Source organism: Castor canadensis, chromosome 1 (assembly GCF_047511655.1).
Source record: "Castor canadensis chromosome 1, mCasCan1.hap1v2, whole genome shotgun sequence".
NCBI lineage: Eukaryota > Metazoa > Chordata > Mammalia > Rodentia > Castoridae > Castor > Castor canadensis.
Window position 1 is genome coordinate 139,427,856 of NC_133386.1, and position 1,153,433 is coordinate 140,581,288.

Genomic DNA, 1,153,433 nt, shown 5'->3' on the forward strand with positions numbered 1-1,153,433 from the left:
AGGACAGGAAGGTAAAACAGGTCCTGTTTGGGAGTGGGTATCAGTAGAAGAGGGGAGAATATAAGGAAAGGGCGAATGAGGGTGAATATTGTGAATGTATTTTGAATTTATATATGAAAATAGAACAATGAAACCCTTGAAATTGTTCTAAGGGGGGGGAAGAGGGATGACGAGTAATGATGGAGGAGGTAGGTAAATCTAATTAAGATACATCATAAGCATATATGTAAGTCATAAAGTATCCCCCCATACAACTATTATATACTTAAAAAAAAAGGCGCTTGTCCAGCTTCGCAAATGCAGTGACTGTGACTCAAATTACCCTAACCTATTTCATTTTGTAAAGACTCCATCTTGTTTGGCAGCAAGGCCGTTTTACTTTGTCTTGCAGAAACTTTTTCTGAACTCAGGTGGAACCCTAATTGCATCTTGATAACATATTCCCACAATGTGATGTCACAAAAAGGATTAAACAAGCGAACATTCTGGCAAAATATTGAGAAAATGACCACTCCAGCTGCTTCCTGGAACAGCTTTCTGAACCAAAATACAAAACGTCAGCAGTATGATCCTACATCTTAAGTGCTTATAAACCCAGCCCTAACCTTACTCTGCCTGGGCCTTAGTATCAGACTCTTCCTCCCTTGGCAAGTGAATAAAACTTTGCTTCTGCTTCAATTCTTCTTTTTCTATAAAATCTTTCACACCCCACCTACCGGCCTCGTGGACTGACACCCAACATTTCTGATGTGATAGCCTAGTCAACGCCTTTTGAAAATGACACAAATGGGAGAGCAAGCCCAAGAGTCAACCCTTCAACCCTATCTTAAGCACACCTGTTTAGACATCTTTTTCAAAAGTCATCTTAGGCTGAAATGAGAAATGGGCTGATATGTTTCATAGTAGGCATCTGCTGAATATCCAGTTTAACTTGCGCTGGTCAGAAATTACATCATGGGAGTCAAATCTTTCATCGCCTCGCCTCATTCCAGCATTTTCCTTCTTGCCACGTTCCTCCATCCGAACTCCATTTCCCAACATGCCCCGAACTCCCGTAAGCCGCAGGTCATTGTGACGCAATCACGATGCCTTCTGGGAACTGTAGTTTCCTCGTTCTACTGCGGAACGAGTTAGGACTGTGGACTACCACTCCCGTGAGGTAGTGTGCGGTCCCACCCTGTTCGCTGCGTCTTCGAACGCGCCGCGGCAGCCATGTTAGTCGTGGCCAGCACCGGGGCCGGCACGGGGGGGTTAACGAAGCAGCTGTCACGATGCTGGGCTCCCTGGTGTTGAGGAGAACGGCGCTGGCGCCGCGGCTCCTCCTCCGGCTGCTTAGTTCCCCATCGCTCCAGGACCATGGAGGTGCCTCCAGTCGGAGTGTAACCACTGGGGACTATGGGGAGCCGCAGTGGCGGAGCGTGGCCGCCGGGGAGCGCCCTCGAACACCGTCGGCCTTGCTCCCCGGAGTAGGGGCAGCCACCGGGCGGCACCAGGGAGGACGCACGGAGACCCAGTGCCTGACTGCCGCCACGTGGGGACGCCTTCCTAGCCCCGAAGAAACACCCACGGGACAGGACAGCTGGAACGAGGTCCCCAGCAGAGCCGGACTGGGCATATGGGCCCTGGCCACGGCGCTGGTGGTTCATTGCTACAGCAAGAGTTCATCCAACAAGGGTGATTATGGGCCATTCTGAGTTCCAAGAAGGAAGAAGTGGGAGGAGTGTCTCGACCCCGCATCTTAAGGAGGATGGGAGGAGCTTATAAGTTTAGTCTCGCATAACTTCAGCCTTGGAGGACCCAGATGTCATCTGGTTCCAGGGGCTGGAATTGTATAGTCTCCCATCATAGGTCAATCTCCCTTCCTTGGGCATCACTTTGTCCATCTGTACAATGGGGACATTGGACTGAACATCCAATGACAGTCTGGTCCTTTATGCCTGGTCCAGTAGTCTTTCAAGAGGTCTCCATGACACTACTGGTGGTTTTAAGGACAACCACTAGATAGTGTAGAGAAGTTTCCTGCTTATAATGTCCTGAGAAAGAAAGAGACTTGGTTTCACTGTCAACTTGACCTCTTGCTCCTTTCTAGCCTCAGTTTCCCCACTTACATAGATAGTGAAGGATGATTTCTCAGTACTCTTACAAGACTATTATTTTGATCCCTGTGTCTCTTAGGGTTTTATTGTGCGTGGTCTCAGGATTACTGTGGTCTTGCCTTGTGGAGCAGTTGGCAGAAGTGAATTGGATCCCTGGAGACTCAGAGTAACAGGATGGGAGGTGGAGGTAGCATTTCAGCTGGGTGCGTGGCACTGAGCAGCAACTGGGAGAGTGGGCAGCCAGCCAGACCTGTGGCCCGCAGGAACCCAGGCATTCAGGCGTTAGTTGTCTTTCAGGAACGTGCTGAGGCATGGTGTCTGTGGTTTCAAACTCTGAGACTTGAACAAGATTGGGGACGGCCTTGACTTTCAGTTGTTTATTCAGCAGGATGTGACCTGCTGTAAAGGAAGGGCTCTGGTGGGTAGTGAGGACAGAGGGGAGTCTCGTTTTCTCATTGTGAATGCAGGTTCTTGTTCCTTCTCATTGGTTCTCATTGTCCTTTCTACAAAATGAGTGCATTGAAGTAGAATCTAAGGGCTCTTCTAGCTTAGTTATGCCTTCATTTATAATTTTCAACATTTTTTGGGTGCCCTTGGTGTACTTAGTTTGTGGCTAGGTATGGGGGAAGTCCTAACTTGACACAGTCAGTCAAGGGGCCAGTGCAGGCAGTTAGGTGTGCAGGGGTAGTGAGCAGTGCTGAGTGTGGTGTTGGAAGGTTAGAGGGCCAGCAGGGTCAGGAAAGCCTGGAGGATTGGAGGATGGGGAATTCGAACTTGAGTTCGACATTGAGAGCCCTGTGAGAACAGGCATGCATCTTACCTTCTTTTGCAGGGGATAAGCAGAAAGTTTCCCTAATAGGTACATATCATTTGTTCGCCAGTGTCTGGAACTCAGTAGGTATTTGACATGTGCCCTGGGTTGGATTGCATTCCATACAAGGGCTTTGGCCAGGCTGGGTGGAAGATGAGGTCTTTGGAAAGAAGTGGGAGCACTGAAGTGGGGCCTGCACGCCAGGCAGGATGGCTTGGAGCTTCTTTTGCATGCAGTGGAGAACCATGGAAGGTTCTTGGGCAGGGAATGATGGCCAGAGACCAGTGTGTTTGGATGAACTGGAGAAAGGTGTCCAAAACTTGCCTAAGAGGTTCCTATAGGCTCCAGGCTGGATTCTGTGGTCTGTGAATTTCAGCAAGGAATCCAGGGTCTGTTTTCCAAAATAGGCAACACCCAAAACCATGACCAGTTCAGATTCCCCTGACCTAGGGTTTTGAACCAAATCTGTCAGTGCAATGCAGTAGAAACCGGCCCCTTCAGGAGCCAGGAAGAGCTGGTTTTAAAGTCAGCTCTTTCCTCACTCACTGTGTGACCTTTCAGAAGCCAGCTTTTTCTGCTGAGTGCAGGCAGAATGGATAGAGCCATTTCTGAGGAAGGTTGTTCCCTGCCATCTGGAGGCTGTGTCCATGTGTGCTGAGAGAATAATTGGGTCAGGTGAGCAAGAAAGACATGGCTGGAGGCACCAGTGTCTGAAAAGAACTGGCTCATTTGTATAAGAGGGGTCTGCAGGTAAGGAACAAGGGCTCTGGAGCTTAGGTGAGTTGGCTAGGCAGTAAGGACTAGAGTTCGGGTTGGAGCCAGGATCCATCTGCCTCTGGCTGCATTGCTTTCTCCCTAGTTTCCCTGGGTGAGCCTTATAACTGAACTTAGAGTTACTGGGGCAGGACCAGGTAGGAGTCATTCCAGTGCCCAAAAATGTAGCTCAGAACCAGGCTGGGCACAGAGGGTGCCATGGCCATTGGTATTGGTCTGGCAGTTTTCCTCATGGCCACAAGGTGGCGCCAATAACCAGGCCAGGTTTAGCGTTGCTTTTCTGCTGGGCCTGGTGATTCCTAAGGGATCTGACCCCTGAGCTTTGGGTCTCTCTGTTGGCTTGGCATTGGGGAATTTGCAGACTTTTCAACCATCATTTCATCTCCTCGGCATCCTTGTGAGGCCGGCAGGGCAAGGGTTATTGTCTGATTTACGGTGTAGGGATCAGCCATGGTTGAGAGAGAAGGGCTGCCACAGCTGCCTGGCGAGTAGATTGGACCAGGTCTCCATGACTGAGGCTCTCCCCATTTTTAGAGAGGCCCACACGTCTACTGGCCCCTCCCCATCTCTTTGGTTTGTGACCTGTAACATCACGATTCAGCACTGGGCTAAAGAACTAGAGTTGAGGGAGAAAGTAGACAGTGTTGGGGAATGATTAATAACACCGATCGTGATATAAACTAGGCAGAGCTTTAGAGCTTATGGGGGGGGGAGCTTTATTGCTGAGTGTTTACCACAGGTGTGATGTGGTGCGTGCATGATTGCAACCCTTGTCGTGAGAGCAGTGGAGAGTTTGGACTGATTAGAGGAAGGGGTGGATGTGGATACCACACAGGAAAGGAATGGTTAGCCTTCTCATGGTGTTGGCTCACTTGTTAAAGCCTGTGTTTCTGAAATGCTTCCACTTCCATTGTCTTGCTGGGCCTTTCAAGCAGCCTTGAGTGGTTCTGGCCAGGGGTCTGACCAGTGCCCCATCTCTCTTCAGATGCAGCCCTGATGGAAGCTGCCCGTGCCAACAATGCGCAAGAAGTCAGCAGGTGAGTACCAACCCCAGGCCTTGCTCCCTCCCATTTAGGGGCTGAACAGGGTGAGCTCCTTCCTGTGGGGTGACTGTTCTTGGAGGAAATCCTCACCCTATTGTGGAACTATTCTCCGTGCTTTCCTGCTTTCCCTGTAGTCAGAATCACCGGGTCCCCTTGACCCAGGTCAGTCTTGACATAGTGTAGGTAGGGAGGCAGCCCCCAGGCATCCCTGAATCATCAGCTGGAATGGTTTGGAGTCCCCTCCACATCCTGTGGATTCTCCTGATCTTCCAGTTCATTCTTGTTTTCCATGGGAGAGGCCTTGCGTTATGCATGCTACCTCGATGGGGTACAGGTAGGCACCCCTGGAGATGCTTGGGAATTTAGGAGGGAGCTAGAAGAGACTTTTGTGCCAGAAGGTCTTCTGGAGCTGGAAAGTCCTGCCTGCAGGGCTGGGGCACCCATGCTGGGCCTTGGCAGGGGTGGACTGCAGTTTTCCAGCCTCACTGGCTCAGCCTAGTGCCAGGGACAGGGCAGAGGTTGTCCAGGATGGATGCTGAGACAGGCCAGCACAGCGCATCAGTTAGGGACTGTTGGTTAGAGGAAACTACTGACTCCCTCTGGTCCTCACTTTGTTCTCTTTGGGCCCTTCAAATAGATCTGTGTGGCCATAAAACAGCCCTCCCCTGTCCTCACAGCACTCATGTCCACCTTTTTTTTTTTTGAGTTCTAAGGATCGAGCCCAGTGCCTTGCATGTTATGCAAATGCTCTACCACTGATCTACATTTCAGCCTTGATTTTTTTGAGGTGGGGTTTAACTAGGTAGCCCAGATTGGCCTCAGACTCACCATCTTCCAGCCTCTTGAGTGCACCACCGTGCCTGGCATCATTCCACATTTTAGACAGGAAGTCAGATGTTTGGAGTGGCTTTCCCTGCCCTGTGCCACAGACCCTTGGTGCCCTTCCCACTCTAACTCCCTGTACATACAAAAAGTGTTGAAAGGCAGCCACAGCTCCACCAAGACTTACTGCTTTGATTCCCTTTCATTTTATCTGCAGCATTATTGATTCTCAAGGGTGCTTTTGAGTATTAATGTTTGAGGCTTAGTTTTTAATAAACCACTTTTGGAAGTATGGGCTGGGAGTTGTTTTGTAGCCAAATAAATATGATGGAGCAATACTTTAATAAACATGTGATGATGCATCTTAAAAACCAAGCACGGATGTCATCTTGTTGTTATAAGAGCCATTCATAACTGTGGGCTGTGTGTGGCATCTTCATCTCCCAGAAACAGATGAGCCTCGCTTTGCTCTCCTGCATCACAGGGGAGTGAGGGTGGAAGGTGGTCTTTGCTGATCCCAGAATCACCTGTCTGTAGGGCAGCATGCTTGCAGAGAGCAGCACTGTGAATTGCCTTGCCATCTTCTGGGGAGGTTGATGTCACCCTATTCCACTGAGCCTGTTCAGGTGCTGTTTATTTTAGCTTTTCCATATACATAGGGACTTTTGGTTTTTTGATACAGTCTTTCCCTGTGTTTGGCTTCAAACTTGCAATTTAGCACAGGCTGGCCTTGAATTCAAGATCCTCCTGTCTCAGCCTCTCAGGTGCTGGAATTACAGGAATATATCACCATGCCCAGCAAATATGTTTTTCTAATGGCAGTTAAACACCTACACACCAGAATACAGAAAATGATTGAACTTATGGTGTATGTGTGATTCAGAATTATTCTGACCATTTCCCTTTTGCTGGTGTAGATAATGTCTATGGGAACTTTTCATGCATCCCCAGATTCTAACCTGCTTTTCTCCTGCCTCCTCTTGTCCCCATTCCCTTGGTCAGGATGATTCCTTCAGAGTGGCCCTCCATGCCATGTAAGGAAAGTCAGAGTGGAGCGAGGCATAGACCCTGCCCTCAGCCCCACAGAATCACAGAGCAGGGGACAAGCTGAGCAAAGGCAGGAGGCAATGATGCAGGCTGGCTGCTGGGCCTGGGGAATTTGTCAGTGCTGCCCCCACATGCCAGGTGTGGGGAAAAAGGGAAGGTAACTTGAGAAAGACTGGAATGTGCCAGGCCTCCTCTGCCCAGGGAGAGAGGAGTTTTGGATCCTTCTGTAAGCAGTGCAGAGACATGGGAGGTTTTGAAGCAGAAGAGTGACTCTGTTAGGTCTTTGTTTCAGAGGAGTGAAGGATGGATTGAATGGGGAAATGCCGAAGGTAGACCTGCTGAGAGTAAGACTGATTGACGGTAAGGAAGGCCTGAGTCAGGACATCCTTCCCTTCTCAGCCAAAGCAGTTCTTGCTTATGAAATGAGTGGGACTGCAGATGGTGTGTGTATGTGTACTGGGCTCTGGTCTCAAAGAAACAGACATATGGCCCAGCAGTCACAGTTCTTCCTGCTCACAGAGCCAGGCCCGGGGAAGGGCAGAGGGCCTGGCTTCCCCACTAGAAGGAAGTGCTCTTGAACTTCATTTAGCGGTTTTATGCCGTGGCTCTGCACAGGTTCTTCATGCTGCTCTTGATTTCTTCCTCTGCATGTCCTGGCCCTTACCCCTGCCCAGAGCAGCTGCCGGTACAATCCCATTCTCAATGTTTGCAGTTTTCACACGGTTGGTTTGCCATGTATATCGTCAGTATGGTCAGTCATAAAGTATTTGGACAAGTCACACCCATCCTTGTCTTCTTGGGGCTCTGTGCTGGTTGTGTCTCTGCCTTGACCTTCTGCAACTCCTGTCCCCAGCCCAGAACCTTGGGAGGGGTCAGGACAGGGAAGGGCAAGTGCCTGGGGCTCTTCTACTTGGGGCAAGGTGCTCCATCCTCCTCTTTGAGGACACCTTGGAGTTTGCAGTCCCTAGGCCCTGGCTGGAGACATATCCTCCTCCCACTCTGTACTCTGTGCTCAGCACCTTTTGCTTAAGTCCTGATAGCCTTCAAAGCTCAGCCAAAGTGCTGTCTCCCTGTAAAGCCTCCCTGGATTCCTCCCAGGTGGGCATGATCTCTTCCTTTGCTCCTCCTACTCCATTCCCCACTTCTGGTGTGGGAAGGTGTGAGGGTGGCCTAGGAAGGGCCATGTCAGTCTGTAGCAGGAGTGGAACCTTCCAGAAGAGAAGTTGGAGGTCAGGTTGGTGAAGCAAGGCTGAATGTCAGGACTAAGGTGTCCTGGTCCTTCCACGCAGGAATGCCAATGAGGTTGACATGCCAACCCAGTCAGGGACAAATGGTGAATCCACACAGTATGAGAGCATCAAGCCAGCAGCTCTGGATAGTGGCCTGATGGTGGACACTGCTTACTTGCTTTATGTATATCTGGCTAATAGTGTGTGGGGTGAGCTGCCTGGCCTTCTGCAAGGGCAGCATCCCTGGAAGACTGGCCCTTGGCTCCCCTTGTGGCATATAGCTGTGTGGTCATTGTCCTTCCGTAGAACAAAGATTGCTGAGGCCTGCCTAGCAATAATGCATTATTGTTTAATATTAACTTCACCTTGATTCACTGGATTGTGTGCCTCCCTGAAGGCAGGGATGAGGCCTGGTGCCCACTCTCTTTTTATTCCCCTGCACATGGAACTCCTTTGCATCACTGACTTCGGTGTTCCAGAGCCTTGTTTCTCAGCTCGCTCCACCTGGCTGCACAGAGGCAAACTGGGGCTGTGTTTCTCCTCCCTCTCCTTGTGTGGCAATCATTTCCTCCCTCCTCCCTGAGGCACTTAAACCTTGGAACTTATCCAGTCCTGGCTCTTCAGAAGTGGGAGGCCCACCCCTATCCTACCTGTTAGCGGCATGAGCAGGTGGCCCTGTCTCTGAACTCAGCCCAAACTTGAGCCTGGCCTCTGGGCTTGAGCCACTCACCCAAAACGAAGGGCAGGGTGCAGACTGAAGCACATCTGTCTAGGCTCAGGCAAAGCCATGCAAGGACCATCAGGTGGGAAAATGAGGCCTCCTGTTCGCCAGTGGCAATCACATTCCCTTTAGCAAATCGCTGAAAGGGAACACCCTGCCCGTTCCACTTCTCCCGCCAGGGAGCTGGGCTCTGCTAAGTGCCCACCTAGTTGTTCATCAGCCCAAACTGGCTCTAATGAAGGAAGGCTGGGGCTATCAGTCTTGAAACTTTACTGACTGCTCTTTCTCTCCACAGTTCATTTATTCATTTGACAAACATTTACTGAGTACCTGCCATATGCTGGGTCCTGTGCTGTGCACAGGGGACACCTGAACAGGCATGATTCCTGCCTTTGGTGACAGAGTCTCGGCAGCCTGTGGCAACAGTGTGATCTGTGCTAAAGACAGGAGAGTCCAGGAGCTTCAGGAGCCAAGGATATGCCCCTGACCAGCCTAGGAGATCAGGAAAAGCCTCCTAAGGAAAATGGCACCTGGTTAGCCTTAAAACATCAGTAGGGCCCAGCAGATAGAGAGGGAGGGTTACAGGCAGAGAGGACAGCATGAGTGGTAGCAGCAGGGCAAGGAAGAGCCCGAGGGCTGTGGAGGGAAAATTATATGTGTTTGATGTCTCTGGATCATGGTCTGAGGCACGTAGGTACCTGGTCATGGAGAGCATTACCTGTCTCTCAGTTGCCCATCTGTCCAACTGTTCTCTGTGCCTAGCCCTGAGGTGAATTTGGAGGAAGAAGTGTAATAACACAGTGAGGAAAGAGAACCAGTTACTGCCATGAAGGGGCTCCTGTCTCCCTTGATGAGCAAAGAGGACTTGAGTCAAAAGTTGAGAACCAGCAAAACAAGGCACAAATTGCTTCACTTGTGTGATATTACCTATAACCCATGAATTGTGTATGAGTGCTCTTTCAGGAGCATGGCACTGGCTGAACATTGAAGAGACAGTCCCTGCCCTCTTGGTACTTACAGTCTAAAGTTAAGTTAGAGCCAGATGACTAGTTATGGAATAGTTAAAGGCTATAATTATATACTTCAGAAGTAAAGAGTCAGGCATGGTAGTATGAGCCTGTAATCCCAGCAGTTGGGTGGTAAAGGGGAGGATTGCAAGGCCAGCCTGGGCTACATAGCATTAGCATGATCCTGTCTCAAAATACCAAAAAAAGAAGTACAGCTTGTCTTTTCAACAAATGGTCTGGGACAGCTGGATAGCAACGTACAAAAAATTGCACTTGGATCCTTGTTTAACACCGTACTTAAAAACTAATTGAGAATGGTTCATGGACCTAAATGTAAGAGCTAAAATTATGAAACTTAGAAGAAAATACAGGGTAAGTCTGTCACTTTGGGATAGGCAAAGCTTTCTTAGATATGGCACTGAATGCATGAGCCTCCAAAGTTAGAGAGACAGGTTGGATTTTATCAAAATAAGCTTCATCACCATGAAGAAGGTGAAAAGACTCACACAGTGGGAAATACTTTGTAAATCATATATCTGTGAAGGAACTTAGGTCCAAGATATATAAACAACTCTTACAGTGCAGAAGTAAATAAGATAACCTAATTGAAAAATGGATAGGTCTGTAGGTGTGGCTTAAGTGGTAGAGTGCCTGCCTCACAAGCACAAAGCTCCTAGTTCAAATCCCAGTACTGCAAAAAAAAAAAAAGACAAAGGACTAACTAGGTGTTTTTCCAGAGACGTACAAATGACCAATAAGCCCATGAAAAGATGCATCATTAGTCAAGAAAATGCGAGTCAAAACCACAGTAACACACTCATTAAGATGGTTTAATAAAAAAAAAAAAACCCTGATAAGAGAAAATGTTGGTGAGGATGTAGAGAAACTGGGACCCTCAAAATTGCTGGAGGAAAGGTCAAATGGGATAGCCATTTTGGAAAGCAGCTTTGCAGTTCCTCAAAATGTTAAACATAAAGTTACCTATGACCCAGCAAGTCAAGAGCAGACAAGTGGAAACAGTGATATAGTCCATTAGTTGGTGAATGGATAAATAAAAATATGATGAAACCATTGAAATGCCATTTTTTGGTTTTGAGGGAATACTGACATGCTATAACATGGATAAACTTTGAGAGAAGTCACTCACCAAAATCTACTGCGTTAGTCTGTCCAGACTGCAGTCACAGAATGCCTTAGCTTGAGTGGCTTATAAACAGAAGGTATTTCTTGCAGTTCTGGAGGCTGGAAGGTTATAAATCAAAACTCTGGTAAATGTATTACCTAGTGAGGTTGAGGGCCTACTTCCTGGAGGGGCCATCTTGCTGTGTCTTTACATGGCAGAAGGTGTGAAGGAGCTCTCTGAGGTTGCTAGTCCCATTGATGAGGGTACCACCTTCATGACCTAATAACCCCTCAGAGGCCCCACCTCCAAATACCATGTTGGACATTAGGATTCAGCATGAATTTGGGGAGGCACATACATTCTGGCTATTGTAGCCATACATTATATGATTCCATTTATGGGAAATGTCCAGAGTAGACAAATCATGGAAAGGATAGGAATGCTAAGGGGGATAGCAGAGTAGAAAAGGGGATCAAGAGTGATTGCTAATGGTGTGATGAAATTTTTTATTGGTGTTATGAAAATGTTCTGGAGTTAGATTTTGTGGTTAAACAACAGGTAGGTGGAGTTTATGGTATGTAAATTAAATCTCAAAACTTTTTCTGGTTTTATTTATTTATTTAGGCAGGGTCTCTCTATGAACCCTACTCTGGCCTTAGCCTCTCGAGTGCTGGGATTACAGGCATGTACCAGCACTCCCAGCTTCTTTTTTTTTTGTCTTAACACATTTTTTTAAAAAGTGAATTGTGAGACACTGGGGAATATAACCTTGAATATGGGAGGATTGGAGACTGAGGTGTGTGTTGGTAAGGGAAAACCTCTGAGTAAATGAGACTGAAGTACACACTGAAAGGTGAAAAGGAAGAAAAATGGAAGAAAGTTCAGTTAGAAGGAACAGCAGGTGGGAAGCCCTGAGTCAGGAAAAGAGGTGGAACCAGTCAAAGTAGTACACTACTGTAGCCTGGTACTCTGGAGGCTGAGTGAGGCAGAAGATCGTGAGTTTGAGGCCAGCCTGGGCTGTATAGTGTGACCTTGTCAGAGAGAAAGAGAAGGGGATGGGGAGGAGAGAAGAGGCAGAAACAGATACATATGGTGTAGATGGTGTAATTTTAAGAGATCATTCTGTTATGTGGTGGTTTGAAGTGTTGCGTGCCGGTGTCGAGGGTCCTTGCCTTCACAGACCAGAGAACTGGCTCGTGAGGCAGCTGAATGATGAACCAAAGCTGGTGTATAACGTAGGATTTATTAGAGAGAAAGGAAAGGCTACAGCTAGAGCAGTGCAGCAGAGCCTGGAAACCAGTAACTCGCTGCTCAGGTGAAGGCTGGGGTTTTTATGGACGTTCTAACTCTGGGTTAGGTGGGTTTTTCTCATTGGCTGTGGATTGGATTCATGGGCTTTTTCAGGTGAACTGGTTTGGTTTGCACCTTTATTGGAGGAGGGGAAACCGTCTTGAGAGCATTTTGCTCATCAGCCCTGTGGCAGATCTATCAGACCCTGTATCTCCTCTTTGGGGTGCAGGAATGCAGGTTTACAACCCTTTCTCAGGATGCAGGAATGATATTGCTGAGGGTGGGGGGATGGACATGGGATACTAATCTGCCTTAGATCTCCAGACCCAACAATTCTGTTTATTTTATGGACACCAGACTGGTAGAGAGCCATGGATGCTGGAGGACTGCTTGAAAGGCAACTAGAAAAGTCCAAACAGACGATGTGATTGGGACTAAGCTGTTAGTAGCAGAGTAGCTGGACAGGAGTTGGTAATGCCTGGTACAGTGCCTGATGCACAGAAAATACTCAGTAAGTGAATGAATACTGGATGAGTGGATAGTTTTGGATGTGTTTGGTTAGAGAGGAGACAGTATTAATGAATTTCACTGAAATGATGGGTTGGGGAGAAAGTTGAGGTCAGGTATGGGTTGGTTGGTTTGTCTTGCAGTGCTGGGAACGAACCCAGGGCCTTGTGCATACTGCCCTACCACTAATCTGCATCTACAGCCCATGGGTTTTTGAGTCAGTGTTTCTCCATGTAGCTCAGGCTGGCCTTGAACTCATGATCTTCCTGCCTCAGCGTCCCAAGTACTAGTATTACAGCTGTGTACCACCATGCCCAGCTTGTGAAGTCAGTCTTAAATGTGCTTAATTTAACATGCTGGTGAGATATTCAAGTGGTGTTATCAACTAAACAGTTAAACGTATGGGTCTTCTTGACTCTTCCCACCACATGTACCATGCTGCCTCTCAAAGAACAATCTCAATTATCACATTCTTCTGATGTCCTATTTTGGTTTCTCATTTGATTTATTTAGAAAATAAAGGACTTCATACCAGCCTAAACTGGTTATTAGATGGCATTGGAAAAAATCTGATTTGGTTCACAGTTCAGGAAAGAAGAATAGATTGGTCTTTGTTGAGGGGTAAACACATTTATTCTAGTTTTGCGTTGATGGCTTGGTTTGGTTCTTGTCCCTGGATGCCCCAGCTTGAGGCACTTGCTGTCCATGTGCCAGGATTAAGGTGTCCAGAATGTGTTTAGCTCCAGCATAGGTAAATGTTCTACACATTGATCCAGGGATTTTATCTAATTAACAAAAGCCCTGCCTGGTAAATACATTTGGCTGTCTCCAGGCCTCAGAGAGGCTGTCTGTTTATCGATTGCTGCATCATTTTGGCTGGATGGGAAGATATTAATGATGGCATCAGAGCAACCAAAACATTCAGCTCTCTTAATCAGTACATATGTAAATGTCCTTGTGGCTTGCAGTAGATTGAAACAAAACCTTTATCCTAGACCAGAGGTCAAGGCCTGAAGGACATCACTTCCTGTAATTTGATGCTTACAGTTTGTGCGTCCTAAGATTACAGGTTTTTTTGGTTTTTTTTTTTAATGCTGGGGTGTAACCATGCAGGTTTCTTGGATGCTAGGATGTGGGCAGGCAGCATAACATTACAAGAGTTCTGGATTTGAAAGATCTAGGTTCTGCTTTTGTCCTAGTTAACTGACTGGCTATGGGACCATATTAATATGTCACAATCCTATAAATAACATAGCCTACTTCACAGATGGTGATATAAATTCAAATTGCTTAAGTAATCCTCCCAAAGCTGCCCACTACTTCATCTTCCAGGTGAGGGGGCCTTGAGGCCTGAAGCCGAAGAAAGGTTTTCCTTTCTGTCTCTGTTTCCTCAGAAACTGGCCTAAGGGAGAACCATTTCTGCCTGGTTTATTGGGAATCCACAGGGTTCCTAAAGAAAAACTCAAGTCCAGACCCCTTATCTATCCATCTCAACTCTCTGCTTCTCACCCACTTTCCCCAACTCCCACCAGCCAAGCCTGGCCTTTCCCTCCCAGAACCACATTCTGGTTAGTCTTGTCTTCTCACTGTCCCAGTAGTGTACCTTACTGGTTCCTACCTGTGAGCCTTTGTAGAGCTCTCAACTCACATCCATCCAGGTCCTGGTTGGGCTTCATTGCCCGCCTCAAGCCCTTCTTTGTCTGGAAAGTGCACACTGACTAATTAATGATAATAGCAGTTTACCACTGTCCAGACCCTGGAGACAGACTGCTAGATGCTGTATGTGTGTGATCTTTATTCCTTGCCACAGTGGTGTTATGTCTGTTCTCCAGATGAGAAAACTTAAATGGTCAGGCAAATTTTGTTCCCACCTGTGGCCTCACAGCTTGACAGTAGTAGAGCTGTGATTTGAACCAAGACCCACTTGTGGCCACAATATGTGCTTTTCTCACTGCGGTTCACTGTGTGTTGCTCTTTCTTACCAGAATTCCCATGGATCTCACAGGCTGACCATATGGTATGTTTAGTGATTCACCTGGTCTTTTTCTCCAGTTGCTTCCTATATATTTCTCCTCACCCAGGGTTCTGAGCCCTGTCACAGCAAGGTGGATGTCACAGCTCCTTCTCCTGCCTCCACTGTAGCTAGTCAGATGTGGCTAACTGGGCACTCAGAAGGCACTCTATACAGATAGTCTGGCCCGATGATTGATTGGTTGATTAAAACCCTGTTTATTCTCCAAAAACTGCCCAGCAGGAGAGCACAGCCTTGGGCTGCAGCTGGGCAGGTCCACTGGTCTCCAGGAGTCTCCCATTCATGTGGATGGGAGGTCCAGGGAGGCTGCATAAGAATCCTCTCTGATGTTGGGCCAGGCTTCCATCTCAATGCCCTTTTGTTTAGGGGATAGCACCCAGGCCTCCTGGGAAGTCTGTGTTTGGCCAGCCTTTACAGATGGTCTGTGAGAGGGACAGGATGTAAAGCATAAACAATTGGGGGAGGCCCCTGGAATTCCACGGGTGGGGCAGGATCCTTCTCAGGGCAAATTGGGGCACAGTCACAGCCCCTACCTGAGTCAGACAGGATCCCAGGCACTTTGTCTCCAGCATTACTTCTTGTCCAGGTTCATGTCCCCTCTTTAACTTCTCTGATGGTCAGCATCCTCTTTGGTACCTGAAAGTATGAGCTGCTCTCTCCCTCTGAAGGATAAGTAGATTTTGATTAAACAAGCCTTTTACTTACTCATTTATAATAGAACTACATACCAGGAAATTCACCCTTTTAAAACATACAATTCTAATACATTTATAAGGTTGTGCAACAACTACCATGGTCCATTTCCAACTTCAGAATATTTTATCACCCCTAAAAAAAAAAAAAAAAAAAAAAAAAAAAAACCTGTTCCATTAGGAGTCATTTCCTATTCTTCTCTCCCCCAGCCTCTGGCAATCATGAATCTACTTTATATCTCTATGGATTTGCCTATTCTGGACATTTTCACATGAATGGAATCATACAGTCTGTGGGTTTTGTGTCTGACTTCTTTCACTTAGCGTAACATTTTCAAGATTCATCCATATAGCATGTTGTCAGTCCTTCATGCCTTTTTATAGCTGAATAATATTCCATATATGGCAGTAATTCATTTTTGATGGACATTTGGTGTTTTCACTTTTTAACTATTTTGAATTACACTGCAGTTGTGCATAGGTGTTTATGTGAATATATATTTTCCTGTTCTTGTGTGGAATTGCTGGATCATATAGTATACTCTGTTTAACATTTTGAGGAAATGCCAAATTTTTCCAAAGCTACTACAGTATTTTATATTCTCAAGAGCAGTGTGTGAGGGTTCCAGTTTCTTCACATCCTCTCCAACGCTTGTTCCCATCTGTGTTTTTATTGTAGTCGTCCTAATTCGAGTGAAGTCGCATCTCACTGTGGTTTTGACTTGCATTTCCCTGATGGCTAATGGTGTGGACATCTATTTACTTACTTTCTGCCCATTTGTATATCTATTTGGTGTTTGTTCATTTCCTTGACTTCCTGTGAGCAATATGCCTTACTAGGCATTAGGGAGAAGAAGAAGAGAGAAGTATGATGATGATCTCTGCCTTTCAAGAAACTTGTGGTCTGGGAAGAGAATTGTATTTAGTCATATAAAAGTTAGGGCTCCATTGACCAGATGGCATTTAGCCTGAACACAGGAGCTGTGTAGAAAGATTTTCTGGGCAGTGGGAGCAGTGTAAGCAAAGGAACATTGTAATGATCAGCTCTTTTATATAGTGATGAATTCTGAAGTAATGTGTGAAAGCATCTGGCCAAGCACTTGACACCTGGTGAGCTGTCATTACATGTTGGCTTCCTCTGAACTCTCCCCACTGGTCCCAGCTCTGTCCTCTAGGCTACTCACTGCTTTCTCCTGTACAAGAGCTTTAATATTAGGAGATAGTGCTCCCTAAACTTGGTTTCAAGTCTCCTTATTCTAGTCATTTTCTAATAAAAGGACCTCAGAGTGGCCCTTCCAGTGTGGCATACCATTGTTGTGAGGGGTAGGGCAGTCCTCCCTTGTTAGAGAGTCTGTGCTTCTGTTAATATGGCCTGAGCTTGCATTCACTTGCTTGGTAGCTGCATGACGTTCCTAGAGTCTCTGAAGCTGGTCAGGCTGGCCTACTAAGGGCCAGGGCTGCTTGTATTCTGGGAACTTTGGATTGGCTTCGTTTGCCAAGTTTGTTTTAAGCTAAAGGCAAGGCCCCTTGAAGGCATTGTATTGCTATGTGCACATGAGCATGTGGGGGTAGTGTGGAGGCTGCCCTGGAGAAGGGTCGGGCTGGGCATTTCTCATTCTGAGACTAGGAGACTCTCTCCCAGGAATAATGTTGTAGGATGCAGAACTAACCAGAAAGTATCGCCATCCTGCAGATAACCTTCTTCCCACTCTGGCTTTTCTTTTGTCATGTTGTATCACCTGTAGTCACATTGGACAATCCTGTCTGTTCTATGCTAACTGCTGGGAAGAAGGGAAGACATGGGCTTTGTGCCTTGGGAGGCAGTATGGTCCCAAGCTGCCACTTTCTAGCCATGAAATCCAGTCACTCTCTGTAATATGTGGGCTTCTTGTCTAAATCTCAGGCTCAAATAGATCTCAAGTGACAAGTGCCTGAGGCACAGCAGGCAACTCAGGAAGTGTGAGCCCCTTGAACGCCATCATTCGAAGGTTTTTCCAGACATGCAGTGCCAAGCATCCTGCTGTTTCCACTGGTCCTGTTCAAATGTCTCAGGGCACCCGTGATACTCATTATTGGGTACTTCCTTGTCTCATTTACCTTCCCCTATCTCAGACTGAGCTCTCCATGCAGACAAGGTCTATATCTGGTTCATCATGGTGCCACAGCACCCATTACAGAGAACAGCATGGAGAAGCTGTTACTTGAATTTTGTTGAATGAATGAAGGCCAACCTCTTCTGTCCCCTAGGGAGTAGCAGCAGCCTGTGACAGACCAGGCTACTGAGGGGCTAGGTTTTTCAGTCGGTTTTTTAATAAGGCTGTTCCTTACTGAAAGTCTTGTGGGCTTCTGGAGGTTGACAATGGTGGTTCAAGTGCTGGACCAATTTGAGAAATTTGAGCTACTATGTCTTGCTACTATAATGGAACAAACTTCCTGGCAACTAGCCAGCTACCCAGCTGTCCTCTGCGTAGCCCAGAGTCCTAATGGGTCCAGTAGGTGGCGCACATGGCCCTTTCCCACTCCTTGACTATTTGGATCTGTCCTTTTCACCAAGTCAGCAAGGCAGCTGCTGACTCTCTAGGACATGCATGTAGCCATAGGCAGAGGTACCCAGTGAAGGTGCCCTGGACTACCCCTCCCCAGTATGCCTTTGAATCATCAGTTTCGAGTTTTATTCAGTCCCAGCCAAGGTACATCTCTCTGGGGTAAGCAGAGATGTTTGCTCTAGAGCATTCCCAGGAGATCATTAGAGGCATCCATGCTTCTGCCCATTCTTTCTGCACAGCTCTGACTCCAAGAAGTCATCCCTATGGCTCTGTTGCCTACATTTACATGGCACTGCCCCTAAACTCCCAGGATCCTTACTTGTATTTTAGCTGTTTGCCAAGTATATAACCACTCAGTGAATGCCTTCAAGGAAGGGATACTGCAGAATCCATCAAAGTACCCCCAGAGCCCTGCCCAGAATCCTATAATGACAGTCCTTAAGAAGAGTTTGTGTAATGAATAGATGAATGATAGGAAAGAGGTACCTCAAAAAGTTGTTACCCAAGTTGAAAGGGATTACAAACTAGCTTTACTATGGAAAAAAAAAAAATCAGTATCATGAAAATCAGAAAAGCTGAGAACTGTTGTAGATGAAACTGAAGACACAGGCAGTGTTTGACCCTGATATTGATCCTGGCTTACATCTGGGTTGGGGAGTGGGGATTGCTATAAAGGATATCAGAATAATTGGAGACATTTGAAAATAGGTAGTATATTAGATAAAATAGTCCCTTGGTATCCATAAAGGGTCAGTTCCAGGATCCTCCATGGATATCCAAATCCACAGATGCTCATGTCTCTTATATAAAATAGGTATTTGCATAAAACTTACATATTACTTTTAAAATTACTTTAAAATCCCATTACTTCAAAATCATCTCTAGGGCTGGTAGAATGGCTCAAGGGGTTGAGCACCAGCCTAGCAAGTGTGAGGCCCTGAGTTCAAACCTCAGTAATGCCAAAAAAGAGTCATCTCCAAATTACTTATAAAATAATGCAGTGTAAATAGTTGTCATACTGTATTGTTTAGGGAATAATGACAAGTAAAAAGTCTGTATATGTTCAGTATATATGCAAAAATTTTTCCCAAGTATTTTCATTCTGCTGTTGGTTGAATCCATAGATGTGAGGATACAGATGGCCAGCTGCCTTCAGTGTTAAACATTCTGAATCTGATCATCATTGGTTGATGGTTCTGTAAGACTATGTCCTTGTACTGGGAAACACATGCTAATGCATTTGGGGGTAAAGGGCCATAATATCTGAAATTAATTCTCACATGGGCCAGGAAAAAATGTGATAGAGAAAGGAGTTAGTTGGAAAGCAAATGAAGCAAAATATAAAGAGGATATGAGTGAAGGATATATGAAGGGGTATTGTGATATTTGAGTAACCACTCTGTAAGTTACAAATTATTTCAAAATAAAATTGAATAGTAATCTATGCACTTCAGCCTGTAAAGAGAGAGATGGGAAAAAAGCATTCACCCAGTATGGGCCTTTATTTAGTTATTCCTGCAAGTGTTTAGGGAGGTTATGATTCAGTTCTCCACTGTGTACCTTTGAACAAGTAAATGATTAAATAATATAATTATATATTTGGTCATCTTAGCATCCTTGTTAGGGGGTCAACTGGCCAATAAGGTAAGACGAATGAGATTCAGAGAGATTAACTCAGCCTCCCACAGCACATACCCTAGTAGAGACAGAGGCATACTCCTACTTGGGTCAGTCTTTTCCAAGGGGGAGGCTTTCTGAGCCTACACTTCTATATGTACAAAGGAAGGATTGGACTGATTGATTCTGCAGGTCATTCTTTAAGTTCAGAAACTTTAAGACTTTCTGTGACAACAGAAATAATCACTTGTGAAGAATGCGGACACATTGCATCTACATCTCTTATGGGTGCTCTGTTCATAGCAGAATGCAGGGCAGCCATCTCACTGCAGTGACAGCATATGGAGAGCTTCCTAGAAGATGGTTCCTGAGCTGGACCTCTAAGGAGAAAGTTCAGTTCAAGTAGCCAATGCCAAAGAGGCCAGAAGCCTGGTATCTGTGCAATCTGAGTACAGACCTGAAGTCTGCTAGCCTACGCTGGGGTCCCAGAGCAGCCTTTGCTGTCCTCCCTGCATGTTACCCCAAGCTGGCTAGGAGATAAGGCACAGATGGAGGCTGCCTGGGGATTCTAGCCCCAGGCGCCTCGTTTCTGCTCAGACAGCGGGCCTGGTGCTGTTATTACTGTAAACAGGGCCTTCTGGGCGGCTCCAGCCAGGATCCTGTTGCTTCGATAGTGATCATGATTGGGTCTGCATGGCTCAGTGCTTCCAGGCCTCTCTGATGCAGGTGGGACTGGGCTCCCTACGCTTCGACCCCTCCCCAGCTGCAGCTGAGGGCCTGTGAAGGATCCGGATATCAGTTGGAACAATGCATGATTGAAGTTCACTGGCTGCTTTGTATTGATTGGTCATAAAGAAAAAGAAAGAAAAGTCAAGTGGTACCTCTTGCCCTGAGTAGAAGAGCTGGTGAGCCAGAATAGCTTAAAACTTCCTCTGTCTCCCTGCCTAGGACTCTTTTCCCTCATTCCTGCAAACAGCAAACCTAGACATTGTGTTTTCTTTGGAAGGCTTGCTGAGTGCCATGTCTGCAAAGGATTTCACTTCTCACTTTTCATTTGGATGCTACACATATTTACAATTAGAAATTTTAGAACTGTTAAGAACTTCAGAGATAATTTCATTCAATTCCCTTTTTTATTCAGAGAAAAATAAGGCCCAGAGAGACAGACTTATCTTGGGCCACACAACTAATACCAGATAGATTCCTTGACTGGACTCCATGACCTCCAACCCTCAGGCCTGTGTCCATAAATGTCTCCAACCCTGAGACTGAGAAGTCTCTCAATATAAACACAAGGAGCCTAAGTTCTTTGAAAAAGATAGGTAGACCATGATGATACAGGTAACTTCTAACACTAGCGACTGGTATTGGCAAGTGCAGTAGACATTCATTCGTTTAGACCCTAAGACCTCCATGTGCCAGCCACCATGGCAGGCGGGGGCAGAGATGACAACGTCCTCTATTCTAGAGGGACATGCTGACAACTGGGGGAGTTAGACGAGAACCACATGACGACTATATTGATACTGGTTAGCACAGGGGATCCTGGTGGCAACAGCCCATCTTTGGAAAACTCATAGAAAGTATAGGATCTTTTTTCCCCCTAAAATGTTTAAGAAAAAAAGGGTAATAGTATGATTATAATAGTTATAAAAACAAAACAATTTCAAGCAATAAAGAAGCAGTCAAAGCAGAAAGTGAAAATTGTACTGCCTTTGGCTCCCCTTTCCTGATCAGAGGTGATATTTTACCTGGTCTTTGGCCTACTGGGCTCTCCTGGATCTCTTGTGTCTGGGAGGAGGCTTTGTTTTTTCCTTTGGTTTGTTCCTCTCCTTTGTGTTCTTCAGCTCCTGGGCTAGAGGACCCTCCCTTATTCTACCATTGACTTTACTTAGGGATTTTAGACAGTTCATTTCTCTATCCACAAATAATCTCAAGCACTTGCTATATTCCAGTTTCTTTTTTTTTTCCTCCTTTTATTTTATCATTTTTACATTTACAATGTTCCAGTTTCTATGTAGACCTTTTATACATTATTGTGTTTACTCTGTTACTTTTTTAATATGGGACAAATGCTAATGAAAACTGATTATGACAGTACAGGCTCTTCTATTTTCACTGTGCTTATTGCATACTAGATATTTTTACATATTTTATCCCATTGTCTCTTCATGGCACCCCAGTGTGACATATGTAGTAAGGCTGGTGGGATCCTCTCCTTTTTTTTTTTTTAACAGATGTGGAAATGGGCTCAAAGAGCAGGAGCTACCAGGTGAGAGGAGAAATGTGGTTCAGAGAGGCCAAGTTACTAATTTATCCACCAGTCCTCACCCAGTAAGTGACAGAGCCTGTATTTGAACTGAATTTTTTCCTGCCCCATTCTACTGCCTGGGAGTTGTGGAAAAGCTGGGGTTCAACCTTGGATTTCTGCTGTGGTCTCCTGCCTACTACCCTGAGCTATCCTCAGTATCACCCACCACACTTTGCCAAGTGGGAGAACTAGCTCATTAGGGAAGGGCCTGCCACAAGTCTACAGCGAGCCTAGAAAGGCCTGCCAAACCCCACCTCCCTCCCCCACCTAGCCCCACAGGCTGCTCTGTGCCTGTGGGCTCTGCCCTGAGTGGCAGCCTGCATTACGCATTGTACTCATCATCTCAGGGATGATGGAATCCTAACCTTTTCGGAGACACAGTGCTCTGTCACAAGCATTGCTCTTTTTAAAAGAGATTAATTCATTGGTGAAATCACAGGGGAGAGCAAGGGTGGCTTTCTCAAGCTTCAGAAGCCCTTTCAGCCACTTTCAGCAGGCAGCCACCCCCCAGCTGGCCCAGAACTTTGAAATGACTGCCTGCTGGGCATTCACTTGCAAAGCAACAAAATGAAATGGGTAGAACTGGTTTGTGAAATTCTAACTTTGGGGGCTGCTCTGCTCAAGGGGAAGCAGGGAAAGGGTCCGCCCACCCAGCTGTACAAGAGGAAAAGTTGTTGAGTTTGCCTTGGTGCTGGTAAACTTAGTTTCAGTCCTTCCTTTCCAAGTGCACCACTCCTTATGGAGTTCTACTGTGTGTTCTCAATCCTGATAATCACCTTGCACAAGAGGTGTTGCCATCCTCCCTCCCCCTTTACAGCGAGGGAGTGATAGCCAGTATCTGGACACCATCCCTTGGACTCCAGGGTTGTTGTTTTTCTTCCATTACACCTCAGCTCCATGAGGCTACAAACAATGATGCCTGCATCTGGAGTCTCACTGAAGGACACCAAAGTTTGTCTGTTGTGACCTGACTCTGCAGATTTACAGAACCCTTTCCTGCACTTTTCAGTGCTGCTTTCTAAAACTGGAGCTGGGGGGGAAAGGAGGAGCACCTCAGGGGACCTGTAAAAAGACCGAAGTTTAGCGAGATGGTACACTTTCTTAAGGGGTTAGAACAGGAGGTGGCAGAGGTATAACTAGAACCCATGGTCCCTGACTGCCCTGGATTCTTTCATTGAATCATAGCAAGTTAAGAGGAGTACCTCTGCCACCATGTCCTAAAAGAAAACCCTGTAAGGTACCCAAAAGACAACGCCAAATGCAAACATACATACAAGTAGCTCAAAATTGATGATCATCACAAATTAAAATAATAATAAGTATAACTCTTATACCCCCTTCAGACTGGCATTGATTAAGAAGCTGGCTACTAAGCCAGCACATCTATAACCCCAGCTCTCAGGAGGTTGAGGAGAAAAGGCTTTTGAGTTCAAGACCAACCTGGGCTACATAGTGAGACCCTGTCTCAAAAAATCAAAAAGAAAAAAGAAGTTTGCTACTCCAAATGTTGGCAAGGAGAAAAGTACACAAGAATACCCCTGTTCTGCTGGTGGTAAGATTGATGGAACAGCTATCCTAGAATGTACTGTACCGTTTAATCACATCAAGTACATGCATCTGTGACCCAAGGAGCCCACTCCCAGGATGTGCCCTAGGGAAATGCTCACATAAGTCTAAAAGGGAACATGTGACAGGATGTCCTTTGACTGGGAGATGTTTTCGGTGACTGGGAGATGGTGGCTACCTAGGTGGGTAGCTCTTGGAGAATAGCAAGGAAAAATGGGGTGAATTATACCGGTTCCCCCCCCCCCCCAGTTTTTCTGCTTACCCCCTTTTAAATTCAGCCTGTTTAAGCAATTAGCTTAATTTTATAATTTCTTTTGCCCCAAAACCTTGAATGACAGCTTGACTGTTTATGATAAAAGGGTAGGGAATAGTTAGGCTTCCTTTCTATTGTCAACTTCATTCCAGTGACTGACTGGACTGTGTTGAGGATTCCGAGGCTCTTTCACTGGGAGAAATTCATCATCCCTATGTTAGATGTGGGAGTGCAGGACAGTGCCATGCTCGCCAGGCATCAGTCAATGCTTTAGGACTGAGTTTTTATTCTAGGGCCTATTATGGACTTCATGAGGGCTGTGAACTCCTGGACATGATATGTAAAATAATAATAATAATAATATTTTGAGTGTGTGTGTGTGTGTGTGTGTGCGCTCCTATGTACTTTTCTTTGGTGGGACTGGGGTTTGAAGTCAGATGTGGCTGTACTGCCTAAGCCATACACCTACAGTCCCCTATGTACTTTTCAATAGAGAAATTTGCTCATATTTCCAAAAACAGTTTATGTTCACTGCCCTCCAAGTCTTGTACACACAGCTGGCTCTGTGTACCTCAGCAGCTGTCTGCTTCTCTGCTGTGAACTGTCACCCAGATGGATCTGCCTGGTGATCACTGGATGTTCCTTCCTTGCCTTGCTATCACATCCTGTTCCTTTTGCCTTGGCTGCCATGCCCTTTCTCTTACTTTCTGTTTTGCTAGACAAGTTCAAGTCTTTCCTCTCAGAAACCTCTGATTTTCTTCAGCCTATAGCTGATTTTCTAGCCTTACTGGACCAAGCACCAGAGATTTGAGGCCTCCCTTCAAGGTCTGTCAGGATCAGAACCCCATCAGTACTCTTATTTCAGAGCCATGTGCTTTCACGTGAGCACATGGTTTGTGCAAAAGGAGATCTTTGTCACACAGAAAGTTTAGCCCCAGGATTCTTAGCCTCTTTAACATTCTAAGCCATAGAAAAATGTTTCCTCATAAAAAAGATTTTACAGTGTATGTGATAGGAGGCTCTGGGAATTCACCAGAAGATATCCTCCAAACTGGAGGTGAGAGATGAGGATTTCTGACCTCCCTTCTCAATACTCTCCTCTGACTATTGGGGCCCTAGTTGCATCACACCTCTTGCATGGTCTCATATATCCCAGGCTTTTCCTCTGGATGAAGAGACTTTACCTCTGGAATACTCCTTCCCCTCCCTCACCCTCCTTTGTAGGGCTAACTCCCCTTGATCATACCAGGAAGGCCTGGTCACCAAGACTGGAGTGACGTCCTTTGTTGTGCACCTGCAACCTGTAGTCTCCATTCACAGCACTCATGAAATGTGTAGTTCTGTGTTTGGTGGTCTGTCTCCCACTCAAGCTGTCACAGTGTCTGTCTCAGCCACTGCATCAGCAAAGTAAAAGGCACTTAGCCCTCAGGTCTGAATGTGTGGACCAGTACCTGGTGTTTCTCTTCCTCTTCCCAAGCCTTGGTTACCTGCTGACCTCAGCAGCACAGATTTTATTTGACTTGGTCTAGAGGAGCATTTACTACAGATCATGGCACAGAAATGGTGCTAGCACTCAAATCCAAGCTTTTGGGCCTGTCCAGTGCCCATTTGGCCAGAACCCAATGTAAAGTAGACAGCCTCCAGGTCCTCTAAACTTCCCCTGTTCTTTCCTCATGAGGACATCTGCCTAGTGGGTGAGTCACACTGTCAACTTTTAGTCTTCCCATTGCTGGCACTATAGGCTTTGACTTCCTGCTATCCCAAGTCCTCCCTCCTCTAAATTATATGTGTCCCTAGAGTGAATCCCATGTCTTCTCAGCCTGCATGTAGAATCCAGCACAGGACCAAGTAGCTCTCATTGTTTTGCTGAAATCAATTTAGTCTTTGCCTTTCATATTACATGGAACTGGTGAGGTGAGAGGAGTCCAGTGTAGAATCATTACCAACATGCTGTCCTTAAGCAAGTCATTTCCCCTCACTGAGCCTGCTCCCTCATCCATGAAAAGAGGCAATTACTATCTACTTCTTAAGCTGGTGTGAAGACTAAACAAACTCATGAATGTTTGAGGATAGACCCTGCTTCTACAGAGTGCTCAGTAAAAGTTAGTTCTATTTATTCCCTTCTCATTGTAGACCCTCTTGTCCCAGAATTCAGACAAATAATGGTATGCTTTAGAGCTTAAGTGTTTAATTCACTTGACAGTCATTGAGCTCCTACTATGTGCTAAGCAGTGGCATATAGATTCCAATAAGGTCCATGTGGGCGCTTCTAGGACCCTAATCTAGTATTTCTTAACATTCTTTCCATCTTTCCTTGGGTTGAAGGATTTACATTTTGTAAACATGTATGGTCCAGATAAACTTGAGGAATGTGATCCATTTGTAAACTGGGAACTACCTAAATGAAATAGATTAGTAGGTATTCTGTGTTAATAAGCATTGGGAAATTAAGAGGGGAAGAGCTGCAGATTGGGTGAGTCAAGGAAGGATTCTCAGAGCACAGTGCTTGGTACAGGATTGCAGAGCATGATGTAAGAGCAGGATTTGGTTGAACAGGCAAAGAGGAAGGGAGAGAACATTCTGGACCAGGGGAGTAGGAATGTCAGAGTATTAGGGTAGAGAAGGCACATTCTTTTTTCAGAAAGCTGGAAAGATGACAACTTGGGCAGACTCCTTGAGTGTGGGGAGAATGATCAGAGTCACTGGGATTGGGGATTTATTTCTGAAAGGCCTCTATTTCCTGAGTCAGTCAGCCTCCATGTTTGTTGACTGTCATTTCTTCTGTGGTTATTTCTACTCATGTCCATAATATGCCATATACTGAGAATATTCCTCTTACCTTTTTTTAGATTGTTGTCGGAAGGTGCAGATGTCAATGCAAGGCACAAGCTTGGCTGGACAGCATTGATGGTGGCAGCCATCAGCCGAAATGACAGGTGAGAACCTCTTTCCACCCAGGGCCTCTTTAGCAAGGTCTTTGCTGGCTGTGTTCTTGACTGCTGTTCACCCTTACCTAAGCCCTGCTATCTTCTCTAGAGCAGGGAGATGGATTCAGGTAAGGTACCCACTACACTAGTGCATTTGCCTGTTCAGTAGATGTGGAGAGAACAGGTGTGACCTTGGATCCCAGCTCCATTATTCATTGGCTTTGGGACCCTAGGGAAGTCATTTGCACTATCAAGGCAACCACATGTTTGAAAGCTTATTGTAAATGGTTCAGTGAACGTCTTGTTGCCCATTGTCTGTCCATGTTGAGAAGTCTGTCTGTCACTGTCCCTAGCGAGGACTCCCCTAAGGGCTTTTTCTGGAGATTGTGATGAAACCTAGGAAAGGTGGGAGCCTTCCTTCCCTCCCATTGGAAGCTATACTATTTTCCTACCCATTTCTCCATTCCATCAGGCTCATAGCTATTCTGTAAAGATCAAAAATAGTGCCTCTTATGTTGGGAGGTTATCTCTAATTTTCACAGCCACCCCACAAAATACACATTGCCATGCTTGTTTCGTAGCTGAGAAAACCAAAGAAAGAAAGTGATTTTTCTAAAGTTACACAGATAGGTCTTAAAACCTGGCCTGGCTGCCTGCAAATTCAGTGTTGTATTCTGAATCTCAGTGCTCCCTCCTGATGCCACATCCCAGGCTAGTGCTGGACACTCCCTTTCCATCTTAGTCCATTCTGATTTCTGCCCCAAAGTCTGTGTAATTCTGGTGAGATGAAGTGTACATTCACTTTAGCTATGACTGTTCAAAAGAATTGATTAAATGCAAATAGGGTACTTTCAAAGAAAGGCTGGACACTATAGTAGCAGCCACTGAAATTTATAGTTGGGGATTCCAGTTTTAATTCTACCTTCAGAGGGTCCCTTAAAAGGCTTTTATCTGCCAGTCCTGGCCACTTTGGAAGGTCCTAATTGTGGAAGAAAGCCACAAAACAGGATTTTAACATATAGGGTGGCCTGCCTCAGATTGGCTGGGAGACTTCACTGTCCTTGAGGTTGGTTTCTCTCTCTGTTCCTTTATCGTGAACTTGTTCTCAGTCACTCAGTTTCTCTTGTTTGCCGTCTTTAGTTCCAAGCACATTATTCGTTAAGAGATAATTGATAGGTGTTGGGGAGTATAGCTCAGTGGTAGTGTACTTACCTGGCATGCTCTAGGCCCTGGTTTCTATCCCCAGCTCCGCAAAAAAAAAAAGGAAAAGAAAAAAAAAGATAATTGATAGAAATAGGCTTTGTGATTCTGAGACCTAGTATCCAGTCTTAGTTATGACCCTTAAATGAATTTCAGATATCCTTGGCACATGGTTCTTCATGAGAAATTGGTTATTTCTACAGACATTTAATAAATACCTTGTGCTAGTCTTTGGAGAATCAGAAACCTTGGGGAGCTTGCAGTCTAAACTTGAAGTCTAAGACTTCAAGTCTTGAGGAGCTTGAAAAGAAATACAAGGAAGAAGGAGACAAAGTGTATTGTAAATAGCGATGTCAGTGCAGAGTGTACAGGATGTTATTGACACAGAGGGGCTAAGGAGATTCCCATATGGCAGCAGAATAAATTCTTGCTGTGTTTTTTTAGAGATCAAGTAAGATAATGTATATGCTACAGGTTATAAGGGATCAGTTGTTATTCCCTGATGTCCACATTAGACCTCTTTATACACAAACACACACATTTGCTCTCTACCACTGATACTCTGCCCTACCCACCATTCTTCTTCCCTGCCTTGCAGGTATTTCCATCTGTCAGTGTGAGGAAGGAAAAGATGTGTTCCCTTCTGTATGCAGTGTTTTCAGAGTTGAGACTAAATAGGAAATAGCACTATTCTTAAGAATACTGTCAATTAGTGATCAGCTACCTAGTAGATGTGCTTTTGGGGACACTTCTATCTGAATCTAATGAGTTGCTGGTGTAAGTGATTGTTCTGTCTTTATCCTGAGCAATCAGTAATGCTTGTTGAGCAAAATGAGTGTCGGCTCCTATTTACCTGCTGGTTCCTACGACTAATTACTCATTTGTTTGTTTTTTTTGGTTTGGTTTGGTTTTGGTTTTGTGCTATTGGGGTTTGAACTCAGAGCTTCCTAGGCAGATGCCACTTAAGCCACTCCTCTAGCCCTTTTTCTCTGGTTATTTCAGAGATGGGATCTCACTTTTTGCCCAGGCCGATCTGGACTGCGAGTCTATTTTATACTTCCTGCTGTTGGCTGGAATGCAGACGAGTGCCACCACCTCCAGTTATGGTTGAAATGGGATCTCATGAACTTTTTGTCCAAGCTGGCCTTGAATTGTGATTCATCTTATCTTAGCCTCCCAAGTAGCTAGGATTATAAGCATGAGCCTAGTGCCTGGCCTAATTACTTGTTTTTTAAGCATCCATTTTATATCCTCCTTTTCTTTCCAGTATCCAAGGAAGACAAATTTTTATTGAAAATAGCATACTCAGCAGGACGTGTAGCTCAGGCCTATAGTCCTAACACTCAGAAGGCAAAGGCAGGAAGATTGCAAGTTTGAGGCCTGCCTGGATTACATAGTGAGTTTGAGGCTAACCAAAAGTTCATAATGAGACCATCTCAAAAAAAAAAAAAAAAAAAAGGTATGTTGAAGGGGGTGCTGGGTGTGGTGGCTCTCGCCTGTAATCTCAACTTCTAAGGATGTGGAGATGGGGAGGATCACTGTTCAAGGTCAGCCCAAGCAAGAAGTTAACAACTCCACCTCAACCAAAAAGCTGGACCATGGTGCTATATGGCAAGCATAGGTAGGTAGATCACAGCCTGAGGCCAGCCCTGGACAAAACCAAGAGACCCTGTCCAAAAAATAACTAAAACAAAGAAGGGCAGGGGGCATAACTCAAGTGGTAAAGTACCTGCCCTGAGTTTAAACCCCAGTACCCCACACACACACACACACACACACACACACACACACAAAGTAAACAACAACAGCAAAAAAACCAGTCTGAGGTTGGATTTAATTATTCATAACATAAAACTTTTTGGACTCTTACTGTTTGCCAGGGTCTTAAAATACCATCAGTGATAAACAGAAAGCTTATTTTTATATTAGTGGTGGTCCCTGGGCAGAGAGAAGTATGGGCACACAATAAATAATAAGTATAAGCTATATAGTCTATGACAAGGCAAAAAAAATGCCATGGGAAAAAAGGAAAGTAGACTTTTAAGGGGAGTACCAGGAGTACATCGGCCAGGGTGAGGAGGCCTCACTGGAAAAGGTGCTTTGTGATCAGTTGAAGAATTATCCTATCCATACCAACACAGTCTATCAGTAAGTGTCTCCTTATTAGAAATGTGCTGATTCTAATAAAATCAGTCACCATATCCTAGAATCATATTGACCAGGCCTGGATTTAGATGAAGAGAAGGTAGTACCCCTTGAATCAAGACTGAAAACAGAGAATCTTCAGCTCCCTTTAGAATGTTGGCAACCATATATTAAAAAGACTGAAAGATCTCAAATCAATGACCTAATGATACATCTCAAGCTCCTAGAAAAAGAACAAGCAAATCCCCAAACAAATAGAAGGAGAGAAATAATAAAAATAAGAGCTGAAATCAATGAAATAGAAACCAAAAAAACCATACAAAGAATTAATGAAACAAAAACTTGGTTCTTTGAAAAAATAAACAAGATTGACAGACCCCTGGCAAACCTGACTAAAATGAGGAGAGAAAAAACCCAAATTAGTAGAATCAGGAATGCAAAAGGGGAGATGACAACAAACATCATGGAAATCCAGGAAATCATCAGAGACTACTTCGAGAACCTATATTCAAATAAATTTGAAAATCTTAAAGAAATGGGCAGATTTCTAGATACATATGATCATCCAAAACTGAACCAAGAGGATATTAATCACCTGAATAGATCTTTAACACAAAATGAAATTGAAGCAGCAATCAAGAGTCTCCCCAAAAAGAAAAGTCCAGGACCTGATGGATTCTCTGCTGAATTCTATCAGACCTTTAAAGAAGAACTGATACCAACCCTCCTTAAACTGTTCCACAAAATAGAAAGGGAAGGAAAACTGCCAAACACATTTTATGAAGCCAGTATTACACTTATCCCAAAGCCAGGCAAAGACACCTCCAAAAAGGAGAACTATAGGCCAATCTCCTTAATGAACATTGATGCAAAAATCCTCAACAAAATAATGGCAAACTGAATTTAACAACACATCAAAAAGATTATTCACCACGACCAGGTAGCATTCATCCCAGGGATGCCCATTATCTCCACTCCTATTCAACATAATACTGGAATTCTTAGCCAGAGCAATTAGGCAAGAAGAAGGAATAAAAGGAATACAAATAGGTAAAGAAACTGTCAAAATATCCCTATTTGCAGATGACATGATCCTATACCTTAAAGACCAAAAAACTACTCAAAAGCTCCTAGACACCATCAATAGCTATAGCAAGGTAGCAGGATATAAAATCAACATAGAAAAATCATTAGCATTTCTATACACTAACAATGAGCAAACTGAAAATATATGAAGACAATTCCATTTACAATAGCCTCAAAAAAAATCAAATACCTAGGTGTAAAACTAACAAAAGATGTGAATGACCTCTACAAGGAAGACTATAAACTTCTGAAGAAAGAGATTTAGGAAGACTATAGAAAGTGGAGAGATCTCCCATGCTCATGGATTGGTAGAATCAACATAGTAAAAATGTCGATACTCCCCAAAGTAATCTACATGTTTAATGCAATTCCCATCAAAATTCCAATGACATTCAATAAAGAGATCGAAAAATCTACCGTTAAATTTATCTGGAAACACAAGAGGCCACGAATAGCCAAGGCAATACTCAGTCAAAAGAACAATGCTGGAGGTATCACGATACCTGACTTCAAACTATATTACAAAGCAATAACAATAAAAACAGCATGGTACTGGCACAAAAACAGACATGAAGACCAGTGGAACAGAATAGAGGACCCAGATATGAAGCCACACAACTATAACCAACTTGTCTTTGACAAAGGTGCTAGAAATATACAATGGAGAAAAGACAGCCTCTTCAACAAAAACTGCTGGGAAAACTGGTTAGCAGACTGCAAAAACTTACACAGCCATGAAGAAGAACGAAATGTTATCATTCACTGGTAAATGGATGGAATTGGAAAACATCATTCTGAGTAAGGTAAGCCTGGCCCAAAAGACCAAAAATCGTATGTTCTCCCTCATATGTGGACATTAGATCAAGGGCAAGCACAACAAGGGGATTGAACTTTGATCACAAGATAAAAGCGAGAGCACACAAGAGAGATATGAGGATGAGTAATACACCAAAAAATTAGCTAGCATTTGTTGCCCTCAACGCAGAGAAACTAAAGCAGATACTTTAAAGCAACTGAGGCCAATAGGAAAAGGGGACCAGGAACTAGAGAAAAGGTTAGATCAAAAAGAATTAACCTAGAAGGTAACACCCACGCACAGGAAATCAATGTGAGTCAATGCCCTGTATAGCTATCCTTATCTCAACCAGCAAAAACCCTTGTCCTTACTATTATTGCTTATACTCTCTCTTCAACAAAATTAGAGATAAGGGCAGAATAGTTTCTGCTTGGTAGCAAGGGGGTCGGTTGGGGGGAGAGGGAGGGGGCGGGGCGGGGGTGTGGGGAGACAGGACCCAAACAATGTATGCACATATGAATAAAATAAAAATTAAAAAAAAAAAAAAAGAATGCTGGCAGCCCAGGAGCCCAGAGACAGATTTGGAGAATAGCCCAGTCCTTTTGCCCTCAGGTGGCTGTTTAATGTGTTAAGCCCCTAGAGATGTAGAATAAAATGGTCTCAGTCTTCCAAGAGCTTAACCTCTTTGCAGTTTTTTTTTTTTATTTCCATACTTATTATTTTATTTAACTTTGAATAGGAAATACAATGCCATAGTAGTAAATTTTTAAAATATGCATGTAAACTTAACTTACAATTTACTTTCTTAGTTTTAGAGAGGGTTAGAAGTAACTTAAACTGAGTACAAATAAAAATATACAGAGGAGAGTTAAAACTGGATCAAAATCAGAAATCATAGGGATAAAAGGAAAGATAATTATGTCAGGATTGAATCAGAAGTATTCTTTTCCAAAAATAGGTTGTTTTTGTAAGAATAATGTCAAGAAGAAAGTGGTAGTCTCCTGAATTCTGTATAGATATTCATCATTGTATGTAATCAGTGTTATATGTGTTACAATTTTACATAAATGTAAATACAAATTTACATAAATTTTACATAAATGCCATACTCATTGTAAGTTAAATAATTAGTGAAGTGTTAATTTAGACTGACACGTTCTGATAAACAAGGCAAAAAGAATATACAGAATTTTGGTTCTTCAAGAGAAAAACTTTGTTCTGACAGCCTTTTTATTACCATTTTATGCATCCAGCAAAGTTTTACCAACCATCCTGTGTCAGATGTAGATTTGCTGGGCCACGGGGGGATTCAGAGAATAAGTAGTTACAGCCTTTGCCTTAAGAAGCTTACTTCCACTGTTGACATCAAGGACTTACGTAATGTGATGGCCATTGTCCTCAGTAGCTGTTGTGCCAAAGACTTACCAATATCCTTCTAGGGCAGTCTTTTTGCCAGCCCTGGTAACAGCTTGGGTGTAGTATTGACTCAAGCAGCAGTCATTGGGGTCTAGCTTCTCTGCAGTGAGCCTTCCATAAGCCTCACACCACAAGGTACTCGTTTAGCCTGAGTTGGGTGCCTCATTCTGTATTGCACTCTGACCCAGCCTAGCTTAAGGCTAAACCACAGGGTCCCAGGATGATCACTGTGATTTAGCATAGCCTTCGTTGGCCAGTGCAAATATACCGAGCATTCAGCTAAATTCAATTAGTCTTTCTTTACGAAGGGAGAGAAATCCAATTTTACCAAACATGGACAGACGGTGGAAAGCACTTTGATGTTACAACCTCTCAGTGATGCTTTACTTAGTCACAAGTTCATAAGCAAGAAGGCTTAATTACTTGGGAAAACACGGGATTAAAGCCAGACACAATGACTGAGTATCCGCTCTCGGGCAGCTTGACTCGAACCCAAGCACCCAGTTCGTGTGTGGTGCAAACTTTGATGTGTGCCATGACAAGCTGAAAGTCCTGACCCCCTTCGGGAAGCTCCTTCAGATGGCATTTGCAGGATGTGTAGGCGGAGAAGCAGAGTCTGCCAGGCCTGTTTGCTCAACTTTGATGTCCAAGCAGTCACAGGCCCCACTGTTTGCTCTTTTACTGAAGGATGGATTGGGAGCCTCCTACCTTTCCCTGTGGACAATAGCCAGCAATGGAGTGTGACGACTATTGACCATTCCAGGAGCCTGGCAGACCAGAACAGGCTTTTGGGAGGTGCAGAGCCTGGGGGACCAATGCTGTTTATAGGACAGTCATTTCTCCAGATGTAGCTTTCCTTAAAGCCCTGGTAATGGCTGGGTGCATGCATGCAGTGGGGATAAAAATAGTCTTATGAGCAGATTCCAAGTACTACTTGACACTCCGTCCAGTAGCCCCAAGGTATTTGTCAATTGAAAGTTTTACGTTTTTCTTATTCCCTTCATCAGAGTATATGAGCAGGGAATAGTGGTGTAGAAAAGTGGTATGATTTAGATCCTTATAATTTCTAATTCCTCAAAAAGAAACTGTCAGAATAAATGTTTGGTAAAGGAATAGTATCTGGAATATATAAAGAACTCTTACAAATCAATAAAAAGACATTCCAACTTTTTTTTAAATGGACAAAAGATTTGAGCAGATGTATCAACATAAAAGAGGTGGGCATAATGATGCCCACCAAACACTGTTTGAAAGAGGGGGAAGAGGGAAAAAAAGGAGGATGGGAATATATGGAAGGGGGTGAAGTTTTTCGAGGTACACTGTGTGGATGTATGGAATTATAACAGTGAAATCCTCTTGTGTTATTAATGTATGAGAAGTCAAAAATAAATAAAATGAAAAAGATGAAAAATATGCATGTGAGAAGACACACAGCATTATTAGTCAAATGTAAATTAAAATTATAATGAGCTACTCCCCCATATTTACTACAATAGCTAAAATTTAGAAAAACTGACGATACAAGTCCTGGCAAAGACTTCAGCACTCATCGTACCCTGCTGAGAGAAATGATAGTGGTACAGCCAATTTGAAAATGTTTTGGCAGTTTCTTATAAAGGTAAAGCATACATTTACCATGTAGCCTAGCAGTATAAACTTCTAGGTATTTGCCCAAGAGAAAAAAATATGTATGTAGATATTTATATTTATAAATTTATATTTATAGTACAACTGTATTTATAGTTGTACCCATCAACTGGCAACTGGACAAATCATGGTATATCCATACAACAGAATAATACTCAGTTGTGAAAAAAACCTACCCATACATGCAGCAGCATGGATGAAATCTCACAAGACTTATGCTATGACATTCTGGAAAAGGCAGTAGTCTTGGGACAGAAATCAGATTAGTGGTTGGGTTTGGGAGTGGAAAGGAGGCATAAAGGAACTTTTGGGTTGATGAACCACTCTGTATGTGGTTGGCTGCATGACTGTGTAATTATCAAAACTCATGACATTATACATCTTAAATTTTACTGTGTATGAATGATACTTCAGTAAACTGACTTTTACAAAAACTGTATCAAAAAAAAGGTTTCCTTCTCTAATTTTCGTTATTGTGACCAATGTCATACTGAGAATTGTTTGTAATGACAAAGTTTTTTTTTAATTAATAGTATGTTTTAAATTCTTTATTGTTGGTGGTCTCTCACATTAAAAGTATATGTGTTTTGATTGTTAATAGAAAATGAAGATTTGTGAATTCACATTATCGGTAATGTCATAAAGTAACTTACTGATGAATGGAATACTGAGATTCTATTTTATCAGTGTAGAATACTGATAAATTCACCTCAAGAATAGCATACAGTGGGCTTATATGAATTTACAAAGTGTATGACTCTTCATTCCAGCAAAGAGAAGGTCCGGAGTGGTGGACGGGGAGTTTGTCTCCCCCATACCATTCTTGGATTCCTTACCCCTAAATGGCTAAGCAGGGAGAGCCCTATAAAATGAGGCTGTAGAACTTCAGGAACCAAGGTCCTGAAAGAGGACTGTGTGGGGACATTCAGGTTGGAATCTCCTTGGGCTTGCTAGTTGCTTTTGCAAGCTCTTGCCTCAGAGAAGGTGGGACGTGCAGGCCGAGCCCAAAGCACCAGCAGAACTGTTTGAAATTCCCCACGAGAGTCTGCCTCCCTCCTCCTGTCTTTGCTCCCGGAGAGCATTTCATCAGCATCGGAAGGACTGGTTCCCGGCACTGCCTTCCCTGCTTGGCCAGGGTCCCTGAGGAACTCAGCTAATGAGTAGATAACACGCATTTGCCAAGGCCTTCCTGGATGTGGTACCTGGGCTTTGTTAATTTTAAAATGCTGCCATCTTTGGCTGAAGACCATTTAATTCTCTCTCGCAGCAGTCATTTATTTTTAGCATTTGCTTATTTTCCTTCCGCTTTACCAACGGGAGAAGAGCATTAAGCCCTGTCGTTAAGAAACCAGTAACCTCAGCCAGTTTGCTGTTCTACAGGATGGGTCCTGTGAGCCTTTGTGGGCCCTGGCACAGGTGGTGTTGGCACAAGAAGCCAGGCTGCCCTTGCAGCTAGACCTCTGGCAGCCTCCTTAGAGGCTCTCCTTTACTGCTGTCTGACCAGAAGCAGAGGTGGCAGGCACTCCTGCATTCGTGCTTCTTTGTAGGTCCTTGGGGAACCTGCCCACATGGAGGTCCTGCCCAGGGTCACCAGCCCATTCTTGGCCTGGCTTCTTGCTGCCTGAGGAGGCAGGACTTTGTGCTGTCTGACCAGTGATGTTGTTGATTAGATGCCTTTTCCAGGCCCATGTCACACTCCTTCCATGGTTACTCTAATCCTGAGATTAGGGCATTAATCTGATCTTATAGATAGGGAAGATGAAGCTCAGAGATGGCCAGAATTGTCCAGTAGTGAAAAAAGAAGCCAGGGTTTGAAACTGGAGTTCTCTGAACCCTAAGCCCATGTTCTCTCTTTGTGGACTTGACTTCCTGTCAAGGGAAGAAGCAGGGAGCAAGGTCATGGATGGACCAAGTGATGCTGGAACCAAAAGTCATGTCAGTTCTTTTTCTTTCATTGTTCCTTCCTTCCTTCCTTCCATTCAGGGTTTCTTGATGACTCAGTATATGCCTGATGATTTTGAGAAGTCTAAAAACAGACAAAACACTTTCATCCTCGAAAAACTGGTAGTCAGGATAAAACATATTCAGAATGTAGTTGTGGAGTGCTCCTTGAAAGTTGGCAGGATTTGATTGGTAAAGGTAGAGAGTAGAAGGATATTTCTGGAAGGAGTCATCATAAGCATTGGCTCATAAAGGTAGGAGAGCTAGTAGGACAAGCTGGCAGGGTCTGGGGACCACAGAATGCAAAGAGAAGACCTTAACTAGCATTGGCCACAATCCTGTCTGGCTGTGATAGTCTAACGAGTGGAATGAACAGTCATGGGCTCTAGAGTCAGATTGTATGGTTCAAATCCATGCTCTCCCTTTTACCAGTTAGGCACTCTGGCAGGTTTTTTCACGTTTCTGTGATTGTTTCCTCAGCCATAAAGTGATAAAGTGGGGATAATAAGGGATTGCCTCAAAAGGCTGTTTGGAGGTTTAAATGTGTAAATATATGTAGTGTTTAGAACAGTACTCAGAATAGTAAGCACTTCAGTGCCTTAATTGTGATAATTACTGGTATTTTGGGGGATGGTAAGTCACCCCGGTAGGTTGGGGAATGGCCCATAGGAAAGCACTATCTTTAAGGCAGCAGTGTTGCTGCCAATTCATCAGCAACACCTAGGTGGCTCAGAAGCAGTAGAGCTTTGGGATTCTTTTTTCACTCTGTTTCTCCTAAGCAGCTGGGTTAGAATATGGGTCCACTAAGTAGGGTGCCTTGATGTATATGGCTGGCTTTTGTCCAGGTGGCCATCTGCCTGATGCGGGACAGTGCCCAGTACTTCCCAGCAAGAAAGAGTGGGTGAGGATACTACTGGCCATGTGCCCAGAATGCCAACACCATGCCCCCTGAAAAGTGTGCTGGGCTTGGTGTTTCTCCCACCGCCCTGCTGTGGCCGATTATCTCTGAGTAACAAAGAATCATTTCTAATCCCATTTAGAATCGTTGCTCATGATAATCCTGTTTCGTAGTAATGATATTCCATTCCAACATGCACTCCTTTCTAGTTTGGCAGATGCACGCCTCGACCTCAGGCAACCCAAGACACTGCTCCCTGCAAAGCAGTGCCAGCTCATTTGCCTAACATGACTGTCTAGGGGTACTCCACCCCCACTCCAGTGCTATGTACACTCTTGGGGTTCTGTGTTCAGCATTGTCTTCATGGAGAGTGTTGATTGGGGTAAGAGAGCATCCAGTGCCCATCTGGTTCAGCTGCTGGGGCACAATCGTTCATTTTTAGGGACTGTGATACTGGTCCACACCTGTACCTCTTCTCCCTCCCTCCCACCCCCTGGGCCTTGCACTTGCTAGATAGGAGCTCTAGCACTTGAGCTATACCCCTAGCCCTTTTTCCTTTAGTTTATTTTCAGATAGGGTCTCCCACTTTTGCATTGGGCCGGTCTCAGCCCGCAATCCTCTCATCTCCACCTCTCAAATAGCTGGGATTACAGGCATGAACCACAGGCCCAGCCCTAAACGTCTTCTTTACAAAAGACATCTTCCAAAGCAGCTTTACCATGAGCTGCTTATTTCAATAAGGCTGACATGCTGGTGGGGCAGGGATCTTCAGTAGATATGGTGGATGTTCCTGAGTTTCAGCAAGGTATTTGACTGTCACTTGTGATACCTACATGATTAAAACATGATCTGGGAAACAATATAGTTAGACTAATAAATGGTAGGTGACCTGGTTTGTTGTTTATATGTGAATGGACATCAGACTGGAAGCAGACTCAAGTGATGAGCTAAGGGGCTTTACTCTATTCAGTAATTATATCACTGACTTCATTGAAGTCATTGATAAATGCCAACAAAATTGGCAGATCAAATGGTGCTTCAGGATGTAATAATATGTTAGTTGAAAGAATTGGGGACTAAAAAATTACCAAAATGGAGTATAGCAGTGGTTAAATCTGTGCTATGCCCTGCTTTCCCTTAACTGCCATTTGAAAATGTCAGTGTCCCTGGTATCTTGTAGGGGCTCAGTAACTATGGGATATGACACTGAGTTATCCCCTGCCCCCATTCATTTTTATCAACACAGGTTTAACTACTGCTATAATCCATTAACATAATTTTTTAGTCCCCAGTTCTCTCACCTAACATGTCAGTATGTCTTCAAGCACCATTTGATCTGCCAATTTTGTTGGCTTTTTTCAATGACCTCTATGAAGTCAATGATATAATTACTGAATAGAACAGAGCTCTTATACCAGGTGGGTGAGAACCAGCGTGGCTTAGGGGAACGTGCACCAGCTTTGGAACCAAACTGCTTTGGAATCAAAATTTGGATTTGAATCTTGTGCTTTTTTAATGTGTATGGTTGGGTAACTCCAGTTATCTTGCTGGGTCTCTCTTCACTCATTTACAAAATAGGACTGTACCTCATTGCAAGTTGTTAGAAAGATCATAAATAGTGAATGTAAAGTGTCTAACACACCAGCTATTTTATTATGATTATGAATGATTACTGATTTTGAGGTAAGTAAAGGATTATTATCATTTGAGGAAATTAGAGCACATTTTCTGCAGTTACCTAACTTTGCTACCTTATCTTTAATTCATTTCCTAAGGAAGCCGGCTTTAAAAAGAAAACTGCTCTCCCTGCCCTTCCCTCCCCAGATCCTGACCCATGCCACAGGGCCTCTAGAGTTAACACGTGCCAATGCCTTTGTTCAGGCCACCCGGCTTTCCTGACCAGCCAGTAGACAAAGTTATTGAATGAGCCCCAGCTCATTTGACTTTGCAGGAAAGCTCCTGAACTGTGACCTGTTGGCTTCCCCTCATTGAGGTGTGCACTGGGTTGGGAATAGGTCACTCTTTGTCTTCTCCAGCCCATGACACTCATCACAGTGACCCTATGCTTTAGATGTGGGGGTAGGGTGGAAGAGTTGGGGGAACGGTCGGAAGCCCAACATTGTGTGGGGACGACCTGGAGCTGGGATCACTGCCTTCTTTGCTTCACCAACCCCAGCTGCTTGCCAGCCGTCTTTGACATGCATCTGACCCAGCACTGGCTTCAGTTTACTCCGCAGGCTTCCTCACTCTTCCCTAAACAATGTGAGGACCCCAAGCCCCTGAGGCCACCAAGAGCAGAAAGCCTTAACATAGGTCAATGTAACTGCCCTCCCATGCATTGGGACCTGAAAGCAAGAGCTCATTGAGGTTAGTGCAAGCCAGCCTTCCGACATGTGCTCCCACTTCTGATCTAATTACAGCCTGATCAGCAAATTAATTGGCTGTGGCTCCAAATGGAATTCCCCAAATCCCAAGAGCTGGGACCTCAGTTTTGTCTGGGAACCGCCTGTAACCCAGGAAGGGCCTGGTGCTCAGGAGACGAAAATGGGGGTTTCTACAGCAAATCACCTGTGGCCTAATTTGAACCTTCAGGTGGGAGAAGACTTCTATCTTTCTTTCCCCCACTTCCCATCAAATGAAATAATCTTCTTCATCTTTCATTTACATATTCACGCACTCATTCAGAAAACATCTGTTGACTGTTCATTGTGATCCATGCACTAGGGAAGATGCTGAGAAACAAGGTTGAGACCCTGTGGTCCTTGTCCATACTGTAGTAGAAAAGCAAATAAAAGTAAACAGGCAGTCATGATACCATATGATGAGGGTCATCTCCCTTGGGGGTAAGTACTGGGTGCTGTGCAGAGAGAGAAAGGGTAAGACCCATTCTGGGAGTCAGAGGGCTCATGATGTTAGTGAGGAGGCCCCAAAGTGAAAGAGCACTAGCCAGTTGAAGCAGAGGAGAGCAGCAGTGATATCTTTGGCCTTTGATGTGCTTCAGGGAGTTCACTCTTTTCACTAGGTTTTTAACTCTCAGCCCCCAAGATCAGCCAGGACTTAGAAGGTTTGTAATTGAGGACACACTCTGAAAAGAATAATCTTTTTGATTAAGGAAGGGGTTAGGGAATCAGACCCTGCCCCTCCTTTTTTTTTCTTTTTTTTTTTTTGTGGTAGTGGAGTGTTAAACTCGGGCCTCACGCTTGCACTTAAGCCCACCTCCCAGCCCTTTTTCTTTAGTTATTTTTTAGATAGGGTCTCGCTAACTTTTTGCTTGGGCTAGCCTCAAACCATAATCCTTTTGCTACCTCTTAAGTAACTGAGATTTCAGGCATAAGCCACTATCCCTAGTGAGTTAGCCTTTTTAAAAAACTTATGTATCCATGTTGCTGCATGTATATCCATTGATGCTCTGGCTGCTGTATCATGTTTCATAGTGTGTTGCTACCACACTTTAACTTACCCATTCCCCAGTGATAGACACTTGATTCCCTGCACTTCCCAACTGCTGCAAAGTACTGTGATGAAGTCTCATGTGCTGCCCTTTATGGACCCGTGTAAGAATTTCCCTGGGAAATACATACTCAGAAGCAGAAGTGCTAGGTCTCAGGGTAAGGTGCTTTAGTTTGATGAAATGCTGTAAGACCAGAATGACCACACCAGTCTATATCCTATATCCTATATCTTATATCCTGACAGTGCGCCAACAGTTACAGATCCCCATACTCCCCACTGACACTTGGAATGCTTCAGCAGTCTAACTTTTGTCAGTATGTTGAATTTACAGTGACATTTCATTATTGTTTTAGTTTACATTTCTCTAATAACAAATGAGCTTGAGGATCTCTCTCTCTCTCTCTCTCTCTCTCTCTCTCTCTCTCTCTCTCTCTCTCTCTCTCTCTTTCTCTTTTATAGTACTGGGTTTGAACTCAGGGCCTCATGCTTACTAGGTAGGTGCTCTGCCACTTGAGCCACTCCGCCAGCCTGAGATTTTCTTCATATGTTTAATAATCCGTTTTTTGGTGTCCTTCTCTGGGAATTAACTCTTCATATCCTTGCCTCATTTTTCTGTTGCGCTTCCTAATGCTAGCATTTCTGTTAAAACCTGAGTTGAGGCAAAATGCTCCTATGGACTGTTACCTAAGAGTCACCATAAGGAAGTAAGGGACAATCTAGCACACCTGGCATGCTATAGACATTCTTTGCTTTCCTAAATTAACAAGGGAGATTGGAGATTATGTCTAGCTTTAAAGTTAGCAGGCATATCTTTCCACAGACCACCATAGGCCAGATTCTGAGTTGGCTGAGAGAAATGCTGATATCCTGCAACCTTTGTCCAGTGAGGACCTGTGGAGTAGTTCCTTTAAGTGGAGATGTTTCCTGTTACAGAAAACATAGTTGAGCTGGGTTTGGTGACACACACCTGTGATCCCAGCACTAGGAAAGTTAAAGCAGAAGGATCACTAGTTTGAAGCCAGCCTGGGCTACATAGCAAGTTTGAGTCTAGCCGGGACTACATAGTGAGACCTGTCTCAAATTATATAAATTTAAAAGCTACATTCTCATGTAGTTTGATCTGGTCTGGGGTTCTGGAAGAAGGCCCTGACTGCTTTGGTACTCTGGTTAGATGTTTTATAAGTATCTGATGGCTGTTAGAGAAAAAGCCTACTAGTCATCCAGCAAGCTATATGGTGTGCTGTTGTTGGCCATAAAGCAGCCATGTTTACCTTAGTCCTATATAGCCCATAGTGGGACCGCTGCCTTTTGAGTTTTATTAAAAATGAAGGGAATCATCTCTGTGGTTACAGGTTGAGTCACTATCTTGGATTGCTTACCCTCTCCAAGGGAAGGCTATTGCCCTTCCAATTGCCCATTTCCTTTGATTGGGTTAGCAACCCCAGGGCCAATCCTAGTCCTCTCCTCTCCCCATCCTGCCAGACCACTGTCTGCGCTCCAGGCTAAGGGCAGTGTGCATGGTTGCCTGGACACGTCTTGCAGCCTGCAAATTGGACGGATGGAATCAATACTCATGAACCTAGAAAGGCCCAGGTAGCACAGTTAGTGACACTAGCTGCCTAGAGGGACAGCCTGCCATGGGAGGGGGTGTGATTGAATGTTGATTGGACACAGCAGCTGAGGATTAACCAAATTATGTCCCTTTGAGTTTAGATAGACAAACCCTTCTCATCTGGACTTGAAAACATGCTGACTTGTGCAGAGTGTAGAAGAGCTGCCTTCTTAGTACAGGGCCATGTCAGCATGTGGCTTGGGAGTGGTCAGGTATAGAACTGGAGCCCACAGTGGTCCAGATCCATGTGATTATTGTTATGATTATGTAGGCAAAGGGAAGAGAGCCTCTTATATGTGGAGCATTTGTTTTTTTATGTACCAGGCACTGGAGATTGCCTCATAACCTGCTAGGGAAGCCTCATGATTTATTCTGGCTGGAAATGGAAGCTCCACCATCTAGTAACTTGTCCATGATCATATAACAGTGAATGATGACTTTGATTTGACTTGAGCTCTCTGTGCTTGTTATAAAATGCCATGCTGTGTTCAACATTTTAGTGCCTTAGTTCATACTTTCCTGCAGCCCAACCATAGGTCAAGTACATGATGACAATAACTAAGTTTGTTGAGTGGCTATTACATTGTTCTAAATACTTTACATGCATTTAACACAGCCATATGAGCTAGATACTCATTTCTGGTAATTACCGTGAGCTTGCAAGATGGTGATTTTCTGATTTCAACATTCCTTCTACAGTTATTAGTTGTCATTTTGTGGTAAAGAAGAGCTTTCCCTTCTCCCCCATTAACTTAATAATTTATTTTCAATGTAGGCTCATGGAATCATATTTTGTTTTGTTTCTAACAAAGCCAGTTTTTTATTTCTAAAGCTCTGCCATTAATTTCTAGTGGTTTGGAATCATATTTTATTTGGTGAGTTATAATTATAATTATATAAATACAATTATGGTTACAATTCACCCAGAGAACACTCACACCCACTCAAGTGTGCACTTTCACATTATAATAAAAAACTCTCTCCCAATTCCTAACTGTTCCTCATCTGAAATCTTTTCCTCGAAAAAAAATATGTTTATAATGATAGTGGGTCATTATTCATTTTAATGCTTAGATCATCCCAGATTTTACCACCGGTGTTCTTAACCCCTGAGCTGTACCACCTTTCTCTCAGATATCATTTTGCACTCTCTTCAGTCAGTTTGCCTATCTCTCTCAGCCCTATGTTGTGCACTCATGGCCTTTAGCCTTCTGGGAAACAGGCAGACTAATGTCAGTAGTCCAACTTCTGTGTTTCTCCAGACTCTAATAATGAAAGACTCTAATAAATTAAATACTAGTTTTAGACATGGATTTTAGCTGCTTAGAAATCTTTCTCATTTCTCATTGAAATCTTAATCCATATGCTGGATAAATTACCTATGAATGGTAATTTTTTTCCTTTTTTTGACACTGGGGTTCAAACTCAGGGCCTCATACTTGCTAGGCAGGTGCTCTAGTGTTTGAGTCATACCTCCAGCCTTTTGTGTTCTTGTTACATTTGAGATAAGATCTCGCTTCTTACTCAGGCTGGCCTGGATCCCCACTATGCTCCCCATCATAACTGGGATGTACAGGTGTATATCACCACGCCCAGTTTTTTCGTTGAGATGGGGTTCTACAAACTTTTTTTTGCCCCAGTGTCAAAGGGGCAATTCCTTATATCCTCCCCTACTCCCACTAATACCAATCCCCAGACAGGACGTGTTTTACCTTCCTGTTTTATGTTTTTGAAAAAAAGACTTTTTTTTTTTGTTTAAGATATCTTTACAGAGTTTCATGTATATATGTATTGTATCCCAGAATGTTTTATCTCCTCCGTTTTTCTCCTTTCTACCTTAGACCTTTTCTTATGGTGATTTCAACAGGTTAAAAAATTCTATATTCATTCTCATAAAGAAAGTATGTCAACCATGTTCACCTTCTTTACTTCCTTCTTTTACCTTCCCCCTCCCCTTAGGGTGAACTGTTCTTCATTCTTGTCCTTCATTGTTTAGGTGTCTTTTCATTGTTCAGTGATAATTTGCCTTGGTTTTATACCTATACATGCACTGGGCTTCAGCCAGTGTAGACCCCTACCACTGCACTTCCTCACCCTTTTTCCCCTATTCTATGTTAATAGTTTTCAGATTATAGAACAATCTTAAGGTGGAGTACTTTGTAGCCATTAAAAACAATGTTGACATATAATACATGGGAGGGGGTGTTTAGAGTTTATATGATCCCATTATTGTAAATTATATGTATATACGAATATATGTGTGTGTGTATATATATTCATTGAAAAAACTGTGTGGACAAGAAAAAGTATTGGAGAGGGCAAATTTGATTAAAGTAAATTATACCTATGTATGAAAATGTCACAATGAAACCCCCTTGTACAATTAATAATATACACTAATAAAAACTACAATACCATGAAAAGTAAAGAAATAAAACCATATTACCTAGAAACAAAAGAGAAAAGTGGAAGGATGTTACATATTCTGAGACACTGTCTTTTTGGTTATTGATAGTTTCTGATTTTTTATAGTGAACATGAGCCCCTTTTTTATTGGAAGGGAAAAAGAAGCATTAGCAGGAATGTTATGTAATTGAAGAAGAAAGAAGGGAAGCTAACATACATGGTCACTTCTAGACCAAGCACTGTGACCTTGTAGAGTTCCTGCCTCTGGGTGCACTCCTTCCAGTCCATTCTCACAGAGCCACTGGAGTAATTTTTCTAATTGCAAAGGTTTGGAAGGAAATATGCCAAGGTGTTAATAGCAGTTACTCTTGGAGCTCAGATTAAAGAGATGAGTATGAGGGGAGACTTTCATTTCTTAATTTAATATTTCAATATGGTCTGAATTTGTAAGTATGTATTTGTGTGTATGCCTTTTACGGTGGAGGAGAAAGCATATGTGATCATGTCACTTCTACTTCAAACCTTCAGTGGCTCGCCCGCCTTCCCACTCTTCTTTCCCTTACCTCCCAACTCCAGCTCCCAGCTCTGGCCACTTGACTTTCAAGCCTTAAATGCCACTTCCTCTAGAAGGCTTTTCTTTTACTCTTTCTTTCTTTCTTCTTTCACCCTTCCCTCCTTCCTTTCTTCTTTGTGAAATATTGTACCCTTTGACTAAAAATTGCTCCAGCCCCCCTTCAGCTTCCAGTAGCCATCATTCAGCTCTGCTTCTATGAGTTTAATTTTTTTAGAGACCACATATAAGTGAGGTTATTTATTTTTCCTGTGCTTGACTTATTTCACTTAGCATAAAGTCCTCCAGTTTCATCCATGTTATTGCAAATGATAGAGTTTCCTTCTTTTTTTTAAGGCCAAATGGCATTATGAGTGTTTGTGTGTATGTGTGTGTGTGTGTGTGTGTGTGTGTGTGTGTGTGTGTGTGTATGTGAGTGTGTGTGTGTGTGTGTATGTGTGTGTGTTTATCCACTCATCTATTGATGGAGGCTTAAGTTGATTCCATATCTTACTTATTGTGAATGATGCTGTGTTGAACATAAGAATACAAGTATGTCTTCCATATCTTCATTTCAATATATACCTAGTACTGAGATTGCTGGCTCAAATTAATTTTTTGAGGAACTTCCATACTGCTTTCCATAATGACTACTAGTCTGCATTCCCACCAACAGTGTGCAAGGTTACCTTAGCTCCACATCCTCGTCAACAGTTGTCTTTTATCTTTTGACAATGACCTTTCTAGCAGGCGTGAGGCAGTATCTCCTTGTGGTTTTAATTTTCATTTCCTTAGTAATTGGTAATGTTGAACACTTTTTCATATACCTGTTAGCTTCTTTTATGTCTTCTTTTGAGAAATATCTATTCAGGTCTTTTTTCAGATCTTGTTCATTTTCTAATTAGGCTATATCTTTTCTTGCTATTGAAGTCCATATGTATTTTGGATATTAACCTCATATCAGATGTGCAGTTTGCACATATTCAAAATACATATAGAACTCAACAGCAAGGAAAGATATAGCCCAATTTTTAGAGCTAGGATCTCCTAGGGTAGCCCAGGCTGAACTAGAACTCACTATGTAGCCTAGGCTGGCTTCAAACTTGTAATCCTCTTGTTTCAGCTTCCCAAGTGCTGCAATTACAGGAGTGTGCCACAATTGTATAGTTTCAAAAGCCTAGCTTCAGGTTCACGGATTCTTTCTCATGTGCGATTAATTCTGCTAGTGCAGAATTCATTTCATTCATTATATTTTTCAGCTCCAGAATTTGACATTTTAAAAAATAATTTCAGTCTCAGTTAAATTTCTTGCTTTTGTAATTATTGTTTCATCAAATAGTTTTGCTGAACAAAAAATAAAATAAGAGCTAGAGGCATGGTTCAAGTACTAGGGTGCTTGCCTAGCAAGCTGAAGCCCTGAGTTCAAACTCCATTATTGCCAAAATAAAAGACTTCTCTTTGCTTCCTTGAATTTTCACTGTGCTTTGTCAAAACAATTATTTCAAATTCTTTGTCAGGTAGATCATGAATCTCCACTTTTTTAGGGTTGGTTACTGGTTATTCATTTTGTTCCTTTGGAGAGGGTCACATTTCCCTGTTTGCTTTTGATCCTTGTCAGCATGCACTGATGGCTGTGTACTTGAAGATGTTAGGACTTATTCCAGTCTTCATAGACTGACTTTGTCTGAGAAAGCCCTTCACCAGTCAGCTCTTTAGAGATTCTGGGCAAGCCATCTTGTGTGGTCCATGCGTGGGCATGCTTCTAGAGTCCTCAGGCAGATGGGCCTGGTGCCAGTAGGTAAGCAGGCCTGCCACCTGAGTCTGTAGGTTGGGACTGGAACCTGTATCTGGAGGGACTGGCCAGAAAACCTGGATCCAAAAAGACCAACCTTGTATTGGGGTAGGACTGAAGTCTGAACTTGCAAGGGTTGGTCAAGCACTGGGATGGGCCTGGCCACTGGGTCTATAGGGGCTGGCCTGGAGTGGACTACAGGGGTGGTGGTAAAAGATCCTAGGTCCCTATGGACTTTCCTTCCTTCACATGGAAGATACCTCTTCAGTGCTGTACTGCTTGGATTGGGGGAGGGTGACACAGGTAATGTAATGTCCTTCCTACCCCTCTTCAATACATCTTTTCTTTATTTCTGTGCTGTGCCCATGTGCTGTGATCTCTTACCTGGTTTCCTCATCCCTTGTGAATATATTTTCACAGGTGGATAATTGTTCACATTGATATTGCTATGGCAAGGAAAGAAACTGGAAATTGATGTTTGCCATCTTGCTGGGAGGCCTTTCTTGATCCACTCCCTTGTTCTGCTGCACATGAATTTTTTTTTTTGTTTTTTTTGCAGTACTGGGTCTTGAACTCAGGGCCTTCACCATGAGCCACTCCACCAGCCCTTTTTTGTGATGGGTATTTTTGAGATAGGGTCTTGCGAGCTATTTGCCTGGGCTGGCTTCGAGCCACGATCCTCCTGATCTCTGCCTCCTGAATAGCTAGGATTACCGGCATGAGCCACCAGCGCTGGGCTTTCCCATCATAACCTTTATGACATTTTGCTATAATTGTGTATTTGTTTCCTTCTCAAGCAGACTGTCAGTTCTCTATGTAAGCATGGTCCCTGGTGCCTAAACAGTGACTAGAACATAGTAGGCATTTGGTAAAGTAGTTGCTGAATGAATAGTTTTTTTATAGTCATGGAAACCAGTCCTTATGACACTTCTGTCTCTGATTGCTTCCAGTGTGGTGCAGATCCTGCTTGCTGCTGGGGCTGACCCAAACCTTGGGGATGATTTCAGCAGTGTCTACAAGACTGCCAAGGAGCAGGGAATCCATTCTTTGGAAGGTAAGCCTGGGCTAGCTACCCCGGTGCTCTGGGAACTCTTCTGTGGCTTTCATCAGCCTTGTTCAGTGCCAGTGCTTCTAGCACCTCTGCAAGTTTCTTATATTCAGGAACTCATGGATAACCCTAAAGGCTTGGACCAAATGTCCTTCAAAGTCCCTCTGGCTATATAATTGTATCACTTAAAAAGTGTTGTAGAAAGACATCAAAGCCTGAGATGATAACTGATTGTGGTGAGACATATTTCTACTGGTGTTCTCCTCAGAGTACCTAAGCCTGGCAAACCTCCTAAGAGTGGGCAGTAGAATGGGCTTCAAAGAAACAATTAGGTAACTGCTCCTTGTTCAATTTCTGGAGACTTACCCTGCCCAGAATTAGGAAACACCTCACTAGTTTCCTCAGCCCTGGATGTCCCTAAAAGCTACTCTAAATATTGCTTTTTCCTTTTCTTTTTCTTTTTGGCTTGAACTCAGGGCCTCATGCTTGTTGGCATGTTCTCTACCACTTGAGCTATGCCTCCAGCCCTGACTTTTCAGTATTAATCTTGTCCCTGGGACTGGCCACTCATCTTACTGTGTGTGTAATCCAGGACAAATAGTGAACCTTTTCTATGCCATCAAGTACTGTAAAATAGGGTTGGCATTGGTGCCTCCTGGGATGTCATGTGGGTGATTGCTGGGACTTCAGAAGAGGCTGTGTACGAGGGCCAGGCCCCCTGTCTGGAAAAGGGACCTGAGAAGTCAGTCTGTATGACCTCTGGTCTGTAGTTCTTCTGAAGTGGAATTGGGAAGAAGGCAGGTTACTCTGGCTGCTGACAGAAATGAGCATTTTATATTTGACCTTTTGCTTGTCCTCCTTCCTGCCCATTGTTCTGGATCACTCAGACAAACTGAGACTCCCAGCAACAGGGCAGCTGGGCAATGACTGCTTAGGGTTAGCAGTGATGACAGGACAGACAACCTGGCTGACTGTCTGAGGGTCAGAACATGGACCCTGGGGGAGATTAAGCTGAGGGGAGCAATGCACTCAGCTCTCAGAGCTGCCGTCACTGAAGCCAGACTGATATGGATGTGTGGTGGCCCAGAGGGGATGTGTCATTGGTGCCCAGGGAGAAACTGGTATGAGGGGAGTGTCCAAGCGCATCAGGGCACTGCAGCCCAGGTAAAGCGTGCAGTTGCCATCCCCTGCCTCTCCATCTGTAAACATGATTCTTTTGTTGAGGCTGCATTCCAGAGGCTGGATCCTCCACAGGGTTTCCTGTCCTAGGCAATAATTGCAGCCTGCTCTTCTGAATGTTCCCTAACTCTTGACTGGCTGTTTGATCTCGCGCCTGCCCATGTGTTTTCTCATTCCTCCCCAGCTGACAGTTCCACATGCAGGCCATGATCTTTGCTTCTTGAAAAACAGAAGTAAAGTTCACGAGTACCAAACTTGCCCTGTATTTGCCACCTAATCCATGAAGACTCAGCTCGTGGTTGTCCTCTCCTCGCTCAAACAAGCATTCTCCCTCAGGTCTGTCTTCTCTTCAGGAGCTCTCACCAGAAAGCAAGGAAGCACATTTGTGAGAAGGCAGAGCCAGGGAGGAGGAAGGGGATTCTTGAGTTCCTTCTCATCTGCTCTCAGGAGCCTGGGAGAGGGGGGGATCAGGAAATATTTTTTATTTTACAGAATGTCAGAGCTATAAAGCCATGTAGTTCAACTACTGTCACACTGGCCTCCATGGCCTGTGTTCAAGTTTTGTAGCTTTATTTTCTAATGCTTCTCTCTGGGTTGATGCTGATATCCAACATTCTAGGTTAGAACTCAGCAAACATTTTCTGGCAAGAGCCAGATGCTAACATTTTAAGCTTTGTGGGTCAGTTGGTCTCTGTTGTGACTAGTCAACTTGGTCACTTAAGGCAGAAGCAACTATACAAATAGACACACACAAACAAATGTTCATGGATGTGTTTCAATAAAAACTTTTACTTACAGAAATAGGCAGCAAGCTGGATTTGGCCCATCATCTATAGTTTACCCACCCTATTCCAAATAATTTCTTTTCTGTTTATTTATTTACTTATTTATTATCCCTTTCTGCAATCTCCTGAATTCTTTTTAACTCCTATGGCAACAAGCCTACATTCTCAGTAGATAGGTAGGTAGACAGACAGGAAAAAATGTTGGAAAAGACTTTCATGACTCATGAAATAATAAAGATAATCCTAGCTATTTAGGAGGTCGAGATCAGAATGATCAAGGTTCGAAGCCAGCCTAGGCAAATAGTTCGCAAGACCCCATCTTGAAAATACCCAACATAAGAGCTGGCAGAGTGACTCAAGCAGTAGAATGCCTGCCTAGCAAAGCGTGAGACCCTGAGTTCAAACTCCAGTACCACCAAAAAACAAAACACTTTATTTCTATGTGTACTAGGCACTGTTCTAGACACTGATTAGTTAGATAGACAAGGTCCCTGCTGTCATGTACTTTTTTGGATTAAAATAAGTATTTGGACTCTATTAAGTACAGAGACCTAGAGCACATGATCAGGATAGTTTTGATGCATTTTTAACATTCACAGCTATAATCCACTAAACTTCCTTTTTTTCATCCTCTGATTCTCTGTTTTGTCTACAAAATTGTAAGAGATCTTCACAGTTTTCTTGCTAAAATAAAAATGTATCTAGCATTTGTCTTATTTCTTGCCCCAATAATCTTTTCTAAAAAGAAATTTATTCTGGCATGTTGTTCTAAGGATGTTGTTCTAAGGAACCCATCACTTAAGTGTTTAAGAATCCCCAGCAACCCCCAAAAAAAAAAATCCAGAATTTTGGTAGGAATCATTAATAAACTCACTATCTATAGTTTGCAAGATCTACCCCTCTCTCCTATCTTTTTTCATTCCAGACTACCTTTGTCTGCCATAGTTTTTTCTGCCAGCTCATCTTACTGCTATGTTTTCCAACTAAACTTCATGTGCTCTGCTTTCTGACTCTGGGACCTGGATGGTAACAGTCTTTAAGAATCATCTTGGATTTTGTGTGGTGGTGCACACCTGTAATCCCAACTATTCAGGGAATGGAGTTCATGGGAGGATGAACTCCATCAACTGTCTACCATATTGATGTGGTGAAGATCAAGAGATAAAATATGTGATCTGTGAATTGTAAAGTGCTCTACAGTTGTAATTGCTTATTAGTTATATTCATTTATAGCTCAGCATACTTTTCCTGGGTGTCAGGCACTCTGCCAAGTAGTGAGAATGTATACATGAGTGTTCATGGTCACCCTTCAGCAGCACTCACAGTCAAGTAAGAAGAACCTATAAGCAAGGAATCACAGCACAGTGTGATGAGCACAAAGGTAACTGTACAAAAGATGTAGGCAGTACTGACAGACGTGATGAGTTCTACCTTACAGCAGGCTGCTGTCTGGAATGTGTCACAGGGTAAGTGACTTTGAATTGGGTCTTACATTGGAATCAGAGGTTGCCAGGGTGGATAAGAAGGACCTTCCAGGCAAAGGGAATAACACATGCTGGGACATTGGGCAGAGGGTGGATGACATAAGATACCGAGGGTATCTGCCATGGTTTTGAGGAGAATAACAAGAAATAAGTCAAGGAGGGAAGGTGACACATGGGAAGGACCTTGTAAGGCAGCTGTAGGGAGCTCATGCTGTATTCTGAAGGACCTTAAAAGATTTTAAGCAAGGGAAATGAATTCACATTTGGTCCATTTTGACAGGTAGAGTAGGACTTGAAGAGGAGAGATTAGCATTGGTTCTTGACTTTTTGAGGATGATGAACTCCTTTGAGAATCTGATGAGAAACTGTGATCCTCTCCCCCAAAATACACTTAAAATTTCTGGTGGTTTGTGTTAGTTAATCTTCATCATCAACTTGACTGTATTGAGAGATGTCAAGGGCATTAGTAAAGCACACTCTGGGCGTGTCTAATGGCATTTCCAGAGATGATGAGATCATGAGGGCTTTGACCTAATGAATGGGTTAATCCCTTGATGGATTCAGAATGTGACATTATAGGGAGGTGGCGAAAGCTAGGCAATGGGGCCTAATTAGAGGAAGTAAGTCACTGGAGGTGTGTCCTTGGGGACTATATCTTGTCTTGGACTCTTCTATATCCCTTTCTATGCTTTCTGGACATCATGGTGTGGTTTGCTCTGATCCGATTCACCATATCCACTCTACCATTATGGACTGACACTTCTGAAACTGTGAGCCAAAATAAATCTCTCTTCCTTTAAGTTGCCAGGTATTTTGGTCATAGCTACACAAAAGTAACTAACACATAATTCTTATATGTGATCTTTGGGAATGGAGAAAATAGATGTTAGGAAGGTATTAGGAGGAAGTTGAATACTAAGTAGATTGTGAGAATTGGTGCAAAAGGAAGCACCCGTGGTGACACTTCAATTTCTTATGTGAGTTTACAGTTGGATTTCTAGAGCTCCAAGGAGTTGTCTAGCAGGAGAGGGATTTAGGAGTCACCCATTTGGTTGGGAGTTAAAATAGTGGATGTATCTGAAATTGCCCCTGGAAGGATTTAAAGTGAGGAGAACAGGTCCCTCCTTCTGAGATAATAGCACCTAGAGTGTAAGGAGGAAAGAGGACCCACTCCAAGAAACTAAAAGGTATTGGAGATGGTTTGTATCTGTTCTACTTGCTCAGAACAGACCCAGCCTGAGGAGGAAAGAAAGGTCTTTGCCTTCCTCATTGAGCCTCCATTATGGGATGATCATGCTAAGGAAACCCTTCTGCCTTTCATATGAGCACTGCTCCTTAGCGGAAAGCCTGCTCAGCTGACATTGCAGATTCGTCCCTCTTGTCAAAGTTGATGTTTCTGGGTAGAAGGCTGTCTTACTGGTACAAGTGACCCAGGAGTTCTTGGTATGGACATCTCCCTGGCCTGACTATTCTTTCCATTGCCTTCAGACCTCAGAGTGATGCTTTCAGAGGCACAATGGTGTCCTGGAGAAGGGTAGGACTTCACTGCAAAGCAGCTATGGTTCTAAACCCTGCCATTGACTGGCTGTGAGATCTTGAGCGAGTGACTTAAAGTCCTTGCCTTTCAGTATTCTTGTCTGTAACATAGGGATAATAATATCCCTCTTCGGGATTGTTAGAATGTTTAAAGAGAGCCATATGTATTTAAGGCATAGTGACACTTAATGTAATTTTCTCTATGGAAGCAGGTTTTGGTTCAGTATAACACAGGAAGCCGTCTTACGAGGTAGTAAGCATCTCACTACCCAAGGGGTACTAGCAGACTGGATGTCTGCCCATCAGGGATTTTGTAAAGGAGATTCCTTCCCTGGGTCACTGGATTATATGGCTTCTAAGGTTCCTGCCAGTCATGTGATTTCTAAGGCTCTGAAAGCTTGCAGCTCCACATTGGAGAGAAAATAATATACTTAAAGTAAGTGGCTTTAGGATTGAAGAGGAAGAGAAAAAAGCAGAGGACAAGATTGAGCTGAGGGAACACAGACGGGACATACACAAGGGAAGGGTGGGGATCATAGCTGTTTCTCTGCCAGCTCATTCCCTGATGTTGATCATATTCCCTCAGTGCCTTCAGCCCACCAGTGCCCACTTCAGGAGAGTTCCACTTGTGGCTGGCTGATGGGTGGTGGGCCCCAATCCTCAGGTGCAGGAGGCAATAAATTAGTGGTAACAGTAAACAAGTTGCCCAGCCGGGGATGCCGCCGGCTGCTTATAAGTAACTGTTATAAACATCGAGTGTCTGGGGCTGTCAGAAATGCAAGCGAGCACTCTGAGTACCTCTCATATGTACAATTAAAACAATAAAACACGGCAGAAACGTGGCCAGAACAGGCTATAAATCAGCTTCCCTTCTTAGTTATAAATGGCAGCTGAATAAAAATAAGTCCTACAGAAGCTGGGCTGGCATGGCATCCTTCTGAGGAAGAGGGCCTGACGTGCCAGGCTGGACCTGCCAAGGCCAAGCCTACCTACCTGAGTTTTCCCTTCCCACAGCTCCGGAGGCTGCAGTCTTGGCCTGCTTCAGCTGACCTCCCCATCTCTTGTCTTCAGATGGGCGACAGGACTTTGCAAGCTGGCACATCACAAACCAGTGGACAAGTGCCCTGGAGTTCAGGAGGTGGCTAGGAATCCCTGCTGGCAGTAATGGAACTGCTCTCTATATTATAATAGTTCTCCCTGTTCCCAAGACATGCTAAGGAGTGGTTTCATCTGAATGATTAGCTCATCCACTCAACATAAGTTAACTATCCAGGGCATAAGTTAACCACTTTGGGCCCAGGCATACCCAGGCATGGCAGAAAGAGTGTCTACCCCAGGAGGGCACAGATGCATATACTGAGGCTCCCAAGGAAATAGGAATCTCCTAGGGAGCTTGTTAAATAAAACACAGCTCCTGGGCCCTAGCCTAAGAAATTCTGATTCCATACGTTTGGGGTGGATCTGAGGTGTTTGCATCTCTACCAGGCTTCCACTCTTTGAGTAGTACAATCCAGACTGCAGGTGTTAGTTCTAGTCTTGTGCTTGAACTACTTAAAAAACTCATCTGGACCTTTACTTCCCTGGAAAAGAGACATTATTTTGCCACTTTAAACTTCACTGTTATACTGTGTGCTTAGGCCATGGTTGAAGAATGTTTATTAGCTGTGACACCTGGTGCAGTTTTATGTACTTCTCAGAGTCTCTGTCTTCTAATTTGTAAAATAAAGGTTATTGGGAAAGTTAAAAGTGGTATATTTATTCCTAACCTAAACCACAGAACATAGAAAGAATTCCATTAATGTAAACCTGCTTTTGCATCATCATTATCCTCATGATATTCACAGGGAACTTCATTGAGAGATCTTGACACAGTCTTCCAAGTGCTTTTCCATGGCAACAAGTGATTATCCTCCAACAGCCCACTATTAATTAGAGCCTAAGGAATGGTTTGGCCATTACCTAACTGTGACCTTGGGCAGTTCATTCTGTCTCTGTAAGCTGGCTTTCTTATCTGTAGAGAATATTTCCTATGCCATGGGCTTGTTAAAAGAATCTATTGAATCCCAGGTTGTTAGTGCACACCTGTAATCCCAGTATTCAGGAGGCTAAGGCAGGAGTTTGAGGCCTCAAGTTTGAGGCCAGTCTGGGCTAAATAGCAAAACTGTCTCAAAAAATATCAGACAAGTCAATTGAAGTAAATATAAACGCATTTGAGAAAATACAAGCCATCATGCAAATGTAAGATGCTAACAAAAATAGCAATTAATAAAGATTAGAGATACAACCAGGACAATATTTGACAAGGGTCCAGTCAGAGAAACAGATGACAAGGACCAACAGCTCAGAGAAAAGAGATTCTGCCTGAATTAATCAAGGAAATAAAATAGTACTCAAGTCTCAAAGTCTAGGAAGGGGCTAGAGGCATAGCTCAAGCAGTAGAGCACCTGCCAAGCAAGCACAGAGTCCTAAGTTCAAACCCCAGTACTTCAAAAAAAAGTCTAGGAAAGTTTAAGGCAGCTTCATGGGGGGCTTGTACTTGGGTATGAATGGCTGAAAGTAGTAAAGGGGTTAGTGCCAGAACCTCAGAGGTGGAACCAGAAAAGTTGTTTCGGGCTGAGAGGTGGGCGTGTTAAGTGCAGCATCCACATGGCAGAAGGTTCCTTTAGAAAGTGATGTGCCATAAAGATGCAGCACTAGTAGGCTGGAACCAAATCAAGATGTTTGGACTTTGTCCTTTAGACAGAAAGGAGCCTCAAAACTCCTAGAGGAGAGAGCACTGCAGGAACTGAATCATTACAGGGTGGAGAAGAGGGGGAGGTGATGATGATAGTTACAGCAACAGCAGGTAACGTTCATTGATACTGTGTTCACGGCAGCCCTGTGATGTAGGCACTAAAAGAAACTGAGCAGTGATGTCAAATGCTAGCAAAACCATCTCCTAGCAACCCTATCAGCCTGCATGTGCTCCTCAGAATCTGCTGAGAACCTCTGGTTTGTCCAAAGACTTGGAAATCTGCCATGCCAAAAGTTCTTTAGGCAAGTTATTTTTAATAATGTCCCTACCTCTTCCTCATCCTTGTCTAGGCCTACTCAGAGTCTCATTGCACCTCCAGGCCAGGGCACCATGCCATTTCTCAGCACTCCCAGCCGCTGTAGAGTCACCAGGATGGACAACACACTATCACTCCATCAGGCATTTTGGCCAACTTCAGGATGAAATGTATCAGCCAGTTGGGTTAATTGTTTCCATCTTTTTAGCCCTCCAAGCCTACCTAGATATATATGTCTTTCTCTCCTAGGAGAGGGAGATAGACTAGTTGACATGTTTTATTAAAAAGAATAAATTTGATGCATTTATAAAAATAAGAAAAAATGTGATGGGGTGGCAAAGAACTAGTCTTGTGATTTTTAACTGATTTACATATTTTGTGTATAAATATTTTTTCATCAAAAGTTCCAAATCAGGGATGGGTCCCACACACCACACAAAATATATTAGAGACATTTATATGGATAGCAGGAAGGGAGACAGAGGGCTGAAATTTTCCAGGCACCCAGTGATTGATGGGGGCTGAGGCTCCCCCTGACGCTTTATTGAGTTTCCGATGATTATCTCTCGCCGAGACATTTTTTACAGATGACGGTCGAGCTGTCACAATGGACCATGGGGGAAAAAAAACCAACAATAATAACACTTTAATCTTTTTACTGCACTGCTCCCTAGTATCTCAGATTCATCTTCCCTGACGCACGCAGTTCATTATTCTGCCCCTCCCTGGATGGGAAATAAAGGAAAATAAATATATATGTAGACACACTTACCCACATACATACACACACGGAGTATATAAAAGAGACCACCTCAGAACCAGAGAGGGGCAGAATTTATTGTTCTTTTTGCAAGTGTTGAGGTTTATTAGTAGAGATGCTTGGTTGGCTTGGAATTGGCTATTAATTACAGCATTTTGTATTTGTTTTTTATTGCGAGTTTTTAACATCTTGAAGAAAAGGCAGAGGAGAGGCAAGCAGGTGCAGAGATGGGGAGCACTGAGGGACCAAGTTGGACCAGCCAGGTAGCTTAGCTGCTAAGAAACAGAGATGGCTGGCTCCTTCCTCTTGCTGCCAGCCTGTCCCAGAGGACACAAGGAGCTGAAAGAATACTGCTTTGGTTAGGATGGGGGCAGGTTGAGCACAAGGTTATTATAGGACAAATCAAAGGGGATCAGATATGGATGAGCATGTTGCTACTCTGACAGAAGAGGCGGGAACTCAAAGTAGTTCAAGCAGAGATTGGATGGTTCTATAGATGATAGAGTAACAGAGTTTGCCATACCTTTTAATTTTGATAAAGGTGTTACATGAGCTTTGAAAAGCCCTGCCTGGATCTATACTCAAAGGAGGCATCCTGGGCCAGAGAGGATGCCACATTTACTGTCTGGGACTATACGCAAGGTCAACAACCTATCTTCAAGATCCTTGCCAACCTTCCTGGTCTCCCTTTCCTTTTCATGGGGGTGACAGAAGAGGGGTTTGGGTCCCCCCGGGAAGGCTGCCTTCTTGTGTCTCCAGTACAATAAGTGCTGACTCAGTCTTTAATTCATCAAACCTTTTCCGAGCTCCTACCAAGTACCAGCTCCCATACTACAGTATGGTGAGGTGATGAGGGGTAAGCAGGACCCTGTTCTTAAGGAGAAAGCTTCTAGCCTGTGAGCAGAAAGCAAGGTACTGGTGAGAACCATTTCAAGTGGGAGCTGGTCCTCCAGCCATAGGCCAGCCCTAGGTGATCCTGAGTGCCTTCACTGTGTGAAGATAAGGAGATCTAGAAGATAGAGTGTCTGTCCTTCAAGAATCTATTTTCTGCTTGAAGAGACAAGCTTGACACATTCACTAAAGTATTTATTGAGCACTTGTCATGTTCAAGAGAATGCACGTGAAACAATCTGAGAGTATATAAGGTCTCCTAATTTGATGTAAACTAGACATTTCTAGAGTGTAAAAAAGAAAAAAGAGATCATGAAATCAGGCTAAAGTTTCATGACTTCTCTAAGTCTCCATTTCTTCATTTATTAAATAGGCATAATGATAAAGCACCCTGGTATGGTTCTTTTGAGGAAAATAGTTGTACAGTGCCTGGTACAGTGCCTGGCATGTGTAAGTGTTCAATTAATGGAGCCATTGCTTTCCCACTGCTCTTGGGAGTTATATATTTAGTTATCTGCTTATTAGAGATAATGTAGGGTTTTAGTCTTTAGAACTCATCTGTGACCCCACTGAGTTGGAAATGGGCCCTTGCCATTCTACCGTGTTGGTATTAGAGTCAGGTTCTAGCCTGACTTAGGATGGCATCAGGAAGAAAGGGCACAATATAAATTTCTTACCATTCATTGAGTTCTTATTGCATACCAGGCAGTATGCTCAGCTCCTTACATACGTTTTTAAATATAACAGCTTTATTAAGATTTAATTCACACATTATACAATTTGCCATGTGAAGTACATACTTTACTGGTTTATAGTGTACTTGCAAGAGTTGTACAACAATCACCGCAATCAATTTTAGAACATTTTTATCACTTCATAAAGAAACCACATATCCATTATCAGTCATTCTCCATTTTCCCTCAACTACCTCCAGCCCCTGGCAATCAGTAATATACTTTCTGTCTCTATAGATTGCCTAAACTGGATACTTCATATCAGAGGGATTGTATATCATGTGATCATTTGTGATTGACTTCTTTCACTTAGCATAATCAGTTGTTGTAGTATGTGTCATTACTTCATTCCTTTTTATGACTGAATAATATTCTGTCATGTGGATATGCCATATTTTATTTATCAGATGGACTTCAAATTGGTTCTGCTTTTGGCTATTATGAATAATGCTGCTATAAGTATTTCTGTACAAGTTTTTATGTGACTTTTTTTTTCATGTTTTTGAGTATAATGTATCTAGGAGTAGAATTTCTAGGTCATGTAGTAACTATGTTTTCTAACCTCCTAAGGAAGTGTGAGACCATTTTCCAAAGCAGCTATACCATTAAACATGCCCACCCAGCCATGTGTGAGGGTTCCAAAGTCTCTCATCCTCACCAACACCTGTAACACCTGTTCTTACCTTTTTTATCATAGCCATCCTAGTGGGTGTGAAGGAGCATCTCATTGCGGCCAGTAATGTTGAACGTCTTTTCATGTGTTTCTTGGCCATCAGTATATTTTATTTGGAGAAATGTCTATTCAGATCCTTTGTTCATTATTTCGTTGGGTTTGCTATTGGAATCTTAAAAGGTAGGTGATATTTTCTCACTTTTGCAGATGAAGAAACTGAATTTCAGATATGTTCAATATTCTTACCAGGGACGGGGGACGGGGAGAGAAATGTCCCAGCAATGTATATCCATATGAATAAATGAATAACCAATAAAAAAAAATTCTGACCAAAATCACATGATGACTTTTGTTTCCCAGTCTGACTAACTCAAGCCCCCATGTCCTTTCTAATACAGGATGCTACCCACTGAGGATTCATGGTAGGATAAGCAGTGTCTTATGGGGGCCTTGACCATCAAGAAGGAACAGAGAAGGGAGAAGTAGTAGAAAATCTGTTTTGAGAAATTTACTGAGGCCAGGTGCATCTTCTGAAAGTTACTAGAGGAATGTGGATATAACTTGGGTTCCAGGACAAGGGACAACACGGTAATTCTAAAATGGACATTTCCTAGATACCGTTTTTTTCTTGTGCCCCTTACTATGTGGTGTTAACTCAAATTTTCCCAGCAACCTTATCAGTGGGCATTTATGTCCCATTTTACCAATGAGAAATTTGATGCCCAAGGAGATTAATTTTCTAGAGATCCAGAGACACTAGGATTAAGATCCAGGTCTCTTAGGCTTACAATGATGAATTCTTCCCTTTCAGAGATACTATGTAAAAGATTGTTTTGATATTTTTTGTACCATTTGTAAGTTCTTCAGTGTAGGCCTGTTCTTTACCCCCATGGCCCAGCCTATGGGAATTACTTAATGTGGTGAGTGACTAGACAGATGAGAGTATGTGATATAGAGAGACCTAATTACACCTGGGCTTTTGGGAGAAGTACTAAGAGTGGGGTATTAAGTCCAGGTTTGATCTCAAGATGTGATGACCTGGGGACTATGCCTTAACTTTGTAAACACGGGGTTTGGGGAGAATATCCTGGAGCTCAGGCATCCCTAGCCTCTCTAGAACAGGCTCCTGCAGGGTGGATTTAACTGGCCTTGTGCTTTTCTGTTCCTCACGAGGGCATCAGGATGAAAAGGGCCTTCTAGGCCACCAAGGCTAGTGTTTCTCAGAGTGTACCGAGGAGCTCCACAGAAGCCATTTCAAATGTACAAAAATGTATATTCCAGGGCCTGCCTATTAACTCTGAGTGGCTGGAGTGGGGGTCCTGGAATCCATGATTTTTTTGACCAGTTAACCATGTGCTAAAGCTTGGGAGCCACTGATGTAGAAAAACTGTTCTACATTAAAAAGGTGGACCTTGGGGCACAGAGGAATTGAAGCACATATCAAGTTAGTGAAAGGGCCAGTCTGGAGCTCAGTTCTCTTTATCTCCTGGCCTGTGGTTCTTGCTGAGTCCATGCTCCTTAGTTCAGTAACAAAAACTATTATGTGTTCATAACTTCTATTATCCTAAGTCCAAACCCCCATCAGGATCAGGCTGACACCTGCCTGGACAGCCTCATCTCTGCCCACTATTCCACCTCCCTTAACTTGGCATTCCAAGCTCACTGAAGGACCTCCAGTTTCTGGAATGAACAGGTAATGCATTTTTTTCCCTCTCCACCTGGCAAGCTCCCCCCACCCTCAAGATGGTTCTTCTGAGAGATTTCTCCATCCCACATGACATGTGCCCATCTTTGCTCCCATCAGATACGGGATCCATTTCCTAACACAAGCTGCACCATAGGAGCTCTGTAATGGTGTGTGCATCGGTAGGTGTCTGGATGGAGGCTCATGTGAGCTCATCACTGAAGCTGCATGAAATACTGATGTGCTGCTGTGTGGAGTACAGAAATGTTATGAACTAGTTACTGTCATCCATGAAGAGCGCAGAGTCTAATTAGGGAGTCAGAACAGAAGGGAAATACTGAAGACAAGAAAGTATTGCAAGCCGAATTGTGAGACAGTAAATAATTAACTGCTAAATGGTGACATGCAATCAACAGTACAGGCATTCAGGGCAAATTCAGGGAGCATAGGGACTTCCCTGGAGAGGAGGAATTGAATTGAATTGGGTTTTAAAGAAAAGACAGGATTTGGAAAGGGAAGAAGGCCTTCCAGACTGCAAAAGACAGTGAAAGACTTGCCCTCTCCAGATCTCCTGTTGATCCAGGGGACCCCCACCCCCACCCCCACCTGCCCTGCCCCATCTCCTGCTGACCAGTTAGAGAGGCAGAACTGACAGCACTCACTGAGACGTAGCCTCTCTCAGGTTATAATGGAGACTCAGTAAGTCGATAGCTAGAACACACTTGCCATAAAAAGGCCTTGTTTCTCTCTAGTAGTATGAATTCCACAAAGAAAGTTAATTGGAGTACACTCCATGTTGAAGCTTTCCACACTTTTTCTGGTTTAAATGGTGTTAGGAAGCATGAAAATGATAAAATGGACTCATTCATCTAAGTTGGTGAATCTGAGGCCTCTCTGGTGGTTCCACCCCCCCAACCCACACACACACATGCACACACGCACATTGTAGATGGACTGCTGAGGAGTGGCAAGACAGGCCAAGAGCTCTGAATGTAACTGTACTGATGATGATGTATCAGCATCCTGTGCCTAAGAGTATAAGAGCCTTGGGTAGGAGGAGGCTAAGATCCCAGAGGCTTTTTTCTAGAGACTTTTTTTTTTTTTTTTATTCTTGAGATAAGATCTTGCTATGTAGCCCTGGCTGGCCTCAAGCTCACTACCCTCTTGCCTCAGCTTCCCAAGTGCTGGAATTACAGGTGTGTGTTACCACATCTAGTTTCCTAGAGACCCTTGATTAGAATTTAGCTTAGTCTGAGAACTTCAGGTCAGATCAGCTGGCTCTGAGTTGTGAGGCTTGAACCTGTGGACATTGGCAGAAGCTGTGCAGTATGGAAGGCAGACAGAGGAACGGATAGGCTTGGGATCTAGTCTTAGTCCACCACTGAGCAGCATTGTGAGTTACAAGGCCACCTAGCCTCTTTAAAGCCTCTGTTTCCTCATCTGTTCAATAGATTTGATTTTTTATTTATTTATTTATTTTTGGTGGTGGTACTGCTGGGGTTTGAACTCAGGGCCTCATGCTTGTTATGCAGGCACTCTACCACTTGAGCCATTCTACCAGCCCCCTCATCTGCTCAATAGAGAGAGTAGTACTGGACTTGTCTGTCCTATGTGGATTGTCATGAGGGTGAGGGATTGATACCACCTTCAAGTGTTGTCTAAGCTGTAAAATGCTGCCCAAATGCTAAAGGTTTTTTGGTTTTGTTTTTGTTTTTTTGTGGTGGCCCTGGAGTTTGAACTCAGGGCCTCATACTTGTTAGGCAGACATTCTACCACTTGAGCCACTCCACCAGCCCTTTTCTGTGATGGGTTTTTTGAAGAAAGGGTCTCACAAACTATTTGTCCGGGCTGGCTTAGAACCATGATCCTCCTGATCTCTGCCTTCTGAGCAGCTAGGATTATAGGCGTGAGGCACCAGTGCCCAGCTTAAAGGTCATTCTTATGTTTGTCTTACTAGCCCTAAGGTTCCTGCTTATGGAGACATGCTCATATCTTTGAAAGCAAGGGCACTACTAGACACTGCAGCATATTGGTTGGCAACTGGGAGAGTCCAGTAGAGGCTGAGCCTGGGGGAAAGGACTCATTGCTCTCCTGGCCTTTCACCTGCACAGAAAGCAGTAAATAAAGCTCTTATTCTCTGGAGGCCACTTACCTTGTCTCTTACACCTTTCTTCAGAATCTCCTACAGTAGACTTAGCATAGGAGTACAGGAGCCACAGCTGGTTCCTATCTGTGTCCCTAGTGCCTTACCCAAGGGTAGAGCAGCATGACTACTGCTCATAATATTGTTTTCACTTTTTTTTTGTTCTTCTTTTATAGTAATATTCTTAAAAGCCTTTTATCAGATTTTATTCTTATAATATTTAAATATTCAGTGTTCCTTAAATTATTGCTCATCATACTTCGATTACAGGTAGAACTTAGTAAATGCCAGAGCTAAGATTCAGACCATGTGCCATCTTCACCTTAAATAACTCTCATCATGGGAGGCAGTGGGTTTTGTGGTTTGAATGGTAAGTGGTCAGAGCCACGTGAAAGACATCAGGGTCCCCTCTCCCCCTCCACTGAGTTCTTGGCCCTGGTGAGTCCACAGAGGCTTCAGGGTATACATAAGGGCACAGACCTGCAACAAGCTCCCAGACTGACCCTGGCCATGGCACCTCGGCATAGGCTTTGCAACATCAGAGGCAGAGGTGGGAGTAGAAGGTGTAGAGTGGTGCCTGTCACTCCTCCTGTGGCGGGGAGCCAGAACTCCTGCAGAGACCACGAATGGCTGGCTGGGAAGGGAGGCAGGTGCCTGAACCAGTCTTCCCCTCTGCTGGAGACAGGCTGGGAGATGTCTTTGTTGGGAAGGGTACGGTTCATTGGCTAAGGACCAGCTGTAAACATGGGGCCTCAGAAGACCACCTTGGTGGCCAGCTGGTAAGACAGGCTTGGATGAATCCTTCTGGCTTCCATGGGTTTGCTTACTCTTCCTCAGTGACAACGGGGTGAGTGTGTACATTTGATGGGGCACCATTCCTCTCCCCTACCTCCTTTCCTCCTTTATCCACTTTTTTGTGGCTTGCAAAGAATATGAAATCTAATGAACAGGAGCTTCAGCGGTTTAGGCATTAGAACCAGAGCACCTAACACTGGGTGATGTGAGGAAAGAGCTTAATGCTAAGAGCACAAAATGGGCTCTTCTAACTGAGTGGGTCCCAGCTCTACCACTGAGAGAGTGTCATCCTTCTGAACTTCAGTGGGAGTATAAACTTACACCTCACAAATTATTATGAAATAAAAAAAGGAAATGAAAATGCTTTACAGATTTCAGTGTACTACTCATTTCCAAAGAGTGTTCTGTAAAACCTCAGTATTGCAGGATTTTAGCAAGGGTTTGGTGAAACAAGGCTATCAAACAAGAAACTGCTGAGTGATGCCAAACGAAACCAGTGACCTCAAACCTACATTTTTATGCTTCCTGTGCCTCTCTGGGAGGAAAAGTGTATGCAGTACCTCTAAATGAATCACTTTTCACAGAGCAGATATGCTTGGGAAGCCCAAGACTAGGCAAAAAGGATAATAGCCAACATTAATTGAGAAGTACTGTATGCCAGACACTATACCAAAACCTTTTACTCGTAGTATCTTTTAATCCTTACAACATGATGTTGTTATTATCTCTGTTTATAGATAAAAGAGTTTGTTGCAGAAAGGTTAGGTAAAATGTGCAAGATTATAGTCAGTACATTCAGAACTGGGATCCTAACACAAGTAGGGTGACTGCCAAACTCAGTTATTTAACAGCCACATTCTACTGCTCCCTCTTGATACTTGTTGGCTATTGTTATTATTCTAAAAGTAATAATAAGACTAAGACCTTGTTTATGTATGTTACGCAGATTGAATATCCCTTATCTGAAATGTTTGGAACCAGATGAGTTTCAGATTTTGGAGGAGTGTTTTTGGTTTTCTTGTTTGTTTTTGATTTTGGATTCTTTGCATGGATTTTACTGTTGAGCATCCTTAATCCAAAAACCTGAAATTCAAATGCAGAATCCAAAAGCAGAATCTTTTTGAGTGTCATGTTGGCACTCAGAAAGTTCTGGATTTCAGTGTTTTGTTGGATTAGATCACTCAGTCTGTATGTATTTGTCATTCACAAGTATATGTCAAAGACAAATTTAAGGCCAGGCGCTGTGCTGCTCTCTGGGGTTACTAGTGTGAAGAGTCTTCTCTGGGCTTTTGATGTAGTGGGAAAGCGGAGTCACATAAGCAGGTGGCTGCAAAAGAATGTAATACATACATCCTGTAATTGGGAGAGGCCAAAGTGCTGGAGGAGCTCTTGGGAACAGAATCTACCTCAAACCCAGTGGAGGAGTAGCTTCTAATTAAAGGCCTCAAAATGAGTTAGAGTTAGCCAACTGAAGGCATGGAGGTCTGGAAGATGCCCTAGGTAGTGGCCTAGTATTTCCAAAAGCTCAGAGGCAAGAGAGGAAGCATTAGAAAGGGGATGGTGAGAGTGGAGAGCTTGAGGGTGAGCAGGAGACCTTTTCATGGACATTCTTTATTAGCTGGGCTATGACACTAGTACTCTGTTGACATTTGTGTTCCTTGAGGTCTGCTTTTATGGTAAGCACCCTGTAAATAGCTGTACCATTGCACTTGTGAAAATGTATTATAATGAGTCTGCTCAGTGGTGTGGTTCTTGTATTAGGTAGTTAATATCTTAAAGTCAGGATCTGTGTCTTACTCATTATTATATCTCCAGAAGCTAACAGCATGCATTGGTACTCATTAAACATTGTTTGTTGAATGAATGATGGGTTTTCTTGGTGAAATAGATTACACCTTTCTTGCTTTCTTGAGCCAACTATCACTTTTCTTCAGGTTCATCATTATATCCAGCAGTTAATGTCGTATGTGACAGTTCAGTGATGCCCTGAGGGCCTTTTGAGGTGCTGTGCTCTGAATTCCTTTTTCAGCTTTTCATTGTCCTGTTCTTTTTCCTCCCTGCCTGGCCAGTGCCTGATTGTAATCAATCTACTGGATTCTAAAATATCCTCCCCAGCCTTCTTACTTCCTTCTAATCTGCAGCGGGCTAGGAACAGGATCCCCTAAGCATGGTTTGCTAAGACTATTGGTGACTAAGGGTTCATAACCTCTGATTGATGTCCTACAGTAGGGCTCTTACGGGAAAAGTATAACATAGGACTTATATGTTAGCTGCTCAGAGGCTTTCTTACTTTCTGTCCTTCCTGCCACAGAAAAGGTCAGGGGTTGGGGTAAGGGGTCAACAGTCTGAGAGCCCCTGCCTGGAGTAGAATAGCTGGCTGACTATTCACTCTACAGACCACAAAGAGTGCTGGTCTCCAGCTACAGACTCCACCAGCTTCATTCTGGTCAAACATTTGACCCAAGCTAATTTATCCAAGCTGACTACAGACCTCAGGCAGTCTTCTGGTAAGGGCAAATTCTGACCTTCACCTGAGCAAGAAAAGAAGAAGGAGTGGGAGCTAAGGCTGGAATGACTACTTTTTTGTTGTTGTTTTTTTAAATACAGGGTCTTACTTTGTTTTCCAGTCTGGGCTCAAGTGATCCTCCCACCTCAACCTCCCAAGTAGCTGGGACTAAGAACGCATCACCATGCCCAGCTTCTCATTCAACCACTTATTAGCTGTGTGAACTCTGAGCTTCAGTTTCCCCATTTACAGTAATAATACCTACTGTGCTGGAGAGCTGTGAGAATTCATAAGACTAGTTGCATGACATAACCATTCCTGGCTTTTGGAACTTTAGATAGGAGGATTGAAGGAGGAGGAAATGATTGGGACTTCATTCTGAGAGCACTTAGAAAGAATGGCTTTAGGAATTGCCTGGTGCTTTTGACAACTTAAGCCTCTTGCCTGTACACACCCTGAGAGGAGCCTGCCTTTGCAGGCCTGTGCCATGGGCTAGAGGAAAAGGGGTATGGGGTAGGCAGGACACAGATTCCACCCCCAACAAACTCAGCTCAGGAAAGAGCATAGGACAGTTACCCAGATAATTTCCACATGAGGCAGAAAGAACCCCATCACCTGAGCAGGATAGAAGCTGCTCTGTGGGGCCATGTCTCCTAAGGGAAGGTTCTGGAGGTAAGATAACCTTCTGATCTATTACCTAGTCCAGGACAAGTACCAGTACTGTCCGAGCAACTAGGGATGTGTGTGGTCACCCAACCCAGAGTGTCCTATAAAAGTGATGAGCTAGTTTTAGGCTATTTTAGGTCGCATCTTCACCTTCTTTCTTCACCTGGATAGCTGCTCCTCATCCTTTCAGACACCCATCTTCTGGGATCCTGTCTTCATGCCCAACTGAGTTCAGCTTTCCTCTGGCTTTTTATACCACCTCTTTGAACCTCTAACATACTATTTATCTCAAACAGTACTCCAACCATCTGCTTATTGTCTGCCTCCCTCGTCAGATTAGGTCAGGGACTATAGCTGGTTTATTTCATGTCCCCAAGATGAATCCTAACACATATTAGATGTCAGTAAACATTTCTGAAACTAACCTGCCTCTGTTTTACCTCCTCTTGCCCAGCACAGATGGGCAGACACATAATATAGGTGCTACTTAATGTTTAGTAAGTAGGTGAATGAATTAAATGTTAAGAGAGCATTATGGGTGCATCCCCATAATCTCGTACTCTAGAGGCTGAGGCAGGAGAATCAAGAGTTCGAGTCCAGCCTGTGCTACATAACGAGACCCTGCCTCATAAAAAACAAAGTCAAGAGAAAGCAGTTGAGATCTGTGGCTCATGAATTTTTTTTACCCCCCGGAGAGGGGTGCACCATTCCTGGAGGTACTGCAATACCAGGTAGATGCGTGGAGTGGACAGAGCAATCTCCTATTCCATCTCCCTGTCCCCAAAATGCATTTAATATATTGTCCTCGGATAGAGGACATATCAGATATTAAACTGAAAGAACAGATACTACAACTGATCTTAGCCAAAAGGCCGAGAAGCAATGGCTCATGAATTTTCTAATAATGGAAGGGTTTATTTTGCTGTCCCCACAGTCCTGGTTACCCGGGAGGATGACTTCAACAATCGGCTGAACAACCGTGCCAGCTTCAAGGGTTGCACAGCCTTGCACTACGCTGTCCTGGCTGATGACTACCGCACCGTCAAGGAGCTGCTTGATGGAGGTGAGAGCTGGGTAGAGGAAGGGCGAGCTAGGATTGGCAGAGGAGGGAGTGCCTAGGAGGCTCTGCACTTTGGAAATGCCATGCTTCCTCAGCACCTGTTACTCTTCTTGAGCTAGAAATACCTCAGGAGTGGCTGCACTTCCTATGAGTGACAATGTGCATATGTGATTTGTCCTCCTGTGACTGCTGTATGGTCTTTGCCCACTTGTGTGTAATACTGCATGCCATCCTGCCTGTCTACACAAGGTTTGAGAATTATCTTGATTATTACCTTCCCCAAAAGTGTTCTCCCTTCCCCCTGTCACCTCCAGAGCAGGGCCAGTGGAACAAGGGAGAGCCTTGTCCAATCCCTGACAACCCAAAACACAAAGTTGTCCCCATCATTGCATTTGTCACAAGCTGAGATTGTTTTTGTTTGCTCAGTGGCCTTCTCTCTAACTTGACTGAGAGTTCATTGAAGGCAAGACCCATGTCTGACTTGTTTCAAGTGTCCCCAGGAGCTAGCATAGTACTTGGCAATAGTAAGTACTGCATAAATTCTTGCTGAATGATGGATACCCTTCATATTCAGAAGCATCAGTTTCATTGGAGGGACAATATGTATCTTCCCCAGACTTGGGCTAGGCTGATTCTCTCCAAGTCTGGTACAGAGTTACCTGCCAGACACCTTCTAAGCAACCACTTCCCCTCCTATTTCCCCCATCCAAGTCCAGCCTCTGGGAGAGGGAGGCAAGCATCTCGCTAGCATGTGTGGGTCCAGGCAGGCCCCTGACTGAGTACATGGCACAGGACATCTGTCCATGCCCTCTGGCTTCTTCTTGAGGGCTATGGACCCATTCTTGAGGTTAGACCTCGGGGTCCTCCTTGTCAGGTACCATTCTCCATGGAACCCGAGAGCTGGAAGTTTCCTCCAAGGTCCTCTGGACCACTCTGATGATTGCCCTCCCAGCAAAAACTCTCCAATAGCCAGCTGGCATTCTACTGGGTTCCATTAGAGACCAGAGGACCCTGCTTCTTCCCCATATAGTCCATTCCATTTTACTTCAGCTCTGGCTGGTAGAAACATCTTTTTAATAAGCTGTGATCTTCTCTGTAACTTCTGCCAACTGTTATCTGCTACCCAATCACTTTCAAAAACCAGCCTTCACAGAAAGTTCTTTCCATCCCAGAACCCTTGCCTGCCAGAGTATCCCTAGATCCTCAGGCTGGAGGGACTTCCCTCCAGCCCCAAATCCTGCCACCTCTTGTCAGCCACAGCCACACTGGCTACAAACCCAGGACTGGCCCACAGGCCAGCCTCCAAAAGACCTGCCCCAAAATGTTGGTTTGGGCACATAACTGTAAAAGCAGGGCTACTCCCTGGATATGGTGACTGATACTTGCAGAGTGAACACTCACTGCTCTCAGAGGCGGAGATTTAGAAAATGTCCCCAAGCAGGATACTTCTTACTTTGTCCTTTGGAAAGCTCTCTGACGAAACATTTGTGGCTAAGAATTGGAACATGCACCATGGGGTTTCTCTGTGCTTTGCTTTAAAATCAATACTCCCAGTCATTGTCTCATGGTTTATATCCCCACTCCTCTCAGCCCCCAAATGGATAGTGTTCACTCTATAAGGAGCCCCTCACACTCGCCTTCCAGATCGAACACCTTTGAAATAAAGAAGCAAGGACCTTTTATGAAGCCCCCTCCACCCCCACCCCCACCCCCAGGCCAAGGCTGGCCCTTTGAGCCATTCCAGGGGCATGGTTCCTGCCTGGTGACTTGGAACGAATGCCCTGAGCCCCCACCTTTGCATTTCTCCCACCTGCCTTTTTAGCCAGCATCCATTTATACCCCCTGCCCTAGCCTCCCAGCCTCAAGGGCCAAAACCATCAGCCCACTTGTTTCTCCCACCCAGACTTGAACAAGTTGCCATCACTCAGAGCCTGCAGGCCTGCCCACTTCCGACCTTCCTCCCCTCTTTGACCTCCCTTGGTTTGCCTGTGTGTGTGACCAGCCATCCGAGAGGCAGGATCCTGCTTTCCTATCCTAGGGGCTGTTGCCTGTAACATTTCTAAAATCGTCGACCTCAGCTGACTATCTCCAAAGAGTCTATCTTCCTACCTATCAACTTTTTTAGCCTGCACTACTCTGGCCACCAGCAATTTGGAGGGAGGGTCTCTCTGTAAGATCCAAGGCAGGCCTAGGCACAGAGGCCAGCCTGTATTCACAAGGTCCACACGGAACCCTTCTTAAAATTGTTTATCAGGAAGGGTATTGGGAGTTTTTCTGGACAGACTCCTCTAGAATGGTTTCTTTTTTATTTTGTTATTGTAAAAGGGACCTGCATTATGCATATTTCATAGATGCATATAGTATGTATGTCTGTGTGTGTGTGTATGTGTGTGTGTGTCTGTGTCTGTGTGTGTGTGTTTTTGGTGGTATTCAGGCCTTGTGCTTGTTAGGCAGGCATTGTACCCCTTGAGCTATTCCACCAGTCCTTTTTGCATTGGGTAATTTCAAGATAGGGTCTCAGGAACTATTTGCCCAGACTGGCTTCAAACTGTAGTTGTCCTGATCTCTGCTTCCCAAGTAGCTAGGATGACAGATCTGAGCCACCAGCACCCGGCTATATACAATATGCTTTGAACAAGTTCTTGAAAGGGCTTTTGAATTAACTAGTGTTGATCTTCTGCCACCACCCTCTGGAAAAGTAAGTATATAGGCCTCTGTGCTTTTCCCCCATGAAGATTCTGCTCTGCCCTGTTGATTACTTAGGAGCAGGAAGGCTCTGCTTCAACACTTGACTTCAAGTACAAGAAAATGTAGAGGGAAGAGAGAGGAGACAGGATGACCGGAAAGAGGAGTAGTTGGGGAAGGTGGTCAGAGTCCTGGGAGCTGACTCATCCTAGTATTTCCAGGGTTGTCGAGGTGTATCAGCAACCGTTTCCTTACAGGGATGTGCTCTCACTGGCAGATCTGTCTTTATCATGTCGGCCTTTCTTGACCTAGGGGCCTTCAGAGAATTGATCCCTAATGCTCTAAGACATCCATTGTACACAAGGACTTAATTTCTCTCCCAGACATCTAAAATGATACTAGGTATATACCACTCTTGGGAGAATTGAGAAAATCATTATTTATAATTTTTTATTGAGACACCAGGTTCACTGTGGCCCAGCCCAACCTTGAGCTCTTGATCTTCCTGCCTTAGCCTCCCAAATGCACCACCACATCTGGCTCATAATTTTCTAAATGTAGGTCGAAGTAGAAACCCCAGTTGACAAAGCCTACAAGGAGCGAGCATAAGCTTTGGCATCAGCTGAGTACCACCTCTGCCACTTAACAGCTGCTTGACCCCAAGCAAGGGACTGCCCACTTGAGGTTCTTTTTCTTCATCTGGAAATGGGGGTGATGCCACCTACTTTCTCCAATTTTGTAAGTATTGGGGCATGTGTAGGTTCTCCAGAGTTGGCACTTCATATGTAGTATCTGTTACTAACTTCAGAACACTCAGTGCTTATTTGTTTAAAAAAGAATCCAGACCCTCCTAACATTGACTGACTTTAACAGTTGCTCTAGTCTGACCCTCTCCTAATCCTCCTGCCCATCTGTAGTGTCTATCTAGCCCTTGGTACTTCAGCTGTTGCAGTTCTTTCTGCTGCTCATGTCCCTTTAAGACTTTGTTTCTTAGGCTGGTGGAATTTTTCGATTTTTGGCAGCACTGGGATTTGAACTCAGGGCCTCAGAGCTTGCTAGGCAGGCACTCTACCACTTAAGCCACACTACCAGTCCTTAGTGGAATTCTTTCTACCTTCCACTCCCCAGCTTTCAGGCCGTCTTCCTTCTGCCACCTTCCTTGTCCTCTGGGACTTGGGACAATCCCATTCTTCTAGACTGAGGTAGGTTGAAGGTCAAGATTGTGTCCTTTTTTTGTCCTGATCCTTTACTCCACACCCTGTGCATTACTTACTACGCTTTTGTATGTACTAATAAATCACCAAAGCCACTGTAGGTTTTTTCTTGGGAGATGTGGTATCTTTGCTCCCTGGCCCTCCCACTCCTAATGTCCTAATGCAGCTGGCCTGAGCAGCCTCCCACATGAGCCACTTCTTTCTAGCTGTCTCTGTTTCCCTTAGCCCCAGTGCCACTTTCTTCCCAGCCACCAGTGCTTCTCACCTCAGAACCACTTGGGCTTCCTGAAACCCAACACCACCTTCCCCAGGGCTTCCCTCAGCCTCTTTCCTACCTTCTTTCATGGCTCTTCTTTCACCCCCGACTAAGTGCACTGCTCAGTTGTCACTCAGTTGTCAGAGTTAACCAGCCAGCATCAACCAAGTCCTTAAATTCCCCACCAGTTTGCCTGAGGCAAAGCGCCTTTCCACTGCTGACATCCTCCCTTTAGCAGCCTGTTAGCTTGTCATCAGTACCTAAGACTTAGAGTTCCGTTTCTTGTTCCACTTCACTGTCTGTCCATCTGTCTATACTGCCAGATGTTAAGCAGTCGGCTTTCTTTGCCTCAAGCTGTCTGCTCTGTTGAAACTTCTTACACTGATTCTTGCCAGCAATGCAGAGAAAGCAAATGAGCACGCAGCCAAGGATCAGAAGTTCTGGCTCTGCCATCAACAAATCCTTCTACTTTAGGTAAATCCTTTTTCCACCTCTATAAGATAGTGAAGTTAGGGTAGCTGATCTTACAGTGTCTTCCAGCATCCAGTGTTCCTTGTAACCCCTGGGCAAGTCTTTTCCTTCATTTATCAAACACTTGCTGTATTGGTCAGACTTTTTGTCACTGTCACAAAATACTTGAAATAAACAGTTTGAAAGGAAGAAGGATTTATTTTACTCATATTTCAGAGGTTTTAGTCTGTCGTGGCCGGGAGTGAATGGCAGAGCAGAGTAGTTCACATCATGGTTGCCAGGAAGCAGAGAGAATGCTTGCAGTAGCTGCCTTTCTTCTTCCTCGGCTTTTAGTCTATCTGGGCATCCAGCTTATTGGGTGGTGCTGCCCACATTCAGGGCAGGTCTTCCTCCCTTAGGTAATCCTCTCTGGAAACGCCCACACAGACACACCTGGAGGTATGCTTTACCAATCTCCTAGTGTTTCTCAACCCAATCAAGTTGATAATCAAAATCAACCATCATACTTGTTGAGCATCTCTCCAGTCACAGGCCCCATCCTAGGCACCAGGGAAGTAAACATGATCCAGACATGGTCTTTACCCTTAAGGAACTCATACTTGGGTGAGAAAAATTAGATATTTTGGCAAGGAATTGCTGTCTGGTGTGGTAATGGAGATCTATAGAAGGTACTGTGGGATCACAAAGAAAGGACCTTTTAAATTTCTAGAGAGGACAAGAAAGCCTGGTGTCGGAGATGGTATTCATGCTGAATCTTTTAAAGGATAATTGCAAGTTTCCCAGGTGAATGAAGGAGAAAGGCAGAAGGGAGAGCATGTTCAGAGACATGGAATACGCAGTACAGTGCAGGTAGTTCAAAAGAGTTGGGTTTCCAGGGTATGGATGAAAGGGTTAGGAGGCAAGAATAGAGAACAAAGAGCTGGCAAGGAAGTTCTGTTATACAAACTGTGCTGAGAAAATTAGACTTTATCCTCCAATGGGAAACCATTACTATTTAGAGGAGGAACAGAACAGGCTTCACAATTCATGTGAAAGTTTCTAAAATGTTTGTCAGTAGCTGAATTGGATAAATTACGGAATTTTCACAAATGGAATAATACACAGTGATAGGAATGAATGGACCTTTTTTTTTTTTTTTTGGTGGTACTGGGGTTGGAACTCAGGGCTTCATGCTTGCTAGGCAGGTGCTCAGGTGCTCTACCATTTGAGCCACTCCAGCAGCCCTTTTTTTTTGTTGGGTATTTTTTGAGATAGGGTCTCTCAGACTATTTGCCTGGACTGGCTTCCAGCCATAATCCTCCTGATCTCTGCCTCCTGAGTATCTAGGATTGCAGGCGTGAGCCACCAGCATCCAGTGAATTATGGACTTTTGCAATATACAACAACATAGGTGCATCTCACAAGCCAGTTATCACAAGCATGTTTAACTGTATGTCTACATTTTTTTGAGTGTTTGGTTCTGCGGTTTGAACTCAGTGCCTCACACTTACTAGGCAGGCACTCTACCACTTGAGCCATTCTACCAGCCAAATGCCTTCATTTAAAGTTCAAAATAGACACAACTAGTTAGTGGTGTAATAAGTCAGAAAAGCGGTAGACCTCAAGAGCGGATGGGTAGTAACTGGGAGAGGGTAGAGGTGGCCTCTGGAGTACTGTATTATCTAGTTATGTGGTATACCCTCCTTGTAAAAATTCATTGAGCTGTACCCTTACGAACTTTTCTACATATGTCATGCTTCTTACTTCTTGCCATCCCCTCCCTCTTCTTCCGTCCCTCTCGCCTTACTTAAAAGTCCATGGTACAGGGTTATAAGTCCTCTCCCTTTTTGCTTTCTCCCTTTATACTCACCTGACTCATGCTAACACTTAAATCCACCTTTCTCTTTAATTCATGTCTCTATCTGAAGACCTGAACATTGCTGAAGGAGAACCACACAGCCATGCTAAACAGACTCACTTTATATTTGTGACCACAAATCTCAAACCCTCAACACTGAACCACCCCACTATACTTCATGAGCAAAATAAATTTCTATTCTGGACCATGATGACTTTTTGTACCTTCTTCTCTGTCCTCAAATCCCCCAGCCCCCAAGCTAATGTTCTCATCTCATATTTCATAAGGAAAATAGATCATGATCAGAAGGGAACTGCCTCATTTTCCTACCATCACTTCCTCCAGCCTACCTGCATCTGTGCCCTCTATGCCGCCTTTCTCCCTCTCATGGTAGAGTACTGGACTCTGGCTCATCTTTCCTCTCACTTTCTCAGGGCCTTTGCTCTTCCTGGTAAGTCTGCTTCTCCTCCTGCAGCATTTCTTTCTTTCCTCGCTATGAGCTTGTTCCCATTAGTATAAAACTATGCCTTCATCTCATCATCATGAAACAAAGCCAACCCAAAATTTCCCATGGCCCCATATGTGCCTCCAGCTCTCACCTCATTCCTTAATGGCTAAAATCTCTCACTGCAATTCCCAGCTCTTGTTCTTCCCTAAATCTCAGTGTTAACATGGACTAAATGGTGCCATCATCCACCTAGTTTATCAGACCCAAAATCTAAGAGTCATCTTTGAGTTCTCTTTTTCTCCTTGTACTCTGTATTAAGTTCTTCTGCAAGTCCTGTCATTTGTACCTTTAAAGTACATCTTTACCCTGGTTTTACAAATTCCATTGCTCTAACTGCTATTCAGGCCACCATCATCTCTCCTCGACTATCACAGCTCCCTAGTTGTTCTCAGTTTCCACTCTGGTCCCTCTCAATCCATCCTCCAAATAATAGCCACAGTGATCTTTCTAACCCATAAATCACATCATTTTCCTACCTAAGACCTTCCTTTGACCTTCCTTTGAAACCACAATGAAATCCAAACTCCTTACTAGAGCCTAGAAGGCCGTGCATCATCAGACCTCTGCAAGCTCATCTCCATCCACTGTTCCCCCTCGTCACTCCTCTTCAGTAACACTGGCCCTCCACTGCCCATCAGACACATTGAGCTCCTCCTCTCCCATCTCTAGGTTTTTTGCACCCACCTCTCCCAGGGATTTGGAACTCTCTCTCTTTTGGGATAGACAGCCCATTATTCAGGCCTCAAGTATCTCTTCCTCAGAGAGACTGCCCTGACCCCTCTAGTAAAAGTAGCTCCCCTGCTACTTTCTGCCATATTACCCTATTTTAACTTCTTCATGGTACTTGCCATCTGTAAAATGATGTTTGTTTATATCTTTGTCATCTAATTCTAGCAAGGTCTTGTGGGCATAGACCTGTCTTATCTCTGTCTTACTGCTGTATTCCCATCTCCTAGAAAAACAATTTCCAGCCAGCATATGGTAGGTGATTAATAAATATCTGTTGCCTAGCTCGTTGGGAGGCAGGATCCGGAGGATTCAAGATCAGTCCAGGCAAAAAATTAACAAGACCCCATCTCCACTAATAAGCAGAGCGTGGTGGGTCACATCTGTAATTCCAGCTACATAGGAGGCATAGGAAGAAGGATTGAGGTCTGAGGCTGGCAAGAACAAAAACACAATACTCCATCCAAAAAATAACTAAAGCAAAAACAAAAGGGCTGAGGGTGTGGTTTATGTGGTAGAGTTCATGCCTAGTAAGCACAAGATTCTGAGTTCAAACCCCAGTACCACCATGAATAAATAAATAAATAAATCCATTGACCAATCAAGGAACCTTGGTATACTTCTGTCGAGATGGGTAGCAGGCAGTTGGACAAATAGATCTAAGGTTCAGGAGGGAAAATACTCTGAAGTTGAACATGAAGGTTTGAGGTGTCAGTCTCTTGGGACAGTTGAGTCTGACTGAGTCTGTGCTTTGTCCATGGAAAGTTGTGCAGCTAAGGGCACCACTGATGTGAGTATAAGCAGAGGAACGATGCATGGGATTCCAGAAAACAGAAGAGAAGCAGAAGGGAGTGGGAGATGAGTTGCTTTAAAGTGTGCTTCTCACACTGTCTGTGAAAGACTTGTCTCTTTTTGCTGGTGGTGGTGGTAGTAGGTTTTTTATTTGTTTGTTTATGGGTTTTTTGAGGGGTGGGACTAGGTTTTTTTGCTTGTTTCTTGGTGGTGGTACTAGGGTTGGAACTTGGGGCTTTGGGCTTGCCAATCAGGCACTCTTACCACTTGACCTGTACCTCCAGTCCACTTTGTTCTAATTATTTTGGAGATGGGGATCTCATGAACTACTTGTCCATATTGACTTCAAACTTTGATCCTCCTGATCTCAGCCTTCCAAGTAACTAAGATTATAGATGTGAGCCACCAGTGCCTGGCTGGTAGTGTTTGAATTTACAGTGTGCCATGGACCAATACTTTTTAAAAATACAATAAAAATAAATTATTAGAAAAGTATAATTTTCAAAAGGCATGCAAAATACATGTCCAAATTTGTCATTGGGTTCCACAGACATAAAATTACTCCGGCAAGTAAAGTTACAAAAGTGTGCAGACACTCTCAGTTTCTGTATTTATCTCATCAAGGACAGGTAGCAGAGTTCACAAACCCCACGTTAAGCATCACTGCTCTGCTGGTTCTTCAGACAGAAAGTGAGACAAATGAGCAGAACATAGTCTCTGCCCTCGAGCAGCTGAACATGCAATGGAGTCGATAGCCCAGGACACCTGTGGTCACACTGCATGGCCAAGAGGTCAGAGGCTGTAGGCATCAGGGACTGTGATGTGCCCCAGCTGTGCCACCATCTCACCCCTGTAGATCACAGGCCCTCTCTGGCATCACTTTCTCATCTGTAAAATGAAGAGATCATGTCAATGATTGAATGCTAAAGGTTTCTTCTTATTGCTTGGACCCAGATGCTAAAAACTCTCCAAGCTAGCAGTATAGTTGTATGGGGGAGGTCTGAAGTGGGGTTGCTAATAGGCATAAGGTTTCTTTTGGAACAAAAGTAGATTATTGATGGTTGCACGGTTTTGTATGTATACTAAAATAAATAAATAAAGCATTAAGTTGTGCACTTTAAGTAGATGAACTTAATGGTAGGTAACTTGTATCTCAGTAAAGCTGTTGAAGAAGAAGAAAATTCTCCATGCCACCCAAACCAGGAAAACAATGGCTTAGAAGAGTCACTGGTTTTGTGAGAGCAGGCCAGAAAGCCAGGGGGACCTGATCAGCCCCACAGCTAGTGTGGTGTTTAAGATGACCCCCTTTGTTGCATATGTGTCTATTTAAAGGATGCCATTAAAAACTTACGTATAAATTCCGTTTTGCCCTTACTGATCTTGTAACTGATTTCCTGTTATTATTTTAACACCTGCATTCCCCATCCTTACAAAGCTTGGCAGAATAAAAATGTTGGGCAAGTAATGACTAAATTGTTCACTAATGATACAAGTACTGTTAAGGAAGAGCAAGGGTACTGCAAGAGGATGGCAGGGACCTAATCTTGTCTAAAGTCGTCTCTGAGCACATGGCACTTATGTTGAGATCTGAAGCATAGATGTCAGCCTGTCATTTAGTTTGAGACAGTCCTCTAGAGGGATATTCAAAGGGTTCCAGGGAGTATTTCGGGGAATTGAGTTGTTCTGGGTATTGTAATTGGAGTCCATGTGGTAGATCAGGCCTAAGGTGGGCCCTCAGTGGTTCTGAGTCCTGCCCTCAACCCCAGGGAAAGTTACTTCTTTATCCCATTCCTGTGGGCGGAGGAGTCACTGCATGGTTGACCTAGAGATGAGAGCCTGGTCACCAGGTCCCATGCTCTCCAGAGCCACCTGCCATCCAGGCACACACATTTCATCAAGGCTTTAATCGGCTCCAAACAGTCTTTAGATGAGCCTGGCTGGCATCCGGCATGAGCTCATCACCGCCAACAGCAGCAGCTGGAAGCCAAGGCTCCCCTGGGTGAGTGAGAGGTCAGCCTCAGCTGGGCCAAGTCTGCTCTGTGTCCTACATCCTCCTCCACCTGCTGTGCTCCTGGAAGCATTCTGAGTAGGACTTACATCTCCCAAGGAAGGGTCAACTGCCCCTTGCCAGCCTACTGGTACCCCTCCAAGACATGTGCTTTTGGGCAGAATGGACAGGAAAAGGGTAATGTGCTTGGAGAAAGGAGAATAGCACATTGAAGATTAGTGCCAGCAAAAGGGCCCATCTCAGCCTCAGACTGAGAGGTGGGCAAGACCCAAGCTTCCCTTCCCAAAAGGAGTTTGCTTCTAGCATTCATGTGCTCACTTCCTTTATACAGAAGCCTAAAGGTGTCCTGGAAAGGACCCAGCAGGGATGTTCTGTGTGTTAGAACCACAGACCCTCCTAAATGGCCTGTTGGAAACAAAACCTTTTAAATTTAGCACAAGCATGGAACTTGCCTCTTAAGAAACCCTTCAGAAACCCCTTTGAAATAATGAAACCCTGTGTGGTAAGTGGTGCTAATTGGGCATTCGGGAACCTGGCACATCATTCTGGCACTAACCCTAGCTTACAATACAAACCCTTTCCTCTCGCTGAGCCTCAGTTTCCCAATCTATAAAATGAGGTAGTTAGCCTGTGACCTCAAAATTCCCTTCCATTTTAATGTTTTGTGATTCTGAATGAATAGTTGCCCTCTGATTTACCTAACTGCAAATCTAAATACTCACCTTTCTTTTAGCAACTTTTAATTGTTTTTCTGCCACCAACTACCATCTTCCCTACTCTTAAAGCATCCTGTATAATTTCTTTATCATCCTTAGCACAAGCACAATTCTATATGTATTTGATTGATGTTTTTTCTCTCCTTCACTCTGCAGTGATTTCTCAGAAGGTAGAGTTTGGATCTGTAATGCTTATGTTCCCAGCACCTCCCATTGTCCTTAGTACATGATCTGTGCTCAGTAACTATTTGTTGAGTAAGTTAATTATAAATGGACATTAAGCCTTGTAGGGAACATGAGAAAAAGATACAACACCCTTCCTTTAGACTGTATCCTACTGAGTGATAGTGTGGTGAAAACACATAAACAAAGCGTACTGAGAACAGCATAGGACAGTAGTAGATGATAGCACTCTAAATTAAACATAACAGCCAGAATGAGCAAGTATAATGGGTAACCAGGAGGGGAAAAGACCAGAGTTGGCCTGTGGAAGGCTTTGTGGAATAGGTGGGCATGGTAAGGGCCCGGACAGACAGAATACAAGCAGGCAGAGGAAGAGAGCAAAGGTTTTCAGTGAGGCAGCAACAGAAGGAGACTTGAACTTGTATATTCTTTAGAGATTTAAGGAGACTGGTCACCTCCTGGATTATGGGTAAAGAGGCTTAGGTGTGGAAGTGATGAGGCAGAGGACATAATTTTATAGTCAAAATCATTTTGAAGTGATTGTCTGTTGTTTGTATGTTCGGTGACCATTGTGATTTTTGCTTTAAAAACGCACAAGATAAAAATTTCAAGCAGTAAAACACTACCAACAACAGGTGTTGGCAAGGATGTGGGGAAAAAGGAACCCTTGTACACTGCTGATGGGAGTGCAAGCTGATGCAACCACTCGGCAAAACAATATGGAAGCTTCTTAAAAATCTAAACATAGATCTGCCATATGATCCAGCAATCCCACTCCTGGGGATATACCCAAAGGAATGTGACACAGGTTACTCCAAAGGCACCTGCACACCCTGTTTATTGCAGCACTGTTCACAATAGCCAAATTATGGAAACAACCAAGATGCCCCACTTCTGACGAATGGATCAAGAAAATCTGGTATTCATTCTTGGGGATATACCCAAAAGACTGTGACACAGGTTACTCCAGAGGCACCTGCACACCCATGTTTATTGCAACACTATTCACAATAGCCAAGTTATGGAAACAGCCAAGATGCCCCACAACTGACGAATGGATTAAGAAAATGTGGTATCTATACACAATGGAATTTTATGCAGCCATGAAGAAGAACGAAATGTTATCATTCGCTGGTAAATGGATGGAATTGGAGAACATCATTCTGAGTGAGGTTAGCCTGGCCCAAAAGACCAAAAATCGTATGTTCTCCCTCATATGCGGATATTAGCTCAAGGGCAAACACAACAAGGGGATTGGACTTTGAGCACATGATAAAAGCAAGAGCACACAAGGGAGGGGTGAGGATAGGTAAGACACCTAAAAAATTAGCTAGCATTTGTTGCTCTTAACGCAGAGAAACTAAAGCAGATACCTTAAAAGCAACTGAGGCCAATAGGAAAAGGGGGGGACCAGGAACTATAGAAAAAGGTTAGATCAAAAAGAAGTAACCTAGAAGGTAACACACACGCACAGGAAATTAATGTGAGTCAACTCCCTGTTTGGCTATCCTTATCTCAACCAGCAAAAACACTTGTTCCTTCCTATTATTGCTTATATTCTGTCTTCAACAAAATTAGATATAAGGGCAAAATAGTTTCTGCTGGGTATTGAGGGGGTTGGGGGGAGAGGGAGGGAGTGGAGTGGGTGGTAAGGGAGAGGGTGGGGGCAGGGGGGAGAAATGACCCAAGCCTTGTATGCACATATGAATAATAAAACAATTAAATAAATAAGTAAATAAATAAAAGAAAATCTGGTATTTATACACAATGGAATTCTACTCAGCCATGAAGAAGAATGAAATCTTATCATTTGCAAGTAAATGGATAGAACTGGAGAACAGTCCTGAGCGAGGTTGGCCAGGCTCAGAAGACCGAAAATCATATGTTCTCCCTCATATGCGGACTTCAGATCTAGGGCAAATACAGCAATTGTTGGACTTGGATCACTTGACAAGGGGAGAGCACATACAGGAGGTATGGGGATAGATAGGAAACCCAAAACATGAAAGCATTTGATGTCCCCTCTGCAGAGGAACTAATATAGAAACCTTAAAGCGACAGAGGTCAACACGAGAAGGGAATCAGGAACCAGTGTAAAGATCAGTTAGAGATGAATCAACCTGGGTTGTAACACATTTGTACATGGACGCAATGGTAGGAATCTCTCTGTATAGCTACCCTTAACCCAACTAGCAAAAACGCTTTGTCTTTCTTACTATGCTTATGTCTTCTTGTCAACATAGTTAGAGATAAGGGCAGAACAGGTTCTGCCTGGAAATGAGGGGGGTTGGGGGGATGGGAGGGCAGGGGTTGGGGGGGGGGGGGGCGGGTGTAGAAATGACCCTGAATACTTAAAAAATTTTTTCAAGCAGTGCCAAAGAATATAGTTAGAAAGGAAGTTTCCCTTCCACATCTCTGGTCCTCCTCCTCAGAGGCAACCACAGTAACTTTTCTTGTGTGACAACACAAATTTATTGTCATGCAGGTCTAAAGTGGGTCTCACTGGAGTAAAGTCGGAGTTTCTTCAGAACTGCCTTCATTTTTGGAGACTCTAGGAGAGATCTGTTCCCTTACCTTGTTCAGCTTCTACAAGTTGCTCATAGTCCATGTCTTATAGCCAGCAATAGCCAGGCAAGCCTTTCTTACATCTCACACTTGGACACTGACTCTTTGGCCTTCCTTTGTCCTTCACAAGGATGCTTGTGGTTATATTGAAGCAACCTGGATAACCCAAGATACTCTTCCCATCTCAGAGTCAGCTAATCAGCAACCTAAATTCTATCTGCAGCCTGATTCCCCCTCATCTCCTCCCAGCATAACATATTCACAGCTTCCCACGATTAGCGTGGGAACACTGTCAGTGGGTCATATTCTGCCTCCTGCATTCTCAGAGATACAGTGTGTATATATATATATATATATACATACATACATATATATACTTTTTTTTTACCTCCTATTTCTGGATAGTTAATACTTGCACATAGCACAAGATTCAAGAGTTTTCATTGAAGTTTTATTCCCACCCCTGTTCTAACCAAAGTATTATCCACTTTTTTTGTTGTTGCAGTTTTTTTCCTTTATAATTAATAAGCAGTCTGTTGGAGAGATACTTTTAATATCATGCAAATATCCTAATCATCAAAATTTCCCCCCTTGAGGTTTTTTCCTAAACCAGTCTTCCTATGATGGGTGCAGAATGTTTTCCATATTTTCTAACTCCAGCACTCACTCCACATTGACCAGTCAACACTTAGCATTCTGTGGTAAGCAAGAACTCCTTCTCCCCAATATATCTATCTCTCTTGTCAGAATGTGTTCTGTAATTCATTACTGTCTTTAATTATGTCAGTGCTAAAACTGTCTTAGATTTGACCAGCATGACATATCTTTCTTTTGTTTGTTTTTCTTTCTTCTGTCTTTCCCTTCCTTCTTTCCTTCCTTCCTTCATTCATTCCTTCCCTTAGCATTTTCTTATTTTCCAGAATAATATGATAATTCAAACTCATCTTGTATCCACCATGTTTCTGCCCTGAACTCCTAGGAGCCCTAGGATGTTATTAGTTTGCAGTTGTATTAGAGATTGAAATCTAGTCCAAAGTGTGCTTATTGCACCTGTTGACAGAGCCAAGAAATATTTACAGGTGTATACATGTATGAACAGTCTGCACACATATACATATATACACATACATAAATAGATATGCACATACATGTTTTAGAAATTCTGAGAATACCAGTAGCTCCCATTCTAGTCTGTCCCTAAAGGATTCTTTCTTTTCTTCACACATTTCATATGTGTGTGTCCCTTTTTCAACTTTGAGAATGAGGGCTATAAATAGTATTGATAGATTTACTTATTTGCTCAATCTTGTAATGCATCTAAAAAAGCTTCAGGCTGTTTCACCCACACTGCCATAGAAACAAAAGTACTAAAAAGAGCTCAGGTCAGGGTTTGTTTACAGCTTTCAGCCCTACTCCATCTGAGGCTGAGGGTATATACTTAAGTACTAGATTCATATGTTATTTGGGTTCATTTACCCCCTTTCAGTGTGTTTTATTTTTTTCATTTGAAATACTGCTTGGTTAACATTTTCAAGTTATACTGAAAATGAAAATGCCATCTATCTTTATTGATGTAATTTGTTGTTTGAATATATAGAATATTAACTTGTTTCTAAAAGTCAAAACTATACCAAAAGCTATCCTCGAAGAAGTGAAACTCCCTCCTTGCATCCCTTTCTACCTTTTTCTATCCCCTTCGTGAGCTGGACCATTTGTTAATCTTCTGTTTAATAAACCAGTTGTTTTCTTGTTTATCCTTCTGTGTTTCTTCATATAATATTTGTATATTTTCTTATTTTGCCTTTCTTCCTATATATAAGGTACCATATTCTATATGCTCTTTTGCAGTTTGCTTTTCTTACTTAGTGTTTCCTGGAAATAATTTCATATCTGTTCACAAAGATCTGCCTTCTCCATTCCTGGCCTATGCTTGGACATTGAGATTTTCAAAATTCTGCAATTATAAATTGTCCTGCCAAGCATAACCTCCTTGCATGTATATTTTAGTATAATTTGAGGTGTGCCTATAATGAAGTCCAAGAAGTGACATTGCTGGTAAGAGGGTAAATGCATATGTCCTTTGGTCAGATATTGCAAGTTTCTCCATAGAAAATGTATCATTTTACATTCCCATAGCACTGTATGAGAGTGCCTGTTTCCTTACAGCCTGTCAGAGTATACTGTCAAAATTTTGGATTTTTACCAATTCGATAGATGAGAAATAGTATCTCATTTGTAGTTTTAGTCCGGTTCTCTCATTATGAGTGAATTTGAACATCATTCAGATGGTTTTTTGTTTTGTTTTGTTTTGTTTTTAATTTTTATTTTTTTTATTATTCAGATGTGCATACAATGCTTGGGTCATTTCTCCCTCCTGCCCCCACCCCCTCCCTTACCACCCACTCCGCCCCCTCCCTTCATTCAGATGTTTAAAGGCCACTTGATACCTCCTTTTGTGAATCATCTGTTCATGTCTTGCCCATTGCTCTATCCAGCCATTGGTCCTTGTTTTTCTCTTGATTTTTAAGTGTTCTTTGTATGTTCAGGGTATTGGCTCTTTACCTGTAATATGCATTGCAAATATTTTCTCCTACTTTGAGCCAATTTTTTTCTTTTTGGTGGCACTGTGCTTTGAACTCAGGGCCTCACACTTGCGAGGAAGGCACTCTAACAATTTGAGCCACTCCACCAGCCCTTTTTTGTGTTGGATATTTTCAAGGTAGAGTCTCATGAACTATTTACCCTGGCTAGCTTCAAACCTCGATCCTCCTGATCTCTGCCTCTTGAGTAGTCAGAATTATAGGCATAAGCCACTGACATGTGGCTTTTCTCCTACTTTAAATTGCTGTGATTTTACTACTTCTCATGCAATCCAGGATTGAGAACTGCTGTGATCATTTAACTGTGAATATTGAAACTTTTATTATTATTATTATTATTATTATTATTCCATTTTATTCATAAAAATTTAGTTTGAATGGTCAAAGCACAAGATGTCATGAAAAAAATTGTGATACCACTTCCCACCTTAACAGTACTCTTTAGTACATCCAGTCTGTACAAGTTGACCTCTTATCTCAAAATGTTTTTTAGTGTTTGCATGGGAAGTTTTGTTGCTGCTGCTGCTGTTTAACATTTTTGATAGCATATAATAGTTGAAACAGGGTTTCATTGTGACATTTTCATGCATGCTTGCAACATAACTTGGTTAGGTTCATCCCCACCATCATTCTTCCTTGTCCCCCTCCCCCTTACTTAAAATGATATCAACAGGTTTCAGTGTTCTGTCTTCATACACATGTATGAAGTACTGAAGACAGAACATTGAAAGTATTTTTTTGTTGTTTTGTTTTGTTTTGTTTTGTTTTAAGGAGACTGTGTAAAGAGACATAAAGAGGTCTTGGCCTTGGGTAGTACCTGTAACAGGGACAGGGACAGAAGAATGAACAGGAAATGCAAAGGAGACAAAGTTGTGGAAATCAAGGTAGAAAAGAATCAAAGGAGGTGGGCTTGTCATTGGTATTGATTATTGCATCTTGCTGGCTGTGGTAATGAGGTTCTTAGCTCTGCCTGCCACCACAACTTTACCCACACCTCTGCTAGCTACGAGAAGACTCTCATCTCTGCAGGGACTACAGGACCTCATAACTAGGGCACAATTATTCAGTCAGCAAATATTTGTCCAGCCCCTACTGAGTGCCAGGCACTGTTCTAGGCACTGTTCAAGCGTAACAAAGACCTCATTTTTAATTTGTGCTTCTCTTGTACCACTTTCTAAAAAGTTGGAGGTTTCCTTTACTTGAGACCATCCGTCTATCCGTCTTATAGCCTCAGCTTTGGCACAGACTTGGTAAAGTCATTAGAATTCATTAGGGTAAAGCACTCTTAAGAGAAATATGGAATCACCAGCACCAGCAAGGAACTCTGGGTCAAAACAGTGTTTGTGTTTTCTTTGCGTCCATGATCTATTCCCCAACTTTGCCTCGCTCTTCAACTCCCTCCATTTTTATTTTTGGTGATGGTTTCAAGGTGACTGGGCAGAAAGGAAGGAGCATAAATAAACTGCAAGAGTACTCATTGGCAGCAGCTTCTGTTTTTTTTTTTTTTAAAGGCAACAGTTTTATGGGGGAGATGAATAATTCCTTCAGCCTTGATGGGAAACTAAAAGTAGTTATCATCAGATAAATGGTTCCTAAGCCCAGAACCACAGGCTGTAACATTCAATATCATGGTAAAGATACCTTCTCCATACTTCTGATTGTCTTCATATTGGGAAGTGCAATTAATAAAAATATTCCACTGGGTTCTGTTTCTGCATGTGTTCTCAAAGGCAACTGTAAACAAGGCCTCTATATGTGTGTATATCCCTCGTTCTAGTGCACCTGGCTTATCCACTGCTTTGATTGCTGATGCTCCTTCAAGCTGAAGTCTAGTCTTAGCTTTGGGAATACATATGTCAGAGGAGGCATAAGCCATCTCTTAATAAACCCCTCTTCCCTCATATGGACTTTAGGCTGGGATTGGTCAGCAGACGCTTAAACATCTGGTCAGCTCAGTCCTTTGGGGTGGTTGGTGTTTTATAGACAACCCATCAAGATTGATTGGCCCCCTAAGTGAATTAGCCAGATGTGTGGGCATTGTGTGCCCTTTCCTCCACCTCCCTTCAGTGTTGTTAGATGGAAGCAGACATGTGATTAGCATGTTTGAAGATGATGTGTTTTTAGCTCATGAACAAAAGCTACCGTCTTCTGCAGAGACTGTGGCTCTGCCCCAGACGTCAGCAGTGTAATTACTACTGCTAAATTCAGCCCAGACCCCAGGCCTTGGTCTCAGCTGTCATTTGCAGGAGGGGGAAGGGAGGTGGCAGAAGCCTAGGGAGCAGGGCTCTTGTAGTCTACTTTGAACTCTTTGCTTTATCCAGGTCTTCCCCCTCCACTGGCAATTACTCCCAGCTGCTTTCCAGTCACAGAGCCCACTGCCACTTTTGAGGGTAGTTTGTACTGGATCATGAGGAAAAGAGGAATGGAGATGGTCTCCTGAAAGCCCACAACTCCCAGGAACTTGCCAAAAATAAAAATGAGCTGAGGATCCTCACTCTTGATGCTATGTCACATGCTATTCAAATCATTATCTGCTCATGGAAACCCCTACCTTAGGTTTGCACTGATCTCAAATTCTTGGCAACTTGTCTTGCCCAACTCTGTAAGTGAAATATATTTGAGCACTCCTTCCCATGGCTTACATACCACCTCTTTTCTAACCACACTGGCCTTCATTATTTTCCTTAGAACAAACCAGGCATTTTCATGTCTCCAGTAGTTCTGTTAATGCTTAATATTCTGTAAGCATCTCATACCCAGTGTCCAAACCCAACTGTCCTCACACTGTCTTCCACATTCTCCATTTGGTGAATGGTGTCGTCATCTACCAGTCTTAACAAGAAAGTATTATTTATAAGTCTAACATCTTCTCACTTTCCACCAAGTACCATCTGTCTTGAGAATTTCTTCTCAAGTCGTTCCTCTTCTCTGTCTCCACATACCCTAGCTCAGGCTTCATCGTTCTCCTGGACTACTATAACAGCCTTCTTGTTGGTCTCCCTACCCTCCAGATCTCCTTCAAACCAATTTCTATCCCATGAAACTCTGTTGTTCCCCTAGTTTAAAATCTTCAGCAACTCCCAGTGTCTACAAGGTAAGCTCAGATGTCTAACTTAGCATGGAGTCACTCTGCAGTCTACCATGAGTCCTCTGCCATCCTCTCTCTGAGAGAGGATAGGGGATGATGGTTTGCTTGAAGATGGAGACCAGAGCCTGTTGGGCCCACAGGAGGATGCCTGCAGCCAAAGGGCCTGAAAAACAGAAACTGTCTGCCATAGGCCCACTGAACTGGACTCCCAAGCAGAAAGTCTTTCCTGCCTCCACACCTGTCCTCACTCACTTTTCTAGATGGAAATGTCCTTTCCCTCCTTCTCCACCTGTCAATTCTCCACCTTCAAGATTCAGCTCCTTTGTACGTCTTCTTGTAACTTTCCCCGGTTTGCCCACATGAGGGGAATCACTTCTCACTCTCTTCCCCTACAGCAGTTTTAGTAGGCTAAAGACGTATGGCCTTTAAAGCTTTCCAAGATTACAGTTGAAGCTTCTAGAAACAGAGCCCCACATGTTTCTCCTCCTCACACACCCTCTTCCCCACTGCTTCCATTAATTCTGCTGCCAATGACTCTGGCTAGGTTTCTGACCTAGAAGACTACCCAGTCTCCTTCTTGTCTGTTATTATCTCCATTTTCCATATGCACAAGCAAGGACCCAAGGCTACTGAGTAACTTACACAAGGTCCACCCCTAGTAAGTGGCAGAACCATTGCATTATATCTGTGATTATGATCTCATGAGCAGAATTCCAGTATATGTCCTCAGAGCCTATAAAGGGTCTGGCATAAAGTAGATGCTCTGGCATGTTGGTTGGTTGAATGAGTAAATGAATGAATGAGTCAGTGTTCTTCCCATTGAACTTGCCTTCGGGCTTAAGAAGGCACTGTCTGAGCATCTGTAGCTTATGCCAAGAAGTATGGATTTTGTCTCATCTCCTAATGCCCAGCTGTACACAGACATACTCCCTCCCACTCAGTAACAAACTGCCTGGAACTCTTTCCTGGCTCATATTTACAAGAGAATGTGATAAATTCCGTATTGATCCCTCCTGTTCCACTGTAAATTTTGCAAAAGATGATTGAATAGAGCAATAGAGTCTGCAGGCATTGTGGCTCAATATGTTGTGGGCTGGTGTATCGACCTCCTCTATCCAAAGGCAGAGAGCGCCTATCCCTGCTGCCCCAGACCAGTAATTAAAACCCAATCATATCCCTGAATCAAGCCTTCTAGCCTCCCCATGTGATGAGTGCAATAAGGTAACGGCAGGAGCATGTTTATGTCTGTGCTGAAGCAGTCCCCATAGGGTGGGTAAGAAATGGAGAGTTGGGTAGCCCTGCTGGCTAAATCACTTCACCCTGACATCACAGCCACTTGTAAGACAATCTGTAGGTACATAAACAAGTCCAGCCAAAGACCAAAACTCAGGTTATAAAAGCAAAATTTTATGTACAAAAATCCTCAGATTCTGTCTCATTGTGCACCTTTGTTCCCAGAGCCAATATAGCAGGTTTAAGTAAATGATTTGGTCTTGATTAAGCTATTTTGGGCCTATAGCAATAAAATATATGTGTGAATTTCCACAAGAACTCTTTGACTTAATATAAATTAAAGCCAGCCTTAGAAGACTCTCAGAAGTATCTTTGAATGAATGAGTGAATAAATAAAAATGAACAATTACTCTTGAAAAGGTGTCTGTAAACAATGAGCCCATAGTAAACCTACCAAGTAGCCATCCATTTGGTGCTTGAACACTTCAGGGCTGGGGAATTCAGCTGTTCCAAGACTTCCTATGTTCTACTTTCAGATGTTCTGATGCTTAGAAAGTCAGCCACAATGTGCTTCCAGAAGTCTTCTTATTAATCTTGGGGTTCATGTAGAATGAACTGAATCCCAGTGCTACATGATGGTTCTTCAAAACTGAAAATGACAGGCATGTTCTCCTGAGCTATTTTCTTTTCCAACCTAAACCACCAGCTTCTTAATCCACTTTTCTCACGTAACTTCTGAACTCTTTTCTATCCCACTTACATTTCCCAGAACAGTTTCCACTTTGTCTTCTAAAACCTATGCCTTCCCATTTATCTCCATTAATTTTCATCTCATTTGTTTTAGCTTTTTGTGTCAGTCTTCCATCAAGTGTATTTGGTGTCCTTACCAGCCTTATAATATCCATGTGAGAAATAAACGTACTGAACATGACCAAGCCTTTTTACTGTCACCAGAAACTTGCAGGCCACCACTGATCCATCAGTGGCCTCACCCTCCTTGGGTCTGGTTAGTCCATCAGTCACTGACATTCCATATGCTACTGGCAGCCAGCCCACATTTCCTCATCGTGACAGGTTGTCCTGAGACATCCCATGAAATGTCTACTGAAGTCCACCTTTGCCTCAACTGCACCTGATTGAGCAAACAGGTAATCCTGATAAAGAAAGGAAAGAATATGGCATGATATCTTGAGACCCATCCTGATGTCTAACAGTCATTGTCAATTCCCTTTCAAGGCATTCACAAATCATCCTTTAGTAATGCGTCTGATTCTGGAGATGAGGCAATCTGAAAAGTTCATGATCACATGAGTAGCTCAATAGAGGAAGTAACCTGTAAGCTAGAGGAGTCTGGAAAAGCTTCAAGGCAGAGAAAGTAGGGCTAGCTTCACAAAATGTAGGGTCTGAGTGGTGGACAGAGAGGGGTTTGGCACTGCTGAATAGGACAGTGGTGACCCAGTATAGCCCAGGCCTTCCAGTCATTGCTGAGGAAGTTAAAGCCAGATGTGAGGGGACACTCACTGTGGGCAGTGGACAGAGCTCTGACTAGAAGGCCTGGGTCCCAGCCCCCTCTTTCCCACTCCTGGTCTGTGCCCTTGACTCCAGCTTTCCCTTCCACAGGATTCTCCACTTCTCTGTTTTTGTTTTTGTTTTTTTAATGGCACTGTACCACTAAGCCACATCCCCAGCCTGGTCTTGTTTTTTAAAGCATAGTGTACATCTTCTGCTCTTCTCAGCTAGTGCTGTGGTTTCCCATCTCACCAGCTGTACTGCTGAGGAGATAGGTCATCATGCCCATCTTCTTGCCCCTAAACACTTATCACATGATATTGTCATCATTTCTATCCTGTCTTGTCTCCTGTCAGTCTGGGTTCTGCCAAAGGGCAAGTCCAGTTGCTTCTACTGTGTACCTGGTCCCTGGCCCACAGTCAGTGTGCTGTAGGTTTTTATGGAAGGCTGAAAGTAGCCATGAGGCGGTAGCTCTCTGTTCTCTGAGCTTTAGACATCTGCCCCCTAAAGGCAAGAGAGTCCATCTGACTTGGCCATCTGGGGTTAGGACTTCTGGATGACCTTCTGAGAGATCTGTTAAGGTGACTCATCATTTACCTGGTCCGCAGCCAGGGAGACTTGAGTGGGAGGAAAAGGAGCCCCATTTTGTACCCTTTCTACAAAGTTATCTGTCCCCAGCCTAACTTGAAAAATTCTTCTGTCTTGGCCTTGAAGCATCTGAGCACACTGGAAGCAAGGAAGAATGATGATTTTTCCCTGTTTTTGAGTCATCCGGCCTTTGGTAGCACTTTGTAGTAGAAAAGAGGCCTGGCTTCTTTAAAAAAGAAATTAAAAAAAACTTTTATTATGTAAAAAGAAAGTAGAATAATAAATCCTTGCTTTAAATCCCAGCTTTACTGTTTATCAGCTGTATGACCATGGGCAAATTACTTCAGCTCTCTGAGCCTCTGTTTTCTTTTTTGTTTGATGAATAATTCAGACGCTCTATAAAGACCTCATAGCCAACAAATGTTAGTCTGTCTCCTTTTTCTTACCCTCCTTCCAGACTCAGGTCATCTGTAAAATAGAAAAAATAATGCCTCTCTAGTTTTCTTCATCAAATTGTTAAGAATTAAACCCATGAGTATAATCAGCAGAAGATATAGCATGTAGTAAGTACCTAGTAAATATTCTTGGCTACAGGGTGGGCATATCTGCAAGCGCACATGTCTGCATGTGTACGTGTCGAGCAGTGGTCAGCAGTGTAGTTTATAGAAAAAACTCAGGATAAGATATCAGAAGACCTGAGCTCTTGTTCCCACTTCTGCTGTGCTTCCCATGACACTCTGAACAAGCCTGTGCTCTGGCTTTCAGCTTCTGGGAATGCAGAGGAGAGTCAGTTTGTCTCTGATTTCTAGAGCTATGTAGACTAGCTATGAAGGCTAAGCTAAGACTTGATGGGCCAGAACCTGAGCCCAAGGGCCAGAAAAGAGTGTGTGTAGGACAACAGGAACCCAGAAGGGAGAGCACTGGTCACTGGGTCTTGAATGGGTAGGGTTTAGGTTATCAGGGAGACAAGGCCCAGAGGGTCCAGGCATAAGGATCAGCCCACATAACATCATGGGGATGAGTGTGAAGATGGAAGATACACAGCTTCTATGATGTGGCCATCATCTCTCTGAATGCTTCCTTGATGTCAAAAAGAATACATCAGTTCACGCTGATATCTCTGATAGTGGGAAAGATTTCTCCAACATTCAACAAAAACTTCTAATAAGAGATAGTAAACAAACTGCGAAAATCAGGGTGAAGGTGATAGAGAAGCTAGCAGTAATGGTAGAAAGGAGGAATGAATCTAAAAACTCTTACAGGGATCATTATACACCTGTACAATCTTTTTTTCAATCACTTTCAAACTTTTTATCTTACCCAGTCCTCACAAAATCCATAAAGGTAGGCAAGACAGCAATCATTACCATCAGAAAGTAAAGCAAGTGCACAGCCAGCAGTGCTCACCCCAACCAGCGTGCCAGTCCAGTGATTTTTCAGGGGAAAGAGGTGAGTCATGGAGAATGCAGGGGTACAGAATGGATCACTAGAAGGGCAGTACAGTCACCAGAGTTGTGGGAGTGATGTGGGAGAACATGTCAGTATTATCATAACTATGGACTAACACATTTATATAGCACGTTTACTGGTTTTTTCTTGGTTGTGGGTTGTTTTTGTTTTGATTTGGTTTTGGTGGTACTGTGTTTGAACTCAGGGCTTCATGCTTGCTAAGCAGGCTCTTTACCACTGGAGCCATGCCCCAGCCCCCTTTACTGTTGTATTTGAAGACTTTTGTACACATTTTCCTTCTTGACACTCACAGAGGTAGGCAAAGGCTAGGACAGAGTATTGTCAAGGAAAGACGGAGTGACAAGCCTCCTCCTACCTCCTCCAGCTTGTTAGCTTTTCCCACCATCACAGGGAAGATATAAATTCCTCCCACCCCCACCCTAATTTCAGTGCCCTCCCAGGAAGAGCAAGTGGACCTTTCTCTCCAACTCTTTCTTCCCCACGTCCCCCCTACAGTGCATAAAGCATGTTAGATTTGACCTTTCCTTTTCTCTGCCTAGTCATCTGGACCAGCAGAGAGGCTTTGGCCTACTTGCTATCAATAAGGCTCTTCTGGGGCAGAAAGAACATCCGTGTTCTGTGTGGTCTCGGAAAGGAACACGGTTCATTGATCCAGTAAACCTTATTGAGCATCTCTGCATTGGACACAGTCCCCAACTTTGAAGGGTACTTAGTCTTGGATAGGACAGCCTTTAATGCAGAGGGATAGGGCAGAAGGCCTAGAATAGAGCACAAAGGATGGTGCTTGTCCCAGGCAGCAGTGGGGTAGCAACAAGGAAGGCTTCAGAGAGGAGAAGCCAAAATAAGTCTTAAAAGATGAACTATGTTTGCCAGAAGACCAAGACAGGAGTGGGGTTAGTGAGAGATGTTGGGGCTCCAATAAAAAAATCTGCATACATTAAATCAAGAAACGCTTAGGCAGGTCATGAGCTTGTGGGTGGATACTGGGGACATTCCAGGTACCCAGGGTGACTACCTGTTCAGATGCAGTAGAGGAGAGTGTCTTCTTATGGAACTGGAAGAACTGACCATTAAGGTCCTTTCACTTGGAGCATCTGTAATTGTGTCAACTCAAAGGCAGGCACTGTGCCAGAGAAGAGCAGTGGGCTCTTTAGGCAACATTGGACCAGGCCTCTCCCACCGAAACCTTTTCCACTTCCTATCCTGGGTGAAGAAACCTCAGTCAGCCACAATGGCACCAACCAGCACCAGCCCCATGACCACCTACCCCCTGCCCTACTTTCCTGCCGATCCCTATTGACAGAGCCCCCAGAATCTGAAGGAATTCAAGACAAATGGTTAAGAGGATGGAGTTAATAAAATTTGAAAAATTGAGGCCTGTCACTCCACTAAACTTTTTTCAATACCACTGACAGAAACATATTTCCCCAATGAGTGACCTTCCACAGCTGTAGCGGGCAGACACAGCCGCAGCAGTGCTGCCAGGAAGCCAGGCTGCTATTTATCAAATATTATAAGCTGGAACAACTAATCTGGAGCAGGAGAGGAGGGAAGGGTCCTGCAGTGTACTGCCTGGGGTGCTCCAGGTGTTTGCCCCAGCCCAGACAGCCAGTGGGAGGTGACGGATGGCCTGCGATTAGCACTCCCTACCCCTGTCCAGTCCTCTCACTCGTCCCAGAGGCCTGGTGCTCTAGGCCAGCTGCTTGGCCTGGAGGGGCCCTGAGTGGGAGGCAAGGGGAGGTCAGGCCGGGGCATGGGCCATCCTGATGCCCCCGGAGAGGGCAGCTGGGTGAGGCCCAACGTGGTTATTTATTGGAGTGTAATGGTTTGTGGCCATTGGTCGTGGAGGTGAAATCGATCAGTGGTAGAAGTCAGGTTCTATCAATTATTACAGCAATTAGTCAAGTCAGAGCAAGGGTGTGGGACTCAGAGTAATATTGGATGGACATATTATCCATGGTGCCCCCACCTCAGCCTTCCTAAAGGAGGGGTGGGCTGCTGCCCTGAGGCTGCAGAACCTTGGGGAGCCTGGCTGGCTTCCCCTGGCAAGTGACCTGACCTGAGAGCCTCCTGGGCTGGAGCCAGACCCAGCACTGCTGTAAAAGGAAGCCCCTATGCTGGCTGGCCCAGGTGCAGAGATGTCCTACCTGTCCCCATCCCATCCTTTATGAGAAGTGACACAACTCCTGCTAGAAATTACTCAGTGGCCAATGTTTATGGCACACATTTTTCATTCTGTAAGCAAATATAGATCACTGACAGCACTTGTTTGAAGCAGCTAATCTCACTCTCTGTTCTTCCTGTCTTGCTCGCTCACGTTCTCTTCTCCCCTCCTCCATTTATTTCTCTCCTCCTGCACATTTCTCCTCTCTTCTCTCTGCTGTTTTTTTTTTTTTTTACCTTCCAAAGGTCTCTACCTAATCTCCCACATAGCACATTATCTAGTAGTGGAGCTCCCCTGGAGGCTGCCAGAAAAAGGAGAGGCCTTTCCACCACTTAGTTGTGGCTCACTCTGCCCCAGCTTGCTGCAAGAACTTTTTGGGAAAGGAAGATGCTGCCTGGCACTGGCCCTTCCACCCTTGCAGAGCCCCCTCAGTGCCCAGCTCTGAGAGCATGGCTGGACTAGGAAAATGTCTCCAGGTGAACAAGCCCCTGAGCACTCTCTTCCTTCCTGAGCCCCCACAGTGCTGGCTGTCTCTCCCTCCTTCAGCACACTGTCACCCTTAGCCTGTATCATTGTTGTGTTCTTATTTTTTGTCCCCATTATCTCCTAGAGAGCTGGAGTTGTGGTAGGCTCAAGCTCAAGGAAACCTAATCCTAAAGACAGAAAGAGGAGCCTGCAAAAGAGATGGGAGGACTAGTCACAGGAGGTGGAAAAGAAAAGTGGTTTTATACTGAAAGAAAGAATGAGGCCCCAACTGAGCCTCATAATTCTTAAAAAGACCCTGTAAACTTGTCATTGATGGTAAACATTTATTAAGCATTTACACATGGCTGTCTGTCTGGGATGCAGAGGAAGAGGCTAACCTCTCGGAGTAAGTGCTTAGTAAATACCTCCTTAGTAAGTAGGCTGCACTTTGTCCTGAAGGCAGTGAAAGACTGCTGAAGGATTTTTCAGCAGCGATGTCATGGCTATCCTAATGAAAGTATAGAGTTAGGAAATCTGGGATTATGTTGGACTCCTGCTTCGAACTGATAAAGTTAGTTTTATAGCCTTGAGCTAGTCATTTCACTTCTCTGAGCCCAGTTTTCATGTCTATAGCTTTGGGGTTTTAATTCCTATCCCTCAGGGTTGTGAGGATTAAATGATGAAATGGATATTAAGTGCAGAGCACACTGCTTGACACATGGTAAGTGCTTAGTAAGTACCGGTGCTATTGTTATCATCATTCCTAGGTATCTACTCAATAGATATGAAAACATACATCCAGAGATGGGCATGGTGACATGAGCCTGTAGTTCAACCCAGTACTTGGGCAGCTGAGGATCACTTCAGCCAGAAGTTCAAGGCCAACCTGGGCAACAGAGGGAGACCTCATCTCAGATGACATAATATTATTCTTCCTTATGTCTGAATAGTACTCCATTATGTATTACCATATTTTCTTTATTCATTCATCAGTTGTTGGCCACCTAGGCTGATTTCATAGCTTGACTAGTGCTGTGATAAACGGTATCTCTCTTGTATGATGACTTACACTCCTTTAGATATATGCCCAAGAGTGGTATAGCAGGATCATAACATAAGTCTGTTTCTATTTTTAGTCTTTTAATGGGCCTCCATACTGATTTCCATAGTGGGTGTACTAACTTATATAAGGGTGTGTGTTCCCCACCCCCATCCTTGCCAGCTTTTGTTATTGTTTGTTTTTTTTGACAGTAGCCATTCTGACTGAGATGAGATAGAGTCTTGTTATAGTTTTGATTTGCATTTCCTTTATGACTAAGGATGTTGAACGTTTCTTCATGTGTGTACTGGCCACTTGTGCTTCTGAGAACTGCCTGTTCAATTCATTTTGCCCATTTATTAGATTGTTCATTCTTTTGGTGTTCAATTTTTTTGAACTCTTTGTATATTTGGGATATTAATCCTTTATCTGATGAATAGCTCTCAGAGATTGTCTTCCATTCTGTGGGTTGTCTTCATTCTGATAATTGTTTCCTTTGATGTGTGGAAGGTTTTTAACTTGATGCAGTCCCATTTGTCAATTCTGCTTCTTTCCTGGGCAATGGAAGTCCCATTCAGAAAATAGTTGCCCATGCCTATATCCTCTAGTATTCACCTTTTTCCTGTAGTGTTTAAAAGTTTCAGGTCTAACATTAAGATCTTTGAACATTTTGAATTTATTTTTGTACAGGGTAAAAGACAGAAGTCTAGTTTCAGTCTGCTACATGTGGATATCCAGTTTTCCTAACACTATTTGTTGAAGAAACTGTCCTTTCTCCAATGTATGTTTTTGGCTCCTTTGTCAAAAATCAGATGGCTGTAGCTGTTTGGGTTTATTTCTAGGTCTTCTATTCCATTGGTCTACATGTCTCTTTTGGTGCCAGTACCACGCTGTTTTTATTACTATGTCTCTATAGTATAATTTGAAGTAAGGTATTGTGATACCTCCAGCATTGCTGTTTTTGTTCAGGAGTACTGTTGCTATTCAGAGTCTTTTATGTGTCCATATGCATTTTAGTGTTGATTTTTGTGAAAAATTATTTGAAATTTTGATGTGGATTGCATTGAATTTGTAGATTGGCTTTGGTAATGTAGCCATTTTCACAATATGAATTCTGCCAATCCATGAACGAGGGAGGTCTTTCCATCTTCTGGTGACTTCTTCTGTTTCTTTCTTCAATAGTTTATAGTTTTCATTGTAGAGATCTTTCACATCTTTTGTTAAGTTTATTCCTAGGTTCCTTTTTTTTTTTTTTTTTTTTGAGGCCATTGTAAATGGGATTGTCTTCCTAATTCCGTTCTCATCCTGCTCGTTGTTGGTATATAGAAAAGCTACTGATTTCTGTATGTTGATTCTGTATCCTGCTACTTTGCTAAAAGTGTTTATCAGATCTAGGAGTTTTTTTAACCTCTTCTTTTCCTCATATTCAAAGTTCTTTGTCCTCCAATCATAGGAACTAATGGATGGAGAATGTGCCTGGTCACATATACATACTCACCAATAGCTAGGCAAAACCAGGTCATTGTGATGCCCACCTCCTTCTAGACAACTCAGTCAATACTAACTGGCAGGAAATTCCCAGAGGTAGGAGAACATGAAAGGAGAGAGAGAAACAGAGGGCAGAAAGGAAGAGACTTTGTCATTTGAGGTATTCTCTGCTTTTTTTTTTCATCATATTATTGTACAAGGAGTACATTGTGACATTTACAAAAGTTCTTACAATATATCATAGTTGAATTCACCCCCTCCATCATTCTCCTTTGTCCCCCATTCTCCCATTCCTGGAATAGTTTCAACAGGTCTTATTTTTCCATTATCATACATGAATACATAATATTTCTACCACATTCACCCTCCTACAACCTTTCTTATTCTCTGCTTTAGAAAGGCTCTTTATATCACTTTGTGAATGAATGTGCATCTGTATGCAGATGTGTTGGAAGATGTAGACATTTTAGTAAATGTATATATGAATTTGTGTGTTTAACACATTATTTGTTTGGCATGCTTTGTTGGCATGTCCAGTTGTGTGTATTTGTGTATGTACAACGTATCTGCAAGTGTGTAGCACCCCTGTACGTGGGGAGTGTTACTGCACATGTGTGCATGCAATGCAATATCCTCACCTTGTCAGAGAGGACTAAGAGTCCATCTCCCAGAGTAGCTTGACATGTTTTTCCTGCCATTCTGCCATCTTGTATGTTTCCATGGATGCTTCTTACACTGAAATCAGGACCCCATCCACCTGTAAGCAAAGGTTGAGGTCCCACTAATCACTCATGGGGCATTTATTCTTTTCCTTCTGCCAGGAGCCAACCCCCTGCAGAGGAATGAAATGGGACACACACCCTTGGATTATGCCCGAGAAGGGGAGGTGATGAAGCTTCTGAGGACTTCTGAGTCCAAGGTAAGTCTCAGGGAGAGGAGGAATCTGTGCCCACTCCATGGATCATTTAATCTTTTTCTCTTTAAGTTAGGTCTGGCTCTACACGAAAGGCTATTTCTCCTTAGGTGATTTTTTTTTTGGCTGTACTGGGGTTTGGACTGAGGGCCTCACACTAGCTAACCATATATTCTCCCACTTGAGCCACGCTTCAAGCCCTTTTTGCTTTTTTTAGGTTACTTTTCAGATAGGGTCTTGTTTTTTGCCTGGGGCCAGTCTCAGATCACAGGCACACACCACCATGCCTAACAAAATATTTACATTCTAACTTGATTGATTAAGGGTCTCACTGTGTAGCCCAAGCTGGCCTCAAAATTGAAATCATCCTGCCTCCACTTCCCTGATGCTGGGATTATAGGTATCACCACCATGCTGGGCTCCTTAGGTAATTATTGTCTATTTAAATACACATCCAGCCCCCAGTCTCATCAGGAAGAGGGAGTTGCCCCTGTCCTGATTAGGGAGAGGGAGACCCAGGCCGCTTGTGGCTTCTGAGAATTAACCTTCAAATTCAGTTGTGAGGTGATGGCCTCCTGTCTTCTTTTCAGAGGAGAGGACTAACCCAGAAGAAATCTTAAGCTCAAGTATTCCCCAGGCCTCATGTACCCTGCAACTTCATTACGCATCCTTTCAGAACTGATCCTTCACCCCCCCCTCTGCACAATACATGCCTGGTACGGAATCTGAGCCAAAAATATCTCCATCTTAATTTGATCTTCTTCTCAACTAAACTTTTGAACTCCCTGAAAATAAGACTTAAGTCTCCTGCTTCTCCCAGGCACAATGCTATAACTCAGTAACAACTGGGCAGAATCAAGATCTAGAATCACAAAATTTAGTCCTGTCAAAGACCTGAGAAGTTATTAGGTCCATTGATGGGAAATCTTACAAAAAGCATAAACGTATAAATCAGAGAGAAATCGAGCTATCCTGATTGAAGGAAAGATGGCCCAGAGTGCTGCCCACATGTTGCTTCCTTCCCTCCTGGGGCAGTCCCTGTGGAGGCCTGCAGTGGGCAAGAATTTTAAATCTCTGAAACCCAAATCAGCTGGCTTGTTTTACTCCTGGGGAGACTGGAGCCAGGCATGTGGTGTGGCTTGCCTTTGATCCCAGAGTGAGATAGCATCAAAAAAAAAAAAAATTTAGTGGACTTGACCACAAGATCATGTAGTAGGTACAATGGCAAGACTGAGCTTGGAAGACCTGGCTTCTGACCCTCAGGTCTCATGTTCTTTCCAGTATCATAGAGTTTCTTGTCCACAAATTGGCTGAAATGCCTTGAGATGATTCATTGTGGCAGGTCCCACCTAGTGGCAAATATTCTCTCTGTCCGAAGTCAAAACACAGCTCACTGGACTGAGACAGAAAAGACTGGGTTCTGATCCCAGCTTCACCACTCACTGCATGTATGATTTTGGGCTAACACTATCCTCATCAAAGCTCAGTTTTCCTCTGTGAAATAAGAACATTGAACTAAATGGTTGCTAAGGTTAAGTTCAATGTCTGATTGTGTACTGTCAAGGTAAGATAGATTATGCTGCTGTAACAACCCAAAATTTCAGTGATTTGCAACAGCAAATTTTTTTTTTTTGCCTGGTGCTGCATGTCCATTGTTGTCAGGGTCAGAGGGCCAGTTCTGCTTATTATAGGCACTCAGGAATCCCAAGTAGCAGAGCAGCCACCCCTATAATGTTTCTGGTTGCTTGCCAATAGGAAAAGGGGAACAGGTACTAGAGAAAAGGTTAGATCAAAAAGAATTAACCTAGAAGGTAACACCCACGCACAGGAAATCAATGCGAGTCAATGCCCTGTATAGCTATGCTTATCTCAACCAGCAAAAACCCATGTTCCTTCCTATTATTGCTTATACTCTCTCTACAACAAAATTAGAAATAAGGGCAAAATAGTTTCTGCTGGGTATTGGGGGGGAGGGGGAGGGGGCGGAGTGGGTGGTAAGGGAGGGGGTGGGGGCAGGGGGGAGAAATGAACCAAGCCTTGTATGCACATATGAATAATAAAAGAAAAATGAAAAAAAAAGAAAAGAAAAAAAGTATCTGCTTTAGTTTCTTTCAAGGCAGACTTTTTTATTTGTTCTTGTTATTTTGGTGGTACTGGGGTTTGAACTCAGGGCCTTGCACTTGCACTCCACCACTTGAGCCACACCCCAAGCCTAAGACCTGGGTTCTGTCTCCCTCTGCCACTTAGTAAGAAACAGCTGCTCCTCTAAGAGTTCAAGCTGTGCATTTTCAGCAGTGACTCAAGGTTGGAGGGCACAGAGTCTCCAGTGACTCAGGGTTGGAGGGCACAGAGTCTCCAGCCTGAGGCCTCTTCCAGCTGTATCTAGACATGGGTTACTGCCACTCTGATCTTATCTGGCTCCACTTATGGCCCTCCAGCACCCCCATATGCCCAACTTAGCCTCCTCCACTTGGACCTGCCATTCTCTTAGTCAAATTATGCTCCTTGAGTATTAACGTCATATGTCCCATTATAGAAGATTTGGAAGTAGAGAAAAGTAAGATGAAGAGAATTAAATAATACAGTAAGTATTTGTGAATGACATCTATATGCCAGGCTCTGGGCTAGATGGGAGGAGAACAAAAGAGTAAAATACTCCAGGAACTCACAGCCTGATGGGGAGACAGACAAGTGAATCAGGACATCACAGTGGTCACTGATAAAGGAAGGCTTCCTGGAAGAGATGTCAACTGAGCCCACTCTCAAGTAAAAGCATTCTAGCCTCAGTACATAGACATAACCACTATTAATATTTTTATTTATAATAATAGTAACTGCCACTTATTGAGTGCATCTAGGCACTGTACCTGGTGCTCTAATACATACTTAATCCTATAACAAATCCATAAAGTAGCTCTTACTACCCCTTGCTCACAGATAGGAAAACTGAAGTGACAAGAAAGCAAGCAGGTGAGTCACAGAACAAGTTATTATATGAATACCTATTAGAATTTTTAAGCAGAGATGTCCTCTCATGGACATCTCTTTCTGGACCATCTCCTCCTATCTTTGTATCTTTTTGTTTAAACCTACTGATAGCCTGCTGTACATACCAGAGGACTCAAATGGGCAGCTAGGTCTTATTTTGCCAACCTAGAGTTTTCTACAAATGTGAATCAGAAGCCCTGGGACTTTAAGTATTAAACTCTCTATCTGTTGGAATCAGTTGAAGTGAGACCCAGGCAACCTCCTCCACAAAGCTTGCCCCACTCATTCTGCCAGAGCCTCGCCACCTCTATGTGAGCCCCCCTAAGGCACCAGTCTGCCCCAGCAGATGGCAAGCTCGGGACAGTGACAGGAGTTTGGAGATGTAGACTCTCCAGCCACATTCCCTACTGTGTTATGTCCTTACTTGCCAGGTATTTATGTTTCCTACTTGGTCCTAAGGTGTTCAAGTTGTGATCCTGTTCTGTATTTGGATCTGCTTTTTTTTTTACTTAATATTATTGATGATTTTCCCACTTTAAAATTATCTATAAGCCTAATTTTTATTTCATTCTGCCTCTTTTTGTTTGTTCATTTTTGGTTTGGGTTTAGGTTTGGGTTTTGGGGCAGCACTATGGTTTGAACTCAGGGCCTCAGGCAACCACTGTACTGCTTGAGCCACTCCATCAGCCCTATTTTGGGTTGGGTATTTTTGAGATAGGGTCTTGAGAACTATTTTCTGGAGGGGCCAGCTTCAAACCGTGATTCTCCTAATCTCTGCCCCCAAGTAGTTAGGATTGCAGGCATGAGCCACCAGCGCCCAGCTCATTCTACCTCTTAAAATATATCACTTACCCTAAGAATCTCAATCACCTAAAGTAGCCTGAACAATTTTGCCCTCACTGGGTTTCCTGGTTCTCTTAGCATTCCCTGAACCTAAGCCTGCTTCTCCCCCGTACCCTCCCCTCTTCAGAAAATCCACACATTGGGAAAAGCCCAGCCACTGTCCTGAGCTTGCCATGGACTAGAGGAGTTCTGATACCTGCAGATTGGTTGGTGCTTTAGGATGACTCCACACACATTTGGGATGGAGGGGGGTGCTACAGAAAAACATGGCTTACCCATTATCTAAAAGACCGGCAGGACAGACTTTGTAGAAGACAGAGCCTGGGTCTTACTTTGAACGATTTCAGTTCAATACATGGAGAGTTTAATACTTAACGCCTAGACCATTTTTGTGTCCTAACTAAGAGATGAAAGAGAAGTAGAAATATATCTCTGTGTACATGAAAGCAGATAAAACAAAAATATGGGGAGCTATCCCATGATGAATATTCAGCTGAGGGGGACGCTCATGTACCAGCCCACATCTCCTCTCCACTGAGACTCACGAGGAATTTATTGCTCATTTTAATCACACCCAGAGAATGAATTGGCAGGAATATTAGGCAGATAGGCCTATCCTATATATTTTATTTGCATATCCCAGTGACAGCATCACAAGCACATTTCCTGTGTCTATATTTTTTCATTTGCTTCAGGGTAGCTGGGGATGGGGTGTTCCCCTGGGCTCACATTCCAGGCTGAGCGCCTGGGTGCTCCCAACAGAGCTGAGCAAAGATTGCAGTAAAGGAAGGGTGGGGTACTCCAGAGGGTAGGAGGATCACATTCTTCTCCCCACCTTCCTCTCCCTGTGTTCCCTGCTGCTCATCTCCGTTAGGTGCCAGCTTGCCTGGCCCTCTTGCTGCCTGGCCCTGTAGCTTTACTGTATGTGTAGACACCAGGCTAAATGCTTTATGGGGACACACTTTCATTTTAGCTCTTTTTTTTTATTTTTTTACTTTTGAAAGTTGAAATATACTTGTATAAAATACACATATCAGAAATGTACATCTTACTGTGTTTTAACAAACCAGGCACTCCTGATCAAGAAGCAGACTACTAGAAGCTTCTGAGTGCCTCTCATCTCTTCCAGTTGCCATCCGTCCTCCAGAGGGAAGCATCCTCCTGATTTTTAATTTCATTTTTACAGAATTTTAGAAATCATACAATGAGTTCCTCGAAACTCTTTACCCAGATCCCCAAATGTTAACACTTTCTCACACTATACTATTTAAATGTACGTAAATAAAATAAAGATATATATGACTTTTTTCTGAATCATTTGAGAGTAAATACACACCTACACATTTCCTAAAAAACAAGGACTTTTTTTGGTGGTGTGAGGGATTGAACCCAGAGCCTCCTTCGTGCTAAGCATGTGCTGTACCACTGAGCTACACCACCAGACTACATTTTGTTTCATAACCTCAGTACAGTCATCAAAATCAGGGCAGTAATAACGATAGTAAGTAAATAATCAACAGTGTTACTCTGATTTACCAACTGTCTCAATAATTCTCCTTACAAGAGAAGATCTCAGTTTCCAAGTTGCATTCAGTTGTCATATCTCTTTACTCTGCTTTATCTGGAAGCGTTCTTCAGTCTTTCTTTGTCTTTCAAACCTTTGACATTTTAACAAGAACAGGCAGGTTGTTTTGTTGAATGTTCTCTATTTGGGCTTATCTGTTTCCGTATGATTTAACTCAGATTATGCATTTCTGGCAAGAACACCCTCTGCTGTTTATTTTCAATAAATTCATTAGGTACCCCTGTACTAGAAACAGTGATAGGAATTTTGCGTTTTAAAACTCCTCTCTCTAAATAGATCCTGAACTCAGTGAAGGTGGGAATAGGCCTTCTCTCATCCCTAGGAGAAAAATGCAGGCTCCAGAGGCAACTGTAGAAGCTGGTGTTCTCTCTTACTTGTTGGCCATAGACCCTATGAATTTACAGTGGGGATGGTGACGCTAACATTCATAGGGTGGTGAGGATCAAAACACTAATCAGGCAAGACCCATCAGTGAAAGCTTGAGAAGTAACAGGATATTTACATAGTGTCAAAGTCTCTCACTACAAAGTACTAATTGCAAAGGAAAAATGATAGTGGAGAAACCTGGCTGACACTATCTCAGCCGAGAACTTTCCATCTAAATTAACATCAGCATTTATGGGTAAATCAGCATCACATGCCTGGTATGACGCACTGAGAAGAGCATAAACTCATTTCCTCACTGTAGCCACTTCTTGCCCCTCTTAACCTTTTCTCGCCAGTCTTGTCTTTGGATCAACCTGACTATTTGTAGAAGTGGGAGGACTGACAGAGTGCCTCAAGTGGTAGAGCACCTGTCTAGCAAACGTGAGGCCCTGAGTTCAAATCCCAGTACCAACAAAAATAAAATAAAACTGAGCAGCGGGATATGGTACTACTTACATGTTAAAAACATGGCTCCAATATGGCTGATGGGCTTCATACACGTAAATGAAATAGAATGATGAAACCTTTTGCAGTTGCTTTAAGTGGGGTGGGGAGAGGGTGGCAAGGATGAGATGATAGGGGTGATATAACCAATGTACAATGTAAGGCTATTCAGAATTGGTATAATGAATCCCCCCCCCACAATGAATATATGTTAATAAAAATGAAAAACTAAATAAAAAGTGAGAACCAGACTAAAGATCAGCAGATGTGAGTCAATAAATAAATAAATAAGGCTCTAAGTCCAGTAGAGTGGCTCACATCTAGCTACTTGGGAGATAGGAAGACTTCAGTTTAAGGCCAGCCCTGGGAGTGCTGGGGCCTTAGCTCAAGGGGTAGTGCATGAGCCTAGCAAGCATGAGTCCCTGAGTTCAAAATCCCAGTACTGCAACAAACAAACAAACAAACAAAAAATGACAATAAATGAAGGGGGACTGGAAAAGGGGAGAATGCACTCCAGAGGCTGACCACAAAGGGATGTGTACTTTAGGGGCTAGTTCAAGAGCCTTGAGTCCTTTGGGCACCTTTCTCATCCCCTAGTCTCACGGTTCCATCTGCTCTGTAGCTCTGCATCCCCCAGACTTCTTTGTTGGACCCCCTGGGCTTTTCATTTATCATCCTCCCCCAGTCCAGTCTCATCTGTTACTCCCTGGTCCCCTTTGTTGACCTCTGTACCCAGTCCTCTCTAACATCCTGCTTCAGAGCCTGGTAAAAGCCCTGACTGTAACATGAGTTGAAGACTGCCTCAAGGGAGTCAGGAGTACAGGGTCTATCTGAGTGCCTTGAGCAGCAGCAGCATGTGTAGTCCTAACCTCCCCATGAGAAGCAAACTGCACCTTGGCCTCTCTTCTCTTCCCTCCTTCACATCTGCCTGTCCCATTCTTGTCCAGGGTCTTATTCTACCTACCCACCAGTGCCACCACCACCCTCAATGCCCTCTTAACTGCCAGCTTCACTTTCAAACCTGTCCCCTGAAGGATGCCAAACAGTTAGAATGCCTGCCATGCCTCTTCTCTTCATCCCCCCTCCACACACACACACACACACATATACAGCCACTCAGCCCGGCCACCCACCTCTGAGTGGAGTGAGTCTAGCTAGGCTTCACCTCAGCCTTCCAGCCCTTTCCTGTAAATGCACTCACCGCCAGGAGGGGTGCCATATTAAATCAAGACTGATGGAAACCAGTGACTGTGATTATCCAGCCAAGATGCAGCGCGGGAAGCTGGTTGCTGCCAGCTCCAGGTGAGAGCTTCTAAAGTTAATTGTACATGACTTTTATTAAGAGGATGATGGCTCCCCACTCCTTGCTCTTCTGGCCATCTCCTGGCTCTTCTGGTTACCTGCTCTGTCTTCTCCTCCAGATAGTAGAACCCCACTAAAGCAGAACTTTGAACTCAATCTTATAGTCTTCCTCCCCATCTCAAAGAGCCAAGGACAACAGTAGCTTACATTTATAGAGCCCTTACCAAGCTTGTCCTATCTTTTCTCCTCTCCCCCAAATAGAACATACACAAACCAACAATTTCCCTTTTGTAGTTTCTTCTACTGGCTAGCTTTTTACAAGGCAGGGCTCAGTGATTCATACATGCATGCTTAGCATGCACAAGGCCCTGAGTTTCATTTATTCCATAAACTTTTTAGTACAAACTCTGGGGAAAGAACACGAAGCAGTAACCTTTGGCCTAGTTTAATCTCAATGTCCTGTACATTTTTATCAAAGAAAAAGTCTGACGTGCTTTTAGATTTAGACATTTTTCTGAATAGGCGTAGGTATACAGGACTCCAGACTTGAGAGAATCAGGATGTGCTCAGAGGTTTAGCTCATAGGTTGAACCTTTCCCAGGACCATCTAGAAAACTCTTGAGGAAACAGCAAATTCATGGTATAAGTTTACCACCGTGCTCACCTCCATAGTAATAGGACTGTTTCACCTTGCCAAAGAAATTCCCAGGATTACTAAGTCAACCTAAAATCATGACACTGGAGGAGAGTGATAGGAAGAAGAAATGTTTCCTGGAGAAGAGTTGGATTGGGCAGGAGGGTCATTCCTCAATCAACAAAGTGGAAAGAAAAATCATGTTAGGCTTTGCCTGGCATAAAAGAAAAAGGTGTGTTCTAGTGAGGCCCCACAGACCAGATGATGCAAAGTATCTAGAAGCAGAATTCTCTACCATGTAAGGAAAACTATGGGCCAGAGAGAGATAAGCTGCCTGAGGCAATAGTGGTGTCTCTAGAAGCCAGTCAGGTGCAGCCTGCACCTGTAGAACTGGGTTCCTAGAAGAAGAAGCCTCAAGAGCCACTTCCAGGACAGCAGAGCACCCAAGTAGACTTGGCTCCTGGCTTCTACTTAAGTCAGAGCAACTCTTCTTTTTATCCATAGACCTCCACGTGGTTAGATTAATTAAAAGGAATCCAGCACTGAAAAAAAAGACACTTAGATAATGTTATCAAAATGCAGTGAAAGAAAGACAAGTATCAAAAAGCCTCCTAAAGGCCAGATACTATGCCAGTCACCTGAGTCACTTGGACAACCACTACACGCCTTTGCTATATTCCAGAGTCTGCCATGTGTTTTACATACATTGACTCATTCACTCCTCACCAGCATCCCCCAAGGCTCCTGCATGGTAGGTAAAGTACGAGTCTGTGCCACAGTAAGGAAACTAAGATTCAGGGAGGTGAATTAACTTCCCCAAATCAATTAGCTAATAAACTGATAAGGTGAAGTTTGAGCTCATGCCTGTCTAGAGAGAAACTTGTTTTTTCTGTCATGTAACTTGTCTCACTATCAGCTGAAGAGGAGTCAAACTTTAGGTTGGGGATGACTGTAAGAAATAAATGAGATACTGTGTATAAAGTGCTGTGCACAGTACCTGGCACATGGTAGTCTCTCACAGTAGTGAGCAAATGACCCCAGTAAATCCTGACCAACCAGCTTTGCCTTCAGGGCCTGTCCAACTGCAAGCGAGCATTGCCCCAGCCAGTGTGTGCACATCTCTTCATCAGAGTCTTCCAGCCCAGTGGACCCAAGTGCTGAGCAGGCTGCTGGGCAGGGAGAAGGAAGAGGCAGATATATGGCTGGAGTCAGCAGAGCCAGGTGATATATGTGGCGCCTGAGGGAACTGCACAGTGACACTCTGGATTCCGCCGGCAAGCGTCGTTCCACTGGGATCGGTGCCGAATTATTGCTCCATATGAAACCCAGGACTGATGGGAGCTTTCAGTTACAGACTGATAGCAACAGCCAAAATTGGATTGTTTGCTATTTATTTTTTTTAACTTCTGTCAAGGTCACTACCATAACAGGAAAACACTGCCCAAGCAGCAGGTATTTTTCATCCACTCTGCCCACAAGAGCAATCTGCAACCACAACTTTTGTGACAGAGCCTTACCTTGACAGCTCTCTTTCTAAAAAGATGTTAGTGTCACAGCAATCCTGGGAAAGAGTTCTCCTGAACACCTAGCTTTCCTTTCCAGTCCAAGACCCACCTCCTTTCCCCTTGGCCTCTGACATCTATAAATGTTTCACCATAGGGCCCACACCCTCAGCCCTCTCTACCTAACCAGCAGACAGTCCTCCAACTTCTTCAAGCCTCTTGTTCCCCAAAAGCCACCCTCTGAAATGTTCCACATTCATGTTTCTTCCCTTCTCTCTAGTTCTGAAGCTGTTGAATCTCTCTTCTTTGTATCTGTCATCAAATTTAGTCTTATAAACACCAGATGCCACCACTGTGCCAGGATCCATACTGGTGTCTGTTCTCAGGGAGGACATAAGTCAAAGGACAGATTCACAAACATTCAGCAAGCTATTTTCAAGTAGTGTTTTTAGTGAAAGGTGCAGTCCTATAGGTTTGCATTTATGCTGAGAAGCCACAAGGAGATTGTTGGTCCTACCTGAGAAGCATCTGTGGGACCCAGTCCAGGTGAGGGCTCTGTGCTCATGCACCAGAGCTGTGCCACACAGAATGAAACTAGGGTCAAGCACCCCTGAGCCGTTTGTCCTCTCTCCCCACAGTACCAGGAGAAGCAACGTAAGCGGGAGGCTGAGGAGCGGCGCCGCTTCCCCCTGGAGCAGCGGCTAAAGGAACACATCATTGGCCAGGAGAGTGCCATCGCCACTGTGGGTGCTGGTGAGTACACGGGCACTAGCCAGGCTGGGAAGGGCAAGGTAGCTTGTGGTGTGCTTCTTTGGTTTACACGTTCTGCTGCCCCAAACTGGAGAGATGCAGTTAATATTAAAAGTTAACATTTATTGAGTACTATCTGTATGGCAGGCATTGTTAGAAGCTCTTTGCCCATCTCGTGTTCATATGGTCCTTATAGCAATACCATGAAGTTGGTACCATTAAATCCCTATTTTGCAGATGAGGAAGTGAAGACACAGTACTTCAATAATTTGTTCAAGGCTGCTTAGAGTTGAACTCTCACTTTAATCTGGTCCACTATCCTCATGCCTCACTTTTAAGGTGGGACACCTGAGACCCAGAGAGGGGTGGGAGCCTGTCCATCACTAGTAATGTGGCAGCTGAGCTAGGATACAACTTCCATTTTTGTATGCCAGTCCATCCCAGGCCTTCAGAATAGCTTATGGGCAGCTGGCTCAACCATGGAGAAAACATTTCAAACAGCCGTGGAGTGCCTTCTTCCCACTGGTGACATTTATTCTCATTCTTTGGCCTCTAGGAGCCAAAGCCTACTGGACAGATATGTACAACTAGGTTCTATTGAAGAACCTAGGCGAGTGGCCTCACCTTTGTTCTCCAGTTCTGGTGTGTGCATCTCTAAGAGTGGTTTCAGAAGGATGAGGCAGGGGAAGAGGAACCCTGTGCCAGGCTGAGCAATGGGCCTTCCATCCTAAGGCAGTGGTTCTCAAAGCATGGCCAGCAGTTTTGGCCTCCTCTGAGACTTGAGAAATCTGATCTCCGACATCACCCCACTCTGTGAAATCAGGGTCTGTGTTTAATTGGCCCTTTGAGCAATCCGATACTCTGCTGGAATTTAAAACCCACTTCTCTGAGATGTCTTTACCAGTCCCACTGGCATGTTGTTCATTCTTCTCTCCAAACATCTAGTCCCATTAGATGCAGCCTAGTGACTGCTAAGGGATTCATCAGCTTCTGCTCATGTAGAAATGTGCCACCAGGCTGACACATTGGGCCCAGACTGATCTCAATCATCTTCACACACCAGTGGGGCTCATAACCCCCATGGAGCCCCTTACCACTGGTCTGACTCTGTCAACAGAATAAAGGAGCCCATAGATGAGAGCTGCCTTCCCCTCTAGAGATCAGAAGGCAGCCTGCAGGCACACACAGGAACTGGGAGAGCTTTTGTGAATACATGGGGCCCTACTAGTCAGGCCAACACACACCCAGGATGCTTCTTGGGTCTAGATACAGACATCCATCCTTAATTGCTACCGAAGAGGTGGCCACCTTAACTAGAGGACTGACAGAGTGCCTCTTACTGGAGTCATTCATCCACTTGGATCAAGACTGCATCTTCCATAGTCTTCTCCTAGCTTCTTACAACACCCTTCCCAACTCCTCCCCAACAGGCTACCTGCTGTTCTCTGGCCTCTGCTTCTCACCAGACCTTTAAGCTCAGAAGGTGTAAAGCTCCCAGAAGTAGGATTTATTGGGGTTACTAAGTTAGAAAGAATTAGACTAGCCTGGGTCTTCCACTTTCTGCTGTGTACCAGCACCCTCTCAGCTTCTTTGGGCATTAGTTTCCTCCCCTGCATAGTAGGGCACCAAGTCCAAGACCCTGCAACTCTAAAACATGTAGTCATGCTGACTTTGCTTCACACCATGACTACAACCTAGTCCCTGTCTTCAAGATACTCATTTTCTTGGTTTGGGTCAGGCCCACAGCTATATTCTTCCACCTGGTACTGAATCCCAACCCCAGTTTGCCTCTTCTCTGGCCTTATGCTGACCTCTAAAGTGTCACCTCATCTTGTCTCTCCTTGCTGTTGGCCCAGAGCAAGAGTAGATTATTCATTTCCCACCCCCAAGGGCTGTCAGTGTGTACCCTGAGTGCCTCCTTCCACCCAAAGTTCCCTTCTATCACTTGAACTCTGCCTCATGTTGGTGATGAAAATGGCTGCCCCAGAAAGCCCTGCTCTTTGTCCTATGGTATGTAGATTGACCCTGCTATGGCTCTAGTGACCCTAGAAAAGACAGGGTGGCCCTTGAGACCCAGGTTATGCAGGGTTGATGCTTTTTTGCCTCCATTTGCAAGGCGGTTACTGCACCTGCCTTGTTGAGAAGCCCTGCAGCTGGGATCACAATGATAATATCCCAAACAATGTTCATCTCCTGTGACCAGTTCCAAAGGCTTCTGGACCCCAGGCAGCTTCAAGCCCAAACAAAGCTTCGGGTACTTACTAGGTCAGAACTTACAATAGGCAAGTGGCACCCAAGACCTCAGCACCTCAAGACCAAAGCAGGTACAGGAGAATGAGGTGCATCTAGAGAATAGGCCAGGCCTGCCTGGGTCCTCTGGGCTAGTGTCACATGTAAGCTAGGGATTGGCTGGGCAGGAATGGAGCCTGGCACCCCATGGGTACCATGAGGATGGGCAGCCAGCAAAGTGCTGCAGAATGAATTGATTTGATAAATGGCCATTTATTACCCTCACGAATTGGCTGAAACCAATTTCGGTCACATCAACCCCTGGTAAGTGCTGGGATATTGATTTGTGCAAAGTAATACAGTGAATTTATCAGTGTGATCCCCAGCTGCAGGGCCTCTAGCAAGGCTGGCGCACAGTTACTGCCTTACAAATGGAGGAGATAAAGTACCAGCCTCACAACCCAGGCCCCCATGGCCTCTCTGGTCTTCTAGGGTCACAGGAGTCATAGCAGGGCCAGCCTGCATACCACAAACCAAAGTCTGAGCATTGGGAAGTGAAGTTACCCCTTCCAGAATCCAGTGCTGACCATGGGATGGGAGAATGCCCAACCTGTCAGGCAGACATCCCTGCAGCTCAGCACCTCTAAGCCCCCACAGAAAGGCAACTAGCTGTGCATTCAGCACATTCAGAACTAGGCCACTATTCTCCCATCTCCTGAGTAGAAACTAAAACACTTCCTTGGCCCCTCCCCCCTTACAGCCTAAGTGTCAAGTTCTGTCATTGTCCCTCGTATCTGAACCATATAGTCTTCTGCCTCCTTTCTTTCCACTAGAATCAGCCCCCCTCACTAATGGAGTGATCTTTAGAAAACAAATCTAACCATGCCACTCCCTGTTGAAAACATTTGAGTGACCTTTGCTGTCTTAATGTGGCATATGGGGCACCTGCTACCACTGCCACCCCAGCTTTGCACTGTGTACTTGCTAGCCATTGCAGCTTGCCTCTGCCTCTCAGCCTGCACTTCCTTCTTTCTGGCCCTCCACCACATACCCCAGCCCATCTTCCACACACTGACTGGTTTCTCCTTGGGTTAACAATTGAACAGCAGTGGACTTCAGGCTCCTTGATGGTGGATACCGTGACTTAATTGTGTTTTCCCAAATCCTGCCACTGCACCCTGCCCAAAGTGGATGAATGCAGTTTGTGAAATTTATTTACATGATGTGGCCCCTTGTCATTCTCTGTGATGTGCTCTGAGGAAAGAGAAGCTGCGTGCCTGCCTTGTAATAGCTCACAAGCGTATTGGAAAGGGGCTCCAGCAAGATTGTTAATTACAACATACTGCTTGACCTTTGATTCCCTGGGTATACCTGCTGTATAAAGCCTCCCCTGGGCAGCAGGTCAACCTGCATATACCTGGCATATACCTTGGAGCTGTTACTGATCAGGGATGTGTGCTTGACAGCCATTCAACCCAGTCCCAGTTGATCCTCTAAAGCCCCTGCACCCCCTCAGGCAACTCTATCCCTTACCTGCCCTTCTGCCACATTGCCTGCCTACAAACAGAGTTTCAGCATCAGTCATGTGGAACACCAGGGCGTAACGCCTTACCACTGCTTCACTTCCCTGGTTGACCACAAAAGTGTGATCTTTCCAAGCCCCTGTCTTTGTCCTCCCTTTGAGTCCCAGTGTCTGACATGAGCACTGAGCACTATATCCCAATCACCCCGGAGTTACAGAACTTCTTACAGCTCCATGGCCACACCATTTCACTTCAGGGTCTTGCCTGTGCTCTGCTGTTCTTATGGCCTGGGCTGCCCTACCTTTCTACTTTGTCTCCACCTTGCCAAGACCTAGGCCTTCTTCAGGAACACACACACACACACACACACACACACACACACACTAGGCCTTCTTCAGGAACACACACACACACACACACACTAGGCCTTCAGGAACACACACACACACACACACACACAAGGCCTTCAGGAACACACACACACACACATACACACACACACACACCTGGATTCAGGGAAAAGGTCCAGGGACTTCTAGTGAACACCTTGACACTGCACTTATCGCATGGTATTTGCTGCATCGTTCTTCCTCAGAGGTCAGGAATTACCTCCAATCAGCTGTTTCCCAGAGTTGGGCACACTTGTATAAAGGTTGTACTCAAGTGAATGTAGTCTGAGCCTATTTTGACACTGAACCATGAGTCCCTCTTAAGAGCTAGTTCCCATGGGAGATGCCACAGCGTGGCGCAACCATGTTTGTACATTAGGTTAAATAATTTCCTATACTAGATCAGTAGAACCCTCAGAACATGGGCTGGATGCAGGCAAAGGTCTGGGGTGGAAAGTGCCTGCTCTTTTCTCCCTTTGCTTTTCACACACTGGAGCCTTCCTAGAATGTCCTATCCTACCTCCACCTGCCTGGTAGTCTCCCCCTCGTACTTGGGCATAAATGGCTCTCCCATATTCCCAGTGTGCCCATCCCACTTGAAGCCCATGGTTTTCATGGCAGCACTTACTCACAGGTACAAGCCTTGTTTAGGATCTGTGATGGTGTGGGCACACCTGGCAGGAGCTTGTTTGCTGAAAAAATGCACAAGTCTCCCTGGAGAGGGTGCAGGAGAGTAGAAGCCTTCTTCACCCCAGGGTATTAAGAACCAGCTGGAATATGAAGAGACTCTTCAGTCCAGGCTATACTCTCCTCTGTAAAATGGGAGTTGAAGAATCTGTTCTTTCCCCTTGCCATTCCAGAAAGATCAAGAACTAATTCATTTAGTCAGGGTCCCTCAGGAATTGGGATGCCCAGCACTGGTTCCCCTGGAACACAAAGATTGACATTAATTGGGCGTACTTCTCCTGAATATGAGGACACAAGCAGAAGAAACCCTTACATTGCCCTCTCTGAGCCATAGTTTTCCTCCTGTGTAAAACAGATACAATGCCTACTTCTTAGGATTATTACAAGGATGAAAGAGCTATCTTTAAAATGCCATAGCTAAGCCAGGTATGATGGTGCATGCCTATAATAGCATTTGGGAGGCTGAAACAGGAGGATAAAGAGTATAATAAATGAGGCAGGCACTAGCCTGAGAAGCCAGGATTACAGGTTTGAGCCAGTAATCCTAACTACTCAGGAGGCAGAGATCAGGAAGATCACAGTTCAAAGCCAACTCCAGGTAATAGTTCATGAGACCCTATCTCAAAAATACCCAAGACAAAAAAAAAAAAAAAAAAAGACTGGTGGAGTGGCTCAAGTGGTAGATTGCCCACTTGAGTTCAAATCCCGGTACCAAAAAGAGAGAAAAGGTGCAAGAACTGAGCTACATAGCAAGACCCTATCTTTTTGGTTTGTTTGTTTGCTTATTTGTTAAAAAAAAAAAAAAAAAGACTGTAGCCTGTAATCCCAGCTACCCAGGAGAATGAGATCAGAGGAAAACAGTTTGAGGCCAGCCCATTCCAAGAGTTAATGAGAGAGACCTCATCTCAATCAATAAGCCAAGCATGGTGAGATACACCTGTGACCTAGCTATGCCAGAGCCTAAGATTGGAGGATTGTGGTCCAAGGCCAGCCCTGGACCAAATAAGCCCAAAATCCTACTAGAAAAATAACTAAAGGATAAAAGGCTCAAGTGGTAGTGCACCTGCCTAATAAACATAAGGCCCTGAGTTCAAACACCAATACTGCCAAAAAGAAAAGAAAAAGCTAGTGACTGCTGCCATTGCTTCCACTTGACTTCCATTACTTTTACTGTCATGCCAGTCTTTGCAGCTTACAAAATGCTTTCATAACAATTAACTCATTTCTTATTCATGTAGGGCTGACACAGCATATGTTCCTATTTCCATGTTATAGATGAAGAGGCTGTAAAGGAATAGGTGTTTTACTCAGTCAACTAGTGACAGAGTTAGGACAGAGGTTAGCCCCTGTAACTTCTAATCTCTCCCCAATACCACTTTGGAAATGAACATGTACCGAAGAATACAGACCTTGAATTAATGGGTAGATGTGCTGGGGTGGTATTAATCACAAACAGTTGTTGCAGGTGAGACAGGACACAGCAAGGTGAGCAGTAGCACAGCATATGGCAGGCAGAGGAGCCTGCAGAGCAGGGACCAGGCAGGGAAGGGTGTGCTGAGTTGCCCATAAGAGGACCCTTACACCGTCTGGAGCACAAGATCAGTAGTGGGGTCAGACTCCTGAGGCCATGTGTTGAATGGCTGAGTGTGCCAGATTGAAAGACTACAGAGGGAAGGTTTTCCAAGTGAGGCAAGGATATGAGGAGATGCTGTGCAGTAGAGAGCCAGAAAGACAGACCTGTCTCCTCTCCCTATGCTCCTGAGCACCAGGGTAAGCCCACAAGTCAGCCAGCGTAGGGGTAAAGCCCAGGTCTTCATTTATTTTCCTGTGAAACCTTGAGCAGATTTCCTAACTTCTTTGTACTACCTTCTCATCTATAAACTAGGAATCAAGTTTCCTTCCCTACTTGCCTCTTCTGTTCATAATGAGGCTGATTGAAATTAAGTCTACAGAGTCTTTATAGAGTGTAAAGTGCTGGCAGAGTAAGTTGCATATTTGCTAACCCACAGTGAGATCATCAGCACTTATAGCCACATGCACGTGGGCTTATTGAGGTCTCCATCCATCCCAGCCTCTACCCTAACTTGACAGGACCCTCTAGGCTCCCCAGTTTTGGTCCTCATCCACCCTGCCAGCCACACACCCCGCAGCTCGCCTTCCCCAGTCCTTCCTAGCTACTTCCATTTTTCATTCTGTCGGACTCCATCTGGTGGGCCGTTTTTCTCTTCAGATATTATTAGAAATATCCAGAGTTGTAATTGTTTAATGGTTGGCATTTCGCCTGTTTCATGAGGGGCCAAGATTAAACCCACCACAGACTCATGCCCTCGGTCTGGAAGAATTGACCAGGGACAGCTGTGCAGTGGAGTCTGCCTGGCATTATAAAGAGCTCTCTCCCAGGTGCATCATTAGAAAAGAAGGGGGAAAAGATGGCCCCAGGCATAATTCAATTCCACATTCTCCATTGCTCAGCACAGCAATGTGCAGCTCTCAAAGGGTCAGGATACTACCCTGAAAGAAAAGCCAAGATCAGAACCTCATGTATGTTCTGGGCCACCTGTCTAAGTGATGCTAGGTACTTATGTCTCACAAGGTGTCCCATGAAGCCGGAACCCGGTTCTTGCTCAGCCTCTTCCCAACCTAGATTCCTAATTTAGCCAACTTTTGGAATAATGTGTCTTTCTTCAGGTGTCCTCTCAGCCTCACTCCAACACACACACACGTTACCACACAGTATCCTAAAAACCTAGTACTTCTGCTTTCCCTAAATATGATCATCCTCAGCTCCCTGTTTCTATCAAGAAACCCCTTCAGCCAGGCTTGGACTTTTTTTTACTTCATCCCAGTGGTCAGGCACCTGTGAAGTCAGTAAGTTCCTTTCATAGCCACACCTTCCAGAGAAGCTCTGGATCCTAGCCCAGAGGAGGGGTTGGACTGAATGTTTTCCCAGGCACCCTTGGGAATTCTCAGAGAGCATCTTCTGGACAGACAGAAGTGTCTGTGATGTCCTTGAGATTGCACAGTTTCCATCTGTTTCTACAGAGGTAGAGAGGTGGCAACATTAAAGTGAAAAAGATAGAAAGCCTGAGGCCAAACTAAGACAGGTGGTCCAGAATCTCTTAACGTGATCCCACCCACCACTTCTCCTGTTCATTCCTGTCTTCCACTTCTGTCATGCTTGTAAATTGTGTCCAGCTGCCATGTTCATCATCAGTCCCATCTCTTCTACACTGCCTTCCCTGGACTCTGCAGCTGCTTCTTTGAAGTGCAGCCCCACAGTAAAGCGTTTAAGAGCTTGACTCCTCAGGACTGGCAGACACATCTCTGAGACTGTCATCTCTTTCTCCATTGACTAAGCCTCCAGACCTTGTCCTCTGACATATGTCCCTTTGCTAATTTCCTCCTAACACTCAGGGGACTGGACCAGACATGCAGTTCCATCTGCAGACAGACCTTGATGTTGCACAGTGCTCCGTCCTCTTCCTGCTCCTGACTGCCACGTTTCCATTAATGCAACCCAAATTGATGCTCACTTTCTAAAGCAGTCATATGTGATTTTTAAAAAGAAGGCAGGTTTAGAGAAAGAAGTAACTCTACCATCTGGTAGTTTTGTGACTTGCGCATGTCTGTTTATCTCTTGCCTCAGTTTCCTGTTCAGCATAACACCTTCCCATCAGGTGTTTGTGTGGATCTTGACTAAATACATTTGTTGGTGAATTTGCCAGCTACAATCTCACTCTACTCCTTGCTCTTACACTTGAGCAAAGCTTCTGAGCTTGATTCTCCTATTCCTTAGTTGAGCACTTAGTTTCCTTGTCTTGAATGCATGGCCCTTGATCATATATTCTTCTTTCTTTTTTTTTTTTTTTCTTTATTTCTCATATATTCTTCTACACAAGAGCAGTCAGGGCTTACTTCAGCAAAGTTGAGCCCCAAGGGAACTTAGTACAGATCTGTTTCACTCCCCACACCCCACCCACACTGAGGCCATGTTTAAGCAGAGATGCTAACCAAGTGACTTACCCCTTCTGTGCCCAAAGCACACTATACTTGATTGGCTTCCAGAAAATGAATGTCGCTGTTTCCACTTCCTAATCCACAAAGCAGACCAGACTTGAATTTTCCCAAATGAGAAAGCGTCCAGAGCTCGCACCCCAGAACCCCAAGACCTGCCATGGACTTCTCCTTCTCACATTTGCATAGTGAGTAGAGGGATAACCAGTGAGAGCTAAAGTTCCTCTTGGATTCTTCTTCACCAATCTCCCACCCCCTTCACCTCCATTCACCATCCACCCGCCTTTCGGTTTCCCTGGCAACGCTGAGTGCTCATCCTGGAAAACTTTATCCGAAATCTGCTCTGGGCAGCTTTCCAAATCCATGCTAACCTGATTAGGTGTCTCTAGGGGCCTTGCCAGCTAATCAGATTAGGCAGCCCTAATGGTAGTGAGGACTTTGAGTGGGCGCAGAGCAGTAAAACATATTGTATACTTAGTGATAATTATCCTGCCTTTTGTGTCATTGATTTATCTGCCTCCCTCCCTGTCCCCCTGTGTTGTGTTTGGCCATAGCGATCCGGAGGAAGGAGAATGGCTGGTATGATGAAGAACACCCTCTGGTCTTCCTCTTCCTGGGATCATCAGGAATAGGTAAATGGGAACAGATCAGCCAGTAGGGAAGGAAAGCTGGGGGAGTGCCTGGCCCAAGCAGGACAGCCCCATCTCCAAAGGTCAGGGGTCACCTCCCACCTTTACTTCAGCTCTCATGTCCAGAAGCAACTGTCTCCAAGTTACAGAGCCACCAAGAAAGAGGACTCTGGATTTTTAAATCATCTGCTGTGTTATAGACAGCTGGAGTCATGCCCTCTCTCCAGAAGCTATGGTGTAAGGGCTAATTTACCTCAGGACCTGTTAGCCCTGGTCCAGGGGCTCTGAATCCTCAAGCGCCCCATCCCCAGGGCTCCCCTCTGAAGACAATTAAACATACCCACTTCCCAGCCCACCAGCCACATTCAAGACAGCCTAGCTTTGGGAAGCTAAATAAAGCCCCAGTGACAAGCACTGTGCCAGGTGCACAGCAGAACACGTTGCAGTAAAATGGGTTGGTTATTTTTCTAGTCAGTTGGATTGCATTCTCTGAAGTATTCTTGCCTCTTCCTTTCCACCCTCACAGACCCCCTCTCCTCCACCCTCACCTCCCACCATTGTCTTGATGGGTATTTGGTGGTTTAGTTGCCTTCTCTTCCCCTCCCAACACCTTCATGTACCTACTCACCCTCAGATGTCAGGTCCCAGTAGGGTACCAGCCCTTGACCATGATACTATATGTACCACACAGTGACTTCCAGTGGCCTTACCATCATTCCAAATGGCCCTTCAGAACTACCACTTCAGTATTGTCATTCTTTTTATCACAGAGAATGACTGTGAAGCCAGTAGAAATTACTCTTCATTTAATTTTTGATGTAGGGTCTCACTACATAGACTAGGCTGTCCCAAACTCTTTGTAGCCCAGGCTGATCTAAAACTCATGATCCTCCTGCCTCTGCCTCCCAAGTGCTGGGATTACAGGTGTTCACTACCCTGCTGGAAGGTACTCTTCACCCCCTCCCAGCCCCTACTTGACATGTTGTTCCAGGACCTGGATTAATGGCAGGACCATGGTGGGTAAGATGTGAGGCAGTGAGCCAGGAAGTCAGAGCATTCCTAGAAGAAGGGAGGTTTGTGCTTAAAAGTATGATTTGAGTCAAGTCAGCCTCACCCTTAGCATGCTGCTACAGAGACAAGGCCTCAGTCCCATCACAGAAAAATGAAGATGTAGTGTCTACTTTGATTCTGGCCCCACCCTTTTCACCCTAGGTGACTCTGGGGGAGTTTCGGAGTTTGGCATTTCCATCCATAAAACACATGCTTTCTAGTGTCCCTGCATTTGTTCTTTCACTCCAGCAAACAACCATCTGGTCCTAACCCAATTGCTCTCCCTTCTTTCTTACCAGGAAAAACAGAGCTGGCAAAGCAGACAGCCAAGTACATGCACAAAGATGCCAAAAAGGTAAGAACTAGGATTGACACCTGTTTTCCAACCATGAAGGGAGCCTTGCTTCTCGTGCTGGCCCCAGAATCTCAGGCTCTCTGAATCTAGCAGTAGCCAATCAAAAGGATGGGCCCTAACCTAGAAAGCAGGCCTCAGCTCTTGCCAGTAGTTGCTCCAGGAATTTGGTAAGTTATCCAACCTTTTTGGGCCTCAGTTCCTTCCTCTGTGTGAAGTAGGAATAATCATCCTTGGCCTGCCTGACTCTTGGAGCTCTTGGGAGAGCCTAGTGAAATTCATCCACACAACAATGTGGAAGACCCATCCAAGGCCAGGCATCATGATGGACGCACTAACTGCTAACGCAGCATTTACTGAGGCTTTCCTTCCCAGGGGCTCAGGCTATGTAGGTTTCCAGGGTAGGCAGGGCTGTGGTACAGGGAGCCTTGGGGGCTGTCAGAGAAAACAAATAGAAATGGGCTATTGCCTGTTGCTGCTCTGCATCCTGCATGAGCTTTTAAACCTGGTTTCTTGTGCCTTCAGCTTGGGCTGCTTATGTGCTCCTTCAGATGGCTAAGAGCCCTAGATTCTCCCAGGAAAGGGCCACCCCATCCCCAGTTTGAGCTTTTCAAGGCCCTCTCAATTTGACTCACTAGGCTGGCAGGAAATGCTTTAGAGAGAGCAATCCTTGGAGAGAACATGAAACATTTCATCCAAAGCTAGATACCCTCCTACCAGTCTTCCCACCATTAAGCTGAAGTCCCTACTGCTGGATGTTGTCTGAGACCCTCAGTGTGCTTGCCTAGTTTCTGTGGAAAGCCTCCCTCACTGAGGCAATGCGGAGTTGCTTAGGCCTGTGCCTGCCAAGTGGCCCAGAATGCTGGCCTCCTCTTCACTTGTGGCCTCCCTGTTTCCTTGCCACCTAGTAGAAAGCCTGGCAGCCACAGGAACATGAAAGCTCAGGCTTTGTCTCCTGACCCTCTTCTGCTTAAGAACCTGCAAGAAACCTCTCTAGCCTCCTGGGCTCTGCCAGTAGCATTGTGCTCTGCCTCAGCCAAACCCAGAACCGACCCACTAGACAAGCAGGCAGGCAGGAGACAGCACATGGCTTGCAAATGTGCTGCAACTGAAATAGCGTTGTAAGACAATTCATCAGGTTGGCAGCGATTGAAACAATTAGCACTCTGGAAAGGGCCATAAACTAACGAGACTATTAGGGAAGATGCAGTTACAGGCAGGAACCACCTGATTAGGGATGAAGAATTTGGAGTGGTTTAATTTTAATACTGTCAGAAAGGTTAATATTTAATTACAAATTATAACCTCCTTATCCAAGCTGTCTTAATATGTCTTCATCCACAGTGGAAGTTGAAGGAAAGTATCTGCTGACTTGCTGGTGTGGAAAGAAAAAGGGGCTTATTAAAAGACTGACGATGCAAGTAATTTTTAGTTGGTACATCTAAGTGGGAGATAGACTTTCCCCAATACAGGGTGTTCCACAGGCAGAATGATGGCATCCTTCAGTACATGCCTTGCCCAGGAAGAAGTAGCACCAGCACCCCCCACGCCCACTGTTGGAGGCAGTGGACTGTGATGGACAAAGTTCTGAGGCCAGCCATTTCTTGCCTTAAGCTCCTGTTCTGCTTTCTCCTGGCCCTAGGCAGTCACCTTCCCCTGAAATGTCAGCTCTCTTGCCTCAGGGTAAAGTTGCTATCCTGTGTCTGCGGTTGTGGTGAGCATCAGGAGATAATGTGAGTCACAGCTCACTCAGGCACTAGCATACAGTGAATGCCACCTCCCTTGACTTGTGGCATATTCATCACTTCACACTCTCCACAACAGTGCCCACCTACTACTATTATTTGATCCTATGAGGAACATAGCACAGATGCTAACTTAGACCCACTTTTCAGATGAGGAAATTGAGGTCTACAGCATCAAGAGGCTTGTCCAAGATCACTTGTTAGGAGAGGAAGTAAAACTAGAATTCAGTTCTCAATTTCTTTCTCAGTACCATTTTGTTCTCAGATGCTTTAGGAGACTAGGTTGTAAACTTGTCAGTTTGTCCCTGTTTGACATAGGGAGATGAAAGGCATGACAAGCCTCAAAAAATTCTGTTTTATTTTTAAATTATGGGTGATTCTTCTATAAAGTTTCTACCAGTATAAGCCCTCTGGGCCAGCTCACTGCAGGATATGGTTAACAGACCATTTTCTCACATTGTCTCACAGTGTGAGAGTATTCTGGACTGAAAGCTGTCTGACCAGTGTACCTAATACTTCCAGGACCCAAGCAGGGGTGTGCAGAAAGTGTCAGGTTCACAGTCCTCCCTTTCCTTTGCCTCCCTAGTGCTCATGAAATGAAAGAAGCACTGGCCTGTGAGTTCAGTGACTTGAATTCTAGTTCTGGCTCTGATCCTTAGTTTCCTCATCTATAAAAAGGCACTAAGACCTGTGGACCTTGCTACCTCACAAGGCATTCTTTTCACATTTATACAATTTTTTTTATCAGACCTTCTTACATTTTTTTCCTCTTATATTTTTTTTCCTTCTTATATTTTTTTTCCTCTTAGTCTCTGTACTGTTTCTGCCAAATTAAGCAGCTTCGTTAACTTTCGTAACTAGAGTTAATAGTCCTTTAAAAACAGAACCTTAATGTTATTTTGTGTTGTCATCATGAGGTAAGGTGGTTGAGCCCAAAAGACTTGCAGTTACAGAGGGAGTTTGATGTCAGGTTAAGACAACTGGGTTCAACTCCCAACTCTCTCCTACTATGTGGAATTGGCCAGAACCTCTGTTTATATCTGTTTTCTCATTTGTAAAATAGGTTCAGTAATGTTGCCTGTCGATACATTGGGTTGTTGTGAAGGTTAAATGAGATAAAGATATAAAATGTTAAGCACAATTCTTGGCACATAATAAGCATTCGATACATGTTAGAAGTCATTATAATGCTGCCTAACTTTATAGATAAGCCCAAGCTGAGATCATTGAAACTGAAATGATTCCAGCCAAGAAAACTAAGCCTAAAAGACTTCCAAAGTTACATAGCAAATCATTAGAAGAAATAGGGTGAGAAGCCAGGTCACTTGGCATAAGCAAGCACTAGAGTGTATGCTTTCAATATCATGACCTCAGAATCTTCCAGTGAAGACCTCCAGGAACCCAACTGGTTGGCAGAGGGGAAAATAGGAGACAGTAGAGCATATGGCTAAGAGCACAGACATGGAGCCAGACAGCCAAGCCTGCATGACTTTGAGCAAGTTACTTTAATCTGTGACTTGATTTCCTCATCCGTAATGGGGATGATAACAGTACTTACTTCACAGACTTGTACATGTGCTAGACCCTTGATAGCTTGCTTAGAAAATGGCCAGCCACATAGTAAGCACCAGTGAATGTCATCTATTATCTGTCAGAGATGTGCCTCTGACTTCAAGCCCATTGCTCCTCTGGACAGCTCTCCGAGCTTTCGTTTGACCATCCTCACTCTTCTGGAGGTCTGGGTGTCCCATTGCTGAGCTGTGGGAGAGACCCACTGGAAATGCTGGCTCATACCCTCTGTTCTGAGAGCCGTGCCTACCCCCACGTAGCCTTAAAAGTCTCTCAAGACTTTTCCCACCCCTTGGGTAAGTCTCTCTCAGGCCCCTAGTAAGCCAGGGAGTGCAGCCAAGAGCCTTGTGTTGCACAGGAAGAAATCATGGCTCAAAAGGAGTAGGCAGCATGGGCAAAACTGCAGTGGCAGAATTGCCAGCCCAGGCTCTTCCTACCTGGCTGAACCTCAGGATAAGAGTGAAGGGACAAAGAATTGAAAGTACATCACTGAGTGCCTTTCTTGAGCACTGACCGAGGTAGAATACAGCCCTGGGTTTAGACATTGGTGCCTCCCTCTGAGGGTCTTGGTGACATGTCACCCAGAGCTCTCAGGATTCACTGAGGTCTGTCTCTTGGATGGAAGCACATACCAGTAGGAGGGGAACCCAGCCATGGTACCTGTGAATGCCCTCCTAGTGCCCCAAATCGGGTTAGCTCTCCATGACTAGGAAGAGGCACCCTCCCTGTGTAAACTCTTCAACATGCTACAAGGTCCTCTCTTCTTCTGGGGCTAACTATGTCCCACTCCCCAAAGAGCCACTTCCTTGGGGACCATCTCAAAGCCCAGAGATAGAGAGATATTAATTAAATATTAAGTGAAATGAAGAAACTATTTTTTTTTAAAGTAAACCAAAACCAAACCCCACACAGGCTTGCAAAGTTGAGAGGCACCGTGGAGCCCATCACAACCATCCATACTAGTGGTGCTGACTTTGTCCATGCCTGTCTGTCCCGTGAGGTAGGATGCTCAATGACAGGGACTAAGATTTGTTCACTGTTATAACTCATCCAGCACACACAGTTTGTCCTCCAAAAATGTGGAATGACAGACAGTGTGGTAATCAGACCAGTAAAAGCCTGCGTAAAGGAAAGGACATCTTGAATCTGAATTAGAAAGGTAGGGACATGAGTGGCCTTATAAGGTGGAGAATGAGGGAACTGAGTAGGGATGAGTGTGCAGAAAAGGAGGCAAGGACCAGAAAAATCATATCATGAGGATATGACATGTGTCTTGGACTGGTGTGGACTGAGGACCCAGGGGTAGTTGAGGCGCCCTTTCCTGTGCCTTTTCCCTATCTTCCCCCCTCCTCACAGACTTGCCATCTGCTTGTTTGCACACAGGGCTTCATCCGGTTGGACATGTCTGAGTTCCAAGAGCGACATGAGGTAAGAGAGTCCTCAGGGAAGTGCACTTTGGAAAGCCTGTCAACATACCTGCTTTGGTATTCTGTATGGACTTGTCACTTGGGGCTTTGGGCTTCCAATAATTTCATTAGACCTGGGATTTGCCCTTGGAGGTACATGTGAGTAACATGGTCACTGGTGTGTTTTGCATAGGATTTGCTCTGAAGGAGCCCTCCCATGAAGAAATGGCAAAATTCTTACCACTCCAGGGGAGTGGTAAACTGTCCTGTTGAGACAGGCAGTCTTAATAGTGTATAAAGCTGTCTTCCCATACTGGGCCCATACTGCAGATTGAAGCATAGAAAGACCTTAGCATATTTCCTTCTTTCTACCAGGTGGCCAAGTTTATTGGGTCCCCACCAGGCTACATTGGTCACGAGGAGGGTGGCCAGCTGACCAAGAAGTTGAAGCAGTGCCCCAATGCTGTGGTGCTCTTTGATGAGGTGGACAAGGCCCATCCAGATGTGCTCACCATCATGCTGCAGCTGTTTGATGAGGTAAAAGCCAGACTGGGCCAGGATGGAGTGGAGGACACCTGGCATTATCAGGGGCTCTGAACAGCAAGGACCCAGGGCCCAGAGGCTGTCTGATCATTCCCCTGTTTGCTGCTCCCCCATGCATATGCTGAGTTACTTGAAGATGGCAGAGGTGGCATGGCCTCCTGTCTGGGCAGGGCCCTATTAGGGGACTCGGGAAGACAAGCATCACCCAAGAGCCAACATTTCATGGCTGCCCAAGCTTCCTTCTAGAGAGATGGAGGAGCAAATATGCCATGGCAAGGGCGGAGGCTTAGAGGGCTGAACTTTTTGCTCCAGCTCTGTTCCTGACTGACTCTCTGGCCTTGGTAAGTCACTGCCCATCTCTAGGCATTAGGGACCTCGCGTCAAGCAAGGAAGCCAGGTCATATAAGCTCCAAGAAACATTGTGGCTTCAGCAGCCCTTGTTTCTCTCTGTATAGCAGACTATGTCTCTACTGGTTCTTTAAAACGTTAACAGTCTTACTGCTGATAAGATATGTTATGGTGGCTCATGGTGGCGCTTCTTCACTGAGAAGCGCCAGGTTTCTTACAGACTGGACAGTTAGTTCCTCCCTTTATTGAGGAGAGTTCTAAATAGAAAAACTAACTTTTATGCAGTACATTCTACATGCTAGACCTCTGCTAAAGACTTAACAGGTGGGCTGGTGGTGGCTCAAGCAGTAAAGCACCTGCCTAGCAAGTCTGAGGCCCTGAGTTCAAACCCCAGTACCGCCAAAGAAAGAAAGAAAAGACGTAAGGCATTATCTCTAACCTTCACAATAACCAAGCAAGGTAGAGATTATCTCATTTTTTATAGAGGAAGAAAAAGGTTCACAGAGGTTATAAATGACATATCCCAGGCTGCAAAGCTACTGTATAAAAAACCAAGATTGGACTGAAGATATGTCTGACCCCAGAGCCCCAGTCTGCCCCTCTGTACCTCCTTACCTTGAGCCAGGGTTGCGGTTGTTCATGGTCATGTGAAAGGATGACTTCTGCCTTCCAGGAGCCCTGCCCTGCTAGGAGAACATAAGGAGCAGTGACTGAACCAGGGATGAGGCCTTGTCCTCCCCAACAGGGGCCACACTAGTCTGCACCAGGCACTAGGAAAATGGGAAGGTGTTTTACTTCACATATCACATTAAGCTCAGAGAGGGACTCCTCAGACCAAGCTAGAAAGATCCAGACCACCCCACTAGCTGGGGCAACCTTGCCCCTGCCCCAGGTGTGTTGCCATCCTCCCAGCTGGGGTTTGCTGGCAAGTCCTTCAGAGCTCACACATTCAGTTATACACATACTCCAAGCCTCCCACTCTGTTCTGGCCTGTTGGTGGGATTCAGGTACACAGTTGTGGAACACACCCAACCTTGCCCTCTGAGCTTCTGCTTAGGAGGCAGATAAAAAGGAGGTATGGTAGTAGCTTGTGTTTTTGTACTTTATATGCCCACAAGTTCTATGAAATGTATGTGTCAACTCATCCAGTCCTCCCAACAACCCTCTGAATGAAGGTCCACCTAACAGATGTGGACACTAAAGTTAAGCAAGAGTGAGTAATTGGTCTGAGGCCACACAGCTGGGAAGGGATAATTAAGGATTTAAACCAGGGTTCCACTCCAGAGCCTGCAGCTTAAATGACTGCCATTCAGCTAGGACCAAAAGAGAGAGGCCAGAGACTGCAAGGACACACAGAATGCACCCAGCTCAGGGAGGTCGGTCTGACAGACTGTTTGGCCTCTGGCCCCCCTGAGTGGTTACTTCTTTTTTTTCTTTTTTTGAGTGGGTACTTCTGATGGCATCTTTGGTCCCGAGAGAGGGAAAGCAGTTGCTGACACCCTTCCCGTCTAGAAGCCCCTGTGTAACTCAGTCCACCTGCATTCCACTGACAACCTTTTAGGGAGCTGATAACTCCTTCCAGCAGCACCCCACCTAGCCTACTAGCTTTCATTGATCAAAGCTGCCATCTGTATTTACTTAGCCAGATTTATGTGTACATGCTCCTTAAAAACAGGGCCTTGAGCTGGGCACCAGCGGCTCACAGCTGTAATCTTAGCTACTTCGGAGACCGAGACCAGGAGGATCACAGTTTGAGGCCAGCCTAGGCAAATAGTTTGTGAGACCCCCATCTCCAAAAGAACCAGCACAAAATGGACTGGAGGTATGGCTCAAGCAGTAGACCACCTGCTTTGCAAGTGTAAAGCCCTGAGTCGAAACCCCAGTTCTACCAAAAAAAAAAGAGAACAGACCCTTGGCTGGTACATTCCAGCCATTCCCAGACCCAAAAAGTCAGGCAGAATGCTCTGTTAACTTAGCCCAGTAGTACTGCAGCAGACCTTCAGAGGATGAATGTTCATCACCAGGTGAACCAGTGGAGAAGGACCCGCAATAGAAACCTGACAAGCCAAAGCCGAGGGGCACTGCAGCTGCTCAGTGCGGCTCAGCTCCAGGAGGAATATGGGAGCAGAGTGGGGGAGCAAGGTGGCTCAGCAGGAGAGCGCTAGCTTAGCATGCTCTGGTTCCTGGGCTGCACCTCCAGTGCCACACCAAAAAGAAAGAAAGAAAAATGGGCAAAGGAGTGCAAATTTATCCAGCTCATAGTGAGGAGCATTTGAAAGACCAAGCAAGGAAGAAAGGGACAGTTTTCACTTTACAGAGATCCTGTAAGCAGCTATATAGAGAAGGGTCTAGAAGGGAAAAGAGTCCAGTGAGATGACTGAAAAATCTCCAGCTGGAGAGGCCTCATGTAAAGCAGGGTCTGTGCACTGTAGAGAACTCTTAGAAGGTTGCTGGTGAGAGAGAGGAGCCAGACATGACAAGTGGCCCAGTTTCTGGCCTGAGTGACCAGCTGGCTGCTGTGGCCATCATCTGAGGCAGGGAGCATGGGAGCTGAGCAGCAGACAACCCATTGGCGAGGAAAGTGAGGAGGCACTGAAGTTTGAGATTGCTGAAAGTCCCCAGTGGAGATGTCCAAAAGACCTGTCATCAATTTCTTGGGTCTGCTGCTTAGAAAATATCTGACTGAAAGTAACAGTTCAGGACTCCTGAAGCACAGAGATGCTGACAGAAGCCACAGTAATGGATATGATCTCTTGCCTAGGGAGAGTTCAGTGTGCAAAGAAGTAGTGAAGGCTAAACACAGAGCCTTGGCACCGACTAGGGCAGGTTCAAAGAGGGATTTACTACAGAGGCAGAAGGCAAACCCAGAGAACTCAGCTTATTTGCTTATTCATGAGGCACTGTGCAGGGTAGAGGGGACACAGACAAAACCAGTTCCTGCCTGGGTTTTATCATGAGTAGGACAGACAGGCAGCTAAAACACAGTTCAGTCTGCTGAGGTGGGTGCTACAAGTGCAGCAGTTGTAAGGGCACTTAATCCAGCCTGGAGGTATAAGGGAAGTCCCAGAGCCCACCCAACCCAGTTCTCCCAAGTATGGACCCAGAAAAGCAAGAACCCTGTTGCTCTCATCAAAACCCCATGCAGGACTTGTACTGGGTCACTTCCAAGTGACTCCAGAGTCTACAGCCCAGGGCAGAGGTCCCAGGAAGATACTGACTCGCAGGGAGCCCACTCTCTCCTCTTGCCTTCAAGAATTCATACAGGAAACAGTGGGAAAGCAGCCTGTAACCCTGTGGTGAGCATTCGAGCCCCACCCAGGATGTGTACTCTCAGGTTGCTTGCTGGTAAGTGACAGGGGACACCTCCCACTTTGGGACACATCTTAATTGCCAAGGAAACTGAGGAGAAAGAGGCATGATCACTGGAAGTCACCCTGTGGGTCAGTCACACCCTGCACCTGCTCCCCTCACCCACCTGGGACCCATCCTCAGGCCCAGTTATAAGCAGAGCTTTGATCTCTTGGAATGAAATTGCTGCTGGGTTATTGCTGTGGCCAGGACGGCAGCATGTGAACTCAGTCCTTGGGGATGAGCTCTGTGAGGCCAGTATGGAGCAGACACCGTGCCATGTCCTTGTGCTTGGGCATGTCACACAGGCACCCAGACCTGACCCCAAGCTCCACCTGCCCTCAGTGGGTTCTGATGTGTGTTAGTACCCTAAGTGGTGAGATTGAAGAGCTGGGGGCAAAAGCTCAAGGACATCCACTTGCACCCCTGCCTCCCTCTTCCCACCCCAAAGCAGGAACAGCAGAGTGACCAGCTCCAGGACCTGGTGCACTACACCCTTTAGAATAGATCCCTTTTGGAACTAAAACGTTCTCAGAGGCCTGGGCTGAGTGAGGGCTCCAGTAAGGCAGGGCTGCAAAGCACGCCCAGCACTCACAGGTGCTTAGCCGCTCTCCCTCCTTCCCCCTTTGTCTCTCCGGGCAGAACTGGGCCTGCTGGTGCATGGACTGTAGACACAAGGACTGACTCTAAGTCAATCCCACACCTGCAGGGAAGGGGCAAGTTTGAACAGGCTGTGGCTGAGGCTAGGGCAGGGCCCAGCACTGCTGGCTCAGGCAGGAACCAACGGTCTCTCAGTGATCTATTCCCTGAGCACTGTTCTTCAGCTTTGTCCACATCCCAGGAAACCCCAGACAAATCTCACATCCATCCCAGTTGCTTCAGTGAGGAACAAAGGTGGTCAGACGGTTTGAGTCTCTGCTGTCCTGTATTCTAGCTATGAGACTTGTTAACTTCTCCAGCCTCAGTTTCTTTGTAAGGTTATAACTGCCCCTACCTCTGAGAGAGTTTGTGAGGATTCACAACCTTGCATTCAGCAAGCTGGTGTTGAACACTTCTTCTGTGCCCAATCCTGTCCTGACAAGCACTGAGGTTTGAACTCAGGACCTTTCACTTATTGGGCAGGCACTGTACCATCTGAATCACGCCTTCAACCCTCCTTTTCTCTTTCCTTGGTGCACCTGTCTCCAGTACAGATGTCTTCTATGTTATATCTCGAAAGAGGTAAGCATTCCAAGGCAACTTCCCAAGGCGGTTAAAGAAAGAACCTGATTTTCCATCCCTCTCTGTCAGGATGGAAGATGGTTCCCTAGGGATTACATGTTTCAACTTATGTATCATCTCCCACAGTGATAACAGCTCTGACCATTTATTTGTACAGCATGCTTCCTGAAGCTCTTTCACTGATATGACCACACCAACAGTCCTCACAGTCACCCTCTAAGATACCTTCCCCTGAACTCCTACAGCAACCCAGGTTCCCTTCATCATCGTCAGCATTGCTTTTTTCTTGGGTCTCACTGCCCCTCTAGACTAGGACTGTGATGAAGGCTCAGTGAGTCCCCAGTGCCCCAACCCAGAGTGGATTTCCAAGACAGTGTGTTGGGTGAGGAATCAGACTGACCACAGGACACCAGGGATAGTTGGGTGCCCTGAGGTACCAAAACAGGTGCCTTCTCACCCAGAGGCCTCAGTCAGTGGAGCTGTTACAGCCAGGGTATGACTCCTACACCCAGAGAGCCCAGCGGGGGCAGGAGCACAGAATAAGGGTTCTGGGGAGGCTTCCTGGAAGAGGTGCATATTGAGATTGCTGAAGCCTATCCAAGTCACAGCTCTCTTACCGCACCATCCCGATCCATGCCAGGGCCGGCTGACAGACGGGAAGGGGAAGACCATCAACTGCAAGGATGCTATCTTCATCATGACCTCCAATGTGGCCAGCGAGGAGATCGCACAGCATGCACTACAGCTGAGGCAGGAAGCTTTGGAGATGAGCCGTAACCGTATTGCTGAAAACCTTGGTATGGTGTGTGGCCTGAGCTGTGTGGGCAAATTGTCTGTTTACCAGGGAGGCCGGGATTCGATTGGGGTCCTGGACTCAGGTGAAGTCCTAGAGCAAACACCAGGCACCATACCAGAGAGTGGAGGGGACAGAGCCATCCAGGTCTCAGGGGACTAGACAGATGCACGGTCAACAGATAGAGACTGTGAGAGAACAGCAAGTCAGAGACTAGACAGAAATGGACACAGCCTTTTTTTTTCCCCCTGAGATAGGGTCTTGTGAACTATTTGCTCAGTCTGGTTTTGAACTGCAATCCTCCTGATCTCTGTCTCCTGAATAGCTACAATTACAGGCATGAGCCATCAGCGTCTGGCTAGACACAGCCGTTTTGAGCCAGGGCTGGGTTCTGGAGAACGTATCAGGTGGGAGGCTGTGTCTGCCACCTTTCTTCTCAGGATAAACCCAGCAGCCTTTTTGCTACTAGTCAGAGTTCAGGTCCTAATCCTGACTCTTATCCCTATTACCCGCAACTCCTGCCTGAGGTACCCCAGGCTTGTGGCACAGGAGAGCTGGAAGGGTCTCAGAAAGTACCTGGTTAAATGAAGATCACACCAACAGGACCAGATCTCTTTCCATGGGCAAGGTCAAGGAGCAGGCACAGCCCAGAGCGCTCTACATGTGAGAAATAAGCAGTTTATGATTCTGTTTCCACAGGGGACGTCCAGATTAGTGACAAGATCACCATCTCGAAGAACTTTAAGGAGAATGTGATCCGCCCCATCCTGAAAGTAAGTCTTTCTTGGCAGGACTTTTGCCCCTGTCTTCCCCACTGGGGCCCAGAAGTTTCCTTGCTCCCTTACCCCAGTCATTGAGCTCACCCCACCCATAATCTGGCCTGCAGGCTCACTTTCGGAGGGATGAGTTTCTGGGGCGGATCAATGAGATCGTCTACTTCCTCCCCTTCTGCCACTCGGAGCTCATCCAGCTAGTCAACAAGGAACTGAACTTCTGGGCCAAGAGGGTAAGAGGGGACTGCCTGTGGATGTGGACAGGAAAGCTGGAACTCTGGATTGCAAACAACCTCTCCCCCTAAAGGTGGACCACTGTTGTGTGGGGTGGGGCCAGTGCCCCCAGGGGCACAGTCTCTTACAGGCCTCAGGCCATTGTGAGGGGCTAGGAAGCACCCATGCTGACAGGCTTCTCTCTGACCCTTATCAGGCCAAGCAGAGGCACAACATCACATTGCTGTGGGACCGCGAGGTGGCAGATGTGTTGGTTGATGGCTACAATGTGCACTATGGTGCCCGCTCCATCAAGCATGAGGTGAGCACAGGAGCCTGAGAGAAGTGAGGTACCTCCACACCTCCCTCCCTGGTGCCCCCCAGACCCAATTCCTGGGTTCGCAGCCTGTCTCCCTATAATTTGGTTGCTGGAATTGTCCACAGAGCAGAGGCCCCTTCAGAACCTAAACTCACTGTCTGGAGGGTAACCAAATATGAATGGAGAACTAGGTTGGAAGTTTCAGAAACTGATATTATGGAGCCTTTAGCACAATCCTGCAAGCTAGGTGCCATTAACCCCACTTTGCAGATCAGAAAACTAAGCTCAGAAAAGGTCTCTGATTTGCCCAAGTAGTAAGTGACAAAGGCTGACTCCAGACTCAGGCCACAGGCTGGGTGCAGGCCAACCCAGTGCTGACCATATCTCCTTCCACCACCTACAGGTAGAGCGCCGTGTGGTAAACCAGCTGGCAGCAGCCTATGAGCAGGACCTGCTGCCGGGGGGCTGTACCCTGCGTATCACTGTGGAGGACTCAGACAAGCAGCTGCTCAAGAGCCCTGAACTGCCCTCACCCCAGGCTGAGAAGCGTCTACCCACACTGCGGCTGGAGATCATTGATAAGGACAGCAAGACCCACAAGCTGGACATCCAGGCACCACTCCACCCCGAGAAGGTGTGCTACACCATCTAGCATCCACCTGCCTGTATGTGCCCTGAACATCCAATAAAGGCCCCTCGCTATAGCATGGCAACTGACCTCCCTTTGCCTTGTGCCTCTCCCTAAGGCCTGCTGCCCTCCTCACAGCCCCTGGAAGACCCTCCACAGCCCAGGCCTGAAGTGGGAATCCTGCTCTGCCCTGCCCTCTTGGTTGTGGGCCCACAGTCTGTTAGACAGTCTCCAGGAGAGGAGCTGCCTCTCTACCCTTCCAAGACGAACAGAGAGGTCCCTGATCTCTATCCTTCAGCATGTTCCCCATTCCCTATAGCCACTGGAACTTTATTGTGTTCCCAGAAGTTCAGAAGTATGGCAGCTACAAATATCTAGCTGAAAGAAGTCAGATCAGGCCATGATGCTCCATCCTCTGCTGGTACTCATGCACCTTAGTCTCCAAGATGTCTCCATGGGAGTAGAGAAAGAGTGTAGAATGGCAGAAATGATGGTTCTGCTATTTAGTTTATAGCTACCTCTCCCATCCCCTAAAATGCTAAGGCAAAGACCCCATAGAACTGTCCCTTTCTACTGCCATATCATGCACTGCTCTTCCCCACCATGAGGTCAAGCCAGACTGTGTTTCTCTGGCCCTGAGACTAGGCCAGCATAGGATACCTAGGGACCTCACTGGTTCATTAACCTACTCTGCTCAGGACTGGACAGCAATCCCAGATAACCAAGCAAGCTCTGTCAGCTCTGAGAGGCTCCTTCAGGAGACATAGCATGTTGGGAAGCTGTAAGCATAGATGTCAACGGGTCAGGCTCAATGCAGGTGGCCACGAAGCCTGCCTCAGCCCTGTCTGTAACTGCTGTGCCAGCTAAGTGACCCTGGAATAAACAAGCAGTTTACCCAACCTGCATATTAGCCACTAAGCAGCAGGTTTGTCATCATGTCCTATGTGGCGGGTATGCCACAGACCAACTGTGGTTCAGCCCCAGCTGAGGAACACACCGTAAGACCCAGTGCATCCTTGGGCACTGGTAACCACTCCATCCACCGCCCCCTGCAGGGCCTCAGTGGAACCTTCCTGTGATGTGAGCTAATCTTTCAGGAAGCAGAGAATGGGCAGGAATCAGTGCCTTGGGCAATGGAAGAATGTCATAACAGCATGGTATGAGGCAGCCAGAAGGCAGGGCACTGACTCCAGTACATGCTCCAGCAATCGCCACCTAGCCCCTCAGAGCCAGGGTGCTGCTCCTACCTCAGGGAGTGCTATTCTGTTGTTGCTACTTGATTTTTGTGTTGGAATAATTTTAGACATAAAAAATTGTCCTAATATACCTTTCATCTTCTCCTAATGTTAACATTGCATAAAATCATATTGTAATTATCAAAACCAGGAAATTAACATTGCTACAGTGCTACTGATAGGCAGATATTTGAATTTTGCCAGTTTTCCCTTTATGTCAATTTTCTGGTCCAGGATTTGAACCAGGACTTCACACACTGCTTTGTGTTGTCATGTTTCTTGTCTGTCAGCCTGAGACAATTCCTCTATCCTCCTTTGTCTTTCATAACCTTGATATTTCTAAAGAGTCCAAGCCAGTTTTGTAGTGGCCCTCATTCAGGGTTTATATGTTTCCACTGATCACGTGGAAGACCTGCATTCTTGGTTAGATGATCACAGAAGCAATGACATGCCCTTTACACCGCCCACTGCGGGTCTGTTAACTGTGACTATGCTAGGTCTCTCCACTGTAAAATTGTGAATTTTCAGGCTAGGGGCGAAACTCAGTGGTAGAATGCTTGCCTAGCATGTGTGAGGGCCTGGGTTTGATCCCCAGCTCTAACAACAACAAGAAAACTACATATTTTTCTCTTGAAATTAATAAAAATCCAGGGAGATACTGTTTGTTTTTGTTTTGTTTTTGCTCCTTTGCTTGTGGGGGTACCATTTGAGCCATGCCCCCCATCTTAAAGCTATTTAAGTGTCTTGTTTATCCTTAGAATTGTACCTACAGAGTTTGTATTTATCTTAGTTCTTGTTTGCAAGTATTAACATTGAGTTTACCTGATGATGGCTTTTTTGTTCCTTATTCATCTGTATTTATTAATTAGTATTCTATACAGAAGAACCTTTTTCCCTCATTTATTTACTCAGTAATTTATATCAGTGTGAACAAGCATACTGATTTTATTCTGTAGGATGTAATCTAATACTGAGTTTATTTCATTGCTCAAATTTGCCCACATTGGTTACTGGGAAGTCTCTCAAGTTGTTTCAGTGTTGTTTTAACATTGCTTCCATTGTTTTTTGAGCATGTCCTTACTTTCTGGCACCATAAGATGTTGTTCCATACTCACTAATGGATGGGTGCTAGGGCTTCAGAAAAGGAAGAAAAAAAAATGTGAAATAAAGACTAGGAAAGCACTGCTCATTGACCTGGGAATGCAATAAAGTCACCATCACTGAGTCTGTAAGTGGCTAAGAAAAAACTCCTACTTACACCCAAGTGCCACTGGGACATCAAGATGAAAAACTAACAGAGCAGGGCCTGGACCACCGAAACCCACAAGGTCCCATAGAAGTAAACACAAAAACGTTCTGTAAGATTATGCCTATAATTCAATTTCACAAAGAAACCTGTGGGTAGAACAAGACCTACTAGAAATGAGTTTACCCCAAAAAAGTAGGGAGACCGATCATGAAGGAAAGTTGGCAGATATGACAAATGGGAGAATGTATACTCCAAGAATTGTAGATAATACAAGAATAAATCTGAATTTAAAATAAGTTATGTTTAAAGCTAGGTGTGGGAGTACACAGCTAAAATCCGTGCATTTGAGAGACTGAGGCAGGAGGATCACCAGTTTGAAACCAGTCTAGGCTACATAGCAAGACCATGTCTCAAAAAAATAAAAGCGTATTTTAAAATGTTCAAAGAAATAAAGACTCGAATCCACAGTCAAGAAAGGATATTGTGAAAAAAATAGGTGGAATTGGAGAAGAGCTGCATTGTAGGTGTTTCCTAAGATTTCTGTAGGTTTTGTTTTCTGTTTGTTTTTGTGGTACTGAGGTTTGAACTCAGTTCTTGCTAGGCAGGCACTTAAGCCACACCCCCAGCCCTTCCATGTTTTTTTAATATTTTAACAATTTTCTCTAGTTATGTCCTAAATTATTTAGGTATTGGATACCAGAACTGATACAGACTCATGACCTTAACAAATGAAGACTTAGGTCCCCTGCTATCCAAAGAACATAAGATCTAATGCTTACATTAAAACACAAAGATCTTAAATCAGTAACCCTAACTTGCAACTTAAGAAACTAGAAAAAGAAAATGAAAGTAAACCAGAGCTCACAGATAGAAATAATAAAGATTATAATAGAAACAAATGATATAAAAAGAGAAAAAAGAAAAATTGAAACAAAAAGCTGGTTCCTGGAAAAGATCAAAATTGACAAACCTTTAGCTAAATGAACTAATAAAAGAAGAGAAAAGACACAAAATCAAAATGGAAGTGGGGAATTACTACTGATTCTGCAGGGAAGAAAAAGATAATAAAAGAATGCCAACAAATGAGATAGCTTATATGAAATGGATAAATTCCTACAAATATAAAAGTTACCAAGACTAAATAATGAGAAATAGAAACTGTGAACATACCTCTAACTAGCGTATTAACTTCACATTACAAAACACCTGAGGCAGCTAACTTACAGAGAAAAAGTTGCCAGGCATGCTTGTAATCCCTAGCACTTGGAAAGGTAAGGCAGGAGGATCTTGAGTTTGAGGCCAACTGGACTACATAACAAACCCTGTCTCAAAAGAAAAAAAAATTAAAAAATTTATTTAGCTCACAGTTTGGGAGGTTCAAAGGCATGGCACCTGCATCATAGGGTGGCAGATGGTGGCCCATTCTGGAGGAAGCACATCTTGAGCCAAGAAAGAGAGGAGAAGAAAAAATACAAGATCCCACAATCCCCTTTGAGGGCATGCCCCCAGAGACCTAAGAAAGTTCTGGTAGCCCCAGAACTAATTAAGCTGCACAGCACCTCCAGTGTCACCATCCTGGAGAGCAAGTCTTTCCATATACAGATCTTTGGGGGATGCTACCCATACTTAAACTATAACAACTAGAAAGGAGTTGGAATCAGTAGTCAAAAATCTGAAAGCGGGTCATGGCCGGGCACCAGGGGCTCATGCCTGTAATCCTAGCTACTCAGGAGGCAGAAATCAGGAGGACTGCAATTCAAAGACAGCCCAGACAAATAGTTCATGGCACTGTATCTCAAAAAAAAAGCCCTTCACAAAAAAGGACTGGTGGAGTGGCTCAAGATGTAGGCCCTGAGTTCAAGCCCCAGTACTGAAAAAAAAAAAAAAACTGGAGCCTGATGGGTCACTCCTATAATCCTAGCTACTTGGGAGAATGAGGTTGAAAGAATCACAGTTCAAGGCCAGCCTGAGCAAACAAAGTTCATGAGACCCCCATCAAAATCAATAGCTGGGTGCAGTGGTGTGCACCTGTCATCTAGCTACAGGGGGGAGTATAAAATAGGAGGGCTGAGATCCAGGACAACCTGAGGAAAAAGTAAGACCCTCTCTCAAAAGTAACCAGACCAAAACAGGGCTGGAGGCATGGCTCAAGCAGTAAAGTGTCTGCCTAGTAAGCACAAAGCCCTAAGTTCAAACCCCAATACCACAAAAAAGAAATGTGAAAAAGTAAAAGTCCTGGACCTGATGGCTTCAGTGGTTAATTCTACTAACCTTTTTTTTTTTTTTTTTTTTTTTTTTGCAGTACCAGGGCTTGAATTCAGGGCCTCCACCTTGAGCCACTCCACCAACAATTTTTGTGTTAGATATTTTCCAGATAGGGTCTTGTGAACTTAATTTGTCCAGTCTGGCTTCAAACTGCAATCCTCCTGATCTCTGCCTCCTCAGTAGATAGGATTACAGACGTGAGCCACTGGCATCTGGCTTCTTTTAAACTCTTAAAGAAGAAATAACACCAATCCTTCTCAAGTTTTCCAAAAAAACTTAAAAAGCGAAGAACCACCTCTACAAGGAAAACTATAAACTTCTGAAGAAAGAGATTGATGAAGACTATAGAAAGTGGAGAAATCTCCCATGCTCATGGATTGGTAGAATCAACATAGTAAAAATGTCAAGACTCCCAAAAGTAATCTACATGTTTAATGCAATTCCCATCAAAATTCCAATGACATTCATTAAAGAGATTGAAAAATCTACCGTTAAATTTATATGGAAACACAAGAGTCCATGAATAGCCAAGGCAATACTCAGGCAAAAGAACAATGCTGGGGGTATCACGATACCTGACTTCAAACTATATTACAAAGCAATAACGATAAAAACAGCATGGTACTGGCACAAAAACAGACATGAAGACCAGTGGAACAGAATAGAGGACCCAGATAGGAAGCCACACAACTATAACCAACTTGTCTTTGACAAAGGCGCTAAAAATATACGATGGAGAAATAGCAGCCTCTTCAACAAAAACTGCTGGGAAAACTGGTTAGCAGTCTGCAAAAAACTGAAACTAGATCCATGTATATCACCCTATACCAATATTAACTCAAAATGGATCAAGGATCTTAATATCAGACCACAAACTCTAAAGTTGATACAGGAAAGAGTAGGAAATACTCTGGAATTAGTAGGTATAGGTAAGAACTTTCTCAACGAAACCCCAGCAGCACAGCAACTAAGAGATAGCATAGATAAATGGGACCGCATAAAACTAAAAATCTTCAGTTCATCAAAAGAAATGGTCTCTAAACTGAAGAGAACACCCACAGAGTGGGAGAAAATATTTGCCAACTATACACCAGACAAAGGACTGATAACCAGAATATATAGGGAACTTAAAAAACTAAATTCTCCCAAAACTGATGAACCAATAAAGAAATGGGCATGTGAACTAAACAGAACTTTCTCAAAAGAAGAAATTCAAATGGCCAAAAAACACATGAAAAAATGCTCACCATCTCTAGCAATAAAGGAAATGCAAATTAAAACCACACTAAGATTCTACCTCACCCCTGTTAGAATAGCCATCATTAGCAACACCACCAACAACAGGTGTTGGCGAGGATGTGGGGAAAAAGGAACCCTCTTACACTGTTGGTGGGAATGTAAACTAGTACAACCACTCTGGAAAAAAATTTGGAGGCTACTTAAAAAGCTAAACATTGATCTACCATTTGATCCAGCAATACCACTCTTGGGGATATACCCAAAAGACTGTGACACAGGTTACTACAGAGGCACCTGCACACTCATGTTTATTGCAACACTATTCACAATAGCCAAGGTATGGAGACATCCAAGATGCCCCACTAATGACAAATGGATCAAGAAAATGTGGTATCTATACACAATGGAATTTTATGCAGCCATGAAGAACGAAATGTTATCATTCGCTGGTAAATGGATGGAATTGGAGAACATCATTCTGAGTGAGGTTAGCCTGTCCCAAAAGACCAAAAATCCTATGTTCTCCCTCATATGTGGACATTAGATCAAGGGCAAACACAACAAGGGGATTGGACTTTGAGCACATGATAAAAGTGAGAGCACACAAGGGAGGGGTGAGGATAGGTAAGACACCTAAAAAACTAGCTAGCATTTGTTGCCCTCAATGCAGAGAAACTAAAGCAGATAACTTAAAAGCAACTGAGGTCAATAGGAGAAGGGGACCAGGAACTAGAGAAAAGGTTAGATCAAAAAGAATTAACCTAGAAGGTAACACACACGCACAGGAAATGAATGTGAGTCAACTCCCTGTATAGCTACCCTTATCTCAACTAGCAAAAACCCTTGTTCCTTCCTATTATTGCTTATACTCTCTCTTCAACAAAATTAGAGACAAGGGCAAAATAGTTTCTACCGGGTATCAGGGTGGGGGGGAGAGGAAGGGGGCGGAGTGGGTGGTAAGGGAGGTGGTGGGGGCAGGGGGGAGAAATGACCCAAGCCTTGTATGCACATATGAATAATAAAACAATAAAAATTAAAAAATAAATAAACATGGCATATCTTCCCAACTATTAAAATATTCTTTAATAAAGTTTTATAATTTTTCCAAAAAAAATTTTTTAAATTAAAAGCAGCAAACACTTATGCATTGATTCAGAAATCTTCAACAAAATGCTAGCAAACCATGTTAAAGAATTACACACTGTAACCAAGTGGGATTTATTCCTGGAATGCAAGGATGGTTCAATATACGAAAATCTATTAAGATAAAATACTACAGCAATAGAATGAAAGAAAACCCACACAATCATCTCAAATTGTGCAGAAAAAGCACTGATAAAATTTAATGCATTTCCTGATGAAAACACTCAAGAGATTAGAAATAGAAGGAAAATCTCTGCACATAGTAAAATCCTTATTGAAAAAAAAAATCTATAGTAAGCATTATACTAGAGGGTGAAAGACTGAAAGATTTTCCTCTAAGATCAGAAACTTGCTAAAAAGCCTGCTTTCACCACTTCTATTCAATATAGTACTGAAAGTTCTAGCCAGAACAATTAGGTAAGAAAAAGAAAACTCATCCAAATCATACAAGTAAAATATTTGTTTACAGATTATATGATCTTACATTCAGAAAACCCTAGACTCACATAAACACACCTGGTAGAGAGCTGTAGCCTCAGCTACTCAGAGCAGAGATCAAGCAGATCATGGTTTGAGGCCAGCTCAGGCAAAAAGTTCATGAGACCATATCTCAATCATTAAGCTGAGCACAGTGGTGTATAACTATCATCTCAGCTATGCAGAAGGTATATTTAGGAGGATGGCAGTCTAGGCAAAAATATGAGACCCTTTTCAAAAAATAAAGCAAAAGGGACTGGAGGAGTGACTCAAGTGGTAAAGCACCTGCCTAGGAAGCATGGAGCCCTGAGTTCAAACCCCAGGATCACAAGGAAACAGAGAGAGACCTGTTAGAACTAATCAAAAAAAAATTAGCAAAGTACCAAGATACAAAGTCAGCACACAAAACTGAGTTTTTCACTCCTATATACTAACAATGAACAAACTGAAAAGAAAATTATAAGTGTTTACATTTACAACAGTATTCATTTATAATAACATCAGAAAAAATAAAATTCTTAGTCATTAACTTAACCAAGAGGATTAAAGACTTACACAATGACCACAAAGCATTGCTGGAAGAAGTTAAAACATAAATGAATAGAAACACATCCAGTATTCTTGGATTGAAAGACTTAATATTGTTGAACTACTAACAAGACCACCCAAAGCAATCTACGGGTTCAATACAATCCCTACCAAAATCGCAATGATACTGTTTGCCTCATTCTTTTTTTTTTTTTTTTTTTTTTGGTGTTGGTGGTGCTGGGGATTGGACCCAGGGCCTTTGCTTACTAGGCAAATGCTTAACCACTGAGCTATACCTCCAGATTCCAAAGATGTTTTTGCATAAATTTTAAAAAAACCTTTCTAAATTTCGTAGGAAACCTCAGAGCTTACTACAATCTGTAACAGAGTGGAACTGCATTAAAAGGTAGACATGTTGAGCAGTGAAATAGAATAAATTGCCCAGACATGAACCATTCACGTATGGTGAAATAATTTTTGACTAGAGTGTCAGGATCATTCAATGGAGAAAGAACTATCTTTTCAGCAAGTGGTGCTACAATACCTGGATGTCCACATGCAAAAGAATGAAGTTAGACCATTACCTAATATGCAAAAGAATGAAGTTAAACCATTACCTAACACTGTAGACAAAAATTAACTCTGAGGACTAGGGGTGTGGCAAATCAACTAGATTCCTATGACATAATTTCATGATTTGGGATTTTTTTCCTTGTTTTTCTTTTGCATATATCTGCATGGGTCTTGCTGTGTAGCCCAGGGTGGTCTCAAACTCACAATCCTCCTGTCTCAGCCTCCAGGGTGCTGGGATTCTGTTCCCAGCACCACAAGGAAAAAGAAAAAGATAAAAACTATATCATTCCACTCATATGAGGTACTTAGAATAGTTAAGATCAGAGAAATAGAAAGTAGAATAGTGGTCGCAGGGGCTGAGGAAGAAGAAGAGGGAGCTATTGTTTAATGGGGATAGAATTTCAGTTTTACAAGATGAATTACAGACTAGATGTGCAAACCTTTCCTTCATGGGCTAGGAAAAGGAAGGATGGGAAGTTACTACTTAGTGGGGTTTTCTTTTGGGTGATGAAGATGTCCTGGAATGAGGCGGTGATGGCTGTAGAACCTTACAGGTGTATTTAATATCACTGAACTATATATTTAAGATGTTAAGATGACCATGCATGGGGGTGATGCCCATAGTCATAAGCTCTCAGGAGGCTAAGCCAGGAAGATCATGAGTTCAAGACCAGCCTGTGCTATATAATGAAACACTTCCTCGGGGGGGGGAAAAAAAGGTTAAGATGACAAGTTTGCTGTGCATATTTTTCCACAAAAAAATGGGTAAAAAAAAAAAAAGCAAATACCTACAAGGATAAAAAGAACAGGAAGAGTCAAGAATAGGTTAAAAAAAAAGTCAACAAATTTTGAAAGACAAAAAAATAAGATAATATTACAGCATCCCAGCCCCTAACCATGAGGTAAGGCAAGAGACATCAGAAGCTAATGGTGTCCTGAGCTAACTGTGATGGTTAATGTTGGTTGTCACCCTGACTGGATTAAGAGATTCCTAGAAAATTGGTAAGGCACACTTCCGGGTGTGTCTGTAAGGTAATTTCCAGAGGCAGTTGGCATGTCGCTTAGCAAACTGAGAGGGAAAGACCTTCCCTGAATGTGGGAGGCACCTTCCCTTAGGCAGGGGCCCAGGTGGTACACAAAGGGGAAGGGGAGACTTGCCCACCTTTGCAAGCTCAATTCTTCTTGAGCAAGCAGATTTTTGGCTACTACTGTTGCCCACAGACATCAGATTCCAGCTTCTCCAGCCTTTCATGGTGAACTCACATCAAACCTTTCCAGGGAGCTTCCCAGCCTTTTCAGCCTGAGACTGGGACTGCGTCCTCATTCTGTTTCCAGCTTCTTAGACTGAGCAGCTACTGGTTTTCCTGACTCTCAAGTTTGTTGAGGGTCATTATGGGACTATCCAGCTTCTGATTGTATAAGCCAATGTAATAAATCCCCTTTTTATAATTATATATACATTACATTGTTTCCATTAGGACACTAATTCAGTAACCCTAGCAATAATAAGACATGAATCCTGATCAACTCTTCACTAAATTACCTCAATTGCCCACAAACAGTGGGCAATCTAGCAGAAGAGATGCTTCTTTCTAGGCATAAATACTATTGCAATGCCTACTATTCTATACATGATGTCCAGCATTCAATAAAAAATTACAAAACACAGCTGGGCACCCATGACTCAACGCCTGTAATCCTAGCTACTTGGGAGTCTGTGATCAGGAAAATTGAAATTCAAGGCCAGTCCAGGCAAATGGTTCACAAGACCCTGTCTCCAAAATAACCAGAGCAAAATGGACTGGAGGTGTGGCTCAAACTTTGCCACCCGAATTCCTGCTTTGCAAGCCTGAAGCCCTGAATTGAAACCACTAGTCCCGCCAACAAAAAATTATGAAACATAATAAAGAATAAAAAATAGTGTTGGGATACCCATATGCAAAGAAATAAATTTGGCCCTCCAAGAAAATTAACTCACAATGGATTAAAGACCTAAATATAAGGTTAAAACTATAAAACTTGGGCTGGCAGAGTGGCTCAAGCAATAAGAGTGCCTGCCTAGCAAGCGTGAGGCCCTGAGTTCAAACCCCAGTGCTGCCAAAAACAAAAAATATAAAACTCTTAGAAAAAACAGTTGTAATCTCAAAAAAAAAAAAAAAGCCAGCAAGTACATGAAAAGATGTTCTACATCATTAGGCATCAATTAGATGCATTAGAAATCAATTTGATTTGCATTAGAAATGCAAATCAAAACACAATGAGATTCTACTCATACCCACTTGGATAACTATAATTACAAAAAATCCACCAAACTGTGTTGACAAGAGTATGGAGAAATTTGAACCCTCTGTATTGCTGGTGGGAGTGTAAAACAGTGCAGGTATTCAAACAAAAACTACTATGTGGTCCAATGCAGCAGTATTCACAATAGCCAAAAGATGAAAATGACCCAAATGCCCATCAATTGATAAATGAATAAACAAAATGTTCCATATCTATATCATGAATGTTATTCAGCCATAAAAAGTTAAAATACTGATACATGCTACAACATGGATGAACTAGAAGGTAGTTACAAAAGACCACATAGCATATGATTCTGTTTATATGAAAATACTCAGATAGGCAAATAGGTAGAGACAAAAAGTAGGTTAGTGGTGGCAGGTGCTGAGGAAAAAGAATCGGAATGGCTGCTGAGCACTAGTGGCTCACACCTGCTATCCCAAGTACACAAGAAGCTGAAATTCGGAGGATTGTGATTCCATGCCAATCCATTTAATCAACAGATTAAACGATGGGCAAAAGATCTGAAGGGACACTTCACCAGAGAAGATATAAAAATGGCAAATTGTGTAAGAAAAGATATCCCATCTCATTTACCATTAGGGAATTGCAAATTAAAACAGACACCACTCTATCCCTTTTAGAATGGCTAAAATCCCAACACTAACAATCCCTGAAAAACTAAAAAGGATGTGGAGCAACGGGAACTCTCACTTGTTGCCAGTAGGAATGAATGGTCTAGCCACTTTGAAAGACAGTTGGCAGTTGTTTACAGAACTAAAGGCTCTTTTATCGTGCAATTCAAATGTGTTGAAAACTTATGTCCATACAAAAACCTGAAGATGGCTGTTTATAGCAGTTTTGTTCACAATTACCAAAACTTGGAAGAAACCAAATGTCTTTCAATAGGTAAGTGGATGAATGAACTGTGGTACATTAAAACATGGAATGTTGTTCACTACTCAAAAGAATGATCTGTTAAGCCCTAAGTGTTTTGACAACACCGCCTACATTTTCCACTGTTGCTCAGAAGGACCGCCCATCTATGGAGTCACAGAAGGGGCTGTTCTTGGGGGTTCCAAACTGGTGAAGGCATGTTTGTGCAGGGTCTCCTCTCTGTGACACAAGGAACTCAGCATAGTCACTATAAACCTACACCATGGGCTTGGATTTCCTTCAAATGATGGTACCTGAAATCGTGTCTCTTTCAGGAAGCTTCCACCAAAGGAACATGCGTCTGTGATGGCAGACTCTAGGTGACTGTCATGGCTCTCCTCTGATAACATCACTGCCCCGTTGCAGGAGGGCTCAGACAACAAACAGAGGGCACCAAAGGCTTTCGGGAAGCAAGTTTATTAAGCAGGCTGGCAGCAACTCAGCGGACTCATGTCCAAAGGCTGAGCACCGAGAACAAAGGGGACTTTCCTTATATGCCATTTAGAGCAGGTTACAGGAATGGGGGTGGGGAGTACAGCTTGTCCATACATAGCCACATGCTGTTTCACTGGCCACTTTAACTTCTGAGGTGAGGTGATCCTTCTCTGGTCTCGCCCCAGGTAACATTCCCCAACTCTGGTTTTCCTTTGTTTTACTGTAGCACTCATTAATCTCTGTTCCCCCTCCCTGCCTTCCTGCCACATTCCCCGCTTTGATGCTGGACCCACTTTTGGGTCAAAGAGCATCATCCTGATCTAAGGGTTTAATATTTCCATAGCGTCATTACGTGAGCAGCTGTCTTTCTTTCTATAGTGGCTTCCATAACAGTCCTGAAAGACTGCAGTACCACGGGATTAGGCAGGGTAATATCAGGCTTGCTCCTAAAACAATGTTGTCCCTATTAAGTTCTTGAACCCACCTAGGGTTGAGAACTAGCCCCCAAATAGGGTGTTGGGACTCCATCCCTTCCAGGTCTGCACAGGGACATGGGCGAGCTTTTTCATCTTGTCGGTAATCTCTTCAATTACCTTCCCCTCATTATTAATCTGTAAGCAACAGTTACTCAGATTGAACTTTCCACATACTCCAGGCTAGCAAATAGTCCAAAGCCAATAGGTTTTGGTAGATGGCGTTGTGTATTTTAGTTGTTTGGCTAATGTGTTGAGGGCTTTAGCTGTTTCATTAGTTACAAATTCAGCCACTGCCTGAAGCTGGATGATGCGGTTGAGCGTACAGATTGGGGTGTGATAGCCCCAGGAGCCGTCTTCTGCCCATGTAGCGGGATCATAATATTGAATAATCCACTCTGGAGACCATTCATTGTCCTTCCAGTCCATTTGTAGGGCATCTCACTTTTTCCTGTTTACCCTTTCTTCATATATGGAGACTCCTAATTTTTTGCCTTGTCTGAGAAGGGAGCAAGAAGAAAGAAGGCTGGATGGTGCCAAGCACATAGGAGCTGAACCAGTCCTTGGGAAGGACTTTGTCAGCTTGTTCCCCACAGATCTAATATAGCCCCTCAGGCACCCGCCACTCTGTGCCTATGGATAGATTATTCCAGGCTATTGTATGCTTGGGGAAGTTAGCCAGCAGGTGAGGTTGGGGCTCCATGTGATTGGGAGCCCTCCACCACCGAGTCTCCTGAGTAGCATTATAAAACTTTTGTCCCAAGCAGATCAAGTCCCCCATCAGGGTGGAGAATTGGCCTTTTGGATGGGAGATATAGTAATTCCCAATAATAGAGATTTTAAGAAGCGAAACGCTCTCCCCGAGGCTAGGGAGAGTGGTTTTATTAAAGAGCTCTTGTGGGTTTAGCTCTTTTGCCTCCCATGGCCAGTGGTCTCCCATATTTGTTCCTCCACAAACATAACACAAATTACAGTCAGAGTTTGTGCTATGGATTCGGCTAGTGAGAGGAACAAGTTTTTGGTTTTAATTGAGATGGGAAACTCACTTTGTGTCTCCTTGTAAAAAGAGTGAAAGACCTGGTATGAGGCGCTCTCATGATCATGATGAATTGAAAATATAGCCAAGTACCAGGGTCTATTTCCTTTCCATAGATTAACATGCCAAACTTTTTCCCAACTTTCCAACCTGTTTCATTGAGGTTGAAAATAGTGAAATTTACAGGGTCACAGGCACTAAGAGTGCACTCAGAGGGTGCTTCTCCTTTTTTGTAAAAGAGCGGCAATTCCATGTGAGATATGGACCTCCCCTTTTAGCCAAGTTGCCCACCTTTCACAACTCCAATACAGGCAGTAGTGTTGTTCATAGTACACACGACCAGATGTCCCACTGTCATATATATACTTGTCATGTATATACTATGTCCCACTGGGCATATATACTTGTCATCTAACCTATAGGTCCTTTCCCAGGCTAGCCCCCAACAGTTGCCCCAAGGCCGAGTGTTTTCAGCTATTGCGGCACACACATCAAAGCATATGGACACAGGTTTGTTGGGGTCATTAACCCGGGTGCAGTTAACACGCTTCCCAGTGCTGGTGAAGCTTCAGACCTCTAGCCATTGCTCCTGAGGGCGATAGATGGGGTTAAAACAGATATACTGATCATCATGAAGACACACTGAGTAGGTGGTATGGCTGTGGGTGCATGACCTAACAATGGTGCCTGCACAGGAATAATAAGTATGGAAACCCAAAGTTTTGGTAACTGCACTTCCCACTCAAGTAGTGCATATATATGAGTCACAGTCCACAGCCTGGGGGTCCCCAGGTAGAGAGCTGACCAAGACTAGCAAGAATACATGGAACGGACTCATCCTTAAAGGTGAGATGGGCAACTCTTCAAGCTTCTGCCGTATGTACACTAGTCAGCTTCCACAGTGACTAGGCAGGGCTGCCTGTTGTCCCCTGGGAAGCTGGGTCCTGTTGGGGAAGGGCACAGGTGTTCCAAAGGGTGATCTTGCATGGTGAGGTTGGGTCAGGGATGCATTCCCATTCGAGGGAAGCAGGCTTCACTTGGCTGTGATGGATCCAGGGAACAATCTCTGGACAAAACAACAACAAACGAGCCCCTCAGGTGGGGCTTTAGCGGTTGAATATTCCATTCCTTTACCCAAACATCATCCCCTGGTTTATAAGGGTGCATAGGAGTTGTCAGGCTAATGGAAGTCTCTCTCTTACCCAGTCATTGATTTTTGAGAGCATCAACCCAAGGGCCTGTATCTGCTGTCTCAGGGTGAGATCACCTATTTCCTTAAGGTCCCCTTGCAGGCCGTTGACTAAAGGTGGTGGACACCCAAGAAAGAATTTAAAAGAGAAGAAACCTGTCCATTAAATGGGGCTTGACCTAATCCTGAACAAGTCTATGGGCAGTAATTGATCCTATTGTAGGTGGGTTTCCTGGCATGGTTTTCCCAATTGCAATTTTAGAGTCTTGTTCATCCATTCTACTTTCCCTGAACTCTGGGGGGCAGTAGGCCATGTATAGCTTCCAAGTTATTCCTAATCCCTTAGCCATCAACTGTACCACCTCAGCCACAAGGCCAGCCCATTGTCTGACCCAATAGACACAAGTATTGTGAATCAAGGGATGATTTCCTTTAACAGGAACCTGGCCACTTCTTGGGCTTTCTCAGTCCCACCCATCCTGAGAAGGTGCAGACAAACACCAGTAAATATTTACATCCTGTGGCCCATGGCAGCTCAGTAAATTCCACAATCAGGTTTTCAAAAGGAGTTCCTCCAACACTTTGTACCTGGGATGGCACTCTTGGCCCTTGTTGGGGATTGTTTCTGGCACACAAACTGGACCTCTCATATTCTGTCTTACTTATGCTGGAGAGCTTGGGACATAAAAATGCTGGGCCAAGTGATCTCAAGAGCTGTCCACCCTGAGTGAATACTTTCGTGGAACTGCTTAACAAATGTGGGAGCCAGTGAGTCAGGTATGGCAATGCCACCATCAGTAAACTTCCACCATCTGTCCAGTAGAAATTTTCCTCCTTCAGTCTCAAACCAATCCTATCCTTGTGAAGTGTACCATGGGTCCCATTCAGATAAGTCACATGGGAACAAGGCAGCTGTCAGTGAAGCCAAGGTTTTTCCTCCCATGAGGGCTGCTCACTTGGCTTCCCTATCAGTCTTTCAGTTTCCCGGAACAGCTGTCATCTCCCCCTTCTGGTGCCCTTGGCAGTGCATGACCACTACTCGCTTGGGGGCCTATATAGCTTCTAGTAATTCCAGAATTTCTTGTCCATATTTAACACTTTTTTCTCCCAAGTTAATGAGGCCCCTTTCTTTATATAGGGCTCCATGGACATGAACGGTAGTGAAGGCATATTTAGAGTCTGTATAGATATTTACTCTCACTCCTGCAGTGAGTTGGAGTGCCTGCATGAGAGCAATAAGCTCAGCCTTTTGTGCAAAGGTCCCGACAGGCAGTGGTCATGCCTCAATAACAGCGTCCAGAGTCACTACTGCATATTGGCAAAATGTGTGCTGTCCCAGACAAAGCTGTTGCCATCTGTGAAATACTCAATGTCCGGATGACTAATAGGCTGGTCAGTCATGTCTGGCCATCTGGAGAACATCTCATCCATAACCTCTCAACAGTCATGCTCCAGGGGGTCTGAATCAACCAGTAATAGAGTGGCTGAGTTAGAGTCTTAACAACCTCTAGCCAGATACGCAGGTTTTCACATAATATGCTTTTATATTTGGCCATTCAGGAGTTTGTTAACCAATAATTTCCTTTATATTCCATGAGAGTTAAAACAGAGTGGGGAATTCAGACTGTGAGTTCTTGTCCCAAAGTAAGTTTGTCTGCTTCAGCCACCAAGACGGCAGTAGCCGCCAGGGCACACAGGCAGGGCAGCCAGCCTCAGGAAACTGCATCAAGTTGCTTTGGTAAAAGCCACCAGGCAATGCCAAGATCCTAGCAGCTGGGTCAAGACTCCTACAGCTGTCCCCAGTCTCTCATGAACATATGGGAAGAAGGGCTTCATCAATCTGGCAAGCCCAGAGCAGGGGCATTTGTGAGTGCCCTCTTAATTTCTTTAAAGGCCTTTTCTTGCTTCTCTTCCCATATCATGAGTTCCCATTCTCCACCACCAACCCCCTTTCATAAAGGGGTTTTGCCAAAAGAGAGTAATTGGGGATCTAGATCCAGCAGAAACCTGCAGCCCCTAGAAATTCTCTAGTCTGTCAACAGGTCTTGGGAGTTGAATGGTACAGACAGCCCATTTCCTCTCAGGGCCCAGTCTTTGTTGTTCTTGTGACAGGTGAAACCCAAGGTATTTGACAGTATTCTGGCAAATCTGAGCTTTCTTTGGGGAACCTTATATCCTGCCTTCCACAAAAAGGAGAGAAGGAGGTGAGTTCCTTCCATACAATCCTCCTGAGTTGGTCCAGACAACAGAAGGTCTGTTGAGTACTGGAGAGTGTGCAGCCATGCTGGTTGGCCGAGAAAGCCTTTAGGTCAGATGCCAGGGTATTCCCAAAGATAGGCGTATTTGCTGCTGGGGCTTCCCCATTGGATGCTGCTTCCCTTTCCAAGAGTGGTAGCAAAGAGGTGGGTGGTGGTGGCAAAGGTGGGTACAAGGGCACAAAGGGGGCAGAGTCCCCTCAGGGTCCCCCACTAACCCAAGGTATTTGACAGTATTCTGGCAAATCTGAGCTTTCTTTGGGGAACCTTATATCCTGCCTTCCACAAAAAGGAGAGAAGGAGGTGAGTTCCTTCCATACAATCCTCCTGAGTTGGTCCAGACAACAGAAGGTCTGTTGAGTACTGGAGAGTGTGCAGCCATGCTGGTTGGCCGAGAAAGCCTTTAGGTCAGATGCCAGGGTATTCCCAAAGATAGGCGTATTTGCTGCTGGGGCTTCCCCATTGGATGCTGCTTCCCTTTCCAAGAGTGGTAGCAAAGAGGTGGGTGGTGGTGGCAAAGGTGGGTACAAGGGCACAAAGGGGGCAGAGTCCCCTCAGGGTCCCCCACTATTATGGGTTTCTCTTGCTTTCTACATTTTTCCCTGTACTTGGAAGCTGCTGCCACCCTGGCTACCATGACCCTCTAGGTGGAGCTTTAGCCACATGGGCCGACTAAGGACTGCATCCTGCCAGCAAGCAAGATAAGGAAATTGATCTGGGTGTCCGGATTCCCCTACAACTACTTCAAAAACTCTACTATGACCTTATCTAATGAGCCCTCTGAGGGCCATCCTACACCAAAAGCAGGCCAGTCTATTTCACAGAAGGTCCTAAGCTTGCCAGGAGTCAGTTTGACCCCGTAATCTCCATTAAATCCCCTTTTAAAGTCCTTAAGCATGTGCTCTAGTGGGGTGTTCTTACTCTGACCTCCTCCCATTCCTCCCATTTGCTAGACATCAAGACAGAAGCAAAGATGGAAGGGATGAGGGCTGTGGAGAGGAGGTAAGAGCTCCTCCTCTCCAGCCCACAGGGGGAAACAAATAACATCACTTGTTTCATCCATCTCCAGCCACTCCCCTCATGGGGATTTAGGTGTCTCTTGGCCATAGTGAGTATGTATAAGCCCCAGACTGGAGGTCTTGTTAGGGCTCACCCTAGACAATATGAGTTTGCCATGGACACATGGATCAGGACTCTCTGCACTTGCTTCATAACCAGGCTGCATCTCAGGCTCACACTTTCACACACTCTCACATAGCACTGTACTTCCACCCCACTCCCTGAACCTGAAAAACACTTTCACCCCAAAAGGGGGCTACTTGGGTGTCTTTGGGAGTCAATCAGACTCCCCTTCTGCCTCCTGAGGCAAGTCTGAATTCGAACCTGGGTTCTTACCAGTCTGATGAGCAGGGCTCCCAAGTTGGTTCCCAAGTCTTTCCAGGTTCCTTTGTGCAACCAGAACTCAGGTCACCAGGAGAGGGGCTCCCCTCTCTCAAGTCAACAGGCAGTGGTGCCTGGCAGAGGCAGCCCTTCCAGCAGGCCAGGGACACTGAACCAGCAACAAGGAGGTGAAAACACTACCCTTAGAATCCCAGATGAGTGCCCCAGAAATGTTTCAGGAGGGCTCAGACAGAGACTGAGAGGGCACCAAAGTTTTCAGGAAGCAAGTTTATTAACCAAGCCATAGTGACTCAGCAGACTTGAGTCCAAAAGCTGAGCTCTGAGAACAAAGGGGGCTTTCCTTATATACTATTTAGAGCAAGTTACAGAAATGAGGATGGTGGGTACAGCTTGTCCCATACATAGTCACATGCTATTTCATTGGCTGCTTTAACCTCTGGGGCCAGGAGACCCTTCTCTGGTCTCACCCCAGGTAACATTCTTCAACTCTAGTTTTTCTTTGTTTTACTGTAGAACTCATTATCTCCCTTCCCCCTCTGTGCCTTCCAGCCAGACCTCAGCCACTCCCACCTTCCAAATGGTCACCCAAGTGGCCACCATGTTAGTATGCAATGACATTGTTCCCCAGACATATCTGGGGACATTTCATTGGCCTTGATATGACAACTTGACCCAGACCGGGCCACTCAGATTTCACTCTCCCCCAGAGATTTAAAAACTAGAACTGAGAAAGTTTCTCTTTAAAGTGCCTAATTCAACTAGGATTGAATTCAAACTCTAGTACCACCAAAAAAAAAAAAAAAAAAAAACCTAACAATCCAACTAATAAATGGGCAAATTAATTGAACAGACACATCTCAAAAGAAGGAGTACAAATAGCTATTTACATGAAGAAATGTTTAACATTGTCAGCCATAAAGGAAATGAAAATCAAAATACCATTGTAATTCTATCTCAGCCCAATCAGAATGGCTATAATCAAGAAAACAACCTACAGGTGTGATGGTTCATGCCTGTAATCCTAGCTACTTGGAAGGCGGAGATTAGGAAGCTCAAGGTTCAAGACCAGCCCAAGCAAAAAGTTCGTAAGACCCCCAACTCAACTAATAAAAAACTCTCATCCCAGCTATGCTGCAAGTGTGACTAGGAGTATCACAGTCCAGACCATCCTGGGTATAAATGTGACAGCCTATCTCAAAAACAGCCAAAGTAAAAAGGGCTGGGGGCATGGCTCAAGTAGTAGAGTGACTGCCTAGCAAGCACAAGGCCCTGAGTTCAAACTGCCAAAAAAAAAAAGAATCAAACACTGGTGAGGATTTGGGGAAAAGGAACCTTTATACATTGTTGGTGGGAATGTAAATTCATGTCACTGTGGAAATCAGTATGGAGGTGCCTCAAAAAACTAAAACTAGAACTATACCATTTAATCCTGCTATACCACTCATGGCTTGTATCTGAAGGAATGTAAGTCTTATACAGTTGAGACACCTGCACACCAGGTTTATAGCAATGCTATTCACAATAGCCAAATTATGGAATCAGCCCAGATGCCCATCAATGGATGAACAGATAAAGAAAATACAGCATACATACACCATATGTATGTATGAGTCATGAAAGAGAATGAAATTTATGTTGTTTGTAAGAGAATGGATGGAACTGAAAATCATCCTGTTAAGCAAAATAAGTCAGTCTGAGAAAGACAAACATCACAAATTCTTTCATATGCAGAATCTAGACCTTTAAAAAGGTGTGGTGGGGACACTGGCAGGATAGGCAAGTGTAGCCATCTTTGTACTGCCAGAAGGTCCATAGTCACTGATGGGACCAAAAGTAGCATGGTAAGCAATACAAGAAAGCCCATTTGGGAACAGTCCTGAAGGCCAGACATTTTGGAGGTGCCTCCCGTGCAAAGAAAATTATGCTGGAAAAAGTAGGGATTGAAGCCAAATGGCCAAATTCTGCTATCAGAAAGTGCGTCAGGGAGTTTTTGTACCCAATAATGATTGCTTCAACTTTGCGGAGGAAAATGATGAAGTTCTGGTTGCTGGATTTTGTCAAAAAGGTCAAGCTGTCAGTGACAATCCTAGAGTTCGCTTTAAGGTTGTTAAAATAGCCAGTGTGTCTCTTTTGGCGAGTTACAAAAGCAAGAAGGAAAGCTCAAGATCACAAATTGTGATGATGAAAACGCAGTAATAAATTTTCATATTCAAAAAAAAAAAAGAATGGCAGGAGTGAAAATGGGCGTGTGGGGGGATACTTGGGAGTTGGAACCAGCAGGAGACGGAATGGGAGGGCAAAGGGGAAGGAGGGAAGTACGAATGATCAAAGTGCTTCATATGCTTGCATGCAAATAGAGTAATGAAACCCATTAAAAATTTTAAAGTGGGGAAGGGGAGATGAGAGAGTAGTGGAGTGAATTTGATCAAAGTATATTATATGCATGTGTGAAAATATCACAATGAAACCCCTTTGTGTAATTAATATGCATTAATTTTTTAAGTGATTAACCTGAACAGGTCTGGAGGCGTCCACCCAGGTTATCGATTCCAGAAGCCAGAAGAGTAAAGGGAAGTGCTCTGCTCAGAGGGACAGGGAGAGGGAGAGGAGCAGCACCCAATGTTGAACAGAGGATCTGGTCTCTGGGTCCCCTGAAGCCCACCAGCTGTTAGGTCACACAAGATGAGCCAGTGTCCCTAAAGTGAACCTTCCTTGCTCTTCCAGCTGGAGTGTCCCTTCAGGTGTCCTCTCTGTTTCTTATAATCAAACAATCCCCAATCATTTTGCTCAGCTCCCTGAGTATTTCACAAGAAACCCTGTAACTATTATATAGCCATCTGTCACTTCTAGGCGGGAGCTTTGAGAAAGCTTAATATACTAAAGTATAAGTGTTCACACCTGACAGTGGATAAACATTCATTACCTGACATCATTGTTCTACAAAAAAAATTTGCTAGAAAGTATCTTTTACAATTTTCCTAGTGCTGTGGAAATACTGTTTCAAAACCAAGATGTCCATTGCTGCAAATTCTGACACATACATATGATGGAATACAAAAAACAAAAAAACAAAAGAACAAGGACTGGGGGAGTGGCTCAAGTGGCAGAGCGCCTGCCTAGCAAGCGTGAAGCCCTAAGTTCAAGCTCCAGTACCATACAAAAAAAGAAAGAAAGAGAAAAGGATGTCGCTCAGTGGTTAGCGATGGAGCACTTGCCTAGCATTCTTGAGGCCCTGGGTTTGATCCCTGGTACCAAAAAAGAAAAGACAAAAAAAAGAAAAAAAAGACGAATCTACATGTGCCCATTGTGAAATCCCATATCTCCAGGACATTGTGAAAAATGCTGTCTATATAGTTGCATTATTCTGTCCCCTGTGTATACCTGTACCTGCAAATCCATCTATTCCTATAGATAAGGATCTTTTTAATTTCTAGAAAAAAATCAAGGAAATTGAGGAAGAAGTAGTTTACATTAGAGGTCACTGTTGTGGATTCTATAGGTTACTTTTTTAAATCATCTGGCCCAGTATTTGTATTTTTACTTGGGATTATCTAGTCAGGGAGATGATAAACTGCTTTGTCAGCCTGGCACTGGTGGCTCACGCCTGTAATCCTAGCTACTTTGGAGGCAGAGATCAGGAGGATCCCAGTTTGAAGCCAGTCCAGGCAAATAGTTCACAAGACCCTATCTCAAAAACACTCAACACCAAAAAGGGCTGGTGGAGTAGCTCAAGTTGTAGAGTGCCAGTCTAGCAAGGGTGAGGCCCTGAGTTCAAACCCCAGTACCACAAAAAATAAACGGCTTTCTTTTTCTCTAGTACATGACTATTAAAAGTGGAAAGTATATGAAAAAATGAATAGAGAACTTGACAGAATGAGAAATCTGAACCCACAATAGTCACGGAGGGGGTGTCAGAAGGAAGGCTCAAGAGTGTGAAGCTCCAAGTGTCACCAGGGGTAAAGTGAAAAATGTGACTCAGGGCCACCGAGCAGAAGGCGCGCAATGAGGGTGGCACCAACAACAGAGAAAGTGCAAAGCTGGGAATGAGCCAATCTACCCGAGAATGGTCCAGAGGAGCTGTCTTCCAGAAACAAAAACGGACAAGACCTACTATGTGCGACTGCGGGACGAGCACTCTAGGGGTTCACAGCCCTATGGGAGAACAATAATGATGGAGACTTGGGAAACTGAGCCAATGTTTAAAAAGGCAATTATTAATTCTAGGAAAAGCAAAAAATAGTATAGGAAGTTACTTTAATCATAGTACACACCGAATATGATACATCCATGACTCAGACAGACAGTCCACCTAACTGGTGATACAACTCAGCTACTGTTCTTTCATGGATTCAGGTGCACATGTTAATCATCACTGAAATCTGGAAACATAAAACTGAGCCTCGGCAGAAACCCGTCAACCAGGCAATGGGCATGATGCAACATAGTTGTCATACCAGTGGCGTGACTGGGCCGCTGCCACTCCTGGGCGTTCTAGTCCAGAAACTTCTTAAGAGCCATCTGAGGAAGGAACAGAAGTCCTGGCGAATATCTCTAGTGGCTGCTGCCTGTAATCTCAGCTATGTGGGAGGCACAGGTAGGAGGAGCAAAGTTCCAGGCCAACCCCAGGCAACAGTGTGAAACTCTATGAGGCATAAACAAAAAGGGCTTCAGGAATTGCATGGCTCGAGTGGTAGAGAGCTTGCCCCGAGTTCAAATCCAGTACCATCAAAATATAAATTAATAAATTCTAAAAGACCTTTTATTCATTGAACACTTTAAACTTTTAAATGATTATAAAGCATTGGAGATTTTTGATAATTTTCATCCTTCTTAGTGATATATAAAGGTGTGGTCTTACAATCAGTGATATCTTAGATTCTGTGAAATGTGACATATCAGGATACTAGAAGAGAAAAAACTGAGGGGTTGAGTGGTGCTGAGTGGTAAGTATTCACACTAGGAAATCTATAAATAGCCTAAAAGTCATGTCTAGAACTGTCAAGTAAACATAGTGTAGGGAAAGAAATCCCAGCTCCACTGACTGCTAGCCACGTGACCTTATGTAAATTACCTGGCCCCTCTGTCCACTTCATTTCTTTCTCTGAAATGTACCTCCAGGGCTGGGGAGTGGCTCAAGTGGTAAAGCACTTGCCTAGGTAATGTAAGGCCCCAAGTTCAAACTCCAGTAATGCCAAAAAAAGTTAGAACTAGTACCTCATAAGATTATGAATATTAATGTATGCAAAGCGTGAGTTTGACATGCTATACACAGTAAATGTCAGCTACAACTTTTACTTGCTCATTTAAATACATGGAGATCAATAGAAAAATAAACAGCTAAAATAGTTGGGAGGGTGGGATAAGAGGATGAAAAGGGGTAGAGAAGAGGACTGATGTTTTTCATTATGAGTCTTGGTTTTTGCAATCATGCAGGTTAATCTGGTATAATAATTGCTAAGGATATATGTGTGTAAATGTACCATAGACCTTACTATAAAATGCAAAAGTATAAAACTCCTAAAAGATACTGTAAGAGAAAATCTTTTTAACATTGGGCTTATGATGACTTTTTTGGATATAACACCAAAAGCACAATCCATGGAAGAAAAAAACCTGTGACTCAGTGGTATAGCACTTGCCTAGCATGCACAAGGCCCTGGGTTCACTCCCCACACCACACATGCACGCACACACACACACACACACACACACACACACAAACATATAAGTTAGACTTCGTTAAAAGAAATTTCTCAGCCAGGTGTCAGTGGCTTATGCCCATAATCGTAGCTACTCAGGAGGCAGAGATCAAGAGGACTGTAGTTTGAAACCAGCCCAGGCAAATAGCTTGTGAGACATCACAAAACAGTGGAGTGGCTCAAGTAGTGGAGTGCCTGCCTAGCTAGTGTGAGGCCCTGAGTTCAAACCCCAGCACCACAAAAAAAAAGAAAGAAATTTCTCTTGTGCAAAAGATACATAGAAGAATAAAAAGACAAGCCACAGACTGGGAGAAAATTGTTGCCAAAGACATACCTGATAAAGGACTGGTCTCCAAATATACAAAGAACTTTTAAAATTCAATAGTAAGAAAACAACCACCCTCATTTAAAAATTGCTAAAAGATCTAAACAAATCCTCAACAAAGAAAATGGAATCAGTAGCAAATGAGTACGAGAAAAAACACTCCAAAGATGCTTGTCATCTGTCATCAGGGAATTCAAATTGAAACGACAGTAAGGCAGCACTGGCACCTACTAGAATGATCGAAACCTAAAGCAGTGACACCACCAACACACTAAGGCATCCGGTGTCTGTCTCTTTACCTTTTGTTGCCTTAACAAAACCCCTGAGGTGGGTGAGTTCTAAATAAAAGAGGTTTATTTTGCCTCGCGGTTCTAGAGGTCCAAGAGCCAGCGGCATCTGCTTCGGCTTCTTGTAAAGGCCTTGTGGCAGAAGGCAGAGGGGAAGCAGGCTCTGCTAGAAAGCAAGAAGTGCCAGGCTTACTTTCTTGCAGCCTGCGTGGGAACTGAGCCAGCGCCCCAGACCTCACCCCAGGAGAAAAGCAGTAATCCTAAATGAAAGCCTAATCTCTTATGGTCCCCCTTTCTGATACTACTTCATTGGCAACCAAATTTCAACATGAGTTTTATTGGAGACAAACCACATCAAAACCAGCAAGACCCAGTAGTTTCTGCTTTGAGGTTTTATCGGCATTTTACCAGAATCATATTGGACAGTGGGAGGTCGTAGGTGATGCTAAGATGATGAAAGCCCAGTAGACTAAATTGTAACACCATGGCAGACAGTCTACACAGCCCTGCAGCAAAAGAGTAAAGGTGTCTACTGCCCCTCCCAGAGCAAATAAGCTACCTTTGGTCTTCTTTGCTTGTTGAAATAGAGAAGAAAGCCAAGTGTAGTGGTGTATGCCTATAATCCAAGCTACTCCAGAGGTGGAGGCATGAGGACCATGAGTTCCAGGACAGACCTGGTTGAAAAGATAGCTAGACCCTGTCTCAAAAGCAAAATAAAAAACAAAAAGGCTGGAGGCAGCTTTTGCCTAGGATGCATGGGCCTTGGGTTCAATCCCAAGTATCGTGAAAGGAAAGGGAAGGGGAGGGAAAGGAGGAAAGAAAGAGAGAGAGAGAGAGAGAGAGAGAGAGAGAGAGAGAGAGAGAGAGAGAGGAGGAAAGGGAAGGGGGAGGAGAGGGGAGGGGAAGGCAGGGAAACAGAATAAACACCTGCAAGTTAATGTCCTCAGTACAGGTGGTGGAGGCTCTGCCGATTTGCTCTGGTAAAGAACCCACATCTGGAAGTACAGTACAACCGGATCACCAACTGTCAACTTTTCAACAGTCCACCGTCCATCTCCAAGGCCCTTCGACTGCTGCATGAGCCAGACAGGTGAGGTGAGTGGGCTCACGGGAGTGTGCACCTGCCATCGACTGTCGCACTAGCTCTTCCTTCCCCCAGCAGTTCACTGTTGCCCTGCGTTTCTAATCTTGAGGGGGAAGAAAGCTTGTGCCCTCACTTGGCCCTTCCAACTACGTAGCCATATTCCATGGCTCAGAGGGACATATGGGGACTGCCATTTGCTGAATATAGCTAACCTATACACGTGGGAGCTACAGAAATTGTGGAGAAACGGGATCAAGGACTGGAATGATAGTGAAGGAGACTGGAATAAAAATCGGTTTGCCACTTTCTCCAAAGAGCCACCATTCCGAGTGGCAGATGTGGTACTAACAACCCCAAAGACTGGCATTAGGGCCAACGTCCCATAATCTCCAAGGCCACATGGTGTAAGCTTCATAGGGCCACATAACAAAGTGCCACGAACGAGGTATCTCAAACAGAAATTCCTCCTCTGCCTCACACAGTGCTCTCTCCGTGTGTCTCTGTGTCAAGATTTCCTTCTTTTGATAAATTAGTGGATCAGGGATCATGTTAATCCAAAGTGATCTCAACTTGCTTGCCTCTGCAAGGAACCTACTTCCAAACAATGTCATCTATTTCACAGGTACCAGGAGCAAGGATTTTGACATATCTTTTTTTTTTTGGCGGGGGGGACACCATTCAAGCCACAACCGTAAAATGACTGCAGGTCCCACTGGAGAAGCCTACAGGAGCAGACAGGTGTTTATGAAGCTCACTGAAGTGGACCCAGCCTCACTTCACTCCAAGGGCTCTACTGGAAATCGGGCGAGACCACAGCACCATTTCCTTGTGCTGAGTCAGCCCCTCTTTCTCGAGTTCCAGGAGTTTTGGTTTTACGGATCAGTTAGGATCTTGGTGAATGGCCCATATTTTTTAGTCCTAGGGACTCAGGTGATCAACTATCAAAGGTCCCTGCAGACGAAGCCACCAAAACAGAAGCCAAATCACAGAACCACGCCCAATGTGGCCAGGCAGCTCAGTGCTACTGCCCCCTTACAACCTGGGGCTCCCCATCTCCTGGCAATCAGGAACCCCACTGTTGCTGGCCAGCAGAAACCAGGCACTACAGCACCTCCAAACTCGTCCCTGCCACCTCACAGGGAGTTCGCAGAGCCTTGGGGAAGAGCCGGTCATCTGGGGCCCCTGGGGGACGGCACTGAGTTGGATGAGCCACACTTCTGAGCCCACACCCACCTTCCCTCTCCCTGGCTCTGTGGATTCTTTCTTCTACATTACGCCAAAGGATCCTCTACATTTCGATCTCATTTAACTTCCTGCCTTCCATCAACCAACTGAGAAACAAGAGTGTATGAAATTAAAAAGACTGAGACTGTTTGATGTTGAATAGCACGTGGAACAACCAGAATTCACCTTTGTTATTGGTAGGGGTAGAAAATGGTACAGGGCTTTAGATAGCTTGCTTACAAAACTAAGCAGAGGCTTGCTGTATGACCCAACAACTCCATTTCAAGAAAAATGAAAGCTACAGAGGACTTTCACACGAATGTGAAGAGCAACATTTTCGTAAGAATCCCAAACTAATAAACAACTCACTAGTGGTCCATCAAGGGAGAATGGCTAAACAAACCAAAGCATTTATTCATTTTCTATTGCTGTGTAACAAAGAATCCCAAATTTGGCTGGGTGCTGGTGGTTCACGCCTGTAATCCTAACTACACAGGAGGCAGAGATCAGGAGGCTCAAGGTTCAAAGCCAGCCCAGGTAAATTATTTGCAAGACCCTATCTCAAAAAAACCCAACACAAAAAAAGGGTGAGAGTGTTTCAAGTGGTAGAGCGCCTGCCAAGCAAGTGTGAGGCCTTGAGTTCAAACCCTAGACCCACAAAAAAAATCCATTTCTTAGATTACATTTCTATAAATCCAAAGCCAAGCATGGCTGGGTTTTCTCCCGCTCAGAATCTCAGCGTCAGCTGAGCTGTGTTCCTTTCTGGAGAATCTATGGAAGAACCACCCCAACTTTATTGGGGTCCCTTGCTGAATTCAGCTCCTTGGGGCTGCAGGACTGAGGTGCTGTTTTCTTAGCTGCTGTCAGCTTGAGGTCACGCTCAGCAACTAGAGGTCAACCATGTTCTTTACCTCATATCTCCCCCATCCAGCATGAAAATATTCCTCGTGCCAAATCATCTTCATGCTTCCGGTCTCTACGGTCACCGTTTGTGACATCTAGAGGCTCATGGAACCTGCTTTCATAGGAAAAAAAGTTGACTCATTTTTTTGAAAAAAGTAGTTTGGCTGGGCATGGTGGCTCACACTGTAATCCCAGTTACTCAGAAATCAGAAATCAGAAGAATTGCAGTTTGAGGCCAGCCAGGAGGAAAATTAGTGAGACCCCCATCTCAACAAAATAGCACGGTGGTGCTCACCTGTCATCCCAGTGGGAGGTGTAAGTAGGAGAGTCACAGTCCAGGCTAGCTAGGGAAAAAATGCAAGACCCTACCTGAAAAACAACAAAAGCAAAAAGGGACAAAGTTGTGGCTCAAGTGATAGAGTGCTTGCCTACCAAGTGTGAGGCCCTGAGTTCAAACCCCGTTACCACAGGAAAAAAAAAATAGTTAAACTGACTCAGGGAATCCAGACTCTGGTTAGTACACCTACATCGCTAAATTCAGCCCAACTTTGTGTTCTTCCTCCCCGGTCCACACCCATTCCCACGGGTACTTGATTGCTATAACTTTGAAAAGTCCTTTGTTCCTTTTAGTGGGAAGGTTTTCCATAAATTGGACCTCCTGTTTGTCTGGCACGGACCGAGGCATATTGGGCTACGATTCCAGTTTGGGAGGTGAACACAGTGACACCAAGGGCTGGGACATGAGGTGACTTGGCTCCTCCTTGTCACCTGACCCCCATGGGGAAGTCCTGCTGCTCTTCAAACAAGAGAAACCTCTGACAGGGAGAGAGCCGGATTTTCAGGGGGAGGTTGAGACTGAGACCGAGATGGCTGGCCACCCGCTGTGGAGATGACTCCCGCTGACACTGCCTCCTGGTGCTTTTGTGTGGCCCCTCTCCTTGAGTGTGGCAGGACCAAGAAGCTTACTTTGAAGGAACAGAACATAGAAACAATGATGGAATGTCACCTGAGTCTGATCAGAAGACACTGACTTCCGTCTGTGCAAGGAACTGAAGTGGCCCTGGCTGGTGTCCAGTAGAGAGCAGAGGCTTCCAGTCCGGCAGCTCTCCAGCTCCAAGTCCCAGTGATGGCATGTGAGTAAATTTGGGAGCAGATATGTGATTGCAACCTTGAGAGAGACCCTGAAAGAGAGGACTCAGGAAAACTATGTCAGATTCTTCACCCACAGAAAGTGACATAGTAAACATGCATAGTCTGCCAGGCACCGGTGGCTCACACCTGTAATCCTAGCTACTCCGGAGGCAGAGATCAGGAGGATCACAGTTCAAGTCAGGGCAAATAGTTTGCGAGACCCTATCTCAAAAAATACCCAACACAAAAAGGGCTGGTGGAGTGGCTCAAGTGGTAGAGTGCCTCCTGCCTTGCAAGTGAGAAGCCCTGAGTTCAAAGCCCAGTACCAAAAGATAAACAAATAAATAAATATGGGTTGTTTAAAGATAGTAAGTTGTAAGGTAGTTTGTATAACAGCAATGGGTAATACATACACCTGCCTGATAGCCATTCTCTCCTTATTCCTCAGCAGCAAAGACCCTATTGGGGGAGGAAAAGGATACGAATGTGCCGGGTTAAAATCCTACCTTTTTCTAGCCTCCCTTTCACTTTCAGTTTGATGTAACTAATGACTAAATTCAGGTAAATGAAAAGTAAACATTAGTTTTGCATGGAATTTCTAGGAAGTTTCCTTACAGGAAGATGTCTCGCTGAGAAATGTACTTTTTCTTTTCTTTTTTCTTCATTCTTGCTGCTCAGAATATGGATGGGATGGTTGGAATCCCAGCAGTCATCTTAGAACACTAAGTAACCATGAAGATACAAATCAGCCTCTGAGAGTAAAGCAGGAAGTGTACTGATGCCCATGGAGCAACCACACCAATACGAGATTATCTACCTCCACACTTGTTTTCATTTCTTTGATTGTTCTTATTGTGGTTTGGTTAATTTTTTTTTGAAACAATGTCTTGCTGTGTAGCCTGGCTGGCCTTGAATATCCTGTCTTCCTACCTCAGCCTCCTGAGTGCTGGGATCATAGATGTACACCACACACCTGGCTCCAGACTTGTTTCAAAGTGAAAAAGAAGGGCTAAGCACAGTGACTCACAACTGTAATCCCAGCTACTCAGGAGGCATAGACAGAAGGATCATGATCCAAGGCCAGCTCTGGACAAAAACATGAGACCCTACTGGAAAAATAACTAAAGAGATAAAGGGTCGGTGTGGTTCAAGTGGTAAAGCACTTGTCTAGTGAGTGGAGGCCCAGAGTTCAAACCCCAGTACCACCAAATCAATAAATCAATCAATCAATAATAAAGAAAGTGAAGAAGAAATAATGTTCACTGTTGGTGTTTGGGGTTTTTCCTTATGGGCCTCTAACTAACCCTCACTCACACAGCGCTTAGAATTCTCAGCCATCCACCTCCTCTCATCTGGACCATCCAAACGACACTCCAAACTCTCAAACAGGAGCAAACTTTGAGTCTGGTTTCTCCCCCTCTTCTACTCTCTCCCCAAGCTGTGCACACCACCGCACAATCTAGTCATTCCTCATTCCCTTCACACCGATCCCTGACAGGCCCCCAAGTCTATGCTCCCAGTGGAGCCTTCACTCCAGGTGATCTCTGGTAACAGATTGAAGTGCTTTGCCAGAACCGCTGCGCCTCTGGATTTTCACTTCCCCTAGTCCTAACCAGCCCATGGACGGACCGTCCCCAGACTCCAGCCATTTCTCTCAGTCGCCTTCAGCCAACCTGGTATCCATTTCTATATTAGTCACAGTCATTAATTACCAGCAACAGAAGCACAGTCTATCTTATTTAAGCAAAAACAATCATTTTATTAAATTATAAAAGACATGAGATAGCTCAGAGACTTACTGGAAGGCCTGGAGAACCAAATGCAGAGAGGCACACTTGAAACGGGAACAGTGTCCACATGAAGCTGCAGTGTCGCCTCCATGAGGATAGCCCTGCCACCACCGCCCCTCACCAGTTGACGTGACCACCGCTGAACTCTCTGCTGCCAGGACCATGCTCAGTGTGGCCCCTGCCCCAGCAACCCCCTCTCCCCGTCCCTGATACCTCATTTCCTTGGCTGTGGCTGGCTCATGTACACAAAGTCAAACATCTGCCTCCTGGTTGGGAAGGAAATTCAGAAAACAAGCATCTGGCTTCTATTAGGTGAGGAATTTCCCCTAACTTAGAAGGGGTTTCAGATGGAAAACAAACCAAAAAAACTATCAACTCTTTTTCTTTCTTTTTTTTTTTTTTTGGTGACACTGGATTTTGAACTCAGGGCATCATGCTTGCTAAGCAGGTGCTCCTACAATTTGAGCCACTCTGCCAACCCTTTTAGTAATGGATTTTTTTCGAGATAGGGTCTATCTCGAACTATTTGCCCAAGTTGGCCTCAAACACAATCCTCCTGATCTTTGCCTCCCAAGTAGGTAAAATTATAGGCGCTAACCACCAGCGCCCAGCAACTATCAACTGTTACAGTAAAACCAAGGTACCAGGGGAAACCAAGAGAGTCACATGAACCCAATTCCTCTAGGTCTTCCCAGACATCCCCACCTCACCATCAGCGGCCAATTCCTAACCTGTGAGTGGTCTGCAAAGCACCTGGTTATCCCCCTGCCACAACCTGAGATTGCCATCCCAGCAGAAGCTTCAAGGGTCACACATTGTCCCTAAGCTCCTCTCTGCTTGGCCTTCTCTTGAAGTATCTTCCTGAGGTCTCCAGACATGGACACTGCACTACAATATTTAACCACTTTCCACCTTAATTCTCTGAAGCTGCCATCACAGGGTAGGAGGGGATTGGAAAGGTTGAGGCCAAGTTCAAAAAGACAACAGGCAGTAGTTTTCCTCTTGGTTTCATTACCACCTGACAAAGATGTCTTATTTCCTGGCTCCCATGGAGGGATTCTCCAGCAGCCCATCCTCGACATCAGCACAGTCAGTTCCAGATTTTCCGTTCTGCCATTTGCATCTTTACACACTTGTACCAACTTTTTATTTAGATTCTTTTGTTTAGAAGTGACAGAAATCCAACTTGAACTAGATTAGACATAAAGGAGAATGTGTTGGGTAATAAACTTCAATAAAGGGCTGAACAACTAATTTGAAGAGAGACTAAAGATGTCTCAGGAATAACTTCTAACGTGGTTCTCTTCATCTTCTGCCTCAACTTCCTGTTTCTTCTTCCTTCACGCAGGTACCTTCCTTCTCTTCATGTTGGGGATCATTGTTGCAAACAGCTCCTGAGCTTCCATCATGCAAAACAAAAAAGATTTGTCTCTAAATCAAAATAACACCAGACATCAGTGGCTCACACCTGTAATCCTAGATACTCAGGAGGCAGAGATCAGGAGGATCATGGTTCAAAGCCAACCTGGGCAAACTGTTCACGAGACCCTATCTTGAAAAAAAAAAAACCATCACAAAATAAGGCTGGTGGAGTGGCTGAAATGCCTGCCTGCCTAGCAAGAGTGATGTCCTGAGTTCAAACCTCAGTACTGCCAACAAAAGAGTCAACAAGCCTTCCAGGGCATTCTCTAGCACAAACAACTGAAGCAGTCTAAGGAGAAATTCTGTCCCCCACTCCCTTATAGATAAGCACCCATGTGCCCACCAGACTGGGCAGTCCTTAATTAAGGAAAAGCATCTAAGATTAATTAATTCCTATGTGTTTAGTGTCCCGTGAAAGTTTCTCCTGGATCAAACACTCAAACCCCAGTACATCCAGAAAAAAAAGTTTGTAGAACTGGATTAAGACTTTTTTCTCATTTTTCAGGGACCCCTGAGGGCTGCACATTCTGGGACCTGAAAACCCTAATGCTAGAAATTCAAAGCAAAACTAGAAAGTAGTAGACATGGACTGGAGGTGTGGGTCAAGTGGTAGAACATCTGACTAGCAAGTGTGAAGTCCTGAGTTCAAACCCCAGTACCACCAAAAAAAAAGAGGAAAGAAAGGAGGGAGGAAGGAAGGAAGGAAGGAATTGGTGGACAGTTGGGTGGCCTTATTTTCTGGTTAGAAGAAGAGAATGGTTGATAAGGGTTATTCCTATGACAGAGGAACAAACAAGAGACCGAGGTCTGTGTTTGCCTCCAGCCCTTCTTGGCCCAGGCAGTCCTGGCAGAAGAGAACAGGAATCTGGAAGAAGGCTGCGTGTGGAGTTGGTAGGTAAGTGAAAGGAGTTCTAGTCCCCAACAAGACCAATGTGTTGACTTTCACTCAGATAAGTTCCATAACTCTTACAGTCTAGCTTGGGATGTCTGATCAAGCATGGCTTCTAGTTATATTTCTAAGTGACCACACTGAGATTACTTCAGAGGACAGAAGACACATTTTGATGGCAGGGAGGAGCCAGCATGGGGCCACATTCTGGACCCAGCAGATCTCTGCTCTGCATGCTGGGATGAGGTGAAGGTCAGGGTTGCTCACAGAAGTGGTGGTACCCAGGAATTCCCAGGCTGCCACTCTCCAAATGACCACTGGCAGAAAGAGTCCTCTAGGGCGTGAGGGACCTCATCCATTCTCAGGTGCTTCTGCTGCCCAGCCACAAGGAGTAGGTCAGCTCAGAGCAGAGAACACAGGGCGGTCCCCACAGCACACACCCCTGGGCTGCTTTCCAGGGGGAGGTCTCCCCACCCCGTGCACCCCCACTGTTCTCCCTCGTACTCATCCTACAGGACCCTGTCCTGGGCCCCAGTCTCTTCACCTGCAAAAATAAAGGGGTCAGGCTGGGTGGTTCCGCAAGGCTCTGATAGCTTGCGAAATCTTTGCTGTGGTGCAAAGACGGGTCATATCTACAGTATATAGCCAAGTTTCACATGTTCATTGTGTGGTCTGGGTCTGTCAGTAATATGGTACTCAGTTATGTGGAAACAGGAAGAAGGAGTAGATAGAGGAGGTTGTATAGAAGCTAATTTACTTAATGTTTGCACTATTCCAGCTCTTTACATATTACAATTCATCTAATCACTAAAATAAACCAGCTTACAGATGAGAAGACTGAGGCACAGAGAGGCTGAGTAACTCACTCTAAGTCATCCAGCTCATCAGTGATAGTGCAGAGCTGGGCTCAGCAATCAGGCTCTAGAATTCATCATCACTCATGGAAGTGAAGACATCGTACCTAGCAAGGAGGCGCAGGGTCTCAGTCACGTGAGCTCCCCACATCAGACTCAGCCACCAGCCTCTCTGGTGTGGTGTGTGGGTCCTTACAGGGGCCTCCTCACTCTGCCCATTCACTTCGTTCATGGTAAATTCTCAGGACTCTCTCTCTCTCTCTCTCTCTCTCTCTCTCTCTCTCTCTCTCTGTCTCTCTCTTTCTCACACACACACACACACACACACACAGTTTGGCTTTTAAAGTGCTTCCATCTCCACCATCTAAAAAACCTGGCTAAATAGGTTCCAATAGTGCACTATGTTTGAAACCATTTCCTCAGATGCTTCCCAGCTCCTGTGCCAACCAGCAGAAGTCAATGGCTGCCTACAGAGAAAAGTCCCCAAGACCACCATCCTGAGGCACAAAAAGGCCAGCTCCTGCCCAGTGAACTCTGTAACACGCTTTTTACAATGGCACTTCTAATCACCACTTTTTGCTTAGTTACATATAAAGGTGTCAAGCCTTTAGAGATTATATTGCTCAAAATTCTTGGCTGCAAATGTTAGAAGCCTAACTCACAGTAGTCTAGACATTGCTGGCAGAATGGCTCAAGTGGTACAGTACCTGTAAAACAAGCACGAGGTGAGGCAAGCACAAGGCCCTAAGTTCGACCCCCCAGTACCAACAAAAAGAAAAGACAAAAAGTTTTAAAAAGCCAGGCACAATGGCTCAAGGCTGTAATCCTAGCTCCTCTGGAAGCAGAGAGATCCAAGATCAGGAAGATTGAAGTTTGAGGCCAGCTCAAACAAAAAATCAAGAGACCCCCATCTTAACCATGGGTGGGCACAGTAGCACACACCTGTTATCTTAATTACGCCAGGAAGCACAGATAGGAAGACTGCAGTCCAGGCTGACGGAGGAATTAAGTGAGACCCTATCTCAAAAATAACCAATGCACCTTTTAGCAGCCCTGTGCCACTTCACCTTTGCTTGTCCCTGCACCAGCCACTCCTGCTGGTCAGCATCATCACTGGGGAGAGGATATGGCCACTTACAAATTCCTCACTGAGGGAGGACTTGCTTCCAGGCAGAGGGTGACCCAGAGGGGAAGTTTCCTGTCCCTGAGGAGTGGAGGAATGAAGAGGGGAGGATGGTACCCCTCAGAGAGTGGAGTAGGAGTCAGATGTGAGGACTCCCTCCCTGAAAGCAAGGGCAGAGCCAGTCCCAGGTGGCTCAGGCCTGTAATCCTAGCTACTCAGGAGGCAGAGATCAGGAGGATCATGGTTTGAAGCCAGCCCAGGGAAATAGTTTGTGAGACCCTATCTTGAAAATACCCAATACAAAAAAGGGCTGGTAGAGTGGCTCAAGGTGTAGGCCCCTGAGTTCAAGCACCAGTATGGAAAAAATAAAAAAGCAAGAGCAGGACTCTTCTGCATGAAGATCTCAGGCTAGTCTAGTTCATTCATTCCTCAAACAGAAACGGGAGACCTTGATGGGCTAGGCACCATGGTAGAGCTGGTGAGAAACAAAGGACACAATTCTGCCCTAAGACTTTGCACTCTACTGCAAACTCTTCAACCCAAAGAGAGGGCTGTCCACAGCACCTAGCCTAGCTTGTGAATATCAGGGAAGGCTTCCAAAAGGCAGTAAGGTCCGAGTTGAGACAATAGATAAATAATACCAGGTTTGGTATTTTTGTGGGGGATGGGGCAGTTCAGAGTGCACTTTCTAATCAGAGAACAATCTCTGAACAAAAAGATCAGTGAGTGTATGAAGACAGCAAAGAAAGCCAAGATGCTGGGTGCCAGAGGCTCGCACCTGTAATCCTAGCTACTCAGGAGGATCAAAGTTTGAAGCTGGGCCCAGGAAAATAGTTCAAGAGACCCTATCTTGAAAATACCCAACACAAAACAGGGCTGGCAGAGTGGCTCAAGTCGTAGAGGACCTGCCTAGCAAGCATGAGGCCCTGAGTTCAAACCCCAGCACTGTCAAAAAAAAAAAAAAAGTCAAGATGAAGGAGAGGCAGGCTGGAGCATTGGTACAAGAATATTGAGGGCCAGCATGAGAGCATGGATTTGATCACCTGGGCGATGGAGAGCTATTCTCCCTGGAAAGTGGTGGCCTTTCCAATTTCCCAATTCTGGGATCCCTTGGGCTCCCTGCAGATGTGTGCATGGGGAGAGGCGCACCTCTCACCCCAGTGGGGAGAGCTTGTTGAAGCAGCTGAACCCCCTATAAGTTTAGACCTAAAAAGTAATTTGAGAAACACAGAAAGTCACAAGTGTTGGCAAGGATGTGATTAAACTGGAGCCCCTGTGCACTATGGGTGAGGATGTAAAATGACATAACATTATAAACAGCATAGCAGTTCCTCAAAAAAGAAAAATACTAGCCAGGCACTGGTGGCTCACCCCTGTAATCCTAGCTACTCAGGCTCAAGGCTAGCTACTCAGGAGGCAGAGATCAGGAGGACTGTGGTTCAAAGCCAGCCTGAGCAAATAGTTCTTAAGACCCTATCTCAAAAAAGGGCTGGTGGAGTGGTTCAAGGTGTAAGCCCTGAGTTCAAACCCTAATACCACAGAAAAAAAAATTTAAATACTGCAGAATTACCATATGATTCAGCAAGTCTACTTCTGGGTATATACCAAAAAGAATAGAAAGGAGAGTCCCCAAAAAGTATTTGTGCAACCACGTTCATAGCAACTTTATTCACAATAGCTAAAAGATGGAGAACCTTAAGTTTTAATCAATGAAATGAATAAGGGAAAAGAGTGTACTGGCTATACATACAAAAAATATATTAAGCTCTGTGAACTAGGCCAGTCACAGGCTGGGCATGGTGATGCATGCCTGTAATCCCAGATACTCAGGAGGTGGTAGTAGGAGGATCATAGCATGAGACTAGCTGCAGGCAAAAGCAAGAGACCCAACTTGAAAAATAAAGTAAAAAAGGGCTGGAGGTGAGGCTAATGTGGTAGAGTGCTTGCCTAGCAAGCACAAGGCCCTGAGTTCAAACCCTAGTAATACAAAAAAAAAAAAAAAGGAAAAGAAATAATCTAGTTACAAAAAGACAAATATTGTACAATTCCACTTATTTGAGACACTTAGATAGTCAAAATAGAAAGTAGAATAGAATGGATAGTTCAGATGTTCAAAATGAAGAGTTATGGAGATAAATGGTGGTAATGACTGTACAACATGATAAATGCATTTAACAACACTGAAACATACAATTAAAATGGTTAAGATGGCAAAATTTATGGTTAGGTATATTTTATTACAGCAAAAAAAAATAATAATTGAAAAATGAAAGAATTTGAGAAAACACCTGTAAACAATCCCCTGACATGGAGTACTTACAGAAATTGAGGACAGGCGGTCCTTGTGTCAAGCAAAGAATGAGTGGCCAAGGTAGGAGATGACCTGAGGAGGCTGTGCTCCCCACCATGCTGGCAAACCTGGGGGAGAGGAGCTCCAGGATTGCACAGCCCAATCCCTGAGGGCCTGGGCTGGTAAAAGGACATGCCTTCTCCTGGTTTTTTCTGGGATCTCAGACTCCCCATCTGCAGGACCTGCCAAGGTTCTGGCGTAGAAGGCTGGGGCATGGAGAGTGGCTCAGTTCATCCCTCGGGAGAGCCAGGAGAGCCAGCAGAGCCGCAGAGGCAGAAGGGGTTTCTATTCATTTCCTGGTTCTGAGTGTCCGGTTATCCCACCGCCCGAGGGAAGCCGTTGGCAGGCGGCCGGCTGAGACTACCTGGTTTTCCTGAAGAAGAAAAGGGCCTCCGGAGGAGACCGGTGACTTCCAGAACCTGACATCCATCACACACACACACACACACACACACACACACACACACACACACACGCACACACACACACACCCCAACTGTGCCCAGAGGTCACACCCTGCTGGAGGAGGACCGAGTTGCTGAAGAGAGGCTGGGCCTTGGAGGTGCAGGCTCCTGTGGCCTTCGAGACAAGTCAGCGTAGAGGCCTGGTGACCTCTCCTCTCAGCCCGGTGAGGGGACGCCCCGCCGCGCCTCCAGAAGGCCTGGGCCCGCTGTGCTCCAGCTCTCCCGAGGCTCTCTCCGCCCTTAGCCTCTGATCTTCCGCTCGTCTGTCCCTGGCCTTGTCGCTCTGTGAATGTCCCTCTGAATATGTCTGTCTCACTATGCCTGTCCCTGTTTTGTCTCAGCCCTCTCCCGCGCTCATCACAACCCTTAATGCCGTCCATGTCTCCATCTGCATGCCTGCCTTTCTCTATCTCCCTCATATCCTTGTCTCCTTCTCTGTGTCTACCTTGCCCCCATCTCCACCCCCGCCTTTCTCTTGTACACGTTTCGTCCTTGTCTGCATCTGTATACCTGTATCCCTCTTGTCCCCCATCTCCATCACGGTTTCTATCCCTTTCTCTCCTTGTTTGCGCCGCTGACTCCTCTCTGTACCCACGCCCCCTCCCCGTCCCAGTCCCAGGCTCCGTCCTTGTCCTCATCCCCCCTCCAGGGCAGCCTCTGCTGTCCCCGCCGGGATGGGACCTCACTGGGGGCGGGGCTGAGGGGCCGGATCGGAATAACTCGGTTATCAAGACAAATTGAATTAACTTCTTCACACCAGCGCCGCGGGGCCTGCCTCCCCTCGTTTCCGCAGGGCCGCAGGTGGGGAGGCCCGGGAAAGAGGTCGGGACCCTCCGGCTTGGCACGATGTGTAGGGACTGAAGGTCTGGGCCAATTGGGACAGGATGGGAACTCGGGATGGGGTCCCGCGCAGCCCCGCCCTGTACCTCGGAAGCCCTAAGAGGGCGGCAGGGACTCTTTGGGTTGGGGGTCCGGGGTGTCTGGGGGCGGGGTCTAGGCCGTCCAGGCCCCGCCCCCTGAAGCTCGCCCCGCCCCGCCCCCTCCGCGGGGTCCTGCGCGTTAAAAGGCGCGCGGGCTGGCGGGGCTGCACTTGCGTTACACCCGGGCAGAGTGCGGCCGCGACGGGGCGGGCGGACTGTCAGGCGCTCAGAGCCGGTCTCGGGTACTCCGCGCCTGGCGCTCGAACCTCCATCCCGACCTCCGTCCGGCCCGGGACCCCGACCCCAACCCGGCCCAGCCCGGCCCCCGCCCCCGCCCCCCGGGCCGATGGACTACTCCTACCTCAATTCGTACGACTCGTGCGTGGCGGCCATGGAAGCGTCCGCCTACGGCGACTTCGGCGCCTGCAGCCAGCCTGGCGGCTTCCAATACAGCCCCTTGCGGCCTGCCTTCCCCGCAGCGGGGCCGCCTTGCCCCGCGCTCGGCTCCTCCAACTGCGCGCTTGGCGCCCTACGCGACCACCAGCCCGCGCCCTACTCGGCAGGTGAGCGCAGTCCCGACCCAACCCTCCCTCCAAATCCTGCGGGACCCCAGTGCCTTGCCCTACTCTGCAAATGAATGCGATTACCTTATGACCGTCCCCATCCCTGCCCTGGCCAGACCCTCTAACGCCCTGTGAGACCCTCCAGTATACGAGGTTTCTAGACAGGAATGAGCCGCACCCTCATGCCCCTCCCGTTCCTCTTTCTCGCTGCCAAATCTATATCCTGGGCTCTTTGGGTCAAGGAAACAGACACGGGTTCAGACCTGGGCCCCTAAGGCCTTTGCCTCCCCACCTGCAGACTAACCACCAAACCTCTCCATCACCTGTATCTTTGGACCAGGCTCCCAGCTCAGTCCAAGCAGACCCCCTTTTCTTATCACCCCCTTTCCCACATGATGCACGACCCCCTAAGCAAGGATCTTTGCTGCAGCCGAGCTGGTCAGATGGGAACCTTCCTAGAGCCCCAGGCCCCTCCCCTGCCCTGTCGTGGGCCCAAATCTTTCTGCACCGCCAAAACCAGTTACCATAGCCACAGAAATGGGGCCTGGGTCACTAAGTCACTTTAATTTTCGCCCCCAGACTCTCCCAGCTAGAGCCCTGCAGAACCCAGAAGCAGCTCCTGCACCCCCAAGCGCTTTGATCCAAGTCCCTGTCAGAATCCTCAACCTCACTGAGCCTCTCAGACATCCTCATCCCTTCAGTTACCCTGCCCCACCCCATCTCCTTCCCCAATAGAAGACTGGGACTGGTCGGGAGCTAAGTACCTGAATTTGGGTAAATGAGAACCCGGGAGATGTGGCCAGAGACTAGAACAAGGATGGGGAGATTGACTGCCCTGGATGAGAATGGGGACTGGGGAGATGGGAACAGGAAACAGGAAGATAGGCTCCCAAGAAATGAGACTCTGAGACTGTGGGGATAGGGATACAGTACAGTGAGATGGGAACACAAATGGGAAAGTTGGGGACCCCAAGATAAATGGGAACACGGGACTGAAAGATGGAGATAAGAACCAGGTGATGGGGACAGGAATTATAGGAGGCAGGGACCCAAAGAGATTGGAAACAGCAATGAGGGAGACAGAGATAGGAATGCGGTATTTGGAGAAATGAATTAGGGGAGATGGGAACCTGGAAAGATGATGGGACGAAGATGGAGATTAGGGATCCCCAAGAAAACATGGAATCCTAAACCAGGGTGAGACAGGAATGCAGAGACAGTGTCTGTCTATAGGGCAGTGAAGTTTAGGATGGAGTATAGGAGGAGAGTGAGAGGGAGAGGTGGGATGAGATTTAGGGGAGAAGGGACACAGAGAAGGTGTCTGGGGGAGGGGAAGAGAAGAAAGACAAAAAAGAGGAACTTGAGTAGGAAGAATTAGGAAGAATTAAGAACCTTTCTCAATGGGCACAAAGAAAAGAGTGGCCCACACGGGGAAAGTTAAAGAGAGATTGACATGGAAGAAGATGAGGAAGAGGGGAGGGGGACACCTGGAGGAGAATGGGGACTAGGGATATGAGGCAAAGCTGAGAAAATGAGGCCCCCAGAGGAGAGAGATGGGTTGTAGGGCACAGAGGGGACCAAAGCTGTGTACAGACACAACTGAGAAGTGGTGGCAGGGCTGAAGTAGATTCCTTGTACTGATGACACCTGGCAGACATCCAGGGCTAGTGTGGACAGTGAAGGACCTGAAGTCAGGCAGGCGGATGGAGAGACCCTTGTGTGGACACACTGATAACCCCAAGGGAAGGGAGGTAGTGGAACGGCAGGGATGAAGAGAGGAGGAGGGAACAGGGCGCCGGACCAGGGACAAGTCGAGGGACTTGGCTGGAGGATCGGATTCTGGTTTCCTGGTTTCAGGCCCCTGTGGAACCCCAAGTCTTCCTGATCCCAGTCAGCCTTTTACCCTTGCAGTTTCCATCGTCCTGTAGGGACGGACGCTTGGCGGGAGGCCATGAGGAACAAACCTAGGGGAGGAGGGAACCCAATTCCCTCAGCAGTCTGAGCTCGGCTTCTCACGTGCCCCCACCTTCATTGCCCTTGCCCCCCACCCCGGCACACGCCCACAGTGCCCTACAAGTTCTTCCCAGAGCCGTCTGGTCTGCACGAGAAGCGCAAGCAGCGGCGCATCCGCACCACGTTCACGAGCGCACAGCTCAAGGAACTGGAGCGCGTCTTCGCGGAGACCCACTACCCGGACATTTACACGCGGGAGGAACTGGCGCTCAAGATTGACCTCACTGAGGCTCGCGTGCAGGTGCGTATGTGCTTGTGTGTGTATGTGCTTGTGTGTGTGCGCACCCGCGTGGAGAGGGTACGGGAAGTTAGACATCAGGGGCCCAGGGACAGACAGCTGCAGCCTGGAAACAAGGATCTAGGGCCAGTGACCACGGCACAGTCCCGGTGCGGTTGGGCAGTCAGTAAGGCAGCAGGGTCAGGACTTGGAGGCTCTTGGGAGACACAGGCTGCTTAGTTCCCAGTTGTCTCTCCCTTCGATTTCCCCCGTCTCCCTCCTAGAGCCGGAGATTCAGAATTTTACTTGAGAAGCCGGAGGTGAGCCAGTGGGTAGAGGGGGAGCCCGCGGAGGAGTGGGGTCGGGCCAGTCAGCACTTCCAGGTACCAAGCGCTCCAGCTGTGACACCCCCTAGCCCGAGAAGCCTTAAGCTTGGGGGCGGTGCCCAGCCAGAGAGCCGGCCCATCTCGGGTAGTTGTTTAACTGGCCGGTTTTGACCGGAGGCCTGGAAAAAAAGGTTTCCCTAACGTCCCCCAGTCCGCTCTTCACGGCCCTGGGACGCTCCAGGATCAATGCCCCAGCTTCCCAAAAAAGAAATTGAGGAGCAGAGCAGAGGGTGAGGAGCGCTCTCAGAAGACTGGGAGGCAGCGGGCGGGGTCCATGGATGAGCAGATCCTAAGGTCAAAACCCTAAGGACCTACCTGGAGGAAAGGGTGAGTGGGGACAAGAGATCGGAGGCGGAACCCGCCGAGTGGTGGAGGACCGAGGGGCCAACACTCCGAATGCGGTGGACCTCTAGGACTGTTAATGATCCAGGCCGATGCTTTCCGAATCGAGGTTTCACCCCAGGGGCTGCGACCCGGGGCTGACCTTGTTCGTTCTCCGACCTTTGTCCGAGCTGACTGGCCCCTGTGCCCACAGGTCTGGTTCCAGAACCGCCGGGCCAAGTTCCGCAAACAAGAGCGCGCGGCCAGCGCCAAGGGTGCGGCGGGTGCTACAGGCGCCAAAAAGGGCGAGGCGCGCTGCTCGTCCGAGGACGACGACTCCAAGGAGTCCACGTGCAGCCCCACACCCGACAGCACCGCATCGCTGCCGCCGCCGCCCGCGCCCAGCCTGGCCAGCCCGCGCCTGAGTCCCAGCCCGCTGCCCGCCGCGCTGGGCTCCGGGCCTGGGCCCGGGCCGGGGCCACAGCCGCTCAAAGGGGCATTGTGGGCCGGTGTGGCGGGCGGTGGGGGCGGCGGGCCGGGTGCAGGCGCGGCGGAGCTACTTAAGGCCTGGCAGCCGGCAGAGCCTGGGCCCGGGCCTTTCTCGGGAGTTCTGTCCTCCTTTCACAGGAAGCCCGGCCCCGCCCTGAAGACCAATCTCTTCTAGCCGCCGGCCTCCGGAGGCTCCGAGCCTGCCCCCAGAGACACCCGTGCCCCTGCAGGACCTGACAGCCCCCCCCATCCCGGCCGTCTGCCTGGAAACCCCCCACCTGTCCCCCTCCCCACGGTGTCTGATCCCTAGGTGTGCCATCCCCGGTGTTGGAAACCAAGTCACAGCCAGTCGTCCTCATCCACCCGCACCCAGAAGAGAACAGCACTTTTCACCAGGAACCCCTCCAGGAGAGCTGAGAGCCCCTTAGAGGTTGGCTTTCTTTGGAGCCAGGATCAAATAATGTCTTTAACACAGTGCTCAAACCTGAGGGTCCAAAAGGAGAAGCACCACTGCAGCTAGCTGGGTCACTCACTCCTAACCTCAATGACCATGAGTGCCCACGTCCCCACACCTATATCCCACCCTCATTGACCCCCACACCATGCAAAGGCTGGCATAATCAGCGGCCTGAAGGGCCCACCACTCATTACTAAGAGTTCCCCCCATCCCTAGACCAGAGGGTGAACTTGTTAGAGGGGGAGGCACTGCCCTGGGAAGGGGATAGAGAGGTTTTTCCTTTTCCTTGTTTTGTTTTCTTTGAAAAACTTGTAATTTATTAAGGTGATTTTGCTCTATCCAAATAAAACTTAATTTATTGAAGACATCGAACCCTTCTGAGTGTCCAGGATGGGAATAGACTGCTTGCAAGAATCCTGTCCCCGGCTGTGGTTGCGACCAACGAGGAAATGTCCCCCTCTACGGTTGCCGCACATCCCCAGCACAGGGCGGCATGGACCAGGAGACAGAACTGAGCAAACTGGCACCTCATTGTCCGAAGTCCTGTCCCTCACTGACCCCAATAATATTAAGGTGCCCTCCCTTCCCAAACCCACACACACACACAAAAAAACTTAAATTAACCCCAGCCCAATCCTGGGGCTCTTCCTTCATTTCCGGTCAGATGCCGCTCCCTCCTCCCACATAGCAGTTGGGAAGGAGTCCTAGAGGACCTCTTCTTCCATGGTTTAGGCCTGAGGGAGGGCAGCAGAAACAGCGGAGCTGGTGGCCCAGATTGTACCCCGAGTGGAGAGGTTCGCACCAGGCTACTGAACAGCCCCAGGCCTAAAAAGTGGGGAGGCAGGATGTACTGATTAGGGCATTCCAAATAATTGGGCAGTAGGGAACGAAGATCCCCAATAAATAGGCAGAGATGGACTGCCCCTCGCCCCTCCTAACTTTTCAACCGGGACTCCGCTGGACCTTCACAGAGGGGAGGAAGCACTGAATTTGCAGCTTCGTGGAGCCTCTGCGATCACTTGCTGAGCTGCAGGGTGTCCAGAAGGAGGCGCTTGTGAGCCGGGTCCTGCACCCCCGCCTCCTCCAGGTCCTCCTCGGTGATATCACTGTGGGAGCGAGAGGCTTGGAGATGAACTAGAAGGTCTAGAAGGTCCAGAAAAGCCCATAGCCCCGTCCTGAGGCCAGATACCCACCCTATCCACCTCCGGCCCCGCCCCCACCTGAGAAACTCCAGGTCGTCCCAGCCATTGTGCACCAGGCCCTCCTCATAGCGCTCCAAGCCGATGGCCCGCAGCCAGGCACCCATGCCCGCCTCGCCCAGCCCGCTGGCCCGCCCGCCCTGCGGGCACGGAGCCTGAAGGGAATAGGGGATGTTAGCGGAGCACTGAGCACAAAAACACCAACAAACCGTCACATTCTACCCTTGCTCTGGGGGGATAGGTGGCAAGGAAGGAAGAGTAGGACTGATTCATGTGTCCTCTAAGCCACCAGTGTGCAGCTCAGGGCAGAGGGAACACCACTGGATGAAGTGGGCAATTGCCCCCACCCCAGTACACACAGTCAGCTAGCCCTGGTCCACATACCTCCTCTGCCAGGTCTTCCTGGATGCTTTCTCTGATCCGGGGTGGAGGGAAGCTGAGGGGCCGGCCATAGTCAGAGGGCAGTCCTCGGGGTGGCTGCAGCTCCAGGGGGCTTGGAAGTAGTGCTGAGCGTCCAGGCCCAGCAGAAGCATAATCCACCTCACTGAGTGTTTTCGCCATCTGTAGTACTGAGCAAGACCGGTCATCCCCACTTGCTACCTCCCCAAGGAAAGTGCCGGCAGGTGAAGAGCCTGGGGGTAACGGAGGCCGTGGATGGACCTTGGGAGGCGGTGGGCCACGTGTCTCAACTCCACTACGGCCCCGGACCACTGGCACTGACAAAGGATCCAGGCTGGGGGGCAGGCAAATAGCAGAGTCTGGCAGTGGTGGGGGTGGGAAATCTGGAGGGGGCAGTGTGCCCCCAGAGTCCTCATCTGATGAGCTCCCCTCTCCCACACGAGGGGGCCGCTGGCGTCCAAGCTGTGGAGCAGGCACTGTGATGGCCACTTTGTTCTTGGTGGCAGGTGGGACAGGGGCCCTGGCAGGCGAGGGTGGCTCCAGGGGGAGCAGCTGGTGTGGGACTCCTTCAAGGACATAGTAGGCAGGGTTATTGAAGCTGTTCTTGGGTGGAGGAGATGCCACCCCTTCCGGCTCAGGAGCCCCCTCTGGCTTCAACCTGGTTTGGGAACAGAATAATTAAGTCAAGATTCAGAAACTGAAGGTGAAGGTAACAGATGCAGGGGAGAGAACCGAGTGAGGTAAGGCAGACTTGCACGTGACCGTGAGTACATCGCTTGTCCTTCTCACCCTCTCTAAAGTTGAGGCATCGATGCTGAAGGCATAATCCTAGACTCCCTGGCCTCACTTGCTCAGATTCTCAAATTTTCACGACTTTGTAACTGTGAGTCCTGAGCTCAAATGGATGAAAGCAGAGGCACCAAAAGGCAGGAAGATAAAGGCCACTGATGAGAGACAGCAGAGCTTTGGAAAGCCTCCCAAAGCATCTGAGGTCTAGCTGCTGCAGAATCTTACTCAAGGTTTGGCTTTTTACTCAAGCTTGAGGACAGAACCAAGATAAATGAGAACAGAGGAAGCTGAGTGAAAAAGCATCACTACCTAGGAGTTTTTATTTAAGTTCAAGAGACAACTGGAAAGCATTACAAAGCAAGCCTGGCTTTTCCAGAGTTTGAATCACAGAACACTAGTTCTACAGGACATAATAGTTATTATGTGGGAAAGAAGTTTCCTGGTCCATTAAGTTTGAGAAACTATATTTACTGGCATTGAAAAGAAATTTCCTCTCTGTTCACATACTTGGAGCTTGTACACTGGAAAGATTTAAGAAAGAACCTAGCAAGAAGCAAGTCCCAAACTCTTTTGACCACAAACCCATGGAGCCTTTTATATAGCAGAGCCCCACAGCATGTATCCCGGGAAATCCTGTGCTGAGCCTGCACCTTCTACAAACAGAGGGTTCAAACAGGGTCTGCTTACCTACAGGCAGCTGTTCTAGAACCAATTTTGTTTGAGACAGAGTCTTGCTATGTAGTCCAGGCTAGCCTCAAACTTGTGATCCTTCTGGCTCTGCCTCCCAGTGCTGGAATCACAGGCATGCACCACATGCCCAGCTCTAGAATCAACTTCTACATCCACTTTTTAAGACAGAATTGGGAGGAAAGGCTGAGTGTGCTCACTGACTCAAGAGTCGCACCTAAGGGAGTCCTGGCTGGCCAGTTGCCACAGGGTGGCAAAGTACTTAAATAGCAAACAATCGAGCGGAGTGGGTGGTAACGGAGGGGGTGGGGGTGGGGGGGGAAATGACCCAAGTATTGTATGCACATATGAATAATAAAAATTAAAAAAAAATAGCAAACAATCCCTAGACTGGCCCTGAGAGCCAAACACAGTGATGGACAGAGTGGGGGGAAGGGATGACAGGTTGCTCCTCTCACCTGGGATTCAAGGGCTCCTCCCGGAGAGCTGCTCGGGGTGGAGCTGGAGGCCTCCCAGTTGGTGGTGGTTTCTCTGGCTCTTCAAACAACTTGGACAGTGGACAAGAGGCCTCTGTAGAGGCTGGTTTGCGGTTCCCTGATCTGCCATGGTGCACAGGAGAGGGGAAATGAAGTAGGGATGACCAGGAGCCCCCAGGCACCCCTTCGTGTGACTTCCAACACAGCAGTAGCTCACCTGCCCTCATGGCTGCCTCGGGACACAGAGGGGGCTTTGCCCTTTGCTCCCTCATCCTTATCAATGCTGATCCACTCTGGGGAGCAGAGAGAAGGGAGACTCAAGAGACAACCTGAGGTCCTGGATCCCAGAGATATCCACTGAGCCTGCCAGCCCCTTCCCAACTATTCCTCAGGGCATGTCCACTCCCAGCTACCCTTGTTGAACCTCCCAGTATCCTGGGATCCAACATGCTGTCCACCCTTGGTCTTTCCCCTCCTCCACCTATCCACACCACCCTATCCCATGCCCATACCCTCCCAATGGAGCCCCCACCATAGAGCCGCTCACGGGTGCCCAGACGCTCGGTGGGCACCCGCACCTTCATGGAACCACGGATGTTGCCAGTCTCCTCCCCACGATGCGACAGGAAGGTCAGGAACTGCTGGGCTGTGCTGCCAATCATGGATTTGAGCGCAACCACGCACTCCCCTAAGGGGCAGATGCAACACACCAGCAAATTGCCAAACTATTTTAGGTCTTTGCCTAGTTTCTTGTACCCTTAGGCACCTCTTGCTCCTCACCATAGGATTCATAGCCGTCCATAGACTTGACTGTGAGCAGGAGGTGTTGGTCCTGCAGGTATTCGATATCAGCCAGAATTGGCTTGAGCTTGGGAACGAGAGAGGTCCAGTGAGGAATGAAGTCCCAACCACACCTTGTGCCCCTCTCACATGCCGTCCCTGCCACCTCTCATCCCGCCTCAGGTTGGCCACATTCATTCACTTTAAGGCAAAGTTCCCAAACCCTTAATGTGTAAGACACAGCTTTGCATGGGCCTGCACAGCACTTAATAGCTCTATAATTAATTTTTTTGTGTTCTCAATACAGGACTTGATATTTGGCAATGGCTCAATCAGCATTTATTATTATTATTATTTTGTTGCTACTGGGGTTTGAAGAAGGCGGGGCTTCGCCCTTGCTAGGCAGGTTCTCTACCACTTGAGCCATGTCCCCAGTCCTTTTTGCTTTGGTTATTTTTGAAATAGGGGCTTACATTTATGCTGGGGCCATCTGAACTCCAATCCTATTTCCCATGGAGCTAGAATGACAGGTACATGCCACCACACCCAGCTTTTATTAGTTGAGATGGGGGTCTCAAGAACTTTTTGCCCAGGCTGACCTCAAATTGCAATTCTCCCGATCTCTACCTCCTGAGTGCCTATGATTTCAGGTTTGAGCCACTGTACCTAACTAAGAAATATTTATTGAACAAATGAACAAATTGCAATTTGATTCCATACTTCCTAAATATTCTTATCTTGTTGGTTCATATGTATGAGCACTGCACACACACACACCCTGCCAGGCCCAATTTTCCTCCAGGTAGGCCCCCCAGTGTTCCCTGCCTCGCCATTCTCTGTGTCCCCTCACCCTCCAGCCTGGGCCCTGCCTACAGCCTCACCGTGGGCAGCTGGCGGGAGGACCACTGCACTTTGAGGAAGTTGATGTTGTCACTGCTCTGGGCATCATTCTCAAAGCTCTTCTTATATTCTGGGATGAGGGTGAGGGACATCCAATTGAGAACACCTCCCAACTTCCCTTTTCCCCAGATTGAGGGCTGACTATTCCGGGAGCCTCTAGCCTCCCACCCTCCCTTGACCCACAACCAACCCTGGGCCCCCTCTGACCCTCCAAACAGGTAGAATAGAATTCAATGAAGAACTTGGTGCGGCTGGCTGTCTTCACAATGGCCTCAATGCTCTCAAACTCAATGTAGGCCTGGTCTGAAGTCTTTGAGAGCCCTGAGGAGCAAGGAAAGAATTGCAAGCAGAAGGTTTGAGAGGGCCTAAAAGGATCCCAGAGGAATGGGACAGAAAGACTGAGCCTGGAACAGGAAATCAGTAGCCCTGGCAGGACAGAAGACAAGGCTAAGAGGGGCCTCCCAATCCTAAACCACTAATAGGGAGACCCCCCCAAAGCCCAGGTCCTAGATCAGGACAGAAAGACAACCCAAGGATGAAAGATCCAGTCAGGGGAGGCTGGGGATGAGAATGCCTGTAGGCTTGCCTGCCAACAATATGCTACACCTCCAGACACACATGTAGCCCCAGGCAGGTATGTTACACTCAAACATATGCACAGCCACTTGTGGGCTCACACCTCTCACAATGACCTAGGTGCACAGATACCCTCACATACCACATATTCCAAAATACTTCTGCACTCAGATCACACAGACCTATGTACATCCCTTCCACCCTGTGCCCACCCAAATGTATGCCATATCTACAACCACATCCAGAATAGTCACCTTTCTTGGAGATGAACTGAGAAGTAACTCCAACCTCAAATGTCCCAAATACAGGGGAATGGTCACTAGTAACGATGTCATCAGTGCAACCTGGGCAGAGGGGTCAGGGATAAGACTCAGGGGAAATATCCCTACTCTCTGTTCCCCTTCCCAAAGGAAGAAAGAGGAAGGACAGTGACCACCCAGCATCTTCCCCCCACCCTGCTGGGGAGGCTCTGACCATAGGAATTGCAGATGATGTGGGTCTCTGGGTAGGATTTCCATAGAATTCGGTCACACCATGAGGGCACATTGGTCCGGACCTGGGGCAGGAGGGAGCAGAGGCCAGAGCTGACAGCTGGGAATTTCTCAGCATGGACCCAGCACTGACAAGGTCCCATACTTCTGTTAACACCAGGTCCCAGCAACCACTTACCCCCTTGGAGCCCCACAACACCCAGGGGCATCCAGAAGGCCTCAGGGAGACCACATAAGCTGGAGTTATAACTGCAGAGGCCCAAAGCTGTGACATCCCCACAAAACACACGCACGTCCTAGATTCACTGCAGGCCTGGGCTTCCCTCAAAGCCCACTCCATTTTTTCCACTCACCCCAGTTGGCTTCTGTTTATGCCAAGCATACGTATCCCGGGAGCCCCGCTCATAGCGGTAAGTGGGTGGGAAGGAGATCTCCTCCTCACCTAAGGAGAGCAGGGGATACGTGTGGGACTCAAGGCCACAAAGACCCAGGAACACCAGGGTCCTCAGAGACCACCTTCCAGCCCCACTCACTGAATCGAAGGAAGACCTTATGCTTTTCCCGCTCCAGGTTGAGCTGATCCACCCTGAGCAGAGGCTCAAACTCCTTCCTGCTGATGTAGTTCAGGATCTCCTGCAGTGCAGGATGCAGAGGCTGGAGGGGTACCTCTAGAGCAGACCCAGGGTGACAGCCCTTCTGGCCTCCACCCTCCCTACAGGCAACCACAGGGCCCTGCTTGCACCTGGATATCCATGTCCAAGCGGTAGTTGAGGTCTCCAAACCAGAAGAGGTGAGTGAAACGCAGAGAGATGTCAAAGGCACTGAGTTGCCGATCACCCAATGAGAGCAGACGCAGGATGTCCAGGTAGTTCTGGTTCCGCCTACAATGGGGAGTTGGCAGCAGGTCCCCAAGTCAGGAGAGAGGATGATCATAAAGGTAAAAAAAAAAATCTCTGGAGTCAGGGATGGGGCAGAGATCAGGGTTCAGAGACAGGGAGGAGCTGAGGACAAGGTTCCCCAGCTCAGGAGGAACAAAATCAGGAGTAGAGAAGAGAGGTGTTGAATTGGGAAAGGTAGCAGAAGAGTCTCTAGGTTCAGGGATGTTTAGGGTCAAAGACTGGGCCATGGGAGAGGGAGCCCATCCCAAGTGAAAGCTGCTCCTCACCGGGCAGTCTTCTCATTTCCCGAGGTAAGATGGCAATTCACAAAGCCAAAAGAGGTGCCATTGAACATGAAGGAGACACCCACAGCTCCCTTGTTCCCTGTCAGGTCAAGAGAAAGAGGAAGGCCTGGGTCACCCACAAAGGGCCCTAACTCTTCCTTCTGTCCCCTCAAAGCAGTAAGAAGAGGACCCAGATATCATGAGGCAGACAGGCCCCTGAAGACCCATCCACACCTTTCCTGGGGTTCCTCCTAGGGCACACAAGGTCTATCTGGATAGCCTGCATCTGTCTGTCTGTGAGCAGAGCCCCTGACAATCACAGGGACTCTCAAGGATACAGCTGAAAGGCTCTGTAGATTCTGAAGAGGAGCCCTGGACTGCAAATCAGGAGACTTAGGCACTATGCCTGGCTCTTATTTGCTGTGTAAGTTGAATGACTTGCTTTGACAAGTCACTCAACGACTCTGGTTTGAGTTTTATCATCTGTGAAATGGAGATAACTATCCTAGCCTTGCCTTCCTGATAGGGCTGGAAGAGATTTTTTTTCTTTTATTCTGGCTAGAAGAGATTTAAAATGAGAATACATTGTACAAAGTTCAAAATACCCTCTGTATGGGCCACCAAAAAATGGGGCGACCTTGGGCTGGAAAGGAGGCAGGAGGCATGGACAAAGGGAGCCCGCCATGCTCAGAAACCTGCTTCCCCTGCTCACCTAAGGTGTTGGCAATGCCAGTCTTCACACTGGACGTACTGACATGGCTGATTCGGTTCTCATGCTCTGGCTTGACCAGCACAGCCACCTTGATGTTCCACAGCGACTGCATGGCAATCTGTGTAGAGGGTCTGAGGTTACACTTGCCTTGGGCTGGGGCCCCTGTCCACATTCTCCCTGCCCTGTCATCTAGAGTGTTTTGTTAGTCACAGGATGGAAGGCCTGCTGCTCCTTCTTCTGAGGAACCAGAGAGGAACAGGTCCACCAGAGGCATGAAGCACTCAGGTTAGAGCCCTCAAAGGAAATGCCAGGAAACAGAGGGAAAGTCAGCCTGGCAGCGTTCCCCAGGGTCAGCCAGAAAGTCAAGCAGGAAAGTCTGCTCTGTGAGAACAGGCACTAGGTAGTTACTCCCCCCCTCACCGGGCGGTAATCCAGATCTGTAAGCTCCTTGAGGCCCCCACGAAGCAGGTCCAGCCACTCTCGGTCACCCACTGAGTTCTCCTGGGTCCCAAAGACATAGATGTCATGGGGTATGGTCACTGTGACCTCATCCAGGGCCTTCCCCAGACCCTTTGATGTGAACCAAGATGTCACGTTTTTTGGAGGCGGCACACTTCCTGGAGGTGGAGGGGATGAGGCAGGGGTAAGGGGGTTAGGCCCCTGCCCTGGGACCAGCCCCCTGACCCAACCCAGACCCAGCCTAGGCCTGACCCATGTTCCAGGTGCCTATGAAGACAGAGATCATGTCGGGCTCGTCCTGCTTGGAGTGTTTGTTCTTCATAAGCTGCAGCAGTTGGCAGAAGGCCTCCCGTTTCTGGGGGGACAGCAGCAAGTGAGGGACAAGGAAGCAACCAGAGGCCCCCCTCCACAGGAACACCCTGCTAGATGAGAGGGTCATGCCTGAGGTTCCCCACTATACACCCACTACTGAGACATATTACAGGTACTCAGTGAATCTACTCTCAGGCCATTCTCTCCTGATGCCCTCTACTCTGCCCTCTCAAGCCTATCCCTGCCAGGAAGGATGACAGACCCACACCACATGCTCCCTCTCTTCCTCATCCGGGGATCCCAGCAGCCCCCAGCACCCTGGTCCAGCCTGCCGCTCACCCTGGCACTGACAAAGATGAAGTCCTTGCGCTGGGTCCGGTCCTTCTCCTTTTCAAACACAACACCCAGCTTATTCTGGACACGCTGGGACTTAATGAGCTGGCGGACTAGGGGATGGAGGACATGTCACATGAGCCTGTGCCCCCAGGCTGAAGTTTACCCTCCCCACCTCTCCCAGGTCTGGCCCTGTCTCACTGCGGTCATGCGTGAAGGTTGTCCAGTCCTCCTGGGAGTCCCGTTGTCTCCGCAGCAGAACCAGCCTCCCACCCTCTACATCCACGCTCAGCGTGAACTTCTGTGACTTTCCAATCTTAGTCAGGTCACCCAGTGTCACATCAAGCTTCACCTGCAGGTCAGAGAGGGGAGGACTGTTGGCAAAACCTGGGGGCAGCAGCACCCCCTTCACCTCCAGCTGTCCTTTGATGCATGAGGCCCCACCTGCCATGTACCTCAAAGGCTTGCACGGGGATAGTCTTGGCCTTGCGTGTAGAAGGCTGCAGAGGGGCTGGGGGTGCTGTAGAGCTCATGTCCTGCAGAGCCTTTAGGGCCTGCAGGTGGTAAGGGCAGGGTGAGGTGAGGGGACATGCTGAGGGCTGGGGTGGGGAGGGGCACAGCTGATGTCAGGGTCAACGCTAAATTGTGGCTTCAGGTTGAGATCAGGTCAATGATTGCAGGGGGTGGGGTGGAGGAGAGTCAGTCCACCTTCTTTTGGATTCCTGATAGGAAGTCCTTTAGCACTGACAGCTTTAGCACCAGGCTCTCCAGTTCCTGCTCCCCAGTCTGTGGTGGGCTCTGTGGTGAGGAAGAATAAGGCTGACACATGTGGCCCCCCACAAGCAGAAGCCCACACCCTGCTCCCGACTGTTCCCCACCTCCCACACTACAATCTCACCTGCTGTTGCAAAAGACGGGTCACCATGGGCGAGCTCTGCTGGTCAAACACCTTGGACAGGATCTCCAGGCCTGACAGGACCTTGTCCACCTCGCTAGGGGAGACACCAGGTCAGACTCCCACCCTGACCTAAGTCCAAGGAATGGGGTGCAAGGTGTGGCACTTCCACCTTGAGCATGAGGCACCAGGGCTCAGGGAAAGAAGCGAGGAGGCAGTGGCTGGCTCATTACTCAGGATTGGAGGCCAGAGAGTGGTATGTGGGGTCGGCTGTCATCAGTACCTGTGCAGCCTCCGGCATGAGGTGGCGAGGGTACGGGTGAGGTGGGGCAGGTTGCTGGCTCCACTCCGCACAGCCTCCAGGTCCAGTCCATAGCTGCCCTTCAGATACTCGTGTGAGACGGTGCTCAGCCCATTAGGAGTGCTTCATAGAGAGGTTAAGAATCAGTGGAAATCCCACCAACCCTGTCCCAGCACCCCTACATGTCCCTATAGGACACAGTATGGGTAGCAATCAGAGTTGTGATGGGGCAGGACATCTGAAGTAGAGGATATTCCAGAGGGGTGGAGTGGGGCTCAGAAGTTGCCTCCACCTCTTTTGGGGAAACAGTTCACAAAGGAGAAAGGGACTTCCTGCTCAGTAAGGGTTCTTGGCAGGGGGAGTCTTACCTCTCAGCAGCTGGAGTTGTAGGAGTCTCAGGGCATGGCAGGGGGCTACTAGGACCAATGGGGGCAGAAATGCTGGTGGATCCAGAGCGCGGGGGCAACGGGGGCTTCTCGTCCTCCACATCTGTGGACGGGGGTTAACAGGGCACATACTCAGTGGTATGTGGCAGGGACTGTCAAGGACTTTCATGGAAAAGGGGGATAAAGAGAGGGGGTAATATGGTTGGGGAAAAGGGGGGCTTCAGGGGAAGTGGGGATGAGAAGAGGGGATGGGAAGAAGCAGGCAGAGTCAGGAGACAGGGCAGGGAGGGCACACCAGGCAGTACCTGAGGCATCACGGTCATCAGGTGGGTCAGACTCTCTCTCCCCCTCTACGGGCAGCAGTAGGGCACACACTAGGCCCTGGTTGGGTTGGGCATACAGGCCAATGAGCTCACCCAGCGTCTGGAAGCGGCGCACAGGCACGCCCTGTGAGGTCTGTGAGCCAGCAAGGACAGGAGAAGTGTCAGCCCATAGGTCCCTAGGCTTGAGACTGGATCAAGGTCATGGGTCAGGGGTCTAAGCTCCTACCTGCACAGCCAGGAAGTCTTCTCCATCAGGCAGAATGCGGTATGTATGCACATGTTTTTGATACCTGATGGCAAAGCAGGGGTCAGAACCTGTCACCCCACGCTGGGGTCTAAGTGCCAAAGCAGCCCCTACTCCTGCTACCAGGCCCAGTTCCCCAGATCCCTCAGCTTGGTTGCCCTAAAACCATTTATTTGCCCAGGCTACACAGGGTTAATGATGCAGCCAGTCAACTTCCACCTCCCTAGTGTTGCCAAATAGCAGGAATGACCAGAACTATTCCCCATGCCTAGACGTACATAGACTCCACTAGGGCCAGGGAAGCAACAGGCAGCTCTTTTGTGGCTTCCACAGCTGTCTAAACAGCCCCTCTGGGCTATGGTACCAGTCTGGCCCCTCTGACAGAGTAAGACTCCTCAGAGCCTGGTTAGCCTGTTTGCATGCACGAGCAATGTGCTAGCACACGTGTAAGCCTCTGTCTGTGTTTATGTTGGTGTCTAGCTCTATTGGACCTGGGTGTGTCTGGGCAGTTTGGCCATCAACCTAGGACTTTACCCTCTTCCCCAGACACTAGGAAACTGGAATGACCCAAGAGGGCCCCCTATGGGAGACCCAGACTCTAGGAACCCCAAGCCAAGGAGCGGCAAAAAAGGGGGCTAACAGATGGCAGTGGCAGCTGAGCAGGTGACAGCTGAGCCAGGCACATACTTTGTGGGGAATGGAAGGCTCACTCTGCCTCCACACCTCAGAGAGGCCCCCAGGCCTGTGTGTGCTGGGCAGAGGGAGTGCTGGCCCCAGAGAAGACCAATCACCACTGGGTCATCCCTTCTGAAGTTCCCCTCCATCAGAGGCTCCCTGGCTGCTTGTGCTAGGTGTGGACTGTGGGCCTGTGTTTATAACAATAACAGCATCCCATTAACTGAATCCTGGCTCTGTGTCACGTCAGGTACTCAGCATCCTACATATTTAATTCTTTTGTTTGTTTGTTTGCGTACCAGGATTTTGAACTCAGGGCTTCATGCTCCCGAGTTAAGTGCTACACCCCCAAGCCTTTTAGGCTTTATTTTTGGGATAGGGTGTCACATTTTTGCCTTGGATCTGAATCCTCCTACCTATGGCCTCTCACGTAACTGAAACCACAGGCACATGCTTCCATGCCTGGCTTGTTGGTTAAAACAGGGTCTCACTAACATTTTGCCCAGGCTGACCTTGAGTCTGGCTCAATCCTCCTGATCTCCACCTTCCAAGTAACTGGGATTACAGGCATGAGCCACCACGTGGAGTCCCTAACTCTCACATTTTGAAGCAGATATTATCTCTATTCTCCAGATGAGGAAACTGAGGCCCCCCAATAGAAAAAGCGACTTTCCCAAGGTCACAGAGCAAATAAAAGGGAGAGAACTGGGACTTAAAAGCAGGGCAGAAGTCTGTCAGGGCAGGGGTGTGCCCTGAATGTTATTCCAGTCCATGCAGTGTGTATATAGGTAAACAAGTGTGTATTTGTTTGTGAAGCCTAAGAAATCCCCCACTTCTGTTCCCTACCCTCAGGCTTCTGAGATGAAGGGAAGTCACACTCAACTGGCAAAGCTGAATTCCCAAAACAATAGGCAAACCCCTTACCCCACCCCTGCCTCCCCCAAGCAGTAGAGCCAGGATTCTCTCCCTACTGGGACAATAATGTTCCTCACTGAGATAAGGGGCCCAGCTGTCCCCCTCCCACTCAACAGCTGACCCAGCACCTGCCTCCTTCCTCTCCCTAGATAGGGGGTACACTTCAGAGGGGGCGGGGAGGTGTAACTCCTAGGATATTCATGGCCCTAGGCTATTCTACTTTGTTCTCCTGGTACTGAGCCTTTGACTTGAGGCAAAAGCTGAGAGTGACAAGACTGCTCCCTGACTCAGCAGGTCAACTGCCTAGACCAGAGTTCTCAACTGCTGCAGAACTAACATGACTAACATGACTAACACTTGCACAGAAGAATCTTTAGTGGTTGGGGCCTGCCTTAGGCACTGTCAGTGTTCAGCAGCATCTCTGGCTTCTACCCACTAGATGCTGAAAGCTCCATCCCAGTTGTGACAACCAAAGATGTTTCTGTAGTCTAGTCCAATGCACCCCCAAACATGTCAGGAGAGCAGAGGAGGAAAGAAGGGACAAAGAGACAGGGGCTTGGGAGGGTGTTTCACAGTGTTAAGGAAGAAAGCAGATCTAAACAGATCAGCCCCCACAGCTTCCCATTCCAAAGACGCACAGAGGCCCACTCAGTGTCAGACTGTGGCATACAGGCCAGGGAGAACACTGCAAAACTGAAAGTACAAATTCACTCCACATCACTGCCATGCACAGCTGACAGGGCCAGCCACACTGAGGGCTCAGGGCTCCAGCCAGAGCCAGGGTACACTCATTCACTGGTTCATGAGTGAGTTCATAAGTCCCATACAGCCTTACCCTGCTGTCTCCCCAAGCCTTCCTCTCAACGCCAACCCCCCACCACAGCCCCAGCCATACACAGCCAGCCAGACCCCTAAGGAAGCTGCTGGGCATCCTCACACACCTTGTCAGTTCTTCTTGCCCCCCCTCACATGCTCAGCCTACACACAGGGTGGAACATGCATTCTCACTCTATGCCTCTTCTACCTGGGGATCCTAGACGGATCTGCAACACTGCCGGCATTTTTGCCCATCACCTGGACCCCAGAACTCCGCACCAAGACCCCCAGAATGTGCCTCCAGACACACAGCAGTAAGTGCTGCTCCCCCCTCCTTCTTCAGTCTCAGGTTAAAGTCAAGGCCCCCACTCTGTGGGTGGGACTGGCGTCCTACGGCCCCAGTCACCTGCCCCGCCCCCACACCTGGAACACACCGGGCCGCCCCTCCTCCCCCCCCAGTTCCCACCCTGCTCCACTCACAGGACGCAGAGTGCGAAGGCCCCCGCCACGCTCTCACTGTCTCGGACCAGGAAGCTACCATCGCGGCCGGCCCGGGCCAGCAGCTCCTCCGCGGCAGCACGGCTCAGGTCTCGGTGGTACCAGGTGGGGGCCGGGCTGCCCAGAGCGCCCCCGGGCCCAGCGGCCCCCGGCGCCCCGCACGCCGAGGCCATGGCCCGTGCAGGACTCAGCTCAGCCGGTACCTGCCGTCCCCCGCCATCCACCCCGGGAAGCTCCGGGCCGAGACTGGGGCCGTGCCCGGGTCCCGGGCCTGAGGATCCGCAGATCAGACGGAGCCGGGGATCGGGACTCCTCGCTCCGCCGCGCAGGCCGCCTGGTTCGCCGCGCAGCCGCCGCCGCCAGCAGCGCCGGCCTCAACTTGAAGAGAAAGAAAAGTTTGTTCAGAGGCGGCGGGGGAGGGGCGGGAGCGCAGCGCCGAGCCGGACGGCCGCCCCCTCCCCCTCCAGTCGGCCCACGGCCCGGGCCGCCCCTGCCCCCACCTCTCCTCCCAGGGACCATGCCCCCACAGTCCCGCAGGACCCGGGCCTCCCAAATCCCACGGTGATCCTGCCCCCCACCCCGAAGAGATCCAGTCTCCAAGTCCCGACTTAAGTCAAGACCCCATCCTGCGTCCCGACACTTCAGAATCCCGGCACCCCTAGAACATTCGCGCTGAGATGACCCTTAGTCCCCATATAAGTCTGAATCCACCCCAAAGCTTTTCCATTCGGCGTCCTTACAGCCTTGCAGGATCGGGGATCTTAAAAAGGAAAGATCCAGGATGAGTTCTCCCCCATCACCTCCCCCGTGATGTAAGCGAGAAAGACCCTCAACTCTCCTGAAACCCAATCCCCCTAAGGTCTGATTTCACCCGGTCCGTCCCCCGACAAATCTCGCGGGGATCTCCTTCATAGGGATCCGACGCCCACACACCCGCAGACGAGGTCCAGTGTCCTCGAGCTTCACGCACTGTCCCCTGCAGGCCCCCACCCCCCGCCCCGGCCAAGTTCCCTGGCACCACTCCCCACAACCGCAGGCCGGGGCCTTGAGGGGACCCGCAGTCGGAGACGAGAGGACCCCCTTGGCCATGTAGGAGAAAGTTCCTTCAACCTCCCGGCTCCCGGGCCCTCTGCAGAGCCACGGCCGCAGCGTGCAGTCCCCACCTCCGGGGCCGCTCCGGTGCCTCCTTGCTAGGAGAAGCGGCTCTGGACTCCCGGCGGCCACTTAAGATGGCCATCCGCCGCCGCCGCCGCCACCGCCACCGCCGCCGCGCACCCCCTGCGCCTTCCGCCCCGCCCGCCGTCCCGCCCCGCCTCCGCGGCTCTCCCGGGAGCGGGGGGCAGCACCGCGCCCAGCCTCACCCGGTCCGGGTCCGGGTCCCGAGCTGTTCACCCGCCCAGTGACCTCGGGCAAGTCCCTGCACCTCCCAGAGCCTCGGCTTCCCGCTCTGTACAATGGGGAGAATGTTAGGAGGGCGCACTCTATGGGACTCTGCTTGTAAAGCGCTCGGCACAGGGTCTGGCACCCGGCGGGCGCGCCCGTACGGCGGCTATTTTTATTATTAATTAAGGAGTAACGAGGGTGACAGCTGTGTAAACTGTAAAGCGCGACTGCGGAACGAACGGGTATTATTAGCACCGCCCCCGCCCCAGCTACTCCCTCCAAGTCAACAAACTTGCGCCTCGGCGGGCCAGACGCAGCTCCGGGAGCTCCCCACACCGGGGACGCACGGACCTCCCACCCACCTCCCGAGCGGAAGGGGGACGCTGCCACCAGAAAGGGGGCGGCACCCTTACCCGGGTCTGGCCCGCCCCTTCCCAAAAAAAGACCTAGCCGGTGGCTGCGTCTCTCGGGAGTTCTCTTCCTGCCCCGCCCCTCCGCCCCCTAGCTCCTTAAAGGCGCAGGCCTCCAAGCTGGGGGGCCCCCCCCCACTGTTGCCTACTCCTGGGCGGCTGGGAGAGCATCCCTTTAACCTAGCAAAGAACTTTCACTTTGCTAAATTGAACCTGTTGACAGAGCCCGGATCAGTCCTGAGAAGTTTCCTGTATTTCAAACTTGCATTGGGTTAACCCAGCTGGAACAAAGCCGGGAACGTGGAGGGGAGCCCTCTGGGGCCTCCTAGACTAGATAAATTCAATAACAAATATCCGCTACCTACCAATCCGTGTCTCCAGATTCTGCCAGGAACCCAATCTGTGCCCAACTTCCCCCATCAGACACCTTTTGGTATGAAGGAGGTGTCGGGGGTGGGGGTGGGGGTGGGGGGCGGGGGCACGCTGGTGTGAGGGAGAGAGACTTGGACTAGGAGTTGGCGCACCTGGGCCCAGTCCCAGCTGGGCCGCCCACTCCGGACTGTTATCATACAGGTACTTGTGTGCCCCTGAGGAGGATTGTAGAGACAAAGACTTCCCCAGGGGGAAAGGAGAGGAGGGAGACCCAGAAATCAAGTTAGGCCCAGCTCCTAAGGGCTGTGCAAAGATAGAGCAACCTTCTAAAATCGGCATATCTACTAATCCTGGGAGGGGACAAAAGTGCCAGACAAAGAGGCCCTGCCCCCTGCCTCTGAGAAGCCCCTAAGGGTTTCTAACCCTCTTCCAGCAGAGCCTCCAGAGCACAGAACTGGACCAGTTCACAGATCTTGAGTATTTCCTCTGCAGGAATCCCCGGGACTGCTTTCCCAATTGGCTCTCTTCCTCCTCTGAGGGTCCCACGGCCCAACTCTGCCCCTTCAATCCACATCATATCAAGTAGTGTGAATTTTTTCCCCTCCCACTGGGAGTTTTTTTCCCCCTCCCACCGGGAGTACAAAGCCTTCCCTGGACTCTCATTTCCAGCTTTCCCATTGCAGAGCTGAGCATGGAGCCAGGCAGACAAGGACTGGGGGAGGGGAGATGTTTGAGAACCAATGTGAATCAGAAGTCTGAGACTTGGGTCTCATTTAGGGCACCACAGGAGCAGCGGGATCTCTGAGGAGCATGAACGTTCAAGCACTCAGCTCACATGCTGTCTAGACAAAAGCTCCTTTCCTTTTCACAAGCCCAAGGCAAAGATTATTATCCCCATTTTATTGAGGAGGAAACTAAGGTTACACAGTTTCACTTTCACCAGGAAGTGAGAGTCAGGATTCAAACACAGGTCTAGTTGCTCTAATCTAGAAGGAATCCATAAACTAGAGGATTTGTCCTACCCCCAACACACACAAATCATAAGCAAAATAATCACACATGAATATGTCATAGATTTATTACAATTGACTGTTGGAGGAACCCCAACCTCCTCCCCACCATGGAGTAGGAGCTGGGTGGCACAGGGCTGTGTAGTAGATGAAGGTAAATTTAGGGGTCCCTCAGCTGAAGTCAGCCTGGTCACTCAAGCTTGAGGCAGACAGAAGGGAGATCTAGGGAGGATGGGACTCAGACAAAGAGCCAGAGTGGCATCACCAGGACCAGGCTGGGCAGGAAAAGCCCCATCCCATGGGACATAGCCCCAGCAGTCATGACCTTAGCATAGAACCTCGCCACCTCCTCATTGGGGTTGCCCTGGGCTGGGTCAAACCACATCTGGATGCAGCGGCCGCTCCCTCGGCTATAGTTGCTGACCTTGTAGGAGTGACTCCAGAGACCCTCACAAAGGGCAGTGGGCGTGGGGAAGTAGAACTCGAATGTGCGGCAGACAGCCTTGGCTGGGCACTTATTAACTCCTGCAGATAGAGACATGCAGCCCTGAACCCACCCCAAAAATCCTCACCCAACCCTGAATCCTCAACCTCCCCTTTTCCAAACTCTACATCCAGCTCTCCACCCTCCAGGCCCTCACCTGAGGTCCAGTCCCAGCCCTTGTGCCAATCACTCTTGCAGGTGGAGGAGGTGCGGCAGGCTTCCCACCAGGCCTGACAATCCTCTTTGCATAAGGGCACGTCCAGGAAACGCTCTTTGCGCCAGCTCTGGTCCACCTGGGTGGAGTGGGGATATTAGCAACCACAGTCAGGAAGGGCCTGAACCAGAGGGCAGCCTACTGGGGTGGGCAGACAATTGTACCTGCTGGATCCAGGGCCCAAGGTTGGGCGAGCACTCATACAGACAGGTGTCTTGGATGAAGTGACGCTTACATTCAGGCTCCATCTTGCCACAGTGATCCCAGTTGAAGTTGTACAGGCGGGAGGTATCTTTGTGCAGTTCTTGGCTGGTGTAGACTGAGCAGCAGGCATTCCTCCTCCAGGGACTGCACTGGGTGGGAAAAACACAGGACTAACTCCCTCCAGCCCCACTCCCCACCTCCAGCCACACCCCATTTGGTTCTCACTCCTCTGCCCCAGGCAGGCTATTCTGAGAACTATCATTGCAAGGGCACCTCTGTCCTTGACCTACAGGATCTCCCGGCTTTAGGGGGACATAACTGCCTCTGTGTCAGAGCCAGGGGGAGCCCTGTCTTGCGGATAACAGTTACCATTTATGCAGCTCTTCACACTTTATAAACTCTCTTCAGCCAAGTGTGGTGGAATGCCTGTAATCCCAGCACTCCAGAAGCTGAAGCAGTAGGATCTTGAGTTTGAGGCCAATTTGGGCCATATAGCCAGACTCTGTCTCAAATCACCAACCAAAAAAACAAAAAACTTTTCATTTATTCATTAAAAAAATATTAAGCAGGGTGTGATGGCTCACACTTGTAATCCTAGCTACTCAGGAGGCAGAGATTGGGGTGATCTCAGTTTGAGGCCAGCCTGGGCAAAAAGTTAGGGGGATTCCCTCCCCCATGGCAATAAACAAGCCAGGCATGGTGTTGCATACTGTACACCCAGATGCTTGGAAGCATAGGTAGGAAGATCGTGGTCCAAGGCCCACAGGATCAAAAAAGCGGGAAAAATAAATAAAACAAAAAGGACTGGGGGGCATAGCAAGTGGGAGGCCCTGAGTTCAAATCCCAATACTGCCAAAAAATGAAGTATTGAGCACCTGCTATATATCAGTCCCTATTTAGATGCTGGGAATCTAGAAGAAACAAAACAGACAGAAATAGGTATTCATGGACCTTATACTGTAGTCAGGGGAGACAGACAGTAAGACACTGAAAGAAAAGCCACAGTATGTCAGGATATGATAAATGATACGGAGAAAATTCGAGCACTTAATGTGAATGGGGAGCATGGGGAGATTGTTGGGATTTAAATATCCTGAGAGGGGAAGGCCTCATTGGAAAGTGACATGTTGAGCAAAGGAGGAGAGGGAACCAGCCACAAGGTAATGAGGCTCGAATAAATTCATTCTTCTTGGTAAGTATTCAGATCTGCACTCCCAGTGGCGAGGCCAGGGTCAGACACCTGGTAAGCTCACAAACACACTTGCTAAAAAGGCCAATGAAAAACAGGGCTGGCAGAATGGCTTAAGTGGTAGGGCACCTGCCCAAGCAAGTGTGAGGCCCTGAATTCAAACATGATACCACAAAAAAAAAAAAAAGACCTTTTATGATCTCCTATATCTAAACTGAACTCTGTCTTACAAACAGACTCATCGTATTTTCACAAGCTGCTAACATAAACAGGGTTTTCCAGAACTGAAAAATTTCATGAAATGGAAGGGGGTTCTGTGTGTTCTGTTCTAATAGTGTATTCACTATTTAGAAAATTATGCCATCCATAGCCATCTGCTTAGTTAGCAACGTAAATGCCAATAGAACTCACCTGCATTAGTCTTGGTTCGTGCTGCCCAAATGAAGTCGTACCAGAGAAATTACTTAGTGTATTATTTTACTAGCAATTACAGATGGTCCCCAACATATGATGGTTTGACTTAGGATTTTTTTTAACTTTAAAAGTGGTAGTGCAAAAGTGATATGCTTTCAGTAGAAACTAGTTTGAACTTTGATTCGTTCATGTGTAACATACAATACAATATGCTCTTGCAAAAAATGGAAGCAAGCCACATCTGCCCAGGAGTTTCGACACCAGACTGGGTAACATAGTAGCAAGACCAGTGGCAAGGAAGGAAGAAAAAGGAAGAAGGGAGGAAGGAAAAAAGGGAGGAGGGAAAAGGGAAGGAAGGGAGGGAGGAAGGAAGGAAGGACAGAAAGACATAAGGAAGGAAAAGAAGGAAAGAAAGATGGAAGGAAGGGAAAGAAAGAATAAGGAGGAAGGGGGAGGGGAGGGAAGAAAAGAAAGAGGCAACAACCCATGTTCTAGAGTATACTGGGTGGCTCACATGTACTAAGTGCATTGTCACCCTACAATAAGTTTAGCAGGACACAATCCCAAATTAAGTGGAGAAGCACCTAGAGTTTTTTTGTTTGCTTCTCCTTTGTGTTACAGATAGAACATTATATTGACATTTTTAAGTTTTTGTATACAAGTAGGTTCTAATAACCTTGAATTTCATTCCACAATGGAAAAGAGGGTCTAAACATATTTGTTATAAAAAGACACATTTGTTATAAAAAGACATAGGGTTGCAATCCACTATTAGAAGTGTTTATAGACTATGAGAATGTACACTCCCCCTCGCCCCTTGTACCCTGTGTCACTGGGTACAAGAGGAGGGCCTTCCCCTTTTCTACCTTTGGCACTCCATGGAATGGCATGACATGAGGGTAGTGTCATGTCTCCCATGGTCTCTCACACTCCAAATCCCTGAAGGAAGTGGGCACAAGTGACTCACCCTTATAATCCTAGCTACTTGAGAGGCTGAGATCAGGAAGATTGTGACTCAAGGTCAGCACCTGCTTTGCAAGTGCAAAGACCTGAGTTCAACTCCAGTCCCACAAAAAAAAAAATGCTGGGTGCCAGTGACTCATGCCTATAATCCTACTCAGCTACTCAGGAAGCAAAGATCTGGAGGATCTAGTTCAAAGCCAGCCCAGGCAAATAGTTCTCAAGCCCCTAGCTTGAAAAAAAAACCTTCACAAAAGGGATGGTGGAGTGGCTCAAAGTATAGGTCCTCAGTTCAAACCCCAGTACTACACACATACTCACACACAAAATTAACTAAAATTCCTGGATTAGCTCACCCCAGTCCTAGCCCCACCCCCTCAAAAGTGTGCTGTGCAGGTCCACGTGCTTCCATGGGCTTTGTTTCCCTTATTTGTGCACTGTGAAGAACATCATCTATCTACACCAAATCATGTACAGAGAGCACATGCCACCTGACAGGAGCCCAGTGAATGAGTCCTTTATGTCATTGCCAACATGGTATCTTCTTCCAGGGAGGACACCGGGAAATCACCTCCACCACTCTCCCTACTCCACCTTCATCTTCTCCCACAACAATAACTCAGGGTGGGGGTGTCTTGCCTCTCAACCCCTCCCCCACCACTCTGACTTCCTCTCCTTGTAGCATCAGCCTGCTCCCCAAAACTCCCCTGCAGACCTGGTCATGCAGCTTGTCCTCAGGGCCTGGCTTAGTCTTGTGGTGCTTGGCGTCCATACAGACATTGAGCAGGTCAGTCCTGTCCCGAGCACTGCATCTGGTGGCTATCCAGGCCAGAAGCAGAAATGGTGCCAATTTCCAGGCCATGCCTTTCTGTCCCTGCAGAGGGAGCTATGGTTAGGGAGACCAAGCAGGAAAGAGGTCCAACCAGGGTGTTCCCTTCACCCTCTGCCTCAGTCTCCCCATCCCTACAATGAAAGATGAGATCAGACCCTGTTCCTTCACTGCTGGGGTCCTGAGGCTCCCTGAGGCTTGGAATAGAGAAGGTTGACAAGGAGGACTTCCTCACCCCCAGGCTTGGAAGAATCAGAAGAGAGCCTGGGGCTAGCAGGTGGGTACTGGGGAGTCTTCCCAAGTTCAAGGAAATGTCTGTGCCTTTACCTTCTCTCTGGACTTTATCTATGACAAGTGAGTAAATAATTCAGGCCAATGCCTTGCTCCCCTGCAAAGGACCAGGGACACACAGTGCCCTCATCCTGTATCAGCAAGTGCTCTTCAGCCAGCCTAGAAACCCCATTAGCCTGGGGAGACAGTGGCCCAGCCAGATTAGCAAGGGGATCAAGTGACACAACCTACAGGCTGTCATTTAAAGGATTCAGAAATGGAAAGAGTGGAGATTTTTAAACAGCCTTGCTTCCTCAGTCTCTTTCCTTCCCTATTTTCTGAAAGCTATGTCTCCCTTCCACTCCATCCTGAGTCTGGCCTCCTCAGCTTCTCTGGGTAAACGGACAGACCCCACCTTACCTCTCCAAAACCAAATGCAAAGACCCTGAAGGGCAACATAAAAGTCCCCCTTTGGCCAAGTGCTCACGCCTGTAATCCCAGCTACTCAGGAGAGGTGGAGATCAGGAGGATCATCATTGGAGGCCAGCAAAAAGTTAGTGAGAACTCTTCTCAACAAGCAAGCAGGGCATGGTGACATGTACCTGCTATCCCAGAGATGCAGGAGGCTATAGGTAAGAAGATTGAGGTCGTAGACCCTATCTGAAAAATAACTAAAGCATAAAATGGCTTTGGGCAAGTGGCAGACACAAGTGGCAGAGCGCCTGTGTAGCAAGCATGAAGCCCTGAGTTCAACCTCCAGTACTGAAAAATAAATTAAACAAACAAACAAGTTCCCCCTTTATTGGAGCAACCAGCCTGACAAACCCATGGAATATGAGAAATGCCTGACAAAAGTGAAACTCCCTTTCTCTGTTCATCTTGCCCTATCTTCACCCTACCCACATAGATATGTTCCTTTGGACTCTATCACTGAAGCACCCAAAAGTCAAAAATGGAGACCTCTTTCTCTCTCTCACTATGTCCACATGCAATTGATCACTGAGCCCTGGCAAGGGTCCCTCCAAAATCCTTTCTGGAACTCACTACCCATGGCTCTGGGGTCAGATCTTCCCTCCAATTTCTTCCCTCTTGAGTTGCCTTCCCACAGGAGGCAGAGTGGCCTCCCTCACCATTTCCCTCTCCATCTCCCTCTTCCTCTTTCTTTCTTTTTTATTTTTTGTGGAACCAGGGATGGAACCCAGAGACCCAGAGCCTCTTGCATCCTAGGTAAGCACTCTGCCACTGAGCTACATCTCCAGCCCCAGAGTGATTTATCGTAGAAGAAACATGTCCCTCCCCCTTTGTACAACTCTGCCAAGTTGCCCTTGCTACCCTTCTCTCATCAGGCATCTTACCTGAACCTCCTTAACTGCTGGGAGCATAGACAGGTGGGTCGGAGTTGGCTTCTCCCTAGGATGGCAACAGATTCAGGCCCTAGGCTGTCCTCAGTGTTCTCTGCCCACAGCGCAAGGCAGAAGAGAACGCTTTGGTAAGCACAGATGAAATGTCCCACTCAGCTCTTCTGCTCTTCCTTCTATCCAGACCACACCCTCTTCAAGGCTCCACGAGTTTGTCTATTTATTTGTTCCTGTTTCCATTAATCTCTTCACTCATTCCAGGATCCACACACACAACATCCATCAATATCTGGAAAAATGCTCATCTGCAAGGGGGAGCTGAAGATTTTGGGGACCCCTAAATAGTGGTTAGTTTTGTGGAGATAAGGACCAGTGGAGAATCCAGGCTGTGGAGTCATGCCAAGGGGATGCAGTGAGAGATCCATTCCCTGCACTGGGAAAAGTCATGGAAGTCACTAGACCTTGGCTGCCCAGACTTCTTTTTTCTTTTGCGGTACTGGGAATTGAACCCTGGGCCTCGCACTTGCAAGCACTCTACCACTTGAGCTATACACCCAGCCCAGCATTTTGGAGAATTATCTACGGAAAGACCTGCCATGTACTGTGTAGGCTTAAATGATAGATATCAGGCTAATTGGTGAGCAGCCTGGTAGACACAGGAGGAATTCAAGGGAGTTCCTTAGGGACACAGAAAACAAAATTGTCTCAATCCAATAAATTTCAATATCTCACCATCTATCACTTCTGAAAACACAGCTAAGCAATTTTTTAGGGGGGGTGGTATTAGGCTTTGAACTTAGGACTTTGAACTTGCTAGACAGGTGTTCTACAACTTGAAACACATCTTTGACCTTTAGCTCTGGTTATTTTGAAGATAGGGTCTCACTTTTTGTCCACACCAGCCTGTACTGCAATCCTCCTATTTTAGGCTTCCCTCTTATTTTAGGCTGGAATGACAGGCACACACCATCACACCCAGCTTTTTTTCTGTTAAGGTGGGGTCTTGCAAACTTTTTTGCCTGGGCTGACCTAAAACCACAATCCTCCCCATCTTGGTCTCCTGAGTAACTTGGGATGACAGATGTGTGCCATTATGCCCAGATATTGGTTAGGATGGGGTCCCACTAATTTTTTGCTCCAACTGGCCTCAAACTGTGACCCTCCCAATTTCAGCCTCCCAAGTAGCTATGATTATAAGTGTGAGCCACCAGCGACTGCCTACAGCTAAGCAAATGTTGATAGCCTTTTAAAAAATGTAAAAATACACATTACAAAAAAATTGACTCTTAGGCAGATACATTTATAACCCTAGGACTGGGAAGGCTTAGGTAAGAGGATTTCAAGTTTGAAGTCAGCCTTGCCTACATAAGGAGAACTTGTCTCAAAAAGATTTTTTTTTTTAACTATCTTAACCACTTTTTTTGTTTGTTTGTTTGTTTGAACTCAGGGCCTGTTCACTTGTTAAACAGGCACTGAACCACTTGAACCACACCACCTGCCTTTTTGGTTTGTTTGGTTGTTTGGAGGCACTGGGGTTTGAACTCAAGGCCTCACACTTGCTAACCAGGCACTCTCCCACATGAGCCCCTTGCCAGCCTTTTGTTTTAGTTGTTTTTCACAGTGTCTTGCTTTTATGCCCAGGCAGGCCTAGAACTATGATCTTCCTATTTATCTTTCCTGTGTGGCAGGAATGACAGGCCTACACCACTACACCCAGTCATTGTTTGAGGTGGGGCCTTGAAACACAGTCCTTCCAATTCTGCCTCCTGAGTAGCTAGGATTACAGATGTGAGCCACTGAGCCCAGCCCACCCTAATCATTTCTAACTGTTCAGTTCAATAGTGTTAAATAGGTTCACACTGCTTCACAACCAATCTCCAGAACTTTTTCATCCTACACTCTGTTTCCATTAAACAGCTACCTTTTCTCCTTCCCCCCACCTCTGCCAATCACCAATTATTTATTTTCTATAAATTTGACTACTCTAGGTACCTGACATACGTGGAATCATATAGTATTTGTCTTTTTGTGACTGGCTTATTTCATGAGGCAGGAGTCCTCAAGACTCATCCATGTATAGAATGTGTTATCTGGAAGCCTGAGATTTTTTTGGTCCCCTATTTCCCTTCCCCTCACAGTCACAAAGTCTCTGAGCTCTAAGGACACTATTCACTAAGTATAGTCATGCATTGCTTAATAACGAGGTTACATTCTGAGAAATGCGTCATTAGGAGATTCTGTCATTGGGCAAACATGAGGGTGCATTTCCACAAACCTAGACAGTCTAAGTCAACCCCTCAGTGTGGGCTCTGGATGCCACCAAGAGACTTGGTAAATTCCAGACACATGGAGGCACTGCGGGCGTGGCTCAGCTCTGCAACACAGTAAACTCCTTTTTATTATAAGTAGAAGGAGTTCAAAAGATCAAAAGTATGATATAGTACATATAAACTAGCAAACATTGTCATTTGTTGTCATTCATTATCAAGGATTAACTACTGTGGTTATATACACATATATGTAGTTTATATATATCATATAACTTACCATTTTAGCCATCTTCTGTGGCATTAATACAATCACAGTGATGTGTAACCATCATCACCATCCAGCTCTACGACCTTATCATGGTCCCAAACTAAGACTCTGTATCTACATTTATATAATATATATAATACTGTATATATAAAACATTGTGGTAACTCTACAGCCATCAAACACTATTCTCCCCCTCCCGCAGCCCCCAACAACCACCATTGTTTTTCTCACTATGAATTTTGACTACATATGAAAATGTATTCTTACAGTATTTTTCTTTTTCTGATTAGCTCATTTCACTTGGCACAGTGTTCTCAAACTTCATCCATGTTGTAACATGTGCTGGGAATTTCCTTCCTGTTTTTTTTCTTCAGATTCAAGGTCCTTCTGCCTTAGCCTCCTTCCTGAGTGCTGTGATTATGGGTGTGAGCCACAAAGCCCTGCTCCTTCCTTTGTACAGATGGATGATGTTAGGTTATCTTGTATGTACAGACCACATTTTGTTTCTTACATTCCTCTGTATGGCAACACTGCATGTTCCCATCAGCTGTGTAAGAGGGTGCCGATTTCTCTACATCCTCACCACCACTTATTTTCTGGTTTTGTTTTTTTTGTTTTTTGTAGTAGCTATCATAAGTATGAAGGGGCATCTTTTTGGGGAGGGTACTGGGAATTAAACCCAGGGCCTCAAGCTTGCCTAACAAGCTCTGAATCCCCAGACCTAAGGTAACATCGTGTTGTGGTCTTGATTTGCATCTCCCTAATAACTACTAGTGTTAGGCATCTTTTCCTAGCTTGTGAGCCTTTTGTAGATCTTCTCTGGGCAAATGTCTGTTCAAGTCCTTTGCCCATTTTTAAATTGGTTATTTGGTTTTTTTGTTGCTGAATTTTAATTCTTTTATATATTCTCATTTAATCCTTGTCTGATATGTGATTTGTACATATTTTCTCCCATCTGTGGGTTGCCATTATACTCTGTTGATTGTCCTTTGATACACAGTATTCACGTAGTCCAATTATCTATCTTTACTTTTGCCAATACCTCACTGTATTAATTTTTTTTGAGACAAGGTCTTGCTATGTAGCCAAGGCAGGCCTCAAACTCATGATCCTCCTGCCTCAGCCTCCTGTGGACTGGGATTATAGGCATGTACCACCACACTCAGCATCACACTGTACTGATTATTGTAGCTTTGTAGCAAATTTGAAATCAAAAGTGTGAGTTCTCCAATTTTTTTTCTTTTTCAAGATTATTTTGCAATTCTGGGTCTCTTTCATGTCCACATTTATTCTAGAGTCAGGTTGTCAATTTCTGCAAAAGCCAGCTGGGATTTTTACAGGTTGAATATGTAAATCAATTTGGGGAGTGTTACCATCTTAATATTATTAAGTCTTTTGATTGATAAACATGGAATTTCTTCCTAAGTATCTAGGTTTTTAATTTCTTTCAATAATGTTTTGTAATTTTCAGTGTATAAGTGTTTTACTTCTTTTGTTAAATTTATTCCTGGGCTGGTGGGTGGCTCAGGTGGTAGAATGCCTGGCTATCAAGCATAAGACCCTAAATTCAAACCCCAGTACCACCAAAAAAGAAAAAAATTCCTGTATTTTATTCTTTTTGATGCTATCATGAATGGAATTTTATTCCTTTTTGTGTGTGGGGGGGGGGTGGGGAACCGGAGTTTGAAATCAGGGCTTTGTGCTTGCAAAGCAGTATACTTGCAAAGCAGGTATTCTACCACTTGAGCTCCATCTCCAGTTCATTTCACTCTGGTTATTTTGAAGAAGGGGGTCTCTCGAAATATTTGCCTAGGCTGGCATAGAATTTCGATACTCCTGATCTCAGCCTCCCAAAGTAGCTAGGATTGTAGGTATGAGACATGGGCATCCAGTAGAATTTTATTCTTGAATTTATTTTCATATCTGTCCATTACTAGTATACATAAATACAGTTGATCTGGGTATTGTGGTACACATCTATAATCCCAGCACTCAGAAGGCTGAGGCAAGAAGATCATGAGTTCTAGCCCAGCTTGGACTACGTAGCAAGACTTTTGTCTTTTTTTTTTTTGATACTGGGGCTTGAATTCAGGGCCTTGACCTTGAGCCACTCCGCCCTATTTTTGTGAAGGGTTTTTTGAGATAGGGTCTCAAGGAGCTATTTTCCGGGCTGGATTTGAACTGTGATCCTCCTGATCTCTGCCTCCTGAGTAGCTGGGATTACAGGCATGAGCCACCAGTGCCCGACAAGACTGTGTCTTAAAGGAGAGGAAGAAAGAAAGAAATGGAATTGATTTTTGTATTGATCTGTATATTGCTGAGCTCATTATTAGCAATTATAATGTTTATTTTAGACTCCTTAAAATTTTCTATGTACAATATCATAGCATCTGTGAATAGTAATAGTTTTACTTCTTGCTTTCCAATGTGGTTGTCTTTACTTCTCCTTCTTGACCAGTAGCCCTAGCTACAACCAGCAGTACAATGTTGAGTAGATGTGGTGACAGTAGACATCCTGTCTTACGCCTGATCTTCATGTGAAGCCTTTCACTACTGGAGATGATGTTATGTGGGCTTCTCATAGATGCTGGCATCAAGTCTTAGGTTGAAAACGTTCTCTTTTAGTCTTTTTGTTTGATGTTCTGTTTGTTGTTGGTTTAATTGTGAAAGGTTGTTAAAATTTGTCAAAGGATTTTTCTGCACCAATCAAGAAGATTGTGTGAAGTTTCCCTTTATTCTAGCAATATGGTGTACATCAAATGATTTGGGCATGTTAAATCAACTTTCATTCCTGGGATAAATCCCACTTGGCAATGGTTTATAATTCTTTTGACATGTTGCTGGATTCAGTTTGCTAGTATTTTGTTGAGGAGATTAACATCTTTGTTCATAAGGGATATTGGTCTGTGGTTTTCTTGTGGTGTCCTTGTCTGATTTTGTTTCAGGGTAATCATAGAATGAGGAGCAAAATGTTCTCTGCTTTTTTGGAAGAGTTTGTGAAGCGTTGGAGAGTTTTTGTTGTTGTTTTTGTTCTGGGGATCTAACCTAGGGCCTCATGCATGTTAGGCACTGAAGTGTTGATTTCAATTATTCTTCAAACATCTGGTAGCAGTCACCACTTACTCCACCTGGGCCTGAGCTTTTCTTTGTGGGACGTTTTAAGATTACTAACACATCTCTTTACCTGCTTTAGGTCCATTAAGATTTTTCGTTTCTTTTGTTATCCTGTAGTAGCTTGTATCTTCATAGGAACTTGTCTATTTTTCTGTTACCTAGTTTGTTAATATATAATTTTTTTATATTTCCTTATAATGCTTTTTATTTCCCTTAGGTTAATAGTGCTGTTTCTTTTTTCATTCCTGATTTTAATAATTGATTCTTCTCTTTTTTTTCCCCTTGGTATATCTTGGGTTTGTTGATATTTTCATTTAATTTAATTTTTTTTTCAGTGCTGAGAATTGAACTCAGGACTTCCAGAATACTAGGCACATTCTAGCATTCTAGTCAATTTTAAATAATTGACTTTTGATTCCAAAATTGACTTTAAAGAACTGATTTTTTATTTTCACTGATGGTTTTTCTTGCTCTAATCTTTATTATTTCCTTCTTTCTGCTAGCTTTAGGTTTATTTTCCTCTTCTTATGGTTTTTAAGATGGCAGGTCAGATTATTAATTTAAGAGAGTACTTCTTTTTTAACGTAGGCATTTCTCTGGATACATTGCTTTAGTTGCATCATATAAGCTTGGGTATTTTGTGTTTTAATTTCATTTTTTTTTTCTTTTTTCTGAGATAGGGTCTCGCTTTATGCCTCAGCTGGCCTGCACCGACTCCTATCTGTGCTTTCCCAGTAGCTGGGATGACAGGTGCGCCACCGTGCCCAGCCACAGTTTTGATAGGGTCTCACAAACTTTTTGTCTGGGCTGGCCTCAAACCACTCTCCTCCCAATCTCTGCCTAGCGAGTTTCTAGGATTAGAGGCTTCAGCCACCATGCCCGGCTCATTCCTCTTAAAGTATTTTTTTAACTTACCTTGTGATTTATTCTGTGAATCATTGGCTATTTTAAAATTTATTTACTTTCCACATATTTGTGAATTTCCTAAATTTCCTCCTTTTACCAATTTCTAATTTTATTTCATTGACTTCAAAGAACATACTCTGTATTGCTTCAATCATTACAAATATTTTGGTTCCAGGCTTGTGGAATAGCTCAAGTGGTAGAGCGCCTGCCTAGCAAGCACAAGGCTCAGAGTTCAAACCCCAGTACAACCAAAACAAAAAAACAAGCTAACAAACAAATTTACGTGCCTTTTTAATGGTCTAACATATGGTGGTCCGTATGCACTTGAGAAGGTAGATTCTGCAGTTGTTCACTGAGGTACCTGCGAGCTCTATTTGGTAGACAGGGTTGTCCACGTCCTCGAGTTCCCTGCTGACCTGTCTAGCTATCTTATAGACTACTGTAGTGGTCTGTGAAATCTCCATTTGTTATTGTTGACTTCTATTATCTTTTACTTTGTGTATTTGGAGACTATATATATATATATATATATATATGTATATATATATATATATATATATATAATAATATAGACTATATATATATAATATAGACTATATATATATATATACTACTCTATATATTATACAAAGTATATACATATGTAAAATTGTTATGTCTTTGTGATGGATTGACTTATCATTATAAAATGTCTATCGTTGGAGGAGGGGGGCAGGGAGGAGAAATGACCCAATGTATGCACATGTGAATAAATGAACAAAAAAATTAAAAAAAAAAGCTTCCTTCCCTAAACAAAAAATAATAAAATTAAAAAATAAAATAAAATGTCTATCTTAATAATTTTTGTCTTCAATTCCACTAGTTCAACATCATAGCCACTCTGTATCTCATTTGGTTACTATTTATATGAAATCTCTTTTTCCATCCTTTTAGTTTTAACTTTTGTATGTCTATGAATGTAAAGTGTGGCTCATGTAGACAGCACACAGTTGTTGATTTGGTGTTTTTTTTTTTCTGAGGTACTGAGGTTTGAACTCAGAGCCTTATGCTTGCTAGGCAAGTGCTCTACCGCTTTAGCCATTCTGCCAGCAGATACTTGTTTTTTAATCTGTCAATCCCTGCAGAAATGAAAGTATATTAGACAGAAACTTAAATTCAGTAGACGTTATTAGAGTGTTAGCTCCAACTACATTCAATGTAATTTGTGATGATACAGGAATTACACCTGAAATTTCACTTGTTTTATATAAACCTTTAATTTTTGTTGCTCTTTTTCTCCATTACATCCTTCTTTTGTGTTTAAAAGATATTTTCTTGTGTACCATTTTAATTCTCTGGTTTCTTTTTTCATATTAAATTTTTTTCTTAGTTTTGTCCCAGGGAATATGAATAACATCTTAATTTATAATGATGGAGTTCAAGGTAATATCAATTAAGTTTCAGTAGTGATCAAAATTTTTCTCCTGTATAGCTGCATTTCCTCTCCTACTCTTTTGTGCTATTATTGTATAAATTACATCAACTTTATAAGCCCATTAACACAATTTATCCTTATTACTTATGCAGTTTCTTTTTCAATTCAACAAAGAAAAGTATAACAATGTATAGATAGTATAGTATATATTTTATATTATATACAGTATTTTATATTTATTATACCATACAAAGTATTTTATATTTATTTATGTAATAACTTCTACTGAATTTAAGTTTCTGTCTAATGTACTTTCATTTCTGTAGGGCAGGTAACAAATTCACTCAGCTTTTGTTTACTTAGGAAGGAATGCCTTAATTTCACCTTCATTTTTGAAGAATAGTTTTTCTAGTTATAGTATTCCTGATTGGAGTGGGTGCCAGTGGCTCACTCCTGTAATCCTAGTTACACAGGAGGCAGAGATCAGGAGGCTCACAGTTCAAGGCCAGCCTGGGCAAATAGTTTGTGAGACTCTACCTCGAAAAAAACCCTTCACAAAAAAGGGCTGGTGGAGTGGCTCAAGGTGTAAATGCTGAGTTCAAACCCCAGTACCACAAAAGAAAAGAAAAGAAAAAAAATTGCAATATTCCTGCCTCATTCTCCCAAGTGTTGGGATTACATGTATGCACCACCTCACCTGGTGACAATCTTGTTTTAGCATTTTTAGTATGCTGTCCCACTGCCTTCTGGCCTGCATAATTTCTGATGAGACATTAGCTGTTGATCTTATTGAGACTCTCTTATCAATAATGAATTATTTTTCTTTTTGTTATTTGTTTGTTTATCTATACTGAGTTTGAACTCAGGACCTCATTCTTGCTAGGTAGATACTCTGCTTACCACTTGAGCCACTCCACTAGCCCAGGAATCATTTTTCTATCAGTGCTTTTCAAGATTCTCTCTTTGTCTTCCAAATGTGCATGTATGTGTATGTTCATTCAGTTAATCTTACTTGGAACTCATTGAGCTTGTTGAATATGGAGTTTATTTTGTTGTTGTTGTTTTGCTGGTACTGGATGGAGTCAAACTCAGGGCTTCACATTTGTTAGGCAGGCACTCTACATTTGAGCCATAGTTCCAGCCTTTTGGCTCAGGTTATTTTACAGATAGGATCTTGCTTTTTGCCCAAACCAGCCTAGATCATAATCTTCCTCTTTTAAACTTCTCACTGTCATTGGGATGACAGGCATATGCACTATGTTCAACATTTTTTTGTTGAGATGGGGTCTTGCAGACTTTTTTGTCCTCCTGATCTCTGCCTCCTGAGGTAGCTAGGATTGCAGGCATGAGCCACTGGCACCCAGCAGAAGATTAATACTTTTTGTGAAATGTGTGCAGCTTTAGTCATTACAACTTATGCCCCTTATTCTCTCTCTCTGCTCCTGGCACTCCCATTATGTGTATTTTGGTATACTTGATTGTATTCCCTTAGACCTCTGAGGTACTCTTCATGTTTATTTACTCTTTATATCCTTCTTTCTTCTTCTTTTTTTTAATTTAAAGAAAAATTTATTGCATATCTGAAAAACAATTCCTAAAAGATAGACTTTTTCAGAAAACTGTAGCTACATATCTATCATGTTAAAACATGCATTAGGCTCAAATACAAAACCATGAAACAAGCCACCATGCTTCGACAATTTTTTCTTTTTTCTGTTTTTGGTGGTACTGGAGTCTGAACTCTGGGCCTCATGCTTGCTAGGCAGGCATTCTACCACTTGAGACTCTGCCAGTCCTTTTTTTGTGTTCAATATTTTCTTGATAGGATCTTGAGAACTATTTGCCCAGCTGGGTTTGAACCACAATTCTCCTGATCTCTACCTCTTGAGTAGCTAGGATTACAGGCGTGAGCCACCAACACCTGGCTTCCTTCCTTCCTTCCTTCCTTCCTTCCTTCCTTCCTTCCTTCCTCCCTTCCTCCCTCCCTCCTTCCCTTCCTCCCTCCCTCCCTCCTTCTCTTCCTCCCTCCCTTCCTCCCTCCCTTCCTTCCTTCCATCTTTCTTGTGTGATTGTGGTTTGAACTCAGGGCTTCATGCTTGCAAAGCAAGCACTCTGTCACTTGAGCCGCACCTCCAATCCACATAGTTTGTGTTTTCTATCTTCAAGTTTGTAGATTTGTAGGTTCTTCACATCTGCTGCTGAGCAGTTAATTTCTTTCTTTCCTTTTTTGGTGCTAGTAATCATACCCAGGGCCTCCTGCAAGCTAGGCAAGTGCTCTACCACTGAGCTACATTTCCAGTCTCCCTCCTAGTTAATTTTAATTTTAGTTGTGTTATTTTGCTCCAGAATTTAGATTTGGTGTTTTTAAAGATAATTTGTTTCTCTTTATTGATCTTCTATTTGATGAGACATTATTTGCATATTTTTCTTTACTCCTTTAAATATGATTTTCTCTAGTTCTTATTATAATAGCTGACTTAAAGACTTTTCTAATAGTTAGGTATAGTGGTGCAAGCCTATAGCTCCACCACTTAGGAGGCTGAGATAGAGGTATTATGAGTTCAAGTCCAGCCTGGACCTCATAGTAAGTGCTGGGCCAGCCTGAGCTGGCTGGTAAGACTCTGTCTCAAATAAAAATTTTTTTGTATTAAGTGTAATAGCTAGGCTTTCTCAGAGATAGTTTCTCTGAACTACTTTTCTTTCTGTTTCTCTGAATGTGTTACATTTTTCTGTTGAAAACTGGATATTTAAAATAATATGTGGTTAATTGGACTTGTATCTTTATTGGTCATTCAAATAGGGCAAAAGAAATATCCTTTTAAAACTCAGGCAAACTGAGTGTTCTGTAACCTGTCAGAGGAAACAAATAAAAATAAAAATAAAATAAAATAAAACGTGGTTGCTGGGCATGGAGGCACTTGAGAGACAGAGGTAGGAGGTGAGTTTGGAGCCAGCCCGGGCTACATAGTGAGTTCCAGGCTAGTCTGGGCTATATAGAGAGACCCTGTCTCAATAAAAAAGATAGATATAGATAGATAGATAGATAGATAGATAGATAGATAGATAGATAATTGATAGATAGATAGATGATAGATAGGTAGATAGATAAACTAATATGTGACAACTTGGTAAATCAGACCCCGCCCCCCAGTTAGGGTTTGTTGCTGTTGTGGATGTTTGCTTAGTGATTTTCATGAGTGATTCTGTAACATCTGTTTTATTTGTCACGTGTGGTCACTGCAGTTTCTGCTTAGTTAGCTTAGTGGCCATCTAATGATTAGACTGACGTTTCCCCACAGGCCTTGAACCAATGAGTCTCTCACTCCTCACCATGGGGCTCTGTGTGTTAGTTGGCAGCTCACTACCTTCACATTCACTTCCTAAACTTCACAGGGCCCCGAGGGTCCCCCCAATTGAGAGATCAGGGCTTTCTTGCATCTTTCAGAGAATGTGTGTGGACTTGTAAGAACCTTAGGCATGTGTCAGAGCTTTTCAGAGGTCCCTGTAGACAACCTTTCCCTGATACTCCTTTAAAGTGTTTAGGCCAGTATCTTGTTTATTTCAACTGGAATTCCTACCCCTGGCAGCTGGAATGTCAAACAATTTGCTGTTGATGATTTAAACAAACACAATAGAGTTTTTCACTGATGGAGCTCTGAGTCAAGTCAAATAAAGACTAGCCCAAGCCAGGAACTGGTGGCTCACACCTGTAATCCTAGCTACTCATGAAACAGAGATCAGGAGGATTGAGATTTGAGACCAGACTAGGCAAAGAGTTTGCAAGACCCTATCTTGAAAATATTCCACACATGTTGAAACTATTCCAGGAATGGGGGGAGGGGGATAAAGGAGAATAATAGAGTGGGTGAATTCAACTATGATATATTGTAAGAACTTTTGTAAATGGCACAATGTACCCCTAGTACAAAAAAATACAACCCTAACCTTGAAGGTGGGCGTGGTCTCTCTCTCCTCTCCCTGTCCCTCTCTCTTTGGACAGGGTCTCACTGTATGGCCCATGCTGGCCTGGATCTCCTGAGCTCAAACAATCCTCTCTCCTTAGCCTCTGGAGTAGATGGGACTACACGCATATGCATAGCACCCAGAGTGAGGCTCCTGAAAGGGGCTGCCAGATAGTGACAGTTCTCTAGGGATGGGCTTTTGGGGACACTCCAAATCTGTTCTGCCCCCTCTAGTGGCTGCTAAGATGCTGATTTCATAGCTACTCTAGTTGTGAGACTTTTATTTTGGAGTTGGGAAGAGTTGGATTTGAGAAAAATGCCACAAAGCTCACTGTTCCACTGAAATTCAGCCATTTTCGAATAAATGTTTCTTAGGTTTTTGAAAGCTTTGGTTAATTTCAAGAGTTCTGGAAAAACTGATTTGACAGTGTTCGCCAGTGTTCTTGCTGCTTTTCTGGAGGGATGGATTTTTGCCCTTGAAGAAGTGCTGCTTCAGATCACTTCTATTTTAAGAAGCATAAAGCTTTAGTGATACTGGTCACTCGTTCTTAACATGAGGAAACAAAAGTTATTTTTTATTTCCTGTGTGTTTTCCCCTGACAACAAAGTTTAGGTCTTTACCCAACCTGCAACTGAACTTTCACTTCTCAAAAAGCATGTAATTTCTTACTCCCCCCACACCCCCCACTTTGACTTTTGTGCTTACTCATCAAACTCTTGGGTCATGACTTACCATAAAACAATGCCAGGGGTGTAGCTCTGTGGTAGAGTGTGTACCTACCATGCATAAAGCCCTGGGTTTTATCCCCAGCACCACACACACACACACACAAAGAATAATACCACTGGAGTGTAGCTCAGTGTTATGCCCTCTGAGGTGCTGGGTTTGATCCCCTAACAACACAAAAACAAACAAACAAAACAACCCCGAACAAATAGTAGGATTCATCACTTCTAGAGATGCTACAATTTTAATGATAAGGTTGTTGTAAAACATAATATTCTTATTAATAACACAGCCAAGACTAAGGCATGTCCTGAGAAAACTTTTTTCTGCTGTCCTCCAAGGTCAAGCCCCAATTAAGAAATAATATCATCAAGGCATCTTTAATACCAAAACCTTCCCAGACACTCGTTAGACTGCAAAGATTTGCTCCCATGCCACATGACACTTGTAAGTAAAGAAGGATGGGAGCTGGCAGAGTGGCTCAAGTGGTAGAGTGTCTGCCTAGCAAGCATGAGGCCTTGAGTTCAAACCCCAGTGCTGCTAAAAACAAAACAAAAGGTAGAATGCTAAAAATAGTTAGGGACAGTTTACACGCTCTATGTTTTTTTTAAATTAGTTGGCCCACATTATAAGAACTGTCCTGTCCATTGTGTCCACAATGTAGAGGAAGATATCAAAGCAAAAAGATGGACTCATCCCCTTCAGATGATTTTTTATGCAAGGTAAAAGGTTGTGACTGAGACTGTGAGTTACAAATAGATAAAAGCACACTGTGTTCACATGCTTGTGTGATGACTGACAATTTTATTTCTAAGATATTTTTATTCCTCTTATTATTGGCAGCAATTGAGGTGCACATCTTACAAAATAGATGAGGCTCTCAAGATTTGTAAGTATATCTGCCATCTATCTATATGGCTCATGTAGCACAGACAAATACAGGGGACCAATGGAATTATCAAAAATAAATTGGATCCTGGCATAATGGTTCACATCTGTAATCCTAGCCACTCAGGAGGAAGAGATTGTGAGGATTTTTGTCTGAGGTCGGCCCTGGGCAAAAATGGGAGCTTCTACTTGAGAAATAACTAAAACAAAAAAGGCAGGGGGTGTGGCTCAAGTGGTAAAGCACCTACCTAACAAGCACAAGGACCTGAGTTCAAATTCCAGTACCATTAAAAAATAATAACAATAAGCTTGTCAAATTGGTTAAGAAGCCTAACTCTCCTGTCTCATTCTCCTTCAGATTCTAATATCTTCTCCTTAAAGTAGCCATCCACTGACACCTTATGAAATATAGCAGTTACCAGTAGGTTTGTACATCCCAATGAAAAGTCTTCTCTCTTTCACTCTGATACTGGAAGTTAATAGATTGACCAGAAGATTTGATACTGTCCACAGGTGGTTCCTATTCTTCCCTCCTGTTTCCCTAAAGATCCCTTCCATAATTTACTCTCAGAAAATAAACTCAGATATCTGACATCACCACCATAATCTAACCTTTGGATGAGTCAGCCTATGAGAACCCTGAGATTTGGTTTTCCAGAGTAATTCCAACCCCCAGCCAAAAGAATTCTGTGGAGGGAGATGCTCATCCAAGAAGATGTAACAAGAAATACTTTTAAAGGAGCGAATCAAGTTAATGAAGGAGATATGGTTGTGGTTTTTGTCTTGGTATTTTAGGTAATGTACTTCGTGTTCTTTTTTTAGTCATTTGATACAGCCTTTTTTCCCCCTGGCTCTGGTCTCTAACCCTCAATTTAGCAGATCACACACTTGTGCCAAATGGAATAAACATTCTCTCTTTTAAAAATCCTTGGTTATGGGCTAGGGGCATGGTTCAAGTGGCAGAGTGCTGGCCTAGCAAGCAGGAGGCCCTGAGTTCAACCCCCCAGTACTGAAAAAAAAGAAAGGGAAAAAATCCTTGGTCAGTGGGCTACTCCCCTACATGTCTCTCTAGGCATTTTCTGCATCTAAACCAAGAACAGATTTCCTCCTTTTTAAAGAAATTTTTGATGGTACTGGAGTTTGAACTCAAGGCCTCACACTTGCTAGGCAGGTGCTCTACCACTTGAGCCACTCTACCAGTCCAGATTGCCTCCTTGATTGCCCCCTTATTCCAACCAGTCTCTTAAAGTTTCTTGTAGAATAGGTTTTGTCTCAGATGATAGATTTTTATGAAGCCAGACGGTAAACTTCTTAGAGTACTTTCCTTCATGGGCACACATCACAGAAGTCAGAATCATATAAAATTCTCTACATTCTATAGGAGAGTATCCAATAGCCAATCACATGGCAGTACTGGAGTTTGAACTCAGGCTCTCACACTTGCTAGGCAGGTGCTCTACCACTTGAGCCACTCCGCCAGCCATTTTTTATGATGGATTTTTTCAAGATAGGGTCTCTCGAACTATTTGCGGGGGATGGTTTCAAACCATGATCCTCCTGATCTCAGCCTCCCTAGTAGCTAGAACTATGGGCATGAGCCACCAGCACCCATCTTGAAATTTTATATTTATAAATAAATAATGAAATACGATTGCCTATAGGATACTCCCTTATATTTACAATGAAATAGCAACCTTGAAATGGTTTTGCTGAGTGGTGCAACCTCACTATATATGAGTTTTAGAACATTTTTATTCCTTTGATAATTTAATTCCCCCTTATGTCCATTTACAATTAATCTCTACTCCCTTCTCCAGTCCCAGGCAACCACTAATTTTCTTTCTGTCTCTAGAAATTTGCCTTTCCTGGACATTTCATGTAAGCAGAATCATACACTTACTTGTCTCTGGTTTCTTTCAATTAGCATAATATGTGTATGTATGTATGTGTGTATGTATGTGTGGTACTGTATTTGAACTCAGGAATTCACACTTGCCCGGCAGGCACTCTATCACCTGACCCACTCTATGAGCCCAAATTTTAGAGTTCAACTTCTTTTTATTGGTGGGGGCAGGAGGGGAGTACTGGGGTTTAAACTCAGGCTTCATGTGCTCTACCACTTGAGCCACACCTCTGGCCCTCTTTTAATTTTCTTAATGTTGTCTGTCAAGGTGGAAGAGTTTTGAATTTTGATAATGTCTAATTTACATTTTTTTCACTTTTATGGAGCAACTTTTTGCTCCATAAAAGAAATAAATGATGAAGCCAGGCATGGTAGTACATGTCTCTAATCCCAGCTACTCAGAAGATGGAGGTAGGAGAATCAGAGATTTGAGGCCAGCCTCGACTACATAGGAAGATCTTATCTCAAAAAAACAAAATAAGCCAGTGCCAGGTGGCTACACCTGTAATCCTAACTACTCAGGAGGCAGAGAGCAGGTGGATCACAGTTGAAAGCCAGCCCTTCAGTTAGGAAGACTAATCTGCAAACAACCTATTACAAAAATGGGCTGGTGCAATGGCTCAAGTGTGTTACCATCCATGAGGCCCTGGGTTCAATCCCCAGTACTGAAAAAAAGGGGAGAGAAACTGAGAGAGAAAAAGAAATGATGAATGAAAGCTTTCTGTATTCTAAGAAATCTTTGCCTAACACAGGGTCTGAAAGATGTTGTTTTCTTCTAAAAATGTTAGTTTCATTTATTACATTTAAGTCTACAGGCCATTACATTTAAGTGTATATTTAAGACCATTTTAGTTAATTTTTGTGTATGGCCGAAGTGAAGGTCTAAGGTCACCTATTTGCATCTCTGTGAACTTCTGCATGTGGATAACCAGTTGTTCCACTGCCAGTCGTTGAGCAGTGCATTACCCAAAAGCAGTCCTTTTCCCAATACATTACCTTGGCACCTTTGTCAAAAACCGACTAACTCTCTGGGATGCAGCTCAGGGCTAGAGCACTAGAGCACTCTTGCCTAGCATGCACGAGGACTGGGTTCCTTCCTTGGCACCATGAAAAAATCAATTAAGTATAAAAACAAGAATTTATTCCTGAACCCTCAGTTCTGTTCCATTGATCTGCTTAGCTTTATGTCATTAATACCACTCTAGGTTCTCTTGACATGGAAAATTATTTATTAATACATTCTGCAAGCCATTGACTCTTTAGAACCTGAGGAGGCAAATACAGTAAGTAGGACCCAGACAAGAATTGTTACTTTTAAAAATGATCCAGAACAGCATAACAGGATTTTTATGAGGTATGTTGGATTGAGATAGCCTTAATCCTAAATTTCTCGAGTGCTAATAGAAAAATCATATTTGCAAACGGTGTCACAAGTTCTGCAGAGAGTATGATACATCCATTGCACCTTGTCATAAGACTGGGGTGGTGGCCAGTGGATTGCTCCATTTTGGGGTTGATACACTCATTTGCATAGGTTCGAAGGTCTGGTCCTCCTTATTGGGACCTCATGGAAAAATGACATTTGAAACTCTGTGTTATAGTGTTATAGTTTGGATATGGGTTGATCCCCCAACAGGCTCATGTGTTGAAGGCTTGGTCCCCAGTTGGGTGGCCTCTTGAGAGGTGATTAGACCATGAAAACTCTGACCCAGTCAACAGATTGATCCATTGATGGAGTCACAGTGTAATGGCATTATTGGGAGGGAGTGGAAACAAGGAGGTGGGCCTCAGTTACAGGAAGTAGGCCACTGGGGGCGTGCCTTGGAGGGGACACATCTTGCCCCAGGTTCCTACCCTTTGTCTGCACCCTCCTCTGCCACATGCTCCTGCTACCATAATGTTCTCAACATAGGCCCAGAAACAATGGAGCCAGTCAACCATAAACCAAAACCTGTGAGAGCACAAGCCATAACAAATCCTTTCTCTCTTAAGTTGTTTTCTCAGGTGTTTGTCACAGTGTCGATGAGGCTGACTAACACAGCATGCCAGAAATAGAATCTGGCCATAAGATAAGAAGGCCTTTGTAGTAGCTATAGGTTGTTTGCTTAACCTTGTGATTCTCCGCTCCTTCCAGACACATGACAGGATTGTGTTTTCCTGGCTTCTCTGAATTTAGGCATGGTCATGACTTGATTTGACCAACAAGAGTTCATCAAGTTCTCTTTTCCTGTCTCATAGAAGGACGTGATAAGATGGAGCCTCCATCAACCCCGGTCCCCGGCTACAAAGTAGAATTCCCCTGACAACTCACATCCAACATTGTATCTTGGGCAAGAAATAAATGTTAGTTGTTTTAAGCTACTGGGGTGTTAGAAATGTCACTATAAGCACACCTGGCTTATTAGAGCTGCTACCCACCATACTTAACATGGGAAAACTGCCTCAAACCTTTTCAAATGATTGGTTTGGGACCTGCTTGAGGAATCTAAGTTTGAATTCCAGTCCTTGCTCTGCCAGACCAGTTCAGACCCAGCTCCTCTGGACAGGCATAGACCCATTATTCACTCCAACTGGGGAAAGAGCTTGCTGCCAAGAGATGAGGGCTGGGACATGGCCCAAGTGGTAGGGCGCCTACCTTGAAAGCTTGAGGTCCTGAATTCAAATCCCAGTACACACACACACACACACACACACACACACACACACAAGAGTAAAATGAGCCAGGCACAGGTGGCTCACGCCTGTAATCCCTCAAGCCTACCTCTCCATTTGAGAGCTGAGCACAGCCTAGTTGTCAGCCCTGGAAGACTGGCGTCCAATTTAAATGGTAAACTGGGCATGGTTGTAAGTTAAAACAATGGTTAAAAAAAAAATGAAATTGAGAGCTAGGAATGTGTCCTAGGCTAGAAGAATCGTTAAGTATCTGACTAGTTCATACTGAGTGTCAGAGCTGGGAACTTAACCAAGCACAACTGGCTTCAATCGATGGGAGCCGGGAAGCAAAACAATAACATTCCAATTCACACCCAAATAACTCCCAAGACCAATGTGGAGTGTTTGGTTTATTTAAGCTGATGGCCAGAGGCCCCACCACGGAGCAGGAACTGAATAGCTGGGAGGTGTGAGGCACAGCAGGACAGGGATGTGCAGATACCAGAGGCAAAGGCACTCAGGTGAGCAGCCAGAGCAGCATTAGGGACAGGCTGGGTGGCAGAAACCAGGCACCATGGAGCCGAGCTCCACTCATGGCCTCAGCATAGAACCTCGCCACCTCCTCGTTGGGGTTGCCCTGGGCTGGGTCAAACCACATCTGGATGCAGCGGCCGCTCCCTCGGCTGTAGTTGCTGACCTTGTAGGAGTGACTCCAGATTTCCTCACATAGAGCAGCAGGCGTAGGGAAGTAGAAGTCAAAGGGATGGCAAGCAGCTCCCACAGGGCACTGGTTATACCCTGTAGGAAGGATGGGCCACCTTTAGCTCCTGTGCCAAAAGCTATCTCTGATTATGCCATCTCTGCAACCCCAAACCTTCACAGAGCAGCTCCACATCCCCTATCTCCAACTCCCTCCTCACCACGGCCCTCAGCCCTCACCTGAGGTCCAGTTCCAGCCCTTATGCCAGTTGCTCTTGCAGGTGGAGGAGGTGCGGCAATCCTCCCACCAGCGTTGACAGTCCTCTTTGCACAGGGGCACGTCGAGGATCCGTTCTTTGCGCCAGTTCTGGTTCACCTGAGAGATTTTGGTCAATAAGAGGTCAGGTTCAAGAACCTCAGTAACCCAGCCCTGGACAGAACCAGAGCTGGAGGCACAGCCTATACAGATGTCTGGAGAGCTCAACTCCTTGACTAGTTCAGGAGTGCCAGGAGGACATAGGTACCTGCTGAATCCAGGGTCCCAAGTTGGGGGAGCACTCATAGAGGCAAGTGTCCTGGATGAAGTGCCGTTTGCAGGCAGGCTCCATCTTTCCACAGTGGTCCCAGTTGAAACTGTATAAGTAGGAGATATCCTTATGGGCTTCCTGGCTGGTGTTGGTAGAGCAGCAGGAGTTCTTCTTCCAGGGGCTGCACTGGATGGGAGAAAGTTAAGGGATGGGGTCCATGGCCAGCACAGCCAGAATATTCCCCCTCTCCTCTCCCGCCCCTGTAGTCCTTGATTCCCCATTTTAGTCAACTTCATCCAGGGAAACACTTGCTGTAGGGACCCTTGTTGGGGGAGGGGCTCTCAGAGGCTACGGAAGTCCTGGAGGTATAGGCCTTACAAAATTTACTACTTCACATCTTTTTTTTCCCTGGCAGTACTGGGGTTTGAACTCAGGGCCTCATGCTTGCTAGGCAGGAGCTCTATCACTTGAGCCACTCGACCAGCATTTTTTCCTTTATTTTTCATATAGGGTCTTGTGTTTTTGCCTAGACTGGCTTCAGACTGCAATCCTCCTACCTATGGCCTCTGATGTGGCTAGAAGGGCAGATGCATGCCACCATGTCCAGCTTACTGATTGAGATGAAATCTTGCTAACTTTTTTTCCCATCCCCCCATCCTCATCTCTGCCTCCTGATTAGCTGGAAGTAAGGTGTGAGCCACTATGCCCGGCATTAATTCACATCTTTACCAAGCTCCTATTAACTCTAACCCAGGCTCTTTTCTAGCAACTGTGAGATAATACGATAAACACTTATCACATGATAAGTGCATTGGAAAAAAACAAAGCAGGGAAGAGGGAGACTTGCAGTGTCACAGGGTGGCCAGATTAAGTCTCATTGAGGTGACAAAGACAAAGGAAGAAAGTTAAATTTCAACTCTAGAATAGTCAGAATTACATAAATATTCAATACACACTTATTGAATAAATGCAGTTTAAAAAAAATAGGAGCTCAAGGTGTAGTTCAAGCATTACAGAACCTGCTTAGAAAATGCAAGACCCTAAATTCAAAACCCAGTATTGTCAAAAATGAAATAAAAATAAAGGCTGAATAAGTTCAAGTCAAGGTCACTTGAGGTAACCAGGTTTTACCAACACTTGTCAGTCTGTACCTGGAAGCCACAAGTCCTGTGATTCAAAACAAAAGCAAACTGCTAGGCACTGCTGGCTCAATCCTAGCTGACATTGGGAGGATTGTGGTTCAAGGCCAGCCTGGGCAAATAGTTTGTGAAACCTCATCATCAAAACAACCATAGCAAAATGGACTAGAGGTATGGCTCAAGCAGTAGAGCATCTGCTTTACAAGCATGAAGTTCAAAAGTTCAAACCTCAGTTCCAGCAAAAAAAAAAGAGCAAAGGGATTGTGGTCATTACCTGCTAATGGAATCAAAGTGAGTGCTTACATATTGAAATGCACATTACAAATTACTTTACTTTTCACTTTTTATTTATTAAAATTATTTGGTGAGGCTTGGGTTTGAACTCAGGGCCTCTTACCTGCTAAGCTGGCCTTCTTACCACGTGAGCCACTTGTGAAGCCTTTTTTTGTAGTGCATTTTTTTGAGGTAGGGTTTCACAAACTATTTGCCCCAGGCTAGCCTCAAACCTTGATTTTCCCAGTCTCAGCCTCCCAAGTAGCTAGGATTACAAGTCACTGACACCTGACTTTTTTATTTTTTTTGTGACAGAGTCTACTATGTTACCCACTCTGGCCTCAAACTCCTCAGTTTAAGCAATTCTCCTGCCTCAGCCTCCCAAGTAGCTGGCCTCTTGCTTTTTTCTTTATAGTTATCACATCACATTGACTTTATTAAATGTTTAACTAGACTCAGGATATTAAGGGCTTGTGACCTTTTATTTTTAATTGTTACAGGATGGAGCTCTCTGGCCCAATGGGGTTGGTAAGTATAACCCAAATGTTTGCCAGAATGCTTGAATCCAAATGCTTGGTGGCCAGCCTCATGGTTGTGAGAGGGCCACCTTTCCCAAGCTGTGTAGGGCCAGCAGAAAGGACCCCTGGAGGAGCCCTTCCCAATCTACACCCCAAAATCCAAACTACCCCAGAATGGGTCTCTTCAACTCTATTCCCCACACTCCTTTCTGCGCCAGCTTCCTTATTTGTGCAATGCGGAAACCAGCAACCAAGGTGAGCCGTTGGCATTCCAGGGACAGCATGTGCAAAACAGTCACCCATGTTAGTGTAAAATGAAGGTTTTCTCAGGCAGGTCTGTCCACCTGCACCACAGAGCACAGGTTGACACTTCCATCTCCTGACCTCCCTTTCCTAAATCAGCCCCATGCATGTCACCCCAGGTCACCTCTCAACCTACCTGTTCATGCAACTTGTCCTCCGGGCCTGGCTTTTCCTTGTGGTGCTTGGCATCCATGCAGACATTAAGAAGTTCAGTCCTGGCCGGAGTAGTCTTGGACTGGGCACCCCATACAGCCACCCACAGCAGGAGCACCAGCTGTGTTGTCATCAACTTGACCATGTCCATACCTGAAGGAAGAGTTATGATCACTGGCACCAAGGAATCTGGAGGTGGAGCCTCAAGATGGGCTCAACTCCAGTAGGTGGAGCCTCCAATGCTGGATCTCATGCTACCTCCTCCCCCTGTCTTCTCAGACCCAGTGAGGGATAGATCAGACACCATCCAGTAGGGACAGTCTCTTCAGCCTCTCTGACTTCTCCAGGTGTTTGTAAGGATCAGTGATGCAACCAGAAGTCAAGGGTTGCTGGGTGTGGTGACACACACTTAATCCTAGCACTCAGGAGTCCGAGAGGATCGGAGAGTTCAAGGCCAGCCTGAGTTACACAAGGAGACCCTGTCTCAAAAAAACAATAATAATAATAATAATAATAAAAGATAGGGTTTGGGCAATGCACAGAAATAGCTAGAAGTTTGCCATATGCCCACAATCCTGTATCCAAAATCCTTGGTAGCAAATGTTTCAGAGTTTAAAAAGTGTTAAGATTTAGCTAGTGCCTGTGGCTATAATCCTAGCTACTCAGGAGGCAGAGATTATGGTTCAAAGACAGCCCTGGGAAAACAGATTGGGAGAGGCTGTCTTGAAAAAACCATCACATAAAACGGCTAGGAGTGGCTCAAGGTGTAGGCCGAGATCCAACCCCAGTTCCACAAAAAAAAAAAAAAAAAAAAAAAACGATTTTATGTAAGTTAATACATGAACTATGATTTACATGTACCCAACAATCAAGCATATATTCTGTGGTGCAATACTGGAGGAATAAATAAAAACTAAACATAGTCTCTCATTAATTTTCAGGTCAGATTTTGGCACCAAACGTCTTGTGTAAGTTTATGAAAATACTCTAGTTTTAGAGCTACGGGGCTTTATTTGTTTGTTTGTTGTTTGGAGACTGAGTCTCTCTAGGTTGCCTTGGACTTCTGGGCTCAAGTGATCTTCCTGCCTCAGCCTCCCCTGTAGCTGGGACTACAGACACCAGTCCAGGTTTTTTGTTTTTTTAAAGCCCTGTTTCCAGAATTTTTGACTGTACTATGTAAGCTGATCCAGTAGGTTCCTCCTAGAGATCCTGTTACCTGGGGGATGTCACAGCCAGCTGAGCAGTCATGGGACCTTGAGACCCCATCCCCTACCACAGGGCTAGCTTCCCCTCAACCATCATAGCAATCCTTCAACTTCAGACACTGAATTTTGAGGTCTCCCGGGACTTCCTAAAGTGCTCCAAATTCTTTTTCCATAAGTCTTCTCCATCTCTCAATCTCAAGCCCATCTTCCACACATGGGGCAGTAAAGTGAATTTGTCTACCCTGATTACAAGGTGTCTTGCTTCCACATTGCTCCCCTCTCCCTAAGAACTCCAGTGCCCTGTCAAGGCCTGAGCTGGGGGTGGGGGTGGCATCCAGGCTGACTCTGCCTAGCAGCTCTGAGTAAGCTTAGAATTAAATTCCCACCCAGCTTTCTTCTCCACAATGCATTATTCTATTTATTAATGTTCTATTTATTGCAGTGTTCAACCATTCATCCACTCACTTGCTCATTCACTCCAGAACCCAATCCCACCTCGATTGACAGGTTCACTATCTCCAGGGCTGGGCCAGGGAAACATGCACTGTGGGAGCAGCAGTGGTTTCTTCAGACCCGGCTCCTGGAGGGAAACAAAGCTTGACTGCTTAGAGCACAGGTTAGATCCTGTTCAGCCTGGCCCAGCCCTGCCCTCACTCCATCCTCTGCTTGACCATGGGGGCAGTACACACAAACTGTCTTCAGGCTGTTCATTTGAGGACTGAGTACTCAGTCTGTACTTTCTAGTCTCACCTTAAGATCTTGGTTCAGCTGCAACACCCCTCACCAACCATCACCCCCACCACCACGTAGGGACCTGAGAGAGTAGGAGAGCTGAGAACTCAGTGCTGGGCTGAAGGTGAGAGCCTTGGCTTGGACACTGCCTTGAAACTTAACCTTGGGCAGGCCGTTGTCTGATCTGAACCTCACTCTCCACCTCTGGATTCTCTGGGCTTTTGGCACACAGAGGGCTCTCCTAGTTCAGCAAATACTTTAACACATGCTGGGAGTACCATAGGGTGTGTGGCCTCTGATGGGATGGGGGGGAGGGCGGGGGGAGTAAGTGGCATACCTGGGAGAGAAAGCTGCTCTCAGACTGGCTCAGGCTTCTGCTGTGTTCTACACTCCCCTTGCTTTATTTCAGGGGACAGCAAGGTTTAGTGGCCTAGGAGACCAGGCCAGGAGTGGCCAGGAGGGCAGTGGGGCAGGCAGTGGGAATGGAGCCCAGGAGTGGAGCCTGAGAGCGACCGAAGGCCATTCAGCTGTTAATTATTGCACGGAGTACTAGCACGAGCCTCTGTGGAGATGAGGGGGTGGATTAATAGTGCAGGCTTGGGCTGGGGTGAAGCTCAGTGACAGAGTGCTTGTCTAGCATGTATGAGATTCTGGATTCAATCCCCAACCCTGAGATTAAAAAAAAAAAAGGAAGAAGAAGAAAGAAAGGCCAAGCCAGTCCCCAAGCTCCACCCACCCCCTTTCCTCTCAGAAGCTCAGGTCTGATAAAAATCTTGCAGCCTGAGCTGCCAAGATCCTTTGGGGTAATTTCATCAATTTCCACCATTCCCTGTTGTGTTTGCTATACAGAGGAGAATGAGACCCAGAGAACCAATGGCCAATGTCAGGGTCAGCACTAAAACATAGGCTTCCAATAGCTGTAGAGAACAAGAAACTCCCAAGACTGCAACTTGCAGGGTCACCAGCTCCTCCAACCTCTCCAGCCCAGGTGTCACTCACTTCCAGACAAAATAACTGACTTTTCCCCCTTCCCTGTTATTGGAGTTTAAACCCAGCACCTTGCCCTTGCCAGGCAGACACTCTACCACTTGAGCTATACCCTCAGCCCAGCTTGAATCTTTTGACTAGAACCTCAGTTGTTCGAAGGGACCAAGCCTCCCTTTCCCTCCCCACTTACCTGCCACTTAGGGATCCTTTCCACAGCTTCTTAGAGTCTGGGCTGGGCTGGTGAAGTGGCTCAAGCAGTAAGAGCACCTACCTAGCAAGCATAAAGACTTGAGTTCAAACCCAGTGCTGCCAAAAAACAGTCTGGACTAATTTAGACTCCTCCCATAATCCCACCCCAGCCAAGGATAGAAGCTTTCCTTTTTGGCCCTCTGAGCACATGGTGATACCACTAGTGAGAGAAAGGAGTGAGGTGACTTGGACAGGATGAAATGCAGAGCTGTTTTGCCAGCTGTCTGTGTGTCCTGGAGGAAGGGTCCAGGTTGCACACAGATGTGGGAGCCACCAACCTATGCACCTCTGTAGAAGTTTAGGAAAAAAGCCCTGGTGAATGCCACAGGTCTGGACCTGGGAGAAAGAGGCAGGGAGCCAAAGGAGGCAGTTGGATGTGGAGGAAAGTCAGCCAAAGAGGAAGGCCCTGCAGGGCCTGACTCCAGGAGATCCCTGGTTCTGTCTTGCTGCCCTGATCATGGGCTCAGTAGTGAACTGTACCTGAATCCTGTGACAGCCTGGGAGGGTTACATTCTCGGAAGACCTCAGCAGACAGAAGGCCTCATGAGCCCTCAGACCTCCCTCCTAGTTTTTAAGTCCAAATCGGTCAGCTGATTGAATTAGGGTGGGTCAGGTATCATATCTAGCAATGCCTGAAGATGGGGCCCCTTAGATGGGACCTGCCCTGTCTTCTTCTTCCCCACCCTGGGGGCTGATCATTAACTGGGCTTTATGGCTCCTCCACTGCAGGAATGAGGTTTGTCCCCTGGGCTAACCTCCTGAGCCGAGTGCTTCAGAATAAGTAGCCTGAGTTGTGAGTGTGGACTTCAGTTCCTGGGGACTGAACTCCTCATTGAGTTTCTCTGAATACGGGGCTGGGGGTGGGGGTAGGGGTGGGTGGGAGGGTGTCTAACTCTGGAGCCTGGGTTCTAGGACCATTTGGCCAGCATGAAAGGATGAAGTCTAGAGAGTATCTACCTGGGCTGGATGCTTTCTATTAGCAAGGCTGACTCAGCATCCCTTCAGCCCAGCTTGAAGCTGCCCTGTGACCAGGCAGCGATAACAGGAAAGTGTTTGACCCCCAGGGGTGGGACTCAGCTGCAGGGAATAGAAGGGAGCCTCAGAGTCAGGAGAGGAGGAGAGACCCCTGAGCTTTTCCTGAGTGTCGCCAAGTGCGTGCCATTCTTGTCACCATGGTCACAGCAGTGGAAACCACACATGGGAGGCTGACTCCAAGCCTCACTTCCTTCAGCTGCAGGGAAGAACTCAGTCAGGCGTCTCCAGGAGCCCTAAGGATCACAGATCTGTGCTGCTTCTTCAGCCTCATCCCCCGCCTGCATTCCTTATAACTTCTATTGGATCCATCTAGGAATTCTGCTGGCATTTCTTTTATATACAAACCTCACCTCGTTGTTCTAAGAGCTGTTGGTTCTGGGTCTATCTGCCTCCACCAGACCTTGCAAGGGACTCCAGTCTTCCTGCTAGCTGACCTGAGTTCAGCATCTGTGCTCAGAAAGTATTTGTTGATTGACAGGATAACAGCCTGGACTCCTAAATTTCCTGAGAGCCTCCTCTGAGCTGACCCCAACCCAGGCCCCAGGCACAAAATGACATCAACTGGGGCCTTGCTTTTAGGTGTGCATGTTTTGGGAAAACAGACCGTAAATACTCTAGACAGATGTCTGTGTGAGGGGACTGGGAAAATGTGATGAGAAAACAGCTACATGCTTTTTAGACCAGGTGGTCAGAAGTCATTTTAGCAGGAAACTATAGGTTGAGATCTAAGTAGCCACAAGGGATCAGCCCGCATAGAATGAATGATGACCATTCTAGGCACTAGGTAAGGGAATTGCTGGAGGGAATTCCCAGCAAGGTATGTGTGAATGGAGCTTATTTATGGGGGTAGAAAGGGAGAATGATTTGATATGTGCTCTAAGAGGAGGGTGGGTCTTCCATGTCTCTGAAGAAATATTGTGTTTAAAAAAAAAAGAAGATTGTGCTTTTACTACAGATACCATGGGAACACATTAAAAGTCAATATGGGTCCTGTTGAGTTTTGCTGACTTAAAAATTTTTTAAAAGGGGAGAGAGGTGCTGGCAGAGTGGTTCAAGTGGTAGAGCACCTACCTAGAAAGTGTGAGGCCCTGAGTTCAAACTCCATTACCACCAAAAAACAACAACAACAAAAAGTCAATAATGGTGCTATCATATAATAAAACATCTCTAACTTATTATTATTATTATTTGGTGGCAATACAAGGTTTGAACTCAGAGTTTCACATTTGCTAGGCAGGTGCTCTTACCTCTTGAGCCACTCTACCAGTCCCTTTTTGTGATAGGTTTTGTCAAGACAGGGTCTTTTTGCCAGTTCTCTTTGCCTGGGACTGGCTTTGAATAGTGATCCTCCTGATCTCTGCCTCCTGAGTAGCTAGGATTATATCATGAGCCACTGGCACCCAGCACATTTTTAGTTTTATTTCTGTTTGTTTGCACTGCTGCTAGGACCCATAAGTCCCTTTTTTAAATAGCAAGTAATACTGTAATGAACAATCTTTTTTTTTTTCCTTGCAGCACTGGGGTTTGAACTCAGGGCCTTATGTTGCTAGGTAGGTGCTCTACCACTTGAGCAATGCCCTCGTCCTTTTTCAAATAGGGTCTTGCATTTTTGCCCTGGCCAACCTGCACTACAATCCTATTTACACCTCCCTCACAGCTGGGCCCACAGGTCCATGCCTGGCTTATTTGCTGAGATGGGATCTCGCTAACTTTTTTTGCAGGGGCTGGCCTTGAACCCAATCTTCTTGATCTTCACTTCCCAAATAGCTAAGATTACAGATGTGAGCCACCATGCGCAGAGGTGATGGACATTTTTTTAAAAAAGGAAAACAAAGCCTAGCTCTGGGGGTGTAGGTCACTGGTTAAGAACTTGCCTAGCATGTACAGGTCTCTTCGTTTGATACTCCTACTCACCAGTGAATTTCAGGCTAGGTCCAGCCCCATCTGGGGCCTCTCCATAGAAATGATGAAGTAATGTATCTCCCCAAGTCACTCACTCATCCCCAAATTACTTCTAGGACTTAAGACATTTGTGGATCTGTTAATTAGAATGCACCGTCAAGGGAACCCCAGCAGACCCTTCTTGGATCGGAGCACTGCGAGGCCCTTCATCTAAAAGAGCTGAGTTGGGCTAAACTGAAGTCAATCCAGGATGAAATCTGGCCTCTGCTGTCCAAATGCCCTGGTGTCACTGTGCTGGCAGTGGAAATTAAGGGGCTGGTCTGGTTCTCCCAGTGTCTGGAGCTCCAGGCTAGGGAACCCCAGGTAAATCTGGGAATTAGTGGAGGAACCAAGGCACTATAACCCACACATAGGCCTGAAGTTAGAACTGTGGAAATGGGGAGGAGGAATCCTAGGAAGCTAAATCCAAGGAGAGGCAAGACAAGTGGAAATAGTGGAGATTTCTTTGTAAATATTGCTCTAGGCTAGGTCTCAGAAGAGCTGAGTGATCATGAGCTAATTGCTTGTAATCTCTGAGATGAGCTCTCTATATGGAGGGTCGAGTGAGACAGGTGATGTGACTGGTCTGGGCACTCAGGGAAAACTGTAAGACAATTCACCCCTCTCCAGAAAACATGGCCCATGCCCAGTACTGCCTGATACAGGATGTTTCCAGGCCTCCCCAACTCCGTGCATGTTCTTCCTTGGATTCCCCAAATCTTGATCCCCTTGCAACCACGCACATCATGTTTGACCTGCCAGCAAGGGTCAGTGGTGTCTGACTCTGAGTTACCTAATCTAATGAAAAGCACTCCCTGGTCTACAGGAGGGACTTGACTAAAATGGCTTCTCTTACATAATCCATGTCACTCAGAGTTACAATCATCTGTCTCTCTCAAAGTTCTGTGTCTGTGCCACTTCTTGGCAAAGAGGAGGGGTTTCAGAGGCTCTTAAACGCAAACAAGAGAACTGGCGGCATGGCTCAAGTGGTAGAATACCAGCCTCAAAAGTAAGAAGCCCTGGTTCAAACCCCAGTACTGCCAAAACAAACAAACAAACAAACAAGCAAATGAGGGACTGAGTGGCTGTGGCTAACAACTGTAATCCTAGCTATTCAAGATACAAGAGACAGGAGGATCAAGGTCCGAGACCAGCCTGAACAAAAAGTGAGAACCTATCTCGAAAATACCCAACACACACACACACACACACACACACACACACACACACACACACACACAAACAAAGAGCTGGTGGAGTGGCTCAAGTGGTAGAGCACCTGCCTAGCAAGTATGAGGCCCTGAGTTCAAACCCCAGTACCACAAAAAAAAAAAGCAAATGAAGCCACGCCTGTAATCCTAGCTACTCAGGAGGCAGAGATCAGGAGGATTGAGGCTTAAGCCAGTCCAAGGAAACAGTTCATGAGACCCTATCTCAAAAATATCTAGATCACCGGTTTCCGGGTCCCCCTGCATTCTCCAATATGCAGTCTTTCTCTTCTCTTTTCTCCAACTAAATTCTCTATAAATAAAATCTTTCCGACCTCTGCAAAAAAAAAATATATATATATCTAACACAAGGAAAAGGGCTGATGGAATGGCTCAAGGTATAGGGCCTGAGTTCAAGCCCCAGTACCACAAAACATAAAAAAGCAAATGAGGGGTGATTAGAGGGTTTCGGTTTTATTTTTGGAGGTAGAAAGAGTTCTGGAGGTGGATGGTGGTTATGGTTGAACAATAGTGTAAACATATTTAATGCTATTGAACTAATTGTACAGTTAAAGATGGATAAAGTGGTAAATTTTATGTTATGTATACTTTACCACAATAAAAATGAAATGTGGAAATGACTCAGACATCATGGGGTTTCTGGGCTTCCCTCTTTTCTGTTCAAGGCCCTGGTAGCTGTCCACATCACAATCTCCCCCACCACAGGCCTTCTAGCAATGTGAAACCTTGTGGGGAGCAGAAGATGAGACCAAAAGGAATGACAGACTAGTATCTCTTCTGAGCTGGAGTTCAAACCCAAGCTCAGATCCCCTGAGCTGCTTCCATAGTCTTACCTATGACATGGGGCCCTTGCTTTACCTCCCCTTCTTCATGGGCAGCAGCATCCTTGGCTCTGGCCACACTAGGCTTGCCCCTGCTCATGCTGTCATCCCCTGACCTGTGTACATGCTGTTGTACATGTTGCCAGGTTGCCCTTTGCTGCTTTGTCTTCTTGGAAAACTTTACTAATCCTCCAAGGTCAAGGTCAATTACCCCTTTACTGGGAAGTCTTCCCAGTATATCTGATGTGTCACTACCAGTTCAGTGTCTAGTAAGGGTGACCCAGGAGGACCTCCAAAATCACCTCCCACAGCCCTGACCCCCCCACAACTGACCTTTCCATCTGCCTAACTTCAGGATCAGATCCCTCCTCTTCCCAGGCCCCACTCCACCCTCACCTAGTTGTGTAACTTACTTTGTCTTATACTTGCTGTTTATCCTGGCCCATATAACCCTTGGCTAAGCACCCCATGTGGCAGTCATCAAAGCCAGGAACAGCAACTGTGTCATCTGCCAGGCCATGTTCTTTTCCTGCCAGGGAGCCTAAAGTTGAAGTGGACAAGTCCTAAGGTAGATGTGGCAGCCATAGGATTCCCACCCAGATTTCTTGTCCTCTCAAGCCCAGATCTTCTGATGTTCTGCCCTCCCCACTCTAAATACCACACACTCTGCATACTTGAGCCAAGGGATAAGGGGCACACAGAGATGAGAGGGAGCCCTTCCCCAGGTCTAGAGGCAGCAACACTCCACCTAAGTCTAGGCTCTGACACTAGCTTCCTCTGTAATCTTGGAAAGAACGCTCACCCCGTCTTCCCTTCTGGATTTTGCCATGCAAACATTATGTTTTGAAATAATTTAGACTTATAAAAATTCTATAACAGCAATAGAGTTCTCAGATGCTTTTCATTCAGCTTCACTGAATGTTGGCATCTTACACAACCGAAGTCTAATTATTTAAAAAAATCAGGAAATTAACACTGATGCAAAACTACATAACGTATAAAGTTTATTTCATTTTCACCAGATTTCCCACCAATGTCCTTTCCTGGTCTAGTATCCAATCCATGATTTCTATTTGCATTTTGTCACTGTCTCCTTAGTCTCCTCCAATCAGTGATGGTTCCTCAAGCTGTCTTTGTCTTGTACGACCTCTACACTTTGGAAGAATTTCTGATCAGTTACTTTGCAGAGTGCCCCGCAATTGGGATTTGTCTGACAAATTGCATTTTCAGCAAGCAATATATCATTCTCAATGCACCACACTGGGAATATATGATGTGGCTTTGTCTTATTGCTGGTGATGATTGGTGAAGGTAGTTTCTTTGTTATATAATTATTCATTTTCCTTTGTGAGTCACCAGTATCTTGTGGAGAAAGACTCTGAGACTATGCAACTATCCTCATCATATTTTCATCCACTTATGTTAAACCCATTCTTGCCTGCAGCAATAAATTGCAAAGTTATAGGATGCTTCCTTAAGCAACAATAGATAACTAATAACACTGGATTGCCTTTTGTAGATTCTGAGCAAAAATTTGGCTTATAACTTTAATATAGCCACAGGGCAGTTATTCTTACTAAAACAAGATTCAAGTCAAAACATAGTACTTGAGCTGGTGCAGTGGCTTAAGTGGGAGAGCACCTGGCATGAGGCCTTGAGTTCAAATCCCAGTGCCGGAAAAAAAAAATAGTACTCATGACATTAGCCTTTAAATACAACCAGTTTGCTGGGTGTTGGTGGCTCATGCCTGTATTTCTATCTACTCAAGAGGCACAGATCAGGAGGATCACAGTTCAAAGCCAGCCCGGTTAAATAGTTCTCAAGACCCTATCTTGAAAAACCCTTCACAGAAAAAGGGCTGGTAGAGTGGCTCAAGGTGTAGGTCCTGAGTTCAAGTCCCAGTACTGAAAAAAAAATCTAACCAGTTACAAAACTTTGTATTTATAATATTCACATCTACTTTAACCTCTTTGAACATTCTGCACAGTAGTCTTAAGATAGTGGACTGGCCCAGGGCTGGTGGCTCAGGCCTGTAATCCTAGCCACTCAGGAGGCAGATGTCAGGAGGATCACAGTTAGAAGTCAGCCTGGGCAAATAGTTCACAAGACCCTATCTCGAAAATACCCATCACAAAAAAGGCTGGAGTGGCTCAAGCGGTAAAAGCACCTGCCTAGCAACTGTGAGGCCCTGAGTTCAAATCCCAGTGCAGCAAAAGAAAAAGATAGTGAACTAAATAATTGCTCAGGAAGTCAGTGAGGCCTCAATTCCTTTTTTTTTTTTCTGGGTTTTTTTTTTTTTTTTTTTTTTGAGACCATAAGGTCTCGCCTCAAACTCACAATCCTTCTGCTTCAGTCTCCCCCACCCACTCCCCCCGAGTGCTGGGATTACTGGCATGTGCCACCACCCCTGGCGGTCTCAATAACTTTCTAATTCATCTTTGTGAGATAGTAAACAGGAGATTTCATGGCCAAAAATGCTGGCTCCTCAAGGCTCCTTCAACGTGCAAGTGTCTGAGCAGCTTCCAAGCAAATGCTTTTATGGAAGCTGATGGAAAATCTGGGGCCTTCACTACCCATTACTGCTGCATTAGCCGTAGTCACATTAATCCCACCTCTGCACATGTGCCGATAGTTTTGACCTTCCCCACCATGCCCACAGAATCCAAAGAAAAGGACAATAAGCTTCTGACATCGTATCTTCCACAAAATCCATGACTTTCAAACCTAGGTTCCACTGTCATGACCAAGGCCGTGTCTGGCTGACTTGCCAATGATGTTAATATTCTACTATAATTCCTGGTGAATGTCACAACCAACCTTCATCCAATAATACACAGGAATATCTTTAATCAGTGTCTGGTTCCCAGTAGCCTCTAGATGAAAGACACATTGGCTTGCTACACCTATAATCACAGCCATTGGGTTTTTGCCTGTTTTTTTGACCTGGAACCTATAATGTGCATGGTTGGTCTTGAACACTTTCTAGTAGGTTACCAAAGATAACAACAGGAACAAAATATCCATTACCTCTCAGGATAGTCGGTTATCCTTGAGTTTAGCATCTAGGTGCCCTCAGCCCCCAAGGAGGGATACCAGGTTACTGTTGAGGATGGATGGACCAATCTTGCAGCCAAATACCATGGTGCCAGTCCCTAGGGGTAAGGTTACCCACCCCCAACTCCCTTGCACTTTACTTTCTTCACTTAACCATACTATAGATGGTTCCTTATTTGTGCTCATAGATCTGTGTGGTTATACCTAATTAAAAAACTTATTGATTTTAACTGGCTTCTTGTATTCTGCTATTACAGTCAAGGTAACAGTGAATGCCCTTGTACATCTGTCCATCTCTGTACATAAGAACTGTACATAAGACCCTGTCTCAAAAAAAAAATCACAAAAAAGGGCTGGTAGAGTGGCTCAAACGGTAAGAGAGCCTGCCTAGCAAGTGTGAGTACCTTAGTTCAAACCCCAGTGCTGACAATAAATAAATAAATAAATAAAAGAACTGATCTAGTGGAACTGGCAGAGTAGCTCAAGTGGTAGAGTGCTTGCCTATCAAATGGGAGGCCCTGAGTTCAATCCCCAGTGCTATCAAAAAAGAAAAATAAAGATCAGTAGAAGAAGGATGAAAAATGGTACAGCCGCTGTGTGAAAAAAAGATTCATCAAACAATTAAATATAGAACATATGATCCATTCTACTTTTGGGTGTATACCCCAAAAAATTGAAAGCAGAGATTCAAATATATATTTGTACACCTGTATTTATAGCGTCATTATTCACAATAGCGAAAAGTAGAAGCAACTTAAATGTTGATGGATGGATAAATGGACACATAAAATGTGTTATAAACATGTAGTGAATTTAAAAACTGGAATTTATCCTTATATATGAAGGAAATTTGGGTCTGGTACAGTGGCTCCAGCCTGTAATCCCAGCTACTCAAGAAGCAGAGATCAGAAGCATGAGGTCCTGAGTTCAATCCCCAGTGCTGCCAAAATAAATAAATAAAATAAAAAGAAGCAGAGATCAGGAGGACTGCTGTTGGAGACCAGCCTGGGCAAAAAATTAGCAAGACTCCATCTCAGTCAATAAACTAGGAATGGTGGTGCTTGTCAGCCACCCCTGCTTCTCAGGAGGCTCTGCAGTCCAGGCCAGACTTGGACAAAAATGCAAAACTCTATTCAAATAATAACTACAGCAAAAAGGCTAGAGACTTGGCTCAAGCAATAGAGAACTTGCCTAGCAAGCACCAGGCCCTGAGTTCAAAACCCCAGTCCCCAGTACTATCAAAAAAAAAAAAAGAAGGAAATTGTGACACAAGCTACAACATGGATGAACCATGAAAACAATACACTAAGTGAAATAAGACAGACACAAAAGGACAAATATTGTTTCTTTCCCCCTTGTGAAGTACTCATAGTAGTTAAATTTGCAGCCCCTTAAGGAAATCACACCTCATTTTATAATTCAGGTGAGGCTCAAGCCTGTGATCCTAGTTACTCAGGAAGCAGAAGACTGTGATTTGAAGCCAGCCTGGGCAAATAGTTTGTGAGATTCTATCTTGAAAAAATCCAACATGAAAAAGGACTGGTAGCTCAAAAAGAGTCCCTGCCTAGCAAGTGTGAGGCCCTAAATTCAACACCAGGGATCTGATAGTCTACTGGATTGGGGGATAATTCTCTGTAGGAAAAGCAGAGTAAGGTGACAGAATGATAGAGACACAGCGTTTGTCTAGCTTATGCAAGACCCTGGGTTCGATCCCCAGCACTGCAAAAAAAGGAGAATGACAGAGAAGCCTCTGTTTTCCCTCTATACAAAGGCTAAGGCAATGGACCTTTATCACATGTATTGTTTCATTTGACTCTGATGACCCTACGGGGGCAGACAATTGTCTCTACTTTGTGGGTGGAGAAACTGAGGTTTGGAGGTAAAATGTCTTGGCCAAGCTTACAGAATCAATGAGCTGGGCCCAGACCCGAGGCTTCTGCCCTTCCCTGCATACTATAGACACTTTACTAGTCTGGGTATTTTGGTGTTTCATTCATTCATTCATCCAATATTTACTGAACTTCTACTAATGCCTAAGTACTGTGCTCAGGGCTGAGACTACACTGATGCACAGTCATGACTCCCAGAGACTTGTGAGAAGGGGATTTAAAAGTGGACACACAACTAAATATATAATTGAAATAAGGTGATGCTTATACAACTACATTGATAGCAGTACTAGTCACAATAGCCAAAAAGTGGAACCAACTTAAGTGTTCATGAACAGAGAAGTGGATAGATAAAATGTAGTGTACACATACATGCAACATTATTCAGACTTAAAAAGGGAATTATTTTCAGCAAAAATTAATTATACAAAGGGATTTGTGATATTGCCATAAATGTGTACAATGTACTAGAATTAAATTCACACTCTCTATTATACGCTCATAATTTTGTCATACAGTTTTTAGTGGGTTTCATGTTATCTTCATATATAATATACTTCAATCATTTTTACGCTCACAGTTCCCTTTCCTTTTCCCTCTTCTCCCCTCACTGGTTCCTTCTGCCAGAGAGTCTCCCCTTTACATTCATGTCCCATTCTTCTCTTCTTCTCTTGGCTTATCTCACTCAAACTGATGCTCTCCAGTTCCATCCATTTTCCTGCGAACAGCATAATTTCATTCTTCTTTATGACTAAATAAAACCCCATTGTGTACAGATACTATATTTTCTTTCTTTCTTTTCTTTTTTTTTTTTTTTTTGCAGCACTGGGGTTTGAACTCAGAGTCTACAACTTAAGCCACTCCACCAGCCCTTTTTTTCATGAAAAAGTTTTTTTTGATACAGGGTCTCGAGAACTATTTACCCTGGCTGGCTTCAAACCATGATCTCTGCCTCTTGATTACAGAATTACAGGTGTGAGCCAATGGTACCACATTTTCTTTATTCACTCATTGATTTTTGGGCACCTAAGCTGATTCCATAGCTTGGATGTGCAGATATCTCAATTACATTCCTTTGGATGTACCCAAGAATTGTACAGTAGGGTCATTAGGTAGTTTTGTTTTTAGGCTTTTGTTTTGTTTTTGTCATATTGGGTTTGAACTCTGGGCCTTGTGCTCACTAGGCAGGTACTCTACCACTTGAGCCATGCCTGGAGCCCTTTTTACAGCAGTCATTTTTCAAATAGGGTCTCTTGTTTTTGCCCGGGCTGTCCTGGACTGCAATACTCATGCCTATCCTTCTCGAGCAGCCGTGATGACAGGCATGTGCCACCCCACCCAGTTTATTGGTTGATATGTGATCTTGCTAACTTTTTGTCTGGCTGGCCTCAAAATGTAATCCTTCTGATTTCTACCTCCTGAGTAGCTGGAATGACAAGCATGAGCAACCACTCTCAGATATAGTTTTAGCTTTCTGAGGAACCTCCATACTGATTCCCATAGTGGTTGTACTAATTTACATTCCCAACAATGATGTATAAGGGTTCTAAACGGAAGGAAATTCTGACACATGCTACAACATGAACAAAACTTGAAGTCATTATTGCTAAATAAAACAAGCCAGTAGAAAAAAGAAGAATCTACTTTTTCTTTTTTTGTGTGTGTTCTTTTTTGCTTGTTTTTTTAAGAATCCACTTTTATAAGGAATGTAGTCAACATTCATAGAGACAAAAAGGAAAATGGTGGGGGAGGGGAGAATAGAGATAGTGTTTAATAGCCGTAGAGTTACTACAAATTTTTTTTTTTTTTTTGGTGGTACTAGGGTTTAAACTCAGGGCTCTGTGCTTGCAAAGCAGAGACTCTGTTGCTTAAGCCACACCGCCAGTCTATTTTGCTCTAGTTATTATTACTATTTTTTTTTGGTGGCACGGGAGTTTGAACCCAGGGCCTCACTCTCTCTACAAAGACACAGCTTGAGCCACTCTGCTAACCTTTTCTTGGTGATAGGTTTTTTTTTCGAGATAGGGTCTCAGGAACTATTTGCCTGGGGCTGGCTTTGAACTGCAACCCTCCTGATCTCTGCCTCATCAGTAGCTAGGATTACAGGTGTGATTTTGGAGATGAAGCCCCTAAGAACTGTTTTCCCAGACTGGCCTGGAACCAAAATCCTCCCACTCTTAGTCTTCCAAATAGCTAAGATTTACAGGCATGAACCACTATACTTTAATTTTTTGGTAGTACTGGGATTTGAACTCAGAGCCTTGAGCTTGCTAGGCAAGTCCTTTACCACTTGAGCCACACCTCTAGCCCTGGTTATTTTTGAAGATGGAGTCTCACAAACTATTTGCCTGGGCTGACCTTGAACTGTGACCCTGCTAATCTCAGTCTCTCAAGTAGCTAGGATTATAGCTGTGAGCTACTGGTGCTTGGCTCACAATTTTTAAGTATATAATGCATCATATATATTTATATAATATATACCTATACACAGAGAAAGTTGTAAGATGGACAGTGGTGATAGATATAAAACACTGTGATTGGATGGGGAGATTAACTAATGTGCAATATAAGCCTAATCAGCACTGTCACTATGAATCCCCTGTATAACGAGTATATCCTAATAAAAAATTTTTATAATAAACACTGTGATTATATTTAATGACACTCAACTGTACACTTGAAATAGCAAAAATAAGTACAGGAGGCATGGCCCAAGCACAGGAAGCGTGCCCTTCCTAACAAGGGCGAAACTGAGTTCAAACCTCAGTACCAGCAAAAAAATGGCTAAAGTGGTAAATTGTGTGTTTTATGTATATATATATACACACACACATATATATTATACATATGTGTACATGTATGAACACATATGTATTTTTACCACAATACATAATACTTAATGATAATAAGCAACTATGTTACTGGTTTATATACTTTACTTTTATATATACTTTAAATACATATACATGTATACTTTATATATATGCTATACTATGCTTTTTTTTTAAAATAGGATCTTGTTATGTAGTCCAGGCTGTCCTCAAACTCAGGACCCTCCTGTTTCCCTTTCCGAAATTCTGGGATTATAAGTGTGTGCTAGTTTATACTAGCTGTACTATACTTTTTAATCGTTATTTTAGAGTATACTCCTCTACTTACATATATACAAAGAGACCGATACTGTAAACAATAATGCCAAGAAGCCTCATGTGTCTCATGTTTACCGTGTCTCTTGGTGGCATCCAGAATCCAAGGTAAGCGGTTGACTAGACCATCTGGGTTTAGGGAAGTGCCCTCTACGATGTTTGCACAATGACAGAATATCCTAATGACGCATTTCTCAAAATGTGCCTTCCTTATTAAGCACCACATGACTGTACTTAATGAGTAAAATCCCTAGGGCTTGGAGACTTTTTGAATGTGGTGGGAGAGAGAAAGATAGGGGATAAAAATAACTCAGGCTTCTGGTTTGTGACCTAGGAAGTGTTGGGGCAGTTTTCTGAGGAGGTATTGACTGCTGCTGCTGCAGAGTAGGAACATGGGACATCTGGGAGTCAGCTGGAGGTCATGCTGACTCCAGCCCTGAATCTTCTTTCCCCACTTCTACAGGGCTCTTGCCCTCACTTCTTTAGGAAGTTGTTTAAGTCTCATGTCATTACTGAGGCGTTTTCTGACCATGGTCTCCCCAATAATGTATCCATCCTTACCCTTGCACCTTCCCTCCCTCCCCGGCTTTTTTTCTCAGCACATTTAGTGACACCCACTATTACTGTGTTTATGTGACTGTCATCCTCTCGCCCTCCACCGCCACATTGCAAATGTCACGAGAGCAGGGATTTGTATGCATTTTGTTTGCAGCTTTGTGCCGAATGCTTAGAACAGTGCCTGGTACATAGAGAGTGCTCTGTAAATATGGTCTGAATGTGTGCAGTGACTGCCATCACAGGCTTGGACTCTTGCAGTAGCCTTCTCACTCATCTGCCTTACTCAGTTTCTTCTGCTCACACCAACCAGGATGGTTGTTATGATTGCCTCTTGAGGACTGGTAGAGTGCCTGCCCAGCAAGCATGAGGCCTGAGTTCAAAAGCCAGTGCCACAGAAAAAAAAGAAAAAAGAATTGGAATTGTCATTTAAATTGTGTCACTTCCTGCTTATAATTCTTCAATGATCAAAAATTTTGATAATCCCTTACACTGATGGGATTCTGCAGCAATAGTCACTGTCATTGGTGTGAGTGCACTAGAGAGTAGTTTGATGAGATTTCTCAGTCAATTCCACATCTAAGAAGTTATCTTCCTACATAGGTTATTTTCCTCTAATATTGTTTTCTGGGTGTGGTGGCTCATGTCTATAATCCCAGCTACTCAGGAGGCAAGGATCAAGGGGATCATGGTTTAAGGCCAGCCTGGGCCAAAAGTTAGCAAGAATCCCCCAGCCACATCTCAACCAACAAGTTAACAGTAGTGGTATACACCTGTCATCCCAGCTACAGAGATCAAAGGTAGGAGTATCATGTAGTCAGAGTCTGGCCCCTGGGCAAAAAGCCAGATCCTATCTGAAAAATAACCTTAAGCAAAAAAGGGAGGGAGGGGGTGGCTCCAGCAGTAAAGCACTTGGCTACAAGCACAAGGCCCTGAGTTCCAACCCCTGTGAGAGCAGGGGAGATAAAATACATATAACTGTAAAGCCAAGAATATACCTCTGTAATCCCTGCTACTCGGGAAGGGAGGTGGGAGGACTGAGTTCTAGGCCCTCCCTGCCAAAAGGTAGCAAAACACTATCTCAGAAACAAAATACAGAAAAAAAAAAAAAAGCAAAACAAAACAAAAAAACCACAAAAGGACTGAGGCATGAATCAAGTGAGGCCTTGAGTTCAATCCCCAGTAGCACAAAAAAAGAAAAAGAAAGAGAAAAAAAAACAGGGGAGGAGGGATAAAAGAGAATGGTAGAGGGGGTGAATGGTACATTGTAAGAACCTGTATAAATGCCACAAGGTACCCCTACCCAGCACAACAATTAAAAAAAAAACCATAATTGTGAGTGATGGATTAGGTGGACTAGGTGTGGGGGGGTGGGAGGAAAAGAAATCAAGGCTCCTGGAGAACAGGGTGGGGGTGGTGCTGGAGGGCTATGGAGAACAGTGAATGTTTGCCGTTTGGTAATAAATGGTGGATTTTATGGAGGGCTAGTTCTCAGGGTAGGAAATGTTGAAGCAGGCCTGCCTGGAAGCACCCAGGAAATGGAAGGGCAGGGCCCTGGAACTTTGGTTGGTGGACAGCCAGGCCTTGAGGCTGTAACTATATGTGACAAGATTGCTAGGCTCTTTGAGCCTGTGGTCAGGCAGGCAGGAACTAACCCTCCCACTGCCACCTGACATTCCTGCCTCTGGGCGAGCTCCATGACCTTGGGGTGCTAGGGGACAAGGGCAGGATGGGCACTATTATTTTCTTGAAGTGCAGCCTGAGGCCAGGTGTACAGGGACAGTAGTTGTGTACAGAACCTAATTTTCATAACCTGTGCATGTACTGTATATGGCAAAAGGGACTTTGCAGATGCAATGAATATAAGGATCTTGAGATAGAGAGATCCACTTGGATTATGGTTTTTTGTTTTGGTTTGGTTTTTGGTGATACTGGGGTTTGAACTTAGGGTCTCACGCTTGCTAGACCAGTGCTCTACCACTAGAGCCACTCTAATAGCCCTGGATTATGGGTTTTTTTTTCAGTACTGGGGCTTGATCTCAGGGCCTTCACCTTGAGCCACTCCATCGGCCCTTTTTTTGTGAAGGGTTTTTTTCAAGATAGGGTCTCTCGAACTATTTGCCCAGGCTAGCTTTGAACAGTGATCCTTCTGATCTCTGCCTCCTGAGTAGCTAGGATTACAGGCATGAGACGGGGGGGGGGGGGGGGGGGGGGGGGGGCTGTTGGGAGTGAGGGGCCTGGATTATTCTAACACTTAAAAAGAGGAGGCAGGAGATCAGAGAAAGTAGTTAGAGGCACAAGGGAGGAAACAAGAGGCAGGAGTGATGCAGGAAGGGGGCCTCTCTAAGGCCTAAGAGAAGGGAAGGAACTGGCCTGGCAAAGAAGGTGCACAGGATTCCAGGCAAATGAGGCTGCAAGTGTTGTAGTGATCTGAAGAACTGCAAGACTGTTGGGGTGTGGCTAGGGTGCAGAAAGCAAGGGGGAAGTTGGCTCCACGTGAGGGTGGGCAGAAGCTAGGGCCAGATCTTTCCTGGTGAGGAGTTGCACTCACAGGCTCCAGCAGTGGGAAGCAGGGAGTTAGAGGGAGGCCTGAATGACCCAGAGCCTCTGAGTTTCCAGCAGCCCTATAGCACAGGAAGGTTGACTTCTCTAAGCCTGTTCTCCAAGATGGTACCTACTCCGCAGGTGGCTTGGGGGTTTTATTGTGGCAAAATATGAGTTTATAATTTTGCCATTTATTGATTTATTTGAGATGAGGTCTCACTATGTAGCTCAGTCTGTCCTCAAACCATTTTTGTCAGTACTGGGGATTGAACTTAGGGTGGGTATGCACTCTACCACATGAGCCATCCCCCCAGCCTTTGTCCTTTTTAAGTGACAGTTCAGGGGATTAAGCACATTCACAGTGTTGTGTAACCATCAGCAGGACTTTTTCATCATAAACTCTCTATCCATTAAACACAAACTCCCATTTCCTCCCCGCCCCCCCAACCTCCAGCTTCCGACATTCTACTTTCTGTCTCTAAGTCTGATGACTCTAGGAACGTTTTACAAGTGGAATCAGCTATCAAAGAACAGTACTGTCCTTTTAGGACTTGCTTATTTCATTTAGCACGATATCTTCAAGGTCTCTTTTGTTGCATGTGCATAGTGTTTAAGGTAAAATGTTACTGTAAAGGTTGCTACAAAGTATGGAGCAGAGACTGAGAGGGAGCAGAGTGAAGGGAAGTCAGGTCATGATCCCAGGTAAGGCCTTGGCTCTATAGTTTCTTCCCAATGACCAAGGAGCATTGCTGCGTCCTGCCCCCAGCACATACCTGAAATCTCCTTAGAGCCTGCCAATGTCTGAGTATCCCTGCCTGTGTCCATCTGAGTGTATGCAACAGTGTGATTCAGAGCCTGTCTGGGAGTGAGGGTATACTACGAGCTGTATGTGCATTCATTTTCTGTTGGTGCCATAATAAATCCCACAAACTTAGTGGTTAAAAACAACACAAATGTATCCTACAATTCTGTAGGTTACAAGTACAAGGGTCTCAATAGTCTAAAATCAATGTATGGACAGATCTCTGCTCCTTTCTAGAGGCTCTGTTTCCATGCCTTTTCCACCTTCCACAGGACACCTGCATTCTTTCACTCATTGCCCCTTCCTCCATCTTCAGAGCCAGCAATGGGGCATCTCCCTGGCTCTTTCTCCTTTGTCACATCTTGGGAAAGGTTCTCTGATTTTAAGGACTCCCCTCCTGGATAATCCAGAATAATCTTCCCATCTGGAGATCCTTCAATGATGTCTACAAAGTCCCTTTTGTCATGTAAGATAGCACACTCACAGGGCCCAGCATTAGGACATGGACATCTTTGGAAGGCCTTTATTCTGCCTACCCCTCCTATGTGCTCGTGAGGGTGCATGCTTGTCTGTGTAGATTTGTGTCTCATCAGTCTTTGCCTTCAACACAGAGGGCCTCTCTTCCCACTTACTGTGTCTATTTTTATTTTGGTCAGAGGAAACTTTAGCTGTGTTAAGCCAATATATGCAAATCCTCCGTGCAAATAGGGGCGTGGTTAGAGCACCCCTCCTGGAGCTGGCATTCTAGGGAACTGGAAGAGATTTCATACAGCTCTTCTCTAACACATCTATCCATCTTTGTGTGTATGTATGTGTGTGTGGTCTTGGGATTTGAACTCAGGGCCTCATGCTTGCTAGGCAGGCACTCTACCACTTGAGCCCCTCCACCAGCCCTTGTTTGGGGTCAGGTAATTTTCCAGATAGGGTCTGGCCAAATTATTTCCCTAGGCTGGCTTCGAACCCCGATCCTCCTGAGTAGCTAGGATGACAGGCATGAGCTACTGGCACCCAGCTCATCTATCCATCTTAAACTCAAGTCACAACCAGGCCTGGAAGTGTGGCTCAAGCTGTAGAGTACCTGTCTAGCAAGCATGAAGCCATGAGTTCAAATTCCAGTACTGTTGGGAAAAAAAAAAAAGAAGAAAGGAAGGAAGGGAGGGGGAGGGATTGAGGGAGGGAAGAAGGAAGAAAATTCAAGTCAGGTCCAGAGAGCCCTCAACGACAGAAAACAAATGAAGTATCCAGTGACCCTGAGACAGAAAGAAACTTATTCCAGGCTAAGATGCATTCCTGAGCCAGACTTCCAGTGGAGCTCTCCAGCTCCCTACAGCATCTCTCCTCCCACAAGCTCTCCTGCCTGGGCGTTCTCATTCCCCCACACCCGTGCCTGCCCCGGGTGTCTCTTCCCACCTGGAAGACACAGATCATAGGAGGGTTAGAGGGAGGATAAGAGGAGACTATGACATGAAAGCTCTTTGGAGACCAAACATGCCTCTGTATATGAAAGATAGTGACCACTGACCCTCTCCTCTGTTCCCTACCGGGCCCAACCATGCTCCTCCAGGCTAATGCGACTAATGAGTGAGCACAGCTTTCACTAGCACTGAGTTCATACCACTCAGCACAGGCGTTTCTGGACCCTGAAAAATTCCCTGCAGAGAGTCACGGGTTTCCTTCTCCAGCCTGTGAGTCCTGGATTTATTTCTGTTTGGAAATCCCCATCCTGCTCCTGTCTCTAGTTTTCCAGGGCCTGTATCACAAAGAGGGGGCAGGCAAAAATCTCAGGACAGAAAGGGCAAAGCCAGGGGAATCTTTTCCAGGGACTCAATCAGAAGGAGGGACATGGTTAGAATATTATATTAGAGCAAATGGAAGCTTGGGGATAGGAAGGCATCTACCTGGGGTCCTCAGCAAGTCAGCAATAGAGCTAAGGCAAGACCCAGGGACTGGAAGTGTGTTCAAGTGGCAGAATGCAAGGCCCTGAGTTCAATCCCCAATACTGGAGGGGAAAACAGGAGGGGAAAAAAAAAAAAAAAAGGTAATACCCAGGATGCCTACCTCCTATTCTATCCATTTCATGTCAGTACCACCAGATCCTTCCCCTTCTGGGTCCCTAACCTTATTTCTCCAGCCCCACACATTTTTCTTCTGTCCAAATGGATTCCCACTGTTCTCCCAACATATAATTAATTGGCTTTCAACTCCTTGCCTTGGAATGTAGCATACTTCTTTGTGAACTCCCTCCTCCTACTTGTTTTCTACTGGGCTTAACTCCTACACATCCCTCAAGGCCCACTCAAATGTTTCCTTCTCTGCAACAAAAGTATAAATTTAGTTTGTCCAGAACCCATTCATCTCTCCCCGCTCTGTGCTCTTATAACATTCTCTACATATATTGATTTTAACATTTAGCACCCTTTTCTATAATTGTTTTAGTCCTCACTAGTCCATATTTTTTTCTAGGACAGGAATTAACTTCTGTTTCATCTATTCACAGAGCTTAAAAAGGTATCTCGCATTTAGTTGACTGTCACCATGAGTTGCTGAACCTGGTTGAGGACCTTGGAAACTCTAGGTTACTGGGAAATTTCAAGAAGGGCAGAGCTGTCAAGAAGGGTGTGAGGCAAAGGGTGCCTGAGGTAGGGATCCTAGAAGAAAAAGAAGCAGAGGAAAGACTGCTGGAGACACAGACCATGGGAAGAGCAAAAGAGGTATCCAAGAGAAGGGGAGGCTGGACCCTGGGGACATAAAAACTATCCAGTGTCTTTCCTCAATGAGTGTATGGTCTGTGGGGGGAATAAATAGAAATACAATTTTGTACAGAACTGGCCCATAGAGATCACCGACTCTTTCTTGATACCTTTTCTTTACTTGGCTTCCAGAATATCACCCAACTTGCTTGGTTTCCTACTTATGTTTTTGGCCTTCTTACTGTATCTGTTTTGCTGATTTTCCCAGTTTCCTCAAGTTCTTGGTTTTGGAGGAAACTATTTTCCATCTACACTCACTCCCTTGGTGATCTCATCCAGTCTCATGGCTTTACATACCATCACTCCAAAAGCTATATACCCAGCCCAGATTTCTTTCCTCACCTGCAAATCTGTTGGTCTTTATACCCCGACAACATCTCTACTGTAACGGGCAGGTATCTCAAACTCAACACACCCACACACATACACACTGGACCTTCCCAGTCTTTCCCATCTCAAAAACAAATTACACACACACACACACACACACACACACACACACACAGCAACACCAATCTTCCAGTCCTTCAGAAAAAAAATCTTTGGTTCTTTTCTTCCTCTTGATACTCTACATCCAATCTTTTAGCAAGCCTGTCTCTACTGTCTAAATATATTCAAAATTCAACCATTTCTCACCCACTACTTTTGGATCATTTATAACAACCCTTAGCTGGTTCCCCAAAGTCCTTATTATGATCTACAAAGTTGAGCCTATTGCTGGTGGCTCACACCTGTAATCCTAACTACTCAGGAGGCAGAGATCAGGAGGATCAAGGTTTGAAGCCAGCCCTGGGCAAATACTTTGAGACACTATCTCGAAAAAAATCTTTCACAAAAAAGGACTGGTGAAGTGGCTCTGAGGCAGGCTAGGTTTAGGGATAGTTGGGACTGCAACCCCTCTTGGCTCAATGGCTCCTCCCCCTAGCCCATAGGTGAGAGGAGCCAGGCGGTCTCCCTACCTCCAAGTTCAAGGTGGTATAAAAACGACATACCAAGAGACCCCAACCCTTCTTCTTCCCTTTCCTCACCTGGCAGAACGGATGACTCCCTTCCCTTAATAAAGCTATTCTACCTCACCCCATCCACATGCTCTGCTTGGATTCTTCCATTTGGAACACAAAAACCAAGATCTTCTGAGAATGATTGCCGATAACAGCTAAAGGTATAGACCCTGAGTTCAAGCCCCAGTGCTGTAAAATAATAACAATAATAATAATAATAATAATAAGCTATTCTACACCCTTTGCACTTGTTCTCGCTCTCTGAAATATTCTTCCCAAGTAGCAGAAGGCTCTCTCTTTTCCTTTAGACCTTTATTCAAAAGTTATCTTCTCAGTGATTTCCTTGCTCCCCCATCTAATTTTTTTTTTTTTTTTGCAGTACTGGGGTTTGAACTCAGGGCCCCGCACTTGCTAGGCAGGTGCTCTACTACTTGAGCCACTCTGCTAGCCCCCGTCCCCCCACTCCCATCTAAACCACTTTCCTTGCCAATATTTTATTGCCACTTCGGTTTATTTTTATTCCTCAGTACTTTACTGCAATCCTAAAACTATTTATGCATCTTCTTTATTGTTTATAGCTCTCATTATAGTGGAAGCTGAATAATGAGAATAACTTTTTGGTCTGCTTTGTTCACTGTTGTATATACACTACTTAGAATAGTGACAGATAGACATATTTAACACTCAGTAGGTATTTGTTAAATGAATGAATGAAAAGGGTAGACATTTCCAAGAGGTAAATATTATTCTTTAATGAAAAACTTTTTTTTTTAGTGGGATGGGCTTATGAACTCAGGGTTTTGCACTTGCAAAGCAGGTGCTTTACTGATTGAGTCACACCTCCAGTCCATTTTGCTCTGGTTATTTTGGAGCTGGGGGGGGGAGTCCCACAAACTATTTGCTCCAGCTGGCCTTGGGTTGTGATCCTCATGATCTCAGTCTCCCAAACAGCTAGGATTAGAGATGTGAGCCACCAGTGCCTGGCTATGAAAAACTATTTTTTATTTTTATTCTATGAAAAACTTTTTGACAAGCAGAGCTGCTTGACAACATAATCAATAGCCAATAGGCACAGTACACTACCTCTTGAATAGTTGTTTTCTCATTCAATCCTCGAATTAGCCTTAAAATAGGAGGAAGGCTAGGCAGATTATGATGCCAGTTAAAGAAGAAACAGGGCTGGGTGCCAGTGGTTCATGCCTGTAATCCTAGCTGTTTGGGAGGCTGAGATGGGGAGGGCAGAGGTTCAAGGAAAACCTGGGGAGATAGTTCATGAGACCACCCATCTCCAAACTAACCAGAAAAAATGTACTGGAGGTTTGGCTCAAGCAGCAGAGTACCTGCTTTGCAAGCAAGGCCCTGAGTTCAAACCCCAGTGCCACCACACACACACACACACACACACAGAATCAGTACATTCAGAGGACTTACACATTTAAGTGGAACTGTGGATGATCGCTGGCCATGAGTCTGCTAAATGATCGAGCTTAATAGAAGTTGGGATGGAAGGACCTCTGTTACCAGAAGGCATGAGGATCTCTGAAGGTTAGGACGAGTCAAGAACAGAGCCAAGAACACAGACATCAATAAAGGAGTGGAAGAGGTGACCCAGGCTAAGCCATAAGATTTGATCCAGCATCAGAATGCTATGTCTGAGGCTGACTAGTACCTCAAGCCTCCAATGTCAGAACGAGACAGGTAACGTTAATAGACCAGAGAGTCCAGTCGGGGTCTGCAGGGTCTTGCTTATTCCCAGCTTCCAGCAGAGTCTATCATATACTAGAGACTCAACTACTTTTGTTTAAGGCATACATAGAAGAATGAGTATGGGCTAGGGAGGGTGCTCGGTTGTAGAGCACTTGTTTAGTAGGCTTATAGTCCTAGGTTGGTAACCTAACACCAAACACACAAAAAAAGAATGAACACGTTGAAACGGGAAACTGAATCTGAGAGGGGATAGACAGGAGAGGCGTAAAATCACCCAGAGATTCTGGGGTAAAGGCAGATTTTCCCGGGACGAAGGGATGACGAAGACCTCAGGGCACCGCAGGTTGCTGAGAACCATTTTAAAAACGGAATTACATAATTGTCTGGTGATAGAAAGGCGGGATTAAATGGGCGGTTATGGAGGGGCGAGGCTGGAGAGGTCCATTGGCTGAGGTTCATAGCGGGACCAATAGGTAGGAGCGACAAATTTCCTTCCCCTAGTAGTACGTGCGAAGGTGTGTTAACGCCACTTCCGGTCCCGTGGGCGGGAGCGGGAAACAAAAGGAAACGAAGGACGCATGCGTTTGGTGGGTCCCGGATTCTGGTGGGTCCTTCCGCTTAGGCCAGGTGAAGCGCTTCCGGGTCGCCACCGGCTGCCGCCTCCCGGCGCGGTAAGTACAGAAGAAGGATTGCGGCCGTCTCCTTGCTACTTCTTTCCTCCTTTCCTCAAAGAAACCCAATCACTTTGACTCGTCTCTTCAGGACCTTCATATTCAGACTCCTTTCCTCTTAAACAGCTCCTGCTTATTGGCCGCTTCCTCGAAACTAAGCCCCACCCCATCACACAAGACCCGTCATTCATTGGTGTCACTTCCTGTCACCTAACATTTCTTTCAGTTAATTGGCTCTACCCAGGCCCCGCTCATTTCTAGATTAGCAACTGTATAAGGACAAACTGCTGTCCGAGTCCCGCCCATGTCTTCTTCTCGTTGGTCAAGCCTGCAGTTATTATCATAATGAGCAAGGGATGGGCGGTAGCTTTGCGATGGGTTGGGTTTTAGGATGCAGCTTCTCTGGCCTGTCAGTACTTCTGGGATGTGAGGGTGGGCGCTGTTGTGCCTGATACACAGCGTGGGAAGCTTTGGCCCAGAGAATGGCAGCAGTGTTTCTGGGTCGCTCAAATAAATTAGGGCAAAAGGTGGAGAAGATGTAGATCCTTTTCTTCTGTTCTCTACTTCCAGTGCCGTGCCTAGATCTCTTCCCTGCGCGAGTTCTAAGCCTAGCCCCCGACACACCTCTCTGTCTGTCGCTGGGTCTCAAGTTTTCACGTCTATGATCTGGAGGGTTTTTTTGTTTTTTTTTTTCCGGAACTGAGATTTGAACTCAGGGCCTATACTTTGAGCCACTCTACCAGCTCTTTTTGTGATGGGTGTTTTCGAGATAGGGTCTTGGGAATTATTTGTTGGGGCTGGCTTTGAATCGCAATCCTCCTGATTTCTGCCTCCTGAGTAGCTAGGATTACAGGGTGAGCCACCCGCCGGCCGAAGGTTTTTTTTTTTTTTTTTTTTTGGCGGTACTCAGGTTTAAACTCAGGTCTTCATGTTTATTAGGCAGGCGCTCTACCATTTGAGCTACTCCACTAGTTCATTTTATGTGTGTGTTGGGTGTTTTCGAGATAGTCTCTTGAACTATTTGCTTGGGCTGGCTTCGAATGTCAATCCTCCTGATCTCTGCCTCCTGAGTAGCTAAGATTGCAGGTGTGAGCCACTGGCGCCCGGCAGAGCTGAAGGGTTTTAATTCAGATTCTCTGGGACCTTCCTGGTTAGCAACTTCAACCCACACACATGATTTTATTTGTTCTTCTACATCTAGTTCATCAACTCAATTTTCCATCTATTTATTCATTTATTTATGATTTCTAGAATGTCTTACTGAACACTTGCATGTGATGTAAACACTTCCCCTGTCACCCCATTTACTGTGAGTTCATGAGAAAGGTGGTTGGTGTCCCAAACTTTTGTACTGGATGGGTGTGGTAAGAAGTAAAAAGTAAGTTTTAGGATTTGGAGGAGGTAAAGATAATTTCAGTAGAGCTCTGCTACTTTTCATTTTGTATAATTTCATAATGTCAGCCTATATTCTGTTTATTTTATTTACTTTTTTTGGAGGCACTGGGGTTTGAATTCAGGACCTCACGCTTGCTAGGCAGGTGCTCTTACCACTTGAGCCACTCTGTCAGCCCCAGACCTTTATTTTTTTACAGTACTCAGTTTAAACTCAGGGCCTCTCACTTGGTAGGCAGGTGCTCTACTACTTGAGCCATTCTGTCAGCCCCTGTATCCTAGATTCTATCTCTATACTTGGCTTCCAGTCTCTTCCCTCCTTGACAGCCTACAGCTTTATTTATCCATTATTTTACCTAATTATCAGAATAACTTTGAGGATGGTATAATTGTTATTATCCCCATTTTACAGATGAGGAAACTGAGGCCCAGAGAGGTTAAGTGACTTGGCCAAAGTGAAACATCTAGTAAGTGGTGGAGCCAGGACTCAAACCCAGGTCTGTCAGATCCCTAGAGTAATGCTTCTCTGCTACCTCCACTCCACCCCACCCCTAAATCAAATTACAGCGAAATAAAAAACTCCCCAAAGATAATCATCTGACACTTTCCCTCACTCTAGGAGCCATGTCCACCTTGTTCCCTTCACTCTTCCCCCGTGTGACTGAGACACTTTGGTTTAATCTGGACCGACCTTGTGTGGAGGAGACAGAGCTGCAGCAGCAAGAACAGCAGCATCAAGCCTGGGTGAGTGAGTACCTAGCACAGAGGGCCCCTCTTCTGTTCTGTGGGCCACGAGCCACCTGAACTTTGGAGATGTGCTCTGAAAAGGATTTTGATTTGAGCTTGGAATAGGCTGGGAGGCCAGGGGACCAAGGTTCTCATCTTTGCAGTGCCCTAATTTGCTGGGGGACCATGGGACTTCTGGGTCAGATTAGAGCACTGACTCCTGAGACTCAGCCCAAGCTCTTTTTCCTAAAGCATGGGTATTAATAGTGTAATACTTAGAGAGGACCTAGAAGATGCTATCTTCCAGCCAAGCTTGTCACTTCACTCTCACCATAACTATATGAACAAACCAAGGCCCAGAGAGTTTAGGTAGTTGGATCAATTGTATAAGTAGCAGATGACAGGACAGAAAGGAATTGAATCTTCCTGAGAACTGGGAGGAGCTTCTCTCTAACACTAGGAAGTTTTCTTGGGGGTAGAGTGGGCCAGTCCCATGACCCTGACCTGTTCTGCTTGGGCCCTGGCCCTGGTTCCCCCCTCCACCCTTCACAGCTCCAAAGCATCGCAGAGAAAGACAACAACCTGGTACCTATTGGCAAGCCAGCCTCAGAGGTGAGTGGCTTCAGCAGATGGAGCCTGTGCAAGGTCCAGACTGGATCAAAGCAGAGCCTTGATATAGAGCAATTGTGGTTCTCAATCTGGGTAGAGACTAAAAAGCAGAGCTCAAGGGGGTGGGCATTGGGCCTAATTATAAGGTCCTGCAGATCACCCACCAGCCTGCCAGACTCGAGGAGGGTAAAGTTGGGAGAGGGAGGCTCCAAGTGGGCCAGATTTTGAACTGGTCCAGGTAGCCCTGAAGGGCCTACAGGCTCTCCCCTACCCCATCAGCACTATGATGATGAGGAAGAGGAAGATGATGAAGATGATGAAGACAGTGAAGAGGATTCAGAGGATGATGAGGACATGCAGGACATGGATGAGATGAATGACTATAATGAGTCACCTGATGATGGAGAGGTCAATGAGGTAGGTAGGGAAATAGGGGCGGGCCTTTGTTCCTGGGCACCTGTCCCTGACACGATTAATGGTCAAAGGGTACAGAAGCCCTGGATCCACCCAGGGGCAGAATCAGGGGCTGAAGCTGGCTGAGGCTCCTTCCCACCCACACCCAGCCTCCTCTCCAGGTGGACATGGAAGGCAACGAACAGGATCAGGACCAGTGGATGATCTAGGTAGACAAGGCAAGGTGGCCTCAGGGAGATTCCAGGCCAGCCTAACCTACCCTGCACCCTAACCCCAACTCCTTAGCCCACAGAACCAGCTGATGGACCTACTGCCTAAAAGCTCATTCCCGGGCACTTCCTCAGCTGCTGCCAGAACCTGGTTTCCCTGGCCCCTCCCAAGTCATCATTCTGCTCTTGAATCCCCAGAGCTTGAGTCTACCCCACCTTCCTGGCTGGTACCTCACCCTTTGGTTGCCAGGTTGGATCCCTTTCTAACCCTGTTTTAATAAAGATACAGGACTGATTTTATTTTCCCCATGTCTATTCCCTATTTGTTGGTGGGGCCCAGAGGAATCCAGCATCTTTTCTTGGGCTTTGGGGAGGGGACATTCAAGGGATATGTAGTGAACTTAATGGACCAGGGTTGGGGAACGTGGGTCCAAGCTCCTGTACCATTTTCTCTGCCCAGCTTGCAATTATTCTTGCAGGGCCTGTCATTGCCTGCTATTTCCTTTGATCCTGCCCAGAGTGGCATAGGCTGGGGAAGGAAGACTTTCTCAGACCCAAAGCCAGAAACCCTGTGGGCTCTTTCAGTCAACTGCCTTAGTATTAAGAGAGTAGATTAAATCTCAGAACAGGGCCGGACTATTGTAGTCACCCAGAAAATCAGTAACAGAGCCCAGGCCTCTTGCTGTTAGTCTGTGGCTCTCTCTAGAAGGAGGAGGACCAGTGGGACCAACCAATCTGATAAAATTTGACGCTTTAGGTCAGTGTGGAGGTTTGAGGGGAACAAAGTTGGGAAGATAGTCTTTCTAGCCCTGAGTCCAGCTTATGTTGGGCCCCAAAGAGGAAGGGAAGGGGATGTTCTGAGGTCCTTGTTTGGGTGGGGTAAGGGGGCATCAGTAAATACCCCTGGTTTTGGATCTCAGCTAGGTCCAGTATAGGTAAGCTGGGCTATGCCATCCTTGATGGCAGGGAAGTCTGGGAGGCCAGTGTGGTAGAGGCGGCAGCGGTAGCGGCCACAGCTCTTGGCATACTGTAGGAAGCGGGGTGCACCAGGGAAGAGCACATGGTCAGCTAAAACAGTGGCACCAGCAGGCAGCAGAGCATGGGCCTCCAGCAGCTGCAGGTCCCGCAAGTAATATCTGGGCCGATGTGCCAGGAGCACGAGGTCTGCCCGGTTCAGCTGATGTTGGGCTTGTAGGTGCGGGATCACTTCCTCTGAGCTGCCCACAATGAGCTCCACCTGTGGGGATGGGTAGATGGAAGTGAGAGTGGGAAGGACTGCTTTCCCATTCTAGACCCCACCTGGATCTGGCTTACTTCACACCAGGCACTGGCCTCGGTCTTCAAGAGTGTCTTACATTTCTTCTAGCCTCAGAAGTCAGGAGTATTGTGATTTCCCTTCTACCCAAGCAAAAGCTTTGCCCAAGGTCATACAGCTAACAAGAGGCAGACTAAGATTTGGACTCAGATTTTCTGGGCTCTTGAAACCTTCCTCATAACTGCTGCTTTCGTCATTCAGCAGAAAATAAATGCAAATGACTTTGGACAGGAGGGCAGGAGCTTACGTCATCCAGGATCACAGCTGTCTAAGTGGAACTGCTTCTTTTTCCTTAAATAGGAGTCCCTCACAAGGGAGGCTTGGCTAGGACAAGGACTGAGGTGGCGGAGAAGAAATCAGTGTTGGTTGTGGGGATGGGGATGCTGACCGTGCGCTCATCGAAGCCAGCCAGGCGGATAAGTTTCTCAGCCACTGCTGCTGTGCGTGGGTCACGCTCCACAGTGAGAAGGCGCCCCCCTGGGGGCAGGGCCCCGGCAATAAGCAGTGTGGAGTATCCACAGTAGGTGCCCAACTCTAGCACATAAGCAGGGGCCTTCTCTTCCATCAGCCGCATCAGGATCTGTCCTATGGGGCGAGATGATTTTTGTAGAAGACATGGGATATTGATGTAAGGTCCCTGATGAAAAGAGATACCCACCTGCTTTACTGCAACCTCCAACTAGCTGGGGTCTCATGGATTCTCATGGACCATAGCCCTGGCTGCTCCATTGCTCCCTCTGCCTTGTCCAGTCTAGTCTTCACACCAGCCACTAAAAATGTGTCTCACAGATCTGACCCATCAATCTCTGGCTCCTATGATTCTAAAGGCCTATAACTTTGAACTTGGGATCCTCAGCCTGGCATTCAGCACCTTCTTAGACCAGGTCCTATCCTGCCTTACCAACTACAGATCGCAACTTTTCCCACCTGTGTCCAGTATCACAGCTATCCTAAAGAACTATGCCCAGAATCAACCATGCTTTGCTGCTATTCCTTCATGCCACATTTGTGTATGTGACTGGCTTTGCCCTTCCCACACCCCATCTACCTGCCCAACTTGAAACCAGTCCTTCCAGGTTCAGTGCAAATATTCTTTCCTCCAGGAGAGCCCAGGCAGAAACAACCACCCTATCTTCTGGGCTCCCGAGAGGCTTCCAATTTCATCCCCCCTTTTATTGTTCATGGAATATCTGACTGATCTTGGAACCGGTTAAATTTTTTTTCTTTTTTTGTTATGGTTAAATTTTTAAAATAAGATTAAAAGCATTTGTGCTGGGAGCTAGGACTGAGATAAATCCAAGCAGACAGCTATCCTGAATCAGATGTGGAAGCCTCCATGGTAGAGAAGAAAAACTTAGCCACAGATAATTACAAAGCTGTGAGTCACTGTATTTCCCTGTATACTGTTCTCCCTTTGAGGCCAGCATTTGTGGCTGGTTCATCTTTGTGACCTTCCCCAGCACCTAGCACATGCCTGGTACAAAGCGGGTGAAAATAAATGTTTGCTGGATAAATAAATGTCTTAGTCCAGGGCCTTCATTTCCAGATGTGAAAAAAGAGACCCAAAGATGATCACAAACCTGTCCAATTTACCCAGTAAGGCATGGCCCAGATCTTTCTCTACCATCTGGAGGGTTACTTCCTAGAACAGAAAACTAGGGAAAGGATCACTGACCTTTGACAGGGCCCATGTGGCTCAGGTACTCGCAGTGGCTACTCCAGTGGTCCAGAGTGGTAAGGATGTGCCCAGGGTCCCCAGGGAGGGCGTGGGTGAGCACATAGCTGAAAGCTCGCTCCTCAATCCTCAGTCCTGATAAGCAGTCTCGGAGGCTCCTCAGCAAGACTGTGCGCACCAGCAGTCGGAAGTAGTGCCGATATCGTACCAACAATGTCACCACCAGTGGCAGAAATGCTAGTGCAATGGCAGGAGACATGGTCCCTGCCTGGGTCCCAGGGTGGAACGAGGTTAGGAAGAAAATCCATGCCCACAATTTGCCTGTCATTTGTGCAGCCTTTACCAGTAGCAGTCACTGCTCTTATTTTACAAACCATGGCTGAGAAAAGCTGTCTTTTGCTCGGAGTCACACACAACTGGGACTTGGATCCAGGTTAGTATGATTCCAGGCCTATATATTTTTCTAGGACTCCATACTGTCCATGTTTAGCACCCCGAGCTGCCGCCTTTTTCAGTCTCAATGTATGGTTCTATCTCCACATTACTCCCCCTACTCATTCCCTTCATCCCTCCTCCATCATACTGCCGGTCTGCCTATTCTCTGACCCATTATGGTGTAACAGACAAACATTGCAGTCAGAAGCTCCTTAACTGTCATAGGCTCTGCCTCAGTAAAGGGCAATCAGAACACTCTATAGGCCTGATGGGATTATAGACACATCTGTAATCACAGCACTGGGAGGCTGAGGCAGGAGGATCTTGAGTTTGAGACCAACCTGGACTACATAGTGAGACCCTGACTCAAAATAACAAAACACCATAGGGTGGTTGGGTGAGATATCATTTTCCCAACTCAGGACTCTCTTTTTGTTTGCTCTTCCTGGGGGATGAGAGGACTCCTCAATTCTATATTTGTTCTCCAATCCTATCTCCCCTGTGCTCAGAAATTCCTTTACAAGTGCATACATAAACACCACACACTTTCCCCCACTCAGCATTTTCCAAGGTCACCTATGGGGAATGGTTGTTTTCTATGTCCTGGACCATGCTCCCTCTCCACATCTGGCCTTACAAGGCTGCTGTTGTGGGGAGGAACTAAAACTGAGAGAAATGGATGCTAATCAATGAGTAATGGTGGGCATGAACTGATGTGCTTGGGAACCCACAAGACCCTGCTTACCTGGGCTGGAGGCTCCTGCTTAGGGAAGATTGGAGTACAGGACACGGAACAGAAGTCTTTGTAGGTAATAACCCTGAGGCAGGAAGCTAGACCTACTTTGAATTATTGATGTTGAGGCTGCTGTTGTTACCTGAGTCCTGAAGTTCAAGTTACCAGACCAAGAGACAAACTTTAGAGGCCACCTATCCTTCAGGACTCCTCAAAAAACTTAACAGAACTCCAGGGTCTTGATTTGAGGAGTAGTAAATGCTTCTAGGTCTGGTGGCTTCTCCAATCCCTTGCATTAGGACATGGTATGAACCAAAGTGATGGAGAGATTGTATACTCAATTAAAAATTCACATTTTCTCTAAGGAAGTATTAGGGCTTGGGTCACAGAGAAGAGTCAGAATCTTTCCCTGTCCACCAGGAACTCCTGGTAATGAGAATAGAATATGCTGGGGTCACTAGATCATATGCTTCACAGGTACAGGATTTGTTTTCTGAGAGGCAGCCTATCCAGATAGAACAGTGGGTAGCACATAGTAGACAGCAGATATTTGCTGATTTAATAAGTGAATGACAATGGATAAGAATTAAGCATGGGTAGAAAAAAGAAAAACAGAAAAAAAAAAAAGAAGAATTAAGCATGGGAAGCTGGAGATGCTTAAGAGAATGGGATCAGAGAAGGCAATCAGGAGAATTTTGTGTTGAACCTTGAACATAGCAGGCAGACCTGTTGTGCCAGGCTGCACAAGTAAAGTTCAGGAGGGCAATCAAGAAACTGCCAAGTGACTAGCAGAGTGGCTCAAATGGTAGAATGCCTGCCAACCAAGCATGAGGTTCTGAATTCAAACCCCAGTACCACTAAAACAAAACAAAACAAAAACCTGCCAAGTATTTCCCTATGGCTACTGAAGCACATCGCCCATGCCTCACTCCGTGCCATGGAGTGGGAAGCAGATGTCAGGCAATGCACTATTGAGAATGAAGACATAGGAGAGTTTTTTTTTTGTTTTTTTTTTTTTTTAGAGAAACACAATCTTTATTAGTATTTACACTCATCACAGAATAGGTTGCTTAGGACTGAAAAATTGAATATAGTGGTACATGCCTGTAATCTCAGCAGGCAGGGAGCACGAGGCAGGAAAGTTAAGAGGCCAGGATGGAGACTGTCTTAAAAAAATTAAAGCAGGCATTAACATTTAGGTTCAAGTGGCAAATTTGTGAAAAGTGAATTAAGCATTACCATGTGTGCAAAACAAGGGCAAGGGCTGGTGGAATGGCCCAAGAGGCACACATCTGCCCAGAAAATAGAAAGGCAGAGTAAGAAAGTAATTGAGATAATTTGATCAAAGAACTTTATATGCATGTATAGAAATCACAGTGAAACCCCTTTTGTACAATGTAGGCTAAAGGAAAAAAAAAGTTAGACATAGCACTAAGCAGCTAGTGGGAGGCCATCATTACTAGTGAACAGAGATGTCAGATATGTATGGAGGTGATGAAGCCAGGGGCCATATAATAAATCCTATAATCTCAGCTTTTAAGAAGGCTGAACCTGCCTAGGCAATTTGGTGAGACAGGACTGGGGATATAGCTCAGTGTTGGAGCATCTGCCTTATGCAGAAAGTCCTGGGTTCCATCTCTAGTATAAGAAAAAAAAATCAGTTTCCAAAAAAATCAGGACTAGGAAGTCTCCTGCACTTTTTGGTGGGACTGGGGTTTGAACTCTGGACTCTATCTACCCCTTGAGCCATACGTAGTCTTGTCTGGTTATTCTGGAGATGGAGATCCTCCTGATCTCAGCCTCCCAAGTGGCTAGGATTACAGTCATGACCCAATGACTGAGGAAGAAGTACAGCACTATGAGTGAAGCCATGGATGTCAGGGATATTCACCTTGGTGCTGGCTGGAGAATGAAGACAGGAGAGTTTTAAGAAGAGGTGAAGGTCAGCTTTGTGTATTATATTTTGATGGCTACTGTAAAAAAGCAGCTTGACGAGAAAAGCCTGAGGACAAGGTCAGCACGCGGTGCCTAGCTCTTCTACCAGGTTTGACCATTACTTCACTTAAGGTTGTGAAAGAGGAAGCCCTACCAGCTTCCCCCATCAGACACTGAGCATCCAGGGCTACTGCACACCAACTGTGTGCTCTAGAAGCGTTGGGCCTGGATGCCACTCGCCTCTTGAAGGGCATTTGGAAGAGTATATGATGGCAGCTCTTGGGATGACTTTGCTCACTGGCACAGAAAGGTGGCCTTGGAGCCAGAGCACAACAGTCCAGGGTGGACAAGATTCGAGTTTAGAAACTGATAATCAGGTGACACGCCCCTCCCTTTCCTCGCATCACGTGTCTAGTGCTTGTCACTCAGGGTGTGCCTTCTCCATTGCTTGGAGGTGGTCATGTGGTTAGGGGAGGGGCCGGAAGATGGGGTTTTGGCAGCGGCGCCCTAGCGGCTCGTGGCCTGGGTAGGCAGGGGGAGGGGAACGGGTGGTTGCTCGCCACCGGCAGCCGCGGGTCATGTGACCGGAAGGGCTCCTGACGGACGCCGTCCCTCCTCGGCGCGGCCTGAGCGCCCGGCCCGACCCCGGCCATGGGGTGCTGCTACAGCAGCGAAAATGAGGACTCGGACCAGGTGCGACGCGGCAGACAGGGCTCGGGAGTGAGGGCTATGACCCTGGGGCTTGGGGCTCAGAAAAAAGCCTGCAGAGTTGGGGAGCCGGACTGCAGGGCTCACCGAGTACGGAGGCCTGGAGGGGACAGATTACAGGGGGGACGCCGAGCCGGGCTCCTATCCTGTTAAAGCCCCAGTTCTCAACACTCCTCGCCTGGGGTTATGCGGGTTGCCGTCCTTGTGAGTCGTTCTCTCTCCGTCCATCGCCCCTATCTTCAAACCTTTAATGCTGCAAGGATCCTCAGCCTAGCTCCCTGGGAAGCATTCCCTTCCCCACTTACAGTGCCCTCTGCTTGTTTTATTAGCTGACTTAGCGAATCCATTGTAGAGGTGGGTACGGTGAGGCTCTGAGTCAGTTTCTCGAGATGAATCAGGAATTTGTGTAGCCACTCTGTGCCTGGAGTTGGAGAAGTAAAGTCACTGCTGGTTTGATGTCAGAGAAGGCCTCTGGGAAGTTGGTCGCCTTTGAATTGGCCAATGAAGGATTCACTGTGTGGACATTGTAGCGTGTGGGAAGTTGGAAAGCAGTAAATCGAGTTTTGCTTTGGCTAATTTGGAGAGATGGAGAACTCATTAGTTCTCAGTTGAGCTTGCCTCGGTGTAGCTAGCTCCTGCCTGATGCCTCTAGCTAAAGGGTGCCTGTTTTGAGAATATGTCTATAGATCTGGTCCCTTTGGAGAAAAGATTAGGTTGGGGAGACCTGTACAGTTTTAAAATTCTTCCTCTTCCCCTTGGTGCATTTTCTTCTCCAAATTTCAATACCAGCCCTGCCTGGCCAGATCACCTTTGAGGAGGAAATCTTTCCAAGAATGAAGCCACTCACCTTTTTTGATTACCTCTAAGCCGGGATTCTGTCTTTCAACACATAGCAGGCACAGGGACAAGTACAATGGTTTCATCCAGTAGCTTGCAGTTTAATAGGGGAGATGGCCACAAAAGTAGATTATATCACTGGTACTTGGGAAGTAATTTTTCCCCCAATGAAGATATTTTGGGTTAAGGACTAAGCTCAGGAAAATTTATTTGCATGGAAGGTGTGAGTGGCTCCTGATCCTCTGTTCTCCAAACACCTAATGAACACATACTCATTTCCTTGCCTGCTAAGCATGCTTCTTGGACAGTACCCCTCATTTCACCTTAGCCTGTTAGAGGAGGAGATGGCAATGTTCTTGTCTGATGGGAGAGCTGTGGCAGAATGGAAAATTGTCCCTTTCAAGGAATAAGAATTCATGCCTTATGGAAAAGAATACCAGCTTCTAGCTGGAAGGAAGATCTGGGCTTGCTGCTCTCCTGAATTTCCACCTTCCCATTGATGGGGCTCTTATTTCTAACACCCAGAGGAGGCACTTGATCAATATGAGTGATTTGAGGTCTTGTGTGGCAAAGGCCATAAGCCATTCACTATCCAAAGGCCCTCTTCTGTTCTTCAGCAAGTCCCCATCCCACTCTTATTGCTGTCCTTTTATTATAATAAAAAGAAATGTACAACACATTATCATTTTCAAAGGGCTTTTACAGTTGTCTCATTTGACTCATGCAATCATATGGGCTAAATGATTTACCTAACCTGAGAAATGCTCTGATGCCATGTCATCATGTGCTTCCTTTTGGGCCAAGATGTCTCTTCCAGCCATGTCCATAGAATGGGTGGTCAGTGTGGGCAGGCTACATATGGGTCTGTGCTGAGGTAGACAGTGAAACCTTGTACATTGACTCAGGAACAACCTTGGTGTGACGAACCTATTCCATGCTCCACTCATTCTTTGGGTGTGTGGTGACATTATTTGTGCACTTTCAAGGGAGTGGAATGGCCTCTCCTGGGAGTCAAAAAATAACCTTGTTCTTGAACTCAAGAAGAGAGAAGCTATGTTAGAAGTGGTGTTGGGGGAAGGACGGACATAGGAAGCAAACTTGGGCCTCACTATGAGCCAGCTTTCCTTAGAGATAGTTTCATCTTTGGCAAATATTTTGTCTTTCTATCTCTTTAACACGGAGGAGAAAGATAGGCAAAGGTATCTGGGAGTTTAGAGGTGATGATGCAGAAGCTTATAGCTTCTTTCAGGGTATTGGATCAAATGGCCGGGGCCATTTAGGCAACCTAGGCTTGAGAAGAAAGAGCAAGGTGGAAAGGCTGGGCCTGCCTGGGGCAGGGCAGGCAAGGCAGGAGGAAGTGGCTTTCAGGAGTTGTGGGTAGGGGCGCTGGCTCCAGCAGCAGGGAAGTCTGGTAGGAACTAAGGCCTGGAGGGGAGCATTGAGGCTGTTGGTCTGGCACTTAAGGTTGGTGAGTCAGCATTAGCCAGGATTCCCCTCCACCCCATCCTTGGCTTTGTCCTGAGCTCTTCATGACTTGGACAGACCCCATCGGGTCTATTTATCCAATTTGCAGCTAACAAAGCCAGCAGGGATTTGCAGCTGATGGGTTCAAGGAAGAGTTGAGTTCAGTAAAGGCAGTAGATTAGAACAAGTGCCTGAAACAGGACAAGGAGAAATACAATTATACAGGATTAGGGAGACGTGGTTTGGTCCTAGATCAGCTCTGGGGGTTGCGCTTTTTTGCTCAGGCTAGTAGTAACAGGGTTGTTAAAAATGAAGTTCAATCAGGCTACACTGAAGTATGGTGGTTTGGCAAAGGAGGGAACAGCTCCCCTGGTTCATCTCAAGTCAGTATATACCAAGTACACTCTATTTGGGTTTGGGAGTCACATACAGAAGAGCATCAGAGGACTAGAGGGTGAACACCTGAGAGGTTTTGTGCCTATTTTGTGCCTCTGCATCTTTTCAGGACCCCTAGGACTGTTTGGTTCTACTGTAGTTCATCCCAGGCCACCAACTCTTCTGAGCCCCCAAGGGCAAGTCCAGGGACTCAGTGTTACCTGACATTCCATAAAGTTGGGCACTTTAGATATTCCTTATAAAAGTATCTGAAGGGAGAACTCTAGGAAAGGAAGGTTGGGCTAAGGGTCTTGGGATTGACTTCTCCTTTCCTAATGATCTCTCAGGACCGAGAAGAGCGAAAGCTGTTGCTGGACCCTGGTAGTCCCCCAACCAAAGCCCTCAATGGAGCTGAGCCCAACTACCATAGCCTGCCTTCCACTCGCACAGATGAGCAGGCCCTGCTCTCCTCCATCCTTGCCAAAACAGCCAGGTGAGTGTTTACAGGACCAGGCCTGGGATAGAGCTCTGCTGTCCATATCCAAGGCTGGAATAGAGGCAGTTAAGCCCCAGAATATGGGAACAGGACACAGTCGCTGGTAAAAGGTGTCTGGGCCCTGCCCTACTTCAGTGGAAAGGTGGGGACATTGGTGTCAGATTGCTCTGGCATTGGCACTTGGCATTGAGTTCTGATGTGCCTCTCTGAAGCACCTGTCATGTTCTCTCTCTCCTCTCCCCAAAGCAACATCATTGATGTGTCTGCTGCTGACTCCCAGGGCATGGAGCAGCATGAGTACATGGACCGGGCAAGGCAGTATAGGTAAGCAAAGAACTAACTACAGCCCATCCCTCCCCTCTATGCCTTTCCAGTTTTAGAGCCTGGGCTGCAGTTCAGATTCTTCATTTGGGTGCATCCCAGGAGACTGACTACAAATCATTTGGGTGCCTCAGTAGGAGTTCAAGTCAGCCCTGTTTGCCCTATGTGCTTGTGTGTGGCCAGGCCAAGGGAGGTGCACCTAGAGTGAGTTTGTGATGAGCCAAGACTCCATGTCACCTTGTTCCTCTGGCCTGAGGGAGTGAGGCTAGGCTGGGCTGGACTGTGGTCTAACTGCTCTTTCCCATTCCCTCCCTCTTGGCCAGCACCCGCTTGGCTGTTTTAAGTAGCAGCCTGACCCATTGGAAGAAGCTGCCACCGCTGCCATCTCTTACCAGCCAGCCCCACCAAGTGCTGGCCAGTGAACCCATCCCCTTCTCTGACTTGCAGCAGGTGAGCTAACCCTGTCCTGACCCCTACACCCGTCCTACCCTATCCTGCCTCAGAGGAAGTGAAGAGTTTGTAGCCTATGGACCCAGCTCATTCCTGCCTTGTGTTTTTTTATATCCTACCTGGTTCCTTCCTACAACCTTTATTCTTTTTTTTCTGGCTTGGACCTTGCACATGCTAGGCAAGCACTCTACCAATGAACTGTATCTTCAACCCTTGGTTTTTTAAGATAGGGTCTCACTATGTAGCCCAGACTGACTTCAAACTCTATGATCCTCCTGCCTCAGCTTCTTGAGTGATAGGATTACAGGTGTGCACCACCACACCCAGCTCTTTTTGGCTTTCTGTCCTCTGCCATTCCCTCCTTTTTCCTTCATTGCCATCCCACCCACCCCATCCCCACCTTTCTTATCCCCTCTCTCATGTGTCTTTCTGTTCCTCTTCTCCCTGGCCCCTTTGCCTCAGGTCTCCAGGATAGCTGCTTATGCCTACAGTGCACTTTCTCAGATCCGCGTGGATGCAAAAGAGGAGCTGGTTGTACAGTTTGGGATCCCGTGAAGAGAGGGGTCCTTGGACAGCTCTTCTGTCTTTACCCCTGTCTCCACCCCACCTCTCCTGGCTCCCAGCCTCACTGCGGCTTATACAGTACCCTAACCTACTACTAATCACGGAGAAGATGTGGAGAAGAGCGAAGCTAGAAGCCTAGCAAGTGAGGATGGAGCAAGGGAGGGTAGAACCATTTGGGATTGGCCTTCAAAGCCCTAGCCAGGGTTGGATGGGGGCCAAGAAGACAGGGCCTGGTAGGTCTTCACAGTCGTTGGGAAGGTGGAGATACCACATGGGGGTGAACTCCAGAGGACCTAGGGGGATCCCCCCTTTCACCCTTTCTCTTGGCCTCAGATTCACTCCTGTCCCCCTCTCCCTGATTTGGTGCTCATAGGCACCTCACTAGGGTTTGTGACCAGGGTCTAGATGAGTTTGAATTAACTGAGTTGAGTTTGCATTTCTAGCACCCTGGGTTTTTACATGTTTGGTCTTTGTTTCTGTTTGTCACCCTCGATAAAGAAAATATATTCATTTGTGTGCTGGTTCAGCCCCTCTGTCCTGCCCACTACCCTCCTATTTACTCCTGGCTACTCGAGTCTATGAGTAATGAAATGTGGGAAGGAGGCATCTTCTGGGGGCATTAAAGAGGAATCCAGGAGATAAAGGGTCAGGGTTTCCAGATCTTACCTGAGACTGGGCCTGGGCTAACCTCAGATTAGATAACATTGTTCTTGTCCCTTCTAATAACGGGAACACTATCAAAGCTGAACAGATTTGAATCTGAGGCAACTGTTGGGGACTCTGCCTCAGACTCACTGGAATTACCAAGAGCCATGGGGGGGTGAAGGGAAACCACCCATGTTTTGCTGGGGACACTTGATACGGAGTCAGCAAGCAAACGTTTTTAAGAAGAATGAAATCTTAAGTAGAATCCCAACATACAAAACATGAGAGTGGAGTTACTCTGATGTGACTGAAGTCAATTGAATGGGCCCATCTTCTGGGTGCCTCTAGGCAGCTCCACAGACCCTGGCAATCTCCGAAGAATTTAGAAATTTCTGACCTCTAATCCCATGAATCTAAGATGAAGAGTACAAAGGGGTCCAGAGAGGCTAGATAAGTTTCCCAAGGCAATGTGGTAAATCCAGAGCTCCTGAGTCCTAGGCCAGCAAGCAAATGGAGGACATCTCAATAAGGTACAAGCGACTTCCAATCTGCTGAACAGCTCAAATCGTTTATTGTCATATCAAGCTGACTATCCTCAGGCTATAAGGACTGCTAAGGTCCTGGGAATCTCAGAGTATCCTGCTTGAACTGAGGCTTCTTGGGCTTGATGTTCATGCGTTTCCAGACTTCAGCTGTGGTACGGTCTGCTTTGGTGATCCCACTGAAGTCGAATGTGGTGATACGGGGCAGGGTGCACAGCACATATTGCCTGTAGGGAAGACTCGGGCTGGGGGCCAGCCCCCACCCACCAGAATCCCAACCCCCCCCTTCCATCAGTTGCTTCTATCTCCCCTGATTATGAATGGAGGGACATGAGTATGGCTTAGGGGAGACTTGGTTCATCCTGACTGCTAGAAAGGGAAATGCTAAAAGGACCCCTTCTCAGAATTTCTTGTCTCTCCTCCCCTTGTCCCTTAGGGGAGCCCAGGTGGACTCCAGCTATAGGGACAGGATACTTACCTATACCCCTTCTCTTCCTCTATTGGGTTCCCATGGAGTGTCAAGCTCCGGAGCCGAGGGAGGACAGCTAGCTTATTCACCTCCCCAAGGCGCTGAATGCTGTTACCATGAAGATAGAGGACACTCAGATTGAAGAATGTTGTTAGGACCTGTTGGGGGAGGGAGCCAAAAACCAGGCTGGATAGGACCCTAGATCTCTGCTCAGGACTGACCTGCTGGCAGAGAAGGAAGCGTTTGGGGAACTCGCCCTCTTCTCCAGCCCTCACAGCCATACTCTAACCTGCTTTCATTTATCTTTTAAGGGATACAGGAGCATCACACTGAATTAGAGCTGTGATCCAAGGGGAAGGAGATGCGGGCCCCAGGTCACAACATTGCCATTGACTGGTCAGGTGACACCTCTCCGTGAGCCGCACTTGTTTCCCCTTACTGAGGTGAAGACCATCCTAACTTTGGTGACCCAAGATTCTATCAGCAGGAGAAGGGAATACATACTATCATGCTAAAGCACATAAGAGAAGGGGAAGCCTTTTTTTTGGTACTAGGATTTGAACTCAGGGCCTACACCTTGAGCCACTCCACCAGCCCTTTTTTGTGATGGGTTTTTCTGAGCTAGGGTCTTGTGAACTATTAGCCTGGGCTGGCTTTGAACCTCGATCCTCCTGGTCTCTGCCTCCCAAGTAGGATTATAGGCATGAGTCACTAGTGCCAGCTAAGAGAAGCTTTTAAGATATTAAATTGACTGGGCTGGCAGAGTAGCTCAAGCAATAAGAGCATCTGCCCATCAAGCATGAGGCTCTGAGTTCAAAACCCAGTACCGCAAAAAAAAAAAAAAAAAGATACCAAATTGAGGGCTGGTGAAGTGGCTCAAGTGGTAGGGTGCCTCCCTAGCAAGCATGAGGCCCTGAGTTCAAACTCCAGTGTTGCCAAAAAAAAAAAAATCACTATACTAGAACAGACAACAGTAGTCCTCAAGTCATGCTGCAGCCCCTTCCCCTCTAACGGGGATCCTAGACAAGAAGGGGCCACATTATAGTTCTTAAGGTTTGAGCTGGAGTTTGAAGTTAGTAAGTGCTATGTTTTTCTACCTACCTTTTCCTCCTCAGAACTCAGCACAAGACCCAGTAGGTGCCCAGTAACGATAGCTACAATTTTGCTTAGCCACTGATAATGCTGGTTGGTGCTCATATGTATTCATACAATCCTTAGACAACTTTTATGATGCTGGCATATCCCCATTTTTCAGACAGAAGGCTGAGGTTTGAGATTATGTGGCTTTCCTAAAGTCACACAGTTAAGTTACCCAGGATTTAAACTTACATCTGTGTGATCCTATAGCTATGTGCTTTGAACTATTCCATGCAGCATCTCTGCTTCTTGCTGGACAAAATGGATTCAGCACCCTCCTCGCCACCCCCCCGCCCCCCACACCCCCCCCAACACACACTTGAGTGAACTTATAGGGCTAGGAACTCACAGGGTCAATAGAAGTCAGGTCATTGAAGGATAGGTCAATCCAGGCCAGGTTCTGAGGGTGCTCCAGCAGCTGTGAAACCACCTGGTTGAAGTCTTTGAGGTCACTGAGGACATTGTTGTTCAGCCACAGGGACTGGGTCAGTGACTTTCCTGACTTTGCATGCTTCACTGGTCGTAACCCTGTCCTTGGTTCCTCACTTACCAGATCTGTGAGACAAAGTGAGGCTTAGGTATATTGACTGCTTTTCCGACTTTGTAATAGAGTAGGAAAGAACAGAGCTGGGAGGATGCCGACTGCAGGAGCCATAGCATTGTGCTTGAGTCTAGTGCCACCTTGTCCCAGAGGCTTCAGCATTCAGAGTAAGTTTGGACTAAGGGCCAAAAACTTAACATTGCAAACTCTTGGCTTTCAAGTTCAGGTTGTCTTTCCGTGTGTATTGTATCATGGGTGCTAGGGGTGGGACAAACCCACTCCCATTTTAAAGATGAGGAAAATAAGAACCAGAGTTATTGGGCTTGAATCAAAATAACAGCATGAAATCTAGAATTATACACTCTACAGGTGTATAGAATTCATTTCAGTGGAACACACCTTGAAGTGCAAATACCTCCAGACGAAGGTGACCAGATGCATTATTCACCAGTGGTGAATAAAAGAAGAGTCTGCGTCAGGCTCCAAAATCTCAATAGGGTCTTGGAGAAGCTCATGTGGACAAGATGGAAACAAACTGGCAATATAGTGTGATAACTACTATGTGATAGTTGGTAGTCATGACAGCAGGGAAGAGGGCCTCCTCCTAGCCCAGTCACAGAACTCAGGTTATTTCTCAGGGGAGTTGAAGCCTGAGTTGGATTTCAGTGGATTAGGAAGTGTTAAGCAGGCAAGGATAGGAAGGATGGGGACAGCATGAGCAAAGGCATAGAGGCACAGAACAGCATGGAGTATGTGTGCATGTGTCCACTGCACAAGGTAGGCAAGGAGGGAAAAGGAGATAAGAGCCAGTTATAAGACTTAAAAGCCAGGATAGCATCTTGAGTTGTCTTGTGGATCATGGGAAACCACTGGAGTGTTCAAAGTAGATGAATAAAAATTTTCACCTGAAGCATCACTTTGAAGCTTCTGTGTGAAATACAGATTTTATGGGATGGGTGGGACCAAAAGATCAGTTTGGTCATTTCAGCGTCCAAGCAAGAGATGAAAGGGACAATCATTAAGACTTGGTTGACTAGATGTAAAGGTAGAAGAATATTCAAACTGGATGTTGCCCAGTTTTCTGTTTGGGTGACTGACTGGATGCCAGTTCTGTCAGCTAATCAAGAATTACATCCAGGTGCTGGTGGCTCATGCCTATAATCCTAGTTACTCAGAAGGCAGAGATCAGGAGGATTGCGGTTCAAAGCCTGGGCAAACAGTTCGTGGGACCCTATCTTGAAAAAACCCTGCACATAAAAAGGCTGGTGGAGTGGTTTAAGGTGTAGGCCCTGAGTTCAAACCCCACTACAGAAAAAAAAAATTACAAAGGGAGGCCAGGTGCCACAGCTCATGCCTGTAATCCTAGCTACTCAGGAGGCAGACATCAGGAAGAGCTCGGTTTGAGGCCAATCAGGGCAAATAGGAGAAATCCTACCTTGAAAATACTCAACACAGAAAAGGGTTGGTGAAGTGGCTTAAGGGGTAGAAGCACCTGCTTATTTTGAGGCCCTGAGTTCAAACCCCTGTATTTGGGAGAAAAAAAAAAAAGATGAAAGAGACTGGTTGGGTTGGAGAGGTGATGAGTTCAGGCTTGGCTTTGGTGTGTTTGAGGTTACTGTAGAACAAAGCAGTATAGAAGCTCAGGAGACAGACGAGAATTATTAGTATAGGGTATACAAACTAGGGAGAGGGAGAATAGAGAGGAAAGGGAGTTAAAATTTATTTTTGGTGGGCATGGAGTTTAACTTGGCTTCACACTTGCAAAGCAGACACTACCGTTAGAAATATTTTGTTCTGGTTATTTTGGAGATGGGGTCTTGCGAGCTATTTGCTGGGCTGGTCTGAAACTGTGATTCTGCAGATCTCAGCCTTCCAAGTAGCTAGGATTATAGGATTACAGGCCCAGCTAGGGGAGTCCTTTTTTTGGGAGGGGGCAGTACTGGGGTTTGAATGCACTTGAGCCACTCATCAGCCCCCTTTTTTATATTAGGTTATTTATTTATTTATTTATTTATGGCGGCACTGGGGTTTGATCTTGGCTTTCTTGCTTGCTAGACAGGTGCTTTTACCCCTTGAGCCACTCTGCTAGCCCTGTTGGGTATTTTTTGAGATCAGGTCTTGAGAACTATTTGCCCAGGGCTAGCTTCAAACTGCAATCTTCCTGATCTCTGCCTCCCAAGTAGCTAGGTTTACAGGTATGAGCCACGTGTTCCCTGCTTAGGGGAGTACATTTTAAAAGTTAATTAGGGAAGGACAGGGAAAACCAGGAGAAGACACCTTAAAAGATGTTCAGGGGGTTGACAGGAAGAGTAAATTCCAGCGAAAGGGGTGGCAGAAGATCATGCCTCCCTCCCCATACCTCTTGAAGCCCTCATATGAAATTATTAGAGGAATAAAAATTAGGGTCTAGAGCTCACTCCTGTAATCCTAGCTATACTCAGGAGGCAGAGATCAGGGGGGTTGCAGTTCAAAGCCAGCCCAGGCAAATAGTTTCAGAGACCCTATCTCAAAAATACCTAACACAAAAAGGGCTGGTAGAGTGGCTCAAAGTGTAGGCCCTGAGTTCAAGCCCAGGTACCGTTAAAAAAAAAAAAATTAGGGTCTAATTTTGACAACTCAGAAGAACCTGGGGGCTGGTGGCATGGCTCAAGTGGTAGAGCATCAGTTTAGCAAGCGCAAGGCCCTGAGTTCAAACCTCAGGACTTCTAAAAATAAAGGTCTCTAGTAACCTTGGCAAGGGCCTGGGGGGTAGAAATGAGACTGGAGTGAGTTCTAGAGTGAATAGAAGGTAAAGAAATACAAACAGGTAGCTTAAACACCCACCTCAGAAAGTTTGGCTAAGGAGATGTGTAATCCCAGCATCATTACTACTTTTTAATTTTTTATTTATTTTTGGTGGCACTGTGGTTTCAACTCAGGGTTTCACACTTGCTAGGCAGGCACCCTTACTACTTGAACCACTCCACCAGCCCTTTTTTGTGAAGGGCTTTTTCGAGATAGGGTCTCAGGAACTATTTGCCTGGGCTGGCTTCAATCCCCAATCCTCCTGATCTCTGTCTCCTGAACAGTAGGATTACGGACATGAGCCACTGGGACCAGCCTTACCTCTAACCTGTACTCACAAACGTAGTGCTAAGGGAATTTGTTCCTGTACACATTACCATCCCCTTCTATTACGGGGTTGATAGATGACACAAGAAGTTCTTCCTATCAAACTGACTCCTGCCTTCTGGCTACACGTGGAAAAAGTTGCATACAGCCCTTGAGAGAGAGGAAGACAGGATCACAGCATTCCTAGGAATGCCTGGAATTAATACCTTCCAGTTCTGTAAATGTTGATACTTGTGGTCCAGTTTCCAGACCTGCCTTGGCTTACTTTTAACAAGAAAGCTTTACTAGATCCTCAAGTAACATGGTGCCTTGGTGAAATCTGAGGAGACCAGGAACCTGTAGCAGTCTGGATACTTCACTCCACCTTTGGTAACAGCAGCTACGGGCAGCCTCGAATTTCAGGCATCTCCATCCAGTGGCATCCTCAGTGTTTGGGAGGCATTCCCTGGGCTTCTGCTTTATCAGACTGGGTGCTGGTTCATGTAGAGTTATTTTGTTTCTTTTTGTTTTGTGTATATATATATATATATGTATATATATATATATATATATATTTTTTTTTTTTTTTTTGGTGGTAGTGGGGATTGAATTTAGAGGCTCTTGCTAGAAAGATACTCTATCACTTAAGCCATGCCTCCATTCCTTTTTTGATTAATTTTTCAGGTAGGGTCTCAAGTTTTTGCTCAAGCCTGGCCTCAAACCTCAATCTTCCTCTTATTGAGATGTGGTCTCACTTTCTGCCCAGGCTGTCCTCAAACTGCAATCCTCCCAATTTCCACCACCCTAGAAGCTGCAATTACAGGTGTGAGCCACTAACTACACCAACCTTCACCCTAATTTTTATTCATCTTAAATTATTTCACTTGAGGTCTTCAGGAGTTGGAAGGAGGGAAGCAGGATTAGGAGTCTATTCCTGAGCAGCAGTACCCTGCTCCAGTAACCTTCTGCCACCAAAAGCCCCAACTGTGGGTGCTGCTAATTCCAGGACTAAGGCGGAGAGCCATCTGGTGGATGCTGCCTGACCTGCACTGGAGAGGAGAGGAAGTAAAGGTTGGGCAGGATGGAAGCCTATGCTTGATGGCATTCCAAGCTTCTGCAATATCAAAAAGTCACTGCCATTTCAGATTCTATAATCTATTTTTACTAATTCAGCAAATAGTGTCCCAAGTACCCCCAACTCTAGCCTGTCCTTTACCCCTACTTAAAATGTTTCTGAAGCTCTGGGGAACCTCAAGGGACTCTGGCCTTTGGGGGCTTTGATATGCTTCTTCCTCACCACCCTTTAACACACAGCAAGGAGCACAATGCCAGGCATATATGTATACAGACATATACAGACACACACACACATATGCACATATGAATTGCTTAATAAATAGTAGATGCTCAGTAAATTTTGAATTATTGAATGAAGTATGTGAGCTATTGAATGAGTGCATCTGTGTGGATTGTTTGTGCTGATACCCATGGTAGTGGTAGCTTGTGTCTCCCCTCATTCAGAAGACTCCACAGAGGACAGAACTGTGTTCCCTTCTCCAGAGTTGGGAATTCCCATGATAAGAGCCATATCCCCCTCCATACAGCTATCTTGCACAAGCTATTACTGTAACTAAAATCCTGTGAAACATGGATTGTATCAATCAGAAGTGATGCAGAGCACAATAAAGCTCACAGGTGGAGAGGAAACAGACAGGCAGTAGCATCGGCTGATGCTAATTCAAGTAATGCCATAAATCCAAGTCAAGACTAGTACTATTCCTAAGCTTACAAGTGGCTACTAGCTGCCTGGCAGAGATGGTGGGTGTGAACATGTGTTTCATAAGGACAGTAACCAAAGGCAGGGAAAGCAGAACCTAGAAAAAACCCAACTCCTTGAGAATATGATACTCTCAGAGATACCCTACATCTCTTCCTGAAGGGTGCTAGCTGCCTACTTACAAAGACATTGAATGGTAAAATGGGAATGAGTTGGGCAGTGCTAGAACCTGAAGCAAGTGTGGGTGATGATGGAAGTAAATGTGGATATGGCTGGAATGAATGTAAGAAATTGGTCAATAATATTTAAACTGGAACACTGTAGTTAGTTGATAATAAGACCCCTCATGTTTCTTGTTTTCATTTTGGTGGTACTAGGGTTTGAACTTAGGGTTTTGAGTTTGCCTGGAAGGTGCTCTACTGCTTAACTCAAGCCCCTAGCACTTTTTGTTCTGGTTAATTTTTATTACTATTATTATTTGTTGTTGGAACTGGGGTTTGAACTCAGGGCTTCGTGTTTGCAACACAGGCACTTTACTGCTTGAGCCACCCCTCCAGCTTATTTTTCTATGGTTATTTTGGAGACGGGGTCTCTTAAACTATTTGCCTAGCCTGTCCTCAAACTATGATCCCCCCGGTCTCAGCTTCCCAAGTAGCTAGGCTTATGGGTGCCTATAATCCTCTGGTGCCCACCTGCTCTGGTTATCTTTGAGATGGAGTTTTGCTTTTTGCCCGTGCTGGCCTGCACCATGATCCTCCTATTTATGTCTACCACAGTAGCTGGGACGACAGCATGCCCAGATTTTTCTGTTGAGATGGGGGGTCTAGTGAACTTTTTGCCCAGGCTGGCCTCCAACTGTAATCCTCCTGATATTTACCTCCAGAATAGCTAGGATTACAGATGTGAATCATCAGCACCCAGCTAAAGGCCCCTAATGTTTCACCAGTGATCAGAATATTGTGTTCCCAGATAGAGATAGGTTTCTGCCTACTTGCTGGAACTCTGCAGTAGCCTGTGTTTTCTTCTCACTAGTTTCTTCCTCTTTTCAGGTAAAAATAGGAAAATAAAACTATTGGCTGAAAGTTTCCCTGTTTGGGTTTTTTTTTTGGCAGTACTGGGGTTTGAACTCAGGGCCTACATCCTGAATCACTCCACCAGCCCTTTTTTGTGATGGATTTTTTTTGATATAGGGTCCTGCCAACTATTTGCCTGGGCTAGTGTCCAACTGCAGTCTTCTGGATCTCTGCCTCCTGAGTAGCTATGATTACAGGAGTGATCCACTGGTGCCTGGCAGTTTCCTTGTTTTCTGCTACCTGATTTTCCTGTAGTAGCCTGACTTCATTTGAAGACGGTCAGTTACCCTGAAAGGCCCCTGGTTTCCTTCAGATGTACCACTTTAAAAAAAAAAAAAAAAAAAAAGTCTTCCAGCTGGGGCTATAGCTCAATGGTAGAGCAGTTGCTCAGCATTCACAAGGGCTTGGGTTCACTAGTCAGCACTGCAAAAACAAAACCAACTCACACTCCCCACTCCTCCCCCAAAGACAACAAATGTATGGGAAGAATCTCTTCAGGCTTTTAAGTAGAAGACTGCTTTCTCCCTAGGAACCACACTGGGCCTGCTGCCATGGTGAGTGGAGTGGTATGCTCTGTGGGCTGACCTTGGATGACATGGATGCTTCTGAAGGAGTAGTCAAGAGGGGGCTCCTGCACTGAAGTGTTCATATAGTCCAGTTTGCTCATAGTTCAGGCCATCATCAGGTGCAAGCATGGGCCCTAGGAGTCCGTGTTCAGCCTGGGAGACAGAGAAGCATGGGTGTTTTACAAGGGGTATCCACCCTCAGATTTCCCCATAGCCCTCCACCCCTGCTTTCTACCCTCTACAACTCTAGGTTTGCATAGCTGCCATTTCCATTTAACGATATTGATCACTAGTCTGCATTTTTGGGGTACTTCCTACTTCTCAGAGCACCTTCACAACCCATAGAACTTATTTCATAGTTAAGGCACCCATTTCTTGTTTTTCTGTTGTTTTGTTTTGGGTCTTGCTATGTAGCATAGGCTGGCCTCAAACTCTTAATCCTCCTGACTCAGCCTCTCATGTGCCAGGATTACAGGTGTGCACCATCATGCCCAGTTACAGCATCCATTCCTATTTCCCAGATGAAGAAACTGACACCCAAGGGTAAAGGACTTGCCCAGTGTTAAGCCGAGTCAGTTGTGGACTGCAATCATAGTCTCCTGAATCCTACTGTAAAGAGCCTTTCTACTACTCATAGTAGTTACCATGGAGACTGTCTTGATGCCTACCCTCTGGTTACATCAGCTGGCTATTCTGTTGCTTAACAAACCCTTGGGTCTGCACTGAATCTGGTTGATGTTTGAGAGCCCTTTGTAGTCTGACCCAACTGGGGATTTGATACCATCTCTGTTCATCTTGTCCATCAGCCCCACTACCTCTCTACCTAAAAACCCTACTTCCAGTCACAGGTTAATGTAGACAAATATATAAATACAGAAAGCCAAAGTCTACCTCTCACTCACCTGTCACTGATGCCTGAAACTCCACCATTAGGGATTCATTCCTTTGGGTTCAGGGATTGTTCCCTGTTAAAATGGAAATACCCCTTACGAGGGGTGAACATAAAGTTGTTATCAGTCATTTGTAATGTGTTGTGAATTGTCATTCCATCAGATCCTTTCAATATGTTAGTGACAGTAAAGTAAAGCAAGAACAGGTTTTTTCCTGGAGTCTGCAGACGGTCATGGAACACTACTCACCTGGGATGAAGGGAACTGAAAACACATTTCACCCCTTGTGAATCATAGAAACAGACACAGAGAAGGACATGTTCTAGTCAAACTTCTTCTCTCACTCTGTCTACTGCTGTCACCTCTTCTGCATTATTACTTTACCTGCTTTCCAAAAGGAGGTTTACTATGACAACACCCATTAAAGCAGGATGACTTTGTAGAACAATGTGTCCAATGGAGATATAATGCAAGTCACAAATGCAAGCCTCATTTGTAATTTTTTGACATATGTAATAAAAAATTGCTAGGAGCCATAATAAGTAAATGGTGAAGTTAATATTTAATCCAATATATGTAAAATATTCAACCTGAAATCAATATTATAAATTACTGAGATATTTTACACTTACAGCCCATCCGGTATTGGACTAGCTACCTGTAAAGTGCTTAGCTGTCACACGTGACTAATGGCTACCCTACTGGACAGTGCAGGTACAGAAAATTAAAAGTGGAAGAGAAAAATCAGAAACTAGATTAAAGGAAGAGATGTATCAGGGTCTTCAGGAATCTATGCCTACATTTAGCTCTGACATTCCTGCCAGCTTAAGCAAAAAAGGGCAACCCTGGGATATGTAATTCTCATCACTGAGTTAAAAGAAGAAATTAGTCTGTATGTAGAGACAGTGCAATTGACAAATAGTCTCTTGAGGGGAGTGTCTCACTATGTAGCTCAGGCAGGCCTTGAACTCATGATCCTCCTGCCTCAGCCTCCTAAGTGCTGGAATTACAGCTATGTACCACCATGCCCAGCAAACACTCTTAAAATTTCTGTTAAAAGCCTAGGATCAGCCAAGCAGGTGACTCTCATGTGAAATTCTACCTACTTGGGAGGCTGAGATCAAGAGAATTGCAGTTTGAGGCCAGCCTGGGCAAATAATTTGCAAGATGTCATTTCCAAAATAACCAGAGAAAAATGGATTGAAGGTGTGACATAAACAGTAGAGTGCCTGCTTTGCAAGTGCAAAGCCCTGAATACAAACTTCAGTCCCATTAAAAAAGAAAACAAGGACCAGATGGGCGTGTTGGCGCACACTTGTAATTCTACCACTTGGGAGGCTAAAGCAGGAAATCATGAGTTTAAGGCCTGCATGGGCTACGTAGCAAGTCCCTGCCTCAAAACAAACATAACCAAGGACTTGATTTCAGTTCAATTTAGGCTTTAGGTTTTATCAATACAGTTCATGTAAATTCCTTTACTAGTGATTCATCATATGAAAGAATAGAGTTTAGAGAGTTAGAAAGGGAATGACTTGTTCTCAAAAGTAACAGTCTTGGGCTGGAGGTGTGGCTATAGTGGTAGAGTGCCTTCTTTCCGAGTGTGAAGCCCTAAACCCCAGTCCCACTTTTTCAAAAAAAGCCAGGTTGGCTGGGGATCTAGCTCAGTGGTAGAGCACTTGCCTTGCATGTGCAAGACAAGGGTTCAATCCCCAGCACTGCCAGGGGAAAAAGAGAGGGACCTGGTGCAGGGTGTGGTAGTGCACACCTGTAATTCCAGCACCTGGGAGGCCTAGGCAGGAGGATTGTAAGTACTGGGCCAGCCTGGGCTATGTAGCAAGAGTCTGTTTCAAAAACAAAAACAAAAAAAGAAAGATCTGAAGCTGACAATGACAGAATGAAGATCCTTTGAGCAGCAGAAGAATGCAGCTTGCATGGACAACATGGTAGAAGCTCTTATTGTCCTAACCAACTGACGTGCTTTCTCAGATGTGCTAGATTAACTTACTAAAATAATTTGGTTTAACAAAACCTACAAGCAGTCAACAAAGAACATTTTTTTTTTCCTTTCTTTTGTGGTGCTGGGGATCAAACCCATGGATTTGCACATGCTAGGCAAGTGCTCTACTACTGAGCTAAAACCCCAACCCTCACATTATTCTTCCATAGAATTAGAGGAACCTAGCTCAGACAGAAGCTTGTCCCACTTCAGTACCTACAACAGGTTTGATGACTGTGAGTAGGACTGAATACACTCCTCAAAGTAAATCCTAGAGTTGGGCATGGCGATGCACTCCTGTAATCTTGGTGCCTAGGAGGCAGAAGCAGGAGGATCACAAGTTTGAGGCCAGCCTGGGCTACATAGCAAAACCCTCTTTCCAAAAAGAAATGAAAAGAAAGGGATAGGGAAGGGAGAGAGAAAGGAAAGAAAAAGTAAGTCATTGGCTAGAACACCAGATTCTTGCACCATTTAAACATAGATTTTAGCTTAAAATGAAGGGCAAGCAGGGCACTGGTGGCTCACACCTGCAATCCTAGCTACTCAGGAGGCAGAGATCAGGAGGATTGAGGTTCAATGCCAACCCTAGGCAAATAGTTCACCAGACCCTACCTCAAAGAAAACCTTCACAAAAAAGGGCTGGTGGAGTGGCTCAGGGTGTAGGTTCTGAGACTTGAGTTCAAACGCCCGTACCGCAAAAAAAAAAAAAAAGGGCAGATTTTTACTTTTAATCAAATTGTGCAATTCCTAAGAACTGATTTTGTGTTGCACGGTGTCCTGATGCCTTCTTCTGAACCAGTTAGCACTAGAAATGGAGCCCCAAGTTGGATAAATTTGCTTGTTGGAAAGGGTTATTAGCCGTCTCCATTTAAACAGTAGCCTGTGGTAAAGTGACTGCCTAGCAAGTGTGAGGCCCTGGGTTCAAACACTAGTACTTCCAAAAAAAAAAAAAATTTTTTTTTTTTAAAGTAGTAGCCTAGTTGTGAGCTAGTAGCATTTCTTTTCAGTACTGGGGATCGAATCCAGGGTCTCATGCTTACTAAGTGTTCTACCACTTGAGCTATGCCACCAGGCCATAGTATCATCTTATTTCTACAAAGAACTTGGTTTATAGCAGGCACTCAGGAAATGTTTGTGGGATAAATGAATGAGAAACTGCTCAATACAAGGATTTCGGTTTTGGAAGAGTTGACAGCTAAACTGTTCTTTGGACCAATTAGCTCCAGGTTCAGCTGTTTCATTCCACATCTCATTCACAGTAAGATATCAATTTAATTCTGCAAACATGTGTTGAGTGCCTGCTGGCCTATGCCTGACCAAAAGGAATGAGGCCAAGATACAAATAATAGAATCCTGTTATGAGCACAGAAAGACCTGCTGGGTTTCTATTGATTGTGGCAAACTGGCCTGTGTGCAGTTCCAAGTAACAGCTGCCTACTTACTGTACACTCTCATGTTTCAGCACTCAGCTCTAGCATACCTTCTTCTATAAAGCCTTTCTTTTCCAGATAAAACTGACCAGTGTGTCCTGTGTTAGATTTATTGCTTTGGTGATCCCTAATCACGGTCTCCCCTGTATCCATTCTTTTTGCCCTATAACTTTGTAGTTCCACCCCAATGTGATGCTGTGATCAGCATTATAACTTGTTCAGGCTAAATAGAAAGCAAACAGAAGCTTTCTTTTTCTTTGGCAGTACTGGGGTTTGAACTCGGGTTCAGGCTTGCTGGCAGGCACTCTTGAGCTTGAGCCACTCTGTCAGCCTTTTTTTTTTATGGGTTTTTTGATAGGGTCTGGAGAAGCAGTTGCCTGAGGCTGTCTTCAAACCACAGTCCTCCAGATTTCTGTCTCCTGTATGGCTAGGGTTTCAGGCTTGAGCCACCGTGTCTGGCTGCTCTTACCCTTTTTGATAGCTGCAGAGTGTCCCATGGTATTAATCATACTTTATTTACTTAAATTTATTTAACCAATCAAGTTGACAGAAATTTGTTTCATTTGGGGATGTTACTAACAATTGGAATTTGATTTGCTGTTAGCCTGTCTCTGCCCTCTGTCAAGCAGGTAGCAACAAGACTGCTGGCATTGGAGCCTTTGAGCAATAATCAGGTGGGAAGATCTGGTAGAACAACAGTTTAATTTAAAGAGGGTTTTTGCTTATGGGATACGGGGGTAGGGGTGTGTGGAAGAAAAATCAAACAACACCATCAAAAATCGGCTACATAATCTAGTATATTTTGAGAGATTATATTCCCAGGTGCCAAAGGGAAGCCCAAGATTCAACCTGGATACTGCCTACCTCTCTACTCCCATTGTTTATCCTCACCTCCAGTGCAGCTCAGCTAAATCCAACAACTCACACTAGTTCCCTGCACTTGTCTCTGGGCCTCTGCTCGGAATATAGTTTTTCCTCCTTGCCTTGCTTGTTCTTACTTCAAGACTCAGCTCAGTGGTTCAGTGCATGTGCAGCATGTACCATGTCCTGGGCTCCATCCCTAGCACCCAAAATAAAATGAACAAAGAAAGAAAGAAAGAAAGGTGAGCATTTCAGGCAGAAGGTCATATAACTGAAGAGGACAAGAGGGTATGTGTGGCCGAGCGCCAGTGGGTCATACTTGTAATCCTAGCTACTCAGGAGGTAGAGATCAGGGGGATCATGGTTCAAAGCCAGCCCAGGCAAATAGTTTGCCAGACCCTATCTCGAAAACACCCTTCACAAAAAAGGGCTGATGGAATGGCTCATGGTGTAGGTCGAGTTCAAACCCCAGCGCTGAAAAAAAAAAAAGAGGGTATGTATGGTTAGAGTGGAGGCTAGAGAGGTGGCAGGAGCCATCCTGAGATGTTGCTTTATTCTAAAAGCAATAGGAAGCCACAAAGTATACATTAAATGGCAGTTGGGAGAGTGTACAATATCAGGTTTGCATTTTGAAGGAGTATTTTAGCTTTAGCATGCAAAATGACTGCAGGGATGGCAGGAAGGATGTGATGGTAGCTAGGAGCGGACATTAGGAAGTAAAGCTGGCAGAACTTTTTTTTTTTTGGTGGGACTTGGTTTGAACTCAGAGCTTCACACTTGCAAAGCAGTCACTCTACCACTTGAGCCACACCTTCAGCTTTCATTATTTTGGAGATGGAGTCTCAAAACTATTTGCTCAGGCTGGCCTCCAACTGTGATCCTCACAATCTCAGCCTCCCAAGTAGCTAATCTGAGCTACTGGCACCTGACTGACAGGACTTTTTTTTTTTTTGCAATGCTGGGGTTTGAACCCAGGGTCTACACTCCACCAGCCCTCTGTGAAGTCCTTTTTTTTTTTTTTTTTTTTTGTGATACTTGGGCTTGAACTCAGGCCCTTCACTTTGAGCCACTCTGCCAGCCCTTTTTGAGATAGGGTCTTGGGAACTATTTGCCGGGGTTGGCTTCATACCATGATACTCGTGATCTCTGCCTCCTTTGTAGCTAAGATTACAGGCATGAGCTACCAGCACTTGGCTTGAATAAGGTTCTATTTACTTATTTTTTTAGGTGGTATGGGGTTTGAACTCAGGGCCTCATGCTTGCTAGGCAGCGGGCAGAACTTCTTGACAGATGAGAAATGGAAATGATATTAAGGATAACTTGACTTTTTGGCTTGTGTACATTATGGGAATGTTGGAAGAGATCCAGTCTTGGAGGAGAGGGTTGGGATGCACAGAGAAATGTTGAATTTGGGTTGCCTTTGAGATATCCTGAAGGAAATGTCAAAGAGGCAATTGGCTACACAGATCTGGAGTAGAGAGATAAGGGCTGTGCCACCTGGAGAGATCCAGATACAATTGTGGGGTGTGGATGAGTACCCAAGAACAATATAAAGTTAGGTGGGAAGCCTAGAAGAACTTTAAGATAGTAAATTGACCAATCAGGACCAGCAAATCATCGCAGCATCAGAACTCAGGTGCTATACTAGTTAGACTGTTTCCTGTTTAGGTTAAGTATGTTTGATTTCCATTGTCTTCAGTCTCTGTAGTTCCCTTTCTCCATTAAAACTTGGAAGGATTTGAAACTCATTCAGGTTGAAGTGTAAATAACCCAAAGTAGGTCATACAGGCTCCTTTTCCCTGGGACAGTTTAACCTATCCTTTGGAACAATTCTTTAAGATACTGAGGCAGTGGGTTGAAGCTAGAGAATTGGCTGGAACTTGGAGAACTGTAATCTACTTCTAGCTATGCCACAGATTTGGTGTGTGGTCTTGGGCAAGTCACTTCTCCTCTCTGGGTTTCAGTTTTCCAATCTGTGAAATGGAGATACGTCTCCTTGACTCCTAAGAGCCATCATGAGTGTAAAAAGAGAGACTGCAAAAGAGGGGTAAATTACTAATGCACTAGACCTGTCATGAGGACTGTAAAAGTAAAGCTCTAAAGTTTCAAGAAGCAAACCATGGAGGAGGTGTAGGGAGAAGAGGTTAATTTGGAGACAAAAACCTTAGTTAAGTGTGTGGTGACTCTGAAAAAGGGTCTTTCTGCTTGGAAGAGGAAGGGTGCCTTTCAAGACCTCTTACCTATCCAGAATTGGGTGTGATAACTTTATCTAATTATAATTACTTTGAAGAGGGTTTTGGTTCCTCAGAGGAAAACCATTCCCGTATCTCAAGGCGTTTCGGATCTCCCAGGGTGTCTGGGACTTGAAGCATTCGTATTTGGGAGGTTTGTAAGCACCCCCAAAATCCTCTCTCCACCCAGTCTTATCCCATATGGGTATTGGGTCTCGTTCACTGTGAGAGGGTAAAGGCTGAGGTCTCGAGTCCCGGATTAGGGAAGGTCTTGGTATTTCTGTGGGACCGCTCCCCTCCTCTCTTCGAAGAGCTCTCGCGCCCTAGAGCGCGTTTCCTGTTTTCTAGTCCAACTCACCCGCTGTCGCTTCCCCTCCAACCTTGGCGTCGAAGTACTTCAGAGTTACTCAGCGCAACTCCATGGCAACCACCCCCGTCACCACGTCTCAGCCATCGCGATGCCTACAGGGACCTGTAGTCCGTCGGGGTGGGGCTCCGAGGCCGCGGGCGGTGCTGGGATTTGTAGTTTCTTTACCCTCAAATTCAGGCTGGGGTCCGGAAGTAGTAATACCCCCTTCTCCCTTCCCAGTGGCCCTTGCACTTCCTTTTCCCGGGTCCTCAAGTGTGCCCTGCGAACAAGAGCAGACAGAGCCCAATCAGAGGGAGATGCGAGGGGGCGGGGCCATAGTTTAAACTAATTGTGTACTCATTGCTGGCGCGAGCCCGCGGCGAGGTGCGGTCCGGGGGAGCGCGTGGCGGAGCGGGAACGCGCGGCCAGGTAACCGGCGCGGGCCCGCAGCTGGCGTGCGGCCTGGGTGCCGGCAGGGATGTCCGGGCCCGGAGGGGTTGCTGGAGAGGCCGGGGCGAGCGGAAATCCTCCTTCGTAATCGAGTCTGAAAGGGGACAATCTATTGGGGGTAAGGTTTATGGGGAGACTGAATGGCCGAGAGGGAGGGTCTGTTTGGGGGCGTGTCCGTGGGATTACATCTGAGGGCAGGGGGTGGGGTGGGGGAATCCTTTCAGGATTGCAATCGAGGGGTCCTGTAAGGGAAAGTCCTCGCCTGTTATTGTTAACAATAGTAGTAAGTTTCAGTCATTGTGTTGCACGCTTTATAAGGATCTGTTGTTTTTTTTTTTGGGGGGGGCGGTACTTTGGTTTGAACTCAGGGCCTCACTCTTGCCAGTCAGGCGCTCTACCACTTGAGCCACTCCAGTTTCGAGATAGGGTCTCTCAAACTATTTGCCTGGGGCTGGTTTGGAACCTCCTTTCTCCTGATCGCTGCCTCCTGAGTAGCTAGGAGTACAGGCGTGAGCCACCGTCGCCCTGCAAGGATCTTCTTAAATTAATTTTGCTGACCATCTTGTTATTCTTTATTACTTCCTAGGATTGCATGAGTAGTGCGAGGTTGGCTATCCTTAGTGATTTTGAGAGTGGGGCATAAATGACGACTGGGGAAAGTTCTGTGTGGGGGTGCTCTTTGTTTTGGACTAATTTATTTTGAGCCTCACTTTTCATATATAGGTAAGCAATGATCTCACCTACTTTACCTACTTTCTGGGTTGTTGTGAGTGTAAGCACCTTGAAGAGTACAAATTTAAGACTAAGTGATATGACTGAAGACTGTGGGTAGAGGGGGGAGTCCATCTGAATTGATGCCTCTTTGGCTCACCTCTGAGGTAGCACTTGCCCACCGGTATTATTAGAGTTTCTTCCAGTGTTCCTGTGTCTTTCTAGATAATGAGACTGTTTTTTTTTATTGTGCCCTGATGGTTACACAAGATTTAAGCATGTCATGGCCATTAATCTATGCTTTGGAATGATGTATTTTCTTGGGCTGAAATGCGATAGGAGCCTCACTTTTCCCATCTTCATTTAGTGACTTTTGAACCTCAGCATTAAGCTGTCCTCTTTGTTGGAATGGCACTGCCTCCTGAAAATGTGATCTTTATTTGTTTTAATCCACACTTTCCTCCGTCTGGTGTCTCTTGCCTGCTTCTTTGTTCCCAGAGTTCTGAGTTGTCATTCATGTTACTCTCCATGGGCAGGAAGCTTTGGTGGTCAGGGAGTTTGGGAGCTGTCTACTGGTAGACTTCTGCTGTGAACATGTTGGAAATGGGTGAGAGTGTTAGATCAGTCACACAGTTCCTGTGTGCTATTTTCTTCTGGAGAGGAAGAAGCATAAAGTACTCTTGGCCCAAGTTCAAGTAAATGATGACTAATTGTATTGCCTGAATCTTAGTCCAAACCCAAAATTATACTCCCCCTAAAGCTTGAAGATCTTACCTAAAAGCTCACTAAGAATCATTTCTGTTTAGAATGTTCTTTTTTACTTATGGAATGTGGAAGTGGGAAGAATGCCTTAAGACTTGAGTTTTAGAAGGATGGGGGCAAAGCCCTGCCTCAGATGGCTAAACGGAGATGATCAGGGGCTGTGTTTGACAGCTGTGCGTAATTGATAAAATCAGACAGTCAGAAGGAATTGGGATCCTCTACTTCAGCCTCTTAACCAGTGGCATACAGAACACATAAAAAAAAATGTTTTTCAGACTCAAAATGAGCACTTTCAAGAATGAGCCCATTTCCAAAGACAGTCTATCTCAATGTTCAACTTTTTCATTTAGATGCTGGGAATCAAACCCAGGGCCTGTGAATGCTAGGCATCACTCTAGCACAGAGCTATATTCTCAGCCTGAACAATTCTAATTAGTAATAATTGTTTTGTGCTGTTATGATTTGATTTTACTCTATAGTTACTGCTGTTTTGTTTTTTTTCCACCATTTTTTATTGTGTTTTGTTCTCTCCTTTTTTGTTGAATTGATGTATACAGCCTTTAGATATTTCCTTCAGTGGGAGGTCTGTTGGTGGTTCAATGCAGTATCTTCATTGAAAAATGTCTTTATTTCTGCTGGGCACCTGTGGCTCAGGCCTGTAATCCTACCTACGCAGGAGGCAGAGATCAGGAGGATCGTGGTTAGTTTAAAGCTAGCCAAGGCAAAATAGTTCATGGGACCCTATCTTGAAAAAACCCAACTTGAGACAGGATTGGTGAAGTGGCTTAAGTGGTAGAGGGCCTGCCTAGCAAGTGTGAGGCCCTGAGTACCTCAATACAACCACCAAAAAAAGTCTTTATTTCATCTTCTGTTTTGACTGATAGTTTAGCTGGGTGCTAAACTTTCAATTATTTTTCCTTAGCTTTTTGAAAATGTAATTTCATTGAATATCTAACTTTTCTGTTGTTACTCTTGAGAATTGTACTCATAATTTAAGTACTATTTCATCACAGGTAATCTTTCTTTCTGTTTTTTTCTATGATCCTCTTTGTTGTCATTTGTGTTCTGCGTTCCATAACATGGTGTGAATTTAATTTTATTTATTTTACTGGGTGAGATTTTTATATCATTCATTTTCAATTTTATAAAAATTTCCAGTTGTTACCTTTTTGGTTTTTTTTTGGGGTGGGACTGGGGTTTGAATCTGGGCTTCATGCTTGCAAAGCAGGCACTCAGTCGCATGAGCCGCTCTGCCAAACCTTGTTTTGTGATGGGTTTTTTCGTGATAGTGCCTTGCAGACTATTTGCCTGGTCCAAGCTTGGAACCATGACCCTCCTGATCTTGGCCTACTGAGTAGCTAGGATTATATGTGTAAGCCATCAGTGCTTGGCCCGTTTCCTTAATTTCTAATTTTGTATTGTGAGCTCATATTCAGAGAAGCATCTACAGCATTTTTGTTTGCTTGTTTGCAACAGAATCTCAGTATGTAGCCTAGGCTGTCCTCCAACTTGAGATCCTCCTGCCTCAGCCTTCTGAGTGCTGGGATTATAGATGTGTACTCCCTTGCTTGTTTTACGGCAATTTTACATGGCCTGATTTGAGGTCAGTTTTCTCAGCAACTTATTTGGCTGTCTGTCTGGATATCTATCTGTCATCTATCATCTGTCTGTCTATTTATTGCTAGGAATCAGACCTAGGACCTTGGGCATGCTATGCAAGCACTTTACCACTGAGCTCCTTAACTCTCATGAAGGTTTTTAAATCTGTTTTATTTAATTACACTTTATGTGCCATAAATTTTATTTAAATAAAAGAGAGTGTTGGCAGATGTACACGTCTGTAAAAAGCTGCCACAATAAGGATACATTTCTTTCACTGGCAAAGTTTCTTTGTGCTTGTTCATAGATCTTCCCTTTCACACTGGTCTGGGGAACCACTGGTCTGCTTTTTGTGCTTAATTTGTGTTTATAAAATTGCACGTAAATGAAATCATAAAGCATATACTCGTGTCTGGGTTGTCTGCTGTAGCATAATATATTTGAGATTTATCCTTTTAGTTGCATGTATCAGTAATTTGTTATTTTCTGTTGTGTTTAATCATAGCTATATTACATTTTGTGTATCATTTGCTGTGACAGACATTTGGATTGTTTCCAGGTTTGGGGCTATTATGAATAGCATTTCTGTGAGCACAATGTACAAATATTTGAGTAGATATCTGTTTCTTTTTGTAAGGGAGTGGCTGGATTATATGGCAGGTGCAGGTTTAACTTTTCAAGAAATTGGCATTTTTCCAAAGTAGTAGTGCCATTTTGTGTTACCAGTACAGTGTAGGAGAGCTCCAGTTGCTTCATATTCTAACCAACACTTGGTATTACCAATCTTTTCTCATTGTGGGTTTTTTTTTTTTTTTTTTTTTGGTGGGACTGCAGCTTGAACTCAGGGCTTTGCACTTGCAAAACAGGTGCTCTACTGCTTGAGTCACACCTCTAGTCCATTTTGCTCTGGTTATTTTGGAGATGGGGCCTTGCACACGATTTCTCCGGGTTGGCCTTGAATTATGGTCTATCTCACAAGCATGAGCCACCTGCACTCAGCTCATTGTGGTTTCAGTTCATGTTTTGCAGATAATTGCTGATGCTGAATATCTTTTCATGTGTTTATTGGCTAGAATCTCCTAGAGGCGCTGTGTTTTTTTCTGTTGGGCACTCAATGCTACTCTCCCTACCCCCGAGCCAAAAGTGTTTATAATTTTGTTTTACTTATAGATTTCCAAGCCATAAATGTGTAAATTTGAACTTCACATGCACTGTTGTACATGTACACACTGTGGTTTTAAATTCCTAAAATTTTTTTTCTTCATTAGATGAGCAAGGCAAGCTTCCTTATTTCCCTGTGGATAGATGTTTTTCCCCCTTAGTCTTTTTTTTTTTTTTGAGGGGGGTAGTACTGAAGTTTGATTGAGCTCAGGGCCTCACACTTGTTAGGCCGGCACACTACCCCTTGAGCCACTCTGCCAGTCCTTTTATGTGTTAGGTGTTTTTGAGATAAGGTCTCTTGAGCTATTTGCCTGGGCTGGCTTTGAACCCTAATCCTCCTGATCTCTGCCTCCTGAGTAGCTAGGACTACAGGCTTGAGCCACCAGCTTCCAGCTTCTTCTTCTTTTTTTTTTTTTTTTTTGGCAGCACTGGGCCTCAAGGATGCCAGGCAAGCACCTAGTGTTTTGTTTTTATAAGGAGTGACCTTTGGGTCTCATTCTCTGCATAGGGATCCAAGGTCTTTTGTGGGCTGTAGATATTCGACCTTACCTATGAAGGTGTCATACATTTTTTTACACTACTAGGCAGTTATACCACCAGTTTACTGTTCCAACTTTCACCTTCTTTGTTTCTGATTCCTGGGATATCTCTTACTTTCTTGTGAGCTCAGTTTATCATGTGTCAGTTTGGATTCAATCACCAAAACAGAAACTACACACTATTTTAGCCTTTTTTTTTTTTTTTTTTTTGTGGGACTGGGGTTTGAACTCAGGTTGCAAAGCAGGGGACTCTACTGCCTGAGCCATACCTCCAGTCCATTTTGTTCTGGTTATTTTGAAGATGGGTTTTCAAGAACTGTTTGCCCTGGCTGGCCTCAAACTGTGGTCCTCCTGATCTCAGCCTCCCAAGTAGCTGGGATTACAGGTGTGAGCCACCAGTGGCCGGCTTTTATTTTTCTTTTTGATTCAGGGTCTTGCTATATAGTGCATGCTGGCCTTGAACTTGCTCTGTAGCTCAGGTTGGTCTTGAAACCACAATCCTGCCTCAGCCTCTTAAGTACTGGGATTGCAGTTATGTATCACCATACCCAGCTCACACATTACTTACTTGTTTATTTTTTTTTTTTTTGGTGGTGCTGGGGTTTGAATTCAGGGCCCCACGCTTGCTAGGTAGGCGCTCTACCACTTGAACCATTCCACCAACTCTAGTTATTTTATTTTAATTAACTAATTTTTTATGATTCTGTGGTACTGGTGGTGGCAGTACACTATCACTTGAGCCACACCCCAACCCTTTTTGCTTGTTATTTTTCAAACAGCATCTTATGTTTTTGCCTGGGACCTGCCTCTAATTTCAATCCTCCCACCTAGGCCTCCCTCCCTTGTAGCTAGGGTCAGAGGCACGAACCACCCTGGTGGAGATGGGAGGATCGGGCTGGCCTCCATCCTCGATCCTTTTGCCTATCCGTTCAAGTAGCTGGGATTACAGTTGTGAGCCACTGCACCTGGCCTAGTTATCTTAATAGAGTGAACTCAATAAAGGAAATCATTCTGTGTTCGTGTTGGAGGGCTGAAAAAGCAAAAAGGGAATATTAAAGTAACTTGGATATAATAACTGCATTAAGTAGCTTCCTCATCCAGGACTGAAAAACAAAGGGAAAATGGTTGAGGTTATCAGAACCAAAAGGGATGTTCAGGAGCTACATGCAGATTCTCTGAGGAGAGACTGTTGCCTGGTGCCTCTGGTTTCTTGGGAGCTCTCAGGAGTGCCCTGGAGGAGCGAGGCTCAGTGGAGCCCTACCCAGCTGATGCAGGTGCCTCTGACTGAGGTGCACAATTAGGCTACTTCTGGGAGCTTAGAAAGTGGGCAGAGGAAGGAGGAAACCCCGCATAACCTCTTGCCTTCCATTTTCCCTTTAGCACCCCCTGTTGACAGAAGTGGTAGGCCAAGCCTAACAGGGTTGGTGTGGTGCTGGGACACAGTAATTTAATAACCGGTACAGTGTAAAAGATGTTTATTGCATTTTTCTAAGCATTTCCATGTATGTTTTAGTAGGAAGGTTTTCAGGTTATATCAACGCTTAGTAATAGCAAGAACTAACTTTTTTTTTCAGCATGTCCTATGAACCAGATGCCCTGTACACGAACTACTCCCCAGAGCTGTATGAGGTAATTCTGTTATTACTACCATTCCCTTTTACAAGGAAGGAAACTGGGCACAGATGGATTAGGTAATCCACCCCAACCCACACTATTTGTAAATGATAGAATCGGTGTCCTAATCCAACTATTGTGAATTCTGCATCCCATGTTCTTTTTGGAGACAGGATCTTCCTGTACAGCATAAGCTGGCCTCAGACTTGAGATCCCTCTGCCTCAGCTTCCCCAGTGCTAAGAATATAGGTTTGCACCCTTATCTCTACAGCCTTTGTGTCCCACATTCTTTTTTTTTCTTTTTTAATGGTAGTGGGGTTTGAACTTAGGACCCTGCTCCACAGATGCTCTACTCTTGAGCCTGTCTACCAACCCTTTTTGCTTTAGTTATTTTTCAAATAGGATCTCTCATTTATCCACAACATTTATAATCCTATTTATACTTCCTGTTGTAGCTGGGATGACTGGACTATACCCAGCTTTTTATTGGTTCACTTGGGGGTCCCGTGAACTTTTTGCTTGGGCTGGCCTCAAATCGAAATCCTCCCAAGTAGCTGGGATTACAGGTGTAAGCCACCATGTCCAGTCTCGTATTTCACATTGTTACACAATGTGCTAAAAGCTCTTTCCTATGTCAAGCCACTTCAGTTTGCCTAGAACTTTTACGCATTAGCTCTGGTTTTATTTTCTTGGGGCGGGGGGTGGGTTACACACATAAGTCTTTCTCCTCATTTGCATGACAGGCATGCATATATTTGAAAAAAATTTGCCATATTCTATTGGTAGTTCTTCCCCTCATGTTTGACATGACATACTTCCAGACTGGTCAGCACTGTCATTGGCATTCTTTTTCTGATGGTAGTCTCCAAAGGTTGGGCACTGAGTTGTGTTCTAATCATCTTGAGACTGCATTGATATACAGGATAGCTCTGTTTGCCCAATTCAGAGTTCATTGAGAACATACCTAGCGGCTGCCTCTCCTCTACTGTAGATAGCTTTTTTTTTTTTAAAACCCATTTCCAGGCAGCCTTTTAAAATATGAACAGCTGTACTGGGTCTCTACCATTCTGCATTTGTTTGATTGGTTCTTTTATTCTATTTTTAAATTTATTTTTAATTTTTATTATTTTTATTATTTTTTAATTTATTTTTTATTATTTTTAAATTTATTTTTATAATTATAATTATTTTTAAATTTATTTTTAATTTATTTTTATTTTTAATTTATTTTTATTATTATTGTACTGGATGTACATCAATGTCATTTACAAAAGTAAAAGTAAATATCATAGTGGTTCTTTTATTCTGAATGCAGGATTTACATTTAATTTTATTTATCTGTCTATCTGTTTATTTATTTTGGTGGTACTGGGTTTGAACTCAGGGCCTCACGCTTGCTAGACAGGTGCTCTACCACCCCGAAGTCCTTTTTAGTGTTTTTGAGATAGAGTCTCTCAAACTGTTAGCTTGGGCTGGCCTTGAACTGCAACCTTCCTGATCTCTGTCTCCTGAGTAGCTAGGATTATAGGCATGAGATACCTGTGTCCAGCTACACTTAATTTTATTCAAGTGAGTTTTAAAGTGTTTTGTTTTTGTGCTGGGGATTTAATCCAGGGTCTCCAACCAACCTGCTAGAGTAGTGCTCTTCCACTGAGCTATATTCTTAGCGTGTTTCTTATTATTTTTAGTAACATCAGAGGTAGTAAGTTTTTGTTTTGTGCATTATTTTGTTTTGAGACAGGGTCTTGCTTTGTAGCCCAGGCTGGTCTGGAACTCATGATCCTTCTGCCACTACCTCCCAAGTGCTGAGATTACGATTGTGCTCCACCCCTGGCTTGTTAAGATTTTTTGCCAGGTCAATTCCAAAAGCATGGTATTTTCTGTCCTTTACAGTTTAATTGTATAGTTTGGCAAGGAGGCCTTATATGTCTTCACCCTAAGTCTTTGGTAAAATGTTTAGCATGCTAAGTTTGAGAAGCAAGTGCCACATCAGAGTACTGTAGATCTTACTCCAGTTAATGGAGATTTGGGGGGAATATTTTGACTCTTCCTTCTGGTAAATTAGGGGGAGCTATGAGGAAAGAGCAGTGTCATCGAGAGAACCAAGGTTAAGGGTTGGCCGTTTGGTAGTTACCCTAGTAAGGGGTACTTGGCAATAGAGTGATCTGGTGGCTGTAGAAGGGAGAGGGCACACTACTGCAACAGGATGCTCCTGGGTTGAGGCCCCTGTTGGCAGCTGTGTGGTATTATCTGTCAACTCTCTTCTCTCCCCTCCCTTCCCTTCCTTTCTCTCTCTTTCTGCTTTTTTTTTTTTTTGTTTGCCTGCTCTTTCTGTCCTATTTAAGGGCCAGTTTCTTTGAAGCCAGTGCAGGAAATGCCAGTGATTCAGCCTTGCAGATTTTTTCTGTCTTATTGCAGCTAAGGACTGGTTTATCTGGTAAGGAATGAAGACTGTATATTTCAGGCATATTTATCTGACCACTTGAATGCCTTCCTGTGATTTACCAGAGACACTTGTTTTGCAGGCTGTCAAGTTTTTGGTGCCCTGAGGCAAGGTGGATGCAATGTGACCTCAACATTTGGTTCCGTGTGGGCAGCAGCTGCACTGTGCCTTATTGAGTGGGCATTTGTCGAGTTTGTATTTCTCTGATGGCCTTGGTGAGGAGTGAAGGAATAGTAGCTTTGCTCTCCTGCTTTTCTAGATTTCCTGTAGTGTGACAATGTGAGTTTTAGAGAGCCCTCTTTTTCCCTAAGAGTTCACACTGTACCCCCATTAAACCATAGCAAAGTGGACTCTGGAGGTTGCTAACCTCCAGAGCTTAGTTTCACACCTGAGTTTATAATGCAGGATTTCCTGCTTCACCAATTTTTATTTTGAAAAATTTAAACCTGTAGATACCTTAAAAGAATAAAATAAGAAATACTTGTAGTGGGACAGTGGTTTAGAACTGTAATCCCAGCTACCGGGGGTGGAGGTAGGTAGATTGCAGTTAGAGGCCAGCTCTGGCAGAATGTCAGTGAGACCCTGTCTCAGAGAAGCCAGGCATGATGTAACATGTCTATAATCCCAGCTATGTGAGAAGTGGTCTGAGGCTGGCCCAAGGGAAAAACTTGTGACTCTAACTGTAAAATAAAATTTAAAAAAGGGCTGGGGGTGAGGATCAAGAGGTAGAGCCCTTGCCTTGATAGTATATGGCTGTGAGTTCAAACACCGTACTACCAAAAGAAAAAGAAATACTTGTATACTTTTCACCTAGATTTATCTGTTAACATTTTGCCACATTTGTTCTCCATCCTTTGTTTTCTGAACCTTTTGACTGTTGAAGGTGAATGTGTATATCATATTACTTCATCCCTAAATATTTTAGCAAGGATTTTCTAAAATCAAGGGTATCCATACCTATATAACCACACTCTTTTTTTTGCGGTACAGGGGCTTAAACTCAGGGCTGACACCTTGAGCCACTCTGCCAGCCCTTTTTTGTGAAGGTTTTTTCAAGATAGGGTCTCATGGTCTGGCTTCGAACCGTGATCCTCCTGATCTCTGCCTCCTGAGTAGCTAGGATTACAGGCATGAGCCAGTGGCGCCTGGCAAGCCACACTATTGTTACTTTTTGGCAGTGCTGGGGTTTGAACTACCACTTGAGCTATGCCCCCAGCCCTTTGGCTTTAGTTATTTTTCAGATAGAGTCTTGCATTTTTGCCCAGGCTGGGCTCATACTATAATCTTCCTATCTCCTCCTCCCTAGTAGCTGGGATCACAGGCATGAGCCATTACACACCCAGCCTGCTGCACTACTTATTAACACTCAGAAAAAATTTACCACTGATTCTATACATCTAATACACAGATGATTCAGATGATTCAGATTTCTCAAATGTTCCCAGTGGTGTCTTCTATAATACCTTTTTTTTTTCTATTCAGGATCGATTGAAGAAGCATGCATTCATTTAATTGTCATGATTTTGCCAAGTCTATCCTGCTTTAACTCATTTTTTTTTTTTTTTTTTGATGGTACTGGGGTTTGAACTCAGGGCTTTGTGCTTGATAGCAGGTGCTCTACTGCTTGAGCCATGCCTCCAGGCCTGTGAACATTTCTTAAATCTCTCTTAATCTTTAATGCCTTTTCATCTTTCATACCACTATATTTTAGAGTTCAAGTTAGTTGTGCAGAATGTCTCTTAATTTGGATTTGTCTGATTGTTTCCTCTTGATAAGATTCATGTGGTAGCCTAGGCCTGTAATCCCAGTGCTCTGGAGGCTGAGGCAGGAGGATTACAAGTTTGTGGAAGGCCTGGACTACGTAGTGGGATCCTGTTTCAAAATAAAATGGTCGAGTATTCCTAACTTACTCAGGAAGTGGAGGTTGGAGGATTGTGCTTTAAGGCCAGCTTGGGCAAAAAGTTAGCAAGACCCTATCTCAAAAAATAAGCCAGGCTGGGCGTCAGTTGGCTCACACCTGTGATGCTAGCTACTCTGGAGGCAGAGATCAGGAGGACTGTGGTTTGAAGCCAGCCTCAGGCAAATAGTTCTCAGGCCCTGTCTCAAAAAAACTCATCACAAAAAAGGGCTGACAGAGTAGCTCAGTTGGTAAGGGCACCTACCTAGCAAGCATGAGGCCTTGAGTTCACATCTCAGTGCCACAAAAACAAACAAACAAAAAAATCAAGCCAGGTGTGGTGGTAGACACCTGTAATCTCAGCTACTTGATGAGCAGAGGTTAGAGGGATCATGGTCCTAGGCCAGCCTGGGAAAACGCACAAGACTAAGAAATAAAACACTAAAACTAAAAAGGGCTGGGGACATGGTGAAAGTGGTAGAGCACTTGCTAGAGGCCCCCAAGTTTAAACCTTATTATAGCCGGAAAGAAAAAAAGATTCAAGTTAAACATTTTAGGTAGAAAAAACATTTTAGGTGGGAAAACTAAGTTAATTCTGTATTTGATTAATGAAACTAACGTATTTTACTTTCTTGAGGTTCTGAGATTTGAACTCAGAGCTTATACCTTGAGCCACTCCATCAGCTCTATTTTTGTGATGGGTCTTTTCAAGATAGGGCCTTTCAAACAACTATTTGCCTGGTGCTGGCTTGGAACCAGGATCCTCCTGAGTAGCTAGGATTATAGGCGTGAGCCACCAGCGCCTGGCTTTTTTACTTTTTGAAGCTAACTCTTAAATACATAGAAGCAGAGCCAATTTTACAAAACAGTATAATTTAGCACTCAGTTGTTGTGTAAACTGTCTAGGAACTGAGAGAAGAAAGATTTCAGTAGACATGGAATAACTAGGAAAAACTTTGACAGGAAGATGGGATTTGAGGGATTTAGTGCAGCTTGTTAGGTAAGATTGGATTTGAGTTTCCCATCTCACTGTTTAGGTTTTGCAACATGAACAGTGAGTTTGAGGGTTTGTATCTTCTATGGTGCTTGTATTCCTGAGGAGCTTGTGCTGATTTGGCTTCAGACAAGTCCACACACTGTGCCTTGCATCTTGCCAGCTGCCTAACCTTGGAGAAGTTTCCTCACTTGCAAGACAGACTAGTAGTAGCTATTTAAAAGGTTATTGTGATGCACACAGTGAAACAGTGCATAAATATTTCAGTTAAAATATTTGAATGCCTTTAGGAAGAGGCAGTACCCCCTCATTCTGCCACATGCCCCCACTGAAGCATTCATTTCTGTGACCCGCCTGACCTCTGAAGGTGTTTGAGTATGTCACTCTGGGTCAGCTGAAGACATGGGAGTGAGCCAGGGAGAAGTGGGAAGACTGGCTTGTTAGTTCCCAGTCTACTCTGTGGACTAGTGGGAAGTAAGGGTGAATAAACGACTTTAGGTCACACAGTGAACTGGGAAAGCAAGCCCAAGAATTTAGAGCTGATGCTTTAGGGAGAAGAAAACTTGTATAAGGCTTTAGACCAGGAGAGAGACATTTAAAAATGAGAGTGGTATGGAGCCTCCTGAGGGAGGTGTCTTTCCTGGTTTAGGGACTGGAATCCTGGTAGGGCAGGGCCTCTTCAGTGCTGCCCCAGAATGGGTGTGGTTTGGCATTCTTGTCACAGGAGGCCAGAATTTCTGCCCCAGTGACTCTTCCTGCTCTGCTACTGACTCACCCCATTGACCTGGTCCGGCATGGCTTCCCTTCTGGTTGCCGTCTGATCCACAGAGTGCTGGGGAGCCCCAGGATGCTGTGAGACTGAGCTGAGCAACAGTGTGCAGGGCAGGGGAATGAACAAGTGTTCATGTCTTTCTGCCCCTTCCCTGGGTAGAGACTCATTCAAGTCCAGACTGCTGGGGATCCCCATGTCCTAGCCTTCAGAGGTAAGTCAAGATGGTTCCTGTCCTTTCTTTATTTTATCATTGGTCAGCTGTTTCCTGAGCTGAATCTTTGCTACTTTCTTTTTTCTCTGATCCAGGTTCTTCCAAGTAGCCTTTCTTTAGTCACTTGACGCAAACAGGCTACTTTAAGAGATGGCCCGAGTGGCTTTGTACATGTATTTTTCCAATTCTGGGGGAGTGTCTAGAAGTTTTCACTGACCCCTGTTCTGAGTAGACTGGTCAGAAACCTTGTGAGTTAGACACTAAACATAGGCTCATACCTGTTGGGGGTCACTGTAGAGAGGTCCTGGTCTTAAGTACTGGGTTTCAGAGCCATTCATGATGTGCCTACATGTTCCAAGTTATCTGTCTCCCCTTTGACCAGGAATGAAAGACAGAAGTGAGGAGCTGGAAAGGGAAAACTGTGTGGCTAAGTATGCATTTGTGTTTTATGCAGGGAATCAGGTTATCTGGCTTTCTAGATTCTTGGTAACCAGTAGTGTGACCAGGGATAAATTGTCTAACCTTGATGGGTTAGAGTTTTCTTTTTTCCTTTTTTTTTTTTTTTTTTCATCTTTTTAAAAAGTGTTTTTATGATTGTTGTACTGGGTGGTACATTGTTGGAGTTTTCTCATATGTAAAAATGCACATGTTGATTTGTATAAGCTTGGAGATTTTTTCTAGGGCAAAAATTTATGATTATGAAGTAGTAGTTTATTTTTAACATATGTGACAGATAGCATACATATCTTGTCCCTTCTATTACACAGTCACAATGCTTGTAAGCTTGTGTCCCTCAACATTACTGTGTTCTTAGCCTTTACACTGGTATGCTCCTGGTGCTCAGGAAATGTTAACTTCTAAGTCCATTTTTTTTTTTTTTTTCCTTACAGTGCTGGGGATTGAACTGAGGGCCTTGTGGCAAGTGCTGTACCACTGAGCTATACCTCCAGCTGCTGAGCCAGTCTTTATCTTTAGAGGTAGCAGTCTTCACCTTTGCTTAGTGGGTTCAATTTTTGGAAACAGCCAAAAGATACAGTAAGCCAAAGAATCAAGCAAGGCAATACCTTTTTGGTGAAGAATGAGGTGTGACTATAAAATGGTTAGACTTAATTTTTCTGTGTCTCTCATATTGTAGTACTTAAAGGCAGTTCCCAAAGAAGTGTTTTTGTAATTTTTTTCTTTTTGTGTGTGTGTGTTTTTGTAAATATTTTGAGCAGTGGTAAAATAGTTGAAGTAAATAGCTTCCTAAGGAGACTATTTTGATTACAGTTTTCACCTGGTTTAATAAGAGGGGAATTGTTTGCTAAGGAAAAAAGTCACTTTTCTTTATATTCACTGTACACAAGCATACCTATAGATTAAGGTGACTAGAAGTGGAGAAAATTAGCCTTTCTCCTGGTAGTCCTTCCAAATCACAAATGTGTTGAGGGGCAAAAGGGGTTGAAACACATTGTCGTGGAAAGAGCCTCTAAGGAGCCATTGCAGCTGCAGCTCTTAAGGACTGGCAGAGACTTTCTGGCTGACAGCTGATGATCACCAGCAGGCGCAAGTCAAGTCAGGATGGGCCCCAGGTGGTGTGGCTGAAGCAGATGGTTTGGTTTCTCCAGTCTTTTGTAGGAGAAATGATGAATTAAAATCATTACATTGATTTTTTTTTTTTTTTGTCAGCAAGTGTAAGTTGAGGGGGAGAGGGGGACTGGCTGGAGGACTTTAGGGTTGGGGGGGGCAAGACAGAGAGCTATTATCATGAATGCATTCCAGTTAGATTGTAGTATCTGGGAATCTGTTCCTGGCAATAGTTAGTAAATTAGTAAAATAGAACTGGTTAAGAGTGTCTGTCACTAAGTCTTTGCAGTTCTTCTTAATACAGGTGTTGTTTTCTTCATTTTTATGTTAAAACTTGCAAGATGCTGAGTTCTAAGTTTGACAAACAGGCCTAAGGAGGTTTGAGGTGGGGAAGCATATATTTTGTGTGAAGCTGTTTGACTGCTGGGGGTCGCAGTGGAATTTCCTTTTTATCCCCTAAATTATTGTGACTACTTTCTGCTTGCAGCCGCAGCTGGGTGGCCAAACATGAAGTAGTTGTTTAATGAGAAGCAGGCACTGAGAGTCTCTCTTAGAGAACAATCGGAGGACATGCTGATGTTGAGAGAAGTTATTCCTTAGGAGGACCTGTTGTTTAAAGGAGGAGGGGATGAAAGTGTGGATATTGTGATTTCCAGGATTGAGAGACTCTTCCCTGCTGTTGTTAATTTCAAGCCTTTTTTTTTTTTTTTTTTTTAAAGGCATTCCCTCAATAATTGGTCCAGCAGGGTTCCTTTAGAGAAAAAGCCCCATGTAACCACAGTTAGAAGTTAAATACCCAGGAGCAGGGCCAATTGCTGGAGAGACAAAGGCCTAATCAGTTACTTTTCAATACTTAGGTCCTGTAAACCCCCAAGAGGGAATAGGTTGCTTGTGAGTTTACTAGGCTGGAAGATTCCAGCTCCAAACTGAGGTGGAGGTGATTTGTAGAATCCACACCTCTTAATCTCCCTATTTCTTCTCTTTCCCTCAGTACCCTTTAGTTTTAATTAGGATTGTGTAAACAGTTTGCCAGTCCCCTTAAAGTGGCAGGTCCATGATATTTTCGTTGCAACTCATGCTAGATGTATGACTTGAAATTAGAGAAACTAACACTGTGTGCCAGTGTTGTAGAGAGTGAAACTAAGTATGTGAGATGGTTTTTGCCCTCTAAGAGCTTACTCAGGTGAGACATGATACAGCTAGCATCCACTCAAGGAGGAATGAAATAAAGTGTGATGAACAAGCAAGGTGAGAGCACAGAGGAAAGAACAGCTGTGGGAGGGACCCACTCTCCTCCAGACACGCTATTTTAGCTGGATTATAAAGGATGCATAAGAGTAAAACAGGTTTAGAAGTCAAGGCATTTCTAGGAGTTCACACTATGGGTAAAATCACAGAGCCTAGAAAAAGCCTGACGTGCTTGGGGAAAATGTGCCTTATAGTATGTTAGGAGAATGAGCTGGAGTTGAGGCTGGAAAAAATTTGGAAGACTGGACTTTGGAGAACCTTAAGCATCATGCTAAGGGGTTTGGGTTTCATTCTGTATGGAGTGTTGACTGTTTTTGAGGTTTAGAATAGCATGACCCAATCCATATTACTTAGTTCTTGGTCTTTTTTTTTACAGTACAAGGGTTTGAACTCAGGGCCTCATGCTTGCTAGGCAGGTACTGTACCGCTTCAGCCACTCTGCCAGCTGTTTTTGTGCTGGGTATTTTTCAAGATAGGGTCTCAAGAACTATTTGCCTGGGCTGGCTTCACACTGTGATCCTTCTGATCTCTTCCTCCTGAGTCACTAGGATTATAGGCGTGAGCCACCAGTGCCCGGCTTGGTTTATTTTTAAGGTCTTAGGCTTTAGGGTTGAGAAGTTATGCTCCTGGTTCTTACAATATAAATAAAGTTTGCCAGGCAGCTCTCTCTCTCTCTCTCTCTCTCTCTCTCTCTCTCTCTCTCTCTCTCTCTCTCTGTCTCATCCTCCCTCCCTCCCTCCCTCCCTCCCTCCCTCCCTCCCTTCCTTCCTCCCTTCCTCCCTCCCTCCCTCCCTCCCTCCCTCCCTTCCTCCCTTCCTCCCTTCCTCCCTTCCTCCCTTCCTTCCTTCCTTCCTTCCTTCCTTCCTTCCTTCCTTCCAAGTAGGAGCTCTACTGCCTGAGTCACACCTTTAGTCCATTTTGCTCTGGTTATTTTGGAGATGGAGATCTCATGAACTCTTTGCCCATGCTGGTCTCAAATTGCAATCCTCCCAGTCTCACCCTCCAAAGTATGGGATATGTATATTCACTGTTGGAAATATGAAAAGCAGAAAGAATGAAAAAGAAAACTGAAGTAACTCTTAATCTCATCAAGTCAGTAAGTCCCCTGCATTTCCCTCTTCACCCTCATTCTGCTTTGCAAAAGTAGCCATTACTTACCAATAGCTTCTGATGGATGTTTGCAGGAATGTGTAAGTTTTTGTCTACATTTTTTGTTTTGTCTCATGATATTTCTGGAAGTAGATTATTATATTAAACAATATGAAATTACCAGTTTTCCCCAGTTGTATATCATGGTTCAGTTTTGGGTTTTGGTTTTTTTTTTTTTTTGATGGTACTGGAATTTGAACTCAGGGCCTTGCACTTCCCAGGTAGGTGCTCTACCACTTGAGTCACAACCCAGCCTTTTGCTTTTGTTGTTTTTCTTATGTTTATGCCTGGGCTGGTGATCCTCTGAAGTGTAGCTGGGATGACAGGCATGTACTCCCAAACCCAGCTTTTTATTGGGTGAGATGGGGTCTTGCAGGCTTTTCCACTTCCTGAGTAGCTAGGATTACATGCATGAGCCAATGCACCTGGCCATAGTACTCTTTTTTTTTTTGGTGGTACTGGAGTTTGAATTCAGAACTTCACCCTTGCAAAGCAGGTGCTCTACTGCTTGAGCTATACCTCCAGTCCATTTTGCTCTGGTTATCTTGAAGATGGGCTCTCATGAACTATTTGCTTGGGCTGGCCTTGAATTGTGATCCTTCCGATCTCAGACTTTCAAGGAGCTAGGAATATAGGTGTGAGCCACTGGTGGCAGGCTTATTTAATGTTTTTATTGACAAGTTCTTGTTATGTAGCCCAGCTAGACTTGAGCTTGCAGTCCTCCTGCCTCAGCCTCCTGAATGCTGAAATTACAGGTATGAACCACTATACCCAACTGTTTATATATGTAATTTAAAAAATAAACTGGGAAACCAAGCATGCTCAGCTACTTGGGAGGCTGAAATAAGAACATTACCTGAGCTGAGTTTAAAGCCAGCCTGGGCAATATAGCAAGATCCCTGTCTCATTAAAAAAATAAATTGGGCTCATACCATTATAGTTTTATATCCTGCTTTTAAAATTTAACAGTAAAAGAGGTTAAGAGAAAAAATCAATACACTGGGGTATAGCTTAGTGCTAGAGCGCTTGCCTAGCAAGTTCAAGGCCGTGGTTTAATTCCTAGCACTACCCAAAGAAAAGGTGAGCAAATTCAACATTTCTTGAGTATTTCCCATTTAAAACATTTTTTTAAAATTCATATTTGCATACAATGTTTGGGTCATTTTTCCCCCCCGCCCCTACCCCCTCCCCTCCCTCTCCCCTCCACCCCCTTGCTACCCTGCAGAAACTATTTTGCCCTTATCTCTAATTTTGTTGAAGAGAGAGTATAAGCAATAATAAGAAGGAATAAGGGTTTTTGCTAGTTGAGATAAGGATAGCTATACAGGGAGTTGACTCACATTAATTTCCTGTGCATGTGTGTTACCTTCTAGGTTAATTCTTCTTGATCTAACCTTTTCTCTAGTTCCTGGTCCCCTTCTATTGGCCTCAGTTGCTTTTAAGGTATCTGCTTTAGTTTCTCTGCATTGAGGGCAACAAATGCTAGCTAATTTTTTTAGGTGTCTTACCTATCCTCACCCCTCCCTTGTGTGCTCTCACTTTTATCATGTGCTCAAAGTCCAATCCCCTTGTTGTGTTTGCCCTTGATCTAATGTCCACATATGAGGGAGAACATAGGATTTTTGGTTTTTTGGGCCAGGCTAACCTCACTCAGAATGATGTTCTCCAATTCCATCCATTTACCAGCGAATGATAACATTTCGTTCTTCTTCATGGCTGCATAAAATTCCATTGTGTATAGATACCACATTTTCTTGATCCGTTCGTCAGTAGTGGGGCATCTTGGCTATTTCCATAACTTGGCTATTGTGAATAGTGCCGCAATAAACATGGGTGTGCAGGTGCCTCTGGAGTAACCTGTGTCACAGTCTTTTGGGTGTATCCCCAAGAGTGGTGTTGCTGGATCAAATGGTAGATCAATGTTTAGTTTTTTTAAGTAGCCTCCAAATTTTTTTCCAGAGTGGTTGTACTAGTTTACATTCCCACCAGCAGTGTAAGAGGGTTCCTTCCCCCGCCCCCCCACATCCTCGCCAACACCTGTTGTTGGTGGTGTTGCTAATGATGGCTATTCTAACAGGGGTGAGGTGGAATCTTAGTGTGGTTTTAATTTGCATTTCCTTCATTGCTAGGGATGGTGAGCATTTTTTATGTGTTTTTGGCCATGTGAATTTCTTCTTTTGAGAAAGTTCTGTTTAGTTCACGTGCCCGTTTTTTTATTGATTCATTAGTTTTGGGAGAATTTATTTTTTTAAGTTCCCTATATATTCTGGTTATCAGTCCTTTGTCTGATGTGTAGCTGGCAAATATTTTCTCCCACTCTGTGGGTGTTCTCTTCAGTTTAGAGACCATTTCTTTTGTTGAGCAGAAGCATTTTAGTTTTTGAAGTCCCATTTATCTATGCTATCTCTTAGTTGCTGTGTTGCTGGGGTTTCATTGAGAAAGTTCTTACCTATACCTACTAACTCCAGAGTATTTCCTACTCTTTCCTGTACCAACTTTAGAGTTTGGGGTCTGATATTAAGATTCTTGATCCATTTTGAGTTAATATTGGTATAGGGTGATATACATGGATCTAGTTTCAGTTTTTTGCAGACTGCTAACCAGTTTTCCCAGCAGTTTTTGTTGAAGAGGCTGCTATTTCTCCATCGTATATTTTTAGCTCCTTTGTCAAAGACAAGTTGGTTATAGTTGTGTGGCTTCATATCTGGGTCCTCTATTCTGTTCCACTGGTCTTCATGTCTGTTTTTGTGCCAGTACCATGCTGTTTTTATTGTTATTGCTTTGTAATATAGTTTGAAGTCGGGTATCGTAAAACATTTTAAACAATAGCATAAGATTTCATCATATGGATGCATAATAATTCGAGTTCTTATGTTTTTAAGTACTTAGTTTTTGTCTAGCTTTTCATGATAAATAGTTCTGCTGCTAGTTACTTATTGCTTTGTTTGTATTTCAAATTATTTCCTAAACTATTGCTGTGTGAATTATTTGGTCAAAGAACATGAACTCTTTTTCTTTCTTTCTTTACTTTTTATTTATTTAATTTATTTATTTTTGTGGTACTGGGGCTTGAACTAAGGCAGGACTTACACCTTGAGCCATTCCACCAGCCCTTTTTTTGTGATGAGTTTTTTTGAGATAGGGTCTCTCAAACTATTTGCCCAGGCAGCCTTCAAACCATGATCCTCCTGATCTCTGCTTCCTGAGTAGCTAGGATTATAGGCTTGAGCCACCTGCACTGGGCAAATATGAACATTTTTAAGGTTCTTGATATATATTGCCAAATGTCCAGAGAACCAGTAATGTTGCTTACTTGCATGAGAAAATGCACTGTTCTTGCTTTGATCACTAGTTTCTCATTCAAAATGTTATATTCAATTAAATTCCCTGGAGGGTAAGATGGCGTCTTCGTCATTATTGCATAAATTCAAAATTTGGAGAGGAAGAAAGGAACAATTACAGGGGTCTCTGGAATGATTCCCTGTTAGCTAAAGTGATCTTTGGAAATAAAAGGGAAAGAAGACAAGATACCTTCACTTTCCCTGTTTCTAAGCTGGAGGTGATGGCACTTCCCTGTCTCACTATAGGAGCTGAATGGGCTAAAACCCCAGGAGAAATAACTTCTTATTTTTAATGGCAGGATTTTCAGAAGTGGAGTGTTTAGAGGAGAGAATCAGTCTGCCTTTCCCACAAGGGTCAGATCCCCAGCTCTTAGCAGTTGGCTGGACATGCTGGCAATATTTAGGTGCTTCCTAGCGAATCTTCTTTCTGCCAGGGCAATGGAAGGAGAAACTTGTGTTGTGTTGGGCTGTTTAGCAGCAGACCAGTGGGGCTTGCCTGGGTTTCATGTTACCATTGTGGTGAGTAGGTGGGAACTAGATCTGTTTGTTTCCCACTAGTTGAAATTAAAGGAAGATAAAGTGTAAGCTCATAGGAGTAGTGAATGATGTTGCAACCCTGTAGTAGAGGGATGTCTTTGACTTCATTTTCTTATCTTAGTTTTTTCCTTCAATATTGTTTTCTTTTTCCTTCACTATTATATTCCAGACCTGTGTTGTACATAAATTCATTTGAAAATGAGCCATGCTCTGTAACATAGCCACGCTGTAGTCAGTTGGGCCACAAATAATCTCCACTGAGAAGCTTTCCTTTAGAAGTTCAGTGTGGGACCATGTTATTTAGACACAGGAAGTAAATATTTTAGGCTTTGCAAGCCATATGGAGCTCAACTAACCTCTGCCATTGGAGGACAAATGTAGCCATAGGACAGTACATAAATGAGTGGGTGTGACTGTGTCTTAGTAAAACTTGATTTCTAAAGTACGAACTGATGGCCTGCAGGCTATAACTTGCTACTGTGTGTGTGTGTTTTTAATATTTTTATTTATTTTTTTATTTTTGTGCTGGGTGGGGGTACATTGTATAGCTTGCTACTGGTGGGTAGTGGGACACACACTTGACAGTCACAGGCCTAGCTTTGATGGGAAGTCATTTGACTTCTTACTAGCTATGTCACCTTGGCCTCTCTGAACCCTCCTGTTTAAAATCAAAATGGTAATGCCTTCATAAGAAGTAAGAATGATCAGTTGCACATGTGAGTAGATTTTTGAAATATTTTCCAAAAAATCAGAATAATATAAATTAAAACAATATATTGTTTCTTTTACATTGGTAAAATTAAAAAAATCTGTTTATAGATATTGGAACAGGAATTTTTATGCTCTGTTGGTGGAACTGTGAACTGGTATACCTTTTTCAGTGGTACTTTGGGAGTACTTAGCAACATTTACAATGTTTGAACTTTGATCCATCAACTCCAATTATTGGCCTGTATCCTAGAGAAATACTAGCTTGTGTATAAAAAGAGGTGTATACCAGTATCAATGCAGCATGCTTTGAACTGTGAAAAACCTAAATGTCAAGACAGCAAAATGGGGAAATAAAAGTTGTGGAATTTTTCTCACGGCTTTAAGAATGTAAGGAGTCCATTATATGTTAATATGGAAACATGTCAAGGAAAATTTTATTTTTATTTATTTATTTTTGCAGTACTCGGGTTAAACTCAGGACCTCATTCTTGCTAGGCAGGTGCTCTACCACTTGAGCCATGCCTTTAGCCCGCAAAGAATTTTTTTTTCTTGTCTTTTTTTGCAGTGTGGGGGATTGAGCCCAGGGCCTCATGCATACTAGGCAAGAGTTCTACCACTGAGCTAAGTCCCTAGCCCAGCCCTCAAAGAACTTTTTTAAGTGAAAAGGGCAACTTGCAAAATACATGTTTGTGTCTGTTGGGGGAGGAGAGATGGGTGTGCTTAAGAAAAGTTGGAAAGGTTTACAAGAATCTTTCAGTGGTGGTTGTCTCTAGGAGAGGAGTGTTGCTGCTGAATGTGGGTTGAGGCTTGGTGAACGGGGTGGGGGTGGGGGGCTGCATGTTAATCTAGACACTCTTGTATCAGATCATTTCACTGCATTAATGTATTCTTTCTCCTTCCCAAGTGTCAGGTAGCTAAGCTGGTGGGCCTGTTTGTACTTGCCAGGGTCAGGAGTATGACAGTGTAGGATTAATTCCTCAAGCCAGCTCTGCCCACATCAGTTGAGTTGGAAGCAGCTGCTGAGACCAGAAGAGGGAGCACATATGAGGGGGAGGGAGTGGCATGTGCAGGTGGCTGGGAGAGGCAGCCAACATGGGCTAGTTACAATGTCTTGACATCCTTCAAATTACTTTGCCCTCTGTTAATCACACTGGACCCTGAGAATAATTCTGAGCAAGGGGAAAGGGATGATGATAGGAAAGGGAACAATCAAAACACAGGACAAGCTGGATATGGTGTTGCTTGCTTATAATCCCAGCACTCAGGAAGCTGAGCAGGAGGATCAGTCTGGACTACATAGTGAAACCATGTCTCAAAACACCAAACAAAACAGAAAAAAACAGTAACATGGGACAAGAAGGAAAGCATTTATGTAGGAATAGTTTTTTTCTTTTATTTAAAAAGAAATGTATACATGGTATTCATTACAGCATTGTTAGAAATGGTAACAGATTGAAGGCAGCCATGAGACCAGGTACAGTGGTGCCTGAGTAGTCCCAGCTACTTCAAGGCTTAGGCAGCCTGGATAACAGATGGAGATCCAGCTCAAAAAGTAAAGAAAATAGCCATCAGTAAGAAAATACATGAACTTACTATGGTATATCCTTTATCTGCAGCTTTTTAAAAATATGAGTTAGGATTTATTTATTGGTACTTGGGGGGGATGTTGATAAATTATCACTATTGTTTTGTGGTACTGGGGATTGAAACCAGAACCTTGTTCCTGCTGGACAAGTACTGTATCACTGAGCTATATCCCCAGCCCTTGATAAATTACGACATGAAATAAATAAGTTGTAAAGTGTGAACCTAGTATTCTAAAGACAGAAAAGAACAAAATCCCTCTGTAACATATTTATATTTGTGTTTTTGTGGCACATAGGAAAATATATTATTTCTCATGTTGTGTAGGGGCTTGGAGAGGAACAGAAAGGAGCTGGGAGGTTAATCTTTTTTTTTTTTAAATTTAAAATTTTATTTTCTATCCCCTGCCACCCCCTGTGTCACTTGGTTTTGAACTCAGAGCCTCATGCTTGCTAGGCAGGTGCTCTTACCACTTAAGCCACTCAGCCAGTTCTTTTTCGTGATGGGTGTTTTAGAGATAGGGTCTCTCGAACTATTTGCCTGGGGCTGCCTTGGAACCCAGATCCTCCTGATCTCTGCGTCCTGAGGAGCTAGGATCATAGGCGTGAGCCACCAGCACCTGGCTATGTGCTTTTGTTTTTTTATTTTTTTATTTTTTTGCGGTACAGGGGGCTTGAACTTAGGGTCTCCACCTTGAGCCACTCCACCAGCCCTTTTTTGTGATGGATTTTTTGAGATAGGGTCTCTTGAACTATTTTCCCAGGCTGGCTTCCAACCATGATCCTCCTAATCTCTTCCTCCTGTGTAGCTAGGATTACAGGCGTGAGCCACTGGCATCTGACTCTATTTTTATCTTTTTGAGACAGGTTCTTGCTATGTAGCTAAGGTTGGTCTTGAATTTGATAGTCTCATGCCTCCACCTCCAAAGTATAGGGATTACCAGTGTGCACCACCGTGCCCAACTTTATCTAACTTTGTATTGCTTCATTGATTTTGGAGAACAAGGAAAACAAACTTTTATAAGCAAGAAATGAAGTTTCCTAAACATCTTTTCATCTTAATTGACTTTTAATAGGCAGCCTTTATTCTTTATTTATTCTTTAGTGAGTTAACGAAGCAGAGTTACAAAAGTAAAAATAGAATTAATATGCAGAACTTCTCTTGGACTTACGGGAGGCATCTTGGTGGTAGACAGAATCAGTAGTCAAGGAACCAACTTTGTAGTTCTCAGCTTTCTGATATGTCAGCTTTAATTTAATAAGGTCACATAACAACTGTTAAACATGGGCCTCTGTCTCCTCATCTCTAAAACAAAGTCAGTTTAGGAGATGCACCCCATGAGTCTGTTAGTCCACAATGGAAATACTTATTCATAGGAGAATATTGTTTCATTTATATTAAGCTATTACTATTTTTTTTACATCTTAACACTGAAATTGGGATTCATTTTATAATTGGTAAGTCAATTGTCATTCCATTTTTTTAATATGTTTATTGTCTTAGAAATTGAGATAGTTCAGCATTAATGGTGTAATTAGTTCTACTTTTCAATGCCATTTTTTTCCCCTACTAGCTAAAAGATTGGCCTTTGTCTTGGCTTTGCTTGCTTCCAGTCCCATCGGATTCACTCACATTATCAAGACTTTTTTGGATGTGGAGAAATGGGTAGATATATTGAGTGTGCCAGGGTTGTGTGCACCATCATTTAACTGGGTATGCCCCATTTGTCTTCATTTTGAGAAATCAGGCAAATATGTGTGGAGCCCTGAGACAGGCAACTTAGTCTGAGATTTGACTACTCTAACTGAATTTTGGCTGAAATAAAACTCTTCTGAATTTCTTCCTCGTTGGTAAAGTGAAAATAATAACGCCCCTCACAAAGCTGTTGTAGGAGACACTCTCAGTGGTACAGAGTCATGCTCAAGTGCTGGGTGTTTGTTTTGGTGAGGGCGGAATAATCCCAAGCAGAGGGTGAGGTAGACTTGAAGTAAGGAAGGAGAATTAAAAATGACCCCCAAATCCATTCTTTTCATCACCTGTACTGTCTTATTTTTATTGTTGACATTGCTGTGGTCACTGGATTTCTGGTAAGTTCTCCTGAAGTGGAAATAATGTAAAGAAGCTAAAAGAAATTTCTAGAGATTTAGATTTTCTCCCAGTCTCCCACTTCTACTCTTAATTCTGGTGCCCACTGGAGCTATGCAAGGCAGAGGCCTTGGTAGAAAATTAGTAAATTTTAATTGCAAATGAATACATCAGCCCTTATAGGTCAGATAAGCAAGCATGAGTCTGCTGTACACCCTTTTTTAAAAATTATATTCACATTACTTCAAAGTGGACTCAAACCTGTAACTCTAGCCCCGAAGCATTTTTTTCATTAGCTACTGATTATTTCCTTGCATTTTCTCTTTTTTTTTGGTGGTACTGGAGTTTGAACTCAGGGCCTCACACTTGTGAGGTAAGTGCTCTGCCATGCTCTTTTCTTGGTTTTTGGTATACATGTTCATCTACCCATCACTTAAGCTAGGAAATTTAGTGGTATCTCTGGAATGTTCCTTTTCTCATTATGAGGGCCTCATAAATAATTCTCAAAGCTTTCACTTCTTTTTTATTGTCATTGTCTTATATCAGACATACATCACTTCTGGCTTGGAACAGTGATTTTATTTTACATCCATCCTTCTTGGGTCAGTTCTAGAACTGACCAGCTGAGGGGACAGGGCTCCAAATACCCTTTACTTCAAAACCACCTACTTTTTTTTTTTTGGTGGTACTGGGGTTTGAACTTGGGGCCTTTCAGTTGCCAGGCATGCGCTCTACCACTTGCATATGTTCAAGTGCTTAAACTGTTTTATCTATCTATATTCTAGGGTTCTATGTAAAGATTTTATTTAAAGAGGATTCATTTTTGAAATATAGTGTGAAACCTTCCATTCATTTAAGAATTTTTTCTTTTCTTTTTTTTTTTTTTGGCTTTTTGAGACAGTCTCTCGTACGTAGCCTAGTCTGACCTTGAACTCTTGATCCTCCTGCTTCAGCTTCTCCAGTGCTGGGATTACAGACATTTGCCACCCCACCCTGCCCAGCTATATTTAAGAAATTCTTTTTTGTTTCTTTTTTGTGTTTTGAGACAGTTCTCACTTTGTAGCTTAGGTTGGCCTTGAATTCATGATCCTCCTGCCTCTGCTGTGCTGAGGTTATAGGTATGCAGTACCACACTCAGCCCTAATAAATTCTTACTAAGTACTTACACTGTGCCAGGCATTGTGCTGAGTTCCAGAGTTCTGTGGTAAGCACAGTCTGCGATGTGTAGTGGGAGAAAGAGAATTCGTCAGACGCACAGAAGTGTGATTTGAAACTGATTGCTATGGAGGGAAGGAGTATATGGTGCCATGAGAACGCATAGCAGGAACTTGACCTAATCTGGGGGTTAAGGAGGGCTAAGATGAAGAAGTAACATTGGAGCTGATGAGATACAAAAGACAAGTTGGAGTTAACTAGGTCAAGAGATAGGAAAGAAAGATTGAGGGGTCTTCAGGAGCATGGTCTGCACTAGCTCATATGCGGATGTGTCTTATGCTCCTGAATTTCAGCCTCTAATATAGACAGCACTTACCTGAACCAAGCACTATGTTAAACGATCTGCACATATTATCCTGTTAATTCCTTTTAACAACCATCTGCGAAAGTACTACTTTATTCTCATTTTACAGATGGGGAAACTGAGGGCATAGAGAGGTTAAATAACTTGCCCACACTTGCATAGCTAGTAAGCTACAAAGCCACACTTTGAACTAGGCAGCTGTAACTTCAGACCTCATGCTCTTAGCTATTATGCTGTATTACCATCCTCTGTTTTGTTTTTTTCTCATTCCAGTCTACATTTCGTACAGTTACTATCCTGAAGCATAGCTCTGATCTTGTGCTCCTTTCTGGCCTTTAAAAGCTTCAGTGTGGGGCTGAGGTTGTGGCTGAAGTGGTAGAGAGCCACTTGCAAGGGCAAGGCCCCAAGTTCAAATTCCAGTATCGCAATAAACAAACAAACATGAAAACCAAAAATAACCGCAAACCTTTGCTGTCTCCTATCACCTACAGGATAAAATCTGAATTCCTTCACATGATGTAAGTGCCTCACAGTTTGGTACTACTTATCCTAAAACTGCATGCCCCTGCAAAATGTAATATGCTCTGTCTGCTCAGCTGTTTTCTCGGCCTGGAATGCTTTTTTAAAAAAACTTTTCCCTGCTCATCCTGGGTAAACTTTCCCCATCCTAAATTATTCAGTCCTTCACAGCTCCTCTAAACAAGTTCCTTCTCCTGTTTTCCCTTTCTGAGGTGTTTTCACCAAAGCAAGATTCTCAGAGGTCTTTTCAGCTCCCCACCTTTCCATATGCCTGTTTGCTAAGGGCATTGAAGAAATAGCCCTTTCTCAGCCAGGTGTGGTGTTGCAGTCTGTAACCTTGAAGGGCAAGTATTTTCTTACTGAGTTTTAGGTTTCTACTCTATAAAATTGGAGTAGATGTGTCTGCCCTTTAGGATTCTTTAGTGGGGGGAATTATCTGAAATATGACACATAGCCTTCCTTAAATTTTTGAAGTCTGTTCAAATCTGAAGGTTTTGTTTTATCATGCCCATGTTAGATGCCGTTTGTGAAAGCTACCTTACCAAGCCTCGCGTGTAGCTCCAATGACCTGTCCTTATGTGCCAGGCTAAGTTGGTACTACCACTTTCCAGCGATTGCCTCCTGTTATCAGAGTATTAATGACACTCCCACTGTGCCTTGCTTCTGGGATGGGAACCAATAGGATGACAAAGTGCCTCTTTCTAGGAGATTTGCCATTTATTTGGAAAGGAAACCCTAACTAGTGATCTAACCCTAACTACTCAGATTCTCAGTAGACTAGTTCTGTTGCAAGATTTGTTGTGGTTGCTGCTGCTGTTATGGAAACTTGCAGAAAGATTCATGGGAATTTTTGGAGGTAGAAAGGTACTTTAGATAGGATCTAACCCAATCCCCTTCTTTACTGAGACCTAAGCTAGGGCAAGTGACTTGCCCTGAGCCACATACGTAAGTAAGTGACCTGTCCAGAATTTATCTCCAGGGGCTTTCAACATCCAAGGAGCAGTGTGTTTTCTGCCACTGTGAATGCTGTCTCCACAAACTTTCCCCCTATTTTGGTTTCTTCTGCCTTTTTCATCATCATTTTTGTGTTTATGAACAAACATTGTACCAAATATGTTGCCTGCAGGGCCCCAGAGTCATTTTGCTCCTATGACAATGAAACAGGGTTGAACAGGTTCTTAGGTGTTTTGTAGAAAGGTCTTCTTGAGGGAGAACTGAGTGGAGCCTCTTGGAGACTCATGAATCCTCTCTGGGTTTTGATTTGCCCTCTGCTTTTCTCCTCAGGAAGCTTCAGCTTACCTACACTGACTCATTAACCAGCCACTGCCCTCTGGAGAGGGAGAATGAGGCAGCTGTAAATAAGTCAGAGGTCAGGCTTCGAAACAGTCCTCCTCTCCAGTTCTTTCCAGGCTCTACTTCTCTCCCTTGAGAGTGGAAGTCTTTTATTTGGTGCTTGCTGCTTCAGAGGAGTTTGTCCTTTAATACTTGTAAAACTCTTGCATCCTCAAAAAAGAAATCTTGAGTGATTACTTTTGAAATCATAAATTATTTTGCTGTTTTGATTAAAAAGATTATTTATGAGGACATAAAGTATGAGATTTCTTGCTGGGCATGGTGATTCATACCATAATCCCAGCTACTTAGGAGGAAGAGATAGGAGGATCATAGTTTGAGGCCAGTGGCAGGGGAAAAACAGTGAGACCCTATCTAAAAGAATAAGCTGGGCATGTTGGTTCACATTATAATCCCAGCTACATGGAAGGGATGGGTAAAAGGATTACAGTCTCAGGCCAGCCCCAAGCAAAATTACATGAAACCTCATCGGAAAAATAACGAAAACAAAAAAGGCTGGGGTTGTAGATCAAATGGTAGAGCCTTTCCCTAGCAAGCCTGAGGCCCTGAGTTCAGACACCAGTAAAATAGTATAAGGTTTCTTTGAGCTCCTGTAAGTGTGCTAGCTTTTATCCATTCATTCAATTGTTGTCTACTTAAGAGCAGTAGAGAATACTGTAGGGACATGGTAGACAGCTTACTACTTAAATGACTAACTCATGTAAATAAGTCACTTAATTCCTGAACCTCAGATTTCCTCATCTTTAAAAAAACATTATGCAATGCCTTCTAGTCTTTTCTCTGCCACTTGATGTCCTGGCATAATAAATACCTTCAGACTATCATTATTGTTGTTGCTGTTACTTTTGTAATTAATAGCTAACATTTAATGAACACTTACTGTGCACCAGGCACTATGCTAAATACTTCCCATTTATTTTTTAATCTTCACAATAACCCAATGAAGTAAATACTCTATGATTATCCCTATTTTACAGAAAAGGACACTGAGAATTAGAAAGATTAACTAACTTGCCTAAGGTCACATAGCTAGGAAGTGTTAGAGCCCACTTGGGTTGCTCCCCAGAGCCAGTCCTCAGGACAGTCTATAACCTACAGACCTGCCTGGCAGGGTGGAGGGTTTGGATAAGGACATAAGTGACTCTAGATGGTAAGACTGGAGCCAGGTCATGAGGGCCTTCAATGCTAAGCTTGTTATTTTTATTAGAGTCAGCACAGTTCGGGGCAGTCTGAGAATTGCTCTCTTCCTGTCTTATATTTAAACTGTAAAAAATGGTAATATATATTAAAACCTGTCACATTGACATTTTAAACAAGCATAATGAATGCCCACATACCTACCATGCAGCTCAGGAGATGAGCTATTTGTTAGGTCCTTTGGGACATCCTTTATGCTCCTAACTGAACACCACCTCCAACTTCCAGCTGAACTCTCTTCAATTTTCTCCGTGTCCTCCCCCCTTTGCCTTAAATGGTTTTGCCACTCCTATCCCAACTTCCAGGGAAAATGTGTGGTTTGCAGAATCAGGCAGGAGCCATGTGGCCTTCCTGCTGTCTGTCCAGGCTGAGAGGGGCTGGGGGAATTGTGTCTGGCACAGGAGGAGAGGAAGAGAGCGCACTGGAGAAACTGGCAGGCTCTCTGGCTGGCCCAGAAGCTTGGCCACTGGGCAGAGAGGTTTCAGTGGGGAGTTCAGCCTCTCTGCCTTGAGTTTTGCATGGGGTGGGCGGGAGTGGGGAGACCTTTTTGAGAAAAGCTGCAGTATCATTTCTGTCATGGCTAGGAAGCTTCAGGGCTAACACAATGCCAAATGTCTCTGGGTGGTTTTAGCAGTCCTGCCTCTTATTTTCACCCCATTTGTTTTCTGGAGGATTGATTACGTGCCAGTCTTTGCCACTTTGCTTTCCTGTAAATTTTTCTTGACTTTGCTTTGTGGTGCTCTTTTGAATAAGAACTTTCTACAAATAGCCCTTGCGAAGGACAGAGTACAGATGATACTGTGAGAACAGTCTACAGGGCGTGAAAGAAGGGGGTGATGGGAAGTCTCTGCAGCTATGGCTTTGATCTGACCCCCACCTCATCCCCACCACTCACCAAAGATATTGTCTGGTGGCCAGAGGGTTGGATTTTGAAACCTGGCATCCAGATGTAGTTCAGTGGAACAGATTTAAGGAGCCCTAGTGTGCTAGGTACTGTAGTGGACCATAGATAGAGAAGGAACTGGGGTATGCCCCTAGGGAATGTACAGGCTAGATGTGAAGATAAGACTTTTCCTGCAAATACATAAGGCAGTACAAGTGCCAAACACAGAATGTAGGTCATTTTTCTGATCACCAGAGTAGTATGTGGTTATTAAAAATACATTCAAACATAAAAGAAACATACAGAATAGAAAGTCCTGGAATGAAAATGCCCTGCAAGCTAACTTCTCTTCTTAGTTGACAGTGATTTATTGTTCAGTACTGGAGGAGCAGGGATTTGAGCCGACCTCTAAAGTAAAATCCTGGAGGCAAACTGAGAGGAAGAAGGCAGGCATCTTGAGGATCTTGGTTTCCTGCCCCAGGAGGAGCACCCTCTCCAGGTTCTCCAACAAATGGGGAGCCAAACTCTGCTGGGACACCTTGGTGACAGGGACCAATACCAATAGGAAGAAATCTTTGTGAAGTACCCACCATGTTTTTATGTGCTATTCAGTCTGTGGGGTACTTTGTAGATGTTACTGAATTAATCCTCATCACTTTGTAGCAGAGGTGTCTCCTTAATTTACAAATTGGGATACTAAGGCCCAGAGGTTTCTTACCATGGTTTCTTACATAGCAGCAAGTAGTATTCAGTTTTGTCATTTACTAGCTGTGTGATCTTGGGCAAATTTTTTTAGGGGCTTAGTTTCCCCATCTCTAAAGTTGGGTAGTAAGGTGTCTGCCTCATTAGGTGGGTGTTTTTAAGCTTAATGAGTTAGCATACATTAGGTCAGCAGAATGGCCTGGGGTACATAGTAGGCACTCAGTAGCATTGGCTTCTATCTGTTATGTTCTGATTTCTTTCTTGTTCTGACACTCAGCGTCTCCTCAGTTCAATTATTTTTTGTGGTACTGAGGTTTGAACCTAGGGCCTTGACCTTGCTAGAGGCAGGCAATTTACTATTTGATCCACACCACCAGCCCCTCAGTTTGATTCTTAATGCCTTTCCACCCTCTTACCTTATCCTGTGCCCTCATTACAGGTCTCCCACCTATTGGGGCACCCTACTGACTCACCTTGCTGCTAGTCATTAGTCATTTATATACTAGAATAAACCTGGTGTACAGTTCTCATACCACAACTATGTTTTAAAAACAGCCAAATAAACTTTAAACCTTTCTTTGATTCTTTGATTTGAAGTTTAGGATTTTCCATCTCTGACCCCAACTCGCCCTTGTGGGAGCCTGTTCTCTGCTTCCACCCTCCTACCTGCTTTCTGCTCCTCCCCACTTTTGCCCCTTTCCATCTGCGGAAATTCTTTTGTTTATTTTTTTTTTGGCAGTACTGGGGTTTGAACTCAGGGCCTACATGCTTATTAGGCAGGCACTCTTAGCGCTTGAGCCGCCTCACTCCACTAGTCTCATCTGAGCTGCAAGTTCCAGGTTAAAATATCACTCATTTTTTAATCTTTCCCTGCTCTCAACATTTTCGTTTTCTTTGCATCGTTGGTAGGAGTTAGCACATGCTGTCTTGAAATGTAATATTTGTGACCATTTTTGATCTGTGGAATTATAACCTACCTCATTGCAGATGCTGGGTTTAATTTATTTTGGGGTACTTCCTGCAATGTCCTATAACAGTGCTTTGCACGTAGTAGGTGCTGGATAAATGCGGTTTCTTTGAACTAGCTGGTGGGCTTCTGTAGCCTTGTGAAGGTGGCTACCCAGTGGGTGGAAACGCTGGGGTTTTGTGTTGTAAGAGTCAGACATCTTTTCTTTCAGCCTTGGAGAGGCCGAGCCTTAGGCTCTGCCGATGGGTCTCAGCGCCGCTTTCTGTTAAGGTTCCAGCCAGTGCCTGCCCGAACTCAGTCCCGTGCCTTGGCCCCTCCGCCCCTCCCCACAAATGCTCAGCGGAACAGGGGATTAGGTTCTGGCAGCACAGCTGGGATTTTGGCGGCCATTCCACAGTCGACAATAGCGCAGCCACCCGGACAGGACAGCGCAGGCCTGCACTCCAGGGCCAAAATCTGCCCGGGCCTCTTGTTTGGGTGACCGAGGGGGAGGAGCAGGCACAGAGCAGCATCCTGGCCTTGCCACGCAGAAGGTACGGCTGGAGAGGTTCCCGCGGGAATGGGGAATGGGCTGGGGCGGCGTGTGCCTCGGCCGGCGCTTTGTGTGCAGCAGAGCGGGCAGGCGGGCAGCATGCGTGCGCTCCCCGACTGCAGGAAGAAGGCCTGTGTGTGCGCTCCTGGAGTGGCTGTTCCGCCCAGCTTGGCCTGCCCTGCGTGGCCGGCCAGGGCGCTGGCCAGGCGGGCTCTGCTGCCCCGAGCCCCAGGAGGGCGGGCGGAAAAGGCGGAGGGGGAGTGTCCGGCCCCCGCTCAGGTTTGTCTGGCAGGGCAGGCTGGGTATGCTTTTGTGTGTTGCTACCCGGGCTGGCCGCCTTGCCGCCCCACCCCCTTGCGTCCTGCTCTCGTTTGGGGACCGCCAGCTCCTGCTCCCCTCCCCCTGCTCCTACCCCCAGCGGTCTCTGCGGGGCTGTCCTCCAGACCGCGGAGGAAGCTCGCTGCGCCTTTAAAGAAAGCAGACTCCTGGCTGTGACGCACTTCTGGCTGTCAGCCAGGAAGATCGCTCCAGCCAGGCCGACTGAGAAGAAAACCAACAACTTTTCTTTTGTGTGTGGGGTTACTTTTCACTGCCCCCCTCCTCCTGTCCTTTCAAGATTTAAATGCTAATGGCGGATTAAAACCTGTAGATACGGTTGGCTTTAGGAATCTGGTAAGGCCCCCCCCTGCACCGAGACTTTTCCTCCTCACTCTTTCTCTGGGTTTTTGTTCAAACATGGATGAGGGTGGGGTGGATTCTCCCCCTCACTCCCTTTGCTGCGCCATCCTAAATGGGAGGGAGGGGAGAAGGAGCGCAAGTAAACAGAGGGAAGGCAGGCGCCGAGCCTCTCGCCAACATCCGGGAGTTGGCGCCTTTCGCCCAGGGCCGCTCGCTGTCCTCCTGCGCTGCGTGTCACTGTTTTTGTTCCGAGGGAAGCGCGTGCGCCGCCGCGCTGGAGCCGTACGGACAGTCGGCGGCCTTCCCTCTTCCCCGGCGTCCCTGCTTGTGCGCGGTGGTGGACAGTGAAACAGGTTCACTTTGCCAGTGGCAGGGTCCTACCTGGGTGTGTGGATGCCGTGGTGGGGCGGGTGCTGCTGAACTGCTGGAGCGCTGGCCTTGTGTGCGCTCAAGCGTACAGTATCTGGCCGCAGGCCGCAGGTCCACTTCATGCTTGCAACCTTTCTGTTCACATCTTTCAAATCTGGACCCCACGGAGTATGGGGAAAAGGGGCGGATATCAATAAGCTACTTGTGAAGAAACCAAGGAATATGGGCTTCCCCTCGGAGTGTCCCTTATTCCTTTCCAGGGCCTCAGAATTCTCGGCCAAACTCTAGATGACAAGACAGTCTCAAACAAAAAAACCTAAGAGTAGATATCTTGCTGGTGCGTCCCCTGCCGTGGAGAGTGTAAAAAGGCCAAAAGGACCAGCAGGTCCATGAGAGGCCATGGCCTCTTAGGTTTTTTTGTTTGAGACTGTCTTGCCTTATCCAGGCCACTTTTGGGCTCCTGGACTCAAGCGATCTTCCTGCCTCAGCCTCCTCCTGTACTTGGTACTACAGGCACATATCAGGCCATCCTATCCGTTTTGGTTATTATAGTGAATTATCCTGTAATAAGGTAGCTTGGCCTTTGCTGGGCCTCTCTAGGGTACTCCTCCAGATGAGGTCTGGGTGGTTGCTTTCCTGTCTCCTGATCTATCCCTCCCAGAACCGGGGGAGGAGGAGTCCCAAGATCATGGTGTTTACCCTTTGGAGGCAGGTGTTGCTCAGATAGGAGGAGTATCTCTTTTAGAAAGGGGCAGAACATGGAATTTTAATGGCTGTTGGCGGGCAGACTCCCACGGTCAGAGGTGCTAACTTTTGCCATTGAGGTTGAGCACATAGATAGAGCAGCCATTTTCTTAGCTGGGAGTCGGTAAAGCTTTGGAAGCATAGAGCAGAGAGGTAGTTGGGGCCTGGAGAAAAGCTCCTTAGGGTGGGAGCATGAGTGACCCTGAAATTTTGGGAGTGGGAGCTAGCACTAAAAGAATGAGGTTCACTTGACACAGGGGCGCCAGAGCTGAGAGATCAGGACAGTTTAGCAGCTCTCCAGAGCAAAGGTCATTTTGGTGTTATCTTGAGGTAAGATGGTGTTCAGGCAGGCAATAAGTGGCTGAGAGGCACTCTCAAGGGAACTGGCACCCATGCTGGGGGCGGGGCATGGAGAGCAGTGCTGCTCCCACTCAGACTGGCCTATCACTTGAGATCTCTTAAAACTGCTGCTCTTTCAGAACAGAGATCCCTGAGCTCAGCAACCTGACCCTCTGGTCCTGGTCCTTGCATCTGGGCAGGTGGTTTGCATTAGCTTCAGTCCTGGTAGGAAACCATGGCTAGGCTTTAACTCTTTAAGGTCCAGAACTCTTTAAGGTTCAGGCTATATGTTTCTTGAGTATCACTTTCCTTGTCCTGACATCGTTTGTGGAAACATAAAGGGCTTCCTGTAAACGTGGGAATTGGTCCTGATGGGGAGCTGCATTAGTCCCTTTGGGAAGTGTAACAAAGATGTAAGTTTACAAGGCCTCTGTTGCTGTGTCCCAGGCCTTTGTGGACCAGGGAGAAGGTAAGGGAGCGTTTCCAGCTCTAGGAAGCCTCAGTTTTAGATTCTGGGGGCTTCCCCCCCCCCCCCCCCGCCAAGGAACCAGGTAGGTAGGAACTCTGAAGCTGTCCTCTGGGCCTGGCCTGCATTCTGGGAATTTTGGTTTTCTGTTTGTGGATTTGGGGTGATGGTGGTGCCTGATCTGATCAAATTGGGGTGTATCTCAGCAGATCCTTCTGTGAAATGCTTCCAGGCTGCAATGGCAGGCATCTGGTTTTCCATCACCATCACCCAGCCTTCTGGGTGGGGCCTGCCTCAGATTTCAGGGGGAGGGTGAGGAGGATGGTGCTCTGGCTGAGAGCCCTTGGGTTCCAAGCCAAGGCTACTTAAAGCTGTAGTTGCAGTGCTGAGCACTAGCAGGGACACTGGCTTCAATCATTCATTACCCTAAGAAGCTGTCAGTACCAGTGAGCAGCTGAGCTGTGCTAAAGCCACTCTCTCTGGTATCCTGAGGAAGTAAGTGTTTCTTTGCCTTTCATGACAAGGTCCTTCAGGAGTTCTTACCATTAAGTATTGGATTCCTCCTATTCTGTGTCGCATTCAGCCTTGACACCAGTTTTCTTGAGTCTGTCTAGAGACAGGCTCTGTTGGGAGGACCTAAGGGTTTTATGTTTTGCCTCTGAGATGAAGAAAAGAGGTTGGTTAAGCCTCAAGTCATTTTTGGCAGCACAGTTGTGGAATATTTCAGGGAGCAAGGTCTACCTCCTTTTGCAAATAAGATTTCTGACTGAAGTGTTGGGCCTCCTTGAAGGTCTGCAAGGCAGTGGTGGGGATGGGGGAAGGTGATCTGGACCACAATTCCCTTGTTATTGAATAGCACAGAGATGTTTTTTAAAAAGAAATGACAGGCATGGTATGGTTCATGTCTGTAATCCCGGCTGCTCCGGAGTTGGCGTTCAGGAGGATCCAGGCTTTAGGGCCCTGAAAAAAAAAAAAAGACAAGAAACCCTATTTGAAAAAAATAAAGCTGAGTTAAAACCTCAGTACTACCAAACAAACAAACAAAAAGCCACAGTTGAGGAGTTGTCTGTTGCTACCTTTACCCTACGGGCTGAGCATATAGCCTGTAGCTGTAGGCTGGCCAGACACCAGAAAAGCCTTATTTCATTGCATTAGTTGAGGTCATCTGGGCCTGGATCCAAGGACGAGGTAGTCAGTGCCCACAGATAGGCCATTCTTGGAGGAAATCATCCAAGACTGAGGAACTTGTGGGCCCCTTACCTTTTCTATCCTGAGAGCTCCCTTCACCATTTCCCTTGCCGCTACCAAAGCCCAGGTGAATTGGCTCCTTTCCAAGACTGCTGATGTTATGACAGGTGGAGTCATGTTGGGTTTTGCAGGGTTAGGAAGTACTTTATTATAATTAGCACCTAGTTATACTTAGCATTTAATTATTTTCTTCTGCTGGTAATTCATGTCTATTTAGTTTTACTCCTCACTCTGCTATATAAACCCCCCAAAGGCAAGGGCAATGCCATTGTCTCTATTTTTCATGTAGCTTCTAGGACAGAAAGAACATATATAAGACTAAAAATATACCTTTTGGTTGGCTGATAAGCAGAGTGCACTTGAATAGGAAGTACCAAGAGATGAGGGGGAGCGAATTATCAGATTTATATATCTCTTTCTCCTTACCTGACAGTCAGCACCTTTTGGGCAAGAGTGGTGTCTTTATCTCCACACCTTGCATACAGAAAGTGCTTAGCAAATGTTGGTTCCATAGAACCTGCACCTTAGAGATGCTATTATATGGGGAGATTTATAGATGAAGTGACTCTTATCACTATCATTTCTCTTTCTAAAATAGTGCTAGAAGGTGGCTGATTGTGCCCACAGAAATTTGTAGGAACCGTAGGGGCTGTTAGGAGGTATTGAGGAATATTTACTCATCGTCTGTGGTCCCACGGGTAGGTTGGCAGGCAGATGGCTGATTCCCCATGGCAAAGGAAATTGGGGGTAAAAATACCAGAACAAGTGCCTAACCTTTCATTAAATGTCCCCTAGGAGCTCCTCCATAATGAGGCTTAGCTTTGTCTGGAAACCTTGGTTTGGATCTGTCCAGTCCCTTATTTCAACCATGTCTGTTTTTAATATTACAAGTCGTAAAAAATCCAGAAATTGATTTCTCCAAGGACTTGGTTATTGTTAGGTAGAATTTGGATGCCTGCAGAAAGGAGCAAGAAACCAACTTCTCTGTTTAAGAACAGTGATCCTTTATTGAATTCTTACCTTGCACCAGACAGTGCACTATTTGCATTATCTTTAAACATCATAGTAAGCTAGAGAGGTATTTGTGGATCTGTTTTGCAGATGAAGATAGTGAGGCCAAATGAGGCTGTGTTAACTGTGCAAAGTCACATGAGCATGGTCTCAGGAAATCAGTGTCCAGACCTAGATCTGTCTGAAAAACCAGTTTTTCCGTGTTTAAAGGCTCCATGCCCCAAAGACCAGGGTTAACATTCAAGTTTGAATGTTGCGTTTTGTGAAACAAAGATCGCGTGGGAAGTTTGTGAACGTTGAACTGAGTGTTGGTCTTCACATGATGAGCTTTATAGTAATTTTCACGTGCTCTGAGCTCTGTCAAATTCCCATGGTGCCTCAGAGGCACGAGTGCTGATTGGAGAGGGAGCTGTTTAAGCATTCAGAGCCGATAAATGGAACCATTTCTCCTTGACTCCTTGATCATGGATCTTGATACAACTAACTGCTCTTCCTCTCTTAGGTTCCAGGTACATTGGTGTGACAGTCTGGGATCACCAAGATGACACTGCACACCACACGGGCGACTGCACTCCTCTCTTGGGTGAGTAGTTGTGCTTTCTTTTGTTTGTTGTGCTCTTTCAGGAAGCTGCAGAGGAGTTTTCTAGGCAACAGGGTTATGCAAAGTCTTCCCACTTCCAGACCAAGTATGGTTTTCGATTGCCTTTCCCCTTTGACTTTAATAACTTGCCTCATTTCCAAAGACATTGCTGCTGGCAGTGGTCTGTGCTCTCCACTTTCATAGCTCAGCAGGGGGTCCTCTGAGGTGCACATTGCCTTTGGTTGAGAGAAGGGTGCTCACAGGACATCATGGAGATCCGTCTTCATTTACTCTGACTAAAGGTTGACTATGAACTTTCATAACCAACTTTGCAGGGACTTTGGTCTTCAAAGGCTTTTATTCTTAGTCAAGATTCTCCTCACCTTTATTCTGTTTCTCTCTGCTCACATTGTCCTTATGGTATTTTTTTTGGTGATACTGGGGTTTGAACTCGGGGCCTTCACCTTGAGCCACTCCACCAGCCCCATTGGTTTTGTGTGTGTGTGTGTGTGTGTGTGTGTGTGTGTGTATGTGGAGGGTTTTTCCAGATAGAGTCTAACAAACTATTTGCCTAGGCTGGCTTCAAACTTCGATCCTCCTTATCTCTGCCTCCTGAGTAGCTAGGATTACAGGTGTAAGCCACTGGCGCCCAGCTTCTGGTACCTTGTTGATTATTTCACCTAAATTCTTCTGTTAGGTATCTCATGTATTTTCCTCCTGAGACAGTGGCAAATAAGAAAATAATACTGAGCATTGGACATTTTAAAGTTACAGAGGAGGCCATGTAGCCCGGTGCCGGTGGCTGATGCCTGTAATCTTAGCTTCTTAGGAAGCAGAGATCAAGAGGATCATGGTTTGAAGCCAGCCAGGGCAAATAGTTTTCGAGACCCAATCTCAAAAAAAAAAAAACCCGTCACAGAAAAGGGCTGGTGGAGTGACTCAAGGTGTAGGCCCTGAGTTTAAACCCTAGTACTGCCCCCCGCCAAAAAAAAAAAAAGAGGCCATGTGATGATGAGATGAGTATTGGCCTTGGAATCAGACAGCCCAGCTTAGAATCAAAACCCCGGCTCCTGTGCAACCCAGGGCAAGTTAGCCTCTTAGCATCTCATTTGGAAAATAAGGATAGTAATGCCACATGGGGTAATTATGAGGATAATGAGATGTTTAGTATACACACACACACACACACACACACACACAACCACTTTGTCACTTTTCAGACAGGGTCTTGCCATGAGGCCCAGACTGGCCTCCAACTTGAGATCTTCTTGGGAATGCAGTTTTTAGTTGTCCACTTTAAATTGAGTGTTTTATTTTTTTATTTTTACATTTATATTGCATTTTAAGTTTTTATTTTTCGTGGTATTGGGGATTGAATTCAGGGCTTGCTAGGCAGGTCTACCACTTCAGCCATGCCACCAGCCCTTTTTGCATTGTTTATTTTTGAGATAGGGTCTTGCTTTATGCTAGGACCTCCTATTTGTATGCTGGAATGACAGGCACCTGCCACCACATCCAGCTTTTCGCATTGAGATGGGGGTCTCTGGAAGTTTTTGCCTAGGCTGGCCTCGCATCAAAATCCTCCCAACCCTGTCCCTCCCAAGCAGTTAGAATTACAGGCTTGAACCACTGCTCCTGGCCACATTTCAGTGTTTTAGATCTGTATTAGAAACACTGTCAATTCTTCCTCCTCCTTTCTTCAACCTGCAGGTGGGGTGGGGTGTGTGTGGGGAGGAAGCCTGACTGGATTATAATAGGGAGCCATGAGCTATGTCTATAGTTCAGTAGATCCAACTATGGATACTGGGGGCTCCTCTAGGCACATTGCTTTGTTGATTGTCTTATATATTTATTTATGTTCTAGGCTTATCTTTACAGTGACTACTATCATCAGAAAGAATAGATATGATTTAGTTGTTTGGTTTTTTTTTTTTTGCGGTACTGAGGCTTGAACTCAGGGCCTTCACCTTGAGTCACTCTACCAGCCCAATTTTTGGGTTTTTTCAAGATAGGGTCCCACAAACTCTTTGCCCAGGCTGGCTTCGAACCATGATCCTCCTGATCTCTGCCTCTTGAGTAGCTAGGATTTATAGGCGGGAGCCACCAGCACCTGGCTCACTGTTCTGTTTAATAGCAAATACTTGTATGCTTTTTCAAGCCATAGTGAACATGCATTAAAATATTAAAGTATAGTTATGTGGAATTTTTTCAGTTTAATCAAAAGTTATGCAGCTAAAATGAATTTTATGAAACTAGCAGCATGAAATACAACTTCTGTTATGTATATATTACATACATAGGATAATTACAACTGTGGTTGTAAAACAAATACATAGGGAAAAAATTCTAGAAAAAATTAAGAGCTGGAGGTATAGCTCAATGGTAGAGCACTTGCTTAGCATGCACAAGGTCCTGGGTTCATTCCCCACACCATAAAAAAGAAAAATCAAAATGCGAAATACATGTATGAAAAATGCTGTCGTGAGTGGGAAGGTGTTTTTGTTCAAGTTTTCGGTAACTTTTATTTTGTTTTACTTAAAGTGTAGTTTGAAATTATTCTGTAACAGCCTGTGGTAATGACTAAACAGCTGCAGGGAATTTTAAGACTCAGCAACTTTGATCAGCCTGGAGCAACTTGAAGACCTTGCAGGCAGCTCTTGTCCTCACACCGCACTCATGATGAGAGACAGCAGTCGCTCCACTTCTTTACCTTGACATGATTGATTACTCCGCTGAGGGTAAAGTAATTCACAGAAGGAAAAAGTATTGTTGGATCATTACTTAATTGGGATAAGCTATGCATCAGATTGCTTAGGTGACTTTAAGCCAGGTAACTGGTGGGATTTTTCAGTCTTGTGAAGGAGAATTAGTTGTACCCTTTGAATGTTCTACCTAGATAGCAGTTATTAAAAGGAGGTGGCTTGAGATGCCTTTTTTTGTGTGTGTGGTACCGGGACTTGAACTCGGGGCTTATACCTTGAGCCATTCACCAGCCCTTTTTGTGCTAGATATTTTCGAGATAGGGTCTTGTGAACTATTTGCCCAGGCTGGCTTTCGAACCATGATTGTCCTGAGCTCTGCCTCCTGAGTAGCTAGGTTTACAGGTGTGGGCCACTGGCACCCTGCTGAGATGCTTACATCTGGGCAGCTTCTGTATTTTCAAAAGGGATCTTGGTTGAAGTTTTCAGAATCTTTGAAGAAAACATAGACTGACTTAGCCCCCCCAATTACACTGAGATTTTTTTCAAAAGATAGTATAAATATATAAATATATTGTCTTAAGACTTCAATGTACGACCAATGAGAGGTCGTACTTTATATTCCACACATTAGCAATACTGGGGTTTGAACACAGGGCCTCTAACACTTGAGCTATGCCCCCTTTACTTATTTTTCAGCTACAGTCTCACACTTTTTGCTCCAGTGGGCCTTGGTCTTCGATACTCCTACCTAGGCTTCCGATGTAGCTGGGATTACAGACATGTAGTGCACTACCTTGTCTGACTTGTTTGTTGAGATGGCATCTTGCTAACTTTTTGCCTGGGTTTGGCCTTGAACCACAGTCCTCCTATTTCTGCCTCCCAAGTAGCTGGGATTACAGGTGTGAACTATCTTGCCCAGCCCCAGACTGGCCTCTTACCTCCTGGGCTCAAGCAATTCTCCCACCTTAGCCTCTCTAGTAATTGGGACTGTAGGTTTACCCAGCTGAAATTATTATTCAAAAGCCTTTCCTTCCTCTGGTAATAACAGGTAAACCTGAGTCCAGGTTTCTCCTGAACCTGAGTGCCTGTGGAATTCAACCACAGGTTTTCCTGTAGAGGTTATTTAACATCCCTGTTGAAGAACCTGTGCCTGAGTTGCTTGCATGTGACCCCTGGTTTATTTTCAGGTTTTAAAGACTGATTCAGATGGATGGTTTTCTGAAGCCAAGTAAAAGGAACGGACAGCTGAATCAGAATTGAAAGTTTTTGTCTGTGGGGTTCCCAACTCGTCTTTACCTTCTCTTTTTTTTTCTTTCCTCTTTTGGCGATACTAGGGTTTGAACTCAGGGCCCCTCACTTGCAAAGCAGGTGCTCTACCACTTGAGCCACTTTTCTGTGTTGGGTATTTTTGAGATAGGGTGTTGCTTTTATTGTCTGGACTGACCTCGAACTATAGTCTTCCTGATCTCTGCCTCCCAAGTAGTGAGGATTACAGGCATGAGCCACCAGCACCATGTCTTTTTTATTTTTTCTTTTTATAATTGTCTTATTGTCATTGTTTATCCTTCCTTGAAAAGTTTTCTCTCTAGAAATAATTTTTACTTATTCATTTATTTTGAATAATGGGGTTTTAACTCAGGGACTTCCTCTTTTTAAGCAGATACTGTACTCCTTGAGCCACACCCAACAGCCCTGGAGAGAATTCTTTTTAAACATTTTTATTAGCATATATTAGTTGTACAGGGGGTTTCATTGTGACATTTCCATATATGTTTACAGTGTACCTTGGTTTGGAAAGAATTTTTTAAATATATTAATGACAAGATTTTATACCTATTGGGGAGTGTACAACATGTAATATTCAAGTGTCAGATAAAATTCAGGAGCTACAAAGGGCTGCAATATAAAAATTCAAGAGATAAAAGGGGTTCCAATGTAAACATTCCAGAGATACAAAGGATGGTAATGTAAAAAAGCCTTTCTTTTTCCTACCTCAGGCTGTCTGCCATCCAGTGTCTTTCTCTCGAGGGAAGACGTGCTAGTAAGAAATTACAGAGGGTTGAGAACTTATTGTACCTCTTTGTATTTAAGTGTGCCCTGGTACCAGCCTGTACTGGAATAGAGTAAGCTTGTTAAAGCTGCCATATCCTACAACTGTGGGCACCCTGTGAGAAGAGAGGCGCCAGCGTCTGGGGAAAGGAGCTAACCACACCCTGTGGCATTTCTAACAGTCTCACCAGGCTCTTCCCTTTGGCTTGCAGGTAAACAGTCTTCGTGTGGCTGACCCTGTGGAGGCCTTGCAGCAGCTCCAGGACTGCACTGTCTTTATCAGGATCATTAATAGCATGTGAGTATGCAGTCCCACCTCCCAGGAGCTGATTGCTAGGGTGGGACTGGACTGCATTTCCTTGCTTGGTGGGTTGTGACCTAAAAGCAGGGGTGAGACTGGGACGTCAAATGCCTGGGTGGGTCCAAAGGCCAGCACTTTGACCTCACCCTAAAGCCACTGGGCCTCTCTGGGAGAGGTTTCAGGTTTGCCCCCTCTGAAAGCTTCCTCAGTCTTACATAAAAGGGCCTCCAAGGCCTCCCCATTGTCTTCCCCACCCTCTCGTATAAACTCTCTGTTAGCAACCTCAGGGACCAGGAATAAGAAAGAGGAAGACGCTCTTACATTTCAGAGAGTTAGCACAGTGTAACCATTATAACATTCCTAATCCGTTATAGCATTTCCAATATTTTTTTTGTTGTTGGTACTAGGATTTGAACTCAGGGCCTATACCTTGAGCCATTCCACCAGCCCTTTTTTTGTGATGGTTTTTTTCGAGATAGGGTCTCATGAACTGTTTGCCTGGGCTGGCTTCGAACTGCAATACTCCTGATTGTCTCTGTCTCCTGAGTAGCTAGGATTATAGGTGTGAGCCACTAATGCTCAGTCTTTTTTTTTTGAGATAGGCTTTCACTGTGTAGCTTAGGCTGGACTCAAAACTTGTTATACAGCCCAAGGCTGGCCTTGAACTTGTGATCCTCTTGTTTCTACTTCCCAATTATAATGTATACTTCCATGCCTGGTTGAATTGATTGGGTTTCAATCAATGTTAAGTGACCAGATGAATGAGTGAAAGTATAGTGGGGTTCTCTGTCACCAAAGTCTAGTAGCCAAGGACAGGTGAGTCCACTAGAGTGGATTTTATATTATTTTTTAAATGTATGATGGTAGTGGGGTCCCTTACAAGATTTTAAAACCTGCTTTAGTGTCTCTGAAAGCTCTCGTTGGTTCAGATATGCCATTTTTTCTCCCAGTTACCCAGGCAAGGCTTTCAGCAGCATCCTGCTCTCCTCAGCACTAATTTCTAATAGGTCACCGTCCTTTCCCTTTGTCCATTAGAAGACTTATCACTTCCCTTTCTCTGCCTCATTCTGGATATCAGGACCTCCTGGCCTTGTTCTTCTCTGGTTCCTCCTTGCAGTCCATTCCTATACCGATGGTCTCCAGAATCTTCCTCAAATCCTGCTTTCATTGTGACACTTAAGCAACTTGTCATTGCTAGTAAATTGAAATCGACAACCATTAGCCTAAGGACTGGGGTTGTAGCTCAGTTCTTGCTCAGCATGTACAAGGTTCTGGGTTGCATCCTTAGCCCCAAAAACAAAAATTTGTAGTCTGTTGGTCAAGATCTTTTATCAAGCTGAGCATGAGTGGTGCATACCTATGGTTCCAGCTGCTCCAGAGGCTAAGATGGGAAGTTGCTTGAGTCCAGGAGTTAGAGACCAGCCTGGGCAACATTTGAAACCATATCTCAAAAACCCCAAAACAAAACAACAATAAAAATACCTTTCATTAGAGACTCATTTCTTACCAATTTTGTTTCCTGCTTGCTTTTCTCACCCTACTTCATCCCATTGTTTTGGTGCTGTGGAACTTCCTGAATCCTGGCTTTAAGTAATTGTATCCTTGTGGTGCTGCTTCTTTGTTGCTGTGTTCTCCTTGTTGATATTTAGGTTAAGGTTCTTTTTACAAGAATTTATAGGTAGGGTTGTAAACCACCTATAGCCAGCAATTTATTAATACTAACAAAAACCATTATTTTGCAGACCCAGTGAAGTGATAGTCTAGATACCTAGCAGCGATGGCTGGTAAATCCACTAGGCTGCCAATATTTAGCCCACTGTTTAATTTTACCACCACTAAAAAGAGAGAACCAGGTATAACGTATCTTTTGGGTAATATATAATCAAGAACAGTTTTCTTTTTTCACTTCAAAGTAAGTCAAGGAGCTTTTGCTTTTGAAAAGATAAATTTCCTTGGCCTGATGACGAGAACAATAGATGTATCTAAGAGTAAAGATGTATGTTTGTCCTTGGTTTATAACCTGGGAAAAAACTTTCATAGGAAATTCAAGATGCCTGTTTTCCAAATTGTTTCTAGGGAAGGCAGGAGGGAGAGAATGAGAGTCAGAAAAATTAATAGATACGGAGGTAGTGGCGATTAAAATCCCAGGTTGCCCTAACCTCCAGGCAATACAGAGTAGCTGTCTTTGGAAAGACAGATTTTTTTTTTTTTCTTTTTTTTGTGGTACTGAGGTTTGAACTCAAGACTTCATGCTTGCTAGGCAGGCACTCTGCCACTTGAGCCACTTTGCCAACCCTTTTTTGTGTTGGGTATTTTTGAGATATGGTCTCATAATCTATTTGACCAGGCTGGTTTCAAACCATGGACTTCCTGATCTGTCTCTTGAGTAACTAGGAATACAGGTGTGAACCACCAGCACCTGGCAAGACAGACATTCTTGGTTAAAGTGTTTGGCTATGCATCTCTGATACTGCTACTGATGCTGACCTAAATCAGAAATGTCATTCCAAAAGGATGGTAGTAGAGGTTGGCAGGATTGGGGAGCAGAGAGAAGCTGTGGGAATTGGGCAGGGCTGGGCATGTGGCCTTCTTTGTGGGACGATGCATTGGCATCAGCTTATGACACTTTTCCTTGTTCTTTTGTGAATGAACACCTAAAGCAAAAAGGCTGTCCTATCTCTTTGATGGCTGTGATGCTTGAATAGGAAAGGAGACTGGAGGCATTTTGCCAACAAAACTAAAGCCCTGACATTCATCTTTCTGATGTTGACCTCTGCTCGTTCCAGTAAAAAGCATCTCTCAGCTGTCAGTCATATGAATGCACCGAGCACCTGTTAGATGCCTTGTGTTCAGCCAATACAGTTAGCAAGTGAGCAGTTGTAAGTAGTGCAGTTGTATTCCCAAGTGCTGTAGGACTACTTGGGAAGGTGATGGAGGCATGACCAGCTGTAGTTCAGGATGGTTCCCTGTTAGAGCTGACACTTGAACTCATTGTAAAAGTCTAGGCAGGATTTCTCTAGGAGTAGCATTTTCCAAAGCATATTCCATGCAGCTTTACTTATACCAGGAGCTTAGGGAGGAAAAAGGTTTATAATCAAACAGGGTTAGGAAGTAATATATCCTCTTCTGTAGAAAACTGTCCATGCTGAATGATGGGCCATGTCCATAGTCCCAGTTACTTGGGAGGTTGAGGGAGGAGGATAACATAAGCACACAAGTTTAAGATCAAACTGGACATCATAGTAAGACACTTACCCGCAACTCCCTACCTGCATCTCAAAAACAGAAAACTAGGGCTGGGGGTGTAGCTCAGTAGTAGAGTGCTTGCCTGGCATGCACAAGGCCCTGAGTTCAATCCCCAGCACTGCAAAAAAACCCAAAAAACAACCAACCAAAAACAAATAAACTCCCAGAAAACCAAAAAAGAAAATTATCAGTTTAGTTTAACCTAGAATTTTTTCAAACATTGAACTGGAAAGTCTTTATTTGTATTTTGTATATACTACTCTACACTTAAGATACTCCCATCTGTGGGTGGATAGGGAAGACGGCTCATTTCAAAGTCAGGCCAGGCACTGGTAATCCTAGCTACTCAAAGAAGGCAGAGATCAGGAGATCTGTGGTTTAAAGCCAACGTCCGGCAAATAGTTTGCAAGGCCCTATCTTGAAAAGATCCATCACAAAAAAGGTCTGGTGGAGTGGCTCAAGAGGTAGAGCATCTGCCTAGCAAGTGTGAGGCCCTGAATTCAAATGCCAGTACAGCCAAAAAAAAAAAAAAAGTCAGTGAGATTAGCACCTCCTCAAGAGTTTGTAGGACTCCTTAATCTCAGGCCAGCTACCCAGAATGCCTCTTGCAAGCTTCCTTAGGAAGAAGCCTTTGAAATCATGTGGAAGATGGGGGCGAGGGGGAGGATACTCATGGTCTTGGGTTGGATGCTCCTTGTGCCTTACAGACTATCTGGCACTGGAGTTCTGCCCTCCTTTCCACAAGGTTGGCTGAGACCTGAGGATTAGTCTCTCTAAGTGTTGTCTAGATAGAGTTCAGCTTTGTAACCTGATGTGTACTTTCACCCGTTTCAAGAGGTAAAGAGATAGTTATCTGAAAAATGAAGCTGCAGTTAGAGTGAACGCTCACTGGCCACAGACCGGCTATGTGAGAGCGCCCCCTGCTGCCTCGCTCCCTCACTGCTCTCTTTGTGCTTTGCTTTTGCTGTTAAACATGTGAGGGTCAGGGAGCAAGGACAGCTCAAGAGTGATTTAGCTGTATGGTTCCAGACCAGCCCCGGCTACAAAGTAAGACTCTGTCTCAGAAGACTCTAGCTGTCTTTCCCAGGCTTCCTGACCTTTTACAGTTGAGTCATTCCAAACTGTCTACCCTAGCTTCCCATTCATCTGTGCTGTCTCCATTTCTTCATTACATGTTGCAAATGCAATGACAGTGTGTCCTCTTTTCTAGAAAGACTCCATGCTTCAAGTCCCCACTTCTCACTTACCACACAGTTCTATCTGAATAAATGGTGTTCTGCCATCTTCTTACTGCCTCTAGGATCTAGTCTGGTTCTCTCCCAAATCCAGCATAAAACAAACTTAAAGGTGGGGAAGTAGAATATAAGCAAATAGGGCCAGAGATTGTTAAGTACTATAGTCTTAACACTTGGTCTTTTTCTAGCCATGGCACTGAAGAAGGGCAGCAAATCCTGCAGCAGCCGGTGCCTGAGAGACTGGACTTTGTGTGCAGTTTTCTGCAGAGTAAGCACCTTTCTTATCTAGCTGGGCAGCTCTGGCTTCTGGGGTTTGGGAGAACAGAGGTGCCAGTCAAAGGTGTCTGGAGGAGAAAGGATGCAGAGTCCCTAGTCTAGCACAGGATGAATACAGCTGGATCAGCCTCCCTGAGTATTGTGATGCCTCCCCTGGTCAGTATCCCAGAGCTCATCTCAGGTCCAGGTAGAGCAAAGGGTCACTTTTTGGCACTCATCACCTTGGTCTTTTGTTCCCTCTGCCCCCCTTTGAAGAGACAGGAGAAAGGAGAGGATCCCTGTTACCTTCTTTCCTTCGAAAGAAAACAGTTTTCTCTAGATAACTTTCCCTTGGTACCCTAGATAATTGCTTAGGCAATGGGTATAGGGACGGAGGCTGATTTAGGCTGACTTATCGACTCTGCCTTGTACCATTCTGAACATAGATTCCCTGTCTGTAGTATAGAAATGTTGACAATTGCTCTTCAGATAGATGGGAGGATTAAGTAAGAACACGTGACATTTCTAGCACAGTGCTTGTCAGCTCCTCTTCCCTGGTTCAGCCTTAGACTACACACTTGTTGCCTTTGACATGGGAACCTCCCTCAAGAGAATAATAGAGAAGGTGAGAATTTATCTAGATAAAGCAAGGAGTTAATAGCTGATCCTGGGCCCTGGCAGCATAGGGGTCAGGTGTTCTCAGTTGCTCTACTGTGACTCAGCTGCAGGATTCTGTATGCTTTAATTGGAATAGGACTTTAGAGTAACCTGGGATCTCTGGGCTTCCTCTGTGGTGCTAAGAGGGAGCTGGAGAGTGGGCAGGTTAAATGCAGTATCCTGATGCAGAGTTGCTGTGAGTCCCCAGCCTACTTTTTTTCTTGCACTATCCCTGCAGTTCTTGGACTGACCCAGGATAGAATAGGCTTCAGATGAAAGTCTAAGGCAGGTGAGAGAGGGTTTAGGAATAAGAAGCCCTGCATCTCGTAATCCCTCCAGAGGCTACATTTCTACTTCTCACACTTGGGTGTTCTGAGGGCCTCAGGTATGGTTCCCAGGGAGTTCACTGTTTTCTACATTGTTGTCCTTACAGAAAATCAAAAACATTCCTCTTCTCCAGAATGCTTGGTATCTATGCAGAAAGTGATGGAGGGGTCAGAGCTGGAACTGGCCAAGGTACTTGGAGGATTCCAGATTTGGGGGAGGGGGAGAGAGGCTGAGGGACCTGCAGGCCTTCTCTCAACCCAAAGTGGGGGTGGTGGGTGCTTTGTTTTTAGGGCCCTTGGAAGCTGGAGGTAGTACCAGACAGCCACCTGTGTCTGAGCCAGAGGCCAATTCTGTCCAAGGATCCTAGAAGTCTGTGATCTTCTGACAGAGAGGTTTACTAGACCAACACTGAGGGCCACGATGGAGACCTGGCAGGAATCAGGTCTCACCCAGTGATCATATTTTTCTTTTTAGTTCAGTTGACTTCATTCTCTCTGTTGTTTCCCGGCGCTGGCCTGAAGAAGGGGCCTTAAGATTTAAGCCTGGGAACTTAGCTGTACAGGAATCCTGACACCTGGCTTTTTGCACAGTGTGCATGGAGTCCTTGGTGAAAAACAATGAAGTATCTTCTGGGGTTGTTAAGGATGGTAGCCTGGAACTGCTGATTAAAGGAATTTTGGAAGACAGTAGCTCAACGTCCCCAAAACAGTGGGAGTACTGGGAAGAGAGACAGCCCCACTCAGTGGCTGCCTCCTGTTTGGCTTCTAGATGACAATGCTGCTCTTATACCATGCTACCATGAGCTCCAGAAGCCCCCGGGACTGGGAGCAGTTTGAATATAGGATTCAGGTATGCTCTTGCATCTCTACCCCACTTGTCTGCCAGCCTGGACTTCCCTCACCCTGTGTTCTTACCTTTGAACAGTGCATCTTGTTCTCTGAAAAACCATGACTGTAGTAATAGCAGCCATTTATTGTAGAAAATCTGGAAAATACTGAGAGGCACAAAAAAGAAAATAATACTTGCCAGTAATCTCGTTCTCATACATGACTGCTAACTTTTTAAAGGACAGACTTCAGAGTCTTTTTTTTTTTAACTGTTCTGTGTATTTGGATAATACATAGAAATTATTCTCCTTTCATAAATGTGCCCCTGCATAATGCATTCCACATACCTCATTCTTTCCTCCAGTAGGGTTTTCTGAAAGAGGGCAGCATAGTTAGGACTAAAAGCTTTCTCCCTGTGCCGCCTTCTTTGAAGTCAGTTAAGAAGTGAAGTCTGTTAGAAACTTGGATTCTGGATCTGTAGGGAAGGCTGCAGGGGTGGAGCAAGTGGGGTGAGTGTATCTCTAGTCCACTGTGGTAGAGTGGGCACTGGGGCTTTGGCTCTGAAAGAAACAGTCCGATACAACAGGTTCTAGGACACAGGAGAACCTGGGATAGGCACTGCTGGGATGGAGTCCTGAGCCCACCCAGAAGCTTCTCTGACACCACAGTGACCCTCCTTTTCTCTTTCCGTGGCTCAGGCTGAGTTAGCTGTCATCCTGAAGTTTATGCTAGACCATGAGGATGGACTAAACCTTACTGAGGACCTACAGAACTTCTTGGAGAAAGGTGAGTAGGTCACTCCTGAGGATCCCCTCATCTCTGAGCAAAGGACTGCTGGGATCCTGGTTTTGATGAACTGGGGAAGGGTTTTAACTGTCCCAACCACAAAGCACAGAGTTGGCACTTAGAAATGGTGTGTGTGTGTTGGAGGAATGATTTCTGGGCTATGTTGCTAGTACCTCAGTTCCTGTGGTCCACCTCCCTGCTGCCTGGCAGTAGGTCAGCAGGGCGTTTATGAGTCATCTCTTCTGCTGTTAGGGTGTCCATGATCACCACCCCTATCTTTTTTTTTTTTTTTTTTTTTTAAACATCACTACTCTAAGCTTAGAAGCTGGGGGATACATAGTCTCTTTTTAAGTAGGTTTTCCCATCATGAAGCTTACGTTCTAGGTGGAGGCAGATACATAAAAACCAGTAAGCATGATAAGGGAGCAAAGTACAGAATATGCCAGATGTCCTATTGGCCATATAATAGAAAGAGTGAGAGTTCTGCCAGTCTTCTGATAAAGAGTTCAGCTGATGATGATAGGAATAAGATGTAGGTCTGGGCAAGTTCTTTTCTGGCTGTTGAATTTGGTGTTCCTCTTGTTCTTCCATGGAAGCTGTAGGCACTGTAGGCAAAACAAAGAGGCCCGTCAGACGTCTAGTAGGAGGGGTTGAAGGATGGGGGAAGGAGAGGTGTGATGAGGTGGAGTCCTGCAAATGTGCTCATGGGAACCAAGGGAAGAGAAGGTTTGGAGAAAGAGTGTGGTATAAGAGCTCAAAATGGGTACGTTCTGGAAGGTCAGAGGCTCCAACATGAGAGCTGTTGGGGGTGGGGGGAACCCTGTACAAGACTTCCAAGCTGCCTCTGAGTGGTGGCACGAGGGACTCTCTCATGCCACTGTGCTTTTCTGAGCACTGATGCTCTGACAGATGGAAGCCTTGCACTTGATTTTGGTTAGAGACCCTGACCTCTGGGGTCAGGTGATGGAAGTCTTTCCTCCCTCACCCCCGCCCCTAACCTTTCTTGGTTTGTTTCTCTGCTTCTTACCCCTAGTTCCTGTCTCTTCCACCTGTTCCAGCACATTGTCTGAAGAGCTCTCCCCACCCAGTCACCATGCCAAGAGGGAGGTTCGCTTCCTAGAGCTACAGAGGGTTGCCTCCTCTTCTAGTGGGAACAAGTATGTCCTGGGCTTCTCTTCTTGGGAGGGGGCTGCCACACCCATCCTGTCCTCATTCCTTGTCTTCTGGAGACTAAGCGGTTGATCAGGTTCTTTTGTCTTCAGGGAGGGTTGGAGGATGCTGTGGGCCTTAGATTTCCTCATGTGAACCCTGAGGGAATCTGGGGCATTGGGAACTGTTTGGAATCTGTTATGGGTAGGCCTCCCTCAAAGGCTGTTTTTTGTGTGTGTGTGTGTGTGTGTGTGTGTGTGTGTGTGTCTGGGATTTGAACTTAGGTCTTCATACTTGTGAACAGGCACTCTACTACTACTACTACTTGAGCCATATTTCTAGTTTGTTTTGCTCTGGTTATTTTGGAGATGGAGTCTCGGAACTATTTGCCTGGGCTGACCTTGCACCATGATTCTCCCATTCTCAGCCTTCTAAGTAGCCAGGATTGCACGTGTGAGCCTTTGGCATCTGGTGTCAAAGGCAGTTCTTATTTAGGAGTTCCCTTCTTTCCTGGGGAATACATTCCCAGACTCTCCAACAAAGAACTTAAGGCACAGAGAAGTCAGAAGAAAAGTGTGTCTTGGTCATTTCATGAGACATGAGATAGCACTGCACGTGGAACCCAGGTGCATGGGCATCCCAACCTGTGCTCCCAGCTCCTACTCCACCCTTGCTCCACTTCCCTGTCTGCTAATGGTTATTTCAGATCTTAGGTTCTTACCTTGGATCTGTGCCATCTCCTTAGCTTCCTCTCAGGTTCTCCAGCCTCCCCTATGGGTGACATCCTGCAAACCCCACAGTTCCAGATGAGACGACTGAAGAAACAGCTGGCAGATGAAAGAAACAATAGGGATGAGCTGGAGCTGGAGCTGGCGGAGAGCCGCAAGCTCCTCACTGAGAAAGGTGGGTGCTTGGTACCCTATGGATGTGAGTGAACAGGCGGCATTTGGGGTTTTTATCCAGGGAAGCTCTGGGGACAGGTTAGCCTCCCATGTTGTTCCTGGAGCTTAGAGCACAGACCTGGGACAAAGGTCAGGCTGACTTTCCTGGAAGCTGGGTTTTGTTCTTGCCTCAGTGCCCCCTTTCCTGTAGATTGTACACTGTGTGTCTCCTCCTCCCTCTTTCTGCTCCCGTGGTTCTTTGCTGAGTCTTTTCTCCTCCCCATGCTGTGGGGCAGACGCACAGATGGCCATGATGCAGCAGCGCATTGACCGCCTGGCTCTGCTGAGTGAGAAGCAAGTGGCCAACTTGCCAGAGCCCAGAGAGCTTGAGGAGCTACATGGCAAGAATGAGAGGTAACAGCTCTTCCTGTCCCTCCCAGTTCCCAGCCCCTGCCTGCTCCCATGCAAGAGCCATACTCCTCACTGCTCCCCTCCCTGGCAGCCTCACTATGCGGCTGCATGAGACTCTGAAACAGTGCCAGGACCTGAAGACAGAGAAGAATCAGATGGATCGCAAGATTAACCAGCTTTCTGAGGAGAATGGGGAGCTCTCCTTTAAGGTGAGGGATCAAAAACTCACCTATAAAGGTCTCTCAGGCTAAGGTTGTCTAGAAGGCTCCCAGCTCAGGCTTTGGTCTGACTCAGGACCTGTATACTTTGCCCATTTCCCTTTCCTGTAACTGGCTGCTGCTAAGGTACAGGGTGCAGCCCTAAATGTTGATGTGTAGCCCTGAATTAGAGGTGCGTTTAGATGTGATTGGATCAGAGAGAGGGAGGAATGATTGAAGGCAGTAGACCTCGCTTCAGGGAGCCTGCAGTGGTGGTGCCACCTTTGACCCTGGATGATGGGTTTCCCTCTCATGTCTCAGCTACGGGAGTTTGCCAGTCATCTGCAGCAACTCCAGGGTGCCCTCAATGAGCTGACGGAGGAGCACAGCAAGGCCACTCAGGAGTGGACAGAGAAGCAGACCCGGCTAGAGAAGGAGCTCAGCACAGCCCTGCAGGACAAGGTAATCTGCTGGGGAGTCAGCCACAATTTGGATCTGTGTGCAGAGTAAGCTCAGTTTACCACTCAGTTGTGCAGCGCCCTTGGGAGATGAGCTGCCTTCTCAGGGTTTAGTGGCATGTTGTCATGGCACGGTGTGGGCTTAAGTCCATGACACCTTTGAGCCCTGTCTGCTACATACATTGGATTGGATCTTGGACAAGGTAATCTCTAAAAAGATAACATGAAAACCTTTTCAGCTATTGTGGGATTGTGTATGTGAAACACTCACGTGAAGCTCTCTAGTGAATTAGTCATTTCAGCTTGCTTATCCCTCACCCTGAATGTTTGAGATCACAAGCATGTTAGCTTGAAGGTTTTCTGATTTTGGAATATTTGGAATATCTGCATAGTCTTTATGGGTTGAGCATCTCTAATCCAAAATGTAAAGTGTTCCTTCATGCAAAACTTGTTTTTGAGACCGAGTTGAGCTACATAGCTACATAGGCTGGTCTTGAACTATTTTCCTGCTTCTGCCTTCTGAGTGTTGGGATTGTAAGTATGTGCTGCCCTGCCTGGCTCAAAATTCAAAATGTTTTCAGTATCACATTGGAGCTCAGGAAGTTTTGGATTTCTAGTTAGGGATGCTCAACCTGTATTATTAATTGCTATTAATGAGAATTGAACTCTACCACACATTAAAACCATGCAGCTGTGGGCAAGGCACTTAGCATCTAACTGTCGGGCTCTGCTTTGTAAGAGAGAGCAGACTTGTATGTGGGTTGTGTGTGGGTTAGGAGTTCAGAGATGTAGTCAGCAGTGTCTGGCATATAACCAACAAAGTGGCATGGGCCTGGAGCTGCTGGGGCTCTGCTGGTGCCCAGGTGCTGTTTTTAAGCTGGTGGTGATTTGGATAATTGGGGAGTTGAGGCTTGTCTGAGGAAGAATATACGGTAAGAAAATTGGAAGTAAGCTCTGTAGCTTATGTTGTAACTTTAACTCAGCCCCTAGAACTTGGGACTAGCAGAGTCCCTCATTAGTCCAGGTCCATGGTTTCTGAGTTTTTTTTTTCCTAGGCTAGGGCAAAGGGAGATCTTGGTAACAAGATGGTAGGGTCTCATGTTTTGCCTGGGCTCATGAGGACCCGAGTGGTAATCTGGTACCTGTTCCACCTCTCTCTTCACTTGGGTCTCATTTACTCCTAGAAATGCCTTGAAGAAAAAAATGAAATCCTTCAGGGAAAACTTTCACAGCTGGAAGAGCGTTTGGCTCAGCTGCCAGAGAATCCATCTCAGGAGAAGGGTGAAGTGCTGGGTGATGTCTTGCAGGTAGGAGTACATAGGAGCAGCCAGTAAGGCTTGCATGCTGGGGTTGTTTCCTGCACCCCTCAGTTCCTACAGGGGGTGTGGTGATTGAGGAATCATGCTGTCCCACTGATCTCTTTATTGCACCAGCTGGAAACCCTGAAGCAAGAGGCAGCCACTCTTACTGCAAACAACACCCAGCTCCAAGCCAGAGTGGAGACCCTGGAGAGCGAGCAGGGCCAGCAGAAAGCCCAGCTGCTCGCTGAGCGGGACCGCTTTGAAGACGAAAAGCAGCAGCTGGCCAGCCTCATTGCAGACCTGCAGAGCTCCATCTCCAACCTTGGCCAGGCCAAGGAGGAGCTGGAGCAGGCCTCCCAGGCACAGGGGGCCCGGTTGACTGCCCAGGTGGCCTCTCTGACCACAGAGATCACCACGCTCAATGCCACCCTCCAACAGCAGAATCAAGAACTGATCAGTGTGAAGCAGCAGGCCAAAAAGGAGCAAGCCCAGCTCGCACAGACCCTCCAACAGCAAGAACAGGCCTCCCAGGGCCTCCGTCACCAGGTGGAGCAGCTGAGCAGCAGTCTGAAACAGAAGGAGCAGCAGTGGGAAGAGGCAGTGAAGGAGCAGGAGGCAGCCAAGCGGGACCATGCACAGCAACTGGCCACTGCTTCCGAGGCACGAGAGTCCTCTATAAAGGAGCGGGATACTGCTCGCCAGCAGCTGGAGGCATTGGAAAAGGAGAAGGCTGCAAAGCTAGAGATTCTGCAGCAGCAACTCCAGGCTGCTAATGAAGCCTGGGACAGTGCCCAGACATCAGTGACAAAGGTCCAGCAGGAGAAGGCAGAGTTGAGCCAAAAGGTGGAGGAACTCCGTGCCCATGTTGAAGCAGCCCACCAGGAGCAGTGTCAGGCCCAGGCCCAGGTGACACAGCTTGAGGCCCAGCTGAAGGCTGAGCAGCAAAAAGCAACTGAGAGAGAAAAGGTAGCCCAGGAGAAGGGAGAGCTCCAGGAGCAGCTCCAGGTTCTCACAGAGTCCTTGAAGACTGCCAAGGGCAACTTGGAAGAGGAGAAGCGCAGAGCCGCAGATGCCCTGGAGGAGCAGCAGCGTTGTGTTTCAGAGCTGAAGGCAGAGTCTCGGAGCCTGGTGGAGCAGCGTAAGCAGGAACAGAAGGAGCTAGAAGAAGAGAAGGCTGGGCGCAAGGCGCTTGAGGCCCGATTACAGCAGCTTGTGGCAGCCAGTCAGGCTGAGACTAAAGCCCTGCAGCAGGAGCTGGCAGAGGCCACGGCCTCCCAGCACAGGGCTGAGAGTGAGTGTGAGCAGCTTGCCAAGGAAGTCGCCACTTGGCGGGGGCGGTATGAGGACAGCCAACAAGAAGGGGCACAACATGGCGCCATGTTGCAGGAACAGCTGGTGACCTTGAAGGAGGAGTATGAGAGGTCCTGCCAGGAGCTGCAGGAGGCAAAAGAGAAGGTGGCAGGGATAGAGGCCCACAGAGAGCTCCAGATAAGCCGGCAGCAGAGTGAGCTAGCCCAGCTCCATGCCAGCCTGGCCAGAGCCTTGCAGCAGGTCAAGGAGAAGGAGATTAGAGCCCAGAAACTGGCAGATGATCTCTCTTCTCTGCAGGAGAAGATGGCTGCCACCAGCAAGGAGGTGGCTCGCCTGGAGGCCTTGGTGCGCAAGGCAGGTGAGCAGCAGGAAACAGTCCCCCGTGAGCTGCTCAAGGAGCCCCCGAGGGCTGGCGACAGAGATTCCGAGTGGCTGGAAGAGCCTCAGGACCGGCCATTGTGCAGCACTCAGGCAGCACTGCAGGCCATGGAGCGTGAGGCCGAGCAAATGGGCAGTGAGCTGGAGAGGCTGCGAGCAGCACTGATGGAGAGCCAGGGGCAGCAGCAGGAGGAGCGTGGGCAACAAGAGAGGGAGGTGGCAAGGCTGACCCAGGAGCGCAGCCGGGCCCAAGCTGACCTTGCCCTGGAGAAGGCAGCCAAGGCAGAGCTTGAGATGCGGCTGCAGAATGCCCTCAATGAACAGCGTGTGGAATTTGCTACCCTGCAAGAGGCACTGGCCAATGCCCTGACGGAAAAAGAGGGCAAAGACCAGGAGCTGGCCAAACTTCGAGGGCAAGAGGCATCTCTGAGAACAGAGCTGAGGGAGCTTCAACAGATCATGGAGCAGCTGCAGGCACGCCTGGCTAAGAAAGAAAAGGAACACCGGCAGCCTGCAGGGGTAGCCAGTGGAGAAGATGCTTCCGGACCAGCAGTCCGGTTGGAGGCAGCTGGAAAGATGGAGGTGCCAGGCCCTGAGCTGGAGGGTCTGCGGGCACAAGTGAGCAAGCTGGAGCAGCAGTGCCACCAGCAGCAGGAACAGGCTGATGGCCTGGCACAAAGCCTTGAGTCTGAGCGTGCCTCTCGGGCTGAGCAGGAAAAGGCCCTAGAGACTCTGCAGAGCCAGTTAGAAGAGAAGGTGCAGGAGCTGGGGCAGAGTCAAGCTGCCTCGGCCTCAGCCCAAAAGGAGTTGACCACTCTCCGCGCCAAGGTCCAAGACCACAGCAAGACTGAGGAGGAGTGGAAGGCCCAGGTGGCCCGGGGCCAGCAGGAAGCTGAAAGAAAAAGCAGCCTTATTAGCAGTTTGGAGGAGGAGGTGTCCATCTTGAACCGCCAGGTCCTGGAGAAGGAGGGGGAGAGCAAGGAGTTGAAGCGGCTGGTTGTGGCTGAGTCAGAGAAGAGCCAGAAACTAGAGGAGAGGTTGCGCCTGCTCCAGGCAGAGACGGTCAGCAACAGTGCCAGAGCCGCAGAACGCAGCTCAGCTCTGCGAGAAGAAGTGCAGAGCCTCCGGGAGGAGGTGGAGAAACAGCGCGTGGTTTCAGAGAACCTGCGGCAGGAGCTGGCCTCTCAGGCAGAGCGAGCTGAGGAGCTGGGCCAAGAATTGAAGGCGTGGCAGGAGAAGTTCTTCCAGAAGGAGCAGGCCCTCTCTGCCCTGCAGCTGGAGCACACCAGCACACAGGCCCTAGTAAGCGAGCTCCTACCAGCCAAGCACCTCTGCCAGCAGCTGCAGGCCGAGCAGGCAGCTGCCGAGAAACGCCACCGGGAAGAGCTGGAGCAGAGTAAGCAGGCAGCTGGTGGGCTGCGGGCAGAGCTGATGCGGGCCCAGCGGGAGCTCGGAGAGCTGGGGCCCCTGCGGCAGAAGGTGGCGGAGCAGGAGCGAGCAGCCCAGCAGCTGCGGGCAGAGAAGGCCAGCTATGCAGAGCAACTGAGCATGCTAAAGAAGGCACATGGCCTGCTGGCAGAGGAGAACCGAGGGCTGGGTGAGCGGGCCAACCTTGGCCGGCAGTTTCTGGAAGTGGAGCTGGACCAGGCCCGGGAGAAGTATGTCCAAGAGCTGGCAGCTGTGCGTGCTGACGCTGAGACCCGTCTGGCTGAGATGCAGCAGGAAACACAGAGCACTACCCAAGAGCTGGAGGTGATGACTGCCAAGTATGAGAGTGCCAAGGTGAAGGTCCTAGAGGAGAGGCAGCGGTTCCAGGAGGAGAGGCAGAAACTCACTACACAGGTAAGAAGCCCAGCTCAACCACACCCCCAAAGATCCAGACCCAAAGAGAGCTGGGACATTGTTCCTCTGCACTCCACAGCTTCCCTCACTGTCACACTGTCCCTCAGAAAAGGACAGCAGAAAGAGAGAGGTGGCTAGCAGACTTCAAGTCCATTGTTCTTCTTGTTTTAAAGAAAATGTCAGTGGCCTTCTCTGAAAGCTCTGTCCCTGTCCCTGGAAAGTCAAGTCATGACAACCACCAACCCATTTAGAGGTACATCTGTCCCTAAAGGCTCCATGGACCACAGGGGACTAGAAGCAGCTAAACTATCTTTTTTTTTTTTTTTGGAGTGTGTGTGTGTACGTGTGTGTGTGCTGCGGAGGATGGAGCCCAGAGCCTTCTGCATGTGAGGCAAGCACTCTGTCACTGAGCTACATTCTAAGCCTCAAACTGATGTTTTTAAAATAACTGCACATAGTCCCTGGGGGAAAGTATCAAAGCCCAGGTAAGATCAGCCTGACAGTAGGCTGGTACCCCTTGGCCTCTCACTGTCTGCATTGCTCCTCCCCCACGCACAGGTGGAACAACTAGAGGTATTTCAGAGAGAGCAGACTAAGCAGGTAATGCCTGGGGTTCTTGATAAACGCTGGCTGCTTAAGCGGTGACCAGTCTCAGTGCATGACCCCGGCTGCAGCTTGCCTCCACCAGCTCCTGTTGTGAACTGTTTGTGAAGGGGGCAGGTACAAGCCATGGACTCCAGGCCCAGGCTGCCCAGGAGTGTGGTGTGTTGGGCCCTTCTTGGGCCTCATCCCACCCATCCCAGGTCGGCCTCTTCATCTTTCTGCACTTTCTCTCTCCTGCCTGTCAGGGACAAAGGGCAGCATAGGGTTCATCTTTCTCAGACCTGCACCAGTGACCAACTCAATCTTTGTGATTCCAAAACCTCTGGAATCCTATTTCTAGTTAGGGCCATCAAACTAAGAGGAAAAGCAGTTACCTGTGGGCCTTGTTTAGCATAGCACCCATCTTTCCCAGAGTATGGATTTTTTAAGGCAGCTCTCGCAGCATAGGAAGGGTAGTAGGCTCAGGACGCTTGCAAAATAGCCTTGGGGCCTTATACCTGAGCACAGCATAGAGCTATCTGGATAATGAAGGCCAAGGTTGAGAGGAGCAGAAGGGCTTTGCATCAGGCCCTATTACATTTGGCTGCCTCCCTCCATTTCACAAGGATCCCTCTGTGCTCTTGAGACACCATGGCTACATAGCTGGTATTTGGTGAGAGTACCTTTTTCATCCTTCTTTCTAGTCATCACAGACCTGAAGAATTGGGCCTTCCAGAGTCTGAGATGATTGGGGACAATCATACTGAAAAGCAAACAGTTAGCAATGGAGCCCTTGCCTCTTCCTCTGCCGCCTGGTTGTGTCTGAACTCCATAGAGGAGCTGGGATGATTGTGGCTGTTAAGATCCCTTTCACTACCTTCCTCCCTTTGATCTTCCTCTTTGTGGGAATTGGGGGGACTTGGCTATGTGGGCTTTCCCTGCTCTTGTCTAATAGCCATCTGTCCCCCCAGTGCTAACCACAGCGGCTGCACTGCGTTTCCATGGGCCCAGCCCTAATGGTCCATGGAAATGGGGAAGAGATCTGAGCATCTGAGGGCTTTGCTTTGGCATTTTCTGAGGGGAGGGAGGATGCCCTTGAAAACGTCTGCTAAAGCACTACACTAGGTTCCCTGTTCTTGCCCTGACAAGCAGCCCATGCAGCAGGTATTCCCTAACTAGAGGCCAGGGTTTCCTCTAGGAGAACTGGATAGGGGTCTGGGGAAACCCTCTGGTTTATCTGGACATCAAGAAAAAGTTTCCTGAGACATCTCATCTGCTCTTCCCTCCCCAGGTGGAGGAACTGAATAAGAAGCTGGCTGAGTGTGACCAAGCGAGCAAGGTGCAGCAGCAGAAGCTGAAGGTGGGACAGGCCTGGCTTCTGGCTGCCTCAGCGTGAGACGGGGGAGGGACGGGCTCTCTAAGCCCTCAGCCTTTGGTGGGTGTTGGGTCAGAGGAGGGGCACCCTGGGGACTGGTGGCCCAAGAGAGATTTGAGGCTCAGGAGCCCCTGCATGTGCCTTCTGGCAAGACGAGAGGTTCCCATCTCTCTAGACCTCCACTTTCCACTTTCACCTTTGATTCCTTTTTTGAGGCAAGGTCTCCTTCAAACTGGTCTCAAACTCATGATCTTCGTGCCTCAGCCTTCTGAGTGCTAGGATTGATAGTCATGCACCACCACGCCCAGCACAGTATTTTTAATGCTGTCAGCTGTGTTACCTTTTCTGCTGTAATGGTGGCTTTTTGTAGCATTAGGCTTCACAGCCTTGAGTCAGGGCAAAGGACTTGGACACCAGTGCCACTGGGACTTGCTAAAGCCCTGGTGGGCCCCAAGTGTTGGTGGAAGCTCCAAGCTTCATTTCTCCTGCTCCCCTTTCGTATGCCTCACATCATGTCACAATTACGTGATAAATATGTGTATTACGCTTCTTTGGGGTCCTGGCTCTGAACAGGGAGATGTAGGAGAGGCAAGGGTGGGAAGCGCCTATGCACCATCTGTAGCAGACCAGTTGCTGGTATTGCAGGTGACAAACTTGCTCTTGTGCTCTAGGTAGGAGGCAATGCTGCCATCATAAATAAAGCCCCCATGGGCTTTGGAGTCAGGTGGGCCAAGTTCCTACCTTACTCCACCCTAGTCACTGTCACCCTGGTTACTTTGCTTAAATCTCTGAACCCAGTCTCCTTGTCTCTGAAATGAGGACAAAGTGGTTTGGAGAAGTGAGTTCCCTGTCAGAGAGAGCTCATGTGCCCAGTGCCTAACACTGTGCCCAGCATTCTAAGGGCCACTTTCTCTTCCTCTGTGGGAAGACTGCATATGTAAAGACACTTTGTGCCTGGTTTCAAAGACAGCAAAGACCAGGCTGTTGGAACTGTCAGAGCCAGCAGATGGCATTAGTGGGTCAAAAGAGCATCCATGTGGACTTGGAGGCTGTGAGGAGTTAGGAGGATGTAGTTGCGGGGGTATTTGGGGGGTGGTGTACATTAGGGTAGGAGGTCCTGAGAACCGTGCAAGAGAATTTAGGGTCTGATACACCTGTGGGACTGAGAAGCTAGGGCTGGTCAGTGGATTGGGATGAGCAGTCAGACCGGCTTTTCTGACTGACCTGTTATTTTTAGGCCTTCCAAGCCCAGGGAGGTGAGAGCCAGCAGGAGGCCCAACGGCTTCAGGCCCAGCTGAATGAGCTGCAGGCCCAATTGAGCCAGAAGGAGCAGGCTGCTGAACACTACAAGCTGCAGGTGAGGCGCCCGGCTGGCCCATTGTGCCCTTCCACCTACCCTCTAGGCTATGCCATGCCCACCCACCCTATCTGCTCATACAGATGGAGAAAGCCAAGACCCATTATGATGCCAAGAAGCAGCAGAACCAAGAGCTGCAAGAGCAGCTGCGGGACCTGGAGCAGTTGCAGAAGGAGAATAAGGAGCTGCGGGTTGAAGCTGACCGTCTAGGCCGCGAGCTGCAGCAGGCTGGGCTGAAGACGAAGGAGGCTGAACAGACCTGCCACCATCTTACTGCCCAGGTGCGCAGCTTGGAGGCACAGGTAAGCATCTGCCTAAACAGACTCACCTCGCCCCTGTCGTATTGTACTCCTGTGCCTTCCTTTCTGAGGCCACCCCTTCCCCTAGGTTTCCTTTTTTTAAATTTTTATTTGATTGTTTTTACATTTTCTCACATGTGTATACATTGTTTGGGCCACCTCCCCCCTAGGCTTCCTTTCATTCTCCTTCCCAGGTTGCTCATGCAGACCAGCAACTGCGAGACCTGGGTAAATTCCAGGTGGCAACTGATGCCTTAAAGAGCCGTGAGCCCCAGGCGAAATCCCAGCTGGACCTGAGTATTGACAGTCTGGATCTGAGCTTTGAGGAGGGGACCCCATGCAGTATCACCAGGTCAGAAGGCACACCTCCACACTTCTGAGCGCCTGCTGTTCAGCAGGCTGTGGTTCTAGGCACTGGGCTAGGAAGATAAATAAGATGTGTGGAAGCTTATTCTTAGAGAAGAATAAAGTATTACAGGTGGGTTGGTATGCTTAGGGCACACAAAAGTAAAAAGAAGTGAGGTCAGCAAAGGCTCCATAGCTGTTGCTACACAGGTTTGTGCACCAGCTGGACAGAGGAACATAGTGTGAGCACAGGCAGAGGAGGAGCCTGGCTGGGTGGGCCCCGAAGCCCAGAGGCTGGCTGGACTCTTGCTTGGAGGCTGGCATTTAGACTTGATCCCAAAGGCACTGAGGAACCTCAGAAGGGCTGAAATTGAGGAGTATGTGGTTGGATTTGCATCTTGGAAAGCTTATTCTGACTGGAGGTGTGGCTTAAGCAGCAGAGTGCTTGCCTAGCAAGCCTGAAGCCCTGAGTTCAAATCCCAGTAGCAGTGGTGGAGGGGGAATATTATTATTCTGATAACCAGTGTAGAAGTTAATGCTGGAAACACAATGATTGTTTTTATTAAAGAAATACTTTCATTGCACTTACTGTGTGTCACTGTTCTAAGCACTTAAAAATTTTAACTACTTATTTGTCCCCCAGCAATCTCTGAGGTAGGTTCTAATTTATTATATCTCCTTAAATATATGAAACTGGAGCATAGAGTGGCAGTCACTGGCCCAAGGTCCCAGTGGTGGAGTGGTGGGGTTTGAACTTGGGCAGCCTGGCTTTAACTATTCAGCTGCCTCTCTGAGATGCCATTCTAAGTCGAGGGGAGAGGAGCCAAAGTTGATTAAGAAGGATGTGTACACCAAGAGGGGTGTGGTTAGGAGAGCATCTTAAGTGGCTAGGGGTGACTGGGCTTCAGCAGGAGAGGTCAGATCGCACCTGTGTGTTGTGGTGTTGTGGTTTGTGAGGAGGATCCACTTAGTAAGGTAGGAGATGCAGGAGAAAGAACAGACAGAGGGCTTAGTTTGGCATCTATTCATTGTGAACTAGCTGTGGCATTTGGGTAATGTCTGTACTGTTGGATATCTGGGCCTGAGAGCAGGGTCTGGACTAAAGCAGATTATCTGGGAGTTGCTGATATGGAGGTAGGGAGAAGCCATGAGAGTGTCCTGAAAGAAGGGCCCACGTCAAGGGCTCTTCTTGGTACCTCTGACAAATCAGAACAAGGGGGTGCTTAACTATACATGCCTGTAATAAGTAGGAAATGGTCACTTTGGAGCAAAGGGATAGACAAAGTGCTTTCTAGCCCCAAGAACTGCACCTCAGCTGATTTCTTTTCTATATAGTAAGCTGCCTCGTACCCAGCCAGATGGTACCAGCGTCCCTGGAGAGCCAGCTTCACCCATCTCTCAGCGCCTGCCCCCCAAGGTAGAATCCCTGGAGAGTCTCTACTTCACCCCCATCCCTGCTCGGGGTCAGGCTCCCCTGGAGAGCAGCCTAGACTCCCTGGGGGACGTCTTTCCGGACTCAGGCCGTAAGACCCGCTCCGCCCGCAGGCGCACCACGCAAATCATCAACATCACCATGACCAAGGTCAGGCTGGGGTGTGGGACTCATGGACTGTAATGCCCACTTCTCAAAAGTGTCTTTCCATTGTGTCCTTAGTCGGGAAGAGGCAGGGATGACCAAGCAGTCTATATGGTACAGATGGGAAAGCTGAGATCTTGTGACAGTGACTTGCTTTAGGGCCTCTTCTGTGGAATAGGGCAGGGCTGGAATTAGACCTACCCTTTCCATGTGTAGCCCTGAATTCTATGCAGGCTGATGGCAGAGAATAGGGGACATTGCATTCTGGGCCTGAGGCACCCTATGCAGCCAAGATGCATTGTGGCCCTCAGCAGACTGCTGCTGCTGGGTTCTGGATTCTTGCCCTTGCTTATGTCTCTAGGAGGAGGCTGGGGAGAAGTGCCTTTGGTATAGGAGGGAAGACCTCTGTGCAGGGTGCCCTCTGCTACCAAGAAGCTAGAGAAGTTACAGAAGATGATTGGACTCCAGCTACCTTGATGGAGGGACAGCAGAGGCAATGGGCTGACCCTGACTGTATAGCTCAGGACACAGGTTCTAGCTTCTGCCCAGCCACATCCTTGCTGTGCAGTCTGGGGCTACTCACATCATTTTTTTGCACCTCACCTTCAAAATGGGCTGATAACCTATCTTTCCTCACCCAAGTGCTGCTAACAGACTTTAAAAAATGGATAGAGAAATCAACAACCTTAGCACCTTGTGAGGGCTTTTACAACAAAGGCCCATTTGCAGACATGCAAACTGAGGACCCTTTGCAAAGCAGTGTGCTGCAGCTCTGGGGGCTAGAGGAGAGGGGGACGAAAGGGAGCTTTGCAGTGTCAGGCTTCCCTGCCCTCTGCAATCATTCTCTCTTCCAGAAGGTAGATGTGGAGGAGCCAGACAGTGCCAACTCATCCTTCTATAGCACACAGTCTGCCCCTGCTTCCCAGGCCAGCCTGCGAGCCACCTCTTCTACCCAGTCTCTAGCCCGCCTGGGCTCTCCTGATGATGGTAACTCAGCTCTGCTCAGCCTGCCTGGCTACCGACCCACCACTCGAAGTTCTGCTCGCCGCTCCCAGGCTGGGGTGTCCAGTGGAGCACCACCAGGTGAGGGAACTGTGGAGACTTACCACATCCCAAAACTAGACTGGAAGTGGATCTTGGCACAGAGATCCTGGCAAGCTTTTACAAACCCAAGACTGGCCTCCTGGCTACCTTCCTGCAACAGCACCACTCACGTCTCCTGTCTGTAGTCTCTGGCCTTGCCTGTCTATGTAGACTGGGGCAATCAGAACCAGGAATGCTCACCAAAAGACCTAATTCCCAGTGTTAAGTGACACCTGTTGGGACTCCCCCATCCCCCTTCCTGGGAAGTGGTGGGCTGTTGGGAGGGCCAGGCTGGCCAGCCATTTCTTTGCCCTTGGGGTTCCAGGGACTCTCCTGAGTATCAGTTCCTGGCCCTCAGTCTCTTGGTATGGGGTAACAAGCGTTCGCAGGTGAATGAGATGTTGGCACAGTCTTTGCTTATGACCTCTTCTGGCCTCCCCAGGGAGACAGCAGTCAGCATGCCCCATGAGAGAACACTCTGTGTGCCCACCCACACCCCCAGCAGTGAAGCAGAGCAGGACTGCTGTGCCAGGCTCAAAGTCCCCAGGGGAGGTGGGAATGTGCTGGCAGCAAAATCTGGTGAGACAACAGGGCCCATGGACCACGTGCTGACCCTAGCCCCATTTGTTCCCACTTTTGTCCTCTGTAGGAAGGAACAGCTTCTACATGGGCACTTGCCAGGATGAGCCTGAGCAGCTGGGCGACTGGAACCGCATCGCAGAATTGCAGCAGCGCAACCGAGTGTGTCCCCCACACTTGAAGACCTGCTATCCCCTGGAGTCCAGGGTGAGCCCTGGGGTCACTGTATAAGATCTCTCATGAGGGCCCTCCCTTGGCTTCTCACCTAAAGGCCACCTGCTGGTCTAACTGGTGCCCCGGGTCTCTGGCCTGCTGAGGAGAGTGAGCTCATGCTTCCAGATGGAATGGCCAGAAGGCATAGCTCCGAGGTGAAGTCACTGAGAGGCAGGAGCACAGAGGCGTCTACTCAGGACTTCTGGCCATTCATCCTAGGTGTAGGTAGAGAACAGGAAGGGAGGCCTTTTAAAGTAGGAAGGATCCAGCTGCTCCAAGTGTCAGGTATATGAGCAGTCCAGACTCAGCCCCAGTTCTGGCTCCAAACAGCTGGGGCCTGCTGACTGCTGCTTCCACTCTCTGCAGCCTTCCCTAAGCCTGGCCACCATCACTGATGAGGAAATGAAAACTGGAGACCCCCAGGAGACCCTGCGCCGAGCCAGCATGCAGCCAACCCAGATTGCTGAGGGCACAGGCATCACCACCCGACAGCGCAAACGAGTCTCCTCAGAGACCCACCATGGCCCCGGCACCCCCGAGGTAGACAGGACTGGCTTCTGTGTTTTGTTCTATTATCTGTACTGTGCCCAGATCAGACTCGGCTCCTTTCAGAAGTGGATTAGAGCCTTTTCTCCATGAGTTAGTTGGGGAGGGGATCATATTGACTGCAAATCTACTCTAATTCAGAGGCTGAGATACCTTGTCTTACCTTGGGATGTGGTGTCCTCCTGCCACTGCCTGCCTAATTGTCCTTTCCCCCATAGTCTAAGAAGGCCACCAGCTGTTTCCCACGCCCCATGACTCCCCGGGACCGACATGAAGGGCGCAGGCAGAGCGCTACTGAGGCCCAGAAGAAAGCAGCCCCAGCTGTTCTTAAACAGGTCACCCTGGGGTTAAAGAGGGTGAGGGGAGACAAGCAGAGCCTTGCTGCAGAGGCTGGAGCAGCATGCTGCATGGGAAGGATCTCCCAGTTTGACAGATGCTCCCCCACAGGCTGACAGGCGCCAGTCGATGGCCTTCAGCATCCTCAACACACCCAAGAAGCTGGGGAGCAGTCTTCTGCGGCGAGGAGCCTCAAAGAAGGTTCCATCCAAGACCTCCCCCAACACCCGGAGTGGAACCCGACGCTCTCCACGCATTGCCACCACCACAGCCAACACCGCCACTGCTTCTGCCATTGCTGCCACCACTGCCACCCCTCGGGCCAAGGGCAAGGTTGAGGCACTGGCAGGGAGGGGGGAAGGAAAATGCGATGAAAGCTTGAGCATTCCCAGACTGCCCCACAGTGCAGCATCCAAGGCAAGGCCAAGCTAGGCTGCTGGAGGGTGGAGATTAAGAGGAGGTGTTTCCTGTTCTGAGGAACAGTTCATTATTGAGCACACAGGGCTTCTTAAATATGGCTAGCACTGGTAACCTGAAGCCAGGTATATTAGGGGTTCATGAAGGAGGGGTCCAGTTGGGTGTGAAAGGGCCAGGGAACAGGAAGGTCCACGATGGATCTGGCCACATGACTGTTTCTCTTTCTTTCAGGCAAAGCACTAAAGAGCCAGTACCAGTGAATGGCCCTACCTGTGTCCCCAGTGCTGACCTCACCTGGTCCTCTTTTCCTTCTACTGTCCCTCTCAGTGCCTTCTCTCAGCTCATAGGCCACTGGTGGCCAAACCCCAGAGACAGTGATGCCTGCCAGTGCCGTGGCATGGTATCTGGACCTTTACTGGTGCCTTCTCTAGGCACCTTCTCAGAGCTGGTCTGGGAGGCTTGGAGCTTGGACAGTGTGGGGCCTTCTCCCTATCCTGCCTCCTGATTTTTCTTGGAGCAAAGTCACTTCTCCATCATAACCAGATTTAAGGCTAGCTTTGAGTGGCTGAATCCTTGAACTCAGCCAGTCTTCCTCAGCCTCTGAATCTAGAAGGGACCAGTGGAGAAGCAGGCTCTGGTTCCTGCTTCAGAGAAGCAGCTCCTCATGGCTGGGCCTACAGGGGCCCTTGCTCTTGAAGCCCAAGACTGGGCATGACCTGGTGGGAGCCCCCTGCTCCCATCTACCCAAGGGCCCAGATACCCAGAGGATGCTCTTTTCTGGGACAGGCTGGGTCCTGGGTCTCAGGGGTGGGGTAGAGGGCAGCCTTTGATGGTAGCTCATACCCCACCTTCCCCAGACTTGCACTGGGGTGGGATTTGGAAAGATGGGAAGGTTTTTAAGGGTTGGGGATGGATCTTTTCTAAATGTTATTACTTGTAAATAAAGTCTATTTTTCTCCCTTGAGTACTGAGCTTCCTTGGTTAGTATGGGAAAACCTAAGCTCTTTGAGCTGCCTTTTATCCCTTGTGGAGTCTTCAAACCACCTCCCTTCTCTTATCTTTTGTTCTTGTGGTCTTGGGACATTTTTCCCTAGGGCCTTCCCATACCCCATTTCTGGCCTGTGTTCCTGAGGAGCACTATGGGATATCCTCTTTCCTTTTTCAAGTTCTCTTGTTCCCCTGAATCTGATTTTATATTTGGCTTCTGTGAGGCAGCCCCGTTTTCCAGCTCTCTCCTAGGACATGCAAAGTTCCTGTGAGTGGAACGGGGGGCCTAAATGATTGAACAGCAATCAGGATGTCTTCATTGGGTAATCCTTTATGAGAACTCATTGTGGGCTGTGCTGGGACTGACAAGAATACAGTTGTGGATCAGAACTAGCCAGTGCTTCTTCCATCCCTTTCCTGGGACAGTACATTAGGTTAAGAGGGAGGGAAGAAAGAAAATATACACAACATGAAGTCAGTGCAGAATGTGGCCAGAGAGTAGATGTCACTAAAATGGTGGCATTTCTACTGGGCTTCAGGGTTCACATGCTGGGATAATGAGGAAGAGGGGAGCAAGTGAGCAGAGGTGCAAGAGTGGGAACAAGGATATGGGATGGCTTCTGGAAAGTCATGTTGGGAATGCAGGCAGGGCCTTTGAGTGCTAGACTAAGTTACCACCAGGTCTTGGAGGTTCCTGAAAAGGACAGCAATATGGCTGGTGAGTAGGGCACTAGAAAATTTAATGGGTAAGAAGAGAAAGGCATGAGGAAGAAGCATTAGGGAAGACAGTTAGGATTTTCTAGGTGAATTTGGTGACAGGCAGGAGGAAGGCAGGGGTGGCTTAGGGAAGCAGTCTGCACAGCCTGCCTGCGTCAGGGGAGACTTCTTCACCCTGCAGGTGATCAGGCTGATCAAGGGTGTGCTGTCGCTGGCCTCCTGCTGGAGTGGGCAGCTGTGGTCCTGGGCTGTGGTTGGAGGGCAGGGCTTCTTGCGAGGCGGGAGGCACCGTCCTTAGCCCAGCCTAGGGAGGTGAAGGTGGACAAAGAATACAGCTAAGGCAACAGAAGGACACCTGCCCACTTTCAGGCCTGCACTTCCCTGCTGGGGTCCTCAGTGCCTTTTTGTTTCCACCTTAGGCTGACCTTGGGGGTAAAGGTGGGCATTATCTTGGAGGCTGCTCTGGCAAAGCCCACTGCTTCCTCCCCACATCCCCTGGGATGCTATCCCTCGGACTCCTCACCCAACGCTGGGCCAGGATGATGTGACGCTGGGCAACTTGTCCAGGGTCCACGAACACACAGGAGAAGTTGGTGCTTCGCAGGGTGGGGCTCAACTCCTCCAGCACCAAGGCCCTCCACAGCTGGATGCCTGTGCTCCCACGCTTTCGGCTTGAGCAGAAGAGGAAGTCATGAGGGGCCCCAGGAGGGAATCTCCCTCCCACTGGCCTCCCTGCTGCAACCCTCACCTGGTGCTGTTCTCCCTCAGACGGCCTGAAAGGTGCTCAATGAAAGAACCATTGCCCAGCCAGTAGAGGATGCTGAAGGGAAAGCGGCTGCAGGCAGTACAGGACAAGGTCAGCGTTCCATCTAGGAGCACATGTGGCTGTTAGCCCTTCTATTGAGCAGACAGATCCTGCAAACTTCCCATGGTCGCACAAATAAGGAACCTGGAATATTGCTATGTACCCCGCCAATTTGGGAAACTTGTCAAAGGCGAGGTGCAGTCATCTACACAAGAAAAGCCCTAGGCCTGCACATGGGAAATTTGGGGCTCAACTCCAGCCTGGGGAGGGTCCCTGGTTCAAAGATGAACCCACTTCTGAGCTTTTTCCTAAGGATGGCCTTTTCTAATGCCTAGCCTCTGATTCTGTAAGTCCAGGCTAAGGGGACACTAACAGGCTGATGATCCTCTGAGATGGCCAGAAGTCAAGCAGGCTCTTTGGGTAGAGGGTTGTGCCTCGGAGCACATTGCAACCAAGTCCTTAAGAGGTCCTATGGCCATCATGCCTGCATGTGGTCTTTGATAAGGACCATTTTGGGATCTGAGCTATGGGTAGAATGATGAGCAATCAGCCAAGCTGGCCTGGCTAGTGATGCATGGTAGGTAGCGGGTATCCTTAGGAGTCAATCTAACCCCTGAACTCTGTGCCCACAGCCTGCACCTGACCACTCTGTACTTGTGGACTCCCCCTCATAATTGCTCCTTACTCAGTGGCACTTCCATCTCTGGCCAGATCACCTCCAATGCAGGGCACCGCTTAGTTGCTGGGGACACTGAGGACCAGGAGGGGCAGGGTTCTTTTGAGATCCCAGCTGACGCTGTGGCAACTGTGATGGTCTGAGGTGTACGTGTGGCTCTACCCTGGAGAATGATGATGTGGGCACACAGAAGCAGGACCCACAACAAACTGGGGTCTAAGGAAAGAACAGTCAGAGGTCAGCAGCTGACTGAGCTGCCTGGTAATGCTCAGCTCCCTAGCTCCTATCTGGAGCTATTCTAGCTCCAGAGATGGAGCTGCTTGCTGTCTGATTGAGGATATAACCCCAGACCAGAGATTTCTGGGTTCTGGCTAGGGTATCAGAGGGAGCAGAGACCCTTCAGCTCCCACTCTTTGGTTCTTTTGAATTGAGCAGAGACGCCTAGGAATAGAGCCTGAGCCACACTGTCTACACAGATATTAAAGCAATAGCACACTGTTGAGTCAGTGGAATTACCCTGGGAATGAAGATGTTCCATTCTGTTCAGGACCAATACCATCCCCCATCCCAAGCACAGCCCACATCCCACCTGGTTTCCGGTTCTGCCTCATGGTCATGATTCATGTGTCAGGAGCTGGGGAAAAGGTGAGGAAAGGTCAACTACCCCCACCTTTGTGACGCGCTCTCCCTGTAAACACCACATCTGCTCCGAAGGTCTGAACTTACAGTGGGCTGCTAGGCATTGCTACTCACTCTGTCCTGTCCATCTGTGCCACTGGTAACTCTCAGAGGACAGGCCTCTAGCACAGGCTGGAGCTGTCAGTGCTTAGACTCAAGCTGGATTATTACCTAGTGACAATTTCCCCCACCCCAGATCTTACTAACACTAAGTGGTGGTTGATCAGTCCAATACTACCCCTTCAAAAAGGATGGGGAAACAGGCCCAAAGAGGCCAGGTACTTACCTAGTCGCATAAGGAGGTGATGCTGTCTCTACTGTCAGAACTAGTTCTGGGAAGGGCAGGATGCAGTGAACTCCTTCTGGGAAAGCAAGCCCACTCTCCAGTTCACTTTCACTTTTATTCTGAGCATGGGGAATTCAGGGAAGGGACTTTGGAACTTGGAGGCTGCTCTGGCACAGCCCCCCCCACCCCACCCCGACTTCCTCCCCACACAGAAGCAGAGCTCCTCCTGTCCCTGGATGCCTTCCCTCAGGTTCCACACTCAGAGCCAGGCCAGGATGCTGTGAACCTAGGCAACTTGTCCAGAGTCCACGAACACAGAGAAGTTGGTGCTTTGCAGGGTGGGGCTCAGCTCCTCAATCGCCAAGGCCCTCCATGGCCTGGTACTTGTGCTCACGCTAAGCAGTTGCTCAGGCAGCACGGCACTCTCTTGAAGTAATGCTTAAAGTGGCCAGAAATTGTCTCATTAACTCCCAGGCCCCTACTCTCCAAACACCAAGATGGCATCTTTTATCTCCCCTCAACACCCACACATGCTCTGGGCCACCTAAAGTGAACCAGATGAGTCTCTCACAGATCAGTTCTGTTCTGCCAAGGGTCAGGACTTTTGTGTCCTTTCTGTTCTTCAGAGGCAGGCCCTTCCTTGTTTCCATAGGAGTGGGGCTTTGCTTCACATTCATACCAATATTCAAAAGGACAATATTCCTAGGCAATGTGACTATTTTAGGCTCAATGCCACACTGGCCCACTGACATCCTGGCCTTTCTAGGCTCTCCACTCCCTGCCAGCCCCTGCCCCGGCAGCCCCAAGGTCAGCTACATCATCCAAAACCCACCCATCACACCCACAAACTTATCTCTCTGCATACCCCTTTAGCTAGAGCCATAGGCCTAAGGTTATAGTCTAGATTTCCCCTACCTGACTTCCAAGACGTCCTGAAGAGCTCCCTTTTTAGAAGCTCCCAGTCCAGTGCAGCTGCTTAGGCCCACATGCCACGCCACAGGAAACACACTGACAGCACTTCCCTGCCTACAGGAACTCAGCCAAGCCCAGAAGTTGACGCAACCTGACAGCTAAAAGGAGGGGAAGGTGCTTCCCCAGCATTGGCTCCAGCGGCTTTGGGGCTACATAAATACATGAATTTGGTCATTGATGGAGCAAAAGGCACTGGGGCTATGATAGGGCCAGAACTAAAATTACACAAAAGTCTAAGGCTGCACTATCTCATGAAAGTGCAAGTGTCTGCGGAGGCAGAAAGAATAGCTCTGGTGGGACCCAATTGCTGCATTTGAGGTTTGTGATTTCTGTAATCATGAGAGGAGAGTTAAAAATTAGAAATAAGGGCAAAATAGTTTCTGCTGGGTATTGAGGGGGGGAGAGGGAGGGGGTGGAATGGGTGGTAAGGGAGGGGTTGGGGGCAGGGGGGGAGAAATGAACCAAGCCTTGTATGCACATATGAATAATAAAAGAAAAATGAAAAAAAAATGAGAGGAGAGTTAGTGATAAGAAACAGGGACTCTGGGAGATGGATTAGGTTTGGAGGATGCATCAGGAACATAAACAGATTCATATTTTTGATTCAGACACAGGAGACTAAGAGTTAGGTCCTCTTCTCTGAATGCCTAGCTCACATTTCTGCTTCTCTCAGGAACTCCACCTACCTCCTGCCAGAGGATACTAGGCTGCAGGGTTAACTTCTCCCTAGGAACACCAGATCTCCAGGATTTAGGGCAGAGGTAAAGCCACCTGAGGGATTCTAAGATACAGTCCATTGGGGGATGACTAGAGGTGGCAGGGAGAGGAGCTAGGACTCTACCTGAGAGTAACCAAGGGCAGCCACTGGAAGGTTATGGGACAAAAGTGACTATTTGTCCCATTCCCCTGAGGATTGGCCCACAAGTGGTATGGGCAGTGGGGTACCATGGAAAGCCACAGCCAGGTTAAAAGAAGCTGAGGTTGAGAGTAGACCTGAGAAAGGTAGGTAGTGGCAGGGTGTTGATCTCAACTGATTTTAGTTTTGGCAGCACTGGGGTTTGAATTCAGGACCTCACGCCAGCCAGACAGGCGCTCTTTCTGCTTGAGCCACTCCACCAGCCCATGTTGCTGATCTCAGGTGGTGAGGCTGGAGAGCCACCTCAGTTTGAAATGGGGCCCAGTGATGCCCCAGGACTCCTAATGCCACAGGCAGGAACCCAGCATTTCGGGATGGGAGTAGGGGAGAGGCAACACCAACCACCTCAAAGACCCAGCTCTCAGCTAGGGGCAGTAGAGGCAAGACAACCCTGAAGACCCCAAGGAAAGGTGGCAAGAAAAGCAAATAATGTTCAGCTTTCCAACCTAGCTCATGGAGCTTTATTCAGATGGGAGAGACAAGATCTTGCTTGATTTTTGCAGCCCTTAAAGGGGCAGGCCCTGCTGGGCTACATTCCCTTGAAACACTGTGGTAATGAACACTGGCTGCCCTCCCACTTTCTTCAAAACTCATAGGAAGCCCCTTTTCAGAAACTGCACTCACCAAGGCCATACCCTTCTACCCACCCACCCATCCACCGAATGGCAAAGCTCACACAGGGATGTGCCCTGGCTTAGGAATCCCCTGCTAACTTCAAGAGCACATTGCCTGATGACTGTTGACATCTGTTGTAATTCTTCGGCTCCACGCACGCTAACACACACACTCTCACTCAGGCTTTCAGGAAAGAAGTGATGTGCAGAGTAGCTTTTGGCACGTCACCATTTCCAGGCTGATGGATCAACTTGTACAAGAAGCCCTCAATCAATACTATAAACATTTGCCCCCAGAACCCAACTAGATGGTGTCTATTCCTGGCTGATGACAGCCCTGCTCAGGGGCAGATTATCTACACTGCTGATTCTTCTAGTTGTTCCAAAACATATCACCAATGAATTCTGATGCCCCATGGCTTCCCTTGGAAAAGTCATGGTGAAGTTCCACTTGACCAACCCAGTCTTTAGCTTCTAGACAACACCCATCTTATGTTCCAGAGAGGGCAGGAGAGAAGACACTTCACCCCTTGTTGCTCCTCTGTGGCACCAGTCTGAGCTCTTCAACTTTTCCACACTGAGTGTACCAGGCTTGAGCCACGCAGAGGGGAAGAGAGGGGAGGGGAGAAGAGGGGAAGAAAGAGAAAGGAAGTAGGTAGGCTGAAGCTCTCAGTCAGAGGTGAGAAGATTCCTTTTAAACAAAAACATCATGGCTCTGCCCCCACCCTGCTCAAGCAGGGTGAGGCCTGGAGGAGGCAACTCCTATGCTCCACAATAAAAAAGGTTTTTAAATATATTCATCAAAATAGTTTTCTTTTAAAAAGCCCCCCACTGTTGACAGCCCCACTGGCTGATTCTCCATCATATCTCTCCCCAGCCCAGACATAGCCAGAGAGGTCCTGAGTGGTCCAAGCACCCCTTTGAGTCTTTCCCACCCAGGAGATCTTCAAGGGCAGTGAGGAGAGTGCCCTGAGTTCCATGGCAGGTGGGGTGGGTTCTCTACTGACGCTATTCTAGACCCAGGACGTAGTTGATGCCTTGCACCAGGCCAATGATGACAGGCTGCCAGGCTACCAAGTATCGAAGCCAGTCCAACAGTTGTCCATACATGACATGAGGCCTCTCCCAGCTGTCAGTATGTTAAGGATTAGAGGGCTTCAAACTTCATCTAGCATAGTGGGGAGGGGTTCCCAGGCCTTCTCTGTACCTGGCCACACTTTTCACACAGCCTAGAGGAAAGAAAGCACTCCATGGTGGAATGAAGAGCTGAGCAGAGAATGGGGAAAGGAGAGCAGAGAGGACTGGAGAGAGGCATGAAATGGAGGTGAAATAGCTCTTCATGACCAACACCCAGGAAGGGCCTCCATTCAGGGAGATGAGCCTGCTAGTGTGAGAAAACCACTGGAGATTTACAGATACCCTGTAAATGTATCTGTGACAAAGGCTGCAAGGAGGCTGGAAGTGGGATAAAGTAACCCAGAAGTTCTAATATACAAAATTGAAGGTTTTTTCTATCAAGGAATGGGTTGAGTCAAGGGCCAGAGCCAGAGGGAACAGGGATCAAGAGGCTAGTCACAAGATCACCCCTGGCAGAGACCCTAAGGAGACCCTACTGAGGCCAAGTAGCCCTGGAGATGGGGGTCCCTTCCTTTTACTTTATATCTAAATGCTGGGCAAGGGATCTGGGGAGAGGTCTGGGAAGCCCAGATCTGAGGAAAGCACAGGGAGAAGCTCATAAACTGTAGGAGATCCCTACAAAGGCATCAGAAATACCACCTTGGACCAGCTCTCTAAGAGTTAAGGGAAGCCCAAAGCCTCAGCTTGACCATGAAATTATAGTTATTCCAGAACTGAGTCCTAGAAAAATGAAACAGGAAACCTGCAAGGGGAAGAACCAGAGTCTCCTGTTTGGGGACTGTGAAAGTATGATAGGAACATAATGTCCCCTGAATAACCCAGCTAAATCATAGGGAGTAGAAGACAGAAAACACAGAGCACAGAAAAAGGGCAGCTGAGGGAGGAGAAAGCTGGGTCCCTGGATCCCAGGGGAAGTGAAGATGGGGCCAAGAGAAATGGCCAGGTACTTTCTAAGAGGCAGGCTGTGAGAAGAAAGAGGAGGGTGAGGGCAAAGTGGGGAGGGACGGCTGGGTAGGAAGGGGTAGCTCAGAGGAGCACAGGTCCTGCACTGACAGTGGATGGGGAAAGGAAGTCCCATCAGCCGTCTCTCTACCTTGTAGGCCCTGCATAGGCACAGAGCTGATCTCTAATGCATGACATAGGTAAGGCATCACTCACTAGTTAAGTAACCTTAAACAAAAGTATTCATCCACTTATATAAGCAGTTTCACTTGCAAATTGAGGATGATATTATCCAGATCATAAAGCTGCCAGGGAATCAAATGAGTTAAATACAAGCGAGGTAGAAAGAGAACGGTAAATGTGAGCAGCTATTACTGTCAATTTACAATGGGAAGCTGAGCTAGTGGTCCTGCCCCATGTCCCACCCCCACCTTCGCCAGGACAGAAACCAAACTGAACAGCAAACGTGTTGCAGGCTGGGGCAGAGGAAGGGCCAGAAGGTCCGGATACTTAGTCACGCTAGGCACTACTTTCTTCTCATTGCCTACCCCCAGGAGGACCCAAACAAAGGATACGGATTGCTGAACATCCTCTTCAGGTCTACCTTCTCTTTGCAGTAGGGACAAGTCTGCTTCTTTCCCACGATGCACCAGCCACGGATACAGAACTCATGAAATCTGAACAACATCAGTCAAGGGAAGTAGTGGGAAGCCACGATGGCACTTCCGCCCTGGGGATCGCAAGATGCTTGTGTCCCAGCCCTGGAGAAAGGTTCAAACTCTGGCTTCACTTCTTTCTTTCTTTTTTTTTTTTTTGGTTTGTTTCCTGGTGGGACTGGGGTTTGAACTCAGCTTTGCACTTCCAAAGCAAGCTCTCTACTGCTTGAGCAACACCTCCAGTCAATCTTGCTCTGGTTATTTTGGAGATAGAGTCTTGCAAACTATTTACCAGGATCAGTCTTGAACAATAATTCTCCTGAACTCAACCTCCCAAGTAGCTAGGATTATAGGTGTGAGCTACTGGTGCCCAGCTCTGACTTCACTTCTTCTTCTTTTCTTTTTTTGCAGAACTGGGGTTTGAACTCAGGACCTACACCTTGAGCCACTCCGCCAGCCCTTTTTTGTGTTAGGCATTTTTTCCAGATAGGGTCTCCTGGACTATTTGCCTAGGGCTGGCTTCAAACTGCGATCCTCTTCATCTCTGCTTCCTGAGTAGCTAGGATTACAGGCATGAGCCACCAGTGCCCAGCTTCGCTTCTTATCAGCTATGTAATTTGTAGGAATTCCCTTCTCTTTGAACCTGTTTCCTCACATGTGGTATAAGGTTAATGATCCCTATCTTACAGGATTGTTAGGGGGAAAAATGGAAATTATACATGGATCTTTCAACATAGGCACAAAAATGGGAGCTTAGTAAACATATGATAAATATGAGAAGTATTATCCAGAAGAGGGGATTTGACTCTAAACTGAGGGATACTACTAGAGGGTTCTTTTCCCTTATGACATCCAAAGTTGGGCTACCTACCAGAGCCTTTTTAGCTACAGCCTCAGCTTCTCTTTGACCAAAGCAGTCAATAACCAGTGTTACATAGGGGAAAGAGTGAGAAAGGATGCAGTTTCTCTTGTGGCTATCCTACATCCAAACTCTGGGTGGCATGCCCTGTTACAAACCCACTGCCTCCCTAACTAGAGTGCTCTTCAGGAGAAATTGTAGCCCAGGAACACCAGGCAGGATACACGTGATTGCAGGACAGCCTATATGTGTTCTCGATGATGCCCTCTTCACTGACGTCCACAAAGATCTGCTGCCCACACACAGCACACACGCTGTCCGAAAGATGCTTAGTAGGCATGCCTGACTCACTGTAGAACTGGAGGAAAAAGAGCAGGAGAGGACAGGAAAAGGTGTGAGAATCTGCTGAAGTGGGAAGGCAACACCAAGGCCTTGAGTCTTCTGGAGAGGAGGTAAAATGGAGGGGTAGCTAACTGAAATTTTTTTTTTTTGGCTATACTGGAGTTTGAACTCAGGGTCTCACACCTTACTAGGCAGGCACTGTACCACTTAAGCCATGCCTCCAGCCCTTTTTGCTCTCATTATTTTGGAGATAGGATCTTACTCTTTGATCAGGCCAGCCTGAACTGTCATCCTCCAATTTATACTTCCCACAGTAGCTGGGATGACAGGTGTTTAACACTGCACTCAGCTATTGGTTGAGATGGGGTCACATAAACATTTGCCTAGGCTGGCCTTGAACCATGATCCTTCCAATCTTTTCCTTCTGTGTAGTTAGGATTATTTGCATGAGGCACCAGCACCTGCTAGATACTTACTCCTTCCTTCCTCCTTCCTGCTTCCTCCTTCCTTCCTTCCTTCCTTCCTCCCTCCCTCCCTCCCTCCCTTTCTTCTCTCTCTCTCTCTCTCTGTACTGGGGTTTGAACTCAGGGACTATGCCTTGAGCCACTCCATCAGGCTTTTTTGTGCCTTTTTTTCAAGATAAGGTCTCACAAACTATTTGTCCAGGATGGTTTCAAACCGCGATCCTCCTGATTTCTGCCTCCTGAGTTGCTGGGATTACAGGCCTGAGCCATCAGCACCCAGCTAGATGTCTCTTTCAAAAGCCAAAGGAAACTCATCTTTGCTGGGCAGATGGGGAAAAAGGGACAGACCAGAGAAGGATTGGGAAGTCAGATGTAACAGGATCCAAATCTGAACGGAGTCAGCATTAGGAATGAGGGGAGAAGGAGTGAAGCCTCAGAGCTGATGATCAGGAGCTGTCAGGAAGCCCTTCTGTGGCTACACTGTGGTTCCATCAGAGAGAGACAACATCACTCTTCAACATTTAAAAGTAAAATATTGGGTATCATGTTGGTTTGGTGACAATGACATTCTCAGACATTTGTGACAGCAGAAAAGGAGGTTCAATCCTTTTGGATAACATTTGGCAGGATGTCTAAAACTGAACCTTTAACCCCCTAATTTTACTTCAAGGAATTTAAAGAAATGAATAGAAATGTCAAAAAAAGTTCATGCAAGGGTTGGTGGAGTGGCTCAAGTGATAGAGTATTTGCCTAGTAAGCATGAGGCCCTGAGTTCAAACCCCAGTATTACTGCCAAAAAAAAAAAAAAAAAAAAAAAAAGCTACATGCACACAGATATTCAATTAAGGATTATAATTAAAGAAGCAAAGAGTTTCACATTGTCTCAAAAAGTTAAACAATTATTATATGAGCTTACAATTCCATTTCTAGGTATATACCCAAGAGAAGTGAAAACAAGAACTAAACAAATACTTATGAGCCAATGCTCATCGCAGCAATGCTCATAATGGCCTAAACATACCAAGTGTTCAACAGATTAATGAATATATAAAATGTGGTATATACATACAATGGAATATTATTCAGTCATAAAAATTAATGAAATTATAATACATGGTACATATTGGTAAGCCTTGAAAACACTGTATACTAAGTGAAAGAAGCCAGATACCAAGACAAATATTAGGGATGGAGGTGTGGCTCAAATGGTAGAGCGCCAGCCTAGCAAGCATGAAGCCCTGAATTCAAACCCCATTACCATCAAAACAAAGAGCATTAAAGACAAATACTACTTAAATGAAATCTCTATAACAGGTAAAGTCATGGAGACATAAGCAGACAACAGGTAACCAGGGACTGGGTGGGGGGAAGCAGTGGGGAGTTACTGCTTAGTGAGCATAGTTTTTGTTTGAGATGATTAAAAACAATGTGAGTAAAATTAATATACTGAACTGTGCACTTAAAAATGGCTAAAACAGCACCAGGCATGTTGGCACACACCTGTAATCATAGTATTCAGGTGACTAAGGCAGTCTCCTATGAGTTCTAGGACAGCCTAGACAACATAGCAAGGGAAAATGGTGAATTTTATGGCTAATATATATACTTTATATACTTACATAAATATATATAAATAATATCACAATATCTATCCACAATTTTTTCCTGAGACAGGGTCTCACTATGTACCCCAGACTGGCTTCAAACCCATGGTCCTCCTGCCTCACCCTCCTGAATGATGAAATTATTACAGGTGTATGCTACCACACCTGGCTTTATGTCCACAATTTAAAAAATCGTTTAAAAGTGAGGTGCCGGTGGCTCACACATATAATCCTAGCTACTTGGGAGGCGGAAGTCAGGAGGATTGTGGTTCGAGGCCAGTCCAGGCAAGCAGTTTGCAAGACCCCATCTCCAAAATAACCAGAGTAAAATGGACGGGAGGCATGGTTCAAGTGGTAGAGGAGCACCTCCTTTGCAATCATGAGGCCCTCAGTTCAAATCCCAGTCCCACCAAAAAAAAAATTGTTTAAAAACAAGAACAAGCAAAGAACTGGAAATGACCACAAACGACTAATAGAAAAATGTCTAAATAAATTATAAAACATGAAGTATAAATAGTCAATTGCTGCTCAAGATAAAATATTAAGTGCACCCCTCCAAAGCTTGAAAGGCTTAGAACTCTGTTTAGGGTCTTCTAGGCACTCAGTTACAGAGCTGATTTTTCTCCTCAGGAAAGACTATACTAACATCGACAAGAATGGAAAATGGGAATCTCCCAGGAAGAGCTTGGCCTGGCCTGCTCAGCAAATGTCTGCAAGCATATGTGCTTGCTTGCTATTGAGTGAAAAAATGACCATGACATGGAATCAGAAGAATGTTAAAGCGTTTTCTGGAATGTGTCCTGGCTTAGAATTCTAGGCACATCAACCAAACAAAGGAGTGATCAAAGCAGCTGAGTCCAGCTCTGGCAGTGAGTCCCTATACAATAACGTAGCTCAGGAACACAACCACTTATACTGGCACATGGCACTAGCAATAACAGAATTAGGACCACCCAAACTCAGGAGGTAGGTTGGAGCTCAATTCATGCCAGAGTTCTGCCCCCAGGACACTGGGACAAAGGATGCAAGATCAAAGAAGACTTAGAGGCAAGACAATGGTTGGGAAGTCCAGGGAAATATCTGCTAGGACCCTGGTTTCTAAAGCGCTCCCCTCCCTCCCTGCCCCTAAGAGGCCAATGTGGTAACAGGCAGACAGGATTAAATCCCATAAACTGTTTCAACACAGCACACAGCAGCTAAGTCTGCCAAGTCAGGATGTCCCAGCAATGTCAGGGCCACAAAAAACCAATAGGAGGCTTGATCAAGAGACAAGGAGGTTGAGGAGCACCTTCTCTTGGGATGTCCCTCCTCCCTCAACTCTGGGGGCTCTACTCTCCCACTTTACACTTTTCTATCTCAATCTCCTGCTTTACACATAAAAAAAGAGAGAGAAAGACAAGGAGGTCAAGCTGGGCAAAGTATAGGGAAGTAGAGCTCAGTTCAATTCAAGAGCTTGATCCTTCAATGGAAAAGGCTCAAAGGTGCATTAAGATTACACAGACTGAATTCCAAACATTTGTCACTATCTTGGTGGCAGAACAAGCCACCCAACTGTTCCTTCTCCATCAAAATATATTGGGCACCTACCAAGTACCAGCCATGGACTGGGTTTGGGGATATAATACTGGAAAAACATAAATCTGAACACTGTCCTCATAGAACCTACAGTTAAGGGAGACCGAAAATCTGTATCTGTATGTGTATGTGTATAACATAAGAATTAATTATAAACACCAAAAAGGTATATGATTAGACTCAAAATTTTAAAACATTAATCTGTCTTTGGTGTGAACACTGGGTTGAAGATGACGTCAACATGGATTCACAGAGATCAGCTGAATTTAGACTACTAAATTCTTGTGCAATGGATGGAGATTGGTGCCAAAGTGATGGTTCTAGCTAATTTGGTGGCAGTAAAAACTGAGAAGAGTGGACACACTGGTCATGAAAAATAGACAGCTGAATAGCAAAGATCTGGAGCTCTGAAGAGTTTGAGATTAAAGATCTAAGAGCCATGGAAAAAGAAAAGAGAAATACCAGTGGGGCATGATGGCCACACCTGCAATCCCAGCACTCAGGAGGCTGGGTCAGGAGGATTAAGAGTTTGAGGCCAGAGGGCTGGAGGTGTGGCTCAAGCAATAGAGTATCTGCCTAGCAATCTCATGGCCCTGAGTTCAAACCCCAGTACTGACAAAAAAAAAGGTCTGAGCAACATGGTAAGACCCTATATCAAAATAAAAAGTGAATTAGAATCTGAAACTATATCTCTCTTACTCCAAACCCCTAGTCATTTCTACTATTTCAAGTAGTAAAGATGAGTGGGCAACCAATCTTGTCCTGGTTTTATCTGGGGCTTCTAAGGATTCAGGAGGCAAACCTGTGGCACAGGGACTTTCTCAGAAGACCCAAAATGTGAAGTAGGACATACAGCCCAATGTAGCACATAGATGTATTAATATCCTGCCTTCCCAATAACTGTGTCAGTGAAAAAAGCCCCAGAAAATAGACTTATTTCACAATCTTCTACCCTTGCCACAGCGTGACTTTTGGTATGAATGGAAATATATAGTGACTGGCTGTCACAAGCTTATGACCTCACAGTGACCAGCTGGAAAAAAAGAGTCCATCCCATGGTCCCCAGACTTGATTTCAGAAGAATTACTTTAGTACAGATTACAGACGTCTCCACGAGAGGCAAGACAAAGAAGTATTCTACGCTATAGAGAGTAATGCAGAACCATAAAAAAGGAATTGAGAATGCTTCTTAATACAATGATAAGACTTCACAGTTTCATTTCTTTATTTGGTACTGGGGATTGAATCCAGGGCCTTGTGCATGCTAGGCAATTATTTTTAACGATTCCCAGCATAGTTAATCACTCCCTCTTCTGTTTTACCTTTTCATTTGGAACCATACCTCCAGCCATAATTGCTTTATTTTCTATCTTTTTTTTTTTTAATTTTCTTTCTTTTATTTATTTTCCTGAAATGCTATTAAAATCAAACCTCAGCATTTCATAGCCAGAGTGGATTTTTTTTTAAGTTTATTTTATTTTGTGGTACTGGGATTTGAACTCAAGGCCTCCTGCTTGCTAGTCAGGAACCCTACCACTTGAGCCACTCCACTAGCCTGCTTTAACTTATTTTCTGAACAGGGTCTCTTTTTTTTTCTTTTTTTGCAGTACTAGGGTTTGAACTCAAGCCTCAAGTTCGCTAAATAGGCGTTCTAACCACTTGAACCACATCTCTTGTATTTAACCTGGCTAGCCTGCACCAAGATCCTCCTACATGCCTCCTAAGTAGCTGGGATTACAGATACACACCACCATGCCAAGCTTATTTGTTGAGATGGGCCTTGTTAACTTTTTGATGGTCTTTTGGTTTTTTTTGCAGTACTGGAAGTTGAACTCAGAGCCTCATATTTGCTAGGCAGGTGCTGTTCTAACACTTGAGCCACTCTGCCAGCACTTTTTGCATTGGTTATTTTTGAGATAGGTTCTTGCTTCATATGTAGGCTGACTTGACCACAATACTCCTATTTGTGCTTCTCTGTGTAGCTGGGGATGACAGGCATGCACCACCACAATCCAGTCACTGGTTGAAATGGGGTCTCAGGAACTTTTTTACCCAGGATGGCCCCAAACTGCAATCCTCCCAATCTCTGCCCACTGAGTTGCTAGCATTACAGGTGTGAGACACCGCACCTGGCCAAAGGATCTCACTAACTTTTTGTTCAGGCTGGTCTCAAACCACAATCCTTCCAGTCTCTGCCTCCCAAACAGCTTCATGGTTTCACTTCTAAGAACCCTTAAATAAATTAATCACAAGGATCTCTTCAGGCCAAACCATTCTCAGAGAAAGGTGTGCTGCAAGAGATGAATTAGATCTACTTCTTGACCTTGAGGTCTGATTGGGGAAACCAACCATGACTCTCTGGAATAAAAGCTGTGATCTCAGAATGTACAAAAGACTATGAAAACCCAGATACTTGTGGCTCACACCTGTAATCCTAGCTACTCAGTAGGCAGAGATCAAGAGGACTGTGATTTGAGAATAGCTTAGGCAAAAAAGCAAGACCCCTAGCTTAAAAATACCCAACACAAAGAAGGGCTGGCAGAGTGGCTCAAGTGGTAGAACACCTACCTAGCAAGTGGGAAGCCCTAAGTTCAAGCCCCAGTACCACAAAAAAAAAAGACTATGAAAGTATTTGGATATGGCACTATCACAATGAAACCTCCTTGTACTATTAATGTATGCTAACAAAAAAAAAAGTAAAAAATACTGAAAGATGACTATGACTAAAAATGTGATATGTACCTACAATGGGATATTATCCAGCCTTTAAAACGCAGGAAATTCTGATGCATACAATATGGGTGAACCCTGAGGATATTATGCTAATTGAAATAAGCTAATCACAAAAAGCAAAATGTGATGATTCCTCTCATGAGGTGACTGGAGAGGTCAAATTCCTACATATAGAGTAGTATGGTGATTGCTGGTGAGACAGTAGGGAAAAATGGGGATTTTGTGTTTGATGGATACAGAGTTTCAGTTTTGCAAGACTGAAGTAGATGGTAGTGATGGTTGCAGACATGGTAAATGTACTTACTGTCTCTGGACTGCATACTTAACAGTTAAACCAGGCACTGTGGCTTATGCCTATAATCCCAGTTTTTGGGAGGTGGACACCAGAGATTGGGAGGACCACAGTTTGAGGTCAACCTGGGCAAAAAGTTGAGACCCCACCTCAACTAATAAAAAGCTGGGTGTGGTAGTGCACACCTGTCATCTCAGTTATGTGGGAGACAGAAATAGGAGGACTGAAGCCCAGGCTGACCTGGGCAAAAGCACAAGACCCTAAGTCCAAAACTAAGAAAAGCATGGGCTGGGGACATAGCTCAAGTGCTAGAGCATCTGCCTAGCACCCTGATGCCCTGAGTTCAAAACCCCAGCACCATTAATTAAAAAAAAAAAAATTAAGATGGTGAGCAGGGGTATACCTCAGTGGTAGAGTACCTGTTCAGCATGTGTGAAGCCCTGGGTTCAATTCCCAGCACACAGGCAAAAAAGGTTATGATGGTAAATTTAATGTTATGTGTATTTTACCACAATTAAGAAAAAAAACAATGACCAGGACTACTACTGGTAGCAGGCAATAGTGCTAGTAAAGGCTACACCGGATCATACTGTGCACAGCATGAGAAACCATCACTGCTTAAATAAATAATAAACAAACTGGCCACTGAACACAGGAAAGCCTGGAGTTTCCTAGCTTCCTTAAAGCATTCATCAGATTCTGGCCTCAAGGATAGCAATACTTCTGGGGCCTGGTGTTCTAGGGTAGAGCAAGCCCACTTGAACAAATACACTGGCATAAATAAGAGAGAACTGGAATTCTCAGGACTGGAAAGGCAGCACAAGCTGTCTCTCTACCCCATGCTGGAGGCTCCTCTCTCACACTCCTGCTGTTAGGCCTGTTAACATCAAAGTTCTAGCAGAAGGCCTGATACTTTGAAAGTCTCAGCAGTATTTGCTGTGGTCAACAACGAACAAGCAAACTCCTGGTGATTCACAGTACTATCACAAGCCATCCGACTCTTACTAGGACAACCCCCACTCACCACATAGGGGCCTGGGAAACAGTACACTGCCTTTCTAGAGTTAAGGTCAGAAAGGTCACATCCCTTTGAATAAACAAGTGGGTCCTCTAAATGAGACAGCCATCTTCTATCCTCATATAGGACACCAGGATTCAGAGGGCTGAATTGAGGTAAGAGGAAGAGGGTATGTTTTGTCAGGAACACAGGCTCTGGTCTAGCTATTAGAAGACAGTGATTGTTTAGATATCAATTCTAAGGTAGTGGGTGCTAGGAAGGAGGTTGAAAGGCAGAATGAAGTAGGGTGTGAAAACACTGGAAAGCAGGAATCTGGTAAGTCATAGTAACCTCATTTATGTACTCTGTTTATTTTCCTGCTATCATCCTTAGTCTTTCAAAAAAGATGGAAGTGATGCATCCTTTTTTTTTTTTGCAGTTCTGGGGCTTGAGCTCAGGGCCTAGCAAGCACTTGCCAGGCAGGCGCTCTTACCACTTGAGCCACTCCACCAACCTGATGTGATGAATCCTTATGGTCCTGTGTTAAAAGGTAGAGGGAAGGACCAGGGTTTGTCCTTAGACGAGGCTGTTAATGAATTAGCATGGTCAGCATGGAGTGGGGTGGGGAGACTAGTAAGATCCCATAAAGGGAAAGATAACAGCAGACCAAGAGCTTGAATTTGAGGTACTTTCCACCCCAACAAGAAATTCTCCCACCACGTCTTTTGATGAAGCTGGAATTTATCATTTTTAGGGAAACTGTCACATCACTATTAGGGATTATTACTTTTAATCATTGAAGCCCCTAACTCCTAAGAGCAAGAAAACAGGCCTCAGTCCCCCATTTGGGGAGTCCAATGTAATGATTCTACTTCCTGGGGGAGAAGCTAACTTGTTGATCAACTCAGCTCAGTTCTGTTTAAAAAAGGAGGGATTCTGGAGATGGTTATTATGAATGAATCTTAGGGAATTAAGGATATGCTTAAATTGGCAGCTGATAAGCTTCAGATAAAGTTGGCAAAAACCTAAGATAATCAGAGAATCAGTCCTACAAAAACAAAATGAGAAGAAAATGAAATCACTAGAGGATTAAGAACAGAATACTAGCAAAAGTTGCTCTGAAATGCTGGCTGTGCTATAGAAGCAATTTTAGTGAATGGCTGGTGCCAAGTATGAAGTTAATAATTAGATACTCCAGGGTCTGGAAATCTTTTCTGGGGGAGTGAATTGGTTAAAGGAAGATCTGAAATCTACACAGATAGAAAGGAAATGGTGAAATGAAGTTAAAATACAAAAAAATTATTCAAAAAAAGAATGTGATAGGCTGTTTTACAGTATGTTTTCCATTACTTATAACAAAATGTCTGAGGCTAAGTATTTACAAAGAAAACACATCTAGTTCACAGTGTCAGAGGCTGAAAGTCCAAACAGTACCACTGCATGAGCTCTGGCAAGGGCCCTCGCACTACATCACCTCATGGTGGATGGCAACACAATAGTGGGAGCACAAGCAGGTATAGAAGAGATTACATCCAGACAGGAAGTCAGAGAGCAATTCAGATATGCAGCTCACTGCTATAACAACTCAATCTCACAGGAACTAATTCAAGGTTCCATGAGAACTATCTTAATCCTTCCCAAAGGTATACCCTCAATGACCTCCCACCAGGTCCCACTACCTCAACACCTCCATACTGAGGATTAAACCTCCAATACATAGTTCTTAGGGGATACATTCAAACCATATCCAAACCATGCCTATAAAGTGATCCAATACACTTTGTTTCCAATTTGTTCCAGTATAGGAAAAATAAAATTAGTCTTATGATACTGAGGAGGTCTTGACCTAAAAGTGTACTTGATTAAAATTACCCAGGGTGATGGAAATATTCCTTCTTGGGGTGGAGACATCTGGGCGGGTTCTGAGGGAATGATACTGAGATGAGGAGTATGTATACGTTATTTAAGTAACTTATAAAACAAATAACAAAAATACATTTCCATTTAGGAAAATATTCGGGGTACTTTCTTCGGTCTCTCAAATTAGTTGTTACCATATGCATATGTTAAGCTCTAAGTTTCTCTTCATGGTCTGCAACTAGTCCTCTTGCACTATTTCCTAATAGTAGTGAAAGGCACTACCATTTGAATATTTCAGAGTCAGAACCATCAAATTTAACACCTACATATCCTTCATATTTTCTCCCTTGGTCTCAGGAACCAGACTATATTCACGAACTGTGAAACGCACCTCCAAAATACTTTTCAAATAGTCTACTTCTTCCCCTTTCTACCATCTCTGTCCTAATCTAAGATTCCTTTATCTTACCCAGATGACCACAATTGTTCAAGAAGTCCACAATTGTGGACCCTCTCCAATCTGGTTTTGTACCTCCAGCCAGAATGAGCTTTGTTTATTGCAAATCTGATAAAGTCATTCTCTATCTTAGCCTCTCAGTGATTTTAATGTAAAAATTTAAATTTGGCTTATAAGGCTTTTCTCCTGTCTAGCCACTATTTCTCTAGACATTTCCATCACATTCATAACCACACTCTTAATTCCCCAAAAATGCTCACCCTTGGCCCTGTGACAGGACTCTTATACATGTCGTTCTCTCTAAACAATATACACTTCATCTACTTAATTCCTATTCATTGTTCAAGTTAGCTCAATAGTTACTTCTTTGGGGAAGCCATCACTGACCCCTGAGACTAAGTCAACTGTGTCACTACTATATTTGTTCATAACATCATGAATCATTCCTTTACAATATTTATTAAACATATACTTTTATGTCTAATTGTATGTGTATTACTTTAATAGCCACCTTTCCCACTACAGAGTAAAGTTCATTTGGTCAAGAGCCATCTTGATTTTTGTATACCTTTTTAATTCCAATATATATCACAGTGCCCAGCCACATAAGAGGCATTCATTTTTTGAATGAATGTAAATTTCCTGTAGGGTAAAGTGGTTTTCTCCTATGATGGCCCTAAAGTTAAAAACTCCAGGGTACATCTGAGATCTGGCTTTCCAAATTTTAAGGAAGGAATCTCCATGCATATCTCCACCCACATCCTGAAGAATTTTATGGTTTTTTTCATCCCTTAGTGTCTTTCTCTCTTATCAAGAAGTAATGCTAGCCTGAACAATTTAGAGGTGACAGGAAGCAGTATTAAGAGCACAGATGAACTCACCCCTATGGTAGACGCCATATAGTCTGCACACATTTCTGCAAAGTCCCGTTCAAGAACTCCATAGTAGAGGCCATAGAAAAGAAGAGAAATGCCAAAGTCCATGGCATCTTCTGGTTTAATCCTGTAAGGGAAACACCATGGCCAGTAAGGCCTGCCCTGAAACACATCTGCTTTGGATTACTACTTTGGGACACTCAAGGCAGGGCTTAAAGCTGGTTGGCTCAAAGGCCAGAGCAAGTATTGGAAAATTATGACCAAATTGCATCTAGTATCTTATTTTTATACAGCCCACAGATAACTCTTGAGGAAGCTAGCACTGTGAACTGCAAAGACCATGCTCCTACTCCCAACTCTGCTCAAAGTTCCTATCTCCCATGACTAATGGCCATGCCTTATAACTGCCTAGGGCCTGCACTGGTTGGGACCTACATGTTGGGGACTCCACTGTTAGCAATCACTGTACACCAGGTGGTGAAAACTCAGTCTAGAAATTGGCAATTCACTAAGTTACCTCACTGAGCCAAACACTCAAGGTGAAATAGTTAAGTCCCCTGAAAGGAGAGAAAAGCATGCCAGGATGTGGGTGTCACTGAAGCAGAGACTGAAAATGACCCCAGTGGACACATATGTCCTGCCAGGCCTCTCTTTTGAGAATGTCTCCATTGACAGTAATTGGGTACAAAGTATATCCCACTCTTGAGATGTGCACTTGGACCCCTGGTAAACAGAGTGGAACAGAATGTCTTCTCTCTTTGTATGTATGTACCTACATACACACACACACAAAAAAAAAAAAAACCTAGATTTTTGCCTACTGTCCCACAGAATGTAAAATATTTACTATTTGGTCCTTTATAGAAAAAGTTTGCCAAACATAGGCTTAGAAAAAAGATTAATTAGTAAATATTTAATACTAGTTACCATAATCCCCACTTCCTCTCCCCGCCTGCAATACTGTGCTTTGAACACACCTCTAGCCCTTTTTGCTTTAGGTATTGTTCAAAGAGTTTCACATTTATGCTTGGGCTGTCCTGGACTGTGAACCTCTTATGTATACTTCCTGCACAGCTGGGATGACAGGCATGTGCCACTGTGCCCAGCTTTTGTTTTTTTTGGTAGAACTAAAGTTTGAACTCAGGCCTTCACACTTGCAAAGGAGGCGCTCTACCACTTGAGCCACACTTCCAGTTCATTTTGTTCTGGTTATTTTGGAGATGAAGGTCTCATGAACTATTTTGCCTCGACTGACCTTGAACCATGACCCTCCCAGTTTCAGCCTCTCAATTAGCTAGGATTACAAGCACCTGGCATGGTTACCATAAAATTTTAAGTTGCATCTATATATATTCTGCCTAGTGTTTTCAAAGTTAATTTTTTATTCAAGTGTATGTACTAAGAAGGATAAAGATCTTTTCTGAAACATCAGGAAGTTTATTTTAATAATTCTAAGGATCAATAATTTACAACCTTAAGAAAACTACCTTTGTTAAAATATTTGTATAAAGAGGTGTTACGTGTTCACTTAAAGTTGTAAATATTGTTTTTAATTGTTTTGGCAATACTGGGGTTTCAATTCAGACCTTGCACATGATAGGTAGGTTCTCTGCCACTTTAGCCACGCCCCCAGCCCTCTTTTGCTTTAAATTATTTTTTGAATAGGGTGTCACTTTTTATTTTGCCTGGGGCTGGCCTTGGACCAAGATCCTCCTACCTACAATCTCCCTCATAGCTATATTACAGATATGCACCACTACACCTGGCTCTTCCTCCTCCTTCTCCTGATTATTATTAGTGTTATTACTACTATTTTTTTTTTGGTGGGACTGGGGTTTGAACTCAGGGTTTGATGCTTGCAAAGCAGGTGCTCTACTGCTTGAGCCACACATCTAGTCCATTTTTCTCTGGTTATTTTGGAGATATGGTCTCATGAACTATTTGTCCTGGCTGGCCTTGAACTAAGTAACTAGGATTACAGCAGTGAGCCACTAGCACCAGGATGGATAGCTTATTGATTGAGATGGAGTCTCCGCTAACTTTTTGCCCAGGATGGCCTCCCAATCTCTACATCTGGAATAGTTAGGACTACAGATGTGAGCCCTGTGCCTGGCCCTTAAGGCTGTAAATTGTATTTACCATAGTAAGTTGAGTTTTCTCATTAACCTTGTAATATTTAAGCCACTGACTAGATATCACTGATCTTATACCAATTAACCTGCTCTGTAACATAAAAATGGTTAAGATCCTCAATTCAGTTTTTCTCTTGCATAATTTGGAAAGTGAAAAGAAACTAATTATAGAAGAAACCTCTTTAAAATATAATATAGAATCTTGATTCTTATTTTATTTTTAACCACACTGGTTAGAGAGGAACCGGAAACATCCTGCTTTCTTTTGATGAGATGTCCTGCATTCTGTAGTGATGAATTCCTCTAAATCTTTCTGGAATCTGTTTATTCCTTTGGTCTCATTTACCCTTGGAAGAAAGAATTCTATGAGTATCCCTTCACTATATAAAGTAGTACTTAGATTTATTGTCCTAAAATAAACTCCTTTTAGATTCAAACTTACTCTCACCTACAATATTCTGGGTTTAGGGAAGAGGTCAGTGGCCTTTATATCTGTGAACTTAAAATTGAATCCTAAACCTCTTTAACTTCAGTGCACTGTCCCAGGCTTAGGACTCCTTCTGATCCATAGCCAACGGTCACCATTACCTCATTCGGGTAACTACATTTCCACCCTCTTCTGCCCTACTGACTCACTGTACCCTTGTCTCCAAACTCAGAACTTCTTTGCTCCTGCCTCAACGGGGGAAAGGGGGGGGTCAAAGGACTTAGAAACTAGTATAGATCTTTCTGAAGGCCCATGACAATTTGAAGCAATAACCAGAATCCCATTCCGAAGGATGTAACCTTAGGAAGCAACACAGCCATGTTATCTACAACATTAGTTCATTGAAAATAACCTAAGTGCCCCAAAACAGAGCAGGATTAAATTTCTACAAGTTAAATTCCTAGAACTATTTCCCTAGATGTTTGACAAAGGTGGAATGTCAGCTATGTTATAGGCAACACTGTTTATATAGTAAATGTGTAGACTGGGACATTTTCAAAGTGGACATGTTCCTGGGGAATTTTGGGGCTTCCAGATCAGGATGGCTCCCACATCCATCAGTGTGGACTCATTCCCTCACACCTTCACTCTAGGACTACTGTGAAGATTCCTGCAGATATTCCCCTTCTGTGTTTCCTTTTAAATTGGCCTTTTTCCAAGTATGGCCAACTAAGGTCACAGGAGTTTGTCTAGACCAAGGATTGGCAACTATTTTGTAAAGGGCTAGAGAGTAAATATTTTAGGTTTTATGCCCCATATGGTTTCTGCTGCAACTATTCAACTCTGTTGTTTCAATGCAAAACCAGCCATAGACAGTAAGTAAATGAATGTGCACGATTATGTTAAAATCAGTAGAATCTGAGTTTAGGGGCTGGGACATGGCTCAAGTGGTAGAGTACTTGCCTAGCAAGCACAAAGCCTCGGGTTCAAACTCTCTGAGAGAGGATTTTGAGTTCCAGGCCTAAAACAAACAAAAAAATCCTTGTTTTGAAAGAAGAAAAAAAAAATCATACCCTTTATTTTTATAAAAACAAGTGATGGGCTGATTTGGCCCAAAGGGTGTAGTTTGCCAATTCCTGATCTAGTTAGAATACAAAGTCTCTCAGGCAGACTAGTATACACAGATGAGAAAAAAACTGCTGTTAGGGTGTTAGAATTATATGTAATTGGTTATAATCATTATTGTGCTTTACTTTTCTTATACTTTTCCACTGAAATGCAAACTTTTGGAAAATAAAGCAATGATCTGGACTGTGGCTCTTTTAGATATCCAGACATTCTTTGCTTTCTGCCAGCACAAAGTACAGAAGGCTTACCATCTTTCATCCTGCTGAAGCCTCCTACCCTGCTATCCAGGGTTAATATCCAGGGCTTGGGACAAGAAGAAAGGTACATATCACCAGCATTCCTCCCCAAACACCAGAAAAAAGAAAGCAAAGGGTACTCACTTGAATAATAAGTTAAGACCAAAGAGGGTAAACATGACAGCCATGTAGCCAACAATGCCAGTGGCATAGCTGATTTTATAGATCAGCAGGAACCATTTATAAACCAACCTGGAGAAAGGAAATAAAAAGTTAGTATAGCCGACACAGAGATGCAGCCTCAGGGGTCAATGACCCACCAGAATTCCTTATTCTCACATCCATGGGAACATCAGACTCAATGCTCAGTTCTGGACAGGCACTGTCCAAAGCTGTTCACTTCCTCAATTTTAGAAACACTTCCCTAACACCTCCAAGAAACTAATGCTTTATATTTCCCTAGTACTGGACCAAGAAAAGATCCCTAAAAACAAGTTTCAAATGAATAAAAGGGCACAGCTGACTGAGACAGCTAAGTCTTCCTAAATTCAGGTTAGTTCAGAAGAAGGGTAGTTGTTCTTATCAGGAAACAGAATTTAAGGGAAGATGAATCAGAGGTAGAATTAACTACAGGTTTTTGTACCTAAGCCTGGGTAGTCTGAGTATAGCTTTGCTCCTATCCACAGGTCAATAATAAAAGGACTATCTCATAAATTTGTTTCTGAAATGACTTTTTTCTCTGGAAAAGAAATAAGGAGGGAGGAACTCAGAAAGAAACCTCTGAATTAGATATATGTGTATTGTGCGGTTGAGGGGTGGAGTGAGGTTGTTCATGCCTCTGAGGTGTAAGCAGTGTGCCTCAGAACCCAGAGAAGAGCAGTGTGGAATCTGGGTGGCTGTCTCTAGGTAGAATCAGGGAGGAAAGATGGTTCCCTGGATGAACCAGAGCCTTTTAAATGCTTCAGGGGCAGGTCTTTGGTAATAGAAACCACTATTCTCTCTGGTGATGACAGCTAATGAGCAATTCAGCAATTTGTTTGAATAACCAGCACAAGCTGACTTGGGTCACTGCCAACCTGCAGGGCCCTGGGAGGAAGTTCAAGGTCCCACCCTGCCTGTGACTCCCTGCTGTGGCTAAGCCAGCAGTAATGGCATCTCAGGCTAGGCAGAGGCCTCAACCATCTTTTAGGTTGTGCTCAAAGACCACACATAGCTATTTTATCCAGAGGAATATATCCAGGGGAAGAGAAAGACACAGTAGAAAGGACATGAAATTTTAGGTTCCTCAGTCCTTAATTTGTAGTTAACTTGGAGTAAGTGAGGCTTTATTTGCTAAGTAACCTCAGGTAATCACATCACAGGACGAGTTTACTTTTTTGTAAAATGGGAAAACTACCCTATCTTTCTCACTGCCTTGTAACTAACTAGTATATGCTCATTAAATGCTGAATGAATAAATGAGGACACTTATGAAAGTGCTTTGAAACTGTAACGTATTTCAAATGTTACTATAATTTTTAAAAACTTACATTATTGACACTTTTTTTTTATCATTTTATCTAGAAGTTGTTATTGTTTGTCATTCAACAACTTTTTTTTAAGCTAGAGTCTATGTAGCCCAGGCTGGTCTTGAACTCACTATATAGCCCAATTGTCCTGCCTCTGCCTCCTGAGTGCTGGAATTACAGGCATGAACCACTACACTTAGCACTTGGTAACTCTTACATGTTTTATTGTACTTTTTTCTTTTTGGTGGCGGTATTGGAATTTGAATTCAGGGCCACACACTTGCTAAGCACCGCTTAAGCCACTCAGCAAGCCCTTTCTTGTGTTAGGTATTTTCAGCATAGGATCTTACTATTTGCCTCGGGCTGGTTTCAAACCACAGTTCTGATGTCTGCCTCCTGCATAGCTAGGATTACAGGAGTAAGCTACCAGCACCTGGTTGCACTTTTTTCTTTATATCACTCCATGTGAGGTAGCATTATCCCATTTTCAGGGATAAAAAATTCAAGGCTCAGAAAGCTGAGATCATAGTGCTAACAATAACAGGGCTGGTCATTCCAATCCATTCCAATCCACATCCAATTGGTTCCAGAGCCTGTATCCTCTATAATGTCTCCAGAGAGGCACTTCTGAATCACCAACTTCACTTTGTACAATGAAACACAGAAGGACAGAGAAAGACTTGCAGTAAAGGGGAACATAGGAAGCATGAGAAGAGAGGAATCTATAACTTGGAAGACTTTGGATCAGTGGTCCCAACTCTGAAGCTAGCCAGTTCCCCTGCTTGGCTCTCCTGGACCTGTGCACACCTCTCCTGGGACTTACCAACTGCACTGCAACAGGTGCTTTCTTGTCCATCTCCTCCATTAAACCGAACACTCCTTGAGGACAGGGACCATGTCTTATCCAGTCTGTATCCCAGCGCTCAGCACAGGGCCTGGCACATAGCAGGTGCTTGTTGAATGAATGAATGAGAAAAATCTCTTCTTCTGTTAAGTACAGATATTAAATGACCTCACAAGCTGGTTGGGAGGATTAAGTGAGAAATGCATTTGGATAAAATACAAAGAATTTTAAAGGTGGCAGCTCTTTTGTCGTCTAACAAGTACTATTTATAGGAAAATTGCAAATTTGCTGAGATTCATTCATTCAACAAAAATTCAGAGTAGGTTACTATGTGCCAGACCCTGTGGCAGGGCCTGGATATACAGTGACCAGCAAAATGGATGTGGTTCCTGATCTCATAGTTATAGTTTAGTGGGGGAGACAGATATTTAAAATAATATTTTTGTTATAAATTGTGGTAAGTTGTATGATGGAAAACTACAGGGTCTTGTGAGAGAATATAATGGAAAAATCTTATTTAGAGATCAGAGAAGTGTTCACAGAAGAAAATAACATTAAAAATGAGACTACAATGATCACCAGGATTTGCTTATTTATTTTGTTTGTTTTTAATATAAATACTTTGATATAAACAATAAAGTGAGCTTTGGGAAAACATCTGGGAGTTTTAAATCTGTGAATAGGGGAGTGGGTCTCCCAATCAGCTTGTTTTAGAGAGGCCCCACGCCAAATAATCTTGGCAGATGAAAATTGCAATTCTCTCAGTCTAACTAAACCCACTGTCCTCCCATGCATTCTATCACACTAGCTTCAAGAAACGCAGACTCTTTAAACCACTACCTAAACTCTCACCTTGGGGTTGTCTGTACTAGAGGTTTTCGTGTGGCTCGGAAGGTGACAAAGGCTGTGACAACAGAGAAGAAGATCCAGATCACCAGGAACCTCCACCAGTGTAGCTTCACTGTGAAATAGAGGGGAACAACCCACATCTGAAAGAGGGTTACCATCTGAAAGAGAAACACAAGCACTTCAGCTCTAGCCAGCAATCTCTGCAGCTCTACCCACAATTCTACAATGCTTCTTGTTTCTTTAGTCTGATTCTCTCCTACATTTCCAATTTTGAATAAAGGTAACTCCATTAGTGATCAAAGTTAGAAACCTGAAACCAGGCCTGACTCCTCCCTTTGATCCCTCATTCATCTGTCTCTTGGCTATCTTTCCTTTCCATGTGATCTCTAGTAAGGCTTATCTGGCTGGCTGCAACAAGTTCTTTGTTAGTTTCCCTGCATCCAAGGACAGACTGGAAGGAGAACATCTGTGGTAGGGCCCTCCTCCTCTTATTCCCTAATGTCTTCAAGTTAAGTTGTCCCTCTTGAGCTAAAATATGCTTCCTGCCTCTATTTCTGCATGGTAACATTACATCCAAGACACATTGAAGCCTACAGTGTCCTTTTTAGTCAGAATTAGTCATGACTTCCTATGCCCCCAAAGCATTTTTTCTACCATCATTTTTGTGCTTATCTAGAATATGAGGCCGACTTTAAGTTCATTCACAGGTGGTGACTAGGCTACATTTTCCTTTGTGAAAAAGAACAGGAATTCCTGGTCTCCTTAAAGTTTTTAAAAAACTGGGCTGTTGCATAAAAACAACCAGCCTACTCCATAGCCTTTCCTACTCCCCATTAATCATCCATAGCATATTTTGAAAGGGATCTGTAGTCAAGATTTTTTTTCTTTTTGCATTACTGGAATTTGAACTCAAGGCCTTGTGCTTGCTAGGCAGGTGCTCTACCACTTAAGCCATACTCCCAAGCCCAAGATAGTTTTTTCTACATGAGGTGCAGCTTTGTACAATTTGGGTGAGTTAAGAGAGGCAAAAAACCTGGATTCTATTCTGACTTAGACAAAGATATAATAAGGGGTAAGCCTGGGTATCAGTGTAAAAGGATGAAAAATCTTGCCTTGTTTTATAACTTTCAGGCTTGAAACTTTAGGGTGAAAAAGCTATTCAAACAAGAAAGAGGGAGAGTAGAACAGAGGGACAAAAAGGGAGAAAAGAAAAGAAGACTTTTGAGACAGGACTAGGCTCTTTGAAACCACATAGCTCAGTGGAAATTCAGCAGACCTGGGTTCTGGGTTCTACTTCTAGTTTACCTCCAACTCACTGAGTCAAGATCCTTCCCCCTTGAAGAAGAGTTTGGCTTGATTTCTGAAACCCCTCTTCTAACAAGCTAAGCAATTCTCAGGCTTTCTGGGAGAGTAGAGGCATATTTAGTGGCATTTTGCTTAGTAAGTAAGTTTAAAATTCATTAAGGAAGGCATTTTTAATGACCAGTTTGGCAATGGCAGGAACTCTGGTGCCATCTGGTGACGATGTTGTGTAGAAAAACTTGATTCAACTTCTGCCAGATGTTGTGGAAGCACAAAATAAGGAAAAGCCCTGGCCTTACCATCGCTTCCAGAACTTAAATGATGAAACATAAACACATGAGTTACACAGCTATGCAAAGAATCAAGTACTGACCCAGGAGTTCAGAGGAAACATGTGGCAGTGTGAACAAGAGCTATTTAGGAAGATTTTCTGCCAGAGGTAGAGCTCTGGATGGTTCTGAAGGAGACTTGGGATTTGGCCAAGGTAGAGAGGACACATAAAAACCATTCCCGCCTTATTTCCTGAAGATGTTTCCAAGATAGTTGCTGAAACAATGAATAGCTACCTTTTTGGTGACATTCTTGGTGTGTCATTTTATGCCACTAGAAAAAGTGCACGAAGAACTTTTTTAGATAGCAGCATTTTTTGTCTCGTGTAACCCCTCATATCCAGCAGTGAAACGCTATAATCAGAATTGGGATTTTGTACAAAAGTTATGGATGGAAGTGCGATTTAAATGTAAGGAAAAGTTGCTAAGGAAGAGGATAGTTGCAAGAGGAATTGATTATAGTTTTCTTTTGCTGGTTTTATGTAATAAAAGAAATGCATACATTTTCACCAATAATGTTAAATTAGTTGTTGGTAGACTAGCATGGATTTGATCACTACCATTTTGAGTCATTATCATTAATATGGAATTGTAATAAACTTTTTCTATAATTTGTATACAAGTAGGATGTAAGAGCTTTGAGGAAAAATAACAAATTTCTTCCTTCTCACCACCTGTTTAAGCTTCTGGTGTCCTTGAAGTGTGCTTTTGTATTAAAGTAACCCACACTCATTAAATATACCCATTGCTATCATTAAAAAAAAGAACTAAAGTCTACTGAGGAGAAACAAACAATTGACTAAAATTGAGCATAAGTTCTATAACGGACTGAGCACTGGAGGCCTAGAAAGTACAGAGGAGAGGCACTTTACTCAAAGTGGAGGAACAAAGAAAAGCTTCATGAAAGAGGCATCCCCTCCTCTCTGTCTTGATGGCCTTGTAGGTCCAGGTGCATAAAAGATCATGATGAATATTCTAGGATGAGGGCGCATGGCATGCTGGAGGAAGTACAACCAGTCTTTGAAAGAGAGAGAGATGAGAAATGAGCCTAAAGAGGTAGACGAGGCTAAAAGGAGGCTCTTATGTATAGCACAGCTAGCAGTTTTTACTGTATTCTCAGGACAAAGGCTTTGCTTTTCTCATAGAAAGTATATTGAAGACCTCTACCATTTAGTCAGCATTCTCTAGCCACATCCTAGTAACCTTCTTAATGTCTTGGTCTGAGGAGAAATTTGTAGTACTTAAAAAATTTCAGGGTTGCTGGTGGAGCGGCCCAGATGGTAACACGCCTGCCTAGCAAGCGTGAGGCCCTGAGTTCAAGCCCCAGTACCGCAAAAAAAAAAAAAAAAAGAAAGAAAAAAAAATTTCAGGGTAAGAGGTTTTGTTGCTCATCCATTTTAGGAAGGAAAAGCAGTCCAGGGGGGTGGGGCTTTGAAAGAAACTATATCTGGCAGCAGACAGGGATGATGAAAAGCTTCTCTTTGGAGACCTTTAAAAATAGAACAGATACTTTTCCAGGCATAAACTTATTCCTTCCCCTAACATCCCTGAGGGAACTAGGGAGTAAGTAATAGTAGACTCTGCCTAGATGATAAAAACTCTTTTGTCTCCCTAGCTGCCTCCCTGTAATCATTCTCTGAGTTTATAAAGGAACTCTGGAAAGGCTAGTAAGGTCAGACAATGAAAATAAAGCAGGATTATGAAAGTACTTGAGATCCAAGGACACTTAGAGAAAAGTCATTAAGGAAGGAAACTCAGGATAGCTAAAAACATAAATGACAGGGGCAAAAACAGTTTCCTAAAACTTTTGAGAGAAACCTATGGAAAAACACTTAACCAAGAATGAGATTTGGGTTTGGGGTCCAGATCTCCAATTTAATGATCATGTGCTCCTAGAAAATCACATCAGATTCTGCTCTGTGGTTTACTAATCTGAAAAATGGAGATAAATTATACTTTACAGAGCTTTTCTTATAAAGAAAAGTTTTTCGTGGTTCCCGTCCCCTGCCCTCGTGGACCCACGGCCTTGTGCATGCTAGGTAAGCACAATACCACTGATCTATATCTTCAGTTGGGAAAAGTATTTTTTTAAATTAACATATTTAAACTATAAGCAACTTAAGGTAATATTATTACTGTTGCTGGAACTGAAAAGAACAGTATTGAAATTTAGATATAGAAAACAGTAGGATCTCTTGCTCCAGTGAACATTTTAGACTTAACTTTCTCTTCTTCTAATGAAAGATTAGACTTGAATTCCTAAGTTACAGAATTCAGTAGGCAGGTACCTCTGTTCATAATCAGTCTCAAAACTGACACCATCCACATTACTCTAGGTTCTAGATCCTAGAACAGGGCTTCTCATCAGGGATAGTTTTGTTCCCCAGGAGTAATATGGCAATATCTGGAGATACAGTTGGTCACAACTAGGAGAAAAGCGCTACTAGTATCTAGGAGGTAGAGGCCAGGGATGCAGTTAAACATTCTATGATATACAAAACAACCTTACCCCCTCTCTTCCCTAAAATGCCAACGTCTCCCTTTTAAGAAACCCTGGTATAGGAGAACAGAACCAGTGTTTTTCCACAAGGTGGTCACGTGTACCCACTGACAGCTTGGGCCGCCAACCTGCATTTTATACAGTATGAGAGCAATACTGGTCTTATGAATTAATCCCATCATGTCTTGGAATGGCTAACCTCAAACAGTCATGTTTCTGCTACTCAACAACAATCTCGGTGCCTTGCCATTACACAGCATTCTCTGGGGAGTTGTTTTGATTCTTTTATTCTCTTTCTTCATCCTAAGGACATTACAATGTGCTTAATATGTGAACTTTTGCTTGTACCTGTTCATACAAAATGTTTCTATGAATGTATTTTTAATGTCCTTTTTGTTGCTGTTGTTGTTGTTGGTTGTGGTGGTGGTGGGACTGAGGTTTGAACTCAGGGTTTCACACTGCAAAGCACATGCTGTACCACCTGAACCAAAACTTCCAGTCCATTTTGTTCTGGTTATCTTGGAGACAGGGGTCTCATGAACTATTTGCCCAGGCTGGCCTCAAACTGTGGTCCTCCTGATCCCAGCCTTCCAGGTAGCTAGGATTGCAGGTGCAAGCAACTGATGCCAGACTTATTTTTAATTTCTTAATTAGCACTGTGCTATGTGTCTTTCTGCTTCTTACTTTTTCTACTCAGTATTATGGTTTTAGGGTCCGCCCAAGTTGCTAGAGGTACATCTAATGTGTTGCTTTTAACTGCAACAGTTTCAAAACATACATCTACCACATTTTACCTATTTATTCTCAGAGATAGGTATCCAGAATGCCTCCAACTCCTCATTTGAGTTACTGCCAAAGTAATACTTAAATGAACATCCTCATATGTCCCTTTGTATCACAGTGCTGTGCTGCTATCCGCAATGCCTGCACCAGTTTTCATACCCACAGAAGAGTATACCTCTGATCCCTGCTAACACATGGCATTATTCAGGTTTTGTATTATTTTTTACAGTCTAGTAGATGTAAAGAGATATCTTACTGTTTTAATGTTTAATTTCTCTACTAATGACTCTGAGCATCTCTTCTTATGTTCAAAGGCCTTTTTGGTCTCTTTGCCTGCGAACTGTTTATATGCTTTGTCCATTTTCCTATGTCTGTTCATTTCTAAAAGTTCCCTTGTTTTTACTTTGTGATTGATGTTTTGTGGTGCTGGGATCAAGCTCAGGGTCTCATGCACAGCAAACACTCTACCACTGAGCAACATCTCCAGCCTGGAGGTGGGATTTTTTTTTGTTGTTTTTGTGGCACTGGGGTTTGAATTCAGCCTCACACTTGCAAGCTCTCTTAATGCTTAAAGCACTCCATCAGTCTTGTGTGTGTGTGTGTGTGTGTGTGTGTGTGTGTGTGAAAGAGAGAGAGAGAGAGAGAGAAAGTGATAGGTTTTTTCAAATAGGGTCTCAAGAACTATTTGCATGAGACTGGCTTTGAACCACCATCCTCCTGATCTCTGGCCTGAGTAGCTAGGGTTACAGGCATAAGCCACTGGCACGCAGTACTATGGAGTTCTTTAATATAGTCCAAATATTAATTTATTGTTAGGTTAAATCATTACTAATCTCTTCTCCATTACTAATCTCTTCTCCAGTTGGTTTTCAGTTAACTTTGCCTACCATATCCTTCTAGAACAAAAGTCTTCTTTTTTTTTTTTTTTTTGGTGATGCTGGAATTTGAACTCAGGGCTCCATCCACTTGAACCATGTCCTAGACCAAAACCCTTAATTTGAACATAATCAAATTTACCAAGTCTTTCTTACCTGTATGGGTTTTTTTTATTAACTTCATAACCTGTTCTTTCATAATTAGGTCTACTAGTATGGGCGGTACTGGGATTTAAATTCAGGGCTTTGCCCATGCAAGGCAGGCAGGTATTCTACCACTTGAACCATACCACTCCCCAACCCCTGCAATTAAGTTCTCAAATCTATTTTGTTTTTTTTTGAAGGGAGGAGTGTTCAGAATCAAACCCAGGGCCTTGAGTAAGCTACACAAGTGCTTAAGCACTGAGGTACACACTTAGCCCTAATGTATATTACCTCTTCTTTGTATTCTTTTGTAATAATCTAGTTTTAGTTTTTTTCCACATGGTAAGCAGGTTCTCTCAACATAATCTACTTAATAAAGAAAACCTTCTTCATTGGTGGGTGGTTATACCTTTCTTGTATGTTAAGTTCACAGGACACATAGATCTGTCTCTGAGAGTCTCATTCTATCCCATTCACCTATTTGTCTACATGTATGGTATGTCTCAATATCTGGTAAGGTAAGTCCTTGTCTTAGCATTTGCTTTTTTTCTTGCTGTATTTTTGAACTTCAGGTAGAGGAAATTTTAAATAAATTATTTAGAATCTTTGGTTAATGAACCTGCTCATCATTAGTTCAAGTACAGACCATTTTATTTGCATTTTTAAACATTATTTTTAATTATGGCAATAAGGCAACATAAAATTTACCACTTAAACCATTTTCAGGTGTATACTTCAGTACTGTTAAAAACATCTGCATTGCTGTGGAACAGATTTCCAGAACCCTTTTTTTTTGCAACACTAAAACTTTATACCCATGAAACAAGCTCCCTCTCTTTCCTCTTCCTAGCCCCTGGTAATCATTCTACTTTGTCTTTATAAGTTTGACTACCTTAGCTACTTAAGATAAGTGGACCTCAAATAGTCTCTTTATGACTGGCTTATTTCACTTAGCATAATGTCTTTAAGTTCATCAATGCCATAGCCTATAACAGGATTTCTTTACTTAGTTTTCTGTTTTTGCAGTGCTGGGGCAGTAACCCAAGGCCTCACTCATAGAAAGCAAGCACTCTACCACTGAGCTATACCCTTAGATCAGCCTCTTTACTTTTTTTTTTTTTTTGGTAGGACTAGGGTTTGAACTCAGGGCTTCATGCCTGCAAAGCAGGTACTCTAGCACTTGAGCCACACCTCCAGTTCATTTTTCTCTGGTTATTTTGGAGTGGAGTCTCTTGAACTATTTGCCTGGACTGGCCTCGAAACTCGATCTTCCTGATCTGAGCCTCCGAAGTAGCTAGGATTAGAGGTGTGAGCCACCAGTGTCCAGCTTAAGAGTCCATTTCTTGATCCACACGATGGCAACAATAACACTATCTACCTCATAACAAAACACCTGGCAGATTATAAAGCACCTAATAAATGGTAGTAGGTGTTATTAGTCCCCAAAAGCTATAAAGTTGGTGGCTATGGCTATTACCTAAAGTCTACCAAGAGAAAAACTTTAAATGAACTGATGGAAAATCAAGAATAGCAAGATGAGTCATCCACCCAAAAAACTCTACTCAGAAGCTTCTAGACATCATCAATAGCTATAGCAAGGTAGCAGGATATAAAATCAACATAGAAAAATCATTAGCATTTCTATACACTAACAATGAGCAAACTGAAAAAGAATGTATGAAAACAATTCCATTTACAATAGCCTCAAAAAAAATCAAATACCTAGGTGTAAACCTAACAAAAGATGTGAAAGACCTCTACAAGGAAAACTATACACTTCTGAAGAAAGAGATTGAGGAAGACTATAGAAAGTGGAGAGATCTCCCATGCTCACGGATTGGTAGAATCAACATAGTAAAAATGTCGATACTCCCAAAAGTAATCTACATGTTTAATGCAATTCCCATCAAAATTCCAATGACATTCATTAAAGAGATTGAAAAATCTACCATTAAATTTATATGGAAACACAAGAGGCCATGAATAGCCAAGGCAATACTCAGTCAAAAGAACAATGCAGGAGGTATCACAATACCTGACTTCAAACTATATTACAAAGCAATAACAATAAAAACAGCATGGTACTGGCACAAAAACAGACATGAAGACCAGTGGAACAGAATAGAGGATCCAGATATGAAGCCACACAACTATAACCAACTTGTCTTTGACAAAGGAGCTAAAAATATACGATGGAGAAATAGCAGCCTCTTCAACAAAAACTGCTGGGAAACTGGTTAGCAGTCTGCAAAAAACTGAAACTAGATCCATGTATATCACCCTATACCAATATTAACTCAAAATGGATCAAGGATCTTAATATCAGACCCCAAACTCTTAAGTTGATACAGGAAAGAGTAGGAAATACTCTGGAGTTAGTAGGTATAGGTAAGAACTTTCTCAATGAAACCCCAGCAGCACAGCAACTAACAGATAGCATAGATAAATGGGACCTCATAAAGCTAAAAAGCTTCTGTTCATCAAAAGAAATAGTCTCTAAACTGACCACCCATAGAGCGGGAGAAAATATTTGCCAACTATACATCAGACAAAGGACTGATAACCAGAATATACAGGGAACTTAAAAAAATAAATTCTCCCAAAACTAATGAACCAATAAAGAAATGGGCAAGTGAACTAAACAGAACTTTCTCAAAAGAAGAAATTCAAATGGCCAGAAAACACATGAAAAAATGCTCACCATCTCTAGCAATGAAGGAAATGCAAATTAAAACCACACTAAGATTCCACCTCACCCCTGTTAGAATAGCCATCATTAGCAACACCACCAACAACAGGTGTTGGCAAGGAGTGGGGAAAAAGGAACCCTCTTACACTGTTGGTGGGAATGTAGACTAGTACAACCACTCTGGAAAAAAATTTGGAGGCTACTTAAAAAGCTAGACATTGATCTACCATTTGATCCACCATTTGATCCAGCAATACCATTCTTGGGGATATACCCAAAAGACTGTGACACAGGTTACTCCAGAGGCACCTGCACACCCATGTTTATTGCAGCACTATTCACAATAGCCAAGTTATGGAAACAGCCAAGATGCCCCACTACTGACGAATGGATTATGAAAATGTGGTATCTATACACAATGGAATTTTATGCAGCCATGAAGAAGAACGAAATGTTATCATTCGCTGGTAAATGGATGGAATTGAAGAACATCATTCTGAGTGAGGTTAGCCTGGCCCAAAAGACCAAAAATCGTTATGTTCTCCCTCATATGTGGACATTAGATCAAGGGCAAACACAACAATGGGACTGGACTTTGAACACATGATAAAATCGAGAGCACACAAGTAAGGGGTGAAGATAGGTAAGACACCTAAAAAATTAGCTAGCAGTTGCAAAAAATTAGTACAGGAACCAGAGGGGAATGAAGAGAACAGAAACTCAGAGCCAGACTCCAACAAAATGAAGATAAACTATGCCAAAGGACCCAATGAAGCCTACAAGAATAATTTAAAAGAAGACATACTACAAGTACTCAATGAGAATTTTATAGAGATGATACTAGATAGGGTCAACCAAAATGTACAGGAGACACTCAAGAAATTCCAAGACAATAAAAATAGAGAATTTGAAAAAGCAAAAGAAGAAATAAAGGAAACCATAGAAGCACTGTATAAACACCAAAGTGAAAGAGAGAACACAATGAATAAATGGATAAATGAACTCAGGACAAAAATAGACAACAATAAAGAAGAAAACAGCCAGGATATGGAAAACCTCAGAAAAAAGAACGAAACAGAACTGCAAAACAAAACGGAAGGCCAATCCAGCAGAATAGAACAAACAGAAGACAGAATCTCAGAACTTGAAGATGAAATGGCAATTAAAGGAAAAACTGAAGAACTATTAATTAAACAACTCAAGACCTGTGAAAAGAAAATGCAAGAACTCACTGACTCCATCAAAAGACCAAACTTGAGAATCATGGGCATCGAAGAAGGAGAAGAGGTGCAAGCGAAGGGAATGCGTAATATATTCAACAAAATAATAACGGAAAATTTCCCAAATCTAGAGAAAGATATTCCCATACAGATGCAAGAGGCCTCCAGGACACCAAACAGACCAGATCAAAATAGAACTACTCCACGACATATCATCATTAAAACAACAAGTTCAGAAACTAAGGAAAGAATATTGAAGGCTGCAAGAGAGAAAAAACAAGTAACATACAAAGGTAAACCCATCAAAATCACAGCAGACTTCTCAACAGAAACATTAAAAGCAAGAAGAGCGTGGGGTGAGATCTTCCGGGCACTGAATGAAAATAACTTCAACCCCAGGATACTCTACCCAGCAAAGCTATCATTCAAAATAGATGGAGCAATAAAAGTCTTCCATGATAAGCAGAAACTAAAACAATATGTGACCACAAAGCCACCATTACAAAAGATTCTGCAAGGGATCCTGCACACAGAAAGTGACACCCAACTTAACCATGAAAAGGCAGGCAGCACCAAACCACAGGATAAGAAAAAGCAAGACAGTAGAGAGTAACATCAAGTTAGGTACACACAATCAAACCTTCAAACAACTAAGATAACTAAATGGCAGGAATCACCACATACCTATCAGTACTAACACTTAATGTTAATGGACTTAATTCACCCATCAAAAGACACCGTTTGACAAAATGGATTAAAAAAGAAGATCCAACAATTTGTTGCTTACAGGAGACTCATCTCACCGACAGAAATAAGCATATGCTTAGGATGAAAGGCTGGAAGAAGATTTACCAAGCCAATGGCCCCCGAAAACAAGCAGGAGTAGCAATACTTATCTCTGACAAAGTAGACTTCAAACCTACATTGATCAAACGAGATAAAGAAGGACATTCCATACTAATAAAAGGGGAAATAGACCAAAAGGAAATAATAATCATCAATCTGTACGCACCCAATGTCAACGCACCCAATTTCATCAAACATACCCTGAAAGACCTAAAAGCATATATAAACGCCAACACAGTGGTTGTGGGAGACTTTAACACTCCATTATCATCAATAGATAGGTCATCCAAACAAAAACTCAATAAAGAAATCCAAGATCTAAAATATGCAATAGATCAAGTGGACCTAGTAGATGTCTACAGAACATTTCATCCAACCTCTACACAATATACATTCTTCTCAGCAGCCCATGGAACCTTCTCCAAAATAGATCATATCCTAGGGCACAAAGCAAGTCCCAGCAAATATAAGAAAATAGAAATAATACCGTGCATACTATCTGACCACAATGCAGTAAAAGTAGAACTCAACAACAAAAGTAAAGACAAAAAACATGCAAACAGCTGGAAACTAAATAACTCATTACTTAATGAAGAATGGATCATCGATGCAATAAAAGAGGAAATTAAAATGTTCCTGGAAGTCAATGAAAATGAAAACACAACCTACCGGAACCTATGGGACACAGCTAAGGCAGTCTTGAGAGGAAAGTTTATAGCCATGAGTGCATATATTAAAAAGATTGAAAGATCCCAAATCAATGACCTAATGATACATCTCAAACTCCTAGAAAAACAAGAACAAGCAAATCCCAAAACAAATAGAAGGAGAGAAATAACAAAAATAAGAGCTGAAATCAACGAAATAGAAACCAAAAAAACCATACAAAGAATTAATGAAACAAAAAGTTGGTTCTTTGAAAAAATAAACAAGATCGATAGACCCCTGGCAAACCTGACTAAAATGAGGAGAGAAAAAACCCAAATTAGTAGAATCAGGAATGCAAAAGGGGAGATAACAACAAACACCATGGAAGTCCAGGAAATCATCAGAGACTACTTTGAGAACCTATATTCAAATAAATTTGAAAATCTAAAAGAAATGGACAGATTTCTAGATACATATGATCATCCAAAACTGAACCAAGAGGAAATTAATCACCTGAATAGACCTATAACACAAAATGAAATTGAAGCAGCAATCAAGAGTCTCCCCAAAAAGAAAAGTCCAGGACCTGATGGATTCTCTGCTGAATTCTATCAGACCTTTAAAGAAGAACTGATACCAACCCTCCTTAAACTGTTCCATGAAATAGAAAGGGAAGGAAAACTGCCAAACACAAATAGGTAAAGAAACTGTCAAAATATCCCTATTTGCAGATGACATGATCCTATACCTTAAAGACCCAAAAAACTCTACTCAGAAGCTTCTAGACATCATCAATAGCTATAGCAAGGTAGCAGGATATAAAATCAACATAGAAAAATCATTAGCATTTCTATACACTAACAATGAGCAAACGGAAAAAGAATGTATGAAAACAATTCCATTTACAATAGCCTCAAAAAAAATCAAATACCTAGGTGTAAACCTAACAAAAGATGTGAAAGACCTCTACAAGGAAAACTATACACTTCTGAAGAAAGAGATTGAGGAAGACTATAGAAAGTGGAGAGATCTCCCATGCTCATGGATTGGTAGAATCAACATAGTAAAAATGTCGATACTCCCCAAAGTAATCTACATGTTTAATGCAATTCCCATCAAAATTCCAATGACATTCATCAAAGAGATTGAAAAATCTACTGTTAAATTTATATGGAAACACAAGAGGCCACGAATAGCCAAGGCAATACTCAGTCAAAAGAACAATGCAGGAGGTATTACAATACCTGACTTCAAACTATATTACAAAGCAATAACAATAAAAACAGCATGGTACTGGCACAAAAACAGACATGAAGACCAGTGGAACAGAATAGAGGATCCAGATATGAAGCCACACAACTATGAGCAACTTATCTTTGACAAAGGAGCTAAAAATATACGATGGAGAAATAGCAGCCTCTTCAACAAAAACTGCTGGGAAAACTGGTTAGCAGCCTGCAAAAAACTGAAACTAGATCCATGTATATCACCCTATACCAAGATTAACTCAAAATGGATCAAGGATCTTAATATCAGACCCCAAACTCTTAACTTGACACAAGAAAGAGTAGGAAATACTCTGGAGTTAGTAGGTATAGGTAAGAACTTTCTCAATGAAACCCCAGCAGCACAGCAACTAAGAGATAGCATAGATAAATGGGACCTCATAAAACTAAAAAGCTTCTGTTCATCAAAAGAAATGGTCTCTAAACTGGAGAACACCCACAGAGTGGGAGAAAATATTTGCCAATTATACATCAGACAAAGGACTGATAACCAGAATATACAGGGAACTTAAAAAACTAAATTCTCCCAAAACTAATGAACCAATAAAGAAATGGGCATGTGAACTAAACAGAACTTTCTCAAAAGAAGAAATTCAAATGGCCAGAAAACACATGAAAAAATGCTCACCATCTCTAGCAATAAAGGAAATGCAAATTAAAACCACACTAAGATTCCACCTCACCCCTGTTAGAATAGCCATCATCAGCAACACCACCAACAACAGGTGTTGGCGAGGATGCGGGGAAAAAGGAACCCTCTTACACTGTTGGTGGGAATGTAGACTAGTACAACCACTCTGGAAAAAAATTTGGAGGCTACTTAAAAAGCTGGACATCGATCTACCATTTGATCCAGCAATACCACTCTTGGGGATATACCCAAAAGACTGTTACTCCAGAGGCACCTGCACACCCATGTTTATTGCGGCACTATTCACAATAGCCAAGTCATGGAAACAGCCAAGATGCCCCACCACTGACGAATGGATTAAGAAAATGTGGTATCTATACACAATGGAATTTTATGCAGCCATGAAGAAGAACGAAATGTTATCATTCGCTGGTAAATGGATGGAATTGGAGAACATCATTCTGAGTGAGGTTAGCCTGGCTCAAAAAACCAAAAATCGTATGTTCTCCCTCATATGTGGACATTAGATCAAGGGCAAACACAACAAGGGGATTGGACTATGAGCACATGATAAAAGCGAGAGCACACAAGGGAGGGGTGAGGATAGGTAAGACACCTAAAAAACTAGCTAGCATTTGTTGCCCTTAATGCAGAGAAACTAAAGCAGATACCTTAAAGCAACTGAGGCCAATAGGAAAAGGGGACCAGGTACTAGAGAAAAGGTTAGACCAAAAAGAATTAACCTAGAAGGTAACACCCACGCACAGGAAATCAATGTGAGTCAATGCCCTGTATAGCTATCTTTATCTCAACCAGCAAAACCCCTTGTTCCCTCCTATTATTGCTTATACTCTCTCTACAACAAAATTAGAGATAAGGGCAAAATAGTTTCTGCTGGGTATTGAGGGGGGGAGCAGGAGGGGGTGGAGTGGGTGGTAAGGGAGGGGGTGGGGGCAGGGGGGAGAAATAAACCAAGCCTTGTATGCACATATGAATAATAAAAGAAAAAAAAAAATTAGCTAGCAGTTGTTGCCCTTAACGCAGAGAAACTAAAGCAGATACCTTAAAAGCAACTGAGGCCAATAGGAGAAGGGGAACAGGAACTAGAGAAAAGGTGAGATCAAAAAGAATTAACCTAGAAAGTAACACACATGCACAGGAAATTAATGTGAGTGAACTCCCTGTACAGCTATCCTTATCTCAACCAGCAAAACCCTTGTTCCTTCCTATTATTGCTTATACTCTCTCTACAACAAAATTAGAAATAAGGGCAAAATAGTTTCTGCTGGGTATTGAGGGGGTGGTGGGGAGGGGAAGGGGGCACAGTGGGTGGTAAGGGAGGGGGTGAGGGCAGAAGGGAGAAATGACCCAAGCCTTGTATGCACATATGAATAATAAAAGAAAAAAAAAAAGATGAGTCATCCAAACAGAATAAGAAATAATAGAGTTCTCAGCTCACAAGACAGTTCATAAATCTATTCTATAAAAATTTCAGTACTACATGGGCATGGTGGCACAAGTAATCTCAGCACTCAGGAGGCTAAAGCAGGAGGATCAAGAATTAGAGACCACCCTAGGCTATAAAAGTGAGATGTTGTCTCAAAATAAAACAAAAGCCAGGTGCCCTAGTTAGTGAAATTGGGAGTATCACAGTTTCAGACCAGCCTGCACATAAGTTTTTGAGACTTCATCTCAACAGAAAAAAGCTGGGGGTGGTAGCATGCATCTGTCAACTCAGTGATGGCAGAAGTTTAAAATAGGAGGATGGCAGCCTAGGTCAGCCTGAGAAAAAAGTGAGATCCAACCTAAGCAAAAAGGCATGGAGGCATAGCTCAAAGGGTAGAGCTCCTGATCTGAAAATGCAAAGGTCCCCCTCCCCTGAAAAATTATAAGTATTACTTCAGTAAAAAGGCTGGGGCAAGGGGACAGTGAATTTGAACCAGCCTGGGCTACACAGTGAGATGTTCCCTCAAAAAAGAAAAAAAAAATTAAAATATCAAACATAAAAACTAGCCAATATGAACAAATAATTAAAAGAAACAAAATGCCCAATAAGCATGAAAACATGCTCAACTTCATTTATAATTAAGGAAATACTTTAAAAAATCAGACATTTTACTTTACTTGGTTGACAAAGATTACAGAGAGTGATGAAAACCAGTGTGGTGGTACATGCCTATGATCCCAGCACTCAGGAGAGGTAGACAGGAGGATCCTGAGTTCAAGGTCAGACTAAGCTACATCGAATTCCAGGCTATATTGTGAGACCCTGTCCTAAAAAAAAGAAAGAAAAGGAAAAAACTGTATGTATGTTGAGCAGGCAATTACATTTTGAGGAACTCATTCTACAGAAATACTTGCACAGATATGCGAATTATATATGTATGAGAAGCTTGCTGAATTGTTGTAAATGTTATAAACCATTAACATATTTATTAATAGAAGATAATTTTTCAAAAAAATATATTTAAGAGATACTACACAATTTTTAGTTTAAGAGGATAATATACATATTAATATGGACAGATTTGAGAGATAAAATAGATGGAAAATGTTGCAGAACTTAATGCATGTCATAAACATGCATTTAAGAATGCATTATGAAACATTCATTATAAAAGTTTATAAATACATACATAGAAAAATATCCAAATGTACCAAGTTGGTAACAGTAACCCTCTGGGCATTTTTTGAGGGGGTTAAAATTGGGTCTGTCCATGTAGCCCAGGCCGACTTAGAACTCACAATCCTTCTGAGTGCTGGGATTACAGTTGTGTACCACCATGCCCAACTCACATTGGCCCTAATACTTTTTTTTTTTTTTTTTTTGGTGGAAAGTGGCACTAGAGCTTGAACTCAAGACCAATGCTTACTAGACAGTTGCTCTACTACTTGAGCCATGCCCCCAGCAATATTTTTTATTTCTTCTACACACTCTTTTTTTTTTTTTAATTTTTTGAGACAGGGTCTTCCTATGTAGCCCAGACTTGCCTTAAACTCATGATCCTCCTGCTTCAGCCTCCCAAGTATTGAGATTATAGGCATAAGCCACCATTCCTGGCTTGTTTGAATTTAAAAAAAAATAACATAATTTCTGTAATCAGAACATAAGTGTCATCCATGGTCTCTATACATGTCTGTTTCATCTTCTAAGAACAAAACAAGCCTTTACCTCACATGGTAATTCAACCAGATACAGATTTTAGAGCTGAAGGAGAAGACTTCAAGGAAATGCAATCATCAACCATATAAAATCACAAAATCCTTGACAACAGGTTACTTATTTCTGCTAAAACATAGCTCCTTTCTGTATGAGACTACATCCCACTGTGGAACAGTTTCCAGTGTTAAATTTTTTTAAAACAATATTTAGCTGAAATTTGCATTCTTATAAAAACTAATTTCTTTTTTGTAATTTCAGCCTCTGGAATTATAATAATTAAAAATATTTGAAGCAAGGGACTACTACTCACAAGGCAGAGATCAGAAGGATCACAGTTTGAAGCCAGTCCAGGCAAATAGTTTGCGAGATCCTATCTTGAAAAACAGGACTGGCAGAGTGGCTCAAGTGGGTAGAACATTTGCCCAGCAAGCATAAAGTCCTGAGTTGAAACCCTAGTATGGCCAAAATACATATTTGAAAGCTTGAAGAGACTTTTGTCTAGTGATAAACCGTCACATGAAAGATCAAACATAAGGATGAGGAAAAAAAAGAGACCAAGAAGGAATAATTTGTACAAGGTTCACTATCTGACAGCAGTCACAGAACTATATCATAGATTACCTGACTCCCATACCAAGGCCTTTTATACTATATCAAAATTCCAGTCCTCAAAAAACAGAAAAAGGGGAATACTTCCTCTAAGTAAGTCTATGAGGCTAGTTAACATTTATTTTCCTGATACCAAAATAAGATAACACGTTATGCAAAAAAGAAAACTATAAGCCAATATCCTTTATAAATGCACAAATCATTGAGTAAATACTAGCAAATCAGTTCAGTAGTAAAGCATCTGCTTGGCATGTGTGAGGTCTTGGGGTTCAATACCTAGCACCAAAAAATAAAAAAAAAAAAGAGATTACACACTATGACTTATCCCAAGAATAAAATGGTGACTCAACATATAAAAATTAACCAAAGTAATACATCACATTAATAGGACAAAGGATTATCTCAACTGATGTAAAAAACAGTGTTGAAAAATCCAATACCCACCCATGATAAACACTCTAAAAACTAGAAATAGAAGCAAACTTTTCCTTGACATGACAAAGAGCATTTATAAAATATGCAGTTAACATTATACTTAATGTGAAAGCTTTCCTCCTAGATCAGTAAAAAGACAAGGATGCTTGCTGATCACTTTTAATTCAAAATTGTACTGGAAGCTCTAGCCAGAACAATTATTCAAAAAAAAGAAATAAAAAGTATCCACTGGAAAGGAAGAAGTAAAACAATCTTTTTTCTCAAATGACAAGATCTTATATATAGAAAATACTAAAGAAGCTGGGCATGGTAGCTCATACCTACAATAGTAGCTACTAGGGAAACAAGAGATTGGGAGGGTCTAGGTTCAAGGTCAGCCTGGGCAAAAGATTAGTGAGACTCACATCTCAACAAACAATGGTGGGGTGGAATGTGCCTGTCATCCCAGTATTGTGGGAAGCATAATAGGAGGATCAGGGTAATGGTCAGCTCAGGCAAAAACAAAGAGACCATATCAGAAAATCACCAAAGCAAAAGGGTTGCAGGTATAGCTCAAGTGGTAGAGTGCCTGCCTAGCAAGTGTGGTGCCCTAAGTTGAGAGAGAGGGAGAGAGACAGAGGGGGAGAGAGAGAGAGAGAGAGAGAGAGAATCTACAAAAAAAAAAATTGAGTTAATTAACAAATTAGGCTAATAAAACTGGGTGTGGTGGCACACAGGAGGTATAAAGAGGAGGATCTGTGGCCCAGGCTGGCCCAAGACAAAACACAAGCTCCTATTCCGAAAACAACTAACACAAAAAAGTGTAGTGCACATGCAAAGCAAGTGGAAGACCCTGAGTTCAAACCCCCATACCACCAAAAAAAAAAAAAAAATGAAATAAAGTGGAAAGTGGGGTTAGAGGAGTAGCTCAATGGTAGAGCGTTTACCTAGCATGCACAAGGTTGGGCTTAATTCCCAGAACCACCAGAAAAATAAGAAAAGAAAGTAAAAAGACAATCCACAAAATAGTACAAGACATTTGCAAATCATATATGATAATGGGCGAGGTATTCAGATTATTATAAAGAAGTCTCACAACTCAATAAAGATGACCAAAAAATGGGTGAAGATCTTAAGTAGACATTTCTTCAAAGAAGATAAACAACCAATAAGCATGTGAAAGGATGCTCCGTACCATTAGACTCATCTCATTAGGGAAACGTAAATCCAGACCACCTCAAAACATCACTTCCTACTGAAAAGAGAGACATATTGGTGAGAATGTTAAGAGAAACTGGAAGTCAATCCATTATGTGTTAGAATGTAAAATGGTGCAACTACTGTGGAAAACAATTTGGCAGTTCCTCAAAAAGGTAAACTAAAACCAGGCATGGTGGTGCCTGTAATCCCAGTCACTCTAGAGCCAGAGGCAGGGGACTCAAGGGTTCAAAGCCAGCAGAGGCAGTGAGTGAATGAGACCTTATCTCAAAAACAAAAACCCACTTTTTTTTCCCTTGTGGTATTGGTTATTAAACCCAAACTGGCGCATGCTACATAAGCACTCTACCACTAAGTTATATGCCAGCCTCTCTTTTCACTTTCTTGGAAGTATTCTTTGATGCATACACATTTTTAATTTGATGAAATCCAACAAAAAAAAAAACCCAAAAGGGCAGGGGGGCATAGCTCAAGTGGCCTAGTATGAGGTTCTGGGTTTAATTCTAAGTACTGCAAAAAAAGAAAAAAAAAGTTAGCTGGGCACCAGTGGCTCACGCCTATAATCCTAGCTACTGAAGAGGCAGAGATCAGGAGTAGGATCACAGTTCAAAGCCAGACTGGGCAAATAGTTTGTGAGACCCTATTTCAAAAAACACACACAAAAAAAAAAATCACAAAAAAGGACCAGTGGAGTGGCTTAAGGTGTAGGCCAAGTTCAAACCCGGGTACTGCAAAAAAAAAAAAAGTTAAACTGAGAGTTACCCTATGTTACAGCAATTCTACTCCTAGGTACATTCCAAAGAATTGAAAATAGTGTTCAAGTAATAATTTATACATTATAAATTATAAACTTATAGTACCACTATCCACAACAGCCAAGAGATGGAAACAATTTAATCTGAATACATAAATCATATGCAGTATAGCCACACAAAGGAATATTATCTAGCTAAGAAAAGGAACATAGTACTAACAGACACGTGGATGAAGTTTGAAAACATTATGCTGTGTGAAAGAAGCCAAGAACAAAAAGCCAAACAGGAATAATTCGATTAATATGATGATTCAGAATAGGCAAATACATAAAGAGCAGTAGCTGCAGAGTCTGATGGAAGTAGGAAAGAAAGGGATTACTTATGGTTATAAAGGTTTCCTTTTGAGGTAATGAAAATGTTCTGGAAGTAAACAGTGACAATGGTTTCACAACATAGTAATGTACTAAAAGTCACTGAATTTAAAATGGCAGATTGCGGGTTTAAGGCTAGTCTGCACTACACAGAGAGTACCAGGCCAGACTAGACTATGTAAGTAAGACTCTGAATCAAAAAACAAACAATAATGAGTAAAAAAAAAAAAAACAAAAAAACAAAACCAAGTTCGTTGTAATACAGTAAAAGTTTTATCAAAATCAATATAGGTCATTATAATAAGAACAGCAGTATAAAAGACATTATAGGTTTCCTTTACTCATCATCTAAACATATGGTTTTAAGTCTCTCAGTGTAAGATATTCTATAGTGTTAGCATATCCTCTCACTAATGAAGCTCAGTGAGTTTACAGGGTGTGGCAGTAAAGAAATGAGATGACTGTGCATGTTCCTTACTCAACTGGCCTTACTAAGTTGCAGTTACATTTCCTATTAAGGATTAACTAGTGAGTAACACATTAGTGTTTTTCTAACAGTGCTCTGATGAATCCTATAGAGATTTGAAAGGAGGAAAAACAGAGGCTAGGGCTACCCAAGTCTGGTAACAAATAGAGCAGCCTCTTAACTGTTTTCCACATTGGGTCTTTCATCAAAATATTATTTAAAGAAAGCATTCCAGAGATTACAAAATAAGTATTTAATGAAAACCACTGCTGTGTGAATATGCATTCTCACTTTTTTAGGTTTGAAAGAAATCTTTGCTGACGTTAAATAATTAAGAATACTTCTAAATACAAGTACAGAAATGCCAAGGGACTGTCACTCTGCACTTGGGTTTATGAGTTTTATTTTCCCAGATTCAATTAAACCGTCTCAGTAATCCACTTTTGTAGAGTAGGCACAATAGCCACATACTGAGTAACAATGTCTCATCTCAAATGACAGGATGAAGCATGAGTAGGGTCCAGACAGGAAGCCCAACCCCAGATAGCTTAGTCCATGGGATGTTGCCTAATTATTAAATCTATCTATCTATCTATATGTATATATAAAATTATTGTACTGGGGATACATCGTGACATTGAATAGTGCCTAATTCTAAAAGCCTTGGTATCTTGTAACATTTCATACACTGTGACCTGAAGGAAAGATGTCCCTACTTGTAGCATGTGTTAACACCTGAGCTAACTCTAGGCCAATGTTGTTTGGAACTTGTGCCAGCTCAAGGGCAAAAATTACCTCTCTTCCTCTTGTGCTCCAGGTTACCCTTAGCTCCCTTGATGGAAAACCATACCCAGAAGCAACATACAGCACAGTTGAAAATATGAATATAAAACAGAACACCTTCTAATCCTTGCTCTACATATTTGTATTCCTTTCATGCCTCAACTCTTTGGGCCTCAGAATAATTTAACGTCTTACTTATTCCATGAGCTGTAAGATGGATTAAATGAGATAGGACAGCAGTTTGTATTCTATGGGCTACAGACCCACAGTTAAAAAGCATACTCTAGAGAAAAAGAATCATTTAGGAATTAAGACAAAGCTTTAGAGTAAAAGCATCTGGGTTCAAATAATTGTTTTACCACTTGATCATCCCAATAGATGCAGAAAAAGCCTTTGATAAGATCCAACATCATTTCATGATAAAAGCTCTAAGAAAATTAGGAATAGAAGGAAAGTTCCTCAACATTATAAAAGCTATATATGACAAACCTACAGCCAGCATTATACTTAATGGAGAAAAACTGAAACCATTCTCTCTAAAATCAGGAACCAGACAAGGATGCCCACTATCTCCACTCCTATTCAACAAAGTACTGGAATTCCTAGCCAGAGCAATTAGGCAAGAAGAAGGAATAAAAGGAATACAAATAGGTAAAGAAACTGTCAAAATATCCCTATTTGCAGATGACATGATCCTATACCTTAAAGACCCAAAAAACTCTACTCAGAAGCTTCTAGACATCATCAATAGCTATAGCAAGGTAGCAGGATATAAAATCAACATAGAAAAATTATTAGCATTTCTATACACTAACAATGAGCAAACGGAAAAAGAATGTATGAAAACAATTCCATTTACAATAGCCTCAAAAAAAATCAAATACCTAGGTGTAAACCTAACAAAAGATGTGAAAGACCTCTACAAGGAAAACTATACACTTCTGAAGAAAGAGATTGAGGAAGACTATAGAAAGTGGAGAGATCTCCCATGCTCATGGATTGGTAGAATCAACATAGTAAAAATGTCGATACTCCCAAAAGTAATCTACATGTTTAATGCAATTCCCATCAAAATTCCAATGACATTCATTAAAGAGATTGAAAAATCTACCGTTAAATTTATATGGAAACACAAGAGGCCATGAATAGCCAAGGCAATACTCAGTCAAAAGAACAATGCAGGAGGTATCACAATACCTGACTTCAAACTATATTACAAAGTATAACAATAAAAACAGCATGGTACTGGCACAAAAACAGACATGAAGACCAGTGGAACAGAATAGAGGACCCAGATATGAAGCCACACAACTATAACCAACTTGTCTTTGACAAAGGAGCTAAAAATATACGATGGAGAAATAGCAGCCTCTTCAACAAAAACTGCTGGGAAACTGGTTAGCAGTCTGCAAAAAACTGAAACTAGATCCATGTATATCACCCTATACCAATATTAACTCAAAATGGATCAAGGATCTTAATATCAGACCCCAAACTCTTAAGTTGATACAGGAAAGAGTAGGAAATACTCTGGAGTTAGTAGGTATAGGTAAGAACTTTCTCAATGAAACCCCAGCAGCACAGCAACTAAGAGATAGCATAGATAAATGGGACCTCATAAAACTAAAAAGCTTCTGTTCATCAAAAGAAATGGTCTCTAAACTGAAGAGAACACCCACAGAGTGGTAGAAAATATTTGCCAACTATACATCAGACAAAGGACTGATAACCAGAATATATAGGGAACTTAAAAAACTAAATTCTCCCCAAACTAATGAACCAATAAAGAAATGGGCAAGTGAACTAAACAGAACTTTCTCAAAAGAAGAAATTCAAATGGCCAGAAAACACATGAAAAAATGCTCACCATCTCTAGCAATGAAGGAAATGCAAATTAAAACCACGCTAAGATTCCACCTCACCCCTGTTAGAATAGCCATCATCAGCAACACCACCAACAACAGGTGTTGGCGAGGATGCGTGGAAAAAGGAACCCTCTTACACTGTTGGTGGGAATGTAGACTAGTACAACCACTCTGGAAAAAAATTTGGAGGCTACTTAAAAAGCTAGACATGGATCTACCATTTGATCCAGTAATACCATTCTTGGGGATATACCCAAAAGACTGTGACACAGGTTACTCCAGAGGCACCTGCACACCCATGTTTATTGCGGCACTATTCACAATAGCCAAGTTATGGAAACAGCCAAGATGCCCCACTACTGACGAATGGATTAAGAAAATGTGTATCTATACACAATGGAATTCTATGCAGCCGTGAAGAAGAACGAAATGTTATCATTCGCTGGTAAATGGATGGAATTGAAGAACATCATTCTGAGTGAGGTTAGCCTGGCCCAAAAGACCAAAAATCCTATGTTCTCCCTCATATGTGGACATTAGATCAAGGGCAAACACAACAAGGGGATTGGACTATGAGCACATGATAAAAGCGAGAGCACACAAGGAAGGGGTGAGGATAGGTAAGACACCTAAAAAACTAGCTAGCATTTGTTGCCCTTAACACAGAGAAACTAAAGCAGATACCTTAAAGCAACTGAGGAAAAGGGGAACAGGTACTACAGAAAAGGTTAGATCAAAAAGAATTAACCTAGAAGGTAACACCCATGCACAGGAAATCAATGTGAGTCAATGCCCTGTATAGCTATCCTTATCTCAACCAGCAAAAACCCTTGTTCCTTCCTATTATTGCTTATACTCTCTCTACAACAAAATTAGAAATAAGGGCAAAATAGTTTCTGCTGGGTATTGGGGGGGGAGAGGGAGGGGGCGGAGTGGGTGGTAAGGGAGGGGGTGGGGGCAGGGGGGAGAAATGAACCAAGCCTTGTATGCACATATGAATAATAAAAGAAAAATGAAAAAAAATAAATAAATAAAAATAAAAAATAAAATAAATAAATAAATAAAATAATTGTTTTATCACTTGAGCAAATTACTTAGTGTTTGTATGTCTCAGTTCATCTGTAATTGAAAATGGTACTTATCTTATTGGGTTATACTGAGATTTAACTGAATCTATACAGGTGAAGCGCTTAAAACATTAAGAACTCAATACCCGTAGTCAGGTGTGATGGTGCACTCCTGTAACCCCAGCACTCAAAAGGCAGAGGTAGGAGGATCATGAGTCCCCATATCACAAAAAAGTGTTATATTTGAAATACTTGAAAAGGTTAAGAATGTCTAAGATGATAGTTGTAAAAGAATCCAATACACCATCTACCATGTCATAAAGCAGAGTAGTTGAGTCTATGATTTCAATCTTTTAAAATTTAATAAGGTTTGAATTGTGGCCTAACATACAGTCTATCCTTGCAAATGCCCCATGTGTACTTGGGAAGAATAAACATTATGCTGGTATTGGGTGGAGTGTTATTTGTATGTCTGTTGAACCTCATTGTTGTATAATGTTGCTCAAATTCTCTAGTACCTTAATGAGCTGTCTGGCTGTCCTATCCAGTATTAAACATGGAGTATTGAAGTCTCCAACTATTATTGTAGAAATGCCTATTTCTCCCTTCAGTTCTGTCAATTTTTGCTTGACATTCTTTATTTTTTTTTATTGGCGGTACTGGGGTTTCAGCTCAGGGCCTGATTATTTGCTAGGCATGACCTCTACCACTTGAGCCACTCCGCCAGACCTGTTTTGTGTTGGGTTTTTTCAAGTTAGGGTCTCAAAAACTATTTTGCCACGGCTGGCCACGAACGGTGATCCTCCTGATTTCAGTCTCCCAAGTAGCTAGGATTACAGGCATGAGCTACCAGTGCCTGGCTTGCTTGATGTATTTTGTCAGGTGCACATATGTTTATAATTGTAACATCTTTTCGCTGTACTGAACTTTTATTTTTCTGGTGGTACTGGGACTCAAACTGAGACCTCACGTTTGCTAAGGCAGGTGCTGCACCACTTGACCCATACCCTTAGCCATATAAGTATATGTTTGGTTTGCATTCTGGGATTTGAACTCAGGGTCTCACACATGCTAGGCCAGCACTGTATCATTTGAGTCATGCTCCAGCCCAATTGTTATATCTTCTTACTGCACTGAACTTTTACCAGTACATATAGTTCTTTGTTTCTTGTAGCCTTTTTTGTAGCACTGGGGTTTGAACTCTGGGCCTTACACATGCTAGACAGGCACTCTTCCACTTGAGCCATTCCACCAGCCCTCTTATAACCTTTTTTGATTTAAGCCTATTTTGTCTGATATATCAGTATTGCCACCCACCTTACTTTTGGTTATCATTTGTATGGAATATCTTTTTCTATTTTTCTATCCTTTACTTGGTACTATCTAAGGTGAGACTCCTATACCTAGCACATTGAAAAATGATGAGTTTTTAAAATCCAATCTGCCAAATTCTGCCTTTTAATAGGAGAATATAACCTATTTATATTTAATTACTGATAAGGAAGAATTTACTTGTAGTACTTAGTTGTTTCCTATGTGTCTTATATTTTTTCTTCATTTCTTCCATTGCTACTTTTCTTTCATTCCTTTTTTTTTTTTTTTTTGGTATATAAATTAGAGGAATCTATATCCTACTTGTAAGATTTGTTAGAGACCTGATTTTCCCAGCCAAGTGACCTTCTCCTTCCAAATGAAGTTTCTGATGAATATCTCCTTTGTGAATCTTTCCAAAATGTTTAAAAGGGAGCACTTATCTTTTATGGCCACAAAAGTAGTCTCACATTCTATGCCTGTTTTTATCCACTGAATTACTTGTCCTTTAGAGACACACACAGGTATGTACCTCATAAACTACTGACCATTGTATATGTAACGTTCACTGTTACTGTTTTTCTCTGCCTACATATGGCCTGTGTTAGGCTGTGCCCTGGGATACTTAGGTAGGGTCTCTTGATGACTGACAAGTAAGACACAAAGTAGCTTACATTGTAAGAGCGTGGATGCCTCTGCTTCCACTGCACCAGGAGCAGCTGGGCCACCACCAAAGTAGCGATGAGGATGAGGACCATTTCAGCATGCATGGCTTCATGACCACGATGCTTGGCATGCATGCGTGCATGTTCAACCCTGAAAGACAAACAGATGGGGTGAGCAAAGTCAGGGATGGCAAAGTGGCAAAGAGACAGTGTTTCCTAGGGTATCCTACCAATCCATAGCTCAGAACACTGACCTGGGCTTTGCAAATGAAGTGCACCATGCATATTATGGACTAAAAGGACACATGCCCCAGATGAAGGGCATTTTGAGATAAAACATAGGGTATATGGGTCCCAGCAACAAAGCTCAGCTACTGGAATTAGAGGTTAGGGATCTGCTATCTGCCTCTCATGGCAGAAACATCTGACATCTTTCTTATAGCAGGGAAGAGATCTCAGAAGAAGCCTGTGGTGCTGCCCATTCACTCCTATTCCAGTGTGTTACTGGAAGAAAATAGTCCAGAGAGGTTATAATCATAAAACCTAGATTCTTAGTCAATGATATTTATTGTACCAGTATAGGGGTAATACTGCAAATATGTCCTAAGATAAAGTCACCCTATTCATCCTACTCTCTTTGTCAGGGCCAGAGATTGTAAGACTAGTCAAAAGCTGAAAAATCTGTACTGCTTCAACTTTGTACTAACCAAACAATGATTTCATCATCAGCGTTCACAAGTAAACAGTCTCCTCAAAGGTTCAAGGAAGTTCAGTAATTAGATAGTGTAGATGGAAACATTTTATTAACCTAATGCATTCTCTGGTCTTGAGGACTAGTAGCTAATGATTCCCTTGACCAATACTGGCAAAAACTTCCCCTAAGAATAGTCATTCCCACAGTTCTGGGTCAGAGAGAGGAATGAGAAAGGAGTTAGAAAGAAAATCAAATACAAATGTAGCTTTCAGGGGTAGTGGAGTGGCTCAAGCTATATGAGTGCTGGCCAAGCAAACACAAGGCCATGAGTTCAAGCCCCAGTGCCGCCAAAAAAAAATCACAACAAATGTAGCTTGCAGTCAGGAGCTTTTACACAAATTCTCCATACACCAGGATATTAGGCAGGGAGGGAAAGGACAATGTAAATTATGTCTTCATGGAATTCCTAAGAGCAAGGAAAGAGTAAAAAGAACTCAGTGGGATGAACTGTGGACAGATAAATGATAAAGCAAGTATAACAAGAAATTATAGAATCTAGGTAGTGGTATAAAGGTGTCCAAGACACAATTCTTTCAAATTTTTATGTGCTTAAAAACTTTCTTAATAAAATGTTAGGGGGAAACTTTTGGTGGAATGAGTAACAAAATACAAGTCAGTCAGCCTCAGCACCTAAAGGTTCCTTGTACATAAAACTACCCTGAGTAGAAGAATCTAACAGAAAGAAAATATTATTAGGAGTCAGGAACTTAGGTTCAGACTCACCTATGTGTCCTTGGCCAAGAAATCTTACATTTCTCATCACAATTTCTTTATCTGTCAAAAGCAGTCCATATCTTTTCGGCCTGTCTCACAAGTCTGCTATGAGGCTAGGCTAAGTTCAGAGTATAAAGAATACTTAAAACTCTTAAGAACTGCCTGGCACTGGTGGCTCTTGCTTATAATCCCAGCTACATGGGAGGCTAAAATTGGGAGGATCACGGCTCAAGGCCAGTCTAGGCAAATAATTCATGAGACATCCCCCCATCTCTAAAACAACCATAGCAAAATGGACTGGAGGATAGCTCAAGTGGTGAGTGTCTGCTTTGCAAAACACAAAGCCCTGAGTTCAAACCTCAGTCCCACCAAAAAGTAAAATAAAAAATAAAATAAAAATCCTAAATCCTGTGGGAAGGTTGTTTGTTTGTGTCTGTAACATTTGGGGTTAAACCCAGGCCTTGCACATGCTAAGCAAGCACTCTAACACTTGAGCCACATCCCCAGCCCTTTTTGTTTCTGTATTTTGTTTCTGTAACAGTGTCTTGCTTAGGCTGGTGATATGACTCAAGCGTTAAACACCTACCTAGCAAGCTTGAAGCCTGAGAGTTCAACCCCAGTACCACCAAAGGGGAAAAAAATACTGAAACAGGGACTTACTGAACTTTGCCCAAGCTGACCTCCAACTCATGATCCTCTTGCCTCACAAGTAGCTGGGATTACAGACCTTCACCACAATGCCCGGCTTGTGGTGAGTTATAAAGGTAGCAAGAGATAAATTTCTTGTTCTCAAAAAATACATAACTGAATGCATGTACATAACATGAAAACAAGAAAATATTAGATTAAGTTCTTGCCCAATATAAAAATTACTTGCTTGAATACTTCCATTGGCTGAGAAGATATGCCTTTTCAGATAACCTATTCTAGAACTAGCAGTATCTTGCAAATTGTAGGCAAAAATATTTGCATATGACTGAATGAAGCTGCAATGCTTTAAGAACAGAAAGCTTACTACTTGTCAATATACCTTAATTATTCTGTCTCACTGATTTCTGATAGACGAAAATCTACTGACTTACAGCTTTAACCCACTGGACCTAATCCATACTCTGGGAAAACAAAGGACACATACACTCCACTTTCCCAATGCCAGCCCTTCAAAGATGCATAAAGATCTTTCTAAAACAACAACAAATCTCTTCTGTTCCTATTTCCATTTTCCTGTGCTCTTTTAGACTAATAGCTATAATCTTACAATCACCATTCATGTGCAATGATATGAAGACTATTTAATCCTGATTGCCTTTTTCTAGACATGATCCAATTAAAGATCTTCTTAATAAGCAGTATCTGTGTCCTCAGCAAAGCAGAGGATAGTGGCATTGTCTCCTTCCTTAAGGGAGATAGCATATTTCTATGAAAATCTTCTAAATTATTCAGAATATTTTGGTAGCTAAGGGACAGACTGGTACATATTGAGTTGTCACCTAAAATCAAGCTAGGTTTATTTATTTATTTAGGTGGCATTGGGGTTTGAACTCAGGGCTTCACGCTTTCTGGGCAGGTACTCTATTGCTTAAGCCACTCTGCCAGCCCATGCTAGGTTTATCATATGATTTGGTATCTTTGACAGCTTATATTTTTGTAATCAATAATTTTAATCTAAATTAAGGGGGTTTTCTCACTATTAAATTAAATTTCACTTGGTTGATTTCACTATTAAATTTCACTTGGTTGATTTCAGCTACTGGTCAGCCACCTTGTGAAGTCTGTGGGGCAAGCTCTTTGATGGAAAAATCATGAAAATATGGTATTTGTTAACTCCTTCTAGTTATAAAGCAAGCAACTAGCAGAGGTGAAATCAGAAGACACATCTACCATTTTCTTAACCAGAGTTCTCTACCCTCTATCATGGACAATGATGATGATAATGAGATAATCATCTTCAAAGCAAGTAACACTGGAAGCTCACCACATGCCAGGCACTGTTCCAAGAATTTCACATACATTAATCCTCATAACTATATAAGGTATAGGTACTGTTATGATCCTCATTTTACAAACTGTACAAACTTAGGCAGTGAGAAGTTAAGTAACTTGCCCAAGATCACATAGCTAGTAAATGACAGACCTGGTATTCAAACCACAATGGATGGCTTGGTATGATAACCTACTTACTCCCAAGGACTGAAGGAGCTACCCAGGGTAACTCAGATTCTTGGAATGAACCCAAAAGACCTGTCCTGCTAGTCATAAGCCACTGCTTCCCACAGACAGAGAAGAAAAAGGATAGTTATATAACTCTATTAGCTGGGTTAAGCTGTGGTTCCCAGTCTATAGGGCCCATACTGCCACACTTACCTCCATTGCTCCTCTGGGGAAAGGTCTGACATATCGACCTGTAAAAAGACATCACCAGAAAAAAAAAATCCATTACTAACTTAGAACTGTCCCTGCCCAATATAAGGTACCCACACATTCATCAATATCTTCAAAGAATTAAGGGAAGCTCCACATCTTACAATCTCTAAGAAGTCTTTTCCAACACTACTTCACACTGATTTCTCCCTTTTCTAGCCAGATAGTATGGCTCATGCTTATGACTGACTGAGAATGTGCTGCACATCTGTGCTAGGTAATGAGAACAAAGAGTAAAAAAGTCCTAACTCCCAAGATGCTGACAGCTTTATAAGGAAGACACACATAAACAGAAATTTTACTGTATGGTAAAGACTAGCTATGGAAGAATAAACAAGTGGCTTTTAACCCAAATTGGGGTTAAAAGATTAGGGAAGGCTTCTTGGAAGAGATGTGAAATATTACCCTGATAAAGAAATGAGAGGACCGGGCACCAGTGGCTCACACCTACAATCCTAGCAACTCAAGAGGCAGAGATCAGAAGGATCGTAGTTCAAAGCCAACCCGGGTAAAATAGTCTGCAAGACCCTATCTCGAAAACACCCACCCCTAAAAAAGGGGTGATGGAGTGGCTCAAGGTATAGGCCCTGACTTCAAGCCCTGGTACTGCAAAAAAAAAAAGAAAGAAAAGAAATGAGAGGAGTATGTTCTATGCAACGGGAATAACATGGACATCAAAGAATAAAGTTGCAAAGTATACAAACAATTGAATGACTAGGGCAAAAAGTCTGAGTCAGGACAAATGGGAAGTGAAGTCAGGTAAAATATTCTGTCATATAATGCCATATGACTCTAAACAACCCATGGTAGCAGGCAGAACATTAAACCAGGGCAAGTGAACCTTAGCCCTACTCTTTTATTGCCTTCCAAACTCAAAGTTCTGGCTCTATCTGGGGTCTTGTCTTTTTAAAGTAAGGTTTCTCAAATTTGGCACTACTCATATTTGGAGGTGATTATTCTGTGTTGGGGAAGGGAGGACATCCTGTACATTGTAAGTAGCATCTTCCCAGTTACAACAACCAAAATGTTTACAGACATTGTCAAATTCCCCTGGGAGGACAAAAATTTCCCCTCTCAAAAAAACATGGCTTGGCTGGGCACAATGGCTCACACCTGTAATCCTAGCTGCTCAGTAGGCAGAGATGAGAAGATCCTGGTTTGAGCTGGGCAAAAAGTTTGTGAGATCGCATCTGAACCAATATCAGCTGGGCATGCTGGCACACACCAGTCACTCTAGCTATGCAGGAATAGGAGGATCTCAGTCTAGACATAAACGTGAGAATCTATTTGAAAAAAAACCTAAAGCAAGAAAGGGCTTTTGCTGGGGCTCAAGTGGTAGAGTGCCAGCCTAGCAAGTGCAAAGCCCTGAGTTTAAATCCTAGTACCAAAAATAATCAAAAAAATTTTAAAAACCTAATCAACCAACCAACCCATAGCTCTAGAACACAACTAAATTCTTTGAGTTCAGGGCTCAGATCTTCTATTTCTTTATACCCATACAGAAGCATACCCAAGTTTCAGTACATACATGACTCAATACATTCTTATACTGAATTGAGCTGAAAATGTTCCTTGATGTAGAGAAGAAAAGGCCTTAGAAACAAATTCATCAACAAGTATTCCTTTAGTACTTAAGATATTCAAGGGTGAATTTCCCATTGTTTCAATAACTTCAGAAAAGTACCTTAAATAGAGCATTTGTGATAAAACAGGCACAATATTCCATCCCACTACTAAAGTCAGTACATAATTCACCAGGCATCGTTTATGTGTGTATACTGGGAATTCCCATCACTATTTAAGGAGTTTTCTGGCTTCTACATGTCCCAGCTAAATTAAACTAATCTGGGTAATGAAATCAATCACCCTCCTTCATTTTCCTACTCCACACATCATCGCACAGAATTTACTCAGGTGCCCTTATTGGGCCTTCATCTCCCCAGGAAAAAAGAGGTCAGATACAACAAGAGGGAACAAGTGGATGCAAAAGCTGGGAAGGTTCAGGAGGTACCACAGCAGACAATTAAGGGTCGTGTTTCTAAAAGAACAATCAAGGCCCAAGTTTTGTGCTACTTATTGAAACTCTTTTCTTCATTTCCAACTTGGACCTTCATCTTGCCAAACCAGTCTATTCATTGTCCCAAAACACATGGGACTTGTAGTGTCTCTGGGCTTTGCATATTCTTCCTTCTGCTTGCAATGCCCTTTCCCTTCTTTTTTTCCCCATCCAAATCCAAGTTACCCTTTGAGAACCCAGCTCCAATTGCACCTTTCCTAGAGAAGCTTTCCCTAACCCCTGAGCCTAGTGAATTCAGCACTTCACTTTTCTGCAGCGTGTATTTTTCTCCTTTTTACTCAAAGTGTGGCCAAAGGGCTAATAATATTAGTATCATCTGGTGCTTCTTAGAAATGCATAACCTTAGGTGCCACTCCAGATCTACTAAATTGAACCTGCCTTTTAATAAGACCTCTAGGTGACTGCCATAAACCTCAAATTTAAGAAACAGTGTTCAGGACTGGTGGAGTGGCTCAAGCAGTACAGCACTTGCCTAGCAAGTATGAGACCCTGAGTTCAAACCCCAGTACCACAAAAAAAAAAAAAAAGAAGCACTGTTATCTAACACTCATTCATAGTCATATGTCATCTTTGACATGCTTTCAGGTTATCTAACTGCTTCATAAGTCCAGGTCCAGGACCAGTGCAGGGATAGCAAGGGACCTAGAGCTTATAATTTAAGGAGGTGGTCACTTTCAGGTATAAACCCTGAACTTGCATGACTTTAAGAGTGAGTGCCTCCTTAAAGTTTGTGCCCTAGCACTTTGAATGCCTCACCTGCTTATATGTACTTTGCTCCTATCCCATAAACCTGGGTGTTGCCTCAGAGTCAAGAAACACTGAACACTCCTTTTGTGTCTTCCAAGGAAAATAACACAGAGCTGAGCATATACTAAGTATTCAATGAATACTTATGAAATTGAACAGAATTCTCTCCAATAACATAAGCAAGTATGCTAACAAACCAGAACTAGTACATCACTTAGAGATGCTTAAATTGGAGTAAACAAATACTAGAAAAATCATGTTTAAAAATTACATGACAAAACAAGGCAAATACATATTCAAAGAAGCAAATCTGTTGAAAGGAAAACTAAGGCAATGCAGAGAACTGGGCCAGGCATGGAGATGCCTCTCCGTGAGAGAGTGATCAAAGCATATTGATGTTTATGCACTATTTTCTCTATCTAGTTAACAGAGTAAGACTTCTGACTTCATTATAGGACAGGGAGGAAAAGACATTCGAGGTGGGCAAGTGATTTCACTGCCATCTAGGAGAGTGTTCATCTCATATAAAGTTACTGGGAGAGTCTGGGGACCTGAATGCCAGTGAAATATAGGACAGCAATACTTGCTGAGACTCAGAGAAAGCAGCTCAGAGGGGTAAGCAGTAAGGAGGAGACTAGACTTGAGGATTGAAAGATCATTAGCACTTCTCAAAGTAATATAAGTGTTTAGAGTAACATACGACCTGGCTTTAATGTTTGCCTCCAGATCCAAAAGGTTAAATTAACACCCAAACCAGCCTTCTGGCTCAAGTGGAGGGGGGAAAAAAAAAAAAGGAAAGCTGTACACTATAGCTTTAATTAATCTGTACCATCTGGAAAGGCATCTTATTTGCTTCCCCATTAAGGAGTTTATTCATTTGGGGCCAAGCACTAACCCAATCTGAAGGCACCTTCTCTAAAGCTTAGGTAGCAAATTAGGTAGGCTCTCAAGGCAAGGGTACTGATTGATGGGCCCATAAGTAACTCTTAAGACCTATACATAGAACACTTTTTTTTGAGGTACTGGGGCTTGACTTCAGGGCCTACACCTTGAGCCACTCCACCAGCACTTTTTTTAATGAAGGGTTTTTTTCGAGATAGGGTCTCTCAGAACTATTTGCCCTGGCTGGCTTTGAACTGCAATCCTCCTAATCTCTGCCTCCTGAATAGCTAGGATTACAGGCATGAGCCATGAGCGCCCAGCTATGTAGACCATTTTATTGCTAGCCAATCATTCCTTTCGTAGGGTCTCACAAGACCCCTAGTCACACCAATCTATATAAGCCTAGATTTGAAAGAAGTTAAACCCAAAAATGCTAGGCAAAGGGCAAGAGAAAATATCACAAAAATAAAAAATGATCAAAGTTAGGCGCTATATTTTCTCAGGTGCAAGATTCAGGAAACCACCATCTACCCAACACCAGACCTCCTATCACCACAAATATCATACAATCTGTGATCTGTGTCTTTACACAGGCTGGTTACTCTGTCTCTTAAGCCTCTCTATCCCATCAAACCACATTCTGCCTTCCTGCAAAATTCTGGCCAAATTCTCCTGGCTTCTGGAAGGCTCTTTAGACTGATCCCATTCTTGAAGATACAAACATTCGCACTTTCTTGTTATGTGTGGTCCACAGCCCAAGAGCAACAGCATGCTAAAAGCTTATTATGAAATAGAAAATCTCAGACTCCATCCAAGAACTCCTAAATCAGAATATGCATTTTAATATGACACTGAAATAATTCATAAGTACATTAAGTTTGAGAAGCTTTACTATATATCCCAGTATTCTTGTTCACAAATTGCAACTACAGCCATATGCATCTCGACACCTGATTTTTTTAATAACTTCACATACCATAAAATTTACATATTCAAAGTGTATTTATGGACCAAGTGTGGTTGTGCACACCTGTAATCATACCTACTCAGTTCTAGAGGGAGAAATCATGAAGAGCTCAATTCAAGGCCAGGACAGGTAAAAAGTTAGCAAGACTCCCCATCTCAACAAACAAGCCAATCGTGGTGGTATCACACTTGCAATCCCAGCTACATGGGAGGCATAGGTAGGAGGATTGCAGTCCAAGTCCAGCCCCAGACCAAAAAAAAAAAGAGTCCTGGGAGTGTGGCTCAAGTGATAATGTACCTATTTAGCAAGCACAATGTCAATGTCCTGAGTTCAAACCCCAATACCACCCCCAAAAAAAAAAAAAATCTTTTGAGAACTGCTAGTTTCCATAGCAACTGTACCATTTTACAGTCTCACCAGCAGTGGTGAGAAGCTCTCAGTTTCTCCACATCCTTCCCAACATTTTTTGTCTTTTTTTTTTTCCCAGTACTACTCAGGACCTACACCGAGCTACTCTGCCAGCCCTGTTTTGTATTGGATTTTTTCAAGATAGGGTCTTGAAAACTATTTGCCCAAGTTGGCCTCAAACCATGATCCTCCTGATCTCTGCCTCCTGAGTAGCTTAGATTACAGGTTTGAGGCACCAGTGCTCAGCTCTTTTTGTCTTTTTGATTAAAGCATCCTAGTGAATATGAAATAGTATCTCAATGTACTTGCTTGTTTGTTCACTGTTGTTTGTGAGACAGTCTTGCTAAGTAGTCCAGGCTGGCCTCAAATTCTTCAATCCTCTTGCCTCAGCCTCCCAGGGCTGAGATTACAGATGTATATACCACCACTCTTGGCCTTCATTGTGGTTTTGATTTTTCTGATGGCTAATGATGTTGAACATCTTTTCATATGCTCACTGGTCATTTGTATAATTTCACTGAAGAAAAATCTATCCAGATCCCATGTCCACTTTTTATCTTTTTATTGTTTAATTATAAAATTCTTGTTGGGGGTTTTGGGGGTGGGGGAGAGGTTGAAACAGCGTCTCACTATGTAGATCAGCTGACTTCAAACTCATGATCCTCTTCCCTCCTCCTTCCAGTGCTGGAATTATAGATGTGCACCACCATACCTGGCTGTAAAATTTTTTTTAATATATTTTGTACATAAAATTTCTTACCTGATATGATAGGATATGAAATATTTCCTCCCATTATGTATGTTGTCTTTTCACTTTTTGAATGGTGTCTTTTATAGTACAAAAGCTTTTAATTTTGGTGAAGTTAAACACCCCCTACCCCCCAAAAAAATCTATTTTAAAATCAGGAATTTACTCAACTCAAGAAATGCAATTGTTTCCATGAGAAATGACTCATGGAAGATTGTGGTGATTGAATGCTGAAGGAGAAATAATTAGGAAAGGGCCACAGACCTTAAGAGACAAACCAGTGTCAGTGTTTAGGGCCTAAAACAGCCAAGCCTTTTGCCTTTTGGACTCTTTGCTCCATTTAAAAAAAAAATGTACACACACATATATATTTTTTTAAGTATGTTTCACTACTACATTGGAATAATCCAAGTCACTTTATACCCACCATTTCCTTCTAATTTTGAAATTAGAACATTTTTTTTGTGATCTCCTAGGCACTGTGCCCTCTGTAACTAATGAATAATTTATCCCTGAGTCCTGCTACAACCCTCTCCTGCCCCTCCTCCACCCCCACCTATGGATAAAGTATTCATTCCTCAGCTACCAAGTTACATTGCTCTGCTACTTCTGAAATTCTCTTCTCTACTGAGCCTATCTGATCATGCAGAATGAGTCTTGGCTGTACACTAAATATCACATTGCCTAAATCAACCAAAAATATTTAGAAATTACATCCACGAATAATACAGTCATTTGACAATAGTGTGTATTCTGTGTTCAAGAGGCTCAAGAAAGGACCAGAAGCATGGCTCAAGTGGTAGAGCACCTACTTTGCAAGCACAAAGCCCTGAGTTCAAACCTCAGACCCATCAAAAAAAGAAGGTTCATGAAGGATTAAACCCAAATAAAAAAACCAGACATGTATGGCTAGGCATGGTAGTACATGCCAAAAGGTTAATACAGGAGGATCTCAAGTTTGAGGCCAGCCTGGGCTACTTAGTGAGATCCTGTGTCAAACAAACAAACAACAACAAAAAAGTCTGACATGTCATTGACCTACAAATGTCAAATGTTCATTCATTCACTAAAAGACAAGCATAAAGTTTCTTTTCTTATAAATCTTACCTTCTAATGGAGAAGACAGATAAAAAACATGTTAATATATATATGAAACAATTTTCTTGTAGCAGTGTTAAGAACAAAAACAAAGCAAGCTAAGAGAAGAAAGAGCAAAGGAGATTATTTGGTTGCTACATATAGACATACTGCTTTTTCTAAAAGCTTGCTAGCACAGAACAGGATAGGTGAGATGAACAATGACACTTAGTTCACATAGATGTCTTATTTGCTCAGGTTTTATCTTATTCTCATTTTCACTCCAAGAAGAGGCCCCAGGGTAACAACTACCTTTCTCAGTGAAAAGAAAAACAATTTTAGGTTCTAATCTGACATATCTCTTTATTTGCTATAAGCAAACACCAAGCATTTCACCCTATGCCTCAGTTTCCCATCTAAAAATGAGAGGATTAGCACAGATGGCTTTCAGGTTCCCTTAAGCTAAAATACAATATTTCACACCAAATTTATCAAACTCCAAATTTTTGGAATCAACAATACTTTGGTCACCAAAACTGCCAGTTTCCTTAGTTAACACAGAAGAGCAAAACACCTTTAGTGTGATGTAATATGATATAACTAGAAGCTACCAAATTAAATCAGTAAAAATGTACCAAGTGATATGTATGGATCAGGAATATACATCATTCCTGACATAGGATGGCCTCCTATTACGATTTCAAGGGCCCACTAACTGCAAATGGTCCTAAGCTCTGGAATTCTATGCCCCACTTCTTAGGCTGGGGAACCTGGTATTTCAGACATATCAGCTGATTCTTTCTCATTAGAGAATGATCAGCTAGTAACTTCATCCTTTCACAACATTAGAGATGACCAAGTCCAACCTTTGTCCTTGACGTATTCATAGTCCTGGGAATTGGAGGAGACAAACAATTAAACATACTGTAAGGATAACCACTGGCATATAAACAAAATGCTGTGTAAGCCCAGAGACAGGGGAGATTAGCTAGGCCCAAACCTGATAGGAATATAGCACAATAATCAGGCCAACTGCCTCTGTCTGGTAAGAGTACAGATACTGTGCTCAGCTGGGTAATTAGGATAATGAGTAAAATCCAAAGGTTCACATTTGTAGCTCCCCATTCTCCTCTAATTCACATTCTTCCCTAATTCCTTAGCTATGCCAACAATTCAAGGCTAAAAAAATCAAAATAGAACTACCTTATCTTTCAAGCCTCCAAAAATTATAAGGCCTGATGTGGACAATACACTTTGAGCAATAAAGTGAAAGTAGATGCTACCTACCTTCACTCCACCCCTCCTGAACATCTGGACTGTTTGTGCTGATCATATCAACCCACCTATGAAATCACCCTTAAATTTCTCATTGCCACATAGCCTTAGTTAAGACTTTATCCCTTGCTTTCTCTTCAACTATTACAGTGGCCTCCAAAGTGATCTTTGTGATGGTAAACTTGCCAGAACAGATTCATAAAATAGGAGCAGCAATAGTGGTCTTTATCAAACATAAATGTGACTGCATCATTCTCTTACTATGACAAACTTTCATGACTTTCTATTGCCTGCAAGTTAAAGTCTAAACTCATTAGTATGACATACAAGGTACTTCATACTCTAGTCCAACTAGCTACCTTATCTCAATTCTCTCTGCCAAACAGCTTCTACTCCAGCCACACTGAACGACCTACCATTCTAACATGTCCTTCTCTTTCATGCCTCAGGGCTTTGACTTCTGTTGTCTTCTCTTCCTAGAATTCTCTCCTCACTTTCACTGTCTAGCTCATTCATATTCACTTTTAAAGATGCAGGTCAAATATAACTCCTTTGTGAGACATTCTCCAATTTCATTCATCCATGTATCTTCTCAACAAATGTTAAATATTCTTATATTAAACTCTAGACTGGGAATACAATAATAAATAATTAACAACTCTCCCCCTCAAAGAGCCTAAAGTCTATTAAGGCAGGATAATGAAACCAAGATTTTTTTTTCTTTTGAGACAGGGTCTTGCTATGTAGGCCAGGGTGGTCTTGAACTCCCAGTCTTCCTGCCTCAGTCTCCCAAGTGCTGGGATTACAGACATGTACCACAACTCCCAGCTTATTTTATCAAGGATTTTTTTTAAAGTTTTGTTGAGATTTATTATCTTTTTTTTTTTTTTTTTTAGTGATACTAGAGTTTGAACTCAGGACTTTGTGCTTGCTAGGCAACTGTTCTATCACCTTGAGCTACATCTGCAGCCCACATCATCCATTTTAAGTAGGAAATTTAATGACTGTGAATATATTTACAGAGTTGTGCAACCATCTTTTTTTCCCCCAGCTTGCATTACCTGTGATAAAGACCACAAGTATGCAAAAAGACCATTCAAGAGAACCTTTATCAGGGCCAAATGTTGCAACACTAGAGGTGGGGGGTGTGTGTGAATGGAGAGCACCTCCTAAATAAACCCCTTGTGCAACCATCTTATTTTAAATCATTTCTATCACTCTAAAAAGAAATCTCTTTCCAGGCACCAGTGGCTCACGCCTGTAATCCTAACAACTCATGATGCAGAGATCAGGAGGATCGCGATTTGAAGCCAGCCCAGGGAAATAGTTCCTGAGACCTTATCTCGAAAATACCCATCACAAAAAAAGGACTGGTGAAGTGGCTCAAGGTATAGGCCCTGAGTTCAAGGCCTAGAATTGCAAAATAAATAAATAGATAGATAGATAGATAAATATCTCACACTCATGTGTTGACTCCTCATTCCTACCCCCAAACTATAGCAACTACTAATCTATAGATCCATATAGATTTGCCTCTTCTGGACCTTTGATATACATGAATTTATATAATATGTGGTCTTGTCTAACTATTTTCTTTCACTTACCATAATGTTTTCAAGAATTACAGCATGTACCAGTAGCTTACTCCTTTTGTAAGTAAATAATACTCTATCATAGAGCTAGATCACATTTTATTTATCTATTCATCAGTTGATAGATATTGAAGCTCTTTTTTTTTTGACTATTATAAATAATGTTGCTATGAGTACGTGTCAATAAATTTGTGTGATCATTTTTTTATATCTCAAATATGTACCCAGGTGTGATACTGCTGTGTCATGTAACTCTAAGCTACATGTACTAAGGAACCACCAAAATGTTTTCCACAACAGCTACATCATTTTACAGTCCCACCAGAAATCTATGAGGGGTCCCCTTTCTCCATATACTTGCCAACATGGTATTACCTTTTGGATTATAACTTCCTAGTCAATGTGATGTGATTATTGCATAATGTTGTTTTGCTTTGTGTGTTTTCTTTCTTTTTTTTGGCAGTGCTGGGTATGGCAGTGCTAAGCAAACCTCTACCACTGAGCTACATCCCAGCCCATTACTATGATTTTGATTTGCATTTATTTCTCTAATAACTAATGATGTTGAATATCTTTTCATGTGTTTTGTCTATTTCTATATTTCCTTTGGAGAGAAAACCTATTCAGATGTTTTGTTTTTGCCCAGGGCTGATCCTGGACCACAACCTTCCTACTTATGCCTCCTGCTATAACTGGGATCACAGATCATACTACCATGCTCGGCTTATTCATTGTTGAGATAGTCTTAAAAACTTTTTGCCCAGGCGGGCCTCTGACCACAAACCTCGTATCTCCACTTCCCCAAACATCTGGGATTTCATGTACCACCATGCCTGCCTCTTGGTTTTTAAATAATTTTAACTGCTTTGATGACAAGAATAATGGTTTACTTGTTCAGCAGCCCCTTCACACCTCAGACCTAGTACTATACACAAAGCAAATGCTTAGGAAATACTCAGAGGTTCTCTTAATTCTCTCTTGAACAATCAAAGGAGATGATGCTGCAGAAGAGTACAGAAGAACTTGGAAAGCCATGTGAAACCAGTTCAACTTGTCTGTACACTGTTCCTACCATTACTCCTGAAAGCAGCTGTTCTCTAAAGAGACAACATCTCTATAAATCATTCCTACAGTGACCTCTACATACAAATAACAACCAAACTGCCCCATCAGTTAGAAAACCAGCCCCTCCCTCCATTCCCTTTACAAGTGGGAGATAACAGGGAAATAAGCATGGGACAAAATCATAAGCTATGGTCATCCATAGCAGTGAATGATACTTTAGTTCTGTTGGAAGAGCCCTTTCTTCTCCTTAAGGAATTCAGAACTTGACCCAGAAAAGATAGGCTGGCATTTGAATTACATCAGAGATGTGGAACTAACAAAGATGCTTCATCCTTGTGGCTGCTCAGTTAAAAACTGACTCTTCCATGTAGAGAAATACTAACATGAAACCTTGATCACTAATACTCAACAGCAAACATTTTCCAGACTTAACATAGCACACAGCCAGAACTGAAGGAAGGTTTGGGAAAAAGGAAAATCTGAAGTTCATGGTTGGTAGTCCCAGAGGGCCTGGGTCAGTGAGGCAGGAAATATCTCTACCACTACTCTTCCTATTATTCAAGCTACAAACTTACTCCAGACCTCTCAACCTCATGCCTTTCTCACTAATCACTGTGCCACCCAAGTTCAAAATCATGTGGTATCCCAATGCTGCCTAGAAGAAAAAGTAAGAACTCAACAAGCTACACAGTACCCTCCATGAAAGCATTGAGAGTAAGTTTTTGTGACCACAAAAGGGCATGAACTGAACCTAGACTGCCTCTCCAGTTTTACCTTCCTCTGCTTTGAAAATAGTGAATCCATATTACAGTATACACTAGCAACAGAAATCACAGAATCACACTGTCAGGTTCAAATCCCAGCTCTACTTTACAAGCTGTGCAACCCTGAGTAAATTACTTACTGCTCTGTGCCTCAGTTTTTCCCATCTGGAAAATGAAGATAATAATTCATTAAAATAGAATTAAAAGAGCTAATGCATGTAAAATGCTTAGCACCTTGCCTGTTACATTGTGCACTGAAAAGTTAGCGATTATTGCTATCATTAGAAGAAAAGACTTTTTGCAGGGCACTAAATAATGTTCTCAAAGAGGTTAGACTCAATCCTAAAAGCACTGAGGAGTAAAATGCCATAAAAGGCTTCTAAGTAACAAAATATATTCAGGTGGTGACAACACCAAAAAGGAAGGGGAAAAGAGGACAGAATAATAATCTTGGCAGGATTTATGCTCTCTCCTTCTCCCATAGTTTCTCCTTAGCTGCTCAGGGCCAAAAGCCCCATGGCTATGACCCAGCATCCTCTAGGGAAGCTGCACTTTAGAGGGAACTAATGAGTTTATGTTTACCTACAGATTTTCCTCTGTGGAGCAAAGAGATAACAAATGACTTCAAGAAGGGAAAACACAAAGAAATAAAAAAGGAGGTGAGAAATGACACTAGATGGATTATCTTTGGTTGGTTTCCCTGGAATAAGTTTTTAAGTCAAGTGGTCTCAGGTGTGCTGAGCCTACAGTCTCCAGGACATTCTATGGCAGTGCTTATGTCTCCAAAAGTCAGAGATTCAAAGAGCAGAATCTGGGAGAAGGTAAGATGGGGCCTAAAGAGTTAAAGCTATACAGAATTAAGAATTCTAGCCAAAACCAGGCCTGGTGGCACATACCTATAATCCCAGCTATTTAGGATGCCTAGATAGGAGGACTATCATCTAAGGCCAGCCGAGGCAAAAGCAGGAGACCCTACCTGAAAAACAAAAGCAAAAGGACTTGGTGGGGGTAGGGTGGGAGGGTGGTAGAGAAGCATAAGGCCCTAACTTTAATCCCCAATAATATCAAAAAAAAAACCAGAATTCAAATCAATATAAAGAACACTGTGACAGAGGTATTCAAAGAGGGAACAGGCTGACCATGGAATGATAAGCTCCTTATCAGTATAGAGGTTTAAACACAGACTGAGTGACCACTTCCTAGGAATTTCAACATGGGTGTTTGGATATTCAAATTCAATAAACATTTGAATACCTACTTTAGGCTAGCCACTATGTAAGATGAGATGCTGGAAACATAAGATATAAGAAATGATATAGTTTTATCCCCTCAAAGAGTTCACTGCCTAATGCAAGAGTGAAACAATGCAACATATTAAGTGCTGAAAGAAATCCATACAAGCTGCAGGGGAGCAGAAAGTCCTCAGATTCTGTACCTATATATAATTCACTGTTAAGGAGCAATAAGACACTAATTTAAAATGAAAATGCTTCAGAAGCAGTTTATAAGAAATACTGATAGAGGATACTGCATTATTTCCAGAACAGATAGTGTGTCAATTAACCTTTGCAATACAGTCAACTCTTCCTTAATCCTGCATAGAATCTATACAAGTATTTTTATTCATTCAATGAATATATTGATAACCACTAAGGTGCTAAGTACCAGGCAAGGTACTGAGGAAGGTATAAAGATGGGAAAGATAGTTCCTCTTCATCTTTCCTTCCCCTCTCTCCTGCCCTCCTTTACTGACCAGATGACACCTTAAATTCCTTCTAGAAACAGATGAGAGTCATTAAGTCATAAGATTAATAAAAAAGTGATTTGTAAAAACCAAGATTGAGTTAATGGGAGGGGGGAGTTGTTATTGTAAACCAAATAGGAATCTGCCAGAAAATGAGACTCTGAAAGTTAAAGAATTGGAAATTGTAAGCCTGTTTGTCTACTCCTTTCCCATCACCATTTTTCTTTCTTTCATCCCAGTATTAGCACAGATTATTAAGATTAAAAATATCTTAACTCATTCAGATATTCACTAGCATTTACTGAATACCTGATAGAAGTTGTAGGAAACATAAAGCAAAACACTGGGATCCAGAAATTTCAAAACTGCAAGAGACCAGCAAGGTCATTGAGTCCAAATCTTTATCATTTCACAGATGAAGACTGAGGTACAGAAAATTGAAAACTAAGTTCATTTATACATTTATTTATTGGGTTCTACTCTATGCCAGGCACTAGGGTTAAAAGAATGAACAGGGCTTTCAAAGAGAACAAGTCTGGTGGGAGACAAAAAGCATGCCTTCAGTCAAATTACCTGTGAAAATAAAGTTCCACACTTACACACAGTGGGAATGTCTAGTGTAGGACAGGAGGGAAGTAGATAGTACTCATACTGCCCAGAGTGGTAAAGAGCACAGATGCTGGACTGGTCTTGAATTTGAACACCAATTCTGTCACTTACCTGTGTGTATGATGTTAGGCAAGTCATTTAAATTCTCTATGCCTCAGTTTCCACATCTGTAGAATGAGGTAATAATAATACTTATCTTATAAGGTTGAGGTATTAAGTTAGGTAATATATATAAAACATTTGGCTTAGGACTTGGCACAGAGTGAGTACTCTGAATTATTTTGCCTTCAGCATTCTCCTTCAGTACTCTTTTCTGCTGTGCCGTGGCCTCAGAACCCTTCTTAATACAGCCTTCTAAATATCTATTATCAATTGGCTATCTTTAAGACAAAACATACTCTAGAATCTGGGTCTACTGTTTATTACTTTAGTGGGTCCCCCCTTACCACCACTATACTATGTTACTACTCATTTTACATGCATAAAAACATTTCAAAGATTAACTTTCCCAAAGATTAAACTTTAATCACACATGCTTCAATCTCTCCTTAAGATCATGGCTTGGACCAAAAATCTTGGAAGAAAATCTGTGGGAATAAGGAACACTTAACAAATGGTTATAGGGAAAAACCCACAAGAGGAAAAATTAAATAAATAAATAAAAATAAAACAAAACAAAACAGTGATTAATGCTTTGAAGAAGCAAAGTATGGAACCCACCACAAGCCTGCCTTTGGTAAACTGGGGATTTACCAAAGTAGCTGGGAAGAGGTGATGTGACACTGATTGCCATTTTTTTTTTCCTTATAGGTGTACCCACTACACCTGTCCCACAATCACAGCTCCTGTGACACAGAATTTGCACTTACTTGTCAGTCTTTCTCTACCTATACTATCTACAAACTCCTTGAGAGCAATTATCACACTTTATCCATCTTGGTATTATCAGGCATATCGCACAGAAGGTGCTTTGGAAGTTTGGTGAATATACTGATAAACGAAAAGACAAATCTTCACAGACAAAACCATAAAAGATGGAGGGAAAAACTAAAGGTATAGATCAAGAGTCCTAGAAGCCAAATGAGACTCTGACAGAACCCTAAGGACAGATAAGATTTGAAAAGGAAAGGCATCCTACACAGACAGAACAGCACCACCAAAGAACTGGCAGTAGTCAGAAACAGTACACAGTACTGAGCCAGAAAGAGCTTGAGACATGATTTAGTACAATAATTCAATTATCTGAAGGATGTTGTAAATATTCAATAAAAAAGTCTATCTAAGCTGAGTACAGTGGTCCACATCTGTAATCCTAGCTACTTCAGAGGCAGAGATTGGGAGGATCATGGTTTGAACTGGGCAAAAAGTTTGTGAGACTCCAACTCAGCCAATTAAAAAGCTGGGCATGATGATTCCCACCAATCATGCCAGCTAAGGAAGTATAAACAGGAGGTTTGAGTTCCAGGTTGACCAGGGCATACACATGAGATCCTATCTCAAAAATAACCAAAGTAAAAAGGGCTGGAGGCATAAGTCAAGTGGTAGAGCACTGGCCTACCAACCACAAGGCCCTGAGTACAAAATGCCAATAAATAAATAAATAAATAGTGTATCTAAACAAATGAGTTGGCATAACATAGTCATGAAATTGTAGCCACAGTCAAAAATGATAATTATAGGGGCAGCGGGGAGGTAGCACAAACAATGTATACCCATGTAAGTAAATGTAAAAATAACAAAAAAAAAATTTTTTTAAATGGTAATTATCATTTGTTGGGTTATCTACTCCATGCCCAGAACCATGCTGAATGAAGAGAATGAACAAAACACACTTAGACTCTGGTCTCTCATTAAGTTTACAGTATAGTGGGGAAGACAGACAATTAAAATAACCATTAGGGCTGAAGAAGTACAGAGGGAACTAAAAGAACATAAAATAGGTCACTAAATCAGTGGGTCAAAAGAGATAGTTCATTGGTTTTCTAATTGTGACTTCAAACACCAAAAGGCTTGAGTTAGACTAAGAATAAAGGGATTCATGACAAAACAAAGGTTTAAAGACCACCAAGCTAGTCCAATTTCCTCTTTCACTAAGAGTAAAATAAGGCCCAGAAGAGGTAAATTACTCATTTAGGCAATAATACCTCAAGTTGGTTGAAGGCTGGGATACCTGCTTTGAACTATGTCTTCAGCTGGAAACTACGCACTGATCTGCGTGATATCACATCATTTTGACGGATGAGTAGGCACTGAGAGTGAACACATCCAGAATTCACAGCCACTAGCCAGGAAAGCTGGCTGCTCTAATGGGTTCTAATGTTTTCTACCTCAAGTCCTAAACTAGCTCTCTGAGCCAAGAAGTTGGCTCTTCTCAGAGATGACCAGCCATACCTTTAGAAGAAAATCACTGGCAGTCCCCTACTTCTCAATCACTAGAGACTACAGGTGTTTGGATACCTGTTGGTTGGTGACGTAGGGTGGTTGTGGAAATGACTTCAAACAGCCCTTCTTACTTTAAGTTTCTGTGATTACAGTTGGTTGCTGTGGTAATAAGTGAGATAATGTAGGTAAAGAGCTTTAAATAGTAGTTTACAGTTAAGGTGGTAACTCTAAGGCCTCTTTTCTATTCATCTTTCCAAAGCAGAAGTCATTAGCAAAGCCTAATCACCTCTCAACTTTAAGAGAAAGTAATAATGGAACCAGACAAAAAAAGAGGAAAGCAGTATGAATAACATGCTATTATAGACCATGTATTATGTCAATGAATCTGAGTTGGGGAAACAGGGAATCCTGAAGAAAAAAAAAAAAAACAGCATATGCATATTTTTCCAAAGCAAAGAACACCAACCCCATCTTAGCCAGGCTACCCAATACTTTTTTATAATCTGGGCTCCACAATAGGGACTATTAAGCAAACAGAAAGTGCAACAGGGAAGCGACTCTGATGCTACATACAAATTACAGCTTTTTTTTTTTTTTGTAAACTCAACCTTAATTTTTCAGCTCATTTCCATCTCTATCATAAAGACTAAACTGACTTCCCCTAGCAGACTCTAGTGCTTGTCTCTTGTGCCTCACTGAACTTGCTACACACTTTCATTGTAGCAGTTATCTAGTAGTACTGTAATGGGCTATTTGTATTCTCCTCATTGGATTATAAATTGGTAAAGCTCCTGTCTTACTCATCTTTGAATTTCCAATGCATGACACACAGTAGATCCCCATAATTGCATATTAAATGATGGACTGCACCTTATCTTCAACTAGTTAAGACTGAGCAGAAACAGTGGGGGGGAAGCATTAATAGAAATGCACACAAAGTAAGGTCTGCCAGACTAGACCTTTGTTCTTTCTGCAGCTTGAAGGGAATGAGTATTCCTGCTTCTCAGAGTTTCTTTCTTAAAACACACAAGAATAGAACCAGTTCACACAGAATTTCCAGGCAATAGATTATATTCTTTCTCAGAGAAAAAAACAAGTGACAAGATTTCTAAAATGAATACTAGTGGTGTCATGTGGAGTTGATTGTAAACCTAACACTCTGGAAAATGTATTATATTAACAGTAGCTTTTAAGTCCTTAAAACAATAAAGAAAAACTGAGAAGCAAAAATCAAAAGTATCCTACATGAAATCTTTAAATTCTTTTCTCTCCCAAAACTTTTGCTCTTTATCTTTATGAACCCTGACACAACACTAAATCTGTATTTGAAACTATGTAACCATCTCAAAGAAAGCCCAAGACTAACAAATCATAAGTAATAAACTTCAATATAGTATCTACTTTGTTTCAAGGTGCTTTCAAATATATCTCATTGAATGGCAGCCAACTGTAATCACAGAAACTTAAAAGTTAGAAGGGATGTTGGAGGTCAATTCCACAACTACCCTACCTCACCAACCAACAGGTATCCAAACACCTCTAGTCTCTAATGATTGAGAGGTAGGGGACTATAATGCTTAAATTCTCCCCTACTCTGACCAACTGTCAGTTTCTCAGTCTCATCCCCCCACTATAATAATCCCAATGTGATAAATCAACGAAGTTAACACACCACCTTTGCTTGCTAAATCCACTTCCTTTCTCAGCCTCACAATCAATCCTCCACACTCTCCCCCTAACAAATGCACAGTCAGAGGCCTCTAAGATATTGACCCCTCAGAAATCCCACTGATTCCATCTCTGACAATCAATTCTCTCCCTCATATTCCTCTCTGCTATCTATTTGATGTCATATGCAAGACCACAAGCACCTCTAGCTAACACTGTCCCTTTAGCCTCAGATTTTCCCTTTTCCTTTCTCACCTTCTCTGCTTCTCAGCCCTGTCCTTTCATTTCTTTTATGCTCAGTGTCTCCTTTCTCCTAGAAATTACTTCAAGGACCCCTGGTAATTCACAACATCAGACTTTAAATTCCTATTAGATAGGTAAAGGGGATATACACTCTCAAGTTCACCTTCAAGGAAGTCAAGAGAGAGACAGACAGAAATTTATCATTCAGCCTTTAAGATTCAACAACTCAGCTGGGAGTCAAGTGGCTCACGCCTGTGATTCTAGCTACTTGGGAGGCTCAGATCAGGAGGATATTGGTTCAAGGTCAGCCCGAGCAAACAGTTCGAGACCCAGCTACAAAATAACCAGAGCAAAATAGACTGGAGGTGTGGCTCAAGCAGTAAAGCACCTGCTTTTCAAGTGGGAAGCCCTCAGTTCAAACCCCAGTCCCATTAAAAAAAAAATTCAACAATTCTAGGTAGCTTTCCTTAGCCCAAACTGAATTGGTACCCTCTTCTCACAGTCACCATTATATCTTTGATGCAATGACTAGTCTTCTTGTCTGTGCCCACCACCCACTACGCTGTAGGCTGTATAAGGGGAGGCCCCTTGTATCTCTAGCACCTAGCCCAGGCCCCGACACAAAAGTGATAATGTTTGTTTGGCTAGTGAATAGGCAAATTTAGGTATACAATTATTCATTCATCCACTTGTTCTTTCATTGGTTGACCAAAACTTTACTGGGCAGGCATAATGTACGAAGTCCTAGAATGTAGGAATAAATAATAAGATAGTTCCTACCTAAAAAATAATTCAAAGCTATAACACTCGTAGGTGAACACTCTTTCGGGTCTGAGTCCCCACCCCCCACGCCAAGCTTAGGCGGTGTGCTCCCACAGTGAAACCCGGCCCTCCTTGCAGAAGTCCACGCCCCTCCAACTCAAGCTCCCACTCAGCCTTTTAGTCCTAACCCTAGGACCCCCAGCTAATGAGCTCCAAATCTTAGTAGCCCTGCCCCTCCGGCCTCTCTCCCTGTTCTCCGTCTCCACCCTTAAGACTACGGCAAGTCTTTTACCCCTTAACCGCCTCAGGGTCCTCGAGTCAGGAGTACCTAGGATTTACCCCACTGAGCGCCCGTCTCCCAGTCAGCTTCTTCCAGCTCAGAATTCATCTCTTCTCTACTAGGAGCCCCCTCCTCCAATACCTCATTTCCCCTTCCTTTACTTTCAAGCTGAGTATCTCCATTCTCCATTCAAACTGAGTCTCTCAACTCCTCTTACCTCATCTAGCTCCCGTTCCGCAGCAGCACCTCCTCCAACCTCCACCTCCACCACTGCCGCCATCTTCGCCGCTCCTCCCCCCAACTCTGCCCCCACGCAAGCCAGCTGCTTCCGCCGCTCAAGTGCTCCTAGCCAATCGTCGGCGCGGATTCCAGCAGAGGGGGCGGAGCATCAAGACAGGCGGAGACCTGTCAGGGACCTAGAGACCATGTACTTGCTACACGCTCCATGATTAAAGAAGGACGATTCCCGTGCGTTTCCAAGCTTCGGCGGGGAAGGGTCCTTGGAAAATGAGAAATGGGGCTTTTATTATTTTAGTGTAAATATTTCACCAATTCTCTCCTTTAGAAAGCCGAAAGGAAGAGTCCCTAAACGAGCAACTTTCGCGACGCTCCCTCACTTGAACTCCAAGAAGTGAAGCTTGTGAATTTAGAACAACATTTCCCATGCTGCATTGAATATGACCCGGAAGTTTAAATTGCGCTCTCGCCGGGAGAATTAAAGTGAGTGAAAATATTCATAAAAACACACGCACGTGATTCTTCTACGTGTAGTACCTGCTGTCTTGTCTCTATGGGAGTTATTTGTCAGAAGCGGATTATTTAGGCTCCGGAGACTCTGGTGCTTGGGGTCAGAAGGCGGAGGTCATAGGGCCGAATTGGCGGGAGAATGAGTTTGTGGTCTGAGAGCCTAGGAGGCGGTGACTCCTTGAAGTTCATGGTCACGGGTGAGGGGCGTTGAGGTTTGTTGATGGAGAGGAGAGTAGCTGAAAGGGAAGAAGGGTGCCACCAAAAAAGTGGACAGAGCAGTCCGTTACAGGATCTTCACCTTCAGAACAGCTGAGAGCTAAAGAGCCTCGCGGGACCTCCACGGCCACCAGCCTCTGCTTTTTACATAGGCTGTCATGCCACTTCACACATCTCGGTACTCTTTCCTACCCCAGACCTCCGCCTGTAGCTCCTACCTTTACCGCCCTTTTATGCACCTATTCACTGTGCTCCAGCTCCACTAATCCCTTCTTCTTCTTTTTTTTTTTTAAATTGACAGTCTTCATTTTATTAAAAACGATCCATTTATTGGTTCCATGGATTCATGAATATTGCTTTGTCTGGACCACTAATCCCTTCTTAACTGATTTTAAACACCCTGTTCTTTGTACAGCCGAATTTGATACTTTGCAAACTGTGTAGCCCAAACTCAAGTAGCACTACGGCTGGATCTCTCAGGGGAACAGGACTAGAATGACTTGTGGGCCCAAAGAATGTTCTCACCCTCCCCAGTGGCTAAGATTACAGGCAACCGCCACTGTACCTGGCTCATATGAACTTTTTAAAGATTAAATAAATTAGCAAAGCAATGATAGTCATGTAAAACACATTCTCTAATGAGAGGAATAGTAGCAGATGCAGCAAGAAATGTAGAAATTTACATTGTAGATGTTTTGAGGGGCCAAATTCAATTGATATTTAAGTACCTACTATATAGCAAGGGATTCAAATACATCTGCAAGTTGTTGAATATTTATAGTATAGAAGTAACTTAATGAAAAGCTAATTTAAGATTCATTAAACAAAAGATCATGTCATGTATTTAGCTGCATTTATCTACCTTACTGTGTTTCATATGTGTGTGTGTAATGTCATATATATGACATGCTCTTGGGAGCTCACCTACATTTAAGTCCACATTAGCATATTAATAAATTATTTTGTACTTGTTCTTCAAGGGTAACGTGAGGATTATTGGTCTGCTGGAAGCTGATGAGAACAAAACTCAAGCCATGCCAAAGTGGTAATAGAAGAAATCTTGGGAAGAAACATTTTGCCTTGTACTTGAGATAACTAGTAGGCCTGTCATGGCTCCTGTGAAGATCAGCCACGTGGTATCATTTTCCTCTCAGGTATATTAATCAATAGGCCTGATTTTTTTTTTCTCCATGACCAAAAGGAGTGAATAAATGTACACTTGTCCATAGTTTAAGGGGAGTTAGTAAGGCCTCAGGCCCAGAATCTACACCAGAATCCTTAGAAGGGCAGTTTAGTAATGGTAACTGTCACTGGAGCAAGCCAGGACCTTGAAAGCCTTTGACCTATGAGGATATCATGACCACCATCAAGTATGATCTAAGCCTCCTCCCTAAAAGTTCTGTAATTCCCATGTAGAGCTAGATCTCGGGCCCTGGCCTAGAACTGATCCAATATGGAGAATGTTAGGCATTTCCCACTGTTTCCTCTGTTGTAATTGTTCTATCTATTTACTCCTTCTCTCTCCTTTCTGTTACCCTATTATTTCTCAAGGAGTGCCATGGACATTCTGGGGGATAAGTTTGTGCTTTCTAGCAATATCTTTTGTGTGGTAGAATATTTAGCATCCCTGAACCCCAGATCCTAATGACAATATTGCTTCCTAGTCATTATGGCAGTCAAAAAACATCCCCTCACTTTTCAGAAAGACATCCTTAGACCCTTAGATTATCTTTGGGAACTACTATATTAGCCCTTATTCTCAGTGGAAGAAAATAAAAATTACACTTACCCTCCTTACTTGCATGGTCAGCCTGACAGCTTTTTTTCATAGCCTTGCAAAAGACTAGGGAACATTAACTATCTTCTACCATTGCGGGTGTTCTTTTTTTTCCTTTTTATTACCCTCGTTGTGAGTTTTCGTTTAATTATTATTTTTTGGTGGTACTAGGGTTTGAATTCAGGGCCTTGAGCTTGCTAGGCAGGCGCTCTACCACTTGAGCCACTTCCCATTGTAGTTTTTAAACTGTGTTCTATGGGAATCCACTCCTAGAAGTTGAACGGAGGGGGCAGGACTTGGTGTTACACACCTAAAATCCCAGTACTCAAAAGGCAGGAGAATTACGAGTTCAAGACTAACCTAGGCCATGTAATGAGACCCTGTCTCCAATAACTAATAATAATAATAAAGACAGGAAGGAGAGGAGACAAATATGTCTCTAGCACCCTCCCCAACCTGTGCTTTAACCAGAGGTCTGGTTTTATTTGATGAAAAAATACACACACGCTTCAGTGTAAGATTTCAGGTAAAAGGAAAGATTTCATTGCTGAAACAAACAAAAAAAAATGCTTAAAATTCATGAGTCTAGTGTTCTCCTTTACTTATAAAGAAAGTTTTATCCAGAGAGAGGGAAGAGTTTGCTCAAGGACCCCCATCAAAAAGTACTCTCTTTGGAGTAGAATGTGTTAGAATTTAGAATTTCTCTCTCTTAATATTTTTTGGTGGTACTGGGATTTGAATGCAAGGCCTCACAGTTGCTAGACAGGTGCTCTGCCACTTGAGTCACTCCACCAGCCCCTAGAATTTCTATCTCAATATTTTTTTTGTTTTGTTTTTCAGTAGGACAGGGCTTTGAACTCAGGGCTGCAAAGCAGGCCCTTGATGGCTTAAGCCACATCTACAGTCCATTTTGTTGTGATTATTTTAGAGATGTGGTTTTGTGAACTGTTTGCCTGGGCTGTCCTCGAACCACGATCTGCCCAATCTCAGCCTCCTAAATAGCTAGGATTACAGGCACGACCTACCTCACCTGGCTTAATATTGCTATTATTGACTTTTGTTTCGTTTTGATTTTTTGGTTTATTTATTTATTTATAAGTGCATACATTGTTTGGGCCTTCTCTCCCCCTATTATTGACTTTGAATAATCATTTTATTTCTAAGCATCAGTTGCCTTTCTTCATGGTGGGACATGCCTGTAATCCCAGGTTCAGGATCTAAGGCAGGAGAATTATGAGTTCAAGGCCAACTGAGGGTACACAGTAAAATACTACCTCAAAAAAAATCTTTCCCTTCTTGTTCATGAGATTATTATGAAGACAAATAAATGTCTGTAAAAACATCTTATAAATAAAAAGCTATTAGTATTGTATGGTGGTGAAAGGCTCTGTTTTAGGGCCAGGAGTAGTGGTGTATACCTGTAATCCCATCTACTCAAGGAGCAGAGATCAGGAGGATTATGGTTTTAAACCAGCCCAGCAAAACAGTTAGCAAGACTCCCATGTCAACCAATAAATTGGGAGCGGTGGTGAGCATGTGTAATCACAGCTACACTGGAGACACAGGTAGAAAAATCGCATTACAAGGCCAGTGAGACTTTATCTGAAAGATAACTAAAGCAAAAAGGGCTGGGGCATGACTCAAGTGGGAGAGCACCTGCCTAGCAAGCACAGGGCCCTAAGTTCAAACACCACTACTGCCTAAATAAATAAATAAATATTAATGCTCTGGTTTCAGAAACCTGGAATTCTCCTTTGATTGGTTATTTAGCCTGAGACTTTGGATAAGTTTCTGAGCTTCTCTAAGCTTCAGTTTATTTATCTATTAACTAAGAAGTAATGATAACCTCCTCAAAGTCATCATGAGGATTAAATGAGGTAGTCTGGTAAGTGAGGTGGAGGTGAGTGGTAACTATAATCACTTGACACACAGTATCTGTTTTCCCATGTGTTCCCATCTGGCGCCTTTATATCACGTTAGGATGCCTCGAAGTGTTTGGGACTGTAGGAGTCCCGTATTCATGGGCATCCTTTTTTCCCTTGGGCTCAGTCAGTTCCTGATTTTCTCCATTGCTGTCGCTTTAGGATCCCAAGTATCCTGTGGAGAACCTGCTGAACCCAGACAGTCAGAGGGGACCTTGGCTGAGCTGCCCTCAGGACAAGAGTGGGCAACTGAAAGTAGAACTACAGCTGGAGAGGACAGTGCCCATTAGCTATATCGATGTTGGTGAGTGGCCTCTCCAGGACTAGGAACTGCTGAGGGAAAACAGGAGTGACAGTCCCCTTGACCCACTCGACTCAGATGTCTCAGTTCATTGTAGCGGAGCCGCTTTCTAAAATAAGCCCTGTGTAGGTGTGAAGGAGAAATGTGACCTTTGCCCTCAGGCAGGTTTGATGATAGGAAGCTCCAACGTGTCTGTTCATGTAGAACAGAATGTGAATGACACTCCTTGAATTATGCAATGGACGTGCCTTGCTTTGATCCATGGTCTGGGTAAATCCTTAGGACATTGTCATAATTACAAATGCCAACAAATAGATTGGTATACACCTGTAAATATTAGTATCAAGAGGATGCTGGAATAATAAAGTGTACATAGGAGTTAACCTTAGAATTCTCTGGAATAAAGAACTGTGAAAGACCACAGGTCTCAGCTTTCCCAGCACAGAAAGATGTTGAGCTCCCCAGCACTGCCTTCAGGACAGGGAAGCAGCAAGTCTTCAATCTTGAGAAGTTTTCAGGTTGGAAGGACCTTAATGAACCTTGGCATTGTTGTCATTTAGTGGATTGGGGTCTCATCTCATTTCGGTTACTGGCTCCTTATGTTTCTCCACATGTTGCTGGACCTTCCTAGCTTCTAGCTAGCCTTAAAGTAGAAGAGTGTCATCTTCCCACCCAATCCCACAGTCATTCCATCGCCCTCATCTTCTGTCAACCTTTTCTTCCCAGGTAACTGTGGCTGTGCTTTCCTGCAAATTGATGTGGGCCGTTCTTCCTGGTCCCTGGACAGACCTTTTGTTACCCTGCTCCCTGCAACCATGCTTATGTCCCCTACTGATTCAAAACAGGGAAAGAACCGCTCAGGGGTCCGAATGTTTAAAGATGGTAAAGAGGTCAAAGCAGAAGGGGGGATGTTCCTGGGAAAAAGAGATGTAGTTTCTATAGGGAGCCATAGATCTGTTGGGGGAATAAGGTAGTTAGTAGGTGGTATGCCTGGGTGTGAGTTCTGTGTGATATTTATGAACTAAGACTTCACGTTAACTTATACCTGTGATTTGGTGGAGCCTGGTACAGAGCACGTACTTGTTGGTTTCTATATGGGGGGAGGGTTTGTTTTTGTTTTTCAAGACAGGGTTTCTATATGCTGCCCAGGCTGGCCTTGAACTGGCTATATAGCCTCAAATTTATGATCCTCCTTCCTTAGCCTTGCAAGTGGTAGACTTACAGGCATGTGCCACCACACTCAGCAATTGCTATGTTTTTGTTTGTATTAATGTGTATAAGTGTAAGTAGGAAAAATGTTTATTTAAGTAGGGCTGGAGGAGTGGCTCAAGTGGTAGAGTACTTGCCTAACAAAAGTGAGGCCCTGAATTCAAACCTCAGTACCACCAAAAAAATGTTTATATGAATGATAGACGGCTGTATGATGGTTATATTTGTGTAGTGTATTGTGTTTCCTGAATCCTGTTTATGCAAATCTCTATGTTCACTGGGCACTGAAAGAAAAACAGGTAAGATCTGATTTCAGGTCTTTGGGTATTTATAGTCTGGTAAGAATTTGTTTACATTGGTGCTTATAAAAGAAGAGTGATATTTAGAGGTACATACAAGTTAGAGGGCTTAAGGTATTGACTAGGTAGTGTTAGGAACAACCTCATCACCACCACCAAAGTAGAAACCAACATGTGTTCGTGTCAGGCTCCACCAAATCACAGGTATAGGTAAATAGAAATCATAGTGTTAGGAACCCTATCTAGTGTGAAAAGTTTGTGATATTGGTGTTTGTGTGGTTTGGTTTTGTTTGTTTAAGGCAGGATCTCACTATGCAGACCTGTAACTCACTATGTAACCCAGGCTGACCTGTAACTCACTATGTAACCCAGGCTTCCTCAGCCTCCCAACTGCTAGAACTACAGGCATAGGCCATCATGCCTGGCTGTGATACTGGTGTTTCACACTGAGAGTGAATGTGTAGAGCATATAGTAGTGTGAGACAGGTTGAGATCTCATGGTCTGGAAAGGGTTCATATCTCAGCTAACCCACTGGGCAAGTAATCTCCCTAGGCCCCAACACTTCAGATATTTGCTGTTAAAATGAAATATTGATAAGGTACTTGGGGAAAATGGAATGTACTCAAGCTGGGAACAGCGTGGAACCATGACAGAAGACTGATGGTCAGAAGACAAAAGGCTGGGCCCAAGAGGACCCCCACTAGTCTGTTTGGCATTACCATTCCTGAGCACCAAAGCTCAAGGGGGAAATTTACTGATGTTCTCTATTCTCCCTTCTATTGGCATTGATTCTCCAAAAGCCTCTGCCTTGCCTTTTCTTTCCTTTCTTCAGTATTGGCCTTTCTCCCTTCTTCCTTCCAATTAATGCATTTCCTTTTCCCCTCAAATCCCCCCACCACCTCGCTTTGTTTTTGGTGTGTGTGTTTGTGTGTGTGGTTTTTTTGGGCAATACTGGGGTTTGAACTCAGGGCCTTGTGCTTTCCAGGCAGGTGCTTTACTACCTGAGCCCCTCACCCAGGATTTTTGGGTTTTTTGAGGCAATGTCTCCTTATGTACCCTAGGCTGGCCTTGAACTTGCAGCTCTTCCACCTCAACCTCCTAAGTGCTGAGATTACAGGCATGTGCCACCATACCCAGATTTTTCTCTTTTTACCCTGAGGTGATTTCCTGGCTCCAGCTTCAGAAGAATCATGGGATCGACTTCGCCTGACTTGCTCCCAACCCTTCACACGTCATCAGTCCTTTGGCCTGGCCTTTCTGCGTGTGCGTTCCTCTCTGGACACCCTAGCTGATCCTGTGATGGGTCCCTCAGCCCCTGGAAGCTCTGGGCTGAGCCAGGTATGTCAATGGGGAGCAAGGATTTAATATTTTCCCTCCCTTTCCTCCCTTTTCAAGTTTCTGGTTAGGAAGCTGGTGCTTGAATGAGGGATACACACACACACACATACATACACACAAATACATGCATCAGTGGCCTTGCTACTCTTTCTTATAGGTAGGAATAAATTCCTCTCTTCCCTCTTTCACACAGAAAAATGCAAGTAAGTGAGCCTTGAATATTATGTATAGAAAGCTGTTGGACCATTTGTTCTTTAACCATAATGACATTCTTTTTGGATTCCAGTTTCATGCTCATATATTATTTCTGGCTTCTTGGGAGCTGTCACTTTCCTTGACCTTCCCTCTGAGCACCTGAAAGCCCCAAGGCTCCCTTCAAGTCCCTCTGTTGTTTTTGTTTCCTGTCCCAAAGCCAATTACATCTTTAGGTACGTTCTGGGCTATCTCATTTTGTCCCACTGTGCGATGCACATGTACACCTCAGAGTAGATATATAAGTTCCTGGCCTTGAGTTTATGTTGATTTGCTTCTCCTTTTCTCAGCCAGTTTTCTGCTTACATTTGCATCTTAAGCCTATTCTGTTTCCTCCTTCTTTCTTGTCACCAGTATCTCCATTTCTCTTTCCAAGTTAATACCCTCCCCCACAATTCACAAATAAATGAATTGTAATCGATTATACAAAGATAAGAGTCATAGAATTTTAAAGATGAAAAAATACTAGAGATCATCTATCCCCAGCCACTTCATTTCACATCCAAGACGCAGAAATTTTTATATATTCCAAGTCATACAGTGAGTCAGAGCAGAGTGGGGACTAGAAATGAGGTCTCCTGTCATCACCCTAAAGTGCTTTCTGTGCACACAATCCATGTCTTGGAAGCTTCAAACATTTGGCAACCCAAAGAATTTCAGTTCACAGGAGTAAGTCTCACAAGTGTCACTCTTGTTGAGGTTACTGAGGAAAAGAAGAGACAACATCGGGAGAGAAAATGGAATTAAAGCAGACAGAGTAAGGATAGGTGCTTTTGTTATATAGCCTTAGGAGAGACCCAGAGTACTGAGACAAAGTAAAGCTTTGGTCAAGATTTGCTCTTCCACTGGGGAAAAGACTAAGACTATAAAAAGACTGGTGGAGACAGCTGAGTGTGCTCTACCAGCCTTTGACATTACAGTAAATGAAGCTAGATCTCTGTGATCCTGGACTTTGAATAAAATGGAAGCTTCATGAAATTAGGAATCTGTCTTGTTCCATAATGCATTCTTGGCACTTAGAACAGTACCTGGAACAAAGCAGGATTTTAGTGTATACCACCCACTGTTCAGAAGAGAGTTGTAGATAGAGTCATATACTTTCATCATCCAAACCAACACTTTGAGAATGCTACTAACATTTAATATTTAATATTAAAATTTACACTGAGACAATAGCCAAAAAAATCATAACTGTCTCAGGCAAGCCAGGACATATGGCCATCTTAGTTTTAGGATAAATAAGGGCTTCCCAGAATCTTTTCCATTTTGGCCATATTAACTATTCTGCACCTCTAGCACCATGACAGGATTGAGGAGGAAGGGAATTAGCAACTTCGGAGCCTGATGTAATATCAGCAAGGCATTGACCACCACCAGCAGAGTAAAATATGCATTCAGGTACCTCATGAAACCATAGAGAAGGGAGGTCCAGAAATGTTTCTATAAAACACAGATGATACACCATTGATGACACTCAATTTTCTAATTTAAGGTATCTGAAATTTCATAGGTTTTTTTTTCTTTAATGTGTCATTCTAATTGGTCTACAGTAAAAACTAAGGGATTTTTAACGTTGTGAATAGAGTTATTATGATCACCAATTTTCTAGGAAGGAAACAAGCACAGAGAAATTTAGTGGGGTGTCCCAGGTCATACTGCTAAGTAAGTCTTGAGGTGAATTTGAACCCAGGACACTTGACTCCACCTAGCTTATGTTCAGAAGCTCAGTTTCTAAATCTCATTTAGAGTTAAGGGTAAATAACTGTCTCTACACACCCATCGAGTCACCCTTTCTAGTAGTATTCACTCTGCAATTTGCATGGCAGGGCTGGAGAGGTAGCTCAGTGGTAGACTACTGGCCTAGCATGCATGAGGCCTTGGGTTCAATCCCCAGCACCAGAAATTAATTAAAATATTTCAAAATTAATGCTAGGTCCAATAAAAGAATTGTAATAACAATTAGAAAATATTAAACAGCAAGTGAGAATGAAAATACCACTTTTCAAGCTTTCAGAATGAGGCTGAAATCATGCTTTATAAGATATTTTACCTTTTTTTTTTTTTCTGGCAGTATTGGGGTTGAAATTCAGGGCCCTATGCTTAATAAGCAGGCACTCTATCACATGAGCCACTCCACTAGCCCTTTTTGTGTTGGATTTTTTCAAGATAGGGTCTTGTGAACTGTTTGCCTGGGCTGCCTCAAATCATGATCCTTCTGATCTCTGCCTCCTGAGTAGCTAGGATTACTGGCACCCAGCAAGATATCTACCTTTAAAAGAATCTGTAATAGAAGAGATCAGAGCTAAAAATTCAATTAAACATTTTATTTTTTTAATTTAAGGGGAAAAAAGGAAATTTTTTTTAAAAAGGAAATAGTAACAGATAAATTGAATTTTGACAAAGAATAAGAAAGTATAAGCCAAATGTGGTGGTGCACATATATAATCGGAGCATTCAGGAGATGTGACAGGAGGATCTAGAGTTTGAGGCCAGCGGCAAACACAATGGGACTGTGTCTTTAAAAAAAGAAGAAGAAGTAGAAGCTGTAGCATGCTACATGGGTAAAATTTCTATGTAGAAATGATCATATTGCCGGGCGCCAGTGGCTCATGCCTGTAATCCTAGCTACTCAGAAGGCAGAGATCAGGAGGATCACAGTTCAAAGCCAGCCCAGGCAAATAGTTCACAAGACCCTATCTCGAAAACCCATCTCAAAAAATTGGGCTGATGGAATGACTCAAGGTGAAGGCCCTGAGTTCAAGCCCCAGTACGCAAAAAAAAAAAGAAAAGAAAAAGAAATGATCCTATTAGCCAGTGGCTTATGCCTGTAATCCTAGCTACTCAGGAGGCAGAGATCAGGAAGATCTTGGTTTGAAGACAGCCCTGGGCAAATAAATCATGAGACCCTATCTCAAGAAAAAACCATCACGAAAAAGGGCTGGTGGAATGGCTAAAGGTGGAGCCCCTGAGTACAAACTCCAGTACCAAAAAAAAGAAAAGATCATATTACATCTATATATATATACAATATACATGCATACATACATACATACATACACACACACATCCTTATACATGCTAGAAATGATGGCTAAAATTGGTAGGATTTTAGTTTTACATAAACAAAATTGTTCACAAAATAAATTCTACTGGAAATTAAATAATTTTCAGAAGGAATAATGATTTTATAAAGTCCCAAAATGGTTTAAAGTAAAACTGTTTACATATATAAAAAGATACAGAGCTGGGATATAGCTTAGTAATAAAACATTTGTTTACCATTGTAAGACCCTGGATTTGATCCCTAACAGTAGGGGGGAAAAATTGCTAATTCTTTGGGCTGGGAGTTAGAGCTCTTCCTAGCACATGTAAGGCCATGGGTTCAATCCCCAGCATCACCAAAAAATATATACATAGTATTTGTTTCTCATAAGGCATATAAAGAGAGATGGGTAATTTGAGTTTTGTACCTACACAAATCAATTTTATATGTATACAGACAAATAAATATATATATTATATATATATAGAGAGAGAGAGAGAGAGAGAGAGACAGGTATTTCAAAAGTTTGCGTGTAACAAACTCAGAAGTTTGCACATGACATCTGTCACCATAGCCCTGTTTTACCAATGACATGGATTGTTTTTTTTTATCCTTGGGGCCTTTCAGGATCATGGCAAAACCCGTAGCATTTGAGACCTAAATATACAAAATCACAGAACCTCAGATCTTAGAGCTAGAGAGAACCGAAGAGTCTGCACACACCAGCAATATGTCATGTACAAGTTCCAACAGATTCACGAGTTAACTAAGTTCCTAGATGGCAGTGTCCCCTGTGGTGAACCTTGATATTCCATATTTCTCCATTTTCTTTTCCACAGTGCTCTTCAGATCCTCAGAAATCAGGCCCTACTCCCTGGCTAGCTAATCCTTCTATCCGGAGGACATTCTTCCCAGATCTCCAGCCGTAAGTAGCCCCTGCATAGAGATCTACCAGCCCCTACTCAGATCTTTGTCCTGGAAGAGAAAAGCTACCACATCACTCACGTCACTCACAAGCACATGGGGCCAGCCTGGGTTCCCCAATCAATCACATACTCTCAGCCTAACCCTATCTGTGTATCAAACTGACTTTCTTGGTTAGATGCCATTGACTTGGTTGAGCAGAATGGGTTTTGCGTTCCAAGTGAAACCAAATATTCTCTGTTTTTCTGCAGGAGCACCAAGGAAGTTTCAGAGCTCAAAGATATCCTAAAGCAGCTGCAACCAGGAGCTCTGGGACGTTCGGCCCGCATGGTGCTTTCTGCTGTGCACAGGGCCCCTCCAGTCAGTGTGGGAAGCCCGAAGAATAACCACACAGAACCAGGTCCCAGTCATACAGAGAGTACAGGTGAGGCCCCAAGAGCTGCTCCTTATTGTGCCTAGCAACGTCCTTCCTCCCTGAATTCACTACCACTGTCCAGGGTGGATTACAAAGATTCACGTGGAAGAAAAGACAGTTGTTATTGAAGAGGAGAGATCAAATAGTATAAGTAACTGAAAGAGCACTGGCCTAGGAATCAGAAATCCTTACTCTTTGGACCTTAGTTCCCTCGTCTTTATAGTGAAGGGATTAAACCCAAGGCCTCTTATAGTATTCATGTTCTTTGATCATCTCAGAAAGACTGTAAAGTCAGAGTGATAGATACAAAGTTTACTGGAAAAATAAGGGAGGAGAGTAGTATGGTTTTAATCAAAAAAAAAGTACTAAAAGTCATTTTGGGAGCCAGACATAATGGTAGATGCCTATAATCCCAGAACTCCAGAGGATGAGTTCAAGACCAGCCTGGGCTACCTAGCAAGACCCTGTCTCAAAAAAAGAAAAAGAAAAGGAAAAGAGAAAGAAGGAAGGAGGGAGGGAGGAGGTTCTATTTTTCATCAGCTGTTGCTAGGCACTTTTACCAACTTTACCTGTTTAGTGTTCAGAACAAATTTATAAAATAGATATTGTTGTCCTCATTTTACAGTAGCGTCTGAGGTTCAGAGGGCTGGGGTTGCAGCTCAGTTGGTAAAGCACCTGTCTAACAAGCGTGAGGCCTTGAGTTCAAACCCCAGTACAACAAAAAAAAAATATGAGGTTAGATTTTCTAAGTCACACAGTTAATAAGTGGCAGAGCCAGGATTCAAACCCCAGATAGCAAGGGAAAAAAAAAAAATAAGGTTATTATTGAAAAGTTAAGAAAGCAAATGGTTCATTGTTCATTGGGAGAAATTTTAGGGCAGAAAGGTCTGTCTGTCATTTCAAAGGACTAAACCAATTAGTGAAATGCTGAGTATATCATTTAATTGTAAAAACAGAATATTGATTCTTTATGTTTGTGTAACAAATTACTTCAAAACTTCATGGCTTAAGGCAGTGTTTATTATCTCTCGGTGTATGGTGATTGGGAATCCATGCACAACTTATCTGGGTTCCCTGTCTCTGGCTCTGTCTCAGGCTGCAGTCATCTCAAGACACATCTGGAAAGGGTATGCTTCCAGCTCACTCACATGGCTGTTGGTGAAATTCAGTTCTGTTAGGCTGAGGCTTCCTTTAGTGCCTTTGCCATCATGGCCTCTCCACAGAGCATCTCATGGTATGGCAGCTTCTTTCATCAATGAGCAGACAAAAACAAGAGGGGAAGGAAAGAACGAGACAGAGAGACAGCAAGATAGAAGTCAAAGCCTTTTTTTTTTTTTTTTTTTTTCAGTTCCTGGGTTTGAACTCAGGACCTATACCTTGAGCCACTCCACAAGCCCTTTTTTGTGATGGGTATTTTCGAGATAGGGTCTCGTGAACTATTTGCTCAGGTTGGCTTTGAACTCTGATCCTCCTGATCTGTGCCTCCTGAATAGCTAGGATTACAGGCGTGAGCCACCGGTGCAGGGCTAAGTCAGTAGAGCCTTTTATAACTCACTCACAGACTTGCTATCTCATCACTGCCTTGTACCCTTCATTAGAAGCAAGTTACTGGGTCTAGTCTACCCTAAGAAAGCCTGAATACCAGGAGACATCAGTCAACAGGAGTCATTTCTGAAGGTGTCTAACCCATAATGAAAGATATTTATTATGTTAAGAGAGGGAGGGAAGGGTACGAACCATTTTGGGGCATCTACTATAGGCTGGGTACTGGAGCTGTGAAAGCACTTCAAAATACATTAAATGCTATACAAAGTGTTTTGTAAATTCTGAATAACTAGACAAATGGTAGCTGTTGGTTTTTTTGTTATCACTCATTTGACAGATATTTATTAAACATCTCATATGTGCCAGGCATATTACAATAATAGCCATGCTCCTGCAATGAAGAGACACATTCCCATAGAGAAATCTAAAACTAAAACTGTGATAAGTACTTTGAAGGGAAGCATAATAGGATGACAAAATTCAGATTAGAGAATCCAGGGAAAGGGCCTCCTAGGAATTAGCAGGTCATCAAAGACTTGAGTGAGAAAGAATCGCCCAAGCAGAGAGGTTAGAAAGAGTATTCTTAAAAGAAGGAGCAGAATATGTAAAGGCTTTTGTTAATGTGGTAGATTTAATGAGTATTTCTAATGCAGAGCCCAGAGCAGAGGTTCAAAACTCAGAGAATGATGTGGGCCGGGTGAAGAAACAGAAAGTGCAGGACCGAAGGTAAGTAGGTCAGCGGGAAAGACTCAGATCACCTCCCCGAACCTGACTATCCTCCTGCAGCTGTCCTTCTTCCTTACTCTAGTTAGATCAAAGAGTACCCTTGTGTCTGGGTCTTAGTCTCATAGTCCAGAACTAAAGATAGTGGAGAAACATGTCCTTGTTGACAGGTCATCAGGCTTGGAGATAGGCAAGGAGGCAACCCAGTGGTGAGCCAGAATCTGAAGATAAATACACTGTGTCTCATCAAAACTTAAATCTTGGGCTGGAGGAGTGACTCAAATGGTAGAGAGTGCCTGCCTAGCAAGCATGAGGCTCTGAGTTCAAACCCCAGTACTGCCAAGAAAAAAAAATCCTTAAATCTTGTGGCACATGCCTGTAATCCCAACACTCAGGAGGCTGAGGCAGGAGGATCATGAGTTCAAGACTAGCCTATGCTACATAGCAAGAACCTGTCTCAAAAATATTTTTTTTAATCTTTTCTGCTTCAACAAACACGGTCAAGAAAGTAAAAATACAACTTACAGACTATGGGGGAAAATATTTGCATGTCATGTATTTGATAAAGTACTTGTATCTAGAATACACGAGGGATTGCTTCTTAATACATAAGGAGCCCTGTCAAGTCAACAATTAAAAAAAATAAATCTGAATAGTCTTTTCTCCAAAGAAGATATGCATATAATCATACAAAAAGGTGTCCAACATCATAAGCACCAGAGAGATGTGCATCCAAACCATAGTGACCACTTCATACCCACTAGTTACTGTCATTAAAAAGATAAACAATAATGAGTGTTGTTGAAGATACAGCGAAATTGGAACTCAGATTCATTGCCAGTGGGAATGTAAAGTAGTGCAGCTGCTTTGGAAAAAAGTTTTGCAATTCTTCAAAAACCTGGAGTTACCATATAACCCAGTAATTTTATGCTTAGTATATACTGTAAGTGTTCACAGAAAAACTTTTAGACAGTGTTCCTAATAGCAATATTCATAATAACCAAAACGTGGAAAGAACCCAAATGTCTATCAACTTATGAATGAATAAACAAAATATGGTGTTTCTACATGGTAGAATATTGTTTAGCCATAAAAAAGAAATGTAGTACTGATCCCCCCTATAATAGATGAACTTTGAAAGCATGCTGAGTGAAAGAAGTCAATTACAAAAGCCCACAGTTTATAGGATTCCACTTATATGGAATGTCCAGGATAGACAAATCCATAGAGACAGAAAGTAGATTAGTGGCTGGGCATGGTGGCACATGTCTATAATCCTAGCACTCAGGAGGCATAAGCAGCAGGATCACAAGTTCAAGGCCAGCCTAGTCTACATAGCCTCAAAAAAAAAAATTAAGTGGGGATAGAGGAATGAGATTTATTTTGGGGATATTCTGGAGGGCTGGAGGCATGGCTCAAGTGATAGAATGCCTGCCTAGCAAGCGCAAGGCCCTGAGTTCAAACCCAAGAACTGCCACAAAGAAAACATTCTAGAATTAGATAGTTGTGGTTACTTAACCCATGAATATACCTAATTCATATTTGGAAAGATATATGCAGAATATCTCAAAAGAAGAGTGATTAAAACTCTGAAAACAATGATAGAAGCTCTGTTCTCAGATGTTCAAGAGTCAATGACTTCCTTCAAGTCTGGCATGTCAAATAGGAAAACAGGACTGCAACCCAAGGTTACTATTTCCACATCAACTATTCTACATTTTTTTTGGGGAGAGGTTTTTTTTTTTTTTTTGTCTTTTCTTTTTTGGTGCTGGGATCGAACCCAGGGCCTCACGCATGCTAGGCAAGCGCTGTACCACCGAGCTACATCCCAGCCCTATTCTACATTTTTTTTGTCCTGATTCTATGCTCCCTCAGCCCTGTGATCACTCACAGATAGCTGGCCTTTAACTGCTCTTTCTCACAGGCCTCTGTCCAACACCAACTCTCAGCGAAACAGGAGAGGGGCAGCAGGTTCGAGGCAAAGGGAACGCCGACCCCCGGCCCAAAACAATGAAATCCAGGAACATGGGCAGTGCCCCATTTGTGCAGGTAGGCTACTTCAGCCTGGAGTGGGGGTGGGCTGATTACTAGGCATTCCTCCAGTGAGAAATAGCATTTGTGGGGATGCTGGCAAGAAAGATTTGGCTTGAACTCCTACCTCCCACCCCGTCATCTCTGCGCCTCCAACATGTGCAATTGCACTTTTACTCAAATATAACTCATGACAAATCTACATTCAGTACCTGCTCACATGGTGTCAGTTAAGCTGGGGAAGGGACCCAGGCCCTGCCCTCAGGAAACCCAACAATAAAAAAATCACTGTTGGAGAGGTCCTAGAATCTCCCTCAGAACATTTTCCTCCATGTCCAAATTCTGCTTCTCCTTTAAGTCTCGGTTCAAATGATTTTTTTTTGCCAAGCCTTCTCTGATCTTCCCAGGTATTGTCTCCCAAAATAGCTCCTGCAGCATCTTCAGATTCCCTTGGACCAAGCACTTCTCACCTTGTGCTTTGTCAGGATCCTTATGCTCGTGGCTGACCATGACCAACAGGCTCTACATTCCGCAGAGCACTCCATAGCCCTCAGCTCCCAGCATCCTGCCAGGCATGTAATAAATACTCAGAATGTTTGACAGACACGCGACAGTGTCTCAAGTACAAAATATTTAGCATGGTAAATCTCCTACGAGAGCAGCTGCATTTTAGTAGCAGATACGCCTTTCAGACTTGTTGGGCTGGCATCCCGCCAGAGGACAGGCCCAATTCTGTTTACCTTCTTCTCTCCCTCCTTAGGCTCCTTCAGCGCTGAGATTCTTCCCCTGCACGCTGCCACTTGTGGAGACCCCTCCCCGCCTCACCCAGCTTCCCACTCCTCCTCAGCATCTTCATCCCCATCTGTTCTGTGGGTGTCCTCCCCAGAGAGTTCGCCACCCATTTCCTGGGTCCAGTGCCCTATCTGCCAGTTGCAATTCTCAGCAAGAGAAGTAGAAGAACATGCCAGCATGTGTGGGGAGGTTTTCCAGTTGTGAGCCATGACGTCCTATGACGTCGGCCCCACCCTCTATGACAAAGACTGAGGAGCAGGTCTCTTCGTGACTGAGAAGGGCTAATGATGCCAACACTCCTTCCTCCCTCATTCCCCCAGGACTATTCCTGCCTGAGGGCACCTGAGGGCACTGCTTGCTCCCCAGTCCCAGTTGCCAAGGCTCTGTCACCATGGAACCCAGTTCTCCTAAGGAAAGCTCTATCCTTTTCCCCCGAGAACTTCTAGGGTAGAAATGATGATCTCTCTAGGGCCTTGGGACACTATCCAGAGCACCTTTCCCTTGGTGAATGGTGCTCATTCTCGTGCCCACTTTCCTAAAAGGAAAACTAAGGCCCTGGCACAAAAACAAACAAACAAAACCCTATTGCCTAACAGATATGATCCTACAATGTTCTTGGAAGAGTGAGTTTTGAGCATTAGACTGACACCTAGCATCCCATGAACTTAACTTTCAGTATCCCTTGTGGGTTGCAGTCCTAGGTATAATCAGGTAATAGTGCTGTCATGTGACTTCATCAAGTTAGATATATCAGGCCCAGAATTAATGTTCTGTGATTGAGATAAAAATCCCTTATCCTCCTGTACACGCAGATGTTATAGGACCATACAGGTTAATGACTAAGAAATGGTTCTAGGCTTGGCTGTGGGACCTTGAGTATATTCCACTCCCCATCTGAGTGAGGTGGTTGGACCAGAGTCTCTAAAGTCCCCTGGAGCTATGATATTCCAAATCCTGTTCCCACCTTCTATAAGCAGCTATATACTTTCCCCCTTTCCCAGAAGATTTCATTGTGTGGCACTAATGCCAGCTCCCCTGCTCCCCCAGGTATAGGGCAGGTGGGAGCAGCTGGTCCTGACAAAGGGAGGGCCCAGGGCGGGGTTCTGAGTGGGTAGGATAAAGGATTCTGGGTACAGTCAGGCAGCAGACATAGCAGGAGTTTAAGCCTTTGGTCCCTGCCTGTAGAGGTGGCTGCAGCCATGGACCCTCTCACGGTAAGAAGCTCTCTGCTCCCTTCCCCTGTCCTTATCCTATTTCTAGCTGTGAACAAAACAATAGATTGGCCGAAGGGAGTGGCAGGGACACCCTAGCTGCCTAGCAAGTGGTGGACACCACTGTGTGGATGGAAGAGCCCTGGAGTGCTGGGTCTGGCAGAAGAGAAGGACAAAGCAATGCCAAGGGGGAGACATGCCTTCTAAGCGGTAGAGAGCAAAGCTGGGGGCGGGGGGGGGTTGGTAGAGGAGGAGCATGTTGAACTGTCCAAAGCTGGGGGGCTGGGAAAAGACTACTTCAAAGACCTGGACATGCCTATACATGTCTGGACCTGCCCTGCAGAGAATCTGGGATCTTCAGAGGGATGTGCAGCTGGAAGATGAAGTCAACAAGATGGGAGCCAGATCCTATGTGCCTGCATGTGGTGTTGGGCTCCAAGTACAGCCCTGCCCCCCTGTTTTAAACCCCTCTTTCTCAGGGTACCCACATTTGTCTCCACTGTGGAGGGGTTCCTATGACAGTGGAAGTTGAGCTGAGGAAGGGATCTCCTCAGACCCAGTTGGGCACCTTCCTAATGAGAATTTGTACAATAAAATGATGAACAAGATAATTTTTGCCAGTATGTGTTTGGAACAAGGAAGAGTAGAGTGGTGGCTGGGCATAGAGGGTTCAGGGCTAGAAGGTGGAAAGGTGAAGGAGGCCCCAAAACAAAGCAGGTTGTAAACTTGGGGTCCTGCCCGCTCCCCTTCATCCAGCCACAGCCCAACTGGACAGAGATTGTGAACAAAAAGCTCAAGTTCCCTCCTCAACTCCTGGGAGCCATCCAGGAGGGGCGGCTGGGTCTTGTGCAGCAGCTACTGGAGTCAGGGGTCGAGGCCACAGGCGGTGGACCAGGTGGACCCCTGCGGAATGTGGAAGAGGCTGAGGACCGCTCCTGGAGGGAAGCTCTCAACCTTGCCATCCGCCTGGGCCACGAGGCTATCACTGATGTGCTGCTGGCCAATATCAAGTTTGACTTCCGGCAGATCCATGAAGCTCTGCTAGTGGCAGTGGACACAAACCAGCCAGCAGTGGTGCGGCGCCTGCTGGCCCGACTGGAACGGGAGAAGGGTCGTAAGGTAGACACTAGGTCTTTCTCACTAGCTTTCTTTGACTCATCAATCGATGGCTCTCGCTTTGCCCCTGGTGTCACTCCACTCACCTTGGCCTGCCAGAAGGACCTGTATGAGATCGCACAGCTGCTCATGGACCAGGGCCACACGATTGCCCGGCCTCACCCAGTCTCCTGTGCCTGTCTGGAATGCAGCAATGCCCGCCGCTATGACCTGCTCAAGTTCTCCCTGTCACGCATCAACACGTACCGTGGCATTGCCAGCAGGGCCCACCTCTCACTGGCCAGTGAGGATGCTATGCTGGCTGCCTTCCGGCTCAGCCGTGAGCTCAGGCGACTGGCGCGCAAGGAGCCTGAGTTTAAGGTCGGTTTCTCCCACTTCTGCCTTCGGGGCCTTGTGTCTGTTCTTCTGCTGAAGGGATTTCAGTCTAATGGCAGGAGAGTTAGTCACTCTAGGGGCACCTTGTCTTATGCAGGAGGCATAGCCCCTACCCTGGGGGTGCCCTGGGTCTATCTGGGGGAGGAGAGAGAGCATAAATAGAAGAACAGCTGGACAGACTTAGATCTGACATTCAGCAGAATGTGTCTCTTTGAAGTACCGACTGTGTGTTCCTGCATGAAGCATTGTGTGTTGGAACCCTCAACCTTGTGACAAAGGGCAAGGAGCAAGGGACAAGTCACTCCCAGGACTTCATTTACTACTTCTGTGCATGGTGTTCACAAGCCTCCAAAGTCCAAAAAGCAAAGTCAAGTTCCCACAACTCTTGTGTTTAGGGAAGACTCCTTGGAAGAGGCAGCATTAAGCATAGCTGCAGAAGTGAGTAGTTTAATAGAAGTGAAGAGCAGGGAGGGCATTTGAAGAAGGACTGTAATCCCAATAAAGGCCGTCAGTTATCAAGAGGCTATGTGGGGATAAGTGCAGGGGAATCCCAGTGCAGAACTAGAATGCAGGAGCCTGAAGGCAGGACCTGGACAGGAGCCTTGAATTGCACAATCCAGTTCATCCATCACTTAGACATTGGCTTCCCCTGTGTGCCAAGCCAGGCTTGGTCCTCATCCACAATATTGTCATTAGGCAGGAAAACTTACAAGGATAATAGAAGGAAGGCCAAAGGCAAAATGCAAGCCAGGGAAGGAACAGGCTGCTGCCTCTCCCCCTACCCTCCTCCCTCCATCCCAGAGTTGTAGAAGGACAGGAGGATGAAAAGTTTCCCTGCACAGCAGAGGAAAGGGCAATCCTTCCCAAAAAGCTTTCCCTGCATTCTTGTGCCAGCACACAAAGAAAGAGAAGGAGGCAGGGCAGGAATTCTCATTCCCACTTACAGACAGGGAGACTGAGGCCTAGAAAGGGGAAGCACTGCCAAGCATGGTGGTTTATACCTATAATCCCAGAACTCTGGGGGAGGCTGAGGCAGAAGGATTTAGAGTTCGAGGCCAGTCTGGACTACAAAGTAAGACCCTGGGAAGGGAGGAAGGGAAAAATGGAGAGAAAGAAGGAAGGGAGGGAGGAAGGAAGGACCCCAAGTAAAACAGAGGATAAGATGGGTGGGGTATAACCAAGAACTGCCTTACTCTCTGCATCTCCTAAAACTGCCAACAGAGGTTCATATAAGGCAGATGCTTAAAAAAAAAAAAAAAGAGAGAATGAAATGAGCACATGAAAGGTATAGGAGTAGGAGCTGTAGTGGGACAGGAAACAGGAATTAGAAAACCGAAATTCAAGAACAGGCAAAGGTGACAGAGAGTTTGAGTTGAAGCGATGTGGTAGATATGGCACAGATAAGCAAAAGTGACACAGAAGGTACCTTATTGTAGCAAGAAAGATTGATGAGGTAGCAGAGAAAAAAGAAATCCATGATACCAGGTACAGAAAGTAATGGCTTGAGGGCAATACAGAGATGGCCCAAGGGAAGAGGGTGGGGAGCGAGAGGTTTCTTTAACCAGCTGAGTCCACTGGGTGACTGGCACACCCTCCTCCTTTCCTATACAGCCTGAGTATATTGCCCTGGAGTCCTTGAGCCAGGACTACGGCTTTGAGCTGCTGGGCATGTGCCGGAACCAGAGTGAGGTCACTGCAGTGCTCAATGACCTGGAAGAGGACAGTGAAACAGAGCCTGAGGCTGAGGGCCTGGCCCAGGCCTTTGAGGAGGGCATCCCCAACCTGGCGAGGCTGCGGCTTGCAGTCAACTACAACCAGAAGCGGGTCAGCTGGGCCCTCCCTGCCTCCCCATCTCTGCCCTGATCCCTTGCCCTGGCATCTCTAAGTAACTCCTTTCCTGCCCTCAGGACTCTGAGACTTTTCTTCTGAAGACTCTTCTTTCTAGGCCCATGAGTACAAGAAGGAACCCCACCCCAAGTTATTACCTTCAATCTCAGCCCCTAATTCCTCTTTAGCTCTTAGAAGACTCATTACTCACCAGGATCCCACTTTCAGACGAGGATGTGTAGATCTCACACAGACTCAGTTTTGCCTCTGGCCTGCTGAGTAGCTTGGGCCCAAGTGTTCTGTTATTAGACTTCAGTTTCTCACTCTGTACAGCAAGATTAGACTAGATCTCTCAGGAATTAAGTATCAAGTGATTACTTTTTTCTCTGTCTCATTAGATACCCTCCCCTCAAGCTAAAGACTTGCTCCCTTTCCAAACTCACCCAACCCCTCACTCTCAACTCTCATTTATCCTCGGATATCCTGACCCACCAGAAGCTTAACCCAAACTTTTCTGTGTAGTGGCTCCCTTTGTCCTCCCCCTCAGGACAGCACCAACTTTACCTGCTTCTTCCCTTCTTGAGAACATTCAGACTGTTTTTGCCCCACATCCCTAAGAAGGCAGGAAACCCTGGGGGTTCTGGGACTTGTACACCAATTCTACCTGCCACTGCCTGACTTAGATTCAAGAATGTAGGATCCGGAGAGTCCAGCAAAACCTTCAAATTCAGCTACCTCCTTCACAGGCAAGGCCTACAGAGAGCTAGGGCTGCCCATGGTCATATGGCAAGTAAGTCTCCTCTTCTGGGCTGGTGGGGGGAGAAAACAAAGATGGCACTAAGCATGATGGTACATGCCTATAATCCCATCATTCGGGAGGCTGAGGCAGGAGGATCATGAGTTTGAGGCCAGCCTGGGCTATATGGTGAGACACTATAAAGGATGGCTCAATCTCTGAGGCAGCAAGTCAGGGCTCGGTACCCAACTAGCTCCTTCCTCCTCCCTGTCTGGTGGCCACCCCACTTCATACCTCATCTCTGCTTAGTTTGTAGCACACCCCATCTGCCAACAAGTCCTTTCCTCCATCTGGTGTGGGAACCTGGCTGGCTGGCGTGGAAGCACCATCATCTGGAAGCTTTTTGTTGCCTTCCTCATCTTCCTCACCATGCCCCTCCTCTGTATTGGCTACTGGCTGGCACCCAAGTCCCAGGTACTAGAAATAAGATTAATGACAACTCATTTGTAGAGTACTTGGTTCATGCCAGGCCCTGGGCTGCATGCTCTGTCAACGCTCCCATTCAGTAGCTTGAGGTAACTTGGGAAAGTTGGCATTACACTTATGGAGGAAGAACCTCAGTCCCAGGCAATGCAAGTCTCTTCCCACCCCTTTTTTTTTTTTCCTGGTGGTCCTGGGGTTTGAACTCAGGACCTCATGTTTGTTAGATAGGCACTCTACCACTTGAGTCATACCTCTAACCTGAAGTCTATTTTAGTCCAGACTACCCATCAAATAGCAGTCAGGATTTAAACTGAGGACTTTCTCCCTCCAAAGATTGAAGCCCTTATGCAGCCCTACATTCTCCTAAGGCAGTCCCATCCCAACCGAATATTTTCTTGAGACCCTGCTCCAAGCAAAGCATTATGCCTGGGATACAATGAAGTGCAAGACCTGTACTGTTAGCCAGGTGAAGAACAGAGAGAGGAGTGTCCAGGAAGCAGGAATGGCACAGGAGAAGGCCCAGGGGAGGGAGAATGTGCAGCATCAGGGAAACTGGAGGGAACTCTGTGAAGGTGAACTGGGGACAGAAGTTACGAAGACTGTCAGAGTGTGTACAAGAGAAAGCATGTAGACATGCTGCTCAGATCCCTGACTGGGTGACCAATTCATTTCATGAGGAAGGAGAAGCAAGTGTAAGGATAAAAATGATGAATTTGCCTTTAAACTTGGTTGAGTTTGAAGAGCCTGTGGGACCCCACGGGAAAATTACTTTACTTCTCTGCTCTCAGTTCCTGAAAAAAATGGGAATACTAATACCTACTTCATGTAGTTGTGAAGGAGACAACATATGTGGAAGTATAGGGCCCAATGTATAGGACTGGATAAGTGGGTAAACTGAGAAAAGCAGTGTGGGCTGAGCGGTCCAGTGGGCCTGCCAGCAGGGGAGACAACAAGACTTCCACTTCCCCCCAAAGCTGGGCCACCTGCTGAAGATCCCTGTGCTGAAGTTCCTGCTACACTCTGCTTCTTACCTATGGTTCCTCATTTTCCTGCTGGGAGAGTCCCTGGCCATGGAGACACAGCTGAGCACTTTCCAAGGCCGCAGCCAGAGTGTCTGGGAGACTTCACTACACATGATTTGGGTTGCAGGTACACGTGTGGCATGGGGGAATGCCCCTTCACTGTCCTCTGTGAGGAGACCCAATACTTCTGTAGATGCCCCTGAACATGTAACCAGACCCCTCTGGGCTCTAGCACACCAGGAGACCATTTCACTTCCCCCCAATCAGGGTTCCTAGCCCTGTGGCAGACTCCCTGAGCTAGGACCCTTCTCCTCCTCTCCCTGGCACCATTCACTACCCACTCTGGAGGCTCCTATCCTCCAGAATAAAACATCCACCCACAGCATCAGGCTCCAACTTACCTTGGTGTAGTGGTAGCGTACAAGTACACTACCAGACAAGTTCTCCCAGAGGTGTGGAACAGAAAGGTTCACAGACTAACTCATATCATTTATTAATCCATCATGCCATAGTTATGATGCTCATGAGATCTGAGCAGTGGGTGGCAATGGATAGTGCAATGGACCACCACTTGGCCTGTGGGAGCACCACTGGTATGTGTGAACACAACTCTAGCTTGCCTGTTATCCCAGCGAGCAGTCAGGAATTTTATGTGCGTTTTGGGCAGATGACATGTGGAGCTGGCATGGGTGTCACCAGTAGGTAGCTGATTACACCCAGGGCCTCATATGTCTCTACCCTGCGTTTGGTTTTCTGGTTTTGGTGGGCCTGGGGTTTGAACTCAGGGCTTCACACTTGAAAAGCAGGAGCTATACCTCCTGAGCCACACCTCCAGTACCCTCATATGCCTCTGGATATTCAGTGCATCATGAGTATTGGTGTCTCTCTGTGCCTCTCTGTATATGTTCACATACATACGCTCTACTTAGTATGTTTGATGTCACCCAGATCACTAACTCATCTACACTTAATGCATGTTTCACCTGTTCCATCTATTTTCTTCCCTTCTATAGTAGAATCAAGTTTTCTCAGGCAATTCAGCAAATACAGTTTACAAGAATCCCCAGAGCTCTACCCAGCCTGAGGCTGGTCAGCTCAGTAGGCTGGATCCCTTCCTTGTCTGAGCTCAGCTCAGCTGGCCTCCTCTCACTTAGCTCTAGCTTAGTTAGCAAACTCGCAAGCCACCGGTATACCAAGTCTACTATTCCACCCTGTATCAAGCTGTCAGTGAAGGCCAAAAGGAAATTTGAATAAGAAACTTTAGGGAAAGAAACAAAAATAGCCTAAGAGGGAAAGTTTCTCGTCCTGTTATTTACTATTTATTGACCTGCACTGGGTGGAGATGAAACCAATACAGTTCTTCTCCTGCCTGTGGGAAAAGAAGGCCTTATAAATAAACACATAGAGAAAAATTCATTTATTCAGGCAATGTTTGCTGATACCCTGATGTAAATGAAACCCCGAGCGTGCATAGGCGAGTATAGTTCCATCCATCCTTTGAACACACATCCACTGAAGCATCCACCCATTCCCACAAGGTATTCTTGTCATACAGCACAGGTCAGTTCCTGACCACATCAGACTCAGTGGTCTCCAGGCCTTTGCTCATTCACTTTTCCTAGAGCCCTTGCCCCTTCCCACCTGGAGTGCTTCTACTCCGTTTTCATATCTCAGTTTAAATTCCATTTTCTTTGAGAAGGTTTCCCTGGCTCCCAAATCAAGGTAAACATTTATTCCTGAACACCTTGTAACAACCCCTCTGGTGTCCCCCCCACAATCTAGCACTTACCACATGGTGTTGTGTCTGCTTGGTCACTTGCTTATCTCCCTCACTAGTTTATAAGTTTAGGAGGATAACAACTCTGTTTTAGTCACCACAGGGTCCTACAAATACTCATTTAATTTGTTCTGGGCACTAGGGACAAAGATGTGAATTAGATATGGTCCCTATCCTTGAGGCACGTCAAGTTCAGGTAGCTGTAGGGGAAGGGAATAGATCCATAGAGAGATATACTGCAGAGTTCCATATCTCTGCTCATATCACAGAGATATGAGCAGAGAATGGTGAAAACAGAGCAGGGAGCAACTTGCTCCACTGTGATTGGAGGCTTCACAGTGGTGGTGTTTGCCCTGGCCCTAAATGGTGAGTCCAGCTTCCAAAGGTTGTGGAAGGGCTCTAGACAGGGGAAATGGTGAGTGAGCATGCAGAAAATGGGGAATAGAAACACAGGTGGCAAGATCACCTGATTAATGGGAACCAGCTCACAAGACCCCCATCCCTAGGTCTGGCACTGGGCCCCAGTGAGACACAGACACGCTAAAGAGCTGATAATTCCAAGCCCTTTCAAACAAAGGGACTTTAATTCTTTGCACAATATTTATGTGGTGGAGAGCAGGGAGAATGGACGTAAATTATTCCCTGGTGACACAGCCTGTCCCACATACCCACTTTCTTGAGTGTCAGCCACCTGTGATCCTTAGTGCAGGTCACCTCAAAACTGAGATGAGTCTGCACCAATGCAGGGGTCCTTATTTTCACATAAGATCACTTTGTGCCTGAATAGATTAAGTGATGTTTTAGCTACCCAATCCCAGCAGAGGGTCCCCACCACCATAATCTGGCTCTGATCTACAAGAGTTCCTCCCCTTTCTTTCCTGGCCCTGGTACCGCTTCAGGATTCCTGTGGTTTGAGTGTAAGGAAGTGTGGATCGAGGGCCTGCACAGCTACCTCCTGGACTGGTGGAATTTCCTAGATGTGGTCATCCTGTCCCTGTATCTGGCAGCCTTCACACTGCGCATCCTCCTGGCTGGGCTTGCCTACATGCACTGCCGGGATGCCTCTGATGGTGCCACCTGTCGCTATTTCACCACAGCTGGTGAGTGTGCCCCAGCTCAGCCCTGAATCTCCCAGTCCCATCTCTTCCTTGGCCCTCAGCCACTGCTCCCATCCCACCCTGCACAGAGCGAAAGGAGTGGCGCACAGAGGATCCCCAGTTCCTGGCCGAGGTGCTCTTTGCTATTACCAGCATGCTCAGCTTTACCCGTCTGGCCTACATTCTGCCAGCCCACGAGTCACTGGGCACTCTGCAGATCTCCATTGGCAGGATGATTGATGACATGATCCGGTATGTACTGTCCCAGCTCAGAGCACCCTCCTTTTTTTTTTTTTCATTTTTACACCCTTCTTTCTGATGGACTCCACTTGACCTCCTTCTGAAATTCTTTGGTGTAGCACAGGAGTTCTTGACCTGCATTACTCCAGGGGCATAAGCTCCAGAGACTTCTAAACCCTGGGAACTACTGGCAGAATTTGTAAACTCGTATTGCTCTGCAGGGAGGGTCCCTAACTTTCACCTAATTCTCAAAGAGGCCATGACCCCAGAAAAGATTACAAACCACTGATAGCAGAAAGTCCTGTTGGTTATCACTCTGGTCCCAATTCTGTCACTATCTCTGTGACCCTTCTCTGGGCCTGAGTTTCCTCCTCTTTTTGAAAGACTAAATCATATACAGCCAAACCTGGCCTCTCACCCTAATCAGAGTCCATAGTTAATGCCTGCCCTCCTCCCCACCCCCCAGGAATCCTCTGCCTGAGAGCCAATGCCATTGATGAGAAAAGTGCTAGTTACATTCAGCTTAGCCCGGAGCTCAGGATTCTCCCAGTCTTCCCTGTGGCAGGCTAACTCATTCCTACATGTGCCTCTGACTCCTAGCCATCCTATGTGATCTCAGCATCTTCATCTCTGAGACTGGTCCCCCAGCTTTGACTGCCTAGAGTCAGTCCCCATTATTCTTAACGGAGAGCTTCTGCTCTGGTACTCACTTTAAATTCCTTCTCATTTCCGTCTCTTAACTTCTTCACTCTCATTTGTTAAGTAGAGAACTAGGTAGACCATCACTCCCATCCTTCTCAGAGCCTGACTTCCCCTAGAGCAGAGACATGCTGTGACCCTTCTAGGTTCTTGTTCATCCTCACGATCATCCTGATGGCTTTCCTCTGTGGCCTCAACAACGTCTACGTGCCTTACCAGGAGACAGAGCGACTGGGCAAGTAGGCTCGGGCAGAGGCGGGAGGGGCAAGAGGGGAGTCTGGGACCTTGCAGCTTGATTACCTCTTTCTCCTTCCCTCATTTCTTCACTCACTTCCCTTATTTCTTCATTTCCCTCCTTGATTCACTCTATCACTCATTCATTTGGTCACTTATTTCCTCCTCGAACTTTTTATTTTGAAAGATGTCAATCCTATTAAAAAATTAAAAGAAAAGTACATTGAATACCATATACCTTTACCTAGCTTCACCAGTTGTCACTGATTTGCCACATTTGCTCAATCTATTGTTCTCTTTGTTCTTTTTTTTTTCCTGAAACTTTTAAAAGTAAGTTGTAAAGATCATGACACTTCCCTAAGAGCAAAACCACAAAATCATTATCACCCTTAAAATTTTAATGTAAAGAAGCCATGCCTCCAGGCATGGCTAAAATGCCTACCTAGCAAACACCAAACCCTGATTTCAAACTCCAGTGCTGCCAAAAAATTTAAAAAAAGAGAGAGAGAAAGGAAGAAAGAAAAAGAAAAGACAAGACAAGAAGGCTGGGCATGGTGCTGCATGCCTATAATCCCAGGTGAGACATGAAGATAACGAGTTCCTGGCCAGCCTGGGCTACATAGAAAGTTCTATGCCAACCTAGAGTTCCAGGTAAGTCTGGGATATATCCAAAACCCTGTCTCAAGAAATCAAAAAGGAAGAGGAGGAGGAGGAGAAGAAGCTTTATTCAGTCTTCTTACAAAGAATCCTGGTCTACCTTCAGGATATTAGCTTGAAGGACTGAGCTGTCACACAGCGTAAACCATGAATATGAATCTGAGTGCAAAGTAACTACTCAGTCCAGCCTGCTTCTTTGGTTCTGGTGGTACCACTCCACAGCAGTAGCACAGGCTCACAGGCTTGAGCTCTCCTGGGCTCTTCATTCATGGGTAATAGCTAATTATTTTTGCTGAAAGTCTCAGGTAGGGAGTGGCAGCATATAGCTACCGAGGGCAGCTAGGAATATGTAAAGGTTGACGAGCAGAGGTACAACAGTTTAGATCAGATTAGCATTGAGAAAGAACCCTCCAACCCCACCCCCGGTACTGTATGGAGGGCAGAGTAACTCCACAAAAGACAGGCAGATCCTGAGACCAGGTTGAGGTTGTACCTGAACTGGTGCTGAGATGGAGGGAATAAAACAGATTCACAAATACAGCAGGAGGATAAGTGTGCTCAGACCTGCGTGTGACCAGCAGATAAACACATTCTGCTGAGGGTGGGGAAGGTAGATCAGGAAGGGCTTCCTGGAAGACGGAGCCCTGGGCTTGCAGCCACTGTGCTTCACCTCACATGCTGTTTGTTACACCCAGAGCAGGGAAACAGGCTTTTTTCCTTTTCTTTCTTTCCTTTTTTTTTTTGCAGCATGGGGTTTGAACTCAGGACCTCATGCTTACTATGCAGGCATTCTTACCACTTGAGCCACTCCACCAGCCCTAATTTTTGTGATTCTGTCCTTCATTGAGTTGCTAGGACTACAGGTGTGAGCCACTGGTTCGGTGAGAAAATGTCTTAACTGGTCTCCATGCCTCCTTCCTTCGCCTCTCTCCCTGCAGTGTATTCATAGCAACCACTATGATCTTTCTAAATATAAAGCAGGTATCACCCTTCTGCTCAGAACTCTTGATAGCTTCCTGTTTTTACAGACCAAGGGGAGGGTCATTGTTTTTGTTCTACAAAGTTCTGCAATTGTCTCCCACAAGATTCTCTCGCCTATGCCCATCTCATCTCCCTTACTCCATCCCAGAGCATAAAGTCCTTAAAGATAGGGACCCTGCTTGTTTTGTTCACCAATGTGTCCTTAGCACCTGGGATACTGCTGTGTGCTCTGTAAGCATTTGTCGACCAAAAGAATAAAGAAGTGGCAAGTGTCTGTAAGGGCCAGGATGGTCCAAAGGACTTCATGGACATAGACCACTTTTGACTGGGACATGGTGGGAGAAGTGGGGAGAGCGTGTCTGGGTGGAGCCAGGTTTCTCACCCCATCCCCCAATTTTCCTTCCTTTACTTGGCTTGTCATGTCAGTTTCAACGAGACATTTCAGTTTCTGTTCTGGACCATGTTTGGCATGGAAGAGCACAGCGTAGTGGACATGCCTCAGTTTCTAGTGCCTGAGTTCGTGGGCCGGGCCCTCTACGGCATCTTCACCATCGTCATGGTCATTGTGCTGCTCAACATGCTCATCGCCATGATCACCAACTCCTTCCAGAAGATCGAGGTGTGCGAAGGAGGCCAGACTAACCCAGGCTTCTCCCTTCTAGGAGAGAGAAAGGGCAAGGGCTAGGCTTCAAGGAGTCAAGACACTCGGGTTGGGTACTGCTCTGCTTCCACTGTTGTCTTGTTTTGAGGCTTTGACAAACTCTCCTCTGTAAAATGAGGGTCGTGGTAATGCTCTTTCTACGTTTTGGTTGGCAAGCAGAGGTGGAGATTTGGGGGGCAGGTGGGGGGAAGGAGATGTGCGTTGTGGAAAGTAAGTGGGAACATGAGAAGGGTGAGGGAAGGAAAGGGATGGGTTGGGTTTGCAGCTTGGAGAACAGGCTGGGCCGGAACTAGAAGATGGGATGAATGATAATGAGGAGGAAGAGAGGAAAACAGGGAGTCAGGCAGGGGAAATGTGGGTGATAGATGAGTGGAGATAAGAATGAGGAGAATAAGAGATATGCGCACTGGGGAAAAGAGGCAGATTGAGTGAGCAAGAGGGCCAGGCACCAGCGTGGCCCTCGCACCGCCCCCTGCCTCCTGCCTGCAGGATGATGCTGATGTGGAGTGGAAGTTTGCTCGCTCTAAGCTCTACCTGTCCTACTTCCGAGAGGGCCTGACGTTGCCTGTTCCCTTCAACATCCTGCCCTCCCCCAAGGCCATCTTCTACTTTCTCAGGTGATGGTCTCAGAGCTCTCATCCCCCGTCCCCCAGCCCCTGCACACCACCCAGTTTGTGGCTCTCATTGACCTAGGCCCTGTTCCCTAACTAACCTCTTTTTACCATTGAAATCTCTCAGGAGAATTTTCCAGATTGTTTGCTGTTGTTGTTCTTGCTGCAAAACCAAGAAGTCAGACTATCCCCCTATTCCCACTTTTGTGAGTACCTCAGCTGCTTGTCAGTCTCTCTCACACCAGCCTTCAACTGTATTTCCTAGACCAGCCAGTTACAGGCATGCATCTTTCCAGGTATGCTCCCCAGAAAGCCTGCTCCCAGTTCCCACTTTCCCTTGTGACTTCCCTTTCTTTCTTCCTAGCTCTGGCTATTCCCTAAATTTCCAACCCTATGTCCTGCAGCCTAAACAGATGTCCATGCCACCCTCCTCCCAAGTTACAAATACCCCCTAAGATCTAGAAAAACTGGGACAAGTTGTGGGTGAATGTTTTTTCAAAAACATATGAACATATATTTACAAGGGTAAATGCCTACCAACTGGGAAATTAGAAAGCTGACAGAAGACCCAAGCAAGCTGGGCATCTAAGAGGCTCACTTATCTCACATCACCTGCACCCTAACCCAGTCTGATTCTACATGAGAGCCCCTTCCTAGTTCCCACCAGCATTACTGCCAGGTCTGTAGGGAGTTCTCCCTTCTCTCCTCCCCCTCCCAGCCTTCATCATGCTCACAGTCAGTCTTTTCCCAGCCTCAGCTTCCCTCTACCTTCCAGGACTGTACTGTGAGACGGAGCCAGACTAGAGGCTATGTACATGGACTTCAGGGACAGAAACCTGCACAGCCCTTGTCATGGTCCTTTATTGCCAGGGCAGGACAGTGATTAGAGGAAGGCTGGTGTGGAGAATATCTCTCACCATCCTGTCTTTCCATTCCAGGCCAATCCTGGGGTAGGGGCAGGGCCTGGGGAGGGACAGCGTGGGTCCTACCGCCTTCGTGTCATCCAGGCCCTGGTACAGCGCTACATAGAGACTGCCCGGCGTGAATTCGAGGAGACCCGACGGAAAGGTTGGTTGTCCACTTCCAAACCTTCCCCATTCCTGCTCCTTGCTCAGTTGGTCTAAATGCCCCACACCCAGACTCACATCCTTCATTCAGCTGCAGTCCTATGTGGCTCTATCCTGCCCTGCCCTTGAAAGCCACAGCCCTGTACAGTATGGCTCTTGTACTGACCTATGTGGGCATTTGTTCCAGTCTTTTCATCTAATCACTCACTCCTGCCTTGATTCATGTGTCTGTTTATCCTCTCATTCACTTATTCATCCACTCATTCAACCAGTGTTCACTGTTATGTCTTCCCTTGTTCTAGACTGTATCTTGGAGGGAGGGGGCTCTGTAGAGCAGAACACATGGGAAGCTTTCAGCGTGGTGAGAAATCATCATAGTAGCAGAAAATGCTTAACTAAGATACAAAATTGCAGTGGGAGCCCAAAGGACAGAAAGTACCTCTCATTTTGAGTGGATCGGGGAAGAGAAAAGTGGAGAAAGGGCAGGTAGAGTATGAGCTGGGCCTGAAGGATGGCTATGAGCTGGCCAGGTATAGCTTGTAGAAAGGGCTGATGGGGGTAGATGTACAAATCCACCCACTACAAACCTCCCCCATGACTTTTCAACCCCCTTTCTGGCCCACGAGACTTTCCTTCCTCCCACTACTACTTAGATTTGTCTGCCCCAGATTCTGCTTGCCCAGTTGACTCATCAGTTCATCAGAACCTCAACAGGATGTCCCTGAGGTTCTGTTGAGGGTGGCAGAGGTACTGAGCAGGCTCATCTTCTGAAAGCCCTCCCCCTCAATGCTCCACCTTTGCAGACCTGGGCAACAGATTGACTGAGCTGACCAAGACTGTATCTCGCCTGCAAAGTGAAGTTGCCAGTGTGCAGAGGACCCTGGCAGCAGGAGGGACACCCCGGCCTCCTGATGGTGCCAGCATTCTCAGCCGCTACATCACCCGAGTGCGCAATAGCTTCCAGAACCTGGGTCCCCCCATCCCTGAGACCCCAGAACTGATGGTGCCAGGGATTGTGGGGACCCAGATCTCTTCAGAAACCGAGCTTCAGGCAACTGAAGAGGCTGGGACTCCAGCTTCTGGAGAGTCTGCCCCTTCCTCCCCAGCCCATGTGCTGGTGCATAGAGAGCAAGAGACAGAGGATGCAGGGGATGTACCCCTGGAGGAGGATTTGAACACTGAGGAGAGGTCCTAATGCAATGAAAGGCTCTCCTCTTCTTTCGCTGAGTACAGCAGCCTAGTTGGGTGGAGTGAGATTCACCTAGTTGCTTCCCTTGCCTCAATAAAGTTTGTTCTGTAGATGTCAGCTGCCTTTGGAGGGGGTGAGAATCCTTGTCTCTTGAGATTTTAAGTTCCTTCCTCCATTTCCCTCTGAAACAGACCCTGAGTGAGCAGGGCAGAGGGCAACAGCTTGCTTTGAGGCTCTCAGTTATCTTGGGCTTAGAATCCCACTTTGGGCTCCCTCAGATTTTTAGTGGACAAGGTTCTGGCCCAGGAGGCAGGAGGCTCAGGAGGCAAGAGCCCTGGCTTCAGTACACACTGTCTGACCTGGGGCAACTTGGGTCCTCCTTTGGGTGTGTGTTCCTCCTCAAACAAACAGAGCTAAGGAATCCATCTGTCCCATTTCCTGCCTTCGTGGTTGTTGGAGGACCCTGTGTTAAAGCTCTGGCTTTGCAAGTTACAGTGTGTGTCAGGGGTCTGATAGGACCCGTGTCTAGGAGTTATCAAGAAGTTACTCTTGCTAGGTGCCTGTGGCTGATGCCTGTAATCCTAGCTACTCAGGAGGCAGAGAACAGGAGTATCACAGTTCAAATCCAGCCTGGGAAAACAGTTCCCTGAGACCTTATCTCAAAGAACACTTCATAAAAATAGGGCTGGTGGAATGGTTCAAGGTGAAGGCTCTGAAAAAAAAAGTTACTCTTTTTAGTCCCTTAGTCTCTGAGTCTGGCAACAGAAGATGATCTCAGGGAATAAACCAGTCACAAAAGTCCGTATCTCCACGTCACAACACTGTTTAATTGAGTAGCCATCATGGCTCTTCCCTTGTTTGTTCCAGAAAGTCCCCATTGCATAGTGGGGCTCCCCCAACCCTGCCATGGTCTCCCAGTACCATGGTTGGGGAAGTGGCTGCTAGGACTGGCTCCAGAACCATGCTCTGGCTTCTTGAGGCTGTTCAAAGCCGCCCTTCTTCACAGGAAGGTCACTAGTTCCCAAGATTCCTAAGTGACAGGTGTTGGATTTTCAGGGCCCAGCTTCAGAGAGCTGGAACCCCCCAGGGGCCAAGAACAGGGTCTTCCAGGAATGCAGAGAAAAGCCCCCCTGGGAAGGTGACTCTACTTGCCCTGCTGCTGGAGAAAGAAGAAAAGAAGGCGATGGGGTCAGCAGGGCCAGGGGAATGAAAGCAGCTGAGAGAGAGAGCAGGAGGGCAACTCACCTGGTGCAGACACACAACCCTGCCTCTTCTCCCCTGCAACAGACACAAGGTAAGGCGACTCCCACACTCCAGATGTCCCCACCAAGCCCCTCTGTCTTTCCCTTCTGCCTCTTTCCAGATTGCCTATCCAGCCCCACTTCCCCCACACTGCCACTCCTTTCTGTGCCTGCTTCAGCACTGGGGAATAGCACATTTGTGTCCTTTCAACCCCATCAAGCCTGGGCCTTGTGGGATCTGAAGCTTCTATCTCTTTCCTCTGTGTGCCAACCTCTTGACAAGGTTCCTCTGGTCTATTAGAGCGTCTAGCAGACAATCATCTGAGACTATTCACAGATCTGAAAAATGCTTACAGGATTTGGCAGAACCTGAGTCCCATTAACCAAGTGGTCTCCTGAGGGCTCTGAGGACTGTGCAGGGACATCGGGCTTATTTCACCCACCCTACCCGTCTTTCATCCCTCATGCATAGCTCACCACCCAAATAAGCGCAGTTAAAGTGGCTGCAGGTCTGATTATGGCTCCAGAGAGTCACCAGGCTCTGGGCTCCATCCTGGGAGAACCCAGTGACCAAGAAGACTTCGTGGGGGGGAATCAGCACCTCACGCTCTTCAGGGAAGACAGACAGGGCCTGGATAAGGGCCCCAAAGCAAGTCCTTAGAGAGAAGAAGGTAGCATTACCAAACTTGCGAGCCACCGTCTCATCTAGGGAGCTGGAGGCAAACTGGCCTAAGCGGACAGAGTCTCCCAGCCTCTTGGGTTGAAAGCGAAGGCTTCCCACGCCTCGGAAGACCACCTCCCCAGCTTTCCTGCGGCAGCCTCCACTGCCCTGCAGCAGTTGCAGGGCCCGGGTCAGGTAGAAATGCAGAGCCTTGAAGGGGAAGTGCCTCATGTAGAGTTCCCGGGAGCCACCGCCCGTGCGCACAGCGTGGTTCAGCTCCCAGTACAGGGTGTTAGTCGAGTTGGTATAGACCATAACGGCTATTCCATGCTGGGTTTTGAAGCCAGGGGGCAGAGTGAGTCCTCGTCGCTGGTGTTCCCAGGCCTTCTGCGCTGCCTCCCAGGATTCCCGGAGCAGGGCATGGTGAACCATCTCTTCCTTTAGCAGGGAGACCGCCTTCTCCTCCATCTCCTCTGAACAGCCCACATAGGCATCATCGAAGGTGTCAGGAGCCAGGCCCAGGGATAGGAAAGGAACAGCCTGGGCCTGTAGACATGAGGAAGAGAAGAACCATAGGGAAGAAGTTCAGAGGGCAGATAAGAAAGAGAAATAGAGGGGGTGAATAGGATCAAAGTACATTATATATAGATATAGATATAGCTTTTTTTTTGCGGTGCTGGGGCTCGAACTCAGGGCCTACACCTTGAGCCACTCCACCAGCCATTTTTTGTGATGGGTTTTTTTGAGATAGGGTCTCATGAACTATTTGCCCAGTCTGGTTTTGATCTGCGATCCTCCTGATCTCTGCCTCCTGAGTAGCTAGGAATACAGGATGTGAGCCACCGGTGCCCGGCTAATCTTTTTAAAATAAAATGAAGAGTCTAAGTTCACAGCACTGGACAGGGGTCTTGGTGGCAGACCAGTTCAGAAACACACAATCTGGTTTCTAGGCCCAAATATCTAGTGTATGCAATTGGCAAGGGCCCAAACAGATATAAACCACACAGGTACTAGAGTCAGACAGACATGGGTTCAAACACCACCTACTAGCTGTGGGATCTTGAGTAAGTCTCACGTCTGTTTTCTGGGCTTCAGGTTCTTCATCTATAAGTTGAGGATACTTCCAGCCTCACAGGTTATTGTGAGGATAGCATAAAGATCACTTCTGCATAGCCTAAAAGGGGTCATTTTGTCATTAGAGGGGCCCCTGCACTCAGCTGGAGATGGAGCTAGATGACCCTAAGCACTTTTCAGTATGCAGATGATAACCACATAGCCAATGTCCAATGCCTGACCAGGTCCACATCCTCAGACCTTTCTCTCATTCTTCAGGAGGCCCCTGCAGGTGCTTAGCAACTACACTAAATCATTGTCAGCTCTGAGATTCCTGAGTCTCCTCTGCTTTAGAAGACTTTACCCTAAAATTGGGGGTGGGGAGACGGGAGGTCAAGTTGCCAGGACGGCACCACACAGGTAGCCCACTGAGCTTAGCCTGGGGTGGGTGATGAGAAGTGGGGAGAAGAGAACTGGAGGTACTCGCTAGGGAGGGGAACATGAGGGAGAAAGGCTTACATGGGGAGCTGGGGATGAGAGGCGTGGGTTCCAAAGGAGGGAAAGGGACCTTGGGCTCTCTGCAGGGATGGAAGTTTCTGAGCGAAGAGGACTGAGAGAAGGGCAGAGTCCTTGGAAGAGTTTTGAGGAGTCCCCCCCCCCGTCTACCTCCTCAGGGTCTGTCCCCCACCAGCCTCCTTGGTGACAAGGGATGGTTCCGTGAGTTACCTGCCAGAGGGTGTCGAGGCAGAGGCGGCTGAGGATGATCAGCAGAGCCCCCAGCATCATCCCCTGGGGGATTCTTAGGAGAGCGGGATCCAGGTGAGGGTGAGACCCGCGGCGGTGGAGTCCTGGCTTGGATGGGCTCCACGACCCTTCCTCCTGCCGTGACGTGAGGGGTCCCGGGTCTGGGCACGGCTCGGGCGGGGCGTGGGCGGGGCCAAGGGCGGGCCTAAGGGAGGGCGGGGCCTTGGATTTTAAGGTTCCTCACTTACCAACTCAGTCTACATTCCTCAGACTGCCAGACGCCCCCATATTCAGCGTCTCCTGCGATCGGAGAGGTGGGACGGCTGTATGGGGAGGGGAGGGGAGGGCCGAGGGGACCGAGGACCCACCTGGAGGCTGCGGAGGCTGAAAGCGGGGGCTAATGTCCTGGCGGGCACCGCGCTGTCCCGGGACTGCTAAACAAAGTCCCCGCGGCTAACTATAGCCCCTGCGCGGTAACCCGACACCTGTCTTCCCAACAACGGACACGGGGCGTGGGGGACGCAGCGGAGGCGTGAGGGGTTGAGGTCGGAACTCCCCTTCCCAAGGACTATGTGTTCTTTTCCGGAACCCTCTTAGACTTCCAGCAAGGTCAAGGTTGGGGGAGGGATCTGTGATACTTGGGTACTCACTCAGGTGGTCCTGACCCGCGGGGACCCAACCAGGCCAGGCAGCCGCTCGAGGTGGGTCCCGCCTGTCAAGAGGTCTCTCTTTGTGCAATCGCTGATTTACATACAATTTGCATGTGGCCCACAGGTGGGCTTCAGCGTCTGAAGAAGACCCATTCCCCTTCCTTCTTCTCTACCTCCTGCCCCTCCTCATTAGTAAGTAGGGTTAGATCAGATGCAAAGCTTTGCCTCAGATTCTAGGGTCCAGGTCTGCTCCTTTTCCCAGACCCTGCCTCTCTGGACATCTCAGTCTCAGGTGACCTCATGTTTGTAAACACTAGTCTTCCCTCCCGCCTCTGAGCTTATCTATAAATAACCTGGCTCTGAATTTTGGATGCCCAATTAAAGGTAATGGGAGAAGGGACAGACTGAGGAATCAGTTAGTGGCTTAGGGAAGGGCTCACAGCCTGGGTCTGGAGGAGTGGAATGTCATTCCCCTGGAGGTGGGGGGAGGATCCTGACTGTTAGGACTTAAAAGATGCCACCCTGGGCCAGGGTGGGCATGGGAGATTAGACCTACCGAAAGCCTCCATCCTAGACTGGTTGGTTAATTTACCTCATCCCTGTCTCCTCAATCCAATCAAATTGTCAACCAAATAAAGAGTTTTCTTCATCTAGAATCCTGTTTTATCTCAAAATCCTTCCTGAAGACCAAAGAGGAAGATAAACTGTATCCAGGAGTGGGGGAAGGTGGGGAGGGAGGTGGAAAGAGTGGCATGCCCCAACACAAAGCTTGTTAAGAAAGTAGCTTGAAGCGGGGCTCTGGTGGCGGTGGCTCATGCCTGTAATCCTAGCTACTCAGGAGGATCAACATTCAAAGCCAGCCCGTGAGATCCTAAATCGAAAACATCCCATCACAAAAAAAAGGGCTGGTGAAGTGGCTGAAGTGGTAAAAGTTCCTAACTAGCAAGTGTGAGGCCCTGAGTTTAAACCTCAGTGCTGCTAAAAGAAAAAAAAAAAAATGCCTTTTGTGTGTGTGTGTGTGTGTGTGTGTGTGTGTGTGTGGTACTGGGGTTTGAACTTAGGGCCTACACCTTAAGCCACTCCACCAGCTCTTTTTTGTGATCGATATTTTAGAGACAGAATCTCAGGAACCATTTGCCCTGGCTGGCTTTGAACTAGGGTTACAGGCTAGGGTTATAGGCGTGAGCCACAGGAACTTGGCTGAAATTCAAGACAAGTTCTTTTGCTCTCTTCCAATGATAGATCCCAGGGCCCCTAGATTAAAGATCGGGAGCCACTCTACAGTGTTCCATCATTGTGAAAAACAGGACCTCGACTACCTATCCTGCCTGCCTCTCCTTGGAGGGACCCAAATGTTTGCCGCAAGGACAGAAGATCCTGTGTCAGGATAGCTTGGCCAGCTGGGACAGCTCCTGAGGCCAGACTTACTGGAATCACTGCTTTGTCCTCTCTGTACCTTTTGACTTTGGGGAATTGCTTCTCCCACCCCAGGACCTGGAGCCCCCACAAAACCTCCAAGAGATGGAATCCAATGTAGTCATGAAGCCGGGAGCCAGTGATTCATGACTATAATCCTAGCTACTTGGGAGGCAGAGATCAGGAAGAGTGCAGTTCGAAGCCAGCCAGGTCAAATAGTTTGTGAGACCCTATCTTGAAAATACCCAACACAAAAAAGGGCTGGTGGAGTGGCTCAAGGTGTAGGCCCTGAGCCACAAAAAAAAAAAAAAAAAAAAAAAAAAAAAGTAGTCATGGCACAAGGGTCCTGAGTGAGGTAGAAAGTCCTCCCAGATCACATGGCAAGTCAAGGGTGGAGCTGGGCTGGAACCTAAAAGCAGCTCCTTAGTCTGAGTCTCTCCTTGCCCCTCAGGTGAGTCTTAATGATCAAAGAAAGGAATAAAATGTAAGGAGAAGCCCCTGCTGTGGGAGTGAATAAGCCACTTCTCTTTTTCCCCTTGGCTGACAGAACCCAGGACCAAACCCAGTGAGGAGACAGTTGTCCCAGCTGGGACTCTCCATGCCTCAGCACTTTTCCATGGCTTCTGGGAAACCCTTTGTCATGGGAAGAGCACTGACCCAGGTCAGACTGGGCAGAGGCTAGTGTTCTGAGCCTTTAGGAGACGTCCAGAAATAGATGGGGGAGTGTCACATTTCTGAGCAGCTGTGTGGGGGAGGTACAGGGGGGACTTGACAGTATAAAGTCACCTCCTTTCCCTAGTGACTATCACAGGAGAACACCAGCTTCCCCACACTGGAGAAGGCCTAGGTAAGGGGCATCCCACCCTCCTGGGCTTTGAGCAGGGAAGGAATTTTTTGAGGTGAAATTTAGGGCATTAATGCAGTTTTAGGGGTCATAAGGAAATTTTCAGGGAACCTTTGACAGAGAGGTCTGGGATACCTAGAGAGGTTTGTGGACATGTGAAAGTTTGAGATTCCTGGGATGAGATTTGGGGTCACTCATCAACAGGGAATGTTCCAGTTTACCCAGGAAGAGGGTAAACTGACCAGAGAATTGCCCTGAACAGGGTGAGAGGAAGGACAGAGGAAGGGCAAATCCTGTGGTTGTGGGAGGGATTGCCCAGCATCTCTATATCCACCCTTCCTGCACCATCCCCATCTCTCTGGCCCTCCCTTCATCTTCCCCCCCCAATACTGGTTTTCAAGGTGAGCAGTCTACCCGCTCTGCAGTAGTCTGTCTTGTCATCTATACCCAGAAGCCTCTCAGACTTGTTACCAGAGACTTGGGGTCTTTTTGTACAGAAGGAATAGAAATGACAGCAGCTGAGTGTGCATGTGTGCGGAGGACACAGGCAAGGTTTTACTGGGGATTTGGCTCACAAGCAGAAGGGAGCTATCACTGACTGCCAGGTTTTTTTTTTTTTTTTTGAAGGCACTGGGGTCATGATCTCAGGGCCTCACACTTGCCAGGCAGGCTGCTTGAACAACTCTACCAACACTTCTTTTGTGATGGGTTTTTTCCAGATAGGGTCTTGGGAACTATTTGCTTGGGCTGGCTTCAAACTGCAATCCTCCTGATCTCTGCCTCCTGCGTAGCTAGGATTACAGGTATGAGCCACAGCTGCCTGGCTCAGGCTGCTGTTCTTAGAAGAAAGGGAGAGGCAGTCTTTTACTGACTTGCTGAGATGGGCTAACTGGGGACATCATCTCGCCTGAAAGAGGGTGGGGGGGAACTGCTGAGCTTCTGGAAGAGAACAGGGTAGAAGCCCAGACAGTTCCAGGAGCAACCAATATGTCTGTATGTAGGGCTGAAGAGAATTTGATTTAAAGGTTAAAGCAGCAAAGGGGAAGCTGGAGAGCCTGAGTCTTTCATCCCATTCCAGTCAATCTGCAAACACATGTGAAGCTAGAGGGTTTATTTAGGTTTCTCTATGTAGCAAGTCTCTCAGCAAACATTCTGGGAACCTTGCTTGTGTCTAGTCATGAACTGAGACCGGGGACACAGACTGTGTTACACCTGGTTCCTGCCCTCAAGGAACTTACAGGCCAGGAGGAGAGACAGGCACACATAAGTGCAGCACAGTATGTTGAGGACAGTGACAGAGAGCAGTGCAGAGTGATGTGGGACCCCAAAGGAGCTGGAAGGCTTGCTGAAAGAGGTGACCTCTAGCTAAGCCTTGACAAGTGGGTCACCAGGAGAAGGATAGCAAGTAGACAGGAAACAACAGAACTTTGTTCTATACTGGAACTTTGTTTTATACTGCAGAAGTTAAACAGGTGTATAGGTATGAGGCTAAAGAGATGACAGAGGACCAGGTCATGGAGGGCCTTGAAAGGCAGGACAGGGAACTTGGGCTTTGTCCAGAGAGTATGGAAGGATGCTCTATTTTCTGCTTTTTGTTTTATAGATGTGGTCTCATCTCTTCCCTCATAATTTTCATGTTTGCATTTTATTCTGTATTTTCAGATATTTTTCCAATTAGTTTTGGCACAGGTGGTTTTTAAGCAGGTGAGGATGATGACCACAGCTGTACTTTAGGGAGACATGCCCCATGGCAGGGGGACAGAGGTGGCAGGGGGGGGGGTCTAGACAAAGGGATAGAAATCTAGGAAGGCCCAAATTGGACTCAGCATTTGTTGGCAACTACAGTGATGTTTGATGAATGAGTGAATGGATACCCAGGTGACCACATTGGGTAACTGGGTACATAACAGGGAAAATGTAGTACATGAGACTCTTCCAGTGGCAAGCCAGCAGGAACCACCCTGAGCTAGATTAAATCTAAAGAGGAATTTATCACAAGGGTACCAAGGTATCTCCTGGAACCCAATGGCCAGAAGTGAAAAGCCTAGAAAGCCAGGGAGGGGGCTGGCTCCACCTGAGCTTCCACTCACCCTTCCAGCTGCTTTTTGCTTCTCAGCCCTCCCTTCCTCTCTCCCTAGGATCTCATCCCTTTCCTGACTTCCATACATACATAACTCAAATGCCTCTCCTTCCTGTCCATTCTGCTGCCTCTTTAACATCTGCCCCTGGGGAGTTCACATTTTCCAAACTGAATTCACCATTTCTCCTGACAATTCATGGAATTCATTTTTTATTGGGCATATACTATGTAATAGGGACTATAAAAATAAGCAAGGTAAGTATATTTTTGTTTTTTTTGAGATAGGGTCTCACTATAAAGCCCAATCTGACCTTGCACTTGTGATCCTCTTGCCTCAGTCTCCCAAGTGATTATATCTGGAATTATAGACAGATAGTTGCTGTCACACTTGGCAACAAGATGAGATTTTAAAACCTACTGTGAAAATGATGGAGGGAGTGAATTCAACCATGATATATTTGATATATACCCCAGCACAAAACAAAGTCTGCGTACAACATAGTGCTTATAGCTACCAAAAAAGTAAATAAATTATAAGGTACTTAATTTTTTTTGTGGTACCAGGGTTTGAATTCAGGGCCTTGCCCTCACTAGGCAGGTATTCTACCACTTGAATCACATTTCCAGCCCTTCAAATTTTGCTAAGAGGAGCCAGGCATGGTGGTCCGTTCCTGTAATCCCAGGACTTGGGAAGCTGAGGCCAGACTAGGATATATAGTAGGACTCTATTTTAAATAAATATATATATGTGTGTGTGCGTGTGTGTATATATATATATATATATATATATATATATATATATATATATAAAGAAAGCAGATCTCACATTAACTTTTCTTGCCATACACACACAAATGAAATTTTAAAAAACAGGTATCTTCCAGGATGTCTACCATGTTCCTTCCTCTCTCTTTCACACCTCCATTTTTTTTCTTTTTTAGGGGGGCGGTGGTACTGGGGTTTGAACTCAGGCCTTATGCTTGTTAGATAGTGTTCTACTGCTTGAGCCACTCTGCCAGCCCTTTTTTTGTGTTGGTTTTGTTTATTTGCAGTACTGGGACTTGAATTCAGGGCCTTCACCCTGAGCCATTCTACCAGCCCTATTTTTGTGAAGGGCTTTTTGAGATAGTATCTCAAAAACTATTTGCCCAGGCTGGCTTTGAACTGCAATCCTCTGCCTCTTGAGTTGCTAGGATTACAGGCATGAGCCACCGGTGCCTGGTGGGTACTTTTTTTTTTTTTTTTTTTTTTGCAGTCCTGGGGCTTAAATTTAGGGCCTACAACTTGAGCTACTCCACCAGCCCTTTTTGGTGCTGAGTTTTTTCAAGACAGAGTCTTGCTAATTATTTGCCTCGGCTGGCTTTGAACCCCAATCCTCCTGATCTTCTCTGCCTCCTGAGTAGCTAGGATTATAGGCATGAGCCACCAGCTCCCAGCCACCTCCATTTTATCTGGTGATGCTCTGTGTCAAGCATTGGGAGTGGCACAGTCTAGGTACTAATAAGTGGACACAGAAAACTTTTGGAAAGATAGATACGTCCACTACTTTGATTATGGTGATGGTAACATGAGCATATGCACATTTTCAAAACAGTTAAATGAAAATTAAGAAGCCAATGCTATCTAATATTGACAACGATGTGGAGAAAAAAGCATTCCCTTTCACTGTTGGAGGGAGGAAAGACTGGTGTCTTTTGGGTAGCAACTTGGCAGCAGCTATCAACATAAAAAATACTCAGATCCTTGGGCTGAGGATATAGCTGAGTGGTAGAGCACTTGCCTAGTGTGGGTGAGGCCCTGGGCTTAATCCCCAGCACCACAAAATAAGCAAATAATAAATAAATACAATAATAAAAAACCAAGCCGGGTGCTGGTGGCTCACACCTGTAATCCTAGCTACTCAGGAAGCAGAGCTCAGGAGGATCACGGTTCGAAGCCAGCACCAGGCAATTAATTCTGTGAGACCCTATCTCGAAAATACCTAACACAAAAAAGGGCTGGTGCAAGGTGTAGGCCCTGAGTTCAAACTCCAGTACTGCAAATAATAATAATAATAATAATAAACCACAGTCTTTAAATCTCATTTACTTCTCAAAATCTCCCCTATAATATATGCACACAAGTAGACAAGAATTTATATACATAAATGTTCACCACAGATTATGTATAATATTTAAAAATTAGGGCAGGGAGGTGTAGCTTGGTCTCACTATATAATAGTGAGACCCTGTCTCAAAAAAAAACAAACAAAAAATTGGGGGAAAAACCCCTAAATGTCCATCATATAGCTTAAGTACACCATGGAGTAAACCATGGGGCTATTATAATAAACAAGGTACATCTGTATGTACTGATATTGAAGTAAGTCCATGATATGTTATTTCTTGGAGGAAAAAAAGTTATAGGAGGTGTATGAAGTATTTCTAGTTTTTTGGGTTTTTTTTTTTTTTTGGTGGGACTGGGGTTTGAACTCAGGGCTTCATGCTTGCAAAGCAGGTGCTCTACCACTTGAGCCACACCTCCAGTCCTAGGATATGTGTGTATAAGCATGTTCTGTTTCTCTTTTGGAAAAAAAATGATAATAAAACCCCAGATGGGCTAGGGTTTACAGAAAACTATGTTATGTATATGTACATTTAAATATTACACTGTTTATATATGCTCTGAGTAAAGGTCCTAGAAGACACAGTTATCACTGGTCAGTTCTCCCCACTGGCAGACATGGGTAAAAGTGGGAAGGGGATGTACAGAGGAAAGAGGAAGAAGAAAGAGGACTTGGACTTTGTGATTCATACCCTTACTTCCCCTCCAGAAGCATTACTTTGTAATAAAAACACATTTGGAATACTTCATAATAAAATAAACAGAAAGGAGAAGGCAGCTCAGCAGTACCACTAACCTAGAGAAATCTGTCCGAATTCTGACCCAAAGCTTGGCAGCCCTCTTCTTAAAGCCATTTTGGGCCCTCAGGGGGTCTGTCCACCCTTAGAGTATAGCAGGCAGGCTGTGGTTCCTGAGCTCCCTTGGGGAAGTGGATGCTCTCTGTACTTGCCCTTTCCCAGCAACCCAGCCATCTCTGTCTGGAAGGAGCTGAGGGCTGGGAGAAAAGCACTGAATACCACAGGACTACAGAGAGCACGGACCCCTGGACCCCAGTCCTGCTGTATGTTCCCAGAGTCCCATGGCCTTATCTGCTGTCCTCTCCTGTAACTGCCCTTGTTCTGGCCTCATGTGTTTGGGGGAGGGGGCTGTAAAGCCCAGACCTCTCATCTTGGCAGTTAGGTCCCTTCATGACTGCTTCCAATCTTCCCAACATTCAGATTAGATGACATGTGGCTGGCTCCTTACATCCTGAGAGTTCCTACCTCCCGTACCTTTGCTCTCTCTATTCCTACTGCCCCCAAATCCTTCCATTCTCAAAATGCTGATCTTTTCTCTCTGTCTTGACTGCTGAAATCTTATTCTCCTTTTCACCTATTCATCCTGTAAGACCCTGTTTAAGTCACCTCCTCAAGGACACCTTCCATGTGCATTCCAGCAAGAAGGGTTGCCCCCCACCCCATCCCTCTCTTCTAGGTGCCTCCATTTCTATCTTGTGGTGCCAAGCACCGCAATTTTCCAGATGAGGAGAAAGAGACAGCAACTTGCCCAGGGTCACCTCCAACATGCAGATTCCTGCCATGATGTCTCTGCTACTTGTGTCTGTGGGCCTCATGGATGCATTTCAGGTATGGTCATCCTCCACCATCGCCATCCCAGCAGAGAGCTGAGCTGTTGGCTGCTTCCCAACCCTGAAAGGAGGAACAGAGAGAGGAAACAATTCCTTATGGTGCCCTTGGGGATCAATCGCTCCTTGAAGGTTCAGACCAGGCACTGGTCTTGGGGAGCTTGTAGCCAGTAATTCCCACTCCACTTCTCCTCCAGGTGTGTTTGGGGTCCTTCCTGTCTTTCTAAGTAGAACGAGCCTGGCCTCAGTGGAAGACAGTGGCCCCGTTCTCCCAGGGGCTGTCCTCTCAGTTGCTGCTGCTCCTTCCCCCTCAGATCCAGAGTCACACCATCATAAGGCGAGGCTTCTTCTTTCAAGAGACACCCCTGGACATGGCCCTGGCCTCCTTTGATGACCAGTATGCTGGTTGTGCCGCAGCCATGACAGCTGCCCTCCCGGATCTCAACCACACTGAGTTCCAGGCCAACAAAGTGTATGCAGATGGCTGGGCATTGGCAAGCAGCCAATGGCAGGAGCGCCGAGCCTGGGGACCTGTGTGGGGCATCAGCCCTAGCCACCTGCCCCCGCCACCCCCGGGCTTCCGGGATGAGCATGGGGTGGCGCTCCTGGCCTACACAGCCAACAGCCCCCTGTACAAGGAGTTCAACGCGGCAGTGCGTGAGGCGGGCCGCTCCCGGGCCCACTACCTCTGCCACTTCTCTTTCAAAACGCTCCATTTCCTGCTGACTGAGGCCGTGCAACTGCTAGGCAGGGACCGGCGTCAGCCTCAGTGCTACCAGGTGTACCGAGGAGTGCATGACCTGCACTTCCAGACAGCAGGGCCAGGGGCCACCGTAAGGCTGGGGGGCTTTGCCTCTGCCTCTCTGCAAAATGCTGCAGCCCAGCAATTTGGAGAGGATACCTTCTTTGGCATCTGGACCTGCCTTGGGGCTTCCATCAAGGACTACTCCTTCTTCCCTGAAGAGGAGGAGGTGCTGATCCCCCCCTTTGAGACCTTCCAGGTGGTCAATGTCAGCCGACCCTCCCAGGGCCCTGCCCATATTTACCTCCGTGCTCTGGGCAAGTGCAGCAGATACAACTGCGAGTACATCAAAGGTGAGGAAGACGGCAGGTCTGCACCTGTGCAGGTGGGCTTTCCCTCTCCACGATGGGCTTTGGCAAATCCAATCCCCCCTCCAAAGGATTCATACATAAATATTAAAATCAAACCACCAGTGAGGAGGTCATGTGCATTCTGAGGCACAATGTTTCTTGTTCCTGAAGGTGGCTAGGCCAGAGCTGGCTACTTGCTGCTGGGCGGCTGAGGGTTCCCCAAAGAAGGCAGGGATTTGGGGGGCATTTGAAGGGGCAAGCACATCTGTCAGGTTCGTTTCTTGGCTGGAAGCTGGAAGGGAATTAACTTCTAGTCACAGTATTAACACCTAGGTTGCCACAGTCTCTGGTTTGAAGAAGAGCGTATTTATGAGACAGAACAGAAATTCCATGCTATAATGTGTGCTGGGTGGGGTGGGGAGCCAGACAGCAGGTGGGTTCAGGCTGGAGTCAGACAGGTGTCAGCTTCTTCAATCCCTTGGGACTGGCCAGAGAAAGAATCATGAGAATAGCCCCACTCTCAGCCTCTGAAGGGGCAGTGGGCTGCTGTTTTCAGCTGACTAGAGGCCTGATTTTTGTAGCTGGAGGCAGATAGTTGGCCCAAACTGTAACCACAGCTGAGATGAGAGTCAGTCCATAGTGACTTTGAGTCCCACCTTGGATGGTATCATGAGTGTGCATGAGTTGACATATGCAGAGGAAAATAGGCCAAGAACCCAAACTAGCCTTTCTGCCTGGGACAAAACATGGGACAGGGACAGGTAAGTAAGGCCAGGAGGCAAAGTTATATAGGTGGGGGAGCAGAAGTGGCCCAGAAGGGACTCTGGGTAGTTGCCTCTCTTCTGGCCCCACTGCTCAAGGGTCAAGTTAAATGTAGTCAAAGGAGGGCTCAACCTAAGGAAGAAGATTGGGGAAAGTATACCAGGTTTTCCTAGAGCAGGTCAGGGTTGGATCACCAGCGCTCTGAGGCCCCTTCCTGTCCTGAGAGCTACTGAGGCTTCAATTCTTTGCTGTTTTTTCCCTGCAGATAAGAAGCACAGATCTGGGCCCTGCAGGCTGGATAGCTCAGGTAAGGGCTGCAGGCATGTGGGACTTAGTGCAGGGATGGGCAGGCTACTGTGAGGGTGGGCCCTACCCGGATTGCCCTATTGTAAGGAAACCACCTCCTTATCAAAGAAGTGAATCCTCTTCATCAAACGGCTTCCCAGGTCTCCAGCCTCTCCCAAGGCTGTGTGGAGGAGGTAGCAGTTGGGGCAGTAGATCCACCTGCTCTTCAGCTGGGTCTGCTCCCTCACAGGACAGAGCCCCTGCCAGGCCTCACAGGTTCAGGCTGCTCTGAGTTGAGGGAGACAAGGTTTGCTTCCCACAGTGTCCTCCCTTGGCCTTTTTCTTTTAGCTGTAGAACCCACTGTTTCTGTTACTGTCCTCAGGGATCCCTAACTTTGAAGGCTGAGGCCAGGCATTGGATGCTAGAGTCCAGGCTCTACTCAAACTTTCTCTATGGCCAGCCTATTCTTCCTCTTGGCCTCAGTTTCCCTATTTATAGGAAGCAAATAGGACCAGGCAACACTTGGTTCCTGTTCAGCTGTGACTCTTCTCTTCCCTTAAACACTTGCCACCACTTCTCTGGGTTACTTTCAGGGAAGAAACAGTAACTCCCCCATGCCCAGCTATAGGTATCTTCTCTCTCCTGTTGGGACTTTGTGAACATTGGGCAGAAAAGATCCAATAGACAATGGTCTATTGGAAAGATACAGGAGTACTACTTCATGTAGTAAAGTGAGACCAGAGACAGAAGTGACTTACCCAAGGTGACACAGTGAGTTAGTGGCAGAGCCATGACCACAAGCCTCCAACCCAAGTCTGTGTGTGTGTGCTTCATTTTTGTTTTTGAGACAAGTTCTCTCCAGGTATCCCAGGCTGGCCTTAAATTTATGGCCCTCCTGCCATAATCTCCTGAGTGCTGGGATTATAGATATGGGCCACCAGGCCTGGCCCAGACATCTTTGGGTTTAGATGATGCATAATTTCAGGCACTGGAAAAGTTTTGGATTTTTCCCCTACAGTGGACCCAACATATCTTCTGCCAGGGCGTGGGCAGAGGAGCCAAGTTCGGCATCACCAGTCTTCCCTCAGATATCCACTCTACATCACATCCCACCCTGCAATGCCTCCTTTGTTTACAGAGGCAGGGGTTAGATATAATGGCCTTTGGAAGGAGAACTGAGCTCTACTTAGTCTCTTCATTTCTGTCTACCTTCCTTCCTAAATTCTTGCTCTTCATCGATGTGTCTGATTGCATTTTTGTATCTGTTGTCATGTCCTCACCTTGCTCCTAAATCCCTCTCTCCCCCTGCCTCTTTTCTCTACAGCCACAAGCCAGGACTCCCTCTCCACAGTCTGGTCCTTCTTGATGCTGGTCTGGTTCCCTGTGCTGGGGGCCCTTCCAGAGGGTCCAGGCCTCCTCTGACCCATAGACACTGAATAGCCTCACTGTGCCTCAGCTAAGTGGCCACTTGTATGCTTTAAGTGGCACCAAGATCCCTGATAAGCACATCTGCAAGGAACTCTGGGTTCTTCACTGGCAGCCACCAAACCTCCCAGTTGGGACACAGAAGAGAATTTGGGGGCTGAACTTTACCCTGGTTTCTTACCCTGGTTTCTAAGAGTGAGACTCTGACTAGAGGTGAGAAGACTCTAGGATAGATGGTGACTCGCTTGAAGACAGAACACTGCAGCTCAAGGAGAGTGATTGTGGAGGGGAACACCTGGCCATGGGACTTGCTGGTGTCACGCAAAGGCCTCACATAAGCTCCTGTGCACTCCTCCAGGAAGCCTTCTCTGTCTTCTGCCAACTGGCTAGGTTAGGGGCCCTGCCTCTCTCTTCCCATTGGTCCTTGGGTGCTTCCTGGGTCAGACTGTGAGCTTCCTCAGGGTAAGGACTGGGTCCGACAGTCAGAAAAGGAACCGTGTGAAAGTCAGAAAGCTAATGCCTGTGAATGGCTGGTCCCTGCGCTGCCCCTTGGACACTTGAGCTCTCCCAACTGTTTGTGCCAATGTGCTAGACTGCATGTACTCTGAGGACAGAAAGCAGGAGAAATGGCAGACCAACCTTTAGATCCTCTCCTGGGGCCCAAGCCAAATCCCAATCATTTTCTTATCAACAAAAGTGTAATTTCTGCTCTGATCCATAAATCTTGAAGTTTCTGTCTCTAGAGACAAATCTGGATCCCTAACTTCCATCACCACCGGCCCCAAGGGGAAAATGTTATCAAGGAGGTGCTAGGCACACACTTTATTATGAGTTAACGCTTTGGGGCCAAATGTCTTCATGTCCTCCTGCTCTAGAAACTAGACCATGATGGCTGGGGAGCATGGCTCAAGTTGGTAGAGTGCCTGCTTACCAAGCACAAGGCCCTGAGTTCAAACTCCAGAACTGCCAATCACATCCCCCCCAAACAAAATAAAAAAATAGACACGAATTTCCTTTCCTGAGTGCATAGGCAGGGATAAGCAAGACGGAGTCCTTGTAACCGCCACATAGGAAGACAGGAAATATAGCAGCTCTGCCTCTTATATAATAACTGTCAGTCTTCCTAATAAGAACTCTAATGCTGAGAATGGGCGTTGATCTTGCCCTCCAAACCTTTCTTTGATTTTGATCCTTCTTAGAGTTCTTCCTCTTTAGGAGTGAGGGGAGTGGCAGGCTCTGGATCTTCCTTAGTTAGGATAGGTAGAGAATAAAGGCTCCTCCTGGACTGTGAAGTCAGTAGTGCCAATCATGAAGAGACTAGAGAGAGTGTCCCACTCTTAGTAGCAGCTGGGAGAGACTGGCTGGCCTACCTGAGGACCAACAACCACCTGGCCTTTACCATCCCTGCCTGGAGGTACTGTGGCTGCAGCAGGTGCCAGCGACCCAATCGTAGTCCCTCACAGGGCCTGTATCAGTACCAGGAGGCTCATAACCAGGGTCATGGAGAAGAAGACACCCAAGAAAAAGCGGTCCATCACACGAGCTAGGCGCTTCCAGTCCTCATGGCGGCGCTGGGCTGCCCGGTGACTGCGGAAGGTGCTGACAATGGTGGCTACATGGTGTAGGAGGGCTTCCTGGTGGCACAGACACCATGGCTCACGGCAAGGGCCTGCTGGGGGACCAGTAAGAGGAAGGGGGCTGGGGGATGACTTGGGTGGCCTGGACTGCCCACAAGGTTCCCCTCGTTCCCGAACACACAGGCCCCTTGCCAGGTGTCCCAACAGGAGGGCCCGAGCCCATGCAGGCACTGGGCGGGCACTGGGACCACAGTAATGCAGATTCATGATAAGGATGGTGAGTGCTGTCGAGAACGTGACCATGGTCATAGTGGCCATGTAGTACTTTCCTGCAAGAAAAAGAGTCCAAAATAAGAAATGAGGATTCTCTCACATAAATAAATAAATAAAAAGTAAGTCCAAGAAATGAGGATTCTGAACTTCCCAGTTGCCTCCCCACAAGTAGACAAGTAGGAAGAAACCCTTTGAGTCCAATGGACAGAAAAAGTTAGGAGGTAAGAGCCAAGTTCTCCCCATCCCTCATTCCTACTAGTGCTGCCCTCAAATTGGTCTCACTGCTGGAGGCTTAAACAGTTATAGGTATGGTCTGGGCAAAATACTGATCCTTTCTGTAAAACTGAAATAACAAGAGAACCCACTCATAGGTCTGTGGTGATGCTCATCCGGGTTAATAAACGTCAAGTGCATAGCAAGGTGCCTGGCACACAGCAAGTACTCAATACATTTTACCTCCTGTTAGGGTATTGGGGACACAGAACTCCAGCTTTCTCCTTTGAGAAAAGGCTGACTCCTTCCTGCCTCTAGCGGCGGAAGGGTATTCCACAGGAAAGATGCCTGCTTTTCCCTCAACCCCCGCGCTCCCAGGACGCACGCACGCACGCACGCACGCACGCACTGAAGCAGAGCCACTCTGATGACCCAGGTCTTATTGTCCCAATCCCTGGGCTCTCCAACTCTGCGGACGCCCACGCGCGTTGGCCAGGGAGGGGACTGGCTCTCCTGGCGCCACGGCCCACTCACCGATGAGTGGCACGCTCTCGGCCGGCGGCATGCTCTCCGCCAGGATCAGCTGGAAGACGGTGAGGGCCAGCAGCACGGTGACGCCGAGCGACACCTTCTCGCCGGAGTCAGCTGGCAGGTGGAAGGCGAGCGGCGCGAGCAGCGAGATGAGCACGCAGGGCAGCAGCAGGTTGCACACGTAGGCGGCGGCGCGGCGGCGGAGCAGCAGGGTGAACGTGACATCCGGGTAGGGTTCCGAGCAGCAGCCGTAGGTGAGCACGCGCCGTCGCGCCGGCATGCCCAGCACGCGCCACTCCACGTTCTCCACGAAGTCCGCCAGGCTGGCGGAGGCGCCGCGCGGCCGCACGTCCAGCTGGTGCCCGCCGTGCGTCCACGAGCCGAACGTCAGGCCGCAGCGCTGCGCGTCGAACGGGAAGGCTGACACGTCCACGCGGCAGGAGCTGCGCGTGATGGCCGGAGCGTCCCAGCGCACCGCGCCGTCGTGCCGCACGACCACATTCGTGCTGGCTGAGGCCGGTGGCTGCGTGTCCGCCCTGTGGACAGACAGGGCAGGGCTCATCTGGGGCTGTGGAAGTCAGGGCAGAGGAGTCTGAGCTCTTGAGGCTGGGCAGCATTTCTAAAGTGTGCCTCAGCCTTTGGAGATGTAGAAGAGACAATACCTCAAGGGCTCAGAACGGACTCAGATCTAGTCTAGGGCAGAGTAAAAAGGTCTCTGCAAACCGGGCGCTGGTGGCTCACGACTGTAATCCTAGCTACTCAGAGACAGAGATCGCGGTTTGAAGCCAGCCTGGGCAAATAGTTTGCAAGACCCTATCTTGAAAAAACCCATCACAAAAAAAGACTGGTGGAGTGGCTCAAGTAGTAGAGCCACTGCCTAGAAAGTCTGAGGCCCAGAGTTCAAATCCCAATACCACCCACAAGTAGCAGTGGGCTATACAGTGACCTTGGGAGTAATCTGCAAAACTCATTAGAGTAGCCCTAGAAGAGTCATGCAGTGTCATGAGACAGAATTGGCCCTGGACCACATAGTGGGTTCCCAGGAGACATTCGGCTTACTACAGCCTAAAGTGGAAGTGCTGATGGAGGGGCTGCAAGTTCCTGGCAGCTTAGAAGAATCCAAGGGGAGTTTCCAGGGAAGCAGAGCAACCAGATTAGGTGGTGGGGAGGAGGGTGATTGCACACCCATAACTAAAGGCAACTCTACAGAGGGGAAGGAGAAGGTAGAGGGCCAAGCAGGCAGTACTTGTTGTAGAGTACGATATCTGGTCGCCACACAAGACTGCTGGGGATGCGGATGGCATCCAGGCCACCATAGGCATCAGGGTCCCACTGTAGGTAGGCATCTGTCCACTCCTGCCGTATCCACAGGTACAGGGTCAGCACCTGGTTCCGCTCATCCTGGTGGGGGCAGGGAACGGATAGCTGTGCAGGGAAATGATAGCTGTGTAGCATACTCATCTACAGGGTTCTGGTCAGCACCTACAAACCTGACTTGCCCACACAGTTGTTCTCTCCCAGATCTGATCTTGCTATGTGACTTTGCCAAATTCTTCTCTGGGCCTCAGTTTCCTCAGCAGTTACATAGGTGGTAACCCTTGCTTAGCAAGGATTCAGTAAGCTCATGTGTGTGAAGGGCTGGGCATGCATGCAATGGGAACACAACAGTTAGTGGGTGTTATCATGACTATTAACACCCCTTTGTCCTTGACACGGTTACAGATAACACTTCACAGGTACACCACCACAACATACCATGTCGATGATCTGGGACAGTGTCACCTCCAGGGTCACGTTCAGAGTCTGGTCTGTGTCTGCCACAGGTCTCAGGGCACTTGTGTAGTTGGTGAAGAGATCACGGAACAGCTTGTGAGCCAGCCTGCCTTCAGCTCCCAGGCACTCTGAGGAGTCAGTCAGAAGGGTTGTCCATCCATGACCAGGGTCCTCTGCTTACACCCTCCACCCACAGTTGGCACTCTGTCACCCGTTCCACTCTCAAAGCCTTCTGGTCTGATGTCTACCCTCTGTCCCTGACTGAGGTTCTAGTTCCCTAGCTGCCTCCAGGGATGAATGAGGCAAAGACCTTGGACTCTCTTCAGGATCAATGATGACCTGTTTTTTCTCCACTCTTCCCTTCCCAAGGATTTCTCCTTCCCTGCCACAAAGATTAGAAGGAACCACATAGGCCACAGCAATCCAAACCTTCACCCAGGCAATCTGAACCCCATTACCCTGTCCCTCTGGCCTCAATCCTGTTTCTGCTGCTCCATCTGCACTTCAGTTGTTTTCCCCAAAGCTTCTGATATATGAACTATTCCCTCTCTCCAACCAGCTATTAGGGTTTTGAGTCAGGATCTGGTTGTGTTTCTTAGACTGGTCTTAAACTCCTAGGCTCAAGCCATCCTGCCTCAACTTCCCAGTAGCTGGGATTACAGGAGTGTACCACCTCACCTAGCATTTTTCTTTTATGAAAACACACTCTTCCCTAGGCTTTCATGACATACATTTCTCTGCCCCTGATTTAAGTACTGTTCCTCAGAATCCCTTTTCTTTATCTGAGATTTTTCTACTGAGCTGTACTCACACCACAATCTAGTCCCAAATTCCTTACAAGACTGTAAACTCTGGTAGGCCCAAAATACATGAATCACTTCCTGTGCCATGGCTTTGAAACCGTTTTTTGTTGTTGTCGTTGTTGTTGTTTTTCCCCAGTGCTGGGAAGCAAGCTCAGGGCCAGCACATGCTAAGCACCACTACACCCTGCAACCCTCGAAACCAGCTTCTTATCCTGTTCTCCCTGTCTCAGCAAATGGTACTGCTAGTGACCTTCCTCAGGAAACCTGGGAATTAGCCATCTTTGATCGCATCTCCCTCCTCCTCCCCCTGCAGTCCACCCAACTTCCAAATCCTGTCAGATCCTTCAAACCTTCTAGCTGTCCCTTCAATCATTATCCATCGTCTTCTCTCCAGCTCAAGCCTTTCCCTCTCTTGCACAACAGCAGCATCAGCCTCCTCATAGCGCCACCTGCCTCAGCTTACCCTCTCCTATCACCCTCCACAAGCTTTTTTTTTTTTTTTCCAGCGGTGCTAGGGTTTGAACTCAGGGCTTTGCCCTTGCTAGGCAGGTGCTCTATCACTTGAGCCAAACCTGCAGCCCAAGCTTTTGTTTTGTTTTGCTTTTTTGTTTTCTTGAGACAGGGTCTTACCATGTAGCCCAGGGTGACTTCCAAATTGGGATCTTCCTGCCTCCACCTCCAAGTGCTGGGATTACAGGCTTGTACTACCAGCCCTGGCTTCCACAAGTTTTTATACACACAAATTTGATCAGGTTGGTACTTGCTTAAAACCTTCCAGCATGTCACAACGAACCACCCTGTGTAACTATCTCATACTAATAAAAACATGTAAAAACAAACAAGTGAAAACCTTCCAGGGCTCCCCATTGGTTGCAGAATAAAGCACTGGCTTGGTATTCAGAGTCCTTTATGATCGGCTTTGACTTTTTCAGCTCTATCTCTGGAAGCTCTCCCACCACTGCAACCACCCTAGCCAGGCAAGTCTCCTTTCACCTTTGCCAAACACTCCTTTCTTAAACACTCCCCAGCATGAGTATTGAAGGGAAAGGTAAACTGTGAGGAGAGAGGTTTTGGGTGGGTAAGAATAGCAGCAATGCCAGGAGAGGCCAGGGCTGGTTCGTACCTGCAAGGAGTAGGAAAAAGAGCAGAAGACCCAGGCAGAGATGATGGTTCCTGGACCCCATGACACTGCTATAACCAGAGGTGGGACAGGTCTCCTGGCCAGATCTAGGGCAGTGTCAGGCCCACCTGGAAAGGATGGTGTGAACAGTACCTGGAAATCAGAAAAGGGTGAGATCTCTGGTGGGTCCGACAATCCTCTGAGGAGTTCTGGGGCCTATCAGCTAACCCTAATGTAGCTCCCCTTCCTTGTTAGTATTTGGTCCTTAGCATCTGCTGTTTCTCCTCTGCCTAGTCCTTGCTGCTCTGGCCTCAGCCTCTGCCCTTTTCTATGCCCTACACTCCTCCTTACCTCTCACTCTCAATTTCCTTCTGTCTTTTCCTCTGCAACTGCCTCCCAGACTCTGATCCCCCTTTCTCCTTTTATTTCAGCCTTCATGATTGTGGTCTTCCATTCCCAATACCTGGGCTCTGACTGGAACAAGGGGCAGGAACACCATCAGCAACTACCAGAGGCAGGACAATGATACCTCACTCTTTGCCCTTTTTATTAGCTTAATTACAGGCTGGGACACTTGTGCCCATGGGAACAGAGCAACTGAAACTGATACCTCAGGCAGGTGTCAGTTAAATTATTCATATTCTGTAAAGCAGCACTCAGGCTCAGTTCAGGCCAAGTCAGGGGGGGGATGGAGGAGCAGGGATGGTGGGGTCAGGATGTGCAGAACACTAGGACTTAAGGGATAGAGTCAGGACCTGTAGATGGGAATTGTCCCCCCAGCTCTGCCACCATTACCTGTATCCTGGAGGCTCCGTTAGACCTGCACCCCTCCTGATGAGGGACTGAACACATCAGGCTAGATTGCCAAGCAAGTTCTGCCCTCCTGATGGGAGTGGTGCTGATCCTTAGGTCACTCCAGGTGGCCAGATAGGTGGCCAGAACAGGAGATGAAGCCCATACCCTCTCTGCATAGTCCCTGCAGTCATTACAGTTGAGACTCAAGTCTTTTCATAATGTCCAAACTCTATGAGCAATATGGAGTAACAGGGGAAGCACAGTCTTTTAGGATCACTTTCAGCTGTTTTTATGAGGTGTCTGACATTGAAACTCTCTGGGTTTTAGTTCTCTCAGTTTGGATAATGGAATTGATAGTACTTCTCTTGAAAGCTGTAAGGATTAAATGAGATAACCAGATAGTGCAAGGCAAGTGCCAAAGGTACAGTAAGCATTCAGCAGTATTTGCAGTGTGGTGCCAGTCAGGATGGCTTCGGGAACAAATGAGAGTCGAGGGTATTTATAGTGCATTTTTTTGTTTTTTCTTTTTAACTTTTTTTGTACCAATGGCCAGTTGACTGACCAAGAGCTACACATATTTCCCTGGTAATCACATTCATAGCCATGACTTCAGCTACTTTGGTGTACCAATTCCCTGCTTGTTCTCCATCCCAGTTCTTCCCCTAGATACCAGATGCTTCTCCATCTTCCCAACATCTCCCTCTGGACATCAAATCAAGGATTTCACATTTCAAAATGGAATTTTTTGCAAAAACAAATCCAGTCAGGCATGGTAGCCATGCAGGCCTAAAATCCAAGGTATGCAGGGGGGTGACAGGAGCATTGAGTTTGAGGCTAGTCTGGGTAAATAGGGAGACACTATCTCAGAAAAAGAAAAAAAAAAAAAAATTCCAGGGCTGGGAGTGTGGCTCAAGTGACAGAGTACCTGCCAAGCAAGCACAAAATCCCTGAGAGTTCAACCCCCAATTACTTCCCCCTTAAAAAAAAAAAATCCAACATACTTCATGCTAAAAACTCTCAGCAAACCTGAAAGAGGGTAACTCCTCAACTTAAGAATATCTGTCTACAAAACACCTATAGCTAACATTACTTCATAAAAAACCAGAAGCTTTCTTCCTAAGAGCAGAATGAGAGGATCAAACAAGAGAGGGACAGATTAGTGGGGAGGGAGCTGGAGGGAAGTGATGTAGATGAGAATTTCTGCTTTATATACACATGGTGCAATTTGTTCATTTCAGAATTCCTACTAATGGCAAAATGATTAGAGAAATGGTTTGTAAACTATTTGGAACCATATAGTTATCTGAAAGTTTAGGGCTAGAAATGTAACTTTTGTGGCATGGTGTATACTTAGCATTTATATATGATGTAGGCCAGAATGTGAGGTTCAGTTCCAATTTCCTCCACTCAAGCTGTGTGAGCACCTGCAGGTTCCTTAATTTCTCAGGGTTTTCTTTTTTCTTTTTGCCAGGACTGGGGTTTGAACTCAGGGATTCGTAAAGAGTACCTGCTACTACTTGAGCCACATCTCCAGTCCATTTTGCTCCAGTTATTTTGGAGATTGGGTCTCTCAAGCTATTTGCTCAGGCTGGCCTCGAACTGTAATTCTCCTTGATCTCAGCCTCCCAAGTGGCTAGGATTATAGGCATGAGCCACTGGTGCCTGGCTTTTTTTTTTTTTAAATGTGTGTAAAAACACAAGTTGGAGTGTCTTTTTTCTTTTTTTGCAGTACTGGGGTTTGATCTCAGGGCTTCATGCTTGTAAAGCAGGTGCTCTACCACTTGAGCCACATCTCCAGAGCTGTCTTAAGTATTAAAGATAATCCATGTAAAATTGGTAGGCACAAATCAGATTAGGAGCTCAAATGTTAGTGCCTTTGAAAATGTTGAAATAACTATATATTTAATATGTTTTGGGGTGCAGATGTTAGACTGAAAGAAAATTCCAAAGTCCAAAAGTTGGTTGGCAGGTTATTTCATTATGGCCCTCCTGCCAAAAAAAAGCTGAGGCAGGAGGACCAGAAGTTTGAAGCCTGTTTGGGCCACGCAAACCATGTCTCAAACAAACAAAACATATTATTATGGGCTGGAGGCATGGCTCAAGCGCACCTAACAAGCACAGAACTCGAGTTCAAACCCCAGTAGCGCACACACACACACTACATAAATCTCTCACTTGAAAATGAGATTAACACACACAAAAAGGGATTCTACACTAATGAAATAATGAATTTTGGCCACAATTAAGAGATGAAAAGTTTATAAAGGGTAGATCAGGTTTATAAGACCTGAATCAATAATCTTAACATCACTTGAAGTGGGTCAGTAAGACATACCTCCTGAAGTGATAAGTGCACAGCACCAAATATTCTTGGGGAGCACAGGAGAGAAGTGGAATAAATTTTTTAGATCTAACCAACAGTTTATAAAAAGGAAGGTACTGCAGGCTCTTAGATTTGGCACAATGAGCCAAATCTAGGAGCCACAGCACCCTACTCTGAAAGACAAATGACCCAGTTATTTGAACATATAAATGGCTTAAAAAGTAGAGGGGTGACTATTACAGATGAAGAGTGACTTAGGAGATAACAGACTCTTTGGATATGTTGCAAACAATCCAACAAACAAGTGAGCTATAAAACAATGTAAAAGCTTACTTTTTGAAACACTTTGGGAAATTTGAAAGTGCAATGGAGTATTAATAGAAATTATTAAAGAATATAATATATATTAATACATTTTATATTTTTGCAGAATGAAAACATTTAAAAAAATTTCAGTGGGGTGGATTTTGGGATGCAAAAGAGATCTTTACCTTGAACTGGAAGTTAACATGATGCAATATAGCTTCTATGATACATTTGATTAGATCCCTTTTTTAAATATAAAGGAAACAATATTTGCCCTAAAAATAAATACTATCCATTTTCATAATCCTTAACATTGGTAAATGCTACCATTTCCATAGCACTCTCTTTTTTTTGAAAAATGCCTCTGTTGAGGAAAGGAGGTTGAAAATTCTTTGCTAAAAGTCCAGCCACTGGGGGCTGGCAGAGTGGCTCAAGCAGTAGAATGTCTGCTTAGCAGGTACAAGGCCGAATTCAAACCCCAGTGTCACCAAAAAAACAATAATCCAGCCGTGGACTCATTCAAGTTCACAAAGTGAGTCAGTTATGGAGGGAGTGGGGAGCTAATCAGCTGATTAGCTACTGCCCTCGGGCCCAAGTTAAATTGATGCCCCAGCCACAGGGCAGATCCACTTTGCTTATTTATTTTTGTGGTTCTGGGGCGTGAATTCAGGTCTATACCTTGAGCAACTCCACCAGTCCTTTTTTGTGAAGGTTTTTTTGAGATAAGATCTCACGGAATTATTTGCTCAAGGTCTCATGGGCTGGTATCAAACTGTGATCCCCCTGATCTCTGCCTCCTTAGTAGCTAGGATTACAGGCGTGAGCAACCGCCACCTGGTGCACTTTGCTTATTAATCACAGAATTCTTCACTGTTACAGAAGTCTTTAGTCTAATCCTAACTGGAATTGGCTCTTATCTTCATTTTGACAAACTGAAGTAAGACCTGAATATGACCTCTCAAAAACAGCACTGTGTAAAGCAACAACATTAGGGATCATTACTGCCTTTACATAAAGCAATCTGGATTTGACAAGGTGAATGAATCATGACTCAAGGCTTAAAAACAACCACCAGAATAGAAGAGCAAGGAGGCTGTGAATGGTAAGTGTATTCCACTGGGCAATTTGAAGAGCCCTAACTGAATTTATGTGCGTAAAAAAATGCGCAGCAGTTCAGTTTAAATCAATAATCAACTCCTTTGCTCCTAAATTTGCTCTTACAAATCTAATCCCAATGTTTGCCTAGCAAGTATAAGACCACGGGTTCAAACAAAACAAACAAAAACACAAAGGGAAAGTCAATACCAGAAATGCTATAAACATTTTATTTTCTTTTTTAAGAAAGTAGCTTCAGAAAAAGAGGAAAATAATCTAGATTATTTATTTATATATATATTTTAATAAAAACCTTTACATAATCTTCATGCATAAAGACCCAGGGGTGGCCATGATGTCTGTGACAGCACTAACAGAAGCTGTCAGGCCAGTACCTGGGGCACCCCATAGCCGGCAGCAATGTAGTGAAGGCCCTTTGCTTGCCCCCCAAGCCTAGCTCCTTGCCTGCCTCAGTGATGGTTTTACTTTTTGGGAGGGAAGATGAAGGGTAAGAAATGCTCTGGGGCTAGAATAGGAGGGGCAGGGAAGGCTAGCCAACCTGCCATTTTTTACCCAAACTCTTCAGTCAAATTCAGACACGAATCCCAGAAAGATGACTAATAATCACGTTCTGGAAGCGTCCCAGAGACATGTGATATGTGACCTAGGGCTGCTGTATATGGTGGTAGGGAGGGTGTTGTGTTCATGGAACATTCAGGGCAGAAACAAAACAAGCCAGGAAGATCTAATCTTCCATGACGGACACTCCCTTCTATCCTAAATGTGTCAAAGATCCCGTTCTGTTTCCTCAGTCCAACCCTTTTTTGACCCAAAAACTCACTGTTAATTAACCAATGTACTTCAGAGACAAATTCCTTCTGTGGATGGTTCATCTGTTAAGGAAAGATAGTCGTAGATCAAGACATTTGTCCCATGTGTGTCTTGCTCCTTTGAAAGAGTCCTAAGTATAAAAGGAGTAGGAGTAGGGTAGCAAGTTGGCATGGAGGATCACAACATCCAGAATGCCTGGGGTAGAAAAGAACTCCCTGGTTCTTTGAAGGATTCTGCCAAAGGAGCTTTATTGACCTTTTTTTTCTTTTTTCTTTTAAAGAGAAAAAACCTGAATGGTTTTGAGGATGGTAAAAGGAGACTTATCTCCTTTTTTTTGGTTCCAGAAGCCCTTATGCTATGTTCAGTATTAAGAAAAGCCCTGAACAAATGAAGGATGCTGCTTGGGGCAGCAGTAAGGAAGAGTAGGTTCCATAGCCAACCGAGAGATTGGCAAACAGTATCAATCAAAACGATGCAGGGATTGCTGTGGTGAGTGTGAATGAGCACGTGAGTGTGGTGGCAAGAGCCTGGAGCTCACTGGCTCCCAACAGTCAGTTCTCGAAGATAAGACTGTGTGAGGCTGCGCAGTTCCTCCAAGGCATAGTCCTCAGGCATGGGAAGCCGGCCAATATGGGGAGCCAACAGGCGCAAAGGGACTCGATGAGGGTCTGGCGTTGATTCAGAGGTTGTTTCGGGGGCATGCTGTAGGCTCAGTACCACTCGCAGTAAGTTGGCTACACGTTTGGCCATGTCTAGAGAGAAAAAGTGGAGCGAGTACATTTAGGATGGAGCTGGTAAAGAGCTGGCACTGGGGGTTGTAGACTGCCATAGCTAGAAAGACAGAAAGCAAGCCATGAGGACGGTTGTAGAGGCTACAGGTTTACCTGACTGAGCCAGGCGATCCTTGGCATTATAACATTGGATCTGCTCTATCCGGTTGCACAGTGAAGTCACTTTGGTGTGTAACTGTTCTAGTTCATAACCTGAGCAATCCACCTACAGAGAAGCAGAGAAACCAATTAGATCAAGAGGAGTTTTCTATCATCAATCCCACCCACAGACTATACAAACCTGAAACAACAATTATACAAACCTCGAGGAAGGAGAAGACCCAACAACCTAGCTGGCAGTGTGCATACGATCACCATGTTGCTGAAGACAGGGAACTAACAGCAATAGTGCACAAGAGGAAGGTAAGCATACAGAGCCATGGGTTGGGAAGGTCCTGAGATCATGCTTCATGAACCATGTATTTAGCAAGATTTTAATATAGTACCAAAAATCTAGTTAAACTTGGGTTCAGGGAGATGATATGGCTTCTCAAGAGCTCACATGCAATAAGATGTAATAAAATGTAGTGACTAAACTAGCATTTAATTTAGGCTTCCTGACTCTAAGTTCATTGTCATGTCTAAAACACTGCAGGGCCTTTTCTTACCCTACACTCTCTCCCTCACTTTATGGTACTAGAGTTCAAATTAAGGACCTTGCACTTGCTAGGCAGGTGCTCTACCACTTGAACCATGCTCCAGCCCTATTTAGCATCTTATCCTATTTGCTTCAAATGTGTTTCTTGAATAAGTCCTCCTAAACTTTTACAGTAATCTACCTTAAGTCTCCCATCACCTCCTCCTTTGTAAATGGTTCATTCATCAAATCTATTTTTTTTTTTTTTGTGGTGGGACTGGGGCTTGAACTCAGGGCTTCATGCTTGCAAAGCAGGCACTCTACCACTTGAGCCACATCTCTAGTCTACTTTGGTCAATTATTTTTCCAAGCTGGTCTCAAATCATGATCCTCCTGATCTCAATCTCCCAAGGAACTAGGATAATAAGCATGAACCACTGGTGGCTAGCTCAAATCTACTTTTAAGAGGCTTGCTGAATCTACCTTTAGATTCTACTATTCTTTTCATCAGCCAGAATCCAGTTTTTAAAAATGACAGTGGTGATCAAGGTAAGATGAGGTCTTTGCTATCATGAAACTTATAAACAAGAAAATATAGTTCTGGCTGTTGTGGTACATGTCTGTAATCCCAGCACTTGGAAGGCTGAGGCAAGAGGATCTTGAGTTTGAGGCCAGGCAGGGATACCCTGTCTCAAAAAACCAAGGGGGGTAAAAATCAGATGGTAATAAACCGAGTTAGGCTGATGTGGCAGAAAGAAACTGGATGGCTATTTTGGATTGGCAGAGGTGTCAAGAGAGGCCTCCTTAAGGAGGTCCTAACTAAACTGACCCCTGAATAACAAGGAACAAGGAAAAAGGGTCAAGCTTTCCAGCAAAGAGAGCAGTAAAACCCCATAAGGTGGAAACTCAAAGGACTTTTAATATAGTAGAATGTAGACTAAGGAGTAGAACAAGATAAAACTGGAGAGGATTTAAACTAAAAATTAGTGTTTCATTAAATTATGAATGTGGATATTAGCTATATTGTGATTTTGTCTCCTCACTGCATTAGGCACTTTTTTGCAGTACTAGGGTTTGAAATCAAGTCCTTTTGCTTGCCTGGCAAGTGCTCTTCCACTTGAACCACTGCCCCCAGCCAAGGTACTCCTTTTATGTGCTGTGCTATACTGACAACACTCTTTGTTGATCCTCACACTTACTCTATAGTAACTGCTGGTTTACGTGCATATATTTTCCCCACCAAATAATTACTTTGGAAAGGGCAGAACATATACTATTTACCTTTCAGGGTTTTTTATTTTGTGGTGCTGGAGATTGAACACAGGACTCTGCACATACTAGGCAAGCACTCTACCACTTGAGTCACTCTACCAGTCCCACTATTTAATTTTATGTCCCCAAATCCACCGTAGGTTCTCAATAACTAGGTTGTATAAGTGAAGAAATCAATGTTCAATTAGAGAGGATTTCTTCAGCAATTATTTAGGGAAGATACTCTTAATCCATTTCAGAAGTACAGCAAAGATTGAATTATGGCACTTAGTGCCTAATGTACTAGGAGTTGGAAATAGATGACGATAATAGCAGATATTATCAATCAGTTAAAATACAAGGTACTGTGAACTGTTCAGGAATATTCTGTTTAATCTTTATGAAAGCCCTATCAGATATATACTTAAGTATGCCACTGTTCCCTCCACTATTCACTTGTTTTGTCAGATGAGAGTCAAAGAAAGGTTAGTTACCTAGTTAGTGAATGAGGGAGATATGAATGGCATCCAATAGTTTGACTGGAAAACTTGAGCTCTTAACTTCTATACTCTACTGCCTTTAACCTTAAAACAGAAAAGACCTCCCATCTACCCCCAAGAGGATTATGGCAACCTAGAAATATAAATAAGTACAGTAAGTTCTGACAGGCAGACCAATAGAAAAATGTACAAAGTATTTGGTAGTAAGAGAGTAAGTGCAATTAACTCTTTCTGAGGGAAAAAGAAGGAAAAGTACAGCTAACAACAATCTAGTCTCCCTTTGTAGCCAAACTCACTATGTATCTCAGAGAAGAGCCTCAAACTCACAATCCTCCTGCCTCAGCCTCCCATGTGCTGGAATTATAGGCCTGAGTCACCACACTCAGCTAAGCCATCTAAGATCTTAAAGGATGAGACAAAGCATGCTATATAACAAGAGGAATATTACAAGGTGTGCTGGAAACACTATGAATAATTTGGTGCAAGTAGAGCAGGTTGGCAAGGCTTAGAAATGACTTAAGAGTGGTAAGAGTTAAGACAGGAATAGGTTAAAAGAAACCTCTAATGGGACCTGAATGTGATATGTACAACTTTGGCTTCTATGTTGTAAACAAGTAATGGAGATCTATCTTATGACTATCCAGACTGACAAAAGACATTTTAATGAAGACTTAAAACATGCCAGCTGCATGTTTTAAGCATGGTGGCTCACACCTGTAAAAAGCTATTCTTGGGAGGACTGAGGTTCAAGGCCAGCTTGGCAAATGGTTTGAGACCCTATCTCCAAAAAAAACTAGAGCAAAATGCATTGAAGGAATGGCTCAAGTGGTAGAGTGCCTCTTTTGCAAGTGCCTACTTTGTAAGCACAAAACCCTGAGTTCAAACCCAGTTCTACCAAAAAACAAAACGAAAACAAAAACCATGCCAAACAACATGTGAAAACATTTTTCCTCCCCAAATCTCTGTTCTTACTTACCTCTCATCCCTGAGCTTCTCACTTAAACTAGGGCTGGACAAGGGCTATGGACAAGTCTCAGGAATGCCTATTGCAAATATATGTATACATACCAACTGGTTAAGAAGACCAAAAAACTGTTTTTAAGTTTTGATACAGGTGTGAAAATAGCTAAATCAAATTAGCCTCACCAAAATGTCCTATCTGCAATGACAGTGCGATCTCTGCCAGTGAGTTCAAAAGTGTATACTAAGACATTTTGAGGTCTCTGAAGCTTAAAGGGTTGGGGAAAAGAAAAACCAGGGAGTGGTTTAAGGAGCTCAGGTACCTGCTGAATGTGGTGGAGCATTTCAATGACTTGAATATAGTCCAGGTAAACAAGCCCAGATGTTTCCCAGTCCTGAATTAGGCTACTGCGCTCTGGAGGTGCCAGGTCTTCCAAGAAACCTTTCAGGAAGTCATAGTTCTCATTAATGATGGCATCTGAAAAAAACAAAATATTGAGAACAATGTTTGTATTACAAAGTGCATGGTTCCCAAAAGTGCAGAGGACCTGAGAGAAAACTAAGACAGGAAGGAAGAAATAATGTTGGTTTGTTCTTGATAATTACAAGCAGTATTGTAAAAGTCTCCAAAGAAAAATGTGAAGATTTCTGAGTTCAGGACTCTGAGAAGATTATTTCTGGGGTTAGACAAAATTTCCATAAGCACATCAGGGATTATTTCTGGCAAATGGTTAACTTTGCAATTGCTATCTTTTCCTGCTCTTCTAATCCCTCATCCTAGTCAAGTTTCTTCTGAAGTTTTTGCAAAGCATGATTTGATTCTAGCTTGCATGTCCCGTATTGAGTACCACCTTTGACCTGACCCATCATGGGGGTTCAGAGGTTGGAAATATTTGGGGTTATTACAGGAGATGTGGGCCCTAGTACTCACCAGAAGCTAAGTGCCGGATGATAAGTTTGTGGCAGCGATTCCAGTGACCAGCTTTAAACAAATAGAGAGCCTCCAAGTGCTTATTAGAGTCCATGTGTGCTCGTACTGCTTTGGCCTCATGAATCCACTCAGCAGGCACACAAAGCTTCTGAATAAGGAAAGTCTCCTTAGCCCAAGACTCAGGGGTTTCCAACAGCTGGCAGTGCCGGGTAAGCAGCTCTCGAACAGCCTTCTCACGTATGCTGCAGGAAGAGAGAAGATGGACTAAATACCGTCCTTTGTTACGGAGGTTGCTGGTGAAGGGGTTCAAGTGGGAGAATGCCTGCCTACCAAGAATGAGGCCCTGAGTTCAAACCTCACTACTGCCAAAAAAAAAAAAAAAAAAAAAGTCATCACACCATTTCAGTTTTTAAATGAAATAAAATAGAGGATCTAAGCATATTGTAGTTTCACTATCAAAAACTCAGAAACCCAGTACTTTAGGGCAGGCTGTACTTTCCTCAGAAAAGGCTTTCCTTAGCTAGGAGCTCTTTACTTCTTGTCCAGCAACATTCTTAGCTAGAAATATAAGGACTGGGATAGGGAATTCTGTGTCAGAGTAGTCCTCCCAAATTCATTCCCAATCTTTTTCCTTCCCTTCTCCCTCATGGTCTGTACAAACAAACAAGAGTAGTTTCTATAGGTCATGTCTCTTCTAGGGCTTGTTTTCTTTTCTTAAGCCATCAGTCTTCCTAATTCATTCTCTACCTCTAGAGTAAGGCTCTTTAAGTAAAGTTCTTTTCTGTCTGGGTCAAAGAACAGTCACTTTCAGATGAAAACTATTCTCATCTTGGACTCTTTTTCTGAACTCTTCAGCTTCCCAAGGACTCCCAATCACATCACAACCACTTGTTTTTTCTTTTCTTTTTCAGGAAATAAGATTTGCTTCCCCAAACCCAACTCTGAAACAGCCTTTTACCCCACTCTGTGTTTAAGTAAACTCAAAGGAATAGTTTGGGGTCACTTTACTTCCTGTTTAGAGGGAAAGGAAAGAGAAACAGATTAAACCGGAGGCTATGATCGGTGCATTATACTTTTATTCCTTCAATCCCATAATGAGCTTTGGATAGAGACTAATATTGAAATTTTACAAGTAAGAACTCTGAAACTTGTAGAGTATCTTTACCCAGTCCAAAGTGAGTACGTTCACTTGTAGGCAAGTCTGACTACAAAACCCAACAACTCTCCATACAACATGACAGCTCAGCATAATAATTTAGAGCATTATAATCTTAAGGCTATGGGTTTGATTCCCAGCACTGAAAATAAAATCAAGAAGGGTATACACTCTGCTGTGTGAATTGGAAACTTCAACATTTACTAGTTGTATGAACTTGAGCAAAAGTTAATCTTTAGTTTTAGTTTACTCATCTGTAAAACAGAGACTAGTAGTAGTAGTAGTAGTAGTAGTAGTAGTAGTAGTAGTAGTAGTAGTACCGAGGCAGGGCCTTGCTGTACAGCCCAGGCTGGCCTCAAACTCATGATCCTACCTCAGCCTTCCTAGTGCTGGGATTACAGAAGCATACCACCATGCCTGGCTAACAGGGATTTTACGAGTGTTTATCTTATAGGTTTAGGAACATAAATTAATACCTGTAAAATACTTAGAGTATAAACATGTTAAACACACTAACAAAATACCAGTAAGTGTTTTGTTTTTATTGTTGTTTACCATGCTGCTAACAAAACAAAATAAAACCTTATCTTCTTTAAACCACAGAGGGGAGGTGTTTTTCTAGTTCTTTTTCAGGACAGAGAACACCAAAATATATGTAACAAGACTGTGTTGATAAGTACAATACTATAACTTAGAGGATGAGTGATAAAGGATGGATAGGGAAAGAGAAAGTCAATAGACTAAGAAAACCCAGAACCCTTTCTGCTAACCCATTAATTACAGTCATAGAGCCACTGAGGCAGCTCAGCTAGCACTAATTCTGGATAATTCCTAAACATGCCACAGTCAACTGAATTTGTGCCTAAGTTAATGCTATTGCCCTAATCATATCTTTCTACTTTTTTTTTTTCTCCTTTTTCTTTTTGTCTCCAAAGACAGGGTCTCACTATTTAGCTCAGGCTGGCCTCAAACTTTTGATCCTCCACCTTCATCTCCCCTAAGGCCACCACACTTGATCCCACTTCATTATTTCTTATTCCAATTCTTTGTCACTGCCCTGTAATGCTAGGTGTACCCACTGGGTTCAATGGCTTCTCACTTACCTTGAGTTTTCAATATGCAGGAGGACAAAGACAGCCCACTCCCAGAGCCCCTTGTTTTCCAGTTGGCCAGCGTAACTAGCTTGCAGCACACCCTCACATTGCTCTGAGAGATGAGTGTAGTTAAGAGCCCGTAGCACCTCCCACAGGTGCCAGCTTAGGCGGTAGTCCAAAGGATCCGCAGTTATGCTTCGAGGCTCCAGCAGTTGATTGAGATCATAATGTCTGCATAGGGAGGAGAAAGTGTTGAGAGTTACCATACCTAGTTAGCAGATCACCTGCACTGATTTAGAGCTGTTTTGATTATGCCTCAGAAGACTAAAAATAAAGGAACCAGAGGGCAAAAGCATACGCCTTCTCTCCTTTTGGGACTGTGTTGTTATCAATGTACCTCTAGGTTCAGCCAGACTACAGATTCTATAAAAAAATAAGGCACTTCTCTTATGATCTAAAAGATGGTCTAAATATTTTATCATATCAATACATGGAGTCTTCACAATGTTCACTCTTCTTATCCATCACGATAGTGTCTTTATTTTTCATAATCATGTTAAAGGCATAGTATCTTTCAGACTGTTCTATTATCTGAAGTTGTGGGGTAACAATTCTCCCATTTATCAGAATAGCTAGCTGGTCTTCATGAAAATTATTTCTTTCTATGACTTCTAATTCTTACTTTTGATTTTGTCCTCAGTGGATTATTATTCTTTGTATAGAAATCCAAGTGCCCCAGGATTTTTTTTTGGCAGGGGTGCAATAGGACTGGAGTTTGAACTCAGGGCTTCCTTTGTGCTTGCAAAGCAGGTGCTCTACCACTTGAGCCTCCAGCCCCATGCACCAGGATCTGAAAGTAACCCTGCAGAGATTTTTGCTTTTCCTTCTGCTAGGGCCCAGAGATTTCAATGGTTTTGGGTCAGTTTATATAGTAAACTCCTAACTTACAAATCACATATATGAGAGGAGTATAAGCACATTTTATAACTTCCTAAAACTGCTTTTACTAATGAACTGTTTTTCTTTTTTTTTCCATGTATTCATTTTATTATATGTAGACTATGTCGTACATAGCTGATTTTTTTTTATTGTTTTACTATTCATATGTGCATACAACGCTTGGGTCATTTCTCCCCCCTGCCCCCACCCCCTCCCTTACCACCCACTCCATCCCCTCCCTGTCTCCCCTACCCCCTCAATACCTGGCAGAAACTATTTTGCCCTTATCTCTAATTTTGTTGTAGAGAGAGTATAAGCAATAAGAGGAAGGAACAAGGGTTTTTGCTGGTTGAGATAAGGATAGCTATACAAAGAGTTGACTCACATTAATTTCCTGTGCATGTGTGTTACCTTCTAGGTTAATTCTTTTTGATCTAACCTTTTCTCTAGTTCCTGGTCCCCTTTTCCTATAGGCCTCAGTTGCTTTTAAGGTATTTGCTTTAGTTTCTCTGCGTTAAGGGCAACAAATGCTAGCTAATTTTTTAGGTGTCTTACCTATCCTCACCCCTCCCTTGTGTGCTCTCACTTTTATCATGTGCTCAAAGTCCAATCCCCTTGTTGTGTTTGCCCTTGATCTAATGTCCACATATGAGGGAGAACATACGATTTTTGGTCTTTTGGGCCAGGCTAACCTCACTCAGAATGATGTTCTCCAATTCCATCCATTTACCAGCGAATGATAACATTTCGTTCTTCTTCATGGCTGCATAAAATTCCATTGTGTACAGATACATTTTCTTAATCCATTTGTCAGTGCTGGGGCATCTTGGCTGTTTCCATAACTTGGCTATTGTGAATAGTGCCGCAATAAACATGGGTGTGCAGGTGCCTCTGGAGTAACCTGTGTCACAGTCTTTTGGGTATATCCCCAAGAGTGGTACTGCTGGATCAAATGGTAGATCAATGTTTAGCTTTTTAAGTAGCCTCCAAATTTTTTCCAGAGTGGTTATAGTAGTTTACATTCCCACCAACAGTGTAAGAGGGTTCCTTCCCCCGCCCCACCCCAGCATCCTCGCCAACACCTGTTGTTGGTAGTGTTGCTAATGATGGCTATTCTAACAGGGGTGAGGTGGAATCTTAGTGTGGCTTTAATTTGCATTTCCTTTATTGCTAGAGATGGTGAGCATTTTTTCATGTGCTTTTTGGTCATTTGAATTTCTTCTTTTGAGAAAGTTCTGTTTAGTTCACTTGCCCATTTCTTTATTGGTTCATTAGTTTTGGAAGAATTTAGTTTTTTAAGTTCCCTATATATTCTGGTTATCAGTCCTTTGTCTGATGTGTAGCTGGCAAATATTTTCTCCCACTCTGAGGGTGTTCTTTTCAGTTTAGAGACCATTTCTTTTGATGAACAGAAGCTTTTTAGTTTTATGAGGTCCCATTTATCTATGCTATCTCTTAGTTGCTGTGCTGCTGGGGTTTCATTGAGAAAGTTCTTACCTATACCTACTAATTCCAGAGTATTTCCTACTCTTTCCTGTATCAACTTTAGAGTTTGTGGTCTGATATATAGATCCTTGATCCATTTTGAATTAATCTTGGTATAGGGTGATATACATGGATCTAGTTCCAGTTTTTTGCAGGCTGCTAACCAGTTTTCCCAGCAGTTTTTGTTGAAGAGGCTGCTATTTCTCCATCGTATATTTTTAGCTCCTTTGTCAAAGACAAGTTGGTTATAGTTGTGTGGCTTCATATCTGGGTCCTCCATTCTGTCTTCATGTCTTCGTGCCAGTACCATGCTGTTTTTATCGTTATTACTTTGTAATATAGTTTGAAGTCAGGTATCGTTATACCTCCAGCATTGTTCTTTTGATTGAGTATTGCCTTGGCTATTTGTGGCCTCTTGTGTTTCCATATAAATTTATTGGTAGATTTTTCAATCTCTTTAATGAAGGTCATTGGAATTTTGATGGGAATTGCATTAAACATGTATATTACTTTTGGGAGTATAGACATTTTTACTATATTGATTCTATCAATTCATGAGCATGGGAGATCTCCATTTTCTATAGTCTTCCTCAATCTCTTTCTTCAGAAATTTATAGTTTTCCTTGTAGAGGTCATTCACATCTTTTGTTAGGTTTACACCTAGGTATTTGATTTTGTTTGAGGCTATTGTAAATGGAATTGTTTTCATACATTCTTTTTCAGTTTGCTCATTATTAGTGTATAGAAATGCTAATGATTTTTCTATGTTGATTTTATATCCTGCTACCTTGCTATAGATATTGATGATGTCTAGAAATTTCTGAGTGGAGTTTTTCGGGTTTTTAAGGTATAGGATCATGTCGTCTGTAAACAGGGATATTTTGACAGTTTCTTTACCTATTTGTATTCCTTCTTCTTGCCTGATTGCTCTGGCTAGGAATTCCAGTACTATGTTGAATAGGAGTGAAGATAGTGGGCATCCTTGTCTGGTTCCTGATTTTAGAGGGAATGGTTTCAGTTTTTCTCTGTTAAGTATAATGCTGGCTGTAGGTTTATCATATATAGCTTTTATAATGTTGAGGTACTTTCCTTCTATTCCTAGTTTTCTTAGAGCTTTTACCATGAAATGGTGTTGGATTTTATCAAAGGCTTTTTCTGCATCTATTGAGATGATCATGTGGTATTTGTCTTTGCTTCTGTTAATGTGGCTTATTAGTAAGTTTATTGATTTTCGTATGTTGAACCACCCCTGCATTCCTGGGGTGAAGCCTACTTGGTTGTGGTGAATAATCTTTTTGATGTGTTGTTGAATTCGGTTTGCCATTATTTTATTGAGGATTTTTGCATCCATGTTCATTAAGGAAATTGGCGTATAGTTCTCCTTTTTGGAGGTGTCTTTGCCTGGTTTTGGGATAGGTGTGATACTGGCTTCATAGAATGTGTTAAGCAGTTTTCCTTCCCTTTCTATTTTGTGGAACAGTTTAAGGAGGGTTGGTATCAGTTCTTCTTTAAAGGTCTGATAGAATTCGGCAGAGAATCCATCAGGTCCTGGACTTTTCTTTTTAGGGAGACTCTTGATTGCTGCTTCAATTTCATTTTGTGTTATAGATCTATTCAGGTGATTAATTTCCTCTTGGTTCAGGTTTGGATGATCATATGTATCTAGAAATGTGTCCATTTCTTTAAGATTTTCAAATTTATTTGAATATAGGTTCTCGAAGTAGTCAATTTATTTGAATATAGGTTCTCGATGTAGTCTGTGATGATTTCCTGGACTTCCATGGTGTTTGTTGTTATCTCCCCTTTTGCATTCCTGATTCTACTAATTTGGGTTTTTTCTCTCCTCATTTTAGTCAGGTTTGCGAGGGGTCTATTGATCTTGTTTATTTTCTCAAAGAACCAACTTTTTATTTCATTAATTCTTTGTATGGTTTTTTTGCTTTCTATTTTATTGATTTCAGCTCTTATTTTTAGTATTTCTCTCCTTCTATTTGTTTTGGGATTTGCTTAATGAACTAAGTTTTTCTATACCAGTGCTTTAAAAAAGAACAATTATATGATTATGGAAAAATTCTATAATCTGCATTGACCAATTTCACTTGAAATGTGGCTGAAGTGAATGAATAATTAAACATTTTTAAATTTAAGTTTAAACAGCCGTATGTAAACAGTGGCTATTCTATAGGACAGTGTAGACAGGGTGTGGATTTTACGTAGGATTTTGGTCATAGCAACTCTTCCTTTCCTGAGAATAAGCATATGTTTAGTACTCCATTTTAGCTTTGACTTCTCCATTTCTGGGGCTTTCAATGTCCCTTTGTCGTATTTAATCCTGACTGTTGACTTGACTGGATTGAGAAGTGCATCAGAGATTAGTTAACACAGCATTAGGAGAGAAGATTTAACTAAGGTGGGGAAGACCTGCCCTGAATGTGGGTGATACCATCCCATACATTAGGGGCTGAGATGAAATAAAGGGGAAAAAGGAAAAATCCAGCTAGCATAGGCATTGCCTCTTTCTGCTTCCTGGCTGCCCTAGTGTGAGCTGCTCTACTCTACCATGCCCTTTCCTGCCACTGGATTGAAATCTCTGAAATGGTGAGTCAAGATAAAACTTTCCTCTTTTTAACTTGTTTGTGTCAGGAATGTTTTCATAGCCACTAAAGAATAACTCATATACTTGAAATTCTCTTAAAAAATTCACATAAACCACACATGTCTAGAGTGTACAATATTAGTAAGCTTATAAAATTAATTCCTGTCTCTTGAGTGGTTAGAATTATAGTTGTGAGCCACTGGTGTCTGTCTCTTTAGTTACTTTTCAAATGGGGTCTCGAATTTATGCCTTGAATGTCCTGGAATGTAATCCTTCTATTTATGCTTCCTATCTTGTTGGGATGACAGGTGCGTATCACCATGAATGGCCTTTATTGCTTGAGATGGGGTCTTGAGAACTATTTTCCTGAGCTAGCTTCAAAGAGCGATCTCCTGATCTCTACCTCCCAAGTAGCGAAGATTATAAGCATGAGACACCAACCCTCGTCTACTGATTGTTCTTTATATATTCTAGGTACAAGTCCATTATCAGATATATCAATTACAAATATTTTTTCCCATGTTGATTTGTGTTTTCATTCTCTTAATAGGTCTTTCAATGAGAAGTATTTTTCATTTTGCTGAAGTGTAATTTACCATTTTTTTCTTTTATGAACTGTGCATTTGGTACCTAAGAAATCTTTAACCCATAGTTGGAAAGATTTCCTGCTTTGTTTCCTCCTAGAAAGTTTATAGTTAAGTTTAACATTTAATTTTATGATCCATTTTGAGCTGGATAAACAACATGGATTCCAAATGAAGCCAAAAGCTGGATTTTTGAAAAATTATTCTAGGGAGACCAAGCAAGAAAAGAGAAGACAAAAATTGCCAATATCAGGAAGACACGGTTGTTACAAACCCTACAGATATTTTAAAGGAAAATGGAAATGTTATTTTATGCTTTAATTTGGTGACATTGTTGAAACCAACTCCCTAAAAGAAACAAATGATAAAAACTGACCTGTGAATAAATGTCAACAGTCCTATGTTAATTACAAACTGGGAAGTATAAATACTTCCTCATGAAAATGTGAAGCTTTTCATTTGTTCTGTTAAGAAAAAATATGAGGCTTGGAGAGTGGCTCAAGTGTTACCATACTCATATAGCAAGGCCCAACTAAAAAGGTACAAAAAGATCATGCCTACAATTACAGATGGAGATTGGGAGGATCACAGTCCTAGGCCAACCCAGGCAAAAAGCTTTTTTTTTTTTCCCTACAGTACTGGGGTTTGAACTCAGGGCCTCAAACTTGCCAGGCAGGCACTCTACAACTTGAGACACTCCACCAGCCCTTTTTTGTGTTGGGTATTTTCGAGATAGGGTCTTGTGAACTATTTGCCTGGGCCTTCAAACTACGATCCTTCTGATCTCTGCTTCCTGAGTAGCCAGATTTACAGATGTGAGCCACTGGCGCCTGGCACCCAGGAAAAAGTTTTTGAGATTCTTCTATCTCATCAATAAGCTGGGCATGGTGTTACATGCCTGTGGTCTCAGCTACCCAGAGGTACAAGGATTGAAGTCTAAGGCCAGCCCTTGGCAAAAACTCAAGACCACATCTGAAAATAATTAAAGCAAAAAAAGGGCTGGAGGCATGGTGCAAGGAGTAGAAAACTCAAGACCTCATCTGAAAATAATTAAAGCAAAAAAAGGGCTGGAGGCATGGCGCCAGGAGTAGGAGTGTCTGCCTAGCAAATGGGAGGCCCCCAGTACCACCATTGGTAAAAGACCTAAGTAGTACTTCAGCAAAAAAAAGATGTTATATATGGTAAATAAACACACGAAAAAGTGCTCAGCATTAAGAAAACACAGAGTAAAACATTGAGAAGTTTTAGTTTGAAAGATGAAAAAGTTCTGGAGATAGATGGTGATGGTTGTACAATACGAATATACTTAACATATACTTAGGATGGTACATTTTACTTATGCCTAATTTACCACAGTAGAAAAACCTATCTTATAATTAAATATATATGTTTAAAATAAAGCAACCCAAAGAGTTGAAATGTTCTGTGAGCTATTAGTTGTAACTGGAAAAAAAGAAAAGTATTTCTAACAATGTAAAAAGATAGTTTTAAGTGATCATATATATTAACATGTGTTAATGTATTATTATTAGATAAATAAACCACTCTGCATATCTTATGCACACCTTGGTGGCATGCTCCTGTAATTCCAGAACATGGGAGGCTAGGGCAGGAAGATTTTGAGTTTGCGGTCAGCCTCTGCTACACATAGTTAAGTTCCAAGCCAGCTTGGGCTACACCACAAGACCATCTCAAAAGATAAAAAACAAAAAACAAATCCCCCCCCCCCCACAAACACACACACACACACACACACACACACACACACACACACACACACACACACACAGTGTGAGATACCATTACATGCTTAATAAAATGGTAAACCCTAAAAATCTGAGAACACCAAATTGCTACTGGAAATGTAAAATGACATGACATAACCTCCCCCACTACTGTTTTTAAATACTGTCTGGACAGTTGGATTTTTTTTTTTTTTTTTTTAATTAAATGGATGGGTCTTCCTATGTGTCCAGGCTGGTCTCAAACTCATGGGCTCAAGTGAACCTCCTGCCTCAGCAACCCGAGTAGCTGCGACTATGAGCATGTGCCATCATAGGCCAAGCTTGGATACAAATATTCATAGCAGCTCTATCCACAACAGCCAAAATCACCAATATCTTACCGTTCACCAACAAACTGATATATAAGTTATGCAAATATCCACAAAAAAACCCTCCAAAACCAAAACTAACTTCTGCTACGCATTTTAACATGGTTATCTCACAATCATTATGAGTGAAAGAAGAGAGGCACAAAAGAAAACATACCCAACTATTACAAGTTATATTTGGTAACTTATACAGACTTACAGCAATTTGGTGGCACATGGGAGGGAAAGGACTCCTTAAGCTGCTTGGAGTAATCTCAAGTGATTATAGTGCCTGGCCCTGGTTTACCTGTCACTGTAGAGTTTTAGAAGATGAAAGCAAACATCTTGAAGTGGTCTCTGTGAGTCTTGCTCCTCCTCTACCAAATAGCCAGAACCCTCCAGGTATGAAGGAAGTGGGGAACAGGCATATCTGTCACCCTCAGAGGTATTCTGAAGGGGAAGAATTTGATAAAACAATACATCAAGTTGTTAGTTTGTTTCACTAGATATTATCATGTCTCAACTACTTAGATACTTATATTAATAATTATGTGGAACCGGGTGCTGGTGGCTCATGCCTGTAACGCTAGCTACTTGGGAGGCCAAGATCAGGAGGCTCATGGTTCAAGGCCAGCCAGGGGAAATAGTTTAAGAGACCCCCATTTCCAAAGTAACTGGAAAAAAATGGACTAGGTGTGGCTCAAATGGTAGAGCGCCTGCTTTGCAAACTTGCAGCCCTGAGTTCAAACCCCAGGCCCACCAAAACAAACAAACAAACAAACAAACAGACACCCCCAAGGAATCTATTCTGTTTGGTTTTGGTGGTACTGGAGTTTGCACCCAGGGTATCATGCTTGCTATGCAGGCATTTAAAGATATTTAGGCCAGGCCTCCAACCTGGAATCTATTAAGAATTATAAACTCTTTTTGGTCAGTGACATTCCTGTTGTCTTCAATGGACTGGCAAAGATTTCGAGTAGCTATAACTAAACAATCATATTTGCCATCTTTCTTAATATATTCAAGTTTCCTTAAGTGTTCTTTTTCCTGACAATTCTGTAAAACGGTATCAAAGACAAAGTAGAATATGTGCAGAAAAGATTCAAGAAACGATGGCAAGCTGGGCATGATAGTGCATGCCTATAATCTCAGCACTTGGGAGGCTGAGGGAGAAGGACTGAAAGTTTCAGGCCAGACTGGACCCATATATAGCCCTATCTCAAAACATATGTACCCTGTCTCAAAACAAACAAAAAAAAATAAGAAATGATGACATTAAAAACAGCAACACTGACAAGGGATTATGAAATATGATAGAGGTAAATTTCAGACCTGCTAATTAGGGGCAAAACCAAACAAGGTTAGAATACATATATGTAGACATGTATGTATATCTAGAGACCAATCTCACCAATAAACTGGGAGTGGTGATGCAGGCCTGTCATTCTAGCCAAGCAGGAAGTGTAAATAGGATGATCATGGTCCAGGGCAGCTTGGACATAAATGTGAGACTCTACTTAAAAAATACGTAAAGCCAAAAGGGCTGAAGGCATGGCTCAAATTGTAGAGTGCCTGCCTAGCAAGTGAAGGCCCTAAATTTTAACCCCAGTATTGTGAAAAAGGAAAAAAAAAAAAAGAAAAATGAGGTAGGAAATCATTGGTAAGACAGTTAACTACGGGGCTGGTCTGGAGTCATGGCTCAAGTGGCTACCTGCCCTTCTCCTCCTCTGCCCCAATAAACAAAAAGAACTGTGGAAAAAACTCATTATTTTAAATAAAATAAAAGCAGATAACTTGGAGAAGTTTAAGAGTAGCCTTGTCCAGAGGCAAGTGTAAGGGATAAAGTATCCCATCAGATTTCCTGGGTCCATGTCAATTTTACAGTACTCACAGTACTTTCAAAAAGGGCACTTAATAAAAAATTGCTGTATTATAAAATGTGATTTGATGGCTTTTTCTCTGCAGGACTTCTGTGGCAAAGACAGAATACCCAACAGGAATTTTGCTTGGCTCTACTGATACATATACCTGAAATGCTTCTTCATACATGCTGAGTGCCCTGGAAATGGAGGCTGTTGGTGGAAGCAAATACCAAAGATGGATAGCAAGGGAACGTTTCCAGTCCAGCTGGGAGCATACATTGATTTGCTTCTGCTCTGATAGTTGCCACACCTACAGGAGACAAAATCATTACCACAACTATATTTTACTTTGTTATGCCTATGTCTGCAAGCTATTTACCTATTTAATGTTATAGTCTGAGTATGAAATATCCCCCACAGGTTCATGTGCTGATGAATGTCTGGTCTCTAGATGGTGGTGTTATTTTGTGAGATGTTCAAAACTTTAGGAGGTGGGGCAAAAATAGATCATTAGGGACATGTCCTTGGGGGCTACTCCTTGTCCCAGGACTCTTACTGACCCTCTCTCTGCTGCTATGAGGTAAACAGCTCTATTCCATCACATACTCCCCACCATGTTTTGCCTCATCATCGCTTAGAAATAACAGAGCCAGCTGACAATGGACTGGTATCTCTTAAATCATGAACCAAAATAAACTCTTCCTCCTTTTAAATTGTTTCTCTCAGGTATTATGCCACAGCAATAAGAAACTGATCATTTAAAATATTACATCCATGTAATATTTTATATTACTTATATAATATTAATTATACATTATATATATGTTATTTATATTAGATGCCAGTGTTATTCATACAGATATAAAATATATAGTCTGGTAGTGGAAGGTAAGAAAGTAGATTTGGACAAATAACAATGGGTGTTCTGAGGTAACAGCAGAGAGGTCGTTTTTTCACTGCCTACACCTCCTATCTTATAGAATTTTAAGATGAGAATAAATTCTGACCATTTATTTAATTTCTGAAAACTGACTTTAATAATGTAATCAAGGCTGGAGATAGTGGCACATATCTGTAATCCCAGAAAATGGGAGACAGAAGCAGGAGGATTGTAAGTTTGAGGCCAGCCTGGCATATACAGTGAGACCCTGTCTCAACAACAACAACAAAAAAAAGGTAACAAAGGGGTAGGAAGCAACAGAGAGCTGGATTAAAATAATTATATTTCATCGCCCAAAAATGGAACTTAAGTGGCTATTAAAACGAATGAAGCTGAACTGGGGATGTAGTTCAGTGTAGTGACTTGCCCGCATGCAAAAAGCTCTGGGTTTGACTCTCCAGTACTGCAAATAAATAAACAAACAAACAAACCAACCAACCCAGCAAATTGACAAAAAATAAACTCAGTAGACAGAGTTTCTTAGAAGATCTCCTCTACGAGACTGGGTGAAAAACAACCCAAAACAAAGAAGTGATGCTGCATCAAATGAAAAAAATATCTAGGTATAGTAAATTAAAGGAAAAAAGTTGCAGAATTGATACTGCTTATATATAGACACATGTAATCATGAATACATGTATGATGATAATAGACTTAAAATATGTCTGGATAAATTATTTACTACTTCAGTTATGGGATATGATGAATTTAAGTATTTTAATTTCTATATAGATTGGCTTTTTTACAATGCGAATTCCTGCCTTTTTAATTTGAAAACATTTTTGACGAGAATTAAAAAATTGTCCAGTTATGTGTAATAATGTGCAATTTACAAAGCTACTGCTTTGCCTCCACCTCAAGCAGCCTTGATTTTAGAAGAAAACTAATGAGAGTATGGTGAAAAGAGGATACCGGTTTTCCAGCCAAGAGGGCAAAGATGCGCAATCGTTCATCCTGGATGAAACAGTCAGCCTGCAGCTGATGCCAATCCGCCAGCTGCATCGTGAGTAGCTCCCGGACTGGCTGGCTACCCACCAACTGAGACAGAAGAAGGGCAAGGCGGTGATCACCTGAAGACAAAGAGAGTTCTCTGGTGATTACTAAGGTTTTATGGGCCTCGTGAAACACTTAGGGGCATTATACTATTTCTTCCAGCCTTCAAGGGGAATACTTAATACCTGTGAGTGCCTCCAGCAGTAGTGTCAAAATCAGAAACTTACCATTTTCAGCTTGAGTAGAAAATATGAAAAGTTTAACCTAAATTCCATATAGATTACACAGCATACAGACATCAATAGCAGTATGATTCACAGAACAGATTCTGTGACCCTAAGCAAGGAAGTGTGTCTATATAACAGAGGAAAACACTGATTCAAAAGTTTCTGGTAAAAAAAGAGTTGACGTAATTGAAAACATATACAACTAAAATGTACTATCTACATAATGACAGAGAACTGGGAAAGTCAAACCTAAAGAAAAGACATGTATGGCTACTATAAAGTGAACAGGTGAGTCTTTCATTCTCACAAGCCCAATAATCTCTCTTAAAGTATGTTAAGAACAAAAGGCTAGGACAATAAAAAAATTCTAATTAACCAGAATGTGAGAAGATACAAATTCCAGTGTAAATGTGTTTGTAGCTGAAATGTGACTTCTGAAAAAATTCCTTGTTTTAGCCTTAATTACAAACCTCTTAAAAGTCAGAGTCCTTTTCCTTTAGTTTCTGTGTGGGTCAGTGCTTATAAAAGTTACTGTCCTAACAAGAAGCTAATGCTCTCATCTCAAAAGGTTTCCTTCTCAAATTACAGTGGCCTGGAGGAAAGAAATACATCTGGAAATGGGTTGCTAGGCCAAGTTATCTTCTTAACTACATGTAGGTATCCAGAGCATGACTGGACTGATTCATGTAATAAGTACTGCAGCCTGCTTGCTAAGTGACTAATAACAAAAGAAAGATTATTTCGGCATGTCTATAGAACCCAAAAGAGTATTTATCATGGGGGTAACGGGTAAGACAGAGTCTTACTATGTAACCCAGGCTGGCCTTAAACTCAAGATCCTCCTGCCTCAGCCTCCTGAATGCAAGGATTATAGACCTGTGCCATCATACCCAGCTCTGTTGGTCACCAGAGATGGTTAAGTTTAGAAAGGAAATTGGTTTATCATAGTTTCATACAATAGTTGATTAAGATCATGGCTTTGCTGATCATACACTTGAACAATTAGTTCTGCCAATCGCTACCTTTTCATATAAGTCCTTCCTACTGAAAAGAAAATATACTGAGCAAATGGCAGAATTCTAGGGTACTTCCTTAAATAAATTTTTGTATGTGTTAAGAATAAGGACCTAAACAATTTTTTTTGAATATCCAACTACCCTAGCGTTGTATGTTGAAATACTTTTAATTTTCCAGGTAACTTTGTTAAGGCCACACACGGTGGTTCATGTCTATAGTCCTAGCTATTAGGGAGGCCAAAGTTGGGATGACTGCAGTTAAAGGTCAGTCTGGACAAAAATGTCACAAGACCCCATCTCAACCAATGGCTGGGTACAGTGGTGTGCACCTTTTCCCCAGCTACATAGGGAAGCAGTCCAGGCTGGCTTGGGCATAAAGTGAAACCCTACTCAAAAATAACTACAGCAAAAAGGGTTGGCAGTGTAGTGCAAGGGGTAAGAGCGCCTGCCTAGCATGTGCAAAGCCTTGCATTTAACCCCAGTACGACCAAAAATCAGTTTAATGTAAGTAAAAAGGTTTTATACTTGAATTCTCATTTTTATTCCAATAATCTATACATTCATCCTAATTGTCCTGATTGCTGTAGCCTTACATAAGATTTGAAATAAGCAGCTGTTGAGTACCCAGAATCAAACTTTTCAAATGAGATTCTTTATACTCCCAAATAAGGATCAGTCTTTAATTTCTGCCAAAGACACTTGTGGGAGATGTTGGTAATGATTGCACTGAATATACAGATTAACTGCAGAGAACAGAGACCTTAACAATACTGTAGTTTTCTTTCTTTTTGGCAGTTCTGGGGTTTGAACCCAGAACCTTGAGCTTGTTAGGCAAGTGCTCTACAACTTGAGCCATGCCCCCAACCTAATACTGAGGTTTTCAATCAGTGTTTCTCAACATAGGATGTGCTGCCCCTCAAGGGAAATCTGATAATGTCTAGAAAATTTTTTTTTCTTTTTTTTCTGCAGTGTTGGGGATAGAATCCAGAGCCTTGGACATGCTAAGCAAATGCCCTACCACTGAGCTATACCCCAGTCCTTAGTTTTTTTACAACCTTGTTACATAGTTAAGCCTACCCTTGACTTCATGATCCTCTGGCCCCTATCTCTTGAGCACCAGAATTACAGGCAAGCACCACAACATCTGGTCAAAAAATTTTCTGATTACTAAGACAAGACAGAGGAACAAGGATACTAACATACTAAAAATGCCCAGGCCAACCCCCTGAATAAAGAATGATTAATCCCAAATGCCAAATAGTGCTGAACATGGAATGTCGGAATGTCTCTTCATCTATTTAGAGTGATTTTTTTTTTTTGCACTTCTGAGGATCAAATCTAGTGCCTAACACATGTGAGGCTGTAGCAGTTCTCTTCACTTATTTAGGTCTTTATTTCCCCAGCTTTATAATAGTCAGTATATATGTTTCTTTTTATTTAAAGTATTTAGTTCTTTCTGATAGTGCAGTGGAATAGAATTGGTTTTATTTTTTGATAGCTTGTTGTTAATACCCAGAAATACAATCAAACCAAGGGTGATGGTACATGCCTATAATCTCAGTACTAGAGAGGATGAGGAAGAAGGATTTGGGCTAGATAGTGAAACCTTGTCTCAAAAAACTAAAAATAAAACAAACAAAAAAACCCTCCAAAAAACAAATACCACAACTGAATTTTGTACAAAGATCTTGAATCCTTGCTGAAATACTATATTAGTCCCAGTACTTTTAATAAGCAGGTGCTTTATCACCTGAGCCACTCTACCAGACCTGTTTTGTGTTGGGTATTTTCGAGATAGGGTCTCATAAACTGTTCAGGGCTGGCTTCAAACCGTCATCTTCCTGATCTCTGCCTCCTGAGTAGCTAGGAGTACAGTTGTGAGCCACCAGAGACTGGCCCAGTATCTTCCCTCATCCCGTAAATTCCTTAGACTGTCTACATATAGAACCGTGCAATCTGCAAATAAAGACAGTTCTACCCTCCCTTTCCTTTTTAAATTATATGACTTTTGTTTCTTTTTCTTTCCTGAACTGGCTACACCATCCGTGAGAATATTACATAGAAATAGTTATTCCAATCTTAGAGGGAAATTATTGAATCTCTCATCATTAAGGATAATACTAGATTTTCAATAATCATGTCTTGATACTATCAGAGTAAAAATGGCATCACAGGATGAATTGGAAAGTACTCTTATGTGTATTTTCTGGAAGAGTTTGTGGAGGACTGATATTCATTCTTCTTTAAATATATAGTGAAGACACCTAAGACTGAGATTTTCAAAGAAATAGGTTTTTTAGTTTGTTTTGGTGGTACTGGGGTTTGAACTTAGTACCTCATGCTTGCTAAGCAGGCACTCTACAACTTGAGTCGCTCCACCAGCCCTTAAAACAAACAAACAAACAAACAAAAAACAAAGAACTAGATCTTTTCCAAAGAACTAGCTTAAGGTTTTACTGATATACTCTATTTTAAAAATGTTTTTGTTTTCATTGATTTTTGCTCTATTCTTTAACATTGAGCTACATCTACCCAACCCTCATGAATTTTATATATTAACTTTTTGTCTAATTGTTCTATCAATTACTGAAAATGGAAATAGTGAAGCAAAAGTGTTTTTGTTTTTTGTAATGGGACTTGGGTTTGAACTCAGGGCTTCATGTTTGGAAAGCAGGTGCTCTACTGCTTGAACCATACCTCCAGATCATTTTGATTTGGTTATTTTGGAGGGGGTCCTGTGAACTATTTGCCCAGACTAGCCTCAAACTGCAATCCTCCCAACAGCCTCCCAAGTAGCTACGATTATAGGTGTGAACCACTGGTGCCCAGCACTGATTCTATTCTTTGTGTGATTTTTTTTCTTTAATCTAAAAGATTGGCCAAGCCCTCCAAAATAAATCTTTATGTGACAGCTCCAATTAGTTGGCTTTGGGTAAGTTAGTTTCCAATAAATAATGTTTCATGAAGGATCTAACTATGCATAGAGCTGAACTGTATCATACTGTATTCTTTTTAAGGTTTGTGTTAAGACAATCATTAAGCATTTATTGAATGACTCATTAGTGGAAGGGGAACTAAAAAAAAGCACAAATGTTGGTTTTTTCAAACTTTAAAGCCAGGTAAATATCTCAACCTGGGAGTTAAATTTCTGTATGTTTATTTGGATGAAATAAGTTAATCTAATCTGTGTTTAAGATGTTTAGAGTACTGTTTATAAAAAAAAAAACTTAAAAGGAATTTGCTAATACAGTACATTTATATATAAAAGATTGCTAAGAAGCACTTACTTATTTCTATTATAGGACATTTGTAATATTATACATGAAAAGAACGGAATACGAAACAGGAAACCATCTATGATAAATTTACATGCATATGCTGCTCTTATATACTTGTATTATATTACCTGTACGTATTTGAATATACTTTATATACAAAGGAAACTTTCTTTTTATTATTATTCATATGTGCATACAACACTTGGGTCATTTCTCCCCCTGCCCCTACCCCCCTCCCTTACCACCCACTCCACCCCCTCCCTCTTCCCCCCACACCCTCAATACCCAGCAGAAACTATTTTGCCCTTATCTTTAATTTTGTTGAAGAGAGAGTATAAGCAATAATAGGAAGGAACAAGTGTTTTTGCTAGTTGAGATAAGGATAGCTATACAGGGAGTTGACTCACATTAATTTCCTGTGCGTGTGTGTTACCTTCTAGGTTAATTATTTTTAATCTAACCTTTTCTCTAGTTCCTGGTCCCCTTTTCCTATTGGCTTCAGTTGCTTTTAAGGTATCTGCTTTAGTTTCTCTGCATTAGCAGCAAATGTTAGCTAATTTTTTAGGTGTCTTACCTATCCTCACCCCTCCCTTGTGTGCTCTCACTTTTATCATGTGCTCAAAGTCCAATCCCCTTGTTGTGTTTGCCCTTGATCTAATGTCCACATATGAGGAAGAACATACGATTTTTGGTCTTTTGGGCCAGGCTAACCTCACTCAGAATGATGTTCTCCAATTCCATCCATTTACCAGCGAATGATAACATTTCGTTCTTCTTCATGGCTGCATAAAATTCCATTGTGTATAGATACCACATTTTCTTAATCCATTCGTCAGTGGTGGGGCATCTTGGCTGTTTCCATAACTTGGCTATTGTGAATAGTGCTGCAATAAACATGGGTGTGCAGGTGCCTCTGGAGTAACCTGTGTCACAGTCTTTTGGGTATATCCCCAAGAGTGGGATTGATGCATCAAATGGTAGATCAATGTTTAGTGTTTTAAGTAGCCTCGAAATTTCTTTTCAGAGTGGTTGTACTAGTTTACATTCCCACCAACAGTGTAAGAGGGTTCCTTTTTCCCCCACATCCTTGCCAACACCTGTTGGTGGTGTTGCTAATGATGGCTATTCTAACAGGGGTGAGGTGGAATCTTAGTGTGGTTTTAATTTGCATTTCCTTTATTGCTAGAGATGGTGAGCATTTTTTCTTGTGCTTTTTGGCCATTTGAATTTCTTCTTTTGAGAAAGTTCTGTTTAGTTCACTTGCCCATTTCTTTGTTGGTTCATTAGTTTTGGAAGAATTTAGTTTTTTAAGTTCCCTATATATTCTGGGTATCAGTCCTTTGTCTGATGTGTAGCTGGCAAATATTTTCTCCCACTCTGTGGGTGTTCTTTTCAGTTTAGAGACCATTTCTTTTGATGAACAGAAGCTTTTTAGTTTTATGAGGTCCCATTTATCTATGCTGTCTCTTAGTTGCTGTGCTGCTGGGGTTTCGTTGAGAAAGTTCTTATCTATACCTACTAACTCCAAAGTATTTCCTACTCTTTCCTCAAACTCTAAAGTATCAACTTTAGAGTTTGTCAAAGGAAACTTTCTAAATACAAATTGTACATTGAAATATTTGCAGTGAATAGAATTCTTAGGATTTGGGTGTTTTTTAGTTTTACTACAAATGTACATCAAAATTAACAATTTTAATTAAGTAAACTTAATGTTTAAGGTTCTAGAGAGATGTTTAAGAGAACATGATACAGTTCCTACTTTGAAATAACCAATAATCTTTCTGGGAAGGCTATCCTTAATACTCATAGGTTAGAAGATAAGGCAAATTCATAACTAAGGGAGAGGGGACAGTGTGTAGGAAGTAGGCAATGGCACAGAGGACCATATTCCTTACCTGACTGCTGTGCCAGAGAGCAGGCCTCGCTGATCCTACTGCCTGTGAGGTAGCTGAAGACAGCCTCTACAGGATTGTCTTTTCGGGTTAAGGAGACTTCTTCTTCAATCTGAGGTGCAGCAGTATGGGATAGCCAGCGGGAAAAAGCTCTTCTTCGCTCCAGAATCTGAATGTATTCACTGGGCTCATCCAGCTGGCTGTCAAGCTCCTTCAGATGACCCCATAGGGCTTCACATAATGTCCACGTCAGGCTCCAGGGTTTCATAACTAAGGAAAAGATAAAAGGTAATGCTATGACAAAGTCTTATAAATAACTACAGAAAGGACATCACTCTTACTGTGGTGTTAAAATACACAAATTAATGAATACAAGCACTCATTCAAGTTTATTGCCCTGAATCAGTCTGTATCTGTCTCACTTAGCTTTGTCTCACTAGTTCCAGAGGCATGTGGTGTAACTATCTGCTCATTCTAGCTATGTGTAGTACTTTCATAACAAATATAAACCTCTGCTCCTTTAAACAGGATTCCACAGTTTAATTATGGCTAATATCATCTCAGATGATAGGACTGAATAATTTGATCCAAAGCTATCCATAAAATGCTTTAAGAATGTAAAATATTTTTTAAATGTATAAGGGATTATTCTATCCTATTATAGGCATAACCTAAATCTTACTGAATATAAATAAAACTGTTCAAAGCACTTAAAGAATAAACCAACTTTAACTTATACAACATAACTAGGTAGTAGTGAACTTTATTTGACAGATGAAGAAAATGAGATACAGGAATTTAATATCCTTGCCCAATGTTATGGGCTGGCTATGTGTAACAGAAATCAGGATTCAAATACATCTCCCATTCTCTTAGCCAAAATTCCTTTGTGTATCATTTTAATCCACTTACAAGCATGCTCTGTGAAGATAACTTAAGTTTGAAAAGGTGAGACAATTAAGCACAAAGGACTGAAAATAAGCAAGTCCCAAAATGTGTGGTATAGGAAATTCTGAAATAGTCTACAGAGAGAGAAGATGGAGGATTAGAGATATACCACAACACTGAAGCAAAACAAAAGATGCATGACTGTATGGAGAGGTGGTGTGGTAATAAAAGACATGGGAATTCAATAGTAAGCAGTAGACTGTTAAACGTTAGGTGAAATCCAGAAATACTGGATTTCAAATTTGTAAAAGAAACATGTTGTCTAACAAGTGCTTGGTAGCATGGTAGCGAAAGGGAATTTTTTTTTTTTTGACGGTACTGGGTTTGAACTCAGAGCGTCACACTTGCTAGGCTCTACTTCTTTGAGCCACTCTGCCAACCCCTTAGTAGTGCTTTACACAAAGGAAAGAAGGAAAGATTCAGTGAATGCCAACAGGTCTAGAATCTGGCACTCTATAAAATTACAGTTTAAGATGGGAGATCTGCAGTGTGTGTAGCAAGCAGGTATTGGAGAATTGCCCCACTGCATGTCCTAGCTTATTCACTGATGCCCTGGTGGGGCACAATCTTAAGGTGGGGGGGGTCTTAACATCAAACCATAAGGTTTGGGAGGAAGGCAGAGGCATCTGTTTCTTTCTTTTTTCTTCAGTACTGAGGTTTGAACTCAAGGTCTTGAGTTTGCTAGGGAGGTGCTCTACCAGTTGAGCCCCAGCCCTGCACCTGCATTTTTATACCTCCAAGTCCCAATGGCTGCTCCTCCTCATTGGCTAAGCAAGGAACCATCCCAAGTTCTTGTGGGTCCATGAAACTAGCTGTAACTTGGACTTAGAACACAGACCGAAGTGGTGGGAAATGTGGGCTGTGCGATTCAGGGAAGCAAAGAGCACTTCCATTTGGGAACACTGGCCAGACTTCTGGAAAAAGGAGCACAATCAGCTGTGTAGTTGATTGGAGGGGTCTAGAACTGATACTTGTGTGGCCAGGGCAGGCAGGATCACAATGCCTGCAAGTTTCATCACACTACAGATTGCTTTCATTTGACAGTTTTTTCCATTCTCATAACCCCAGAGACATTTGGTGGAAATACAGCCTCTGCCCATTTCCTATGCTCACAATTGTACTGGCAGGGTACCTTTGGTGAGATGGGGCATCCAACCAGGTTATTCATAGGCTTGGTGGGTGGGAGCCGCTTGAGGGCAGCTCCTGAACTTGCAGTATAGCCAGTACACCTCAAGAGATCACTGGCATAATTCAGCCCAGTAGCAGTTATTTTCTCCTACTTCAGAGGCTAAGGTAGCATGGGATTGAGCCTCTACACAGCCCTTTCTGCCTTGATCTGATTGGTCCTGAGAGAGAAAACAAGTCACTGCCTTATTTCCATACATAGTGAACTTCTAAATGAGAGGACTGGTGGAAAAAAAAAAAAAAGAAGCATCTCCACCATCCATTTCCTCAGCAATGAGCAACCAATGACTGGATTTTTATTTCTTAGACTTTAATATCTTATATTGCTTCTACTTTTTCTTTTCCTATCCTTTTATTTCGTATTTATTAGTTTTTAACTTCCTAACTTATATTATATCATCTTAGTGCTGATCTTACAATTCTTGTTGTGGATGTAGCTGCTTCCAATTGTGTTTTTATGGGTTGGCAGAGTGGCTCAAGCGGTAGAGCACCTGTCTAGAAAGTGTGAGGCCCTGAGTTAAAACCCCAGTACAGCAAAAAAAAAAGAAAAGAAAAGAAAAGAAAAATTGTGTTTTTATTATATTCAAATGTCTGGTTTGTTTTTTTGGTTGTTGTTACTACAGTATGCTTTCTCCCCTTAGTGGGAGGTGGGATTAAGATCTCAAGAGAAGGCTGTTCACTAAGACCACTCCTATATATACCTGTAGAAGAGCACTGGGGATGTAGCTCAGAGGTAGTGTGCTTGCCTAGCATGTGCATGGCATAAGAAGCAAAACAAAAAAGAACACTGGAAGAGATATCTATGCCAACAAATAATAAACAAATCACAAAAAAGAAACACAAGAAATATTAAAAAGCAAGGGAAGTCTCCAAAAACAAAATCCAAAGATAGCAAAATGGTGATGTGCTGGACAAAGAATTCAAAAGTCTAATTCTGAAACTGATCAACGACCTGAAAGAGGATATAAATAAGCAAATGAATGAAGTAAAGAAGTCAATTCAAGACTTAAATGAGGAAATTCAGCAAAGAGATAGGTGTTGGAAGTTAAAAAAAACCCAAACAGAAAAATTTAGGAAATGAAGAGCTCAGTAACTCAAATAAAAAACTCAATGGAAAGAATCACCAACAGACTAGAGCCCGTGGAAGAAAGAACATCAGCAACTAAAGACAAAGCTGAGGAACTATTATATTCAGATAGCAATAAAGGAAAAGAAAAAGTAATCATAATCACAACTTTCAAGACCCCTACAACAAAATTAAGAGACAAAAACCTGTGAATATTTGGTGCAGAGGGAGTTAAGATATGGACTATAGAAAACTTATCTATTCAATGAAATTACAGCAGAAATAGATATAAACATCTCCATATTACAGTATAGTCAAAATGCCAAGATTACAGAACAACAAATGAATATTGAAGCTTAAGAGAAGTGCCAAGTGATTAACAAAGGCAAACCTATGAGAATAACATCAGATTTCTCAGCAGAAACCCTAAAAGACAGGAATGCACAGAATGATATAGTTCAAGCACCAAAAGTAAATAACTGCCTACCAAGATTACTATATTCAGCAGTAATCCTTTAAAATTGATGATATAAAAACTTTCCAAGATAAGCACAAACTAGAATAATTCATGAATACTAAGCCAGCATTGCAGAGAATACCTAAAGATATTCTACACAAAGAAGAATGACAATTCATAGTTGTAAGACTTTGGGAAATACTAAATATTACTGGAAGAATAGATAAATGAAGAATTAGAAGATATTCAAACACATTCAAACTCAGTCAATGCAAACTCCATAAAAATTCCAACGACAAAAAAAGTACTATGGAAAACCAAAAACAAAGCAACATCCTGAAATCTAGGATAGGAATTGTTTTTAATTCCAATGACATGCTTCAAGAAATAGAAAAATTCATTACGGAAACAAAAAAGATCCTGAGTAGCCAACACAATCCTAAGCAAAATGAGCAATGCTGATTTCAAAGTATACTGCAAAACCAGGTGTGGTGGCTCACTCCTAAAACCCCAGCTACTTTGGAGGCAGATATAGGAGGACTGAGGTCTAAGGCTTGCCTGGGCAAAAGAGCCAGACCATGTCTAAAAAATTAAAGTAAAAAGACCTGGGAATGTGGCTCAAGTGGTAGCACAAGCCCCTGAATACAAACCCCAATATTATATACACATATGTACTTTAGAGCCACAGTAACAAGAACAGCATGGTACAGGCACAAAAACAGATATGTAAACCAAACAAATGGAACAGAACATCCAAAAACAGTCAAAGTAGAATATACGTATCTAATTATTGGCAAAAGTCCCAAAAACACACATTGCAGGAAAGACAAATTCTTTAATAAACAGTGCTGGAAAAACTATTTCCGTGTAGAAGACGTAATTTAGATCTGTCTCTCACCCTGTACAAAAATCGACATAAAATGGATCAAAGACCTTAAGGTAAAACACGAAACTATGAAACTTCTAGAGGAAAATATAGGGGAAACACTTCCTATATATGCATAGGCAATGATTTTTTTTTTTTTTTTTTTTTTTTTTTTTTTTTTGCGGTACTGGGGCTTGAACTCAGGGCCTTCACCTTGAGCCACTCCACCAGCCCTACTTTTGTGAAGGGTTTTTCGAGATAAGGTCCCATGGAACTACTTGCCCAGACTGGCTTCGAACCATTATCCTCCTGATCTCTGCCTCCTGAGTAGCTAGGATAATAGGCATGAGCCACCAGCACCCAGCTGGCAATGACTTTCTGAATAGGATTTTAGTAGCTCAGGAAATATTAGCAAGTATTGACAAGTATGATTGTATCACATTAAAAGCTTCTGCACAGCAAAGGAAATGACAGCCTATAGAATGGAAGAATATCTTTGCCAGCTACTCATCCAACAAAGGGTTCATATCTAGAATATATAAAGAACTCAAAAAAATGAACAAAACAACAATCTAATCCATTTATGTGCAAAAGAACTGAACACTTTTCAAATGAGTAAGTCAAATAATCAATAAACAGATGAAAAAAATGTTAAATTTTTAGCCATCAAGGAAATCCAAATCAAAGCTACACTGAGATCCTATCTCGCCCATGTCAGAATGGATATTATCAAGAAAACAAAAAGCTGTTGTGTGTGGTAGCACTTGAGTATGAACCTAGTTACTCAAGAGGCAGAGATAGGAGGATCTAGGCTAGAGGCCAGCCCAGGCAAAAGTTTGAGATGCTATCTGAAAAGCAAAACTCAAAGCAGAAGTATGGGAGTATGGTTCCTCGCTGTCCAGCAAAGTAAAGTCTCTGAGTTCAATCCCCAGTATCGTAAAACAAAAGCAAAACAAATGCTGGAAGGGAAAAGAACTCTTATATGTTGTTGGGAATGCAAATTAGTCATTCCAGCCACTACATACAGAAGCCAGTATGGGTTTCTCAAAAAATTAAAAATAGAAGTACCAGCTATAGCTATACCATTTCTAGGTATATACCTAAAAGAATAAAGATTTCTGCATGCTTATGTTTATCTTGGCATTATTAACAATAGACAAGTTATGAAATCAGCTTAAATGCCCATCAACAGATGAATGGATAAAAAACAAAAGTCATACACACAAAATGGAAATTTACTCAGTCATTTTTAATCTAAATAAAGGCATTTAAAAACATAAAATTTTAGGAAAAAGGAAAAATGTCTACATGTTTTAGTAAAGATGATTTGTTAAACACAAGTTAAATATGATTTTTCTACTGTGTGAAGTAGGGAAATACAATTTCATAAATTCATGGGATTACACTGGCTACAGTTCGTTGAAGAAGAATTTATATATTATAAGGCATAAATATAATTGAAAATAGTAACAATTTCTTTTTAGTTGGCATCCTGCTTATCCCAATTCAACTACAGAAAGGTTTAGGCATCCACCTGCAAGACTGGTATAAGGAAATTTGTTCTCTTAGAAACATATACCATTACCTCCTCTGGGACATTCACAGGTTAGAAGCATAGTGTGTACTCACTCTGTGCTTCTGATAAATCTCTGGATACTTCCTTAACCCAATCTACATAATCATGAATGACAGCAACTCCTGGATTGGGGACAATGAGAGGACACAGTTCATCCACATGGACAGTGCTATGTTTTAATTTGAGCTCCAAGGGTATCTGGTATAACTGCAGGTCTTCATCCAGCTTCCTTTGTCTCCAACTGAGTTTCTCCAAATGAACTCTGAATGGGGACTCAGTTAGACTATAAGAACAACAAATGAACAAGACAGAAAAATGAAGATAGAAAAGACACTAAGATTTACTTACAACCAAATCTTTGTTTCTTTTTATGATTATAAACAGAATGCCAAACATTTCACCATGGTTTCAAAGAAATTTTGTTTCCCAGTATCAAATGATACTGAACTTATTATCTATTTATTGAATAAACAAATTATCTGACCCATGCATTCAGAACCCAAAGGCTTCTTAGGTCAGGTTATAAAGGAAAGGGAATCAATATAGTTAGACGTAGACTAGTATCAATGTGTACTTGGATACTATAAAATTTAAATACCAAAAGTTATTGTGGAATACCTGTTTCACAAATACTTTAGGTATCAAAACTTACGAAGCTAAGTTTACAGATACTAAAGAACAGTCTCTAAATTACTTCTTTTTTCTTTTTTTTGCAGTGCAGGGGATACAACCCAGGGCGCCTTGCATGTTAGGCAAGTGCTCTACCATTGAGCTACTTCTAACCCTTGCTTTATTAAGTCAGTGCCTTGCTTTATACCCCATGCTGGCTTCAGACTCCTGATCTTCCTGTCTTCATCTCCTGAGTGCTAGATTATAGGCAGGTAACACTAAGCCAACAGGCAGGCTCTAAATTAAGATGAGCATAAAGTCAATCTAGTCTTGCTATAACTTGATATATTGACTGATATCAACAACCTCCATGATATCATGAAATCATGCCTACTCTAGAGCAAACTACAAAGTTTAGGATCAACCTTCCTAATTATGAGGTTCAAAGAGATGCTATTGTTTTTTTGCCTGTCTGGTAACTATAAGAAAACTTCATATATAACTTATAAGGTACATATAGTTCTATATAAAGCATACATAGAACACTATAAGCAATATATGTAAATGTAAACTGAGAGCTGTATAGTCACTAATGTATACACTATTAAGCATACAACATAAATATTTATGCATGAATTATCAATTGTTTACTCATTTACATGAGTGTTAAGATACAGGAAATGCACTTAGTTGAGAATATTTATATATGGGGAAATAAAAACTATGTAAGCAACAAAGTAGGAAAAATGGTCAATGCAATAAAAAGGTTAGTAAATGAAGAAATACTGTGGTATAAACTTTGGGTCTTTTACTTTTCCAACTGAAGTTTAACTGTTTGGTAAATGCTAACTTTTCATAATTTGATGGTTACAAATGAGGCTATCTTATTAATCATTTTAGCTCTTAATTACAAAAATTTCTTCTACCATCAAAAATTGTGCTAAAAATAAAACTAAAAAGATAACAAAGAAGGGCCATCACCCTGCATTTCCTGATAATGAATAGTTTTTCCTCAATTACCATGTTTCCTTTATAAAAAAGCATCAAGAAACATAACTCACAATTTAATAGCTACTGGATTGGGCAGGAATCCATATTCCATCGAATCAGCAATCTGATGGTTTTCCAGTTCATGAGAGCCATTCAGCTGTTCTCCGGTATTAGCAAGAGTCCAGTTGGGGCCCCAACCAACCCGAAATGAACGTCCCATGAACAGGGCCATGTCCATCAAAAGTTTCCCCTTGCCATATGTGACAGACTTTTCAAGAGGGACTAGGCCTGGTTGCCTACGCGTGCCCACTGTTTTCAGCTGAACCTCAGGAGATGGGCTGGGCACTGTAAATACAGTGGTCAGGAGTGGAGGGACAGTCCAAGGAGATGTGGATGAGATATTCATTAAGGATGATGCTCTGGGAGTTCGACATTCTTGCACAGAGGCACTTGGTGAAAGAAAAGCTCCACTTGTAAATTTTGATTGTAGTAACCCACCAACTGAAATGAGGGGAAAGGAAAGGTTCTTAACATACTGTATTGTTTCTTGAACAACATAAACCAGTAAAGCTGAAATCAGTATTTTATCAAACTGATTAAATTAGGTATGAATGATCAGAATCAGCTGAGGACAGTTTTCTCAGATATTACCCTTTCAATCAGATAATCAAGGCAAAAATTCAAATGATGATATAAATAACAATACTAACAACAAGCACTACTACTGATACTTTTGAAAACTTTTCTAGCACATACCTGCAGCATGCTACATAAGCCATTTGTATACATTTCACTTTTCAGTAACTTTGAGCAATAAAAATGATTATTACTCCCATTTTGTTTTTTAATTTTGTTTTAGCAGTACTGAGGTTTGAACTCAGGTCTTTGAGATTGTGAAGCAGGTGCTCTACAGCTTCAGCCATGCCTCCAGCCCATCACTCCCATTTTAAGAGAGAAAACTGGACTCAGGTAAGTGAGTTGACCAAATCCACAAAGGTACTAAGTGGAAGGACCAAGAGATAAGCCCAGATAAGCTTGGCATCAACACTTAGGTCCTTATCAAAATACCACATGCGACCCTTTTAATACTTATTAAAAAACTCAGAATGATCAAAATTCAAGTTCCTACTCTCTAATGCTCAATACTAGATTTAAGGACCAAAAACACACCGAGGCATCTTATGACTGCATATGTACCTTTCTAGAGAATAATTTTTATTACTACTGCCTATATTCAAATTATGTTTCTTCTTTTAAAGCATGTAATTAGAATTATTGAAGTATGAGATTTTCCATTATGGAAAAAGTCTTAAGAACATTTGAGTGATGCTCCATTTTTTTTTTAAATAAAGTTTATAATGAAGAAATACAAAAAATTTTAAAACTAAGCGTTTAGTTTACTACTGCTTACAAATATTTTACTGGTAGTTCTTTGGCTTTCAAAATATTTTAAAAATTACATCTGCTTAAGTCCCTCACTGACATCAATACTCTTTTTCCACTAGAACAGAAAAGGGAAAGCTTTAAAATTAAATATATAATCATCTACATAGGAACTTGGGGTGTTTTAGGGAAAAACAGAAATTGAATATCCTTAGAAAGCAGTAAAATTAAGTGTCTGGACAACACACACAAAAAAGAGTACAGTATAGGATAGCTTGCTGAATCCTCGGTAATGTGATAAAAATTAGGAAATTAGAGCTGGGCATGTAATTAAGTGATAGAATGTTTACCTAGCATGTATGAGGCCCTTGGTTCCATCCCTAGCACTATAATAAATTAATAAATGAATGAATGAATAAATAAGTAAATAAAGGAAATTAGAGCTTACTACCTAACCCCCATACAAAGGCAGATAAAAACTGACCCTAAAACAAAGCACAAATGCTTTCTTTTCTCCAAACAACTTCTACATCTGTACCAGTAGAAGTAATTATGTTCTTAAAAAATTGGTTAATTCTACCACTCTTGGGCATATACCTGAAGGAATATAAGTCAGGATACAATAGAGACGCTATCACACTGATGTTTATTACAGCACTGTTCACATTAGCCAAGCTATGGAAATAACTAAGATGTCTACAACTGGAATTTTATTCAGCCATAAGTAAGAACGACATCACGTGGTTTGAAGTGAATGGATGCAACTGGCAGACATCATTTTAAGTAAAATAAGCCAGGTTCAGAAAGACAAAGATCACATGTTTTCTCATATGTGGAAGATAGATCCAAAAGATAAACATACACAAAAACAAACATGGTCATATACAAACTTATATGTAGAACATGTTTATAATAATGGAATTACTCTATGGAAATCAGGGGAGGAGGGAAAGGAAAGAGAATGGTAAGAGTCAACAAAATCAAAATACATTACATCTGTGCAGATAGAAGATATATATAATGATATGTACTGAAAGCTGCTGAATAATGGGGTAGGAGGGAAGGGGTAAGGGAGAGTAACAAGAGGGGGTTGAACTAATCAAAGTAAAGTATATTCATAGCTGGCATATACTGAGAAACCCTTTTGAACACTGACTTCCATTGACAGTGGAATTATAAATGAAAGACAGGACTGTAAAATAGGTACTGTGTGTGTGTCTGTGTGTGTGTGTGTGTGTGTGTGTGTGTGTGTGTGTGTGTGTGTGTGTGTGTGTGTGTGTGTGTGTAGAGTACTTGTGGGAGGTGGGAGGCTGAATGGAGGAGATGAAGATAAAGGAATATGGTTGATGCACTTCATATACATATACAAAATAGAATGATGAAATCTCTTACAATTGCTTTAAATGGGGCGGCGAGGGATTTGCAGGGGAGAGGGTGTGGCAGGGGTGATGTAACCAATGTATAATGTAAGGTTATTTAAAATTGTCACAATGAATCCCCCCATACAACAAACACATCCTAATAAAAATGGAAAAATTGGGTACTTCTAGTAGGCTTTTTTGTTTGTTTTGGTTTTTTGAGATAGGGTCCCAACAGGTATTTTTATAACAGTACAATTTCCTTTGGCATTTTTTTTTTTTAGTTGTGTTTTTTTGTTGAGCTTCAGGTTTGAACTCAGGGCTTCATGCTTGCAAAGCAGATACTCTATGTCTTGAGGCACACCCCCAGTCAATTTTTGCTCTGATTATTTTGGAGATGGGATCCTCGAGAATTATTTGCCTGGGTTGGCCTTGAACCACAATCCTCCTGATTTCAGCCTCTCAAATAGCTAAGATTAAAGGTGTGAGTCATCACTGCCAAACTCCTTCAGCATTCTTATGTTCTTATGTATGGCTGTTATCAGATATTTGCTAGATAAGTTCATTCACCTTAGAAGAAGTTATGTGAAAACCAGGACTTTTATACGGTACCTATTGAGCGGGATTTTGATGAATGGGATGTTGAAATGGGGAGTCTGGGAGAACAGATTTCTTGAGAAATATCTCCTTTGGAAGGAAGGTGACTAATGTGTTGATCCGTGGCATCTCCATCTTCTTCATCAGCAAGTAATGATGCTTTCATGATCTAAAAAGGCAATATCTATAGAATGAATGTATTCCCTAGAAATGAAAGGCCATAAAGAAAAATACAGTTTATACTAAAAAAACAAAACAAAAAAAAAAAAACAAAAAAACCCTCTTCTCAAGCTCATGTTCAGTTGGTATAGTATTTGTATGACAATTATACTGTATGTCTGTCAAGGGCAGAAGTCATACAATTCTCCCCTTCTTTGTATTGGGAGTGTGTCACCAGATTCTAGACACAAGAGTTATTCATGTTTGCTTAAAAAAAAAAAAAGAAAAAAAAAAAGATTTTAATGTCAAACATACCATGGGCCAGAGAAAGCAGAAATAACATCTTAAAGAAACCCATGTCTACCAGGTCTTTTTAAGTTTTGTGGAAAACCTTAAAAGAACTTCAAAGCCACCCTATGAAACAGCCAAAGTAATATAGAGAAAAATCAGTGCTCACAGTTGTTAAATGACTTGCTTTAAATCACAGAATAGTTACAAAACGTGGATTAGAAAACAGGTCTTCTGAATTGAATTCAGTTAAAACCAGAAGTCCTAACTTCTGATTCTCAATATAGGTTTCCTTCCCTGAATGGGAAAATGAGGTCCAAATGGTAGCCATATTTCTTTTTCATTATATTGAATACTCAATGGTTTTAAATGAATAATAATAAAAAAAGGAGTAATGTTGTGCAAGAGATAAAATATTTGGCTTTTTGTCATAATTAAAAGTGGATTAGAATATCACCTGTAAGACATGTGGATTAATTCCCAATGAAGATGCAATGTGTGTTGAAGCAGACACAGGTTCCTGATCCTCAGGCATGCTCTCTTCTAATACAGAATCCAAAATTGGCTCCTGGGTGATATCTACCATGTCACTGTCCAGTTCCACAACCCTCCCTAACTGCTCCACCTCTGGGCTCTGGCTCTGTTGACAGCAGAAAGATCAGGGAAGTAACATTAAATTACACCAAATAGAGCTTCTAGATCAGATTTGCTTTATTCAGAAAATGATATAGCAGTATTAGATTCCTCCTGTTCTTTCATGGGGTGAGGAAAGAGATATGCTGGAAGATTTAACATTAATCATTCCCCTACCCGCATGAATCAGGATTCATGGAATCTTCCTGTTGTAGTATTATTAAGGTCTGAGACCAAAGCCAATACCTGTACTGAAGCAAATGGTGATCTCCAGCTTGTGGCTATAAATATGAAATATAAATATGAAAACAAACAAGCTTGTGGCTATAAATATACACCACATACACATACGATATACACAAAACATATAAAATATAAAATGTCTAAAACATGTATTGATTCATTGGATCACTGTAGATAGCTTCCCCTTTATTTCAAGTCACAGCATACACAAAATGAAATATTTTCTTCTAAATCTTAATCACTTTTTTCCTTTATATTTTTTAACTTATACGAATGAATTTACTGACAGAATAATGTTTTTGAATAAGCTAATTAAGCATGCCTTGGTGATATTGAACACGTTAGTTTAGTTACAAAGCTGGGGTAAAAAGCTACATATATCTCTAGGTGAGTGCTAAAGGTCTCAGTCCTTTCAACAGTTTCAAAACCCAGCTGGACATCTCAGTCCCTTCAGGAGAAAACAATAACAACAACAACAACAACAACAACAACAAAAAAATATATATATATATATATAAAATTTAAAAAGGCTGAGTCCCGTGCCACATCTATAGAATCAAAATTGTGGCGATCAAAGGAATCTACCTGAAGCTCATCAAGGTATGATATAGCCAGTTAGAAATTTGAAACTCAGACTGGCAGTTTGAAACTAATGTTCTAAATACAGAACATTTCTGTAATAGCATTAATTATCAGTAACTATGGTTGGTTTATTATCTGTTAACATTTTCTCTAACTGAAAAGGTATAGGAAAGATCATATGAAAACTTAGTTACCTTTATGTTTTCTAGTTGCTTAGATATACTTGCTTTTTTAGGAGTAAAATCAAGGCTTACATATTAACTGGCAAGATGGAATTGAGAATACTGTATAAAAGGCAGCAGAATACATGTGACCATTAAAAAATGCAAACTTTCCTAAACAGCTAAAGAAAGAATCTTCTTTCTCCATCCTTATTTTTTTGTTAGGAAAACCTCAAGGCCTGAGGTTATGTACAGGAGGAAAAAAAAAGAAATAGTCTTACAGTGGACTTCGTAAATAGTCTTGTGCAAGCATAAACACAGGACTCGATAGAAGAACAAAAAAAGACTAAAGCAAAAAGGGATGGGTGTGTGGCTCAAATGATAAAGCACCTACCAAGCAAGTGCAAAGTCCTGAATTTAAACCCCTGTACCACAAAAAAGAAAGAAAAACAGTATCAAGGAGCTCAACCACATGCCAAGTAAAATGCAGTGTTTCGGGTGTTAGTAATCACTGGCATTTCCCAACCACCTCACATATGTAAGTGGGCAATATGAAGGAGGAATTCTCTGGAGTCCCCCATTACTATCTAACAAAAAAAGTAGAAGATCTTCATAAGTAAGGCACAAAAACAAAACCTAAACCTCAGATATCTGAACATCTCTATCCATCTCTCTCATTTCTGTTCTCTGTCCAAAAAAAGGACAAAAACCATCAGCTTCCTCAACCAAAGCAGTTAATAAGCAGAAAAAGAAGTCTCACTCCTTCCCTAAGAAATATACATAACGTATGATAAAAAGGAAAAAACTTTAGAAGGAAAATAAGAATGAATAAAGTATACAACTAGGACAAAATGAACATGGATAAATAAAAACCAAGTTCATTTACAGCATTTTTTTTTCAGTGTAACATGTCTGTGAATTTATTTATTTATTTTAGTTTAATTTAATTTTCATTTATTCATTTCTTAAGTAGAGATTTTCTAAGGTTATTCTAAATACTATAAAGATTATAAAGTTAAGTCAACAGTTTCAGTTTCCCGCTTTTAGTATGCCCTCCCCCTTCAACCTGTACGAACAAATGTGGACATACATAACATTCTCCAGAAAATGCCTCCCAAGAAATTATTTAATAAATCATAAAAATCACACATATCAGCAGCCATAAGAATCGTAGCATGGGAAATTCCAAAGGTCCTGCTTTTAACAGATGAGAGGTAGGATGTGCCTTATAAAGAAGTCCCATATCAAGAATTCTTTGAGAGAGTGTGACAAGAAAAAAATATTTTTATAACTTGGCTGAATATGAACAACATCCAAATTATAGTAAATCTTTTTATGAGTTGGCATTCAAAGAAACCTAATATATAAATTACAAACCTTTCCCTATAAGGACAAAGGTTTATTTTGGCTTAACAATACTGAAAAAGACTATGATACAAATAATTGCAATGAATAATGCAGCTCTGCTTCTCTCCAAGCTAAGTAATTCATTTGCATTCTAAAATTACCAATTTTCATAAAGATTATTAAAATACAAATAATATCAAGAGTTTACCTGAAGTATAAGCAAACAATCTGAGAAAGTGGAGTTAAAAACTCTTGCCAAAAGCTAATTTTAGCTTTTGAGAAACCATGAGGTAAAGAACAAGATTAAACTACACATCAGTTAATCAATAAAGGTAGGATTTACTTTGCATCAACCCACACAAATAAAAAGCTATCTTAAATGGATTACTGATCAGAGAATTACAAGTCCAAATAAGAAAGGGAAGTGTTTGAGAATAACAATCTGTAGAATGATCCAAATAGGAAGAGAATTTTTTAGTTCTCTAATGTAAAAAACAGATGCCTGCACACCTCATGCCCTCCCTTGTACTTCTCAATGCGATTGCCAATACATTTGTACTCTTCAAAGTAAGTTCCAGAGGTCATAAAATAGCTTTGTAATAGCAGAATGACTTGCTCTGAACTTCTGTATCATGGATTCCATTCAAATTCACTGTCCTTTCTCTACCTGAGGTGGAGGTGCTGGTTTGCCATTGAGAGCCATCTGGAAAGGGGTAGTCTGTCCTTCAGGAGGCAAAGGGGCAGTCTTTAACTTCTTTGAACTACTTTTAGATGGACGTTCCTCCTCTTCTTCATCAGAATCTTGAAGGCCATATTTAGAAAAATGGGAGACCTAATGAAGAAAAGAACCCAACAAAGACAACATTAACAGTGCTCTATTTATAAGTTTTCACAATATCTGCCATTGCAGCATTACCTTACAAAACAAAGAAAGGAAATAAAATATTTAAAGCAAAATGGAACATCACCTAGCATAGTTTGCTATTTTTCTAAGATTTAGATGATGTTTGGTGCATATACTAGTTGCTTATATAATGAGTATGGATTATATAATATACATTAAAATGTCATTTAAAATGCAATCATTATTATAGGAAAATAAATCTAAGAGTTGTTACATATGTCATTTAATTCTTCTCTAGCTATGTAAGAGCCTTCAGTAGTTAAATTAACCAACCTACCCTAGAAGAGGAATAAATCACTGGGTAAAATTATCAAAGTGAGCAAAAAGTCAGTATCTCCATTCCCCAAAATGTTTAAAAATGAAAATTATTTAGGAAGATCTGATCTACCAAGAGACAAACATGCCTGATGAATCACAAACATTTTGTGACTCTAATAGTTTTTAAGTCAGAATACTGAGCTATATGACTATACCTTAAATACCCAAGAACCAGTTTCAGGCCTATACTCCTTGAATTGAGCTCCCTGTTTCCTTGAAACTGCTTCCAATCTTCCCTCATAGTTGATATCAGCAAGCCGATCAGGGCTCTTGATTAAACAACGGGATGTTTTATCTGTTGGCCAAACTCCATCCAATGTAACTTCAGCTTTCCTAGAAAGTATAACCAAAACAGTATAAATATTTCACAACTAAAAACAGAAAGCCAACTAACACCTAAATAAATCAAAAATAAAGGTAGCTGTTACCTTGGAATTGTTCTATAGGTGTTTGATACTGTTCTCACAGTAGTTAAGGTTAAGAACAAGGAATCACTCCCACATCAACTAACTCAGTTTACTTTAAGCTATCATGGTATATAAATTATTTACAATCTAATTTGAGCAGCATTTAATGTATAAATAACTAAGTTATTTAGGTCACAATCTGTGTGTTAAGACTGTATTAGTATAGGCCCTGAAAGTACTACTGTTCCTAACAACAATGGAAGTTAACAGCTACTGGGCTGGGGTCATAGCTTGGTGGTATAGTGTATACCTTAGCATGAATAAGGCCCTGAGTTTGATCCTCAACACTACAAGACAAAAACAGTACCCAGAAATTACTAATAACAAATGCTTGTATCAGGAACATCACGGTATTGATTTTTGGAGCCAGCCACTGGTGGCTCATGCCTGTAATCCTAGCTACTTGGGACAGTGAGACTCTCGAGGCCAACATGGGCCAAAAAGTTTGAGAGAGCCCATCTTAACGAACAGCTGTGCACGGTGAGTCATGCCTTTATCTCAGCCACCCGAGGCTGAAATTAGGAGGACCAAGGTTCCAGAACAGCCAGGGCAAAAAGAAAAAAAAATTCCCAAAACCCCGTCTAAATGAAAAAAAGCTGAGTGCGGTGGTACATGCCTGTCATCCAAGTACAGTGAAAAGCATGAAATAGGAGATTGGTCAGGCCAGCCTAGGCAAAAAGCCAGATGCTATCTCCAAAATAACCAGAGCAAAAAGAGCTGGGGGTGTGGTTCAAATGTTAAGACCACTAGTGAGGCAAGCTTGAAGCCCTGAGTTCAAACTCCAGCACCACCAAAAAAAGAGAAAATGTGTGAAGAGTCACCATCTATCACTTCTATTAATACAAGTTCAAGCAATGTCCTATTCATTTTGTAAGCCTTACATCCTGGATACAAAGTAGAATGTGATTATGTAGCTATTTCTTAATTATTACTTTTTATTGCGGTATATAAGACCTAACCTGAAATTTATCATCTTAAGGAATTCTAACTGTACATTTCAGCAGTGTTATGTACATTCGTATTTTTGACAATTAAAAAACTGTCATCTTGTTTGAATCATTACTCTACAGATTATTTTTACTGTTATTTTTAAACACTTCCCTCTTTTATTTGTTTTTCTTTTCCAAATGAAAATAATCTATGATGGTAGTTTTCACTTCTTCATCTTGTAAAACTGAAACTCTAATGCTATGATTTAGAGTATCCCCCAAGTTTACATGTCCTGAATTTAATTCCAGTGGTGAGCTATTAGCTAATCCATGTCTGAGGAAAGCATTTTGGAAAATGATTAGGATTAGATAAGGTCATTAGGGTGGAGCCCCCATGACTGAATCCTGGTGGCTTTATAAGAGCCAGAGAGAGTAGTGAGACACACATATACCTGCCCTCCCTATCTCTTGCCATGTGATACCCTACACTACCTGGACTAAGACAACAAACCAACCATCAGCAAGACTGGCTGCTCAATCTTGACCTTTGCACCTCTAGAACAGTAAACCAAAACAAACTTCCTTTTTTTATACCTCACCCACTCTATAGATTGTATTACTGAAAACAGAAAATAATATATCATTAAACAACTCATTTTCCTTCCCCCAGTTCCTTGGAACCACTATTTGATTAATTTTGAGATAGGGTTTCACTTTATGTCAGGGCTAGTCTGGACCGTGATCTTATTTGTGCTTCAGAGCATAGCTGGGATGAGAGGTATATGTCACCATATCCAGCTATTGGTTAAGACATGTTTTTAGAATGTCTTTTGCCTAGGCTGACCTCTAATCACAATCCTCTTGATCTCTGCCTCCAGAATAGCTGGGATTAAAGAACTGAGCCACCATGCATGGACCAATTCCTTTCTTTTTAAAGGCGGAGTATTTTATTAAATGCGTATGTTTTCAATTCTTTTTTTCTCTTCATTGTGCTGGGTGGGGGTACATAGCAGCGTTTACAAAGGTTCTTACAATGCTGTTTTCAATTCTTGACTATTATGAATAGTGCTGCCATGAACATGGGTGTACAAAAACCTTTTAAGATCCAGCTTTAAATTCTTTTGAATACATAGTTGGTGTCCAGTATGAGGGTTGTGTATCCATGAATTCCATCAGTCACAGACCAGAAATATTCAGGGGAAAAAACCCCAACTGTATCTCAGAGATGGACTACATTTTACTTTATTTTATTTAGCAGAACTAGGGCTTTAACTCAAGGGTTCATGCTCGTAGGCAGGTGCTCTACCATTTGAGTCACTCCACCAGTGCCCCAATTGTATCTTAGTGAAAAACTGAAGACTATTTTTCTTGCTACTATTCCCTAAATAATACAATATAAAAACTATTTGTAGAACATTTATCGAATAATAGGCATTATAAGCCGGAAATGACTTACAGTATCTATGCATAGGTATTTGAAAATGGCATGCTATGTTATGTAAGGAATGTGAACATCCATAGATTTTGGTATCTATAGGGGACGGGATACTGGAACCAGTCTCCCACGGATACCAAAGGACAACTATATTGACATTTTAAAGATATCAAACCATCCAACCCACAAATATGGTATGTCTTTCAGTTATCTGTGTCTTCTTTAACTTCCTTTAGTAATGTTCTATAGTTCTCAGTATGTAAGTTTTTCATGTCCTTGGTTGTTATTCGTGTTATTTTATTCTTTCTGATGCTATTATAAATGCATTTGCTTTCTTGGTTTTTCTTTTCAGATTGTTAATTGCTAGTGTGCAGAAAGATAACTGATTTTTACATGGTGATTTTATACCCTCTAACAATGCCCAATTTATTTATACATACTAACAGTTTTTTGTGTGAAGGTTTTAGGGTTCTTTCTATATAAAATCATGTCACTGGAGAACAGAGAATTTACTTCCTTCAAAATTATATGCTGTTTATTAAATTTTTTTCTTGCCTAATTACTCTGAGTGGGACTTCTAATACTATGTTTATGAGGTAAAGGCAGGACTCTTTTATCTTAAAGGGAAAGCTTTCAGTATTTCAACATTATGATACAAATTGTGGATTTTTCATATACATTTTTTTTTTTTTTCCCAGTGCAGGGAACTAACCAATATATGGCCTTTATTATATTATGGTAGATTCCTTCTATCTCAAATTTAATGAATGCTTTTTATTATGAAAGGGTGTTTAATTTTGTGAAATGCTTGTTCTGTATTTATTAACATAATCATGTGTTATGGTACCTTTATTCTATTAAAATGGTGCATTACACTGAATGATTTTCCTATGTTGAACCACTCTTGCATTCCAAAATCTTATTTTATTAAGATTTAATAAATTATTTATTAATAATACATTATATAATATTTATTTATTATAAATTATTGTGTGTAATTCCCTTTTGTTTATTCCAACAGGGCCTGACCATTTAGATTAGTCTAGAACTCTCCATTCTCTTGCCTCTGTCTCCCAAGCTCTGTGATTAAAGGGATCTGCCACCATATCCAGTTTCCAGCTATACTTCTCTTAATATGCCATTAAACTGTTTGCTAGTGTTTTTGCCAATGATTTTTATATCAATACAACACTAAATATATTGGTTTATAGTTTGTAGTTTTATTTCCTTGTAGTATCTGACTGGCTTTAGAATCAGGAAATTATCATCCCATAGAATGAATCTGGAAGAGTTCCCATCAATGTTTTTGAAGAGCTGGAGAACTGGTATTAATCCTTCTTTAAATGTTTGGTAGAATTAATTAGTGACACCATCTGGTCCTGACTTTTTTTTTTTTTTTTTTGATGGTACTATCATTTGAACTCAAGGCTACACACTTGCAAAGCAAACACTCTACCATTTGAGCCAAACTGTAGTCTATTTTTGCTCAGGATATTTTGGAGATGGCGATCTCACCCAGGCTGGCCTTGAACCGAGATCCTCCCAATCTCAACCTCTCAAATAGCTAGGATTACAGGCATGAGTGACTTGCACATGGCTTTTGGGAGATTTGTGATTACTGATTGATTCAATCTCTTGTTATACTTTTACTTGTCTATTTTTCCATAATTCAGGCTTGGTCAGTTACAAATAGAAATAATTTTAACTATAAACCTTTCATTTGCCTGAAAAGATTAATTAAAGACTAGACTGAACAACACTAAAACAGAGAGCTAAGTATGGCAATAGCAGAAACAAGGTTAAAAAAAAAAAACCCAAAAACCCAAAGAACAGTATTGAAAAGATTTTTGAGACTGGAAGTCAGACTTGATAGTATTAGAGGAAAGATGTGAGTCTTATAGTCAATAGTGCATCATTTCTTTATTATTATACTTTTGGGTGAGTTGTAGCTCAAGCAGCAGAGCACTGGTTAGCAAGTACAAAGCCTGAGTTCAAATCCTAAAACTAACAAAAAAGGCCAAATATTGTTATACTATTAAATAACGGTAGAAAAATGGTAATTATACTTTACATCATATCAGGAAAACAAGTTGCAGAAACTCACTCATGTTTATATAGAAAAAAACTGTGATTTAGTCGATCCTTTTGCTTAGTGGTTTTGAGGGTTGAATTCAGGTCCTCTCATTTTCTAGGCACTTGAGCTCTGTCCCTAGGCTTTTCTATTTTAGCTATTTTTGGAACAGGGCCACATATTTATGCCCAGGCCAGCCTGGATTGCAATCCTCTTATGCTTCCTGCATGGATGACCTGACAGGTGTATGCCATCACACCCAGGATTTATTGAGATGGAGGCCTTGCTAATTTTTTGCCTGGGCTGGTCTTCAACTAGATCATCCATCTCCCAAGTAGTTGTTTTTGATTTTTTGCACAGGGTCTTTCTAGATCCTATCAGCCTGCTACAGAACTCACTATGTAGCTCAGGCTGGCCTTGAACTCACAGTCCTCCTGCCTTAGCCTTCTTAGTATTTGGGTGCTACTGGTGTCTGGCTACTTGATTTATTTTTGATACGTAAATAAATTCATACCTATTTAGCCCTTCACCCACAGGTGGTTTTTGGTTATCATCTAAGTAAACAATAACTTCTTTCCTTCGGATATGCACAATGTCATCCAAGTTTAAATTGGTCAAATTCACATCTCCTTCAAAATAGATTGAGCCATAGCCTACAAGACAGAGAAAACAGTTTAAAAGTCATACTGTATGAAGGAGCAAACACACAGCAATTAAACAATTAGAAGGAACACTTTTAAATATTAGTCAATAGTTAAAATCATCCAATAATTCTTGGAATGGATCATTCCTCCACAATATGGCAAAGAGGGAATAGACAGTGTGGCATTAAATACATTTCATCTGCAATTTTACAACACTTCTGGTTGCCTCAAAACATCTTTAAATATCATCCCAAGTATTTGCAATACTACTATGTAAGTAAACCTTAGTGCTTAGCCTGCCATGTATTTTAAAATACCTCAGTCATTTAATATAATATAACAAAATAAGATTTTTTCCTCCAAGAAAATCAGTTATCTGCAAATGTAATAATTTAATAATACAAAGTAGAACCTGAGTATTAAATATCCAGTCAATTATTCAATTTTCTTACCTAATACTTGATATTTCCAATTTTTTCTTTAATTGTAAAAAATGGCAATGAGTCCCACAGTTGCCCCCTCAAACAGGTATTCCCAAGCCCCCAAAAATGTTATATTGTACTAGACTTTGTTTTGTTATCTGCTAATCAAAGTTTCTACTATATTCATTGCCAAGGGAGACCCAAACATAAAAGAAAAACAAAAGGTTCGGCTATGAAAAGCTTCCCTTAATTACAAAAGCAGGGTGCAAATTTCTGGTGTATACACTAACTTCTAATCTCACACTCACCTTTACGACCAATAGTGAAGTCAGAAACAATGCACTCTCCTTTTTCATTGGTAATTTTAGCAAGGTCATCCATAGATGGAATAGTATAGTAACCAACTTTAGTGAGAACAATGCCTGACGAAAAAAATTGGAAATATTAATCGTGATTATCCTTGGGTAGAACAATTCTAAGTAATATTTATTCTACTCTTTCTTTTTAAAACTCAAAAAATTTTAGAAATTATCAGGAATACTCAGTAAATGACCATATAAAAAGAGAATATATAGCAATAAAGGATTTTTCCAAACTTGTTTTCTATCACCCAAAATTATAAGAGAACCATGTGTGGCTTTGTTTGTTTGTTTGTTTTAAAAAAAGAGGCTACACAGCAAAGTAAGTCTGAGGAACATACATACAAATGACATATTACAGATTCTGAAAATTTAAACTATGATGTCTACTTAATTTGGTGTAACTTAATTTACCACAGAAGTCTCTTAACATCCTAACTATGAAAGATATTCCATAGAACACACTTTAGGAAAATCTTTCTTCACCTACTTTTCTTTTTATTTTACACACAAGAATACCAAACCCAGGCTGGGAAAATCTGCCTTGGCTTACACTGTAATTTAGTGATACAGGTTAAGACAAAATTCCACACTCAGTAGTTTTTGTTTTATAGCATCTTGCCTCATAATCCTCTTGCACATTTCAAATTTACATGTCCAAAGGGAGAGCTAAAATCAAGATGAAAAATCATCTATGACAAACTCCCATACATAAATGGAAACTTACAGACCTGCAATAAGTATTAGTTTAAAAAAATAATACTTATTTCAGAGTTACCTAAATGACATTTTGGTGTCCCAAGGAAAAGAAATACTAAAATAGAGTTTCAGAACACACTAAAAAGTGAGAGCCAGATGTGATGAAAAGATAATATGCTTGTTCTAATTATGTTTTGTCCTATTTGTAGTTAGATATCAGGCTAACTTGCTATCTGTGAGAAAAGTCTTTAAGACTGACAGCAGATTAAACTCCAGCATCTTGCAGTGCTTGTATACCTGCTTCTTTACTGGCAGAGTTTAGAATTCATTTGATAAAAGTGCCCTCGGGAAGAGGACTCTACATTTAGCGGCAGCAAACAAGGTGAATGAGAAAATAGGGAAAAGAGCAAAAACAAAAACAGCATTGACTGGCTATTTGAAAAAAAAGGTGTAATATCATAATAAACCTATATAGATAAACAAACACAAATATAGTTATGTGGAAATCTTAATGTGAAAGTACAAAGTTGTTTCCTAAGGGCACCATTATATATTTTGGAAAGCAAAAGAGAAAAATTTTAGACACTTCAAAAATGACTGTAAATCAATCTAAATGTTCATTAACAAAAAAGGATTAAAAAAGAAAGCTGTATTTTTATGTAATTTTCCCCATATAATGGAATATATATAGCAATAAAAACATGAGCTGTGATGTATGTATCATGGATAAAATCATAAAGATTTTATTGAATTAAAAAAGAACTTTTAGCTACTCCAAAGGTGGACACAGGAGAAATATAGTTCAAGGCCAGCCCAGGAAAGTCAGCAAGACCCTGTCTCAAAAATAAGCTTGGTGTGGTAATTTAGCTAAACAGAAGGAAAAGGTTTTAGGATTGTGATCTGATGGCAGTGCTGGACAAAAATGTAAAACCCACCTCAAAAAAACAGTAAAAAAAAAATCAAAAGGACTGAGGATGTGGCCCTGAGGTGACATCCACTATCTCAGCAGAGTGGGGGCCTTGAGGGGAAGAGAACATATAGCTGGGTGTAGTGGCATGCACTTGTAATCCCGTAACTGATGTGGGAATATGACTTGAGTCCAGAAGCTCAAGACCAATCTGGACAAAATGGTAAAATCCCCATCTTGAAACAAAAACAAAAGAGCATATATAGGATGGCTCCATTTACATGAAATGCAAGATTTAGGTAAAAGAACACTCTGTGACAAAAATGAGAACTTTGTTTGATTTTTGGGAATGGGGTCACATAGGAACATTCCAGGGTAAAAACAAAGTCACCTTATTTGGGGTGTTGGACACCTGAGGATGTAAGTGTCAAGTTACCACTTAAATGCCTGATATATGTCAATCATTACTGTCAAATCTGGCTAACTATGCAGTAGAAAATATTTATCATTCTTATTTTAATTTAAAAACTAATAAGCAATCTACCTGAATTTACAAAGTTAGGGAAAATATTGGGTTAGTCTCATTGGCTATGAAATTTAGGCTTTTTAAAACTACACCAGGACAACTGTTAACTATTCCAAAGGTATAAAAAGCATGTGAATCTGACCTGCTGGATGGATATGATAAGCATTAGTTTCTGCTTCTTCTCGGTCATCTTGCAGTGACTCATCATGGAAAGAGGTTTCTTCACTGCTTCCTTCTAGCCCATTTCGCAAAGCAACACGCATGTTCAATGCAACAATGGTATCATCCACACTGTTGCTATTATTGTGTTTATTTCCAACACTCTCTGGGGTTTGAGGAATGGGTTTAGCAATAGGGTTAGTGTAGAAACGTGACACAAGAGAATCATCCTCTCCATATTGCTGATGGTTTTCATCAACAGGTTTGCTCAGGAAACTAAATCTGAGAAGGGATAAAAGACACAAATATATTAGTGCCTTGTAACATTAATAACAATGACAGTAGTGAACCTTTACTAAGTATCTTTATAACTGCATGCATTAAAAGTTAATTTAGCTGGGCACCAGTGGCTCATGCCTGTAATCCCAGCTACTCAAGAGGCAGAGATCAGGAGAATCATGGCTTAAAGCCAGCCTGGGCAAATAGTTTGAGACCCTATCTTGAATAAAAGCCATCACAACAAAGGCTGGTGGAGTGGCTCAAAGTGTAGGCCCTAAGTTCAAACCAAACCCCAGTTCTGGAAAAAAAAAAAAAAAATTTAATATTTGTAGCAATCCTTTGAAACAGGTTGTAATTATGCTATTTTATAAAATAGGACACTAAGGCACAGAAAAAAACACCTTGCCAAATATTGTAAAGCTGAGAGTACTAGACTTGGGATTTTAGTGCAGAAATTTAGCTCTAGATCACCTGCATTTAACTGTTTTATTTCCATGAACAAATATATCTGAGCACCTCAAATTTTCATTTAAAACAAAAGCGTTCTCAACTATGTAGGAAAAAATAATTAATGGTTAATTTCAAGATTAAAAAAACCACAAAATTTTATGCTTACAGTATTACAATCCCTAGGTCTTAGGAAAGACTTTCTTAAACATTGCATTAGATTTTATTCAAACAGAAAACAGGGTATTTTTACTGAGGCATTATTTTGAGTAAAGGAATATTAAATAATCTAAATGTACACTAATGGAGAATTGGTTGAATTATCTTATATCCACTGAAATGATTATGCAACCATTAAAAATGAGGAGGCAAGCTGGGCATGATGGGTGGCTCATGTCTATAATCCTAGTAACTTGGGAGGGTGAGAATGGGAGGATGGAGGTTCATGGTCAGACTGGGCAAATAGTTTTTGAGATCCCATCATCAAAATAACCAGAGCTAAATGGACTGGAGATGTGTGAAGCCAAGTTTAAATTCCAATTCCACTAAAGGGAAATAAAGAGATGAGGAGGCAGATATATTCATACAGATAGGGAAAGACATTTAGACAATAACAGACATAAGCAAGTTACAGAATACCATACCATTCATGCATGATTTTTACAAAATATATCCTTAAGAACTTATTTCTAAGTAAACAACTTACTAAAGTGAAAGAATACATACCAAAAACTTAAGGAATGCTATATATACATTCACTTCCTCCTTTGTACACTCTATTGATTTTGTTTGGTTACAATGGCTGAGTAGTACTTTAATAATCACCACAGACAAAATACCCCTTAACTTGGGAAAGTTAAAGGGGTATGCCAAAATGTGTCGAATGTATGTTAATTGTTTTGAAAACAATACACATGGATACCAAACTAGTTCTGTGTAACTGAACAAAAACAACTATTATTTTAAGATTTAAAGTACACATGAGGCTGGAGGCATGGCTTCAGTGGCAGAGTGCTAGCCTAACGAGCTCAAGGCCCTGAATTCAAGCCCCAGTACCACAAAACAAAGTACTCGAGAAATAAAAATATATACCCACAGCTAGGTGCCCCTGAGCTATAAAACATTCACCAATCTTTATAAATTTTCATTAAATTCTAGGCTCAGAAATCTCTTAAAAAATGAGAGTCTCTTTAACAGAAACAACTCAAAACAGAATTCGTTTACCTATCTCCATTTTCTGGATATTCAGCTGGTGAAGCTAGATCTTCTGAATCACGATTAACAGGAGAAAAGAGATTGCTATTGTTCAGGTTCTTCAGAACTAACTTCTTAATGCTTTTCCTATATACAGAGACAAACAGAAAAAAGAAGAATTAAGTCAAGATACAAAGTTATATTACAGACATTATCTTAAAAACAAATACCCAGAAAGGCATTCCTGTAAACCTAAAAATTATCTGAAGCAAGTTTCACTTATAAACTCTTCCTAGAACCAGAACATAAACCCTCAAATACATTGTTCTACAGTGTTTGGAAGAATAAAGCTAAAGATATTCAAATCAAAGTGGAAAAATCCCCTTGAAAATCCTCTTTCTCCTGTGAACCCCTTGAACAATTATCACCCATCACTCATTGATTATATATGTGGTATGTGGAAGTGAATTCAGGGCTTTGCACTTGCACTTGCTAGGCAGGTATTCTACTACTTCAGCCATGTCTCCTGCCCTTTTTGGGGTAAACTGAAATCCTATTTTATGTTTCCCACCATCACTGGGATTAGAGGAGCAATGCCACTACGACCAGCTTTTTTCTGTTGAGGGGCTGGGTCTCGTGAAGTTTTCTGCCCAGGTGCCCACGAACCTGGATTCCCTGAATCTCAGCCTCCTGTGTATCTTGGGATGGCAGATGTGCCCCACTGTGCCCAGCTATTGGTTGAGATGGGGGGGTCTCACAAATTTTTGGCTGGGTTAGTCTGGAACCACTATCTTTCTGAACTTATAATAATAATAATAATAATAATAATAATAATAATAATAAATGTTTTCTTTCTTTAAAATTCCTTCCTCTTTATGTCTCTATTTTGGCAGTGAGGATTTACGATGGATTCTTTCACAGAGCACAGAATACTGTGGTGAAGAGATGAATAGATGTTTATGGCTAACCCAGGCAAATAGTTCGTGAGCCCCCTCTCTCAAATGGACTAGAGGTGTGGCTCAAGCAGAGTTCAAACCCAAGTACTACCACAAAAAAAACACCCAAACAATCAAACAAAAAATACTGGAGTTTGGGAAAGCAATTTGGGCTGGATGGAGATAAAAAAATTGGGAAAAATCAAACTATAGATGATACTTAAAAGTCATTAGACTGAATCAAGGTATTTCAGAAATGAGCAGGGACAAAGAAAGTGTGATCACAAAGTGAGCCATGGAGAAGGAATGGCCAGTGAGGAAGGAAGAAGAAACTACTGGAAGCTAATTAAATAAGTCAGTCAAGGAGAAAGGAAGATATCAACAGTGTAAAATGCATTTGATACATTAAAATTTTTGACAGCAACACTACAGAAGTGGACCCAAGGAGGACATGTGGTATTAATAATAAAATGCCCCATAGCTTAGGTCAATTTCTATAACGTACTTGCAAATCCTAAAAAGACTTGATAAAATTGCCCTAGGAGCTACTAATCTGAGGGGTGGATTAGTATACCCAAAGTTGTTTTTTTAACTGCTCTATAAAAAAATGCTAGGACATGCACATGAATAATAGTTTCTGCCATCAAAATAATTGTTTACTAAGAAATGTGTGAAATTGGACTTTCCATTTTTTGTAAAGAAGCACCGTACTGTATTTTTAAGAATAGTAGGAGCAAGGGCTGGGGCCATAGCACATAGTGTGAAACCCTGGGTTCAATCCCCAGGTGCTGGGAGTGTTGGAAAGAGACACAGCAGATACAGTGGCTTTAACTTAACATTTATAGAGTTGTAGGCAATGAATATCTACCTTTTTCTAAAGCTTATCAAAAGAAAACAAAAAACCATCCATTTTTTTCTCATTAGAAAAGTATTTTTTTAACCAAAAAAAATAAAAGTGCCTAACTACTTATCTAGAAGAATAAACAACTCAAAATTGAAATGCCCTGACATTACTTCTCCTGATGTTAAATGATGTTAACAGTTTGGTGTGTAATTTTCTTCAGACCTTTTCTCATGCATACATTATCACTCTAGGGCATCATTTCAGCGGATTTTTCTATGCTTAGCAACAGTTATATACACTTTCCTACAATTTTTTCTGTATTTTATTTTCATTATAATCAATCAAAACTTTATTATCTGGTATTTTATTAATCCACACCTCCCACCCTCACCTTTTTAAAATTAGTATTAATATTTTTGCAATACTGGGGAGACCAAACCCGGAGCCTTGTCATGCTAGGCAAGTACTCTATCACCAAGCTAGAGCTCCAGCCCCTGACCATACTGAATTATTGAATTTTCCAAAAAAACAAAAGTACTTATTTCTCAAAAACACATACATGTAAAACTAGAAGCATATTTACCAACATACTTTTATGTTAACCATGGTTATTCCTGGGAATGATTAAATCATTTTTATTCTCTGCCGTATCTTCTATTTTTTAAATATAAAAGAGTACACTGGGCTGGATAAAGGAATACAAGCTGTAATCCCAGCATTTGAGAGGCTGAGCCAGGATGATCTCTAGTTCAAAGTCAGTCTGGACAACATAAGAAGACCCTATTCAAATACTCTCTCCTACCTGAAAAAAAGCGAACTTTATCATGTGTACTACATTTAAATGATTATGTGTTATTTCATATTTAGTTTATTTTAGTATTTTACACCAAACTTGAGTTAACAAAAATAAACTCACTTGGGCATGAATGCTCCATTGGCTAGGGATGGTTCATCATCATCCAGTCCATCAAAGAGATGTGATTTCGCTGTGCCTGTTGTTTGTAAAGCCTTTGGCCTGACTCTGGTGGCAGGGCGTGGTGTCAGTTTATAATGAGTAGGTGTGGTAAGAGCCTTCTGGGCTGCTGGATTTGTTGGCTTCAATCTCTGAAAAACGAAAAAGACGCATCAAGGAAAATTCTATTTTAATTCAAATGTATGGCACTGGCCTTAAAAATCAGAAAACCATTTACCTGCTAGATATCTCTTGAAGTTTCAACTCCCTTAAAACAAGAATGTTAAGACCCCCACTTATGTGTGAATGAAGATGGAACTATCTTTTTCTCTAATTCATTTTACCTCATCTCTCCAGCTACCACGTCAACTGATTTGCCAGACATGTTTTAAAATGCAGCTGTGATGCTGGATTTGAAAAATGCTTTAAAAATTAAAACTACTAATACAACATATGAGTATGTTCTGTCCACTTTCCTATATTATGAAAAAGAATTTAGTTTGTAATAGTTTTGCTTTATAAAATAAGCATGACAATATATATATTCAGTTTAAGAAAACATAGAAACAAAAAATCTTGGGTCAGCGGCATGACTGAGTTCAACCACCAGTTCCATGAAAAAAAAAATATCCTAGGCCATAGAAATTGTGTTTTGATTAACCCAAAAATCTTATTTTCAAGAAAAACTGAGACCCAGCCATTAATTATTCAATTTCTGTGCAATCCAAATCACTCTGGAAAAAAAGAGAACAGATACTAGCTTATATTTATCCATCAGTTGGTAAGCATTAATTACCAGTAGTCAAGCTGGGTGCTGGTAGCTCTATCATCCCAACCTCTGTGGGAGTCTGAGATCAGGAGGATTTTACTTCCAGGCCTGCCCAGGCAAAAAAAAAAAAAAAAAAAAAATACAGGAGATAGCATCTCAAAGGAAAAAAGTTGGGCATGGTAGAGGGAGCCTGTCATCCCAGGTACTCGGGGAAAGAAAGCCTAACATAGAAGGATGGTGTTCTAAGCAGGCCTGAGCAAAAAATGAAACCTTACATCTAAAAATAACCAGAGCAAAAATGGCTGGTGGGGTGCAGCTCAAGTGGTAGAGCATCTGCCTATCAAGTGTGAAGCCCTGAATTCAAACCCCAGTATTGCCCTCCTACCCAAAATATTAGCATGAGCCAAACACTAAAGTTTTGGGAATAATGATAACCTACTTTCTCAGATTATTAATGAAATTATAAGTTAGTGAAGGAGTCACAACTAAGAGTTCATTTAGAACTGATATAGATGATACCTGTTTCTATAGCATTTTCAGAATGTTCCACATTTGTTTTCTTAAGTAATAAAATGAGATTATATAACAACTTCAAGTAACAATGCTTAACATATAAAGCCAATCACAATTTGACAATTTATTCTTCTCTTCCCAGTGCAGACTGTTCAGACTTCAATTACCATGAACCTCAGATATTTTTTTGTGATCTTTCTCAACTTAGTGTCTTTCCTTAAATGTACTGACCTATAGTTAACAATTTCTACATGACATATCAAAAAAGTGAAATGCTACCCCTTCTGAAAAGCCTTGTCAAATTCACCCAAATATCTATGCTATTCTATCATATTTCAAATTTTTTGTTAAAAACTCTTTAACATAAAATTCACCATGTTAACACATATAATTCAGTAGTTTTTAGTTTAAATGTAAGGTTGTGCAACCATCATCATTATCTAAATTTCAGAAGTCTGTACCTCCCAATTCCCTTTGGTGGCCATGAATCCACTTGCTTTCTCTATGGATTTGCCTATTCTTCACATGTTAATATAAATGACATCATGTAGCCTTATGTTTGGCATGTATCAGTACTTCTTCCTTTTTGTGGATGAATGATGTCTACTATATAGATACACAACATATACACAGAATGTATCATTCTGAGGTAAATTTAAATGTTTACAGGTCTGATTTTCCTCACTTTATAACAAACTAAGAGAATTGAGTTCTTTTTGCATCTCCAGCATCAAACACCGTGCTTAGCACATATTTAGGCACAGGCAGCATGAATAACATAATTCATCTAATCCCAACTTACATTTACACAGTACTTTAAAAAGTACTTCCATCTGTCTAAAAAAAAAAGGAGATGAGGAATTTTACTATAAGTCAGGTATGCATTATCTCATTTACCCCTCAATACTGAACTATTCTCCATAGAGATACAGATGAACAAAGATTCAGAAAAACAAAAAGGCTTTTACAAAGTCTTACAGATTCTAAATGGTAAAACAAAGACCAAAGACTTAACACATCACAACACAGTGATAAAAAAGACCTTATCAGGCTGGGTATATAGCTCAATGGTAGAGTGCTTGCCTAGCATGGATGAGGCACTGGATCTGATTCCCTGCACCAAAAATAAACAAACAAAAAAAATGAAACAACAACAACAATTAAAAAAAACCCCTTTGCCACTAAGAGTTAGAAGATTAAGAAGAAACTATGTAGAAATCAGGATTGGTAAGGTTATAATTTTTGCTATTTAAAAGCATTAACAATATTAAAAACTCAGCCTCTCTAAAACCTTAGTTTGCTTAAATATAAAATGAGAATAATATTTGCCTTATTTTAGGGCAATTAAAAACTGATCTCCCTTCAAATGCTTGTTCTGCTGTTTGTCATGCTGTCTTGCAGATATAACAAAAACAATTTACTCCCTGGTCTAGAGAAAAGCATAAAAAAAAAAAGGGTCTTTATAAAATTAATTACATTTAGTTTTGCTTATAATCTCAATATAGGTAGGTAAGAAATTACATTCTGTAAATGTAGTTTCTCTTTCTCTGAGAAGGTATTTTACAGAAGCATCCTTAAATTTATCTTCTTCCGAATGTGCTCAGATTTAATCCAGTGACTTTTCGGACCTAACTGATAGTTAGGTGGCTAACAGCTTCTCTTATCATAAATAATAGTGTCTCAAGGGGATTCACCTGGACCCCAACTCAGTGTCCAAAGGCTTGTTTGATAAACCAGCCTTGGAAGAGGTCCCACTGATGCCAGAGTACCTAAAGGCACAGAAAGCCTGAGCCAGACAATCACTGAAGGCTGCCATGGACCCCAACCAATGAAGAGGTGCCAAAAGTGGTAAGAGCTGCCAAGTCAACCATTTTCTGTCCCTCTCCATTTTTATCTATGTGACCATCACCTCCTGCATCTATACCTATTTTCTTTTACAGCTTGCTTGAATGCCCAGGATAAGCAGGATAAGATAGGGTGGGCACAGGTTGATGGAACTCCCTTCATCAAACTTTCAATGCTTCTTTCTTTTTTTCCTCTATTGTTACTTTTATTGTCTAACTCAGAAGTCCAAACGTAGGTGCAAGCAATAAAATAAAGGTGCTAATTGCACATGCAGTCCAAGAACAGGGGCACAATGAGCTCACAACATCTGGAATTCTGGGTTGTTCTTCAAGCCACTTATAATTAATGCTCCTTCCACTTTGTGACGTGGGGATGCATGTATGAACCCAGCATTTTGTGCTTGGGGAATGCAGAGTAAGCCCAACTTTCTGTTCTTTAAAGGAACCACACCTGGGTCCCTCAATTTTGGCTGAAGTTCTGTAAGACTGCAAGAGCCCTCATGAGGAACCAAGTATTACAGAAACCTCAGTCTCAAGTGACTTGTAGAAGTCAGAACTCAGGAAGCTGGCAAACTTGGGCCGGCAGTGGGCACCACTGGAGCTCTGGACAAAGCTTTGCCACCAGTGCCAGACAGAGCAAAGATCTGTAGATAGAGAACAATCCTACCAGGAGGACATATTCAGGACATGTCCTAGACGTGATGGGACTTGCAGCTAAGACCTCTAAGATGCAGACCCAGATATCTTGCATTCCATAGGATGTGACTTTCTGGTTCACACAGCTCATGCTGGAGTTTGTCATTTCAAACCCAAACAGAACCGAAGTTAGCAGCTTATTCACCAGCCTGCTGTCACTGTTTACTTATAAACATGAAATGACAAAATGCAGTGCTAGCACAGCATATACTTTGCTTGGAATTATCAGTAACTGGTATTTCTATTGGTAAATCATTCCTTTTTAGCCTCCTCTAGAAAAGGAAAAAAAAAAAATTTACCTCTTCTTTCTTCTTAGGATCTGACATGGGATTCCGGAAGAGAGGGGAGTCTCCGAAAGGTGAGTATGTTAGACTATTGAGGTGCTGTTGGAGAACAGCCTGCTGGGCAGCAGAAGCATTGGGGTCTGTCAAAGCTTTAAAAAAAAAACCAAAAAGACAAAAGGCAAGTGGGGATGGGAAATACATAAGTCTAGGGATCCAACACATTTATATTAGAGAACTCAGCATTCTTGGGGATGAGATCTTCAAAACATTCAGACTCACTCAATGGCATTACTGGAAAAGTGGGAAATTAAAAACCTCATGAATAAAACTAGTCAAAGATATGAAGAACCATTTCTTAAGAGAGTTCACATAAAAATTCACTTAGGTGTTCGTTGTCATTGATAATCCAGTAAGTGCAAATTAAAACAATCTTAAAGGAATATTTCATACTTACCTCATTATCACTGGCAAATGGCATAAAAAGTTACAGTCTTTTTTTTTTTTTGGCAGTACTGAGGTTTGAACTCAGGGCCTCAGGCTTACTGGGAAGGCACATTACATCTTGAGCCATTCCATCAGTCCTATTTTGTGTTGGCTGTTTTTAGAGATAGGGTCTTGCAAACTATTTGCCTGGTGCTGGCTTCTAACAGCGATCCTCCTGATCTCTGCCTCCTGAGTAGCTAGTACAACAGGCATGAGCCAACAGGGCACAGATAAAAAGTTAGTTTTTTACCTTGAGAAAAATTAAGATTGACTTAACCTGATTAAAAGATACAATGGCAGAGCAAGTATACTCATTATTACTTAAAATCTAATAATTTCAATCATGCATATTTAACCCAAGGACTTAGTTAAATTGGAAACAAAGCTGGGGGTGAGGCAGGAGGATTAGGAGTACCAGGTCAGCCTGGACTACATAGAGGACCCTATCGCGAAACAAACAAACAAAATAAAGGAAATATTCCCATTTGTTCACTGCACATATATGTAATGGTCAGGATTCAGAAACAACCTATGTGTCCTACATTAAGTCAATGGTTACAAAAATCACGACAATTCAACATGGTAAGTTATGCAGTTACTGCAAATTATAATTATATAAGTATAATTATAATGACAAATGTTATTACAAAATATATTTCAGTGCAGAAATATCAAAAGTATCCTTGACTTAATAACTGAAATTCGAGAATAAAACTTTTTAGTGGTAGAGTGCATGCCTAGTATGTTTGAAGCCCAGGGGACAGTCTCCAGTAACCACCTCAATTTTTTTTTTAGCACTGAGTGATTTAGAAAAAGAAGGCAGCATAGAAACAATAAAAATGGTCAAGAAATACTTATATGCTTATCATTTATATTTAATACTCATAATTAAATATATATCTAAAGAAAACAAAGCCACCAAGTTAGTTTAATTTTCTTTCAAAGTCTGAGAACAAACGTTATCAGTGATAAGAGAATTTAGGCAACAGACATTAAGAACGATGAAGACTATATTTATGATCTACAGGTGAACAAAGTATAAAAAGAAAAACAAGGACTTGAGCTGGCAGCATGCAGGATGGAGACATTGCAGGACTCACCACTAGGAGCCTCAGAGGTGATGAACAATAGCTCAAGTATGCAATAAAAAATGGTCTCCAATAAAACTACTTTGCAAAAAATGGGAAAGAAACAGAATGGAAAAAGAGTAAAAAAGTTGAAATGGCAGAGCCTGAAGAATCTGTGGTAGAAAAAGCACTGGACCTTCGTGTAGTGAATGGGAAAGTAGAAGGGATTTAAAAATGCTGACAATACTTGAACCTGAAGGAAATTCAGTATGTCCAGAGTTAACTGAAGCATTTCTTAATTCTCAAAAACCTGGTAGAGAAAAAAGATGGCACAAAAAGAAAATCTTTTATCTGGCAGTGAACCTGATGATAGCAAATCAAAAATAAACAAACTTAAAAAATAAAGATGTATCTCTCCAAAAACACTTATCAAAATATCAGATTGGGGGAAAGAGAGGGATAATGGAGAATGATGAAAGGGGTGAATTCAATTATGATATATTTGATAGAAGGAAAGAACTTCTGTAATGCCACAATGTATCCCTAGCACAACAATAAAAAAAAAGTGGAAAAAAAAAATTAGATCAGATGTCAACTTAAGAGACAAAAATACTATTTTTTTCTCTTATAAACATTTGGAAATAGACTAAAGTGAAAAATGTAAGAATCCAAATTGGGGCTCGGAGTACACTTCACTGGTAGAGAACCTGCCTAGCATGTATGAAGCCTCAGGTTGATTCCCAGAACCATGCGTTCACACACAAAAAAATCAGATTAAAGGAGTACTACAAACAAAAATTTTAAAACTCTCAAAATAGGAGCAAGAATAAACAACATAATCCTAGACACTTAGGAGATGGAGACCAGGAGAACTGTGGTTTAAGACCAGCATGGGGATCCTTTTTTTGTTCATGAGCATGATGATTGGGTGTTCACGCCTCTGAGTGACATATGCCGCCCTCAAATCTTGTTACGACGTGGGCACGTTACCCTTCTGACGTGGAAAAAAAAAAAAGACCAGCATGGGAAAAAAGTTCTTGAAACCCCATCTCAACAAATGGCTGGATATACGCCTGTCATCCCCAGCTATACAGGGAAGCACAAATAGACCACGATGGTTCAAGCTGGCCTGAGCATAATGCAAGACCCTACTATCTCAAAAATAACCAAAGCAAAAGGGGCTGCTGGAGTGATTCAAGTGGCAAAGTGCCTGCCTAGCAAGCAGAAGGCCCTCAGTTCAAACTCCCAGTGCTGCCAAAAACAAATCAAGACAAAAAACCCAAGAGCAACAACAATAATAAAACCCAGTGAGGCAACTATGGCTACATTAATGAAAGTTCCAAAAAGCTGGGTGCCAGTGGCTCATGCCTATAATTCTAGCTACTTGGGAGGCAAAAATCAAGAGGGTTGTAGATCAAAGTCAGCCCAGGCAAGTAGTTCTCCAGACCCTATCACAAAAATACTCAACACAAAAAAGGGGCTGGCAGAGTACCTCAAGTGGTAGAGCCTCTGCCTAGAAAGCATGAGACCTTCAGAGAGAAGATCCAAATACACAGTATTATACATAAACAGAATAGTGTTATTCAGGGAACCATTGCAGGAGACAAGTTTCAGAGAACGCTAATCTTCAAGTGTCATTTTGTTACTTGTCAATCACTAATTATATAACTCTGACCCACAATATTTGATCTCCTATAGATCATACTACCTAGGCTTGGTCAAAGAATGAAAGCTTTCTTTAATAAACCCAAAGGAAACTAGGAAAGCATGTGAGCCTATTTTTATTTTTTTGTATTAGAAATATGAAACCTTCTCTATGTTAACTGTATTATTTACAGACAAAGATAAGGCAGGTGTGGTGCCATATACTGCTCACTAATCACAGCACGCAGGAGACTAAGGCACATGAATCAAAAGTTCAAGGCCAGTCTAACATACAATGAACCCCTAGAAAGGAAGAAAGAAAGAAAAGGAAGAATGAAAGAAAGAAAGAAAAGCCAGAGAAGAGAGCAGATGTGTTAGCAAAAATAAAAGAATAAGCACTAGTTAAGCTACTATTGCTGTTACATTCAATTTTGGTCATAACATTTTGATAACACATCAAAGAACTAAATCATGACCAATGACTAAAGGGATGTGGAAAGAAACAAAATCAAGTCTTGATAAAATAGAACTTTATCTGGAAATGGGTTACCCACAAAGAAATTATAGCAGACTTGTTTTGCTTAGCTGTAGAAGGTAAAAAGTAGAATGGGGTGGAAATTCTATAGAGGCAGGTTTAGTTTTCTAAAGAACCTGAATAGAACCATGAGCTGAACTGTCCTATAAGGATGCCGCCAACACTGAGGTTTTTAAGATCAGTAAGGGCTTCTCACAATAAGAGCGGACACATACAAGTCTAAAGCATCTTCCAACTAAGATTCTGTGATGCAAAGATAATGCATTCTAAAAGATAATACAATTACTTTAAAATGGGCAGTAATACCACCATACAAAAAGTATTACTTGTACAAGGAACTTTTAATTGGCTTTAGAAAAATATATGGATGATTAAAAACCAGACAATAAGCTAAAAATGGCAGGTTACAGTATTTATTTATGCTACCTCCTATTTAAAACCAAATATAAGGAAAAGAAATAAAATGAAATATCATCTTTAACGATAAAACTGGGGCTGGAGGGCAGGGCTCAAGTGGTAGAGCTCCTGCCTAGCAAGCATAAGGTCCGGAGTTCAAACCCCAGCACTGCCAAAAACATAAACGATAAAACCGATTCTTCTTTAAGGGCAGAGAAAGGAGATGCTCTTCCCAGATCCACCACAGGAAAAGGCAAAGTAAGCACTTCAGCCCATCTTCAGCCATAAATAGATGAAGAATTAGGGCAGCGGGCAAAGGTGTGCATAATTAAACATAAACTGATTCTAAAGCTTTTAAGTCCTAAGTGCTTTTGAGTGATTAATTAGCATTATAGGGCTGGTGCTGTGGCCCGAGTGGCAGTAATAAATGCCTAGTAAGTACAAGACCCTGAGTTCAACTCCCAGTACTGCACAAAACCAACCAAACAAACAAAAAGAATTCTAATTCAACTTCTCTCTCCAAAAACTTCATTAAAACCTATGGTTAAAAAAAAATTAATGTATCTTTATCAACCCACAATGACAAAGAATGAGAAAGGTACCAAATAAACACATGAGGAAACAAATTTCTAGGGGAAGGACACAAAGGGGTGATAACGTAAGATAGAGCAAACTCAAACGGAAACTCAGAGTACATTCAAAGAGAATTATAGTCAAGTGGAGCACATCACCCTAAGTCTAAAAAAAATGCAAATTTAAGAATACTAAAATTGATGAAGTGGGAGTTAAAAACAGGAGGAGAGAAGAATTAATGCAAAATCTATTTTTAAAAAATCTGCCCACTGCCATCCTCCTAATTACCCTGATGTTCAACAGAGAGGCCGAAATATCAGAGTTTGCCTCTGATGAAGCTAAGTAAACACACAAAAAGGACAAGAGCAAATAGAGTGAGTAATGGTATCATCCCAGACCTAAGAATTTGACATTCTACATACAGAGAATCATTGGATCATAGCTAGTTCCAAAACTACTAATCCTAAAGAAACATCATGGAAAACACACATGAAATAATGAGTGAGGTTTTTAATGTTTTACTCCTAAATATGAAAGAAATGAATCACCAAGCATCAGTACAAAAACTAATCCTAAAGATTTAAGCAGCAGAGATGGGAACGTTCAGACAAGAGCACTGTTTTTTGAGACAAAGTCACCCAGACTGACCTTGAACTCATGATCAGCCTTCTGCGTGCTGGGATTATAGGTGCATACCACCATGCACAGTAAAAATTCTTATAAATTAAAAATAAAAACCCAAAGAATAATAAATAGCAAAAATAAAATTTCTAGAAAGCAGAAACATAGCTAATAGAAGCACTGATAGAAAAAGTCTAGACAAAACACTGAAATACCAGGACAAAAGAATAGTCCTAAGTGCTTTTGAGGGATGTGGGGAATGGGTCACAAAAAATCAGAAAGGCATTAGATCATCAGTAATGTTACTACAAGACGGGATATGGTCAAGGTTCTGAGGATAAATAATTTTTACATCAGAATTTTATAACACTGAGGAATGAAGCTATTTTTAGATACTGCTAAGTATTCAAAAGTTAACCTTTCATACATACTTCATTTGAAGATACATTCCAGAAAATTCGGTAAATAAAAAGGGAAAGAAAGACAATTCTGAGTGGACTTGAAAACAGAATATTCTAGCATAATGCTGAAGGCTCAGAAAATGAGTTCCTATCTACAGGAAAACCCAGAGATCAAATGAGGAATTAGGGGTAAATGAAGACTTGTGATATCATTTGTAAAAATTTGGAATAGTTAAGAAGGCAATGTGGGTTAGTAATAATAAAAGAGAAAAAAATCATTAGAAATTTGATGGGAAGAAAGCTCTATGAGGAAGGTATATTTATTTGGCTGAGCAGTGATTATGTCATAAATTATAATAAAACGCAGAGTTCATTTGAACCTTTTCTTTGTTTTGGTGGGATTGGGGCTCAAGCTCGACTTCACACTTGCAAAGTAGAAAGCAGGTGCTCTACTGCTCAAGCCACATCTACAATCCATTTTGCTTGGTTATTCTGGAGATGGGCTCTCTTGAACTATTTACCCAGGCTGGCCTCGAACTGCAATCTTCCCAATCTCAGCTTCCCAAGTAGCTAGGAATATAGGTTGTAAGCCACCCGTTCGCAGCCTCAATTAAACTTCTAAATTACTGTTTAACCAAATAACAGAACATACAACTTTATCAATATAAAACATAAAGACAGGAAGAGAAGAGGCAAAGAGCAAACAGGGAAAGGCACTAATAACCTCATACTTGACAAAAGAGATTCAAGAAAGAGCCTAGAACCAAATAAGTATAAAAGTACACAGCTTAAGTCTACAAAGGTTTCTCAAATGTTTCATGTATATCACAATAGTACAGCAAATTAATTAAACGGTACAAAAACAAATTCATTTCTTTATCCTTTCTAATTCAGTTACTTTATGCTAGCTATACCTGTTTTTCATTTTGGGTGGAACAGTTTTCTTTAAAAACATATTTAAATTAAAAGTTAAATTAATTTTGTATAAGTTAAAAATAAAATAAAGGTGGTAGATACAGAAACTGAGAAGATGCATTTAAATGAATGAAGTATGAAAAACAAAACACAAAAATATAAGCACACTATCCAATAGTATGAACTTAAATTATATGCCAAATGAGTTAAAAGTAGTTAACAAAAGTGGTGTCACTGAGAGACTAGGCCAAGAAATGGGGAAACAGGGAAGGTCAGGATCTAAGCCCTTCTGTATTACATGACTATTTAATGACCTGCGTGTATACACTGCTTTAGTAGGGATGAGACAGGGCTGAGGCGGAAACAATCAAGCCAGCAAGTTCAGTGTAAGAAATAAACTGAGTACAGCCTTCTAAAGTAACTGGCACTTACCTATTGGAGGCTGGGGGGCGCCAAAGCCCAAAGTAGCTGTAGTAGTATTAAATCCAGGGGCCCCAAAAGCTCCTGTACCAAGAGGCCCTCCAATCTTAGGTTGATTGTTCCCAAACAAAGATGCCTGTCCAGGACCAAGAGCTACGGAGACAAGAGGAGAGAGAAAAGCGCCATAGAAGATCTTTTCAGTGTTGTGCCAGAGGTCAGTTTAAAAATATTTTAAAAATAAAATATATTTGGATACATGATAATAACCAGTCATTTTAATCTAAGAGCTAATACAGTAAAAATGCTAACTTCATGCAAAGCAGGCTTGGTATATCATACACATTATAGGCAAAATACTTACTCTCTGCTTCAGTTTTCTCAGCTATAACATGAGGTAATAATATATAGCTTAGATATTTATCCTAAGATTAAAATGAATAAACACATCTTCTAAAGCGTTTAGAAGATGTCTGGTGCATATTAAACATTCTAAGCAACTATCAGTATGACTCAAGTAGGCACTATTAGTCCCATTTTACAGATGAGAAAACTGAGGGTATAATAGCTCAATATCACAAATGTTACAAATAGTAGAAATGAGGCTCAAAATGAGATATATCTGACAATGTAACCAGAGCTTAACTGCTACTCTATAGAAAAACAGATTTTCAAAGAATTAAAAAATTAATTCTCCTTATGATGGAGGGGGTGAATTCAACTATGATATATTGTAAGAACTTTTGTAAATGTCACAATGTACCCCCAATACAACAACAACAACAACAACAACGAATAATAAAGAAATTAATTATCCTTAAAGGTCAGTATTTACAAATCAAAATACTAAGCTGACCCATTCACAATAGGCTAAACTACTGAAAATCAAATGTAAACTATCTTAAACATCATCTCATGAAGACTGTTTTAGCTAAATAAACTTGTTTTACAGAAAATGAAACTTTTTTTTGGTGGGACTGGGATTTGAACTCAGGGCTTCTGGATTGCAAAGCAGGCGCTCTATTGCATGAGCCACACCTCCAGTCCTGAAATGAAACTTCTTATAGTAAAGTTACTAAACAAGATCCAAGTTTCAGCATTAACCAGATTGGTTGCAGTAAGAAATCATTTTCACCAGGGAGAAGTGTACTGTATACATTTGTGGGTTTTTGTTTGTTTGTTTTAAATAAGAATTTTTTTCTTTTCTTTCCTTTTTAGTCCCTTTGTGTGTGTGTGTGTGTTTTGTGATGGGGTTTTTTCGAGATAGGGTCTCTCAAACTATTTGCCCTAGCTGGCTTTGAACCATGATCCTGCTGAGCTCTTGCCTCCTGAGTAGCTAGGATAAAAGTCATGAGCCACTGGTGTCCAGCTAAATAAGAAATTTTAAGCCAACTGTAGTGGTATGAATTTGCACTCCTAGCACTCTTGAGGAGAAGGCAAGAAGATTCAACATTTAAGGCCAACCTCACTGGAAAAAAGACAACAACGTAGCTGGGCATTCACTGGCACACACCTGTAATCTCAGGTGATCAGTAAGCAAAAGCAGGAGAATTGTAAATTTGAGGCCAGCTCCGGCAACATTAGGGAGACCCTATCTTAAAAGCAAAATAAAAACAAAACAGGGCATGCAGTGTAGTTCAAATGGTAGAGACTTGCCCAACAAATTCAAGATGCTGAGTTGAATCACCAGTAATGCAAAGCAAAACAAAACAAAAAGTAGCAATGAGATTATTTTATCCATAAAAATCCCAGATTTGGCTGGGCCAAGGTGGCTCATGCCTATAATCCTACCTACTCAGGAGGCACAGATCAGGTAGTTTGCAAGACCCCATCTCAAAAAACCGAATACAAAACAGGACTGGTAGAGCGGCTCAATTGGTAAAGTGCCTGCACAGCAAGGGTAAGGCCCTAAGTTCAAACCCCAGTACTGACCGGAAAAAAAAAAAAAAACCAAAAAACACCAAAACCAAGTCATAAGACTTTTTTTTTTAAAGTCCCAATCCATTAGCAATTAGTGCAAGTTCCTAGAAATGCTAAAATATAAAATATATTACTTCCTCAATGGAAAAAGTTTGCCACACATATTTTAGGATTTCGTTCTTTGTTTTTGTGGCACCCTAACACTGCCTTAACCCCAAACAAAATCTTGTATAAAATTTTCTGTTCCAGGTGGGTATTTCCCTTATCTTTGCAGTAGCCTGAATAAAGAAACATGAAGCAGTCAAATCCATTGTAAAGGCTGGGGACGTCACTCAAGTGGTAGAATGCCTGCCTAGGAAGTACAAGTTCAAAACCCAGTACTGCCAAAATAAAAAATACAACAAACAAAAAGAAATTTCAGCTTCACCAGTAATTAGTGAAGTGTGAACTGGAAAATACCAATTTCACTACCATATATGCAAAGGTAAAAATGGCTAACAAGCTGGATGGAGTAAGTACATGCTTATAGTCAGTCCCAGCTACTTGGGAACAGGAGGATTCATTGAGTCACGAGGTTCAAGATTAGACTGATCAACACAACAAGATTCCTCAAAAAAAATGAAAGCAAAAAGAACCCAACAATATGAGAAAATGGGTACGTCTTATAATGCAAACAACAATGCAAAACAGTATTCTTTTTGGAAGGCAAATTAGCAAGATCATACTCAAAATATGCACATAGCTTCTACACACAATTCTAATTTGACTTAATCCTATAGTAACATACATGCAAAATTATAACGAAACCTTTATTTGCTAATAATACAAAATAATTCCATTTTCTATCAATACTGAAAAAGATAAGTAAATTACGGTGCCTGTATGATGTGTGAAATTATGCAGACGTGTATATATACACACACATACACAAATAATAAGTAGGTTTTTTTTTTTTTATGGGATAGATCTATATGCAGACCATAAGAAAATAAATAAGCTAGCTGGGCACCCTGGATCAAGCCTATAACCCTAGCCATTTAAGAAACAGAGATTGGGAGGATCATAGTTTGAGGCCAGCTGGGCAAAAAAATTTCAATAGAACCTATCTAAACCAATGGCTGAGTGTGGTGGTATGCAGCTACTCAGAGAAGCATAAATAGGAGGATTGCAGTCCAGGCTAGTCTGAGCATAAAGCAAGACACTATCTCAAAAACAAAACAAAACAAAAAAAACCAACATAAAAATGGCTAGTGGAGTGGCTCAAGTGATAGAACACCTATAAGCACAAAATCCTGAGTTCGAACACCATTACCACAAAAAAAAAAAAGAGAATGACCAATAACCCTATATATAAAATAAATATGTGCAAATGCATACATAGGGGTCTGACAAGATACATGCCAAACTTTCAACAGTGTTACTTAGAAGTTGAAACACTTGAACTTTTCATGATATTTCAGAATTGCTAAAACATTTACCAGCACTAGTACCTTTTAGTTTAAAAAGAAAATGAAGGGCTGGCAGAGTGGCTCAAACATGAGGCCCTGAGTTCAAGCCCAAGTATTGACTAAACACATAAATAAATAAATAATAATAGAAGAAAATGAATGGTAGCAATTCATAGTACAAAAGGAGGTTCTATTAAGAGATGGCAGGTGAATGATCATGTCACAGAAGTAAAGATAACAGATAACTAATAGTGGAAGCAGAGACTACAGAATCACTGGTGTACAACTAAATGATCACATCAATGGTCAGATGAACTGGGAAAAGTAGACAAAACTACATACCTAAACAACTTTGTTTAACTGTACACAGTGAAACATACCACCTTATAACAACAACCCCCTCCAATTAGTTAAGATAGGTGGGCATTAGAAAAGTTGGCATTTTCAAATGCACTGAAAAACAAGTACTGACAGTAGGAACAGAGATACAGGAATGACATCCCTGGTTTCTACTACAGTTAAAAGAATTGAAAATTATACACAGACCTTGCAAATTCTCAGAGTATTTATTAATTACATCATCATGCACTCTTACTGCTCCCTTACTGCTAGGGCTTACCTGATAAAAAGGTCAAGAAGGGGATTAAAAAGTTAGTCAGTACCAGCATATTGACAATTCTCACATTATTTACTGAAAAATCCCAAAACAGACCAAGATTTTCAGGACAAATATTTTGCGGAATTCATTTCTAAAGTAAGTACACCACTGTTTTATGTAACATAACAGCTAGAAATCTTCATAAATCCATTTTTTTTAAATAAACATCTAGGCCTCTTATTTCCACGCATATGATGAAATGATGAAAAGGTTGCATTACTTCCTAAAACTTATGGTAGCTGTTCCTTACCTGTTCCAAATCCTGTACCAATCCCAGTTCCCAAAGCTCCAGGTGCTGGTTTACTTCCAAAAATACTATTCCCACTGGTATTGGTGCCAAAACCTAAGGGGACAAAAGAATGAGTGAACTGTACTTTTAACATAATGCTCAATTTTCTCAAAAAGGGATTTTAACACAAAGCAGCCTGAGCTCAAGCTTTACATTCTTTCAGTTAGTATTTAGAAAACCTAATTCTAACACTTGCAAACAAGCTTCACCTTTACTTAATGACATTTTCACCATTAAAATATCAATTCAATATAAGATAATATCCAGTACTAAAGGTCAATGTGCTTCAGCATTAAGAAGCTTTATAAGACCCAAAGCATTCAATACTTGTTTCTGGTTTACTGATAGAAAAATTCATTTCTTCAAACTTTCATTAAAATTAGTAAGATAGTCAACAAAAACACTTTAATGAACCTACAGGAAATGAAAATTACCTATAAAAATCTATACAGCAGCCAGGAGCTGGGTGGCTCATGCCTCTGTAATCCTAGCTGCTCAGAAGGCAGATATCAGGAGCATCGAGGTTCAAAGCCAGCTCAGACAAATAGTTCTAGAGACACTATCTTGAAAATACCCAATACTCAAATTAAAAAAGAGCTGGTGGCAGGCTCATGTGGTAGAGCTTGAGCACAAGTGATTTGAATTTGGCCTAGCAAACATGAGGCCAAGTTCAAACCCCAATACCACCACCCAAAAAAATAAAAAAAGAGAGGGAAAGAAAAATCTGTACAGCAACTGTTGTTTTAAACAGATAAAACTGGCATGGGTAGTAATGTGTAACTGATCACATGAGCAGCTTTAATGACATTATAAACAAGTGATGGGAACACTCAAGGACTCAGCCAGCTAACCCTAAAAAGAGAAGATAACCTATCAAGAACTTATGTTCAGTTGAATGATTTCTTTCATTAGATGGAAAATATCTATTGTCACTATGATTTGTGTGACAAAATTGTACAATTCCCCTTTAAAATCCACAGGTATCAAACACAGACAAATGAATTGTATTGCTATTACTTTTTTTTTTTGAGATATATCCACAGTTTCTATGTAACTTTTGAAGCTAAATATTGACAAAACAACTAACAAACATATCATCAACCTCTCATGCTAAGAGAAGATCAATCATTAGCCACAAAACTGTGTTTGTAAAATACTTGAAGTCATTTAAAAAATTATCATGGAAGTGGAGTGTGGTTGTACATGCCTGCAATCCTAACAGGAGGCAGAGCAGGAGGATTATGAATTCAAGACCAGCTAGGGCTACAAAGTGAGACCTTGTATTAAAACTCAAAGAAAAGCCAGGCATGGTGGCTCATACCTATAATACTAGGATTGAGGGTGGAGGCCACCACAAGCAAAATGTAAAAACCCTTATCAGCCAATAAGCTGGATGTGGTGGCATGAACTTGTCATCCCAGCTATGTGGGAAACATTTATAAATAATAGTCCAGACCAGCCTGGGCATAAGGCAAGACCTGACTTGAAAAATAAACTAAAGCAAAAGAGGCTAGTAGTATGGCTCAAGTGAAAGACCCCGAGTTAAAATTCCAGTAATCACAAAAAAAAAAAAAAAAAGAAAGAAAGAAAGCAAGCCAGGCTCAGTGTCATGCCTATTCAGTCCCAGCTACTTGGGAGGTGGAAACCAGGGGTCTTAGTTGAGGCCAGCCTAAGGAAAAAGTTAATGAGACTCTTTGTCAACAAAACATTCCAGGTGTAGTGGGTTAAGCCTGTCATCCCAGTTATTTCACAGGTAGGAGGATGGCAGTACGAAGCATGCCCTGAACAAACAGTGAAACCCTATTTGTAAAGTAATTAAAGCAAGCTGGGCGCTGGTTGGTGACTCCCTGTAATCTTAGCTACTCAGAAGGCTGAGATTAGGAGGATTGTGTTTCAAGGTGAACCTGGACAAATAGTTTGTAAGACCCTATTTCCAAAATAACCAGAACAAAATGGATTGGAGGTATGGCTCAAGCAGTAGAGCACCCGCTTTGCAAGTGTGAAGTCCTGAGTTCAAACTTCAGTCTCACAAAAAATAATTAAATAAAAGAATGAAAAGAAAAAGAAAGAGGGGAGGGGGCTAGGGCTGAGGAGGAGAGATGATGGGGTCAATGTAAATAATGTACAACATAAGTGTAATCAGAATTGTCACTATGAGTCCCTCCCCTGTATAATGAATATATCCTAATAAAAAATTTATCATAAAAAAGGGAGGGAGGGAGGGAGGGAAAAAGGAAGGAAGGAAGAGAATTAAAGCAAAAAGGTCTTGAGGCCATGGCTCAAGTGGTAGTGTTTGCTCAGCAAGCTTGGTCCTAAGTTCAAACTCCAGTTCAATCAAAATAAATAAATAAACTTGGGAATGATGGTGTAGGCCTATAACTACAGCACTCAGGAGACTGAGATAGTAGGATTACCAACTTTTGAGTCAAGTCTGGGCTACATTTAGCAAGGCCCGGTCACCCAAAACAAAACAATAATAATGAAGAAGAGAAGGAAGAAGGAAGAAGAAGTAGAAGGAAGAAGGAAGGAACAAAGAAGGAGGAGGAGGAAACAAAAGGAAAGAAAACTCAGAAAGTAAATAGGATATTTTAGAATACATGGAAGTATCATTAAGAATACTATAGTCTGTCAGGCCAGTATTTGGAATGTTGTATCATTGATAAAAGTCAAGAAAAAAGTTGAAGACAAACACATTTCATGCCCTTTTAAAATCCAAGCAAGTAATCTACTTAGCCTCAATACATCTGATACATGCATTCATTAAACATGCCTTGAGAGGATGAGACAGAAAGATCATTGAGGCTGAGGTTTGCCTAGGCTACTTAGCACGACCACGTCTCAAAAAAATTAAAAACTTTTTGGAATTTAGTGCTTCATGCTTGTTAGGCAGGTGCTCTAACACCTTGAGGCTGCTTCAAGCTCTTTCTGCTCTGGTTATTTTTGATACAGGGTCTTGCTTTTTGCCAGAGAAGACTGGACTGTGATTCTATATGCTTTCTTGCCATAGCTGGAATGACAGGCGCATTCCATCACGCCCAGCTTTTTCTATGGGAATGGGATCTTGGTTTTGAAATGCTTTGCCTGAGATGGCCTGAAACCAAAATTCTCCCAATCTCACCCTCCAAAGTAGCTGGAATGACAGGTGCACACCACCAGATCCAGCTATTGGTTGAGATGGAGTTTCACAAAATTTTGAGATGGAGGCCTCAAACTGAGATCCTTCCCATCTTAGCCTCCCAAGAAGCTGTAACTCTACAACTAAGAAAAAGGCACTGAGCCTGGCTAAAAGGCTTTTCTTGAATTGTACTATTAGTTATACCACACAAATGAAGTACTGCCTACTTAAGCATAATCAACTTTAAGAAAAAAAAATATATAAGTTTACTTGGAGATGTTCTTCTTCTTTTTGAATTAAAATTTAACCAGAAAGGATCTCATAGCCCCATAACAGCAGAAAACAAGACGCTCATGAACTACCTCAAACCCACAGGAGGGATGTAAATCCCATCTTACGCTGTTTATACCACACATTTCCTCCAATTCTCCAACAAGTGTATCAACTGTTATTTCAAAAACAATTTCACAAATTAAAATTAAAGATAATTTAAAGTCAGCACGCAAGCTAGTGAAGTAACTCAGATAAAAAATGAGATATTTTGGGCTAGTGGAGTGGCTCAAGTGGTAAGACACCTGCCTAGCAAGTGCAAGGCCCCTAAATTCAAATCGCAGTGCCGTCAAAAAAAAGAAAAAGCCAGAAACATGAGACATTTCATTTTCCTATCAGTGAACATGGCAGTCCAACCAAAAACCAAAACCAAAACCAAATCAGTGCATGAGTGTGAATACACACACACACACACACACACACACAACTCTGAGGAAATCAAAAATTTATAACCATGAAATAAAATATACTTCAGAAGTATAGCCTATTTTTTCAAGTACAACCTATACAAATAGTCTGTTAAATACAAATAACTTTTAATTCTGAATATGGTATGTGCTACAAAGTTTTTGTTAAACATATGAACTTTCAAAGAGTGAAAATTATTTCTTAAGGAGAAAATAATCAAAGTGCAATAGTATGTAGCCCTTCAAAGGGCCACTAAAGATAAAACAGATACACAGGATATGTTTGGTACTAAAATTTCAGATGATTAGCCAGGCACGGTGGTGTGCACCCATAAACCCAGCTCTTGAGGAGGCAAAAGGGTAAAGGATCAATTGAGCCCAAGAGTTCTAGGCAACCCTGAGCACCATAGCAAGATCCTGTCTCAAGGGAAAAAATATTTGGATTAAAAAGCAGATACCTTAAAAGCAACTGAGGCCAATAGGAAAAGAGGAACAGGTACTAGAGAAAAGGTTAGTTCAAGAATAATTAACCTAGAAGGTAACACCCACGCACAGGAAATCAATGTGAGTCAATGCCCTGTATAGCTATACTTATCTCAACCAGCAAAAACCCGTGTTCCTTCCTATTATTGCTTATACTCTCTCTACAACAAAATTAGAAATAAGGGCAAAATAGTTTCTGCTGGGTATTGAGGGGGTGGGGGAAGAAGGAGGGGGCGGACTGGATAGTAAGGGAGGGGGTGGGGGCAGGGGGAGAATTGAACCAAGCCTTTGTATGCACATATGAATAATTAAAAAAAAAACTATTTTAACAAAAAAAAAAAAAAAACAAAAAAAAAGAAAAAAGCATAATGATTTAGGAAAAAAAAAAAAAAGAAAGAAAGAAAAAATGGTCTATTCGGAAGGCAGACATCAGGAGTATCAAGGTTTGAAGCCTGTCCAGGCAAATAGTTCCAGAGACCCCTATCTCAAAAAAAACCAACACAAAACAGGGTTGGTGGAGTGGCTCAAGTGGCAGAGTACCTGCCTAGAAAGCATGAGGCCCTGAGTTTAAACCCCAGTACCACCAAAAACAAAAGAAGGGGGAAAAAAAAAAAAAAAAGAAAAAATGGTCTACTACAAAGACTCCTTGGGAAAGGGGAATGATAATGACTAAAAACAAATTAACAAATTAAAAAACTGAGAAATACTGATCTGAACCTTGGTTTAAGAGAAAGAACCAAGTACACAAGCCAGATTATCCTACACATGCTCACCAAATCTACTGCCTCAAAGCTGTTCTTTCAAATAAAGTTACAACCAAAAAATATGAGCATAACTATAATTGTTATTAGCAGTGAGTAAATGAGTAAAAGAGGTTATAAAAATCAGATACATAGGTGTAGGAATGGGTACCTAAACACATACTTAATCTTTTAAGAAAGACTTCATACAGCTTTTACTTCTTTAAAACATATTAACCTTTTAAATGGGTGCTTGAATTAGTCTCTTTCCCTGGAATATACACAATCATTTAAAATTCACTAAGTGGGCTGGGGATATAATTCAGTAGTCGAGGACTTGCCTACCATGTATGAGTCCCTGGGTTACTTCCCAACATTTCAAACGAAAAAACCTAAGTGAAGAACTGCATAACTGCTGACCCATTAAATGCACTCTTTTCTCTGGAAGAAATCAGTGCCTAGTGATGGATCTGGCAAGCAAAATCTTCAACAAATATTTGAACTGTATTTCCCTTGTCAAACACTGAACTTTCCATATCTTATGAAAATAATACTGAGTGTGCTTGAAAATTTAATTGGGAATAGATGATGCTGAAAATATGTTCTATTAAATTGGTTTAAATTTTTCCAGCGTATCTCTGAAGAGGAGTTTAGAGATTTTTTTTTTTTTTTTAAATGGGACTGAGGTTTAAAATCAGGGTTTCATGTTTGCAAAGCAGATGTTACACTGCTTGAGCCACATCTCCAGTCAATTTTGCTCTGGAGTCTCAAGAACAATTTGCCAGGCTGGCCTGGAACTGCGAGGCCATCTCAGCTTCCCAAATAGCTAGGATTATAGATGTGAGCCACTGGTGCCTGGTAGAGGGCTAGTTTTTTGGTTTTTTTTTTTTCCTAATTGTTCAAATTTATTTTCTGAACTTTTTTATAAGGCATATAATTGTAACATAAAAATTTTGAAACTGTCAGAATTGTTGAATAATTCCCCAAATAAGACAGGTTTCCACTTTCAGAAAGAATCATCAAGGCTGGCAGAGTGACTCAGAGTGGATCAAGAGGTAGAGCCTAGCAAGTGTGAGGCCCTGAATTCAAGCCCCAGTACTACAAAACAAACAAACAAACAAAAAACCCCTAGCATTAAACCTAGCTTAAAAATAGTCCATAACAGCAGAAAGAATCATCAAATCTCTTCTATACACTGCATTTCTATTTGAAACCTAGTGTAATAGGATGTATTACTTCAGTGAAATGTGTTTCATTTATGGTTCTAGTTACTGTTGAGATAATCCAAAGAAAATGAAAGCCGATTTACATCTCTACTAAATACCTCAAGCCATGTCCCATGACTTTAAACCTTTTCCTCTGGTACCTCACAAAAGCCACGGCTTACCTGAGAATTTTTAAATATTTCCAATCATATCAATCAGGAGAATAATGTGTGGTATAGTCAGTGTAACTTTAAGAGAGCCAAACCTGCTTTTTATATGTACCAAAATTGGAAGTGTTTGTATTGGTTCCTAAAGTCAGGGTTGGTTTGTTACCAAAGAGCCCGCCACTGGTTGTACCAAATGAAGGAGCACTGGTTGTGCTGGTTCCAAATGTAGTAAGCTTGTTATTGCCAAACAGGGTCTAAAAAGAACAGAATACAGGGAAGTTTTAAATAATATAAAGATACATACCAAACAGCAAATTGACAATTTCAAGTACAATATATTAGGTGTAGGATGGGGGAAAAGATGTCATAATTTTTATTAAAAAGATACATAAACACTATCAGAAAGATAAAATAACCTGAGTAAAATTGTAAAGAGAATGTTCCTAGCCTGAAAAGTTAATGGTAACATCTCAAAGAAACAAGACAGTTTTTTTTTTTCATTGTTTTGGATTGAACCCAGGGCTCTGTACATGCCAGTGCATCACTACTGAGCTACATCCTTGGCCCTATGGTTTTTTTTTTTGAGTGTCCCACTATGTAGCCTAGGCTAGGGTTGAACTCTCTATGTAGCCCAGGTTGTCCCTGAATTTACAATCCTCCTGCTCTACCTCTCAAGTACTGGGATTACAGGTGTGCACCACCATGCCCAGCACCATCTGATTTTTTTTTAACCTATTAACAGAAATATATCAGATACTGCATTTGCCAGAAGGAACATATACAATAAAAAACTTAAATGTGCTACAACATACTGAACCCTAAAAATATCAAGCTAAGTGAATGAAACCAGTCACAAAAGGTGATTCCAGTCATATGAAATGTTGGCAACAGTCAAATCCAGAGACAATAGGCCAGAGGTGACTGGGGCATCATGGAGGACAACTGCTAATGAGTATCGGATTATGACTTTAGTGTGGTAAAACTAATGTGATGATAGCTGCACACTGAGCATATATTAAAAACCACTGAACTGTATAATTTAAAGAGATAAATTATATATATAGATAAAAATCAATAAAGCTATTAAAAAAGTATAAGAACATTCTGAGGCATTACATAATTTTCTCCATTTCTTAAATCAATTATTGTTCAAATGAGATTAAGAAAAACATTTCAGGGCCATAAATGGTGGTGCACATCTCAAATCCCAGCTACTTGGAGGTGGAAATCTGGAGGATCAAGGTTAGAGGCAAGGCCTGGCAAAAGTGTGAGAACCTATCTGAAAAAGTAACTAGAGCAAAAATGGCTGTTGGTGTGGCTCAGAAGGCTGAGTGCTTGACTGGCAAGCACAAGGTCCTGATTTTATGTCTTTACCCATTTGCTTTAGGCACCATGGGAAAAAAAATTAAGATAAAATAAGAAGTGAGGCATCTGTGGCTCACACCTATAATCCTAGCTACTCAGGAGGCAGAGATCAAGAAGATCACAGTTCAAAGCCAGCCCAAGTAAATAAGTTTGTGTGAGGCCCTATCTCAGAAATACCTAATATTAAAAAAAAGAAGGCTGGCAGAGTGGCTGAAGAGGTAGAATGCCTGACTAGCAAGAGTGAGGCCCTGTGTTCAAACCCCAGTACCTCAAAATAAACAAACAAATAAAGGAAAATTTCAATCTCCATGAAAACAGGATCATATGGTTTGAGGATTTTTTTTAAATTTTATTTTAAATACCCGTAATAGCAAGCTCAATGCTTGGTTACACAATATAAACTGCTTCACACTGATAACTATTTATTGGGCGGGCAGGCAGGATGAGATAGAGTCTCATTATGTAGCCCAAGAAAGCCTCAAACTGGAGATTCTCCTACTTCAGTCTCCTGAGTGATGAGATTACGGTGATGTGCCACCACACCCAGTTTCTTTCGTTTATTTTTTTGTGGAGCTGGACCTTTGTGTGCCTGCTAGGCAAGAACTCTACCACTGAGCTACAACCCACCTTACCCCTTTATTTTTTAAATCGTAATACAGAATTTAGCATTGTTAGGTTAAGTACATTTCCAAATAGTACTTTACTTAAAATGACTTAAGGAAAATAATTCAGTTTAGCCTCCAGCAACATGAGAACTCCAATAATTTCAACAACATTTAATTTCAGGGTAGAGGCATGGAGCAAGCATTAGAGGCTCCTGCCTAGTCAACAGCAAAGCCCTGAATTCAAAGCCCAGTACCAACAAAAAACATTTACTTTCCAAGTGCCATACCAATCTATCACCTAAAACATACAGGGGAGATAGCAGGTTAAATTGTCTGATTTAAACAACATAAAAGTATCTCAATTAAGACTCAAGAATTTAAACAGTCTGCCAGGCACAGGGGCCCACACCTGTAATCTCAACTACTGGAGAGGCAAAGATCGGGAGTATCTAGATTTCAGGGAGACCCCATCTCAATAAATAAGCCTGGTGTGATGATACACTCCTTTCATTCCAGCTACAGAGGAGGCTATAGATAGGAGGATCATGGTCCAGGCCGGCCCAATGCAAAAATGTGAGACCCTCTCAAAAAAAAAGAAAACCTAAAGCAAACGAGGTAAAGTGAAGACGTGGCTCAAGTGCCAGGAGTACTTCTGTGTCCCTTATCCCCCTCCCCAGCAAAGAAAATTTAAACTACCTAACTAGACTCTACCATATATATACACTTTAAGACTTCATGCTGTACACAATAAAAAGTGTTTTCATTTCAAAAATAATTAAAAGTTACAAATAAACTAATAAATTGGAGTGGCATTTTGCTAACAAAAGAAAACTATACCAACATTGAAGCAAAGAGAATTAACTAAATGAAAATAAACTTATATAAGTCAGTAATTTCATGTTGTATCAAATAGCTTTTATTTGCTTTTAGTATCAAATCACACAATATACTCTGTAAATGTACTTGGAAGACAATGATACCTTTTTTTTTCAATTAAAAACATTTTTTAAAATTTTTTGGTGGTCCTACAGTTTGAACTCAGGGCCTTGTGCATGCTAGGTAAAACCTACCATTTGAACCACACCTCTAGCCCAATGACATCTTTCTTATAAATTCCTTGAACACATTATAAACTTCAAATTAAAGTCAACTGTTAACACCTACCGAACTAACTGCACCAAACCCAGTATTGGTCTGCCCAAAGAGACCTGTTCCTGTTCCAAATGCTGTCCCAGTACTGGTATTCGTAGCTGTCCCAAAAAGACCTGCTGGCTGTGAGGCTTGGGTTACTCCAAATAAGCCCTGCAAAAAGTAATATAGACTGAAAAATATCCCATAATAATTTTCTTAGAGTCCTACGTTAATAGTTATCTTTAAAAAAAAAAAAAAAAAGCATATATGAGAGATACAGTGCTAAACACTTTCCATACGGCATTTCTTTTCTTCATAACAACCTTGAAAAGCAGAAAGTATAGTTTCCCCATTTTCCAAAAGAATATAAAGATCAGAGCAGTGAAAATTTTTCCCAAGACAACACAGCTTGTGAGTAGGAAGACCATAAATTCGTATCTAAACCTAAGCCTCTGTTGTTCCTAAAATGAAGGGCTCCAAGGTTGGGCAAGTAATAAGAATGTGTATGACCTCTTGAGCTCTAAGAGATGTCACCACTGCAGCAGTAAAAGCAAAATTGAATGATAGGGTGCTTCATTTTCAAAGCAGCCAAAAGAACTAATCAATACTAAGCTGGGGAGTACACTTTTGAATCAAATAACTGAAAACAGTAGTCAAATCAATACAGATAGAGTAAGTAACATAACATTAATAGGTCAATTTAAAAAAAAATTTTTTTGTGTGTGGTGCTGGGGATATAACCCATAGCCTTGAGAATGCTAGACAAATGCTCTACCACTGACCTACATCACCAGCCCCCAAAACTTTAATTCTTAATAGAAAATTGCAATTCATTTCAAAGAAGGAAAGTCTGGATCACCTAATATTAACAATGTGTTGTATTAATACTTTAGATAATGATAGAAAATATTGTCCTAATGTGCTACCGCTGATTTGACAGTTTTACTGTATTTTTATTTATTTCTATTTTTTGTAGAGCTGGGGTTAAACCCAGGGCCTTATAAATGGTATGCCACTGAGTTACAACCCTAGCATGTATGTTTGTTTTTGGCAGCACTGGGGTTTGAACTCAGGCTAGGCAGGCGCACCATCATTTCAGCCATATCTCCAACCCTTATTTTTTGGTGGCACCGGTGTTTGAAACTAGGGCCTAATGCTTGCCAGGCAAATACTCTACCACTTGAGACATACCCTCAGGCCTCCATCCCGTTTTTAAATAGCACTGAAATGTAATTCACATGCCATAAAATTCATTTAGTTACAGTGGACACTCAGTGGTTGTTTTTGTTTTTGTTTTTGGTAGTTAAGTTCTGAGTTACACAACCATCCTACAATCTACATTTAGAACATCTTCATCACTCCAAAAAGAAATTCCACTCTCACTAGCAATCACGTCCCATTTCAAAGTACCATTAGTTTTTTGTGGTGTTGGGAGTTGAACCCAAGGCCTCATGCTTGTTAGGAGAGCACTCTACCACATGAGCCATACCTTCAGTCCTCTAATTTACATTTTGTTTTTATGGATCTGTCTATTCTGAACATTCTACATGATCAGGAAAATCTGTTTTAGTTTTTTCTTTGGTGGTACTGGGGATTGAACTCAGTCAGGGCCTTGTACTTGCTAGGTAGGCATTCTACCACGTCAGGCACTCCACTAGTCCTTTTTGTGTTGGTTACTTTTGAGACAGGATTTTCACTTTATGTCCATGCCAGCCTGGGAAGTGATCCTATCTGTGCTTCCCCATCTAGCTGGGAGACAGACATGCACCACCTTGCCCAGTCTATGGTTGGGGGTCTGCAAACAGTTTCTGGGCTAGTCTCATGGTGATCCTCTTGATCCCCTCCCTCCTCCCAATTGCTACGATTACAGAATTGTTTAAAAAAAAAAAAAAAGTGGCCTTTTGTGATTGGCTTCTTTCACTATGTTTTCAAGGTTCATCTTCGTTGTAGCATATACCAGTACTTCATCCCATTTTTTGGCTAAATAATATACCATTTGTATGGATATACCACAACTGTTTATCCATTTACCATTGACAAATATTTGGATTGTTTCCATTTTTTTGCCATTATGAATAGTACTATTATGATCACTTCCGTTACAACCTGTGTTTTCATTTCTCTTGGGTAAATACCAAGAAGTACAAAGGGTGGATCACGTGATAACTCTACGTTTAACATTTCAAACAATCAGTGAACTGTTTTCTAAAGTGGTTGGATCATTATAGATTCCTATCAGCAATGTATGAGTCCTCATCAATATTTACCACTGTCTCTCATTTTTATTTTAGCCTTCGGGTATGAGGTAGTCTTACATTTTTGTTTGTATTTCCCTGATGACTAATGATGTTGAGCATCTTTTCATATGCTCATTAGCCATTTGTATATTTTCTTTGAAAATATGTCTATTCAATTTCTTGGCCCCTTTTAAATGGGTTACTTTCTTCTTAGTTTTTTATTTTATTTTTATTCAGCATATAAGTCCTACTATATCAGATATATGATTTGCAAGTATTTTCTTCCATTTGTGGGTTTTCTTTTCATTTTTGCTTAGTTATAGAATACAATATTGTGTTCTTGCTTAGGCTGGCCTAGACTGCTATGCAGCTGGATTTACAAGTGTACATCACTGTGCTCAGCTTATTGGTTGAGATGGGGGGGTCCTGCATTTTTTTTTTTTTCCCCAGGCTGGTCTTGGACCACAATCTTCCTGATCTTTGCCTCCCTAGAACCTGAGATTACAGTGTGCCACAATACTTGGATTCTTTTTCTTCTCTTTTTTTTTTTTAGTGGTACTTGGGTTTGAACTCAGGACCCTCAAACTTGCTAGGCAGGTGCTCTATCATTTGAGCCCTCTACCAGCCCTGCTTGTACTGTGTTGGGTATTTTCATACTATTTGCCCAAGGCTGGCTTCAAATTGAGATCCTCCTCTACTCTGTCTCCCAAGGAGCCGGGATTACAGTTGTGAGCCACCTGAACCCAGTTCTAACTCATTTTCTTCTTTTTCTCTTTTTTTTTTTTTAATTCTTATTATTTTATTATTCATATGTGCATACAAGGCTTGGGTCATTTCTCCCCCCTGTCCCCACCCCCTCCCTTACCACCCACTCTGCCCCTTCCCTCTCCCACCCACCCCCTCAATACCCAGCAGAAACTATTTTGCCCTTATTTCTAATTTTGTTGAAGAGAGAGTATAAGCAGTAATAGGAAGGAACAAGGGTTTTTGCTGGTTGAGATAAGGATAGCTATACAGGGAGTTGACTCACATTAATTTCCTGTGTGTGTGTGTTACCTTCTAGGTTAATTCTTTTTGATCTAACCTTTTCTCTAGTTCCTGGTCCCCTTTTCCTATTGGCCTCAGTTGCTTTAAGGTATCTGCTTTAGTTTCTCTGCGTTAAGGGCAACAACTGCTAGCTAATTTTCTAGGTGTCTTACCTATCCTCACCCCTCCCTTGTGTGCTCTCGCTTTTATCATGTGCTCAAAGTCCAATATCATTGTTGTGTTTGCCCTTGATCTAATGTCCACATATGAGGGAGAACATACGATTTTTGGTCTTTTGGGCCAGGCTAACCTCACTCAGAATGATGTTCTCCAATTCCATCCATTTACCAGCGAATGATAACATTTCGTTGTTCTTCATGGCTGCATAAAATTCCATTGTGTACAGATACCACATTTTCTTAATCCATTCGTCAGTGGTGGGGCATCTTGGCTGTTTCCATAACTTGGCTATTGTGAATTAACTCATTTTCTTTTAAGAGTTTTCATGTTGAAGACTATTTCTTCCCTACTGAATTGTTTTGATACCCATGTTGAAAATCACTTGTCCATAAGTGTGTTTATTGCTGGGCTCTCCATTTTACTCCACTGATCTATATATGTCTCCTTATGCCAGTAACCAGCAGTTTGTTTGGATTTTTTCATTTGTTTTTAAGACAGGGATTCATAGACTGGCCTTCTACTAAAGATCCTCCTGCATCAGGCTTCCAAGTGATGTGATCATAGGTACCAGATACCATGCCTGACATCATTGTCTTGATTATTATTACTTTTTAGTAAGTCTTAAAGTCTTTGAACTTTGTTAGTTTTTAAGATTGTTTTGGCTATTCTGAGTTTTGTTCTGTTCTCTGTTGTGTGCTTTTTCTTAATCATTAAAGGGTATCAAATGCTTTTTCTGCATCTGAGGTGATCATGTGATTTTTGTTCTTTATTCCATTACCATAATTATGATTAATTTTCATAGGTTGAACCAACATTTCTAGAATATATACTACCTAGTCATGATGCATAATTTTCTTCACATGTTGATAAATTCAGTCTGTAAGTATTTTGAAGATTTTGTGATCTAATCAGGCAAAGCATCTCTAATTTAAGTACCAGGTAAATTTCAAGAATTTTAATCAATTAATCATACCTCAAATCAACTTTAATTTTATACTTCCCTAAAAGAGGGTGGCTAGAAACAACAATTGTGACAACTTTCACTTAAGGCACAGAAGGAGCAATTATCTAATTAATATGGCTCTATGTTTTAGGTTTAACTTTTTTTCACTACCAAATAACTAGACTTTTTTTCCCCAACTACACAGGAACAAGCTGAAAGAACATTCTGAAATCCAGCTAGTAACTGGTAACTATTTACTCCTACACTCTACAGAATGGCTACAGTCAGTGTCACGAAATATAGCTTCAAGACAGACAACTGTGTCCCACTAAGTGAGCTTTTAGTGATGAGAAAAAAAATGCTCAGAGAAAAGGATAAATGACCTGCTCCATAGACTCTCAACGAATAGAGGAGAACCTCAGTTGCAACCTAGGTTTTAATTACTCACAGAGTTTGTTTTTTGCCCTTTACTAAATATCTCCAGCTTTTAAAGAATGGCAGTAGAGACAGAACTTGAGGTAGGTCATGACATGATTAGAAGTTTCATTACATGGCTCTACAAATAAGACCGTGAATTATTTAAAGGTCTATTTCCTTACCATGGTGTTTGTGCTTGGCTGTCCGAGAGTGCTGGTATTACCAAAGGAAAAGCCAGTGTTCTGTGTGGTTGTGGCTTGACCAAATGGTTTGCTGAAGAGACTGGTAGTCTGCTGATTCTGCTGGCCAAACAGACCACCTGGATTTGTTCCAAATCCAGTTGTACCTTTTAGGAAAAAGAAAAAAAGGAAGGAAAAAAATAAATACCTCACATTATCCAATAATCAAACAAAAGTCTGTGTCATCTATTATCTGTATTACCCTACATTCCATGAGGGCCTAAGTTCAACCCCTAATACTCTATCAATTACCCTACATTTGTTTGCTAACCCTCCTTCAGTAAGGACTAGATTAGATTTCTACAGTAACACTGTGACACCAGAAACCTTGACTGGGCTAAATGACCTTCCTTTGTGAGCTTACAGCTTTCATCTATTTTATAAGATAACATACAAAGTTTATGTTTCATTTTAACTTGCTAGACTAAACAATTCTTAAGTACAAGGCTTTTTCTTTACATCAATATATACAGAATAAGGTCTACTACATAGTACTGAAGAATAAATATGTGCTACCCAAGCCAGGAGTAGTGGTGCACACTTCTAATCCCAGCATCAGGAGAATGAGGCAAGACAAAGTGAATGCCTGAGCTACCTACTGAGACCCTGTCTCAAAAACACAAAAACAACAAAGAACTATGTGCATTACACTAACTCAGAGATCACTAAGGCTGAAAAAAATGTTAAATGTCACTTAGATAAACATGTATTTGTCTATGTATTTCTCTAGAAAGCTATGACAAAAAAACTGTAACTTTTGCTTGTTCTCACAGAGGCAAACTGGTGGCTAGGGAAGAGTAAAAGGAAAGAAGACATCTTTGGTTATAAATTTTTTTGTATTTGTGAACTTTGTACCATATACTTGCACTACTTTTACAAAAGTAATATTTTTATAAAGTAATTTAGCCATCATTCTGAACTCCTTTATTTTACAACCCACATGAAATCACCAAGGCACACAATTAAATAGGGTACAGAATTTAGTAGGATCTTTTTTTTAAGTACTAGGAATTGAAACCAGGGCTTCATGTATGCCAGGCTTATGCTCTACCTAGGAGTTCTTTTCTTAAATCATCCTGTTCAAGCCACTCTCATCTCTCACATGGATGGTACATAGCTTTTGAACTAATTTGTTTCCACTTTACAGTCTACTATCATATATACAGTAGTCTTCAGAATGATCATTCACTCATAATCACATGACCTATTTATTTATTTATTTATTATCTATGGAACTGGGGTTTAAACTCAAGGCTTCGTAGTTGCTAAACAAGTATTCTACCACTTGAGCCACTTCCCCAACCCTAAGACTTTTTTTTTTTTTTGGTAGCACTGGGGTTTGAAGTTGGGGCCTCATACTTGGTAGGCAGGCACTCTTACTGCTTGAGCCACTCCCCTAGCCATGACTTCTCTTTTAAAACAACTCTTTATGTTCTGGTAGCACTGAGGCTTAAACTCAGGGCTTTGCACTTGCTAGGCAGGCATTCTACAGCTTAAGTCCAGTTCCCAGCCCTCCAAACAGTTCTTAGTAGCTTACCAAATCATATAAAGATTCAACTCTTAATACTGACCTGGCAAAATTCTATGAAATATAACCCTCATATTCCCCAGAATACTCCTCCTCACATGCCCTTACCTCTTTGGCAAAAATTCAGTTCCAGCTAGCTGAAAAACTTACCCCAAGAAATCTTACAACTTGCTCTTTCACCTTTAGGATAGGTGAATGTTCTCAAGGAAAGCCCTGGCTGGTGGAATGGCTCAAGTGGTAGAGTATCTGCCTAGCAAGTCTTGAGGCCCTGAGTTCAAACTCCAGCACTGCCAAAATAAAAAATAAAGCCCTCCTTAACCATCTTCATTTAGGCCTGTATTTCTCCCCATTTGTACAATATGTATCACTCCCTGTTTCTCCAGTATTCTGAATTATTTTTCTCCATAGCACTTAATCACATATTGACAATTATGTTTTACTTTTACTTGTCCATCTTTCCTTCATGTGGTCCAATAAAGTGCTTACTAGTTCCAAATGCAGTTTTGTTCTGACCATATGCAAAGCCTGAGTTAGTAGTGGAGGAGCTGAAGAGTCCTGTTGCACTGGAGGTGGCTGGAGAAGATCCAAACAAGCCAGTCGTGGTACCTGCTCCCACCTGGTTTTGTGGACCTTTCCGGTTAGCCTGATAATCCTCTAAACGAAGCTCCTAAAGGTAGAGAAAACATATTTCCAATCTTAATATGCAGCTCAAAACAATCTCTTAGGAGAGTAAATACATGAATTTAGTATTCAAGTTCTAAGTTCACATAGCAAATATGACTAAAACACAGAAAACTACAGATTGATATTATTATCATTACACTTCCCTTATTTAGTATCAAACATTTTCAATAGATATTAAAATCCAGGCCATAATTACTGTAACACTGCAGGCCAAAGAGCCAACCATATCTTAATTTTTTTTTACAAATAAAAAAATACTTTTATAAAATGCCCCTACATACAAAAATCAAGTTGATAAAAGATGGAGGATTTGGGAGGGGTTCAGGAAATTTAAGGAAATAAGAAATAAAGCTTAACAATTTGTCTCACAAGTCAGAGATTTCTGAACATTCCAGAATAGCAAGCACAGTTTTGGATATAAGAAGCAATTGCTAAAATTAGTACTGACAGTCAAAATGTACAACATACTACAGAACAATGAGAATGAACAAAGTAACTTCATGAAATGTAATGGATAAGCATAAGATTCCACTTATATAAACTTCAAAACTGGGATGAAGGCCTGGCACAAGTGTTACAGAGTCAAACACCTAAAAATTCAAAAATGAACAAAAATCTGGCAGTCAAAACAGTGGTTACCTCTGGAAGGAAAGGACTGTGAAGTGAGGTATGGCACAGAGGAACATGTAGCATGTTAGTAATGCTGTTTCTTAATTTGGATCCTTCCATTTGGTGCAAACTTACTAAGCAATACACTTAATACAAGTTTACTAAAAACACTATGTGTACGTACATACACTCACATATTGCCCAGTGTAATGTAAATAACATTCATCCACAATAGACCACTAAGAGATATCTATAAATAATACACCATTTTAAAAAACAAGTTGGTTAATGGAAGGTTTTTACCCAGTCCCGATGTCAACCACTTAATCCTAAAAATAATCAAAATGTCAGATTTTTTTGTATGGCATTTTACTGACCTCTAGTGACTTGCTTTCATATTCTTTCATAGCAGTAATACACTGGTGTTTGGTACTGATGTTAGTGCTCACTCCAGCTTTGACCATAGTATCTGTACCAGTTGGAGGCTGCAAAATAAGACAAAAGCACATTTCCAAATCCATGCTATTATATTTCTCCTCTCACAGACACAATTTCTCAATCATTTAACTCTAGAACTAGCCCCTAGAGCTTATGTAACAAGATGGGGTCAAATGCTGTGGTGTATTCCAATATAGCCCCAACTAATGAGAGTTTGAGATGGGAGAATCACTTGAGCCCAGGAATTCAAGATCAGCCTGGGCAATAAAGCAAGACCCCATCTCAAAAGCAAAGCAAAAACACATACAAGATGGTTTTAAGGGAGCTTGATGAAAATATATTGCATTTCTCATCTTCCTACACATCAATATTATCTGAATAAATTGCTTAGTAACAAAGTTTATCACAAACCCAGGAACTAATCCATTCCAAACCATTGTATGCTACAATACAAGCAGTATTATATGCATAAGGAAAGCTTTACCCAGTTCACTTTATATTTAAATCTTTATGTCTAAGTTACCACATGTTCTGTCTGAGAATATCTGTTTGGTAACTGCTAGTGCATTTAAGACATATGGAAGTCGGGGACTGGTGGCTCATGCCTGCAAATGCTAACTACTTCTGAGGCTAAGATGAGGAGACTAGATATTCAAGGCCAACCCAGGCAAATAGTTTGCAAGGCCTCATCTCCAAAATAACATGAGTAAAAATGGACCAGAAGAATGGCTCAAGCCATAAAGCACCTGTTTTGCAGACACAAAGCCCTGAGTTTTTGCCATGCCTTATTTCTGCATCTCCAGCTTATTCTAAGCATCCCCTAATCATTTACATCACAAGGCATCCCACATTTTTCTGAACAAAATCCTACACCCAAACTCTCAAAAAAGAAAGGAAGAAAACAAAACTTTATTGCCCCATGCGTGAGACCCTGTATTCAATTGCCAGCACCACACTGATAAATTATTCCACTCTCCACCCTGCCACAGCAGTACTGAGGGGGCTAAACTCAGAGCTTCCTGCTTGCTAGACAGGTGCCACTTCACCAACACTCTCTGTGTTAGTTATTTTTGAGATAAGGTCTTGCTTTATTCGTGGGCCAGCCTGGACCACAGTTCTCCAATTTGTGCTTGCACAGCTGGGATGACAGGTGAACTCAATCATGTTCAGCCATTGGTTGAGGTGGGGTCTTGTGAGCTGGACTGGCCTCAAACCCAACCTCCTCCTCTTAAGTAGTTAGGATTACAGGCTTGAGACACCACACTTAGCCCTCTATATCTCTTAAAGAAGCCTTATTTTCAATTATTTTTCTTTAGCTTGCCCCTTCTCTATAAAGAATGGTTGGCCATTCAGGGGACAATTATGAACATAGTACATTAAAATGCTACCTTATATGCGCTATTATAAACAATTAAAATAACATCATAATCTAGATTTATGTTTCACAACTTTTCCTGTCTACTAAATAAGTATTTGCATATTTTGTTTTTAACACATCCTTCAGGAAGAGTTAAATTAAGCCTGCATAACTGCAAAGAGGAACAATTTTATAATTTACACACAAAGAAATACACAAGTGGGAGCTGGGTACTAGTGGCTCCCACCTGTAATCCTAACTACTCGGGAGGAAGAGATCAGGAGGATCATGGTTTGAAGCCAGCCCTAGCAAACAGTTTGAGAGACCCAAGATAGGGTCTTTCTATCTTTTCAAGATTAAAAAAAAAAAAAAACCACACAACACAGAAAAGTGCTGGTGGAGTGACTCAAGTGGTAGAGTGACTGCCTAGTAAGCATGAACCCCTGAGTTCAAGCCCCGATACTGACAAAACAAACAAACAAACAAAAAAAAAAAAAACCAAACAAATGGAAAACAAACACATTTCACAAAGACTGGAAGAAAATAAGAAAATACATACATTAAATTTAATGGTAGTCCCAGTAGGAGCAGCTGTAAAACTACTTGGCCCAAAGAGGGAACCAGATGTGCTACCAAAAGGATTAGAGGTGGTATTTGTAGTTCCAAAGAGTCCTCCACTGCTAGTACTTGTTCCAAAATCTGTAAGTTATAAAGGAAAATGAGAACTAAACAGTAAATAAGAATCTATAAAACATCTTAGAAGTGGGTTATGGCACTGGCAACAGTACTTTCACATTCTCAAATCTTCTATCTTTTGATTCTCCTGAATAAATATATTCAAGGATGTATTTCATATAGACACCCATACTTCCAGGCTCACAACTTTCAAGAAAAACAAAGTCTGAATTCTTTAATCAGCTAAGTGCTTATAATGACCTCCTTGGGTATTTTAAGAAGACAAGTTAAAAGAAACACTATTTTGTTGTGAAACAAATTTCATCTTATTTCACCCTTTTCTTATTTAGTAAGAACAGATACTGAATGAAATTTTCTCTCAGAAAATATCTTGTCACAGTAGACTCAAACGGCTCACAGTTTTATTTACATATTATTTCAATTTACCCATCATAATCAAAATATTTAGAAGATCTAAGTGGTCCCATTGTGGACAATCAAACATAAGCTAAAGTAAAATTTAATACCTCCAAAAAAGTTTAGAAAACTTAGTAGCATTGTTGATTATTTATAGAAACTAATAAAGAAATAAACAGCAGAGCCAGGCACTGATGGCTCACGCCTATAATCCTCTACTCAGGAGGCAGTGATCAGGAGGATAAAGGTCTGAAGCCAGCCTGGGCAATTAGTTCTTGAGATCCTATCTTGAAAAAAACCCATCACAAAAACAGGCTGGTGAGTGGCTCAAGTTGTAGGCCCTGAGTTCAAGCTCCAGTATGAAAGAAAGAAGGAAAGAAAAGAAAGAAAAAAAGAAAAAAGGAAAGAGCAGATTGTCTGATTATTTTTTCAAAAAGCTAAGTTTATAAACTACTACATATAAATAAACTTAAGTGCTATCTAAGGACTATCAAAATGAGATGCTTCTTCTAAAGAAGTTATATGTATGATACCAGAAATGACAGTAAGCAACAAAGCCTAGTTACCAAGTTAAGAGGATTTATCATTTCTCATTGGCACAGTGCTATTATTAATAACTAACCCTAACTCTAAAATATAGCTTGAAGTCAGTAGGCATATTTCTTTTGGATAAGCACCTTAGATTGCATTTGATATTGGCATAGTTAAGTATTTCAACATCCCACCAACCTTCCCTTTGAAAAATATTGATAGCTGGCTAACTACCTAGCCTACAATGCTCTTTTACCAGAAATCTATCACCTCATAAAGTACACCTGCTTGCCTTATAGCACCTGTGTGGAGAAGCAAGCCCAAGACACATTTGGACTAAAAGAAAAAGAGGCCACCACTGGGGGAGTGGCTCAAGTGGTACAGTGCTTGCCTACCAAGCATGAGGCACTGAATTCAATCTTACGTGCCACCAAAAAAAAAGAGGGAACGTTAGTTCAAAACATCTGCCATGGATAAGGAATGGATGAGCAATCATGTCATGTACAGTACTGTCATTCTTGCTTATTATATCAAATGTGAAACAGAGGCAAGAAGGTGCCTCTATAGCACAATGCTATTGATTCCAATACATTATGTCAAGGACTCTACTCTGACCTGGCTTTTCATTCTCTCTGGCAATTCTTTTCTTTTTTTCTTTCTTTCTTTCTTTCTTTTTTTTAGGAACTGGGGCTTGAACTCAGGTGCTTGCAAAAGAGGTGTTCTACTGCTTGAGCCACACCTCAATTTCATTTTACTATGGCTGTTTTCTGGAGATGTGGTTCTCAAGAACTAGTGCCTGGGCAGGCCTGGAACAGCAATCCTCCCAATCTCAGCCTCCCAAATTGCAAGGATTATAGGCATAAGCCACCAATGCCTGGGTTCTCTGGCCATTCTATAGCACACATCTCTTCCCCTCTATATCCCTTAAATGCTAGAGCTTCTCAAATCTCAATCTTTAAGGATTACACCCCATTAAACTTCTTGACACATTTTGAAATTCTCATATTTCTATATTTTTGCCATTTGGTGGAAAAAGAAGGTGAATGAACAGGGAAAAGGGAAAAGAAAATCTATCAAGTAAGCAAATCCAATTGTCAGATACACAAGTCCACTGATGACTACTTACTCCCAAAGCCAGCTGGTTTATTTTGTGCAAATGCATTGTTTTGGGAAGAGAAAAGACTGGTCCCTGTGCTTGCAGTTCCAAACAAGCTATTTGATGTTCCTGTTGATGTACCAAACCCAAAACCAGTGCTTGTGGAAGTAGCTGGCTGGCTAAATGAATTGGTACCGAATAATCCTCCTGGGGAGACAGAAGGAGAGTGGGGCGAAAGGTTAAAGAGATTAGAGTCAATCAACTAGGTACTACAAAAATAAACTCATATTCCAAATAAAGCTCCTACCTGGTTTGGCCTGTGAGTTTCCAAATAAGCCTCCAGTAGTATTGCTAGAACCAAATGCAGATGTTCCAAATGCCCCTCCACTAGTGGTACCAAAGCCAGTATCTGAAAAAGCAAAATCCGGGGTAAATTAGAATTTAAAATAAAATGTAAATTAAGTGACTGAATGAAAAGGGTTTAGTATTTCTTTTAACATTCATTCATTTGAATAGAACCAATAGTCCAATGTGAAAACTTCCTCAAACTTTCATCAGACTATAACATAAAAATTATACCACAGCTGTTTTACTGTCCTCAAGGAAAATAAGGACACTTAAACATATCTGGAGACTGAGGATTTGATCTCTAGTACAGCCAAAAAAGGAAAAAAAAAAAAAGCCTAACTTTTTCAAGCAAGTAGTACATGCCTGAAATCCCAACTACTCCCAGTAAACTATGGAGGCTAAGGCAAGGAGGATGGCTTAAGCCCAGGAGTTCAAGACCGGATTGGGCAACATAATGAAATCCCATCTCAAAAATAAATAAATTAATATTATAGATATTGAAAGGTTAAAGGCTGATTTAGTGACACTGGGAGACAGTACACAAGAGTTCATTTCAGGGTAGAGGTGTGGCTCAAGCAGTACAGTGCAGGCCTTGAAAGTGCAAAGAGACCTGACTTGAACCATAGTACCACACAAAAAAAAAAAAAAAAAAAAGAGAGAGAGTGAGAGAGCGCAATACAATCTTCTTTTTAAGTGTAACAATTTTAACAAAGGTTTAAAAGTGAGTAAGGCAGAAGTGTAGTGACATACACTTATAATCCAAGCACTCAGATGCTAGGCAGGAGGACTGAGAAGTTCAGGCCAGCCTGAACTACATAGTAAGACTGTTTAAAAGCAATAAAAATAATTTTTTTTTTTAAAGTGAGTAAGGAGAAGCCAATAGGAAAAGGGGACCAGGAACTAGAGAAAAGGTTAGAAGGTAACACACACGCACAGGAAATTAATGTGAGTCAACTCCCTGTATAGCTATCCTTATCTCAACCAGCAAAAACCCTTGTTCCTTCCTATTATTGCTTATACTCTCTCTTCAACAAAATTAGAGATAAGGGCAAAATAGTTTCTGCTGGGTATGGGAAACTATTTCTGCTGGGTATGGGGGTGGGGGGGAGAGGGAGGGGGCAGAGTGGGTGGTAAGGGAGGGGGTGGGGACAGGGGGGAGAAATGACCCAAGCCTTGTATGCACATATGAATAATAAAATAAAATTTTAAAAAAGTGAGTAAGGAATCCCACAGGCAACTGTTGTCACACATAATAATACTAGGTGGGAAGGATGGGGGACTCTCAGGAGGGCTCATTGTAAGTAGGGGGCTTACCATTTTAAAATTGATTTCAGATTATGTTTACAGAGCAAATGAATTTACTCAGTTATTTCATTTTAAACTTCAACATTTAAAAAAATTCTCTGGCCTGAAAATCAGTAATAAGTTATAACTTTCCACTAAAAGAACCGAATAATATACATATTTTAAATATTTTCTATTGAATATCAGAAAGCTATGAAAACTTGTATTTTATTTTCATACAAAATTTTGACAAGATCCTCATCATTTTTCAATGAGACTGTTAGAAAAGCCAAAGCATGAAAAAAAATTACCATCTAAATTTATCAGAGTGGATGTGGTTTTTTTTTTTTTTCATTTTTCTTTCCTTTATTTTTTTTTGAGACACACAAAGGTCTCACTAGCTATATAGCCCAGACTGGCCTCAAACTCACTATCCTCCTGCCTCAAACACCTGAATGTTGTGACCACAGGTGTGAGCTAACAAGCTCCGCTGGATTTATTCTTAGTAAGGCCAGGCTAAGTTGGGTGTAATGGCACACTCTTGTAATGACAGCACCCAGGAGGCTGAGGCCAGCCTGGGCTACACAGCATGACCCTATTGAAAGGGGGAGGGGAGGGAAGGAGGGAGGAAGGAAAGAGAGAAAGAAAAAAGGGCTAATTAAGAAGTCTTCTTTTATGTTTTTTTTTTTCCTCCGAGTACTGGGGTTTCAACTGAGGACCTCATGCTTGCTAGGCACTCTACCATTTGAGCCACTCCAGACTGTCTTTCATATCTTTTACTCTTTTTAAACACTTACTTTGTCCAAATGTTGATGTTGTGCCAAAGCCACCTGTGCCACCCCCAAAGGGGGTTCCAAATGATTTATTAAACATCTTCAAAATGAGTCTTTGCTTCAGAAAGCTAGAAAGAAGAACAAATTATCACTTTTTAATGTAATTATTTTAAGAAATCTATCATTCTTCAAATTTAGTTAGGCCTATGCAAACTACAGAATATACTCTTATTCAACATCCTAAAACTCTACATGATTTAAAAACCTTTATAAAATGGTCTTTAATGTACACTATTCTTGAGGTGAAAGGTACCATAACATGAGATTAAATTTCAGATCCTACCAACAACTATCCCTTCAAAACAATGTTTCTCAACTTTTTTTGTATTGCCAGGGATTGAACATAGAATTACTTGAGTACTAGGTGAGTACTCTATCACTGAGCTATACCCCTAGCCCTCAACATTTGTTTTTTTAAGCTCAACCCTCCCTTTAATAATGACTTCAAGTTTAGTAGGCTAAATTTTGACATTTCAAAGGAGTTTATGCAAAAACTACAACTATACTACGCTATCCCAACTACCTGAAAAGCTGACTTGGAGAAGTGGCTCAAGTGGTAAAGTGACTGTTTTGCAAGCATGAAGCCCCAAGTCCAAACCCCAGTCCCATGAAAAAAAAACCTCTAACTACCTGAAAAGCTAAAACTTTTGTCCATTTTTTTCTACACTTTGCATAAAAAAAAGTTTCCTATACTTTTTGGTATTAAAATATTATAATAATAAATGTTTGCCAAATTATGCATCCCATCTGCAAATCCAAGAAATTTTGTGCACTGACATTCTGAGATTACTTTTTCAGACTATTGTCATTAGGCACCAGTGGCTCACGCCTATAATCCTAGCTACTCAGGAGGCAGAGATCAGGAGGATCATGGTTCAAAGCCAGCCTGGGCAAACAGTTCACACGATCCTATCTCGAAAAAAACCCTTCACAAAAACAGGGCTGGCAGAGTAGCTCAAGGTGAAGGCCCTGAGTTCAAGCCCCAGTACCACAAAAAAAAAAAAAAAAAAAAAAAAACCCAACTATTGTCTGTGGCCCTCTATTTATCAATCTTCTTCTACTTCTGAGAATATTACAGAAAACCTGAAGATGTAGCTCAGTAATGAAGTGCTTGCCTACCATTCACAAGACCCTGGATTCAATCCCCAGCACCTAAAAAAAGAAAACAAAAAAACACTCTCAGCTGGGTGCCAGTGCCTCATGCCTGTAACCCTTGGGAAGCTAAGATAGAAGGATCGCATTCTGAAGCCAGCCCAGGCAAGACCCTATCTCCAAAATATAATCAGACCAAAAGCAAAACGGACTGGAAATGTGGCTCAAGTAGTAGAGTGCCTGCTCTGCAAGTAAGAAGCCATGAATTCTAACCCCAGTCCCACCAAAAAATACAAAAATAAAGGGCTGGAACACCTGCCTGTCCAGTGTGAAGCCCTGAATTCAAAGCACAGCCCCGGGCTGGCTGAATGGCTCAAACAATGGAGTGCCTGCCTAACAAGTATGAAGCCCTGAGTTCAAACTCCAGTGCTGACAAAAAAAATAATTATAGGGCTGGCTGAATAGCTCAAAGCACAGCCCCACCAAAAATAAAACAAAAACACAAAACCTCTCACTTCGTACAAGTGATTTTCCTCTCCTATCCAAACTATGACCTTGCTTCTTAATGAACTGGACCAAACTGTTCCAATAATTACAACCTGAAGTTTAAAAGCAAGTTTAGTTTATACAAAACTAAGCACTTTCTCCCTCCGTAAATTTTCCTTAAACTTAAGATGCCTGTTACCATTTACTTGCTAGCAAAAAAGAAAAAGAGTGAAGTTCTTTTGTAATGTAAAACTTGAAAAGTCAATTATGCTTTTTTTTTCCCCTTTTCTTTTATTATTCATATGTGCATACAAGGCTTGGTTCATTTCTCCCCCTGCCCCCACCCCCCTCCGTCAATTATGCTTATTTGAATTTTTCTGACAAGTATGATGACTTTTCTATTATAAATATATAATGCACATAATGGAACAGTCTTTTCTTTTAGGAAAACTATGCCTTATTCGTAGACTAGAATTAAGTGTTACATTTTGAGGTGCTTCCCATAATGTTCTAGAGTCACATTACCATTTCTAGGTATTACAACGCCTGAATATCTTGTGCTCATCGGAAGAGATGGGGCTGTCCCTTAAATTTGTGGTGTTTCATAAAAATTGACATTCTCTTGCTAGGTGCCAGTGGCTCACACCTATAATTCTAGCTACTCAGGAGGCAGAGATCAGGAAGATCACGGTTCAAAGCCAGCCCAGGCAAATTAATTCACAAGACCCGATCGCGAAAATACCCAACACAAAAAAGGGCTGGTAGAGTGGCTCAAATGGTAGCGTGCCTGCCTAGCAAGCATAAGGCCCTGAATTCAAACTGTAGTGTTGCAAACATTCTCTCTAAAATTCCTGGGGAAAAAAATTTCAACACTTAGTTCTTTATCCCAACATCAAGGAATTGAGTAATTTGATTAAACAAAGCTCACGTAATCCTACTAGTAGTTTTGGTGGGTCACAACAGAATTAACGTAGAATTAACTGACAAAAGTTTCAAAATACAACCCCCTCCCTCCAGGGTTTTTTTGGATTTTTTTTTTTTTTTTTTTTTTGCAATACTAGGGTTTGAACCCAGGGTCTATACCTTGAGTCACTCCACCAGCCCTTTTTTGTGATGGCTTTTTCGAGATAGGGTCTGGTGAACTATTTGCCCAGGCTGGTTTTAAACCATGACCATCCTGAGTAGCTAGGATTACAGGCATGAGCCACAGCGCCCACCCCACTCCCCGCCACCCCAAGTCTTACTGTAGAAATACTGAACCAAAATGTCCGGGTTGGGACATAGATATTTGTGTTTTGAAAAGGCTCAAATGAAGCCAGGCCCCCATCTTTTTACTTCTGGCAAGGATGAACTTGGCTTAGTCTCGTTTCTCATACTAGGGAAATTATTTTCCTAAAATTATCCTTGATAAAGAAAATCAAGACTTTGGAGAAAAATCTCATGATCTTTATTGTAACAGGTAGAAATGAAAGCATGGCCAATGCATTTAACCTTTATTCTTCAAATTATTCATTTTCCATACTGTTACATAAATGTCACTGATTCAATAAAAACTGCCCTCTCTACTCTTGTCCCTGCCAAACAATCTCCTAATTCACTCTTCAAAAACCTAGTTGAAGTGTTCTATTTCTTTAAGTCTTCTCTAACTTCTCTCTAGAAAGCAGTCATTCCTCTGGGCTTCCATAGCACATTATGATTTATTTTCATGTATCTATCTTGACCCTCCTCTCATACTGGACACTATGAAACACTAGCTTTGTGGAACTTACAGGGCTAGAGGATTTGTTGTACCATCTGCTGAAAAGTGCTACTAGAAGACAGCTCTTAGCTGTCAGTCCTTTTCAGAACTGCCTCCACTAATGACTCTTTCACTCAAGTCCAGGCTTTGTATTCTCTCCTTGGGACTGTTGACACCTTCATTAAGAGAACAAACATCATGAGCTGGAGTTATGGCTCAGTGGTAGAGTACTTGCCTAGCATTTATAAGGCCCTGGGTTCCATCCCCGCAGCACTAAATTAATTAATTAACTAAAATCACAGTTCAATTTCTCTCCCTTATCCCACTCCTGCTTCCTTTCCTCTTCTTCCACAGGTAGCAATCCCAAGAGCATTTCCTAATAAAACTTCTGCAGGACTATGACCAATTCAGTCTGCTTCCAAAGTAACTCAACTTCACCCCATTCACGATGAACTTACAAAAGGTAGGGGCAGTATCATTTGTTTACAAGCCACAACCCTAATACAGGATCTGAAACACATTTTCTAGTTAACAACAATCACCTCACTCGCTTTTTTTAAACACAGAATGATCTTACTTAAGAAGTAAATTCTAATTTGAAAATAAAATTATTCATTTATTGGTAGCACTTTTTTTAAAAAATAAAATTACACCAGATTAATTCTAACAAAAGCAAGCCAAGAAGATTCTTGATGGAATTTATCATCTAATTCAGATGCTACAAAAGGGAAGAGCTCACATGATACACACATATACACATGTGTCTCTACAGAGAACCATTTACAAACTGATAACACTTAAAATAGGGAGAGGCTGGAGGTGTAGCTCAATGATAAACTGAATGTTTATCATGTGTGAGGTCCTGAACCAAAAATATCCAGTACCAAATAAACATATAAATAAAATATAAATCAAAACAAAACAGGGATATAGCAAAAAAAAAAAAAAGGATCATACAGGCTTGTCATGGGAAAAAAAAACTGATGATTAAACAAATGTAATTATGGCATCAATAAGCTGGAGCTTAATAGCTCTTGCCCCCTTTGGTGATAGCATGCACTCTCCAGGATACCCACCCAATATCCCTTATTTCCATGAGACGCCTGGTACCAGTAGGTTTTGAGTTTATGACTTCTGATATAATCAGAGAAAGGATTCACATATTAGAAACTCAGCCAGCTTGGGCTACACAGGGGGTTGGGGGGGAAGATATCCTGTCTCCAAACAAAAACAAAACAACAACAAAACTTCAGAGAGCATGTAAATACCAGGAAGCACAATGGGAAGTCAATGGGTTAGAATAGAAGTGGAAAATGTAAGAAAAACTTCCTGGGAATTTAGACAATGAAGGCTGTAAGGGTCTAGGAAGAAAAGAAAGGGATAGTAAACATAAGGTACATAGGGAAGAATGAGTATTTGTGTTCCTATTCCATTTAGCCTTATATCTTAAAATAAGCCTAATTTCTCTCCTATGGTAGGTATATAATAAACGTACTTACCAGTTTATTATGTATTATGTCATTAACTTTAAATTCTAAGACAAGACTCAAGTGGTAGAGTGCCTGCCTAGCAAGTGTGAGGCTCTGGACCCTGAGTTCAAACCCCAGTGCCGCAAAACAAACAAACAAACAAAACAACAACAAAAAACACCACCATAAAGAAAGAATAAGGAATACAGCCAGGTGCTGATAACTACTTGGGAGGATTAGATGGGGAGGACTGAGGTTCAAGGCCAGCCCAAGCAAACAGTTCTTGAGACCACACCTCCAAATTAACCAGAGCAAAATGGATTGGGGGTGTGGCTCAAGTGGTAGAGTGTTTGCTTTGAAAGAAAAGAAAAGAAAGAATATATAGTGGGTTGGAAATGTATCTCAGAGATAGAGCACTTGCCTAGCATATTCAAGGACCTGGATTTGATCTCCCATAAAAGAAGAGTATGAACTGGGGAAGTACCTCAGTGGTACAGCCCCTGCTTGGCATGCACAAGACCATGAGTTCAGTCTCCAGCACTGTCAAAAATATAAAATAATAAAAAGAAAGCCTAAGCTAGGCACCCTGGGACATTCTTATAGTCTCAACTACTTAGGAGTGTGAGGCATAAGGCTCACTTGAGCTAGGAAGTTCAAGATCAGCCTGGGCAACTGTTAGATCCCAACCTCATTTTCAAAGAAAAAAAAAAAGTACTCACTTCAGCAGCATGTACACTAAAATTGGAACAATACAAAGAAAATTAGCACAGCCCTGTATAAGGATGACACACAAATTCATGAAGCAAGTCATATTTTTAAAAAGGTATAAACAGAACATGTGGTCAAAGTTACCCTCTGTGCATTATTTCAAGTAAATCTTCTTCAATGAAAAAGTTGCAAAAAGACACATGTAAAGTAGAAAAGATAATACACTTTTTATTTATGGATAAGCACATGTGTAATAAAAGTAAAGAGGGAGAGGCTGGGGGATAGGCCTGTGGTAGAGCATGTGCTTATCACATGTGAGGTCCTAGGTTTAATTCCCCGGTACCATAAAAGATAGGGGGCAGAGAATTCACAGAACCCAAACTTACCTGTTTTGTTTCTTCTATTACCACCACCAACAAAAGATCTAGATGATACAGATAACTGCATAAACTTTATATAAAGATATAATCCTAGAGATTGAAATGCATAGAACATCTAAACCTGTTAGTCTTTTATCCTCTCAAATACATGAGCCTGACCCAACATAAACCTCCTAGAAGAAATAATACAAGATAATATTTGAGTTTTTACTATGTCCCAAGCACTGTTCTAAATGCTTTTTGAGTTAAATAAATGCCCCATGGATCCAATGAGGTATTTTTATCCCTATTTTACCAATGTCGAAATTGAGGAATGAGAAGTAATGTGCCCAAGAAATGAAGCTGCTGTAGGCACCAGAAGCCAGGCTCCTAGAGAATAAAGACTGCCAACTGAAGGAAAATGAATTTGCATTCACTAAGTGGCAAACCTATAAAACAAAAATTTGACAATATTTATCTAGCACTATCAAAGACACTTCTCTTAAACACAAGTGTTCTAATCACCAGAAAGGTCATCTCTTTTATGAGGTAAGTGATAAAGTACCTGCCTAGCAAGTGTGAGGCCCTGAGTTCAATCCCTAGTACAGAAAAAAAAAAAAAAAAATTGGATTCTCTGATATAACAAACAGGTAGTCTTAATATACACGAGTAGTCCAGCCTGTGTACAAAAATAAACTTCCCCACTGTCCTAACCAAATCTCAATAAACTAATGTCCTGGTTTATATATGTAACTTTTGTGAGCTTTGTGAATTCAGGTACAAAGACAAAATTTAGTTTTCTCCACAGAAAAGTAGTGGCCAGTCCCGGAAACCATGGTAAAGATGAAGCAACAGCTAATTTAAAAGTGCCATATGAATAACTTAACTAAGTAAGTTTCCCAAGACATTTCCAACTTGCTGCTCTCTGACTTCACAAAATTACACAAATGGTAAATAACACTTCCTTCTGACTTCACTGAGCTCCTTTGTATCAAAGTCAGCAAAGAGGAAAAATAATAAGTATTTGTTAGATGGATGGCCTAGTAGAGTACTTTCTACTTTACAAAGCATGTTTTTACATATTTTCTCATCTAATCTTCATGAAACTACTAGGAAAGGCAAAATTACCAACTGCAGTTAAGCTGAATATAAAGACGACTCAATTTTTGCCATGAATGACAGAAGAGAGATGGGACAGAAAAGATTAGCTTAGTCTTAAATCACTCAATACTATATTTTAGCAAAACTATTTGCACATTCTAATTATCTCACAACATCCTTCCTGTGATGATGGACCCCTGATCAATCTGCTCCCTTAGAACATTCATTCCTCTTTTTATATAAAAATTATGGCCTATCTTTCTAAAAATTGTTACTCAGGCCTCATCTGCTTCACAAAACTGTTTCAGATTAGCCCCTTCACTCTTTTTTTTGGGGGGTATGGGGGGTGGGACTGAGCTTGAACTCAGAGCTTTGTGCTTGCAAAGCAGGTTCTCCTACTGCTTGAGCCCTACCTTCTGTCCCTCTAGTATCTTCCAGCTGTTTTTAGTTGTGCAATACATCTGTTGTTGCTCCTGCTCCTTAAGAGAGTATGGGCTGTTTCTGCTGCTACAATAAAAAGCATTTTGACTGTAATCAATGGAGTGTAATGATAACTAAGCCACATTATCTAAAATAGCTTCTTCCTCCTGGCACTGCAGCATTTTCTTTATTTCCTTAACATAACACTCATTGTTTTTGAAACAGAGAAAAGAATATAGGTTTGGAGTGACACAAGTCTGTGTTTAAAGCTCCCTGCCACTTACTATATCTTTACAACTCTCCATAAATCTAAAGTTAATTCAAAATAAAAAGTTAAAAAAGAAAAACCTTGACACTTGCTATCATGTAATTGTACTAAGTCATGATATTCAATCTCTTAGACCTCAGTTTCTCTAACTAAACAACAGGGATTCATACATCCTACATTCTAGGCTGCTAGTACAAAGTTGCCACAAACTAGAACTTCTCAAAAGCAGGATTTTGTTTAGTTCTTTAATAGATACTCTACAATATTTTTAACTAGAATACTGTAATATATTAGAAGTATAGCTTGAGGGTTGGTGGAGTGGCTCAAGCGGTAGAGTGCCTGCCTAGAAGTATAGCTGGAACTCAGAGCCTATACCTTGAGCCACTCCACCAGCCCTTTTTTTATGAAGAATTTTTTTGAGATAGGGTCTGGGGAACTATTTGCTTGGGCTGGCTTTGAGCCTCGATCCTCCTGATCTCTGCCTCCTGAGTAGCTGGGATTACAGGCGTGAGCCACTAGTAGCCTGCTTCTTCCTCTTTTTTAAATTTCTCCCTACTCTTATCCTGTTATACTAAAATAAATCCTTCCTAAACCTTCAAAAAAAAGTACTAATTTCCCCTTATTTTAAACCTTGGTTCATCAATGCCTAGCTAGAACTACAAACATAATCATTTCCAATTTTCCAATATGTGTCACCCACTGACCACTTAGTACAACCATCAATCACCATTGGGAACAAAAAAATTTTCAAACCCATGCTCACACACTACTATGGTTACTCTGATTACTCATTCCCTTAAATTCAACTGACAACTCTATCCTTATTCCTAATCATCTACCTTTTTTATTTACAAATGAGTTTTCCTTTTAAGAAGCTTACTCTAGCTATCTGCAGATAACAGCAATCTGTGTGTCAAAAGAAGTAAGACTAAACGAAGGTGTTAAGTGATGAGTGACTGCAATATGTTTATGGACGATAAACTTTTCTTCATGGACAGACAGTCCTAATTCAAGTGCTTAATGCTTCTCTCCTTAACCAATGATTTTCAAGCAGTTTTAGCTATAAAACTCAACACAAAAAGATAAGCAGAAGCTTCTCCGGTTGAAGCAAAGAGCAGGAGGGTACAGTAGAACTCCACCAGTTCAGCCCTCAAAAGAAGCTTACAGTTCATGAATTGGTGTTAAAAAAAAAAAAAAATCATTGTCATAGATTAGTGTTCCTCAATGCGTTATCCAAAAACCTCTAGAAGTACCCATTGATTTCTTTCAATTGGTCCATGAACCCAAAACTATTTTCATAACAAAACTAAGCCATGCTGGGTGCAGATAGATCACTCCTGCAATTCTAGCTACTCAGGAGGAATACTGGTTCAAAGCCAGCCTGGGGAAATAGTTCCCAAGACCCTATCTCGAAAATACCCAACAAAAAAAAGGGCTGGCAAGATGGCTCAAAGGCAGAGCACTTGCCTAACAAGCACATAACCCTGAGTTCAAACCCCAGAACCACCAATAAAACAAACAAACTAAGCTATAAACCAGGCATGGTAGTGAGTACCTGTAGTCCCAGCTACTTGGGAGGCTGAGGGAAGACAATCTCTTGAAGGCAGTAGTTCAAGATCAGCCTGGGCAACATAGTTAAGACCCTACTTCAAAAAATACAAAGTAAAACAAACAAGCAAAGCAAAACCACTAAGGCATTACCCCCTCCCATGCTGACCTCTGCATGGTGATGTGAAAGCAATAGTGTGTAAAAAATGCTGGAACTTGAGCATTAATCAAGGCAATGGCCCCAAACTGTATTAAGTCACTGAATAGTTCACTGCTATCTACTTACAGAACAAAAAAATTAAGAATGTCCTTAATGAAACAGTAAAAATTGTTTATTATATTAATTCTCAATATTTCAGTACTTATTAAAAGTACTTTTGTGTGATGATTCTTTGGGATTAAATGAGAAATACTCAAAAGCACTCGTGCATACTGAAGCATGGAGTTGATTCAAGGAAAAACGCTTGGGTGATTACTTTTTCGAACTGAATTAGTTTTTTATAGAACACCATTTCTTATTTCAAAGAATGAATTTTTATTCATTAATAACCATGGTTATTAATATTTGATTCAGACTACAATAAAACTTACTAAAGAAACATAGTTTTTCATTAATGAGGATCCTATGGGAGGTGAGGCTCAAATATTCAGTATATGCATGAAGATAACATTTCTTGTTTAAACGTTTGTGTAATTCTGAAAACATTTCTTAATGAAAAAAATCTGATGTGAGAAATAGAATATTGAAAAGTTTAGTTGTCATGAGGAACTTGTCAGCTTCCTTTTTTTTTTTTTTTTTTTGGCAGTACTGAGGTTTGAACTCAGGGCCTACACCTTGAGCCACTCCAGCAGCCCTTTCTGTAATGGGTGTTTTTGAAACAGGGTCTCAAAAACTATTTGCCCAGGCTGGCTTCAAACCTCATTCTTCCTGATCTCTGCCTCCTGAGTAGCTAAGATTACAGGCATGAGCCTGGCAGCTTCTCAGTTTTGGAAACCGATGAGAGGTACGGAAATAGTAATGACTGTATAAGTAAAATTTGTCAACAATTTCATAACTCAGGGAAGCAATAATTTCCCAATAACCAATACATGATGTTATAAAATCATGCATGGGGGTTGAGGTCCGGGGGGAAAAATGCCCAAACAATGTATGCACATATGAATAAAAAAAAATCCATGAGTAGTAGTAACACCAAGTGTGAAATGGACCAAGGAATTTTAATGTAATAGAGCATGTAAGTTCAATGACATGGTTTCAGAGTCTATTGCAATGAACCTTTAAAAAGATTACAGAGTACAGTGTAAAAGAAAAATACAGCTATCTGAAAAGGCTATTAAAATACTCCTATCTTTTCTAACTACTTATCTATATGAGGCTGGGTTTTCTTCACACACTTCAAACAAAACATGTCAGGGCTAGGGGTGTGACTCAAGTAACACAGACCCTGGAGAGTAAGCACAAGGCCCTTAGTTCAAAACTCAGTACCACAAAAACAAAAAAACACAACTGTTGGAACATAAAAGACAGATACATCTAATGACACTTTTTTTTAACCTTTAAATAATGACTTTTTAAAAATATATAATTATAAATGTATTTTGTCAAAATATATGATCAGTATGGTAAAAACACACACAGTAATCCTAAGGTAGCTTTTTCACTGAATTATAAAGCTATTTTTATAACTTTTTCATTGTTATTTGTTAACTGAGCTTTTAAAATTAATAAATCTTTTAAAAATTTCTCAGTTTTAGTTTCTAATATATTAGATATAGATAGATAGATAGATAGATAGATAGATAGTAAGTATCAATAGATACAACTCACTTATATAGATAAAAGCTTTCTGGAGCCCTTAATTTTTTTAAAGTTTTTAAAAACACCACATTTGAAAGCTGCTTAGACTATTGCTGTAACTTCCTAATTTGCCTATCTCCAGTTTCACAACTTCCAATCCACTTTACTATCCTACCCTTCAACCTAAACTCATTTTCAGATTTAGCTAATCTAATCAAAGCTATATTTTAAGAAATGATTACTTCCATACTAAAAAAACTGTAAGTGTTCCCATTATATTAAGTACAAACTCTTCAATATAAAGAATAATTCTCAGTATTTATTAAATTAGTATGTACAAGGTGACAAGATTCCCCTCCATCACTGTGTATTTGTGGGACATCAATTATATAAGTGAAATGAAAAGATAATGGAATCACACAGCATCACGTGTAGTACATCAACTACACCTCACCATTTCCACAAAAATATGTGGAAATAATTTAACCGATGGCCTATTCTCTCTCAAATTAGACTTTGATTTCTCCTCTATCAGAGAAAAGGACTTTAACAAAGGAATCAAAGGAGAAACTAAAGAAAGTGGCTCTATGCAAAGGCAGTAGCACACACCCATAATCCTTGCTACTTGGGAGGCTGAGATCAGGAGGATCTCAGTTCCAGGCCTGGGCAAAAGGTTCACAAGAGCCCATCTCCAAAATAACCAAGGCAAAATGGAGTGAAGATGTGGTTCAAGCTGTACAATGCTTGCTTTTCAGGCTTCAGGAAATCCTGAGTTCAAACCATGGTCCCACCAAAAAAAAAAAAAAGTGACTCTAGGACTCTTAGCTTTTCAGCTTCTCAGTACCAGAATGTGACAATATGACAGTTTTCATGAAAGTCAAGCCTGGGGCGTGCACACCTGTAATCCCAGGAGGCTGAGGCAGAAGGATCAAGAGTTTGAGGCAAATTAAAGTTTTTCATGAATATTTTAACAATGTAATTTATTAACTGACTTTACAAGCAACCACTAAGCAAGACAAAAGTATGCTTTTATTAAAACAGTGGGAATATTTTCTCTACAGCAGTAGTATCAATCAGGGATAATTTTGACAACTTTGATTGTTACAACTCAGAGAGGTGTTATGGGTATTTAATAGGTAGAGGGGGGAAGGCTACTAAATATCATACAGTATACAAGAGAGCCCCCATATTAAAGAAATCTTGCTCTAGAGACATATTATGTACCAAATTTTTAAGTCAATTCCAAACACTATGCACCAAATTCTTGGGAAATATTTTCATACCTTGCCTCAAGACTGATTTAGAGACTGTCAAATCTCAAATTTCTTAGTTCCATAATCTTTCAACAAATTACACAGTTATAGTCTCTTTATTAGAAATTAAATCAGTACTACACTTAGATTGATTTTTTTCCCCCAAGCTATGAATTCGGTTCCCTAAAAATTCTACTTGTTTAGTTTTTTAGGAGCTAGTGAACAGAAACAAAGGTGAAAATACCATGTAACATATAAACAGTATGAGTCACCTTATCTGGGCCCTGTATTTATTTCAGGAACACACAAATATCCAGCCTCTTTACTGGTTATTTTTAGGTTTAACTCCCCCATATTTGTTTATCCGATCTAGCAGATGCAAATTATTGAGGGCCTACTATGTGCCCAGTAACCAGAACACAAATATTTTACTGTAGTCTAATAAAAAGACAAATAGTAAAATACAAAATGGTATGCTCCATAATAGAGATAACAAGTGTGTGTCATGGAAGCTTACAAGGAAAAGAATGCCAAGAAAGGCTTCCCAGAAGAGGGTGATGCTTCAACTCAGAAAGTGTTACAGAAAACTCCCTGCTCTTAGTGCTTTGTTATATAAACAGCAAAGTGACAATCTGACTGATGTGAACAGACCAAAGTGACAACTGAATTAATTTCATCAAATTTTAACAAAGACTCAAAAATAATTTTATCTAAGTAGTTCCCAGTATCTCCATCCCATCCAAATTATGGTTTTGCTTTTAGTTTTTATTTATTTTTTTATTGAGACGGTTTTCACTGCTCAGGCTGGCCTCCAGCTCCCAGAATAAGCAATTCTAAGTCAGCCTCCTAAGTAGCTGGACTTCAGGTGCATGCACCACCACACCTGGCTTGATTTTGCTTTTTAAATGATCAAACTTCCACCAAGTAACATTCTGTCACCCAGTTAACTAGCGTTACTTTCTAAATTTCTAAAACTGTCAAAAGAATGAGCACCACTTTTCTTTCATTCTTCCAGTGATTTTCTTCTTCCAAGATGGATTTTAATTTCCTGGACCTATCCTACTACCATACTTTACTGTGAATCCTGTACTTGAGAGAAGCCATTAGTTCCAAAGTACAAGTACAAAGTGACTGCTTGACCTAACTTTCTAAATCTTGTCACTAAATGAGTCTTCCTTTGAGTCCCCAGCAGTTGACAGTTAAAAAAATCAGATGTGGAACGGGAAGTTAGCCAATACATTAACATCACTGACATTCTTTAACCAACTTTTAGGTTTAGTTGTCAAAACCTAGATTAGGGTACCTCTCACTAATGAAGCTTGTGTCTTACCATGAACAAAGATGGTAGCAACCAAGATGGAAACGCTACTGAAGTCAAGTCTACTATAAAATGCCTGTACCCCTCCCCAACCAAAGAGAATACACAATAAAGGGAGACAAGGACATACCGGTTGGGTGGAATAATAGAAAAATTTCTAGACGTGAGTCAGGACATCTGGCATGCACTAATTCTGTCTCTTATCGGTATCTCCCATTTACAAAACTTGCCATGTGATGTAGGGTAGGAGTGACTTAATTTCAAAGACCCTGATGGCTATAGTAATCCAGAACTCCCATCTTTCCCACCTAGAATATGTGGAAAAACAGCAAAGAACCTTTGACTCCAACAGACCGCCCCTAATCCTTTAAAAGCTAAGGAACTTCCGACTCACCCAACCCTAACCCTCGGCTGCCCTATACCCCCGACAAACTGAAGCACAGACAAATAAAGCCCATTCCACACCAGAGTCAAGATAGTGCGGGGGAGACCCCACTCGGGTCTCAAGTCGCAGCCCCCGGGAAGGCCGACCGACCCCATGGCGGGCTCATCTCCGCCCAGCAAATGAATGAATAGAACTAGAGAGGCGGACGCTCCGTCGGCGAGGGCTGCCACCGGAGACCCCGGGCCTAGACCCCACCAGTGTCGACCCCCTCCCACTGCCTGACGAGCGGTGCCACGGGGCCGCCGGCCCCGCCCCCTCCCTCAGGCCAGAAGGTGCGCGCCGGGCGCGAGACGCCGGAGCTGAGAGGGCCCGGGACGCCCCGCGCATCCGCCTGCCCTGAAGAGAGGAGGAGCCTGCCGGTCCCGAGCGCCGCCGTTCCGGCTCCCGACTTACCGCGATGCGTTGAGGGAGGGGGAGCGTCAGGAGTGAGGGCCCAGGCCCGTCCACCACCCGGCGCTCACAGAGCAGCGCGCGGCCGCCAGGAAACCGTCGCCACTGCCACCACCACCGCTACCGAGCGCTGCTTCGGGCACAGCACTCAGAGGGCCCGACTGCGTCACACGCCACCCGCCGTCAGAGGCTGGCTGAGGGCGCTCCGCCCTTGTCGTCTGCGCATTGGCAGGCGAGGCTGCCACTCTAGCTCGGCCCCGTTACTCATTGGGCAACAAGTCTTTTGAAACCGAACGTGAGGGCAGTCTTGGGGAGAAGAAGCGAGGGGGGAAAGGAGGGACGTAAGGAGTTAAGGGGAGGAAAAAGGGAGGAACGGTGGGAGGGACATGGAGGCCCACCCCTCCGCCGCGGCGGTTGGCTGGAAGAGAGTCGTGACGTCACAGAAGGCCCCTCGAAGTGAGCTGGTGAGTGGCTAGATTGGTGTGCACGGGCCGGGTGTGAAAGAGTGGTGACGCTTGCCGAGACTCCTCCCCCTTCCTTGGAGTGAAGAGACTCGGGCTGCGGAAGTGCCGACCAATCAGGGAGAAGACTCCAGGATGGCTTAGTAACTATTTTACCCTACCCTTGCCCCTCACCGGCGGGCGGTGATGGGAAGGTTTCCTAGTTGCACCGCTCTCACTTCCTGTCCAGACCACGTGCGGGGTTGGAGGACCCTCCTGGGAGGCCTTCCTGCCTGTATAGCTTGTCTGTCCCAGCCCCGAGGACCCAAATCCCTCTGACCCCCGCCAACCCCACCATTTTCCTCTGAATTCCTAAGATAGACCTGAGCATTAGAGATGCTCTAAAGGAATGGTTCACCATAGGGCCTGATACAAAAGAGGATTCTGGAAACTTGCCTCAGCTGCAATTTGAGAACCCCTTCCTCCGTAGGTCAAATGTTCCGGCCTTCTCTGAGTTAGTTGGGTTAATGTTTGGGAAAGCCTTTGTTTAGGGCCTTATTACTTTGTATCCTATTACTTATTTTCTTATGTTCTATGTCCAAGTCTCAGATATCAGAGTTGCGTTTTCCTTTTTTTGTTGTTGTTTTTTCTATTTTGCTTATTTGTCTCCCAGGTTGGCCTCCAACACGTGATCCTCCTGTCTCGGCCTCCTCAATGCTGGGATTATAAGCATATACTACTACACCTGGCTCAGAGCTATATTTTCATCTTCGTGGTGTCCCATTTCTCCTGGGGTCTATCACAGAAACCTGATATTACATGAGGGAGAGTTGGACATGTTCTAGAAACTAGACCTCTAGTGACTGAGTGTATCACACAGAATAAAGGAACTGTGATCAGAAAACAAACAATATGCATTTTTACTCTCCACTACCACCTCCTCCTAGGACATCAATACAAAACTGAAACGAGATTTGCACAAAATATAAATGAATTTCTCCCTATTTTCAGTAATAGCAAGGAATTAGAGATAATTGAGTCTGGATATGCTTGTAATCTCATCTACTCAGGAGGCAGAGGGAGGACACAGTTCAAGTCCAGTCCAAGCAAAAAGTTATTGAGACCCCATCTCAATCAGTAACTGAAAGTAGTGGTTCATGTTATAATCCCAGCTACTCTGGAAGCAGAGATTGGGAGGATTGACATTCCAGGCAACCCTAGGTAAATTGTTAGCAAGACCCCATCTCCAACCAGAGCAAAATGGACTGGCGGCATGGCTCAAACAGTGGAGTGCCTGCTTTACAAGTGTGAAGCCCTGAGTTAAAACATCAGTCCCACACACACAAAAAAAAAAGTGGTTGTGAAGATGGAATTAAGATAGTGAATGGAGGAAACATACACACAGTAGATGTTAAGTAAATGCTTGAAGAAAAGTTAATGTATGGCTGGCAGAGTGGATCAAGTGGTAGAGTACCTCCCTTGCAAGCATGAGGCCCTGAGTTCAAGCCCCAGTACTGAAAAAAAAAAAAAAGTTAATGTATGGATGGACAAATAGGAAAGCTAGTTTAAAGATCTAGCTGCAACCACCTATGCCCAAGTCTTCTGTTCAAATACCCTTCCTTGCCTTTTCTGTTTATCAAAAGCTCAGTAGCCAGTAGGTGAGGTAGTGGTAGGCAAGGTGACACATGCCCATAATCCCAGCACTCGGAAGACTGAGGCAAGAGGGTCAGCCTGAGCTACATAGTGAAACCCTGTCTCAAGAAAAGATTAAAGGGGCTTGTGGAATGGCTCAAGTGGTAAAGCACCTGCCTAGTATGAGACCCTGAGCTCAAGGTCCAATACTGCCCCCAAAAAAGTCATTAGCTTTCCCTGGGTAGTTACAGTAGCTCCCTCACTGCTTGTCCTGGAATCCTCAAACCCAACTATGTTTAAGCCTCTCCTCTACTTACTCATTTTGGTACCCTCATGCCAGGCACATAGGATGCACTTTAAAAGTTTGATAAATAAGTGAATTATTTTCTTAAGTAGGGTGATAGTAGAAGAAGTGCCAAGTTCTCTGACTTTGGAGTCAGAGAACCCTGGGTTTAAATCTGGGTCCACTATGTGTTAGTTGCATGAACTTGGGCAATTCCTGACTCCTGTGGGTGGAGATGACAGCTTTGCTTGCCTTGAAGGGCTGCTGGGAGAATTAAATAAGATAATACTGTAATTAGCATGATACCTGGTGTACAGTAAACCCTCAGGAGGTGATAGATACTATTTTTATGCTTTAAAAAAATACCAAGGAATCCCCATTCTAAACATTCTAAGACATGGGTTGTGACACAGTCAGGAGGCTTAAATGAATAAGCAGGTGAGTACATTCAGTTCAGAGCACTAATAGGTGTGCAGAAGCTGGGATCCTTAAATAGTGTATACTTATGGGAAGACTGGAGGAGGATACGTTGGATGAGGACTGCTTCAGAGAGAAATTTCCTATAAAATTGATGGTGATTTCTTAGGACCCCTATTAAGTATTTTGGTAGGTATATGGCCTGTAGATCATTCCCAGGGATTCCTGATTGAGGAAGGGCATCCCTGTGGAGCTGGGGCTTCCTGGCCCACACACTACTACTCTGTCTCATTCTCATAACACCCTTTAGGGTTACCACCACACTAAAGACAAGGAATTTGGGACATGTTCACAAAAGCTTGTTGAGCCAAACCTTGTCCTGGGTATTAGGAGCCCAGGGATGTCCAAAGTTCAATACTCCGCTTTGGCCAGCTCTGTCCTAGGAGCTCTTAGTCTCTCACATACATGACTTGAGAACTCTATACAGCTACGAAGGATTGGTGCTCAAGAAGGAAACAGACCTGAAAGGACTACAGAATCATGGAAAGGCGATGGTTCCAGATTTCTTATATGGTGCATTGGAAAGAACAGCAGAGCTGGAGTCAGACAAAGCTAAGTGCAAATCCCAGACCTGTGAGTTTTCAGACCTTGAGAAAATTATTTAACTGTCTGTGCCCCAGTTTCATTATCTATGAAAAGGGCACAAAACTTCATATTTTATAGCTGATTCCAATTAAGGTAATAGAATTTGCAAAGGATTGAGTACATGTTTAGCCCATAGTAAACACTCAGTAAATGCTGATTCCCTCCCTGTTTTCCTACAGCTTAGTAAGGAAGAGTGAGATTTGTAAACAGTAATTAGAATTTTAGAAATCCTGTGTGGGAATACCTTTGACTTTTAACTAAAGCAGTTAGCTCATTTCACCTAATGAATTTGCTGTATATTCAGGAGTTTAGCTTAATATTTTATACTTTTCTATTTGTCCAACTGATTCTGTTTATTATAGTAGCTTCCATTTATTGGGGCCCAGTTCTCTTTTAAATTGAGATATATTTTACATAATCTCCAATTTACTCGTTTAAAGTATGTAACTAGCTAGGTTTTTTTTTTGTGAATCCAATTTCAGTAGTTTTTACTTTAGTCACAAGACTGCGCAACCATCATCACTGTCCAGTTCTAGAATACGTTGATAACCCCTAAAAAGAAATCCTAGACCCATTAGCAGTCACTGTTCACGCCTTCTCCCAGCTCAAGCAACCACTCACTAATTTCCTTTTTATATGGATTTGTTTGTTGTGCATATTTCATATAAATAGAATCATATAATATAGGGCTTTTGTCTCTGGTTTCTTTCATTTAGCATAATGCTTTCAAAGTTCGTCTGTATGGATAGCATAAGTCAGTACTTCATTTCCTTTTATGGTTGAATAATATTCCCATTGTATGGATATACCAAATTTTGTTTGTCCATCAGTCAGTTAATGGACATTTGGTTGTTTCCACTCTTTAGCTATTATGAATAATGCTACAGACTAGTTTTTTGTAGATAGATATTTTCCATTCTCTTGTGTTTATACCTAGGAGTGGAATTGCTGGGATAGTGGTAGCTCTATATTTAAAAACTCCCCTCCCCACCTGTCAAATGCTTTATTTATTTCTGATTTTATGTGTTGATTTTTAAATATTTAAGTTTTGCAAAAATATTTATTAAAATGTAATTCATAAGCTGGATGCCAGTGGCTTACATCTGTAATCCTAGCTATTCAGGAGGCAGAGATCAAGAGGATTGAAGTTTGAAGCTAACCCAGGCAAATAGTTCGTGAGCCCCTGTCTCAAAAATATTCAACACAAAACAGGTCTGGTTCAAGCCCCAGTACTCCAAAAAAAAAAAAGAAGAAAGAAAAAAAAGTAATTCATATAACATGAAATAAAGCATTTTAAAAGTGAACAATTCAGTGGTATTTAGTACATTCAAAATATTCTACACTACTACCACTTTATACTTGTTTTTTGTGGGTTTTTTTGTTTTTTGGTGGGACTAGAGTTTGAACACAGGGCTTCGTGCTTGCAAAGCAGGCACTCTACCAATCAAGCCACACCTCTAGTTCATTTTGCTCTAGTTATTTTGGAAATGGGATATTGCAAATAGTTTTTGCTCAGGCTGTCCTCAAAACTGCAATATTCCCAATTTCAGCCTCCCAAGTAGCTAGGATTACAAGTGAGAGCCACTAGCACCCTGCTTTCTTTGTAGTTCTAAACATTTTCATCACTCTATAACAAGATCCCTTATCCACGAAGCACCATCTCTCTGTTTCCCTCTTCCTCCAGTCCCTAATAACCACCAATCTATGTTGTCTTAATGGATTTATCTACTGTGGATATTATATATAAATGGAGGACTGGCTATGTGGCTCAAGTGGTAGAGTACCTGACTACCAAGGCTGGAGGCCCTGAGTTCAAACACTATGTATACTTTTGTGTCTGTATTCTTTTACTTAGCATGTTTCATAAAGTTCATCTGGATTGTAGCATGTATCAGTTCTTCATTCTTTTTCATGGATGAGTAATACTCTTTTCCCTTCCCTTCCCTTCCCTTCTCTTCCTTTCCCTCCCCTCCCCTCCCCTCCCCTCCTCTCCCCTCCCCTCTCCTCTCCTCTCCTTTCCTTTTCCCTTTCCTCCTTCCTTCCCTCCCTCCCTCCCTCTCACTCTCCATTCCCTCTCACTCTCCATTCCCTTCCCCCTTTCCTTCCCCTTCCTCCTTCCCCCTCCCCCTTCTCCCTCCCCTCCCTTCCCCTTCCCTTCCCTTCCCTTCTCTTCTCTCTCTGTCATGCTAGGGATTGAACCCAGGGCCTCATACATGTTAGGCAAGTGTTTACTACTGAGCTACATTCCCAGCCTCTGGTCATTTATGTCTCTCTTGCATTCTTTGGGATTATTCCATTTTATTACATTTTTCCTCCTTATGACCTTTTTCTACTATTATCATTTTAGTAATCTCCCTAGAAATTACTTCATGCAATTTTTTTTTTTTTTTTTTTTGGTGATACCCTGAGTTGAACTTAGGGCCTCTACCATTTGACCATCACCAATCCTACTTTATGTATTCTAAGTTTACTGAAAATATACTGTTAATAAGTACCTTTTATAGAAAAAGTAGTTTGCTGAGATAGATGGGAAAAAGAACATTCCAGGCCAGATGAACAGGGGAAGCAAAGGTAGGGCCAAGGAAAGAATTCACTATGTCCTGGCTTGCACACTGGGAACTTCTTCTTAGAAGTTAAAGGGGACACTGGGCGCCAGTGACTCACACTTGTAATCCTAGCTACTCAGGAGGCAGAGATCAGGAGGATCACAGTTAGAAGCCAGTCTGGGCAAAGCAGTTTGAAAGATCCTATCTCAAAAATACCCATCACAAAAAAGAGCTGGTGGAGTGGCTCAAGGTGAAGGCCCAGAGTTCAAGCCCCAATACTGAGAAAAAAAAGTAAAAGAGGAGCCAAAGGAAGTTCTACAGAACAATGAAGATTCAGTTACTGTTTGAGTAAGGTTCTAGAATTAGATGGGAGAGCCTGGGTTGGATAGTTTAAAGTAGTACAAGAAGGATGTCTTTATCATGAAAAAGGTTTCTGAAAAGAATGAAGAATAATTTCTGCTCCACACAGAAAGAACACTGATTTCCTGAAGCTCCCTAGGAGGCAGGGGCAGAGTTTAGCCTGAAGCTGGATGTCTTTAGCACTTCTCTGCCTCTACTTCCCCTAGCCATGCTTGCTTCAACCCCGACCCCTAGCACTTGGTCTTTCTTAAATACTTAAATCTCTTTTTGATCTATCTAAACATTGTCCATCCTTCAAAAGCAGTTCAATTAAATCAATCCAACAAATATTGTCTGAACTCCTATGTCAGTTCTTGGGATAAGCTGGAGGATCAAGAATTGAATGAAACAGGTGGAGTTACCATCCTTAAATGAGCTCCCAAGAAGATGGGGGAGTCAGACAGGCAACAAATTATTTTGTTACATTGTGATCAGAACCTTTTGATAGAAGGCCAATGTAGTGCTACCCATAGAGTGGGGAGGAGAGCAGATCATGGGGTTTGAGGGTAGATAAGGAGAAAGTTGAGCAAAGTTTCATGGAAAAGGGGAGTATACTAGAATATAAAATTTGTGAGTGCTAGAGTGGAAGATGGCTAGACTATGAAGAATGTTGATTATCACATTAAGGAATTTAATCTTGATCCTAAAATCTATAGAGTGTTTGGTAAATAATTTATGCACAGCAAGGAAAAGACATGCTCAGATGTGCGAGGTTTTTTGTTGTTGTTTGTGGCATTGGGGTTTGAACTTGGGGCTTCAAGTTTGCAAAGCAGGCTCTCTACTGCATGAGCCACTCCCCTATCTGTTTTGGTCTGGATGGGGTCTGGAGATTAGGTTTTGCAAACTATTTGTGTGGGCTGGCCTTGAAACATGATCCCCCTGATTTCAGCCTCCCAAAGTAGCTAGGAGTGTAGAGGCATGAGCCACAAGTACCTGGCCAGATGTGTGTTTTTAAAAGAGCCAATGTGGTTATAATGGTGAGGATGATGGACAGGAGGGCAAGGAGACCCGTGAAGGTCTCATATAGGAAGCTTCCCTTGTTACCTACATCTCATTCTTTTTCCCATCTGCCCCCCACGTCTACACTGCCCCCATGCTACTGTGGGCTGGAACACTCAGTCTGCTTGTGGGTGTGTGGCATGCATGTGTGGACAGGGAGACTAGAGCAGTGACTGTAGCTAAAGCTGGAAACTGGTGGTGCAGTTTCAGGCATGAGCCTCTCTGGGCTATGTCTAGACACCAGGCAAATCCACTAGGAGAGCAAGTGATACCAGAAGACCTCAACAGCAGCAGCAGCTACTTGGACTATGAACAAATGCCAATTGGGCAAACACTGCCTCCGAACGAGGGCAAGGTTTAGATGTTTAAATGCTTGCTCAACTTCTCTAACTGTAAACTGTAAAAATTTACCTCACCAGATTAAGAGGATCAAATGAAAGAGTATACATAGAATCCCTGGCATATAACAATCCATTCTTCTGATTTTCCTCATATCTTTCAAACTGAAAGAAGAAACAGATTCAGAATCTGAGATCAGACCAGAAAAAGCTCAGACAGGACGAGTTTGAACTGTTCTTGCACATCAGATTGTATAAACCAGGTATATGGGTGTCTTCCATGGCACAATGCAATATTACCTCTAATTCTCACAACTCTATAATGTGGATATTCCTAGGTAAGGAAACAGGCTTAGGGCCATATGGTGAATTGCCCACATTTTCCAAATCCCCAGACAAGGTTATATAATACCTCAAGGTTCAGGCATGGGGAGTAGTCTAGAGGCAGGGAAAAGGGACCCAATCTCAGGACCAAGGGAACAAAGAGTCAAGATAGGAAACTAGGGCCAGGAGCAGGGACCTGGGGGTGGAGTTAGACAAACAAGACACAAAGCCCCAAGGCAGGAAACCTGGATCTAGATGCTGAAGTTATATGGAAGTGCTTATTTTAGCATGTTTAAGGCCCTGGGTTTGATCCCTCCCCACCTCCAGCACTGCAAAACAAACAACAACAAAACTCTTATTAATCCATTTGCCCAGAACCCTAAAGAAAAGGATGGAGGAAAATTCAAAGTCAAGAAAAGTCACTTTTTAGAATAAGACACCTTCCTTCCAGATCTAGAGCCCCTGAGTAAATCCCTACCATTGCTCAGCCCAGTGCTGGTCACAGAGTGGGCCTAGGTTGAGTTAGCAAACAAGACTAATGCATGAAAAAACCCAAAAAGTCAAGTTAATCAACACATTTGAACCTCTATTTCCCATTCTGCAAAGTGGCAATGATAGCTCCTTTGTGGGATTAACAATGTATAGTGATTAATGGAATGACCCCAGGTGCAGGGGTCCTCGTTCTGACATTTACTAGGTACTAATGTATCTCTGGTTTCCATTGGTAAAGCAGGGATATTAATATCAGAGGATTTTTATGAAAATTAAATGAGGTAAAATAAAAGGTAGAAATGCACCTGGGACACAGTGGTCCTGCTCAGAATGTGTTAATTATTAATTGAGGATTTAAATGGGAAAGGTGTTATGTCTGACTTAGAAGTCCTCCACTTGGTGCTCTGACAAGTCCTCCATACCCGCAGTTGGGATTTTCGGTTCCCTCACCCTCCTTCTTTATTGGCATAAAATGGTCTTGCGGGGGCGGGGGGGGGAGGTCCCCCTTTACAGGTCAACCGGGGTCAGGGTGGGGAAGGAACCGCTTCACTGGGGATCAACCCCCTCACTGTGAGGAGACCCTAGGCTGGGGCAGAAGATACTCTTCCTGTACTATGCCGGGTGGGACAGGGCGCCATCTCCTGATCAAAGGTCGACACGGCAGTGGCCCAGAGTTTCTGGGTGGGCCTTCAATATCTCACTATATGCAAGGTGCTCCTGCCCTTGCTGAAATGCCCTAACCAGATCTGATAAGCAAAGTTTGGAGGGACGGCTATTGTTTTAGAAGGGCGAGGCTAGATAATTCGGTTAGAATGGGACGGGGGGGGGGTGGAGAACAGAAGAAACGGGAGCCAGGGAGTGAGAGAAAGCGGGGAGAATTAATTTTATGTTCTTTCAACAGGTGACAGAATGCAGCTGAGAGGTAAGGTGACAAGGTGGCTTATCCAACATGTCAAAACAGGCGTCCAGCGTTCTTACGGCTGCCCTCACGCAGCGAGAATTAGTGGCGCAGACAGGGCGGGGGAGGTTTGGTTTGAGGAGACGCAAGAATAAGGGGGAGAGTCAGGGGTCGGGGTCCCCCAAAGCGGGGAGGAGCCAGGAGTGGATGCGGGAGCAGTTTCCTCCCGAAGTTCCGCCCCAAGCGCGCCGCCCCGCCCCGCGCCGTTCCCGCTCCGGTCAGCCCCCCAGCCGCTCGCCCCCCGCCCCGCCGGGGCTCCCCGGGTGCCCCGGTTCCCGGCTCCCGGCCTGCGCCGATGCGGCCTTCGTGCCGCCACCGCTTGGGTGAGTATGGGGATGGCGGTGCCGGGCCGCTGAGTAGCCCAGCAGCTCCGGGAACTCGGCCACGCGGCCGGGCCTCCGCAGGCCCGGCTCCCAGGTGTCCTGGTGCCTGCCGGCCTCCTGCGCACTGTCCGTATCCGAGGAACTGCTGGAGTCCTGACCCGCAGCAGCTGACCCTCTCCCCTTCTCTCCCCTCCCCAATGTGGAGCTAGGTGTGCAGGGATTAACGCTCTCCGGTCTTCACTCCTCGGGGCCTCCTGGTCAGGATTCCTCCAGGTGCGGCGGATGGAGGCGTGCGGGAACCTCGGAGCCCCATAGACTAGTGTCCATTCTCAGCTCTGCCAGTTACTAGTCTGTCACTTTGAGTAAGTGTTTTAACCACGGTGAACCTCAGTTTCCTCTTCTGTAAAATGGAAACAGAGTACAGCGCCTACTTCATAGAATAATAGGATTTAAAAAGACAATATGTATCAAGTGTTGAGTTCAGAAAGTGAGTTCTGATGGGGGCGGGGCAGCTGAAAAGATCTCCAGGAACTTCGGAGAGCTCCTAAGAAAGCAATTTTCATCTAAACCTGGAGGCCCAACTTCAGGTAGTGAGCTGTTGGTCCTCACATGTGGAGAGTAGGGTAACCAAGTTGGAGGAGCCTTATAAATAATCTAAACGATATGCTCCCCCTGTTACACAAGTGTGGAAACAGGCGGGGAGTGATTAGTGACTTGCCCAAGGTTACACAGCCGAAAGGGAAGCCAGGCATGCCACTAAGAAGTGGAATGGATTGGTTTTTGTTGTCGTTTCTTTTCTTTTTTCTTTTTTAAAATTTTATTTTATTGTTTTTACATTTTCTCATATGTGTATACACTGTTTGGGTCACCTCTCTCCCCTGTGGGCCCCCCCCACCTCTCTTTGTTGTTCCTTCCTTCCTTCCTCTCTCTTTCTTTCTTCCTTTTTTTGAGACAGGTTCTTGCTATGTAGATCAAGATGGCCTCATATTGAGGTCCTCCTGACTCGGCCTCCCAAGTGCTGGGATTACAGATGTGTACCACCATGCCCAGCATTTGTTTCTGAGACTGTCCCTTGAACCACCTCATTACCTACCTACCAGGGTGGGTGATTCCCCGCAAAAATCTGGTCTTCAGTTAGGATCCCAGAGGTTCCTGAGAGAAGGAGCCAGGAGATGCTGGCTTCAGGAAGGAATGTTGGGAGGAGGGACTAGGTCTACTCCAACTTCAGTCTGGGTTTGGGCTGGGTGGGGAAGGTGTACCCCAGGCTGTGAGATACTTACAGCCCCTTTAGTGATGATCCAGGGAATGTGCTGGATCTGGGAGGGTCACCAGTGTCACTTCCAACTCCCTGAGAAGATCCCTAACTCCCTCTCAAAGGAAGAAAGAAAGGAGAAATTGGACAGACTGCCTGGTCTGGCCTGGTGGAGAGGCAGATGGTGAAGGTAGATGAAAATGCAGAGGCGTGTTCACCTGGTTTGTTCTGGAATGCCAGGAGGCCAGCCTAACTGAGGTCAGAGTTCTTCCTGAGGGTGGGACTAGAGAAGAGAGTCCTGAGGGTTGGGCCAGGAAGAGTTATGACTCAATTTGGCAAGGCCTTTGAGACCAGAAAGGCAGGTTCTTTATGTGTCTGGGGCCAGCTGTACTTGGCATCAAGAAGCCTAAACTCTAGGGACAGGCTCAGGGAATATGGCTAATTGGCTCATCTATGTAGAATTTGTGTTTTCCATTTCTTCCTCCTTTACTCTGGTCCTAATCTGACCTTTTTGCCTGAAGCTCTGGCCCAGACAGAAAAGGGTCAAGAAAAATGATAGTTTCACAGCCCACATCTCCCTACTGCTGGCTCTTCCATTTGTTTATGACCCCGAGTAGATTCCTGACTCAGTTTCCCCTTCTATGCACTGAGGGGGGCTAGGTTAGGATTGCTGGTGTATAATTAGCTATTAGAGTTTCTGACCCTTGCTTGAGGGAGAAATCATAGTCCTCAAGAGCTCTCACCTAGACTCAAGAGGGGGTGAACAGGCCCCGGGGTACTGGGAAGCCTCCAGAAGCTGACCAAGCAGCTCTGTTCAGCAAATAGCAAGCCCAGGCTAGTGCCAGGCCTGATTCTGCAAAGCCTTTCACACTCAGAGCGTGTGAGGCAGCAGGCGGGGACAAGCAAAAGGTTGAGGTTCTGTCAGCTTCCATGGAGTCCCTGCTGCCAGGACTGCTATGCCTGCACACAGCACACACAGCCTGGGAAGGGACTGACCAGCAGGAGGGCCCTGAGCTGGTAGGTGAAACAATGAGAACTGATGTGAATCCCTGAACCAAGAGGCTGACTCTGAGGCTCAAAGGCCTAGGGGAGGAGATGGGACCTTCTGTCCACTGGTTGGTTTTAGGTTTGGTTCTTAAAATAATGACAGACTATAAAAACCAGCTACTGCAGTTCTAGCCATATCAAGCTAGGCAAAGGGGTGAGGAGAAGTTCTCCAGATCTATTCAGGCTTCATCGTAGTGCAGAGTGGATTCATTGTCTTCCCTCTGAAATTGAGGTCAAGTGTTTTCTTGGGATTCTGAGTCTGTCTTCCTCACCCAGGCCTTAGCTATCTATGTTTAGGAAATTTTCCTCTCAGATTCCCCACTCACAGCACACAGCTAAGTTTAGGACGGAGCACAAAGACGGACTTCACTACCAAGTCCCAGCCCTGATATGTGGAGCCCTGACAGCATGCCACTCCATCCCCAGGTCTAACAAGATGTACCAGGTCCCACTGCCTCTGGACCGGGATGGGACCCTGGTCCGGCTCCGCTTCACCATGGTGGCCCTGGTCACAGTCTGCTGCCCACTTGTCGCCTTCCTCTTCTGCATCCTCTGGTCCCTGCTCTTCCACTTCAAGGAGACAACGGCTACACACTGTGGGGTAGGGCTTAGGGGACTCTGATGCCTCTCATTTGGGCCCATCTGGATCTTTTTTTTGGATCCTGATTTGATTTTAACAGAATTAACCAGTTTTCTAGAGGTGTCTTTCAAATATACTGGGCTGCTGGGGGTGGGAATGCCTGAAAATTGAGATCTTAAGGATTAGTCTCTCTCCAGCTTCCATTGGGTCATTGAAGCTAGGCAGCCTCAAAACCCAGGACCCAATCATTTCTTTATAGAGGGCAAATTCAGGTGCCCCAGGGTTTTCTGGAGGGTTAAGAGAACAGGACTGGGATAGAGGGCATTTTGGGTTTTGTAGTATGGCACTGTGGATTTGTGCCTGTTTCTATGGGAATGTGATTCTCTCTCTCTCTCTCTCTCTCTCTCTCTCTGTGTGTGTATGTCTTTTTCTCTTTGTGTGTGTGTGTGCTTGTGTTTATTCTCATGCTTGGGGTGGGTGGTGGTGGTGGTATAATTGTAAGAGACCTTTCTCTATAATGACTTTGAATGGGACATGTGTATGAGAGAAACTATATCTGTGCCTGTCTGTGTGGGGACCTGACTATGTGCACATATATGTGTTTTGGGGCGGGTACCAGACCCTCTGAGGTTCTGATGATGGTCATCCATACTCTGGACAGGGATATGGAGTATCTGGGCCATGAAGAAAGATATGCGAGTTCTTTCTCTGTAGGATGTCAGAGTAAATGGGGTGAGGACTTGTTGACCTCTGTTGCACTCCTTCCTTGTTGACCCACTGTTTCTCTTTTACCTGAGACCCCAAAGGCTGATCTTCTATGTAGAAGGCTGGTGATTTCTGACCTGTTCCTTTCCAGGGCTACTGTAGAGCTCCAGAGAAGGTGGTTTGGGAGTGTGAAGGATGAGCAGAAGGAGGAGGAAGAAGAGATTGTCGGGTTGGAAGGCAGAGCAGGAGATGAAGTCAGCCTAAGGACTGTAGTGGAGAAGTGGTAGGGCTTGGACATGGGCCCTTGGGCTAACCTCATAAAGTGTTCTAATGTCCCCCAGCCAATTTCCTTTATAGGAAGAGCATCTGCTTCAGAGGCAGGGCTAGGACTAGCAGAGGGATTTAGTTAGGAGTTTGGGATTTGGGCACCCACTTCTTTTCATATGAGTTGAAGTTTCCCCTCCTGATTTCTTGGTGGGTAGACATGGCCTTGAACTATGGGCCCTTAGTCTGATAAGACCTGAGAATGGGAGCTATTAGAAGGAACAGAACTGAAGAAAAGTGAATGAGTTGGTGATCTGAGGGGAGGGATCATCTTTTCCTGATCTACTGCTTACCTCAGATAATTCATCACATGTTCCTATTACTCTGGCCAACTCCTATTTATTCTTTGCCAAGATGTCTCTTCCTCCAAAAAGTCTTCCCTAGCCTCCTTGAAGCAAACTTAAACTCCCTTCTCTGGGTACCTACTGTCCCTTGTGTTAACTCTCATATACTTCTATCATATCATACTTGGATTTGTCCTCCCCACCAGACCAGGATCTCTTGAGGGCAGGTACTGCATTTGAGTCAGAAAGTAATTACTGAGTAAATAAATAGGACCCAGTCCAATGCCCTGGGAAAATGAAGGCATGGTGTACAGCAATCATAGCCCAAACAAAATTATAAAATTTGTATATTACGTGGAGTTAAACAGAGTAGGCTGTTTGCTCTACCCTTTTTGGCCCTGAGGGATAGTGGGATCAATAATCTCAGCATACCTTGTACAACTGTTACCCAATCTTGGCATACCACTTTGAGAACTAAGACAAAGATAGTTGTTGGAAGGGTACCTGGCCCCTCTGAAGCAGTACTAAGCCTAGTGACTCTAGGAATATTTTGTCCCCACTCCCTGGAACTCCGCTGTTGGAGCCAACTGAGGTTTTTCATATGTGCTTTGAATTTTACATGTAGAATATTCCAGGAATGGCCAACCCTAGGACCCTAGGGTATCCATGGACTAGAAACAACCTAGTCTAGCACATCTTAATTTTTGTTTGTTTCTTGAGATAGGATCTCTATTGTAGCCCAGGCTGACCTAGAACTCATGGTGTAGCACAGACCCTCCTGCCTCTATCCTCAAATTCTGGGTGACATGCTACCTCACCTGGCCAACACATCTGTAATTGATAACTTTGCCTCTGCATCCATATTCTCAGTGGTGGGGAGTTTCCTTCTTCTTCAGATAACCTGTTCTAAGGATGTTTAATAACTAACAATTAGCAAGCTCCTTCTCATAATGAGCATAGATTTTTTTTTTCCCCCCTTGTGAATCTCTGCCCTGGTCTTGACTTTACTTTGATGGCCATAGAGACAGTCTCTCCTGCCTTTAGGTTAGTCCTGCAGAGATAAAAAGGCAATAATGAGGATCCCTGAGTCTGTCTCAGGTAGTAAAGCTCTGGTTTTTTTCAGGCAGCCCTCACAGGACAGAGTCTCTAGTCTCCTCCCCATCCTGAATGTACCCTTGGACTTGACCCAGTTGGTAACTGTTTTTCTGTGCTGGCCCTTGATATGAGAGTAAGACTTGAGGTGGCCTGAGCAATACAGGCAAAAGCAGAACCGTTCATTCCCATTATTGGCCGATAGACTTCTGTTAATGCAGCCTGAGCTGTCAGCTGTTTCTGCACAGGTACAGACTGGACATTGACATCTCACATTCATGCTTGTCTAGACTCTTTTGAGTCCTGATTCTGTTATCACAGGATTAGCCAGTTCTTCAATGAAGCTCATCAAATATACTCAATCCTGCTCTAGTCAAAAGGGCAGATCCCGTTCTTCTTTCTCTCTGGAAACCTAACAGTATCTCTGGACACAGCCCTCAGAAAGTTCTCCACTCCCTACAGGATGTTCTCTCCAGTACTGGCAAGAAGCTGCAGTGGGCTGACCTCAGCCACTATCACTTCTCACAGTTGCAGAGTGTTCTGGGATTTATGAGGTGGCCTTGTTGATTCTGGGAAGGCTGTGTACCTGGGTAGGCGTGGAGAACTGGGCATTGTGGGCGAGAGGGCAGGTCCAGAGAACCTGGAGGTGGGACCCTCTCATCTTGGAGTAGTCTCAGTCTGGATAGAACCCTCATCTCAAGCCCTAGATTCTTCAGCACCCAGTGTGAGTGTTGCTCGGTGAGCTCTCTCCCCCCCTCACCCTGACGAGGAGCTGAGCTAGTGGACTGGGGTCTTCTTAATGGAGGGAAGTGTAAGTCCCAAGGGGAGAGTTGGTCCTGTGCCTTTAATACAAATCTATCTCTGTCTACCCCAGAGATGGCTTGAGGGGGCCATGGTGGTGAGGGCAGTAGGGATTGTGGGGAGCGAGAAGGGAGTAGAAAGAAGTCTAGCTTCCTGGGTCTGCATCTGACCTGTACAGAAGCTTCCTAGGTCTGACCCAGCTTGGCAGACTGAAGCTGAGTGGAGAAGATTCCTGTGGCCCTCAGGTTTCCCCAAACTTTGGATTGGGTGACATAGTCTCAGAGGGAAAGGAGTTGGGGGTCTGGGCTTCCACAGGGACCCTGATATTTCAGGTCAGTGTATCCTGAGTCTTGGCTCATTCAGAGCCTGGGGGTGGAATGGCTGGTAGCTTGTGGCCCCACTGAAGTAGGTTCTAGTATACTCTCATTGTTCTTAGTTGAACATGGGTGAGGAGGAGGAATGTGGTCAGACAGGGTCTGTAGGAGGAAGGGTGCATCCAGTTTGAACCAAGGGTCCTTTGTCCAGGTTGCTTGGCTTGAAGGAAGCCTTAAGGTAGCAAGAGGCTAGCATATAATCCTGACATAGTTCTGGGCCTTAGTGTCCCCTTCTGTGGTATGGGAGTAAAAACATTTCCACCTCTGATCCTTGAGGGAGGTGATTGTGAGGTGAGCCATCCATTTCCAGGCCTCTGGGAGCCTCTATTGTCCAAGCTCTTCAAAAGGTGGACCCAAGGGAGGGGAGGCCAGTGTGCCAGGGGATTCCTAAGAGCTGCCCCTGCCTGTCTCTGTGATTTCTGTTCCATCTTTCTCTGTTCCTCCTCCTCTGCAGTCTTTCTTTTGGTCTTACGCTCTTTCTATTGTTTATGCTCTGGTTCTTCCTTATACTCTGAGGAGCCAGCTCCAGAAAAGACCCCACCTTCCCAGGTCTAAGTATCCCATTAGGCTCCAAGTTGTGTCCCTCGCCCTGCCTGGGCCACTCCCTACAGGATGTTCTCTGCAGCCTCCCAGCCCTTGGACCCCGATGGGACCGTGTTCCGGCTCCGCTTTACAGCATTTGTCTGGTGGGTCATCACTTTCCCCGTGTTCGGCTTCTTCTTCTGCATCATCTGGTCTCTGCTGTTCCACTTTGAATACACGGTGGCTACTGACTGTGGGGTGAGTGCCAGGCTTCCCAACCTGTGGGCCAGACCAGGTCAGGAGATAGTAGTAAGGGAGGAGTCAGAGTAGGAGTGAAGTAGAGGGTCAGAGAGGGAAAAGGATAAAAGAATTAGGGGTGAGGGGCAAGTCAGTTACGGAGAATTTGGGTGCAGAAGCTCAGAGAGTAGGTCTATAGTCCTCTAAGAGTTGGAAGAAGATTATAGAATGTGTAAAGGAATGGGACTGGGCAGGAGAGATCATAAGAGGGAAGAGGAGGGTGAGGAAAGACCAGACTAAAGAGGTCTGATGAAGCCAGGAGCCTGGAGATAAAATGGGTTGCTTTAGCCCAGATTGGGGGACTTTTCTTGGAAGAGCCTCAGCCCCTCTCTGGGATCCTCAACCTTTTTTCCTCCACTGGCAGCCCTAGGCCTCTCAACTTGTGTCCGCTTAGGGCTCTGGTAGCTGGAAAGGTGGATGGAGTTCCTGTTTCCCAGATCAGTCCACTTGGTCTTTCCTGAGTACTCAGGGGCAGAAGTTCTGTGTCAGGGGCATGGAGTTGAATGTGGACTTGCTCTTAGCATTCTTGTTCCTGCAAGGGACAGTCTTTAGACATGGTCACAACATAATGAGTTGGGATTCTTATTGTGATAAAAGAGAATGCAAGGACTTCAGTGATCAGAGGAGACACTTAACCCAGCTTGGACCCTGGGGAAGAATTCTTTTCGGGAGGAGGGGACATTGTTGCTAGGAGGTGGTGGTGAGGGTGAAAAGGGATCTTTGTGAATCCCAGACTGACAACTTAGGGTTTTATCTGAGGCCAGTGGGAGCTTTGGAAATATTTTAAGCTGGAAAAGAGATATGATCAGATTTGTGCTTTAGAAGATCATTCTAACTCCTGATTGGAGAACAGATTTAAGTAGGGAGACCAGTGGGGATGCTAGTGTAGTGGGTCATATGACTGGAGACCAGACCTGGAATGGAGATGGTGAGTATAGAGAGAAGAGAATGAAGTCCACAAAGGAGTAGCAAGGAGGACTGACAGGAATTAGAGGTTGTTTTTTGTTTTGTTTTGTTTTTTTTGCGGTACTGGGACTTGAACTCAGGGCCTTCACTTTGAGCCACTCCACCAGCCCTTTTTGTGTTGGGTATTTTCAAGATAGGGTCTCAAAAACTATTTGCCAGGGCTGGTTTCGAGCCTCGATCTTCTTGATCTCTGCCTCCTGAGTAGCTAGGATTACAAGTGTGAACCACCAGCGCCTGGCAGGAATTAGAGTTTTTGTTCAGTCAGCAAGGGGTGGGGGACAGCAAGATAGGTATAGAAGTCATCTGTAACTTGAGGGGGACTTTTGCTGGAGGCCAAAGGAATGAATCTTTAATGGTAAAATCCAGTAGAGGATTTTTTTTTTTAACTCTTCTCTTTTAAGTTTCTGATCTGATCTATTGCCCTGCCAGAAAGGAGTAATCTACCCATCTCTTAGTACTTTTAGCTCTGGGCTTATGGAGAAGTTTGAAGTGAGCTGTGTTCCTTGTCTCTGATAGCTCCTGATGTTGCTTGTTTCCGATATAGTTGAAGAACTTAAGTGCTGGGGATGGGGCGGGAGGTAGGGGTCTGTTTACCGATTGTGTGTATGTGTGTGTGTGTCTGTGTATACATATGTGATAGAAGAGACAATCCCTGCTCTTGGAATCCTGCTTCCACCCTTAATCTGAGAGGAGTTTGTGAAGATAGACTGGCAGTCACAGGGACCTCTCTTTCTTCCCGATCCCTTACCCAACTTGTATCATCTTTATCTAATACTTGTTCCCAGATCAGTCAGGGCTCACTGCTCTTGAATGCTTTGAGCCCTCCTAGTCAGGCTTTAGATGCTGGTTCTATTGCATTTAAGTAGCTGAAATTAAGAAGCAGTCTTCAGAATAAATATTCCAGGAAGTGGAGGCAACATTCTCATTAATCCAACTCAGGGGAACAGAGAAGCTGAAGAATCATGTAAGGAAACTGGCAGGTCTTACTGTGTCTTGTGTCCTGCCTCTCACCTGTAAGCAGGCTTCCTATGCTTCGTGGCCATATGGTTCACAGCGTCTCTGCAAGCTTTGCAGGGAAGTCTGTCCCAACACTGCAGGTACTCTGCATACATTGTATTTAGAATTCATAATCACCCTACAAGGTAGGTAGTATTGTACCCATGTTACCAATGAGGAAATTGGAACTCAGAGAAAGTGCCTTGCTCAAGGTCACCCAGCTAAAAAAAAGGCAGAGCTAACATGCAGACCCAGCTTTGTGCAGTTCTAAAACCTCATACTGCCTCTTCACTCATTACTCAGAGTGAACATCTGAGCCTGTTTTCAGGTCATGGTACCTCAAGCCATGGCCTTGGCACCAGTGTCTTCTCTTTGAGAATTCTGCACTTAACTTCCTCTGTTAGTGCTGAAGGGAACTCCTCATCTTTTTTTGTGGTGGCTGGAAGAACCTGGCTGGCCAACCCCCAGGCCCACTCCTGCTATGTGAGCTGCCTCCAGCATTGCCCACCTTCCTAGCAGTCCAGAGACCCATTCAGCATCTCCATTGGAAGAAAGGAAAGGATCTTTCAGAACTCTGTCTATGAGAACTGGTCCCTCCATGGATAGAGCAGGTTCATTCTCTTGCTGGGTTGCTGGGCTCTGGTGCTGCCCAGGCCCTTGTTAAGGACCTAAAATTATTTTTGAAAAGTATGAGCAGTGTACCGACAGCTTCCAGTCTTGGAATCTTAAAAATGTAGATTCTTGGGTTTTAGACCCGCATTTTCACACAGTTCCCCTGGTGAATTGCATGCATGTTATTTTGTAAAGCACTGCTCTATACCCAAAGTCTAAGAGATCCTCTTTCCATCTCTGACTTTCCTGGTACTATCTAAACTACTGTTCTCTCATCCTCAACCCTCTCACCTGTTACACAGGCAACACCAGTCCTTGCAGCTGTGTGAATATTACCTTCTCCTCCTTGCTCACCATAAGAAGTGAGGCTTCAGTACCTTATGGAATGAGGAGTTCCAAGCATTGAGAAAGATGAATAGGGGAGATGCACAAGAATAGGGTCATCTCCTCAGACTTTATCCCAGGTTAGAAGCACCGACTTTCTTAAACATGATCAAGTTAGGCATACCCGTTTTGGCCTAGCTCCTCCAGGATCTCCCAGTACCCTTTATTACCTTGGCACACCTGCCCTAAGGAATGAGTAGAGCTAGGAACAATGAGAGAAACAGTTCAGCTGGGAATGTCAGGTGATCTATGACTCATCCCTGTGATTCATCCCTGTCTTCAGGTCTGAATCTGGGGTCTTGGGATTCCTGGGACTCCCACAGATCTTATCTGATGCACAGCTCTGACCTAAGGGCATGGGAGCATTTGAACTCATCTATATACCTGCTCAAACATGCAGGTTCTAGTTTTGGGGGGAGACAGAGAAATCCCTGCACACATCCCAGAATTGCTCGAGAATGAGAACCAAGCACAGTGGGCCCAGGACCTAGAAGGGGAGGTTCCTTGGGAGAGCTTTGGGGCTGCCTGAATGAGGTCTTCCTGGAAGGGAAGGGGCTGAAGCAGAGCCTTCTGAAGGCCAGTGACCTTGACAGTTGGGGAGAAGGCTCTCCTAGGGGGGCAAGACCAGTGGAGGCCATGCCCAGACTCCTCATCACTCTCTAGGTGCCGAATTACCTGCCGTCAGTGAGCTCGGCCATTGGCGGGGAGGTGCCCCAGCGCTATGTGTGGCGCTTCTGCATTGGCCTGCACTCAGCACCCCGCTTCTTGGCAGCCTTCGCCTACTGGAACCACTACCTCAGCTGTGCCTCCCCGTGTCCTGGCTACCGCCTGCTTTGTCGCCTCAACTTCAGCCTCAACGTCATCGAGAACCTCGCGCTGCTAGTGCTCACCTATGTCTCCTCCTCCGAGGACTTCAGTGGGTGCCCGGATGAGGGAGGGGTGGAGAAGGGCTCAGGAAGGGGACAGGGATGTGGCCAGTCCTTCCCACACACGTATCTTCCTGTGTAGAGGTGAGGGCTCTTCCTGCTATAAGCGCTCCCCACCCTCCTCTTTCTCTCCAGCCATCCACGAAAATGCTTTCATTGTGTTCATCGCAGCATCCCTTAGTCACATGCTCCTCACCTGCATTCTCTGGCGGCTCACCAAGAAGCACACAGTAAGTCAGGAGGTACGGCCTACTCCTCCTGGGCACCAGGTGGCTCAGTTAAAAATCAAGGACATTTGTCCTCAGGATGCTGGTAATCATGAGGTGGGAACTGGAGTTTTAATAGGATCCCTGCCTGAGGAATACTAAGCTTGGGGCTGAGGCTTAGGTACAAGTTGGGGGGAGGGGTGTTGATTTGTCAGAATCCAGGACTATTTTGTGGTAGTATGGGAGAAGAGGTAGAGGCTCCAAACGGGTAAAATGAGGGATAGCAGCCAGGCCCCAGTGGATTAGGAACACTGTGTCCAGACTGTGATCTGTAACAATACTCCACCCACATACATGCCTTTCTTTGCTCACAGTACCTGGAGGTGTTGGGTTGGTGGGTGACTTTATAAGTTTCATATTCCATACCTCTGAAATGGGAGGAAGAAATGTGCTCCTTTCCATGACCATTGTGGGAACCAAGGGAGGGGAAGCCCAGGGGCTGAGGAGAAGCTGCCCACACATATCTAACAAGCTATGGAGTGATCAGACAGCCCATTCCCTAGGACCGCAAGTCCTACAGCTGGAAACAGCGACTCTTCATCATCAACTTCATCTCCTTCTTCTCGGCACTGGCTGTCTACTTCCGGCACAACATGTATTGTGAGGCAGGAGGTGAGGCCAGACTAGGATCCACAGATGGTCATAAATAACTTTTGGGCAGTTGTGATGTTTTTGATAGTGGGCAATAGTCTTGGGACCATTGGCAATAGCTGCTGCCATTGTGTTCCTAGTGGTGGGCTAGTAACGTGGTAATTTAAAAGGACCCTAAAAGAGAGTATGCTTTATTCCTTGTGTCCTTACAACAGTGTATACCATCTTTGCCATCCTGGAGTACACTGTTGTCCTAACCAACATGGCATTCCACATGACAGCCTGGTGGGACTTCGGCAACAAAGAGCTGCTCATAACCTCTCAGCCTGAGGAAAAGAGATTCTGAACCCTTCTCTGATACTGGGATGAGGCAACCCACTACCCAGAAACAAGAAACAAGATAGCACTCCAGCCTTCCCCATCCCTATGTCCTGTCTGGGCCCCTCTGAAGTTGGGGGAGGGGGAAGAAGGGCATAGGATAAGGCTGACCCTAGCACTGTTGGCTTCTCCTCCCCAACCCTCACACAGGCACAGAGGCCTTCAAGCAACATCGCCCTCAACTGAGAGGCCCTAAGAAGCTGAGCTGGCAGGAGAGCTTCACCTCTTGGTGCTAAAAAAAGGCCTGAGGTTCATGACCACCATCCAGTTTTTGGCCTTTAGATAGCCACTTTTGACTGAGGTCAGGGACCGCTGAGCAGTGGCTGCTACCTGAAAACCACAACCATGTCTAAGTCATTCACTTGACTAAAGTGTCTGATGATCTGCACGGGCCTGCAGGCCTGTGGCTGTAGTCTCTGCTGAGTTTGCCCAGGTGTTGTAGTCCTGTTGTAGTTTACCTCTTTGATCGTTTTATGCCCTCGGGTGTGTATCCTTCCCTGTCAGTCTCATCATGCCCACGTGTATGATGAGGGGAGGTGTGCCATGTGATTTCCAAGGGCTTTGCCGGTGTGGCTTTGATGCCATCTGATGGAGGTGTTCTGTACCTGAAGGATGACCCATCCCAGATAAAGCACCAGCACAGCATGTATTTCCCTTTCCTTTCTGAAATCACTGGCTTTCAGACCCTTTCTCCTTTGCAAAGGGAGAGGGGTCAGAAGCAGTTCCCTACCCCAAAATGGGCTCCCTGGTGTCCTATCTTCTCTATTGCCCTAGACCCTGAGCTCTTTTGGTTGTACATTTTATTTCAAATGACAATAAATTTTTTTCTTTTGCCAACAATCTGGGTTAGGCATGCTAATCTTGTCTAATGAGAACTGAGGTGAGAGATGGGCTCCAGAATGGAGGGAATAAATCCACAGCAGGGTTATTACTCCATCTGGCACCAACTCCCCCCTCCCTTTTTCAGGCTTGGAATCTCTCTAAGACTGGTCTGAACCCAGAGAGAAGTGATTGAGCCGTTCTTGTAATGACTCCAGGCCTAGAAGATGGGAAATTTAGGAGAGTCTTCAGTTGAGGCAGAAGCCTAGGTTCTAACTTCAACTCCTGTCAGTAAACATCTGTCCTCTTACAGGTGTACAGGGACAGCGGTCAGATGCATGACTAAGAGCACCTGCCTTCAGGCTGATGGCTCTCAACCTCTGCCTTTCTGAGGCCTAGACCAAGAAGTTTTTGTCAAGTTTTGCATTTTAGTCCACTGTAGCATCAATGACTGGGCCCCAGAGCTTTGTTAGGGAAATTGGGGGGTTGGAGGGTAGCCACAATGATGCCTATTGTCTTCTGTCCCCTCTTAGAGGAAACAAAAGGCTCCCAGTCTCTGGGGAGCCCTAGCCCATGCCCACCCCCTAATGCCCAGCACATAGGGAGGAGCCAGGGCCACTGGAAAACAGGAGGTTTTATTGATGTTGATGGGGGTAGGAAAGGCCCCCAGGAGCACAGGGGGCTTAATCAGTCAGCAGATGCATAAGGCCTGGGCACAGGGAGCAGGTTAGGGCACATTTATCTTCTCAGGATTTTGTGGCTCCTTCCTTGGGGAAGGGAGAGAGCATTTGGGGTGTGGGGGCAATTCCAAGAGCAGCAAGGACAAAGGTTAGAGATGGCTGAGCCCCTAACCTGAGAGAAAGCACCACAATGGGCACTTTGTGGAAAGCAAGATGAACTGGTCAGTAGCAGAAAATGGGGGGTGGCACTGGGTTGGCCTTTTGGGAGGGTCAACGTTGGCCTGGGTAAGCTCATGAGAATATCTGGTGTTCCCAAGCAGAGTGGGGTGGGGCCCAAAGCTTCTTTCCCTTTGGGCCTCCTTAAGGAGAAAAGGCATTCAGGGAGCCCCCTGGCAAGGGGTGCCAGAATTAGTCCTTAAGGCACAGCTGAGGGCAGACAAGGCGCCAAGGCACAACTGGTAGGGGGGGCAGGGACAGCCTCCAAGCTGAGTGCCAGGGTCACAAGAGGACACAGGACCGCCCACGCTTGATCGGTGTGGGGTTGAGCACAGCCCGGACAGCCTCAGCGAACACTTCCTTGACGCCGTCCTGCTGCAGGGCTGAGCACTCGAGGTAGCGCACAGCATGGATCTGCTTGGCCAGTGCCTGGCCCTGTTGCGGTGTGATGGGTGCCTGGCCCTGCTCCTTGAGGCGCCGTAGGGTGTCAGGCTGGGCTCTCAGGTCCTTCTTGGTGCCCACCAGAAGGATGGGCACATCAGGGCAGTGGTGGCACACCTCTGGATGCCACTTGTGCCTCACATTCTCATAGGAGGGTGGACTGGCAATGGAGAAACAGATGACAAAGACATTGGTCTGAGGGTAGGAAAGTGTGCGGAGGCGGTCGTATTCCTCCTGGCCCGCAGTATCCCACAGGTTCAGGTTCACTGTGCGCCCATCAACTGCGCTCTGGGCACTGTAATTGTCGAACACTGTGGGGATATATTCCTTGGGGAAGGCGTTGGTTGTGTAGCAGATGAGCAGGCATGTCTTGCCCACAGCCCCATCGCCTACCACCACACACTTGATGCTCTGCATTATGGGTAAAGCTGCTATAGTGGAGGCCGTGCCTCCTCCCTCTTCTGGGCCCCTCTGGAAGCAATGACCTATGGAGAAGTGAGAGGAACACTCTTGGTTAGGGAGCCCTTTACCCACCGAGAAGAAAGAATGGGGTTACACAGAAAGAAACCAGGTCCTGTTATGTTAACTTGACACCATCCGAAATCTCATCAAGACTAAGAGACAGATACACAATGAGGAATACTGAACAAGATGTTACAAAAAGATGCAGTATAATGTAGCTTATGTGTATAAACATGAAAACTCTGGTGCTAGATTACTTGCTATTTCTTAGCTGGAACACTGGACAAATCACTTACCTCTCTATGCCTCAGTTTTCTTATCTATAAAATGGAGATGAAATAATATCTATACATTAGGATCATATAAGTTAATACACGTAAAGCATTCAGAATAGTGCCTAGTCAATAAATACTAGCTATTTTTATTTTTTCCCAGGCAGTACAGACACAGAAGGAAGGTAAAAAGTATAAGGACCTACTAGATCCTTTACTAAATATAGACCCCTCCCACCAGCCTACTCTCTCACCATTGGTTCAAAAGCCTCAAATATCAAAGACAGAATGTGTATGGTGGAGGGGAACCCCCCTTCCACAAAGGGAAGCAGAAAAGGAACTTTCATGGTATGGGGGCTGCAAAAGACCCAGGCTTGGTCCCAGCTCTCTTAGGCCACAGCTTCCCCTGGGACCAGCTGGGAGGGAAATGGTTTCACTCTATGAGGTTACCTCTCTGGTTCCCATTAATGGCATTACCATTTTATTTTCATGAGTGAGTGAGTGAGTGAGTGAGTGAGTGAGTGTGTGTGTGTGTGTGTGTGTGTGTGTGTGTTTGTGTTCAACCTCAGGACTTTTGGACAGAGACCCTCAGAGTGGCTCAGGAAAAGAAATAAGGGCTTTTTAGGGCAATGGAGAGAACATTAGACTGCAGAGAACATTAGACTGGAAGTTCAGAGACCCAGGTTGAACTCCAATTCTGCTGACTCACTGCAACCAAAGATGAGGCATTTTCTCTTTCTGGGCCTCAGTTTCCAAGAAATGGAGATAAAGTGCTATGGTGGTGGGTATGAGGGTCCCCACCTACAAGGTAGAAGGATCGTGAATTCGAGGTCAGCCTGAAAAATACAGCAAGATCCTGCCTCAACAGCAGCAACAACAACCCTACAACAAGGGGACTAGATGGATGAAATGAGACTTTTAAAGTATAGGGGAAGGCACTATTCCTTGTATACACTGGATTATCTGGGAGCCCTGGCATTTCACAGCAGAACTCCTGAGCCTATAATCTCCAGTTTTACACAGAAGTAGAAGAGTAGGTGTGGCAGTATGACTGAGACCTCTCCCCCACAAGACCAGCAATAGGCTGGCCCACCCAGGCAGGAAGGCAAGAAGGGAAATCTGACCAGCAGTCATAAGGCCCAAGAGACTGAAAGTACAACAGGCTCTCTAGGAAGATAGTTATCAACCAACAACCAGTGAATCAGCCCTCAAAGGACAGGCGAGGGAGAGCGTAGCTTCTAGGCTGCCAAGGGAACAGGGACAGACATTGGAAAAGGATTATGAATGAGGTAGTGTCCGAAACAAGGTGTGGTATAAAGCAAGACCACCAGATACCTGAATCTAACCTCCTGAGCTCATCTGCTGATCTTGACCCTTGATTAAAAAAAAAAAAAAAAAAAAAAGCCCTCATATGGTAAAAAGAGCCTTTATGGATGGCACAGCATTATGGCATTTGATCCTAACAACCTATTGGTACTACTTTTGTTTTACAGATGAGGAAACAAACTGAGAGCATGTCATATGGCCGGTTTGTACTGAGCCAGGACACAAACCCAGTTTTGTGATCCAGAGTCCTGTATTTTCTTCAATACATCACATAGCTCCAAGTTACCCCTTACCAGCTAACTGTGTGACCTTGAGAAAGTAAAAGTCATTTCTCTTCCTACAGCCTCAGTTTCTTCATTTGTACAATTGTGGTAACACACCCCCTGCCAGCCTCACAGGAGTGTATTGAGGATTCTATCCAAGCATGAGAACGAACGTGCTTTGTAAATTGTGATGTACTGTGCACACAGGAGGTGACAGCAGTAAAGTCTTTCATCCCAAGAGGCTGGAAGGACTGAGGATGCATATGTCTGAGCAGTGGCATCAGTCCAAATCTCCCTATTAAGATCTAGTTCAGATTCTCATTCTCTTTTCCAAGACAACTCTTTTCTCTGAAATTCTTTTGCTGGCAGAACTGGGTCAAGTAAGTTCCATCAATTTTTTTTTTTTTGGTGGGAATGTATATGCTAAAAGATGGGGTTTAACATGTGCTAAATAGGAAGAAGGGATTAAGTGCTGCATGAGGCTAAACTAGGAGTGGCCTGTCTGGGCTAGGGGTTTGACTATGACTTATTCAATAAGTTGACTTATTTTTTAACTAAAAAAATTTTTTAATACTTGCACTGTACTAGGATAGAATAGGCCACCTCAGTAGCTTCTGAGGCTAATACATTCCTATCACCAGAGTTACTTTAACAAACCTGGTTCTCTTAACTTCTGTCACATCAGGTAGAGCTAGTGATCAAATTTGCACTTTAAAAAAAAACAACAACTTTTATTTAGTAAATAAATTGATGTTTGCAGATCTATATACTATCAGCCAAACTACAATGTCTTGCTCTGACATTTTTTTCCCAATTTAATTCAGATCATGCCTGGTTCCTCATTTTGTTGTTCAAAGTGCTTCATAATCTGAGAGTAGTTTTGGAGTCTAAACATAGACTAGAAATCCTAGTTCTGTCATTTATCAGCTGTGTAACCTTGAATTTATGATGAGTTGCCTCCTGATCTTCAATTTCCTTATTCATATGTAGCAGCAACAGTACCTACTTCATAGTGTTCCTGCAAGGATTAAGTACATTAATATACAATATATGTGTACAATGTAGGTACTTTGCAAGTGTGAATTCCCAGCTAAGGGATCTTCAATGTCCTCTGCAAACAAGCCAGGGTCATTCTTGCCTCTGAACTTTTATTCTTGTTTTTTTCTCTACTGCTGTTCTCTCTCCCCTCTCAAATCCTTCTTATTCCTCAAGGTGTAGTTAAAGCCTCACCATCCCATGAAGCAAACGAATTCTTCGAATTTCCATAGCATGGCCACCCTTTTTAAGCCTGCTTTGGCTCTGTGTGATTTTCCAATGGTATACATGTTACTCATCTGTGGATGTCCCTTAAATGAGAGGCGGGGCTTCTCTCAACCCATTTACAGCTGTGAGTATACAACTGGACGCACAGTTATACAACCACTCTGATCTGCTTGCACCAGCCCTTTAACTAAGATCTAGATAGCCTCCTCTGGATCCCAGCACAGAATACCTTGCAATGCTAAATCTTACTGGAGAGCAATGACACCCAAAAGCTAAGACCAGGATAGGCAAAAATCTGTCTTCCTCAACTGGCTCTAGAAAGGGGTTGGTGGGAGCACAGCTCATGCGAGGCCAACCCTATTTGAGTGTGGTCCCTGGAGCCCAGTCTGCACACAGTGGGTCCTGGCCGTGGGGTGTGGCCCAGGCAGGCCCAGAGCAGGGAGGAAAAGGAAGCCCTGATGTTTGCCTGATTGCCAGATCTCTGTGGCCGTTAGAGCAGGGGAAGTGTCCCAACTGGGAGTGGGGGAGGGGAGGAATGGGCAAGTGTAGAGGCAATATGAACTTACTATAGCCTTCTAACCTGCCTCCCTAACATGGGCTCTTCGTTGTAGCCCTCCCTGAACCTCATTCTACCTTATAATATACCTCTGGCTACACCACCCTGATCATCTATAAACTGTCCTTTACAAGTAGCAATACTCACAGAGCCGAGCACCTTTGCCACCTCCTCCAGGAAAGTTTTTGTAAATCATCCAAGTCACAGATGACTTAACCTATCAAAAGTCTGGTGCCCATCTCCCTCTTAGGCACTTACCTGCATCACATGGAGACTGATCTGAATCTTATCTCTTGTTAGACTGGAAGACCTAGAGGGCAAGGTCCTGACTGATTTCTGTCTCATTGGGCTGAGCCCAGCAAACAGTGGCTGTCAGTAAATAACTCAATGAGCTCAATCTGTCCTTCATGTCTTTGAACATGGGAGTTCCTTTTCCTAGAACACTGCTTACCCCTTCAGATTCTTCCTGTCTTTCAAGGCCAATTTCTATTCACCACCTTCTCCAGGAAAAGACAGCAACCTCCTCTCCTGTCTTACCTTTCCCAGCATTGACTATTCTGTTCACTGTGCTGAACTAACTGAATGCTTGATAGGGAGGGAAATCTGTCCTTATTTATTATAAGTCCAGCAAAAGGCTGAGCAAAAGCTGTATACTGACATACACCTCCTCTTCCATCAATCCAGACATAGAAGCTGGGAACAAGGAAATCCTCAATGCCCAGGAGATATACAACAAAAGTAGACAACTTCTTTCTCACCCCAAGGAGCACAAAGTTAGGATAACGAACACACAAGTTATATAGCTTTGTACTCAGTTGGAAAGGTGAGGGGTAAAGCAGACAAAACTAGCTCACAGGGGATGAGGAAGATGGGTAGGAACAAGTGGTCCCAATAGGCTAAGGATTGATTGGAACATCTGAAGCCTTGGCCAAAGACAGGCCAAGGGCAGGGCATTGTTGGAAAAGCTCTGCAAGTCTGTTTGTTTCGAAGGGATGAGAAAAGAGAGGTGACACAAGGAGGCTCAGAGGGGCTGCTGCTGGTTGCAGCTGGGCTGGGAGGAAGAAGCTGGGGAAGACATGAGGTCAGTGTGGGGCTGGGATCAGGCCAAGGGCTGAGTCTCTCTTTCTTCCCCTTCTCCTCATCAGCAGGGAAGAACCCAAGAGAGCCTAGTTCCCAGTCTGGGAAAAAAAAAAAAACCCGCACATGGGTTGGGGGCATGACTCAAGTGGTAGAGTGACTGCCTAGCAAGTGTGAAGCCCAGAGTTCAAACCCCAGTACCACCATTTAAAAAAAAAAAAAAAAAAAAAAGTGGAGGACTCTCTGCCTCTTGCCATTCTCCATCTTTCAGCCCCTGCAGAGGATCCTGCACTATAGCAGGTAGGGGAAGAGGAGAGAGTTGATGTTATCCTCCAGGAACTAGAGAGCAGGAGAAAATGACAGTTACAGCTGAGGATATAGGGGGTTGGGAACCTTTCACTAAGTCTCAGTTCCTTCTCTTCTTTTCTGGCCATCCCAGCACCCTGGGTGTTCCACAAGGATGAACCCCAGGGCCAGGACAACTCTGGCTGGGGGAGCCAAGGAGGCTACCCCCCCCCACCAAGCGGCATAGAGGAAGGCTCATATGCTTCCTCCTTCCACCTACCAGCAGCTCAGCAGTCCCTGAGCCCCATGAAAGGCCTGTGAAGTGGCACTTCCTTTGCTTTTGCTCATTTCATACAAGGTTCTGCAAAGTGACAATCTCCCAATCCTGCCTCTCCTACCTGAAAACACCCACAAAGAAACCCAGAGTTGCCCAGTCCTTTCAACCCCACCCAACGCCCGAGGGGGTTTCCACAAGGGAAAATAACATCGGGAGGAAATTCTATATCTATTTTCCACTGTAAGTGGACAGATCTGGAGCAGGGGACAGGGTACTCCCTAATCTTGCTGCCCCCTGGCAAAATTCCCCAACATTCTCTGCTTTCTTATCTCATAGCAATGCTTGTGCTTTGGGGAAAGGGCCCTAGCTCTGTCCTGAACAGATATTTATAAAGACTACTCAGGCCTGTCAGATTAAGACAGAAAGGTCCAGAGTAGGGGGCACTGCATTACGAAGTTTGTGAGGGGAGGAAAAGTCAAAGCTATCAGTGTTCACTGCCCCGTGGAAGTACTGACAGTGCAACTCCTTAATGTTGAAACAGATCCAAGAGAAACTAAGTTGACCGGGGTTATACAGAGAGTTGATTACAAGTCCAGGACAAGGACCTTGTCTCTTAACCTTTAGTCTGTTAGTTCTACAAAGAGAATGTGAGGGATGTCACTCCAGCCTGCAAACTGACTCACCATCTCTCTGACTTCATCCAGGATGCTCTACCATGATAAATGGGCCAAAAGAGTCAGGTTAAATACATCTGAACCCTGTTGCTTCTAAGTTCCCAGGCCCGATCTGTGGTGTTCATGATTTGGCACCATCATTATGGGACTGCCAACTACCCTGGCCCTGCTGCAGCTGCGAAGCTCCTCCTCTGGCCTTTAGCTCCTGGGGAGATGCCCTCCCCCCATATGAGATGAGGACAAAAGAGGAAGCTGGACCCTGGACAGGAAAACCAGTCTGATCTGGGGAGGTGGCTCAGGCTTTGTCTTTGGTTTCCCTTCTCAGCTCTTCTCACGGACCCCTAACAAAACTTACCTCTAATGGATCTACACTGTATATGGAAGGAAAGCCCTGTTCCCCCAGCTACCACAATCCTAATATATTCATAGTTGTTTCATTATATAGCCTCAGCCTCTCTATCTTCCTGCTCATAACACCCAAAAAGCACCTACCATGCCACCTCATCTGCCCTGGTATCTTGTCTAAAACAACTCTTCAAATTCCTAGCAGGATGTGTGATAATTTCCTACCACCACTTCTTTTTACAACCCTAATCATATTTCTTTAGCTAAGCCCTCTACGACACCCTCCTCAGTTATTTGCACCCCACCCCATACACAGGTATTTTCCCATTTAGATCCCTACCACCGTCATATTTTTCCAGCAATGACTTTCTTGTAATTAGTTCAAAACTAGCCAGTTATTGGCTAGGAGAAACTCTGTCTCTTTATCCTATCTTTACCCTCACAGCCCTGTAGATTGCTTAGTTATGCAGAATACTAAAGTAAGTACTGGTTTGCCAGGCTGGGAATCAGGACTCTCGGGGATTTTTATTGACTTGTGATGCTAAGAAAGTGCCTTGTATGCACATCAAATTCCCTGAGCTGGGATTTAATGCAGATCCCTTGGATTTCCTGCTAGGGCCAAACCTCTGTACCTTCCAGAAATGAGAGTAGGAGACGCGTGGGTAGAAGGGCAGGACTGGAAGAAGGGACAATTTATGGGAGAGGGACAGCTATGACATTGTAAGAGGACAGGATGGGGAAGAGGGTTACCTCTTAAATTTAGCTGTGCTTGAGAGATCCCCAAAATGTAGAACTTGTTCCCCTCCACTTCTTTTTTCTAGTGGAGTGAAATGAATACAGAAGACTGGAGGAGGTGGAGAGAAACAAGATCCCTGAGCATGCAGCCCAAAAGCTTGAGTTCTAGAATGAAGACAAGAGCTGAACAAGCTGCAATTAGACTTGGGAGAAATGCCTAAGAGAGGGTATAGGATCATCGATAAGAGGAGGAATATTAAGGATGCCTGAAAGCAGAAGGGTCAGCAGAACTCTAGAAGGCTTCTTGGTTGCCAAGGCCTTGGGGAATATGTGGGTACCAGACCTAATAGGCCCTAGAAGGCAGCAGGGAAGAAGGGCAGACACCTTTGCTTCACATCCTTCCCTTTCCCTGATTCAAAATTAAGACAGTTAAGCCTGAAGCTAGTCTAGCTGCAGTCTTCCCTCCAGAGTCCTGCCTTTGCCCCCTCCCCCCACACACCTTTCGTTCCATAACACCAGACAGTCTTCCCTCCTCTCCATCGGGGGTGTTGGAACCAGCAAGTGTTGTGGTCAGGGACCTTCAGGCTTTTCTCCCAGGCAATGCTTCTTGGTCAAGCACCCAAGGAAGGGGGTGATTTTGATTTCCCAGGCCTCTCTCACCCCACTCTGAGAGCTACAGACTGCTTCCTCCTGCTTAACCACAATGTCACCCACTGCAGGTTCCCTTCATTGTGCTGGCTTCAGCTCTGGGCTGAGGCTCAAGGCTGAGGGCAGTTATTTTGCCTCTAAGAGCTAAGATGTAGTCACACAAGCACTTGCATGTTCACATTCACCTGCATTTCCACACACGTTCCCAGCCCTTTAATCATCTCTATCACTGCCAAGTTGCAGCCTACATCTTAAAAAAGAGGTTTGAAAAACTCTCAAACTCATCAAGTAACCAGGCAGTGCATGCCTATAATCCCATCACTTGGGAGGCTAAGGCAGAGGGTGAAGAATTTGAAGTCAACCTGGACTACATAGTAAGACCCTGCCCCCCCCCCAAAAAAACCCCGACAACACACACACATACACAACTCACCAAGTCCTCTACAGCAGTTCTTGACCCAAAAGCTGGAGATAAGGAAGGAGACAGAGAGAGGTTGACAGGCTGAGGGATGAGAGGAAGGAGGGAGATGCAAGCAGCAAGAGGCTGGATGTGTGTGTGGTGTCAGCCAAAGGCAGGGTAGGCTACAGAGGATCAAGGTGAACAGAGGGGCAGGGTGTGAGATCAGGGCCTACATTTGTCTGTGTGTTTGGGGGAAAAGAAACAGAAGGGGATGAGAGTGGGATGAAGGAAGACAATATGAGATTACATAGAATTCCAGGATTGAATATGAGGGAGAGAACTAGGAGATGGCTCTCATTGTGGGAGGCCAAACCCCTGCTGTCTTCCCAAAGCCCGATAACTTGTCAGTGGTTATCCATCCCTCTGAGTCCTTTCACATCCAGGCACAAGGCAAGACTAGGCTTTTTCCTTCCTCAGTTTACCCCCCAGGGAGCAACACCAGGCTCAGGTTAGCCAGGCACAGCAGCAGATGTTTCCTCACTAAATACCTGTTGCTTGGCTCCAGGGATGAAGAGGTTGGGACTCATAAAAACAGACATACAGACAGAAGTCACAGAGTTGGCAGGGCTCCCCACAGCGTCCTTCTTAGGTTAGAGGACCCTTGGGCTGCAGCCTGTGAGTGGGTCTGGACTGGCATTGATCTTCCAGGGATCGGGCTCTCTAGTCTTGGGTTTCAGAGGCCCCAGACACCGCCTCCCTCTCAGCCTCACAAATGTCACAACTGCAAAGCAGAGGGGGCGCCTCCTCCAGCGCTGAGGCCCGCTCCCCTCATACACTTCTCAACACCCCCCCACGACTTCTGAAAACACTCCGCCTGAGTCCCATCTCCCGGCTCCGGGCTTTCCCACTACGGAGACCTCTCTCGGCTCCGACCTCGGGGCTCCCTCGCGACTCCCAGGAGCCCTCGCAAGCCGCCGGGAACCCACCCTCACGGAGCCGCCACCGGCTCCAAATGGCCCCGTCTCCGCCCCGCCCGGCCGGCCGCACCCGCCCAACTTGGAGGCAGCAAGAACCACCCGCCCGCGGCCTCCCGCAAGCAAACTTCCTGGCCGGCGCGCGCGCCCAGTCCCTGGCCGGCCAGGCTCCCCTCCCCAGGACCCCTGCCCGCCAGCTCTGGCCGGGCCTCACCTGGTGCCCTCCCCGCGGCGGGGGAGCTGGGGGCGGCGGCAGCGGCTCCGGGCTCGAGAAGGAAGTGAGAGCGGGAGGCCGGAGGAAGTGGGGGGGTGGGCGGGCGGGCCGGTGGGCCGGGGCGGGGCGCGGGGGCGGGCCGGGCCGGGGCGGGGCGCGACCAGGAAGTCCGCGGCCGCCTGTCCCCCACCCTCTGCCAGGGTCTCTTCTGCAGGCTTCGCCCGTCGGCGAGGTCCCGGGCTTCCTACTTTCCTAACCCTCGCCTTGTTGTTGCCCCTGAGGCCCTGCAGGTCTGGCCTCTCAAGGTCGGGTCTCCCACCTCCCCCTGGCCACCCTTACCCAAGCAGAGGTCCCGTACTAGGCGCTGGATATTTGTCTACTTCCCTCGCATCTCACCCACTGACCTCCTCAGGAATGCTGAGAAAGGCACCCCTAGGCCTGGTGCCTTCTGCTCAGCGCAGGGGTCGAGCGGTGGTCGAGGCTGGTTGGGGGACAGCTGTAATGGCTCTGGCTGGGCCAGTCCCCACCCCTGCCCTGAACCCCAGGGGATTGCGGGGTGGCGGTGATTCAGCAGTGGGAAGGCCCCAGACCCCTGGGGAGGGTGGGGAGACTGGGGGAAGGGGAGCTGTCGTCAGCACTCGGGGGAAAGACACGATCAGCAGAGGCGCAGGCGGAGCCGCGGGCCCCAAAAACAGGATGTCGCGTCGTGGTTCCGCACCCCGCGGCTCTGAGCTGCTCTGGGGAGGGGGCGGGGCGGATGGAGGACGTGGGGCTCCTCTTGCTGGCTGTCCTGGTTGGGGCGCGCAGCCGCTTGGAGCTGAAAGGCCGCACCCAGGCCTGAGGTCCAGCTTGGGCGCTAGGGACCCGCGGGTGGGCGGACTCGTGGGCGCCCTCTGGTGCTTTTGCTCTAAGGCCTTGAGCGCGCGAGCTATGAGTTCAGAATCCACGTCCTTGATTCTGCACAAACTTTCAGAAAGCCCACCACGTGCAAAGCTCCGTGCTAGGTGTAGTGGAGGGAAAAAGTGAGCGTTGAGACAGAATCTCTGTCTTCCAGAGGATTTCCAAATAAAGAGGAGGCTCAATTCCAGAATAGTTTAACCTTTCCAAGCCTCAGTGCTATCTTTGGTAATAATTTCTCCTTCATCAGGCAGTTGTGAAGATAACAGAGAATGGGTGTAAATTACCTGCTGTCAATGCAGGGCTAGTGTATAGGAAGTGAGGGTAAAAGCTCTATCAGATTCAGACTGAGTGGATGAATTCATTCTCCAAGATCCTTCTTCAGAAGCCTCTCCTGACCTCCTAGGCTGCTGCTAGTGAGTCTCTCTCCTCTTCTGTGGTCATCATAGCCCTTGAGACAAAGTCCTCTATGTTGGGAGGGGAAAACAAGAGGGACAAGGGGAAATTTTCATTCCCAGCCATACCCTTCTGGGAGCACATGACTGGTACTTAGTGTTTAATGAAGAAAGGATTTTGAGTCCCATAAATAACAGGGTTTAGAGTCAGACCACACACTTAAGTGGCTTCTAAGAAGCCATTAAAAATTACATCCCAGAACAGAGTTGGGGGTTTTGTTTGTTGTTGTTTTGAGTTAGGGTCTGACTGTGTAACCCAGACTGTTTTTGATCCATTGGTCTCAAGTGATCTTCCCTACTCAGCCTCCCAAGTAGCTGGAATTACAGGCATAAGCCATTATGGCAGCTCAAAGGTTTTTAAGCTGTGTTTCTTACAAATCCTTTCCTGGGATTTGTGTTCCTTAAGAGTTCCTTTCCCAGGCCTTAAATGCAGGAAAATAGTGGGGCCTCTGGACTCCTCCTTCAACTAGAAGAGGTTTGTTTTTATCTCATTTATATACTGGTGGTCTGGTTAAAGAGCTCATTAAAAATTTTTCTGCAAAAAAAAAAAAATTGAAATCAGGCTGGGGATGAGGCTCAGTTATATGTGCAAGGCCCTGGATTAGATCACCAGCACCTCCAAAATTTTCATATATTATATGAAAATCAATTTAAAGGCATAGCGGTAAGAGCAGGGTACACAATAGGTACAGTAATTCAAAACACTATGTTTGATCCAGGCATCATAGCACACAGCTGTAATCCCATCATCACTTGAGAGGCTAAGGCAGGCAATTTCGAGTTTGAGATCAGCCTGGGCTACATAGTGAGATTCTGTCTCAATGAAGAGAAACAGAGATAGAGACAAAGAAAGGAAGGAAAATGGGAAAGGAAGAAAGAAAGGAAGGAAGGAAGGAAGGAAGGAAGGAAAGAAAGAAAAATGAATTGGCAACCTGGGGTCAGACTACAACTCCTGAGCTTCACCCTACTTCAGGAGGGAGAACCTACTCTAGGATTTCATGGTCAAGTGGGATATGGGACTATTACACATGAAGCTACCAGAAGAGGAGGAAAGAATGCAGCGTTGAGTTTCAAAAGTCTAGTTTTGGCTCAGCCAGTCAAACTAGTGAGATCTTAGGCAAGGTCCTACCCTTTTCTGGGTCTCAGACTCTTTCACTGTTTGAAAACAAGGGATTGAACTAGATGATACCTTTGAGTTCTGACTTTCTATGATACATTCTTGAGGATAATAATTAAGTAATTAGGGTTTATCCATCTAGCATATTGCTCATAGTTCTTTAATTAATCACTTAGGTCATCATGCTTTGTGTTCTAGTAAATTGTATCTGTGTCTAATGTCTGTCTCCTCTACTGACTATAAGACCTTTGAGGTTCTGTCTGATTCATTTCTGTGTCTCCCCACTGGGCCAGGCATAGGCAGGCCTGAGCAAACATTTGCCTTTAGTAAACATCTGTGTAAATTATTTTAATAAATTAGTAATATGTATAGGACTGTCAATGTCCAGGTGACTTGGAGTCACTTTTGTGGCACAGGTACATGAAAGGTCAAAAAAGAGGGAGATGGGAGGACAGATGGAGCCACCTGCAAAAGTTTCATAAGAGGAGGAGAATGGGCTGTTTCTTTTTTCTACTCTTTCACTAGCTTTTCCTCAATAGGTAAGCTCTTGTAGGTGGTAGGTGTGTATACTTACAAAAAAACTGAGAAACAAGGATACCCACTGAATCTAGATATTTAGAAATGAGACAACATATGAAAATTCTTGGGAGGGTAGGTAGAGATCATAGACAGGTTTTTGAGCCAGCCAGCCAGACAGGATTCAAATTGTGGTAAGTAGCACAGTATGGCCTTTGACAAGTCATATGACTTCTTGCATTCATTTCATCAATGCATATTGATTGAAAGTCTTGGTGCCAGGCAGTGTTACATGACAATGATGAAATGGAGAAAACATAAACAAATCCCTATTCTGATGTAACTAGCAAGGGAGATAGACCATAAATAAGTAATCATAGAAAAGTGCAGAGTGCTGTAAGAGCATATAACAGAGCCAAATTTTCATTCTTAGTTTTGTTCCCAAACAGGGATGACAAATACAAGTGCTCTGTGGGAGTGTGAGGATTAAGTGAGATAATTCATATGGAATGGCTAGTAAATTGCCCAATAGTACAAGAAATAAGCATTAATTTCCACATTTCAATGTTATTTTCAGTTTTTCTCCTTCCCTCTTTCTCCAAATATTAAAGCTGACTCATTCCTCTGAAAGAGAAAGGTGGATGGAGGAGGAGGAGAAAGGCCCTTGGTGATCTCACGTGTGCTGTGGTGGCTTTCAAATGGGTCTTCCCAGCCCTACTCTTCACTCAATTCCAGCTGCTGTAGTTCACCAATTGCCTACAAAGTTCTTTTGCTCAACCCCAGTCCACAGCCTCTTCTGGCTAACATTAGATCTAAAATCTCCTTTGTCTCTGATGAGGCTTCATGAATTCAGCCTTCTAGGGGCTACTTGGCCCCTTGGTCTTTCCTTTCTCAGGCTGCCTGAAGAGTAGACACAGTTTCTCTTCATTACTCTTCTATGGATATTTCCAAAGGCAAGCTCAATGTCCCTTTTCATGGTTTTTGATGGGAAAGACAGGAGACAGCAGAAACAATTAAGAAGGGAAGTGATAAATTAAACATAGCCCTAGAGTTTTTGACTCCTTTGAGAAACTAAGTGGATAGAAGGAGTGGGGACAATGGTCATGCCCTGTTCTTCAGAAGAGTTCCTCCTCCAAGTAGGCTGAACAAAAGTTGTGTTTCTTCCAGAACATCTTTGCATCTTTGCGATTCTCCAAACTGGGTAGTACCCAAAACAACTGGCATAATCTCCTCTGGGGAATTCTTCCCTCCTTAGTCCTGGTGTTCCAAGAACAATTCAACTTTATAGATGTCTAAATGACTCAATAGTCCCCGTCCCCTCCCTTCCTCCTCTAGTTTTCATGTTTGCTACCAACTTGCTGTGAGACCCTAAATAAATACTTTTTTAATGGTTTTATTAGGATATAATAGTTGTACAGGGGGTGTTATTGTGGCATTTCCATATAAGCATACAATGTACCAGGGTCTGGTTCACCCCTTCCATTATTCTCCCTCTTTCCCCTCCCCCTCTTTGGGTTTGAGCTCAGGGCCTCACACTTGCTAGATAGGTGCTCTACCACTTGAGCCACTCTGCCAGCCCTGTTTTCTGTCTTGGGTATTTTGGAGATAGAGTCTCTAGAACTATTTGCCTGGGGTTGGCATCTGAGATCCTCCTCATCTCTGCCTCCCAAGTAGCTAGGATTACAGTAGGATTAAAGGCCTGGCTCCTCCCCTGCTCTTTTTTTTTTTGGCCATACTGGGGTTTGAACTCAGGGCCTCATGCTTGCTAGGCAGGCGCTCTACCACTTGAGCCACTCCATGAGCCCTCCCTCTCTCCTTCTTAAAATGTCTGACAAGTTTCAATGTCCCATAATCATGCTTGTGTAGAAAATACAACTATATTCATCCTCTTTTACCCTCTTCCTTAACTCTCGCCCTCCCACTAGTACTCTCCCCTTAACATGACCAGTTTTACATTCCTGTTCATTGTTTAAGTGTCTGCTCATTGTTCAGTGAGGTTTTGCCTTGGTATGTTATCTGGAAATATATTATACTTTAATTAGTCTAACCCCCTTTATTATTCTTCTTTACCCTTTTCCTCCTACCCAGTGTTGTTCAACAGTTTTCAATGCATTTTGTTGTTCCTCATTCCTACACAGATGAGATATATTTCAATATTATTTACTTTCAATCATTCTCTTCTTCTTCCCCTCCTCCCCTAGTCTCCTTTAACAGTCCCACTACTGAAAACATGTTTTTTATATATGTATATGTGTCATATATATATGATAATGCTTGTATTTGGATTTGGATCTGTCTTCCATATATGAGAGAAAACTCATATGGGTGTGCAAGTGTTGTTATTATATCCTGTCTTACATTCCTTCAGATATATGTCCCAAAGTGCTATGATCATAAGGTAGTTTTATTTTTAGCTTTTTTTTTTTTTTGTGGTACTGGGGTTTGAACTCAGGGCCTACACCTTTGGGTATTGAGTTTTTTGAGATAGGGTCTCATGAACTATTTGCCCAGCCTGGCTCCAAACCAAGATCCTCCTGATCTCTCTCTCTCTCTTTCTTTCTCTCTCTCTGTCTCACTTGTGCACTCTTTTTTTTTTTCCTCTGCCTCCTGAGTAGCTAGGATTACAGGTGTGAGCCACCAGTGCCCAGATTATTTTTCGCTTTGTGAGGAACCTCCATACTGATTTCCATAGTAATTGTACTAATTTACATTTCCACCAATAGTATATACATGTTCCTTTCCTCCCATCCAGAGTCCTCGCCATATTTGTTGTTGTTTGTGTTCTTGATGATAGTCATTCTAACATGAGTGAGATGGAATTTTAATGTGGTTTTGGTTTTCATTTTCTTTATGGCCAGGGATGTTGAGCATTTCTTCATGTGCTTTTTGGGCATTCGTGCTTCTTCCTTTGAAAAATTCTGTTCAGTTCATTTGCTATTTCTTCATTGGGTCATTATTTCTTTGTGAGTTTAGTTTTTTGAGCTCCCTATAAATTCTGGTTATTAATTTCTTGTCAGATGCAAAGATTTTCTTCCATTCCGTGGGCTGTCTCTTCAGTCTGGTGACCATTTCCTTTGCTGTGCAGAAGCTCTTTTTGTTTCATGTAGTCCCATTTGTCAATCCTTTCTGTTAATTGCTGAGCTATTGAAGTTCTATTTAGGAAGCTATTGCCTATGACTATATGTTCCAGTGTATTCCTGCAGTAGTTTGAGTTTCAGGGCATATATTAAGGTGTTTGATCCTCTGAATTGATATTTGTACAGGGTAAAAGACAGGATTCTAGTTTCAGTCTTCTACATTCAGATACTTAGTTTTCCCAGCAGCATTTGTTGAGCAGGCTGTGTCATGCCATTGTATGTTTTGGGCTCCTTTGTCAAAAATCAGATGAATATTACTAAATATTTTAACATAATAACTTAGATATGTTTTTATATTCATTAACTCAATATATCAACTCTATGAGGCAGATAAAAAAATATATCAATATATCAACTCTATGAGGCAGCAAAAAAAATAAAAAGAGCAAAGTAAAACGTGCTTAGCACAACTGCCTTCGCACTTGACTACATCATTTCTCTTACCCACCACATGATTTCTTTTGGGTTGTGAGTGCATAACCTATTTGGCACAAGAAGTCTGGTCTTGAGGCAAGAAACCAGGGTTGCTCACCAATTCACACCAAGGTCTTGAGTTTCTCAGAACCTGTTGTATTTCCTGTGACACTAAAATGTGTCTTGGAACCAAAAATAAAATTACCAAGTGATCCATCAATTCTACTTCTGGGTTACTCAAAAGGAATTAAAACAAAGTCTCAAATATTTGTACACCCATGTTCACAGTAGCATTATTCACAACAGCCAAAATGTGGAAGTAACCCAAATATTCATGGATAGATGAAAGGATAAGCAAAATAAGGTATGTACTTACAATGGAATATTGTATAGCCTTAAAAATGAAGGAAATTCTGACACATGCTATGACATGGATGAAACTTGAAGACAAAATACTAAGTAAAATAAGCCAATCACAAGAGAAAAAAATGCCATGATTCCATTTATATGATGTGCCTTGAGTAGCCAAATTCATAAAAGAAAGTAGAATGATGGTTTCCAAAGCCAGGAAAAGGAGAGAATATGGAATTGCTTAATGGGTATGGTTGCAATTTTACAAGATGAAAAGAGTTCTGACAGTTGTGCAACAGTGTGAATGCACTTACAACTGAACTGTACACTTAACAATTTAAGGGACTGGGAATCAGCTCAATGGCAGAGTATTTGCCTATCATGCATAAGGCCCTGGGTTCAATTCCCAGCTTCACAAAGCCAGGTGCATGGTACACAGCTATAGTCACAGCTAGTCAGGATGCTGAGGCAGGAGGACTGCTTAAGCCTAGGACTTCAAGACCATTCTAGGAAACATAGTGAGACCCCATCTCAAAATAACAACAGCAAAAAGATTAAGATGGTAAATTTTATGTTAATTTTACTACCGTTAAAAATAAAAATAAATGGTGGGGAAAGGGGAAAATAAAAAGTAAAAATAAATGGTGTCTAGGAGCCAAAACCATGGTCTGAGCAATAGAAAGAACATTCTGGTCTAACTCTCTGCCTCCAAGATCATGATGTCATATTAGAAAGTCACTTTCCCTCTGGAACTCAGTCTCCCCAACTACAGGGTGAGCAGCTACTAGAATATTGATCCAGTTTAGCTTTAATATCCTACAAGATTGGAAAATCCAGAAACCTCATGGTTCAGAAACTGTTGACTGTCATCTCGAGATCTTTTATGGTATGTCGTTGAATGAGTATGGCCTCTGTAAAAATAACATACCACAGGATTAAGCCTCAAGATGAAACAGAGAGCTGTTGTTTGGGGGTTCTTTTTCTTACCATCTTTTTTTGTCTTTTTTTTTTTTTTTGGCAGCACTAGGGTTTGAATTCAGAGCCTCATGCTTGCTAGGCAGGCATTCTTACTGCTTGAGCCACTCCACTAGCCCTTTTTGTGGTAGGTTTTTTCAAGATAGGGTCTCGCAAACGGTTTGCCCAAGGCTGACTTCAAACCTCAATCCTCCTGATCTATGCCTTCTGAGTAGCTAGGATTTCCCATCTACCTCTTTCAAACCTTTATACTAAGCCTTTACCATGTGTTAGGTGTGTCTGCCTTGCATCATTCTTAAGACCTTGCTTAGATATTCTGAAGATGTCAGTTAAACCAAATTGGATTAACTAATTCTCATGCCTGTATTCTACTATTTTCAATAACTTTCACATCTGTTATCTCATCTCCTCCTCATAGAAGTTCTTATATATAAAATAGAGGCATACTCACTTTATAGATGAAGTAACTGAGGCTTAGGAAAAACGATAGAGTGAAGACTAAGTTTGCTTTCTCCTTGGGTTTTCTCCATCCTTAAAGTCTCAGCTCAAGTGAAATAAAAGCACCCATGCCTTGACCAATGATAAGTACACGAACCAAGTGTTATTTATGGTTTTAAAACAAGACCCAACTCAAAAATCACCTCTTCCTTTGGTACCTTCCCAAACTTGCCCTGTCTCTCCAGTCTTCTGCTGTACCTTAAAATACTTACATAACTGGTTTTTAATTATCTAATAAGTTTCTGCCTTCTCCATTAGCCCCTGAGCTCATCAAGATCTGCACTTCATCTTTATATTCTCACAGGCTAGGCTATCCAGTACATAGCAAGTACATAAACATTTTGCTAAGTGAATGGATAAGTGATGCATGTCCTATACGGCAGCCTAACTCCCTTTCCACACACCATAGGGCTTCTAGTAACGATTTGAAAAATGAAAGAAACTTCAGTAGAAGTGTAATCAAGAGATCACACTTGATTACAATCAAGAGGTTGGTGCTGCTCTTGGGGATATACCCAAAAGACTGTTACTCCAGAGGCACCTGCACATCCATGTTTATTGCAGCACTATTCACAATAGCCAAGTTATGGAAACAGCCAAGATGCCCCAGCACTGACGAATGGATTAAGAAAATGTGGTATCTATACACAATGGAATTTTATGCAGCCATGAAGAAGAACGAAATGTTATCATTCGCTGGTAAATGGATGGAATTGGAGAACATCATTCTGAGTGAGGTTAGCCTGGCTCAAAAAACCAAAAATCGTATGTTCTCCCTCATATGTGGACATTAGATCAAGGGCAAACACAACAAGGGGATTGGACTATGAGCACATGATAAAAGCGAGAGCACACAAGGGAGGGGTGAGGATAGGTAAGACACCTAAAAAACTAGCTAGCATTTGTTGCCCTTAACGCAGAGAAACTAAAGCAGATACCTTAAAGCAACTGAGGCCAATAGGAAAAGGGGAACAGGTACTAGAGAAAAGGTTAGATCAAAAAGAATTAACCTAGAAGGTAACACCCACGCACAGGAAATCAATGTGAGTCAATGCCCTGTATAGCTATCCTTATCTCAACCAGCAAAACCCCTTGTTCCTTCCTATTATTGCTTATACTCTCTCTACAACAAAATTAGAGATAAGGGCAAAATAGTTTCTGCTGGGTATTGAGGGGGGGGAGCGGGAGGGGGCGGAGTGGGTGGTAAGGGAGGGGGCGGGGGCAGGGGGGAGAAATGAACCAAGCCTTGTATGCACATATGAATAATAAAAGAAAAATGAAAAAAAAAAAAAAAGAGGTTGGTGCTGGGAATGTAGTTCAGTGCTACAGCACTTGCCTAGCATTGGAGCAGACTTGATTTCAGACCCTCAAAACCAAAGAAAAAAAAAAAAAGAAAACCTAGATCTGCTCAGAAAAGTTTAGGAATTGCTGTTTGAGCTGAGCTATTAATGGCACTCCCTGGTGTCCAAAAGAAAGTATAGCTATTGCTGGGAAACTGCCCAAAGTCTGGCCGGCTTGACTTTTAGAAACAGAATAATTATCCCTTCACTTCTAGAATCTTACTGCCAATATTTAATCATTCATTCATTTAACATCTACCAAAAATCTGTTTGTAAGAACCTCATTCCTACCTCAAAGAGCTCAGTTTTTAGGGAAAATATATACACATATGTGAAAAGATTAGTACTTGGTGTACCTGTTGATAATGTTTTGAAAAGGATTAGTACAAAGGTAGGTGAAAGAGCACAGAGGAGGAACAAATTGCCTAAAAGCAGTCAAGTAGACTGTGCAGAAACACACGGATTACAGGAAGAACAGGGAAGTAGAAAGTTTCTGGAATTAGACTGCCTAGATTTACATCCAGGCTCTGATGTGTGACTTCCGAGCTAGTTACTCAACCTCTCTGGCCTCAGTTTCTCCATCTAAAAAAGGAGAATACTGTAAAGTTTAGATAAGTTAGTATATATAAAGTAATTAGAATAGTGCCTTAGCATAGTGTAATGTACTCAATAAATGTGGACTCTTATTATTCTTCAAGGAATTTCAAAGCCATCAAAAATTATACTAAGAAGCTGGATACCAGAGGCTCACACCTGTAATCCTACTTACTTGGGAAACTGAGATTGGGAGGATCTTAGTTTGAGGCCAAGCCAAGCAAATAGTTAATAAGACCTCATCTCCAAAAAAACAAAATAAAATAAAATCTTCGCAAAATGGACTGGAGATGTGGTTCAAATGATAGAGTGCCTGCTTTGCAAGTATAAAGCCCTGAGTTCAAACCCCAGCCATACACACACACACACACACACACACACACACACACACACACAAATTATACCAAGATTGACCAGGTGTAATTTGCAAATTTACAGAGATTATTCTGGTAATGTTGAGAACAATTAGAGGAGATTTCTACCTCACAAAGCACTGAGTATTTGTCATTCCATTTTAAAATGAAACTAAGACTGAGAAAATGGCTCTGTTACATGCTCTTATGGTACTCTGTACTTTTGTATGATGGAGACAATGGAGATGGTCAGACAGACCTGTGCTAAAAACTCAGCTTACCTTCTTATTAAATGAGTAATCTTTAGCAGGAGCTGAGGAGTAACTGTGAAGTCTGATTGAGCAATAATGGTGTCAATAGAAAAGGGTCCAGATTTGAGAAATATGTGATGATTAATGAGACAACCAGATAAGGAATCAAGACTAATCATGATTATACTAGCTGTGACTTTGGAAGGTACTATTACTTAGTAGGTATTATGTTAAATATGCTATATTCAATTATCCATTCAACAAATATTTACTGAGCAATTTATTTACATTCCAGGTGCTGTCCTAGGCACTGAATAAAATAAACAAAACTCCTTGACCTCATGGAACTTACATGTTATCTCAAACAGTTAATATAGCTCCAGCAATCTTATGATATAACATACTTTAGATCCAGTTTATAAAGGATAAAATTAAGACTCTAACAAGTCCAACTTTCTTTCCTACATGTAGGGGTGTTTTTGTTTGTTTGTTTGTTTTGGAAGGGTATTAGAGTTTGAACTCAGGACCTTGAGCTTACTAGACAAATACCTTATCAGTTGAGCCATGCTCCTAGAAAGGGGTGATTTTTTTTTTGTTTTGTTTTGGTTTTGGTTTTTTTGGGGTTTTTTTTTTTTGCAATACTTGGGTTTGAATTCAGGGCCTCATGAACTATTTGCCCACGCTGGCTTTGAACCAAGACCCTCCTGATTTCTGCCTCCTGAGTAGCTAGGATTACAGGTATGATCCACCTGCACTCAACAGGGGGTATTTTTATCTATAAAATGAGATAGCGTCTCACTTACATAGCCTAGGCTGGCCTAAAACTTTTGATCCTTCTGCTGTTACCTCCTGAGTCCTGGGATTAGAGGCATGAACCACCATGCCCAGCAAAATACACATTTTTTTATGATACTGGGAATTGAACCCAGGACTTTGTGCATACTAGGCAATTACTCTGCCACTTGAACTATTCCCCTAGCCCTTGCTCATGCCTTTTTTTTTTTTTTGCAGTACTGGGGTTTGAAGTCAGGGTCTACACCTTGAGCCACTCCACCAGCTCTTTTTTTGTGATGGGTCTCGAGAGCTATTTGCCCAGGCTGGTTTTGAACTGCAGTCCTCACGATTTCTTCCTCCTGAGTAGCTAGGTGCCACTGGCACCCAGCTTCTTTCATGTCTTAACCAAATGAGTACACAGGTGAAGTGGCTTAGGCAGAAATGACAAACTGGAGGCCTGAATGATTAATCTGGGCTACAGATGTGTTATATATAACCTATACAAGGTTTTAAACTTTTTTATTTGTGTATATTAATTGTACAAAGGGGTTTAACTTGTAATATTTCTGCACATGTATATAATGTACTTTGATCTATACGCAGTGATGTATAGATTCTTGTGATGATGGGGATCAAACTCAGTACCTCATGCATGAGAAGCACATGCTCTACCACTAACTATATCCCCAGCCCAGCCCTAGGTTTTATACTTTTAAAGTTAGTTGAACAATTATTTAAAAAAGGAATATGTCCTATGAAAGTAGATTTTCCCCCTTCCTCCTCCCATTCTTCTTCTCCTCCTCCTCCTCCTTCTTCTTCTCTCTCTCTCTCTCTCTCTTGCTCTCGCTCATTTCTTTCTCTCTCTTTGAGACAGGGTCTCACTATGTAGTTCAGGCTGGCGTTGAACTCATGATCCTCCTGTTATTACAGGCATAGGCCACCACACCTGGCTTTTAGCGTCTCTTAATGACAGTCTGTCGAAACTGAGCCCACTTTCCTGCCTATCCACAGTCTCCATCACTCCCTGTTAACCCACCTACTTCCTTCAATCATATCACCCATTTTCTCACTTTGCCATTTGAAAATGTTTAAGATCCCTGGCTCGGAGCACAAGTCTGGTAGAATCTAGGTCAGGAGTTCAACGTTTGTTTTGGCCAATTTTCCAACACACAGTTGTTAATAAGTATTTGTGTAAGCAAATGAACTCATGCCAATAAGTTTGCAATGAGGATCTAGTATGTGCAGGGTTCAAATGTCACAGAGATAAATGACCTCTGAAAATTCACAATCACAACCATAGGGAGAGGGGCAGATATATTTATGGTCCAACTCTGGATACAGACTGATTTTGACAGGGTGGTTAGGGTAGGAGTTTCTAAGAAAGAGATATCGAACGATATGAGAAAAAAAAAAGCCAGCTACATGAAGAACGGGGTAGAGAGGAGTGTTTCAGGCAGAAGCAACAGCAGATACAAAGGCTGTGGAGTGGCCAAGAGTTTGGTGTGTTTGGAGAATTTGAAGAAGGCAGTGGGCTGGAGGTGTAAATCAGTGGTAGAGCAGTTGTGCTTGAGGCCCTGGGTTTGAGCCTCCACACTGCAAGAAAGTTAAAAAGAAAGAAAGAACAAAAGAAGGCCAATGTGATGGCCTAATAAAGCGGGGAGAGTGGTAGTAGATGACGTTGGACATGTATTTTTATATCAACAGCCTAACCCTTAAGCCAAGCAGCTGTTGGGCAAATCCGTGTTCTAGTCTTCAAAGGGTTTGCTCAGAACAGGAGCTGTTTTATCACTGTCAGTCAGAAGAGGGACTGGGCCTAATCCCTTCTCCTGCCTCTCGTGCCAAGGACACATAGGAGGTTTTAGTAGATCTGCTGACAGTATGCTTGAGAAGAAAACAGGAAGTGCAGACTGTCGAAGGAGGCCCAGGCGCGGCTCTCTCTTCATTGGGGCATTCATTCTCAAGTCGCTGACTGCTCCTCCAACCGACTCAGAGAGGTGGGAAAGTGAGATGCAGACAGGAACCCGCCTTAAGCCCTACCCGCAAAAACCTCAAGAGGGTGGGGCTGAGGGGCAGGTAGGAAAAACGTGCTGTGAGAGTTAAGCAAGGGCATCCGACTTAGCTTGGCGGGGTGGGGAGGAGGGATCACGAAGGCATATGGACTCCTTAAGTCCATGTGCAGGTAGAATTTTACCTAGAGTGGTTTGGACATTGCGTTTTGCTTTTTGGAATAATTTCCTCTGAAAACACTCGCTGCCCCTAAAGAGTCTTCGCCGGGGCGGATCCTCCCTTCACTCCCCAACCCTCTGCAAAGGGGCCGGACCTCCCAGGAGCTGGTTCTGGCTGCAGTATCTACGCTTTCCCACAAGGGACCGCTGCGCACAGGCTACTGAGCACGCTGGTTCCTAAATCGCAGAGAGGCGAAAGCCTATTGGTTGTGAGGCCTCCGGCAGGGCGGAGCCTGTAAAGCCGGAAGAGAGTGGGGGGCTGGGGAGGGCGCCACTGGGCCAAACCCAGAGGGGCTGTAGTCACCTCAGGCGGCTCCCTAGCATTGGCATTGGTCCGGGGTCTCTGTCTAGCTTGGCTCTAGAGCTGAGGCGAGTGGAGCAGCACCAAGGCCCGGAGATCCGGGCAGGGCATTTGTTGTCGCTCTCGCCGCCGCAGGCCTGAGTTACCTGAGCAACTGCGTGTCAGAGGCCCGCCCGTTAGCGCGGGAGACTCTGGGGGGGGGGCGGGAGAGGGGAGGCCGGGACCTGATCCTTAGCGCGGGGCGGGACCTGGCGAAGACCGGAGCGGGCCGGGGGCCCAGGAGACCCCGTCGGGACCGGGGGGACTCCTGCAACCGTCTGTCACAGGTTATTCCCGGATAAGTCCCAGCACTGGGGCGGGTCCGGGCTTCGCTGGGGGCCGGGCGGCGCGGGGCGGGCCCGCGGGAAAGCACGCCCCCGGCCGCCCCGGGCCCGCCCCGCGCCGCCCGCCCGCGGGAGAGCTGCTGTCCCGGGCCTGGCCCGTGTGCGTCTGCCTGCTGGACCAGGGCACAGCGGCCAGACGGGGCACGGGACTGGGCGGGGGTGCTGACCTCGGCCTAGGAGTCTTAGGATCTCCGCGACATCCGTGTCCGCTGGGGCCTGCGAGTCGCTCGCGTTCCCGGAGCTTCTGCTGCTTGCCACTCCGCGGTGGGGCGAGGTCAAGGTGTCCCCCTTATCTCCTCCCTTCTCTTCTGTCCCTCCCCCACCTCCGTGGCGGCGGGAGATCTTGTTCGCTCCTTCCCGCAGGGCATAGCAGGCTGCGGAGCTGCGGCCCCGTAGTCACTCTGTCCAAACTCTCCGGAAGCAGCCAGAGTTCAGGCCGCCGCAGACCCGGCGGACCGACTGTTGGACCGGAGGCGCCGGCCCTTCTGCGCCCAAACTTGGAACACTTGACCTTTGGCTGTCGGACGAAGCAGGCCCGCAGGTGGCTGGACAGCTGCGGCGCCGCGAGGGCATCCTGCCTGAGAACCGACGGTTGCACTCCTGGGCTCCCGGCTTTGCTTCTGGGATCCCAAGGTGTTCACATCAGGTGCATGTTGACTGAGACCTAAAGTCATGGATGTGTGCGCCCGTCTTGCCCTGTGGCTTCTCTGGGGGCTTCTCCTGCATCAGGGCCAGAGCCTCAGCCACAGTCATAGCGAGAAGGCGACAGGAGCCGGTTCGGGGTCGACTTCCGAAGAGTCCACTGCAGCGGGTAAGGCCTCGCTGGGGAGGGTTGCACTGGCCTGGGGGCTTTGACTCAGAACTGAGTAGCTGGAAGTGGGGAAGAATTGGAATCTACATTTGTACGTGTGAGGTTGGTGGAGGATCCACACATGGCACTGACAAGTTTTTTTTTCGGTTCAGGAGGCATGGCTAATGTTACTATTTCCCTGAACAACTTTCTGCATCCCTCCTCAGGATGTCTATTGTTGGCAGTGAGAAGCCTTTGGGGCACATCAACCTTTCAGATCAACAAGGCATGACCCCATTCAGGACTACTTTTCTGAAAGAATGGCCAGCCCAGATGGAAAGTTTATTGCTTTTAGCTAGTTTCAGCACTTGGCAGCATAGGGAAGGATTGAGGCCAGTTGGGTTGGACTGAGAAAATTAGGGCTAGGTCAGCTCTGTTGCCTGGTGTTCAGGTGTGCCTACCACTGTGAGAACCCTGGTGCCTCCCTTCCCTTAGGTGATCTGCAGTCTCTTGGCTGTGCCCATGTGAAATAACAAGGCAAGTCCTTAATGGAATCCTATTTATTAGTAGGAAGTTAATTGGCCTTTTCTTGACTTCGGCATATGATTCCTGGGACCACTTGTTGAGTTATTCTGTTTCTTGTGATAGAGATTCCATGTTATTTTTTATGTTTTTTGATTTTCCCTTTGCACTTGTGGAGCTTTGCCAGGCATCAGGAGCCTTGGTGTATTCTTGCAGTAGAAAGGAACCTTTTTAAAATCCTCATTGTTTGACATAAAGCTTAGAAGTAGATTAGTTCTTTTTCTCACTTCTTTCATCCTGTCATTGTGATTTGTCCAAAGCAATGACCTGAAGAGGGTTGGGGGGAGTTTATAGTTGGGTTGTTTTGTGGATAGGCAAGCTCAAATGAGGGAATGGCCCAGAGGGTATCTGCTGATACAGGTAGGTAAAAGAAATGTAGGTCATGGTGGGTGAGGAGTTTCATGGGTAGATCCAGAGGCTGCCACTAGTGGTAGACCTTTTCTTGGACAACCCCCTTTTAGGTTCTTGACTGGGTTGGGTATGATTCCAGATGCCCCAAGAGCTGGTTTTCAAATGAGGCCAGGGCTGCCCTGTGTACAAACCTAGTGCTTTAAAGATAGGTCATTTTTGCACATTAATCCTTCTCCCTAGGAAATTTCATAGGCCCTGAAACCTAGCTCAAAGCTTCATTCTCATTGGGCTATGCAGGGAAGGACTGGACAAACTGTGAAGTAGACACCAAGTAGCCTCCCTGTTGTCTCAGTGAGAATCCTGTAATAATTGATAATGCTTTTTTTTTCACTTCAAAGTATGAGTGCCTGACATAAAATGAAGAATTTTGAGAGACGAGGTATTCTATACTTAAGACATGAACTAAAGGGATGAAGTTTTGAGTTTTAGGCAGTAGTCAACTGTTAGGAAGTTGCTTTATTTATTTATTTATTTTTCATTAGTTTGTTTTTAATTTTTGCTTAAGGTAGAGAAGCATTCTCACATTCCTCAGGAATAACTCGTGAGTTAAGCTTATGGATACAGCACTAGCACATCATAATTTTCAGAGGCCTGGCTATGCTGATTCTACCATCTATGCCTCTCTTTCTGTGTTCCCCCCCCCCTTAGTTCAGAAATTGGATTCTGTTGTCATAATAATACTGAATTACAGGGAGTTAAGGTTAATAAATCAACTGTTAGGATTGACTAAGTGGACAATATATTAGACTTCATTGCTTAAAAGTCTTTGAGAAAGACCCTAGGTGCTATGAACATCTAAGGTTTGTGTGGGAACTTGGGTATCCTACCACTGTTGTTCTGGTAGGGTTGTCACTTTGGGTTCGTATGGGACCTTGACTCATACTTATTTTTGCAAAGAGGTGGCTCACAGACTGGGCTCTGCTTTAAAAGGATTTTGGGGGAACATTCTATGTGACAATGACCTCTTGTAGCCTTTTTTTTCCTTTTTTTGTGGTTCTGGGGATCGAATCCAAGGCCTTGCACATGCTACACAAGTGCTTCACTACTGAGCTACATCCCCAGCCTCTCTTGCAATCTTTCTAGCCCTCTTATCCCCAGAACAGGGAAGAAGTTTTACTTGTTCTTAAAGCTACCGCTTTTTTTTTTTTTTTTCACTGTTTTATTTTTGTTACTGTTGTTGTGTTGGGGGTACATTGTGACATTTACAAAAGTTCTTACAATATATCAATAGCTGAATTCACCTCCTCCATCAGTCTCTTTTATCCCCCCTCCCCCAAAGCTACCACTTTTTAAATCAGATTCAATATACTCAGTAAGTTTGTGTTCTCTACAGTTTGTATTTTACAGTTTGTATTCTACAAAGCCTCATGATAGTCCAATTAGAATGGGTGGCAGAATAATACATTCCCATTTCTATGGGTAAAAAAACTGGATTCTAGCCAGGTGCTGGTGGCTCATGCCTATAATTCTAGCCATTTGGGGGACAGAGATTAGGAGGCTTGTGGTTTGAAGACAGGCCCAGCAAATGATTTTCAGGACCGTGTCTTAAAAATACTCTATACAAAAACAGGGTTGGTGAAGTGGCTCAAGTGTTGAGCGCCTGCCTGCCTGGGAAGCGTGAGGCCCTGATTTCAAACCCCAGACCACCAAAAACAAAAACAAATAAACAAAAACTGGGTTCTATGTTTGGTCTTATAGACAGGTCTTCTGATGCCGAAGTCTTGGATATCTTCCATCTTCTCAGGTCCTGTCCTGTTAAAGGAGTGCTAGGTGAGGCCTAGAGAATGTTGCTCTCCTGGTAGTTAGACAGGCCCTGGTGACTCTAACTGAAATTCAAAAAAGCCCTTTTCTCCTCTAGAGTATGTTTCAGGGGCCCAGAGAATTCAGTCTTTTTTTATTTGGGGTGTATATACCCATCTATTTCTTTTTATTAAGTTACAAAATTTGATTTTAAGAAGAATTTTAAGAACTTTTGGTTAAAGTGTTTATGGTGGGCTGGATATAGCTCAGTGGTAGAGAGCTCGGTTAGCATGTGCAAAGCCCTAAGTTCAGCCCCCAGCAACACTCCTCCCCCCAAAAATTCTTATGACTTTCCCATGTGTACACTAAATATTATTAAAACACTGACCCTGCAGTGAAGGTAGGTACTCTGCTAGGAGGCTCTCTTATTGGGCAGTGGAGAGGCCATTCTTGTCACTTTCTGACTTTCTAATGTCTGCACACTCAGCCTTGCTAAGTCACTTTCTCAGTGCCTGGCAATACAACTGTAGAGCCTACATTTCTGAAGCTGGCTTGAAATGGATACTTGGAACCTCATTGCCTCCAGAAACTCAAAATATTTTCTATAAATATGTGTCATATGCAAATATACAAATGTGCATGAAGGACCTCAGGCGAGTCTAAAGTTATAGCTGACGTTGTTGTAGGTATTGAGGGTCTCTGATCAGAAACTGGTTTGGTTCATATAGCTAGAACAAGGCCTTGGAGGATAGGCATCTAGGCAGTATGAAGAGTGCAGCTGTGTTCTCGATATCCCCTGATAGAGTAGCAGGTCATAGTCCTGCTTGCCCACTGAGTTAGTTGCTGGTGCATCCAAGGCTATAAATGGCTTGGCCATCTTGGTGCTATGCTAATTTTAGCTGAGGGTGGCTCCCGGAACTGGGCTGGGGCCAAGAGCAGGTGGGTGGGGCCTGGCTGAAGCTAATACCCTGGACTAGAGAGAGGGACACACTAATCCTGGGGCAGCCGGGACATATCTGCTCTGGCCTTAGCTTTGACAATCACCGTTAGCTAGGTTAATTGATTTAGCAAACATCGAACAGTGCCAGCTCATGTGTTATTTATTCAACAAGTATTTGAGTGACTATTCTGGGTCAGGTACTATGTATGTTTTCTGTGGAGATTTAAGGATGAACTTCCCTCATGGAAGTTAAGGTTTTGTTGGGTGACAGAAAATAACTGCATAAATAAATATATTATCTTGTGGTAAGTGGCATGATAGGAAATGTAAATAGGGTTCTCAGCGCAGTGAGAAGGGAACAGAGATCTAGTTAAAGCTGCAACCCAATGTCTTCTAGAACAGATTAATACAATAACATCAACAATAATGATAACAGCTAACATTTTTTTAGTGCTTGCTATGCGGCAGGTACTATTATAAACATTTCATTTAATTTTTACAACCATCCTTGTGAAGTACATATTATTATCTTCATTTTATAGGTTAGGAAATTAAATCATAAGAGAGGTTAAATAATTTACTTGCCCAAGATTACATAGTTAGTAAAGAGAGTCAGAGTTTGCATCTAGGAAGGCTGATTCTTTTCTTTACCTTCACCTCAGCCACTAAGATATCCATTCTTTCAAAACTTTGTGATACATGTAGACACACACACACACAGACACACACACACACACACACACACACACACACACACAGAGTGAGAGAGAGAGAGAGAGAGAGAGAGAGAGAGAGAGAGAGAGAGAGAGAGATATCTGTGGGAAGCCCAAGGGAGCAAGTGACTAACCATGCCTGGGAGAGCTGGGGGAGGCTCTATAGTTTCCCCCATCATTTTTCTCAGCTCTTGGGGAGATAAAAAGTGCCTACTTAATTCAAAAGTGAAGAGATGGAAATATCATTTAGTTCAGCCCACTTGTTTCTATATATGAGAAAACCAATACGTAGAGATGCATTAAATAGAAGTGTTCATAGTTGGTTATTGGTAGAACACTAGAGTAGGACATTTGAGCCAGGGATCCTGACTTAATCACTTATTCAATTTATAAGTCAGAATAAATGTACTAGAAGTGGCTCAAACAATAGAGCACCCGCCTAGCAAGCATAAAGCCCTGAGTTCAAACTCTAGTATTGCTGATAAGTAAATAAATAAGTCAGAATAATGACTGTTTATTGTTTGCTTTGTACTATGGAAGGAACTTAGGTCTACCAAAGAATTCAGCCTGTAGGGCCATATATATTTAGGGAATAGTAAATATAACATAATGCCCAGGCTTAACGAAGTGCAGAATCTGACAGTGTAGGCAGTATAGGCAAAGGGTTAAGGGAGATCTGTATAGGCTTGTTGGCCATGGTGACTGGGAAGGGCTTTTAATAATGGAGAGGTTAGGAGGAGGCAGAAGAGAATCAAGAGAGAGTAATCTGACTTTGGAGAGATTGAAGGAAAGGGAGTATTGTGGATGTCTGGGTTACCAGTGCGAACCTATGGATCTCTCTTTGGTGGCTGGATGATAACTTGACAGAGTTGCTCCATTGTTGGCCAGCTACCTCACATGAACACTTGTAGATAGGAGGATTACAGTCATGTGTGATCTATGGTGGTTCTAGTAATTACCATAATTTTAAAGTAATGATGAATATAAATACTATTTTGAGATATCTGTAACAATATAATATGGAAATATCTGTGATTTTTCTTGGTAGCAAAATCACAGGTACTGCTAATAAATATTGTGGTTGGTTGCTCAGATATAAAATTGAAGGAAACACTACCTTTCAGTAAGAGAATATTGAAAAGGAAGATCTAATTTCTTTCCCATCCAAATTCACAGGCCCCTGAATTCTACTCGTGGGCACTTAGGGATGGGGGGCTTTCATGTTAAGAACTTCTACTCTTTGGCAAGAAAGAGATGAGGTCTTGTTGAGGGGAGTAGTTTCCTACATCTCCACAGGACTTGGGTTCCAGCTCCAAGAGGCCCTTTTGGTTTCCTGCTGTGTAGCCTTTGAGATAGTTGCTGAGTGGCTTTGTGGGCATGTTGTGGTACACTTCCCTCTGTGGGAAATGAATCTCCAGGGAACCCAGGAACTCTGACTGTCAGGCATTAGAGAGAGAAAAAGGTACCAGAGTGGTTTTACAATAAATCATTTTTGTTAACTGCCAATAAAAAAGTACTCATGAAATATTAATATTTATAACAAAGTATAAAGAATAATATATTCAGGGCTGGATGAGGTGGTACACGTCTATAATCCCAGCACTTGGAAGGCTGAGGCAGCAGGATCTTGAGTTTGAGGCCTACCTGGGCTACAGTGAGATCCTACCTCAAAAAAACAAAACACAATAACCAAAGGAAGAAATAAAACAAAGAGAAAGAAAGTAAAAACTGAATAATACATTGAATACCTATGTGCCCACAACACAGTTTAAGAAATAAAATAATAACAACACAGAGCTTTCTTTATTATCTTGTGGACACTTTGTATAAATTTGTGATGTGTAATACATAATACATTGTATATATATTTGCTCCCTTAAAATTGTAAGATCTTTGTGGAGGAAGGGAGGTACTTTATCTCTGTTTTTATTGTGTCCAGCCTAGCTTCTGTTAATGTTTGCTGGAAAAGCTGAAATCATGGCCTGTTTGAATGGATCTTATTTTCAGTCTCCTCCTGTCAAATTGTTTAATGTTTTAGTACACATTCTGGGCCTCTCCTTAACTTTAAAGGATGTTGCTCTTTACTTATGACGCTTTGCGTAAGTTCCATCCAAATTCAATCTCTTATTTTTTTTTTTACCCTTACTTTTGCCTTTTTGTTGTTGTTGTTGGTGGTGGTACTGGGGTGTAAACGCAGAGCCTATACCTCGAGCCACTCCATCAGACCATTTTTTTGTGAAGGTTTTTTTCGAGATAGGGTCTCACGAACTATTTGTCCCGGCTAGCTTCAAATCGTGATCTTCCTGATCTCTGTCTCCTGATCTTTGTCTCCTGAGAAGCTCAGATTACAGGCTGAGATACCAGCACCTGGCACTTTTGCCATTTTAAAGATGGAAAATTTATAGTAATTTGTCTTTTATGTCACATTGTTAAAAAGTGGCAGAATCAGAACTATAACCTTGAAGATTTGTGAACTAAACCTATGCTTTTTTTTCTTTTTTAAATTCAAACACATTACCTGTTGGTGTGTCCCAAAGAGAGCGAATACCTGGCTGATCTGGCACTCAGAGCCTAGAGTCTGGCCATAGCTATATTGATAAAGGTGTTTGAATAGTAAAAGCTCCCCTTTACAAAGCTGTGCTTCTCTGTAGGACGTAGGATCGATTGTAGAGTCTGCAGTGTTAATAACCTTGCTGTGCTATTGGAGTTGTCTGTTTATGGGTTTCCCTGCCTTCTATACTCTATGCTCTTAAAGGGTTAGATGAGCAGATGTTCAGCTTTTCACTATAGCTCCTAGCACAAGGCTTGGCATATGGCATACTTTATATAGTATAAAGTTTGTAGAACTGAATTCAACTAGATTTGTTATCTGGTTTTGATTCTACTGTAGTTTACTAGGCATCTGATTGAAAGTTGAAAAATATTTTATTTGGAAAGGATTAGGTAAGCTTCACTTATTTAGAAAGTTCACTTTTAGACTTTCTCATTCATTGCCGATGATAGATAAATGAAATCTTGCTGTATTTGTTTATAAAGAAAAAGAAAAGAAAGCAAGCAAACAAACAAACAAAAAAAAAACCCATCAAAAACAAGCACCCCCCCCAAAAAAAAACCCAAAAACCAAAACAAAAAAAAAAACCCCATTCAGCCCCAGAACAATTTGGGATTAAAAGATTCACTTCACTTGGAAAAAGTATATATATGATTTTAAAGAGGTCAGATTTTTATCTTTGCAATTCTCCAGGAGAAAGCAGTTGAGAATAGCTGGGACCTCTAGCATGCATGAGGCCCTAGGAATGATCCCCAGCACTGAGAAAAAAAAAAAAAAATGCAAAGCTGGGAAATTGCTTGCTTGTTTGTGTATGTATATATGTGTGTATGTATGTATGAATCTATCTATCTGTCTGTTTGTCTTTTTCTGTCTTTTTTACCATTATTCTAACCAGGTTGAGGAAACTGTTAATTCTTCAATTTCTACTAGGGAGGTAGGGGGAGCTGGAAAATGAGGGGGTGGGGCCAGATAAGGCCTAAACATAAAGCAGGAGATTGGTTTTAGTTTGCAGAAGGGTCTGTGGTTGCCACAACCATGAGACATAAATATCTGGATTTAGGGCAGCTCTAGTGTTCTAGCCCCTTTCCTTACTAGTTTTGTAGATGGACCTAGTGGAGGGTAAGTCACCTTTTCTCTCTCAGCCTTAGTTTTTTCATTTGTTGTAAGGGAATAAACTTAATAAGTTTTTGGTGAGGACAATATGGCTTCCATGAAAAAGCTTTATAAATTTTAAAATGATGGGGAGTAGTTGAGTGTTCTTAGTCTTTGCTTTTGTGGGCCTGAAAATCCTCAAAATTTGTCTACTATGAGTACCACATCTTTGAGGGTAGTTGCATCTCTGAATTCTGCTATAAGGTCAAAAGTCTTTTTTTGGTATAATCACCTATCATGTATAGATTCTGGGTATTGTCAAATCAGGCTTTTCTTCAAGGGTTACTCTAGACCATGGGTAATTGTTAATAAACTTTGGGTGCTAGTACATGACCTTATGTATGGCCTGTACTCCTTTCCTTTTTCTGGACATAACCACTTCCCTAGACCACCTGCAGTCTTGAAATAGCTGAGCAGATGGGCCTGGTCCCCACTTGTGTTGGTTGTTTAGTGGTGCATAATAAATTATAACACAAGTTAGAGTTTTAAAATAATAAGCTTTTTTTTTTTTTTAAATCTCCCTGTTTCTGTGGGCTAGGAATCTGGGTATAGCTTACATGGGCATTGCAACCTCTTGGCTGGGGCTGAAGGCTCAACTGGGGAAAGAGTATCGCTTTTAAGCTAATTTACATGGTTGTTGGCAGCCCCTGGTCCCTTGCCACATGAACCTCTCTACTAGGCTGCCTATGACATGACCGTTGGCTTCCTTTTCTCAGAACAAGTGATCCAAGAGAGAGAAAGAGAGGGTGCCCAAGATGAATGTCTCAGTCTTGGAATCTATATTCAACCACTTCCTCCATGTTCTGTTTGTTAGAAGCAAGTCAATAAGTCTAGCCCATACTCAAGGTGAGGGAATTACACAAGGCTATCAGGAGGGCAGAGATCAGTGGAGCCATCTTAAACCATGCCTCTGGTACTACCCTAGAGCCATGCTCTTGGGAACCATGGCTTTTAGGTGCTGTGGCCTTTTACCTTTCTTTTGACTTCTTTTGCTTACCTTCTAGAGTCTCATGGTGTCAAAGTATTCCCTTTGGTGTAGTACTGGTTGGTTCATACATGACTTCATTGTTTTGACATAGGCTTCCCTCTCTGTGTCTCCTCTGACTCCTTTGTTCTCCTCAGGCCCAATCCTAAATTAAATTTTTATCCTAGGCTGGAGTCCTACATCTTAGCTCCTTGGTACCTTTGATTCTGGAGCCCAGAGCCCAAGCTACTGACCTTGGAGGAGCCTTTATTACTGCAGCTTGGTTTCTGAAAGTTGGACTTACAGATGGCATTGAGTTGGGACTCACACATTGCAGATGAAAAACTTACTCTTTGAATACTGAGGGTATAGCTCAAGTGGTATAGTGCTTACCTAGCATGCACGAGGGTTCAAACTTACTGTAAAAACAAAACAACATAAAACGAAACAAAAAAAAATGTAAACCAAAAAGCCCCTCACAAACAAACAAAAAAACTTACTTTGATTTTTTTTTTTTTTTAGGCTACTGGTGTTAGATGTTGTATAACATCCTAATATGTCATAGCAGGAAAGGGTTTTAGGGACTCTTTCTCCCAATCATCTCATTTTTCATATTAGAAGAAGAAATTTGCCCAAGGTTTTGCTAAGCTCGGGCTAGAATCTAATTTTTTCTGATTCTCACTCACACATTGTTCCCGCTTTGTTCTCTCTCTATGTTATAGTAGAGAGGATCCACATTACAGTATAATAGTATAACTTTGCATTAGTTAGGGGTCTGGGACCTATGTATATGAGAACTAGAAAGTTGTTCATAATATTGTATTGTGTTCACAGAAAATGGACTGGACAGAATTAGGAGTATACAAAGTCAGTGTCAAGTGTTTCTAGGGACCCATCCAGCTAGACAGTATTTTATTATAAGAAAAATAAGCCCAGTAATGTTTGTTGCATATGGTAACCAATGTCTGTACTCTGCTGTTGTCTTGGCAATATCAGTTCAGAGGAATGAGATCTCTGTTGGAATGTACAGAGTAGTCTTCTGGAGGAGGTGGGTCAGAGCCTTGTGCCACATATCTTATAAGTGTTTGGCTCAGCTGGTTGCATTATGGATTTGAGGCATCCAGGCAAGGTAAATGTGTAGAGTTACTTGGCCAACTGGAAAGCACCATGGGGAAGCTTTCTGGATACTGAGAATTTGATAAAGCCTTGCCTGTGTTGGCACAACTTGCTAGAGCAGGCAATACTTGAATAGGAATGGCTATGGCCCTGTCATGTTTATCAGAGTGGAGCAGAATTATTTTGTGTGAGAGGCCATGTAAGGAAAAACTTGAAATGAGCCAACAGCACTACAATTTTGTTTTCTGTTTGGGAGCTTGGAAGAAAGAAGGTGTAGGCTCTCAAATCTCTATTGGTGGTGACTGCTTAAGATTTATAGTTTAGGATTATAGCTACAGAGCACTTCACTCATTTCATCTCTCTCTGTTCCTATCACTTCATTCTTGGTCCAGCCAGTTTTTTTCCTTTGTCTTGATCTGGAGAACACACCATTATTTATATTGCTACTCTCTCTCTTTTTTTCTCTTTCTGCATTTTACTTTCCTCCCAGAATGTTCTCCTCTACTCTCCTTTATTCTTAGCTAATCTTTCAATTCTCATTGCTGTCCATGACATACCTCAGCTCTTATTAGACTCTGGTAGCCCTTACGATATGCACTATATACCCTGTTTATGCCTTTTTTACCTAGTGCTTCATCCTCATTTATTGAGTACCTACTGAAGCTGTGCTCAGTGGCAGTTATCAATCACACTGGGGATTGTTTGCTTCTTTTGAGTGAGAAGCAGCTTGATGTGGTATCAAGAGCACTGGATACTGGTTTGAGACCTTTCTGACAGTGACTCAAACTTCAGTTCCCTCAGTGGAAAAATGGAATTAGAAAAGTTATTGTGTATAAAAGGATTGTATAGATTGTTTTTATTATCATATTATTGTTGTACTGGGGGTACATTGTGACATTTACAAAAGTGCTTACAAAGAATGTGTGCTTATAAAAAATTGCTTACATAGATTTTAAAGTCCTTTTGTTTGTATATTTTCCTTTCTTTTTTGGTAGGACTTGGGTTTGAATTCAGGGTTTTGAGTTTGCAAAGTAGGAGCTCTACCTCTTGAGTCATACCTTTAGTCCATTTTTTTCTGGTTGTTTTGGAGATGGTGTCTTGCAAACTATTTGCTAGGGCTGGCCTCTAACCTCAGTCCTCCCAATCTTAACCTCCCAAGTAGGAGTATAGGCACGAGCCACTGGCTCCTAGTTTTCCTCTCTCTTGAGGGCAAGAGCTATATGGTTTTGTTGACCGCACTACTTTTCTCTCACCATGCTGGTCAGAGAGCATGTGCTCAATAAGTATTTGTTTAATAAATTTATGTTTTTTTTTTTTTTTTCTTTAACTCAGGATCAGACCCAACATGATGGGTTTCCTGAGGAGTTTTGAAGATATGGTTTTTCTTTTTTACCTAGTGCTTCATCCTCATTTATTGAGTACCTACTGAAGCTGTACTCAGTGGCAGTTATCAATCACACTGGGGGATTGTTTGGCCAGTGTCTCTGGCTGACAGCTTTTGTTTGCCACAGCAGTATCTTCCCTGAGCAAGTGGTTGCAGTCAGAGTGCAGTAAGGCTGGGTTTAGGAACACCTGTAGGCAAGGCTTCTTTGAGCTCTGCACTGCTCTCTGTCTTTGGTTCCATGACCCATATGGGTTTACCTCAGGTCAAACTTGAGGCAGCCAAATGAACAGAATGAACTTTAACTGCTTTTCTTAGCCTGGCTTGTGGGATGGAGGAGGGAACCTTCTTTTCTGGTTTCCACTGCTGGGCTTATTGTGTAGCAGGGAAGGCAGGATAGTCCTGTGATGATTGCTGGCTTTTTAAATGTTATCTCTGATGCTGAGAACTCCCTGAGCCTCTGAGAACTCCAGCAGGAGCAGGGCTAGTATTCCACCAGCTTTTTTCAAGGGAGACTTGATGGAGGAGGCAAAAGAATAAGAGTCAGCTGTGCTGTCAGCATGGCTCAGTTAGGATAACCTGTCCCTTTTCTCTGTTAGCCATATTTACAGAGATCCTGGCTGTCTTGTGTTGAGTTCTAGCCCAGGTAATGACCAGAAATCTCACTGCCAAGCAGGCAAGTTTCCAAATCTCATGTGCCTCTAATTTTCAAAGTGTGATTCAGTAGCTCTGCTCTTGTTTGGCCTCTCTGGGTTATCTCAGGCCTCTCAGGAAGCTCTCAGAACTCTCATCACTACAGTGTATGTTAAAACAAATGTGTTCATGTTTGCCAAGTTCCTAGAGCCAGCTTCTGAAATACAGTGGCCAGGGAAGATGGGTGTCCTTCAGGTGTAATACATATACACAGGTTAAAAAGCAGTACGTTCCTTTGTATTTGTGTGTATGTTGTTGGGAGATCAAATTTGTGGATGTTTTGTTTCAAGAAACTTTTGCTGACAAGGGCAAAGAGCACTTGTCCTTCCTATCTCGAAAATATGTGATTAAGACACCTCAAATAACATCAGTGATAAGAATTATGATGATGGCTACTCTTTATTGAGCACCTGGGTAGCTGCTTTTCAACTGTGCAACCACTCTTATAGATGAATATTATTCTCCAGGAAACTGACTCTGAGAATTTAGGGTAATTTTCCCACGTTGAATCAGGATTTGAATTGAACTTTATCTGATCCCAAGACCAGAACTGTTTCTATTTTTGTTTAATAACTTGTGGGAAAGGGAAAGTAACAGCTATCTGAATTTAGGTAGAGATATGCATTTTGATTAGAAATTATACAATTGTTAGTGGCATTAGTTTATTCTATCAGCTAAGTGGCCTGAAAGAAACTAGGATTAGGAGTGGGAGGGGTTGGAGAGAGGGAAAGAGGGACTGTATTGTATTTCACTTATGAATTCTGAACAGATAGTATAACACTGGTGAAACGTTTAACTACAGGGTGGTGTGTATCCAGTGTATATCTTCCACAAATAGCACTCTGGTTGAGCTGTTCTGGATATAGGCCTTGGGATAGGGGCTGTGACTATGTAATGGTCTTTACCTCTTTCATAAACATTTAACATTTTGCTATTGATTGTTTGCCAGTCCCCACCCAGTAGAATGACTCAATATAATAGGAGAATTAAGATGTATATTTGAGCTTGGCTGATGGCGCATGTCTGGGCTACATGGTGAGACCCTGTCTCAAAACAAAAAAAAGATGCACAACTACATTTTATATCATAACAAGAGCTTTTTATTGGGCATCTATTTTATATTAGGACTGGTCTAGGTCCTTTCACATACATGATCTTAAGTAATCCTTACAAGTTTTCCATTTTATAAGGTATTGTGTGAAGCACTCTATGTAGACTCAGTGCCCTGTGATTGATACTGCTCATCCTTTGGGAAGAAAGAATGGATCACCTCCATCTAGAGAGATTAAGAGAAGTTTTGTGGAGGAAGTAACCTAGTGAGTCTTCAGGTTCTTTAGGCAGAAATATAAGGAAGGTGAGGGAAGCATTCCATGAGAAGAAATGTCATAAGTAAAGGTTTGGAGAGGGAAAACTGAAGAGTTTTTAGACTTTAGGTCAGGTTGGCTGGAGAGTGGTATCAGTGCTATAAAATAAGGTCAAAAAGATTAATTGAAAAAAAATCATGGAGGCCTCAAATGTCAAGCTAAACAGTTTAGACTTTATCCTGTTAGCAACAAGTAATCCTTGCACATTTTGAGCTGGGGAGTGACATGACTTGAGTTTTACTTTTGGAAGATTAAATCTCACAGAATATGCCTAATGTATTGGTGGGGGTGAGTTTGAAGGCAGAAGCATAGAGAGACTTCAGAATTGTAGCAGAGAAGATCAGAATCAGCGTTGTGGAGGTAGAGTCAATAGGACTTAGAATTTTAGTGTAGGGAGGGAAAGAAAGAAGAGTTAAAGCCACACCAGTGTTTTGAGTGTGATAAAGAAAAGATGGGTGCTGGGCACCAGTGGCTCATGCCTGAAATCCTAGCTACTCAGGAGGCAGAGAGAGAGAGATCAGGAGGATCATGGTTCAAAGCCAGCATGGGCAAATAGTTTGGGAGACCTTATCTTGAAAAAACCCATCACAGAAAAGGGCTGGTGGAGTGGCACAAGGTGTAGTCCCTGAGTTCAAATCCCAGTACTGCAAAAAAAAAAAAAAAAAAGAAGAAATAAATTGGTGCCATTATATGGCAGTCAGGAGGGTCAGTGTCAAGTTGTGATGAGTGGTAGAGTAGTGTGCCTATCTGAAGTGCTAACCAAGGGGCGACCCTCCATAGCATTCCAGGAACCAGATTTTTTTCTGTGCTTGCTTCACAGTGCTCTGTTTTATAGATGCATTCTCTGGGTTCAAAGAAATGAAATTATTTGCTTCATGTCATACAGTAACTCCATGGTGGAATCTGAGAATCCAAGTCTCTGCTTTTTAGCTTATAGCTTCCTAACAAAGCTGGGTCCTCACTCCAGGAACATCAGAGAGTCTTGGAGATAGATAAACCTGAGTCCAGCTCCAGGCTTTGCCATTTTTTATTTGCCATGTTTTTTTTTGTTGTTTTTCTTCTCTGAACCTTATTTTCCACATTTGCAAAAAAGGAAATATTTGCTCTACTTCATAGAGGCAACAGAATTAAAGGTACTTGGTAAAATTCTTAACTGCTGTGCCGGTGTGAGGATATTCTTTCAGGAATATGGCTTGGGTTAGAGCCAATATAAATAGTGAGTATTGTGGCCAAATAAGAGTGGACTTAAACTCCAGGTGGGGTTTGTTTGTTTGTTTTTGGCGATAGGGTCTTCTTTTTTTTCTCTTTTTTTTGCAGTACTGGGGTTTGAACTTAGGGCCTTGCGCTTGCTAGGCAGGGGCTTTACCACTCTACCATTTGAGTCCTTGGGTATTTTCAAATTGGGTTTCATGAACTATTTGCCCATGCTGACCTTGAACCTTGATCCTCCTGATCTCTGCCTCCCAAGTAGCTAGGATTATAGGCACCGCTGGTGCCTAGATTGGAGACAGGGTCTTGCTGGCCTTGAACTCTTGTCTACCCTCCCAAGTCTTGGAATTACAAGTATGTGCTACCCTGCCTGGTTTAAACTTTGTTTTACATAGAAGGTCTTCCTTTACTTTGTAGGCTGTCTTATACTACTCACTCACTTGCAGTTGGGGCTTTCTGGTTTGGGAACAAAGCCAAGTTTTCCAAGTTACACGTATCCAATTTTCTAGTGGGATATCAGTTTGCTGGTGGAACACTGAGTGACCAGATCTTGTTAGCTACTCTTGGCCTGAGAGATGATTACTATCCCTTTTACCCAGGGTCTTCTGCTAATCTTCATGTGAGTTCAAGGTGTGAGGGGCAAGGTGATAGCTAAATTTAGGTTATGCTTGGGTAGAACCTTCTTCTATGCTAGAATAAGTCCTGCCCTAGGGCAGAGGAACTAGAGTGAGTTGCTGGTCAAAGCTAGTGCTTAGAAGTCCTCCTGTGGTCACGCCTTTGACTTAGAACACATGTTCCTGAGTCAGATTGGCTGCTCAGGAACAAGGGCTGTTATGGAAGCAGGGCTAAAATGACTGTCAAGTCTGATATCACATTCCATCTGAGTGAGTGGAGGAGGAAAATAAGGTGATTTTCTAATTAATAAAATAGCTGGTTACAGTTTTGTAGCTTCTGTTTCAAAGCATTTTTTTCCATTTATTTCTTTTGAAACTTTTTTTCTTCCTGCTTCTTAGCCTGGTTGTCTTGAGTCTTTGCAGCTTTCTTGATGGAATTTGTAGTTTAATAAAAAGAAGACCACTAGACTAAGAGTTAGGTATATATATATATAGTTTAGCTTGGGTTCTGATGCATTTGACCTTTCTAGGCCTTAATTTCTCCATGCTTAGTATGGTGGTGATAACAGAACCTAAAGCAGATCTTATGAAATAATGTCACAAGCATTTAGTCTTATATAAATGTAAGTAACTCATTATTATTAGTTTTTCCTTCTTCTCAGTTACCCGATGATCTGTTCTTTACAGTTCTTTGGTTTATCCTCCTTTATTACCCCCATGTCTCCTAGATTTTTTTTCCTTCTTGTAACCTTGGTTTTAAACTATTCACACTCTGTGCTGAGGATCAAGCTCAAGGTCTTATATATGATAGGCAAGTGCTATACCAATGTAGCTACACTCCCTGCCCATGGTTTTTGACACAGGATCTTGCTACGTAGCCCAGGTTGACCTTGGACTCTCAGTTTTCCTGCTTCAGTCATCCTCCTGTTTAAGCCTCCTCAGTGCTGGGATTACAGGTATGTGCTACCAAACCTGGCTGCTTTTTAATTCTTAATTGATAATAGGAAAAATGTGGTCATACTGGTATTATACCTGATCCATTTGCAAGGGAGAGAGAGGGGCTTGTGCCCTTGGGGAAGTGAAATTCATTGGCTTTGAAGTACAGCATCTTTTTTTTTTCTTAGGTACTGGGGTTTGAATTTAGGGCTTCAAGCTTGCTAAGTGGGTGTTCTATCCCTTGAGCTACACTTCAGCCCTGTCCAGATTTTTTCTTTTTCAGTACTGGGTCTTGTACTCAGGGCCTTCACCTTGAGCCACTCCACCAACCTTATTTTGGTGAAGGGTTATTTTGAGATAGTTTCCCGAACTATTTGCGTCCAAAATGTTGACTTGTTTTTTTGGCGGTGTTGGGGTTTGAATGCAGGGTCTTGTGCTTACTAGGCAGGCATGCTACCACTTGAGCCACTCTGCTGGCCCTCAGTTCAGCCCTTTTTTGCTGATAAGTGTCATGAGTTTTTTTGCCCAGGTCAGTCTGGATTTTGATACTTCTATTTACATGCCTCCTACATAGCTGGGATTATAGACTTGAGCCACCATGCCTAGCTTTTTGGGTGTGTGTGTGTGTGTGACTGGGGTTTCAGGGCTTCATGCTTGCAAATCAGGCACTCTACCACTTGAACAATACCTTTAGTTCCATGCCCAACTTTTTGTTGAGATTGGGTCTCTCTAATTTTTCTCCTGTGCTGCCCTTGAGCTGCCATTCTCCCGATCTCTGGGAGATCAAGTAGGTAGGATTACAGAGCTGGGTCACTGTGCCCAGCATTGTTATTAACCTGAACACATTTCTGTGTCCCTTGGTGCCTCAGTTTTCACATCGCCACCTGGTTTATCTTTGTAGCTCTGTTTTTTCTGAGTGTTGAAGTCTCTTCCATTTCTGATGACTCCCTACACTCTTTAAAATGCAAGTATTCTGTGCTGGGGTTAGTCCTGAGCTGAGGCTCAAAACATGCCTTTGCCAGTATGAATTAGGTTGGGCTATAATCACTGGGAGCATAGATCACAGTAAGACTCTAGATTGGAGGATGGAGCCTGGCAAGAAGGCAGTTATGTTAGCTTTCTTTACCTGTACAGGAAGGGTGTCAGGGCCTTAGGACATTCTTACTGCTATCTATCTTATAGCCCATACCCAGCTGTTCTTCCTGAGCTGAATGTGCCTGTACTCTCAGCCAGAACTCAGAACTTGGTGAGCCTGATTCCCCAAAGAATTCAGTGGTAAAAATTAGGGCACTTGGAAAGATCTTCTAATTGACTGAACTATGTGAAGGACAGAGGCTTTCCCTGGGGATGGGGTCCTTTTATTCGCCTATGGTTATAGACTTTTAAGGTTGAACTAATTAAGGTGTGTTGGCAGTGAGACTCAATACTTCCCTTGCACTAGGTCCTGCTCCAGCCTCCTGGAGTATCAGAAACTGGCACAGGGCTGCCTTTCCTGTGGAGCTGAGCAGTGGGTTTCCATTTCCTCATCTACTAAATGCACAATGATGTGATATTTTCTAGAATGGGTTGCCAGACATCTTGTGGTAGAGAGAAATGTTGACTAATACCTGGATATGGCCTGGATTTGCTGCTTTCCACTTTTAAGGTGCCCTTTTTGATCAACACCTAGTTTCATTGACACCTCCCCCCCCTCCGCCCCCACACCACCACTGCAAGTGGCTTTGTTCTGTTAGCTGGCAAGTAATTTCTGTTGCCCTGGAGTATACTTCCCTGGTGTGTCTATTCCTGTTCTAACCAGAAAAAGGATATTTATTAAGTTCCTCCATGTGCCAGGTCAGTGTTAGTGTTTTACACAGCTATCTTTTTTCTTTTTTGGCAGCACTGGGGTTTGAACTCAGGGCCTGATGCTTGCTAAGGAGGCACTCTTAACCTTTGAGCCACTTCGTCAGCTCCACAGCTATCTTTTGATGTGTGCTTCATAATGCCCATTTTACAGATGAGGAAATAGATTTCAGAGAAGGAAAATACCTTGCTTGATGGTTATAACAGCTTGTTATCAACTCAGTCAGAATTCAAATCATGATCTCTCTGAAGCTTCTGGTTACTTTTCTCAGGTAGCACAAATGACTTCATGTCTTTTTTCTTTTTCTTCCTTTCTTTCTTTTTTCTTTTGATATAGAGTCCATTGCCCAAGCTAGTCTTGAACTCCTATGCTCAAGTGATCCTCAGTCTCCTGGGAAACTGGGACTACATGTTTACTGCTATGTTTCATGTCCTTTTTTTTTTTTGTTGGGGCTGGGACTTGAACTCAGCGCTTTGTGCTTGCCAAGCAGGTGCTCTACTGCTTGAGTCACACCTCTAGTCCATTTTGGTCTGGTTGTTTTGAAGATGGGGGTCTTGTGAACTATTCGCCTAGGCTGGCCTCAAACTACAGTCCTTCTGATCTCAGCCTCCCAAGTAGCTAGGATTACAGGATTGAGCCACTGGTGCTTGGTAAGAATGTATTCTTAGTCTAGGGAGAACTGCGATGTAGCTCAGTTCCTCTACTCACTGGGCTAGTAACTAAGCTTTCTGGATGTTAGTTTCCTTATCTGTTAAATGGGAATAAGGGCAAATATGGTGGTTGTACTTTGTACATATGTATGAAAATAGAACAATGAAACCTGTTGAAATTGTCCTAAGAAGGGTGGAGGAGGGAGGATAATGGAAGGGATGAATCTGATTAAGATGTCTTGTAAGCAAATATGTAAGTGTCACAGTGAAACCCGCCTGTACAACTAATATATGCTAATAAAAATTGTAAAAAAAATGGGCATAATACATACTTTGTATAATTTTATGAGGGTTAAGTAAGATTACTTATGTTGAAGTGCTTTATAAACTCTGGAGTTTATAAATACTGTTATTTTCATACTTCCTGGGTTGCTGGAATCAACTTGCTAGCACTACAAGGAAGCTTTTGATTTAAGGTATAGTTTGATGTAGGTGGGAGGAAGGATGCAGATTTAATGGACACACAGTTGAATGCTGCTTGGGCAGCAACTGGCAGGATTTCCTGTGAGGTGAGGAAAAAGAATGCATTCATTCCTCCAATATGTGTTTATTGAGTCCTGCATAGTGGAGGAGAGAGCAATACTGGCATCTACCTACTAAATGTGCAAGTGCTAAAGTCTGGAAATGGCTTGGTTTTTAGAATGAGAACTCCATAAAGGCAGGGGTTCTTGTTTGTCTCGTATGTTGTTGTATATTCACCCAGGAGTAGTGTTTGGCATTCAATAGTCTGTCAGTAAATATTTGTTGAAAGAATGATTAAGTTTTGGAATTAGAAAAACTAGCTTCATATCTGGGTTCTGCATTTTAGGTCTCTCTCCTGGGCAAATAGGTCAGTTTCTTCATTTATATAATGGGACTAGGATTAGCTATCACACAAAAAATAAACATTTCAAAACTTTTGTATAAAGCCTATCATATAATAAGTGTTTCATAGTTGCTTTTATTTTCCCTTTCTGGTTTGTCAACTATAATGGAAGCATAGAGGAAGAAACAGAGCTGCTTGGGGGAGGCTAGATGTTGGCCTCACAAGTTTGATCTGACAGTGTCTTCCTAATGTATAAGTTTAGAATGACTGATGTTATTTCCTCCCAAAAAGAACTCCTTGGATTAAGCAATGGTCTTATAGTTGATATGTTCTGCTTTTTTGCATTTCCCATGGTCTTGATGGAAGGGCTAGCTGTTGGCTTTCCAGGAAATGTCACATTTGCATTGCAGGTTTGAGCAGAGGTTGTTCCAGAAGAAGCAGCTTCCACTGGAGAGTCTGGACTTAGCTGATTTGGTTTGGGCTGTTACAGCCAACCATCAATCCTTAACCTTCCAGCCCCAAACCCTTCAATATTTGTTAGCTATGGTTTTGAAAACACTAATTCAGCTTGACTCCTGTTCTGGATCAGTTATAAATTCTCAGGAGTCGGAACAGAGCATGTTCACTTGGGTTAACAGGTATTTATGAGTTGACCTTTCCTAGTGAAAACCTGATTTCCCTCTCATGCTTGAATAACTCTGGCAGGCTGAGGGGCTGTTAGCAGGCATTCCTGGAACTGTTGGAAGTTGTGGCAGATTTGTCTGCCCTTGTCAGATAGGCACAAGGGCCAGTGAGATTTATCTGTCCTTTAGCAAGGGGCCAGAACCTTTTAAAGCACTGAGAAGACTATTTTTGTCTCTTTGATCAATATTTTATTTATTTATTATAAATTTTTTTATTAGGATATATTTTTTATATAGGGGGAAGTTATATGACAATTCCAATTAGGCTTATATTATATATTGGTTACATCACCCCCATCTTATTTCCCCCTCAACCCCTTCCCTGCCCCACTTAAAGCAATTGCAGGAGGTTTCTTTGTTCTATTTCATATAAGTATATAAAGCCTAGCAACCATATACCCCATTTTAATCTCCTTCATTCACCCTACCACTGCCCCCCGCCCCCCCCGCCCCCTATCAGCATTTTAGACTTTGAGCTTTTCTCTTCTGGATAGTTTTTTGGGAGAATGAATAAACAGGGAGGAATTGTTTAGCCATCAGGCAGAAAGAGCTTCTTGCTTATAAATTGAAGACACTTGACAAGAAATATGTAGAACATGTTTCTGGATGATAGTGATCAAGCATTGGGTAAGTTAGAGTTGTTTGGGGGTTAAATGGGCCTGATGCTCTGTAGGAGTGGAATCAGTAAGTGTTCTGTCTGTGTCCTCAGTGCCTCCTTTGGGAGCTGAGCATTGCCACAGGGGAGATCTCAAATGTGGGCTGGGGAGAAGAGAAAGGAGGAGAGTTAAGGAAATAAGAAACAAAAGGAAGAAAAGGGACCTTTGCTGGGTTGTTATTCCATGCTGGATGCTTTACGTCAATTTTTCCTTTAGTCTTCATGATAACAACCTTATGAGGTAGCTATCATTTGTCTTGTTTTAAAGGTGATGAAACTGAAGCTAAGAGAGGTTAAGTAATTTTCCCAAGATCACATAGTTAGTGAATGATAATCATAATCATTTATTGAGTACCTAGAAGGCACATACCAAATTTCTTTTTTTTAATCCTAAGAAAGATGATTACTTTTGCATTAGAATTAGAGAACTTTGATTGTGGAAGATCACTCATTTAGCAATGTCTGTACAGGGATTTGAAACCAGGTCTGATTACAAAGCTTGTTCTCTCTCTTTTTTTGTTTTGTGCTACTGGGGTTTGAACTCAGCCTTCACCTTGAGCCACTCCACCAGCCCTTTTTTTGTAATGGGTGTTTTCAGGCTAGGGTCTCACAGAACCATTTTCCCAGGGTGACTTTGAACTGCAGCCTCTTGATCTCTGTTTTTTGAGTAGCTGTGATTATAGGTGTGAGCCACCAGCACTGGCTAAGCTTGTTCTCTTGATGTCCACATCATTCTGCAAGTGAAGAGCTGGGATTCCAATACAGAGTCATGAGGGGAGGGCACATGTCTTACTTTTCTCTGTATCCCCATAGCTTATGACAGTGCCTACCATATTGTTAGTACTCAGTAAATGTTTGCAATGAAATCTAACTCTGCTGTCCCCATTGCTCATGCTATCTGCAGTGGCTCCCTATTGCCAATGGCACCCTCTATCAGCTTCTCAGCTGCTTATCTTCCCTCCAAAGTTTGACTTCCTATACTTTGTGACCTTCCTTATCCCACAACACATAGCATCTATGCCCCATTGTTACTCTCCTGCTTCTTCACCCCTTTTGTTTATCCCTGGTTACATTTGCTCCTGCTAGTGTTCTCCATTACCCTCCAATCCTGTCCATTCTTTTCTTTGTAGTTTCTCTGACTAATCCCAGAGATTTCCCTTTTCAGACTGTGATCTTCTTAGTCTCTACCATGTAATTTGGCACCTAATTATCTACTTTTTTCAGTTTCACCTTTTATCAGTTTAACTTTTGATCAGTTAAATGGACATTAATCTTCTCCCCAGCCAGCTGATGATAGTCATATTAGAAATGACTCCTCAGATGGGTTTGTGCTCTGCACTTTACAAAGCACTCTTCTATTTAAGACCTGTCTTTCTGTTCATCACACCCACAGTAACTCTGAGGTCTGACAGGTGGGAAATGTTATCTCCATATCATAGCAGAGAAAATAAGTTTAAAGAAGGCAGGTGACTTCCCGAGGTTATCTATGGAATCAGGGGCAGAACTCAGCCTGAATTAACTCCTGTTAATTTCTGGTTTTGTGTTTTATCTGGAGTCCCTTCTACAGTTGTGTTTCTCCCTGCCTTTTTTCCTCTGAACTTTAAGGGTCATTCAGGATAGAACATGTACTTTGTGGGTTTTCAAGAGAATTGGTTGATGATGCAAGGAGTGGAAGAGTAGCCCAAAGAGCAATCACAGGTGTCTTTTAGTGGCATCATTGTTCTGAGTTACTGTTAGCTGAGAGAGGTTCCACCCCTGTGGCTGCGGCTACTAGGATTAAGAAGCAATGGATGCCTGGCAGGTGGCTTATTCCTATAATCCCAGCACCCAGGAGGCTGAGATAGGAGGATCATAAGTTTAAGGCCAGCAGGAGCTACATAGCAAGACGGTCTTGAAAGACAACACAAACACACACAAAGAAAAAGAAGAAGAAATAAAAAGAAGCACTGGATTATTTGAATTGTCAGAGCACTTTCTCATGGAGGAAATAGAATGGGATATATAGTGCTGTGGCTGTGGTATGAGCTTGGAACTAAGTCAGACCAGAGTTTGAAACCTGGCTTTTCTTTTATATATTAGTCTCATGACCCTGGGTAAATAATGTCTTTGAGCCTTAGGGTGTGTGAGAATGTATTTAGGCTGTATCTTGGCTCTTTAAAAAAAAAGTATTTGTTGGTGGTCGATATTGCTTTAAGTATAGGGTTCTGAAGGTCATGAGAAGCACAGTTGTGCATCTGACTTTTGCAGGTTGTTCCTTGAGTTTTGACTTTCAAGCATCAGTGACACAACATATTATCTTGGAGCCTGTTGGTTGATGGCCGAGCTTGAATGCTATACCTAAAGTCTCTAGTCTCCAGATTTCCAGTGCCTCCTGAGTGCAATGAAAACAGCCTGTGGGCAGGTGGGGGGTGGTTTCAGTGTCAAACATTGTGAGTAAAACCCTTGTTTTTATGAAGGATTTTGGCTTTAGGATTGTTGCTTCTGGAAAGTCAAGAATCTGGTTGTTATTGAGAAATCTTAGTTATTTCTGAAACTAGATATGGCTCCAAAGCTGTTTGTTAAATACTTCTCTATTCTTTCTGAATTCCTCCTACCACTCCCCAAAGGGAAAATAATCAGATCCAGATCATTGTGCAGTGGTGGTATCTTTGACTCTAAACTCTCCTTCAGGAGAGGTCAGTCAGCTCCTTTCCCCCATTCCCCAATCATGACCTGTCTGTGCTGTAGGGGAAACAGGATGAGACACATGGACCACTTGGATCCTATTTAAAAGGGAGCTTCCTTTCTCACTGGGGATTTTAGACAGCTGGACACACAGGAAATGACTAGAAAGTCTGACCAAGGGAGCATAAGTCATTGCCAAAATGACAGGTTTGGATGCATGATGAGAAGGCAGGCTTCCTAGAGAGGGAGGAAGGGACAGCTAGATGGGGGAAACATTTGTGACCTTTAAGTTTTTCCTTTTAGAGAATGGCTATTTTTTAAAAAATTGGTTTGGACGTTACATGACATAAAATGAACCACCTTTTTTTCTTGGTAGCACTGGGATGTGAACTCAGAGCCTCACACTTTCTAGGCAGGCACTCTTACCCCTTGAGCCACTCTGCCAGACCTTTTTGTGATGGATTTTTTTCAGGATAGGATCTCATGAACTATTTGCCAAGAGTTGGTTTCGAACCATGAGCCTCCTTATCTCTGCCTCCTGAGTAAGTGGGATTATAGGCATGAGCTACCAGTGCCTAGCTAAAACGAACCTTGTTAAAGAGTACAATTCATGGCATTTAGTACATTCATTAAGTTGTGCAACTATCACCTCTGTCTAGTTCAAAGCTGTTTTCATCATTACAAAGGAAACCCATACCCTTAAGCAGTTACTTCTCATTCTGCATTCTCCCTTTCCCTGGTAGCCACCAGTTGGCATTCTGTCTCTGTGGATTTACCTGTTTTTGATATTTCATATGAATGGAATTATGCAATATGTGACATTTTGTATCTGGAGTCTTTCAGTTAGCCTAATGTTTTAGAGGTTCATCTGGTTGTACTCTTTACCCTCCCCCATGTTTTTTTTTTTTTTTTTTTTCAGTGCTGAGGATCCAGGGCCACCTGCATGCCAGGTAATTACTGTACAACTGAACTATAGAACCAGTCCTGTTTTTTTTTTTTAAAGCAGCATTAAGAATTTATTTATTTTTCTAAATTGACACATAGAAATAGCCATGGATTACCATATAATGTTTTGATACGTGTATACATTGTATAATCTCAAATCAGGGTAAATTTCTCTATCTCCTCAAATATTTATCACTTCCTTGTGGTGAAAACATTCAAAATTCTTTCTTGTACTTTTTTTAAATATACAGTACATTATTATTATTATTATTATCTGTAATCACCCTACGGTATACCATAGTATACCAGAACTTAATTTCTTCTGTTTAACTAAAACTTAACATCCACTGGCCAACCTTTCCCCATCTCTCCCTACTCCCTACTCTCCACAGCCTCTGGTCACCAATATTCTATTCTCAACTTCTATGAGATCAGCTTTTTAGATTTCACATATTACTGATTATGCATAATATTTGTCATTCTGTGCCTGGCTTATGTCACTTAACATTATGACCTTCAGTTCTATCCATGTTGTTGCAATGACAGGATTTTATCCTTTTTATGGTCCAGTAGTATTCCACTATATATATGTACTGTATTTTCTTTAGCTATTCATCAGTTGGATGGACACCTAGTTATTTTTCATTTCTTGGCTATTATGAATAGTGCTGCAATAAACACAGGAGTGCAGATGTCTCTTTGACATACTGGTTGAATTCCCTTTGGGTATACATGCATTAATAAGATTGCAGGATCATTTGATAGTTTTATTTTTAATTTTTTAGAAACTTTCATGTTGTTTTCCATAGTGGCTGTACTAATCTACATTCCCACCAATAGTGTGTAAGAGTTCTCTTTTCTCCACATCCTCCCTTGCCCTTGTTATCTTTTGTCTTTTTGATAACAGCCATTTTTACTGGAGTGAGCTTATATCCTATTGTGGTTTTCTTTTTTTGGTGGTACTGGGGTTTTATCTCAGGGCCTCATGCTTACTAGGCAGGCGCTCTACCATTTGAACACTGTGCCAGCCCTAATTAGTGTTGGGTATTTTTGAGATAGGGTCTGTGATGGGTATTTTTGAGATAAGATCTTGCTAACTATTTGCCTGGGACTGGGTTCGATCCAGAATCCTGATCTCTGCCTCCTGAGTAGCTAAGATTATAGGCGTGAGCCACCAGCACCCAGTGCCCATTTAATTGTATGATTTTTTTTTTTTGCTATTGATTTACTTGAATTCCTTAGATAGTGTGGATATTAATCTATTGTCCGATGTATAGTGTGCAAATATTTTCTTCTATACTGCAGGTTGTATCTTTACTCTTTTGATTGTTTCCTTTTTCTTGTACAAGCTTTTTAGTTTGGTGTAATCCTGTTTGTCTATTTTTGCTTTTGGGGCCTCATTGTGGTTTTGATATGTGTTTCCCTGATGACTAATGAGGTTGAAAATCTTTTCATATACTTGTTGACTGTATAGCTTCTTCTTCTTTTTTTTTTCTTGGTGAGAGTGGGGTTTGAATTCAGGGCTTCATGTTAGTGAAGCTGTTGCTCTACCATTTGAGTCACACCTTCAGTTCATTTTGCTCTGGTTATTTTGGAGATAGGGTTCTAATTATTTGCCAGGACTGGTCTTGAACCTTGATCCTCCCAGTCTTACTCTCTCAAGTAGCTAGAATTGACTATGTATCTTCTTTGGAGAATGTTTACGTTCTTTGTCCATTTTTTAATTGGGTTGTTTGTCTTTTTATTGTTGAGCTATTGTTTTCTGGATTCCTACCTTCCTTCCTTCACTCTACCACTTGAGCCACACCCCTAGCCCTTTTTGCTTTAGTTATTTTTCAGAGAGAGTCTTGAACCCAGGACCTTGTGCATGCTAGGCAAATACTCTATCACTGCTTTTTCTTTTTTTGGTAAAACTTCCTTAAGTTGGAAATCACTTACTAGTCTTTAAATATACCCAGTTCTTTCATGTCTTTTACTCTTTGCTCTTTGTCTGGAATATCTTTCCCTTTTTCTCTGGTGATAAAATTATGATTGTTCTTCAAGCCTCTGGTCAAATACTATCTCCTCTGGGGACCTTTCTTTTGTTTTTGGTGGGGCTGGGGTTTGAACTCAGGGTTTTGAGCTTGCTAGGCAGGTGCTCTACCACTTGAGCCACACTCCAATCTGTTTGTGTTTTTTTTTTTTTTTTTTGGAGATGCGGGGGTCTTTCGAAATATTTCTCCAGGCTGTCCGCAAACTGCAATTCTCCCAATCCTTCCTTCCTTCCTACCATTTAAACCACACCCTTAGCCCCATAATAGGATTTTTCATAATAGCCATTGCCTGATGAATAAGTTTAAAATGTAGTATATTCATATAGAATATTACTTAGTTATTAAATGGAATGAAGTACTAATAAATGTGAAAACATTTATAATAAATGTAAAAACACTAATAAATGAAAACATTATGCTAAGTGAAAAAGGCCATATATTGTATGATTATATTTATATGAAATGTCCATAATAGGCAAATCTGCAGGGAGAGAAAGTAGGTTAGTGGTTGTAAGGCTGAGACAAGGGGATATTGGCAGGTAACTGCTAAGGGATATGTGGTTTCTTTTGAGGTGATAAAAATGTTCTGGAATTAGATTGTGGTGATGGTTTCACATCCATGTGAATATACTGAAAACCATTGAATTGTGCAATCTAAAAAGATGAATTTTATGGATGTATATTAGTCCAGTTGGTGTTGCTATAACAAAATACCTGAGGGTGGGTGCCTTATAAGTAAAAAAGGCTTATTTGGTTCATAATTCAGGTGGCCGGAAGATCCAGATGGCACAGCACAAATATTCTGGCAGGGTCTCCCTTGGTTATATCATAACATGGTAAAGAAGTGAAAAGAAAATTGGTTGAACGTTAAAGAAACCAAACATGTGGCATGGTCTCACTTTGTAACAACCTGCTGTGGTGAGAAGTAATTAATTCCTGTGAGAGCCAACCCACTCCCAAAGAGCCAGCATTAAGCCATCCATGAGGGTGGAGTCCCATGGTCTAATTACCTCTCACTAGACCTTACCTCTGAAAGGTTGCAGTGCCTCAGACTGCCATACTGGCGAGCAAGCCTCTAGCACTTGAAATTTTGGGGAATAAACCCTAACAGCAGGTTAGGGTTTAAAATAAAAAAGATAATTTGGATCTGCCAAATTATTATTAGTTTTCACACAATTGTAGGAAGTTATAATTTCTTTTCTTTTCTGATTGGAAGTCTTCCTCTAGGACTTCAGTCCACAAATATGAGGACTTTTGGGCCATGTTCCAGTTTTAGATGTGAGCCTGAACATGATCTTAAGTATGGGCCCAGTGGATGGGTGGAAGATACAACAATGCTCTGCTTTGGCTCCAGGGAGTTTCTTTCTGCCTTTGACTAAGGTTTGGCTTGGATGAGTCACTCCCCAAGTCTGAGGGGTATAGGATGTGAAGAATGGATTGTTATCTCAGTTCTGATGATATCTTGAGTATCATACAGTTGTAGACCGAATAAAGGTGCCAAACCATTTGGCCTGAATTGTTTGTGGAGAATTCCCTGGAAACCAGCTGAGAACATGGAGAAGGAGTGATAACTGAGGACTGTGGGAACAACCAGGTGATAGACACAAGTGACAGACTTTTTTTTTTTTTTTGTGGTTGTTTGTTTTTGAGACAGGGTCTTGCTATATTGCCTGTGTTGGTTTTGAACTCATGGGCTCAAATGATCCTTCTGTCTCACCCTCCTGAGTAGTTGGGACTACAGGTACATTTTACATTACCTAGCTAACAGACATTCTTTTCACTTTTTCAAAGATGAGAGATTAAGAGCTTCAGGGAAATTGATTTTTTTTTTTTCACTCTGCCAACAGCTGTTGGTGGACTTCCTTGTGTGGCTGGTATTGTGTTTTGTGCTATAAGGAGAGATACAGGAAGCTGGGTACACCTGTAATCCTAGCTACTCAGGAGGCAGGGATCAGGAGGATAGTGGTTTGAAATCAGCCTGGGCAAATAGTTTGTGAGACCCTATCTTGAAAAAACCCTTCACAAAAAGGGGCTGGTGGAAAGGTTCAAGGTGTAGGCCCTGTGTTCAAATTCCAGTACTGCAAAAAAAAAAAGAGAGCTATACAGACTATATACTCAAGGAGTTCCAAAAATATCCAGGACAGGAGGTGGAATAGCATTAGGATGACAGGGGTCCAGGGACTAATTCAGATAGAATTACAGAGGAGAGAGAGATGACTGCAAGCTTGATAATAAGAAAGGAAGCCTAGGAAACCCAGCTTCAGTTCACAGCTGGAGGGCAGCATGTACAGCTGAAGGCTGCCAGGGAGAAAGGCATCTTCTTCCTGCTTCTCTTCCTCCTCCTCCTCCCACCACCCTCTTCCTTCTTTTTTTTTTTTTTTTGGTGTTACTAGGGTTTGAACTCAGGGCCTTGCACTTGATCAGCAGGGACCCCACCTCTTGAGTCATGTCTCCAGCCCCAAAGATATACTTTTAACCTTATGCTTTCTGTCCTGTTGCTGTATCTGCTCACTTTTGTGCTACAACAAGTGTATCTTTGAGCATCTTTTCTGAGCCTAGCTCTGCACTGGCAGAACTGGAAATATGGGCATTATGAAACTTTGGCCCTGCCTGTACAAGTGCTTAGTATATTGGGGGATATGGATCTGGAAATAATTGACCCTAATGGCATGGGCTAAGATGTATTAATAGACAAGATATGAATTTAATATATGAGACTGCAGACTTCCTGATTCCAACTTGGGATTAGGTAAACTGCCCTTGAATAAACTTTGAGATAGGACCTGGATGGAGGAACCTGCTAAGGTCATTGCCAGAAGATGAAGCAGAGGTACAGAATGCTTCTTTTCATTTTACCATCATCCATCACCCCTCCCAGCTGGATAGACTGCAGAAGGCTGTTCCCTATTCTGCACTTGTTCCATAGCTGTTTTGGAAAGATGAAGCCTGAGAGGTGCTAGAGTTTTGCCAGTTGCTATGGGGCTGGAAACAGGTGAGACTCTAGCTTTGCTTGAGTTAAGGAGTGAGGCTTTTGTCCTCTTCAGCCAGCTTAAAACCTGCCTTTGCTATGAAACTGGATAATAGTTCACACAGCTTTTCAGCCCTGAATCCCAGCAAAGTGGAATGATTGAGATGTTTTTGTGGGGTTCAAGCTTTTGCCAGATCCTATTTGCCAGGTTATGTGTCCAGCCATTTCCCAGGAGCTTAGCTTTTCCAAATAAAAGTGCTAGAAGGAAGGAGCACTTCCCTGCCCTCTCAATGGGTAGTAAATTGTGAGGGTGAGTATTCTGTGTACTATTACCATCTACCTCCTAAATAGAGATGCTGTATAGTTTGAACATTGCCATTTATTCTTTAAAGTAGCTTCAAGGGGTTCATCTGAATCCTTGTTTTTTCTTGTCATTTTAACGGCAAGGCTCTACTGTGAGGGTGGGTGAGCTCTGTAAATGTGTGGACCTGCTGTTGACCAGGGATTTGGTCACTTCTATGCATACATGCTTCTAGGGCTAGCAAAGCAGATAGACTGGCCTTACTATACTGGAAAGTAGAATACCATCAGTGGTCCATGTCCAGTAGGTTTCTTGGGAGTTCCCTATTTGTGAATGCTTACTTTGTGCAAGGCAGCTATGTTGCATCATGCTAGGTTCTGAGGTTCTATCAGAGACACCTAAGATAAGGTCATTGTCATACCACTTAAGTTTGACACATAAATAAATACTTATGGTTTAATAAATATTGGTATAAGGAAAATATTTTTTACAGGGTGTGTGTGTGTGAGAAGGGAGTTTGCATTATTGAATGCCTACTATGTGCCAGTACTGTGTTAAGTGCTTTCACTGATAGTTAATTGATTAATTTATTAAAAAAATTGTTTTTGGCGGTACTGGGGCTTGAACTCAGGGCCTCATGCTTGCTTGCTCTCTACCACTTAAGCTACTTCACCAGCCCCACAGTTATTTTTTAATACAGTCTTCTGAGATGAGTAATGCTATCTTACAGATAAACAAAATAAGGGGCTAAACTGGTGAAAGTCACTTTTTGCTAGTCTTACTTAGGCTCTTTCTTTCCTTTTTTTTCATTTACCACTACAATTTATTTTGGCAATAAACCATCATATGCTAACAAGGTTGCTGAAATAAGGATAGTGGAGAAAGGAAAAATATCCTATGCCTCATTAAGAACCAAGTTTTAAAAAAAAATGCTGGTCCTTCCTTGTTATATGTCATTTCCCACTTACCTTACTATAAGTTTCTAGATTTTCAAATTAAGAAACAATTTTAAAGTCAGTAATATAAATGTTAGCAAAAAGGAGAGGAGTATGCACTTATAAAATTATGTGGAAAAAGGCATTATTTCCTAAAATTTGAATGCATTCTGGTGCAAGCCATCTTAATTGGCTTGATGGCTACTGCCGCAAGGGTTTGGATTTTCTCTTCCTTTAGGATGCAGTTAGGGGAGGCTCACTGGGAGTCCCTGGACTGGGGCTCTTTCTTGAGGACCTGGCCTGGTGAACATCAAACAGGAAGTCTTGTTTTTAGTATTGTGGGCAAGTAAGGCTGGTCTGAGGTTTTTCAAAGTCAGCAGGAGGTGTAGTTATCTAGACTGGGTGCTGATAATATAGATAAGGATCGTATAAGGTATATAACCTTGAAGAGCTACTGTTGAGTGGCGAGATATGTAAACAGGTATTACAGGATAGGAACTGGAACTATTAAAGGAGCTGTAAAAGCAAGGAGGGGTTCTTTTACTTTGTGAGAGGAGTGTTGGGCAGGGAGTTTTACTCTTAGGCCTCAACTCTTGTTTTTTCTTTACGTTTGTGTCAGAATTTTGTTGTATATCCCAGGCTGGCCTCAAACATACTATGTAACCCTAGGTTGGTCTTGAACTTGTGATCCTCCTACCTCAGCCTCCCAGGTGCTGGGATAATAGGCAAGCATCACCATGCCCAGCCTTGACCTTTTTTTTTTTTTTTTTTTTTTTTTTAGTTTGGTAGAGCTGGTGTTTGAATTCAGGGCTTTCACGCTTGCAAAGCAAGTGTGTTACCATTTGAGCCATACCTCTGGCCTATTTTGCTCTGGTTATTTTGGAAATGGTGGCCTCACAAACTATTTGCCTGAGCTGGCCTTGAACCACGATCTTCCTGATCTCAGCCTCCTAAATAGCTAGGATTATAGGTGTTAGCCACTGGTGCCCAGTTTAACCATATTTTTTTTCCTTTTTCTTTTTCTTTTGATAATTTCACGAGTTTTACCTTTTCATCAAGACTGATACTCCTTGAGACTAGGTATTCTTTTTTTCTTGCTGCCTGATACTTAGGCCATGTTATTTATCCTCTTTGGACTTCAGTTGTACCATGGTATGCAAAATGAAAGTAAGGATAGATAGGTATTTTACAGTCTGAAAGCTGGGGTCAGTTCAGGTGATGATCTCTGGACTCCCAAAGCTATGATTTCTGTAATCATCCCCTTCTGAGCTTACTATAGGGCTGGACTTCCAGGAGGCTTTAAGTTTGTCACAGAAATTGCTGAGGGTGTTTTATGGCACATCAAAGTCTTTATAACTTTTTCTGCCAGAAGTCCTGGCAGATTCTGGGCTTCTCTTGGTCAGTATCTTCAATTGGTCACCTCAACCTGGTAGTGAGGATTTAACTAAAGTTTTTTTTTTTTTTTTTTTTTTTTTTGGGTGGGGTTGGGGTTTGATCTCAGAGCTTGCTAGACAGTTGCTTTCCAATTTGAGCTATACCCTCAAGCTCCCTCTCCTTTTTAAAAGACCTGTCTCATTATGTAATACAGGCTGGCCTGAATTCAAGGTCCTTCTGCCTCTGCCTCTGCCTCCTGAGTGCTAGGATTACAGACATGTACCTTTCCTCTTGACTGATGTTTTGGTTTGTTGTTTTTTTTTTGGGGGGGGGCATTGAGGATTGAACCCAGGGTCTTGCATTTGCTAGGCAAGCACTCTACACTTGAGCCATGTCCCCAGTCCTTTTGTTTTTATTTTGTTTTTAAGCTAGGGATTGGCTAATGTTGCTGGGGCTGGCCTGGAACTTGAATCCTGCTGCCTCTGCCTCTGGAGTAGCTGGGATTACAATATGTGTCACCATGCCTAGCTTTGACTAAAGTTTTAAGCTCAAATTTTAAACTCAAGTTTTATAGCTTTTATAGGTTTTGGAATTAGAACATGAAATTTCTTATTAGATTTGAGTCACACTCTACCAATTATTAGATATGTGACTTTAGACTCCTCATTTATAAAATGAGAATAACAATGTTTATAACTTTTGCTGTTGTGAGAATTAAAAACATAATTAGACCTGAGACATAAATACTACACATACATTTGATTTTTATCATAATTAGTTTTTTTGTAGTTCTGGAATGTGAACTCAGGGACTTTACCATGAGCCACTCTGCCAGTCCTTTTTTTGTGATGGATTTTTTCAAGATAGAGTCTTGTGAACTGTTTGCTTCACTTTGTAGTCCAGGGTAGCCTGACCTCATTGTCCTCTGACTCTGTTTCACAAGTGCTGGGATTACAGGTGTGCATCATCACACTTGGCTTTAAATGCATTTTCTAGTGTGTGGTGTTCTGTTTTTTGTTTTTTTTTTTTTCATTATTGGCTAGGTCAACTAGAGATAATAGTTTCTTGATTTTGATTTTGCTTCAAGAAGGTGATGTTTGAGCAGTGGGATTGAACTCCACCACCTTTCAGATATTTGCCGTTCTAGGCACTGGTACAGAAATTTAAAGCTCCATGAAAATAATCTGAAAATACTCTAAAATAATCTAAAGTACTATACCAACTTGAGCTCTAAACCTATAAAATAATCAACTTTGGTAAGGTGATTATTATTAACTTTGGTAACTTGGTTCCAATGGGAGCTACCAGGAACTCACAAGAACTCTAAACTACCACTAAGTCCTCTATTAATTAGACATTAATAATATTAACTGTAGCCAGGTGTTGTTTCTTACATCTGTAATCCTAGCTACTCAGGAAGCAGAGATCAGGAGGATCAGGGTTCAAAGCCAGCCTGGGCAAATAGTTCACAAGACTCTTATCTTGAAAAAAAATCCATCACAAAAAAAGGGCTGGCAGAGTGACTCAGGTGAAGGCCCTGAGTTCACATTCTAGTACCACAAAAAATTAATTATGATAAAAATCAAATATATATGGAGTATTTATGTCTCAGGTCCAATTACGTTTTTAATTCTCACAAGAGCAAGAGTTATAAACATTGTTATTCTCATTTTGTAAATGAGGAGTCTAAAGTCACATATCTAATAATTGGTAGAGTGTGACTGAAATCTAATAAGAAATTTCATGTTCTAATCCCAAAACCTATGTTTTTAACTGTGCTGCCTCTAGTAATCTGAATGTATGCTTGTATTTTGGTAGGCCAGGCTGCTTCATTGCGAGGAGGGAGATGTGGTTACTAGCTGTCTCTTTGTCAGCTCATGTAAGACTCATTTATTTTTAGAATGCTTGTTTAGAATGCCAAGCACTGTTTAGGTACCACAGATACTAACTTAATTAGTATTTTTATTTATTCAATAAAAAGTTGCTTGTTCATTCTTCAAGATATACTTCAGTTATCTGTCTGAAGATTTGGCCTCACATACCTACCTAGGTTGTTCATTTTTCTCTTTTGTGCCATTATTGAAGTTAGCATAGCTTTTCATTATGATTCTTGTCATCATTGTATTATAATTGTTTACTTTTTTGTCCTCCTCGTAGAGGGCAGGTACTGATTACTCTTTATTTTATTAAAAAAGTATGTGCACATACAATAAAATTTTGAATTTTTACCAATTTGTTCATGTACGCGATAACCTTCCAGATCAAGATACAGGTACATTTTAGCATCTCTACAGTCTAGCAGAGGCTAGACAAACATTTTATGTGAAGGGCCAGATAAATATTTCAGACTTCTCTTCCTTTCGTTCCCCTCCCCCACCTTTTTTTGAGGCAGTGTCACGTTACATTGCTTTGTGGTTTTGAGGGGTACTTCCTGAAGCAGCCTTTTGACAAGTTGTTTGTGCTTATAAGGGAATAAAAAGTCATTACTTGTAGGGCTCTCCTAATTTTGGTGGCCTGTGGTCTCTGTAAACTTAGGGATCCATGAAAGCAGTAAAGGGGCATGCTTGTATGAATTCCCAGAGGCCATGTTCTATTGTGTCTTTTTCAGTTTGTTCCTGATGCCTCGCTCACATGGGTGGACAAGGATGCTTGGTAATTTTTTTTATTTGTTTGATTATTTTCTTGTGGTGCTGGAGCTTAAACCCAAGGCCTTGCACATGCCAGGCAAATACTTTACCACTGAGCTATACCCCCCAGTCTAAATGTTTGTTTTTGCATGAATAAATGAATTTAAGATACTTGTGTATTTATCTACAATGGAAGGGTCTTTGCTATTGGTTTTGGGTATGCCAATTCTGAGTGTACACTAGTTTGCTCTTGCTGATTGCTTCTTTGACTGGCAGTTGATGGCATCATAGGATATAAACCTGTCCAGTGAGTGAGTGAGTGACCTTGGACACAAGTATAGAGCCGAAATAAGCAAATGGTAGCAGGTCTTAGTGTTTACACATTTACTTTCACTTTCTTGCTCATTAACAACATTAGCTTATAACAATGTTGTTATGAAGCTTTGATAATTGTATATGGTTGGTTAAAATCTGGATCAACATTTTGAAAAGAAAAAGTAGCGATAATAAACACAGCTGGAAAGATTGAATTCTTTCCCAGTAAATGCACTTTGTTTATAGACAAAATTCTTCAAAATATGAGGAGGAGCTGTGAAGGAAGATAACTTAAGTGTTGATTAAAGGATAGGTCCTATATATTCTGAGTCAGAAATAGGCAGTCAAACTCTGTCAGTACCACTAAGCATTTTTCCCTTAATGGTTGACCTTCATTCTGAGGGCCTTTTACTTATTGATTTTTATCACTTGGGACTGGTAGTTTAGAGACATGGATTCTAGACTGGCCAGGCATACAGGGATTGCCCACACTGGGTGATTTTTTTTTTTTTTGTGGTATTGGGGATTGAACCCCTCATCTCATACATGGTAGACAAGTTCACTACTGCTAAGCTACACCCTCATTATGAGTGAATCATAATTCCTGCTGCCTCTCAGGTCTTTATAGAATATTTATGTATGTTTGATGAAAATTAAAAGGAATTGGCATGAAAGGTAGGGGTAAGGTGAAGTTTGACTAATATTACTGTCAGGAGTAAAAGGCAGTTTTCTTCTAAGTGGTCCTAATAATGATCATATATAATTTTAGAATATAAAAAGATTTCAGGCTTTTATTTGATCTTCATTATTATTTTGTCAGTAGTCTTATTTGCACAAGAGTAAGATGAGGCTCCAGATGAGGCTTCTTTGAGGTGTCATGCTGCTATTAGAGAGCCAAGATTTAAAGCCAGGTTCTCTTACTTAGAATCTGGTGTTTTTTTTTTTCTTTTTTGTGGTATTGGGTCTTGAACTCAGAGCCTACAACTATAGCCACTCCATCAGCTCTTTTTTTGTGGTACTGTTGCAGGAGGGCTCAGACAGAGACTGAGAGGGCAACAAAGCTTTTTGGAAGCAAGTTTATTAAGCAAGCTGGCAGGGACTCAGCGGACTCATGTCCAAAGACTGAGCACCGAGAACAAAGGGGACTTTCCTTATATGCCATTTAGAGCAGGTTACAGGAATGGGGGTGGAGGGTAGGGTAACAGCTTGTCCCATACATAATCACATGCTATTTCATTGGCTGTTTTAACCTCTGGGGCAAGGTGACCCTCCTCCGGTCTCCAGTTTTCCTTTGTTTTACTGTAGCACTCATTAATCTCTCTTCCCTCTCCCTGCCTTCCTGCCACATTCCCCGCTTTGATGCTTGGACCCACTTTTGGGTCAAAGAGCATCATCTTGATAAAGACTGCAGTACTGGGGGATTAGGTAGGGTAATATCAGGCATGCTCTTAAGACAAGGAATGTTGTCCCTTTCAAGGTCTTGAGCTTACCTAGGGTTCAAGCCCCTAATAGGTCATTGGAACTTTATTCCTTTCAAGTCTGCACAGGGACATAGGCAAGCTTTTTTATCTTGTCGGTAATTTCTTTAATTACCTTTTTTTCATCAGCAGTCTGTAAATAGCGGTTACTCAGATTGAGATGATTCCAGGCTATTGTAGCCAGCAGGTGAGGTTGGGGCTCTGTGTGATTAGGAGCCCCACACCACTGAGATTCCTGAGTAGCATCATTGTTAAACTTTTGTCCCAAGCAGATCAAGTCCCCTATCTGGGTGGAGAATTGGTCTTTTGGATGGGAGATATAGTAATTCCCAATAATAGAGATTTGTAGGAGCCAAATGCTCTCCCTGAGGCTTGGGAAAGTGGTTTTATTAAAGAGCTCTTGTGGGTTTAGCTCTTTTGCCTCCCATGGCCAGTGGTCTCTCATATTTGTTCCTCCACAAACATAACACAAATTACATTCAGAATTTGTGCTATGGACTCAGCTATTGAGAGGAACAGTTGGTTGTGACTGAGATGGGAAATTTACTTTGTATCTCCTTGTAAAAGGAGTGAAAGGCCTGGTCTGAAGAGCTCACATGAGTGATCATGGTGAGTTGAAAATGCAGCAAAGTACCGGGGTCTGTTCTCGCTCTGTTGATTAAAATGCCAAACTGTTTCTCAACATCCCAGCCTGTTTCATTGAGGTTGACAGGCACCAAGAGTGCAGTCAGGGGTTGCTTTCCTTTTTTGTAAAAGAGTGGCAGTTCCATGTGAGGTATGGATGTTCCCTTTTAGCCAAGTTGCCCACCTTTTATAACCCCAATAAGGGGTAGTAGAGTTGTTCATAGGATGCACAACCAGATGTTCCTCTGTTATCTTTTGGACATGTAGGTCCTTTCCCAGGCTAGCCTCCCCGCAGTGCCCTAAGGCCTGGTGTTTTTAGCTATTGTAACACACATCAAAGTATATGGACACAGGTTTATTGGGGTCATTAACCTGGGTGTGGTTAACGAGCTTCCCAATGCTGGTGAAGCTTTGGACCTCTAGCCATTGCTCTTGAGGGTGATAGATGGGGTTAAAACAGATATACTGATCATCATGAAAGCACACTGAGTAGGTGGTATGGCTGTGGGTGCATGACCCAACTGCCTGCAGAGGAATAATAAATATGGAAAACCAGAGTTTTGGTAACAGTACTCCCTGCTTGGGTAGTGTGCATACATGAGTCACAGTCCAAAGCCTGGGGGTCCCCAGGTAGAGAGTTGACCAAGAGCAGCAAGAAGAATACACAGAATGGCCTTATCCTCAAAGGTGAGGTGGGTGACTCCTCAAGCTTCCACCATGCGTAGACTAGTCAGCTTCTGGAGTGACTAGAGCAGGGCTGATGTCTCGTTGTCCATGGTTTCCTGTTGTCTCCTGGGAAGCATGTCCTGTTGGGGAAGGGTGCTAGTGTTTTGAAGGTGGTCTTGTATGGTGAGACTGGGTCAGTGATGCACTCCCATTTGAGGGAAGCTGGCTTCACTCAGCTGTTGTGGATCCAGGGAACGATCTCTGCTACCTTAACTGCTGTGGGGGTAAACAAAACAGCAAAAGGGTCCTTCCGGTGGGTTGAACATTTCATTTCTTTACCCAAACAGCATCTGCTGGTTTATAACGGTTCATGGGAGTTGTCAGGCTAACAGAAGTCTCTCTCTTACCCAGTCATTGATTTTTGAGAGAGTCAAATCAGGGCCTGTATCTGTTGTCTCAGGGTCAGGTCACCTGTTTTCTTAAGGTCCCCTTACAGGCCCTTGACTAAAGGGGGTGGATGCCAAAAAAAGCATTTTAAAAGGGGCTGTTTGGTGGGGCTTGACCTAATCCTGAGCAAGGCTATGGGCAGTAGTTGATCCCATAGTAGGTGGGTTTCCCGGCATAGTTTTTTAATTGTAATTTTTTAGAGTCCTGTATATACATTTTATTTTTCCTGAACTCTGGAGGTGGTAGGCTGTGTGTAGCTTTTAAGTTATTTTAAATTTCTTAGCTATCAGCTGTACCACCTCAGTCACAAAGGCTGGCCCATTGTCTGACCTAATAGACACAGGTAGGTATTCCATATCGAGGAATGATTTTCTTTAACAGGCACTTGGTCACTTTTTGGGCTTTCTCATTCCGAGTGGGGAAGGCTTTTATCCATCCTGAGAAGGTGTAGACAAACACTAGCAAACATCAGGGATTGTTTCTGGCACACAGATTATACCTTTTACATACTGTCTTACTTATGTTGGAGAGCTTGGTGACATAACAATGCTGGGCCAAGGTAGTCTCAAGAGCTATTTATCCTGAGTGAGTTCCTTCATGGAACTGTTTGACAAATGTGGGAGCAAGCGACTCAGATATGACACTGTCCACCATCCACCCAGTAGAAAATTTTCTCCTTCAGTCTCAAACCAAGCCTGTTCTTGTGATGTATGCTGTGGATCCTATTTAGATAAAGAATACAGGAACAAGGTAGCTGCCATTGAGGCCAAGGTTTGTCCTCCTGTGAGAGCTTCTCACTTGGCTTTCCTAGCAGCCTCTTGACTTCCCCAAACAGCTGTTGTCTCCCTCTTCTGGTGCCCTCGACAGTGTATAACCGCTACTCGCTTAGGGACCCATACAGCTTTTAGTAATTTTAGAATTTTTTTGTCCATATTTAACACTTTTTTTTCCAAGTTAGAAGTCCTGACTGGCAGTGGTTGTGTTTTTAATGGCATTGTCCAGAGTTACTACTGTATATCTGCCAAAACGTGTGTCTTTTTGGACAAAGCTGTTGCCATCTGTGAAACAATCAACGTCTGGATGACTAATGGGCTGGTTGATCAAGCCTGGCCAGCTGGAGAATACCTCATCCATAATCTCTAAACAGTTATGCTCTGGTGGGCCTGAATTAACCCGTAATAGGGTGGCTGGGCTTAGAGTCTTAACAACCTCTAGCTGGACATGCAGGTTTTTACATAACATGCTTTGATATTTGACCATTTGGGAATTTGTCAACCAATAATTTTCTTTAAATTTTATGAGAGTCAAAACAAAGTGGGGGAACTCACACTGTGAGTTTTTGTCTCAAAGTAAGTTTGCTTTAGCTGCCAAGATGGCAGTAACTGCCAGGGCGCACAGGCAGAACAACCAGCCTGGGGAAACTGCATCAAGTTGCTTTGATAAATAGGCCACCTGACAGTGCCAGGAACCTAGCAGCTGGGTCAAGACTCCTACAGCTCCCAGTCTGTCATGTACATATAGGAAGAAGGGCTTTATCGTATCTGGCAGGCCAAGAACAGGGGTATTTATGAGTGCCCTCTTAATTCTTTAAAGGCCCTTTTTTTTTTTCTTTTTTCTCCATACCATGGGTTTTCATCCTCCCCACTTTGAGGCTTCATAAAGGGGTTTTGCCAAGAGAGAGTAATTGGGGATGCAGATCCAGCAGAAACCTGCAGCTCCTAGAAATTCTCTAATTTGTACAGTGGCACATAAGGGGGGGTGGGGACTCCTTAAGGTCCCCTACTAACATGGGTTTTTCTGGTTTACATTTTTCCCATACTTGGAAGCTGCTGCCGCCCTGGCTACCATAACCTTACATGCTTTCTCTAGATGGAGCTTTAGCCATGTGGGCTGACTGAGGACTGCATCCTGCCAGCAGTCAATATAAGGAACCATTGGGTGTTTTAGGCTCCCCTACAACCATTTAAAAAAAAACTCTGTTGAATATGACCTTATCTAATGAGCCCTCTGAGGGCCGTCCTATACCAAAAGAAGGCTAGTTTATTTCACAGAAGGTCCTAAGCTTGTCAGGAGTCAGTTTGACCCTGTAATCTCTGTTAAATTCCCTCTTAAAGTTCTAGGGGGTGTTCTTACTCTGACACCCTCTCATTCCTCCTTTTTGTCAGACATCTAGACAGAGACAAAGACAGAAGGGATGAAGGCTGTGGAGAAGGAGGTAAGGGTTCCTCCTCGCTGGCACACAGGGGAAAACAAATAACACCACTCTCTTTGTCCATCTCCAGCCATTCCCCTCACAGGTATTTAGGTATCTCTTGGCCATAGTGAGTCCGTATAATCCCCGGATCGGAGGCCCTGTTAGGGCTCACCTTAAATCATATGAGTTTGCCACGGACTCCCGGATCAGGACTCCACACTCGCTTGAATTTGAACCCAGGTTCTTACCAGTCTGATAAGTGGGGCTCCCAACTTGGTTCCCAAGCCTTTCCCAGGTTCCTTTGTGCAACTGGAACTCACCTCCTCGGCTCGGCAGGAGAGAGGCTCCCTCCTCGGGTCAACATGGTCCAGTGGCGCCTGGCAGAGGCAGCACTCCTGGTGGGCTGGGAACTTTGAGCCGGTGTTAAGGAGGTGAAAACACCACCCTCCAAATCCCAGATGAGCCTCCAGAAATGTTGCAGGAGGGCTGACAGAGACATACATAATCACCTGTTATTTCATTGGCTGTTTTAACCTCTGGGGTGAGGTGACCCTCCTCTGGTCTCCACGGAACATTCCCCAACTCTGGTTTTCCTTTGTTTTACTGTAGCAGTATTAATATCATCTTCCCCCTCCCTTCCTTCCTGCCACAAGAGGTTTTTCGAGATCTGGTCTCGCATACTGTTTGCCCAGGGTTGACTTCAAACCTCGATCCCCCTGACCTCTGTCTCCTGAGTAGCCAGGATTACAGGCATGAGCCAGTGACGCCCGGCTCAGGGTCTGTATTTCCTCCAGTGTAACAGTGCCTTTTAAAATGTTCCCCGGTATTGTGGGCTTCCCAGAGGTATGTCTGGAGTCATTTTGGAAGGGGGTGAGTTATTTTGAAGAGCTCCAGGCTCCTCTTACATGTCTCATTTATAGCCCCTCTATGTTTAGCTAATTTTTTAACTTAAAAAAAAAATACAAAACCAAAAACTTAAGGCCAGGCATGGTGGTTCACATTTGTAATCCCAGCACTGAGGAGGGTAAGGCAGGAGGATTGCAAGTTTGAGGTTCTCCTAGGCTACATAGTAAGACCCTGTCTCAAAAACGAAACAAAATAAAACCCCAACAAAACGAAAAACAAAGCCAAAAAATTCCCTCAAAGAGGGGGTAAAAGTTGTTCAAAGAACACTGCATACATATGCATCTATGAAATTATCACAATGAAACCCCTTTGTACTATTAATGCATGCTAATAAAAGAAAAGCCAGATAGCTAAGCATCATGGTACATACCTGTAATTCCAGCACTGGGGATGCTGAGACAAGAGGATGAAGAATTTGAGGCCAGCCTGGGCTACATAGTGAGCATAAGACCAGCCCGAGCTACACAGCAAGATCTTGTCTCAAAACAAAAACAAAAACAAATACAAAAACAAAAAACCCAAGGGCTGGGGATATAGCTCAGTGGTAGATCACTTGCCTGGCACATACAGGGCCCCAGGTTGAATCCCTACCACCACAAAACCAAAATGAAACAATCCTTCCCCCCAACTCAAAACAACTCCTTATGGAAAAATTTAAACATGTTTAAAACTAGGGAGGCATAATATTACATGATATTATGTAATTGAGTAATGAACCCCCATGTGGCCATTATTCATCATGTATAAGTCATGCATTCATGATCAATTTTATCAATTTTGTTTCATCTTTTTTCTCCTACTCTCTTGGATTACTATTTTCAAGGTATTGGAGAAGGGCTCTACCACTTGAGCCATGGGGCTGGGACATGTCCCAGCCCCTCTTGGATTATTTTGATGCAAATTCCAGACATACTTTATTTGTCAGCATTTCAAATGCTATATATCTCTAAAATAACCATATTTGAAAACAATCAAATACCCAACTATCCCTTAGTATTATCAACTAGTTAGTGTTTAAACTTCCCCTAATGACTGATTTTTTTAAAAAAAGAGTTGATTTGTTTATATCAATATCCAAAGAAGGTCCATATATTGGTTGAGATAAATCTTCAGTCTTTTATTTCTTTCTTTTTGGTGGTATTAGGGTTTGAACTTAGGGCCTCCACTTAAGCTTTAGTTATTTTTTTCAGGTAGGGTCTCACGTTTTTGCCCAGGCTGGAGGACCAAGATCCTCCTAGTTACACCTTCTGAGTAGCTAGAATTATAGGCGTGAGCCAGTGTGCCTGGCCTGAGTCTTTTCCTTTGGCGGTGCTAAGGATTGAACCCAGGGCCTTTCTTGTATTAGGCAAACATTCTACTACTGAGCTATGCTCAGTAAATCTTGAATCTTTTCTAATTCATAGTTTCCTTCTTTCTTTTCTTTTCCTTGCCATTTCTTTTGTTTTTGGTAGGACTGGGGTTTGGACTCAGGGCTTTGAGTTTGCAAAGTAGGTGCTCTCTACTTGAGTCACACCTCCAGTCCATTTCTCTCTGGTTATTTTTGATATGGGGTCTTGTGAACTATTTGTCTGCGTTGGCCTCAAACTGTGATCCTCCCAATCTCAGTCTCCCAAGTAGCTAGAATTATAAGAATGATACACCAGCGCCTGGCTTTTTCCTTGCAATTTTATATTGAAGAAACTAGATCCTTGAAGGCTTTACCAATTTCTGGATTTTTCTGATCATCTCCCCATGATGGCATTTAAGATGTCCTCTGTGTTTTCTGTAAATTGACAGTTGAATTTCAAAGCTTGATCAGATTTAGGTTTAGTCTTTTTTTTTTTTCCTCTTCTTTCCCTCCCTTTCTCTTCTTCTCTTCATTTCTTTCCTTCTTCCCTCCTTTTGTCCCTCCTTTCTTCCTACCTCCTTTCTTACCTTCCTCTTCTCCTTTTCCTCCCCCTCTCTTCCCTCCCTCCCTTCTTTCCTTCCTTCCATTTTTCAAAAATGTCCAACCTTATATGTTCACTTTCATTTTTTAAAAGATTGATGTATGGGCTCAGATGTTGTCAACCTGATCTGTTCCTTAAAATATTTCCTATCAGCTTTCTTTTTTTTTGGTCAAGTAGGGTCTTGTTATGTAGCTCAGGCTGGCCTCATCCTCCTGAGTGCCGGGATTACAGACAGCCACTGTTCCTGGTTTCCTATCAGCTTTTGCCTAACAATTTTGGGAGCCACTGATGTTTATTACTTAGACCTATTATTTCATTAGAGACCTAATTAGATACTGACTTTCTGCATAAGACTTAATTGAACTACATTTGAAAAGGCGATACTATTGTTTAAAAATGAGTCGTGAAAACTCAAAAAAAAAAAAAAGCAAATAATCCAATCAATAAATGAACAATGGAACAGAACAGACACTTTTCAAGTGAAGAAGTGCACTAAATACATGAAAAAACGTTCAATATCCTTAACCATTAGGGAAATGTAAATCAAAATTACATTGACAATCTATCTTACCCCAGTCAGAATGGCAACCAAAGGAAAGGAAGTCTCATTCAGTGCTAGTGGGAATGTAAATTAGTCTAGCCACTATGGAAATCAGTATAGATATTCCTCAAAAATTAAAAATAAAGCTAGCATATGATCCTGCTATCACACTCCTGAGTATATACCCAAAAGAGTAAACGTCAACATATAACAGAGATATCTAAATATCCATGTTTATCAGGGCACTATTCACAATAGTTAAATTATGGAGTCAGCCTAATGCCTGTTGATAAATGAATGGATTAAAAAAATGTGACACACACATACAGACACACACACACACACACACGTTAGAGTTTTACTCAGTCATAAAGAAAAATGAAATTATGCCATTTTCAGAAAAATGGATGGTATCGAAGAGCATCATGTTAAATGAAATAAGCCAGTCCCACAAGTATTACATGTTTTCTCTCATATTTGGAAGGTAGGGAAAAAGAAAAGGACATGAAAGTAGAAGTGGAGATTACTAGGGATGTGGTAAGAGAAGGGAAAAGGGGGAGAAGGGACAAGAAAGTAATAGAGGTGGTGAATATGATCAAAGTACACTGTGTGCATATATGGAAATGTCATGATTAAACCCCTTTGTACAATTAATATATGCTAATAAGAATAGTGTGTAACATGAAATCAGAAAGTTGTGAAAACTATTGAATTATAGCTGCTATGACAGAAACCAGGAACTGTGAAATGGGGACAGTGACTGTGAGTAACTTGTCAGACTTTTTAAACCTTGTTTTACTGCCTCATGTTTGTTGTTTTTGGCCTACATTCTTTCCCAACCCAACAGTTAAACCCTTGCAACAAAAGGGTTTTGAAGGGAGTGATAATTGTCTTACCTTACAGCTAGACTTGGGGAAGGGAGTCCCAAGGCGTGGAGTGGGAGTTCTGCTGTAATGAGCAAAGGAAGTGGTTAAGTCCCTGGGGCATATGTGGCCTGGAGGAGACTGAAAAGCGACCTTGTGAGCATCTAAAATTAGACACTCAACTGAGCATAAGAGGACCAGTCCCTTTTCTTTACCCTTATTCCAAGGCCTACAGGCCTGGCTGGTGAGGCTTCTGTTGTGTCATAGCTGACATGTTCCAGGCCCAGGTTCCTGGTAGCTGTGTTTAGGGTGGATTTCTAGGAATGCTGAGTTGATAATCTTAGGAGAAGTGAAGTTCTCCCTGTTTTCACTCTGTTCTAAGGAGGACTAAGCGCAGGAACCTCTTACCAATAACTTTGGTGGGTCCTCAGTCAGCAATACCTTATGTCACTCTGGCCAAGAGAAGAGCTTCTGTAGAGCACTTGGTGTTCTCTAACTTTTGCAGAGGTCACAGGAAGACAGAGCAAGGGAGCAAAGCCTTAATTAGCTAGGGACTCCTGGAGCAAAGCCACTTGGCAGCAGTGTCTTACCTCAGCTCCTTGGTGGGACTGGCTCCTTCTCCTAGTGACAGGGCAAATACATGATCCTTTTATAGCTCTGAGAGATTAGTCTTCCTTGAGTTTTAAGACACTTCTGTGCAGTGTGGCTCAGGGGCAATTTATAAGCCAGAGAGGTAGAATGACAAATTTTTTTTCAATATATGTAGTACTATTTAGCCACTCAAGCATGTTTTATATAATTTGCTCTGAACCAGCAGTTCTATTGAGTTGTAGATGAGGAAGGTAAAGCCCAGAAAGGAGTGCTTAATTAATGTGATATCTAATTAGACTGGATTTCCAGACGAGTGCTCTATTAGTATATGTAAAAGGGGAAAGAATAGTAATAAATAAATGATAAATAAAATTGAGTAATTGTTTAATGTACCAGGTATTATTTAGGGTGCTTAGTTTATTTATTTATTTATTTATTTTTCCAGTGCTGGAGATTGAACCCATGGCTTTGCACATGCTGGGCAAGTTCTCTACCACCTACCAACATTCCCAGCCCTTATCTTAGGTTTTTTTTTTTTTTTTTAAACATTATATGGTCAAAATTTTAATATTTGTTTTAATAGTGGGAAAACTGAGCCTTAGAGTGATTAAGGGACTTTCCCAAGATATAGAACTATGAAGTGGCTGAGCCTGGGTTCATATCTAAGTCCATATGACTTGAAAGCCCATGTCTTTCCCTCATTCTGCTAGATTCCTTGATAGTTTATTCTAAAAAAGTACTGATTAAGCTGCAGATGTAACACCAGGTATAATGGACACAAGGAAGCGTAACAGTTAGTAGTTTTTTGCCTCATGGAACTTAAAATTTGGTGATGCTTATAAAATGATGGAGAGAATGGCAGATAGGAGTAAGTAGAGGGTTGGGGGCAATAAGAACTTGGGGGCCCACAAATCATTGGTGGTAGGGGAAGCTGTCAAGGAAGGATTCCCAGAAAAGTGTGTCTCAGCTAGTGTAGTGGGTCAGTCTGCCTAGGTCCTTTCACATGCTAGCTGTAATACATTGGGCAGGTTTCTCTACTGCATCTAATATGGAGATAGTCATATTATCTATCAACATCATAGGGCTGTTGTGAAGATTAAGATGATATAATCTATGTTGAACACTTAGCAGATTGCTTGACACATAATAAGCTCTTGTGAACTAGAATTATTAGTGTCAAACCTGTGTTTCTTTCATAACTAGCTCAAGTGGGGACAAATGAAGTTAAGCTTCCCAGCCCCTCTTATTGTCAGGAAGGTAGAGATTTAGTCTAGGTAAATTCGAAGTACTACTTTCAGGCCTAAGAATCTGTCAAAATGAAAACCACTAAGTAATTGTTTCTAGGAAGGTGGCTGTAGGTAACTTTGTATTTGGTGGTTACCCAGTCTGACCTGGGCTTCCTAAAGCCATCTCTAGGTAGCCCCTGGAAATGCTATGTCTGATAATGGCCCCTCTTTCCTCTGCTACCAATGAAGAGTCATTGGATATTGGAAACTGTCCTCCTGCAAAATGATTATTGGGTTGAAGAAAGTATGTAATTTTAGTAGTCCAAGTATTTTTTTTTTTTTTTTTTTTACTACTGTGGGATATATTCTGGGCAGCTGTGGAATAACAGTACCTTTATATATTTGTACAGTGCGTACAGTGCACTGCTAATTAATTAATTTATGGCAATACTGGGATTTAAACTGAGGGCCTCTGCCATGAGAGCCATGCCTCTGGCCCTTTTCACTTTAGGTTATTTTTCAGATAGGATCTCTCATTGTCTGCTCTGGCTGGCCTTGGACTGTAGTCCTCCTACTTATGCATTCTGTGTAGCTGGGATTACAGGTGTGAGCCTGTATGTTCTGAGTTGTTCAGAACATTAATGTCATAGGAAGTGACAACATGTATTACTTAGTAAAAAATATTTGAGATCATTTAGGAAAAGCTAGGAGCCTTTACTATGATAAGGAAAGGAAAAGTGTGCAGCGTTCCTTACATTTTTCTGATCATGGCATCCTTTTTATCCTCAGAAAACACCTGCTGACATTTCATAAGACACCAATGTTCCATGAAGCACAATAAGGTAATGAGTACAACATGGCTCCCTGCTTTTCTGTTAGCAGGGTTTGGAGAAGTACTATGGCAAACTGTCCTTTGGCTGGCAAGGTGCCTTCAAGTCTCTCCTTTTCAAGGATCAGGTTTTTGTTGTAGAAAGCTGGAGGTCTTGGTTAATCTACCAGTTCCTAGTTGTGTTTCAGATTCATTGGCAGGAGATTTAGCTAACTGGACTGTAATTAGCTTAAGCCTTGTGCTTCTTTTTAATTTTATTACTATTATTGTTATTTTGATGTTCTGGGATTTGAACTCTCAGGGCCTACATCTTGAGCCACTCCACCAGTCCTTTTCTTTTTTGGGATGGATTTTTTTGAGATAGGATCTCGCAAGCTATTTGCCCTGGCTGGCTTCGAATCGCGATCCTCCTGATCTCTGTCTCCTGAGTAGCTAGGATTACAGGTGTGAGCCACTGGCACCTGGCTTCAGCTTCTGGCAGGGAGGGGAAGGTAAGTGTCCTATCCTGAGGAAACAACACTCAATTCATTTTATTTTATTTTTATTTTTTTGGTGGCCCTGGGGTTTGAACTCAGGACTTCATGCTTGCTAGGCAGGCGCTCTTACTGCTTGAGCCACTCCATCAGCCCAACAACACTCAATTATCAGAGATCTGTTTGCCCCCTTGGTAATTGCAGCTGCTCCCAGAAGCAGAGGGGTGTGTGTGTGTGTGTGTGTGTGTGTGTGTGTGTGTGTGTAGATTGCATTTGCCATTTTAGTCTTACATAAATTTGGGTTCCAGTTCTCACTCTGCTGTTAACCAGCTATATGGCTTTGAGTGAAAATTTTCTACTTTCTGAACCTTGATTTTCTCATTTAAAGATAAAGAGGTTGGGGATCGTCATGGTAGCTCATCCCTGTAATACTAGCTGCTCAGAAGGTGGAGATGGGAAGAATTGACTTTAAGACTGGCTGGGGCATAAAGTTATTGAGACTCCATCTCAAGTAATAAAAGTTGAACATAGTGGTTTGTCCCTGTCACCCAAGCCACTTGAGAAATGTAAATAGAAGGATTGTATCTAGGCTGGCCTGGGTATAAACATAAGACCCTATTTGGAAAAATAACCAGGCCTGGGAGCATGGCTCAAGTGGTAGAGCACTTGTCTAACAAGTACCAAGCCCTGAGTTCAAACCCCAGGACTGACAAAAAAGAGAGAGAGGAAGGGTGGGGGGGAGATTGGACTAGATTGATTTTGTTTAATAAAAATTTATTAAACATATACTATGAACTGGTCATTGTTCTATGGTAATGGGGATGTAGTGATGGAAAACCAGGTACTGCCTCATGAAATTAAATCTAGTAGAGATGATTAGATGATAAAGTGGAAATGTTACAGATTAAGACTTTAGTAGCTGAGAGAGAGCAGACATTTATGTAAGTCTCTGTAGGCTTCCTGGAGATGGTGTGATTTAACTAGTTTCTACAACTGTGTTTAATGTTTTTATACTACAGAAACTCAGGGAGACATTTGCTGAGTGCAGGTGGGAGTGAGGAGGGAAAACAGAATGCTCAGAAGAAGATGTACTACTTTTAGGCTTGCTACCATTTATGGAACACTACTGGAAGGGGCTATTTATTGGCAGATGAAGGTAGCATTTCCAGAGGGAGAATTTACAACTAAGGTCAGAGGGAAGAGCTGAGCAGATGGTGATTGGTGGTGTGGGTAGAGGCAAAAGTTCATCAATGAAGTTGTAAGTTAAAGGACTGGGGAATGTGAAATGAGATGGGGCAATAGTTCTTTTCCTAGGCTATAAAGACAGAGGGTCTTGAGACCTGAATACATTTATGTATAAATTAACTAAGTTCTTACCAGGTGACAGGAGCTATTCTTAGCATTTTAATGCTATGCTTATTTAATTCATATTATTAGATTTTTCATATTAGCTTATCTTTATAGTAACCTTGTGGAGGTAGGTACTATTATTTTATTGTTTTAAAGACAAGAAAATTGAGGCTCAGGAACTTAAATAACTAGCTCAAACTCACATGGTTAGTAGGTGGTAGAGTCAGGATTCAAGCTTAGGTAATGTATTTTCAGAGTCTTGGCTCTTAACTTCTGTGTTATGCAGTTTTATGCAATGAGAAGCCATCATAGATATCTACCTAGTCTAGCAACTTGTAAATAGTGTGGCACAGAGCAGTTTCCTACGGGATGAATTGAAGGCAAGAAGATTAGCCACAGGTTGTTGTAATAATCATCCCAGTTGCTTTTGAAGGCTTATAAAGGTCTTGGAGTTATTTCACAAGTTCACTCCTGAGACGAATCTGGGTGTTGCCAGTCCTCCCTGCAGTCTCAGCTCATTTTAGAAATCATTTTCCAAAGAATTTTAATCTTAAGAAAGCTCTTCTCTCTATCTAACAGGTTGTTCCAGGAAGAGGGACACCAGGAATAAAGTTAGGAATAGCTTTTCTGGGGTCAGAGTCCAAGCAGCATCTGGAAGCATTTGCAAGAGAGGAAGTCAAACTTATTGAGATTTCCTGTTGCCTTTAGAGTTGGCTGTCCTGTTAGAGGCGGAGTATCTCTTGTTAGGATTGTTAGTCTGGTTGCTTATCTTCAGACTGTAGGCAAGTGAGCTGGAGTATAGAGTTGTGAAAGAAATAGTCCCTGCCAGTCACAGATTACTGAGAAGATGAGCATGGAAGCAAGTGCACTCAATATACTGTCACAAATGCCTTAATAGAGGAACATGAGAAAAATGACAGAAAAAGGAACGAGGGAAGAGCTGACAGTGATGATTTGTGCCTGTAGTCCCAACTACTTGGGAGGTGGAAGCAGGAGGATCATAAATTCAAGGCCAGCCTAGGCAAAGTTAGTGAGACCTTGTTTCAAAAATAAAATACCAACAAAGGGGCTGGTGGTGTAGCTTAAGTCATAGAGTGCTTGAATAACATGTTCAAGCCCCATGGATTTAATCTCCACTACTACAAGAGGGCCGGGGTGAGAAAGAGGGAGAGAGAATCAAAACTGTTTAAGTTGGATATTGAATCTTCAAGGGTGACTACAAATGTTCCAGGCAGAGGGCCCTGGAAGGAATTTTGAGCAGTGTGGGTAGGGAAAGCCATGGCATACTCAGGGAGTGGTGAGTTATTTCTTGAGCTGGAGTTTTGGGGTTGGAGGGGACAGCACGGTAGGAAACTGGTTATGTGGGGAAGGCCAGATCCTGAATGGCCTTGTATTTTATGGAAAAGAGCTTAAATCTTACTGGAGTTGAGTTTTACTATAGATATTTAAAGTGGAGAGTGACATGGCAAAATTGGTGCTTTAGAAAGATCACTCTCATACCTGTGCTTAGGATAGAAAGATTAAAACTAGCAGTAGAGAAGGCAGAAAAACTTGCAGTAGGAGATGATGCAGCTGGAACAAAGGTAGTGGTCATGGCAGTTGTCTTAAATTGTGAGATTGAATCAGGTTGAAGGAGGGGAGGTAGTGTTGGGTGACTGGAGAGAGAGACTGAGAGACAAGGAGAGGGAACGAGCATGCTACTTTGGGAAAGTTAATGTTTCTGAAATGCTTATGGGTGAGGAAAAAAAATCTGCTACTTGGGGGAGAGTTTTGAAGTTCCTGAGAGAGGGAGGAATATGGATATGGGAATGATGACATCTAAGTGGTAGTGGAACCCATAGAAGTAGATGAGATCGCCTGAGTAAGATTTATAAATGGGGAGATGGACAGGATTGAGGATAGGGACAGAAAAGTTAGATAGTCTAAGGAGGAGGAATAGGAGAAGGAGGGAAGCCAGGAATGAAGAGAGTCTCTAAAACAGGGTAATAGTATCTGTTGCAGTGGAGAACAAGTAGAGAGAGCCCTGAAATGAGGCTGCTGAGTTATTGGTGAGCTTGGTAGTAAATGCTTCAGTGGAGGGGTGGGGACGGAAACTAGACTGCTATGGCTTGGGGAATATGAAGTGAGGATATAGAAGCAACTCATTTGAGTAATACAGTTGTAAGGGAAGGAAAGAAAGAAGGTTGCATTTTGAAGAGGAGGCAAGGTTTAGAGTTTTTTTTTTTTCTTCAAAATCAGAGGAGTGGAGTGGATACCTGAGCTGATAAAGGGTGAAGGAAGGAGAAATGAAGAAATGTAGCCAATGAAGGTGCTACAGTGCTTAGACAACTCCACACTATTTTGGGAGCCCTAAATTGTGCTGCTCTGCAGAAGTCTGCAGACACTAGGGTATGTGGTAGACAAGGGAGATCTTGTCTTTAGTAATTAGTAATCGTACCACCATTTTATTGTGTCATGCATTTTTCTAGGTACATCTAGACACATGTCTGGTGTTCATCTCAACTCCCAGAAGTAAGCATTATTACAATTTTCCAGATGCAGAAACAGATAAGCTAAGAAACATACAACTTGTTAATGGTAGAGCCTGACTTTCAGTCAGGTCTGTGGAGTTACAAGGTGTGCTCCTTCTGCTGTATGGTGCTATTTTTCCATTAGGAAAAATGTTGAGCTTTTAATGTGGAGACCATAAAGTGTACACTTGCAGGGGGCATGGATGGGTGGTCCAGAGGGACAAAGAGTTCTGGAACTGGTTTTATCCTGGAGGGAACATGACTTCATTTTTGGGATAAGGGAGGAAGGTCTTGACCTGCTTTGGCTCTGGCTCTGCCTTCTCTTTACTTAGCTGGTAACCTGGTGACTTCAGGCTTTCATTTTATTTTTCTCCATTTTCCTTTTTTTTTTTTGTGGTACTGGGGCTTGATCTCAGGGCCTTCACCTTGAGCCATTCCACTAGCCCCTTTTTGTAATGGGTTTTTCCGAGATAGGGTCTTGTGAACTATTTGCCTGGCCTGGCTTGGAACTGTGATCTTCCTGATCTCTGCCTCCTGAGTAGCTAGGATTACAGGCCTGAGCCACCAGCCCCTGGCTGTTTTTCTCCATCTTTCTGTAATTTCTTACATGGGCCTCTGAGGTACCAACTACTGCATGTTGTAGACTATTTATATAGAAAAACAAGAGCAGCTTCTAAATCAAGAGGATCTTATCCCCTCCCTACGGCCCTACACTAGAGTTAGAACTCAGATTTGCCTCACACTTGTTAGTCAAGTACTCTACCATTGAGCCACATACCCAGCACTTTTTCTCTTAGTTTGTTTTTTAGGTAGGGCCTTTCATTAACTTTGCCCAGGCTGGCCTTGTACTGTGACACTGCGATCCTTCTACTTATATCTACCAAGTAGCTAGGACCACAGTTGTGCACTACCATGCCTGTGGCTTATCCTCTTTGACAAGCTACTTGTGAAAAATTACTGATCTGTAGAATGATACTCTTTTTGACACAGGGCACATGGCAGGCTTCTTTCTGGTAAGTATTTTTATTTGAATAGAATAATTTTAGATCACTGGAAAGAGCAAAACACTGCAGACTTGAAGACATGATTTCCAACCTAAATGTTCAACTAATTTATCTTAGAAAGACCCTTCTAAGGGAAAATTTTCTCCCTTCCCCCAGGAACCTCTTTCCTGGTTTGGGATAGTATTAGAGTTACTTTGGACCAATTGCTTCATGTCCCTTTTTCCCCTCCTGGGTTTAGTATCAGACAAGGCCGGAGTGCAAAGCATCCCTAGGGAATGCTGGGGTATGACTCCTTCTATTTAAAATATTCTCCCACCCTCAGGATGCTGTAATCTCTTTCTCTGTTATTCTCCACATCTTTTATCACCAGCTGACATATTTATTTTTCAAGCCTTCTACTGTGTCCTCCAGTCCCCTGTTAGTTCCTTAAGATTAGGATTTTGGGCTGGTGGAGTGGCTCAAGTGGTAGAGTGCCTGCCTAGTAAGCATGAAGCCCTGAGTTCAAACTGTAGTCTTGCCAAAAAAAAAAAAAAAAAAAAAAAAACCAAAAAAAATTAGGATTTAGTCATTGCTAAATCTTTGGTCCTAGAATAGTGACTGGCAAGTAGCATATACTTAGTAAATATTTACAGGATGAATGAAGAAATAATGAAAACCTGCTTTGGGTCAGGTATATTTATATTTGCTTACTTTCATTTATAGCAACCTTGCAGGATACATTATTATTTCCATTTTACAAATAAGGAAAGTTATTTGTCCAAGATTGCATGGCTAAAAAATTGTAAAGCCTAGGTCTGTTCTGCTTAGTACACTGCCAAATTCAAATAAAATGTTACCTGAAGGATGGTGTCTAAAAATCCTGTTCTGCTGCTGAAATGGAGTATGTAAACTTTAAGCCTACAGACTCAAAAAAAGCCAAAGTCTGAATGTCCTGAATTGGACTTTGCTTATTCATTCTCTTGGGTACATACTGATATCTATAACTCTGATGTTTTCCAGGCACACCTAGAAAAGGGCCTTTGTGTGAGACCTTCCTGTGTATTTGATACACATGTGACTTGTATACATAGAAAGTCAGTGGAGTTTGGTGATTTGGAAATTTTTCTCCCTTCCCCCAGGAACCTCTTTCCTGGTTTGGGATAGTATTAGAGTTACTTTGGACCAATTGCTTCCTGTCCCTTTTTCCCCCTCCTGGGTTTAGTATTAGATAAGGCCAGAGTACAAAGCATCCCTAGGGAATGCTGGGGTATGACTTTTTCTATGGTATAATGATCAGGGAGGCCAAGCTCAGAGCTATTCTCAAAATAAGATAAAACAATGATATTTCCTGGGTAAAGTGATGCTAGGTTCAAATGTTATCCTAATCGAGATGTGCCATTCCAGGGATTCTGCCAGAAAGTTGGTGAGGGAGAATAAGATTGGTATGCAACCCCTCTGATGACTGGGATATTTGTACAATACATTTCCTCTTAAGTCCCAGGTACTAGAAACTTGGGATTAAGAGGCATGGTGAAGCCCTGTGCTTATAAAAGACCCAGACAGCAGAAACGGATATATTCAGGATAAGGCTGTTCTTTGTAATATGACAGAAGTATAAGAGTAAGAGGAAGATATCATTGTGTGTTATGATATGGTTATGACATATACAGAGAACAGTAAGTAGTGAAGTGTGGATCAGAATGGTTCACAAGGTGAAATGCTACTGGAATCAGAACTGTTCCCAGGAAATAATTAAAAGACTATAAGATCTTTCCCTGGCGTAAGATGAGCCCACAAGAGGTATATAGGGTGACATCATCATTACCAGGGCAAGAGAAAAAAAATAGCACGTTTGGTCAGTCATGAGTAAGAAAAGAAATGTAATAAAAGGAAGGAATTTTAGGGTAGCATGTTTGAGAGATGAGGCTAGGGAAACAAGCATGTGCCAGATAATAGACAGCCCTTTATATCTTGTTAAAGACTTGAGACTTTATTTTGTGGGCAATACAGAACCATTGAAAAGTGTTAAATAAGGGACTTACATAGTCAAATTTACTTATGGTCACAATGATTTGTGTTCTCAGGGGAACTGAGGTCAGGAAAGGTTAGAAGAGTATGGCAATCTAGAGACCCTAGGCAGATCTTGCTGAAAGCCAGAAGTATCAGGCATATCACTCTGAGCATCAATGCCTGGGAACTGAATGAAACTGGACTTGAGTGGAAACAACTGAGGTTTTCCTGGATCCTTGTCAAAAACTAAGAACCACTAGTCTAGCATGGTGGCACACCTATAGTCCCAGCTACTGTAAAGGATCAGTTGAGTATAGGATTTCAAGACCAGCCTGGGCAACATAGAAAAGTCCCCATCTCAAAAAACCTTTCAGGAAAAAAAAAAAAAAAAAAACAATTGGAGAACCTCAGTGGATGCACACTATTGGATTACTCATTTTAAAATGGCTAATTTTATGTTATGTGAATTTCACCTCAATAAAAAAAAGATTAAAAGTAAAAACAAAACCAATAAATGTATTCTGCCTGAGTTTTTGTAGGAGTGGGCCTAGTGTTCTTTTACTGTCTGCATTCTGCAAGCACATGGCTTATCAATAGTAGCATTGGTAAGATAAGGATAGGACTAGGTATAGTAGCAGAGAAGAGAATCCAAGGTATGTCCCCTTCTTGTTCACCTTTTAGTTGGCTACCAGAGTCATGTTTCTAACAAGTTCATTTAACCATGGCCCATTCCTGCTTAGAAGTCTCTGTTGCTTTCCCTTTCCCCAGAGACTGTAAAATCCAAGCTTTTCAGTCTGCTCTTCATGACATTTTTAGCAAACAACTCTCCTTTATGCTTTTGCTCATACTCTCTTCCCATTTTGCTTTTTTTTCTATCTGGAAATTCTTCCTCCTTTAGTACTCAGCTTCAGTGTCACCACTCTAAAACTTTCTCTGATCTCCCTGTCTGTGAGCAGACAGTCAATTCCTATTATAGTTTATACATCTTGGTTAATCATTTCACAACATTGTGATTACTTTTTGTGTGGTTGTCACACAAGACTTGAAGTTTTTTTAAAGACGGAACTCTACTTTTTTTTTTTTTCCTATACCCCTGGCACAGAGTCAGAGAAAGCTCTCATTTTTTAAAAAGCAACTTTAATTTTTATTAATAGTCACAGAAGGCAAGTAAGTAAATAGGGTATGTTGCTTTTATCAGTTTAAGGGGACATTTGTCCATTAACTTTTCTTTTTCTCTTCTTTCTCTCTCTCTCCTTTGCCCCCTCCCTCTTTCCCTCCCTCCCTCTCTCTGTCTGTCTGTCTTTCTTCAGTGCAAAGGATCAGGGCCTTATGTATGCCAGGCAAGCACTCTACCACTTAGCTACGTCCCTAGTTCACAGTCTTCCTTTTCTTTTCTTTTATACCACATTAGCCAGCAGGTTCCACTGAGCAACAATTGTAAGCCTCAAAGTAGCTGGGCTTGGGAACAAGTTCTTTGTTTTATATATATATATATATATATATATAATATATATATATATATATATTATATATATATATATAATGTATGTATGTATGAAAGAGACTATTTATTATTCATCTTTGCTGAATTGACTCTTTTATTCTTTTTCTCTTTTGGCAGTACTGGGGTTTGAACTTAGGGCTTCATGCTTGCTAGGCAGGTGCTCTACCACTTGAGCCACTCTACCACCCCTTTTTTGTGATGGGTGTTTTGCCCTGGGGCTGGCTTTGAACTGAGATCATCCTGATCTCTGTCTCCTGAGTTGCTAGGATTACAGATGTGAGCCACAGCACCCAGCTCATTCTTTCTTTAATGATAGAATACCTAAGTTTTAGCAGGACATATAGCTGCCCAGCCTCCTTTGCAACTGAGTGTGGCTAGATAGAGTGTGGCTAGGTTTTAACTAGTGGACCTAAGTCTAGCACTTTAAAGACAGGTTATATCTTTAAAAAGAATGCATAGTGCTTTTCTTACCCTTTTCTCCATCCTGCTGTCTGAGAGATGGTGAGAGTTATACCTCCAAGAGATGGAAGTTTTAGGTTGAATGAGGATGGCAAAATTTCACTCTGTCTCAGGCTGCTTACCACCAAACTATTCTATCACAGAGAAATAAACTTTCATTTGGCTTAATCTACTATATTTAGGGGTCTTTAGCTACGGTAGCTTTACTTCTATCCTAACCAGTACACTGAGACATTAGGCTGTTCCACTCTCAAGTTGTTTCCTGCTGCTGCGGCTATTCTCGGTTGTCACTTAGTGTAGCTATTCACTGGAATCACAACCATTTCTTGCATTACCTTGCTGATGCCCATGGTGATTCCTTGAATTCTCTCCTATCTTAAAAATAATTTGAGGTAAAGTTCCCGTAACTTAAAATTTGCCATTTAGAATTGAATAATTCAGTGACACTTAGTGCAAACACAATGTTGAACAGCCGTCACCTCTATCTAATTCAAAAACATTTCCATCACTCCAAAGGAATATCCCTTATCTACTAAGCAATTTCTCCTCGTTTCTCACTCCCTCTGACAACTACCTCTAGGATTTACTTATTCTGGATGTTTCATACCAGTGGGCGTATACTGTATGTGATCTTTTGTGTGTTTTTTTTTTTGGCAGTACAGAGCCTTGCATTTGCTAGGCAGGCACTCTACCACTTGAGTCACACCCAGCATGTGTCTGTCTTTTCTTTGGCATTATATTTTGGAGGTTCATCTGCATTGTAACAGATAACATTATATCACTCCTTTTAAAAAGATTTTTAGGTAGTAGCCAGGTGCTGGTGTCTCACTCCTGTACTCCTAGCTACTCAGGAGCAGAGATCAGGAGGGTCAAGGTTCGAAGTCATCCTGAGCAAAAATTGAAACCCTCTCTCAAAAATATCCAACATAAAAAAAAGACTGGCAGACTGGCTTACGCAGCAGAGAGTCTTCCTAGCGAGCATGAGGCCCAGAGTTCAAACCCAATATGTATTTTTTGGTGGTAAAATTTGTCATTTTAATCATTGGTAAGTGTACAATTCAATGGCAATAATTGTAATTGTGTTGTGCAATTATCACTACTGTTTCCAAAACTTTTCATCATCCAAACAGAAACTCTGTATCCATTATGCAATAACTCATTTCTACCCCCCAGATCTTGTTAACCTCTAGTCTATTTTCTGTCTTAATGAATTTAACTACTTTAGATATTTATAGAAGTGGAATCATACATTACTTGTCCTTTTGGCTTATTTCAGTCATCACAATGTTTTCAATGTTTATTCATGTTGTAGCATGTACTAAAAAAGCTTCACTCCTTTTTATGGCTGAAAGTTTTTTTTGTGTGTGTGTGTTTGTGTGTATCACAATTTGTATATCCATTCACCTGTTGATAGACATGGACTTTATGGACCTGCTTGTATATGTACTTGTTTGAGAACATGTGTTCAGTTCTTTTGGATCCATGCCTAGGAGTGGAATTATGAAGTCATATGGTGACTCTATGTTTAAGTTTTTGAGGGGCCAATAAACTGATTTCCATAGTGGCTGCACCATCTGAATTGTCATCAGCAATGTATAAGGGTTCCAGTTTTTCCATATTCTTTGCCAGATTTGTTGTTTTTCTTTCTTTGTTTTTGTTTTTAATTATAGCCATGCTAGTGGGTATGAAGTGATATTTCATTGTGGTTCAATTTGTATTTGCCTGTGACTAATGATGTTGATTATCTTTCCATGTGCTTGTTGTCTGTTTATGTATCTTCTTGTCTATTGAAGTCCTTCATTTAAAATTAGGTATTTGTATGTTTGTTGAGTTATTAAATGTGATTTTATTTTCTGCATATTAGACTGTTGTTATATCTGATTTGCAGATATTCTCTCCTATAGGTTGACTTTTTACTTTCTTGATAATGTCCTTTGATACATAGTGTTTATTTATTCATGTATGTATGTATTTATTTATTTATTGGGACAGGGTCTTGCTTATGAGCATACTGTGTAACCTAGGCTGGCCTTGAACTCTCAATTCTTCTGCCTCCACCTCTCAAATGCTGGGATTACAGGCATGAAATACCATACCTGGCTATTTCTTTCTCCTTCCTCCTTCCCTCCCACCCTCCCTTCTTTCCTTCCTTCCTCTTTCTTTTTGCAGTGCTTGGAATCAAACCCAGAACCTTGCACATGCTGACATGCATTCTATCAGTAAGCTATACCTCAGCCTATAATTTTTATGGTATCCAATTTGTCTGTTTTTTTTCTTCTATTTCTCATGCTTTTGTCAAAGCCAGAGTCATGAAGATTTATGTCTATATTTGTCTCTAAGAGTTTTATGGTTTTAGTTTTTATATTTCGGTCATCGATTCATTTTAAGTTAATTTTTGTAAATACATGAGACATTTCTTCCTCCTTATATTCTATCCAGTGATGTGCATTTGATTGGGCTATAGACTACTGTGAGAGTAAGGCCACTGATTTTCAGGGCTGTTAGTCAGTTGAGTAACACACCCTTATGTACATGAAGTGGAATTCTATGCCATGTGCTTGTCTGTATCTCAGCCTGTGAGGAAAAAGGAGCAGGATGAGGCCTGATTGAAATAAGACAAAGCTGCCAGGGATCAGAGGAACAATCAGAGCAAATCTGTTCTGAGCCCAGCCATTTCCCAGCTCTGTGTATGGGTTGCTGAGAACTATGCAAAGTAGTAGTGAATAGTAAAAAGACACAATTGGATGCTGAAGCCTTGATTTCAAGTTGAATGACTTAAATCTAGTCACTTTTTTGAGCGTGAAAGTGTTCAGTTATGAAATGTAAATGCTGACTTCACAGAATTGTTTTGTTTTTGAAGATGATATTGAGGTTATCAGCAGGAATGGGATGTGAAAACTGTAAAATAACATGCAGTTTAAGAAATTAATGAAAGACAATTAAGCTTACTAGAGCTTCTTAAAAGATTCTCCTTACTGATTCACAGAAAAAGTTTGAGGTTTATTTATTAGGTGGATTTTTTCAATTTTTCCAAATAATTTTGCATTTGTTGTGACCCTTTTGCCGGTGACAGAAATATAATTCCGACTGGTGTAAGCAAGAGAGATACTTTATTGACTAAGGTAACTAAATAGCTTAGAAGTAGTTCTACTTTTAGACACAGCTAGATATAGGGAGTCAAATGATTATTATTATGAATTTTCTCTACTTAGCTTTGCTATTCTTTGTTTTGGTATCCTTCTTAGGCAGGCTCCTCCCATGTAGTATTAAAGAAAGATAACAGATTTCAATAGGCATTGTACCAGGTAATTGAAATGGTGGTAATTCTACCATTATTGAAAGCTAATACCTCTTTTCTTGCCATCCTGTGTGAGTTTGACTTGGGTCATGTGCCCACCCCAAAATAATCAGTGTGGCAAGGGAATACTGCCATTTCATTGGTTAATAGAATTACATTCTACTCACAGAACCCAGGGTTCGGGGCAGCTGTCTTGGGACCATGTGGAATGAGAGTGGGGAAGAGGTAATTTCTTAAAGGAAGAGGATCAAGGTGGTACACTTGCTGAAATAGGGCTTAAGAGAAATAGTTGGGGCAATTGTTTAAATTAACAAAATTCATAGATGTCTATTGTCTATTACATATGTTAGACAATTTTATTTTAAAAAAGGAAGTATTTCCAATATTTAAAACTCAACAAAAGTAGATATTACCTAGGAGCCTGGGCAGGGGATTTAAGGTGCCTGTAGAGGATAATTTGGAAACTGCTGGACAGTTTATGTAATAAATATTTGCTTGAAATGGAATAGTGCCTGAATCCTTTCTTTATTTTTCTGGCCTTTTGTAATGAGATTGTATTTTAATTCCAATGAGAGAGCGGAGCCAGTTATTGTCTGGGGTTGAAGGTGCTAAGACCCTACCTTAGTCCTGGCACCAAATTATCTTTTTTAAAAAAGAAGCCATAAGTCTTCTAATTTAAATAGGGACTGAAAGAGAACAGGAAGAAGTTGTTTTACAATGTGTTGGCCAATGTGAGTGATGAAATGTATTTGGCAAGGGCTCTGTATGCTAGGCAGTTAATATTCAATATTCAAAAAATATATTCAATATTTTTTATTGGGATAGAATTTACATAACATAAAATTTACTCTTTAAAATGTGTAATTTGGTGGGTGGGTGTTTTAAGACAGGGTCTCATTGTATAGCTCAGGCTATCCTCAAATTTGTGGCTCTTCCTGCCTCAGCCTTGAGTGCTAGGATTGCAGGCAACCATACCTGGCCTAATTCCTTCATTTATAAGACAGTTTTGTGCAGCCATCACCACTGTCTAGTTCCAGACCATTTTCATAACCACAAAAGTAACCCTACACTCATTAACCAGTCACTCCCCATTCTTTAGCCCCTAGAAACCATAAATTTACTTTCTGCCTCTATGAATTTGCTTATTCTGGACATTTCATATAAATGGAATCATGTCTGGTTTCTTTTACTTAATATAATGTTAATATATATTTATCTTACTACTTTTTTATGATACTGTTTAAAAGTAAAATTATCTTCCTTGGTCATTTTCTATATCCCTAACTGTATATTTGGGATTGACAAACTCAGCAGTTGGAATACCATGCACATCAGATCTTTGGCCTATTGAGTAAGAGCTGTATTAGTGGGAAAGGCTAAGTGAAAGCTTTTGAAACTTGTTCTTGCTCTCTGGTCAAAATAGTGAATTAAAACCAATTTCACCGTCTGTGATAAATGGCAGAGATTAGTGTTACTTTAAATATTCTTAAAGAATGCAGGATGGCTCACACCTGTAATTCTAGCCACTCAGGAGGCAGAGAGCAGAACGGTTGTGGTTCAAAGCCAGCCCAGGCAAATAGTTCACCAGACCCTATCTTGAAAATACCCAATACAAAACTGGGCTGGTAGAGTGGCTCAAGTGGTAGAGTGCCTGCCTACCAAACATGAGGCCCTGAGTTCAAACCCCAATATTGCCAAAGAAAAAGGAATGCAGGATGGTGATCCTTACAATATCTACATTTAATATTTACTCAATTAGTTTCTTTTATCCATGCAAAGCTGGATTGGTCCAAGAGAATAACTGCAGACCTTCAGCAAGTTTAATTTAGTAGCTCCAGCTGTGATTGCTATAATGGATGTGGCGTCTTTTCTAGAGCAGATATATAGACATTAATTTGGTGAATGTTTTCTATCTTAATTGGAAAAAGGAATAAGAAGCAGTTTTGTTCAGAGCTACGTAAGTATTTTTATTCTTGTACCCTTTGTCATAATATGGTCGTGAGAGATCTAGACTTTTTGGCCATCTTATAGAATATCACTTTATCTATTACACTGGTGACATTATGCTAATCTGACAGCATGAGCAACTGGTTATGCTAACTTGAGACCTTGGTATTCCACAGTAGGTATTGCTGCATTCTTTGCCAAAATGAATGTATTTGGTTTTAAAATATGACCATAAGTTCTTTGATACTCCTCTCAAGAGGTAAAACCTAATGCCCCTCCCATTAACTGAGCTGGACCTAGTAACTCAATTCTAACAAATAGAATAAAGTGAAAATGATAGTGTATGACTTCAGGAACCAGGTCAGAAAAGGTAGTATATTTTCTCCTTTGCTCTTTCTGTGTTACTTGGTTCACTCACTCTAGAGGAAACCCATCAATATATTATGAGGACACTACAGCAGCCTATGTGGTACTGGGGCTTGAACTCAGGGCTTTCACCTTGAGCCACTCCACCAGCCCAATTTTTGTGAAGGGTTTTTCGAGATAGGGTCTCACGGAACTATTTGTCTGGGCTGGCTTTGAACCGCAATCTTCCTGATCTCTGCCTCCTGAGTAGCTAGGATTACAGGTGTGGGCCACCGCTGCCCGGCTAGAACTGAGGCTTGTTGATAACACTCAGCACAGACTTACTAGGATAGGAGTGGGCCACTGTGGCAATGAAGCCTCCAGCCCCAGTCAAGCCTTCAGTTGACTATGACCTTTTAAAAATTTCATTAACTGAGCCACAGCCTTTTAGTTAAGTTATTTTTATTCCTAATCCTCAAAAATGTGTGTGGTAATAAGTGTTTGTTATTTTAAGCAACAAGTTCTGGGGTGATTTGACATCATTTTTAACACCTAGTATTTCTCTCTTTTTCACTGTAGCTTGTCGTGGTAAGTATCAAATTGTAATTTTAATTTGTATGTCTTTAGTGACCAATGCCATAGAACATATTTTCATACATGTATGAAAATCATATGGTATATATAATTTTTTTTGAGACAGGGTCTCACTATGTAGCCCAGGGCTGGTCTGGAACTTGAATGTAGTCCAGGATGACCTCAAACTTGTGATCCTCCTGCCTCCACCTCCTCAGTCTAGAATAACAAGCATGTGCACTATGCTTGGCTATATGGTATTTATTAATATATAAAATAGACATGCATATATGTTTAGTGTCTGGATTTATAATTTTGTGAATTTTTTTTTTGTTGGTGGTGGTACTAGAGATTGAATCTTGGGCCTTGTTCATGTTAGGCAAGTATTCTACCACTGAGTCCATCCTCAGCCTCTCTTTTGTGAAGTATCTGTTCAAGCTTATGCCCCATTTTTCAAGGGTTTGTTTATTTCTCATTATAATTTTTTTTTGTTTTTGATGTACTGAAGTTTGAACTCAGGGCCTTGTACTTACTACACAGGTGCTCTACCACTTTGCCAGCTCTCTCATTATAGTTCTTTATATATTCTGGATATAAGTTCTTTGTCTTGTATGTATATTGTGAATATCTTTTCTCAATTTGTCAACTTTTTCCTTTATGGTTATCCCCTTTTGCATCCTATTGAAGAAATTTTCCCCTGCTCCAAGATCACACAGATGTTCTCCTAATTTTTTTTTATATAAAAGCTTTATCCTTTCACATTAGGTCTGAAATCTATGTGAAATTCATTTTTTTTGTATGTGTGGTGTGTGGGGGTAATGAGTCAAGTGTGGATGTTCAGTTGATTTAACACTATTTATTGGAAAGATCAGTCTTTCCTTACTGTATTGTTAGATCACCTTTTTTCATAAGCCAGGGGACTATTATGTGTATGTGCATCTGTTTCTGGACTATTTTATTCTATTGGTCATTTTTGTGTTCTGCACAAATAGCACATTGTGTTAGGTTTTATTATAAGCAGTCTAGTTGTTTGCTAATGTAAGTCCATCTGTTTGTTGTTCTTTAAGACTTCTTTGGTTGTTCTTATTCCTTTATTGATTTTGGAATCAGTTTGTCAATTTCTGCTGGAAAAAGAAATCCCTGTTAATTGGGTTTGCATTGAAGCTGTAGATTAATTTGAGATTAATTTGAGAGAACTGACAACATATATTATTTCAATTCATGAATATGGTATATCCTTCCATTTGTTTAGATGTTTGAAATTTTTTTTCATAATAGTCTATAGGTTTTCATATAGTCATCCTAGCTTTTCTTCCACTAAGTATTCATTTATTTTTTTTCTCTTTCAATATTGAGAATTGAACTCAGTGCCTGGAGCCTGCTAGGCAAGCATACCACTTGAACCACTCACCCAGTCCTTTTGTTTGTGTTTTGTTTTTTCAGAAAGGGTCTTGTTAACTTTGCCCAGACTGCCTCTGCCACAAGTAATGGGGACTACAGGTGTCACAACCACACTCAGCTATTTGATATGTTTTTGATGCTACTGTATTTTTGATAGTATTGCTATATTTTAAAACTTTTTTTTTTGTAGAATAAACAGTTTTAGTGACATCTAGTGTCATCTAGCACTTCTACTTTCAGCTTTTTTTGCTATAGTACCTTGCTTATGAATGAGTAAGGAAAGAATTTCACATATAAGGCTATTTTAAAAAATCTTAGAATCCTTTGTGATTCCAGTTAAGGCAGCTGCTTTATCAGTGGTTATACCTAAGTAGTTTCCTGGTAAAATTTTACTTTTTATTTATTATTTAAAAATAAAGCCTCATTTTAATTAAAAAAAACCCTTACATTCTAGAGGGAATTTCTTCTCTTTTTTTATTGTTTTATTATTCATATGTGCATACAATGCTTGGGTCATTTCTCCCCCCTGCCCCCACCCCCCCACCCACTCCGGAATTTCTTCTCTTGTACATTTTTTCCTTTAATGATTTTTATCGTCTTTACATTTACTTACATGTGTATACATTATTTGCCCTCCCCACACAACCTGTTCTTGTCCTCTTGTTTTCCGATTTTGTTGGAGAGAAAACATAAGAGATAATAAGAAAAACATTGCATTTTTGCTACTTTGAGATAAAAATATCTATACAGAGAGATTCCTAGTGTTGCTTCCATGCACATGTGTATTACAACTCACATTGGTTCATCTCTACCAGATCTCTTCACTACTTCCTGGTCCCCTTCCCACAGTGGCCTCTGCCAGTTTAAGATTACTGTATTTGCTCCTCTGCAGTGAGCACATCAACCACATTCAAGTTTTTAGGTTTCTTTCCCTTTCCCTATTCCTCCTGTGTACATTCTCCCCTTAGTGTGTGACTCATGTCCAATAATATTACTGCATTTGTTTCAGGTCTATAATCTACTAACTTCACTTAAGATGATATTTTCCAGTTCCATCCATTTACTTGCAAATAAAAAAATTTCATTCTTTGTGGCTGAATAAAATTCCATTGTATATAAATACCACATTTTCTTATTCCATTCGTTGGTAGTGGGACATCTTGGCTGTTTCCATAGCTTGGCTAGTATAAATAGTGCTACAGTAAACATGGGTGTGCAGGTGCCTTTGTAATAACCTGAGTCGCATTCCTTCAGTAATATTCCTTGGAGTGGTATCACTGGATCACATGGCAGAAGATCTACATTTAAGAAGCCTCCTTATTGTTTTCCAAAGTGGTTGTATTCGCTTACATTCCCACCAGCAGTGTATGAGTGTCCTTTTTCCCTCGAATCCTCACCAACATTTGTTGTTGTTGGTGTTCTTGATTCTAACAGGGGTGAGGTAGAATCTTAGTGTGGTTTTGATTTGCATTTCCTTTATGGCCAGGAACACATTTTTTCATGTGTTTTTTGGTCATTTGGACTACTTCTTCCTTTGAACCTTTAATGACTTTTAACAGGTAGTTCCTTTATCTCAGAATTTCAGTATTTAACACAAGTACTTATGCAAGTACCCTTTCCAGCACTTGAAAGAAAATATATCTTACTTTACAGAAAACCTTCCATGCGACATAGTTTTTGCAATATTTTTTGTCAAATTTTAAGCAAAATTTTATATAAAATTTTCATCAATATTTGCTGACAAATTAATGTAGTTTAAAAATTGTGCTTTTCATATATTGTTTAATCCTTGTAGTGCAGCAAGAAGGAATAAGTGTTTCACTATTGGTATGTACCTTTTGTTTTTTACTGTTAAGCAAGAAATATATATATATTTTATTTTTTGAGATGGAAGTCTCAGTGTTACTCAAGCTGAGGTCACACCCCAGCCTCCCAAGTAGCGGGGACTACAGTATGCCCCACTGCTCCTGGCTTTTACATGTTTTTAAAATTTTATTTACTTTTTGGTGGTACTGGGATTTGAGTTCAGGGCCTCATGCTTGCAGGCGGTCTATCAGTTGAGCCACTACACCAGCCCCCCTTTTTTCCAGGATCCTATCCAGAGATAGGGTCTCTGGAACTGAGATTCTCCTGATCTCTGCCTCCCCAGTAGCTAGGATTATAGGCATGAGTCACCAGGGCCTGGCTACATGTATTTTTAATCATAATAGTTTTATTTCATCATTATTTAATACAATTATCAGAAAACTTTCCCTGCTTCTTTAAATAAAGTTCTAATGGAACTCAACCACATTCATTTGTTTACATATTGTCTCTAGCTACTTTTTTCAGTATAATGACAGACTTAGTTACTATACAGACTACATGGCCTGCTTGCAAGCCTAAAATATTAACTTCCTGGCCCTTTACAGAAAATGCTTGCTGACTCCTAATTCGATATATCCAAACACAGTACGGATGTCATTTATTGTTAATAATAAGTGTAAATTCTGCTCCAGGTAATCTTTTGATAATTTTGATTTTTTTTTGGCTAACTTACTGTTTGAAACAACTAGATTGTTTTTACCCTATAATGGAGTTTATGGAAAGCTCAGATTAGGAATAGAAAGGCCAACTGTCACTTTCTTATTGTTTATTTTTGTTTATAATTTAATATTCAATTCATGGAGATTGTATTTTATATTTGTTTACTTATTTGTGAGTATCCTTTGAAATCATTTATATAGTGAAGGTTAGTTTAATTGGAAATGATAATTCCTCAGTTTATTTAATTGGGTATGTATTACCTACAGTATGTCTCAGTACCATGAAGCAAATAAGTGACTGCAGACAATGATGTTCTCCCTTGTGCATTGTACAGCTTCCATTCTATTTCTGAGATAACTTGTATATGCTACATGATATAGAAATATGTGATGTACAGACCTAGAGAGATCACCATTGTTAGTCTGTACAGTTAATATTGGTAGAGCATCATTTTTATATTTTAAGATTAAAAATAATTATGAAATAAGAGTTAACAAATGTTTTTTTCTTATAGCTAAGCCTGGTGGTGCACATAATCCTAGCACTCAGGATACTGAAACAGGAGTATCATGATTTTATTTTATTTTTTTGGTGAGACTAGAATTTGAACTCAGGGTTTTGTGCTTATAAAGCAAGCACTCTAACTCTTCAGCCACACTTCCAACCCATTTTGTTCTGGTTATTTTGGAGATGGAGTCTTGAGAACTATTTGCCTGGGCTGGGCATGAAATAGGTGTGAGCCACTGGTGCCCAGCAAGAAGATCATGATTTTGAGACCAGCCTCGGTTACATAATGAGACCCTGTTTCCAAAAAAAAACCAAAACAACAATAAAAAAAATTTATGTGCTTAGTTAGGAAGTCTTCTGCATCCCACCTTGAAGATCACTGTCTTAATTTATATTATTTATATAAATTCTTTCTGAATTATGAGTGTAATCATAATTCCTGAATATAAGTAAAAGATTGTGGCATAAGAATTGAGCTCTAAGTCCAGTAAAGACTACCTTGTTTGCCTAGTACTATCAGCAGCTGCAAATAGAGAATCTGGGGGCCAAGCAGAGCCTCACTTAAATGCTTCATCTGTTTTTGTCCTGTATGGACAGCTATGTCTCTTCCAATGAGATTTTGTATCTGTGGCTAATTGAATCAAGAATTTTACCTTAAAATATATAGGTCTATGTTTTCCCGCCACACTCTAATCCATCAAAAATACTTCAGTGAGAGAGACTACCATTTTAGTAGGGATTAATTTATGATAGTTGACAGAAGTTTACATATGGAGTCATACTACCTGGGTTCAAAATCTGGGCTGCTCCTATTATTGTTAGCCATGTATTCCTGGGCAAATATACTTAAACATTCTGTATCTCAGCTCCCTCTTATGTTAAATGGAGGAAAATAGTATTCAACTTAGAAGGTTGTTATAAAAAGTTAGTTAATCTGTATTAAGTGCTTGGGATGGTATGTGGCACTTGTGAAGTACTCAGTGAATATTATTAATTAATTTTTGAAGGTTCAGATTTTGTCAATTCACTGAGGACATTTATCTCATATTAATCAAGCTCATGTGGCTGATTTGATAAAAATATGCCAATTTTTAAGTTTACCTTAAGAGATGGTACTGTTACATATGCTGGAATACCTGTATTAATATGACCAATACATTTTCTACCTTTGGATGGCAACATGGACTACTGAATCCTAATCCTAATCATAAAGGGTATAGTGAACATAGTCTGTATTAGGGGCATTAGTTAGATGAATCCATTGTTTTGTGTATATGTTGAAGTGACTAAAATGAATATTTATTACCCTTTCCTGTGTTTCAGAATTTTTTCTCTTAAAATACCAGACATTTACTTTCAACCTCTTTTGCAGCTTTCTCAAGGTTCTTTTGGTCTGATCCAATCACCATGGACTTTGACTCTGAGGAGCTTGTGATGCAAAGAAGCAGTGGGTAGGAGTGGTGGTGTATGTAGCAAGATTGAGTTCATAGAGGTGCAGTGGAAGTGATGTTATACTGGCTAGTTATAGTGGAGGTTGACAGTGGAAGCAGAGTGCCCTGAGCAGACTAATTTAGCTACCTAGTTTTAGGTATTGTTCTTGGCATTCATCCCTGGTTTTCCATTTCTCCAGGTGAGGCTGAGTAACCTTTGTAAAATGAATACTATTAATATATATCTGTGACATTGCTTTTTTTCTGCTTCATGGCTGACCAACCTCCCTAATGAAGGATACTCTTTTTTCATTGGATATGTTAATATAGATGTAATCCTGTATAACAATCAAATTTTACTGGCTTGAGAGCTAGTTTTAAAAACTCACTTGGCTTATTCATACTCTGGATATTTTAGTTTAACCTTGAGCTGTTGTGATTGTGTGTGTGTGTGTGTGTGTGTGTGTGTGTGAGTGGGTGGGTCTCTCACAGAGACCCAGAGTGCTGACAAGAACCTGAATCCCTTTTTGGTGTCAAGGCAGACTAATAGCTTTCCTGTCATTTTGGAAGAAATCATTTCTTGTGTTTTCCTCACTGGGCTTGTTGGTGAAGTAAAGAAAAGACCACAGAACCACAGACAACTGCATACACATATATATAAATAAAGGACTGTATTTAAATCTCATATTTGCCATCTGGTAACTTTATGATTCTTGGTAATTTTCCCATAGATATCTTGACTTGGCTTTTCCTATGATATGGTAGTGCTAAGATTAGGAAAAGCAGGAAGTACAGGCCTCTTTATCCCCCTCTTTTCCTGTCGTTTAAAATTTTAAGTCAGTCAGACCTCTGCTCTTTATACGTCTTTAAGGAACTGTATAGAAACTGGCAGGAACATACCACATTCTGATTCCATGAAGTCATTTGCTTGAATTTATTGAGCTCCTTGTTGGATGCTATGAGATTATGGTGTTCTGAGGCTAGAGGTGTTGGGATTTGGAGAGGTCAAGATGGCTTTGTTCCAAATTCATTATGTTCTTTTTTTTTGGTGACAATGGTCTCTCTATGTATTGCAGGCTGGCCTCAAACTCTCACTCTCCTGCTTCAGCCTCCCAAGTACTGGGATTATAGATGTTTACTACCATACTCTGCTTTTCCTTGCCTCTTCCTGGAGGAGTGACTTAGGTTAGTAGCAGGGATAGTATACCTGATATCCCTGTCTCACTGTTTTTAAAACACAGTATTTTAGACTTTGGCTTCTCTTAAGTTAAGGCTGGAACTTTGAGATGAAGGCCTGTGAGCAAGTTCATCAAAATGTAGGGAATCATCTGACCTAGCTTCTTTATTTCAGGTGAGCAGACAAGCCTAGAGAGCAGTGACTTGTCCAGTGACTCTGTGTTAAATTATGAATAGGATGGTATCTGAAAATATTTCCAAAGGCAAGTCGAAGGCCCTAAAAGGCTAAGACCCACCTGAGGCTTACTATAACATAAAGCTAGCAGGGTTGGGAGAGGATGTGGGTTTATTCTGTTGTTTCCTTCCTTGCATCTTGGGAAGGAGTCAGCACCTCTGGATTATATGTGATTACTTTGGTTTGCTCCCACAGTTCATTATTTAAGTGTATCCTGGTCTACAACCTTTGTTCTGAAATACATTCCAGTCCTAAATTGCTTGTCTTGCTCCATAGGTTACCAAGTTTGCAGATAATAGTCCTGTGCCTCTCTAGACACGTGACCAAGCTAATAATAGATCTGAAGTTCTGGGAGAGCCTCAGCACCCCCACCCCCCAACCTCTAGCAGCCTGCCTGCTGGTAATTTTTTCAGTGCTCAGACAGCTGGATAGAGAATGGAAACAGGGCAATCTGCCCATCCCGTTTTAAGAGGCAGTACGGGCCCAAGTCTGTATGAGTAGCTTTTGCCCTCATGGGTCTCTGTGCTGCTTAGGTCAAGTGAAAGTGCCTAGTGTTTAGGAAGAAATAATACTCTTATGCCCTGGGTGAAATTTTCTCCTTTTCATTTTTTTTAGGGAGTGGTGCTGCAGTTTGAACTTTGAACTCAGAACTTTGCACTTGCTAGGCAAGCACTCTACTGCTTGAGCCATGCCTCCAGCCCCCTCCCCCCCTCCGTCCCTTCCTTTCTTCCTTCCTTTCAGTAAAGGTGTGTGTTTGATCTTTACTATACATAAGGTACTAAAGTACATTAGGTGCTTTGCTTGTGTTACACAATCTTACCTAAAACCTTGTGAGATAGATTATTCTCATTTTATAGAGGAGATTACTAAAAACTCAGAAAGATTGACTAGGTAACCTAATGTCATACACCCAACAAGACTGAATCCAGGCCTTCTGATTTTAACCTTCCTAAATGATAGGTTCTGTGCTCATAACTTTCTGTAGTAAAATTAGGCTAGGGTGATTTGGACAGACTATCTCTGAGGACACTTGTATTATCAAATTAGCCCATAGGCTCAAGAAAATGGGGCAAATTTGGAGGGGAAGAAAACCTATTAATCTATGGGCTATAAAAGTTGCTCTGTGGATAGGTATAATAGGATGATACCTACTGTAAGTCCATGTGAATTTAGCAAATCCAAGTCAGATAATAGACTGTCTTGCAGGCTAATAAGCCATATTACTTAGCATGGCACATATGGCCCTCAGTGGTGGGATTCCTCCTTTATAATCTCACTTAATCTCTCCTATTTCTGTTAAACTGTTCTATTGTTTATTAAATATGCTTCGATCTTTCATGCATGGGCATTTGTAGGCTGTGTTAAGATTCTAGTCGAAAGAAACTACTGCCAGTTTAGGACTGAGCAGACAGTTTTGAATCCCAGAATCATTTTGGACTGCAGCGATGCCATTCATTCATTCAGCATTTTGGGTACTACCTCTGTGCCAGGTACTGTCCTGGGCCCTGGGAATCAGTGTGATGAACAAGACAGATATGATTCCTGCCTTCCTAGAGCTTACAGTATAGCAGGGAAGGCAAAACTGAAACTTAATCACAATAAAGTCTGTTGACTCTCAGAAGTAGAAATAAGGGATATGATGAGAGGGTCTATGTAACAGGAGAACTTTATATTGTTTATAGTGGCAGGAAAGACCTGACACTATCTGAGTAGGTGACATTTAAGACCTGAAAATTAGCGGGTCACTGGTGGCTTACACCTGTGGTCCTAGCTACTCAGGAGGCAGAGATCAGGAGGATTACGGTTTGAAGCCAGCCCTGGCAAATAGTTTGTGAGACTCTATCTTGAAAAAAACCCATCACAAAAAAGGGATGGTGGAGTGGCTTAAGGTTTAGGCCCTGAATTCAAGCCCCAGTACTGAAAAAAAAAGACCTGAAAATTGAGAAGAATTAGCTAAGTAAATGGTGTTAATAAAAATAATTCCAGGTATCAGGAGAAGTGTATGCAAAAGCCTAAAGGCCAGGTGATAAGGATAAAGCCATGTCAATTTATTCAGCAACTGTTTACAGCTGCATTATATAACGCAGTGTGCTAGGTTTTGGGAACATAAAAAACAATCAGACATTGTTCCTATCTATCCTGGAGAAACTCAGTCAGGAGTAGTGATGTCTTCTTGGTAACCATGGTGCTAAGGTCACCCTAGATCTTGGACTCAGTCTCCTGGGTCCCATGTGACAGGACTTAACACCTTCAGAGAAGCTGCTTGCTCTTGAGTGTTTGGCTCATTGTCAAGCAGAGAGGACATGGACCTCAGCTGGAAACTTGCAGCATTTGCTCTTATTCCTGGGTTCACACTCACCAGATCTTTAATTGATGGGACTGTGCTGTACACCTAATGTTTGTGTGCCCCAACCCTTCTCAATTCATATGGTGAAATCCTAACCCTACTATGATGGTATGGGAGGTGGGGCCTTTGGTAGATGAGTTGACATGAAAACTGAGCCCTCATGAATGGGATTAATGCCCTTATGAAAGAGACCCCAGTGAACTCCCTTACACCTTCTGCATGAGAAGATACAGTGAGAAAACAATCATCTTTGAATTAGGAAGTAGACCCTTACCAGTGACCAAATTTTCTGGTCACTGATCTTGGACTTCTTAGCTTCTAGAACTGTGTGAAGTCAATATTTGCTCTTTAAACTGCTGTGTCTGTGGTAATTTTTATTATAGCAGTGTGAATGATTGAAGATAAATTGGTACTAAGAGGTTGGGGGTGCAGCTATAACAAATAACCCAAAATGTATAATGAGAGACTGGAAGAGTTTGGAGGTACATGCTAGAAAAGCCTACATTGTCATGAAGAGAACTTTAAAGGTGATACCGAGGGTGGGGGTAGGGGAGCGGGAAAGGTAATTCTAGTGAGGGATCAGAAAGAAGAGAGGAGAGCTGTAGAGAAAGCCTTAATGTTCTTTGAGAATATCAAAGTAATCCTGAATAGAATGTTGGTAGAAATACAGATGGTAAAGACCATTCTGGTAAGGTCTCAGACAGAAATGAGAAAAGTGTTGGAAACTAGAGGAAAGTTGATCCTTCTTATGAAGTGGCAAAGAACTTGGCTGAACTGTGCTCATGTTCTAGTGTTTTGTGGAAGATAGAACTTGCATGCAAAGAAATTGGATATTTAGCTAAAGTAATTTCTAAGCAAAGTTGTTGAAGGTACAACTTGGCTTCTCCTGCCTGCTTATAGTAAAATGCAAGAGGAGAGAAATGACTTAAGGAATTGTTCAGCAAACAAGGAACTAGAGCTTAAAGATTTGGAAAATTCTTATCCATATTTCAGACAAAAAAAAAAAAGGGAGAGACAGTCTGTTAGAAAGAGAACTCTAAGGGTGTGACCAAGTGACTGATAAGGAGTGAACCATAACTCTAATCAACCATCTCAGTGGAAGCCAGGCACTGTAGTTCAAGAAAAGAATGACCCTGATTCAGAGGTTGTCAGGGCTAGGTCTTGATTTCAAATGGGATGGGAGAACTATCATCTTGCTTTTAACAGACCATATGACCTCTGCCTAAACCCAAGGGGATAGTGTTACCCAAATCGAAGGAGGAAGGAGTGGCTGGAGCCTGGTGGGAGGGGCCCAACCCCTGTTTGGCAAAGCTTCCAGGGGCAATACTTCCTGCCACCTTAGTGGGTCCTGAAGGTGGGATCCCTTCTTTGGCTTGAGCCAAAGAAAATTATTTTTGAACCTTAAGGGTTCATGGAGTTTGCCTTATAGTTTGGAGTTATTCAGGACCTACTACCTCTTTATTTTGTCCCCCCCCCCCATTTCTGTCTTTTGGAATAGAAATGTGTATCCTATCATTATATTTTGAAGCACATAACTTATTTGGTTTTACAGCTGGAGAACTTGCCTCACCTCTAATTCTTCCACACCCAGCAATTTCCCAAAGTAGTTAACAGATTTCAGGTCTTGTGTGTCATCCTGTTTCTATGGCTCCTTTGGCCTTGTCTACCTTGGCTTATGTGCTTGGCCTCCTTGTGTCAGTAACCTAAGAATTCTCAGCATGGCTGAGGCTCAAGAATATGTTCCTCTTGGAAGATAATCTAGAGTAGTTATTATTTCCATCTGAAATTTATTTTTGTGTTTAGCATTAGGCAAAATATAACTATAATTGAAGTCATTTTTAAGAGAGTTAGCTCTGGATTTTGGGGGTCGTCTTACTCTAGCTCCTATGGCATCCTCTGGGAATGGCTCCGTAGAAACAAGTTTGAGTAAAAAAGGCATTGGAATTGGGCTTGGGTGGTGGGAAGAGGTGCCTGTAGCTTTACTAGATTGCCTGCCTGGCTGCTGTGGTTGGTTAGATCTTTCAGAGAGGAAAGAGCACAGATGTTGTCTTTGCTTGCTTTGCCTTACCTTGCCCTTCACCTCCTGAAGCTCTTCTAAGCCTTTGGGCCAGACCCAGGGAATGAGTAGGGAGGAAATGCCAGGAATGAACTTCTCTTGGCAATCTGAGTCTTTGGTTCACAGGTTTGGCCCTGTGGGACTGTGCAAGGTGAGAAAATGGAAACGAACCCATTCCCTATAATAGCAACTGAAAGGGAGCTCCTCCAAATCATTACTGCCATCATGTTGCAGCTGCAGCAATGAGTCACTCCCTGAATTGCATTCTGGATCTAAGACAGAATTGACTCACTTGTCTTGCCCTGAGATTTTGCATAGAGCTGAGAGTCTGAAACAAGTGGTCTTACACTTGCTTTTCTAACATTTTCAGGGCATAGACTGTGAGATTCTCTTCATCCTTTCATTTTATAGATGGGGAAACTGAGGTTCACAGTGAGCATTGGATAAGCTCAGGGTTCCTTTGCCTTCTGTTAATCACTTAAATTGGTCTTCCAACTCTCTCAAAAAGTGCTCTGTTCACTATACCTTGCTGTTTGATACTAGTTTTTTTTTTTTCTTCTGTTTGTAATTCCTAAAGGTGGTAAAGTTACTGAGGGTGACTTAGCCAGGAAACCTGGATATTTCCTACTGACACACCCTGCTTTCTATACATGTGGACACAGAAGACATTCAAGGAAGACTTATTGAAAGACTGAAGAAAAAATAAAGTTGACCTAGGAAGAGCTCATGGACTAAGCTAGATGAAGACTAATAAAAGCAGATCCTTCCCAGTTTCACTGGAACATCTTTGGTTTTGATGATGTTTCCTGTGCTTTGGCCTTTCTAAAGTGATAAATGTAACCTGTGCACAGAAGAAGTATGGTTTTACAGAAGTATAGTTTGTAATGCTGGTGTTTTATCTGGCAAAAGCTAGGCCTGTAAAACTTCTGGGAGCTGGGGGAGTGGCTCAAGTGGTAGATCGCCTGCCTAACAAGCATGAGGTCCTGAGATCAAACCTCAGCACTGCCAGAATAAATAAAGAAATAATACCTGGGCTAGCTGAGGATACCTGTGGGCCTTCAGGCCTCTCCTTTAACTCCCCAGGAGCAATCCAATCACAGGACACAGAGACTTTCTGCAGCATTAAGAACTCCATTACAAGTAGGTAATATTTATTGAGTGCTTACTACATTTTCTGGAGCTGTTCTAGATATTTTTTACTTCTTTTAATCCTCACAATCCTCTAGGGGTACTAACTTCATTTAAAAAGATTTCAATGAGCTATGCTTTACATGTAATAAAATGTACTCATTTTGTGTGATCACTTTTGAGTTTTAACAAATGTACGTCCCTGTGTAACTTCCCCTGCAATGAAGATGCAGAAGTTTCTGTCAGTAGGTACTATTATTGTACTCATTCTACAAAGGGGAAAACTGAAGCACAGAAGTTTGGGGACTTGTCCCGTGTTCTACGGCTAGTAAGTAATAGAAGCAGGATTTGAGCCCAGGCTATATGACTCCAGAGCCTGTATTCTGAAACCTAAATTATTTTCTTTTTAGACAGAGTCTTGCTGTGTACCTAGGCTGGTCTTGAATTTCTGGACTCAAGCAATCCTGCCTCAGTCTCCTAAGTAGCTGGGACTACACGTGTATCCCATTGTGCCTAGCTCTGAGCCAATATTCTTAACTACTGTGATATGCTACTTTTGTCTCTTCACCTGTGGTCCAGCCATTACCTTTCTTGCCCTGGAGGACGGGGGGCATTAAGGAGTAAGATGACATAGGCTTAAAGTCTAAACACTAAAGGGGTGTCTTGGGGAGCAAGAAGTCCAGAGATAGATAGTGGGGAGAGATGAGACAGCCCCTACAACTCAGTACCCCTACAATCCTAGGATCAAAATCAGGCAGAATTGCTTGTCTTTTACCCAGCCTTTGTCTTTTCATACCTGTAAAGAATGGGATGGACTAGAGAGCCCCTTAACAAGGTTTTCAGTATGATGTAGTATCTGATAAAGGCTTACATAGCTGAGATACAGATGAATAGAAGATGAGAAGAGATGTTGGTCTTGTGTTCTGAGAGTGGGCTCAGAAAGGAGCCTGCAAGCCAGTCTGGACTTGGAGTTATAGAGATAAAATGAGTAGACCAAAGCATATGCAAAGGGGCAACCAAAAGGCAGCTTTTTTTTTTTTTTGTACCAGGGCTTGAACTCAGGGCCTACACCTTGAGCCACTCTACCAGCCCTTTTTGTGTTGGGTATTTTTGAGATAGGGTTTTACAAACTTATTTGCCTGGGCTGGCTTCGAACTGTGATCCTTCTCTCTGCCTTCGCAGTAGCTAGGATTATAGGCATGAGCCACTGGTGCCTGGCTTGGAGGGCAACTTTGAAATCACATTTTTTGAGGAGGGGTTGGAGCCAGAACTGGATGCCCTGAAGAGAAAATGTTATTGTCTTCATATCCTTGAAAAATTGAGAAAAGTAACTTGTTTTTCTTTGTGGCTTCAGAAGACACAATTAGAGTCCACTGGGTGAGATGATATAGTATACTTTAGAAAAATTGAAGTGCAATGGATATGAAATAGTTCTTCAGCTTGGATTACAAATAAGGCCAGATCTGTTTTCAATATTAAAAGTAATCTCTTAAATTATGCTTGAGATTATCTGGAAATTTAATATGTCTCTCTTGAGGCCTTTCCTCTTCCATCTTTCTCATTCTGACGTATTGAAGAACTCTGAGGGGTATTCAGTCTAAAGGATCAGACTTAATTCCAAATAGAGAACTAGAGAATCTTACCGTTTTGCTAGAGGGACTCCATTTTTTAGCTTCTGTTGGTTCTACATAGTATGACTTTTAAAAATGGATCTCCTAAGAAGTAGCCAGGTAAGATGGTGCACATCTGTAATCCTAGCTACTTGGGAGGCTGAAGCAGGAGAGTTACAAGTTTGAGGCCAATTTGACTATTAGAGTGAGACTCCATCTCAAAACCAACCAACCAACCAACCAACCAACCAACCACCAAGATCTTTCTCAATATGTGTTTTCCATATTTACTGCACCATGAGAACCTGGTTCTGCTTAAGTCACCGTGAGTCGTACCCCCGCCCACTCTGGTGGTACTGGGGTTTGAACTCAGGGCCTCATGCTTGCTAGATAGGCACTCTACCACTTGAACAATTCCACCATCCCGTTTTTGTGTTGAGTATTTTTGAGATAGGGTCTCACAAACTACTTCCCTGGACTGGCCTTGAACCACAGTCCTATGGTATCTGCCTCCCAAGTACTTAGGATTATAGGCAGGGGGCGCCAGTGCCTAGCTTCACAGTGATTCTTTAGTGTCACCCTTGGTCTGGGGTCCACTATGCTTGAGCTCTCAAGATGAAAGCACAGGTTTTAAGTATATAAGCTCATCCATTGGAGGAGGGAAACCTCTACAATCTCTAGTTGCCTGGGTCTAGAAGTGTTTGTAGCTTCAACCACATTCTAAGTCCAGAGCCAGTCTTCTTCCATTATCATTCTGGTTATATATTGAACTTTGCTTATGTATTGAATACCCATTCAAACTTTCTCTCCTCATGGCTAGAGGCATATCTCAAGTGCTAGAGCACCTGCCTAGCAAGCAAAAGCCCTGAGGTCAAACTGCTGAATAAAATAGCTAGCTAGCTAACTAACTAAAAAGCTGGAGGCACAGCTCAAATGGTAGAGTGCCTGCTAGCAAGTGTGAAGCCCTGAGTTCAAAACTCAGAATGCCAAACTTTCCTCAGCTTGAGCTCTCCTGTTGGCTCTTAGAGTCCCTTCTAACCTTTAACTTCATGTAGAACTCAGTTTGTTAGAGAGAATTGAACAAAGGTAAGGGAGTCACAGGTTGGATGTGGTGGCCTATGTCTGTAATTCCAGCACTTTGGAGGACAAAGAGTTTGAGGACAGCCTGGGCTACATAGAGTGACCCTGTCTCAAAAAATAAAAAAATAAAACAAAACAAAAAGTAAGGTGGTCAAAGTTTTAATCTCTGTCCCTAGGGAGACTTTGGACTCTGTGCACATTTGTATTCATTTTCCTTGGCTTTGCATACCAAGCAGTAGCCGGGTCACAAAGGATCCTGTTCTATCCTTTCCCAAGGGCAGGGTGTACCCATGGCCTTAGGATTTGTGGTGGAAAGAGGGCTCCTCGAGGGCAAGGGTCTGCCACAAGGTCATTTGATGTTTTAAAGACAGAGAAGGGCTAACAACTTTAAAATGGCAGTTTCTCTAACTAGTTTTAATTTTGTTTAGTTAGGTCCCCTGCTATATAAGGAAGATTATCCAAATAACTAGAACTCCTTTGTGTTAGAGTAGATCACCCAGAGGCATGAGTTGGTAGCATTTCAACTGTTTATACAGAGACTAGCTGCCTAGAACCACTGTGAAGAAATGCTGAATTTCTTCCCTCTCCACCCCTCTTTCTTATGGTCCTGGAATTTGAACTCAGAGCTACCACTGAGCCACACTCCCAACCCTTTTTTATGTTATTTATTTATTTTTTTGATACGGTCTCACATTTTTGCCTGAGGCCAGCCTCTAACTGTATTCTCTCAATGTCCTCTTCATACCACCACACCTGACCCTAAATTTCTTAATAATACCACCATCAGGAATGAGCAAGGTTAGCATTAGGAGATATGAGAAGGGATGAGCATGGTGGAGCAGACCTGTAACTTCAGTACTTGGGAGGATGAGGCAGGAGGATGCTGAGTTTGTGGCTAGCATGGGCTGCAGAGTGGGTTCGAGGCTAAGCTGGGCTATATAGCAAGACCCTGCCCCAAAAAAAACAAAAAGAAAAAAAAAGATATGAAAAGGGGCAACTGGACCATGTAGTCTGAACCTGGATCTTGAAACCCTTTCTCTGTGGAGGAACTTTTTCTGGTTATCTCTACTACCAACATACTAGCTTCAGTAGTTCCTCGGTCATTATGTTTGGCCACAAGTTGGGCACAGGAACTGAGCCCTCTATAGAATGTTTAGACAAGACTTTTCTAAAATCTCAGAGAAAGCAACAGGAAAATAAACACAGTTATTGAAAGTAAATCATCTACCTTCTAAGGTACTCCTTCATCTCTGAAGCTCTCAGAGGATATACACATAGGCAGTACCTTCATGATCATAAGATTATAGGCTGAAAGAGAGATGAGAGAGGATGAATTAAGATGAGTAGTCTAGCCAGGTGCCTGTGGTGCACTCCTGTAATCCTAGCTACTCAGGAGGTAGAGATCAGGAGGATTGTGGTTCAAAGCCATGCTGGGCAAATAGTTCACAAGATCCTGTCTTAAAAAAAACTCATCACAAAAAAGGGCTGATGGTGCGGTTCAAGATGTAGTCCCTGAGTTCAAGGCCTAGTACCACAAAAAAAGAAAAAGAAAAAAAAAAATGAATAGTTCAGCTCTGAGATTCTATGATTCTTCTAGGCACTTACAATTTAAAAATTCCAGAACTGACTTTGCACTGTGATTTCTGGCCCACCAGTGGGATCAGGAAAATGTGTGACTATGACACAGTTGAGATTACTGTTGATTTCAGTGCTACATTTCTGCCAACCCTGTACTCCCCTCAGGCCAGAGAAGTACAGTGTAAAGTACAGTTTTTTAAATGTCATGTATGTTTTACTGCAATTTAAAACAATTAAACAAACACGAAGCTTTATTCTTTGCCCATAATGTTAATCTGTCCTTTCTTATTTGATTCTCTCAATACCTTGTAATATGGGCAAGAAAGTGCTTTATAAGGTAATTTTAGAGAGGAAGAAATTGAGGATCAGAGAAGTTAAATAATTTACCTATCCAGATTATACATTAGATTGGCTGGTATCCTCAGTTCTCCCAATAAATATTTGTTGAATAAATAAATGACTCAAAACTGGGGCCCAGATTCTGTGTTTCCTTGTCCATATTTTTCCTCCCATCTTGTGCTGAGTCCCCTGGGGGCTTTCTGTGAGGACATTTCTGGTTGGCTATTTTTTGTTGACCTTCTCTTTGGGATTCCCTCATTCTGTAGCTGAAGCTGTGTGCAATCTTAGAGATCATCATCTCAATTGTGTTCCCTACTGAGTGGAAAGGGAAAAAAACACTCCACCCACTGGAATTCTTTTTTTGTTACTTGTTTTCTGGGATCTTCAAATAGTTGCTGACAAGAGTGACTCACAGATTTCACTAATGTGATTTGCTTGGTTGAGAGCTTTTTCCTTAGCTCTAAAAGAAATTAGTTAATTGTTATATATGGTTAAGACACAGCTGTTTAGTAGCATTATCCAGAGCACAGTAGTTCTCTCTTCTGTATAGGCCCAGAGCTATCTATTTGGGTTGCTAAAATGCTGCAGCCACTGTGTGCCTAGCCAGGGGAAGTGTTTGGAGTGATGAAAGAGGGGTTCAGAGTTCAAGTGGGGAGATTACAGCACATACATAAATAGTAGAACAGTTTGAGACAAGTTTTAAGTAAAATGCAAAATCAAAATGTGTTTGTACATTTAAGTATTTACATACATGTGGGGAATAGGTCATAAGGGGCTTAGAAGGCATCGTAGAAAGAGCATGTGCTTTAGAATTGTGGGCCACTGACAAGTTAACATAACTCTCTGAACTACTTTTTTAAAAATCTGCAAAATGGGAATAATAGTAGCATCACAGGGTTATGAGGATTAAATGAGGTAATGTGTATAGAGTACCAACACAGTAACTGATGCATGGTAGGCAGAAAACTGTTGGCAAATCCCCTTCTCCTCTCCTTTTTCAAGGAACCTTTTGGAGGAGCTGTACCTGAAAGGTTGGTTAGCATTTGGGGAGAGCAGAAGGAAGAGGATGACAAGCTATGTATGAAGGGGCAGGTCCTGCAGAGTGTGTCAACCTGGAAGAAGTAGAGGGTACATGCAAGAAGCAGTTTAGACTTTAAGAGCTGTTTTATGGAAAGTGTTTTTTTTTTTTCTTTTTAAGAGATGGGGGTCTCAGGATTGGGATGTAGCTCAGTGGTAGAGTGCATGCCTAGCATGCAGGAAGCCCTGGGTTTAAATCCCTAATACTATAAAAAACAACAAAAAAAGATACAATTATCTGGGTGTGGTGGTGTGTGCCTGTAACCTCTGCACTCAGGAGGCAGAGGCAGGAGGATCATGAGTTCAAGGCCAGTCGAAACCCTGACTCAAGAAACCAAGGGCTGGGGATGTAGCTCAGTGGTAGAGTGCTTTCCTAGCATGGGCCTGGGTTTGATCTTCAGCAATGTAAACAAAGAGAGAGAGGGAGCGAGAGGAAGAAGAGGGATGGGGGAGAGAGAAAAAGAGAGGCAGAGACTTGTTATGTTACTGAGGCTGGTCTTAAACCCCTGGGCTCAAGCAACCTCCTGCCTCAGCCTCCTGTATAGCATGGACTACAGATGCCGACCACTGTGGCCAGCAATGACAAGTGTTTTTAAGCTAGGCACATATGTTTATATGTATGTGAAAGCCCTTCTTAGCTGGTGGCTCATACCTATAATCCTAGCTACTCAGGAGGCAGAGATCAGGAAGATCACAGTTTGAAGCCATGCTCAGGCAAATAGTTAGTGAGACCCTATCTCGAAAAACCCATCACAAAAAAGGGCTGGTGGAGTGGCTCAAGGTGTAAGCCCTGAGTCCAAACCCTAGTACCAAGAAAAAAAAAACAAAAGCCCTTCTTGATTATTTGGGAAGAGAAAGGGGACCAGCATGAGAGAGGAGGGGAGACAGGAGAAGGTAATAGGGTGGTGAATATGATCAAAGTACATTATGTACATATATGAAATGTCATAATGAAACTCATTATCTTGTATGATAAAAGAAAATCACCTGTCACCCCCCCAAAAAAAGCCCCTCTTGAATTTTGTAGTGTAGTGTAATGTAGTGTCAAAGCTAAGGAGCTTTGACTCTAAAGGAAGACTGTCTCAAAATGCCATCACTTAGTTTGTTTTTCCATTTTTCACTTTCTTCAACTGAAAAATGGAGGTGATAATGATAGCCCATATTGTCATGAGGATAAATGAAGTAACACAAATAAAGTGCTTGGAGTAGTCCCTGACACATAGTGCTATATAAATATAAGGTGCTATAATTATTTAAATGAAACAAAACTTTTATAAATAGAGCATGTCCTTCTCTGACAATTAAAACAAAACTGACTCACTGACTGAGGGATTGATACTTGCAAGGATGGAAGACCTCTGCTGTAGGTAATGAAGAGCCATCAAAATGATGAGCATGGTGAGGCCTGCACTATCTGATGAGGGCATGCAATATGAATGAGAAGGAGGCGAGTTGGCAATTTTTTTTTTTTTTTTTATTTGGGTGGCTCTGGGGTTTGAACCTCAGGGCTTTGTGCTTGCTTGAGTGGTAGAGCCAGCCCTCCAGTTTGGTGATGGGCTTTTGAGACAGGGTGTTCCCTGTTAAATCATCAAGAAGCTTAAAACATTTGTTGTATTTGAAGGTAATTCCTGGTAGTTTTAGGCAGTAGAAGTACAGGACTGACACTTATCAAGTGAGTTCTGGTGAATGAAATGCAGCAATCCAAACAAACAGTGCTGCCATATTAAAACATCTGTAAGAGCTGGGGTGGTGGTGCATGCATGTAATCCCAGCAATTAGGAGGCTGAGGTAGGAGGATTACGAATTCAAGGTCAGTGTGGGCTCCATAGTTCCAGGCCAGCCTGGGTTACATAATGAGATCTTGTCTCAAAAGCAAAACAAAATAAACCAAGCCTCACACCTGTAATCCTAGCTACTCAGGAGGCAGAGATAAGGAGAATTGCATTTGAAGTTAGCTCTGGGCAAATAGTTCAGAGACCCTATGTGTGTGTGGGGGAAAAACAGGCTGGCAGAGTGGCTCAAGCAGAAGAGTGCCTACCTAGCAAGCATGAGGCCCTGAGTTCAAACTCCAGTGTCACTGCCCTTGCAAAAAACTCTACAAATAAACATACAAAACAAAAAGGTAAAGAAAAAGCATCTATGTATGTTTTTGGGTGAGTAAAATGTCCAAATACAAATAGATTGATCACTGAGGACTGTGGGAGGCAGGAAGAACCCTTAGAGGAGGATTGGGTTTAAAGAGGGTGAGGATTTAATCAGGAGTTTTTCATAAGAATGGATATGATGTGTGATTTAGTCCCAAACCAGGACTTCAACCTAGTTTCTGTATTCCAGTAAGCTCTTCAAAGAAGCACTTCTTAAGTGGCTGTGTACTATCTAGACATACATGGCAGCCTCACCATGTAAATGGCCTAAGTAGCCCCTGTTTCCCTCCCTCCCTTTCTTTTTCTTTCTTTCTTTTTTTTTTTTTTCTTTGTGTGTGTCTGTGCTGGGGATTGAACCTAGGGCCTTGCTGCCTTGCTCATGCTAGGCAAGTGCTCTACCACTGAGTTATACCTCAGCCTATTGCATATTTCTTTAGCCCCAAAGAAACTCTTTGGAATCATTTAGTCTACAGTTAAGAGACTTCTCCAGTCCTGTCTATTTGTAGGTTCAGCACATTGTAGCATGTAGACAGATGTTCCATGTTTCAAAGGTAAAGCTCTGAGGACATCTTTGGGAAGCCTTTCCCTGATTCCTAAGGGGAAATTAGTAATCTTGCTTCCTCAGAACCTGTTATATCTTTTTATTATAGTTTTTTCTTTGCATCCTGATTATCTGTCTTCCCCACTGGATGGTAAAGGCAGTAAACTGGGAAGCAGTTTTTTTCCTGATAATGGTATTATACTTAATTTTAAAAATTATTCACTATTGAACATAGTCTTTTTTTCCCCCAAAAGAGCTATAGGGTAATTCAGATTTCCAAAAAAGCAAAACATTTTCTGAAGTAGATAAGAAATATACTAAGGAACAAATAAAATACAATTTTACATTCATTCCTCTCCTACATACGTTATATCACTAAGACTTGAGAAAAGATTGTCACTTATAAATACAAGGTTTACATAGGCGATAGAAGCAAATGAATTAAAGGATAGCTTCACCTACAATTAAGTGCAAACTAGAAGGTAAACATTTTGAAGGCAGAGGTTTTTTGTTTGTTTGTTTTTTTAAATTGTATGGTTCTAGAACCCTGCATAAAATAGGTTGTGTACAAAATATACATCAGTGGTAAGGAACCAGGCTGGTGGCATGGTTTAAGTGGTAGAGCGCTTGCCTAGCAAGCTCAAGACCTGAGTTCAAGCACTAGAACTGCAAAAATAAAAATAAATAAATAAATAAACGAGATAATGAATAGGTTAGTGACGGATTTTCAGTACTTTCATTCTTGTTAAAAGCTTAGGATCCCAGCTGAGTTGATTTGGTGGCTAGACCTCAAGCTGAGGCCAAATTCTGTCTTCTGTGCAGACTTAATATTAAATGTTCTTTCTTCACAGGGTGTAAGCTCTGGCCTTTCCTTTTTTAGCATTCTTCTCTTTTGTTTAATTGATTTGAAGATTGGTATGCTGTGGATGAGCTGATGGAGGAAAATGTTTCCCTGAGGACATGGCTTATAATGGCAGCTAGGACTTTGTGCCTGATTAACTCACTGATTGAGTCACTGATCTCTAGAGACACTAAGGAAGGGAATATGAGTATACTTAAGCAGACAGAATTTTGTATGTGTGTATGGTGGGAGTGGAGGGGGTTGATGTGGGGATGGAAGTTATGGTAAAATGAAAAGACAATGTCAGAGAAAGCTAGAGTTCAGCTTTTCCTCAGCATCATGTTTTTTACTGTGCTTTGGACTTCCCTTTGTGACCTAGTGCAAAGGGAAGAAGCCCAAGAGACTCCTATGCCACTAACTCACTGTACCACCTAGGATAAACCACTGTTGCTCTATGGATTTAATTTTCTTCTTGTGTCAAGTGGGATCAGTAATCTCTTTCCTGACTTGGTGGTCTATAGTAAGGATTGGTGAGATGTTAAATGAGAAAGCTCTGTGGAACAGAGGTACCAGTGTCCTGAGGTACCAGTATGGGAGGAGTGTAGTGACTCTGGTTACCATACCATCTTTTATCATCATCAGAGTATTCCTGTCTCTGGAGGAATAAGCCATTGGAGCTTGGTCTTGAATGCACAGCTTCCTTTGACCTTTCTGTTCTTTTCAGTCTCTCTATAGTCACTTCTCACTATATAATATGGATGACCTAGAAAGGCCAATTGTTCCTTCAATGCTCTCTATCATTTCTGACTTACTGTATCAGAGTACTCACTAGGCTGTGTTGCCACTGTGTTTGGAGGTTGCTGTTAAGAATAGGCTCTGGAGCCAGGTACCAGTGGCTCACGGCTGTAATCCCAGCTACTCAGGAGACAGAGATCAAGAGGATCATGTTTTGAAGCCAGCCCTGGCAAATAGTTTGTGAGACCCTATCTCTAAAAAAACCCATCACAAAAAAAGGGCTCGTGGAGTGGCTCAAGGTGTAGGCTCTGGAGTCAAGTAACCTTGGTCTGGCTCCTCACGATTTTATTTTTTAGATCTGCCATATACAGTACTAATTTTATGACCATGAGCAAGAGACTTGTCTTCTCTAAACTATAGCTTATCTGTTAAATGGAAGTCATAATCCTTGCCTTGTGAGGTTTGTATGAGAATCAAACATATAGGAAATGCCAGGCAGGGAGTAAATAGCATTCCCCTCTACACCTGCCAACTGTGTGATATGTGGGGCCCAGTAATCTTCTAGTTACTGTATTACCCAACATTGTGGGCTGCTGAACCTAGCAGCTTGTAAGGTGATGTTTTCTGGCTGTTTCGCCTAGGACAGAGAAAGAAGCAGTACTTCAGGATTATCTTTAGCATGTCTAGCTTTTTCTTTCTTTTCTTTTCTTTTTTTCTTTTTGAGACAGGGTCTTGCTGTGTAGCCCAGGCTGGCTAACACTTAATAAACTCATTATCTTCCTGCCTCAGCCTCCTGAGTTCTAGGATTACAGGAATGTACCACCATTTCTAGCCTTTTCTGTTTGCCTGCCCTGCTTATTCTTCCTTGGTTTCTAAATTCCTAAAATAGCCAGAATATTTCTTTGCCTCTTAGTTTTCCAAGTGTTTTAAGCAACCAGAAGCAGTTTTATTTTGGCTCCTTTAGTCTAGCTCTGTTTGATCCTTCTCATTCTTTACTAACCATTAGCATATCCTGCTTATATTCAGTTTCCTGACCTGCTATACTTTTTCCAGGGTTGAAACAGCACTACATGTTCCAGGTAAATCACTTTGTCTGATTTTCCCTAACCAGTGGCAAGCATACTGGCCTATGAGGTAGAAGATTTGAATTCTAGTGTTGGCCCTGCCACTGTCTATGTGACCTTGGACAACTCCTGTTCTTTCTGTCTCAGGCTTCTCATCACTAACCTGAAGGGTTTGAACCAAGTAAGTGGTTTCTAAGAGTCCTTAAATCCTGTGTTTGAGTTTGGACAAACTACTCCTTTTTTTTGAGGGGGGGTGTCTTAGTTTCCTCATCTGTAAAACAAGTAGGATGGCCTGAATAATTTATAAAGTCACATCTAGGTCTAAATATTTTCTCATTCTTAGTGGGTTTCTTGCTTTCTGGAGAGTTTCTGTGACAGTTAACAGCTGCGGACAGGAAACTCTTGAACACTTGTAACTTGGCAAAGGTTGCTGCTCCCTCTGAACCTCATCCCAGCCCATTTCCTGTGTTTACAGCCTTTGGGTTTTATGCTTAGTGACAGGCCTGACGGGTCATACTCTAGTGCTTGCTCCATAGCCTAGTGAAGAGTAAAACAGAATGGGTACTAATTTGGGAGGCAGGAGGCAGGGTTTCAGTCCTTACTCAGCTCTGTGTAAGTGACCTCAGGCAAGTGGCCTCCCCTCTCAGGGTTTTATTTCCTCATCTGAAAATCTAGAAAGTTTAGCTAGTGAGATTTTCTGATTCCAATATTGAAGGATATGAGTATTTACCTTCCTTTAAAGGGCCCCCAGTTTAGCCTGTTTCTTCCAAATACTTTACCTTGGAAGGGTCTCAGGAGCTCCCTTTACGTTTCCTACATGAGACAAAATAAGAGGAAAAAGGGAAGCCAAACAGCCTTCTCAGCCCAGACTGGCAGCACGGAAGAGTTGGGAGTGTTGTCACAGAATTGCCCAGGAATTTAACTGTGGTTGGTAACTAGGTAGTCACCAATATACTTTTTATTCTTATCCAGACTCTGAAGATAAATGGTATCCCAGTTCCAGCCCTGCTTTCAACATCGATGTGCTTTATGGCTTAGTTTCCTCATAATGGTGATAATAAAAGTACCAACTTAAAAAAAAAAAGTACCAACTTCACAAAGTTGACAAAGAGATGACATAGACAAAAGTGTTCAGTGTAATTCCTTTCATGTTCATCCTGCCTTTCTCCCTTAGATAGTTACAATGTAACTTAACTCTGTTTTTGTGGAGAAAGCAAAAAGACTCTCCAGTCCAGCTCCAGAGAGCTGACAGGCTGGACTGGGGACAGAATTGAGTTATGGTTAGAAGAATCCTCATGAGGTAGTACCTGGGCTGATCTAGGCTTAGTGGTCTGGCCTCAGAGAAGGAGACCCAGAGGGCCTAGAGTGGTTAAAGAATGTTTCCTAGTGGCAGCAGGGTTTTCCCTGGGTTTTGAAGGGCTATAAAGTTTTAAATATGAGGCACTGCTGGAATTACTTCTAGTAGCCTCCTACCCTACCCTTTTCCGGCTCTTGCTCTTTGTCTTGTATGTCATCTTCCTGTACATCTCTTTCTTTACCTAGGTAGTTAGGATTTATTTATCTTCTCTTAAAAAATCTTTTTTGTTTTTTAATAGTGCTAGGGATTGAACCCAGAGCCTCACATCTTTTTTAAAAATTTTATTTTATTTTTGAGACAGGGTCTTACTATGTAGCTCAGGTTGGTCTGTACTTGGCTATGTTTCCTGGGCTGGCCATGAACTTTAATCTTTATGCCTTAGCCTTCAAAATACTGGAATTATAGGCATGAACCACTATGCCTAGCTTCTTTAAAAATTTTTTTGGCAGTACTGGGGTTTGAGCTTAGGACTTCATACTTGCTAGGTTGATGCTTTACCATTTGAGCCACTCTTCTAGTCCCCTTTAAAAATTTTTTTCAAGAGGAAAAAAAATCTTCAGGAAAAAAACCTAACTAATTTCTTAAGAGCTATCATCCCAAACCAAGCAAGAGGCTGATATCAGGAGGTTTGTGGTTTCAGACAAGACTGGGCAAAAAAAAAGTTTGAGACCCCATCTCATTGGAAAAAAGGTGGGCACAATGGTGCATGTCTGTCATCTCAGCTATAGCAGGAAGCTAAAATAGGGGGATCATGGTCCAGGCCAGCCTGGGCAAAAAGTGGACTCTGTCTCCAAAATAACCAGAACAAAAAAGGCTGGAGGTGTAACTCAAGAGATGGAATGCCTGTCTAGCAAGTACGAAGACCTGAGTTCAAATCCCAGTACCACCACAAAAAGAAAGATAATTAGTTTTAAGTTGATCAATGGATTATATCGTTTGCTTGCATAATCTTAAATACTCAAATGTGGTATTATCATACAACATTTTGTAGTATACAAATTTTGCAGATGAAAAAACAGTGCCTCCAAAAAGTTACACAACTGTTCCTGCTCAACATTAACTAGCTTAATCAAATCAGACAAATCAGAGGAACCCCTACATAATAATTGAGTATGGCTTGAGCCAGTTTAGATGATAGGTATAACTTAACAGTTCTCAGTTGTGCTTATTCATTCAATTTCTCAGTGTGTAATAGGGCCTTTTGTGCTTATCTCCAGAGGTGTGTTCTTTTTTTTTTTTTTTTTTTAATTTTTGGGCCAACCTATATGCAATTCCTGCTTTTAACAGCAGTTCTCGATTCTCTAAATCCTCACTTGTATCATTGACTTAGTTTCTATCTCCCTACTCCAATCTTTGATCCCTTAATTCTTTTCCAAAACATTTGCCATAATACCATCTACTATATGCCAGACTAGAGATGAATGCAAATACTAGTGCCTGCTTTGATCTCGTAGTGGTCACAGATAATTACAACAAAAATAATATGGTAATAACTAAATGCTTACTATGTACTGTACTCTATTTGAAGTACTTTATATGTATTAACTCATTTAATTCTCAAAAATATATAAGGTAGCTACTATTTTCTCCTTATTTTACAGGTAGAAGCAGAGATACAGTTCAATTGGTCCAGATTGTGATAGAGAGAAGCACAGGGACTATAACCACTGAAGAGGGGCTCCTAATCAAAACCTATGGGTCATTGTAGAGAAGCCTCTTAGAGGAATTAGAAAAAGCTTGAGTAGAATGTTGAAATCTGAATAGGAATTTGTCAGGTGTAGAACAGTGCCCAAGGATCTGTGGACAAAGGGAACATCATGTACAAAGCCAAAATGTGAGCCTTGCACATTTATAGAACTGAAAGTCATTTAGAATAGTGAGAGTGTAAGGTGTATGTGAGGGAAGGAGATAAAACTAGACTATAGAAACCACTGTGGGTTGGGCATGGTGTGCATGCCTGAAATCCCAGCATTCTGGAAGCAGAGGCTGGAACGTCAGGAGTTTGATGCCAGGTGGGTCTACAGAGGTAGACCCTGTCTCAAAAAAAAAACTTGTATGCTTTACTGTATTATATCCATTATATGTAGGTCAAGGGTACCAATTCCAACCTTGAGAATTTGAAGGGGGTCCTCAAAGGGTGTCTTATGAATCCATATTATTGCTGCAGTTATTTTTCAACAAGCAGATGCTAAAAGGACAATTATTATTATATGGAGCTCTTTGCTGAAAGTTAGGAATAACTATTGTAGGAGTTTCAGAGTCTGGGTTATTTTTTTTTAAATAAGATTTTCATTGAAATACAGACTCACATGCAGTTTTAAGAAATAATGAGAGATCAGTGGGAAACTTTGCCGTTTCCTCCATGGTAATATTTTGAAAAAAACCTAGTATAATTTTACCACCAGGATACTGGCACTGATACAGTCCACTGACCTTGTTCAGATTTTCCCAGTTTTACATATGTGTATGTGTGTTGAATTCTGTTCCAACACCAAAGGATTCTTCCTGCCCTTTTATAGCTACTCCCATCTGCCTTCTGCCCCTTTTCCCACCCATAACCTTTCTGTCTTCCATTTCTTTTTCTTCCTGTGCTCCATTTCTAAAATTTTGTCCTTTCAAAAATGTTATGTAAATTGTACCATAAGTATGTAACCTTTTGGAACTGACTTTTTTTCTTTTTTTTTTGGTTCAGCATAATTCCCTGGAAAAACCATCCAAGTTTTATGTTTATTAATAGTTTATTCCCTTTTACTGATAAGTAATGTTCTACTGTATATAAGTACCAGAGTTCAACCATTCACCTGTTGAAGAACATATGGACAGATTCCAGTTTCCCCCCTACCCCTCTGGTACTGGGGCTTGAACTGGGGCCTACACCTTGAGTCACTCCACCAGCCGTTTTTGGTGAAGGGCGTTTTTTGAGATAGAGTCTCATAAACTATTTGCCTGGGCTGGCTTTGGACCTTGATTCTCCTGATCTCTGCCTCCTGAGAGCTAGGATTACAGGTGTGAGTCACCCGGTGCCTGGCTACAAACTATATTCTGTGTTTTTTTTTTTTTTGATTGGGGTTTGAACTTAGGGCTTCGTTCTTGCAAAGAAGGTGCTGTACTGCTTGAGCCATAACTTCAACCATAAGATTCCAGTTTTTAGCTATTACAAATAAAGCTGCTATGAACAATTGTGTACAGATTTTCATGTAAAATCTACAGAGGATTTTGTTCAAGAGAATGTGAAGTAGATTTGATTTTTAGAAAATATATGAATTTAGCTGGTCTCCGATGGCTCATGCCTGTAATCCTAGCTACTCAGGAGGCAGAGATCAGGAGAATCGAAGTTCAAAGCCAGCCCGAGGCAAATAGGTCTGAAACCGTAGTTCAGAAACCCTATCTTGAAAAAACTCATCACAAAAAAGGGTTGGTGGAGTGGCTGAAGCAGTGGAATACCTGCCTAGCAAGTATGAAACCCTGAGTTCAAACCCCAGTGCTGAAAAAAAAAAAAGAAAAGAAAGAAAATATATGAATTTGATTTGAATATATGAGTTAGATTTGAATTTTAGAAAGTATACTGACTGCTTAGAGGATGAATTTGAGAGAAACTAGAACAGAGATAGGAAGATTAGTGTGGAAACTTGTGGTAACCCAGTCAAGGGGTGTTGAGTCTTGAGCTTAGTTCTCTGGAAACAAAGTTTTCTGCTTTGGCATAGAGGCCTTGCCTTTAGAAATCAGATCAGACTTATGGGAGTGATGGGTAGAGCTGAGGGCTTGGGCTACAAGAAGTCTCAGGCACACTACACTCTGCCCATTCAGGGAGATAGTCTGCTACTTTGGCTGAGAAAGGCAATGGTAAGGAAGAGTTATTCTTTTTTTTTTTTTTCATTTTTCTTTTATTATTCATATGTGCATACAAGGCTTGGTTCATTTCTCCCCCCTGCCGCCACCCCCTCCCTTACCACCCACTCCACCCCCTCCCGCTCCCCCCCTCAATACCCAGCAGAAACTATTTTGCCCTTATCTCTAATTTTGTTGTAGAGAGAGTATAAGCAATAATAGGAAGGAACAAGGGGTTTTGCTGGTTGAGATAAGGATAGCTATACAGGGCATTGACTCACATTGATTTCCTGTGCGTGGGTGTTACCTTCTAGGTTAATTCTTTTTGATCTAACCTTTTCTCTAGTTCCTGGTCCCCTTTTCCTATTGGCCTCAGTTGCTTTAAGGTATCTGCTTTAGTTTCTCTGCATTAAGGGCAACAAATGCTAGCTAGTTTTTTAGGTGTCTTACCTATCCTCACCCCTCCCTTGTGTGCTCTCGCTTTTATCATGTGCTCATAGTCCAATCCCCTTGTTGTGTTTGCCCTTGATCTAATGTCCACATATGAGGGAGAACATACGATTTTTGGTCTTTTGAGCCAGGCTACCTCACTCAGAATGATGTTCTCCAATTCCATCCATTTACCAGCGAATGATAACATTTCGTTCTTCTTCATGGCTGCATAAAATTCCATTGTGTATAGATACCACATTTTCTTAATCCATTCGTCAGTGCTGGGACATCTTGGCTGTTTCCATAACTTGGCTATTGTGAATAGTGCCGCAATAAACATGGATGTGCAGGTGCCTCTGGAGTAACAGTCTTTTGGGTATATCCCCAAGAGTGGTATTGCTGGATCAAATGGTAGATCGATGTCCATCTTTTTAAGTAGCCTCCAAATTTTTTTCCAGAGTGGTTGTACTAGTCTACATTCCCACCAACAGTGTAAGAGGGTTCCTTTTTCCCCGCATCCTCGCCAACACCTGTTGTTGGTGGTGTTGCTGATGATGGCTATTCTAACAGGGGTGAGGTGGAATCTTAGTGTGGTTTTAATTTGCATTTCCTTTATTGCTAGAGATGGTGAGCATTTTTTCATGTGTTTTCTGGACATTTGAATTTCTTCTTTTGAGAAAGTTCTGTTTAGTTCACATGCCCATTTCTTTATTGGTTCATTAGTTTTGGGAGAATTTAGTTTTTTAAGTTCCCTATATATTCTGGTTATCAGTCCTTTGTCTGATGTATACTTGGCAAATATTTTCTCCCACTCTGTGGGTGTTCTAGGAAGAGTTATTCTTAAGTTTCCCCTGCTTCCAGAATGGTCATCCTGACTGCAAGGTTGTTCAGGCTATCTTCTTTGTTATCTTCTCCCAAGAGAAAAAGAGAAGGGACCAGATGTCTATTATTGTCTGAATGGAAGCTTATATGGGGCAGAAAAATAATGCAAAACTCTCTTCTACTTTGGTCTCTTTGGACCGCAGGAATGTATTCTCTGGTAAGCCAGCCAGCAACAGATCTTGGACGTTTGAGGTCATCTTCCTGTTGCTATGGAAGCTGGAATCCACATTGTTTTTACCCCATGTAATGGTGTGCCCGATTCCCCTGTGTTTATATCTTCAAGTCATTTGTCATTGTGCTCTAGGGGCTGGTGATTGGGACTGATTGTTGGAGCCAGGCTCATTTCTGAACCCAGGAGGGTAAAATCTTAGCAGGCCCACTGATGGAATGGACATCTCTCCTACGCAATATGCAAAGACCCTATCTGGGCAGTCCTGTGTCTAACTCAGAAAACTCTTCCCAGCAGAAAGCTATCTTGAATTGTCTATAATTATTTTTTTGGCCATCTCAGACCCTGACAAGTGTTGGCGATGGCACAAGAATGTTGGGGTCAGGCACCAGGTCAGAGAACTTGGGGTGGTTTTTCAACAAGTGTGTGTTGATTTAATTCCTCTGGGGTTGTCTTGTTTCTTGGTATAGGCAGCTTTATAATATAAAGACATGTGGCATATGTGACCCCAAACCCAGGAAAGCAAATCTTCAAAGTCTGTACATAGCTCTCAGTTGTCTCTAGACCAGGGTTTGTGTTGCCTGGTACTGGGCTAGACACCAGAACATCAGAAAAACCAAAGACTTCTCTTGTTATATTTGGTAAGATTACACTTCTAGGTAAAGGGGAGAATAGAGAACTGACAGATGAATAGCTAACATTGGTACAGAGCTTTATAGTTTTTCAAGGGACTATGTTGATTTTTCAGATAGAAAATCTTTAGAAGTAGTCAGTGTATTGGAAAGTTGGAATTCAAAGATCCACATCTGCCACATTTGTAATTTTGTATGTCTTTCAATAAGCGGGGAATCCTGAAGACCAGACAAGTGTCTTATTTTTCTGATTTCCCAGTGCATTTGACTAGCTCAGCTAGTTAAGTTTTCAGCAAATAGCTGCTTGAAAGTATTAAATGAGTGTTGAAATGGGTCTTTCAGCATGAGAACACTGAAATGGAGGTCAGATACTTTTAATTCAGTTAGGAATATTATAGAAATAAAAGGGCAGGCAGATAGTCTGTCTAGCAGAAGTTTGCAGCTTTGTGGGAGACCAAGGAGTAGGCAGTGGGAGTCAGAACAGTTAGAAGGCTCCTGCATCAGAAGCCAAGTTATTGAGGTCATGGCCTGCTTGGTCAGAATCAGCTTTAGGGGTTAATCATTTTCTTCTTGAAGTAGACTTCTTGTGAGATCAGAAGTTTGAAGAAAAGAATAGTGAGGGGAGGAAGAAGGTAAAAGTGGAACATAAGAAGTGGCCAAGTACCTTCCTATGGACAGATGGCTAAAGATTTCTTCTCTTCCAGCAGATGATTAGGTTTCATATGCTTTTGCAGAAGCATCTTCTTTTGTTCTTCTTGCTCTCCCTGTGCAGTATACCAGGGATGAAGTGTTCCTTCTGTAGTGACTTTTAAACTTTATTTCTAAGTCCTAATGAGAAAGGGACCTTTGGCTAGTTTTTGTCAGTGGGCTAAACACTAAAGAATTTAAAGCAAAGCCATGAAGGACTATTTAACACTGGGAACTGGCAGAAGCCCTGTTAGTGCTTCTCATGTTTGCCCTTAATAGACAAAATGAACTCACTGGAACCTCAAACCCCATTTCAGCCCTCACTTTGTTGACCTTGAAAAGTAAGAATGAGTAGTGCCAAGAAGCCTTGTTTCATAGGCTCATCTACACCTCCCAACTGTGGCTTTGCCACAGGACATGGCATAGGAAGTTAGTGTAGCTTCTAAGCTGGTTCTGCCACTACTTTGCAGATTGCAATCTGCTCCATTTTGTGCCTCAGTTTTCTTCTTCAAGTATGAAATGAGTCTTCTTAATTCTGCCATTTAAAGTCTGAGTGCAATGAGTGATCCCAATATCCATTACTCCTCTTCTTTGCCATGAGCTTTGGTAAGATTGGTAAGAACACTTTGACTTTCTGGTGTTTTAACATGCCAGGTTGTGTAAGATGCTGGGCTACTTGCCCTTGGGCTTTCTTTGCTTGAGTTATTCTCCTTCTGCTTCCATCCCTTCTATCTGTTCTCTAGATCATGATATCTCTTGCTGCTCTGGTTTGTTGTCCCTTGCCATATTTTACTTTGTGTCTTTGTTATTTATATAGTGTACTCATTCTCCTAGTACTTTTTGTGAATAAGAACTGTGTTTATTCATCTCTGAAACTGTTCATTCAACAAGTTCTTCTGGACATTCATTTGTTCATTTGACAAATGTTTATTGAAGCACAAGTGTTGTGCTAGATAGAGACTTTGGTAGGTGCTAAATGTTGGCAAGAAGCCAGGAATCAGCCATGAACATGGCAACCATGGTTCCTGCCACTATGGATATTACCGTTTAGTAGAGAAGGCAGACATTAAGCAAGTTATCACACAATTTAAAAAAGTGTTGTGAATGAAAAATAACTCTTTGTTTTTGAGAATGTATAATGTAGACCTAATCCATTTGGAAGGGGGTGGGTGGGGCAGGGAAGGTCCATTGAATTAAAAAAAAATGATAACCAGAGACCAGCAGCGTGAATTAGTTTGCAGATTAATGAAGAATGAAGAGCCTTCTGTGTATACCCAGAAGTGTGACTGGAGACCAAGAGAGGAGGAAAAGAAGGAAAGAAAGATAGCAAATCATAATGAAATATATCTTATCTGTATAGGAACAAGAAGCAGTGAAGCACACTGAAAACTGTTAAACAACAAGGATGGGGGGAAAGGGCAAGGAAGTGAAGTGGAGGGGGTTTCATTGATTTAAGCACAGTGCATGTACAGGTGTAACACCAAGGTGAAAGTCCCACTGACCAATGAATAGACATCTTAAGATGAACACAAGAATGAAAAACAGGTCACGCTAAGGGGAGGACACTAACAGGAAGGAGAGGGTAAAAGAAGGAAGTAGAGAAGGTGAATATGATTGTTATACTTTCTAGGCAAGAATGAATATAGAATATTTAAACCTGTTGAAATCACCATACGAGGTGGACTAATGGAGAAAGGAGAAAAATGGAGGAAATGAATTAATTCAGGATATAATACATATATATATGGAAATGCCATAATGAAACACTGTATAGCTATCTTAAATGAACAAAATGTCTTAAAAAAAACAAAACAAAACAAAAAACCCAAAAACGAAGGACAGAGGTAAAAATAGGTCCTATTTGGGGATTGCTACCAGTAGGAGGGGGAAGGATGTAAGGAAAGGTTAAAGGAGGGTGAATATAGTGGAAATATTATGTACTCATGTATGAAAATGGAAAAAGGAAACCTGTTGAAACTATTCCAGGGGTGGGGAGATTAGGGAATAAAGGAGGATGATGGAGGGGGTAGATTTAACTAAGAGATATTATAAGCACTTTTGTAAATGTCACAGTGTATTCTCAGTACAACAATAATATGATAATAAAAATAAAATAAAAAGAGCCTTCTGTTTAGAAAGAATTCTAGGTAGTTCTCAACCTGGGCTGAGCATTAGCAACACCAAGTCTAAAAGAGTATGTGGAGCAACTGGACATGCCATGTTACTGGTGGGAGTGTAAAGTGATATAGCTGCTTTAGAAAAACAGTATGACAGTTTCTTAAAAAGTTAAACATACCCCTGTCATATAACCTAGCAGTTCCACTTGTAGATACTTACTCAAGAAAAGCAAAAGCATATGTTCATAGAAATATGTGTACATGAATGTTCCTGTGGCTTTATTTGTATTAGCCAAAAACTGGTGAGTGGATAAACAGATGGTGGTATATCCATTCAATGAAATACCTCTCAACAAGAAAATGGAAAAAAATTGTTGATTAGTGTGGGAATACGGTTGAACCTCAAATCATTCTGAATAAAAGAATCCAGACTAAAAAAGAGTTCATACTTAACGATTCCATTTATTTGAAGTTCTATAATAAGCAAAACTAATTAATAGTGATTAAAGTCAGATCATTGGTTGTGTGTGGAGGGAGAATGTGATTGACAGTGAAGGTTTAAGAAGGAATATTTTAGGATGAAGGAAATGTTCTGCATCTTCATTGGGATGGTGGTTACACAGTGCATATGTTATAGAACACATTGAACTACATACTTAAAATGGGAGCTCTTTATTGTGTGCAACTATACCTTAAAAATATCTATGCCCCACTTTTGTACAAGTAAAAACAGGTAAAACTTACAATGAAAATCAGAATAGTGGTTACCACTGGGGTGTGAGTACTCATAGTAGTGTTGATTGGAAAGGGGCAAGAGGGAGGAAGCCTTCCTGGAATGTTGGAAATGTTGTATTTCTTTATTTTGGTGATAGGCACTTGGATATACACATACATAAAAATTAATTGGTCTATATGTTTATGTGCTTTACTGTGTGTATATTATATCTCAATTAAAGAAAAAAAGAAAAACTGTCCATTCCTAGGCCCCATTCAGAGAGATTTGACTGGTATGGTATGGGGCCTGGGTATTGCAATTTAAGAACTCCCTAAGTGATGCTAATATGCAGCTAGAGTAGAGAACTAAAGATCCATGTGGGGAGGCTGAGGAGGGAAGAAACTTAGTGTGTAAAGAAGGATCACAGGAAGATGTCGTTGCTGGAGATGAGTCCAGAATTGTAGCAGGCATCAGAACTTTCTGGGCTTTGTACACCACATTAAGCAATTTGAAGTTTCTTTTAAGAGTAATGAGAAACTTTTTTCTTTTTTTTAATTAGACTATGTTTGTTTTTCAGCGGGGATTCATTGTGACAATTCCAAATGAGAAAGTTTTGAAGGCATGTAAGAGGGATTACCCAGGATGGATAACCCATAGGCATGCATTACCCTTGCCTGTGACTAGCATTCCTGCTGATTGGCCATTTTAAGTATTCAGAATGTTTCCCCTGGAACATTCTGAATTCTGTGTGGAGAATAAGATTTAGACTAGTTAAGGAGCACTGAACTAGGACAGGTAACTGATTAAATTTGTGAGTGAAGGAGAATGAGATGTCAAGGTTTTTGACATAAGCAACTTTGAGAAGTAGGAAGTTTGGGAATGAGTGTAGATTCAGAAATTATGAGTTCAGGTGCCAAGAGATCCATGTGGAAATGTCTAGCAGGTACTTAGATTCTGTGGGTTTTGTAGGTCAAAAGTGAAACTTGAATCAGAAACAGAATTTTGAGAGTTGCTAATAGTAATTTTTTTTCTTTTTGAGATGGGATCATGCTACGTAGCTTGGACTGGCCTCAAGCTTGTCATCTATCTGCCTCAGTATCCTGAGTGCTGGGACTACAGTCATGTTCTACCATGCCATGCTTCATAATTTCTCTAAGTAGTAATTGAAGCTATGAGAAGAGGTAAAATCACCTTAGGAAAGAGTGTGGTATGAAAAGAGACTGAAACTGAATTCTTAAAGCACTGACATATGCAAGTCAGGTAGAGAGAAGATGCCTGCCTTGCACATTAGAGAAAGCAAAGATTTATTCATTTATTCATTCAGGCAGTACATTCTCTGGTGAATACTTGCTATATGCTAGGCACTGTACAATTCCCTGAGGATACTATAGTGAACAAAAAGTCCCTGATCTTGTGGAATGTCCTTCTAGTAGAGGGAGATAGCAAATAAAAAAACCAAGGAAAAATTTGTCATGTTCTAGGGGTACATGAAAAAACAAAGAAGACATGAGTTCTGTTCTCAGATATCCTCACATAACTGTAGAGGAAGTGAGTGAGGTAAGGCTGTAAGAGGTACAAAGTCATAAATGCTGGTGGAACTCAGGAATGTCTCATTATATTGCTCAATGTAGAGCTTTATATGGTTGATGCTATGGATTAGTTTTTGATGAATGGCTGGAGGGAGAGAAGTGAGCTTGGTTAAAAGCCAGAGTTTTGAATCTGAGATCATTTGTGTCAGTGCTGCTTGGACAACTTAAACCAATGCCAGCTTTGTCCAGAAGAAAGACTTCTGAATTCTTTTCCTTTGCTGAGAAGAACTGAGCCTCTTCTTGGACATGAGTACGTAATGTTCTAAAGGCATAGGGACATCTCTCAGATTGGCTGGGTTTTACACAGCCCTGGGACTGATCCTCCTTTTCTCAGTGGCTATGCCTCCTATGTGCTTAACTGAGATTTTGTGTTTCACTGGGGACCTTTCTTCTGCCCAAATCAGTCCAGTTCCCCTTTCCAGTCTTTACATTTCTACCTATAGGGTCTGACTACCTCTCCTCCCGTAGCTCTTACCCATTCTAGGTTCCTTGCAACTTTATCTCTGGAACCCATCCTTGGCCAGATTTGAGACTCTTTCCAAGGATAGTGCTCTCAGCCATGGTCTTTCAGTCCCTTTCGGTGAGTAAGAGTACAGTCATTCATTCATTTGGCCAGCCAATATTTATTGACTCCATGCTTTACATGATGGTTGTTAATGGTAATTCCATCTTGGAGTCTAGGGGATAGAGTGAGTTAGACTTGGTTCTTGCCCTTTTCTGGATATGGCATGTGAACAGCTCAGAGCATGAGAATTAATATAACAGAGCTGTGTACCAAGCACTTTGAAGCATGGAGCAGTGAAGAGTGAATGACTAGCTTTGCCTGGGGAAAGGTAAGGAGATTTGGACATGAGGGAAAGAACTTTGTGGGGTTTTTGGGTTTATTTGTTTTTGAGATAAGGTCTCACTGTGTAGCCAAGGCTTCTCTCAAACTCACTTTGTAGCCTAAGTTAGCCTTTAACTCAGTATCCTCCTGCCTCAGCTTCCCAAGTGCTGGGATTACAAACATGTGCCACCATGCCCGGTTTGGACTTTGTGGTTTTGTTAATAATAATAATAGTAGTAGTAGTACTACTACTACTATATTATTTATGTCTTTGTTTGTATACCTTTGTGCTGATGTTGCAAAAGCTGTGGTAAATAAAACTGCTTGTGCCTTAGCACAAATCAAAGTAGAGGAACCGAACTGAACTAGTAATCAGTATATTCCTCACCTCCACACATTCTCAGTCTAAACAGTTTTTAAGTTTTTAATAAAGAAGTAATTTGGTGATATAGAGGAAAAAAAAACAAACTCAATCTGTTTATCCTATTCTCTCACTTAACAACACATTTCCTATACTGGATGTGTGGGGGGTTTTCCCCACATTGCAATCTGGGCGTCCTCTAATTCAGTTGTGTTTGGGCACTATCTGCTTGGAGAGATGGTGTCAAATCCCACATGTTGAGGGCTTAGTCCCCAAGACTGCCTCCCCTACCACTTAGATCACAAGTCCCAGATTGTTTTTTCTGTGCTTCTGATCTATCAGCTATGAATCTGGGCTTCCACAACTCTCTCCTTGGGCTTGATTAATTTGCTAGAGCAGCTCATAGAACTTGGGGAAACACATTTGCTAGTTTATTAGAAAGGACATTTACAAAGGCTACAGATGAAGAGATGTCACAGGGCAAGGTTTGGGGGAAGGGGCATGAAGCTTTCCCTTCAGGAAACACAACATGTTCAGCCTTTGGATTCTGTCCTTTTGAGTTTCTATGGAGGCTTCATTACATAAGCATGAATGATTGGTCAGTTTAACTTCTGGTCCTTCTGAATTCTTCCCTGGAGTTTAAGAGGTGGGACTGAAAGTCCCAGGGGCTTCCAGCCATCATCCAATGCATTTGTATACAAAGATACCCTTATCATTTTGAATATTACAAGGATTTTAGGAGTGGTATGCCAGGAAATGGGGATGAAGACCAAATATATATTTTCAAATATCACAGGTAAAAATCATTCATTTTCTTAAATTGTACCTGTGAGTACATGGCTTTTGGTATTCTGTGTGATGAAATAGGAAGTACATACAAAGCACTGCTGCATGTAGCAGTTTGATGGTTATCTCAGGGAAAAGTATTTGTGTGATTGAATTGTAAACAGAACTGAACTGAACACTATTTTTACTTGAAAAAACAAGTGACAAACTGTGGTTATCCAGACTTAGGTATTTAGCAGACATTTTTTTGGAAAGTGAATGATATGAATGTTTTAAGGAAAACAACTGATAATATTTATTGCCAATGATAAAATTCCAACTTGTAACTGCAAATTAAATTTCGGAGAATTTGTGTCTGTCACTGTGAGTTTGACAGCTTCTCTGGATTAAAAGCTTTTCTGATGAAATCAGTAGTGATATTAAAATTGTGATTATTTTGATATTATCTAAATAAAATGTGTCAACATTTGGATCCTCTGCGTAACTCAGTGAACCAATAGTTTCCAAATAACCAGTGCATCATGTTACAAAACCAACCATGTATAAAAGATTCACTCAAAGTACAAGCTAGAACAATGGATTTTAATGTTACAGAGTATAAAAAGTTTATCCATATGGTTTCAGATTTCATATTGCACTAGCCTTTAGTTAACCTAACCTTGACCACTTGTCAAGTTTGGGTGTAATATCAGAGAAGAATACTATAATTATCTGAAAAGGCTATTTGAAACACCCCTGTTTTCAACTGCCTATCTATGTTTGGATCTTCAATGAAAAGAATACACAACAGATTGAATGGGGAAGTGCATATGACTATAGTTGTCTTCTATTAGGTCAGACATTAAAAAGATTTGTAAAAATGTAAAATAATCCCACTCTTCTCTCAATTTTTTTGAGAAAACATTATTTCTCATAAAGATGTTATTTTACCTTAATTTGTTAGAGGTTCATTATTATTCTAAAATGAATTAGTGACTAAATATAAAATTCTGTTTTAATTTCTAATGTGGTAAATATCAAACAGTTCTTTGGCATTAAAAAATTTTAAGTATGTAGTGGGATCTTAGACCAAAAATTTTAAAAACATGGGTCTATGTTCTTTTTGCCTAGATTTCTTTCCTTTTTTCCCCCTAAAGAAATTGTAGACGTAATTATGAGTTAATATTTAAGTATTCATTTAAAAATATGCTGATCATCTTACCAAGAACCTGGCTTTTGACCTGCTAGGGAGTGGGGGCATGGTCCCAAACCTAATTTGTGGAGATTCCAGTCTGTTGGCAATGACACTTTAAACAGATAATTGTAGCACAAAAGCATAAATGTTGCCAGAATTCAAGTATTATAAGAATCTTACAGAGTCACATGCCCACTCCTTTAGAAAATATGAGTGATCAGTTTGATTGAATTGAACTTCCTATATTTGATTCTTCATTGTTTGTCAGGAAAAGTGGTTAAAGTTAGTAGAAGATGGAAACTATTGACATGCTGCTCTGGGAAAAAAGGATACTGCAGATATATTGAATGTCAGCTCTATGCCAGGCTCTTTGCTAGGTGTTTTAATAGTTATGCAGTTTCACTTATTAACCACAAAAATCCCATGTAGCAGATTATTATCCTCATTTTGCAAATGAGAAATATGAGGCTTGAAGAAGTTAAACAGCTTGTCCAGTATCATATGATGTGTAACTTGTTGAAGGTAAAATTTTGACATGTCTGTTCTGACTCTTAAGTTCAGGAATGTTTCATTGCAGTAATAATGCATTGCTAAATGAGCGGATCTTCTAAGGCATTTCCAGATGGCTGTGGGAAACTTTGCCAGACTGAAATGTATAAGAGAAGGTGGAAAAGGTCTCAAGAAGGAGAAAGAGACAGCTTAGAAAATGCTTGATTGAAGGACTTATTTGTGAGTTTTGACTGACATGGTTTTTCTGGACAGGATTCTAATGTCATATGGGACATCAAGCTTTTGTATCCCCATCCTCATTCCTTTAATCCTTCTTTATGCCAGATGATCCCAGCAGCAAAGGTCACTCGTGTCTGATCACATTACAAATCAGAGCCTGCAGTTTGAAGTACAAACTTCTTGAATGTGCCATAGGCCTTTTGGAAAAGTGCTGGCTGACCTCAGGTGGCAGTGGTGCCCAGTGTGGAAGTCCTTAGTCCCTAGACCTTGGTGAACAATTTCCATTATTTTTAAAAGCCTACTAGGAACTATGCTGTACTTAGGTAGGCCTGTATATGGATACAGACTAATGAAAACATTGGATTTCTTTAAGTTAGAATGTTGCCAATCCAGTGTGATTTAGGTATTTTACCTCAACAAAATATTGCCTAGAGCCAAATCCAGCTCACTGCCTGTTTTTGTAAATAAAATATTATTAGAACGCTCATTCACTTGCATTTTGTCTATGGGTTTTTTTGTTTTTTGTTTTTTTTCTACAATGACAAAGTTAAGTATTGAAGAAGAGACTATATGGCCCCCATATCCCAATTTGCTTATTATGTGGTCCTTTATAGAAAGTTTGCTTACCCCTAACTTGATTTTTCCTATCATGGCCCTTAGCATGTAGTGTTTTAATTGCCTGTCTCTTCTAATTTTGTAACTGAGAACAAAGATAAGATCTGATTCATATCTTTATAACCAATTCAAATCATAGAGGCTAAAATATGAAGTGCTTAATAAATATTGTTTAAGGAAACTCACCTTTTTTTTTTTTTTTTTTTTTAATGAGACAGGGTCTTGCTATGTAGTCCAGACTAGCTTTGAACTTGTGATCTTCCTGCCTCTGTCTCCTGAGGGCTGCAATTGCAGGCGTGTACTATCATGCCCAGTGGAATAAGTGTTATTAATTGTTTTAAAAGTTATTTAAATGGACATGTCATATCTCTGACCAAAACCACTGATATTTCAATTACATGTGCTTTTGATTAGTACAAAAATAGTGGTAAGAAAGGAAAGAGTTAATATTGATTATGTTAATCTCAGTGCTGTGTGCTTTATGAATTAGTTACTCATTACCTACTATAATCCTTTTAGGGCGATAAATAGTTCTTCTGGAAATGGGTTCTGGAAATGCCAAGAAGTTTTGCTGGTGAGGAAGTTGAGAAACAATGCCTTAATCTTTAGCTATATTCTACTTTCTATCTCAGGCCCTACCATGTACCTCCATCCCACCCATCTAATTTAGTAGGACAAATCTAGAGAAACTTAAGGATTCATAAAGATAATTCTTTTGTATGTATAATGATCATATTTTTCTTTTCTTTTCTTTTTTTTTTGCCATGCTGGAGATTGAACTGAGGGCCTTGCACATGTTAGGCAACTGCTCTACTACTGAGTTACATCCCCAGCCCTGGAATTAATTAATTAATTAATTAATTAATTTTTTGAGACAGGGTCTTGGTATGTAGCTCAGGCTGGCTTTGAGCCTGCCTCAGCCTCCAGAATGCTGAGATTACAGACATTAACCACCACACCCAGCTTGCTTTTGTGTTCTTCTCAGCATTATTATTATCTGTGGCTTCCAAAAGATGAAACCAGCCCAAAGCTATCTGGTCATCTTAACAAAAAGGCAGTCAGGTGAAATGCTGGTCTGGGAATCAGTGGACTTGGGCTCTCACTGATGCTTTGCTGCTGTCTTTACTTTGGGCACGTCATTTGATAATGCTGAGCTTCAATATTAAACATAGTTCCATTAAGTCACCTCTACAACACTTTAAACTGTAATATTTATTTATATGTCTTCCTTAATTTGAAAAGGATTTGGACAAACTGGCAAGAGGTAGAGAAGTGACCTGTCCTGTCCTGCCACTGTCTCTGGCAGGCAGACAAATAAATTATTAAATGGATTAGGGTATTTCAGGTATTTGATCAGTGCCTTCTGAAAGGCTTCACAACCATAGTGTCTTTACCCTACCTTGCTTTCTTTCCTGTGACAACTGCTATTGCCTGAGAAGTCAAAGTGTTTCTTTTATCTTTTTCTTTTCTTTCTTTCTTCTTTTTCTTTTTGTTTTTGCTTTGTTTTGAGACGGTATTACTACGTAGCTCCGGTTTTCCTTAAACTCATCATCCTTCTGCTTCAGCCTCCCAAGTGCGTGTGCTACCATGCCCATCTCTTTCATCTTCTTTAGGAGTGATCAAGAGTATTGCCTTTGGAAGTAGTTCTCAAGATGCAGGCCAAAAAGAGAGAGAAATTTTAGCATGTAGGAGTAGGAAGAAATAGACTAGAAAATTTAGTCTCAAATGCCTTTTTCCAGTAATGAACTTGAGGCCTAGAAAAAAGAAGTGATACTCCTCCCCACCTCCCAGTCATGTGGTAGAACAAGACTTTTTCTGCTGTGTGCATTTTTTAGTCTAAGGGTTTTCAGGTTTGTAAAGGGAGGATTAGGCATTGTGGAAAGAGTAAGGTGGTCTAGGCTCTTGTGCTGAATGGCATGTGATAGTAGGCAGAGAAAACTGCATTCCAGACCTCCCCCAGCTGTCATGTCAGTTGAGCTCCAGGTATGTAATAGATATTTGATGTATCTGTAACTGTTTATGGGAAAGTACAATATGTGAGATATTTCCCCAGTCAGCCTGTGACTAGCATTATAAGTATTAGCAGTGACAATGTATGCAAAAAATGAAGACTATACATTATTGAGACTGTGGAACTAATTGACTCTTGCTCTGTTTTCAGAAAATATTTCATTTGTATATGTATTTCTTTGATTACTAGGAAGTCTAAGCTTTTTCCTATGTTCATTAGCTATTTGTTTTTCTCTCATTTGTGTTCTTTTCTAGATCCCAGTATATTCTTGTTCCTGTCAGAGAACTATTAGAATGATAAAGCATTGTTCCTGTGCACGAGAGCTTAGCACATTCTCTAGGAAACAGTTAAAAGGCCAGATGATGCACTTCTATCATTATATACATAGTTGATTAAAAGCCTGTGTGAGGAGTCAGAGGCTAGAAACTAAGGATGGTGACACAGGTGGGTGAGGGAGGCTGAGCAGCAGCTCTGAGTAATATTGTCTCTTGCTTTTCCTGTACAGAGTTTTGCCGGATTGACAAACCCCTGTGCCACAGTGAGGATGAGAAGCTCAGCTTTGAGGCAGTCCGCAACATCCACAAGCTGATGGATGATGATGCCAATGGTGATGTGGATGTGGAAGAAAGTGATGAGGTGAGCTTTCTCACCCTGCTGTTGCTCTTTCTTTCTTTTTTTTTTTAATTTTTATTTTTCATATGTGCATATAATGTTTGGGTCATTTCTCTCCCCTTCCCCCTGCCCCTTCCCTTACCGCCCCCCCAACCCCCCTTACCCCTCGCTACCCTGCAGAAACTATTTTGCCCTTATCTCTAATTTTGTTGAAGAGAGAGTAATAAGCAATAATAGGAAGGACCAAGGGTTTTTGCTGGTTGAGATAAGGATAGCTATACAGGGAATTGACTCACATTGATTTCCTGTGCATGTGTGTTACCTTCTAAGTTAATTCTTCTCAAACTAACCTTTCCTCTAGTTCCTGGTCCCCTTCTCCTATTGGCCTCAGTTGCTTTAAGTATCTGCTTTAGTTTCTCTGCGTTGAGGGCAACAAATACTATCTAGTTTTTTGGGTGTCTTACCTATCCTCACCCCTCCTTGTGTGCTCTTGCTTTATCATGTGCTCAAAGTCCAATCCCCTTGTTGTGTTTGCCCTTGATCTAATGTCCACATATGAGGGAGAACATACGATTTTTGGTCTTTTGGGCCAGGCTAACCTCACTCAGAATGATGTTCTCCAATTCCATCCAGTTACCTGTGAATGATAACATTTCGTTCTTCTTCATGGCTGCATAAAATTCCATTGTGTATAAACACCACATTTTCTTAATCCATTCGAATGTCAATGGTGGGGCATCTTGGCTGTTTCCATAACTTGGCTATTGTGAATAGTGCCGCAATAAACATGGGTGTGCAGGTGCCTCTGGAGTAACCTGTGTCACATTTGAGTATATCCCCAAGAGTGGTATTGCTGGATCATATGGTAGATCAATGTTTAGCTTTTTAAGTAGCCTCCAAATTTTTTTCCAGAGTGGTTGTACTAGTTTACATTCCCACCAACAGTGTAAGAGGGTTCCTTTTCCCCCCGCATCCTCGCCAACACCTGTTGTTAGTGGTGTTGCTAATGATGGCTATTCTAACAGGGGTGAGGTGGAATCTTATTGTGGTTTTAATTTGCATTTCCTTCATTACTAGGGATGGTGAGCATTTTTTCATGTATTTTTTGGCCATTTGAATTTCCTCTTTTGAGAAAGTTCTGTTTAGTTCACTTGCCTATTTCTTTATTGGTTCATTAATTTTGGAAAAATTTAGTTTTTTGAGTTCCCTATATATTCTGGTTATCAGTTCTTTGTCTGATGTGTAGCTGGCAAATATTTTCTCCCACTCTGAGGGTGTTCTCTTCAGTTTAGAGACCATTTCTTTTTTTGAGCAGAAGCTTTTTAGTTTTATGAAGTCCCATTTATCTATGCTATCTCTTAGTTGCTGAGCTGCTGGGGTTCCATTGAGAAAGTTCTTGCCTATACCTATTAATTCCAGAGTATTTCCTACTCTTTCCTGTACCAACTTTAGGATTTGGGGTCTGATATTAAGATCCTTGATCCATTTTGAGTTAGTATTGGTATAGGGTGATAAACATGGGTCTAGTTTCAGTTTTTTGCAGATTGCTAACCAGTTTTCACAGCAGTTTTTGTTGAAGAGGCTTTCTTTTCTCCATCGTATATTTTTAGCTCCTTTGTCAAAGACAAGTTGGTTATAGTTGTGTGGCTTCATATCCAGGTCCTCTATTCTGTTCCACTGGTCTTCATGTCTGTTTTTGTGCCAGTACCATGCTGTTTTTATTGCTATTGCTTTGTAATATAGTTTGAAGTCGGGTATTGTGATACCTCCAGCGTTGTTCTTTTTACTGAGCATTGCCTTGGCTATTCATGGCCTCTGCAGTTCCCATCAAAATCCCAAAGACATTCATTAAAGAGATTGAAAAATCTACTGATAAAATTTATATGCTCTCTTTCTTTGTGTGTGAAGCAGTCCCTGAAGTCTGCCTAGACTGCTCCCTGTGGAGAGAGGTTCGCTGCTGGCTTGTTGTCTAGGAACTTAGCCCCATCAGGCCAGCAGCTCTCAGCAGAGCTGCCATCTAGGAGCCAGCCTGGCAGAGTGCTCGCTTTATGCTTGTGTCTATGCCTGAGTGGACTCCCACCTGTCCACTGGCTAATAGCTGTGCTATTTGGGAGGGAGAGTGATTCCTGAGCTTGTCTCTACAGTTTACTTGGATCTTTATGTTTTTGGTAGTACTGGGGCTTGAATTCAAGGCCTTATGCTTGCTAGGTTGGTACTCTACCTCTTGAGCCACACTCTCAGCCATTTTTTGCTTTAGTTATTTTTCAGATAAGGTCTCATGGTTTTTGGTTTTTTTTTCTGCCCTGGCTGGTCTTGGATTGTGATCTTCCTCTCAACTGCATCCTGTACAGCTGGAATCACAGGTGCATGCCACCATGCCTGACTTATTTGTTGAGATGGGGTCTTGCTAACTCTTTTCCCAGGCTGGCCTTGAGCCATTGCTCCTCCCATTCTCTACCCCTGAATAGCTGAGATCACAGGCGTGCGCCACTGTACCCAGCCTTCCTATACCTTTTCTTCTTTTGTTTTTCTTTTTATTTCTTTTTGGTAGTACTGAGGTTTGAACTCAGAGCCTTATACTTGCTAGGCAGATGCTCTAACACTTAAGCCACTCTGCCAACCTTTTTTTTTGTATTGGATATTTTTGAGATAGGGTCTTGCTTTTTTTGCCCAGGCTGGCCTCGAACCATGATTCACCTGATCTCTGCTTCCTAAGTAGCTAGAATTACAGATATGAGCCACCAGCCCAGCTTTCTCTAAATCTTTAATCCTGCTGTAGATAGTGGACATCTTTCTTTACTCAGCTCTATGTTGGCATATAAGAGAGAAGGCAAAACATTCAGATCCTGCCTTCTGAGAGTTTACACTCTATTTTGAAGGGAGAAACAAATCTTTGAAAGATCATTCTAAATTCTAAGATGCAGTTGCTAGAAGCCAGTTGAATGGTCCAGATAGACAAAGGAACTACAAGGATGTCTAAATGGAAAAAGCTCTGTTATTCTTTCACCTTTTGGCATCAGCTCCAACTCAACAGAGCCCAGAGTACAAGGTCATTGTGTGTAAAAAGATTTAAAGTTTCTTGATTTCAAGCTTAACATGAACCAGCTATTTGGTGAAGCTACCAAGTCATGTCAAATCTTTAATAGCGATATACTATATATTTTGAGGGAGGAGAAAAGTCCATTCTCCCTTGCCCCTTGCTAGCTATTTACCTTTGAGTTTTGAACTCAATTTTGGGTGTCACATTGTCAGAAGAATTTAGAACAGCAAGGGACTATACAGAGGGGCATGATATGAATGATGAAGAGTGAGGAAACTATATAATCACCATCAACATAGTTAAATAATATTAAGTATCTGTTATGTATGCGCCATTCACTGAACTAGGTATGGAGATGGGACAGTAATTAAGATGGATACATTCTGTCCTCATATAACTTATACTCTAGTGAAGAAACTTTAGTTTGGAGAAGGGGAGACTCTGTGTTAGTCAGTTTTTTATCACTGTGACAAAATATCTGAGAAAACTAACAAAGGAGGAAGGATTTGTTGAGGCCCACAGTTTCAAAGATTTTAGTCCATGGTCAATTGGTTTCATTGTTTCTAGACCCATGATGAGGCAGAATCATAATGGTGGGGATCACATGGCAGAGAAGAGATGCTCATGTCATGGCAGCCAGGAAACAGAGCAGAGAGAAAGAATCCTGCGATAAGATACATCTTTCCAGGACACATCCCTAGTGACATATTTCCTCCAGCTAGGCTTCACTTCTCAATAATGCCATCATATTATGAATCCATCAGGGATTAACCCGTTGATAGGCCAGAGCTCTCGTGATTCAGTTATTTCTCAATGATTATATACACCAGCTGGAGACTTAAGCTTTCAACACATGAGTCTTTTGGGGGATATTCATATCTAAACCATAGCATTCAAGTAATCTAATTTCTGTCTTTAAATATGTAATGAGTGGAGAAATCAGAGTTTTAAAAAAAAGGATGGTAGTAACAATGAAAACCACAGAACTAGCTATCATTTATTGAATTCTTATTCTATGCCAGGCAGTGTTAGGCTTTTTACGTAATTACTCACTTAATTTTTTTTCTAACAGCATTACTATCAGGGACTGGAACCTTGGAAAGGTTTCTTTAAGGACTCACTGGATATGAGTTCAGCTCTGATTTCAAAGCCCATGCTCTTCACTACTACTGTATTGTTTCCCTTACTCTAAGGACAGAACCAGGACCAATGTGAGAAGAGTAAAAAAAAAAAGGTATTCTTCTAGAATAAAGAATTGTCTAAGATAATAGACCTATCTTGTTATTGAAGAGGCTTTCTTGCTAAATATTGAATTCTCTGTCACTGAATAGGAGCAAGTAGAAATAAGAACACCACTAATCAGTTAGCAAAGGGATTTCTTTTGCTAGAATGAAACATTTAATCTCTAACATCTAATCTCTTAAGTCTTTTCCTAGAGGAAAAGTAGAATTTGAATAGGATGGAAGAGGCTGGGCTACCCAAGTAGTGGAGAACCAGTGCAAGCAAAAAAAAGTGTAGAGATTGTAAGAAACTTGGTTGGGTTGGTTTGGCTAGTCAGAGGAACTGTGGTAGAGAATCACTGAACAAAAAGTTGGAGAGGAAAATGGGGCTCTGATAACCAGGATTAAATATGTGTTACATATTGAACTAGGCAAGTGTAGGTTCTTGAGCAAGAATAACAGTCATGATAAAAGTTATCTGAATTTTTCGTCATATCTAGGAGTGTCACTGGCCTTCAAAGGACTAATATTTTATTTATCTATGTTGAGAATAGACTTATATTCCTGGTGGTGAATGAGGGTTGGAGGTATCCTGATTACTGCTGTATGGTATTGTCCCAAGACAGTGGGGAATGGATAGCACAACTGCTCAAAAGTGATATAATCCAAGGTCTACGAATTCCTGGATATCTTGATCATCCACTCCTCCTCTTTTTTTCACATTCTGCTGAGTTGCTTTGTCAATGAGGCAAGGAAGAAAATGTTCTTTTTAGAGGAATGTTACCACAACAAAAATCTCATCAGCACAAAGTGTTCTAAAATAGCACAAAAGCTGTCACCCTGCTCTTGTCTGCGCCAGTGGTAAGATGTACTTTTTCAGTATAGCTTCTACCTTGCCTTGGCTTCCCCTGCTCTGCACTGCAACCTCAGGCTTCTTGTGGTTAGAGAGGCCTGCTAGTCTGGATTTTCACAGTCAATCACAAGCTTCTGTCCAAGAGAGAGAAACTAGTAAAATGTCTGTGCTTAAGTCAGTCTAAACATGTATGAGACAGCCTTGGAGCTCAGGATCTAAACAGAAGCTGGGTAAATAGCTCAGGGTTTGGAAAATGGGGTAATTGATGATGAGGCACCATGGATGCAACCCTGTTAAGCTGGCTGTCAAGGATCTGAAATTTTTATGACCTATTTGAAAACATTGCTAATTACCCAAGAACCATAGTAAAAGTCTGAATAGATGCTCTATTTAAGGACTTATTTATTCAGAGTCATATGGGTAAGTTTACCAAATAACTAAAGTAAACTGAAAGATCTACCTCAGGGCTAGACTTTTAAAATTTTAGCCATTTTTAAAATAAATCTTTCTTCTTACAGGTTATTGTGGCCAGAGTATTAACTTTCTTTGTGTGAATCAAAGCATGACTTCAAGGGCCTCTTATACTATTTCACCAATACCTAGACCCTATGTACATGATTGTGCCTGCTTCTTATATTTTCCTGTCTCTTCTTTGATTTATTCTTCTCAGTTAATTACTGTATCTAACTCGACTGTGAGCTATGAAGTTAGACTTAGATAAACTGAGACTTAGTGTTTTGTAGAAAATATATAATCATTTGTGGGGGTAGCTAATTTGACTGCTCAAATGCTCTTTTTGCTTGCTTCTCTTCTGGATGGCAGAGGCTGTGTATTGTGGGCCCTTCAGATGAGCAAGATGGCACTACTGGTGATGGTCTCTTTCTGCCAAAGTTGGCAGGAGTTTCTACCAGCTAGAAGTCTGGAAATTCATGGCCTGTGTTCTACTGAGACCTCTGGTGGAGACACTGCTCATGGGATGAATTTGCTGCAGTGTGATGGTACTGTCAGTTTGTCCTGATATAGGCAGACAGAATTCTGCCTAACTACACTGTCTGCTTAACTGGACAGGAGTCTTTGGCAGCAGTGTTATTTTCTTTTTCCCAAGCCTATGTGTAAAATTAAGGCATTTTTTCAGCCATTAAAGGAATTCTTATTGAATACCTGTTATGTGCCAGGTTTGATTGAGGGCTTGGGATTCCATGGTGAACAAAACAGATAAGATCTCTGTTTAGCAATCTACATATTGCAGGTTATTAAGTGGTAAGAGATTAGGCAGAGCTGGGATCATATTAGTTTAGCAACTTCCTCTTTTTGTTTTCTCAGAGTAAAATAGTGGTTAATGATTCCTAGGTACCACTGCAGCAGCAGCATTGTCAGGATTAAATGAGAAATTGCTACTAAAGTTTCCCAGCACAAATAAAGAACTCTGACAATTCAACAACGGAAAACAAGCAACTCACTAAGAAATGGGAAAATGTTTGAACAGAGACTTCTTTAAGAAAGATATTATGGGTGACAAATAAATATATTCAAAGATTCTTAATATTATTAGTCATCAGGGAAATGAAAGTTAAAACCACAATGAGATTCCACTACACCCCTACTAGGACATCTAGTATAAAAAAATTTTACATGGACAATATCAAGTGCTGGGCAAGGAAGAAGAGCCAATAGAACACTTGCAAAGGCATAGCCATTCTGGAAAAGTTTGACAGTTTCTTATAAAGTTAAAAGAAAACTTTTTTTAACTTTTTGGTTTTTTGTTTTTGTTTTTTTTTGGTTTTTTTTGCCAATACTGGGGTTTGAATTCAGGGCCTCATACATCTACTGCTTGAGCCACAGCTCTTTTTTACTTTTTTAGTTATTTTTCAGATAGGGTCTCATGCTTATTGCCCAGGGCCAGCTTGAACTGTGATCCTCCTTCCTATGCCTTCTTGTAGCTGGGACCACAGGTCCCACCATGCTTGGCTTAGTTGAGATGGGGTCTCACTAATGTTTTGCTCAGGCTAGCCTCAACCCATGATTAGGAGATCTCTGCCTCTTGAGTAACTGGGATTACAGGTGTGTATCATCATACCCAGCAGATTTTTTGAGACAAGGTCTTGGTATGTAGCCAGGCTGGAACTCACTATGTAACCCAGACTGATTTCTAACTTGCCATTCTCCTGCCTCAGCCTCTGGAGTGCTGGGATTATAGGTGTACATAACCATGGCTGGCCTGTACATAAATACTTATAGTAGGTTTATTCATAATTTCCAAAAGCTGGATAGAATTCAGATGTCCTTCAGTTTGTGAATGGATAAACAAAATGTAAAAAACTACTCAGCAATAAAAAGGAATAAACCATATAGATGAATTTCAAAGATAGTATGCTGACAATCTGAGAATGGCACAACAATACAGTTGAAAACTCAGTTAGTAGTTGTTACCCAGGGGTTGGGCATGTAGGGAAAGTTTGACTGTAAAGGGTCGTAATGAGGGAATTTTGGAGAGTAATAAAATTATCCTCATCCATCCAGGTTGTGGGGACCATTATGTGAATCTAAATATGTATTATGACTCACAACCTCTACACACACATGTTAACTTAAAAAAAAAAGTTCCCAGCATAATATTTGACACACAATTCAGGTTAAGTATATGTAAGTTACTTTCTTCTTTCTCTTTCCTGTATCTATCCAGGAAGTTGACTTGCATCTGAAAGTTGTATTTTAATGTCTATCTGATTGATGTGTTTCTTTTGCCAAATTGTGAATCCTGTTAGGGCAGGGACTGGCCCTGTCTGGTTTGTCTATTTTCCCCAATGTCCAATGGAACCTGTGACAGAAAATGTGCTTAATAACTATGTTGGATGATTCATCATAGTAACATGGTGTCAGGCTGAGATGGAAGTTCTAAGCAAAGTTGTGTTCACGCATTTGGGGAAGTGCATGGGTAGGCAGCAAGCTGCAGGATCTACTTCTGATTCTGTTAGTGTTGCTCAACTCTGGTGCAGAAGTGTAGGGCAGGGTTAAGAGCTTTTGTTCTGGAGCCATGCATACCTGACTACCTCTTACCAGCTGTGGACACTTGGAAAATTATTTCTACTTGCTTGTTTCTTCATTAGCAATTGATAATGATAGGTACCTTATGAGGTTTTTGTAAAGATTAAATGAATAATGCATATAAAGCACCTAGTGCAATGCCTGGCACATATAAGAGAGTCAATAAAAGTTTTTGTTTTGTGTTTATTATCATCTGGAATAGCATACATTTTGATGCAAACAGGCTTTTATTCAAAACTTCACTTATTTATTTATTTTATTTTTCAGTACTGGAGTTTGAACTCAGGGTTTTGCACTTGCAAGGCTGGCACTCATTGCTTGAACCATGCCTCCAGTCCTCAAAAGTTTGCTTTTGACTCAGCTATGTGACCTTAAGCAAATAAATGCACCTCAATAGGTCTGGATTTTTTTCCACTATTTGAAGAGAGTAACTATTTCCAGGATTGTTGTGAGAATTTAATATATGAAAAGCCCCAAGCCCAGTGCCCGACACATGATAGGTCCTAAATCCATTTTTTTTGTTGTTGTTGTTTTTGTCCTCTCTTAACACGATGGTACAGTTGGTGAGGGCTGGCCTATAGAGCAAATATTCTAAATTAGAGCTGGGAATGTTGCTTAGTATGTATAAGGCCCTGGGATCAGTCCACAGCACCAAAAAAACAACAAGAATTCCACGTTAGCTCTCCTCATTCATGGTACCACAGCATTTGGCTATGGGAGCCACCCCCTGTAGTGTAACTGACTTGACTAGGGCCAGGACACTGCAGGAAGTAGTTCTGTTTGTGCCTGAGTGTAGATAAAGAGGATGTGATAGAGCAAGGTTACACATTTCTCAGGACAACTGCTTCTCTGGAAGCTTACTCAGTCTCCTACCTATGCTTGTGTATTTTCAGACAGGTCTGGCTTTACTAAAAGATCTGGGTGAGATCTCCTAATTTTTCCCTACCCATGTAGAAGGATGGAATATTTTGAATAGCAAAGCCATGTTATAGTACTGTTGTGAGATATACTTGGACTTTTAGTAGGATAGAAGTGAACTTTTCTAGATTTTTTTTTCTTGTCCCACCAAGAGGCATGGTAGATCCTGAGAGGCTGTGAGAGTTGAAGAATGTTGGAAACCGGCACCAGGTAGAATCTAGGCTGGGGGAACTAAACCCTGAAGGGGGCAGTAACCAAGTCCACTTTCAGTAATCCAAATGGCTAGCAGAAACTTGAACTTGATGAGAAGAAGTTTGTGGGAGAGAGGGGGAGGCTCAGTACTGTGGTTAGTATAGGCTAATTTAGATAAAGGTAAGTAGCAGGGTTATACACAAAGGTTATTATTACCTGATTAATAATAATTGTTATTCTCCCTTAGGCCCTGGGACTCATTTCCTTATATGCAGATTACTGTAGGCAGCCCTTAGCTGTACCCCTGCCTCTAGTTGCTCCTTTACCAGGTCCCACTCTACCTGCTGTCAGTGATCTTCCTAAGCTGTATTTTGGTTCTGTGTCTCCTGTATGATTTCCTTTTCTTATTTCCTATGACTTGTACCTAGCACTCCATCCCTTCTAATCTGGCTTTAGCCATTAGAGTCTGTAGACATACCTCCTACCACTTTGTAAAGGAAGAAGCCAATTGCTCCTTCCCTTTGTGTCATAAACATCTTTTTTTCAGCTAGTTCTCCTCTCATACCCTCTCCACGTTATCTTAACTGTCCTTTGGAATGAGTCAACTTCACCACAGCACATAGTCTGTATCTCAATTTAGCACTTAATTAGAAATTCTCTTGCTTTGTGCCTGTTTTTTTTTTTTTTTTGTGAGACTGGGGTTTGAACTCTGGGCTTTGCATTTGCGAAGCAGGTATTACCATTTGATCCACGCCTCCAGTCCATTTTTGGTCTGGTTGTTTTGGAGATGGGGTCTTGAGAACTGTTTGCCCAGGATGGCCTCGAACCATGATTCTCCTGCTCTCAGTTTCCCAAATAGCTGGAATTACAGGCATGAGTCACCAGTGCCCATGCCCTAATGATTTTGATTGTGCTTTTTGTCTACAAGTTTCTGTTTCTGCACCAACATTGGAATTATTAAAGCACATCTCATCAGTTTACTCCTTTCAGTGTGGTAGAAGGGTAGTACCCCTACCATGTGCCAGACCCTATGCCAGCTGATTACATATACAGCTTCATTTAATCCTCAATGACTTTGTGAGCTAGTGTTATTAACTCCATTTAAAGATTAAAGACTGGGTGGCTCATGCCAGTAATCCCAGCTACTTTGGAGGCAGAGATCAGGAAGATTGCAGTTCTAGGCCAGCCTAGCAAAAAGTTAGCAAGATTCTATCTGAAGAAACAAGCTGGGTGTGGTAGTGCATTCCTGTAATTTCAGTTACTCAGTGAGCATGGGTAGGAGAATTGTGGTATTAGGCTGGCCCAGGCAAAAAGCTTCAGACCTAATCTGACCAAAACCAAAAACGGAAGCAAAAAGGGCTGGAGACATGGATCAAGTGGTAGAGCACCTGCCTAGCAAGCACAAGGCCCTGAGTTCAAACCCCAGTACTGCTAACAAAACAAAACAAAACAAAAAAGATGATTAAACTAAGCCAGCTATGATGGCACACACCACATACCTGTAATCCCAGCACTGGTGAGGCTGAGGCAGCCTGGGCTACATAGAAAGACATTGTCTCAGACACAACACACACACACACACACACACACACACACACACACACACACACACACACGATGTTTCGACTCTGAGTGATTTACCTTTGCTTATTTAATTAATCTAAACTTTGATTTACCCTTTAGTGCTCCCACAATCTGGTGTGGTCTGTCTGAGTAGTTCGTGTTCTGCATTCGTTCCCTTACCTATGCTACAGCCATCCTGAACATGCTCTTCATCATTGTGCGCCTGCTCCAGATAAATGCTTTTCTTGGCATCCCTCTCCCTCCTACTTTGCCTATAAAAATTTCTCTCTACCAAGGTCTAGATTAAGTTTCTCAACCTCAGCATTATCAGTATTTTGGGCCAGATAATTGTTCATTGTGGGGAGCTTTCCTGTGTGTTGTAGAATAGTTAGCAGCCTCCTAGCTCTACACAACTGTGCCAGTAGCAAACCTCCCTCCTGTCCTCATTTGTGACAACCAAAACTATTACCAGTTACAATTGTTAGTTTCCCTGGGAAAAAAAATTGTCCCATTTAGAAATTACTGGTCTAGATTAATGTTTCTTCCAAGAAGTCTCCTCTTTGTGTGGGAAATAATTCTTCCTGTCTCACGCTCTTGGCATGAACCTCGTGTTTGGCGTGTTGCTCTGTTCTATATTGTAATTTATTTGGTTCATCTTTATCTGTCTTACTAAACTGCGAATTCCTTTAGAGGAGAGGGACCAGGGTTTTTGTTTTGTTTTTTGAGACAGAGTTTTGCTATGTAGCCCAGGCTGGTCTTGAACTTGGAATCCTCCTGCCTCAGCTTCCTGAGTGCTGGGATTATAGGCTTCTTGCCACTATGCCTATTTCTCCCACAGTGCTTGGTATAGGACCTTATAAATAAGGTGCTAAGTTAAGGTTTTTTGAATTTTTAATATGAAAGGAAAGATCCTGTCTTATTGTGTTCCCTCTACATTGCTTCCCTAGAGCAGAGCAAGAGTACAGAGTTGGTTGATTCATGTTACAGGCAAGAGGGTACTTTGAACCTGTGAGCTCTTCCCCAGGATTGAAGCCCAGTTAGTATTGTTTCTCAGGAGCTGATCAGGTCTGGACTCCAGACATGTTAGTGAATGACCTGTAGGTCTGCTCTCCTTTGTGACTCCCTTCCCTACTTCTGTCTTGGTTCTATCATTCATGTGCAGAGTCTGGATAGAGGCCAAATCACTTTAGTTGAAAATATAAGAATGACTTAGAGAAAAACACAAAGTAGAAGGCTGTAGGTAAAGAAAAGAAAAGAGAGGAAGGAAGGAAGGGAGGGAGGAAGGAAGGAAGGAAGAAAGAAAGGAAGGAAGGAAACAAGACACTGAGAATGGTGAGAGGTTGTAGCACAACAAAGTATACACTTTTGGACCAAGATGACATATGTGGGTGTACTTTTCCTAATTATTGTTTATATGACCTTGGAGAATTACTGAAACTTTGTGAGCTCTCATTTCCTTACTGTAAGCAGGGACGATAATTTCTACCTTAAAGGATTATGGCAAAGATGAAATGAAATCACATATATAAAGTGCCCAGTCTGTGGTCTAGTTTATAGTTGCAGTATTAGTACTACTTCTTCTGTTACCACTGCTGTATCATGCTAGTCCTGTGCTGGCTACTCTTACTTTTTTTTTTTTTTTTGGCAGTATTGGGATTTGAACTCAGAGCTTCATGCTTGTTACACAGGCACTCTACCATTTGGGCCACTCCACCAGCCCAGTGCTGGCTATTCTTACATACACTTTTCTTATGCAGTCTTTGCAAGAAATCTGTGAGGCAATTACTAATGTTTTTCATATAATCAGTAAGGAAACAGACTGAGTTAGCGCTCAATTATTCAGTTTTGAGTTATTGTAACTCAGATTGGCATTAAGCTGATGACAATGTTCTAAAGTTAGATTTAGAGATGATGGCACATCTCTGAATAGACTAAACACCACTGAGTTGAATACTATCAATGCTGTGTAAATTATGTATCATATGTTAAAAAATAAAATGTGTTACTGCTTTGATTGGAATTTCATTGCCTCCAACTTTGCCTTTTTGTCACCCAACTCATAATAATAATTTGGGCACAGTAACTAACACTCTGGAAGCCATGTTGATTTCTATCTCCACTTCTCTCACCCCAACTTTGATAGAGATGTAGTGGTGCTTCCAAGTTTGAAGAGGTTCCTTTAAGCAGAGATCCCTAATTAGCTGATTGTGATCCCTGATAGTAATTACCTCTCACTGACATACAAGAGGCCCAACTCAATTTCTTTTTCTTTTTGAGGTACTGGGGCTTGAACTCAGGGCCTACACCCTGAGCCACTCAACCAGCCCTTTTTTGTTGTGATGAGTTTTTTCAAGATAGGGTCTTGCTAATTATTTGCCTGGACTGGCTTTGAACCACAATCCTCCTAATCTCTACCTCCTGAGTAGCTAGCATTGCTGGTGGCCAGCTCCAACTCAGTTTCTTGACCCTTACCTTATGGAGCACTGTGTGGAAAGTTGTGTAGACATCTGGCCAAGTAGCCTTGGTTTTATTTTTCCTGGATTCACCTTTGTGCTCAGGGCCTCCCTCTGATTTCTACCACTGGAATATAACTCCAAGGAGCCATGCTGGCCCATGAAAAGCAGAACTCTCCCTTTGGTCCCTGAGCTCAATTCTGAACATAGATTTTCTTTGCTTCCTTCCTCCACAGCTTTGACAGCTTTCTTTTTTCAGTTTTACTGTATGCAAATTAACCTCACAATAGGTTTCTGATAGAAGCATTTCTTTTGCTGCAGTAATTCTTGGGTTGTAGTTGGGAGGCATCTTTTCTGCTTCTCTGCTTTCTAGCTCCCTGCCTGTATACTGATGCAATCAGCATTTCATCCCCTACCTCAATGGAACTTTTTGACCTCCTGCCTTAATTCAGGCAAAGTGCAGCTTAGAGTCTGCTTAGGTCTTTGGGATAGAACAGAGATGACCAGTACCCTAGTGACATCATTCTTCAGTGAACCTGCTCCTTAGTTTAAGGAAACGTCCTATCCCCATTCTTTGTGAATACTTAATTATAAGGAAGCTATAGCATCATCTACCAGGAATGGCTCATTATTGGTTTGTAGGCTGCAACTTCCATTGGGTCCAAGTTTGGTGGCTCTGCTAATGCATTTAGCTTTAATGGGACTGGGTTTTGAAGTCAGAACCTTGCACTTGCTAGGCAAGTACTCTACCATTTGAGCCAAAACCCCAGCCCTTTTTGCTTTAGTTTGTTTTTCAGATAGGGTCTCACTTTTGGCCTTGGACCATGATTCTCCTACCTCAGCCTCCCATGTAGCTGGGATTATAGCTGTGTGCTCCCATGCCAGTTTTTTTTTTGGTGGTACTGGTGTTTGAACTCAGGGGTTTGTGCTTGCTAGGTAGGTGCTCTACTTCTTGAGCCTTGCCTTCAGCCCTTTTTGCTCTGGTTATTTTGGAGATAGGTCAACTGGCTTGGACCACAATCCTCCTATTTTAGCTTCTCTTATAGTTGGGATGACAGGTACCATACCTAGGTTTTTCTGTTAAGACAGGGTCTTGCAAACTTTTTGTCTGGGCTGGTTTGGAACTGTGATCCTCCTAATCTTAGCTTCCCTCATAGTTGGGATGACAGGTACATGCCACCACACTCAGTTGTTAGTTGAGATGGAGTCTCATGAACTTTTTGTTCAGATTGGCCTGGAACTGTGATGTTCCCAATCACAGCCTCCTGAGTAGCAAGAATATCAGGTGGGAGTCACTGGTACCCAGCTCCACCTTTTTTTTCTTTTTTTTTTTTGAGATAAGGTCTCATTAACTTTTTTGCTCAAAATGGCCTTGAACTTCAATCTTTGCATCTCCACTTCCCAAGTAGCTGGGATTACAGATATGTACCACTATGCCCAGTACAGCTTGAATTTTTATTAGTTTCTGAGAGTAGACTATTTGGACATTAATATTTACTTATTTTATTTATTTATTTTAGAGACAGGTCTTATTATGTGGCCCAGGCTTTGAAATTAAGATCCTTCTGCCTCAGCCTCTAGAGTGTTGTGATTATAGGCCTGTGCTACCATGTGTAGCTATTTTTATTTATTTTATTTTTTAAGAGATTGGGTCTCATTGTACTGCTCAGGATGGCCCCAAACTCTTGGGCTCAAGCATTCCTCCTGCCTTAGCCTCCTAAGTAGCTACCTTAGGACCCTAGGCATGCCATCAAGCTTGGATTGGACACTGAATTTTTAAAAAGTCTAAACATGAGCTTTGGAATCTGACCTGAGTTCAGAACTTTGCAGTGTACTAGCTGTAAGGCCAAATTGTTTGGCGTATCACTTTCCTCATCTATAAAATTGAGATGAAAATAAGATACTCTTTACCTTTGGCAAGCCCTCAGGCTGATTAGAGAGCAGACATATAAACAGAAAATGGCAGCAGCACATTTTAAGGGTTGTAGTGGTGGTATTCACAGGAGACTGGGAGTTTCAAGACGATTCAAGGTAGAGTGGTCTTAAGATATGCAGCATAGCAAAAGATACATTTTCAGCTGGCACTCAGGCAAGGGTCCCAGTTGCCAGACACATCAGAGAGAGTAGGCATAGTTTGCAGTCTGTCCCAGTGTCTTGGCCAGATACAGGATGAGGCAGCAGCTCCCCCATATGGCGTCCCTCATGTTTCTAGGAAAACCCAGACGGTGCCTTGCTTTGACAGACAGAGAAATTCTTTCTCACCAAGCAGGCTGTTGTTTTCCTTCCTCTCCTCTTTGTCATGAAGTCTTCATTGTCTGTTCTGGATGGCAACTTCTGTCGATGACAGGGATTAGTTAGACTTGTAAGGTTTTTTTCTGTATGTGTTTCTATATATGTATGTGTCTATCTGTGTTGTGTTTCTTTGTATGTGTGTAAGTATCATTTTGTGCTTCTGAGGGTATGTGTCTTTCTGCATGTAGGTGTGTTAGTGTGTATGACAAAAAGTGGAAGAAGTAAAGGGAGGAACACTGAGCCAAGGAAGGAAAAGGTTAGGGAGAAAAGCATAGTATGTGGATCAAAGGTAAAAGTACGGCCCAAAGATGCTATTAAACTAGGCAAAATCTGGGTCCTACAAATTGGTAGGCAGAATGCAAGGATCATGTGGCCAGGAATGGTCAAGCCAGGAAAGAGAAAACTGTACTTTCAGATATTAAACTTCTGACCCTTCCTGTCTAAGGAAGAATCAGTAGCTGGTTCTCAGGACCCTGCACCCCTTTAGCCCTTCCTGGTGTTTGTGTTTGTTTGTGTCCTTGTGTATTTATTTAAATCTTTCTGTGCATGTTTGTTCCTGTATGTGCATCCAATTAAGTGTGCAGAATAGCATTAGAAAAACTGGTTTCCAATGCAGTGTCTGTGTCACTTGAGTATTAATGACCCTCTTTTTAATTATTCTTTTTTGTTTGTTGATTTGCTTGAGATAAGGTTTTGCTACATAGTCCAGGTTGGTCTTGAACTCACAATCCTCCTCTCTCTCCTTCCTGAGTGCTGGGATTACACGTGTGTACCACTGTACCTTGTTTTTTTTCCATTCTGTATTGTTCTCTTCTTACTTCCTCACCTCTTCTTCCTTCTTTTTCCAAATATATTTGTTATTTGCTTTGTCCTGAATGTTACCCTTGGTATGCAAAGACTAATAATGCAGGCACATTTATTACCTACAAAGATCTCAAAGATTGTTGAGACAGAAAGATGTGCACGTCCATTCCTAATACGTGTTTTGACAAAAGATGAGCTTGGCACACTCTGGAAATACAGAAGAGGGAAATTAACCTATCTGAAGATATCAGGAAAGACTACCCAGAAGAAGCAATGCCTGAGATAAACTTTGGAGATGAGTATGAGCTCACCTGGGAAGAGGCTGAGAATGATGTACCAGGTGGAGGCACAAGTATGATGTCCTTAGTGACCTGTGAGACAGTGGTTCTTTTCACTTGAGCATGGAATGTAACAGTTGGGCAAGAAGGGAGAGGTTGGAGATCAGGTTGGAAAGGCAGGCATTAGGCAGATCTGTATACTGCCTAATGAGGAACTTGGATTTTGTCCCCAAAACAATGAACTAGAAGTAAAAAGAACTGGCTCTAATTCTAACTGAAGGTATGTCAGGAGCAGGCTTTGTAGAAGAGGTGCAACTTGAGTTCCATTTTTAAAGATGAACCAGAGTTTACCAAATAAAAGAAGAGGAGCATTCCAGGAAAGGGAAACTTTATGAATAAAGGTGGGTGGCAGAAAATATGGCAGGTGTGGGAGCCATCAGTAGGGAGGTCTAGAGACTAGTCTCTTTATCTATAAGATAGGGATACCAGTAGTATGTACCTTCAACAGGTGGTATAAAACTCAAAAAAAAAAAAGGTAATGGATGTAAAAGAACCTCTGTAAGGAGGTGTGCACACATTTCACTAGTAGTGTTAATCCAGTTTTTTTTTTTTTTCTAATTTCCTTTTCAGTGCCCAATAGCATTAGGTCCTTCCATGTGCAGGTCCTCATATGCATGCACCTCAGCAGTTTGGCATTCATTGGGTGACAGCCATGCCTTCTTTCATCTACCCTTGACATCTTGAGGAGGGAGAACTAAGATGAGAAGTTCCTGGGACTCAGACTGAATGCTGCTTCCATCAGGATAAGCTAGGATAAAGAGTATGACCCAGATTCAGGATACTCAGACATTCATAAAGCATTGTCTGCATGTAGGCACCATGAAGAGACTGTGCATTAAATTATCTAGTTTTCTCCATATTGTAACTATGAGGTGGTCTGCATTTTTCAGGTTCAAGGTGACATGGGTGGAAACCATCAGAGATGGGAGTGAGTCTGTATCTGTAAGGTTATATGACGCTTCATCTGCTTTTTGATATTTCTGGGTGGTGAACAAGTTCCCTGATTAATTGAGAGTGGAAAACTGTGAAATCTCAGGCAATACAGGCATGGAGAGAGTTGCTGGGCTCTGTCTTTGAAAGTGAGTGACAGCCCTTTCCTCTGCACAGAACAGTGGTTCTTGCCTTCAAGAACAGGCTATCCTGTATACATCTGTTTCACCTAAAGGCTCCCAGTGAGTCCTCAGATCCCAACTCAGGACCTGTCACATAGTAACCACTAAGTAAATGCTGGTTAGGAAAATGAATGAACAAATGCTTCTTAGTAAAGGCTCTGGAACCCCTAATGTCTGTATTTCTCCTTTCTGCTGTCTTTTGTGGTACTATGATAGCCTAACAGACAATTTTGTTCATCTTTATCATCTGACTTTTTAAAAAAAAAATTGCATCGTAGTAGGTGTAAAGCAGTAATATCATCATGGTTTTGATTTGCATTTCCATAATGACAAATGATGTTGAACATCTTTTCATGTGCTTATGGTCACTTGTGCATCTTCCTTGGAGAAATGTTTTTTTTTTCAGATCATTTGCTCATTTTTAAATTGGGTGAGCTATCTTTCTGGTATTGAGTTGTTAAAATTCTTTGTATATTCTAGGTACAAGTACCTTATCAGTTGTAAGATTTGCAAATATTTTTTCTCACCCTGTGGGTTGTTTTTCTACTTTCTTGATAGTGTCCTTTGATTCACAAAAGTTTTGTAGTTTTGATGTTCAGTTTATTTTACTTTTGCTATTGTTGTTGCTTATGCTTTTTATACTTTCTGAGAGTATCTATTTATGATTTAGGAGTACATATTTTTTAAAACTGCTTTTAATGATATACAACCTACAAGTAACTTTAATATGGGATAATTAATATAAATTTCAAAGTAGACTTGATAGAATCAGAAACATAATCAGAATTTTGTTCAATTTGTGTCTTTTCCCCATTTTTAATTAGCACATATTAATTGTACAAAGTGAGGGGTTTCATTGTGATATTTCCATATGCCAATCCTGTCACTGGGATTACAAGTTGGACTTGTTGGTTGACATGGGGTCTTTTAGCCTATGCTGCCCTGGAATCACAATCCTTCTGTTCTCTGTCTCCTCAGTATTTGGTATTTCAGGCATGTACCACCATACCCAGCCTGCACTTTTTAAAAAATGGGCTTCACTATGAACTTTTCATACATGCGTACAATATACTTTGATAATATTCTCCCCTTCCCCCCGGCCTCTTTTCCTTCCTCCCAGCAGGAGTAAATCAAAATCATGGTTTTGATTTCACATTGCCAATCTATGGTTATGATGATATAAGCTTGTACTTTCTTTCAAGCCTTTCATGGCATCTGAAGCTTAATGTGCGTCAAACTGAATTATAAATACCACTCATCCTTAATGATGTGTTCTGCCTATAACCTTCTCAGTAGAAAGCACCTCCATTGTTTCAATTACTTAGATCCCAAACCACTCTAAATTATTTGGAACTCTTCTCATAACCCATATCCACTGGTAAATCCAGGTGTTCTGCCTTCAAGACATATCTCAAATCTAATCATTTCTTTCTACCTCTCCACTGCAGGCTGTAAGTGTCAAGGCTTAATAGTCACCTAACAGAGAACCATAGCAGCAGCCTATTTTAGAGAGTTTTTTTTTTTTAAATGTATATCACATCATTTCATTCCTCTCCTCAAAACTCTAAAATATGTCCATGTTTCACTCAAGGTGAAAGGCATAGTCACCACAAGAGTCAACAAGAGTCCTGTTTGATTCACCCCCATCTACTGATGTCCTCTCCTACTTATATCCTCTTTGGTTGCTCTGGCCACCTTCCTTGCTGTTCTTCAAACACTCCTTATTGTTCCTGCTTTACAGCCTTGATTCTAGCTCTTACTCTATTTGGAATATTCTTACCCCAGATGCATACTTTGCTAACTCCTTCACATCCAAAGTACTTTGTCATTTCTCATACTTTACATTATATAAGAACTTCCTCAGACTATCCTGTTTAATAATGAAACTTGTGTTTTTCCCTCACTCCTGTCATCCAGATCCTCATTATGCATCATTTTAAAGTTTAAACTTATTAAACAAATTTAAGAACTCATTACTTTCTGTGTTCCATAATTTAGCCATTTTTCTTTATTTATCATCTAGAATATAAGCTCTGTAAGGGCAAGAAATCTGTTTTGCTCACTGCTGTATCCCTAGCACTTAGAACAATGCTTGGCTCAGTAAATGTGCAAATGAAGGAATCTATTTTAAAATGAAATTTGTTTTTCCATGTGGATTTCAATTGTTATCTGGGGTCTTTAGGTTCAAGAATTTCTTGTTTGTGATGCATGTCAGCTAGCAATGCATATTCTTAGTGTTTATTTATCTAGACATATTATTTTGGCATCACTTTCTCAAGATAGTTTTGTTAAGTGTAAGATTCTTGGTTAAGCCCTCCATGGTGGCACATACCTATAATCCCCGTACTTGAGAGGATCATGAATTTGACTCCATCCCGGCTACACAGCAAGACCCTTATGTCTCCAAAAAAAAAAAAAAAAAGTTTTTGTTTTTCCTCTCAGCACTGTTAGCATGCTATCCTATAGTCTCCATTCTCCACCTCACCCGCCATTTAGAGTTTGTTGAACTTGCTTAATGAATAAATTAATGTTTTGCAAAAAACTTGGGAAGTTTTCAGCCATTTTATTTCTTCAGAAATTTTTTTTTGCTTCTTTCTCTTTCTTGCTCTCTCTCTTTTTTTTAATGATACTGGGATTTGAACTCAGGGCCTACACCTTGAGCCACTCCACGAGCCCTTTTTTGGTGATGGGTTTTTTTGAGATAGGGTTTCATGGAGTATTTGTCCAGGCTGGCTTCGAACCACGATCCTCCTGATCTCTGCCTCCTGAGTAGCTAGGATTACAGGCATGAGCCAGCAGCCTCTGGTCAGGCTTCTTCGTTGAGATGGGGGTCTCAATAACTTTTTGCTAGGGATTGCCTCAAACCTCAATCCTTCTGATCTCTACCTCTCTACTCCTGAGTAGTTGGAATTATAGGCATGTGCTGTTACATCCAGTGCGGGAGTGTGTAATCTTTATTAATCTCTATTCAAATTCACTATCCCTTTCTTTTACTGTTTCACATCTGCTATTGAGGGGTCCTCCTGAAATTTTCATTTCAGTTATTTTTGACTCCAGAATATCTATTTGGTTGTTTTTTCTTTTTTTGCAATGCAGGGGAGCAAGCCCAGGACCTCACATATACTAGGCAAGTGCTCTCCCACTGAGCCACACCCACATCTTGTTCTTCAAATTTTTTTTCTTATTTTATATTAGCATATATTAATTGTACAAAATAATGCGTTTCATTATGATATTTCTCTCTCTCTCTCTCTCTCTTCTTCTTCTTCTTCTTCTTCTCTTTTGAGACAGGGTCTTGCTAGGTAGCCCAGGCTGTCCTCAACTCTTGATTGTCCTGTTTCAGCTTCCTGAGTGCTGGAATTACAAGTTGTTGTGCCACTACACCCAGCTTTCATGGTGACATTTCATACATGTACATAATGTACTTGGGTCATATTCACCATTCATCCCTCCCGCATAACCCTCTCTTGTCTCCCTCCCTCCTCCTGCTGGTTCCCTTCCTCTTCCCAAATAGTCTACTTTCTGGTCTTTTATTTTAAATCTAAATTCCACATTATTCCAAAAGTTTATAACTTCTGCCTCTTTATTGGTGTTCTTTACTTGATACAACATTTACTTCATATTTTCTTTTATTTTAATCATAGTATTATGGTTTGTATATGAAGTTTCCCCCCAAAAAGCCTCATTGCTGAAGGCTTGGTCCCCAGCTGGTAGATCATGAGGGTGCCAATTTCATCAATGGATCAATCCATTAATGAATTCATAGCTGAATGGACTATTAGGAGATGGGGCCTGGTTGGAGGGATTAGTCACTGGGAGTGTGACTTTGAAGTGTATATTTTGTACACTGGACCTTTCCTCTCTCTGCTTTGTGCCCACCATGAGACGCAGTATCATTTTCCCATGATGTTTCTGCCTGTCACAGGCCTAAAAGCAACGGAGCCAGACAATTATGAACGCATAAAACAAAATGAATACTTCCTCCTTAAGTTATTTTTTCAGGTATTTCTCACAGTGATGGGAAAGTGATTGACATATAGTTTCCATTGTATTTGTAATGGCTGTTAAATCTGATACCAGGTCACTCTTACAGAGAGTTTCTGTTTCTTGCCTTCTTTCTGTTGTGTGGGTCATACTTTCTTGTTTATTTGTATGTCATTTTTTCCTAAACTGGACATTTTTGATGACATATTGTAGCAACCCTGGGTACTACCCCAACCTTTCTGGGGCTTATTATTATCTGCTTGCTTATTTGTTAGATGACTGCTAGATGATTTTAGTGGTCTTTCTTCCCCCTTCCCCCTTTCCCCCCAACAGTGTGAAGACTTTGATTCTGCTCCTCAGGAAGTACAGCTTGGGTATTTCCACAGTCACCTCAGGGTAACTGTTTTAGGCAGGGCTCTTTTTGACTGTCTCTTTCCATGCCGCCAAGCTTTTAAACTTCAACAGTTGGCATCTGATTGCTCTCTTGTTGCCAATAATGCCCTGTGGTATATATTGCTGACCAGACTCATCCCATCACCTTAGGGCACCTTTGAAAACGGTTTTTGAAGTCAGTGTGTGAGATTTGTTCTTACCCCTGGAGAGCTCCTTCCAGGTGACTTTCTTTCCCAGGTCTCTCCAGCAAACTCTCTGACCCATAGTTTAGCCTATATAAGTAGTCTCCCTTGTTTAAGGCTTTGCTTTCTGTGGTTTCAGTATCTGAGTTCAGGTGAAAATATTAAATGGGTATTTAATATTTATTAAAATTTGATCTTTATTAAATATTTTGTATATTTTTTGTGGTGCTGGGAATTGAACCCAGAGCCTCAAACATGTTAGTCAAGTGCTCTGCCACTGTAAATTTTAAATTGTGCAATATTCTAAGTAGCATTTTAAATCTCATGCCATTCCTCACTGTCTTACCGCCAGATTGTTCAGAGTATCTATATACTACCTACCTGTTAATCACTTAATAACTGTCTTGGTTATCAGGTCCACCATCTTGGTATTGCAGTGCTATGTTTAAATAATCTCTAACTGAATTGACTGGCAAACACCAGGTTACTCTTAACATCTCTTCTCTTGCAAACCATCAGGACCATAGTATCCAAACTAGTCATGACAAGAAGACAGAAATAGATCACTAATTGGAAAAGATTTCCCTAGAGAGAAGAGATCATCTTCTTAATTGTGGTCAATATTGCTACATTTGCAGAAGATGAATACACAGCATTGGACAGAATACATAAGAAAGGATATTTGTAAAAACTGATGGGTTAGATAGCATGAGAAGAGCCAGTGAAACTGGTGAAAATTATTTTTCAAAAGCAACAATTTAAAGTCTCTAGAAATGGTCTCGCATGATTATACATGCCTGTAATTCCAACTATTTTGAAGGCTTATATAGGAGGATTATGGTTTGAAGTCAGCCCAGGCAAAAAGTTAGGGAGGCCTCATCTCAACCAATAAGCCAGGCATGGTGGCATGAACCTGTGATCCCAGCTATGTGGGAGGCTATGGGTAGGAGGATCACAATCTGGGGCCCACTCTAGGCAAAAATGCAAGTTCTTATCTAAAAACTAACAAAAGAAAAAAAAGGGATGGGGCATTGCTTAAGTGGTAGAGTGTCTGCCTAGCAAGCATGAGGCCCTGAGTTCAAATTCCAGTACTGCCAAAAAACTGGGCATGGTGGTGCATGCCTATAATTCTAGCTGTTCATGAAGCAGAGGTAGGAGGATTGTGGTCTGAGGCCAACCTGGGCAAAAGTGTGAGACTGTATCTAAAAAAACAAACTAAAATACAAGGGGCTGAAGGTGTTACTCACATGGTGGAGTGCTTGCTTAGTAAGTGTGAGGCTCTGAGTTCAAAACCCAGTACCATAAAAAATAGTCAATGCACACTGTGCCTACCAAATAGATGAAAGATTGCCATCTAGGTTGGCTTGAGAAAAAAGCAAGACTCTATTTATTTAGGCAATACTGGGCTTTGAACTCAGGACCTCACACTTGCTAGGGAGGTGTTCTACCACTTGAGCCACTCCGCCAGCAAGACTATTTTAAAAATAACTAGTGTGAAAAGAGCTGGGGCATGGCTCAAACTGTAGAGTACTTAGAGTACTTGCCTAGCAAGTGCAAGGTCCTGAGTTCAAACCCTAATACCACTAGAAAAAAAATTAAGATAAATGCTCTTAAGATAGAAATGACTAGCTGTTTTAACCTAAGCATTCTGCTACATATTGTAGAGAAACTTAAGTAAGAGATTTCATTCAGCTATTTAATACCACGTTCCCTGGTTTGTGCCAGGTCCTGTGCTTGGAGATGGCTTAGGAGTTAAGTTTACTATTCATTTAGGTGTTCAGAGAACTGATAAGATACATGGGTGAAGAGATAAGTGACAAATAAACTATAGTCTGTTTTTGAGTTACTTAAGGAACGTAGGAGATGTAATTAAATAGTAATCGTAATATAGCGACATAGGTACGGCATAGAGAGCGAAGGGAACAAACAACTGAGAGGCAATTCACCTACCTGGGAGAATTTTGGAAAACTTCACAGAGGCAGTGACTTCAAAGACAAAAAGTGGCCTTCAAAAACAGCCATTTTATGTTGAGCACCTTATGCAAAGGTTTAGGGGGTACAGAAGCACATGGTTTGTTCAAGGAACCTGAATTGATTTGATGTGTCTAGAGCAGGGGTTAGCAACTTTTTCTGGAAAGAGCCAGATAGTGAATATTTTAGGCCTTGCTGGCCATGGAGTCTCTGTCACAACTGCTTGTTTTTGCCTTTATAGAATGAAATTAGCCATAGACAAAAAAATACCAATGAATGAGCCTGGCTGTGTTCCAGTAAAACTTGATTTACAAAAACAAATGGCAAACTGGATTTGCCCAGGGCTAGTCTGGAGTATATTCCTGGTCTGGTTGGGAGAGAGAGTGTCCATGAAGATGACTAGGAAGTAAGTCTATAGGCCACATTATAAAAAGTCCATGGAATTACACACTATGAAATTAGGACTTTATCCTTTAGGTGATGGGTAGCCATGAGATTTTAAGTAGGTGAGTTGGTACTGTTAGATTTGTACTTCACAGAATGTTCATATGGTTAATGGTAGATATAGATGTCAGTGAGACTTAGATGTGCAAAGATGAATGAAAAATGACTGTTCTCTCCCAGCCTTTGGCCAATAGCTTCTGATGTCAATGGGGACAGGTATTTCACCCCTGAAACATCCATGTCTCAGTTCTATGTAAGTGGCACATAGTGCTATCATAGCTAAAATGTGGGTCCTTGAGCCAGGTGTGGTGGTGCATAACAGTAATCCCAATACTTGGAAGGCTGAGACAGGAGGAGTACGAGTTTGAGGCCAGTCTGGGCTATAGAGCAGACTCTGTAGCCTCTACAGTCTATAGAGACCTTATCTCAAGAAACAAAACAAAAGAAGTGAGCCCTTGCTAAGACGGGGACAAGAATTGGAAACTATGGAGCATGCGACTATGACTTGTGGGTCCTGAATACTGGAGTTGGGGGGAAGGGGGGTTGGGGGTGGTTCTTAGAAGATGTATAGTGAAGATAAGGTTGGATAGTGGAGGGAGAAATCATCAATTCTATGGAAGAACCCAGAAGAGCTGCCTAGATCCTCGCACCCAAAGATATTCTCATCTTCTGGTTTTACATCAGTGAATTCTTTTCTCCAAGGGAGATGGCTGGGTCTGTGTTGTGGGAATTCTATGGGAATTCTAGAGCTGTCTCCCCTCTTCTCTGCTCCCACCTACAGTTTTTCACTACTGTTTAACACTTGGGATGGGGTTGCATGCTTTGTGCTACGTCCTGGGTGATCACTTTTCTGAGCTCACAGAGCTAAATATACCAGTGACAGCTGGCGCCTTGGTGCTTAGGCAAGCTATTGCGCTGTAGTTCTAGCCAAGGCCACATTCCTCATGGTTAGGCAAGACTTTTTAGGGAGGCTCGTTGGACCTTTTTAAGAAAGAAGTCTGAAACAGTAAATCCTTGTTATGGGAACCAAAAGCTACCTGTTTTGTTTTGTTTTTGCTCTTTTTTTCTTTTAAATTTTGTCTTAAATAAGGCTTTAGCTAGCTATTAGTTGTTGTGGGGCATTGTTCACATTCAGAGTAAGATACGGTAATGCTTACCTCAAATATATTGGACATCAGAGTTCTAGTTCAATATAAAATTTTTTTGGTAGGACTGGGGTTTGAACTCAGGAATTTGCACTTGTAAAGCAGGCACTCTATTGCTTGAGCCATACCTCCAATCCATTTTGCTTTGGTTGTTTTGGATATGGGGTGTCATGAACTTATTTTTGCCTGGGCTGGTCTTGAACTGTGATCCTCCCAATCTTAGCTTCCTAAGTAGCTAGGATTGCAGGCATGAGCCATTGGCATCCAACACAATATGATATTCTTGAATCTTTGTGACTGGGTAACTGGGACCCCTACCAGGGGGTATATGGTTTGGCAGGGAAAATAGACACACAACAAGACTGATAAAGGCATGCCCAGGATCTGTGGAAGCATAGAAAAGGCATCTTTGTCAAGAATCTTTTTCTCTTTTCATTTTTATTTTACCTTCCATCCAATAAGAATGATGGCTAACCTTTGAGTTGTGCTTTAAAACTTAACAGGTTGCTTTTGTATATACTAAGAATCATAAACTCTATGCCTCTGAGGGTCTGAGAGTATCACAACTCAGTGATGTTGGCTGTATAAACATATATGCATAGGCTGGGCATGATGGCTTAAACCTGTAACCCTAGCTATTTGGGAGACAGCAGTTCAAGGCCACCCCAGGCAGAGAAGTTTCTGAGACTCAATCTCAATTAATAGCTTGGCGTGGTGGTATGTGCCTATCATCTTAGTGACACTGGGAAGCACTAATAGGAGGATTGAGGTCCAGGCCGACCATGTTTCAAAACTAATGAATACAAAAATGGATGTAGATGTGGGTCAAGTGGTAGAATGTCTACCTAGCAAGCATGAGACCCTGAGTTCAAACCCCAGTACCACCAAAAACAATGTGTATGCATAAATCTGTGAGTAGTAAGTTGAGGGCACATGCCTCTTTAGAACAGGGCAGCTGCTGCTCAGGTCTGGAAGGTTGTTGCTATGTAGATGTGTAAACCCAGGAGTGATGCCAAGGGATGTGGGGGGGGCCTTCGTTAGCTGCTTTAGCACCAACCTCCCCTATCTCCAAGCTACCCCCCTTTGATATGGAAACTTGATATTTTTCTTTCTTTTTTTTTTCTTCACTTTTATTAAGATATATTCATTGTACAGGGGAGATTCATTGGAACAATTACGACTTGGTTTACATTGTACATTGGTTAGATCGCCCCCACCATCTCTCCTCCCATTCCCGCAAACCTTTCCTTGTCCCGCTGAAAACAATTGCAGGAGGTTTCATTGTTCTATTTTATACATGAAGTCCATTTACCATATTCCCTCACCTTCATCTCCTTCATTCACCCTCCCTGCCTCACTCCCCGCCACACCCTGTACCTATTTTACAGTCCTGTCTTTTTTTGCTAATAACTGCTTATTTTCTTTCTCATTATGACAGCTAAGTATAAGGAGTAAAGAAGGGAAATAAATAAGTTGGTAACCAAAGGAGAGAATAGGATTGGCATAAGTCACATATTTTTTCATTATTGTTGTACTGGGGGTACATTGAGACATTTACTAAAGTTTTTAACAATATATCATAGTTGGATTCATCCCCTCCATCATTCTTCTTTATTCCCATCCCCCATTCCTGGAACAGTTTCAACAGTTTTCATTTTTCCATTCTTATGCAACAATATATAATATTTCTACCATATTCACCCTCCTATATCCTTTCCTTATATCCTCCCCCTTCCCACTGGTGCCAACCCCCAGACAGGACCTGTTCTTTCATTATTAATTTGATATTTTCTTTAATTTTAAGTAAAACATGAAGAAAAAATCTTCATAACATGATGCTTTTCAAAATTAATTTATAATGAACAATACATAGAAAGTGTGTTTGCTACACAACCTCATAACAAGTCCCTTGGCTACTATCCTCCCCTTTCTAGTCAGTCTTTCCCTGAAATCTCTCGTATATAAAATTCTGAAGTTACTGAAACTCAGTACTGCTAAATATTTATTTATTTGCTTATTTATTTATGCAGAGTCTCACTATGTCTCCCTGACCTCAAACTCTCTCTCTTCCTGCTTTAGCCTCTTGAGGACTAGGATTAATATGTGAGCCACCATACGTGGCTTAGATTTCCTTTCTTCTCCTCTCTTTTCTTTGTTTTTCTTTTCTTTTTTGGGGAGGGAGTGGTACTGGTGTTTGAACTCAAGGCCTCATGCTTGCTAGGCAAGCGAAATACCACTTGAGCCACTCTGCTAGCCTTCCTTCCTTCCTTCCTTCCTTCCTTTCTTCTCTTTCTTTCTCTTTCTCCCTCCCCCCCTTCTTTCTTTACTTTTTTTTTTTCTTAAAAATAGCCTGAAAAACTGGACTTGGGTTCAACTTTACAATATGCTCTGCAGGCCAATAAAAGACCCATGCAGAGGTAGCTTATGAGTTCTGCAAACATGCCTCATTTAATTTTTATCACTCTCAAAGAGAGTTATGATGAGCTCTCAATTTGAGAGGATAATAAACTAAGAGAGACTGATAATAAGCTAAGAGAGACTTGCCCAAAAGCCACACAGGAAGTAAGTGGCCTATTTTTTATTTAACAGACTCTGAACTCTTTATAGTTTATTGCCTTTCTGACTCTACAGGCATGATTATTATAGCCTCACTTCCTTGTTTTCTAAAGAGGTTCTCTTCAGGATTAGGCCCTTCCTTCACATTTGTCAAGTCTCTCATCTGACATCATCTTCTTGCTAGCCTTGTTTTCTGACCCTATTCCTTCTTTGTATGTTTTGTGACACCAATAGGGTCTTATGTGTGAGTTTCTGTGCAGATACCTTTTATGCTTTTTTTGAGCTTTTCTCCTCTCAGTCAGACTTGACTATAAAAAGCAGTCCATTTCTTGTTGGTTCCCTATAAGCAACTGGTAACTCTCATCAGATGGTTTTCTGGAGCTATCTAATAATTGCAGAAAAATCCCCTTTCTTGGAGATTTTAGCATTTTTGCTTGTAAAAACGTAACAGGTAAGATACCTGTTAATAGCTCAATGAGGAGTAAGATTTTTGTCTTTTATTTATTATTTACTGCATGTATCTCTAGAATCCAGAACTATAACCAGTACATGGAAATCTTCATTAAATATATGTTGAATTCCCAGTTACTTGAGAAGCTGAGGGAGGAGGATTGCTTGAGCCCAAGAATTCAAGGCCAGCTTTGGCAACATAGCAAGACTCCATGTTAACACACACACACACACACACACACACACACACAATGAACGACTGGATGAATGAATTTCTGTCCACAGAAATTCATAGATTGCTTTTGATAGTGTGTTTAAGAATCTGGGGCCATTCATTTAGTCAGCAGTGTTTACTGGCATTATTCTGGGTCAAACTCTTTCCTGGACCTGAGGGAAGAGAAAGATGGATAAGAGATGTTTCCTAAAAATGTTACTAAAATATATTTAGAATTGTGTGTTTCTTTGGTAGTTGAGGATCTGTAGAAAGCAGTGATTAATGCCTAATACATATCAGTGAGTTAAAGGATAAAGCTGAATAAATTATGAAGTTAGTTACTAGTTAATTTTCTAAAAGCTCTGATTTCCTTTGTTTTTCTTTATATGTGTATAAGTATATTGTGGAAGAAAATTCCAGAAGATTAAGGAAGAGCATATTTAGGGGAAAGATTTGTACTTTGCCAGTCATCTTGGGTTAGAGTAGTAACTCCATCACTTATCAGATGTAACCATGAGCAAGTGTTCCATCTACCTACTGCTGTGTAACAAACCTTCCAAAAACTCAGAGCCTTGACACAACATTTATTTTGCTCATGTGTTCCAACTGGGGTATGGCTCAATAGAGAGAGGTTATCAATATCCACTAGATTTCACATGAACTGACTTAAAACCTGGGGGCTGGAATCACCTGAATTCTGTCACTCACATGTCTTTCTTCTAGACTTGAATACTTAAATAGCTGGGGCTGCTCAGATGTTCTTCTGTATCGTTGTGATCTTTGCACATGATCTGTCTAGAATAGTGACTTCAGGGTAGCCAGTTTTTTTGCATGTTGACTCAGGGATTCCTATGTATGTGTCCCAAAAGAGAAACTATCAGGTAGAATCCATATTACTTTTTCTCACCTAGCCTTGGGAATCATGCAATATTACTACTGCCACATTTTGTTTACTAAAAGATGAGTATATAGTCAGTTCTTTATCACTGATGAAAAACCTACATCAATTAACTTATAAAGAGAAAAGATTTATTTTCACTGATGGTTCTGGAGATTCCAGTCTAAAATTTAGTGACCCCATTGCTTTAGCCCTCTGATTAGGACAGCATATCATATGGGAGAGCATGGCAGAGCAAACTACTTATATCATGACGCAGGAGGCAAAGAGGAAAAGGAAGATTGTGGCCTCACAAATCCCTTTTTAGGGTATGCCCCCAACAACCTAAGGGCCTCTTACAAGGACAAACCTCTTAAAGATTCCACTACAAACAGTGATACCTTGAGGACCAAGCCTTTACCTCATGGACTTCTGGAGGATACTTATCTAAACCATAATAATGAGTTGCTAATGTCATCTTACATTCAAAGTTGGGGTGTCTACTTTTAATGGGAGGATCATCAAAGAATTTGTGGGTATATTTAAAATCATCATAGCAAGTAATTTAACTTCTCTAAACGTAAAGTGAATTGGGGCAAATATATTATATTTGAGAGTATTACTATTCTCATTTGTAAAATAGGTGTGATAATTCATTGGTTATGAAGATTATGTAAGAAAGTATAGTGGAAGTTCTTGAAATATTACTGTATAAAGAAGCACTCAAAAATGTTGATTCTTCTTCCCTCTTCTACCTTATTGAATTCCAATTAACTATCATTTATTATCTTTCCATAATTAAAAAATGGTATGAAGAATTTTTAATTATTTATTTATTTTTACACTAATGAGGATTGAACCTAGGACCTCAAAATGCTAGGCAAGTGTTTTCTGCCACTTGAGCTATGTCCCCAGTCCTTTTGTTTTTATTTTGGTTTTAGAGACAGGGTCTGTCTACCTTTTGTCTGGGCTGTCCTTGAACCATTTTTTAAAATCTTTTATTTTAACTTTCATTTTTATTAGCATATATTCATTGTACAGGGGGAATTTATTGTGCCAATTCCAAATAGCCTTACATTATACATTGGTTAGATTACCCCCACCACCTTCCCTCTCACCTCACTTAGAGCAATTGCAAGAAGTTTGTTGCCCTATTTTTGTATCTTATATGAAGCCTATCAACCACCTTAATCTCCTCCATTCACCCTCCCTCCTCCTATCAGTACTCCCTGCACCCCACCCCCGTACCTATTTTCAGGTCCCATCTTTCATTTTTAATTCTAAAGTCAATGTTCAAAGGGGTTTCTCAATGTATGACTGCTGTGAATATACTTTATTTTGGTCAGTTCAACCCCATCTTATTACTTTCCCTTACCCTTTCCCTCCTATTCCATTATTCAACAGCTTTCAATACGTATCACTATAATCCTTTACCTGCACAGATGTAATGTATTTTGATATTGTTGACTCTTATCATTCTCTTTCCTTTCCCTCTGTCCCTGAGTTCCATAAAGTAGTTCCACTGTTATAAACATGTTCTACATTTAAATGTATATATGATCATGTATATGTTTTTGTATGTCTTTCTGTCTTTACCTTCCAAATAGCTGGGATCACCACATCCAGCCTTCTATTTATTTTTTTTTCACGTGAAACACATAACAAAGAAGAAAAGTAGTCTCATTCACAACTAAGACATATGCATATGGAAAGATACATGAGTGATATGATACATTTTTGCATTTGGTGCCATGTATAGCTGGAAGCAGATGATCTGTGTGGAGATCTTGGTGGGCTGTCTCCCAGGTATCTCTTATAACTTGTATGATTTTGCCTTGCAGTTCCTGAGGGAAGATCTCAATTACCATGACCCAACAGTGAAACACAGTACCTTCCATGGTGAGGATAAGCTCATCAGTGTGGAGGACCTGTGGAAGGCATGGAAGTCCTCAGAAGGTAAAGGGCAGCCTAGTAGTTGGGAGGTTTAGAGAAGAGAGAAGATGGATAGCAATTTGGCCATAAAAGGACATGAACATAAAAGAATTAGTAAAAAGTAGATTATTGAATTTATTTTATGTACACTTACTGAATAAGACTGAATATAGTCACTGTGCTGAAAAGGGGGGAAGGTTCTTCAACCAGAGTTGCTGTTGTTCTTTATCAGAATGTTCTTTGAATTCCAGCTTATCGCTACTTCTCTCCTCACACCACCCCCCATAGGAATCTCCCAGCTTCTGTAGCATCATCTCCATAGGAACTTGGTGTGCTCTTGAGGGCCCCTTTCTTCTGTAGTCCCCACTTAGTCCCAGCTCTGCTGAGTCCCAGATTATTCAAAGATTGGGTGGAAGATGGGCTTACTTCAGTCTTCTTTTTTCCAGGTTAAGTAGCTCTAGTTCTTTGAAGAAAACGTTTCCTCAACCTCTTCCTCATGTTGGTTTCTTGTCTATAAACATTTTTGTTAACATCTTTCTTAGTTCCTGGAGTTGGACACAGTCCCAAATGTGTTTGAGCCTCACAGAGTTGAGTTGGATTGTCAAGTTTTGATTCTAGACCCTGTGTGTTTGTTAACACAGTGGTGTCTTCAGCAGTCATATCACTTCACAGACTCACATTGAATTTAATGAAAATGTTAGATTTTTTTCATACAAAAAACTGCAAAACCATAGCTATCACTTTTTTTTTTGGAGCATTTTTCTTCAGAGTTCTTATTGAAAGAGTATGTCTGTGTGAGCCGTAAAGAAAATAACAGGGCTTCAGCTTCCCCTCCATTTATATCTATGTCTAGAGCTTCCTTTCATATAAATAAGATTGTAAGCAATCTCTTCCAGGGTCTGGTGGTACAGCTCCTGATGCTAAGAAGGGTTAAACTTAATTACCCCCAGGGTTGCTTTCTTTTTCTTTTTCTTTCTTTCTTTCTTTTTTTTTTTTTTGGTTGTGAAAGGGGAGGTAGTGGGGTTTGAATTTAGGGCCTCCTGCTTGCTAGGCAGGTGCTCTACCACTTGAAGTATCTGCCAGCCATGTTGCTGGGTTTTATGTATTGTTTGTTGTCAAGGCTGGCCTCATTTCCTAGGCTCAAGTGATCCTTCTGCCTCATTCTGTGGAGTAGCTAGAACTATAGGCATGTACCACCGTTTCCATCTTTCTTTGTTTTTAGATGAGGAAACTTAGCCCTTTGTTTATAAAATTGCTTGTTTATTGTGATACATTTAGTAAAACTAGACTTAAACTTGGGTCTTCTGGTTCCCAGACCAATGCATTTTTTTTACTGTCTTGGTTAAAGTACTACTTTGATGGTAGGGAATAATTCTTTTGGTAGGAATGAGGCAGTTTCTATTTTTATTTAAATTCTTACCTAAGAACCTAAGAGTCTAGAATTTTAGATTTGGAAGGGATCATGTGTAATGTGGATAAAAAGTATTAGATTTATAGCAGGTCTCATCCTAGTTCTGGGATGAACAGGCTGATGCTTCTTGTTAACTCTGTTTTATCAATTTAGAAGCATGAGGGAACTGTGGGAGAGAGCTTCCTGGAAATCCTGGGAAGCTGAGTTCCTTGTGGGTTTTTTTTTTTTTTCTTTTTCCTTTTTCTTTTTAATAGCTTCTATGCAACTTAGCCTGCCTACTGATGAGAGATGAAGCAGTGACATGAGCTTTGGAATTGTATTAGCATTGCCAGGAAAAATCTTCCATCAGTACCATTTAATTTTGGTATTCTTCTCTCACAACATGAGGTTAAGATGCCTGGTTTTTAAAGGTAGGTTTTATAAGTAGGAACTGAGACTTGCAAGATGGCGAGGAGAGCTTTCCTGGCCTTCTCTGAAACTCCCAGAGAAGCAATGAGGGGAAAGTGAGCAAGAGAAGGCAGAAATGGAAGGATTGAATCATTATACTAGAAAACAGCTCTAGGCAGTTTTCTGTAAGAGCTTTATTTCTGGACTTAGAAACTATTTGGAACACTTCCAGTGTATTCTAAATTACAGGAAAATGGAAGACAATAAAGTGAGTTTTTTGGAAGAGAGCGTCCATATTACCCATAAGTATATAAAAACACTTGAATGTACAGTAATGTGCTCACAGCTAAGATAGGAGAAATGGTGTACCTTTTAGGACTGACTCACTATATATTACACTTAGTAGTTTGATAGACTAAAAGAATCTTTGTGTGTCCTATTCTTACCAGTAACTTGCATCATTATTCAGAGTGACAGTTTCCAGAATTACTAAAAGCATGTAATATTCTGGCACTAGCTCAAACTGGCTGGCCTGAGTATAGCTAACTGATGTAGATATCAGCAGTGGTCATTTGTGTTCAGAACATTGGCCAGCTAATGTCAGTCCTATCTGTGTGATTAGTGTTGTTAACATTTTCTGAGTAATGTTGGAAGCCAGCCTTTTTTCTCTGTGTTATTTAGTTCTTAGCAGAAAAGCCTGCTAATCTCTACATTCACTAGCTCTGGACTCTAATAAAAAAACAACAGCAACTCAAAAACTACCCTGACATTTATGTAGTATTTAATATGTGCTAGGCACTATTCTAACTTTTATGTATATTAATTTGTTTATTCCTCACAAAAACCTTATGAAGTATAGATGCTCTGGTTATTCACTTATCTCCATTTAGAGATGCAGAAAACGAGGCAAAGGAAGAGGTTAACTGCAACTAACTACCCACAGTTGCTGCAGACTTCACAAATTAAGGGCATAGTTCCTAAGAAGACTGTCCTTTACAGATGGTAGAGTAATTGCCTAGCAAGTGCAGGACTCTGAGTTCAAACCCCAGTACTGCTAAAAATAAAAGAAAAGCGAGTGAGATTGCTTTCATTTCTGACACTAGCTGTAATCATCTCTGGGAGTTCCTAGGTCGCCTGCATTTCTGGCCAACTGGCTACAAATGTAATCTCCTCAGATTCCATCATTCGCTAGAGCTATTCTCAGAATTCAGGAAAGACAGTTTTATTATAAAGCATACAAATTAGGATTAGCCAGGAGATTTGAGAGAATCCTAAATGTAGTACTTGTTCTCATTGTGGAATAAGAACACATCATCCTCCCAGCACATCAGTGTATTTGTTAACCAGAAACCTCAATCAAATTTTGTTGTCTATAATTTTTATTAATGTTCTTCATTATATAGGCACGATTGATTGAACTATAGGTCACATGACTGAACTGTCTTCAGCCCTTTTTTCCTCTCAAAGAAAGGGCTGGATCACTGACCCAAAACTCCAGTTCTCTAGTTGTATGGTTGATCTTTCTGGTGACCGGAGGGCCCCTTCCTAATCCAGCTCACTAACACAAACCTAAGTGTGATCAAAGGGGTCCACCATGAATAAAAATGATACTCCTGGACTGAGTATGTAGCTCAGTGATAGAGTGGTTGCCTAGCATGTGCAAGGCCCTGGGTTGGATCCCCAGCACCTCAAGGAAGAAAAGAAAAAAAAACAAAAAAAAACTCCTATCTTTGAGGAAATTTCCAAGAGTTTGGTTGTTAGTTCTCAGGAATAGAAGACAAAGACTAGCCAAATTGTATGCTTTTTTTGTTTTTGGTGCTGGGAATATAACCTAGGGTCTTGGCATGTGCTAGGGAAGCACTCTACCAATGACCTACAATCCCTTATTACACATCATTAAGTAATCAAATAAGGAAGAACTGAACTAGTGGGGCTAAGGTATGGTCAAAAACAAGACTACACCAGGGATCCCAGTAACAGAGACTAAGGGGGATTGGCATTTTCTAATTGCCTGCTCTCAGATGACTCATCCCTAAGTGTCTTTACTCAAGAGAGAGATATGTATGGCAGTGAGTGAAGGGGATACAGAATCAGATTGGCATAGTCTGGATTACAGATTTATACAGGGTGGTGATTAATGAAAATATGTGTGAACAGGTTTAAGGAATGCTGTAATTTCCTGTCCCTCCTGCACCATATAAGGTAGGGGGAGTGACTATTCTTTAAAGGAAGGAATGGCTAGTGGAGTGGCTCAAGCAGTAAGGGAGCTTGGCAAGCGTGAGGCCCTGAGTTCAAACCCCAGTGCTGTAAAAAATTAAAGAAAGGAATGAATGTTGGATAGGTTTTCTAGACTCTTTGAAAAGTAGAATTGCTGTTTGCATATTTGAGCCAATAGAAACAATATTATTGTCCTTTGTGAGGCACTGATTTATATAAAGTACATCATTACTTTCCTAGGTTTTAAATGATGATGTTATACTTTATATATATGTATATATATATGTGTGTGTATATATATATATTCATATATATATATATATACATATATTTGTATGTGTGTGTGTATATATATATGTATAAATTATCACAGTCTACTTTTTTTGGGGGGGTAGTACTGGGGTTTGAACTCAGGGCTTTGAGTTTGCAAAGCAGGTACTCTGCTTCTTGAGTCACACTTATAGTCCATTTTGCTCTGGTTATTTTGGAGCTGGGATCTCTCAAACTATTTGCCTGAGCTAGCCTGAAATCATGAGCCTCCCAATCTCAGCCTTCCAAGTAGCTAGGATTATAGACATGAGTCACTGTCGCCTGGACACAGTCTACTTTTAAAAGATAGTATGCCTTGTCATATGTGGTATAAGAATCTTACAATGGTGTATTTCAATTTCCCCCCTCTCACTTTAGTTCGACTCCCTGAGCCATGTCTGAAAACTCTCTCAAGGCCATAAACTGGTACAATTGTATGGCTTTACTAGTTTCCTATTTCTCAAGGATCAGTCTTTTGTAGGATGAGATAGGATCTTATTGTTATAGCTCAGGCTGAACTTGTCCTCACCATGTAGCCCAGGCTGCCCTCAAACTTGTGATTGTCCTGCCTCTACCTACCAAATGCTGGGATCACCAGTGTGTACCTATGAGCCTGGTGGCTCAGGCTATGTTTTTTTTTTTTTTTAATGGTACTTGGGGATCAAATTCAGGACCTTGAGCATGCTAAACACATTCTGTACTCTGAGCTATACACCCAGCCCTTTTTTCTTTTAATAATGAAACAGTCATGTTAAGGAACCAAATTTCTGGGTGGAAATAATATTCTTAAATGGAACATGGAGAAATAAAAATACTGATAAAATGTTACAAGTAAATTCCTATAAAATCACATATAGTAATCATATTTATTTTGATAGAATAAATATTGGTTCTCCTATTTAGGAGATAAAACTTGAGTTTGTGTAGAAGTAGTGATAAACTTAGAGCACATCTGTTGTTTCAGTTAAGACTCAATAAAGTATTGAACTATCAATAATTATTGACAAAATAAATTATTATAGCAAATGACAATGATTGTTTTGTGGTTATCTATGAAATGTTGGTCAATGCATTGAAATCAAATACCCATCCATAATCTGAAAATGAATGACCTCACTTGGGATAAAAGATATATAAATAAAAATCTGAAGCTGTCCATTGTGGTGCAAGTTGGTGATCCAGCTACTGGAGAGACTGAAACAAGAGGATTGCAAGTTCAAGGCCGTCTTTCACAACTTAGTGAAATCCTGTCTCAAAATAAAATTTAAAAAAAGGCTAGGGATGTAGTTCAGTGGTAGAACACTTGTCTAACATGCACAAGGGCCTCGGTTCAGTTTCCTGCACTGCAAAAGCAAAGACAAAAAACCCAACTGATTATCTTCTTTTATATCCTGAGAATTTCTTTATATTTTAATGCTGAGGTTCTCTGCCATTACTTATCCAACTCTTGTATTAGCCTCAAAAGGTACTGTTTCTTTTCAATAATTTGTGCAAACATTCCTGCATTAAAAAATTTACCAAGTACATTCTATATATCAAGCATTGTGCTTGATGAATTTAATATACAGATCCATTCTTATTTTTCTTATCCACTTTCTTTCTTATTTTCTACCACTCCTCATGACATTTCTTCTGTATTTGCACTGATTTATCAGCAATTCCTAGGATACATCATTTTCTTTCCTGTGTTCATATACGCTGTTCCCTCTGTTCTTCCTTTCTCCTTTGTTGATTTGGTTAAATCCTACTTGACAATTAAGACTCAATTTAAATATTACCTTTTTAAAATCTTTCCTGAAAACCACAGGCTAAAATAGGTGTCTTCTGCATTCCCACAGCCTCTTATGCTTATCTCATCATAGCACTGAGCACACTAATTGCAGTGATCTGTTCCTCTGCCTATTTTGTCATCAGTCTGCTTGAGGCCAGCATCTTATATGATTTCATTTCCTAACACTTAGCACAGGGCCCAACCCAGAGCAAGAAGGCAGGAGACAAAAGTTCTTCCGTGGCTCTAGAATGGTATGATTTTATAGTTCAACATTCCAAAGCTCCTAGGTTCTGTTACTATTCTGTTGCCATGCTGCCAGTCTTTCTCTAAACTGGTTGCCTCTTAGCCTTATTGTTGCTCATTAGATGGTCTTTAATAGCATTTCCTGTGGGTCCTGGGAGACCTGGTTTTTGTGTAGTAGCTTAGTGGGACTGTCACATGAGGTCTGGGTCCAAGACCTATATAATTTTTATAGTGATGGTTCAAGGTTTGATACTGACACCATATTAGAAAACTAAGGTGCTGAGTTGCTGGTGAGAAAGCCAGATAGAAACTTCTCAGACAAACTAGTTTCAGGCTACACATTCTCTTTGGAAAGAGCCACTTTGAGAGGATTATGTAGCTGCCCTGGAGTGGATTTACCCAGAGCAGTCAAATAAGAAACCCAACTTTGTGATGCCTTTTCTGACTCATTCTGTCAGTCATTCCCTCTTTTCTCTATGCCTCTGTGTCGCCTTACAACTTTCTCTGACCTAGCACTTACCATATTTTATTATACTTATCTATTTCCTTATATATATCTCTCTCTCTAGAAAAGAGTCCCTAAGCATGGAGATCATGCAGATTCATCTCTGTATCGGTAACTCACCCAAAACTTCCTAGGGCAGATGCCAATAAAAGCCTGGTGAATGAATGAAGCAATGAATGGTGATAATAGTAATGGCTAATGTTTCTATAGTACTTACTGTATGCTAGGAGCTTCCCATATTTTCACTATACTTTTATGAGAACTCAGATTGTCACCATTTTACAGGTGAGATGGAGAAAGTTTAGTAACTTGTTCATGGTCTTACATTTGGTAAGTGGCAAATCTCAAATTCAAATCATGATGGCACCTTGTTCCAAAGCCACATTTATAACTGCTGTGCCGTATTTGACTAGTTAACCAAATGACTGACCAAAGACTGACCAGGTGGCCAGCTAATTGACTAATATCTCTGTGAAGGGGACTGAAAAAAAGATACTGGTAAACTTCCTGCCAGACATAGTTCTCTTGGGATCTGGGTTTGAAACCATAAAAGTAGACAAGGGCTTCATCTGGAGGCACCCACAGGTGCATTATAGGAAGAGATACTGACTCAGGAGCCCATTTCTTATTGCTATTCTTTTCCTGGCAAAAGAAAGGATTGGCCAATGCCCAGTATCTGCCTTGGCACATCCATAGAGGTATTGTCATAGCTCAAGTGCTAGGAATAATACTTATTGTCCGTTCTGCTAGTGTGCCCTTTTCCTAAGTATCCACATGGCTCACACCTTCACTTCATTTTCTGCTCAAATGTCACCTCATCAGAGAGGCTTCCCCTAATCTAAAAGCTATTTGGTTTCTCTTACTGCTTAAGTTTTCTTCATTGTATTTATTGCCACCTGACATACAATTGTACGCTATAATGTTTTCTTTTTTCATGTGTTGTACTGGGGATTGAACCCAGGGTCTTATGAATGCTAGGCAAATGCTCTGCCATTGTGTGATATTCCCAACCCTTTTTAAAGTTTTTGTTTTGAGACAGAGTTGCCCAGGCTTGCCTTGAACTTGAAGTCCTCCTGGCTCAGCCTCCTGAGTAGCTGGGATTACAAACATGAGCCCCTACCTCTGGCTCTTGCTTATTGTGTTTTACTTTGTCTCTTTCCCTCAGAACAAAAGCACCATGGGATCTGTGACTCAGTTTTGGGTACTGTTATATCTCTAGCTCCTAACATTGTACAGAGCAAGTGCTTAATAAATGTTTCTTTCCCTCCAATGGTTAATTATTTTGAATAATGATTAATTTATTTTGAAGTTTGAAACCACCGGCTTTTGAGGACCCTTATCATTTGGCCTCAGCAATACTTCATTGTCTTTGTCTCTATAGATGACTTGGACTCCAAGCAAACTGGAGTCATTCTCTGCTCATGATCCATACTTTATAGTTCTGTTCTGCTCATGTTTTTTCCTTAAGTGGACCCACATCTTCTATTCAGAGTCTATTCAGAGTCTGACCACTTCTTCATATTTACACCTTTTTGAATGAATGTGTGTTTAAAGAAAGAATTACTACTGAGTAAAACCTAATACCTAGGAGATAAGTATTGCTGGATTGTAAGCTATAGGGCGGTTGGAATTTCTTTTCTTTTCCTTCCTTTTACTTTGGTGGTACTGGGGTTTGAACTCAGGGCCTCATGCTTGCTAGGCAGACTTCTACCACTTGAGCTACTCTGCCAGCCTAAGAATCTCTTTCTTGATTACTGCTTTGTTCCCAGTGCCTGGCATGGAATAGTACAAAATAAATGTATGTTGGAGGACAGGTGGAATATTTTACACAAAGGGAAATTGAAGTTCATAATGGTTAACTGATTTGCTTAAGTTGGTCCATAGCAGATAGGGTAAAGTCGAGTTCTTACAGCTTCAAATTCAATGATTTTTCTAATACATTCGACAATAAAAATCCAGTGTTCTAAATTGCTTAGGGATTTGGCAGTTTTTAGCTATGTTTTGTGATTACTTTCAAATAAAATAGAAAGTTTTATTCATCTCACATAAAAATCTTTCTCAAATGCAAAAACTCTTTCCTACCTATGAAACATAGTATGGAAGCGAGGTTACATATTTACTTCTGAAAGCTAACTGAAGATCAGTTTCTGGTGTTCTTTGTTGATATGCATAAGATAAGTGTTTTAAAATTCTTTTATACTTCCCTCTTTACTTCCGTAAGAAGTCTGTGGGGGTAAGTGATGCGGTTAGTGAGAAAACATGTAAATACCCACAGAATGTATAACAGATGATCCAGCATCCATAGATTGTCATCATTTGTTTATTTGAAGATTATAGAGTTTGTATTTGCATTTATTTTATTTCATTCTTTAATTTTATGTATGTTTTACAATTTTTCCCATTGTCAATAAAAGAATCTAATTTATAAGCAGATATACATATATTGGCAATGCATGCTAACAGTTATTTTTAGAGGGAAATTATCATTAATCATTAAGGAGATATCATTAATGAGATGGAGCCCTGCATAGTGGTGCACACCTATAATCCCCCCACTTGGGAGTCTGAGAAGAAGGATTATGAGTTTGAGGCCAGCCTGAGCTACATAGAAAGTTCTGTGTCAAGCTGGCTACATAGCAAGACCCTGTCTCAAAAAAACCCAAGGGCTGGGGATGTAGCTCAGTTGGAAAGCATTTGCCTAGTATGTGTGAGGCCCTGGGCTTAATGATCCTCAGCACCACACATACACAAAATAATAGTAGGATTGGAGACTATGATTTGTCACATTATGCAGTCTGTCTTTTAAGAGTCTGTTATGTTAACTACAGATGTTGGCCTTCTTGAATTCTGTGTAGCATTGTTTATCATTTTGCCCAAGATACTGTTTTTGATCTGGTTAGAAGCCACATGGGCAGGCTTGAGAAGGCTTGTGACTTTAGCATGCTGTCCCTTGCTTGTATATCTTACTAAGATTTGGACACAAGCCATCTGGTGTCTGTATCTGTGTGTTCTCTTATAAGCTCTCCTTGCCAAATTTTGTAACCTCTCACTGATAGTGAGCTGTCTGTACTTGTTTTTGCCTTCTTCCTCACTTTGACCCAGAGATTCCTCCCATTTCCTCTTTTGCAATGAGAAAACAGAACAATAGTTAACTTTTAGGTAATTGAATCTTCTTGACAAGAGGCCCTGACAGAACTGACTCTTGATTGAAATCATGTTGGGACTCAGAGTTGCTATCTGAAGTACAGTTGTTATGTACCATACAGCTCATTATGACTATTTTGTTCAGACTACAGTGATTGTGGGTGGATGACACTTTGTTGCCAAGCCCTACCTAGATAGGGTTGCTGCCTAGGTGATAAACTGGTATGTAGAGGAAAAAACAAACAAAACTGCCTTGAGATTTGGCCTGACATGCTGAAGGCATATCCCTTTTCCCTACAGCTTAGCTATGTAGGGGATAATTAATCAGAGTCCTTCCTCATTGGGGAACAGTAACCCCTAAAAGACTCTCTTCCTCAATGCAGTGTTTAGAGCAGTGGTTGGGGGCAATTTTGCCTCCCATGAGACACTCATCAGTACCTAGAGACATTTTTTATTGTCACAACTGACAGCATGACAGGTACTTACCAGGAATGCTGTTAAACATCCTGCAACAATGCATAGGACAAGCCCCACAATAAAGATGACCCCATTCAAGGTGCAGAGGCTGAGAAATCCTGGTCAAAGTGACTGCTCCTTGTCTCTGTAGCTGTGGAGGATGCTGATAGAGGAGCTCCTGTGTGCCAAGAGTCTGTGCCCAGACTTGTGTTAAGGCGGCATACTAGTAGACAAAAGGCCCTTGAAGCACCGCTAGCCGTAGGCCTTTCTAGCAACCAAAACATGGCCTTCTCTCCACTTTACATGCTAAGCAGAAAGGCCTCTTTGTGCTGATGAGACTGAGCTCCCTTGGCAGAGTAATAGGAGTGTGTTCTCTGCACTTTACAGGCTAGCACTTGTCTAACTGCCTCATACGTGTGTGTCACTCTCATAGGCCTTCATTACCTGACATTAGACCATGGTAAATGGCCACCTTTACCGTGTGTAAAGATATATTTTCATTGTCAGGAATAATAGCTAGTGCATTCTACTTTCCTTAACACTTCTTCAACCCCAACTCTGTCATCCTTCTTTTCCCAAATGTATCTGTCAGAAATTAATTTTTCTTCTCTTCCAGTGTATCCTAGTCTGGGAACTAGAAATTTAATAAAGCGTGTCTTCTTGGATGTAGTCTTCCAGCACATTATACCTGTCTTATTTCCTCTTCCTGGCACCTATCTGTACCTCCATGCCTCTGCATATAGTCTAAGCTGCCTCCACAACTACTCAGTATCAGGACTTTTATCCTGACCTCCAGCATCTTCTCAAGGGCATTAAGAATAGAACATTTTTGCCCTCAATGTTGTTTCATTCAAAATGTCTTCCAACTATCTGCTTTGCATCAAGTAAGAGTGACAGAAACAACCTAAGATATGAGATGTGACTACCAGAGAAATACATCTTTATTTATTTTGAGACAAGGTTTCCCTGTGTAGCCCAGGCTGGCTTCAGACTCACAAATCTCTTGCCTTAGCCTCCTAAGGGCTGGGATTATAGGCATGCACCATAACACCCATCTTGGAACATCCTTTTTTTTTTTTTGGACAAGCATTTTAGAAGTACTTATCCATAGAGATGATATTTTTTTTGGCAGTACTGCAGTTTGAAGTCAGATCTGTGCTCTTGCTAGGAAGAGCACACCCCTATTCCTTTTAAATGCTTCTATTTTTCATGTAGGATCTTGAACTTTTTGCCCAGAGCCAGCTTTGGACTAAGATCCTCCACATAGCTGGAAGTACAGTTGTGCTTCACCGGGCCTGGCCTATTTGATGATAAGGAGTCTTACCAACTTGTTGCCAGGACTGGCCTCAAACTGCAGTCCTTTCAGTTTCCCCCTCCTGAGGACCTGGGATTATAGTCATGAGTCACTGTGCCCAGTGAGCTAAATGTTTGCGAATATTTTTAAATGAGGTTTTGTTGATGCTGTTTGGAGACACATAATCAGAACATTTGTAGAACTCCTCACTTGAGGTAGTTGTTCTTTGAGTAAATTCTTATTGATGCCACCATGTATAAAGCTTTTATTTTAGAAATAGCAGATGAACAAAAATGAGTAGTCGATAACTTCAGTGTTTCCTGACTATCTAAGGGAAATTAGGCAATATTCCTTTCTTTTCTTTTTTTGGCCGTACTAGGAGTTGAACTCTAGTTCATCTTGAACTCTAGCACACTTGCTAGACAGGTACTCTACCACTTGAGCCAAACCCCCAGCCAGAAAACATTCTTATGAAAGAGAGGTTTTGAAATGGATTCGAAGAGAGAAGGGGGATGGATCTCACCATATCATTTGCCTTAAAACTGTTTTGACTTCCTGATCACAGCAGTACTTTTCAAACCTGAGGAATGTACAGATTTCTTTTGGGGGAGATAATTTATTTTGCTGACTTAAATTATTTTTATGTTACTTAAACATATACAAACATAATGAGGTTTAAGTTGATATATAAAATTTGTATTCAAATATAAAGAAAAACAGATTTATATTTTAAATAAAGATAAACTTCAAATCCAATCAAATGATACCTTTTTGCTGAAACTCGGTTGCTCCCAGACTCTTCAGCATGTCTATTTTACTAGGTGCCATCTGATGACTCATTCCTCCTACCATTTTTCACTATTTAAGCTACTATGAACTTTGATTTGTATCATACATCATAATCTCATTTGATTTCCATTTGGCTTGACCATATTCCATGTTATATGCCTTTATATAACAAAGTATAGAGTTAAATTTGCTTTTTGTGTGTCTGAACACAGCAAGAATATAAAAATTATTTTAAAAGGATAATTTTTATGATTATCCACTAAAAAATCACATTACAATATTGAGGGGATGATTGTCTACAGTGCTCCAAGTGTGGTAATGATGTGATTTGCTATATTTTGAATGATCATTCAATAATTATTTTAGTTAGAATTGGCTCCTGTTATGACAGAAAATCCTCTCAATCTGCTATAAGCAAATTTGTACCTGTATAAAACTGAAATATCTATGAATAGGGCTGTTTACAGGCATGTTCTGACTTGGGACCTAAATGATGTCATCTGGATTTATCTCTTGGCTCAGCTTAGTCTCTGTATGAAGGCTTTCAGCAGCATCAGGGAGGATAGATAGATAGGTAGATATAATATTGATATAATATGATATGATAATGGCTTAGAAAATGGGCTATGGAGCCAGTCTACCTGAGACCAAATCTTGACTTTGTCAATTCCTAGCTGGGTAACTTTTATAAAGTTATATAATATTACTGTGCCTCAGTTTCATCATCTTTAAAATTAGGATAAAATGAGATATCTACTTCACATTTTGGTGGTGAAGATTAGTGAGTTAATGTATCTGAAGTGCTTAGAACACCATCATCATATAGTAAGTAAGTGCTATTTATTGATGGCTTTTATCAGTATACTTACCATTAATATTATAGTTAACAGTCATTTTATCTCGGACACCAATATAGTGGAAGAGCAAGTCTATCCTCCATGAATCAACAAAACCCTGGAATTTAGTTTCTTGGGCCTCATGTTGATTGTATGGTCACTCTTGAATCAAGTGCTGTGGATGGGGGATGGATTGTATCCATTGACTTACCTTGGGTTATATACTCTACTCCTAGAAGTTGATTAGCTTTTTTCCTGAAGCATATTTCCTGAGAGCAGGGGAGGGGTGGTTCTCCTAATAAACTGTTGCCATCAAAAGAGGAAGTGGGTGCTTGGTGACCAAAATGATCAATGTCAATTATAGTGCTATCAAATAGATCATATTTGGTGATCATGTGACATGGCAATCTCTGTGGGGACAATTCTTGGTGGTTTATATCTTTTACTAGGCAACATTTGCTTTGAAATTTTGAATTGCAATTATAAAAATATATTTGTATAAAAATATCAGTTTTGATAATTATATTCTTTGTGTTAAAGTACCTTAATTTGAGATATGTTATTTTTAATTTATGGGAAGGATATTATGTCCTAAAATGTCAGGTAAATATCCTCCATTATAACTAATTTTCATTAATACAATTATAAATATAAATGTAAAATGGTCACTGAAGTCGAAAGCCTGTCTAGGTGATCCAAACTCCACCAGTCCTATACTATTGTTTTTGACTTTTAAGCTATCTTCAAAATAAATTTATAAAATTGAAGTATTCCCATAGTAAATTATCTTCACCAGTGCTATCCAATAGAGCTTTCTACAATAATGGAAATGTTGTACAATCTGTGTTGTACAATATGGTAGCCACTAGCAACTTCTAGCTATTATGTACTTGAAGTTCCTAGCCTCGGAGGAACTGAATTCTTAATTTTTTTTCTTTTTTCTTTTTTTTGCAGTGGGAGTTTGAACTGAGGGCCTACACCTTGAGCCACTCCACCAGCCCTTTTTGGTGATGAGTTTCTTTGAGATAGGGTCTTGCGAATTATTTGCCCAGGCTGGCTTCGAACCATGATCCTCCTAATCTTTGCCTCTTGAGTAGCTAGGATTATAAGCATGACCACCAGTGCCCAACTCTTATTTTTGTGGCTCTTGCTACTACTTCTTCAACAGTACAACCTCTGAATAGCAACATTAAATAAGAGAATAAGTATAAAGTGCCCAACATGCTCTATACTAAGTGCACAATAGTGGGAAGTGGAAAGGTCTATACTTTCTGGGCTGGAAAAGGTTGGACCTCACTTACTGGCCAGAGTAACCCAATGCAGGCTCATCCCAGGACAATACTGCTAGCTGTTTTAGCATGGCAAGCAAGACCTTCATGACATAGCTTTAACTTTCTTTTGCCACTACATTCTCATAGTTCTGTGTTCTTGGAAAATTGAATTTCACATCATTTCTTTATCACATATCCCCCCCCACATATACATACCCACGAAGTATTTCAGATAAGCTCCTATTATCTTTTATGTTTCAATTCATCTTCTCTGACACTGTCCCTGAATATTGGGCAGCTATTCCCTTTCTTCTCCGTGCTCTGTGTATATTTCCTTTATCCATTTCTTTAGTCCATGCTTCACTGATGCTATTTATTTTTGGCAGCATTGGGATTTGAGCTCAGAATCTTGTGCTTGCTAGACAGGGACTCTACCACTTGAGCCATGTCTGTAATCCTTTTTTACTCTAGCTATTTTTTAGGTAGGGTCTTATATTTTTGTTCAGAGCTGCTTCAGACCAAGATCCTTCTACCTGTGGCCTTCAACATACCTAAGAACACAGGCGCATGACACCATGCCCAGCTTATTGATGAAGACGGGGTTTGCTAACTTTTTTTTTTTTGCCTGGGGTGACCTTGAACTGCTATCCTTCTGATCTCTGCCTCCTGAGTAGCTGGGATTACAGGTGTGACCCACTGTGCCTAGCTGACTGATGCTATTTAGTTTTCTTATCTTGTTCACTCAACTGGGAACTCATTTTCTGTGGGCTTGCACTAAGTAGGTGCTTTATGAATGCTTAGCTTGATGGATGGATGGATAGATGGATGGATGGGTAGTTCTCAACCCTGGTCACATTTATGATTAAAAACTATTTTAAAATCAACTTTATTGATATATAACTTTTAAGAAGATATACCTATTTTTAAATATACAGTTTGATAAATTTTGGTGGATGTTATCATTTATGTAACCACCACCACATTCAAGATATATATAATATTTCCATTACCCCAAGGTATCACTTTGTGCTTTTTCCCAGTCAGTTCTGGCTCCAGCCAACCATTGATCTATTTTTTCTCACTATAGATTTGTCATTTTAGGGTTTCATATAAGTAGACTTGTACAGTGTGTGCTTCTTTCATATTTAGGATGTTATAGGCAAGAGATATGTTAAATGCACAAACATCATAAATGTTAAGGTCAATATGACCATAACAATAAGTGCAAACAGTGCTTGACATTTTGGAGTCATGGTTTTACTTGTCTCTCTCCACAGTTTACAATTGGACCGTGGATGAGGTGGTACAGTGGCTGATTACATATGTGGAGCTGCCTCAGTATGAGGAGACTTTTCGGAAGCTGCAGCTCAGTGGCCATGCCATGCCAAGGTCAGCAGGGGGACTGGGTTTTTCTCACTTGATGATGTAGGGAATGGGCTGGGATGGGTCTCCCTTTAGGTTGCTCTGTCTAGTTAAGTGAGGTTTCACTCTTAACAGGGCAGAATCTATGGACAGTTACTCTTCTCACATCTATTGTGTGTTTACTTTAAGGCATGATGAGCACTTTGCATCCATTCTCTTATTTAACATTCCTGTCAATCCTGGGGATGGTACTAATAGATTCCACTTATTAAGTGCTTAGTACATGCCAGACATTCTAACTCCTATGGTTTATCCATATACAGTTTACCTGATCTAACAAAAATGGTTCAGATGAGGGGACTGACTGCCTTTAGTCCTCTTGTCTTTGAAATGACTTCTACAATAGATGTTGTATCATAACTCTTTGCCTATTTTCTAGGCAAAATATACTAGGGCTTGAGCTGGGAGTGCAGAGGGTTGGAGTGCAGCTTGGACTTCTTGTTATGTCATTTAATCACTAATCCATTTGCTTATTCATTCAACAGATATTTACTGAGTATGTCTCTATACCACATATTTATGCTAAGTGCTGGGGATAGATGATAATAATTGCCCTTTCCCTCAAAGGGCTTACTGTCTGATAAGTGTCGATTACATGTAATCTGTTATATTATATAGATGCATCTAGTTTTGAGCTTCAGCAGAGGGGAAAGGAGAAAGTGAAGCTGTTGGAATGCCTACACATTGTAGTCTCCAGGCACAGAGCTACCAGACACAGCTGTCCAGGCCTAGCTGAGCTGGCTGTTCCTTCCTCTGCTGCCTGCAGCCTCTGCTTCACAGCTTCTTCATATTCTGGAGAGAGTAATGATCTTTATAACTCACTGTTACCTATTATTTCAGATCTTACAGTTTGGGAAGAAGGAATTACCAATTACCATCCCATATTTTGACTGAGCAAATTGCACTCCAGTATATCATAATTTATCTAATCTGGTAAATGGCAGAGTTAATATTTGAACCCAAGTTTGCCTAGTTTCTTTTTCTTTCTTTTTTTTCCTTTTTTTTTTTTTTTTTTAGCTGTACTGGGGTTTGAACTCAAGGTTTCATGCTTGGTAGACAGGCATTCTACTGCTAGAGCCATGCTTAGTTCTAAGTACCTTGTTTTTTTCATTGCTCCTTCTTTTTGTGCCGTATGATTGAAGAAGGCTTCTTTGCAATATTCAAATTAGTTTTTTGGCAGTGGTACTGGAGTTTGAACTCAGGGCCTTGTGCTTAGTAGGTGCTCTACCACTTGAGCCATACCTTCAACCCTTTTTGCTGCAGATATTTTTAAAATATGGTCTCCCATTTATGCCCAGGCTGTCCTGGACCATGATCCTCCTATTTATGCTTCCTTCATAGTTAGGATGACAGGCACACATCACTGTGCCCAACTTTTTATTGGTTGAGATGGGATCTCATGAACTTTTTTTCCCAGGCTGGCCTCAAACCATGATCTTCCTTGTCTCTGCCTCCCTGGTAGCTAGGATTACAGACATGAACCACCGTGTCTGGCCTAGTTTAATTCTTTTTAACAAAGCTTCATCGTATACCTACCATGTATCATGTTCTCTGGACTATGAGGACAAAGAGGTGCATTAGATCAAACCCTTGCCTAGAGGAACTTCATATTCATTTGAAGAGACATTCAGATGAACAGATGATTGACCAAAAAGCTTCAGGATGTAGGTTTCTTTCTAGCTTCTCATGGAAATAGCAGTATTGCCTTGTGGATCCTTGGAAAAAATTCATTAGAAAGAAAGGTTATAGTTTGTGTTAAAACAGGAAAGCATAGGATAAGAAGTTAGTTCTTAGGTCATAAATTTACCTAGCCCTCTTGTGGCTAGGAATAGAACCAAGATCAGGTCAGCCAGGCTGTGTACAGGAGTAGAAGATGGCAAGCTGTGGTACCTAAGTGACAATAGGAAGTATGGAGCCTTCTTTAGTGCATAAGGTGGAATAGGGGTGGTTGTAGGTCCATAATTAGCTAGCATGGTATAATAGGAAGAATACAACAGATTTGAGTTCATTCTCTGATTTGCCGCTTACTTGTGTGTAACTTTGGCCAAGTTATTCAACTCTCAGTCTCGTTTTCATATCTACAAAATGGAGCAAATAATAAAACTACTTTCTTAAGGTTTTTGTGAGGACTAAATGAAGTATTATACGTGAAATGTCAGAACAGTACCAGATACACAGTAGTTGTAAATGCTAGCTCCTTTCTCTTTTCTCTACTGCTTAAAAGTAGATAGCATTCCAGTTCATAGATGTGCTTGAGAAATAGATTTAGAAAATATTGTAACATTTATTTTGATTAGTCAGACAAAATTCAGCAAACTTTGCAGAAGTGATCTAAAGAGGAGTCCCAAGAACTCCAGGACTAATGGGAGGCATTTGATCTTACATAAGTTGATATAGAAAGAAACTGAAGTTCTAGGAGAGGGCTCAGGTAGCTTATGACCAGACAGGTGAGTCACTGGTAGAGTAGGGACCAGAAGCCAGATCTCTTGACCTCTAATCACAATGCTATCTGTCTTATAGGTGGGCTTAATTGCTTTCCAAGGCCAGAAGAGTAAATAGCTGTTCCTGCCTGCTCAGACAGGAGTGTAAACCATAGACTATGATGTCAGAAACTTTTCTTCTAGCTAGGGAAATAAAGCTATGAATCAGAAAAGATCACCAATCTTATAGAGTAGAATAGTATTAAATGTTCCTTTAAGGGACCCAGACAAGTGGTTTTTCAGCCTTTCATGTATTATGCCCCTTTCCTCCTATACCCATTGTGTTCTAGCAGAAGAGAAGCAAAGTCCAATCTTTCCTAGGTTCTTTTCTTGTTTACAGACTCTGTCTTATTAAAGTTACCATTGACAGTCTGGTTGAAGATCATAAAAATTATAGTAATCTTACTGGGAGTAAATTACATTGCAGTGACTCAGAGCCTAACTCAATTTTTGTCATTATCAGGGTTGTATATAATGACAATGGGTTAGGATTAGGCCAGCTTATAAGTGGGGTTATATGGTATGAGATATTGACCTGGACTAGACAGGACAATGCATTTACATTGGTGGAAGCTGGTGACAGATATATAGAGAATAATCCCTGGAAGGGGAAGCATAAGAAAAAATTTATATTTGGGTGTGGGAATTGTCATAGAGGGATAATCCTTAGAGGGTATGATACTTAGGAGATGGTGGATATGGGGAGGGAAGGTGCAGAAATTCTTGGTAAATGCTTTGTACCCCTCCGTATTTCCTGTTGAGACTCCATTAGTATAGACTTTGTATTTTAGAGCGCAAAAAGGAGCATTCACATAAAGCTAAAAGTATTCCTGGAGAAGACAGGTAATTCTACCAGGATCCTTTTTGCCTTTGCTGTCCAAGAACTAACTCCCCGACTTTTTGCTTCAACAGGCTAGCTGTAACCAACACTACCATGACAGGGACTGTGCTGAAGATGACAGACCGGAGCCATCGGCAGAAGCTGCAGTTGAAGGCCCTGGACACAGTGCTCTTTGGGCCTCCTCTATGTGAGTCCTGTGTAGAGAAGGCCTTCTGCTATGCCATAGACCTCAAAGCTATTGAAGTGACTGGGCTAAAGTTCTGGGTCTCACAGTCATACCTGCAGCAAGGCAGTATCTTCATTATTTCCAGTGGTTTTGAGATATGAAACAGCCTTATATTTTAGTCCAGACATCAACTTTTAGTCCAGCCATTCATTAATTACTTTAAGGAAATGTTTACTTTCTGCTAGTGCTCTGCCAGATACTTTAAGAAGAACTGGATGAATCATATTCTGCCCTAATAGGATAATATGAGCATTCTAGATCAGGTTTAAGCTTAATGGGAGAGCCCTTGCCTAGCATGCACAAAGCCCTAGATTTGATCTCCAGCATGGCAAGAATGACTGAATGAATATGTAAATAAATAATAAAAAATGAGTACTCTAGGTCTGGGGATATAGCTCAGTGGTAAAGTGCTTGCCTAGCATGCATGAGGTCCCAGGTTCAATCCCCAGCACTGACAAAATAAAAAAGTATCCTAAGCCAGGCATTGTTTCTCTGTAATCCTACCTACTCAGGACAGAGATCAAGGGGATATTGGTTTGAAGCCAGCCCAACCAAATAGTTTACAAGACCCTATCTCGAAAATAACCAACACATAAAAGGACTAGTGGAGTGGCTCAAGTGACAGAGCATCTGCCTAGCAGGCATGAGACCCTGAGTTCAAAGTCTAGTAACACACACACACACACACACACACACACACACACACACACGAAGTGTTCTTTTGAGGCCCACAGGGTAGCGAAGGCATCCTACAGAAGTGGTAGCATATAGTCTCTCTGCCTTTAATGAGAGGCAGAGCTTTATTTCCAGGAAAGTGGCAGAAGAGGCAATTCTAGATGGAGGAAACAACCTGAGCAAGAGTACAAAGGCTAAGATATGAAGGGTATGGTCAGGTATAGCAAGTAACCCATAAGGGGCTGAATGACAGTTACTTGTTACCTGCCTCACTGTGTACATAACAGAGTAAAGGAACTGATTGCAGGACATTTTTGTGTCCTTGGATAACCAAGGAAGACTAAGTGGGCTTTGGCTGAAGCAACATATACACTCTGAAGTCTAAGAAAGGGTGTCCCCTTCAGCCAAGGGCTAGTTGAGAACATTAACTCATTTAGTTTCTGGAGATCTGATTTGTGGGAATGGCCAACCTGGCCATCTTTTTCAAGATGATGGCCAAGAGAGAACAAACATAGTAATTTTGTTTTAGGAAATTAGCCTTGACCATACAGGTTCTTAGGGCTGGCTACCTGCTCTTTTCGGGTGTGGTATTAGCCAAATGCTGTAGATCCAGGACCCAGTCCTGAGAAGCAGCTGTAAGAAGACAACTGTGAGAAGGCAAGTCAGTGGTAGTACATTTCCTTGTCTGTGCATATGTATAACTTGACAAGCACCTGAGCTAATATCTTAATACAGGTGGATCTATACCTTTTGAAAGTGTAAAATGGAACAACCTGGAGATTGTTCCATCTTCTTTGCTGCCTTTTAAAAGGGGCATTCTAGGATACATTTTGCTCAAGATTCATTGACAAGTTTTGAATAAATGGCACAATGAATGATGCTACTGTTTATATGAAGCTATCCTCTACGTTGATCAATGACCTATCATTCACTCGCTAACATTTATTGAGCAACTACTGTGTACCAGCATAAATGGCAGGGTTCCTGCTGTCAAGGAGTTCCATCTAAATGAGGATAGGCTTGTCAACAAATACAGTAAATGGTCAAGAACTATAGAAAATGTTATAGCTATTATATAAGTCTTTCCAGAGTTCATTTGAGGGGTACAAAGTTGGAATCCAGAAAGCTTTATGGAGAAAATAATTTTTTTTTTTTTTGCAGTGCTGGAGCTTGAACTCAGGGCCTTCACCTTGAGTCACTCTACCAGCCCTACTTTTATGAAGGGTTTTTCGAGGTAGGGTCTCGCAAACTCTGCCTGGGCTGGCTTCAAACCATGATCCTCCTGATCTGTGCCTCCTGAGTAGCTAGAATTATAGGCATGAGCCACTGGCACCCGGCTCCCCCCACCCAGTGCTGGTGTTAAAACTAAGGGCCTTGTTCTTGCGGGCACTCTACCACTTGAGCTATACGCCCAACCCAGTCAGGCACTTCTTTTTTTTTTTTTTTTTTTTGGTGGCAGTGGGGTTTGAACTCAGGGCCTCGGGCTTGCTAGACAGGTGCTCTTATAGCTTGAGCCACTCTACCAGTGGAGAAAATTATTCATGAATTGAGTCTTGAAAGATGAGAAGTGGCCTAATTAACTCTAACTATTGATAACTTACAACCCTCTGTATATACCAGCAAGAACACTTATACAGAATTGTTCTCAACAGTAAAGGCTACACTACTTTTGCAAAGGCTTTCCTCTGTCACTCACCAAGAAGGAGAGGCCTTAGCAGTCATCCTTAGTCTTCTAAGATATGTTATCAGGCTGCTATATATTCTACATCAAAGTAGAATTTACCATATCTGAAAGAATGTAGCCAGGTGTGGTGGTACATACCTGTACTCTCAATACTTGGAGGCTGAGGCAGGAGGATCATGAGTTCAAGGCTAGCTTGGGCTATATAGTGAAACCATGAGAGAGAGAGAGAGAGAGAGAGAGAGAGAGAGAGAGAGAGAGAGAGAGAGAGAGAGAGAGAGAAAGAGAAAGAATGAATCAGCATAGGAGCCAGAATCCTGGGAGGAACCCTATTGGAGTGGGTTAGACTGGTACTAAGACATTGGCATTTTTCTCCTAGGCTCATTTCATACAGCCCATGTGCTGTGTATGATCTAACATAGGGGAGGTCAGAGGTTAGCAGGAAAACTGTTCCTGAGATAAGCAGAGCAAAGATACTAAAGCTAAAAATATACTGCACATCAGATGGGATAACTGTAATGATAACAACAATTATACTTTTTAAAAATGGAAAATAATTAATGTTGATAAGGATGTGAAAAATTAGAATCCTTATATATTGCTGGGAGGAATGTAAAATGGTTCAGTTACTGTTAAAAATAGTCAGTGGTTTTTCAAACCCACAACCCAGAAATTGCATGCCTAAGTATATATCGAAAGAATTGAAACAGGTACTCAAACAAGTATATGTTTACACATGTTCATAGCAGCACTCAACACAAGAGCCAAAAGGTGGAAAAAGCTCATATGTCCTTTGACAGATGAATGGATAGATAATTTGTGTCATATACATGGAAGTGAATTATTCAACCATAAAATGGAATGAAGTTCTGACAAATGCTGCAAGGTAGATACCTAGAAAACATTATGCTAAGTAAAAGACCCAGACACAAGAGGTCGTGTATTGTGTGCTTTCACTTATATAAAATACCCAGAGTAGATAAATCCATTGACATATCCTAGAGACAGAATTCAGACTGATGGAGAAGAGGGAATGAGGAGAAACTGCTTAATGGGTAAGAAATTTTATTTTGGAGGCATAGAAATGTTTTGGAACTAGATAGAGTTGGTGATTATATAGTATTATGAATGTACTATAAGCCTCTGAATTGCTCACTTTAACATGGCTAATTTTGTATCATATACATGCAAGGGAATGTGTTATTGCCTTACATTATTTAAAAAAAAACCTAAGCAACAAAAGGATAGATAAATTGGATTCATCAAAATTAGAAAGCTTTGTGCTACAAAATGAAGACAATCCACAGAACAGAGAAAGTATTTGCAAACATTTTTCTGACAAAGCTCTACTCTCCAGGACACATAAATAATTTCTAAAATTCGACAATAAAAAGGACAACCCAATTAAAATGAGTTAAGGGTTTCAATATGTATATTTCTCCATGACTAATATGCACATGAAATGATAGTTAACATCATTCATCATCAGGGAAATGCAAATCAAGATCATAATGAGGTAATCATATCTTACCTACTAGAATGGTTATAATCAAAATGACAGACAAGCATTGGTGAGGATGCATAGAAAGTAGAATATTAGTCAAAAGTGGAACAACCCAAATATCTATCAACTGATGAATAAAAAAATAAATATTGTATATGCATTCAATAGAATAATAATCATTGGCCATGAGAAGGATGAAGTACTGATAAGTGTTAAAGCATGAATGAAACTTGAAAACTTTACCTTAAACGAAAGAAGTCAGCCCCAACAGATCACATAGTATGGTTTTATGATTTTGCTTATAATGAAATATCCAGAATAGGCATATCCATAGAGACAGAAGTAAATTAGTGGTGGTTTCCAAAGCTGGGTGGTTTGGAAATGGGAAGTGACTGCTAATAGATATGGGATTTCTTTTTGGAATAATGTTCTAGCATTAATTGTGCTGACGATCGCGCAACCTTGAGAATATAGTAAAACTGTTGACTTGTACGTTTTAAAAGAGAGAATTTAAGAATTTTAGAGTCTTAAACTTAAAAGCTCTTACTACCTCTCTCATTCAAGAGCTGGGTGTATTCCTGGAAGCTAAGATTTTGGTAGCCAACAGCTGTTCTGATGGCAAATGTTTTTACATTTTCCTACTTATATTTGTTAAAGGAAAAATTTGAAAATTGACAGCTGGGTCTGAGGAAAATATCAGGAAGCTCTTTGCTAGGAGACTTCTGCAGGGTAGGACTATGCCTTCTCGATGCCTGCAAAGAGTCCTTTGATCCGTGCCCTTAAGGCTCTCTTTTCCTCTGTGACCATGGACTGAAATCCCTACTTCATTGCTGCTCTCTGTTCAATACCCATATAAGACTTGGAGTGACTGTGCTGGTGCTGCCCTGTGTTCTGACCCGGCTGGGTGGGCACAGATACTCAGGCCTCACCATAAGTGGACAAACAGGCCAGGCACCAGTGGTTCACATCTGTAATCCCAGCTACTCAGGAGGCAGAGATCAGGAGGATTATGATTGGAAGCAAGCTCCAAGCAAATAGTTTGTGAGACCCTATCTCAAAAAAAAAAACCATTACAAAAAGGACTGGTGGAGTGGCTCAGGTGGTAAAGCACTGGCCTAGCAAGCATAAGGCCCTGAGTTCAAACCCCAGTGCCACCAAAAAGAAAAAACAAAGAAGAAGAAGAAAAATGTGAGTAAACAGCCCAGACAACCTCAGCCAGTTATAGCTGCCAGCCATGGCCATGTTGACCCTTGACCAACTCTCATGTAAATCCTGCCAATTGGCCTGAGGCTTAAGAAATCTCAAATCAAAGGTTTGTCATGTAGTAGCCTAGAAGGCCTGAGGATGGAGCAGGTGCCATCTGGCCACAGCAGCCTCAGAGCTTGGGAAGAGGAAAAGGTCAGATCAGCTTCATCTCAGGGTCTGTTTTCTGACAGTGGAAGGCATACTCAGTCTTCCCTACATGAGGAGTATATTTTAGCTATATTATCCACTTTTTATTTCTTTTAGCAAAAACAAGATATAAAGAGTTTTGGCTTTGATCAAAAAAGAAGAAAAATACAAGTTTCAGTTTTGAAACCAAGCAGACTAGCCCTGTCATTTAGTAGCTTTGTGATGTTGGACACATTTCTAATGTTCTCTGTGACTCAATTCCCTTAAATAAATGGTAGCTACTATTTCTAGAGTGTGCCTACTGTGTCCTGGGCTAGGGGTTAGTGTGCCCTTTGTAATTTTAGTAGAAATATTGAGAAGGATGCTGATAGAGAGATCTGTTGAGGTTGGGGGTAGTTGTGAAGAAGAAAAGGCTAGTCTCAGCCAGGCACAGGTGGCTCATGCCTGTAATCTTAGCTACTTGGGAGACAGAGCCCCAGGCAAATAGTTCCGAGACCCTATCTCAATAAAACCCAAGTGGCTCAAATGGTAGAGTGCCTGCCTTAGAAGCATTGAAGCCCCGAGTTCAAACCCCAGTACCATTAAAGAGAGAGAGAGAGAGAGAGAGAGAGAGAGAGAGAGAGAGAGAGAGAGAGAGAGAGAGCAGGAGTGGTTATCTCTCTGGCAGAGCTTACTCTGGTCTCTGAAGCTGTATCCTTAACTTCTCTCTGCTCCTGCTCACCCATCAAGTTTTCTCCAGGATGTTTTTCTACCCTCTTTTCAAGCATGCTCAACTTTTCTTCCTTATTCTTCTCTGGAAACCCACAGCCTTTTGTACTTGCTTTCTTTAAAGTCTATTCCCCTGTCTTTTTCCCTTTAAACTGGGCTCCTTAAGGTCAAAGACAGCACTGTCCATCTGCCATCAACATTCAGCTTAAGACTCAGGAGTGTAGGTACCAGGAGATGAATGCTAGAAGGAGACTCACCTTTCCAGATATGAGTGAAGGGACTTGGGAGAGGAATCTTGTGTGGGGTTCAGCTCAAGGTGCCATTGATGGACCTCACAATTTCTATATACTTCTCCAGCTCCTTCCTTTTCCTCAAATGGCACATCCACATTCTTAATTGCCTCCTGGATATATCCATCTGAATATTTTCAAGATACCTCAAAGCACTTTAATTTTTACCTATGCATTCTGTTTCTTCAGCAGTTCTGTGATAACACTTTTTATAGTTGAGGAAACTGAGGTCCAGACAGGAAAAGTGAATTTCACAACACATTGGAGCAGAGGCTAGCATAGAATCCGGACATTCTAACTCTTAGTGTGGGATACTTGCTATGACGGTACACAAATTTCTGTATTTGAGGCTTTATATTTAACTTTAAAGACCTGGCCATTTGGGCATTACTGCTCTGATAGCAATACCATAGTTTCTCCAGTCTGGACAAGGTAGAATAAAGGTCTGAATGAAATAGGTAGGCCCAATCTGCGTGCATACTTTTAAGAAACTTTGAAGTGTTGGAAGTTATAAGAGGAGGGTGCTCATTTCATAGTCTTATTTGATCGAAGTATCTTGGACTTTTGTTATGAATGTAAAGAGTGGTCTGGGGGTGTGGCTCAAGTGGTAGAGTATCTGTCTGTCTTGAAGTGTGAGGCCCTGAGTTCAAACCCCAGTACTTCCAAAAAAAGCGAAGGAAGGAAGGAAGGGGGAAAGGAAGGAAGAAAGAAAAAGAAAAAAAAAAAGAATGTAAAGGGAAATGTGGATATTGAGAAACCCCACGAAACCAAGATTGAAAGTCCTTAACAAGTAGGAAAAACAAAGAATACCTAAGGCTCTGGTAGAGGCTATGCAGGAACAAGTGTGTTCCTAAAAGAAAGGCAACTCTCTTTGCTGCATGACTATTTTCTCTTGCAATCTGAAAGTCAGGAGAATGAAGACATAAGTGTGGCTGGAAGTGTAGGCCTACCAGGAGGCTGGAGAATGGCTATTAGTGGACTTTCAGGTTTCTCTTGAGAGCCTGGCATAAACATGTATAGGACATGGCTGCTACCCTGAACTTTAGTAACTCCTGTCCCTTGGATGAAAATAGGGTATATAGTTTGTCTTTGATCCCATACCATCCCCACGTTCTACTGCTCAGTTTTTCAATGAGGAGCTATGAGTCTAACCCTTTCTGTCAAACCATGGGCCTCAGCTTGGTGGCTCTACTTGGGTACTTTTTTTTTTTTAAATCATATTGCTGTATTAGGAGTACATTGTGACATTTATAAAAGTTCTTACAATATATCATAGTTAAATTCACCCCCTCCATTATTCTCCTTTATCCCCCTCCCTCCATTCCTGTAATAGTTTACCTGGGTCCTTTTGGATTTCCATCAATCCATGTCCATACCTGCCAGTAGGATCTTGCCAGTCCAACCTTCTCACCCCCTATCTGAGAGCAACCTGCTATGCACAGAGAGGCATTAGCTGTGGTTTAACTCTCCCCCCCCTGCCTTTTTTTTTTCTTTCCCTGACTTCCACATCTGTGGCTTCTGTGAGCCCACAGTATAACCCAGACAGGCTGCAGCAACAGCAGGAGAGGTTTTGTAACTTGAAAAAGGCAACAGAAAGGTCTTATGATGCCCCCTTCAAGTCTTCTGTGCTATGACCCAGAGCTCAGATCTGGGATACTAGGAAAAATGCCAGGCTCCAGGGGTGCCCTTCTCCTGGTTGCCTAAGTTCTTGGGAAAGTGGTTTTTGCTTTTTATCTTCGGTGGTGTTCCTTGTTTAGCATTTAAAATTTTCTCTGGAGACTGGGCATAGCTTTAAACCCCATCTTGGTAGGTGAAACTCCAGGACTTCACTAACTTATTACCAGGAATTCTCTGGTAGTAGATCTGTCCCTCAGTTCCTGGCCTGGTATAATGTCTCATATATACCAATGTCTCCATTTTTTTGTTTTTACAGAGAAAAATTTTATTTTGTCTCACAGTTTCAGAAGTTTCAGTTCATGATAGGCTGGTTTCATGTTTCTGGGTCTGTGGGGAGGCAGTTCATCATTGGGGGAAGGGCATAGTAGAACAAAGCTGTTCAATTCATAGCAGAACAAAGCTGTTCAATTCATAGCAGCCAGGAAGCAATCTCTTGATTACCCTATACCAATCTCTCCCCTCTACCCCAGGCTTGAGCTCAGGGCCTCATGCTTGCTAGGCAGGCAGTTTACCACTTGAACCACTCCACCAGCCCAAATACATTGTAGGAATTACGGGTTTGGTTCCATGTTCTGCTCTACTGTGTAATGGAGGCCAATTGGGTACTTTAATTTGTTATTTATTTATGGCAGTATAGGGCCTTACATTTGCTAGGTAGGCATTCTACCACTTGAGCCATACCCCCAGTCCTCCTATACAAATCTCTTTATGTTATTCCTGTTCTACCTGATCTCTGGTTTGAGCCTTACCCTAGAATTATTCTTCATAGATTGAGACTTCTCTTAGACCTTTACCTGATCTGGTCTTTAGACCTTGGCCTAGCAGTTCAGGATACCTAATTCCTATAGTAACTTTAGTCCCATAGAAAACCCTGGGTTTTAGTGAAATTGCTTTGTACCTTTTATACCAGCCATCTCCTTTGCCTTAGCATTGCTTACCCTGTATGATGAAAGCTACTGTGTTTGGGTATGTGGACGTAACCCATCCCAGACGTGGCTGCCTGAATTGAGCAGGCACTGTTATCTCCTTTTCACTGCATCTTAGAGAAGTATAAGTAAATAAGCCTCCAGTATTACTCTCAGGCCTCTTATTCTTTCCAAACTAGACTTTGAGTAATAGAGGGTTAGGCCCAGAAATTACTATGATAATATGTGGCAAGTGTATGTCTAAGAAGAGAAGTGGATTTCTCTTAAGTAGAAGGGTGTGTTTTTTAGGGGAGTTATCATGGAGGAGGAGATGCAGTGAATTTACAAGAGTAAGTGTGCTGTGGGCACCCTGACTCATTATGCCCTCCCCTCTCTGGCAGTGACTCGTCATAATCACCTCAAGGACTTCATGCTGGTGGTGTCTATTGTCATTGGTGTGGGTGGCTGCTGGTTTGCCTATATCCAAAACCGATACTCTAAGGAGCACATGAAGAAGATGATGAAGGATTTGGAAGGGTTACACCGAGCTGAGCAGAGTCTACATGACCTTCAAGAACGGTAAGACCCTGGCCCTTCCCCACAGCCCTGCTGCCAACAGGTGGCTCCCACTTGGGAGACCTGAGACCATGCTAATATACCTGCCAGCACTATAATTTCCTTCTAGCACTGTTCTGGGAGCCCCACTTCCTGCCATTTCAGTTGCCCTGGGCAGTTATATCTCCTGAAGAGAAGGTTGTTTCTATCTTTTTTTTTCTCTGAGCTTCATGGGGAGAAATAAGTAGCTGTCCAGACAGAGGTCTTGAGCTTCCCTGGTTGGATGGCTTGTTAGAAGTCATTCTGTCCTTTGTCCTGGGTCTAAACTACTTCCTTTCCCATATAAATAGATATAGTTAACTGTTTTCTACTGTTCCCCCCCAAAAAGTCATAAATCTTCCTACTGCCCTTGGTTCTTTCCCATACAGAGTCTAAACTTCCTAAGTACTGATGTGGTTTGGGGTCAGTCCTTTCCTTTCTAGCAGGAAGAATTATGAGGAGGTCCTCATCTGTAACATGATGGGCTTGAATGTTCTAAGAGAACAATTCTAGCTCTGATAGTCTGGGATTCTATCAAAAATGATTTTAAAAGATTTAGCTGTGAAAAGAAGATGTCAGTCTGTCAGTCCATTCCTGTACTCCTGACATTTTAGGAGGCAGATCTGTGCTGGCAATTGTAAGGAATGTGCTGCTCCTGGGACAACAAAACACATAAAGGGCACTGACGGCAACACTTAATGCAGTCTCATTGGCAGCTATGGCATAAGAACTATACAGAGTAGAAAGATACACATTTGGGAGCTGAGGGGATGTGGGATTATTAAGAGCTGCCCTTGAAAGATGGGTAGGGATTTCCTGGGTGTTCAGGTAGAGTATATGGTGGGGCTAGATTTCTGGGACCTTGAGACACTGAGAGGTTTAGTAGGATGACAAAGGCAGTGGAGAGTCAAGCAGGTTTTGGGGGTGTGTTTTGTTTTTGAGAAGGGGGAGGCCTATTTCACGACTGTCTTTTAGAAAATGACTGCCAGCTTGGGGACTTCAATTGGAAAGTCTTTGCAGAAATCTCTGTAAAAAGAAAATGAAGGCTGTTTTTTGTTTGTTTATTTTTTTTGTGGTGGTAGTTGTTATTTTTAAATGATAGATACCTTTTCTTTGGAGGGGTGGGAAAAGGATTTCTTATGAGCCAGGTACTTTTTAAGTATTTAAATGAATTATTGCATTTAGTCACCACAACCCTTTAAAGTAGGTACTGTTATCCCTATTTTACAGTTGAGGAAATGAGGGCTCAGAGAGGGTACGTGTTTTGCTGAGGGTTACATTTCAGTAAGTAGTGACCTAGGAATTTTGATGCTTCTAGGGTAGCAGCCTTACCAGATTCATTTCTAATAGGCTGAGATTTTAGGGGGTAAGAAGTGGCTGTTTTCTAAGCTGATTCCTAACTACTCTGCTGGGCCCCTTGTTTCGAAACCCTTTGCCAAGTAGGGGCTAACTACTGCTGTCTGGACAATCCCCATACTTCATTTGTCTGAAAAACATGTACTGTTTTCATTCCAAAGACAAAAGAATCTAGGCAGGAGGCATTCCAAGTTAGGGGATAAAACTAAGCTCCCAGCCCTTCTTTGTTCCCAAGGCCTCCTGAGCTTAATGAACTCCATGGGACTTAGAAGAAGGCAGACAACCCTCCCCCACAGGCTTACACATATGCACACTTATACCTTCTGACATTGTACAAAGCTCACATGCCATCTTGTCCCTCATTTGTATAGACCTTTCCTCTCAACTACCACAGAGCTTCATTTACAGAGTTCCTGATATTTTATGTGAATAAATGTAATGCTACATGTACATTCCAGTTAGGATTTTGCTGGGTTTCACAATTAATTCTTTGAGGCAGGCAGGAATTTTGATTCCAATTTTGCTGTCAAGGAACAGGCAAAACTTGAGTGTAGTCTCACAAAGTGATTAGAACAGCCTAGACTTGGAATCATGCTGCCTAATTTTCTTCCTTGTACTGCTATTGATTGTTGCCTTAGAGTAGGACAATGCTTGATTGTACATTTATTTGGTCATTTCTGTATCCAACAATATTTACTGATCTCCATCTTCATTAGACTCTGTTGAAAAGTATGAAGGTGGGTCAGGCTCAGTTCTACTTTAGAGGAGTTCCCTATTATAGGCGACAGACGTATCATAGTATTGGCTTTTCTGAAGAGGTTGCTTTCAGAGAGGACAATAGTTCAGTGAAGAATTGAAATTTCTTGCAGTTGGGTTATGGAACAAGATACAAGGGAAGGAGATGAGGGCCAGAAATGGCGCCTCTGATTTTTTTTTTTAAACTCTACTAATAGCGCCATCTGGTGTACATCTCAAGGAGGATCAACTCCTTTTCTCTCCAGGGGCAAGACAGAAGGTTGCAGGAAGTGTGTAGCCTACATTTCTTCTCTTCCTTCCCTTCTTGTCTATCACATCTTTTGAGGCCTTAGCCACTGACAACTCTAGACTTGGTGTTTTTAAAAAGTTTAGTTCTGTTTCTGTCTTTTCTTTTTCATCATCTTAATTAACTCAGTGGTCCATGATTTTCTCTGTGGGTTCTTCTTGTTCTAGATTCTGTCTTTACTATTCTATACCTCAGTTCTAAACCTATATCTTTTCTCTCCCTCCCTCCCTTCCTTCTTTTCTTCCTTCCTTCCCTCTACTTCCTTTCCTCTCCTCCCTTCCATCTCCTCCCTTCCCCTCCCCTCCTCTCCTCTCCTTATGCTGGAGTTAGACCCAAGGTCTCGTGCATGCTAGGTAAGCACTGTACTGCTGAGCTATACCCATAGTCCCTGTCCTCTTCATCATCCTTACACCTTCCTATCCTAATAACTTATGGTTCTTACAAAAGTAAGAAGACTGGACAGTAGTTCCTACCTTATTCCTTTTCCTTTTCAGGGGGATTAATCAACTTTTGCTCTTTCTTCTGGGTGTATTCTAGGCACCCCTTTTCCTAATTCCTTTCAGGCAGAGTGGATTTTTCCATCCTTTGGCCTCACACAATATTATCTTTATCTTTATTGTAAAACTTGCCAGACTGTAGACAGTTATCAGATTACTTGTCTTCATTGGACTAGGTCATTTACTCCTAGTGAGAGGGTCAATTTTCTTATTTATATCCACATATTTAGAACTTAGCATACGCCTTGACATTTGGCAGGCACTCGATGAACTTGGTGAATGAATGGATGAATGAATTAATAAATTAACAGATATGTTAAGGAAAGAAAGGAGGACAGAAGGAGGCTTGTTTAGATGGAAGGTGCCTTGTTAGTGAGCAGAAGGAATAAATGAGTGAGTATAAGGGTAGATTTCTATTATAACTGTTGCCCTTGAAGTATTACTTTCTATGGGAGATATCTTGGAAAGGAACTCTGGGCCTGTTGCAACAGCGAATATCCCAAGCCTTGCCCAGCCCAGCCCCTTTGGCATGAATTTCATTTTTCCATGCTTTTGGAAATAGGTACTCAGAAGTCTAAAACATCCAGTTCAATAATTCCTTTCTCTTCTTTCTCTGTCCTACCACTATCTCAGATGTACTTTAGCCATTGGGTTTTTCCTGGATTTTGCTGAGCTTGCAGAGTTTTTTATATTTATTGAACCTTACAGATTACTCAATATGAGGGGAATAATTATGGAATTTGAAGTCACACAGATTTGAATTCTAGTCTTGGTCCCTCCTATAAGTTACTTCCCCTCTCCTAAGCTTTCATATTTATATCTGTCCCAGGTTGATAAAGTTACCAGTATATCATTATCTAGGAGGACAAATGTGAAGTGACTTGTAAACTAGTAGTTGTTATGTTTTAGTATGTGAGATGCTTCAGGGGAGGAATTCAGATGCCTGTGAGCCTGGCTTCATGGTCTTGGTTACTGGCAGCAAAATGATGGCGAACATAAAAATTAGGGTAATGACTATGGTTTCTACTGGCCTTGAGCTAGCTCAGAGCTAGCTCAGAGCTAGCTCTACCTCAGCAGAGTAGGAAGAATATATGCTGAGAACTAGTGCTTTCATTTCTTCCTTGTTGCCATGACTCATGGCCTGGCCTCCTCCAGCTCCCTTCATCACCCCTTTCTCCCCTAGGCTGCATAAGGCCCAGGAGGAGCACCGCACAGTGGAGGTAGAAAAGGTTCATTTAGAGAAGAAACTGCGTGATGAGATCAACCTTGCCAAGCAGGAAGCCCAGCGCCTGAAAGAGCTGCGGGAGGGTACTGAGAATGAACGGAGCCGCCAAAAATATGCTGAGGAAGAGTTGGAGCAGGTAGGAGAGTCTATAAATTCCTAGACACCTCAGGGGTGGGTAGAGGGCAGGGGCCCAGAGTCTGACTGGAAAGTTTCATGTACGAGGGCTTCAAAATATGGCTTAAAGTCTATCTTCTAGAGTCACTAGGTCCTTACTAATAAGAGTAGTGGAAGACTGGAGGTATGGCTTAAGGGGTAGAACGCCTCCTCTGCAAGTGCAAAGCCCTAAGTCAAACCCCACTCCCACAAAAATAAAGAGTAGCAGAAAAGCTGCCAATAATGATTACCATGATTTTCAAAGAACAGTGGATAACAGGAAATAAGAGATATTTTGTTCCTTTTTTGTTGAAATACTTACATAAAATATCTAGCTAGTATACTTTTACATATGCCTTTACCTGTGCAACCACCAGCCAGATAAAGATACAGAACTTACCATACCCCAGAAAGTTCATTTGCCCCTGTACTCAATATGTCATCTATAAGGTAACTACTATCACAGCCTCTAAACCAGATTAGTTTTGCCTGATTTTGCATTTCATAAAAATGGCATTATAAATATATGCTCTTTTATGTTTGGTTTCTTTGACTGTGAGTCATCCATGTTGCGTGTAGTGATAGTTGGTTTATTTCCATTGATGGATAATAATCCATTGAGTAAGTATACTGTAATTTATTTGTCCATTCTCTCATTGGTAGATATTTGGATTGTTTGCAGTTTTTTTTGGCTTTTATGAGTAACACTACTATGAATGTTCTTACATTTATCTGTCAGTGGGTATAAACACTCATTTTTGCTGGATATATAATAATAGAGCATTTATATATTAGCTTTATTAGAAACTACCCAAATAGGGCTGGGAATGTAGCACATGATAGAATAGTTGCCTAACATGTGTAAGGCCCTGGCTTTGATTCCCAGCTACAACTGAAAGGAAGGAAGGGGAGGGCTGAGGGGGGGAAGGACAGAGACACAGAGAGAGAGAGAGACTGCCTGCCTGACTGCCAGCTTTCCAGAAAGGTTGTACCAATTAATCTATACCGCCACTAACAATATGTGAGAGTTCTAGTTGACCTGCGCTTGGTATTTTTGGTATTTTTAGACATTTCAATTTTAAACATTCTGGTAGGTATATAATGGTATTTCACTGTGGTTTTAATTTTCATTTTCCTAATATTATTGAATACTTTCTCATAAACTTATTGGCCATTTGATTTAGGGAATGTCTTCTCATTTAAGAACTTGAGTTTTCTTTCTTATTGATTTGTAAGACTTCCTTATATACTCTAAATGTGGGTCTTTTATAGTTTACATGTATAAAAATACGTAAAATATTTTCTCTCAATCTGTGGCTTACTTTTTTATTTTTAATATTGTCTTCTGATGTTTAGATGTTCTTGATTTTAATGAAATCTAACTCAATTAATTTTAAAAATAATGCTTCATGCTTTTTGGTCTGTGTTTAAAAAAAATCTTTCCCAAAAGAGAAACAAAAAAATAAGAAAACAAAACAAGGCAAAAAAATTTAAAACCAACTTTCCCTAACCCCAAGATATTTTTGTAGTCTTTCTTGAGGAACCTTTTGTTGGCAATAATGGCGCCGATAGGCTTCGGTTCTTACTGTACCCCAACACCTTTATTGTCTGACTTTTTACATTTAGGGAAATAGTTTATTTCAAATTAATTTTTATGTATGATTTGAGGTAGGGGGTCAAGGATCTTTTTGTCCCCAGATGAATATTTGTAAGATGATAGCTCAGGAATCTATTCTGTTCTTTAGCCTGTTTTTCTGTCCTTGACACTGCTTTGTCTTATTATAAGTCTCATTGTTTGGTAATGTTAAGTTATTCAGCATTTTCTTCTACAAAATGGCCAGGCTAGTGGAGGGTCATTGTATTTCCATATTACTTGTTATTCTGCTACCCCATTGTCAGGGGAAAAAAACCTGAGATTTTGATTGCATTTGCATTGACTCAATGGATCAAGTGGGGAAAATTGACATTTTGACCAAATAATTCTTCTAATTCATGAGCATAGTTTATCCCATCACCTATTTAGAACTTTTAAAATTTCTCTCAGCAATATTTTATAGTTTTTAGTACACAAGGCTTGCATTTAAAAAAATTTAGTTTTCTGTTATGACGTTTTGAGGCAGAAGATTAGGTTGATTTAAAATCTTTAGTATTTTCTAAATATATGCATATAGATTTTAGTGCTGCTTTTGCTTCATTTAATGTTTTGATATTTTATATTTTCATAATCTTTCAGTTCAATTTTATTGTGATTTTTTTTCACACATAGTTATTTAGAAGTGTTTTGCTTGATTTTCAAGCACGTTAGGAATTTTCTTGTTTTTTTCTTATTGATTTTGAGGTAAGTTTTCTGTGGTGAGAATATGTGCTATAGTTTCACTTTAAAAAAAAAACTGTTGAAGTTTAGTTTATATAAAAAGATTAAATAATGCAGCTAAAAGGCAAAAATTGTCAGACTGGATAAAAAACAAACTCCCAAATATACTGATTCATGAAACACAGAAAGGTTATAAGTAAAAGGGCAAGAAAAGATACATGATTTAAACACAAAGCAAAATAAAACAAGGATAGATATATTAATATCAGACAAAGTAGTCTTTAAAAGTAAAAAAGTATTACTAGAGACCACATGAATGTTTTGTAATGATAAATGTGTGAATTCAATGGTAATATAAAATAACCCTTAATTTGGATAACCTAATAATGTATTTAAAAAAATATAGAAAGCAGTTGCTTCTCAGCCTTTTGGCTAATATCAAATGTAAAATATACAAAGCAAGCTGGGTGTGGTGGCACACAGCTATAATCTCAGCATTCAGGAAGCTGAGGCAAAGAGGATTGCAAGTTAGAGGCCAGCCTAAGGCTACCTAGTGAGTTCAAGGCCAGCCTGAATCACATAGTGAGACCATGTCTCAAAAACAAAAGCAAAACAAAACAAAAATATGTATTTGATGATAGACAAGTTCATAATCAAATTTAGAGAGTTAAACACCCCATTCAATAATTAAAAATATGATTAATACCATTGATCTCATTGACACACATAAAACATTTAACATAACAACTGCAGAACACACATTCGTTTTAGGATTTGTAAATCCCTTAAAATATTGCTTCTGTTCTATTCTCTCCTCTCCTCTCCTGTGCTTTGGTTTGGTTATTTTATTTTGACCTAATCTCTGAGTTCTTTAATCTTGCATTCTGCTGTGAACATTCTGCTGTTTACAGAATTACTCTCAGATAATTTATTTTTCAATTCTAGAATATCTATTTTACTATTTTCAAATTCTAGTTCCCTGTCCAAAATTTGCATCTTTTCATTTGTGGTAACCATCTTTTCCTGTATTTTCTTTAACATATCAGATAGTTATTTTAAAGTACTAGTCTGGTAACTCTTTTATCTGGATCATTTATGGGGCTGCCTATTTTCCCTCTCGATTGTTTTTTATATGTGCCTGCTTCGCATGTCTAGTAACTTTTTTGTTTTTAATGGTACTGGGGCTTGAATTCAAGGCTGACACCTTGAGCCACACCACCAGCCCTTTTTTGTGATGGTTTTCTTTTCTTTTTTTTAGATACGGAACGCTTCACAAATTTGCATGTCATCCTTGTGCAGAGGCCATGCTAATCCTCTCTGTATCATTCCAATTTTAGTATATGTGATGCTGAAGCGAGCGCTGTGATGGTTTTTTTAAAGATAAGAGCTCATGAACTATTTGCCTGGCCTGGCTTTGAACTGTGATCCTCCTGATCTTTCCTCCTGAGTAGCTAGAATTACAGGTGTGAGCCACTGATGCCCTGCAAGTAACTTATTTTTATTAAATGCTAGGACAATGTGTATAAAAATAGTAGAGGCTCCAGGTGATTTTTATCTTTCATCATATGTAGGGGTCAACCTTTCTTCTGTGAGCCATGTAGGGTGAGGAAAAGGTAGATCCAGACAAGCCAAATAAAAACCTATGTCCCTTTCTGACTTTTTATTAAGAGCTGGTAGATTTCTTTCTGCTCATCCTTGAAAAACTATAAGAAAGTCAGTTGTAACACATACTAGGCTCTCTTCTCTGTGCTTTGGTGCTTTTGGTGAGCCAAGTTAAATTCTCAGCTTTCATCTAGAATCCTCCATAGACGAAAATGACTGGTAATTATCCATTCACGATAGAAAGGCTTTCCCTTTTTTTTGGAGACAAGATATACTTGTATACCCCAGAGTGGTCTTCAACTTCTGATCTTCCTGCCTCAGCCTCCTGAGTGCTAGCATGAGCCACCACACCTATTCCAGTGGTTCTCAAATTTTCTGGTCTTAAGGACCCTTTTAATCTTAAAAATTATTTACATGCTCAAGGCTCTGGGTTCCATGCCCAGGACTGCAAGAAAACAAATTAAAATGGAAAAAAACCTGGAAATATTTATTCATTTAAAATAACTATATTAAATCCCTTATCTATTAATGCAAATAACATATTTTATGAGAAGATTACCAAATTTTCCAAAATAAAGATAATTTAATGAAAAAAGTAACTTATTAGAGTTCTGCAAATCTTTTTAGCCTGCTAGATTCTTCTGTGTGTCTATGTACAGTCTGTTTAATTTCAAATATCATGTTGCCTCTTGGAGGACAGTTCAGTTGTGAGAGAAAGGGGGTGAAAGAGGTGGTTAATGTCTTACTATTATTATGAAAATAGTTTTGACCTGATGGATGCTCTGGAAGGTCTTGGGGACACCTGTGGTTCCCTGGATCACTTAGTGAACTGTAGATCTAGTCCTAATTGCTTCCATAGCTCTCTGATATTTTGGAAACTCAATTTTCATAATTTATATAACTTTTTCTAGATGTTATATTGATTCTTGTACCATGACCTAGTACCTACTGGGAAGGGGAAGTCAGATAACAGTTTAAAATATATACATCAGTGTTTATGAACTTTGGCTGCATATTGGAATGACTTAAGATTTTAATTAATTAATTAATTTAGTTTGTTTGAGACAGGGTCTCAAAATGTAGGCCAGGCTGGTCTAGAATTTACTATTTACTATATAGCTAGCTCAGCCTGGCCTCAAACTAAGATCTTCCTGCCTCTGCCTCACAAGTACTGGGATTACAGGTATGCACCACCATGCCCAGCTTTTTATAAGCTTTTAACACCCTAGATCACTGAAATCAGAATTTCTGGGTTAGAGCCCAGATATCAATATTTTTACAGTTTCTTATGTGATTTCATTATGTGACAGGTTGAGAGTCATAGCCATAGAATAAAATAATAGGACCAGTGAACTCTGACTTACCAGTCTTCTTTTCCTGTATGCATTTGTTACTTATGTGTGGCAATATGTGTCTGTCTCTGTCTCCGATCTCCCTCATCTCCTGTTTTATAATTATTTCTCTCATTAGACAAAATTTTTGAGCCTGGTGGACCAGATCGTTTGTCTGCCTCTCTTATCATCACACTCCCCTCAATTTACTATCCTTTTTTCTCTTCTCTATCCATTTTTCTCTTCTTAGATTATCTTGTTCCTTTAACTACTTTTAATATTGAACTTGATCATAAATTTTCAGACTTGGTATATTTGTCTCTAAGGTATCTGTTCTTCATTTTAAGTCTATAAAACCAGGAGTGGACCATTTTATACTTTCAAGAAGCATAAATCAAGTGAAGATTGGTGCTTTCATCAGTTCTCAAACAAAGATGTTCTGTTATTAGCTAAAGCCCTCCTGGTGTAGTTTAGACTGTGGAAAGGACAGGCTTTCTGTGGAATATATGTCTTAGTGACTGAAGTTGGGGATAATGAGACTGCTCTCAATTCTTGTTTGTTTTCTTTTTCTTTTTTTTTTTCCTCTCAATTGTTGTTCTTTGGATTCTGACTACCTGAAAGTCAGTGTCTAGATGAGGTAGTTGGGGTGCCTGCCTATCAAGCCTGAGGCTGTGATTTCAAACACCAGTGCCACACACACACACACACACACACACACACACACACACAAAAAAGCACAATAGAGGGAGAGTTGGGAATCACTTATACTAATGGGATGGGTGAGATAATAAGGAATCCAATGCATACAATGTTTTTCACACTAATCACAGGTCTTTCACACTTGAGTGCTTTGTGTCTGTCTTCTTCATTGTGTACATAAAGAAGGTTTCTGCTATATATATTGGTCTTTTCATGTGTTGGCCTCTGTTGGCAATGCCAGTGTTGGGTATGGGCATACTCATTGTCTTCCCACCTTGTAGAGAGTACTTTTCAAAGCTTACCCATCTTGTTCACCGATAGAACCATAGACACAGTGTCTGGACTAGAGGAGTCTCTGGAGAGCATTCAGGCCAATACCCTTCTGGAGTAGGAGTCATTTTTGAGGTCTTTCTAACATTATTTGTCATATACCTCCCATGACAGAAAGTCCTCTTTCTCCTGAGATCAGTCTGTTACTGATGATTTGGATTTTCATGAGAGAAAGTCCTACACCACACTGAATTAATAAGATCTGCAGATCTAACCAGGTATCAGAACCAGATTTCCAGCCAAATGTCCTTTCTGCTACATTGTGATGTCTCAAAGTCCATGCACAGGCCCCAGCTCTCAGTAAGATCATCCACTAGCTGATCTCTTCATGAAGAGATCATGGAAAAATTGCTGAGACTGACTACGTGACCTGCAGAGTCAGCTGATGTGATATAAAATAGTGCCTAGACTGGGAGCAAAAAAATCTCAATTTGAATTCTGGTTGACATTGTTGACAATGTGACCTTAAGGAGGTTTCTTTCCTTCTCTGAGCTTGCTTCCTTATATATGAAATACAGAAAACAATCCTTGCCCTATCTCCCTACTTGTAAATCAGATAGGGTCTCTGAACTCTGAAGCATCATACAGAGGTGCTGGAAAGGGTTAAGCCATGTCCCCAGTCCTGGAGAGGGTCTTAGTATCAATAAACTGATTCACATCCTCTTGTCTGTATAGGTTCGGGAGGCCTTGAGGAAAGCAGAGAAGGAACTGGAATCACACAGCTCATGGTATGCTCCAGAGGCCCTTCAGAAGTGGCTGCAGCTGACACACGAGGTAGAGGTGCAGTACTACAACATCAAGAAGCAAAATGCTGAAAAGCAGCTACTGGTGGCCAAAGAAGGGGTGAGACCTACCCTTCTGCCTGTTTCTTTCCTCCCTGCCCGACTCCTTTTTACCTGCCCTTCTTCCTCTTCTCTGCCACATCTTGCCCTTCCTTTTGGGCCAAGAGATATCCTGGTGGTGGGTTCTGTTTCTTTTCCTAGTGTACATCTTCTGATAATATCCTCAAGCTTCTGGAAAGGATGAAGCCAGTGAAATGCTCTGTTAGCCTCAGGCTGCCATGGAGACAGAGGTTCTCCTGGGGCTAGATAGGGGAACCCTTTTCTTCTCCATTTCCTTAATTCTTCCCTCCTCTCTCCCCTGCCTTTCTTTTCCCTTCCTTTTCTTTTCCTCAGCCTAAGTTGTACTAAGAGGAGGGGAACCCAGCCACAGGAGACTTTTCTCATTTCATCCAACCTCTAATCCCTGCTCTCTTTAAGCTGGGGGCCTCATCTTTGCAGGCTGAGAAGATAAAAAAGAAGAGAAACACACTCTTTGGTACCTTCCATGTGGCTCACAGCTCTTCCCTGGATGATGTAGATCATAAAATCCTAACAGCTAAGTAAGTAATACCTGTTATCAACTTGGGCAACATCCTCAGAATTTGAGGACGTATAAGATGTATTATAAGGCCTCTAACCCTAATTCTGTTTTCTTACTGGTGTAGTGACATCCCTGGTCTCTTGCCCCTAGCCCTGATCCAGCACCACCTTACTGTGTTTTTTATTCACACATATTTCCCCAACTTGTTCCTCTGAGAAGAAGCCTCATTTTTACTGGGGCTCCCACCCCATCCATATCTGCAGTTTTCTTTTGTTTGTCTTCAGGCAAGCACTGAGTGAGGTGACGGCAGCACTGAGGGAGCGCCTGCACCGCTGGCAGCAGATTGAGATCCTCTGTGGCTTCCAGATTGTCAATAACCCTGGCATCCACTCCCTAGTGGCTGCCCTCAACATAGACCCCAGCTGGATGGGCAGTACACGCCCCAACCCTGCCCACTTCATCATGACTGACGACGTGGATGACATGGATGAGGAGATTGTGTCACCTCTGTCCATGCAGTGTAGGTGACCTCTTTGGTAGAAATGAGGGAAGTAGTTTTTGATGTACAGTTGAGAAGTCTATGGCCTCTGCTGGACTTAGCACATGGGGTAGATAACCAGGAAAAGTTAACTTCTGACTTTAGTTAATAAAGCATAATTCACATGAGGACATTCTTTCTGGTGTCGTTTTGGTAGTTTTTCCTTGCTATGTGCTCTATCCTTCTAGGTCTATTGTGTTAAATATGTCTTCCTTCGCTCTTAGTTTTTCTGTTTGTTCTCCATTCACCCCCCTTACTATCTACCTTTATAAAAAATAATTTCCTTTAGAGATTTTTGATTCACAATGTAATTCATTTTGAGAATTTATTGCATTTATTTTCATTTAAGTTCTTTATTCTTAATTGTTAAAGTAGATGACTACTCCCTGCCTTTTTATGTGAAGCCCCATGTAGTGATCTAGCCCTAAAGCCTCCAAACTGGAAAACATTCTTGCCCAGAAGGGAGCTCCTGCACAGCATGGTTGGCTCTCTATCTGAGCTCTTAGACCTCCACATCCTCTATTCTGGGTCTTCCCTCTCTCCTCTCTCCTCTGCAATTGATGACAGCTAAGTATAGCAGAAATGAGGACATTGTGTGGAAATCCTTTAGTGAATAAGGAAACATTTTCTTAAGTGGCTCACGGTTGAATTTTTTTTTGACTGAGAGGTTATTTTAAGTAAATAGAATAGGCCTTATGGTAAAACTGTTGTCTGGGCCTGTATCCTACCAGTGCAAAGGAGATGGCAGAAATCCAGGGCTAGTTTAGAGGGTGCAGGGGCCCTTTCAGAAGGCTGGATTCCCACTCCAGACAAATTTATTTGTAAATTTTTTCAATAGTACTTTGCTCCTGGCCAAGCTTCTTTGTCTCCTTGATCTACTATCTTGTTAGGTCTTTAACCAAAGGCCTAACAGAGTTTGGATCACTGACAGGCAAAGCTGCTTATTGACCTTAAGGTTCCTATGTCCCAGGAAGGGAGGAACCTTCATTAACCCTGACCTACCCACCCCCTACTGCCAGTCTTTCCCATATCCTATTGATGGGCAGGCTGAAGCCCTTCATAAATCAGATTCTCTTCTCCTTTTGGCCTGGCTGTTGACCCTAGATGCTGCCTGGCTGATGGGGCGTAGGTTCAGTGACCGCTCTCTCTGCTCTACATCCGCCGGCTCGGATGATCAGTCCCTCTGGAAATACCCGGGTTTGAGGAGCCCCACTGGGGCTTTTGTTTTTCCAACTTTTGGGACTAAACAACACTCCTATCCCATGTGCCACTTCTCCTGCCTGCCTCACACCCTTGCCTGCTCCCTCTATCCCCTCAGCACTATCTTTACTAACTGCAAGAAGGGGTTCTGGGGTGAGAAGAATCAGCCTGCTTAGCCAAGGGCTGGAGAGAGAGCATCCATGGCGATAGAAGGCTTAGGATTTTCCCTTCAACTCAGCTACACAGATGTTCTTCCAGCTGAGCTGGGAAGAAAAGAGGCAAGGAAATGCCACCCTTCTTTTTTTTCATATTTCTCCTCTTTCCTCCCTATTTTCTCTACTTTCTTTTTCTCTCTTTTCCTTCCTACTATGGGGTTCCTCTTCCTCTTTATTCTCCCTTTCTTGCCTTGAAAACCATCGGCTGTAGAAACACTACCTCTCAACTCCATCACAAGAGAACTGAGTTTTCTCTCTGGGGGCCCTTCCAGGGCTTCTTGTAACCTGTGCCTTTTCCCATCATTAAGGAGAAAGCTGAGTATCCATTTACCAGGGTAGAGGGACAAAGATCTGCATTCTGTTTTCAGATAGAGCTAGGATTGAGCCCAAGGAGATGCTATTGCACATTTCTAGATTACCTTGTGCCCAGCATTGATCCAGGAACTGGATTATTGTTGTTTACATGCATGTTAGAGGAAATTTGGGAAATAAAAAGGGTAAATAATAGCATAAAAAAGACATCCATAGTTCTACCATAGTTGAGTACCTATTCTTTTAGTCTTTTGTCTGTGAAAAATTTTAAAATGTAGTTAAGATAATGAAAACCACTACCATTGATTGCCATGACCTGTGACAGGTACTTTGCAAACATTATCTTGAAGTTTCAGAATAATCTGCAGGGTTTTACACATTATGACCTAAATTGGAATATAAGTTGCTCAAAGTCACAGCTAGAAGTAGAAAGGTCTGGTTTTAAACTCTTGTGTTTTATATTCCAAAGCTTGCAGTTATTACATATAATTTTATATCCTTTTTCTTCCCCTAAGCAATTTAATAGGCATTTTTCCATATTCTTAAAATCTTTTTATAAGCATCATTTTTAATATCTTTATAGTTTCCCAGCAAGTGGATGTGTTACCATTTTTCCTTTGTCCCACCTTTTATACAATTTTCATATAATTTATCTAAATTTTATATATACAATTTAAACAGTTTTCATGGATTTATTAAGAATGATCCAATGAACATATTTGTGTAAGTCCTTGTCTAATATTTTATTATTTTCTAATATTAGCTTTCTGAAAAGGCTGGTTCTTAGTGCTCCCAGACGTTGCCCTAAATCCCTGTTCTACCCTGCCCTGCCTGTGTCCCCCACTAACTGCCTTGCTACCTCCCTTTATAGTGACATTGACCCTAGGTCTCCTTCCGTTGAAGTTGCCACTAAAACTATCCAGGCACCTCATCTTCAATTTCCCACCCTTTCAGGTTCCCTGGTGGGAGGTTTCTGGGAGGCGGTGCCCCTTTCTCCAGATTGGGCATCAAAGTCCCAGAGAGGTCTCCAGCAGGTGTTTCTCTATGGGTATCTGCTTGTCTGCAGCCCAAAATAGGGTGACCCTTCCTCATACTTTCTTCACTCTTCTTGCAGCCCCCAGCCTGCAGAGCAGTGTCCGGCAGCGCCTGACGGAGCCACAGCATGGCCTGGGATCTCAGAGGTTGGTAGAGGGCGAGGCTGGCCACTTCTTGACAAGCCGGGTATCTCTGCGGCGAATGCGCAGTCTTTCATCTGGACAGTCTTTCAGTTCTGAAGGCCACGGGACCAGCCCTCCATCTGCCTCTGCTTCTTCTTCCTGCTCCTCTTCCACCACCACCACCACCACCATCACCACCACCACCACCACCACCACAACCACCACTACCACCACCACCATCACCACCGTCCATGTCCACCCTGTTTATTACCACCACAGCACTTCCTTTTTCCTCCAGATGGATCCCTACCCTGACCCACCCCCTTCTGACAGCACCGCTGTGATGCCTGGGCATTCAGAGAGCTTAGGGTATCAGCTGTCTCTCTTTCTTCCTTCCCTTTCTTCTGCTTTTACCTTGGCCTCTGCCTGCCGCCTGCTGCTTGGTCACCTCTCAGGGGAGGGGAGGTGGTGGTTTGCGAGGGGGAATCTTCTTGTCCTTTCCTTTTCCAGCTCTGGGATTCCTTTTTAAGGTCAGCCTAATTTCCCACACCTTTCTCCCCTTCTTGTTTGGGGTTTGCTGACTAAAAATGAATAACAACCCTCTTTTCTCATGACCTATAGCACTTTTGCCTAAACTATCCACTTTTCGATCAGTTATCTCAGTAGGGATTCCTACTTCCTTTACTCCTTCAGCAAATACTTATTGATGTTCACTCTGTGCTAAATTCTGCTGAGCATGGGAATTCATAGACGATTCGATACAATCCTAGTCATTATGAACTTCATTCTGGTCTGGGACAAGTTCACACATAATTATAAAACAATTTGATAAGTGCTATGGGGTATTGAGGAAGGAGTGACTAACAGTGTGTACCTGGGTGGACCACTTCACAAAAGAGATGACATTTGTGCTAACATCCTGTTCAGGGAAAGGAGAAAGTGTTCTAGATACAGGAAACATGTGCAGAGGCATGGAGGTACAAGAGCATATGATATATTTGTAATTAAAATATTGGATATGTATTGGTGGGAAGGAGAAGTAGATGAGGTTAGGGTCCATAGGGCTAAGTGTCTTTATCCTTTAGGGGAGATAGAGACCTACAAAAGGGTTTCTAAAAGAAAGTGTATCAGTCATATTTGCATTTTAGAAATAAAATGTTAGTGGCTTGTGTATAAGAAGGAAGGAGACTATAGGAATCTGGGTTATTGCAGTACACCACTAGGGAAAGTAATAAGGTGTTGGAATGGAAAGGAGATAATAACTGGCTGCAAAGGTGAAAAGAAAGGGAAGAATCTAGTAAGACACATAGGTTTCTAGCTTGAGTGATGGAATGGGTGTAGTATCTTCATGGAATTAGAGTATAGAGGAGGGGACACAGGTTTGGGAATTTTGGAGAAGAAAAGTTGGGCAGACATTAAAATACTCATTTTCAGAGTAGGAAGTTAAGGTTCTGAAAGGCTAAGTAATTTTATCAGGTCCCATAGTTAATTAGGAACAGAGCACAAACTGGAATTTGGCTTTCCATTCCAGGACACTCTGTTGGATATTTTTGTCCTGCAAGGTCTCAATAAGAGAACTGAAAAAGAATTGGTACAAGGCTTTCTCTTTTAGTCTGGTCTGGCAGCTACAGGGACCTTCCCTGCTAATACCACAAGATGACAGGCTAGATCAGAGGTAGTAGCCTTGACCTCACCTAGAACAAACTTAGGGTACCTTCAGAAAGTTCTCCCCTCAAATTGGGGAGGTAGCTCAGTGGTATAGCACTTCCTTAAAATGTCCAAGACCCGCTGGGCTGATGGAGTGGCTCAAGCAGTACAGCGTCTGCTAACAAGCCTGAGGCTCTGTGTTCAAACCCCAGTACCACCAAAAAAATAAAACAAAACAAAACAAAAAAACCCCAAACCGACAAAACAAACAAACAAACAAAGGCCCTGGGTTTGACCCCTAGTATTGCAAAACAAAAAAACAAACAGGGAAAAAAAAATCCAAAAGTCTCCCCTGTCCCCCTGCCCTGGAAATACCAAGTACCTCTCATCTTTGAAATTGTGACCACAGCTCAGTCCTGGCTTATGGGCCTCAGTCTGCTGACTCTGTTGTTTTCTTTTTGTTCTGCCTCCCTTTGGATATGCATCTCTCTAGCTCTGTCCCTTGAGCTGCTGGATGGTTATTCTTGAGGGCTATTCCTTTCTCTTCAACAAAGGAACTGTCCTCACTAGGATTATTACCCAGCAGAGCTTCCCATCTTCACTGTCATCCTCATTTTCATCCAGAAGCCTAGGAAGGGAGACTACCCCTCCTAATACAGATGGAAAGAACTGAATTGGGTTGGGGAAACTAGAGGATATTGTGAATCTCATGCTTCAAGACATAAGTGGAGGGCAGTGGGGAGGAAGGGTGGGCAGCTACCTGCATCCACCTGGCTTGTTCACTACTTAATTTTCTTTTGCATCATGCACCAGAGGATCATCTCTAAAGGCAAACAGGCTCTCTAGTAAGGTTAGTAACTTGGGATGGGAGTCCAAGGCAGCTCAGCCTTTGGGGAGGGACACCCTGGATTGAGAGTCTCAAAGATTCAGGGAGGGAAGGTGAGCCTGCTTTAGTGAACCTTCTCTCTCTTATGTCTACTCAGGCTTCCTCCCAAATTCTTATCTTTCTTTGGAAGTCTCAGCTTTTAGTTGATGAGAGAGTCTTAGAAGGATAGGAATCAAGACCAAATGGGACTGGGGGCCAGAAGTAGGATTGGGAGGGTCTCAACCCTTTGACCTCTATATTAGTTACTTTTGAGTTGCTTTGACCTAATACCACAGAAAAGCAACTTAAAGGAGAAAAGGTTTATTTTGGTTCTTGGTTTCAAAGGATTCAGTCCATGGTTGCTTGGCCCCATGCACTTAGGCAGAATATCATGGCTTGTGGGAGCCTGTGGCAAATACAAGGATGTTCTTTCTTTTCTTTATGATATACAGGAAGTAGAGAGAGAGAGAGGGAGCTGGAAAGGGAGCGGGGTGGGGGAGGGGGAGAGAAGAGGGAAAGGGAGTGGGGATGGAGAGAGGGAGAGGAAGAGAGGCCAGGGCAAGATACAGCTCACAAGGACCTGACCCCAGTGACCTACTTCCTCAAACTAGGCTCTAGCTCCTAAGGCTTCTAGAATTTCCCAAAATAGCATCACCAGCTGGGGTCCAAGCATTTAATAAATGAGCCTGTCAGAGACATTTCATATTCAAACCATAACAGCCTTTTTTTCTTGGTGTTAGAAAGGTAGACTTCTAGTAACCTTACCTCCACAGCTTAGAGGGCCTCTTTTCTCAGTGTGGTACTCCCCATAACTTCCTTGGCACCTTACTCAGTTGTTTATAGGTGTGTGGAGAAGGCAGAATATGAAAAGGATAGCTGTAGGGCTTGGAGAAACAAGGACACATTTAGGTAGAAACAAGGACCAGTGTCAGAACATGAAACCAAATATGAGGTTGAGTATTTGTAAACACTAGATTAAGTGACTGAAACTGTATTTGTGGTATGGAAGCTGGAACTAGAATCATTCCTTGCTGTCTTCTGAGTCCAGGAAGGTACTGGCCCATTGAATGGCTGCTTAGTTCCCTGAGAATTAAACCTGCAATACTATGAGCCAACCCCCTGCTTTTGCCTGTTTCAGGAGCCTGGTACCCTTCCTAACTTTTGGCCCTTGGTCGTCTTCTTTTTGGGTTCTGTGGTGCTTTCCTTTCCCACTCATGAGTCTTTCTCTTTTGCTACCTGGCACAAATGTTTGGACATTTCCTTTAGCCCTCTCATCCACCTCTGCTGTGGGTTCTCAGGCCTCTGGGAAAGGAAAAGGAGGATTTAGGATTGGCAGGGGACTCCCTTTTGTCTATAGAAGCAGGAGCAGTGAGAATCTGGAATTGGTTTGTGGTCTTTCAAGGAAGAGCCAGACTCTTAAAAAAGGTCTCACATTTGTGGACTAGCCTCTGTGTGTGCATGTCTAGTGTGCAGTGGCATGTCTCCATAACTCAGCCTTGCAAAAAAAGCCTCTTGTGACTGGTCCTCATATCTGCCTTCTAGCTTGACTGGCCTCATCATCTTCATTCCAACAATACTTTTGTGGGAATGTTTTGTCAACATTTCTGATCCTCCAAATAGTCAAGGAAGATAACTGAGTTGGTATTATCTTCATTGCGTCAAAACTGAGGACCAGCAAGGTTAGATGATTTTTCTGGGATCACACAGAAGAGTTCAGAGGTCTTTTGAACCCCTGCTTTGTAGAGGCCAACATCCTGTCTTTCTATGCCTCCCTACATTCTTCTTTCCAGCAGAGCTCTGAAACAGACCCCCACCCTTCCTGCTGCCACCACAGACTCTGGTTTAGATTCTATAATACTCCTTTGTGACCTTCTATAAATCCTGTGAGAATGTAGGAAAAGTCAGCATCTTGGCCTTTGTAGTGGGTGAGGGATTGTTTGCAAGGCTGTTCTAACTTCCCCAGACTGAGTTAGGCCCACTGACTGCATGTGCCCCATTCACTGGGGCCTGGCTCAGTCTGGATGTATACTATAGTGTGTCAGGGGTAAGTGGGGGAGGAAGGCATGGGGCATGGGACTCAGCAACATGTACTTTCTGTGTTAGCTTAAGGTTGATTCCTAAGAAACTTAGCCAGCTACAGGAAGGAAAAGATCTTTGTGGATTTAAGCGTATGGTTGTACCAATTTAGGGTCTTAGTATTCAACAGGCATAGGACCCAGGCATTGCAAAGTCCTTTGTATAACCGATGATGGTATAATGACATTTGCTTTTGTTTCTTTTTTGTCTGTCTTCCCGTCACCTTTCCCTTTCTTTCTTCTTTTGGTCTTTATTGCTACCTGCATTTTGTTTTTCTTCCTTCGTGATCCTGTATTGTCCTCTCATTTCTTCTTCAATCTGTCCCCATTCCCTATTCTCCCTATTCTTGCCTCTCTTCTCTTATCCTATCCTGATGACTTACTCAACTTTCATTACTCATTCCTCCTTTCCATCTGCTTATTCATACTATTTCTTTCTCCTGCCCCTCTCATTGTCCCCATTTTCCTACCATCTTCTCACATTGTTCCTCTCTCCGCTTCACCTTTTCCCATCTCCCTATCCTGTATATGTCCTTTTCTTCCTTTCTGCCCTATGTCTTGCAGGGATTTGACCCATTCCGATTCGGAGTCCTCCCTCCACATGAGTGACCGCCAGCGTGTGGCCTCCAAGCCTCCTCAGATGGGCCGTGCTGCAGATGAGGCTCTCAATGCCGTGACTTCCAATGGCAGTCATCGGCTGATTGAGGGGGTCCACCCTGGATCTCTGGTGGAGAAATTGCCTGACAGCCCTGCTCTGGCCAAGAAAGCATTACTGGCGCTGAATCATGGGCTGGAGAAGGCCCACAGCCTGATGGAGCTGAGCCCTTCAGCCCCTCTTGGTGGCTCCCCACCTTTGGATTCTTCCCATTCTCATAGTCCCAGTTCCCCTGACCCAGACACGCCATCTCCAGTTGGGGACAGCCGAGCCCTTCAGGCCAACAGAAACACACGCATTCCCCACTTAGCTGGCAAGAAGGCTGTGGCTGAGGAGGATAATGGTTCTATTGGTGAGGAGACAGACTCTAGTCCAGGCAGGAAGAAGTTTCCCCTCAAAATCTTTAAGAAACCTCTTAAAAAGTAGGCAGGATGGGGAGTGGCAGTGGTGAGACAGCTTGTCCTTCCCTGGGTCTTCTGCCTCCTCCTCCCTCCCTTCAAGATATCTGGCCCCTATAGTGGGTGCACAGAGGGGCTGTCTAAGGGGCCTGGGCACTGTACATACCTGCCCCCCTTGGGTCCTTCATCATTATTTATTAACTGACCACCATGGCCTGCCTGCCCCGCTTCCCTCCCAACTGTGGGCTGCTGCTGTCACTCCACTTCAATGCATGTCTTAGTTGCTGTTCCCTCAACCCCCACCTCCACCTTTAGGGTGCAGCTTCTGTCTCACTGTCCCAGTTTTGAGGTTTGGTTTTTTGTTTCTATCTCCTACTTTCAGGCTCTTCCCTTCCCCTACCCCCAACTTCCCCCAGCAGTTCTGGGGATGACTAGAGGAGTAACTTCTGACACCTGTACCTCAGATCTGTTTGTCCCACCAACAATGGTTCTGTTTGCCTCAGACTTGAGCCAAGAGCCTAATCTTTGGGGTTTGTTCTTTGGGAGTGTGGTGGGCTGGAGAGAACCTCATCCTGGAGCTCACATGAGGGAGTAAAACCAATTCCCAGAGAACAACTCACCAGAGTTTGAAGAGTGGGTAGGCTTAGGATAGATTGGGAGAGACCTCTCTTAGTTGGAGGATGAATGGATGCCAAAGCTATAAGGCTTTCCTCTCTTGTCACTTCCACATCTGCCTTCCTCTTCCCCCTGCTCCCCCATATTGCAGGAATGTTTGTCTTTATGAGGTGATGTCCTAAAGCTCTGTAAACATCAGTACTCCTGAGGCTTAGAACAATTGGCTCCCATAATTATGTGAGCTACAGTCATGACACAGGGCTCTTGTGGAACCCTGGAGCTGTTGGGCAAGGATGTTGATATATTCAAACCAAAAGACAAAACAGTTTAAAAGTTAAAAAAAAGAAAGAAATCTCCTGAATTTCCTAAGTGCCTGCACAGCATATTCCCCTTGCCAGACCCCATTTTCATGTATTCCAGAGTCTGGGCTAGAGGTTCAAAAAGGATACATCTGGTGTGGAGAAAGGGTAGCAAAGGAAGATGGTGTAAGGCTGCTGTGTAACCACTTCCCTCCATCCTTATCTTCTAGACAACTCTTTCCCTTACCTGTTTTTGCTGTTGCTGAAAGGTATTTTCCCTCTGCCCTATTCTGCCATGCCTTTACCCTAGGACCCTATGTTGGGTATGGGGTGGGTGCACCTGGGACTGGTCTTAGGAGGGTGTTAGCCTCCAGACTGCCTTGTACCTCCTAGACACCCTCACATGGGTTTTTCTGTGTTATTTCATAAGACTCTTTGAAGTCCAATAAAGCATGTAGGAGATTTTAGCTACTGTTTGGCTTTGACTTTCATTGTGTTTCCTGTGTTCTCTGTGGCTTAACAGATGGGACAAAGAAGAGACTATTCTTCCTCTGTCAAGGGAAAATGAAACTATAGTGCCTGTGTCCCAAAACTCTCTGGGGTAGAGTTACTTAATAAAATACAAAGTGCCTAGGTAAATTTGAATTTCAGATTAAATGATAACTTTTTAATATAATTATGTTCTATGCAATATTTGGGACACAGTCTTATTCCTAAATTTGACAATGCTATTTCTGGGTCATCTTGAGTGTATAGGTTCACCTATGACTTCCTGTGGCTTGGAATGATTTCATCTGGAGATTGAACAGCATCTAAAAGACAGTGAGGAGCCAATGAAGAGTTTTAGGAAAAGAATGCCACAGACAAGTTTTCATAAAGATCAATTTGTGTAGACCAAAGGAGAAGCTTTTACATTAGCCTTGTGTATTAGGATTCTCATCTATTCTTACCATCCACATTCAGTCACCAACTCCATTCCACTTTCACAAGGCAACAACTGTCTTGTTGCAGATCCTGTCTCTGCCACGATCTATAACCAGAGTCCTAGGCCAGAGGCCTGACTCCAGGAGTTCTAACAAGTGGTCTTGCCACTTGTACCAAAGAAAGCAAGCAGAAGTAAGTAATGGTGAACAGTCAGGAAAGGATTTACTTAATAAAACAATGCCAGGAAGAGGGAAAGTAAGCATTTCTGCCCGCTTTCTGGGAAGTGACATGAACTTTAGGTTTAAGTGGAGGAAGAATTGGGGCAGGGGGCAAGAGGTGGTATTCATAATTAAGCAGTCTTGGTCTAAGTGTGGTCTGGTTGATCATTATCTCAGTGCTGGTCCTGCAAAATGGTTGAAAGAAGTGCTTATTGCTTGAGGGGACAATCTGATACATGAAATGATTGTTCCCTTGTCATAGGTAACTGACCTCATTTGGGTGTAATCTGTCCGAGGCATCTCACTGTTGCTTGGCCATTGAGGGCTGAGGGTAGTTTCAGTCCCTTGTCATGAAGATGTTATTAGAGGAGTCATTCCTCAATCCAAGATGACTGTAGGAGAGAGACTCAGGAGGAAGAGGTTAAGGGGTCAAAAATAGAGCCAGAAGGGGACAAAGTGGAGTTAAGCCAGGGACCAGTGCCTTCCTTCAAATCCCCACCGTTAAATAATCATGCCTTTTGGAGTGGTGGTGGTTTTAAAGGCCTAATGTCAGTTTCTTCAGTACTTACTTCCTGCTGATAGGTGTCATAGGAATCTTGGAATTAAAGACCTTAATAGGGTCAGAAAATTTTGTTTTCTATGTCCTTTTGGGGGATGAGGTAGGTTAAGTATCACTGGTTCTTAAGACAGACACTTCTTGAGTGATTTAATAGGCCAACGTGCAGAGTTATTAAGAACCTGACCCAGTGTTTTAAGACAAAGATAGATGTGAATTGAAGGCAAAGAGACCAGGCTTTATCCTGCTTTTAGTTAACTTGTAGACCCAAGTAAGGAGCCAGTGCTTTTTAGCAAAAGCAGTTTCTGAGTAGTTGTTATACATCCACCGAGAACTCTAAAAGCAAATGGGTGATGGTCTTGCAGGGCTCCAGTTTCTAGAAGTATAAAATCTAAAACGCCATTGACTTAGCTTGGCTTTCCTCCATCTCTGGAGTGCTTGGGTTCTGTCCAACCTAGGGTCCCTAGGTTCCCAGGTAACCTAGCTGGCAGGTCCTAGGCTAGAGCCCACATTTCATGGGACATGTGGGGCTATCATAATATAAGAACCAAAACAAGAAAAAGTGTTCTGGATGGCTGGATTTTAACTGTAATTTCAAAAATACTTGCACTGCATGACTGTAGGTCAGTCGCAGTGCGGGGTCTGGCAGCTCCAGTGCGGGGTACTCGCAGGGCGGGGTCTGGCAGCTGCGCGGCCTGCCAAAGCCCTCAGGATTCGCCTTTGCCCATACCCAACATGGCGGCGGGAGAACAGCATTCCCGCCAGCCCGCCCACACCCAATGTGGTCGGAGGAGAGACAATTTCCTGGGCCTTGCCCATACTCAATATGGCGGCTACAGGGCCTCGCTGACTTTCCGCTTCTCACTTTCTGCCCGTTCTGCTCCGGACGTTAGTAGCGTCGAGTAACGTCATTTCAGATCCGTCGCGCCGCTTTGTGCGTCAAGGGTGGCGGGAGCGGGAAGGAGTTCGGATTGCCGCGCTTCTGCCCTGGTGGAGAAAGTGCGGTCTGCCCTTCAACTCTGGTCCCAGCGTCCGAGAAGCCCCTTAGAGACCAACCCATCACACTCTTGCCCCCACCTGGATCTCGCCAACCCTCGGAGTTGCAGCCGAGTCTTGAATCCCTCAACGCCTCAGCCACTCACGGCGATGCATGTGATCAAGCGAGGTGAGGGCGTCCGAGGAGGGCTGCGGGTTGGTGAGGAGGGTGAGGGGACTTGGGCCTCTGCGGCTCGAGCCGTGACTCACGGCCGCGGTCCCCACAGCATTTCCGCCCTTCCCGCCGCGCCTTCCCGCGCTGTCAGCCAGCCCGGCCTCTGTCGTAGTCGCCCACGGTCCTCCTCTAGGCCTTCAGTACGCGTTCCCTCGGCCTTGCCATTTTGCTGCCGTTCCACAGAATCACTCCTACCCTGTGTCCAGGCACTCCGCGATTCCTCACCCGAGCCTCTGAGAGAGCGATTATAAACTCAGCCTGGTGACCTGTCTCGGCACCAGAAGAAGCGAGGAAAGAAGGGACTCTGTACCCTACAAGGGCATCTGTCATTTTCCTGGTCTCTTGTGGTGTAGAGGTATGGGGTGACAAAACCATCCCAGACACAGGCAACACGCTGGAACTTGCCTTTGAAAGACACTGTGTTGCCCTGTGCCCCAAGAGTAGTCCCAGAAGAGAGTTTGTGACAGAAGCTGCCCTTCTCTCTCACGGGAAGAGATGCAGAATCAAAGAGAGGTGACCAAGGCCTTTGACAGGATAGGGGCTGGAAAGAGCCATGGACCTGTATTCTTACTGAATAGTTATTTCCTATTGGACTTTCTATGTCCCTTCTTTTGCTAGCAGTTTATAAGAATGGGTCAGAAAAAAACAAGAGGAACACATACTTATAACCCAGAGTCATATGACACAGGCAGGAACAAATTTTGAGTTGCAGCAACTTCTGTAAAAACAAATTTTTTTCAAAGTTGTAATCATGTGGTAAATACATGACTGAATGTTTTTGTTTTGTCTACTAGGTTGTGAGCATTTCAAAGATTGGAACCTGACATGAATACATACTCAAAGAATGAATAAGAGTAATTATATTAAAATGTAGGATATGATGATTGTTGTAGGGAGTCAGGTAGTTGATTTGGTTATGTCCATGTTGGTTTAATTACAGCCAAAAAATGGTGATCTTTCTTCCTGTTTTTAACATCTTGAGAACATTTTCTGAATTCTTTGTCTTCCATTTTAGCTGATGAGACCAAAATATATATCTCACTTTTATTAGTATATTCCAGAAAGTGAGAAATGAGCACCAGGTTTTTAAACCTTCAGAAAGAGATACTTGAGGATGGTCCTATAAATCAGTAACAAAGATAAATAGAAAATTTATGGATTTGTATTACTGGAGTGGGTAACCCCTGTGTTGAATTTTTAACCATTTGAGTCTAACTTTGAAATAACTGTAGCTTAAAAAGTAATATCTACAATAAGCTCTAAAAGGCTTATTGATTTTGTTTCTTATTCCTTCAGAGAATGTAATTTGCTCCAGATGGCTCTTGCTCTAGATTCTGCCATTGTAGCATACAGCAAAGCTTGTTAATATTTAAAACATACTTAAGATTTGTTTCTTTATTTTTTGTTTTTAAATGTGCATAGTTTTTTGTTGTTGTTGTTGGTCCCTCTTATATTGGTATACCAGAGAAGCAGCAGAATTACTACTGATTTTTTTGTTGTTGTTGACTCAGCAGAGCAACCAGTAGTTGATTTACTGAGTGCTTTGATATTGTGCTGAACACTGTGAGGGAAATAATAGAGAGAAGGCAGCTCCATTTTCAAAGAACTTAAAGTTAAGGATTTAGGAATAATTCATAGGAAAATTGTTGGATAACAGACAGGAATAACTGAGCCATTGCAATGATTACAAAGTGGTTGGTTAATTGAATTATAAACAATGCTTTGGAATTTAGTATAGTGTTTTCAAAACTTTGGATTGTAACCCACAGTAAATAAATAGATTTTACATATGTATAGTATATGTATAAATAAAACTGAAACAGCCAGGCGCCAGTGGCTCATGCCTATACTAGCTACTCAGGAGGCAGAGATCAGGAGGATCAAAGTTCAAAGCCACAGTGGGTAAATAGTTTGGGAGACTCTATCTCAAAAAAAACCATCACAAAAAATAGCTGGTGGAGTGACTTAAGGTGTAGGCCTTGAGTTCAAATACCAGTACCGCAAAAAAAAAAAAAAAAAAAAAAATTTATAAACTCGTATCTTTTCATCCATTTGCACTCTGATAGTGCTCTTCTGCTCTAGATTCTTTCCTTATGCCTGTTTTCCTCCCTCTATCCCATCCTTCTTAGTTTCACTTACAGGCCCACAATATTATTTTACAACTCTTTCCAATGAATGATGTAGTGGACACTGGGATTACAGTGGTGAGTAGGCAGACGTGGTTCCTGCTTTCGAAAGTGTTACAATCAATTGAGAAAGACAGATATGTAAAAAAGTAATAAAATATAAATATAAGTAAAGTCCAGCCTGTAGTGGCCCGTTGATTCAGAAAGCATCTATTCAGCACCTTTGTGGTATTTGAGATTCATTTGGATAAAGCAAGCTAACCCTGTCAACCCCAACCTGGGATTGAACCCAAGGCATCTAGGGAATCACTCTACCACTGAGTTACATCTTCACCTAAATCCCTTTTCTCATGGAGTTTACATCCTGGTGGGAGTGGTAATTTCAGATAGTGATTAATAAGTTAATGGTAGTAAAACAGTAATGTAATAAAGATAAATGAAAAGGTAATCTTGGATTGTATAGTCAGGGAAGGCATCTTTGAGAAGCTGAATGATATTAAGAGCCAGCTATGTGGCTTGGACATTCTAGGTGGAGGGAATGGAAAGTTCATAGCTTGCAGAAGAAACACATTCTTGGTCTTAAAGGACCAGTGAAGGCTTCCTGAAGACAGGAATTAAAGAGAGCTTTAACTAGGAGGAAGTCAGGCATTTAGTATTCCACAGATAGTTCCCTCCTTATGATGGTTAGATTTGGGATTTTTAGTTTACGATGGTCCAAAAACCATACATGCATTCAGTAGAAGCTATACTTCCAGATTTGAATTTTTGATCTTTTCTTGGGCTACCACTATTGGATACAATACTTTTCTCTTGACGCTGGAAACCAGGCTGAAGCTCCTAGTCAGCCACGTGATCATCAGGGTATATAACTGGTACTCTATAATGTACTAGGTTAAATGTAGTTTTGATTTGTGATATTTTTAACTTATGGGGGATTTATATGTTACATTATCCCCATTGTCAGTTGAGGGCCATCTGTAGAGGATTTCAGGGGAGGAAGAGGTCAGCATGAGTTACAGTGGTTCAGGCTGGTTTCATGAAAGTGTAGTAATTGGAGTTAGATATGGGCAGGTGGAAGAGGGACTTTTAGGCAGAGTAAGGTCTAAGCAGTGATGCAAATGTGGGAATGGGAGACCCTATTGGGACTTAAACAGGACCAGAAGAGGGGAGGTATAGACCAATCTAAGGAATGCCATGTTTGAGAGAAGAAGATAATGTAGACACTGAGAGGCGGGGATAAATGGGAGATCCTATTGGGACTTAAACAGGACCAGAAGAGGGGAGGTATAGACCAAACTAAGGAATGCCATGTTTGAGAGAAGAAGATAATGTAGACACTGAGAGGTGGGGATAAATGGTGTGGTCAAATGAATACCTGGCTTAAGAAATTGACCAAGTGTGATCACAGGTTAGTGAACAGTGGGCCATTGGACCTTAAGACCTTAAGACCTTTAGTCCAACTCCTGTTCTCCAGTGTGCCTTTTGTCAGTTTTCTGATTAACTTCATAACTTTTGGTACCTGCAGGATTTTCTTTTTGTTCATTTACTTTCTGTTTAGGCAAGTGGTGGAGTATTAGTGCTGTTTTATCAGTGTAGAATAAAAAGTGCTAGTGAGGATGGGTTAATAGTGTCTTATTGTTCATCTATTCGTCATTATTTTTATTTATTTATTTTTTGGCAGCACAGGCCTTTACACTTGCTAGTCAGGCACTGTTAGCACCATTCTACCAGCCCTTTCATTAAGTATTTGAGAATTTACCTTGTGCCAGGCACCAAATTGGAGCATACATATGAGAAGGCCAAATGTGAACGTATTTCAGACTTGTTGCCTAGTAGCTATTATTTCAAAGGATTGTAGGCTCATAGACGTGACAACTAAATCAGAATGAGGCACTGACATTTTTTTTTTTTCATTTTTCTTTTATTATTCATATGTGTATACAAGCCTTGGTTCATTTCTCCCCCCTGCCCCCACCCCCTCCCTTACCACCCACTCCACCCCCTCCCTCTCCCCCCCACTCAATACCCAGCAGAAACTATTTTGCCCTTATTTCTAATTTTGTTGTAGAGAGAGTATAAGCAATAATAGGAAGGAACAAGGGTTTTTGCTGGTTGAGATAAGGATAGCTATACAGGGCATTGACTCACATTGATTTCCTGTGCGTGGGTGTTACCTTCTAGGTTAATTCTTTTTGATCTAACCTTTTCTCTAGTACCTGTTCCCCTTTTCCTATTGGCCTCAGTTGCTTTAAGGTATCTGCTTTAGTTTCTCTGCATTGAGGGCAACAAATGCTAGCTAGTTTTTTAGGTGTCTTACCTATCCTCACCCCTCCCTTGTGTGCTCTCGCTTTTATCATGTGCTCATAGTCCAATCCCCTTGTTGTGTTTGCCCTTGATCTAATGTCCACATATGAGGGAGAACATACGATTTTTGGTCTTTTGGGCCAGGCTAACCTCACTCAGAATGATGTTCTCCAATTCCATCCATTTACCAGCGAATGATAACATTTCGTTCTTCATGGCTGCATAAAATTCCATTGTGTATAGATACCACATTTTCTTAATCCATTCGTCAGTGCTGGGGCATCTTGGCTGTTTCCATAACTTGGCTATTGTGAATAGAGGCACTGACATTTGTATAGGTACACTGTATCTAGTTATTTTCATGATTTTGGACTTACATGTTGCTGTTTGTTCTTCCAGACAAAAAGTCTCATTATTTTTAGTTTATCCTTAAATGCTAGCTCACCCACCCAATCTTTTTTTTTTTTTTGCAGTACTGGAGTTTGAACTCAGGCCTACACTTTGAGCCACTCCACCATCCCTTTTCTGTGATGGTTTTTTTCGAGACAGGGTCTCCTGAACTGTTTGCTGGGACTGGCTTTGAACTGAAACACTCTTGATCTCTGCCTCCTGAGTAGCTATGATTACAGGTTTGAGCCACTGTTGCCCAGCTCCAATCTTAATTTATTGACTTTTACCAGGTACATGCTACCACCAAATAGTCTTAACATTAGGCAAGCACAAATGCCTGTTGTGTATCACTGACTATGATCAAGTTTGTTTTTTGTTTTTTGCCAATACAGCAGCTTTTTAATTTAATTTTGTTTTATTTTATCTTTTTGGTGGCAGTGGGATTTGAACTGAGGGCTTGGTGCTTGCTAGGCAGGTGCTCTACTGCTTGATGTACCTGATGAAGTAAGTGAAATAGATAAAATACCCTTTCTACAAATGAAGATTTGTAAGATGATCATTTTATGTGGCTTGCTTCTTAAGACTATTTGTTGGTAGGATATGTCCACTATTCCTGGTAAGGGTAAATAAATTAAGGTCAGGTGAGCTACCATTTGAGGATAAACCAAGAATAGTGACACTTGTGTGAAAGAACAAAGGAATATGATCTAAATCCAAAGTTATGAAAAGACTAACTAGAAAAGGTTTACATGCATTTACTAACTATATCCTCACTGTGTTAAAAACTAAGATTGCCTCTGGAAGATTGTCTTGAGTTACAAATAAAGGTACTTCTTTACATGGTATGAAGTACTTTCAGAACCATTGATTACCCTAGGAAGGAGTATAAGCCAGATTTACTATGAAGATATTAAAATAGTGGCAGGTTTAAAAATCATTTAGCATTAGTAATATTTGAGTACTTTGGTCCTTGGCTTGGGCATTGAGGGATACATTGGCAAATAAAAGGTACAAAAGTCTTTACCTTTTTGGAAATTAATGTTATTGAATGAGTTGGAGGAAACACAACAAATAGGTAAGTCACACATATAGTGTGTTGGATGGTAATAAGTGCATGAAGAAAAAGCATAGAAGGAGAAAGGCAATAAGAGGAGCTGGCGTGTTTGCAGCCAGTTGAGTGTTGCAATTTAAAATATGATTATCAAGGTGACATTGGGCAAAGACCTACAGGAGGTGTAGATAGCATGGTGATTAGGGTTGTCAAGGGATAATAGGAGGTGAAGTTGGGGGCAGGTACACAGGGCACGTGGACTGTACAGGTCAGGATTCTGTGGATTGTTGTAGTGATTTTGACTTTATTGATTAATTGATTGTTTGATTTATTGATGGGACTGGAGTTTGAACTCAGGTCTCACACTTGCAAAGCAGATGCTCTATTGCTTGATCTATACCTACAGTCCTTGATGTTTATTTTGAAGGAGATGAGAAGCCACTGCTGGGGTCTTTGAGGAAGGTAATAATGTGATTTGTGATTTAAGGTTTAAAGGATAATTCTGGCTGCTGTGTAGGATGGGGCAGGGAGTGGCATATCATTTGGGAATGGAAGACTTTCAGTATAGAATCCCCGCTTTTTTGAAGTTGACATTAGAGAAGAAAAACAGTCTCTTGATGACTATTGGTATAAATCTTTTAATTGAAAATAGCATTTCAATGCTGGTCCGTATTGGTTACATTTGATTTTTTTTTGACATTGCCATCTTAAGTGCTAACACAAACTGTATGGTTTGATTCTTCAGATGGCCGCCAGGAGCGGGTCATGTTTGACAAAATTACATCTCGAATTCAGAAGCTTTGTTATGGACTCAATATGGACTTTGTTGATCCTGTAAGTAAATATGGTTTATGTGTTCATAAGTCAAATATGGTTATTGCTTCATGTAATTCTTTCTACTTGCCTCTTACCTCTGGCCCTTCACTTACCTGATGTACTTTGGTGGTCTGGCTGTGACCTTGGTTATAAAATGTGAATTTACCACTTCAAACTTTTTCTTAATTTTGGTTCTGTCCTGTGAATTTTTGCTTTTCAGAGAACCATGAACATAAGCAAAGAGGAAGACTTGACATTAACATCTGCTATCAGAAGTTTTCTTCAGGGACTCATACTTGCTTGTTTTTATTATCTAATTGCAAAATTAACATTTGTTGTAGCAATGATAAAAAAATGCAGAAAAAGGAAGACAGTAAACATTTCCAGTTACACAACCTAGAGAGAGAAGTATTGTTAATATTTTGCGTCTTTACCTTTTTCCTTTAAATTGGAATTATACTCTACAAATTGTACATTGTTTTGCAGTCTAATTTTTTTTTTAACTTTGTAACCTATTATGGGCATTTTTCCCATGCTGTTGCAGTTTTTTGTGTGTGTGTGTGGCACTGGTGTTTGAACTCAGGGCTTAATGCTTAAAAAATATGGAACATTTCATGAATTTGTGTATCATCCTTGCACCGGGGCCATGCTAATCTTCTGTATCATTCCAATTTTAGTACATGTACTGCCATAGCCAGCACTGAAATTTGCTTTTTTAATGTAGAAAGAATATATGTAAGTAATAAATGTAGACTAAGAAGTTGTCTCTTAGATTTCATGGACAATATTTAAATTAAGGAGTAAGCAAGTTACTTTTCTCCTTATCTTTTGTAACCCCACTGCTCTAGACCTCAATCATCCCTCATCTGGATAATGGTCTTGGAAGAGTCCTCCTAGCCTTCTCTGAACTTGCTAACTTCCAATCTGTCTTCCATGTGATTTCTGAAATGAGAATCTCTAAGAAACCTTTTTCCAAACCCACCAGTATTGACCCAGCCTTATTTAGGTATTTTGTCTGTCTTATTGTAACACCAGGGCTCCCCTTATAGCTTTAATCACATAGTATGGATACTAATTACATGCCTCTGTCATCTCCTAGAATTAAGGATGGGTTGTGTCTTTTCCTTACGATTAGGTACGTGGTAAATGTTTTAGTTGACCAAAGTGAAAAAGTAGTTTTATATAGCTTTAAAGTACAGTTATTACAGGGCTCAAGAGGTAGAACACCTGCCTACACACACACACACACACACACACACACAGACATTTACTATAAATTCTTTTTTTATATTTAGGACTTATAGACAACAATTAAAATAGTAGAATGTCAAACTTCATCCGAGAAGCATCCAAGCTGGGTATGGTGGTCCATGCCTGTAATCTTAGCACTTGGGAAGGTAAGGCAGAAGGATCATGAGTTCAAGGCCAGCTTGGGCAAAAAAAAGGAAAGTTCACAGAGAGAAGGAGATTCATTTGTTTAAGTTAATCAGAGTCCAGAGAGAAAAACCTATGTCTCTTGACGTCTCATCTAATACTCTGTTTCTGAGTACAGGGATGTAGTAGCAGACTCCAGCTTCCCAGGGTGGATTCTGTTGAAAAAGTCTGGATGCTGTTAGATCTGGCACAGTTAGTGTACAGGTGTTACCTTATTCTGAATTCTAATTACGCTGTGCATTACCAGAAGTTATCTAGAAGACTTCACTACTTTTATACTTAACATTACTTCTCTGCTGATTCTGGGAAGAAAGTGTTCAGGAACAACTTGGGGTTAGCTGTAATATTATTAGAATAGACTACAAACTATTACAACACACACGTACATACATACACAGAGGACGGAGGGAGATGTACTTTGGGTAGCTGGGAAATGCATTCATTTTTTATTGGATCAAGTTATTTATAAAAGATTAGTAAACATATACACACAACTTGGAATTTATTTTTCTAATAATGTATGGGAATAATTTGTGCATTGTGTGTTTAAAAGTGGAACCTCTTATAATACAGTGTTTTTATTAACTTATTTTTCCCTTTTTTTCAGTAAGGGATTTGAACTCAGGGTCTTGCATTTGCTAGGCAGGTGTTCTACCACTTTATTAACATTTTTTATTAGCATATATTAATCATTCAAAAAGGTTTAATTGTGATACTTGCATATGTGCATTTAATGTACTTTGATCATATTCACCCTATTACTCTTATTTCCCTTGCAGTGAGGTTTAATGGTATTTGGAGCTAGAAGACATGGACAGTAATACAGCTTTAGAATCTTGAGCCTCAGGTTCTTCATGTAGAGTGGTGATGGTAATAATACCCACCTCATAAGATGATTATGAAATGTCAGAGATTGCAAAAGTTGTAGCCAGGTGCAGTGGCTCAAGCCTATAATCCTGGCTACTTGGGAGATAGAGATTGGGAGCATTGCTGTTATAGGCCAACCCCAGGCAAAAAGTTCTCAATATTCCATCTCAGCCAATAAAAGCTGGGCATAGTGACTCAACTAAACAGGAATCATAAACAGGAGTATCAAGGTCAAAAAAAAATAAGGCAGAACTGGAGGTGTAGCTCAAGGAAGCTCAAAGCAGAGTACAAATCCTAATACCAACCCCCGCCACCCGCCAAAAAAAATCCCAAAGCACAAAGGGGCTAAATCCAAGTGGTTTAGCCTGCCGTGAGTTTAACCTCCTGTACTGCAAAAATTAAAAAAAAAGAAGTTGAAATGCTTTCTAATTTGTGAAGTGCAAAAGAAAGTAGTTATTATTATTTTGAACCCAAGACCTCACATGCTAGGCAAGCACTGAGCTGTTTCCCCCGCCTGAGAGTAGTCATTATTAGATGACACAGCCCCAACCCTAATTAATACCTTCATCTCCTTTAGTTGAAATGATTAAAATTTGACTCATTTGCTTTCCTGTACTTGTTCTTAGGTAAAATTGGGATAAATTGGATAAGTATGGAGCTAGAGTTCTGATCATACAGGGAGAATTTGAATGAAGATGAGAAATACTTATAGAATTATTGCTGTTTTTAGCTATTTCCTTGAGTCTGTTAATCTTTTAAAAAGCTAGACAGATTTTTTTTTTTTTTAAAGTGGCACTTTTTTTTAAATTTGGGCAGTACTGGGGTCTGAACTCAAGGCTTCACACTTGCCAGGCATGTGCTTTACTGCTTGAGCCACACTCCTAGGCCTTGTATATGTAGTATATATTTACTGGCAGTTCTGTTGGTTTATGAATTCTCATTACCAACTTTCCCACATTCTGAAAGATAATTTTTCAGAAAAGAAAGTTGTCTATATTACAGTACAAATTTGATTGTTTTCTTAATTACTCTTTTAAGGAAGCTGTTGTTTCTTGGGAAAGCTCAAGTAACTCTTGGTTTTATTTTTATAGGCGCAGATCACCATGAAGGTAATACAAGGCTTATACAGTGGGGTCACCACAGTGGAACTAGATACTTTGGCTGCTGAAACAGCTGCGACCTTGACTACCAAGCATCCTGACTATGCCATCTTGGCAGCAAGGATTGCAGTCTCTAATTTGCACAAAGAAACAAAGAAAGTGTTCAGTGGTGAGTCTGGGGTGAAAAAGTTAGAATTTAGTATCCTTAGAAAGTTAATAAGGGTAAAATTATATGAATTTCAAACATTATGTCTTATTTTAAAAATCAAAGTGTACTAGTTACAGTGTTAGAGAGACAACTACACTTGTTTCTACATGCTTTTGACTTGTTGCATGGCAAAATTAATGAATGGATCCTTGTTCTTTACACTTTTCTGTTTTCTCATTGTTTTTTTTTTTGGTGACACTAGGGTTTGAATTTAGGGCTTTGCACTTACTAGGCAGGTACTCTTTTGCTTGGGCCATGCCTCTAGCCCTTTTTTCTCAGATTATTTTTGAGATAAGGTCTCACTTTTTACCTAGGATAGCTTGGACTATGATTCTTATATTTACACTTCTTGCTATAGAAAGAAGGATGACAGGTGCACACCACCTACCTTTTTTCCCATTGATGGGGGAAGGGAGGAGTTTCTCATGAACTTTTTTTTACCCCCAGGCTAGCCTTGAATGGTGATCCCTTCTGGTCTCAACTTCCCAAGTAGCTAGGATTATGGGCAAGAGCCATCAGCACCTGTTCTCTTCTTTTAAAACTCCTCTTTAGGCAGTTGGTGGTGGTGTGGTTGGAAAAATGAATATTTATTGACAAGTTCTGGGGTTAAACAAAATGCTACAGTTGATCTTTTGTTACCATCAGAAAACACTTCATTTCCTCACTCCCTTTTTACAGCTCAAGGGATGTGGGGCAAAGGAAGGTTAAATATATTTTGTTCAGAATGTAAGAAACCAGCTGACAAACCAAGATTAGAAATTTTTGTCTCTCAATGCCAGATCTATTATGTGAGTCCTCAAATGTATCCTTTCTCTTCAGTAGATTTATTGTGACAATCACATTTTTACCGAAATTCATCTTCCCAATCAAAATGTGTGTGTGTTTTTTTATGTAAATACAGAGGGCCAAGTACTGCTATGAAGTCTTAAAGAACAGTGGAGTAAAAGAGCTTACTAAATGTGTATTTATAGAAATGAACTACTTTGGATGACGGATTCTGAGTTTTAGATTGAGTTTCTGTTCCCATAGAATTAAAAAAATTGGTGAGAAGAGATTAATAATTTCTGCATTTCATTATGTCCAACCAGTAATTCTCAATGGGGTATCAGAATCATCTGCCAGTCTTTTAAGTTATAAGAGCTTATATTTATTCTGACTCTGGAAGATTGTTTTCCTGTATGAAGTATTATTATATATTTATCCAACAAGGATATGTTTATTGAGCACTTTCTATGCTAGCCACAGAAGTGGATTGGTATGAAAGAAGTGGATTGGTATCAGCTGTTAAGTGCTTTTGACATTTATTTTATTTTATTTTAGATGTGATGGAGGACCTTTCTAATTACATAAATCCACACAATGGCAAACATTCTCCTATGGTGGCCAAGTCAACCCTGGATATTGTTTTGGCCAATAAAGATGTATGTACATTTTTCTGGTGGAAAGTTTTTGATAGATTTTTTTAAATAACATACACATTTAAGAAATATTTAAACATTACAAAAGGTGTAGGTAAAAACAAGTGATCTGTTGTGCTCTGAATCCTGATTTTCCTGTGTAAAACTAACTTCATTTTATCATTTTTAAATGTGTTTTTCCAGCACTGTTCTGTATAAACACATGTATGTGTGTATAGCATATTCTGCATACTCTTCTCACTGATGCTGTTTTCACTTACAGCTATACCTTAGAGATTGTTCTACAGAAGCATTTATGAATTTACCCTGTTATTTGTAACAGTGGCATGACATTCCCTTTTATACATATATTATCATTGTACCTATAAGAATTCTATTGATTCTTATTTGTTTTCCATTTTTCACTGCAGTATCTTGTGTAGTAGATGCTTTGCCCATAGATTAATATATTGTAAGATAAATCCCTTAAGTGAAATTGCTGAGTTAGAGTATGTACATTCAGCATTTTGATAGATATTGCCACATCGATTCCCCAAAAGGTTGCTCAAGTTAAATTGTGAAAGATCTTGTTCAGCAACTCTTGAACTTTTAAAACTAGATCTCAGAAGACAGAAGGGAAAAGATGCATAGGTCTTGCTAGACTTTGTCCACACAGGATTTATTTGCCATGGTATCTGAATAGATGAGAATCTTTTTTTTTTTTTTGGTGGTGATGGTACTGAGGTTTGAACTCAGGGCCTCAAACTTGCTAGGCATGTACTCTGCCACTTGAGCCATTTCCCCAGCCCTAGAAACCAGTTTTAACATGGATAGTTAGTTGTCTCTCTCAATATGTATCTGTTGTTAAAGAGACTAACAGAAAACAGTTGTTCCTGTGTTGTTCATATGCACAATCTTGAGTGCAGCTTAAAAATAAAAATAACAGTGGCAAAATCTGTGTCTAAAATAGATAATGGAAAATAAGTGCATATTGAGAATAAAGTATATCAATTCTCCATTACTCATGCTAGGTCCGTACCTGTCTTCAGCAACAATAATGCCCTTAAAAATTTAAGAGAATGGGGAAGAAGGGCTTCACGTGGATTTTTTTCTAGCTTTTTGACATGGGTCATGATGCCAAAATACTGTTGGTAGTTTGAAATACTAACTCCATTTTTTTTCTTTTCAAAATGATTATTTAAACAGGCATAGTGGTATTCTTGTAATCCCAGCAATTGGGAGACTGAAGCAAGAGGATCATGAGTTCAAGGCAGCTTGGATTACATTCAAGACCCTGTCGGAAGAACTACAAAAAAAAAAACCCCAAAACCAAACTGTACCTAATTGCTTTTGTTTCCCTCTAAATGGCTTTGTAGTCTACAAAAACTTCTTAACAAGGACCAATTCTATGAAATATTACTGTCACAATAGTAATTTGTTTAACTCCTGTTAAAGAACCATAAATTTTGAAAGTGTGTATACCTACTTTGTTGTCATTGCTTATTATACATGTGTTATATGCAATACAATAGCCATACCCCTTGCCTAACCATAGATGTACTAATCCTAGCCTAACCATAATCCTAACCCAAAACATAACCTTAGCACTAGACCTAAACATAGCCCTAGCCCTAGCCCTAATCCTAAACATAGCCGTAACCCTAACCCTAACCGTAATCCAACTCCTAATTCTAACCCTACCCTAATCTTAAACCTAACCTTAAACCTAACCCTAACCCTAACAATAACTGTACCACTGGCCCTAACCCTAGCTATAATCCTAGCCTTAGCCTAGCCCTAGCCCTAACCCTAACCCTAGACCTAGCCCTTAGCCCTAGCCCTAAACGTAACCCCAATCCTAAACTTAGCCCTAGACCTAGCCCTAAACCTAACCCTAACCCTAAACAGAAATATGAATTAGTAAATATGTCCTACCAATACTTTTGGCTGAACTAGCTTAAAACGTTTAAATATGGTAGTATAGTCACTTTATGTTTTTTTTCCATTTTTGATCAAAGATATGCTATAAACATAATAGGGGGAGTTTGGAAATCACATTTAATCCTACAATACAAAGTTCTCTTCTAGGTTTTTTTATTGTTTAATTATATATATATATGTTTTTCAGTAGTAGGGATGGAACCTAGGGCCTTGTGCACGCCAGGCAAGCACTCTACAACTTAGCTACATTCCCAGCCTATAGTCTTTTAATATGCATGATTTTAACCTAATTAGTATACTTGATTTATATACTGTTTCTTTCTCTCTCTTTTTTTTTTAATGTTAGAGCTTTTTCTTTTCTTCAGCAGTATGACTTAGTGTTGTCACTTTTGTATCCTGTGTCCATTTTACTCCTGGAGTCAGGGCTGAAAGATACCAGATTTTGTGAAAATAAGTCTAACTATATTAATTATGGCTTCTTTTCTATCCCTTTCACAGCGCCTGAATTCTGCTATTATCTATGACCGAGATTTCTCTTATAATTACTTTGGCTTTAAGGTAAATAAATAGTGGATTTCAAATAAGTGGAGATTCCTCCCTAAATCAGGAAATACAGGAATTTATTTATGTTTTAATGATACAGTTATAATGGCAGTAAGTTGTTGGGAGTTGGGATGGACCTGGTGATTAGTGGGGTTAAGGTAGTGGTGGTGGTTTGAATTAAGGCAAAAATGACTTATCCATTTATAGTTTTTATAAATTGTCTTAATACTACTTTTGAATTACCTGAGAAATTATGCAGATAAATGTTCAGACTCATCCCATATTGTTGTACTACTTTGCAACAGCTATTTATTGAATCCCTACTATGTGGCAAGTATAAGTATTTTTGTGTTGATAATGTAATGCAGTGTAGTGACTGAGAATATGATGTTGGTGTCAGATCACTTGGATTCAAATCTCTGCCTTATTTCTTTCTTTCTTTTGTTTTATGGTATTGAGGTTTGAACTCAGGGCCTTGCATTTGCTAGGCAGGCACTCTACCACTTGAGCCACTCCACCAGTCCTCTGCCCTATTTCTTATTAACTTGTTTAATCTCTTTGTGCTTTAGAATTCCTCATCTTTACAGTGGGTATAATAAAACATTTCAATAAAAATTCCATTGAATATTAAATATGTGTTGCTTAAACTAGTGTCTAGCTTGTTTTAAGCACTTTATAAGTATTAGCTAAGATGAATATTTGTGATGATGATAATATTACTAATGATGATTACTGCAACTTATGGAATTAATATATATAAAAATGGCTTTTTCTAGAAATTTTCATGCAATCTTTGCCAAAACAAGATAGCCAATTGATAGTGTTCTAGACTGAAGCTAGGAAGAGTAAATGTGGTATTCTTTTCACTTAAACTTATGTAAAAATTGAGAAGATTTAAACAGATCACTGTACTGTGAATTATATATTCACTGTCTCTTTAAAATGCTCAAAATTTTTTGACTTTTCTAGACACTGGAGCGTTCCTATTTGTTGAAGATCAATGGAAAAGGTAAGAAATGAAAATGTGTCATATTTTCTCTTCATGATATTGAATATAGCATGTTGCATTATTATTAGCTTTAATATTTATTGTTGTTTGTTTTCTTGAGGTGGTGGGCATTGAACTCAGGGCTTTGTGCATACTAGGCAAGCGTGCTACTGCTGGGACTACATCACCAGGCTCTAGCCTTAACATTTGTATTTAGACTTTAAATAACATTTTGAACTTTAGGTCTAGTTTATTCATAATTGTCTTGATTATTCATATAAAATTCTTCTGTTTATTTTGATGTTGTTTTTATTCAAGTATGTTTTAGCATTGTTTTTCTGGCATGTTCGAAAACCCTTGTTTTGTTCATAGTGGCTGAAAGACCACAACACATGTTGATGAGGGTATCTGTGGGGATTCACAAAGAAGACATTGAGGCTGCCATTGAAACATATAACCTTCTTTCTGAGAAGTGGTTTACTCACGCGTCTCCTACTCTCTTCAATGCTGGTACCAACCGCCCACAACTTTCGAGGTATGTGTCATGTATAGCTACTTTTAATGTTCTGAAATGGTTTTGACTAGGAGAATAATAAGAAATTAGGTGGTTCATCACATAAAAAAATAAAGACTTAATTACTGCCTGCTGTGATTAAATGAGATTTGCATTCTGGAATGATATCCAATTGCAGAATTGGAAGAAGGCAAAAGCTGATGGTGAAAGTTCTCTGAAATTGATTATGGTGGTGGTTGTACAACTCTGGGTAATATATTTCAAATAGGGAGTTGTATTATATGTAAATTATATTTAATTAAATCTCTTAAAAAAAAAACAGTAAGTTTGGGGGTGTAGCTTAGTGGTAGAGTATGTGTTTAACATGTACGAGGCCCTGGGTTCAATCCTCAGCACCACCAAGAGGAAAAAAAAAGTAAAATATGCCATTAACAAGTTGGTTTATCTTGAGAATTGGAGGATATGCCAATATCAAAAAATATATTAATATAATCCATTGCTTCAACATTTACATAATGTTCTTTTATAACAAAATACTTTATCAAAATAAGTATAGAAAATAACTTCCTTAATGTGGTAAAAGGTACCCACTAAAAATATAGATCTATTGGCTGCTTTTTCAACAGAGTAGGCAAAAACTTGAGACTGTATTGGAAAAATAACTAAAGGATGAAAAGGGCTGGGGCGTGGTTCAAGTGTTAGAGCTCTTACCTAGCATAGGCACAGGTACTGTGTTCAAACCCCAATACTGCCCAAAAAAAGAGAAAAAATATTAGATCTCCCTTCTTCATGCCATATACAAGAAATAAATTTTTTTAAAAGTCTGAATATGAAAAATGAAAGTAAAGTCTTTAGAAGAGCATATAAAGAAAATAGATAATCTTCTCAACTTTTTATTATGAATTTCCAACATACAGAGAAGTTTAAAGAAAAGGACATACATCCATAGATAGAAAAATTATTAGCATTTTGCCATATATATTTAAAATTTTTATTTTTAAAAAATAAATTAAGGGTTTTTTGTTTGTTTTTGCTGAGACATTTGAAAATAAGTTGACTTTCATCATGACTCTTAATACTTCAACTTACTGGTTTTTTTTTTTTTTTTTTTTTTTTTTTTGCAGTTCTGGGAATAGAACTCAGGGTCTGATGTGCTAGGCAAGGACTCTACCACTGGGCTATTTCCCTTGCCCTTCAACTTATGTTTTGATAGATTATATATGGCCTCATTGGTGAAGGATTTCTTAAAATAAGATTGAAAGCAAAATACCATGAAACAAAAATTTGGAAAAATTGACTATTTTAAAATAAAAAGCTGTTAACCAAAACCAAAGGAAAAAAATCAAATAATAGACTGGGAGAATATATTTGGAACATGTTAGCTAGGAATAGATTATAAGAAGATGACACAAAACCAAATAGAAATAGGAAAAGGATGGATATAAACAAATAATACATAGAAGAAGAAATTTGATTGTCTAATAAACACATGAAATATAAATAGACTAATAATTAGGAAAGTGAAAATTATAAGATATTACACATTCATCAGGTTAATAAAAGTTAAAAGGCAGAGATAATAGACAAGAAAGTGGAACACAGGGAAATCTCAAACATTGCTAGATAAAGTGTAGTATTTATCCATTTACCTTGGAGAATCTTTAGAAAGTGGAACATGGACATGTCTTTTTTTAGTGCTGAAGATCAAACCCAGGGCTTCACATATGCTAGGCAAGTTACTCTACCACTGAGCCACATCCCCAGTCACATGTGCATATCTTTTGACTCAGCAATTCCCCTCCTAGGTTTAACCACAGTAATTCTTAGACAAAAGCACAAGGCTTTATGTTTGAGAATTTTCTTTTTTTTTGGCAGTACTGGAATTTGGGCTCAGAGCCTCAGGCTTGCTAGGTAAGTGCTTTACCACTTGATCCACTCCACCAGTCCTTTTTTGTGTTGGATATTTTTGAGATAATGTCTTCTTTTTTGCCCAGACTGGCCTTCAACTACAATCTTCCTGATCTCTGCCTTCTGAAATAGCTAGGATTACAGGCATGAGCCACTGGCACCCAGCTGTGTTTTAAGAATGTTTATAGCAGGGCTGGGAGTGGTGGTACATGCCTCTAATCCCAGCACTCAAGAGGATGAGGCAAGAGGATCAAGAATTCAAGGCCAGCTTGGACTACATAGCAAGACCTTACCTTAAAAAAAAAAAAATGCAATATGCAATGTCCCTCAACAGACTCCTGTACTAGTAGGATATTCATACAATGGAATACCTTATAACACTGAAAATAAATAAATAAGGCTACATGCGTGAATAGGAGTGAATCACTATAACACAATTAGTTTTAAGCAAGCTGCAGAAGGATAAGTAAATATACAACCAGAAATGCTTTAAATGTAGAACATATAAAAATGCTGAAGTATGGGCTGGTAGAGTGGCTGTAGTGGTAAGAGCACCTTCCTAGCAAGTGTGAGGCCCTGTGCTACCAAAAAAAAAAAAGGTAAAAATGCTGAAGTAGAAGTGCATGAAAATGTTAGGGGATTACAATTACAGTTGTAGTGTCTAATTTCTTGGAGGGTGAGCACAAAGTTTTCGTTACATTATTTTCTGTATCTTTCTGAATGTATGAATATTTCATAGAAAGTCAATGGGTAGAATACATTTGAGTAGTTAAATATTCAAGATGGTGAAGGACTCACTGGTAGAGTCAGGTTTGTGATTTGGGAGCAGGATGAGACCCAAACTGCAGACAGAGGGGTCATCTTAAAAACAAACAAAAACAAAAAAAACTGTGAGGGAGCTTTAATTATACTGGACATATCAAGAATTGGTTGGCCATTGGGTTGATGTTTATTTTTTCAAAATATTTCATTTTTCTTGGCTTACTAACAAGTTGAGAAGACTAATGTATGCTAAAATTTGCATGAGAAAAATGTAATGATGTTATGTGTAGTCTAGTGAAAATGTAAGCTGATTATTTTAGACTTCCTCCTAAGTGTTATACTTAGTAGGTAGCAGGTGATTTTAGCCAGGCACATTGGCTCAAGGCTGTAATCCTAGCTACTGAGGAGGTAGAGATGGGGAGGATGGCAGTTTGAGGTTAGCCTAGGCAAAAAGTTATTAAGATCCTATCTCAGCCAATAAAAACTGGGTGTGAGTGTCTACCTGAGATCCCAAGTACACAGGAAGTGTAAATAGGATTGCTCTCCAGACCAGCCTGGGCATAAAGTAAGATCCTATCTCAAAATAACTGGGAACGTCGCTCAAGTGGTATAAATGGCCTGGCTAGCAAGCATGAGGCCCTGAGTTTAACCCCAGTACTGTCAAAAAAAAAAAAGTAATTTTAAAATAATATGAAAAGTTGATATGTTTCATTATCTCATATTCAGTAAAAGTTTTTTTTTTCCCCTTGTATAAAAGCTTAGCAACCTTGTAAACTTCAAATCTTTCATTTGCTTCACTTTAGTCTTTAAATTGTCTAATAATTTTCTTGCTTTGGGTTGTCCCTTTTTTCCGTCATAGCTGTTTCCTTCTGAGTATGAAAGATGATAGCATTGAAGGCATTTATGATACTCTAAAGCAATGTGCATTGATTTCTAAGTCTGCTGGGGGAATTGGTGTTGCTGTGAGTTGTATTCGGGCTACTGGCAGCTACATTGCTGGGGTAAGCATCTGTCCTATGACTTCTAAAATGGGAATTCAAATCCAAAAGCAACCATGCTTATGGTCTAGAGGGCATAGTTTCATAATGCTAGTGTTTGGGAGATCTGGATTTCTGTTCATTACTAGATAGTCATCTGACTTGGGAATGACACATTTTACTTCTTCTGGCTTCGTTTTCATCTGTCTTATTAGAGGCTTAGGTTATAGTAGATGATCTCCAGAGTCCTTTTTAACTCAGATTTTAGAATTTTGATTTGTTTTTAGCAACAATAATTCCAGGGGTAATTTATTGATTGCTTACTATGTGCTATCTATTATAAATGTTTTACATGAATTACTCATTTGATCCATATTGTAACCCTATGAGATAATCTACCATTACAAATGCTTGCTAAGAACTTTATTCCTTACAATAATCTTGTGAGTGTAAGCACCAGTGTTTTCATTTTACAAATGAAGACACTGAGACTTAGAAAGTTAAGTACAGGGATCAATCACTTACTATATGGTAGAGTGAGGATTCAAGCTTTAAACATTGGTATTTTTTGATGCTGTCTAGCCCTTTGCTAGTTCACTGTTCACTGGGAATCAAGATAATGATTTTGGATAAAGTTTGAATTTAAATCCTGTCTCTACTATCTATTAGTAACATGATCTAGGGCAGGTTATATTTTATATCTATGAGTTTGTTTCCTCATCAGTAATGTAAAGAAAATATTTAACTGTATGGAGTAAAGTTCCTAAAGAAACTTATTCCATGATGTATGTGGCTTTTTGTAGGTGATGTAATATATACAGAACTTGTTCACAATAGTACAGTAAGCCATTGCTGTCTTATCTTTCTCAACTGTTTAAAGACTTACCAAGGGTTAAAAGGATCATTTAGAGTTTGATGAAGTATAATCTAGTAATAACATTCTGTTTTCTATTTTCTTCTCATTCTGAGAATCTCCATTTACTTTCTGTGTTGTCTTGATATAGTCATTGCATATAATTCTTATGCAAATTGCCTTGAATTCTTTTGGGAAAAAGGTATTACAGTACTATGCTTTTGTACTCTTTATACCCAAAGTATGTCTTCATATAATGACCTTTAGGAGGTTGTAGAGTTTAAATTTAGCTACCTTGATTTTGAGTTCTTTTGTCTTACAGTTTTTATCTTACTGTAAAATTAGATATGAGATGAAGTAACATAGTATACAATTGTGATTTATTCAGCAATATTTTGTTGATTTTGTATGGGTCATTAGTTTTCATATCAGAAATGGAGATAGAGAGCAGGTAAAAGATCATAGTTTGCTGCATAGAAATTTCCTCCCCCCTCCTTTTTTTTTTTGTCTTTGAGCTTCTAACCTGAATTTAATTCTTTTTTTAGGCACCCTTTTTGACAACAAATTAGGAAAGAGTTGTTCACCTTTGGGACATTTTGTTCTCTTCCTTGCTGAGCCTTTCTGTTTCCTCCAGATGCCTTTATTCTTGATCTTTCTTTCAGACTAATGGCAATTCTAATGGCCTTGTACCCATGCTAAGAGTGTATAACAACACAGCTCGATATGTGGATCAAGGTGGAAACAAGGTATGTACTGTTACTTCAAAGTACTGGAAATACAGAACTAAATATATAATAATAAATTGGCTCAATTATGTATATTTTCTAAGTGTTCTTTTCTTGGTGGTGGTGACCTTTTTTTGTTTATTTTTTTGGCAGTACCATGGTTTGAACTCAGAGCCTTGAGCTTGCTAGGCAGGTGTTCTGCCACTTGAGCTATGCCACCAGTCCTTTTTGCTTTGGTTATTTTAAAAATAGGGTCTTGCTTTAGGCCCAGACCAGCCTGGGCCACAGTCCTCCTATTTACGCTTCCTGCATGGGTGGAATGACAGTTACATACTACCATGTCTCGCTTTTTATTGGCTGAGATAAGGGTCTTGCCAACTGTTCGCTTGAGCTAGCCTTGGACTGCAATCTTTTTCCTTTCCACCTCTCAGGTAGTTAATATTATAGACAAGAACTGCAGTGCTCTGTTGTTTTGTTTTTTTTGAGACAGGGTCTTGCTGTGTAGTCCAGGCTGGTCTTGAATATTATGTTTTTATTTTCCCCTTATTTTTATTTATTTTTAATACTTTTTTTGGGTGCTGGAGAAAGAACCAAAGGCCTCATACTTGCTAGGCTAATGCTTTATCACTTAGATGTCTCTTTAGCCCCTGAAGTACTTTCATAATTGACTTTTCTTTTTTGAGTTACTGAGGATTGAACTCAGGGCTCATGCTTGCTAGGCAGGCACTCTACCACTTGAGCCATTCCACCAGCTCCCTTTAATTTTGAAAGTCAACTTAAGGAGACAAATTACTTATTTTAAACTGCACACACTTTAAATGTACAGTTGGATGGGTTTTGGCAAATGGCCCTTGAGAAATCATCATGCCAACTAAGATGAGGAGCACTTCCATTACCCCAAAATGTTTGCTTAGGACTGGGGGTGTGACTCAGATGATAGAGTGCCTGCTTGGCATAGGGAGCTACTGATCTATTCAGCATTTTTAAAACATTTTTATTAACATAATAATTATACAGGGGTTGTGACATTTCCATATATATGTATTATGTACTCCGGTTTGGTTCATCCTCTCCACTATTTAGCATTTTTACATGACTGTATTTACAAAAATTTTCTCAAGTTGTGACTGATATTTATATGTAACCTTGACATTGGGTTATAATATATGTTCTAGGTTTCTTTAAACAAAGGAAGGAAGGAAAGAAGGAAGGGGGGAGGGAGGAAGGAAGGGAGTGAATGAATTTCACTTAATTCATTAATTATAGTGAAGATCAAAGGAGATATTATAAAAGTGGAAAATAGGAAGTTCTTTTATTCTTTTGTTTTATTTTGATTCTGAAAAGAATGATGATTTATTTACCCATAGCGTCCTGGAGCATTTGCTATTTACCTGGAGCCTTGGCACTTAGACATCTTTGAGTTCCTTGATTTAAAGAAGAACACAGGAAAGGAGGAACAGCGTGCAAGGGATCTTTTCTTTGCCCTTTGGATTCCAGATCTTTTCATGAAACGTGTAGAGACTAATCAGGTGAGAGGGATGGATACCTGTTGGTAATAGTGACTTGATTCTTAGTAACTTCTCCTTCAGTCTGGGTAGAACCCACTTACATGCGACTCCACAGACGACATTCTGAACAAGATAGATGCTGTGCCTGTCTTCCTGAATTTCTGTCTTTTTTTTTTTTTCCCTTTTGTTATGGTACTAGGGTTTGAACTCAGGGCCTTCACCTTGAGCCACTCCACCAGCCCCCCTTTTTTTGGTGATGGGTTTTGTTTTCAAGATAGGGTATCTCGGACTAATTGCCCAGGGTTGGCTTCAAACTGCAATCCTCCTGATCTCTACCTCCTGAATAGCTAGGATTATCGGTGTGTGCCACTGGCACCTGGCCTATCTTCTTGATAGTAGATGCTATCTGACCTAAATGTTTAGAAGGTTATGTAGAAACAGACAAAACTAGATTTTTGGGCCTGAGCCTAAAATGATTTTTTCTGTAACAAATTTCCAGGACAGCCTATGAAAGCTACCTTTTCCTCACAGTATTTCTAATGGGTATGGTTGGTTATTTGAAGTTTCTTATGGGTGGTGCTGTTCTTCCCTTTGTAGGACTGGTCTTTGATGTGTCCAAATGAGTGTCCTGGTCTGGATGAGGTTTGGGGAGAGGAATTTGAGAAGTTATATGAAAGGTATGAGAAAAATGGGAATATCAAACACATTTAAGTAGGGCTGGGGAATGTGGCTCTGGTAGAGCACTTGCCTGAGTGAGGCCCTGGGTTTGATCTTTAGCATTATAAAAACAAAACAAAAGAAAACCCAAAAAGTATTTAAGTCATTATCCTGGTTCTAGGAATCTTTGGGTGCTTCTAGAGAAGAATGTGATTAAAATTTAATTTTGGTCAAATTTATTTTCTGACTCTTCATCAAAATTGGTTCCTGTCTTCTTTCTTGAAACTTTGGGACATGCAAGTAGGTGCTTTGGTTTTTAAAATGATCCTTACACAAATTAAGGTAAATTCTAGCAATGTTACTAGTTTTCAATATTTGACAATAGTTTCTTTCCTTTTTATTATGAAAGATGTTGATTGGAGGGATTAAAAGGTCATTTGAAGGAATTGAAAGCTGTCTTATTTTCCTGTAGCTTTAACCAGAGTAAAATGAACATTATTTTCCTTTTTTTTCTATTAGTAAAACTTAGTAGAAATTTAAGAGTTTGCATCATTTTATATTTTAGTATCTTTATTTTTCTAGGAAGTAAATATTAAAATAATACTAGCTTTCGCTTTCAGTTATGAGAAACAGGGCCGGGTCCGCAAAGTTGTAAAAGCTCAGCAGCTTTGGTATGCCATCATTGAGTCTCAGACAGAGACGGGTACCCCATACATGCTCTACAAAGATTCCTGCAATCGGAAGAGCAACCAGCAAAACCTGGGAACAATCAAATGCAGCAACCTATGCACAGAAATAGTAGAGTATACCAGCAAAGATGAGGTAGGTAGAAAAACTTATGCCTAGATACTAAGAGAAAATTCTTAGGCAGTTATGTTTGTGAATCCTCACTTAATTTCTCTTAATATGGGTGACAGTTTTCAGTTTGTTGATTAGCTAAAGAGTGCTAAAATATACAGATTACAAAGAATATAAGAGGCATGATCTCTACCTGTAAATAGTTCTTATTCTAAGGCAAGTATGATAGACTATTAGTTTTTTTTCTTGTACTCACATCATTGTAATACTATTTACTTGATAAAAGTAGTAATATTTAGTTATGGAGTTTCAGAAAAACAATAATGTGTTAGGATGCTCATGCAGTTTTAAATGAATTAACATGTAGAGAGTCCTTTTAGAGAATGTTGAGACAAAATTCTAATCTCAGATCTCTAAGGTGATTTCACAAGAGTCAAGTCTAGAAATGGGACATAGATTTATTTTTAATAATAATAATAATAGCATGTGATAGAGCTCATGGCACAGGGTACTAGGTTTAATACCCAGAACCATTAAAAAAAAAAAAAAAAGTTTAGGGAAAGGCTTTCTACTTGGGAAGAATGCCCTATATGACAGATAGAGGTAAGACTGGTTTTTGGGGAAAGGGTATCAAGTAAGTTTGTTTCAATGGAGCAATCATATAATATGTGGCCTTTTGTGTCAGGCTTCTTTCACTTAGTATGTTCTCAAGGCTTATCCACATTGTAGCATGTATCCATCTGTACTTCATTCCTTTCCATCCAGAGTGCTTACAGTGTCTTGTAAGGTTCTACACAATGGATACTACTACCTTACCTGCCATTTTCCTGTCACTCTCACTACTTTGGCCCTACTAATATTCTTACTGTTCCTCAAACATGTCAAGCATGCTCTTGCATCAGGATTTTTGCTCTTTACTCAACCTTGAAGTTAGGAATGCTTTTTCCCCCTTGTAAGCCGCACAGCTTTGCTTTCCAGTCTCTTCAATTCTTTGCTCATGTGTCATGTTTTCAGTGAATCTTTCTTGACAATTGTATTTTAAAATGACACTTCCTTTATCCTTACTCTCCATTACTCTGTCTTTTTCTGCCTAAATTTTTTCTCCCTAGCATATATTATACTTACATGATCCAAGCTGTATTTTAAAAATGAGTATGAGGCAACATGTGTAGAGTGGAGTAGATGTGAAGAGCATCAAGAAGTCCAGTTAGGAAACTATTTCAGTATTTAAGATAAGAAGAGTTGAGACCTTGGTTGAGCGAGTCGTAATCAAAATGAAAAAGGTGTATTGATTATTAAGCACTTATTGTATGCCAGATGTGGTATTAGTTCTAAAAATAGAAGGAAAAATGATATAATCCCTGCCTGAGAAGGTCACTACCTACTGTAGTGGAAGAATCATCTGAGTGACTTTTTCAGAATCCCCAAATGTGGATCCTGTGTTGTTAAGGGCTTGTCAGTGAGGTGAGATAGATGGGTATTTTGGAAGAGCTTTCTACAGTGATGGAAATACTATATATCTTGTGGCTATTGAGAACTTGAAATATGACTAGTTCTTAGAAATTGATTTCAAATTTTTATTTTTTTGTTAAGTAGCTACATGTAGCTAGTGGCTACCATAGTGGACAGTACATATCTACTAAATACTTAGACAGATGTACATAAAAATTAATTTTATCACAGTGCAATAGAACTTTGTACTGTGGAACACAGAATTCTCTCTCCATCTTACCAATTTCACTGGTGTATGTTACAACTCACATATATGACTGAGTATTGAAGAGATTGAATCCATGGGAATTAGAAATGTACTGATGAATGATGAAGAGAAAAGTGAAAGATTAAAATTTTCATGTCTGAGGGTATTAGAGGCTTATAGTAGTCTCATTGACATGGGGAGAAGAAATGAAAGTTGTGTGATCCTTAACCCCTTCTCTCTGCATTCCAGGTTGCAGTTTGTAACTTGGCTTCCTTGGCCCTGAATATGTATGTCACATCAGAACACACTTATGACTTTAAGAAACTGGCTGAAGTCACTAAAGTCATTGTTCGAAATTTGAATAAAATTATTGATATAAACTACTACCCTGTTCCAGAGGTATGAATAGACTTTTCTCCTTATTGGTAATTATGGAAATCCAGGATGGAGAGCGTTTATCATGATCTGAAAGTCATAATTTAACTGGTTGTTATTGGAATGGGGCAAGAAAACTGAAATGAAGAGGTAATGTGTGGCTAGGGGAGGTCATACACACCTGTAACCCCAGCACTTAGAAGGCTGAGACTGGAGGATCCTGAGTTTAAGACAAACCAGAGCTACATAGTGAGTTCTAGGCCAGCATAGGCTACAGGGCGAGATCATGTCTCAAAAAACAAAGAAGTAATGTGTATTATTGGTACAGAATGTTACTTTTTGTGCTCAATAATGTTTTCTCTTTTTCCTCTAAATTTTTGTCACCAAGGCATATTTATCAAATAAACGCCATCGCCCCATTGGAATTGGAGTACAAGGTCTAGCAGATGCTTTTATCCTGATGAGGTATCCTTTTGAGAGTGCAGAGGCCCAGTTATTGAATAAGCAAATCTTTGAAACTATTTATTATGGAGCCTTGGAAGCCAGCTGTGACCTAGCCAAGGAACTTGGCCCATATGAGACCTATGAGGGCTCTCCAGTAAGCAAAGGAGTAAGTATATGGATGAAATTTCTTTTTGCCTATGTACCTATAATGGGCTGAATGACCTATTTCTTGGGATATTTCCACATCCTAATCCTGAAACTTGTAAATATTATCTTTATTCATTCAAGAAAGGGTCTTTGCAGATGTAATTAAAGATCTCAAGATGAGGAAATTATTCAGGTGGGCCCTAAATCGAATGACAGTTGTCTTGCAAGAGATACGAGTTAAAATGGAAGCATCATGACCATGAAGGCAGAGACTGGAGTGATATAGATGCAGTCTAGGAATGCTGACAGCCATAGAATCTAGAAGAGGCAAGGAAAAGAATCTTTGGAGAGAACATGGCCCTCCAAGCATGTTGATTTGTGACTTGTAGCCTCCAGAATTATGATAAATAAATTTTTGTTATTTTATGCTACCAAGGTTGTGGTAATTTGTTACACTAGCTATGGGAAATCTCAGTACCTTTCTCCTCTGCAGAATGAAGGATACCCTATATTAATTTCTTTTATTTATATTTGCCATTGCTAAAATAAGTTAAGAGGGATGCTGCCTGTGTTAGTTTTCTATTGCTAAATTTAGTGGATTAAAATAGCATATGCTCATTATCTCACAATTTACATGGTAAGGAGTCCAGGGTTGGCTTAGCTGGACTCTCTTCTCTGGATCTCAGAAGGCTATGGTCTCAGCTGAGGCCCAGGGTCCTTGTCCAAGCTCATCTGGTTGTTGGCAGAATTCACTTCTTTATACCTTTAGAACCTGTGGCATCTTGCTTCTTTAAAGCCAGAGGGAGAGACAGTCTGACATTTCAAAAAGGCCTACTTTAGTCTCTCTTTTGAGAAATTTTATCTGACAACTCAACTCCTCAACTGTTTTGTAACCTTAATTATACCTGCAGAAATCCTCCACCTTTGTTATAATTATGGACGTGATGTGCATTACATTGTTAGGTCCTATGGAGCAGGTTATCCATGGCCTGTGCAGCAGAGACTGGGAATCTGGGGAGCCACCTTGGATTTCTGCCTTCCTCAGTGCCATTTTTTTTTTTTTTTGGTTTTTTAAATTGTTTTTTTTTTCATTTTTCTTTTATTATTCATATGTGCATACAAGGCTTGGGTCATTTCTCCCTCCTGCCCCCACCCCCTCCCTTACCACCCATACCACCCCCTCCCTCTCCTCCCCACCCCCTCAGAACCCAGCAGAAACTATTTTGCCCTTATCTTTAATTTTGTTGAAGAGAGAATATAAGCAATAATAGGAAGGAACAAATGTTTTTGCTGGTTGAGATAAGGATAGCCAAACAGGGAGTTGACTCACATTAATTTCCTGTGCGTGTGTGTTACCTTCTAGGTTAATTCTTTTTGATCTAACCTTTTCTCTAGTTCCTGGTCCCCTTTTCCTATTGGCCTCAGTTGCTTTAAGGTATCTGCTTTAGTTTCTCTGCGTTAAGGGCAACAAATGCTAGCTAATTTTTTAGGTGTCTTACCTATCCTTACCCCCTCCCTTGTGTGCTCTTGCTTTTATCATGTGCTCAAAGTCCAATCCCATTGTTGTGTTTGCCCTTGATCTAATGTCCGCTTATGAGGAAGAACATACGATTTTTGGTCTTTTGGGCCAGGCTAACCTCACTCAGAATGATGTTCTCCAATTCCATCCATTTACCAGCGAATGATAACATTTCGTTCTTCTTCACGGCTGCATAAAATTCCATTGTGTATAAACACCACATTTTCTTAATCCATTTGTCAGTGGTGGGGCATCTTGGCTGTTTCCATAATTTGGCTATTGTGAATAGTGCTGCAATAAACATGGGTGTGCAGGTGCCTCTGGAGTAACCTGTGTCACAGTCTTTTGGGTATATCCCCAAGAGTGGTATTGCTGGATCAAATGGTAGATCAATGTTTAGCTTTTTAAGTAGCCTCCAAATTTTTTTCCAGAGTGGTTGTACTAGTTTACATTCCCACCAACAGTGTAAGAGGGTTCCTTTTTCCCCGCATCCTCGCCAACACCTGTTGTTGGTGGTGTTTCTTAGCCTATTTCTGATCAATATGATTATATAGGAGTTTGTCCAGGAAAAATCTCTGGACCTTGTAATTCCTTTACACAGTTTGATTAGAAGACAGTATTTATTGGAATGTGCATATGTGGCAGTTAATCGTTTGTTTATTGTCATATTTTTTAATTTCTATAGAGTACTATCATAAATTTGGGTTGTTTATTCCTTAGATTCTTCAGTATGATATGTGGAATGTTACTCCCACAGACCTATGGGACTGGAAACTTCTCAAGGAGAAGATTGCACAGTAAGTAAAGAGATGTAAAGTAGTATTAGGTTAGGAGGGATTGGGTTTTCTTGGCTCTTCTAAAGTTAGGTATGTCATTGTAACTTCTGAAACTCATATTTACTCCTATTTTAAATGGGGCTAAAGTGACCTCTCTCCCAGAGCTGTTTCTGGAAAAGTACTTTGTAAGAAGAAATGGTAACCTGCAAGCTGCTTGGCACAGTGAAAGCATTTCAATATGTGGTGGGTATTATTGATTTTGTTTTAGGAGCTGACCACCTGTATTAGGTAATTATTTTTCTCATTAAGCCATAATTTTTCCAGGTATGCTTGCTTTTAAAAAATGTTTTTCACTTAAAAATGCTTACCCACATTGGACTTATAAGTGGCTTTTTAAAAAATTGATTGTCATAGGAATAGAGAATTTGAAAGAGGTTTTGAAAGATAATATGTTTTAACTGAAAAATTTATTAAAAATTGAGTCCATTGTGCTAAGGGTATAGCTCAGTGGTTTACCATTTGCTTTAGGATATGTAAGGCCTTGAGTCTTTGTAGGCTTTTCAGACTAATAAATATAAGTGATTTGAGGGCAGGTGGAATGTTTTGCTGAGTGAATAACGAATTGTTTCTGATCAGGATGTTTGTCATTCATGGGTTAATGCAGATGCTAAGTGTTTAATGTTTGGAAAAGAATGCAGAAGCTTTAAAAAGCTTTTCTAAGGCTTGTGTGGTAGCTCATGCCTATAATTCCAACTACTAGAGAGGCCATAACTAAGAGGATCATGCTCTGAGACTGGCTCCCAGCAAAATGTGAGACACTGTCTGAAAAATAACCTAAAGTATAAAGGGCTGGAGGCACAGCTCAAGTTGTAGAATGCCTGCTTAGAAAGTACAAGGCCCTGAGTTGAAACCCCAGTACTGCTGGACAAAACAAAAAGCTTTTGTGAAAGTGCCTATTTACTTTAAAAATTGTTTTATTAAGTTACACATATTAGAAAATTTAGAAAAACATACATGCCGAAAGGGAGAAAAATGAAAGTTATTAGTAATCACTCTCCCCAGAACATCTGTTTACATCTTGATGACTTATCCTTCAGACTTTCTTCTGAGTATGTGAGCATTCATTTATCTTTTATAAAAGTGGACTAATGCTACATTTTATATTAGTTATTATGAATTTTTCTTTCTCAAAGCACTATGGGTTAATTAATTATATATATATGACTTTATTTCAGAATTAATATATGAATACATGTTCATTGTTAAAATTGTAATGCAGAAATAAAATAGAAAGTAAAAGCCCTTCTTTATATTTCTGCCAGCCACTTGTCCCTCAAACAAAAAATCTAACATAGACATACAGTTTTGTCATGAAAATGCAATCAAATTTTACATATCCTGAGTCTTTGGTAGTGGTTTATTTTGGAAATTTTTCTCTTAGTACATGTATGATTATGAACATTAGTGATTATGAACAATTCCATAGTCCAATTATATCATAATTGACTTTTCACAACATTTTCCTGTCTGCAGACAGATGAGGAAGTAAAGACATGGAGATAATTGGTGGTTTGCCTGATGTCTTACAACTAGAGATTGACAGAGTAAGGTTGAGAACTCAATTCTCCAGACTCCATCAGAATCTGAGTCTCAATGCTAAGCACTGTATGAATGCATAGGCATAAAGTATAGAAAAGACATGTTCCTTATGTTATAGAAACTGAAGACTAAGTAAGGCAAGTCGTGTAACACAAAGAGTATATATGTAAAGATATTGGTCATATGAAATGTTTCAGAGCAAATATTTGTGTTTGACACTTAAATTTTGTTGCCTGCCTTGTCAGGAAAATTGTTGCAGAGTTGGTATCTCTTAGGCTGAGCTTTGAAGACTTCTCAGTGTGTTAACATAGTATATTCTTCCTTAAATACTCTTTGGCATTAAATAGTGTAAAAAACTTTTAATTAGTAATACAGGAAGTTGGGAATATACTTTGAGCCTAATTTTTCCCTTTTCACAGGGTAATGGAGAGTTGTGATACATGACTAATTCTGTCCACTTTCACATTGTGTTTCCTGAAAGGACCTAGCATAGTGATCATATAGGCACTTAGAAAAGAATGAGGAGAGCTGGATGTGGTGCCTATAATCCCAGTTACCCTGGAGGTGTGAGAATGGAGAGTTTGATGTCAACCTTGGCAAAGTCAGTGAGACCCAATCTCAGAAACAAAAGAATAAAACAAAAGGGCTGGGAGTGTGGCTCAAGTGGAAGATTGCTTGCCTAGCCTATGTGAGGCCCTGTGTTCAATGCCCAGCACTGAAAAAAGAGAGAGAGAGAGACAAAAGAATGAGGAGAGTTGAATGAATATACCCAAATGTAGGTGGGCAGTTCTTTAGTAACTGATTTGAGTGTTCCCTGGACAAGATAGTGTATTAAGCACTGAGGTTCCTGAGTACTACACTGTAAGTAGCATAAATCATAACATAAGGATTGCCAGTAGTAAAAATTGTGCTAATTCTGTTCAGGGTTTAGGCATTTAAGAAAGAGATGAGCATTAGCTCATTCCTGCTGTGAGTTGCATCTCTATAGCCAATAGGAGTTTAATTCAAAAGTCAACTTGTATCTTAAATGCATCTTCATGTACTACAGTGACTTAAAGTAGCTGCCTCTATGTCATATTGAAGCATCAGCATTAGTATCTAATAATTTCCTTTTCTTTTAGGTATGGTATAAGAAACAGTTTACTTATTGCCCCAATGCCCACTGCCTCAACTGCTCAGATCCTTGGGAATAATGAATCCATTGAACCGTATACCAGTAACATCTATACTCGCAGAGTCTTGTCAGGAGAATTTCAGGTGAGAAGTTCACAGCCAGATTTACAGGAAGATCTTTTAAAAGCTTGATTCAGAGTAAATTGCTCACTCATATTTAGTATGCCCCTTTTTCTTAGTTTTGGGGGCATGATTTTGTTACAGAGAATCATCTTCATCTCAAATATTCTGTTATTTCAGCATAGAATAGACATTAGTAAATATCTGCTGAAAGAATGAATGATTAGAGATTGAATATAAAAGTAACTTGCTAATATTAACAAGTTGTCATTGACATGTTTAATTATTAAATGATTTTTAAAATTATTCTATGGTTATGATTAATTATTATATTATAGCATATGATAGGAATCTATGCTTAAGTTGGGTTACTGAAGATGTATTTAGAAGTATCACTAGTTGGGCTTGGTGATACACTCCTGTAATACCAGAACTTGGGAGGCTCAGCCAAGAGTATTACAAGTTCAAGGCCAGTCTGGATTATACATCAAGACCTTGTTTCCAAAAAAAAAAGAAAAAGCGTTATTTAAGCTTGGTTCTCAGACCAATTTAGAATTTCTTGTTGATGGTGCCAGTGTTGTTTTTTAACATTCCCAGGTAATTCTTTTGTGAAGGTAGGGTTGAGACTTTTTACTTGTAAATTTCCAGATATCCTAAAAGAAATTTTTGTGAGTTTTAGAGAAGTTACATTTTGAATTGTTTTACTTAAGTACTTATTGTATACTTACTTAGAAAAAATAAACAAGAACCAATCCATATAGTTTTACTCAGCCTAGATGATGTTGATCTTTTCACATTTGCAAATGCCATGTATATATTTTTTCAGGTTTATTGAGGTATAGTTGACAAAAATTGTATAAATTCATGATATACAATGTGATGATGTGATACGTGTATATATTGCACATATATTATGTTTCTTAAATAACAGATGTCAAGATCTGTTTTGTTTTTGTTTTTGTTTTTTTTGCTGTATTGAACATTAGGCAAGTGCTGTACTGAGGGGGCGCTGTTTTCTTACTCCCTTGCTTGTTGGTACAAGCTTTTTCTCTTGTTCCTGGTTATTACTGAACCTAACTGGGCTTAACTGGGGGTGACTGGAGATTCAGAAAAGACAGAAAAGACAACCCTCTTTGCTTATTCTTTAAGGCCTTACTCCTTGCAGTTCTTTAAAACTTGCTTCTAAAGTCTTCTTTAAAACCTTGCTTAAAACCTCTTTCCTGAGACTTGCATTGTCCCATGTTTTCTCTTAGCTTATCTTTAGCTTAGTCGCTCTTAAAGTCTTTTGCCCTCAGGCTTGCAGCTTTTCTTTAGCATTCTTTCTTTAGCTTTCTTAAAGCCTTGGTGCTCAGGCTTGCAAAGTCTTGGTCCTCTATCTTGCACTGTCCCATGTTCTCTTTGGCTTTTCTTTAGCTTCTAAAGCCTATGTTCAAGTACTTTCTTTGGCTTTCTTTTCTAAGGCCTATGTTAAAGTTCTTGGTGCAGACTTTCTATCACCCCTCTTTAGCCATTCTTTTCCCTTCAGCGATTTCCCTGCAATTCTTTTCCCTTCAGTAATTCCTTTCCCTTCCAAAAGCTTCCCACACCAAAAAGCCTAAAGCAAAAGAATCAAGCCAAGCAAAAAACCCAAGTCAAAGCCCAAAGTAAAAGCCAAAGGCAAAAAGCAAAAGTCCCAACTCCTCTATCAGCAGGCCCTAAAGGGGGTGGAGTAAACAGGGTGGAGCAGCAGCTCTCTGGGAAGGGTGTGACATTGTAACAGGAGAAACCTGCATTCCTGCTTCTCTGAAAGCAAGCTTAAGAGATGCAGCTGTTCTGCTTTTTTCTGTTTCATGTCCAGGGCTGTGCCTATTCCGCCTACAGATGAAAGCAATTAAGCCACATCTCACCTTGCTTACATCCAGTTCTCATAGGCTTTTCACAATATACTGTCCACACTACCACTTGAGTTATGGTCCTAGCCCTTTTGTTTGTATTTTGATTTTGAGATGGTTTCAAACTTCATCCTCCTGCCCCTGCCTTCTGAGTGGCTGGAGTTACAGATGTGCCCACGCCCAGCTAAGATATCAGGATCTTAAAGGAATATAACTGTCTTGTGGTTTTATAAAAAGTAGAATTTAGTAAGCAATCTAATGTTAAATAATTCATCAGTGATCTTATTTATTTTGAGCTCTAAGCCTGTGATCCTGTGAAGGCCCTGTCAGTGTTATTTATTTCTTCACATCTTTTCTGCTTTCCCATTTAGATTGTAAATCCCCACTTACTGAAAGATCTTACTGAGCGTGGCTTGTGGAATGAAGAGATGAAAAACCAGATTATTGCATGCAACGGCTCTATCCAGGTACATGAAAGTGAAGCGTGCTCTTCAGGAGCTGAGTTGAATGTTAGAGTGCCACCTTACTTATCTCAGGCAACACAGAGGAAATTGGCCAGTCATTGTGATTATATGGACTCAAGTTGCTGTGTTCATTTCTGATTGTTGTGCTACGATTATAGCCATCTTCCCATAGCTCTTATCCTCTTGGTGTTTGTGCAGGAAAACACTGGTTCCCAGTTTTCCTGCACAATTGGGGAGCTTTTAAAATCCTGAAGTTTAGGTTGTACTCCTTGCCAGTTAAAGAAGAATGTCTGGGAGTGGGAGCCATACATAAATATTTCTTAAAATATTTACAGAATGTCTCAAAATCTAGGGACCATTGACAAAAAATTTGAATTTAGAGTCATCCTTAAAAAAGCATGGTAGAGTTGGATGGCTAATAGTCTAAAAGGAAGTCATAAGTAGCATTTAACAATAAAATATTTGCAGTTGAAAATCAAGAGGCATTTAATTATACATAGAAGGCTTGGGTAGTCATCGGTCTGCTTAGCAACACAAAGAATCCTGCACTCTTTTAATTTTTGCATAGTTTTTGTTGTGTTTTGTGTTTTGATGGACCCAGGGTTTGAACTCAGTTTGAATTCTGCCTCAAACTGACTAGGCAGGCACTCCACCACTTGAGCCATGCCCCCAAGCCCTAACCTTTCAATTTTTGATGGCAGAAACTATAGCATTAGCAAGACTGTGTGTTTTAATGCAAATTAACTCCAGATTTAAGAAAACCTGATTTATTTTTGACTCCAAATGGAGTTGGTGGAGTCCTAGCTAATTTAAAAGAGCTTATGTCATTGCCTCCCTGATCATGTCTTTGTGAGTCACAGTCCTGATGATATGTGTTTTCTGCAAAAGTCAAGATTCATTTATTGCTGCTTAGCTCTGATTTTTCCTTCCTTTCCTAATGGCCTCTAGAATAATAAACATTTTGTCCATAATTCAGTTAAAGAGTGACCAGATTGACATTTGGTTGGTTAGATGGGGTTTTGTTGACTTTCTAAGCAAGAGCTACTTAGCCTGGGCAACCTTGACAGGGATTGTCATACACTGGACAGTAGGGTCAGATCTGGAAGAAAGACCAGACCCTTGCATCATTATTCTGTTGGTCAGACTGCTTTCTTTGCCTGAAGTTGAGTAGACATTTGTTTTCTTTTTTCAGAGCATACCAGAAATTCCTGATGACCTGAAGCAACTTTATAAGACTGTGTGGGAAATCTCACAGAAAACTGTTCTCAAGATGGCAGCTGAGAGAGGTGCTTTCATTGATCAAAGTCAGTCTTTGAACATCCATATTGCTGAGCCTAACTATGGCAAACTCACTAGTATGCACTTCTATGGCTGGAAGCAGGTTGGTAGAGGAAATGAAGGAGGACTTAATTGCTAGCTTGTGTTGTTTTGGAATTGGAACAGTTTTATATTCTAGTTACCTCTTATATATTGCCTCCTAGAAGTTCTTTCACTTCAAATCCAAATGTGTTGCAACCAACCTGATGTTTTTGTTCCAGGACAAGCTCTTGATTTGGATTTTCTTGTTTCTGTTAGGATTATTTCTAAGTTTGAAAACTTGGAATTCCTTCCATTACTGTCCATTAAATTACTTACCAAATGGTACTGGTTGTTCTTTTGTACTGTTTTTGATCTTCCTCTTCCATTGTCTTTATTTGTGTGTATGCGTGCGTGTGTGTGTGTGTTTATTACTGGGGTACTGGGGTTTGAACTCAGGGCTTTGCACTTGCTAGGAAAATGCTGTACCACTTGAGCCACACCTCCAGCTCCATTGCATTATTCTTCACTTATCTCTTTGCTCTGGTATCTTTCTTTGCTTCAGGCCATCTTGTGCACTACTACCATTCGTAAAATAAAACTTTGCACATGTCAACCCACTATTCAAAAATACCCATTGTTTTCCCACTTTATCTACAGTGTAAAAGTCAAATTATTTACCCTACTGCCAACTGTAAAGTCCTATGATTCTGGATTTTATTCTTATTCCTTAATAATATGTTGGATTTTTACATACAATTATATATTTATTTTCTTATTTAACATACTTTTCTTGGACAGCTACTATCTGCCAGTACTGGGGATACTGAACAGAATATGATCCTTTTTCTTTTTAAGTATTTATAATCTGTTATTATTCAGAGACATGGTTTAGCTTTCTAAATGGTTATAGTCTAAGGCAGACATGTTGTCTTTTACAAACCTGGAAGTCATACACATAAAAGAAAGACAATTGAACAAAAGTATTTAAGAATACTTCCTAGAGGATATAGAATTGCAAGTTTAGGAAATAGTTGACCTGGTTTAAATTTAAATTTTTTAATTAAATTTATTTTAACATATATGGCAATAAACATTAATCTTGAATGTCTAGTGTTCTCAAAAACTTTTTCCTAATAGTTGTATTTACTTCCCTTGTAGGGTTTAAAGACTGGGATGTATTATTTAAGGACAAGACCTGCAGCTAATCCAATCCAGTTCACCCTAAACAAGGAAAAGTTGAAAGAGAAGGAAAAGGCATCAAGAGAGGAAGAAGAGAAGGAGAGGAACACAGCAGCCATGGTGTGCTCTTTGGAGAACAGAGATGAATGTCTGATGTGTGGATCCTGAGAAAAGGCTTAGAAGAGACCAGCATGTCTTCCATAGCCAAGCTACTTGAGCATAGATAGGCATAGTGGGTGTGCTTGAAGTGGTAAGGCTTTGCTGAACCTTATTGCAACAAAAGGAGTAATTGATTTAAAGTATTGTTTCTATAAGTGTGAAGATACTGATTTAAAAAACAAAAAACAAAAAAAATACTTGATATATTGGGAATCCAAGTAGAAGTTCTAGGAATGCAAAAGGCATCATCTTGGAAATAGGAAGTGATGTAGTAAGGTTTAATTAACCCCTCTAGCATTCCTTTTCTGATAATCTGTTTGTGTAAGGAGCTTGAGTTTTGCTGCTTTGACTGGTTTCCTAGAAGCAAAACTGAGTGATAACCCATGAAAAGTGCTGATAGGACTTTTATCTAGATAAGGTTCCATTGGTCACTCTGAAATAAAGAGAAACATTTCTACGTGTTTGTGTGAAGTTAATTTTGTCATTTTCATACAAAGGTCAAATTAAAAAAAAACAAACAAAACACATTTTCTGTTCTTTGAGAGTTCACAGAAGAAATTTTTTAAGACATTAATTATACTTTAGCGTTTTGATGTTAACATATTTGTGGTAAAATACACATAACATAAAACTTACTGTTTTACCCATTTTTAAATGTGGAATTCAGTGGCATTTAGTACATTCACAGTGCCCTGTAGGTACTGATTAGCTTTCTTCATTCTTCTTTCTTTCTGTTCCCTACACTCTATTTCAATTGTTCTACCTTCAAGTTTGAGGATTCCTCTTTCTACTGTTAAGCCACTTTAGTGATTTTTTTTTTTAATTTCAGTTAATTTGCTTCTCAGCCTTAGAATTTGGTTTTTTTTAATTCTTTTTATTTTTGCTGACAGTCTGATTTTGTTCATAATTGATTTCCCAATTTCCTTATTTGCCCATGTTTTCCTTTAGTTTTTTAAGTATATTTAAGATAGCTCTTTTTGTTAGTGGAAATATAAATTAATCTAGCCACTATGGAAATCAGTATAGAGCCTCCTCAAAAAAAATCTAAAAATAGAACTTCCTGAAGGAATGTATGTCAGCATACAACAGGGACACCTGCATACCTATGTTTACTGCAACACTATTCACAATAGCCAAATTATGAAATCAGCCTAGGTGCCCATCAACAGATGAATGGATAAAGAAAATGTGCTCTATATACACAATGGAGTATTATTCAGCCATAAGGAAGGATGAAATTATGTCATTTGTAGGAAAATGGACAGAACTGGAGATCATTGTGTTAAGCGAAAATAAGGCTGACTCAGAAAGACAAACATCACATATTTTCTCTCATGCGCAGAATCTAGATTTTTAAAAAAGACATGAAAGTACAAGGAGGACTATTAGGAAAGAGGAAGGGGGACAAGAAAGGGTAATGGAGACAGGATGGGGGAAAAAAACTAAACAATGAATGTTGATAATTAACGTGCCATGAGCAATGCAACTGATCCTAATGGGACTTTGCAACATAGTGGGCAACTCCTTTTTTTTTTTTTTTCTGCTGGTATTGGGTTTTAAGTTCAGGACCTCACTTGAGCCATACCCCAGCCCTCTTATCTTTTAGTTACTTTTCAGGAAAGGTCTTGTATTTTTGCCTGGGCTGGCTTTAGACCATGATCCTCCTACCTATTGCATCCTGCATAACTGGGACTACAGGTGTACATCACCATGCCTGGTTTATTGATTGAGATGGGGTCACACTAACTTTTTGCCTGGATTGGCCTCCAATCATAATCCTCTTGATGCCTGACTCCCATGTAGCTGAGATTACAGGTACAAGCCACTGCATGCAGCAATAGTTGGAATTTTTTTTTTTACATGGTACTGGGGTTTGAACTCAGGGCCTCACACTTGAATAGTGGACAATTCCTGAAAATTCTGGAATAAAGAAATTAGAATCTTCTTTTATTTTGTATGGGAATTATTAAAATTAAAAATTCAATATGTAGTAAAATGTACTCAGTATTTAAAAAAAACCTGTAAGATGCTGGTCAAACTTAATGATGGGATTAATGAGGTCTGGATCTAGTGTATAGCATGGGAGGTGATGGATGTTTTAAGTGACTTGATTGTGATAAATCATTACACAGTATATCTAGTCATGTGCTCATTGATTATTTAACATTTTTATTTGTCAGTTAAATATTTTAAAATTAAAAAAGATGACAGCATTGAAAAATGAGGCCTGAAACTTTAGAACTAAATATAACTGTCACATTGTTAATTCTAAAAAATGTTTGTGGTATAAATATGGATCTGTCAGATATTCTTAAGAAGTAGGACTGTCCAGATTTAGGTTTCATCAGACAGACTTCCATGAAATTGCTGTCATCCTTCAATTTTATCCATCTTTTTGGTTCATATTATAGGATCTAGACACCTATATTCTGAAATTTTGGAAATTCTTTGGTTGTAACTATACTGTGGCTGGGGGAAAGATGGTTCTTTGAAAAGTAAAAATGTCTATGTAAAATGATTCCTTGTATGCTTGTGGTACTGACTCTCTGCTATAAGTACTCTCTATCAGTACTAGACTATGTCGGTTCCTCACCTTGCCTTGAGTACCTACTTTCCCTTTATCCGCAGTGACTAAGAAATCAGCCATCCATGTGGAAGTATTCTTGCTCTGGCACCAACCAAAGGCACTTTGGTTGCTTGCAGCCAATATTTGTAGGCTTTTTGGATTTGAGGGGCTAATTCAGCTGCCAGCCAAAATAGCTATCCAAATGGAAGAAACTAGATCTAAGTTGATATATAAACTAATGCACACATTTTCGGAAAGCCACATTTCTATATGAGTGCACAACTGTGTAGAGTGACAAAGCCCTTCCAATGACAATGCCACATTTTTTGTTTGTTTTTGTCAGTTACTGGAGGGCATTGTGCTTGCTAGGCAGATGCTCTACTGCTGGAACATTCCTGTAGCCCATTCCTGTGTATTTTTTAAAGTCTGCTTATGATAGTTTGAACATTAGTTGCCTATTTATTTTCATAGTCACAGGGTGTTTATCACCACTAGCACCTTTTCGTTTCTGTTCACCAAATGGCAGTTTTCAAATAGCACCTGTAAAAATTTGGCATTACAAAAGACAATTTTTAATGTGTCCAGTAAACCAAATGTCCTAGTTTCCACAAGGATAGTTTCTGTCAATTTATATTGTTCCTTGAATGGTCCCATTTTCCCTGCTTCCTTGTATGCCTTGTAATTTTTTGTTGAAAATTGGGAATTTGACTAATATAATGAGGTTAGTCTAGAAAAGAAGTTCTCCAGGGTTTGCTGTTTTGTGGCGTTGTCTTGCGTTTTGTTTTGTATGTTGCTGTTGAAGGCTGTAGTATTCTGATTTCAGGACTTTACTGAGCTATTTTTGCCATGAGGTCTTTTAGCCTTTAAATGAAGGGGAGACCGTGTCCCCTTGAGGAGGGACTCCACTGCACTGCCAAATATGCATACTATTAAATCTTTCTCTTAGCCTTCCCCAAAGGGATTATGGTCTTTTACCAGGGTAACTACTTTGGAGAAAAGGACACAGTTAAACCTTTCAGGGATTACTGGACACAGGCACTAAACTGACATTAACTTCAGGCAACTCAAAATATCACTGTAGCCCACAGAGTAGGGAGTTAACGGAGGTCAGGTAACAGCAGAGTCTTGCTCAGGTGCATCTCACTGTAGGTCTTGTGGCTTTCCGAAACTATCCCCTGTGGTTATTTCTTCACTTGTAGAACACATAATTGTGAAAAGACATACTCAGTGACTGCCAGGTTTCCCGCATTGATTCTCTCACCTATGGAGTGAGAGTTACCGTGGAAAAAGCCAATTGTGAGCCACTAGGAAAATGATAAGCCAAAGTATTGCAGTGCTGAATGATGGCAGAGATCAGTGCCACCATTGCCTTGAAGTATTCAGGAGAGACGATTTCTGTCCCATTCAACTCACCTATCTAGCCTGTGCAGAAAACATGTTGGAGAGTGACAATGGATTACCATAGCTTTAACAGAGTGGGTGACTCCAATTAGATGGGGGTTTCATTGCTTGAACAAATTAGATCCCTGGTACCTGGTATGCAGCTATGGAATGCTTTTTATTTTGTGGTCCTGGAGTTTTGAGCTCAGCACCTCATACTTGGTAGACAGGTACTCTTACTGCTTGAGCCACATCTCCATCTCTTTTTGCTTTGGTTATTTTTGAGATAGGGTCTCACATTTTTCCTGGGATGGCCTGGACTTTGATCCTCCTACTTATGCTTCCCATATAGCTGGGATGACAGGCATGTACACCAGGTGCAGTTTTTTATTGTTGTTGTTATTGAGATCTCTCTGCCTTTTCACTCAGGCTGACTAAGTGATCATCCCAATGTTTGTTCCTGAGTAACTGGGATTGTAGCTACTCAGCCACCATACCTGGCTGACAAGTGCTTTTTGTTTATACCCCTTAGAAAGACCAACCAGAAGCAGTTTGTTTTCAGCAGAGAAGGGCAACAGTACTGCTTTAAGGGTAAATCAACTTGCCAACCCTATATCATAACTTAGTTCCCATGGAATTTTGATCAACTTTCCCTTTCACAAGACATCACGTTGGTCCCATATATTAATGACATTGTGCTGATTGGATCTTGTGAGCCAGAAGTAACAACTACTTTTAGACTTACTGGTAAGAAGTTTCATGTCAGAAGACAAGAAATTTTACCAAAATTCAGGGACCTTCTTTGTCAATGAAATTTCCAGGAATTCAGTGGGTATGAGGCACGAGGAGATAGTACTAAGGTAAAGGATAAATTATTGCATCTGACCCCTCTCACACCTAGTAGGCCTCTTTGGAGTTTAGAACCAAAAAATTCATTTGTGTGTGCTACTGTAGCCTATTTACTGAGTAACCTAAAGAGCTTCTTGTTTGTATGTGGCCCAGAAAAGAAAGCTCTGCCACAGGCCCAGACTGCTGAGCAAACCGCTGTACTACTTGGGCCATATGGTCCAGCAGATCCAAAGGTGATTGAAGTGAGAGGGCAGACACAGAAATGCTGATTTGAGTCTTTGGCAGGCTCAGATAGGGGAACCACAGCAGAAGCCATTAGGATTCTTAATAAAGCCCTGCTATCCTTTGGATATCTACTTTCCATTTGAAAAGCAGCTTGTTGCTTGGTACTGAGAATGGACACTTAAATGTGGGTCCACCAAAATACCATTTGTCTTGAGCTATACAGGATGAGCAGGCCATAAAATTGGGTGCGCACAGCAGCACTCCATCTAATGGAAGTGGCGTATTACAAGATCTGGCTCAAGTAAGTTACATGAAGAAGTGGCTCAAATACTATGGTCCCCATTTCTGCTTCTCAGTCTGCATCTTCGGCCTCATAAAGAGTGCACTATGATCTGTTGACAGAGGAAAAGTTGGGCCTGGTTTGCAGGCAGCTCTGTGCAGTATGCAGGCACCACAGATCCTTTCTGGGACAGTCCTGAAGGACAATTCTATAGATAACAGGAAACTGTGGAAGTCATAAGGGAGTTAACTTTGTTATTTTATTGTTTTATTTTGAGACAAGGGCTTGCTATGTTACCCAAGCTGGTCCCCAGGAGTTCACTTCCAGGCTCAAGTGTTTCTCTTGCCTCAGCCTTCTTAGTAGCTGGGACTATAGACATAGACAAAGCAGTAACTTTTAGGTAGATCCCACTAGCTACCATTGGAAGAATAGCCTGACCTATGTGACCTTGGGTCAGACTGAGGTCTGGGTCTTTGATCAGGATGTAGTCTAGTCTTTGGGTCAGACTTAGGATCCAGGACAGGACATAGTCTGTATGCCAGAGATCAGTCTGGAGGACTCAGAGTTGTGGCAGGTGTTTGACTTGGTTTGGGTGCCCCAGGGTAAGATTGACTCTGATCTTTGGGTCAGACTGGGACCCAGGAGAAGACCTTGTCTGAGAGGCTGTCAGATTGGAGGCCCTGGGCATGAACTAACCTTTTTTGTGTGGGTTAAACTGGATATCCTGCCTGTGTCTTATGTCAGATTTGGGATCTCAGGCAAGGCTTTCACCTGTACTTGGAATACAGTGGATTATAGAACCCAACCTAGTTCTTGGATTAGAGTGGAAGCTTCCAGGCTAGTAGGCATAATTGGCCACACTGAACTTCATGTCAAATCATAGACTGTCTTTGGGAGAGACAGCCCCAACAAAAGGCTTGGACTGTTTATTTACTTCATACTGGGGGTTCAGGGCAGGTCATAGTCTTTGACATACTCTATATGTCTCCCCAGTGAAGCTACATGCATCCACATATTAATTGGGGCTTTCTTAAGAACTGGAAAGAGGAGATTCAAAGATGGCAGCTAGAGGGAGGAAGCAGAAAGCATGACTCCTAAAGTAAAATCTTGGAGAGACACTGGAGATACACCTTACAGGAAAAACCACCCCAGAAGAGGCAAAACTTTGACTCCTCCACAACTCCAGCCTGCTCATAGCATCTCCACTTCACGTTAAATGGAGAAACCAGGAAGGCTCCTGTGCCACTGCCAGACGGCAGCGCCCAGATGGCTTGATCTATCTGATCACAATGCAATAAAACTAGAACTCAACAACAAAAGTAAAGACAAAAAACATGCAAACAGCTGGAAACTGAATAACTCATTGCTTAAAGAACAATGGATCATTAATGAAATAAAAGAGGAAATTAAAAAGTTCCTGGAAGACAATGAAAATGAAAACACAAGCTACTAGAACCTATGGGACACAGCAAAGGCAGTCCAGAGAGGAAAGTTTACAGCCATGAGTGCATATATTCAAAAGACTGAAAGATCCCAAATCAATGACCTAATGATACATCTCAAACTCCTAGAAAAACAAGAACAAGCAAATCCCAAAACAAATAGAAGGAGAGAAAAAATAAAAATAAGAGCTGAAATCAACGAAATAGAAACCAAATACACCATACAAAGAATTAATGAAATAAAAAGTTGGTTCTTTGAAAAAATAAACAAGATCGACAGACCCCTGGCAAACCTGTTAAAATTAGGAGAGAAAAAACCCAAATTAGTAGAATCAAAAATGCAAAAGGGAAGATAACAAACACCATGGAAGTCCAGGAAATCATCAGAGACTACTTTGCAAACCTATATTAAAATAAATTCAAAAATCTTAAAGAAATGGACAAATTTCTACATATATATGATCATCCAAAACTGAACCAAGAGGATATTAATCACCTGAATAGATCAAAAACACAAAATGAAATTGAAGCAGTAATCAAGAGTCTCCCCAGAGAGATTCCAAGATGGCAGCTAGAGGTAGGAAGCAGAAAGCGAGCCTCCTATAGTGAATTCTTGGAGAGACGATGGAGACACACTTTGCAGGCATAATCACTGAGAAAACGCATAACTTTGACCCCTCCACATCTCCAGCCAGTGCAGAGAATCTCCACCTCACGTAAAATGGAGAAACAAGGAGGGCCCCCGGGGCCGCCAGTCACCGGTGCCCAGACGGCTTGGGAAGACGCGGACCAGGTGAGCTTCGTGGTACCACGGTACCCCCACAGACAAGCCTGGGCCAGAGCAGCATAGCCCCCTGGACAGACTGACCTCCACCCGGGGAAAAAAAGAGAAACTGAGTAATAAGCAATAAGAACAATTAAGACACGCTGGAAAGAGGGTGGGGCGCCCTGAGCGCTGAAGATTGGGGGAAGGGAATCCTTCCCGGGACTGTAAATAAACAAGCCGGGCGGGCAGGAGAGCCTCTGGCGGGAGCGGGGCGCGCACCCAGCAACCAGGAGAGGGGAAGCTTGTGAGAGTGGCGGAGGGAGAAAAACTCCCCAGGAGAGGAGGGAAGACCCACTTCCCACGTGAACTGTAAATAAACATGGTGGCCGGCAGGAGCAGCAGCACCACCCAGTAAGCAGGAGCAGGAAAGCTTGTGAAAGTGGCAGTGGGAGGAAAACTGCACAGGAGAGGGGGGAAGACCCACCTCCCACATGAACTGTAAATAAACACGCAGGCCTGACAACGTGGGGGCAGTGTCACCTTTCCCAGTGCTTGGAAAGGGGAAAGCTTGTAGCAGAGGCTCCCACACAGGAGAACTCTGAACAAACAAAGCTTGTGGGACCAGGTGAGTGCTAAGCTCACCCCAGAGATCTGCATAAACAATGCCGCCAGCTACAGCAGGCTGAGAGCAGCAGGCAGGCAAGCCACAGTTGCAGATACCACTCTCAGAACTGTCTCCAGACTCTTTTTTTTTCTTTTTCTCCCTACCTTTGATGAGAGAACAACCAAATTACACCTGCAAGCCGAAAAACTTACTGAAACTGTATTGCATTTGAACTTGGGACACTTGGTGGGGCTTTGTGTGTGTGTGTGTGTGTGTGTGTGTGTGTGTGTGTGTGTTTGTGTGTGTGTGTGTGTGTGTGTAGTTTTGTTCTACATTATGCATCCCCTTTGATGAGACAACTACAGAACAACATCTGAGGCACCAACTCCAGGACTGGAGACTGAGACGGACACCCAAATTATTAACACTGAAACTGCATTGCATATAAACTTGGAAGTTTTTTTTTTTTTTAATTTTCTATTTTCCATTTTATTTTAATTCATTTTTATATATAGATATTTCTTTCATTTACTTATTTTTTATTTTTTTAATCTTTGATTTTCAATCCTCTCTCTGTCTCTGTAATGTCTGTTCAGCTTACTGTCGATTAGTACACTAATGCTCCCTGTTTATACCTTGAAACTTTCTTATCTGAAACCTTGTTCTGCTTTCTCCCTCTTGTCTGTATATTTGTTTTCCCCTTTTCTTTAACTTCTTGCTTTCCATCTCAGCTCACCCTTCCATTCTAAATATTACCATTGTTATTATTACAAGCTAGAAAATACTTAATTGCACACAGTACAGGGACAGTAACAACACCAAAGACAATGACGGGAAGACAGAAAAAACAGGGAAACCAGTTTCCCCACAGCAAAAAATTAGTACAGGAACCAGAGGGGAATGAAGAGAACAGAAACTCAGATCCAGACTCCAACAAAATGAAGATAAACTATGCCAAAGGACCCAATGAAGCCCACAAGAATAATTTAAAAGAAGACATACTACAAGTACTCAATGAGAATTTTATAGAGATGATACTGGATAGGGTCAACCGAAATGTACAGGAGACACTCAAGAAATTCCAAGACAACAAAAATAGAGAATTTGAAAAAGCAAAAGAAGAAATAAAGGAAACCATAGAAGCACTGTATAAACACCAAAGTGAAAGAGAGAACACAATGAATAAATGGATAAATGAACTCAGGACAAAAATAGACAACAATAAAGAAGAAAACAGCCAGGATATGGAAAACCTCAGAAAAAAGAACGAAACAGAACTGCAAAACAAAACGGAAGGCCAATCCAGCAGAATAGAACAAACAGAAGACAGAATCTCAGAACTTGAGGATGAAATGGTAATTAAAGGAAAAACTGAAGAACTATTAATAAAACAACTCAAGACCTGTGAAAAGAAAATGCAAGAACTCACTGACTCCATCAAAAGACCAAACGTGAGAATCATGGGCATCGAAGAAGGAGAAGAGAATGCGTAATATATTCAACAAAATAATAACGGAAAATTTCCCAAATCTAGAGAAAGATATTTCCATACAGATGCAAGAGGCTTCCAGGACACCAAACAGACCAGATCAAAATAGAACTACTCCACGACATATCATCATTAAAACAACAAGTTCAGAAACTAAGGAAAGAATATTGAAGGCTGTAAGAGAGAAAAAACAAGTAACATACAAAGGTAAACCAATCAAAATCACAGCAGACTTCTCAACAGAAACATTAAAAGCAAGAAGAGCATGGGGTGAGATCTTCCGGGCACTGAATGAAAATAACTTCAACCCCAGGATACTCTACCCAGCAAAACTATCATTCAAAATAGATGGAGCAATAAAAGTCTTCGATGATAAGCAGAAACTAAAACAATATGTGACCACAAAGTCACCATTACAAAAGATTCTGCAAGGGATTCTGCACACAGAAAGTGACACGCAACTTAACCATGTTTGGCAGGCAGCACCAAACCACAGGAAAAGAAAAAGCAAGAAAGTAGAGAGTAACCTCAACTTAGGTACACACAATCAAACCTTCAAACAACTAAGACAACTAAATGACAGAAATCACCACATACCTATCAGTACTAACGCTTAATGTTAACGGACTTAATTCACCCATCAAAAGACATCGTTTGACAAAATGGATTAAAAAAGAAGATCCAACAATTTGTTGCTTACAGGAGACTCATCTCACTGACAGAAATAAGCATATGCTTAGGATGAAAGGCTGGAAGAAGATTTACCAAGCCAATGGCCTCCGAAAACAGGCAGGAATAGCAATACTTATCTCTGACAAAGTAGACTTCAAACCTACATTGATCAAACGAGATAAAGAAGGACATTCCAAACTAATAAAAGGGGAAATAGACCAAAAGGAAATAATAATTATCAACCTGTATGCACCCAATGTCAACGCACCCAATTTCATCAGACATACCCTGAAAGACCTAAAAGCATATATAAATGCCAAAACAGTGGTTGTGGGAGACCTTAACACCCCATTATCATCAATAGATAGGTCATCCAAACAAAAAATCAATAAAGAAATCCAAGATCAAAAATATGCAATAAATCAAATGGACCTAGTAGATGTCTACAGAACATTTCATCCAACCTCTACACAATATACATTCTTCTCAGCAGCCCATGGAACCTTCTCCAAAATAGATCATATCCTAGGGCACAAAGCAAGCCTCAGCAAATATAAGAAAATAGAAATAATACCATGCATACTATCTGATCACAATGCAGTAAAAGTAGAACTCAACAACAAAAGTAAAGACAAAAAACATGCAAACAGCTGGAAACTAAATAACTCATTACTTTTTTTTTTCATTTTTCTTTTATTATTCATATGTGCATACAAGGCTTGGTTCATTTCTCCCCCCTGACCCCACCCCCTCCCTTACCACCCACTCCATCCCCTCCCTCTCCCCCCCCTCAATACCCAGCAGAAACTATTTTGCCCTTATTTCTAATTTTGTTGTAGAGAGAGTATAAGCAATAATAGGAAGGAACAAGGGTTTTTGCTGGTTGAGATAAGGATAGCTATACAGGGCATTGACTCACATTGATTTCCTGTGCGTGGGTGTTACCTTCTAGGTTAATTCTTTTTGATCTAACCTTTTCTCTAGTACCTGTTCCCCTTTTCCTATTGGCCTCAGTTGCTTTAAGGTATCTGCTTTAGTTTCTCTGTGTTAAGGGCAACAAATGCTAGCTAGTTTTTTAGGTGTCTTACCTATCCTCACCCCTCCCTTGTGTGCTCTCGCTTTTATCATGTGCTCATAGTCCAATCCCATTGTTGTGTTTGCCCTTGATCCAATGTCCACATATGAGGGAGAACATAGGATTTTTGGTCTTTTGGGCCAGGCTAACCTCACTCAGAATGATGTTCTCCAATTCCATCCATTTACCTGCAAATGATAACATTTCGTTCTTCTTCATGGCTGCATAGAATTCCACTGTGTATAGATACCACATTTTCTTAATCCATTCGTCAGTGGTGGGGCATCTTGGCTGTTTCCATAACTTGGCTATTGTGAATAGTGCCGCAATAAACATGGATGTGCAGGTGCCTCTGGAGTAACAGTCTTCTGGGTATATCCCCAAGAGTGGTATTGCTGGATCAAATGGTAGATCGATGTCCAGCTTTTTAAGTAGCCTCCAAATTTTTTTCCAGAGTGGTTGTACTAGTCTACATTCCCACCAACAGTGTAAGAGGGTTCCTTTTTCCCCACATCCTCGCCAACACCTGTTGTTGGTGGTGTTGCTGATGATGGCTTTTCTAACAGGGGTGAGGTGGAATCTTAGTGTGGTTTTAATTCGTATTTCCTTTATTGCTAGAGATGGTGAGAATTTTTTCATGTGTTTTCTGGCCATTTGAATTTCTTCTTTTGAGAAAGTTCTGTTTAGTTCACTTGCCCATTTCTTTATTGGTTCATTAGTTTTGGAAGAATTTAGTTTTTTAAGTTCCCTGTATATTCTGGTTATCAGTCCTTTGTCTGATGTATAGTTGGCAAATATTTTCTCCCACTCTGTGGGTGTTCTCTTCAGTTTAGAGACCATTTCTTTTGATGAACAGAAGCTTTTTAGTTTTATGAGGTCCCATTTATCTATGCTATCTCTTAGTTGCTGTGCTGCTGGGGTTTCATTGAGAAAGTTCTTACCTATACCTACTAACTCCAGAGTATTTCCTACTCTTTCCTGTACAAGCTTTAGAGTTTGGGGTCTGATATTAAGATCCTTGATCCATTTTGAGTTAATGTTGGTATAGGGTGATATACATGGATCTAGTTTCAGTTTTTTGCAGACTGTTAACCAGTTTTCCCAGCAGTTTTTGTTGAAGAGGCTGCTATTTCTCCATCGTATATTTTTAGCTCCTTTGTCAAAGATAAGTTGCTTATAGTTGTGTGGCTTCATATCTGGGTCCTCTATTCTGTTCCACTGGTCTTCATGTCTGTTTTTGTGCCAGTACCATGCTGTTTTTATTGTTATTGCTTTGTAATATAGAATAACTCATTACTTAATGAAGAATGGATCATCGATGAAATAAAAGAGGAAATTAAAAAGTTCCTGGAAGTCAATGAAAATGAAAACACAACCTACCAAAACCTATGGGACACAGCTAAGGCAGTCATGAGAGGAAAGTTTATAGCCATGAGTACATATATTAAAAAGATTGAAAGATCCCAAATCAATGACCTAATGATACATCTCAAACTCCTACAAAAACAAGAACAAGCAAATCCCAAAACAAATAGAAGGAGAGAAATAATAAAAATAAGAGCTGAAATCAGTGAAATAGAAACCAAAAAAACCATACAAAGAATTAATGAAACAAAAAGTTGGTGCTTTGAAAAAATAAACAAGATTGATAGACCCCTGGCAAACCTGACTAAAATGAGGAGAGAAAAAACCCAAATTAGTAGAATCAGGAATGCAAAAGAGGAGGTAACTACAAACACCATGGAAGTCCAGGAAATCATCAGAGACTACTTTGAGAACCTATATTCAAATAAATTTGAAAATCTAAAAGAAATGGACAGATTTCTAGATACATATGATCATCTAAAACTGAACCAAGAGGACATTAATCACCTGAATAGACCTACAACACAAAATGAAATTGAAGCAGCAATCAAGAGTCTCCCCAAAAAGAAAAGTCCAGGACCTGATGGATTCTCTGATGAATTCTACCAGACCTTTAAAGAAGAACTGATACCAACCCTCCTTAAACTGTTCCACGAAATAGAAAGGGAAGGAAAATTGCCAAACACATTTTATGAAGCCAGTAGTACACTTATCCCAAAACCAGGCAAAGACACCTCCAAAAAGGAGAACTATAGGCCAATCTCCTTAATGAACATTGATGCAAAAATCCTCAACAAAATAATGGCAAACCGAATTCAAGAACACATCAAAAAGATCATTCACCACAACCAAGTGGGCTTCATCCCAGGAATGCAGGGGTGGTTCAACATGTGAAAATCAATAAACATAATAAACCACATTAACAGAAGCAAAGACAAAAACCTTGATCATCTCAATAGATGCAGAAAAAGCCTTTGATAAGATCCAACATCATTTCATGATAAAGCTCTAAGAAAACTAGGAATAGAAGGAAAGTATCTCAACATTATAAAAGCTATAAATGAAAATCCTACAGCCTTATACTTAACGGAGAAAAACTGAAACCATTCCCTCTAAAATCAGGAACCAGACAAGGATGCCCACTATCTCCACTCCTATTCAACATAGTACTGGAATTCCTAGCCAGAGCAATTAGGCAAGAAGAAGGAATAAAAGGAATACAAATAGGTAAAGAAACTGTCAAAATATCCCTATTTGCAGATGATATGATCCTATACCTTAAAGACCCAGAAAACTCTACTCAAAAGCTCCTAGACACCATCAATAGCTTTAATCAGGTGACAGGATATAAAATCAACATAGAAGAATCATTAGCATTTGTATATACTAATAATGAGCAAATTGAAAAAGAATATATGAAAACAATTCCATTTACAATATCCTGAAAAAAAAAATCAAATACCTAGGTGTAAACCTAACAAAAGATATGAAAGACCTCTACAAGGAAAACTATACACTTCTGAAGAAAGAGATTGAGGAAGACTATAGAAAGTGGAGAGATCTCCCATGCTCATGGATTGGTAGAATCAACATAGTAAAAATGTCGATACTCCCAAAAGTAATCTACATGTTTAATGCAATTCCCATCAAAATTCCAATGACATTCATTAAAGAGATTGAAAAATCTACTGTTAAATTTATATGGAAACACAAGAGGCCATGAATAGCCAAGGCAATACTCAGTCAAAAGAACAATGCAGGAGGTATCACAATACCTGACTTCAAACTATATTACAAAGCAATAACAATAAAAACAGCATGGTACTGGCACAAAAACAGACATGAAGACCAGTGGAACAGAATAGAGGACCCAGATATGAAGCCACACAACTATAACCCACTTGTCTTTGACAAAGATGCTGAAAATACATGAGGGAGAAAAGACAGCCTCTTCAACAAAAACTGCTGGGAAAACTGGTTAGCAGTCTGCAAAAAACTGAAACTAGACCCATGTATATCACCCTATACCAATATTAACTCAAAATGGATCAAGGATCTTAATATTAGACCCCAAACTCTAAAGCTTGTACAGGAAAGAGTAGGAAATACTCTGGAAAGTTCTGCAAGAACTTTCTCAATGGAACCCCAGCAGCACAGCAACTAAGAGATAGCATAGATAAATGGGACTTCATAAAACTGAAAAGCTTCTGTTCATCAAAAGAAATGGTCTCTAAACTGAAGAGAACTCCCTCAGAGTGGGATAAAATATTTGCCCGCTACACATCAGGCAAAGGACTGATAACCAGAATATATAGGGAACTTAAAAAACTAAATTCTTCCAAAACTAATGAACCAATAAAGAAATGGGCAAGTGAACTAAACAGAAGTTTCTCAAAAGAAGAAATTCAAATGGCCAAAAAACACATGAAAAAATGCTCACCATCTCTAGCAATAAAGGAAATGCAAATTAAAACCACACTAAGATTCCACCTCACCCCTGTTAGAATAGCCATCATTAGCAACACCACCAACAACAGGTGTTGGCGAGGATGCGGGGGGGGGGTGGGGGGGTGTGGGGGTGGGGAAGGAACCCTCTGTTCCTTTTACACTGTTGGTGGGAATATAAACTAGTACAACCACTCTGGAAAAAAATTTGGAGGCTACTTAAAAAGCTAAACATTGATCTACCATATGATCCAGCAATACCACTCTTGGGGATACACCCAAAAGACTGTGACACAGGTTACTCCAGAGGCACCTGCACACCCATGTTTATTGCGGCACTATTCACAATAGCCAAGTTATGGAAACAGCCAAGATGCCCCACTACTGACGAATGGATTAAGAAAATGTGGTATCTATACACAATGGAATTTTATGCAGCCATGAAGAAGAACAAAATGTTATCATTCGCTGGTAAATGGATGGAATTGGAGAACATCATTCTGAGTGAGGTTAGCCTGGCCCCAAAGACCAAAAATCATATGTTCTCCCTCATATGTGGACATTAGATCAAGGGCAAACACAACAAGGGGATTGGACTTTGATCACATGATAAAGCGAGAGCACACAAGGGAGGTATAAGGATAGGTAAGACACCTAAGAAACTAGATGGCATTTGTTGCCCTCAACACAGAGAAACTAAAGCAAATACCTTAAAGCAACTGAGGCCAATAGGAGAAGGGGACCAGGAACTAGAGAAAAGGTGAGATCAAAAAGAATTAACCTAGAAGGTAACATGCACGCACAGGAAATCAATGTGAGTCAATGCCCTGTATAGCTATCCTTACCTCAACCAGCAAAAACCCTTGGTCCTTCCTATTATTGCTTGTACTCTCTCTACAACAAAATTAGAGATAAGGGCAAAATAGTTTCTGCTGGGTATGGAGTGGTAATGAGGGGTAAGGGAGGGAGTGGGGATGGGAGGGGTTGGAAAGAGAGGGGGAGTGTGGAAGAGGGGAGAAATGACCCAAACATTGAATGCACAAATGAATAAAATAAAAATTAAAGAAAAAAGAACTGGAAAGAGAAAATAAGAAGGATAAATAAGTACAAGCAGTTTTATTATTGGGGAAACCAGAAAGAATATGATAAGAATTTAACATGCCATAGTTGACCAACAAGGAGCCTGCTGTTGAGCCATAATCTCAGGAAATTTCTGCCTGTCTCTGAGTACTGCCTGCTTATTTCTTGCTCCCAGAGGTCACATCACAGCTTCATCTTCTAAGATAAAGTCCTCTTACTTTGGCAGTTACCTCTTCATTCTCATGTTTTGCAGTTTCTGTGGCCTCTCTCCAGCCTCCTGGGGTGATTACTTTTCACAGACCATCTTTTCAATATGTGGCCAGATCTCCCTAGCCTCACCCCATAAATGAGAGGATTCAAGGCTCCTGGAAGCAATAAGTACATGGCACTGAGTAGATTCTGGACATTATGAGACACAGTCTTGGCTACTCGAAAGACAATGGAAGTAGAAAGACCAGAGAGGTAGATGGTGAAGATGACCAGTAAGTGGGAGCCACAGGTGTGCAAGGCCTTGGCTCAGGCTGCCCCAGAAGAGATCTGGAAGGCAGCATAGATGATTTGAGTGTAGGAGGTTCCCAGATCAAAGGTCACAGTGACCAACCGCATAGCCAACCCCAACCAGTTGTTGAAGGTAAGGTCTCCACTAGCTATGATCAGCAGTGCAGTGTACTCACAGGCAAAGTGTTGAATCATTGCTGTCTGGCAGAATTAAGCTTGTGCAGTTAACACCACCAAGGGCCCTGCTACTCCCAGGTTCCATGTCAGGGCAAAATGGCCATTGGTTCAAGCAGGTGGGAGGTCATCAGGTCAGAATAACGGAGTGGGTGGCAGATGGCTTCATAGCGGTCTAGGGCCATGGCAAGCAGGAGATTGTAGTCCAGAAGGAGGGTGAAGTAAATAAAGGACATCTGGGCCAGGCAGCCATGCAGTGAGATGGGATTAACATAATGCACAAAGCCTTCTAGCATTTTAGGCATCACAGCTGTGGCAGTACAAATGTTAACAGTCAGGAGCAGAGCAATGAGCACGTACATGGGCTGATGCAGGTTCTGCTGGGCCATCACTGTGTAGATAACAAGAGCATCGGCAGATATGATGGTCACATAGAGAAAGGTAAGAGGCAGGACCAGGAAAGGCCACCATTCCTGCAATCCAGGGAAACCCACTAGAAGAAAGGTGACATAGGAGATGTTGAAGATGCTGGTATTTCCATCCTTACCCATTAGCTTCTGTCCTGGGCTAGCACCAGGCAGGAGTTGGGATCAGAGGCTGTTAGAACAAAATGGTTGTTTTAGTTATCTGGGGATTGAATGATGAAAATTCACCTTTCAGTTGGTGGAGTGGCTCAAGTGGTAAGAGCACCTGCCCAGCAAGCAAGCATGAGGCCCTGAGTTCAAACCCCAGGGCCACAAAAAAAAAAAAAAAAGAAATCTCACCTTTTTCTATGTGTTTATTCTTTTGGGGCAGACAATATACACCAAGTGTTGTGGGAGCTACATAGATTTCTTGTCTTCAGGGAGCTTTTGACCTTTTGTGTGTGAAATCTAAACTCACAGGATACTTGCTGATGTGCAGTGTTACAGCTATTTGTTCGATAAAAGGTTAGGAGGAAACATAAATGTGATATAGGAAGAGGGAAAAAAGAGCAATGCTAGAGGTGAAACAAGAAAGGTTGAAGAAAAGAAACCCTTGATTAGGTGGAAGAGAAGCATATGAAGAATCTTTGATCCAAGCAGCCCGGGAAAGGATCAGGTGGTGCTTACTGGGGAGAAAGGATCCATCTAGGAATGATGGCCTCACTTGTGTGCTCAGGGCACACCATGGCTGGGACAGAGGAAAAGTTTCTGCGGAAACTGGTCTTCTGGACCAAAAGCAACAGGCTGCAGAGACTGAGACTGGTTCCTTCCTCAGTCCCTCTAGACTGACCTTGTCCTCGTGCCTGGCTGGGTCCTCAGTGTCATAGATGATGAACTTGCTTTCCTTTCTGGAGATGAGTTCTGAAAAGCGAGGGGTAACAGCATGCCTGTGGAGTACTCACTAGAGCTCCAAGCACAGGATTTGTTGGCGCATTGTTTGTGAGCAGGTAGATGAGGAATAGGAAGAAGGTGGAGGTGGTAAACATGTACATAGACTTTTAGAGCAGTGATTTCAAAGCGTTGGCCAGGTTTTTCTTTACATAATTAAGGGAGTAGATATTGAAAGATATATTTAGTAATGCAGCCATATTTTATCCAGATTCACAGGGAGCACAATTTAATGGTGGTGGTGGTGGTGGGTGTGATGATAAAAAGTACTAACCCTGATATACCAAAAAAAATCTTATGCTCATTGAACGTTGACTATATGTCAGGAAGCATTCTAAATGCTTTCATGTATTAGCTTTTTAAAAAATCTTCATTTTGTCAGTGAGAAACTGGGACACACCGAGGTTAAGTCTGGTTCAAGATCATAAAACTAGTAGATGGCAGAGATGGATTTGAACCCACTCAGTCACTCCAGAATGCACTCTTTAAACACCTTTGGGATGACCAGATCATTCTGGTTTGCCTGAGACTTTCCAGGAGTCAGGATTAGGAGTCTGGAATCCCAGGAAAATGGTCAAGCACACTAGACAGTTGGTCCCTTTACTACTACTATTACTGAAGATCAGAGAAGCCTTATAAATTGTGGAACAGTTTGGAAATGTTTTTCTTCCTTTTTCTAGGTTTAGATATATTGTCTTTGAAAGTCAGTGTTTGTATGAGTGTTTTTATAGCCACCTTTTCAATACTCAGAAGAAAAACAGGAACATCTCTTTGTATAATTCACAGTGCAGGGAGAACTCAAAAGGAAGTGGGTTTGGAATTACATAGTCCACCCTGAAACGTCTATCTGGAAAATAGATTTGGATAACATAACACAGACTTTTGGGAGATGTATTGTTGAGGATTGGGCCAGACAATCCTTGTGGGTAGGTGGCAAAAAATTCATATAGTAGAGTCTGCAGAAGACTTTTAGGGAGGTTGGTGGAAATGAGAAGTGAGGTGAGAGGCAGTGTAAGAAAGAGTAAAGGGATGAATTGGAAAATGTAACCCAAAGGAGCAGTGGCTAAGAAGATGATGTTTAAGGATTCCACGCTCCCCTTCCCAAATGTACCAGAAGATGGTCATCCTTAAGGGAGAGAAAAATGACAGAGGCTTCCCATGAATCTTGGACAAGTTTCTCTCTCTATGTAATATGGACTGTAATTTGCTCTCCTGTTTTGTGTCTTGGGATTCCTCAGGTAAATTCCTTAAAGAGCTTCTTTGACATGGGGCCCCAAAGCATTCAATAAAGGTGGTATAGAATAATAATCCTGTAAAGCAAGAATGCAAGAAATGAAAACTATGAGAGATGGGGAAGTCAGTTAATTGGCTTAAGGAAGATTTTAGGAAAGATGAAGGAGGGCTTCTAGAGTTAAATCAAACAGACTTGAGAACCAATTAGAAATGGAGAGGAACAGGAATCAAAAATTTAAATTTTTAAAAAAAGCTTTGCTGACTATGTTGGAGCTGCCAAAACCTGAAAAAGGAAGGATGGTGCTGGGGTGATAGGAAGTATAATTAATGAATTGCATTTTTTTAATGAATTGCATTTTGATGTTTTGAGGACTCACAGTGAAGAAATTTCCAGCCAATGACTGAATAAAACAGTGGAGAGCTCCAATGAAGGATTTAAGGCTAGAGATGAAAATGGGATTATAATTTTATAGAAGAACTAAAATAGACTCCTTAGGGGTAGACAGAATAACAGATATCAGTTAAAGAAACTAAAGAGAAGGAAGTACAATGAGAAGCAGGAACAGAGTGCCAGGAACCAGAGAAACAGATTTGATTGTTCTGGAGACTTTAAGGTCTAGAAATTTAGCAGAGGAGGAAGACCAATACAGTTAAATTACTCCATAAGGGTTAATGTTCTGACTAACAGAAGAGTGGGACAGACTGGAGAGCTGAAATGAGGATTCCTGACTTATATGCTTTCTGTGAGAAGAGGCATGCCCTCTCCACTGTGAGAGTTGAAGCCACGGACAAGAACCTCAGTTTCTTCCTATTCTCACAAACTGGTTTCTTTGATCATTTTTCTTTTTTCAGCTCCAGGGGAAGAGATGCCTCTTCTCTTTGTTCTCAGGATATCTCTCACTTCTCTCTTCTTTTACTCCAGTTTATGAAAAAGTCTGAGTCTCTATCATTGGGGAAAATGAACTCTTCCTTAACTTCATCTAGCCTTCTATTTTTTCTCCTCACCTTTAAAGCTGAGCCCCTAAAATGTTCTTATCATGCTATAATCACTTATTTGCTTATCTATCTCCCCACCAAATTTCAAGTGTTCCTAGTGAACATGACCATGTATTGTTCCTATCTGACCCAGTGCCCAGCACAGAGGCTATTGCAGAACAGAGTGCTCAGAAAGTGCTACGCTGAAGGAATCAATGAAAACACAAAGGGGTCTTATTGAACCTTCTTACATGCAATGTAGAACACTTTGAGGTTGAGTGAATGAATGAAAACCTAACCCTATTGAGGCTCAGAGATTTCCAGGGATTTGCTTAGTCTCACCTAGCAAGAAGAGCCAAGTTAAAGTTTAGATCTTCTAGGACACTCTCATGTGCACCCCTGGTGCCCCACACAAGGCAGTACTAGACAGGTGCTTGGTATTCTTAACCTCAGCAGCAATATTAAGAGTTTGCACTTATCGAGTACTTACCACCTGCTAGACATGTTCCAAGTGTTTTCCATGTAGTGCCTCATGGCAACCCTAACAGAGATATACTATTTATTACCCGTATATAGATGAGGACACTGAAGTCTAGAGGGGTTGACTAATATTTTTAAAGTATCATAAGTACTGAGTGATAGAGGCTGGGATATGAACCTAAGTTTGCCAATAGTAAAAGGTAGAGTTGATAACAAATACCTTTGCTGAGATCTCTTTTCTCCTCACCGTGGTAGCCTGCAGTGGTTCCCAATTGGGATGCAGCCTGCAGGGGCTTTGATTTTGCCTCTGAAGAGGTAAGGCCTGAGGTCAGTGCCCAGCTCCAAGGCACTGATCTATGAGGCTAGGGAGGGGTGGATAATTATACCTGTGGCTTCAGGGAGGAGCCCAAGGAGATTCCCAGAGGAGAGTCATTTTCAGGGACTCAAAGGAGAGAAGGAGAAACTCAGAAGATCCTTGCTGTCTCTCTTTGTTGTGTTATTTTAGTGATTGCTTTAGGATTTATAATGCACATCTTTTTTTGAGATTAAAAATTATAACTATGAATACACATTAATTATACAAATTAATGTGATTCACTGTGATATTTCCATACATGCATATGTCGTGCATTGACCATGTCTATCCATCCTTCTACCTTCTCCCTTTCTCTCCTCTTCTTTCTCTCCTTACCCCCAGTCTGACCCCTTTCCCAATACCTAATAGTCCCTCTTCTATTTTCAGATTTCTTCTCCTCCCCTTCCTTGTTCTCCCTCCCCCCCATTTTCCCTTCACTTTCTCCTTCTTTCTTCTTTATCTCTGGATATAAGAAAAAATATGTGAGACTTGTCTTTCTGTATCAGGTTTATTTTGCTCAACATGACCATCTTTAGTTCCATCCATTTTTCTGAAATGACAAGATTTCTTAACTTACACAGTCTAATTTCGAGCAATATTATGCCACTTCCTGAATAGTGAGATCCTTACAACAGGATGCTTTTGATTCCTTTCTCCCAGCATTTGTGTTATCATTGTCATATGTTTTATTTTCAACAAAACACATGTTATTTTTCTATTACATATATAAAATATAATATGAAATATAAATATTATTTAAAATAAATATTATATATTATATAAGTGTTTCCCAATTGCTAGAATTACAGGTATTGGCAACCACACCTGGCCTTAGGGTATCCTTTGTTCAAAGTTGTATCTAGTACAAAGGGCATCTTTGTACAAATTATTGTATCTTTATGATATAATGGACAATAAGACAGAAATTAATATTGTTTGTAAAATCCATTCATGTTGTATGTGACTGTAGTTTGTTTCATTATTGAATGTACAATATAGAAGAAACTTAGGGAGAAGGGTGGAGATGAGAAGTGGGTGAGGTAAAAGGTGGTGTATGAATGTGAAGGCATGAGGAGGAAAATGCAACTTAGAAGAGCAATGGCCAAGATCTTCCTCCTTCCCAAATATTCTAGAGGTGGTCATCCCTGTAGTTATGTAAGATGGTAACATTGGGTAGGAAATTTTGTACTGTTGTGATGTTTAAGTCTGTAATCATTTCAAAATTATGTTTTTTAAAAGCCTAAGACTGGGTAGAACTATACTCTGCATACAACTATACATAACCACAATCCCCTGCTGGGAATTGAACACAGAGCCTCATGCATGCTAGGCAAGTGCTTTTCCTCCAAGCTATATCCCCAACCCTTGTCTTTCCACTTTTATGGCATTAAAAAAAAGCCAGAAACTTGCTAAATAGCAGGGCTGGTCTCAAATTCACAATCCTCTGGCCTCAGCCTCTTGACTGTTGGAATTATAGGCAAGAACCACCATACCTACCAAGCTTTATGTCATTTGATCAAAGTTGTACTTAGTACATAGGGAATTTTTCTACAAATGACAAAAAGTTTCTCTGATGGCCTGAGAGGAGTAATGTGGATTCAATTTCATCTTCTAGTTGCTCTTGACAGATTCCTTTGTGCAGGTCGTTACATAATCTACTACATAAAGGTGGTACCTCTGCTTATTACCAAAATTTCTTAATTTTAATGTAGTCAAATCTATATCACTTTCTCTCCTTTCCTTTATAAAAAGGTTAGTGGTTTTTGTGTCCTGTTTAATAAGATTTTTATTGCCCAACATCTCTAAGATATATTCCTTTGTTGTCTAATAAATGCTTTAGAGTTTGGTCTTCAACATTCAGCTTATCAATGCACATGGCTTCTTTTGAGATGTGATAGATAATAGAGTCATCATGAATGATCTTACTAAGTTCCTCTGGCTTAGTGTATAATGTTTGCTTTCTCTTTGCTCTCTTGTTTGCCACTCTCAGGTTTTTAACTTGACTTTTGTAGGCTTCAGTAAGATTTAAGGGGTTGGGAGGAGGAGTCACATTATAGAGTATGCATCCTTTTGCCATTTCCTGGATTGACCTCTTATCTTCCTCCTCTTCTCTCTAGTAACTGAACACTTCTCCCATTTTGCAGAAGATAGTTCTACCCAGTCTTAAGCTTTTTAAAAACATATAATTTGAAATAATTTCAGGTTTAAATGTTTCTACAATGTGGAAAATTTCCTGTATTCCCACGGTTATCATCTTACATAATCACAGTACAGTGTTCAATATCAGAAAGTTGACATTGACACAATACTATTACCTAATTTAAAAGCCTTATTAAAATTCTGACAATGTCCCACTAAAGTCCCCTGTCTCTTCTAGAATCCAATCAAGTATTACATGTTTGCACTTAATACATGTATCCATAGTGTTCTTTAACTTAAAATAGTTCCTTAGTTTTTCATTCTCTTTCATGTTCTTTACACTTGAAGACAACTGGCCAGTTGTCTTGGAGAGTGTTCCTCATTTTATGTCTGCTTCATGCCTTCTTTGATTAAATTCAGGTTATGCATTTTTACTAGAGTCCCACAGAAGAAATACTGTGTTTCTTACTATATCACTTCAGGAAACCCATGATGTAATGTTACATTGTGCCACTAATGGTGAGGTTAACATCTACCACTTAGTTAGGAGACTGCCAGGTCTTTCCATTGTAAAGTAACTAATTTTTTCCCATTGCAATTAATAAGTATCTTGCAAAGGAAGTTTTGGAGTGCTGGGGATCAAACCCAGGGACTTGCACATGCTAGGCAGGTGCTCTACCACTAACTACATTCCTAGTCCTTAGTTTTTTGGGACAAAGTTCTTACCATATATATTAGGTTGGCTTCAAACCTTTGATCTTCCTACCTCAGCTTCCCAAATGCAGGGATTATAGGTGTGTGCCAGGGTTATATATCAGTCCCAAAAGACTATTTTGAGTCTGTCTATCTATCTACATATCTATCATCTTGTTTCTTATCATACTTTTGCCTATTAATTTTAGCATCCATTGATCATTTTTTTTTAATTTTTATTTTTTTATTATTCATATGTGCATACAATGCTTGGGTCATTTCTCCCCCCAGTCCCAACCACCTCCCTTACCACCCACTCCAACCCCTCCCTCTCACCGCCACCCCCTCAATACCCGGCAGAAACTATTTTGCCCTTATCTCTAATTTTGTTGAATAGAGAGTATAAGCAATAATAGGAAGGAACAAGGGTTTTTGCTGGTTGAGATAAGGATAGCTATACAGGGAGTTGACTCACATTGATTTCCTGTGCGTGGGTGTTACCTTCTAGGTTAATTCTTTTTGATCTCACCTTTTCTCTAGTTCCTGGTCCCCTTCTCCTATTGGCCTCAGTTGCTTTAAAGTATCTGCTTTAGTTTCTCTGCATTGAGGGCAACAAATGCTATCTAGTTTTTTAGGTGTCTTACCTATCCTCACCCCTCCCTTTGTGCTCTCGCTTTATCTTGTGATCAAAGTCCAATCCCCTTGTTGTGTTTGCCCTTGATCTAATGTCCACATATGAGGGAGAACATACGATTTTTGGTCTTTTGGGCCAGGCTAACCACACTCAGAATGATGTTCTCCAATTCCATCCATTTACCAGCAAATGATAACATTTTGTTCTTCTTCATGGCTGCATAAAATTCCATTGTGTATGGATACCACATTTTCTTGATCCATTCTCAGTAGTGGGGCATCTTGGCTGTTTCCATAACTTGGCTATTGTGAATAGTGCCGCAATAAACATGGGTGTGCAGGTGCCTCTGGAGTAACCTGTGTCACAGTCTTTTGGGTATATCCCCAAGAGTGGTATTGCTGGATCAAATGGTAGATCAATGTTTAGCATTTTAAGTAGCCTCCAAATTTTTTTCCAGAGTGGTTGTACTAGTTTACATTCCCACCAACAGTGTAAGAGGGTTCCTTTTTCCCCGCATCCTCACCAACACCTGTTGGTGGTGGTATTGCTAATGATGGCTAGTCTAACAGGGGTGAGGTGGAATCTTAGTGTGGTTTTAATTTGCATTTCCTTTATTGCTAGAGATGGTGAGCATTTTTTCATGTGTTTTTTGGCCATTTGAATTTCTTCTTTTGAGAAACTTCTGTTTAGTTCTCTTGCCCATTTCTTTATTGGTTCATTAATTTTGGGAGAATTTAGTTTTTTAAGTTCCCTATATATTCTGGTTATCAGTCCTTTGTTTGATGTGTAGCTGGCAAATATTTTCTCCCACTCTGTGGGTGTTCTCTTCAGTTTAGAGACCATTTCTTTTGATGAACAGAAGCTTTTTAGTTTTATGAGGTCCCATTTATCTATGCTATCTCTTAGTTGCTGTGCTGCTGGGGTTCCATTGAGAAAGTTCTTACCTATACCTACTAACTCCAGAGTATTTCCTACTCTTTCCTGTATCAACTTTAGAGTTTGGGGTCTGATATTAAGATCCTTGATCCATTTTGAATTAATGTTGGTATAGGGTGATATACATGGATGTAGTTTCAGTCTTTTGCAGACTGCTAACCAGTTTTCCCAGCAGTTTTTGTTGAAGAGACTGCTATTTCTCCATCATATATTTTTAGCTCCTTTGTCAAAGACAAGTTGGTTATAGTTGTGTGGCTTCATATCTGGGTCCTCTATTCTGTTCCACTGGTGTTCATGTCTGTTTTTGTGCCAGTACCATGCTGTTTTTATTGTTATTGCTTTGTAATATAGTTTGAAGTCAGGTATTGTGATACCTCCAGCATTGTTCTTTTGACTGAGTGTTGCCTTAGCTATTCGTGGCCTCTTGTGTTTCCATATAAATTTAACAGTAGATTTTTCAATCTCTTTGATGAATGTCATTGGAATTTTGATGGCAATTGCATTAAACATGTAGATTACTTTTCGGAGTATCGACATTTTTACTATGTTGATTCTACCAATCCATAAGCATGGGAGATCTCTCCACTTTCTATAGTCTTCCTCAATCTCTTTCTTCAGAAATGTATAGTTTTCCTTGTAGAGATCTTTCACATCTTTTGTTAGGTTTACACCTAGGTATTTAATTTTTTTGAGGCTATTGTAAATGGAATTGTTTTCATATATTCTTTTTCAGTTTGCTCATTGTTAGTGTATAGAAATGCTAATGATTTTTCTATGTTGATTTTATATCCTGCTACCTTGCTGTAGCTATTGATGATGTCTAGAAGCTTTTGAGTAGAGTTTTTTGGGTCTTTAAGGTATAGGATCATGTCATCTGCAAATAGGGATATTTTGACAGTTTCTTTACCTATTTGTATTCCTTTTATTCCTTCTTCTTGCCTAATTGCTCTGGCTAGGAATTCCAGTACTATGTTGAATAGGAGTGGAGATAGTGGGCATCCTTGTCTGGTTCCTGATTTTAGAGGGAATGGTTTCAGTTTTTCTCCGTTAAGTATAATGCTGGCTGTAGGTTTGTCATATATAGCTTTTATAATGTTGAGGTACTTTCCTTCTATTCCTAGTTTTCTTAGAGCTTTTATCATGAAATGGTGTTGGATCTTATCAAAGGCTTTTCTGCGTCTATTGAGATGATCAAACGGTTTTTGTCTTTGCTTCTGTTAATGTGGTTTATTATGTTTATTGATTTTTGTATATTGAACCACTCTTGCATTCCTGGGATGAAGCCTTCTTCGTCGTGGTGAATAATATTTTGGATGTGTTGTTGAATTCGGATTGCCATTATTTTGTTGAGGATTTTTGCGTCAATGTTCATTAAGGAGATTGGCCTATAGTTCTCCTTTTTGGAGGTGCCTTTGCCTGGTTTTTGGATAAGTGTAATACTGGTTCATAAAATGTGTTAGGCAGTTTTCCTTCCCTCTCTATTTCATGGAACAGTTTAAGGAGGGTTGGTATCAGTTCTTCTTTAAAGGTCTGATAGAATTCATCAGAGAATCCATCAGGTCCTGGACTTTTCTTTTTGGGGAGACTCTTGATTGCTGCTCAAATTCATTTTGTGTTATAGGTCTATTCAGGTTATTAATTTCCCCTGATTCAGTTTTTGATGATCATATGTATCTAGAAATCTGTCCATTTCTTTATGATTTTCAATTTATTTGAATATAGATTCTCGAAGTAGTCTTTGATGATTTCCTGGACTTAAATGGTGTTTGTTGTTACCTCCTCTTTTGCATTCCTGATTCTACTAATTTGGTTTTTTTCTCTCCTCATTTTAACAGGTTTGCCAGGGGTTTGTCAATCTTGTTTATTTTTTCTTTCTTTCTTTTTTTTTCTTTTATTATTCATATGTGCATACAAGGCTTGGTTCATTTCTCCCCCCTGCCCCCAACCCCTCCCTTACCACCCACTCTGTCCCCTCCCTCTCTCCCCCCTCAATACCCAGCAGAAACTATTTTGCCCTTATTTCTAATTTTGTTGTAGAGAGAGTATAAGCAATAATAGGAAGGAACAAGGGTTATTGCTGGTTGAGATAAGGATAGCTATACAGGGCATTGACTCACATTGATTTCCTGTACGTCGGTGTTACCTTCTAGGTTAATTCTTCTTGAACTAACCTTTTCTCTAGTACCTGTTCCCCTTTTCCTATTGGCCTCAGTTGATTTTAAGGTATCTGCTTTAGTTTCTCTGCGTTGAGGGCAACAAATGCTAGCTAATTTTTTAGGTGTCTTACCTATCCTCACCCCTCCCTTGTGTGCTCTTGCTTTTATCATGTGCTCATAGTCCAATCCCATTGTTGTGTTTGCCCTTGATCCAATGTCCACATATGAGGGAGAACATAGGATTTTTGGTCTTTTGGGCCAGGCTAACCTCACTCAGAATGATGTTCTCCAATTCCATCCATTTACCTGCAAATGATAACATTTCGTTCTTCTTCATGGCTGCATAGAATTCCACTTTGTATAGATACCACATTTTCTTAATCCATTCGTCAGTGGTGGGGCATCTTGGCTATTTCCATAACTTGGCTATTGTGAATAGTGCCGCAATAAACATGGATGTGCAGGTGCCTCTGGAGTAACAGTCTTTTGGGTATATCCCCAAGAGTGGTATTGCTGGATCAAATGGTAGATCGATGTTTAGCTTTTTAAGTAGCCTCCAAATTTTTTTCCAGAGTGTTTGTACTAGTCTACATTCCCACCAACAGTGTAAGAGGGTTCCTTTTTCCCCGCATCCTCACCAACACCTGTTGTTAGTGTTGCTAATGATGGCTATTCTAACAGGGGTGAGGTGGAATCTTAGTGTGGTTTTAATTTGCATTTCCTTTATTGCTAGAGATGGTGAGCATTTTTTCATGTGTTTTCTGGCCATTTGAATTTCTTCTTTTGAGAAAGTTCTGTTTAGTTCACTTGCCCATTTCTTTATTGGTTCATTAGTTTTGGGAGAATTTAGTTTTTTAAGTTCCCTGTATATTCTGGTTATCAGTCCTTTGTCTGATATATAGTTGGCAAATATTTTCTCCCACTCTGTGGGTGTTCTCTTCAGTTTAGAGAGCATTTCTTTTGATGAACAGAAGCTTTTTAGTTTTATGAGGTCCCATTTATCTATGCTATCTCTTAGTTGCTGTGCTGCTGGGGTTTCATTGAGAAAGTTCTTACCTATACCTACTAACTCCAGAGTATTTCCTACTCTTTCCTGTATCAACTTAAGAGTTTGGGGTCAGATATTAAGATCCTTGATCCATTTTGCTAGTTAATGTTGGTATAGGGTGATATACATGGATCTAGTTTCAGTTTTTTGCAGACTGCTAACCAGTTTTCCCAGCAGTTTTTGTTGAAGAGGCTGCTATTTCTCCATCATATATTTTTAGCTCCTTTGTCAAAGACAAGTTGGTTATTGTTGTGTGCCTTCATATCTGGGTCCTCTATTCTGTTCCACTGGTCTTCATGTCTGTTTTTGTGCCAGTACCATGCTGTTTTTATTGTTACTGCTTTGTAATATAGTTTGAAGTCAGGTATTGTGATACCTCCTGCATTGTTCTTTTGACTGAGTATTGCCTTGGCTATTTGTAGCCTCTTGTGTTTTTATGGAATACTTTTATTGCTCCATCTATTTTGAATGATAGTTTTGCTGGGTAGAGTATCCTGGGGTTGAAGTTATTTTCATTCAGTGCCCAGAAGATCTCATCCCAAGCTCTTCTTACTTTTAATGTTTCTGTTGAGAAGTCTGCTGTTATTTTGATGGGTTTACCTTTGTATGTTGTTTGTTTTTTCTCTCTGACAGCCTTCAATATTCTTTCCCTAGTTTCTGAACTTGTTTTAATGATGATATGTCATGGGGTAGTTCTATTTTGATCTGGTCTGTTTGGTGTTCTGGAGGCCCCTTGCATCTGTATGGGAATAGCTTTCTGTAGATTTTTGAAATTTTCTGTTATTATTTTGTTGAGTATATTATGCATTCCCTTGGCTTGCACCTCTTCTCCTTCTTTGATGCCCATGATTCTCACGTTTGGTCTCTTGATGGAGTCGGTGAGTTCTTGCATTTTCTTTTCACAGGTCTTGAGTTGTTTAATTAATAGTTCTTCAGTTTTTCCTTAGTTACCATTTCATCATTGAGTTCTGAGGTTCTGTCTTCTGTTTGTTCTATTCTGCTGGATTGGCTTCTGTTTTGTTTTGCAGTTCTGTTTCATTTTTTTTTCTGAGGTTTTCCATATCCTAGGTTGTTTCCTCTTTAATGTTGTCTATTTTTGTCCTGAGTTCATTTATCTCTTTATTAATCCTGTTCTTTATTTCACTTTGGTGTTTATATGGTGCTTCAATGGTTTCTTTTATTTCTTCTTGTGCTTTCTCAAATTCTCTGTTTTTGTTGTCTTGGAATTTCTTGAGTGTCTCCTGTACATTTTGGTTGACCATATCCAGTTTCATCTCTATAAAATTCTCATTGAGTACCTGTAGTATGTCTTCTTTTAAATTAGTCTTGTGGGTTTCATTGGGTTCTTTGGCATAGTTTATCTTCATTTTGTTGGAGTCTGGATCTGAGTATCTGTTTTCTTCATTTCCCTCTGGTTCCTGTACTAATTTTTTGCTGTGGGGAAACTGGTTTCCCTGTTTTTTCTGTCTTCCCATCATTGCCCTTGGTGTTGTTACTGTCCTTGTACTGTGTGCAATTAAGTGTTTTCTGGCTGTAATAATAGTATTAGTGATATTTAGAATGGAAGGGTGAGAGGGGATGGAAAGCAAAGAATTTAAAGGAAAATGGAAAAAACAAATAATCATTAGAAAAAAAAACAAAAAACAAAACAGAGAAACAAAAAAGTTTCAAAGATATATACAGGGAGAGATAGTGTACTAATCAACAGTAAGCTGAATAGGCATTAGAGAGACAGAGAGAGGATTGAAAATAAAAAATAAAAAGAATAAAGATAAGAATAAAAATAAAAAATAAGTAAATGAAAAAAATGTATATATATAAAAGTAAAATAAAATAAAAAAAAATAAATAAATAAAATTAAAAAAAAATGTCCTCCAAGTTCAAATGCAATGAAGTTTCGGTCTTAATAATTTTGGTGTTCGTCCCTCAGCCTCCAATGGTGCCTCAGATGTTGTTCTGTAGTTGTCTCATCAAAGGGGTAATATAAGAAAAAAAAATGCACAAAGTGTCCCCAGTTCAAATGCAATACCGTTTCAGTAAGTTTTTCAGCATGCAGGTGTAATTTGGTTGTTTTCTCATCAAAGGTAGGGAGAGAGAAGAAAAAGAGTCTGGAGACAGTTCTGTGAATGGCTATCTGCGGCTGTGGCTTGCCTGCTCACTGCTGTCAGCCTGCTGTAGCTGGAGGTGTTATTTATGCAGATCTGTGGGTTGAGTTAGCACTCACCTGGCCCAGCAGGCTTTGTTCACTCAGAGTTCTGTGCACAATGCCACTGCTACAAGCTTTCCCCTTTCCAAGCACACTGGGGGAGGTGACACTGCACCCCCTTTCTCAGGCTGGCATGTTTGTTTACAGCTCAGTGGGAAGTGGGTCTTCCCCCTCTCCTGTGGAGTTTTTCTCCCACCGCCACTTTTACAAGCTTTCCTGCTCCTGGTTGCAGGGTGTGTGCTGCTGCTCCTGCTGGCTGGTATGTTTGTTTACAGCTCACGGGGGAAGTGGGTCCTCCCCCCTCTCCTGTGGAGTTTTCCTCCCTCTGCCACTCTCACAAGCTTTCCTGCTCTGGTTGCTGGGTGCTCCCATCCTCTCCGGCCAGGCCTGGCTTGTTTATTTACAGTGCTCAGGGCGCCCCACCCTTTTGCTACATGTCTTTATTGTTCTTATTGCTTATTACTCCATTTCTCTTTTTAATCTGGGTGGGGGTCAGTCTGTCCAGGGGGCTATGCTGATCTGGTCCAGGGTTGTCTGTGTACTGCTTAGCTCACCTTGTCCACGTCTTCCCAGGCCGTCTGAGCACAGGTGACTGGCAGTGGGGCCCTTCTGGTTTCTCAGTTCAACATGAAGTAGAGATGCTCTGTGCAAGCTGGAGGTGTGGAGGGGTCAAAGTTTTGCCTCTTCTCAGTGGCCTTGCCTGCAAGGTGTGTCTTCAGCATCTCTCCAAGATTTCACTTTAGGAGACATGCTTTCTGCTTCCTCCCTCTAGCTGCCATCTTGGAAAGTCTCAACTTAACTTTTACTTCTCAGTCCTTGGCAACTACTGTTCTACTCTGTTTCTATGAGTTTGACTACTTTAGATACCTAGAAGTAGAATCATGATTTGTTTTTGTCCTTGTCACTAGCTTATTTAACTTAAATGCTCCAGGTTCATACATGTCACACATGGCAGGATTTCCTTCCTTTTTAAAGGTTGAATAATATTCCATTGTATGTATATACCACCATATTTTCTTTATCCATTTGTTTTCAGTGGGCATTTAGGTTGTTTCCATATCTTGTTTGTTGTGAATAATGCTATAATGAACATGGAAGTAATATAACTCTTCAAGATCCTGACTTCAATTCTTTTGGATGTAGGCTCAAAGTGGAATTTGTTGATCATATGGTAATTCTATTTTTATTTTTTTGAGGAACCCACCACACTTTTCTTCATAGTGATATTTTTACATTTTACATTCCTACGAACAGTGTATAAAGGTTCCAATTTAGCCAAATATTCTCGAATATTTCGAGAATTCGAATTCTCTCTCTTTCTCTTATAGCCATCCCATCAGGATGTAGTTTGAGTTTCTCTGGTGATGAACTTCTTCCCTCCTCCCTCCTCCCCTCCTCTTCCTTCGCCTCCTCCCTCCTTCTCCTCCTCCCTCACCCCTGTGATTTTTATGGGTCTGCCTTTCTAAGTTATTTGTTTTTTCTCTCTTACAGCCTTCAATATTCTTTCTCTGTTCTCTGTGATAGTTGTTTTAATGATAATATGCCATGGAGAGGTTCTATTTTCATCAAGTCTGTTTGGTGTCCTTTAGGCTTCCTGTGCCTGAAAAGATAAATCTTTCTCAAGATTTGGGAAATTTTCTGTTACTATTTTATTGAATATATTACATATCTATTTGGCTTGCATCTCTTCTCCTTCTTCAGTGCCCATGATTCTCAGGTTTGGTCTTCTGATGGAGTTGCTTGCATATTCCTTTCACAGCTCTTGAGTTCTTCTGCTTTTTCCATAACATCTATTTTAATCTTCGAGTTCTGAGATTATGTCTTCCATTTGTTCTAGTTTGCTGGAGTTCCCTTCCACTGTGTTTTTTGTTTGACTAAAGGGACATTTTATTTCCAGGATTTCTGTTTGATTCTTTTTTTTTTTGAGGTTTTCCATATCTTTGTTCAACTCCTATTTTATATCTTGTGTTGTTTTAAAGATTTCATATATATATTTTTTTCTTTCATAATTTCCTTTGTTTCACATTGGTGTTTGTTGAAGTCCTCTCTGAGTTCATTTAGTTGTTTCTGTGTCTTCTCAAGTTTTTCATTTGTGGTGTCTTGAAAGTTCTTGAGTGCATCTTGTACTTTCTTGTTGACTGTGTTTTGTAGCTTCTCCATGAGTTTCTCAGTAATCTCTCCCATGATTTCTTCTTTGATTTTTTGGTGGGTGTCACTGGACTCATTAGTGACATTTATCACTGTTTTGTTGGTGTCAGGAACTGGTTATCCATTTTTTTCATTTCCCACTAAATCCTCTATTGAATTTTTTTTTAGGGAAAAATCATGATTTTAATAATTAGCACTTATCAAACTATTGTTATTTTGATTTTACAGAGAGGAAACACAGTGCAGCTGGCAAAATAGCTTTCTCAAACTTCCACAGCAAACAAATGATAGAGCCTGAATTCCAAATCCTGGCAATCTGAATTGAAACACTTTTAAAATGAAGGATCAACAAAGTACATACATAGGATGAGAAAACTTACTGGGCAGGAACAAGAGGCCAAAGGGATAACTGGGGGGAAAATTGCACTTAAAAACATTTCCAATGGGCTAATTATAGTTATGACTGGCAAGGTGCTTTGAAGTAGGTACTACTAGCTACATTTTTCAGAGTAGGACACTTGGTAGATGCTTGCACTCAGTTACATCTCAATAGCTGGCTCTGGATCAAGCTAGGAAAAACTGAAGGACACCAGGGAACAGAGCTGAGCTCATCCAGACAAGCCAGTTAAAAGTGAGAAATTCAGGATTTTCCAATTTTTAGGCAGTCGCTGGCTACAGCATTCAACTCTCGAGATGGCATGCTTTCAGGTCACAAAGCCCGCCCCTCAGTCACAAAGCCACACCCCCTCCCTTTGCAGTTCTCAGACTTCCAAATACTTCCCTCCATCTCTTTAACTCCTCCTATACTTCCCAGTATCATTTCCTGTGTACTGGATGCTGATTGGTCCAGAGGTTGGAAGTGAGGATGGGCAGTGGGACCATTGATGCAGAGACAGTGCTGGGGGAGTTGGAAGATGGCCATGTTGCATTTCTCTCAGCATCATCACCACCATTATCAGCAACACTCCAGCCCACTCCAGGGGCTTTGGCACTACAGCCATTGCCCTCCCCCTCAGTCCAGGCCTGGCCTGGGGACCACCCCAGTTTCCCCCACAGCTGCTGACTCTGTGCCCTTCACCTGCCTGTGGCACAGCCTAGTGCTGCCAGAGGAGTATGGCAGCTGGGATTCACCCAACAGGCCCTGATCCCCAGACTGGTTGACAGTGCCAGCTGCTGTAGTAACACCAGCACAGTCTGTACTGTCACTGTTGCTACCACGGTCCCAGAGGCTTCTGCTTCGTCTGGCATTGGGGTTGCTCCCAACCCAGCCTGTGGTGGCAGTAACAATTCAGTGTCGTCCTCTTTTTCTCCTATTTCCTCCTCATTTTCTTCTCCATCATCTCCTGGATCGAGCTTGGCTGAGATTCCCAAGGCAGCTGGAGTTAGTACCACAACTTTGGGGCCTGGGATGGCAGGACTGGGACAGGGGTCCCTAGCAGTGAGTGGGGTCCACAGGAACTGCTGGAGGTCTTCACAATGGGGATGTGTCCTAGGTAAAGAGGCTGGGGGACACAGCAAACATAAATGCAAAGGACATGGCTGGCCAGCAGTATTCTCCCTTGCACTTTGCAGCAGGTCAGAGACAAATTGTTTATTAAGGGTTTTGGGGTGAGGGGGAGGTGGTCAGACTAGGGAAAGAAAACTGGTTATTATGATGGAACAAAATAGGGGCATGGTTATGGTTCTTTAACACCTCACAGAAAGACCTGAGCTTGGTTTTTTGAGGAGTGTTCTTTCCTTCCCTTCTTCTTTCCATCACTACAATTGGTGCTGTGCAACTATGTTCTTGATTGGCTAGTTGCTGATTTTAATTGCCTGTTTTCTCTCTTAATTTAATTTTTGTGTTGTGACTGACTTGGTTGTTAGCTAGATTGATGTGCTATTTCTTTCCCTGGACTGGAGGTTTAAATTAGTAATAACAAATTCACAGGTTCAATGCTAGACCAGTTGTTTATTTACATCTTATATAGACAACCCCTTGGTGATAATATCTATAAACAGTGGGAGTTGGAGGGGGGTGCTAATGGTTGTTTGGCTAGAGATAGAAAGTTGGGTAATTGGTAAAGGTGGTGCTAAAAGGGAGGGGCACAAAGGGGTGGAGTGGAGTGGGTGGGGGAAGTGGTGCAGGGTTGCTGGGTTTTGTGGCCCTTGTGTGTGTTGGGGTCTATTTTTGATGTTGTAGTGGAGGGTGCTGTGTCAGGGATTGCAGGGGGCTAAGGATGTGTACAGTTGGTACAGTAGCTAGTCAGAGGTGGTGAGTGTATAAGAGAGAGGAGTAGTGTGGTAGGGAAGGATAAGAGGAGGTGAAGACGGGGAGACCAGCTCAGGGATCCACCATGGCCCTGCTTTGGAAGGTTGGCTTGTTGCCCCACCCCCACTCTCAGTCTTTGTTACTTGTCCCGCCTTAGTTCACTCAAAGTTGGGTTCCTTGCCTGACCCCTGTTCTCAAGGTTCAGTGGTCCACCCTACCCACTCTGTCAGTGTTAGAGTACAGTTCTCTGTTTGTGCTTTTCAGTTTTGTTAGGGGGGTGGTTCAGTCTGCCCAGGGGCTGCACTGGATTATGTTCCCAGGGGTGGGTGGGGGAGTCACTTGTGGTGTGTACTGCTCACTTGTTGGGTCTGCAGGTTTATGCAGGCAGCTTTGAAACTGGCCGGTGTGGAGAAATGGCGTGCTGCTTTTCTCAAGGCAGACACTTACTGAGACTGCTTCAGGGTGTCGGGGCATAGGAGGCTTTCCACGGACCAGGGGTCCAGGATGTTGCAGAGATTGATTCTGACTGATGTTCTGTCTTTTGCTTATTTGGAAAAGATTGAAAAAAAAAAGGAAAGAAAAGGGAGAAAGGGCCAGGGGGCTTCCCCCCACCCCTCCAGGGCAGACACATATTATTGGCTGTGCCACGCTGGGATTTTCCCAACTGTTAGGTGTAATTAAAAGCTATTTTAAGGGTTAGTCCTTGAATTTTATGTGCACCTAGTGTGTTGGTGGTTATTATTTTGGCTACAAACAATTAGACTTACCCAAGTGTGGCCTCCACATCTTGAGGTGGCTTCTGGAGTCATGGAGCTCAGGAATTCTGATTCCCTACCCTATGTACCAACTTGCATCCTCCCCAAAAGTGAAGTTCTAAAGCATCCTATTGTCTCTGTGATTTGGGTTGGACATGGGTGTGATTGTGTTGTTGGTGGTGGTGGAGTCTGTGATCTGAAGACTTCCAAATTCTTTGTGTCCCACATGGAAGAATCCATGGCAGGACACATGGGTGTAAATGGAATTTATTAAAAGCTAGGGAAGGGAAATACAAAGGGGAGCATGGTGGGGTCTAGGTGGAATCTGGAGGCCAAGGGAGTGTGCCTTTCTTCTCCAGGTACTTTTAAAATCTAGCTAACCTATGGGAAAGGAGGAACTAGGTGATTCCCATCTAATTACCAATGAGTGGGGAGGGAAATGGGCTGTTCCTGGGCCAGGTGAGGGTAGTCCCTGAGCCAGAGCATGGTCAATCTAGAATGTAATATTAAGTTTTTATGAGTTCCATATTTTCCCTAATTTTAGCCTGCCTTAATGGTGTGATTTGGGTGGGCCAGGATGACCCCTCCCTGTGTTAACAGCCATCTTAGCCACCTAGACCCATTATCTTTGACCATGTGTATTCTCCCAGCTCTTCAGTATAAGAATAAGAGATGGGGCTCACCATTTAGAGTCTTTTCCTGCATGAGGACAGGAAATGTTTCCCTGTTTTTCTCTCCATCCCCCCATCTGTACTTTGTACTATTATACTAAAATAAATCCTTGCTAAAACTTCCACCTTATAAGACTCCTTGTTATGAGACATTTTGAAATGCTCTTCAATGTTTGTGGATCTGTGGACCTATGGTTTTGCATGGAAACTGGGAAGCTATGGGAACCCCCTCATGCATCCTTCAGTGACACTACCTCAGATTCTAGACCTCTCATAAAGCATTGTTACTTATTGTTAAATCTCTGTTTTTGTGAAGAAACAAGGGATAAGACTTCCTATTTTACCATATTCTCTGATACCTTTAAAATTCAGTTTCTGCAAAAAGGCAAAACAGGTCCTGTTTTTGAGTTGGCACCAATGGGAGAGGGGTTGGTATAAGGAAAGGGTATAGGAGGATGAATATGGTGAAAATATTATGTACTCATGTATGAAAATGGAAAAATGAGACTTATTGAAACTATTCCAGTAAAGGGGGGAGGAGTATAAAAGAGAATGATGGAGGGGGTGAATTCAACTATGATATATTGTAAGAACTTTAGTAAATGTCACAATGTACCCTCAGTACAACCACAATAATAACAAATACATAAATAATAAAAAATTACTATATTACAAAAAATGAGAACCATTTGAAAGGGAAGAGTTTATCTGAAGCTGTCATTTTTTTGGCTGGCAATATTGACTGCATTCAAAAAAATCTTTTCAAGTTAAAAAAGTATAGTTTCTGCCCTTACAGAACTCACATTTAAGCATAAGAATATTTTCTCAATATATATTAATACAATGCACTAAGGAAGGAAGATTAATACTTACCATAGATATGCTATGCATAAAGTATTTTTTAGTCATTTCATTAATTACCTATTGTCACAAAATGGCTGCATAATCAACATCTACAGATACTCAGTGGCATACATTTGTTCTGCTGATTTCTCTTGATAGCCATAATCCATTGGCAAACATAGTCATCTAGGAGGCTGATGTGAGTGAGCTATGTCAGGAACACAGACACAATTGTGTCTTTGCACAGTGTCCAAATTTATTGAGTAATAATAAAATCACAAGCTATGTCACTTTCATTGTCTTTAATCCAACAAGTACTACTGATTTCTCTCAATAGCCATAAGTCATTGGCAAACACAGGTTCTTTTATTCCGATCTTAATTACTAAATTGCTAATATTGACTCTAAGATTACATATTACAATATATATATGTATGTATATATAGTTACAGAATGTGTTAAAGAGGTTGTAAGATTTAAAGGCAAAAACAGAGAGCTGCTACAGATGAAAAGAGAGTCTTTGCAGGTGGTTAGATAAAATATTAGCATATCAAACCAATCACAGAGCTTTCATGGTGTAGGCATGTCAAAGCACAGAACTGATTCAAGGTTCAGAGCTGGAGGATTGTGCTGAGCTGAAGCCCCTGTGACAGAGTCAGGAGTTTGTTGCCTGTTGATCCTGTGATGCATCTATCAGATGACCTGATGATGGTTAACTGGGTGTCACTACCCCAGTGTTAGGTGCTCTTCCTTTTATATAATCCAAGAGAGGGTGTTACATCATTCCTTGGCCTAAAGAAAGAAACTGTCTTGGCTAAAGCAGTCATGAGCAATTTGCACATTACAGCATCAAAGGACCCTCTGTTGTCATTCTCCTTGACCCACTGGAGGATTTAACATTGCTGACTTTTCCAACCTGCATCACATAGTCTCCACCCCTTCCTTTGGTAAACCCATTCTCCTTGTTTCCATTCTGCTTCTGACACCTACATACAAATCCAGTCTTCTGATTTCTCTTATACCTGTCTACTTTTCTTCATCCTTACTGTCACTAGTTAGGTTTGGATCACTGTTGTCTCATCTGCACTAGTGTAACAATCTCCAGGCCTGTGTCCCTCCAATCTGCACTCTGACATGACAGTAGAGTGAGTGCTTAAACACCATGTGATCTTGCCACTTCCCTGCTTTGAAGTCTTTTTTTTTAAGAAAAAAAATCATAATTTATTTATCTTTTAATGGCACATGAGTTTTGAACTCAAGACTCTTGCTTGCTAGACGGGTGCTGTACCACTTGAGCCACTCTGCCAGCCCCACCCCTGCTTTGAACTCTTAAATGATTACATATTGCTTAGAGTAAAAACTCAAACTACTTATCATGATAGATAAGGCCTTTCATCATCTGCCCTCTCCTGACCCATCCACGCATCATTTCCTTCCATAGTCCCATACTCTCTCATGCTATGGAAACAGTCCTACCAGTGAGTGTCTATGTCTGCTGTGTTCTTCCACACCTCTATGCCTTTCCCTAACTTTTCCTTTTGCCTAGAATGGATTTTCTCCTCTCCATCTCCTTCCTCCCCAGAAAACATCTGTGATCCTTTGACTTCACTCAAATTCACCTTCTCACTGAGGTGTTCCTAGTTTTAAATTCCTACAGAATTTTGTACATAAAGCTATTATTGACTGTTTCATCTCTACAGCTTGCCAGAATGAGACCTTCCTGGGCAGAGAAATTTTTATGTTTTTTTTTGCAATCATAGTTACCATGACTATGTGTAATAAACATTTGGTGATGAAGAAAAGGGAAGGGGAGTAGGTTTAGAAGCCAAAGACAGAAGATTTCTTTGTAGCTAGTTATTGTGTAACTGTGGGTGAGTGGCTAATTTTCAGAAAATAGATAAAAGATTTCCAGACATGAATGCAGATACTCAAGCCAAAATGTCACAGGGATGACTGATCTACATAATTACTCTCCCTTTCTCTGGACTCACAGGTCCCAGAGAATCAGCCAGGAAGCTCCCTATGTGAGGGCAGGGACTGAGACTTCTCAGTGGGAACCTCTTGTGGTTTTCTTTGGATTAGAGTTGCTAGATGCTGCCTGATTTCCTTGGTTCTGGCCCCATAGATGATTGCGTTGGCAGGTAGAAGGTGCTGAGCATGTTGTGTACATCCTGGGAGGCAGTGCGGGCCACAAGATAGACGATAGAGGAGGACATGGAGGAGCAGTAGATGGTGAAGATGACCAGCGGGTGGGAGCCACAGGTGTTCAGGGCCTTGGAATGTGCTCCACCTGATGAAATCCTGAAGGCAGCATGGATGATGCGGGAGGAGGAGGCTTCTATCAGGAGCATGTCCAAGACCCTATTGAAGATGTGAGTGTTAGCTTCACAGTCTTGTTCAGGGACACCTCCCCACAGGAGAGCTTCATCAGGGCCATGTGCTCCCAGGCAAAGTTGGGGATCATGTCTGAGAGGCAGAAGCAGACTCGGGAGGCCAGCACCACCATTGGAGCAACAATGCCTGTGCTCCTGGCTGCTGTCACCCCTACCAGGCCAGCCAGAAGCTGACCTGTCACTATCTCTGGGTAGCGGAGAGGGTAGCAGTTGAGGGCCATGACCAGGAGGATCTTGCAGTCAAAAGCAAGGAAGGAGTAGATGCAGAACATCTGGACCAGGCAGCGAGTCAGGGAGATGCGGTTGAAGTGTGTGGGGAAGCTGAAGAGCATGGTGGGCACCACGGTGGTGGCAGCACAGATGTTGACAGCCAGGAGCAGGGCGATGAGCAGGTACATGAGCTGGTGCAGGCTGTGCTGGGCTGCCACTGTGTGGATGACTAGGCCATTGGCGGAGAGGATCAGCAGGTATAGGCTGAGGAAGGGCAGCACTAGGAGGGGCCGGGAGTCCTGCGTCCTGGGAAGCCCACCAGGAGGAAGCTAGTGTAGGAGCCATTAGAGCTGTCATTGCTCCACTCTGCCATCATTCTGGGGGAGCAGGATGATTCCAGGAGAGAAGAGGGGCAGGACACCAGGTTTCTGTACTCCACCCTTGCTAGGACCATCCCAGTCTTACCAGGCTGGTTTGAGGGTGTTGGTTTTTATGATTCTCCAATATATGTAGAGGAAAAAGAAAGATATTAGGGTTATAGTTTAAGAAGATACACATCTTTTAGTAAGTCTTTGCTTGCTTTTTAAATAAATCACTCAGGGAAGACTCTTGAATGTGCCACATGGAATTCCAGGGAAGCTGATGAATTTTGCCACTGACTCACTGGCACTAGTATTGAGTTATCATGATTAAAAATATTGATGATCATAAAATAATATCTTATTTTGTTTTGTTTGTTTTTGGTGGTGCTGGAGTTTGAACTTGGGAATTTGTGCTAGCTAGGCAGATGCTTCACTGTTTGAGCCATATCTCCAGTCCAAAAATATCTTATTTTAAGTGACATGTTCTCTTTTGTGAATTTTCTATTCATGTACTTTGTCCATTTATCCAACAGGGACTTAGTGTTTCCCTTAGCAATTTAAATGTTTAAATTGTTATGTATTTTTTGTTCATTGAAATGAGTTTTACAAATCTTATTTATATTTTCATTTTGTTTGTTATGTTATTAAGACTAACAGTTTTAAATGTATGAAATTAGATCTATAGATATTTCTTTTTGTGAGTTCTTTCCTTGGTTTTAAGTGTAGCAAGTTTCTGTTCAAAGATCACATAGATAGTATTCCATATTTTGATCAACATGAAATACATTTTGATATATGACATGAGACAGTGATCTAACTTGATTTCCCCCAAATAACTTCTCCATCACTTTGTGTTATTATCTTTATCCTATATTAAGTTATTTTATGCAGTGGGGTTGGTTTTCAGCTTGTACTTGTGCCAGTACCATGCTATTTTCTAAATAAAATATTATTTGAGAAATAATTCACATTTCATACCATTTTCCCATTTATAGTGCACAATAGGGTGGCTTTGAGTAAATTCACAGAGTTGTGCAACCATCACCACAAGAGCATTTTCATCACTCAAAGTAGAAAACCTAGTCACTTCCCATGTTCCCCAACTGCCTCAGCTGTAGGCAGCCAGAAACGGACACACTTTCTGTGTCAGTGGGTTTGCCTGTTTTGGACATTTCATGTAAATGAAATCATATAATATGTAGTCTTTTGTGGCTTCCTATTTTTTACTTAACATAATTCATCCATGCCATAGCATGGATAAGTATTTCATTCCTTTTTAATGGCAGAGTAATATCTCATTGTATGGACATGTCTCATTTTATTCATCTGTTCATCAGTTAATTGACCTTTGCATTAGTGCCACTTTTTTGCTATTCTGAGAACTGAAGTTGCTGGGTGATATTATATGTTTTCCTTTTGAGGAATTGCCAGAATGTTCTTTGAGGCTGCTTCATTATTTCGCATTGCCACCAGCAGTGTATTATGGTTCCAATTCCTCAAAATTCTTTTCAACATAATTATTATTTGTGTTTCTTATTCTAGCTGTCCCAGTGATTTTGATTTGTTTTTCCTAGGGTTGATATGTTAATTGACCATTTGTATATTTTCTTTGGAGGGATGGCCCATTTTTAATTGGTTTACCTTTTTGTTGAATTGTAAGAGTACTGTGCTCTTTTAATTACTATAACCTCAAAATTTATTTTAATTTCCAATGAAACTTACCTCCACAAGTACTTTTGCTCTATTTTTTTTCATTCTTACATTTTATTTTTCCAATCTTTAGAATTGTTTTGCCAGTTGTCAAAATTAAACTAAAAATTAGATTTAATGGAGTCTATGGAGTAATCTCTGGAGGATCAATAGTTGACAGAGTTCCGTCTTTTCCTCAGTAACAAAGCATGGACTTCTACATCTCCAGGTCCTGTTCTATAGCTCTTAGCAGTTTTACGGTTTTGTTTGCATAGGTCCATGCCATCAGGAACTCTTTGTATTTGTATCCCAGGAGCCAAATATAGAACCTGACCCATATTTGTTTAATAATGAATAGGTCTCCCACATTTCTTAAATTTATTTGTAGGTCTTTTGCTATTTGCTACCATTGAAGCTACAGTAATTCATAGTTTTCGTTTCCTCTTATACATAATATATAAATTGCAACATATTATAGTATGTATTCTATTATGTTATTATCTCATGTATGTGACTTAGTACTAAAAAGAACATAATGTGTTTATTATATCACATGAATAATATCATATCATTCCTATAGAAAATATATTTCCTATAGAAAAGATATTGATTTTGTGCATTTGTCTTATATCTTGTCACTTCTTAAACTTCCTTATTAATTAGAAATACTTTTCAGGTGATTCTATTGGCTATTCTAATAAAATATTAGGGAACTATTGTTTTTCTTTGTAGTAGCTAAACTTTTACTTCTGTTTTATGTCTTCTTTCATAAACCAGAGCTTCCAGAATAATGCTAAGAAGTAAAAGGAAAGATATTTGATTTCCCTCTCAATTGTATGAGGACTCTGTTTCTCTACTTAGTATGATGCTGCTTGTTGGTTTGAGATAGCTTCTTTCATGCTGAGAATGTATTCTCTGGCTTTTAGGTTTTAATACTAAATAAGTCAGAAATTATTGCTTAATATTTTCAGGTACATTTTTTGGGGGCACCAACTGTATCTAGCCAATGCTTAAAAAATTTGGCCTATTGACCAGCAGATAAAATGCAGTTACTATACTATGCTGCTGAAATTGGCTTCTTATTTTATCTAGAATTTTTCTTAGAATAGACCAGTAGGTTTCTCTCATGTGACTATCTATACAAATTTTCTTATTTCATAATAAATTGACCCAAGTTCTGATTTTAATTTCATAGTACGGAATTTTTTTTTTTTTGAGTGGTGGTGCTGGGGTTTGAACCCAGGGCCTTCATAGTCAGGTTGTCTGCCACTTGAGCCACATTCTCTGCCCTTGAATGGTTTATTTTTAAAGCACAGAAATTTTCCATCCTTGAACATTTGGGAAGGAATTCACCCATGAAACCATCTTTATGAAGACTTTTTTTGGGTAATAATTACTTGGTAACTTTCTGATTTTGGGGAGAGGTGGTGGGGGGTGGGGGGGTGGCAGCAGCCATCCCTAAATGCCTCTTCCTATCCCTTTGAGCTGTGGTGACCACGCAAAACATAGAGAGTTCACAGCCACAAACTGCAGGCGACCGCAGTGTCCTTCTCAGCTCCTGACTTGCCGGCTGTAGTGACAGCTGCTCAGGATGCATCGAGTGGCCGATCTGCTCTGGAAGTGGATTGGTCTACTTGATGTCACTCCTTATTTAGGGCTGAAAACTCTGCAGGTAGCAACATCCCCTTGATTCTACATCTGTTACCTATGAGACATAGCTTCTGGGGGTTGTTTTAATAGGAAGAAGCAAATGGAAAACTAACATTTTTTTCTGAGAAACTTTTTCCTTTTTTCTTTTTTTGCAGTACTGGGGCTTGAACTCAGGGCCTACACCTTTAGCCACTCCATCAGCCCCTTTCTGTCATGGGTTTTTTCGAGATAGGGTCTTGGTAACTATTTGCCCAGGCTGGCTTCGAACTGAGATCCTCCTGATCTCTCTCTAATCCGAGTAGCACGGATTACAGGTGTGAGCCTCCGGTGCCCAGTTTGAGAAACTTTTTTTTTTTTTCAAATTATCATATTATTGTTGTACTCGGGGTATATTGTGTCATTTACAAAAGTGCTTACAATATATCATAGTTGAATTCACCTTCTCCACCATTCTTCTTTATCACCATTCTTCCCATTCCTGGAATAGTTTCAACAGGTCTCATTTTTCCAGTTTCATACATGAGTGCATAAGATTTCCAGCATATTCACCTCCTACACCTTTCTTTTTGTCTTCCCCAATCCCACTGGTGTCAACCCGCCAATGGAACCTGTTTTTCCTTTCTGTCCTTAAGTCTTTGAAAAAGGGCATTTTTGTTTTAGGTACCTACACAGAGAGTTTCCTCATGACATTCCCATGTACATATGTATTATAATCCTAACTGGTTCATGCTCTCCATTTTTCTCCTTTCTACCTTTGTCCCCTTATGGTGATTTCAACAGGTTTAAAAATTCTATATTCGTTCTTGCATAGAGAGTACATCAACCATAGTCACCTTCTTAACTTCCTTCTTTTACCCTCCCCCTCTCATATGTGACCTCTCCTTAGCGTGACCTGTTTTTCAGAATATTGCTGCATTTGTATTAGGTCTGCATCCCACATATGAGCGAGAACATGCAGCCTTTGGGTTTCTGAGCTTGGCTTACTTAACATGATGTCCTCCAGTTGCATCCATTTGCCTTCAAACCACATGGTTTCATTCCTCCTTATGGATGATTAAAACTCCATTATATTATATATAAATATCACATTTTCTTAATCCATTCATCACTTGTAGGGCATTTGGGGTGGGAAACTAACATTTTTTGAGGCTTCCGTGTTCTGGGTCTTATGGTGATTCCACCCACTGTCCCCTTGTTTACTAGCTACAGAATCTAGTTAAGCAGGTATTAGGACTGAGAGTCAGATATAGGAAGTCACACTTTATTCATCAATTTATTGTTCATTGAACATATTTTTGGGGGGGCAGTACTGGAGTTTGAACTCAGGGCCTTGCATTTCCTAGGGAAGTGCTCTATCACTTGAGCTATGCCCCCAGCTCTTTTTTTGGCTTAAGTTATTTTTCACATAGGGTCTCATTTTTGTCCAAGGCTGGCCTTGGGCTGCTATTTTACTTCTGCTTCCTGCATAGCTTAGATTATAGATGTGAACTACCATACTTGGCTTGCTCTTTGAGATGGGCCCACACTAACTTTTGCTCAAGCTGGCCTGAACTTTGATCCTCCTATCTCCACCTTTCCAGTGGTTGGGATTTGCAGGTATGAGCCACCATGCATGGAAACATTTTTTTTATTTTACATTTTTTATGTCCCAAGCACTCTGCTAGGCATGGGGATTTCTTATGTGACTAGATGTGACTTCTGTGCCCAAGTTGCTTAGAGTATAGTGGGAAAGACCCAAAATGCTATAGGATGCAGAACACTGCTTAGAAGTCTTACTTCAGCCTTTGGAGGCAGGGCCTGTGCTGGCCAAGGCCAAGGCTGCACAGAGACCAGAGATGCTTAGGCTGGTGGGTGTAGGGCTGTGAGGTTGATCTCAGAGGAAGGAATTTCTAATTTGAGTGTTAACGTTCAAGTCAACCAAAGCAAGGGCAGGTGGGGTGCAAATAGCTCAATGGCATAACACTGAGAATTGGTGGTGGAAGGAGTAGAGCGCTAAAGCTATCGTCAACCGCCTCAGGAAGAGGATGACAGGAGAGTAGGAGGGCTGGGGTGAGCTACACCCCACGCTCATTTCCCACAGCTGACGAGACTCAGTTTCTAAAAGGAGGGATAAAGGTTAGGTGTATCCCTTAGAAAGATTTCCTAAGGCAGGTGTGGTGGTGTGCACCTGTAATCTTAGCATTTGGGAGGTGGAAGCAGGAGGATCATGGGTTTGAGGACAGCCTGGGACACATAGCAAGACCTTGCCTCCAAAAAGAAAAGAAAAAAGATTATTTCCTCTGAGAAGACTTGGAGGTGGGTGGGGGTTGGGGTGGGGAAGAGGACAGTAGTGTGGACTGGGGTAGTGGTGTGACTGTCTACAGACAGTCAGGATTGTAAGCCATCACTGCTCATCTCCCAGCCTGCCATCATCTCCCTGGGAAGAACCTCCACTCCCAGTTCTTGCTTTCCTTCTTGGCTGAGTTCTGGAGCTCATACTCATCCAGCACAGTGAGGCAGGAGCAGAGAGAATCAGTGGGGCTCCCTGAGTGCAGTTAAATGCACCCCAACTCCTCCCCCCTGGGAGTCTAGGCTTTGGCTCAGCCAATGGGCAGTGACAGAGCTTCCTGGCTGACCCACAATCTCCTAGGAACAACACAGAACCAGCCTGGAGCCCCACCTCCTGACATATAGGCTAGGTCCTTCTTATGATCCCTGTTCCCCACAGATGGGGAATTCAGACCTCATGCCCCAAACCTAGCCTGCAGCCATGCCAGGGGACTGTGGGCTAAATCAGTCCAGTAGGCAGGTTCTAATTCCCACAGATGAGGAGCTAGAAGTCCCTAGGGAGTACAACTTTGATTGAACACAGTTATATGGTAGAGTTTGGAAGGATCAGGGGTACTTCAATGGTGTTTATGGGAGAAGGGGGAGCAGGACATGGGAAGGCCTGTTTAGAGGAGGAACATATAGGGTTAGAGCTCTTGGGTGACTCATCTAAGGTTATTCAGAAGACCTGTGGCAACACTGGGATGGTTCATTTGATCCCAAACTGGCTTTCTCCACTCAATCTTCTGCCTGTGCTTGCTCTGGGTCCAGGTGAAAAAAAGATGAGGTTCAGGTAGGGCTTCATGGAGTCTGTGCCAGGGTTATGTTGGCCAAGGCTGAGGCTTTACATGAGGGCCAAGGATGCCCTGGGCCTGTGGCTGTGATGTGAGGTTAATCCTGAAGCTATGGATGTGGAGGGAAGGCAGGAACAAAACAGGATTATGTGGCCTGGAGCCTGGGGCATCTGGCTTGGGTTTGCTTCAGCTTTGTTGGGTTGAGGCGGCATCATGGTAGTGCCAGAGGGCAGCCTCACAGACACTGGGAGCCCTCCCAACTCTGCTCACCCCCACTCCAGGCCCAGGTGTGGGGTTGGCCAAGAGGAGGGCCTTCCTCACACTGGGTGGGGGACACCACCTAGGACACTAACCTGGGACCCAGCAGCTTGAGATTTGCCCAAGCACGTGCTCCTCTCCCTGGGCTCCCTGGAACCCTCAGTTTGTCGTCAGACAATCCTCCCCTCTATGGGGTGGCACCTGGGCCTGGCAACCAATGGCTGGTAATAGTGGTTTGTCACCTCTTCCTTTCCCTCTGGTCCCAGACCCTTGGCAGTTCCCAGTGGACACACTACTTAGACCTCTGAGAATTGTCTGGTTCAGCTGCTGTGTTAGTTTCCTAGAGCTCCATAGAAATTGCCACAAACTGGGTACTTAACACCACGTACAAGTTTCCTCCCACAGTTCTGGTGACCAGAAGCCCCAAACCAAGGTGTCTGCAGGGCCACACTCCCTCTGAGGGCATTAGGCAAGAATAAGCCTCTTGGCTCTTCCAGCCTTTGTGGCTCCAGGTGCTCCTTGGCTGGGCTGTGTAACTCCTATTTCTGCCTCTGTCTTTGCATTGCCTTCTTCCCTGTCTCTTATAAGGACATTTGTCATTGGATTTAGGGTCCATCTGGGTAATTCAGGGTGATCTCATCTGAAGATCCTTAATTTAATTACATCTGCAAAGACTCTTTTCCTAAATAAGGTCACATTCACTAACTCGAGAGACTAGGACCTGAAAATGTCATTATGGGGACTACCTTTTATCCCACTCCAGCCTACACAGGTGGACTGGGAGACTGAGAGGGGTGGGGCAGTGAGGTGACCTTGTCCTGGGCAGGCTGTTACAACGGGCTGCCATAGGGGACAGCTGAGGTGAGGAGTAAAGACGCTGCTCCCAGAAAGCCCCTCTTGTTCATGAGTAAAGTTCTGGGTTCCAGGGGTTCAGTTAAGAAGGGTGGGGCCTGCCTGTGGATCATGGCTAAGCCAGAAAGGGTTCAGGAGAGGTGGGCTTCAAGCCTGGCCTTAGGAAGCAGAGCTCCTGGGTTGCTGAGTGAGTGCTCAGGCCCAGGAAGGGACAGACCCCACTCACTAGGGGTCTTTTAACAGCAGGACCTCCCAGTTGTGCCTTCTTAGGTCTGGGGCTTCTACTTCAAGCTGGAAGAACACTCTGCAGGGGCAATGTCCAGAGAGAGGTTGAGATGCTTCAGGCACAGAGAGCAGAGGGCAGGTCCTGAGGGCCATGGCCAGGATGCCATTTCTGCTCAACCAGGGTGGGCACAGGGATCCCAAGGGCAACATAGACACTACTGGCCCTGTCCTCTCTGCCCAGGCCAGTCAGGTCCTTTTCCTTATCTCCTTCCTACGGTGGAGCCAGGTTCCGGGACATAATAACACTTCTTTCCCTCCCTCAACCTCACACCTCTTGTCATGTATTGCGTCCTCCCCAGCCGGCCACTGAAGCCATTTCCAGGCCTCCTGCCAGGCCAACATTGTCCCTCCCCTGCCTCGCCCCAGCACCTCTCCATTTATGTTGCCAGAGACCTTCCCAGAAAGCAAATCTGACTTTTTTTGCCTTATTAAAACCTGCAGAGAGTCCCTTACCAGGCATTCAAGACTCTTGTCCTCTTTTATTATTCATATGTGCATACAAGGCTTGGGTCATTTCTCCCCCCTGCCCCCACCCCCTCCCTTACCACCCACTCCGCCCCCTCCCTCTCCCCACACCCCCTCAATACCCAGCAGAAACTATTTTGCCCTTATTTCTAATTTTGTTGTAGAGAGAGAATAAGCAATAATAGGAAGGAACAAGGGTTTTTGCTGGTTGAGATAAGGATAGCTATACAGGGCATTGACTCACATTGATTTCCTGTGCGTGGGTGTTACCTTCTAGGTTAATTCTTCTTGATCTAACCTTTTCTCTAGTTCCTGGTCCCCTTTTCCTATTGGCCTCAGTTGCTTTTAAGGTATCTGCTTTAGTTTCTCTGCGTTAAGGGCAACAAATGCTAGCTAGTTTTTTAGGTGTCTTACCTATCCTCACCCCTCCCTTGTGTGCTCTCGCTTTTATCATGTGCTCATAGTCTAATCCCCTTGTTGTGTTTGCCCTTGATCTAATGTCCACATATGAGGGAGAACATACAATTTTTGGTCTTTTGGGCCAGGCTAACCTCACTCAGAATGATGTTCTCCAATTCCATCCATTTACCAGTGAATGATAACATTTCGTTCTTCTTCATGGCTGCATAAAATTCCATTGTGTATAGATACCACATTTTCTTAATCCATTCGTCAGTGCTGGGGCATCTTGGCTGTTTCCATAACTTGGCTATTGTGAATAGTGGGGCCTCTATCTTTAAACTGCTTGTTTTGTGCTGCTCACCCTTCCTTCCTTCAGCCTCATCTGGCTACTCCTTGTCCTTGCTCTGTATCTTAGATGCCACCCATCCAGGAAACCTTCCCTGACTGCTCTTGCCTCAGCTGCTGAGTCCTTGCAGCAGGAGGGGCTTATGTCTCTCACTGTGCCCTGATGGAGAGGGACACTGGGTAGCCAATTGACTTGTGACTCCTTCAGCTGTCTTCAAGCCACCTCAGGACTATGGGACAGCTCACTTAGTGTCAGCCCTTCTCCCTTCCCTCCTTCTAGGCCTCCATGGCACCCTTACCTTAAACTCCCTTTTTCTCTCCCAGTCAAGATGGTCAGAGGCCTCATCATCTCTGCCTGTTCCTATATCAAACCTACTCTCTGGTGAGATCCGAAGCTCCTCACACACATAAAAGCCTGATGATGGCTCTGACTGGCTCGGAGGTGTCGGGGTGTCATTCTGGTACATGCAGCAGATAGGAGGTTTTGGGAGTGAAGGGTCTCAGGAAAGGTCCCTGAAATCTATTTCAGTAGCATCATCCACTCTGTCTCTGGGCAGGGCTCACCAGAGCCTCTGATCTTATATCTCTCCTATTCCACCCAGCCCTTTGAAGTTGTGTGCACAGAGCCCAGGGGCACCAGTGCGAGGTCACAGTGACTTAAGAAACCTGAGATGTGACACATGTTCTGTGGGGGAGCTTGTGGGCTAGTCTCTGGGGCTCTGTTATCCCTCCCATAAAAGGAATGCACTAGACTAGGTGGCTTCTCCCGGCCTTTCCCTTCCTAGGTCAAGCTTCTGATGCTTCCAATGATCTTGGTATGATTGCCACTTAGAAAGCCAGTTCATGTTCCTCAGTGGACAATTTCCCCAACATCCTGGTGTGTGTGTGTGTGGGGCACCACTGCAGAGCCTTGGAGCAGGCCACCTCACAACCATTGGTAACAGATCCAGACTGGAGTGGATCCCCTGACCTTCCTGTCTTCTGTGTCCTCCCTGGAGCCAGAGTGTCCCTCAGTTCTGAGAATGCTGGGGAAGACTGTCCTCTCCACACCAGGTCCCAGGCCTCTAGCCTAGCTCCCTTCCTCTTATCGACCCTGCTCCCTCAGCCTGACATCCCCAATTCTGTTGTGTCCACTCTTGAAAATGAGTCTCTGTCCCCTCAGGTGGAGCCCCCCGCTTAGGCCTCTACAACATTTATTCCTCCCCTAGGGAAGGGGACAGGGAAGCCTTCCAGCATCAGGGAAGTGGCCCTGGCCTAGGTGAGATGCTTCCCTTTTTCTGTGGAGCAGCTCTAGGATCTTGTCCCACAAGATGCCACCAAACAGGCTTGGGGCTGGTGGCCCCAATCAGAGGCTTCTCTGCACAGGTGTTGTCTCCAACTTAGCAGGTCCAAAGGAAGACAAGTCCAAAAGGAAGAAGTGTCAGGCTAAAGGAGAAGGGGGCACCACCTTTCTGATTCTGAAAGGTCTGCCCTGATTGGCCCAAGCCAGGGTCTGCCTTAGAGAAGTCCTGGACTTGGGGCCCTGCTACCACTTGTGGCTGGAGGTTTCTGCCTCTCTAGGTTCCCTCTGTTGACCCTGTCCTGGCTGGCCAGGGGAGGTAGGGAAGGAATAGCCCATTTAATTAGCTCTTGCCCTGGCCAGGTCCCACATTGGGGATGTTACATGTCATATCTCATTTGAACCTCACAATCCCTTGTAGAGTAGGGATCAACAAACCCATGTTACAGATGAAGAATGAAGCTCAGAAAGCTTGCACTTGTACTTGGCCAGGGCTCAGCGCTAGTGAGTAGGAGTGCTGGGGCTAAAAGTCTTTAAGATGCTTGACTGAGGCAGTTCTATCATAAGGGATGCTCTTCGGAGTCCATGAGGAGAGGGATCAGGATGAATGAACACATGTCTGAATCACAGCACTTGCTTTTGTTGTTTTGTTTTTAAGAGAAAGGGGAAGGGGTCTACTGAGAATCCATGGACCTGACATTATGGAGGCTTGGGCTCTGGGCTCACCTGCCAGGGCCTTGCCGTGGCAAGACCCTCTGTGGGTCTTAAGTGCATAAAGAAGAGGTGGACACTGTTCACTAGAGGGTCCTTTGGGCCTAGCCCCAAGAAACCAGACTTTGGACCCAAAGACCTCAGGCTGAGGGCAGAGGGGAATCTGACAAATGGCATGTGATGTGGATTGGGTGTAGGAGAAGGAGATGAGAAGCCACCTGGAGCTGATGATGCAGAAATTCAGGAGGCCTCAGGCCCCTGCTGGATACAGAAGCAACCCCAGCTCTATAATCCCAGCTCCTCCCAACCCATAAAGTTACTTGGATTTGAGGACTCTTTGGTGTCTGAGAGGAACTTCGGCACTGTCTTTTGCTATTCACACCTGGGCTGGGGTCCTCACTTAGATCTGTGGACTGGTAGACCTCTGGATTCTACTGGCTACCTGACTGCCCTTCCTCAGTAGCCTGAGGACCTCTTGGCCTGGCAGATGCAGCTTGAATTTCTAAGAGCAGCCACAAGGCGGCACCCAAGCACCACACACCAAGAGTCACTTGGGCTGGAAGGAGTGGGGCTCGAGGGAAGCTGTAGTCTGTGCCTGGCAGGGCTAGTAAATTTGAGGCCCTTCATCCTTGGGACTCACTGGTGACCCCTCTGTACCTTCTACTGGACTGAATGTCAGGCATGTTGGTGTCAGGGCCCAGGACAGGGGACCTGGGTTCTGTTCTGGCTCTGTGAGGTTCTGAAAGTTGCTTTCTCTCTTTGAGCCTAAGAGTGCTCTTCTGAAAAAATGGGTGAACAACAGCACTAACTTCTTTTCTCCTTCTGTTTCCACCATGTTTACTAAGCCTTGCAGCTGTGATTAAAGAAAATTCTCACAGGGGTGTTCTGAGGATCAAATAAGGCAATGTTTATAACTTATCAACATAGTTATTCACACATAGTGTGGACTTTATAAATATCAACTGAGACTCTAATCTTTGCAACAACCCTGTGTTTGGGTCCTATTACTATACCTAACATATGAAGGAGACAGACAAAAGTGTTTGCCCACAGCCACATGGCCGGGAAGTAGCAAAGCTGGGACAAGAGCTGGGCTGTCTGACTCTGAACCCCACTGGTGCTGGTTCTCACATTTAACTTGGGGGGTATGTACGGTTCCTCTGTCCCATTTTCCCCAGGGGACTTTGGACCAACTTTGGTCACTGTGCAGACCTCCCCTATCCAGATTCTGCAGGTTTGGTCCTGGTAGGGACTGACAGAAGGCCAGTGGTCATCAGTAGGCCACTGATGATTCAGGGGTCCTGAGAAGGTCCCTGGCCCAGCTCTCTTCTGCTGGCACCTGGGGTCCAGGCCTGGCAAGGGATGGAGGCCAGAGCCCTTTGTCCTTAGATCCAGTGTGCTCATTAACACCCACTACATGGAATGGGACTGCTGAACTCAGCCCTTCCCCAAGGGGTGAGTGGGTGAGGAGGCTTTCCCCTCAGAGAGATTGTGGATTCCCTGTCAGATTGGAAGGGCGATGTGGGGCACATCTTAAAGTTGTGTTTCATAGAAAGATCTCTGCTTCTTCTTGGGTTGTGAACTTATTTGGGGAGATGGAAACAGCAGAGAGGGTCCCTATAGCTCATGGGTTACACCTATGAGCAGGATGAAATAGGGAAGGGGTTCTGCTGGCCCCACTCCCTGTGCTTCTCCTACTCTGTGCTTCCCTCTCTGTGTATTCTTGCATCTTCTGCTTGGCTTACAGACCTGTTGTTGTATTCCCTGGGGAAAGGCCAGGTCTTCCCCACACATAGCCTGGGACTCTGAGGGTGAGTGAGTGGGATGGAAGGATTCACTCCTGCCAGGCTGCTCAAGCATTCTCTGGGCAGAAAAGCCCTGGGATTTACTCTGGGCTTGGCTGCCCACCAGCTGGGTACCTTGGGCAATGACTCCAGGTTTTAGAACCTCAGCTACCTCACCTGTGAGATGGTACAGGGCATTTCTCTGAGGCTCTAGAATGTCAGCCCACACTTAGCTACATTACTCAACTTGACTTTCATAATAGCCCTGTGGAACAGGTAATGTTCTGCTATTTCACACATGATACAGCTGAGCTCAGAGAGGTTAATTGACGCCTCACATTGATGACTGACCTGTGCCTCAGATATTTGCCACTGCACTTACTTCCCTGTCTCAGTCTTCTGCCTCATTCTATGCCTGTACTGACTTGAACTCCCAGAGTCTGGTAGAGAACCTGATATGGACTAGGGGAGTACAAGCATTTTTAGAATCGCTGGTTCTGGATTCTGTGCTGTTTTTCATTCCACCAAGATATATAACACAGTGTTAACCAGAGTCATTTAATGAATATTTACTCTGGGGCCAGGCCTATGACACACACACTTTATAGACACTGTCTTTAACTTCACAATCTTGTAAAATAGATGTGGACAAGAGCCCCAATTGTACAGATGAAGAAACAAAGACTCAAAGAAGTTAAAAACCTTGCATAAATTTATACAGCTATTTGAATGGCAGCGCTGGGCTTGAGCCTAAACCTGTCTCATTCCAGAGCTAGCATTTTCTGTAGGGAATGGTTGTATGAGGCGACAAACTTGGTGTCACCAAGTCTCAGTTTATTTACCTATAAAATAGGGTTAATAATGACTACCTCATGGGGCTTTGATGAAGGTAAGTGGGCTGATGCATGTAAGCCATTTAACTCTGAAACAGCATCATTTCTCAATATCATCAGCTTTACATCACCCACCCTCCCCCTGTGACTGCTGTAAGGAGGAAAACTGCTCAGGTGTGTGTGTGTGTGTGTGGGGTGGCCTCTATGACCTTCCCCAGGGATGGGGGGACCATGATCAGGTTGGCAATCAGACAGCTTTGCTCCTTCAGGGATGTACTGCTTGGTCCTGGGCATGTCCAAGCCCTACCACGTGTCCCGAGATGGAGTAGGGGACAGAGTTAGGGCACCCCTAACCAGGTCAAGGTCATCTTGAGGCCCTGTGGAGCCAGAAGTGCCTCAGATGGCCAGCCTGTGGCTGAGGCTTATGCCAGCCTCTGATAGTGCACCTGGGCCTGGCCGACCAGGAGAAACTTGTGCACCAAGAGGGACCTCTGTGTCCCCCAGGGCTGGGAAAAGTTCGAGTTACTGAGGAGAAAGCTGTGAGCCACTTGGGAGAAAGTTATGTCTGCTTAAACTTTTTTCACTCTGAGCTCATCACTCTGTCCCTGAGGCTTGCTGAGTGATTTGCCACCAATTAGGCCATAATGAGCTGGACCTTAGTGGCCTGAAAAGAAGAGACAGGCTTAGCAGGACACCTGAGGCCTAATTAGAACAGCCTGGGCCTGACGCCAGGTCCAGATGAGGCCTGAACCCCAAGGAGAGCCATCTGCCCCAGGTGTCTACTTTGCTCACCTGGCCAAACTTTTTTTTTTTTTTTTTTCTGGCCAAACTTTTAATGAGTGAAATGGCTACTTCTCTCACTTGCCTGCCGATTGCCCAGGCATGCCACCTGGGTCCTGCCAGCTCCCTCCTTAAAGAGCCAGAGCAATTTCTAGAATATCACCTTCTGCAGTTTAGATAGATCAGTCAATCAACAGAGGCCCTGTGGGGTCTAGACACTGACCCATTGTGTAGCCCTGGAGCAAGCACAGGCCTCTCAGGCCTTAGTTCTCAGGAACAGTAATCATAGGCATGGCATGAGGTCAAGATAACACTAGCTGTAAAGTGCTGGTTACTTTTGAATGGTCACTATTGTCCTTAACCTGGCTGGGACCTTGACTCCAACTCCTATTCCTACCTGAACTAGAACCAGCTCTGTCCTAGGCGCTCATAGAGGCAGCTGTGGACTGCCATCTGCACCAGGCTGGGCTGACCTAGTGACCATGCTATTTCTAGGACTCTTTCAGCCCAGCCTCCCCTTCTCACTCTGCTTCTGTGTTTCCTAGGCCTGCAGACAGGCACCCAGAGAGAGTAAGGGCCCTGCTATGACAAAGTCTTCACCTCACACATAGGGAATGCAGAACTAGGGAGAAGCAGGGCCTGAACTGGCACTCTTTCCTTTTCTGGGGCTAGCTACAATAAATTGTTATGTGTACATAGCCTTTTAGCAGCTTTTGGCCTTCGCAGCAGCCCTGGTAGGGTATGTAGGCATCCATTTGCCCACTCATTTGTTGTGGGCAACAACAGTTTGCAGACTGTAAAGCCAGACTAAGAAGGTGCATATCCTGTCACCGCTACTTACAGGGGTGCCTATTGCCTCTCTGTGCCTGTTTCTTTAAGTGGGAAAATGTTAGCACCTGCTTTATGTGGTGGTTCTATTAAATGAATTAGAATCCATGTGAAATGTATGGAACTGGGCCTAGGGCACAGTGGGCTCTCAATAATTAATATTATCTATCTTTCCAGTTATTACGATTCAGTCATTAAGTCACCAAACATTTATTGGGCTCCTACTAGGCTGAGCTTGGTGGTGCTGGGCCCTGGAGTATAGTAATGAACAAGACTGACCAACCCTTGGAACTCAATTTTGTCGGGGAGATAGTCACATAAAGCTGTAATTTCAAGATCAAAGGTGTGATAGGTTGAGGTGGGGGTAAATTCTGGAATACAGAATTGACACCAGCTTGGGGGTGGAAGGCATAGCCAGGGAAGGTTTTCCAGGGGAGTTGGAAGTGGGGAAGTTTACTGAGTGTTTAGGATAGTTGGGCCCTGTGCTCAGTGTTTTATACCCATTATCTCAGTCTATCCTCACACACCTGTGAGTGGGTGATGTTTCTTTTTTTAGCAAAGAGTAAAAGTAGTTACTAGTCTAAGGTTTCCCAGACAGCAACTGGTGAGGCCAGGGTCCGATCAAGGGCTGTCTAACCCCTGGTCTTGTCCTCTTTTCCCATGAGGTTATCCGTGGTGGTTATGATAGTACGTAGGTGGACAAGAGACTCTCTCACAGGTAATTCTGGCTGTGCTAGTAAAATTTCACACCTGGGATTTACCCTGCACACGTGGCAGAGGCAGTGTAGGTGGTAGAGCGGTTACCAGCACAGGCCCTGACTTTGGCTGCCTGGGTTCCAGCCCACTTACTACCAGTGTAACCTAGAGTAAGTCACTTCATTTCTCTGCCTCAGTACTTTCTTCTGTAAAATGCGGATAGTGACGATAGCAAACACGTGTAATAATTTTAAGGGCTTTTTTCCCCCTGTGAAGTTTAATCACATACTCAGTTTTTTTTTTCCCCCCAGGTGGGACAATATCTGGGTAGTTTTAAGGATTAAATTACTCTGGAGGTGGACTTTGAGTTCAAGGACAGCACAACAAAGCCAGCAAGACCCTGTCCCTCAAACAAATTACAAACAAAAGGACGAGGGGTTTGGCCCAAGTGGTAGAGGGCCCAAGGTCCTGGGTTCAATCCCCAGCACTGCATTTAAAAAGGAATACATTAGGTGATATTAGAACAGTGCTTAGCAAATGTTATTGTATTATTCAGTGTCATTGTGTGGAGTCCCAGAAGGTCAAGGACAGTATTCCTAAAAATAACATTTGAGAGGCAAGTGTGTCCCTAAGTGTATTTCATGAACCAGTTCAGGATTCTAATATCTTTTTCAAGGGGCTTTCTGTTCAAATAAGTTGGAAAACACCAAATTAAACTAAATGAGAGTTTTTGTTTTTTTTTTTGAGAGATGCCAACTCACTAAAATGAACCTTCAGCTTCACAAGAGCCAAATCTCTGAGCCATGTTCTACCCCATCCCGAGGAGCACGTGTGTGCTTGTGCCACAGGGGAAAAAGCTTTGTCTGTGCACGGTCACTGGCTGTGGGCCTCAGCGTCCGGGCCTGTGATCCTGGGCCTCGACTTCCCTTTGTAAAATGGAAAGAACTGCACGCACGAGAGGGCCAGGCGCAGTGCTGTCAGGGCTGGACGAGGTCCCTGTAAGGCACAGCGCACGATCCCTGCAGGGCACAGGGACACTAAACGTCAGTCCTCTGAGGGACGAGCCACTGTTGTCCCCATCCGGGTGACCTGAGGACAGCAGGTGGCTCCCAAGCCCTTTCGGTTTTGAGTATGGGTTGGGCATCTACACACCCTAGGCTGGGCGCGGTCAGTGACAGGCCCGCTTTCCCTCCTGTCCCCGTGGCCTCGGGTCACAGAGGACATCGCTGGGCACCTGGCGAGGGGCGACCGGCGGAGCTTTCCTGTGAGGAGGGGGACGGCGCGTCCGGGAAGGGGTTCCCGGGCTCCCGCTGGCCCACAGCGCACTGGGAGCTGGTTAGGCGGAGGCCCCTCTGCTCCTAGCCTGGTCTCTATGGTCACCGCCGCGGGGCAGTGTGGGAAGGCGCCCTGTGGAAAGCTCGCGAAGGCCTCTGCTCACGCGCGGGGTGCGGTCCTGAGCAGGCCGCGGGCCGGCGCTGGGCCTGGCGGCACAGGCAATCGTGTCCCGAGGCGGGCGGCGCGCCAGGTTGCCATGCCGGGCCTCCTGCGGGACTCGTCAGCTTTGCCGGGCAGGCCGCCGCCGCTGCGGCCCGAGGGAGCCCGGAGACTTGGCAAACAACTGGTCCGCCGCGCGCTGACGAGGCCCGGGGGAGGCAGGCGGCCTCGTGGACTGCTGCGTGGGCCCCGCGGGAACTGCCTCTGGGCTTGAGGGCGCCCGCCGCAGGTGCGCCATTCGCCCGCGGCCGCGCGGGGGCGCTCGAATCCACGGAATGAGCTGGCGCCGCGGCGCGGGGGAGCGGAGCTCAGCCTGACCCAGCCGGAGCCGGGCCTGGGAGGTGCAAGGAAGGGGCGTGGGCAGTGCTGGGGGGTATCGTCGGGGTACGGGGCTCGCTGCGAGACGAAGCGCCGATTCCAGTTCTCCTCACTTCCCTATTTGAACTAGCAATACGGAAAGCGTGAAGCTTTGCTTGGGCTGATTACAGCTGCGGGGTGTGGGTGTGTGTGTGTGGGGGGACGGTCAGGTGCCCCATTGTTTTCAACTCTTACCCAGCAACAGTCTATTTTTCTCAACGACCAGTTTTGAACCTACAATCCAGTTAATCTTTTTTCTGCCCTTACCAGAGGAAGATGAAATCAACACGGGATGTCAAAACAGCACCTTCAAGTCTGTCCGTGCGCTTGTCCGCCCCGCGTCTCAGGATGCACGGATTGTGGCTCTCAGTTCCGGGCCAGCCACTGCTGACAGACCCGGGCTGTGCCTGTGGTGCCTCCTTCTGTCCTCAGCTGTCCAGGGTGTGCATCTACTGCTTATCTGCCCCCTTTGTGGCATCGTCTAAAGCCAAGTTTGACTGCTTTGAAGACCTCATCTGAGACTACGTCTAGATGACAACTCTGAAGGGGAGTGTGCTTAGGAAAGGCCTGGTATTGGGACCTTGTGAACCATTCTGGAATTGGGGGATGGTGTGTTAAAATGATTGCACCACTTTTGTGGGTCTGAGGCAGAGGTTTTTTTTATAGGAGGTGGGGGAAACAATACCATGCACTGCCCCCTCCACCTGGTCTACCTTCTAAGATTGCAACCATTGTAATTTCTGGCAGTTGCAGTGAAATAAACTTGGCCACACTGGGTGGTGATCATGGCCTTTCTGTTCCCAAAGGTATAGAGATGGCACTGCAGCCTGGTTGCTGTTTGGAGGAATTAGCCACCTTGCAGGACTGTCCTTCTGACAACTTCCCCCGTCTTCTGACAAAACAAAACAGCAGACAAAATTCCTCCAGTTAGCCCTACCTTCAGGCCAGCCCATGGTAATGCTCTTTAGCCTTTACTTCTTCACAAGGCCTTAGTCTGGCCTAATGCTTATCAAGGACTCACATTGTGGCAAGAGCTGAGAAGTTGAGAAGAGAGGCTTTTTTCCTGTACAGAGGAGGGCCCTTTTGGGTCTGCAGAGCTAGGTGCCCACCCATGCTATTGGGGAAAACAAATCAGATGGGGTCACATATGGACATTATGTCTTTGCACAGTCTCTAATTCACTGTGGCCTTGGACAAGTCAGCTTTCCAGCCTTTTCAGAATCTTGGGCAAAGTAATCTTTAAGAGAACTTTCAATTTTTTTAATTAATATTATTCATTTTTTCACATGTGCATACATTGTTTGGGTCATTTCTTCCCCACGCCCCCCCCCTCCCTTCCCTTCTTCCCCACTCAGTTCCAGGCAGGTCCTGTTCTGCCCTTATCACTAATTTTGTTGAAGAAAAGACATAAGCATAATAAGGAAGATAAAACATTTTTGCTAGTTGAGGATAGCTATACAGAAATATTCCTAGCATTGCTTTTGTGTACACATGTGTTATGACCCATGTTAATTCATCTCTAACTGATCTTTGCACTGGTTACTGATCCCCTTCTCATGATAACCTCTGTTGTTTTAAGATTTCTGTATTAGTTCCTCTGGAGTGGGGACATCAAATGCTTTCATGTTTTGGGTTTGCTACATATTCCCATAGCTCCTGTATGTGCTCTCCCCTTGTCATGTGATCCAAGTCCAACCACATTGCTGCATTTGCCCTAGATCTAAAGTCTGCACATGAGGGAGAACATACGATTTTGGTCTTCTGAGCCTGGCTGACCTCGCTCAGAATGATGTTCTCTAGTTCCATCCATTTACCTGCAAATGATAAGATTTCATTCTTTTTCATGGCTGAGTAAAATTCCATTGTGTACAAGTACCACATTTTCTTGATCCATTCATCAGTAGTGGGACATCTTTGTTGTTTCCATAACTTGGCTATTGTGAATAGCACTGCAATAAACATGGGTGTGCAGGTGCCTCTGGAGTAACCTGTGTTGCTTTCCTTTGGGTATATCCCCAGGAATGGGATTGCTGGATCATATGGCAGGTCTATGTTTAGATTTTTAAGAAGCCTCCAAATTTTTTTCCAGAGTGGTTGCATTAGCTTCACAGGCAGTGTATGAGGGTTCCTTTTCCCCCACGTCCTCACCAATGCATGTTGTTGGTGGTGTTTTGATGATGGCTATTCTAACAGGGGTGAGGTGTAATCTTACTGTGGTTTTGATTTGCATTTCCTTTATGGCCAGAGATGGTGAGCATTTTTTCATGTGCTTTTTTTGCCATTTGAATTTTTATTTGGTTCATTGAGTTTAGGAGAGTTTAGTTTCTTAAATTCTCTATATATTCTGGTTATTAGTCCCTTGTCTGATGTATAGCTGGCAAAGATTTTCTCCCACTCTATGGGTGGTCTCTTCAGTTTAGAGACCATTTCTTTTGTTGTATGGAAGCTTTTTAATTTTATGAAGTCCCATTTGTCCATCCTTTCTCTTAGTTTCTGGGCTGCTGGGGTTCTATTTTTTTATTTTATTATTCATATGTGCATACAAGGCTTGGTTCATTTCTCCCCCCTGCCCCCACCCCCTCCCTTACCACCCACTCCACCCCCTCCCTCTCCCCCCCACCCCCTCAATACCCAGCAGAAACTATTTTGCCCTTATTTCTAATTTTGTTGTAGAGAGAGTATAAGCAATAATAGGAAGGAACAAGGGTTTTTGCTGGTTGAGATAAGGATAGCTATACAGGGAGTTGACTCACATTGATTTCCTGTGCGTGGGTGTTACCTTCTAGGTTAATTCTTTTTGATCTAACCTTTTCTCTAGTTCCTGGTCCCCTTTTCCTATTGGCCTCAGTTGCTTTTAAGGTATCTGCTTTAGTTTCTCTGCGTTAAGGGCAACAAATGCTAGCTAGTTTTTTAGGTGTCTTACCTATCCTCACCCCTCCCTTGTGTGCTCTCGCTTTTATCATGTGCTCAAAGTCCAATCCCATTGTTGTGTTTGCCCTTGATCTAATGTCCACATATGAGGGAGAACATACGATTTTGGTCTTCTGGGCCAGGCTAACCTCACTCAGAATGATGTTCTCCAGTTCCATCCATTTACCAGTGAATGATAACATTTCGTTCTTCTTCATGGCTGCATAAAATTCCATTGTGTGTAGATACCACATTTTCTTAATCCATTCGTCAGTGGTGGGGCATCTTGGCTGTTTCCATAACTTGGCTATTGTGAATAGTGCCGCAATAAACCTGGGTGTGTAGGTGCCTCTGGAGTAGCCTGTGTCACAGTCTTTTGGGTATATCCTGGGGTTCTATTGAAGACGTCTTTGCCTATACCTATTAGTTCCAGAGTGTTTCCTGCTCCTTTCTGTAGTAACTTCAGAGTTTCAGGTCTGATATTTAGGTCCTTGATCCATTTTGAGTTGATACTAGTACAGGATGATAGACATGGATCTAGTTTCAGTTTCTTGCGGACGGTTAACCACTTTTCCCAGCAACATTTGTTGAAGAGGCTGTCTTTTCTCCATTGTATGTTTTTTGGCACCTTTGTCAAAAATGAGGTGGGTATAGATGTGTGGATTCATATCTGGGTCCTCTATTCTGTGAGAACTTTCAATTCTTGAATGCCCTCCTTCCACAACCAGGCTTAGTATGACGTATGGCAGGAAGAGGAAGTCTTTTAAATAAACTTCATTAGGATAAATTTATTGTACATGGGGGGATTCATAGTGGCAATTCCCATTAGATTTATATTGTACATAAGTTACATTGCCCCCTTTGTCTCTCTCTGTTAACTCTTTCCCTGCCCTACTTAAAGCAATTGTAGGAGGTTTCTTAGTTCTGTTTCATATAGGTATATGAAGTTCATCAATAATATACTGTCACCTTAATCTCCTTCATTTATGCCCCCCCTCCTGCTAGAACCTCCCCATACCTATTATGCAGTCCTGGCTTTTGTTATTAATATTTAAGTTGATGTTCAAGGGGATATCTCAATGTAAGTGCACTGTGGGTATATTTCTTTGGTCCATTTAACCTCTTTCATTACTCTCCCTTACCCCTTTACCTCCCATCCCCCCATTTTTCAACAGCTTTCAATACATTCCTTCTATCCTCTACCTTCACATCTTGTTTTATGATATTGCTGATGCTCTATATTCTCTTTTCCTTTCCCTCTTTCCCTGAGTTCCATAGAGTAGTTCCACTATTACAACATGTTGTATATATTAGTTTGTATATGATCATGCTTGTTTTTGTGTATATGTTATCTTTTGGATCTACCTTCCATGTATGAGAGAAAACATGTGGCCTTTGTGTTTCTGAGCCTGGCTTCACTTAACATCATGTCCTCCAATTGCATCCATTTACCTTCAAACCACATGTCATTATTCTTTATGGCTGAGTAATACTCCATTGTGTTACATACCACATTTTCTTGACCCATTTATCATTTGTAGGGCACCTAGGTTGTTTCTAAAACTTGGCTATTGTGAATAGGGCTGTGTGATAAACATTGGTGTACAGGTATCTCTATTGTATCCTGTCTTATGTTCCTTTGGGTAGATGCCCAGGAATGGTATCACTGAATCATATGGCAGTTCTGTCTTTAACTTTTTTTTTTCTTTTTGTTTTTAACTTTTTGAGGAATCTCCATACTGCTTTCCATAGTGATTTTACTAATTTGCATTCCCACAAACAGCACCTAAGGGTTCCTGTTTTGCCTCATCCTTGCCAGAATTATGTTATTACCCTTGATTCTGGCTATTCTAACTGGAGTGAGATGAAATCTAAGTGTTGTTTTGATTTGCATCTCTTTTATAACCAAGGAAGTTGACCACTTCTTCATGTATTTACTGGCCATTTGTACCTGAGAAGAGAAAGTCTTGGTACAGGTTGTATAGTATGCTTCACAGCATGGCCTGAAGGAGGAAGGCCTTGCATAAGAAACACAAAGTAATATCTGTGGGCAGGAAGGAGAGATAGTGATTTTCTGTCAGGAAGATGGCTTGATGAACCTTGGTTCTCTCAAGACTTTATAGAGGTGAAATCTGGGCCATGGGTGGGTTGGTTACAATATCTGACATCTGGTTAATGGGTTAATTCGTTGATGGGCTCATAATTTGATGGGCTGCTGAGGTAATGGAAACTTAGGAGGTGGGTGGGACCTACTTGAAAGGAATAGGTCCTCAGGGGTGTGCCCTTTGGGGTTATTTCTTGTCCCTGGTCCTTTCATCTCATACTCTCTCTGCCTCCTGTCAGTCACAAAATAGCTGCTTTGTTCCACCATGTGTTCCTACCACCAGGAGGTACTGCTTCAACTTAGGCCCAAAGCAATGGAGCCAGTTGGCCAGGGACTGCAACTTGTAAGACTGAGCCAAAATAAATCTTTCCTCTTTCACTTGTCTTAGGCATTTTTGTCACACTGACAGAAAGCTGACTGCTATATCCTGGGAGCCCCTCATGTGAGAGACAGGTGGTGTAATGTCAGGGAGAGCTTTAGATGGGCAAGGGCAGGCTGTTTATTTAGACTGGGTCAGATGTATATGAACACTTCACAAAATATTGAAATATGACGTACCGTTTGGAAATGGCCAAGGTTCCAGGTACCCTGAGTGCTCCTAGCCACCTTGGTTTATCGTTGACCCATCCTTTGTCAGTCCTTGTAATTGCTGGACTCTGACCCATCTCTGTATGTACTCTCTTGACCAGGTTGTGACCTTGGATCCTAGTGGGAAGAACTTTCAGGGATAGCACTGGAGTCTTCAGATGTACTTGTGGCCCCTGAGGCTGTGGTTGCCTGCTGGTGCTTCCCCTTTACTCTCATTGGTGGCTGAGGGGAATCCTGCCTCCACTGTGATCTATATCAGCTGTTAAGTAAGTACAGGGATGCCTTGTTTAATGATGGGGATGCATTCTAAGAAATTCACGTTAGGTGATTTCATTCTCGTATGAACATCAGAGTGTACTTACACAAACTTAGATAGATAGCCTAGGTCATATGGAATATTTGTGCAGCATAGCCTGTTTCTCGTAGGCCATGACGAATAAAACAATTTGAGACCAAATCAAGCCCAAGAGGAAAGGATGCCATCTAGACACATGGTGAACATGAGGGTCCTATCACATAACACTGAACACTGCTTATAATAAACCATTTCTTATAAGTAGGAGTACATGCTAAAATAAGGGTTGGGGATGTAGCTTAGGGGAAAGCACTTGTGTGGCATGTGCAGGGCTCTGGGTTAATCCCCAATACCACAAAATAAGTGATAAAAGTATAGTAAGTAAATAAACCACTAACAGTTATTATGATTCTTAAGTATTATTTACTGTATGTGATTGTATGAGCTTTACTCTTATACAACTGGTAGCTCAGGTTGTTTACTCCAGTATCAGTACACTTGCATAAAATGCTGGGCTATGACATTATGATGCCACTGGGAGACAGGAATTTTTAAGCTCCACTGTAATCTTATGAGACCCCTGTTGTACATGAGGTCTATTATTGATTGAAATGTCTCTATGCAGTGCATCATTGTAAGCTGACAATCAGCCCTGGACAGAGGGTGGAATAAGGCTGAAGAATTCTATTCTGGGCACTTGGCCTCTTCTCTCCAGAGTGGCAAAACCTGGCAGGCTTGCAGTCTTCCTCACCTGTAGTGAAGAGGGTCACAAGTGCCAAATTCAGCCCATGGGGAGGTCTCTGAGTCTCTGGCACCTCATCCCAATGTTAAGTCATGAGTGTGCCACAGCAGGCTACCAGTTTCTTACCTTCCTTCCTTTGCCACACTTGGCATGAGCCCCCATTGCCACTTCTGGGAGTTGAGTCCTGCTGGGAGTCATTTTTGCCTCTATCCTCTGAGCACTTGGCAGGCTGAGGTCCCTGCTTCCCTGGGCCAGTTCCTGCCACAGCTAATCTCCTCCCTGTGGCCCATTTCTGGCATTGAGCCCTCTTTGGCAAGGCAGACTGTGTGTGGAGTGTCTGCGCCAGGCAGGCCTACTTCTATCCCTGGCACTGGCCCTGTTTCCCCAGAATTCTTCCTGGGTGGCACAATCCCTGGCATTATTCTCCTGGGAGCCTCCATAGTGCCTCCTGTGCTAGTGCAGCTCCCAATCACCTTCCTGGATTTTCCTTTAAGTGTCTTTGGTGTTTGCAAGAGACTTTACAGTTCATAATATACTTCTATGTTTTATATCATCAGATGCTCAGCAGCCCCTTAAAGAGCAAGTGGGCTGTTTGAGACTGCAGGGCCCTAGAATGGGCAGTTCTGAGTCTACTTGGGCTGGTAGAGAGGCCTTTGTGGGAGAACACATCCTCAGGCATGTGGCTGGAGCAGGAGGCAGAAGGCTGCAGGTCTCTTCTACTGGGGATGAGTCAGGTCAAGAGATCTGGAGTTTCCCATGATCTCCTGGCTGCTGCCTGATTTGAAACCAGGAAGGAAATTCTCTTATAAGAGAAACAAGTTTTGGTGTTAACTACAGGTGCCATGAGAAAGGGATGGGTCTGAAGACCCTGCATCACCAGGGTGCAGGGAAACATTCTTACTTAAGCTACATGACAAAAGGGAGCCCCAGCTGGGGATATAGCTCAGTGGTTTAGTGTTTGCCTCACATGCATGAGGCCCTGAGTTCAATCCTCAGCACCACAAAAAACAACAACAAAAAAGCCAAAACAAACAAAAAACCCAAAAAACCAACCAACCAAACAAAAAAAAACCCAAATGGGAGCCCCCTAGAGAGAAATTTGGGAATGGGGAGTGAGGCTGGAATCAGCCAGCTGTTCTGAAGATTAGGTCTGTATAATACCTTGAATGTCAAATTTTGGGAAGTGCTATTTCCCCCAAATGGAGGCAAACTGAAGTTCACAAGAGCTGGTGAACAAGTCATTTCTTGGTGGTTGAAGCAGTTGGCCAACCAAGCTATTTTAGCAAGACTCAGTGAAAACTTGGGGAGCATCTAGGCTCCCTCAGCTTGGTCCACCAATTCCTGACAGTTGATCAGCCTGGCCCCAGGCCAGTGAAGGGCTTTGTAGTGTGGTTCTTTTGCCTGCTCCCTAGCATATCCTTTGGCTTTGGCCCTGCTCTTCCATTAGGCCTCCCTAGGATGGGACTGGGGCTAATGGAGTGTTTTGTAGACTTTGAGAGTCTGGGCTAGGTTTGAGGTAGGCGTGACCCACGACTGTAGAACCATTTTTTGGGGGAAAACCTTTCATCTTGTCACTGTTTTTTCTACTGAAGGCTCCTTTATGTTCCCTTAAGCAGGGGTCTGGGAAGAATTTCTTTTGGACCAACTGATGTTCCCAGTTCAGGAAAGGGAGCCATATATTGTGATTTGAGGTTAGCTGCCAAGAGGCTGAGGGTTGTGGCCCAGGAGATGCTATTGGTCAGGCTGAAGGGAAGACTCCGGAGTCCAGAGGAACTTTGTGAAGGTGATTTTGAGCATAGTGGAGGGGCAACAACTCAGGAAGACAGATTGGCAGGATGCAGTTCTTTGCTGGAGATGGTGAACCCAAGTGAGACCCTTGGTGCCTCTCCTTGGGCAGAATCCACCTCCCACTGGGTCACTTTGAAGACCCGCCTTGCTGACTCCTAGTGGCCTCTTCCATGGTGAAGAAACCTCAGTTTGTCTTTGCCCAGGCTCAAGGAGTTACTTCTGCCAGAGTTGTCCTTGTGTTGCAGCCCCTGCTGCCACAGCTACAGACCTCCCTGTCCACCATCTCCCCCTTCTCTGTGGTGTGTATGTGTGTGTATGCTCCAGTGTGTGAAGGTTTGGAGTGGGCAGGCCTCATGACTGCAGGAATTATAAAGCAGATGAATTCACTCTGTTTATGTAACAGTATTTCTATTCATACTAAGGCCCAAAACCTTCTAGCAAAAGATAAATCTTTTGAGACTTGTTTGGCAGGTTAGTAAGATGACAGGGAGGTTTGGGAACCAAATTGGATAATACCATGAATGAGTCTTGGTGGTTTCTGATCTCAGGCCTCTCTAGAAGGTGAGACCCAAACCTGGTGGAGGCTGGTGATTCCTCTGAATCCAACTATGTGCCAGACCCTGTCATGGATGCAGAGGGTATAATCAAACTCTGCCGTTCCAAGATCTAAAGTCTTTGTAAAGCTCTTACTATTACCTAAGGAAAGGAATGGAAAAGCCTATCCCAGATCTACAGTGTGAGAGTTCTTGGGTTTGTATGGGTAGTTGGTTTGCTGCTTATACAAACATTGGAATTAACTCTGGTCCCATCTCTTTATCACCACATCCAACATCCAAGACGTGTGCAATGGTCCTGGTCAGCAGGTGCAGGACAACTTCTTTGCCATGACCTTCTGCTAGGTGAGAGAAACAGATATGTCCAGTTGCTCTGATCTAGGAGTTCTTCAGATTTACCAGAACTTTCTCATGGTTCCAAAACCTTCCTGTTTGTTTTGGTACCTGAGATTATAATTTTACTTTTCCTTTCAATTTTGACTTCCAGTCAAAGTCTGGACTTCTTCCCACCACTGCTGTCCTAGGGACAAAGAAGGAAGGTCTTTAGATTCTAAGTAGCTCCATAGATATCTTGGTTTTTTTTGGTGTGACTAGAGTTTGAACTCAGGACTTTGATCTTATAAAGCAGGTCCTCTACCACTCTGAGCCACACCTCCAGGCCATTTTGCTTTGATTATTTTGGAGGTGGGGGTCTCTGAACTTTTTACCTGGGCTGGCCTTGAACTGTGATCTTCCTGATCTCAGCCTCCCAAGAAGCTAGGATGATAGGTGTGAGCCACTGGTACCTGGCTTCCATAGGTACTTGTTTATAGAAGTGTTACTATCAATAGTGGGAAAATGAGATGTGGAGGAAAATGCATTTCTTTTTAAAGAGTCACATTTGATCATCCATGACCCCACCATACCCACCTTTTATCAAGCTCTTGTTTGAGTCTGAGGAGGCTTCCCCCTTACCAGCCCCTCTGTCTTGGATGCCTCACCTCCTAGAAGTTGGCTCCTCCCTGACCCCTTGCCACACCAGGGAATAGGAGAAATGGGACAGTGTTACCCATTGTGTTAGAGACCTTCTTCCTTTGTTCTGGACCCTTGGCCAGGAATTACATCAGAATCAGCTTCCCAGGCTGATTCAAATGGATAAATGCCTGGGTCAGTCCTGAGGACAGGAGTGGTGGGTAATGAAGAGGCTGCAGCATGACCCCACAAGCTGGACAGTGGCTATAGTTGACAGTCATCTTAAAGCTGGCACTGAAGCTGTCCTCTTGTCCAGTTTTCAGGAGATTCTTGGGCTAGTTTTTTATTCTTTGGAAGGTTTACTACCCTATTCCATTCCTTTGATGGTTATCCTACAATTTTCCACATGTTTCTTTGACTTAGCTAAGTATAATATCAGTCCTTATCTTTATTACCTTTCTGGACCATTTCAGGAACTTGGTTCATTTTATTTTCCTTCTGCCTTACCTGCTTTTAAATACTTTATTTTATTTTTATTTATTCATAAATTTTAGAGCTCTGGAAAATTTGTAAAAATTACTACTGTGTGCAGTATTTATATATATTCCTCTCTTGGATTCCATTTACACTGATATGTTATTAGATATAAGATTTTTCAGAACAATTTGAGGGCAAGTTGTACACAGAATGCTGTGTTGCCCTTAAAAACATTCCTGTGTATTTCCTAAAAAACAGGGACATTCATTCATATAATCACCATATAATTATAAAAAAGTTGGCAATTAAGATACAACACTATAATCTACAAACCTTGTTCAAATTTTGCAAAGGGATTTTTATATTTATATATTGAATATATATTGCATTTACACATACACATATATAAAACATATTTGGTTCAGGACTCTTGGCAGAAGATGGGATCAGGCAATTTGTGATGCTGCTTTATGAAGAGGCCTGGAGATACTGGTCCCAGTTCTGGAGATACTCGTTTCTGTGAGAGAGCTGGGAGGAGCATTTTCAGTCTCATCTTCATCTGTTGCCCCATTCACAGGAGGTCCACAAGTCAGGAAGCAGGAAGAGGTTCCTGTGTTTATGCCATCCAAGGAAAGTGTGATAAAAACTGGCTGTAGGGAGAAGAGGAAACAAGGGCATTACTTTCATCAAACATAGTGGGAAATAGTCCTAGAGAATCAAAAAACTGTTAGCTAGAAAATGGCTAAGAAGCTGAGAAAGTGTACCAAGGGAAATGCACAATTTATGTAGTGAAAAGGCTGAGGGATACAGAATACAGGACAGTGGCTGGCACAGAAGCAGCAGAGAGGAGAGAGTCTCTGTCACCCAGTGATCTCTGAGTTGCCCAGTCCTCATGTCAGGAGAACATCAGACAGGAACCTCACTTGCCATATTTTCTCTAAAGTTTCCTTGCCTCCCTAAAATGATGACTCTGTCTACCCCACAGCCTATTTCTCAATTATAGAAATAGCTGTTATAATGTGGGTGTGGATGTGGGGGAGAAGAAGACTCAGCCCCAGTGAGAGACAGGGACTTACTGGGTATCACAAGGTCCATTTGAGCAGCCCAACTTCCCAGAGTCAGGATGACACAGAAGGTAACATGAAAGTCTATGCCCTAGAATCTCCTGGAGTGATGTATATGAAGGAGACTGACCCAAGAACAACTGAGATATTCTGTGTCCACATTTCCTAAAAAATTACAGGCTTTCCTAGGCTCCCCATTGTCAAGGTCTTTCCACATCCTACCTGAGAATCTATGAAACTGGTGTTCCAGGCATCACACAGTAGTCTGGCAGGTATTGGTTATCATTGAGCACAGAAGAGATTCTCTGCAATAGGCAACAGTGGGATGACAGTCCTTTGGTATGTGAAGAAAGCTACCACAGGGAACATGTCTCAGTTCTGAGGTTTTACTGTTTCTCTGAGAAGGTTCTTGCACATTATCCTTAGTTCCCATGAAATGCATGAGCTTTGTGGTCCTATTTCACTGCTCCCCAGGCAGAGGGCCCCACATCCTAATCTTAGTCTGAGATACTCAGCACACCATTCTGGCCACTGATTGTTTTCTGTGCTTTAGGATTAAGAGTGTTCTTACCACAACTGTCATGTGTTTTCTATAGCAACTCCCATTTCTCTGTGACTGACTGACAGTTTTGGGGCAAAGATTCTGGTAAAAAGCTGGATCTGGGGAAAGTGGTAGAGGCAAAAAAATGTCCTGCAATGTCAGTACTGTGTGTACTGTTGATGGGAGAACAAATCTGTTGATGGGATGAAGAAGGCAACACATTTGACAGGGTGTCAAGACAGATCTCTTGTGAGCCCAGCAGCTTGTATGTAGTATCTGGACAAGGCCTATATGTGAGTAGGGCAAGCCTTAGGGACATCGCCAATAACTTCTTAATTTCCATTTCTGCTGTCCATCCCCCCCAATTCCAGTGTCAATCTACAGGATAGAGAAAGAGGGCCTCTTCCTTTCCATTAGGGTTTCTCAACCTTGGTTGACTTCTACCAACCAGATGCCATTAGTATTTAGTCTCTGGCACTCCTCCCCACCTTTCTTGGCACATATCTCCTAAAATCCTTCAAGGTTCTGAAGTGATAGTGTTCTTTAGTATGCTAATATGATGACTGGTGCCCAGGAGCTCCTGGACAGTATCTAGATGGGATGGGGACTGGTTGCCAGGGTAACCAAACATGCGATCAGAGGATTAGCACTTTCAAACCTCCTACCCTCACCTGTGGGGAGGCGGGAACAAAGGTTGAGTTGATTTTCATTGGGCATTGATTTAGCCAATCATGTGCACATAATAAAGGTTCTGTAAAAACCTAAAAGGACAGAGCTAGAGAACTTCCAGTTGGTGAACATGTGGGTGAAGGTGCTGGGAGCTCCCTGAAGAGGGCACAGAAGCTCTGTGCTCCTTCCCCTGAACCTTGCCATATATGCATCCTTTTCATCTGACTGTTTTCTTTCATCTGGTATACTTTTATAATAAACTACTAAATGTCAGTGAATGTCTCTCTGACTTCTGTCAACCATTCTAGCAAGTGATCAAACTTGAGAGAGGTGTGGGAACCCCTGGCAGTTAGTGTTAGAATTGAGATAAGTTGTAGGATACCAAATTAGTATTCAATGGAGAACTGAACCAAATCTTGTGGGAAAAACAAGCATATATTTATTCAAAGAAGTGTTGGAGGTATTTATAATAGTATGAGAGTAATGGAGACAGTAGTTTTTTCCTTATACAACCTCACCTTCAGTTTTGACAAGAAAAATGTCTTCAGACATTGAAAAGTTGCTCTGGTTGAGAACCATTGCTTTGTGTCATTTGAGAGATGGTACCAAGAATGATCAAATCTACACTACAAGAGATCAGTGCTAGAGGCCCAGTGTCTGGGATATAGTAGGGCTACCATATATGTGCATGTTGTGTGAGTATATTAATGAAAGATGATGAAATGTATTTTACTTTTTAGACACAGTGTGATAAGCAAGGCCACTCTGTTTCCAAAATGGTGAAAATGGGAAAACCTATTAGGCTGCTGGTGGTTACTGGAATGATTCAAAATTCTGATATATAAACTTGATGGGAAGACCTAAATAAAAATATATGATTGTCAACCACTCATTGTGTGTGTGAGATATTAGGCAAATTAATTAAATTCTTTGTTCCTCAATTTAAGCACTATTTACATGTTTGCTGTTGATTACGTAACTACTATCTCTATTGAAAATGGAAATAGCATTATGAATTGTTATTCTGTTTCTGGAATAGTCAACACTATCTGTACAAACTTTTATTTGAATTTTTTTTCCTGTTTCTTATCAGTGACCTACAAAGGAGGTTCATTCCTGACACTTGGAGTGAGTGTAGTGTGGGACAGAAAAAAAACATGCCTTACTTTCCTGCTTATTTCCTGATTGCATAGACCTAGGTGTGCTCTCTCTATATCTGGAGGGTAAAAGGAGGGAATGAGAAAGGGGAAAAGATCTATGAATGTGTGCAATGGAGCCACGTGGTATATACTTAGAAGTACGTTCTTTCTCTTTGGCTCCCTTGGAGGCCCGGGCCAGAGCCTACTTATGAAGATAAAGGTCATTCCCTCATGCACTGTCAAATCCAAATATAAAACACTGTGGGTAAGGCAAGCAGAGAAGTTACATGATAGGGAACATTTTATTTTTTTGCTTATATTTATTATTTTATTTTCTTCATGTAAGTGTATGCATTCATTTCCACCTGGATGTTCAGATTGAAGCTTTCCTTTCTCTGAGCTGTAAGGACGAGATGAAAGTCCATGAAGCCAAGCCCTTCCTATAACCCTGAGAAAACTAGTCCCAAATAGAGTGAGAGTAAGAATGAGAATGAGAGAAAGAACAGAGCACATCAGCGATGCAGAGAAAACACTAAGTCATGGTGTGATGTGAAGGCCTCCTAGTCTCTTGGCAAGTCACTTATCTTGCAATAAGGACATTAGAGTCAGCCTTCCTTCACTCCCTTCCCCTCCCCTCCCATTTCTTCCTCCCCCCGCCCCACCGCTTCTGTTGGGAACCAAAAGCCACAGTCTGACAAGGGCACTGTGGCTTAGCAGCATTCCGACAAGGTTGGAATCTGCAGGTACACCATGTCTCTATCATGGTGGGAACGGTTTCCCTTGACTGAAAAAGAAGTTTGTACTTAGTCAAGGACACTGGCAATAAGAATGCAGGGTGGCAAAAACAGAAAGGTTGTAACTAGGTCAGAGTGTTTTGATGTTTAAGTCTCTTCCTCTTTTGTATAAAACTGGCTGAGAAAAATAAAATTTTGCCAGTTGGTCATCAGCCTGCTGGCCCTCTCAATATGTGTATTGTCTTTTCTTGTTCATTACTACCCTGAGCCCTTCCGGGTTAAAAATCTCTACAATCCTGACACCCTCCTTTCCTCCTCCTTCCACCCTTCCCCATCTCCTCCCCCTCCTTCCCTCCTTCTCTTTCTTTCTTCCTTCCTTCCTCCCTTCAAGCTAAACTTTAATACTCAAATCATCTTACAATGAAAATAAGTACCCAAAGATAGGTCGTAAATGTCTACAATTGTACAAAAGACAAATATAAAACCTGGGCAGGCATGGGTGGTAGGCAAGACCCATCTCCTTCTCTGGTATTATGTAAGCCTTACTTCTTGAATGTGGCAAGGACTTTGTACCTTATCCCTAGGACCCTCCAAGTGAGCTGATCCTGTGCTGTTTTCCACTGTCAGGAGAGGAAGTGAAAGAAGAGATTTCTTAGCCAGTGGACATGGAAGGGTAAGGAAGACTTAGAAGCCAGTATGACTGAGCAGTCCTACTTTCCAGCAGTGAGGTGAACAATGGGTAATATAGTCACCTGAGCATGTGGGGGCTCTTCCGTGAGACTGCTCTAGACACAGTTTCCCATCATCCCCTAACTCTGTACATGTATGTTTGTTTTCTTACTCCTTGAACAAACCCAAGGGTTCTCTTGACAAAAGTCATAGACACTTCAGTTGTATTGGGCTACAAAAGTGATGTCCAGAGGCTTCACACAGATGCTTCAGTTCATTCTCTATGTGGTGAGTTACCTCAGATTTAAATCTTCCAGATGCCAAAAGTACTGTCAAGAGTCTTAAAAGCATCAGTAAACTCAAAAGTTTTCAAACTATAGGAGAGACATGAAGTACAAAATATTTTTGAATGTCATTGCTTTTGTTGAAGAGAAAAACAAACTTCACATTTTAACCAAGCTCTGTTAGGTTAAAATAAAAACTAAACAAAAACTGTGTGTGTATGTATGTGTACCAACTCTCAAATGATTCTGGAAGGACACCCTCCACATTGGTAGAGGCAGACTCTATTGTGAAGGGGAGGGGACTGATTGAGAAGAATGAAGGAGGCCTTTTGGGTTTTTTTTTGTGTATATTTCTGTGTTGCTGATTAAAAAAAACATATGCATTTACGTACTACTTTTGTAATAACTAATCTGTATACAACATAAAATATGTAAGAATTAGAAGCCCTACTACCTAGCTGTTCAAGAAATTTAACTTAATGAATGTGTTAGTTAGAACCATTGTCACTGAATCATATACCTTTACATACCCCTGAGATCCTCTTGGCCTCACCCATCTTTTTCTAGTTGCTGCTATGACCAACAGCTCTAACCAACTTCACGCAAGGGCAGCCTGACAGCACATCTTCTCCAGCCTGTACTGCAAACCTTTAGCCTCTACGCCTGGGCCTTCTCTGTTGTGGCTGCTGCTGGATCGTCCTCACTACTTTTACATCAGAAACCTGCACATGCAGATGATTCATACCCCACAGGGCAAGTGTTTGACCAATGGAAGATATAGTCTGTGAGTACATTCTTCCCTGTTTTCCTCCAAGGATGGTACTGAGGATGGAATGCATATGGCTCACTAAAGGTTGGTTTGGTGAGGTAGATCACTTAGGAAGACCCACCTCATAAGGTGGTGGCCTCACAGTGGCTTTGTGCTTCCCTGTTTTGTTTTTTGAGGTGGGGAATCACTATGTTGCCCAGGATGACTGGCTTGAACTTCTAGGCTCAAGTGATCTTCCTGCCTCAGCCTCCCGTGTAGTTGCAACTACAGGTGTGTTTCACCATGCTCGGCTCTGCTTCCCTCTTTATTCCTCCTATTCAACTTGTCAATTTCCTGGAATTTTGTTCCCTAATAAAGTAAGAACATATAAGTCCTCTGCCTTACACTCTGTTTTCTGAAGAAACTAGGCTAAGACAAGGACCTTAGTGAATTTTGTAAATTGAACTTATAAATATAGAAATTATGTTTCTTAACATGTTCTATTACTGAATCAACTGTTGACTTTAAAAAAGGCAAATAACTGCTCTGCAAAGCTTTCATAAGAACTTCAAAGAACACATGTGAACAAATACAGCTTTAAAAACTCACTTTTTTCTTTTCTCTTTTTTATTCATTTATTCATACATTGTTTGGGCCATTTCTCCCCCCTGCCCCCTTTCCCCTCTTTCTGCCCCCACCCCCTCTCTTCCAGGCAGAACCTGTTCTGCCCTTTTCTTCAATTTTGTTGAAGAGTAGACATAAGCAATAATAAGAAAGGCATAGAGTTTTTGCTAGTTGAGATAAGGATAGCTATACAGAGAGATTACTAGCATTGCTTCCATGCACAAGTATATTACAACCCGAACTGATTCATCTCTACCTGACCTCTTCACTACTTCCCGGTCACCTTCCCATATTGACCTCTGTCATTTTAAGTTTACTGTATTAGCTCCTCTGCAATGGGGACATCAAATACTTCCAAGTTTTGGGTTTCTTACCTTTCCCCATTCCTCCCATATGTGCTCTCCCCTTAGTGTGTGACCCAAGTCCAACAACATTGCTGCATTTGCCCTAGATCTAAAGTCTGCATATGAGGGAGAACATATGATTTTCGGTCTTCTGAGCCTGGCTAACCTTGCTCAGAATGATGTTCTCCAATTCCATCCATTTACTTGCGAATGATAAGATTTCATTCTTCTTTATGGCTGAGTAAAACTCCATTGTGTATAAATACCACATTTTCTTAAGTCATTGGTCAGTAGTGGGGCATCTTGGCTGTTTCCATAACTTGGCTATTGTGAATAGTGCCGCAATAAACATGGGTGTGCAGTTGCCTCTGGAGTAACCTGTGTCACAGTCTTTTGGGTATATCCCCAAGAGTGGTATTGCTGGATCAAATGGTAGATCAATGTTTAGTGTTTTAAGTAGCCTCCAAATTTTTTTTCAGAGTGGTTGTACTAGTTTACATTCCCACCAACAGTGTAAGAGGGTTCCTTTTTCCCCACATCCTCGCCAACACCTGTTGTTAGTGTTGCTAATGATGGCTATTCTAACAGGGGTGAGGTGAAATCTTAGTGTGGTTTTAATTTGCATTTCCTTTATTGCTAGAGATGGTGAGCATTTTTTCATGTGTTTTTTGGCCATTTGAATTTCTTCTTTTGAGAAACTTCTGTTTAGTTCACTTGCCCATTTCTTTATTGGTTCATTAGTTTTGGAAGAATTTAGTTTTTTAAGTCCCCTATATATTCTGGTTATCAGTCCTTTGTCTTATGAAGCTGGCAAATATTTTCTCCCACTCTGAGGGTGTTCTCTTCAGTTTAGAGACCATTTCTTGTTTTGAGCAGAAGCTTTTTAGTTTTATGAAGTCCCATTTATCTATGCTATCTCTTAGTTGCTGTACTGTTGGGGTTCCATTGAGAAAGTTCTTACCTATACCTACTAATTCCAGAGTATTTACTACTCTTTCCTGTATCAACTTTAGAGTTTGTGGTCTGATATTAAGATCCTTGATCCATTTTGAGTTAATATTGGTATAGGGTGATACACATGGATCTAGTTTCAGTTTTTTGCAGACTGCTAACCAGTTTTCCCAGCTGTTTTTGTTGAAGAGGCTGCTTTTTCTCCATCAGTATATTTTTAGCACCTTTGTCAAAGACAAGTTGGTTATAGTTGTGTGGCTTCATATCTGGGTCCTCTATTCTGTTCCACTGGTCTTCAGGTCTGTTTTTGTGCCAGTACCATGCTTTTTTTGTAGTTACTGCTTTGTAATATAGTTTGAAGTCAGGTATTGTGATACCTCCAGCATTGTTCTTTTGACTGAGAATTGCCTTGGCTATTTGTGGCTCTTGTGTTTCCATATACATTTAACGGTAGATTTTTCAATCTCTTTAATGAAGGTCATTGGAATTTTGATGGGAATTGCATTAAACATGTAGATTACTTTTGGGAGTATAGACATTTTTACTATGTTGATTCTACAAATCCATGAGCATGGGAGATCTCTCCACTTCTACATTCTTCTTCAATATCTTTCTTCAGAAGTATATAGTTTTCCTTGTAAAGGTCATTCACATCTTTTCTTAGGTTTACACCTAGGTATTTGATTTTTTTTTGAGGCTATTGTAAATGGAATTGTTTTCATATATTCTTTCTCAGTTTGTTCATTCTTAGTGTATAGAAATGCTAATGATTTTTCTATGTAGATTTTATATCCTGCTACCTTGCTATAGCTATTGATGGTGTCTAGGAGCTTCTGAGTAGAGTTTTTTGGGTCTTTAAGGTATAGGATCATGTCGTCTGCAAATAGGGATATTTTGACAGTTTCTTTACCTATTTGTATTCCTTTTATTCCTTCTTCTTGCCTGGCTAGGAATTCCAGTACTGTGTTGAATAGGAGTGGAGATAGTGGGCATCCTTGTCTAGTTCCTGATTTTAGAAGGAATGGTTTTAGTTTTTCTCCGTTAAGTATAATGCTGGTTGTAGGTCTGTCATATATAGCTTTTATAATGTTGAGGTGCTTTCCTTCTATTCCTAGTTTTCTTAGAGCTTTTATCATGAAATGATGTTGGAGCTTATCAAAGGCTTTTTCTGCATCTATTGAGATGATCAAGTGGTTTTTGTCTTTGCTTCTGTTAACGTGGTTTATTGATTTTCGTATGTTGAACCACCCCTGCATCCCTGGGATGAAGCCTACTTGGCTTCATCACCTACTTGGTGAATAATCTTTTTATGTGTTGTTGAATTTGGTTTGCCATTATTTTGTTGAGGATTTTTGCATCAATGATCATTAAGGAGATTGGCCTATAGTTCTCCTTTTTGGAGGTGTCTTTGCCTGGTTTTGGGATAAGTATAATACTGGCTTCATAAAATGTGTTAGGCAGTTTTCCTTCCCTTTTAATTTCGTGTAACAGTTTAAGGAGGGTTGGTATCAGTTCTTCTTTAAAGGTCTGATAGAATTCAGCAGAGAATCCATAAAGTCCTGGACTTTTCTTTTTGGGGAGACTCTTGATTGCTGCTTCAGTTTCATTTTGTGTTATAGATCTATTCAGGTGATTAATTTCCTCTTGGTTCAGTTTTGGATGATCATATGTATCTAGAAATCTGTCCATTTCTTTTAGATTTTCAAATTTATTTGAATATAGGCTCTCGAAGTAGTCTCTGATGATTTCCTGGACTTCCATGGTGTTTGTTGTTATCTCCCCTTTTGCATTCCTGATTCTACTAATTTGAGTTTTTTCTTTCCTCATTTTAGTCAGGTTTGCCAGGGGTCTTTTGATCTTGTATATTTTTTCAAAGAACCAACTTTTTGTTTCATTAATTCTTTGTATGGTTTTTTTGGTTCCTATTTCGTTTATTTCAGCTCTTATTTTTATTATTTCTCTCCTTCTATTTGTTTTGGGATTTGCTTGTTCTTGTTTTTCTAGGAGTTTGAGATGTATCATTAGGTCATTGATTTGGGACCTTTTAGTCTTTTGAATATATGCAGTCATGGCTATAAACTCTCCTCTCAGGACTGCTTGTGTCCCATAGGTTCCGGTAGGTTGTGTTTTCATTTTCATTGACTTCCAGGAACTTTTTAATTTCCTCTTTTATTTCAACAATGATCCATTGTTCATTAAGTAATGAGTTATTCAGTTTCCAGCTGTTTGCATATTTTTTGTCTTTACCGCCATGGGCTGCTGAGAAGAATGTATATTGTGTAGAAGTTGGATGAAATGTTCTGTAGACATCAAGTAGGTCCATTTGATCTATTGTATATTTTAGATCTTGGATTTCTTTATTGATTTTTTGTTTGGATGACCTATCTATTGATGATAATGGGGTGTTAAAGTCTCCCACAACCAATGTGTTGGAGGTAACATATGCTTTTAGGTCTTTCAGGATATGTGTGATGAAGTTGGGTGTGTTGACATCGGGTGCATATAGGTTGATAATTATTATTTCCTTTTGGTCTATTTCCCCTTTTATTAGTATGGAATGTCCTTCTTTATCTCATTTGATCAATGTAGGTTTGAAGTCTACTTTGTCAGAGATAAGTATTGCTACTCCTGCCTGTTTTCGGGGGCCATTGGCTTGGTAAATCTTCTTCCAGCCTTTCATCCTAAGCCTATGTTCATTTCTATCAATGAGATGGATCTCCTGTAAGCAACAAATTGTTGAGTCTTCCTTTTTAATTCAGTGTGTAAGATGGTGTCTTTTGATGGGGGAATTAAGTCTATTTACATTAATTGTTAGTATTGATAGGTATGTGGTTATTCCTTTCATTTAGTTGTCTCAGTTGTTTGAGGGTTTGGTTGTGTGTGCTAAATCGATGTTACTCTCTACTTTCTTGCTTTTTCTTTTCCTGTAGTTTGATACTGCCTGCCCTTTCATGGTTATGTTGGGTTTCACTTTCTTTGTGCAGAATCCCTTGAAGAATCTTTTGTAGTGGTGGCTTGTGGTCATATATTGTTTTAGTTTCTGCTTATCATGGAAGACTTTCATTGCTCCATCTATTTTGAATGATAGTTTTGCTGGGTAGAGTATCGTACGGTTCAAGTTATTTTCATTCAGTGTTCAGAAGACCTTACCCAAGCTCTTCTTGCTTTTAATGTTTCTGTTGAGAAGTCTGTTGTGATTTTGATGGATTTACCTTTGTATGTTATTTGTTTTTTCTCTCTTATAGCCTTCAATATTCTTTCTTTAGTCTCTGTACTTGTTGTTTTAATGATAATATGTTGTGGGATAGTTCTATTTTGGTCAGGTCTGTTTGGTGTTCTGGAGGTGTCCTGTACCCACACGGGCATAGTTTTCTCTAGATTTGGGAAATTCTCTGTTATTATTTATTTTGTTGAATGCATTATACATTCCTTTTGCTAGTACCTCTTCTCCTTCTTCAATGCCCATGATTCTCATGTTTGGTCTTTTGGTGGAGTAAGTTTTTGCATTTTCTTTTCACAGGTCTTGAGTTGTTTAACTAACAGTTCTTTGGTTTTTCCTTCAGTTACCATTTCATCTTCGAATTCTGAGATTCTGTCTTCTGCTTGTTCTATTCTGCTGTATTGGCCTTCCATTTTGTTTTGCATTTCTGTTTTGTTCTTTTTTCTGAGGTTTTCCATATCCTGAGTCACTTCCTCTTTAATATTGTCTATTTCCATCCTGAGTTCATTTATCTCTTTATTTATCATGTTTTTTTTTTTCATTTTGGTGTTTATACAGTGCTTCTATAGTTTCTTTTATATGTTCTTTTGCTTTCTCATATTCTCTATTTTTGTTGTCTCGGAATTTCTTGAGTGTCTCCTATACATATTGGTTGACCATATCAAGTATCATCTCTATAAAATTCTCATTGATTACTTGCAGGATTTCTTTTATCAGGTTATTCTTGTGGGCTTCATTGGGTTCTTTGGCATAGTTTATCTTTGTTTTGTTGGAGTCTGTATCTGGGTATCTGTTTTCTTCATTTCCCTCTGGTTCCTGTACTAATTTATTATTGGGGGAAAATGGTTTCTGTCTTCCCATCATTGCCCTTGCTATTGTTACTGTCCCTGTACTGTGTGTAATTCAGTATTGTCTAGCTTGTAATAATAACAATGGTGTTATCTAGAGTGGAAGGGTGAGAGGAGAGGGAAAGTAAGAAAGGTAAATAAAAAGGGAAAAAGAACCCAACCAAACAAATAAACACACACACACACACAAAACAGTGCCAAAGAAATAAACAGGGAGAGATAGTGTACTAATCTACGGTGAGCTAAACAGGCATTAGAGAGTCAGAGAGAGGGTAATAAAAAAAATAAAATCCCCAAGTTCAAATGCAATAAAATTTCAGTATTAATAATTTTTGTGGTAGTCCTTCAGCCTCCAGTCATGGTGTTGGTGTCTGAGAAGTTCTGTCATTGTCTCATCAAAGGGGAAAAAACAAAAACAAAACAAAAAAAACCCAAGTTCAAATGCAATACAGTTTCACTTAGTCGTTCAGCATCCAGTTGTAGTTCTGTCATTGTCTCATCAAAGAATAAGAAAAACAAACAAAAACAACAAGAAAACAACAACAACAACAACAACAAAAGAGTCTGGAGACAGCTTTGTGGATGTCTATCTGAGGTTGTGGCCACCTTCCACCTACCATCAGCCAGCTGCTGTTACAGGCTTTATTTATGCAGATCTCAGGAATGAGCTTTACACTCACCTAGCCCTGCAGGCTTTGTTTATAGAGTTCTCCTGGATGCATGCCCTTTTGTTTTCTTCAGTATGCAGCCCTACCTGCCTGTTGCAGTTGCGGTCTTTTTTATTATTTAGAGTTCGCATGGGGAGGTGCCTCTCCCGTACTTTCTTGTGGAGCGTGCCACACTGTAGCTGCTTTTACAAGCCTTCCCCTCTCCAAGCGCACTAGGGGAGGTAGTGCTGCTCCTGCCTTCTCCTGCAGGTTTGTTTATTTACAGTTTGAGTGGGGAGTGCCCTTCCCCCATTGTCCGGAGCTCAGGGCGCCCCGCCCTCTTTGCTGCGTGCCTTTTTTTTTCATCTGCTTGTTTATTATTCAGTTTGTTTTTTTCTCTTTTTTTCCCTGGGTGGGGGTCAATCTGTCCAGCGGGCTATGCTGATTTGGCCCAGGGTTGTCTGTGGGAGTACCGCATGTCACTTAGCTCACCTGGTGGTCTGCTTCTCCCAAGCAGGATAGGAGCTGGTGTCTGGCAGTGGGGGAGCCCTCCTGGTTTTTCCATTTAATGTGGAGTGGGGATGCTATGCGCAGTCTGGGGGTGTGGTGGTGTCAGAGTTTTTCCTCTTCTTGGTGGTTTTTCCTGCAAGGCATATTTCCAGTGTCTCTCCAAGATTTTACTTTAGGAAGCACACTTTCTGCTTCCTCCCTCTAGTCGCCATCTTGGCATCTTAAAATTGGAGAGTTGTCAGGAATATCTCCTCAATGTCCCATCATGCTATCTTCCAAAACTTAAGACTCTATCCTTATATTTTCCGTAGATGCACTGGAACCTGCTGGCTGAAGTCTCAGGAATTTTAAAGCAGATAGATAGTTCCAAGTGACAATGACCATAGGAAATGTCTTCATTTCCTCAGTCTCTCATTGGATAAATGTTTGTATCTCATGGCATTGCTAAGGGCTAAAGGGGATAAAATAACTGAAGTATTATTCCTACCAGCTAAGAGCACCACTTTAGTAAAAAATAGTAGTTACCATAAAGTATCCCTATTACCCAAGATTACTGTATCCCTCACTGTTCTTCAAATCATTTCCTCTCATCCCATATGGAAACTTGCTACATCAAATATCTTCCATCTTCTATATCATTGTCTAAATCTTTTCAAGATACAAATACATTTAGATACCTCCTATTTTTTAAACAAACAACACAGCTTGAGGGGGCCATATGTTAGGCCCCCTCAAGTCCAAATCTCATCTATTCTTCCCCTCACAAGTGTGTTTTTTGAAGGCATATTCTCCATACTTGTTGCGTAGCTCAATGCTATCAGGTATATACCTGAGCACTAGAAGTCTCTAGGAATATTCATCAACAAACCAAAACCTAATTCCTCCCATGCTGGAATTTTCTACTGAATTCAACAGTTTAGACCAGTTTCTATTTCTTTTTTTTTTTCTTATTTTTCAGTTTCTATTTCTTTAAACTTTTTAATTCTTTGCTTCAGTGAGACCAAAATCTGTATTGTTTCTGAGAGAAAGACAACATTTTTAGAGGCCAGAGCCTCTAAAAATATATACAATCGTCATAATTCATTCAAATCCAATCAAGTACAACTAACCATTCATTACCCTGAATTGGGTCTCTATGGCAACTATCTGAAGACTGTTTTTATTCTCATTCTACATCTACTCTTTTTTTTCTTTTTTTTTTTTGGTGACACTGGAGTTTGAACTCAGGACAACTGAATTCAGGCAAGTGCTTTACCACTTGGGCCTCATTTCTAGCCCTCTACAAGTACTCTTGTTAACTTAAATCTGTTTTTGAAATGAGATAAAACAAGATTTTTTTTCTCATCTACTCTCATGCTTTTAATTTGCACCTGCAAATGTTGATGCTGAAGTTTTCCACAAGTCTTCTTCCTCAAGCTTCACAGCTGAATATCTAGTAGGGTGTATTTCTGTTTAAGCCTCAAGTTAGATTTGGCAAAAGTAAAATTCCTACATTGCCTCAATTATTTACTTTAGTTAGCTTCAAGACTTAGTATGCAGTTGCTATATTTAGAAACATGGGAGGTGGCTGTGATGTGGTTCAGTGGTAGAGCACTTGTTTCAAGTACTAGGCCCTGGGTTGGATCTTCAGCACCACTAAAAAGAAAACCAAAAAGACAGTGTAGTTTTCATCTTGTGAAAACATGGGAGTCATTCTGACCTCCTTTCATCCACTTAATTATGAAGTTCTAACAAGACTATTTCCTAATTGTGTTAGAGATGTTTTCTCTTTTTCATCACTAATCTCTAGTTCAAGAAACCTTATAACTCCAACTTCAGAGAAGAAGTTATTCAAATAGATTTTACCCAAGGATGGACAGCAAGTAGCTTCTAGTTGTAGAGGTATGTTTTATTGAAAGAGGCAAAACAAATACATACTGAGAGCAAGTGTTTGTGTTTCTTCCTTGGTCCATTTTTCTATGGGGGTAATTCTTTTCTGTTTTGAATGATAAAATCTAGGGAACAAGATTTTGGATGAGAGTTACAGAGGTCTATTTAATACAGGCTTCAAGTCTGAGATACAAATGTGTCCTCCCAGTTCACAGTTGGCTCAATTCATGACACTACTTAAGGTCTGGACCAACACTCATCTAGTACTAAAAATTGCTCTTAGCAGGACTGTCTCTTTGTATCTTCTTGATTAGACTGTGGCAATAGGCAGCTACTTGATATCCTCAAGACTTGGCATGTAGGTTTCTTTTTTATCTTGAAGACATCCTCAATATTTTCTAACAGGACCTATGTAATCATTTTAAGGTACTTGATAGTTCCAATATTTAGATTGCCTGTAGTTCTGTTTCCACTATCTTTTTCCTCAATATTTTTTAGTTATTTGGTACCGTATCTTGTGATGGTTAGTAGTATTATAATGGTGATTGTATATGAAAAATTTATACTCTGGTGTTTTTTCTTCTTGGTAGGACTCGGGTTTGAACTCATTGTAACTTAGAAACCTCAGGAAGTAATGGAGTGGAACAAAGGGATCTCTTGTGGCAGGCACTGCAGAAAGGCGACAACCTGCGGTCCCCAGGTGGTGGTGGGGAGTCATGAAGCTCCCTCTTACATATGAGCCCCTCCAGTATTTAACACAGCCATCGAGTTGGAAGGCACAGAACATGCCCCAGAAAGGCAGGCCTGACCACAAGCATGAGGCCCCCAGCTCCTTCAGGCTCACCTGACCCATAACTTCTTTTTACTTTTTTGGCTATTACATTTACTGTATTGGCTGGGGAAGCCCACAGCACTATGGTTGCCCTCCTTTCATCAGCCAACCCATACTCTGGCTTTTAAATGTCATCTTTCTCAAAGAGGATTCAGGCAGATCTCTTTTGTTTCTTTCAAAATTATTGTTTTTTTTAAATTATTCATTTATTCACATGTGCATACATTGTTTGGGTCATTTCTTCCCCCTGCACCCCTCCTCCACCCTCTCCCCCACTCCTCTCTCACTTCCAGGCAGAACCTGTTCTGTCAGGCAGATCTTGACCCATCTAATAGAATTTAACTTCTATTAAATGATGTGTTGATCCTTTTCTAAGGTGCCTTTACTCTTAACAGCACAGCTTTTTCAGTGTCTCAAAGGTAAGCCTAGGGTGCTTTCAATGTACCACTCTATCAGGCTCTGACCTCCAAATGCTGTCTCCATAGCACTATAGGACTGCTAACGTTTCTGCAGTCACTTAGTCTTGTGCCTTTTTTTTTTTAAACCCCTGTGGTACTGGGGTTTGAACTAACGGTTTTGTATTGTCTAGGCAGGCATTCTGCCACTTGTGCCACACCCCTTTTTGCTTTGGTTATTTATTTTTTTTTTTCATTTTTCTTTTATTATTCATATGTGCATACAAGGCTTGGTTCATTTCTCCCCCCTGCCCCCACCCCCTCCCTTACCACCCACTCCACCCCCTCCCGCTCCCCCCCTCAATACCCAGCAGAAACTATTTTGCCCTTATCTCTAATTTTGTTGTAGAGAGAGTATAAGCAATAATAGGAAGGAACAAGGGGTTTTGCTGGTTGAGATAAGGATAGCTATACAGGGCATTGACTCACATTGATTTCCTGTGCGTGTGTGTTACCTTCTAGATTAATTCTTTTTGATCTCACCTTTTCTCTAGTTCCTGGTCCCCTTTTCCTATTGGCCTCAGTTGCTTTAAGGTATCTGCTTTAGTTTCTCTGCATTAAGGGCAACAAATGCTAGCTAGTTTTTTAGGTGTCTTACCTATCCTCACCCCTCCCTTGTGTGCTCTCGCTTTTATCATGTGCTCATAGTCCAATCCCCTTGTTGTGTTTGCCCTTGATCTAATGTCCACATATGAGGGAGAACATACGATTTTTGGTCTTTTGAGCCAGGCTAACCTCACTCAGAATGATGTTCTCCAATTCCATCCATTTACCAGCGAATGATAACATTTCGTTCTTCTTCATGGCTGCATAAAATTTTGATGTAGGCTCTTGTGTTTTGCCTGGGCAGGCTGGACCTCAATCCTCCTATTTTAATGTTTCCTGCTGTAGCTGGAATGACAGACATGTGCCACTATGCTTAGCTTTTTCTGTTGAGATTGGATCTCACAAGCTTTTTTGTCCTGGTTGACCTGGACCCATGATCCTGCAGATCTCAGTCTCCTGTGTAGTTGGGATGACAAGAGTGTGGCACTGTATCCAGCTGATGGTTGAGATGAGGTCTCGAGAACATTTTGACCCGGGGTGGCCACAAACTGTGATTCTTCTGATTTCAGCCTCCTAAGTAACTAGGATTACAAGCTGGAGCCACCACACCTGACTATGCCTATTGTTTTTTATTTAAGTGCTGGAAATCTTGCCCTGAATACACATAGTTTGTAAGCAAATACAAGAGGAAACTGCACACTTTATTTTGGGCTCATTTTCCTAAGATTGACTCTTCTATCTCAAGCCTTAGGCTACTTGGCAATGCTGAACTCTAATTTTCCTTCTTTCCAGTCTAGTGGGAATACCACAATCTCTGGCCCTTTCTTTCAGCTTGGTTTTTGTTCCTCATGCCAGGACTTAGCAAATGCTTGGAGATGGGGAAGAAACCAGAGGGAAATGTGGGACTTGCTTAAATACATCTATATTCTTTCCAGTAATTTTTCCCTTTAAGTCCTACCTGTATTGTTTTTTTTTCTTGGACAGCTTCAGGTGCTTTATATATTTTATTCAGCTTCTATTTTTACTTTTGATAGGTGGATTAGTATGATTTAAGATACTTCATCATGCTCAGAAGTGGAGATCAGGTATAGATTATGCTCATTTATAAATGTCCTAAGACACTGGTTTAAATAAACTTGGCCATGTGTATGACCACACCGGACTTGTAGGCCTGCCCCTCATAATCCTTGTTAACTCTGGAAAAATGATATCTCTGATGGATTTCTTCAAAATTTCTTATTCTATACATTTCTCAGGTAATTGAAGTATGACTTCTGACCATACCTGTCTACATAAGTTGCTATAAATGTGGTTCAGAATTGGTAACTTAGTTCCTAAAATGTCCAGGCATTGTTAAGGCAATAAGTGGCCCAAGAGGAATATGCACAGCTTCTGTTTAATATAATGTAGATGGCTGAATTACTAAGCAATAACTTTAGATCTAAGTACAGTGGCATATGCCTGTCATTCCAAACTTTGTGATTGGGAGGATTGGAGTTCCAGGCCATCCTGGGCAAAAAAGTTCATTAGACCCTCATCTCAACAGAAAAAGCTGGGTAAGGTGGCACTCACCTGTTAATTCCAGCTATGGTGGAAGCCTAAAATGGGAGGATCACAAGACAGGCTGACCTAGGCAAAAAGCAAGACTCTATCTCCAAAATACCTAGAGAAAAGGATGGAGGCATGGCACAAGTTGTTGAACACCTGCTTAGCCAGCATGAAACCCTGAGTTCAAACCGTAGTACCAAAAAGAAAGAACCTCAGTCTGGGGATGTAGCTCAGTACTATAGCACCTGTCTGGCATGTGCAGGGTCCTCAGATTGTAGCACTACAAAATAACAAAACAACCTTCCATTTAACTGTTAGGTTATCCTGAAGTATAGTTTATACAAAAAGGAAATAACCTCAATGTTGTAATTTTTTAAGCTTGATATAGTGGTGTGAAACTAAGTTATCAAATTTGAATCACATCTATAGCACCTTATGTAGAGAGGTAAGGTTGGAAGTCATAATTTAATTACCCGAGAAATGTACAGGGTAAGAAATTTTGGAGGAATCCATTAGCTGCTTATAGTCCCAGCTACTATAGAGACTGAGACAGAATTGTCTTGAGCACAGGAATTCAGGGTTGTAGTGCACTATACCAATCAGGCATCCACAGTACATTTGGTATCAATATGGTAATCTTCTAGGAGCAGAGGACCACTAGGTTGCATGTGCTAATCAGTGGTAGGTCTGCTGCTGGGTGTGGTGGTACATGCCTACAATCTTAGCATTCAGGAGGCCAAAGCAGGATTGTGAGCTCTAGGCCACAATGAGCCACTGTCTCAAAAAGAAAATAAAAAGTAGTAGGATTATGACTGTGAATAACCACTACATTCCACCATGGTAACATAGAGAGACAAGGTCTCTTATTTTTAAAGGAAAAAAAAAAAAAAAGAAAAGAAGGGCTAAGAAGCATGGCTCAAGTGGTAGAGCACTTACCTACCATGTGTAAGGCCCTCAGTTCAAAACCCCAGTGCCATCAAAAGAAAGAAAGAAAGAACTTAAAGTCATAATTTTTTATGATGTACTCATGCCCCTGATGGTGTAGAAGCCCAGAGTGTACTTAGTATAACCCCTCTGCTGGGGTAGGGTCGGTAATGAGCCCCAATGGGAAGTCATCCTCTGTCAATAAGGACACAAGGCACATTTACTGAATGTTTACTATGTTCTAGGCACTGTTTGTGGATAAGGATAAAGGAATTTGCAGTCTATTAGTAAACAACCTGCCAGGTAGTAACATATTAAATTGTTTGAAATGCATCAACAAAACAGAGAAGCAGAAAAAAAAAACCTATTTTTTTAAAGGGAGGGGAAGACAGAATAAATACATAAAATCAAATAAGAATGACAACTTTCAAAACAGAAAATTAATAACTATTGCAAATTATTATAAAAATATATTAAGATATTAATGGTCAAAAAGATGCTCAACATCCTTAGTCATCAGAAAAATGCAAACTAAAATCACAAGATTCATTCAGAACCACTAAATGGATAAAATGGAAAAGGGGAAAAAGCACAAATGTTGGTGAGGATGTGAAACAATGGAGACACTGATGCTGGGAATGTAAAATGGTAAAACTACTACAAAAAAGATTGGAAAATCAAAGAAATTTCAAATTAAGAACAAAACAGTTTGTAGTAATTTGAAAAATAAGGAAAACAAAGGGCAGAAACTGTAAAGAGGCAAGAAATAAAGTAAAGTACAATGGCCATTATGCCAAATGTGTATGAACTAAATTTTAGCACTAAGTAAAATCGGAAAAATAAAGAGAAAATGAACAAAGAGACAAAAGATAAATAAAATCAGGATGAAGTTATATTCTATACCCAGAGATTCTGATAGGGATGGGTACCAGACATTGGTGTCTTAAAAACAAAAATTTTTTGAGGTTATTGGCATTGTGCTTGCAAGGCAGGTGCTGTACCACTTGAGCCATGCCTCTACTTCTCTTTTTAAAATTTAATAGAGGGGGGCTGCTGTTGTAGCTCAGTGGTAGAGCACTTGCCTAGTGCATGCAAGGCTGTGGGTTTGATCCCCAGCATTACAAAAAATAAATACAATAGGATGATGAGAGAAATGTAGACCTACATTAAAAAAATGTAGAACCACAGTTGACAGCTACTGAGCTAGAAAATCACTCTGGCAGACTGTTGATGTGGAGGTATTATTGATTCCTCTGCCCTGAGGTACCTAGAAGGCATAATACTTTTGCCATGTTCTTCTCCCCCGAAATCTTTTTTTCATCAGACTTATTCTTTTCTCTTCTCATCCTTCTTTTTTTTCTTTTTCTTTTTGCAGGACTGGGGTTTGAATAACTCAGGGCTTCATGCTTTCAACAGGTGCTTGCTTGTGCCATACCTCTAATCCGATTTATTTTTTCTAATTCTAAATGAATTGTGATATTGCAATAGCAACAGAAACATTTTTCTTTGTTCCATCATATTTTGTAGCATTAAAATGTGCTTCATTTGCTCCATTTCCCTTCATTATCCTTGTCCTGTTTTTAGCCAGGTCAAATGAATTAAAAAAAATCTTAACCTAATTTTTAGTTGATCATCTCCTTTTTGTCTTAAGTACAAAAGTAGCACTTTTTGCTTGGTTTAGATGTTTACTCCCCTTTTCTGTATCTTTTCTTTCAGGGTCAAACATATGTTTTAAAAATATATTTCTCCAGGTTTTTTCTTGTATATGTTGACTATATTTCTCTATAGTTATACATGTGAAGGCAATAAACTCTAGTTCTCTGAAACAAAATCAGTGTTCAACTACATTGTGTCTGCCTTTTCCTCCCTGTCCCATCACATCAGTATCTAAGCTAGGGAGTCATAGGTTGTCTCCCTGGATCTTCTTTTTTGTCTCAGTTTGACTGTGGAGCTAACTTGGAGACTAACCATATTAAACATCCTTGATATCCTCACTGAAGACATAGGCAATACCTATAACACTATCATTAAAAACTGTTTCAAGTTGAAAGTCACTTATTTAAAACCCTTAGTCTTTTATATGGATCCTTCCAGAATTGTCCCTTTACCTCCATTGAAATTATCTGGAGCTGATTTGTGTACTGACCTTCAGGGGTTGGTTTAGCACAATGTTTGTCAGTTCTTTTAGAAAATGGTCTTCCTTCAATAGCTATAGCAAGGTAGCAGGATATAAAATCAACATAGAAAAATCATTAGCATTTCTATACACTAACAATGAGCAAACGGAAAAAGAATGTATGAAAACAATTCCATTTACAATAGCCTCAAAAAAATCAAATACCTAGGTGTAAACCTAACAAAAGATGTGAAAGACCTCTACAAGGAAAACTATGCACTTCTGAAGAAAGAGATTGAGGAAGACTATAGAAAGTGGAGAGATCTCCCATGCTCATGGATTGGTAGAATCAACATAGTAAAGATGTCTATACTCCCCAAAGTAATCTACATGTTTAATGCAATTCCCATCAAAATTCCAATGACCTTCATTAAAGAGATTGAAAAATCTACTGTTAAATTTATATGGAAACACAAGAGGCCACGAATAGCCAAGGCAATACTCAGTCAAAAGAACAATGCAGGAGGTATCACAATACCTGACTTCAAACTATATTACAAAGCAATAACAATAAAAGCAGCATGGTACTGGCACAAAAACAGACATGAAGACCAGTGGAACAGAATAGAAGACCCAGATATGAAGCCACACAACTATCAGCAACTTATCTTTGACAAAGGAGCTAAAAATATACAATGGAGAAAAGACAGCCTCTTCAACAAAAACTGCTGGGAAAACTGGTTAGCAGTCTGCAAAAAAACTGAAACTAGACCCATGTATATCACCCTATACCAACATTAACTCAAAATGGATCAAGGATCTTAATATCAGACCCCAAACTCTTAAGTTGATACAGGAAAGAGTAGGAAATACTCTGGAGTTAGTAGGTAAGAACTTTCTCAATGAAACCCCAGCAGCACAGCAACTAAGAGATAGCATAGATAAATGGGACCTCATAAAGCTAAAAAGCTTCTGTTCATCAAAAGAAATGGTCTCTAAACTGAAGAGAACACCCACAGAGTGGGAGAAAATATTTCCCAACTATACATCAGACAAAGGACTGATAACCAGAATATATAGGGGACTTAAAAAACTAAATTCTCCCAAAACTAATGAACCAATAAAGAAATGGGCAAGTGAACTAAACAGAACTTTCTCAAAAGAAGACATTCAAATGGCCAGAAAACACATGAAAAAATACTCACCATCTCTAGCTATAAAGGAAATGCAAATTAAAACCACGCTAAGATTCCACCTCACCCCTGTTAGAATAGCCATCATCAGCAACACCACCGACACCAGGTGTTGGCGAGGATGCAGGGAAAAAGGAACCCTCTTACACTGTTGGTGGAAATGTAGACTAGTACAAACACTCTGGAAAAAAATTTGGAGGCTACTTAAAAAGCTAGACATCGATCTACCATTTGATCCAGTAATACCACTCTTGGGAATATACCCAAAAGACTGTTACTCCAGAGGCACCTGCACACCCATGTTTATTGCGGCACTATTCACAATAGCCAAGTTATGGAAACAGCCAAGATGCCCCACCACTGACGGATGGATTAAGAAAATGTGGTATCTATACACAATGGAATTTTTTTTTTGTCTTTTTTTTTTCTTTTTTTTTGGTGCTGGGATCGAACCCAGGGCCTCACGCATGCTAGGCAAGCGCTGTACCACCGAGCTACATCCCAGCCCTAAGAAGAACAAAATGTTATCATTTGCTGGTAAATGGATGGAATTGGAGAACATCATTCTGAGTGAGGTTAAGCCTGGCCCAAAAGACCAAAAATCGTATGTTCTCCCTCATCTGTAGACATTAGATCAAGGGCAAACACAACAATGGGATTGGACTAGGAGTACATGATAAAAGCGAGAGCACACAAGGGAGGGGTGAGGATAGGTAAGACACCTAAAAAACTAGCTAGCATTTGTTGCCCTCAATGCAGAGAAACTAAAGCAGATACCTTAAAAGCAACTGAGGCCAATAGGAAAAGGTTACCAGGTACTAGAGAAAAGGTTAGTTCAAGAAGAATTAACCTAGAAGGTAACACCCACGCACAGGAAATCAATGTGAGTCAATGCCCTGTATACCTATCCTTATCTCAACCAGCTAAACCCTTGTTCCTCCCTATTATTGCTTATACTCTCTCTACAACAAAATTAGAAATAAGGGCAAAATAGTTTCTGCTGGGTATTGAGGTGGGGGGGTGAGGGAGGGGGCGGAGTGGGTGTAAGGGAGGGGGTGTGGGCAGGGGGGAGAAATGAACCAAGCCTTGTATGCACATATGAATAATAAAAGAAAAAGAAAAAAAAAAAAAGAATTAACCTAGAAGGTAACACCCACGCACAGGAAATCAATGTGAGTCAACTCCTTGTATAGCTATCCTTATCTCAACCAGCAAAAACCCTTGTTCCTTCCTATTATTGCTTATACTCTCTCTACAACAAAATTAGAAATAAGGGCAAAATAGTTTCTGCTGGGTATTGATGGGGGGGAGAGGGAGGGGGTGGAGTGGGTGGTAAGGGAGGGGGTGGGGGCAGAGGGGAGAAATGAACCAAGCCTTGTATGCACATATGAATAATTAAAGAAAAAGAAAAAAAAAAAAGAAAATGGTCTTCCTCATGGATAATGAATATAGTCTGGGATCTGAGATTTTCCTTTTTTCCATTTACTAGAGTTCTTTAGGTCCCAGTAATGGGCTCTAATAAAAAATTCACAATATATTTTTTATTTTTATTTTATGTACTTTTGGTTTATTTATTCATTTATTCATATGTGCATACATTGTTTGGGCCATCTCTTCCCCCCTGACCCTCCTTCTCCACCCCTTGCTTCCAGACCATAATATATTTTTTAATTTTTCACTTATGCCTGGCTTTTCCTCTAATATTACTTTCTGAATTAGCATACATTGGTAGTACAAGGGGGTTTTGTTGTGATAAATTCATACATGCATAGAGTGTACTTTGAACAAGTTCATCCCTTTATTATACTCCTTTAATTTCCCCATTTTCTAGCAGTATTTGGTAAATTTCATTATGCTTTCTTCATATATACATTGCTTCAATCCTCTTCACCCTTTATCACCCTCTTCTTCCTCCTTCCCTCTTCCCACCAATTCCCCCAATCTCCCTTTTATGCTCATGTTCCATCATCATCAGTATCACCATCACCATCACTTTGGGTCATATTATGCATATGAGTGAAGAGGTGATATTGGTTTTTTGGGGTTGACTGATTTCACTCAACATGATATCTCTAGTTCCACCCATTTTCTTGCAAACAGCATAATTCCATTTTTCTTTATGTTTGAATAATACTCTATTGTGTATATATGCCACATTTTCTTTATTCATTCATTGGTTATTGGGCACGTAGGTTGATTCCACAGCTTGACTATTATAAATAGTGCTCTGATAAACATGGATGTGCAGGTATCTCTCTTGCACACTGATTTGCACTCCTTCAGATATATGCCTAAGAGTGGTATAGAAAGCTCATAAAGTTGCTTTTTGATGAACCTCCAAACTGATTTCCATAGGGGTTGCACTAGTTTACATTCCCACCAACATTGGGATTCCTTCCTTCCTCCCACCCCGCTAGCATTTGTTGTTTGTTTTCTTTATGACAGCCATTCTGATTGTGGTGAGAATGTCATTTTGATTTACATTTCCTTTATGGCTAAGGCTGTTGAACATTTCTTCATGTATTTATTAGTCATTTGTACTTCTTCTGAGAAGGGTTTGTTCAATTCATTAGCCCATTTATTAATTGGATTATCTATCTGTTCTTTTGGTGTTTAATTTTTTGATCTCTTTGTATGTTTTGGATACTAATCCCTGATCTGATGACTATCTGGCACAGATTGTCTCCCATTCTGTGTGTTGTCTCTTGATTCTGGTAGTTGTTTTCTAGTATTACTTTTAAGAAAATTCTGCCCCCCTGTTCCTGAAGCAGTGCTTTTAACAACTCCCCAGATGCTTTTAATGAGCAGCAGTCACCCACTCATCTGTGGTTTTGGTTTTCTCAGTTTCAGTTACCCATGGTCAACTGCAGTAGAAAATATTAAGTGGAAAATCCCAGAAACAAATGACTTAAAGGTTTTGAACTGTGCTGTATTCAAATAATGCTTATTTTACTTAAGAGAAGTGTGTTAGTCAGAACTAGTCAGGTGCCAAATACCTGACTTAAAGGGAGGAATGATTTGTTTTGACTTGTGGATTCAGAGGGTACAGCCTATGGCAGGGAGGGCATGGTAAATTGAAAACTTCTCATGGCCATCGAGGAGGGGGTGGGGAGAGAGAGAGAGAGAGAGAAACATTTATTATAATATATTGTTACATTCTGTTTTATTTAGTAATATTCACCTCTTAACATGCCTAATTTATAAAATAAGCTTTATCATAGGTAGCTATAGCAAAAAAGCATAGCATGTATAAGAGTTCCATACTATCTGTGGTTTCATGCATCCACCTTAGAATGTATCCTAGCAGATAAGGATTACTATATATTCTAGTTTCAGAAACCTCTACTTCAGGATAGTTGTCTACAACTTTGCTGCACATCAAAATCATTTGGAGGATTTTTCAAAGCACAGATCTCTGAGCTCCACCACCAGGTTTCTGATTCAGTGGTTTGGGGCTCAAATTTGTATTCCCCTATGTGTACACATTTAGTTTTATTGCAACAAAACAACTTAAAAACTTCATGTTTAAAACTGAGCATCATCTTTTCTTTCCAGTGGTGGAGAAAGGAAAATAAATTGAGAACCATGGTATTGAGAAAAGAGACCTCAAGAACAGGATGAGAGAGCAGAAGGGGCAGGTGGGTAATAAAAAAGACTGCTGCTTGCTCCCAAGGACTGGAGATAAAAAGGTTGGAATCCATCAGTAGTCTATAGTATCTTCTCTTTCATCCTTCTATTCTTCCTCCCCTTCATTGTCATCCTCATCCCTTCTGTATCAATATTTTCCATTCCTCCTTCTCCTCCTCCTCCTTCTTCTTCATTATCCATATCAGGAACTAAGCTATACTGCAATGGATTTGGCCAAACTTCATCTTTGATGACTTCTCCTTACTTCTCTGCACCTGCATTTAAATGGTCTATAAACCAGGTAAAGAAACTTTCTGGTTCTTCATGCTGCCTCTTCCTGCTGGCTTTATTCTGCATTTGACTTGAGTGCTTCCTCAAATCCCTTCCAGATTTCCATTTGATTTCGGAGATAGTTTAGCACTCTCATTTACATGAAATACTTTGGAGAGAACTTTATTTTCAAAAAAATCAAAATCTATTCATAACCTGATTTATTATTTTCAAATTCTGTGACTTCAACTCTGGTCAAGTAATGCAGTGCCTCTTCACCTTCCTCCCTAACCATCCACTTGTGGATAGTTGACAAGTACTATGCCCAAATTTGGGATTTTTGATGATGAATTCTGACCTTTTCTAAAAAAAAAAAAATGGTTGGGAGAATTGTGATATTTCTGTTCTACTTTCAACATCTCACTGGCTTGTTCATTAAATCTTTTATCTCATTTTGCACTCCATTAATATGTTCAATTGCTTCTTTTTGTTCTGTTTCAGAGGTCTCCTAGGCTCCTTCCTGGTTAGAGTTGAGTTCTTTGTATTTTTTTTTTTTGGGTGGGACAGGGTTTTGAACTCAGGGCTTAACTTGAAGAGGGAAGGCAGCTGCTGGCAGCTGGTGACTGGACTCTCACTGGAGCTCTGAGCTGTGGCTTGCTGCTTGCTCTCCTTGAACTGTCTCCTTTTCCACCTGCTCCTCATCATCTCAATTCCATCTTTCATAAGATCTCAGTTGATGCTGATGTTGCCAGTTTGAGGACAACACTTTGAGTAGCTTTAAGATGCTTACTAATTTAGGAATATTTGCAATGTAAGAATCACCTTACTCAAGAGAAGCATAAATACATTTTTTTATTGCTTTATAGATTTTGCCCCTGCACCATTATGAAGTGGCATAATCATCTTATTGTTTGGTACCTCTGTCATAATTTTAACTCAATATAATTTTCTTAATACATTATATAAAATAATGATAGTAAAATAATTATATGGTATTTAAGCATGGAAATATTCAGACATAGCTTTAGTAGAAGGCATAATAAAATAGACAGAGGCTTTCATTACTTTGTGAATTTCTTTGAGAATCATAAATTGAAGAGCATCAAATGTAGAAAGTTCTGTTTGGTTGTAGCTATTAAAGTTCCATTAGCAGGGATATTGTCCAGAATGGAATTTTTTGTATTAGTGAACAATTTTTTGAATTTCTAGACAGAACCATGTACACTTTACCTATGACTTTAAAAAAATTGTTTTGCAGGTTTTTTTTTTTTTTTGGTTTGAAATTAGGGCCTACACCTTGAGCTACGCCTCCAGCCCTATTTTTTGTAAAGGGCTTTTCAAGATAGGGTCTTGGGAACTATTTCCCTGGGCTAGCTTCAAAGTACGATCCTCCTGATCTCTGCCTTCTGAGTAGCTAGGATTATAGGCATGAGCCATGGGTGCCCACTACCTCTGACTTATACAATTTCATTTCTAAAAAATCCTTTGTACACTAAAATATGCAACAGTACTTGTAATCTTACGTATGATTGAATTGAGCGTAAGCTTGGAAATTCTCAGTGGATTTGTTACTCATATTCATGCCCAGAGGTAATTGGAGAGGCGTGTAACAGGCTCACAGGTAGCCTAGTTGTCTTGGTCATTGTCAAGAGCAACCTCCATTTACCATGGGAACCAATATGAACAACTCTGGATTTCAATCAACCCCTGCCATGTGGCACTAACCTTGTTGAGAATTAATGGATTAATGGATTTGATTACATTGATTATTCTATGATTATATTAGGCTTTAAAGTCATAAGCCATTATTTTAACTGAATCAATCAAGAAAGAAGTCTCCACCCATATTGTTAAGATGACTTAAATGTACTGGGTATTTTTCTAGGTGCAGAATAATTCAGTGCCCACATCTCTTTGCAAGGAAGTTACTACCATCATGACTGCATTTTTCTGGAAGAGAAACTAAAGCTGATAATGGAATGCTAAAAAAGTGCTTTGTTTAAGGACATTCAGCAAACAAATAACATTGTCTACAGGTGATCACTTTTTAAAATACATTTCCTTTTGTTTGGTTTAAGTGACATTAATTTAAAATTTTTTCTTTAATGAGAGGATTATATTGCTTATCTGAACTTTTTACATAATAGATTACAATCCTTTTACTGATGCTGACTTTAATAGATAAAACCTAAGATGGATAATGGACTTGTATATTATTACTAAAATCCTGGAATTATCTTTTAAATAATAGCTCACCAAACAAAATGAAATGAAGTGAAAAATTCAATTTAAATATATGATAAATTCTTATTTATTTTGGAAGGATGAATTTACACCACTAAACTACATTCTTATTTTAAAGCCCATGGGTTACACCCAGAAAAGCATGCTTTCATAATGAGATTTTATTAAACTTACAATGTTCATTGGTTTAAACATGGGAAAATCAGGTAATAAACCTAAGGATGATTTCAAGAGGAAACAAGTGAAAAATTACCTTATAATCATTGGCACCAGAGCCAAGTTGTGTTTACTAATAAGAGAAAAACAGATCAGAACTAGTTGGTCATAGTTGCATTAATTTAAATGTTATCTATTTATTTTATTTTATTTATTTATTTTTTTAATTTTATTATTCATATGTGCATACAAGGCTTGGGTCATTTCTCCCCCCTGCCCCCACCCCCTCCCTTACCACCCACTCCGCCCCCTCCCTCTCCCCCTCACCCCCTCAATACCCAGCAGAAACTATTTTGCCCTTATTTCTAATTTTGTTGTAGAGAGAGTATAAGCCATAATAGGAAGGAACAAGGGTTTTTGCTAGTTGAGATAAGGATAGCTATACAGGGAGTTGACTCACATTAATTTCCTGTGCGTGTGTGTTACCTTCTAGGTTAATTCTTTTTGATCTCACCTTTTCTCTAGTTCCTGGTCTCCTTTTCCTATTGGCCTCAGTTGCTTTTAAGGTATCTGCTTTAGTTTCTTTGCATTAAGGGCAACAAATGCTAGCTAGTTTTTTAGGTGTCTTACCTATCCTCACCCCTCCCTTGTGTGCTCTCGCTTTTATCATGTGCTCAAAGTCCAATCCAATTGTTGTGTTTGCCCTGATCTAATGTCCACAGATGAGGGAGAACATACAATTTTTGGTCTTTTGGACCAGGCTAACCTCACTCAGAATGATGTTCTCCAATTCCATCCATTTACCAGCGAATGAAAAATGTTATCTATTTATTTTAAAAGAATACCTTTTGCTCTTTGAGGGGAGGTAAAAAGAGGTTAGAATGGAAGTGGAGGGACCAGCTGGTATAGGATTTCATGCAGGTGAGTTTGGAGTTTGGGGTTGGGAAGTCTGTCAAGAGGCAAAGGAGTTGATAGATATGAGAGAGATGCTAGAGATGAAATGAGATGGCCTCTTAGTGGACGGAGAAGGAGTACTTTATAATCACTTTCAAATTTCTAACTTTAACCAAGGGCTGTTTTTGAATCCTACATGTAGGTGAAGGCTTTGGTAGTAGGACAATGAGATATTTCTCCTGATAGCTTTTCTTTGGTCTGTCAGTGTGGTGTAGGATAAGGCCATCAGCTGAAAGTGGTGGGATCATAATTAGGGGGAAAGGTTGGAGATATTTGGTACAGATAATTGTGTCAAATTATGGGAATGCAAACTTTAATGTAGGCTTTTATTTAGTAGTGTTGATTGAAAGTTCTTTTGAAGATAGAAATGAGAATGTCCAGGAGACGTTTTTGCCAACCAATCCATTTGGAAGAGTGCTTGATAAGATAGTTAATTGAGATTCTCTCTGTTTGGACACAAAAAAAGGTAAATACAATAGACGGATAGAGAAGCAAAAATGCTGATGGTGCTTGAAAGAGTGTGATTACAGGGATGCACCCAGCTGAACCAGAAAAGAAGGAACAGATGAGATTTGCTGAAATCAGTTGGTTGTGTAACAATGCATGACCTGAGAATCTTTACAGTTTAAGTAAATAAAGTGAATGAGAGACATGGTTTTATGGTTAGAGAATGATCTGTTTCTGATTTTCATAATGGTGCAGTTGTTTCCTTTCTTTTCTTTTCATTTCTTTCTTTTTTGAGACAGTGTTTTTGTTTTTGCCATGTAGCCCAGGCTAGCCTAGAATTGCTACATAGGTCAGGCTGGCCTCAAACTTGTGATCCTCTTGCCTTGGCCTCTCGAGTGCTGGGATTACAGGCATGTATCACCATGCCTGGCTAATTGTGGGGTTCCTGATGACAAGGGCAGTGGGTGTCTCTGGTAGGGTGTAGACAGAAGCAGTTGGAGAAGAGGTAAGAATGCTGAGCATAAAATGTGTTGGATGGGTTACCTGTGTGCATGTGGGAGTTGCTAAGAATTGTGGTAGTAGTTGAGTTTGAGGAAGCCTGAAAAGTACCAGTTAAAATTATCACGAAAAATCAGAATGCAGAGGGTATGATGTGTGATACTATGTTGGGTAGATATTGTGAGAAGATTTTTCAGATGGTATGAACATCACTAGTTTGGGTTTTTGGTAGAGGGAGGGGAGAATATGATTGGAAGTTGTGATGACAGTCCCTGCTTTCTAGCCATCTACTATGGGGGTGGGAATAAATATTTAAGATTTGTTATTTTGGTCATACAGTAGTTTCTTGAGGAACTAGCCTTGGTTTCAGTTAAGACAAAAATGGCAAATGAGATGTTCTTATGGTTGATGAACATGAAAAATGATAGCATTTGGGTGAAAGTTGGATGAAGATTTGAATATAAATGTTAACTGTAGAGTTTAATTATACAAGATAGAAGAGCACTGGGCCCGAGATTAGGCAAATGAACTGGTGTTTCTGATAGCCCTTTATTTCTTGAATGGGTGATAATGGGTGATATATGCCTTATAATAATTCATGATGCCACTTTGTTTGGTTTTCACTATTTTCCTTTCTTTCTCTCCTTCCGTTCCTTCCTTCCTTCCTTCCTTCTCTCTCTCTCCTTCCATCTTGGTTTTTGGTGGTATTGGATTGGGGATTTACGTGCTGTCCCTTGTGCCACATTTCCAGCCTTTTTTGCTTTAGTCCTTGTTTTTTTCAGTACTGGGTATTGGGGGTTGAGTTCAGCGTCTCATGCTTGCTAGGCATTTGCATGACCACTTGAGCCACTCCACCATTCCTTTTTGCATTGGTTATTTTTGAGATAGGATCTTGCTTTATGCCTGGGAAGGCCTGAACTGGGATCCTTTTATTTGTGCTTCCCTGAGTAGCTAGGGATGACAGGAGCTGGCCACCAGACCTAGCTATTGGTTGAGATGAGGGTCTCATGAACCTTTTGCTAGACTGGCCTCCATCCATGATCCTCCTGATCTGTTTCCAAAAGTAGCTAGGACTACAGGTATTAACCATGCTTTAGTCATTTTTTTTGAATAGGATCTCCTGTTTATACTATGGCTTGCTTGGGCTGCAGTCTTCTATTTATACTTCCTGCCTAGATGGAATAACAGATGCATGCCATCATGTACAGTTTTTATTGATTGAGATGGGGTCTTGAACTGTTGGGTTGGCTGGCATCTATATGTGATCCTCCCAAATCTCTACCTCCTAAGTAGCTAAGATTACAGGTATGAGCCACTGCTGGCTTCACCTTTTTGTTTCTTACTTGTATGTTCAGAAATGAAGAGTGTGGAACATATCAAAAGCTTATGGTGATTGTGCAAAAAATATTACAGGAAAATCTGTTTCTTCTTCATCTCTATCAATAGGAAGTGAGGTCCTGAAACTCTTCAGGTAGGACTGCCTTAAACCACACTAGTATTAACCTAACTGTCTTCCTGATGCTAAGTATTAATGGCTTAAAGGACCAATGTATGTGGATTTCTATCACCTTCTTCACTTCCTATGTCACCACCCTGCCTGAGATCATCTTAATGTTCCTCTCAAAGCACAGTCTCCACTGACTAATGTACCTTTTCCTCTGCATGTTGTTGCCCTCTCCATATTCACAGTTCCTCAGGCCTTGGCCATCTTCTGGTTCCATGTTAGGGAGCTCTCCTTGGATCACTGCATCACTTACATCTTCATTCAGCTTACCTTCATCTCTGAGTCAGAGATCTTGCTGGTGTTGGTATTTGAACATTATATTGCTATATGCTACCCACTGGGGTACACCACTATTCTTACCTATACATCAATTGGGAAAACCAGTACAACTATCTTTCTGAAAAGTTATGGTACAATTGTCCCCACAATATTTCTTCTGAAAAGATTGACTTTTTGTAAAAATAGTATTACTCTACACACCTATTGTGACTACATTTGTTTGGCCAAATATGCTTGTAAGGACATTCAAATAAATGTCTGGTATAGAATTTCTGTTCTAATATTAACAGTGGTCTTAGATAGTGTGCTAATTTTTGTCTGTGTGCTGATTCATTGTGCCATTGTCTACACTCCTTCTCAACACACTTACCATGAAGTTCTCAACAATGTGTGGCTCCAAAAATGCTGTCAATGTTATCTAATAATTTTACACAAAAACTTAAGAAACAGTATTAAGAACCATTCTAAGAAAACTACACTTGAATTGTAGTACTAAAAAATAACTGTGCTTTCATACCTTGTCCAATGAATTTCTGAAGACGTCAAAAACTCAGGTTAAAATTGTTTGACAAATGCAGCTTGAATTTCAAATATCCCATGTTACTATTCTATAGTATAACTTAAGTTAGACTGCCATCTGTGTAAACACAGGACTCTTACAGGAATTTATTATTTTTTATAATAGCTTTTGCTATTTTTTATTACTCATTTTGTTCTTGTTGAAGTATCAGTCTTTTTTTGGTGTAAATTATTTTTACACATAAAAAGTACTGTGTTTAATCACATAATATAGCAAAAATCTCCTACTTTTAATTTCCCTTTAAAAATGCTAAAATGTAGCGTGGACACTGGTGGCTCACGCCTGTAATCCCAGCTAAGCAGGAGGCAGAGATAGGATCAGGGTTCAAAGCCAGCCCTAGCAAATAGTTTTCGAGACCTATCTCAAAAAAACCCATCAAAAAAGGGCTGGTGGAGTGGCTCAAGGTTTAAGGCCTGAGTTCAAGCCCCAGTACCAAAAAAAAAAGCTAAAATGTGGGACGGGGGTATATAGTTCAGTGGTAGAGTGCATGCTTAGCACACACGAAGCTATGGGTTCAGTTCTCAATACCAAAAAAATAAAAATACTAAAATGTGAAGATTTTGATGACACATATGCAACTAATGTAGACATCTTGCATGTGTCTGTACAAACTTCATTATTTTTCAAGTTGACATGGTATAATACATTTCTTTCAAGTTAAGTTTGAGACTTGAAATATATTTAAGTTATCTTTTGTTAAATAATGAATTTTTTTTCTTTTATTATTCATATGTGCATACAAGGCTTGGGTCATTTCTCCCCCCTGCCCCTGCCACCTCCCTTACCACCTAAATAATGAATTTTTAAATACACATATAACAAAAATAGTTCAGAATAAAAAGGCCATTTTTATCAGCAAATATTTTATTTCTAACTTGGCTATTTTTGGCATTGTAACCAACAATATAGGATGTTTTCTTGAATTTTATGACTTCTGTTGGTATTCTGGGGTAAACTAGACTGGATCAGAAAAACTGACTTAAGTGAAATATTAAATTGTAAACTTAAGGAAAAAAAACCAATGTGTGGCTCGCATATCTGTCTCATCATCTCTTTCACGTGTCTGGACTCTTCACATCTCCTGCTCAACAGCTTGGATGCCACATTCCCCCTCATGTCCACATCTTGCTGGCTAATGTCTGCATTCTGGACACACCAATGCTGAATCCCATCACTTATGGGATCAAGGCCAAGAAAATCCAGGGGCAGGGGTTTCATGTGTTGTTTACAAAGCAGAAGTAAATTTGGTTTAAAAATTCAGTTTTTGGAATTTCTAGTTATCTGTTGTTAAGTGGCCTATGAAACTGGTGGATGAGATGGGTCAGCTGACTCTGTAGGGAATAGCTTGGTGAGGTCCATGTCTGATCAAGTTCACTAGGAAGGTTGCAGGACTTGCTCTTCCATTTTGTGAGAGCAATGCCATGTTTGACTGAACAGAGAACTCCCTGCTAGAGCATGGGACAAGATGCATTTGTTTTTAGAAGTCATGTATTCTTAATGACACTATTATGATTTCTGGAAATAGGTAAAGCAAGAACAGTGCTCTGGTTTTAGAATTTGCTCAGCTACACTAAACTGAGTTTCTCTAGCTCTGAGACATTTATGATATTCCTAGACAATTACATAGAAAATTCCATTCCTTCATGTCCTTCTAGCTATGTGACATCTTAGAGTCAGTAATTGCTAGCTTTGCAGTTACTTCTTTTAATTAGAAAATTATATATCAAAAATTATATATCATATTTTTTGTCCTATGAACATCCATGTCTGTAATGAGAGGATGTAAATGGTGTTATTCATATCTTGACACTTGAAGAGCCTAAGTCTAATCAGTTTTTATACTGGAAAAAGATTAAGGTGGTTCCTGAGGGATGGTGTATGCTGGGAGAATGATTAGGAAGTAGGACTTCTCCAATCTAAATGTCAGGTCATGATCGTCAGTTGTCTCAGAAGGACATTCAAGGTGTTTTGGAGCTTCTGCACAACAAAAGAATGGTCTCTAAACTGAAGAGACCACCCACAGAGTGGGAGAAAATATTTGCCAGCTATACATCAGACAAAGGACTGATAACCAGAATATATAGGGAACTCAAAAAACTAAACTCTTCCAAAATTAATGAACCAATAAAGAAATGGGCAACTCACACAAGGAGAGAATTCCAAGATGGCGGCTAGAGGGAGGAAGCAGAAAGCGGGCCTCCTAAAGTAAAATCTTGGAGAGACGCTGGAGATACACCTTACAGGAAAAACCACCAAGAAGAGGGAAAACTTTGACTCCTCCACACCTCCAGCCTGCACAGAGCATCTCCACTTCACGTTAAATGGAGAAACCAGGAGGGCTCCTGCACCACTGCCAGACACCAGTGCCCAGACAGCTTGGGAAGATGTGGACCACAAGGTGAGCTACGTGGTATGCAGTACTCCCACAGAGAACCCTGGGCCAGATCAGCATAGCCCCCTGGACAGACTGACCCCCACCCAGGGAAAAAGAGAGAAACTGAATAATAAGTAATAACAAAAAAAAAAAGACACATAGCAAAGAGGGTGGGGCGCCCTGAGCGTCAAGGAGGGGGTGAGCGGAATCCCTCATGGAACTGTAAATAAACAAGCCAGGCCGGAGAAGGCAGGAGCAGCGGTACACGCCAAACAACCAGGAGTGGGAAAGCTTGTAAAAGTGGCAGAGGGAGGAAAACTCCACAGGAGAGGGGAGAAGGCCCACTTCCCATGTGAACTGTAAATAAACATGCCGGCCTGAGAAAGTGGGTGCAGTGTCACCTCCCCCAGTGTGTTTGGAAAGGGGAAAGCTTGTAGCAGTGGCTCAGGCACAGGAGAACTCTGAGTAAACAAAGCCTGTGGGGCCAGGTGTGCATTAAGCTCACTCCTGAGATCTGCATAAGTAAAGTCTCCAGCAACAGTAAGCTGACAGCAGCAGGCAGGCAAGCCACAGCCGCAGATAGACATTCACAGAACTGTCTCCAGACTCTTTTTTTTTCTTTTTCTCTCTGCCTACCTTTGATGAGACAACAACTGAACTAAACCTGCATGCTGAAAAACTTACTGAAACTGTATTGCATTTGAACTTGGGACACTTTGTGGGTTTTTTTTTTTTGTTTTGTGCAGTTTGTTTTATTTTGGATTTTCCAGTCTTTTTCCGCTTTGATGAGACAACCACAGAACTACTTCTGAGGCACCATCTCCAGGATTGGAGGCTGAGGGACAGACACCAAAATTATTAAGACTGAAACCTTATTGCATTTGAACTTGGAGATTTTTATTTATTTATTTTTATTTTATTTTTTCATTTTTTTCTATTTTTTATTTTCAATCCTCTCTCTGTCTCGCTAGTGCCTGTTCACCTTATGGCTGATTAGTACTATCTCTCCCTGTTTATATCTTTGAAACTTTTTTGGTTTGTTTCTTTGTTTTGTTTTTTTCTCCTTATTTGTTTTTCCCTTTTTCTTTAATTTCATTGCTTTCCATCTCCTCTCACTTTTCCATTCTAAATATCACCAGTGCTATTATTACAAACTAGAAAATAGTTAATTGCACACAATACAGGAACAATAACAACACCAAGGGTAATGACGGGAAGACAGAAAAAACAGGGAAACCAGTTTCCCCACAGCAAGAAATTAGTACAGGAACCAGAAAGAAATGAAGAAAACTGATACTCATATTCAGAATTTGCAGTGCTATTCACAATAGCCAAGTTATGGATACAGCCAAGATGCCCCACTACTGATGAATGGATCAAGAAAATGTGGTATTTATACATAATGGAATTCTACTTAGCCAAGAAGAAGAATGCAATCTTATCATTTTCAAGTAAATGGATGGAACTGGAGAACATCATTCTAAGTGAGATTAGCCAGGCTCAGAAGACCAAAATTCATATGTTCTCCCTCATATGCGGACTTTAGGTCTAGGGCAAATTCAGCAATGTGATTGGACTTGGGTCACATGATAAGGTGAGAGCACACATGGGAGGTATGGGGATAGGTAAGAAACTCAAAAAACATGATAGTATTTGAGGTTCCTCACTGCAGAGGAACTAATGCAGAACCTTTAAAGCAACAGAGGTCAGTATGAGTAGTGGATCAGGAACTAGAGAAAAGGTCAGTTAGAGATGAATCAGCTTAGAATGTAACACATTTATACATGAGAGCAATGCTAGGAATCTCCCTGTATAGCTATCCTTATCTCAACTAGCAAAAATGCTTTGTCTTTCTTATTATTGTTTATACTCTGTCTTCAACAAAATTAGAGATAAGAGTAGAACAGATTCTGCCCAAAAGCAAGAGGGGGGGGGGTTGGGGGGAGTAGGTGGGGGTAGGGGGGGTGGGGGGAGAAATGGCCCAAACCATGTATCCACATATAATTAAACAAGAAAAAAAAGGTGTTTTGGCACCTGAACCTGACTTCCTTTACAGAAACATCTCACATTTCACCTCCCATGCAACCCAAGTGTCAGACAGACCATATCATTAATAATTCATCTTTCTCAGGCCAGGGCAGACTCTTCATATACTTCTGCTTTGTTTCCCTTACTTGTAGAAAATTCTTGTGTTTGTTTTCATATCAAATTCTCATGTTGTCCCCTTTCTGACACTTTCTGTAACCATAAGTCCTTCCTAATGTATTTTACTTGAAACTTCCTTTATGAGAAAAATAACCTATTGTCCACATTTCATTTTTAAATCTTATTTGACAAAAATCTCTTTTTTTTTGTAGAAAACAGAAACTATGCAAAAGGACAAATCTGGAATGGAGTTCATAAACCCATAATTTTACAGCTCTTAAATAAATTTGTCATTGCAGTTTTGTTATCATAACTATACATCTGTCTATAGATTTATATATATAAATAAATGTTTCTGTATGGGCATCTGTATCTCCATTTGTATCAATTCCTGCTTCTATTTAGAAAATACTATCATATGATTCATATACAAAGTACTGATTATATTATATATGATCTCTAACTTAATTTTTTCTTCCCACTTAAAATTTTTGTTATTTTTATAAATTGATAAATAAAAATTGCAGCCATTCTTTTTTTCTTTATTGTTGTGCTGGATGGGGGTACATTGTAGCATTTACAAAAGTTCTTACAATATATCAAATATATCATACCTGAATTCATCCCCTCCACCACTCTCCTTTATCCCCCCACCATCCATTCCTGGAATAGTTTCAAAAGATATCATTTTTGCATTTGCATACATGTGTACACATTTTTTGCACCACATTCACACTCCTACCCTCTTTCCCTACCACCTCCTCCCTCCCACAGGTACCAACCACCCCTCTGGGCAGGACCTGTTCCACCCTACTGTTCTCTGATTTTGTAGAAGAAAAAAAAAAGGAAAAAAGAAAAAAAAACTGACCTTTTTGCTTGTTTGAGATAAAGGTAACTACACAGGGAGTTTCCTTGTGATATTTCCCTGTATATATGTATTATAATGCCAGCTGGTTTATCTCCTCTAATTTTCTTCATTCTACCTTAGTCCCTTATGTGGTTTCAGCTTGTTTAAGATTTCTATATTCATTCTTGTATGAGAGGATATCAACTATATTCAAGTTCTTAATTTCCTTCTTTTACCCTACTCCTCCCATGTATGACCTCCCCTCAGTGTGATCAGTGTTTCATAATATTGCTGCATTTGTATTAGGTCTATATTTCAAATATGAGAGAGAACATGTGGCTTTTGGTCTCCTGAGCCTGACTAACTTCATCTAAGATGATGTTCTTCAGTTCCATCCATTTACCTGTGAATGACAAAATTTTATTGTTCTTTGTGGCTGAATAAAGTTCCAATGTATATAAATACTACATTTTCTTAAAACATTCATCAGTAGTGGGGCAAGAGACAACCATTCTTTGGTATAATGCAAAATTGGTCCCAGGACTCCATGTGGATTCCAAAATCTTCAGATGCTCAAGTCCCTTAACATAAAATGGCTTAGTAATTGCATACACCATATGTACACCATCCCAGATAGTTTAAGTCATTTCTAGATTACTTATGATGACTAATACAATATAAATGCTATGTGAATAGTTCCTATATGGTGTTGGTTAGGGAACAATAACAAGAGAAAAGGGTCTGTGCATGCTCAGTACAAAAACAATTTTTTCCCAATTATTTTCCATCTCTTATTGGTTGAATCCACAGATACAAAATCCACAAATATGGAGGGAAGGCTGACTGTATGCACATTTATTGCATGCAACATGTTTAATAATATGTATACATCGTGGAATTGCTAAATTGAGGTAATTTACATTTGTATTACATCACATACTTATTTTCTTTTGTGGAGAGAACACTTAAAATCTGCTTTCAGCAATTTTCAAGGATGCAATATAGGCTGGTGGAGTGGCTCAAGTGGTAGAGTGTCTGACGAAGGGAATGAAATCAGTGTGTTACTGATACCAGTAGTGGGATTGATAGATTGTGTGATTGTTCTATTTTTCATTTTTTTCAGGAACTTCCATATTGCTTTCCAACATTAAATAGACTAACATTCCCACCAGTTTTATACATTTCCTTTTATCTATATCTGCTCCAACACTGTTACTTCTTGATAATAGCTATTCTAACACATATTAGGTGTTATCTCATTGTGATTTTAATTTGCATTTCCCTGATGATTAGTGAGGTCGAGCAGTTCTTCATATACCTTGTTGGCCATTTGTATGTCTTCTTTTGATAATGTTTATTTGGATTTCACCCACTTTCTTTTCTTTTTTGGATCAAAATGGATTTTTTTCCTTTCCTCAATCTTGTAGAAAATGAAAAAAAAATAATGAAACAAAGACTATCACCACAAGACTTTTCTTTTTGGATGATCCTGGGATTTGAACTCAGGGCTTCATGCTTTCTTGGAAGATATTCTACTGCTTGAGCCATACCTCCAGTCGTTTGTGCTCAGGTTATTTTTGAGCTAGGGTCTCACTTTTTATCCAAGCTGGCCTGGAATGTGATCTTCCTATTTATGTTTTCTGTAGTAGCTGGGATGACATGTGCACACCACCACACTCAGCTTTTTCCTTTGAGATTGGGTCTCATGAACTTTTTCCCTGGGCCGAACTGGAACCATGATTTTCCTAGTCTTAGCCTCCTGCATAGCTGCGATGACAGGTGCATGACACTGTGCCCAGGTATTTGTTGAGATGTGGTCTTTTTGCCCAGGCTGACCTCCACCTCCCAAGTATGTTTAAGTCTTTAATATATTTTGAATTGACTTTTTTGTACATGGGTGAGATAATGGTCTAATTCCATTCTTCTGTATGTGGGTATCCAGTTGTAATAATACTATTTATTGAAGTATTTATTTATTCCTATTCTGTTTTCTTGGTCCTTTTGTGAAATATCAGCTGGCCATAAATATGTGGATTTGTTTCTGGCCTCTATTCTGTTCTATTAGTTATGGATTTTTTTTGGTGGGATTACAGTTTGAACACAGGGCTTTGAGCTTGCAAAGCAGGTGCTCTACTGCTTGAGTCACACCTCTAGTTCTGTTCCATTAGTCTATGTGTCTGTTTTTATGCCAATACCATCCTATTTTGATTACTATAGTTTTGTAGTATGTTTTGAAGTCAGGTAATAAGACATTTCCAGCCTTGTTCTTTTTGTTCAAGATTGCTTTGTTTTTTCTTTTTATTGGTGTATATTAATTGTACAAATGTGTTACATTGTGATATTTCCATACATGAAGATTGCTTTGGCTATTATTTTTTTTGTATTTCTGTAAATTTTAGGATTGTTTCTTATTTTTCTGTGAAAAATGTCATTAAGATTTTGATAGAGATGTCATAGAAACTTTAGCTTGCTTTGAGTAGAATGGACATTTTAACAATATTAATTTTTCCAATTCATGAACATGGACTATCTTTCCATTTATTTTGGTGTTCTTAAATATCTCTCATCAATGACTTACAGCTTTTAGTATACATGACCTTCAACTTCTTGGTTTAACTTATCTCTGATAAGTTATTCTTTCTGTTGCTATTGTAAATGGAATTCGTTTTTTTTAAAATATCTTTTTCAGATAGTTTGCTGCTAACGCTATAGAAATGCTACCAATTTTTGTATGTTGATTTTATATCCTATAATTTTTCTGAATTTGTTTATAAGTTCTAACAATTCTTGGTGGAATCTTTAGTATTTTCTATTTATAAGATCAAGTCACCTGCAAACAAAGACTGTTTAACTTCTTCCTCTTCTATTTGTATTTCCTAATTTCTTTTTTCTATCTAATTGCTCTGGCTAGGACTTCCAGTACTGTGCTGAATAGAAATGGTGGAAGTGGACACCCCTGTATTGCTCCTGTTTTTAGAGGAAAAGCTTCTAGCATTTTACTGTTGAATATGATGCTAGCTGTGGATACAACAACCTCAATTCTGGGTATATATCCAAAGGAAACAAAATCAGTAGCTCTAAGAGATATCTCTACTCTCATGTTTACTCTAGCATTACTCACAATAGCCAAGGCATGGAAACCTAAGTGTTCATTAATGAATGAATGGATAAAAACTTGTTGTAGACATATGTAATATTATTCAACCTTAAAAAAGAAATTCTGCTATTTGTAGCAACATGAATGAATCTTTAGGGCATTATACTAAGTGAAATAAATTTTAGAAAGAAAAATATTGTATGCTCTCATCTATATGTGGAATGTAAAGGCATCAAATGAGAACATAGAACAGAATGGTAGTTGTGGGGGATTTGGATAAATGACATGTTGGTCAAAGGGTATACACTTTCAGTTATAAATAAGTTCTGGGAAGCTAATGTTTGGAGTGGTGATTATAGTAGCAACATTATATTTTATACTTGAAATATGCTAAAAGAGTAAACCTTAAATGATCTTACTATGAAACACACAAAAATGTTAACTATGTGATGTGACAGATGTATAAACTGCCTTGATTTTGGTAATCATCTCACAATTTATGTTAAATCATCATGTTTTACACTTTAACTTAAAATTTTCATTTAACAATTATACTTTGATAAAATTGGGAAAAATGCTGGTTCTTTGAAAAAAATCCATAAAGTCAGTAAATCTCTAGCAAGACTGATAAATCAAAAAGGAGAGAGGGCACAAATTACCTATATATACTGATGGGCACCTTGGTTGATTTCATAATTTGGCTATTGTGAATGAGAATAAGTCCACATAACTTTGCTGAGAAAAGTCCATTCTAGAAGAGTAAGTGGGATATAATCCAATTTGAAAGACATATAATTTCATTCTTCAGGAATGAAACAATGGATATCACTATGGGTCTTACAACCATTAGTAGCATAAGATGATACTGTCTTGAGCAAAAAGAACAAAGCTAGAGGCATGATAACACCCGATTTCAAGACATACTGCAGAGTCATAGTAACTAAAACAGCATTATACTGGTATAGAAGCAGATAGACCAAATGAGATAGAATAGAGATCCAAGAAATAAAACCATGCATCACACTGACTTTTGGCAAAGGTGCTATAAACACATATTGGAGAAAGGACAGTTTCTCCAATAAATGATGCTTAGAAACCTTGATATCTATATACATAAAATTGAAATTTGACCCCTACTATACACCCTGTACAAAAATCAACTCATTCCCATTTGGGGAATACAAATAAAAACCATAATGAACTGTTATTTCACCTCAGTTAGAAAAGCTATCATAAAAAAGCAAAAAATAAATTCTAACAAGGATACAGAGAAAAAAAGAAGTCTCATGCATTGTGGAAGGGAATGTAAACTATTAAAACCATTATGGAGAATAGTATTTAGGTTCCTCCAAAAACCAAAAATAAATCTGCCATATGATCCAGCTATCCTGCTTCTAGTTATATAGCTAAGGAAATGAAATCAGCATACTGAAGAGTTCTCCACATGCCTAATTATTATGACACTATTTACAACAGATAAGATGGAATCAATCTCTGTGCCCATGAATGGACAAAGAAAATGTGGTATATGTACATTGTGGAATATTATTAAGTCATAAAGAAGAATAAAATCCAATCACTTGCCACAAAATGGATGGCACTGGAAGATACTATGTTAAGTGTAAAAAGCCAGACACAGAGACAAGTACCACATATTTTCTTTTATAGATAAAGTTAACTTGAAGGTAGAATAGTGATTACTAGAGGCTGGGAAGCAGGGAGGTGGTGGATAAAGAGAGGTTGAATTTGATCAGTGCATGCTATATGAATGTACTGAAATTTCATACTAAACTCCATTAATATGTATAATTAATGCATGTTAATAGTAAACAAATAAACCCAAAGATGATATGAACAGTTTTTGCTAATAAAACCAACAGTTTTTTTAACAGCAAGAAACACTTCCTTAAAAAACCACTAACTATAAGCTCAAACAAGACAGAATGAATAATCTAGATAATTACATGAACATTAAATGAATTAGATTTGTACTTGATAAATTCCCAGGTCTAGATAGTTTCATTGGAGAATTTTACCAAACAGATGAAGAAAAATTAACAACGAATTTATGCAATGCCTTTTAAGAAGCATCAAAATGCACACAGAAGTGTATATGTTTTTTATTGGCATATATTAAATGATATAAAGTAAGGAGTTTTATTCAAGGAACCCTCTTACACTGTTGGTGGGAATGTAAACTAGTACAACCACTCTGGAAAAAAATTTGGAGGCTACTTAAAAAGCTAGACATTGATCTACCATTTGATCCAGCAATACCACTCTTGGGGATATACCCAAAAGACTGTGACACAGGTTACTCCAGACGCACCTGCACATCCATGTTTATTGCGGCACTATTCACAATAGCCAAGTTATGGAAACAGCCAAGATGCCCCACCACTGACGAATGGATTAAGAAAATGTGGTATCTATACACAATGGAATTTTATGCAGCCATGAAGAAGAACGAAATGTTATCATTCGCTGGTAAATGGATGGAATTGGAGAACATCATTCTGAGTGAGGTTAGCCTGGTCCAAAAGACCAAAAATCATATGTTCTCCCTCATATGTTGACATTAGATCAAGGGCAAACACAACAAGGGGATTGGACTGTGAGCACATGATAAAAGCGAGAGCACACAAGGGAGGGGTGAGGATAGGTAAGACACCTAAAAAACTAGCTAGCATTTGTTGCCCTCAACGCAGAGAAACTAAAGCAGATACCTTAAAAGCAACTGAGGCCAATAGGAAAAGGGGACCAGGAACTAGAGAAAAGGTGAGATCAAAAAGAATTAACCTAGAAGGTAACACCCACGCACAGGAAATCAATGTGAATCAATGCCCTGTATAGCTATCCTTATCCCAACCAGCAAAAACCCTTGTTCCTTTCTATTATTGCTTATACTCTCTCTACAACAAAATTAGAGATAAGGGCAAAATAGTTTCTGCTGGGTATTGAGTAGGGGGGAGAGGGAGGGGGCAGAGTGGGTGGTAAGGGAGGGGGTGGGGGCAGGGGGGACAAATGACCCAAGCCTTATATGCACAAATGAGTAATAAAAGAAAACAAAAGGAGTTTCATTATGACACTTCCATGTATGCTTATAATGTACTTTGATTATATTCATCCCTTCTATAATTCTTTCTCTTTCCTCCAGCCTTTCTCTTTCCATGATACTTCCCTAGTAGTCCTCCTTTTATTTTCATGATCTTAGGTATTTCCCCCTCCCTATCTTCCACAAAAGAGAGAAAACAAGTGATACTTGTCTCATGGAGGTATTTATCTGGTCTCAGTTCTATCTTATCTACCAAGGCTGTGAAAGTTCACCTCATGCATGACTAGAAATGTTGAGAAAGCAATTTGGTTTCCATTTCCAAAGTCACAGTAATTTTGGAAACAAGACACGAGCCGCCTGGTCCCGAGTCTGTTTGGTCTTGCCTACATAAAAGATAGGATTCAGCATAGATGGAGCCAGAATGCAGACATTGGCCAGCAGTATGTGGATATGGATTGAGTTGAGTTGTCTAAATGGCTGAATGAGGGCTGAGAAAACCCCAGGCCCGTAAAAAAGGAGGATTAACACAGACACAGGAACCACAAGTATTGAGAGCTTTGTGGAGAGCATCTTGGCCTGGGATCTGGAAGACAGCATGCAAAATAAAGATGTAGGAAATAAAAATCAGCACAACATCTAAAGCTTCTGTTGACATTAAAACAAAAACACCATACCAGATGTTTACTCAAATATCATTCCAAGAAAATTTGACCCAATGTGCTCACACCAGTGTGGGAGAATGTTATTTCTACAAAAGTCAGTCTTTTCAGAAGAAATATTATGGGGAAAATTGTACCATAACTCCTCAGAAAGAGAGTTGCTCCATTTTTCCAGTCAGGGAGTTTGTAAGAATAGTGGCGTTTCTCATTGTGTAGCAAATGGCAATGTAGTGATCAAACGCCATCGTCAGCAAGATCCCTGACTCAGAGACAAATGTGGAATTGATGAAGAAGTCTTGAGTGATGCAACGGTCCAGGGAGATCTCCACAGCATGGAACCAGAAGATGGCCAAGGCCTGAGGAACTGTGGATGTGGAGACAATAATGTCTGTTCCTGCCAGCATGCAGAGGAAGAGGTACATGGGTCCATGGAGACTACGCTTAATGAAGATAATGAAAATGAGCAGGCTGTTTCCAAACAGAGCAGTGATATAGGAAATGAAGAAGAGGATAGAAATCCACATGTGCTTGTCCTGTAAGCAGGGATGCCCTGCAAGTGGAACACTGTATGACTAATACCAATTTGGTTGATGGTAGCTATACCTGAAGCAGATGACCTGGGATATCACTTCCTGTTTTCAGAGAGAGAGAGAGAGAGAGAGAGAGAGAGAGAGAGAGAGGAGAGAGAGAGTTGAAATCTCATATTGTATTCAGAGCTATGTTTTGATGTTACCAGAGGCTTCTGGTAATTGCCTAGTTATTTTTTCAGTCATTGATTGTGCCTGGAGATATAGAGAGTCAGAAGATGGATAATGTACCATCTGCTTCTTCAATGAGAATAATATTAGAGACAGAGTTGAACTTCAGTAATGTTCTAACTAAAATAATGTGCTCAGTGAACATACTAGTATACAAAATAGCTCGATGGGAGCACAGGGAAAGAATAACTTGGTCTATTTTAGGCCATAGTTAGTGGAGGTGACTTAGGTGGAGAATGGGATGAAGTAATTTGGGATTTAAGAAAATATTGTTGTCGTACAAATATTTAATGCCATTAAAGAAGTTCACTGTAATCACACAGGTAATGAAATGGTGAAAGGATAGAAATAAAACTACATTGACTATGATTTCAAATTAAGGAGCAAGGATACTATTTTGAAGAGAGATGGTCATCCATTCTGGGTTTTTAAGTTGGAGAGTATCAGGTGCATTTGTCTGGTAGTGATTGGAGAATGGATTGGGAGGGAAAATATAAGAGGAATTTGTAGTCTTTCATACTAGAATAAAATATGGGATGACATAATATAGTTATACTGAAATATGATTAGCAAAATATCTTTTAAAATTATCTACTTTATCAGGCACATATATACAAAAATCACTTATAGTACCTCTTTATTACTGTGCCGATCTTTGGAAGTAGATATTATCATCTTTAATTTTTCAGAAATGAAAAATTGGCATAGCTGGTAAGGAATAGAGCTTGGATTTAAAGTCTCTCTAACCATAGAATACATAATTTTCTGACCTGTGAAATGAGTCAAGGTGAATGGACATGAGTGACTGAGAAATACTGAGAAAGCCATGTGGTTGGGGATAAGAGGTAGCACAGAGTTCACGAGCAAGTAGTCATATAATATGTAGCTTACTCATTTAAAAAATACTTATTCCTGTAAGACTTTCTTTTTTTTTGGTGGTACTAGGGCTTGAACTCAGGGCTTCATGCTTGCTAGGCAGGCGCTCTACCACTTGAACCATTCTGCCAGCCCTTTGCAAGACTTTCTTTATGAGTCAGATAAATTTGAAATGAAATTTGTACCTTATTTAGCTTATCATTTCATATCGTGGAAGTTGAAATTTTGATTTATAATGTACAAAAATTTTAATGCTTTCACTGAAATTAAACATTTAATAATTTAAATATACTTATACAGATTCCTTTATAGAAGGAATATATACATCCCTCTTGTTACTGTCAGCGAATGTACAATTAATGCTCACTTACTACATTTCCCGATATCTTTAGGTTATATATATATATATATATATATATATATATATATATTTTTTTTTTTTTTTTCAGTACTGGGGCTTGAACTCAGGAGGACCTACACCTTGAGACACCCACTAGCCCTTTCTGTGATGGTTTTTTTCTAGATAGGGTCTTGTGAACTATTTGTCTGGGATGGCTTTGAACAGTGATCCTCTTGATCTCTGCTTCCTGGGTAACTAGGATTATAGGTATGAGTCACTGGTGCTTGGCAGTAATATGTTTTTAATTTTAATATTCATTTTTTATTATTCATTTATTCACATGTGCATTCATTGTTTGGGTCTTTTCTCCCTCCTGCCCCCCTCCCACCCTCTACCACCTTTCCCCCTCAGTTCCAGGCAGGTCCTGTTCTGCCTTTATCACTAGTTTTGTTGAAAAAAAGAGACAAGCCTAATAAGGAAGACAGTGTTTTTGAGGTTGAGTTAAGGATAACTATCCAGCAATATTCCTAACATTGCTTTTGTGTACATGTATTATGACCCATGTTGATTCATCTCTAATTGATCTTTACCCTGGTTTCTGATCCCCTTCTCATGATAACCTCTGTTGCTTTAAGGTTTCTGTATTAGCTCCTCTGGAGTGGGGACATCAAATGCTTTCATGTTTTGGGTATTCTACCTATTTCTATATCACCCATATGTGCTCTCCCCTTGTCATGTGGTCCCAGTCCAACCACATTGCTGCATTTGTCCTAGATCTAAAGTCTGCACATGAGGGAGAACATATGATTTTTGGTCTTCTGAGCTCAGCTGACCTCGCTCAGAATGATGTTCTCCAGTTCCATCCACTTACCTGCAAATGATAAGATTTCATTCTTCTTCATGGCTGAGTAGAATTCCACAGTGTACAAGTACCACATTTTCTTGATCCATTCATCAGAAGTGGGGCATCTTGGCTGTTTCCATAACTTGGCTATTGTGCAATAAACATGGGTGTGCAGGTGCCTCTAGAGTAATCTGTATTGTATTTCTTTGGATATATCCCCAGGAGTGGGATTGCTGGATCATATGGCAGGTCTATGTTTAGATTTTTAAGAAGTCTCCAAATATTTTTCCCGAGTGGTTGCACTCCCACCAGCAATGTACAAGAGTTGCTTTTTCCCCACATCCTCACCAACACATGTTGGTGGTGGTGTTTCTGGTGATGGCTATTCTAACAGGGGTGAGGTGGAATCTTAGTGTGGTTTTGATTTGCATTTCCTTTATGGCTAGAGATGGTGAGCATTTTTTCATGTGTTTTTTTTTTGCCATTTGAATTTCTTCTTTTGAAAAAGTTCTGTTTAGTTCAGTTGCCCACTTCTTTATTAATTCATTGATTTGGGGGGAGTTAGTTTTTTGAGCTCCCTGTATATTCTGGTTATCAGTCATTTGTCTGATGTATAGCTAGCAAATATTTTCTCCTGTGTGGGTGGTCTCTTTAGAGACTATTTCTTTTGTTGTGCAGAAGCTTTTTTAATTTTATGAAGTCCCATTTGTCCATCCTTTCTCTTAGTTGCTGAGCTGCTGGGGTCTATTGAAGAAGTCCTTACCTATACCTATTAGTTCCAAAGTATTTCCTATTCTTTCTTGAACCAACTTTATTTATTTTTTTTCCTTTTTCTTTTATTATTCATATGTGCATACAAGGCTTGATTCATTTCTCCCCCCTACCCCCACCCCCTCCCTTACCCCCCCAATACTCCACCCCTCCCTCACCCCCCCAATACCCAGCAGAAACTATTTTGCCCTTATTTCTAATTTTGTTGTAGAGAGAGTATAAGCAATAATAGGAAGGAACAAGGGTTTTTGCTGGTTGAGATAAGGATAGCTATACAGGGCATTGACTCACATTGATTTCCTGTGCGTGGGTGTTACCTTCTAGGTTAATTCTTCTTGAACTAACCTTTTCTCTAGTACCTGTTCCCCTTTTCCTATTGGCCTCAGTTGCTTTTAAGGTATCTGCTTTAGTTTCTCTGCGTTGAGGGCAACAAATGCTAGCTAGTTTTTTAGGTGTCTTACCTATCCTCACCCCTCCCTTGTGTGCTCTCGCTTTTATCATGTGCTCACAGTCCAATCCCCTTGTTGTGTTTGCCCTTGATCTAATGTCCACATATGAGGGAGAACGTACAATTTTTGGTCTTTTGGGCCAGGCTAACCTCACTCAGAATGATGTTCTCCAATTCCATCCATTTACCAGCGAATGATAACATTTCGTTCTTCTTCATGGCTGCATAGAATTCCATTGTGTATAGATACCACATTTTCTTAATCCATTCGTCAGTGGTGGGGCATCTTGGCTGTTTCCATAACTTGGCTATTGTGAATAGTGCCGCAATAAACATGGATGTGCAGGTGCCTCTGGAGTAACAGTCTTCTGGGTATATCCCCAAGAGTGGTATTGCTGGATCAAATCGTAGATCGATGTCCAGCTTTTTAAGTAGCCTCCAAATTTTTTTCCAGAGTGTTTGTACTAGTCTACATTCCCACCAACAGTGTAAGAGGGTTCCTTTTTCCCCGCATCCTCGCCAACACCTGTTGTTGGTGGTGTTGCTGATGATGGCTATTCTAACAGGGGTGAGGTGGAATCTTAGCATGGTTTTAATTTGCATTTCCTTTATTGCTAGAGATGGTGAGCATTTTTTCATGTGTTTTCTGGCCATTTGAATTTCTTCTTTTGAGAAAGTTCTGTTTAGTTCACGTGCCCATTTCTTTATTGGTTCATTAGTTTTGGGAGAATTTAGTTTGTTTAAGTTCCCTGTATATTCTGGTTATCAGTCCTTTGTCTGATGTATAGTTGGCATATATTTTCTCCCACTCTGTGTGTATATAAAAATATTGTGTGTATTTTATTTCAAGCTTGTCCTAATTTTAAAAGAATATTGTTCTTACATTTTAATAATTTATATATTAATTTTCAATTATTTGTGTTTACAAATGGAATTAATATTTTCCAGTTCCCATTAAAATGGGAAGATGAATATTTGTACACTAATGCTAATAGTTTATTAATTGCAAAAAGCACATATGCCCACCTCAACCTAGGATAGTGTTGTGGAAGATGTGGCAGTGTGGGCAGGATTAGGACATCATATATTGTGACCAAAACATATGGGAGAGAGAGAGAGTGCTGTTGAAAGGATGACTATGTCTGCACTCCCTGGAGTAATAGCCATCCCTGAGGGATTCATGCAAATAGGTTAAATCTCAGTTCCTTTTCTCACATCACTCTGAATGTGTCTACATAATGGAAATTGGCAAACACTAAATCAGGATTAGTTTAGTTTTTTGATAGGCCAGATTACCAGTGCTCCAGCAAATCAGTTACAACTATGAAATGTCCCCATAGAATGGAAAGTGCTACTGTGGAAGGGACAGTGGGGAGACTTTGAGTTTGAGAACATGCTTAGTGTGGATGAGCCCTGAGTCCTTACAGACAAGGTCCTGCATTGGCCCCTGAGTACTGGATACATTGTAGGCATTTAAGAGGGCTTATTCAATGACTTTCTTGCCCTGATCCTTCATCATCCAATACTTATCCCAGAGTGGTTTGGCTAAATATTTTGATGATTTATGCACACTTCAGTGTGCCAGGTATGGGGATTAATAAAGAGAAAGACAATTCTCAGATCACAGAAAGTTCACCATCAACTGGGGGATGCTACTGAACTATATACTCCAGCTCCCCTCTACAGTCATTTGAGAATTCACCTACGAATTTTACTATCGCTCCTTTGAATGAATTGTGCCTTCTCCTCTGGCAAATTTCATTATTTTCCTTTGTCTTTTTCCCCCCAGAATGTTTATGATCTTGTGTTGGTGTGTGGTTTGCTTTGTACCTATCCTTGAGATTTTCTAAGCTCCTTGAATATGTTAAGTTTATACCTTTTAGCAACATTTTAGTCATTATCTCCTGGGACTTTATTTCTTCTTTCCTTTTTTCTGCTTTCTGTCTTCAACTGGCCAAAACTTTACTCTGTGCAGCATTTGTTCTTTGTGCACTTCTGGGATGAGCATGAGTGAGGACTGAGGAGAGTTCTAGGGCCTCCTCTCAAAGGAAGCCTTGAATCAGAAGGCAGAGAATTGCAACACAGGCATATGGGGAGATGCTTTCAAGTTCATGTGTGTAAAGTTGGTGGGAGTTCATGCAGAACTCTTTATGAGCTGCAGCTTCCTTCATGGGGGTGGTTTTTGGGGAGGAATAAAAAGGATCATTGATCGAAGTACATTACATATATGTATGAAAATGCTATAATGAAACTCATTATTTTGTGCAACTAAAATACACTAATAAAAATGAATGAATAAAAAGGAATCTTTCAGTTTACCTAGAGGCCAAAGCACCCCTGTCACAAAGGTACCTCCTGACATTTTCATGAGCTGAAAAATGGTCATTACTAGGATAAAACTGTTTCCTCCCCCCAATGTTTACAGCAAACTGAGGTGGAGGGAGCAAATCACACATTCTTATTCATTTGGCAAAACAATGCTGGATTTTGACTGTCTATTGGTAGTGTCTGACACAACAAACAAATAAACAATAAAATAGTTACAAACTGTGATAAGTACTTTGTAGGAAAGGAAGTTGCTATAGAGATAGACAATTACAATGAAGGCAAGAAATCTAATTGTTTCAGATAGAGATAGCCTATCTAAGGAAGTCATTTTTAAAATAGGACAAGGGAGGCAGCAGATGAACACACACACAGAGGTAGAGGGAAAGGGAGAGAGAGAGAGAGAGAGAGAGAGAGAGAGAGAGAGAGAGAGAGAGAGAGAGAGAGAGAGAGAGAGAGAACATTGGGGTAGTGAGGTAGTGAGTAGAGCACAAACAACATAAACAATGACCTGAAGATAGGGAAGGATTTTGCATCAGATTTGGACAACATATAATTATGACTTCAGAAGGGTTTCAGTAGTGAATTATCTATATAATGGTTATCTATAAAATGTAAGATTTTCACTTAATTTCGTATGTCATTTTAAATTACCTCATGTTTTCTTTTTATAATGATTACTTGTTATTTTTAAAACCAAACATCTAAAATCATAATTATAAACAGAGAAGGAAACGAATACAAAGAAAAGTGGAATACAGATTTATCAACTTCACTGAGGGTATGTTTCACATTGAACATTAAATGGATTGTTGCAGTTTTAGTCAGTGAAAGGAAAATGTGTTTTTCATAGCAATTATAGTTCAGGTGTGCTGCCAAAAGCCCTGAATGTCATACATATTCCTTTAAAGATTTCAAAATGAAAATTGTATTATTGGACTTTAATTTTTATCTTAATTATGAAGAATTGTAAGGGCTGAGAGTGTATCCTAGTGGTAGAGTTCTTGTTTAGCATGTGCAAAGTCCATGGTTTGTTCCCTGGAATCATTCAAATGCGTGCACGCACACACACACACACACACACACACACACACAGAAAACACTGTGCACATTGATTTAAAAAAATGGACTATTGATTAAAGTGGGCATAATACTTCTTGAAAGAGGCCCAGGGAACTCTCAGGAGGGAATATAAGGCTAGGTATGAAAGCACATATTTGCACACATAAAATTTGAAGATGGAGATCAGATATCTGCTAGAGGACCAGGTATCAAGAGAAAAACAGAGTAGAAAGTAGGCATAATGACCTGGCTCATATGGGGCCAAGGAATCTGAATCCAATGGCCCTGGGGTGCTGGAATAAAGTGACCTCCTGAGAACCCTTGAAGATAAATACTTCTGTGGTCTAATTTCACTTTCTAAGCTTCCTGAAGTCACTGATTCTATTTTTGCTTCAGAAGACTGGATCTGAGGCTGAAAACTGATACTGTCATCTATGAGGTGAGATTCTAGGATGGGGCAATTAGAGCTAGAAACTGGATTCGCTACCCTGTTGCCTTTTCTGCTTTAAGTCCACACTGATAAAGTTCAATCCCTCAAGGAATTCAAGTTTATCAAGTTTCTAGTTTAGAGATACTTGGTAAATAAAAAGGTAGCTTCCAATTAATGAGAAGTGTTCTCAATTATCATTTAAAAATTATGACTTAAGGGAGATGGATTGTGTAAATAAAGCACTGCTGCTGTCCTTGGCAGATTGTAAGGAGTTCCCAGTGAGAGGGAAAGAAAAAGTGTCCAGTAACACAAAGCAGGGGATGTCTGAGACAGAATCAGGAAAAGTTTTGTTAGGAGGTAGGACAAAGTCTTTTCTGATATGTTGAAACTGAGCAGTAGTTGTTTTAGGTGACTTCCTGCAAATGTCATTCCTCAAATGTCCAACTGTCTTCTATGGTTCCAACCAAAACAAATCCCTATGGCTGTTGCCTTTTTCAAAACCTCCATCAGTTTCTGATGGTGCTTGATCTCTGACTCTGTCCTTGCCTTTATCCGTTCTTTTGTAGTCAAGTCTAGGAGGGAACATGCTGTACCCTCACTCTTTTTTATGTTACTTTCTATTTCCTCTAGGAATACAGCATTCATTGGAAAGTATATTTTCTTACAGCATCTATGCAGCCATGCAATGTGCAGAAGGAAATTGTCCAACACAGGAAAAATCTCCATTAGACCTCCTTTGCCTGTTCCAATGTGAATTGTCCCAGGACATTCCTGTGTAGACAGAGGAGTCATAATGGAGTTAGTGAAAGAGCATTTTACATATTACCAGCCTGTCTCGGTGTAAGGCACTTTCTTAGAGACCAAGCATGTGGTTGTGAGGAGAGGCAGAGAGAGAGGGAGAGTTCGGAAAGAGATCCTCATAGTCCCAGTTCTGTGGCTTCTCAGGCTGTTCATTTTGGCTTGACCTGACTTCTGGCATGGTGAGAAAGACCCAGGTAGACAAGGTCCTTCTGGCAGAGGTGTTGGGGAGGGCAAAGGGTGAAATAGTAAGTAGTGTCAAGTAGGGTCGAGGGCTGTGGAGGTGGGGAAGAGGGAACAGGGAGCAGGGAGGAGAGAGACAAGGAGGATCCAGGCACAGGGCATTGGGGTGATATTACCTGTTGAGTCCACTAGGCCCTGGAGCCTTGGCTGGGGCTCCTACTGTAATTTTTTGATTTTTATATTTTTGTAATCATTTTTATATATCATCCACTAATGTTTTGGAAGTTACCCTAGCCATCTTATCTCATACACATTCAGAGACAGGAACTTTCCTTTTCCTGATTTTATCAATACAGTTATATCAAGATTTTTAAGATGTATATTTATGTTTACACTAGTATGATTTTTGTCAATCTAGAAGCTATTAGTTAAGCAATCTGCTCAGCCAATAGTCATCAGTCTGTTTTCAGAATTTTGTTGCCATCTCTTCTCTGCTATTATCTTCTGCTTTCTATTTTATTATGGTTTTGTTCTTTTACTGACATTTTAACAGAGTGTTATGGAGGAAATGTTGGTAAACACAGGCATTTAATTTGGTATCTTTAACTAGAAAACTCCAGGAAAACACTTACTGTAATCTGTGTTTTTGTCTGTTTTAGGTGAAGATCAAGATCAGGAATGGCTGGCTTCAACCACACTAATGTTAACCATGTAATCTTCTATCTACTGGGCATTCCAGGCAGAGAAGATCTTCATATGTGGGTTTCCATTCCCCTCTTCATCTCTTATGTCTTTGCCCTCCTTGGAAATGGTCTGCTTATCTTCATCATCCTGACAAAGAGCAGCCTTCATGAACCAATGTATCTTTTTCTCTGTATGTTGGCTGGAGTTGACATTTTATTTCCTACCACCACAGGACCCAAGGCATTGGCCATTTTTTGGTGTAATAATATGGAAATTTCCCTTAATGGCTGCATTGCCCAGCTTTACTTCCAGCATACTTTCTTTATTTCTGAGTCAGGCATCTTGCTGGTTATGGCATTTGACCGCTACATTGCAATATGTTATCCATTGAGATATACCATGATACTCACCTGCTCCCTGATTGGAAAAATTGGTGTGGCTATTTTCTTGAGAGCACATTGTACAATTTTCCCCATGATATTTCTGCTAAAAAGGTTGAATTTTTGCAGAAATAACATCCTTCCTCATACATTCTGTGAACACATTGGCTTGGCCAAGTATGCTTGTGATGACATCCGAATAAATATCTGGTATGGTTTTTTTGTCTTAATATCAACAGTAATCCTAGATGCTGTCCTTATTTTTATTTCCTATATTCTGATTCTCCATGCTGTCTTCCATATCCCTTCCCAAGATGCTCGTCAAAAAGCTCTCAGTACCTGTGGCTCCCACTTCTGTGTCATCCTCCTCTTGTACGTGCCTGGCATCTTTTCAGTTCTCACTCAGCGCTTTGGGAGACAGATTCCACCTCATGCCCATATCCTGCTGGCCAATGTCTGCATGCTTGCTCCACCTATGCTGAATCCCATCATTTATGGGGTCAAGACAAAACAGATACGAGATCAAGTGGTTTATATTTTGCTTTTAAAGCAGAAATGACTGTAAGGTTGGGAATGACAGATTTCTTAGATATTTTAGCTCTGTATGAGATATTTTGGTAGAAATAACTGAAAGAAGAAGAACTGAGTCAAAACCAGGTGATATTTGTTTTCCTGAGATTGAATTATTCCCTTAACACGATAATCTCAATTCCATTCATTTTTTGCAAATGACATAATTTCATTCATTCTTCTTCATGTAGCACATTTTCTTTACCCATTCATCAGTTTTGTGCATCTAAGCTGATTCCATATTTTAGCTATTATGAATAGTGTTGCAATAAAGATGGATGTGCAGGTATCTGTATTGTATGTTGATTTACACTCCTTCCAATATATGCCTAGAAGTGATACAGCAGGATCAAATGGTTGTTCCATGATTAATTTTTTTGTGGTACTTTCACACCAATTTCTACAGTTGCTGCACTAATTTACATTCCCACTACCAGTGAGTAAGTCTTCCTTTGTCTGGCCATATCCCACCACATTGTTGTTTCTTTTCTTGGTAATAGCCATTCTGTCTGGGGTGAGATGGAATCTCAGTGTAGTTTTGATTTGCACTTCTTTAAATGGCTAAGGATGTTGAATATTTTTTCATATATTTATTAGCCATTTTTACTTCTTTTGAGAACTGTGTGTTCAATTTATTTGCTCATTCATTAATTAGATTTTTATTGTTTTGGTGTTTTTTTTAGGCTTTTAAGTATTTTCAGTGTTAAGCCTCTGATGAATAGCCAGCAAATATTTTTCTCTCATTCTGTCTCTTGATTCTAGAAATTATTTCCTTTGCTGTGCAAAAGCCTTTTAGTTCGATATAATTTCAGTTGTCAATTCTTGCTCTTATTTCCTGATCAACTAGAGTTCTGTTCAGAAAGCCTCAGTTGCTTTAAGGTATCTGCTTTAGTTTCTCTGCATTAAGGGCAACAAATGCTAGCTAGTTTTTTAGGTGTCTTACCTATCCTCACCCCTCCCTTGTGTGCTCTCGCTTTTATCATGTGCTCACAGTCCAATCCCCTTGTTGTGTTTGCCCTTGATCTAATGTCCACATATGAGGGAGAACGTACAATTTTTGGTCTTTTGGGCCAGGCTAACCTCACTCAGAATGATGTTCTCCAATTCCATCCATTTACCAGCGAATGATAACATTTCGTTCTTCTTCATGGCTGCATAGAATTCCATTGTGTATAGATACCACATTTTCTTAATCCATTCGTCAGTGGTGGGGCATCTTGGCTGTTTCCATAACTTGGCTATTGTGAATAGTGCCGCAATAAACATGGATGTGCAGGTGCCTCTGGAGTAACAGTCTTCTGGGTATATCCCCAAGAGTGGTATTGCTGGATCGTATGGTAGATCGATGTCCAGCTTTTTAAGTAGCCTCCAAATTTTTTTCCAGAGTGTTTGTACTAGTCTACATTCCCACCAACAGTGTAAGAGGGTTCCTTTTTCCCCGCATCCTTGCCAACACCTGTTGTTGGTGGTGTTGCTGATGATGGCTATTCTAACAGGGGTGAGGTAGAATCTTAGCATGGTTTTAATTTGCATTTCCTTTATTGCTAGAGATGGTGAGCATTTTTTCATGTGTTTTCTGGCCATTTGAATTTCTTCTTTTGAGAAAGTTCTGTTTAGTTCATGTGCCCATTTCTTTATTGGTTCATTAGTTTTGGGAGAATTTAGTTTTTTAAGTTCCCTGTATATTCTGGTTATCAGTCCTTTGTCTGATGTATAGTTGGCAAATATTTTCTCCCACTCTGTGGGTGTTCTCTTCAGTATAGAGACCATTTCTTTTGATGAACAGAAGCTTTTTAGTTTTATGAGGTCCCATTTATCTATGCTATCTCTTAGTTGCTGTGCTGCTGGGGTTTCATTGAGAAAGTTCTTACCTATACCTACTAACTCCAGAGTATTTCCTACTCTTTCTTGTATCAACTTAAGAGTTTGGGGTCTGATATTAAGATCCTTGATCCATTTTGAGTTAATCTTGGTATAGGGTGATATACATGGATCTAGTTTCAATTTTTTGCAGACTGCTAACCAGTTTTCCCAGCAAAAACTACATATTTTTGTTTGTTGATATTTTATCCTGCTGCTTTGCTGAAAGTGCTTATCATATATAAGTATTTTGGTGTACTCTTTAGGGTCTATTAAGTATAGGATCACATCCTCTGCTCTAGGAATAATGTTTTAAAGACTATCATTCTTTTCTTTTGTGGGTTTTACTATTTTAATAATAGAATATTGCCTTCAGTATAAAATCTGATTATCAGTCACTTAAATTTTCTTTTAGTTTCTTTCTTTTTTTTTTTTTTGTGGTACTGGAGTTTGAACTTGTACTTGCTGGCAGGCACTCAATTACCTGAGCCATGTGCCTAGCCCTTTTCCTAGATTTTTATGGTATAGTTTTTATATCTTTTGTTTTGAGAGTATATGTTGGTAATAAATGAGCCTAACCAAAAGTCAGAAACATTAAAATGACCAGTGATCAAAATCTGAGGTATAATTGTTAAGCTGAGTACATTTCCAATTGTCTAGGCCTTTTATATGGTCTCATCTTTTGGCACATGTGATATAGATTATTTTCTCTAACATTATATAATATGGCATATGTCATGCAATAGAAATGGCGCACACTTCCTATCTTTATCTTTATTTATTTTTTTTTTCATTTTTCTTTTATTATTCATATGTGCATACAAGGCTTGGTTTATTTCTCCCCCCTGCCCCCACCCCCTCCCTTACCACCCACTCCACCCCTCCCGCTCCCCCCCTCAATACCCAGCAGAAACTATTTTGCCCTTATCTCTAATTTTGTTGTAGAGAGAGTATAAGCAATAATAGGAAGGAACAAGGGGTTTTGCTGGTTGAGATAAGGATAGCTATACAGGGCATTGACTCACATTGATTTCCTGTGCGTGGGTGTTACCTTCTAGGTTAATTCTTTTTAATCTAACCTTTTCTCTAGTTCCTGGTCCCCTTTTCCTATTGGCCTCAGTTGCTTTAAGGTATCTGCTTTAGTTTCTCTGCATTAAGGGCAACAAATGCTAGCTAGTTTTTTAGGTGTCTTACCTATCCTCACCCCTCCCTTGTGTGCTCTCGCTTTTATCATGTGCTCATAGTCCAATCCCCTTGTTGTGTTTGCCCTTGATCTAATGTCCACATATGAGGGAGAACATACGATTTTTGGTCTTTTGAGCCAGGCTAACCTCACTCAGAATGATGTTCTCCAATTCCATCCATTTACCAGCGAATGATAACATTTCGTTCTTCTTCATGGCTGCATAAAATTCCATTGTGTATAGATACCACATTTTCTTAATCCATTCGTCAGTGGTGGGGCATCTTGGCTGTTTCCATAACTTGGCTATTGTGAATAGTGCCGCAATAAACATGGATGTGCAGGTGCCTCTGGAGTAACAGTCTTTTGGGTATATCCCCAAGAGTGGTATTGCTGGATCAAATGGTAGATCGATGTCCAGCTTTTTAAGTAGCCTCCAAATTTTTTTCCAGAGTGGTTGTACTAGTCTACATTCCCACCAACAGTGTAAGAGGGTTCCTTTTTCCCCGCATCCTTGCCAACACCTGTTGTTGGTGGTGTTGCTGATGATGGCTATTCTAACAGGGGTGAGGTGGAATCTTAGTGTGGTTTTAATTTGCATTTCCTTTATTGCTAGAGATGGTGAGCATTTTTTCATGTGTTTTCTGGCCATTTGAATTTCTTCTTTTGAGAAAGTTCTGTTTAGTTCACCTGCCCATTTCTTTATTGGTTCATTAGTTTTGGGAGAATTTAGTTTTTTAAGTTCCCTGTATATTCTGGTTATCAGTCCTTTGTCTGATGTATAGTTGGCAAATATTTTCTCGCACTCTGTGGGTGTTCTCTTCAGTTTAGAGACCATTTCTTTTGATGAACAGAAGCTTTTTAGTTTTATGAGGTCCCATTTATCTATGCTATCTCTTAGTTGCTGTGCTGCTGGGGTTTCATTGAGAAAGTTCTTACCTATACCTACTAACTCCAGAGTATTTCCTACTCTTTCTTGTATCAACTTAAGAGTTTGGGGTCTGATATTAAGATCCTTGATCCATTTTGAGTTAATCTTGGTATAGGGTGATATACATGGATCTAGTTTCAGTTTTTTGCAGACTGCTAACCAGTTTTCCCAGCAGTTTTTGTTGAAGAGGCTGCTATTTCTCCATCGTATATTTTTAGCTCCTTTGTCAAAGATAAGTTGCTTATAGTTGTGTGGCTTCATATCTGGATCCTCTATTCTGTTCCACTGGTCTTCATGTCTGTTTTTGTGCCAGTACCATGCTGTTTTTATTATTATTGCTTTGTAATATAGTTTGAAGTCAGGTATTGTGATACCTCCTGCATTGTTCTTTTGACTGAGTATTGCCTTGGCTATTCGTGGCCTCTTGTGTTTCCATATAAATTTAACAGTAGATTTTTCAATCTCTTTGATGAATGTCATTGGAATTTTGATGGGAATTGCATTAAACATGTAGATTACTTTGGGGAGTATAGACATTTTTACTATGTTGATTCTACCAATCCATGAGCATGGGAGATCTCTCCACTTTCTATAGTCTTCCTCAATCTCTTTCTTCAGAAGTGTATAGTTTTCCTTGTAGAGGTCTTTCACATCTTTTGTTAGGTTTACACCTAGGTATTTGATTTTTTTTGAGGCTATTGTAAATGGAATTGTTTTCATACATTCTTTTTCCGTTTGCTCATTGTTAGTGTATAGAAATGCTAATGATTTTTCTATGTTGATTTTATATCCTGCTACCTTGCTATAGCTATTGATGATGTCTAGAAGCTTCTGAGTAGAGTTTTTTGGGTCTTTAAGGTATAGGATCATGTCGTCTGCAAATAGGGATATTTTGACAGTTTCTTTACCTATTTGTATTCCTTTTATTCCTTCTTCTTGCCTAATTGCTCTGGCTAGGAATTCCAGTACTATGTTGAATAGGAGTGGAGATAGTGGGCATCCTTGTCTGGTTCCTGATTTTAGAGGGAATGGTTTCAGTTTTTCTCCATTAAGTATAATGCTGGCTGTAGGTTTGTCATATATAGCTTTTATAATGTTGAGGAACTTTCCTTCTATTCCTAGTTTTCTTAGAGCTTTTATCATGAAATGATGTTGGATCTTATCAAAGGCTTTTTCTGCATCTATTGAGATGATCAAGTGGTTTTTGTCTTTGCTTCTGTTAATGTGGTTTATTACGTTTATTGATTTTCGTATGTTGAACCACCCCTGCATCCCTGGGATGAAGCCTACCTGGTCGTGGTGAATAATCTTTTTGATGTGTTGCTGAATTCGGTTTGCCATTATTTTGTTGAGGATTTTTGCATCAATGTTCATTAAGGAGATTGGCCTATAGTTCTCCTTTTTGGAGGTGTCTTTGCCTGGTTTTGGGATAAGTGTAATAGTGGCTTCATAAAATGTGTTTGGCAGTTTTCCTTCCCTTTCTATTTCATGGAACAGTTTAAGGAGGGTTGGTATCAGTTCTTCTTTAAAGGTCTGATAGAATTCAGCAGAGAATCCATCAGGTCCTGGACTTTTCTTTTTGGGGAGACTCTTGATTGCTGCTTCAATTTCATTTTGTGTTATAGGTCTATTCAGGTGATTAATTTCCTCTTGTTTTGGATGATCATATGTATCTAGAAATCTGTCCATTTCTTTTAGATTTTCAAATTTATTTGAATATAGGTTCTCAAAGTAGTCTCTGATGATTTCCTGGAGTTCCATGGTGTTTGTTGTTATCTCCCCTTTTGCATTCCTGACTCTACTAATTTGGGTTTTTTCTCTCCTCATTTTAGTCAGGTTTGCCAGGGGTCTATCAATCTTGTTTATTTTTTCAAAGGACCAACTTTTTGTTTCATTAATTCTTTGTATGGTTTTTTTGGTTTCTATTTCACTGATTTCAGCTCTTATTTTTATTATTTCTCTCCTTCTATTTGTTTTGGGATTTGCTTGTTCTTGTTTTTCTAGGAGTTTGAGATGTATCATTAGGTCATTGATTTGGGATCTTTCAATCTTTTTAATATATGCACTCATGGCTATAAACTTTCCTCTCAAGACTGCCTTAGCTGTGTCCCATAGGTTCTGGTAGGTTGTGTTTTCATTTTCATTGACTTCTAGGAACTTTTTAATTTCCTCTTTTATTGCATCGATGATCCATTCTTCATTAAGTAATGAGTTATTTAGTTTCCAGCTGTTTGCATGTTTTTTGTGTTTACTTTTGTTGTTGAGTTCTACTTTTACTGCATTGTGGTCAGATAGTATGCATGGTATTATTTCTATTTTCTTATATTTGCTGAGGCTTGCTTTGTGCCCTAGGATATGATCTATTTTGGAGAAGGTTCCATGGGCTGCTGAGAAGAATGTATATTGTGTAGAGGTTGGATGAAATGTTCTGTAGACATCTACTAGGTCCACTTGATCTATTGCATATTTTAGATCTTGGATTTCTTTATTGAGTTTTTGTTTGGATGACCTATCTATTGATGATAATGGAGTGTTAAAGTCTCCCACAACCACTGTGTTGGCGTTTATATATGCTTTTAGGTCTTTCAGGGTATGTTTGTTGAAATTGGGTGCGTTGACATTGGGTGCGTACAGATTGATGATTATTATTTCCTTTTGGTCTATTTCCCCTTTTATTAGTATGGAATGTCCTTCTTTATCTCGTTTGATCAATGTAGGCTTGAAGTCTACTTTGTCAGAGATAAGTATTGCTACTCCTGCTTGTTTTTGGGGGCCATTGGCTTGGTAAATCTTCTTCCAGCCTTTCATCCTAAGCATATGCTTATTTCTGTCGGTGAGATGAGTCTCCTGTAAGCAACAAATTGTTGGATCTTCTTTTTTAATCTATTTTGTCAAACGGTGTCTTTTGATGGGTGAATTAATTCCATTAACATTAAGTGTTAGTACTGATAGGTATGTGGTGATTCCTGCCATTTAGTTATCTTAATTGTTTGAAGGTTTGATTGTGTGTACCTAACTTGATGTTACTCTCTACTGTCTTGCTTTTTCTTATCCTGTGGTTTGGTGCTGCCTGCCTTTTCATGGTTAAGTTGGGTGTCACTTTCTGTGTGCAGGATCCCTTGCAGAATCTTTTGTAATGGTGGCTTTGTGGTCACATATTGTTTTAGTTTCTGCTTATCATGGAAGACTTTTATTGCTCCATCTATTTTGAATGATAGCTTTGCTGGGTAGAGTATCCTGGGGTTGAAGTTATTTTCATTCAGTGCCCGGAAGATCTCACCCCACGCTCTTCTTGCTTTTAATGTTTCTGTTGAGAAGTCTGCTGTGATTTTGATGGGTTTACCTTTGTATGTTACTTGTTTTTTCTCTCTTGCAGCCTTCAATATTCTTTCCTTAGTTTCTGAACTTGTTGTTTTAATGATGATATGTCGTGGAGTAGTTCTATTTTGATCTGGTCTGTTTGGTGTCCTGGAGGCCTCTTGCATCTGTATGGGAATATCTTTCTCTAGATTTGGGAAATTTTCCGTTATTATTTTGTTGAATATATTACGCATTCCCTTCGCTTGCACCTCTTCTCCTTCTTCGATGCCCATGATTCTCAAGTTTGGTCTTTTGATGGAGTCGGTGAGTTCTTGCATTTTCTTTTCACAGGTCTTGAGTTGTTTAATTAGTAGTTCTTCAGTTTTTCCTTTAATTACCATTTCATCTTCAAGTTCTGAGATTCTGTCTTCTGTTTGTTCTATTCTGCTGGATTGGCCTTCCGTTTTGTTTTGCAGTTCTGTTTCGTTCTTTTTTCTGAGGTTTTCCATATCCTGGCTGTTTTCTTCTTTATTGTTGTCTATTTTTGTCCTGAGTTCATTTATCCATTTATTCATTGTGTTCTCTCTTTCACTTTGGTGTTTATACAGTGCTTCTATGGTTTCCTTTATTTCTTCTTTTGCTTTTTCAAATTCTCTATTTTTATTGTCTTGGAATTTCTTGAGTGTCTCCTGTACATTTTGGTTGACCCTATCCAGTATCATCTCTATAAAATTCTCATTGAGTACTTGTAGTATGTCTTCTTTTAAATTATTCTTGTGGGCTTCATTGGGTCCTTTGGCATAGTTTATCTTCATTTTGTTGGAGTCTGGCTCTGAGTTTCTGTTCTCTTCATTCCCCTCTGGTTCCTGTACTAATTTTTTGCTGTGGGGAAACTGGTTTCCTTGTTTTTTCTGTCTTCCTGTCATTGTCCTTGGTGTTGTTACTGTCCCTGTACTGTGTGTAATTAAGTATTTTCTAGCTTGTAATAATAACAATGGTAATATTGAGAATGGAAGAGTGAGCTGAGATGGAAAGCAAGAAGTTAAAGAAAAGGGGAAAACAAATATACAGACAAGAGGGAGAAAGCAGAACAAGGTATCAGACAAGAGAGTTTCAAAGGTATAAACAGGGAGTGTTAGTGTACTAATCGACAGTAAGCTGGTCCCCGTCTTCCCAAGCCGTATGGGCGCCGGCCACTGGCGGCCCGGGGGGCCTCCTCGGTTCTCCGTTTAACGTGAAGTGGAGATTCTCTGCACTGGCTCGAGATGTGGAGGGGTCAAAGTTATGCCTTTTCTCGGTGATTATGCCTGCAAAGTGTGTCTCCAGCGTCTCTCCAAGATTTCACTATAGGAGGGTCGCTTTCTGCTTCCTACCTCTAGCCGCCATCTTGGAATTCTCCGCGCACACTTCCTAATACGTAGTGAAGGTGGGAATAAGGAGAGCAAGCTTACTAATTGTACTATTCAAATCTTCTGCATATATACTAGTATAAATAATTATTCAGACATGATTAGGAGAATGGTTTACATTTCTCATAGTGATTATTATTTCCCATTTTTTGTAGTTCTTGTGACTTTTTTCTCCATTGGAACAGCTGAATCTCCTAAATATGGCAATTTTAAGATTATGTCACTCAGTAGAACAACAAAATTAATGAACAGATGAATATGAATATAATTGCATGAATTTTCTATTGGTTAGTGTTTCTTAGTAAACCATTTTAGATCCTTTACTCATAAGTATTTTGTGCCATATGGTATATGTTCTTTAATTCATAAAACTGTTTTTTTTTGTTCTCTTGAAATCTAATAATCTCTGAATTTGAACTCATATATGTAGTCCAGTTACATTTCTTGTGAATTTAAGATATTTTTGGTAAAAGTTATATCTGCTATTTTTTTGTCCTCCAAGACATTTAACCCCTTTTATTTTTGTATCTGTTTCTTTGTGCCAAATTTTCCTAATTTAGCTTCAATTTTTGCTAATTATCTTTATATCTCTATCTAATAAACTGCTTAACCATTACATTGAGTTCCATTTTAAGGATTACATTTTAAAAAAATTAAGAAAAATTGTTTTTTCAGAGAAGTTTTATGTTTATAGAAAAATTGAGCAGAAAGTACAGTTTCCTGTCTTCCTCCTCCAGCATTTCCCATTTAACTTCTTACATTAGTGTGGTACCTTTATTATAATTGAGAATGAACATTGATGCATTTTTATTACCTAAAACCCATAGTCTGCATTAGGTTTCAGGTTTTCTTATTTTTCTTTTGCAGTACTGGGATTGAACTCAGGATCTGGAACTTGCTCTACCACTTGAGGCACACCTCTAGCCCTAGGTCCCAGTTTTTATGTGGTACACATCTATGGGTTTTGACAAATGTATAACAACATATATCTGTTTGCACAAAGGTTTTATTGCCTTAAAAATCCTCTGTATTCTACCTATTTATCCCTGTCTTTCTTCCCGTTTCTTTTTTTAAAATTTTATTTTATCATTTTTACATTTACTTACATGTGTATACATTGTTTTGGCCACCTCACTGCCACCCTACCCCCGCACCCCTTCCCCTGCAGAATCTGTTCTGCCTTCTTGTTCTCTGATTTTGTTGAAGAAAAAACATAAGATAAAAAGAAAAAATAGCATTTTTGCCAGTTTGAGATGAAGATAGCTATACAGGGAGATTCCTTGTGTTGTTTCCATGCATATGTGTATTACAACCTAAATTAATTCATCTCTACCCACCCTCTTCACTACACCCCACTCCCCTTCCCATAGTGGCCTCTGCCAGTTTAAGATTACTGTATTCACTCCTATACAGTGAACATGTCAACTACATTCAAGTTTTTGGTTTCCTTCCATTTCCTTATCCTTCCCATGCATACTCTCCTCTTAGTGTGTGACTCATGTCCAATATTATTGCATTTGTTTTAGGTCTATAATCTGCATGTGAGGGAGAACATGTGAGTTTTGGCCTTCTGAGTCTGGCTAACTTCACTTAAGATGATCTCAAGTTCCATCCATTTTCCTGCTAGTGACAAAATTTCATTTTTCTTTGTGGCTGAGTAAAATTTCATTATGCACAAATACCACATTTTCTTTTTTTTATTCGTTTATTCACATGTGCATACATTGTTTGGGTCAATCCATTCATTGGTAGTGGGGCATCTTGGCTATTTCCATAGCTTGGCTATTGTGAATAGTGCTGCAATAAACATGGGTGTGCAGGTGCCTTTGTAGTAATCTGTCTCACATTCCTTCAGATATATCTCTAGGAGTGGTATTGTTGGATCATATGGAAGATCTATTTTTGGTGTTTTAAGAAGCCTCCATGTTGCTTTCCATAGTGGTTGTACTAGCTTACATTCCCAACAGCAGTTTGTGAGGGTTCCTTTTTCCCTGCATCCTCACCAACATTTGTTGTTGTTGGTGTTCTTGATGGTAGCAATTCTCACAGGAGTGAGGTGGAATCTTAACATTGTTTTAATTTGCATTTCATTTATGGGCAGGGACAGTGAGCATTTTTTCATTTTTAGCCATTTGGACTTCTTCTTTTGAAAAGTTCTGTTTAGTTCAGTTGCCCACTTCTTTATTGGTTCATTGATTTTTGGGGAGTTTAGTTTTTTGAGCTCTCTGTATATTCTGGTTATCAGTCCTTTGTCTGATGTATAGCTAGCAGAGATTTTCTCCCATGCTTCAGTTTGGTGACCATTTCTTTTGTTGTGCAGAAACTTTTTAATTCATGTAGTCCCATTTGTCTATCCTTTCTCTTAGCTGCTGGGCCACTTGAATTCTACTGAGGAAGTCCTTGTCTATACCTATTGCTTCCAGTGTTTTCCCTTCTCTTTCTTGTATAACTTCAAGGTTTCAGTTCTGACATTAAAGTCTTTCCTTAATCCACTTTGAGTTGATACTAGTACGGGGTGATAGGCATGGATCTTATTTCAGTTTTCTGCAGGTAGATAACCACTTTTCCCAGCAATATTTGTTGAAGAGGCTGTCTTTTCTCCAGAATAGACCTTTGTCAAAAATTAGGTGGGTGTAGCTGCATGGATTCAGATCTGGGTCCTCTGTTCCAATGGTCTTCATATCTGCTTTTGTGCCAGCACCATGCTGCTTTTACTGCTGTGGCTCCATAGTATAGTTTGAAGTTGGGTATCGTGGTACTTCCAGCATTGCTCTTTTTGCTCAGTATTGCCTTGGCTATTCTTGGTCTTTTGTGTTTCAAATGAACTTTAGGGTAGATTTTTCAATCTCTGTGATGAATATCATTGGGATTTTGATAGGAATTACATTGAATATGCTTTTGGTAGTGTGTTGTTGTACAGAAACTTTTTAATTCACATAGTCCCATTTGTCAATCCTTTCTCTTAGTTGCTGGGCCACTTGAATTCTACTGAGAAAGTACTTGTCTATACCTATAGCCATTTTTATTATGTTGATTTTGCCAATCTATGAGGATGGGAGGTCTTTCTACCTTCTGTAGTCTTCTTTGATCTCTTTCTTCAATAGTTTGTAGTTCTTCTTGTAGAGGTCATTTATATCCTTTGTTAAGCTTATTCCTTGTCATTTGATTTTTTTGAGGTTATTGTATATGGAATTGTTTTCCTATAGTCTTTCTCAGTCTGTTTATTGTTGGTTTATAGAAAGGCTACTGATTTTTGAAAGTTTGTTTTGTATCCTGCTACTTTGCTGAAACTGTTTATGGTGTCTAGGAGTTTTTAGGTGGTGTTTTTAGGGTCTTTAAGGTACAAGACCATGTCATCTGTGGTAGGGATAGTTTGACTCTTCTTTATTTATTTGTATTCTTTTTATTTTTTTTCTTGCCTTATTGCTCTGGCTAGGAATTCCAGGACTATGTTGAATAGGAATGGGGAGAGTGGGCACCCTTGTCTCATTCTTGATTTTGGGGTAAATGGTTTCATTTTCCCCATTGAGTATGATGTTGGCTATAGATTTGTCCTATATAGCCTTTAAAAGGTTGAGGTAAATTCCTTCCTAGTTTCCAAAGTGCTTTTATCATGAAATGATGTTGAATCTTTTCTGAAGATTCTGAATCTAAAGGCTTTTTTGTTTCTATTGAGATGATCAAGTGGTTTTTGTGTTGACTTCTGTTAATGTGCTGTATTACATTTACATATTTGTATATGTTGAACCACCTCTGCATCCCTGGGATGAAGCTGACTTGGTCATGGTGAATAATCTTTCTGATATGTTGTTGGATTCGGTTTGCCATTATTTTATTGAGGATTTTTACATAAATGTTCATTAAGGAGATTGGCTTGCAATTCTCCTTTTTGAATGTGTCCTTGTCCAGTTTTGGTATGAGTGTAATTCTGGCTTCATAGAATGAGTTAGGCAGTGTTCCTTCCCTTTCTACTTCGTGGAAACATTTAAGGAGTGTTGGTATTAGTTCTTCTTTAAAGGTCTGGTAGAATTCAGTGGAAAATCCCTCAGGTCCTGGACTTTTCTTTTTAGGGAGACGCTTTATAGCTTTTAAATTTCATTACATGTTATAGATCTGTTCAGGTTGTTAATATCCTCTTGATTCAGTTTTGGGTGGTCATGAGTTTCTAGACATTTGTCCATTTCTTTAAGATTTTCCCATTTGTTGAATATTTGCTCTCAAAGTAGTACCTGATGATTCACTGGATTTCCTGGGTGTTTGTTGTTATCTCCCCTTTTTAATTTTTGATTTTACTATTTTGGATCTTTTTCCTCCTCATTTCAGTTAGTTTTACCAGAGGCTTGTCAATCTTTTAAAAAAATTTTTCTCAAAGAACCAGCTTTTTGTTTTGTTGATTCTTTGTATGTTTTTTTCTTTTCTATCACATTAATTTTGGCTCTTATTTTTATTATTTCCCTCCTTCTGCTTGTTTTGGGTTTTGCTGGTTCTTGTTTTTCTAGGAGTTTGAGATGTAGCATTAGTTTGTTTATCTGAGGTCTTTCTGTTCTTTTAATATATGCACTCATGGCTATAAACTGTCCTCTTAGGACTGCCTGTGCTGTGTCCCAGAGGTTCTGATAGGTGGTGTTTGCATTTTCATTAACTTCCAGGAACCTTTGATTTCTTCTCTTATTTCTTCTATGACAGAAGAAATAAGATTGTTGATTGTTTGGTTGTTGAACAATGTGTTGTTTAGCTTCCAATTATTTGTGTGTTTTCTGCTGCTGCTTTTTTTTGTTGAGTTTTAGTTTTATTGCATTGTGATCAGATAGAATGCAGGGGGTTATTACTATTTTGTTATATTTGCCAAGGCTTGCTTTGTGTCCTGAGATATGGTCTATTTTGGAGAAAGCTCCATGGGCTGCTGAGAGGAATGTATATTGTGCTGTTGGATGAAATATTCTGTAGACATCAGTTAGGTCCATTTGCTCTATGTTGTCATTTAGGTCTAGGATTTCTTTTTGAATTTTCTGTTTGGATAACCTATCTATTTGTGATAGGCTATTAAAGTCTCCCACTGCCAATGTGTTGTGGTCTATATGTGCTTTTAAGTTCTTTAGTGTATGTTTGATGAGGTTGGTTGTACTAACATCGGGTACGTATAGGTTGATAATTGTTATTTCCGTTTGATGTATTGCCCCTCCTTTTCTTTTCAATACCAGGGATTGAACTCAGGCCCTTCACCTTGAGCCACTCGGCCAGCCATATTTTGTGAAGAGGTTTTCAAGATAGAGTCTCATGGAATTATTTGCCTGGGCTGGCTTCCAACCATGATCCACCTGATTTCTGCCTCCTGAAAGCTAGGATTATAGGCATGAGCCACCAGCACCTGGCTGTATTGCCCCTTTCATTAGCATGAAATGACCTTTTTTGTCACATTTGACCAGTGGAAGTTTAAAGTCTACTTTGTTTGATAAAAGTATTGCTAAAGCTGTCTGTTTTTGGGAGCCATTAGCTTTGTAAATCTTCTTTCAGTCTTTCATCTTATGCCAGTGTTTATTTCTGTCAATAATGTGGGTCGCTTGTAAACAAGATTATTGGATCTTCCTTTTTAATCCAGTTTGCCAAATGGTGTCTTTTGATGGGGAAGTTGAGTCCATTGACATTCAATGTTAATATTGATAGGTATATGGTGACTCCTGCATTTAGTTGTTTTTATTTGTTATGGCTTTGATTGTGTGCAGCCAAATCAATACTACTCTCTGATTACTTGTCTTTTCTTCTCCTGCAGTTTAATACTTCCCATGCTCTTGTGGTTTTGTTTGCTTTCATCTTGTGTGTGCAGAATTCCTTGTAGAATCTTCTGTAGTGGTGGCTTGGTGGTCATATATTGTTTTAGTTTATCATGGAGACTTTTATTGCTCCATCAATTTTGAATGATAGTTTTACTGGGTAGAGTATCCTAGGGCTGAAATTATTTTCATTCAGTGACAAGAATACCTCACTCCATGCCCTTTTTGCTTTTAAGGTTTCTGTTGAGAAATCTGGTGTTATATTGAAAGGTTTACCTTTATACATTACTTATTTTTTCTCTCTTATAGCCTTTAATATTCTTTCTCTGTTCTCTGTGCTAGATGTTTTAATGATATTATGCCATGGAGAGGTTCTATTTTAGTCAAGTCTGTTTTGTGTCCTGGAGGCTTCCTTTACCTGGACAGGTGAATCTTTCTTGAGGTTTCAGAAATTTTCTGTTATTATTTTACTGAATATATAACATATCCCTTTGGCTTGCACCTCTTCTCCTTCTTCAATGCCCATGATTCTCAGGTTTGGCCTTTTGATGGAGTCACTGAATTCTTGCACATTCCTTTCACAGCTCTTGAGTTGTTTGACTAAGAGTTCTTATGTTTTTTCTTTAATTTCTATTTTATCTTTATTGTGGTGGTATTGGTTGTTTTGTTTTATTTTATTTAGTGGAACTGGGGTTTGAACTCATGGCTTTGAGCTTGCAAAGCAGTTGCTCTGCTGCTTGAGCCACACCTCCAGTCCCCTTCTGTTTTATCTTTGAACTCTGAGGTTCTGTCTTCCACTTGGTCTAGTTTGCTGGTGTAGATTTCCACTGTGTTTTTTGTTTGACTAAAGGACTTTTTATTTTATTTATTTATTTATTCATTTTATTCATATGTGCATATAATGTTTGGGTCATTTCTCCCCCCTTGCCCCTGCCCCCTCCTTACCTACCCTACCCCCTCCCTTCCCCCTCACCCTGTTGCTACCAGGCAGAAACTATTTTGCCCTTATCTCTAATTTTGTTGAAGAGAGAGTATAAGCAATAATAGGAAGGACCAAGGGTTTTTGCTAGTTGAGATAAGGATAGCTATACAGGGAGTTGACTCACATTGCTTTCCTGTACCTGTGTGTTACCTTCTAAATTAATTCTTCTCAAACTAACGTTTTCTCTAAAAGGACGTTTTATTTCCAGGATTTCTGTTTGATCTTTTTTCTGAGGCTTTCCATATCTTTGTTCAACTCCTCTTATATTTTGTGTTGTCTTCTTTATTTCATATATCTCTTTTTATAGTGTCCTTTGTTTCACTTTGGTCTTTTTGAAGTCCTCTCTGAGTTCATTTAGTCATTTCTGTGTCTTCTCAAGCTCTTTATTTGTTGTGTCTTGAAGTTTCTTGAGTGCATCTTGTACATTCTGGTTAATCCTGTCTAGTATCTTCTTCATGAGTTTCTCAGTGACCACTTCCATGATTTCTTCTTTGAGGGATTTTTTTTATGGCATCACTGGGCTCATTAGAGACATTTATCATTGTTTTGTTGGGGTCAGGATCTGGGTATCCATTTTCTTCATTTCCCACTGAATCTTCCATTGCATTGTTTTTTTTTGAGGAGTGTAGTTTCCTTCCCTTCTTTTCTCCCCGTCTCTCCACTTGGTGCTCTGCAACTATGTTCTTGATTGACTAGTTGGTGGTTTTAATCACCTGTTTTCTTTCCCTTGATTGAATTTTTGTGTTGTGACTAACTTAGATGTTAATTAGGTTGATGTGCTATTTCTATCCCTGGCCTGGAGGTGTAAATTAGCAATATCAAATTCACTGGTTCAATGCTGGACCAGTTGTTTACCTATTATATATAAAATCCCTTGGTGATAATATCTATAAACAGTGGGAGTTGAGGGGGTAATGGTTGCTTGGCTAAAGTTAGAAACTTGGGGTGACAGCAGATCTGAGCCCAATCCTACACCTGCCTCCGCTGCCCTGTGTCCCCCAACTTCCCCTCTCTTTCCCTCAGATTATTGTTAAAGGTGGCAGTAAAAGGGAGGGTGGAGGGTGGGGGAAGTGGTATGGGGTTGCTGTGTTTTGTGACCCTTGTGTGTGTTTGAGTGTATTTCTGCTGTTGTAGTGGAGTGTGCTTTTGTCAGGGATTGCAGGGGTCTGGGCATGTGTATGGTTGGTACAGTAGGCTAGTCAGCGGGTGGTGAGTTTGTAGGAGGGAGGTATAGTGTGGTGACAGGTTGGGGAAGGATAGGAGGGGGAGACGATGGATTGTAGCACAAGAAAAGTAGGGAAAGTGAAGAGGATAAGAAAAGGGATAAGAAAATAGTGATGGTGAAGTTAATAATACAGAAAAAATAAGGTTCAGCAATAAAAAGTTCAGTCTGCTTGGTAAAAGTTCTGGACTTATTCCTTTGATGTCCAATCCTGGTATTGGCACTTGGTATTCTGTGTTTGTGGGGAAGGTTTTCTGCTCCTTTTGTTGGACATCTTGGGGTGGAGATGGCTGGAGGGTTTTTAAATTTTCCTACTTTTCTTGGTTTTATGGGCTATCTGTTGCAAGCAGGGGCCCTGAAGTGGTCTCTCCAGGTGACTGCCTTGTGAGCAGTGTTTGGTTCCTTCTGTCCATAGAGCAGGTTGCAACTGGGACCTGGGGTAACTTGCTACCAGTTACTGCAAGGTAACCTGCAGTTTTTTTTTTTTCACCAGGCAGCAGCTGCATTGCCCTACAGCTGCAACTCTGTGTGGTCAGCTCCTCTTCCAGCAAGGTGGGGCAGTTCAGTTTTGAATGCCACCCTTGGTCCTACCAGACTAACTCAGCAATCCACCAGGGCCCTGCTTTGGGAGATTGGGTTCTTGCCCCACCCCCACTCTCAAGCCTTTGTTGATTTTCCTGCTTTTGTTCACTGAGAGTTCTGCTCCTTGTCCCACACTCATTCTCTGAGGCAGGTTCAGCATTTCTCCCCACCCCTGCTGTTGGTGTTAGATTACAATCCATTGTTTATGCTTTTCAGTCTTTTTTTTGGGGGGTTTCAATCTTCCTAGGGTCTGTGCTGGATTATGTTCCTGGGGGTTGGGTAGGAGAATCACATGTGGTGTGTGTTGCTCACCTGTTGGGTCTGCAGGTTTACACAGGCACCTTTGAAACCAGCTGGTGTGGAGAAATGGTGTGCTGCTTTTATCAAGGCAGACACTTACTGGGATTGGGTTCAGCATGGTGGGATGTGGGGGAGCTTTCCACAGGTGAGAGGTCCAGGATGTTGCAGAGTTCAATTCTGGTTGATGCTCTATCTTCTGTTTATTGAAAGAAGAAAAACAAGGGAGAAATGGCCAAGGGCTTTTTTCCCAGGACAGACATGCCCTGTTGACTTTGCCATGCTGAAATTTTCCCTGCTGTTAGGTGCAATTAAGTGCTGTTTTAAGGGTCACTCCTTGAATTTTATGTGCGCCTAATGTGTTGGCAGTTATTATTTTGACAAGAAGTAATCAGAATTACCCTAGTGTAGCTCCCACATATTGAGGTGGTTTCTGGAGTCATGGAGCTCAGGAATTCTGATTCCTGAGCCTAACTGCCATCTTGGGTCCCTCCACCTGACTGTTTCTGATCTTTTTGTTATCCCCACAATTTGGCCTTTTCTAAAATGTCATAAAAAACTGTGGAACAATTTAGAATAGGAGCAAAAGGGTAAGGAAGAGTAATAGAGGGGGTTAGACTGATTAAATTGCAATATATTTACAGGTAAAACACCAAGGCAAATCCCACTGAACAGGCATTAAAACAATAAAGGTCATGTTAAGGAGAGGGTAATAGCAGGAGGGGGAGGGTAAATAAAGAAGGTAAAGGAAGGTGAATATGGTTGAGGTACTTTCTATACCTTATGAATATGGAACGTTGAACTCTGTCAAAGTCATTTTTAAGAAGGAGAGTAGGGCTTGGGGATATACCCAAAAGACTGTGACACAGGTTACTCCAGAGGCACCTGCACACCCATGTTTATTGCAGCGCTATAAACATTGTGTATAGAACACAATGGAATTTTATGCAGCCATGAAGAAGAACGAAATGTTATCATTCGCTGGTAAATGGATGGAACTGGAGAATATTATTCTGAGTGAGGTTAGCCTGGCCCAAAAGACCAAAAATCGTATGTTCTCCCTCATATGTGGACATTAGATCAAGGGCAAACACAACACAGTGATTGGACTTTGATCACAAGATAAAAGTGAGAGCACACAAGGGAGAGGTGAGGATAGGTAAGACACCTAAAAAATTAGCTAGCATTTGTTGCCCTTAATGCAGAGAAACTAAAGCAGATACCTTAAAGCAACTGAGGCCAATAGGAGAAGGAGACCAGGAACTAGAGAAAAGGTTAGATCAAGAAGAATTAACCTAGAAGGTAACACACATGCACAGGAAATCAATGCGAGTCAATTCCCTGTATAGCTATCCTTATCTCAACTAGCAAAAACCCTTGGTCCTTCCTATTATTGCTTATACTCTCTCTTTGACAAAATTAGAGATAAGGGCAAAATAGTTTCTGCCGGGTATTTGAGGGGGTGGTGGGGAAGGGATGGGGCGGGGAGGGTAAGGGAGGGGATGGGGGAAGGGGGGAGAAATGATCCAAACATTGTATGCACACATGAATAAAAAAAAAGGAGAGTAGGGTAACAGGGAGAATAATGGAGGAGATGAAGCATACCATGGAATAATAAATGTATATATGGAAATGTCACAATGAAACCCTTATATAACTATCATATAATAATAAAGACATTAGAAAATAATAGATATAATATAATGAAGATTTCTGTATAGGGAGAATCAATACTATTATAAATTAAATAGAAATATAAAAGTAATAAATATCAAAAATATAAAAAAAGTCATAAAGTTTGAATCATATTATATAGCATATAGCATTTTCAGAATAGTTTTTTCCACTTAACAATATTCATTTATGATTTCCCTATGTCTTTTCATGGATTGATATTTTATTTCTTTTTATTGCTGAATGATATTTTATTGTATAGATGCAATTGGATTTGTTCATTCACTTGTTGAAAGACATCTTCAATTGTGAATAAAGCTTCTATAAAATTTGTGTGCAGATTTTTTGGGGGCGTAAGTTTTAAATTCATCTGGGTAAATTATGGAACATAATTTCTGGATCATACAGCATGACTATATTTGGTTTTGTAAGGAACTCTCTTTCTAAATGTTTTTCTTTTTCCTAGCAGCAACAAATGAGACTTTCTGCTATTCCACATTGTCACCAGCATTGGAGTTGTCTGTGTTTAGAATCTGAGTCATTGTAGTAGGTGTGTAATGGCTTCTCATTGCTGTTTCACTTTGCAATTGCTTAATGACTATAATATTGAACATCTTTTTATATGCTTATTTGTCATCTCAATGGGTTCTTCCACCAGAACAGTCATTAGTTAATTTTTCAGACTGTTCTCCCAGACAATACACATATTACAATTTTAGTCCTTTCTTGTTTTCCCAAAAAGAGAGCAGGAATGGTTTCAAAATGCCTGGTTTATTGGTTGAGATGGGGTCTTGCTAAACTTTCCCCAGGCTGACCTCAACCTTTTTTTCTTTTAATCTTTTTAAAAAAATTTATTTATTTTTAAAATTCATATGTGCATACAATGTTTGGGTCATTTCTACCCCTCCCCCCGCCTATGCACTCTCCCTCTCCCACCCAACCCCTCGCTACCCAGCAGAAACTATTTTGCCCTTATCTCTAATTTTGTTGAAGAGAGAGTATAAGCAATAATAGGAAGGACCAAGGGTTTCTGCTAGTTGAGATAAGGATAGCTATACAGGGAGTTGACTTGCATTGATTTCCTGTGCATGTGTGTTACTGTCTAGGTTAATTCTTCTTGAACTAACCTTTTCTCTAGTTCTAGTCCCCTTCTCTTGTTGGCCTCAGTTGCTTTAAAGTATCTGCTTTAGTTTCCCTGCATTGAGGGCAACAAATGCTATCTAGGTTTTTAGGTGTCTTACCTATCCTCATACCTCCCTTGTGTGCTCTCACTTTTATCATGTGCTCAAAGTCCAATCCCCTTGTTGTGTTTGCCCTTGATCTAATGTCCGCATATGAGGGAGAACATAATTTTTTGGTCTTTTGGGCCAGGTTATCCTCACTCAGAATGATGTTCTCCAATTCCATCCATTTACCAGCAAATGATAACATTTCATTCTTCTTCATGGCTGCATAAAATTCCATTGTGTATAGATACCACATTTTCTTGATCCATTCTTCAGTAGTAGGGCATCTTGGCTGTTTCCATAACTTGGCTATTGTGAATAGCGCTGCAATAAACATGGGTGTGCAGGTGCCTCTGGAGTAACCTGTGTCACAGTCTTTTGGGCATATCCCCAAGAGTAGTATTGCTGGATCAAATGGTAGATCAATGTCTAGCCTTTTAAGTGGCCTCCAAACTTTTTTCCAGAGTGGTTGTACTAGTTTACATTCCCACCAACAGTGTAAGAGGGTTCCTTTTTCCCCACATCCTAACCAACACCTGTTGTTGGTGGTGTTGCTGATGATGGCTATTCTAACAGGGGTGAGGTGGAATCTTAGTGTGGTTTTAATTTGCATTTTCTTTATTGCTAGAGATGGTGAGCATTTTTTCATGTGTTTTTTGGTCATTTGAATTTCTTCTTTTGAGAAAGTTCTGTTTAGTTCTCTTGCCCATTTCTTTATTGGTTCATTAGTTTTGGGAGAATTTAGTTTTTTAAGTTCCCTATATATTCTGGTTATCAGTCCTTTGTCTGATGTATAGCTGGCAAATATTTTCTCCTACTCTGTGGGTGTTCTCTTCAGTTTAGAGACCATTTCTTTTGATGAACAGAAGCTTTTTAGTTTTATGAGGTCCCATTTATCTATGCTATCTCTTAGTTGCTGTGCTGCTGGGGTTTTGTTGAGAAAGTTCTTACCTATACCTACTAACTTCAGAGTATTTCCCACTCTTTCCTGTATCAACTTTAGAGTTTGTGGTCTCATATTCAGATCCTTGATCCATTTTGAGTTAATCTTGGTATAGGGTGATATACATGGATCTAGTTTCAGTTTTTTGCAGACTGCTAACCAGATTTCCCAGCAGTTTTTGTTGAAGAGGCTGCTATTTCTTCATCGTATATTTCTAGTGCCTGTGTCAAAGACAAGTTGGTTATAGTTGTGTGGTTTCATATCCATAGACCCAGCTCTTTATTGACTATTTTTCACCCTGTGTCATAAAATCCACAGAGGCACTTTTCTTCTTCATTCCTGTATTGCAAAGTGCCTGGCACAGTGTTGCTTTGTAATTGAAAAAAAATAGACTTATTTCACAAAGATTTATTTTTATTTATTTATTTAAATTTTTATTTTATTCATATGTGCATACGTTTGGGTTATTTCTCCCCTCTTACCCCCATCTCCTCCCTTATCCCCCCCACTTTTTTTTCTTTTCCTGTAGTTTGGTGCTGCCTTCCCTTTCATGGTTATGTTGGGTTTCACTTTCTGTGTGCAGAATCCCTTGAAGAATCTTTTGTAGTGGTGGCTTTGTGGTCACATATTGTTTTAGTTTCTGCTTATTGTGGAAGACTTTTATTGCTCCATCTATTTTTGATGATAGTTTTACTGGGTAGAGTTTCCTAGTGTTGAAGTTATTTTCATTCAGTGCCTGGAAGATCTCACCCCAAGCTCTTCTTGCTTTTAATGTTTCTGTTGAGAAGTCTGCTGTGATTTTGATGGGTTTACCTTTGTATGTTATTTGTTTTTTCTCTCTTACAGCCGTCAATATTCTTTCTTGGTATCTATACTTGTTGTTTTAATGATAACATGCCATGTGGTAGTTCTATTTTGGTGTGGTCTGTTTGGTGTTCTGGAGGCCCCTTGCATCTGTATGTGAATAGATTTCTCTACAAATGAATGTGTGTGAAAATATCTAACCAAATGGATATGTGTATGCATGTGTGTGTATAGCTGGCAGAGCTAGAACTGAACCCAGGTAGGTCTGACTCTAGATGTCACACATTTCCCTGTATTACACTCTCTTATACATAAACATAACAAAATGAAGGCTTTTAAAAGTAAAGGTAGTTTTGGTCCCACATGGTATTGGATTTAAATATTAGCTTAACTACTAATAACTTGTGTGCCTGGAGAAATTATTTATGTGAATGTCAGATTCTTCACATGCATACTAATGATAATTCCAATTTCATAGGTTTGATGAGGTTTAAAAATAAGAAATACATTCAGCACTCAGGTATTTGATGGTTGGTAGAATAAAATTAAGAAGTATTCATGAAACAAATAGGAAATTACAAATAATAAAAAATGAAAAATGACATCACAATTACCAAATGTCCAACTGTCATGTAATAGATGATTTGAGAGAAGAAGTTTTAGTTGCCTGTTGGGGTGATAAGTAAAATGGTATGGATGAGCATGAAGAAGGAGATAAGAGAATGGATGGAGAGGGAAATACCCCTTTTGCGAGTCAAGGTGAAGGGGAGATGAACATATTTACACAGCACTTGAGCATATTTACACAGCAAGGAGGAGGAGGAAGAGGAGGAGGAGAGGAGAGAGAGGGGAGAGAGAGAGAGAGAGAGAGAGAGAGAATTACTGGGGAGAGGTACATAAAAAGAAAAGAGAGTTGGGGTTCAGTACACAGATGGAAGTTTTAACATTGAACAGGATAAAAGAGAAAAGATAGTTTGAATATAAATGAATTTGTAGGTGGCAGAGTGATGCTGGAGGAGGTTAAGAGAATGAACAACAAATGATTTTGTTTTTTTCCTAGAACCAGGAATCAGGAAAGCATGATTATCTAGTGAATGGCAGCAGGGGGGAATAAGACAGACAGGAATTGATTAAAGTCTGTTCTGGGGATCCAGAATACAGTCTCACCATGTACTTAGCCAGGTGACCTTGGATGGTGGTGCTACTTAAATTCTTTAAGCCTTGTTTTGATTCCCTACCAGTAAATTAGGAAAATGACTGTAGTTATCTCAGGGTGTGATGATTGAGATAATGCACATAAACCCTTCGGCACAGCATTTCTCCTAACTGAACCTCTTTTTTGTCCCCCCTCCTCCTTTCCCCATCCACTTAACACAATACTGCAAGAGAGCTACCTAAAATGCAAACTCTACCATGCCATTTCCCCAATCAATTTATGTCAATCAATTCAAACTCAGAAATTGTAAAAGTAAAAGAACTTTGTTTGAGGGTCTTAGGAATAGCAATTTGGGAGACAAAGCTTCAGGTAGCTCTGAATCCATGTTCTGAATAAGGCAGGAAAAGAGGCTTACATGGGCAAGCAGTGCTGAGTGATTACAAAGTGATAAAAATTCCTTTGTAGGAAATTTCTGTGTTCTTTTCTTGGAGAAAGAACAGGGGCTAGTTGCATGGGAAATAAAGAAAAGATGTATAAACAGAACAGAGAAGTCCACGAAACAAGAGTCCAATAATCCCTTGATACGCATCACGGTGCAGGCATCTGGTCAGTCCAGATGCCTGCTGTCAAAGGGTGAAGGTGACCAAAGTTCATATTCCAAGCAGCAGCATGGGATGTGTATAAAGCCTGTTCTCTTAATGGCCTCCCACTCCATTTTGAAAAGTTTTTTCAGTGTTGCTTTCATTGTAATTTTCCTTTTGTTTATATGGTGTAAGCTCTTTAGCAGCTGTTACTGATTTGGCTCCACCTCACTCCCCAGAATTATTTTCTGCCATGTCCTCTTTGCTGTTAATAGAGTCATTATAGTTTTCCTTCAAACCTCATGCCCTTTAAGATGTCTATAATTTTGTTCAAGTTCTTCCCTCATCACATGTCTTTACTTGGCAAACTCTTACTTATTCTTCAAGGTTCAATGCAGGGTAGCACCTTTAGAAAGCCTTTTCTGAACTCCTGAACTTTTTTTTATAGCTTCCCGAGTTTAGCTTTTCTTCTACATTGTTTATATTATATAGATATTTTGCTTAACTTTGTGTCTCCTTTCCCCCAGTAGGCCTTTAGGAAGCCATGCCTGGCACACAGTAGGTGCTCAATAAGATTTGTTAAATTGATAGGCAACTTGGTAGTCAAAGTAGAATTTGCACTGTTTGTTCTAAACAGCTTTTAATAGTTTACAATAACCTCAGACTAAGATCTGTGACATTCTAGAACTAGATGGCTGTATTAAAGATGATCTAAACTACCCTCTCCTCAACTTCAGTTTTTAAGATGATCAAAGAGATACTCTGAGCAGGGAAGCAATTTATTGAGATCACATACCTAGTGAATAGAATGGCAGGGAATTTTTGTCCACATATTCTGAATTCCTAGATACTTTTCATTCCAGGATACTTTTCATTGTTCTGTCCAATGAAACATGACCTGTTCTCTCCTCCTCTACTTTAACCCCATTCAGCTATTTGGGAAGAGAGAAGTAACTGCAAGTGCCCTTCCCTGGGCATGGCAATCTTCAACAGTACTGGTCCCAGCTACTCGATCTTCATTCTACTGGGCATCCCAGGCCTAGAAGACTAACTCACATGGATCTCTCTCCCTTTTATTTCCTACTTGGTTACCCTCCTTGGGAATAGCTTCCTCATCTTTGTCATCATAACTGAACACAGCCTCCATGAACCCATGTGCCTCTTCCTCTGCATGCTGGCTGTGGCTGACCTGATCCTGTCCACTACCACTGTGCCTAAGGCCCTGGCTATATTCTGGTTTCATGCTGGAGCAATTTTTCTTGATGGCTGTGTCACCCAAATCTTCTTCATCCATGCTACCTTCATTGCCCAATCAGGGATTCTGTTGGCCATGGCATTTGACCACTATATGGCTATCTGTGACCCATTGCACCATAGCACAGCACTCAGTTACATGGTAATCATAACGGTTAGCTTGGCTGTGGTCCTGAGAAGCAGACCTTTCTGCTGTAGCAATCAGCTGCCACATACCTACTGTGAGCACATGGAGGTTGCCAAATTTGCTTGTGCTGATACTTGTGTTGATGTTTGGTATGGCATATCTATCCTCTCTACTGTAGTGCTAGATGCCTTGCTCATCTTAGTTTCCTACAGTCTCATTCTCATCCTCTATGCAGTGTTCCACCTCCCTTCCAGAGGGGCTTAGCAAAAGTCTCCATGTGTGGATCCCACCTGGGCATCATTTCCATATTTTACTTGCCTGGCATTTTTACCATAATTACTCAGAGATTTGGGCACCATATGCCTCTCCATATTCACATTCTACTGGCTAATGTGTGCATGCTGATCCATCCCATGCTGAATCCCATTATCTATGGGATCAAGACTAGGAAGATTCGAGAGCGTGTACTTAGTATTTTCTCTTCACAGTGGAAACCATACTGAGTTTGACTGACATGCTGGTATATTTAATAATATAGGTCTTCACATTTTTTGTGACTACTTTGTGGAGACTTATGAGTTAAGAGTTCCACCAACATGAGCAAAGTGATTTGTCATGACTTTAAAGTCAGATTGCCACATGACCTTGAGAAGGATAGTGTTTAGGAAAGAGCATGAACTTTTGGATCAGAATTGAACTCTGATATATACAGGGAGCTCAAAACACTAAACTTCCAAAAGAAAACAAGCAAACAAATAAACCACCCCCCAAAAAACCCTAAACTCCCCCCAAAAATCAATGAGTTAATGAGTGAATCAATGAAGAAATGGGCAAATGAACTGAACAGAACTTTTTCAAAGAAGTCCAAATAGCTAAAATACACATGAAGAAATGCTCAATATCCCTGGCCATAAAGGAAATGCTAGGCAGTCACTTGAGCCACTCTGCCAGTCCTGGATCATAAAGGAAATGCAAATCATAACCATGTTAAGATTCCACTTCACTCTTATTAGAATGGCAACCATCAAGAACAAACAATAACAAATGTTGGTGAGGATGTGGGGAAAAAGGAATCTTCATACACTGCTTATAGGAATGTAAGTTAGTACAACCACTTTGGAAAATAGTATGGAGAGTTCTCAAAAAACTAAAAATAGAACTGCCATATGATCCAGCTATTCCACTCCTAGGGATATGCCAGAAGGAATGTAAATCAGGTTACAATAAAGGCACCTGCACACCCATGTTTATTGCAGCATTATTTATAATCAGCTAAGATGTCCCATGACTGATGAATGGATCAAGAAAATGTGGTATATACACATTTATATAATGGGATTTTATTCAGCCACAAAAAGAATGAAATTTTGTCATTTGCAGGTAAATGGATGGAACTGGAGAGCATCATCTTAAGTGAAGTTAGCCAGGTTCAGAAGACCAAAAGCCACGTTTTCTCTTGTATGTGGAATAGACCTAATATGCAATATTATTCTCTTGTATGTGTATAGACCTAAATGTAGCAATATTATGAAAACCAGGTCATGCTAAGGGAGGTCGCATATGAGAGATGGAAGGTAAAAGAAGGAAGTTAAGAAGGTGAATATGGTTTATGTACTTTCTATACAAGAATGAATATAGAATTTTTAAACCTGTTGAAGCCACCATAAAAGGGGGACTAAGGTAGAAAGAAGAAAAATAGAGGAGATGAACCACTTTGGGTTATAATACATATATACATGGAAATGTCAAAAGGAAACTCCCTGTGTAGCTATCTTAAACAAGCAAAATTGTCATTTTTGTTATTTAGAAAGTTGGAAAAAAGGAGGCAGAGTAGGTCCTGCCTGGGTGGGGGGAGTTGATACCAGTGGGAGAGTGAATATAGTGCAAATATGGTGTACACATGTATGTAATTTGAAAAATGATGCCTGTTGAAACTATTCCAGGAATTGGCATAGGGAGGGATAAAGGAGAATGGTAAAGGGGGTGAATTCAAGTATGATATATTTGATATATTGTAAGAACTTTTGTAAATACCACAATGTATCCCCATCCAACATAATAAGAAAAAAAGAATTGAACTCTGGCTTCACTGAGGATGATGTGTTTAACCTTTGGCAAATTACTTATTCTCTTAGAGACTCTTCTTAGCCCATGCTTAGGATACTAGAAAAAGAGGGAAATCAAAACCAAAGCAACCAAATTAAATAACAAGAAAGCTTCACTTACCATGAACTTATCTTGGACATCACGATGAAATCATCTAGACAGAATATATATTAATTTAATAATACCATACATTTAACATCACTAAAAGTATCTTCTGGTTTGAATTAAATATGGAGGTTGCCATCATCTTCACATTTTTTGATTATGTCCAGATCATATCTTTATCATAGGGCTGTGTAGAACTAAAACAAGATCTTGACCATAGAACACAGAGCAAGCCATGGATACACTTAAATTTTTTCTTCTCCTTTCTTCTTTATCTTTAAAATTTTGGGCAAAACAAAATAAAAATCAAGGTCATAAAAATGAAAGGGGGACTATTAGGGATGTGGAAGAGAGTGCATAGTGGGGGATAAGAAAGAGTAATAGAAGAGGTGTACATGGTCAACATAATTATATACATGTATGAAAATGTCATACTATGTGCAATTTCATATATGTAAATAGAAAACTTTTGGTATAATACTTTTTGCCTCTATTAATTCAGGAATTTTGAATTTTAAGGGACAATATTAATCAAAGTTGAAATTAGTGCTGGTAGTGTCTTCCCTCATTTCTCAAGATAATTTTTATGTGACAAGCAGTACATGAGTACCTGGATCATCTGTTAGTGAGTGTTTCTGGGCATGAAAAGTTGAGGTACTATGAAATCTCTTAATTCTTGTCAGTGGAGAACAAAGGGAATGTATCATCTGTGTAATATACATTTCCAAGTATCAAGGTAACCTGATATGCCAAGTATTCAGATTTTGAGAAATGAGACTTAAGTGTATTTATGTACAATAGTCTCCTTCCATCAGTATATAAAGAAAGGACACAAACCATCATTTGTAGGATAAAACCCAAGGGAGACACATATAGATGAAAAGCCAGTTTTATAATTAATCCTTCCCGTTTTTCCATATTTCACCATGCCATCTGACACACTCAAGCTAACCATTCTCTTGTACATTCCCATATTCATCCTTCAGTTTATCATCTAACTCACTAGTTGGCTTCACCAATTTGTCTTTAGCCTGTAATATTGTCATCACACCTGAGGATGCATACCTGGGTCTTTTTTGTTCTTTTTATCTTTAAGGAACTCATTTCTGTTTGGTATTAAGATAGACCATTACTCATGTTTACAAATGACTCTAATCAATAAACACTGTCACTGCCATCTTTGTATTATATCTGAATGTTTCACGAGATATTTAGAAGATGTGCTAGGGACCATCTGAGGCTCTATTTAGATAAGAATGTCACAGCTTAGCCTAGTCTACTTTAAACATGCAGAGAAGAATGTTTTCATTAGCCTACAATTGGGGAAATCATCTAACACAAGGCTTATTTTATAATAAAGGATTGAATATCTCATGTAATTTGTTGGATATTGTACTAAAAGTGGGCATTAGAATGGTCATATGGGTATGCTTTTTCATCACTGTAAAATTTAAAAGTTGTAAGTGAAACCATTGTAAGTCAGGGGCCATCTATAAACTCCAAGGTATCTATCCTCTACATGTGCAAGGAAAATGCACATACACACATATACACTTATTCACCAAAAGACATATAAGAATATTCATATTCCTTGCATCCAATGTGTATTTGGAATCATGAATGTCAGGTAATGTTGTTTCAGTTGAGAACATATTTAGTAAACACTGTACAGAAGCTCTATGTTTCCTATGATCATGAATAGAGGTGGTGTAGTAGCCACCACTATAGTTTATGTTATTTACATTTTTATAAGCATATTATAAAACAAATATTATTTTTAATAGCCTAAAACTGGAAATTTCTTAAACATTATCAATAATAGAATGGATAAGCAAATGGATAGTATACCCAAATAATTAAATATGAAATAACAATAAAAATGAATGGATAACAATTATAAGAATTAAGGATGAGTCTTACAAATATTGACTTATGAACATTATGAAGCCAAAACAAAGATAGGCATAAGAGAATGGGGAATAGCTTCTATAAAATTCCATTTATATAATATTCAGAAGATTAAAATAAATCTGTGCTGTATATGAAAGGTAGTGATTATCCTTGTGGGTTGTAGGTTGAAGGCAGCACATTTGGTTCTGCTGAGGTGCCATTAAATCTGGTTCTGGATATACATTCTATTTTGTAACAAAAAGAATTACTGATTGTGCATTGTGTACACTTTTCTGAATGCATATTTATGTCAATAAAATTTCTTTAAAAACCCTAAACATATGCTAGATCCTCAAGAAAACAAGTATGGCACTATTTGGGCTCCCATTTGGAACTCTTCCTCCTGAATTTCCAAAGAAACTTGACGGCTTTCAGAGTACACAAGTAGGGAGCAAGAGGAAGATGAACACACCTTGTAAACAGGTAGGAAATGCCTTTTTGATAAGAATAGTATATGGGTCAATTCTAGAAGTGGAGTCTGTGTAAACATTTAGTCTTACACAGACCAAAGTATGATATTCTCTCATCATTAACCCAAGTGAAATTTTCAGCTGGACTCCTGGTATTCATTTTAACAACTATTTCCTCAGAACCTCTGGGATCCCAGCTTTTGTGTCTAGGCATAGCAGATGTAATCACTAAGCTCCAGTATTTACACTGTTATCAGACAGCATTGACACAGGATTTAGGATCCCTTCTCTCCAAGGGGTACAACTGGCTGCTGCTCCTGGTTGTTGGGCTGACCCTATAGACAGAAGGCAAGGAGAAGTTTGTGGGATTTGTCACCTATAGGGCCTGGCCAGGTATTGAACACTCCTTTCCACTAAAACAGTCCCAAGGCAGAGTCAGAAGAAGGCCAAGAGAGGATGTGGCCCCATTTTGGATCTCTGAGAAAATGCCTTACACTAAGACAGGTCTGTAATATTTAAAATGCCCTTTAAGCAACTCCATCATGATCAGGATGTGGGTAGGGAGAACCCTAGCCCCAATCCATGGGCTTTAGGAACTATGGCAGGGAAGAAATTTTGTTTATAAAGAAGACCCCAGAGGCACATGCTGAAGTGATTTCTGTTCCCCAGGGCAGACAACACTCCCTCCAACCCTTTCCATTCCTTAACCCTTTCCACCTGCAATCCCTCACTAGACTTGGACTATTCCTGCAGGAGACCCAGAGAGATCAGCACTAAGACTTCCTACAAGTAGCCATTAGATATCTGGATTAAAGGAAAGGCCAAGAATATAGTGGACTGAGAATAAGGTGTGTGTATTGGATAGTGGTGGTGATCACAGGACACACTGGTGGGGAAACATTTCAAAGCAAGAGTGGGTATAGATGAGTGGGATGGCTGGAGACTGAATTTAGAAGAAAAGGAAAAGGTGAGAACAGGGGGAATAATTTCTATCAGAGAGAACTGAGAGAGGAAATGAAAGTGATGGAGGATGCTCTGAGTTTAAGAGAAAACAAAGAAGGGAAAAAAAGTGCCACTTATGGGGGCACTCTAGAGGAAGTCTATGCCCCATTCCTTTCTTATGAATCCAGAAACTAGGCCCACTGTCCTGGATCTCTGCCTTCAAAGGCTGTCAGATGCTGGGCCCTTCACTTCCCAGAGATGCCATGTTTGACACCCCTCCTGTCTCTGCTCTTCTGTCTGCCCATCCTGAGACCCCAGATCCTAAGTCGCAAGCCTGAGCTAAAGAGGCTTGAGAGGACCTGTTAGTGGTGGGAACTCAAGGACTTAGATGGTTATTTTATTTGGATTTCTTTTTCCTACCTTTTGACATTCTTCTTTCTACCACCAAATCATCCAAACAGGAAATGTGGGGCTGGGGCAACAGGTTGAGGGGAGGTAGCCTGGTCACAGACAGGAAAGAGATGAAACTCATGCCTTATGATCACTCTTTGCTGCCATGTTCTCTTCTCTCCTCCACACAGTCTCTCTTGACTGAGAGGATATTTTATCCTCTGCAGTAGTGACTCTGGAAGACAAATGGGGCCTTTTCTTCTGAGTTCGCTATAGTCTCACTTACTGAATTGGGAAACATACAGACAGACACACATTTCTCCAGGCTCAAAACCCCTTCCTCATAATTGGGGATGTAGCCACACCCATTACATACTTCCTCCTTCTCTGCTATCTCTTAGTAGAGACATTAATTTTTTTCTAGAAAAGTTTGCTTAAGGAAGGGGCATTTTGGAGAAGGATGATATAAAAATCAGGGCTATCAGAGGGAGTAGGAGTTTGTTCATTCCATGCACAGAAAGTTCCAGAAACTTTGATGTTGTCAAACATTTCTACATGAGAATATAGACAGAAGGTGTCTCAGGTCTGTGAAGGTCAGTGATATGGAGGTCCAGAGAGCTATACTAGTACCCAGGAGCACTTCTGTCTTTCAAAACCAGGAGTTCCTTCATTGTAGGGAGGTGACATCCCATTGGGCAGAGAGCAGTTCTGTAGATAGCCTCTACCACTACAGTGACTGCTATGAGGAGTTACAGAAGATATTCTTGACTTGAGTGTTTAGATGTAAAAGTGGGTAGGGCATTCCAGGCAGGGGATAACACGTGCAATGTCAAAGACATATCGACATTAATCATGTTTAGAGTTCTCAAGTATTTTGAGTTTAAGATACCAGGACTGAATGGGGCAGAGTGAGGCAAAATTATTTTTAGGGAGCCCTTTTGCAAACCATGAAAGATATAATAATAGAGATATGACCACAGGCAACAGCCTAGAGATAGAGAAGAAAACAAAACAAGTCACATAAAGTTGGCAGAAACATGTTTTGGTTGATTCAGAGGAGTTCTAGCCATATATGAGGAGTCTGCTTCACTGGAGGGAATCATAAAGGAATCTAGGGAGAGACTATTGATGTTGAAGATTATTTGACACTGACTTTCAGTGATCTCCCTACTAAAGCCTGAGACAGAGTTTGTGGCTGAGCGAGGGCACCAATAGGGAAAGGGTGACAGTGTCAAGAAAGATCCTTCAATAGTCAATGGATTCTAGTCATCCCATCTTCAGGGGACATAGGGTCAGAGGGGCTGCATTTTTTCCTTCATCATTGAAACCAGGACTGAAGAAGGGCCTCACAGGCTCAGCAAATGAGCATTCAGAGAAGGTGTAGATAAGGGAGCCATGGTCAGTGATGTTGTAGAAGGAGACAATGCCAGCCTCATAGTCCAGGAAAATCCCAACTTGACATGGAGGCACCTGAAGGTAGAGGGGAGTCTGGGGGCAGGTGCCAGCCTCATATTTTTCTTTTTTCCACAACCAAATTGTCCAGAAGCCACTGTCAGGACTGAGCAAAAAATGTCCCTTCCTCTGCACAGAGTTTCTACAAACCCCCAGGTCCCAGGATGCCTTTCCTGTCACATCTACCTCCCAGTAAAGTTTTCCACAATTGAAGCTCTGGGCACCCAAGACCATGGGGTAATTATCAAATCTCTCTTCATTTTTAGGAACTTTCTGCTGGGTGTCTCCAAGCCTCACTTGTCTCCGATCCTTTGAAAGGATGAGCCATGGGTTGGCTGTGTCTCCATCCAGAGTGATGTACACTGCAGAAAGAGGACCACAGTTAGGTGTGTGTGTGTGTGTGTGTGTAGTGTCTGGGGGGCACTAATCATGTGTCTATACTGGGAGGATTCATGTAAACTCCAGGGTGAAGGTGAGGGGTGAACCTGAATCTCACTACATGAGGAAAAGATCCCCGGACAACTCTGTCCCTTGCCGTGATCTTCCTATCTCTGCCCGCCCCCCAACTTACTCCAACCTGACACCTCTCCCCCATGATGCCCTCCATGACCCAATGATCCACTCTATTCTCTCTGATCTCAGGATCCACTCTACACTGTCATCATCCCCTTCGACTCTAGCCCCATAACTTCTAGAAGTCACCTCACCTCCATACGTCCTCAGCATCTTCTTCATTCCTGGCACATGGAATGCACTTTTCAGGTCTGGGGAGGCAATGTCCAGCTTCTTCAGGTTCCAAGATTCAATCCTGGGGGACAAAGAGTTTTAGACTTCTCTCTCCCACCCTTAATTCCTACATGGACCCTAATGATCTCCTTTGTGGAGGACTCTGATAATTTAATTCAACACAAATTTACAAATACCTATTGCATTCAACTGTCCAGGTGAAAGGCAAAAACTGTAGGATTTAGTTTTTATTCAGGACTTCCTGGTTCCCTGAACATCAGCAACAATGTGAACAGTCTGTATCTCTTCTCCAAGTTTCAGGTCACCACACAAGTGCATCCTATTTCATTTTATAGGCCAGGCATCTGATATAGGGTATTATTTCTATAAGGAATTTTAAGGCCTCTTGCGTATGCCGTGGGTCTTACTCATGATTTATTTTGAGAAGTTTCTAATTGGTTAGATTCTATTTAAAAAAGGAGTCCCAGCAGGCTGTAGACCCAGAATTTTCTAGATTTCCCTGTTGAAGTTTTACTGGGTGAAGATGTTACTATCCAATTACTTTAGCAATTCACCAGTTTCTCCAAACAACTTTTAAAGAGGACCAGAACAATTTTTATAGAGGATCTGGTCTTTGGGGCATGGAGTAAACTTCAGTGCATGTATTTCTATAAGCAACTCTTTTTATAGGCATACATACTTCTTTCTGCTTCTTTTCCTAACACAGAAAACATCTTCTTACCTTTCCAGGACAATTCTCACCTCCTGAGGAGAAAAGAGACACAGGGTAAGTTCTGGAGTTTCTGGTGTGCCACTGAAATTTCAGTTCTGTGGTACCACCTTGTGATCTTCAGGGCTCTGCTCACTGCATTTCTCTGAGCCAAGGTCCAAAAGGTGATCTGTCCAGCTTGTAGCACGAAGGATGTGTAGAAGCTCATAGGGTAATCAGAAACCCAGTGTGGGTGTGAATTTACGGCAAGGGAAGTTCTGAATCAGTTTAAATACTAATTCAGAAAAAAATTAGAAAGACCAGATTCTTATGGGGAGGAAGAAAGAAGAAGGGTAGAGGAGGGCAAATAGTCCAGCCTGGGTGAAGCCCAGAGATAGTCACAAAGAGAGAATGGACAAAGTAGGGAGACCAGAAACAGCTCCCTCTCACTTCTGGGGTTGAGTTGTTTGGAGAAAGAAGGGTTGGTTGGTTAAAGCTCTGTCCTGTGCTGTGGTTAATGTTGCCCCTTCCTGTATATGATGTTAAGCCAACTGAGAACATCATTTTTCAGAGTAGGGAGGCCTTACATGGGGAACTGGAAGGCTCCTAGGCCCAGTCAAAGGGACATCAGAAACCTCAGTTCAGTGTCAGGCAAAAGAGTCTACCAAGCTAAACTGATAGTTTTTTTTTTTTTTCATAAACCAGAAAGAAATGTCTTTATAAATTGACTGAGGGACAATGAAAAGACATGGAAAAAGAAGCAGAGAATGTTAGAGCAGAAGAAATTTCTGAGATCATGTAGTCCACAGTTCCCCAAATGAGGCTGAATCACTGGTGGATGTAAGATGATTTCAAGTAGAATGTACACTGATGCTTTTTAAAGAAGTTATGCACATATTTTAATCTTAACTCTATCTCATACTACGTGGACGAACTTGGGCAAGTCATTTAGCTTTAATCTCCCACTAAGTCTCTAAACATTTCTGCTCATTAGCTTTCTCATGTATAAAATGAGATAAAGTAGCACCCACCTGAAGCCTGGCAAGTGCTAGTTAAAAATTTATAGTTATGAGCTGGGCATGGTGGCTCAAGCCTGAAATCCTAGCTACTTGGGAGGCAGAGATCAGGAGAATCACAGTTAGAGGCCAACCTGGGCACAAAAGTTCAGAGGGTCTCATGTCAACCAATAAAAAGCTGGGTGTGGTGGTATGCCTGTCATCCCAGCTACATGGGAAACATAAATAGGAGGATTGTGGTCCAGGCTGGCCTGGGCATAAAAAAATAACTAAGCAAAAAAAGAGATGGGGGTGTGGCTCAATTGGTAAAGTACCTGACTAGCAAGTTCAAAGCCCTGAGTTCAAATCCCCAGTACCACCCAACAAATTTCAGTCATGATTATTTTTATAAAATAAATTAGAAAAAATAAGTAATACCAATACATAATTTATTGCCTAGTATTGCTTTGGAAAAAGTTTCTTTTAAAATTAAACTTATTCAGGGAAAAAAGTGAGCCAATTAAAAAGAAATAAAACATAAAATGATTTAGGTAGTTCATAGAACTAGCAGAAAGTGTAAAGATTTTGCATCTGCTGAGTGCCAGTGGCTCACACCTGTAATCCTAGTTACTCAGGAGGAAGAGATCAGGAGGATTGTGGTTCGAAGCCAGCCTGGGAAAATAGCTTTCTCTCAAAAAAACTCATCACAAAAAAGGGTTGGTAGAGTGGCTCAGGATATAGGCCCTGAGTTTGAACCCCAGTACCACAAAAAAGAAAAAAAAAAAAAAGATGTTAGGGGAACTTTTGTTATTTAGTCCACTTTCTCATTTCACAAATGGAGAAACTGTACCTAAGGAAAGGAAAATGGCATAACCAATTTCCAAACCTATAGTTATGGAGAAAATTGGTGACCGGGCTGGAACTACTGACTCTTGATTTTCAGTTTAATCTTTTTAGCTGTGCGTATTAAAACATTCACCTAAGAGCTATGGTGATTTTCTCATTCATTTTTCACAAAATCCTTTGTTACAAAATTCATTTTTTTGTAATGAAAGTGGTAGTAAAGTCTATTAGGAAAGAAATACACTTTCAGCAGACTGAAAGCCAGTTGTCTCTAGCTAGAACAAAAACAATTATTTTTATCCCGGCACCAGTTTTTAATGCTTATAGTGTTAAGTCCCTCCCCAGGTCACAAGGCTAGGGTAGGTCTACAGATTTACAAAACACAAAGTATAAAATCCACTTGCTGTATGAGAAACCTGATATTCAGAAAGATTAAGCGGCTTTCTCGAGGTCCCACACCTGGTACACGTAAGAGTAAGCACTTACCAGGGATGTTAATTCTGTCAATAACTGCAGAATATTCCTTCCTTAAATCTATATCCTTTTATGTCTTGAAGGCACACCACTCATGGACCCGAATTTCAGTTTGTTTAAGAATATTCTAAAGACTAGGATTCTGTTAGCTCTAAGAGTGGCTCTAGAGAGCTCTGGCTTTTCCTGTTACTCCTAGAACCTCTCTCCCAGTCTTACCTGCAGCATCTCCAGTGCTGAGCCCCGATTCCTCCACTCCAGCTCTGAGATCAGCTCCTGAAGGACCTGATTTTGCTGGGCCAGCTCGGCCTCTCTCTCTCCCCAAATTTTCAGCTGTTCCCACTCATCCTTCTCCAGCTTTTGCAGCTGCCTCTGTTCTTCTTTGGCCAGGAAGTTTTTCTGCTGCTCAAATTCTGCATGAATCCTCAATTTGTGTGTCTCAACCTTCCTCTGTGGTGATAGGAGAAAAAGAGAGGTAGTTTTTAATCAAAATTTTCTAATGTTTGAGAATAGAGGTGTTTCTGTCTCCTACAGATTCATTGACCTGGTTATGTCTGGGAATAAACACATACAACATCTAATTTTTCCAGGGAGGTGGTGAGTGAGTGTGTCAAGTTTCTGGGACTAAGGGGGAATAGCAGGGATGGGGGACACATTGTCTCTGGCCTACAACCACAGCTATGTCAACCAATGGCACCAGAAGATAGTTTTCTCCACCTTTCTTCCAAAACTTAGTCACCACCCAAATGAGTCCCTTTCTTTCTGTCTCAGTGAGTTAGAGAGTTAAAACCGGTTCCCACTCCCAATGACTTCACAAAAACTGACTCACAATACCATCCCTAAGTCCTAGGGAAATGGTGGTTTCCTCTATTGAGGGTCACCTGATGACAGAGGATGACCCTGTTTGCCTCCACAGCCTGACTCAGCCTTCCTTAATTCCAAATCTTCCTTTTCTGGGATCTGTTGGCTGTGAGTTCCTTCCATTCCTATCCCAAATGTACCCCACCTCTACTAGCAAATCACTAGCATGGAACAGGCATTACTTTTTCATTTTACTTTGGACTGAGGTCAAGCAACTCTCTAGTCAGACTGGTTTTCCTACCTCAGCCCTTGTTGGATCCCTACAGTTTGTTCCTCACAGCCTTTATCATTTCCTAAAAGGTCTAGCAACTGGGCTTCTTTCCTGAGACACCTCTGACCCACTGTAGTACTGATGTTATCATCCCTTGAGACTGGGCTCAGAGTAGTAGGGAGCTTTAAAGAATAGCTTGATCCTCTTAGCATCTTCTCCAATGAGTCTTGATCTTTGTGCACGATTGGGAGCTCTTTTTTGAGCCTGAATATTTTTTAAATTCCCCTCTATCTGGACCGAAAGAGTGGGTAGTTCTTGGAGAGTTAGATATATACCAACTCTATCATTCCTCAGATAGACATAACTATGGTTAAGTGTTTCTTGAGTCCAAGACTCTAGACCCTGCCCAGGCTTCTGACACTTGCCTTCCAATCTGCTCTCTGCATTTCAAGATCTACTTCCAACTTCTCAGCCAACTCCTGCTCTTTTCTCAGTTTTCCTAATGCCCCTTGGAGCTTCTCCTGCAGAGAAAGAGAGCAGGTTAATCACCAGCCAGATCAAGAAGTAGGGGGGAGGGGCGGCATGGATTGGGGAACAATCATACTGGTTCTTAGAAAAAGCCTTAGTACAGGGAAGAAGGGAGGATTAGCATCTGATTGGAGTAGGAATTCTGTGTAAGAGCAGACTTTGGAAAAAGCCCAGTATGTTTTATGGAATAGAGGTACACTACTGGGGTAGCAAGATGGGGCATTACTCATTTCTAATTAACCAGGAGGCCATGAGGACACATGATCCTTGCAGCATTTCCTGCTGCCTCTGATCCTGAGGAATGAGAAGGTTATGTTTAACCTTCAATTTCCTCTTAGATAGGGAAGGGAGTATTTCTCCTTTCCCCAACTCTAGAGGTGACTCTCTCCCATCCCTTGCTGTGGGGGAGAAAGCACTTATCAGGGCCCACCTTCTTTATATCTGTCTTTGTGGTAAGGCCTCACCTGGTACACCTGAGCAGCCTCCTCAATAGGGATCATGGTGTGGTCGCGGTGTTTCTTGGATTGGACGCACACCCAGCAAAGGATCTGCCCATCTTTCTCACAGAACAAGTGAAGTCTCTCTCCATGCACCACGCACTGTTCCTGCTGTGTTCCCTTCTTGGCATCCTGGCCTATTTGTCTAAGGTTTTCCACCATATTGGCTAGGTGCCGATTGGGCCTGAGGTTCTTGAGCAGAAAGGGTTTCCGGCACACAGGACACATGCTGCCCCCATCTTTCCCAACCTCAGAGATACATTCCTGGCAAAAGCTATGACCACAGTCGATGCTCACAGGCTCCACCATAGGATCCAGGCACACAGAACAGGTGACTTCCTCCCACATCTTTGCCAGGGGCATTTCTGAGGCCATAGAGGTGATGTGTGTCTGTGAAGCAGCACTGTGAAGACCTAGAGGTATGGGGAGAGAAGAAAGCAGGAGAGGGTGAGAAGTCTTGTTTCAGAAAAACAAAATGAGCTGGGTGTGGTGGAGTATGCTTGTAATCCCAGAAGTGGGAGGTTGAGGCAGAAGGATTGTGAGTTAAGAGCCCAGCATGGGCTACGTAGTGAGACCCTGTGCCAAAAAACCAAAAACCAAACCAAACCAACAAAACAACAAACAATACAACACAACAAAACAAAACCAACTAAATAAAATAAAAACAAAACTAAATGCAAAGGAAAACATATGGGAAAATAAAATGGCAGGGTTAAAACATAAGAAGGCAAGAATTCAACCAAAAAAAAACAAGAATCTGTCTTTCATAGTCTGGCCCATTGATTTAGTCAGAGAGAAGGGGGAAACTGAGTCTCCAGAAAAGGCAGAGAAAATTGGCCAGAACCTCAGAGATGAAGTTGTTGACAATTCTTAAATCCTTCCAGCCTGCTCATTTTCCATCCATCTTCTCCCATCTTGTGCCACCAAGCTTCCATGTTGTGGAGATACTAATCATAATAACAGGGACTATTTCCCATGTACTTTCCATGTTTCAGAGAGGTACTACAGTTTTGCAGGAGTCAGGAATATGTAGTCATGAGCTGCATACAACATTTTGGTTAATGATGTACTGGATATGTAATGGTGGAGCAATAGGCTATGCCTTATAGCCTGGGTGTGTAGTAGGCTAGACCACCTAAGTTTGTGAAAATACACTCCATGCTGTTTGTACAAACATGAAACCACCTAAGAGCATATTTCTCAGCCTGTATTCCTGTTTTTAAGGGATGCATAACTTCTTATGTATACGTATATGTGTGTATATATATATGTGTGTGTGTGTGTGTGTATTTTTATCCTGACATATTCTCATATATAAAACATGTGTATAATAGATATGTACCCATGTAGGTGTGTATGAACACATGTATGTATAAATACACATATGTGTACACATATATGTCTATATGTAGTGAGCACTCCCTGGGCTGTTTTAGAGTGAGCTGCTCCAAACTTAGTATATGTCTCAACTTCCTCAAATCTTGAATTCACATTAATTTCTAGTTGAATATCCTAAACAGCAGGCCCTCACCGCCAGCAGGGGACTTTGGGGGTCAGGAGTTTCACTGGACTCTCGAGTCACCCTCTGCGCCAGGTTAGGGTCCTGGTTTTCCCACTTTCACCAGCCCCCTTGGCCCAGCACCAGAGCAGCTTGACAGAGCCCCTTCCAGACAACTGCCTCCAAAGTCACATTCAGAGCCAGCCTCCTCCCAGGCAGACAGGCTAGAGTGGGAGAGCGCTGGCCTGGGTTGAGCGAGCCCTGCTTGAGAGAAGGCTCCAGTGGGACGGGGGGAAGGCTCTAAGGCAGTGACTGGCGGGAAGGGGCTCCTCAAATCTGGGGCAGGGGAAAGAGGTCCGTGGGGAGGGTGGAGTACCTTGCTCTAGCGGCTTCACTTACCTTTCCACCGCCGCTCCTTCTTTCACTTTCAATTTCCTTTCAGCCGCTGTAAGTCTGAAAGGGAGGGAGGAGCAATGGGAGGAGCGGGGAGGAGAGAGGCGGAGAGTGAAGAGGCCCAGAGCGAAGGAGCAGCGCGGATGCCGAGGTGTCAGAAGCTCGGGACCCGGGAGAACTCAGCAGCAAGGCATCCTGGATGCGCGCTCCCTGCCATGTCCTCGTTACCTAACTTTACAAAGCATAATCCTAAAATGGAATAGTCGGTGCTGGTTTCTTTGGCTCTGGTCTTCAGCCCACACCTAGACTCTGCTTCTGGGAGCTGCTTAAGAACCTGGGTGCAGAGAAGAGTACCGGCGCTCCCCTTGCGGGTGACCTGCTCTCCACTTGCAGAAAGGAATTCCTGTTTACCTTACTGATAGTCCTTTAAAACCTAGGGGTGAGAAATTTATTCTCCAAGACCACAAGGTGGATGTCATACCAATGAGTGCTAAGAAGGGAATTGATATTTGAGTGCCTACTGTATACTTATCACCGGTCTTAGAATGTTCTCAGGTTACATTATCATCATTCATTGTGAAAAGATAAATAGAACATAAAAGTTACAATTATTATTATTATTATTTGTGGTACTGGGGTTTGAACTCAAACCCCAAACTCAGGATCTACACCTTGAGTCACCAGTGTTTTTTTTTTTTTCTTGTGATGGAGTTTTTTGAGATAGGGTCTGGAGAACTATTTGCCCAGGTTGGCTTCAAACTGCAATCCTCCTGATCTCTGCCTCCTGAGTAGCCAAGATTATAGGCGTGAGCCACCGAAGCCAGGCCAATTTTACTATTTTTAAGAGTACATTCACATTGCTGTGCAACCATCCCATCATCCATCTCCAAACTATTTTATCATCCTAAACTGACATTCTGCACCCATTAAACACTAAATGTACCCATTTCTGCTCCTCCTCGAGTCCCTGGCAATCACGATTCTACTTCCTGTTTCTATGATTGACTGCTCTGGATGCCTCATATAAATGGAATCATAACTCTTGTAACTGGTTATTTCAAAATCCATATGAGCTGCTGATTTTAATCAGGTTTAGAATTTATGGAACAACGCCCTCAATCATCATAGGTAGGGCCTTAGTTCATTTCGGTTGTTATAATAGAATACCGTGGCTTAGGTAATTTATGGTTGTGGGGAACGGGAAATCCAAGGGCTTGCTCTCTTCTTCAAGCATAGTGCCTCCTTACTGCATCCTACACGGTGGAGGGCAGGGCTCCCTCGAGACCCTTTGATAAGGGCTCAAATCTCATGCCTCAGTTCTTTACACTATCACCGTGGTCTCCACATGAGAATATTCAGACCCTAGCAGGTGGAGTTTCTAAGCTGGTGCTATACCTGAACCTGCTGCAGGCCATCCTACTTTCCACTTGTTTCTGGCTAATGGGACATAAATGTGAGATGAATAAATTCCACAGGGTGATCCCATTATGAGGATTCTTTAATTATAAGATTAGCTTGTTGGCTTCAAGTGATTTTTTTTGAGATACCTCAATGGTGTGAGTCTACAATGGTGGTACTGAAAGAAATAATGCAGGAGGGAAAACAGATCTGTTTCTGGAATATTGCCTATTTTGTGAGGACCAATAGCTGTTTCTTTAATGTAACTAACATGTCACTAGAAGACTCTAGATTCTCCTAGATATAGTAAAAAAAATAGCATTTTATATTGGTGCCCAGAAAAAGAGGGATAGAGGCTCACGTAAGCTCTATAGCATGTGAATTTCCTCTTTCTAAGGCTTATCTGTTTACCACACTGATAAGGACACTCCTACATGAGACCAGTGAGCAAGCAACCCGAGCTGGTACAGAGGCTAATCAGCAACCACAGGATGGGTCATCTAGTTTGCCTGATCACTGAGCATCTCCTCTGTATTGGATGCATTCTTGTGGGTATTTACATGGACAAACATATTTTCACAGTCTGTATCCTTTTCTAGAGGTTCAAAACATACTCTAAGCATAATACTTTGTCACCAGTCTTTCAACCTTATTTTATTTTTTTAAGCATCTCACCACAGACGAGCCTGTTTCCTTGATCAGGTAGCAGTTTATATACACTCATATAGCGAACTCCCCTTCCAGGCAAAGTGAACTAACACTTGCTTTTGAAGCCCTGTTGATTGGGAAGATTTTTCTTCATTTTCTTTCAGGATGCTCTGGATGAATGCTAATCTTGTGCATCATGTCATATTCTCTTGAGCCCCTCTTTATTATCTTAATCAGCTTTCCAACAATTCTGGGTCATCACTCTATGTGTCCACTTTTGAATTCGGATGAAACATACTGCAAGGTATGGGATCTAGATTTTTGAGCATCATTATGGGTCAAATTACATAAGCAAAAAGTGCAGGAAGTATGATGATTAATTTGGTTGTCAGCTTGGCTGGATTGAGGGATGTCTAAAGAATTCTGGGTGTGTCTGTAAGGGTGTTTCCAGAGAAGATTGGTGATTGGGTTAGTGAACTGAGTGAGTGAGGAAAGACTTGCCCTGAATGTGGGTGGCACTATCCAATAGGCTGGGGGTCTGGATAGAATGAAATGCCCAAAGTGGGAAAATAACTTGCTCATGTTATTCCTTCCCTAGTGGGTACATTTTCCTGCTGCTGCCAATTGTGGACATCAGACTCCAGTCTCTTCAACCTTTGACTCGCACAAGCATCTCTCCAGAAGGCTTTGGGGTCATTGGTCTGTCTCTGAGGTCTTAGACTGAGCAGCTACTAGTTTCCTTGGCTCCTCAGCCTGAAGATGGCCATTGTGGGACTATTCAGTTTCTATGATCATGTGAACCAATCTAATAAATCCTTTGTTATAACTATGTATGCTTTATTGATTCTCTTTCTCTGGAAAACCCTCACTAATACAGAAGCTAGCTTCCCATGGAATGAACATTGACTAACGAGAAATGAGAGACAGGAAAGAGTGTTCTCCCCTCCATCCTCTCTTTCTCTCTCTGAGGCAAAGTGGCCCAGGCTGGCCTTGAACTCACAATACTTCTGTGTCTGCTAGGATTATTGGCATGCACTTCCATATTCAGCTCTTCCTTTTCTCCTCCCTCTATGGACTACTTCAATGACTTTAAGATATTGTTCTTCCTTACAGTCTTCTGATGAACAAGCTTACTGGCTAAGCAATCTGTTGTGTCAAGGAAACTCATTGTGAATCCTTACCCAGTGTAAAAATGAATTATATTGTATTATTTTGCATTTTTCCTCATCTCACTTCCCTTTCACCCAGCTCTGATTGCCTGTTTTTTCCCTCACACCCTCATTGCCTTCCAAACAAAGTATTACTAGTTTTATCTTACCTCAAGCTCATCTAGAGAATCTGGTCAACTTCTCTCTAATATTTGCATTGCCTAAGTCCAGTTGACAATCAGATTATAAGAAAACCTGAAAATCTAGCATGTGGTATTAACTCTTGCAATGAGGAGAAGAGTAGAGAAAAGAAATGGATCTGAGAGCACATAGGTTAATGAGTCAATAATTTATAAATATATATCATCTCATTTAAACATCTTCCAGTAATATTAGCATTTCAGTTTTATAGAATGGAAATTGATAAAATTGTCCTAAGGCTACTTGATAAAAATATTAATGATAATGCTGTCAAGGCTTTTATTCTATATATTTGAGGACAACTCATCTCAAAGTCCCAATGCCAAACCATACCCCCTTACATAAAGCTTTCCCTATTTCTCTCTTACCTGCCATTCAGTTTTGAATACATACATGGTTTGTTATCTTCTAGGTCCGTAAAATACTTGAGATTGGATTGGTACCTGAATACTGTCTAGATAAAACAAATAAATAAAGGAACTCCAATTCTGTGAACTATCTCAAAAACTACTGGATAATGTAAATTTTAGAATGAGCAGAATGGGGGTACATAGAGTCAATTTTGCATTGTACCTGTCTACTTCCATTTACCATTTTCACTTCTATCCCAGATTTGAGACACAGTTGGTTCTCAACACATTTGTTAATTTTTTTTCTTTGGTAGTGGTGTAAGGTTTGAACTCAGGGACTTGTGCTTGTCAGTCAAGTACTCTACATTTGAGCAATGCCTCCATCCCACACTTGTTAGTTTTAAGGCCAAGAAATGATCCTAGAGTGAGCTTCAAAAGAAGCTAAAGAAAAGATTTCATCAGAGAGATATATTTCAGTAAAACACAGACATGAATCCCTTAAAAATTATTTCCTTAATGTAGAACTTCATAAGAATGTGCAAAATCTCTAACTTAAATTTCAGTACATGGAAATAGGGTGTGTAATAGTTAAGGGAAGTCTTATATTGGTGTGCAGTCCATAGAGGACAGTGGATTGGTTTCCAGGTTGGAAGAACTATTGAGTGATCTCAGGTACTGTTAATGCCATCAAGCAGGCCAAATAAGAAAATATCCCATTTTCCAATCTCTAGGACACATTGGGCTTGCAGTGAAGTGGAGAGAAGTTACAACATCTGTAGCATAGCACAACACCTCTACATTGTCTTCCTTTTCATGCTGGAAAGAGAAGGGGATGGCTGAAGGTGGTGAATTAAAACCTCTAACTTTCTATAAAATATTTATTAAGTACTTTAAAAGGCTCTCAAATTCAAGAAAACCAGGAAAGGACTGAGGAACTGTCACAGATTAAAGGAGACTAAAGGGGCATAATGACTAAATGCAATGTGATACACTGGATTGGATCCAGGAACAAGAAAATAGAATTAGTGGAAAAGCTGCTGAAACCCAAATAAAGTCTGAATTTTAGTTAACGGTAAGAGACCAGTACTAATCCCTTAGTTCTGACAAGTGTACCATGATTATATAAGATGTTAACATTAAGGAAACTGGGAAAAAGATATAGAGAAACTCTACACTGTCTTTGCAAATTTTCCGTGAACCTAAAATTATTTCAAAGAAAAAAATTTTTAAAAATTACCAACAAACTCTGACTGTGAATGATAGGGGAAAGTTAGTGGATGTGATAGGTATAGAGGAGTCCAGACAGATTTCCAAAGCAAGTCCTTTTTTTTAAAATTTTTATTTTATTCATATGTGCATACATTGTTTTGGTCATTTCTCCCCGCTTCCCCCCGCCACCTCCCTTACCCCTCCAACTCCCTCCCTTACCCCCCTTACCCCTCACTACCAGGCAGAAACTACTTTGCCCTTATCTCTAATTTTGTTGAAGAGAGAGTATAAGCACTAATAGGAAGGAACAAGAGTTTTTGCTAGTTGAGATAAGAATAGCTATGCAGGGAGTTGACATGGATTGATTTCCTTTACATGTGTGTTACCTTCTAAGTTAATTCTTCTCGAACTAACCTTTTCTCTAGTTCCTGGTCCCCTTCTCCTATTGGCCTCAGTTGCTTTAAAGTATCTGCTTTAGTTTCTCTGTGTTGAGGACAACAAATGCTATCTAGTTTTTTGGGTGTCTTACATATTCTGATACCTTCCTTGTGTGTTCTCGCTTTATCATGTGATCAAATTCCAAGTCCCTTGTTGTGTTTGCCCTTGATCTAATGTCCACATATGAGGGAGAACATATGATTTTTGGTTTTTTGGGCCAGGCTAACCTCACTCAGAATGATGTTCTCCAATTCCATCCATTTACCAGCGAATGATAACATTTCGTTCTTCTTCATGGCTGCATAAAATTCCATTTTGTATAAATACCACATTTTCTTAATCCATTCGTCAGTACTGGGGCATCTTGGTTGTTTCCATAACTTGGCTATTGCAATAAACATGGGTGTGCAGGTGCCTCTGGAGTAACCTGGGTCACTGGAGTAACCTGTGTCACAGTCTTTTGGGTATATCCCCAAGAGTGGTATTGCTGGATCGTATGGTAGATCAATGTTTAGATTTTTAAGAAGCCTCCAAATTTTTTTCCAGAGTGGTTGTACTAGTTTACATTCCCACCAACAGTGTAAGAGGGTTCCTTTTTCCCCACATCCTCGCCAACACCTGTTGTTGGTGGTGTTGCTGATGATGGCTATTCTAACAGGGGTGAGGTGGAATCTTAGTGTGGTTTTAATTTGCATTTCCTTTATTGCTAGAGATGGTGAGCATTTTTTCATGTGTTTTTTGGTCATTTGAATTTCTTCTTTTGAGAAAGTTCTGTTTAGTTCCCTTGCCCATTTCTTTATTGGTTCATTAATTTTGGGAGAATTTAGTTTTTTTTAGTTCCCTATATATTCTGGTTATCAATCCTTTGTCTGATGTGTAGCTGGCAAATATTTTCTCCCACTCTGTGGGTGTTCTCTTCAGTTTAGAGACCATTTCTTTTGTTGAGAGAAGCTTTTTAGTTCTATGAAGTCCCATTTATCTCTTAGTTGCTGTGCTGCTGGGGTTCCATTGAGAAAGTTCTTGCATATACCTATTAATTCCAGAGTATTTCCTACTTTTTCCTGTACCAACTTTAGAGTTTGTGGTCTGATATTAAGGTCCTTGATCCATTTTGAGTTAATACTGGTATAGAGTGATAAACATGGATCTAGTTCCAGTTTTTTGCAGACTGCTGACCAGTTTTCCCAGCAGTTTTTGATGAAGAGGCTGTCTTTTCTCCATTGTATATTTTTTAGCACATTTGTCAAAGACAAGTTGGTTATAATTGTGTGGCTTCATATCCGGGTCCTCTATTCTGTTCCATGTCTGGTCTCCATGTCTGTTTTTGTGCCAGTACCATGCTGTTTTTATTGTTATTGCTTTGTAATATTGTTTGAAGTCAGGTATCCTGATACCTCCAGCGTTGTTCTTTTTACTGAGTATTGCCTTGGCTATTCGTGGCCTCTTGTGTTTCCATATAAATTTAATGGTAGATTTTTTAATCTCTTTGATGAATGTCATTGGCATTTTGATGGGAATTGCATTAAACATATAGATTACTTTTGGGATTCTACCAATCCATGAGCATGGGAGATCTCTCCACTTTCTATAGTCTTCCTCAATTTCTTTCTTTAGAAGTTTATAGTTTTCCTTGTAGAGGTCGTTCACATCTTTTGTTAGGTTTACACCTAGGTATTTGATTTTTTTTGAGGCTATTGTAAAGGGAATTGTTTTCATACATTCTTTCTCAGTTTGTTCATTATTAGTGTATAGAAATGCTAATGGTTTTTCTATGTTGATTTTATATCCTGCTACCTTGCTATAGCTATTGATGGTGTCTAGGAGCTTTTGAGTAGAGTTTCTTTGGTCTTTAAGGTATAGGATCATATCGTCTGTAAATAGGGATATTTTGACAGTTTCTTTACCTGTTGTATTCCTTTTATTCCTTCATCTTGCCTAATTGCTCTTGCTAAGAATTCCAGTACTGTGTTGAATAGGAGTGGAGATAGTGTGCAGCCTTGTCTAGTTCCTGATTTTAGAAGAAATGGTTTCAGTTTTTCACGTTAAGTATAATGCTGGCTGTAGGTTTGTCATATATAGCTTTTATGATGTTGAGGTAGTTTCCTTCTATTCCTAGTTTTCTAAGAGCTTTTATCATGAAATGGTGTTGGATCTTATCAAAGGGTTTTTCTGCATCTATTGAGATGATCAAGTGGTTTTTGTCTTTGCTTCTGTTAATGTGGTTTATTACGTTTATTGATTTTCGTATGTTGAACCACCCCTGCATCCCTGGGATGAAGCCAACTTGGTCGTAGTGAGTGATCTTTTTGATGTGTTGTTGAATTCGGTTTGCCATTATTTTATTGAGGATTTTTGCATCAATGTTCATTAAGGAGATTGGCCTATAGTTCTCCTTTTTGGAGATGTCTTTGCCTGGTTTTGGGATAAGTGTAATATTGGCTTCATAAAATGTGTTAGGCAGTTTTCCTTCCCTTTCTATTTCATGGAACAGTTTAAGGAGGGTTGGTATCAGTTCTTCTTTAAAAGTCTGATAGAATTCAGCAGAGAATCAATCCATCAGGCCTGGAGTTTTCTTTTTAAGGGGACTCTTGATTCTGCTTCAATTTCATTTTGTGTTATAGATCTATTCAGGTGATTAATTTCCTCTTGGTTCAGTTTTGGATGATCATATGTATCTAGAAATCTGATAAGATTTTCAAATTTATTTGAATATAGGTTCTCAAAGTAGTCTCTGATGATTTCCTGGACTTCAATGGTGTTTGTTGTTATCTCCCCCTTTGCATTCCTGATTCTATTAGTTTGGGTTTTTTTCTCTCCTCATTTTAGTCAGGTTTGCCAGGGGTCTCTCGATCTTGTTTATTTTTTCAAAGAACCAACTTTTTGTTTCATTAATTCTTTGTATGGTTTTTTTGGTGTCTATTTCATTGATTTCAGCTCTTATTTTTATTATTTCTCTCCTTCTATTTGTTTTGGGATTTGCTTGTTCTTGTTTTTCTAGGAGTTTGAGATGTAGCATTAGGTCATTGATTTGAAATCTTTCAGTCTTTTTAATATATGCACTCATGGCTATAAACTTTCCTCTCAGGACTGCCTTTGCTGTGTCCCATAGGTTCTAGTAGGTTGTGTTTTCATTTTCACTGACTTCCAGGAACTTTTTAATTTCCTCTTTTATTTCATTAACGACCCATTGTTCATTAAGCAGTGAGTTATTCAGTTTCCAGCTGTTTGTATGTTTTTTGTCTTTATTTTTGTTGTTGAGTTCTTGTTTTATTGCATTGTGATAAGATAGAATGCATGGTATAATTTCTGTTTTATTATATTTGCTGAGGCTTGCATTGTGCCCTAGGGTATGATCTATTTTGCAGAAGGTTCCATGGGCTGCTGAGAAGAATGTATATTGTGTAGAAGTTGGATGGAATGTTCTGTAGACATCAATTAGGTCCATTTGATCTATGGTATATTTTAGATCTAGGATTTCTTTATTGATTTTTTGTTTGGATGACCTATCTATTGATGATAATGGGATGTTAAAGTCTCCCACGACCACTGTGTTGGAGTTAATATATGCTTTTAGGTCTTTCAGAGTATGTTTGATGAAATTGTGTGTGTTGACATTGGGTGCATATAGGGTGATAATTGTTATTTCCTTTTATTAGTATGTAATGCCCTTCTTTATCTCATTTGATCAATGTAGATTTGAAGTCTACTGTGTTGGAGATACGTATTGCTACTCCTGCCTGTTTTTGGGAGCCATTGGCTTGGTAAATCTTCTTCCAGCCTTTCATCCTAAGCCTATGCTTATTTCTGTCTGTGAGATGTTTCTCCTGTAAGCAACAATTTGTTGGATCTTCCTTTTTAATCCATTTCATCAAACGGTGTCTTTGATGTGGGAATTAAGTCCATTCACCTTAAGTGTTAGTACTGATAGGTATGTGGTGATTCCTGTCATTTAGCTGTCTTAGTTGTTTGAAGGTTTGATTGTGTATACCTAAATCGAGGTTACTCTTTACTTTCTTGCTTTCTCTTTTCCTGTAGTTTGGTGCTGCCTGCCCTTTCATGGTTATGTTGGGTCTCACTTTCTGTGTGCAGAATCCCTTGAAGAATCTTTTGTAGTGGTGGTTTTGTGGTCACATATTGTTTTAGTTTCTGCTTATCATGGAAGACTTTTATTGCTCCATCTATTTTGAATGATAGTTTTGATGGGTAGAGTATCCTAGGGTTGAAGTTATTTTCATTAAGTGCCTGGAAAATCTCACCACAAGCTCTTCTTGCTTTAAATGTTTCTGTTGAGAAGTCTGCTGTTATTTTGATGGGTTTACCTTTGTATGTTACTTGTTTTTTCTCTCTTATAGCCTTTAATATTCTTTCTTGAGTCTCTGTATTTGTTGTTTTTATGATAATATGCTGTGGGGTAGTTCTAGTTTGGTCTGGTCTTTTTGATGTTCTGGAGGTCTCTTGCATCTGTATGGGTATAGATTTTTCTAGATTTGGGAAATTTTCTGTTATTATTTTGTTGAATATATTACTCATTCCCTTTGCTTGCACCTCTTCTCTTTCTTCAATCCCCATGATTCTCAGGTTTGGTCTTTTGATGGAGTCAGTGAGTTCTTGCACTTTCTTTTCACAGGTCTTGTTTAACTAATAGTTCTTCAGTTTTTCCTTTAATTAACATTTCTTCTTCGATTTCTGAGATTCTGTCTTCTGCTTGTTCTATTCTGCTGGATTGGCCTTCCATTTTGATTTGCAATTCTGTTTCATTCTTTTTTCTGAGGTTTTCCATATCCTGCGTCCCTTCCTCTTTAATGTTGTCTATTTTCAACCTGAGTTCATTTATCTCTTTATTAATCCTGTTCTTTATTTCACTTTGGTATTTATACGGTGCATCTATGGTTTCTTTTATTTCTTTTTGTGCTTTTTCAAATTCTCTATTTTTGTTGTCTTGGAATTTTTGAGTGTCCCTTGTATATTTTTATTGACCATATCTAGTATCATCTCTATAAAGTTACCATTGGTTACTTGGAGGATTTCATCTTTCACATTATTCTTGTGGGTTTCATTGGGTTCTTTGGCATAGTTTATCTTCGTTTTGTTGGATCTGGATCTGAGTATCTGTTTTCTTCATTTCCCTCTGGTTCCTATACTAATTTTTTGCTGTGGAGAAACTGTTTTCCCTGTTTTTTCTGTCTTCCCATCATTGCCTGTGGTATTGTTACTGTCCCTGTACTGTGTGCAATTAAGTATTTTCTAGCTTGTAATATTAACAATGGTGATTTTTAGAATGGAAGGGTGAGAGGAGAGGGAAAGCAAAGAAGGTAAAGGAAAAGGGAAAAACAAATAAACAAACAAGTAAAACAAACTGAAACAAACAAAAAAACCCTTGTCAAATATATAAACAGGGAGAGATAGTGTACTAATCAACAGTAAGCTAAACAGGAATTAGAGAGACAGCGAGGATAAAAAAATAAATAAAATAAAAATTAAAAAAAAACTCCAAGTTCAAATGTAATAAAGTTTCAGTCTTAATAATTTTGGTGTTAGTCCCCCAGCCTCCATTCCTGGAGATGGTGTCTCAGAAGTAGTTCTGTCATTGTCTCATCAAAATGAAAAAAAACAAAAACAACAAAAAACCCCAATACACAACAAAGTGCAAAGTGTCCCAAGTTCAGATGCAATACAGTTTCAATAAGTTTTTCAGCATGCAGGTGTAGTTAGGTGTTGTCTCATCAAAGGAAGAGAAAAAAAAGAGTCTGGAGACAGCTTTGTGAATGTCTATCTGAGGCTGTGGCTCACCTGCCCACTGTTGCCAGCCAGCTGTTGCTGCAGGCTTTATTGATTGCAGATCTCAGGAGTGAGCTTAACACTCACCTAGCCCTGCAGGCTTTGTTTACTTAGAATTCTCCTGGGTGGGACCACCACTGTACAAGCTTTCCCCTTTCCAAGCACACTGGGGGAGGTGGCACTACACCCGAAATCTCCATCCAAAGTGTTTATTTACAGTTCACATGGGAAGTGACACTTATCCCCTCTCCTTGGAATTTTCCTCCCACCGCCGCTTTTACAAGCTTTCCTGCTTCTGGTTGCTGGGTGGGTGCCGCCACTCCTGCCTTCTCTGGCCAGTGTGTTTATTTAAAGTTCTGTGAGGGATTGCCCCTTCCCCCCCTTCAGTGCTCAGGGTGCCCCGCCCTCTTTGCTATGTGTCTTTTTTATTGTTATTGTTTATTATTCAGTTTATTTTTTTCCCTGGGTGGGGGTCAGTCTGTCCACGGGGCTATGCTGATCTGGCCCAGGTTTGTCTGTGAGAATACCATGTGCCACTTAGCTCACCTGGTGGTCTGCTTCTCCCAAGCAGGTTAGGTGCTGGCATCTGGTGGTGTGGGAGCCCTCCTGGTTTCTCTGTTTAACGTGGAGTGGAGATGCTATGCGTGGGCTGGGGTTGTGGTGGTGTTGGAGTTTTACCTCTTCTTGGTGGTTTTTCCTGCAAGGTGTTCTCCAGTGTCTCTCCAAGATTTTACTTTAGGAAGCACGTTTTCTGCTTCCTCCCTCTAGTCACCATCTTGGAATTGTCCAGATGTAATTCCCCGAAGCAAGTTCTTAACTTCCTGTTGGAAAGTAAAAGTAGTATGTGCAAAACTTGTAATCCCTTTTATAAGTGCCTTAATATATCCTACTATAATTCTAACAACAATCCCATGAAGCAACTATTATCCCCAGTTTACAAATAAAGACTAAGAGGCACAAGGTAGAAATTTGCTTCATTATCATATTGTTAATAAATGACAGAATAGATCATAGATTTCCACTGCATCATGTTTGATGGGTGATCTTCAAGGGTAAAAGAAGTAGTTTCATCAGTAAACTTCACTTTCAACCATCCTAATTTCCTAACTACAACCATAAAGTTAGGCAGAGAACCTCTTTTCTCCTCTCTAACGTGCTTCCTATATCTAAGGCACAAATGCACATCTCTAGCTATGTTGCCTGAGATCTTTTTGGCAGAATTTGACAAGAGTTTGTGCTATTTTTTCTAGAAGCAGAAATTCCTCATGGTCTCTGCTTCCGCAGAAGGACAGCATGTGTTCCAGTCTCTAAGTATTCTCTTGCCCTCCACTTGCCTCCATCTCGATGAAATTCATAGGGTTGACTCTTTAGTCAGAGCAGGTGTGTCTTAGTAACCTCTCAGTGCCCCCTAAGAAAAGTTTTCATGTGCTAAATCAGGAAGCACTGCCTGATGTTTCCCCCCAAATCCCAGAGCTGCCTGGTGAAGAACTCAGGGGGCTGAGGAAGTTCAACTACCTAAATCTCTTGGATTTGCACTTGGATCCCAGCAGACCTGTTATTTCCCTACCTTTACCAGGAAGACTATAAATTACTGGCCTTTATCGACAGAACAGGAAATGCTTTTCACAAACAGAGGAACTGATGAGAAGAGAAAACAAGTTCTGAACCTGTGGTGAGTGCGGGGATAAGGGTGTCAAAGCTGGGTCTGGGCTGAGGGACTGAGCACTGAGGCCTTGCACCATCAGCCTGCATCAGTATTTCTGCTGCTGAGCAGCACTGAGTAGTATTTGTTTAGGGCAGGAAACTTCCTTATGGGTCTTTCCACAGCCTGAGAGGTAGCAGGTAAGGCCTTTCTGACCCTGTATCTTATGACATAATGGGCTTGAATGGGCATCTGTGAAGGGCTCTTAGCACATCATAGCTCTTTCAGGCTTGACTATTCTTTGATGGTCTGGGCCAAAGACCAAGGTCACTTCATGATGAAAGGGAACTCTGTCTCTTTTCAATCCTCACAACAGATCAAATCTGGGAAAAACAATCTACCTATGCATGGTTCTTCAGGATCTGCTGCAGTGGCTGCCCCCAGCACAGGCAGAAGCTGATAGGTATTTAGCTTCTTGCTGTGGGACTTCTGATGATGGGGCAAAGACAAGCTAGAGCATTGGCTGTGCCTCAATCTGGGGTCTAGCCGCTTGACTAAACCTGCTCTATGGAAAACTCCAACTAGTTTGAGCAGGGGCAGTGGGGAGTCCCTCAACCTCTCATCCTAAGTTAACTCAGACTTAGAAGGCTGTCAGCTGGGCAACAGCTGGTCATATTAACACTTATGAAGGCCTTATCACTTCTTGATGAGCTCATTGATCCTCACCATAACTCAAGGATAGAGACTCTTATCATTTATCTTTTACAAATCAAACCATTTAGGTCATAAAGAGGTAAAGAAACTTGCCAAGTCTTGTGGATAATAAGTAGTAAAGCCAGGATTCAAATCCATATATTTCATTTGTTTGTTTTTGAGACAGGTTCTCACTATATAGCCCAGACTGCCCCCAAACTCAGTCTTCCTGCTTCAGTCTTCCAAGTAATTGGGTTTACATTCATGAACCACCATGCCTGGCTTGGATCACACACTTTTAACCCTGTGCTGCCTACATAGGCTATAAAAGATAATATATATATATTATTATATATCTAATAGATATCTATTATCTATTATATTCTATATATGTTATATATAATTTTTATACATATATGCTATACATATTTTGTACATTATATATATTTTATATTTTACATATTTTATATATAAAATATGTTAACTTCTGAAATGCCAATATGAGATGCCTGCTTTTAATGGAATATACATTATCCATGCCAGTAAAGACATTAAAGGAAGTTAAAGATCACATTTTCAGATAACTCAGATACCCTTAGCAGATTTGTTTGTTAATCCTGGAGAGAAGAGCACAAAGTCCCAGTTACAAAGTGATTTTACATGCAAAAGCCTATGTACCAGACTAACTCTATCTTCTATCATCTATCTATCTATCTATCTATCTATCTATCTATCTATCTATCATCTATCATCTTTCTATGTATCTATTTTTAATATCTTTCAGGACTAGAAGTGTTCTTGACCCATTCCAGATCCTGGCTTCACCAGTTAAATCTAATTAAGAATTTTGGTTGTGAACTTTCAAAGTAAGGTGACACTTATATGGTCAGATGACACTTATATGGCAGAGTGGCTCAAGTGGTAAGAGTGTCTGCCTATCAAGCTCGTGTCCCTGAGTTCAAGCCCCAGTACTGCCCCTACCCCAATTTAAAGTGATAAAGTACAGAATAAAAAAAACCATAGGATCAGATTTATTAATTTAATAATTATGATATTTTCTTATATGAATCCCAAATTCACAAACAAAAGCCTTATGAGATACTCCAATTGTATTCCTTTAATCAGGTCTCACTGCAATTTCATTGACAGCTTTCAGGATCTATGTCCTGTGCTAATACTGAGCAGTAGTGTCTGAGTATCTCTTGGTTTGTAAGTGGAATAGGGAGGAAGGAGGTGTGGAGAATAGGACACCTTCCCATACCTCCTGCATTCATCTCTACCATGTAATAAAAGCTTCAAACAGCTAGGAGGTAATGGGAGGTGGGGAAGGTCTGAGTTGTGCGGGGAACCCTGCAGAAAGTCTGTGACTATTTGATTAAGGGAGTCTGGCCTGGACAGGTTTATGAAAAGCTCATTTCTGAGCACAGCAGTATTAGACCTATTTGGCTAGGGCACATCAGCATCATAGACTTGGGGTAAACTTGGGTTCTTGACTCCTGATAGTCTTTGCTTGGTTAGGGCTGCAGTGGTATGGCCTATTTTTCTGCAACTTCCCTTTTGGCCCCAAGACTCAGCTGGCAAGGCCAGAGGCATAATCTCATACTCCCTTGGGGGCTGGAGACTGATTCTTGGTTGCTATAGAAACCATTTGGGAGGGGCCTCTCCAACCTTCTCTAAACTGGGTCATTTCCTGTCAGGACTTATAGTTTAGCTTTTAGGGGTAGACTTCCCTGATTAAAAATGAATCTTTGCACTATACATAATCTTCTGAAACCTCAATAAGTAAGGATGGTAGAAGAAAAGACACTATAGTTTAATCTTTTTCATACCTCCTCAGAAATCTAGGCTTTGCCTAGATTATTTATCTACCTGGATATCCTTATACACATTCATCATTTATCTATCATCCATCTCTCTCCACATTTTTTTCATTTTTGTCCCTACATATAGTTTTATAAAATTTCTTGGTTGATCTCTCAGGAAATTACTGCTTTGAGGAGAAAATTCTTCTTCCTAAGGTATGAGCTTACACAGTATACAACACAGATGGTAGATAAACCCTTGAGCTCCTTGCGGTCTTACGACTTTTCTGTGGAAACTCTTCAGGTGTGATGCATGTAAGTGGTCAAGGAGGAGGCAGCAGTGGTATATAAGGAGATCCTACAAGTGTGATATTCTATTTCATCCTCTTTGAGGGTAGATATTTCTAGCATTAATACTGTTAATAGTCACCATAGTTAACAGAAAGAAGACACATAACAGAGTGCTTAAGAATGTGAACTCTGGAGTCAGGCTGCCTGGGTTTGTATTTTGGCTCATTCAATTTTCTAACTTCATGGTCTTAGGCAAATCATCCAACAACCTGGTGCCTCAGTTTGCCCATATTCAAGATGGGAATGATTCACCACCTTACAGGGTGGTGAATCCTCAATAATTAGGAGCCATTTACTGCTTATTATGTGCAAAGCATTGTTTTATATCATTTATAACATATTCTCATCTAATCTTTATAACCATCGAGAGAAAATACTTTAAAAATATTTTAGGGATGAGACTTCTGAGGAACAGATAAATATATGAGCCTTGGAGTCAAATGGCATTTCTTCAGCTTACTCTTAATGAAGCCACTGATTGTATTTCTCATCTCTCAGACTCCATTTCCTCATATGTAGAGAGGAGATGATGTCACTCAAAGGCTTTGAAGGAGGAAGACTTCATAAGATACGGGCTGTGACATCCTAGGCTAGTGTCTGGTTACCATTACATTTTAGTAAGTGCCTACTATGTGCAAAACAGCTTTTTCGATGTTCACAACCACTCTGTGAGGTCAGTGTTGTTCTTTAATTATGTGAAAAGGACATAGCTCTTTAGTGAACTCCTTTGTCTTCTCACAGTATTGGAGCAGTAAGAGGAGGATGCAGTCTCCTTTGTATCAGACACTGCTCATTCTTGGGTCTTGGGTGCAGCTGGGTTAGGGACTGTAGCTTCATCACTGCCTCTAGAGAATGAAACACAATATGTGTGAAAAGACAGAAAAAACTGTGAGTAACGGGAAGTAGGTTGTGCGGCTGGATTGGTTTGGAGACTGTTCTTCTTAAGGGGTAAACTTGCTTCGGTCTCAAACTTCTGCATCTTCATTAAAGGGAAATAGAGTTAGAGCGAGTCGACAGAAAAACTGGCTTTAAATTATCCTGTGGGCAAAGGATTTGATAGATGCTCTTTCTTTATGTGATGCCAGTAAGAGAATAGCCTTTGTGTTTAGGCCAACTAGGATTTAAATCCTGGCTCTACCACGTAGCTTCATGACCTTGGGAAAACCACTTAACCCCTCTCAGCCCCAATTTCCTTACCCCAAAATGGAAAAATATCCCATAGGACTAGGGAACTAAGTAAGGTAATATGAAAAAGTCATGTGCAAGGGACAAACATTTACTTTTTGATTCTTACTATTATTTGATAAACTTAGGACCCGGAAGAAGTATCAGAAAGCAAGAAGCATGGCAAAAAGGAAAAACAATGGGGCAGATAGGGGTGGCTTTAACTCTACCACAGTGAGTATGGTCCTTAGGAACCATAGAGAAAAGAGATATGTACATTGCCAGGTTTCTGAAAAGACAGCTGTCTGCCTTTTCTTCAGTTGGGACTGTGGACATGTGGTTGTCACTTTGGCCTACTATGGACAAAAGGTTGGTACAAGCTTATATGACACTGTGGTGGGCACTATGCTAAGTGTACGATTATAAGAAGACAATCTTTGCTCTAAGACACAAGGTGTTTCTTTCTGCACCCCACCTGAGTAGCCTTTCCTGGCTTCTGTGAGTGCACCATCACACTCAGTACTTCCTTCCACTGTTGTCATGTCCATTATCTGATTTCCCACCAGAGTCATTAATGCAGTTTCTGGCTTATGACCAGGGCCACGCTCTATGAAAACACAGGCTGAAAACCCTAGCTGCTGGAGGAGTTGGGTCCTGTATGGCCCATTCATGTGCATCAGCAAATGCGTATGGCGCCCCCTGCAGTTACACAGTGTGGTCCTGACTTGATAGTTGCTTAGACTTATGTATAAAGATTACTGTGTGGCATGATGTGTATGACAGAGACATGTGCAGAGCAACACAGGCGTGAATTCAGCCTGGAAGGTTCAGACAAGTAAAATGACTCCCTCTGTGAACCCTCCTTCAGTCAATTGTATCCCTTTAGTTCACTAAAGAGATGTTTCAGGGAATGATAGAATTTTGATCTTGTTCCAGGGCCTATTTTTCTGGGTTTCCATTAAGTGGGAATGCCCCCAAAGAGCCCTACACTTTCTCTAAATGAGGAAGTGAGCTACAATTTGAAGTGTACTCTGCATTAGATACTGTGTGAGGCATCTGACTATTTCATATACAAAGATTTTACAGATAGGAAAACAGACTCAGGAAATTGAAGTCTATAAAGGTAACAGAACATTCATAAGATTTGGGGCCAGAAAATGGCTTATTCACTTAACATAAATTGCACAGTGGTTATTTAGAATATTAAAAAAACTCATACAAAATAATATGAAAAATGCAGGCAACTCAATAGAAAATGAGTAGAAGACTTAAAGAGAATTTCACAAAGAAAATTTTCAAATAGCAACAAAACACATGAAAAGGTACTCACTTTATTAGTAATAGCGGAAATGTGCCTTAAGATTATAAGGCAATACCACTATGCACCCAGAATAGCTATAATTAAAGAGGCTAACAGCACAAAGTATTCATAGGGATGTGGAACAATTGAACTCTCTTACAGTGTTAGTGTGGGTATGCATTGGTACAATAATCTTTAAAAGCTGTTTGGAAGAATTTATTAGAGCTGAATACATGCATGAGCTATGATAGAACTCTTAGGAAGGCATATACACAACAGAAAAGCATGCATATGCTCACAAAAGACATATACTAGAGTGTTCTTGGCAGTATTATTTATACTAGTTCTAAGCCTGAAATTATTCAAATGTCTACCAATGACAGAATGGATAAATATGTTGTGGTATATTCTCTAATGGAAAAACTGTGCAGCAATGACAACAAATTACAGCTACATGCAACAATGTGGATGTATCATAGATGTAAAGTTGAGCATATAACACAAACAAGGACATACTATATGGTTATAATTAATCATATTTAATCATAATTATAATTAATTATATATACTGTATGATCATAAAGTTCAAAATTGGTACAATTAATCTGTGGTATTAGAAGTGAGGGTAGTGGTTATCATTAAGAAGATAAAGTGACTAGAAGGGATCATAGGGAGTTTTGTGGGAGTTTGACAGTCTTGTGTTTCTTTTTTCAAATTTAATTTTATTATTATATTATTATTGTACTGGGGGTACATTGTGACATTTGCAAAAGTTCTTACAATATATCTTAGTTAAATTCACCCCCTCTAAGCCAAGAGGCTCCCTCCTTCTTAGTATAGTTTCAACAGGTCTTGTTCCATTTTCATACATGAGTACATAATATTTCCGCCATATTTACTCTCCTTTACCCTCTCCTTATGTCTGCTCCCTCACACTGGTGCCAACCCCCAGACAGGACCTGTTTTAGCTTCCTGTCCTTTGTTTTTGAAAAAAGACATTTTTATTCATTTAAGATATCTATATAGGGAGTTTCATTATGACATTTCATGTATATATGTATTATATCTCAAGTTGGTCCATCCCCTCCATTTTTCTCCTTCATACCTTAGTCCCATTCTTAAATCTTCTGTTTCTTGATCTGGGTATTCATTAAATAGCTGTATTCACTTTGTTGAAATTCAACAAGCTTTATACTTAGTAGACTTTTCGATGTGTATGCTATATTGCACCCAGATGTTTTAAAATGATCAAATATGTTGAATTTGGTGAGTAGAAAGATGTTTTAAGAGTTTATAATACTTAAGAGAAAGGTGATTGTAAAAACCAGAGACAAAGATAGGATGGACAAGGCTTCTTCTGGATTCAGTATGAAGATTTTTCTTAGGCTTGATCCTACAGGTACAGGGAATGATTGGTGATCATTAAACAAAGTTAGGATGGGAACATCAACCTAAAAAATTGATCACCATTTGTTTTTATACATGTAATAATTTAAATGTTTTATGCTTGTCTTTTCATAAATTTTGAGAATAATTCTTACTTAAATTTGTTAGATGAATCTGAACCTAAAAAATGAAGAAAGTAGGATAGTTAAGTGGTTTTACCATCCAGGAAAATGACTATGATTCACTAAGATTAGCTTGAATGGATCTGAAAGGAGGGGATTGTTTAAAGATAGTTGACTTGGAGAGATGATACACAGTAAAAGGACATATAATTTTTTTCTAGGTATTTCCTGTATAATTAGAAAGAAAAGGAGGCATGAACCAACAGGTACTGAATGGTGAGCTTTGTGAAAAGAGGAGAGAAATTAAGAGTTTGTGGTTCTTCAGGATATTCAATCAAATGCAAACCTGTGGGATGCTTAGTAGACAAAGGGAGATACTGTCTGCTCTGAGAAGAGAAGTTAGAGAGAACATGTAGCTTGAAAGGGCTTTGTGAGTTTATGAGTAGAGACAAGCTCACACGCTACACTTCGGGCTCCTTCGTAGAACATTATTAATTCTGTGATTCTAGAAGCTCATGCTGCTTTGGCTGACTCTTCAGGTGATGCCGTGAAGGCCTATCAACCTCAGCCTTCTGCCCCCAACTAAGGAGAACTTCAAATAGTTGGCCCTGTTATAACAGCTTTTGAGGGCTGAAACAAAAAACCAGTAAGAAGACTGAAAAAAAGATATTAAAGAGGAAATTTTCTTTTAATTGAGTTCATGGGCACAGGCTATTTAAGCAGCCAATGAGGTATAGGTAGGCTTGGGAAAAAACATAATCAAAACTGAATACTTCGGTCAAACTGCCATTTTCTTTACTATGCTTAGCTTTGAAGAACTATTAACTACTTCCCTTAAGCCAGTTCATCTTCACTGGAGAGAACTTTGTCACCACTGAGCATTTAAAGAAGCTATTTTGATCAGTACATACTGTATACATGTATCATACTGTAAACATGTAATCATTATGTATTAATCAAAAAATTAAAAAAATGTTTAAAAGATTAGATGTTTGGCTCAAGTAACAACAAAACAAACATAAAAAAAAATGGAGGCTTTTTTAGGCCCAAGGGGAGGTAGCTGCTGAGTGGCTGAAGAAATAGCCATAAATAATAAGCACAGATCAACTCAGAATAGGTATTCCATCCTACTATATTCAAAGAGAAAGAAAATCAAGCAAACTGTGAAATAAAACTATATAGTCAGGAGCTCCATAGGAAAGTGGAGTTTTTTCATGGCCCACACCTAGTAGAGACTATAAATAATGACAAGTACCTTTTATTCCTAAGACAGACAATTTCCTCCTGGAATGACTATGTTCTCCTGCAACACCAGCACTTCTGGTCACTCTATCTTCCTCCTCACTGGCTTTCCAGGCCTGGAAGCCTCTCAGCATTGGGTTTCCATCCCCATCAACCTCGTCTGTGTGGTTTCTATCCTGGGTAACAGTATTATCCTCTTCCTGATCCGTACAGATCCAGCATTACATGAACCCACGTATATCTTCCTGTCCATGTTGGCAGCCTCTGATCTGGGCCTCTGTGCCTCCACTTTCCCCACCATGGTGCGGCTTTTCTGGCTGGGTGCTCGAGAGCTTCCCTTTGATCTCTGTGCAGCACAGATGTTTTTCATCCATGCCTTCACCTATGTGGAATCTGGGGTGCTGCTGGCCATGGCCTTTGATCGTTTTATTGCCATCCGTGACCCTCTGCACTATGCCACACTACTTCCCCACTCAGCAGTGGGCAAAGTGGGTGTTGCTGTTCTGGTAAGGGCTGTTCTGCTCAATCTCCCTGGACCCATCCTCCTGCGGCGTCTGCTCTTCCCCCAGATCAGTGCACTGTCTCATTGCTATTGCCTGCATTGTGACCTTGTGGGATTGGCCTGCTCGGACACCCAGACCAACAGCTTGATTGGCCTGGTCTCCATCCTCCTCTCCTTGGGCCTTGACTCCTCTCTCATCATGCTCTCATACGCCCTGATCTTACGGACTGTGATGAGCATTGCATCTTCTGGGGAACGGCTCAAGGCACTCAACACGTGTGTGTCACACCTCTGCATTGTTCTCATCTTTTATTTGCCCAAACTGGGACTGTCTGTGTTACATCGAGTGGAGAAGCACAGCTACCCTGCCCTAGCTGTACTCATGGCCAACCTGCACTTCTTGGTTCCACCCTTCATGAACCCCATTGTGTACTGTATCAAATCTAAGCAGATCCGTCAGAGCCTCCTAAAGCGCTTTCAGCAGAAGAGGGTTGATATTTCCTGGAATAGAAGGACCTGGTGGCACATGAAAAGAGTGTGCCACTTGTGGGTCTGAGAGTGTTTGAGGTGTAGTGGCGGAGAGTTAATTTTTGAACTCTGTTGCTATCAAGCCCTTTTATGGGCCCCTCTCAGCCTCTATAATTATTGGTTTTGGAGATTGAGTCTGTCAAAGTATTACTTTGATAATCTTCTCATCGTTCTATCTCATTGTAGCTGAACTATCTCAGACTCGTATATAATGTGACATCTTACTCAGGGGACTTAGCCACACTGATAGGATGTATGTTATCTATCTGTATAGGCACATCTCTCCTTTTCCCTACTAGATTTTTCTTTCTCACTTGATTTATAAAGTCTAAGGAAGAACTGTAGTAAACTATGTTCACCTTACTACTGGCTGCCTTCTCCCAAATTTAATATTAACCAGCTCCTATATCAAGAAATAGAAAGGGAGGTGGGTGATGGAGAAACATATACAACAACACTGTGCATGTTGAATTTATCTAGCACTTATTTGCAGCTTAGAGAGTGGTGGTTTCATCTTGAGTCTCTTCATGTATGTCACTGCTTTGAGCAAAGAAAGTCTGATATTATCAAACCTAAGGAATCTGTTCACTATAACTTCCATATAGTGCATTTCCTGGGGACTAATGGTAAGGGTGGAATAACCACTTACTTCCATAAGTGCCTGATAGGATTCAAGTGCCACAGAGGCCAGGATTCAGGGGTATTTTGTTCAATTATTTATAATCAGCTTAAGGATGGTGCTTACCATATTGGTGTTGAATGCACATTGTTGAGTAAATGAGTAGGGAAGATGAAAGGGCAAGAGATTAATGGCTGATCCCCAGGAAGGGAGAGGACTGGGAGATCTGAATGTCTAGGGTCTGTGAGGATAGCAAGCAATTAAACCTGTTAATCTGGGATGGAATAAGGTGAGGATGGATGTCAGAGACCTTTGGTGACAAGGTGTGGTTCTCATATATCACATGGTCAAGATAGCAGCTACTTCTAAGTGTGCAGTTTAGAAAGGAGACAAGTATATTGTGAAGCTATTTCCATTACTTTCTAGGAGAATGAAGGATGTCTCACTCCATATTATCATTTCCTTTGACTTTCTCAGTCCTAAAATATTTGTTTTTCTTAAAGAATTAAAATATGGATATTTATGATGGGAAATGATTCAAATTTAATAGAAACCATGATAGACCTATTAGAAAGTACTTTGCCTTTATCTGTGACCATCCAGACAATTGAAAATTTAATGACTGTGGTCATTTCTCAGTTATTTTTATGAACTGAGACAAGGGAAAATGAGAAACTTAGAAACAAGAAGGCAGGGTGGGGAGCTGTGAATCCTGTACTAGCAGATCTAGTTGGAAAGGCTGTTTCCCCTGTTAAAGCATATTGACTCTGGTCATGGTAGCATGACTTCCAAGGAACTCAGAGCCCTGTGCTTATCAGTGACTAGAAGAAGGCCATTATGAGTCCTGTGGACCTGATGGGCACAGGTACTGCCCATAGAGCTCAAGAAACAAGGAAAAAAGTCATGACTTTATAGTTAACCATTTTGACATATTATGTTTAGTAGTAGCTAGTCCAAAGCTGCAGTAAATTAATGTCACTAGCCACTTTGCATAGATCATTTGAAAAGATAGATTGCACTACACTGTTAGATTCCTCATAAAGAACCATAATTCTTGGGATGAACAAACAGTTGTGTTATTTAGGCCCCTCTTTGTTTTGTTTACCACAATAACAAGAAAATTCTGCCCAGGGAGATAGCCTGTTCTTGCTGAAGACTCTCCCAATCTCTCTTAGAAGCCCTAGGCTGACATGATGGTATTCAGGACCACAGGCATCCTTGGGATATTGAAACAAAGCAAAAACCATTTAATCCAGAGCCCAGAAGCTGGAAAGTTCCTATTAAGAGGATCAACTGAATAAAGCTTGGATTTATTTACTTTGATCTTGGGGATTTCTTCTGGCTTCAGAAGCAGCATGGATGTTTTATTGCTGGCCATTTCATGGCTGCACTAACATCAAGAACTGGAAGCAATCTAAGGGTCTTTGTCTCACCAACTTTACCTTCTGTTTGCAGATATTTCAGCCAGTCTATGATACTTTCCTTTGGTTCACAGGCCAAATTACTACTGAAGTATCAGAGTCTAACATTATGGGGAATCCTGAGATAGTCTCTCAAAAAACGTTGATAGGAGTTTACCCAGAAAAAGATTATAAGGAATAATATACAGTGACTTTTATGTTTTAATATCTATAAGGAAAGTCTGTACATGAATCTAAAACCCCTGATCTTAATCTTTATGCTAAGCAGATGGCCACTTACCCATGCAGAAAACCTGCGTTTAAAAATTTCATTGTGGAACATACCAGCTATGTGACCATCAGTTAGTTACTTCACCTCTCTGAATATCCATTTCCTTATCACAAGTGGAAATACCTACCTCGCAGAGATGTAGTGAAGATGGAGCTGCATAATGTATAAAATGCACTAAATTAATCATCAGAAAATCCATTTTATGTGTGTGTGTTTGGACATTCTTCTTGACTTGTTCAACTCCAGTGCTTAACATGGCTTAAAATACTGGAAGCCTCTTATGTGTTAAATAAACAAGTGAAAGACTGAATTCCTGGCAAATGCTAAATGCACTTGACTACATAACTTTATAGAGCTCAATAGATGGGATCATTTGTTATAATTGATGTTATTGTTTACATTATTCAATTTGTATACAGTAGCTTTGATTTTGGGGTAAAAAGACCAAATGCTAGTTGGTTGTAAAGCCCTTCCTCATAGATTTGTGAAGATTAAATGGGACCATGTATGTAGAATGCCAAGAAATACAAGAAAATGCAATAAAGGTATAAATGTTAGTGTGAGATGTCTGTAAGGCCCCAAACATCTGAGGCAATTACATTGCCTAGTTCTCTGACAATGACCTCCTCATACCTGTATCAGATGCTGTAATTTAATTATTCTTCATCAAAACTCTAGGAACCCCAAGAGACCTCTCCTAGGTTTGAGAGCCATTTCCTTCCCCAGCATCCTAACCACAAACACAATTTCACAATACAATTAAACTTAAGTGCTAATCTATAATTTATAAGTTATTTATAAAAATAACATCTAATCATTGCTTAGAACAGGAAGCTGATATTGCTATTGCCTCTGTATGGAGGAAGAAAATTACTGTGCCTCAGAGGTAGGTGGAGTTGCTCTCTCACTGTGTAGACACTTTTCCTGAAAAGGCCTTTTCAAAAGTAGGCTATCAAATTTTCAAGATTTATAGAGGACTTTTCATGAGAGGCCATCCTTATAGTCCCTGTCCTGTATTTCTACATGTCTTTGTGTAGGCATTTATTACAATATATTATCTTCTTCGTAGATTAGGATTTTTGTAACTTTATTGAAGATACTATTGATGTATAAATACTTAAAGGGCTGTTGAATGAATAAAATGTTCCCTGACAGTTTAGGTTTTTCTTGTGGTCAGGTATTTGACAATGGTTAGATCTATGTCCTGAGCCTGCATTAAAATCTACATGAGGGAAAAGTTCACATTTAATGCTAGATTCCAAGATTTTGTTTTTTAAGAAAGCATCTATCTCCCAAACTGCCAACCCTTTCAGGTATGATTATAAAGATGTAAAACCTAATTTTTACCTCTGAAATTCAATTATTAAGCACCCTACACTTAGTAACTGCTCCATAGCCAATCATTTCCTACTGAAGAGACAATGAAAGAAATTCTTACAGCATTGGTAGTTTCCATTTTTCATGCCCCCTTTTTAATTGTCTTTTCTTCTCTAGGGTATTTTCTTTTACTACTGTCTTATTTTAATTTTTATCATCTTCTTGTTTCTTTGGAGAAGATGTGAATCCTATCAATCTAATTGAGCACTTACACTTTGGGAAGCTGAATAGGTTGGTAATGCCCATTTTAACCTTTGCCTTTAGATAAGGCACTGTTCTAGTTATCATTGCCCATCTTTAGTGGGACAAAGTCATGCACATGCAAAATTGTACCTCCAGATGGTCTGATTTATTGAAGCTTGGATTAGGAACTAGCTGATTTCTATACCTTCTGGCTGGATTATGCAGCCATCCATGTGAGCAAATGAATCCTAATAGACCTCAAAAGCCAACTGTAATATGGTATAAGTGATAAGATAGACCATTCCTTTGCTGTCAGGCAGAACCATACTCTATGATTTATATCAGCATAATTTTCTGCCTTTAAGGGAGAAGTCTTGGCACATAAAAAAACTCAAAGGCAAAGCCCCCATTAATCTTTCCGCTTTGAAAGATTCCTCCTGCTACAATCCCATTTTTCTGTTGCCCTACAACAAAACTCCTAAGTTTTACCAATAAAGCTAGGAAAGAAAAAGAATTTTCCATACTCAACTCTTTCCTGGATATTCTTTCTTGTGCTCATGCCATTCAGGCTTTTGACTTCATGACACCACTGAAATGACCTTTGCTAACATTCTAATGAGCTGTCCCTTGCCAGTTCCACAAGTTATTCCTCCATTCATTGTCCTGACTTCAGCATTTAATTGATCACTAAATTCACCTTGATGGATTTTCTTCACTTTTCCTCTAAGACACCGTACTCTCTTGCTTTACCCAGCTAACTTTCTGGACTTTTACTCTCCAATTCTTTAGCTGTTTCCTCACTATTCCAAATTCAGATTGTGTTAACTTGAATCCACACCCTTGCTTTGATGGCTATGTGATCAGTCAGGGGCCCCTGGGAGCTGCTTGTGCTGCTCTTGGGGTTTCAGGGTCAAGTTGTTCCTCTTGTTTGCTCTGGCTACTAGGCCTGCTGCTGCGACTTTTCCCAGTCTCTTGTTTTGTTCCTCACCCATCCTAACATCACTGCACTTCATGCCTTGCAAACATTGTTGCACACCTGTATTAATCAGCTCCGCTGCTGTAACAGAATACTATAGATTCACTGAGTCACAAACGCCACCTTTTCCCATGTCTGCACAGTGTGTGTGTGTGTGTGTGTGTGTGTGTGTGTGTGTGTGAGAGAGAGAGAGAGAGAGAGAGAGAGCGCAAGATCCCTGGTGTCTTATTATAAGAACACTTATCATGAGGGGCCCTACTATAATGGCTTCATCTAAGCCCAATTACTTCAGTAAAGTTATCTGTCTCCCAATAAAGACATATTGAAGGTTAGATCTTCAACGTATGAATTTTAAAGTGTGCGTGTGTGGCAGAGGTGGGGAAGGGAACTCGAACATTGAGATTTCAACTCTAAATGATGTTTCCCTCTTGCTGTTGAAGAATGAAATGTCATGGCACCTGTGTGACTGCTTACACATTTGGAACCTGCAAATACAAGAGAATTAATTCAACATAGTCATGGACTTTAACCAATAGAAGAAAAGGAATAACCAGATAGATTAACTTTCTTCTCCTACCTCATAGTTTGTGTCATGATGCAGAAGCTCAAAAGAGCCCTTTGGAAGACATCTGAGCAATCTGTTCATGGCTAACATGACGGCAGCTCAGTAATGCACTGCTTCCCAGCCCCATTTCCTTTTGCTTCACTCCTGGAAAGCTATGTCATGCTACAATGTGGTGCTCACTTATTGTTTTGCCGCAGGTCTCTTTTCTACAGAAACCAAGATAAGAGAGTGGATCTAAGAAATGATCCTTGAAAGCAAACTCTCAAAGATTTGGTCATTTCATACCTATTAGTCTGAAAGCAACAGGGATTACATTGCTGGTGGTAAGTAGAGTATAATAACACCTGTCACACAGTGATAGAAAATTATTAAAGATTTCCCATTGTTAGGACAAGGTAAAGGTTGAAGGAGAGGCAAGAGTGATTGACTGGCCTGGGGACATGGCACTTTTAAGGATTATGGAATCAGATGTCTGATTTCGATGACATTTAGAGCTTTGTAAAGAGAAAATGATGGGTTCATGCCATTTAACTACTGAAAGAAACTTAAGACATGACGCAAAATGCAGAGGTCTTCAATGGTACTTTTGAAGGAGACTCATTTCCTGTATCCAGAGGACAGACTGCTAAAAATTGGGAGCAGAATATGATTTTAAGGGTGTCAGAAATATGAAGAAGACTGAACGTGCAGAGTCAATGGGTCATAGCTGTCATATTCCTTGATAGTGAAAGCAGATGACTTTCAAAGTTGGAAATGAGACATTTGGGTGCATGAGCCTAAACTGCTGGATCTTTTACTTTCTCAAAATTTTTCAGGCTTGTAGAAGCACCATCTTCTCCTTACCAAAAGACAGCAGTTTCTCTTTGTCTGGGAATTATGAAATTACCTCACCTGAAGCAGCTGCCTTGCAAGAAGTTTCCTGTTCTCTTCAAGATCTACTTTAGCACTCATAGTTGCTTTCTACCTTAAGAAGCTAGAAATGGAAGAGCCAAATAAGCATAAATTAAAGATATGGAGGGAAATAAAAAATAACAGCAGAAATGAAAGAAACAAGGAATAGAGGGGAAAAATCAAGAAAACCACTATAGGTTTTCTTTCTAAAATTAATAGTATGGATATACTTCCTCCCCAAGAGCATGAGAGAACAGAATAAAAGCATACACAATCAATATCAGAAATAAAAGTATTTTTTTTCATTTTTCTTTTATTATTCATATGTACATACAAGGCTTGGTTCTTTTCTCCCCCCTGCCCCCACTCCCTCCCTTACCACCCACTCCGCCCCCTCCCTCTCCCCCCCCTCAATACCCAGCAGAAACTATTTGCCCTTATTTCTAATTTTGTTGTAGAGAGAGTATAAGCAATAATAGGAAGGAACAAGGGTTTTTGCTGGTTGAGATAAGGATAGCTATACAGGGCATTGACTCACATTGATTTCCTGTGCGTGGGTGTTGCCTTCTAGGTTAATTCTTTTTGATCTAACCTTTTCTCTAGTACCTGTTCCCCTTTTCCTATTGGCCTCAGTTGCTTTAAGGTATCTGCTTTAGTTTCTCTGCGTTAAGGGCAACAAATGCTAGCTAGTTTTTTAGGTGTCTTACCTATCCTCACCCCTCCCTTGTGTGCTCTCGCTTTTATCATGTGCTCATAGTCCAATCCCATTGTTGTGCTTGCCTTTGATCTAATGCCCACATATGAGGGAGAACATACGATTTTTGGTTTTTTGAGCCAGGCTAACCTCACTCAGAATGATGTTCTCCAATTCCATCCATTTACCAGCGAATGATAACATTTCGTTCTTCTTCATGGCTGCATAAAATTCCATTGTGTATAGATACCACATTTTCTTAATCCATTCGTCAGTGGTGGGGCATCTTGGCTGTTCCATAACTTGGCATTGTGAATAGTGCCGCAATAAACACGGATGTGCAGGTGCCTCTGGAGTAACAGTCTTTTGGGTATATCCCCAAGAGTGGTATTGCTGGATCAAATGGTAGATCGATGTCCAGCTTTTTAAGTAGCCTCCAAATTTTTTTCCAGAGTGTTTGTACTAGTCTACATTTCCACCAAAAGTGTAAGAGGGTTCCTTTTTCCCAGCATCCTCGCCAACACCTGTTGTTGGTGGTGTTGCTGATGATGGCTATTCTAACAGGGGTGAGGTGGAATCTTAGCATGGTTTTAATTTGCATTTCCTTTATTGCTAGAGATGGTGAGAATTTTTTCATGTGTTTTCTGGCCATTTGAATTTCTTCTTTTGAGAAAGGTCTGTTTAGTTCACTTGCCCATTTCTTTATTGGTTCATTAGTTTTGGGAGAATTTAGTTTTTTAAGTTCCCTGTATATTCTGGTTATCAGTCCTTTGTCTGATGTATAGTTGGCAAATATTTTCTCCCACTCTGTGGGTGTTCTGTTCAGTTTAGAGACCATTTCTTTTGATGAACAGAAGCTTTTTAGTTTTATGAGGTCCCATTTATCTATGCTATCTCTTAGTTGCTGTGCTGCTGGGGTTTCATTGAGAAAGTTCTTACCTATACCTACTAACTCCAGAGTATTTCCTACTCTTTCCTGTATCAACTTAAGAGTTTGGGGTCTGATATTAAGATCCTTGATCCATTTTGAGTTAATGTTGGTATAGGGTGATATACATGGGTCTAGTTTCAGTTTTTTGCAGACTGCTAACCAGTTTTCCCAGCAGTTTTTGTTGAAGAGGCTGCTATTTCTCCATCGTATATTTTTAGCTCCTTTGTCAAAGATAAGTTGCTTATAGTTGTGTGGCTTCATATCTGGATCCTCTATTCTGTTCCACTGGTCTTCATGTCTGTTTTTGTGCCAGTACCATGTTATTGCTTTGTAATATAGTTTGAAGTCAGGTATTGTGATACCTCCTGCATTGTTCTTTTGACTGAGTATTGCCTTGGCTATTCGTGGCCTCTTGTGTTTCCATATAAATTTCACAGTAGATTTTTCAATCTCTTTAATGAATGTCATTGGAATTTTGATGGGAATTGCATTAAACATGTAGATTACTTTGGGGAGTATCGACATTTTTACTATGTTGATTCTACCAATCCATGAGCATGGGAGATCTCTCCACTTTCTATAGTCTTCCTCAATCTCTTTCTTCAGAAGTGTATAGTTTTCCTTGTAGAGGTCTTTCACATCTTTTGTTAGGTTTACACCTAGGTATTTGATTTTTTTTGAGGCTATTGTAAATGGAATTGTTTTCATATATTCTTTTTCAGTTTGTTCATTATTAGTGTATAGAAATGCTAATTGATTTTTCTATGTTGATTTTATGTCCTGCTACCTTGCTATAGCTATTGATGATGTCTAGAAGCTTCTGAGTATAGTTTTTTGGGTCTTTAAGGTATAGGATCATGTCATCTGCAAATAGGGATATTTTGACAGTTTCTTTACCTATTTGTATTCCTTTTATTCCTTCTTCTTGCCTAATTGCTCTGGCTAGGAATTCCGGTACTATGTTGAATAGGAGTGGAGATAGTGGGCATCCTTGTCTGGTTCCTGATTTTAGAGGGAATGGTTTTAATTTTTCTCCGTTAAGTATAATGCTGGCTGTAGGTTTGTCATATATAGCTTTTATAATGTTGAGGAACTTTCCTTCTATTCCTAGTTTTCTTAGAGCTTTTATCATGAAATGATGTTGGATCTTATCAAAGGCTTTTTCTGCATCTATTGAGATGATCAAGTGGTTTTTGTCTTTGCTTCTGTTAATGTGGTTTATTACGTTTATTGATTTTTGTATGTTGAACCACCCCTGCATCCCTGGGATGAAGCCTACTTGGTCGTGGTGAATAATCTTTTTGATGTATTGCTGAATTCGTTTTGCCATTATTTTGTTGAGGATTTTTGCATCAATGTTCACTAAGGAGATTGGCCTATAGTTCTCCTTTTTGGAGGTGTCTTTGCCTGGTTTTGGGATAAGTATAATACTGGCTTCATAAAATGTGTTTGGCAGTTTTCCTTCCCTTTCTATTTCGTGGAACAGTTTAAGGAGGGTTGGTATCAGTTCTTCTTTAAAGGTCTGATAGAATTCAGCAGAGAATCCATCAGGTCCTGGACTTTTCTTTTTGGGGAGACTCTTGATTGCTGCTTCAATTTCATTTTGTGTTATAGGTCTATTCAGGTGATTAATTTCCTCTTGGTTCAGTTTTGGATGGTCATATGTATCTAGAAATCTGTCCATTTCTTTTAGATTTTCAAATTTATTTGAATATAGGTTCTCAAAGTAGTCTCTGATGATTTCCTGGAGTTCCATGGTGTTTGTTGTTATCTCCCCTTTTGCATTCCTGACTCTACTAATTTGGGTTTTTTCTCTCCTCATTTTAGTCAGGTTTGCCAGGGGTCTATCGATCTTGTTTATTTTTTCAAAGAACCAACTTTTTGTTTCATTAATTCTTTGTATGGTTTTTGTGGTTTCTATATAGTTGGTTTCAGCTCTTATTTTTATTATTTCTCTCTTTCTATTTGTTTTGGGATTTGCTTGTTCTTGTTTTTGTAGGAGTTTGAGATGTATCATTAGGTCATTGATTTGGGATCTTTCAATCTTTTTAATATATGCACTCAAGGCTATAATCTTTCCTCTCAAGACTGCCTTAGCTGTGTCCCATAGGTTCCGGTAGGTTGTGTTTTCATTTTCATTGACTTCCAGGAACTTTTTAATTTCCTCTTTTATTGCATCAATGATCCATTCTTCATTAAGTAATGAGTTATTTAGTTTCCAGCTGTTTGCATGTTTTTTGTCTTTACTTTTGTTGTTGAGTTCTACTTTTACTGCATTGTGATCAGATACTATGCACAGTATTATTTGTATTTTCTTATATTTGCTGAGGCTTGCTTTGTGCCCTAGGATATGATCTATTTTGGAGAAGGTTCCATGGGCTGCTGAGAAGAATGTATATTGTGTAGAGGTTGGATGAAATGTTCTGTAGACATCTACTAGGTCCACTTGATCTATTGCATATTTTAGATCTTGGATTTCTTTATTGATTTTTTGTTTGGATGACCTATCTATTGATGATAATGGAGTGTTAAAGTCTCCCACAACCACTGTGTTGGCGTTTATATATGCTTTTAGGTCTTTCAGGGTATGTTTGATGAAATTGGGTGCATTGACATTGGGTGCATACAGATTGATGATTATTATTTCCTTTTGGTCTATTTCCCCTTTTATTAGTATGGAATGTCCTTCTTTATCTCGTTTGATCAATGTAGGTTTGAAGTCTACTTTGTCAGAGATAAGTATTGCTACTCCTGCTTGTTTTTGGGGGCCATTGGCTTTGTAAATCTTCTTCCAGCCTTTCATCCTAAGCATATGCTTATTTCTGTCAGTGAGATGAGTTTCCTGTAAGCAACAAATTGTTGGATCTTCTTTTTTAATCTGTTTTGTCAAACGGTGTCTTTTGATGAGTGAATTAAGTCCATTAACATTAAGCGTTAGTACTGATAGGTATGTGGTGATTCCTGACATTTAGTTGTCTTAGTTGTTTGAAGGTTTGATTGTGTGTACCTAACTTGATGTTACTCTCTACTGTCTTGCTTTTTCTTATCCTGTGGTTTGGTGCTGCCTGCCTTTTCATGGTTAAGTTGGGTGTCACTTTCTGTGTGCAGGATCCATTGCAGAATCTTTTGTAATGGTGGCTTTGTGGCCACATATTGTTTTAGTTTCTGCTTATCATGGAAGACTTTTATTGCTCCATCTATTTTGAATGATAGCTTTGCTGGGTAGAGTATCCTGGGGTTGAAGTTATTTTCATTCAGTGCCCAGAAGATCTCACCCCACGCTCTTCTTGCTTTTAATGTTTCTGTTGAGAAGTCTGCTGTGATTTTGATGGATTTACCTTTGTATGTTACTTGTTTTTTCTCTCTTACAGCCTTCAATATTGTTTCCTTAGTTTCTGAACTTGTTTCAATGGTGATATGTCATGGAGTAGTTCTATTTTGATCTGGTCTGTTTGGTGTCCTGGAGGCCTCTTGCATTTGTATGGGAATATCTTTCTCTAGATTTGGGAAATTTTCTGTTATTATTTTGTTGAATATATTACGCATTCCCTTCGCTTGCACCTCTTCTCCTTCTTCGATGCCCATGATTCTCAAGTTTGTTCTTTTGATGGAGTCAGTGAGTTCTTGCATTTTTGTTTTCACAGGTCTTGAGTTATTTAATTAATAGTTCTTCGGTTTTTCCTTTAATTACCATTTCATCTTCAAGTTCTGAGATTCTGTCTTCTGTTTGTTCTATTCTGCTGGATTGGCCTTCCGTTTTGTTTTGCAGTTCTGTTTCGTTCTTTTTTCTGAGGTTTTCCATATCCTGGCAGTTTTTTTCTTTATTGTTGTCTATTTTTGTCCTGAGTTCATTTATCCATTTATTCATTGTGTTCTCTCTTTCACTTTGGTATTTATACAGTGCTTCTATGGTTTCCTTTATTTCTTCTTTTGCTTTTTCAAATTCTGTATTTTTATTGTCTTGGAATTTCTTGAGTGTCTCCTGTACATTTTGGTTGACCCTATCCAGTATCATCTCTATAAAATTCTCATTGAGTACTTGTAGTATGTCTTCTTTTAAATTATTCTTGTGGGCTTCATTGGGTCCTTTGGCATAGTTTATCTTCATTTTGTTGGAGTCTGGATCTGAGTTTCTGTTCTCTTCATTCCCCTCTGGTTCCTGTACTAATTTTTTGCTGTGGAGAAACTGGTTTCCCTGTTTTTTCTGTCTTCCTGTCCTTGTCCTTGGTGTTGTTACTGTCCCTGTACTGTGTGCAATTAAGTATTTTCTAGCTTGTAATAATAACAATGGTAATATTTAGAATGGAAGGGTGAGCTGAGATGGAAAGCAAGAAGTTAAAGAAAAGGGGAAAACAAATATACAGACAAGAGGGAGAAAGCAGAACAAGGTCAGACAAGAGAGTTTCAAAGGTATAAACAGGGAGTGTTAGTGTACTAATTGACAGTAAGCTGAACAGACATTAGAGAGACAGAGAGAGGATTGAAAATCAAAGATAAAAAAATAAAAAATAAGTAAATGAAAGTAATATCTATATATAAAAATGAATTAAAATAAAATGGAAAATAGAAAATTAAAAAAAAAAAACCCAAAAAACTTCCAAGTTTATATGCAATGCAGTTTCAGTCTTAATAATTTGGGTGTCTGTCTCAATCTCCAGTCCTGGAGTTGGTCCCTTAGATGTTGTTCTGTAGTTGTCTCATCAAAGGGGATGCATAAAGTAGAACAAAACTACACACTCACACACACACACACACACACACACACACACACACACACACACACACACAAAGCCCCACCAAGTGTCCCCAGTTCAAATGCATACAGTTTCTGTAAGTTTTTCGGCTTGCAGGTGTAATTCGGTTGTTCTCTCATCAAAGGTAGGGAGAAAAAGAAAAAAAAGTGTGTGGAGACAGTTCTGAGAGTGGTATCTGCAACTGTGGCTTGCTTGCCTGCTGCTCTCAGCTTGTAGCTGGAGGCGTTATTTATGCAGCTCTCTGAGGTGAGCTAGCACTCACCTGGTCCCACAGGCTTTGTTTGTTCAGAGTTCTCCTGTGCGGGAGCCTCTGCTACAGGCTTTCCCCTTTCCAAGCACTGGGAAAGGTGACACTGCCCCCGCGTTGTCAAGCCTGCGTGTTTATTTACAGTTCATGTGGGAGGTGGGTCTTCCCCCCTCTCCTCTGAAGTTTTACTCCCACTGCCACTTTCAGAAGCTTTCCTGTTCCTGCTTACTGGGCGGTGCTGCTGCTCCTGCCAGCCGCCATGTTTGTTTACAGTTCATGTGGGAAGTGGGTCTTCCCTCCTCTCACAAACTTTCCCACTCCTGGTTGCTGGATGTGCGCCCCGCTCCTGCCAGAGGCTCTCCGGCCTGCCTGGCTTGTTTATTTACAGTCCCGGGAAGGATTCCCTTCCCCCAATCTTCAGTGCTCAGGGCGCCCCACCCTCTTTCCAGCGTGTCTTAACTGTTCTTATTGCTTATTACTCAGTTTCTCTTTTTTTCCCGGGTGGAGGTCAGTCTGTCCAGGGGGCTATGCTGCTCTGGCCCAGGCTTGTCTGTGGGGCTACCACGGTACCGTGAAGCTCACCTGGTCCGCGTCTTCCCAAGCCGTATGGGCGCTGGCCACTGGCAGCCCCGGGGGCCCTCCTCGTTTCTCCGTTTAATGTGAAGTGGAGATTCTCTGCACTGGCTGGAGATGTGCAGGGGTCAATGTTATGCCTTTTCTCGGTGATTATGCCTGCAAAGTGTGTCTCCAGCATCTCTCCAAGATTTCAGTATAGGAGGGTCGCTTTCTGCTTCCTACCTCTAGCCGCCATCTTGGAATTCCTCCTCACACCAGAAATAAAAGTATTGATAAATCCTATAGAACTGAAAGGATAAGGGGGTATTATGATCACTTTTATACCTATATAGATTGGTACATTATTTTGGCAATTGCATTATTTTAGAGGAAATAAAAAATTTTGAATATAAAAAATCTGAATAGACATATTAATTAAAAACTGAATGCATAAAAGTAGAAGGGATACTATAAGGGACTAAGAAGGTGACCAATGGAGAGTGGATAAATGTGGGCAATAGGAAGGTGGTAAATATGATCAAAGTACATTACATTAGGCATGAAAATGTCATAATGAAACTTATTTTCTATAACTAATGTGCACTAATGAAAAGCTACATTTTAAAAATAGAAAAAAACAAAGCAAAAATATTATGTCAATGTAAAAACATGGATTTGACCACATTATACTCAAATAAAATGTTATCACTGGGTAAAGTGGACAGAAATTACACAGGAACTATTTTTGAAATATATTGTACTTTATACTTTAAAATAAAAATGTTTTAAGATAAAAGCTTTACAAAGTAATGAATATATATATATATATTCATGTATTTATACTATCTTAACATGCTATTATATCATTATCATTAACATATCTGAAAGAAAAAAATCAACCTATAGTTGCTAAAAAATAACCATTTAGGACCTCATTTTCCCTGTGGAATTCTATGAAATATTTAAAGAATAAACAAAACAAACATACAGGAAATCCAAGATGGCAACTATGATAAGGAAGCAGATATCCTGAAATCTGACTCCAAAACCTTGCTGAGATGCTGGAGCCCACACTTGGGGGAAGTAAAACAAAGCCAAAATCAAACCTTTGACACCTTGAACCCCTAGCCCATGGAAGGCTTCCCCACAACAAATTATGTTGAGAAAACTTGAGGGCTGCCACCGCTGCTGCAGCAGCTGCTTCTGGCTCTAAACCTGCCTGCGAGACAGTCTACAGACCAAACAGGTGAGTGCCATGCATTACACAGAATTCCTCCAGCCACCCCAGGGATAAACCAACACAGCCCCTGGGCAGACTGGTCCCCCCTCAAAAAAAAACCTGAACAATTAACAGTGAACTGTAATCTAGTACAACAGCAGAGGGGGCAGGAAAGCTGAAAGGACACCTGAGAAGGGGAGAGGGGCAAGGAGCTAATCTCAGCATTAATGATCAGTAAACAAATGCTGGAAAGTCAGGAAGGCTGAGAGCAGGCAGACCATAAGCAACTCCCCAAAGCAAGGCAGGTAGTGGATCACAGAGATCATCTCCTGAGCCAGTGAGCAGCACTCAAAGTCAAATTGCCCTGAAAAATTGAAAAACGAACAGTGAACCATCATAACACACTGACAGCAGAGGGGGCTGATGGAACACTGACTCTGCCCCAGAGAAAGGGGGTGGGGCAAAGAAATAAGCCCCAGCCTGGAAATCCCAGCAAATAAGCACAACAAAAAGCCACCTCCAAAGCAGGACAACTAGTGGACTACAGAGCTGATCCCCTGAACCTAAGGGCAGATTTCAAACTTCAACACCACATCTCCCTGGGGGAGGAGGTGACCAAGCAGATGCAATTGAAAGGTAACACAGCTATCAGCTGAGGAAATCAATATCCCTAACCACCCTGCATGATCTGGCAAAGTTACCTCACCTCACAATTTCAATTCAATTGGTAGACAGAAGAGCAAAACACTACTCACAAGCCAATCACCTGGCAAGACCATGTCAGAGCTTCTGCTTATATGCCAATACCAGGACTGGATGCCATAGGAGTAACTCCAGAACTTAAACTAAGACTGAAATTCTATTGTTCCTAAGCCTGGTGTTCTTTCTTTTTTTTTGTTTTTATTGTTTGTTCACTTTTTCCTGTTGATTTGTTTTTTTTTGTTGTTATTGTGGGTTTTCTATTTTTATTTTTATTCCTATTATCTTTTTTCTTTCTCTTTCTATACTATCAACTTTACCATCATTATCTTCTCATCCCTACTCTCATCCCCTTTACTCTCCCTCCTTCTCTTGTGCTAAAATCCATTGCTCCCCTCCCCAACAACTCATTCTTCCCCTTCTTGCCCACTCTCTTCCCCCAACCCTCACCTTCTCCTCCCATTCTCCCCCAACCTGTCACCACAATACCCCTCCCTCCCATACAGTCATCACCCACTGACCAACCTACTATAGCAACTTTACACAACCCCAAACCCCTGCAATCCCTAACATAAACAATCTCTACTACAACACCAGAAATACACCCAAACACACACAAGGACCACAAAACCCAGCAGCTCCCCCACTGCTTCCCCCACTCAATCACTTCACTTCCCACCTCCCCCTTTAGTGCCACCCTATCCAACTCCCCAAATTTCTATAGCAGGCCTTATAAACATTAACCCTCCAACTCCCACTGCTTATAGATATTACCACCAAGAGGTCTCCTATATAGCATTTAAAATACTGGTCAAGTATTAAACCTGTGAATTAGTTATTACTAAATTATACCCAGACCAGGGATAGACATAGCATACCACCTTAGCTAAAAATCCAAAACAACCACAATGAAAATTAAAACAGGTGACTGAAAACACCAACTAGCCTATCAAGAACATAGTTGCACAGTACCAACTGGAGTGATTGGAAGAAGAATAATGGATGGAACATTCTCTCCCCCTCAATAATTTAATACAGGATTCAGAGGTAAATGAAGAAAATGGCTATCCAGTTCCAGACTCCAACAAAACAAAGATAAATGACACCAAGGAACATAACAATGTCCACAAAAACAACCTCAAAGAAGAAATCCTGCAAGTAAAAACTGAGAATTTCATGGAGATGATACTAGACACAGTTAACCAACATACAAAATGCACTCAAGAAATTTTAATACACCAAAAATAAAGAATATGAGAAGATACAGAAACAAATAAAAGAACTCATAGGAGCCCTAAATAAACACCAAAGTGAAACAGAGAACACCATAAAAGAGAGATAAATCAAATAAAGATGAAAATAGACAATATTAAAAAGGAAGTGACCCATGCCATGGAAAACCTCAGAAAAAAGAATGAAACAGAAATACAAAACACACTGGAAGGCACTCCAGCAGACTAGAACAAGCAGAAGACAGAATCTCAGAACTCAAACATAAAACAGAAATTAAAGGAAAACTGAAGAACTATTTGTCAAACAACTCAAGACCTATGAAAGAAATATGCAAGAACTCAGCAACTTCATAAAAACCAAACCTGAGAATCATGGGCAATGAAGAATGAGAAAAGATCCAAGCAAAAGGGATTTGTAATACATTCAATGAAATAATAACAGAAAATTTCCCAAATCTAGAGAAAGTTATGCCCATTCAGATATAGGAAGTCTCCAGGACACCAAACAGGCTTGAACAAAATAGAACTTCCCAACAATATATTATCATCAAAACAAAAAGCACAGAAAACAGAGAAAGAATACTGAAGGCTGTAAGAGAGAAAAAACAAATAACATATAAAGGTAAACCCATCAAAATCACAGCAGATTTCTCAATGGAAACCTTAAAAGCAAGAAGGGCAGGGAGTGAGACATTCTGGGCACTGAATGAAAATAACTTAAATCCTGTGATATTCTACCCAGCAAAACTATCATTCAAAATAGATGGAGCGATAAAAAGTCTTCCATGATAAACAGAGTCTAAAACAATATATGACCACTAAGCCACCACTACAAAAGATTCTCCAAGGAATTCTGCACATAGAAAAGCAAACAAAACCATGAGAGGACAGGCAATATCAAACCACAGGAGAAGAAAAGACAAGGAATTGGATAGTAATATCAATTCAGCTGCACACAATCAAACCCATAAACAACAAAAACATTTTAAATGACAGGAATCACCACATATCTATCAATATCAACACTGAATGTCAACAGACTCAACTCCCCCATCAAAAGACACCATTTGGCAAAGTGGATTAAAAAAGAAGATTCAACAATCTGTTGCTTCCAGGAGACCCAGCTCATTGACAGAAACAAGCACTGACTTAGGGTGAAAGGCTGGAAGATTTACCAAGCCAATGGCCCCCAAAACCAGGCAAGAGTAGCAATACTTATCTCTGACAAAGTAGACTTCAAACCTACATTGATCAAATGAGATAAGAAGGACATTTCATACTAACAAATGGGGTAATACACCAAAAGGAAAAAACAGTTATCAACGTATATGCACCCAACGTCAGTGCACCCCATTTCATCAGACGTACTCTGAAGGACCTAAGAACATATATAGACTCCAAAACAGTGGTAGTGGGAGACTTTAATACCCACTTATCACCAATAGAGAGGTCATCCAAACAAAAAATCAATAAAGAAACTCTAGAACTAAGTCACACCATAGATCAAATAGACCTAGCTGATGTCTATAGAATATTTCATCCAACTTTTGCACAATACATATTCTTCTCAGAAGTCCATGGAACCTTCTCCAAAATAGAGCATATCTTAGGGCACAAAGCAAGCCTCAGAAAATATAAGAAAATAGAAATAATCCTGTGCATTCTATCTGATCACAATGCATTAAAACTAGAACTCAACAACAAAAACAACAGCAGAAAGCATGCAAACAGTTGGAAGCTGAACAACACATTGCTCAATGATCAGTGGGTAAGAGATGAAATAAAAGAGGAAATTAAAAGTTATCTGGAAATCAATGAAAATGAAAACACGAACTACCAGAACCTATGGGACACAGCAAAGACAGTATTAAGAGGAAAGTTTATAGCCATGAGTGCATATATTAAAAGGACAGAAAGATCTCAAATTAATGACCTAATGCTACATCTCATACTCCTAGAGAAAGAATTACAAGCAAAACTCAAAACAAGCAGAAGGAGAGAAACAATAAAAATAAGGGCAAAAATTAATGAAATAGAGACCAAACCCCCATACAAAATATCAACATAGAAAAAGCTGATTCTTTGAAAAAATAAACAAGATTGACAGACCCCTGGAAAATCCGAGTAAGATGAGGAGAGAAAAAACCAAAATAAGTAAAATCGGAAATGGAAAAGGGGAGATAGCAACAAATACCATGGAAATCAAGGGAAACATCAGAGACTACTTGGAGAACCTATATTCCAATAAATTTGAAAATCTTGAAGAAATGGACAAATTTCTAGATACATATGATCATCTAAAACTGAACCAAGAGGATATTAACCACCTAAACAGATCTATAACATGAAATGAAATTGAAGCAGCAATAAAGAGTCTCCCAAAAAAGAAAAGTCCAGGACCTGATGGATTCTCTGCTGAATTCTATCAGATGTTTAAAGAAGAACTAATACCAACCCTCCTTAAACTTTTCCATGAAATAGAAAGGGAAGGAACACTGCCTGGATCATTCTATGAAGCCAGTATTACACTCATCCTAAAAGGAGAACTATAGGCCAATCTCGTTAAATAACATCGATAAAAAATCCTCAATAAAATAATGCAAACTGAATCCAGCAACATATTGGAAAAATCATTCATCATGACCAAGTCGGCTTCATCCCAGGGATGCAGGGATGGTTCAACATATGCAAATCTATAAATGTAATATAGCACATTAATAGAAGCAAAGACAAAAACCACTTGATCATTTCAATAGATGCAGAAAAAGCCTTTGATAAGATTCAACACCATTTCATCATAAAAGCTCTAAGAAAACTAGGAATAGAAGGAATGTACCTCAACATTATATAGGCTATATGTGACAAAACTATAGCCACATCATACTTAATGGAGAAAAACTGAAACCATTTCCCCTAAAATCAGGAATGAGTCAAGGGTGTCCACTTTTGCCACTCTTATTCACCATAGTCCTGGAATTCCTAGCCAGAGCAATTAGGCAAGAAGAAGGAATAAAAGGAATACAAATATGTAAGGAAGCCCTCAAAATATCCCTATTTGCTGATGACATGATTCTATACCTCAAAGACCCCAAAATCTCTACCCCAAAACTCCTAGACACCCTAAACAGCTTCAGGAATGTGTCAGGATACAAAACTAACTTACTAAAATCATTAGGTTTCTTATACACCAAGAATGAACAAATTTTGGGACAACATATGAAAACAATCCCATTTGCAATAGCTTTGAAAAAAAAAATCAAACACCTAGGAATAAACTTAACAAAGGACGTGAATGACCTCTACAAAGACAACTACAAACATCTGAAGAAAGAGATTGAGGAAGACTACAGAAAGTGGAAAGATCTTCCTTGCTTATGGATTGATAGAATCAACATACTAGAAATGGCTATACTACCAAAAACAATCTACATATTCAACGCAATTACCATCAAAATCCCAATGACATTCATCACAGAGATTGAAAAATCTACCTTAAAATTCATTTGGAAACACGAGACTGTGGATAAGCCAAGGCAATACTTGCAAAAAGAACAATGCTGGAGGTATCACAATATCTGACTTCAAACTATATTACAGAGCCATAACAAAAAAACCAGCATAATACTGGTACAAAAACAGGTATGAAGACCAGTGAAACAGAATAGAGGACCCGAATATGAATCCACACAGCTATGCCCACCTTATTTTTGACAAAGGCACCAAGAACATGTGATGGAAAATAGCCTCTTCAACAAATGTTGCTGGGAAAAGTGGTTATCTGCCTGCAAAAAACTGAAACTAGATCCATGCCTATCACCCTGTACTAGTACCAACTCAAAATGGATCAAGGACCATAATATCAGACCTGAAACTCTGAATCTAGTACAGAAAGAGCAGGGAATACTCTGGAAACAACAGGTATAGGCAAGGACTTCCTCAATAGAACTCCAGCAGCCCAGCAACTAAGAGAAAGGATGGACAAATGGGACTACATGAAATTAAAAAGCTTCTGCACAGCAAAAGAAGTGGTCTCTAAACTGAAGAGACCACCCACAGAGTGGGAGAAAATATTTGCTAGCTATACATCAGACAAAGGACTGATAACCAGAATATGCAGGGAGCTCAAAATCTAAACCCCCTCCAAATAAATGAACCAATAAAGAAATGGGAAACTGAACTAAACAGAACTTTTTCAAAAGAAGACATCCAAATGGCCAAAAAACACATGAAAAAAATTATCACCATCTCTAGTCATAAATGAAATGCAGATCAAAGCCACAGTAAGATTCCACCTCACCCCTGTTAGAATAGCTATCATCAAAAATGAGACAAGGATGTGGGGAAAATGGAACCCTCATACACTGCTGGTGGGAATGCAAACTAGTATAACCACTCTGAAAACAATATGGAGGCTTCTTATAAGTCTAAACAGATCTGCCATATAATCCAGCAATCTCACTCCTAGGGATATACCCAAAGGAATGTGACTCAGGTTACTCCAGAGGCACCTGCACACCCATGTTCATTGCAGCACTATTCACAATAGCCAAGTTATGGAAGCAGCCAAGATACCCCACTACTGAAGAATGGGTTAAGAAAATGTGGTATTTATACACACAATGGAATTTTACTCAGCCATGAGGAATGAAACTTTGTCATTTGCAAGTAAGTGGATGGAACTGGAGAACATCATCTTAAGTGAAGTTAGACAGGCTCAGAAGGCCAAAAAATTGTTTGTTCTCTCTCATATGTGGATTATAGACCCAAAACAAATGCAGTAATATTATTGGACATGGGTCACATGCTAAGGGGAGAACACATACATGAGAAATAGGGAAAGGTAGGAAGCCCAAAACTTGAAAGTGTTTGATGTGTTCACTGTAGAGGAGCTAATACAGTAATCTTAAAATGAAAGAGGTCAATATGGGAAGGTGACCAGGAAGTAGTGAAGAGGTCTGGTAGAGATGAATCAATTCGGGTTGTATTCCACACATGCTTGGAAGCAATGGTAGGACTCTCTCTGTATAGCTATCCTTATCTCAACTAGCAAAAACGCTATGTCTTTCTTATAGGAGAAGAGGGCAAAACACGTTCTGCCCAGAAGTGAGGGAGGTGTGGGGAGAGGTTTGGGGAAGGGGGCAGGGGGCACAGATGGCCCAAACAATGTATGCACATATGAATAAATAAAGAACAAACATACATGTGTATTTTCTGAAAATGGAGTATGAGTAATTGCTTTTCAGTATATTTTATAAGGCAAGAAAAGTTCTAATATATAAAACTAATAAAGACAGTATAAGTTGGAAAATTATAAGAGTAATATCTATGAAGAACATAGACATAACCATATCAAAATATTAGCAAACTGAATCCAGCAACATTTAAACATGATAGTACTTAATGAGCACATAGAGGTGTCTTGCATGAATGCAATAGTTTGCCATTTAAAGTAAGTCAAGATAACATATTACATCAACAACAAAAAGAAGAAAAGCAGATGATTACCTAAGTATATGAAGGAAAATAATTTGTTCCACTTTCAACAACTTTAAATGGAAAAATCTACTCTTGTCATGATTAAAGATGAAAGCTTGAATTCTTTTCTCCTCAATTCAGAAACTAGATCAGAGGTGTATGACCAAACTCAAATTGTATGTATTTTTACATCTCTGTTATAGGCATGGCTGTAGATATATGGGAACTTTTAGATACTTCAGTGGAAGTGTAAATTGATGCAGCACTTCAAGGAAAAATTTTGACCATTCCGCAAGTGATTAAACAAAGAGTTACCATATGACCAGTAACTCCACTCTTAGGTAATGGTCAGGAGAAATGAAGACATGTATCCATACAAAACTTATACACAACTGTCATAGCCACAGTGTTCATAATAGCCAAAAGGTAGAAACAGAATACCCATTAATTGATAAATGGATGAACAAAATACGGTTTTTCCATACAAAGAAATTTTACTGAGCTATGAAAAGGAATGACCACACTGATACATGCCACAATATGGGTCAACCAAGAAAAAACTAGGTTAAAGGAAAGAATCACAAAATACCATATTCTGATCCTATTCATGTAAAAGTCTGGAATAGGAAAATTTATAGAGGCCAGAAGTCAATTCCTGGTTGCTTATGGCTGTTGGGGTAAGAGAGGATAAGGGGTGATAACTAAAGGGTCTGAGATTTATTTTTGCGGTGACGAAAATGTTCTAAAATTGATCAGAGATAGCTGCATGTACCTATGGATACACTAAAATTCACTGCACTGTGCACTCTAAATGGGGGAATTCTGATATTTGCATTATAATATCAATAAAGGCATTATAAAGAAAATCAAGGATCTGAAAAAAGGCAAGGACATTTACCTTACTAATTCTGTTAGACAGAATAGGAGGTCCTAGCCAGCACAATGAAGTAAAAAAGAAATAAATATCATAAAACTAAAAAGTAGCAATAATTTTTGTAGAAATTAACAAGTTGATTCTAAAATATATGTAGGAACGCAAAGAAGCTAGAACAGCCAGGGTTATTGCAGAAATATTGTTGAATGATTTACACTACTTAATTTTTGTGGTACTGGAGTTTGAACTCGGTTTTTGCACTTGGTAGGCTGGTGTTCTGTCACTTGAGTCATGACCCCAGCCCTTTTTTTTTTTTTTTTGCTTTAGTTGTTTTTTGAATAGGGTCTTGAGTTTTTGCTCAGGGCTAGTTTTGGATCATGATGCTTCGACTTAAGGTTTCCTATGTGGCTGGGACCAAAGGTGTATGCCACCACACTAAGCTTGTTCTGTTGAGATGGGAGTGTCTAACTTTTTTCCCTGGCTGGGATTACAGGTGTGCTCCCCCATGCCTGACACCTGCACTAATTCATTTTGAGATTATTAATATGGTGGCACCATTATTAAGACAGATAGTATAAGCAGGTGTGGTAGCATGACATCTGTAAGGCCAGAGCTTGAGAGGCAGAGGCAGGATTTTGAGTTTGAGGCCAGCCTGGGCTACATAATGAGACCTTGTTCTCCCCTTTCCCCCAAAAGAAAAAAAGTCAGTGAAGTATTGGCATGAGGACAAAGAAAAAATTCCAGAAATACATCCACATATAAAGAAATGTCTGATTTGACAAAATTGTCAGTGCAATTCAATTTAGCAAAGAAATATTTTCAAACAAATAGTGCTGAAACAACTGGATATCTATACGTGAAAAATCTTGACTTCTACTTCACACCATTCATAATCATTATTTGCATTGGACCATAAACCTAAAATTAAAAGCTAAGTCCACAAAGCAAAGCACAAAACTGATCATTTGTACATCATAACTAAGTTTCTTTTTAATCAACAATAAACTAAAGTAGGGACAAAATTGGACAATATATTTTCAATAAATGTATCTGACAAAAGACTTGTATTCAGAATATACAAATACCTGGTACAAATCAATAACAAAACCAAAAAACTTTAAACATTACAAAAGACTTTAAAAATATTTCCCCAAAGAAATATGCATGAATCAACATAATATATTTCAGAAAAAAGCAAGTTAAGACCATAATGAATTACTAGCTTATACTCAGTAAAGTGGTTAAAATGAAAAAAAAAATAATGACAATATCAAAGGTTGACCAGAAAGTAGAACAACTGAAAGCCAATATACATTATTGCTGAGATTATAGAATGGTACCACTATGTTGGAAGACCATTCAGCAAATTCTATTAAAGGTAAACATATACCTACTTTCTGTCCTAGCAATTATACTTCTCGGTTAAGAAATATTCATAGCAGCTTTATTTGTAATATCCCAAATGGAAAGCAATCAGATGCCAAAAGTAGATAAACTGTGGTATATTCATAAAATGGAATGTTAGCAACAAAGAGGAGCTGGCGTATACAACAGCTTGTAGATGAGGTTTACTTCTCCTTATTAGATGAGTATCCATATCTTTCTCATGTTATCAGGGTCTCTTGGAAGGTAGAGGTGATGTCAGACAGTGGCATTTCCAGGGAGGCCATCATCAGTTTGGTAGTCATATTTCCCTTTAGATGAGGGTTCCCTGAGCTTTGCAACCACACCCACATGGTAAGTAAGAAACATCTGATGGTTCATTTGACTTGTGATATACCTCCTTATCAAAGTAAGGATACCATTATGCTTGGAGTCACAGGCCTCATAAACGTTGCCCAAGTATTGGGAAATAAGAGGAAAGGGTCTCAGGGTGGGTTTGAAGACTTTATGTCTGAGCAGGACCCCTTTTCAGTAGTCGTAGGGCCCCATCCCAGATCTGCTTGGTCTTCATCCCGTAGATGATGGGGTTGAGCATGGGTGGCACGATAAGGTAGAGGTCAGCCAGGAGGATGTGGATGTGCCTGGGCACATGCTGGCCAAAGCGCTGTGTGTAGAATGAGAAGAGCCCTGGTGCATAGAAGAGAAGGATAACACCTAGGTGGGAACCACAAGTGCCAAAGGTCTTAGCCCTTGCCTCCTTGGAGGAGAGGCCTAATACAGCCCGGAGGATGAGTGCATAAGAGACAGCAATGCAGATAGAATCAGTGCCCACCACCAGCGTGGCAGCAGTGATACCATATATGTTGTTTGGCTGTGTGCCCCCACATGCCAGCTTTACCACAGCCATGTGCTCACAGTAGGAGTGGGCCACCACTCTGCTACAGTAGCTCAGCCTTGCCAGTAAGCAGGTGAGTGGGGTCATAAGCCCTAACCCACGAAGCAGAGCAGCAACCCCTAACTTGCCTACTGACTCTGGGGGCAGCAGTGACCCATAGTGCAGTGGCCGGCAGATGGCCAGGTAGCGGTCAAAGGCCATTGATAGTAGAATACCAGACTCTACAGCTGAGAAGCCATGGATAAAAAACATCTGGGCAGCACAGGCCCCAAAGGTTATCTCAGCAGCATTTGCCCAAAAGAGTGCAAGGAACTTGGGCACAGTGGAGGTGCAGAGCACCAGGTCAATGGTAGATAGCATACACAGGAATAGGTACATGGGCTGGTGCAGTGTAGGCTCTGAATATACTACCAGCAGAACTGCTATGTTGCCAAGCACTGCCAGGGCATACATGGAGCAGAAAGGAAAGGCAAGCCAAAAGTGGGATGCCTCCAGGCCAGGAATTCCCATGAGCAGGAAGGAAGTTGGGTTCTGATGGCTATGGTTTGAATGTTGCATGGCCAGGCCAAAGTAGAGTAGATAGAGAAGATCTCACTGCCTTGCTCTAATTCCTAAGAAGTCCTGAGATATGAAGTAGGTGGGACTCATTCTTATTCTGTAGTTGAAGATATTTGAGTTCAACTTCATGCAAAGCATCCAGGATGAGAAGATTGTAGGCTACTGGGAAATGATACAAAGGAGAAAGTGGATTACTGTCACCAAGATTCAAAGGAGCCCTTCTCACTTGTCTGATTCAATCTGATTCTAGGCTGTGGGCTGAGTGCAATGGCTATAGAATCATTTCCATGGTGAAGGTAAGTGAAAGAGATTTTTACATGTGTCTACTCTGTCTGCGAACCTTCTTTTGCAAATTCTTTGTATTATTTTCTGATTCATCTGCCTTGTGGAAACATGAAGGTAATGTTAACAGTAAAAGGCCAGGAAGACTGAGTGGAAGACTCAAATATTACTTTCCAAGATGGGAAGATCATGACTGAAGGGAAGCAAAGGGGAGGTAAAGAAATCTTGTATGGAGTTTTCAAGCCTTTGATCCCATAACTCATAGACAAGGCTCAAAACCAAGGTTTTGACCAGAAACATCAAAGCATAGGTGAGGGGCTGAGTCTCTTATAACCTGCTACAGACATAAGGGGTTATCTGGCTCATATTTGGTACTAGGATCCTACGCTTCTTTCAGGTGTCCTATATGAATTGTTGGTAGAATCAAGTAAGATGGTACAGAATTGGTAGTGGTAGGTATCAGGCTGATTTTGCCACAATATATGATCTGATACAGTAATGAGGAGATGATTGTGTATAAAACATATTCTCTAATAAAAGTATGTGAAAGAATGAAAAGTGAATTTTAATCATGAAGAACACAGCAAACCATTTCCATAAGCAAATATGGGAAGTAAATTTGATCAAATGATAGTTTGAGCTTTTATGTACTTGTGCCCCATATATTCTATTATACAACTGTTTTCCGATCTTCCCTCTCCTGTATGTGCCATCTTTTTTTTCTCTTGTGTACTAGCCAGCCAATAATTGAGAGAGAGAGAAGGTAGATAAAACAAAAAAGGCAGAAAGAGAACAGTAAAGAGAGAGGAGATGAAGATGAAAAGCAAAGAAAGATGAGAATCGGAATGAGAATAGACATAGGAAAGAGTAGAGAGGTCCTTTTTCAGAAGCACTTATAAAATAATGGGACATGACTGTGTTTTGGTTGCTAATAGAAACAGAGACAGTGGAACCAATTAGGCTCTTTGGAGATACTACATTTGTATTCATATCCTAAAGCTGAAATACTCCTTTTAATTCCTAACATCAGCTACCCATACCCAGAGACTTAGGAAATTGTATTGGGGAAAGAGGAAGAAAAAGACAAGGTTTTCTAATGTGAACTGCAGAAAACAGCTACATTTTGGGATGCCTCTTTTCCATCTCAGTGCCAAATGTAGCTGCCATTCTAATATTGAACAAATGATCTGTCTCTTTTTGTCTTATCATCCCTTTCCCTGTGTATTTCCTGTTTTATCATCTGTGATATTTTCTTCTTTGAGTTTCCATTATCCATCCTGGACCAAAGCATCCTTAGAAGGGATTTGAGCCTCCCTGGTGGAGGAAGGTTCAGGGGCAGAGAAAAATCAGTGTGGTGGGAACCTGTGAAATAATGTATGTGCAACTATTCCATTTGACAAATGAGCACATTGTATGTTTGACTAAGTATGTGAATTTTGTGTGTCCATATATATTGTATAAAATACATGAACAAAGCTGTACTCAGAAGATACAGTGTTTATACATTTAAATGACACTCTTTTTGGAATGTCTATGCCTCAGTATCCTCTTTTTGGTGTGGAGAGAATTGAGAGCTGAATAATCCAGTTAGGAACGGGGCAGCCTTATTTATTTTCTTACTTTCTTTTCTTTTTTCACCTCAGCCTTTTAATAATTGTAGCAGGTTTGCTACTCACTGAGCTGCTACTGAAAGAGCTTTTATTCCATTCTTGGTGATAAGAACTGCCCCTTCTGCAGCCTAAGCTGCAGCTGGTCTCATCTCTTGCAGAACAAAACCCCACTGTCCCTTATCTCCTGCCACCTTTCTTTGTCCATCCCTAGCCCTTGCTTTTTCCCAAATGCTAATTAAGGCCAGACCCGCCAAGAAAAGCTGCTGTGCCATTTTTTTCTTCTCAGCCAGTCAGCTTGCTTATTAAACTTTGGACATGAGAAACCTCTCGTGAGCCTCCTTTGTGTGCAGTGTGTGGCATTTTCGTAACATTTTGGTGCATTGGCCAGGAACAGGTAAGCTTCTGGCATCGATCTTGCTCTTCCAGTCAGTGACTTCAGGCCCTCCCAATATACGCTGTGCTCCCAAGCCTACTTTAGCCACAAGGCAGACATTCCCTATATAGGGGGGCCAAGCCGGGGGTTTAAACCAACCTGCCAAAGCCATGTAGGTGGGAGCTGCCTTCCTTAAGCCTGGATGAACTTACTGGGATCAGAGCTGCTTTGCTGGGACCCCTGACCCCAGATTAGTGCCGCCATCACCACTCTTGCTCACAGGGAACCTCCTCAAGGCCAATGCGCTCCCATTACTCGCCCACCACCTATTAATTTCCTCAGTCCTCCCTTGGTGAGTTCCCTCGTGCTGCCGCACCATGAGTCATGGTTCTCTCTCTCTCTTGGTTGGGCAAATCCTAGTACTAGGTCCTGACTCACATCGCCTCAGGAACCGGGTTCCTGAGGCATGGGTGATCCTCTTGGTGAAGATGTTCCCTTGAGGGCCTCCACTTCTCTGTTTCATCCAGGAAAGCAAAAGCTTGGGGACGCCTGTCATATTCTTCCTCAGACCGAGTCTTATCATGGGGACTGGACCTCCCAAAATTCCCTCAAACACCCCTCTGGGCTGTGTATTGGCCAACCTCAAGCCCTTATGGCTCTCGCCTGATCTAAAGACAAAAAAACCTCATTTTTCTTTCCAATCAGGCTTAGCCACAGTACCAATTGGACAATGACTCTAAATGGCCACTATATTTCACACTTGACCCTAACATTCTCAGGGATCTCTACACCTTCTGTGAATGCACTCAAAAGTGAAAGGGGATTCCCTATGTCCAGGCCTTCTCTTGTCTCCGCTCTAAGCCTTCTCTCTGCACCTCTTGCTCCCCTGCCCAAGTCCTTCTGGCCATAAAAACCCCAATTAACATCCCTCTCTAAAACCTTCCCTTTCTTCGACCCTGAGAACAAACCAAATCCTCTCCCAAACCTCCTCCTTCCCCATGTAAACAGACTTCTTGTGCTGCTCATGCTGCTTGTCTCTTCCTATCTTCCTGAAGGACTTTCTCGTCATGGAGTTAAACAAGGCACTCCTTGCCAACTGTGGCCTCATGATGATTCCAGCTCTAGGGAGCTCATGCCCCTCCCTGTGGGCTAAGACCAAGCCCCAGGTTTATTTGGTACACCTCATGCTAATTGGCGGAATCCTGTTTGATTATGGCATTTGATGAATGCTTCTCTTTCCCCCCTCCTGTCTAATGTCCTTTTTTCCTGAGACAGTGACTGGAGAATGGAGATTTCATGTTGCTGAATATGTTCCAGTACCAATCAATGGTAGCAACCTAGAGACACAGGTGATGGCTAATCTCTTAAGCGTGTGTCATGCCTCCAGGCTCTGCCTTCCTCTCCCCTACCTAAGATGTCAGCACACCTTTTCTGCCTCCTCCATGGTCTCACCGCATGTCCTTTGTCTCTGTCTGCCTTCCCCTCCCTGGGCTTACTGGAACCCTGCCTCCCATGAAAAACTTCTAGCATGGTACCTTTTGACTTAAGTTATTCCAACTAGTTTGCCAGGCTTCTCAATCTAAAGTAACTTTAAATCAGCTGCTTTACAAAAGCACTTGCAAAACTGCAGCTGCCATGCTACACCCTAACTCTGTCCCCCACAAGGGGAGGAGGGAAAACAAACAGGACCGCTTGTGCACAGAAATGCCAGCTCCTGGACACAACAAAAACACCTGTCATAGCTAAAAAAATCCATAGAGAGGACCCAGCACATCCTGGGCTGCCAGCCACACATGGCAATGACTGTGGCCCACCACCACTTCCCCTAGAATAAATGTGCAAAGAGTACACAGAAAGGGGGGAAGGGCGACAGGCCACAGGATCAGGCCTAGGCAGACAGGCTCACTTGTCCCAGGTGTGTGTGGAGGGAGTGACACCTTACACAAGCCCTGCTCCTAACCCACCTCACACCTGGCACCACACCCAGCCCTTGTAAGCCAATTGTTAACTCAATGTTATAGTCCCCAAAATAACACATTACTGTGGTCTCTAAACTTCTCGTTTAAAATTTTCTATACTTTCAGCCTCACCCTCCAAATATTAACACTAGTTGTCCCATATGGTACTATTATTGGCCCCAAATACCCTCTGAACGCCCTTCTCTAACTTTACACATGATTTATTCCTTTATTAAAAAGTAGCCTTTATTAAAGGGGCTGCCTGCTGCTAGCTAAAAGGCAGGATCCTAACATTTTGTTCTTTCTGGATGGGACCTGCATCTTCCAGTCTTCTGGCTTGTAGATGTTAAAAGCTTTGTACTGAGGCCTGGTCTCAATATGCCTTGGGTGACCAAGAGAAGTGGCCTTCACAGAGTTCCTTAAATTACAGTACCATACTCCAATTAGACCTTTTCTATAAAAGTAAAAAAAGCAAACTGAGGTCCCCATACAAATTTTCTTTCATCTCAGATTGGCTCCACAATTATTATTTAGATACTCAAACACTGGCCATTCTTTGTAAGCCACAGGATAAACATGGAAAGGAGGACCAAAAAAAGCCCCTTAGCAATGACAAGGCCCACCCCTACTGCTCCACCCTCTGCCCTACCTTCTAAGCCACCCCAATATTTTCAAAACGTCCTAATGGGTGCTTCCCCCTTCAACAGGTAATGGTAAGAAGAGGGCAAATCTATGTCCCCTTCCAGATATCAGATCCAAGGAAAATTTAAAAACATCTGGACAGCTATACTGATGCCCAGACAAATACATTCAAACTTTTATCTCTGTGATCCAAACTTTCAATTGACATAAAAGGATATTACACTTCTACTAGACCAGACTCTTCTCATTAGAAAAACAATGGGTTCTGGCTCAGGCCACTCAGGTTAAAAATGATTACCATTTACAATAAGCCCCAATACTAGTGACACCTAGAAATGAGGAAATAAATACACCTACCTACAGGGGCACAGACAGTCCCCTTAACTGATCCACACTAAAAGGGACTAATGATATAACTCAAGCAGTAGAGTGCCTCTTTGCAGGCATAAAGCCCTGAGTTCAAATCCAGCACAGCCAAAGACAAAAAAATATTTGGAGCTAAAAAAGTAGCTCAATGGAAAAAGTCTGCCCAGCGTGTACAAAGCCCTAGGTTCAATTCCCCAACATTGCTAAATCAAAAAACAGTAAAAAAGATAGTTGACATTAATGTCACTTCAGCCATCTCATAGTGAAAAAAAGTAGTTTAACCTAGACCAGATCAAAGTGAGGAAACTGAGGCCCAGAAAAGTTCAGAGACCTGCTCTCCAGAGTGTCAGATGTCAATGTAAAATAACAACTTTGCTTTTCAGCAATGCCCTAAAAGAAAATCCCCTTACCTTTCTACAACATCTTAAGGAGGCTATCAAAAAACATACCACGATGGACCCAGAGCCACAGGTGAGAGAGGTTCTCCTCAAAGATAAATTTCTAACAGTCAGCCCCTAATATTTGTAAAAAACTCAGTCTCTGGCTGAAGGAGAAAAGTCATTGGATCAACTAATACAATTAGCCATGTCTGTTTATTATAACCGGGACATTACTAACAGAGAGAAAAATAAGAGCTATGACCTCATTGCTGCCCCCACCCAACTGGGGCCTACATCTTGAGTTTGCTACCATGGTGGACAGGAGGGGCACTTCTGCAGAGAATGCTTAAGGGGGGACAGCCTGGGAGACAGCCCCACCCCCAACCAGGACCCTACCCTCTCTGCAAAGGTAACCACTGGAGGTCTAAGTGCCCCCATCTCCAGATGGGAGGCGAGGTGCCACCTCCTATGGATTGATGGGTCCTGGCCTCCTGTCCATGCTCCACTTCTTGGCATCAATGTTGAGGAGCCTCATGGTTCCTCAACATCAGATCATTTTCTGGCCAAACAGTGGAGCTCATTTCTCTGTCTTATCTTTCTCTCCCGGTCCCCAGTCCAATGACAAGTTTATCAATCAGGACAAATCTGGCCAGCCCCTAGAATGCTAATTTACCTGGCCTCTGGCCTGCTCTTGGGGAGAACTCCTCTTCTGTCACTCTTTCCTCATAGTACCTAAAACTCCAATGTCCCTGCTGGAATGGGATTTACTATCTCAATTAAAAATTCAAATTCTCCTCCCCCAGGCAGCTCTCTCTGCTGCACCCTCCTTCAGTAACAAATAGATCCCACAATGTGGACTGATGAGATAAATGTAGGGTGAGCCTGAATGGCCCTCCCTATTCAAATAAAACTCAAAAATCCTCACAGTTTCCACACCCAAAACAATAGCCCCTCAAGCCTGAGGGATGTTGAGGCCTTAAGCCTATCATAAATTCCTTAGAACACCAAGGGCTACTAATTAGTTACTCCAGTACATATAATAAATTTAAAATTCTTATAAAAGTTAATTTTAAAATACAAGTTTCAAAGTAAAAAGCTAAAAGAGATATAAATAGGTAATAAATATATTTTTAAAAAAAGTTAGAAAAAATGTTTTTAGATGAAAAGGATTTTATAAAGAAGGGTTTGTCCTAAAGATTATTTCAAATAGGAGGGATAAAGACAAGCCATCAAAGGGTTTAATATGTAATATAAAGGTGTAAAATGTATAAGGTTTAAAAATGTATAATAATAAACTTCAATATGTAATAAAATTAAAATTAAGTATAACCTAAGAGTTGCCTAAAAGATTTTTAGGGTCATGTCAAACTAAAATTAAATTCTCTATAAATATAAAATAACAAGGTTATCTTAATATTGTTCTGCTCTGAGTAACATCTACAAAAAACCATTACAAATAAAAGATTTTATCAAAGAAATTATTTGTATTTTCTGCTGATCTTGTCAAACTTTAAGCACTACTAAATCAGAGTTCATTTATATATTTGCTCATGCAACGGTCTCTTAAATGACCACTTTATAACTGAGTTCAATATCTAGACTTTATCTAAATATGGTACAAACATTTACAGAGTTAAAAGTGTCAATTTATGTAAAATGATGAGCTAAATCTCTCTTTTATTCAAAAGTGTTACATTTAACCTGCATCCTAACAGTCAGCCTCTATTTGCCTATAAAGATCCCACAAATGCTTCATAACAACTAACCTGGTCAGTCTTGCCACAGGAATTTAAAGACAGCCCTCATCTTTTTGGACAGGCCCTAACCAGAAACTTATTAGATTGACACTACCCAGAGGCCACCCTTCTTCAATGCAGAACCACAGAGCCCCTTATCTGCATGCAACTGAGTCCCTTTTAAAAGTTTCTGGCCTCCAGAAATACAAAGTCTCTAAGGAAAAGGCTCAATTATGTCTCCCTCAGGTCACCTACCTAGGTGTGTTCTTAAAGGGACAGACTAACTCCCTGAGTCATGAGTAAATCAACCCAATCCTCCATTTCCCACTTCCCTACACCATAAAAGTGGCTTAGAGCTTTCCTGGGAGTTATAGGATTTTACAAAATTTAGATCCCTAGGTATGCAGTCCCTTAATAGACACCTTTTTATGCTCCTCCTAATATTCCTATTTGGGTCTTAAATAATATATGGCTACCCATTTCTCTTAGAAAACTTGCCTCCAACAGACCCTGCTCCTCTGGCTGACTACTTGCCTTATCTTAACCTTCTCAGGGAACTTCCCAAAGGGCATACAGACCAGATCCTGCCCCACCCTATAACAATTTCTGTTAAACCAGGGGATCTTTTTCTCCTAAAAGATCTTCTACCCTCTCCATTGGGACTTCCATGGACCACCCCTCATCTGGTCATTCTCATGACACCAACTGCTGTCAGGCTCAATGGGATCCCCCAGGGGCAGCACCTCTTAAAGAATGGACACTTAGAATCCTCTAGGGAATAACATTTCACAGTGGTTCTCCTGGCCAATGCCCATCCTAATGCCTATGTTCTTGCTGTCCTATTCTTAAGCTTCCTCCCTTGTATCGTACTACATGTCTGCTATTGCTAATCAAAAGTTTAACCAGTTGTACCTCCAGGGATATCAACCTCTCCAAAATGGTCCAGAGGACTAATATGAGGGCCCCCACCAGAACAACACAGGAGTCTGAGGATCTTGCCCCATACAGTGCCCCCTGCCAGCAGGAAGCAGCTAAAAGACCAATGCTTCACCCCAATTCCTGATCCTCAGCCCCTACTCTCATCATTATTAAACAAAAAATGGGGGAATGATAAGAAATGCCCCTTCTGCAGCCTAAGCTGCAGCTGGTTTCACCCCTTGCAGAACAAAGCCCCACTGTCCCTTATCTCCTGCCACTCTCTCTCTTTGTCCATCCCTAGCCCTTGCTTTCTCCCAAATGTTACTTAAGGCCAGACCTGCTGAGAAAAGCTGCTGCACCATTTTTTCTTCTCGGCCAGCCAGCCTGCTTATTAAACTTTGGACATGAGAAACCTCTCATGAGCCTCCTTTGTGTGCAGTGTGCGGCATTTTCCTAACACTTGGTCTGATGATAATGACCAAAATCTACCCCCTGCCTCTGACCCATTTGCACAGATGGGAAAGTGAAGTTGGAAGAGTGTGTTGGGCACAATATTCTTGACCTACTTCCAGGAAGAGGTCAAGGTTGACATATTACCTTTGGGCTTCTTGCTTCCAGGCTGTCATTAATATTTGAGTTAGGATTGAAGAAAAATCCAAGGCAGGATTTTTTTTCCTATCCAAGATAGGAAGATTGTAGGGCATTAGAAAATGATGCAGGGGAGGAGATGGGTAACCATCATCAACATTCAAAGATGCTCTTTCAATTCTGTCTGATTTAGTGATCTGTAGAGTGAGAACTGAGCTGTATGACTACAGAATTCCCACCATAGTGAAATGATGCTGGAGACTCCTATAGTATTATTCTTTCTACCTGAGAATCTTCTGCTATACTCTAGTGTTATTTTCATCTTATTTCTATCTCCTAAGATCAGGCACTCATACCCCAGCCTCCTCCAGGTAATCTTCCCAAAATAGTAACTACTTTATGCCTCTCATCCCTCTACTTCATTTGAATTGTTTTAGCATTTAATATAACAAAGGCTTTACCTAAAGAACATAAGAACAGGAACTTAACTTTCAGGAACTAAGCTGTGTTATGAGTAAAGGAGTAAGTTCTTCATCCCTGAAGGCACTCTTGGGCATATGAAAACTACTTGCCAACAATTCATCACTCATTAATAGAAGACCAAAGGGATCCCAGTTGGAATCCCAGTTCTACAATGCACCAGTTATGTGGTCTTAGTCACACTTAAACTCTGTCAACTGCTTTCTTATCTGTGATCTGGATTCCTACCTCATGGGCTACTGTGAGTATTTTTGAGACAGTTCTCTAAAAAGCTAATCACATAGCATGAGACAAAAAGCATGGTTAGTTTGTAAGTCCTTTTACTTTGAAGTGGAGACCACCTCAGTGGGAAATGACCTTAGTGGAAGTCAGGTCTATGTTCTGCTCACAGGATGCCTATTGTAAGGTTGCTCAGCAAAGAGGCAGACTTACCATGCCTGGTTAAGAAATGGTAGTAGAATTTCAGGTCTTGCAGGGCTGAGAGTGTTGGAGGCAAAAGAGCTTGGGTATTTACCTTATTATTAGGTTACTGTTAGGGTATGAGGCCGGCCACCTTCTGAGAGGACAAAGGACACTTGAGACAAAGGAAGTCACAAGGCGAGCTTTATTTCTAGCCGGCTAGGGTCTGAGCATCCGCCTGACGCAGCAGGTTTCAACAAGGACCCTGAGAGCAAAGTTTAAGCAGGTCTTATACTCTTTAAAGCATCAATCATCATCACATAGGAATTCCTCATGCCCCTGGGGTCACATTTTCCTGATCTTGCCCACATCCTGATCTTGCCCACATCCTGGTGGTGGGGTAATATTATTTATTGGGAACTGGGGAAACACCAGAGGTTTACTTATCAGGTTACAAGGAATGCATTCTCCCATAAATTAGGGGCTAGTAGTGGTATAGAAACCTAAGGTTTAGATAAGAACACCAGGGGAGTCCTGCTTTGGAAAGTTTATTTACAAGTGGAGACAAAGAAAGGCAGGAATGGGTGCTTATCTCTGCATGGTGCCTTTCATCTCAGTCCCAAACTTTTGCATGGCTCTAATGAGCAATTCCTCACAGCTCTGTCTGAGGTTACAGCTTTTAATTGACAGTTTACCATGTTTTACAACCCTGTTTCAAGGCTATCTTCCTCTTCATGAGGTTACCCAAGGGTCATGCCAGTTATAGCTGATTTCTAGGATAGGTAGGCTGCAAGTTAAAGTATCCCAACATTCCCCCCTTTAGATGTTCATAATGAGGAATCATGCTCATTTGGATGATACACGTAAACATTTTCAGGGCTAGGTAGCCCTTCATATTGTTGTCTCAGGACCATGAGTTGGACTGTACTAACTCGATCATTTACGAAGGTCACTAGCTTATTCAGAATGCATGGGCCAAAAGTTAGGATAAGCAGCAGTATAACCAAGGGACCCACCATGGTGGAGACCAAGGTAGTAAACCAGGGGGACCTATTGAACCAAGCTTCAAACCAACCTTCTTGGGCTTCTCTTTCCTGCTTCCCTTTTGCTAGTCCTTCCCTCACTTTAGACATAGACTCCCTAACTACTCCCAAATGATCAGCATAGAAACAGCATTCCTCCCCTAAGGCAGCACATATTCCCCCCTGCTGAAGGAACAATAAGTTTAGCCCCCGTCTGTTCTGGAGTAGTACCTCAGATAGGGAGGTAAGGGATTTTTCTAGATGACTAATGGAGGCTTCTATTCTCTCTATGTCCTCATCTATGGCTGTGCGCAGCGAGGACATCCCACTATGTTGAATAGCCAGGGATGTTATGCCAGTTCCTGCTCCGGCCACTCCTAGGCTAAGTAGGGTAGCAATGGTTAATGCAGAAATAGGCTCTCTCTTTTTTCTCTCACCTGTTTCTGTATTCCAGTGTGAATATAGGCTCTCCTCAGAATGATAGATGATGTGGGGCAGCACAGTCACTAGGACACAGAATTCCCTGGAGCCATTAAAGACATTAGTTGATAGCCCAGACTGTGAGCATATCCACCATCCATTGTCTTTTGGAATTACCCACTTAATACCATTGCCCCAGGTGGGGTTGATATCTACAACAGCACATAGGTCCTGTTTTCCCGCCGGCACCTTCCCTAAGCAGGTTCCTTGGCTGCTCACTTGTTGTATGGTCAGACCTCTCTTACAGTTTCCCCAGGAACATTGAGGGGGGTTTTCACTAGTTGAGACATTGTAGGTGGCATTTAGTCCTATTGCCTCATAGAATGGGGGCCTCACATCATAGCACAGCCAGCAGGAGGTAGTCATATTAGGGCTGGTGTGGTTCAATGTTAGGAATGTGGCATTTACCAAATTCCAAAGGGGGGTCCATAGACCTGGTCATGGGGCTGGGTCTTCCCAGGGAAGAGCCAGTTCTAGCGGTCCTGGAGTTGTAATACTAGCATTTGTGTGAGGTCAGGAAGGGACTGGGGTTGTGCGAGTTTGGGGAGGCGGCTCCACATAGGGCAGCTTAAGTACTTTATTGGGGCCTATCGCCCGAGTAGGGGCAGGTTGCTGTGTGAGCCGGATGGTAAATAGGGCTCCCTGGTCTTGGGCCCCGAGCCTCATCAGGTCATAGCAGTGAATCCCCCAGATAAGGCCTGATATCCATCGAGTGTCAGCTTTACCTTTTTCTGTAAATTTGATTTTTACAAGGTCACAGCGGGGCCTCCAGCAGCTTCTTTGTCCTGTTATACAGCCTTTAGACACGGTAATTAGGTCTGTTTTTTCAGGGGGTAGCCACCAGATGTTGCCAGTGGACACACAGGACCAGGAAGCACAAAAATAATTTGATATCCCCCCCGCACTGTTTACTATTACTTTTACCTTTTAGGTGTCCTGGACAGACGTAAAAGTTATCTTTCAGAATCCCTGCACGGGCCACCAGTTTTGTCAGATCAAAAGTTAAATCAGGGAACCAGACATTGGGAGGGGTCACCTTGGAGGTCTGAGTGAGACTCTCCCCTGTGGATGTATCTATGACCACCCAGGTGAGGTGGTAGAGCTGGTGGGGATTAGGGTTCTGGGCAGGTCCCACCCAGCATAGACACAGAAGGCTTAGAATGTGCAGGAGGAATTTTATCATCTTGCTGGCTAATGGGCCTTGGGGTCTGCCCTGGTCCGGAGGTCACTGCAGGGGGGTGTTGAGAGTCACGTGGAGAGTTGCTCTGTACATCTCCTGGGCTGGATGAGCTTCAGTTTTAATGGATTATTGGGGTGTCACCATGCGATCCACTCTCTAGCCTCTTCCTGTTTTTGCCGACTGGTTTGACGCACGTGGGAGTGATGGACCCAAGGCTTATCTCTGCATGGTGCCTTTCATCTCGGTCCTGAACTTTTGCATGGCTCTAATGAGCAATTCCTCACAGCTCTGTCCAAGGTTATAGCTTTTAATTGACAGTTTACCATGTTTTACAACCCTGTTTCAAGGCTATCTTCCTCTTCATGAGGTTACCCAAGGGTCATGCCAGTTATAGCTGATTTCTAGGCTAGGTGGGCTGCAAGTTAAAGTATCCCAACAGTTCCTACCTGAGAATAAAATTCCCTGGGGATGAGGACACTTTTTTAAAAGGCCTCTGGGATGCTAGAAAGAGGCAGCAAATTGAAGATAGGCCTTGCTGGGGAGGGAAGAATAGGACAGCAAAGGGGTTATATGCTGAGTGTTCAGTTTGGGTAGGGTCTTAATCTATCTTCTGCTGTAACAGAATATCACACACTAGATAAAATATAAATGATAGAATTTTATTTGGACCATGGTTCTGAAGGCTGGGAAGTCTAAGATCCAGGGGCCCTGTCTGATGAGGGCATCCTTACTATGTTATTACATGGCAGAAGGGCAAGCAGGCATGAGTGAGACAGAAGGAAAAGAACTAGGCTGAACTTAGTTCAGGAACCCACTCCACTAATAATGGTGTTAAGCCATTAATTGTCTCTTAAAGTTTCTACTCTCAACCCTGTTACCACTAAATTTCAGCATAAGTTTTGGAGGAGACATTAATCCATTAATCATCTTGAAACGGTCCTACCTCTCAACACTGCTACAAGTACAAATTGTGACATGAGTTTTGGAGGAGACATTTAGAGCATAGCAGGTTGAAAGCAGATAGATGGTGAGATCTCTGAACACAAATAATCTTAATAGATTTTTAGCATAGGAACACATTTTAGAATTTTTTACTAATTTTGCTTTATCTCCTGACCCCTTTAAGGATTCATCTCAAATAGTTGCTTTTCAGTGTTTTCTTTGGTCATGCTCATTAACTTTTTCAATTATTAGTTCTTCATCTGTAAATAGGAGAGGAAGTGTGAAGATTCAATGAGATGATATATTCAGGACATTTATCATTTTTGCCTGGTCTATGACAAGCATTCAATAAAAAGTTATTATATTTTATGTATTTTAATAATCATTTCACATCTATTGCATGTGAATGACTATAATAGATTTTAGGACATAAAGTTGAAGGGTCATGCCTCTATTCTCAAGGAGTTAACAGTCTGGTTTATTATAAGGCAGACATATAAAAATTAATTACAATCCAATGATATACATGTAGACATAAAAAAGAAAACAGGCTTACTCAGCAAAGGAAGGGTTTGTTGTGTGCTGGGGTGAAATGTTGTGGGCCGGTGTGTAGGGTTCTTGCCTTCACAGGCCAAAGAACTGGCTCATGAGGCAGCTGATTGTCTCATAAGACAAGGCTGGTACACAAAGCAGGATTTATTAGAGAGAAAGGAAAGGCTATAGTTAGAGCAGTGCAGTGGAGCTTGGAAACCAGTGGCTCCCTCCTCAGGTGAAGGATGAGGCTTTTTATGGATGCTTTAACTCTGGGTTAGGGTAAAGGTTAGGTGTGTTTTATTCATTGGCTGTGGACCTGTGTGCATGCAGGCTCTCTTGATGAGCTGTTCTGTTTGCCCTGTATGGGGGGAAACAACCTCGAGAACATTCTGTTCATCAGCCCCATGGCAGATTTATGAGACCCTGTATTTCCTTCTCAGGGTGCAGGAATGCAGATTTATAACTCTTTCTCTGGGTGCAGGGCTCATAGTGCTCTCCATGGGGGTGGGATACTCACTCCTGTCCTTTAGGTTCCCAGATCCTAAAAGTTCACTCTGTAAAAGCCAATGATTTAGGGTTTAGAAATAGAAGGTGGACTCAAGGGAGGGGCTCACCAGGAAGGAGAGACAGCATGTGTAAAACATGGCAGGCAAGAGACAGTGGGGATGTTCTGAAGACAGTGAGAGCCCAGGCAAAAGTTAGCAGTTCCATAGTCCTCTATACCCTGGACCACACACAGTGAATGTCCTTTCTCTCTTTCCCACATGACTGTTTGTGTGATGTAGTCATGGCTGTTGGTGTGGACCTTAGGTAAGCTAAATAATAGCTTTTAGCTGCTTATTTCCCATCTTTAAAAATGGGAAGGTTGTCACAAGATATTACATATCAGATGCTTTGTATCATGCCAGGAAGACCTCAATAGATTAGTATGATCATTACTTTATTCTAGTCAACTTTCTACAGAATTTGTCTTTTGAAGACAGAGATAGGAATGAATTTATCTGCCTAATAGTATTTAAAGAAGATCATGGATAATATTAGGTATTGGGGGAGGTTGTCAACTGATTAGATAGGAATCAAATCAAATGTGTGCTAGGCAGATATGAATCTTTTTTTTTCTTTTATTATTCATATGTGCATACAAGGCTTGGGTCATTTCTCCCCCCTGCCCCCACCCCCTCCCTTACCACCCACTCCATCCCCTCCCTCTCCCCCCACCCCCTCAATACCCAGCAGAAACTATTTTGCCCTTATTTCTAATTTTGTTGTAGACAGAGTATAAGGAATAATAGGAAGGAACAAGGGTTTTTGCTGGTTGAGATAAGGATAGCTATACAGGGAGTTGACTCACATTCATTTCCTGTGTGTGTGTGTTACCTTCTAGGTTAATTCTTTTCGATCACACCTTTTCTCTAGTTCCTGGTCCCCTTTTCCTATTGGCCTCAGTTGCTTTTAAGGTATCTGCTTTAGTTTCTCTGCGTTAAGGGCAACAAATGCTAGTTAATGTTTTAGGTGTCTTACCTATCCTCACCCCTCCCTTGTGTGCTCTCGCTTTTATCATGTGCTCAAAGTCCAATCCCATTGTTGTGTTTTCCCTTGATCTAATGTCCACATATGAGGGAGAACATATGATTTTTGGTCTTTTGGGCCAGGCTAACCTCACTCGGAATGATGTTCTCCAATTCCATCCATTTACCAGCGAATGATAACATTTCATTCTTCTTCATGGCTGCTTAAAATTCCATTGTGTATAGATACCACATTTTCTTAATACATTCGTCAGTGGTGGGGCATCTTGGCTGTTTCCATAACTTGGCTATTGTGAATAGTGCCGCAATAAACATGGGTGTGCAGGTGCCTCTGGAGTAACCTGTGTCACAGTCTTTTGGGTATATCCCCAAGAGTGGTATTGCTGGATCAAATGGTAGATCGATGTCTAGCTTTTTAAGTAGCCTCCAAATTGTTTTCCAGAGTGGTTGTACTAGTTTACATTCCCACCAGCAGTGTAAGAGGGTTTCTTTTTCCCCACATCCTCACCAACACCTGTTGTTGGTGGTGTTGCTAATGATGGCTATTCTAACAGGGGTGAGGTGGAATCTTAGTGTGGTTTTAATTTGCATTTCCTTTATTGCTAGAGATGGTGAGCATTTTTTCATGTGTTTTTTGGCCATTTGAATTTCTTCTTTTGAGAAAGTTCTGTTTAGTTCACTTGCCCATTTCTTTATTGGTTCATTAGTTTTGGGAGAATTTAGTTTTTTAAGTTCCCTATATATTCTGGTTATCAGTCCTTTGTCTGATATATAGTTGGCAAATATTTTCTCCTACTCTGTGGGTGTTCTCTTCAGTTTAGAGACCATTTCTTTTGATGAACAGAAGCTTTTTAGCTTTATGAGGTCCCATTTATCTATGCTATCTCTTAGTTGCTGTGCTGCTGGGGTTTCATTGAGAAAGTTCTTACCTATACCTACTAACTCCAGAGTATTTCCTACTCTTTCCTGTATCAACTTAAGAGTTTGGGGTCTGATATTAAGATCCTTGATCCATTTTGAGTTAATCTTGGTATAGGGTGATATACATGGATCTAGTTTCAATTTTTTGCAGACTGCTAACCAGTTTTCCCAGCAGTTTTTGTTGAAGAGGCTGCTATTTCTCCATCATATATTTTTAGTGCCTTTGTAAAGACAGGTGGTTATAGTTGTGTGGCTTCATATCTGAGTCCTCTATTCTGTTCCACTGGTCTTCATGTCTGTTTTTGTGCCAGTACCATGCTGTTTTTATTGTTATTGCTTTGTAAGATAGTTCTTTTGACTGAGTATTGCATTGAGTATTCGTGGCTTCCTGTGTTTCCATATAAATTTCACAGTAGATTTTTCAATCTCTTTAATGAATGTCATTGGAATTTTTATGGGAATTGCATTAAACATGTAGATTACTTTTGGGAGTATCGACATTTTTACTATGTTGATTCTACCAATCCATGAGCATGGGAGATCTCTCCACTTTCTATAGTCTTCCTCAATCTCTTTCTTCAGAAGTGTATAGTTTTCCTTGTAGAGGTCTTTCACATCTTTTGTTAGGTTTACACCTAGGTGTTTGATTTTTTTTTGAGGCTATTGTAAATGGAATTGTTTTCATACATTCCTTTTCCATTTGCTCATTGTTAGTGTATAGAAATGCTAATGATTTTTCTATGTTGATTTTATATCCTGCTACCTTGCTATAGCTATTGATGATGTCTAGAAGCTTCTGAGTAGAGTTTTTTGGGTCTTTAAGGTATAGGATCATGTCATCTGCAAATAGGGATATTTTCACAGTTTCTTTACCTATTTGTATTCCTTTTATTCCTTCTTCTTGTCTTATTGCTCTGGCTAGGAATTCCAGTACTATGTTGAATAGGAGTGGAGATAGTGGGCATCCTTGTCTGGTTCCTGATTTTAGAGGGAATGGTTTCAGTTTTTCTCTGTTAAGTATAATGCTGGCTGTAGGTTTGTCATATATAGCTTTTATAATGTTGAGGTACTTTCCTTCTATTCCCAGTTTTCTTAGAGCTTTTATCATGAAATGATGTTGGATCTTATCAAAGGCTTTTTCTGCATCTATTGAGATGATCAAGTGGTTTTTGTCTTTGCTTCTGTTAATGTGGTTTATTACGTTTATTGATTTTCGTATGTTGAACCACCCCTGCATCCCTGGGATGAAGCCTACTTGGTCATGGTGAATAATCTTTTTGATGTGTTGTTGAATTTGGTTTGCCATTATTTTGTTGAGGATTTTTGCGTCAATGTTCATTAAGGAGATTGGCCTATAGTTCTCCTTTTTGGAAGTGTCTTTGCCTGGTTTTGGGATAAGTGTACTACTGGCTTCATAAAATGTGTTTGGCAGTTTTCCTTCCCTTTCTATTTCGTGGAACAGTTTAAGGAGGGTTGGTATCAGTTCTTTAAAGGTCTGATAGAATTCAGCAGAGAATCCATCAGGTCCTGGACTTTTCTTTTTGGGGAGACTCTTGATTGCTGCTTCAATTTCATTTTGTGTTATAGGTCTATTCAGGTGATTAATTTCCTCTTGGTTCAGTTTTGGATGATCATATGTATCTAGAAATCTGTCCATTTCTTTAAGATTTTCAAATTTATTTGAATATAGTTTCTCAAAGTAGTCTCTGATGATTTCCTTGACTTCGATGGTATTTGTTGTTATCTCCCCTTTTGCATTCCTGTTTCTACTAATTTGGGTTTTTTTCTCTCCTCATTTTAGTCAGGTTTGCCAGGGGTCTATTGATCTTGTTTATTTTTTCAAAGAACCACCTTTTTGTTTCATTATTTCTTTGTATGGTTTTTTTGTTTTCTATTTCACTGATTTCAGCTCTTATTTTCATTATTTCTCTCCTTCTATTTGTTTTGGGATTTGCTTGTTCTTGTTTTTCTAGGTGTTTGAGATGTATCATTAGGTCATTGATTTGGGATCTTTCAGTCTTTTTAATATATGCACTCATGGCTATAAACTTTGCTCTCAGGTTGCCTTTGCTGTATACTATAGGTTCAGGTAGGTTGTGTTTTCATTTTCATTGACTTCCAGGAACTTTTTAATTCATCGATGATCCATTCTTCATTAAGTAATGAGTTATTTAGTTTCCAGCTGTTTGCATGTTTTTTGTCTTTACTTTTGTTGTTGAGTTCTACTTTTACTGCATTGTGATCAGATAGTATGCATGGTATAATTCTATTTTTTTGTGTTTGCTGAGACTTGCTTTGTGCCCTAGGATGTGATCTATTTTGAAGAAGGTTCCATGGGGTGCTGAGAAGAATGTATATTGTGTAGAGGTTGGATGAAATGTTCTATAGACATAAAATAGTTCCATTTCATCTATTGCATATTTTAGGTCTTGGATTTCTTTATTGATTTTTTGTTTGAATGACCTATCTATTGATGATAATGGATGTTAAAGTCTCCCACAACCACTGTGTTGGCGTTTATATATGTTTTTAGGTCTTTCAGGGTATGTTTGATGAAATTGGGTGCGTTGACATTGGGTGCATACAGGTTGATAATTATTATTTCCTTTTGATCTATTTCCCCTTTTATTAGTATGGAATGTCCTTCTTTATCTCATTTGATCAATGTAGGTTTGAAGTCTACTTTATCAGAGATAAGTATTGCTACTCCTGCCTGTTTTCAGGGGCCATTGGCTTGGTAAATCTTCTTCTCACCTTTCATCCTAAGCCTATGCTTATTTCTGTCAGTGAGATGGGTCTCCTGTAAGCAGTAAATTGTTGGATCTTCCTTTTTAATCCATTTCATCAAGCGGTGCCTTTTGATTGGTGAATTAAGTCCATTAACATTAAGCGTTAGTACTGATAGGTATGTGGTGATTCCTGTCATTTAGTTGTCTTAGTTGTTTGAAGGTTTGATTGTGTGTACCTAAGTTGAGGTTACTCTCTACTGTCTTGCTTTTTCTTTTCCTGTGGTTTGGTGCTGCCTGTCTTTTCATGGTTAAGTTGGGTTTCACTTTCTGTGTGCAGAATCCCTTGAAGAATCCTTTGTAGTGGTGGCTTTGTGGTCATATATTGTTTTAGTTTCTGCTTATCATAGAAGACTTTTATTGCTCCATCTATTTTGAATGATAGTTTTGCTGGGTAGAGTATCCTGGGGTTGAAGTTATTTTCATTCAGTGCCCGGAAGATCTCACCCCACACTCTTCTTGCTTTTAATGTTTCTGTTGAGAAGTCTGCTGTGATTTTGATGGGTTTACCTTTGTACGTTACTTGTTTTTTCTCTCTTACAGCCTTCAATATTGTTTCCTTAGTATCTGAACTTGTTGTTTTAATGATGGTATATTGTGGGGTAGTTCTATTTTGATCTGGTCTGTTTGGTGTCCTGGAAGCCTCTTGCATCTGTATGGGAATATCTTTCTCTAGATTTGGGAAATTTTCCGTTATTATTTTGTTAAATATATTATGCATACCCTTCACTTGCACCTCTTCTCCTTCTTCAATGCCCATGATTCTCAAGTTGGGTCTTTTGATGGAGTCATTGAGTTTTTGCATTTTGTTTTCACAGGTCTTGAGTTGTTTAATTAATAGTTCTTTGGTTTTTCCTTTAATTACCATATCATCTTCAAGTTCTGATTGTCTGTCTTCTGTTTTTCTATTTTGCTGTATTGGCCTTCCGTTTTGTTTTGCAGTTCTGTTTCATTTTTTTTTTCCTGAGGTTTTCCATATCCTGGCTGGTTTCCTCTTTAATGTTGTCTATTTTTGTCCTGAGTTCATTTATCCATTTGTTCATCGTGTTCTCTGTTTCACTTTGGTGTTTATACAGTGCTTCTATGGTTTCCTTTATTTCTTCTTTTGCTTTTTCAAATTCTCTCTTTTAGTTGTCTTGGAATTTCTTGAGTGTCTCCTGTACATCTTGGTTGACACTATATAGTATCATCTCTATAAAATTCTCATTGAGTACCTGTAGTATGTCTTCTTTTAAATTATTCTTGTGGGCTTCATTGGGTCCTTTGGCATAGTTTATCTTCATTTTGTTGGAGTCTGGATCTGAGTTTCTGTTTTCCTCATTCCCCTCTGGTTCCTGTATTAATTTTTTGCCATGGGGAAACTGGTTTCCCTGTTTTTTCTGTCTTCCCGTCATTGTCTTTGGTGTTGTTATTTTCCCTGTACTGTGTGCAATTAAGTATTTTCTAGCTTGTAATAATAACAATGGTAATATTTAGAATGGAAGCGTGAGCTGAGATGGAAAGCAAGAAGTTAAAGAAATGGGAAAAACAAATACACAGACTGGAAGGAGAAAAGAGAACAAGGTATCAGACATGAAGGTTTCAAATGTATGAACAAGGAGCTTTAGTGTACTAATCGACAGTAAGCTGAACAGACATTAGAGAGACAGAGAGAGGATTGAAAATCAAAAATAAAAAAAATAAAGATAAGAATAAAAATAAAAAATAAGTAAATGAAAGAAAAATCTATACATACAAATTTATTAAAATAAAATGAAAAAATAGAAAATTAAAAAAACCCCCCAAAACCAAAAAACCAAAAACCAAAAATCCAAAAAAACCTCCATGTTCAAATGCAATGATGTTTCAGTGTTAATTTGGGTGTCCGTCTTAGTCTCCAATCCTGGAGATGGTGCCTCAGATGTTGTTCTGTAGTTGTCTCATCAAAGGGGATGCATAAAGTAGAACAAAACTATACACACATGCACAAACAAACCCCCACCAAGTGTCCCAAGTTCAAATGCAATAGAGTTTCAGTAAGTTTTTCAGCTTGCAAGTGTAATTCGGTTGTTCTCTCATCAAAGGTAAGGAGACAAAGAAAAAAAGTCTGGAGACAGTTCTGAGAATGGTATCTGCAGCTGTGGCTTGCCTGCCCACTGCTGTCAGCCTGCTGTTGCTGGAGGCGTTATTTATGCAGATCTCAGGGGTGAGCTTAGCATTCACCTGGACCTGCAGGATTTGTTTGCTCAGATTTCTTCTGTGCGTGAGCCTCTGCTACAAGCTTTCCCCTTTACAAGCACACTGGGAAAAGTGACACTGCACCCGCATTGTCAGGCCTGCTTGTTTATTTACAGTTCATGTGGGAGGTGGGTCTTCCTCCCTCTCCTGTGGAGTTTTCCTCCCACCACCACTTTCACAAGCTTTCCTGCTCCTGATTACTGGGCGGTGCTGCTGCTCCTGCCAGCCACCATGTTTGTTTACAGTTCACGTGGGAAGTGGGTCTTCCCTCCTCTCCTGTGGAGTTTTCCTCCCTCCGCCACTCTCACAAGCTTTCCCGCTCCTGGTTGCCTGGCGCCCGCCCCCACTCCCACCAGAGGCTCTCTGGCCAGTCCGGCTTGTTTATTTACAGTCCTGGGAAGGGTTCCCTTCCCCCAATCTTTGGCGCTCAGTGTGCCCCGACCTTTTTCCCAAGTGTCTTTATTGCTGTTATTGCTTATTACTCAGTTTCTCTTTTTTTCCCTGGGTGGAGGTTGGTCTGTCCAGGGGGCTATGCTGTTCTGGCCCAGGCTTGTCTGTGGAGTACTGTGTACTGCGAAGCTCACCTGGTCCGCGTCTTCCCAAGGCATCTGGGTGCTGGCAACTGGTGGTCTGGGGGTGCTGCTGGTTTCTCCATTTAACGTGAAGTGGAGATTCTCTGCACTGGTTGGAGGTGTGGAGGGGTCAAAGTTATGCCTCTTTTCAGTGATTATGCCTGCAAAGTGTGTCTCCAGCATCTCTCCAAGATTTCACTATAGGAGGCTCGCTTTCTGCTTCCTCCCTCTAGCTGCCATCTTGGAATCTCACTCCATCTTTTTTGAATGATAGTTTTGCTGGGTAGGCCATCCTAGGATTGAAGCTATTTTCATTAGTGCCTGGAAGACCTCACTCCATGCTCTTCTTGCTTTTAAGGTTTCCATTGAGATATCTGCTGTGATTATCATGGCTTTACCTTTGTATGTTATTTGCTTTTTCTCTCTTACAGCCTTCAATAGTCTTTCTCTATTCTCTGTGCTTGTTGTTTTAATGGTAATATGTTGTGGTGTAGTTCTATTTGGATCAAGTCTGTTTGGTGTTTTGTAGGCTTCCTATACATGAATGGGCATAGTTTTCTCTAGATTTGGTAAATTTTCTGTTATTATTTCGTTGACTATATTATGCATTCCTTTTGCTTCCACATCTTCTCCTTCTTCAATGCCAATGATTCTCAGGTTTGGTCTCTTGATGGAGTCAGTGAGTTCTTGCACATTCTTTTCACAGGTCTTGAGTTATTTGACTAGTAGTTCTTCAGTTTTTCCTTTAATTGCCATTTCATCTTCAAGTTCTGAGATTCTGTTTTCTGTTTGTTCTGTTTTGCTGGAATGGCCTTCCATTTTGTTTTGTATTTCTGTTTCTTTTTTCTGAGGTTTTCCATATCATGGGTCACTTCTTTAATGTTGTCAATGTTTGTCCTTAATTCATTTATTTCTCTGTTTATGGTGCTCTCTGTTTCAGTTTGGTGTTTATTTAGGGATCCTATGATTTCATTTATTTGTTTTTGTGTCTTCTCATATTCTTTAGTTTTGTTGTCTTGGAATTTCTTGAGTGCCTCCTGTACATTTTGGTTGACCATGTCTAGTAACATCTCTATGAATTTCTCATTAATTACTTGCAGGACTTCTTCTTTCAGAGTGTTCTTGTGGGCTTTGTTGGGCTCCTTGGTATAGTTTATCTTTGTTTTGTTGGAGTCTGGATCTGGGTATCCATTTTCTTTATTTTGCTCTGAATCCTGTACTAATTTATTTTTGGTGGAGAATGGTTTCCATCCCTTTTTTGTCTTCCCATATTTCCACTCAGTTCTGTTTCTATCCCTGGGCTATGTGTAATTTAGTATTAGCAGTATTAGCTGAGTTACAATATTAATACCAGCAAATCCAAGAGAGAAGGAGAAAAAATAGAAAGAAAAGGAAAGATAAAAGAAAGAAAGAAAGAGAAAAAAAAGAGAGGAAAAAAAATGGGAGAAATGATGGATGCTCAAACAGCAAAACAGACAGCCAAACCCTTAAAGAAAGGCAAAAACAATGGTTCTGGAACAATAGAATTAGAGTCTTAGTTGTTCTGATGTTACTCCTTTAGCATCCAGTCCTGTCTGTGTCTCTTAGGCAGGTTTGGGGCCCTCTTGTGGTGGCCTGTGTGGGGGCCTGGTGGAGCAGCTATCTGGCAAGCCTGCAGAGTTGAGGCCTGGTGGGGCCCAAGGGGCAGGGATCCCAGTGGGGCAAGGATCTGGCAGTCCCATGTGGAGCCAGGGCAGGGATCCCGGTGGGGCCTGGTTCTGGTGGTCCCATGCAGAGCTGGGTCCTTGCAGGGCCTGAGAGGTGGGGAGCCCAGCAGAATGGAGCAGTGGCTCCATGGGCCTATGGGGCAGGGACTTGGCAGGCCAGATGTTATTTTATTTGATCATGGCATGGAGAAGACTTCCACGATCTAGGGGTTCAGAGTGCCGAAGTTTCTGCTCTCCCTGGTGCTTTACCTCAGCCAAATGTGTCTCCAGCATCTCAGGAAGGTCCCTAATTCACAGAGCTCATGCAGTCTGCTGCTGTGTCCCAATTGCCATCTTGGATCCAGTGGTGGTACTGGTTTTGAATTCAGGATCTCATGCTTGCTAGGCAGCTCTCTACCAATTGAGTCATGCCCCAGATCTTTTTTGCTTTAATTATTTTTTCAGGTAGAGTCTCTCAGTTTTGTCCAGGATCAGCTTCAGACCATCATCCTCCTACCTCCAGTCTCTCACATAGCTAGGATCACAGGTGCATGCCATCACACATGGCTTATTGGTTAAGATGGAGTCTCACTAATTGTCTTTCCTCCCCCAGGGTCTGGCCTCAAATAATAATCCTCCAATCTCTGCCTCCCAAGTAGGTAGGATCACAGGCATGAACTACTGCCCCTGGCTACTTTGGGTTCTATATAGGAAGGCAAGGGTGAAAGAGGGAAGCTAGTTCCAAAGCTATTGTTAATAGCCAAAGTATGAAATGATGATGGCTTAGACCAGAGTGTCAGCAGCACAGGCAATGACAAGTGTTTAGATTTGGATTACACATTCAAGGTATAGAAGACAGGATTGTCAATGGACTGCTTGAATGTGAGGTTATGAGAATATGCTGGGCTTCTAGGAAGGCTCCAATATGAGAGACTGATGGATGGAAAGGCTTTACTGTACTGGAAACACTGAGAGAAAAGTGTACAGGAGTGGAGAAAGAAAGGAGTAAGAGATCTGTTTTGGACATGTAAGCTTGGAAATGTTTGTTAGGCCTTCAAGAACAGATGTCACATAAGGTTATACAGTTATTCCTTGGTGTCCATGGGGTATTGGTTCTAGGACCACTCTTTATACCAAAATTCACAGATGTTCATGTTTCTTGTATGAAATGTAATAATTGCATATAACTTCAGCATGTCCTTCTATAATATTTGAATAATTTCTAAATTACTTGTAAAACATAATGCAATGTAAATGCTATGTAACTGTGTTTTACCATATTGTTCAGGGAATAATGAAAAGAAAAGTCATTAGTACAGACATGATTAAATATTTTCAATCTCTGATTGGTTGAATCCCTGGATTTGAAGTCCATGAATATAAAGGTCAACTGTGTACAGTATATTAGTTGAAGACTTACAACTCTTATAAGTTGCAGAGAGCATAGGCAGCCATTTGTGTATCCTAAGGAGGTTTTAGTTCTCTGCAGGCACTGCATGGAAAGAAGACAAGGTGCAGAGAGATACACTGATTACTGAAGTCAGACCTTATTCTGCCTCAAGGCAGGCATGACTAAACACCACACCAACAGAATGATGAGGGACTAGGTTCTATAAGAAGCCAGAGGCAGGAACCTATAAGACTGGAGAGTGGGTCAGAGAAAGCCCCTGAAGTCATCCCCAGAGAAGAGACCAGGCACCTCATGGGCCACCTTTGTGATGTTCCTTAGAGACAAGGTCAGCTGTTTCTTTTCCTTTTGGGAAAAGAGTAACTGACTGAAGATATAGCCAGATCCTCCCTTTACAACTCCATCTTTTCAATTCTCCTCTCACTAAGAGAGGAAAACTGTACCAGTTTTTCCTGCAGCCTGTGGAAAATTGAGCTGCGTGCTGAGGGGTGAGAGGATAATTGAACTACATGGTGAGGTAGGTAGAGGGCATTGTAAAGTGGTTGATGCAGACTGACAAGGGCGAGCAGAGCAGGGCAGGACACTTACGCTGGGATCAGCTGACTTCCGGCACTCAGGGGGATGTTCTGGAACAGGGTAGTTGGAGGACAAGCCAAAGGAAAGAGTCAACGGCATGTGAGCTAGGGTAGCACAAAAAACTGGAATAATCAGAATAATGGAAGATACTAGACTGAAAATAGGAAGCCACTAGTGTGAAGATCCAAAGGTTGAGAGGAGAAGAGTGTTCAGTATTTGAGGAGAATAGGCTTAGTAAGGGGGATGGAGTGATAGTCCAGCTCTTCTGTGCCTCTCATGCCCAAACAGACAACTATCCTTACCTCAGGCAGTACCTCACCTTCCAATTCTCTTTCATTCTCATCCTTGTACGTCTCTAATAGAAGACCTTTCTACCCATCTTGAGTACTTTTATCTTGTACAGGCTTCAGACCATCTCATCCTACCATTATTAGAAGACACCCTTCCCTGCCCGCCCTAGGCCTATGCCCATGCTGTGTTGTGTGTTAGGGACTATCTCCAGAAAATCCTAGCCATGTTTGTCACAGCTCTCCTCTTGCCATGGCTACTCACTTCCTTTCTACCCCACATTCTGGCATCACCTCACTCATAACTTTTATAATAGTCTAGGAAAAAAAGAAGGTGGCTAAAACAAGGAAGTGTAAAGGACAGATTGGCATACTGGCTTATTAAAAGTTTTAACAAGTAGCTGTATCTTTTTAGTGTGGTCCTGTAGATAGAATCCTGGAATCCTGGAGTAGGAACCAAAAGATGTGGAAATTAGTACTGAATTTGCTGCTTACTTTTTCCATGATGATTTGTTGACTTAGTTCCCAAATCCACCCTTCTAGGATAAATGTGTATCCTATCAGATAGATAAAAGTACTGATTGAATACTCTGTAGGTATGGATCCCCATGAACTTTTAGGGGAGGCACAGGCTTCCTTTTGTGATTTGGTGACATCTTGGCTGTGGAAATAAACATAAGACAATGACATGTAAGGACTGGACAAAGCATTCAAGCCAAGATGCTTCAAGCGTGTTGGGCAGGAGGAGACTGGAGAAGCACGGGCATATTGTGAATGGAACTGGGGGCATGTTTTAGTTGAAGGCACCAAGAGTAAAGGTTGGTTGATTTCTAGGTATTTAAAACAGAATAGGCAAGCTTTGAGACTGAGCTGTGAGGGTGAATAAACTGGAGTGGTCAGCAGGAGTACAAGGAAGTAAGTGAGATCACTCAGGAAGATGGGAGAACTGCTTAGAACAGAAACACATTCACTTAGATAAGAGTGAGAACATGTGTAAAATGACATTCTTTCATTCAATAACTATTTAGCCTATAAGGGTGTTAAGGAAATAGTGGCAGTAAATAATATAAAAAATAAGCCATGTCACCATAAGGCTTCCTGCTGTCCACTCCAAACCTAAATCCTAGAGAAAATGGGCAGATATACTTGGAGGTAGTTTCTAATAAGAAGGCATTTTTTCTGATCTAGGTAACAAACTAATGGGAGACTTCATAGAATTTCCATTTGTGGAGGTAAGTCTCAGTGTGGATCAGATGTTGGTATATTATGCTATGGCAGGAGAGGAGTAAGATTCTACAGGAAAGGAGCCATTGGTGCATTCATTAAAAAAATGCTTGATAACCAGCCATATTCAGTAGAGTCTATAGCTATAGAAAGAAGTGATAGCCCTTGTACTCAGGTGAGTGAATGGACAGATACAGGCAAAGGTAACACAAATTGTACTCTCATTGTGTTATTTGGCTAGTACATTTGAAATGACTGAAAAAATTTACTTAGACAGGACTTCATAAGAAAGTGGCAGAACCTTTAAAGTATTTTATATGCATGTATGAAAACAGAATAATGAAACCCATTAAAATTGTTTAAAAAGGGGGGAGATGGGAAAAGAGAGAGCAACAGAAGTGGTCAATTTAATCAAAGTGCATTAATGTATGTATGGAAATATTAATATGAAATTTCTTTGTAAATCAATATAACTAATTTAAAAAGTGGCAGGATCTTGGTCAGGCATGAAAAGGGACAGAAGAAAGCATTTCAGATAAATAGTGTGAGCTGCATACATAGTTCTTTCAGGAAATGGCAGATGATCCAGTGTGGTCGAACCTGGGATGAATATTTAGGGGAATAGAAGGAATAAGGCTAACAAATTTAGGCAGGAAGATGTTTGTAAGTGTGTTTAGTGGTTTTTATTTTTCTGGTCACAATGGAATCCCATAGAGTTTCCTTAGGGAAATAAAACATTCAGTCAGTTACACTATAGTAGATAGGTTAAGTAGGGATAGAAAACTAAGGAAATCTTTATAGTGACACAGGAAAGACATGAATTACTGAAGATGTTGAGGAAATGAGTTAAAGAGCAGTTTGAGAGAACTCGGGGCAGGACTGAGGGCCATCGACATTGAGTGGGAAAGAGATCCATGGGTTCTAGCACCTGGCAGAAGGCCATATGGCAAAGTGTAATAAAGGAAAAGCTGGAAGGAGAAGAGGCTGAAGAATAGTGATCACTCCTTGCAGGGTCTTGTAAGCCAGAGTTAGGATATAGATTCCATCTTAAGTACAATGACAACCCATGAAGGTTTTAGCCAGAGCCTAGAATGCTATAATTTGCCTTTTAAGATGTTGTTTTTAGCTATAGTACAGAGAATGAATTATTATAGAGGGCCCAAGATTCATATCACAGAGACCAGTTAGGAGGCTTTTGTTACCCAGACGAAAGATGATGACAATTTAAATAAGAGTGACACCCTCACCAAACTCCCAAAAGTAATAAATAAGAATTCTGGCAGAGAAAAAGGGAAAGTAGGAACCAAAACTCATTTTATAGGTTGACTATATTTATTAACGAATTAGATATCGAGGAAGAAAGAGAGAGAGAGAGAGAGAGAGAGAGAGAGAGACTGAATCCAGGATTACATTTGGCATTCTGACCTAGTTATGGGTTGGCTGTAGTAATATGCAGTGAGATGGGCAGGGAATGGAAAAGAAATTGTTGGTAGGTAGGGAGATAATAAGATTTTAGGTTTATTTTGGTCATGTTTTGTTTGGGATACCTGTGCAATATCCAGGGGGGATGTCAAAGGCAAGAGGAATACTAGTCTGGAACCCAGAGTAGAAGCTATACATCTGAGAATTTCCTGAGCATAGATAATTAAAAAACCCTCAAGAAATCGAGGAGAGATATGTGAGAATGAGAGGGTAATAAAGAATGAGAGAAAAGGAGAGAGGGAGGGAAAAAACAAAGCAAAAAAAAAGCAATGACAAGACATGAGGGTAAGGAGAGTAGTAGAGGTGGAAGCTAGATTGGAAGAGATTGATAATTAAATGAGATGACAAAGTAGAGAATAATCAATTTTAAGTTTGTTTTTAATTGATAAGTGAAAACATAAAATTTCACATATTTATAGGGCACAATGTGTGTTTCAATGCATGTATGCATAGTGTAATTTTCAAATCAGATTAAACACATCTCCCCAAACATTTATCATTTATGGGGTAAACATTAAAAAGTCTTTTCTTCTACCTTTTTGGAATATACACTGCCTTGTCATTATCAATGTTACCCTACTGTGCAATAGAACTTCAGAATTTCTCTTACCTAATTACAACTTAGCAGTCAAAGTTTTAAAGTTTTTTTCTGTGAAGAATAGAGTTGAGGGGAATTAGATGGAGGAATACACAAGGCCAAGGAATGCAGTGTCATGCTGATGTTAATCAAGATAAATGTTTTAGAAAAGAGGTTTGCATGGAGGAAGATTATAATGACAAACAGCATTTTAGATTGTATACAAGGACTGTAATTATCATATATGATTTCATCTTTTCCTCACATTAAAACTCAGTAAGATGGTCATGGGAGGTAGGTGAGAAAGTGAAAACATTAAAGGTATCCATGATAAATGTTAGTTTCTGTTGGCAGACTGATGGCTAAATCACTATTTGAGCCCAAGTCTCTAGCTTCTAAAACTTATCCCTGTGTCATGGTAATGAGTTTGTATTACATTTTTGTAAAGTCATTATGGATTTGAATTGCTGTGGAGCAACTAAGGGGAAGCAGAAGATAGTTATGATTTAAGACATTGGATTTGAAGGCAGGGAACTAGAGTCCTCAAAACTCAAGTTCAATCTTTGACATGTTCCTACCACATGAATGACAGTAAGTAACAACCTTCAATTTTCTTAATTCAAAGAAGCACCCACATTTCTATGTTTCAGATTTATGCTAAGAGTTTTATAAGATTACCTCAAAATTCTCAAAAGAACCCTTTCAGGTGGGAACTTGAAGAAATGAGAAGGGGGCACAGATAAAAATTTTTGGAAAAAAATGTTTAAGAATTTTCAAAGGAAATGATGATGGGAGGTGAGGAGGAAATAGAAAATGAGGATTCCTGTCAGAAAAAGAATACTGCCAAGGTCAGAGACACAGGTCAGCTTTACAAAAGATAGGGATGGGGCACCACTTTTGACTGTCATGAAAGCTAGGAAGGACAGTGGATAAAGGGAGAAGCATGTGTAGATGACATTAAACCAAAGGTAGGTGAGGGACAGCAAAAGGACTTCTCGTGTTCCCAGGTTAGCTGGAAGTGGGGCTCTAGTTGGAGAGGCTCTGTATGTCAAATAGGAACCCATGGAGCCCCTGCAATGGAATAATATAGAATGTGTAGAGAATTATTAGGAGGCTCTAGGCTTATTTATTTTTCATGAGCCAAACTTGACATTTCAGAATGAAATTCTTTTGTAACTCAGAATGTAGTTTGAGTTAGGAAATGGGAAGGCAGTGAAGGACTGACTGTTTTGAGGGAAAATTTAATCAGGAATGCGCATCCTTGTAAAGACGCCACTGACCATATATGTACAGCAGAAAACTCTTCTTTTCTTTTATTATTCACATGTGCATACAAGGCTTGGGTCACTTCTCCCCGCTGCCCCCACCCCCTCCGCCCCCTCCCTCTCCCCCCCACCCCCTCAATACCCAGCAGATACTATTTTGCCCTTATCTCTAATTTTGTTGAGGAGAGAGTATAAGCAATAATAAGAAGGAACAAGGGTTTTTCCTGGTTGAGATAAGGATAGCTGTGCAGGGAGTTGACTCACATTGATTTCCTGTGCGTGTGTGTTACCTTCTAGGTTAATTCTTTTTGATCTCACCTTTTGTCTAGTTCCTGGTCCCCTTCTCCTATTGGCCTCAGTTGCTTTAAGGTATCTGCTTTAGTTTCTCTGCATTAAGGGCAACAAATGTTAGCTAGTTTTTTAGGTGTCTTACCTATCCTCACCCCTCCCTTGTGTGCTCTCGCTTTTATCATGTGCTCAAAGTCCAATCCCCTTGTTGTGTTTGCCCTTGATCTAATGTCCACATATGAGGGAGAACATACAATATTTGGTCTTTTGAGCCAGGCTAACCTCACTCAGAATGATGTTCTCCAATTCCATCCATTTACCAGCGAATGATAACATTTCGTTCTTCTTCATGGCTGCATAAAATTCCATTGTGTTTAGATACCACATTCGGAAAACTCTTTTTAATGTGATTCCTCACTAAAGCTGCCCTTTGTTTTCTTTCTTGCGATAAGGTCTTGCTATGTAACCCAGGCTTGTCTCAAACTTAATAATAATGCTTCCATTTACTACTAGATCTGTTTATATTTAATGTCCTGACCAATAATAAATGATTTTATAGGCACATTGAAGGTAAGGACCATGCATAATGTTTCATGATGCATAATTATTTTATAATTTTTTTAAGGCCTCCAAATGGAAGAAGGGCACATTCTCCTACATATATGATGAGGATTTGAACTTGAGTACTATAATTCTTCTGATATTAGATCCTCTTTATAGGTCCTCTGTGAAACAGAGAAGGAGGAAGAGAATTCCTGGAGGCCATGTTAGTCTTTAATATCACCTCAACCCATCCAGTGGCTTTCTTGTTGTCGGGGATCCCAGGCTTGGAACACCTACACATCTGGATTTCCATCCCCTTCTGCTCAGCCTATACTCTGGCCCTGCTGGGCAACTGTACCCTTCTCTTCGTTATCCAGGCTGATACGGCCCTCCATGAGCCCATGCACCTCTTTCTGGCCATGTTGGCAGCTATTGACTTAGTCCTTTCCTCTTCAACACTGCCCAAGATGCTTTCCCTATTCTGGTTCAGAGACCGAGAGATCAACTTCTATGCTTGTCTGGTCCAGATGTTCTTTCTTCACTCCTTCTCCATCATGGAGTCAGCAGTGCTGCTGGCCATGGCCTTTGACCGCTATGTGGCCATCTGCAAACCACTGCACTACACCATGATCCTGACCAGGTCCCTTATCGTCAAGATTGGCATAGCCGCTGTGACTCGGGCAGTGACGCTAGTGACCCCACTCCCCTTTCTGCTCAGACGCTTCCACTACTGCCGAGGCTCTGTGATTGGCCACTGCTACTGTGAACACATGGCTGTGGTAAGACTGGCTTGTGGGGACACCCGCTTCAACAATATCTACGGGATTGCTGTGGACATGTTTATTGTGGTGTTGGACCTCCTCTTTGTTATCTTATCTTATATCTTCATTCTTCGGGCAGTTCTACAACTTGCTTCTCAGGAGGCCCGCTACAAGGCATTTGGGACATGTGTGTCTCACATAGGTGTCATCTTAGCCTTCTACACACCTGTAGTGATCTCCTCAGTCATGCACCGTGTGGCTCGCCAGGCTGCCCCACACGTTCACATATTCTTTGCCAATTTCTACCTTCTTTTCCCACCCATGGTCAATCCTATCATCTATGGTGTCAAGACCAAGCAGATTCGTGAGCGGGTCTTAGGATTATTCCTGAGAAAGGATGCAAAAGGAGAATGAAGGACCACTAAAGAGTGCATCGTGGAGTTGGTGACATGGCTTGATAGGAAGTGGAGGGATACCAGTATCTCCATGTTTAGTTTTTCCCTTGCATAATAATGAAAATAATGTTATGAAATTCACAGAGCTTCCAGTCTGATTAGGACTGGTGGATCTGTGTCCTGTGGTAGCCTCTTTACTCAGACGCTGACTTTGCTGACTCCTCAGAGTCCTCATTCTTTTCCTTAGGTGACTTTAGTGTCCCAACCCATTGGCCCCCTGGTGACTTCAAATAGACACAAAAGTGCTCTCAAGTTCATTTGCATTATGTGAAGCCTGAGGATCTTAATTTTTATTCAGAGTCTTTGGGAATTTAGTAATTTATTTTTCCACTGAGGACCTGGGTGAGCAGCAAAGGTACATCAATGTAAGAATCTTTCATCAGTTACTGACAGGTGGTGTCCAGCTTCCGACTAAACTTTTCTAGTGCTGGGGAGTTTGCAGCATTCCAGGGCTGTATGTTCTAACTGCGACAGCCCTGCATATTAGGCGGTTATTTCTTTAGCTTAGTCAGCCCATGTATTCTTTGACTTCTTTTTTATGTTTCCATATTCACAGCCAATCCTTGTCATTAAGCACTTCGAAGAAAACATGTCTTCTGACTTTTTTTATATATATCATGAAACTTTCTTTCACATACATGTAACACATTTTCAATAAAAACATGAATTTCTCTTTTATTAGCTAATCTAGTGAAGTCTGTTGTAGGGGATGGGGATACATAGACTGTTAAACGGGTTTCTGGGAAAAGAAGAAAATGATAACTGCAATAAATTCTGTTCTCTGAACAACCCATCCTAGAACCTGGTACATGAAAGAAAAATGAGCAAGATAAAACAGACAAGAGGTGGGAATATTGAACTATAGTTTTCTTTTTTCTTCTGTCTCATGAAAACTTATAAGCTAGATATTTTCTTTACGATTAATTTTGACAACTCAGCTTGGCTTTTCAGATGAGTTCTTCCATGAATATACTGTTTTACTTTCATCTTATGACGCCTTTGTTTCCCCAGAAACTATATTTAGGAATTAAATATCTTCATCTATGTATGTACCTTTATCTGTTTATCTGTCTATGTTGTTTATCTTTGAAAGATAACAATTGTTTCTTCTGATTGTAGTTGGGGAAGGTGAGGCGCTTTAAAAAAAGTATTAAATACTAACACATAAACAGTAGCATGAATTACAACAAGTTATTTCTAACAAAAGACATGCTTATTCTCCTATAGACTTGCACAAAGAATGTCATCCTCCTTTAAGTTATATCCATCCCCAATGGAGAGGAAATAGTTTTATTCCTAGTACAAATCCAGTAAGATAATGATCCTGTAGTCAGGTAACATATCTATCATCAACATGACTAGGCTTAGCCATAAATAATAAAAGGAAAATTACCTTTTGTATTACTTCATTTTAGTTTGGCACACAAAGTATGAATAAGAAGTATGATCATCCTATGAGTACATACATCTTTACCCTAAAGAATATCAGATTAGTATAAGAAAATTTGGAGTAGGCTAAAGTAGTTCTTGCCTATAATCCCAGCTACTCTGAAGCAGGAGGCAGGAGGATCCTGAGTTTGATGCCAGCCCAGGCAAAGTGAGGGAGATTCTATCTTGAAAACAAAATACAAACAAAATGAATGGGGGCATGACTCAAGTGATAGACCATTTGCTTACGAATTGTGCTTGAGTGTAGGATCTTATTCTGCTTAGTGATTCATCCAGCACCTTTCTTTCTTTGTTTTCTCAAGATAGAAATCTTGGTGTAATCTTGGCATCCCTTTTCTCTCATGTCCTATAGCCATTGTTTAATAGATTCAGTGGTACTTTTTACCAAAATATACAAAATCTGATAACTTCCCATTACATTCTGTGCTAAAATTTGCTTCAAAGATACCATCCTCTCTTCTTTGAATTAATGCAATAGACTTTTTTCCCTGCATGATGCTAGGGATTGATCTGAGGATGCACACATGATTGGAAAGCACTCCATTACTGGCTGCATCTCCAACCCTGTGATAGACTCTTAAGTCTCCCCTCTTTCTTGTATCCCCATCAATTTGTGTTGTTCTTTTTATGAAAGCCAGAAAAAACTTTCTAAGAATATGTTAAATTATGCTACTTCTTTGCTCAAAACTTGGGTTTTAATTCTGAGAGTCAGGAAGAACTTTGCAAAGTCCTTACAATGGCCTAAAAGGTGCTATGTGCTTAAGACTATCAGCTAACCCCAAGCAGTATAAACATAAACAAGTCAACTGTCTTTCTCAATAGAAATGCAAAGAAGATAGTAAGAGTAATGAGAGGCACAGCAAAGATAAAGGCACAAGCAGGCCCCACCTGAAGTACTTACAGCTTCTAGGGAAGAAGGCATGACATTTGGGAAGCATGACTTAAGCATGAGAACTATACCTAGATACATAACAAAAGTACAAAAAAATTAAAGTCTTAGCAGCAGCCCAGGTTGGGGACAGGGACATGTTACATTAAAAGATCATAGTTAAGACTGATTATTGACTTTGGCAAAAGCAAAAGAAGGAAGGATGCAATGGGATGTATTTAAGTAAGTAAAAGAAAATAATTGTCCATCCAGAATTACATTCCTCATGTAAATATCTTTCATGAATAAAGATGACTGAAAGAGACTCACTAACAAACATGAGTAGAATGTGTCACTATAGGCCTGAAATAAAACCAAAATAAAAATAATTCTTCATGCAGATGGAAAATGATTCAACAGAAAGGTGGAAAGACAGGAGGGAATGAGGATCACCAGAAAAGGAAAATATAGGCAAATTGGAAAGAACATTAAGTGTATAAAAGGAAAGGAGCAAAGGAATTCAACAGAACAGGAGTATTCTGTTGTGTTCTAGCAGTTTCTCCTGTGTAGTTATCTGAGCCATGGTTGCTTCTCACCCCTCTATGTGCTTTTCATCCCTGTCCCCATGACATCAGGCTTATCCTCTTAGAAGAGAGCCAAGTGACAAAATAAGAAGGTGTTTTGTTCCTCAAATCCTACCTGATTTATCTGGCTCTTGTCTAAATGCTTTGACTCCAAACTATACGTTCTCAATTAAGTCTATACCACTCAGACTCAACCAATTAGTGTTCTAGATCCCTATTTCCTATAAGCAGGGAATGTCTAACTTAACCAGTGTATCCTATGTTCCATCTGAAGTTTCCCCTCAACCTAAGGTTGATTCTCCTCTGTCGCTATTTTTCTCTTGCCTCCAACTTTTGCTGCAATAAGGTTTTGGTGAGATGATTTCAATATAGGTGGTATCCTGTTGACACGGCTGTGCATGGCTAATTTAGGTTGCAATTTTAAAAGTACTGTGTAGGTCAACTCCCTGTTTGGCTATCCTTATCTCAACCAGCAAAAACACTTGTTCCTTCCTATTATTGCTTATATTCTCTCTTCAACAAAATTAGAGATAAGGGCAAAATAGTTTCTTCTGGGTATTGAGGGGGTGGTGTGGGTGGTAAGGGAGGGGGTAGGGGAAGGAGGGAGAAATGACCCAAGCCTTGCATGCACATATGAATAATAAAACAACAAAAAAGATTATACAATAAAGTTGGAGAAAGCATACAGTAAAAAAAAAAGTCCTGTGTAGGAATTCCACCTTATCCCAGCATCCCAGGAGATCATAGTTATGTGGTGGAGCTGAGTTCTATACCCCTTGAGGGCAACCATTATGGAAGATGAAGTTAAGCTCAGTATATCTCTGTTGTTAAGTCCAGGAATGAGTATGATTGAAATTGCTTTTTAAAAAAAGTATAGAAAGAATTAGGACAAGCAAAGTCCATGGGGAATCCTGATAATAAGCAGCTTCCTTCCTGAGGTAGCTTTTGTTTTGCAAAATAGCAAATGCTAAGGTCAGTTGTAGGTAGAAAGACCATCCTTTGCCATTTATATATGTTTGATAATTATTAATAAGTAATTTCATTCATATTGGCCTCTCCATTATGTATTTAGATCCCCTCAACTACCCTATGAGTTAGGAAAAGTTGTGACTATTATGGAGGATCAGAGAACTGCCTCACCAAGGTCACATGCTAGATGTTAATGCATGACCCAGACCAAAAAATATTATAAATATAAAATAAAATACCCAATGGGGCTGAAACCCTGATCTTTCAAGTCTTTGAATTGGTGGCAGTATATTTGTTCTGGTAAGTCTGTCTTTCTCAGTAGACATGCAAGGAAGATAGTAAGAGTAAAGAGAGGTGGAGCAAAGCACAAGCAGTCCCCACCTGAAGTACTCACAGCCTCTGGGGAATAAGACATGGCCCTTGGGAGGCTTGCCTTAGTTCTACTACGTTGGGAGAAGGGGGCATGGGCTGCAGGAAACCATTAAGGGTGTTTGCCCTGGGTCAAGGGAGTCTCTTTGCATCAGCCCCTAGATAAGAGCCTTGAGCCCTCCATGAATCCTGAGGTCTGTCCTCAGGGCAGTGGTTTCTGCCCCATATCTGCTTCTACACCTCAGGGGCAGAGGTTTGTGATGATAAAGCCAGCTGCTCCCTTCATAGATCCTTCCTACCCCAACTCCTTTCTAGAAGATAAAGGCTCTAAAGTTAATGGAAAGGACCAGAACTGTATTTCAGACTGAGGCTGTGACAGAACTGGTACTGGGAGAAAGTGGAAAGAGCTGGCACAGTTGTGGTGAGGGGGAAAGAATGGGGGGCACTATCAGTTATTTCCCACAGCTGGTCTTGGTCTTAAGCATCAGCTCCCTGCTCTCTTCTGTGCCCCTATAATTGCCTGTATTTTTGCTTTAAAAACAGGAGGACACCAAAATGTTTCATCTATGTGTGCTAGACATTCTATTCCCCCCCAGAGAGGAGGCCTATCTCTTTTCTATGCCAAACACTGTGGGACATCTCCAGGAAGTCTCAGCTGATCATTCCAGTTTGTCTCCTGTAATTTCTCATCTCCTATCATTGCTTTTCCTACCCCCACTAGTATCTCTTCCCAGTGAGGAGATTTCTGCATTAGTCGACAAGGAGAAAATGAGACCCGAACTAGAAAGATTGCAGGGAGGTTCTTCTACCACAAGCCACATCCTTAAAGGACTTTAGGTGAGTACCTCCCTGCTCTTGAGTTTTAATACTTCAAATCCCTCATTCTCATATCTTGTTAAAAATTATGGGTGCTAATTGGCTGTATTATGTGAGTATTTTCTGAGTATAGAGACCTCCTCTAAGCACTTTTGGGAGAGACAATGGCATAGGAGGTAAGTTCCGTGGTCTGGCATGGACATTTTGGCTCCTGATACAGAGTATATTTTGGACAAAATACTCACTTGAAAGTATTGCACTCTGGAAAATAGGTGCAGAGGACTGCTTACTCTCCTACTCTGAGCTCTACATTCTGGGTGCAGTAAACTTTAGATGAGCTTCCAAAGGTATAAGTCTCCAGGGTTGTTGGATGACCTGTGATTAGGAGAAGAAATTGAATAGATGAGATATGTTTTTCTTTGCAGAGGATTGGTGGGCAGGCCTCAGGTGGCCAGTGACATTCAGAAAGTATACAGGAAGTCAGGGGGATATGAAAACTCAGATAAAATGAATCGTATTTGGATTTATGAAAAGCATTTCTGGAGGGCAAAGATGCAGCAACACGTGGAATAATTTTGTAGTCACTTATAGAGTGTCTGTCATATATTAGACACAGTTCTTGGTACTGAGGATATATCTGTTAAAATCAAATTCCTTGCTGTCATGGAGATTGTTTGCTACAAAGCCAAGTGTTTGTTCTTGGCTAAGAAACAAATAATTACTAAGGTTAGGTTCAGAAAAATATTATATCTGATGAGAAAATTTTATTCTGCTCTAGGTAACAAAGGCTGGTGTAAGTTTCTTAGTATTTCTAATCTGGAAGAGCTTAATTTAGAAGATAAATAACCATTCTGTGCTTGGACCTCTGGGTAAGAGATCTTCTTAAAAAAGAAGATGGAAGACGTGTTTTTCAATAGTCCAGTAGTCATGCTTCATTTGGTGAAATGTTCAAAACCTACTGTGTATGCTAAGGGCTGAAGATGTAGGAGTGAATAAGTCACAGACTCTGAACTCTGGTCCCTTCATTTCACATTGTGATGGGATTTTGCAATAGGGATGCATATTGGAAAATAAAAGTGGAACTTTGTATACTTGTTAGGGTTCTTTTACCCTAGCTGCAGTTTGTGGTGAAGGTGGCTTGAAAAAGGGTGATGATTGAAATAGGAATAGGCATTTTTTTAAACTGTGGAGGAAGTTCCTATGATTTTGCTGATGAATTGAATATGGTATTAAGAAGAGAGGTAGAACCAAGGATGACTTGATTGTAGGTTGAATAGCTGTTTGGAAAGGATGCTATCTTCTGATATGTAAGAGGTGCTTGAAAGAAAAAAGTCAACACTTCTGCATCAACATGATAGGTTTGGGATATCTGTGAAACTGTAGGTAGGCACTTGGATATACTAGTCTAGAGTATAGAGGCAAAGTAAGATGTGAATTTATATTTGAGGTGTTAGTACATGGTGGCAAAATTCATGGTAAATGTATAGAATGCTAGAATGAGGGCAATACTCCAGGATGTTTTTTTTTACAATTTATTATTATTATTGTTCTGGGGGTACATTGTTACATTTACAAAAATTCTTGCACTATATCATAGTTGAATTCACCCCCTCCATCATTTTCCTTTATTCCCCTGATCCCACATTCTTGGATTAGTTTCAACAGGTCTCATTTTTTCCATTTATGTACATGTATACACAATATTGATTTTTGAGCCAATATTCCCTGTATTTTTTTCAAATTACCTTCAGCTTAAAAGCATGTTACAATCCTTCCCCCACCACTTTTTTTTTTGGCAAGAGGATCTTTCTAACCTCTCTGGCTTCAAACTCATGGTACTGGTATTATAGTTGTGCACCACGATGCCCTGCTTGTAAATTTTTCTTTTTAAAAAACAGTCTCCACAGTAGCCAATACCCCATTTCCTTGCTGACTCTTTTTTTTTCATAAGACCGTTTTCACTATGTCCTTTATTTTTTTGTTTATTTATTCACATGTGCATACATTGTTTGGGTCATTTCTCCCCCCTACCCCCTCCAACACCCTTCCCCTCCTCAGTTTCAGGCAGGTCCCATTCTGTCCTTATCACTGATTTTGTTGAAGAAAGGACATAAGCATAATAAGAAAGACAAAGTGTTTTTGCTAGTTGAGTTAAGGATAGCTGTACAGAAAGATTCAGTACTATTGCTTTCATGTACCCATGTGTTATGACCCACGTTGATTCAACTCTAGCTGATTTTTACCTTGGTTCCTGATCCCCTGCTCATGAAAACCTGTTGTTTTAAGGTTTCTGTATTAGTTCCTCTGGAGTGGGGACATCAAACTCTTTCATGTTTTGGGTTTTCTACCTATTCCTGTATCTCCCATATGTGCTCTCCCCTTGTCATCTGATCCAAGTCCAACAACATTGCTGCATTTGCCCTGGACCTAAAGTCTGCATATGAGGGAGAACATATGATTTTCGGTCTTCTGAGCCTGGCTGACCTCACTCAGAATGATGCTCTCCAGTTCCATCCATATACCTGCAAATGATAAGATTTCATTTTTCTTCATGGCTGAGTAAAATTCCATTGTGTACAAGTACCACATTTTCATAATCCATTCGTCAGTAGTGGGGCATCTTGGTTATTTCCATAACTTGGCTATTGTGAATAGTGCTGCAATAAACATGGGTATGCAGGTGCCTCTGGAGTAACCTGTGTTGCATTCTTTTGGGTATATCCCCAGGAGTGGGATTGCTGGATCAAATGGCAGGTCTATGTTTAGATTTTTAAGAAGTCTCCAAATTTTATTCCAGAGTGGATGCACCAGCTTGCATTCCCACCAACAGTGGATTAGGGTTCCTTTTTCCCCACATCCTCACCAACACTTTCTGTTGTTGGTGTTTTGGATGATGGCTATTCTAACAGGGTGAGATGGAATCTTAGTGCGGTTTTGATTTGCATTTCCTTTATGGCCAGAGATGGTGAACATTTTTTTCAAGTGTTTTTTTGCCATTTGAATTTCTTCTTTTGAAAAAGTTCTGTTTAGTTCAGTTGCCCATTTCTTAATTAGTTCATTGATTTTAGGAGAGTTTAGTTTCTTAAGTTCCCTGTATATTCTGGTTATCAGTCCCTTGTCTCATATATAGCTGGCAAATATTTTCTCCCACTCCGTGGGTGGTCTTTTCAGTTTAGAGACCATTTCTTTTGTTGTGCAGAAGCTTTTTAATTTTATGAAGCTTTATTTGTCCATCCTTTCTCTTAGTTGTTGGGCTGCTGGGGTTCTATTGAGGAAGTCTTTGTCTATACCTATTTGTTCCAGAGTGTTTCCTGCTCCTTCTTGTAGTAACTTCAGCGTTTCAGGTTTGATATTTAGGTTCTTGATCCATTTTGAGTTGATACTAGTACAGGGTGATAGACATGGATCTAGTTTCAGTTTCCTGCAGATGGGTAACCACTTTTCCCAGCAACATTTGTTGAAGAGGCTGTCTTTTCTCCATTGTATATTTTTGGCACCTTTGTAAAAAATGAGGTAAGTATAGTTGTGTGAGTTCATATCTGGGTCCTCTATTCTGTTCCACTGGTCTTCATGTCTGTTTTTGTGCCAGTACCATGCTGTTTTTATTGCTATTGCTTTGTAATATAGTTTGAAGTCAGGTATTGTGGTACCTCCAGCATTGCTCTTTTTGCTGGGTATTGCCTGGGCTATTAGGGGTCTCTTGTGTTTCCAAATGAACATTAGGGTAGATTTTTCAATCCCAGTGATGAAAGTCATTAGGATTTTGATTGGAATTGCATTAAACATGTAGATTGCTTTTGGTAGTATAGCCATTTTTACTATGTTGAGTCTACCGATCCACGAGCACAGGAGATCTTTCCATCTTCTGTAGTCTTCCTTGATCTCTTTCTTCATGAGTTTGTAATTCTCCTTGTAGAGGTCATTCACATCCTTTGTTAAATTTACTCCTAGGTATTTGATTTTTTTTGAGGCTATTGTGAATGGAATTGTTTCCATTTATTCTTTCTCAGTTTGCTCATTGTTGGTGTATAGAAAAGCTAATGATTTTTGTAGGTTAATTTTGTATCCTGCCACCTTATTGTAGCTGTTTATGGTGTCTAAGAGTTTTTTGTAGAGTTTTTTGCGTCTTTAAGACAATAGGATCATATTGTCTGCAAATAAGGATATTTTGAGGGTTTCTTTACCTATTTGTATTTTTTTTTACTTCTTCTTCTTGCCTAATTGCTCTGGCTAGAAATTCCAGTACTATGTTGAATAGGAGTGGGGATAGTGGCCACCCTTGTCTTGTTCCTGATTTTAGGGGGAATGATTTCAGTTTTTCACTGTTAAGTATGATGTTGGCTGTAGGTTTGTCATATATAGCCTTTACAATGTTGAGGTATATTCCTTCTTTCCTAGTTTTCTTAGAGCTTTTATGATGAAGTGTTGTTGGATCTTGTCGAAGGCTTTTTCTGCATCTATTGAGATGATCAAGTGGTTTTTGTCTTTGCTTCTATTGTGTGCTGTATTACATTTATAGATTTGCACATGTTGAACCACCCCTGCATCTCTGGGATAAAGCCAAGTTGGTCGTGGTGAATGATCTTTCTGATATGTTGTTGGGTTCAGTTTGCCATTATTTTATTGAGAATGTTTACATCAATGTTCACTAGGGAAATTGGCCTGTAGTTCTCCTTTTTGGAGGTGTCTTTGTCTGCTTTTGGGATGAGAGTAATACTGGCTTCATAAAATGAGTTAGGCAGTGTTCCTTCCCGTTCTATTTTGTGGAAGTTTAAGGAGAGTTGATATTAGTTCTTCTTTAAATGTCTGATAGAATTCAGCAGTGAATCTGTCAGGTCCTGAACTTTTCTTTTTTGGGAGGCTCTTGGTGGCAGCTTCAATTTCTTTTTGTGTTATAGATCTATTCAGGTGATTAATATCCTCTTGGTTCAGTTTTGGATGGTTGTAAGTTTCTAGAAATCTGTCCATTTCTTCGAGATTTCAAATTTATTAGAGTATAGGCTCTTAATGTAGTCTCTGATGATTTCCTGGATTTCCGTGGTGTTTTTGTTATCTCTGTTTTTGAATTTCTGATTTTACTGATTTGGGTTTTTTTTCACCTCATTTTAGTCAGGTTTGCCAGGGGTCTGTCAATTGTATTTATTTTTTCAAAGAACCTGCTTTTTGTTTCATTGACTCTTTTTATGGGTGTTTTTGTTTCTATTTCATTGATTTCAGCCCTTATCTTAATTATTTCTTTCCTTCTACTTGTTTTGGGGTTTGTTTGTTTTTGTTTTTCTAAGAGTTTCAACTGTAGTATTAGGTCATTAATTCGAGATCTTTCTGTCCTTTTGATATGTGCAATCATGGCTGTAGACTTTCCTCTTATTACTGCCTTTGCTGTGTCCCATTGGTTCTGATAGGTCATGTTTTCATTTTCATTAACTTCTAGGAAACTTTTAATTTCCTCTTTTATTTCATCAGTGACCCATTCATTGTTGAGTAATGTATTGTTCAGCTTCCAATTGTTTGCATGTTTTTTACTGCTGTTTTTGTTGTTGATTTCTAATTTTAATGCATTGTGGTCAGACAGAATGCATGGGATTATTTCTATTTTCTTATGTTTGATGAGGCTTGCTTTGTGCCTTAAAATGATCTATTTTGGAAAAGGTTCCATGGGCTGCTGAGAAGAATGTATATTGTGCAGAAATTGGATGAAATATTCTGTAGACATCAGCTAGGTCCACTTGATCTATGGTGTGATTTAGTTCTAGGATTTCTTTATTGGTTTTTTTTTTTTGGATGACCTATCTATAACCTATTGGTTATAGAGGGGTATTAAAGTTTCCTACTACCACTGTGTTGGAGTTTATATATGTTTTTAGATCCTTCAGAGTATGCTTGATGAAATTGGATGCATTGACATTGGGTGCATATACATTGATAATTGTTATTTCCTTTTGGTGTATTTCCCCTTTTATTAGTATGGAGTGTCCTTCTTTATCTCACTTAATCAAAGTAGGTTTGGAGTCTACTTTGTCTAGATAAGTATTGCTACTCCTGCCTGTTTTTGGGGATCATTGGCTTGGTAAATCTTCTTCCAGCCTTTCACTTTCAGCCAGTGCTTATTTCTGTTGATGAGGTGGGTCTCCTATAGGCAGCAGATTGTTGGGTCTTCCTTTTTAATCCAGTTTGCCAATCGATGTCTCTTAATGGGGATATTTAGTCAGTTAACATTCAGTGTTAATATTGATCGGTATGTGGTGATTCCTGTCATGTAGTTATCTTTGTTGATTAAGGGTTTAATTGTGTGCAGCTGAATCAATGTTACTCTTTACTTTTTTGCCTTTTCTTCTCCTGTGGTTTGATATTGCTTGCCCTTTCATGGTTTTGTTTGATTTCATTTTCTGTGTGCAGAATTCCTTGGAGAATCTTGTAGTGGTGGTTTGGTGGTCACATATTGTTTTAGTTTCTGCTTATTATGGAAGACTTTTATTGTGCCATCTATTTTGAATGATAGTTTTGCTGGGTAGAGTATCCTTGGGTTGAAGTTATTTTCATTCAGTGCTTGGAAGACCTCACTCCATGCTCTTCTTGCTTTTAATGTTTCTGTTGAGAAGTCTGCTGTGATTTTGATGGGTTTGCCTTTGTATGTTATTTGTTTTTTTCTCTCTTACAGCCTTTAATATTCTTTCTCTAGTCTCTGTGCTTGTTGTTTTAATGATAATATGTCGTGGGGTAGTTCTATTTTGTTCAGGTCTGTTCGGTGTCCTGGAGGCTTCCTGCACCTGAATGGGCATAGTTTTCTCTAGATTTGGGAAGTTTTCTGTTATTATTTTGTTGAATATATTATGCATTCCTTTTGATTGCACCTCTTCTCCTTCAATGACCATGATTCTCAGGTTTGGTCTTTTGATGGAGTCAGTGAGTTCTTGCATTTCTTTTCACAGGTCTCTCTGTTTGTGGTGGTCTCAGTTTTAGTTTGGCATTTATTTAAGGTGTCTATGACTTCATTTATTTGTTTTTGTGTTTCCTCACATTCTTTTTTTTTGTCTTCTTGGGATTTCTTGAGGGCCTCCTCTATGTTTTGGTTGGCCATGTCTAGTAACATCTCTATGAAATTCTCATTAATTACTTGTAGGATTTCTTCTTTCAGAATGTTCTTGTGGGCTTTGTTGGGTTCCTTGGTATAGTTTATCTTTGTTTGTTGGAGTCTGGGTCTGGGTATCTGTTTTCTTCATTTCACTCTAAATCCTGTAGTACTTTATTTTTTTTGGGGGGGGGGAGGAATGGTTTCCTTCCCTTTTTTTTCTTCCCATATTTCCAGTAGGTAATGTTTCTATCCCTGAACTATGTGTAATTTAGTATTAGCTGGGTAACAATATTAATACTAACCAAACCAAGAAAGAAGGATAAAAAAGAGAGAGAGATGGAAAGATAAAAGGAATAGAATAGTGAGGAAAAGAGGAAAAAAAAAGAAAAAAATGGTAGAAATGGTGAATGATCAAACAGTAAACCAGGCAGCAAATCCCTTAAATAAGGGAAAAAAATTAAAATAAAAAAAAATCACCAGCTCTGGAGCAGTAGAATTGCAATCTTAGTTGTTCTGATGCTAGTTCTTTAGCATCCAGACCTGTCTGTGTGTGTCTTTTAGGTAGGTTTGGATCCTTCCTGTGGAAGTGGATGGTGGGTGGGGTCCCACAGGCCTTCAGGTGGAGGCCTTTAGCTGAGGTGAAATAGTGGGCCTTTGGTGCATGGGCTTGGCGTGCCTGAAGGGCTCAGGCTGGCAGAGTGGCAATCCTGCGTGTCTATGGAACCCTGGCTTGACAGGCTTGGGAGGCGTGGCCCAGCAGAATGGAGATCATGTGTGTGTGGGTCCCTGGTTTGGCAAGCTTGAGGGGCACAGGCTTGTGGTGTGAATATTGTGCAGGGCTGTGCAGGCCTTGGGGGTGTGGCTTGGTGGGATTGTAAATGTCTGTGGATCCCTAGCCTTAAGGGCTTGTCCCATGGAGATCCTGTGTTTCTGAGGGGTAGGACTTTGGGGTAGCACAGCCCTGGCATTGTATGGAGTGGCGGCTCCGCGGGCCTATGGGGCAGGGCTTAGTGTGCAACACCTACTATTCTTTTAGTATATGGTGGCATTGAGAGGCCTCCCATGAGCTAGAGGTTCAGAGTATTGATGTTTCAGCTCTCCCTGGTGTTTTACCTCGATCAAGCGTGTCTCTAGCTTCTTATCAAAGTCCTTGGATCATGGAGGTCAGAAGGTATGTGACTGTGTTCCAGTCACCATCTTGGATTCTTGACTTGCTGACTTTTGCAGCAAAATTCCTCAAAGGAAGGGAGCATTTGCTAGACAACCATTTCTCTTTTGTCTACTCTAACTCGCTCTGTATCCCACTATTCTACCAAAATTGCTTTATCAAATTATCTAGTCCTCTGCATTTCTAACACAAGGCCAACTCTGTTTTCAAATTATTTGATTCATCAGTAGCATCAATACATAGTAATAATTACCTGCTCCCTAAAATACTATGTTCAATAGTCTATAAAGACTATTATCCTGAATATTTTCTATCTAAATAGTTGCCTTCTTATTCTCTTTTGTTGACTTCTCAGTGTCCCCTGATTCCTTGCACATCCCAATTCTAAATGCTGGGATTCTTTCCTAGGTTTCTCTTCTCTTTATGAACACTCAGTATATCTTTGATATAAACTAGTTTCATAGCTTTAAATATTGTTTTCTAATGACCTAACAACAAAATTATCTTCTTCAAACTCCAGACTCATATCCAAACTTCGTATCTTCACTTGGATTCCTGATAGACATCTCAAACTCACCATGTTAAAAATGTAAATCTTGATCTCTCTCCTCAAAGGCTTTCTTGTCTCAGTTGAGATCAACTCCTTCCTCTGGTTGTTCATACCCAAAATAGTGACATCTTACACTCCCTTTTCTGACACAGCCTATATGTAATCTGTTAAAAATATATCCCAAATCCAACCTTGATTCTAAGTCAAATTCTCCCTTTCCTGGATTGCTGAAACAGCTTCAGGATTCCCCTGCTTTTTTGTGCTATTTTTTTTTATCATAGATGTCAGAGAAAAAATTTAAAAGTAAAATATGTTTGTTCTCTGTTGAAACCAAAGTCTGAGAGAAACAACGGTCTTTGTAGAGTTCTACAAAGTCATACAAGGGATGGTGTGATCTGCACCTCTTCTTATTTTGATCTCTATAATTCTCCTACTCACATCATTCTAGCTACATTGGTCACCTACTTGATCTCTGAACATTATACATACTTATATTTTGGAGCATTTGCTGTCTGTTCCTTCTCAGATTTTTCCCCCAGGAGTAACTGTATATTCTATATCTTTCGTGACTGTTTCACACCTTCTCATCTCATGTTCTTGTTTTAGCCATTGCTTTGGAAACCACTTGAGTAAAGACAGAGACCCAGGATTTCTTATAGGAGACTGCTTGGCTATATTGGTGTATGTGAAATCTTGGAAGTGTGAGGAAATCAGCAGTGTTTGGACCAACCCTTGACCATGGGTTGGTGGGTGTTGAGTGGAAGTCAATGGATATGGTGAGAAAATCCATAGTAAACAAAAAGAATACCTAGAAAGAGGGCAATGTTTCAGAATGTTTCTGAAGCAAACATGTATGGAATGGATAATTCTTAGGCTTCTTCTACATGGTTCTTCAAGTCATATTGGACACAGGAAATGACAGCATTATCCAGTTCAGACATGAACATTTGGATCCATTTTCCCTGCATTCCTGTTTTACCCTTTTATCCCATTTTTCTTCACTGGTATAATGTTTCAATATAAACTACTTGCATGGAATCTGTCTTTTAAGGGATTCCTCTGAATCTTTGCTCAAATTCCTTTTTCAGTAAAGGCCTACTTTGATCTCTTTATCTAAAATTGCTATCTCTCCTCTCTACCTACTCTAGGATTCTCTATCTTCATCACTGTTTTTTTTTTTTAATATTTGTTTATTTATTTATTTAGAGACAGGGTCTTGCTATGTACCTCAGGCTGGTTTCCAACTCATAATCCTCCTGTCTCAGTCTTCTGAATGCTGTCATCTTGACTTTTGCCTTTTAAATGGTTAACCACTGTACTATGTAATTTAATTATTTTTTCATTATTATTTCAAGACATGGTCTTGTTATGTAGCCCAGGCTTGCCTTGAATTCATGCCCCTTCTGCCTCATTCTCCAAGTGCTGGGATTATAGGTGTTTACCACCTAGCTCATGTTTTTTCTTTTTTCTTTTAATTTTTATTTTATTCATATGTGCATAAAATGTTTGGGTCATTTCTCCGCCCCTTCTCCCTGCCCCCTCCCTTAACCCACCCCCATACCCTTCTTTACCCCCCTGTACCCCTTGCTACCAGGCAGAAACTATTCTGCCCTTATCACTAATTTTGTTGTAGAGAGAGTATAAGCAATAATAGGAAGGAACAAGGGTTTTTGCTAGTTGAGATAAGGATAGCTATGCAGGGAGTTGACATGCATTGATTTCCTGTACATGTGTGTTAACTTCTAAGTTAATTCTTCTCAAACTAACTTTTTCTCTAGTTCCTGATCCCCTTCTCCTATTGGCCTCAGTTGCTTTAAAGTATCTGCTTTAGTTTCTCTGTGTTGAGGGCAACAAATGCTATCTATTTTTTGGGTGTCTTACCTATCCTCACACCTCCCTTGTGTGTTCTCGCTTTTGTCATGTGCTCAAAGTCCAATCCCTTTGTTGTGTTTGCCCTTGATCTAATGTCCACATATGAGGGAGAACATATGATTTTTGGTCTTCTCGGCCAGGCTAACCTCACTCAGAATGATGTTCTCCAATTCCATCCATTTACCAGCAAATGATAACATTTCATTCTTCTTCATGGCTGAAAAAAATTTCATTGTGTGTAAATACCACATTTTCTTAATCCATTTATCAGTAGTGGGGAATCTTGGCTGTTTCCATAACTTGGCTGTTGTGAATAGTGCTGCAATAAACATGGGTGTGCAGATGCCTTTGGAGTAACCTGTGTCACATTCTTTTGTGTATATCCCCAAGAGTGGTATTGCTGGATCGATCATATGGTAGATCAATGTTTAGATTTTTAAGTAGCCTTCAAATTTTTTTCCATAGTGGTTGTACTAGTTTACATTCCCACCAGCACTGTAAGAGGGTTCCTTTTTCCCCACATCCTCACCAACACCTGTTGTTAGTGGTGTTGCTAATCATGTCTATTCTAACAGGGGTGAGGTGGAATCTTAGTGTGGTTTTAATTTGCATTTCCTTTATTGCTAGAGATGGTAAGCATTTTTTCATGTGTTTTGGCCATTTGAATTTCTGCTTCTGAGAAAGTTCTGTTTAGTTCACTTGCCCAATTCTTTATTGGTTCATTAATTTTGGGAGACTTTAGTTTTTTGAGTTCCCTATATATTCTGGTTATCAGTCCTTTGTCTGATGTATAGCTGGCAAATATTTTCTCCCACTCTGAGGGTGGTCTCTTCAGTTTAGAGACCATTTCTTTTGTTGAGCAGAAGTTTTTAGTTTTATGAAGTCTCTTTTATCTATGCTATCTCTTAGTTGCTGAGCTGCTGGAGTTCCATTGACAAAGTTCTTGCCTATACATATTAATTCCAGAGTATTTCCTACTCTTTCCATACCAACTTTAGAGTTTGGGGTCTGATACTAAGGTCCTTAATCCATTTTGAGTTAATACTGGTGTAGGGTGATATACATGGATCTAGTTTCAATTTTTTGCAGACTGCTAACCAGTTTTCCCAGCAGCTTTTGTTGAAGATACTGTCTTTTCTCCATTGTATATTTTTAGCTCCTTTGTCAAAGACAAGTTGGTTATAGTTGTGTGGCTTCATATATGGGTCAATATATGAACAGCCAATACTATGCTGTTTTTATTGTTATTGCTTTGTAATATAGTTTGAAGTTGGGTATTGTGATACCTCCAGTGTTGTTCTTTTGACTGAATATTGCCTTGACTATTCGTGGCCTCTTGTGTTTCCATATAAATTTAATGGTAGATTTTTTAATCTCTTTGAGGAATGACATTGGAAATTTGATGGGAATTTCATTAAACATGTAGATTACTTTGGGGAGTATAGAAATTTTTACTATGTTGATTCTACCATTCTATGAGAATGGGAGATCTCTCCACTTTCTATAGTCTTTCTCAATCTCTTTCTTAAGAAGTTTACAATTTTCCTTGTAGAGGTTGTTTACATCCTTTGTTAGGTTTACACCTGGGTATTTGATTTTTTTGAGGCTATTGTAAATGGAATTGTTTTCATATACTCTTTCTCAGTTTGTTCATTATTAATGTGTGGAAATGCTAATGATTTTTCTATGTTGATTTTATATCCTGCCACCTTGCTATAGCTGTTGATGGTGTGTAGGAGCTTTGGAGTAGAGTTTTTTGGGTATTTAAGGTATAGGATCATATCGTCTGCAAATAGGGATATTTTCACAGTTTCTTTACCTATTTGTATTCCTTTCATTCCTTCTTCTTGCCTAATTGCTCTGGCTAGGAATTCCAGTACTATGTTGAATAGGAGTGGAGATAGTCGGCATCCTTGTCTAGTTCCTAGTTTTAGAGGGAATGGTTTCAGTTTTTCACCATTAAGTATAATGCTGGCTGTAGGTTTGTCATATATAGCTTTTATGATGTTAAGGTACTTTCCTTGTATTCCTAGTTTTCTTAGAGCTTTTATCATGAAATGGTGTTGGATCTTATCAAAGGCTTTTTCTGCATCTATTGATATGATCCAGTGGTTTTTGTCTTTGCTTCTGTGAATGTGGTTTATTACATTTATGATTTTCATATGTTGAACCACCCCTGCATTCCTGGGATGAAGCCTACTTGGTCATGGTGAATGATCTTTTTGATGTGTTGTTGAATTCAGTTTGCCATTATTTTATTGAGGATTTTTGCATCAATGTTCATTAAGGTTATTGGCCTATAGTTCTCCTTTTTGGAGGTATCTTTGCTTGGTTTTGGGATAAGTGTAATACTGGCTTCATAAAATGTGATAGGTAGCTTCCTTCCCTTTATATTTCATGGAACAGTTTGAGGAGGGCTGGTATCAGTTCTTCTTTAAAGGTCTGATAGAATTCATCAGAGAATCCATCAGGTCCTGGACTTTTCCTTTTAGGGAGACTCTTGATTGCTGCTTCAATTTCATTTTGTGTTATAGGTCTATTCAGGTGATTAACATCCTCTTGGCTCAGTTTAGGATGATCATATGTATCTAGAAATCTGTCCATTTCTTTAAGATTTTCAAATTTATTTGAATAAGGTTCTTGAAGTAGCCTCTGATGATTTCCTGGACTTCCATGGTGTTTGTTGTTATCTCCCCTTTTGCATTCCTGATTCTACTAATTTGGGTTTTTTCTCTCGTCATTTTAGTCAGGTTTGCCATGGGTCTGTTGATCTTGTTTATTTTTTCAAAGAACCAACTTTTTATTTCATTAATTCTTTGTGTGGTTTTTTTGGTTTCTATTTCATTTATTTCAGCTCTTATTTTTATTATTTCTCTCTATTTGTTTTGGGATTTGCTTGTTCTTGTTTTTCTAGGAGTTTGAGATGTATCATTAGGTCATTTATTTGGGATCTTTCAGTCTTTTTAATATATGCAGTCATGGCTATAAACTTTCCTCTCAGGACTGCCTTTGCTGTGTCCCATAGGTTCTGGTAGGTTGTGTTTTCATTTTCATTGACTTCCAGGAACTTTTTAATATCCTGTTTTATTTCATTAATGACCCATTGTTTATTAAGCAATGAATTATTCTGTTTCCAGCTGTTTGCATATTTTTTGCCTTTATTTTTGTTGTTGAGTTCTTGTTTTATTGCATTGTGATCACATAGTATGCACGGTATGATTTCTGTTTTCTTATATTTGCTGAGGCTTGCTTTGTGCCCTAGGATATTATCTATTTTGGAGAAGGTTCCATGGGCTGCTGAGAAGAATGTATGTTGTGTAGAAGTTGGATGAAATGTTCTGTAGACATCAAATAGGTCCATTTGGTCTATTGTATATTTTAGATCTTGGATTTCTTTATTGATTTTTTGTTTGGATGACTTATCTATTGATGATAATGGGGTGTTAAAGTCTCCCACAACCGCTGTGTTGGAGTTAATATATGCTTTTAGGTCTTTCAGGGTATGCTTGATGAAATTGGGCATGTTGACATTGGGTGCATAAGGTTGACAATTGTTATTTCCTTTTGGTCTATTTCCCCTTTTATTAGTATGGAATGTCCTTCTTTATCTCATTTGATCAATGTAGGTTTGAAGTCTACTTTGTCAGAGATAAGTATTGCTACTTCTGTCTGTTTTCAGGGGCCATTGGCTTGGTAAATCTTATTCCAGCCTTTCATCCTAAGCCTATGCTTATTTCTGTTGGTGAGATGAGTCTCCTGTAAGCAACAAATTGTTGGATCTTCCTTTTTAATCCATTTCATCAAGCGGTGCCTTTTGATGGGTGAATTAAGTCTGTTAACATTAAGCATTAGTACTGATAGGTATGTGGTGATTCCTGTCAGTTGGTTGTCTTAGTTGTTTGAAGGTTTGATTGTGTGTACCTAAGTTGAGGTTACTCTCTACTGTCTTGCTTTTTCTTTTCCTTTGGTTGGTGCTGCCTGTCTTTTCATGGTTAAGTTGGGTTTCACTTTCTGTGTGCAGAATCCCTTGAAGAATCCTTTGTAGTGGTGGCTTTGTGGTCACATATTGTTTTATTTTGAATGATAGTTTTGCTGGGTAGAGTATCCTGGGGTTGAAGTTATTTTCGTTCAGTGCCTGGAAGATCTCTCCGCAAGAGATCTCTTACTTTTAATGTTTCAGTTGAGAAGTCTGCTGTGATTTTGATGGGTTTGCTTTTGTGTGTTATTTGTTTTTTCTCTCTTACAACCTTCAATATTCTTTCCCTAGTTTCTGATTTGTTGTTTTAATGATAATATGCTGTGGGGTAGTTCTATTTTGGTCTGGTCTCTTTGGTGTTCTGGAGGCCTTGTGCATCTGAATGGGCATAGATTTTTCTAGATTTGGGAAATTTTCTGTAATTATTTTGTTGAATATATTATGCATTCCCTTCACTTGCACCTCTTCTCCTTCTTCAATGCCCATGATTGTTCTTTTGATGGAGTTGGTGAATTCTTGCATTTTTTTTCACCATTCTTGAGTTGCTTAACTAATAGTTCTTTGGTTTTTCCTTTAATTACCATATCATCTTCAAGTTCTGAGATTCTGTCTTCTGCTTGTTCTGTTCTGCTAGATTGACCTTCCATTTTGTTTTGCATTTGTGTTTCATTCTTTTTTCTGAGGTTTTCCATATTCTGAGTCACTTCCTCTTTAATGTTGTCTGTTTTTGCCTTTAGTTCATTTATCTCTTTATTAATCGTGTTCTTTGTTTCACTTTGGTGTTTATACAGTGCTTCTATGGTTTCTTTTATTTCTTCTTGTGCTTTTTCAAATTCTCTATTTTTGTTGTCTTGGAGTTTCTTGAGTGTCTCCTGTACATTTTGGTTGACTATATCCAGTATCACCTCTATAAAATTCTCATTGATTACTTGGAGCATTTCATCTTTCAGATTATTCTTATGGGCTTCATTGGGTTCTTTGGCATAGTTTATCTTTGTTTTGTTGGAGTCTGGATCTGAGTATCTGTGTTCTTCATTTCCCTCTGGTTCCTGTACTAATTTTTTTCTGTGGGGAAACTGATTTCCCTGTTTTTTCTGTCTTCCCATCCTTGCCCTTGGTATTGTTACTGTGCCTGTACTGTGTGCAATTAAGTATTTTCTAGTTTGTAATAATAACAATGATGATATTTAGAATGGAAGGGTCAGAGGAGAGGGAAAGCAAAGAATGTAAAGAAAAAGGGAAAAACAAATAAACAAAAAACAAACAAAAAAACTGTGTGAAAGATATAATCAGGGACAGTTTATATCTGAGTATTGTACTAATCAACAGTAAGCTAAACAGGCATTAGAGGGACAGAGAGAGGATAAAATAATAAATAAGTAAAAATTAAAATTAAAAAAATAGTTAAAAAAATCTCCAAGTTCAAATGCAATAAAGTTTCAGTCTTAAAAATTTTTGTGTTGGTCCCTCAACCTCCAATCCTGGAGATGGTGTCTCAGAAGTAGTTCTGTCATTGTCTCATCAAAAGGAAAAAAACCAAAAAACCAAAAAAAAAAAAAAAAAAACCCAAGGACAACAAAGTGTCCCAAGTTCAGCTGCAGTACCATTTCAGTAAGTTTTTCAGCATGCAGGTGTAGTTAGGTTGTTGTCTCATCAAAAGAAGAGGCAATAAAAAGAGTCTGGAGACGGCTTTTTGAGTGTCTATCTGAGGCTGGTGCTCACCTGCCCGCTGTTGTCAGCCAGCTGTTGCTGCAGGCTTTATTGATTGCAGATCTCAGGAGTGAGCTTAACACTCACCTAGCCCTGCAGGTTTTGTTTATTTAGAATTCTCCTGGGTGTGACCACCACTGTTACAAGCTTTCCCCTTTCCAAGCACACTGGGGAGGTGGCGCTACACCTGCATTCTCTGGCCAGCATGTTTATTTACAGTTCATGTGGTAAGTGACCATTCCTCCTTCTCCCATGGAGTTTTCCTCCCACTGCTGCTTTTAGAAGCTTTCCTGCTCCTGGTTGCTGGGCAGGTGCTGCTGCTCCTGCCTTCTCCGGCCAGCTTGTTTATTTATAGTTCCATGAGGGATTGGCTCACCCCTCCTCTTTGGTGCTCAAGGCACCCTGCCCTCTTTGCTACATGTCTTTTTTTTTCCAGCTGCTTATTTATTATTCACTTTGTTTTTTTCCCCTGGGTGGGAGTCGGTCTGTCCAGGGGTTATGCTGATCTGGCCCAGGTTTGTCTGTGGGAGTACCATGTGCCGCTTAGCTCACCTGGTGGTCTGCTTCTCCCAAGCAGGTTAGACGCTGGTGTCTGGTGGCTTGAGAGCCCTCCTGGTTTCTCTGTTTAACGTGGAGTGGAGATGCTATGCATGGGCTGAGGGTGTGGAGGTGTTGGAGTTTTACCTCTTCTTGGTGGTTTTTCCTGCAAGGTGTATCTCCAGCATCTCTCCAAGATTTTACTTTAGGAAGCATGCTTTCTGCTTCCTCCCTCTAGTTGCCATCTTACAATCCCTCCTCATCATGTTTCTTTTTTTATTATCCTTCTAAAACCTTTAGAAAGATTTTTTTCTACTAATGGATCAGTTTGTTTTGTTTATAGATTTTATTCCTTAACCCACTAAGTGAAAATAAATCTTTCACTAAAGAATATGTTTTTGAATTCTGTGTGAATATAAAATTGAACAGAGTTCAAGTTTGATATGTGAACAAATTGAATACTTAGAGGTAATACAGAATCAGGAAACTAAAATGAGAAGCTAGGAAGGTGGGAAATAGCAATATAAGGGTGTCCAAGTAAAGAGTGCGTTTCAAGAAGAAGAGGATGGTCAATTCAGATAAAAGTTACTGAGAAATAGATTTGTATGAAGCAGGTAAAGGACAATGATGCCATCATTATGGAAGGCTTTGGCCCTCTAATGAAAGCAATTTAAGAGAAATAATGCAAATGTTATCTGTAATGGAATACGTCAAATGAAAATGATATTTGAGAGAGCTGAGAATGGATAGAGCCATTTCTAAACATTTTTCTGTGAGCCACATGAATAGAGTTAGCATGTGTTTCAGTGGAGAACCAAAAATTTTTTTTTTCAACAAGCTGGAGTGTGGGCTATAGTTACAAAGATTTGTGGGTATTGAAAGAACCTGGGAAGTATAGTCTAGAGCTAGTCTTTCCAATAGAGTGCTGTGCAATGATGGTAATATTCTTATCTGAATGGTCCAATATGGTAGCCACTATTCACATGTGGCTATTGAGCACTTGAAAAGTGTTTTGTATTACTAAGGAATTGAGTATTTTATTAAACATATCATGTAGTTACTGGGAAGCATATCAGAGTAGTCCCAGAGAAGATACATACATTGTGTGATTAATTGGAGCATTAGAAATTGCACAGTTTATTTGACTTATAGATGCTCTTAAGTCTGAGATTTAAGGACAGAAAATTAGCTTTGGTGTTTAGGAATGCAGTTTGACTGGAACATTAATGATATGTACTAAAGTGTTAAATCAATTTAACATATTGATTTAATTTTTCTCCCCAAGGTATTGCCAATATCAAGAACACAGAAAACAATTCCTACTCTCCGTTCCTTTATGAAAGTTGTCTTATGACATGAGTTCTATGGATATTTAGTATTCTCTCACTCACCAATATTCAAAGTTCCTCAAGGATAGGAAACATGGATTATTCTTCCCCATTTCTATAAGAACTAGTAACTTATTCTGCTTAAGGTCTAGCAATGGGAACAGACCTTAACCCTCCCAGGTGGCATATCAGAAGCTGAACTCTATTATAATGTACACCATGGAGAGTGCATATAGAAGGTGAAGGGGACCTGTAAAAATTGACAAGGAGTATTTCCAGGAGCAATGTCAGCCTTCAATGTAACCTTAGCCCATCCAGCAGCCTTCTTGTTAGTAGGAATTCCTGGTTTGGAACACCTACACATCTGGATTTCCATCCCCTTCTGCTTTGCCTATACTGTGGCCCTGATGGGCAACTGTACCCTTCTCTTCATTATCCAGGCTGATTCAGCCCTCCATGAGCCCATGTACCTCTTTCTGGCCATGTTGGCAACCATCGATTTCGTCCTCTCTACTACAACACTGCCCAAAATGATTTCTATTTTTTGGTTCAGAGACCGAGAGATCAACTTCTATGCTTGTCTGGTCCAGATGTTCTTTCTTCACTCCTTCTCCATCATGGAGTCAGCAGTGCTGCTGGCCATGGCCTTTCACCGCTATGTGGCCATCTGCAAACCACTGCACTACACCATGATCCTGACCAGGTCCCTTATCATCAAGATTGGCATAGCCGCTGTGACTCGGGCAGTGACGCTAGTGACCCCACTCCCCTTTCTGCTCAGACGCTTCCACTACTGCCGAGGCTCTGTGATTGGCCACTGCTACTGTGAACACATGTCTGTGGTAAGACTGGCTTGTGGGGACACCCGCTTCAACAATATCTACGGGATTGCTGTGGCCATGTTTATTGTGGTGTTGGACCTCCTCTTTGTTATCTTATCTTATATCTTCATTCTTCGGGCAGTTCTACAACTTGCTTCTCAGGAGGCCCGCTACAAGGCATTTGGGACATGTGTGTCTCACATAGGTGCCATCTTAGCCTTCTACACACCTGTAGTGATCTCCTCAGTCATGCACCGTGTGGCTCGTCAGGCTGCTCCTCATGTCCACATACTCCTTGCTGTCTTCTACCTTCTTTTCCCACCCATGATTAATCCTATCATCTATGGTGTCAAGACCAAACAGATTCGTGATCATGTGATCAGTCTATTCCAGAGAAAGAATTTGTAGACGGATAGTTCTTTTCTTATCCTCCAACCTGGCACTGAATAGATGGTGGACTGGATGGAGAAGAAAAGCCTTAGAATAATTGAAGAATCTCTTATTTGGCAATTCTTCAGTATGACAAGGAGAATGAAAGCCCATTCCTCACAGATCCACAAGTTAGAACAGATGAGGTGTGCACTTGTAGTCTGGTTTGATTTCACAGGTTTAACCATTCCATTTTCATGGACTCATCACATTGTTAAGGAAGGCAAAGAAACTTCTAAAGTGCTATTGTTATCTACATAAAAGGCAGTAGGAATATTGACTGAAATTGGCCCAAGCTGATAAGATTTTTGGCAACTACATCATCCAGAGTATGAGTGAGGAAACAAACCACAAACTTAGTGATCCAAAGATCAAAACCATCTAATACTAGAATTAACTGTATTATCTCTTCTAATAAGTGGACTTCAGCTTTTGCCATTCTTTTTTAGCTACTATCTTTCTATTTTATTGTCTTTACATTTGTACATCTCCACTTACAAGGAGACTTGTGCTTTCATTAAGTGAAATTAAAATATTTTTTGATTGTTCTGGGGTTTAAACTAAGGGCTTCATGCTTGCTAGGCAGGTACTCTACCACTTGAAGCACACCTTCCACCCGTAACTTCCTTTTGACCCACATTCATGGCCAATTTCTTTATTGAACACTTAGCAAAGGAGTCTTCCAATGTACCTTTATGTCAGCTTATATTATCATGTATATAAATTTTACATGCGTATTCTCTTGTCCTCAAAAATAGTAACATTTATTGACTAAATGGATAGAAGAGCTGAATACCATCTTTGAACTATGGAAATCATAATAACATCTTTCCCTCTTTAAGCTGACTTCTGAAGATAAGAAAATAGTTACCATGTGTAGTTGTGATAGACTGTATTATTGTTCAGGTTTTTACTGTCCTGTCCTATCCTGAAGGGAGTATTTCCTCATACTGTTAATGTTAAACTAGCTTTAGCCCATGGAATTTGAGTGGTCTTAAAATGTGCCTCAAGAATCAGTAACATTAAAATAGGGTTATATATCTTGGCTCAGTCTCTCCCACTCTTCTCCTCTGCCATATAATGAAAATAGTGGGGTAGGGGGGGAAGGTGGCGCAAACAATGTTTATACATGTGAGTAAATGTAAAAATGATAAAAAAAAAAACATAGTCCAAATCATGGTTTTCCCTTAGCCCAGACTCACGATGGAGGAGATAAAACAGCAGGTATGAATGTGACTCACAGTTGGTAGCATAGCTGTGGGTGATCCACAGTGTTCATATTATAAACGAGATGATTACGGTTTTTTTTTTTGTGGTAAACATTTGGGAGTTGTTTTACAGCATAACCAAGGGAAAGCTAATTCCTGAAGTTATGATCTTTCTGGCATTTCAACTCCAGACATCTTAAGGCTAAGTGTTTAAAGAAAATGCATTTCTTCTTCCAATATGTCCAAAAATTATATTGCATTTCATTTATTTTTGCTGTTCTTTGTCTCCATATGTAAACTCTCACACTTGAATATTCCTTCAATGATTTTTTTTAAAAGGGAATTTTCATACACTGTTTTTCATGAAAGTCTGCTTATACTACTGTTATTTTATTTTTTGACACTTTTATTTCCTCAGTAATTTGAATCCCTCCAAATTCCAGGAAAACAGTCAAGGAAACCTGATAGGCTCTAAAAAAGAATCTCCAGGCCCATACTGTTGTGCCAATGCTTACCTGATAGATAATCAGAGGGTAGGTGATGGTTAAAATGTGTCTCAGGACAGTTCTTAAGTGCCTCAGTCCTCCAGTCATTGGTCAGCAAGAAAGGAAATGGTATAAACTAAGGACCTCTGACTCTGTTCCTGAGACCCTCCAAACTCTTGCTTGGTTTTCCTAAGTGGAGATGGAGCATTCTATTTCATAGATTAAGTTTCTGGAGATGGATCCAAGATGGTGACTAGAGGGAGGAAGCAGACAGCGTGAACTTCATAAATCAAAAATCTTGCTGAGAAGCTGGAGCCACACTTGGCAGAAAAAAATACCCAGAAGAAGCAAAAGTCTGACACCTCGAACCCCCAGCCCACACAAAGCTTCTCCATGTCACATTACACTGAGAAACCAGGAGGGCTCCCATGCCACCAGACACCAGCTCCAAACCTGCTTGGGAGATGCAGACCAACAGGTGAGCAAATAAGCAGCATGCAGTACTCCCACAGCCACCCCTGGGATAAGCCAGCAGAGCCCTCTGGACAGACTGATCCCCTCCCTGCAAAAAAAACAACAACAAAACAAAACTGAATAACAAACAAGGAACTGAAAAGGACACGCAGCAGAGGGGACAGGGTGCTTTGAGTGCACTGAAGAAGGGGGGAAGGCAAGGAGCTGCTCTCCACATGAATTCTAAGTAAACAAAGCCTGTAACAGTAGACAGCTGGCAAGACTTTCCCCCAGAGAAGGGGGGAGAGGCAGCTCTCTGTGTGACAAATGGATTAAGAAAATGCATTTATACACAATGGAATTTTACTCAGCCATGAAGAAGAATGAAATCTTACCATTTGCAAGTGAATGGATGGAACTTGAGAACATCATTCTGAGTGAGGTTAGCCAGGCTCAGAAAACCAAAAATTGTATGTTCTCCCTCATATGCTGACTTTAGATCTAGGGCAAATACAGCAATGTGGTTGGACTTGGGTCACATGATAAGAGGAAAGCACACATGGGAGGTATGGGGATAGGTAAGAGACCCAAAACATGAAAGTATTTGATGTCCCCACTCCAGAGGAAACAATACAGAAACCTTAAAGTGGCAGAGGTCAATATGAGAAGGAGATCAGGAGCTAGTGAAAAGGTCAGTTAGAGATGAATCAACTTGGGATGTAGCACATTTGTACATGGAAGCAATGCTAGGAATCTCTTTGTATAGCTATCCTTATCTCAACTAGCAAAAACACTTTTTCTTATTATTGCTTATACTTTCTTTTCAACAAAATTAGAGATAAGGGAAGAACAGATTCTGCCTGGAAGTGAGGGGGGGGGTGTGGGGAGGGCAAGAGGGAAGGAGTGGGGGGCTGGGGGGAGAAATGACCCAAACAATGTATGCACATATGAATAAATTAATAAAAAAATAAATTTCTGTTCAGAAAAATTCACTTTCCTGGAGTACACTTCCCCATGCATTGATTATGGGCTTTGCCATGTGTACCATTTTGGTAAATAGGGTATTAGATAATGTGGTAAAGGCAGAAGCTTGAAATTTGCTTGTGCACTGGAGCTTACTGTCTTCTGACTCTACCACCGCATGAGAAGTCTGTGCTTTGGTTATTTCCCTGGTCCAAGAACAATGAAATAAAAGTGGAGAAGAACTGCTTGATCAATTTTCACTTTGCAACAGAACTTCATAGTCAAACCCAGCTTGGACCAGTAGATCATCAGTCAACCTGCAGATGCATAAGAAAACCTATCTCAAATTAGCAGAATCACCTCCGCCAATCTTCAGGTGTATGAGTGATAAATTCTAGTACGCCAACAGATTTTGTGAGTTTTTGTTTCACAATAATAGCTGACATATACCCTAGAAGCTAATTATTTCTCTGTCATTATTATTTCATAAGTTTAAGTATAGAAAAATGATCTGATTTGTTCCTACGTTTTACAAGAATTATCCTGCCCTTTGGGTGATACTCAGATGCTAACCTAGTGATTTGTGCCACGTGGATTCATACTTCCATTACCAGATCACAGACAGAGGTATACACTGTTGATTTCATTCACAAATAGTAAAAGGAATTATTTCCTACCTTACATCAATACCGTGTGCTTGGAGGATGGCACCAGGAAAATGATACATGCAATGTTAGTTTTAAACTTGAAGCTTTCACATTATTCCCTTTGGACAAGTGACTCGCTAGACCCCCCAGTGTGGGAGGTAGGGCAGTTCCCACAAGTAACTGCCTTCAGCTGTCACGAAATGGATTCAATTATAATTCCCAACAGATATTAAAGGCCAGATGATTACTCCAAAGCACTGACTAGGGGACTTACATACAGAGTGCTGTAGTGATCCTTACAGGGACAGAAAGAAAAGAGATATTCTATCTAGGTATGTCTGTAAGGAGGAGGTCAGGTTATAGAGTTTATATGAGAATTTAAGTAATTTGGCTCAGGGTTGTATCTAGTTTCTATGTTTAGCAACATGTTTGAGTTTTGGTGCTTTGAGTAACAACCTCAACTTTATTAGTGACAGGAAATGTTGAAGGTACCAGTTTGGGTTGAAGCCTTCAAGGGAAGACATACAGGGCTGGGTGACAGAGTCGTCAAGGCACTGCTTTTATCCCATCAGGACAAAGAAAAAAGTGGGATAAACTGGGAGAAAGGGCTTAGAATCATTCTGAGAATGGCTCAGAAAATGTGTGTGTATTAATTCAGATGTAATTATAACACTGAAAATCACTTATGCAACCATAATTCTGAATCATCTAGAGCCCAAGAAAATGTCATTGGTTGGTAGAACAATGCCTCACCATGGATTCTTGATGGACCCAGACACCATTTCAAATAAAAAGCCCAAGTGCTTAGGGTGTTTCTGCATCATTATTGTCTCCTACTTTAGAACACATTACTGCTTTTGTTTTGCCCCTGTAAATTGATTAAATTGGTCAAGAGTATACCTTAGGCTTTGAAATTTTTTTTGCTGGTACTGGGGTTTAAACTCAGGGCCCTCTGTTTGCTAGGCAAGCACCCTACCACTTGAGCCACACCTCCAGCCCTTTTAGATTTAGCTATTTTTCTTATAGGGTCTCATGCTTTTTGCCTGGGCTGACCTCAGACTGCAATCTTTTACCTACACTTTCTTTGTAGCATGTGCCACCCCACTCAGCTTGTTTTTTGAGATAGGGGCTTGCTAACTTTTTATACCAAAGCTAGCCTCAAACTGTGATCCTTCTATCACCACCTCCCAAAGTGTAGCCCAGCCTTGTCTTGAACTCAAGATCCTCCTGCTTTATATTTTTCACCTCACTTGGTGGCATTTACCACCAAGGTGGGCTTAGACTTTTTGAAGATTCCCAGATGATTCTAAAGTACATACAAAGTTTGAATACAGTGACCACCTAGTGCATTTTGCTACAAAGGTGTGAATTAAGGTAGTATGGATGCTTATCTTATCATATTCCATCTTAAGATAATGAAACAAATGTGAGAAGTTTGAATGACTATTAATTTTTGACTGCTATATCCATTTTATTTTTGTGATCATTATAATAAGGTTTAAAAGCTTATTATATATTGAAAATAGCATTCAATCTTAGACAATTTTTCTTCTGTCTTTTGAACAACAGTTTGAGTATTTCCAACTAAAAGACCATTCTAATTAATAGAACTTTCTGTAATTTTTTGTTTGAGGAGCAATGCTAAGGAATTAAAACAGGCAAAAATAGGTAAATTTATTAAGCCTTTATGATGCTAAGAGCATTTTTCCCTTCTGGACTTAGTTGGGACTGTTCTCCAAAACAAAAGTTATATAAAACTCATAGGGGAGTTTTGAGACATGAAACAGATTTAATTATAAATTGGATTTAACTCATCATTAATACTGATTTGATGTGGTTGGAAGTGGCTATCTTTTATAACTTGATTTGATTTTATTTTTACTCTCAGGCCTATTCTGGATTATGCAGAGGAAAAAAATCCTTAAGTTTTGTGCAGTTGAATCTGTGACTATATTTACTTGCCACCCAAGGAAATGCCTAGAGGTATTTGACTTTTTATTATCACAAGGGCATCACCCTTGTTAAAAAACTTCAGATCTACATGTGTGTATGCTGGACTACCAAGGGGAGCAAAAGAAAGATGGCTCTGTTGGTTTGACCCTCTATAGAGAAGCAAACAAGAGCAGGAATTTTCTAGAGCTGAGGTCAGTATACCCATGAGTGAATCTTGATTAGACATTGTTTTACAGGAATTTGTTCCAGTTTCTCATCTTGTTTTATAACCTTTTCTATTCTTGAGGTCTTTCAGAACACAATACAGATTAAGAAGCAAGTTACTTTTTCATACGTGCCCGGCCCGAAGCAAGCATTTTACAATAAGCATCGTTACAACGGGCCCATGATGATTATCATAACTTCAATTTTGAAGAAGGAGAAACTAAGGCTTAGATCCTATAACATGTCCAAAGTCTGACAGCTAATGTTCCAGTTCCAGCTCTGCTCTTTATGATTCCAGAGCCCAATTTCTTAAACATCTCTGTTACATGGCCCTTCACAAATATCTACAAGCATGCCTCCTTCCTCAACTGTCTTGCCAGTCAGGCTCAAAAGGGCCTAGTGATAGTGTCTTTTATGCTCACTCGGAGTATTGGTTATGGAGAAGGAACAGATATAGTTGTGAGTGGGAGAAACAGCCATTGGTTTTGAATAATATAGTCACTTATTTTGTCCATACTGTATTTTTCAGATCCTATTTCATCTTGTTGAAATAAACCCTTTAACACAAAAGAGTCCAGCCATGACTACAGATGACAATAGGGTAGAAGCTGTGGTACGACTGTGCTCACACCCTGAGTCTTACATGCTTGGGTATTGTCATGGATGATTGTCTCTGGATAGAGTAGGAGTATACATAATTTCTCATCTCCATATTTTTCCTTTTTATTCCCAATCATTCAATGTCAAATGAAGATGAAGATTCTAGAGATGTTTGGTCTTTGGTTTTGGCTCATGGAAGACTCATAAGATCATCTAGGGAGAAATGCCTAGCTGTGGGTTTCTGAAGTTATTTGCCAGGAATTTCTTAGAAGGAATCCTACTGGATTTAACTAAGGCCATATTTTAGAAGTCAAGAATCTCTGTATTTATTGTTTACTTTACAGACTTTAGGTATTGTGGCAAATGGCTGTGTCAAAAGTTCCTTGTAATTTCCTTCAGAATCAGTGTCACCAATGAATTGAATGTCACCTTCCTTCATCTTCTCTTGTGCCTGTGCCTATAGTCAGATAACTCTGTGAAATAAATTTATACCTTTGAAGATTCTGTAATATCTTTTTTTTGAACACAAGTAAAAAGTCACTGGATATTGTATTTGGCACTATAATTATGTTTGTAGAAGCCCTCCCTCTCTTTTCCTAATAATGGGTCTCAACTTTGGCACTGGACTCCTGGGACATTGATTAGAAGATGGGTGAACAATCAACTTTCACCTCTAAAACAACAGAGAAGGATCAATTTAAAAAAATGTGATCCGACCAATCTTAGTGTTAGGCATAGATTGAGGAAATAGAAATTTGAGACTATTTAGGGACATTAGAAAAGAACTTGTGATATTCCAAGTTTCTCACTTTTTGATGATATGAGGTTTGTATCAGTGGCCTCCTTAGATTATATTTTCTTAAATACTGAAGTGATTTATTTTTAACCTAAGACCAACCACTTTAGCTTTTTAAGATGTTGTTATGGATTTTAAACTTGAGGCAGTTAAATGACTTAAAGTCTGAAATGTTTTAGAACAAAAATGGACATAATCCTAGTCTGGAGCACTAGAATTAGCAGTGATTTCTTTCTTCCACTTTTTATGTATCACCACAAAATTTATGTAAGTTTCTGGCCTGAAGTAGTCTTCTTATTATGGAATCTTTATGATCAATAAGTAATATAATAAAAGGGTCAATTCAAAATAGAAAGTAGCAAGAAGAATTCTCCAAGGAGACCTGGAGTAATTTAAAGGTTTATATCTACCACTAGCCCTCCATTATTCTTGTTACCTTTGACCCATCGCTTATCCAATTCCTTTTGGGCCAATCCCACTGTTAGCTTCTTTCCTTTCATGTCATTATTTCAGTGAAGCTGCTGTTCTTCCTATATGCCAACTCAGAGCCTCTGAAGTGGAATCTCCTCCCTGCTCACAGTTAACATTATTACTAGGAAATGTGATATATTTCAGACCCATTTTGTCTGTTTATGTGGGGGAGTGACTTGGTTTGAGGACTTTAACTTTTATGAGCAGTAAGGTCTCATTCAAAGTTCTATTAAATTAAGGTTTCTCATATTCACATTGCCTCCGTCCTCAATAAATGTCCTTTTATGAGGCAAGCCAAGAAGATTGGAAAAATTTGCCAACAGAGTAAAAGTCTGGAGAATTTCAACAGAACTTGTAAACTATTTTCAAGACGGTATCAGAGTAGAATTCTACCTTGTAGAAATTGTGCTTTGTAACACTCCTTATAGGGAAACTAGAAATCTTATACCAAAGAGGTGAAGGGAAGACATGATCTTATTTCTTGTGGTCTGTATGCCTATGGTTATTATGCTTGATTTTACGAAGTTAGTTAGGTAAGAAAAGGAATGGTAGAACAAGAACTTTTGACATGACTTCCTCTTTCCACTTCGAGATATTAGGTCTACACTGCTAGAAAATCCATGATCAAAAAGAATAGACATTGGGATTGCTTTTAGGCCTTTGTCCTCACAGTTAAGTTGGTAGCCAGAAATTTCATGGGCTTTTTCAAGAAGAACTTCTTCTTATCATCACCAAATATTTGTATGCCCCATAGATGTAGGACAGTCAGCTGGGTTGAGTCCCTACTTTAAGAATGTGTAGAAGTCTCTCTCGAATCTGCTTGGTGCGGACAGCATAGACAACTGGGTTAAGAATAGGTGGAATGAGGAGGTAAAAGTTAGCCAAAAGAATATGGATATGGGGAGGAACATGATGGCCAAAGCGATGGGTAAGAGATGAAACAACAATAGGGATATAGAAGACGAGGATGGCACAGATGTGAGAACCACATGTACCTAAAGTTTTAAACCTGGCGTCAAGGGTGGTCAATCCCAATACAACCCTGAAAATCATTACATAGGAAGCAGTTATGGCTAGAGAATCCAGGATTAATACCAGGAAGCCAATTGCCATTCCATATAAGTTGTTGACCCTTGTATCACTGCATGCTAAATTGACCACAGCCATGTGCTCACAGTAAGAGTGGGTAATGACTTTGGTCTGGTAAAGGGGCACCCTCAAACGAATTAGTAGGGGAAGAGGTCCAATGTAGAGTATCCCCCGGAGGAGGGCAGCCAGCCCCAAACGACCCACCACTACATGGGTGAGCACTGAGGTATGGTGTAGTGGGTCACAGATAGCAACATAGCGGTCAAAAGCCATCGCAAGGAAGATGCCTGACTCAACAGTGGCAAAGCAGTGGATGAAGAACATCTGGACCAAGCAGGCATTCAGACCAATGTTGTGGGCACCAAACCAGAAGATGGCCAACAATTTGGGCATGGTAGAGGTTGACAGGACTAAGTCAATGACAGCCAACATGCACAGGAAGAAATACATGGGTTGGTGCAGGCTGCGCTCCATCTTTACTACTGCCAGGATGGTGACATTCCCAACCAAAGCCACCAGGTACATGGAGCCAAAGGGTATGGAGAGCCAGATGTGCAGGGACTCCAGCCTTGGGATGCCAGTGAGCCAGAAAGAGGTAGGAACAAAGCAGGCATTATTAGAAGTAAACATGTTTGGGGTTGTGGGGTTTCCAGAGGAGAGGAAGTTTCTTCTCCTTTGAGAGATGTTGATTATATTCTCATTTCCATCCTGGGCAACTGGTGGCATCTATGAGAAAGAAGAATTCTAAATGCCAACTTGAAAAATCAATATATTACATATTTTATCAGAAATATCCATGATGACATCTGTTAAATGTACTAACAGACATGCTCATCGTTTCTACTGCTAAATCATCCCACTTTACTGTAGAAATCTCCAAAATTATGCAATATAATTTTATTTTTGTGAACTTTTTCTAAAGGAAATGGAAAATGTAAATCCATGTAATGTGTTTATTTCAGTGCCTGTATATATTTCTCTTATCATTGATAAATAGAAACACTGATATAAATAATATAGCAATTAGGTGTTTTTTATGCTAATGAAAAGTTGTAGCCATGTATTCAAAAATAAAACATTGCTTAAGTTCTACTATATCTATTCAGTTAGTTTGAGTTATATTAATAACACTTTTAGAGACATATATTTCCTGGTATAATGTTTGCATATTACAATAAGTGATAGAATAGCAGGAGGAAGGTTAAACTATGATTTAATTTCATTAAAATGTGGATGAAATATAAAAACATACTGTTACATAGAGAAGTATGTGAGAAGATGTATTAAAAGGATGTTATCTTTTAGTGCCAGTGGGTGATTTTTTATTTTGGATGGATGAGATTATGGGTGATTTTAATTTTCTTCCTTTTATATATATGTATGTTATGCCTTTCAAAATAAGTTG

General features: G+C 42.0%; 29 protein-coding genes, 2 long non-coding RNA genes, 8 other non-coding genes and 7 pseudogenes across 105 annotated transcripts; 23 read left to right on the forward strand and 23 right to left on the reverse strand.

The window, feature by feature from the left end:
- Positions 1-1,159: 1,159 nt before the first annotated feature.
- Positions 1,160-140,032, forward strand: Clpb (ClpB family mitochondrial disaggregase). 2 transcript variants are annotated; one of them, XM_074083827.1, is made up of 17 exons: positions 1,160-1,674; positions 4,667-4,718; positions 26,337-26,423; positions 48,307-48,410; positions 68,225-68,353; positions 98,777-98,874; positions 109,231-109,345; positions 118,739-118,816; positions 120,163-120,218; positions 124,913-124,957; positions 125,311-125,472; positions 131,036-131,192; positions 131,888-131,961; positions 132,075-132,194; positions 132,392-132,496; positions 132,897-133,127; positions 137,908-140,032. In XM_074083827.1, the coding sequence occupies exons 1-17, from the start codon at positions 1,272-1,274 to the stop codon at positions 137,938-137,940; spliced, it is 2,049 nt and encodes a 682-aa protein (XP_073939928.1). In that variant the 5' UTR covers positions 1,160-1,271; the 3' UTR covers positions 137,941-140,032. The 2 variants fall into 2 exon arrangements, with proteins under 2 accessions (XP_073939928.1, XP_020029610.1); XM_020174021.2 differs by lacking the exon at positions 137,908-140,032 and having other exon boundaries at positions 1,161-1,674; positions 132,897-133,206.
- LOC141415792 (U2 spliceosomal RNA) lies at positions 67,985-68,174 on the reverse strand. Its single transcript, XR_012440755.1, has one exon. It is a non-coding gene; the product is annotated as a U2 spliceosomal RNA (small nuclear RNA).
- An 11,378-nt stretch (positions 140,033-151,410) lies between the features above and the next one.
- Positions 151,411-154,034, forward strand: LOC141424192 (small ribosomal subunit protein uS12-like; annotated as a pseudogene).
- Positions 154,035-172,649: 18,615 nt separating this feature from the next.
- On the forward strand, positions 172,650-177,112 carry Phox2a (paired like homeobox 2A). Of its 3 annotated transcripts, none has more exons than XM_074083865.1 (3): positions 172,650-172,866; positions 174,933-175,124; positions 175,995-177,112. In XM_074083865.1, exons 1-3 carry the CDS (start codon positions 172,650-172,652, stop codon positions 176,465-176,467), a joined length of 882 nt encoding a protein of 293 aa, XP_073939966.1. In that variant the 3' UTR covers positions 176,468-177,112. The 3 variants fall into 3 exon arrangements, with proteins under 3 accessions (XP_073939966.1, XP_073939960.1, XP_020029597.1); XM_074083859.1 differs by having other exon boundaries at positions 174,933-175,120; positions 175,934-177,112; XM_020174008.2 differs by having other exon boundaries at positions 174,933-175,120; positions 176,018-177,112.
- Inppl1 (inositol polyphosphate phosphatase like 1) lies at positions 177,088-192,712 on the reverse strand. 2 transcript variants are annotated; one of them, XM_020174016.2, is made up of 29 exons: positions 192,439-192,712; positions 191,060-191,455; positions 188,156-188,219; positions 187,912-188,062; positions 187,589-187,709; positions 187,203-187,343; positions 186,923-187,016; positions 186,733-186,822; positions 186,480-186,578; positions 186,226-186,376; positions 186,031-186,137; positions 185,632-185,734; positions 185,341-185,537; positions 184,921-185,038; positions 184,212-184,308; positions 183,789-183,927; positions 183,580-183,679; positions 183,400-183,488; positions 183,030-183,111; positions 182,810-182,899; positions 182,187-182,300; positions 181,961-182,049; positions 181,080-181,167; positions 180,832-180,987; positions 180,517-180,592; positions 180,282-180,422; positions 178,333-179,005; positions 177,970-178,103; positions 177,088-177,855 (listed from the first exon to the last, which is right to left on the reverse strand). In XM_020174016.2, exons 2-29 carry the CDS (start codon positions 191,248-191,250, stop codon positions 177,765-177,767), a joined length of 3,786 nt encoding a protein of 1,261 aa, XP_020029605.1. In that variant the 5' UTR covers positions 191,251-191,455; positions 192,439-192,712; the 3' UTR covers positions 177,088-177,764. The 2 variants fall into 2 exon arrangements, with proteins under 2 accessions (XP_020029605.1, XP_020029606.1); XM_020174017.2 differs by lacking the exon at positions 192,439-192,712 and adding an exon at positions 192,241-192,352.
- A 1,583-nt stretch (positions 192,713-194,295) lies between these two features.
- On the reverse strand, positions 194,296-200,332 carry LOC109693007 (folate receptor beta). The gene is made up of 5 exons (XM_020174004.2): positions 200,172-200,332; positions 198,433-198,591; positions 195,115-195,303; positions 194,894-195,029; positions 194,296-194,777 (listed from the first exon to the last, which is right to left on the reverse strand). Exons 1-5 carry the CDS (start codon positions 200,196-200,198, stop codon positions 194,491-194,493), a joined length of 798 nt encoding a protein of 265 aa, XP_020029593.1. The 5' UTR covers positions 200,199-200,332; the 3' UTR covers positions 194,296-194,490.
- A 10,559-nt stretch (positions 200,333-210,891) lies between these two features.
- LOC141416715 (small nucleolar RNA SNORA27) lies at positions 210,892-211,014 on the forward strand. Its single transcript, XR_012441316.1, has one exon. It is a non-coding gene; the product is annotated as a small nucleolar RNA SNORA27 (small nucleolar RNA).
- Positions 211,015-218,675: 7,661 nt separating this feature from the next.
- On the reverse strand, positions 218,676-225,698 carry LOC141410401 (folate receptor alpha-like). 14 transcript variants are annotated; one of them, XM_074083893.1, is made up of 8 exons: positions 225,544-225,698; positions 225,005-225,085; positions 224,165-224,389; positions 223,591-223,675; positions 221,874-222,043; positions 219,502-219,690; positions 219,218-219,353; positions 218,676-219,076 (listed from the first exon to the last, which is right to left on the reverse strand). In XM_074083893.1, exons 4-8 carry the CDS (start codon positions 223,634-223,636, stop codon positions 218,796-218,798), a joined length of 822 nt encoding a protein of 273 aa, XP_073939994.1. In that variant the 5' UTR covers positions 223,637-223,675; positions 224,165-224,389; positions 225,005-225,085; positions 225,544-225,698; the 3' UTR covers positions 218,676-218,795. The 14 variants fall into 14 exon arrangements, with proteins under 14 accessions (XP_073939994.1, XP_073940027.1, XP_073940021.1 ...); XM_074083926.1 differs by having other exon boundaries at positions 225,005-225,081; positions 225,544-225,666; XM_074083920.1 differs by lacking the exon at positions 225,544-225,698 and adding an exon at positions 225,400-225,518.
- Positions 225,699-248,061: 22,363 nt separating this feature from the next.
- LOC109693011 (anaphase-promoting complex subunit 15) lies at positions 248,062-251,863 on the forward strand. Of its 5 annotated transcripts, none has more exons than XM_074084169.1 (6): positions 248,062-248,208; positions 250,013-250,067; positions 250,220-250,344; positions 250,879-250,938; positions 251,215-251,352; positions 251,447-251,863. In XM_074084169.1, the coding sequence occupies exons 3-6, from the start codon at positions 250,225-250,227 to the stop codon at positions 251,618-251,620; spliced, it is 492 nt and encodes a 163-aa protein (XP_073940270.1). In that variant the 5' UTR covers positions 248,062-248,208; positions 250,013-250,067; positions 250,220-250,224; the 3' UTR covers positions 251,621-251,863. The 5 variants fall into 5 exon arrangements, with proteins under 5 accessions (XP_073940270.1, XP_073940256.1, XP_073940273.1 ...); XM_074084155.1 differs by having other exon boundaries at positions 248,063-248,208; positions 250,013-250,097; XM_074084172.1 differs by having other exon boundaries at positions 248,065-248,208; positions 250,013-250,097; positions 251,499-251,863.
- Positions 251,864-252,214: 351 nt separating this feature from the next.
- Positions 252,215-255,131, reverse strand: Tomt (transmembrane O-methyltransferase). The gene is made up of 3 exons (XM_020174003.2): positions 254,549-255,131; positions 253,262-253,458; positions 252,215-252,795 (listed from the first exon to the last, which is right to left on the reverse strand). The coding sequence occupies exons 1-3, from the start codon at positions 254,874-254,876 to the stop codon at positions 252,475-252,477; spliced, it is 846 nt and encodes a 281-aa protein (XP_020029592.2). The 5' UTR covers positions 254,877-255,131; the 3' UTR covers positions 252,215-252,474.
- Positions 255,132-258,179: 3,048 nt separating this feature from the next.
- Positions 258,180-263,376, forward strand: Lamtor1 (late endosomal/lysosomal adaptor, MAPK and MTOR activator 1). 2 transcript variants are annotated; one of them, XM_020174012.2, is made up of 5 exons: positions 258,180-258,344; positions 261,383-261,528; positions 261,778-261,855; positions 262,176-262,302; positions 262,765-263,376. In XM_020174012.2, the coding sequence occupies exons 1-5, from the start codon at positions 258,303-258,305 to the stop codon at positions 262,855-262,857; spliced, it is 486 nt and encodes a 161-aa protein (XP_020029601.1). In that variant the 5' UTR covers positions 258,180-258,302; the 3' UTR covers positions 262,858-263,376. The 2 variants fall into 2 exon arrangements, with proteins under 2 accessions (XP_020029601.1, XP_073940287.1); XM_074084186.1 differs by lacking the exon at positions 258,180-258,344 and adding an exon at positions 258,429-258,563.
- A 682-nt stretch (positions 263,377-264,058) lies between these two features.
- Positions 264,059-280,656, reverse strand: Lrrc51 (leucine rich repeat containing 51). Of its 4 annotated transcripts, none has more exons than XM_074084145.1 (6): positions 280,473-280,656; positions 273,609-273,671; positions 272,726-272,859; positions 266,009-266,214; positions 264,532-264,680; positions 264,059-264,232 (listed from the first exon to the last, which is right to left on the reverse strand). In XM_074084145.1, exons 3-6 carry the CDS (start codon positions 272,805-272,807, stop codon positions 264,124-264,126), a joined length of 546 nt encoding a protein of 181 aa, XP_073940246.1. In that variant the 5' UTR covers positions 272,808-272,859; positions 273,609-273,671; positions 280,473-280,656; the 3' UTR covers positions 264,059-264,123. The 4 variants fall into 4 exon arrangements, with proteins under 4 accessions (XP_073940246.1, XP_073940231.1, XP_073940224.1 ...); XM_074084130.1 differs by having other exon boundaries at positions 264,059-264,280; positions 273,609-273,691; positions 280,473-280,645; XM_074084123.1 differs by having other exon boundaries at positions 264,059-264,280; positions 280,473-280,644.
- Positions 280,657-280,715: 59 nt separating this feature from the next.
- Positions 280,716-348,929, forward strand: Numa1 (nuclear mitotic apparatus protein 1). Of its 7 annotated transcripts, none has more exons than XM_074084026.1 (26): positions 280,716-280,892; positions 318,867-318,947; positions 323,908-323,993; positions 328,666-328,745; positions 329,823-329,905; positions 330,485-330,565; positions 331,242-331,329; positions 332,363-332,486; positions 333,224-333,381; positions 333,656-333,773; positions 333,862-333,979; positions 334,289-334,429; positions 335,610-335,732; positions 335,859-339,257; positions 339,816-339,857; positions 341,131-341,199; positions 342,452-342,571; positions 342,655-342,873; positions 343,065-343,222; positions 344,551-344,797; positions 345,646-345,874; positions 346,524-346,660; positions 347,033-347,206; positions 347,431-347,547; positions 347,660-347,881; positions 348,197-348,929. In XM_074084026.1, exons 2-26 carry the CDS (start codon positions 318,906-318,908, stop codon positions 348,206-348,208), a joined length of 6,387 nt encoding a protein of 2,128 aa, XP_073940127.1. In that variant the 5' UTR covers positions 280,716-280,892; positions 318,867-318,905; the 3' UTR covers positions 348,209-348,929. The 7 variants fall into 7 exon arrangements, with proteins under 7 accessions (XP_073940127.1, XP_073940100.1, XP_073940107.1 ...); XM_074083999.1 differs by lacking the exon at positions 280,716-280,892 and adding an exon at positions 280,893-281,031; XM_074084006.1 differs by lacking the exon at positions 280,716-280,892 and adding an exon at positions 293,378-293,616.
- LOC141425823 (uncharacterized) lies at positions 331,686-333,307 on the reverse strand. The gene is made up of 2 exons (XR_012450956.1): positions 333,200-333,307; positions 331,686-331,934 (listed from the first exon to the last, which is right to left on the reverse strand). It is a non-coding gene; the product is annotated as an uncharacterized lncRNA (long non-coding RNA).
- Positions 348,930-349,265: 336 nt separating the features above from the next.
- Il18bp (interleukin 18 binding protein) lies at positions 349,266-353,468 on the reverse strand. 2 transcript variants are annotated; one of them, XM_074084115.1, is made up of 7 exons: positions 353,030-353,468; positions 352,115-352,190; positions 351,740-351,784; positions 351,160-351,366; positions 350,418-350,538; positions 350,193-350,340; positions 349,266-349,973 (listed from the first exon to the last, which is right to left on the reverse strand). In XM_074084115.1, exons 3-7 carry the CDS (start codon positions 351,765-351,767, stop codon positions 349,794-349,796), a joined length of 684 nt encoding a protein of 227 aa, XP_073940216.1. In that variant the 5' UTR covers positions 351,768-351,784; positions 352,115-352,190; positions 353,030-353,468; the 3' UTR covers positions 349,266-349,793. The 2 variants fall into 2 exon arrangements, with proteins under 2 accessions (XP_073940216.1, XP_020016525.1); XM_020160936.2 differs by lacking the exon at positions 353,030-353,468 and having other exon boundaries at positions 352,115-353,023.
- A 961-nt stretch (positions 353,469-354,429) lies between these two features.
- Rnf121 (ring finger protein 121) lies at positions 354,430-425,969 on the reverse strand. 3 transcript variants are annotated; one of them, XM_074084093.1, is made up of 9 exons: positions 425,870-425,969; positions 406,306-406,343; positions 402,483-402,624; positions 376,537-376,691; positions 373,477-373,584; positions 369,416-369,536; positions 358,435-358,568; positions 357,271-357,372; positions 354,430-355,745 (listed from the first exon to the last, which is right to left on the reverse strand). In XM_074084093.1, exons 1-9 carry the CDS (start codon positions 425,930-425,932, stop codon positions 355,625-355,627), a joined length of 984 nt encoding a protein of 327 aa, XP_073940194.1. In that variant the 5' UTR covers positions 425,933-425,969; the 3' UTR covers positions 354,430-355,624. The 3 variants fall into 3 exon arrangements, with proteins under 3 accessions (XP_073940194.1, XP_073940196.1, XP_073940198.1); XM_074084095.1 differs by lacking the exon at positions 425,870-425,969 and adding an exon at positions 420,429-420,484; XM_074084097.1 differs by lacking the exons at positions 376,537-376,691; positions 402,483-402,624; positions 406,306-406,343; positions 425,870-425,969 and adding an exon at positions 375,664-375,682.
- An 81-nt stretch (positions 425,970-426,050) lies between these two features.
- Xndc1n (XRCC1 N-terminal domain containing 1, N-terminal like) lies at positions 426,051-445,081 on the forward strand. 4 transcript variants are annotated; one of them, XM_074084063.1, is made up of 11 exons: positions 426,051-426,120; positions 426,218-426,372; positions 427,596-427,769; positions 430,477-430,618; positions 431,342-431,497; positions 433,284-433,462; positions 437,597-437,682; positions 437,933-438,105; positions 440,295-440,367; positions 442,289-442,413; positions 443,156-445,079. In XM_074084063.1, exons 3-11 carry the CDS (start codon positions 427,725-427,727, stop codon positions 443,389-443,391), a joined length of 1,215 nt encoding a protein of 404 aa, XP_073940164.1. In that variant the 5' UTR covers positions 426,051-426,120; positions 426,218-426,372; positions 427,596-427,724; the 3' UTR covers positions 443,392-445,079. The 4 variants fall into 4 exon arrangements, with proteins under 4 accessions (XP_073940164.1, XP_073940182.1, XP_073940187.1 ...); XM_074084081.1 differs by lacking the exon at positions 440,295-440,367 and having other exon boundaries at positions 443,156-445,081; XM_074084086.1 differs by lacking the exon at positions 431,342-431,497 and having other exon boundaries at positions 443,156-445,081.
- On the forward strand, positions 444,387-459,176 carry LOC109699869 (short transient receptor potential channel 2). Its single transcript, XM_020184750.2, has 13 exons — positions 444,387-444,401; positions 445,155-445,874; positions 447,501-447,713; positions 448,762-448,926; positions 449,910-450,084; positions 452,634-452,834; positions 452,921-453,083; positions 453,917-454,009; positions 456,069-456,261; positions 456,793-456,920; positions 457,042-457,120; positions 457,853-457,982; positions 458,785-459,176. The coding sequence occupies exons 1-13, from the start codon at positions 444,387-444,389 to the stop codon at positions 459,174-459,176; spliced, it is 2,667 nt and encodes an 888-aa protein (XP_020040339.2).
- Positions 459,177-459,984: 808 nt separating this feature from the next.
- On the reverse strand, positions 459,985-464,064 carry Art5 (ADP-ribosyltransferase 5). Of its 6 annotated transcripts, XM_074066549.1 has the most exons (6): positions 463,238-464,061; positions 462,852-463,074; positions 462,120-462,246; positions 460,889-461,618; positions 460,416-460,448; positions 459,985-460,329 (listed from the first exon to the last, which is right to left on the reverse strand). In XM_074066549.1, the coding sequence occupies exons 4-6, from the start codon at positions 461,538-461,540 to the stop codon at positions 460,223-460,225; spliced, it is 792 nt and encodes a 263-aa protein (XP_073922650.1). In that variant the 5' UTR covers positions 461,541-461,618; positions 462,120-462,246; positions 462,852-463,074; positions 463,238-464,061; the 3' UTR covers positions 459,985-460,222. The 6 variants fall into 6 exon arrangements, with proteins under 6 accessions (XP_073922650.1, XP_073922664.1, XP_073922655.1 ...); XM_074066563.1 differs by lacking the exon at positions 462,120-462,246 and having other exon boundaries at positions 459,985-460,326; positions 461,093-461,618; positions 463,238-464,064; XM_074066554.1 differs by lacking the exon at positions 462,120-462,246 and having other exon boundaries at positions 461,093-461,618; positions 463,238-464,064.
- A 1,660-nt stretch (positions 464,065-465,724) lies between these two features.
- Positions 465,725-475,865, forward strand: Art1 (ADP-ribosyltransferase 1). Of its 2 annotated transcripts, XM_020184761.2 has the most exons (5): positions 465,732-465,782; positions 471,436-471,587; positions 471,901-472,681; positions 473,706-473,747; positions 475,051-475,865. In XM_020184761.2, exons 2-5 carry the CDS (start codon positions 471,525-471,527, stop codon positions 475,146-475,148), a joined length of 984 nt encoding a protein of 327 aa, XP_020040350.1. In that variant the 5' UTR covers positions 465,732-465,782; positions 471,436-471,524; the 3' UTR covers positions 475,149-475,865. The 2 variants fall into 2 exon arrangements, with proteins under 2 accessions (XP_073940339.1, XP_020040350.1); XM_074084238.1 differs by lacking the exon at positions 471,436-471,587 and having other exon boundaries at positions 465,725-465,782.
- A 481-nt stretch (positions 475,866-476,346) lies between these two features.
- Positions 476,347-484,232, reverse strand: Chrna10 (cholinergic receptor nicotinic alpha 10 subunit). Its single transcript, XM_074084244.1, has 5 exons — positions 481,445-484,232; positions 479,501-479,646; positions 478,992-479,146; positions 477,749-478,281; positions 476,347-477,057 (listed from the first exon to the last, which is right to left on the reverse strand). The coding sequence occupies exons 1-5, from the start codon at positions 481,503-481,505 to the stop codon at positions 476,609-476,611; spliced, it is 1,344 nt and encodes a 447-aa protein (XP_073940345.1). The 5' UTR covers positions 481,506-484,232; the 3' UTR covers positions 476,347-476,608.
- Positions 484,233-486,176: 1,944 nt separating this feature from the next.
- On the reverse strand, positions 486,177-595,465 carry Nup98 (nucleoporin 98 and 96 precursor). Of its 4 annotated transcripts, XM_020169145.2 has the most exons (34): positions 595,192-595,465; positions 581,915-581,947; positions 580,760-580,863; positions 578,638-578,739; positions 578,361-578,537; positions 576,171-576,310; positions 574,194-574,301; positions 573,010-573,190; positions 570,939-571,102; positions 565,987-566,124; positions 562,968-563,106; positions 556,367-556,459; positions 552,106-552,246; positions 545,054-545,187; positions 540,897-541,084; positions 538,232-538,348; positions 536,265-536,563; positions 533,940-534,053; positions 533,080-533,218; positions 527,819-527,996; positions 527,109-527,273; positions 523,933-524,115; positions 523,044-523,197; positions 519,762-520,191; positions 518,145-518,374; positions 511,998-512,264; positions 505,501-505,658; positions 503,815-503,958; positions 502,094-502,236; positions 494,100-494,321; positions 491,841-492,082; positions 491,233-491,387; positions 487,676-487,787; positions 486,177-487,543 (listed from the first exon to the last, which is right to left on the reverse strand). In XM_020169145.2, the coding sequence occupies exons 3-34, from the start codon at positions 580,833-580,835 to the stop codon at positions 487,326-487,328; spliced, it is 5,451 nt and encodes a 1,816-aa protein (XP_020024734.1). In that variant the 5' UTR covers positions 580,836-580,863; positions 581,915-581,947; positions 595,192-595,465; the 3' UTR covers positions 486,177-487,325. The 4 variants fall into 4 exon arrangements, with proteins under 4 accessions (XP_020024734.1, XP_020024737.1, XP_020024736.1 ...); XM_020169148.2 differs by lacking the exon at positions 581,915-581,947 and having other exon boundaries at positions 563,043-563,106; XM_020169147.2 differs by lacking the exon at positions 581,915-581,947 and having other exon boundaries at positions 563,019-563,106; positions 595,192-595,464.
- Positions 547,485-547,588, forward strand: LOC141416760 (small nucleolar RNA U13). The gene has a single exon (XR_012441356.1). It is a non-coding gene; the product is annotated as a small nucleolar RNA U13 (small nucleolar RNA).
- LOC141416225 (U6 spliceosomal RNA) lies at positions 586,292-586,397 on the forward strand. Its single transcript, XR_012441030.1, has one exon. It is a non-coding gene; the product is annotated as a U6 spliceosomal RNA (small nuclear RNA).
- An 11,599-nt stretch (positions 595,466-607,064) lies between the features above and the next one.
- Positions 607,065-618,221, forward strand: Pgap2 (post-GPI attachment to proteins 2). 6 transcript variants are annotated; one of them, XM_074084327.1, is made up of 7 exons: positions 607,102-607,253; positions 607,710-607,884; positions 612,055-612,223; positions 615,884-616,136; positions 616,282-616,388; positions 616,916-617,024; positions 617,219-618,221. In XM_074084327.1, exons 2-7 carry the CDS (start codon positions 607,751-607,753, stop codon positions 617,347-617,349), a joined length of 903 nt encoding a protein of 300 aa, XP_073940428.1. In that variant the 5' UTR covers positions 607,102-607,253; positions 607,710-607,750; the 3' UTR covers positions 617,350-618,221. The 6 variants fall into 6 exon arrangements, with proteins under 6 accessions (XP_073940463.1, XP_073940428.1, XP_073940452.1 ...); XM_074084362.1 differs by lacking the exon at positions 612,055-612,223 and having other exon boundaries at positions 607,065-607,253; positions 616,282-616,376; XM_074084351.1 differs by lacking the exon at positions 612,055-612,223 and having other exon boundaries at positions 607,103-607,253.
- Positions 618,222-618,816: 595 nt separating this feature from the next.
- Rhog (ras homolog family member G) lies at positions 618,817-629,931 on the reverse strand. Of its 2 annotated transcripts, none has more exons than XM_074084387.1 (2): positions 629,713-629,931; positions 618,817-620,022 (listed from the first exon to the last, which is right to left on the reverse strand). In XM_074084387.1, exon 2 carries the CDS (start codon positions 619,952-619,954, stop codon positions 619,379-619,381), a length of 576 nt encoding a protein of 191 aa, XP_073940488.1. In that variant the 5' UTR covers positions 619,955-620,022; positions 629,713-629,931; the 3' UTR covers positions 618,817-619,378. The 2 variants fall into 2 exon arrangements, with proteins under 2 accessions (XP_073940488.1, XP_073940478.1); XM_074084377.1 differs by lacking the exon at positions 629,713-629,931 and adding an exon at positions 629,309-629,402.
- On the reverse strand, positions 622,438-622,570 carry LOC141416491 (small nucleolar RNA SNORA66). Its single transcript, XR_012441203.1, has one exon. It is a non-coding gene; the product is annotated as a small nucleolar RNA SNORA66 (small nucleolar RNA).
- Positions 629,241-834,345, forward strand: Stim1 (stromal interaction molecule 1). Of its 6 annotated transcripts, XM_074084299.1 has the most exons (14): positions 643,938-644,700; positions 750,879-751,009; positions 782,873-782,987; positions 798,874-798,985; positions 802,411-802,526; positions 811,799-811,976; positions 816,070-816,247; positions 823,216-823,383; positions 823,821-823,921; positions 824,187-824,422; positions 825,545-825,637; positions 827,282-827,348; positions 829,785-829,821; positions 832,476-832,666. In XM_074084299.1, the coding sequence occupies exons 1-14, from the start codon at positions 644,562-644,564 to the stop codon at positions 832,518-832,520; spliced, it is 1,716 nt and encodes a 571-aa protein (XP_073940400.1). In that variant the 5' UTR covers positions 643,938-644,561; the 3' UTR covers positions 832,521-832,666. The 6 variants fall into 6 exon arrangements, with proteins under 6 accessions (XP_073940386.1, XP_073940380.1, XP_073940400.1 ...); XM_074084291.1 differs by lacking the exon at positions 829,785-829,821 and having other exon boundaries at positions 832,476-834,345; XM_074084304.1 differs by lacking the exon at positions 825,545-825,637 and having other exon boundaries at positions 643,939-644,700.
- Positions 819,833-819,939, reverse strand: LOC141416166 (U6 spliceosomal RNA). The gene has a single exon (XR_012441010.1). It is a non-coding gene; the product is annotated as a U6 spliceosomal RNA (small nuclear RNA).
- Positions 834,346-836,504: 2,159 nt separating the features above from the next.
- On the forward strand, positions 836,505-873,874 carry Rrm1 (ribonucleotide reductase catalytic subunit M1). Of its 2 annotated transcripts, XM_020156896.2 has the most exons (19): positions 836,505-836,741; positions 843,403-843,491; positions 846,866-847,043; positions 848,403-848,503; positions 850,919-850,978; positions 851,933-851,972; positions 852,324-852,486; positions 855,995-856,136; positions 857,628-857,711; positions 859,058-859,219; positions 859,796-859,875; positions 860,476-860,677; positions 862,602-862,751; positions 863,116-863,337; positions 865,558-865,634; positions 868,334-868,469; positions 870,688-870,783; positions 871,973-872,161; positions 873,238-873,874. In XM_020156896.2, the coding sequence occupies exons 1-19, from the start codon at positions 836,723-836,725 to the stop codon at positions 873,424-873,426; spliced, it is 2,379 nt and encodes a 792-aa protein (XP_020012485.2). In that variant the 5' UTR covers positions 836,505-836,722; the 3' UTR covers positions 873,427-873,874. The 2 variants fall into 2 exon arrangements, with proteins under 2 accessions (XP_020012485.2, XP_073940417.1); XM_074084316.1 differs by lacking the exons at positions 836,505-836,741; positions 843,403-843,491; positions 846,866-847,043; ... (2 more) ...; positions 851,933-851,972; positions 855,995-856,136 and having other exon boundaries at positions 852,346-852,486.
- Positions 844,070-844,174, reverse strand: LOC141416187 (U6 spliceosomal RNA). Its single transcript, XR_012441015.1, has one exon. It is a non-coding gene; the product is annotated as a U6 spliceosomal RNA (small nuclear RNA).
- Positions 852,795-852,866, forward strand: Trnav-aac (transfer RNA valine (anticodon AAC)). Its single transcript has one exon. It is a non-coding gene; the product is annotated as a tRNA-Val (tRNA).
- Positions 873,875-889,869: 15,995 nt separating the features above from the next.
- On the reverse strand, positions 889,870-890,878 carry LOC141424199 (olfactory receptor 52Z1P-like; annotated as a pseudogene).
- Positions 890,879-913,206: 22,328 nt separating this feature from the next.
- Positions 913,207-914,178, reverse strand: LOC109680895 (olfactory receptor 52K1-like; annotated as a pseudogene).
- Positions 914,179-931,258: 17,080 nt separating this feature from the next.
- On the forward strand, positions 931,259-998,346 carry LOC141425840 (olfactory receptor 52B4-like). 9 transcript variants are annotated; one of them, XM_074084432.1, is made up of 9 exons: positions 931,409-931,960; positions 932,247-932,930; positions 937,680-937,844; positions 947,117-947,205; positions 947,392-947,489; positions 948,053-948,269; positions 968,416-968,498; positions 970,643-970,793; positions 997,091-998,346. In XM_074084432.1, exon 9 carries the CDS (start codon positions 997,110-997,112, stop codon positions 998,052-998,054), a length of 945 nt encoding a protein of 314 aa, XP_073940533.1. In that variant the 5' UTR covers positions 931,409-931,960; positions 932,247-932,930; positions 937,680-937,844; positions 947,117-947,205; positions 947,392-947,489; positions 948,053-948,269; positions 968,416-968,498; positions 970,643-970,793; positions 997,091-997,109; the 3' UTR covers positions 998,055-998,346. The 9 variants fall into 9 exon arrangements, with proteins under 9 accessions (XP_073940539.1, XP_073940550.1, XP_073940562.1 ...); XM_074084438.1 differs by lacking the exons at positions 931,409-931,960; positions 947,392-947,489 and adding an exon at positions 931,259-931,389; XM_074084449.1 differs by lacking the exon at positions 947,392-947,489 and having other exon boundaries at positions 931,406-931,960; positions 932,247-932,417.
- On the reverse strand, positions 968,495-969,459 carry LOC141415654 (protein SET-like; annotated as a pseudogene).
- On the forward strand, positions 974,521-977,030 carry LOC141415661 (olfactory receptor 52B4-like; annotated as a pseudogene).
- On the reverse strand, positions 987,262-988,369 carry LOC141415665 (olfactory receptor 52B4-like; annotated as a pseudogene).
- Positions 998,347-1,022,730: 24,384 nt separating the features above from the next.
- Positions 1,022,731-1,023,878, forward strand: LOC109697800 (olfactory receptor 52B4-like; annotated as a pseudogene).
- Positions 1,023,879-1,024,746: 868 nt separating this feature from the next.
- Positions 1,024,747-1,032,239, forward strand: LOC141425844 (uncharacterized). The gene is made up of 4 exons (XR_012451001.1): positions 1,024,747-1,024,825; positions 1,027,817-1,027,951; positions 1,030,989-1,031,108; positions 1,032,199-1,032,239. It is a non-coding gene; the product is annotated as an uncharacterized lncRNA (long non-coding RNA).
- On the reverse strand, positions 1,030,292-1,038,608 carry Trim21 (tripartite motif containing 21). The gene is made up of 7 exons (XM_020181659.2): positions 1,038,461-1,038,608; positions 1,036,531-1,036,976; positions 1,035,964-1,036,059; positions 1,034,686-1,034,916; positions 1,032,191-1,032,213; positions 1,031,430-1,031,530; positions 1,030,292-1,031,084 (listed from the first exon to the last, which is right to left on the reverse strand). The coding sequence occupies exons 2-7, from the start codon at positions 1,036,936-1,036,938 to the stop codon at positions 1,030,537-1,030,539; spliced, it is 1,407 nt and encodes a 468-aa protein (XP_020037248.2). The 5' UTR covers positions 1,036,939-1,036,976; positions 1,038,461-1,038,608; the 3' UTR covers positions 1,030,292-1,030,536.
- Positions 1,038,609-1,059,379: 20,771 nt separating this feature from the next.
- Positions 1,059,380-1,060,384, forward strand: LOC109676963 (olfactory receptor 51G2-like). The gene has a single exon (XM_020153161.2). The coding sequence runs from the start codon at positions 1,059,380-1,059,382 to the stop codon at positions 1,060,382-1,060,384; it is 1,005 nt and encodes a 334-aa protein (XP_020008750.2).
- Positions 1,060,385-1,085,227: 24,843 nt separating this feature from the next.
- On the reverse strand, positions 1,085,228-1,086,175 carry LOC109703225 (olfactory receptor 52P1-like). Its single transcript, XM_020188375.2, has one exon. The coding sequence runs from the start codon at positions 1,086,173-1,086,175 to the stop codon at positions 1,085,228-1,085,230; it is 948 nt and encodes a 315-aa protein (XP_020043964.1).
- A 31,471-nt stretch (positions 1,086,176-1,117,646) lies between these two features.
- On the forward strand, positions 1,117,647-1,118,600 carry LOC141420891 (olfactory receptor 52K2). Its single transcript, XM_074066591.1, has one exon. It carries the CDS (start codon positions 1,117,647-1,117,649, stop codon positions 1,118,598-1,118,600), a length of 954 nt encoding a protein of 317 aa, XP_073922692.1.
- A 23,593-nt stretch (positions 1,118,601-1,142,193) lies between these two features.
- LOC109699177 (olfactory receptor 52K1) lies at positions 1,142,194-1,143,138 on the forward strand. The gene has a single exon (XM_074066597.1). It carries the CDS (start codon positions 1,142,194-1,142,196, stop codon positions 1,143,136-1,143,138), a length of 945 nt encoding a protein of 314 aa, XP_073922698.1.
- An 8,566-nt stretch (positions 1,143,139-1,151,704) lies between these two features.
- On the reverse strand, positions 1,151,705-1,152,658 carry LOC109699182 (olfactory receptor 52M1-like). Its single transcript, XM_020183774.2, has one exon. It carries the CDS (start codon positions 1,152,656-1,152,658, stop codon positions 1,151,705-1,151,707), a length of 954 nt encoding a protein of 317 aa, XP_020039363.1.
- Between the last annotated feature and the right edge of the window lie 775 nt (positions 1,152,659-1,153,433).

What these genes read in the sequence shown, in the direction of transcription:
- Clpb (XM_074083827.1), top strand. Translation starts at nt 1,272, where the DNA reads ATGCTGGGCTCCCTGGTGTTGAGGAGAACGGCGCTGGCGCCGCGGCTC. An exon ending in GCCATCAGCCGAAATGACAG is followed by an intron (nt 26,424 to 48,306) that starts GTGAGAACCTCT and finishes GATTGCTTCCAG; the next exon opens with TGTGGTGCAGATCCTGCTTG. An exon ending in TGAACTTCTGGGCCAAGAGG is followed by an intron (nt 132,195 to 132,391) that starts GTAAGAGGGGAC and finishes GACCCTTATCAG; the next exon opens with GCCAAGCAGAGGCACAACAT.
- Phox2a (XM_074083859.1), top strand. Translation starts at nt 172,650, where the DNA reads ATGGACTACTCCTACCTCAATTCGTACGACTCGTGCGTGGCGGCCATG. An exon ending in GCCCGCGCCCTACTCGGCAG is followed by an intron (nt 172,867 to 174,932) that starts GTGAGCGCAGTC and finishes ACACGCCCACAG; the next exon opens with TGCCCTACAAGTTCTTCCCA. An exon ending in TCACTGAGGCTCGCGTGCAG is followed by an intron (nt 175,121 to 175,933) that starts GTGCGTATGTGC and finishes TTCCGAATCGAG; the next exon opens with GTTTCACCCCAGGGGCTGCG.
- Inppl1 (XM_020174016.2), bottom strand. Translation starts at nt 191,250, where the DNA reads ATGGCCTCGGCGTGCGGGGCGCCGGGGGCCGCTGGGCCCGGGGGCGCT. An exon ending in ACAACTCCAGCTGCTGAGAG is followed by an intron (nt 187,344 to 187,588) that starts GTAAGACTCCCC and finishes CTCTCTATGAAG; the next exon opens with CACTCCTAATGGGCTGAGCA. An exon ending in AGGAAGACCTGGCAGAGGAG is followed by an intron (nt 178,104 to 178,332) that starts GTATGTGGACCA and finishes TATTCCCTTCAG; the next exon opens with GCTCCGTGCCCGCAGGGCGG.
- LOC109693007 (XM_020174004.2), bottom strand. Translation starts at nt 200,198, where the DNA reads ATGCTCCCAGCAGTTAAGGAGGTTCAG. An exon ending in AGGACAAGCTGCATGACCAG is followed by an intron (nt 195,304 to 198,432) that starts GTCTGCAGGGGA and finishes TTTCCCACCCAG; the next exon opens with TGCAGTCCCTGGAGGAGGAA. An exon ending in GGGCTGGGACTGGACCTCAG is followed by an intron (nt 194,778 to 194,893) that starts GTGAGGGCCTGG and finishes CTCTATCTGCAG; the next exon opens with GAGTTAATAAGTGCCCAGCC.
- LOC141410401 (XM_074083883.1), bottom strand. Translation starts at nt 223,636, where the DNA reads ATGTTTCCCTGGCCCAGCCCTGGAGATAGTGAACCTGTCAATCGAG. An exon ending in TAGTGAACCTGTCAATCGAG is followed by an intron (nt 222,044 to 223,590) that starts GTGGGATTGGGT and finishes CTCTTCCTTCAG; the next exon opens with GTATGGACATGGTCAAGTTG. An exon ending in TGGGACCCTGGATTCAGCAG is followed by an intron (nt 219,354 to 219,501) that starts GTACCTATGTCC and finishes AAAATCTCTCAG; the next exon opens with GTGAACCAGAACTGGCGCAA.
- LOC109693011 (XM_074084169.1), top strand. Translation starts at nt 250,225, where the DNA reads ATGTCCACCTTGTTCCCTTCACTCTTCCCCCGTGTGACTGAGACACTT. An exon ending in AACAGCAGCATCAAGCCTGG is followed by an intron (nt 250,345 to 250,878) that starts GTGAGTGAGTAC and finishes CACCCTTCACAG; the next exon opens with CTCCAAAGCATCGCAGAGAA. An exon ending in TTGGCAAGCCAGCCTCAGAG is followed by an intron (nt 250,939 to 251,214) that starts GTGAGTGGCTTC and finishes CTACCCCATCAG; the next exon opens with CACTATGATGATGAGGAAGA.
- Tomt (XM_020174003.2), bottom strand. Translation starts at nt 254,876, where the DNA reads ATGACAGGCAAATTGTGGGCATGGATTTTCTTCCTAACCTCGTTCCAC. An exon ending in CCACATGGGCCCTGTCAAAG is followed by an intron (nt 253,459 to 254,548) that starts GTCAGTGATCCT and finishes CTCGCCCCATAG; the next exon opens with GACAGATCCTGATGCGGCTG. An exon ending in CTGGCTTCGATGAGCGCACG is followed by an intron (nt 252,796 to 253,261) that starts GTCAGCATCCCC and finishes CCATCCCCACAG; the next exon opens with GTGGAGCTCATTGTGGGCAG.
- Lamtor1 (XM_020174012.2), top strand. Translation starts at nt 258,303, where the DNA reads ATGGGGTGCTGCTACAGCAGCGAAAATGAGGACTCGGACCAG. An exon ending in AAAATGAGGACTCGGACCAG is followed by an intron (nt 258,345 to 261,382) that starts GTGCGACGCGGC and finishes ATGATCTCTCAG; the next exon opens with GACCGAGAAGAGCGAAAGCT. An exon ending in CCTTCTCTGACTTGCAGCAG is followed by an intron (nt 262,303 to 262,764) that starts GTGAGCTAACCC and finishes CCTTTGCCTCAG; the next exon opens with GTCTCCAGGATAGCTGCTTA.
- Lrrc51 (XM_074084138.1), bottom strand. Translation starts at nt 272,807, where the DNA reads ATGAGCAAACTGGACTATATGAACACTTCAGTGCAGGAGCCCCCTCTT. An exon ending in AAGCATCCATGTCATCCAAG is followed by an intron (nt 266,215 to 272,725) that starts GTCAGCCCACAG and finishes TTTGTCTCACAG; the next exon opens with ATCTGGTAAGTGAGGAACCA. An exon ending in ACCTGACTTCTATTGACCCT is followed by an intron (nt 264,681 to 266,008) that starts GTGAGTTCCTAG and finishes CTCCCCCAACAG; the next exon opens with GTCCTAACAACATTCTTCAA.
- Numa1 (XM_074084026.1), top strand. Translation starts at nt 318,906, where the DNA reads ATGACACTGCACACCACACGGGCGACTGCACTCCTCTCTTGG. An exon ending in CTGAACACTACAAGCTGCAG is followed by an intron (nt 342,572 to 342,654) that starts GTGAGGCGCCCG and finishes CTGCTCATACAG; the next exon opens with ATGGAGAAAGCCAAGACCCA. An exon ending in GTCCAGTGGAGCACCACCAG is followed by an intron (nt 345,875 to 346,523) that starts GTGAGGGAACTG and finishes TGTCCTCTGTAG; the next exon opens with GAAGGAACAGCTTCTACATG.
- Il18bp (XM_074084115.1), bottom strand. Translation starts at nt 351,767, where the DNA reads ATGACCATGAGGCAGAACCGGAAACCAG. An exon ending in AGAGATGGAAGTGCCACTGA is followed by an intron (nt 350,539 to 351,159) that starts GTAAGGAGCAAT and finishes ATGTGCTCCTAG; the next exon opens with ATGGAACGCTGACCTTGTCC. An exon ending in TCATCCTGGCCCAGCGTTGG is followed by an intron (nt 349,974 to 350,192) that starts GTGAGGAGTCCG and finishes TCACCTCCCTAG; the next exon opens with GCTGGGCTAAGGACGGTGCC.
- Rnf121 (XM_074084093.1), bottom strand. Translation starts at nt 425,932, where the DNA reads ATGGCGGCAGTGGTGGAGGTGGAGGTTGGAGGAGGTGCTGCTGCGGAA. An exon ending in CGGAACGGGAGCTAGATGAG is followed by an intron (nt 406,344 to 425,869) that starts GTAAGAGGAGTT and finishes GTCTTTTTACAG; the next exon opens with GTCGATATGTCAGACCTTTC. An exon ending in AGGCTGTCCTGCAATCACGT is followed by an intron (nt 357,373 to 358,434) that starts GTATCCTGCCTG and finishes GATGTTGTTCAG; the next exon opens with ATTTCATGAGTTCTGTATCC.
- Xndc1n (XM_074084063.1), top strand. Translation starts at nt 427,725, where the DNA reads ATGGCTCCTGTGAAGATCAGCCACGTGGTATCATTTTCCTCTCAG. An exon ending in CATTAGCTATATCGATGTTG is followed by an intron (nt 430,619 to 431,341) that starts GTGAGTGGCCTC and finishes TTTTCTTCCCAG; the next exon opens with GTAACTGTGGCTGTGCTTTC. An exon ending in GCAGTGCCCCATTTGTGCAG is followed by an intron (nt 442,414 to 443,155) that starts GTAGGCTACTTC and finishes CTCCCTCCTTAG; the next exon opens with GCTCCTTCAGCGCTGAGATT.
- LOC109699869 (XM_020184750.2), top strand. An exon ending in GCAAGGAGCCTGAGTTTAAG is followed by an intron (nt 445,875 to 447,500) that starts GTCGGTTTCTCC and finishes TTTCCTATACAG; the next exon opens with CCTGAGTATATTGCCCTGGA. An exon ending in CGAGGAGACCCGACGGAAAG is followed by an intron (nt 457,983 to 458,784) that starts GTTGGTTGTCCA and finishes CCACCTTTGCAG; the next exon opens with ACCTGGGCAACAGATTGACT.
- Art5 (XM_020184752.2), bottom strand. Translation starts at nt 462,911, where the DNA reads ATGATGCTGGGGGCTCTGCTGATCATCCTCAGCCGCCTCTGCCTCGAC. An exon ending in GCCTCGACACCCTCTGGCAG is followed by an intron (nt 461,619 to 462,851) that starts GTAACTCACGGA and finishes TCATGTCTACAG; the next exon opens with GCCCAGGCTGTTCCTTTCCT. An exon ending in GGGTTGTGTGTCTGCACCAG is followed by an intron (nt 460,330 to 460,415) that starts GTGAGTTGCCCT and finishes TTCTTTCTCCAG; the next exon opens with CAGCAGGGCAAGTAGAGTCA.
- Art1 (XM_020184761.2), top strand. Translation starts at nt 471,525, where the DNA reads ATGCAGATTCCTGCCATGATGTCTCTGCTACTTGTGTCTGTGGGCCTC. An exon ending in GCCTCATGGATGCATTTCAG is followed by an intron (nt 471,588 to 471,900) that starts GTATGGTCATCC and finishes CTTCCCCCTCAG; the next exon opens with ATCCAGAGTCACACCATCAT. An exon ending in CAACTGCGAGTACATCAAAG is followed by an intron (nt 472,682 to 473,705) that starts GTGAGGAAGACG and finishes TTTTCCCTGCAG; the next exon opens with ATAAGAAGCACAGATCTGGG.
- Chrna10 (XM_074084244.1), bottom strand. Translation starts at nt 481,505, where the DNA reads ATGGGGTCCAGGAACCATCATCTCTGCCTGGGTCTTCTGCTCTTTTTC. An exon ending in CTTTTTCCTACTCCTTGCAG is followed by an intron (nt 479,647 to 481,444) that starts GTACGAACCAGC and finishes CTGACTCCTCAG; the next exon opens with AGTGCCTGGGAGCTGAAGGC. An exon ending in GATATCGTACTCTACAACAA is followed by an intron (nt 478,282 to 478,991) that starts GTACTGCCTGCT and finishes GTCTGTCCACAG; the next exon opens with GGCGGACACGCAGCCACCGG.
- Nup98 (XM_020169145.2), bottom strand. Translation starts at nt 580,835, where the DNA reads ATGTTTAATAAATCATTTGGAACCCCCTTTGGGGGTGGCACAGGTGGC. An exon ending in CGCCCCCCAGCCTCCAATAG is followed by an intron (nt 545,188 to 552,105) that starts GTAAGTGCCAGT and finishes TTTTTTTTAAAG; the next exon opens with CTTTGACAGACCCCAATGCT. An exon ending in CTGGTTCTTGGGTATTTAAG is followed by an intron (nt 527,274 to 527,818) that starts GTATAGTCATAT and finishes TTTCTTCATTAG; the next exon opens with GTCTCCCATTTTTCTAAATA.
- Pgap2 (XM_074084327.1), top strand. Translation starts at nt 607,751, where the DNA reads ATGGGACCCTGGTCCGGCTCCGCTTCACCATGGTGGCCCTGGTCACAG. An exon ending in AGCACACAGTAAGTCAGGAG is followed by an intron (nt 616,389 to 616,915) that starts GTACGGCCTACT and finishes CCCATTCCCTAG; the next exon opens with GACCGCAAGTCCTACAGCTG. An exon ending in CATGTATTGTGAGGCAGGAG is followed by an intron (nt 617,025 to 617,218) that starts GTGAGGCCAGAC and finishes TCCTTACAACAG; the next exon opens with TGTATACCATCTTTGCCATC.
- Rhog (XM_074084387.1), bottom strand. Translation starts at nt 619,954, where the DNA reads ATGCAGAGCATCAAGTGTGTGGTGGTAGGCGATGGGGCTGTGGGCAAG.
- Stim1 (XM_074084279.1), top strand. Translation starts at nt 644,562, where the DNA reads ATGGATGTGTGCGCCCGTCTTGCCCTGTGGCTTCTCTGGGGGCTTCTC. An exon ending in ATGTGGAAGAAAGTGATGAG is followed by an intron (nt 751,010 to 782,872) that starts GTGAGCTTTCTC and finishes TTTGCCTTGCAG; the next exon opens with TTCCTGAGGGAAGATCTCAA. An exon ending in GCTCTTTGGGCCTCCTCTAT is followed by an intron (nt 802,527 to 811,798) that starts GTGAGTCCTGTG and finishes CCTCTCTGGCAG; the next exon opens with TGACTCGTCATAATCACCTC.
- Rrm1 (XM_020156896.2), top strand. An exon ending in AACAAAGAAAGTGTTCAGTG is followed by an intron (nt 847,044 to 848,402) that starts GTGAGTCTGGGG and finishes ATTTTATTTTAG; the next exon opens with ATGTGATGGAGGACCTTTCT. An exon ending in GCTCTCCAGTAAGCAAAGGA is followed by an intron (nt 863,338 to 865,557) that starts GTAAGTATATGG and finishes TTTATTCCTTAG; the next exon opens with ATTCTTCAGTATGATATGTG.
- LOC141425840 (XM_074084438.1), top strand. Translation starts at nt 997,110, where the DNA reads ATGGCTGGCTTCAACCACACTAATGTTAACCATGTAATCTTCTATCTA.
- Trim21 (XM_020181659.2), bottom strand. Translation starts at nt 1,036,938, where the DNA reads ATGGCCTCAGAAATGCCCCTGGCAAAGATGTGGGAGGAAGTCACCTGT. An exon ending in AGGCTGCTCAGGTGTACCAG is followed by an intron (nt 1,036,060 to 1,036,530) that starts GTGAGGCCTTAC and finishes CTTTCTCTGCAG; the next exon opens with GAGAAGCTCCAAGGGGCATT. An exon ending in TGCAGAGAGCAGATTGGAAG is followed by an intron (nt 1,034,917 to 1,035,963) that starts GCAAGTGTCAGA and finishes CTATCACCACAG; the next exon opens with AGGAAGGTTGAGACACACAA.
- LOC109676963 (XM_020153161.2), top strand. Translation starts at nt 1,059,380, where the DNA reads ATGTTCTCCTGCAACACCAGCACTTCTGGTCACTCTATCTTCCTCCTC.
- LOC109703225 (XM_020188375.2), bottom strand. Translation starts at nt 1,086,175, where the DNA reads ATGCAACATTCAAACCATAGCCATCAGAACCCAACTTCCTTCCTGCTC.
- LOC141420891 (XM_074066591.1), top strand. Translation starts at nt 1,117,647, where the DNA reads ATGTTAGTCTTTAATATCACCTCAACCCATCCAGTGGCTTTCTTGTTG.
- LOC109699177 (XM_074066597.1), top strand. Translation starts at nt 1,142,194, where the DNA reads ATGTCAGCCTTCAATGTAACCTTAGCCCATCCAGCAGCCTTCTTGTTA.
- LOC109699182 (XM_020183774.2), bottom strand. Translation starts at nt 1,152,658, where the DNA reads ATGTTTACTTCTAATAATGCCTGCTTTGTTCCTACCTCTTTCTGGCTC.